We start from the raw sequence: 1,153,433 nt of genomic DNA, 5'->3' as shown, positions 1-1,153,433 counted from the left end.
AAAAGAAGAAGTCAAATTGTCCCTGTTTGCCAATGACATGATTGTATATTTAGAAATGCCCATTGTCTCAGCCCAAAATCTCCTTAAGCTGATAAGCAACTTCAGCAAAGTCTCAGGATGCAAAATCAATGTGCAAAAATCACAAGCATTCTCATACAGCAACAACAGACAAACAGAGAGCCAAATCATGAGTGAACTCCCACTCACAAGTGCTTTGAAGAGAATAAAATACCTAGGAATCCAACTTACAAGGGATGTGAAGGACTTCTTCAAGGAGAACTACAAAACACTGCACAACAAAATAAAGGAGGACACAAACAAATGGAAGAACATTCCAAGCTCATGGATAGGAAGAATCAATATCGTGAAAATGACCATACTGCCCAAGGTAATTTATAGATCCAATGCCATCTCCATCAAGCTACCAATGACTTTCTTCACAGAATTGGAAAAAAGTACTTTAAATTTCATATGAAACCAAAAAAAGAGCCTGCATTGCCAAGACAATACTAAGCCCAAAGAACAAAGCTGTAGGCATCATGCTACCTGACTTCAAACTATACTACAAGGCTACAGTAACCAAAACAGCATGGTACTGGTACCAAAACAGAGATGTAGACCAATGAAACAGAACAGAGCCCTAAGAAGTAATATCACACATCTACAACCATCTGATCTTTGACAAACCTGACAAAAGCAGGAAATGGGGAAAGGATTCCCTATGTAATAAATGGTGGTGGGAAAACTGGCTAGCAAAATGTAGAAAGCTGAAACTGGATCCCTTCCTTACACCTTATACAAAAATTAATTCAAGATGGATTAAAGACTTAAATGTTAGCCCTAAAACCATAAAAACCCTAGAAGAAAACCTAGGCAATACCATTAAGGACACAGGCATGGGCAAGGACTTCATGTCTAAAACACCAAAAGCAATGGCAACGAAAACCAAAATTGACAAATGGGATCTAATTAAACTAAAGAGGTTCTGCACAGCAAAGGAAACTTCCATCAGAGTGAACAGGCAACCTACAGAATGGGAGAAAATTTTTGCAATCTACCCATCTGACAAAGGGCTAATATCCAGAATCTACAAAGAATTTAAACAAATTTACAAGAAAAAAAATCAAACAACCCCATCAAAAAGTGGGCAAAGGATACGAACAGACACTTCTCAAAAGAGGAGATTTATGCAGCCAACAGACACATGAAAAAATGCTCATCATCACAGGCCATTAGAGAAATGAAAATCAAAACAAAAATGAGATACCATCTCACACCAGTTAGAATGATGATCATTAAAAAGTCAGGGAACAACAGGTGCTGGAGAGGTTGTGGAGAAATAGGAACACTTTTACACTGTTGGTGGGTCTGTAAACTAGTTGAACCATTGTGGAAGACAGTGTGGCGATTCCTCAAGGATCTAGAACTAAAAATACCATTTGACCCAGCCATCCCATTACTGGGTATATACCCAAAGGATTATAAATCATGCTGCTATAAAGACACATGCACACGTATGTTTATTCGGCACTATTCGCAATAGCAAAGACTTGGAACCAACCCAAATGTCCATCAATGATAGACTGCATTAAGAAAATGTGGCACACATACACCATGGAATACTATGCAACCATAAAAAATGATGAGTTCATGTCCTTTATAGGACCTGGGTGAAGCTGGAAGCCATCATTCTGAGCAAACTTTCGCAAGGACAGTAAACAAACACTGCATGTTCTCATTCATAGGTGGGAATTGAACAATGAGAACACTTGGACACAGGAAGGGGAACATCACACACCGGGGCCTGTCGTGGAGTGGGGGCAGGGAGGAGGGATAGCATTAGGAGATATACCTATTGTAAATGACGAGTTAATGGGTGCAGCACACCAACACCGCACATTTATACATATGTAACAAACCTGCATGTTGTGCACATGTACCCTAGAACTTAAAGTATAATTAAAATAAATAAATAAAAATAAAAGAAATAAAAAAGGCGCCTTTCCATTTACTTCTGTCTTTTTAAATTTCTTTCATGAAAGTTTTGTAGTTTTATGTGTACCAGCCTTTCATTTCATCAGTTTATTCCTAAATATGTTATTCTTTTTGGTGCTATTGTAAATGGGATTGCCTTTCTAATTTCCTTGTTAGAGAGTGTGTTGTTAGTGTATAAAAACACAACTGATTTTTGTATGTTGATATTGTATCCTGCAACTTTACTGAATTTGTTTATTAGTTTTAACAGATTTTTTAATGGAGTGTAGAATTTTCTATGTATAAGATCATGTAGTCTTCAAAAAGGGACAAAATTATTTCTTTCCTTCTGATTTGGATGCGTTTTATTCACTTATTTTCCTTGCCTTATTGCTTTGGCTAGGACTTCTAATAAAAGTGGTGAGAGTGAGCACCCTTGTCTTATTTTTAATTTAAGAAGTAAAGTTTTCAGTCTGAGCTACTCTTCCAAGGATCAGTTACACAGATGAACTAAGGACAGTTGTGAATAAAACCCATGCTGCTCCCTCTTATACTAGTGCTGGGAATGTCAGCAGGGGAATGTCAACTTTTAGTTTCAAGACTGAGCTGGGGATCATGACATGTGGTATTAAAATGCCATGAATCTCACTGTTCTTATTGAGATTCAGAGTTTTTTGTTGAGTAAGTGCTCTCTGGGTTGCTGCAGGCTTTTGGTTAGGTTCCAGAGTTCTTAAAGGCTTTACTCTGCCAAGTTCACCCAGTTGTTAAATAATTTTTATAGTGGAATGAGCTTTGGAGTTCCTTTTCCCTACACTTTCACTGGTATCACACTTTTTAAGTTTTCATACTATAATCGATGCAAGACGTTAGAGTCACATCTTACTTGGAACTAGTTCAAATATCTTCCCGTGGAGTCTTTCCCATGTAAACTGACCTAGCCTAAACAGAGTCTACTTTAGCCATAAAGTTCATTTAGATTTCCCTTAAATAAAGACTTACTATTCTTCTGGCAGCCCCCAGACTATGACTGATCGTGACCAGGACCTGATCATTTCCTTCCAACGTGAGACTTTTCTAATGTATCCATTCCTCCAAAACAGGGTTTGTGTTGGAACGTAATATAAATAAGATTGACTAAGAACGACAGGCCAACATTACGGAGATCTCACAGGCTAGACAGAAGTCTAGTAAAATCTCACAGGCTAGACAGAAGTCTAGGCTTACTATGTAGGCAACAGCAGGTTACTGCAAACTTTAAGTTTTATAATATAATTCTTTTTATAATACAATAAAAATTGCACTTATGGCTATTATGGGGGTGTGTTTTCTGGATCTCCCTTCAAGAAAGAACCTGTCACTCAGCTATAAAAAATGCATTCATCTGACAACCTCCACCAATTTGCTTAAACCAATTTGCTCAAAGACGGCAAATGTCTTTCTCATGGTCACACAAAAAGCTAGTTGCCAAGCTGTGGTTGAAACCAAAGTCCTCCTGATTTCACAGAGCTCCCCCTTTCTATTTTTGTGGTAACCATACTGGATGTGTCATTGATTCTAGAGTATTTCTGTTGTCAAGAAGCTTAATACAACAAAGCACATCCATCTGTAATTCTTTGCCACTCTCAATGAGCTAACATGCAGCTCAACAGAAAATTTTCTTTTTATCTGCAGAGATGATCCTTGATACATGATGAAGTGAAAATCAACTAGATGTTACATAATTTAGATTATCCAACTCCAAAGCAAGAGAAGGCCTCAAGCAACATTATCTGATTATGGAATTTTGCTGCTGTAGGCAAGTAATCAAATTAATCTTAGAGGTTCATTTATGGGTGTGACATATTCGTTTCTTCATATCGAAACTCCCCAACAATTTTCAATACAAAAGGTACTGGTGACTTCTTTTCCTAGTATTTTCTGATTTTATTAAAACCTTAAACTCTAGATGTTTGAAAATAATTATTTACCTTGAATTTTCCAAAATGTTTCATAGTCAGGCTTTCTGGCTTTAATGTTGATTTCTAATACTATAGATCAGCTCCTAAAAGGCCAGCAAACTTATTAAGTTGTTTCTATAGAAAAAAAATATACCAGGTGCAATAGAATCGGGTGCAGTTGGTTCTGCTTTTTCCAAAGCGCCAGGTTTAATTATAATTGTATCTTTTGGCAACTCAGTGGCTGGCATTTTTCCCTTAGTCATTATTTAACTCATGTTCCTACAAGGTGTCAGGGAATACAAGGCTTTGTGAAGTGCCAAGCTATTGACCAATTCTGGCTGCAGCGAATCCTATGACAAATGTAAGGATTTAGCTTGACTCATCTGTTCTCTTGTCATCCTCTTTTGATTGTTGTCTCTGAGGATGGTCCTTTGGTTTGAGATTGGCACTACCTTGAACTGGTGGGATTCAGGCACCTCAGCAGGGTGAGATAGGCAGAGATTGGTAATGGCTATAGCTAATCAGGGTTATAAAATGCTGGAAAAACTCTAGAGATTTTATTTCTACATCCAATTTTTATGGGTAAATGCCTGTTCCTGGGGAAGTATAGGCTGGTACCTGTCCTTGTCTTAAACTTTCTTATAGCAGAATCAGGTTTAAATGGATTTCAAGGATATCTCACAAGGGGAGACTGTGTTTGCATATTTGTAGTGGTAAGGCATTACCAAAGCAATGTTCATTCATTTATTAAGCACACACTGTGTATCACATACTGGGCCAGACAATGAGATTATAATATTAAATAAGACAGAAAAAGGTCCTTGACTTCAGAGAAGTTATGATCTAATGGGAAATAGAAACAGACACATGTATAATAATTATACACTATACAGAGATGGATTCTATTGGACTGCCTAGAAAGGGAATCTAACATGGATTTGGGAGTAATGAAAGACTTCTTAGAGGAAGTGATATCTAAGTTAAGACCCAAAGAAGGTGAGAAGTGAAAGAGGACAGAGTTTGTGCTCAGTAGTGAGGATGGCATCTGTAAACAGATTAAGAGAGTAAAAATCATGAAAGAAAGATCCATTCAATTAAGGAGAGAAGTCACGCATAGATGGAGTGTGACATGTAAAGTAAGGAATGATAAAGCTCTGAGGGCTGGCTAATACTCTGAAGAAGAGAGTTAGGACTTTAGCATCAAAACGCATATAGGTCTATTTCAATGGCATTCTATTCATTAGTATTCATCATATATGAAACTCTGCACTAGTCACTCTGGGAGTCAGATCTTTTATTAATTATTATAGTACATATTTGTTGAGTATTTAACTCTATGAAATAGATACTACTGTTATTTTATCTCATTTTGCATATGAAAATACAATTGAATAAATGGGAGAAAAATGTAAGCAGTATGTAGCATGGACACTCATAAGAAGAAAGGATCATAGGACTCGAGCTCTCAAAAAGACAGAAGACCTTGAGATACAGGAAATGATTGCAAAGGAGAGGTCAGAATTAGATTTTTCATCAGCAGCTATGGGCTTAGATAGACACTGCCCCTAAAAGAGAGACTGAGCGTGAAGAAGGGCAGATACCGATGATAGAAACTTAGAAGATGCTCATGGTCTACTAGAGTGAAAAGGAGAAATCATCAAATGAGACCAAGAAGGAAATTCTTGTCTTCTCCCTGAAGCAAGTCAAAGGAACCAGAATTTTTCTTTCCCAAGGTAGGCTGTAGAAACTAGAACTCTTCTCTTCCAAAGCAAGCCTTGAAACTCAGAAAGGTCAGTATCTCCCTTTTCCCTTCTCCCTTCTCCCTTGTCCCTTGAGGACCCTCATTCCAGAGGGGTCTTGCCCCACACCTGAGAGGAAGGAATGCTACACAGACAGAACAAGAAAAATCGAAACAGACAGAGCTTGATGGGCTCCTGGAATCTAGAAGGGATGAGTTTCACAGAATGTGTGAAGGATTGTGTCAACTAAAACTGAAGGAGGAAGTTACTGTGACCTCTAACAATACAGTTTTATTTTTTCTTCTAAATATATTATGTAACAAAGCAAATGTTGATAGTTTTCTTGCTAATAATGAAAGCTGAGATGCAGAAACATGATGTGTTGACAGGAATTGAAGACACATTTTTGATGTAGTTAAATCCTAAAGGTGTGTCAACATTTTCATAGCCTGAAGATTTTTCGGTGCATCACCAGATCACTTCTTTGCTAAAGTACTTGATGATTTAAAAATAAAATTATCAGTTTATTTCATGAAGAGTCTTCTGCTCTAACAATGCCTTCATCTTCCTCAAGAAGAACTTCTCTTTACTACAAAACCTCTAGCCCAATGGCGTAAGATTAAGATTCATGAAATGCTTCAATTAAAACCAAATGTGTAACTACTTGATAAGTGCTTCTGTTAAGATTAGAACCCAGGTATCCATAGTTCTAAACTGTACTTTTTCTTCTTGGGTGTCTCTTAATATAAACCAAATTAAGAAGGAATTAACCATTGAGCTGAATGAATCCTGGCCTTTGTATTAGTCAGGGTTCTCTAGAGGGACAGAACTAATAGGATAGATGTATATATGAAAGGGAGTTTATTAAGGAGAATTGACTGACATGATCACAAGGTAAAGTCCCATGATAGACTGCCTGCTGCAAGTTGAGGAGCAAGGAAGCCAGTGGTGGATCAGTCCAAGTCCCAAAACGTCAAAAGTAGGGAAGTGACAGTGCAGCCTTCAGTCAGGCCAAAGGCCTGAGAGCCCCTGGCAAGCCACTGGTGTAAGTCCAAGAATCCAAAAGCTGAAGAACTTGGAATCTAATGTTCAAGGGCTGGAAGCATCCAGCAAGGGAGAAAGATGAAGGCTAGAAGACTCAGCAAGTCTGCTCTTCCATCTTCTCCTGCCTGCTTTATTCTAGCCATGCTGACAGCTGATTAGATGATGCCCACCCAGATCGAGGTTGTGTCTGTCTCCCCCAGTCCACTGACTCAAATGTTAATTTCCTTTGGCATCACCCTCACAGACACACCCAGAAACAATATTTTGCATTCTTCAGTGCAATCAAGTTGACACTCAATATTAACCATTACAAGTCCACCCTTTGCCAACTTGAACCCATACATATCTCCTGAAATCATATATAATCTTCAAATAAAGAAATAATAAGGTCTTAATTTTGCCTAACATAATACAGCTACCCTTCATACAACTGAAAGTGCACTAATCCTTAACTTAAATGCTATTACATCAAGTTAACAGCACCTAAATGCTGATATAAAGTAAATAAATCTTATGTCACATGATAAGGAAAAAGATGAAATAAAAAGTTTTTTGTTTTTTTTTTTTTCCCCAAGATGGAGTTTTGCTCTTGTTGCCCAGGCTGGAGTACAGTGGTGTGATCTCGGCTCACTGCAACCTCCCTCTCCCGGGTTCAGGCAATTCTAGTGCCTCAGCCTCCTGAGTAGCTGAGATTACAGCCTGGCTAATTTTTGCATTTTTACTGGAGACAGGATTTCACCATGTTGTTCAGGCTGGTCTCGCACTCCTGACCTCAGGTGATCCACTCCCCACCGGCCTCCCAAAGTGCTGGGATTACAGGTGTGAGCCACCCACCCCACCCCCGGCCAAAAAGATATTTTCTTACTACAAGTGTATAAATGCACAAACATGTTCTTAACAAAATAAGGAGGAAATACTCATGACAATTACAGTCCTCATTTCTGCAACTGGTCATGTGGTAGTAGCTGGTAATGATGACTACCTTCTTCTACTACCCATTCTGCATTCCTTTTTTAAACATAACTTCTAATTCCAAACTATATCTTTGTGAATGAATAAAGCTGAATGTTTTTTAAGACCAACCTACTCACCTCTTGAAAGTTTTGCTGCTTAGAAATTTCTTCGGCCAGATACCCTAAATCATCTCTCTCAAGTTCGAAGTTCCACAGATCTCTAGGGCAGGGGAAAAATACCACAAGTCTCTTTGCTAAAGCATAGTAAGAATCACTTTTGCTTCAGTTCCCAATAAGCTCCACATCTCCATCTGAGACCACCTCAGCCTGGACTTCATTGTCCATATCACTATCAGCATTTTGGTCAAAAGCATTCAACAAGTCTCTTGTGGGAAGCTGTAAACTTTCCCACATCTTCCTGTCATCCTCTGAGTCCTCCAAACTGTTCCAACCTCTACATGTTACCCAGTTCCAAAGTTGCTTCCACATTTTGGGGTATCTTAATAGCACTACCCCACTTTACTGGTACCAATTTAATGTATTTTCATACTGATATGAGTCCATTTTCATACTGCTATAAAGAAATACCCAAGACTGGGTAATTTATGAAGAAAAAGAGGTTTAATGGACTCACAGTTTCACATAGCTGGGGAGGCCTCACAATCATGGAAGGTGAAGGAGAAGCAAAGACACATCTTCCATGGCAGTGGGCAAGAGAGAGTGTATAGGGGAACTCCCCTCTATAAAACCTTCAGATCTCATGAGACTTTTTCACGATCACGAGAACAGCATGGGAAAAATCCATCCCTATGATTCAATTACCACCCACCGGGTCCCTCCCATGACACATGGAGATTATGGGAGCTACAATTCAAGAGGAGATTTGGATGGGTTCACAGCCAAACCATACCAGCCTTCATTCTTATCCAAATGGTTGATGTGGTATTTGGACTTTTGAGAGACTATGAAGTTTTAGTAAGCAATTCCTAACTTATCATGAACCAGGCTTCTTAAACCAATGATCTTTGATGTCACATACCTAAAATACAGAAAGATAGAATGAGAATATTATCTCCCAAATTTGCTTCTTTAGCTTGATAAGCTATAACTTGTAGGTTGAGAAGCGATACATTACTTAAAAACATTTATAAAATATATGTAAACATTTCTGCATAATTTTAATGGCTGTACCCCTACACGTAAACCTATTTGAACCCAGTCAATACCTTTGCAGGGGTGAAGGGAATGTGCACTATTTCAACGAACTAAAATAATAAAATTCTTATTTTCTGATACTTCTGTTTCATGTAGACACAATATGATAAATAGATTTTCAGTGCAAGGAAAGTTAAAGACACAGAAGAGATGGAAATAAAGGAAGACTAGAAGAATAAAAGGAAACAGAGAAGGTTGAGGCATTTTCTTGGTCTGTCTGACCTTCTACTTAGGTGGTCACTGGAAAAGGTCAAGTATTTTTCTCTAGATGAAAGTGAATCTGATTTAAATGGGAATATTGGATTTTTCAGATCACTGCAGAATGGCAATCATGCTATTTAAATGATTCATTTCTTTTGTTGACTTCACTTTGTCTTCTAATCTTTATATACCTGAAGAGCAGAAGAAAGGTCCTCCAATAATAAAAGGAACTTCAAACACGCGTAAGCCCTGTTCATTTTTCTCTATCAGCTATAAACTTCACATTAACCCTAGCTGGCCAGTTCTCAAAAATGCTTTACCTTTTATAAGGAAGATTTGTGGGAAAGGAAAAATGTCTAGGTCTACTCTCTAGGTTTCTACTTACATGGAAAAAATGCAGAGGTGTCACTGTTTGTAGAGGGGATCCACAAGAGAAGTTAAGAAAAGGAGGCTGTAATAGCTGTTTGGTGTGCTCCCAGATTCTCACATCAGGAATGAGGCACTCATTCCACTAACCGCAGAGTGTTGGCTGCCAAGTTGAGTTTTTACCTGGGAATCACTCCATCAGCCAAAGGAAACTGCTATGTTCAACATTAAGCCTTCTCGCCAGGGGTAGCCCACATCCAATGCCTGGAAATATGGGAGTACAAAGCCTGGATCCCTTATGTTGGTTCAGTACAACTCAAAAGGGCCATCTTACCTCCAGAACTCCCCCATAGGACCAGCTAAGGCCTTTGTTGCAGCTGCATATCGGTAGAACCTCTTTGCCAAAACTCACTTCTCCCATTCCTTTACCGTGTTATTCCTGACAGCATTGCTCAAGAAAACTCCCGCACACAACTTTCCATTTCAAAGTCTGTTTCTTCAGGAACTTGGTGTAAGACAGAGGGAAAAGTAGAGATGTTGTTATCTAGCAGCATAGGAACAGCTCCAAGGTGCTGGATGTTTCTTCTTTTTTCTGGGTTAGCGACAAAATACCATACTCCTGGCATACCACTTTCAGTCCAGGAATTGCTGAGTTTATCAGTACAGAGTGAACTTCTGATCTATTTATATTTAGCCACATTTAATATGACTCCATTGAGATAAATAAAATACCCTCTGATATTTTAACTGAATTGACTATTTAATTCAGTTAAGATGGTAAACTCACTCAACTGTATAGATAACAGCCCAAGAAAAGTTAATAAAATCACACTGGGGAATTTAAGAATAATGAGTAAAGACTTACGTGATGCATAAATCTGAAATTTCTTTTTTTCGGTAGAGTGGGTTATAAAATAAAAGGCTGATATACAGAGAAAAGAAATGTATTAGTGGAAGTGCTAAGATATGCATTATTGATTAATACATAAGTTCTTACCCTTGCACTTTCAAGTGATCTGCAATGGCCAATAAGGGATAGGAATGTTTTTTGCCTCAGTTTGATCATTTTTAATACAAGGCTTTTGACAAGTTCAGTGAGGTTCAACCTTCTCATAACCAAGGTCTCTTTTTTAAAAATTCCCTATCCCCACCCCTGCAATACCATGGACTTCACAATTAAAAATATTAAACCCATTCTGCAAACTTCTTTTTACTAAACAATAAGTAATATTTTTTACATTTAAGTGGCTAAACATACATGTGTCTGTCAATCAGAGCTTCTGATGAATGTGAGGTAGCCAGATAAAGCACACTAATCTCATAAAAACTCCAGCCCAATGCAATGACACTTAATATTCTACTTAGCCTGTGTAGCTTTATTTTGAGAAACTAGGACTTCCAATTTAAAACAGTTCCAAATGCCTTAATACAAGGCTTAGAAAACCTATAGAAATCTTAGAACTTCAGATTGGAAATCACTAGGCTATTTTACCTTGAGAGTACCTCTCAAGTCTAACATTTTATGTTTTATGACATTTCTTCACCTCTCCTTTTAGCAATCATTTTAATGCATTTTTGTTCAATCATAAAGAATTTCACTGGATTCTGAACCCTTATAAATCTAAGAAGTAATTTCCTTTTCAATTGGTTATATAGAACACTTTGGTATAATCTTAAAAATGGTCTAATCAGAGGTGAGAATCAGAAGTTTATTATGACAAACGACAAGATAGGTGGTATCAAAGAAGTCACAAAGACCTCTACCTCTTGTCATAACTCACGTGGTAAATCCACAGTGCCCCAGAAACCTAAGATCCATTATTCGAGAAACATAACTACCAAATTCCAACGGGTGAATCCTGCTAACAAAGCTAATTCTTTGCATGTACAAGTAAATCAGCCATCTGAATTTTATCTGCAAGTTCATTTGATTTCATAGGTTTCTATCTACAAATGAACAGAGGAATGCCATCTATCATCCATCAGGGTCAACATACATTTTGTACAGACATGAAAAATATTTGGCCTTGCTCTAACTGGAAAGTGATGGGATAGATCATCTGTGCTTATTGGCAGGACTGGCAAAATATACTGGCAGCAGGAAGAATTCCTAACCAATAAGCAAAGTATCTCCATTTATGGACAAGATGGCTTTATCAAGCAGTAGCAGGGAGGACTGACTAAGAGGAAAGCCAAAGCCTCCCTTTAAGCTGCCTAGCTCCACACTACAAATCTCAGTCAGTGTGAAAATTAAAATCACATTTGATTTAAATAACATTCCACTTTGGTGTAGGAAGTGTGTTGAAATAATGAGAGGACACATTAATTATTATCTTTTGAAGAATGACTTGGGGTACTGAGGGACTGCAGAAGAGTTTCTTTGACTACTTTAAACACTCTTCTAAAGCAATAAAACATGCATAATATTAAAATACAGCATATTTTACGTTTCTGTAATTCTTGTTTGCCTGTCTTCTTTAAATGCTAATGAGCAAGGATTATTCAGTTTACAAATGCATCCAAGACCTTGTTCAAAGACCAGTGGAGTCAGATCACATATGCAGAGCTCTGCCATTTTGGAAGTCACTGGACATTAATGCCTTGCCTGTTAATGGTTTTGCTCCTATGCAAAGGTGGTGTAGAATACCCTTGGTGACTTTATAAGCAGCACTTCTGTTAAGTTCCTTCCTGTCTAGGTGCTCTAGCTTCCTGGGAGACCATCACTGTCATTTGAAACCTATGAATTTAGTAATCTATAGATCTAGGGTGAGTTACAGCTAATAGAACTATGATTCTCTGTGCTTGCAAAACATCCAGGTCCCTTCTTTACTGATTTATGTGACGTTTGAGGGAGGGTGACCTTCTTTATTTCATTATCAGATTCAATTAGACAGAACCTAAAAGGCATTAAAGACCAGGCACCTTTTTTTTTATTATCTCAGAATTTCGGCAGAGGGAAGGGTGACAATTGTGGTATCCTGGAAGGCACACTGGACTGGGAGATGAGAGAGCTGCTTTGCCTATACTACTAACATCTTTAACTAAGGTCAGTCACTTTTCTCTCTAGTAGGCAATTCTCTTAATTGCAAAATGAAAGGCTCAGGGATATGGGGAAGGAAGGAAGTTCCATTTTACTGAGAGTTTTCTATGTACTACTGGACACTACAAAAATCCTTTAACATATTACTGTATTTGGTCTTTACAGCTACCCTAAAAGCTAGATACTACAGTTCTTTCTGTTTTACAGAGGAGAAAACTGAGGCTTACAGAAACTAGACATTTTAAATAGTCCTCAGCGGAGCCCTAGGAGCCGAGCCCATAAAGGTGCCTCTGTATCCCTCAAGGTAGTGAGAGGGTAGATGCCTTGACCACCAATTTCAATCAAACCTATTGTGTTTTTACACATTGTATATGTTGGGTTTCCATGTATGTTTTTGTTTGCACTTTATGTTCTGATGCTAGAAAGATATTTAAAAATTTTTAGTAATCTCAAAGACCTTGTCTGCCATCAATATAACGTTCAACATCCATTCACCACAAGAAAATACCAAAAGGTAGACATCTGCTAGGCTTTCTCATTAGAGATCATAAATTTCTCACATGAATTTGAAATCATCCATGTTTTTCTTGCTCCTAGTATGGAAACCGACATTCTGAGCTTTCCATATCTTATGCTGTTTTGAATTCTACACAGAAAGCCAGGTTGACCTGGCCTGGGTAAAATGCTCATAGGAAATGGCTGGAAGAGTTTGTTTCTTAGACCTGGTTATCCTGGGCAAAGCAAAAGTTCAGGGTGAAATCAGGACTGTCCTCAATTCTCTGTCATTTCAAGCAGAGATGAGCTATTAGGCTTGCCCCACTTAGATGAGGCTTGGACAATCTCCAATTTCCCAGCTAATTAGGCAGCCCCTATTGCCCTGTGGAAGTTTCCAATACTGCATACTGTCATAAATATGAGTAAAGCACCCTATCTTGGCTGAGAAATCAGTCAAAATTACAGTTTGGTTTCATTTTAGCACTCTTTGCCATCCATCTCTGTCCAAGTTTATTCCTAAAGACAATGTAATAATAAAATCTCATAAAAGAATGAGATTTAAAGCCACCCAATCTGCACTAAAATGCTTTCCTGATCAATAAGGCTTTTTTTCCACTGATTCATTCATTCATTCATTCATTCATTCATTTATTCATTTATTTTCTACGATGTGCAGGCAGTGAACTAAATGCTGAAAATGAAAATATGAACAGCAAACACATGGTTCCTGCCCTTAAGAGGCTCACAGTCTTGTAAGAGACACGCATGCATGAGTAAGAATGAGACAGGGAGATGAAGGTAATTATCCAGGTATGTTCAAGGTACGTTGGTAAGGACCAAAGGACCAAATGGCTCTCAGCAGCCCTCTAAGAAGATTCTTTTTTTTTTTTAATTATACTTTCAGTTCTGGGATACATGTGCAGAATGTGCAGGTTTGTTACATAGGTATACACGTGCCATGGTGGTTTGCTGCACCCATCAATCCGTCATCTACATTAGGTATTTCTCCTGATGCTGTCCCTCCCCTAGACCCCACCCCTCGACAGGCCCTGGTGTGTGATGTTCCCCTCCCTGTGTCCAAGTGTTCTCATTGTTCAACTCCCACTTATGAGTGAGAACATGTGGTGTTTGTTTTTCTGTTCCTGTGTTAGTTTGCTGAGAATGATGGTTTCCAGCTTCATCCATATCCCTGCAAAGGAGATGAACTCATCCTTTTTTATGGCTGCACAGTATTCCATGGTGTATATATGCCACATTTTCTTTATTCAGTGTATCTTTGATGGGCATTTGGGTTGGTTCCAAGTCTTTGCTATTGTGAATAGTGCTGTAATAAACATACGTGTGCATGTGTCTTTATTGTAGAATGATTTATAATCCTTTGGGTATATGCCCAGTAATGGGATTCCTGGGTCAAATGGTATTTCTGTTTCTTGATCCTTGAGGAATTGCCACATTGTTTTCCACAATGGTTGAACTAATTTACGCTTCTGCACAGCAAAAGAAACTATCATCAGAGTGAACAGACAACTTACCTAATGGGAGAACATTTTTGAAATCTATCCATCTGACAAAGGCCTAATATCCAGAATCTACAAAGAACTCAAACAAATTTACAAGAAAAAAACAAACAGGCCGGGCGCGGTGGCTCAAGCCTGTAATCCCAGCAGTTTGGGAGGCCGAGACGGGCGGATCACGAGGTCAGGAGATCGAGACCATCCTGGCGAACACGGTGAAACCCCGTCTCTACTAAAAAAAATACAAAAAACTAGCCGGGCGAGGTGGCGGGCGCCTGTAGTCCCAGCTACACAGGAGGCTGAGGCAGGAGAATGGCGTAAACCCGGGAGGCGGAGCTTGCAGTGAGCTGAGATCCGGCCACTGCGCTCCAGCCCCGGTGACAGAGCGAGACTCCGTCTCAAAAAAAACCAAAAAAAACAAAAAAAACAAAAAAAGCAAACAACCCCACCAAAAACTGGGCAAAGGATATGAACAGACACTTTGCAAAAGAAGACATTTGTGCGGACAACAAACATATGAACAAAAGCTCATTGTCACTGGTCATTAGAAAAGTGCAAATGAAAACCACAACGAGATATCGTCTCATGCCTGTTAGAATGTTGATCATTAAAAAGTCAGGAAACAACAGATGCTGGAGAGGATGTGTAGAAATAGGAACACTTTTACAATACGGCTTAAAAAAAAAAAGAAATTAGACAAACAAAACCACACAACATTACAAGTTAGAGTTTGCACCAAAGCTGGGAACGTGACCTGGAGCAGAATAGATGTATTAATTCTTCCAAGAAGTGAGAGCACTATGCCATCAGAGGCATCATTGTCTTTGTGACCTTCAAATTGTATAATAGCCCTAGATGCTTCTGTCTTCTCCATCATCTCTGGGCCCTGCATCCTAGGTAAAGGGGTGAGGAATAAGAGCCACCTGGCTGGGCTTTGGCCATAATCCCTTGCTGTTGGTGTTTTGTAGTCTCCAGGGCAGTATGGCACCCATGTTTCCCCCTCCTATTTCTCCAACAAATTTTTATTGATGAGGAAACTTTTTTAGGTGATAGATGTGTTCACTATATCTTGCTTGTGATGACGATTTTACAGGTGTATAAACATGTCAAGACTCATCATATTGCATACTTGAAATATGAGCAGTTTGTTATAAGTGAATTAGAACTCAATAAAGCTGTTAAAATGTTTATCGGGTGTTTCCCCTGTGTCAGTCACTGTGTTTGATGCTTGAAGTGCAATGATGAATAATACCTCATGGTCTGCACCAAGTTTGATTGAACCATATAAAATTGCTTTTTGTGTAGGTTAAAAATGAACAAATATTTGCAATGGTTCAACCTAGTTTAACAATGATATGTGCTTGTACTGTCACTTTGAGATAGGCAGTGTGGGTATTAATACCATTTTATTGGTAAGAAAATTGGGGCTTAAACAGGTAAGGTTAATTTTTGCCACCCCTTATTACAGTAGTCTGGCCTGAGTACACTAAGAAGGCCAACTCTTACAAGCCTAGACATATAGACCATTGATTGTTACAATTTCTATATTCCTAGTAGCCCTTGGAGGTGCTGCTCCTGTGGCAACTAAGAAGCCAGTGGGTCCTAAGGACCTGTTCACTTTTCCTTGTTGACATACGGGTCCTTGCTGAGCTAGTCTTATGTGCTCTGGGTCTGTCTATGGGTCTGAGACACTTGCCTCCATTTGCTACAACCTCAGCTATCTTTTTGGTTTTTGGTTTCTACTTACAACTTGCTTTTTTTTCCTCTATTTCCCAGTAAACTTCCTTGACCTCTGACTTCCATATTCCGATGGTTTGGCTATGGTTTTCCTACCCAATAATGAATCTTACCTTCTAACTAGAAATAGCGCCTTCAAGGTCAGGGGCTAGAGGGCCCTGAGATCCACATAGCATTAGATTAAATGGTTGGTTTATGTTTGTAGCAGTTTAGATATGATAGGATTAGAGACACAACAGAGGTGGATACTGTAAAACTACTACCTACAAGGAGCTTGCAGTTTATTATCTAATTTTAATATAAGACATATTATGACAATTAACATTTAAAAAGCAAAATATGCTACAACAAAGGTGAAATTCCAAGTTAGGGATGGGGGACTGGGGAAAACTTAATAGAAAATGTGGCATTTGAAATGGTCTCTAAAGGACAAATCAGGATTTGACATGCGAGATGGGCAAGAATGGAGTGGCTATGAAGGTCAGGGAAATGACATGGGCAAAGGCAGAGAGGTGAGAAAGTATTTCTGGGCATTTGGAGGGAAGGCAAATTGCTGTGGTGTTCCTACAGGTATCATAAAAGGGGAAGCTACAAAGGTAGTCTAAGACCAGGCTTCCGGTAGATTTTAGTGTAGAGGTATTACAAGTACCTGTCAAGATCACTTTGTATATCCTGAGCCCAGTGTTAGAAGCAACTGGATGTGGTGTTTTCTCACAACTGGTGATGAAACTGATTCAAAAACTGATTGCGATAAGTGGCACTAAAATTTGCTTGTCTGTGAACAAGAGAAGATTTGGAATGCTTTGCCCTTCGAGGGACTACACACAAAGAAGCAGTATCAGGAATCCTCTTCTGCTTTGGAACTTCAGTTATATATTGTAAACTTTCCTTCCCTCATCTTGCTGTAAGACATAGAGTGCAGAAAGAAATAAGAATGTGACCCAATAACAATATTCTAATCAACACATGGGCTACTCTTCCTCTGCTTGTAAGAAACATTAGCAGGTGGATTTAAACCCTACATTATATGTTTTGATTGCCCTATGGGAACCTAGACAATAGTTTATCTTGCCACCCCTCTTTTTTATTTTTCTTTTTTTAAATCATTTTACTTTAAGTTCTGGGGCACATGTGCACAATGTGCAGGTTTTTACATATGTATACATCTGCCATGTTGGTGTGCTGCACCCATTAACTCGTCAATTACATTAGGTATATCTCTAATGCTATCTCTCCCTCCTCCTCCCAGGCCCCAGTGTGTGATGTTCCCCACCCCTGTGCCCATGTGTTCTCATTGTTCAATTCCCACCTATGAGTGAGAACATGTGGTGTTTGTTTTTCTGTGCTTGCAATAGTTTGCTCAGAATGATGGTTTCCAGCTTCACCAATGTCCCTGTAAAGGACATGAACTCATCCTTTTTTATGGCTGCATAGTATTCCATGGTGTATATGTGCCACATTTTCTTAATCCAGTCTATCATTGATGGAAATTTGTGTTGGTTCCAAGTCTTTGCCATTGTGAATAGTGCTGCAATAAACATACGTGTGCATGTGCCTTTATAGCAGTGTGATTTATAATCCTTTGGGTATATGGTCAGTAATGGGATGACTGGGTCAAATGGTATTTCTAGTTCCAGATTCTTGAGGAATCGCCACACTGTCTTCCACAATGACAGTCCCACCAACAGTGTAGAAGCACTCCTATTTCTCCACATCCTCTCCAGCACCTGTTGTTTCATGACTTTTTAATAATTGCCATTCTAACTGGTGTGAGATAGTATCTCACTATGGCTTTGATTTGCATTTCTCTGATGGCCAGTGATGATGAGCATTTTTTCATGTGTCTGTTGGCTGCATAAATGTCTTCTTTTGAGAAGTGTCTGTTCATATACTTTGCCCACTTTTTGATGGGGTTGTTTTTTTTTTTTGCTTGTAAATTTGATTGAGTTCTTTATAGGTTCTGGATATTAGCCCTTTGTCAGATGAGTAGATTGCAAAAATTTTCTCCCATTCTCTAGGTTGCCTGTTTACTCTGATGGAAGTTTCCTTTGCTGCGCAGAACCTCTTTAGTTTAATTAGATCTCATTTGTCAATTTTGGCTTTTGTTGCCAAAGCTTTTGGTGTTTTACACATGAAGTCTTTGCCCATGCCTATGTCCTGAAAGGTATTGCCTAGGTTTTCTTCTAGGGTTTTTATGGTTTTAGGGCTAACATTTAAGTCTTTAATCCATCTTGAATTAATTTTTGTATAAGGTGTAAGGAAGGGATCCAGTTTCAGCTTTCTACATTTTGCTAGCCAGTTTTCCCACCACCATTTATTACATAGGGAATCCTTTCCCCATTTCTTGTTTTTGTCAGGTTTGTCAAAGATCATATGATTGTAGATGTGTGATATTACTTCTTAGGGCTCTGTTCTGTTTCATTGGTCTATATCTCTGTTTTGGTACCAGTACCATGCTGTTTTGGTTACTGTAGCCTTGTAGTATAGTTTGAAGTCAGGTAGCATGATGCCTACAGCTTTGTTCTTTGGACTTAGTATTATCTTGGCAATGCAGGCTCTTTTTTTGGTTTCATATGAAATTTAAAGTACTTTTTTCCAATTCTGTGAAGAAAGTCATTGGTAGCTTGATGGAGATGGCATTGGATCTATAAATTACCTTGGGCAGTATGGCCATTTTCACGATATTGATTCTTCCTATCCATGAGCTTGGAATGTTCTTCCATTTGTTTGTGTCCTCCTTTATTTTGTTGAGTAGTGGTTTGTAGTTCTCCTTGAAGAAGTCCTTCACATCCCTTGTAAGTTGGATTCCTAGGTATTTTATTCTCTTCAAAGCACTTGTGAGTGGGAGTTCACTCATGATTTGGCTCTCTGTTTGTCTGTTGTTGCTGTATGAGAATGCTTGTGATTTTTGCACATTGATTTTGCATCCTGAGACTTTGCTGAAGTTGCTTATCAGCTTAAGGAGATTTTGGGCTGAGACAATGGGAATTTCTAAATATACAATCATGTCATTGGCAAACAGGGACAATTTGACTTCTTCTTTTCCTAGTTGAATGCACTTTATTTCTTTCTCTTGCCTGATTGCCCTAGGCAGAACTTCCAACACTATGTTGAATAGGAGTGGTGAGAGAGGGCATCCTTGTCTTGTGCCAGTTTTCAAAGGGAATGCTTCCAGTTTTTGCCCATTCAGTATGATATTGGCTGTGGGTTTGTCATAAATAGATCTTATTATTTTGAGATACATCCCATCAATAGCTAACTTATTGAGAGTTTTTAGCATGAAGGGCTGTTGAATTTTGTCAAAAACCCTTTCTGCATCTATTGAGATAATCATGTGGTTTTTGTCTTTGGTTCTGTTTATATGATGGATTACATTTATTGATTTTCATATGTTGAACCAGCCTTGCATCCCAGGGATGAAGCCCATTTGATCATGGTGGATAAGCTTTTTGATGTGCTGCTGGATTCGGTTTGCCAGTATTTTATTGAGAATTTTTGCATCGATGTTCATCAGAGATATTGGTCAAAAATTCTCTTTTTTTGTTGTGTCTCTGCCAGGTTTTGGTATCAGGATGATGTTGGCCTCACAAAATGAGTTAGGGAGGATTCCCTCTTTTTGTATTGATTGGAATAATTTCAGAAGGAATGGTACCAGCTCCTCCTTGTACTTATGATAGAATTCGGCTCTGAATCCTACTGGTCCTGGACTTTTTTTGGTTGGTAAGCTATTAATTATTACCTCAATTTCAGAGCCTGTTATTGGTCTATTCAGAGATTCAACTTCTTCCTGGTTTAGTCTTGGTAGAGTGTATGTGTCCAGGAATTTATCCATTTCTTCTAGGTTTTCTAGTTTATTTGCATAGAGGTGTTTATAGTATTCTCTGATGGTAGTTTGTATTTCTGTGGGATTGGTGGTGATATCCTGTTTACCATTTTTTATTGTGTCTGTTTGATTCTTCTCTCTTTTCTTCTTTATTAGTTTTGCTAGTGGTCTATCCCTTTTGTTGATATTGTTATTTGTGAATTTGATCCTGTCATTATGACTGTTAGCTGGTTATTTTGCTTATTAGTTGATGAGGTTTCTTCCTAGCCTCGATGGTCTTTACAATTTGGCATGTTTTTGCAGTGGCTGGTACCGGTTGTTTCTTTCCATGTTTAGTGCTTCCTTCAGGAGCTCTTGTGAGGCAGGCCTGGTGGTGACAAAATCCCTCAGCATTTGTTTGTCTCTAAAGTATTCTATTTCTCCATCACTTATGAAACTTAGTTTGGCTGGATATGAAATTCTGGGTTGAAAATTCTTTTCTTTAAGAATGTTGAATATTGGTCCCCACTCTCTTCTCGCTTGCAGAGTTTCTCCCGAGAGATCTGCTGTTAGTCTGATAGGCTTCCCTTTGTGGGCAATCTGACCTTTCTTTCTGGCTGCCCTTAACATTTTTTCCATTGTTTCAACTTTGGTGATTCTGACAATTATGTGTCTTGGAGTTGCTCTTCTCAAGGAGTATCTTCATGGCATTCTCGGTATTTCCTGAGTTTGAATGTTGGCCTGCCTTGCCACCTTGGGGAAGTTCTCCTGGATTATATACCGCAGAGTGTTTTCCAACTTGGTTCCATTCTCCCCGTCACTTTCAGGTACACCAATCAGACAGAGATTTGGTCTTTTCATGTAGTCCCATATTTCTTGGAGGCTTTGTTCATTTCTTGTTACTCTTTTTTCTCTAAACTTCTCTTCTTGCTTCGTTTCATTCATTTGATCTTCAGTCACTGATACCCTTTCTTCCATTTGCTCAAATCTGCTACTGAAGCTTGTGCATGCATCACATAGTTCTCATGCAATGGTTTTCAACTCCATCAGGTCATTTAAGGACTTCTCTACACTGTTTATTCTAGTTAGCCATTCATCTACTCTGTTTTCAAGGTTTTTAGCTTCTTTGCAATGGATTCAAACATCCTCCTTTAGCTTTGAGAAGTTTGTTACTACTGATCTTCTGAAACCTTTTTCTCTCAACTCGTGAAAGTCATTCACTGTCCAGCTGTGTTCCGTTGTTGGTGAGGAGTTGCATTCCTTTGGAGGAGAAGAGGCGCTCTGATATTTAGAATTTTCGTCTTTTCTGCTCTGGTTTCTCCCCATCTTTGTGGTTTTATCTAGCTTTGGTCTTTGATGATTGTGACATACAGACGGGGTTTTGGTGTGGATGCCCTTTCTGTTTGTTAGTTTTCCTTCTAAGAGCCAGGACCCTCAGCTGCAGGTCTGTTGGAGTTTGCTGGAAGTCCACTCCAGACCCTGTTTGCCTGGGTATCACCAGCAGAGGCTGCAGAACAGCAAATATTGCAGAAAGGAAAATGTTGCTTCCTGATCCTTCCTCTGGAAGCTTCCTCTCAGAGGGGCACCCAGCCATATGAGGTGTCAGTAGGTCCCTACTGGGAGGTACCTCCCAGTTAGGCTACTCTGGAGTCAGGGACCCACTTGAGGAGGCAGTCTGTCCGTTCTCAGATCTCAAAATCCATGCTGGGAGAAGCACTACTCTCTTCAAAGCTGTCAGACAGGGACGTTTACGTCTGCAGAAGTTTCTGCTGCATTTTGTTCAGCTATGCCCTGACCCTAGAGGTCGAGTCTACAGAGGCAGACAGGCCTCTTTGAGCTGTGGTGTGCTCCACCCAGTTTGAGCTTCCTGGCAGGTTTGCTTACCTACTCAAGCCTCAGCAATGGTGGACGCCCCTCCCCCAGCCTCGCTGCCATCTTGCAGTTTGATCTCAGACTGCTGTGCTAACAGTGAGCAAGGCTCCGTGGGCATGGGACCCTCTGAGCCAGGTGTGAGATATAATCTCCTGGTGTGCCATTTGCTAAGGTCATTGGAATAGTGTAGTATTAGGGTGAGAGGGTCCCGATTTTCCAGATGCCATCTGTCATGGCTTCTCTTTGCTAGGAAACAGAATTCCCTGACCCCTTATGCTTCCTGGGTGAGGTGATGCCCTGGCCTGCTCCGTGGCCTGTACCCGCTTGTCTGGCAAGCCCCAGTGAGATGAACCTGGTACCTCAGTTGGAAATGCAGAAATCACCTGTCTTCTTTGTCGTTCACACTGGGAGCTGCAGACTGGAGCTGTTCCGATTTGGCCATCTTTGCGCCACCCTGTGGCCATCCCTTTTTACCTCAGCATAATCACAAACATGCTCTGAATCAATAGTTGAGATGCACAGGGATCACAGACTTTAGGTAAGATTTCAGTAAGCTAATTCCTCTTTCAGCATGGCTAGGGATTGTCCATATTTAAAAACCTGTCACAATGGATATAAAATTTAGAACATCATCTATTCTCACCCCACACCTCAATCACTGCCAATGCTGCTACCACTGCCACTACCACCACTAATACCTGCCACCTAAACTGTGGCAACATCTTTCTAAGAAGCCCAAAGCCCAAGAGGCATGCTACCTTGCCCAGTATTTCCTAGTATTTCAAGAGCCAGTGATTAAATCCCTCAGTCAGTTGCTTGTTAAACACTTTGAATCATTTACAATAACATTTGTGTGTGTGTGTGTGTGTGTGTGTGTGTGTGTGTGTGTGCTTACTGTGTGCCAGGCATCATGCTATATGCTTTACATGTATTAGTTCATTTGATTGTCATAAAATCCTATTAGGTGGGTGCTAGTTTTGTTTTTAATTTTAGATATAGGAATGCTGAAATTTGGAGAAGGAAAGTGCTCAAGGTCACACATCTCTTAAGTTGCAAAGCTGGGATTCAAACCCAAACACCAAAGCCGAGTTCTCCACCACTTTGCTATACTGTCTTCCAGGCCATTTTATCTTATAAACTAAAAATAATATACATATCCAAACACCTCAGTCTAGCTTGGACTTTCAAGTCAGACTGTCATCTGCTAGTGAGACCTTGGGCAAGTTACTTCAAGTTTCTAAGCCTCAATGAGCTCACCTGTAATAATAGTGATAATAGCATTGCCTCTCTCATAAGGGGTATTGAGGTGAAATGAATTTATGTATGTTAAGCATTTAGAACAACACCAGGCACATAGTAAGTACTGAATACATGATGCTATTACTATTACATAAATTTGAGTGTGCCATGGGAAATATTGTGTCCTCTGAAATAGTACCCAGACAATGACAGTCCATCAGACTCTCATTATCCCATTATGCAGACATTACTTTTGCTCTCAATATTAGCATAATAAATTTAGAAATTCTACTCCAGTCATATGTGGTCTGCTATGAAACTAGAGGAATTTTGTTTTTCTTTGTAAATTATTTAATTGACAAGTATTATGGAGAAACTCCTACCTGTTTCAGCACTGTACTAAGAGTGAGAGTATTACATACGAAGTATGGGATAGTTGCCCTGCTTTCATGAAGGCAATAGTCCAGCCAGAGAGACTAGCATGGAGGAAATAACAATGAGGAATGCTGGATGACACATAATTAACTGCCAAGTGGTATGATACTTATTTGAAGGGACATGAAAGTTCAATAGGCAGGAAAGAGGTGAATTGGAATCAATATTCACATCAGAGCCAATTGATGACAGTATTAACTCCTAAAACATGCAGCAAAATTGACTGCTTGAGTGCTAACCAAACCTGGAGTTGTCCTGGCCTGATAGGCATTGGGACAGATGTCACCTAGCTAGTCCCCCATGTTCCTTAGCAATCCCTCATTCCCTCTCATGACTGTTTTCTAGCCAGCCGCTCTCACTATGCATCCCCTTACCCTGTGTTGCTTCTTTGTAGTACTTATCACTACCTGACTTAATCATATATTTACTAGTTTTGTGTCTTGTCTATTTCTACCATTGGATTGTCAGATTTTTTATAGCAGGAACTTTCTTGCCTTCATTCCTCGATCCCAGCCCCCACAAGAGTGCCTAGAACCTACAGATGCTCAATAAATATTTTCTGGGCAAAGGAATGAACTTCTCACCATAATGCTCTCTTCAGCTTTCTTTTTTGTTCTAAGGCCAAGGCTACCCCAATACTGAAGCCACAGTTAGCTGCCACAGAAAATAATAGTTATTGGTGATTGAGCCTTACTATATGCCAGGCTGTATAATGTGGTGCACACAACCATCTCATGAAGTAGATAATGTTATTATTCCCATCTTACCAATGCAGTGACTGAGGCCCCAAGGTGTTGTATAACTTGTTCAGGTTCACATAGTTAAGAAATGAGTGACTTATAATAAAGATTGACTACATACCCTATGTTCTCTGGCTTTATATCTTATGCCGACTTCTAGTGGTTTGGGGACATGCCCAGAGTCTGAGACACAGAAATAGACCCTTGAAAAGGTAGGGGTGGAGGAAGGTGAGAGAGTTGGTGAGTAGGTGTTATAGGCTGAATTGTGTTCTCTCTCCCTCAAAGACCGTTGTCCCTTACAAGGAATCCTGCTGAGACTTCACAGATTATGTGGTCTTGCCAAGGTCAATGTTGCCCTAAGCTAGCCCAAATCTTTGTACATGGATATAAACTTCAGAAAATCCCACAAAGCTATATCCCTCACACATGATATGTTGGTGGCACTGCTTGAGGGAAAAAGTTGGAAACAGTTGGACACTTAAGGAGAAGACACCTTCTTAATCTCTGCAGTGTCTGCTGCAGGGTATTCATTCCATTGTCCTTTAACCCTCTGGCATACAGGCTGATGTTAAAAGCTGGTAATGAAGACAGGAGCCTGCTAGGAATTGTAAATGCCAGGGAGTCGCTATTATAGGTCTATAAAGTAAAATAATGGGGGCTCAGGACCAATTTTATAAAAAATGACAAGAGAAAATGTTTATGCTACCTGCATACCAACAGACCTACTCAGGGTCTTTCACAAACCTACTGAAGGTCTTTATGCCAACTCCTAACCCACAGACCTACTAAGGGTCTTCCAGAACAGCAATTTGTGTTCTGGACATAACTCCCTTGTCATGACAACAGGAAGCTTTCCTCATGACTGGGGTTAGTGTTTGATTTCTCTAACACAAGGGTCAGCAAACTTTTCTGTAATGAGCCAGATGGTAAATATTGTGGATTTTGAGGGTTATACAGTCTTTGTTACAACTACTCACTTAAGCCATTGTGCAACAATGGCCATGAACCATAAATCAATTAATGGGTGGGACTGTGTACCAATAACATTTTACTTACAAAAATAGACAGTGCTCAGATTTGACCCATGGGCCATAATTTGTAGACCTCTGGTGTGTAACATAAAATGGCTGGTATTTTGCTGTTCATGGAAATAATGTTCTTGTTTCCAAAGCTTTGGTGTCCAGATCTTTTCTCAGAAATGTCATGTCAGGGTTCACATTATCATTATTATTATTGCTCTGTATATTCAAACAGACAAGAGAAATGAATTGATCTGTGTTGTTACTCTTTTTTTAGGGCTCCATATTACCAACACTAAGCTAAAACAATGCCAACCTATGACCCTTTAATTATTTTCCCTAGAGTATGTTGGCTTATAAATTTTGTGATAAAGAACAAAGAAGAAATTTCCTTACAGAGTGTTTCCCTCCGTGATGAAATGGCATTGATAGAAGAGGACTAGACTCTGTGTCTGAAGCCCTGGCTTCTTGTCTCCGTCTCTGGCCCTGACAAGCCCAATAACCCCTCACAGTCATTTCATTTCTCTGATGCGACTGCGACAACTCCTTCCTTACCTACTTCATGTGATTGTCATGAGAGTAAACTAAAAAGACCAAGATAAGAAATGTAAAGGCATTTCATTCAAAGTTAAATTGAAGCTAAATTCAGCTTTATTAGAGAGAGATTATTGTCACAGATATATTTCTCCAAAGAAGCCAGAAAGATGAGAGGAATGTTTTTCTGCATAGATAGAAATGTTACAACTGAAACATGGCACTGAATCCTCACAATGTAAGGGGACCAGGACAGGAGAGGGCAAAGGGCTACAGATGAAGCAGGGGCAGTGTCAAGCCTTCCCGTTGGACTGGCTGGTTGTTGTGTCATTTATACTTAAATTGATTCCTTTCACTTTTAGTTGCTTCCCGGCAAGTTTATTGGAAAGAACAGGTGCTCATTATTGAATTTCCTTGTTTATTTTCCCCCAGATCTATTAAATCAGTACCAAGCAGTCAGAATTCTCTGACACTAAAGCAAGTGATTTATTTATCTGTAGTTCTCTATTGCATCTTGCTTGATAGGCTTCATTTCTATGTTAAAAACATAGAGTCCTTTAAAAGTTTAATTTTGCTGCAAAAAGAAAAGTGACAAAATAAGCTATGTAGGAGGATGTGGATGGGAGTAAAGGGGAGCAACTCTCTGGCTGACAAGTCTAAATGTCAATGCTTTTTAAAAAATACACAAAAATATATAGAGTCTGAACATGGACTAAGAGACCAGAGTTCCAGAAATCCTTACAGGGAACTCTTGTTTAGGTTTGGGCCTAAGATGAGGGTGGGAGATCTGGTGCAAGGGAAAAAGCAGTGGGGTCAGGAAGCCGACTTTGAGTCCAGGATCTGCCACTAACTTGCTATGTGATAAAAGCTAAGTTACTCACTCTTGGCCTTTGTCTTCTGATTTGTATTATGAAGGGATATAATTTGATGTGTTCCCAAGCTCTTTCTCCACTCATTTTCTACAAGATAAGAATTCAGTCACATGACACATAAACCAATAGTTCCTACTACAAATCTCATCATTCATTCATTCAGGAAATATTTATTGAGATGCTACTATATGAGGTAGGCATTGAGAATACAATGGTAGACAAAGTCAGCCTCAGGTCCTTAACTTCTTGCGTCCCATAGCGTAGAGACAATCTCTCTCTTTCTTCCCTTGAATCAGAGAAGCAGAAGGGCTTCTATACCATCATTCTTCAATTATTATTTCAGTCCGTTCTTTTGAACAGTACAAATTTTACCTGAGTCATAAGACAATATTGACCTGATCTAAAATCAGACTTTGTTGTGGTAACGAACATAATGTTTGAGTGTGCATGTGGAAGATGTTTTTGATTTAAAGAATATTACTAGAGGCTAGGGTTTCCAGTTTGAGGGCAAAAGTTGCCAAGCTTTTAGATCTTGATGACTCAGGGATTGTAAGTAACCTTGAAACCTCACCAGAAGCTTGAGTCCAACTGGCTCTAACTATAGCCTGGGTCAGGAGGGGTGGGACTCCTAGCTACTTTGCCTGGAGAGAGAAGGGAGAGGTTTCAGCAGACTCTCCAGAGAAAGGGCCACAGCCCAGAGCTCCACAAAGCATAGGACAGGAAATAAATGGCTACAATAGCATAGGAGTGTCCACAAGTTTGCAATGGCTAGGAAAGTAGGTAGGGAACGGAAAGAACAAAGATCAGGGACAGTCGTCTGGGCTCATAATAGACAAGAACAGCCATGCTGGGGCTACTACATAGTTGGGAAAGTTGAAAATTAATTCATCGATATTTGCTTGTTGAGTGCCTAATTTGCACAATATACTTTGCTACGTCCTGGAGATACAGAGGTGAGTTGGACTTGACCTGTGCCCTCCACAAGCTTATGGTCCAGTGAAGACAACAGATGAATAAATGGCTAATTAGTGATGATGGCTGAGCAACAGAAAAATGGAAGAGGAAGGATCAGTGAGATATTAAGAAGGGAGACTAGACCACACTTGGTAATGGATTGGAAGTAAACTCAGGGAGAAGTGTCAGGGAAAACCTTCAGCCTTCAAACAGGCAACTAAGTGGATAGTGATGCCATTCACTGAGGGGAAAATCTCAGGAGTTTGAACCAAGTACAGAAACTGTGGAGTAAGAGATGGGAGCCTAGTAAGGCACAACTTGCTGTGAAGCTCTAGAAGTCACAAAGGAGCTGATTGTGATACTGTTCTTTCTGTTTCCAGCTTTGTTTCTACTACAAGATATCTGTTTGTGTATCATATCTTGAGGAAAAGATAACTATTCTTTTTGAAGAGTAAGTAGAAACTGGGAACGATCTGCAGTCTGACACAGTGAGAGTTAAATCAGGGAGGTGTGCAGTAAGTCAAGTCTACTTCCTTCTTCTTCAGAGATTCCAATGCTTAAGTAATGTCCTGAGATATTTAAAAGGATAAGAAAGAAAACCTACTTGGGAATATTTCACCTGTCAGTTCCATAGCTCAGCTCACAGATATGGATAGGGTTTGCCTTTCATCTATAAAGCCCTACCTTATTTGTGACTCCATGAAATTTAGAGATTCTCCCTCTCTTAAAGGCTCCTTTATAGAACCATTATGGTAATTAAGTTCAGGCAGAATGGAGCCACATGCCCAAACATTATGCTAGGTAGAAGGATGAAAAATTAGCATATTACTGGTGAAAAGTGCTTTTGTCTGGAATTTCTTCTTGATGGGTTCCTTAGGAACGTATTTTTGTGATTTTGTTAGTTGAAACTGTTGGCTATAGCACAATACTCAGTACGTATTTGTTTGTATGTGGGGTGGAAGAGTTTTGCTGGCATAGAAGTTTAAGTAGCATAATTTAAATGGAAAATTTTGTACAAAGGCAACCATCGTGAGGGAGTCAAGTGTAGAAGGAACACTGCACTAGGAGTCAGGAGCCCTTTATTTTAGTTTTATCTTTATTTCTAACTAGCTATGCGACCCTAAGCAAATCTCTTTCTGTATATCTGTTTCCCCAGCTATAAAATATGGAAATTGGACTAAATGGGCTTTGTTTTTTTCAGCTCTGAGGTTCTATCTAGAAAAGTGAACTGAGAAGAAAACTACTATGACATAACTACTACGAACTACTGTGAGATAAATCAAGAGTAAATAACTGTTGCAGGAAGTCAGGGACCCCGAATGGAGGGACCGGCTGAAGCTGCAGCAGAAGAACATAAATTGTGAAGATTTCATGGACATTTATTAGTTCCCCAAATTAATACTTTTATAATTTCTTATGCCTGTCTTTACTGCAATCTCTAAACATAAACTGTGAAGATTTCATGGACACTTATCATTTCCCCAATCAATACCCTTGTGATTTCCTATGCCTGTCTTTACTTTAATCTCTTAATCCCATCATCTTCATCGTAAGCTGAGGAGGATGAATGTTGCCTCAGGACCCTGTGATGATTGTGTTAACTGCACAAATTGTTTGTAGAGTATGTGTGTTTGAACAATATGAAATCGGGGCATCTTGAAAAAAGAACAGGATGACAGCAATGTTCAGGAAACAAAAGAGATAAGACTTCTGGCTGCCAGTGAGCCAGACGGAACAGAGCCATATTTCTCCTCTTTCAAAAGCAAATAGGAGAAATATCACTGAATTCTTTTCCTCAGCAAGGAACATCGCTGAGAAAGAGAATGTACCCTGAAGGTAGGCTTATAGACGGTCCCTTTAAGGCGTGCTGCCTTTTACGGTCAAAGCCAAAGGCATGAAATGAGCCCCGGTCTCCTGTAGCGCTCCCAGGCTTATTAGGAGGAGGCTTATCAGGAAACAGGTTTGTTTTATGGCTTGGAGGACATCATGGATCTTGCCGACATGTGATGTCTCCCCCAGACACCCAGCTTTAAATTTCTCTCTCTTGTGCTCTTTTCCTTTATTTCTAAAACCAGCTGAGACACTTAGGAAATAGAAAAGAACCCATGTTAAACATCGGGAGTGGGTTCTCCCGATAATAACTACTCTGGTCAACAGCTTCATTGCAGACCTCCTTGAAAAGGCAGTAACTGGTAGATGAAAAGATAATTAAAACAGTTCATAATTTTAATTAATCATGTTCCTATCCTAGAAATTAATCTGATGCATTTTCTCCCTACAGAGCTGGACTAAGGAGCCAAATTGCAGTTCTGAGAAGTAAAGAGCTCTATGTTTTTTGAGAGAACATCAATTGGCTTTAGGTTAACCCAAGTGCTCACTTGGGGGTTTCTGCTGATATGGTTTGGCTGTGTCCCCACGCAAATCTCATCTTGAGTTGTAGCTCCCACAATTTCCTCATGTCATGGGAGGAAACTGGTGGGAGGTGATTGAATTACGGGAGTGAGTCTTTCCCATGCTGTTCTTGTGATAGTGAATAAGTCTCACGAGATCTGATGGTTTTATAAAGGGGAGTTTCCCTGCACAAGTTCTTGTCTCTTATCTGCTGCCATGTGAGATGTGCCTTTCACCTTTTGCCATGACTATGAGGCCTCCCCAGCCACATGGAACTGTAGGTTCATCAAACCTCTTTGTTTTGTAAATTGTACAGTCTCTGGTGTGTCTTTATCAGCAGTGTGAAAGCAGACTAATACTTCTGCTAAATACAGAAGGTGGCTAGGATAAAGGTAATCAAAGGTTCCTATACTGACAGTTAAGTGAGGGCTATGGAGAACCCCATCCCTACCATCCTAAAGTGATCTTTTCCTATGCCCAAATGAAAAGGAGTGCCTCATAATGCGCTGGGGATCTGAGCTGCTTCTCAAACAACAAACAGCCTTTCCAATCTCAAAAAGAAAGAAGCTATGGTAGCTAACACCTCTGCAGTTTGGGTAGAGACTATAGGATCTAATCATCTCTACTAGAATTGTGATGGGGGTCCACATCACTTTGGGACACTGAGTCTTTCTGTCACTGCCAACCCAGAACTGACAGAATAAACATAACCAAGTCACGTTTTCTTAGAGGCAAAGAGTAGAAGATATGAAGTCAACTGTGTGGGGTGGGAGAATTTAAGGTACCTGAAGAGTGGCTCCTTATGTTGGGCTTAAGCCCCTGAAGTGCCTACTTGTTGGCTTCCCTTTCAAAATGGACAATTTTTCATGACAGTATTATTCATGGCTTGTACTGACTGTGGCAGTGTAAGAAAAAGAACATGAATTGTCACACCCTGTCTGTGTACTCTAGCAGTGCCCCAGAAACCATGAGACAACTCCTTTTCTTAGACTCAAGAAGTCTTCTGTGAGTATCACAAGAGATTTTCTTACCCTCTCCCCAGAACAGGGATGCAGAGCCTCAGGACTTGGGCCTGGGCCATGCCATGCCTCAGATCACAGTAAGTTAATGGCAAAGTTAAAACTCAAAATCAGACTATTTTTGCTGAATAATCAACCGTGGCTACTTTCCTTGCTAGTGGTTCTGAACTGGAGGCAGCACCATTTCCCCCACCTCTTCACCTCCGCACACAGTGGAATTTGGAAATGTGTGCAGACATTTGGGGTTGTTACAATGACTAAGAGTAAAGATGCTACTGGCATTAATACCCAGAGGTCTGCAATGCACTAGCCACTCCTGCATTACAAAATGCCAACAGTGTCCCATTAATAATCACTACAGGTCTATACCAGGTTGTGCCCATTTAGCAAAAAGAGAGGGTTATGTCTAGGTCTATACCAGGTTGTGTCCACTTAGAAAAAACACAGGGTTATGGCTGTATCCTGTCTCCCTCTTTGCCTCAGAATAAACCATGGAGAATTGAGGAGGAGGGTGATTAGAGACCTTGGTTCCAGTCCTAGCTCTGGAATTACATCATTGTGTGACCTTAGACAAGACTTCCTATCCAGACTTCAGCTACCTAGTCTGTAAAATAGTGATTTAGTCAAGATGGTCAGCAAGAGCTCTTCCAATTAGACATTTTGCTCCTTTTTCTTTAAGAGTACGGTCCAGGGACCACCTGAGAAGCAGTTTGTTAAGAATTGAGATTCCTGAACCCTATAACAGACTTGCTAAATCAGAATTTATGAAGTTAGGCCACTGAGATCTGTATTCACCACTCACTCCCATCCCTGGTGATTCTGAAGTATAAAATGTTTGAGAACCAGGATTCTAGTATTCTAAATGTTAGAACTGTACCTGGTCCTGGTCAGCCAGCAAATAGAGCATAAAGAGATGATTTCCACCTCCCATTCAGAGGTGCAGCAGCATTTGTGTGATGGCAGGCCTGTCCCCACCAAAGCTTCAGCACTGCATTCAGCCCTTTGCAGGCTCCTTGCCAGATTGCTGAGGCATATGGGCAGGAAGACAGAGTCAGCTCAGGGGTTGGAACTGGTAGAGGCAGAGGGTCTCCAACGGCACAGCCTGGCTTTTAAGACTGCAAGGTTTACTGCTCTGACAACAGAGAGGAGACAGCCCAGTCCTATTACAGCTGCCCACCCAGCACCTGCCTTCTCAAGCAACTGTCTCTGTCGAAGCAGTAAGCTCAAGCTACATGTTCCTATTGCTGCTAACTAAAGAACTTCTGCACTAAAGCACTTCGTCTGTAGCCTGTCTCCTCACACAACTCCAGTGGCTTTCTGCTCTATTCCAGTACAGTGAATAGAGTCAGCAGCAAACATATTGTGTACAACACACCCAGAGTACATTGATGAGTCATAGAGTGCTTTGCTCTTCCATTTAACAACCCAAAGTTGAAGACCTCCAACAATGTTCAAAACCAAAAGGCAAATGCATGGAATTCAGTCTGGCTAGTTTGCTGGAGGGTGTTTGAGTTTGGAAACAAATGGATAAATAAAGTGGCAGACATTGCTTTTACTCATTGTGAGGAAGATGCAGGTGTTGTGTTCCAGGGAAGCTTTGAAGATTTATTATCTGGCATACTAGATGACCTTCAGCCCGACAGACCATTGGTAATCACCCTTCTAAATAATGCAAAACATGTTGGCATAAAGAAACAGAACACACACACACACACACACACACACACACACACACACACACATTTATTTATTAAAACTCAGTTTTCTCAGTGAGTATCAGGGATCTTAAGTCACCACAAGAGAATGGGGGAAGGGTAGAAGTTAATTGTCAAACTAGTGTCCCAATTTAGGGTGTACTCTCTCTTTATAGACAACAATCTTTCTGAGTTTAATTTGCTAAAAGCAATGAAATATAATATGAGAGACAGTTGGTTCCAAGATGGCCAAATAGGAACAGTTCTGGTCTGCAGCTCCCATTGTGACTGATGCAGAAGACAGATGATTTCTGCATTTACAACTGAGGTACCTGGTTCATCTCATGGGGACTGGTTGGAAAGTGGGTGCAGCCAATGGAGGGTGAGCCGAAGCATGGTGGGGCATCACCTCACCCGGGAAATGCAAGGGGTCAGGGGATTTCCCTTTCCTAGCCAAGGGAAGTTGTGACAGACTGTACTGGGAAAATCAGGACACTGCCACCTAAACACTGTGCTTTCCCAAAGGTCGTAGCAAATGGCACACCAGGAGATTACATCCTGCACTTGGCTCAGCGGGTCCCACGCCCATGGAGCCTTCCTTGCTCACTGCTAGTCTGAGATTGAACTGCGAGGCAGCAAGCCTGGCTGGGGGAGAGGTGTCTGCCATTGCTGAGGCTTGAGTAAGTAAACAAAGCAGCCAGGAAGCTCAAACTGGGTGGAACCCACTGCAGCTTAATGAGGTCTGCCTGCCTCTGTAGACTCCACCTCTAGGGGCAGGGCATAGTTGAACAAAAGGCAGCAGAAACTTCTGCAGACTTAAAATTCCCTGTCTGACAGCTCTGAAGAGAGCAGTGGTTCTCCCAGCATGGTGTTTGAGCTCTGAGAATGGACAAACCACCTCCTCAAGTGGGTCCTTGACCCCCATGTAGTGTAACTTGGAGACACCTCCAAGTAGGGGCCAACTGACACCTCATACAGCTAGGTGCCCCTCTGAGATTAAGCTTCCAGAGGAAGGATAAGGCAGCAATATTTGCTGTTCTGCAGCCTCCGCTGGTGAAACCCAGGCAAACTGGGTCTGGAGTGGACCTCCAGCAAACTCCAACAGATCGGCAGCTGAGGAACCTGACTGTTAGAAGGAAAACTAACAAACAGAAAAGAATAGCATCAACATCAACAAAAAGGACATCCACACCAAAACCCCATCTGTAGGTCACCATTATCAAAGACCAATGGTAGATAAAACCACAAAGATGGGGAGAAACCAGAGCAGAAAAGCTGAAAATTCTAAAAACCAGAGCACCCCTTCTCCTCCAAAGGATCACAGCTCCTTGCCAGCAATGGAACAAAGTAGGGGGGAGAATAACTTTGACGAGTTGACAGAAGTAGGCTTCAGAAACTTGGTAATAACAAACTTCTCTGAGCTAAAGCAGGATGTTTGAACCCATCACAATGAAGCCAAAACATTGAAAAAAGATTAGATGAATGGCTAACTAGAATAAACAGTGTAGAGAATACCTTAAATGACCTGATGGAGATGAAAACCATGGCAGGAGAACTATGTGATACACGCACAAGCTTCAGTAGCCGATTCGATCAAGTGGAAGAAAGGGCATCAGTTATTGAGGATCAAATGAATGAAATGAAGCAAAAAGAGAAGTTTAGAGAAAAAAGAGTAAAAAGAAATGAACAAAGCCTCCAAGAAATATGGGATTATGTAAAAAGACAAAATCTACATTTGATTAGTGTACCTGAAAGTGATGGGGAGAATAGAACCAAGTTGGAAAACACTCTTCAGGATACAGTCCAGGAGAACTTCCCCAACCTAGCAAGGCAGGCCAACATTCAAATTCAGGAAATACAGAGAACACTACAAAGATACTCCTTGAGAAGAGCAACCCTGAGACACATAATTGTCAGATTCACCAAAGTTGAAATAAAGGAAAAAATGCTAAGGGCAGCCAGGGAGAAAGGTCAGATTACCCACAAACGGAAGCCTATCAGACTAACAGCAGATCTCTGGGCAGAAACCCTACAAATCAGAAGGGAGTGGGGGCCAATATTCAACATTCTTAAAGAAAAGAATTTTCAACCTGGAATTCCATATCCAGCCAAAGTAGGCTTCATACGTGAAGGAGAAATAAAATCCTTTACAGACAAGTAAATGCTGAGAGATTTTGTCACCACCAGGCCTCCCTAACAAGAGCTCCTGTAGGAAGCACTAAACATGGAAAGGAACAACCAGTAGCAGCCATTGCAAAAACATGTAAAATTGTAAAGACCATCGATGCCAGGAAGAAACTGCATCAGCTAATGGTCAAAATAACCAGCTAACATCATAATGACAGGATCAAATTCACACATAACAATATTAACCTTAAATTTAAATGGGCTAAATGCCCCAATTAAAAGGCACAGACTGGCAAATTGGATAGAGTCAAGACCCATCAATGTGCTATATTCAGGAGACTTATCTCACGTTCAGAGACACACATAGGCTCAAAATAAAGGGATGGAGGAAGATCTACCAAGCAATTGGAAAGAAAAAAAAAGCAGGGGTTGCAATCCCAGTCTCTGATAAAACAGACTTTAAACCAAAAAAGATCAAAAGAAACAAGGGCATTACATAATGGTAAAGGAATCAATTCAACAAGAAGAGATAACTATCCTAAATATATATTCACCCAATACAGGAGCACCCAGATTCAGAAAGCAAGTCCCGAGGGACCTAAAAAAAGAGACTTAGACTCCTACACAAAAATAATGGGAGAATTTAACACCCCACTGTCAATATTGGACAGATCAATGAGATAGAAAGTTAATAAGGATATCCAGGGCTTGAACTCAGCTCTACACCAAGCAGACCTAATAGACATCTACAGAACTCTCCACCACAAAACAACAGAATATACATTCTTCTCAGCACCACATCACACTTATTTCAAAATGGACCACATAGCTGGAAGTAAAGCACTCCTGAGCAAATTGTAAAGAACAGAAATCACAACAAACTGTCTCTCAGACCACAGTGCAACCAAATTAGAACTCAGGATTAAGAAACTCACTGAAAACTGCACAACTACATGGAAACTGAACAAACTCTTCCTGAATGACTATTGAGTAAATAACGAAATGAAGGCAGAAATAAAGATGTTATTTGAAACCAATGAGAACAAAGACACAATGTACCATTTTGTGGTACCCAAGAAAAATTTTGGGACACATTTAAAGCAGCACATAGAGGGAAATTTATAGCACTAAATGCCCACAAGACAAAGCAGGAAAGATCTAAAATTGACACCTAAACATCACAATTAAAAGAACTAGAGAAGCAAGAATAAACACATTCAAAAGTTAGCAGAAGGCAAGAAATAACTAAGATCAGAGCAGAACTGAAGGAAACAGAGACACAAAAAACCCTTCAAAAAATCAATGAATCCAGGACCTGGATTTTTGAAGAGATCAAAATTGATAGACTGCTAGCAAGACTAATAAAGAAGACAAGAGAGAAGAACCAAATAGACGCAATAAAAAATGACAAAGGGGATATCACCACCAATCCCACAGAAATAGAGTCTACAGGGATCTGCACCAAGATGGCCAAATAGAAACAGTTCCAGCCTCTAGTTCCCAGCATGAGCAACACAGAAGACAGGTGATTTCTGCATTTCCAACTGAGGTACCGGGTTCATCTCACTGGGGCATGTTGGACTGTGGGGGCAGGACAGTGGGTGCTGCCCAATGAGTGAGAGCCAAAGTACGGTGAGGCAATGCAATGAAGTGCAAGGGGGAAAGGAATTCCCTTTCCTAGCCATGGGAAACCATGACACACAACACCTGGAAAATCAGGTCACTCCCACCGTAATACTGCACTTTTCCAAGGGTCTTAGCAAACAGCACACCAGGAGATTATATCCCATGCCTGGCTTGGAGGGTCCCATGCTCATGGACCCTCCATCCTTGCTAGCACAACGGTCTGAGATCTAATTGCAAGGCTGTGGGAGAGGCACCCACCATTGCTGAGGTTTAAGCAGGTGAACAAAGTGGCCTGGAAGCTTGAACTGGGTGGAGCCCACCGCAGCTCAAGGAGGCTTGCCTGCCTCTTTAGACTCCACCTCTGGGGACAGGGCATAGCCAAACAAAAGGCAGCAGAAACCTCCGCAGTTGTAAATGTCCCTGTCTGACAGCTTTCAAGAGAGCAGTGGTTCTCCCAGCATGGAGTTTGAGATCTGAGAATCAGAGCGCCTCTCCGCTCCAAAAGAATGCAGCTCCTCGCCAGCAAAGGAACAAAGCTAGACAGAGAATGACTTGATAAGTTGAGAGAAGAAGGCTTCACTGCTCAATGAAATAAAAGAGGACACAAACAAATGGAAGAACATTCCAAGCTCATGGATAGGAAGAATCAATATCATGAAAATGGCCATACTGCCCAATGTAATTTATAGATTCAATGCCATCCCCATCAAGCGACCAATGACTTTCTTCACAGAATTGGAAAAAACTACTTTAAAATTCATATGGAACCAAAAAAGAGCCCACATTGCCAAGACAATACTAAGCCAAAAGAACAAAGCTGGAGGCATCATACTACCTGACTTCAAACTGTACTACATGGCTACAGTAACCAAAACAGCATGGTACTGGTACCAAAACAGAAATATAGACCAATGAAACCGAACAGAGCCCTCAGAAACAATACCACCCATCTACAACCATCAGATCTTTGACACACCTGACAAAAAAAAGAAATGTGGAAAGGATTCCCTGTTTAAAAAATGTTGCTGGGAAAACTGGCTAGCCAAATGTAGAAGGTTGAAACTGGATCTGTTCCTTACACCTTATACAAAAATTAATTCAAGATGGATTAACACTTGAATGTTAGACCTAACACCATAAAAACCCTAGAAGAAAACTTAGGCAATTCCATTCAGGACATAGGCATGGGCAAGGACTTCATGACTAAAACACCAAAAGCAATGACAACAGAAGCCAAAATTGACAAATGGGGTCTAATTAAACTAAAGAGCTTCTGAACAGTAAAAGAGACTACCATCAGAGTGAACAGGCAACCTACAGAATGGGAGAAAATTTTTGCAATCTATTCATCTGACAAAGGGCTAATATCCAGAATCTACAAAGTATTTAAACAAATTTACAAGAAAAAATGAAACAACCCCATCAAAAAGTAGGAAAAGGATATGAACAGACACTTCTCAAAAGAAGACATTTATGCAGCCAACAGACACATGAAAAAATGCTCATCATCACTGGTCATCAGAGAAATGCAAATCAAACCACAGTGAGATACCATCTCCACCAGTTATAATGGCAATCATTAAAAAGCCAGGAAACAGCAGGTGCTGGAGAGGATGTGGAGAAACAGGAATGCTTTTACATTGTTGTTGGGAGTGTAAACTAGTTCAACCATTGTAGAAGACAGTGTGGCGATTCCTCAAGGATCGAGAACTAGAAATACCATTTGACCCAGCAATCCTATTACTGGGTATATACCCAAAGGATTATAAATTATGCTACTGTGAAGACACATGCGCATGTATGTTTATTGTGGCACTATTCACAATGGCAAAGACTTGGAACCAACCCAAATGTCCATCAATGACAGACTGGATTAAGAAAATGTGGCACATATACACCATGGAATACTATGCAGCCATAAAAATAGATGAGCTCGTGTCCTTTATAGGGACCTGGATGAAGCTGGAAACCATCATTCTGAGCAAACTATTGCAAGGACAGAAAATCAAACACCGCATGTTCTCACTCATAGATGGGAATTGAACAATGAGGACACTTGGACATAGGATGGGGAACATCGCACACGGGGGCCTGTCATGGAGTGGAGTAATGGGGGAGGGATAGCATTAGGAGATATACCTAATGTAAATGACGAGTTAGTGTGTGCAGCAAACCAACGTGGCACGTTTATACCTATGTAACAAACCTGCACGTTGTGCACATGTACTCTAGAACTTAAAATATAATTTAAAAAAAAACAAAAAAAGGATGGGAGACAGTGATAAATAAAATTGAAAATATCAGTATATCTCCCCTGTGGTATTTCTTAAAAATTAACAGTGCTTCCCCTTCCACTGCCCTCCTCCAAGGAGAAAAATATTTGTTAATGTAGGTTTTATCATTTCTGGCCAATGGCAACAATTCCTGCTCAAGGCAAATGTCAAAGAATCATTGCTCATTATTCAATAGTTCAGTGTGAAAATTTAATTACAAATAATTCATTAAGAGTAAAAGATAAGTCAAAACAAAGGCCAAAAGACAATGCATTGTCAGTAAGGTAAGGCCCATTTTACACCTGTTGGAAAGTCATTAATCTGCCCTGACAGGAAGAAAGTAGTTGTGTACCTGACAGACTTGATAAATGTGCAAACATTCGCCCTACATTTTAAAATCAGTATGGAATGTTTTTCATGGCAAATCCAGATCTAGCTGGCATACCAAACACATCGCATAACAACCAACCTGTAGACTAATTGTTTAAATGAGTTCCGGGGGCAAATTAAAATTACGAGAAGGAAGATAAGAGTGAGATAGCGGTGATAAAAGGAAAATGGACTTGGCTTGGTTCAAATAAACTTTTCTCTAATAAAAATGACCTGGGATATGAACGGGACCTCTTATGACACACAGAATAAAATGCAGGCAAGAACTGAGTAAGTATTCAGTGAGAGCTCTTTATGGATAGCATGCAATTTGGGGCTAAAAGAGTGAACTATGAATCAGAATCCTACACAGCTATAGGCACAAAAGCACTCACATAATGGAGGAATCCTCCAGGTTAGAGATACCCAGCTACAGCTTTTATTTTACCTGGATCAATTTATTAACTAAGCACAAACACTTACCAAGAATCCTGGAGAGTCACCAGTGAGCAGAACACTGTCCTTGCCCACAAGGAGCTCAGAGAAGAGTAAATAAGATAGAGATATATATGTGGAAAATTACAGTACCATGCAACAAGTGCTGTGACTGAAGGAGGTGCAAGTGTTGTTGGACCAAAGAGCAGAGGAACCAAGTCCAACCTTTCTGGAGGAGAATCCAGGAAGCTTTTGTAGAGAAAGGCAGAATTACGTCACAACTTTGAGCCAGGCTCTGAAGTCAGATAGCCCAGAGTTCACATCCAGGTTTTGACAATTGCTAGTTATGTGCGACTTTGAGCAACTCACTAATTTATATGAGCCTTGGTTAACTCATTTCCAAAATGAGAACAATAGAACCTACCTCATAGGTATGTGCAGATTAAATGAACATCGCATGAAAAGCACTCAAAAACGTTTCCGTCCTCCAAAAACTGTTTAGAAAACAAAAGAGAATGTATTTATTCATTCTCTTCTTTTTAAAGCAATGAGTTCTATAGACAGTAAGGAGATGTTCTGCTAATGCACAAGTTTATTTCCGTAAGGGGATTAAAAGGGAATTATTTTTTCCACAGCGAGATAAAAAGGGAATGATTTTTTTTTAGAAGTCTTGCACTGAACTTGCTCAGCCAGCTCTGGAAAACCAGTTCCACAACTGCTACTGACACCTGCTACTCTTTGTTTTACTAAAGCTGGCTCCTACACCTGAGCCTTAGAGGAAGCTGGTCATTAAACGCACATTCATGTGCACGCACACATATGCACATGGCACGCACACACACATCTACCTTCTCCTGGGCCTTGTGTTAAGTTCTTTCACATATTTTCTCTTATTAAATCTTTACTCCAAACTTGAGAGGAAATTGTTGCTCTCCCCATTTACAGATGAAGAATAGGGGGCTCAGAGAGATTGACTAACTTGTTGTACTGGTTAATTTCGTGTGTCAACTTGACTGGGCCATGGGGTGGCCAGATATTTGGTCAAACATTACTCTAGGTGTTTCTGTGAGGCTGTTTTTGGATTAGATTGACATTTTAATCAGTAAAACAAATTGCCCTCCATACCATAATGTGAGTGGGTCTTATCCAGTCAGATGAAGTCCCAAATAGAACAAATAGACCAACCTTATCCCCCGTAAGAGAGAATTCTCCAGCAGACTGTCTTCAGACTTCATCTACATCACTGAATTTCCTGGGTCTCAAGTCTGCCAGTCTAAGCCACAGATTTGGACTTGCCAACCTCTATAATTGTATGAGCCCGTTCTTTTTAATAAATAAATGTGTGTGTGTGCGTGTGTGTGTGTGTGTGTGTGTGTGTGGTGCTCTGTTTCTTTGGAAAATGCTCAGTAATACGGTCACATCTTCTATTTTATTAAATTATTTTAATAGTTATGTAAGATTTAAATATTATTAATCATGTTTAACAAACAAAACAGTGAGGTATAGAGAGACTAACTTACCAAAAACCACAGTTAACCTGTATGTGTGTGTGGTGTTCTGTTTCTTTGGAAAATGCTCAGTAATACGGTCACATCTTCTATTTTATTAAATTATTTTAATAGTTATATAAGATTTAAATATTATTAATCATGTTTAACAGACAAAACAGTGAGGTGTACAGAGACTAACTTTCCAAAAACCACAGTTAACCACACATTTTCCCATGGCCAGACTGATTCTACATACCTGTTTAAAATCCTAGTTTGCACACAGCAAAATGTTACCAGTGACTAAAAAATGTTACCAGTGCTTTTAGGTTGTAGCAGCATCCAGCCGAAGCCCTAACATCCTTTGAAGGACATGGCACAGCACACACAAACATGTAAATCAGGCTATCAAATGCAAATAGAGGCATCAAGTTGGGAGTACACTTCAGTGTTGACAAAAGGTACCTCCTTATCCAGTATGCATTTCTCTAATTTCAGCAAATTCAGTTTTTCTTCAGTGATGAAGCTCTGGGTTTGGAAAACTCTTTTCCATTTCTTGTCAACGGCTGGCAGTCCTGGGTTAGTCTGGCCTTCTATGAAGCTACTAAATGAAAAGCATATCACAGAACGCTGGACAGCAAAGTGGAGTCCCAGAGCACAGGCAGAAAGGTTCAGGTGATAGACACGGATGGATTTAGTTGAGGAGTGGAACGGCCTCAGATTTTCTGGCGGAATGTTTTTTCATCTAACATTTATCAAGAACCTATGCTGGTGATGGTTACCCTAAACACCCAGACTTCAGGATTACAAAATAGATCCATGTAACAAAATTGCACTTGTACCCTTTAAATTTATACAAATAATTTTCTTAAAAAAAGAACCTATGCTATGCTAGGCATGGGAAATCCAAAGACAAATAAGATGTGTCACTGTTTTTGAGTAATTAATGATCTAGTATGTATCACAAGATGACTAGGAATTCATTCATCTATACAACAAACTTACTAATCGCCAGTGATGAGTCAAGGCCATGTGCTAACTGTTGGACACGGAAAGGTGAGTAAATTCATGTACTGTAGGCTCCCAGCACTAATGAGGCTCACAGTCTACCACTATATCTGCCCTCAAATCACCAGAATGGGGAGAAAGCCCTAGAGCCCTGCTGCCACCCTCTTCCCAATCTCCTTGAGTTGGGCTCTTCTGCAACAATGTATTGTGTTTCTCTATTAGATTCTGAATTCACTCCCTCTGTCGGGAACATAACCCTGTGACTGTGGAGAGATTACTGTATTTTCAATTATACAAAACCTAACACTTTTGGGAAAAAATAAGATGGACAGACACTATACTAAGACATGCAATCTCTCTCAGCCAGGACGCAAGGTGGCCAGAGTGCAGTGACGGCCATCCATCTTCCCTAGCCCAACCCAAGAACAAACAATCTTCTCTGAATCTCAAAGGCCTAAGAACAATTTACAGGGAAAGTCTGCACTTGCTTTCTCTCTCCTACCCTATTCAGTGAAATGCAATTCTGATGTGCAGAGAGGCTTCTGCTAAGTAGATAACAGCCACATTTCTCAAAGAGCCTGCCATGGCTTTTTATCCTTCACAGCATCTAATATTTGTCAAGCATTTTAGATTAAAATGAATATAAAAAACTCAGCCTTACTCAGCACTTCCTTTTCTCTGCATGTCAGGGACTAGGATGAGAACAAGCCTCAGGGCTTTTAGGTTCACACTGGGATTCCCCTTCCAGATACCCCACCCCCCACCGCTCCTTTCCCGACCAATAGCAAATAAGAAGTAGCATTGGCTTTGGAGTTGGGCATACCACTGACCTGTTGTTGACCTTGGGAAGTCACTTGACCTCTCTGAGCCTCAATTTCCTTATCTTGATACTGGGAATAATAATCCTTCTCCTTCTCCCCATAGGATTATAATGATAATTAAATAAGATCACATATATAAAAGATTTGATACACAGTGGACACTCAACTGACAGATGTCCATCCTGTCTCCCATCCCTGAAGACAGCCTGAGAGCAGACCCCTTCTCGAGGCTTACACCCTTGTTTTGACCTGTACTTTCTTACTACTTCTCAATTCTTCATGTAACTAGGGACCTTCCTTCGTATTCCTGCTTCATTCTGGTTTCCATTTTTGCTGCTAATTAGGAAGTAAGTAATTAGTACAACTCAATCAAAATAAGCACGTTCTGTCATCATTGAGAATCTGTATAATTTAACTGATGCAAATCCTCCAATAATGCGAAAGTTTCATGTTGCATATGAAAACAAATCTCTGGTAATTAGCATCTTCTTGTCATCACTGTGTTCCGGCAGGTTGGCTGAATGGCTTAGGTCAGGGATTGGCAGCACTCCAAAGCCTCAGTCTGTTAGGAGTTCAGGCCTTTCAGTAGGTTGAAAGGAAGTAATTTAGGAAGGAGGAGAACTTTCAGCACTTCTCATGTCATACTGTGGGAGTGGCCTAACATTTGCCACCCTCTGTGCAGAAAGCTCAAAAACATTTTCCGGTCACCATCTCTCTCCCAGTCAAACCTCCTTGGTTCGTCTATTAAACCGGCATGTCTGTTGCTAATCTACTGTGTGACTTGGGAAACTCTCTTCCCTTCTCTTAGTGCCAAACTTCTCTTAATTGAATAACCTGGAGAAGGGCCAGAAGAAATCTGGAATATACTAGATTTGGATTATTTCATTGTCCTCATCTCCACTCACCACTAACATAAAAAACTCTCTAGGTAACTTAAACGGCAGCAATACAGGTCTTTATTGGCAGGATATCAGGGTGTTTGCAGATTGAATGGGAGGCTGTAGACCTATGTTAGGAAACAGACTGAAACCTGGTCAGAAGTTATTTGGGCTCAGGGTGCGGCTGCTTGCATGGATCAATCTCAATCACATATATTTTGTCTTTGGATCTCTCTTTGTAAGACTGAAAGTGCTGGGATGCAAAAGCAAATGCAATAAAAACAAAGATAAATAGCTGGGACCTAATTAAACTAAAGAGCTTTTGCATGGCAGAAGCAATAGTCAACAGAGCAAACAGACAACCCACAGAGTGAGAGAAAATCTTCACAATCTATGTATCTGACAAAGGACTAATATCCATGAACTCAAACAAATCAGTAAGAAAAAACAAACAATTCCATCAAAAAGTGGGTTAAGGACATGAATAGACAATTCTCAAAAGAAAATATACAAATGGCCAACAAACATATGAAAAAATGCTCAACATCACTAATGATCAGTGAAATGCAAATCAAAACCATGATGCGATACCATCTTACTCCTGCAAGAATAACTATAATCAAAAAATAAAAAAAAAACACCAGTAGATGTTGGCATGGATGCGTTGATCAGGGAACACTTCCACACTGCAGGTGGGAATGTACACTAGAACAGCCACTATGGAAAACAGTGTGGAGATTTTTTAAAGAACTAAAAGTAGAACTACCATTTCATCCAGCAATCCCACTACTGGGTATCTACCCAGAGGAAAAGAAGTTATTATTCGAAAAAGATCCTTGCACGTGCATGTTTATAGCCTCACAATTCACAATTGTAAAATCGTGAAACCAACCCAAACGCCCATCAATCAATGAGTGAATAAACTGTGAGACATATATATGATATATATGATATACATAAATATATGATATATATCATATACATATATCTATATAACATATATACATATACATATATGTGATATATATATACACATATGATATATACACACACACACAATGGGACTACTACTCAGCCATAAAAAGGAATTAATTAACAGCATTTGCAGTGACCTGGATGAGACTAGAGACTATTTTTCTAAGTGAAGTAACTCAGGAATGGAAAACCAAATGTCATGTGTTCTCACTGATATTTGGAAGCTCAGCTATGAGGACACAAAGGCGTAAGAATGATACAATGAACTGTGGGGACTTGGGGGGAAGAGTGGGAGGTGGACAAGAGATAAAAGACTACAAATATGGTGCAGTGTATACTGCTCGGGTGATGGGTGCACCAAAATCTCACAAATCACCATTAAAGAATTTACTCATGTAACCAAATACCACCTGTACCCCAAAAACTTACAGAAAAATTTTAAACAATAAAAAATAGATAAACAAATTAAAGGAAAGTGTGACCGGGTATGGGGGCTCACACCTGTAATCCCAGAACTTTGGGAGGCCGAGGCAGGTGGATCACAAGGTCAGGAGATTGAGACCATCCTGGCCAACATGGTGAAACCTCATATCTACTAAAAATAAAAAAATTAGCCGGGCATGGTGGCATGCACCTGTAGTCCCAGCTACTCAGGAGGCTGAGGCAGGAGAGAATCGCTTGAACCTGGGAGGTGAAGGATGCAGTGAGCCGAGATCTGGCCACTGCACTCCAGCCTGAGCGACAGAGTGAGACTCCGTCTCAAAAAAAAAAAAAAAAAAAAAAAAAAGTGCTAGGATGGAGAGCCTAGCTGTCTGCATTTATGTCACCTGGATAGACTGGAGCATTTGGAGCAAAGGCAGGACAGAAGGAACCTTCAGGCAGCTTTTTGACTTCCAGTGAGAAGGAAGGCTTCCCTGATCACCTCTGCAACTTTAAATAGCTTGATTAAGCTGTTCAATTTATTGAGCTATTGACAAAAACAAAATCTCTTGGCTTTCTACTTTGTTGTCTAAGATGAGGGGCCTGAACCTTCCCTTATCTCCTCACTCCCTTCCTCCAGCTGTGTCAGCTTGTTTCTTCACTTTTGATATTGTCAAGGTAGTTAAGGTTTATACTTTGTCTTGTACTCATACAAAAAAGAAAAAAGAAGGAAAAAAGGAAAAAATCCTTTTTATTTATTAAAAGTTTCTTTTTATCTTCTATTTTTAAAGGCACTGTCATGTTTAGTCATTCTTCTACTCCCCCTAGTTAGTCTTTGCTTTTCAAATGATTATTTTCTTTTATTTGTAATTCTTTCATAAGTTCTGTCACTTTCTTTCTGAGCGTTTTAAATCCTGATATATATTGTTCTTTCACATATTGTTTCATTTTTTAATATATTGTAGCTTGTTTAAAATAATAAGTTACGATTTTGATCTGTTTTGTGGGCATGTCTTTCTGGCATGCTTTCATCGTCTCTGGGATGTTATGCTTCTTTTTTTCATATGATAACTTTGTATGAGATTTGGCTCTGATAAACTTTGCTTTGCTCATTTCTATGTTAGATTAATTTTATGTTGTTTGGTGAAGTAGTCACAAATATAGTGGCTGACTTTCTGAGAATCCCTGGCTTTCTCCTCTCTCTTATTTTGATCTGAAACCTTTTACCTTTGTCTCTGTTGTCCCTCTTCTGGTCAATTTTGATTCCCCTACCATCGATTTTAAAGCCCTGGCCAATAATGTGGAGAGTTCCTAGGAGTTATACTGCCTCAGTCTCTTTAGTAGTTGATATGGTTTGGCTCTGTGTCCACACCCAAATCTCATGTCAAACTGTAATTCCTACATGTTGGGGGAGGGACCTGGTTGGAGGCGATTGGATCATGGGGTCAGTTTTCCCCATGCTGTTTTCATGGTAGTGAGTGACTTGTCACGAGATCTGATGATTTAAAAGTATTTGGGAATTCCCCCCTCACTCTTTCTTTCCTGCCACCATGTAAGACGTGCCTTTCTTCCCCTTCACCTTCCACCATGATTGTAAGTTTCCTCCTCAGCCATGCAGACCTCTGAGTCAATTAAACCTCTTTTCTTTATAAATTACCCAGTCTTCGGTAGTTCTTTATAGCAGTGTGAAAACAGACTAATACAGTAGTCCATTCAACTTTTCAGTTATATGATCTCACCTATGTAGGTCATTTGTTTTCCTCTGTTTCTAGGGAGACTTCTGCCCACTCAGTCTAACTCAGACTTTATAAATTGGTCTTGTTTCAGGCCTACAGTGCTATCCTAGGAATCTCCTTTACTATTTTTCTAGGGTTCATCTAATGTCTTCCTCTTTATGATTTATTATCTTATTTTGATGAATTATATCTGCAAGGAATGTTCTAAAATTAGTTTCAGAAAGGCATACTTTCTGAGTTCTTATGTGTCTGAAAAAATATTTATTCTACTGTGAGGATAGTTTTCCATAGAACTTTGTATATATGTCTTCATTGTATTTTAGTTTCCAATGTTGTTGACGGGAGGTTTGATGGCACTCTGATTCTTCTTCCTTTGTTTGTGACCAGTTTTCTATCTCTGAAAGCCTTTAGGATTTTCTCTTTATCTTTGCAGTTCTGAAATCTCTCAGTAATGTCTGTGTGAGGGGGAGTCATTTTTCATTCATTTTTGAGCACTAAATGGGCCCTTTTCATCTGAAGACTTATGGCCTTTCCACTCTGGAAAATTATTATTTATTTTATTCAGGAAGAATTTCCTTTCTTCCATTTTCTCTACTCTCTTATTTTGGAATTCTATTTAGTCAGCTGTTGGACCTCCTGGTGGTAGTTTTAAAAAATCAATTTTGTTGAAATATTATTCAGCTACAAAAATATATACTTATTTTGTGTGCATTTTAATGAGTTTTGACAAAATGTATATGCCCAGGTAACCACCAGCACAATCAAACTATAATGTATTTTTATGATCATAATTTTTTCATGCATATTTGCAGTTATTCTCGCCACCTCCAGCTCCAGTCAACAACTGATCTGCTTTCTATCACTATAGATCACTTTGACTTGAGAAGGTCATATGAATGGGATTACATAATGTGTGTCTGGCTACTTTTGTTTAGCCTAATTTTTAAAAAAATTGATCCATGTTGTTACACATATCAAAAATGCATTGTTATTGCTGAGTAATAGTCTATTTTACGGATGTACCAGAATTTACCTGGATTGACTTTTCAAAATCTCAGAGTTTAGTAGCTCAGAGTATGTGCTCTGGAGCTCCTGATCTTTACCCTCTGGTATCACACTTGTGATTGTGTTATGTTACTTGGCAAATGGGACTTTGAAGATGTCATTCGGATTACTAATCAGCTGACGTTAAGATAAAAATATGTATTCAGGATTATTTGTTGGGTGGGGCAAATATAACCACATGTGCTTTTAAAAGCAGAAAAAAAAAAAAAAACAATGATGTGGCAGAAAGGAAAGTCAGGGAGAATTTGAAGTATGAAAAGGATTCAATGTGCCTTTTCTGCCTTTGGAGATTGAGGGGAGCATGGATCAAGAAATGTGATTAATCCTTAGAAGGTGATAATAATCCCAGGCTGACAACTAAAAAGAAAATGGAGACTTCTGTCCTACAGTCTCAAGGGACTAAATTCTGCCAATTATCTGAATGAGATTGGAAGCAGATTATTCCTAGAGCTTCATAATTATATCCCAACTGACCAACAACTTGATTTCAGCTTTGAGAGACCCTAAGCAGTGAACCCAGATGGGTCCTGAGAACTGCCTGCCTCAGAGCAAGCATTATATTAAATGGTGGACATTGCTATTATCATTTTTGTTCTTTTGTATTCAACTTTCTGGGAAACTGTATCAAGTTTATCTTCTAGTCTTCTTATTAAATGCAATATTTTGACAATTATTTTATTTTTTAGAGGGCTTTTTTGCTGTCTTACCATTCCTTTTCCATAACAGCCTGTAAGTCTTCTGTTTCTTGAATTATCTGGTTATTAGTCTTTAAAAATTTGCATATTTAGTCTTTCTTATTTATATTGCATGCTTTTCTCAACACCCATTGATCTTTGGTTTTGCATTAATATTAAAAAAGTAATAGAAAAACTGACTGGAAACTCTAGACATATGGGATTTGGGGCTTATCACCTGGCTGGCTTTGCCTTTGGTAAGTGAGCAGAGAGCTGCCATTAGGCAGGGGTCCCTTGACATCTCCCAGTCCAGACCATTTCTATGATATTGGCAAACAGATAAGTTCCTACCTAAGCTGCAGCTGCCTCTACACAAATTCTAAGCTGTGTTTTCCTCTGTACTACAACAGCTGCCACTTTTTTTTTATCTGCTTTCTTCCAGAAATTTGTTGTTATTTCTTATCCACTGATGGTCCTTTTTCTAGTCTTGTTGGTGTTGAATATTCATACCTATTTAATATTTTACTCTCATTTTCATGGGTTTTCCAGATGCCCAGCCTACCATGTTGAACCAGATGCCCCCTGTCTGCCCTCAATCCCTCTTAACACGTGACCTTGCCTTTTCTTTCCCTGAGAAAATAAAGCCTTTTCTGACTTGCTACTCTCAACTTCCGTCTCTTATAAATTCGCTTCCACACCCGTACTCACCTCTTTTTCTTAGAAGAACAGATGCCTCTTATTTGTCCAGAAATAATCCTCTACCTCCATGCCCTTATACTTTTGGTCATAAGAAAATTAGTAGTTGGTGACTCGTTCCTTTAACATATCTTCTCAGAAAACAGACAAAATAAGCTGCGGAAAACAACGGTAAATTCACTCTGCTCTTCTTGGAGAGACTGTTCACGTCTCTTGCCTGTGATTTCAAATCTTTCCACCTGCCAATTTGAATGATAGGAGAAAAGGTAGGCAGTCACTTAGTATTCATCAGGGGTAAAATACAGAAAGGAGTCAATTGCGTCCATGAATGATGTGTCTATATATTTCTAGGTGCAGTCAAGCGCAAAGTTTACTGCCACACTTCCAAGCCTACAATTAAAAATATATTGAAAATAAGGATCTTTCTTTTACTTTAGTTTTGGTCTTCTCTCTTACAGCTGTAATTTCCTCACATGGTTACACTTGGCATATCTCCTCATTACCACCTCTCTTTCTCACTCAATGTTTGTAGATTATTTGAAATAATCCCGAGCAGAATAGAAGAAATCAAAATGCAAGGCAAGAGCATGTTTCAAGAAAGAGTAGAGGATCAACAGCATCAAACTATTCAGAGGTTGAGGAGGATGGAACTGAGACAAAATAGCATCAAATCTGGTAACATGAGATCATTGGGGATCTCAGTGAGAATTGTTTCTTGAAGATTTTCAGACCAGCAGTCCATAATGCAGGAGGCTGAGAATTAAAAGTCATGTTGAAAGCCTGAGATGTATCTAGATGAAAGAGAAAGGAAATGGGAGAAGGCAAGAGTCAAGAAGGAGGTTACCTCTAAAATGTGGATGATTGGAACATGTCTGTGGGCAGAGAATAAAAAGCCAGTAAAGAGAGGGCCAGGGTGTATGTGGAAGACCAAAGAAGAGGAAACTAGTCTTTTTCTGCCCTTAAATTTGGTCATTTACCCACATTTCTATCTTTAGTCTTCTTTTTTATGCCTACACACTCTCTGTCAAGTGTTTCAGTTATCATCATAGTTTTAATCACTATCCATTAGTAAACCCTCCATCTTCAGCTCTAGCTTATACTTCACTCACAAGCCTCAGTTCAACATTCTGGATTACTTATTGGGTATGGACGTATTGCTAGCCCTCAAAGTTAGTGAGTCTCAAAATATACTTCCCTGTGCCTTCAAGTCTGTTATTTCCCTTGACTTCTCTTTCTTTCTGTGAAATATTCATTTTCCAGGTGCCACTAAGATAAATTCTGCATTTTTTTGCTTTATTTATTTTCCTCATTCTCCTTACCCAGTCATTCTTCAGATCTTGTTAAGTCTCCCTTCACAGTGACTCCAAAACATACTCCATTCTTTTATCTTCATCTTCACCGCCCCTGCAGTATAACAGCCTCTCATAATTGCTCATATTGACATTGGTACCTCTGCCTCTAGTCTTATCCTCATTTATTTTATCCTCCACACAACTATCAGTGCCTTCTTTCCTAAATACCATTTTCATCATACCACTGCCCTACTTAAAACCAACCATCCAACCAACCAACCAACCAACCAACCAACCAACCAACCAACACCTACTGTGGTTCTCAGTACCTTTAGTAAAGTAAAAGTCAATTACTTATTTTGGCAGTCAAGGTCCTTCACAATCTTGTCCCTGACTTCCTTTAAAACTTTGTATTGTGTTCTTCTCCAAAGGAACTCCTTCACTCCAACCAATGTGAAATGGCCAAATGCTCCATTTACCATCTCTGTACTCATGCTGTCATCTAAATTGAAATGCAGTTCTTTCACTCATTCTTACCATTTATTGATATTATTTCCATCTGTTATAGCCTAATATAACCCCCACTTGCTCCATATACCCTTATGCACAGTAACAATGTTGAGAATACAATGCTGAATTCAATAAATTTTTTCCATTCTTCGCCAAAAACTTTTGCAATAAGCTGAATGTTTGTGTACCCCTAAAATTCATGTGTCTAACCCTAATTCCAATTTGATCATCTTTGAAGGTAAGGCCAAATGAGAGGTATTTAGCTCATGAGGGTGGGGTGGGGCCCTTGTGAATGAGATTAGTGCCTTTATAATAAGAGGCCAGAGAACTAGCTTGCTCTCTTTCTGCCATGTGAGGAGGATACAAGGAAAAGTTGCCTCTCTGCATCCTGGAAGAGAGCCCACCCCAGAATCTGACCATGTTGGCACCCTGATCTCAGACTTTCAACCTCCAGAACCGTGAGAAATAAATTTATGTTATTTATAAGCTCCCCAGTTTATGGTACTTTGTTTTAGCAGCCTGAACTGACTAAGACAATGATTTATCTCGTCTTCTAGAATCCCATAATGGCAACACTGAAAATTCCTTCAAATACTATCTGGCCCAAGCTACTCACTATTTAGAAAATCAGGCCCTTGGGCTGGGGGTGGTGGCTGACTCTTGTAATCCCAACAATTTTTGAGTTGAAGGCAAGAGAATCATTTAAGGCCAGGTATTCAAGACCAGCCTGGGCAACACAGTGAGACATCATCCTTACAAAAATACAAAAATTAGCTGGATGTGGTGATGTGTGCCTGTAGTCCCAGCTACTTGGGAGGTTGAGGTGGTAGAATCACTCAAACCCAGGAGTTTGAGGCTGCAGTTGGATATGATCCAGCTACTGCACTCTAGTCTCAGTGACAGAGAAGGGCCTTATTTCTCAAAAAGAAAGAAAGAGAGAAAGAAAGAAAGAAAGAAAGAAAGAAAGAAAGAGAGAGAGAAAGAAAGAAAATGAAGTCCAGTGAGAAGTGTCCTGCAACAATAATACAGTAATTTGATGACTTTAGGTATGTCTAGAATCTAGACCTTAGGCATCTTGCCACCGAGGCATTGGCCACTGCCCCAGCTGATTTCCTTATTATTTATCCTATGGTTCTTGTATGTTGCTGCCTTAGAATGTAGATATAAAGTTGACTCTCATATCCTGATTAGTACTGAGTTTTAGGAGAGCGGGTGATATTTCCTCTACTCCTCTGAATTCCTCACAACACTAAATCTATTGTTTTGGACAGAATAGTCACTAAGCAAATACGTATTGATTGAACAAGAAATAATACATCACAACCTGAGATAAACCATCGATTTCCACTGTCTCATTAGCATATTCTACAAAGTAAAATTAGTAATAACCTTGAGTCCTTGAGCAGTTACAATAACAAAGCACAATACTCCAATATAGGCAGGAAAACTTGAAGACCCAATGTATATGTGATAAAATATTTGAATAGCAGAGCTGGAATTTCCCCTTGAAGGTCATCTTACATAGCAGTCCCCTCCTTCCCCACATTTTTACTGATGGGAAAATTGAGATTCACAGAGTGACAAAACTTCCCCAAAATGTGCATAAATGCATAGTAAATTAATGATGTAGTTACTAGCAGAAGTTAAATCTCCAAATTCCTGAGCCAAAGTTTCTATAACCCAAAAAAGCAGGTTGCACACTATGATGATTATATAGTTAAACACATGGGGTTTAGAGTCTGACTGACCTGGCTCTGCCACTTGATTAAGTTAGTTATCCTAATTGAGTAAGACTGAATTTCTTTATTTTCAGTAATAAGCCTGCTTGTTGAGTTCTGAGGCCAATTGAGAAGTCAGAATTCTATATGGTCTGTAGTGCTGCCTATATCATGCCTTCAGTCTGTGTCTTCTGAATTGGATGGAGAAGATCCAACCGCTAGCTTCAGCCCAAGGCCATACAGGCTCTTGAAAACACTAAGAGTAAGATATGACCCGTACTGTGTCATACTTACTTTGAGACACTAGGGAGTAGGTACTGAAGTAATAGGACAGCACCCTTAGGAGTTCTCACTCCTCCATGACATACCTGTTATGAAATTGTCAACATTGGCACTGAAAGTCGCTGAGTAGAGGATGACATCTTGTCTCCAAGGTACTTAATTAGAGCTGCTTAATGCTAGGATAGCTAGAGGGACTCTTAACGCCTTACTGTAGGAAAGGTAGAGAACAATCTTCCAAAATAAAATATTTAGCATCAACCCTTTGAGTAGCTGTGGCTACAGGGACAGAGCTGCTTGGAGAAAGCTACAACCTCCAAGTAGAGTTCAGACAGAGCAGGGCCGGGTACTTGGACACCAGAGACACTTTTAAAAAGTCATGAAAGGTCAAGTCTGCTGGGAAGCATGGGAGGCAGGAGAGAAATTTCTTCTGTCTCTGATTTCTATACTCTCTTGTAAAAGGCTCATCTGATTAGATCAGACCCACCCAGAATAATTTCTCTTTTGAGTAACTCAAAGTCAAACTGATTGGTGACTTTAATATATCTACAAAGATTTTTTTCATCTTTACCATATAACATAACCTAATCACAGTTGTGACATCCATCATATTCACAGATTCTGCACACACTCAAGGAGAGGGATTATATAGCAAGTGGTAGAAATATTGGAGACCATCTTCGAATTTTGCCAACCACAGTCCTCCCTCTGGCCACCAATGACTCACATCCCTTCTAAGTGCAAAATGCATTCACCATGTTCCTACAAGTTTCATCCCATCATAGCATCATCCCGGTGTCTCATCATCTAAATCTAAATTTTATCAACTCATCAGCTCAAAATCCAAAATCTCATCTAAATCTCATCAGTTGAAAGATCAAAATCTCATCATCTAAATTATCTATATTAGGTACAGATGAGGCTTCCTCTCCATCTGTTGAGTTCTTTACACACATTATTATATTTAATTCTCAAGACAATCCTCTGAATAAATTTTCATCATCTTCATCTTATAGATAAGGAAACTGGAGTGTTGAGAAGTTAACTAACTTGCCTACAGTCATTTAGAGATTAAGTTTCATAGTTAAATCTTGAACCCAGGTACTTGCAAGTTTGCTAACTATACTGATCTCCAGAGAATAATTTTCTGAAGCCCTCTTGGCAAATAGGGGGCCTTAAATGATCATTCACATCCGCAGTAGCCAAGCTTTGGAGGCCATTAAGATTCTCACACTGGAGAGCTAAGTATCAGACAGCATTACTAACATGTTAGAAATGATTATTTTGCCTGGATATATTCCAGTGGCACAGGTGAGCGTTGCTTTAGGGCAAAAGTATAAATTAATGAGAGGAATGAAAAATGTAAGTAACCCCAATTACATGAGACAAGAAGAAAAAAAGGGGATGAGAAATAGATGAGTGCTGGCTTCAGTCCTGTCATGACTTCTTATGACTGGGCAAAAAGCTTTTTTCTTTTTGAGCCTCAGTTTCTTTTTATGTAAAATGAGGAAGATACGTTTGAATGCTAGATGTTCTCTAGGTCACTTTCAAAAACCTGTAATTCTAACAAGAGGAGCAACCAACAATGCAGATAAATGTCATGATTTGGCATTTGATAGAGAAAAGAGACATGGCTATTTGAATTCCATGACATTGTTCTTCAACAGAATATGCTTAAGCATATGGACAACCATAGCTTTGACTTCAGAATATGTGATGGAATCCTACAAAACATTGCAAGGGAAAATCCCAGTACCTCTGAGGAACAAAAGTGATACTTGAGCCATCAATGATCATTATTCAGGTCACTATATTTCTGAAAAACAGGGTCATGAGGAGTGGTGAGCAAAATGAATGAATCTCCATGAGAAGTGGATATATCTTGGAGTAATCAGGTTGAGAACTACCAGAGGTCCTGAATGCCTGGGCAGATGAGAGGGAGTTGTGTGCATCTGAATGCTAGGTTAAATTGGAAGAAATTCCTCCCTCTCATCACTATACCTATCCAAAATAACCATTCACATCGTGCAATTCCCTTCTCTCTACTCACAAAACTCTAAAACCTGTTTTCATTCATTCCACAAATACGATAATACAACTTCTTTGTGCTGGGTGCTATGAGAGCATATAACAATAGATAAGATACAGTCTAGAGCCAAATTATTTATGACATCAGTTCTTTGATGTTCCACAAAGTATCTAAGACAATTGTTCGTCCTTCAAGGTTGAGGTCTATTGTTGCCTCTTCCATGATTTTTTTCTCTGGTAAGTGGTGCTGGCTGCCTTTACTCTTCCCTTCCTGCCCCTTCCTTCCCCTCCTTTACCCTCTCTTTTCAGCTCTTTCTGTGACTTCTTCATATAGAGTAGTCCCCGCTTATCCACAAGGGACACGTTCTAATACCTCCAGTGGTTGTCTGAATCCGTGGATAATACTGATCTCTATATATGTGTTGCCATTCAGTACCAGAGTTAATTTGCCTTTCTATGTTTTATGCCCTGGTGCCTCCTTTGCAATTTTATTAATGTAAGTGCTGTTGGGCATCTTCATCGCAATTGAAACCTTGCTTTGCATGGTATCCTTTCTCCTTAATCATCTTCTTCAACTCAGCCAAACGTGGCAGCAGCTTCTTTGTTGGCAGATGCAGCCTCTCCAGTAAATTATGTCTTTTTCAGGCCAAATCTATTCCTGAATCTGTGTAACCATCCCTTACTTGCAGTAAATGGCTTGGTGTCACTAGTTTTGGGAAATCCCCTGCTGAAGTCTTCATATAAGCTCAATGCTTTCTGGTGCAACAGGTTGCTGTCAATCAGAACATGCTTCTGTTCATGCCTTCCACCTACAAATGTAATGTCTTTTCCACCTGAACTAAGCACTTATCATGTGCTATGGCAGTAACTTTCCAAGTTTAGGGTGACACAGCAAAACTAACACAAATTTATTTTTCCTTCTTCACAATTTCATGGACAGAATATTTGTTCTTACCATAAATCTGAGCAACCTCAGTGTATATATTTTTTCTTTCTTTATTAAGTTGAGAAATTTCACCTTTTCACTTAAAGGGAAGACTTTATGGCTTCTCTTTGGCATACCCAAATGGCTAGCATCACTCCTTTTGCACTTCAGGGCCCTTATGAAGTACAATAAGGGTTACTTCAACACAAGTACTGTGATACCTGCACACTCAGTGTGATAATCAAGAAACCTATTAAGTGACTGATGGGCAGGTAGCATCTACATCAAGCATCTGCTGGATGATGGGATGATTCACGTCCCAGGCAGGACAGAGTAGAACAGTGTGAGATCTCATCATGTTACTCAGAATGTTGTGCAACTTAAAACTCATGAATTGTTTATTTCTAGAATTCTCCATTTAATATTTCCAGACTGCAGGCAACTGTGGGTGACTAACCCACTTAGAGTGAAACCGCAGATGGAGGAGACTACAGTATTTTGGGACCTAGAAAACCATACCCCAAAGTATGGCACTTTGGCATGCTGAATATTTTGCATTAAAGGACGTTGGAAGACTTCAAAAGCAGTCTCAGAACAAAGATCTCTCTGACTGTCTCTTGCCCTCTTGTCTCTTGCCCCTCATTCTCCCCTGAAGCAAGTCATAGACACCTGAATTCCTGTTCCCGAAGGTGGGTCATAGAAACTAGAATCCCTTTTCCCCAAAGCCAGCCATAAAAACTAGAATTATTATTCTAACATTCTCCTACCTTTCTAAGAGCTGGCCATAACGAAATTCTCTGACCTACCCTTGTCTGATTATAGGTTGTAAGACCCTTTATTCCATAAAGGTCTTGCCACATACACAGGAGAAAGAAATGTTTCAATCCAGAGACCGAGAAGAAGCTAAACAAAGGGACCTTGCTGTGTTTCACCTCTTGGTTTACTAGCATTTGATCATAAAATTTTTTCCCAATTATATTTCTACACAGCTGTCCATTCTTCATTGAACCTAAGCATAAAAATGGATAGTTTTCCCTGTATCTTTGGGTCTTCATTCTGAAGACTCCCATATCACGAAAAACTGGCTAAATAATCGTTATACTTTTATCTTTTTCACCTGTATTTTGTTATAGGACTGTCATCCATGAGCCTTACAATCATATCTTTCCACCCCTATAGTGTAATACTTGGCACTACCTATCTTGTGCTCTAGATCGTGTACATAAGTGTGATATTCACTGGTAGTCTGTGACAAACTTGAGAAGAGAGTTTTTGTTTTTTTTGTTTTTTTTTGTTTTTTTTTTTTTAATCACACAGTAGGTGCTCAGTGCTGCAAAACATTTCTGAGGCTGACCTTTAAGGCATTATTCAGAATAATAATCACTATCATTACTGTTTAAGGTATGGTGCTGAAGGTGCTGAACATTTTACATTCATTATCTTACTTAATCTTCATCATAATTGTACAAGCTAAATTGGACTATTAAAATAGTGCAGTTCCTATAGGAACCCAGGTCTTTCTGATTCTCAAATCTGTTTAAACACCATGCTAATTTATCTCCCAGAGTATTCAGTATTGCTCTGTCATTCTTTATGGCTGCTATAAATACAGTGTCAGTTAAAATATAGGTCTTCCTAGCTTTGTTTAGTTCAGGCAAATACTGAAATCAATTTGCATTCATTAAGCCCACACTAACTACTAGTTTGGGTACGGAAGAGGGGGAGTGGAGAAAAGTAGGATGAAAACAATCGTGAAAGGTACTGGGACAATATACCATTGCAGGGAAAATGATCTTCCAGGGTCCCCAGAATCATCAAATCCTGACGTAACAGAAGAAAAGAAAGCAGCCAATGACAAAATGATCACATTTCATCCAACCACATGCTTGGAGATTGTTTTTTATGAAAGAGCAGAAGAGGGAAAGCCTGTAACCAATATGCTCAGCTTTTGACTACTAAAGGGAAAGCCAGAGGGTCTCAGTTCCCAGAACCTTACCCCACAAATCTCTATCACCTGCAGTAGGAACCAGCCAAGACCAGCATTGGCTCCTCCAAAGAAAGTGGCACCCCAGTGACAGTCTTCATTTGACACTTAAAGATTTTTTTTTTTTTTTTTGAGACGGAGTCTCGCTCTGTCGCCCAGGCTGGAGTGCAGTGGCCGGATCTCAGCTCACTGCAAGCTCCACCTCCTGGGTTTACGCCATTGTCCTGCCTCAGCCTCCCGAGTAGCTGGGACTACAGGCGCCCGCCACCTCGCCCGGCTAGTTTTTTGTATTTTTTTTAGTAGAGACGGGGTTTCACCGTGTTAGCCAGGATGGTCTCGATCTCCTGACCTCGTGATCCGCCTGTCTCAGCGTCCCAAAGTGCTGGGATTACAGGCTTGAGCCACCGCGCCTGGCCGACACTTAAAGATTTTTATCAGTTTTGTGACACGTGCATGAATTTTTGACAGAAGATGTAAAGATATTTTAAAAAATCCAACCGTTACTCGTTAACAAAAAGCACAGAGTAGCTTTTTGAACAAACACCACAGTGACCCTTCCATATGAGCTCTCTTATGCAGAAAAAAATGGATTCTTTCTCCATATATTTATGGTAGGAGTAAACTTAGGGCTTTACAAAATCCATTTATAAATCACATTTTAATGCTGCATATCAGATACAAATTAGATCCTCTCCCAGTTTTCTTAATAGTTTATTTTCCAATCACTTTTCCTTGCTCATATTTTATATGAACAATTTTTAATTTGTCTCTAGGGCTGTTTTCAATAAATCATTTGATGGTGCTCGGCTTGCATTTCCCAGCATTCTATGTGTTCACGTACTCAGCTAGTTCTGGAACTACCCAAGATTATTTTTCAATCCTAGGCACTTGGAGGACTGTGAGGAGCTCCCTCTTCAAATGCATTTTATCAGCTGCAAAACAGATTAACCACCATATAATGCATAGTTAATATGTAAAGATCTCTCTGATTGTCTCTTGCCCTCTTGTCTCTTCCCCCTCATTCTCCCCTGAAGCAAGTCATAGACACCTGAATTCCTGTTCCTGAAGGTGGGTCATAGAAACTAGAATCTCTTTTCCCCAGAACCAGCCATAAAAACTAGAATTATTATTCTAACATTCTCCTACCTTTCTAGGGTAGTAGACGGACTTTGATTGTATAATCACACTGTGGGAGGTGAAGGGTGAACATTGGGGAAAGTATTTTCCATTTGTCAGAGATGCTGAAAGATGGAAGGTGCTGATAGGGTTTTGGCTTTGTCAAGACCTTTAGAAATTCACATTCTCCAGAGTATAAAAATTAGCCTTAGAAAGAGGAAGAGGCATTGTCCTTTCTGAATGATTCTGCTGGCTTTTCAGAGGTACAAGCACACTGAACACCCCAGGGGATCAAGAAAAAATGTCACTGAAAGGAATGAAAATGCTCAACTGAGACAGTCAAACTTCACTGTTCTGGAAGACAGTATACTGCCCTGGGAGAGGGGAGGGTCATAGTCATATTTATCCTCATTCCAAAATGCCGGTACCCAGAAACCAGATATAGTCCCTTCATTAAAGCTGGTATCCTGCATACACTTAACAGGCTTGGAGTTGAGGACAATTGAAGTAGAGGTACATTGCCCATGTGGAAAGGCAGATGCAGGGCAGAGATTCAGAGAGGCAGTAAGGTCAAGGTATTTGTTAGCATTTTCCAGGTCCGGCCTAAGGTCACTGTCTAGAACTGGAAACCATGGTTAAATGGTTAAAACCACAGTCTTTGTAGTCATACAGACCTAGATTTAAATTCTAGTCTAGAAACAAAGTGTGGCTTTGGGTAAGTTATTTACACTCTCTCCTTCTCAATTATATCATCTTATAACAGGCATAATTATAGCAGTTACCTCCTGGGTTTTAGTGGTGAGTTAGTTAAGATAAGGTGATTAGAACAGTACATAGCTCAGGGTGAGTGCTCAATAAATAGTGGCCAGTATATAAATTAGACTTTAGGGAAGGACAGGCAAGGAAGGAGCTAGAGCTGGAGAACCTTGCTAAGCAGACACCAGACAGATCACTGTTTGATCTGAGAGCTTTAGTTGAGTTTCTAGAACTTTGTCATCAGATTGGAATAATATTTTATGCTGAAGTATCTGACATGTTTAACCAGGACTACCAGAATACTCCGTATTATTTGGTAATGATTTTCTGGCCTTGTTGAGTTGAGGGACGGGGTGAGAACTCAGCTCATCCAGCTATTGAGAGAAGGAATTCAAAGGGGCAGAGCACTAGACACTTCACCATCTTTGCAGCAGCCAAATATTGGCAGGGACACTTAGATTCCCTCATACTTCTCATTCTCAAATCACCCTTATCCAAGCCATCATGAACTTTTGCCTGAATTATGGCATTGGCTTCCTAACTGGTGTTCCTGTTTCCACCTCTGCTTCCTTTGCTCCAAATCTCTTCTCAAAATGCACACATCATAATCTTGCTAAGCAATGATTCTCAGCTGATAACACAGACTAGAATAATTTGAGGAAGTTTTAAAAATATCTTAATCCAAAAACTTGAATCGGACCCCTTGGTGTAACATTTTACGTCATTGCTCGTACCCTTTAGTATCTTTCTTTCTCACTCAGAGTAAAAGACAAGCTCCTTAGAAGGGTCTGTATAACCAGGTGGTTGCCTGTTTTTCTGACTTAATCTCTTCCCACTTTCCTCCCTTCTCACTATGCCCCAAACACAATGTTCTCTTTGCTCTTTTTTTTGAATGTGCCAGGTAAGCTTCTACTTTGCATTTATGTTCCTCCTGCTCACAGCACGCTCTTCCAGACACATTCAACGTTCACTTCCTTGCTTCCTACAGATCTCTGCTTAGAAGTCATTTCATCAGGCCTTCTGTGCCTAGTCTATCTGGAGTAACATCCTAGTCACTCTCTATTTCTCTACCATGCTTTAGTTTTTTATGCACTGTCACTACCTGATGTTACATTTTAGATCAATTTGCTGCTATTTCCCTCCACTGAAATGTAAGATCTACGAAGGCAGGAACTTTTCTGTTGTGTTCATAACTGTATCCTTAACTCCTAGAGCTGCATGTGGCACATAATAGAGACTCAATAGATATTTGCTGTTGGTTGATTGAGTGAATGCATGAATGGGTGAATCTGTGGTTCCACCTCTTAGGCTCTGAGTATATGGGGAAAGTCAGAGGTAGTTCCCAGGCTATGACAATGCATATTGAGCAGATGGCTGAGCAGAATTGGTGTGCAAAGTCTAAGCTCAGATCTCCATTAATTAATTGAAAATCCATTAATAATCATTATGTCCAGATGGATTTTTGTTCAATGGTCATAGAATGGATCCCTGGCCTTCTTAAAGCCTGTTGATAGTACATAATCTGATAGGTATTGGAAGGCTTTATGTAGAGCTTTGGAGTGGAGAGATTTCTGAGCTCAGCTCTGACAACATAGCAGATGGCCATGCACATTTGGCATCTGATAGTAATACCACATTTGCATAAGTGCTGTATTTACAAAGAATTTTTTTTTTTTTCTTTACAAAAGACTAGACTAGAAATGGTATATTATGGGTTTCCCATTAGCCACTGAATGTGAATCCAGTTCGGGTAATAGGTTAGGTGGCTCTATATTCTTCAGGTTTGTCCAGTAAAGCTTTGTGAAGTTGCCATGTGGGTCTGGGTGAATCTAGAACTAGCATAAAGCTTCCCCAAACTGGCTGTGCCCACTTGTCATCACTAGACAGTGACAGAATTAGCCCTCATTGCTACTTTTTATGCCTTATTTCCACTCTGTTCAACCTGACACCCCTGGACAATTCACTGTCATAAGAACAATTCAGTCTCAAGCATTGCTGTTTCTATATATGTGTTTCTGGAATAGTCCCTGAAAAGAAAACTCTGTACTGTCTTCCCTGCCTGTTTGAATTCCACCTGCCATTAAGGGTCAGATCAAGTACTCTCCCTCCAGAAAGGTCTTCTCTAACCATCCTAGATAAAATTGATGGCCTGTCTGAACTCCAGCAGGCCCTGCCCATGCCATCAACCAAGCCCTTCAGTAGCTTTATCTCTGGGCATCATATTGGTTAGGAACACAGGCTCTTGTCAAGACATACCTGGGCTTCAGTCTTGGCTCTGCTATTTCCTAGCTGCATGACCTCGGACAACTGACTTCACCTCCCAAATGATCCCACCTTAGTTGTGAAACTAAAATAGTCCTAGTATTAAAATGACTCCAGATCCAATTCAAAGTTTTTTAAAAAGCTATGAAATTATCAAGCTAATTCACAAGTAAAATAACTGACAAAACAAGTTCCCCCTTGAAAGAGGACAATAAAATGTGGACACTAGATAAGTTTCACAGTGTCCATCAGCCAATTAAAAATTAACAGGCCTACAAAGAATCTGAAAAATGTAATGCACAACTTGGGGAAAATTAGTAAAAAAAAAAAATCAGATTCAGAAATAACATTGATGAAATTAACATATAAAGCGTGTTATGCCATTCTTGTATTGCTATTAGAAATATCAGGCTGGGTAGTTTATAAAAAAAAGGAGGTTTAATTGACTTACGGTTCTTCAGGCCCTACAAGCATGGTATTGGCATCTACTTTCTTCTGGGGAGGACGCTGGGAGCTTTTACTCATGATAGAAGGTGAGGCAAGAGCAGGCACCTCACATGGCCAGAGCACGAGCAAAAGAGAGGGTATGGGGAGTTGCCACACACTTTTGAACAACCATATATTGCAAGAACTCACTCATTATCACAAGGACTGCACTAGGCCATAAGGTATCTTCCCCCATGGCCCAAACACCTCTTACCAGGCCCCATCTCTAACACTGGGGATTACGTGTCAACATAAGACTTTGGTCAGACAAACATCCAAACCATATCACAAAGATGACAGCTATTATAAATACATTAAATAATTTAAATAAAACATACACATAATGAGGAGAAATGGAATCTATAAAAAAAGACTACATTGAACTTCTAGAGCTGAGAAATACAATAGCTATAATTAAACATTCACTGGATAGTCTTAAGAACATATTAAACCCTATAGAAGAAAAGATCATTGAACTTGAACACTTAGTAGTAGAAACTATACAAATTGAAGCACAGAAAGAAGATGAACAGAATTTAATGATCTGTGGGACAATATCAAGAGGTGAAGCAAATGTATAATCACAGTTCCAGAAATGGTGAGAGTCCAGGAAAGTATTTGAAGTAGTAATAGCCAAATATTTTCCACATTTGATGTAGAGAATAAACCTACAGATATGAGTTAAACCTACACAGGCCAAAAAGTAAAAGACATGAAGTAAACCACAACAAAGTACATAATAATCAAATTGCTGAAAACCAGTAATAAAGAGAAACTATTAAAATCAGTTAGAGGGAAAAAAGTCACATTACATATAGGAGAAGCAAAATGAAACATTACATACAGGAGAAGAAAGATAAAAATAAACACTGATTCTGCATCAAAAACAATGTTGAAGGAAAAAACACCTATCAATCTAGACAGCTTTTTCAGACAAACACAAGCTGAGAGAATTAATCACCGAAAGTCCTGCACTATAAGAAATTTTACTCAGGTTGAAGGAACACCCTGCCTATGAGAACTCATGTCTATACAAGAAAATCAAGAGTGCTGGAAAATATTAAATGTTTTCTCATTATTAAAAAGGGAATAAAAATAGTTGTTTAAGTAAGTAAAAACAGCAATGTATTGTGAAGTGGAAAATATGTATACAAGTAAAATGTATGAAAATAATAACAAAATGTCTTGGGGGAAATGTTGTAAGGTTCTTACTTTATACATTAAATTATCTAATATTATTTGAAGTGACTACGATAACTTAAAAGTACACATTGTAAAACCTAGAGAAACAATTTTAAAAAGTAACAACTGAAACTAATAAACCAGTATGGAAGAAAAATATATCCTAAAACAAAACAAAAACAATAAGCAACAACAAAAACAAAACTCTCAATCCAAAAGAAAACAGGAAAAGAAGAAGAAGAAGAAAAAAAAAACCAAGTGGAACATATATTTAAAAAAACTGATACTGTAAATTTAAACCCACTCATATGAATATTTGGATCAAATGTAAATAATCTAAACACACCAACTAAGAGGGCGAGTTTGTCAAATTAATAAAAAAAGGCAGACTCAACCATATGCTCTGTATAATAGACACACTTTTAATACACCAACATAGATTAAAAGTAAAAGGATGGAAAAAGTTATACCATGCAAATATTAATCATAAAAAGTTTGAGAGCTATATTAATACCAGACAAAGTGCACTTCAAAACAAGGAATACATGCCAGTGATAAGGAGGGACATGATATAATGATTAAAGGGTTGATTTATCAGGAAGACAAAAACAATAATAAATATTTATCTATCTAATTATATAGACAACTACACGGAACTGAAACAAGAATTTGACACAAGTACAATCTTACTTGGAGACTTCCACATTTTTCTCTCAGTAACTGGTTAAACAAGTAGAACGAAATCAGTGATGATATAGAAAATTTAAACACCATCAAACAATTTGACCTTACTGACATTTATATGCCACAACATCCATTAGCAGCAACTTGCACATTCCTTTCAAGTATATGTGGAAGCATCGATAGATCATATTCTGGGTCATGAATCAAGTCTAACTAACTTTAAAAATATTTAAACAATACAGAGTATGTTTTCTGTCCACCAAAAAACCAGAAAGTAATTAAAATGTTATTTGAGAAATACTAAATTGTATGTAAACAAAAAACACACTTCCATAAAACCACAGGTCAAAGAAGAAATCACAAGAGAAACTGAAAAATGTTTGAACTGAATGAAAATAAAAAGCACAGCATATTATTATTTGTGCAATGTAGTTAAAGCTGTGCCTAGAAAGACATTTATAGCATGGAGTGGATACATTAGAAACTAAAGTTTCAAAATCTGGGCTTCCACGGTAAGAAGCTAAAAAAGAACGTGTTAAATCCAAAGTAAGTTAAAAAAGGAAATAAGATAGTCAAAGAGGAAGGCAAAGACATTTTATAAAACGGACAATTAATGGAGAAATACTGAAACCAAAAGTTGTTTCTAGTCAAAGTGATCGAGGAAAAAAAGAGACCACAAATGCTCAATTTCAGGAATCAGTGCAGACTCATTAGGTATCCTATAGATTTTAAAAGGAAAATACGAGTATATTATGAACAAATATACACCAATAATTTTAACAACTTAGGTGAAATGGAAAAACTCTCTAAAAGATGCAAATTATAAAATCTGACTAAAGAAGAAATATAGAATCTAAGTATCACTATATCCATTAAAAGAATTGAATTTGTAGGTTAACCCCTTCCAACAAAGAAATAATAGCCCTCTTTTCTTCACTGATGAATTATATCAAACATGTAAGGAAGAAATAATATCAATCACACAACTTATTTCAGAAAGTAAAGAACAAGGGAACACTTCCAAAGTCATTTTATGAGGCCAGCATTACCCTGATATTACCCTGATTTTTTTAAAAAAGACATTCTAAGAATAGTAAACTACAGACCAATATCTGTGGTTGTCTATAAGAGAGTTCTCTATAAGATAACTACTATATAGTTCTCTATATAATGTTCTCTGTAAGTAGCACCATCCCTCCTCTTAAACTCCAATATGGGTTTGGCAGAGTGCTTAAAAATGTACCCAAGTGTGTGTATCATAAGGTAGAGCATAATTGGCATTGTAGAAAGCTCCTTGAGCAAGGTTATGTTGTTTGATGGTGTTCAAGTTTTCTGTCGCCTCACTGATTTCAAGTGGGCACACGGAGGAAGCAGCTAGCAGATCCTCTAACCAAGCGTCTGGGGAATTGGGCAATTATTTTCATCCATATCTGAGCTTCCTTATTATACTCTAAGCTTCTCAAAACTTGGGAAATATCTCATTCATCTCTACCTATGTATGGTTCTCTAATAAATTAATACTTTAGAGGAGGGATTAGCAAAAGTTTGCTGTAAATGGCCAGAAATGAATTATTTAGGCTTTCCTGACTACATTGTCTATGCTGCAGTTGCTCAACTCTGCTATTGCAGAGCAAAATTAGTTATAAATGATATGGAAATGAATACATCTAGGTGTACCCCAATAAAACATTATTTACAAAGACAATTGGAGGGCCAGATTTGGCCCACAGCCTATAACTTACCAACTACTGATTTAGGATATGCTACTGAATATGCCCAAAACTGATCCTGTATGGTGAAGCTAGCAGTATAAGTCAGAATAGTATCTTCCAATTATTGATGTTATTAGTGTTCCTTCTAGTACTATAATAGTAAAATATTGGAAATAGCCCATATGTCAAAAAATAGAGTAGTAATTGACTACATTTTGTTGTAGAAATACAATGGGATGCTTTGCAGTCATTCAAAATGATAAAGATTTACAGCATTTGACATGAAAAGATATTCTGTACATATCAGGTAGAAAAAAGCAGAATATGAAAGTCTTGCTTGCATTATTGTCCTAGGCTCCTAGACTCCTTACTCCAAAGGATTTACATCAGTCAGCAGTTAGAGTGACATTTTAAAATTCAAATAAAAATATCTCGTACTCTTTTTTCTTTTATTATTATTATTATTATTTATTATACTTTAAGTTCTAGGGTACATGTGCACAACGTGCAGGTTTGTTACATATGTATACATGTGCCATGTTGGTGTGCTGCACTCATTAACTCATCATTTACATTAGGTATATCTCCTAATGCTATAACTCCCTCCTCCCCCCACCCCACAACAGGCCCCGGTGTGTGACGTACTGCTTCCTGTGTCCAAGTGTTCTCATTGTTCAATTTCCACCTATGAGTGAGAACATGTGGTGTTTGGTTTTCTATTCTTGCAATAGTTTGCTGAGAATGATGGTTTCCAGCTGCATCCATGTCCCTACAAAGAACATGAACTCATCCTTTTTTATGGCTGCATAGTATTCCATGGTGTATATGTGCCACATTTTCTTAATCCAGTCTGTCACTGAAGGGCATTTGGGTTAGTTCCAAGTCTTTGCTATTGTGAATGGTGCCGCAGTAAACATACATGTGCATGTGTCTTTATAGCAGCATGATTTATAATCCCTTGGGTATACATCCAGTAACGAGATGGCTGGGTCAAATGGTATTTCTAGTTCCAGATCCTTGAGGAATCGTCACACTATCTTCCACAATGGTTGAACTACTTTACAGTCCCACCAACAGTGTAAAAGTGTTCCTGTTTCTCCACATCGTCTCCAGCACCTGTTGCTTCCTGACTTTAATGATCACCATTCTAACTGATGTGAGATGGTATGTCACTGTGGTGTGATTTGCATTTCTCTGATGGCTAGTGATGATGAACATTTTTTCATGTGTCTGTTGTCTGCATAAATGTCTTCTTTTGAGAAGTGTCTGTTCATATCCTTTGCCCACTTTTTGATGGGTTTGTTTGTTTTTTTTTCTTGTAAATTTGTTTGAGTTTTTTGTAGATTCTGGATATTAGCCCCTTGTCAGATGGGTAGATCGCAAAAATTTTCTCCCATTCTGTAGGTTGCTTGTTCACTCTGATGGTAGTTTCTTTTACTGTGCAGAAGCTCTTTAGTTTAATTAGATCCCATTTGTCAATTTTGGCTTTTGTTGCCATTGCTTTTGGTGTTTTAGACACGAAGTCTTGCCCATTCCTATGTCCTGAAAGGTATTGCCTAGGTTTTCTTCTAGGGTTTTTATGGTTTTAGGTCTAACATTTAAGTCTCTAATCCATCTTGAATTAATTTTTGTATAAGGTGTAAGGAAGGGATACACTTTCAGCTTTCTACATATGGATAGCCAGTTTTCCCAGCACCATTTATTAAATAGGGAATCCTTTCCCCATTTCTTGTTTCTCTCAGGTTTGTCAAAGATCAGATGGTTGTAGATATGTGGTATTATTTCTGAGGACTCTGTTCTGTTCCATTGGTCTATATCTCTGTTTTGGTACCAGTACCATGCTGTTTTGGTTACTGTAGCCTTGTAGTATAGTTTGAAGTCAGGTAGCATGATGCCTCCAGCTATGTTCTTTTGGCTTAGGGCTGTCTTGGCAATGTGGGCTGTTTTTCGGTTCCATATGAACTTTAAAGTAGTTTTTTCCAATTCTGTGAAGAAAGTCATTGGTAGCTTGATGGGGATGACACTGAATCTATGAATTACCTAGGGCAGTATGGCCATTTTCATGATATTGATTCTTCCTATCCATGAGCATGGAATGTTCTTCTATTTGTTTGTGTCCTCTTTTATTTCACTGAGCAGTGGTTTGTAGATCTCCTTGAAGAGGTCCTTCACATCCCTTGTAAGTTGGATTCTTAGGTATTTTATTCTCTTTGAAGCAATTGTGAATGGGAGTTCACTCATGATTTGGCTGTTTGTCTGTTATTGGTGTATAAGAATGCTAGTGACTTTTGCACATTGATTTTGTATCCTGAGAATTTGCTGAAGTTGCTTATCAGCTTAAGGAGATTTTGGGCTGAGACAATGGGGTTTTCTAAATATACAATTATGTCATCTGCAAACAGGGGCAATTTGACTTCCTCTTTTCCTAATTGAATACCCTTGATTTCTTTCTCTTGCCTGATTGCCCTGGCCAGAACTTCCAACACTATGTTGAATAGGAGTGGTGAGAGAGGGCATCCCTGTCTTGTGCCAGTTTTCAAAGGGAATGCTTCCAGTTTTTGCCCATTCAGTATGATATTGGCTGTGGGTTTGTTATAAATAGCTCTTATTATTTTGAGAGATGTTCCATCAATACCGAATTTATTGAGAGTTTTTATCATGAAGGGTTGTTGAATTTTGTTGAAGGCCTTTTCTGCATCTATTGAGATAATCATGTGGTTTTTGTCTTTGGTTCTGTTTATATGATGGATTACATTTATTGATTTTCATATGTTGAACCAGCCTTGCATCCCAGGGATGAAGCCCACTTGATCATGGTGCATAAGCTTTTTGATGTGCTGCTGGATTTGGTTTGCCAGTATTTTATTGAGGATTTTTGCATCGATGTTCATCAGAGACATTGGTCAAAAATTCTCTTTTTTTGTTGTGTCTCTGCCAGGCTTTGGTATCAGGAAGATGTTGGCCTCATAAAATGAGTTAGGGAGGATTCCCTCTTTTTGTATTGATTGGAATAATTTCAAAAGGAATGGTACCAGCTCCTCCTTGTACCTCTGGTAGAATTTGGCTGTGAATCCGTCTGGTCCTGGACTTTTTTTGGTTGGTAGGCTCTTAATTATTGCCTCAATTTCAGAGCCTGTTATTGATCTATTCAAGGATTCAACTTCTTGCTGGTTTAGTCTTGGGAGAGTGTATGTGTCCAGGAAATTATCCATTTCTTCTAGGTTTTCTAGTTTATTTGAGTAGAGGTGTTTATAGTATTCTCTGATGGTTAGTTTGTATTTCTATGGGATCGGTGGTGCTATCCCCTTTATCATTTTTTATTGCGTCTATTTGATTCTTCTCTCTTTTCTTCTTTATTAGTCTTGCTAGTAGTCTATCAATTTTGCTGATCTTTAAAAAAAAAACCAGCTCCTGGATTCATTGATTTTTTGAGGGGTTTTTTGTTTCTCTATCTCCTTCAGTTCTGCTCTGATCTTAGTTATTTCTTGCCTTCTGCTAGCTTTTGAATGTGTTTGTTCTTGCTTCTCTAGTTCTTTTAATTGTGATGTTATGGTGTCAATTTTAGATCTTTCCTGCTTTCTCTTGTGGGCATTTAGTTCTATAAATTTCCTTCTACATGCTGCTTTAAATGTGTCTCAGAGATTCTGGGTTGTTGTATCTTTGTTCTCATTGGTTTCAAAGAACATCTTTATTTCTGCTTTCATTTCATTATGTACCCAGTAGTCATTCGGGAGCAGGTTGTTCAGTTTCTATGTAGTTGAGTGGTTTTTACTGAGTTTCTTAATCCTGAGTTCTAGTTTGATTGCACTGTGGTCTGAGAGACAGTTTCTAATAATTTCTGTTTTTTACAATGCTGAGGAGTGTATCCAACTATGTGGTCAATTTTGGAATAAGTGCAATGTGGTGCTGAGAAGAATGTATATTCTGTTGATTTGGGGTGGAGAGTTCTGTAGATGTCTATTAGGTCTGCTTGGTGCAGAGTTGAGTTCAATTCCTGGATATCCTTGCTAACTTTCTGTCTCAGTATCTGTCTAATGTAGACAGTGGGATGTTAAAGTCTCCCATTATTATTGTGTGGGAGTCTAAGTCTCTTTGTAAGTCTCTAAAGACTTTCTTTATGGATCTAGGTGCTTCTGTATTGGGTGCATATATTTTTAGGATAGTTAGCTCTTCTTGTTGAATTGGTCCCTTTACCGTTATGTAATGGCCTTCTTTGTCTCTTTTGATCTTTGTTGGTTTAAAGTCTGTTTTATCAGAGACTGGGATTGCAACCCCTGCCTTTTTTGTTTTCCATTTTCTTGGTAGATCTTCCTCCATACCTTTATTTTGAGCCTTTGTGTGTCTCTGCACGTGAGATGTGTCTCCTGAATACAGCAAACTGATGGGTCTTGATTCTTTATCCAATTTGCCAGTCTGTGTCTTTTAACTGGCACATTTAGCCCATTTACATTTAAGGTTAATATTGTTACGTGTGAACTTGATCCTGTCATTATGATGTTAGCTGGTTGTTTTGCTCGTTAGTTGATGCAGTTTCTTCCTAGCATCAATGGTCTTTACATTTTGGCATGTTTTTCCAGTGGCTGGTACCTGTTGTTCCTTTCCATGTTTAGTGCTTACTTCAGGAGCTTGTGTAGGGCAGGCCTGGTGGTGACAAAATTTCTCAGCATTTGCTTATCTGTAAAGGATTTTATTTGTCCTTCACTGATGAAACTTAGTTTGGCTGGATATGAAATTCTGGGTTGAAAATTCTTTTCCTTAAGAATGTTGAATATTAGCCCCCACTCTCTTCTGGCTTATAGAGTTTCTGCCGAGAGATCTGCTGTTAGTCTGATAGGCTTCCCTTTGTGGGTAATCTGACCTTTCTCTCTGGCTGCCCTTAGCATTTTTTCCTTTATTTCAACTTTGGTGAATCTGACAATTATGTGTCTTGGAGTTGCTTTTCTCAAGGAGTATCTTTGTGGCATTCTCTGTATTTCCTGCATTTGAATGTTGGCCTGCCTTGCTAGGTTGGGGAAGTTCTCCTGGATAATATCCTGCAGAGTGTTTCCCAGCTTGGTTCCATTCTGCCCGTCACTTTCAGGTACACCAATCAGACGTAGTTTTGGTCTTTTCACATCGCCCCATAGTTCTTGGAGGCTGTGTTGATTTCTTCTTACTCTTTTTTCTCTAAACTTCTCTTCTCACTTCATTTCATTCATTTGATCTTCAATACCTGATACCCTTTCTTCCAGTTGATTGAGTCAGTTACTGAAGCTTGTGCATTTGTCACGTAGTTCTCATGTGGTGGTTTTCATCTCTGTCAGGTCATTTAAGGACTTCTCTGAATTAGTTATTCTAGTTAGCCATTCATCAAATCTTTTTTCAAGGTTTTTAGTTTCTTTCCACTGGGTTTGTAATTCCTCCTTTAGCTCGGAGAAGTTTGATTGTCTGAAGTCTTCTTCTCTCAACTCATTGAAGTCATTCTCCCTCCAGCTTTGTTCCATTGCTGGCGAGGCGCTGCGTTCCTTTGGAGGGGGAGTGGTGCTCTGATTTTTAGAATTTCCAGCTTTTCTGTACTGCTTTTTCCCCATCTTTGTGGTTTTATCTACCTTTGGTCTTTGATGATGGTGACGTACAGATGGGGTTTTAGTGTGGATGTTCTTTCTGTTTGTTATTTTTCCTTCAGGACCATCAGCTGCAGGTCTTTGGAGTTTGCTTGAGGTCCACTCCAGACCCTGTTTGCCTGGGTATCAGCAGCAGAGGCTGCAGAAGAGTGAATATTGCTGAACAGCAAATGTTGCTGTCTGATCGGTCCTCTGGAAGCTTCATCTCAGAGGTGTACCCAGCTACGTGAGGTGTGAGGTGTCAGTCTGCCCCTAGTGGGGGATGTCTCCCAGTTAGGCTCCTCGGGGGTCAGGGACCCACTTGAGCAGACAATCTTTCCATTCTCAGATCTCAAACTCCGTGCTGGGAGAACCACTGCTCTCTTCAAAGCTTTTAGACAGGTGCTTTTACATCTGCGGAGGTTTCTGCTGCCTTTTGTTTGGCTGTGCTCTGTCCCCAGATGTGGAGTCTACAGAGGCAGGCAGGCCTCCTTGAGCTGGGGTGGGCTCCACCCAGTTCAAGCTTCCAGGCCACTTTGTTTACCTACTTAAGCCTCAGCAATGGCGGGCGCCCCTCCCCCAGCCTCATTGCCACCTTGCAGTTAGATCTCAGACTGCTGTGCTAACAATGAGGGAGGCTCCGTGGGTGTGGGACCCTCCGAGCCAGGCAGGGGATATAATCTCCTGGTGTGCCATTTGCTAAGACCTTTGGTAAAGCACAGTATTAGGGTAAGAGTGACCCGATTTTGCAGGTGTTGTGTGTCATGGTTTCCCTTGGCTAGGAAAGGGAATTCCCTTCCCCCTTGCACTTCCCAGGTGAGGCAATGCATCACCCTGCTTTGGCTCTCACTTGGTGGACTGCACCCACTGTCCTGCACCCACTGTCTGACATGCCCCAGTGAGATGAACTTGGTATCTCAGTTGGAAATGCAGAAATCACCCGTCTTCTGTGTTGCTCATACTGGGAGCTGCAGGATGGAGCCGTTCCTATTCGGCCATCTTGGCATGAATCTCATACTCCTTTTTCAAATCCTTCAGTGTCTTTCCAGCATATTTGCTTACAAAGCTTTACGTGATCTGGTCTTTGTCTATCTCTGATGTCATCTCTTACTACTTTTCCTACTTACCCCCTGTATTCTAGCTAGCACCAATTCTGTTTATGCTCCTGGATGCCTTTTCCACCTCAAGAGTTTTGTGTTTGTCATTTTCTCTGCCTAGAATGTGCCAATTCTCATCTTTCAGATCTCAGTTGAAAAGGTGCCTTCTTATGGGCACCTTCCCTACCCACTATTTGTCAAGCTGGCCTTTTGCAATTACTTGTTTATTTCCTTTGGCAATTTTTTATTAAGTATTTAATTATTCTGCTTATTAATTTTTTATTGTCTGTCTTTCCAACAGGTACATAAGCTCCAAGAGAACAGGTGTTTTTTTCTTAACATAGTACAGGTATATTTTAGCCTCTGAGTGTACATTTCTTGAAATAATAAATGAATGAATGAAACACATTCATAGTGGAAAGCAGAGCTCTAACAAAAGCATGGGGTTGCAAAGTGCTAGAACATGGAAATAACCCCTAGGTTTTTTGTTTTCTCCCTTTTTGTCTTTCTTTCTCTGACACATATGGACACACACACATACACACACACAAACACACAAACATACACATGGTTTGTAGTCAAATAAAATGGTTAAAGCCTCAGTAAACTTGTACTTAATTTTTCAGTACTTAAAATTTCTTTATATGTAGGGTTCATTTAACTGTACTGCCTGCTCTCAAAAGACATTCAGATTTCTTAATAGAGAGTGAGCCATCTTTTTTTGTTCAATTTGTTTTTCCTTTTCACAGTGGGTAGCAGTTATTTCCTGATGGGAAACAGTAAGAACACAAGTTTTCATTAAATTTTCAAAGCTTTTTTTTACCCCTAATGAGAAAGAATCTCTTAACTGGAAGTATAGCTTGTGATCTTTCAAATGGTATTGCATTCCTTTTGCATATATATGCAAATATATATGTGTGTGTGTGTACATATATATTTATATATATATAAAAATAAAATATATTCACCAGTAGTGTGATTGCCAAATCATATAGCAGTTTTATTTTTAAGTTTTCAGGGAATCTCCATACTGTTTTTCCATAACAGTTGTACTAATTTACATTTCCACTAACCATATACAAGGATTCACTTTTCTTGACATTCTCATCAACATTTATTATCTTTTATATTTCTGATAATAGTTTTGATATGGTTTGGCTGTGTCTCCAACCAAATCTCATCTTGAATTATAGCTCCCATAATTCCCACATGTCATGGAAGGGACCCAGTGGGAGGTAATTGAATCATGGGTGTGAGTCTTCCCGGTGCTGTTTTCATGATAGTGAGTAAGCCTCATGAGATCTGATGCTTTATAAAAGGGGAGTTCCCCTACAGAAGCTCTCTTGCTGGCCGCCATGTAAGCTGTGACTTTGCTTCTCATTTGCCTTCAGCCATGATTGTGAGGCCTCCCTTGCCATAATGGAACTGTGAGTCCATTAAACCTGTTTCCTTTATAAATTACCCATTCTCAGGCATGTCTTTGTTAGCAGCATGAGAACAGATTAATACAAGCTATTTTAACTGGAGTCAGGTGAAATCTCATTGTGGTTTTGATTTGCATTTCCCTGATGTTCAGTGGTGTTGAGCATCTTTTCACACACCTATTGGTCATTTGTATGTCTTCTTCTGAGAAATTTCTATTCAGGTCTTTCGCTAGGTTTTCAGTCAGATCACGTGTTTTATTTTGCTGTTGAATTGTTTGAGTTTCTTATATATTTTGGATATTAACCCCTTGACAAAAGTGAAGTTTCCAAATATTTTCTCCCATTCTGTAGTTTGGAGCTTCACTCTCTTGATTATTTCCTTTGATGTGTAGAGCTTTTTTTTATGTTTATGTAACCCCATCTGTTGATTTTTGCTTTTGTTGCCTTTTTGTTTGTTTGTTTCAGGTCCTTTCCAAAAATTCCTTACCCAGTCCCATATAATGAATCATTTTGTCTATATTTTGTCTTAGTAGTTTCACACGTTTGGGCTTCACATTTAAGTCTTTAATTGATTTTGAGTGATTTTTGTATATCTGAATATCAGTTTTTGTATATTTGAAAACTAGACGTACAGTTTCATCCTTCTGCACGTGCACATTCAATTTCCCCAACATCATTTATTAAAGAGACAGTCATTGTGTGTTCTTGACTTCTTGGCATCTTGTTGAAAATCAATTGACCATAAATATGTGGATTTATTTCTGGGAAATCTATTCTGCTACAATTGTCTATGTGTCTGGTTTTTGTGCCAATATAATGCTGTTTTATTTACTATACCCTTGTAATATAGTTTGAAGTCAGGCAATATGATGCCTGCAGCTTTGTTCCTTTTGCATAGGGTGGCTTTGTCTCTTTGGGCTTTTTTTGGGTTCCATATAAATGAATTTTTTTCTATTTGGAAAATAGAAAAAAATGTCATTTTCTATGGAAAAATGATATTAGCATTTTGAAAGGAATTGCATTGAATCTGTAGATTGCTTTTGGCAGCATGATCATTTTTGATATTAATTCTTCTGGTCCATGAGCATAGATATCTTTCCATTGGTTTGTGTTCGTTTCAATTTATTTCATCAGTGTTTTGTATAGCTTTCCTTGTAGAGGTCTTTAATCTCTATGGTTAAATTTATTCCTTGCCATTTTATTTTTTGAAGATACTGAAAATGGTCTTGACTTCTTGATTTCTTTATCAGCTATGTCATTATTGGTATATAGAAAAGCTACTTATTTTTGTATGGTGACTTTGTATCCTGCAACTTCACTGAATTTATTGGTCAGCTCTAAGAGTTTTTTTTGTTTGTTTGTTTTTTATTATTATACTTTAAGTTCTAGGGTACATGTGCACAATGTGCAGGTTTGTTACATAGGTACACATGTGCCATGGTGGTTTGCTGCACCCATCAACTCGTCATTTACTTTAGGTATTTCTCCTAATGTTATCACTCTCCCAGCCACCGACCCTCCAACAGACCCTGGTGTGTGATGTTCTCCTCCCTGTGTCCATGTGTTCTCATTGTTCAGCTCCCACTTACGAATGAGAACATGCGGTGTTTGGTTTTCTGTCCTTGTGATATTTTGCTGAGAATGGCTTCCAGCTTCATCCATGTCCCTGCAAAGGACATGAGCTCATTATTTTTTATGGCTGCATTGTATATCATGGTGTATATGTGCCACATTTTCTTAATCCAGTCTATCATTGATGGACATTTGTGTTGGTTCCAAGTCTTTGCTATTGTGAATAGTGCCACAATAAACATATGTGTGCATATGTCTTTATAGTAGCATGATTTATAAACCTTTGGGTATACACCCAGTAATGGGATGGCTCAGTCAAATAATATTTCTCATTCTAGATCCTTAAGGAATTGCCACACTGCCTTCCACAATAGTTGAACGAATTTACACTCCCACCAACAGTGTAAAAGCATTCCTATTTCTCCACATCCTCTCTAGTATCTGTTGTTTTTATGGTGGTCTTTAGATTTTTCAATATACAATATCGTGTCACCTTAAAGAGGGAAAATTTGACTTCTTCTTTTCCTATTTGGATACATTCTATTTCCTTGTCTTGCCTGATTGCTCTGGCTATGACTTCCAGTACAATGTTGAATAGGAGTGTTGAAAGTGAGCATCCTTGTCTTGTTTCATTTCTTAGAGGAAAGTGTTTCAGATTTTCCCTATTCAGTATGATACTAGCTGCAGGTCTCTCATATATGGCTTTTATTGTGTTGATGTATGTTCCTTCTATACCCAGTTTTTTGAAGGTTTGTATCATGAAGAGATGTTGAATTTTATGAGATATTTTTCTGCATCTACGTAAACGACCATGTGACTTTTGCTCTTCACTCTGTTGATGTGATATATCATGTTTATTGATTTGCATATATTGAAACATACTTGCATCCCTGGGGTAAATCCCACTTAATAATGGCATATTATCTTCTTGATGTACTTTTAAATTTGGTTTTCTAGAATCTTGTTGAGGATTTTTGTATCTATGTTTATCAGGGATATTGGCCTACAGGTTTCTTTTTGTATTGTGTCCTTTTCTGATTTTGTTATCAGGATAATGCTAGACTCATATAATGAGTTATTTTCTTCTCTTCATTTCTCTGACAAGTTTGAGGAAAATTGATGTTACACCTTCTTTGAAATTTTGGTATAATTTGCAGTGAAGTCATAGTCCTGGACTTGCCTTTATTAGGAGACATTTTATTACTGATTGAGTCTTAATACTCAATACTGATCTGTTCAGGTTTTCTATTTCTTCCTGATTCAGTCTTTCTAGGTTGTATGTGTCCAAGAAGTTATCTATTTTTTCTAGATTTTTCAGTTTGTTAGTGTGTAGTTGTTCATAATAGTCTCTAATAATCTTTTCTATTTCTATGGTATCAGTTGTAGTGTCTCCTTTTTAATATTTGATTTTATTTGGGTTGTCTCTCTTTTTTTCTTGGTTAGTCTAGCTAGCAATTTATTAACTTTGTTATTTTTTAAAAAGTCAACCTTTGATTTTGTTTGTTTGTTGGGTTCTTTTTTTTAGTCTGTATTTTATTTAGTTCTGCTCTGATGTTTAATATTTCTTTCCTTCTACTAATTTGGGGTTTGGCTCATTCTTACTTTTCTATTTCTTTGAGGTGCATTGATAGATTTTTTTGAAACCTTTATTTGATGTAGGTGTTTATTGCTAAAACTATCCTCTCAGTACTGTTTTTGCTGTATTCCATAGGTGTTGGTATGCTGTATTTCAATTTTCTTTTTTTTTTTTAATGAAAAAGTTTTATTTCCTCCTTAATCTATCTTTTGACCCAATGGTCATTCAGTACTGTATTGTTTAATTTCTGCATATTCGTATGGTTTCCAAATTTCCTCTTGTTAATTTCTAGTTTATTCTATTGTGGTCTGAGAAGACACTTCATATGGTTTTGATTATTTTAGATTTGTTGAGACTCTATCAGGTTAAACGGACTTGTACATTCTGCATATTTGAGATTCAATCATCGATGTTGCTCAAAGGGTTTAAATTAGTTTCCAAGCTTCTGCAAGACCCCCTTTCTATAGCTTCTACCAGTTCTCCAATGGATGAACATTTTCTTAAAATGTCCTCACTGATCTGGTTTGGGACAGAACAATTAAACAGTCCATACTTAATCTGGGCAATAAAGCTTATTTTTATTACACCTGCAAAGGTTCCTGGTAGGGTATTATCCCCAGCAAGTCTCCCTGTTTCTTTCCAGGCCCTAATTAGCTCTTTACACTCTCTGGATATGAATACTTTTAGACCATGTTTAACCTAAATAATATAAAGATTTTTATGATGCTTTTCTTCCATTATTATCAAAAAATGGAAAAAGAAGAATTAGTGGATTCAACAACATAAAAATTAAACTGCTTAACAGATTTATTGTAAAAAAATAAAGTTTCAATTACAAAATAAGAGAAACACTGGCAACACACATGAGAAAAGACAAAGCCTTAATATATAAAGAACACACAGAAGTCAATAAGAAAAAAATCAGTATGCCAAAATGGAAACAGATGAATCATATAATCTGGCAATTAAAACTTTATAAAGTACATGGCCAAAAAATATAAAAAATGTTCAACCCAACAAATAATAAATGAAAAGCAAATTAAAACAATAATGTGTTACTACTTTTTTCATATCAAGATGCACCAAAATTGATAATATACAATTTTAAACACTTGCCAGGGGGAAAATGTTGTAAATAATTATTTTCATACATGTTTAGTAGGATTTTAAGTTAATACAATCTTTCTGGAGGGAAATTCAGCATTTGTTAATAAGCACTATAGAATCTGATAATCCTTTGGTTCAATAAAAATATTGGCTGACAAAGGTCTAATATCCAGCATCTATAAGGAACTTAAACAAATTTACAAGAAAAAGAAACAACTTTATTAAAAAGTGGGTAAAGGATATGAACATACACTTTCAAAAGAAGACATACATCCAGCCAACAGGCACATGAAAAAAAGCTCAACATTGCTTATCATTAGAGAAATGCAAATCAAAACCAAAATGAGATACCATCTCACACCAGTTCAGAATGGCTATTATTAAAACATCAAGAAAATAAATAAATAAATAAATAACAGATGCTGGCAAGGTTACAGAGAAAAGGGAATGCTTATACACTATTGGTGGGAGTGTAAATTAGTTCAACCATTGTGGAAAGTAGTGTGGAAATTCCTCAAAGTACTAACAACAGAATGACCATTAGACCCAGATATCCCATTACTGAGTATATACCTGAAGGAGTATAAGTCATTCTACCATAAAGACATATGCATAAGTATGTTCACTGCAGCAATATTCACAATAGCAAAGACACGGAATCAACCTAAATGCTGACCAATGATAGACTGGATAAAGAAAATGTGGTACATATACACCATGGAGTACTATGCAGCCTTAAAAAAGAATGAGATCATGTCTTTTGCAGGAACATGGATGGAGCTGGAAGTCATCATCCTTAGCAAACCATCACGGGAAGAGAGAACCAAATACCATATGTTCTCACTTCTAAGTGGGAGGCGAATGATGAGAACACATGGACACAAAAAGGGGAACAGCAGGCACCAGGGCCTACTTGAGGGTGTAGGGTGGGAGGAGGGAGAGAATCAGAAAAAAAAAATTATTGGGTACTATACTTAGTACCTGGGTGATGAAATAATCTGTATGCCAAACCCCCGTGACATGAGTTTACCTATGTAACAAACCTGCGTATGTCTCCTTGAACCTAAAATAAAAGTTTAAAAAAATCAGAAACGTGTACAAGTAATGGGTGACATGGATGTGCATCTCAGTGTTAGTAGTAATAGTAAAAATGTGGGAAAACCTAGAAGTTCAACCATAGAGGATTTACTAAATACATAATGGTATTTATAGTAGAATTCTATTCAATCATTAGAAACTACTCAGTGAGAAATATTGACATGGAAAATTTTCTAAAGTAAAAAAAAAAAATTTACAAATGGTGTGTTTCAGATGAACGTTACAAATTTATAAATATGAACAGAAAACGTTATTGGAAGAACATATAGCAAAATATTACTAGTAGCTTTCTGGAGGGATGATTAATTTACTTACTTTATTCTTTCTGCTTTTTAGTACGTTCTTCGATTAATATGACTTTGAAATTAGAGATAAGATGTTTATTTTAAAAGGGGTACAATCCTATTACTGATTCTACTTGAAAGAAAAGAGCTTTATAAATTTATTATATTGATCATCATTTATGAAAATTATTAAAAACTTCCATGAGCCATTCTAAAATAAAATGGGCATTTTAAAAGTTTTTTGATTTGAGACATAATTGACTTAAAATGCATAGCTAATAAGTGTGCAGTTCAATGAATTTTGACAGTCATATACATACATGTTAAGTACCACTCCATCAAGAAAAATGTGAGAAACTTCCATTGTACCCCTTCCAAATCAACTCTTGCCGTCCAAGGCTAACCACTTTCTGAAATCTACCATGACAGATTCTTTTTTTTTTTTTTATAGAATTTTAGGTACATGAAAATCGATATTTATTCTTTTGTGTCTGGCTTTTTCCACTTTGCATGATGTTTTTGAGGTTTGCCCATGTTGCTACATATATTAGCAGTTCATTTCATTTTATAACTGAGTAGAGCTTTTTATTAAATGAATATAACACAAATTGCTTTCCATACTCTTGCTGATGAACTTTTGTGTTTTCATTTTTGATATTATAAATAAAGCTGCTATAAATATTCTTGTCCAAGCCTTTTTGTAGACATATTTCTCATCTCTTGAATAAACACCTAAGAATAGAATTGCTGGGTCGTAGGAAAGATCTGTTTTTAATTTTACAAAAAAATTACTGAAGTTTTTCAAAGTAGTTGTACATTTTCACACCTCCACCAGAAGTATATGAGCATTCCAGTTGTGCCACATGCTTGCCAACATTTGGTATTCTATCTCTCATGTGTTAGATGGTATCTTGTTATGGTTTTAATTTTCATTTACCTCTTGCTTATTGATGTTGAATACCTTTTCAAGTTCTTATTGACCATTCACGTATCTTCTTTTGCCAAGTGTCCAAGTGTTTTGCCTATTTTTATTGGGTTATTTTTCATTGAGTAGTAGGAGCTCTTTATATACTTTGGGTAAAAATCCTTTAGCAGATACATATATATATAAAATATATATAATATATATCTTATATCTTACATATTAAATATATAATATATTTATATATGATATTATATATATAATATTTTCTCTCATTCTGAGGCCTGCCTCTTAATGATAGCTTTTGATGGGCAGACATTTTTAATTTAATGAAGTCTACATTATCTATTTTTTCTTAAAATGTTCTTGTTTTGCATTCAACACTAATATACAGTGTCATCTTGCCAGCATAGGCAGTTCCCTAATGCAACTAGTAGTCCAGCTAACTCATTCCTATGAAGGCATACTGGCCCTTGTTACTCAGAACAACATGGAAACTCATTAGAAATGCATTATTTCAGTCCAGATCCTAGCCTAACTGGATCAAAATCTATTTTTTTATTAAGATCCCAGGCGATTGGTAAGCGTATTGAACTTTGAGAAGTCATGATCCATTGTGAGTTTACTTTCCTATTAATGCCATAAGGATATCAACTAAATACCCAGTGTCCAAGTGTATTCAATCTCCAACATGTTCAACATTAGAAAAAAAGAATTTTTGTTAGCATGTGAATGGGTGGATTTTCATGTTCACTTGCTCTTGATCTTCAGTGCTTCGTTTAATTTTAGATACTCGACTGCAGCCAGAAAACCAAAGTAGAACGGCTGGATTAGTTTATATACTTTAGAAAATCAGTTTTCTTGCCTCTCCTGAGAGATCATTGAGTCAAGCAATGCATTTTTTTCCACCATGTGGTTAGCTCCTGAGCTAATTCATTTTGTCTTCACTCTGAAAAATCTCCATTTAAAGTTCATAATCTGTTCTGGCAATTGCTTTCTTTCCCTTTGTGTTCTTGGTTATTCTCAGGGGGACTTACTAAAAACTAAACCTTTTTAGCCAGACATCCGCCCAACTCTCATTAAGACATGTCGATGTAGGTGAACAACAAATTTATGCAACACCACAGCCTGCATGGAAAAGGACTCTAATTGTACCCTGTTAAACTACATTGACATCTGCACTTGAAGACATTCACACAGATAATGTTATGTGAAGAAGCTGTTCTGCTGGAATGTTTGTTGCTCACTACATTAGACCTGCACTTGCATTCATCTGTTTTATTGTACTCCAAAAATGAAAGCTGATATAGCTTTAATTACCCTCCAAGTCTTGAACTGGGTTGCCATACTTTCTGTAGGCAATGAAATCACTAAGGAATGTACCCAATGGGTAAGGGAAACTGGGCTGCAGACCAAGTTCTTCTGCTTACTAGCCATGTGAATTTGGGAAAACCACTTGCCTTCTTTGAGTCTCAATTTCTTTCATATATGAAATGGCGATAAATGCAATGTGAGGATCAAAGTCAATAATGCCGGGAAAACATTTTGGCAGTTTTCCTGGCCCATAGTATGTGCTCAGTAAATGCATGCTATAAGCTATAATTATTATTTCACATAGCACCTCTAACCTGATCTGGTGCTTGGAACCCACACCATTCTCTATGCTGGAAATGAAGGTTGTCTTTCACATATGTATGTATAGATGCATGTATTTGGAATTTGGGCTATCAAAGAGAGACTAGAAAAGCCATGGATGACTGGTGAGGATTACAACAGGCAAACAGAAGCTTCTTAACCATTGCCTATTTGATTTTTGTTTTAAGTATCTGAGTGGAAACTATGGCAGACGTGCTTAGGGATAGAAAAGTTGTTTCATATGTCCCTGCTCATTAAGCCACCTGAAGGACTAAGGATAGATTCAGGACTTGCCACTTCTGCCTACTAAAAGAAAATGCTACATCGTTTTATTGAATGTGCTGTACCAGAAATCCTGGAAGATCTATGAATATAAAACTAAAAAGACTATAATTTACCATGTTAAGAATTTTTTCCTTGCCAGGAAAATATTTTTTTTAAATGAGAGTGCCTGTTAGATTAGAAAATATTCCGCATGAAGAACTGATTGGTAAAAAGCACAAAAGTGTTTTCGTTTTCTGATACCAGCTTTCTGAGTTGGGCTTATTTATAAAGTGTTTTAAATTTCACTTTTTCCTGGTAGGGACAAAAAGGTCTGTAGCTGACTGTTTCATTTGGAGTAATGGGCAAGCATATAAATGCAGAAACACGGAGAAGCAACCAACTTTTTACCACTGTTTATTAGGACAGTGAAAAGTCAGAGACTGATGTTGTGTACGGTGTGTCTCCTGAATTACAAAGCTACAAATCCTCCCTACCTATATTCCCCTCACACTTCCCTTGGCAGCCTGTGTATGGTGTGTTGCATGATGTACCTGCCTTTCTGCCTTTTGGGATTTTATGCCAGTGTAAATTAGTAAGCTTCTATTGCAAAGGTAACAGCTTGATAGGAAATCAGCTTAATAGCTAAAGGTTATTCTCAAATATTACATCGCGCCTTATATTTATGTCCACCCTGCAAAAGCACTTACCAAGGAGGCATGTGCCAGAAAGCACTATTGATTTAAGAGCCCTTTGTTGTATTGCGGTACATACTCTCATTAGGCCAGCATCTTGAGATGTGAGGGACTCTCTTCCTGTAGCAGGAACTGTGTAAAAATGACCAGGAAAGTAGTGTGCTAATGACATCACTCTTGCTCCTGCTACTTCATTATTAAGTGCAAACTCCCTTGGCCTTTGCCTATGTTATTCCGTGGAATCCTGAGGTCCTTGAAGAGTGGGAGGCTGCTGAGCAGCCTGAATTCATTCAGCATTCTGCAGCTACCCTGCTTTCCTTATCCCACCTCTATTCTACTGTCCACTTTTGCTTCTTGCTGTCCCATTGGTGACTATGGGATTCTGGAAGGAGGTGTGCATGCTTCAGCATTTTTAGCTTCCTTTTCTTAAAGGCAGCTGATTTAGTGAAAAGAACTATTAGAGACAGACATGTTTCTCTCTGGACTCTGCTACTGTTTTAGTCTGCTGTAACAAAATACCACAGACTGGGTAGCTTATAAACAACAGAAATGTATTACTCATAGGTTTGGAGACTGGGAAGTCCAAGACCAAGGTACTAACAGATTCAGTGTCTGGTGAGGGCTTGCTTTATAATTCGTAGATGGGGTGTTTTTTTTTTGCTTTTTTGTTTTGTTTTGTTTTGTTTGCTATTGTCTTTACATGGTGGAAGTGGTGAAGAAGCTCTCTGGGCCTCTTTTGTAAGGGTACTAATCCTATTTATAAGGGCTCTACCCTCATGACCTAATCACCCCCAAAGGTCCCACCTCCTAACAGCATCACATTGGAGATTAGGTTTCAACATATAACATATGAATTTTCAGGGAACAGAAAGATTTAGTCTATAGCAGGCACAAACTAGCTGTGTGCTTTGGTCTCTGAACTTCATTTTTTGTGATCTACACAATCAAAGTAATAATAGCTCATTCATAAAGCTGACAGGGGAATTAAAAGAAAAAAATGTGTCTAACATTTGACATAGAGCCTAATACATAGTAGCCACTTTGCAAATATTAACCTGTATTTAATATTTCTTCAAGACAGAAGCAGTCCCCATCCCACTCAGGGTCCCTCAGAGGACTCATGTCCTTTTTGCTCCCCTTACCCACTCAAGGACAACAGTACATACATACCATCTGTCTTTCTTCCCTCACCATGCCCAGGGACTTGCTGCAAACATCTCCCCCGCTCAGTCCTGGCCTCCTTACTCCTCTTGCATCAGCATTCTAAAGGTTTACAGAAATTAAAAGTAGCCCCTATCCTTACAATCATTGAGAACTGTAGTTGTAACATCTGAGATTAATCTCCTCCTTAACCTGGAGTCCTCTTTAATGGGACTGTTGCCTTCAGTATCCTGGAAACTGGTTTAAACCCTAGCTTTTTCTTGTACTCACAGATCCTTGATTCTAGTTGAGCTGGGAAGGAAGGGGAAAGGAACTTACAACTTCCACCAAATCCCTGAACAAACGTCACAATGACTGGCCATGACTAAGACTCAGCTACAAAGCAAGAGGAGGCATTAAGTTTTATTTCACTCACCCCACAGCTTTATGAGCTTGTTAACACACTATGGCTAGAATCAGTGTTAGCCTTGTGAGGCCTCATGACAGGGAGAGCAGAGCTATGAGCAGCAGTTGTCAGTTTTCTGTGCCAAGGCTTATTGCACCTTCAAGTTTAGATTGCAGTCTGGGTAACTTGGGCCTGAACAACCTGATGACCTCTAAGTCGTTCCCTCACAGAGCTGGGGAGAGGCAAAAGCAATCATTGACTTTACTGAATTTCCTAGTTGCATCTACATAAACCTAAAGCAAGTGAGAGAAGAATCCCGTCAAACTAGTTCTTTGGAAGTCAATCCAGAGGATTTAGGTAGGGACCACAGGAACTTCCTCAGAGGTAGGCTCGTCAAAGAAATAGGTTCAAATATACACTCTTGGAGGGTGCGGTGGCTTACGCCTGTAGTCCCGGCACTTTGGGAGACCAAGGCAGGTGGATCACTTGAGACCAGGAGTTCAAGACCAGCCTGAGCAACATAACAAAACACCATCTCTACCAGAAATACAAAAATTAGCTGGGCCTGGTGGCACAAGCCTGTAATCCTAGCTACTTGGACGGCTGAGGCATGAGAATCGCTTAAACCTTGGAGGTGGAGGCTGCAGTGAGCCAAGATTGCACCACTTCACTCCAGCCTGGGTGAAAGAGCAGGACTCTGTATGAAAAAATGAACAAACAAACAAAATAAAAAAAACAAATATACACACTTACAAAGCAGAGCAGTGTATTGGAAGACATGGGTCTTCCCCATTTCCAGTGGAACTATCTACAACAACATTCAACGCAGTGATGAGTTCCCAGACTCCTAGTTACTTTGTCCTGTTATCTAATATACCTACAGACCCCACTTGTAATCAATTCATTTATTTTGCCTTACTACTATTTGTGTTATCACTTTCAGGAGATAGGAAACAAAACTGCTTCTAAAAATCTGATCACCAGTGACATATTTTGATACTCTTATTTCAGCACAGAATAGGGCAAACAGACAGGGTACCAGCTCTGTGCCCTCCAATCGTCTTTCCATCTCCTGGGTTCAGTTTCACATCAGAGATATGTGTTTACTGAATGGATGAATAAATGAATGTGAAATGGGGATAATAATAACACTCAGCTTAAAGCAATTTTGTGGAGAGTAAATGAGAAGATTCATGAATTTAGCTCTACACCTGGATCATAGCAGTAATGGTTTCAATAAATGTTAGCTCCCTCCCTCTTTCCTGCTCCCTCTCCCAGGCATCCATACAGCCCCACCACCTTTCAGGCAGCCCTGTTAAAACTGCTGGAGCAAATATTTCATTTCAGGCTGTCTTCCCTCAGCACCTCTAGAGACTGCCTCCCACGCAGCTGGTATGTGCATTCAGATGGCAAGTGACTCAGGGACAGTGTCAACAGGGTGATGGAAACTGTGACAAGAGAAAAGGGTAGTCTGAAGGCAGAAATAACTACTGTGAATCCAAGTGTTCATTGATCATTGTTCTTATCAAGCTGAGAAGTTGCACTTTGGGCGATTGGAGGTTTTGCTGAAAATGAATTTGTTAGAATATTTCAAGGTTCGCCGGGCGCGGTGGCTCAAGCCTGTAATCCCAGTACTTTGGGAGGCCGAGACGGGCGGATCACGAGTTCAGGAGATCGAGACCATCCTGGCTAACACGGTGAAACCCCGTCTCTACTAAAAAATACAAAAAAACTAGCCGGGCGAGATGGCGGGCGCCTGTAGTCCCAGCTACTCGGGAGGCTGAGACAGGAGAATAACGTAAACCCGGGAGGCGGAGCTTGCAGTGAGCTGAGATCCGGCCACTGCACTCCAGCCTGGGCGACAGAGCGAGACTCCGTCTCAAAAAAAAAAAAAAAAAAAAAAAGAATATTTCAAGGTTCGTACTCATTTAGATACTTAGACAAATTAAAGAAATTCCAGCAGGAAGCAATCCTGATAATTTACACACAGCACCAGGGGTTGTGAACTAGGTTTCAGATCCTTGAGAGCTGATATGTGCTCAGCGATGTATTAAGAAAGTAGAGGATATGGGATTAGCTGCTCCTGCCACGGAGGACCCTCACGGTCCACACCATGCCAGTGAAAAGTAGTTTTATTCTGATCCTCCTGGCCTTTGCAGTTTCTCCAAAACATGCTTTGTCCCCACATTTTACTTGCATTTTTGACTATCTCTGTGTCATAGCTAAAGCTTTTTCTCTCCTTTTCCTTGTCTTCCCGGCTTTCTCTTTTGTGAACCCCCTCCCTTCAGGGTTGTTGATTTTCCCCTTTCTATTGCACCATCTATTTTCCCGTGCCTGATGTGGCCTCCAAATTTGATCTGCCAGATTACCCCAATTATCTCATGCAACTGAAAGAGTTTTCATCTATAAAGATCATTTGAGAAAATAAAACTTCCCAAGAGTTTGAGCTGCAGAAAATGAAAATAAGCTTCCTAGACAGGTTGTGAGGTCTACTTCACAGAATATAAAAACAGAATCTGTGGCCCATTGATGAAGATATTGGAGAAGGGGTTTTAGTATCTGATGAAGCTCCTTGAGAATTCTGAGATTCTATACTATTAGCAACATCAGCCCTCTCATTTTACGGATGAGAAAATTAAGGTTAAAGGTTTAAGGAGATGCAATACCTGAACAGGTTTCCTGAACTTTAGTCCAGGACTTTTTCCGCTATCACACACTGGCTTCTCAAACCCACTACTAATCTCAATCCCTCTGGAAAGCTCTCCTTGGTTAAATGAATTTCAGGCTTAATTACATTCTATTTCAAATATACCTTGTTTTCCAAAAAATGCCAGCACCATTATGAGTCCCACTCACACCCACAAAGAGGGGCATTACAGTTTTTATGAAAAAAAAATCTTTGTGCCAAGCTACTAGATGCACAATTGCTAATGAAAATAATCAGACTTAGAAGAAGTCATCTAGGGAGTTTGACTGAGACCTTTGCCCTTTCAGATGTTGTCCGTACCCCCGTTCTTGATGACTTGTGGTTTCTTAGATAACTAGGCTTGACTGAAACTCTAGGTTGACATTGCCAAGTTCAATATTATGCAAGATGAAGAAAAAAAAATGTCAGAGTCTTGCCTTTGGAGAACTTAGATTCCTGTAGAGAAGATCACACACAGGTGAAAAAAAGGACTTAAGAGCAAGTACAAGTAAGATGGTAGCAAATAACACAATTGGACGCTTCAAACTGAAACTGTAGGTAAGTGCTTAGAGGACATTAAAGAGAAAAATTAGGGCTATTTCTCCATCAAATGTTTTTCTTAATAGCTGCTCTATTGAGAAAAATTGTTCCATCATCATCAGCAAACATTGATGAGCACCTTCTCTGCTGGCTGGGGAGAAGAGGAGGCATCTACATCTGGATAGAGATCTAGGCCATGCATCAGGCAGTAAGTACTCAGGTCCAAGAATGTTCAGGTACACAAGTATGCAGGGGAGGTGCTACAATCAGAAAGTCCGAGGGCCCGAAGAGAAAGAGAGGGATTTTCTTCAGGATGCTGGGCTCGAAGTGTTCCTTGAGGAATAACTAGGAAACAGAGAAGGCAAAAGTATGCCGGGTTGAGGAAACAATCGAGAAAGGAGGTTTCGTTTACTATGAGGTTTCAGGAGCCAACATTGAAGAAAGAGAAGCCCAACTGTGGAAGACCATGGATAACACATTAAATAAGGATTTGTACTTTATCCTATAGCCACTTGGGTACCATTGAGGATTTTGAAAAGAAAAGGAGAAGGATAAACTTCACAGAAAGTTTTTAAGAAGTACTCTCTTTACTTTCAGGTGTGGGTTGGTGGTGGTAGTGATGGTAGGGAAATGATCATGTAAATGTACAAATGGAACCAAAGCTTGGGGATGTGGATCTCAGGAAGAAGAAATGGATAAAATTGTAGTCCTTGTTTTGATGTGAGTATTTATTTAAAGCAACGTACTCCATTTTAAAAACAAAAATCAAAGAATGTTGTTTACTTGAAATCAATATACAAGTCTCTAGCGATTTGGGGTATTTGACCTCTTCTTCCAGTTTCATGTTTTAAAGGAAATGCAAGAACAAGGTGCATCTGGATTTCTTTTTAAAATTATGCGTGAGTAAAACTGTCTAATATGCCAGTGAGTGTCTTTCCTTCTTTAAACCTAAATATACTTAAAAGACTATTTATTGCCAAATTCACAATTCCACCTTAAAGTGAATTTTAAAAAATAAGTTCTTGTTCCTGATGATACAACTCTTTGTTATTTTTCATGTTCCCTTCCAGACCTAATCCTTATATATAATTTATTTTAGATAAATGTTATTACAGTCCTTTACGTAACTGTCACTAAAACCTTTGTATGAAATGAAGTTTTAATAGAAAATGAAACCACATAAAAATAAACAAAAATGTTGTAAAATGAAGTTAAAAATAAAAATGCTATTTTGATACAACTTTGCTATGCCTCCTCAAACTCTCTAAACTACACCTGAAGTCATACAAACTGTGAGAAGGCTCTCATATTTTACAAGCCTGAGATTTGACATCACTGGACGATAAACTGTCGATACTCTTAAGGTCATTATACCTCTCATGAGTAAGTAAAGTGGGCTTTAAGACTTGGTCCCTAATAGTTGTGATACTTATTTAATTCTTCAAATAATCATACTAGTTCCTTTTATTGTATGCCAACGGAATGCCAGGCACTGTGCTAATCAATTTACATACATTAATTATCTCCTTACGACACCTGAACAGGCTAGCAATTATCCTCATTTTACATAGAAGGAAACTGATGCAAGAAAGGTCAGAAACATACCTAAGATCATGAGGTTAGTTAAGTAGCAGAATGGGATTTCAAATTTAGGTCAGCCCCATTCTTGTGTCTGAACTCTTAACTGATACTCAACTTGCTATTTTCAATTTTAAAGGAGAAAAGAGCTATTTTTGTTCCTATTTAGTGCCTCACCCCCAGCTCCCATGTAACTTTCAGTTTCAGCAGCAGCAACCTACAGAATCCTTGATGGGAGCAACCAGTACAGTGTGAACAACCCTATGACTGACAGACACTAAATATATTCATCCTGAGGAAACTAGGTACACTGGGAAACTGACCTGATCAAACCTTTGGAGGCTTCTACCTAGTAGGAAATTGTATCTTCCCCCCAATAGTATTGACACCAGGTTCCCAGCTTCTGGGAATCACTTGCTTGCATAATCCATGTCTTCTATTTCTGTATTACAGTAACTGTTGGGGCTGGGGGATGGGAGTTGGTATGTGATTCAAGCATAGCTTTCATCCCATTAGTCCTTCAACAAATATTTTTTGAGTACCTCATACATAGCTGGTACCATAATTGAGCAACTTTTGGCATTCTCATTTGTGTTTATTCAGATGTTTTCTATTAATTTAATGGGAAGTATAATTTGTTTTCTCTTCTTGGTTGTCGCTTATTTTTCTCTACTATACATTTGAGGAAATGGAAACATCCTCAGCATTCTTCTCCTGGGCACTCTGAGCTAACGACGTCAAACGGTGTCTGGTCACTTTCCTAATGGAGTCCTGTCTGAGAAGAAATCCTCCAAGGTCTCACAATCAGTGCTCTGGGTGGGGCAGGGCTAGCTTGCTAGGCATGCGGCTTGTGTAGTCATACAGGGCCTGAGCCTAGAAAGGCCCTGTACTTTGTAGACTGCTCTGCTGTTGCTGACTTGAAAATCTTAATGACTTTTGAACAAGGTGCCCCACATTTTCATTTTGCATGTGGCCTTATAAATTATAAGATTGGTCTTGGATGGGCCAACAGCCCAGTGAAGCCAGTGGGAACTAGGATCACACAGACGATCCTTGCCAACCTTGCCTAGATCCCCCATTTTGAATTGAAGAAAGATGGGAAGATGAATGACCCGTTCATCTTGTTCAATGTATGCCTGCTCTCCATTGAACAATGTGAAACACTTTGAGGTTTTTGTTTTTGTTTTTGGAGTCTCGCTCTGTCGCCAGGCTGGAGTGCAGTGGCGTGATCTGTGCTCACTGCAACCTCCGCCTCCTGGGTTTAAGTGATTCTCCTGCCTTAGCCTCCCGATTAGCTGGGACTACAGGCACTTGCCACCACAACCAGCTAATTTTTGTATTTTTAGTAGAGACGGAGTTTCACCACGTTGGCCAGGATGACCTTGATCTCTTGACCGCCTTGGCTGTTTTTTGTTTTGTTTTGTTTTTAAAAAAAGGAGTTTCACTCTTGTTGCCCAGGCTGGAGTACAATGGCGCGATCTCGGCTCACTGCAACCTCTGCCTCCCAGGTTCAAGTTATTCTCCTGCCTCAGCCTCCCAAGTAGCTGGGACTACAGGCATGCACCACCACACCCAGCTAATTTTGTATTTTTAGTAGAGACGGGGTTTCTCCGTGGTGGTCAGGCAGGTCTCAAACTCCTGAACTCAGGTGATCTATCTGCCTCAGCCTCCCAAAGTGCTGGGATTATAGGCGTGAGCCACCGCGCCCGGTGAGTTATCTTACATTTGCAGATTTCCCTGCAGTCAGACATAATCCAGGTGTAATATGATAGAATCAGAAGACATGGGTTACATTTGGCTCTGACACTTACAGGGTGATATTAATAAATCACTTAATGTCTTTGGACCTCACTTTTCTATCTGTAAAATGTAGATAGCAGTGGTCTGCCTTACATATCTGGAAGAGTGTTTGTGAGACTCAAATGAGATAATGTATTTGAAAACTGTTGAATGTTATTCATGCTTTTGAGATCAGTATAATTGTATATTCTTTCTAAAGTCTATGTCAAATAGATTTTAAATTTTTCTATTTAACAGAATAAGTGTTTGTGATTATAAAATCAAATAAACAACTACAGAAGTTAAGAAATGCACAAAGAAATAGATCAAAAGAAGAAACATAAAACCCTATAGAGAATGCATGACATTTATTGTATTGGAAGCTATCAAAGTGATTAACAAACTGCCATGATATTTTCAAATTCTTATTGCAGTTCTCATTATTTAAATAACAATTAGGATCTCAGGAGCATCATTTTCCAGCTACAAATCTATCGTCTGTCTGTGCATTTGCCTAACACTTCAAAAAGTGGAACCGGAAATATTTGAGAGAAATTTGTACCTACTCGTCTGACTTCCAAATCCCCCGTATTCATCTTTCTCCTGTCCTTCTACTTGTTGACAGTTGATATTAAATTCTTGTTTTTGTTTTTAGGAGAGAACAAAATAAATGTTTAAAATGGTGTGTCTCCTATATGTCAGAAGCTACCGTCAATCACCTATTCCTCCTTCCCTTTCCTGTCAACTCTGGGGAGTTTAGGCAGGTATAACTTTTATTGAAAGTTGTTGTTGTTGTTGTTGTTGTTGTTTTTAATCAGAGGAGCCTACACCCACCAGAACTACCAGTCACCTCTCCTGTTAACTGGCATGCGGTGAGCAGTCTAGCCATTTTTAAAGGTTGTACTCTCAAATAAGCTTCCTCTAATCCTCCATGGCTGTTCTGACAGTTTTCTGGGAAGTTGGCTCATGCCATGATGTATATAGTGAGTTCATTTTTAGGCTCATTTGCCACATTTTTTTAGTAAAATGCATAACGTGAATTCCTAAGTTACAAGCTGGGCTTTGTATCTATTTCTTTCAAGTGAAGAATTTGCTTCTTGGTTAAAAACATCATATTTCCAAGTTAATAGACATCCAGATGGGCCATATGCTGCTCCAAAAAATTTAGGAGGGGGACGTCATACAACCACTGCTAGGGCTACTTCCTCTCCAGGCAGCTCATTTTGGAAGTGGGCAACATTGCCCAACTTGTACATAAATGATTTTAGCATCCAAACAGTCCATACAAGTTGGTCATGAAGATGGTAAAAAAAACACTGATTAACCATTTGTGGTTCTATTTTGTTTATCATATACACATGGTTACACAGCATAAAATTTAAAGGTAAAAAGCGATTTTACAGTTTCTTGTACTTCATTTCATTTTGTCATATCACCAAAAGCCATTCATAAATGAATCTTCATATTTGTATGGCTTAGCCTCTGGTCTTATCAAAGATCCTGCCTTAGCACTTTGGCTATTAAAAAAATAGGCAATAACCCTCCTGGATTAGTGTCCCTGAGGTGTTTCAGTAGATTTGTCAAACTTATTTTCCCCCAAATGCTCCAAGACTGACAGATTGAAGCTCTTTGAAAGGTGCATATGTGCACAGCCTTAAGCAAAATATACCCCCATTCACAACATTAGTGACAAGTGGGAAATGGAGTTGAATGATTCCATTTATCTTAAAACTAGCAAAGGGATTCCTTTTCTGACTGTCTGTGCTCAAACCCCTGAAATAAAGGCTAACGGCAGAAGGGCCAAAAGAATGTGTGGCGCTCACAGACTAGATGCTTCCTCCCAAGAGACTGGCTGCCCAAGGTCAATGATGGGGGGGGGTATATGTGAACAGTAGGCTCTACTGAAGATGACTTTGGCCCAAGGCAATCTGCCTCTCCTCTCTTGGCTTCCATTTCCTCTTCTGCAAAGGCAGAGGGTTGAGGTCAGCAGAAGAAGTGGGCCTTGATAGGGAGGAGATAAGAGAGTGTAGAGAATAATGGCAAAGAGGATGGGCTATGTAGCTAGGTTGCCTGCATTCAAATTCTGGCTCTGCCATTTATTGGTTGGGTGGCCTTGGAGAAGTTATACACTCTGTGCCTCAGTTTCCTCTTCCACAGAAATGGGGCAATAATAGTGCCTACTTCACAGCATTGTAAGAATAAAATGAACTCATACATGCAAAGACTTTAGCACAGTACCTGGCACACTGCAAGTGCCCAGTATATTTCAGCTGTTATTATCAGTGGTCTGTAAATAAAGAAAGGTCCAGAATTTGCTGATTAGGATGCTATCTCATCCTGGAGTCCCAGAAAGCCCCAAATAGTAGGTTCTTTAGTGCCTCTCAGCCATCCCACTACTGAACACTGGTCGTTATCCCCTTCACCTGGCTAAGCCATTGATGAATGGAATATTCCCTTCCTTGCCCCCTCATCATATGAACCACACATACCTTACAACTCCCACCCCTTTCACAATGCTTTACCCAAACCACAAGGCACATCCACAGACTCACCACAAAAGTAGGCCCTCACGTAATACTTAGACACATAATTCAAAATACACTCTCTCACACACCCTCCACACCACACACAAACACACAATCTCTCTCTCTCTTTCTCTCTCTCTCTCTCTCTTCGCTCCCCTCTCTTTCTCCGGGACCTTTGAATACAATAAAGATTTGCCAACGTGAAGCATTAGAACAGTGGGCCAGGCCCAGGTTGTGCCCCAAGAGGGCCACTTCTCGCACAGTGCACTATGCCTTGCCTCTCTCCATGAAAGCAATGTGCTCTGGCTGGCCTTGCACGGTCCTTGTCCAGATGGCTGGCAAGCAAATGAGAATGCCTCACATTAACTGACTGAGTGAGACCTTCATTACCTGGAGTTCAAAGCTCTTCTGTTTCCAACTCTGTGTGGGTGCCAAATAACAGAAAGAGTCCTTTCTTGCATCACAATCCCTGCAATAATTGCTGCCTCAGGAGTCAATGCCATATTACAGCATTAAACATGATTGACCTGTACTTCCTTGCCTGAGCCTCTCTGTTGCTTCTGTGACCTGTGTAAAAACTGTGAGCTATTCTAACAAACGTACCATTTTCTTTCATACTTTGGGGTCCAGGTACTAATTATTGGGCCAGAAGAACATAGCATAGTTGAAGCTGTAACTTATTTTGATATTCTGAATTTTCTGCAACACTGGTTCAGCTCTTAGGCCGGCTGCTGAGAACAGTGGGGGTGGGGTGGGGGGAGGGGCAGGAAAGAGGCTGCTACTTGATGAAAATTCAATGTAAGAAAATGAGTATCTCCCTTTCTAGTTGTCAGTTAACAACAGTGACCATCTCGTCAGGATCATTAAGCCTTTATGGAACACCCTCTAGCCTCAAATTTTCTTTTCCTCTTTAAAAACTCTTCCTCCCCAGTTACCTATAAATTGATGTGTTATAGCAATAATAGAGATATCAAAATGCTGTAGGAAAATCACCAACTTCCACTCAGCCACAATCCTTCTGCGAGACCTCATGGAAGATACTTCACTTTTTCTCCCTGGTGGCAGTTTCTCCACTGGCTATGTTAAGTTTTTAGGCCATGTTTTTGAACTTCCTCTTTGGTGGGTAGCCTGAGATTATCATTTAAGGCATACACACTTATTTCCAAAACCGGAAGAGGTTATGTGTTGGGTCTGAAAAGTACCCCTGACATAGGAGGTGCCTCCACACCTATAAGCATTCCCAGAAACCAACAGGATTGTGTGGATCAGAACGTTGAATAAGGCAACATGGCTTAAATGTTTTGCTGCTCATAGTTGGAAAGCAGCTTCCAAGGAACCAGATCTCAATTTCTTCTACAACTGAAGACACCTGAAGGCTGACGCAGGACTAAAGAGCCCAGAGACAGCATGGTGTGTTAGGAGAGAACTAGCCTTGCACTTAGAGGACTCAGCTTCTCATTCTGCTATGTGACCCACTTGCTTGGTGATCAACTTATGTCTCCTCTCAGGATGCTTGTTTTTCCATGTTTCAAAAGGGGAAATTGGACTAGATGGTCTCTAAGGTCTCTTCCAGTATTGATATTTGATTGTTCTCCCTAGGGGTTTCACATAGATCATAACCATTCTAGAGTCACACCCTCTGTCCCCAATCCTGGATCAGTATTTGGTTGCTAAGGGAAACAGGCAAGCAAAAATATTTGACAATCCTTAGTGCTATCACCAGTTGCCAAGTACACATCCGTCATGCTGACAGTGTCAGCAGGGTCACTTTTTGTGTCTGGATGACAGAATGGTCATATTATTGTTTGATTTGGATAAGAGCACCATTGACTATCTGACGGAGAAAAGCTGTGGGTTCTTTATGACCGCATGATGCACTTCCACTGTTTAGGAAACTGACTATCTGATCATGTGAACTGACAAATAGGGGGCTGTGTAAAATATTAAGCGTGGTAGAAATGAAAGCTGTTATTAAAGTAGTAAAATGTTTATCCAGAGAACAATGCTGATGAAACACTGTGGTTAGTTCTTGCCCTCTTTGTTAAAATAGGTAATTCATTGTACCATCCACATACCCACGTGAAAATTACCCAGCGTGTTGTATTTGTAAACTCCTCCCTACCTGAGTGAGAGAAAAAATGATAATTATCTAGCCTTTTTGTCCTGGGTCACTTAATTCAGTTTCAGTCAAAGTTTTGACCTTCTTTAATAAGAAAATGGCAACCTTTCCAGCCCATAATCTGGTTATCTAATACCTTGCTCAATGATTAAAATTGATTAAAATGAAGAAAGAATGCTCTTTTAAAAAAAGAAAATGAATGGATTTCTATGCTTTAGGTTATATTTAAGCAAAGATTGGATTAAGTTGATCTGGATTGAATAAAGGACACTCTAAACAATTCTAAACTTATTACAACTCTGAATATTGCTTTCTGGAATGCCTCAGCACAAAATGTCACTGTCACTTTTGTTTCATAAACACATATATCTCTTAATGCATAGATAATGCACCTTTTAGAGACGTTTAAAACATACGCATTTGCATAGATATTCATTTACAACTGTTTTCACTAAACCAAAATAGAAAAGGCTTAGCTGACTTTTAAGCACTTGCATTTTCCAATTTCAATACAGAGAATTATGACTTTGGAGATCCCCATTTACATAACCAAGAGGTGGCAGTATTACATCCATTATGTATTCACTGTACCATGTATCATTTAATAATAAAAAGTGAAATGTGTAAATAAAAATATGTATAACAAATACTTCTGTCCTTTATAAATGGCTGCATCACTAAAAACCATTCATTAAAGTGTAATGTTTCCTTGTAAACAACAATAACTTTCCCAAAAATATCAAAGCTAGGAACCATAATTTATTACCACTAGTGATTTTATTGCAGCTCCAAGAATCCATAGACATCTCCTTCAGTAATCACTTGTTTTCTGGTAAAACATTCACCTCCTTCCCAAATATATCTATATAAATCAATTTTTTGAAAAAGAACAATCACAAGATGCCCCAAAGTCAGACCCTCTGTTTCTATATAAGAAACAATTTAGAAAAAAAGTAAGTCAAAGAGTTAAATATAGATAAACATCATCTTATTAGCTGATTATTACTATTAAAATAACTATTTGGAATCAAGCCTTTTTGGTTACCTTCCAAGATTGTTTTGAGCATCTATGTTATAGACGTCACTTGTGTTATGATCCAAGTAAGTTTTATCTAAGCTACCTAATCTTTTCTGTTTTATTTTTGGTCTTCTATTTCTAACCTGTCTTGGAGATCAAAGAAACAATAATAACAGAAGCAAAAACTATGTGAAACTTGAATCTGTTTAATCACCAATTTATTATAAAACTATCCTCAGTAAAAATCAATACCACAAATACATCTGAACAATGAACTATGGGTATTTGGAATAGAAAGTCTTAGAAAAATAGTTTAAATAGAGACTGAGCACTTTACATTTGGCCTTGTGGAAAGCTGAGTTACTCATAAGGAAATATGATGTTACTTTAAACCATGAACTGCATTGTAGAAGATTTCTAAAGATCCATCATCCCCAGAACTAAGCCATTTGAGTGTTGGGAAATATTTTTACGTTAGTTAGATGCTGATGCTACTGATTAGAATCAGTGCATATCCTAACTGTATAAGAATGTTTGTTGTACAGGGTCTAAAAGTTATCTAAAAAGCTTTTATAGGGCACTGAGATTATCAATATCAAACCAAAATATTTATAGCTCTCAATTTCCATAAAGGTATTATATAGTTATGAGATTGACAGTTCTAATTGTGGACACTTGAATATCTTAAATATGTCCCATTAAAATTTCTTTTTTTAGGTATTTAAAATCAGAAATTGTGGTTGTAATGGAGAGAATTGGGTATTTTTTTCATATATGGAATAAACAGCAAACATATTCTCAATGAGTTTAGACTGAACATCTAGTTTGAGAAAATTTGATTTATGGACAGGAGTCAAAGTTTACGCATGAAGATGATGAAGCAGCATGACAGAAAAGAGTGGTGTTGTGCCAATGGCCAAAAAAGTAGACCAGAGATTACCTTCCAATGATTTCAAAGTGGGCAAGGGTTTTAATTACTGAAGGTGGAAGGGGAATTAAATTAATTATTGTAATCACTCCTAAGAAATCTTCAAGTTTCACCACACTGTGGAATAATTTTAAGTTTATAATTCATTCTTAATCAAATTTGATGCATTATATTGCCATCTTCCACAATGTTAAAATAAAAATGTATTTTAATGTTTTAATTAAATTTACATTTTTCTATGTATGAATTATGTGCCTGTATTACAATATTTGATACTTCACCAAATTCTCACCTCCCTCTGTGTACAAATACACCTGTCTTGTATTCAGATTCTTTCCCATGCCTCTACTTTCCTTCCTCAATAAAATATTCATTTTGGTCAGGATGTTGGTTGGTCAGGAAGAGGAGGAAGCAACAAGATAATATCAACATTTATTTGGTTACTTACAACATATCAGGTGCTTTGCGAAGAGCTTTGCACTGATTGTCCTGTGTAATCTTCACTACAACCATTTCAGGTAGGAACTGTTATTATCCTTATTTGACAAAAGGGGAAACCAGAGATGTGAACTGACTTGCCCAAAGTCAAACAGCTGGTAAGCAACAAAGATACAACACAATTCCACTTAGAGAAGGCAACATCACCATCAACAACGATAATAGCCCCCATTTATTGAACTGCATTATGTGTTAGGCATAATGCTAAGCATTTTACAAACATCAGTTCATTTAATCCTCACAACAGTCCTCATGAAACAGGGGCTAATAGTTTCTCTGTTTTGCAAGTAAGCAGATGGAGACACAAAAGATTTGTAACCTGCCTAAGGGCAAGTAGCCGGTAACCTAGGATTCAAATCCAGGTCTCTCTTCGCTCCATAACCCTTAACTCTTCTGCTATAAAATAGAAGAAGACAGAACTGAAGGTTGACTCCAAGGATGATTCAGCTTGTTCAGCATATTCAAATAATCCTAGAGCTGTCCAAAGATAAGAAATTTGACTTTATACATCTTATCTGTAACTCCCTTCAAGAGTAGACCTGGGGCTCCATCCATACACAAACTTATATGGTACACCTTCACTCAATATATTGTTTTGTCCTGCCTTGTGGATAGGGATTAATCCAGGAGGGAACATGCTCATGCTACCCTTCTGACTCAAAAGAATTACTAACTGACCAGTTTTATCAGAAGGGTGGAAAATCTTGCCCATGTAGACATTACTTACAGATACAAGTGATTCCTTCCCACCACTCATACCATCAAGGCATCATGAGTAGAACAGATGCCTTTGGATTTTATAGACTATTTAAAGAGTAGTACTGGTTGAGGTGGGTAGAGGACCCTGACCCAGGGTATCTGTGCTCAAAGGGAAAAGTCATTAAAGACCAAGATGTGAGATCCAAAGAAATGAATCAGAAATGATGAAATTTCCTGCAGGTTGAGAGATTACTTGCAAATATCTTTCATTGTATGGACTTTAGTGCAGACCTAGGACTGTGAGCATTCTTTTTCTCAGAAAAAAAAGGGTTTTTTTTGACACTAACACACTGTGAGGCAGAGCTATCTACAAAAGACCACAATTAAAGCAAACTTACTTTTACTTTGTACCAAAGATATGATTTATATCCTAGTCTCCAAAGATTAAAAAAGCTCATGTGCAAAGATAGAGACATCTATGCCTTGAATTATTAAAGTTGTCAGTCTCTATTTTTAAAAAGTCAACTTAACGTGCAGTCCTGGATGTCTGAACCACATTTCCATTTGCAAAAGGCAGCAGTGAGGATGCTCACTTCATCTATTTCTTTGTTAAGTAATGAGCAATCTGAAAAGATGAGTTATTTGTAATCAACCCATCCATTTTAAAAAAGGACATGTCTAAGGAGAAATCCAATCATCATCAGTTGAAGTTTGAATTCAGTGGTAGACTTGCCTTTGGAAAACTAAGTATTAAATCTCATCTATTGGTGCATTCATTAGCAATTTATTACAAGCTAGTCTGCTAGATTTTACCTTGTGATATGCAGAATGTTGCTGCTACATATAATAAAAAAGCTTCCTGATACAGTATGACCTCAGCGGTTTTCTGTTCAAGCATTGTGCATGAGCATGGATAATTTCAATCAGAGTAAATGCAATGGAGATATGACTTTAAGTCGAAGCTCTGTCTCTATGACCTTGGAAAAGTTATTTAACCTCTCGTGCCTCAGTTTTCTCTTGTATGAAGTAGGATGTTTGATTGGTTCATCTCACAGGTACGTATAAGGTACCTAGTATTTGGTAAGTACTAAGTTTGTCATAGCGAACAAGAAAAGCCCTTGCTTTCAAGAAGCTCATAGTCTATGTGTAGAGACAGCCAATAAAGAGGCAAAAAATAATTTAATGTATAATTTCAGAGAGTGGTATGGTTTATGGAAAAAATAAAGCAGAATAAGGAAATAGAGCATGATGAAGAGGATAGATTAACTTTTTGAAAACTGCTCCAGGAAGGCTTCTTTGAGGAGGAGACTTTAAACAGAGACCCAGATAAAATAAAGAATCTAGACATACAAAGATTTGGGTGAAGGACAAAGGAGATAGAAAGTACAAAGACTCTAAATTGAGTGTGCTAAATATATTGGAGATACATAGAGGAGGCTGGAGCCAACTGAGGAAAATCGAGAGCAATAAGAAATATGGCAAGAGCATAAGAGGCCTTCTGGGCCATGGTTAGGAGTTCTGTTTTATTTTAAGTATGATGGGATGTTATGGAGGTTTAAGCAAGGTAGTACTTTCATTTGATTTACATTTTTAAAAAGATAACTCTGTCTTCTCTGCAGACGATAGACTTTAAGGGGAGCAAGAGTGGAAACAGAGAGCAGTTAGGAAGCTATTACAATAATCCAGGCAGGAAATGATGTTGGCTTAGACCCTGATTTTCATCAGCAGAGGTGATAAGAAGTATTCATATTTCGAACATATTTTGGAGGTAAAGCCTACACAATATCTTGATAGATTGGATATGATGTGTGTATTAGTCTGTTTTCACACTGCTGTTAAAGACATACCCAAAACTGGGTAATTTACAAAAGAAAGAGGTTTAATTGGACCACCGTTCCAGGTGGCTGGGGAGGCCTCACAATTACGGTGGAAGGCAAGGAGGATCAAGTCACATCTTACATGGATGGCAACAGGCAAAAAGAGAGAGTTTGTGCAGGGAAACTCCCATTTTTAAAACCATCAGATCTCGTGAGACTTATTCACCATCACGAGGACAGTATGGGAAAGACCTGCCCCCATAGTTCAACCTCCTCTCACAACACATAGGAATTCAAGATGAGATTTGGGTGAGGACACAGCCAAACCGTATCAACATGTGAGTGAAATAGAGGTACCAAGAATGATTCTGAGAGTTTAGGTCTGAGCAAGTGAAAAGTTTGACAGTGAGATAGGAAATATCAAGTGAGACAGGAACTATATCTCACTTGAGATATCAAGTGAGATAGGAAAGATGGAAGAACATTGTTTGGGAGTAGAATCACTAGTTCTGGTAGAATTGTGAAGTTTGACATACTTATTAGATATTTAAGTAGAAATGTTGAGGCATCAGTTGAATATATGCATCTGGAGCTTAAAGAATGCTTAGATATGGAGTGACAAATTTTGGAATTTTCAGTATATAGAAGGTGTTTGAAACCATAGCAATGTAAAATATCAACTCCTAAAGGAGAAAATGTAGTTGAATAAAAGAAGAGGTCCAAGGATTAAACCTGGGTCACTCTTTCATTAAGAGGTTAAATAAATCTGGTGGAAACTGAGAAGAAACGACCCATGAGATAGGAGAAGAAGCAAGAAAAAATGATGTTTCAGAAGGAAGTGCTTCAAGATGAGGAAGAGAGTGATAAACCATATCAAATTTTGCTGAGAGGATAAGTAAAATGAGACCTGAGAATTGACCAGTAGACCTAGCCACATGGAGGTTGCTGAAAAACGTGTTAAGTGTGGTTGCTGAAAAATGCTTGGTAAAAAAATGTTGATTGAGAAGACAATGGAATGCAAAGAAGGAGAGACAATGAGTATACATAACTATTTTTAGGAGTTTTGCTGTGAGTAGGAGCAGAGAAATTATGTAATAATAATGCTGTTTTTACGGGCTTATGAAAGTTTTTGGCAGACTTTCATAAACTTTAATATACAAATAATTAGACTATGATAAAAATTAATCACTTTCTAATGTCCATAACTGGCAAATTCACTTTAGGTGTTTCTACATATTCACACATTATAAAGGTTTATTAGTATTTTTGACCACATTAATCTGCATGTTAAGCACACGGCAGTCTTCACTGAGTCGGAGACCCCCTCACATGAAACACAAACCCTTTGCCCCATGCTTACTGCCATTCTGGATGACTTTGTTCACTAATAACAAGTATCTATGAAGATGTCTATATTTTTCTACCAGCTTATATGCCTTGACACATATACTACATAGAGGGAGTAGACTTTCTCTTTAGTCTTCAATATAAGCATAAGGTCTGTGAGGAAAAATTAAAGAGTGAGTCAAAGTTCTAGAAGGTGGCTTGAGGTCATGTCATAGTTATGGAAAGGGGAGAAGAAAGCTGGAGAACAAAATATTTATTGATTTCTTCCTTTTCATGAGACAATCATGGAAAGGGGAGGGAAATAAACTTGCAATGAAATGAAACTTTCAGAGACATTGAAAGGTATTTATGTGATTGCCAATTTTTTTTTTGTTCCAAAATGTCTAAGGAATTCTTTAGAACCCAACCACATTCATTTATAAAATGAGGGTGTTGGAGGAGTTTATGCCAATAAGTGACTGACAACATTAACTCATTCTAGAGTTTCTGGCCATTACCAATATTCCCTGTATTCCCAAGTAATGGAAATAGAATTTGACTTAAGCCAAAGGAAATATTGACTGCTATTTCAAGGGTTCACCTGGCAGGGTTGATAATAGCAAAGAATCCCTAGTGTGTCAAGGAGAGAATGGAATCTTTTCTCCAAGTGTAAAGCCTATAATAATTGCTGGCATCCATTTAGGTCAGAAAAGAAAGCTCTCAAGTTAGAAAGCAGCAAACATTTACTTAGTGGATTTCAGCTAACCCCGTGTGTGCATGTATACACATGCATGTGCGCACACACGCACACCCTTTGTGTGATATAATAGCTAAAGGATAACTCTAAATAATGTGCTTCATAAGGAAAAGTGGTCATAGATGCATAGACTCTGTTTACATATTTACATATTTATTCCCAGAGTTGATTGTGTTAATTTCCAAAAACACTTGTCTTGATGAGAGCTAATTGGTAGAAAGAGAAACAAACTCTATGTCATTGTATAATTATGCCCATGTTTGAAAATTTCTTTTTGTTTCTCATCAAGACGCAAGGCTTACCACATATCACTGTGCACTGACAATGCTAATAGAAGAAAAAATAAAGTAAACAATTAGCCTTGAGGAAAATATATAAACTAATGCACAATTCATGAACTTGCTACTTATTCACACCTGTGATTCTAACAGTGAGTGATTTTGAACAATTTTGAGTTAATCTTTTGAGAAAACACTTGATGTTGGGATTATTTAAAATATGACTTCTTATGGTACATATGCAGAATAAGTTGTTTTCAACAGAGGTTAAGTTCACTGACTTTCGTACAACCTTCCTAAGTGGGCCAGGAATGAGACTCAGGGCAGCTTCATTACTGCCTGAAAGCACCTTCCTGTGAACTAATGTTTGTGTCCCCTCAAAATTCATATGTTGAAGGCTAAACCCCAACATAATAGTATTTTGAGGTGAGGCCTTTGAAGGTTGATTAGGTCATGAGCTTGGGGCCCTAATGAATGGGATCTGTACCCTTACAAGAAGAAGAGACATGACACAGTTTCTCTCTTTCACTTTCTCTCTCTCCCTTTCATCTGAGGGTATAACAAGTAGATGACCATCTACAAACCAGAAAGTGAGTTCTCACCAGGCCTTGGATCTGCCAGCAATCTTGATCTTGGAACTTCCCAGCCTCCAGAACCATGAGAAATAAATTTCTGTTGTTGAGGACACCCAATCTGTATTATTCTGTTACAACAAACTGTATGGACTAAGACATGCCCCTAATGATAATGTCCGGATGGGGCACAGTGTCACAGATACAGGTATGATCTGCAGTCATCAGAACTCTAGATAGATCCCAATTTAAATCAGCTTATGCAAAAATGAGGATGTATTAGTTTAGATTACCTAGTATAGAAGGAGGTGTATAGCTGGTTGTCAGCAATGACTACAGCAAAGAATTTTACTACACCCTGCATATACTCTTTTTCCCCGTTGCCTGTCCATTTCTCAATATACAGCAATTTTATCTATTCAGATTAGCTTTTAAAATACTAGAGAAGATATCTTATTGACCCACCTTGGGTCAGGCTCTCACTGTTATACCCGTGAGCACTACCTCTGGGAAATATAAGACTCCCTATGCCCCCATGAAGCCTTCAGATGCCCTGAAAACATGGTTTCTGGGTATATACCAGCCACACAGCATTACCTGGACTACGTCCAGGAATAGTTACTACCTGCCTGGGATTTAGAACTGTTAATATCTCAAATAAGACCAAATAAAACAAAGGAAAAGAATGCACAGGCACGTATTTATTTCCTCAATAAATCAAAAGGCTTCATTTTGCTGGATTCCTTTCTAGACTCACAGACAACTGTGTTGGAGTTGGCAGGAACTCATTACTCAGCTTGTCCTTTTTCATTCTGAAAGTAATCAAAAAAATAGGCCTAGGAGCCAGGTTAATTTAAATATTTGTTTATAGTCAGTAAAACTGGATTGGAAGAAGTGGTTTGGACTGGTTGCCAAAGTGGGAATTCCATATTACTTCCCCTCAATCTGTATTATGAGACCTACATATGGGAAGCCTTGGGTCTACAGACCAGGAATTTAGCCAGCTAGCCACATGGAGGACTGATACATACCCAGGCTGAGCAAGAGTCAGAGGGAAAGAAAAGAGGGAGACTTTCAGTTTTCCCTATGGAAAGTAGGTCCTGAGCCCTGATCCAGCTGTCTTTACCATATATGGAGCAAGGATAGAGAAAACAAGTGCCCCTAAAGACAGACGAAGCAAGAAACAGTTATATGCGTGTATCCAGTGACACCTTTCCCCATTTCACCAATCATGTAAATCATTTTTTCTCCCTAGGAAAGGAAAGGGTGAAAAAATAAAGAGAAGACCTTAAAATGTCTCTCTGATATGACTTTCTCCTGGGTAGTGAAGCCAAAGCTGTCTTATGGAAACATGAGGACAGAGGAATAGGATCCACACCCCTACAGAGTATTATTTTTTCATAACCATGATTATATCTTAGGATATTCTTATTGTTTATTCTAAGCTACTAAGCCACCAATAATAGAGGCATGTACTAATTTTACCACAACTTTGCAAGCATCATGGATGAACAATAACATTTTGATTTTGACTAATTTAATACCTATAAAATGCAATTCATTAATTTTCTTTTTTATTTTTTTGATTGCTAGAGGGTTTAAATATTTTCTCATATGCCTGTTTACTAATAGCATTTTCTTTTATAAACTGTTCATCTCCATTACCCACTTATCTCACCAATTTGTATGAGCTTATTAGATTATGTAGACAGCAACTCTTTGTCATATTTACTCTTAACTTTTTTTCTCATCTGTTGTTTACCTTATTATTTTAGTCATTTTTGTATGTATGCAGAGGTTTACTTTTCAGGGAGTCCACATCATCCATTTTCCCTTGTAAATTCTTTAATAGCTTCAAATCTAACAATGTAATTGACCCCTTGTTCTAATATATTTTGGGGGATGGAATTTTTTTTAAAAAAAGCAGTCATGTCTCACTTCCAAAAAAGTTATAGGAATCAAAGCAATCTTGAACTAAATCACAGCTTGTAAATGAATTAGTTAAGCTTCAAGCTGGTTTTTCCTTATTCATGCTGAAAAAGACTTTTTCTCTTTAAGCAAAAAAATATGGATCACAGCGGGAAGTATTAACTTCTAACACTTTCAGAAGTGCACAAACCTTCTGTTATTCCATTCACATAAAATATCAGTTGACAGATGGTATTTGCCAGAAAATAGGAGAGAAAAGCATCTGAACAGAGATTTATAAATTGAAAATTCTCTCAAGAGAAGTACCTATCTATTTGGTGGATATTTAAGAGATAATAAGTCGAGGGCCAGTGTCAGAAAATGGAAAGAAGACAGGGAGAAAAGGAATTTTAGTCTTAAGCCTGGTTCAATTTTAACTATGTGACTTCCATCAACTATTTACCTTCTCTGGGCACATGTTTTCTCATGGTTTTTGTAAGAAAATTGAACAGAATAATTCATTAAATCCCTTTTGATGCTAGCATTCTGATTATTCATTTATTCATTTAATAAAGATGTCTTGAGTTCATAGTGTGTAGCAGATACTCTGCTAGTTGCTAGGAATACAATGTTAAATAAGAATAGTTGCTAGGAATACAATGTTAAACAAGAAATAGCTCCTCTTTTCACTGACCTTTTGAGCAACTTGATAGGGAAAAGAGATACATAAGTAGAACATTGAAAAATCTATGTTATTAGTTATTTAATGGCAGTGGGAGGTAGAGCTATGCACTGTAGGCTAAGGAAACAACTTAAAGGGCACCCTCTCCATCCCCAACTTCCATCTCCATGCTTTCCTCAGCACAAGTTGGGTTGTCAAAGGAAAACTTAACTGAGACTTAAAGATGTATAGGATTTAGGTAAGAGGAAAAGAGATGTGGGTAGATGAGGAAAACTATGTAGAGGAATCCAGTAGGAACAAAGACTGAGAAACATAAAACCCCAGGAACCATGTGGAAAACTGCAAGTTTGATTGTCCTGGAGTCTGGAGTGTAAATCAGAATAAGCCAGACAGAAGGCTAGAGGATACGGCACAGACCATAGAGGACTTCCTGTGTTAGGCTAAGTAATCTGGAATTTATTCTCTCAGAAAAAGAGCGTTATTATAGAGTTTCAGGTATGAGAGTACCACGGTCAGATTTGTATTCTGTCAGAAGACTGCAGGGTGGATTGGAGGAAAGTACAGATGGAGGCAGGATCAGGTAATATATTGAAAAGCTATTGTCATAAACCAAGTATGATCTTAGAGGCTTAAATAAGGACAGTAAGGGTGGCTGCATATGGTTGTTCTGGTCATTTACTGCACAAGGGTACCTGACTAGGGGACAAATGGGAGCTAAAATTCAGTTTGTACTCCAATTGTCAAGTCTGTGCCTTGGTAAGAGGCTTCATCCTTCCAGAGAAAGAAACACTATGTTCTAATTCCTGCAAAGAGGTCATGAATGCTAACTAGAATTGGCCCTAAAAATGGTCTTAGATGTGAACACGGATTTGAGAAATATTTAGGAAGGATGTAGGAAGGACTTTAACAAAATTATTGTGAGTATCAAAGAATCTAACTATTTGTTATTTCTAAAAAATCAGTATTAGATGGTATTGATCTTTCCCCTCATTGAATTTACCTGCATAAGTTGTGGACTGTATCAAAGTTAAGTTCATTTATTTAAATATAAGCTACCAGAGTTAACAGGAATTGTTAGTTTAAACATTTACCATACCATGTGTGACACACAATTGCATTGGCTGGGTTAGGCTATTGAAGATGGTAAATAGGACCTCCTATGGCCATACCATTAGGCTCTAAAAACCATGAGGCCATAGTGCTTCATGGTTTGTATAAATATCCACTTTCATTGTTGCTTTTTATTTTCACACTAACCTTCTAAGGAAGGCACAGAAAAATGGCCTTATTCCCTTTTGTAAATGAAGTAACCCAGGATCAGAAATGCCAAGGGACTTGGCATGGTCATACACATAGACACAAGATGACAACCCGAGTTCCAAGCCTCCCAGACCAGTGCTCATTCCTTCACACTAATTGGCCTCCATGACTACTCTATCTATTGTAAACTCACTGCTAAAATAGTTTGAGAAACATCACAGCTGAAAATTCCTATATTAATTTTCAGTAATCATCAGCAGAAATCATATTGATATTTAAAGGTCATTAGTAAAAACAATTTATAAAATACTAAGTGTCAGTCCCAGTAGACTAATAAAGCTATCTGAAATGGGAGAGGCACCATTTCTCTGGCATTCATTCCATCATCTGTGCCTTCTATTCCTATATTAGTTGTCAAGTGCTGCACAACAAATCACCCCCATGGTGATATAAATGAATGGATTCAGCAAAAAATCTTAAATATTTACTGTGTGCCAAGGTTTATACTAGGTGCTGGAAATACTGTGAGACACAGTCCCTGCCCTCACAAATCTTATGATGTAGTGGGAAAGGTAAACAGGCAAAAGCAATAGACTGTGATGAGGGCTTTGATGAAGGTAATCCCAGGGTAGTCTGGAAGTGCAAAGAATATACATTCCTATCTCAAATTCTGTGATAAGGGAAAAGTGAAAAAAATCATCACAGAAGTAACATATAACTAGAATCTTGAAGTAAAAGTTAATATACCAGTGAGAACAGGAGCAGGGGGAGGAAATAGCATTCCTGGTAGCAAGAAAAAGAAGTGCAAAAGCCTAGCAAAAAAGTGTGCTTAGATTGCTCTATTAGTAATGGTTTTCCAGAGAAACAGACCCAATAAGATAATAAGATGTGTATGTTTATATAGGCGCTATATTGTGTGTGTGTGTGTGGGTATATGTATATATATGGGGTGTGTGTGTGTGTGCGTAGAGTGAGAGCAATTAAGAGAGACAGATCTTAAGGAATTGACATGCAATTGTGGAGGCTAACAAATCTAAATCTGCAGTGTAGGCCAACAGGCTGGAGACACAGAAGTTGGTGCTACAGTTTGAGTTTAAAGACAGTATGCTGGCAGAATTCATTCTTGCTTAGGGAATATTAGTCTTTACTATTAAGGCCTTCAACTGACTGAATGAGTCAGTTACATTACATTACATTGCATTATATCTAAATTACAAAGAACAATCTGCTTTACTCAAAGTTAAGTTTTTAACTGTTAATTGCATCCAAAAAACACCTTCATAGAAACATCTAGAATGATGTTTGACCAAATATCTGGGTACCATGGCCTAGCCAAGTTGACACATAAATTAACCATCAAAATTGCTGAACATAGTTGAGTATACCTAGAGAGCAGATGTCATGTGAAGAGGGAAGTTTTGCAAGAGATGAAACTACAGAAGAAAATGGAGACCAAATCCCTAAGGATTTTACAAGTCTAGAAAGAAACTGAAGACTGTATCTTGAGGGCAGTGAAGAGCTATGTGAAGTCTAGATTTCCATTTTAGAATGGCTCTTCTGACTGCAGAGTAGAAACTAAATTGGGGAGAACAGGGCATCAAGAACTATCAAGAGGAAGACCAGAGAGGAGAAAATTGCTGTAGTTCAAACAAGGCATGGTGGTAGCTTGGACTAGTGAAATGGGGATGGAGATGGAGATAAGTGCTTGAAATCCACAGATAATTTAGAGGTAGCAGTCCCAATAATTGATCATGGATTTGATGCATTAGAGAGGGAGAAGTAGCCCTAAAGTGATACCCAGGATGCTAGTTGGGGCACTGGATAAATATAGATTTCATTTACTAAGATGGAAGAAAGAGAAGGAGGAGGCGATTTAAGGGAAACTATGAAGCATTCCTTTTGTACAAATTGAATTTGATATACTGTGAGATTCTAGATAGGATGGCAATTGAATGAACAGAGAGGTATATAATCCTATTCTTTCTAAAAGCTGTGAAAGGTGCTTTTACATTACTACAATTCATCTGCCTTTTTCTCTTCATCAGGCAAACACATTCATTGTAAATTCCTGCTATTTCTATAACCTAATGATTGTCAGCCCTTCTCCCTGGATTTTACTGTGGATGCAACTGGAAATAACACAATGGAGCTGCACACACTAGCAATTAAAAAATTCCTGGAACTCCTTGAGATTTTTAGCTTAAAATAATGAAATGTGGATTATTTTTTGGCATTAGATTCCAAGCCATTTCCATTGACTCCAGAATCCCGGAAAAGTATGTGGTTTAGGTGATCTCAAGCAGGTTCCCAGGATACCCTCATAAATTGGTCTTTTCCATTTTTATCCATACAGAAGCCTGAGAGATACTTTTACAATGTAAATAAGATGATGTTACTATTTTGCTCAAAACCCTCCTATGGCTCCCCATTTGGTTCTGAGTAAAAGCCAAAGCTCTAATAATGGCTTTCATTCTACAGGATCTGTCCCCTGGCTATTTTTTCTGATCTTATTCCATTCTCCCCCTTACCCCTTCCACTCTATCCACAGAGGCCTCCTTTCTATTTCGCAAATGCACCAGATACACCTCCATCTTAGGGTATTTGTATTTTCTTTCCTACTGCCTGGAGTGTTTTTCTGCCAAATATCAACGTGAATACCTTCAGTCTCTACCCCAATGTCAACTCGTCTAAGAGGCCCTCCCTGATAACCCTAAATGAATCTTGCATAAATGTGCCAAATTCAGTGCCTTCCTCTGACCCCTGCCACACATACACACACATGCACAAACACATGGATTCAGTCATTTCTCTCTGAAAGCGGAGTTTCCTGGTAGAAACATGTTATTTAACAAAAGATATCCTGGGCTAAGGCAGTGTGGAATGATGGGAATAGAGAGTAAGCAGTGGAAAGATGCTGAAGTCAGTCTTCTTTGGGGACACTGGTGGCCTAGACCTACCTAGGGTAGACCCACTAGGAGTGGCTTTCTCTTCTTTTTTAAAGTATTTCATTGTACTACCACTTTTCTAACATTGCCTTCTCCTGTTGAAATGGCATGTCTCTAGTTCTGTTCCTAGCTCCAAGGTCTCTGTCCCAATTACCTACCCTGAGAAGAAAGGAGCCCTGACCTGGCTATATGAGGTAGAAGGCAGTGCTATAGGTGTAGTTCAGGCCCTGGGACATTCAGTCCCTCTTCTTTCTCTCTGAGGTCAAGAGTCTTATCACTCTCCTCTCATTGCAATAATCATGTTTTGGTTCACTTCCAGCCCTTTGTCAAAGAAAGCAGGACATGGGCTATCCTTCAAGATATGGGCCTAAAATCTCCCTGGCATGATGAATGATTGTATTGGCCCAGAAGCCATTGAGGGCTGTAATGGGAGAGGGCATCGTCTCTAATCTAGTTCATCACTCTCCATCTCAGAAGTGCATGTCTTATTTCCCATTTGAACCACTGGAAGTAAATGTTCTACTTTCAGCTCCTAGAGATTATGGTTCTGTTCTTTACCTGATATTTATGTTCTCTGTCAACAACTCATGAGATATGCTAAGAAAAGAAAAAGTGGTGGGGTAGGGAGTTGAATGGAGTATGTCGAAGGGATGGGATATCCTGGAACATGTGATTTGCTTTAAGCTCTATTCTTGTCATGTCTCTTCATCCACTGTATCCCCAACCTCACGATTGTTCCTGTAACATTAGTCTGACAAACACACCATTATAATTGCATAGTATTTTACTACTATTTGAGAGCATCAGGAGTTGGCCTAACACCTTGGCTATTATATTCAACAAAGCCTATTCAAATTATAAATAAAGCTTCACTGCTAGCTCTTTCCATTTTAATTTCTCACACATGTACATTATCTTTGCTTGCCAGAATGACAGCTCACTATCAGTGAGCAAACACAAGTAGAGGAAGAAATTACCCAGCAGAGAAATTGAAACTAGCTGAGAAGTTCAACACACATCCCTCTCTACTAAGTCTCATCTTGGAAGAAAGAAGACTACTTTCTTTTAGAGTTGGAAATCTAGGACACTGTCTCTAAGAGAGAGAAATTCCAAATCCTACACCTAGTTTGTTGCTCCATCTAGTTAGCTATTTTATACCTCTGCAGCTTTTCTGAAGGGCTTTTCTTTCCAGATTCAATTCAAGCCCTACCTCCTTTGGAAAGCCCTCTGGGGACTGAAAGGCTGTTTTTATTTTTATGCCCCTGTGACATTTTTAAAAACTTTTTATTTTGAAATACTTTTATGTTTACAGAAGAATTGCAAAGATAGTACAGATAATTCCTATAAAGCTTGCACCCAGCATCCTCTAATGTCAGCATCTTACAAAATCCTTGTTCATTTGGGATTCACCAGTTTTTCCACCAATATCCTTTGTCTGTTCCAAGATCCAATCCAGGATCCTACATTGTGTTTGGCTGTCAGGTCTCCTTAGTCTCCTCCAATTTGCAACATTTTCTTGGTCTTTCCTTGTTTTTCATAACCTTGACACTTTTTAAGAGTACTAGTCCAATATTTTTCATAATGTCATCTTTCTTCACTGTAAAGTTATTACATTCTCTTTTCACACTCTATTCATTAGAAGTGAATCAGCGAATCCAGCCCACACTGAAGAGGAGAGGAGTCAAGTTCCACTTCCTGGAGGGAGGAGTATCAAAGAATTTCTGGATACTTGTCAAGGCCACCACACATGCAAAAAATACATTTGCAAATATCCAGTTTCTCCTTAAGGTTTTGCCTGCACAATTTGCCACTATCATGTTCTAATAGTTGTAATAGTGATTTTCTGTTTGTTTCATTCCTTTCACATTTTATTTTTAATTTTAATTTCCATAGTTTTTGGGGAAACAGGTGGTGTTTGGTTACATGAATAATTTCTTTAGCGGTGATTTCTGAGATTTTGGTGCACCCATCACCCAACCAGTGTTCACTGTACTCAATGTGTAGTATTTTATTTATCCCTCACCACCTCCCAACCCTTTCCCCCAAGTCCCCAAAGTCCAATGTATTATTCTTATGGCTTTGTGTCTCATAGCTTAGCTCCCACATTTGAGTGAGAACATACGATGTTTGGTGTCCATTTCTGAGTTACTTCACTTAGAATAATAGTCCCCAATTCCAGCCAGGTTGCTGTGAATGCCATCATTTCACTCCTGAGTGTATTCAGGGGGTGTGTGTGTGTGTGTGTGTGTGTATATATATATATATATATATATATATATATATATATATATATTTTATCCACTCGTTGATTGATGGGCATTTGGGCTGGATCCATATTTTTGCAATTACAAATTGTGCTGTTACTAACATGCATGTGCAAGTATCTTTTTCGTATAATGACTTCTTTTCCTCTGAGTGGATACCTAGTAGTGGAATTGCTGGATCAAATGGTAGATCTACTTTAGTGCTTTAAGGAATCTCCACACTGTTTTCTACAGTGATTGTACTAGTTTACATTCCCACTGACAGTCTAAAAGTGCTCCCTTTTCACCACATCCACACCAACATCTATTATTTTTTAATTTTTTTATTTGTAAGAATAAGGTGATACCGCATTATGGTTTTGATTTGAATTTCCCTGACAATTAGTGACACTGAGCATTTTCCACATGCTTGTTGGCCATTTGTATATCTTCTTTTGAGCATTGTTTGTTCATGTCCTTAGCCCACTTTTCAACTGGATTGTTTGCTTTTTTTTTTTTTCCCCCCTTGCTGATTTGTTTGAGTTCTTTGTAGATTCTGGATATTAGTCCTCTGTCAGATGTATAGATTTTGAATATTTTCTTCTACTCTGTGGGTTGTCTGTTAACTCTGTTGATTATTATTTTTTATTTTTACTGTGCAGAATTTTTTTTTAGTTTAATTGAGTCCAATGTATTTATCTTTACTTTTATTGCATTTGCTTTTGGGTTCTTGGTCATGAAGTCTTTGCCTAAGTCAGTGTCTAGAAGGGTTTTCCTGGTGTTACCTTCTAGAATTTTTGTGGTTTCAGGTCTTAGATTTAAGTCTTTGATCCATTCTGAGTTGATTTTTGGATATGGTAAGAGATGAGGATCCAGTTTCATTCTTCTACATGTAGCTTGCCAAGTATCCCAGCATCATGAGTTGAATAGATTGTCCTTTTCCCACTTTATGTTTTTGTTTACTTTGTCAAAGTTCATTTGGCTGTAAGTATTTGACTTTATTTCTGTGTTCTCTATTCTGTTTCATTGGTCCATGTGCCTATTTTTAAACCAGTACCATGCTGTTTTGGTAACTATGGCCTAATCATATAATCTGAAGTTGAGTAACGTGATGCCTCCAGGTTTGTTCTTTTTGCTTACTCTTGCTTTGGCTATGATGGCTCTTTTTAGTTCCATATGAATTTTAGGATTTTTTTTTCTAGTTCTGCGGAGAATGATGGCGGTATTTTGATGGGAATTGCTTTGAATTTGTAAATTGCTTTTGGCAGTATGGACATTTTTACAATATTGATTCTACCCACCCATGAGCATGGGATACTATTCCATTCATTTGTTTGTGTCATCTATGATTTCTTTCAGCAGTGTTTTGTAGTTTTCCTTGTAGAAGTCTTTCACTTCCTTGGTTAGGTATATTCCTGAGGTGTTTTTTTTGGTTTTTTTTTGTTTTGTTTTGTTTTTTTTTTTTTTTTGCAGCTATTGTGAAAGGGCTTGAGTTCTTCATTTGATTCTCAACTTGGTCACTGTTGGTATATTGCAGAACTACTGATTTCTGTACATTAATTTTCTATGCTGAAACTTTGCTGAATTCTTTTACCAGTTCTAGGAGATTTTTGGATGAGTCTTTAGGGTTTTCTAAGTATATGATCATGTCATCAGCAAACAGCAACAGTTTGACTTCCTCTTTACTGATTTGGATGCCCTTGATTTCTTTCTCTTGTCTGATTGCTCTGGCTAGGACTTCCAGTACTGTGTTGAACAGAAGTGGTAAAAGTGAGCATCCTGTCTTGTTCCAGTTCTCTGGGGGAATGCTTTCAACTTTTCCCTGTTCAGTATAATGTTGGTTGTGGGTTTGTTGTAGGTGACTTTAATTACCTTAAGGTATGTCCCTTCTACGCCAATTTTGCTGAGGATTTTAATCAAAAGGGGATGCTGGATTTTGCCAAATGCTTTTTCTGCATCTATTGAGATGACCATGTGATTTTTGTTTTTAATTCTGTTAATGTGGTGTATCACATTTATTGACTTACATATGTTAAACCATCCCTGTATCCCTGGTATGAAACTCACTTGAGCATGGTGGATTATCTTTTTGATATGCTGTTGGAATTGGTTTGCTAGTATTTTGTTGAGGATTTTCACATCTATGTTCATCAGGGATATTATTCTGTAGTTTTGTTTTTTTGTTATGTCCTTCCGTGGTTTTGGTATTAGGGTGATATTCGCTTCATAGAATTATTTAGGGAGGAGTCCCTCTTTCTCTATTTTTTGAAATAGTGTCAATAGGATTGGTACCAAATCTTCTTTGCATGTCTGTTAGAATTCAGCTGTGAATCCATCGGGTCCTGGATTTCTTTTGTTGGGAATTTTTTAAAATTACCATTTCAATCTCACTGCTTGTCATTGGTCTATTCAGAGATTCTGTATCTTCCTGGTTTAATTTAGGAGGATTGTATATTTCCAGGAATTTATCCATCTCCTCCAGGTTTTCCAGTTTATGCATGTATAGGTGTTCCTACTAGCCTTGAATAATCTTTTTTAAAAATTTATTTGGTATCAATTGTAATATATCTCATTTTGTTTGTAATTGAGCTTATTTCGATCTTCTGTCTTCTTGGTTAATCCTGCTAATAGTCTACCAATTTTTTTTATATTTTCAAAGAACAAGCTTTTTGTTTCACATTTATTGTATTTTGTTTGTTTGTTTGTTTCATTTCGTTTCACTTAGTTCTGCTCTGATCTTTGTTATTTCTTTTCTTCTGCTGGGTTTGGGTTTGGATTTTTCTTGTTTCTCCAGTTCCATGAGGTGTGACTTTAGATTGTCTATTTGTGCTCTTTCCAACTTTTTGATGTAGTCATTTAGTGCTATGAACTTTCCTCTTAGCACTGCTTTTGCTGTATCCCAGATGTTTTAATAAGTTGTGTCACTGTTATCATTTAGTTCAAAGAATTTTTAAATTTCCATCTTGATTTTATTTTTGACCCAACAATCATTCAGGAGCAGGTTATTTAATTTTCATGTATTTGCTGGCTTTTGAGGGTTCCTTTTGGAGTTGATTTCCAATTATATTTTACTGCGATCTTAGAGAGTACTTCATGTAATTTCGATTTTCTTAAATTACTGAGACTTATTTTGTGGCCTCTCATATGGTCTATCTTAGAGAATGTTCCATGTGCTGATGACTAGAATATATATTCTGCAGTTGTTGGGTAGAATGTTCTGTTAATATCTGTTAAGTCCATTTGTTGTAGGATATAGTTTAATTCCATTGTTTCTTTGTTGACCTTCTGCCTTGATGACCTATCTAGTGCTGTCAGTGGAGTATTAAAATCCCCCACTATTATTGTGTTGCCATCTATCTCATTTCTTAGGTCTAGTAGTAATTATTTTATAAATTTGGGAGCTCCAGTGTTAGGTGCACACATATTTAGAATTGTGATATATTCCTGTTGGACTAGTCCCTTTATCATTATATGATGTCCTTCTTTGCCTTCTTAAACTGCTGTTGCTTTAAAGTTTGTTTTGTCTGATGTAAGAATAGCTACTCTTGCTCACTTTTGGTGTCCATTTGTATGGAATATCTTTTTCCACCCCTTTACCTTAAGTTTATGTGAGACCTTATGTGTTAGGTGAGTCTCCTGAAGACAGCAGAAACTTGTTTGGTGAATTCTTATCCATTCTGCCATTCTGTATCTTTTAAGTGGAGCATTGAGGCCATTAGTATTGAGATATGAGGTGCTATTCTATTCATCACGCTATTTGTTGACTGAATACCTTGTGTTTTTTTCATTGTGTTATTGTTATATAGGTCCTGTGACAATTATCCTTTAAGGAGATTCTATTTTGGTGTATTTAGAAGATTGGTTTCAATGTTTATAGCTTCTTTTAGCAATTCTAATAGGGCTGGCTTGATAGTGGCAATTTCTCTCAGCATTCGTTTGTCTGGAAAAGACTGTATCTTTTCTTCATTTATGAAGCTTAGTTTTGCTAAGCACAAAATTCTTGACTGATAATTACTTTGTTTAGGGAGGCTAAAAATAGGACCCCAATACCTTCTAGCTTGTAGGGTTTCTGCTGATAAATCTGCTGTTAATCTGGTAGGTGTTTCTTCATAGGTTACCTGATGTTTTTGCCTCACAGTTCTTAAGATTCTAAAATAATTAAGATTCTTTTTTTCACCCTGACTGTCGATGACTGTAGATGACTGTGTGCCTAGGCAATGATGTTATTTTGACGAATTTCCCAAGTGTTCCTTGTGCTTCTTGCATGTGGATGTCTAGATTTCTAGCAAGGCCAGGGAAGTTTTCCTCAATTATTCCCTCAAATATCTTTTCCAGACTTTTAGATTTCTCTTCTTCCTCAGGAACACCAATTATTCTTAGGTTTGGATGTTTAACATAGTCCAAAATTTCTTTGATGCTCTGTTCATTTAAAAAAAAATTTTTCTGTGTCTGTGACAGATCAGATTAATTTAAAAGCTTTGTCTTCAAGCTCTGAGGTTCTTTATTCTGCTTATTCGATTCTATTGCTGAGACTTTCCAGTGCATTTTGCATTTCTCTAAGTGTGTCCTTGATTTCCAGACGTTGTGATTATTTTTTGTTAATGCTTTCTATTTCACTGAATAATTTTCCTTTCATGTCCTGTATTATGTTTTTATTTCTTTGAGTTGGACTTTACCTTTCTCTGGTGCCTCCTCGATTAGCTTAATAATCAACCTTCTGAATTCTTTCTCTGGCAATTCAGAGATTTTGTCTTGGGTTGGATCCATTGCTGGTGAGCTGGCATGTTCTTTTGGGGGTGTTGAAGAACTTTGTTTTGTCATATTACCGGAATTGTTTTTTCGGTTCCTTTTCATTTGGGTTGACTATGTCAGAGGGAAGATCTGGGATTCAAGGGCTGCTGCTCAGATTATTTTGTCCCACAGCATGCTCCCTTGATGTGGTGTTCTCCCCTTTCCCCTAGGAAAGGGGCTTCCTGAGAGCCAAATTGTAGTGATTGTTTTTGCTTTTCTTGGCCTAGTAACCCAGCAGAGCTATCTGGCTCTGGACTGGTACTGGGGAGGGTCTGCAGAGTCCCATGATATGATCTATCTTCAGGTCTTGCAGCTGTGGATACCAGCACCTGCTCCAGTGGAAGTAGCAGGGGAGTGATGTGTACTCTGTGAGGGTCTTTGGTTGTGTTTTTGTTTAGCATGCTGGTTTTGTGTTGGTTGGCCCCCAGCCAGAAGGTGGCACTTTCAAGGGTGCTTCAGCAGTAGCCTTATAGGGAGGATGCCAACTTGCCCTAGGACACCTGGTTAAATATTCAGTTTTCTCTGTTAGTGGGCAGGGCCATAGAGCTCCCAAGAGATTATCCCCTTTGTCTCTGGCTGCCAAGGCAGGAAGAGAAAGACCACCAGGTGGGGGCAGGGATAGGGGTGTCTGAGCTCTCCCTTTGTTTAGGTAGAGCTTACTGTGGCTGCTGTGAGAGACTGGGGTGCTCTTCCCAGTCCAGTGGAGTTATGTTCCTGGGGGATTATGGCTGACTCTGCTGTGTCATACAGGTCTCCAGGGAAGTGGGGGAAAAGCTGGCAGTCACAGGCCTCACGCTGCTTCCATGCATCTGCAGTCCTAAAGGTTGGTCTCACTCTCACTGTGCACCCGCCCCTCTGCCAAAAGCACTGAGTCTATTTCCAAGCAGTTAGTGACTAGGACTGGGAACTTGCCCCAGACCATGAGCCTGCCCACTCAGAAAGCAAGTAGGCTCACAGGTTTTTAGCATCTCAGGGAGCCTGCAGCGGTGATCTAGATTCTTCAAAGAGTCTGTGGATTATCTTAGCTTTCCTGGCATGCTTCTGTATTATCTCAGTTTTCCTAGTATGTTTCCTGGTATGTTCCTGGTATGTTCCGGGTATGTTTCTGTATCTCAGCTTTCCTAGTATGTTCCTTGGAGCAAAAGTTCACAATGTGAGTTTCCACATGTTACTCTGTCTGTAGGAGCAGGAGCTGCAAGCTACTCCTGCCTCTGCTCCACCATCTTAATCCTAGTACCACCCCTTTCACTTTTTTTTTTTTTAATTTTTTTTTTTTTTTGAGACAGAGTCTCATTCTGTTGCCCGGGCTGGAGTGCAGTGGCGCGACCTTGGCTCACTGCAAGATCCACCTCCCAGGTTCACGCCATTCTCCTGCCTCAGCCTCCCAAGTAGCTGGGACTACAGGTGCCTACCACCACGCCCGGTTAATTTTTTGTATTTGTTAATAGAGACAGGGTTTCACCGTGTTAGCCAGGATGGTCTCGATCTCCTGACCTTGTGATCTGCCTGCCTTGGCCTCCCAAAGTACTGGGATTACAGGCGTGAGCCACTGCTCCCGGACCCCTTTCACATTTTTAATTGGCATTCTTCTGTGAGGAAGATTTGGCCCTTTACCTCATTTATTTATACAAGCATCTATTTGTATCCATATGGACTTTTGGGTATTTATTTTATACTATGGATTATAATCTAATACTGTTATAATTTACTTTCTTGCTCACATTTTCAAGTGTGAGACATAGGGAGCTATTTTAGTTTGGCTCCTGTGTCCCTTTGACATCACCTGAAACATTTTAATATACTTTCCTGTGTGTGTGTGCCCATCTCATTCAATTAGGTTGTCCTCAAAGACAGAAATGTTGTCCTATTTATTTTTGTGTTCCTTGTGTTGAACACAGTGATGGACATGGTAGGTCCTTGATAAATGTCTGTTGAATGAATTAGAGGAGCAGAGAAATGGGGGTGGAAGATTTGTCTCACTAATAAAATAAGATTTCATCACTTTAGGCCCATAAAAGTCCATATGAGGCCACAGGAAACTTAGATACAGAGTTGTTTGTAAAGACCTCATCACTTTCATGAGAATGTCATCTAACACAGTTATAGATCAATTTGTGAACAGAACTTCTGCTGCCAAAGAAGAAGAGGTATTGTTAAATAAGTGAACACAGATAGGATGCTTGAAATAGTAAGTGTCCCCAGAATCATGGCCTCACAGTTTGGAAATGTCCTTTGTGAAGAGCATTTGGAAGCAGTCCATATACATTCCCTGAACACAGGGCCTTCATAAGCTACTTCTGGCTGGGAAGTTCTCACTGACTCCTGACATCTCAGAGAGTCACATTCTTTCCAGGATCAGGAGGGTGGTAGAGATTTTAGAGTAAGGCTATTCAGCCAGTCAGAATATTTGGCTAAGCAATTTAAAGCTTTAAGGTAATATCTCATGTATCTCAGGGTTGTTGAGATTTATTTTTCTTCTTTCTTTGCATCTGTGAGAAAAAGCAAGCTAGTGGCAAAATTTTAGAAAACTTCTGTTTCTCATCCATTTTTATCTTTGGTAAGGACCATCGATCTAGGTTTCTCAATAGAGAACTTAGAGCTCCTGAAGACAAAGTTGTATGAAACTCAGTCAGGATATTCTTGGTCTCTGCCCAGGTGTTAAATAAGAGCCAGAAAAAGCTGCACTTAGGCTAACTCACGGCTACCTTAGTCTCACAATGTCCAGAAGAGAGAATCATCTTTGGGTGGTGGGAAAACCTTTCTAGAACTGTAACAGAGTAGCCAATAGCATCAGTGAAACTTGAGTTGGAATTTTCTTTACCTCTTGCCTATTTTATAACCTTGGACAAATTACTTCCTCAAGCCTTGGTTTCTTCATCTGTAAAATGGTGGTAATATTGCCACCTTGGTAGGTGGCTTTAAGGAGATAAATCATAGATGTAAAGCCTGTAATGGAATGCTTGGCACATAGCAGGTGCTGAAGAATGACACTGGTTATGAAGGCTCCAAACTCCCATTCCCCAAGCTCTTCTTGCAATTTCAAGTTCTTCTCCAGTCTGTAGTAAGTAACTGTTGCTGCATTACTCCATCCCAAATGTGAAAAGAATTCACAAGCCCCTTCTTTTATAAAGCCCACAATGTCCCCAGCCTGCAATCTTCCCTTTTAGGTTTTTTTTTCTTTTTTTTTCTTTTTTATGTTTGTAGTTCTCCTCAGAATGGCTCCCAAAAAGTTTCAAATTGTTACCAGCTGAAAAAAACCTCCAAAATCAACCTCCTTCTTGCATCTATTGTCCTCTCTTCAAACCATCCTGTGGCTCTCTTGACAATACTCTGTGTTCCTACAGCGCTTTCTAGTAAAATGGGATTAAGTCTTTTCTGTTTTGCCCTAGGACGCCATATTGCTTTCTGATCAAGTGCTACAAGCATTTTTCCAAAGCAAGGGGAGATGGAGAAAAATGTATACCACATCAGCCAGAATATCTAATAGAAAAAAATTCATATACATGGGAAATTATCTTCACCTGAAAGCCTTAAATATAGTGTAGTGATTAGTTTAGATTGTTACTTGACTTCTGAGTACTATGACTCTAAAAACAGAGAGCTCTTACGTGCATTTTAGCTTTCTCTGCATCCAGTCCTCTGCCCGGTCAGGCTGACGGAGATGAATCTTTGAGTACAAGCTTTTAGGTCAGACCGTCACAAGCAGAGCACTGCACATCGTATAAACTGTCAATAAATAATAAGAGCATAAAATAAGCACATATAAAAATTATATGGCCTGGCCTCAGGTAGTGCAAGATATAATTCCTGTAATCATGACCTAATGGGCCATTTTTTAGGACACCGGTTCCCTTCTATAAATCTCTTGCTTCCAGAACTGCAATTTGATATGTGTAGCTGAGAAGAAAGTTGGTAAGTGGGCAGAATATTTCCTTAAATATCTGAAGAGAAACCATAAAAGGAAGAGCTGAAAATTATTCATGTGGTCAGTGGGGCAAGAAAGAGATTACAGAGCTTAAATTGTTTTCCCAAGCGTCAAGCTAGCTACATCATTAAGGAAAACAGCATAAAACAAAAGGTGAAACAGAGAGCATTCTAAAAACCCATCATTAAAATAATTTCAGTATCTTGTATTTATAGGCAGGTTAGTCAGGAGAAGAAGCCTACAAGTTTCCTTATAGGATGAGTTTCCAGAACAGGGACACAAGGTCAGGTGGAGTCACTTTGATAGGGATAATAAGAATTGAAAACAAAATAGATGGGGTTAGCCATCTGTGGAAATCTTTTCAGAAGCAACCAACCCTAAGAGACGTCCTGAAAATGTGTTGCTTAATGAAATGAAGGCAAGTCCCTAAAATTTCCTTGTGAAGATACCTATCAAAATGTAATGCATTGAGGAACTGCTGTAATCTCAGAATTGTTACTTAGATTGGTAGTTATAAGAGCTGGCATCCTACACTTGCTGAGTGACCTTGGGGAAATTATTTGGCCTCTCTGAGACTCAGTTTCTTCATCTGCAACATGGTAAAGACTTATATCTACCTTATAGAATTGCTGTATTGTATGAAAATATTCATTAGAAAGTGCTTTGTAAAAGATAAAAACCCTAAAATATTAGTTTGATGATGATGCTGATGATGAAAGTGACAAAAATGTAAATGAATATGGCCTGTAGAAAAAGGATAATTGTCGTGTATGTTCTTAATTGTGATTGTGACTAGGTCTCCCTGCCTGGTTTAGGGATATCCTAGGGTGCTACCGCCCACTGCCTACATATTTTAACCCACCCTACCGTAATTACCAGTGATTTGTCATCTGTCTCCCTTCCACATGATGACAAGTATCTCATTCCCTTGCCAAACCCTCCTCTTTCTTACTTTAAAGCACCTCCCATTTCTCCTTGCAACTAGTTCTATGTAATTAAAGGAAGAGAAATCATGATGTAGCCTTGCCCAGCGTTTTTCTCTCTTTTCTACCGTCTTTCTTTTGCTTATTACTCCCCAAAATACATCTTCATGCAAAATAAGTTAAGTCAAAAGTGCCTTCGATTAGGTCAATAACCATACCCTTTGATCTAAAGCTTGCTTCATTTTAATTCTGCACTAGAACCCCGCCAGGCATTCCTGAATATTTTATGGCTTATGTTCCTACAGTCCTAGAAGACTAACAAGTCTCTATCCAACGTGATACTTTATCATGTGATTTGGCAACTGATTTCAAGTATATGCATATCTTCTACTTATGCTTCCACTCCCATTAGCTCTTTTGTAAATCCTGCTCTAGGACTGTCAACTGGTCAAGTTTGTGTTCTACCTTGGCAATGTATTGTCAAGATACATAATTTATTTTGATTGCTTGAAAAACACTTAATACAGAGTTCGGCATTGGAAAGAACATTACACCAAAAAGTCAGGGGAACTAAGTTCAAGTTCTCAGCCTGCCACTAACTAACAAAGTGACTTGAACAAACCACTTTATTTGTTGAACTTCAGTTTCCTTATCTGTAAAATTAGAATGATCACTGCTTGATTGCGTATCTCACAGAAGCATTGCAAGGATCACTGTATCCTGTACTTGTGTCTCTCATGCTATTTATTACTTTGTGCTTTAATTGTTTGCTTACTTGTCTGTCTATCCCCAGAACCTAGCAGAAAACCAGACACATAGTAGTGCTCAATGATATTTGTTGGAAGAATGAGCACATGAATGAATAAGGTAGTGATTGTGAAAGTGATTTGCAAAAATAAAAATGTATTCAAAACTATTTCAAAATGTCCTAGTAGGGCAAGTATCATATTTGCATACCCCTTTTAGAGATGAAGTAATAGACTCGGAGGGGTACAGTACATTGTTCAAGGTGGTAAAACGACTTGATGATGGAGAAATGAGAAGACTAGGGTCTTTTGACTCCTAGTCCAGCTCATTTTCTACTGTAGTACACTGTTTCATGTTTTGCTATCAGTATTGTTAATCTTATTGGATGGAGACTTCAGATATCTTATTTTCTGGACCATGTGGGATGAGACTGTAGTAATGATCAATTTGGCCTGCACTTCTCAAAACATTAGAGTATAAAAAGTGACTGGGAGTGCATAGGGCCCATTATGTGTGTGTGTGTGTGTGTGTGTGTGTGTGTGTGTGTGTGTGTGTGTGTTTTATCATTTGATTCTAAAGTAATCAGACCAATAAAGTCAGAACAAAAGAGCACTTTTGAGCAGGGCCCAGCCCAGTAAGAAATCACTACCCAACAACAGACGTTAAAAAAATTTGCAGTCATAATGACCCAAGATCACACTCCAACCTGGGTGACAGAGTGAGACTCTGTCCCAAAAAAACAACAACAAGCAAAAAACAAAACAAACAACAGCAACAAAAATGGAAGTGATGACTACAATTTGCAGATAATCAGACAACTGACAGGAAGCCAGACTTTTCTAAACCACTTTAAACCACTCTCTTCTCATGAAACCAGGTAACTTGCCTTTATTTTATCAAGAAACTGTTACCCTACGATTCTTTACGGCTAGAATGAATGCTAAAAGAGCAATAATCACCTTTAGGAAACAAGTGTAGGAGAGAATTCAGGAGCCCTGCAACTGCAGTGTGGTGTCTCAATCAATTACATTGAAAAAGCAGCAGCTCCAGAGGCATTGTTACCTTGGAAACAAAATAAGCATAGCTTATAGAAGTGGACAACACGACCTGAGCTCCCCACGCACGTCTGTGTGAAGATAGTTCAGAGCACAATTATGCCAATTCCTACCACACACTAATACCAATTTTAATACACAGAGAACAGGTCCTTAAAATCTTCCCTCAGGTTCACTTTTGGCACTGTATTATATTGCAAGCACACCGAGTAACCAAATCTAGATGGGCTCCAAGAAAACTCTGTTCCATCCTAGAATATTTCACCTTTCAGCTCCACCATCATACCTCCTCCCATAAACAAGATCTCATCTTTTCTCATCTGGAGTATTGCAATAACCTCTTGGGTAGACCCTTTGGCCTGTTTTTGAACCATGTACAACACTTCCTTTACATTGCTCCCTGAGTACTCTTTCTAAAATTCAAATATTTGATCATGTTATTATCCTATAAAAACCCTTTTAAGTAGTTCTCCATAACCTCAACTGTATTTTTAAAATATGTATCCTGGGGCTGCACTGTCAAATAAGTTTGAGGAAGTGTTTCTTAAAATATTCCTGCTCTTGGGCATTCACCCTGCATAGTAGTGTATTGAAAGCTCTGAAAAGAGTACCATAAAAATCTGTTTGATTTGTTAAATCCAGTACTTCCATACTTATTGGACCACAGACCCATTTTTCATACTACCTTTACCAACATGTCTAAGCCATTGATATATCAATTTATCAATCTCTTCAGTGTCACTCTCTGAAAAAAATGGTTGGGTAAAGTGACTGAACAATTTCTTAGACCCATGTTCTTTTTAAGTTACAAGTTAGCTTAAAAAAAACCTTAAAGTTTTTAAAACGTTTTATTTTTAGTTCATTGGCTTGTATTATTTTATTAATTAACAAACTTTATTTTACAGAGCAGTTTTTGGTCCATAGCAAAGTTGAACAGAAAGTACAGAGTTCCCATATATCTCTATCTTCACACATGGGCAACTTCCCCACTGACCCATCCTGTAACGAGGTACATTTGTTACAATCAATGAACCTATATTGACCCATTATTATCACCCAAAGCCCATAGTTTACATTAGAGTTCACTCTTGGGAAAACCTTAAGTTCTCACTGCGAATTGGTTCCTTGTCAATTTCTAGCCTCTATTGGGATTATACCTGTGTTTAAAATAGGGGCACCAAGCAATTCATTTTTAGGGATCAGCTTTTTACTGCTCAATAAAGGTCCTTGATAAAGAAACTTACCATACCATGAGCTTAGTTATACATCAACATCTTAGGGAATCAGTTGTTCTCATTAGCAACATTTCCCGCAGAGCTGAAGGCTAATCCTTTCCTGCCATCAACAGCATGACACCAAAGTACAGCACACAAACAGAAAAGATGTGTGTTGAGTTTTGAAAAGGGAATAGAAGTTTGCCAAATTAAGAAATAGAGAAATGGATTCTGCTCTGGACTGAATTTTGTCTCCCCCCGCCCAAATTCATATGTTGAAGCTCTAACCTCATATGATTGTCCTTGGGGAAAGGGCCTTTAAAAAAGAGATTCGGGTGAAATGAAGTCATAAGGGTGGGGACCTGATCCACTACAACTGGTGCCCTTAAAAGAATAGAAAAAGACAGCTGATCTTTTTCTCCACCATGTGAAGTCACATGGAGAAGGCATCCATCTACAAGCCAAGAAGAGGACCCCCCAACCATGCTGCCACCCTGTTCTGCGAATTCCAGCTTCCAGACCTATAGAAAATACTTTTCTATTGTTTAAGCTACCCAGTCTACTGTATTTTGTTATGGCAGCCTGAGCTGACTAAGATAGCGTCCAAATAGAATAGCTTATATATAGGTAAAATGTCACAGGAAAAGAGTTTGCAAAGACTACCAGGTGATAAAACCAGATTGCACATGCCCTTTATGTCATTCAAAGAGTTTTCAAAATACATTGGTCAATAGGATTAAGTTCAATGTGTGTTCTTTTCAATCGTAGTTATATTGTGCTTTAGGAAAAGTTTACAAGAAAAAGAGAAAAAAGTCAGGAAATACAACTGGAGCCAGTGAATCCTCCAGGAACTGATAAGAAAACTGTAAGATTGATAAAGGATGACCTGATTTTCAGGAGTGGAAACTTCAGTGTCCACATCATCTTTCAACTCAATTGTCTTAACAGCTTCCTAACTGTTCTCTGAAAATCTACTCTTGTCCCCTCCCAACCCTGCACACCTTTTTTTTTTTCCTACCTCAGCCAGAGTTGTAGATAAAGGTTCTCACAATCTGATGGGCATTGGAATTCCCTGAAGGGCTCAGAGATTCTGGGTCAACAGGTCTGTTGTGGAGCCTTGAGAATTTGAACATCTACCAGCTCCCAGGTGATGCTTTTGTTGCCATTCCTTGGACCATACTTTGAGGATCACTGGCCTGAAAACCAATCTGATTAGTCTCCGAATTGCAATTAATATTCATTTTTCCTCCACTGTACAAATGTAGACTCCCCTCAGCTACCTTACCTTCTAACCTTGGTGGCTTCTCTTGTAGCGTGAACTTGACTCTCAACCCTGAGTGATCTGAGCCCCTAGTCATCATATCGTCTCATGCTTGACTCCTGCCTTTGTCTATTCAGAATTACAATGGAGCAAGGGGTGTGCCAGGAGATGCCCCATTTGATTATCTGAGTTTCATAAATATTCACCCTGTTACCATTGTGTAACAGCAAACCACCTCTTCCTGCCAGTAAGTCAGTGACTCCTACCGAGAGAATGACTCCTTTTTTCTCTTGTGGTCCAAGAACATAAACAGTCCCAAGTTCTCTAGTGGTAGTTGTCACTTGTAATTCAATGGTACGCTTGCTGTATCCCCTGGTAAAAGTGTGCTGCCTTTGGTGACAAGCATCTCTATTCTAACTCTATTGAGCCTACAGTTCCAGGGACAGAAAGAACAAAGTCCCCTGTTGTATGACAGGGAGTAATAGAAAATGGAGCCATCCTTGCTTTCACCCATTGGTTTTCAGATTATGTATTCATCCTATAGGGTCACAGCACCATATATAAGTCTTTTATTTAATTATTACACTGTATCCTAGAAAAGGGAACCCCATCCTCACAGAGAATTTCCTTGAAGCTGGCACTTGAGCCGTGCCTTCAGCAGGCCTTACTGACACTCTATCAGGCTGGAAATTTCTGAATAGCACAATATCTGAAACAGTCAGTGGAATCCATGGTTTTATTTTTTGAGATGTTTTATTGGATCCCATTTTAATGGTTCCCTTTATAAGCCCTCAGATAGTGGTGCTGGCTGAGGCTCTGCAGGCAAGAAAGGAAAACCCATGCCTGATATACCCATCTATTTCTAACAAGAAAGCACTGGCCCTTCCAAGATAGAAGAGACCGACTTGCCACCCTCATGGCCAATTTGCATATTTAAGGAATGGTTCTACATTGAGGGCTCAGTGTTGTCCTTTGTTTCCGGCCAATTGGTCATTTGACAGCAGCAATCGGCCTTGGTGAATGGGAACCCATGTTGTTTGGTCCATGTGTGGTCTCATTTTTTGCCTCCATGTGCTCACTATGCCAGTTCCAGAGTAGCCAATGTCAAAAACAAGCTAATGTCAAATGACTGAGTCATTCTGTATATTTGGCTGTTCAGTGTCTCTCCCATAGTAGATGTTTCCTTAGTGTTAACATGTGAAACGAAGATCTTCGCATATTGTACCCACTCAATTATGTCCATCCACATGGTTTTACTCCAGAGTTCCTTCTTTCAGTTCTTTCAATTTTTTTTTTCATACCCCTACCAGCCAGACAAGCAATTTGCTGCTGCTCATGAGTCTGTATGTGTATTCTAAACCCTGGCCACTTCTCCTTCCACCAAAGGGGGACAACCTGGTGCACTGTCCACAACCGTTCATTGGAAAAATTGTTTATCACCAGTTTTTCCTGGCCATCCCTGAATAAGATTGTATTGCAGCTGTCATCCATTTTTTGTTTATACTCATCTACCTAGCTGATTAATCTTTAAACAAAGTTTGAACCTTTTCAAAACTCCCACATCAGCTGGTCATCTGAGACCCCAGATGTGGCCACAGGCATGGCTGAGGCAGGGGAAAGGATGGTGGTGCAAATGTGGTAGATGATGCTGGTGTCTGGGCTACTGGTTCACGTGGTTTGCTGTTATCTTTTGGTCCTGCTTGTACTTATCTCAGATGTGGCACTTCTACTGTATGATGGGTTGATTCCACATCCTTATGATTTCATCTTCTCACCCTTACCAATCAGCAACTCCAATCTTCCCACCTTTTGCCTGCCATCATTCCTTTAAAAACTTTACTCCATAACCCTCAGGGAGATGGATTTGAGGGTTCCTCCTGTCTCCTCATTCAGCTACCCAATGATGACTAAACTCTTTCTCTGCTGCAACTCTTGCTGTTTCAGTGTATTGATATGTTATGGTACAGCAGGCAAATGATCATTGTGGTCCCATAACACAGGCTTACTGCTTTCTTGTGGTAAGAGGAACAAGTGCAACAGTATGACTTTTCCTTCAGTGAGGTCTCAGCACATTTCTGAAACCAGGACCCCTTAAAACTATACTGATTCAACAGACTCCCAAATCTTTTAGTATTTACCTTTTACCTCTTGGGGTGGAATGCATGTGTCTTACCAAGTTCTCCATCATGCTAACCATCCCTTGCTGATGTGGCCCAATTAGCATGAAGTCATTGGTTTAAAGGATCAATGTGATTTTCTGCAGTATGTGCAGATCGTTCAGATCTCTTCAGATGACTTTATAACAAAGGGTCAGAGATTTAGCATAGCACCATGGAAAAACTGAAAATGTGTGCTAATTTTCATCCTTGAGAATGTGAACTGATTTTGATCCTCTTTGATTGGGATATACAAGAAAGAATTTGCCAAATCAGTGGCCACATATTAATCTCTTCTGACAAACATATCATATCTAGCAAAACGGCTGCAGTTTGAGCTATCACTTAAATGAGTCTGTGGTAGTTTCTAGTTACCACCAGTATCCATTACATTTCTGTAGGGACTAAACTGGTCGATTAAATGGAGATATAATGGGAACTACCATCTCAGCATCTTTCAGGTCTTTAATAGTGGTTATAATTTCAGCTACTCCCCAAAAGTAATATTGGCTTGAATTTACTATCTTTGCCTGAGGTGACAGGGGGTGGAATGAGGCAGCTTTTATCTTGTAGGCCAAGGACGCAAATATGTGAGTTATTCCAAATGCCAAGTATGCCAATCCAATTACACATTCGAGACCAGGAAAGTAACCGTTAGGTAGTTTCATGGACCCAGTAAATCCATAGTAAGCCACCCCTTGGCCAGAGTTTTGTTTATTATCTGGCCTCCAATATGCCCCCACCCTAACAGAGGAGTCATCTTTTGCTTACATCCTGTTTCCCAGAATTGAGTCGTATAGCTCCTCCTAGCTGCAAGAGAACTTGTGAATGTGAATGTTTTAATATTTTGAGTAGTTGGGCAAATCACCAACCCAAGCACAATTTGAGCTCTGTAAGTAAGGAAGAAGTGGAAAGTATATGCTGAGTAGGTAGCTAGCTTGTCTGCAACAGTAATGCCTATTGGATCCAAGAGGTTTATTTTTTTATATGCCGTATTCATTTTATACTTAAATAAGCAGTTTAGGAGAATTAGAGCAATATTCGCTTTTATTCCATTTAAAGTAATGTTTACAAAATACTGAGGTCTCCTAGTGTTAGTGAGGTTATTCCCTCAAAATCAGTGCCTATGTGACTCTGAACAATATCTGTCTCCAGCTTTCCACTGTTCCAGAATCACATTTTCCCCAAATTAATGTGAATTGTTAAGAAGTTTTTCTATTTTGTTATACCTATAAGGGAGATAGAGAAAAACAATTTTTTATTAGTCTCAGATTATATTAGTCCCACATTTTTGGTGGTAAAATTACGCCTTATGAAGTGATGATGATTGTAACTTATAATTAAATAATAATTTATTTAATATCCTTATTTGGAAAAATAAATTTCCAAATATATATAACACCCAAGCTTAACCCTTAAAAGTAAAGGAAAGATAATGCAGGGCTTAAATAAATTGTCTTAATGTCAGATAATATACAAATGTCTGAGGCCAGAAGAACATAATAAAGTCTCCTTTACTTTCAATTTAACTATATGTTTCAAATCATCTGAGGTCCACATAATAAAAATGATCTCTTCTATATCATTTTACCCATGCCAAGTTTCCTAATGGCCACAAGTTCTTCATTCTACTCTTTTAAATTATCCCACTTAATCAACTCTTTTCAATTGGAAGGAAACCTCTTCTTTTTAAAACCACCCTATCTCATTTCCTTCTCGTGTGGCCACTTAGATTCGGTGATTCTTCCTTTTGTCCTATGAAAAAGGTTATTGAGCATTTTGATTCTTAGACACCTGATGGATTGCTTAGTGTATTAGAAAAGGGGAAGCTTTAGAATCTGAAGGATAAATTGGGGAACTTTAAAAGAAGCTATTACCTTTCTCTGCCTTCAGGGTATGATATCTAAAAAAAAAAAATCAGATATTGTACACTGCAAAGATCAAACTGCTCTTAGCACTTTCACTATGCATTCTTAAGTAAAAATAATCTCTAGTTCCTTTTTAGCATGGCGGTACAGGACCAGAGAACAACTTTAGTTATTCTGGCCTAGATATGCTTTGTATCTCCAGAAGAAATGCAAGAACAAAGAAAAACTATGTATCCCATTGCACTTATATCACTCCCTGTCTCAAATTGATTTTTGAAATTTGGTGAGTGTAGTGAACTCTAGGTGCACGATAGTAAAATTATAGCAGACTTGTACCATATAGTTAAAATCATCTTTTACATCTAAATGCCACTTTAAAGTTACTAAAGACCTGCTGTTATCCATTACTTCATTTGATTTCCCTTAATCTCTTATGAAGGCAACTGAGCATGGTAGTCATTAGTACTGATCACAGATATTTAAGCTGTCTCTCCCTTTGGGCACATAGGAAGATTGCCCTTCTCTCTGCCTATTTCAAGTTAGGTGTAATCATATGACTTGCTTTGGCCAATGAAAGGTGAGCAGATGTGTCATTTCCAAGGAAAAACACTGAGAGGCAGTCAGTCCATGCTTTGCCACATTTTCTTTATCCGTCTGTCAGAGCAACCGGCAATGCTAAGTCCGGGTCCAGAGTGAGAATGAAAATTCAGAGCAAAATCCCTAGACAACCCAGAATGAACACATAGTGTGAATGAAAAATAAACCTTTTTGTGGTTTTAAGTCATTAAGACTTTGGAGTTATTCATTACAGCAGCATAACCTTGCTTAACTTGCAAGATTGAAGTGGCTTTAATCTTAGCAACATATGGTTTGCAAAGAATGGAAACTCATTCAAACTAGCTTGAGAAAAGTGGGCTATAAAGGTATCATATAAAACCCAAGAATAGGAAACATGACCAAGCCTTGTGGAACCAACCACATATTTGATGATCTCTTTCTTCTCCTCTATTCTCTCTCTATTTCTCTCTCTCATCTGTCTGTCTCTCACTCTTACTTTCTCTTTCACACACACACAAACACCTTAAACCCCAAGCTGACATGATCGAATTTCTAGAAAAGAGAAGCTGATTGCCTAAGCTTGAATTAAGTGTCCATCCCTGTATCATTCAGCTGTGACCAAGGCACAAGGTCATATGGCAAGCAAGCTGCTCACTTTCTGCAATAGGCGAGGCATATTCTGTAAGAAGAGAGAATAGACAGAGTGACATGATAGGCATTTTTAGTCCACCAGTCAAAATTAGTTGGCTTCAGAGCCAGAAATAGAACTCAGGTGTTCCAACTTGTAGTTCAGGGGTTTTTTTCTACCACAGCATTTGCCGAAGCTTCACACTTTTGTATTTGGAAGAAATGATTGGACCTAAACTCTATCTAAACTCATGTAATGATAACACTTTTTGTAACAGGGCACTACTGTTATTTTCATTTAACACACACACACACACACACACACACACACACACATATATATAGTGATGCAAAAATAGACTGGTATCTCATAGAAGATATTCAGCTTTCATTGGATAATAAGTCAAAAGCTCCTTGAATTTATAATTCTACATTTATTGTGTCTTATTTTCTTGTCTTCTTTCAATGTTTCTGTATTGAATGATCTTTGTCCTAAATCTATCTAAAAAATTACAAAAAAGTCTTTGATTTTCTTCTCAAAGTTTCAGAGTTAGATGTATTTTTTATCCAGATTTTTTGGGCTCAATTTCTATTTTCCCTAAGTTAACATTAACTTTTTAACTGTTAGTGTTCCTTAAAAAACCTTGTAATAGCATGAAAATCACCTTACAACTTGAGTAACTTGTATTTCTCCCAAATTAATAAATATGCTATTTTTATGTCACCTGTGATGTTACTCTCACTATATACATGGTGTTCATAAATTCAACATTTAGTAACCAATAGCCTCTGAAGAATATTTGCACAATTTGAGTAAGCTACCATGCATTAAAAGAGCAGTGACAGGCCAGGAGTGGCGGCTCACGCCTGTTATCCGAGCACTGTGGAAGGCTAATTTCCCCAATAACATATCATTTTAACTTCTTTAGGAAAGTGTCTTATAATTTTGTTTGCTTATTTGTTTACCTGGGAGATAAATTTTGGCAGTGGGTGGTGCAAACTTAATAAGCTTCAGTGTTTTCAGGTTACGTTTCTCTTTACTGGCCTCTTTGCATTAAAAGAGACTCTCAATAATTCTGCAAGTCAAATTAACCTTCTCCTCAGCTGCAGACTACAGCTCCCACTGTCCCATTCATCAATCGCTAGAACATTTTCTAGAAATTTGTTGAAATCTTTCTCCACTAATGGCCTCCTTTAGTTACTACTATGATTGAGGATTAAAGGGTGGCACAAGAAAAAGAGGGGTTAAACGTGGTGTGTTCTGTCATTCTGAACTAGAAGCCTTTGTGAGTCCTTCAAATTTCAACATTGCTGGGTTAGTTCCTCAAATGATTGTTACGAATAATGCTGCCACCAGGATATATGAGAATACTTTTGCCCCATGTCCTTGACAGCAATGAATATTATTGCTCTTTTGAATATTGACCATTCTAATAGGTTAAAAATGGCATATCATTATTGTTTTGCTTTGCAGTTTTTTGATTAAAAAAGAAGTTGAGTACCTTTGGATCTCAGATGACATTTTTCTCTGATAGAGTTTGCTTTTTATGTACTTTGACCGTTTTATTGAGGTTTGATATAAACTTTTTATTCATTTGTAGCAGTTGTTTGTAATATATGTTACATATTGATAGATACCAGATAAATTTAAAAGTCAGTTCTACTATCCTAAAGCAGCAAAAAAGTTGCTGTATATGTATATTAGTTATTACACGACAACAAAGAATGTACCTAGGATTACATCTGATAAAGGATGTGCATGACCTTTAAGTAGAAAATTACATAACTTTATTGGAGAGTATTAAAGATTGCCTAACGAAATGAAGAGATGTACTTTGCTTACGGATAGAGGACTCAATACAAAAAAATACAGATTCTTTCCAAACTCATTTATAGCTTCAATGACAGGTCAATTAAAATCTCCCCAAAATTCACTGTGGAACTTGACTGCTGATTCTAATACACGCACACACACACACACACACACACAGAGGAATGAATGAAAGAACAAAAGGCCAAGGTTAGCAAAGATAATCCTGAAAAAGAAATTTGTGACAGGAGACAGAGATGTTCCTTATCTGATATAGATATTTATTATAAAACCATAGTTATACAGATAGTGTGACATTCACAGATACGCAGATGAGCCAATGGAACAGAATGAAGAGGCTAAAAATAAATCTCTATCTATATATCTATCTCCATATATGCACACACATATATATGGAAATTTGATATATAACAGAGATTGCAGATTAGTATGTAAAGAGCATAATATTTAATAAACAATGTGGTTGCATACATATGTAACAAACCTGCACTTTGTGCACATGTACCCTAGAACTTAAAGTATAATAAAATAAATAAATAAATAAATAAACAATGTGGTACAATTGATCTTCCATGTGAAGAAATAAAATTGTTTCCCAATCTCACAGCAGAAACAAAATCCACTCCCAATGGATTAAGGTGGCAAATCTGAAAGGCAAAACGTAAAAATAAAATCACATGACAATATAGAGGAAAACTTCTATACCTGATGTTAGATAAAAATGTTATAATCAAGGCACAAAAATCCAACGAGGCTGACCAACATGGTGAAACCCTGTCTCTACCAAAAATACAAAAATTAGCCTGGCATGGTGGCATGCACCTGTGATCCCAGCTACTTGAGAGGCTGAGGCAGGAGGATCGCTTGAACCTGAGAGGCAGAGGTTGCAGTAAACCAAGGTCGTGCCACTGCACTGCAGCCTGGGTGACAGAGTAAGCCTCTGTCTCAAAAAAACAAACAAACAAACAAAAAAAAACAAAAAGACACAAAAATCTCAAACCTGAGAAAAATGCAGATAAATTGTATTTAAAATTACAAATTTCAATTTCCTTTTGTTTTGTTTTTTTTTTTTTTTGAGACAGAGTTTTGCTCTTGTTGCCCAGGCTGGAGTGCAGTGGTGCGATATCTGGCTCACTGCAACCTCCACCTCCCAGGTTCAAGCAATTCTCCTGCCTCAGCCTCCTGAGTAGCTGGGATTACAGGTATGTGCCACTACTTTGTATTTTTAGTAGAGATGGTGTTTCTCCATGTTGGTCAGGGAGGTCTCGAACTCCCAACCTCAGGTGATCGGCCCGCCTGGGCCTCCCAAAGTGCTAGGATTACAGGTGTGAGCCACTGCGCCTGGCCTACAAATTTCAATTCTTCAAAAGATATTAAAATACTGAAAAGACAAACCACAAACTGAAAAAGTACTGGTGACACATATAGCCATAAAATGTTATTTTATTGATATATAAAATGTCTATTAATGAATAAAGCAAATAACTATAAAATAGGCAAAAGAAATCCATGAGTATTTTGCAATTGAGACAACATGAAAGGCCAATAACTTATTAAAAGATACACAAACTCATTAATATTTAGGAACAGAACCACAATGAGACACTATTACACACATCACATTGGTAAACACTTAAAAGTCTGAAAATACTAAACGTTGGGAAGTTAGTGAAAGAAAAGAAACTCATATACCAGTGATGGAATGTAAAATGGTACAATCACTTTGGAAAATAATTTGCCATGGCCTGGTAAAGTTGACAATGTGCATATTCTACAACCTCGCAGTTTCACTTCAGGTACAGCCATAGAATACTGGCTTTCAAATTCTCATGACTCACAGTAAAATAAAATTTACATCATGAGTCAGTGTATACTTGCATATATTTTGACTAATATTGAAACATATCATGTATGTTTCAAAATAATACTCATTGCTCTTACATTTGATGCATTCTGATTTTTTCACATTCTATTCTTTTCTGCACAATTTCCTTTTATCCCAGATGTGACTCAATCCACTAACTGGTCACAACTCTCAGTCTGAAAAATGTAAGTGTAGAAAAAGCTTTTGAGTGTGCACTTGGGGACACAGAAAAAATGTTCATAACTGCACTTGTTAAAATAGAAAAAAAAAAAAAGAAGCAACCCAAATGCTTTTCAATAGTACAATAGATAAAGAAATTGTCATTTATTCATACAATGTAAGAATACTATGTATCTGAGGAAATGAATGTCTTATAGCTACACACTACTCTATGAATGGATCTCTGAAACGTGGGTGAAAACACAAGTTGCAGAAGACTATATATATATGTATTTGTCCATTTATATTAAAGTCAAAACTACAAAATAATATACCGTTTAGAGATACATATTTATATATTTTATTTATTTATATGGTAAACTGTAAGAAAAACAAGAGAGTGATTTAGACGATATTCAGGAAAGTGAATCTTCTGGGAAGATGAAGGTGCATGCCATAAAGGAATGACACACTGGGTATATCTAAGGTATCGCTAATGTGTTCTGTTCATTTCACTAATAGTCCCTAAACTGTCCCCATTATTATATAGGCTCTTTTATGTAATAATATGATTTATAACTTTAAAATGTAAAGGAATGAATTTATGATTTTATTTAGCAAATGCCTGCTAGGGACAAAAAGATAAAAATCCCTGTTCTCATGGTGCTTGCATTCTAATGAGGGAGGACAGACAATAAATAAGACTAATCAGTAAAAGAACTTTTATTTTAGAAAGTGATAAATGCTAAGGATGAAACATAAATCAGGAAAAGAGTTATGGAATATGGAATATGGGTGGCAAGGAAGCCCTTCACAAAAAGTAAGGGAGTAGAAGATGAGGTTTGGGGAGAAATTAGGACCAGATCTAAGTGAGATGGGAAGCCATTCAAAAGTGTCAAGCACAGGAGTAGATTTAATCTGATGTACTTTTTAACAGTCTCACTGCTAATTAATGCCCTATCTCTTGAATAAAAAATAAAATGAGTATCATAAGTGTTCTAAAATGTTACTCTGAAGATGAGAAATAAGGTGTTAAATGTACCAAGGCCCAAACCCTAAAAAAAAATGGTAACTGCATTACTTTTGGATGTTTTTGAGCAAAATGATAACGTAAGAGAAACAACAAAATACTTAAGAAAGAAGACATATTGGTGTGGGGGTTATAGTCAAGAACACCAGGTTGGCAGCCATTATAGTAGTCCACCTGTGAGGCAGTGCTGTGCCCTGAGCAGTCTAATAAGTACTACAGTGAGGCTTCAAGGCATTTGCTGTTTGAGCCTATCTTAATGTACACATCCAGTTTTGCAGTCCCCCTTTCCCACAGAGATTTTCTTTCATCTTGAAGTAATTTCAGAAAGAAATGACTGTTAGGAAAAAAAAGAAAAAAAAAAAAAAAGAAATGACCGTTAGGAATCTATGTAGGAGCTACATATAGAGCTACATATATAATCACATAGAGATCATAGTTTCCAATATGATCTTATTGAACAAGCAACACACCTATTCATTACTCTGCCTGGCAATTGTTTCTATAGCTGAGAAGCTCAAAAAAGAATTACCTGAAATGTATACACCAAACAAAGATGACCTTGAAGAGAAGTTGGAAAAGTAAGTGCAAAAGTAATGATATGGTTGTCTGCTTCTTATTTTATTGTGTCTTACCACTTTCACAAGTCTATTAACAGAGTGAGTCCACAAGCGGACACTGAGATTTATATGCAGAACTACTTGTTAACTTCCATTGTAGAAGATATGAACACGTGAAATTTTACATGTGAGAAGTTTGCAAAAAATAAAAATGTTAGAAGTATTAGTTCACAAAATATGATAAATCATATTTACAAGTACATAGTTTGCTATGCATAATAGCTATACAAGTCAACCTCATTTATTTTCCTCTAGAAGCTTTTACAAACTCTATTACTGAGCATAAATAATATAGTAAATTAGCATTTTCAAAGTCTGGTATGATTCAGATAAATGATAAGAGGCATGAAAATGACACATGGGAAATGTCAGATATGTGAAGGGAAATTTAAAGAGTCATTTTCATTGATTTATTTTCCTTGTACCTAAAATCAGATAGTAAACCTGGGAAGCAACGGAATTACACCGATATTAATTTGACACTGAGATGGTAGGTCAAAACAAATACAAATGAGACATCTATGAATGTCACAGGAATTGCTACTGACATAAAGAAACATTTGTCTCTGTGCCATTGGCTAAAATCAAGGTGGTGCTGATCAATGCTATCACAATACCCTCTAGGACACTGACCACAAGAATTTCTTGCAAGAGAATTTAATTCCACTTAGTACTGGTTAGAATACATGAACCAAAATCCGGGCTTCGCAATCTTTGTTACACAGAGGTTTATATTAGATATGCATGGAATGATTTAAAGAAAAAACAACTGAGTGTTATATGTTTAACTTGTGGTATAAATGAATTAGGTGGAATTTATTTCAAAACAGACTGACTTTAAAAAATAACTCACTTAGAAATTAATCAGTCAGAAGCACTTTTGGGCAGACGACACTTCAGCGTACAAGAGCATCATAAGAGTCAAGAAAAATGGACTGATGCTGGGGCTATCCGAGGGCTGATCTTCCTCCACAAGGGAGATTGCCCCCAAGACCTGAAGCCAAGGTTCTCCCAGTGATAGAAAAGTATCAGGCAGAGGGAATTCATCAAAAGGAGGCTCTTAGTAAATTAATAATGAAATAAAGCAAGCCTGACATTGAAACCTGCTGAGACTTAGAGTACTTAAATTGACCAGGAATTGGCTGAGAGAGAGGGTCAAGGCCACTTTAGGTCAAGTTAGAAAAGAAATTACCATTCCTTTTTTTTGCTTTTATTTTGGGTCTTGAATTGGCTACTTTGTTATTTTAAACACACAGCACTGTATGGACCATTTTATTTGTTTATTCTACAAATATTTATTAAGCAACTATAATGTGGCAGATACTTTTCTCAGTGCAGGTATAAAGTGATGAACAAAATAGGTATGATCACTGTACTCATTAATTTAACGGTCTAGTGGGATAGGCAAACAAGCAAATTAATCTATACATATATATGTGAATATATACATACAAATCAAGAACAGTCCTCTAAAGGAAAACAATAATGTACAATAAAGGAAAATATCGGGGATACTTACTAGTTGATTGCATGTTAAGGAAGGCTTCTCAAAGAACGTGACTCATTTCGTTTAAAATTCAATTATCCCTATTTTACACACAAGAAAAGGGAGATTTAAAGTGACTAAGTGCCAACAGTTGACTCAGCAAGTACTGACAAGAAACTAGGATCAAATCAGGCCTGTCTGATATGGTATTTTATGCATGATATTGTATTTTATGCTCTTAACTACTGACCTTAGCCATTAGGTTGAGGAACAGGTGTCTGTGAGTTTCCCTGAACTGCTTGTTTGGGTTTATTTGGGTTCTGAGCAACAGCACTGTCGATGCCACCTAACAACCAGCACTGCTTTAGCTTCTGATAATCAGCAGAGGTCAGACTGCGATACCAAGAAACAAAGAGATAACAAGACCGAACCAGAAGGTTATGGTCATAAATTCACAGCAGTACATATAGCAGCATTTGATTGATATGAAATAATCACGTCATATTTTGGGTTAAACCATGTGTTTATTTACATAAATGTTGTTAAACATTGAAGTTCAACTACAGTTGTGGAAAGCTCTTCACCTTTTCCAGAAATTTGGTTAAGTGCAGTAACTGGCTAAGCAACTTTTAGAACTGCTCTTACTAATGAAGCACCCAGTTGCATATTTTTGATCCAAGTGAGAACAACAGAATAAAATCAACTAAGACAAATAACACATTAGTAGGAGGATAAGAACAAAAATTAGTAAACTCATACCAAGACAAAGCAAATATTAATAAAGGAAAAGCTGATTCTTTGCAGAAAGAGAAGGATAGCCAGCAAGAGATGGTGTCAAGTCCAGGAAACATTTCCTTATATTCTTTATTGTCAAATGTGCCATCTTTGGCTAATTTCATTTCTGCCACCACACAAAAAAAAAAAAAAAAAAAAAAAGGTAGCAACACTCTTATTTAGCAAAATGTCATGGCTTTTGTTTGCATCGAAACAATAAATACCTTCTTTCATCTGTAGTTTCCTAATAAAATTTATTTAGTACTGGTTACATAATTACTTTGGATCCTGACCTGTGGCTGAGAACCATCCCAGTCAGATGCAGTGGTGGGATGAATACATGAGCTGAGGCTTCAATTCCCTGACATATGCTCTATTGTCCCATCTGAGTTCACTTACCAGATACAATTTCTCACAGAAAAAAGAAATTAAGAACTTCAAGATTGCAACCACAGAGCCTTAAACTCAGTGTGAGGCACTTCTGATCCCAGGGTCCTGTGTGACTAAACTGGCAATATGCCCATGAAACCAGCCCTGGTTGATCAAGTGATTGTTCGTTACATAGGGGCTTTTGCCATTTAAGCTCTTGGAGCTTTAATAGGCAACCATACTGAGCTAATTCCATCAAATGGTACATATACCAACAGAATAGCTCTTCCAACTAAAGATCACTTGTTTAACTTTTAAAAATGGAGTCCTGGAGCACTTAAATCAATAAATAATTGTGCGTCCACTGTGTTCGGGGTAAATCAACAAAAGTAAAGACAAACTTCCTCTTCCCTAAGAGCTCATGAATCTAATTGGAGAGGGAAAAATAAGATATGATCAATGGATGTATATCTAACTTATTTTTCTTAAAAGCTTCATAATGTAACATAATGTGCCACTATTTACTCAAATATTTCCCTAATGTTAGGCAGTCATATTATTGTCAGTCAGTCATATCAGTTAGCTTTTGCTGTATAACTAACCACCCCTAAATTTAATGGCTGAAATTAATCATTTAATAATTTCCATGATTCTATGGGTTGATTGGGAAGTTTTTCTCATCTAGGTCAACTCAGCTGATATATCCTGGGCTCACTCTTGTGTTTATGATATACAGCAAATTGACAGAAGGCTGGATATCCAGGATAGTCTCATTCTTATCTCTGACAGTTGGAAAGCTGTTGACCAGAGTGACAGGACTGACAGGTACACATGTCTCTTGTCATCCATCATTCTAGCTAGTTTCATTCACATGGTGACCTAATGCTTCCAAGAAGATGATCAAGCTTCAATGCACAAACACCTTTGAAGCCTCTTGATCATATTTGTTAACGTCCTATTGATCAAATAAATCACATGGCCAGCTCAAATTTAAGGGAGAGAGAAACAAAATTCACCTCCTAATGAAAAAAAGAGGTCACTTTTACAATATTTTGCGCTGTTTTTCTGATACTATATAATAAAGATATTTATGCAAGCATACCTTGTTTCGTTGTGCTTCACTTTGTTTTGCTTCCCTTTATTGTACTTTCCAGATACTGCATCTTTTACAAATTGAAGGTTTGTGCCAACCCTGCATTGTGCAAGTCTATTAATGCCATTATTTTTTCCAACAACCTGTGCTCATTTTGTGTCTCTGTGTCACATTTTGGTAGTTCTTGTAATTTTTCAAACTTCTTCACTCTTATTACATCTGTTACATCAGGTATAGTGACCCATGTGATCAGTGATCTATGTTCGTACCATTGTAATTATTTGGGGCACCAAAAAATATGCCCATATAAGATGTCAAACAATTGACAAACATTGTATGTGTTCTGATTGCTCCACCAACCAGCCATTTTTCCATCTCTCTTCCTTTCCTTAAGCCTCCCTATTCCCTGAGGCACAAGAATATTGAAATTAGACCAATTAATAACCCTACAATGACTTCTAAGTGTTCAACTGAAAGGAAGAGTGACACATCTCTCAATTTAAATCAAAACCTAGAAATGATTGAGCTTAGTTAGAAAGGCATGACAAAAGCTGAGATAAGCTGAAAGCTAAGCCTTTTGCAACAAACAACCAAATTCTGAATGCAAAGGAGGAGTTATTGAAAGAAAATAAAAGCGCTACTCTAGTGAACATATGAATGATAAAAAAGTGAAACAGCCTTATTGCTGATATGGAGAAAGTTTTAATGGTCTAGATAGAAGATAAAATCAGACACAACATTCTCTTCAACCAAAGCAAATCCAGAGCAAGGCCCTAACTCTCTTCAATTATTTGAAGGCTGGGAGAGATGAGGAAGTTCTGAAAAAAAAAGTCTGAAGCCAGCAGAGGTTGGTTCATGAGGCTGAAGGAAATAAGCTATCTTATAACACAAAAGTGCCAGGTGAAGCAGCAAGTACTGTTGGAGAAGCTGAAACAAGTTATCCAGTAGATCTAACTATGATCATTGATGAAGTTGGCTACACTTAACAACAGATTTTTAATGTAAATGAAATAATCGTCTATTGGAAGAAGATACATCTAGGGCTTTGACAGCCAGAGAGGAGAAGCCAATGTTTGGCTTCAAGGCTTCAAGGTCTCAGGCTAATTCTCTTATTGGGGCTAATGTAGCTGGTAACTTTAAGTTGAATCCAATGCTCACTTACCATTCTGAAAATTCTAGGGCTCTTAAGAATTATGCTAAATTGACTTTGCCTGTGCCTTATAGATGGAATAATGAAGTCTTGTTGACAACACATCTGTTTACAGTAGGATTTGCTACATATTTTAAGTCTAGTGTTGAGACCTACTGTGCAGAAAAAAAGATTCTTTTCAAAATATCACTGTGTTTTGACAATGCATCAGTCACCCAAGAGCTCTGGTGGAGATGTACAAGAAGATTCATGTTATTTTCATGCCTGCTAACACAACATACATTCTGTAGCCCACAGATCAAGGAATAATTTTGACTTTCAAGTCTTCTTATTTAAGAAATACCTTTTGTAAGTCCATACCTGTCATAAGTAGTGATTCCTCTGATAGATGTATCTGAGGAAAGTAAATTGAAAACCTTCTGGAAAAGATTCACCATTTACATGCCATTAAGAATATTTATGGCATTAACAGGAGTTTGGAAGTAGTTGATTCCAAACCTCATGGGTGACTTTGAGATGTTCAAGACTTCAGTGGAAGAAGTAACTGCAGATGTGGTGGAAGTAAGAAGATAACTAGAATTAAAAGTGTAGACTGAAGATGTGACTCTATTGCTGAAATCTCATGATAAAACTTGAAAGGATGAGGAATTGCATCTTATGGATGAGCAAAGAAAATAATTTACTGAGATGGAAACTACTCCTGGTGAAGACGCTGTGAACATTGTTGAAATAACCATAAAGTATTTAGAATATTACATAAATTAGTTGATAAAGCAGCAGCATGACTTGAGAGAATTGCCTACAATTTTGAAAAAAAATTACTGTGGGTAAAATGCTATCAAACAGCAAAGAATGCTACAGTGAAATCTTTTGCAAAAATAAAAGTCCATTGTGCAGCAAACTTCACTGGTGTTGTATTTTAAGAAATTACCACAGCCACCCCATCCTTCAGCAACCACCACCATGATCAGTCAGCAGTCAGCAGCATGAAAACAAGATCCTCCACCAGCAAAAAGATTATGATTGCTGAAGGCTCAGATGATTGTTAGCATTGTTTAGTAAGAAAGAATTTTTTAACTGTTTTTTTTTTAGACCTAATGCTGTTGTATACCTAACAGACTACAGTATGGTGTAAACATAACTTTCATATGGACAGGGAAACAAAAAATTTGTCACTAACTTTATTGCACCATTTGCTTTATGGTGGTAGTCTGGAACTGAACTTGCAATATCTCCAAGGTATTCCTGTCCAAGTATGGTGGGTTTTATTTCTGTAAGACAGATTTCCTGAAATGGAATTGTCATGCTAAAGGATATGTAAATTTTTAATTTTAATAGGTATTACAAAATTGTTTCCAGAAAGATAATAGTACTTCATATTTGAACAGCAATTTGCCAGTGTTCTTTCCCCTGCATTATCACCAGGAAGGAATGTTAGCACTATTTTCTTTTCACAATCCAATGTGTGCAAAATGCTACTTCACTGTTATTGTAATTTGCAGTATCTTGACTACTAACGTGAAAAAAACTTCAGAAAACATTTATGTTAACACAGTTGTTGTAAGTTTATTTATTAAGGTGATTAAGGAGAAGTCAGGAGAAATTCTCTATTGATGTTGATAAGAAAACTGCTTATCATTTAGTTGTCGATGTAAAACATGAACATAAGTCCAAGATTTGGACTTTTAGTAAAAAGCCATAACAAAATTACACATAAAGTGTATTTAACAGAAGTATGGAGAAAGTTTTATCTGGCTTTGGAGATCAGGAAGAGTTCCTAAATGAAGTGATAGATGAAATAGCATTTCTTTATCCTGTGCATATTTTAGAGCATGTTTTATGTATCAGTCTTATTTTCAGCTCTATTTTGCCTAAGTTATTAGAGGTAAGAATCACAGGAGACAATATATGCCTGGTGGGTGAGTGGGAAAAGATAGACTTAATAGAAATTTCACCAAAAAATAGTGCATATAGATGATGGAGATAATTAGGTGTTTCAGTTGTTGGGGTCCGCGTGTTTCCTAAACAAAGGAATGAACACACAAGACAACACAAGACAAGACAAACATGGCGGCCACCTCGAATGGCGCGCTCTGCTTTATTTTATACAGTCGTTTGTGGAATGTTGCCAAGTCACAAGACACATTGTTGTTTTTCTGACCTTTCCCTGACTTTCTGGATTTTCAAGATGTTTACACATAAACAAGCCCCCAACGCCCTGCTTCGTTTGCAAGAGCAGGACTTATGGGGAACGCCTCGTTTGCGAGCAGTAGTCCTCTACATTCAGTAGTATAGGAATTGGTCTTTGGGGATCAGGCTCGGAAAAAAAAAATCTGTCATTTCTTATTTTTCCACCAAAAACTGAGTGCTTTCCTTTAGAAGTAGTGGGGTGATTAACTGATTCTGAGTTTTTTCTCATTCTCAACTTTGTTGAGTTGTTGGTGTTGTTATGTTACAGTCACAGGGCACCAAATTGTCCATGAACTAGCACTGTTAAATTTATAATCCTAGACAGTTAATCCTAAGAGAGAGAAAAATTTTGGAAAAACAAAAGCTTAAAAATCAAAAATACATTGAAGACTTCCAAGTCTGCGTATATGCACATATTTTTCAAAGCTTATAATGAGCAATTCATACTTGAGATTTCTTCCTATGTATCTTAAATGGAGTTATATTCCTTGACTAGTCAAAATTCTTTCCTGATTCATTAATACACCAACAAAATCACTTCATGCTTAGTTTACACTATTTCATGTTTTAAAAACTACAACACACATCTTCATTGTAGAATCAACTAAAAATCACTCAGTGTGTGTGGAGATAATTTCCATATGATAAGGGAAATGAAAATGACAATAACCTTATCTCTATTCCTCCAGGGAAGGAAGTTGAATATAACATTTTAACCTTAAAAAAGACACATAGATTGAAAGCTTAGCAAAAACCCAGTGATAGCTTTGGACAGTGGCAATATGTTGCCCAAATCAACCACTAGAACATGCATCAGAATTGTGCCTTCCTCTATTTTTGTTACTTGATTAAACTACACAATCTTAGGATCACCAGAGTTTGATGACTAAAATTTTAAATTATTAGCATGAATTTTTCCTTTTATTTTTAAATTTTGTAATGTCAATTTTAAATGCAAAGCATTTAACTTGTATGCAAAAATCACCAAAATTACACAATTAATATTTTCTGGCTTTTCCCTGGAGGGCACCTGGAGTTGGTCAAAAGAAAACAACATAAACCAGACTCAAATGTTAAAAGGAGAAAAAGGACATTCGGGGGGCACCCAAGATGGCCAAATAGGAGCAGCTCCAGCCTGCAGCTCCCAGTGTGAGCAACACAGAAGATGGGTGATTTCTACATTTTCAACTGAGGTGCAGACCAACACCTAACACCTCACACTGCTGGGTACACCTCTGAGACGAAGCTTCCAGAGCAAGAATCAGACAGCAACACTCGCTGTTCAGCAATATTCTATCTTCTGCAGCCTCCACTGCTGGTATCCAGGAAAACAGGGTCAGGAGTGGACCTCATGCAAACTCCAACAGACCTGCAGCTGAGGGTCCTGACTGTTAGAAGGAAAATTAACAAACAGAAAGGACGCCCACACCAAAACCCCATCAGTATGTCACCATCATCAAAGACCAAAGGCAGATAAAACCACAAAGATGGGGAAAAAGCAGTGCAGAAAAGCTGGAAATTCAAAAAATCAGAGTGCATCTCCCCCTCCAAAGGAACGCAGCTCATCGCCAGCAACGGAACAAAGCTGGACAGAGAATGACTTTGACGAGTTGAGAGAAGAAGGCTTCAGTCAATCAAAGTTCTCAGAGCTAAAGGAGGAACTACGTATCCAGCACAAAGAAACTAAAAACTTTGAAAAAACAATGGATGAATGGATAACTAGAATAATCAATGCAGAGAAGACCATAAAAGAACTGACAGAGATGAAAACCATGACACAAGAACTATAAGACAAATGTACAAGCTTCAGTAACCAACTCGATCAACTGGAAGAAAGAGTATCAGTGATTGAAGATCAAATGAATGAAATGAAGTGGGAAGAGAAGTGTAGAGAAAAAAAGAGTAAAAAGAAATGAACAAAGCCTCCAAGAAGTACGAGATTATGTGAAAAGACCAAATCTACATCTGATTGGTGTGCCTGAAAATGAGTGGGAAAATGGAACCAAGTTGGAAAGCACTCTGCAGGATATCATCCAGGAGAACTTCCCCAACCTAGTAAGGCAAACCAACATTCCAATTCAGGAAATACAGAGAATGCCACAAAGATACTCCTCAAGGAGAGCAACTCCAAGACACATATTTGTCAGATTCACCAAAGTTGAAATGAAGGAAAAAATGTTAAGGGCAGCCAGAGAGAAAGATTGGGTTACATACAAGGGGAAGCACATCAGACTAACAGCAGATCTCTCGGCAGAAACTCTACAAGCCAGAAGAGAGTGGGGGCCAATATTCAACATTCTTAAAGAAAAGAATTTTCAACCCAGAATTTCATATCCAGCCAAACTAAGTTTCATCAGTGAAGGAGAAATAAAATCCTTTACAGACAAGCAAATGCTTAGAGATTTGGTCACCACCAGGCCTGCCCTACAAGAGATCCTGAAGGAAGCACTAAACATAGAAAGGAACAACAGGTACCAGCCACTGCAAAAACATGTCAAAATGTAAAGTCCATCGATGCTAGGAAGAAACTGCATCAACTAGCGAGCAAAATAACCAGCTAATATCATAATGACAGGATCAAGTTCACACATAACAATATTAACCTTAAATGTAAATGGGCTAAATGGTCCAATTAAAAGACACAGACTGGCAAATTGGATAAAGAGTCAAGACCCATCAGTCTGCTGTATTCAGGAGACCCATCTCACATGCAGAGACACACATAGGCTCAAAATAAAGGGATGGAGGAAGATTTACCCAGCAAATGGAAAACAAAAAAAAGCAGGGGTTGCAATTCTAGTCTCTGATAAAACAGACTTTAAACCATCAAAGATCAAAAGAGACAAAGAAGGCCATTACATGATGGCAAAGGGATCAATTCATCAGGAAGAGCTAACTATCCTAAATACATATGCACCCAATACAGGAGCACCCAGATTCATAAAGCGAGTCCTTAGAGACTTACAAAGAGACTTAGACTCCCATACAATAATAATGGGAGACTTTAACACCCCACTGTCAAAATTAGACAGATCAACGAGACAGAAAGTTAACAAGGATATCCAGGAATTGAACTCAACTCTGCACCAAGTGGACCTAATAGACATCTACAGAACTCTCCACCCCAAATTAACAGAATATAAATTCTTCTCAGCACCACATCACACTCATTCCAAAATTGACCACATAGTTGGAAGTAAAGCACTCCTCAGCAAATGTCAGAGAACAGAAATTACAACAAATTGTCTCTCAGACCACAGTGCAATCAAACTAGAACTCAGGACTAAGAAACTCAATGAATACTGCTCAACTACACGGAAACTGAACAACCTGCTCCTGAATACATAACAAAATGAAGGCAGAAATAAAGATATTCTTTGAAACCAATGAGAACAAAGATACACCATACCAGAATCTCTGGGACATATTTAAAGCAGTGTGTAGAGGGAAATTTATAGCACTAAATGCCCACAAGTGAAAGCAGGAAAGATCTAAAATTAACACCCTAACATCACAATTAAAAGAACTAGAGATGCAAGAGCAAACACATTCAAAAGCCAGCAAAAAACAAGAAATAACTCAGATCAGAGCAGAACTGAAGGAGATAGAGATACAAAAAACCCTCCAAAAAAACCAATGAATCCAGGAGCTGGTTTCTTGAAAAGATCAACAAAATTGATAGACTGCTAGCAAGACTAATAAAGAAGAAAAGAGAAGAATCAAATAGATGCAATAAAAAATGATAAAGGGGATATCACCACCGAACCCACAGAAATACAAACTACCATCAGAGAATACTATAAACACCTCTATGCAAATAAACTAGAAAACCTAGAAGAAATGGATAAATTCCTGGACACTTACACTCTTCCAAGACTAAACCAGGAAGAAGTTGAATCCCTGAATAGACCAACAGCAGACTCTGAAATTGAGGCAATAATTAATAACCTACCAACCAAAAAAAGTCCAGGACCAGATGGATTCACAGCTGAATTTCACCAGATACAAGGAAGAGTTGGTACCATTCCTTCTGAAACTATTCCAATCAATAGAAAAAGAGGGAATCCTCCCTAACTCATTTTATGAGGCCAACATCATCCTGATACCAAAGCCTGACAGAGATTCAACAAAAAAAGAGAATTTTAGATCAATATCCCTGATGAACATCGATGCAAAAAATCCTCAATAAAATACTGGCAAACAGAATCCAGCAGCACATCAAAAAGCTTATCAACCATGATCCAGTGGGCTTCATCCCTGGGATGCAAGGCTGGTTCAACATATGAAAATCAATAAATGTAATCCAGCATATAAACAGAACCGAATACAAAAAACACACGATTATCTCAATAGATGCAGAAAAGGTCTTTGACAAAATTCAACAGCCCTTCATGATAAAAACTCTCAATAAATTCGGTATTGATGGAACGTATCTCAAAATAATAAGAGCTATTTATGACAATATTAGAGCTATGAAAATATAAGAGCTATCATACTGAATGGGCAAAAACTGGAAGCATTCCCTTTGAAAACTGGCACAAGACAGGGATGCCCTCTCTCACCACTCCTATTCAACATAGTGTTGGAAGTTCTGGCTAGGGCAATCAGGCAAGAGAAAGAAATAAAGCGTATTCCGGTTAGGAAAACAAGAAGTCAAATTGTCCCTGTTTGCAGATGACATGATTGTATATTTAGAAAATCCCATTGTCTCAGGCCAAAATCTCCCTAACCTGATAAGCAACTTCAGCAAAGTCTTGGGATACAAAATCAATGTCCAAAAATCACAAGCATTCTTATACACCAGTAACAGACAAACAGAGAGCCAAATCATGAATGAACTCCCATTCACAATTGCTTCAAAGAGAATAAAATACCTAGGAATCCAACTTACAAGGGATGTAAAGGACCTCTTCAAGGAGAACTACAAACCACTGCTCAGTGAAATAAAAGAGGACACAAACAAATGGAAGAACATACCATGCTCATGGATAGGAAGAATCAATATTGTGAAAATGGCCATACTGCCCAAGGAAATTTATAGATTCAATGCCATCCCCATTAAGCTACCAATGACTTTCTTCACAGAATTGGAAGAAAATTGCTTTAAAGTTCATATGTAACCAAAAAAGAGTCCGCCTTGCCAAGACAATCCTATGCCAAATGAACAAAGCTGGAGGCATCACACTACCTGACTTCAAACTATACTACAAGGCTACAGTAACCAAAACAGCATGATTCTTGTACCAAAACAGAGATATAGACCAATGGTACAGAACAGAGCCCTCAGAAACAATACCACACATCTACAACCATCTGATCTTTGACAAACCTGACAAAAACAAGAAAAGGGGAAAGGATTCCCTATTTAATAAATGGTTCTGGATAAACTGGCTAGCCATAAGTAGAAAGCTGAAAGTGGATCCCTTCCTTACATCTTATACAAAAATTAAATCAAGATGGATTAGAGACTTAAATGTTAGATCTAAAACCATAAAAACCCTAGAAGAAAACCTAGGCAATACCATTCAGGACGTAGGCATGGGCAAAGTCTTCATGTCTAAAACACCAAAAGCAATGGCAACAAAAGCCAAAATTGACAAATGGGATCTAATTAAACTAAAGAGCTTCTGCACCGTAGAAGAAACAACCATCAAAGTGAACAGGCAACCTACAGAATGGGAGAAAATTTTGCAATCTACTCATCTGACAAAGGGCTAATATCCAGAATCTACAAGGAACTCCAACAAATTTACAGGAAAAAAACCAAACAGCCCCATCAAAAAGTGGTCAAAGGATATGAACAGACACTTCTCAAAAGAAGACATTCATACAGCCAACAGACACATGAAAAAATGCTCGTCATCACTGGCCATCAGAGAAATGCAAATCAAAATCACAATGAGATACCATCTCACACCAGTTAGAATGGCAATCATTACAAAATCAGGAAACAACAGGTGCTGGAGAGGATGTGGAGAAATAGGAACACTTTTACACTGTTAGTGGGACTGTAAACTAGTTCAACCATTGTGGACAACAGTGTGGCGATTCCTCAAGGATCTAGAACTAGAAATACCATTTGACCCAGCCATCCCATTACTGGGGATATACCCAAAGAATTATAAGTCATGCTGCTATAAAGACACATGCACATGTATGTTTATTGCGGCACTATTCACAATAGCAAAGACTTGGAATCCACCCAAATGTCCATCAGTGACAGACTGGATTAAGAAAATGTGACACATATATACCATGGAATACTATGCAGCCATAAAAAAGGATGAGTTTGTGTCCTTTGTAGGGACATGGATGCAGCTGGAAACCATCATTCTCAGCAAACTGTCACAAGAATAGAAAACCAAATACCGCATGTTCTCACTCATAGGTGGGAATTGAACAATGAGATCACTTGGACTCAGGAAGGGGATCATCACACACCAGGGCCTATTGTGGGAAGGGGGGAGGGGAGAGGGACAGCATTAGGAGATATACCTAATGTAAATGATGAGTTAATGGGTGCAGCACACCAACATGGCACATGTATACATATGTAACAAACCTGCACGTTGTGCACATGTACCCTAGGACTTAAAGTATAATAATAATGATAATAACAATAACAATAAAAAGAATTATGTCAGCCAAGAGTAACAAACAGTGAGGGTGACAAATATAGCCATTTTTTTTTAATTTATGAAATTTTAGTCATGTAAGTGAAAAAAAATAAAGTTGAACACAGAAAAATAAAAAAAAAAATGTTAGAAGGAGAAAGAGAGAATAGACCTAGGCCTGAAGCTAGCCAAGGGAGTTCTCCTGAGCACTAGGAAACTAGCAAAATGAATGCATGCCCTTTTGTATTAGTCTGTTCTTACACTGCTATGAAGAAAACATGAGACTGTGTAACTTATAAAGAAAAGAAGTTTAAGTGGCTCATGGTTCTGCAGGCTGCACAAGAAGTATGATGCTGGCATCTGCTCAGCTTCTGGGAAGGCCTCAGGAAACTCTGACTCATGGCAGAGGTGAAGGGGAAGCAGGCACGTCTTATATGGCAAGAGAGTGTAGGGAGAGGTGCTGCATACTTTTTAAAACAACTAGATCTTATGATAACTCACTTACCCACTATCACAAGAACACCACTGAGGGGATGGTGCTAATTCATTCATGAGAACTCCATCACCATGATCCAGTCACCTCCCACCAGACCCACCTCCAATACTGGGATTATAATTCAACATGATATTCAGGTGGGGACACACATCCAAACCATATCACCCTCAAAAGTACACAGAGGCCTTACTTCATGATGTGAGGCATGCTCAGACCTTACTGTTATTGGACTGCCCTGCCCACCAGCTACTAGACCTGTACATTGCACTCCAGAAGAGGGAGGGGTCTGAGGAAGTTAACTTAGGTATCTTACCAATCCAAGGCAAACAAGTGACTTCCAAACATACTTAAACCTTTCCATTGAGGTGTGCTCGATACTTGAATTGGAGGTGGGTGGGCAAAAGACTCACCTCAACCAAGAGGCAGATTAAGGCTGGCCACCCACTAGACAGTCATTTGTGCTGCCAGGCTGGCCTGGGGATGGCTGCTGCCACCATGCCTCACACTGAGATGTCATGGGGCATGCATGCCCAACTTCAGCTCTCCCTGCCTTTCACCCAGGCTTCTGCAGGGGCTTGGGGGTAGCAGAGGCCAGGGAGGAAGGGATAATAGGCAGGGCACAGAGTTTCAGAGAGTGGGAGGGTGTCCAAGAACTGAACCTGTCTGGGGAAGGTGGCAGGAGGTAAGACTGCATGTGAGCCAAGACTCCGAGCCTCCAGTGCATGTCCCATTTGACTTAACTTAAAAAACAGAATTGTAAAGATAATCTCATTTATAATATTTAAGACAGCAACTACAGAATATTAAACCCCAGGTGCAGGGTTTTCTGAGTGTAAGATCCTCTACGACTGCACTGATCACATGGCTATGAAGCTGGTTCTTGCAGCAGGACGATGGAAGGTACATGTAACAGGGTGAGTGGGATTGAAGAATGGATCCAGTTGTGAGGCTACTGTAATAGTTTGAGTGAGAGAACTGGGACGTGAGCAGTGCCAACGTGCATGAAAGGAAGAACGCCATTGGTGGACTGTGGATAGAAATATTTGGAGACACAAAGATGAGAATATGCCAGTAAATAGGTGGGACAATGAGAAATAAACTGCAAGCTGAATGGCTCAGGAAAGTCAAAAGCAGTGTTTTCTTGGGTCAATAAATGTGACCCAGTAGCTTCTTCAGGATACCACACTAGCAGAGTCCCATACTGTAAGATGAAAGGTAAAATGAAGTGAAAATGAGGTTAGAACACTTTAGAACAAGAGGAATACTTCTCAAAGGCATTCACTCTCTCACTGCTACTCTCTCTGATAGGTCTTCCCCTTTCCTTCTTTCAGTATAGCTACAGTCTCCATATACCATACTACTGGGAATGTATATGTAGTTCTATGGTTTGCTTGGTCATTTTGTGATGAGCTGTGGAAGATAGTCCAGCTACCTGTTTAAACTTGGGTGTCATCCTTGGGCTATTTACACACATATGTTGATACAGCCACTTCTCCTACCTATATAGTGAACTTTTTTAAGGACTCATTTTAGAAAAGACTCTCTTTGTCTTTCCCTCCTTTACCTATGCCTCCAAAGTTCCTGGTTTTTATTCTTTTTGTGTGTGTTTTTGTGACTCCAAAGGTAAGGAGAAAATAAACCACAGCAGTATTTACCAAAGTTCTTTTTCTTTTTCTCTATTCTGTTTCCTCCTCTAGAGTCACATTTCAGCTGCTCAGAAACTTTTCTGTTAAAGTTGTTAATGTATAATTTATACATAATTATAAGTATATAGTTTAAAAAATTTAGACAAATGTATACATCATGTAACATTACACAATTATAAATATAGAAGATTTTCACTACCCAGAAGGTTTCCTTATGTATTTGCCTGTATCCCCTACCCTTCCATCTTACGTAACCACTGATTTCTATTAACTAAAGATTAGATCTGCCAGTTCTAAATTTCATAAAAATAGAATCACACAGTATGTACTATTGTGTCTGGCTTCTTTTGCTTAAGATAGAGATTTGAAATTTATTCATGTTGCTTTTTTATCACTGAGCAATATTCCATTATAAGGGTACATGGCCAGGTGTGGTGGCTCGTACCTATAGTCCCAGCACTTTGGGAGGCTGATGTGGGAGAAAGGCTTGAGCCCAGAAGTTCAAAACCAGCCTGGGCAACAAAGCAAGATCCCATGTCTACAAAAAGTACAAAAAGAAAGAGTATGCAACTAATTTATTCATTCACTCATTGGTTGACGTTATTTACAAGTTATTGGCTATTATGAATAAAGCTGCAATGAATGTTCATTTAAAATATTTGCATGGACATGTTTTTGTTTCTTTTGGATAAATGCCTAGGAGTAGAGTAGCTATGTAATTAGGCAAATATATATTTAAATTAATATGAAACTGCTAAACTGTTTTCCAAGGTGATTGTACCATTTTACACTCTAACCAGCACATGTGATTTATCCAGTTGCTCCACATCTTTGACATTTGGTGTTGTCAATGTTTTCCATTTTAGCCAATTGAATTAGTAAGAAGGGGTATCCCAAAGAGTTTTTTTTTTTTAATCTCCTCCTTCTGGATGACTGATAATGTTAAAAATATTTGCATGTGCTTTTTGTCCATTCATAAAGTATCTGCTCAAATATTTCATCCATTTTAATTGGATTATCTTACTTTTTTATTACTAGAGTTTTGTTTTTTTGTTTTTTTTTTTGAGACAGAGTCTTGCTCTGTCGCCCAGGCTGGAGTGCAGTGGCCGGATCTCAGCTCACTGCAAGCTCCGCCTCCCGGGTTTATGCCATTCTCCTGCCTCAGCCTCCCGAGTAGCTGGGACTATAGGCGCCCGCCACCTCACCCGGCTAGTTTTTTGTCTTTTTTAGTAGAGACGGGGTTTCACCGTGTTAGCCAGGATGGTCTCGATCTCCTGACCTTGTGATCCGCCCGTCTCAGCCTCCCAAAGTGCTGGGATTACAGGCTTGAGCCACTGCGCCCGGCCAATTACTAGAGTTTTTATGTGTTCTGGACGAAAGTCTATTATCAGATATATGTATAGCAAATTTCTTCTTCTAATAGGTAGCTTGACTGTTCATTTCCTTAACTGTGTCTTTTGAGAAGCAGGCCTTTTACATTTTGATGAAGGCCAACTTATCATTTTTATTTTTGTATGATTTCTCTAAGGGTAACAAAGTTCATCCTTAATTTATTAAAGTTTATTTACAGTCAATATTGTACCTCTTCATACCTGACCCTTCATATTCTCACTTCCCAATGTGTCAGGTCTTCTCATTTAACACCTGACACATCCCACTTCCCTCTCTACTTCGCAAATACAATATTCTTACAATAGTTTAATTATACTTACTCATTTCTTATCATTTGTGTTATTGTTGGCATATTTATTACTTCCACACACATTGCAAACCTCATCTTGCAGTGGTATTATTTTTACTTTAATCAGTCAGTTGTCTTTAATTAAAGACACTGTGAGAAGAAAAATAAAACCTAGCATTTTATATTTACCCACTTATTTATAATTTCTGATAATCTTATTTCCTTTATGAAGATCTTATTTTCAATCTGGTATCATTTCTCTTTAACCTGATGAGACTCTATTAGCATTCATTTTATTGCAAGTCTGCTGATAAAAAATTATCAGTTTCATTTATCTGAAAATATATTTTACCATCATACTTGAAAAATATTTTTGTTGGATATGGACACACTGGTAGATTTTATTTTTTCCCTTTAAGTACTTTACAGATGGTATATTCATCTTAAAGAGGTCATAGTCCTCTGGCCGTCACTGTTTACGATAGGAAGCCAGCATCTATTATTACAATTGTTTCCGGTGTGTAACGGTGTTTTATATCATGACTGCCTTCAAGATTTTCTCTTTATTTTTGGTTCAGTAATTTGATCATAATGCAATGAATTTTGGCTTATTTTTGGTTGTTAACTTCTTTGTTTTTGAGCAAATTGGATTCATAAGTCAATATTTTCTATCATATTGGGGAAATTTTTGAGCATCACTTTTCCAATTTTTTCTGCTCTATTACTAGCCTTTTCTATTTCTGAGATTCTGATTACAAATATCATGTATCTTTCAATGTCATTCCACAAGTCTCTGAGGCTCTGCTCGTTTTTACCTATCTTTAGTCTTCATCTTTTTAGATAGAATATCTATTGTTCCATCTTCAAGATTACCAGCTTGTTAGTCTGCAATCTGAAATCTGAAATCTGATGTTAAGCCCATGTAGTGAATCATTTATTTCAGTTATTGTACTTTTCACTCCTAGAAATTCCATTTTTTCCATTTTCACTTTTACTGTTAATATTCCTTATCTCTTGACTCATTAAAATCATGTATTCCTTTAATTATTTTAACACATTTTCCTTTAGTTCTTTGAACATTTTTATAATAGCTGCTTTAAAGTCTTCGTTTTCCAAATCCAAAGTCTGGATCACCAATGGGTCAGTTTCTATAAACTTTTATTTTCACTTGACTATGTGTCACATTTTCCTATTTTTTTGCATGTGTACTATTGTTTTAAAATTGTACTTGACATTGTTGATGGTATATTTTAAACACTTTAGATTGTGTAATCTTTATTTGGAAAGTGTTTATTTCTTCTTAATTACTAGCCAATCATCTTCAACTTGGGTTAGATTAGGTTTACATTTTGGTAGGTAAGATCTATGGAAATTCCAGTGTTTTCCCAGATCCTCCTACTTAATGAAACCCGATTTCCAAACTTTGTATCCCTTGAAAATTTTGTCAGGGTTTGGTTTTAGCCTTCATTAAGGTAGATCTAGAGTCAGCCATATTGTAGTTCTTAATCTTAAGGCACATCTTTTCTAGTGTCTCAGTTGGGTGTTATCTATGTGTTAATGAGAACTTTATACTCTGGCTAGGTCAGACTTAATATTTCCCAGTGCTGATTGACCTCTAGACTCTCTTCCTTTCTTAAACTCATAGTGGCTTCTCTCTAGTAAACATCATGCACTCTTACCCAACACTTGCAGAGGTTAGCCAAGAAATCATGCAGTACATTTCCTCAGAGTTTGGGGTGCCTTCTCTATGTGCAGCTCCTTTCTCTTCAGTATTCTTTCCTGCAGATTGCAGCCATTTCAGCTTCCCTGAACTCTCACTTCTACTTCCTCAGTTCAATGAAATTTCTATGTCCTGCTCGATTCCAGTCCTCTGCAACATGCTTGAGATATTGTCCTCAAGCAGAGAGCTTTCTGTTTTTCAAAGTCTGTGAACTGTTTCTTTATATATTTTGTACAGTTTTATGGTTGCTTACGATGGGGAGGCAAATCTAATACCAGTTACTCTATCATGGTTAGAAACCTAATTATTTTTTTCAACTCCACTCTCACTGTTGATTGCTTGTAATCACCATGCCTCTGGCTAGAATCACGGGGTGTAATCCTGGTCCTTTAAGTCATTTATTTTTAATATACTTATTATCACTTAAGAAAATTACATTTATAAGATCAGAATTAGTGAGCTGTTAGTAAGGAAACAGTGTTAGCTATACTAAATATAGCACCATGAAAGGTTTATCATTTCCATTGCTGTTTCAAGAGTTATTTTTAAGATTGGTTACTTATTATTCAGTGTGCCTCCCATTTCCCTTTACATCAATGAGCTTTCTATTTTTTCATACAGTTAATGCTTATTGAACTTTTACTGTGATACACGCACACAAACACACACACACACACACACACACACACACACACACACACAGATTTTACTGTGTACTGTGAATACAGAAATCAAATGCAGCCTCTCATGAAATTTATTGTCTAGTGAGAGAGGCAGACAAATAAACAAATAATACAATGCCGAAGTTGTAGAGATATATAATACATCTGGGAAACTGACAGATAGAGATGTGTTGATATCTTCCTTACTGATCTGTTATAAATTATCTATTAATTTGATTATTATTTGACATCTTATTTTTCCATCAGCCCATGCTCAAACTTTTGCCCCATTGAAAAATCCTCCTTGGTATTACTGGACCATCTACAAAATTAGTCCCTTTAACTGTTGGTACTTTGGGTAATACAATGTAAACTTTTTCAGATATAGTCCTTTAGACTCAAATATAAATTAACTGAGTTAAAGTAGGTGTTTTGATCAGACCTTATAAATATTTAATTACCTTAGTAAAAAACTGAAATACAATGTTATTGGTTTTTTTATGTAGAAAACATAAGTCATTTAAACATTCAATAGACAGTACTTTTTATGATTAACCCACAATTTAATATACTACAGTTGGCTGCTACAAAATGTATGGTGAGACTGAAGGGATTGAGGAAAAGCACATAAAACACCTAGACCCTTCTTTATTGAAAGGCTAAGGGTTGGAATAATTTTATTTGATAGGTTAAGTGTTGACCTATAAAAGGATAAAATAGGCCAGGGAAGAAAGGATAAGCCTGGTAGAAAGAAGTTAAAGTACGGTTGCTTTGGAGTTATAAAACTCCTAAACCTGATCAAAGAGAGGGAGGCCAAAGGGGTTCTTTCATGTGCTGGAAAAGATGTTTCAGAACATCCTCATGAAAAATAAGCAATGATTTCCACTTAACTGTGAACTAGATTTCCCAGAGACTTTTTCTGTTCTTTTATTCCAACATTAGTAGTTTAATCAGGTTTATGAAGAGAGAAAAGAGCTTGTTAAAACTCTTGTTTGGCTTTTCTCCTTTTTCTTTCTTGCACACAGTTCAAAATCAACCAATAAATGAAAAATCTACATGGTACTATCTCAGCTCATTAATGTGAAGGGAAATGGGAAGTATACTGAATAACGAATAAGTAACCAATCTTAAAAATAACTGCTAATTGATGAAGTATTAAACAGCAGTGCAAATGATGGACCTTTCATGGTGCTATATTTAGTACGATTGACATTCATCCATAAAAGCTTCATTTTAGAGGAGATGGGAAAATTGAGTTTTCGATTATTAAAAGTGGATTTTCAAAAATGAAGAGCAATATACCCAAAGATGATAGGACTAAATTCTTAGTGACAGTGTATTTGTTTCACTTGTTTTTCTGAATTTTTAGCTCACAGCAGTCAAGTTCTCAATGCATTGAACAGAAAAATTGCATTAGCTCAGTAGCAAAAATTTAGCCTCAGTGAAAAAGAAAATTACTGATAGTTTCTTGGTCCATGTGGGATGGGCTAACAGAAGAGGGAAAGGTCTTCTCTATTTTGATGGCTAAATTTCAATGTAAACAAAATTAGTATACTAGTTTTTGGGCAGAGTTGCAAATATTTTTAGAAATAGTATGAGTGACTGCTTAACCAAAATTTCAGACTTTTTAGATATAAATCTCTATGTGGTCTTTTGTTTTGAGATTGATTCTGTGTGAAAACTTGTGACATGTGGAGCCAAAATTCTTGGTTTCATATCACCTCTCTCCAATTTGTTGACTTAATCTCTTTGTGCCTCAGTTTATATACTTTTTAAGTGGGCAGGGAATTATATTCTCCTTTCAATGTTGTAATAATTTAATGAAATTATGTATGTAATATGTCTAAGACAGCTTTGACCATAAAAGTAGGTGATGAGTACATGGCAGTTATGTTATTCACCAAAATAGAAACTCCACAAGGGCATAAACTGTGTGTTATTCATATTTTTATACCAAATAACTTTTTAAGTGACAGGCACATGGTAAACACACAATAAATAAATAAATGTTAAATGAATAAATTCCAGTTCCACACTTTTTAAACATATATAGAAATTGGTCAAATCAAGGATGGTTTTGGCTTTTGTTGATGAATTCTCATAGAAAGCAACCAATGTAGTCAACGAAAGAGTCCCAAGTAGGTTAGCTCTAGCTCTGCTTCTATGTAATGTAGATGCTTGAATTATAAGGCCTAACCACTAGAAGGTAGAGAGCTAGCAATCTGGCTCTCTTACAACATACCATTTTCAATAAATGAAGGGCATATGGTTTTGGTTTTAATCTTTTGTCATTTCTTGAAATCATTCCATCATATCAGTGACAAATGAAAAGTTCCCCAATAGGCAGTGGGTCTCTAAAAACATTCTTCCTGGATACCATGATTTAATCTATGTTGGTTCAAAACTACTGGACACAGCAGAAATATTCGTTGATTTTCATCTACTTTATCGTTTTTCTTTTGTTAAAGTGCTAACATGTCCCCTTGATCCAAAAATCAAAAAGGCAAAAAATAACTAGAAAATTGGTACCTCCTTATTAACGCAAATAAGGTTATTAACGCAAATAATGCATTTTTAATGGTTTCATTGAGACATAATTCACATACCATAAAATTCACTAATACAAAATGGACACTTCAATTTCAAATTATGGAAAATGCTGTGGTTACACCACACTGTGAATGTACTAAACCAATTTGGTCTAATATATTTTAATTATTTTATAATTTTAGTATTTCTGCTGTATTTGCATATCTGTAACTTATTAACAAAAACGTGTGGTTATCTTTCTTACTATGAAATTAATCTCTTTTGATTGAGAGACAGACAGGGGAAGTTTCAGATATTTTTGAACTTTAGGTATACTATCAGATACCGTGCTTAGTACCTGGGTGACGAAATGGTCTGTGCATCAAACCCACAAGACGCGAGTTTGCCTCTAATAACAAATATGTACACGTACTCTTGAACCTAAAATAAAAGTTAAAACAAGGGAAAGAAATTTTGTCTAAATTCATTTATACATTTAATAGTTCCATATTTGCCTCTGGTTCTTAATGCAGCCTAAAGTGAAAGAGGTTCATTTCTCCAATCGTATTGGTTCTACAGAAAAGCTTGGGTCACTGATTGGCAGGCATCTTTGTGCCTATCTAAATGAGATTAGTCATTCCATTGCCCTTAAACATAGACTTCATAGCTTTGAAAGATAGGAGGCAGTCCTCCTAGCCACCACACTTCTAATATAAAATAATATAGCTACAATTCTTTAAATCAAGTGACACAGCTAGATTTTCTGCTCCCTGAAAGCTACTTGAATATATTACTTACATTGTACTCTAAAAGAACATTTCACCATTTTGGCAAATGTTTTAACTTTCATAAGAATGCCTTTGCCTTTTTTTTTTTTTTTTTCACATCGACATGTTGGATTTTATTACACTTTTTAAAACTGTACAAAGAGCACATGTGCATGAGTTAAAAAACACAAGAGAAATGTAGGGTGTTAAAAAAGAAATGCAAAATAAATCTGAGACATGAAACAAAAAAATTCCATTCTGTGAACTGAAATAAAAGGGTATCTTGCTTACTAAAAAAGTGTTATTTCAATATATTAAGTCTTTTGATTAGGAATACAGCACAAGACTTTCTTCACCTATTTGTTAACACATCAGACTCAGTCTCACTGAAGAGAGGATGAATCATGACATTACCTTACCGGCCACAGGCAGGTGACTAAATGTGCATGGATATGGTACAATGTCTGTGAGGTATTACAATACATAAATCTTTATTAGCTGTTCAATAAAGCCAGCAGTGGACGTCACCATTTCAACTTTACTGTCAACAGGGAGACTCGATTGCCGGCCTCTTTTTGCCTCGATGACTTTCTGTGAGGGTTTTTCACATTTAACAAAAGTAGTACTCACAGTTCTAAAAGTGGTTTCTCCCTGTCCTGTTTTTCTTCAGCTTCTTCAGATCCTGCTTCAGATTCAGGAGGGGAATAAAACTGACCATCAGAAAGACCACTAGGTATAAGTGCTGCCTTCTCTGAACTATCAGGAGTCTGTTTTCTTCTGCTTCTTGAGGTAACACTTTTAAATCCAGGAACCACGTCTCAATCCAGGCAAGGGTGAATGAAATGATGGGCAGCCAAAAGCCCCTTGAGAGAAAAGCTTTGAAAGGATCACGTTTGCTAGTAAAAAGGCACTGGTCACTGCCGTTGTCAACGCTATTGCCCACCAATGGCGCAATCTGCACACAGCACATGCAAGTATTAACCCTTTAAATCGAAAAACTGCCAAAAGAAATATATCAAAATACGAAGAATAGTAGTCATACTGCATCACCTCCTTCTCTAATGTGTTCTCAATGCCTCCATTCACATTTAACTCTATTATCCACAGTAACGTTACAAATAAGAGGTCAAAGGTGACACACAAACAGAAAGTCCTCCTGACATCAGATATGCCTTTCTTTTCCCTTCCTTCATAGGACTCAATCCTGGCCATTAGTTGTGTGGGGTTGATGGAATGGACGTTGCGCAGAGAAGCATGGGAGTTCTGGTTCCCGGTGAGAGCGTTCTCCATGTCTTCTGCCAGATGGTTCATCCTGGAGGAGGGTTACAGGAGCCTTTTGCCAACCTCACCATCCCTAAAGAGAAGACACCTCAACGGGTGGTTCCTGCCCGGCTGCCCCAGGCTGGCCCGGGAACTGCGGCTCAGCGGTCACGCCCCGGCCTGAGGGGCCGCCTTTGCCTTTTTCTTACAGTTATCCTTTTCCCCTTCCTTTTGATATTTATTTTACTGTTGGTAAGTTACGAATTTTTCATTTACATTTGTATACTTCCAGAGGATTCATTTCAACAAAGAAAAGGATCAAAAATGCAAGGAACTAGATCAGTATAAATATATTTGTGGGTACTTTTAAAATCATATCAATGAGGATGGTAGTAAATTCTAATTGCTTAGAACTATAACAAAGAGCTATTCTGAATGGGAGCAGAGATAATCAGCAATCCTTCAGTAAAGTGTACTCTGGCGATACAATGAGAACCTGCCAGTTTTGAGCCTTTTCCCCCCAATTTGGGGTGGGGGGTTCTTTTTGAGTATACTTTCAAACCCTGTGATAAAATAAATACTTTAGTATTTCTGCTATATTTGCATGTCTGTAACTTATTAACAAAAACGTGTGGTTCTCTTTCTTATTATGAAATTAATCTCTTTTGATTGAGAGACTAAGTATTGCAGTGGATAAAAAGACAGGTGTTAGAGTCAGGAAACAGGTTTGATTAGACCTCAAATCAAAATCTGTATCAGTTACATATGACCTTCAACAAATCCGTTTGTCTTTCTGTAACTCAATTTCTTCATCTATAAAATAGGAAAAAATATGCTTTGTTCTTTTTGTAAAATGCAGTGACAATACTCAGGATTTTCTTTACTATTCTATAGTGAAATGTGATTAATTGTATTGACTAGTAATTTATTAAATAATTAAAAGTATACCCAAAGATCAAAAAATCTGAAACTTTCCCCTCTCTCTGTCTTTTATTTTATATAATAGATTGAAAATGGATAAGAAAGAGGATTTAACACTTAAGAAAACAATTTAGAGTTGTATTATCTGGGTGTTATGTTTTTTGTTATCCTAAGGAAAAACCCTGTACTCATCAAAGAATCAAACTCCATTCTCCCCTCCCTTAGCCCCTGGAAATCGCTAATCTACTTTTTGTCTCTGTGAAGTTGCCAATTATGGACATTTCATAGAAATATAATTATACAATATATAGCATCTTGTATCTGGCTTCTTTCATTTAGCATAATGATTTCAAGTTTCATCTAGGTTATAGCATGTATCAGTACATTATTCCATTTTATTCATTTGTACAGATATGTCAAGTTTTCTTGTCCATTTGTGTTCCACTTTTAGGCTGTTATGAATAATGCTGCCATGAACATTCATTTATACATTTTTATGTGGCCATATGTTTTCATTTCTCTTGCATATAAACTTAGCGGTGGAATTCCTAGGTCACTTGATAACTGTTGAGTTGTAAGAGTTCTTATATTCTGAGAATAAATCTCTTATCAGTTGTATATTTGTTAGTACTTTATCCCATTCTGGTGGGTTATTTTCTCACTTTCTTGATGATATGTTTTGGTACATAACATAATTTTGATGAAGCCCCACTTAGCTATTTTTTTTTATTTGTTCCTTGTGCTTTCATGTCATATCCAAGACTATTGCCTAAGCCAATGTCATATGACTTACTCCTGTGTTTTCTTCTAAGAATTGTAGAGTTTTAGATGTTACATCTAGGTAATTGATAGATTTTGAATTAATTTTTGTATATGGTGTAAGGTAGTTGTCCAAGTTCATTCTTCTGCATGTGAGTATCCAGTTGTCCCAGATCCATTTGGCACCATTTGTTGAAAACATAATTTTTCTTTCATTGAATGGTCTTGACACGATTATCAAAAATCAATTGATCATAGAAATATGGGCTTTTAAAAAGAATGAGATCATGTCCTTTGCAGGAACATGGGGATGGAGGTGGAGGCCATTATCCTTAGCAAATTAACGCAGGAACAGAAAACCAAATACCGCATGTTCTCGCTTATAAATGGGAGCTAAATAATGAGAACCAATGGGCACAAGGATGGGAACAACAGACACTGGTGCCTACTTGAGGGTGTAGGATGGGAGGAGGGAGAGGATCGGTAAGAATAACTATCAGATACTATGCTTACTACCTGGGCAACGAAATGGTCTGTGCATCAAACCCACATGACACGAGTTTGCCTCTAGTAACAAATATGTACATGTACTCCTGAACCTAAAATAAAAGTTAAAACAAAGGAAAGAAATATGGGTTTATTTCCAGACTCTCATTTCTATTTTATTGATCTATATATCTACACTTAGACCAGTACCACTGTAGATTTGTGGTAAGTTTTTCAAGATTGTTTTGCTTATTCTGCATCCTTTGAATTTCCATATGAGTTTTAGGATCAACTTATTAAAATCTGCAAAAAAAGCTGGGATTGCATTGAATCTGTAGATCAACCTGGGAAGTATTGCCACCTTAATACTATTAGGCTTCCAACCTATGAACACAAGATGCTTTCCATTTATTTAGCTCTCCTTTAATTTCTTTGAACAAAATGTAACTTAATTTTGTAGGAGGAAAATTTTTATGGGATGTTCTTTAGCAGTCATCCATCTCCTATTACACCATGACACCTCTCAGTGGCATCCATATTGTCTCATGCTTTAGACCTTTTATGGGTAATTATAGGCTTGGTATTCAAACACGTCTGGATTTAAAACCAATTATGTTGTTTAGGGTCTGTGGGACCATTTAAAAATCAATTAGTTTTTCTGTGCTTTGTTGCTGTCTTATTTAAAATAGAGAAAATGTCTGCTTCAGGATTACTGTAAGGTATCAATAAGTATTGGAAAGTGTCTGCACGGTTTCTGGCACATGATGGTCATTCAATAATTGCTACTCTCCTTCTTAATCCTTGCTCACATCAAAATAAATTTTAAGATGAGTGCCAATGGATAATGGGGAAACCAATCAATCACTGGTACTGTGCTACCTTCTTAGGTAGTAGACGTATTAACTTTCTTAAAAATAATAGACATTTCAATAAATATTTTGGGGGACATTTTAGGATATGTGCCTTTCAAATCACACACTACAGGCCACTCTCTCACAATAGTATTTAGCATTTACTACATAAACTATTCTGTGAGGAAATATAGGTAATGTGTAAGGTATAAATAGCTCTGCCTAAAGATACTGATATTGGAGTTGGTAGGACAACAAAAGCAAATAACTGATAGCTGTCATAAAGGCAATAGTTGACAGCATTTTCTCAAAAAGATTGTCCAAAATAAGTGATATGAGGCTTTAGAGAAAGAAAAGGTCAAATGTAGCCTGGACTGGTCCACAAGGCTTTATGTAAATAAGGTAAATTTAGCCTTGGGGTTGAATAGGCCTTAGATAAGAAGAGAAATGGGAGAAGAGAGTATGGCAGGAATAAAGGCAATGTGTCAATGAAGGTTATATGATTGTAGGTTAGGGGATTGACTCCTGGTTAAAAACGTTTGTGTGACTATACAGGCCCACCCATACACAATTACAGGTTTTACCTGGCAGGCCTCATGGAGAAAAGCTGCCCTTCCCACACCAGACATAGTTCACAGCCAATTAGCTAATGTTTTTGAGGGGAGCTGCAGTGAAAGCATCCCCTGGCCAGTCATGTTCTTCACATATTTGCATTCATAGCACCAGTGCCACAAAATGGATGGAACTGGAGTACATGATGTTAAGTGAAACAAACCAGACACAGAAAGTCAAACTTTGCATTTTCTCACTCATTTGTGAGAACTAAAAATTTTAAAAATTGAACTAATGGACAGAGAGAGTAGAACGTTGGTTGCCAAAGGCTGGGAAGGATAGTGGGGTTGGGAGGCGAAGTCAGGATGGTTATTGGGTACAAAAATACAATTAAATAGAATGAATAAGATCTAGTATTTGATAACCTTCATTCTTAAATGTGTTTACCTGAGATTTGGGCAGAGGTCTTCTTTAGGTGCCTCTGTCAAGGCTTCATTATAGAGGGAGGAGGGGGAAATCTTAAAGATAAGTTTTATTTCACTATGACTCAGTAACCAGTACTTTTCTACTCCGAGCCCACCCGACCCCAGCCACCCCCAACTACCTCAGAGTCCATAAAACTCTAGGAGTCTTTTGTTTAGACTGAGATGACCCCCATGTCTGTGCTGGTCAACCTGATGTTCGACTGGTGCATCTTTTCATGGAGACAAATAAATCAGGATGAGTTAGCACTTCGTTTTCTTGGGTTTTGACCTCTTACTTATAATTGTGCAGTAAATGATTACAAGCTTAACTCTTATTTTTGACTTGTTGTTTTAATCGACTACTCCAACACCTGGCAGCTCAGAAATCTCCCAAAGCTCAGTGTTTAACTCCTAACAGTAGGTAAGAGCAACTTGCTCTGGCTAAATACACAAAAGAGAAAATTTATTGGAAGGGTATGAGATAGAGCAGATAATTGAAGGAAAAGCCAAAGAACCAAGCTTTAGAAAGGATAGGAGGCAAAGAATGCTAAGGCAGTAGGATCTAACTAACAACATTCCAGGAATCACTTTCTGAATTAATTAAGTCTAATTCTTGTGTTTAGTTCGTGTGTAACTCCATTCTCAGGGAAAGTTCCAGACAAAGGGAGCTTGGCTTAATTAGGACCACATTTCTACTTTGGCCTCCTTGTGTGATAATCCACAAAGATTGTATCCAAGGTGGGTCAGGTATTCCCTCAGAGAAAAATTTGCTACCAGATGAAGACAATTGGATGCTGGCAGAAAAAAAAAAAAAAAAAAAAAAAAAAAAAAAAAGACAGGTGTATTATAGGGAAGCACAAGTTGTCTTTGAAGGACAGTATAGATTTCAGTTTCTCAGGACTATGGGGTTGATGTAGAGGAGTAGAAGGGGATAGAACATAAATATCAGGGCCTTACTGTGGGACATCATAAAAGTCAGACTAAGAAATTTGTTATTTATCCTGTAGCCACTGGGAGCCTTAAATCAAAAACATTTTGTCATTGGAGCAACATGATAAAAGTAATAATGTAGGAAGATTGCCTCGGTAACATAAGGATGAAACAGAAAGGAAGAGCGAACAAGGCAGGAGGTTACCATAAGAGTGTAAGCATGAGATATTAGCTTCCAGAAGGAGGATAAGTGGAATGAAATTGCCAGACATTGTAAAGGTAGATTTTCATAACTGACTGGTTGAATGAGGGGTAGGGAAGTCAAAGATGAAGAGTGACCAACAGACAGATTGGGTAGTGAAGAGGAATACCTTGATTAAGAGAGAAAAAGGCTTCAGTTTCTCCATCTGTACAATAAAGAGGTAAGACTAGATTTCTAAGGTGACTTCTAGATTTCAATTTTTATGATTATATGAGTTTTAAACAACTTTATTGAGGAATAATTGAGATGCAAAAATGGCACATACTTAATTGGTACAACTTAACGGATTTTGACATATGCCTACACCCTGAAACCATCACCACAATCATGATAATAAACATATCCATCACCTAGAAAAATTTCCTCATGCTCCTGATGCTCTTCTGTTTTTATTTTACTTTTTGCAGGAAGAACACTTATTAAAATCCTCAATTACTTTTTAAAATGCACAATACAGTGTTGTTAACTACAGGCATTATGTTGTACAGAAGATCTATAGAACGTCTTCATATTGCATAACTGAAACTTTATACTCATTGAACAACAATTCCCCATTTCCCTCTTTTTCCAGCCCCTGGCAACTACTACTATCTATTTCTATCAGTTTGACTATTTTAGATACTGCATATATGTGGAATCGCATAGGATTTGTCCCTTTGTTACTGGCTTATTTCACTTAGCATAATGCCCTCAAGGTTAATCCATGTTGTAACATATGGCAAGATTTTCTTCTTTTTAAAGATTAAAACATACTCCATTGTAAATATACACTACTGTTTTATATACATTCATCTGTCGATTGACATTTAAGTTGTTTTCATATCTTGGCTTTTGTGAGTGATGCTATAGTGAATATGAGAGTGCAGATACTTCTTCACGATTCTAATTTCATTTTTTTTGGATATATGCCTAGAAGTTGAATTGCTGGATCACAAAATACATTTGAAATTTTTTTGAGAAAACTCCATACTATTTTCCATAGTGGTTGCATCATTTTACATCCCTACCAACAATGTACATGGGTTTCAATGTCTTCATATCCTTGCGAACACTTATTTTTGTTGTTTCATAATAGCCATCTTAATTTGTATGGGATGATACCTCATTGTGATTTTTATTTGGACTTCACTGATAATGAGTGATGTTCGGCACCTTTCAATATACCTGTTGGCCATTTGTGTCTTCTTTGAAGAAATGTCTATTCAAGTCCTTTGCCCATTTGTTTTAAATTGGGTTATTTGTTTGGTTTTTGTTTTTGTTATTAAATTGTATGTTATACCTTATAGTTGTACCTTATATGTTTTAGATATCAATCCCTTATGAGATATTGGTTTGCAAATATTTTATCCCCTTCTAGAAGTTGCTTTTTCATTCTGTTGACTGTTTGCTGTGCAGAAGGCATTTATTTTGATACAGTCCCATATACCTATTTTTTCTTTGTTTTCCTATGCTTTTGGTGTCATATCCAAGAAATATGGTTTAATCCTGCTGGCATAGCTCTGTGAAATTTAGAGAAGGTGCCAGATGTGGTGGCTCATGCCTGTAATCCCAGCACTTTGGGAGGTTGAGGCAGGTGGATCACGAGGTCAGCAGTTTGAGACCAGCCTGACCAACATGGTGAAACCCCATCTCTACTAAAAATACAAAAAACATTAGCTGGGTGTGGTGGCGGGTGCCTGTAATCCCAGCGACTTGGGAGGCTGAGGCAGCAGAATTGCTTGAAACCTCTGCTAGGGCAGTGAAGAAGGGGGATGTGAGATCAAAGCCCCCACACAGAGTCCCTACTGTGGCACTGCTTAATGGAGCTGTGAGAGGAAGGCCACTGTCTTCCAGAGCCCAGAATGGTATATCCACTGACAGCTTGTATAGTGCACCTGGAAAAGTCACAGCCCCTCAATGTTAGCCTATGAAAGCAGCCAGGAAGGAAGCTGTACCCTACAAAGCCAGAGGGGCAAAGCTGCCCAAGACCATGGGAAGCCACCTCTTGCATCAGTGTGACCTGGATGTGAGACATGGAGTCAAAGGAGAACATTTTTGGAGCTTTAAGATTTGACTGCCCTGCTGGATTTCAGACTTACATGGGTCCTGTAGTGCTTTGTTTTGGCCAGTGTCTCCTATTTGGAATGGCTGTATTTATCCAATGCCTGTATCCCCATTGTATCTAGGAAGTAAATAACTTGCTTTTGATTTTACAGGCTTATAGATGGAATGGACTTGCCTTACCTCAGGTGAAACTTTGGACTGTGAACTTTTAATTCTGAAATGAGTTAAGACTTTTGGAGACTGTCAGGAAGGCATGATTGACTTTCAAATGTAAAGATATGAGATTTGGGAGGGGCTGGGGCAGAATGATATTGTTTGGCCTGTGTCCCCACCCAAATGTCATCTTGAATTGTATCTCTGAGAATTCCCACTTGTTGTTGGAGGGACCTGGTGGGAGATAATTGAATCATGGGGGTGGTTTCCCCCATACCATTCTTGTGGTAGTGAATAAGTTTCATAAGATCTGTTGGTTTGATAAGGGGAAACTCATTTTGCTTGGCTTTCATTCTCTCTCTTTGCCTGCTGCCATCCATGGAAGACATGACTTGTTCATCCTTGTCTTCTGCCATGATTGTGAGGCTTCCCCAGTCACATGGAGCTGTAAATCACCCAGTCTCAGGTATGTTGTTATCAACAGCATGAAAATGGACTAACACAGTGAGTTTTAAGAGAACAAAAATAGACAACTAAGTGAATTCAGTAAAATGATTCATAAACAAAGGAAGAATATTAACAAAGAGATAAGAAACCATAAAAAGAACCAAATGGAAAAACTGAAACTGAAGAATACAATAGTCGAACAAAAAAAATTCAATTCACTAGAAGGATTCAACGACAGACACATCAAGAAGAAGAAATAGTAAATTTGAAGGCTGGTCATTTGAAATTATCTAGTCAGAGGAACAAAAAGAAAAAAAGAATGAAAAAGAGTGAGGAAAGCCTAAGGGACTAGGGGACACCTTCAAGTGAACCAATATGGAAGTTCCAGAAGGAGAAGAGAAAGAAAGGGGAAGAAAGTTTATTTTAAAAAACAATGACTGAAAACTTTCCAAATCTGAGGGGAGGGAAGGATGGGAATGGAGATCCAGATTCATGAAGCCCTAAGAATCCCAAAGAGAATGAATCCAAAGTAGTCTACCTCAAAACACGTTGTAATCACATTGTCAAAGAGAATCTTGAAAAGAAGTAAGAGAAAAGTGACTCATCACATAAATGGAGCCTCCATAAGACTGTTGGCAGATTTCTTAGCAGAGCCTTTGCTGGCCAGAAGGAAGTGGAATGATATATTCGAAGTGCTGAAAGAACAATCTGCCAACCATAACATTATACACAGTAAAACTGTCCTTCAAAAATGAGGGAGAGATAGAGACTCCCAAAGACAAACAAAAGCTTAGGGAATTAATCACCACTAGGCCTTCCTTACAAGAGATGCTAAAGGGACCTACCTCTTCAAGTTGAAATGAAAGGATGCTGAACAGCAACATGAAAGCATATGAAGTATAAAACTCACTGATAAAGGTAAATCCATAGACAAACACAGACTGTAATACTGTACTGATGGTGTGTAAATCACCATATTTTAGTATAAAAGTATTTTTAAAGTATTAATAAAACTTTATAAAAAATTCGTTAATTGATATGCTGGATAAATGATGAATACTGTGAAATCAATAATATAAAGTATATGTTGGATAGGTGTAAAATTGTGGAGTTTTTGTAAGTGGTTGAAGCTAAGTTGTTATCAGCTTAAAATAGACTGTTACAAGACTGTTATGTAAGCCTCACAGTAATCACAAAGAAAATACCTTAGCAGATACACAAAAGAAAAAGAGAAAGGAATCAAAACATATCATGACAAACAATCAGTGAAACACACACCAAAAAAAAGACAGCAGGAGAGGAAAAGAGCAACAAAATAACTACAAAATGAGCAGAAGGAAATTAATAAAATGGCAAAAGTAAGTCATTTTCTATTAATAATTATTTTAAACATACATGGATTAACTCCCTCAATCAAAATACATAGTGGCTGAATAGTTCAAAAAACAAGATCCAACTGTGTGCTGTCTACAAGAAACTCACTTTAGATTTATGAGTTTTGTTTGATTTGATCTGGAAGTATGCTAGGCCTGTGGAATGCATCATTTAGACATATATGCCCATTCTTTGGGTCTAGTGCTGGAGCTGTTATTAACCCACTCATTTTGCTTTGTGCCACTATTAGGCCATTCTCACTCTGCTAATAAAGACATATCCAAGACTGGGTAATTTATAAAGGAAAGAGATTTAATTGACTGACTGTTCCACATGACTCAGGAGGTCTCACAATCATCATGGAAGGTGAATGAGGAGAAAAGGCACGTTTTACATGGTGACAGGCAAGAGAGCATATGCAGGGGAACTCCCCTTTATAAAACCATCAGATCTTGTGAGACTTATTCACTATCATGGGAACAGCATGGGAAAAACACGCCCACAGTATTCAATTACCTCCCACCATGTGTCTCCCATGACACATGGGAATTATGGGAGCTACAATTCAAGATGAGATTTGGTTGGGGATATAGCCAAACCATATCAGTGCCCCAGACCTTTTTTAGTCAAGAAAAGGTTAATGCTTTTCCTTACCATCTTACAGGAATAAATACACATTTCTTTATATTTAAATAACCCTTTACAGATAGAGTAGTCTTCACATCTGAATCTACTATGCATTTCACTCTGTGAGGTAGGCAGTGCAATAATATATTTATTTCATTGATGAGGAAACTGAGGCATAACAAGATGAAGTGAATTTCCCAAGGACACATAGATAAAAGGTGAAGCTAAAACTAGGATTCAGTTATTCTGATTCCTAGTCTAGGACTGTTATATTATACTAAACTGTATAAAGCAGTTATGGCACTTGAATGAATTTAGATTGCATATGAATAACTTAGGTGAAAAAGTTCTATGGTAGATGACTATATTAGAAGCATTTGAGTCCTGAAAAATCATATATGCCACATTTATTTCCAAAATCTAGAATATAAACTAAACAGAAAAAGTAGATATGTGTGTGTTGTAGAATGGTGTCTCTGGGCTAGTTTCAATAACTTCCCTTTCATTTTACTTCTCCCTAATGCAACCACATGGTTCAAAATTGGGTTTTAAAAATAAGCTAAGTTGTTGAAATGATTAATAAAAATTGAAAATATAGAAATGGGACTAGTCACACAGTATTTCTACCTCTATTTCCTTTCCCTTGACTGTAGTATGGAATACATTTATTGGTTGGGCATGGATATTGCTTATGATAGACAACATTAATGCCTCCCCCAAGGTCACTGGATTCTGCTGCATGAGTACCCTGATACCACCCCAAAACTATTTTTCCCATCCCAGGAAGAGTTAGGGATAGTAGGGTTGGATCTCAGGACATCATCCTGAAAATCATGGATGTTTGGAATGTCTTTTATAATTCCCACCCGTAAGAGCAGAACCAACTTCCCACTGGTCCTTCTCCAAGCCTGGAACACTTAAAAGTGGGGAGAGAAACTTATTACTCATTAATTTATTGCTTTTTAAAATGAAGAGAAAGGAGAGAGAGATCTAAAAATATTGGCTCAGGTACCTTATCTTCTCCAAGGGAAAAAATTTTAAAACTCAAAATATTCCTCTGACTTGGTCATGCTGACCAGAACAAAATTACTTTTGATTTTTCATGTATTTTGAAAGGAAATTTTTAAAAGAACAAACATTAGTATGGTCTTGGACTTTATTTGTTACAAAAAGGAAAAATCACATACAGAGTCTAAAGTGTGCTTCACCATCCTTTAACCCAACCTCTAAGATCAAACAATCACAAATAAAAATTTCAGAAATATACTCTACTGTCCATCAGTCCATCTATCACATTGAGGCAGAGGCATAGCAATCATCATTTTGAGCCACTGCTTTTATCTCAAAACCTCACAATTCCAGCTAAGAAAAAGGCCACAATAACAAACGAATTTTCTTGGAATACTGATTTTATATATGTTTACCATTCAATTTTATATTGTTTTTCTTTGTGTGGTAGGAGTATAATTAAGTCAGTAAATATAATTTTTTAAAATTTTTAATTAGTTTCTTCCATAAATACTTTTCTTAAACTTCTGGTACTTGCTACAACATGTCTTCTAGTGAGTACTAGTAAATAACACAGAAGAATTAGCAAATGGAAAACAGGTTCTATCAGAAAAAAGCTAGTGAAAATCTTATTCACTACCTATCAAATGAGTGTAGCTTTACTGTATTTGGAAAACTTTTTCAAGTTCATTGTTCAGGCAAGTTTTTCCTCAATATATGCATTTATAATCATTCTCAGCTTGGAACTCTTCAGGCCCTTTTCACCAAAGTGAGTGTATATCTTCTGCTGGGGCTCTACCTTGAAAGTAAACATTAAATATGCTGTCTTAAATATTAGCAGTTCAAATCTGAAAAACCAATATGATGAGTAGAAAGGTAAAAATAGGATTAGCATTTGTTTTTATAATCTATATATACCGAGAATTTGAATTCCAATTAACTAAGCCTACACAAAGTGCCAGGTACCTTGCTAGTCGATGGGACTGAAAACCTAGATAGGAAAGTATCTGTATGCTCAAGACCCTCAGCGTCTCATGGGAGATACAGAAAAAGAAGCAAATAATTCCAATGCAATGTGGTGTGATACTGGCTGTCATATTGATATGTTCAAAGTACCACATGTAATTTGAGGAGCTGCAAATTTCCTCAAGTTGTGTTAAGGAGAGTTTTTCCTGAGGTGGGGATATTTACTTTGAGTCTTAAAATATGATTAGAAACTCCTCAAAGAAAGAAAGATGGGTAAGGGCAATGTGAAAGGAATAAAAACTGATATGAAGTTAAGATGACTGGTATATCCGAATATATGGGGCAAAGTAAAAAATCCAAAAAAGCCCATTGGATTTTTTTTATTGATTTACAGCTTAATCATACGAGCACAATGAATATTTAGAGACTATATGATATAAAAAGAACAATCAGAATAAGCTATTATGTCTTCCTGAATCTCATTTAAAACTTAATTAGATCTGGCGGGAAGCTGGCAGAATCCTATCTGAATGGAAGGAGATAGATCTGTCACTGTAAAAAAATATCGAAAAGTCAGCTTATTTCTCCATGAGCCCAGAAATTATCTGTAAACTCCACTTTGCAATGTTGGAAGAGTAGATTCTTGCCTTAAAAGAGACATTTCAGTTTATAAGTGTTTTCCAAATACGTTTTCATTTTATCCTTATAACTATTCTTTGAGGTATTGACAAATAGGACATTTATTATTATCCCTTTCATCAATATATGAACTAAGGTCAGAGAAGTCAAGTAACTTTTAAAAGTCACAAAGCATGTCAGTTTGTATAGCCAAGACCAAAATTCATATTTTCTGATACTAAATATTTCATTCCCTACTATACCACACACTATGTTTACCAAAATTTACAACACACTTTTAAAACAAAATATGCCATGAAATTATAATTATATTTAAATTGTTCTATGATAATCTTTACTTAAATTGAACTGAATTAATTCATTTCTTCAAAAAAAATCTACTTATACCTACCCTGAGACATGTAGGTGTGAGGTAACTTTTTTCCAAAAATCCTTACAGTAGAAAATCCTACATTCTTCACCTTGCTCATTGTCCTGTGACACTGACTTGTGTAAACATACACCAACAAGCCTCTTACCTTTAGCTTCCTGTTTGCTTTGGCCAGTGGGGAGAGGTACTTTCAGGTGAGAGAAAAGGCAGAAGATGAGGTTGGAATATGTATTATACTCCCTTGACTCCTTCCCTGCTCTTCTAGAGTAGGATGGCTATGTCCTGCTACTGAAGGCCACAGCTCCAGTCATGTAGCTCTTCACATATAACTATCCTGTCTGGGTTCTGATAATCATTTCCTCCTTTGTTCCTTCAAGCCCAGGGGTGCTAACAGTACCCCATTGTTGTTAGTCCTGGGGTACTTAACCATTACTTACTGCTATTCCTAAATCCTAGCCACACTTTTGTAAATAGTCCATGTGTTAAATTCTCCTCAATTTATTCATCATAAGTGTGTCATATGTTTCCTGCTTGGACTGGACTGATAAAGCCCCTAATCTTCCTTTTTGCTTCCTTGCACCCATTTCTGATACTCTCCCCATGCAAACTCCTTGTTTTCTAATGACCATCATAGATTCACTGGTGTATTCTCAATCTCATTATTCCCCAAATCCTCATATTCCAATACTAGCTCTTGGTCATTAAATCATTCATGAGGGCCTCTGTCAGATGTATTTGGTGGTTAAGGATGTAACCGTGTAGACACTAAAGATCTATGGAGTCATTGATGCTTAAAATGTAATTGTATTGACTCAACAGCAAGATTCATCACACATTTTACAAATATGGAAGATACACACACACACACACAGAGCATAACTTTATCAGATGGATCTGGGCTTGTTGAAAATTTTGAGGTCTATGCAATTGGTAGTGTAAGTCCAAGCTATACTCTTAAATTATAATGCCCACAAGTCTTAGGAACTATTTTTGTCATTTCAGTACAGTGCCTTTCTCAATAATGTCTATTTTGCTGAAAGCAAAAGAAGTCAGAAAACCAACAAATAATTATAATTTCTTTTTAAAAACTTTTATTTAAGTTCAGGGATACATGTGTAAGTTTGTTACACAGGCAAACTTGTGTCATGGGGTTTATTGTATAGGTTATTTCATCATCGAAGTATTAAGGCTAGTACCCGCTATTTTTTTTGATCCTCTTACTCCTCCCATTATCCACCTTCTGATTGACCCCAGTGTGTGTTGTTCCCCTCTATGTGTTTATGTGTTCTCATCATTTAGCTCCCACTTGTAAGTGATAACATGTGGTATTTGGCTGTGTGTTCCTATGTTAGTTTGCTAAGAATAATGACCTCCAGCTCCACCCATGTCCCTGCAAAAGACATGATCTCATTCTTTTTTATGGCTACATAGTATCCCATGGTGTATAAGTACCACATTTTCTTTATGCAGTCTATCATTGATGGGCATTAGAGTTGATTCCAGGTCTTTGCTATTGTGAATAGTGTTACAGTGAACATACCTGTGCATATGTCTTCATAATAGAATGATTTATATTCCTTTTGTATAGCATACACCCAGTAGTGGGATTGTTGGGTTGAATGGTATTTCTGTCTCTGGGTCTTTGAGGAATTTGCACACTGTCTTCTACAATGGTTGAACTAATTTACACTCCCACCAATAGTGTATAAGCATTCCTTTTTTCTCCATAACCTTGCCAGCATCTGTTATTTTTTGACTTTTTCATAATAGTCATTTTGACGGGTGTGAGATGGTATCTCATGGTGGTTTTGACTCGCATTTCTCTAATGATCAGTGATACTGAGTTTTTTTTCTTATGCTTGTTGACCACATATATATCTTATTTTGCAAAGTGTCTGTTCATGTGCTTTACCAACATTTGTATAGGGATGTTTGTTTTTTTCCTGTAAATTTGTTTATGCTCCTATAGATGCTGGACATTAGACCTTTGTTGGATGCATAGTTTGCAAAACCTGTCTCCCATTCTGTAGGTCATCTGTTTACCTTGTTAATAGTTTCTATTGCTGTGCAGAAGCTCTTTAGTTTAACTAGATCCCATTTGTCAGTTTTCACTTTTGTTTCAATTGCTTTTGGCATCTTCGTCATGAAATCTTTGCCTGTGCCCATGTCCTGAAGTAATGGCTTGGTTGTCTTCCAGGGTTTCATTTTACGTATTAATATTGTCATGGAGCCTCAACATAAATTGACTTCTCAGTGGCTACATTTTTCCTACAGTTAAAATGGGAAACCTTTGAGAATGAGTTACTGTGTTACAGGTTAGCTCCTGCAGCTCAGGTAATTTTAAAAAGCCTCTAAAAATCACGGAGAAGAGGGACAAGATGTCTGACTAGATGCAGTCACAAAGCACTGCTGCCATCAAGGGAGTCCAAATCATCCAGCAAATCACCATAGTTTGGAGAAATTATGCTCAGAGTGGAGGTAGAGGCAACGCTGAAGCGGAGACTCTTTAGTCTCAGCTTCACAGCAGGGACAAAGCTGTGAACCCTGCACAATGTGGCCAAATTCCGGGGCTTATCCCTGACCTCAAAAGGCTCCTGGCAAAGGAGGGAGCTGAGGAATAGCTCATTCTCACTGTGGGCCTCTGAGATCCTAGCTACAAGGAACCCCACATCCCCTATGGACATGTTAACTGTCAGAGGACTCTCCCTGGGGAGCAGGCAGAAACAGGCCTTCAGATAGCATGGAGCCTAGGAGCTTTTGTGTTCTGAGCAGTTCCAGTGGACAGCAGCCATACACACCCATTCCCCAGGGCTCCATGTGCGCCGCCAGGTGGTATGGGCCCCAGCTGAGTTCTGAGCCAGCAGAGAGTAGGGCTAGCCTTCTTGTGGAAGTTCAATGCATCTGCCCTGCAAATCCTCCTGCCTTCTGGCCCTTCCCAGAGTCTATGCCTAGCTACCTTGCAGGAGGGGGTGCATAGCACAACCCTTGTAGCACAGCCTGAGTGCGTTGCTGCACCTAAATACTTTCCTGTTGATCAGGAGCACATTGGACCCTACAGTGCAGCCAGGACTCAAGTGGAAGAGAAGACTCCACCATCAGAGCAGTGAGAAGTGTGAGACTTGTGGGCTCCTGTGCTGGGGTGGGAACAGTGCATGCCTCCTCCTACAAGGTCAGTCCAGAGAAAATGTGACATATCTCTCTGCTGCAGCCTTTGCACTTAACAAAAGAAATGCAGGCACAGGACTAGCAATTGGAGGCAGCTCCCCCAAGGCCCAGAGGAGCATCTCTGATGTGAGGGGGTCATCTCTCTTTCTGCCTCCCTGTAGGGCACACCTATGGTGCATGCCTCCTCCTACAAGGTCAGTCCAGAGAAAGTATAACATATCTCCCTGTTGCAGCCTCTGCACTTAACAAAAGAAATGCAGGCACAGGACTAGCAATTGGAGGCAGCTGCCCCAAGGCCCAGGAGTGGACCTGGTGAGGGGGTCATCTCTCTTTTTGCCTCCCTGTAGAGCACACCTGTGAACATAAGAAAGTACAGAAGAGCCATGTGGCTGGGTATTAACCTAACTACCTGCCATCATTCTCAAGTGCCATCTTCTGGATTGCTGTCCAAACTACAAAACCAAAAATTTATCCAGCTAATATATATACATCTGAAACGAAGTACAAGAATTCATCTGCACACGAAGATGCTATGCAGACCCCTGGCCCTCTGAAAGCATCCGGAAACAAAGCCACTTGAATGTACTCAGCTTACATCATAGCTAAAGGAACACCAACCCTCCCAGATAAGAAAGAATCAGCATAAGAACTTTGACTATTCAGAAAGCCACAGTGTCCTCTTACCTCCAAATGAACCCACGTGCTCCCCAGCAATGGTTCTTAACCAGTCTGAAATGACAGAAATATCAGACATAGAGTTCAGAATCTGGATAGCAGGAAAACTCAGTGAGATTCAGGAGAAAGTTGAAACCCAATCCAAGGAATCTAAAGAATCCAGTAAAATAAGCCAAGAGCGGGAAGAAAAAAGATTCATTTTAAGAAAGAACTAAACTGAACTTCTACAGCTGAAAAAGCTCACTACAATAATTTCATAATACAGTCAAAAGTGTTAACAATAGAATAGACCAAGCCCAGGAGGGAGTCTCAGAGCTCAGAGACTGGTTCTTTGAGTCAACTCGGTCAGAGAAAATTTAAGAAAAACAAATTCAGAAAAATAAACAAAACCTCTGAAACATATGGGAATATGTAAAGAGACTAAACCTATGACTCATTGGCATTCCTGAGAGAGAAGAAAAGAGAAAAAGCAACTTGGAAAATATATATGAGGATATAGTCTATGAAAATTTCCTAATCTCACTATAGAGGATGATAAGCAAGTCCAAGAAATACAGAAAATCCCAGCTAGATACTATATAAAATGACCATCCCCAAGGCACATAGTCATAAGATTTACTAAGGTCCAAGTAAAAGAAAAAAAATCTTAAAGGCAGTTGGGAAGTAGGAGTAGGTCACATAAAGAAGGAACCCCATCAGGCTAGCAGCAGACCTCTCAGTAGAAAACCTACAAGCCGGAAGAGATTGGGGGCCTATTTTCAACATCCTTAAAGAAAAGAAATTCCAACCAAGAATTTCATATCCTGCCAAACTAAGCTTCATAAGTGAAGAAGAAATAAAATACTTCTCAGAGAAGCAAATGCTGAGGGAATATGTTTCAACTAGACTAGCTTTAAGACTCCCTTAAGGGAGTGCTGAGATATGGAATTAAAAGAATGACACCTTTCACCAAAAAACCACACTTAAGTACATAGCCCACAGGCATTATAAAGGAACTACACAATTAAGTCTATGTAATAAGCTAACAACACAATGATAGTATCAAAATCACACATATCAGCACTAACATTGAATATAAATGGACTAAACACCCCACTTAAAAGACACAAAGTGGCAGGCTGAATAAAATGACAAGATCCAACCATCTGTTGTCTTCAAGAGGCCCATTTTACATGTAATGGCACCCGAAAACTCAAAGTAAAAGGATGGAGAAAGATTTACCATGCAAATGGAAAACAAAAAGAAGCAGGAATCACTGTTCTTATATCATATGAAACAGAATTTAAACCAACAAAAATTAAGAGGACAATGAAGTGCATTACATAATGATAAAGGGTACAATCCAACAAGAAGCCTTAGCTATCTTAAATATATATGCACTCAATACTGGTGCACCCAGATTCATAAAACAAGCTGTTCTTGACCTACAAAAAGACTTAGACAACCACACAATAATAGTGGGAGACTTCAGCACCTTACTAACAGCATTAGACAGATCATCAAGGTAGAAACTAACAAAGAAATTCTGGACTTAAACTTGACACTTGACCAATTGGACCTAACAGGCATTTACAGAACACTCCACCCAACGACCACAGAATATACATTCTTCTCATCTACACAGGGAACATATTCTAAGATAGACCACATGCTTGGTCATAAAGCAAGTCTCAACAAATTTTTAAAAAATTGAAATTGTACTCTCAGTCCACAGTGCAATAAAATAAAAACCAATGTCAAGAAGATCTCTCAAGACTACACAATCACATTAAATTAAACAACTTGCTCTTGAATAACTCCTGGGTGAACATTGAAATTCAGGAATAAATTTAAAAAATCTTTGAAATTAATGAAAATATAGACACAATTTATCAAAATCCCTGGAATGCAGCTAAAGGGGTGTTAAGAGGAAAGTTTATAACCATAAACAACTTCATCAAGAAATTAGAATAATCTCAAACTAATCGACTAACTTTGCACTTAAAGGAACTCAGAATAGGAGAACAAACCAACCTGAAAGCTAGCAGAAGAATAAAAATAATTAAATTTAGAGAAGCTAATGAAACTGAGATGCAAAAATCCATTTAAAAGATCAATGAAACCAAGAATTTGTTATTCACAATAATAACTAACACTGATAGAATGCTAGTTGGACTAACAAAAAAAAGAGAGAGAAGATCCAAGTAAGTAAAATCATAAATGACAAATATAACATTACAACTGATCCAAAGAAATTCAAAAGATCCTCAGAAACTACTATGAACGACTCTATGAACATAAATTAAAAATCTAGAGGAAGTGAATACATTACTGGAAATGCACAACCTTATAAGACTCTACTATCAGGAAGAGATTGGAATCTTGAATAGACAAATACCAGGTTCTGAAATTGGATCAGAAACAAACAAACAAAAACCTATCAACCAAAAAAAGCCTTGGACCAGATGGATTCACAACAGAACTCTACCATATATAAGAAGAAGAACTAGTGCCAATACTACTGAAACAATTACAAAAAATTGAAGAGAAGGGACTCCTTTCTAACTCACTCTATGAAGCCAACATCAGCCTTATACCAAAATCTGGCAGAGACACAGTGAAGAAAGAAAACTTCAGCTCATCTGATAAACACAAATGTAAAAGTTCTCAACAAAATGCTAGCAAACTGAACCCAGCAGCACATCAAAAAGTTAATTGGCCCCAATCAAGTAGGCTTCATTCCTGTGAAGCAAGGTTGGTTCAACACAGGCAAATCAATAAATGTGATTCACCACATAAATAGAATTAAAACAAAAATCATATGATTATCTCATTAGATGTAGGAAAAGCTTTCCATGAAATCTAACATCTCTTCATGATAAAACCCTCAACAGATGGGTCATTGAAGAAATATAGCAATACCTCAAAATAATAAGAGCCATCTATGACAGACCCACAGCCAACATCATGCTGAATTGACAAAAGCTGGAAGTATTCCCCTTGAGAACTGGAACAAGACAAGGATGCCCACTGTCACCACTCCTATTGAACATAGCACTACAAGTCCTACCTGGAGCAAACAAAGAAGAAAAAAGAAATAAAAGGCATCCAAATAGGAAAAGAAGTCGAATTATCTCTCTTCACCGGTAATGTGATTCTATTCTTAGAAAACTCTAAAGACTATGCCAAAAGGCTACTAGAACTGATAAATGATTTTGTAAGGTTTTAAGATACAAAATAAATGTATAAAAATCAGTAGCATTTCTATGCACCAAAAACATCCAGGTGGAGAGTCAAATCAAGAACACGATCTCATGTACAATAGCCACAAAGAAAATGAAATACCTAGGAATACAGCAAACCAACGCTATGAAAGAGTTGTACAAAGAGAACTATAAAAGACTGCTAAAACAAATCAGAAACAGCACAAATAAATAGAGAAACATCCCATGCTCATGGATTAGAAGAAACAGTATCATTATGATGGCCATACTGAGGTTCAATGCTTTTCCTGTGAAACTGTCAACATCATTCTTCACAGAATTAGAAAAACTTATTTTAAAATTCATATGGGACCAAAAAAGAGCCTAAATAGCCAAAACAATCCTAAGCCAAAAGAACAAAGCCAGAGGAATCACAGTAAATGACTTCAGATTATATTATAAGGCTACAATGACCAAAACAGCATGGTACTGCTACAAAAACAGACACATAGACTAATAGAACAGAATAGAAAACTCCAAAATAAAGCCACACACCTACAACCATCTGATCTTCAACAAGGCTGACAAAAACAAGCAATGGGGAAAGGGCTTTCTGTTCAATAAATGATGCTGGGATAATTGGTTAGCCATATGCAGAAGGGTGATATTAGCCACTTAACTTTCACCATATACACAAATTCACTCAAAGTGGATTAAATATTTAAATGTAGGACCTCAAACAGTAAAAAAAAAAAAAATCCCTAGAATAAAATCGAAGAAAGACCCTTCTCTACACACACTCCTTGGCAACAAATTCATAACCAATTCCCCAAGAGCAACTACAAGAAAAACAAAATTTAACAACTAGAACCTAATTAACCTAGAGAGCTTCTATACAGCAAAGGAAACCATCAATAAAGTAAACAGACAATCTACAGAAGAGAAAAAATTATTCACGAACTATGCATGTAACAAGGACATAATATCTAGAACCTATAAGGAACTAAATAAATCAAAAAGCAATAAACAATCCCATTAAAATGTGGGCAAAAGACATAAACATACACTCCTAAAAAGAAGAAATACAAAGGGCCAGCAAACATATGAAAAAATGTTCATCATCACTAATCATTAGAGAAATGCAAATCAAACCATCTGATACCAGTCAGAATGGCTATTACTAAAACGTCAAAAAATATAACAGATTCTAGTGAGGTTATGAAGAAAAGGGAATGCTTGGAATGCTTATATACTGTTGGTGGGAATGTAAATTAGTTCAGCCTCTGGGGAAAGCAATTTGGAGATTTCTTAAAGAACTTAGAGTTACCATTCAACCCAGCAATCCCATTATAGACCCCCAAAATATAGATCATTATACCAAAAGGACATATAACCTCGTATGTTCATCACCGCACTGTTCACAATAACAAAGACATGGAATCAACCTAAATGGTCATCAATGGTGGATTAGACAAAGAAAATGTAGTATATATATATGCCCTGGAATACTACACAGCCATTAAAGAGAATGAAATCATTTGCTTTGTACCAATATGGATGGAGCTGAAGGCTACAATCCTAAGTGAATTAACACAGAAACAGCAAACCAAATACCACATGTTCTCTCTTTTTTTGTTTTTGAGTTGGAGTCTCGCTCTGTAGCAGCCCAGGCTGGAGCGCAGTGGCCGCATCTCAGCTCACTGCAAGCTCCGCCTCCCGGGTTTACGCCATTCTCCTGCCTCAGCCTCCGGAGTAGCTGGGACTACAGGCGCCCGCCACCTCGCCCAGCTAGTTTTTTGTATTTTTTTTAGTAGAGACGGGGTTTCACCGTGTTAGCCAGGATGGTCTCGATCTCCTGACCTCGTGATCCGCCCATCTCGGCCTCCCAAAGTGCTGGGATTACAGGCTTGAGCCACCACGCCCGGCCCACATGTTCTCTCTTAAACTGAGCACACATGGACATAAACATGAGAACAGTAGACACACTGCAGAATACTAGTGGAGGAAGAGGGAGGAAAGCATGAGCTGAAAAACTACCCATTGGGTACTATGATCACTACCTGGATCTAATATACCCATGTAGCAATCCTATACATGCTATGTGTAGGATAGGCTATGTATCTAAAACAAAAGCTGACATTTAAAAAAAAATAATCAGGGAACAACTCTCTGTATATTAGAAAAAAGCATATACCTGTACATGTCTATCAATTAGCTCAAATGAGCATGACTACTTGAAGAGTACGATTTTGTAGAGCCATCTTAGCACAGTGCAGTACTTCTGAAGTTATACCCCAAAATATGATAATACAGAGAAAACATGAGCAAATATATTTAAAAAATTCTTTTTTTTATATGCAGTGTTAGAAAACTGCATTCAGCTCTTTTTGATGAATTTGCTGATTGGTTCATTGAAACAAATTCTCAGCTAATTCAAACAACTCATGCATTTTACTGTTATCATCCACAAAATTGATGTATTTGTCCAAATTGCTAGTTGCTGTGGTTTTCTTTAGCAGAGGATAAGTTCCGATGAACTCTACTAGATGGATGAAAGCAATGTAGTTAACTTTCTAATAACATCCACAAATGATCACCAAAAACAACACATGTGTATAGGGTATCAAAAAGATCCTAAACCATCATCACAATTTGACTTTTTAAAACTTACACAACAATGCAAACAATTTGGTGGTAACTTCTAAAATTGTACTAGAACTAGGGCAACTTGCTCACACAGAAACAATGAGAAAAATTTGTTGCCAGAATGTTTCTGGTGTCTGTGGGTTTTAAAATAAGTCCCAGTTTTCCTCCTGATCTAGAACATCTCATTATCATCATCAAAAGGAATACTTGCTTCTGATGTCTTATACATTTACTATCTTTAACAGATAGCCAGGGGATTGCAGTCTTTGACGTTTACATTTATCTAATTTATTGTCCACAGGCTTTGAATTACTTATTTAATTTAAATTAATGGGCCATGTTTAAATCAAAGAAAGCTAAACTAATCAAGGCAGAATAGCCTAATCTGGTACTTTAAACTTTAAGATTTATTGCAGACATTCAAGATTTGAAATTGACTGCATTTATTGAATAAAGCCAGGAAGCGATTTTATTCTAATGGTTAGGCTAGATTAATCTGTAATGAAATCCAGTCTAAGATTAGAGGTGGGAGTTCAATTCAGTTAGACATTTGAGTACTGTGTGCCATATAGATGCTAGATACTGAGGATAGGGAGATGACTAGGAGCCATACTTTCATGGAGCCCACAGTCTACTAAGAAGGATAGAAAGGAAGAAATAATTATCACAAGGGATGCATCCTTCTTTCTTCTGTAAGTCTGAAGTCCACTCTTCTGAAGAGGATTTAACTTCCAAAGATATATACAGTTCAAAAAGCTTTTATTGAAGACCTATGATTACGTGTTGGAAACTGGTATTAGTGTTAGGGACTGAGAATACATAAATGAAGCCTTTGTTTCTGTCATTGAGATGAAGGAGACAAAAGAACCAAATGTTTACAATACAGTGGAAATAGATATATGAGCACAGTGAATAGAAACACAACTTGCTCTGGAGGAGTTAGAGATAACCAGATATTGCCAACTGATGCATTCAATAAATGTTTACAAAGCGCTCACTATGTATCAAGTCATAGGGGTAAAGGGATGAATAAGTCATAGATCCTTCCCTAGAGGAGCTCATGATTCAATGGAGCTGTGTATTGCAAAGTGCTAAAAATGTTTGCATCTGGTGGATTATTTTAACAAAAAATAAAAATTGAAATTCTCAGCCTTCTGAAAGATATAGCACTGGCTTAATGTAAAAACATAGAAAATCTTGAGGACTGAAATAATGAATGATGTAAGACTCAGAACTATCAGTTAGATGAAGGTTAATAAACAATTTTTTTACTGAACTATATTGTGTTTAAAACAACTTACAAGTTCAAGTTCAAAAATGACTCATGATGCAATTATGAGTTCTATAAATTAAATCATGATAAATTGCCTCAAATATTTTTCTTGGATTGAATTATAATCTATGATATTAGACTGTTTATACAATATCAAAATCACTGGTGGAAAATTGTAAGATTTGGTCAACTAGTTTTTATCTACTTTATGCTAAAAGATTTAAATTTAACAATAATAATTTTCTAAAAATAACACCGTTCAGTGATGACAAAATTGTTGTCTCAGTGCATTTCTGTACAATTGTGAGTTGTTGAATTGGTTGGGTACAAAACTTCTTAAAGTTACATAGAGTGGTTGCTTCGCCTTTACAGACATATTCTTTTCAAGTTCCAAGATTCATAAATATTAAGATTGCATATGATTTCCTCACTAAAACATCTATGACTAGAAATTGTCACTTTTTTGGAATTTTTCATATGCATCGCCAGCAGTTGACTTTCTTGTGGGGGCTATTCTTCCTCACATAAGATTTTATTACTTAGAATTTTGTCAGGTTGGCTAGAGAACAATGATGCCACTTGCAGAGAAAAATGCTTTCCAGTCCACTGCTTCACTTACCATCCAAGTGAATACTAAAGGTTGCCAGGGGTATGGAAGGGAGACAAATCATTATATCATCAAATCCAAGGGTCACTTGAAAGTATTTTAAGCTTTGAATATGAAATCTAAGAATGCTGTTTTGTACTATATAATCTTACTCTTTTATTTTTTATTTTATTTTAATTTTTTTTTTTTTTTTGAGGTGGAGTCTCGCTGTCGCCCAGGCTGGAGTGCAGTGGCCGGATCTCAGCTCACTGCAAGCTCCGCCTCCCACTCTTTTATTTTTAAAATACATACCTGACAATGTCTCTAATTCCATGCCAAGCAACACAGGGAACTTAGAAGTAATACCAATCCTTTGGGAGGCCTAGGCAAGTGGATCACCTGCGGTCAGGAGTTTGAGACCAGCCTGGCCAACATGGTGAAACCCTGTCTCTACTAAAAATACAAAAATTAGCTGGGTGTGGTGGTGTGCACCTGTAATCCCAGTTACTCGGGAGGCGGAGGCAGGAGAATCGCTTGAACCTAGGAGGTTGAGGTTGCAGTGAGCTGAGATTGTGCCATTGCACTCCAGCCTGGGTGACAGAGTCAGACTCCATCTCAAACAAAACAAAACAAACAAACAACAACAACAACAACAACAACAGAAGTAACACCAGTCACCCCTCCCATCTTCCATGTTATTTGTCTAGTATTATAGTCTCATCTTCTTTTTGGTCACATCAACCGAAAATTATTCATTAATATGATTGTTTATGTCAGGGGTTAGCAAATCTGTTCTATAAAACTTGAATAGTAAATACATTTGGCTGTGCAGGCCCTACAATCTCTGTCACAACTGTGTAACTCTGCTAATATAGTGCAGAAGTGACCATAGACAATAAGTAAATTAACGAGAGTGACTGTGTTCCAATACAATTGTACTCACAAAAACAGGCTGTAAGCTGCATTTGACCTGTAGGCCATAGTTTGCCAAACCCTGGTTTATATATCAGAGATTTGTTCAGCTTTACCACAATCACCCTGCTTTTTAAAAATGTTTGCATTCCACTTCTTATACATTCAATTTTCTTCTTCCTGCAGGGGAGCTCCTGTTCGTATTTCAGAGAGGGTCTCTAAAGCGTAATCATCTTTTAACAGCTAGGATTTCCTGAAGCTCTTCAGTTTAGATATCCTATTCTAATTTGATTGGTAAGTATCTTAAGTTTTATATAAAAATTACAAGTTCTTTCTAATTCTGTGAAGAAAGTAGCTTGATGGAGATTTCATGTGGAACCAAAAAAGAGCTCACATATCCAAGACAATCCTAAGCAAAAAGAAAAAGCGGGAGGCATCACACTCCCTGACTATAAAGGCTACAGTAACCAAAACAGCATGGTACTGGTATCAAAACAGATACACAAACCAATGGAACAGAACAGAGGCACCAGAAATAATGCTACACATTTACAACCATCTGATCTTTGACAAACATGACAAAAACAAGAAATGGAGAAAGGATTCCCTATTTAATAAATGGTGCTGGGAAAACTGGCTAGCCACATGCAGAAAACTGAAACCCTTCCTTACACCTTACACAAAATTAACTCAAGATGGATTAAAGACTTAAATGTAAGATCTGAAACTATGAAAACCCTAGAAGAAAACCTAGGCAATACCACTCAGGACATAGGCATGGGCAAAGATTTCGTGGCTAAAATACCAAAAGCAACAGCAACAAAAGCCAAAATGGGATCTAATTAAACAAAAGAGCTTCTGCACAGCAAAAGAAGTATCATTAGAGTGAACAAGCAACCTACAGAATGGGAGAAAATTTTTGCAATCTATCCATCTGACAAAGGGCTAATATCCAGAATCTACAAGGAACTTAAACAAATTTACAAGAAAAAAACAAACAACCCCATCAAAAAGTGGGCAAAGGATATGAACAGACACTTCTCAAAAGAAGACACATTTATGCAGCCAGCAAACATATAAAAAAACCTCATCATCACAGGTCATTAGAGAAATGCAAACCAAAACTACAGTGAGATACCATCTCATGTCAGTTAGAATGACGATCATTAAAAAGTCAGGAAACAACAGATGCTGGAGAGGATGTGGAGAAATAGGAATGCTTTCACACTGTTGGTGGGAGTGTAAATTAGTTCAGCCATTGTGGAAGACAGTGTGGCGATTCCTCAAGGATCTAGAACCAAAAATACCATTTGACCCAGCAAACCCATTACTGGGTATATACCCAAAGGATTATAAATCATTCTACTAAAAGACACATGTACACATATGTTTATTGTGGCACTATTCACAATAGCAAAGACTTGGAACCAACCCAAAATGATAGACTGGATTAAGAAAATGTGGCACATATACACCATGGAATACTATACAGCCATAAAGAAGGATGAGTTCATGTCCTTTGCAGGGACATAGATGAAGCTGGAAACCATCATTCTCGGCAAACTAACACAGGAACAGAAAAACAAACACCATGTGTTCTCACTCACAAGTGGGAGTTGAACAATGAGAACACATGGACACAGGGAGGGGAACATCACACACCAAGGCCTGTTGGGGGGTGGGGGGTTGGGGGAGGGATACCATTAGGAGAAATACGTAATGCAGATGACAGGTTGTTGGGTGCAGCAAAGCACCATGGCATGCGTATACCTTTGTAACAAACCTGCACATTCTGCAAATGTATTCTAGAACTTAAGGTAGAATAAAAAAATTTATAAGTTCTCACTCTTCTATTCAAAAGGTCATACTCTAATAGAAAATTGTATCTAAACTAGTTTTAAAACTGTTTATTTATGATATAAATATGAACAAGGACAGGAAAGGAATGTGGGAAAATAAAAATAGTTGATTAGTTAGAATAGAAAGATTGTAGCTGATTCTTTTTTTCTTTTATTTATTTATTTATTTATTTATTTATTTAAATTTATTTATTATTATTATACTTTAAGTTGTAGGGTACATGTGCATAATGTGCAGGTTTGTTACATATGTATACTTGTGCCATGTTGGTGTGCTGCACCCATCAACTCGTCATTTACATCAGGTATAACTCCCAATGCGACCCCTCCCCCCTCCCCCCTCCCCATGATAGGCCCCGGTGTGTGATGTTCCCCTTCCTGAGTCCAAGTGATCTCATTGTTCAGTTCCCACCTATGAGTGAGAACATGCGGTGTTTGGTTTTCTGTTCTTGTGATAGTTTGCTAAGAATGATGGTTTCCAGCTGCATCCATGTCCCTACAAAGGACACAAACTCATCCTTTTTGATGGCTGCATAGTATTCCATGGTGTATATGTGCCACATTTTCTTAATCCAATCTGTCACTGATGGACATTTGGGTTGATTCCAAGTCTTTGCTATTGTGAATAGTGCTGCAATAAACATACGTGTGCATGTGTCTTTATAGCAGCATAATTTATAATCCTTTGGGTATATACCCAGTAATGGGATGGCTGGGTCATATGGTACATCTAGTTCTAGATCCTTGAGGAATCGCCATACTGTTTTCCATAATGGTTGAACTAGTTTACAATCCCACCAACAGTGTAAAAGTGTTCCTATTTCTCCACATCCTCTCCAGCACCTGTTGTTTCCTGACTTGTTAATGATCGCCATTCTAACTGGTGTGAGATGGTATCTCATTGTGGTTTTGATTTGCATTTCTCTGATGGCCAGTGATGATGAGCATTTTTTCATGTGTCTGTTGGCTGTATGAATGTCTTCTTTTGAGAAATGTCTGTTCATATCCTTTGCCCACTTTTTGATGGGGTTGTTTGTTTTTTTCTTGTAAATTTGTTTGAGTTCTTTGTAGGTTCTGGATATTAGCCCTTTGTCAGATGAGTAGATTGCAAAAATTTTCTCCCATTCTGTAGGTTGCCTGTTCACTCTGATGGTAGTTTCTTTTGCTGTGCAGAAGCTCTTTAGTTTAATTAGATCCCATTTGTCAATTTTGGCTTTTGCTGCTGTTGCTTTTGGTGTTTTAGACATGAAGTCTTTGCCCATGCCTATGTCCTGAAAGGTACTACCTAGGTTTTCCTCTAGGATTTTTATGGTATTAGGTCTAACATTTAAGTCTCTAATCCATCTTGAATTAATTTTCGTATAAGGAGTAAGGAAAGGATCCAGTTTCAGCTTTCTACTTATGGCTAGCCAATTTTCCCAGCACCATTTATTAAATAGGGAATCCTTTCCCCATTTCTTGTTTCTCTCAGGTTTGTCAAAGATCAGATGGCTGTAGATGTGTGGTATTATTTCTGAGGACTCTGTTCTGTTCCATTGGTCTATATCTCTGTTTTGGTACCAGTACCATGCTGTTTTGGTTACTGTAGCCTTGTAGTATAGTTTGAAGTCAGGTAGCGTGATGCCTCCAGCTTTGTTCTTTTGACTTAGGATTGTCTTGGAGATGCGGGCTCTTTTTTGGTTCCATATGAACTTTAAAGCAGTTTTTTCCAATTCTGTGAAGAAAGTCATTGGTAGCTTAATGGGGATGGCATTGAATCTATAAATTACCTTGGGCAGTATGGCCATTTTCACGATATTGATTCTTCCTATCCATGAGCATGCTATGTTCTTCCATTTGTTTGTGTCCTCTTTGATTTCACTGAGCAGTGGTTTGTAGTTCTCCTTGAAGAGGTCCTTTACATCCCTTGTAAGTTGGATTCCTAGGTATTTGATTCTCTTTGAAGCAATTGTGAATGGAAGTTCATTCCTGATTTGGCTCTCTGTTTGTCTGTTACTGGTGTATAAGAATGCTTGTGATTTTTGCACATTAATTTTGTATCCTGAGACTTTGCTGAAGTTGCTTATCAGCTTAAGGAGATTTTGGGCTGAGACAATGGGGTTTTCTAAATATACAATCATGTCATCTGCAAACAGGGACAGTTTGACTTCTTCTTTTCCTAACTGAATACCCTTGATTTCTTTCTCTTGCCTAATTGCCCTAGCCAGAACTTCCAACACTATGTTGAATAGGAGTGGTGAGAGAGGGCATCCCTGTCTTGTGCCAGTTTTCAAAGGCAATTTTTCCAGTTTTTGCCCATTCAGTATGATATTGGCTGTGGGTTTGTCATAAATAGCTCTTATTATTTTGAGGTATGTTCCATCAATACCGAATTTATTGAGCGTTTTTAGCATGAAGGGCTGTTGAATTTTGTCAAAAGCCTTTTCTGCATCAATTGAGATAATCATGTGGTTCTTGTCTTTGGTTCTGTTTATATGCTGGATTATGTTTATTGATTTGCGAATGTTGAACCAGCCTTGCATCCCAGGGATGAAGCCCACTTGATCATGGTGGATAAGCTTTTTGATGTGTTGCTGAATCCGGTTTGCCAGTATTTTATTGAGGATTTTTGCATCGATGTTCATCAGGGATATTGGTCTAAAATTCTCTTTTTTAGTTGTGTCTCTGCCAGGCTTTGGTATCAGGATGATGTTGGCCTCGTAAAATGAGTTAGGGAGGATTCCCTCCTTTTCTATTGATTGGAATAGTTTCAGAAGGAATGGTACCAACTCCTCCTTGTACCTCTGGTAGAATTCAGCTGTGAATCCATCTGGTCCTGGACTTTTTTTGGTTGGTAGGCTATTAATTATTGCCTCAACTTCAGAGCCTGCTATTGGTCTATTCAGAGATTCAACTTCTTCCTGGTTTAGTCTTGGAAGAGTGTAAGTGTACAGGAAATTATCCATTTCTCCTAGATTTTCCAGTTTATTTGCGTAGAGGTGTTTATAGTATTCTCTGATGGTAGTTTGTATTTCTGTGGGGTCGGTGGTGATATCCCCTTTATCATTTTTAATTGCGTCGATTTGATTCTTCTCTCTTTTCTTCTTTATTAGTGTTGCTAGTGGTCTGTCAATTTTGTTGATCTTTTCAAAAAACCAACTCCTGGATTCATTGATTTTTTGGAGGGTTTTTTGTGTCTCTATCTCCTTCAGTTCTGCTCTGATCTTAGTTATTTCTACCTTCTGCTAGCTTTCGAATGTGTTTGCTCTTGCTTCTCTAGTTCTTTTAATTGCGATGTTAGAGTGTCAATTTTAGATCTTTCCTGCTTTCTCTTGTGGGCATTTAGTGCTATAAATTTCCCTCTACACACTGCTTTAAATGTGTCCCAGAGATTCTGGTATGTTGTATCTTTGTTCTCATTGGTTTCAAAGAACATCTTTATTTCTGCCTTCATTTCGTTATGTACCCAGTAGTCATTCAGGAGCAGGTTGTTCAGTTTCCATGTAGTTGAGCGGTTTTGATTGAGTTTCTTAGTCCTGAGTTCTAGTTTGATTGCACTGTGGTCTGAGAGACAGTTTGTTATAATTTCTGTTCTTGTACATTTGCTGAGGAGTGATTTACTTCCAATTACGTGGTCAATTTTGGAGTAAGTACGATGTGATGCTGAGAAGAATGTATATTCTGTTGATTTGGGGTGGAGAGTTCTATAGATGTCTATTAGGTCTGCTTGGTGCAGAGCTGAGTTCAATTCCTGGATATCCTTGTTAACTTTCTGTCTCGTTGATCTGTCTAATGTTGACAGTGGAGTGTTGAAGTCTCCCATTATTATTGTATGGGAGTCTAAGTCTCTTTGTAAGTCTCTAAGGACTTGCTTGATGAATCTGGGTGCTCCTGTATTGGGTGCATATATATTTAGGATAGTTAGCTCTTCCTGTTGAATTGATCCCTTTACCATTATGTAATGGCCTTCTTTGTCTCTTTTGATCTTTGATGGTTTAAAGTCTGTTTTATCAGAGACTAGTATTGCAACCCCCGCTTTTTTTTGTTCTCCATTTGCTTGGTAAATCTTCCTCCATCCCTTTATTTTGAGCCTATGTATGTCTCTGCGTGTGAGATGGGTCTCCTGAATACAGCAGACTGATGGGTCTTGACTCTTTATCCAGTTTGCCAGTCTGTGTCTTTTAATTGGAGCATTTAGTCCATTTACATTTTAGGTTAAGATTGTTATGTGTGAACTTGATCCTGCCATTATGATATTAACTGGTTATTTTGCTCGTTAGTTGATGCAGTTTCTTCCTAGCCTCGATGGTCTTTACATTTTGGCATGTTTTTGCAATGGCTGGTACCGGTTGTTCCTTTCCATGTTTAGTGCTTCCTTCAGGGTCTCTTGTAAGGCAGGCCTAGTGGTGACAAAATCTCTAAGCATTTGCTTATCTGTAAAGGATTTTATTTCTCCTTCACTTATGAAACTTAGTTTGGCTGGATATGAAATTCTGGGTTGAAAATTCTTTTCTTTAAGAATGTTGAATATTGGCCCCCACTCTCTTCTGGCTTGGAGAGTTTCTGCCGAGAGATCTGCTGTTAGTCTGATGGGCTTCCCTTTGTGGGTAACCCGACCTTTCTCTCTGGCTGCCCTTAAGATTTTTTCCTTCATTTCAACTTTGGTGAATCTGGCAATTATGTGTCTTGGAGTTGCTCTTCTCGAGGAGTATCTTTGTGGCGTTCTCTGTATTTCCTGGATTTGAATGTTGGCCTGCCCTACTAGGTTGGGGAAGTTCTCCTGGATGATATCCTGAAGAGTGTTTTCCAACTTGGTTCCATTTTCCCCCTCCCTTTCAGGCACCCCAATCAGACGTAGATTTGGTCTTTTTACATAATCCCATACTTCTTGCAGTCTTTGTTCATTTCTTTTTCTTCTTTTTTCTTTTGGTTTCTCTTCTCGCTTCATTTCATTCATTTGATCCTCAATCGCAGATACTCTTTCTTCCAGTTGATCGAGTCGGTTACTGAAACTTGTGCATTTGTCACGTATTTCTCATGTCATGGTTTTCATCTCTTTCATTTCGTTTATGACCTTCTCTGCATTAATTACTCTAGCCATCAATTCTTCCACTTTTTTTTTCAAGATTTTTAGTTTCTTTACGCTGGGTACGTAATTCCTCCTTTAGCTCTGAGAAATTTGATGGACTGAAGCCTTCTTCTCTGATCTCATCAAAGTCATTCTCCGTCCAGCTTTGATCCGTTGCTGGCGATGAGCTGCGCTCCTTTGCCGGGGGAGATGCACTCTTATTTTTTGAATTTCCAGCTTTTCTGCCCTGCCTTTTCCCCATCTTTGTGGTTTTATCTGCCTCTGGTCTTTGATGATGATGGTGACGTACTGATGGGGTTTTGGTGTAGGTGTCCTTCCTGTTTGATAGTTTTCCTTCTAACAGGCAGGACCCTCAGCTGTAGGTCTGTTGGAGATTGCTTGAGGTCCACTCCAGACCCTGTTTGCCTGGGTATCAGCAGCAGAGGCTGCAGAAGATAGAATATTTCTGAACAGCAAGTGTACCTGTCTGATTCTTGCTTTGGAAGCTTCCTCTCAGGGGTGTACTCCACCCTGTGAGGTGTGGGGTGTCAGACTGCCCCTAGTGGGGGATGTCTCCCAGTTAGGCTACTCAGGGGTCAGGGACCCACTTGAGCAGGGAGTCTGTCCCTTCTCAGATCTCAACCTCCGTGTTGGGAGATCCACTGCTCTCTTCAAAGCTGTCAGACAGAGTCGTTTGCGTCTGCAGAGGCTTCTGCTGTGTTTGTTATTGTTTACTGTGCCCTGTCCCCAGAGGTGGAGTCTACAGAGACAGGCAGGTTTCCTTGAGCTGCTGTGAGCTCCACCCAGTTCGAGCTTCCCAGCAGCTTTGTTTACCTACTTAAGCCTCAGCAATGGCGGGCGCCCCTCCCCCAGCCTCGCTGCTGCCTTGCCGGTAGATCACAGACTGCTGTGCTAGCAATGAGGGAGGCTCCGTGGGCGTGGGACCCTCCCGGCCAGGTGTGGGATATGATCTCCTGGTGTGCCTGTTTGCTTAAAGCGCAGTATTGGGGTGGGAGTTACCCGATTTTCCAGGTGTTGTGTGTCTCAGTTCCCCTGGCTAGGAAAAGGGATTCCCTTCCCCCTTGCGCTTCCCAGGTGAGGCGATGCCTCGCCCTGCTTCAGCTCTCGCTGGTCGGGCTGCAGCAGCTGACCAGCACCGATCGTCCGGCACTCCCCAGTGAGATGAACCCAGTACCTCAGTTGAAAATGCAGAAATCACCGGTCTTCTGTGTTGCTCGCGCTGGGAGTTGGAGACTGGAGCTGTTCCTATTCAGCCATCTTGCTCCGCCCCCCTGATTCTTTTTTTCTACTTATATTTGTAGAATAAATAAATCTTTTAAAAGTTTTAGTTTCAACTGATTCAACTTTATTTTCCCTAGATAAAAAACATATTTATAGTTTTCAAGAAAATTGGTGTAATATCAATATCTAAACAGAATGACATTGATTTCTTTTTGTAAGAGCTCAGTTTCTCAAAGAATGCCTTAGGGAAATCTTTTGACAACTCTGTGTAGTTATGCCGTCTGAATGACACAAATGTGTTGAACACTGATTCCCAGAAGTATATACTGGTTTCTTCCCAAGAGGCCTGTGTGCCTACCTCATGCTGAAAATTGGTAGCTACTTGGCATAGGAGCTGTATTGCATAGTCAAAACTCAAGTTCCATAAGTATCATTTGCGCTAATGGTTGACTCTCAAACATATGTTGATCTTAATGTCTTCGGCAATGAGTGCTTAGGGGAAAAAAAAAACTTGTCAGTAGACTACCACTAGAATCACCTTAATTTTACACTCATGACCTTTGAATAAGGACTGTTATAATGTAATATTCTTATCAGTTATTTATCACTGCATAAAAACCTACCTCAAAACTTATTGGTTTAAATATGCACATATGTCTTATGTCTCAAGATTCTATGAGTTCCCTAAGATAATTTTCTGGACTGGGTTGGTTTAACTAAAGTCTGCTCTGCTCACTGATGTGTCTCTCTTCAGGCAGTGGGTTAGCTGGCACCTGGATGTTCTAGGATGGCCTCATTTCACATGTCTAGCACTTGTCAGACTTATTAAATGGGACACGTTGGTTATCTTCTGTAGTGGATGCTATGGTATGCAACCTAGATCCTCCTCTACGGGGCCAAGACAATTTTCCCAAAGTGTCTAGAAGTGTTGCCAGCTGACAAGTTACTACTGTGCCCTTACCCCAATTATTGCCAAAAGTTGCTGCATAGCCCAAGATCATATTCCCTCACTGAGAGACACCCTCATTCAATTATCGGTTCGTGCAAAGGAAAAAAGGCCTAGACCCTTTGCCCAACTTGGCACAACATTGAATAACCATCTCAGTTCCAGAGCTTCCCAAGGAATCAGCTGAGACCTTCATGTCAACTGTGTTGCAGCCCAACTTTATCTTATGGCCAATCCTATATTTGTTACTGTCTCACAGTTGTTGCCAACAGTGCTCTCAAAAGCTTCCTGCTTGGAAGTCTCCATCCCAGAATCTGTTTTCTGGGGTCAGAATCTGCCCAATTTCTCTTCTGTCACATTATTTCGGTCAATCTTACCAGTTGTTAAAATAAATTTGAAAGGGTTAAACAATCATTTAAAAAAATTATAGAGGTGGGAACTTTCTATATTGCCCAGGCTATTCTCAAACTCCTGGCCTCCAGCAATCCTCCCATCTCAGCCTCCCAGAGTGTTGGGATCACAGGCACGAGCCACCACTCTTGGCTCTATATAATCTTTAAAAAATTTTTTAAAACAGGGTCTTGCTCTGTTGCCCAAGCTGGAGTGCAGTGGCATGATCATGGCTCACTACAGCCTCAACCACCTGGGCTCAAGAAATCCTACTGCCTCAGCCTCCTGAGTAGCTAACACCACAGATGCATGCCATTATGACTATTTTTTTTTTTTAATTTTTGGTAGCAATAGGGTGATATTGTTTGGAAACTTGTCCCCATCCAAGCCTCATGTTGAATTGTAATCCCCAACGCTGAAGGTGGGGCCTGGTGGGAGATGTTTGGATCATGGTGGCAGATCCCTCATGGCTTGGTGCCATCTTTGTGATAGGAAGTTTTCACAAGATCTGGTCATTTAAAAGTGTGTGGCACCTCCAGCCCCACTCTTTCTCTCACTTACTCCTGCTTTCACTATGTGAAGTCCCTGCTCCTACTTTGCCTTCTGCCATGAGTAAAAGCTCCCTGAGGCCTCCCCAGGAATTGAGTAGATGACAGCACCATGCTTCCTGTAAAACCTGCAGAACCATGAGCCAACTAAACCTCTTTTCTTTAGAAATTGCCTAGACTCAGGTATTTATTTACAGCAATGCAAGAAGGGCCTAATATATGATGTCTCTCTATGTTGCCCAGGTTGGTCTCAAACCCCTGGGCTCAAGTGATCCTTTTGCCTTGGCCTCTCAAAGTGATGGGATTACAGATGTGAACTACCATACCTGGCCTTAATTAATCTTAATAGTGGTGATGATGATGCTTTTTCGAAGGTTATTTTCTGCCAGGCATGATTCTAAGCACTATATTTATAATGACTTATTTATTATAACAGCCTTATATGGTAAATACTGTAGTTATCCTTTTTTACAGATGAAGAAACAGTGAAGTTTCATCATATATTTCCCTCAAATAAGCTAAATGTACCACATGAAATCTATGAAATACCCCCCATTCCTAATGTGAAGATGGGTGATGCGGTTCTGTGACGTACAGAACAATCAATCAATTGGCTGACTTCATATTTGGGATTTAAATCATTGAACAATGCTGATGCTAGTGAGAAGTTTCATTAATTCGAGAATTTTATTAAGTGATTGAGACTTGGAAGTAAAGAGTGAGAGGCCTCACTTCTCCCGGTTTTTATTTGGACTCTACAAATGTTGTGGACTTCAGCGTGCTTGTGCTCATGAATCCCTACTATATTTTATTCACTGAGGGATTCCCATGCTGAAAGAATTTCAATTGAAGAATTTATCTGGTGTAGTCAAACTACCTGTTGTGCATCAGAGCAGACATTTTAAGCATCAAGCCAGCTTATATTTGAATAAAGATGGATCTACTTACTGATCCCATGCATTTATGCTGTCTGCCTTTTATTTTAAGGATTGTTTTTCCCCAACCTCCTTTGATAATCAGAAACTACTTTTTATGGCTACCCAAATATTATTGAGGCAGCATAGATTTAGCATAAAACTTTCTACAGCTAAGAACTGTCTCCTCATTCCTCTAACATAAAAATGCAGAAACTATTACTTAGGGAATGTGAGAGCAATGTTGCAACATTTTCACTCCATGGCATGATGGGATGGCAGTTTGGTCTGACTGGCTGTGTGGGTATTCCCTTTCTCCCTCACTATTCAACATATAATTGACCAAGGGGCTGACCTTTCCATATGGTAAAGATTGCTATTTGGTTATGGAAATGCAAGTTGCTGTCCTCTCACGCTAGAATTTTTAAACAAGCTTCTAGAGAACGTAAAGGGCATGTTAAATGCCCTACAATTACAGCATATGTAATTTTCACCATTGAGAAATTGTAGGTAGCCTAGAGTTGTCTTTGTGGACTCTCAACCTGAAGCTCCAACACTTCACTGTCACTTGTACTATAGTTAGAACACTAAAAACATAATTCATAATGTAAACATATGCACAGTTTAACCTTAATAAAATCAAAAAAGAAGTCATCTTCCAAAATGGGGCACTGTTCAGTCGTATTCTTTACAAACTGGTCTACAATGAGTTATCATAAAATTTTGGCTCAAAAGAGGAATCGTAGTCTACTTTCTCTAAACTGTAGTCATTGACTTAAAAAATTGTAACTATGTTCCAGGGACAGTTAGTAAAATTATTAATGGAAGGTGACTGAGCACCTATAAAGTTTGAAAGGTTCCCCAATGAATAGCCGCTAGCCAAATCAGAATATTAATTTTTATTGTATTTATGACTTATTAAGCATATTAAATAAACAGAGCTCAGTGTTAGGCTCCTGACCTCAGTATTATTATTGATATTACTTACAGAGTGAGATTTTCATTCAGGGAAATTATTTTGCTTAATTTCTTTGTTGACTAAGAAAAGATTCTCATTTCCCACTTCTAGAGTTGTTACTTCATTTACTTCAGTTGGCAGTAGAAAAAGTGATTAAATTGTTGACCACTCATGTTCTCTTTTGTATTATATTCGAGTTTGTCTACTTCAAAAAGTAGAACAGGACCATAATCTTTTATTATTATTATTATTATTATTATTATACTTTAAGTTCTAGGGTACATGTGCATAACGTGCAGGTTTGTTACATATGTATACCTGTGCCATGTTGGTGTGCTGCACCCATTAACTCATCAGCACCCATCAACTCGTCATTTACATCAGGTATAACTCCCAATGCAATCCCTCCCCCCTCCCCCCCGCTCCCCATGGTAGGTCCCGGTATGTGATGTTCCCCTTCCCGAGTCCAAGTGATCTCATTGTTCAGTTCCCACCTATGAGTGAGAACATGCGGTGTTTGGTTTTCTATTCTTGTGATAGTTTGCTGAGAATGATGGTTTCCAGCTGCATCCATGTCCCTACAAAGGACACAAACTCATCCCTTTTTATGGCTGCATAGTATTCCATGGTATATATGTGCCACATTTTCTTACAGGGCCATCATCTTGATGACAGAGTTTCTAGGATCCGTAGCTATTCATCTCCTCAGGTCATTGCTTATTGCGTCTGTCTGACTCAGGGGAAGTTCCACCTCACTAAATGTTGCCAAGCGACGAACTGATAGAACACCATTTTCATCAATAGAGCAATATGCTAAAAAGTCTTTCAGCAAATGATTTGTTGTAACTGAGCCTAAATGTACAGAACCCCCTGGACTTCTATTTGTTTTTACCTTATGCAACTGTGTTGTCAAATAATAGTTAGATAAATTAATATCAGCTCTTAAAAATTGCCTCAAATAAGACGAAATAAAGATCTTACAGCAGGTTGTTTTATACTCTTAAGTCCTGTATTTCCACAGATGACATTCTGTTCCAAGAGACTTAAAATCAAACCATCAGGTAATTGTATCTACATACAAAGTTATTTTCTTCCATATTCAAATCCCTTTGAAATTGTCTTGCCTTTAGCACTTAGTTTCTAATTAAGTGTGTCTTTGGTACAAGCTTGAAATCATCCTTAAATTGCCACAGATGGTTCTGCCTTGTGCACAGTTTTTCTTCAGTCTTTCCCCTGATGTAGCTAGGAGCTAGCTTTCTGCTTTGATTTGCCTTAGATTTTGAGAAGTTAGAAATGCAAATATCATTTTACTCTATAAATTGGACTAAATGGCTTTTCCTTCTCAGAATTCCTTGGAGGATCTTTGTTAAAATCAGTTGTTGTGGCTATTTCTAGTCATATGGCATGTGAATTATTTTCCTAAAATGTGTTTAAACTGATATGGTCTTCACAATCAACTGAAGGTATTTATCAAGATCATTAAAATAAATCCATATGTTATCCATTCATCTGCATAGATATTTCAGATGGATATGTTTTAGTCAACATTTTAAGCCATTTCCCTAACATTCCACCTTGCTATGCAACTGTAAACCTGAGTGCTCTACAAATAACCATATGGACACAAAAGGGATTTTCAAATGCTAGTGCTGATGTTTGTAACACGCTTTCCCCAGTTTGTGTGCAAAATTGTATTTGTTTCATGTGCTGGGTAGCTAGTGGAATTTCCTTCCAAATGTCTGTAGTAAAAGAGCCACCTCTTGAGTTAAGCTGTGAATTTTTTAAAGAGGGATCTCTCATTAACCTTGATTATGGACCCACAAGATCCAGCCTAATACTGTGGACTCTGAGTACATTTCTGGTGAATTACGGACTGATTATCCATGAAAAGCACAGGCTGTGAGGAGACTGTTAATGAAGGATTAACTTGTATGACTGATTAAATCATATTTAATAAGTTTTATGAAATCAAGTTTGATTGAAAAGATATACCAAGGTCACTTAAAAATGAACTACACTATATAAACCATAATTGGAGGTAAACATGAATGAAAACAGTCCAGAAAAAATGCAGCATCAGACTGTGAACAATTGAAAACTTGGACTTGCCATGCTTGGCATGTGCCTTCCTTCTGTCTCCTTTCTCATGATATGGAGAATTAAGTTAAAGAGGGGAAACTGCATGGAAGGTGATGTTGTTCTTATCATTCTTGTTCATTTTGTGGTTATTATTCTTGCCCACTTCTGGTTTTTCTTGCTCCTTGTAAGCACCTGCATAGCATTTTATGTTTTAGAAATTAAAGTTGGACTTTGGGAATTATAGTTGGGAAATTATTTTCATCTTTCTTAACTTATTTGATCTTCCTCAGAACCATATGATTTTGATAGTTGTAGTAGTAGTAGTAGTAGCAGTAGCACTAATAGTAGCAGTAATGATATAATCTTTATAAAGCACATTCTATGTGCCAAACACTGTTTTAAGCACTTTACATATTTTAAGTCAATCATCATATCAACCTTAAGAGTTAGGTTCTATTTGTATTGCTATTTTTAAAGATCATAAAGTCAAGTGATGGAATGCTCAAACATCATGCCTAAGGGCATAGGACTGGTGATTGGAGAGTCAGAATTCAAATCTAGGCAGTTTGATTCTTAACCACTTAATCACTTGGCCAAAATTATTTATTTGTTCATATACTCAGGAATTATTTGCCAAGTACATACTGTATGCCAGACATTCCTCAAGGCTTTGGAGATACAGCAATGAACACACCATGTTGTTCTCCTCTTACAAGGTGCTTTCCTTCTTGAAGGGAGAGACAAAATAAACAAAAAGGGGAATTTCAGTTAGTAATACATTATACAAGAAAAATAGGCCAGGCATGGTGGTTCATACCTATAATACCAACATTTTGGGAGGCTGAGATGGGAGGATTGCTTGGGCTTAGGGGTTTGAGACCCACTTGGGCAACATAGCAAGACCTTGTGGCTACAAAAAAAAAAAAAAAAAAAAAAAAAGGGCATGGTAGCATGTGCCTGCAGTCTCAGCTACTCAGGAGGCTGAGGCAGGAGGATAGCTTCAAAGCCCAGGAGTTTGAGTATGCTGTGGAAAATGATCACGCCATTGCACTTCAGCCTGGGCAACAGAACAAGATCCTGTCTCAACGTGAAAACAAAAAACAAAATAAAGAAGGTTGTGTGAAATAGTGATGAGGGTGGAGCTACTTACTTATTTTTTTCCCAGGTTTATTGAGGTATAACTCACAATTAAAAATTGCATATATTAATATTTGAGGTGTGCAAACTGATGATTTCATATACACATACATTGTGAAATAATCACCAAAAATAAGCTAATTAATATATCTCTCACCTCACATAGTTGCCATTTGCTTGTGTGTGTATGGTGACAACACTTATGACCTAACCTTTTATCAAATGTCAATTATACAACACATTATTAACTATCATCTTATTGTTGTACATTCGATCTCCAGAACTTATCCACTTATTCATCCTGTGTAACTGACACTTTGTTCCCCTTGACCAACATACCCTGTTTCCCTTTCTCACTGGCCCCAACACTATTCACAATAGCCAACATGTGGAAACAACCTAAATGTCCATTATTTTTTAATTATAATTTATGTTCTAGGGTACATGTGCACGACGTGCAGGTTTGTTACATATGTATACATGTGCCATGTTAGTGTGCTGCACCCATTAACTCGTCATTTACATTAGGTATATCTCTTAATGCTATCCCTCCCCCTCTACCTTCACCCCACAACAGGCCCCGGTGTGTGATGTTCCCCTTCCTGTGTCCAAGTGTTCTCATTGTTCAGTTCCCACCTATGAGTGAGAACATGCGGTGTTTGGTTTTCTGTTCTTGTGATAGTTTGCTGAGAATGATGGTTTCCAGCTGCATCCATGTCCCTACAAAGGACATGAACTCATCCTTTTTTATGGCTGCATAGTATTCCATGGTGTATATGTGTCACATTTTCTTAATCCAGTCTGTCATTGATGGATATTTGGGATGATTCCAAGTTTTTGCTATTGTGAATAGTGCCACAATAAACATATGTGTGCATGTGTCTTTATAGCAGCATGATTCATAATCCTTTGGGTATATAACCAGTAAAGGGATGGCTGAGTCAAATGGTATTTCTAGTTCCAGATCCTTGAGGAATCGCCACACTATCTTCCACAGTGGTTGAACTAGTTTACAGTCCCACCAACAGTGTAAAAGCATTCCTATTTCTCCACATCCTCTCCAGCACCTGTTATTTCCTGACTTTTTAATGATCGCCATTCTAACTGATGTGAGATGGTATCTCATTGTGGTTTTGATTTGCATTTCTCTGATGGCTAGTGATGATGAGCATTTTTTCATGTGTCTGTTGGCTGCATAAATGTCTTCTTTTGAGAAGTGTCTGTTCATATCATTTGCCTACTTTTTGATGGGGTTGTTTGTTTTTTTCTTGTAAATTTGTTGGAGTTCTTTGTAGGTGCTGGATATTAGCCCTTTGTCAGATGAGTAGATTGCAAAATTTTTCTCCCATTCTGTAGGTTGCATGTTCACTTTGATGGTAGCTTATTTTATGGTGCAGAAGCTCTTTAGTTTAATTAGATCCCATTTGTCAATTTTGGCTTTTGTTGCCATTGCTTTTGGTGTTTTAGACATGAAGTCCTCGCCCATGCCTATGTCCTGAATGGTATTGCCTAGGTTTTCTTCTAGGATTTTTATGGTATTAGGTCTAACATTTAAGTCTCTAATCCATCTTGAATTAATTTTTGTATCAGGTATAAGAAAGGGATCCAGTTTCAGCTTTCTACTTATGGCTCACCAGTTTATCCAGAACCATTTATTAAATAGGGAATCCTTTCCCCATTTCTTGTTTTTCTCAGGTTTGTCCAAGATCAGATGGTTGTAGATGTGTGGTATTATTTCTGAAGGCTCTGTTCTGTTTCATTGGTCTATATCTCTGTTTTGGTACCAGAACCATGCTGTTTGGTTACTGTAGTATTGTAGTATAGTTCGAAGTCATGTAGCATGATGCCTCCAGCTTTGTTCTTTTGGCTTAGGATTGTCTTCGCAAGGTGGGCTCTTTTTTGGTTCCATATGAACTTTAAATTAGTTTTTTCCAATTCTGTGAAGAAAGTCATTGGTAGCTTAATGGGGATGGCATTGAATCTATAAATTACTTTGGGCAGTATGGCCATTTTCACAATATTGATTCTTGCTATCCATGAGCATGGAATATTCTTCCATTTGTTTGTGTCCTCTTTTATTTCATTAAGCAGTAGTTTGTAGTTCTCCTTGAAGAGGTCCTTCACATCCCTTGTAAGTTGGATTCCTAGGTATTTTATTCTCTTTGAAGCTGTTGTGAATGGGAGTTCACTCATGATTTGGCTCTCTGTTTGTCTGTTACTGGTGTATAAGAATGCTTGTGATTTTTGTACATTGATTTTGTATCCTGAGATTTGCTGAAGCTGCTTATCTGCTTAAGGAGATTTTGGGCTGAGGTAATGGGGTTTTCTAAATATACAATCATGTCATCTGCAAACAGGGACAATTCGACTTCATATTTTCCTAACTGAATACCCTTGATTTCTTTCTCTTGCCTGATTGCCCTAGCCAGAACATCCAACACTATGTTGAGTAAGAGTGGTGAGAGAGGGCATCCCTGTCTTGTGCCAGTTTTCAAGGGGAATACTTCCAGTTTTTGCCCATTCACTATGATATTGGCTGTGGGTTTGTCATAAATAGCTCTTATTATTTTGAGATATGTTCCATCAACACCAAATTTATTGAGAGTTTTTATCACGGAGGGCTGTTGAATTTTGTCAAAGACCTTTTCTGCATCTATTGAGATAATCATGTAGTTTTTGTCTTTGGTTCTGTTAATATGCTGGATTATGTTTATTGATTTGCATATGTTGAACCAGCCTTGCATCCCAGGGATGAAGCCCATTTGATCATGGTGGTTAAGTTTTTTGATGTGCTACTGGACTTGGTTTACCAGTATTTTATTGAGGATTTTTGCATCAATGTTCATCAGGGATATTGGTCTAAAATTCTTTTTTTGTTGTGTCTCTGCCAGGCTTTGGTATCAGAATGATGTTGGCCTCATAAAATTAGTTAGGGAGGATTCCCTCTTTTTCTATTGATTGGAATTATTTCAGAAGGAATGATACCAGCTCCTCCTTGTACTTTGAATCTGTCTGGTCCTGGACTTTTTTTGGTTGATAAGCTATTAATTATTGCCTCAATTTCAGAGCCTGTTATTGGTCTATTCAGAGATTCAACTTCTTCCTGGTTTAGTCTTGGAGAGTGTATGTGTCTAGGAATTTATCCATTTCTTCTAGGTTTTCTAGTTTATTTGCGTAGAGGTGTTTATAGTATTCTCTGATGGTAGTTTGTATTTCTGTGGGGTCGGTGGTGATATCCCCTTTATCATTTTTTATTGCGTCTATTTGATTCTTCTCTCTTTTCTTCTTTATTAGTCTTGCTAGCAGTCTATCAATTTTGTTGATCTTTTAAAAAAAAACAGCTCCTGGATTCATTGATTTTTTGAAGGTTTTTTTTGTGTGTGTGTCTCTGTCTCCTTCAGTTCTGCTCTGATCTTCGTTATTTCTTGCCTTCTGCTAGCTTTTGAATGTGTTTGCTCTTGCTTCTCTAGTTCTTTTAATTGTGATGTTAGGGTGTCAATTTTAGATCTTTCCTGCTTTCTCTTGTGGGCATTTAGTGCTATAAATTTCCCTCTACACTCTGCTTTAAATGTGTCCCGGAGATTCTGGTGTGTTGTGTCTTTGTTCTCATTGGTTTCAAAGAACATCTTTATTTCTGCCTTCATTTCGTTATGTACCCAGTAGTCATTCAGGAGCAAGTTGTTCAGTTTCCATGTAGTTGAGTGGTTTTGATTGAGTTTCTCAATCCTGAGTTTGATTGCACTGTGGTCTGAGAGACAGTTTGTTATAATTTCTGTTCTTGTACATTTGCTGAGGAGTGCTTTACTTCCAACTATGTGGTCAATTTTGGAATAAGTGCAATGTGGTGCTGAGAAAAATGTATAGTCTGTTGATTTGGGGTGGAGAGTTCTGTAGATGTCTATTAGGTCTGCTTGGTGCAGAGCTGAGTTCAATTCCTGGATATCCTTGTTAACTTTCTGTCTCGTTGATCTGTCTAATGTTAACAGTGTGGTGTTAAAGTCTCCCATTATTATTGTATTGGAGTCTAAGTCTCTTTGTAGGTCTTTAAGGACTTCCTTTATGAATCTGGGTGCTCCTGTATTGGGTACATATACATTTAGGATAGTTAGCTCTTCTTGTTGAATTGATCCCTTTACCATTATGTAATGGCCTTCTTTATCTCTTTTGATCTTCGTTTATTTAAAGTCTGTTTTATCAGAGACTGGGATTGCAACCCCTGCCTTTTTTTGTTTTCCATTTGCTTGGTAGATCTTCCTCCATCCCTTTATTTTGAACCTATGTGTGTCTCTGCACGTGAGATGGGTCTCCTGAATACAGCACACTGATGGGTCTTGACTCTTTATCCAATTCGCCAGTCTGTGTCTTTTAATTGGAGCATTTAGCCCATTTACATTTAAGATTAATATTGTTATGTGTGAACTTGATCCTGTCATTATGATGTTAGCTGGTTGATGCAGTTTCTTCTTAATATCGATTGTCTTTACATTTTGGCATGTTTTTGCAGTGGCTGGTACTGGTTGTTCCTTTCCATATTTAGTGTTTCCTTCAGGAGCTCCTGTAGGGCAGGCCTGGTGGTGACAAAATCTCTAAGCATTTGCTTGTCTGTAAAGGATTTTATTTCTCCTTCACTTATGAAACTTAGTTTGGCTGGATATGAAATTCTGGGTTGAAAATTCTTTTCTTTAAGGATGTTGAATATTGGCCCCCACAATCTTCTGGCTTGTAGAGTTTCTGCCGTGAGATCCGCTGTTAGTCTGATGGGCTCCCTTTGTGGGTAATCCGACCTTTGTCTCTGGCTTCCCTTAACATTTTTCTTTCATTTCAACTTTGGTGAATCTGACAATTATGTGTCTTGGAGTTGCTGTTCTCGAGGAGTACCTTTGTGGCATTCTCTGTGTTTCCTGAATTTGAATGTTGGCCTGCCTTGCTAGGTTGGGGAAGTTCTCCTGGATAATATACTGCAGAGTGTTTCCAACTTGGTTCCATTCTTCCCATCACTTTCAGGTATACCAATCAGATGCACATTTTGTCTTTTCACATAATCCCATATTTCTTGGAAGCTTTGTTCATTTCTTTTTACTCTTTTTTCTCTAAATTTCTCTTCTTGCTTCATTTCATTCATTTGATCTTCAATTGCTGATACCGTTTCTTCCAGTTGATCGAGTCAGTTACTGAAACTTGTGCATTTGTCACATAGTTGTCGTGTCATGATTTTCATATCTATCAGGTATTTATGGACTTCTCTACATTGGTTTTTCTAGTTAGCCATTCGTCAAATCTTTTTTCAAGGTTTTTAGTTTCTTTGCACTGAGTTCCTAGTTTCTGCTTTAGCTCAGAGAATTTTGATTGTCTGAAGTCTTCTTCTCTGACATCATCAAAGTCATTCTCCGTTCAGCTTTGTTCCATTGCTGGAGAGGAGCTGCGTTCCTTTGGAGGGGGAGAGGTGCTCTGATTTTTAGAATTTCCAGCTTTTCTGCACTGTTTTTCCCCATCTTTGTGATTTTATCTACCTTTGGTCTTTGATGATGGTGACGTAGAGATGGGGTTTTGGTGTGGATGTCCATTCTGTATGTTACTTTTCCTTCTAACAGTCAGGACCCTGAGCTGCAGGTCTATTGGAGTTTGTTCGAGGTCCACTCCAGACCCAGTTTGCCTGGGTATCAGCAGCAGAGGCTGCAGAAGAGTGAATATTGCTGAACAGTAAATGTTGCTGTCTGATCATTCCTCTGGAAGCTTCATCTCAGAGGCGTACCCGGCCATGTGAGGTATGAGGTGTCAGTCTGCCCCTAGTGGGAGATGTCTCCCATTTAGGCTACTCGGGGGTCAGGGACCCACTTAAGCAGACAATCTGTCCATTCTCAGATCTCAAACTCCATGCTGGGAGAACCACCACTCTCTTTAAAGCTGTCAGACAGGGATGTTTACATCTACAGAGGTTTCTGCTGCCTTTTGTTTGACTATGCCTTGTCCCCAGAGGTGGAGTCTACAGAGGCAGGCAGGCCTCCTTGAGCAGTGGTGGGCTCCACCCAGTTCGAGCTTTCTGGTAGTTGGTTTACCTACTTAAGCCTCAGCAATGGTGGGTGCCCCTCCCCCAGCCTTGCTGCCACCTTGCAGTTAGATCTCAGACAGCTGTGCTAGCAATGAGGCAGGCTCCATGGTCATGGGACCCTCCAGGCCAGGCATGGGATATAATCTCCTGGTATGCTGTTTGCTAAGACCCTTGGTAAAGCACAGTATTAGGGTGGGAGTGACCTGATTTTCCAAATGTTGTGTGTCATGGTTTCCTTTGGCAAGGAAAGGGAATTGCCTTCCCCCTTGCACTTCCTGGGTGAGGCAATGCCTCGCCCTGCCTTGCCTCTCACTCGTTGGGCTGCACCCACTGTCCTGCACCCACTATCTGACACGCCCCAGTGAGATGAACCTGGTACCTCAGTTGGAAATGCAGAAATCACCCATCTTCTATGTCGCTCATGCTGGGAGCTGGAGGCTGGAGCTGCTCCTATTTGCCCATCCTGGCGTCACCCTAAACATCTATTGTGTTAGTGTGTTTTCACACTGCTATAAAAAACTACTTGAAACTTGGTAATTTATGGAGAAAAGATGTTTAATTGACCCACAGTTGTGCAGGCTTAACAGGAAGCATGACTGGGAGGCCTCAAGAAACTTACAATCATGGCAGAAGGTGAAGGGAGAGGCAAGCATGTTTTACCATGGTGGAGCAGGAGAGAGAGAGAGAAAGGGAGAAGTGCCACACACTTTCAGACAACCAGATGCAATGAGAACTCACTTACTATCATGCAAACAGCAAGGGGGACATCTGTCCCCATGATCCAGCCACCTCCCACCACATCCCTACCCCAACACTGAGACACACACACATGCATGCACACACACACACAGAGGCAAACTATTTAGCCTTATAAAAGAATGAAATGTTGCCATTTTCAACAATATGAACATGAACTTGTAGGCCATTATGCTAAGTGAAATAAGCCAACCACAGAACAGCAAATCACGTGATCTCACTTATAAAGGGTGGAGCTGCTTTTGGCTATAATCTAGGAAGGCCATTCTGAAGAGAAGACAATTGGAGGAGGCTGAAACATGTATAAGAGGAATGAAACAGCCATGTAGACAGAGTTCATCGTAAAGTAAGAACAGCATTAGTTCAAAGGTGTAATGACTAAAATCATAGCAGAAAAGAGAAGAAAAGAGTGTGTCTAGAATGTAGAGAATGATGGGGAGAGTGCAGAACATGAGTTCAGAGGTCCCAAAGGGGCTTGGTTCCATAGAAGGATTTTGGATTTTGCTCCAAGCAAAGTGAAAACTCATGGAATGCTTTTGAGCAAGAAAGCGTTATAGTCGGATTTAAATTTAAAATGACAATTTCTGGCTGTTCTGTAAAGAGAGAACTTTGCACAGTTAAAAGTGGAAGCAGAAAGACCCATTAGTAAGAAGTGAATGGATTCGGGGCATACTTTGGACTCACAGACAGTAAGGAGAGAATCTGGATGATAATTCATGTTGTCTACTCCTCAAAAACTAGTATCAATTTTAACGCCAAAAAAATTAATATTGTAATTGCTGAGTGTGGGTAAGGAAGGAAAGAAATGTGCAGGAGACAGAGAGGAGAGACAGAGAGACAGAGGTGGTGCCAGAGAGAAAAGAAGGAAGAGTAAAGAAAGGGAAGGTGAGGGAAAGGAGGAGAAGGGAAGGGAAGAAAAGAAAGGAAAGAGAACGTTTAGAGTATAAATCTCTGAGGAGTACCTTTCAAGTGCATTGCCACAGTTGAGAGCTTTAAGCAGTAGAAAGTCTCTGGAACTGGGGAAGCAAATATTCAGTGTTTCAGAATACTAGGAGATCAATTTAGCCGAGAAATTCTTCTCAAGATAGACTAAGGGCCAGATAGACTCTAGGTGGCTTCTAAAGTGAGAGACAGAATATCATTGTTTATGCTTATAAAAGTGGCCTCCCTTTTATGCTTACAACTGACATCCTCCCCTAAATTGATAAGCATTACAGAATTTAGTCAACTGAACCTATTTTTTCTTTTGCTTCTTCAATAGGAGTTATTTAGCAGAGTCTTGCCCCTTTCCTTTAAAAAGGGATGTGTTTAAGCAGAGCATATGTCTCTTGTGCATCTTAGTCAGTCTAGTGTGGTGTGAAAGCCTGATAAATGTTCAGTCACTCTAATGACCTAAGACTTCTTCCTGAATGTCTTTAGGCTTGTCTCTTGGGTGTAAAGCCTACATTGTTCTAGGAAGTAGTCACAGTAATGGTTTGGTCAATTAGTATAAGTATTAGCTGTGACTAGAGCCAAATGACGAAACTGTGTTTTTAAGCATTCTGAATGTAAAGCACAATATATCTAAAACCTCTTTGTAGATTAAATCAAGTTATAGCCAATATTTCATCAAGCTCCATTTAACAAAGCATGCCAAGAATCTTAGGATCACTCTCAACTTTCTTTCTCCTTCACATCCCTTCTCCTGTTAAAACCTGCTCTAAAGAAAATATTTGAAAGTCATTTGCAAAAGTATAAATGTCTAATAAGTCTTCAGATACTTATTTACTCCTTCAAATACATTCTCATTTCAACAGGAAAATAAGAAGTCTTGAAGGAAAAGAATGACACTCCAGTTACAAAATTTGCCCATCAACGAAAGGGGCAGAAGAAATAAATCAAGTATTTACTGTATTAATCAAGATTCTGCAGAAAAACAGAACCAAAAGAATATTGATTTATTATTTATTTGCTCGTTTATTATAAACACTTGGCTCACGCAATTATGGAGGCTGATACGTCTAAATCTACAATGTGGTCTTGCAGATCCAGGAGAGATGGTGGTGATGAAGTTCCAGTCTAAAGGTAGTCTGCTTGAGAATTCACTCTTGCTTGGGGAGGCCATTCTTTCTGTTCTATTCGGGCCTCCATTTTATTAGATGATGCCCACTTGCATTATACAGGGCAATCTGCTTTCCCCGAAGTTCACTGGTTTTAACATTAATCTCATCCACAAACATCCTCCAAGGTGACACATAAAATTAACCATCACATCTATCTTTGATAAGAACTATTGAAAATATGGTTCTATTTGCTTACTTCTCCCATGGGTTGTGTTCCTCATTATATTTGATTGTCTTTTGTTTGGAATTCTGTTCAAAACCAAAACGATACATATTTGAAATGTTATGTTCAAAACAAAAAACATACATATTTGATGTGTTATGATCTCTTCTATCTGTGTATAGATATAGTAAAGAACATATCGGGGATAAATGACCATGTTCAAATTCACAAATGTATGTATTAAGCCCTTATGATATGATAAGGATTGCAGGTGAAAACAAAAATAGGTAGATAGTGTTTAGGAAAATCTTCATGAGGGGTGGGATTTACAAAAAAGCTTAAAGAAGAGGTGAGATTTTTTGCAAGTAAAAATGGGAGAGAGAAAGTGGTGTTTATTTAGAAATATAAAATCTTCTACAAAGAGTATTGATTATATGTATTCATATGACCCTATAATATTAATTGTAATATTTTATTTCCTAAGTGCTTTTATTTCTCCTCTGTTTTGTGCAATGAGTAATTCAAGACATTATGAAATAAATATGAGTGTTGGTCTCATCCTTCTGAAAGTAAAGAAGTGAGGTGGGCAAGGCTACTATCCAGTGTATGTACAATCTAATGGAAAGAGCTCTTTCCTCAAAGACTTTTGTTCTCTAATTTCACAATGAGATCCACATAAATAGCTTTTGCACACCTCAATAGAGGGTAATTCTATCTGCCATTCATACTAAAGTGAGAATAATTTTGATCAGGTAGCTGAATAATTTCTTTGTATACTCACATAACCTCAGGTAATCAGAAGGAGACTTAAAAGTCACCTCAGCCAAGCACCTCCTGATGCTTTTGTCCCCACCAAGTGATTGCCTATCTTACTGAACACAGCTAATGTTCTCTCTGAGGCATCCCATCCCATCATTCGTCAGCTTGGATGAAATCATTATTTTTGTAGCACCTATCCATTAGTCTAATATCTATACCTCTATGTCAGGATTCTTAGTCACAGATAATAAAATCCACCATAGGTAGCTTAAATAGCTTAAATAGAAAGGGATTTATTACAGCTTGTTAGATAACTTACAGAATGTTTGACAGTGTGGGAGATCAAAGATTGGGTAATACGCAGCCAGTAACAAGAAATGCCCAACCAAACTGTAGGGCTACTTTAGCAGAAATTCCACTAACACGACTGCCCACTATTCAGCATCTGTGATTTTAGACAACAAAAAGTAGAATCTCTGCCACATTTTCCCTTGAAGATTCTAACTCCTTTATTCACAGTCACCACTTCTCTCTCAAATTTAATGGGCAAGTTTATCTGTTTGGTGAAGTCTAAATCACATACAGAAGCTTAGATGCAAGGGAATCTGGACAATGCAGTCTGTGATTGCAAGACTCTTAGTAGTGAAAAGTACAGTAGAAGAGGATTGGGAAGGGTATGGAATGAGCCAATCTGCAATATTTGTCATATTTCCTTTCTGAGGTTTCTTGAAATTAAACAGCTTCAATTCCTTCAAATGTTGGAGGCTGTTGAGATTTAAGTCGGTTCACCAGCCTGGTACTTCTCCTCTGAGAACACCACTATTTGAATATTTCCTTCAAAATGTCATACCAAGAGCATGATAAATTTTTCAGATATATTTTGATCTGTGAAAAATGGAGCAGTCCTACTGCCCCTTCAAGACACTGAACATCTATTGATATAGCCTCAAAATGCTGTTGACTTATTGTGTAGGACAGCAAACTCTTTGCACATGTCTCACTGTTTACTGTGTTTTTTGTTTTGAGAAGGAGTTTTGCTCTTGTTGCCCAGGCTGGAGTGCAATGGTGCGATCTTGGCTCACCACAACCTCTGCCTTCCGGGTTCAAGTGATTCTCCTGCCTCAGCCTACTGAGTAGCTAGGATTATAGGCCCGTGCCACCATGCCTGGCTAATTTTTGTATTTTTAGTAGAGACGGGGTTTCACCATGTTGGTCAGGCTGATCTTGAACTCCTGACCTCATGATCTACCCACGTCAGTCCCCCAAAGTGCTAGGATTACAGGCATGAGCCACTGCGCCTGGTCGTCTCACTGTTTTTAAGATAAGTCATCCCAAAACTGTGCTACTATACTTGTAGGGCTGGTTTTATACACAAGGGTAGACTGTTGAAATGTATCACTATTAAATTTCATCTTGTTAAAAATCAGAATTCAAAACCTGATATTAAGAAGCTAAAGATATGGGCAAAATATATTTTCCAATATAACTCATTATCTCTCCTGGTTTTGTATCTACTAATGGCTTGATAAGTGTTTCAACTATGTTCTCACTCAATTAATTAATATGATTAATATGACAAGGTAGAAGATAGAGACCTATCAGAGATGAGTTAACACTGATATATTAATTAGAATACATTCTGTTTAGCCGTACACACACACACACACAAACACACACACAGAGTTGTTGTCTGGTCCCAACTTATTCATCTTATACATAGTATACTAGGAAAGACTTTGAGTGTTAGTCCATTTTTTTGTGTTGCTATAAAGAAACACCCGAGGCTGGGTAATTTATAAAGAAAAGAGGTTTAACTGGCTCACAGTTCTGCAAGTTGTCAATAAGCATGACACTAGTATCTGCTTAGCTTCTGGTGAGGCCCAGGAAGCTTTCAATCATGGCAGAAGGCAAAGGAGGATCCAACAAATCACATGGCAAGAAAGGGAACAAAAGAGATCGGGAAGGTGGCACATTCTTAAACAACCAGATCTCACATGAACTCAGAACAAAAACTCACTCATTATCACAAAGGTAACACCAAGCCATTCATGAGGAATCTGCCCACCATGACCCAAACACCTCCCACTAGACCCGCCTCCAACTTTGGAGGTCACATTTCACTATGATATTTGGATGGGACAGAACATCTAAACCACATCGCGTTGTAAAATGCCACATAAAAATCCAGTTCCATCATTTTTCACAGAATACCCTTTATCTACCAGATTGATGAATTTCAACATAATTCATCTCATCATCCTACCCACATAATGGATCTGACTCCTGATTTTCATATGTCTGACAAAAGGCCGTTTCTCCTTTAGGTCATTCAGGAATGTTAAACCGTCTTTGAGACCTTTAATTTCCTCTCACCATGATTAATTAATCACTAAGCTGGTTGTTTTTCTTCCATTATAATGCTCTGGTGTCTCCATTTTGTACTTTCACCACCTTAATCTGGGCCTGTATCACTTCAGACATGGGCTGCTGCAAAAATTTAGCTGATTTCCCTCATTGTTTTATTTGGTGACATGACGAAAAATAACTTCCTTTTGTTCTTGTGATTCCCATCTAAAATGCAATCACCCATCTCCTCTGTACACATTTATTAGATATTCTTGAGGGCTATTTCTTTCAACCTGTTTGTAAGCAACTTGAAAGCAAATATTATGGTATCAGCTCCCACAATTATTGTTCACAGAAATATTATTTAATAGCAGTTAACTAGAGCTTGAACCCGTTGAATCAATTCACTTATTAAATGTAGGTGTGGAATATTTTTGCAGCACTTAGGTGAAGATGAACATATGCAACTGTTTTGAACCAAGAGCACCAATACCACATTGAATTCATTTGGGTGGTCTTGTGGTAAAGCTTTAAGAATTTGTCATTTGACAATCCTCCAAATGTATAAGCTGCTACTCCAGGCAGAAGTCGATTGGCAGATAAAATGCCCCAAGTTCAATGTTTCACTTGCAGTGTTTGGCTGAATCACATTTGGCAGTAAAATCTATTCAGAGACCTCAGAGACTCATTAAAACCAGATAACATTGAAACATAGCAAAATGGTTTCTATTTGGACCATAGTGCCAACTTAATAGATGTGTGAAAAATAAAAGAATTAAGTAGCTTCTTGTAAGAACATACATCTAACTAAGCAAGTCCTAAAATCAGTCAATATGTGTATATGTATTAGGTCGATGGTAGTTGACCTGCACAAGTGATAAGAGAGAGATGCCTGAGAGTACACTATATATGTGCTAGAATATTGAAAATAAATTACCTAGCATTAAAGTTAAGGTATTAGTACATAAATATGCTTCATTTGTATGACACAAAAAAGAATATTTACTCTATGGGAGAACCACTTACTAATGGGGGCATAGCTCAGTGGTTCCCAATCCTGTGTATGATACACATTCATCTCAACTCTTAAAACAATTAAAAAGTTTTTCTAATCACTAGAACAATTCATTGTCATTATAGAGCATTTGGAAGATACAGAAGTACAAAAGAAAAAATATCATTCACCCGGAATCCTGCCACTCAGATTTTACTCCTATTACCATTTGGTAAAACTATATAGAACTTTAATATATTCTTATATATAGGTATCTTAATGTGCATATTGTCAAAAGAAATGTTTTCTACTAAAATAAAATTGTTCTTCATTTTCTTATTATTGATGCTTTCAAATGAACATCCATATGTTAATTCTTACCAACTTTAATCTTTTGTTGATTTTTATCAGTGCTCTAACAGAGAAAATCAAAAATGTATGTATTGTCAAGATAACTAACCGATGCTTGTTTTAGAGGTTGTGCTAGCTATTCTGAAGCTCCTTTCTAAAATGCCTCACTGAAGGCATAATAACCTCCAGTGAAATGTGAAGCACTTTGGTAACTGTCAACAAGTGTCAAATAGATCCCTTGCAGGGAAGGCTGAGTATCTTACTTCTTGGGAACCTCTCTGGTAAGGAATGTTGAACATTGTGAATACTGCTTGCCTGGTAATCAGGACATCAGAGCTCTAATTCTGACTCTGCCACTGAATTGCCACTAATCTTATTTTCTGATCTATATATGGAATGGGGGTGGCAGGAAAGTGAAAATATTTTCAATTATCTGAAAATTTACTGAGTATCTATTCTGATTTAGACAGAAGACATAGGTAATCAATGTATTATATATTGGATGTGAAATGATTGAACAGCATCTTCACCTCAGAAAGGTTAAGCAGTTATAGCTATCGCATTAAATTAATTGGAAATGTGGGAAAAGGTAGAGGAAAAACAAATTGTGTCAACTCTCCTAAAATGCTTTCCAGAAAAAAAAAGACAAAAGCACAATAAGGAGGTCTCCTTGACAAGTATAAATATTTGAAAACAGTCATTAAATAATACTGTCATTGATTTGTTGAGAATGGAGTCTTGACTCCCTGTTGGCTCCTTCCTATCATAACATTCAGTTTTCTTTGCCCAGGTATTATTCATTCTAATCATGAAGCAGTGGAGTGACATAGGTACATCGTAAATACCAGAGGAAGTCTCAAGCCAGGTTCGTTATACTAAAGTCTTGAAATATATGATTATGTGCCTTACTTATATTCTTATTAAAGTTGTTAGGGTTAATCTTTCCTGAATACATGGACTATTAGTTTCTTTTAAAATGGATCAGGGGAACAATTGTATATGTGTATTAGTAAGGTTTACTAATGAGATAGTCTGTTTTCATTTTTTGGCTCAATTTTAGTGATTCAAGGCTGGAGAATCACATTAGCTATGTGGCTCTTCAAGACCTACAGCTGACAGAGCAGATTATGAATGATACAAAAGAGTGGAGCTCTGACAAGGCCTCACAGTGATAAAGTACTGGGGGCAGAGACAGGCAAAAACCTACGAATCTCAAATTTCTACCATGGAACTCTCTAAGTTTTCAACACTAATCATAGCCACACTTTAGAAATAAGATAAAGAAGCTCCACTTTACCAGTCACTGGTTTCTTTCCTCTGCATTGTTCTTGTGTTTGCCTTTATAGACGTGGTATCTCTTCCCTCTATTCATATTGTTCCCTGGTTGGCTTTGACCACTTAGAGGGCAAAGTCAGCAAACATTTTTGAGAGTTTGAGAAGACAGGAGAACTGTGAAGGAATAGGAGATTTTGTTTGTGAAGTACTGTCCTGTTGTTCCTTGTTACTAACAATAGGAAACTGAAAAAAAGAGATTGTGAGATAGAGGGAAGAGTGAAAGAAAGAAACATCAAGTATCTTTTTTCTTCTCAGGGATAGGTGGCTGGGGGGCACTCACTGAAAGCCATGGGGAAATATGAAGAGAAGTGACAAAACAGTGTTACAGGAGGGATGGAGAAGGATGGCAGAATAGCAGCCTCCGCCAATTATCAGCGCTACAGGAACACAAAATATAACAACTCTCTTTTAATACACCAAAAAAAAGCACCTTCATAAGAACCAAAAATCAGATGAGCACTCATGGTACCTGGTTTTAACTTCATATCACTGAAAGATGCACTAAAGAGAGTAGAAAAGGGCCGGGCGCGGTGGCTCAAGCCTGTAATCCCAGCACTTTGGGAGGCCGAGGCGGGCGGATCACAAGGTCAGGAGATCGAGACCACAGTGAAACCCCGTCTCTACTAAAAATACAAAAAATTAGCCGGGCGCGGTGGCGGGCGCCTGTAGTCCTAGCTACTCAGGAGGCTGAGGCAGGAGAATGGCGGGAACCCGGGAGGCGGAGCTTGCAGTGAGCCGAGATCGCGCCACTGCACTCCAGCCTGGGCAACAGCGTGAGACTCCGTCTCAAAAAAAAAAAAAAATAATAAAAATAAAAAAAAAAAAAAAAGAAAAGACAGTCTTGAATCACGACACCATCCCTCCCCACCCCTCCGGCAGTGGCCACGTGGTGTAGAGAGAGAATCTGTGTATTTAGGAGGAGAGTGCAGAGATTATGGAATTTTGCATTGAACTCACTGCCACTCTGTCACAGCAGAAAGCGAAACCTCGTGGAACTCAGCTGACACCATAGAGGGAACATTTAACCCAGCCCTAGCCACAAGGACTCACCCATCACAGTGGTTATAATTTGAGTTCTGGCAAACCACGCCACCATGGGTTAAAGTGCTTTGGGGTCCTACATAAACTTGAAAGGCAGTCTGAGACACAAAAACCGTAACTCCAACGCCAGTCCTAGTGCTGAACTTGGCTCAGAGCCAGTGGACTTGAGGGACACATGACCTACCGAGATACAGTCAGAGTAGCTAAGGGAGTGCTTGCAACACCCCTCCCCCAACTCCAGGCCGCCAAGCTTGTGGCTTCAAAAGAGATCATTTCCTTCCATCTGAGGAGAGGAGAGGAAATATTAAAGAGGACTTTGTCTTGCAAAGGATTTCAGCTCAGCCACAGTAGGATAGGGCACCAGTGAGAGTCATCAAGCACACTTTCCAGGCCCTAGCTCCCAGATGACATTTCTAGACACATCCTGGGCTGAAAGAGAACCCAGTGTCTTGAAGGGAAGGCCCCAGTCCTCGGAGGATCCATCACCTGCTGACTAAAGGGCCCTTGGACCCTGAATAACTAGCAGTGACACCTAGGTAGCATGCCATGGGCCTCAGGTGAGACTCTGAGATTGCTGGCTTCAAGTGAGACTTAGCGTATTCCCTGCCTAGCTGTGGTGGTTAAGGGGAGAGACTCTGATTGAGGAAAGTGGAGGGAAAAGTAAAGGGAACTTCTTGCACCTTAGGTACCAGCTCAGCCATAAGGGAGTGCGACACCAAGCTGGCTCTCTGGGTCCTCAATTCCAGGCTTGGGCTCTTGGATGGCATTTCTAGACCTCCCCTCTGGACCTCTGGGAGAGGGGAAGGAAGGAAGACTGGGAAGGACAGCATCTTGTTTCAGTGCCACCTCAGCTGCAATATGATAGAACACCAGGTAGATCTCTAAAGCATTTTACTCCAGTCCCTGGTTCCTGTACAGCCCCTCTGAGCCTGCCTGGAGCCTGAGGGAAGTCACTGCCTTGAAGGGAAGGAAACAAACCTGAATGCCTTCACCATCTCATGATTGTAGAGCCCCAGGGCCTTACGTGAACATAGGCAGTAGCCAGGTAGTGGTTACAGTGAGCCTTGGGTAAGACCCAGTGCTATGCTGGCTTCAGGTCTGATTCAATGCAGTTCTAGTGGTAGAGGCAACAGGAATGCTTGTTCACTCCATACCCAGCTCCAGGTGGCTCAGAATAGAGAGAGACTCTATTTGTTTGGGAGAAAGTAAGGGAAGAGAACATGAGTCTCTGCCTGGTAATCCAGAAAATTCTTCCAAATCTTGTCCAAGACCATCAAGGCAGTGCCTCTATCAATATGCAAGAATGACAGCATTACTGGGCTTGAGGTCCTAAAGCAGATACAGCTTAGATCCCAACATCCATGTTATTTCAAATATTTGGGAAGCCTTGTGAAGAAGAAAGAGTACAAACCAGCCCAGACTGTGAAAACTACAATAAATACCTAACTCTTCAATGCCCAGACACGGGCAAACACCCACAAGCATCAAAACCATTCAGGAAAACAGGATCTCACCAAACAAACTAAATAAGTCACCAGGGACGAATCCTGGAGAAACAGAGATATGTGAATTTCAGACAGAATTCAAACTAACTGTTTTGAGGAAACGCAAATAAATTCAAGATAAACAGAGAAGGAATTCAGATTTCTATCAGATAAATTTAACCAAAAGATTGAACTAATTTAAGAGCAGCAAGCAGTAATTCTAGAGTTGAAAAACGCAATGGACATCCTGAAAAATGAATCAGTCTTTTAATACCAGAATAGATCAAGCAGATGAAAGAATTAGGAAGCTTGAAGACAGGCTATTTGGAAATACACAGTCAGAGGAGACAAAAGAGAAAAAAATAAAAACACAATGAACCATGCCTACATGATCTAGAAAACATCCTGAAAAGGACAAATCTAAGAGTTACTGGCCTTAAATAGGAGATAGAGAAAAAGATAGGGGTATAAGGTTTATTCAAAACACTATAACAGAGAACATACCAAAACTAGAAAAATGTATCAATATCCACGTACAAGAAGGTTATAGAACACTAAGTAGATTTAACCCAAAGAAGACTAGCTCAAGGCATTTAATAATCAAACTCCCAAAAGTCAAGGATAAAGAAAGGGTCCTAAAAGCAGCAAGAGAAAGGATACAAATAACATGCAATCAGGCTCCAATATGTCTGGCAGCAGACATTTCAGTGGAAACCTTATAGGCCAGGAGAGAATGGCATGACATATTTAAAGTACTGAAGGGAAAAACAAACTTTTACCCTAGATTAGTATATCCAATGAAAACATCATTCAGACATAAAAGAAAAATAAATAGTTTTCCAGACAAACAAAAGCTGAGAGATTTCATCAACACCAGAACGCCTACAAGAAACGCTAAAAGGAGTATTTCAATAAGAAAGAAAAATATGTTAATGAGCAATAAGCAGTCATCTGAAGGTACAAAACAAACTTGTATTAGTAAGTACACAGAAAAACACAGAATATTATAACACTGCAATTGTGGTGTGTAAACTACCCTTATCTTAACTATAAAGACTAAAAGATAAACCAATTTAAAATAATAACTATGACAACTTTTCAAGACATAGACAGTACAATAAGATATAAATAAAAACAAAAGTTAATTGTGGGACAAAGTTAAGGCATGTGGTTTTTATTAGTTTTTTTTTTTTTGCTTGTTTGTTTATGCAAGCATTGTTATATTGTTATCAGCTTAAAATAATGGGTTATAAGGTAGTATTTTCCAAGGCTCAGGGTAACACAAAATCAAAATTATGTAATGGATACACAAAATAAAGAATAAAGAATTAAATCGTAATTTAAGAGAAAATCACCTTCACTAAAAGGAATACAGGAAGAAAAGAAAAAAGGAAAAGAAGATGACAAAACAGCCAGAAAACAAATAAAAAAATGGCAAGAGTAAGTGCTTACTTATCAGTAATAACATAGAATGTAAATGGACTAAACTCTCCAGTGAAAAGACAGAGTGGCTGAATGGATTAAAAAAAGTAAGACCCAATGATCTGTTGCCATAAGAAACACACTTCAGTTATAAAGATACACATAGACTGAAAATAAAGGGATGGAAAAAGATATTCCATGTAAATGGAAACCAAAAAAGAGCAGAAGCAGCTATACTTATATCAGACAAAATTGATTTCAAGGTAAAAACTTAAGAAGAGGAAAAGAAGGTCATTATATAATAATAAAAGGGTTAATTCAACAAGAGAATATAGCAATTTTAAATATATATGCACCCAACACTGGAGCACTCAGATATATAAAGAAAATATTATTAGAGCTAAAGAGACAGACCCCAGTACAATAATAGCTGGACACTCCAACACTCCACTTTCAGCATTGGCCATATCTTTCAGACAGAAAATCAGCAAGGAGACATTGGACTTAATCTGCACTATAGAACAAATGGACCTAATAGACATTTACAGTACATTTCATCCAATGGCTGCAGAATACACATTTTTCTCCTCAGCACATGGATCATTCTCAAGGACAGACCATATGTTAGGTCATAAAACAAGTCTTAAAACATTCAAAAAATTGAAATAATATCAAGCATCTTCTCGGACCACAATGGAATAAAACTAGAATTCAATAACAAAAGGAATTTTGGAAACTATACAAACAAATGGAAATTAAACAATATGTTCCTGAAGGACCAGTGGGTCAATGAAAACATTATGAAAGAAAATGAAAAGTTTCTTGGAACAAATGATAATGGAAACAAAACATACTAAAACCTATGGAATACAGTGAAAGCAATACTAAGAGGGAAATTTATAGCTGTGCCTACATCAAGAAAAAATAAAAACTTTAAATAAATAGCCTAAGATGCATCTTAAAGAACTGGAAAAGCAAGAGCAAACCAAACCCAATATGAGTAGAAGAAAAAAAGTAATAAAGAACTGAGCAGAAATAAACAAATTTGAAATGAAGAAAACAATAGAAAAAATCAATGAAACTATAAGTTGGTTTTTTGAAAAGATAAATAAAATGGACAAACCTTTAGCCAGGCTAAATATGAAAAAAGAGAGAAGACTCAAATAAATAAAATGATGAATGAAAAAGGAGACATTACAACTGATACTTCAGAAATTCAAAGGATCATTAGTGGCAACTATTAGCAAGTGTATGCCAACAAATTGGAAAATCCAGAGGAAATGGATCAATTCCTATACACATAAACCTACAAAGTTTGGACCGTGAAGAAATAAAAAAAACCTCAACAGACCAATAACAAGTAATATGATCAAAGCCATAATAAAAAAGTCTCCCAGTAAAGAAAAGTCCAGGACCCTATGGCTTCATTGCTGTATTCTACTAAGCGTTTAAAGAGCTAATACCAATCCTACTCAGACTATTCTGAAAAACAGAGGGAGAGGGACTATTTCCAAACTCATTCAATGAGGACAATATTATTGTGATACCAAAACCAAAGACACGTCAAAGGAAAGAAAACTATAGGGCACTATTCCTGATGAATATTGATGCACAAATCCTCAACAATATACTAGCAAACCAAATTCAACAGTATATTAAAAAGATGATTCGTCATAAACAGACTTGATTTTTGAAAGTCTTTTCTTATCAGTAATTTTTATAAGTTTTATTTGAGCTTCAGGGCTACATGTGCAGGTTTGTTATATAGGTAAACTGAGTGTCTAGGGGATTTGGTGTACAGATTATGTTGTTACCATTGTAAAAAGCCTAGTATCCAATAGGTAGTTTTTTGTTCCTCTCCTTCCTCCCACCCTCCAAGCTCAGGTAGGCCTCAGTGTCTGCTCTTCCCCTCTTTGTGTCTATGTGTTCTCATATTATAGCTACCACATATGAGAAAACGTGGTATTTGTTTTTCTTTCTTGCATTAGTTTGCTTAGGACAATGGCTTCCAGCTCCATTCATGTTGCTGCAAGGGACATGATTTCACTGTTTTTATGGCTGCATAGTATACCATGGTGTGTATGTTCCACATTTTCTTTATTCACTCTACCTTTGATGGGCATTTAGGGTGATTCCATATCTTCGCTATTGTGAATAGTGCTGTGATGAACATATGCATGCAAGTGTCTTTATGATGAAATTATTTATAATTCCTTGGGTACATACACCAAATAGTGGGCTTTCTGGGTCAAATGGTATTCTAAGTTCTTTGAGGAATCGCCATACTACTTTCCTCAATGGCTGAACTAATTTACACTACCACCAGCAGTGTAAAAGCCTTCCCTTTTCTCCACAACCTCACCAGCATCTGTTATTTTTTTACTTTTTTTTTTTTTTTGACAGAGCCTCTCTCTGTCGCTAGGCTGGAGTGCAGTAGTGCGATCTCGGCTCACAGCAACCTCCACCTCCCGGGTTCAAGTGATTCTCCTGCCTCAGCCTCCTGAGTAACTGGGACTACAGGTGTACGCCACCTTGCCTGGCTAATTTTTTGTATTTTTAGTAGAGACAGGGTTTCATTGTGTTAGCCAGGATGGTCTCAATCTCCTGACCTCATGGTCTGCCTGTCTTGGCCTCCCAAAGTGCTGGGATTACAGGCCAAAGCCACCACACCCGGCCCTTGACTTTTTAATAATAGCTATTCTGACTGGCATGAGATTGTATCTCATGGTGGTTTTGATTTGCATTTATCTAATGACTAGTGATGTTGGGCATTTTTGCATATGCACACTGGCCATGTGCATGTGTTCTTTTGAAAAGTATCTGTTTATGTCCTTTGCCCACTTTTTAAAAATGGGGTTGTTTTTTGCTTGCAAATTCATCTATATTCCTTATAAGATTCTGGCTACTAGACCTTCGTTGGATGCAGAGTTTGCAAAAATTTTCTCCCTTTCTGTAGGTTGTCTGTTTAATCTGCTGATATTTTCTTTTGCTGTGCAGAAGCTCTTTAGTTTAGTTAGATCCCATTTGTCATTTTTTGTTTGCATTGCAATTACTTTTCATGTTTTCATCATTAAATCAGATGTAGTTTGGTTTGGCTGTGTCCACACCCAAATCTCATCATGAATTACAGCTTCCATAATCCCCGCTTGTCATGGGAGGGACCCAGTGGGAGGTCATTGAATCATGGGGCCAGGGTTTTCCCATGCTGTTCTTGCCTGCCACCATGTAAGACATGACTTTACTTCCCCTTTGGCTTCTGCCATTATTGTGAGGCCTACCAAGCCATATGGAACTGCGAGTTCATTAAATCTCTTTCCTTTATAAATTACCCAGTCTCGGGTATGTCTTTATGAGCAGCATGAGAACAGACTAATACAGTAAGCTGGTACCAGGTAGTAGGGCACTACTGTAAAGATACCTGAAAATGTGGATGTGACTTTGGAACTGGGTAATAGGGAGAGGTTGGAACGTTTAAAGGGTTCAGTAAAAGATAAGAAAATGGGGGAAAGTTTGGAGCTTCCTAGAGACTTGTTGGATGGCTTTGATCAAAATGCTGATAGTGATATGGACAATAAATCTAGGCTGAGGCGGTCTCAGATGGAGAAGGCGAACTTGTTGGTAACTGGAGTAAAGATCATTCTTGCTATGCAAACAGACTGGTGGCATTCTGCCCCTGCCCTAGAGATTTGTGGAACTTTGAACTGAGAGAGATAATTTAGGGTATTTGGGGGAAGAAATTTCTAAGCAGCGAAGCATTCAAGAGGAAGCAGAGTATAAAAGATTGGAAAATGTGAAGCCTAACAATGAAATAGAAAAGAAAAACTCATTTTCTGGGGAGAAAGTCAAGCTGGCTGCAGGAATTTGCAGGAGTCCCTACTTTGGCACTGCCTAGTGGAGCGGGGAGATGAAGGCCACCGTCCTCCACACCCTGGAATGGTAGATCCACCAACAGCTTGTACTGTGCACCTGGAAAAGTCAAAGACAATCAATGTGAGCCTGTAAAAGCAGCCAGGAGCAGGGGTGTACCCTGCAAAGCCATAGAGGTGGAGCTGCCCAAGCCTGTGGGAGCCCATCTCTTGCATCAGCATGCCCTGGATGTAAGACATGGAGTCAAAGGAGATCATTTTAGAACTTTAAGGTTTAATGACTGTCCTGTTGGATTTAGAACTTGAATTGGGCCTGTAGCCCCTTTGTTTTGGCCAATTTCTCCCATTTAGAATGGGTGTATTTACCAAATGCCTGTACCCCCATTGTATCTAACAAGTAACTAAATTGCTTTTGATTTTACAGGCTCCTAGGCAGAAGGGACTTCCTTGTCTCAGGTGAGACTTTGGACTGTGGACTTTTGAGTTAAGGCTGAAATGAGTTAAGACTTTGGGGGACTGTCGGGAAGGCAAAATTGGTTTTGAAATGTAAGTACATGAGATTTGGGAGGGGTTGGGGTGGAATAACATGGTTTGGTTTGGCTGTGTCCCCACCCAAATCCCATCTTGAACTGTAGCTCCCATAACCCCACATGTCATGGGAGGGACTCACTGTGAGGTAATTGAATCATGGGGGTAGAGTTTTCTCATGCTGTTCTCACAACAGTGAATAAGTTTCACGAGATCTGTTGGTTTTATAAAGGGGAGTTCTCCTGCACATGATCTCTTGTGCCGTGTATGTAAGATGTAAGATACACCTTTGCTTCTCCTTTGCCTTCCGCCATGATTGTGAAGGCCCTCCAGCCATGTGGTACTGTGAGTCCATTAAGCCTCTTTCCTTTGTAAATTATTCAGCCTTGGGTATGTCTTTATTAGCAGTGTGAGAACATGCTAATGCAAAATCTTTGCCAGGTCCTATGTCAGGAATGGTATTTCCTAGGTTATCTTCCAGGGTTTTTTACAGTTTTAGGTTTTACAGTTAAGTCTTTAAGCCATCTTGAGATGATTTTTGTATATGGTGTAATGAATGGGTGCAGTTTCAATCTTCTGCAAATGCCAAGCCAGTTATCCCAGCACCATTTACTGAAGAGGGAGTCCTTTCCCAGTTGCTTCTTTTTCTTAATTATGTCAGAGATTAGATGCATGGCACTGGTACAAAAACAGACACAGAGACCAATGGAACATAATAGAAAGCCCAGAAATAATACCTAACTTTAAATTATACTACAGAGCTATAATAAACAAAACAGCATGGTACTGGCATAAAAACAGACACATAAATCAGTGGAACAGAATAAATAAGCCAGAGATAAATCCATACATCTACAGTGAGCTAGTTTTGACAAAGGTGCCAAAAACATATATCAGGGAAAGGACAGCCTCTTCAATAAATAGTACTGGCAACACTGGGCATCCATATGCAGAAGAATCACACTTGACTCCTATATCTCACCATATACCAATATCAAATCAAAATGGATTACAGGCTTAAATCTAAGAACCCAAACCATGAAACTACTACAAGGAAACATTCGAGAAACTCTACAGGACACTGGACTAAGCATAGATTTCTTCAGTAATACCCCATTAGCACAGGTAACCAAGGCAAAAATAGGCAAATTGGAGCACATAAAGTTAAAAAGTCTCTGCAAAAAAAGGAAGCAATCAACAAAGTGAAGAGACAACACACAGAATGGGATTAAATATTTGCAAACTATCCATCTCTCAAGGGGTTAATAATTCATAACCAGAATATATAAGTAGCTCAAACAACTCTATAGGAAAAAATGCTAATAATCCAATTAAAAATGGGCAAAAGAACTAAATAGACATTTCTCAATAGACATACAAATGGCAGAGAAGTACATAAAGAAGTGCTCAACATCATTGATTACCAGAGAAATGCAAATCAAAACTACAATGTCATATCATCTCACCCCAGTTAAAATGGCTTATATCCAAAAGTCAGCAATAAGAAATACTGGTAAGGATGTGGAGAAAAGGAAACCTTCATACACTGTTGGTGGGAATGTAAACTAGTACAACCACTATGGAGAAAAGTTTGGAGGTTTCTCAAAAAACTAAAATTACAGCCGACATATCCCACTCCTAGATAATATCCAAAAGAAAGGAGATCAGCAGATCAAAGAGATACACTTCTACGTTTATTATAGCACAATTCATTACAGCCAAGATTTGGATTTAACCTAAGTGTCCATCAACAGATGAATGGATAAAGAAAATGTAGGACAAACACACAGTGGAGTACTTAGTATTCAGCCATAAAACCATAAGATCTTGTCATTTGCAACAACATGGATGAAACTAGATGTCATTATGTTAAGTGAAGCAACCCGGGCACACAAAGACAATCTTCACATGTTCTCACTTATTTGTGGCAGCTAGCAATTAAAATAATTTAATTCATGGAGATATAGAATAAAAGAAAGTTTACCAGAGGCTAGGAAGGGTAGTGGGCATGAGTGGGTAATAAGTGGGGATGGTTAAGGGGTACAATAAAAGTTAGAAAGAGTGAATAAGACCTAGTAGTTGCTAGCAAAACAGGGTGACTGTAATTAAAAATAATTTAATGTTACATTTTAAAATAACTGAAAGAGTATAATTGGATTATTTGTAACACAAAGGATAAATGTTTGAGATGATGGCTACCCCATTTACCCTGATGTGATTATTATGTGCTACATGCCTGTATCAAAATATCTCATGTAACTCATAAATATATACACCTACTATGTGCCTACAATATTTTTTTTCAAGTATCTAAATAGGCATCTGTTGCTGAAAAAAAAAGCATTGCCATATGTTTGAATGCAGTACTACCTGTCAGCAAGAGACTGAATGATACGTAAACCTTCCTTATTGACACTTGAATCAATATGCCACTAGTTTGTAGCAGCACAGCCATAATCACCAACTGAGGAGTTTACAGAAAAAACAACAACAACAACAAAACAGACACGTAGGTTGATTCCAGAAATTCACATAGAATCGGTGGTCAGTTTATAGAGAATAAAAGAGTGATAAGGAAGAAAGGCATCTAGAGAAACAGCCAAAAGTGCCACTGTCTTTTGTTAAATGTTCTGCTCACAGCCAGCAAAGTTTCACCAAGACAGGTCTTGGCAGAGCCTTGGGAAGACTAAAAAATTAAGTTTATACCTAATCCTTAAAAGCAAAGGGTTAACTAGATGACTGCTAAAGCATGTTTCCAGTCTTTCTTGATCACATATCTTCCTTAGCAGTAAAATAATAATAACTCCCAACATGGCTGACGTTTGGCTAATACACTCCTGTACTTCCCTACCTATTGTTTGCATCCATTCTAATTGGCCAGTGTCTAATTAGGCTATCATATTTCTTTAAGGGGATTTTTGAAACAAAATTTCCTGATCTGTCTTGATTTTCCCTGATACACTTTATGGCTGTGAAGGCCTCTTCCATAGAGTCACTTGGGAGGTCTGAAAGGGTCACATGATGAAAATTTCCCATATCTTACATTTGATAGCCCAAGGTTGCCAGCTATTTAAGGCCTGACTAAGTTAATAAACTAGAGAACACTTGGTTAAGGGGTACATATAAGTTAAAAGAACTAACAACGGCTACCACATGGGTTAGGAGGTCCAGGGGGAGCCTATTAATTCACTCCTCATCAGCTCTGTCTTCTCTTATCACCAGTTGCAGGGAGTTCTCATGGCTGCTCAACCTCCACCAAAACCAGGAGACCCTGGGAGCTCTAGCTGTGCAGAAAGCCGTACAGCCAAAAGAAGTTCAGGAAACTTCAAGTGGCAGCAGGGACATTCTGAGTGGGTGTTTCTGAACAGCACCTATAATAAGTGATGTGGCTAAAGCAACAGTAGTACCTAGAGGTTAGCAGTGGCAACCTTAGAAAGGTTGACAAACTTTAGGGTAAAACCCAGACCCTAGCTGGTTCCTTGAGATTTGGAAGCATTTAGTATCTTTGGTCACATGGCCATAACTAGTTTCTTGCTGCCTTTTCACTCCAGCTCATGGTTATTCGGTGAGGAGGAGAAGCACCACAGAACAATGCCAACACCAGTTCAGTCTGAGGTGTGAGTGTGGGAGAGGCTGTGAGTGTGAGAAAAGTAGCATGAAAAATGCAAACATTCTGATTCTAAAATAGAATATTAAATCCATTTCTATAAGCAAGTACAGGAGGATCTTGGCAGTGTATTAAAGTTCATGATTCCTGCACATCATCTCATATTGTAAGTGAAGTCCTAACAAGGGGCAGGGAGATGGGCTGTAAACATATTTTATACTTTAAGATAATGTTGTCAGGGACATTGTTCAGTCATAAGAAGCCAGTTCAAAATGGACAGGAAACTCAGAGAGATGGGTGCTTTAAAAAGTGGGATGTATCGTGGTATGATGAGAAATATACAGATTTTGGATTCAGATAAACCTGAGTTCAGATCCCAGGTCTGCCATTGAATGTATATTTTGTGACTTCAATCAAGTTGACTGTAGTCTTCTCATTTGTCAAATGGAACTAGTAATAGCACCTATAAACTAAGGTTTAATGAGGATTAACAAAAAAGCTATATGTAAAACCCCTAGCACAAGAGTCTATCACATAATAAGTGCTCAGTGAGCGGTTATTCACTTTCCATTTTGCTCTCATTTTTTCTTGGCCTCTTAGAGTATAAGAACTTAAGACACAGACAACAACATGGGTCTAGGAAGGCCAGAAAGTGGAGTATGGCTAGGCATAGCACTTTACTGTAACTAGAGACAAAGCATTTCTGCCTTCGGGGTTTGGAAAGGCTCTTGTATAACAATCTGGGGAGTATAGGCGGGAGGTTAAAATAAACAACTCATTAAACCAGAACATTTAATATGCTGTTACAAGAGGCAGGAGGGAAAATTAATAACTTCTAAAGGCTTCTTGGTCTCCTCTGTGTATGTGTGCTCTAAAAACTTCAGCCAGATCGGCTTGACAGGATATGGACTTGTCAGGGTAAGTTATGCTCTGATGGGAGGCTCAGTGGTCTTCTAGCTGTGCTCCAGATGCATGATGATCTCCATTCATGAAGATCTCATACTGACTCATCGGAGAAGTCTAGGAATTGAAAAGCTGAGCTAAAAATCATTGTGGGCAGCCTTTTCTGAGTATGTAGGAAAGGAAGATCAAGAGATAAATATCTCTGTCAGAAGGGATGCAGACAGCAGTGTTGCCAAATAGGCTGCCCTATTTGCCTTGCCTAGGATAAGCCATAAAGATTCTTCCCAGACAAACCAAAGTGGTGGCCAAAAGCCCAGATATTACAAATAATTTAATTCAAAAAATAGCTGAAAGATGCAAATGCTTATGAGAGTCCAGTTGTTTTCCTAGCTAGACTCTCCAAATGCTCTAAGAACTGCTGAGATAAAGCAAACATGTTGCAAATATACCACAATTTATTATGTAAAATTGGTATTTCCCATGTTGAATTTGCTTGAAGATAAATTAGAAGCCATTTCTTTATAAAAAAGATTCACACCAGGATTTTCTTTCAATAGTGCATTTTAGAATAATTTTTCTCCATATGCAGCTCTTCATGAATGTGCCTACTGGGCAAAACAGAAAGTCCTGTATAAAGAAGGAAAGAGGTGAAGATATAGAGAGCCAAGGAAAGCAACTGCCTTCTCATTGGTCATACTGTGCTAACAACCAATCATCAGGAACAGCCGAAAATGTTACCCAAAGGGCTACAATTATAAGTGTGGCTCCTGAATTGTCTGTTTGGAATCAAACATTGCCACAAGGTTGCTATGTGCATCAGCATCTCTTAATAAGTATTATATTCTGTAGCTATATATTATGGTTAAAACCTAATAAGTACGGATTCTAGGCATCCAGGCAGCCGACATATGTCACCATAGCTCTTTCGGTGATGGAGGAGAAATTATAATTTAGAAAGGCAAGGAGGAAATAAAATTAGTTTCTATTAAAATTAAAAGAAAGCATTAGCTGACTTCATTAAGGCAAGTCAGAGCCATTAGGAAATGAAATTACATATCTAAAATCATGAAGCCTGCAGATACAGCAATAACTATGGAATCTATCTATTTCTCTTCTAAATTTATCCAGTGTTACCTCAGAGCCCTGCCAGAAACATAATTCATTCTCTCATGCCTCTTTCATCGTTAGAGTTATAGAACTTTACATAAGAGGCTAAAATTACCCCATATTGTAAGACACTTACAAGGTTGCTATTCATGTGTTTAGTCCTAGAGTTGCATCCTGGCCAAAACAGTCTGTGCAATCAAGAGAAATTTCAAAATAAGCCAAGTTTTCATTTTTATTTATTTTTATTGTTTTTACAGACAGGGTGTCACTTTGTCACTGAGCACAGCAATCATAGCTCACTGTAATGTTGAACACCTGGCCTCAAGCAATACTCCCTCCTCAACCTCCTAAAGGGACGGGATTACAGGCATGAGCCACCATGCTTGGCCATCATTTGTATTGCTTAAACATTGCTGTATCAGTCAGAGTCTCACCAGGACATAGATAGAATGCTCAAATGGTGTAATTGAGGAAGGTTTAATATAGGGGCCATTTTTATGAAGATATAGTCAGAGTAGGGAAAATCAACAAAGACAGTGACATGCCTGGGGACTAATAACAGAGGGAAGCTGGGACCATGTCCAGAAGTGAAGGAAACAAGACAAGGAGTGGTGTTACTAAAACTCAGTGGACACTGTAGCCATAAAAGAAGGGCTTCTCAACAGAAGTTTTAACATTCCTTTATTAACACTTAATAAAGGAATGAAGCCACTGCCGAAAGCATAACCAGGTTAGTGGTGGGGTAGGGAATCAATACTCTACCCAACATCTCTCTTTTCTCATTATTTGATCTCATGCTAGTGCCTTTCATTGATTGAATCTGAAGAAGCCCCAACTAGAGACCTGGGAGATACAGTACCTAGAGCCTACAGGTGTGCAAATCAGAGAAGAGAATGGTAGAGAATAAATCTGCAGGAAAAAAAAAAAATAGGAAAATAACTAGTACTGATAGGGGCAGAAGAGGACAGGCTCTCGGCAAGATCCCCACCCTCAAACTGAAAAGGCTGATATAGAGGCCTAAAGTGAGAACATACATTCCTGTTCTCTAGCTTGAATGCTGCCTTTTCCAAAACCACCCATGTACCCTCCCTGTCCCCCCATCATGTGCCCATAAAAACCCCAGGCTCAGCCAGTGAGAGAGAGAAGCAGCTGGACGTTGGGGACTACAGTTGGATGTCACAGAGAAGTAGCTTGACTTCAGAGGGAAAGCTTGATGGCATAACTTCAGAGAGGAGTCCAGGTGGGGAGGGCCAGACTCCATGGGAAGATTATCTTCCCATCCATCCCCTTCAGCTCCCCTTCCCACTAAGAGCTATTTTCACCAGCAATAAAATCTCCCACATTTACCACCTTCAATTCATTCACGCAACCTCATTCTTCCTGGACACTGGAAAAGAGCTCAGGTGTCATGAGTGTGAGTACAAAAGGCTGTCACACTAACTCTCCACTGAGTTGTTAACACTTAAGCCATCTGTGGATGGCAAAGCTAAAAGGGCACTGAAACACTTCCTCTGGGGCTTCAGGGGTCGCAAGCATGCTCCCCTAGATGCTGCCGTGGGGTGGGTATGAAATTTGATCTTGCTAGTGCCCAAAAGCACTCACCCTGGCTCCTGCACTCACACATGTGAGCTCCCCCTCCCACAAGAGGTGGAGCAGCGAGTGAGTGAAGTTCACCCCAGCCGGCACCTGTGCACTCCAGTTTACACCTGTGAAGGGGTCAGGAAAATATCCTGCTTCAGTACTACTATGAACATGGATTCATACACAGCAATACTTCCTTAAGACGTCCCATTCTCTTTCATCAATTTCCTTCACAAATCACAGTTCTCCTCATAACCCCTTATAATTCCCTCTAGCTCTTCCCTTTATGTACCTATTATTAATATCTAATTCTCCCACCCTCCTTTTTTATTCTTGATTCATTCTATATCACAGAAATTCAAGAGTGAGTCTGATAAGGCAAACCCTCTTTCCAGTGCGCAGGAAAAGAAGAAAGCAAGGTATACCAGGCTTGAATTCCCTTTAGCAAGCAGGAAGAAGGAAACATTGGAAACATTCATTTATTAACAATTTTTATCTCTTTAAAATAGAAATTTCAAAAATTCTAATCTAACTGCTCCTTTATTGCCATCACCATGAACACAACAATTATCAGTATTCTAAGGTCACTCTGCTAAAGCCATACCTGCTTACTCTCAAGGTTTTTAGTATTGTATTTTGACTCATCTGAGGATAAATGTCACTATGATTTCTGCAACCGCTTACATTTTTTTCTCTAGAAGTTAGAGTATTCTTGAAAGAAGTAAATGGTACTAAAAATGAACTTTAAAATTTAAAGCAATAGAGTAATGGGCCTGCAATTAGTGGAGCTTATACTCTGCTGGGTATTGTCAGGGAAAGAGTCAAACAAAGGATTGGTAAAATTATTGTCATGTAACTGTGTGCATGCCCAAACTGCATCCTATGAAGAGCAACATCACAGGCCTCACACTGCAGGAGAAAACAGACTGTATTAAAGTAATTCAGCCAGCAACTACACACTCTAATGTTCATTGAAGCATTATTCACAATAGTCAAGATATGGAATCAACCTAAATGTTTATCAATAAATGAATGGATAAAGAAATTGTGGTATATATACACAATTGTATACTGTTCTGCCTTTAAAAAGAAGGAAATCTTGACACTTGCAACAACATCGATGAACCTGGAGGACATTACACTAAGTGAAATAAACTAGGCAGAGAAAGAAAATACCACATGATCTCACTTATATGAGGAATATAAAAAAGTTAAACCCACAGAAATAGAGAGTAGAATGGGGATAACCAGAAGCTGGTTGGGTGGAGGAAGGGAATGGGGAGATGTTGGTCAAAAGGTACAAAGCTTCATTTAGCCATATAGAATAACTTTTTGAAATCAATTGTACAGTGTGGTGACTATAATTAATAATAACATAGTATACATTTCAAAATTGCTAAGATAGTACATTTCAAATGTCTCTCACCACAAAAATGATAAGTAAGTGAGGTGATGGATATGGTTTAGTTTGATTTAGTCATTCCACATTTGTATACTTTAATGAAAACATCACACAGTACTCTATAAATATATAAAATTATTATTTGTCAATTAAAAATAATAATTTTAAAAGAGCCATATGGAAATTCTGGAAATGAAAAGTACAATAACTAAAATGAAAAAATTGTTAGAGGAGCTCAACAGATTTAAACCGGCAAGAGAAAGAATTAGTGTGCTTAAAGATAGATTAATAGAGATTATGCAATCTGAAGAACAAGAAAGAAGAACAGAGCCTTAGAGAAATGTGGAACACCATTATGTGCACCAATATATGCATAATGAGGGTGACAGAAAGAGAAGAGAGAGAAAAGGGATAAAAAAAAATTTGAAGAAATAATGGCTCAAAACTTCCCCAAACTCTTGAAAAACATTAATCTTATACATTCAAATATCTCAGCAAACTCCAAATATGAGAAAAATAGAGATCTGAAAATAGTGACATAATAGTAAAAGGGCTTAAGGACAAAAAAAGAGAAAATATTAAAAACAGCAAGAGAAAAATGGTTCATTACTTAAAAGGGAGCACCAATAAGGTTAATAGCTGACTTCACATAAGAAACTTTGTACATCAGAAAGCAGTGTGGTAACATATTCGAAGTGCTCAAAGAAAAAAAATGAACAACCAAAAATCCAATATTCAGCAAAGCTATATTTTAAAAAATGAAGAGAAAATAAAAGCATTCTCAAATAAATTAAAACAGAGAATTCATTGCTAGCAGAATTTCCTTGCAGAAATATTACAGAAAATTCTTCAGACTGAAAGCAAATGACCCCAGACAGAAATTCAAGTCTACATACACAAAAAATAAAAAACACAGGTTTAGCTAATTAAGTAATTATAAAAGATAAATGAGTCACATCAGCATAAATGGTAGAGTAGGTACCTCCCCACTTTCATCCCACTCTCAGCCCCCACTCCAAAGAAACACCAAAAAACAAGCAGAAACTGTCAAAATCAACTTTGTCAGAACTCCAGAAAACTATCGAAAGTTTGCAGTAAACAAGCTAACAGTGAATAAAGAAAAAGGCAATATAAAACTGTTTTGTGATGTTTTTACCTGCCCTCACTCCATCCCCTTTCCTGTATGGCAGTAGTCTTGGTCACTAAACAGTAGCAGTCTGTTTTCCTAGTGTGAGACCATGGTCCCTGGTTCTAGAAGGGAGCAGAGCATACCTTATTCAGAAACTGTTGTGAATATATGTTCCAACCTGTCTAGGGGCTACATGGAAAACTAATGCAAGACACTCATATCTATTTTGCCTAACTTGGGGCTCAAGCTAGAAAAATGGTAGACTTTACTGGAAAACACTGCAAGCTAAACTAACAATCCTTAGATGCTGGGGACAAAAAAATTATAGTCAAAACATAAAAAAAAAAAAAAACCAACAACTAAGGAATGAGAAAAAACCTTGGAAGAATTTCTTTGTGAACCTAGGATTTTCAAAAGTAGCAGTTTATACCTGGTAATTTAGGAAATCATGCACACAACCAGAGACACATGCTAAGACCTAAGCTTTTACTTTAGGCTGAATCCTAGGTTCAGTGCAAGCCTAAGTGTTGAAGGAGTGCCCTGGCACAAAGCTAATCTGCAAATACTGGGAGAGGTGTCCTTTGTTTGTCTCTTTGTGCTCCTGAAGTGCAAGGTAATCTCTATCAAAACACTAGCTGAATACAAGCTAAGGAACAGAAACTTCAGTTACCATACATGACAAAGAATACAGTATTTGCAAAAAATTGCCTCTAAACAAATGAACTAGTTCAGCCTTCAGCATTAAAAAAAGCAAACTCTGGGGAAGAGGGAGAATTTCATAAATAAGCTGTGTTTGAGGTAGGCCTTAAGGAATATGAAAATTTGCCTTCAATAATGGAATGAGAAGCTAGGAGAGGAAAGCTTTTACTATTAGAGGAATACAGGGAGCAACACTATGGAAAACAACAATATCTACCCTTGGTCTTAGGAAAACTCAGCCTCCAAGATATATGGCCCAGATTGTCCTTTGGGTAAGAAGAGCAAGGAAAAAAAATACACGCTCAGTATTTCCTGATGAAGCTGTAGGAAAATAAGAGTTATTTTCTCCATTGGAAAGGCTGTCATTACCATTAGGTTGACAAAGGTTGAAACTAGGCCAGTAGTTCTTGTTGAAATGGATTAATATAAAGGTTGAGAGTTGAGAGCTAGTTACTATCCAGTGATAGAAATAAGAACTTTGTCCAATACCCTAGCTTTACAGATGAGGAAGATAAGGCCAATGGATAGAGTGTGACTTTACCACCAATATATTGAGGGCCTAGAATTTGAGCTAGGTCTTAAAGAATGGTTTGTATTCTAGCATTTCAGTTTTCATTATACTCTAGTGTGTATTCTGGCAACAAGGGAAACAAGTTATAGGATATTGAAAATACTTCATCAATGTCTTCTTTGAAATACCCTCTCACACCAAGGGAAAAAAGATACAGATATTATTAATGTTATTTGTACATAGATCTAAAAATATCTATCAGTAGCACCTTAATATATAGTATTTGTAATGAAATAAATAATGTCTAACTTTCATGAAGTGATTTACAGTTGACAAAGCATGTTGTAGATTCAATTTAATCCACACAACAACCTTATGTGGTAGGTATTATTATCCACAATTTTATAAATGGTGAAAAAAACAAAGGACACTTAAATAAACCTTTGAGTGCCCAAAATCATACAACTAAAAGTTCACTAAAGTTCAAACCTAAATTTCATGATTATAGTCAACTCTAGGAATTATCCTTGACTACATAATCTATGCTGCTAAATCCTGCATATTTTTCCTCATAAGCAGGTTTCAAATCTGTCTTGTTCTCCATGCCTACTACTCCTGGCCCCATCAGACTTTTGTTGTATTTCCCATGTGCTGTTGTAATAGTATTTCAACTTTTCATTCCTCCATTCTCATCCTCCTTAAATTTATCTCTCATGCCACAGCAAAAGTGTTATCAACCGGGCGTGGTGGCTCATGCCAGTAATCCCGACACTTTGGGAAGCCAAGGTGAGTAGATCATGAGGTCAGGAGATAGAGACTATCCTGGCCAACATGGTGAAACCCTTTCTCTACTAAAATATAAAAAGTTGGCCAGGCATGGTGGCATGCATCTGTAGTCCCAGCTACTCAGGAGGCTGAGGCAGGGGAATCACTTGAACCCAGGAGGCGGAGGTTGCAGTGAGCAGAGATCACACCACTGCACTCCAGCCTGGTAACAGAGCAAGACTCCACCTCAAAAAAAATGTGTTATCTAAATACAAATCAGACTTGTGTTTATAATATTTCAAATAAAAATAGAAGAATATATCAAACTTTGGTAATATTTTAGTCAAAATGGATTAACACATTGTTAAAGTGAACTCCAATGCTGCAGTGCCATGTAGTGTTGCACTGTATATATGCCTTCAGTGGTTTTATAACTTCACTGGGGAGATAGAATTAACACTCTCAGCATAAATATCCCCAAAGAAAGGAGAGTATATGATAAAGTGCTAAACTGCATAAAATTAAGAGTTGGGATCCATGAAAAAAGTACCATATGGTTTATTCTCTTGGTTTCAGAAACTGCTTTGAAAAAATATTTTTGTGTGTGTCAAATTGAATAGTTAGTGTACCCTTAAAATGTCAATCTTAAAATTTTCCTTTTAATCCTTAAAATAGATGAATACAGTTTGATATGATTTGGTTCTGTGTTTTCACCCAAATCTCATGTTGAATTGTAATTCCCAATGTTAGGGGAGGGACCTGGTGGGAGGTGATTGGATTATGGGGGCAGATTTCCCTCTTACTGTCCTTGTGATAGTGATTGAGTTCTCATGAGATCTGATTGTTTAAAGTGTTTAATACTTTAAAACTTCCCTCTTTGCTCTCTCTCTCCTGTTGCCATGTGAAGATGTGCTTGTGTCCCCTTTGCCTTTCTGCCATGATTGTAAGTTTCCTGAGGCCTCACATTCATGCTTCCTGTACAGCCTGTGGAACTGTGAGTGAACAAAACCTCTTTTACTCATCAATTATCCGGTCTCAGGTAGTTCTTTATAGCAATGTGAGAACAACTAATACAGAAAATTGGTACTGGAGAAGTGGGGCATTGCTATAAAAATACCTGAAAATGTGGAAGTGACTGTGGAACTGGGTAACAAGCAGAAGTTAGAAGAGTTTGGAGGGCTCAGAAGATGACAGGAAGATGAGGGAAGGTTTGGAACTTCCTAGAGACTTGTTGAATGGTTTTGACCAAAATGCTGACAGTGATATGGACACAATGAATTCTTGGTTGAGGTGGTCTCAGATGGAGATGAAAAACTTACTGGGAACTGGAAAAAAGGTCACTCTTACTATGCTTTAGCAAAAAGACTGGAAGCATTGTGCCCCTGCTCTAGAAATCTGTGGAACTTTGAACTCGGAGATGATTTAGTGTATCTGGTAGAAGCAATTTCCAGGCAGCAAAGCATTCAAGATGTGACCTGGCTGATTCTAATAGCATATGCCCATATGCAGGAACAAAGAGATTATCTGAAACTGAAACTTGTATTTAAAAGGGAAGTCGAGTGTAAAAGTTTGGAAAATTTGCAACCTAACCATACGGTAGAAAAGAAAAAACAGAAATTCAAGCCAGGTACAGAAATTTGCATAAATAAAGAGAAGTGGAATATCAATAGCCCAGACAATGGGGAAAATGCCTCCAAGTTATTTCAGAGACCTTCGTGCAGAACCTCCCATTGCAGACCCAGCGGCTTAGGAGGGAAAAATGGTTTTGAGTCAGGTCAAACACATACAATACTCCATTAAAATATCATACTCATTAATGAGAATGATACATCTGATGGAAACCATGATTGCTTTCCACTAACACTTTCACACTGATTGGCACCAGTTCTATCCTTCTTAGCCCAAATGGCTTCTCAAGTTGCCAAAGAGAGTTCTTCCTCATCATCATAGTGAACTGGCAGGCTTACAATAACCACAGCCTGCAAATAGGAATTAGCAATCTCTTACACCGAACTCTCAGAATCAATTAAACTACTTTATTGAATCGATGAGTCAGATTTCCATCAAGCATCGTCTCTAAGACCCTAAAGCACAGCCATTCTTTCCTTAGATATCTGTTTGCCTCAGCGTTTGCCCTCCTTTTTAATTATCCTGTATATCTGAACATTTTCTATTTTGGCAAAAGATGCATGGAGTATTTGGTAGGCCAAGAAAGTGAGTCTTAGTATGTGACCACTAAATACAACTTTAATGAAGAAGGTGATGAGGATAGGAAGGGGAAGAGATAAAATACTAAGTATATTTAAAAGAATAATTTAAAAAAATTAAAATATATCAAAATGTCGCAAACCTCATTTATAAAAACACAGCTGCATAAGAATAAACAAGACACATGCCATGTTCTTGAATATGAAGACTCCATAGTATACAAATGTCCATTCTTTCCAAATTACTCTATACACTGGACACAATATAAGAAACAATGAAATTGATTCTGGAACTTAAAACTAATATGTTAATCAGGAAAAAATAAATGTATGAAACCCATCAAGAAAACTGTGTAAAATAAAAAAAATTAGAGGGTACTTGTATTACAAAATAATTTAAAAAGCGTAATATTATCACAGAAAGAGTCAACACATTGAAACAGAACAGAAACTCCTGACAGATATCATGTGTATATCAGATATAAATGTATGATTAAAATGCCATGTCAATTTAGTTGATAAAGCAAAGCCATCATACATGATGTAACAAAATACAGCAAACCAATAAAACCTTATATAAGGAAAAAATACTATGAAGAAAATTTGAAGGCAAATGACAAATAAGAAAAAAAAAAACCCTACTGCTTAAAGTCCTATTACAAATAAAAAAAAAAGTAAAGTTTCCCCAAAATTGGCAACTGTAAATTTGCAAAAGGAATACAAAAAGCAAACAAATGTAAAGACTAGATAAAATATGAAAAAGCTCAATTTCAAAAATAATAAAGTGATGTAAATAAAGTGAGACACAATTTCACCTCTTAAACTTGCTAAATCATACAAAATTATAGTAACTCATGTTGGCAATGTAATGGGGAATGGGAATGTTGATAGGCCTAATTTGGGAACGTAATCTGGTGAGTCTCTGGAGGCAATCTGGCAATATGTACCAAAAACTCTAAAAACGTGCATCAGCTAGGACACAGCTATTCTGCTTCTAGGAATTTATTTTTAAAAATAATCATGGAAATGCAGAGATTTAGCTGCAAGAATGCTCACTTAATATTATAAGTGATGCCAAAAATTATTTCTATCTTTGTTTGATCTCATTTTCCCCTAAATTTCTACAATGTGGAGTACTTTTGATATAGGAGAAAAAGAATTGTTGCTTATGGGCAGATCTAAGTAAACAAGAAAGCCACATTAGTTTAATGGAAAGAATACTGGAGACTGAATTCCAAACCTAGATGCAACTCAGAATCACCTGAGTAGCTTTTTTTTTTTTTTTTTTTTTTTAAATTATCTTAATTGGAGAATATGCCAGTTCTGACTTCTTGCCTCTATTACTCTGTTACCCATCACCTCCATGGCTGCTAACAAGCAAAGTACTGTCATCCCTGGCCTACAGAATAGAGCCACTGCTGAACTTGGTGATGCTAGTACCTTTGCACTAGCACATTCTTGATAACCTTGATGAATGGTGAGTCCTTTGGGTTCTCCTGTGGAACATAACTCTGGTGAGTTTTATGGCCTCACATAATATGTGAATTCCAGCATTCTTCCTCCCCTGAGCCTTTTTATTTCTTCTTCTACCATCTGCCAGGGCAACTTTGACATTTTCACTTCCCACAGCGTGAGACATCACTTTCTCCAGGCTCGTAAGAAACATGCTAGCAGTGAGTTTGTCCCATCCAAGGAGTCTTTGCCAGGGTGTTAAATCCTGTGTCCTAAAGAAGTGCCCCTAAATCAACGAATTCTTGGTAATCTAGTCTTACATTCCAGATTCCTTGTAGAAGCATCCTCGAAACCAAATCCCAGAAAATACTATGGCTTCTGAAGAACGTGCTAGCAAATTTTTGCAACTCTTTCAGAGTGTAACGTCTTTCCTCCTTATCAAACCCATAACATTCTGTTCCAGGTTATGTTAATATTTAACCCTAGTTATTGTCCTGGCAATCAAGAGAGAAAATGGGACATCTCTGTGTGGGGGAAGGGATAGTACCAGTTGCCTTGCATCAGAGAAGCCTCTGTACTTTTTTTTCTCATAGGAGAAGTACTAACTCTTACTCCAAAATGGTGGGCCACTTCTAAAAGCTTTGAGAGATGTAGGGGGTATCTATAGAGTGAAAATCTTCAAGACCATCCCCTTAGATGTCCCCATCTCATGTTTCAGCATCCCATAAAATAGTAGACTTGACTTTTGCATAACAGACCCACTTTGGCTGACAATTTAAACATTTCTGGACCTCTAGGACCCTAATTAGCAAATCCTTAATTTACCCCTAAGCTGTAACTATTCTCCCATTGGAGGCCTCCTGTTAGGCTAACTTGAAGACACTCTGGCTCTCACACTTGGCCTTTAATTGTTTGTGAACCACCCTCATTTTCTCATTATCTCTCTGCAGGGCATTAGTGCAATTTAGTAACAACAAACAATCCCTACTACGTCAAAATTGAAAACTTTTGCTTCCCAAAAGACATTGTTAAGAAAATGCACAGGTGACAATCATAAAGATTGAACATATTCTGGGTCATAAAGCAAAACTTAACACTTTAAAATACTTCAAACTAAGTTCTCTGATGGTTACAGAATTAAACTGGAAACCAGAAAAGAAATATTTCTGGACAATCCCCATGGGTCCAAATGGAAAATATTTTGAGTTGAGTGATAACAAAAACACAATATACCAGAACTTGTGGGATACAGCTAAAGCAGTGCTGAGAGGAAAATTTATAACAGTCAATGCCTATACTATAAAAGAAGAAAGGTCTCATCAATGATACAAGATTTCACCAGAAGATACTAGGTCAAGAAGACCATACTTAACAAAAAGTGAGGAGAAGAGACGAATCAATGAATCAAAAGTAAGTTCCTTGAAAAAGTCAACAAAATAGATAAACTTCTCGCCAGACTGATCAAGAACAAAATATGACACCAATTACCAATATCAGGAATGAAATTGGGGAAATCACAGAAGACAATACTGATATTAAAAGCATAATAAAGGGATATTAAAAACAACCCTATGGCAATGGATTCTACAATATAGATGAAATTGATGAATTCCTCAAAACTTGCAAACTTCCAAAATTCACCAAAAGAGACATAGGTAACCTGAATAGTACTATGCAATTCTGAGAAATTAAATTTGTAGTTTAGAAGCTTCCAACAAAGAAAAATTCTGGTCCAGATGGCTTCACTGGCAAATTGTATCAAATATTTAAGTAAGAAATAATAACAACTCCACAGGAATTCTCCCAGAATTTATTTGCGGAAGAAATTCTTCCTAACTCAATTTATGAGACCAGAATTACACTAATAAGGAAACCAGATAAGAGCATTACAACAAAAGAAAATTGCACAATATCCCATATAAAAATCAATGCAAAAAACATCAACATAAATACTACCAAATAGAATCTAAAAATATATAAAAACTATATCATGATCATGTGGAGTTTATCTTGGGAATACAAGGTTGGTTCATTCAAATATCAATCAGAGTAATTCATCACATAATAGATAAAAGAAGAAAAACATATCATCATCTCAATAGATGTGAAAGAAGCCTTTGACAAAATTTAACATCCATTCATGATTTTTAAAAACCTCCCAGAAATCTAGTAGTAGAAAGAAACTGCCTCAACTGTTTAAGGCTGTCGCCAAGAACTTTTACATTTTTTCGTCGATGATTTATGTTCATTATTTCTTTCACAATTGAAAAAGTTTATTTTTCAGTTTATGCTGAATAGGGGCATTTAGTCAAACCCTAAAAATTCACCATAAGCTTTTGAGACATTGGATTAGTATGGAATATTCTAAGCTTTGAAATGAGTAATATCACACCAGGCAGTCTAGAACCTCTCAACTGTAGTTTCTCCAGAAGATAAACCTCATGTCTCATCCTCTGTTGAGTTAGAAATGTGACTATATGAGCTGGCATTGAGGACCAGGAAGTCTAACAGCATTTTATGTCGATTTTAAAACTATCTTTATCCCTTCATATCACCTCAAGTTCACACATACTTTCTGTGGGCATGTGTGGAATGGGGCCTACTAATCCAAAGCCTATGCTCAGGTTTATCTAAGAAAAATTATTTCACTTAATATTTCCATAAATACTTAGGGTTCAGCTCTTTCTGTTCTGATAAATCATTTCCATCCACTTCTATCCATTGCTTTCCTTTCAAAATGTTGTTTGTTTCTCTCTTGTGCTATAGTTTCTTCTCTTTCTCTGGTGGTTGTGTTTATATGTGTGTTATTTTTTTCTGTTGTTTTAATGGGATTTAGGGTGGCAGCGCAGACAAGCATATGTTTTCATGTGCCATTTTTATAGCTTTATTATTTTGTAATTTACACAACACATAATTTACCCACTCTAATTATATATTTCAGTGATTTTCAGTAAATTTATAGAGTTGTTGAACTACTCCCACAGTTAAGTTTTAGAACATTTCCATCACCCCAAAAAGTTCTTTCATGCCCAAGTGTTGTCAGTCAATACTCTCAGACCCAGCCTCAAGCAACCAGTGATCTGTTTTCTTTCGCTGTAGATTTATCTTTTCTGGATAATGCATATAAATAGAACTGTACAATACACAGTCTTTTGTATCTGGCTTTTCTCACTATAGCATTATGTTTTTGAGGTTTGTTCATATTATAGAATTTCTCGGTAGTCTGTTTCTTTTTATTGATGAATTGTACTGCATTTTATGGACACACCACATTTTTTAAATTCCTTCACTAGTGGATGAATATTTGGATTCCAGTTTGTAGCTGTTATAAAAAGAATGCTTTTATGAACATTCTCTCACAAGGCTTTATGGGAAAATGTTTGTATATCTCATGGATAGATACATAGGCGTAGAATTGCTGTGCTGTGTGGTATGTTTAACTATTTAAAAATTTGTCAAACTGTTTTTAAAATTGCCTAAAACATTTCACATTTCCACCAGCAATGTTCTAAATTTTCCACATTATTGTCAACATTTATTATTATCTGACTTTTTGGCTGCAGTCATTCTAGTGGTTGTATATTGGTATGTCGTTGTGGTTTTAATTTTCATTTTGATAATGACGACTTTGACCATTTCTTCATGTGCTTATTTCCTATTCCTATATTTGCTGAGATGTCTATTCAAATCTTTTGTCCATTTCTTAATTGAGCTATTTGTCTTATTACTGACAAGAAATTGAGTTGTATTGAGTTGTGAGAATTATTTAATTACTCCTGATAACAATCCTTTACAGACATATGACTTGCACATATTTTTCTCCTGGTTTGAGTTGTCATTTCTTTTTCTTGTCTTTTGAAACACAAAAGATTTTTATGTATATAAAGTCCAAATTGTCAATATTTTCTTTTATGGATCATACATTTGGTGTTGTATTTAAGAACTTGCCTAATCCAAGGTTTCAAAGATTTTCTTCTAAAAGTTTTACCTCTTACATTTTGATATGATAGATGTTTAATTGATTTTGGGGTATTGTGTGAGGTTATAGTGTAGATTCATCTTTTTCCATATGCTACCTCACTGTCTCAGGACCATTTGTTAAAGACTACCTCTCCTCTATCAAATTGACTTGGCAATTTATTGAACATCAATGGAGTATAAAGGTGAGGAGGTATTTTGAGAATTTCAGTTTAGTTCCATTAATATATATGCCTATCTGTTTACCACAGCAACACTATCTTGACTAATGTATCTTTATAATAATTTTTGCAATTAGGAAGTGTGAATCCTCCAACTTTTTTTTTCAAGTTTGTTTTTGGTTATTCTGGGTCCCTTGCATATCTGTATGGATTTTAAGAAGAGCTTGTCAATTTCTGCAAAAAGAGCTGTATTAGTCCTTTTCACGCTGCTGATAAAGACATACCGAGTCTGAGCAATTTACAAAAGACAGAGGTTTAATTGGACTTACAGGTCCACGTGGCTGGGGAGGCCTCAGAATCATGGAGCAAGGCAAGGAGGAGCAAGTCACATCTCACGTGGATGGTGGCAGGCAAAAAGAGAGCATGTGCAGAGAAACTCCTGTTTTTAAAACCATCAGATCTCGTGAGACCCATTCACTATCATGACAATAGCACAGGAAAGACCCATCCCCATGATTCAATCATCTCCCACTGGTTCCCTCCCATAATTGGGATTTATGGGAGCTACAAGATGAGATTTGGGTTGGGACACAGAGGCAAACCATATCAGAGCCACCTGGGAATTTGGTTGCACTGAATCTATAGATCAATTTTCCATCTTATCATTACTGAGACTTATAATCCATAAATGTGAAATATCTTTCCATTTAATTTGATTTTCTTTAATTTATTTCAACAATGTTTTATGGTCTTCAATGTATAGACTTCCGCTTGAAATTTGTTTCTAAACATTTGCTTATTTTTGATGTTCTGGTGAATAAAATTGTTGTCTTGGTTTTATTACATGTTATTCACTGCCTTGAAAGAAATACTCTATAATGGTCTTTCTCAGCTGTTTTATCTAAAATATAAATTGCATGATAATGTGTGAAAATGTATTATACACAAATATGATTTCCTGGACCATTTGCAATAACTCTTTGCACCTTTTCCATCAGAAATCCAAGGTACAGCATTTTAAAATTACTTTTTTGTTAATATAAACAACTTGGTACCTAAAAATATAATTAAAAAACAGTAAATATTGCTTTCTAAATTTAGAGAAATGGGCTTAAGAGAAAATTTCAGATAATTGATATAAATTTAAAGATTTTCTTACTTGGTTTAACTCCTGACAATAAGCTTTTATTAGAGAGTAGAGTTAGACTTGAGAGTTATGATAAGTAGACAGGCTGAAAAAATGGAAATAAAGTCATTCTCATAGAGTACTTCTGTGTAATATTCTCTACGTGTATTTGGTTTTCACTCACGACAATAGTTTTATTATAGCATAAAATTTAAAAACTTTTTAATGTGCCTTGTGCACAATTTATCAGTTTACTATGGCCAAGATAACATTATGTAACTAACAACCACAAAATCTCAAAGGTATCAATGTTAATCATTTGTTTAGCTCACAACTCTGTGGGTCAACTAATCTAGGCTGGACTCTGCTGGGCAGCTCTGCTAATCTCAGTTTTGCTTGCTTATACATGTAGGTGATGTTTGATCTAGGCTAGGCTCATCTGGGCACCTCTTCTTAACTCAGGTGTGCTGGCTCACACATTTGGGGTTTGGCTGATCCAGGTTGGAGTAAAATAGGCTGTTTTGCTAATGTTAAATATGCTTTCTCAAACATGTGAGGATAAGCTGATCTAGGCTGGTCTCTGCCGTGGTAACAACTCTGCTCCAGTTTTCTCTCATTCTTCTTTGGGGTTCAATGGGCGAGCCTGAGTCATGTTCTTTTTCTGACAATAGGAGAGGTCCAAGAGCAAGTGTAAACATGCAAGCCTCTTGAGGCCTAAGGTTAGAACTAGCTCACTGTTACTTCTAACTTTTTCTACTCTCCAAAGCAAATATCATAATTCTACCCGAATTTGAGTTTGGGAGGACATTTCTGCAACATGGACATAGGGAAGGACGAGGAATTTGAAACAACACAATATACAGCAAAACCCTAAAAATAACTCATTATTAAAATTCTGAAATCATCATGAGTTTATTCATGACTTTTCAAACTCATATTTGAGAGTTTCACCCTTAGACTCTCAAAATGACCTTCAAGAATGCCAACTCAATGTCAGAGTAAGGGACAGAGTCTTATTATCTGAGCCTTTGTTGTGTTTTCTGTGTTTTTGGTAAATAAATACATTTCTAATACAAGGCTATATTGGTGTGCTGATCTACACAGTATGTCTTGAATGACATTTATCTGAATAACGCTTTTTAATGTCACAAAGAATATGTTTAATTTGATAAAAAAAATAAAAAAGGCTTTGTACTTTTGAAACTGTGTTCTAAGCATTTGCTAGCCATTTGTACGTTACTCCCTCTGATTGTTATACAGCTCTAATGGATGTTGTTATACAGCTCTAATGGATGCATGTTTCAACACTCCCTCACCCTCTTGTGTTGAGGAGACTCTGAGTGGGATGTTCAGTAGTTGGTATATCATTCCTAGCTGACCAGATTCCATATAGTCACCAAATGGTAGAAATTATCTCAATGTGTTACAAAAAAAGAAATATTTGACATGCAATTAGACTGTACTTATTTAGTAAATTATATTGGGAGCAGAAGGAAATTGCATTTTGAGTAAATATACCAAATTACCCTAATTTGTACTTTCACTATGGTTTTCCATTCAACTATGACTAGGAAATTATCTCACTCAGTGAATTCTAAATATAGGAAAAAAAATTTAAAACAAGAAGCAATTCATTTAAATTCTAAATTTCTTACAACTCGTTTTCTGTAACCCCTTAAGAAGTGACTTGGCACCCAGATATACTGTCTACAGAATGCTATGAAACCTAAGGGAATCATAAGTTTTTGCTATAGTTAGTGATATATTTGGATAAGAACAAACAATTAGTTCAGTTTAAATCCTCTTCTACCCACGAATCTGTGGATCCACTAGGAAAATGGCCACAGCTCTTTTAGAATCAATTCATTTTAACAACTACTTATTGAGTCCTCATTACTTCCAAGGCCCATGACAAATGCTGTATGCATCCAGACATGGTACTAGAAGACCTAAGTCTAAGAAAGGAGAGAAAAATCTAGAGAAATACTTATTACGAGAACTCACATTTATTGAGTGCTTACTACATGCCAAGTACTACATTAACTGTGTTATAATCATAATGTCATTTAATCTTCACAATAACCCTAAGACATAAGTATTATCATAATTCCCATTTTACATATGATGGAACAGAGGCTTAAAATGGTTAAGTAACTGGTGCATGGCGTCAGAGCTAGTAAAGAAGGCAGAACTTGAACTTGAACACATTTTTGTAGGAGTCAGTATTAATCACCATTGTTCAATAGGTTACAAGTATTCTTTTTAGGGAAAAAATGCAATGGGATCAAAGAGAAGGAAGATATTAGATATGAAGGAAGGGAGTCATAAAGGGGTGGGGTCCTGTGAGGAAGGGAATTCCAGGCTGAAGGATACATGAGCAAAGCTAAAACTCTGCAAAGCATATTCAGGCAATGGTAAGGAATTCTAGCATGGCTGCTGCATTTGGGGTGTGAAGAGGAGGAAAAATAGAGGGAAATAAGCCTGACATGGTAGTTTGGGGGAGAGTTTGTCTCATGTTTTGAATGCTTTTCATAAGAAATTGAGCTTTACTTTTGAAGGCAGTGGGTGGTCCTAGAAGGTATTTTAGAAAAGGAGGTGATTAATTTAAAATTATGGTATCTCTATGTTTACATAAATGGTGATACCATGTACTATTATTCAGAAAGCTGCAAACTTCTATTATTATGACATACTGGCCCCAGTGCAGGTGGATAAGACAGTCAACTTAAAAAGCCCAAGATTGGGCCAATTTTAGTATTAGACATGTAGTGAAGCTATTGAATCATTACTGTATTAAACAATGCTCATATACAGATGTTTGTAAAAGTTGAGCCATTTGAAATTTGTTTCTCAAGTGGGTAAAATTGATAGTAAACATTCAGGAATTTCAAGATTCTTTTGAGAAATGTATGGGTTATAAACTGAAAGAAATATACCACCTATAAAAGGTGTATTCAGAAACGAATTGTTTAATGAGGTGATGAGGTATCACATTAAGGACTAAAAATGAACTTTCCTATCCTATTGATGTTTTTGTTTGTCTTTTTCCTTCCAGAACTCCCATCCGGAATCTCTCTTAGTCTTATCTGAATGTCTTTGCACCTGGAATGCACTTCCCCTGTCTCTTTGCTTGATTCATTTCTAATGGTCACACAAGACTTAGCTTGGGTATCACCACCTTCTCCAGTAAGCTACCCTAATACATTTTCCCCACCCAAATCTTAATTAAGTACACATTTTGTGGTCAGCCAAAGCCTCTTGTTCCCTACTCCAGCTTCTCTTATAGTCCTTCTTATATTACATGGTAGTATTATGTTTACTTTTCCACGTCCTAATGACTATGAAGTCCATGAGTGCAGAGACAGTTTTATTCATCTTTGGGTCCTCAATTTTTGTATCTTTTGTTCATATAACTACATAAGCAATAAAATGCTGGCTGAAGGAATAAATGCATATGCAGCTGTGCAGCTAATATCTCTGAAGAAGCAATTTGATTGCTTAAAAGCCATAAGTTTAATCCTAAATGCTATAAAATGAGATGAGATAGCGTTTCCTTTTAATGAATGTTTGTTTTTATTTAACGGTTATGTATTTACAAGGGGAAACAAATGTTGAGGCTAAAAACTGGATGAAACTGAACTATTACAACAAACCTTACTCTGAGAATGAATACAAAGACAATCAAAGGATATAAAATAGTCCCCCTTATCCTCAGAGGATAAGTTCCAAACCCCCAGTGGATGCTGAAACTGTGGATAGTACTGATTCCAGCTGCCATCAATTGGAACATGTTTCTATTCATGTCTCCCATCCACAAATGTAATGCGCTTTCCATCTTTAAAAAATGGGGTATATAATAAGTGTATATATTTATGGGATAAATGAGATGTTTTGATGTAGTCATGCAGTTGTGTAATAATCACATCATAGAAAATGAGGTATCCATCCCCTCAAGCATTATCCTTTGTGTTATGCCTTTTCTATCTCAGCTAAGTATTTATTACGCACTGTGGCCATAAATTTTGCAATGTGAGGTATGACAGCAAAACTAGCACAAATTTATTTTTCTTTCTTCATAAGTTCATGGACAAAAGATTTGTTCTTACTGTGTATCTTAGCAACCTCAGCATACGACTTTTTTTCTTTCCTTATTAAGTGAAAAACTTTCAACTTTTCACTTAATGGAAACACGTTACTGCTTCTCTTTGGCATAATCAAACTGCTAGCATCACTACTCTTCATAATCTCATGTCTTCACTTGGAAACCAGAAGTTAGATAACCATCTACATCTTATTAAAGTCATTGCGTTTTATTAGGTCAGCTCCCAGTTAACACAGTCCAGAAATTTCATTCATGTGCATGATTTGGGAGTCTTCACTTACATATTTATCTCAACCTACATCTCTGAATTTGTTTATATATTTCTTAAGAGAGAAAATTTTAATTGGAATAACAATAGGCATTCCCAGTGTTTTTAGACCAATGACTCCAAAACTGCAACAAGATTCAAGAGGGGACTTCCCAACTTTTTAGTTACTTGAATCCCTCTCTCATCCCAGGATAGTAGATCTGAATTGTCTATGACAATGTTTTCATATTTACAATTTAAAACCTCACATACTACACAACAAAAATACACCTTGTTATCTATGATGGCATGACATATAAAGAAATTAAAGGCCCTTTCCTACCAACAGTACCACTAAGAAAAAAGAAACTGAATATTCACATGGTATACTGAGTTGATTTATCAATTGATTTACTTTACTTTAGGTTTTAAGTGTATTGCATTAGATATCTCTTAAGGAATATATTATCAATGCAGTTTCTTTTCATATTGTATTAGTTGTCTCTTAAAATCCAAGCATTTAAGTTTAAGACATCCTCACGGAAGAACATGTTTTAATTACAAGGAGAAAAGCCAACAGAAATGCTTTTGGCACAGAAAATTTGCACTCTGCCAGAGTATAATTATCCCTGCATGTACATACATAAGAGTATAGAGTGAAAAAAAAGGGGGTATATTTTCTTTTCAGAGCACATGGTTTACTGCATTCCCAGCAAAATGAAGGGAAGATGGGTTAAATAACACATAAAGCTTATGATTTTCACATTCAGTGGCAAAAATAAGATAAGCATTAATTAATTAATCCAACTAAACTTTGAGTACCTCTTCAATGCCATAATCTGGAGTTGGATTTCCGAGGAAGCCAGTTCTGAGATGGGCTTCATTATGCAGGATATTTACTAAGAAGTGACTTGAGATAACATCTGCAGAAAAGAGAGGGAAGGAAACAAGAGTAGGCAGCAGGAGAAGGTGATGTTTGATGCAGCCCAGTGAAAGTCTTGTACACCACCACAGGATCTCTGAAGCTATAGCTGCCCTTCAGAATTGCCATGCCCCTCCATGGGTGGGTAGGATCAGGCATATATAATCCTAAATCATTTACTCGTTGTGTCTTGGTCACCCTGGGAAGGGATGTGACCTTGAGCAAGGCAGCCCTTTACAGCTGAGGTGATCCCTGAAGGGGCTGGTTACTGAAGGCTGTTTGTGGACTGCACTTCCAATAGCTGAGATGAGTCCTTCCCTGAAGGGGGATCTGGATAACGCATCATTGTGTCCACCATAGCCATGCACTGTGCTAAGACTGGAAATACAAAAATGGGCACAATTTTTGCCCTTGGGAAGGTCAAAGTCTTGTAGGGTAGATTGTCTTATAAACACACTAGCAAAAATATATATATATTATTCGTTTTATGCTATTCTTGTTATTTATTTTGTGTATTTAAGGCACCGTCACAAACATTTACATACATTACCTCATTTAATCATCACTAGAACCCAATGTGGGTGGAACTATTAATATCCTATTTATCAGAAAGGAGGAATAAATGAATCAATGGTAAAGTGACTTGCTCAAGGTCCATTGGTAAGTGGTCGATGGATCCAGCATTCAAAGCCTTTCAGTTTGACTCCAGTGTGATAACTGGTTTTTTAAAAAATAGGTACTGCAGAAACAACAAAAGGTGTATGATCAACTTTGTCTACGTCTATAGGTTTCAAAGAGCAGGATCTTTCCCAAATACAACACACACATGTCAATTCTCTGTTTTAAAGCCTTCAATGACTACTCATTGCCTTCTAGGACAAGGCCAAACTCATCAGCATGAGGTTTACCAAAGCTGATCTAGCCTTTCTAATTAACTGTGTATGGCCTCTCTCATCTCACACCTCCTCATTCACAGGTTAAACAACTTGTAGTTTTACTAACCAAATAAGTTGATGTTGTTTTAAACTTACAAGCCTTTGCACACACAGCTCCCTCTACTAGGAATGGTTTTACCAGAATGGTCCATGCCCATCCAAGCAACTTTTATATGTTCTTGAAGACTTGTCTCAAAGATCATCTGCTCTCTGAAGTCTTTGTCAAATTTTCCAGTTAGGGTAAATCACTTCCTCTTCTTTAGTCCCCATTGTAGCTTGTACATAATTTTACCGAGGTTACATCATACTGTCTTACAAATATTTTTATTTATTTCCATTTATGTTGCCTGAAGACAATTACTGTGTTTTACTTATTTTTAGAATTCCAGGCTCTAGCAGTTTCTGGCACAAAGTAGGAGATTAATATATTTTTGAAATAAATGGATAAATAAGTCATTCTGGACTCCAACCTCTACTTCATTCTCCACACCCAATCAGTCACCAAGTCTTGGGACATCTGCCTGTTTAAAAATTTCTAAATATCTGGTGCCCTCTTCATCCCTGCAAGCACAGTCTCATTCAAGTCAGCAGCCTCCTAAGTGGAGTTTCTGTTTCTTGCCTTTAATCATACTTCCTCCTCTCCTTGCTCAAGCCGTCTTTTGCATGGCTAGCAGAGTAATTTGTCTGAAATGTAAATAAAATTACACCAATCTCATAGTTAAATCTCTCCATGGATCCCAACGACACACAAGATCAATTTTATATTTTACATTGCATATATGGCCTGCTAGTTATTTGTCCCCTGCTGATCTTTGTAGCTTCACCTCTCTCATTACTCCCCCATATTCAGAGCCAGAACGATAAAAGGTGGTACTCTCAGGAAAGCTAATAATTTGATACTAATCAAGTCAGTATTTTTTCAATACTTCTTCAGTCGTTTTGTCTAAGCAAGGATAGGAAGAAATTGATTTATTGAGGATAAAATTTTATTCCTCTTTATGTTTATGGTAAAAGATTTATGACATTAATTTATACCATACTGTTCCTAAATTCTGACAACTTCTTGGAAAGCAGAGTGAACCAGTTAAAATGTAGCTACTAGATAATTTCTAATTCAAATAAATAGTCCAATATATTGTTGTTGAATATAGGTGACTATCCTCTGACTGTCTTGGGTTTAGTTGTGCCAACTGTAGTTGGAACATTCAACTTGTGCATGTGTGTTGCAGAAAACATTTAACAATGAGAAGTCAGTACCAGTAGGAATGCTTTTTAATTTTTAGGCGAGGTACTGAGTATTTCTGTCAAAGAATGTGTGATTTCTATTTTGGCAGTGATATAATGAGTTGTAGATAGAAATATGACTTAACTGGTGCCATCTACTACTTAACACTTTAATGTTTAATGCCCATAGTAGATTGACATCAGAGCAGGCTGCCTGCCTGGTCTCCTCCTGGATATGGTTCGTTCCCTACTCACCCTGACCATACCATATATATGCAAGTTTTCAACACATCATAGTTTCCTGAACACATGCTTTTTGGATACACTGTTCTCTCTCCCTTCAATATCCTTCACTTTCTTTTTCTTCCACTAGGTTTATTTTGTCTTTCTTTTTAAATTTTTTATTTTGACAAATTGTAATCATATATAATTATGGGACCCACGGTGATGATAATATGTATACAGTGTGGAATGATTGAATCAAGCTAATTAACATATCCATCACCTTAAATACTAATAATTTATTCCCCCTCTCTAAATGCAATTTTCTACCCTTTGACCAACATCTCCCTGATTCCTCTCCCCATCCCCACCAGCCTCTGATAACTACCATTTTCTACCCTCTGCATCTATGAGTTTGACATTTTGAGATTCTATAATAAATAAAAACATGCGGTGTTTGTCTGTGACTGGCTTATTCCACTTAGCATAATGTTTTTGAGGTTCATCCATGTCACAAATGCCTGAATTTCCTTCTTTTTAAAGGATGAAGAACATTCTTGTGCAATATATGCCATGTTTTCTTTATCCATTCATCCATCGATGGATACTTAGATTGATTCCGTAACTTGGCGATTATGAATAATGCTGTAGTGAACACAGAGGTGCAGATATCTCTTTGACACACTAATATTAGGGTTTCTTTTTGGTGTCATCTCTTCTATGAAGCTTTCCATAAAGCTTTTCCTAATGCCCATCTTCAAGACACTACAGGTGGAGATAAAGTCCTCCCTCTTCTTCATTTCCATAGGGCTCTTATATGATTCCTAGGTTTATCTTCAGTCATTGAGTAGGAGGTGTCCATTACCAGGCTAGATTATGGAGATATTTGTAAGAAAGATAAAGAGTTCATTTTTAACACGTTTAATTTGGGGTTTCTTTTAGAACATCCAAGTAGAGATGTCCAGTGTTCTGCTAAATATGTATGAGTTTACAGTTCAGATGAGAAGTGTTGGGAAACAGTTCCTTATGGTTTCTCACATTTTTGTGCATCTTGAGAGCAGAGTTTTCCATGTAGGAGTTCTGGATTTAGGGGAATTTATTTACCATGGAATGAAGATTTCTAAACCTACAGCAGAATAGGCCATGAAAAAAAGTCAGTAGTGGAACGATGATTTCATGCAGAGCGCTAAGAGGTGAGAGCAACAATGCCCTTGACTCCAAAAAATCATCTGCATTTAATTATCCTTGTCTGCCTAGACAGCTTCTATTCATCCTTTTATTCTCCATAATCTGCAGAATAAACAAGTCAACAACTCTGTGAAGCCTTCCCAAATTTCCAAGAAGACTTAGATTTCCCTTTCCTATATTTGTAACATTATCTTCATTAGTCTATCACTTTTCACACGGTATTATTACTACTGGTTTACATGTTTGTCTTTTCTTCTGGGGCAAGAAATAAATAAATAAAATATAAAGAAGACAGTAACTTTCTGAATATATAGTTATTACAAGTGGTTTTGATGAAAAAGGAGAAGAGAGGTATCTGCAATTGGGCTGATAATAGAGAAATGTAGGCAGATCCAAATCCAGAACAATCTTATACAGAGCAGAAGTAAGATTGAGTCGTGGGGCAGGGTGGAGAGGCTTAGGAGAGTTGCATGGCCAGTGAGCCAACACTCGGGCATGACCTTGGGGGGAATATTTGTGGTTCTGCAGGGGATGCACAGATGATGTTGAAGAGCAGGACGTGGTGATAATAAAGAGGTGGATGCTAGGTAATGGCTACATTGCTTCAGCATTTATGGTAGGCACTTTTTGTACATTGTTCTATATAATGTTCCAAACATCAATGGAAGGTAGATGTTATTGTTACCAAGAGGCTTAGAGATATGAGAAAATTGACCCAAAGCTGCAAAGTTGACAAAAAGTGAAAAAATGGAAAAGTCTAGGCCTGTCTAGCTTCAGATGCTTTTTCTAGTACACCAGTTTTTCCCTATCTGAGATTAACATAACACTGATTTATGCGTAACTGGCCAGGAGATGTTAGACTAGTGTTACACAATAAAGAATTCTGAGGTCAAATAAGTTGAGAACACATAAATAAGAAAGATAATCAGGTATATTAACTGCAGATTTCTACAAATTAATTTGATTATAGTATTCATTTGTTCACATACCAAAAATCACCATCTATCATGACACTAGCATCAGGTCAGAGTTTGGAAAATGCTACAGTCCACTATGATAGCAAATGTCACCCATGTAAAAATCTTATTTTGTTTACAGAGAAATTGTAACCAAAACAAAACTTTCACGGCCTTCACCCACTCATTGTCACTCAGAAGTTATAAACAAGTGGATCATATGGCTCAGAGCTCCTATGAGCTAGTTCACATTATTAGTTGTCAACCTGTCAATTCATTAAAAAGGTATTAAAGTGTACTTATTTCATACCAGGGACACACATTTTGCTTCTGACTAGTTCTAGATAGGAAAATGCTTCCCTCTACCTTAGAAATACTATCCAAGTATAATTATAGAGGAACAAAAAGATCTGCCAGTGATCTTATGCAAATTTTGGAAATATCAGTGTGAGTTATCTTAAATTAACCAGACTTTCTATGTAAGAGTACAGATTATAAACTCTTTAGGGAAAATGCGCTATTTGTTGTTACATAACAGCTAGGCAGTCCACCTGCTCTTTGATCACTGTTCTACTTTGAATGACCATTTGGTATTTAATTAATCACCTTATTGGAGAACCCATCTCACATTGTCTGCATGTGATCGCATAGGCAAAGGAAGATGGAGACACTAGCTACCAGAGGCTTCTTTGTATATTTTCATGTAGGTATTATTTCATATGGATTGCATTTTACTCACAGCCTCAAAATAAATAAAATTTACACTAACTGCTATTTTGTTACAGGGAAATAATGCCACAGTTCTACCTGCTATTTAAAGTAAATGCATTAGAATAAAATTTTAGTTCAACTTGGCATAGTAGCTACAAGTAAAGACTCTAGAAACACATCTTGGACTCTGTCCCTTACTAGCCACATGGTATGGAACAAGCAACATATTCTCTCTGTGCCTTTGTTTCCTCAACTATAGAATAAAGATAATACTGATCCCTGCCCCATAAGATTTTAGGTGAATTAAATGAACTAACCTATATAAAGAACTTAGAAGAGTACCTGAAACAGAGTAATGCTATATAACTGTAAGAAGATTAATTAACTACAGACTTTTAGGTCTTCTCAGAACTTTTAATATGCTTGTGTTTAGTGTGCATCTGTAAGAACCTAGTTGTTAGGAAGGGACTAGCATACTATCTATTTGGTATTGTACTAGAATTCCTACAAGTAAGCACTGTAAGGCAAGAAAAATAAACCAAAGGCGTTAGGTTTCGAAATAAAGAAACAGAACTGATATTAATCACAGACAAGTTTATCGACAAAGAAAACTAAGAGAACATGCACACTAGTTTTTGGAACTAAAGAGAGAGTTCAGCCACATTGTTACAAAAAAATATCAATATGCAAAAATAAATTTTATTTATTCACACTAGCAACAAACAGAAATTGTAATTAAAATTAAAACTATTGATACTAGTAACAAAAATACTATCTAGAAATAAATCCAAAGTCCAAGAGTACTCTAAAATTATGCTTGAAAGGTATTTTAAACATCTATTTTATTTAAAATAAGAATTGTAGTCATGAGAAGACTCAGGTGAGTACAGAGATCAAATTTTGCTGAATTAATCTAAAATTGAATGTAATTCCAACTAGGAGAGTGAGCTCTGGATATAAACTTGGCAGCATTCAAATTCCAATATAACCACTTACTATGTTATCTGGGGCAAGTTACTTCAACTTTCTGTGCTTCGGTTTCGTTATCAGATAGAGGCAATGTAGTATTTTTCTCTTTAAGTTCTTCTGAATGATAAATAAAATAATAAGGATAAAGTTCTTAAAATACTCCTGGCACATAATCAAGTGCTCAAAAAATGTTGCCTATTACTTTTGTTCTTGTTATATTAAGAACTCCTACAGGTTTATAAAAAGAGAAATGACCTAATAGAAAATAGGATATCAAACTAAAAGGAGTTCAGAGAATAAGAAATGCAAAGTCCAATATGCATTTAAAGTATTCTTTACTAATACTTTTTAAGAAAAAATAAAACCCTATATTTCTTTGGTAATATTGGCAAAGATTAAAAAGTATATTTCCAAGAATATAAGAGAAATAAGTGTTTTCATACACCACAAGAATGTAAATTGGCACAATTTTGGAGAAAAATATGACAGTATCTAACAGATTATAAGATGTGTATAAGTTTTGATATAGCAATTCAATTTATGTATTCTGTAGGATTTATCCTACAGAAGCAATAGCGTAAGTAAGCTAAGATGGAATACAACGATGTTTATTGCCATAATTGTAGTATCAGAAACTGAAAATATCCTAAAGAGTCATATGATTCAGCCAATGAAAATGGAGAGATAGACAGATATACATTAACATGGAAAAATGCCCAAGACCTATTGTTAAGTGAAAGAGCAAGATGCAGAACAGTAGTCTAACAAGATATCACAATTTAAATTTTTCGTATAAGTTTTGGAATATACATAAAATCCTCTGAAAGAATATACAGAATCTGTTCACTGAGGTAAACTCTGGGGATGGGGGTGGGGAGGGAATACATATGGCTTTCATTATCTCTTTTAAGCATGTCTCAATTGTCTAAAAATGCTACAAGGTGACTGGCTTACTTTTATGGTAAATAGATTTACTTCTACTAAGTTTTATTTAATTAACATGGTTTTCACCGGTAAGCTGTCTCTTAGCTTCATCTATCTGTTAAATTATTTATATTCATTTACTAAATACTAAGCACTTCTCTAATTCAGTAAGATGTTTACTATTTAAATTTATGAAATTTTAGAATGCTAGGTCATTGACATTTTAGTTCAATCTTTTCTGGTGCATGCTTAAAACTGACTATATATTTCATCAGTATGATGGTTAATACTGAGCGTTAACTTGTTTGGATTGAAGGATGCAAAGTATTGTTCCTGGGCGTGTCTGTGAGGGCGTTGCCAAAGGAGACTACAATATTTGAGTCAGTGGACTGGGAGAGACAGACCCACCCTCAATCTGGATCAGCATCGTCTCATCAGTTGCCAGAGCGGCTAGAACAAAGCAGGCAGAAGAAGTAGGAAGGACTTGACTTGCCGAATTCTTTCGGCCTTCATCTTTCTCCAGTGCTGGATACTTCCTGCCCTTGAACATCAGACTCCAAGTTCTTCAGCTTTTAGACTTTTGGACCTCTACCAGTGGTTTGCCAGTGACTCTCGGGCCTATGGCCACAGACTGAAGGCTGCACTGTCGGCTTCCCTACTTTTGAGGTTTTGGTACTCGGACTGGCTTCCCTGCTCCTCAGCTTGCAGACTGCCTGTTGTGGGACTTCACCTTATGGCCATGTGAGTCAATACTTCTTAAAACCTCCCCTTCATGTATACATGTATCCTATTAGTTCTGTCCCTCTAGGGAACCCTGACTTTGGGATACAACCGGAGTCAAATTACAAAGGTTTCAGTTGTCTATTTGAACAATTCTTTCATTTCCCTATATAGTATATACCCCTCACTAGGACAATGAAGAACAATACCCATAGGCTTTGCTTGATCAGCATGGCAACTTCGGGTTTGTTTGGACATTTAAAAAGCATGACTCTTGATACCTCTGGGCAGGAGTTGGGGAAATACTAGTGAAGCCAAAATGCTCTGATTGGAGAAAGAAGGTATCTCTTTAGTATCCCCTAAAAAGCCTTCCTGAAATGACCTTCCGCCTCTCCTCATTTCCCTATGTTCCATTCTGTTGGCATACATGGTAAGGAGAGGATGTTTTCTCTAAGCCTTTCCCCGTTGCCAATCCGTACAGTTAGTGGTTCATTCAGTTCTCCCCTACCCTTCACCAGCACCTACTATTTCGGATGTCTTGCCTAACATCCATCCAAGGTAATGTGGCTGTATTTAGTATTTAAGTCTTGGTGAATATGTGAATCATCCCACTTTTCTTTCTTTTTCTTTCTTTCTTTCTTTCTTTCTTTCTTTCTTTCTTTCTTTCTTTCTTTCTTTCTTTCTTTCTTTCTTTCTTTCCTTCTTTCTTTCTTTCTTTCTCTTTCTTTCTTTTTTTTTTTTTTTTGAGATGGAGTCTCACTCAGCCACCCAGACTGGAGTGCAGTGGTGCGATCTCGGCTCATTGCAGCCACCGTCTCCCGGGTTCAAGTGATTCTCCCATCTCATCCTACCAAGTAGCTGGGATTACAGGCACCCGCCATCATGCCTGGCTAATTTTTGTATTTTAGTAGAGATAGGGTTTCACCATGTTGGCCAGGCTAGTCTTGAACTCCTGACCTCAGGTGATCTGCCCGCCTCGGCTTCCCAAAGTGTTTGGATTAGAGGCGTGAGCCACCACGCCCGCCCCATCCCACTTCTTTCTTATAAATTTCCTGTTAAATCTTGGGGGTTTTGTTAATCTCAGAAAGTGTATTACCTAGACTTAGGCTTTTTTTCTTATAGCTGAAGAAGGGGCAGATATATGTATATGCTAAAAGTTGTTCTGAGTGTTTGCATTCAGGAAACTACAAGTAAAAGCAATCTGTTTACCTAGGAGGTTGTTCAGTTTTGTACTGGAAATTCTATCCAGTGCAACAAGAGAAAACATAAAGGTCTCTAGATTTGAAAGGGTGATGTAAAACTGTCTTTATTCACAGACTCCAAGATAGCATGTGTAGAATATCCTATTAATCTTTTAAAATGCTTCAAGAGCTAATAATTGAGTTTAGCAATATCACAAATCTATATGCAAAAAATCAGTTGTATTTTTATGTACTAGTAATGAACAACTGGAAACTGAAAGTTAAAACAGTGCAATTTAAAATAGTATCAGTAAATACAAAATATATAGTGAAAAATCTGGCAAAAGATGTAGAAAACCAAAAGCTATAAAAACCATTGCAGACATAAATTAATGAAAACCTAAATAAATGTTGATATTGGGGGGAAACCCTATAGAGAAACAGGTTTTGATGGACTGAATTGTAGTCTCCAAAATATATGTGAAAGTCCTAACCCCTGGCATTTGTAAATGTGACCTTATTTGGAAAAATATTCTGTGAAAAGGTAATTAAGTGAGGGATATTGAGATAAGATTCATCCTGGGTTATCTGAGTGGACCCTGAATCCAATGACAAGTGTCCTTATAAGAAGAGGAAAAGACACAGAGAACACAAAGGAGAGACACAGGAGAAGTCATGAGAAGATGGAGGCAGAGATTGGAGTTATGCAGCCCCAAGCTAAGGAACCCCTAGAGCCACCCAAAGATGAAAGAGGCAAAAAAGGATTTTTCCAGAGCCCTGAGAGAGTACCGCTCTACCAACACCTTGATTTCACACTATAAGCCTCTAGAACGATGGAGGAATACATTTCTGTTTCAAGCTACCCAGTTTGTGATAATTTGCTATGACAGCGCTAGAAAACTAATATACAGATATAAGAATTACAATGGACCTCTTGTCAGCAACCATGCAAAAAAAGAGAGTGAAATGAAATATTTAAAGTGTTGAAAGAAAAATTAATCCACCAACTTAGAATTTTATATCCAGAAATATTGTTATTCAAAAATGAAAGAGAAATAAAGACTTTCTCACACAAAAACTGAGAGAATGCATCACCAGCAGATATACCTTGCAAGAAATGTGAAAAAGGTCTTCAGACAGAAATCAATATATATATATATATAAACCTTATATATAGGAAAAGAAGAATGTCAGAGAAGGAATAAGTGAATGAAAACAAAATGATATACATTTTTTATTCTTAATTGACGTAACTGATAACTGTCTGAAAACAGTGTATTGGGTGATCGTAGCATATGTGTAAGAACAGTGAATAATAGCAATGTCACAAGAAATGGATGGAAGAAATTGGGAATACTCTTTTAATGAAATATACTACATGGGAAGCAGTTTAGTGTTATTTGAAGGTTGGACTTATATTAACTAAAGCTATATGTTGTAAACTCCAGGGCAACTTAAATTTATTGAAAAAGGAATATTATTGATATACTAAGGGAGAGAATGAAATGAAATGGAATCATATTAAATACTCAAGTAAAATCAGAGAAGCTAGAAAAGAGAAAAATGAAGAATAAATGAAACAGAAAGGTTACAAACATCGTATATAAGAATCCAACTATATCAACAATACTTTAAATGTACCAATGTACACAATGTTTTAAAAACAGAGATAGTAAAATTCATGGAAAACAGCACCCAATCATATGTTGTTCACAAAAAAAATGGATTTTAGATATAAAGACTCGGGTTAAAAGTAAGAGAATATAAAAAGATATATCATAGTAACAATAAAATAAGAAATCTAGGGACCTATATTAATTTCATATTATGGTTGGAGAATTCTATTCTATCAGTAATTGGTAGATCAAAGCAGGCAGAAAATCAGTAGAGATATAGGTGACTGAAACAGCACTATCAATCAACTTGATCTACTTGACATTTATAAAATACTGTAACCAAAAACAATATAATACATATGCACTTCAAGCTACGTAAAACATTCAATAAGATAGAACACAATCAGAGCTATTAAATGCACCTTCGCAAATTTAAAAGAATAGAAATTATACAAGATATGCATATGGAAAATTCACAGACCACAATATATATAAATAATAAACCATGATGGAATTGAAGAAACAATGAACAGCAGAAAGTAGCTAGAATAGCCCCCAAATACTTGGAAATTAAATAACATACTTCTAAATAATTTGTGGGTCAAAGAAGAAGGCCTAAGAGATAGATAAAAAGACTTGGACCCAACTTAAAAATGAAAATAAACCTTCACAAATTTTAAAGAAAGTAGAAAAAATAAAAACAAAAATTAGATAAGAAATCAATGAGACTAAAAACAGGGGAAGCAATAGATTTCAAAAAGTCTTTGGAAAGATGAATAAAGCTGGTAAACTTCTAGTTAGGAGAAACACGAAAAAAATAAAGAAGAGGACAGAATTAACAATATCAGAAATATGTCCCAGAGATTCTGGTATGTTGTGTCTTTGTTCTCATTGGTTTCAAAAAACATCTTTATTTCTGCCTTCATTTCGTTATGTACCCAGTAGTCATTCAGGAGCAGGTTGTTCAGTTTCCATGTAGTTGAGCGGTTTTGATTGAGTTTCTTAGTCCTGAGTTCTACCTTGATTGCACTGTGGTCTGAGAGACAGTTTGTTATAATTTCTGTTCTTTTACATTGGCTGAGGAGTGCTTTCCTTCCAACTATGTGGTCAATATTGGAATAAGTGCAATGTGGTGCTGGGAAGAATGTATATTCTGTTGATTTGGGTGGAGAGTTCTGTAGGTGTCTATCAGGTCTGCTTGGTGCAGAGTTGAGTTCAATTCCTGGATATCCTTGTTAACTTTCTGTCTCATTTATCTGTCTAATGTTGACAGTGGGGTGTTAAAGCATCTCGATATTATTGTGTGGGAGTCTAAGTCTCTTTGTAGGTCTCTAAGGATTTGCTTTATGAATCTCGGTGTTCCTGTATTGGGTGCATATATATTTATGATAGTTAGCTCATCTTGTTGAATTGATCCCTTTACCAAGATATAATGGCCTTTTTTGTCTCTTTTAATCTTTGTTGGTTTAAAGTCTGTTTTATCAGAGATTAGGATTGCAAGCTCTGCCTTTTTTGTTTTCCATTTGCTTGGTAGATCTTCCTCCATTCAATTTATAGCACTAAATGCCCACAAGAGAAAGCAGGAAAGATCTAAAATTGACACCATAACATCACAATTAAAAGAACTAGAGAAGTAAGAGCAAACACATTCAAAAGCTAGCAGAAGGCAAGAAATAACTAAGATCAGAGCAGAACTGAAGGAGATAGAGACACAAAAAACCTTCCAAAAAATCAATGAATCCAGGAGCTGGTTTTTCAAAAAGATCAACAAAATTGATAGACCACTAGCAAGACTAATAAAGAAGAAAAGAGAGGAGAATCAAATAGATGCAATAAAAAATGATAAAGGGGATAGCACCACCGACCCCACAGAAATACAAACTACCATCAGAGAATACTATAAACACCTCTATGCAAATAAACTAGAAAACCTAGAAGAAATGGATAAATTCCTGAACACATACACTCTCCCAAGACTAAACCAGGAAGAAGTTGAATCCCTGAATAGACCAATAACAGGCTCTGAAATTGAGGCAATAATTAATAGCCTACCAACCAAAAAAAGTCCAACACTAGATGGATTCACAGCTAAATTCTACCAGAGGTACAAAGAGGAGCTGGTACCATTCCTTCTGAAACTATTCCAATCAATAGAAAAAGAGGGAATCCGCCCTAAATAATTTTATGAGGCCAACATCATCCTGATGCCAAAGCCTGGCAGAGACACAACAAAAAAAAAAGAGAATTTTAGACCAATATCCCTGATGAACATTGATACAAAACTCCTCAATAAAATACTGGCAAACTAAATCCAGCAGCACATCAAAAAGCTTATACACCATGATGATGTGGGCTTCATCCCTGGGATGCAAGACTGGTTGAGCATACTCAAACCAATAAATGTAATCCAGCATATAAACACAACCACAGACAAAAACCACATGATTATCTCAATAGATGCAGAAAAGGCCTTTGACAAAATTCAACAGCCCTTCATGATAAAAACTCTCAATAAATTTGGTATTGATGGAACGTATCTAAAAATAATAAGAGCTATTTATGACAAACCCACAGCCAATATCATACTGAATGTGCAAAAACTGGAAGCATTCCCCTTAAAAACTGGCACAAGCAGGGATGTCCTCTCTCACCACTCCTGTTCAAGATAGTGTTGGGAGTTCTGGCCAGGGCAATCAGGCAAGAGAAAGAAATCAAGGGTATTCAATTAGGAAAAGAGGAAAAGAAGAAGTCAAATTGTCCCTGTTTGCAGATGACATGATTGTATATTTAGAAAACCCCATCGTCTCAGCCCAAAATCTCCTCAAGCTGATAAGCAACTTCAGCAAAGTCTCAGGATACAAAATCAATGTCCAAAAATCACAAGCATTCTTATACACCAATAACAGACAAACGGAGAGCCAAATCAGGAATGAACTTCCATTCACAATTGCTTCAAAGAGAATAAAATACCTAGGAATCCGACTTACAAAGGATGTGAAGAACCTCTTCAAGAAGAGCTACAAACCACTGCTCAACGAAATAAAAGAGGACACAAACAAATGGAAGAACATTCCATGCTCATGGATAGAAAGAATCAATATCGTGAAAATGACCATACTGCCCAAGGTAATTTATAGATTCAATGCCATCCCCATTAAGCTACCAATGACATTCTTCACAGAATTGGAAAAAAACTACTTTAAAGTTCATATGGAACCAAAAAAGAGTCTGCATTGCCAAGAAAATCCTAAGTCAAAAGAACAAAGCTGGAAGCATCATGCTACATGACTTCAAACTATACTACAAGGCTACAGTAACCAAAACAGCATGGTACTTGTACCAAAACAGAGATACAGACCAATGGAACAGAACAGAGCCCTCAGAAACAATACCACACATCTACAACCATCTGATCTTTGACAAACCTGACAAAAACAAGAAAGGGGGAAAGGATTCCCAATTTAATAAATGGTGCTGGGAAAACTGGCTAGCCATATGTAGAAAGCTGAAACTGGATCCCTTCCTTACACCTTATACAAAAATTAATTCAAGGTAGATTAAAGACTTAAATGTTAGACCTAAAACCATAAAAACCCTAGAAGAAAACCTAGGCAATACCATTCAGGACATAGGCATGGGTGAGGACTTCATGTCTAAAACACCAAAAGCAATGGCAACAAAAGCCAAAATTGACAAATGGGATCTAATTAAACTAAAGAGCTTCTGCACAGTAAAAGAAATTACCATCAGAGTGAACAGGCAACCTACAGAATGGGAGAAAATGTTTGCAATCTACTCATCTGACAAAGGGCTAATATCCAGAACCTACAAAGAACTCCAACAAATTTACAAGAAAAAAAACCAAACAACCCCATCAAAAAGTGGTCAAAGGATATGAACAGACACTTCTCCAAAGAAGACATTTATGCAGCCAACAGACACATGAAAAAATGCTCATCATCACTGGTCATCAGAGAAATGCAAATCAAAACCACAATGAGATACCATCTCACACCAGTTAGAATGGCTGTCATTAAAAAGTCAGGAAATAACAGGTGCTGGAGAGGATGTGGAGAAATAGGAACACTTTTACACTGTTGATGGGAGTGTAAACTAGTTCACCCATTGTGGAAGACAGTGAGGCAATTCCTCAAGGATCTGGAACTAGAAATACCATTTGACCCAGCCATCCCATTACTGGGTTTATACCTAAAGGATTATAAATCATGCTGCTATAAAGACATATGCACACGTATGTTTATTGTGGCACTATTCGCAATAGCAAAGACTTGGAATCAACCCAAATGTCCATCAGTGACAGACTGGATTGAGAAAATGTGGCACATATACAGCATGGAATATTATGCAGCTTAAAAAAGGATGAGTTCGTGTCCTTTGTAGGGACATGGATGCAGCTGGAAACCATCATTCTCAGCAAACTATCACAAGAACAGAAAACCAAACACTGCATGTTCTCACTCCTAGGTGGGAATTGAACAATGAGATTACTTGGACACAGGAAGGGGAACATCACACACTGGGTCCTATTTTGGGGAGCAGGGAGGGAGGAGGGATAGCATTAGGAGATATACCTAATGTAAATGACGAGGTAATGGTGCAGCACACCAACATGGCATATGTATACATATGTAACAAACCTGCATGTTGTGCACATGTACCCTAGAACATAAAGTATAATAAAAAAAGAAAGAAAATAGCCAAGATCAGAGCAGACCTAAATGAAATTGAAACAACAACAACAAAAAATACAAAAGATAAATGAAACAAAAACTGGTTCTTTGAAAAGATAAATAAAATAATAGAATATTAGCAAGATTAACCAAGAAAAGAAAAGAGAAAATCCAAATAAGCTCTATTAGAAACAAAACAGGAGATATTACAACTGACACCACAGCAATACAAAAAATCATTCAAGGCTACTATGAATACCTTTATGTGCAAAAACTAGAAAACCCAGAGGAAATGGATAAATTCCTGGAAAGATACAATCCTCCTAGTTTAAATTAGGAAAAATTGGATACCCTGAGCAGACCAATAGCAAGCAGTGAGGTTGAAATGTTAATAACAAAATTACCAACAAAAATGTCCGGGATCAGACAGATTTGCAGCAGAATTATACTAGACGTTCAAAGAAGAATTGATACCAATACTACTGACACTATTCCATAAGATAGAGAAAGAGAGACCCTTCCCTAAATAATTCTATGAAGCCAGTACCACCCTAATACCAAAACCAAGGAAGGATATAACCAAGAAAGAAAACTACAGACCAATATCTCTGATGAAGATAGATGCTAAAATCCTTGACAAAATACTAGCTAACTGAATCCAACAACATATCGAAAGGATAATCCATCATGATCAAATGGGTTTCATACCAAGGATGCAGGGATAATTTAACATATGCAAGTCAATAAATGTGATACACCACATTAACAGAATTAAACACAAAAATCACAAGATCATCTCAATAGATGCAGAAAAAGCATTCCACAAAATCCAACATCCCTTTATGATTAAAATTATCAGCAAAATTGGCATACAAGGGACATATCTCAATGTAGTAAAAGTCATTTATGACAAACCCATAGCTAACATAATACTGAATGAAGAAAAGTTGAAAGCATTCCCTCTGAGAACTGGAAGAAGACAAGGATGCCTAATCTTACCACTCCTCTTCAGCATAGGACTGGAAGTCCTAGCCTAGCCAGAGCAATCAGACAAGAGAAAGAAATAAAAGGCATCAAATCAGTAAAGAGGAAGTCAAACTGTCATTGTTTAATGATGATATGATTGTTTACCTAGAAAACCCCAAAGACTCTTCCAGAAAGCTCCTAGAAATGATGAAAGAATTCAGCAATGTTTCCAGATACAAAACTAATATACACAAATCAGTAGTTCTTCTCTACACCAACAGCAACCAAGCTGAGAATCAAATCCAGAACTCAACCCCTTTCACAATAGCTACAAATAAAATAAAATAAAATACTTACGAATATACCTAAGCAACAACATGAAAGACCTCTACAAGGAAAACTACAAAACACTGCTGAAAGAAATCATTGATGACACAAACAAATGGAAACATATTTCATGCTCATGGATGGGTAGAATCAATATTGTGAAAATAACCACACTGCCAAAAGCAATCTACAAATTCAATGCAATTCCCATCAAAATACCCCCATCATTCTTCACAGAATTAGAAAAAAATCCTAAAATTCATATGGAACCAAAAAAGAGCACACACAGTCAAAGCAAGAGTAAGCAAAAAGAACGAATCTGGAGGCATCACATTACCTGATTTCAAACTATACTCTAAGGCTGTAGTCACCAAAACAGCATGGTACTGGTATAAAAATAGGTGCATAGACCAGTGGAAGAGAATAGAGAACCCAGAAATAAACCCAAACACTTGCAGCCAACTGATCTTTGACAATGCAAACAAAAACATAAAGTGCGGAAAGGACACCCTTTTCAACAAATGGTGCTGGGATAATTGTCTAGTCACATATAGGAGAATGAAACTGGATCATCATCTCTCACCATATACAAAAATCAACTCAAGACGGATTAAGGGCTTAACTCTAAGGCCTGAAACTATAAAAATTCAGGAAGATAACTTTGGAAAAACCCTTCTAGACAAAGGCATAAGAATGACATGATGGACTTTGGAGACTTGGGGGAAAAGGGTAGGAAGGGGGTAAGGGATAAAAGACCCTAATTTGGGTGCAGCTTATACTGCTCGGGTCATGGGTGCACCAAAATTTCATAAATTACCACTAAAGAACTTACTCATGTAACCAAACACCACCTGTTCGCCAATAACCTACGAAAATAAAAAATTTCAATAAAAAATAAAAATTAAAATGAACTGTACATATAAACACTGTTTTCTAGTTCTGTACAACCACTTTACCTGTATACCGGAATTGAAGAGTTAAATGGATGGCAAATGGTGAGAGCCATGTTTCTCACTATTGGAGTAAATGTTACAGCAAAGCAAGGCTAGAGTAATCCTTGCCGTAATGAATTAGAGGTAGGAACACCAATATAAACTAATGTTCAGTTTAATATAGATGCAGATAGTTACATATATTATTTATAGATATGTGTGTATACATGAATTAATACACACACGCACATGCACATATAGACAGTGGAGAAACCTGAGAAATACCATCTCAGTCAAGTGACCAAGATGAGTACCAATGGTGATAAATCATGTTGCTCAAATGTACTCTTGATATGGTTTGATAAGAATAGCACTTCATCTCTCATCTTCCTCCTCAAACTCCATAATCCCAGTCTCATTATGGAAAAACATCAGAAAAATCCAAGTTTAGTGTCATCCTACGAAATACCTGACCAGTAATCCTCAAAACTTTCAAAACAAGCAAAGTTTGAGAAATTGACATAGCCAAAAGGTGCGTAAGGAGACCTGATGACTAACAGCATCATGGCATCCAAATGGGATTCTGGAGCAGTAAAAAAAATTAGGTCATATTGATTTGTTATTAGTGGCAAATGTACTACACTAACATATGACATTAATAGGAGAGACCAGATGTGAAGCATATGGGAATATTCGTTATTATTTTCACATTTTTCATGTAAATTTGAAATTATTCTAAAATTCAGTTTTTTAAAAAATACACTGTTAAGATAATTTAAAGGAAACAAGTCACAGACTTGGAGAAAATGTATGTGCATACCATATCTGATTAAAATACTAATTTTCTGAATGAAGTCTTAAAACACCAAAATAATTCCATAAATGCATACAATTGTGATTTGTTAATCAAAAAAGTTTTAATAAATAATTGCTTTAAAAAACTTAAATCCTCAGCTACTTGGGAGGTTGAGGCAGGAGAATGGTGTGAACCCGGGAGGCAGAGGTTGCAGTGAGCCAAGATTGTGCCACTGCACTCCAGCCTGGTCACAGAGCGACACTCCGTCTCAACACAAAAACAAAAACAACAACAACAAACTTCAATCCTAAAAAACACAGCAAAATGAAAAAAACATACGAATTTAAAAATGTGCAAAAGATTTGAACAGACTTTTCGTCAAAGAGGGCATACAGATTACAAAAATTCATTTGAAAAAATGTTCGATATCATTTGTCCTTAGGGGAAAATGCAGACAAAAGCCACAGTACAATTCCGCTATACACTTATTAGAGTAGCTAAAATACAAAATCTGAAATTTCCAAATCTTGGACAGTATGTGGAGCAACAGGAACTCTTATTCATTGCTCCAGAGAATAAAAATTGATACGGCCACTTGAGAAGACCGTTTCTTATAAAGACAGAATTACCATAAATGGAAACAATCTTATACTTAGGTTTTACCCAAGTGAATTGAAAATTTACATTCACAGAGCAACCTTTACATGAATATTTATAGGAACTTTATTCATAATTGCCAAAGAAGATGTGCTTCAAGAGGTAAATGGACAAATAAACCTTGTTACATCCATACAATGGAATACCATTTAGCAATAAAAAGAACTAGCTATTTATGCATATAATATGCATGGATCTTAAATGCATTTTGTTAAGTGAAGAAGCCAGATTCCAAAGACTAAATATTTTATGATTCTACTCATATGACATCCAGGAAAAGGCAGTGATATAGATACAAATAGCAAATTAGTAGTTGCCAGTAGTTTAGGAAGTGAAGGAAGTGGCTGAATACAAAGGGGCTGCACAGAGGAATTTTAGACTTACGGAACTGTTCTATTATGAAGTTGAGTGGTAAATATATGACTGTATGCATTTGTTAAAATCCATACATCTGTGCATCATAAAGAGTTAACTTTGATGTATGAAAACTTAAGTGATTCAATCAGCCATTGTATATTTAAAAGAATCACTGACTGCTGAGAGAGGAATGAATATTACAGGGGTAAATGAGGAAGGAGAGACACCAGTGTGGAAGCCTTTACTATAGTCTAGGTGAGAAATGATGTTAGCTTCATCCACAGAGGTAGTAATGGAGATCCCAAGCAAGGAGAGTCTGAGAAACTGGCACAGGTAAGAAGAGGCTAAGGAGATGTGACAATTGAAAGCAGTGTAATACACTGGAGGGCATAAAAAGGAAACTGGTTAAAAATTAGGTAAGGAATTATGAATAAACTAGAAGTTTTTGTTAATAATGATGTATCAATATTGATTTATTAGTTGTAACAAATGTACCATAATAATGTAATCTGTTAATAGGAGAAACTGGGTGTGGGGCATATAGGAACTTTGCACCATCTGTGCCATTTTTCTGCATGATTCCACTCACGTGATGTATATAAAGTAGTAGAAGTCACAAAAACAGAAAGTAGAATGGTTGTTGCCAAGGGATGTAAGGAGAGAGAAATGTGAAGATGTTGTTCAATGGGCATAAAGTTTTGGTCATGCCAGATGAAAAAGTTATAGAGATTTTTTGCACAACATTGAGCATATACTTAACATGTTAAAAATTGTTAAGATGATAAATTTATGTGTTTTTAATCACAGTGGAAGAAAAGTTGCACTAGAATACAAGGCCAGAGGTATTGATATCAAAACAAGTTAAGAGTGATGAATATTGAAAGGAAAGAGAACATATTTGGTAACAATACAATCTACCCAGAAAATCAATAAATTAGGCATGGGGGAAATTCAAATACTTAAGAGACTTCCAAAAGATTGTATATAGAATTCACTATAGGAAAATCAAGAGTGTTGCCCCACAAAATCAATAACTAATTAGAACATGTAATAGAAAATATCCCACTTACAACAGCAGCAAAATCCAGAAATTATCTAAGAAGCTTGACAAAATTGTTTAAGATCTTTATGCAGGCGCCTAGAAGTTTCCTGATAGATTCAGGTAAAAAATAAAAGTCCCAAATAGAAAGATCAATATACCATATTTGTCAATGGAAAACAGAGTATTGTAAATATGTCAATTGTCCTTAAATTATTTAAAGATTTGGTGCCTTATATATATTTGCCAAGATGATAAGCTTGGGCTACTATCTTCCTGGGAAACAGCCCTGGGAAATTATAGAAGAGAGAATGACAAACAAAGGAATTAAACTTGCTAACTATGTTGTATTAGTTTCTCAGGGCTGCCATAACAAATTGCCACATAGTAGGTGGCTCAAAGCAACAGAAATTTACTCTCTCACAATTCTGTTCATCAGAATCTGAAATCAGTATCACTGGGCTAAAATCATGATGTCAGGAGGACTCACTTTCTTCATGCTCCAGGGGAGGATATGTTTCTTGCCTTTCCAGCTCTTGATGGCTGCCACTATTTCTTGGCTTATGGCCTCATCACTCTAATTTCTGCCACCATCTTCATGATGCTTCCTCTGAGTATGTGAGAAATTTCTCTGCGTCTCATTTATTAGGACACTTGTGATGTATTTTGGGTCTACCTGGATAATCCAAGTTAATGTCCTCAGCAGAAGATCCTTAATTTAATTACATTTGCATAGACCTTTTTTCCAAATGAGGTAACATTTTTATTTTCAAAAATTGGGACCTTATAGCTTTCAGAAGCCATTTTCTAGAATACCATAGTCTATTATCTAGCACCCAGAGATTCACATCCATCCCACATGCTATATACATTCACACTATCCCAGCATCTGAAAAAGTCTCAATCTGTTACAGCATCAACTCAAGTCTAAAATCTCATCTAGATAACTTTAGCTCAAAAGTCCCAAATCTGAATCATCTAAATATGGTATAGGCATGATCCATTCTGGGGCATAATTTTCATCTCTATCTCTGAACCTGTGTAACAAAAAAACAAGTTAGCTGTTCCCAAAATACAATGGTGGAACTGGCATAGTATAACATTTATAAACATTCACATTTCTAAAGAAGATGGGAGGAAAAAAAGAGACCACATTTCCAAATCTTTTAAAAATCCAACAGGACAAATTCCATCACGTTTAAAATCCTGTGAATAATCCTCTCATGATTCAAGAGTTTAATCACTGGGTCAAAGTCTTTGCTTCCAGAGTTATCCATTTTTTTTCTTGAAAGTTAGTACATGTGTACTGATGAGTAGTTCTAAAACTCTGTTTTCCACCCATAAAATTTTAAAAGTTCAATAGCCTTCCTTCATTTCATATAGTCTTTGTCCCTTTCAGTCCTATGTGGAAGTATTTCTAAAGATATACCTTTCTTGAAAACTTTGTGGGCCTCCCATGTATGTCACAGGGATTCACTCCATTTTAAAAGATAGTCCTCCCAAGACATTACCTGGAAAATCTCAACTCTCTTCCTGGCTTCTAATGGTTGAGTGTACTCATGAGTTGCATACATAATTTCTTCAGCATTGGCCTTCTCTGCAGAGCATACTTTCCTAACAATAAATATAATTCAGCAATTTTTGAAACCTGGTAAGCTGAGAATTTCCCAAATCAAGGGCTGGTTCAAATTTGCTTAATAGTTCTTGCCTCAATTTATCTCTCTCCTGTCACACTTTACTATAAGCAGCAAGGAGAACCTAGGGAGAATTAATTCCTTGCCTATTCCAGTTTCTGGTGGCTGCATCAGACCCCATCACTCCAATCTTCCTGGACAGTATCTTCCAATCTCTCTGGTCCATCTTCACTTCGTCTTCTCCTCTGTGTGTGTCAAATATCCCTCTGCCTCCCTCTCAAGAATGCCAGTGATTGTATTTAGGTCTCACTCATGTAATTCAAATAATCTTATGACAAGACCCTTAATCACACTTGCAAATACCCCTTTCTCAAATAAGGCAACATTTACAGGTTCAAGAGACTAGAATCTGATATCTTGAGAGGCTCACCACAAATAACACCAATATCTGAACAACATGAGAAATGCTTGGGAGTGGCTAAGGATTGTGTTGAATCAGCATTTGTGTTTGGAATGAGAGTAAAGGGAGGTGGCTGTGAATCTGGGGAAAGTCTGTAACCTTCAATAGATACTAGATGGCAGAATAGATATGCTATGATCTGAATGTGTCCCTCCAAAATTCATACGTTGAATCGTAAGCACCAATATGATTGTGTTAAGAGGTGGGAACTTTAGGAGTTGAACAGGCCATGAGGATCCCACCCTCCTGGATGCTATTAATGCTATCAACTAAAAAAAAGAATCGCGAGATCTATACATTTAGAAAAGGAGATTCTATTTCTTATAAAAGATTAGAACCTGCAAGGTGGCCATCCCACAGACTGGCAAGCATAGGCACTGGTAAACACCAGAGACAGGCACTTAGAAGGAGGAGGGGTTAGGGTAGAAGCTTTATGCTGAATGGATTAGCTAAACATACATATTCAATAGGTTATAGGAGTAGTTATGAATATTTATGAAGATGGTTCTGATACATGTATATTGAACAAACACACATGTTACATATGACTCATGTTCACCTTAGGGTAAATACTTCACATTTAAATATATACAACTGCAAACTAGCCTGAACAACTCCATTGTGAATAAAATGTTATTGAAATCAGTCTCTTGTCCAATCAGAGCTCTAGTTACCGCTGGTGGTATAGGGGATTCAGTTAGTCAGTGCCTGTGAGCTGGATGAGCTGTTATTGTTTCAATATTGCTTGTCTTAAAGCCAGTGCTTGCTCAGCTGGTAGAGAAAGAGAAAAACTTTGTGGCAGTTAGAACATAAATTATTCTTTAAGTGTAATGAATGGGTGCATGACTTAACCATTGCCTGGCACAGCCATTAAGTCTTATTTATAATTTGGTATCTTATTGTCACTAAGAGTTGGTGCTGTCAGTCGCATGATCTCCACTTTAACATTAATGCTGGTCAGTGGTTGTGCATAAACTACAGAAGGGATATAATGAGACATGTCCAACTTCCTGTTTCCATCATGCCCAGGAACTCAGTTCCTAAGATTTCTCTGGGGTCCCCTTGGCCAAGAGAAGTCCATTCAGTCTGTTGGGGAGGGGGATTTAGGATTTTATTTTTAATTTACAGTGCCTTTACAAAAGCACTTGAGAGAGGGTTCAGCCCCATGTTGCCCTTCCATCTCTTCTGCAATGTGATTACACTGCTTTCATCCCTTTTTGCTCTTTTTGCCCTTCTGCTTTCCATTATGGGAAGACGCAGCAACAAGGCTCCATTTGGAAGCAGAGACTAGGACCTCACTAGACAACAAACCTCGCAGTGCCTTGATTTTAGACTTCTGAGGCTTCAGAACTGTGAGAAATAAACCTTTATTATTTAAAAATCACTCAGTCTCAGATGTTTTGTTATAGTAGCAGGAAAGAACAAAGACACGGTAGCAGGAAAGATTTTAAACTTTGGTCTCTGCTTCACCGCATAATTCTGAGGCAGTCCCTCCAAACACAAGTGCCATTAGCCATAGGCTGGTATCAGGACAGAAGGAAAGATGGAATTGACTGAAGCAGTATGACTTGAGTCTATACTGACAACCACCTGAAACCACTTTACAGGAGGAGAACTATTCTTTTAAAAATTTATTATTTTAACAGTGTATAAAAATGGAGTATGAATAAAATAGCAACTATCATAGCAAATCACACATTGGGTAGGTATTCTTTCATGTGTGTGTGTGTGTGTGTGTATGTATGTATTCTACACATACACTTTGTAGAGATGTAAAATACATTTCTTTCCAAATATGAGAGTTACAAAACTAAAAATCATTGGATCGAATAATGTAATGTTAACTTCAAAAGAGCGGGACCTTTCAAGATGATGAAAAGATAAGCCACAAACTGGGAGAAAATATTTGCAACCGACATATCTGAAAAAGGACTGTTACTCAAAATATACAAAGAATTCTTTCAAACTCAACATTAAAAAACAAAAACCTGATTTTAAAATGGGTCAAAGACCTGAACTGATACCTCACCAAAGAAGCTACACAGATGGCAAATAAGCATATGAAAAGATGCTCCACATCATACATCATCAGGGAAATTCAAATTAAAGCAACAAAAATAGAGCACTACACACCTATTAAAATGTCAGAAATTCAGAAAACTAACAACAGCAAATGCTGGCAAGGATGTGGAGCAATGGGAAATTTCACTCATTGCTGGGGGAAAAGCAAAGGGTACAGGAATTTGGAGGAAAGTTTGGCAGTTTTTTGAAAAATTAAACATACCCTTACCCTACAATCCAGCAACTGCACTCCTTGATGTTTACCAAAAAGGGTTGAAGACTTATGTCCACACAAAAACCTGCACACAAATATTTACTGCAGCTTTATTCATAATTGCCAACATTTGGAAGTAACAAAGATGTCATTCAACAACTGTGGCCCATTCAGGCAATAGAATATTATTCAGTGCTAAAAGGAAATGAATTATCAAGCCATGAAAATAACATAGAAGGAACTTAAATGCATAGTACTAAGTAGCAGAAGCCAAATTGAAAAGGCTTCTATTGTATGATTCTAACTCTATGACATTCTGGAAAAGGCAAAACTGTGGAAACAGTATAAAGATCAGTGATTGCCAGAGGTTGGGAGAAGTGAGGGATAACAGGTGAAACACAGAGGATTTTCAGGACACAGTGAAACTATACTGTATGGTACAACAATGGTGGATACATGTCATTATTCTTTTGTTCAAACCTGTACAATATCCAGCACGAATACTGAACTGTAATGTATACTGTGGGTTTGGATGGTATGATGTGTCAGTGTAGGTTCATCACCTGTATCAAATGTCCCACTGTAGTACAGGATGTTGATAATAGGAGAGACTATGCACTTGTAGGGGCAAAGCGTATATGGCAGTGGTCCCCAAACTTTTCAGCACCAAGGACCAGTTTCGTGGAAGACAATTTTTCCACAAACAGGAGTGGAGAGGATGGTTTCGGGATGAAACTGTTCCACCTCAGATTGTCAGGCATTAATTAGTTAGATTCTCATAAAGAGCGTGCAACCTAGATCCCTCACATGTGTAGTTCACAACAGGGTTCACACTCCTATGAAAATCTAATGCCACCACTGATCTGACAGGAGGCAGAGCTCAGGCAATAATGCTTGCCTGCTGCTCATCTCCTGCTGTGCTGCCCTGTTCCTAACAGGCCACAGACCGGTACTGGTCTGCGCACCGGGGGTTGGGAACCCTTGGTATATGGGACATCTATATACCTTCATCTCAAGGTTGTTGTGAACCTAAAACTGCTCTAAAACAATAAAGTCTTTTTTAAAAATGAATTGGCCACAAAATGTCATAAAGTGTAGCAGATTAAAGTACGTTTTTGAAGTCTTAAAAAGAAAGAGCGTGGCCTTCCAAAATCAGGCTCGTCAGCCTCTTCCAAGTAGAAAATAAATATTTTAGAACAAAAGGCTTTGAAAGTCTAAATCTGCCTGGTGAAGTGACCCCAGAAAAAGGTGTGCTTCTTCTGTAACAGATCACCTCATATCATGTGCGCTGCTGCTCTCCCTTCTAGCTTCTAGCCTGGGAGCTGAGAACATCCTCTGTAAGAGTTACAGGTGTATAAATGCTCAGAGCTGAAAGGGTGTGGGTTCTGTCATGGAACGTTTAATCCAGGAGCCAGGACCTAAAACAAGGACCCTCAAGAATGAAGAGTGGAGTTTGCTGTGGGATGGGGAAGAGGTACACCCACCTCAGAACATGAGGTCCTTGGTTTGAGGTAAATGGACTCCAGTCTGCAGAGGGAGGAGTCCAACTCTGTGTCAGAAGTCTAGGTGATGATACTGAGGAAGGCTAAGCAGAATCCACACCAGAGAAGAGTCTAGGGTACAGGCCCGTCCTGCGTTTTCTGTTAGCCTTGGAAAGCCTTGGGGACATGATGGCCCTCAACCTGATTTCCACCCTGAGAGGGGAGCAGTTTCAGGGAAGTGAGGGTCTTGGTCTGAGGGAGTAAGACTCAGGTTAGCAAAGGTAGGAGTTCCAGGCCCTTCAAGGTGAGGACCTTATTGGGGGCTGAGTTAACCTCCCACCCTCAGAAGGGGCCCCACCAAAATGCGAATTTGTTGTTAGCCTTTGGAGGTCCCTGGCTGTCAGGAACAGGCAGGCGCCAATACCCACTTTCTCTGCAGTTCTGTGGGATGTCTCAGGTAGACTGGGAAAAAGGCCTTTTGAAGACGGGGAGTTCAGGTTCTGTAATGAGAAACTATGCATACTTTGAAAAGGATTGATGGTAAGTAACCCTTAACCCAGAACACAAAGAGAATACCACAGAATCCTATGCTGCCCGGCTCTGGTGGCCCCTTGTACAGACATGTCAGGCTGAAGCCCCACCAGTTTGGTGGTCTTAGTGAAGTAAAGGCATCAATGAGGGGTGTGGTCTCTGGTGTACAAAAAAAAAAAAACAAGCCCCGGGTATTGCCAAAAATCAAAGTGATGCCACTGAGCTAGGTCTAAGGGGTTTTTCCATCCCAAGTGGAAGGGGACTTATGTTGCCCTGCTCTTGTTGTCAGCCCAGAGAAACCTCAGGCAGAGTGCCCAGATGTAGTGTAACTTTTTTTTTTTTTTTTTTGAGACGGTGTCTGGCTCTGTCACCTAGCCTGGTGTGCACTGGTGCGATCTCAGCACACTGCAACCTCTGCCTCCTGGGTTCAAGTGATTCTCCTGCCTTAGCCTCCTGAGTAGCTGGGACTACAGGCATGTGCCACCATGCCTGACTAATTTTTGTATTTTTAGTAGAGACAGTATTTCGGCATGTTGGCCAGGCTGGTCTTGAAGTCCTGACCTCAGCCTCCCAAAGTGCTAGGATTACAGGCATGAGCCACCTCGCCCATCCAATGCGGCATATTTCTTTCTTCTTCTTCTTCTTTTTTAAATCATACTTTAAGTTCTAGGGTACATGTGCACAATGTGCAGGTTTGTTACATAGGTATACATGTGCCATGTTGGTGTGCTGCACCCATTAACATGTCATTTACATTAGGTATTTCTCCTAATGCTATCCCTCCCCCTCTCTCCCACCCCACAACAGGCCCCGGGGTGTGATGGTACCCACCCTGTGTCCACGTGTTCTCATTGTTCAATTGCCACCTATGAGTGAGAACATGTGGTGTTTGGTTTTCTGTCCTTGTGATAGTTTGCTCAGAATAATGGTTTTCAGCTGCATCCATGTGCCTGCAAAGGGCATGAACTCATCCTTTATTATGGCTGCATAGTATTCCATGGAGCTTATGTGCCACATTTTCTTTATCCAGTCTATCACTGATGGGCATTTGGGTTGGTTCCAAGTCTTTGCTATTGTGAACAGTGCCACAATAAACATACGTGTGCATGTGTCTTTAGAGTAGAAGGATTTATAATCCTTTAGGTATATACCCAGTAATGGGATGACTGGGTCAAATAGTATTTCTAGTTCTCTTCCACAATGGTCGAACTAGTTTACAGTCCCACCAACAATGTAAAAGCGTTCCTATTTCTCCACATCCTCTCCAGCACCTGTTGTTTCCTGACTTTTTAATGATCACCATTCTAACTGGTGTGAGATGGTATCTCATTTTGGTTTTGATTTGCATTTCTCTAATGGCCAGTGATGATGAGCATTTTTTCATGTGTCTGTTGGCTGCATAAATGTCCTCTTTTGAGAAGTGTCTGTTCATATCCTTCACTCACTTTTTTTTTTTTATTGGATAGGTTTCTTTTATTATTATTATACTTTAAGTTCTAGGGTACATGTGCACAATGTGCCGGTTTGTTACATATGTATACATGTGCCATGTTGGTTTGCCGCACCCATCAACTCATCATTTAGGTATTTTGCTTAACACTATACCTCCCCCAGGCCCCCACTCCCCAACAGGCCCCAGCGTGTGATGTTCCCCTCCCTGTGTCCATGTGTTCTCAGTGTTCAACTCCCACTTATGAGTGAGAACATGTGGTGTTTGGTTTTCTGTCCTTGTGAAATTTTGCTGAGAATGATGGTTTCCAGCTTCATCCATGTCCCTACAAAGGACATTAACTCATCCTTTTTTATAACTGCATAATATTCCATGGTGTATATGTGCCACATTTTCTTTGTCCAGTCTATTATTGATAGACATTTGGGTTGGTTCCAAGTCTTTGCTATTGTGAATAGTGCCACTATAAACATATGTGTGCATGTGCCTTTATAGTAGCATGATTTATAATTCTTTGGGTATATACCCAGTAATAGGATGGCTGGGTCAAATGGTATTTCTAGTTCTCGATCCTTGAGGAATCGCCACATTGTCTTCCACAATGGTTGAACTAGTTTACACTCCCATCAACAGTGCAAAAGCATTCCTATTTCTCCACATCCTTTCCAGCATCTGTTGTTTCCTGACTTTTCAATGATCGCCATTCTAACTGGTATGAGATAGTATCTCATTGTGGTGTATATTAACTTTCACTTTGGAAGTCTGAGGGAGGGGAAGCTTCCTCCGAGAGGACAGGCTCAACTTAGGCAAGCGGAAGAAGAGTCCCAGACCCTCTCAGGCTTCAAGGTGAGGCCTGGAAGAAGAAGTAAGGGAACCGCTCACCACACTGGAAGGGTCTCCTCCAGCTTCACCTTGCCCCCAGATGTGAATGTCTCCAGGTAGGGTTCTGGGATGTGGTGTGTCCGGCCTTTCATCTTTAGAGTCACACAGAGGAAGGAGGCGTCTTCTGAGAGGACTGAAGTTGGCTTGGCAGAGGGAAGAGTCCCAGGCTCTCCAGGTATTAAGGTGAGGGCCCTGAAGAAAGACAGAGGAGACGTCTTATCACAGAGAGAGGGCGACCCAGCTCCCTGCCCCTTCTGTCAGCCCTGGGATGCTGCAGACAGGGTTCCCGGATGTGGTGTATCTGGGCGTCCATCTTTGGAGTCTGAGGTAGGTGAAGCTTTAATTGAGGGGTGTAGACTCAGGTCAGCAGAAGGAGTCGTCCTAGGCAGTGCCAGACATCAAGGTGAGGACTCTTACGGAGGGCTGACGGGATCTCCCATCAGACAAAACGGAGCCTGTAGAAACTCATTCCTGCTGTCAGCCCTGGGAGGCTCCGGTCAAGCAGACACACCTTTCCCTATCTTCCGCACTTCCTTGTTGGAGAGATAGGAACCTTCACTTGAGTGCCGCATCCTCAGTTCAGCAGAAGGGAGGCAATGTAAATCCTGTCGGGAGTAAATAGGATGACTTTGGGGAGGACTGAGGGGACTCCACCTCAGAACCCAGTTGTATCTCCACAAAAATTCACCCTAATCCTTGCTGTCAGCCTGAGAACTCCAGGAAATACTCTCTGGCTGAGCGTCCTCTTTTACATGCGTCATACACAGATTGGGTGTTTTAGGGGGATGAGAGCCTTGGTCTGAAGGGCCAAGCCTCTTCTCATCATGGGGAGGAGTCGCAGGCCCTGCTAGGCATAAAGGCAAGGACCCTTATGTAGGGCTGAGAGGACCTCCCACCCAAGATAGAGAGGGCACCACAGAAACCTCCCCTTCTCTGAAAGGCCTCAGGCTTGGCTCTGAGGCAGAGGTGCCCCCCCACTCATCCCCGTCGTTTCCTTGTCTGGCCCATCTGGAAGATGCACCTTAGCATAAGGGAAGCATCCTCTAGTCAGCAAAAAAGAATGGGTTGCAAGTCTTGTTGGGAGTAAAAATACCCCCAACTCTGAACCCAAAGGGTGCCGCACAGATACCTGCCCCGACCCTGCTATGAGCCCTGGTAGAATTTATTCAGGCCTGTTAGGCTGAGGCCCCAACTCATTTCCTTCTGGGTGGTCTTAGTTAAGGGCCTTAGACAGGGTGCAGCTTCAGGTCAACAGAGGGAGGAGCGCCAGCCCTGCCAGGATTCAAGGCGAGAACTCAGAGGATGGACTGATGAGACCTCCAACTGTAAGTAGAGGGACTCGAGCCATGTCCCGCTCCTGCAGCCAGCCCTGGGATACCCTGAGTGAGGCTGTTAGGCATAGGCACCTCCCTCCAACCTTCCACTTCCCTCACTTGCTTGTCTGGCCTGTCTGGCTGTGGAAGGCCTGGCCTGAGAGAGTTATCCTCAGGACAGCAGAAGGAAAGCAATGCAAGCCCTGCCATGAGTAAATATGAGTCCCTTTGGGAGAATTGAGGGCAAATCTTACTCCAGACAAAGGAAGTTTCCATCAAAACCTGCCCCACACCTATTGTCAGCCCTGGTAGCCCCTAGGCAGGTCTGTCTGTAAGTCTCCCCTCATTTTCCACTGACCTGAGAGTCTCACAGAGGAGAAGGCCTTTGTCTGGGATGGCCAAATTCAGGTCACCAGAGGGAAGAGTCCCAGGCCCTGCTGGGCATGGAGGTGAGGACCCTGAAGGATAACTGAGTGTGTCGACCACCCAAGGACATATTAAGTCCAGCCCCTGCTATCAGCCCTAGGAGTCCCTGGGCAGGGGCGGCTGTATGTGGTACTTCTTCACTTTTGTCTCATTGGTCTCAGGGAAGTGAAGGCCTTAGTCTAAGGGGGCAGCCTTCACATCAGTTGAGGAAGCTACATCTAGTCAGCCCAAGAAGGAGAACTAGGTTCTACCAAGAGTCCAAGTGAGGATCCTGAATGAGGATTGAGGGGACCCCCTTCCACCTTCAGAGAGTTGAGGCACCTGCCCTACACTCTTCCTCCCCTGGGAGGCCCTGGAGCATGGTGTCCAGATGTGCTGTGCCCTCACTCCCATCAGCTGGACTCAGTTCAGCAGAGGGAGGAATTTTCAGGCCCTTCCAGGAGTCAATTTGAGGATGGAGGGGACTTGACAAAAACAGATGGGCCCAGCCCTTCCTGCCCTGGTGTTAGCCATGGTAGGACCTAGGAGCAGTGGGAGATCCACTCCAAAGCTGTGAAGACCTCAGAGTCTGGCCCCACCCTACCTATCAGCCCTGAAGGGGCCCCCTGAACTCCTCCAGATCCAGGAACTGGAAATGAAGGCCTTGATATGAGGCATGTGTCCTCAGCTCACAGAGAAGAGGAGATCCAGTCAATGCCAGGAGTCATGATGAAGTGCAGGACGGGAGACCTGTGGGGCCCTAGAGTACTAAAGGAGGACCTGTTAAGACAGTATTTATCAGAATGACAAGGTTAAGTTTTTCACACTCTTCTTCTCCCCCTGTCCAGTTGACTTCATCAGCCATCTCCTGCCCATACTCCTGCAGGCTGCCCCCGAAACAAGTCATGATGCCTCACAGTCAAAAGAGTCAGCACTGCAAGCTTGAGCAAGGGCTTCAGGTCCCCAAAGACGCACAGGGCCTTGTGGGTGTGCAGGCTCCTGAAGCTGAGAAGGTGAATCACACAGCCTCCTCCTCTTCCTCTACTCTGATCCAGGGCACCTTGGAGAAGGTGTCTGCTTCTCGAACACCTGGTACTCCCCAGAGTTCTCAGAAAGTCTGCTTCTCCTGCACTACTATCAAAGCCACTCCTTGGAATCAATCTGATGGGAGTTCCAGAAGCCAGGAAAAGAAGGATCCAGGTGCCTCCCAGGCCCTGCCAGAGCCCGAGTCCTTGCTTGGTAGCATGCTGGAGAAGAAGGTGGATGAGTTGGTGAAATTCCTGAGTGTCAAGTATACAACAAAACAGCCCATCACAGAAGCAGAAATGCTGAAGAGTGTCATCAAAGAGCACAAGGATCACTTCCCTCTGATCTTTATGCCAGCCCATGAATGCATGGAGATTGTCTTTGGCATTGACATGAAGGAAGTGGACCCCATCAGCCAGTCCTATGTGCTCCTCAAATCACTAGACCTCACCTACGACGGGAGGCTGAGCGATGACCAGGGAATGCCCAAGACCAACCTCCTGATTCTTATCTTTGGTGTGATCTTCATGGAGGCCAACTGTGCCTCTGAAGAGAAGATTTGGGAAGTGCTGAATATTATTGGGGTGTATGCTGGGTGGAAGGATTTCATCTATGGGGAGCCCAGGAAGCTCACCACCAGAGATTTGGTGCAGGAAAAATACCTGGAGTGCTGTCAGGTACCCAACAGTGATCCTCCAAGATATAAATGCCGGTGGAGCCCAAGAGCTCATGCTGAAACCACCAAGATAAAAGTCCTGGAGTTTTTCTCCAGAGTCCGTGGGAATGATGCCAGTTCCTTTCCACTCCTGTATGAGAAAGCTTTTAAGAGATGAGGAAGAGAAAGCTCAGGCTATAATTGCCACCATGGGTGGTACCACTGTCATGGCCAGCACACATCCCTGGGCCAAGTCCACAGCTTCTCTTGCCCTGAGTGAAGTCTCAGGCAGATTCTTCACTCTATGTTTGAAAAGGGAAGTCGAGGTTTTAAGTAGTAAAGGGCTGATTGTAGATTTTTATCTTTTCATTTGTTTGTTTGTTTTTGCTTTTTGGTATTTTTCAAACGTTTCTCTTAAAAGGCTTATTAGCTTCACAATGTAGATTCATGAATGACATTGATCACACATGTATTACTGTTTATCAGGTTTAAGAATAAAAGTTTTTCTATTATATAAACCAAAGGGGGGAAGCTTCCATCTTATTTTGTGATCTGGAATAAGATAACATGGTGTTGGAATAGGAATTTTCTCAGAAATGTGTAAGAGCCTACCAATAAAATTAATGAGATCAATAAATACAGGAAAAACATAGAAGATGGTTAATTGTAGGATTTATGTACGCCTTTTAGTCTGTGGTTTTGTGTTAAAGATTTATACCTGAATTATTTGGCTTATTCAAGAATGTATGAGAAATTAAATCTTATTAAATACGAGCCCCAGTTCACTGGCTCATTTATTCCCCAAACATTAATTGAGCATCTGCTCTTCGTAAGGCACTGTGTTAGTAGTGGGGATTTCGGGTTGAGCGAGGAAGTTGGCGAGATGTCCTTTAAGACCTAAAGAGCAAGTACAAAGAAGGAGTGAGGAAGTGGGACTCCAGGTTAAAAGGTCAAGAATAAATGCTTGAGCCAAGGAAGTCTGGAGCTTTGGAAATGTGCAACTCCTTCTGTGGGAGTTCATTTTAAGTTAAGCTGGATGGTGGCAGGGGCCAGGCACTTAATGTGTTTTATAAGTGAGACAAAAGCGTGGAATGGAAAACTGCTCCTAGCAGTTCCCTTTGGATAGCGGACAAAGCAGAGAGGAATCTCCACCTGGGGCAAGGTATGGAATGTGGCCTGGGCTTGTCCCAGTGTAGCCGAACAGAGTGCATGAACTAAGTGTTCATACACATCATCTGCAAGGGTTTCCTGAGAAATAGGGTGATACCCCCTTAAAGTGCTGCCCAGAAGCCTCTAGACTGGCATGCATTTCCCTGGTGTGGGACAGCCAGGGCCCACTCTATTAGAAAGGCATTTAATTAAATGATCTTGACTGTAATTTGGGCAGTTCTAAGCAAGGGCTAGATTTTGAGTGGGAGTGAAATGAATGAAAATAACTATTTGCATGGAAGAGAAGTTGGGAGGGTTGGAAAGAGTTACTCCTTGACTCAAAACTTCTAGGATCCTTGAGTTGCATCCAGCTGGTGAAAACTTAACTACATCCAAATCAAATAATGTGTCTATCTGTCACCAAACAGGCTTTGTGTGAGCAATAAAGCTTTTTAATCACCTGGGTGTGAAAGGAGCTGGGCACATTCCTCAGCTCCCGGGCTTGAAACTCCCTGAGCCTAGTACAAACACATCCCATCCTCCCATCCCACCACATACTGCCATATATCTCTCAAACTCCCTGAGCCCAGTACAAACACCACCTGGAAAGTCTCCGATAAGGAGACAGCCGTTCAAGGTTACTGAAAGCGCAGGAGCCAAAAGAATTTCTTTGTTCCCCTGCAACTTTCGGGCTATAAAAAGCAAACGCTCGCATTGTTCGGGGCCCTCTTGTATACTGTGTAAAGGAGGGACCAGGTTCGAACTTGTAGTAAAGATCCTTGCCGCTTGGCTTTGACTCTGGACTCTGGTGGTCTTCTTTGGGGAACAAACAGTCTGGGCATAACAGGTGCAGGCGGGCTGAGTCCGAAAAGAGAGTCAGCGAAGGGAGATAAGGGTGGGGCCGTTTTATAGGATTTGGGTGGGTAAAGGAAAATTACAGTCAAAGGGGGGTTGTTCTCTGGCGGGCAGGAGTGGGGGTCACAGGGTGCTCAGTGGGGGAGCTTTTTGAGCCAGGATGAGCCAGGAAAAGGAATTTCACAAGATAATGTCATCGCTTAAGGCAAGGACCGGCCATTTTCACTTCTTTTGTGGTGGGATGTCATCAGTTAAGGCGGGGCAGGGCATTTGCACTTCTTTTGTGATTCTTCAGTTACTTCAGGCCATCTGGGTGTATATGTGCAGGTCACAGGGGATGCAACGGCTTGACTTGGGCTCAGAGGCCTGACACTATCAATAGGAAACATTTACTGAGTTTTATTTATAAAGTAGCATTTCTGACCCATTTGGCATGTTATGTCCTAGTGTGCTGCATATTCTCTGAAATATCCTTGCTATCTCTCTCTCCCCCACCTTCCCAACACATACTCCCAGAGAATATGGTACATATGGAGGGTTTGGGGTTAAAATCATATTGGAAACAACTGCCATTCATGAAAGATCCAATACATGCAAGTGACTGTGCCAGGTTCTTTACTCACATTACATACATTCCAACACTTCTACAAGACAGGGCTTCTACAAGACCTTACATATGAAGAAACTGAGGCTCACAGTGCTTGATAATTTCCCCAGATCATATAACTAGTAAGTGACAGGACTGGGACTTGACCTCTGTCCTGAATTCATCTAGGCCCACACTGCCCCCCTCATCGTAGCCTGAGGCAGGCCTTCTGCCTCTTGGTTCATATCTGTTCTCATTAATCCATAATGTCTTTCAGGAAACAAAAAGAACCTTATGGCTAAGGTACTAAAAAGCAGGCCTAAAGAAGGAAGATGGAATGAGAAACACAATCTGGGAACAGTCTGTGGGCTTTCTGAACCTAGGGTCCTCCTGCCTGAGCCCTGTGGTCCTTGAGAGCTAATTCTGCCCAGGCGCTCACATTTTTGTCCTGTCGCAGCACTTCCCTGCATTACAGTACCCTTCCTCTGGTGTTGACCCATGTGCCCTCCTGTCCGAACCTGGAACCTGGACTGCTTACCAGATCATCACTGCCTCCCCCTCTGAGGGCTGTGCCCTGCTCCAGGTGGAACAACCCCAAATCACCTGCCCTTCCCCTGACACAGAGCATTCCTTCTCTCTGCAGATGGTCCCTGAACTGTTCCATCCCTCATTCTGGAACCCCACTGATAGCAACAGCCCTTTCTAATGTTAAAAGCCCACTTTGGAGGATGTTTTGATGCCTGGTCATTCCCCCTGGGCCTCTTCGACACATACTCAAATTGTCTTGCAAATAGGTTGGTGAGTAGAGTTTGATTTGCACATAATATGCTGTTACTTGGGATATAATCCTAAAGTTAGAGAAAGATCTTTTAATCATCCTGATATTTCCGATAGGAATTTAATAAAGTGTGTTATTTGAAGCAGGCCACTGAACGCATTGACAGATGAATGGTAATACTTTGATGGTGGAAAAACCAAAGCCTCCCTTATAAGCAGTAGGCAAAGAAAGACCGTATAAATTAGTTGATAAGCAAATGTCTCCAAAAGGCTGAATTCCTAAAATCCTAGATTTCTCCTAGGAGGTGAACAATAATTCCCTGATAGACATGCTAGCTCTGATGAAAAAGAAAATAAAGGTTCATCATCATTCTACTTGCTCTTGCCTGTGTTTCTGCCTCCACGGGAAAATCCTGTTTTGTAGTTCACTTAGTGGTGCCTGTACAGGTGTTCCAAAGTGTTCGGTCCTGTGGAGGGTAGCAGAGGCTCATAAGTTAAAATTTTGATCATCAAATAGAAGGAAAAAAATTCTTGGTCTTCTAAAATTATGGAAGTTATTCCAAAGATCAGTGCAGAACTCCCTGCAAAGATTTCTAGGATTCTTTGAAAACTGGATGTGATCCTGTATTTGAAAGCCCTTAAGAAACGTGGTGAATTTCAAGATGAATTTAGTTTTCCCAGAAACTCCCCCAAGAAATGAAGAGTGTTGTAATAACAAGTTATGATAGTTGCTTTTTATTGAGTACCTATTATGTGACAGCAAGAACCAGTGTGCCATTTCCATGCTTCCTCTCCCATTGAGCAGCAAACATGGTGGCCCTGAGTTCAGATGGTGGAGCCTCAACAGGGAAGCAGCCTGGATCCCTGGGTGGCCTGACAGAGGAAGTCCCTGGCAACCTACATCAGAATTTATGCACACAAAAAGGAAACTTTTGTTGCGTTAACCCATTCAAGTGTCAGGCTTTATCTGTTGCATCAGCTAGCAGTTACTTAACTGATAAATGCACAACTTTTATTTTTATACATATGTTCATATAATAAATGTTATTTAAATATAAAAGTATTATATTTAAATTTATTTATACTTATATTATATTTATACTTGTTTACGTAAGTATTTGAATAAGTCTTGAGGAACTCTCAGGCTTATTTAAATATTTTCATTATAATAGTAACTGTGCAAGTATACTTATTGCAAAAAAATTTTAAAATACAGATCAATCAAAATTCTTGCCTTTAAAAAGTTCCTCCAAAATTCAGGCACCTTTTTGGGGATAACCACAATTAACAATTTGATGTGTATTATTTTAAAGCTGAATCTAGGTTTTTTCATAGATTAATATAGTAGAAAATTATACTGTGAGTTTTTTTGGTAGACTTAGCTGAGGCTTTATTTTGGAAAAACACAATTGAATTGGTTTTTAGTTAGGAGGCATGAGCAATATCAGGTGCCCCAGGCAGTAAACTCTCCACAATGGTGGGCTGAGGGCTAGGGCTGAGCATCAGATGGTTCTCCTGCTCCCTATGCTCCCCTGCACAGTGGCCTCTCCCACAGGTTCTGAGGCAACCACAGGAGCGGGTAGGCTAGGAGGGACTTCCGTGGCTAGTCAATTGGGCGGAACATCAGGGGACCCTGACGCTAGCTTCCCATCACGGGTCTCAAAAATCTTCACAACCATGGCCCTGGAGGAGCTCCTGAGGCTAAAGGCGTCAGAACCCCTGCCAGAGCCCAGGCTGTAGAGCTTGTGAGGCTCCCATAGGCCAAGCTCAGCCCATCTGAGTAGCCACTGGTGTTCTTACTATGGATACTCATGTTACTCATCCCAGACTCCATCCAGCTCTCGTCGTCCTCCACTCCAGCAGCTTCCTGTAGGTAGCAATCTCAATGTCCAGGGCCAGTTTGAATTTCATCAGCTCCTGGTACTCGTGCAGCTGCTGGGCCATGTCCTGGTTGGCCCCCTGCGAGGCTGCCTCCAGCTCCACTAGCTTTGCACTGACGTCCCTAATGGGCATTGGTGTCCTTAACAGCCAGCTCCCCACAGTGCTTGGCATCTGCCATGACGGCCTCAGGTAAGCCATCTTGCCTTTGAGGCCCTCAGTCTCAGCCTAGAGTTGGCTGACGTTCCAGTTCATTTCAGAGATATCCATCTTCGTACAACACAGGTCAGCTCTGTGCTTCCCAGGCGGCGTCTGCAGCCCCTCACACTTGTTCTGGTACACGTTCTCAGTCTCAGCTGGGTTACGGCTGGCAATCTCCTCACACTGGGCACACTTGGCAGTGATGCCATCCACATCCGGGGAGCGGCTGTTGCCCATAGGTAGGAATCACAGATGTGTCCAGAAACCGGGACTGCACCTCAGGATCTTTTCTTCATACAGCTGTCTGAGGAAGTTGATCTCGTTGGTCAGTTCTTTCAGCTGAGACTTCAGCTCTACTTTGTTCATGTAAGCTTCATCCACATCCTTCTTGTTGAGGACAAATTCATTATAACTGTATACTTATTGATCTCATCCTTGTATTTATTCCTGAAGTTTCCCACCAGTCCCTGAATGTATCCAAGATCTGCTTCTAGCTTCGGCTTTTTCATGGCCCAGAGTTTCCAGATGTTTCCAAAGGTTATTGATGTAGCTGTCAAACATGATGTTGTTCCAAGTTGCCTTCTGCTGTGGCAGGAGGCTCCACTTGGTCTCCAGCATCTTGTTCTGCTGCTCCAGGAACCGCACCTTGTCAATGAAGGAGACAAACTAGTTGAGAGTCTTGATCTGCCGTTTCTCCTGGGTGCCCATAGCCTGGATGTTGGGGTCCACCTCCACCTTAAGAGACTCTGGTTCACCTTGAGTGGAGGCAGGCCGGCTGAACCAGATGGAGATTCGAGGAGCCCAGAAGCTGCTTCTGAGTAGAAGCAATTTTTAAAAATATGCATGGGTAATGAAGTATACATTCACCTGGCATTTGCCTTTGCCACTTAATAAAGTGGATGCAGACTCTTTCCATAGCAGCACATACAAATCTACCTCACTTTTGTACCTACTCCCTAGTATTCTAAAGAATGTAAGAATGTATGTGTCATAATTAATTCAAAATTTTTCCGCCTAATGGACAAGTGAGTTGTTTCTAGATTTTTCTGTATGATTAATAGGACTTAAATCATTTTTAAAACATGAATTCTTGGTCAAATGTGTTTTTGTTCTCATAAGAAAGACATTTTAACGTGGAAAATTGGATTTAAGTGGGAGAGGTATGAATGATTTTAATTTTTATAAATGCTGCTGACATTTTATTCCAAAAATGCTGCAACATTCATTTTCTCATAAAACCAATGTACGTGAATACCTACATGCTCAGAACCATTTTTTATTATTAATATTTTAAATTTGGAGAAAAATTATGGGTGAACAAGTATTATCTCACTATGGTTTTAGTAGATATTTTCTCATTAGGTTAAGCAGAAAACATAATTTAATTCCTCACCCATACAAAGCGAGATTTATGCAGGGATGTCCAGAGCAACAGAATTCTTCCGGATATGATTTAAAATTCTGAAATGTCAACCATTCTCCCTTTGCATTGAGAAGCAAGGGTTTGGTCAGAATGTTCAAGAGCAGAGCCAGGGAAGAGGACCAGACAGGACACTCCTCAGCTAGTGAGGGGCCTTGGAAGGATCTAAGGCAGAGCAATTGCCAGAGTCCATGAGCAAGACCACATGCAAAACGGTTCCAGAGAGTCCAAGGCCGGCCGACACTCAGAGCTCTAAATCCGGAGTTCAGTGTAGAGTGAAGCAGTGCCTAGAAGAGAAGGTGGGAAATCTGGGTGGGGAGCATGGTGGTACAGGACAACTTATGTGAATAGGCTTAGGGAATCTCTGAGTCTTTGTTCCAAGCTGGAAGCTTCAGTGTGGTCTGGGTAGGCAGGTCTACTGACAGAGTGGACCAGTGGCATGCCAGACACACCACCCTGCCTTAGAGTCATCTTATGTCCTGTCAGGAAGAGCATGGCTGGCTACCCAGCATTATTCTAGGTGAGTTACCTCTCCTGACTACTCTAGTAGTCCATGACACCCTTGCCAGCGTCCCAGGCCTGGAGTTGTTGCAATGCCTGCCAGAGTCTGGTATGTTTTCCCCTCCATAGCGGACCTCCTCCATGAAGGCTGGGGCTTTGTGAGTGAGTGGGGTCGGTGACTGATGACCAACAAGATAACAAGCAGAAACACTGAGGAGCAGTGGAAGGGATGCTACAGCTTCCAACAGGGGCAGTTGGAGTGGGAATGCCCTGGGACTGCAGATAAAGGGCTGAGGGTAGACTTGTCTGGAAAATAGTCCAAATGATGTCCCCTGCTCAGATTACCTCCCTTGGAATCTGAGCCATTGGCACTCTAGAGGGTGGGTGTCTTGTGGCTATGACTGCGGGCCTACGTTGACACCAGATATTGTCTGGCATAGAGGATTGGCCCAAGGTGCAGACATGTGCAGCGTAGATGGAAAACCCGTGGAGATGGTACATGCTTCCTTGTTAAACTAACAGGAATATGAGGGGTGCAAAGCAGGAAGCATCATGTATGATGATGTTGACAGCATCCCCACAGCCAAGACAGTGTTTAGGCCTGGAGATGAGACATCCATGATGACACACTCAGTGCTACTTTCCCTTGGGAATTCTGAAGCTATATGAGCAGTTGTGGCACTGTAGGTTTTTTCCATGGAGGCAGAAAATCCAGGCATAAGTCAGGCTTCACATTTTGAACCAGCCAATGTGATCCTCTGGTACTTTGACTTATTCACTTATTCTTCCAGCAAACATTTATTGAACACGTGTTGAAGAAAAACAAACGAAAAAGACAAAGCATTACATTCAGACTGGAAATTAGGTTGTGCTGCATCAATAGAGATCATTTGCAGTCATCCTCTCTCTGGCAAACACATTAGCAACCAAACTCACACAAAACTTGATAAATCCAAGGAATAATTTAAAGGGAGAAAGTACCCATCCAGAAAAATCCACCAGAGAAAAATTTCCTGTGTTTTCCTAAATACAGTCTATATCCATGGATGTATGTATGTATGCGTGTGTATGTGTATACTTGTGTCCATGCTTGTATATTTGTGGTTTGTTATATGTGTATATAAAAAACACTCACACATACAATTATATATTGTGAGTTTTCAATCTCACATCTGCTATCTTAGGTCACCTCTAAGGCTCTAATCTTACTGGCACCAGCACCCAGACACTCCTTTAACCCTGTGTGGCTGTTTTAGGAAGCTGGCAGATCTGCTAGATTAACTAAAGTTTCTATGGCAAACAGAAAGTGCTGGGTGCAATCTTGGGCCTCAGGACCTGGAAGCCAGGTCTCAATTATCTATCATATTTATATCTAGCTGGTGGACCGCAGTTGCCAAACGTTTAGAAGAGAGACCCGTCATTCAATTTGAAGCCTTCCACAGAAATCCAATAAATGAACATGAGAAGGCAGAGCAGTCTGATTGCAATGAGGACTAGAAGACCAGAGTTTTGTCCACTCAGTACCCTTTCTTCTTCCTCTGAAGCAGTGGGCCTTGACACTCAACCCATAGAACCTTAGTCTTCCCCTGAGCCCTGCTAGGAAAGCTCTATGTTAAAAGACCCTTCCTCAGACATGGATTTCATCACACTCTGGTACAGGCAGTTATCTATGTGGACTCTATTATGTCCAATGCACTGAATTTCAATTTTGCTGTCTAGCTTTTTGATACTGTCAATAACCTGTGGCCCACCAACCTCAGCATCTCCCATATGCCTTATCGTCCATTTCTTATTTCTGTGACTCCTCATTGCTCCACCCCATCAAGTTAGACACCTAGAGATACACAACTGTCCTCCTATTCACTTATCTAGTCTTCATTCTTAGCATGGGACTGGCTACCTTCCCTCTAATGCATCATCCACCTTCAGATTTTGCACAGGCTTTTCCTTCCTACCGACACCAATCCCTGTCTCTACCTTGCATAGATCTGTGTCAAACTCTTGTCTCGGAAATAGTCTCCCACTATCGCCTTTACCTGGTAGTCTCTTCAGCACCAAACAACAAAGAGAGCTTTCTCTGACTTTCCACCATTCCCTTCTTTTAAAACTATTCTCAGGTTCTGTTCCAGCCTTTTCAACAAGAGAGGGAACTTAGATCATTTTACCTTCACATGTTCTCTTCTGCTCTTTCAGCATGGCTTACAACCTTCTTGACTGATATTCAGAACCTTAACTCCCTTTAAATCTTTTATTATGTAGCTTAATTTCCTTTAATAACAAAAGGTGAAGTTATTCCTATAAGAGTTCCCCATGTAGGGCCGGGTGCGGTGGCTCAAGCCTGTAATCCCAGCACTTTGGGAGGCCGAGACGGGTGGATCACGAGGTCAGGAGATCGAGACCATCCTGGCTAACACGGTGAAACCCCGTCTCTACTAAAAAATACAAAAAAAAAAAAAAAAAAAAAAAAAAAAACTAGCCGGGCGAGGTGGCGGGCGCCTGTAGTCCCAGCTACTCAGGAGGCTGAGGCAGGAGAATGGCGTGTACCCGGGAGGCAGAGCTTGCAGTGAGCCGAGATCCGGCCACTGCACTCCAGCCTGGGCTACAGAGCAAGCCTCCGTCTAAAAAAAAAAAAAAAAGAGCTCCCCATGTAAAATAGAGAAATATAATTTGGGGTTCGCAACACCCGTTCTAATAACCTATTGCTCACTCTTTAAATTATACATATTTCTAAAATCCTTGGTATGTGTGACCACAGTGACCACGCTGAGGTAGGAGGGCCCTGGGTATAAAGAGGGAAACAGCTGGCTCTACGCACTGGAATTCAGAACGCTCAGAAACACAAAAACCAACATTATACATCTATTTCTATAAATCTCTTCATATGTTGTTTTTTTTTTTTTAATTTTAAACTGTCAATTACCATGAAGATACTTACATAACAAAGAAAACATATTTTATACTTACCCATGTAATTGCAGTTTCTAGTACTCTTCATTCCTTTATATAGGATACAGATTTCTATCTGGTATCATTTTCCATCTGACTAGAGGACATTTTTTTTTAACGTTTTTTATGGTGCAGAACTGTTGTCGGTGAATTCCTTTAAGGTTTTGTATTTCTGAAAGAGGCTTTGTTTCATTTTTGTTTTTGAAATACATTTTCATAGGGTATAGAAAACTAGGTTGACATTTTATTTTTTTCCTTTCAGTACTTTAAAGATAGTGTCCCAATCTCCACTGGCTTTCATTGTTTTTGACAAGATATCCACTTTCATCCTTATCTTTGTTCTTTTGTGGGCAAAGTTTTTTTTTTTTTTCCTTCTCGCTACTTTAAAGATTTTCTCTTTATTGGTGGTTTTAAGCAATTTGATTATGATATGACTTAGTATAGTGTTCTTCATATTTCTTGTTCTTGGAATTCTTTTTCGCTCTGTGGGTTTAGAGTACACATCAAAATTGGGGATTTTTAATTAACAATTTATTCGAATATTTTTTCTATCCCCATTTGACCCTCTTTTTCAGAGTCTCAAAATTTATGTATATTAGGCCATGTGAAGTAGTCTCATGGCTTGCTAAGTTTCTATTTATTAGTATTAGTCTTTTTTCTTTCTCTGAGAGCATCACTGTTTCATTGTGGAAAATGTCTAGCACTGTATCTTCAAGTACATAAACTTTTTCTTCTGCGGTGTCTAGGCCAGTGTAGTTTTTTATTTTAATATTGTCATTTTCTTTTCTCAAGGTTCATTTGGGACTTTTATTATATCTTCAATGTCTGCATTTAACATGTTTAACTTTTACTCTTATTTCTTGAACGTGTGAAATACAGCTTTAATAACTGTTTTAATATGCTTGCCTACTAATTCTATCATCTGTGTCAATTACGACCAACTGATTTTCCTTTTAAGTAGCAATCTTAATTTCATGCTTCTTTGCATGTCTGGCAATTTTGATTGTATGTTAACCTGTGAATTTTCCCTTGTTGAGCACTGAGTGTATGTGTGTATATATATATATATATATATTTTTTTTTTTTTTTGAGACAGAGTTTTGCTCTTTTTGTCCAAGCTGGAGTGCAATGGCGTGATCTCGGCTCACCGCAACCTCCACCTCCCGGGTTCAAGCGATTCTCCTGCCTCAGCCTCCCGAGTAGCTGGGATTACAGGCATGTGCCACCACCCCGGCTAATTTTGTATTTTTAGTAGAGACGGGGTTTCTCCATGTTGGTCAGGCTGGTCTTGAACTCCCGACCTCAGGCGATCCACCTGCCTCGGCCTCCCAAAGTGCTGGGATTACAAGCGTGAGCCACTGCACCCGGCCTATTATTTAATTCTATAAATAAATATCATCGAACGTTTTTTCTGAGATAAGTTACTTGGAAATACTATGATCCTTTCAGGCCTTGCTTTTAAACTTTTTTAGGTAAGATCATAGCAGTTTTTAGTCTATTGCTAATATTGCCTCACTACTAAGGCAAAATCCTTCAGAGTACTCTACCTAATGCCCCATGAATTATGAGGCTTTTCTCGGACTCACGGGAAGGAGAACTATCCCCAGCCTTGTATGAACCCTTAGTTCTCTCTGTATGTTGTTCTCTCCTCTTTGGTATTCTACCCCGAAAATTCTAGCTACATGGGCCTCCCTGGGCTCCCTGCTCTATATCCTCAATTCAAAGACAAATATCAGTTCCCACCGTGGCTTGCATTCTCTCCACAAGCAGTAAGCTGAAGCAAAGGTAGGGTTCACTTCACGTGTTTTTCTTTTCTTTTCTTTTTTAAATATAATACAAAATTGTTTATTGATATATAATAACTATACATATTTATGGGATACAAGTGATATTACACAATACAATGTGTAGTGACCAAACCAGGGTGTTTAGAATATCCATTCCCTCAAACATTTATGATTTCTTTGTGTTGGAAAAATTTCAAATCTTCTCTTTTAGCTATTTCGAAATATATAATATATTATTGTTAACTATAGCCACCTTATTGTGGTATCAAAAACTAGAACTTATTCCTTCTATCTAGCTGTATGTTTTTGTACCCATTAACCTACCTTTTTTTATTCCCCTCCCTTTCTCAGCCTCTGGTAATTATCACTCTACTCTCTACTTCAATGAGATCAACTTTCTTAGCTCCCACTTATGAGTGAGAATGTGCATTATTTGTCTCTCTCTGCCTGGCTTATTTCACATAACATAATGAATGACCTCCAGGTTCTTTCATGTTGCTGCAGATGACAAGATTTCTCTCTATTTATGGTTGAATAGCATTTTATTGCTTCTCATTTCTCAGAGATCACTGTTTGTCATTGCCTGATGTCAATAAATTAAAAATCATTGTCTCATATATTTCATCTGGTTGTTATGGTATATCAGGTAGGAGTGAAGATTCAGTTCCTGTTGCTACATTGTGGCCAGAAGCAAAGTCCTACAATCTAAATTTAAAACCTAAATTACCTAGGCATGACACACATCCCAAAATTTCAATCTTATTTAAATTAAAAACAGAATTGAAAGGCAGGAGGACACACACTTACGTTCCTATAGACACATTACACACAACTGGGAAAATAGCAAAAACATTTTTCTCTGCTAGTTGAAATATGTTACCTTTTGTTTTCTTATTTACGATTTTAAAATTTCTAACATTTATTAAACGCACATGAATTATTTTATCTTTAAAAGGTTTAAATAATATAAATATTTTGATTTAGACTACCAAGAATAAACATACATTCTCAAGATTGTTTGTTGGCAACGTTGATCAACCTCTTGCTGGGTTCGTCTCAGCCTCTGGCGTGCCTACCATTTGTTTAACAAGAAAAACAAAAATCACAATCCAATTAATAAGCTGTGGTTAGTCATCAAACTTTCCCCACAGTTTCAAATACAATGCTGCACAAGTAAGAATCTATCTTCTTTTTAAAGCCCTCCGTCTAGAAAAAGTACTAGCTTATAATTTAAAAGGGGAATTATATTAACATCCAAGCCATATTCTCCATGACATGATTGCATCCAATATTTATATGAAGACAGTATACAGGCAACATGGAGTGATTGAATTATAATGATCACATTCATTATTGGGATTGTTTTTTATATGTCTCTTGTCAAAGCTGATAACAAATAAATTATGGCATTTACAAAATATGTTCTTTAGTCGTTACTGCCACTAATTCCAAGTTGTACTTGGAAAAGCACCTTTAGTTGAATACTCCTTGATTTTCCTTTGAATGTTATTATTCAACATATAGTCTCTTAAGTTCCATATAAGAGAATCAAATTCCATATGATTATCTTTCACAAAGGAAACGCCACGGAGAAAGAGCTTTGTTTTGTGGTTTTGTTAATGCTTCTCTACCATATATATTACATGCTTTGTTGTTAGCTCTGTGTCACATACTCATTTTCTTCGTTCAACAATTCCACCATTTGAATGATTTCATTCACACACTGTCCTAATGAAACCATTAATTGTCACTGATATGATTCCATATTATCCTTGTGCTTTAAGATTTTATCTTCAGTATTACTTGTCCCTTTGTCTTTTTCTTTTTAGTAGAACCACACAGTCCTTTTCTGTATATAAGCCCCTTTCCTTATATAAAAATCTCTTTATTTTTTTGACCATGGCCTTCTTTCTGAGATTCACGAATCCCTGGGTTTTGCCAAATGGTTTTGATTCCAAAGTGTTTGTATACATTTTCATTTGTAAAATATGCACAGATTATCTTTTATTTGCAATGGAATCATCTTATAAGGAATATTTTTAATTTTTTTTTAAATGTAGGTTTACGTTCTCCACAAAAAGTACAGGTGAATTAATAAGCACCAATATATTCACCAGTACTGTTTTTTTCCAACACCATTTAATATTTAACCAGCATTTTCCACTTGTAAAAATAAGGCTTTCAAAATATTTTATGTTATCACACTGTTTCCTCTATGTGCATTTGCTATAAAGCTAAAGAATTTGATGACTATTCCACAAGTTCAAATAATTGCAAATTATTATTATACTGTAAGACATGTATTCATTTATATGATTACAATATGTGCTCTTTCATTTTTCCCATTCTGCAAACTCCTATATCATATATTCTTTCCTCTATTTGCACAGCTTTTTATATTTCAAGCTGTGTTCAAAGTCATTGCTTTCCTATAGTCTTTTCTTTAAAAAATTAAAATATTTCAGCTTCTCTGATATTTTTAAAGAAATGATTTTTGTTCCATTGATATTATTTATTGTTTCATGAATTTCAATTACATTGAATTCTGCTGTTATCTATATTATCACTATCTTCTGCTTGTCTTGGATTTAATTTAATTGCATTTTATATTTTCTTAATTTGGAAGCTGATATTATTGAATTGAATCTTTTTTTTGTAATATGAGCATTTAAGTGTATAAAATTCCCACTAAGCACTTATTTGGCAGAATCTCACAGATTCTGATATGTTTTAGTTAGATTTTCATTCAGTTCAAAATATTTGCTAATTTTCCTCAATAATTTTTGAAGCATGGGTTAGTAATATGTATCACGTAATTACTAAGTATTTGTGGACCTTACAGATAATAATAAAATATAATATTAGAGCCTTAAATGCCAGAGTGACATGTTTGTACCCAATATTTTGAAAAATTGGAGTCATTGATGTTTTCTGAGAAGTACACTCACATGATCAGAGCCATGTTTGAGACAAATCAATCCTGGGAGGTAGAATAGATTGGAGGCAGGAAATAAATAGGTAGGGGTCTGCTATTCATTCTAGTCAACTATACCATATCCTGCACTTACAAGTATTGAGTTTCTCTCTGTTTCTGAAGGATGATTTCTCTTAGTATTCAGTTCACTTTGAAATTAAATCCCAATTTCAATGTACTGGCAAATTCACCAGTTAGTGTCATCTGCAATCCTAATTAACACACACTCTATCTACATAAATGACTGGTTTCACTACTATCATGACCAAATCGGTTAAATAACTCAAATTGGGCTAAAACTGTTATTAGTGGAATAAATATTTGCATTTAATATATGCTTTTCAAACTGTAATTGCTACTTAGTTACATAGAATCTAAAATGCAATCATTATGAGACATAATTAGCATGAAATCAGAATCTTATAAATCTGTACCTAATTATTCTGACTCGTATACCTAGAAGTCTGGTTGCTATAAACTTTAAAAGGTTTTATGATCTTTTAAATCAAAACATTTATTTCACCAAATCTCTTGAAACTTACGAATACTGTGGAAGTAGCACAATTGTAACTTAACGTGTGTGACTTACAAGGTAAGCAAAACTAAGTTGACTTGGACTCATAAAATAACATTACATTCTCTTCAGGAAGAATTCTGTGATTTTAAAGATTTTTTGTTATTTTTTTCAGAATAGCCTATTATCATAAGATCCATATTATATAGGCAGGAAGTTGGAATATTCTATTCATTTGGCATAAGAACATAAGGGTAATTACTTGCCATAAATGGGAGAATAGACAAGCATTTCAAACCAAAGCCCTGCAGTTAAAACAATCTGGTAGGGCGTTCACTTTGTCTCGTTTGCCTCTTCACAGACAGTCGGCATTGGAGAGACACATGTATCATGGATTTGATATGCAACACTTATTCTGAGTCACAAAGCAACTTTCAATTAACACTTGAGGACTTTGTCCATGGCACGCTTCTTAATGTTTTGCGGTATGGACCTCTTTCAGAATCTGATGAAAGTTGGCGAAATGAGGACTTTTGCCAAGGGAATTCTTTAACATGTACATAAAACGCATAATTTTTTCTATAGTTTCAGGGAGTCGGTAAGTTCCTCCTTGTTGTAGGCTGAATTATGTCCCCCGAAAACATATATTGAAGTCCGAACTTCCAGTGTCTGTGAATTTGGAAAGAGAATCTTTGCAGATGTAATCAAGACATTAGGGTAAGCCCTAATCCAATATAACGAGTGTCCTTACAAAAACAGGGAAAACAATGTGAAAACAAAAACACAAGGAAAATGCCTTCTCTTGACATCCATCCACAGAAGACTGAAAGGATTTTTGAGAATTTTACTAGCAAAGCATTGCCAGCCTGGTTAGAAAGAGACAGAGGTGGGGCAAAATGAAGGAAGAATGACTTCAAGGGCAGAGCCAAGCATGCATAGGCAAGAGATAGCACAGGCCTTGAGGGGCAGGACTTTCACTTCGTAGGTGCCGGAGGTTGAAGCCACCACTCAAGGTCAAGAGGGCAAGTCCACATCAGTGGGCCCAGAGGACAGAACATTGAGTCACAGATAATTATTTTCAGGCCTTGGAATCTATTGAAATTTGCCCTGCTGTGTTGCAAAATTGCTTTAGACCAGTAACCCCTTTGTCTTCCAATTCCTCCCTTTTAAAATAAGATGCCTACATTATACTTGCCTCATGATTATATCTTGGAAGAGGATCATTTCTTTTTTAGGTTTCACAGATCCATTGAAAGAGAGGAACGTCGCCCTACTATGAATCACATCCAGAGTCTCATTCATAATTTATTTAAATAATTTAGATGATAAGATTTGGGACTTTTGGAGTTGATTATATGTAGATAATATTTTGGACTTAAAATTAATGCTGGAATGGGTTAAGACTTTTGAAGATGTTGGGATGGGGTTCAGGTGTTTTGTGCATGAAAGGGACATGGATTTGGGGAGGGCAAAGGGCAGATCGTTCTGGGTTGAATTGTGTCTTCCAAAATGATATGTTGAAGTTGCACAGTACCTGTGAAAGTGACCTTTTGTGGAAATACATTCTTTGCAGATATAATGAAATCATTTGGGTGGGCTCTAATCCAATATGACTAATGTCCTTATAAAAAGAGAGAAGATGATGTGAAGACATTCATACAGGGAAAATGACATGTGCGGATGAGGTGAGACTCTAGAATGATGCATCTAAAAAGCCAAGGAATGCCAAGGATTCCTGACCATCACCAGAAGTGAGGAGAGAGAAATACAACAGATTCTCCCTCAGAATGCTCACAAGGAATTAACTCTGATGACACTCTGATTTTGGACTTCTAGCATCCAGAACGGTGAGACAATAAATGTATATATTTTTATGCCACCCAGTTTGTGGTACTTTGTTTCAGTAGTCCTAGAAAACTAATGACTTCACCTTCAAGTCCCATTCATAATATTTTTAGCAGTCTTTGAAACCCAGGATCCTTCCATTGGCAGGTATTTGTTTAGCAGCCATACATAGTGGCAAGATGCCTTGAATACAGTATAAAGCATATTTTGCACCAACTTATATGACTAAGACTAGATAACATTATACCTTTTAAGATCTTTGCATAATTTAATGAACTACTGAAGAGTGTGCTTTGAAAACAGGATAAACTGGCAGCAGACATTTCATTCCAGTATTCTGCTTCTCCATCTGACTAACCGTTGCTTACTTCTTGATTAATATGTTTACCTGTTTTCTCCATAAGCATAAGATTGAATATCAAGTTTGGAGCTGACTCACCATTCAATAGATATTCAAATACACTCTTTTTCAAGTGTTAGGTAAAACATTCTTTTTTTTTTTTTTTTTTTTTTTTGTTTTTTGAGACGGAGTCTCGCTCTGTCGCCCAGGCTGGAGTGCAGTGGCGCGATCTCGGCTCACTGCAAGCTCCGCCTCCTGGGTTTACGCCATTCTCCTGCCTCAGCCTCCTGAGTAGCTGGGACTACAGGCGCCCGCCACCGCGCCCGGCTAATTTTTTGTATTTTTAGTAGAGATGGGGTTTCACCGTGGTCTCGATCTCCTGACCTTGTGATCCGCCCGCCTCGGCCTCCCAAAGTGCTGGGATTACAGGCGTGAGCCACCACGCCCGGCCTTAAACATTCTTAGTAAAATAAAATATAGGCAATGGACAAATAAAGTTTTACCTACTAAGCTCTTGATATGAGTTCTTCTTAGGCTGTTACCTTGAATATATCAGTCTCCCATGCCATAAATATTTCAAATATGCAAAATATATGAGTTTAGCAATGTATGGTGCCTAAGTCAAAAATCAAACAATATGGGCCAGTACAACGTATTGTTTTGAGGTCAAAGCAGTTTTACTGAAAGTTCATGATATAGAGAAGGTTTTACAATATTAAAAAATAGATAAAAAGAAAAATTTGTTTTCATTAAATTTATTTTTGTATTTCACTCTTCAGGGAAAAATGTACTGTCCTATCAAGTTTGAGTGTTTGACTATATTTAGAAAAGATTTTCTTTCAATTTTCTTTTGTGCAAATGGTAAAATAAGTTATTCTAATTAGATATAAAGAGACAATATAAATACTAGTATCAGGAGAATCATTCATTTATCAAATATTTACTGAGTGCCTATAAAGGGTCTGGTACTCTGCTGGATAATAACAATACAGGGACAAATAAAGCATGGTCCCTACCCTCAAGGAATTTTGCTGATAGAGAAAGACACTCAAAATGGTAATTATACAGTACTGGTGGGAGAGTGTGTGGAGAATGGGTGTCCTACTGGAGATAGTAATTGAGCTGATATTAAAATGGGCAAGTGAATTCCAGAGAGATATAATAGCATGAACTAAAACAAATGTAAGAAACAGCATGTTACATGGGAAATACTCATACTAAAAATGTATTAGTTGTTTATCTGAAATTCAAATTTAACTAAATGTCCTATATTTACCCTTCATAAACTTGGCAACTGTATATGCGGAGACCTGAAAGCACTTCTGTGTTGTTAGAATGTCAAATGTAAGGCAGGGTTTGTGACAGTTAATACTGGAAAGGTAGGTAGGAAGATGTCAGATCATGAAAAACTAGGTTTGCCAAATCAGGCAGCTTTCATTAAGTTCTGAGGAAACTAGTGAGCCATTGACAAGTTTTTAGCAGAGAAGTAGTACAATCAGACTTTTAGTGTAGTATTCTGACAACATACAGGGAATACATTGAAGTGAATAAAAGTTAGGGTAAGGAAAATTATTAAACTGACTAAAGTTAAGTAATCCAGGAGAGATGGCAGCTCAAACTGGTGCAGGTTGATAGAGCTGAAGATCAAGTAATGGAAGAAACTTTTAGAAGTAAAACCTGGAAATTTGAGTGATTAACTAAATAGGGTAATGAGGGAGGGGAAGTCTAGGATGACTCCAAAGATTCTATCCTAGTGACTGGATGGATGACATGAAAAATTTGGAAAAAGGGTTAATTTGTTAGGGAAGATAACAAGTAATGTTTTGGACATGTTGAATTGGTAGTGCTTGTGGGACAGCCAGATAAAAATGACCAGTAGAAATCAGGGGAGCAAGATAGATTTAGGAGTCATTAGAATAGAGTTAAAGTTATAAAAGCTAGAGAAACAATTAAGAATAATCATATTTGCGGTTGGTAGAATTAAAATGTTCTTAAAGGAAAATTGCCACTCAATGCAATCATAATTTTGGCTCATCTACACAGCATAAAATAAGTCAATAAAATAAATATATAATTATGGATAAAGACACTGTACTTGTTCCAAATCATGTGGCAGAGTTACTGTTTCTTATTTGTGGAATGATTTTATATTTAATAGACCTGAACATAATGTGAGAAATTCTAGCAAGGAATGGGGACACTTGTAGAAAAAGCTAACAATTGATATTTGTTATGGCATGGATATATCATTCACTGCACAAGGCATGACCTAACATGAACAATAAGATAATTCCTATGTTCCAATGTGGGCATTTATAAAAGGAAATTCCAGCCTTTAATGTGTGTGTGTATGTATGTGTATACATACATATAAGCAGCCTCATTACATTTTACCATTGTCAAAATAGTAAATGTTGATTTCCCTATTTGGTTCATGGTTCATATAACATCTTCTTCAAAGGGAAGAGTATAACATGGATTCCTCCCTCTCTGAACACCTATATCATTAAACAACCAACATAATGTTTTACCATATGTCAATTTACCTTCATAGAGTTGAGCCATGGAATCTCAGAGTTGAAAACTACTTAAAAGTGTATCAAGTCTAACCTCATTTTCTATGTAGGAATCTCTCTGTCATCCCTGATATATGGGTTTTCTTCCCTGCTCAAATACTTACAGTGACTAGGAGGACAAAGGTCCCTCAATGCCATTGCTGGGCAGGTGCAGTAGGTCCTAAATCTGCCTTCTAAAGTTATGCAGAACCACACCTTCTGTAACAGCAATCTGCTTTTTGAAGACATTTTTTAGGTTATTCCTTTAGCTATCCTGGCTTTTTCTTTTCAAGGAATTTCCTTCAGCCTTTCTTCGCGTGATTTGTGTGGTAGTTTTAAAATACGTCCACATATTCTTTGATACTAACCCCTTCAAGAAGTAGTGCTTAATTTCTCTCCTTTTGAATACAAGTCGGATTGATGAGTAGAGTATGGCAGAAGTGACTGTGTATGACATGTCATAAAAAGAAATGAAGTGTCTTCCTTGTTCTCTTGTTTAGATCACTTGCTCTGGCAGAAGCCAGATGCCATGTCGTCAGGACACTCAATCAGCCCTATGGAGCAATCCATGTGGTGAGGGGTACTAAAGCCTCATGTCAAGATCCATCAAGGAGCTGAAACCTTACACCAGGAGCCATGTGAGTAAGCATTCTTGGAAGTGAATTCTAGCTCTCCCAGTCAACTCTACATATGACTGCAGCCCTGGCTGACATTTTGATTGCAAGTACCTGAGAAACACTGAGCCAGAACCACGCAACTAAGCTCCTCTCAAATTACTGACACTTAGAAACTGAAATGATAAATGTTTTTTTAAGCCGCTAAATTTTGGAGATGATTTGTTGCACAGCAAAAAAAAAAAAAAAAAAAAAAAAAAAAAAAAAAAAAAAAAACCTAACATGATATGGTTTCTAGGTCTTACATTCTTGACCTTGTCCTCTGGACACATTGAAGTTGCTGATGTCTACCATAATATGTAACGCAATAATTGATCCAAGATTCTGATTCTTGCCACTCTACTAAGTATAAGATACACAGAGCTATTTTAAGAGTTGCAACATAATAGATTGTGAACTTGCAGTGAATCAAATCCCCAGATACTTTTAATGTAAACTTTTGGCAAGTCATGCTTCTTCCATGCTATGCTCATGGAACTGAATTTTAGAAACTGAAGCCACAGATTTCACATTTAACCATATTAAATATTATCTGCTTGAGATAAAATAGTTCTACCATGCTAAAAATTTATTTTACTTTTTATTTTGAGATATTGTAGGTTTGTATGAATTGTAAGAATACAGAGATCCCATAAAGCCTTCATGCAGTTTCTTCCGATGATATTTTGCGTAACTATAATACAACATCACAATCAGAAAATTAACATAGATACAATCTGTTAACCTTATTTGGACTTCAAGTTTTAGATGCACTTGTGGGTGTGGGTGTGTGCATACATAGTTTTTACAATTTTATTCAGTGTGTAGATTTGTATGTCTACCATGGTAGTCAAGTCTTAAACTGTTAAATACCAAAAGAATCACCAAACCAACTTAAACCAACTTAAATTCTTCTTCCAAACTAACCTAAATTCTTCTCCCCAAGCCATCTTGACCGTTTTGGTAACCACTGATCTATTCAGCAGTAGAAATGGCAGAGTAGGCAGCGAAAGAGGTCACCTCTACACAGAAATAGCAACAACAAAAAAACGAGCAAAAATTGTCAGAATCGGCCGGGCGCGGTGGCTCAAGCCTGTAATCCCAGCACTTTGGGAGGCCAAGACGGGCGGATCACGAGGTCAGGAGATCGAGACCATCCTGGCTAACACGGTGAAACCCCGTCTCTACTAAAAAAATACAAAAAAATCTAGCCGGGCGAGGTGGCGGGCGCCTGTAGTCCCAGCTGCTCGGGAGGCTGAGGCAGGAGAATGGCGTAAACCCGGGAGGCGGAGCTTGCAGTGAGCTGAGAACCGGCCACTGCAGTCCAGCCTGGGCAACAGAGCAAGACTCCGTCTCAAAAAAAAAAAAAAAAAATTGTCAGAATCAACTATGTTGGAACTCTGGAAAATAGTCAAATGTTTATGAAACTGGATGAACCAATAAGTCAAGACAAATACAACATTAAAATAATAGGAAAAGTTTCTGGTGTTTTTACTCACCCTTGCCTCATCCACCTCCCTGACTTGACAACTATCTTGAAGATAGGAGCTAGGATAGCCAGTATGAGAGCTTTGTCTCTCATTCTAAAAGAAGCAGAGTGATTTTATTCTCAAAACATTGTGTTTGTTTCAACCCATCTGAGGGTTATATGAAAGACTGATGCAAGGTGGTTGCCTTTGTTCTGCCTAATTTAGAACTCTTGAGGTGCAAAAGCAGCTATGCAGAAGGCATTCCTCAAAAACATTGTAAGACAACTGAACAATCTGCCACCACTGGAGACAAGACATCATAGATGAGGCAAACAACAGACATATCGAAAGTCTGGGAGGAAAATTTTGGAAGAAGTTTCATGAGAAATTCATGTTGTAAAAATCACCTGCATATACAAAGGAATTTAGAAAAGTATACACATGACGAGGGCAAGATGGATGCTCAGAATATATCTGAGAATACTCCAAACACTCACTTCTGGATGATCTGTAGGCTCAGCACAAGCAGAAAATGAAAGCAACGGCAGAGTTGTAAGTGGCCTGGCTAAGCCCCAACACTGAGAGAATCTGCAAAAACAGGGATTTTTTTTTCCTTTTCCTTTTTGCTTTCTTTTTTCTCTCTCTCTCTTTTTAGCTTTAGGTATTCAAGGAAATCTCTGTCAAGAGACTAGCTGACTACAAGCTAAATAGAGATTTCAGAGACTACACATGGTAAGAATATAGACTTTATGAAAATAGACACTATGCAAAAAAAGACGCTAAACAAATGAACAAATGTAAAGCACAGTAAATTTACAAATAAAAACATGAACAGAGGAACAATCTGATTTCCAAGAGTTATCACATTCAGAGTATTCAGAGTGTCCAAATTTCAACAAAAATTTATGAAGCATGCAAAGAAACAAGAAAATGCAACCCATTCACAGGATAAATTAACGATAACTGTCCCCAAGGAAGCTCAGAAATTAGATTTACTGAAGAAAGACTTTAAATCTGTCTTTAATATGATCAAAGAACTAAAAGAACCCATCAATGGTTTCTAGCTAAAGGGAAGTAGGAGAATGATGTCTCAATAAATAGAGAAAATCAACAAAGAGATAGAAATTTTAAAATAAACAATGGGAATTCTGAGCTGAAAAGTATAATGTCTTAATTTTTTTAAAAACTTACTAGAGAACTTCAATAGAAGCTTTCAGCAGGTGGAAGAAATAATTAGAGAATTTGAAGATACGTCAATCGAAATTATCCAGTCAGAAGAGCAGAAAGAAAAAAAAAGAGTGCCTAAGAAACCTGTGGGATACCATCAAGACTACCTATTTTCACACAATAAACATTTCAGGAGAGGAGAGAGAGAAAGAGATGGAAAGAATATCAGAAAATGTAATGCTCAAAATATCTCAAATTTCATAAAAGACGTTAATCAACACATCTAAGAGGTTCGACAGAGTCAAAAAAGGATAAGCCTAAAGAGGTCCACAGTGAAACATATTATAACTAAACTGTTAAAAGACAAAAGCAAGCAGAATGTTGAAAGCAAAGATAAATGACTCATCATTAACAGAGGATCCTCAATAAGATTAGCAGCCAGTTTCTCATCAGAAATTATGGAGTCCAAAAGGTAGTGGAAGGGTACATTTAAAATACTGAAAGAAAAAAACTATCAGCCAAGGATTCTACATCCAGCCAAATTATGCTTCAAAAATCAATGAAAAAATAAGACAATCTCAGATAAGTAAAAGCTGAAGGAGTTTACTGCTAGAACCTGCATGCAGGAAAGCAAGAAATGCTTTCAAATATAAATGAAAGGACACAAACCAGAAACAGATAAATAAAGAACATTGTTCAAGGTTAATACAAAAGCCAGTATCACTGAGTATTTGTTTTTGTAACTCTTTTTTTGCTTTCCTATATGTTTTTAAGAACAAGTGCCTGAAACAATCATTGTAAATCTACATTAAGGGACAAACAAGGTATGTTTGTGACAATTATCTAAAAGATGAGGGAAGAAGCTGTAAGAAGCAGAGATTTGATTACTATTGAAGCTCAGATGGTATTCATTCATTAAATATTTTAACTGAGCCTAAAAGGTTAATTGTAATCCTCATGGCAATCATCAATAAAATAACAAAAAATAAAGGAAAAAAAAAGAAATCTAGATGGTACCCTACAGGCATTGTCCATTCTTGCATAACTTGAAAGGAATACCTGAGACTGGTTAATTTATAAAGTAAAAAGAATTTAATTGGCTCACAGATCTGCATGCTGTGCATGAAACATGATGGAAGGCAAAAGGGGAGCAGGCACCTCACATGACCAGAGCAGGGACAAGAGAGAGAGTGCAGGGGAGGTGCCACACAATTTTAAACAACTGTATCTCATAAGAACTCACTCACTATCATTAGGACAGTACCAAAGGGAATGGTGCCAAACCATTTATGAGAAATCTGCCCCTATGATCAAATCACCTCCCAACAGGCCCCATCTCTAACACTGAGGATTGTAATTCAACAGGAGATTTCATGAGGACACAGATCTAAATCATATCAGTACAAAAATCAATTAAACATAAAAGAAGGTAGCGTGTAGGAATAGGGGAACAAAAAAGATGTCAGACAGAAGTCCTTCCTTGTCAGTAATTACTTTAAATTTTAAAAGATTAGTTCTCCAATTAAAAGGCAAAGACTGCCATGAAGTCTTTGCCCATGCCTATGTCCTGAATGGTATTGCCTAGGTTTTTTTCTAGGGTTTTTATGGTTTGGGGTTTTACATTTAAGTCTTTAATACATCTTGAGTTAATTTTTGTATAAAGTATAAGGAAAGGGTCCAGTTTCGGTTTTCTGCGTATGGCTAGCCAGTTTTCCCAGCACCATTTACTGAATAGGAGATCCTTTCCCCATTGCTTGTTTTTGTGAGGTTTGTCCAAAAGCAATTGCAACAAAAGTCAAAATTGACAAATTGGATCTAATTAAACTAAAAAGATTCTGCACTGCAAAAGAAACTATCATCAGAGTGAACAGGCAACCTACAGAATGGGAGAAAATTTTTGCAATCTACCCACCTGATAAAGGTCAAATATCCAGAATTTACAAGGAACTTAAAGAAATTTACAAGAAAAATGCAAACAACCCCATCAAAAAATGGACAAAGGATATGAACAGACACTTCTCAAAAGAAAGTATTTATGCTGCCAACAAACATATTAAAGAAGCTCAACATCACTGATCATCAGAGAAATACAAATCAAAACTACAATGAGATACCATCTCATGCCAGTGAGAATGGTGATTATTAAAAAATCAGGAAATAACAAATGCTGGCAAGTCTGTGGAGAAATAGGAACACTTTTACACTGTTGGTGGGAATGTAAATTAGTTCAACCATTGTGGAAGGCAGTATGGTGATTTCTCAAGGATCTAGAACCAGAAATACCATTTGACCCAGCAATCCCATTACTGGGTATATACACAAAGGAATATAAATCGTTCTACTATAAAGACACATGCACACATAAGTTTATCGCAGCACTATTTACAATAGCAAAGACATGGAATCAACCCAAATGCCCATCAATGATAGACTGGATAAAGAAAACATGGTACATATACACCATGGACTACTATGCAGCTATATAAAGGAATAAGATCATGTCCTTTGCAGGAACATGGATGAAGTTGGAAGCCATCATCCTCAGCAAACTAACACAGGAACAGAAAACCAAACACTGCATGTTCTCACTCGTAAGTGGGAGTTGAACAATGAGAACATATGAGCACAGAGAGGGGAACAACACACACCAGGGACTGTTGGGGGTTAGGGGGCAAGGGGTGGGAACTTAGAGGATGGGTCAATAGGTGCAGCAAACCACCATGGCACTTGTATACCTATCTAACAAACCTGCACTTTCTGCACATGAATCCCACAATCCCACTTTTTTATAGAAGAAATAAAGAAAACAAACAAACAAGCAAAAAAAAAAAAAAGGCAAAGATTGTAATGTAGTTTAAAATCAGGGAATGTGATGCCTCCAGCTTTGTTCTTCTCAAGATTGCTTTGGCCATTTGGGATCAGTTGTGGTTCCATGCTAATTTTAAGATTGTTTCTTTCTATTGCCATGAAAAATGTCTTTGGAAATTTGATAGCAATTGTATTGAATCTGAAGACCATTTTAACATAATTAACAAGATTAATATTGCCAATATACAGGATAATATTAATTTTAACAATTTATGGACCCAAGATACCTTTTTATTTATTTGTGTCTTCAATTTTTACATCAATATCTTACAGTTTTTAATATACAGAGTATTCACATCTTTGGTTACATTTACTCACAAGTGTTTTATTCTTTTTGATTCTAAGGTAAATAGGACTTTATTTCAAATTTCTTTGTTGACTATTGATTTAATTTCTTTTTTGGCTAATCTTTCTGTTAGGGTATAGAATCACAAATGATTTAAACACTATGGTACTGCCATAAAAACAGACACATAGATCAGTGGAACAGAATGGAGAGCCCAGAAGTAAACCCACACGTACAGAGTCAACTAATCTTTTATGACAGTGCAAAGAATACACAATGGGGAAGGGATAGTCTGTTCAATAGATTATATTATAAAATATAGATATCTACATGAAAAAGAATAAAACTGAACCTTTGTCTTAGACCACATGCAAAAATTAACTAGAAATGGATTAAAGACTTAAATACACATTCTGAAACTACAAAATCCACAGGAAAAAAAAAACATAGAAAAAGCTCGTCGACATCAGTTTTGGCAATGAATTTTGGATATGACACAAAAAGTATAAGTCAAAAAAGCAAAAATAGGCCAGGCACAGTGGCTCACGCCTGTAATCCTAGCACTTTGGGAGACCGAGGTGAACGGATCTCTTGAGGCCAGGAGTTTGAGACCAGCCTGGGCAACATGGCAAAACACTGTCTCTATTAGAAATACAAAAATTATCTGGGTGTGGTGGTGCACACCTATAGTCTCAGCTACTGGGGAGGCTGAAGCATGAGAATTGCTTGAACCTGCGAAGTGGGGGCTGCGGTGAGCCGAGATCAAGCCACTGCACTCCAGCCTGAGTGAGAGAGCAAGACTCTGTCTCAAAAAAAAAAAAAAAAAAAAAGGAAAATTAAATAAGTTGCATTACATCAAATTAAAAAAGCTTCTGTACAGCAAAGGAAATGATCAAGAGGGTGAAAGGCAACTTATGGAATGGGAGAAAACAATTTTAAAGCACACATATAAAACATTAATATCCAAAATATATAAGGAACTCACACAACTTATAGGAAAAAATGAGCAGAGACCAAAGTCGATTTTTTTCAAAGAAGACATACAAACAGGTATACAAAAAGGTGTTCAACATTGCTAATCATCAAGAAAATAGACATCAGAATGACAATGAAATATCACTTCAAAACTGTTAGAATGGCTATTATCAAAAATGCAAGAAATAAGACATGTTGGTGAAGATGTAGAATAAAGGGAATCCTTGTACACTGTTGGTAGGAATGAAAATTGGTACAGTCATTATAGAAAACAGGATAGCTGTTACTTAAAAATTTTTAAATACAGCTACTATATGATCCAGAAATACCTCTACTGGGTATGTATCCAAAGGAATAGAAATAGACATCTTGAAAAAATATCTGCACCTCCATTTTCATCGCAGCATTATTCACAATAGCCAGACACGTAAACACTCTAACCGTCAATTGAAGGATGAAAGGAAAAAGAAAATGTAGAATACATATATATGTATATACATAGATATATATGTAGGAAATGTAGAATACGTATATATGTATTCTACATTTTCCTTTGCCACTCATCCTTCAATGGAATATTATTCTACCATAAAAAGAAGGAAATCCCATCATTTGGTACAACATGGAAGCACTTGGAGGACATTATGCAAAGTGAAATAAGCCAGACACAGAAAGACAAATACTGTATGATCTCACTTAAAAGTGGAACCAAATATAGTTGAAATCATTGAAGCAGGTAGTAGAATCTTGGTGGTTGCCAGGGGTTGGGGGGTGGGAGAAATGGAGAGATGGTAGTCAAAGGGTATAAACTTTCAGATATAAGAGAAGGCCTAGCACAGTGGCTCATGCCTATAATCCCAGCACTTTGTGAGGCCAAGATGGGTGGATCACCTGAGGTCAGGAGTTCTGTCTCGAACTCCAGGCTTCATTGTTAAACTTATAAGACACAGGCAATTGGAATTAGCATAATTCTCAAGAGTCCTAGGATTTTCAGAATGGTAAATGAGCACTGGCTTCAACTTAATGTCACCAGCTGCATTAGCCCCTAACAAGAGAGTCAGCCTGTCCTTTGAAGCTTTGAAGCCAAGCATTGACTTCTTCTCTCTAGCTATGAAAGTCCTAGACGGCATCTTCTTCCAATAGAAGGCTATTTTGTCTGCATTGAAAACCTATTATTTAGTGTAGCTAACTTCATTGATGATCTTAGCTAGATCTTCTGGATAACTTTCAGCTTCTCCATCAGCACTTGCTGTTTCATCTTGCGCTTTTATGTTATGGAGATGGCTTCTTTCCTTAAACCTCATGAACCAATCTCTGCTAGCTTCAAACTTTGCTTCTTCAGCTTCCTCACTTTTCTCAGCCTTCACAAAATTGAAGAAAGTTAGGGCCTCTGGATTAGGCTTTGGTTTCAGGGAATGTTGAGGCTTGTTTGATCTTCTATCCAGACCACTAAAATTTTCTCCATATCAGCAATAAGACTGTTTTGCTTTCTTATCATTTGTATGTTTCCTGGAGTAGCACTTTTAAATTTTTTCAAGAACGTTTCCTATGAATTCACAATTTGACTAACTTGGGCAAGAGGCCTAGCTGAAAGCTGGCTTTCAGCTTTCACCATACCTTCCTCACTAAGCTTCACCATACCTCCTTTCATCATACCTTCCTCACTAAGCTTAATCATTCCTAACTTTTGATTTAAAGTAAGAGGTATGTGACTCTTTCCTTCATCTGAACACTTACAGGCCTTTGTAGGGTGAATAATTGGCCACATTTCAATATTGTTGTGTTTCCAGGCAGAGGAAGGCCCCAAAATGATCAAGCATGGGGAGGAATGGGCAGTTGTTAGAGAAGTCAGAACACACACAACATTAATCAATTATTATCAGTTATTTGTTGTCTTATATGAACATGGTTTTTGGTACCCCCAAACACTTACAATAGTAGCACCAAAGATGACTGATCACAGTTAGCAATAACAGATACAATGATAATGAAAAAATTCAAAATCGTGTGAGAATTAGTGAAATGTGATACAGAGACGTGAAGTTAGCACATGCTGTTGGAAAAACAAGACCATTAGACTTGTTTGATGCAGGGTTGTCATGAATTTTTAATTTGTAAAGAAATATCTGTGAAGCATAATACAAAAAAATCCCCACAATACCTGTGAAGCTACAAAACAAGCCTCAATAAATTTAAAGAGGTTTATATCATCCTATGTATATTTTCTGACAACAATAAAATGAAACTAGAAATCAATGACAGGAGGAAAATTGAAAAACTCACAAATATGCACAACTTAACAATATACAACATATTCTTATGCTGTGAAGCATAATACAAAAAAACTCCACAATATCTGTGAAGCTACAAAACAAGCCTCAATAAATTTAAAGAGGTTTAAATCATCCTATGTATATTTCCTGACCACAATAAAATGAAACTAGAAATCAATAACAGGAGAAAAATTGAAAAGTTCACAAATATGCACAACTTAACAATATACAACATATTCTTAAGTAATGGATGAGTCAACAAAAAAACAAAAGAAAATTACAAAATAATTTGTGATGAATGAGAATGAAAATACAACATACCAAGATTCATGGGATGCAGTGAAAGCATGGCTTAGAGTGGAATGTATAGCTGTAAATTCCTACATTAAAAAAAGATACACAATCTCATATCAATAACCTAACTTTACATTGTAACAGACTAGAAAAAGCAGAGCAAACTAAACCCAAAGCCAAGAGAAGTAAGAAAATAACAAAGATAAGAGAATAGAAAAAAATAGGGAAAAATCAACAAAACCAAAAGTTGTTTCTTTGAAAAAAATCAACTAAATTTACAAACCTTCACCTAAATTCACTAAAAAAAGAGAGATGACCGAAATTTCTAAAATCACAAATGAAAGTGTAGACATTAGTGCTGACCTTGAAGAAATAAAAATGATTATAAGATAATATTGTTAGCAAATCTACATAAACAAATTAGAAAACCAAGACAAAATGAACAAATTCCTAGAAAGGTGCAAACTACAAAAACTGTCTCAAAAAGGAAATAATAAATCGGAACACACCTATAACAACTAGAGATTGAATCAACAATTCAAAACTTTCCATTCCTGAACAGCTCAACACTAAATGGCTTCACTGCTGAATTATGACCTATCTCATACCATATAAAAATTTTAGACATAAAATTGATCACTATCGAAATGAGGAAGCTAAGAGTAAAAAAAAAGTCATAGAAGAAAGAATTACACTTAGAAGTGTAAACCTTTGTGACATTGAATTTGGCAATAGATTCTTAGATGTCACACCAAAAGCACAAGCAATAAGAAAAAAATAGGTAAATTAGACTTCAATGTTTTTAAAAATGGGTGCATCGAAGGACATTATAAAGACGGTGATAACACAATCTACAAAATGGGAGAAAGTATTTGCAAACTATATATTTGATAAGGGTGTAGTGCTCAAGATATAAGAATAACTCTTACAACTCTACATCAACGACAGCAACAACCCAATTAAAAATGAGCAAAGGGCTTGAATAGCCACTTCTCTAAAGGAGATATCCAAATGATGACAAACAGGCACATGAAAATATGCTTAACATAATTAGTTATTAGGGAAATGTGAATTAAAGCCACGATATATCACTTCACACCCACTAGGATAGCCATAATCAAAAAATGCAAAATGAGTGTTGTCAAGGATGTTGAAAAATTGCCGATGGAAACATAAAGTGGTGCAACTGCTGTGAAAACCAGTTTGGTGATTCGTTAAATTAAACACAGAATTACCCTATGACCCAGCAATTCCACTCCTGGGTATTTACCCAAAATATTTGAAAATAGATGTTCAAACAAAACTTATACATAAATGTGCATAGCAGCACTATTTGTAAAAGCCGAAAAGTGGAAAACAGCTCTCAAATGTTGATCAAAGGGTCTTCAAAGGACACTTCTCATTATCAAACTAAAATTGATTCTCAATATATGAAAGGAAATTCCATTTTCAGGAGTTCAGACTCAAAGTTTCATTCCTATCTATAAGTAGATAAACAAAATGTTATCTATCCATACAATGACATATTATTCAGTCACAAAACGAATGAAGTATTGATATATGCTACCACGTGGATGAATCTTGAAAACATTATACTAAGCGAAAAAAAAAAAAAAACAGACACAAAGGGTCACATGTTGTATGATTTCATTTATATGAAATATCCAAAATTTTTAAATCCATAAAGACAGAAAGCAAATTGTTGTTTTCCAGGAGATGAGGGAAGGGTTTAATGGGGAGTAACTGCTTAATGAATACCGTATTTCCTTTAAGGATGATGAAAATGATTTGGAACTTGATATAGGCAATGGCTGTACAACATTGTGAATGTCCCAAATGCCATTGAAATGTACACTTTAAAATGATTAGCTTTATGTTATGTGAATTTTGCCTCAATAAAAATAAATGATATATAAATGCAATCATACAGTATGTGACCTCTTGAGATTAGATGTTTCCATTCAGCATAATTTCCCTGAGATCCATCTAAGTCATCTGCCTGTTTTGTCTTCATGGAAACTGATGGAAGAGTCAATGCCAAGCACAAAGCCAGCTAACATGTCAGTGGCATTCTCTACCTATGTTAACATTGCTTCCTTTGTATTTGTGTACACTTCTACCAGGTGTAATGACACTTACCTGTCCTATCAGCTAGTCTACAGTTCTCTCTCTTGTTCCTAAAGTGGTATTAAAATTCTTTGCTGAATTTAATAAGTTTCCAATTTCATTATTGTTGCTGCTGTAACAAACTACCACAAATTTAGAGGTTTACAACTACAGAAATTTATCTTAAGGTTCTGGAAGTCAGAAATGTGAACTGGGCTTCACGTGACTAAAATCAAGGTGTCGTCAGGGCTGCATTCCTTTTGGAGACTCCAAGGCAGAATATGTTTCCCAGCCTTTCCAGTTTTTAGAGACTGCCAGCATTCCTTGCCTAGTGGTCCCTCCATCTTCAAATAACATCATTCCTACCTCTGCTTCCATCATCACAGCCGCTTTCTTTCTGGATGGGTCATTTTTTAGTTGATCAAAGTATTTTTTTATTATACTTTAAGTTCTGGGGTATAGGTGCAGGATGTGCAGGTTTGTTACATAGGTATACACGTGCCACGGTGGTTTGCTGCACCTATCAACCCGTCATCTACATTGGTACAAAGAGGAGCTGGTTCCATTCCTTCTGAAACTATTCCAAACAATAGAAAAAGAGAGAATCCTCCCTAACTCATTTTATGAGGCCAGCATCATCCTGATACCGAAACCTGGCAGAGGCACAACAACAAAAAAAGAAAATTTCAGGCCAGTATCCCTAATGAACATCGATGCGAAAATCCTCAATAAAATACTGGCAAACCAAATCCCAGCAGCACATCAAACAGCTTATCCACCACAATCAAGTTGGCTTCATTCCTGGGATGCAAGGCTGCACCAAAGTAATTTTTGCTGAAATCCAGACATACAGGTTCAACAACACTCCCTTGACTTACCAGCCTAGATAGCCTTTCAAGGATACCAATCTAATCTGTCAACTGCAATGCATTGAATCAAGTGAGTGGAAAGAACCACAGTAAACTGGATATGCCAAATATGCTGTAGCAAGGCTGGACATCCACAAACTGACTTTTTTTGAGTTACGAATTTTATTAAAGTGCAGTTAGTACTGCTTATTCCCACTCTCTGCCAGTTTGGGGGCAATGCTTGGGATATTTTGCAGACACAATATGCATTGATGAATGATTCTTTCTGGTGTCTCTTCACTAAGATGTTATTTTGGTGGTTTGTATTATTGATCTACATTTTCTTACAGTAAAAGCGAAGCAATAATTTGTATTAATAAATAGAATAAACCGATACTTATTCATTTGACTTTTAATACAATCAGCTCTCTAGAGGGCAGAAGAAAATAGAGACAACATAATCTCAGAAAGGCTAAGCATTTCTTCTAAATATATGTAAAATGCAAAATACAGCAATGCATTTAATGTGTATTTTATATATATAAACAAGACAGTAATGTACATATATGTACCCACATGAAATAAATATTACGTGGATGTGTTTTCTCCCCTTCGAGTGTGGAAGCATATCCAAATGGGAGCATTTCTTCTATTTCTTACCCATACTGGGTCTTCACAAAAAATTTCCCATTACCTAACTAAAATCTATTCTCAATATATAAAAGGAAATTCCTTTTTCGGGAGTTCAGACTCAGAGTTTCATTTCTATCTATTGCAATTACTAACTGTATACATAAAAACATAAAAAATTTCACCATACCTTCTGAGTAACATTGAGAATACTGGGACATGTATTCTCTCTGTCTATGATTCCACAGGGACCTTAGTAGTCTTGTAGCTTAAGTGTTATCTACTAGGTCTTGTGACATCTGCACATTTATTCAATAAACATTTCTTTTCTGGGGATTCATTGAATACATTGACTGAGTAGGGCCAAAGACAGACACTAAAGCAAGAAAGCGCCTTTAGGACTCTCATGGCAGGTAGGCCTTCAATCTTTAGACGCTTCCTAAAACTGCTTTAGGGTTTTATGGAGTTACCTGCTACCCTCTCTTTCTCTCTCTTCCCTCCCATCTCATGCTACCTGCTTTGATGATCATGCCCTTTGCTTTGTATTTACACATATATCTGGTTGGGATATTTTTATATAAGGGAGTTACTGAGGATCTCTCTCTTTAAGCTTCCGTTTCATTCTGTGTCACTAAGTCCAGGGGACAGAAATCTCTTTTACAGATGGTGAGCTCTGTTAATGTTTCCATAATATCTTTGCTGCAGTTTGTAGCAACCGTGGATTTGCCTTACCTTACCTTTCCTCTACAAGTTGTCACATTATTTATTTTTAATCAAATGATATATATTGATATTTCATTGTTTCTGTGTTTTTCTTTGTTTCCGTTTGTCTGTCTAAGCTGTGAGCAGAGAGGGTTGAGAGCCAGACTTTGAAATGAGTCAGCTGTGTAGAGCCCAGACACTGAAAGAGGTTTCCTTAGCAACGGGAGATGTGTGGGAAAGCCTTGTGCACACTACAGCTTAGGAAGCAGGATTTACTGGCTGAGGCACAAAGCTTTCCTTCGGTCCTGGAGTTATTTTCTTAGTACAGTGATACTTGGTCCGTGTTAGTTTTAGCTAACAAACATTGTAATATTTCTTCTCAGCATAAACTTTGCATTATGTGAAAATAAATTAAATACTGATATTAAACACATACTGTTTCAAAAATAACTGTAAAATCAGTAAAGCACTATTAACCAAAGGAGCCAAGCTTGAATCAAAGGTAAACAACAAAGGCATCTTGTTGATCTCATCGCAAATACGTACACTGCAACAATGACTTCAATCTGGAAAATGTCTTACCTCCATCCTTATCTATAATGCTTTCCTTAAATATATAGAAAATAGATGATACCTGGCAGGTTTCCTAGAAAATATTTGATCTTTCAGACAGCCAACCTTTATTTGATCTGTGGTCAGTTGATTTAATTGGTTAAACACGGTATTAAGTTAGCCAAGACTTGAGATGTGATACCCTGTTCCTCTCAATCCTAGGTGGTTGCATTGTGAGACAGGTATTTGGCAAAAATGAAAGAATCGGTGTATTTTCGCCTTCACTACTGAAGAAGCAATTCCAAAGACATTACTTCTATTATCTAGACTACTATGTAATGTCCATAAACACTAAGTTCCATGCTAATTCTTATTTCTGCATCAGTATAACAATATTAAAGGCACTGCTATAGATTCAGCAACCTACTTTATTCAAGACAAATAGTCTTAGGGCTGAAATGAGAGGGTGTTTGTGTTGGTTGTCTTTTATTAGATAGGCTCTAAATAGAAAGAATGCCTATAAAAATGTTTTACAAATAAATCTATCATTTTCACCATTCTGCCTGCTTTTTGTCTTGGTAGTACTGAGGTAGTAAAATTAACCCAAAAGCCAATAACAAGTTTGTTGAATAATGAGTATGTTTTAACAAGTATACAGCACGTAGTTTGCGCTTAGCAAATGATTATTAAATATATGGGTGAATGAATAATATTACCAACTGGTTTTAACCAGTCTCTCTCATGGATTCCCCATCTTCCATCTAATCCCCCCAAATTGTTGGTATTAACCAGTGTCCTATAGTATGGTTTCAAATGTCACATAACTTTCCAGTTTAATCCTTTCATTTGAGTCCTAGTTGTAATAACTCTACCTGAATACTAGACATGGTTTTTGAATTGTGAGTTCTTTACCCCAAACCAATTATATGCCTAAGTGAACTCCGTTTCCCACAGCTACCATATCCAATCAAATTCAGTTTTATTCCAAATAACTTTGTCCCTGTTAATAACATTTTTATTCTCTTAAGCCATTCAGACTTAAAATTTTGAATCATCTTTGGCAATTTCTACTCACATAGCTCTTATTGCAATTAGTCACAGACCCTATTCGTTTCCTTTCAAAACGACTGTCATTTCCATCCTTATTATGTTCCTTCTCAAGATTTTATCTTCTCATCCTTAGATTACTGCAAGAGCCTCCTAGCCGAGGCCGCGGGTGCTGAGTTCTCCTTTACCGCAAATTACCTCAAGTGCTCTCCCTTTCTGCTATCTCCTACAGCATTTAAAATTTGTGTCTCTCAGTTTAGCACCGAATTACATAGTTGTACACTGGTTCTCATTGCTGCATATAAAGTTCATTTCCCTGATATATTATAAACTCCTAAGAGGCATTAATGTCTTAAACTGTTCTGTATATTTTACAGCCCTGAGCAGACTAGTCACTCAAAAACTTAAGAAAGGCATATGAGTAAAACTAAAGAGAAAGTAGGGCGATGGGAAACAGACAAGATGAGGAGAAAATAAAGAGGAAATGAAAGAGAGTTTTTCTATACAAAATTTCCCTTAAAGGAGCGATATCCCCCAATCCTCTCCCACTCTGACCCTGTTGCACTTGCCCTATTCGAGTAGGTAAGAAACTGTGTTCTTTACCTTACTTGTCGCTTTTTGGTTGGACTGAATAATCTGCTAGACAGGTAGCAATGGCAGAAGTGAGCTCTTAGACTTAGCATCAGAATAGAGCCTGTGATGGAGCTGATGTCTTGGCTAAAGTACTGAATTTTGAGATGGTTTGGAGAAGCATTGGGGAAGAAATCACCTTTGCTAAAGAAACAGTAAAGCCTCGCACTTGTCTTGCAGGGATCACTGTCAAAAGATTTTCAGCATTCTACATCTCTGGTTTCCTACTGCCTTTCACACACACACACACACACACACACACACACACAATGTTACATAACAATGTCTTATGCTTGTGCTATGGTCTGCAAATTTGTGTCCCCTCAAAATTCAAATGTTGATACCTGAAATCCTCAATGCAATAATAGTAAGAATTTGGGATCTTTGAGGGGAGATTAGTTAATAAAGGCAGAGCCCTTGCAAATGGGATTAGTGCTCTTATAAAAGAGATGCTAAAAACTTTGCATCATCTGTCATGTGAGGACACATAGAAGGTGCCATCTATGAGGAAGAGGCTCTTACCAGACACGAATCTGCTGGGGCTTTGATCTTGGATTTCCCAGTCTCCAGAACTGTGAGCAATACATTTCTGTTTATAAATTACCCAGTCTAAGGTATTTTGTTATATTAGCCCAAAGAGACTAAAACACTTGTAACACTTTTAATCAGAATATGCTTCAATATATTTCAATAACTTACAGCCTCGAAATCTCAAAAGATTAATACACAAATATTTGTTTCTCACACACATAAGGCCAACTGGGAATCATTTGGGGGTAGGACTTTCTGCTATTTAGTGACTCAGTGATTTACAACTTTTCTATCTTACAACACTATCATTTCAACATATTATCTCTGCAGTTGCTAAAGAAGGGGAATAGAGAGCTTAGATAGCACACCGACTTGTAATGCTTTGACTTAATAGTGACCCGTCTTATCTGTGCAAAACCCATTGGCCAGAGTATTTATATGGTCCCAACATAACTAAAAAAGATACTGCGCTATTTAGGGGAACACATGAAAAATTTGGAGAGTACTACTGTCTTCCAGGAGAACGTTTATGTTATCCAAGAAATTTTACATGTTTCTTACTTGATTCCCATAACAGTTCTTTTTTTTTTTTTTTTTTTTTTTTTTTTTTAATTGAGACGGAGTCTTGCTCTGTCGCCCAGGCTGGAGTGCAGTGGCGCGATCTCGGCTCACTGCAAGCTCCGCCTCCCGGGTTCATGCCATTCTCCTGCCTCAGCCTCCTCAGTAGCTGGGACTACAGGCGCCCGCCACCACGCCCGGCTAATTTTTGTATTTTTTTAGTAGAGACGGGGTTTCACCGTGGTCTCGATTTCCTGACCTTGTGATCCGCCCGCCTCGGCCTTCCACAGTGCTGGGATTACAGGCGTGAGCCTCCGCGCCCGGCCCCCGTGACAGTTCTATGAGGTCTATGGAGCAGATAGCCATTCCTTCGTAGAAATGTAGCAACTAATTCCCACAGGGTATAATGACTTTTCTAAAGTCACAAATTTGACAAATATAGAGGTTGAATTAGAACCCAGCATGCCTCGGTTCACTCCTGAGTTCTTTGTGCTTCAAAAAATTTCCTTCTGAAAGGAAAAACATTAAGTTCCAGGAAGAATCCTAGAAGCTAAAGGTGGCCAACTCAGCCAATTTCAGTCACTTTCAGATATAAAATGCGATTCTCTATCTTCCAAATATATTAGTAAATAATATATTAAAACATTAGGAATCTTTTAAAAAGAGATTATCATATATTTGATAGCAAAAAAAAGTAATTCGCTAGTAAAATTAATATTTACTAGCAAAAAAGAAAATTAAAAACTCTGTTGATCTGACAGCAGTCAGCACCACAAAGCAGTTTTAAGGAAATAGTAGAGAAAGAAAATCTTGCTTAATACGCAAAAGGGATACTGAAAGGAAATATAATCAGAAGAAGTTTAATATTAATTATGTGGTCTTATGTCATGATGATTTGACATTACACACACACGAGTTAATATAGTATGTTAGAGAGATAATTGGTCAACTGGATTTCAAAATACTTAATGTTTTCCATTCATTACTATGCCTCTCCTTAGACTCATCTCTCCTATACTTATGTACCCTTGTTTTACTACTTGTCATATTGTGTTTTAATCATTGATGTTGGCATCTCTTCCTTCCCCCAGATTTTGAAGACAAGCACTGTGTTTTATTGGTTGTTATAGCCACAACACATAGTGAAGTGCTCCTACCTCTCTTGTTCCTTTTCTGAAGGTTCTTCAGCTTTTGTTAATCACTTGCTCTTCCATGTTCCTCAATGTTCTGTCCTACATCCTCTTCTCTTCTCAATCTATACTCTTCTCTTGGGAGATTTTAGCTACTCTCATGGATTTAAGTACCATCAATATTGTGATGATCCTTGATCTCTATTTCTAATTGATCTTTAGACCCATCATTCATTGTCTACAAGACCTCTCCACTGGTCCTGAAACTCAAAACATTTCTAGTTGACTCAATTATCTCCCTCCAGACCCCCAAAATGCTATTGATTCTATGTTCCCTAGCTCTTTGGCACCATCATCTAACTAGTTGTTCAAGCCAGATATGGAGGAGTCATTTTTCTTCCCCCCAGTCACCCACTATGATCAATCAATCACCAAATTCTACCCATTCTACTTCATTAAAAACCTCTCAAATACATGAAATTTATTTCCATCTCCACTTCCGTTGTACTAATCCTGACACTATTACCTCCCAACTGGAATACTCCCGTCTTTCCTCTTCTACCTCATTTTCCATACTTCAGAGAGAGTAATCTGTCTAAAATGCCAATAAGATCTTATTGCTTCCATATTTTAAAATAATTAATACTCTGTTATTACTAGGTACTTTGAGTATACAAAGAAGGAAACGTATATGATTCTCATTTTTAAGAAGCTTGAAGTGTAAATGAGAGTGGTGATGGAAAGAAAATAATTAAAGTTTTTTGATACCAACAACAGAAACTGACTCTGGCTAACTTAAGCAAAATTTTAAAAAATATATAAATTAAAAGAATAGTAGATAGTTTCCGAAACCAATAAGAAGTCTGAAAAAGTAGGTTTGGAAAAGAGTCAAGAACCAAAGGTAACTAGGCAGCAAATAATACAGCCAAAGTCACTCCACAGGAGCAGCTGATGTTGGCACTACTGCTTCTGGCCACTAACTCTACCGTGTCAATGAATAATCTTTACCTGTCCACGTTTCTTTGCATCATTCCCTTAAAATTCAAAATCCCAGAAGGAACCATTCAATTAGAGAAGTCTAAGTCATGCATTCATGACTACATGCCAGGGAGGAAGGAGTGGGAGTATGGAGGATCTGGTTACTTCACAATCCATGATGGAGATGGAGCCCAAATTCCCACTAGGACTCACACAATGGAAGATTCTCTCCGAATAGGAAGGTTGTTTAGAGAGTAAGCAGCTCCGAAATGTGACAACTATATATAAATATATGCAAGTTTACAAATCTTTATCCAAAAACCTTGGGAAAAGATGTATTTGTAAATTCATAAATTTTCAAACTCAGAAGAGTAGCAAGGTCGATATACCATATATTAAGTAATATGCTGAGTGGGAGTTGGGGCAGTATCCCATAGTTAAATACATTTATGTTTCTTAATTGAAATATATTACTATTAACACTAAACTTGGATAAATAAAGACTAGAAAGAGCCTTACATCAGTTCAAGTTACGTTTCACTACCAAATAATTTCAGGTCAGACCAGATTTTTTAATGAATTATGAAAAAATTTTCTATTTTCATGACTTTGGGGATTTAAACATTGTAAGAAAGAATTGATTGTCTTATTTGTGTTAAGCAACATAAATATTAATCAAAGTTTCTCAGATAAAGGATGTAATTACTCTGAAGAGATCAAGGACCAATCATCCTAGTCTATCTTAAAAGATTACTAGGATTTGAATGGACCTGAATGTGAGGAAGGACATGAACTCTGGAAGGCACAGCATAAGGAAATACTCTTGGATGGGAAAAAAAGAAAATACGTGAAGGATAGCTTAGATGAAAATTTTAGGGTCTGTGAAGGGGAAGAGCAGGACATAACCTTGAAAGGTTGAGAACTAGATTAAGGGAGTTCTCCGACCAAGGGGGAGTCACTGAAAGGTTTTGAATATAAAATTATAAAATCAGAGCTATGCTTTGTAAAGATTAATCTGGTTGTACTGTGTCAGTTTCAAACCATGTATATAGATGAATTCTATCTGGTGTCACAGGAGGTGTTTATACAATTGAAATCCATTTTCTCTTGTCCTTGTCTCAGTAAAGATAAGCAGCTGCTCAACACCAGCAAGTCAATATTACTACACTTTCAGAACATTCCTACTCAATTGCCTACTAAGAAGTATTGAAAAGTTGTCAGAAGACTTGTGAAGATCTAGGATACTAATGTAAGATAAACCATAAACACGCAATGTAATGCAGTATACTGAAATTTAATGTTAATTAGTCACTTCTTCAGTTGTTGATTGTTTCTTTTAATGATCTAATATCAGTATGCCAGATGTTGATCATAATAATGAGTTAATTACAACTATTCCACTGTGAGGGAAATAGTCAAAGAAAATATAAGTTCCAAAAAACATTTGTTGAACATTCAGTGGAGCCAGACATTATTCTAGGCAATTTCTGTACACGATATTCAGGTCAGGAGTGATCTATTTCTTGGCCTTGCACCAGGACAGTAACCTCTTTACCCTCTCTCTTCACCCCAAATTCCACCCTCCTTTATTGGTTGCAGAATAAAACCTCCACGCTTGGCACTTACTTGTTCTTAGGAACAGGAACTGGTAGTTTTCTTCATTTTCAAAGTATCTCTAGCCTCTGCTACAGGAATCAGAATGACTGTATAGCAAAGATGATTGGCTGCCCCAGCTGATTAGCAGCAAAAAGCACAAAAGAATTGCAGCCTCAACACATTTGATGTTATTAGCCCATTATGATCCACTAAGTGTGAGCTATAAAAATCTCGTAATTGTCTCCACTTCTACCACTGCATTTGGCTCTGTAGTACAGTCCTCCCCACAAGCTGTTGCCTGCAGACTCTACCATGACACATATTTGCCAGTTATGGTTATACTTAAACTGTAGAATAATTTTGTTCTGTGGGCTAGAATATTTCCTATATTTCCAGGAGTTAAGGGTCTTCAGAATGAGTTATTTTAGAACTCATTATTGTTTCACTAATATCATTAAAAAACTGTATAATACAGCTCTTCAAATCTCATAATCCCTCCCCAACAAACAACTCATTCTCCAAAGTGATTCCCATTTAACTTGGAAAAACATTTTGTCTAAATATTCTTAAAATAGGCTCGTTGTGTTAAAGAGATTTTTAAACAATGGATTCATAGCTAGAAAGACAACGTGACACAATGCAGCAATTTTGAACTTTATTCTCCCGTGGCACATGAAACCAAAAAGGTGAATATACTTACAACACTCCCCTGAGAGAGTTCCGGTGCACTAGTCATAATTGCATCCTGTTTTCTTTCATCAAGAAAGCAAATAAGATTTTAATGGACTGATAGTAACCACATATTCTCTTGGTTTTCCTTCTGTTCCACTTAGGGTCACTTTTTGGCTCTTCCTTCACAACCTGACTTCAAAATAGTGGAGAACTTTGTGATTCAGTCTGGTGACATCTCTTCTCATTCTGTACTCTTTTGTTAGGAACTTCCCTAGATATCTTAAGATCGATTTAATATCTATATGATGATTACTCCAAAAATTTCTATTTCTAAGGCAAATCTGTCCTCTGATCTCCAGAAGTCTATTTGTCCCTCTGTCTATTTGATACCCCTTCTTTGATGTTTCAAAGGCATTTCAAATTCAACTTTAATGCACAATTTTTCTTCAGCAACTGAGTCCTCTTTCAGTAGGTCACGCTTCAGTGAATAGTTTCACCATCCAGCCAGTTTTGTATGTCAGAATCCTAGAAGTCAGCTATAAACCTAGTTCTCACTCAACATCTATAGCTAATCTATTCTCAAATCCTGTTAATGTCCTTCATCTATTTGTATTTTTCCCTTTCTACAGCTATCCTTCTAGTCTAGGCCATCACCCCATTTCACCTAGACTACTATCATTTATTTTCTGCACAATAGACATCAAATATAATATGAATAGTGTCCTAGGAGTTAGGAGTTGCTCAACACAGCAGTTCTAAAGCTACTTGAGAGGAAGTAAGGTCAGGGGATCACAGTCGGAAGTCAGTCACTAGAACTGTAGTTGAAGAGATGCACAACTTTAAGCAGATTAATATGAAAGACACACATTTCTCTGTAGAACAGTCTAAGATCATAGGTAATAAGGAAATATTAGTAAAGACTTTAAGAGTCAGGATTCAGGAGCTGGGAAGACTAGGTTCATTTTCTGAATCCATTCCTGCTTCCACGATACTTAGATAATCCTGCATCTACTTGTGAGAATGAAACTTGGCCATCTTAAAAACTCACTACACTGACCTAGCGCCTGGCATATAATTTGTTTTCCACAAAGGTCAGCTCTGTCTCCTAGATTATTTCAGCTCTTTCTGCTAAATCCAATTTCTTGAAGAGGGAAAGGGGTAAACAGGGAGATGTGAATGAGGGCAGGGATAAAGAGAACAGAGGTGCGGTACTAGAAAAGAGACAAATAAGATGGTCTTACTCAATGAGAAATTGTTCCACCTATAGTTACCTCTGTTCTCTTGCAAAATCAAGAAATCAATTTCGTCATATATTTCTAACTGAACATGAGCCTATAGCCAAATAATAATATGTCTCATCTTTTCCACTCTCCCCTTCCTTATTCCCTTCTAACCACACCATCTTTTTGCTATTACTGAAATATACCAGGTTTTCCTCAGCCTTAATTATTTATACTTGGTGTTGTCTCTGCTTGGACCCATCTTCTCCCAGATATCCTCACCACTATCTCCCTCACTTCCTTCAGGTCACTTTTCTGACAATATTTAACCTAAAGTCTTCCTTGACTTCTCTCACTTGCACATACTATCCCCCTTCTTGTCTACGTCGCACCAGCAAAACATGAGAACCACCAGAATAAGGTCTTCCCTTTTTTTGCTGTGGTATCCACAGTATTTTAGAATAATGTCTGACTTATAATAGGCGCTCAGTAAATATTTGTTATATGAAAATAATGAGCAAATAATGTAATGCAATCTAATGATGAAATATCCTAGTGAAAATTCTTCTACTAATTACTAACAAATGCTAACAAAGGAGCCTTACTTACTTAAGAAACATCAGTCTGGTTGGATAGAATCCAAGAACTGTGACAATTTCTGCCAACACCCGCTCAGAACCTTCTTTGCCCCATCCATCTGCTAAGTGTTTCTATTCATGGATTTGCCTTGCGGCTTTGTTTTCAGTCCCATCTAAACCTTTTCTTCCCCAAAGGAAGAAGCATAATCTCAGTGTCTGGTACATGCTTAGCCTTTTCCTGTTCAAGACTTGGTGTCATTTCTTTTCCCAGGCATTCTGAGCCACAGTCCCACCTCTTCAGTGATTTTCCTACAGGCCAGGCCGTGTGCCCTGCTCACCAAATTGCTTATCTGAAAGAGATTCAGATTTTCTACAGACTGAGTTAAGTCCCTGCTTCATACTGGGAACGTATGGATGAGCTAAGTTGTATGTGGGCAGTACAACTGTAGGAACTAGTTTTCAAGCTACTTTTAGGAGCTGTTTGAGTAGTATGCTTATGACAGTTAGCAGCATAAGATTGTATTCATGTTCTCTAAACCCTAGATAAAAATACTAAGAACTCAGGTTTTCAGAATTTAAAAATAAAAATGTGTACTTACTTATATAGAACCAAAATAAAGCACTAATTATTCTACTGCAATTATACTGGACATTTTTCTCTGAAGGTTTTGCAGAATTTTACAAACATGGCTAAATCAGTGTAGCAGGGAAAATAACAGAAAATGCAACTCTCATGCAGTAATTTTGTGACTATGGAAGGTCCATAAAACATACTTTTAAAAACCCAAATATATGACAATTAAGCAACTCACTTTTAAATAGCAGGTAAGGAATGAATAAATCACAAGGAAAATTAGAAAATATTTTGAACTGAATAACAATAATAATATAACATATAAATTGTGGAAGGTAGATAAAGCAATGCTTATAGGAAAATTTATAGCTTTCAATGCTCATAAAAGAAAAAAGCCTCCATCCCTAAAAGCTAGAATAAGAAGAGCAAACATAATCTTGAATCCTAAATAAGTAAAAGGAAATAAATAATGACGATAAAAGCAACTATCCATGGAATAGAAAACAAACATTACAAAATATAAACAAAGCCAAAATTTGATTCTTTGAAAAGTTCAACAGAAGCAATGAACCCCCAGCTAGACTGGCCAAGGAAGAAGGAGAATCCTGATTACCAATACCAGTAATTAAAATGAGTAATCACTATAAATCTTATAGGCATCAAAAGTATACTAAGGGGTATTATGAATAATGTTATGATAACAAACATTGTTTGTTTAGACTTTCTATTTTACTCTTTGTCAGTTTTGATAAAATGTATTTTTCAATTGAAAAATACAAAATATATCTCAAGGAAATTGAATTTGTCATTTAAAAAAAATTGCTCCAAAAGAAAACATAGTGCTTTTATAGTTTTACCAGTTAATTTATCAAACATTTAAGGAGGAAATAAAATGAATCTTAAAGAAAGGTTTTCAGAAAATAGAGTAGGAGGGATCAATTCACAACTCATTTTATTATGCCTAAAGATGCAACCTGAGAAATTCATTACAAGCTGGACACGGTGGTGCATGCCTGTAATCTCAGCATGATGCAAAGCTGAGGCAGGAGGATCAGTTGAGCTCAGGTGTTCAAGACCAGCCTGGGCAACATGGCGAAACCTCATCTCTATTAAAAAAACAAAAACAAAAAATAGGCGGGAGTGGTGGCACATGCCTATAGTCCCAGCTACTGGGGAGGTTGAGGTAGGAGGATGGTTTGAGGTCAGGAGGCAGAAGTTGCAGTGAGCTGAGATGGTGCCACTGCACTACAGCCTAGGCAACAGAGCCAGATCCTGTTTCATAAATAAATAAATTAATTACAAAAAAAGAAACCAATAGAACAGTATCTCCCAGAAATACAAAACCCTTAACACAATTAGCACAATTTGAGCAAATAGAATTCAGAAAAAGAAAAATATACTGTAACCACATATCATTTATACCAAGAACATAGGATTGATTTAATTTTTAAAGGTTAATGTAATTTTCTATAGTTGTCAAATAAAGGAGAACCAGCATTGGATAAATTTCAACACCCATTCATCAAAAAGAACCTTCAGAAAACTAGGTATAGAAAGAAACTCTCTTAGTCAGATAAGAGTAATTTACAAAAATACCTAGAGCCAATATCATATTTAATGGTGCAATATTGAATGAATTTCCCTTTCAAATAAGGAAAGAATGACTTCTTTGACCACATCTACTCAGCACTTTACTGAAAGTAAATGAGGAAAGAAAAAGAAATGAAAGTCATAAAGATTAGCAGGGAGGAAACACCAAAATTAGGGAAGGAGAAAGGAAAGAGGCAGCCTGCCTGTCTGGGTGATATGGTTTGGATTTGTGTCCCCATCCAAACTGTAGTCCCCAGTGTTGGAGGAGGGACCTGGTGGGAAGTCACTGGATCATGGGGACTGACTTTCCCCTTGCTATTCACCTGACAGTGAGTGAGTTCTCATGAGATCTCGTTGTTTAAAAGTGTGTGGCACCTCCACCCACCTTTCTTTTTCTTCAGTCATGTAAGACATGCCTGCTTTCCCTTTGCCTTCCACCATGATTGTAAGTTTCCCGAGGGCTCCCCAGTCATGCTTCCTGTACAGCCTGTGGAATTGCAAGTCAATTAAACCTCTTTTCTTTATAAATTACCCAGTCTCAGGTAGTTCTTTATAGCAATGTGAGAATGGCTAATGCACTGGGAACTCCTGAGAGCCAGAAGTGACTTTCCAATGTAGGGAAAGGGTGAGTGAGAGACTCCCAGCAGCCAACATCCCCATCATGGAATTGTGCAACCCTGGTTATGGATTACCTCTTAACGTTCCCAACCCTGGAAACTAATGTGGAGAGCTGCCATGAGACTGTGGGATGGAACAGTTCCAGATAGGGAGCTTGCATTGGGCTCTACACCTTTTCTGAGACCTAACTAGCCAGAGCAAGGTGCTATTTTCAAACCCATCCTTTGGCAGACTGCACACTTTCCTGGGGGTCAGCGGTCCAGGACCAAGGCATTAGGGAAAATTGGACTGTCACTGCTTGTACTGGAGAGTAAGCTAGAAGCAGTCCCATAGCTGGCCCTAAGAAGCAAACAAAGCATGGACTACAGCTGCCGATCCCAGGAAGTTAATGTTTTTGGGACAGAGACTAGGACATGAGTGATGTTTGCTGCTGGGAATTGGTCACTACTAGGGTGACAGCTCCTGCAGCAAGGTTGGGGGCACTTCTAATCCTTGGGAGCAAGCCCCACCAAAACCGGGGTGGGAAAAGGACATGCACTCCCCACCTGCTAGCCTACACTGTGGCCACTGAGAATGGCCACACCCTCTTCAGTGACAGGGTGTCAGAATGGCTGCTACTCTCCTCATTCAAGCACTCCATTTGTGACCTGAGGATTGCCCAGCCCTAGCCCATCACGGATGGTTCCTGCTTTCAGCATTGGGTGACCAGCGCACAAGCCCACGCAGCCTAAGTTTGTTCCCCTACCCCCAAGGCATAGCACGTATCCCACAGTCCTGGGGATTTCCCAAATCAATCCACCACCATGAGCATCTGAGTACTCCTCCTGAGAGCCTGAGGTTGGGCCTAAACTCCTAGCTGCTACCACCTCAGCTGGCACCTGCCTGCAAGTGCCACTTACAGACCTGGAGACTGGTCCAACCAGCCCATCTCAACCACCACCAATCTAAACACACTGCGCTCTGGACCCAGAGAATCGTCCTGCCACTGCTACTTCCATTGCCCATGCAATACTGGCTGCCCAGGGCCTGAGAGCTTGCTCACCTTCCTGGTCCACCACTGCCAGTACTGGCATCTGAGCAAGTAACCTGGAGGCTTAGGAATCAGCCTGCCAGTAACTGCTAATACAGGTGCAAGTAGACATTGCCCTGAGGCACAAAGATAGGAATGCTCAGCCCTGGATAAAGAGATCAATCCAGCAAGATGGTATAATAATTCTAAATATATATGCACCCAACAATGGAGAACCCAGATTGATAAAGCAAAGACAATTAGATCTAAAGAAAAAGGCAGACCATAATATACTAATAGTCAGGGACTTCAACAACTCATACTCAGCCTTAGACAAATTGTCTAGACAGAAAATTGACAAAGAAACATTGGCTTTAAACTGGGCTTTAGACCAAATGGACTTAACAGATATGTACAGAACATACTATCCAACAATTGCAGAATGCACAATCTTGTCATCAGCACATAAAATATTCTCCAGGATAAGTCATATTTTAGGCCACAAAACAAGTCTTAACAAATTATTTAAAAATTTAAATCATATCAAGTGTCTTCTCAGACCACAATGGACACAACATAACTAAAACATATATGATTAATATATGTTCATGGATTGGAGAAATTATCATTATAATGGCCATATTTCCCAAAGTAATCTATAGATTCAATGCAAATGGTAGCAACATACCAACATTATTTTTCACAGAATTAGACAAAAACAATCCTAAAATTCCTATGGAACGAAAAATTATTCTAAATAGCCAGAGTAACCACAAGCAAAAAGAACAAAACTGCAGGCACCACATTACCTGACTTCAAAACATGTTACAATGCTATAGTAAGCAAAATAGCATGGTATTGATGTATAAAATAAACACACTGACCAATGGAACAACATGGAGAACCCAGAAAGAAAGCCACATATTTACAGCCAGCTGAACTTCAACAAAACTGACAAGAACTTTCATTGGGAAAAGGACGCCCAATTCAATAAATAGAACTTGAAAATTTTGATAGCCAGATGCAGAAGATTGAAATTGGCTCATATCTTTTATCATATACCAAAAACCAGCTCCAAATTGATTAAAGACTTAAACGTAAGACACAACATTATCAAATTACTAGAAGAAAACCCAGGGAAAACTCTCCTGGATGTTGATATAGGCAAAGAATTTATTACTAAGATCTTAAAAGCACAGAAAACAAAGACAGATGGAACTATATTAAACTTAAAAGCCTTTGCACAGCAAAGGAAATAAGCAACAGAGTGAAGAGACAACCCATTGAATGGGAAAAAATATTGGCTAACTATTCATCCAACATGGGACTAACATCCAGAATAACCAAGGAACTCAAACACCTCAAGAGGATATAAACAAGTAATCTCATTTAAAAGTAGGCAAAGCACATAATAGACATTTCTCCAAAGAAAATACACAAATAGCCAACAGGTATATGAAAAACATGCTCAATATCACTATCATCAGATAAATGCAAATCCAAAACACAGTAAGAATATCATCTTACCCTAGTCAGAATGGCTACTACTAAAAAGACAAAAATAAAAGTTGTTGGCGAGGATGTGGAGAAAAGGAAATTCTTATACACTGTTGGTGGAAATACAAACCATTACAACGACTATGGAAATCAGTATGGAGATTTCTCAAAAAACTAAGAATAGAATTACCATTCAATCCAGCAATCCTACTACTGGGTATTTACCCAAAGGAAAAGAAATCTGGATGCCTATATTCCTATGTTTATTGTAGCACGATTCACACTAGCAAAGATGTGGAATCAACCTAAGTGTTTAATCAATGGATGAAGGGATAAAGAAAATATACTGTATACTATTCACAATAGCAAAGACATGGGATCAACCCAAATGCCCATCAATAATAGACTGGATAAAGAAAATGTGGTACATAGACACCATAGAATACTATTCAGCCATAAAAAGGAATGAGATTATGTCTTTTGCATGATCATGCATTTTGCATGATCCATGACATGGTTGGAGCTGGAAACCATTATCCTCAGCAAACTGGAACAGAAAACCAAACACTGCATTTTCTCACCTATAAGTGGGAGGTGAACAATGAGAATACATGGACACAGGGAGGGGAACAACACACACTATGGCCTGTCGGGGCAGGGAGATGTGGAGGAAGGGAGAACATCAGGATAAATAGCTAATGCATGTAGGCTTAATACCTAGGTGATGGGTTTATAGGTGCACCAAACCATCATGACACACATTTACCTATGTAACAAACCTGCACATCCTGCACATGTATCCTGGAACTTAAAATTTAAAAAAAGAAAATGTGCTGTATATACACAGTGGAATGCTATTCAGCCATAAAAACATGAACTCATGTCATTTGCAGCAACATGAATGGAACTGGAGATCATTATCTTAAATGAAATAAACTACACATAAAAAGACGAATATCATGTGTTTTCATTTCTATGTAAGAGCTAAGAAATTTGATCACATTAGATATTGGAAAGGTAGATAACAGAGACTAGGATGGGTGAATTGAGAGAAAGAAGGAGGATGAAGAGAAATGAGTCAAAGGGTACAAACATACAGTAAGATAGAAGGATAAATTCAATATTTGATGGTAGAGTAGAGTGACTATACTTTAAAAATATATTATGCTCAGGTAACGAACACTCAAAATACCCTGACTTGATCACTCTGCTTTACATATGTGTAATAAAATGTCTCATGTACCCCATAAATCTGTATACATTTTTTAAAAATCTGTAAGAAAGAAGCAAGTCTTTTTATTTTCAGATCTCATGAAAGTATATGTAGAAAATTACAAAGAATCTACCAGTAAAATTACAGTAATATTTATGTCATTTTAACAAGGTAGCAGGATATAAATTAATATAAAAATCAATTATGTTTTCATATTTTAGTGTTGAAAAATAAAAAATAGAATTCACAATAGCAACAAAAACATATTACTAGAAATAAATCTAATGACAGATGTACAAGACCTCTACATTGAAAACTAAAAACCATTGCTGAAAAAATTAAGGCCTAAATAAATGGAAACATTTTCATGTTTGTGAATTGGAAGACAACATTTTTAAGATGTCAGTTATCCTCAAAATTATCTGTAGATTCCATGCAATCTTAAACATAATGCCACCATGTTTTTTTGTAGAAATTGACTATCTGATTCCCTGAATATGTATGGAATTTAAACAACTGACCCAGAATAGTGAAAGTAGTTAGAAAAATAACAACAAATTTGAAGAAATATACCACCTTATTTTTTATTAACAGTTTTTATTTTAGTAGTTTTGGGAGTAGAAGTGGTTTTTGGTTACATGGATGAATCATACAGTGGTGAAGTCTGAGATTTTAGTCCACCAGTTACCAGAGTAGTGTACATTGTCCACAATGTGTAGTTCTTTATCCTTCATCCCCATCCCACCCTCCCCTTTCTGATACCACTTAATTTTGAGAATTATTGTAAAATTACATTACTCAGGACAGTATGGTACTGGCGTAAGGATTAATAGAACAGAATTCAGAAAAAGACTCACACTTATAACAGTTATTTAATTTTTGGAAAAGTCACTAATGCAATCCAATGTTGAAAGAAATGGCTTTTCAGCAGTTTTCACAAATACTGGCTCTCCATATGGAAAAATAATAAAACTCAACCCTCACTTTACATCAGAAACAAAAATTAATTTGACATAGATCACTTACGTAAATGTAGCATAATGCATGTTGTATGTTTATACAATGGAACAAAACTTAGTAATAAAAAGGAGAGAACTACTGAAGCACAAAACAATGTGGAAAATCATAAAAATATTATGCTTAATGAAGCAAGCCTTACGCAAAAAAGTACCTACCGTATGATTCCACTCACATGAAGGTCTAGAACAGGTAAAAGTAGTCTACTGTGGAAAAAAATCAGAACATTGCTTCTGATGAGGGTATGGGCATGATGTGACTGGGAATGAAGCACCAGGGAACTTTCTGGAGTAATGGTAATGCTCCACATTTTTATAGAGATTAGAGTTACATTGCACATTCATTTGTTAACGATCATCGAATGTTGCACTTAAGCTTTGTACGGACTTGAGCTCATATGTGCTGCTCGGCAAAAGGGGGTCCAACTATAAAATCGATATACCATCCTGGCTAATATGATGAAACCCCTTCTCTACTAAAAATTCAAAAAAATTCTCCGGGTGTGGTGGCGGGTGCCTGTAATCCCAGCTGCTTGGGAGGCTGAGGCAGGAGAATGGCATGAACCGGGAGGCGAAGCTTGCAGCGAGCCAAGATCCAAGATCACGCCACTGCACTCCAGCTGTGGCGAGAGAGCAAGACTCCGTCTCAAAAAAAGAAAAGAAAAAAATCAATATAATGTGTTGTGTATACTGGTGCTATTGTACCTTTCTCCCCACGTTTTGTGTTCTTCAAAGATTTCATTACAAAATGTTGGTAAAAATCAAACAAATAGAGTATCTATTCATTTTGTCTGTTTGTTTGATTTTTACCAACATTTTGTAATGAAATCTTTGTACACGAAAAGTACACGAAAGGGGGTCTTCAGAAGCCTAAAGATGTACTCTGCCTCTAAGGGAGAAAGGGTTTGAGATGGTAAGGTTTACTTCTCCCATTGCTTTGTCTCATCAATAGAAGTGCCTAAGTTGACTGAGAGAAACTTAGGTCTAGAGAGGATATGCAATCCACTTTTTCTTTCCAACTCAGATGATGATAATGAGCTTTCACTACATTCTAATTACTGATTTCTGCCTGGAGGAACATCTTGGTTTTTCCAATTAACAATAATTTAATATGTTGTTGCTTATCCTTTGTTCTTTTTTCTTTGAGCTCATCCAATTACTGCATACTGCTTTTGTTTTCTTAGCTCTAAACACTAGTTTTATTATTTTTCTTATGAGATTATTTTTTAGATCTTGTCCTAATTATGAAGCATTTCCAGTTGTACTTAAAATCATGGTTAAATGCTTTGGTTTTTTTGGCATGCATTAAAAGAGTGGATAAAATATCATCTGTTTGTTACTTGGGGAATAATGTAACTCATAAAATATTGTTTTGAATTTTTCAAACAAATCATTTTCATCTCTTTAAACTATTATCAGTACAAGGTATATGCAATTTAAGCTAAATTGCATCTTCTTTGCAAACCAGTGGCTTCGTAAATAATTTCCTTTGTTGATTGAATAATCAGTCCGGGAGCCATTCTGTACTTTCCTTCCTTTTACATATTGCGGATCTCAAACCATCTGAGAAGCACAGTGGTTTCACCATATTCCTGAAACATTTTAGAAGAAATCATTCACTGACATAAAATTTCCCCAGATGACACTCTGTTTTTATTGAGTAATAACTATGTGGTAGGCATCCTAATTAGTGTCTTCCAAACAGAGCTTGCAGTCTATACCTCATAATTTACTGTATTGCAATGTTTTACAGTCCCCAAATGTAACTATAAAACTTCTTGAAGGCCGAAAACTTATATCATGCCTTTGTATGTCTCCATAGTACCAAGCAAAAAGGTAGAGTCAGAGCAGGATTCCAAAAGTAAACTAACTGATATGTTTTAGTTGCATTTCTCCTTCAGTGCACTGGCTATATTTGTGCTAAAGGAATACCTGAGGAAAAAGTTCAGTAAAATTAATCTTTTTTAATCTAATTGTTCATCTACAATTACATTGAAATCATGCTTGGTCCCTCTGTGTACTCACAGACAGACTGACTAATCTGCTGATGAGACCAAAAAAAAAAATAATAATTATAGAATAAACACATTTCTAATAGTTTTTCTAGTCTTCACTAAAAAATTCTACAGCCCAAAGGCCAAAGTACAACTTTTTTTTTTTTTTTTGAGACAGAGTCTCGCTCTGTTGCCCAGGCTGGAGTGCAGTGGCGTGATCTCGGCTCACTGCAACCCCTACCTCCCGGGTGCAAGCGATTCTCCTGCCTCAGTCTCCCAAATCAAAGTGCAATTTTTAAGACTACTTTATTAGCAGAACTCATCAGCTTTATTTAACTGATTTCATTCAAGATTTTCTGGTCTAATAGAAGAAATGTAACCTCTGAACCATTTATTATAAGAGTGCTATACTTTCAATCAGGTTGTATACTTTGAAAAAGGTTATAGATATTGGAATGTCTCAATTACTTACCAACCCCTAAGAGACTGGGGCAGTTTGCCTCACTGCAATAAATCATATCCTGTACAAATAAATTTTTAGAAATGTGTCTGTGAGCATTCTCATTCCATTCAATTTTGCTAAAATTCTTTTCAGTTGATTTGTGTTTATGCAAGAGAATATGTTCTAAATGTTGATTTAATTTCAGCTGTAAAATATGTGGAATAGGCCATGGATAGCAAAATAAATTCTGAACTTGCAACCGGAAGAAGTGTTTCTAGGCCTGACCATATCACTTATTAGACAGATAATCTTGGGGGAGTCATTGTACCTCTCTGACGCTTTGACTCTTCCCTTGTAATGGTGTCTCCACTCCTACCTCTCAGGGATGTGAGGATTGACATGCTTTGTAAATGGTTGAACATCATGCAAATTTAAGGGATCATAGATATAACTTAACCAAACACATTTCTAGCTTCAGCTGTTCTTTTATGGCTTGAGCATAAATTTTCCTGGGGGAAATTCTAGTATATAAAAGAATGAAAGTTAAAGTCATAGTGGATAATGATTGCTTCTTGCATACAAACATTGTCCAGCTCTCTCTAAAAATGTACCTCTGCTTCCCTCTCTCTGAATCGGCTACCTTATATTTCTAACTACTGCTCACGCCATGCAATTCCTCCTCATTTTTTTCAGGCCATTTAAAGTCTAGTTCCTTGATAATGTATCTACACCATGCTGATTTCTTCCTTCACTGAACTTCCAGAGATGTTTTTGATGGTTCAAATTATTTGATTAAGCCAGCGTCTCCAGCAAGCCTTCCCTGACCACTGCTACCAAGACTGGCTTATGGGCTCCTCCTTTGTACTCTAGGAGGCCGTTGGGCATATGTCACTTTCAGCGCCTGTCATACTTAAATGTTTTGAAGAGCATTATGAACTACATTTGAAATAAAATTGAATTAAATCATACTGTGATCACTTACTTACTCAACAGGAAACTTAAGAAATAATGACATAAATATATGAAGACCTCCTAGGTACTTTTTCTGAATTCTGTTCCTCTCCATAACTTTCATAAAAACCTACTGAATTGATGTACATTGTTCCATGTAATTCGATATTATTTAACTACCCATACATCTAGAACTGTAAAATATACAGTATTATTTGGCATGTTGTAAAAATTTCATCTGGAATTACACTGGAAGTATCCTTCTGTGATATATACTTTTATTCAATGTTGTTTGTGAGATACCTCCATGTTGCGTCCTTGAGTACATTACAATACTCAGCTTTGAATATACTACAATGCACTCATCTATTCTTCTAACTGATGGTTTGACTTTTCAAAAAAATATTTTAAGATAACTATACTATGAACAGTCTTATTTTTTTTTTTTTTGCCATACATGTCTGCATAGAAGTGGAATCATTGGGTCATAAAATTATGCACTTATTAAGCTTTAATAAATATTGCCAAATCATAAAAATGTACACTCCCAACGTCGCTGTAGAAGATTTGTGCTTGCTCTACACCCTCTTCAACACTTTACATAGTTATACGTTTAAAATCTGATGAATTTTGGTCCCGCTCCAGATTTACTCTTCATTCTTTTCTGCCCTACTATGTGATCCAGAAGACTGAACTGTATGGAGGACAGCAAAGGGTTACCTTATCTTTGGCTTCTATTTGGGTTCATATGGGAAGCAATAGAAGAATATTGAAAAAAGGGAAGAAAGCTATTCTCATTCTTCAGTCCCCACTGTGAAGAATACATTTTTTTCCCTTCAGTTTCCTTTCTGTGAAGTAACCACACCAGAGCCTGGAATACTTTCTTCATTATTTCTATTGAAGTGACCTTTTTCTTACTAATTTATAGAAGTTCTTTACATATTCTGAGTACTAATCCTTTTGGGGGAGGATATATGCATTGTAAATAGCTTCTCCCAATGTATGACATGTAAAAAATCACATTAAAATATTTTTAAGATATTTTTAATGTTATGATGGTTCTATTTATCAAGTCAATCATTTTATAGTGTGTAATCTGTCTTCTTAAAGAAATATTTTTATACTCTAAAGTCATGAAGGTATTTTCTTAAATTTTCTTCTAGAAGATTAATGAAAATTTGGCTTTTAATGTTAGACTTTTAATCCACTGAGAATTTATACTTGTATACAGTGTGAAAAAGAAATCCACCTTTACTTAATTTTTAAGGCCACACTGCCTCTGAAGGCTCTAGAGGAGACTCCTTTCTTGTATTTTCCAGCTTCTGGAGGCCACCTGTACTATGTGCGTTCCTTGGCTCATGACTCCTTCCTCCATGTTTGCAGCCCACAGCATAGCAACTTCGAATCACTCTCTGCTGAGGTTGTCACATCTTCTTTATTCTGTGGAAGAATCTCTTACTCCCTATTATAAGGGTACTCATAATTACATTTAAGGCCCACTTGGTTAATCCAAGCTAATCATCTCATCTCAAGGTCTTTAATCACAACTGCAAAGCCCCCATTACCATAAAATATAACATGCACAGGTTCCAGAGATTAGGACTTGGATGTATTTGGGGGCCATTATTCAGTCTACCACATATTCCATTAGATATGTGAGCTTCTTGAGGGCCTATGGTCTTATTAGCCTCAAAATCTCTAGTGCATCACATATAGCAAATGTTAAGCAAGTGAATGAATACAATTTTGGTTCATTTCCATGGTATTATTATAAATTCCTTCAAGGTAGACTTTGCATCTTTAGCTTTTTATATACCTTACAGTTAGTCTGCAACAACATAGATCCCTAGTAAACTCAATACACTTGAGGCAATATGGTAAAGTATAAAAAGATCAAGAGTCCGGTCTTGGTTGTGTCACTTATTAACAACTAGTTTTAGGGCAAATTTATTTTTGCTTATCTGGGAGTATCTTTGTTCATTGACAAAATGGAGAAGAGAGCATAAGCCTAATTGGTGAGAACTCAAACTTCTCATTCTTGATTCATATGGGGCATTTCTGTTTTTATCTATTTTATGTAACTACTGAGTTTTTTAATACAAAATTTCATTGGTAAAAACAAAGGGTTCTGCTTCTTTAAAAACTTTTGAAAATTATTGTTTTCATCACAACCCACCACGGGGATCCTGAAGCACGGAGAGGTACACGGCTTTGCCTCTTGAATTTGCTTTCTGAAGCCATTGCCTTGTAACCTTTCTGTTGAAACTAGTACCTTAAAACCGTTGTGTTAAAAGGGCTACTAGGACCATGTCTGTCCTTATCCTGGGGGTTGCCAACATTTCCTCTTGTCTCCACGCAAAGGACAACCGGAGAAGTTCTGAGACACCATGTAAATATATTATTATCAGTGACACATTTCCTATAAGCAGACTGAGATCCAAATCTGCAGCACAGTTTCAGAAATGCAATACTGCAGCAATCATTTAGGGAGGAAGGACATAGCAGCACTAGTCAATCAGTAGGTTAGGCAACTTACTGTATGCTGTGTGGTAAGGTGTACAAAATGCTCCTTGGAAGCAGGAATGATGTCTTATTTATATTTATATGCACACATTTATGTTTAATAAATGACATAATATCTTCCCCAAATGAACTTGTATCTCAGTATATTACATCATATCACAACTTTAATCTATTTTCATCAGTAAGACAGCAAAGCTGATTAGATTGACTGTGGGTCAATATTTGCATTCACTCAGATATGACTTACACTGTCTGTCTCTAAACTTCATCTTACAGCTCCTAGAGCTCACTATCATAAATCCAGGAAATGGTCAAAAAATTACTGATGAGGAACATGCTTTTCTTGCGTGTACTCTCACAGTTTTTCTGAAAAATAAACTTAAAATCACAGCCTCACTTTGTTACATGAAAAAGAATCATGTTTATGTATTCTGATCACTATCTGTGTGACCTTAAGCAATCCCTTCCTAACCCAGTGAGTCATTTTTACCATCTATAAAATGTGAAGACTCAGACTAAATAATTCCCAAATTCCTCTTCAGATTCAAAAGTCTATGATCTATGGTTATGTGAATAAATATATCACTTTAACCCACTGAATTAGTTTTCTTAGGTGTCTTTACTATTCAATAACTATTTATTAAATGCTTGCCAGGTACAAGTACTTCACTCAGAAAGAGTAAAAAAGGAGCATAAAAAATGTTGATTCTGTTACTGATAAGCAATAATATTCATCGACACAAATTGTGACATCTGGAAATTTTTTTAACTCCACCAAGAGTAATCATGGCAACACAGGTTAAATTGACTATTGCCCTGTAGTAAAGTGTAAAAGTCTTAAATTCTTCCCTTGAAGCAACAATATGGAAAGAAATGTGTCTCTTATTTCTGAAGCCCAATTAGTTGAAATAAATGCAGTAAGTTGAGTAATTTCAGTGGACTTTTCAGAAATTCTGTGACAGATCATTTAAGGGTTGAAGAGCAATCCAACTGCTACAAACAAAATAACATTACCATTTATTAATGTCCCATTCTGTCCATGCAATTTGAAACCAATAGTCTGAGTTCTTGAGGAATCTGATAATGAAGTATTAATATTGTAATTTTTGTTATGAAAGAGAAGTCTGGTCAATTTTCTAAATGACTAAAATCAAGAAATAATTTTTTAAATTGCATCAATATTATAAGAAAAGATGGAGGAAAAAAATCACATGACATGTGGAAAAAATGAAAAATAAACCAGTGCATCATGAAACATAATTTTTAAAAGGTTGAATAATTTAGAAATACCACTCAAGTAAATCACTTGGGTATTATATCTTAATTCATGGTTATGTTATAGTGACCCATTTTTTCACTACAAGATATATATTGACAGTATTTGTCAACATGTTAAATTCCTTCCCAGATAAAGACAATTGAATATTTTTTAGTTCCTCAATATGACATGTTAGGAGCAATGCCCACATGTGTCATGTCCCTAATCTTTCTTTAGCTACTCTCACTTTCAGCTCCAGTTTTACCAAGAAGATCTAAGGAGATAGAAGTCATCTTCTTTGAGTTCCCTGAAAGTCTTTCCTTACCATGTCTGAAGTCCTTTCTCTGTGCTCTCATTCTCTAAATTTCGTTTTGTATTTTAGAGAAAGAAATGTCTCCCATGGTTTAAAATCTAATTCATTCCTACTACTCCTTTAATCCCATTACTCTCCCCTGGTTCTTTCTCCCAAGCATATTCATCTCTATTTTTTTTAAATACACTTTCTTTACTTCCATTTCTAGTATCCACCTTTCAATCTAGGATCCAAATCAAACATTACCAACTTTTGGTGGATATTTTTAGGCAAATATTCCTCAGGGTCCTTACATTTAGTGTTTTGTTTTTTTTTTTAAATAAAACTCACTATCGCCTTGTGAACTCCTATCCAACATACTGCCTCTCTTGATTCCTCATTTTGTGTAAGAGTACTACCCAGTTACTTTGTATCCTCTTGTACCACATTTTGAACCATTCTCCCTGTAATCCTCTATATCCAGATAGTCATCAAGCCCTATTGATTGTAAGACTGCAATATTGATGACATCTGTGCTCTGCTTTGTGGTCAAGTTAACCTAATTCAAGTCCTCATTCTTTCTTTCCTAAGGTTACTACCAAAGTCTCCTAAGTCATCTTTCTCTATTCTCATTCCCGTTCATTCCATCCTTCATACCACCACTAAAGTCTCTTAATATATAGCTCTAATCGTGTCGTGCATCTGTTCAAACACCTTTACTAAATCCACAGTATAAAACATAAACTAGTTAACATGTTATTCCATATCCTCAGCAATGTGTGTTGATGATCCTATAAACTTTGCTTCTTAGATGTACTTAACTGCTTTCTGTTCTAGACATGATCCTAGTACATTTCAGTCTTTTCAGACCTTGCCTTCAGTATTGGCAGTCTTGTTCTCATGTATCTTTACCAAAATTCAAGGTTAGTTCAACTTTCAACTCCTCTATGAAGACTTTTATCTCTCTGTTTGAAATCAGTCTCTCCTGTTCTGTTTTTCCTTCACTCTCTACTTATTCTTATCATGCTTTCCTTATAGCTGTTATATTCCTACAAATCTGACATAATATAGGCACTTTTATGTTTGAAGTGAATTGAATCAATACATAATTGGTACAATGCATTGATTATGGTTGTGGTAATAGTATTATACTCTGCCATATGAAATAACTGTTTCTCTTGGCAAAAAATGACTGAATTTAGGTGATTTTGCATAATTTAACCAAACACTTAACTCTATTTTTTTCTACTTATATTTTTTCTAGAAAAGAATTTTTACAGTACAATTGGACCATAATTTAGCTAGTTTGAGGGCCATGGTTCTGCTAGTTAGAACAGAGAATGTCAGTTAGACATTTTTATTTGTATTCCCAACTTTTTAGCAGTCTCATTTTATTCCCTAGATCATGTCACCTAAATAACAGCACTAAGGTCATATACGATCAAAGCTAACAGCTAGGCACAGTGCATCACTGAAGAAATTTTGGCACACACATTTGACAGAAAACAGTCATATGGGCCAAAACCAGTACGATCAAACATTCCAATTCAATGGAAAAGTGCAATTTTGGTTTAGCTGATCTGGTTCCACTGAGAGAATATGACTACATTCTTGCTGCACTTTACAAATGAACTGAATTCTGATTTTCTTCTTTAAATTCCTGAAGTCCTGATGGTAGGAACTTCTAAAATATTTTCACACATGCAAATGAAATGCACTTATGACTTCCGTATAATTTATTTCACTGCATTGAGTCCACAGAGGCAAGTGATTTTCTGGAAATAGGTGGCATACTTCAGGATGGAGATCAGTACATTTGAGTTACACCTTGCATTTTCTCAACTACCAAATACGCTCTTTTGGAGTCAAAAATACACGGGAAAGTATATAATTTTATTGTCCTATATTTAATTTTTATTATCTAAGTCAACTAATCTTCCTAAAAGTCATAATCCATTTTTAACTGTGACTCAGATATTGTGCTGTTCTGTTAATTATATACCAGATATTATATCAGAAAGATAGCCTATTATGAGAAGGGTAGAATGATTCCTTATATTTGAATGGCCAATGTACAACTAATTCTACATAAATATTCAATAAATCGTAATTTGCAAATACATCATCAAGTAATTTTTAAGTATACATCACTTGACAACATCAAGCATTTTTGTTCATTCTTCTGTTAGATACTGAAAGGAAGGAAATTGACACTTTGTCAACTGGTATTCTAAAATATTTTCTAGGTTTAACCTGTGTATCTGAGCCAGTGTGAAATCCTAAAAATCTCTCTTTTCCCACTCATTGCCAAAGGTGCAGGTGCCCTAAAAAGAAGCTCAGTAATTTTTTCTAAGTTCTACTTCAATTCTCCATCATCTATCTTGCTCTGGCCGTATATTGCAGATCTCTATCCTACTTCATCATTTATGGATAATGCTCATTGGCCTCATTCTTTTGTTTGGAATTCTTGAACTCAGTTTTTTTTCTCTCTCTCTCTTTCTGTATACTATCACTCAACACTCTGAAGACCGGGGGGCAGATCACTACTACACCCTTGGGATTGCAGCCTAGGTGCCCCAGGCTTCCGCTTGTTCAAGCAGAGTTCCGACACTTGGTCTGATATAATATTGGCCACATTGTGAAGTCAAAACCAAATTCTCATGCCAAATGTTCTTGAAAGTTTTCAAAAGCCAGGAATTGGGACAAATGCATTCTGATAACTAGATTAAAGGTGTTAAAAAAAAAAAAAAAAAAGAGGTTGGGGTGGGCAGGCAGGAGCAGTTCACCAAAGTGATTTGGAGTCAGTAGGGGTAAGTTTGGGTCTCTGCTCAGGCACATACTAGCTGATGACACTGGACAGGCTACTTAAGTTCTATGGGCTTTTAATCTTCGTGTATAAAATAGGATAACATCTTTTTTTGCCAATTTCTGATGGTTGCTGTAAGAACTGAACAAGATAACCAACAAAAATACTTTTCATGAAAAGCAGTATCATCCTTATTGAAACTATAAGGGCAAACAAGGTAACATTTTGAAAGGAATAAAACCTTTGACACTTTACCAAGTAGGTAACAAAATAGTAGCCTAAAATATAAAGGTACCCCAGCAAATATTATTTTCCTGCAGCTCCTGGAGCCTCTTAGCAGAGTTAATTGTTCATGCTAACTGGCTGTTGCCATTTTTTACTTACAATTTTGCCCATTACACCATCAATCTTATTTCTTACATGCAGAAAGAGCTGCCTTTATACATCACGTCTTCTTTCCAATATCCAGACTAATACAGCACAGTGACATGAATAATAGCCAATCCGCCACAGCGTGCGCTACACCTCATAACGTGATTCATTGATGCAGTTTTGGTAGCGCAATGCTTCTTGATTAGAGGTTCTAGAGGTCTGTGGTTTCCCTCTATATTAACTTTGAACATATCCCGTCTAAGACACAGTGGACTGAAGAACGCTATATTTTGAGGCACAAGAACTCCATTGTTCAGTACAGAACTATAGTTTGCAAACTAATTCACTTTCTCAGTTTTCATGCCCTTGGTTACATAAGAAATAACTGTCACACGACAATGTATATAATGATTGGGTTTACAAAGTATTCCACTGCTTTTGCTTAATTTCCTTTTTATAAAGAGCAAGGCTGAGTTAGCAAAGCTACCACCAAAAGCCTTTTAATTGAATGAGCAGTCTATAAAGTAATCAATCAATGGCCATGAAGAGGGCAACCCCATCTATGGCTTGTCGGCTTACTTGTAATTTAAAATAACTTCCCAGCACTTTTTGAGAGATTCGTTCTTCAAAACTGTGAGATACTCTCTTTGTTCTTCGATATCAACCCTATTTATATCTCTATACCTGTAAAGCCATGTATCTGTAGAAGAGTCAGTTCTCTATTTTTAGCTGTGCTAATGGCCAATTTTCGCACAAATAGAACAACCTGACCAAACAGTGACCTGAAACAGCATGTTAAGACAGATGACATGTAGACCTGCTGCTATAATCCAAAATATTGGCTATTAAAAGCTATCTATGGCAACAGTTAAATCCAGGGCTGTTTAAAGATGACAACCACAGTACAACTTTGCTAGAGTTATTTTCAGCTCAGTTTCATATAGACGCTAAATTCATGCTATGGGACAACGCAACAAGCCCTTTTATGGGCTGAGGTTGACATTTCAACTGACTGATACATATTTCTTGAGTCCTTGCCAAATGTCCAAAGGTGTCAAAATGACTGAGTTGTTTAATTGAGTTAGAAGGCAAAAACAGAGTTTTAAGGCAAAGATCAAATTTATGAAGTGAAAAACTAAAAGCTAAAATAGAAATGCCTGTACCAGGGCCTGTGCTGAGATACCTTACCAATTCCTCAAACAAGGAACCAGAGGAGCAGGCTAGGGGACAGCCACAGCAAGGGACAGAAAGAGCAATGGTGTATACAGCCTCAGAATGGGACTGTGGAGATGACGACAGACCTCCCGTCATTCTGAGAGAACACTGGATGACTCTAGTCTCTTTGACATACAGGCAAATTAGTCAATTGGTAAATATTAACCATGTGTACGCACTTCTCTAGGAACTGTAAGAGAAGGATGCAAAGAAACATAATATAGTCTCCACCCTTTAGTTGTTTATAGTCTAGTTAGAGAATGAAGATATCTATGCATAACAATTCTACCTTAAAAGTTTGAATTGTGTGCCAAATGAATGGCATGGTTTATAAAGGCTATGGAAGTTTATAGTTCTCCATCTGTTTGGACCAATTTCTACCTTCCTTACCTGACTTCTTAAGCTAGGGCAGGTTATTTCATTATAAGCCGTCCTAGAACCTCCTCTCTTCTTCCTAGGCCATTTTCCGGTCTGTAACTCTCCGTGATTGCGTTATTTCTAGCCACCTCCCCATATAACCTGTAATCAGGTCTTGAAAGACCAACGCCATTTTTCTCTTCGCCACTGTATCTCCAGCACCTTGCACAGTTCTTAGCTTCCCTCTTATGTACTTAATTTAATATATTTTCTAATATTTATTTTTAATTAACTTTAATTAGGTAAGATTTTCACGCAATAAACCAAATTTATTTAAAATGTTCAAGCCTCGATAGATGCGTAGAATCATGGAACCACCACCACCAACAAGATACAGAACATTTCCACCTCCCCTAAAAGTTCTCTTGAGCACCTTTACAATCCATCACTACCTCTGATACTGGCCCCAGAAAACCACGAATGCATTTGTCGCTATAACTTGTTCTGAATTTCCTAGAATTTCATAGACATGGAATTATACAGTGTGTATCATTGTGTCTAGGTTCTTTTACTCAGTCTAAGGATCTTGAGATTTCTTCATGTTTTTGTCTACCCACAATATTTTTTCTGCATCCTCCAGCAGTATTTTCTGACAAAGAATTCATTTCCATTTTACTATCATATTTTCTTACATATCATTTCATTTTACCATGAAAACAAAATGTGTTTCAACTGGTGTGAGATATTTTCTAATCTTATAGTAATAAGAATCCTCAGATGAGGCTTTAAAACTTTTATCATTTTAAATGAACTTATATAATGTATTGAAATGGGTATTACATTATTTTAAACATTTTAAAACTCTAGTTAACTTTTTTCTTATTTTATTGTCCTTTTAATTGAATCCTTTTCAGATCTGTAGTCGTGGTTTTTCCCTTGTAATATAGCTGATTTGTAACAAGAGTAGGAAATGTGTCAGATGTGGTGTTCACCTGTCGTTAATTTGTGCTTTTGTTATTTGTATTAGTCTCAAAGCTGAGTGTCTTCAAAGGAATATTTTTAAGCTACTTGTCAATTTTGTCAAGGTTTGTTTTATTTCAGGCTGGATTTTCAAAAATCCACAAATCAACTAGGCTCACAGAAACCATAAATAGGTGTAATCAGTGGAAACTGAGAGGATGAGTGAGGATACCATGGCAAAGGGATTTGTCCACTCTTTCCTCAGGACACTTGGCCTCCCTTATGCAATATGTTGTCATATAAATACCAAGTGGGGGGTGCCAGCGCATATTCACATACTCAAAACTAGTAGAACTAGTAGAGACTTTTCTTCTACTTTTTTTTTTTTTTTTTTTTTTTACTTTTTTGAGCTAAAATTTAGAAATAGAGTATGCCCCACTTTGGAGACCATTGCTAGGCAATGGAGAGGTATTAAGAATCTTTAAGCATGAATGTCTTCTTTTGAGAAATGTCTGTTCATATCCTTTGCCCACTTTTTGATGGGGTTGTACAGCCAACAGACACATGAAAAAATGCTCATCATCACTGGCCATCAGAGAAATGCAAATCAAAACCACAATGAGATACCATCTCACACCAGTTAGAATGGCAATCATTAAAAAGTCAGGAAACAACAGGTGCTGGAGAGGATGTGGAGAAATAGGAACACTTCTACACTGCTGGTGGGATTGTAAACTAGTTCAACCATTATGGAAAACAGTATGGCGATTCCTCAAAGATCTAGAACTAGATGTACCATATGACCCAGCCATCCCATTACTGGGTATATACCCAAAGGATTATAAATTATGCTGCTATAAAGACACATGCACACGTATGTTTATTGCGGCACTATTCACAATAGCAAAGACTTGGAATCAACCCAAATGTCCATCAGTGACAGATTGGATTAAGAAAATGTGGCACATATACACCATGGAATACTATGCAGCCATCAAAAAGGATGAGTTTGAGTCCTTTGTAGGGACTTGGATGCAGCTGGAATCCATCATTCTTACCAAACTATCACAAGAACAGAAAACCAAACACCGCATGTTCTCACTCATAGGTGGGAACTGAACAATGAGATCACTCGGACTCAGGAAGGGGAACATCACACACCGGGGCCTATCATGGGGAGGGGGGAGAGGGGAGGGATTGCATTGGGAGTTATACCTGATGTAAATGATGAGTTGATGGGTGCAGCACAGCAACATGGCACAAGTATACATATGTAACAAACCTGCACGTTATGCACATGTACCCTACAACTTAAAGTATAATAATAATAAATAAATTAAAAAAAAAAAAGAATCTTTAAGCAGACAAGTGACCTGACAAAAAAAAGGAAGTTTTAATTATATTAACCTGGTGGTATGACACATACTGCATTGCAGGGATTAGAGACTACAGGTAGAGGGAATAATCAGAGGTTGTGTTTGTTTTTATTTCCATTTATTTTTAATTAGTATTTTAAGTACTATACACTCGAAAGATTTAAAGGAATAAAGGGTATATAAAGTTCTCTTCCCCTCCTCATCTTTCAACCCAAGTCTTCAGAGTTAACTACTGTTAAGAGTTTATTGTGCATCCTTCCGGATAGTTTCTAAGTACATCCACCATATAGATGTATACCCATTCTTGTCTACTTGCCTAAATGTGGTTAACTGTTCACACTGTGCTGAATACTGCTTTGTCATTTAACGATATCTACCTTGAACATCTTTCCACATATATAGGTAGAGAATAACCTTGTTCCTTGTCAGTGCTACAGAGCTATATTATAATTTGTTAGCCAGTCCCCTTAAAAATTTTGATCCTTGTTAGAAACACTGTAGTGAACATACATGTACATGTGTCTTGTGTAGGATTATCTTTAGAAGCAAAATTTCCTGGGTAGAAGTATATTATCAGTCCCTATTGCTGCATAACAAATTGTCCTGTAAAACAACAGCCATTTACCTGTTCATAAGTTTGTGGGTTGGCAATTGGAGGAGGGATTCTTTGACATGCTTTATCTCTGCTCCACATGATGACAGTTGGACCCACTTAGGCATTTTCAGTTTGTTGGTGGGTTGTCTGGGAGCTTGCTATTCTTAGATGGCCTCTCTCACCTCTCATGGGCTCCAACTCTGAGTGCTGCTAGAGCTGACATGGCTGGCCCTCTTTTTCTCTCCGCATGCTCATTCTCTCTAGGTGACATCTCATTCTCTCAGAGGTTAGCCCAGGCTTGTTTACAAGGCTTTTGTGACCCAGGTGAGTGAGATCAGAAGCTGCAAAACTTCTTCTAGACTTGGAAGTCATACAATGTCCATTTTGTCACATTCTGTTGGTCAAAGAAAATCCATAGCATGCGAGATTCAAGGAGTAGAAAAATAAGTCACTTCTTGGTGGAAGTCGAGATAAAGCTACACAGCAAAGATATGTGTACAGAGATGGGAGAATATTTTATGGCCATATTTGTAAACAATCCTCAACAAAGAATGTGTGCAAGATCTTTCCAATGAGGGGACTATTGTGATATTCAGGTAACTGTGCGTAAATAACCCAAGAATGATATAAGACACATTGTAAAGGAAGAGCCAAAAGAACTTGTTAACTGATTAGTTGTGAGATGATAGACAAGAATTTTTAAATTTTGATGTCCAAAACTAGACTTCATCCGCCAAGTTTAGAATTTAGGACTGGAAGAAATCTGCTCCAACCCTGACTAATGACCAGATTCCCTCTACAAACTCATTCCTAATATGCTTGAGCACCTCCGGTAATTAGGACATCTCTACCCTTGTGACAATAAATTTTTTTGAAAGTTCTGCTACATAGGTCTTTCCTGAATCAGGCCAAACTTTGCTTCCCTGAAACTTCAACTCCTCAGTCCTCCTTCCAATCTGTAAAGTCCAGACAACGATTCCATTTCTCCTTTGACATAAGGCCTTCGACAGCTGAAGCCAATTATTAAGCACTGTGCTTCCATAGTAACTTTTTCTCTAAACATCTCCAGTTTTTTCATCTGTTCCCATATCTCATCTCTTCCAGAATATTCTTTCTCTATATGTATAGCAGTATGTGGATAATGTGGATATGCTCATGTTTGCCAATCTCTCTCTCTTCCTCAATATATAACGTCCAGAATGAAACACAGTACACAAGGATTGCCTGACTAATATATAGTAAATGAACCTGATTACTTTTTCCTCTTGTTCAATTTAATGTTTTAAATTTTTTAAATTTTAATTATTATGGATACATAAGAGTTGTATATACTGATTCAATTTCGATTAATGCAAACCAATACCACCCTAGCTTTTCTAGAATCTGCATGTTATATTTTATCCATTTCTACTTTCAATACATGAGCCACCTTTTTTTTTTTTTTTTTTTTTTAATCAGATATACTTCTTTTCACGATGTTACCAGAAACCCTTGAAAAATCATGTCCTTCCAAGCCAGGAGCTTTTTGCCATTGTCCATGTGACAGCCCTTCATCTATTAAAAAAAATCGGCTTAATACACTGCTGTTCATATTCCTAGAGCATAGTATCACAAGTTCTGGGGCATTCTGTCCTCAAATGATGATTTATGTATTGCATGCTTTGTGTGGGAAGGGAACAAAACATGAGATCCTCTACAAAAATGTTATATCTGGCTTTTTGTCCTGAGACATTATGTATGTTAGTTACCTTGTAATTTTTTAAGTACAGAAGAAGCCCGTTTCTCGATGTTCCAAGAAAGAAAGAAAAACTTGTAATAAGACATTAAAACTGTCAACCATCTCGGTTATAGAACAGGTCACTGTAGTTTCCCCTAAGAAGCAATTATCAGGTTAACTTAGCTTTTCTGAGAAGGTGGAGGAGTGAGGTTTATACTTTTCAGATTTTTAAAACATAAGAAAGAAAGGTTAGCAGCATAGGGTTTAAAACTCATTACAAGTAAACACAAATTGTTCCTTAATATTCTCTTTAGTAGAAGAGGGCCTTTGTTTAAAAAACTCTTTTGACTTTCTTTGTGAGTCTAAATTTTTCACCAAATTGCCTTATAAAAATAATCAATTCATCAGTTTAGGACCTAGAAAGGAAAAATGTCCTTTGATATTTGGCTAAGGATTCTCCTAACATAAGGTAGTATTTCCCTAAACTATATTTGCAGAACTGTTTTTTTCAGCACAAATATAAAACTTTCTATTTATTTATATCAATCAAGGTACATATTTTAGATTCAGACTGAGTCTACCTTGAAGAAACCTTTGAGGTTCCTGATTATGTCTTAACAATATAGTCACTGTCCCTACTAAATTCTTTTCATAAGCAGATTTTATATGCATGCTGTGAATGTCCTCACCCAAGCCATTAAAAAATTGTTGACCAGGACAATCCCAAGTATCCAGCTCTGCAGTATGGCACTAGAAAATTCTCTTCAGGTTTTCAGTGAGCCATAATCAGAACTGTTTTGGCTACAGCAAATCAGCTGGTGCTGAATCCACCAAGTTCTCCTGGGCATCTAGCCCATGCTTCTCTAACTCATCCAAGAGGACATCATGAGAAACACTAATATCTGCTTTCCTGATGCCTTCTTATCTTTTCCTCTTGGAATTCACAAACTCATCAAGGTTAAAGTTTATTTCAACTTTATAAGAAAAGGTTTTCTAATGCTGAGATATTTTTTAATGTCCGTAAGTTTCTTTAATTTAAAAATGCCAAATTCCTCTATACAACAAGTAAAACAAAATAGCCCAATGCACACTATTCTTAGCTCAATCTGCCAGAGCACATTTGCATAATATCACAATGTACTGATTTCAGCTGTTTGTTATATCAGTACCAGATGGAGCAAGGCCAGGAAACAGAGCGGAAGTGGCTATAGATATTACCATACTGCTTTTCATTAATAAGAAGCATAAAAAATGGCCTTCAAAAAATAACACTTGTCAGAACCTCAAATGGGTGCTGTCTAAGGAGTATTGATTGATCTCGACCAGCCAGGAAATTACAAAGAGGAGAGTCATAGTGCAACAATTCATCTTTGTCAATAAAAGAATCTCTGTTTCCACTGGAAACTATCTCTCTCCTGGTTCATAGGATGCAAACTTAAAGAACTGTATGTTTCTGTAGGAGTTTTCACGTGTTATCTTGGAAAGTCCTTCAATTGTAATAATTATGTGTGCTTACACTTGTCACCTTGAATCACTTTTAGTCACATTCTCTTACCAAGCAAAGTGCCACAGAAGTGAAATGTTGACCCAACATACCAAGGAATTTATTAGAATGGTAGCATTAAATTGGGGAAAATTTGTCACTTATTTCAATACAAACCACAAGTTACATTCAGTTATGTTGTCTGGATAGTAACTTTTTCATTAGAATGTAATTGCCATGACAGCGGGAACATTATTTTGCTCAATGCCATGTCCCTGACAATGAGATGAGTACCCGACCCATACAAGACAGTCAATAAATATTAATGAGACTGATAAATAAATTAATGAACCACTACTTCAATATATAGCCATAGAATTACTACTATGGAACAAATATTAAATGCTTACTACGTCTCAGACACTGGACTAGGTTCTAATGGTATAGCTATGGAGAAGACAGAATGTGCCCTCTTGTAGATTATAACCCAGTGGCAGGTAGCCAGAAGGAAAAGATTGGTTCTTCAATGAGATCACTTGGACACACAAAGGAGAACATCACACACCGGGGCCTATTGTGGGGAGGGGGGAGGGGGGAGGGATAGCATTAGGAGATATACCTAATGTTAATGACGAGTTAATGGGTGCAGCACACCAACATGGCACATGTATACATATGTAACAAACCTGCATGTTGTGCACATGTACCCTAGAACTTAAAGTATAATAATAATAATAATAATAAGATTGGTTCTCTGTTCTTGGGAGTTAGGTATGTCAAAATTGAGTTGGAAGGGCAAGAAACAAACACACAAAAAGTTAAATAAGGAGACTTTAATACATATAATACAAAAGCTATCAACCTTTTTATATGTATAGCTCATAAGGCTTAGAGTCCCTCTGCAATTAAGTTCATGTCTAGGCTTTTTGTTTTGTTTTATGAAGGCTTAGCTGCCCTTACCACAAACACTTAATCTTATCATTTCCTTCCTCCCTCTAACTATTTTATTTTCATGTATCATTTTTTTCTTTCCTGTATACTATAAACCCCCAACCAAATAGGAAACTAAATAAAGTGTGATACATCTTGTTTACTTTAAAACATCTCAACCTTTCTGCCTACACCACCAAAAGCAATCATACTTCAAAGTCTGTTGGCTGTATCATCTCAGCACTTTTAATTTAGATGTAGTTACATTTGCATAACAGTTTAGCTGTGAATTTGGCAGGAAATTTCTGAAGAGTTATTTTAGTTTTACAGAAAGTATGCCCAATGTCTAATAAGCAGATCTCCTGTGCAGTGTTGCATTTTTATCTTTATGAAAAAAAAAAAAAGACCAGGAGGCTCATACCTTGGCAAAACCTCTTTCCTAACAAATAATACAATTAGCAACATTACTTTTCTCAAGGATGATAATGCAGTAAAGCTTGTTAAATTTCTGAAACCATAGTAACACTACAGGATAAACTCAATGAAAATGATATTTAATCATTGGTTTACTTTTTCTGAGTATAAAATAAATGCATATTCATATCATATTTTTGGAAGACACAGAGAAATATAGAAAGGATAAAAATTACCCATAATCTTGTCACCTGAAGCCTGCTACTTTAATATGCTAGAATAAACCATTCTAGTTATTTTTTTTCCTATGTGTGTACTTGTGCATATTTAAGAAACGTAGAAGTATACTCTATTGGTCAAGGATAGAAAGTAAGTGTTATCTCAAGTGGCCTTCTGGTTGATTATTAGAGACTACTAATATATTGAAGAGGATTCTTAGATAAAGATACCATGAAGAATTAGTAATAGCTGTCTTTTTTCTTTCATTCTTTCTCCTTTACATTCTTTCTTTCTTTTCACTTTATATTGCAGGAAATTTCAAACATAAATTAAGGAAAATAATATAATGAAACCCCATGTACCTAATCACCCAGCTTCAACAACTGTCAATATTCTGTCATTATTGTTTCATCTATAGCTCCACTCAATCCTCACACTACTTGATTATTTCTTTTTTAGGTAAAATTTGCATATATTCATATGCACACATTTTAACTGCACAATTTTGAAAAACAAATCACACCGATTTCCAGATAATTCCGTGTGTCTCTCCACAGTCAATCCTGTCCTCCTCCATCTTGGAGGTACCCAGAATTCTGCATCTTCTAGAACTTCACTTACATATACATGTACAGCATGTACTCTTGGTCTCTTCACCCAGCATAGTGCCTAGGAGATTAATCCATGTCATTGTGTGTATCAGTAGTTCAATCTGTTTTATTGCTAAGTAATAGTCCATTGTATGAACATACCATGGTTTGTTCATCCATTTTTCTGTTGATGAACACCTGAGGTATTTCCAGTTTGGGCAATTATGAATAACAGTGCTATAGAATTCTGGTGCACTAATTCACATGTATGGGTGTAGATATATTTTTGTTTTTCTTGAATAAATACCTAGAAGAGGAATGGTTGTGCCATAGGGTAAATGTATGTTTATTTTTGTAAGAAACTACCAAACATTTACCAAAGTGGATGTACCATTTTCCACTTGACCAACAATTAATGAGAGTTCCTTTTGCTCCATATCTTCATCTACATTAGGTGCTATCAGCCATTCCTGTGGGTATATTGGCTTCACGTTGTGGTCCAGTTATTAGGATGACCAACTTCCTCACATGTATATTTCTAGACCAAGGCCTGACCAGGGACCAGTGGACACCAATGGCATCCCAATATCTAGAGAATCACAAGGCTGTTCCTTTACCAGTCCCAATAACAGGCTGGATCACAGAGTTACAGTGTCCAGGAATGAACACTGGTTACAGGTGTCTTGAGAGGCTCAGGCCTGTTGGACAATCAAACTGGGCCAATCACAGCAAAACCCAGCAAACACCATGTTTTGGAAGAGAAGGCAAAGGAGGTCCTATAGGTGTAGAAATCAGACTTTCTCCTACTCCATAAAAGCCAAGCAGCAGTTCCCCTTGAGCTGTGTGCACTGCCTTTTGTGGAAGAATCACTGCCCAAGACCGGAGCTTGTTCACTACTTTCAAATACTTGGTGGCAACATCCTGGAGCTGATGGGCAACAAGGTCCACAAAAGCTATAGGATGCACATCACCCCAAAATATGTGGAAAGAGCAGTGGACAACAATTCATTGATCAGCCACCTCTTTGAAGGTGACACAAATTGAGGTTGATGAACTATTTTGATCCAGAAAGAACAGCTGTTGTCTGGGTCCCAGAGCCTGAAGGGAGTCCACACAACCTCATTTAGCTCTCAAACTTTAACCAGCTAAAGGGCCCCTAGGATACTGCCATCAGCAAATGTTAATAAAGAATCTAAATCCATGGACATGCTTCTGGCTCCTCTCAATTTCAGACATTCTGAGCTGAGAGTGTTTGTGAGACATCCAAGGGGAGAAATCTCATATAGAATTGGAGGGATAGAAAGTATGGTCAGTGTCAGGTGTTTGAGTCAGTGATTTTAGAGAGGAGCAGTTTCTAATGATATCGGTGCAGGGCTCATTAGCTCTAAGAAAGGCCTTGTGAGGTCAAGAAGTTGTCCTGGGTCCTCCTAGGCAGGTTGAATTCTCACATGATGATTGTAGTTGGGGTGAGCTGACCGTGGCTGAGATATAGAAGGCTACATTCGTGATAGGGAATGCCTAAAGGTTGGAGGTGAGAAGTTTGCATAATGGTTGGCATAAAATTAATGGAGTTTTAAGGTGAAGATTTAGGCATGATGGATAAAATATCAAATAAATATACAAAAAATTATATTAATGTTGATTTATTTATTTATTATTGATTTTACTTATTATTTATTTATTTATACACTACCACATTCCAAAGAAGAACTTGAAGCAAAGAGTATTAGCTATTTAGTGTTATGGATCTTCCTGTAAAATACATCTTTCTGTCCTCTCTTATGGACACTGGTAAATAGTAATATTACATACAAGCTCCTATCCAGCCTAAGGCAAGCACTTCAAGCAGTTTTTAGTGCTTAGTAAATATTAATGAATAGATATATTTATTAATGTATTCCATTATAAACATAATTTTTAATCTCATTCTTAGATGAAACACCAACAAGTCTAATGATTATATATCTGATAGAGCACCATACAGTGGTTGAATAAGTATTTGAAAATGTGTAAGTACACTCTATGCAAATTCTGTTTCCAGTGATGGATTCAAAAGAAAATATAATTCTTACAGGCACATTAACACAAGGTATTAAGTTAAAAATAGGTGTCGCATTACATGTTGTGGAAATCTGAGATTAATTTTTATTAATGATAACTATTTTTTCTCTCTTGTGAGGGAATAAATAGTTCACTTGCTCACTGGATATTCGAGGGCCACCCTCTACTGCCTCTTGGCCTTCTTACAGAGAGCTGATAGAAGAAAGTCTGCCCAGATGATGTAAAAAGTGGAATTAGAAAGCCTAGCTTTGACACTGCAGTTCACTACTTACAGACCATGTATTCTTGGACATTCATTTATTCCCTCTGAGCATCAGTTTTCTCTTCTGTAAAATGGGAATAATAAGAGTTTCTTCATCTTCATGTCTTGGAAAGGATTAAGTCAGCTTGTGACTTAAAGCCACCTGGCACAAAGTACATCCTTAATTAGTGGCTACATGGGTCTTCCATATATACCAGATATTTAGGTGTGCTTCCCCAAGGTACAGCTAGATGTGGTTCTCATGTGATTGTTGGATGCTTAGGCAACTAGATGTGAAAATCAGACCCTGCTAAACCTTTTGGAGAGACATAAGAGTGTTGTGAAGTGGAAGTAAGAGTTAGAACAAAGAACTAGACAGTCCATACACTGGTTTCCTCTTGGTTCTCCCCTGCCTGGTGACCCACCCTCTCTCTGCTGCTTTCCACCATCTTTCAAAGCAGAAGGACCCAGCCTGGCTCTTGCCTGCTCCACAAGAGTGGCCTGAGTATGAAAAAAATAGTACTGGTGTTGGGTTTTCAGCTCTTTGGAATATGTACTTGCATAAATTCCAAGAAACCTTTGTTGCCACATAATGCTCACAAAACATCATGTTTACAGACAGCTCATTGTCAAAATGTTCACAGATTTGTGATTTGTTATAGAGTCACGAAGCCTTCTTAACATTAGCCAAGGTAAACTCTTACTCTTCTTTGTGTTTTAACTGGCAAGCCGGCCTCTTTCTGCAACAGCTGGCAGTGGAGATTCGTGTTCAGCTGAAAACACCGTTAACACTCACATGGCAGTCATCATCCAACCCCAAAATGAAGTATCTGTCCAGAACACTGGTTTCTCATATTAGGTTGGTGCAAATGTACTTACGATTTTTGCGTTGTTGGAATTGCCGTTTGATATTGGAATACATTCTTAAATATATGTGGTTATGTTACAATCATTTTAATGGGTATTTATTTATTTATTTATTTTGCTAATGACGTATAAGTTGCTGTTTATTTTAGACTATGGAAATGATGTTAGACAAAAAGCAAATTTAAGTGATTTTCTTATTCTAGTTCAAAATGGCTCATAAAACAGCGGAGACAACTCACAACATCAACAATGCATTTGGCCCAGGAACTGCTAACAAACCTACAGTGCAGTGGTGGTTCAAGAAGTTTTGCAAAGGAGATGAGAGTTTTGAAGATGAAGAGCATAGTGGCTGGCCATCAGAAGTTGACAATGACCAATTGAGAGCAATCATCGAAGCTGATCCTCTTACAACTTTTTATCCTATTTGTCTAATTTATTGGAGTAATATTTCTCATTCGATATCTGTAGAATCTGTAGGAATGTCTGCTTTTTCATTCCTGATACTGATTATTTGTTCTCTCTCTCTCTTTTTTCTCACTCAGTCTTGCTTGGCTTTTATCAATTTTATTAACTGCTTCAAAAACCAACATTTGACATAGTGCATTTTATGTTGTTTATATGTTTTCAGATTCATTCATATATACTCTTTATCATTTCCTTTCATTCTACACATGGGGTTCAATTTGGTACAGTTTCTAATATCATAAGGTAGAAACAAGGATTTTTGCTTTCTGTATTATGAGGATTTTTAGCATGCTTTAACTGTATATCATGAAGTTTGTTATATTTTTATTTTCTTTCAATTTGAAGTGTTTTCTATTTTCCCCTTTGATTTATTTTTACCATGGGTTATTCAGAAATATATTGTTTTATTTTCAATTGAGACTTTTCTAGCTATCTGTTTTTAGTTGGTATCTAATATAGGTCCATTATAGTCAGAAAAATGATCTGTAATATTTCAACCATCTAAAATTCATTGAGACTTGACTTATGTCCCTGAATATGGTCTGTCTATCTTGGTGTACATTCCATACAAATTTAAAAAGAATGTATATTCTGTAATGGTTTGGTGTCATATTCTGTAATTGCCAATTAGGTCAAGGTGGTTGATAGTGTTCTTCAGATTTTCTATATGCTTAATTATTTTCTGACTAGTTCTATCAGTTACTGAGACTGGGGTGTTAAAAATCTCTGACTATGCTTGTGAGTCTACCTGTTTCTCTCTTTAATATAGCCAAATTTGTGTCATTGATGTTTTCTGGCTGTGTTTTGGGCATTCTAACTATGAGTTAGAATTCCTATGTCCTCCCAATGTATTCATGTTTATTATCATTAATAAATGCCCCTACATTTCTCCAGTAATACTATTTGTCTTCAATTATATTTTGTCTATTTATATAATCACTCCTGATTTTTTATGCTTCTCATTTATATATTTTCCCACCTTTTCACCTTCAACCTACTTCTGTATGTTTATTTAAAATTCATCTTTTGTAGACACGATATAGGAGCACCTTGTTATTTCTTTGTTTGTTTTTATCTTGTCCAGAATTCTCTGCTTTTTAGTTTGATGCTTGGTACATTTATATTTAATACAATTATTGACATGATTGCATCTCGAACTACTAATTTATTATTTATTTCCTAATCAGTTCATCTGGGTTTTGTGCTTCTTTTAACGTCTAATTTTGATTTAATAAAAATATTTTTGGCATTTAATTTGAATTCTTCTATTGGCTATTTATTGTACAATTATTTATAACATTAAAAGCATATCAAGCTTATAGACAAGTTGTAAGCACAACTTTTAAAAAAATATTTTAAAAATATTTTTTCCTAATCTGATTGAGCTAAGTTTGCTGACATGATGCTCTATCATCCCTAAATATTTTATTAGTATATCTTTTAATAGTAAGGACATTCCCCCCAAACAACCATGTTACACCATTAAAATTAGAAAATCAACGTTGAAACTATTATTTAAGCCAAATACTTCATTTAATTCCCACTAAAATTCCCAAAGAGTAGTAAAATATTCAATTCAAAATGATGTGCTGTATTTAGCTTCATGTCTTTTAGTATTCCTTGGTCTGCAAAATTTTCTCAGACTTTATATGAATTTCATGAATCACATAACTTTGAAAATGATAAGGCAGCTATTTCATAAAATGTCTTTTAAGTTGAGTTTGTCTGATATTTCCCTATAACTCGATTTAGGTTATACATATTTTACAGTTACATCACAGAATTTATGTTGTGTTTTCATTTTATTCTATGAGTAGCCAACAATGTTGATTTGTCTCATTACAGATGATGTTCACTATGTTCACTTTGTCAGGCTTCTATACTTAAATATCCTTGTGTTCCAAGTTTCCTTTTGGCATCATTCCTATTCGTCTAACTTAAATCCAAGACAACAAAATTCATTCATGTTTTCTCCCTTTCCGCATTTAGAACTCCATTCTCTGACACTGAGAAGCTAAAATTCCTAACTCATTCATGAGAAGACGGCCATGGAGGTAAAAGCCAATCAACCCAATAGATCCTTGGAGAGGTCCTAAACTCAGAATCAGCAGGTTTATAGGATGAAAATAAAAAACAGTGTTTGTTAAAAGCAGCATGAATTCAAGGTCTTTCTTTCCATCTTATATATTAACAGAGAGTGTATTTGACTGAACAAATGAAGAAAAGCGTCATCCCAAAGAGAAGGAAAAAGTTAAACAACTGATTGTGGAGGGAACAGATGATTCAGGGAATAGAAGATAAAATTTAAATAAAATAAAATCTTTCTAAATTGATATCCTTAGGCAGATTTGAGGAATTTGTGCAATCCATAAAAAAAGACAACGTAAAAAGTAATTAAGGAATAAGAAACAGCTCTTAGAATTAAATAAGATTGCTTAAAGAAAAAATGCAAAAGAAGAGATGGAAGAAAAAGTTGAAGAAATTTCCTAGAACCTTGGGGGAAAATATTAGTGACATACAGATTCAGTCAAAAAGTCAATATCTGATTAATAAAAGTTCCAAAAGAAACAATAGAGGCTGATCATTAGAGAAATGCAAATCAAAACCACAATGAGATACCATCTCATGCCAGTCAGAATAGTGATGATTAAAAAGTCAAGAAACAACAGATGCTGCAAGGTTGCGGAGAAATAGGAATGCTTTTACACTGTTAGTTGGCATGTAAATTAGTTCAATCACTGTGGAAGACAGTGTATCAATTCATTAAAGATGTAGAACCAGAAATACCATTTGATCCAGCAATCCCATTACTGGGCATATACCCAAAGAAATATAAATCATTCTATTACAAAGACACATGCATGCATATGTTCATTGCAGTACTATTCACAATAGCAAAGACATGGAATCAACCCAAATACCCATCAATGATATACTGGGTAAAGAAAATGTGGTACATATACACCACGGAATTCTATGTAGCCTTAAAAAGATATGAGATCATGTTCTCTGCAGGGACATGGATGGAGCTGGAAGCCATTATCTTCAGCAAACTAATGCAGGAACAGAAAACCAACCCACCGCATGTTCTCACTTACAAGTGGGAGCTGAACAATGAGAAAACATGGACACAGGAAGGGGAACAACACACACTGGGGCCTGTCGGGGGTAGGGGAAGAGCATCAGGAAAAATAGCTAATGCATGCCAGGCTTAATACCTAGGTGATGGATTGATAATTGCAGCAAACCACCATGGCATATGTTTACCTATGTAACAAACCTGCACATCTTGCACATGTACCCAGAAACTTAAAAAATAAAAAATAAAGAAACAATAGAGGAAGCTGAGGGTAATACATTGTCAAACAAATAACAAAACAAAATTGCCCATGGGGGAACAAAGACATGAATTGTCATATCAAAAGGACGTATAGAGAGATGATTAGAATGAATTTTTTAAATATCATGTCCAGATGTATCCTCATAACATTTTAGAACACTGGGTATGAAGAAATGATTCTAAAATCTCAGTGGGGGCAGGTGACAGTTCATCTACAAATGAACAAATATCAGACAAGCATCAGACTTATGTGTAAAATTGGATGGTAGGAAACAATACAAGAATACCTCAAAATTCTGAAGTAAAATATTTTTTATCCTAGATGTCAGATTTGACTTCATTTTGCTAGGTAGCTAATGTCCTTCCTCTGTTGTTTATACTAGGCTTGTTGCCCTTCTTAGTCTCTCCCTTGAAAAGGAGGATGACTGAGATCTTTGTAATACAGATCTTTCTTTCTCTCTTTCTTTCTTTCTTTCTTTCTTTCTTTCTTTCTTTCTTTCTTTCTTTCTTTCTTTCTTTCTTTCTTTCTTTCTTTCTTTCTTTCTTTTTCCTTCCTTCCTTCCTTCCTTCCTTCCTCTCTCCCTCCCTTTCTTTTTTCCTTTCCTTTTTCCTTTCCTTCCTTCTCTCTCTTTCTCTCTTTTCTTTTTTGAGACAATGTCTCACTCTGTCTCCTAGGCTGGAGTGCAATAGCGTGATCTCGGCTCGCTGCAACCTCCGCCTCCCAGGTTCAAGCGATTCTCCTGCCTCAGCCTCCCAAGTAGCTGGGATTACAGGTATGTGCCACCATGCCCGGTTAATTTTTATATTTTTAGTAGAGACAGGATTTCACCATGTTGATCAGGCTGGATGGTCTCGAACTCCTGACCTCAGGATATCTAACCGCCTCGGCCTTCCAAAGTGCTGGGATTACAGGCGTCAGGCACCGCGCCAAGCCCTTGTCATCTTTCTGTTGCAGGAGGTTGAACATTGATGCGGTACTGATAATTTTGTTTAGGACTCAATTAGTAGAAATTCTTCCCCCAAACTGTCAGTAGGTTGTCTTTCTTAATTTTCACTCCGCTTTGTCTTTTCATCTTTCTATGTGACTTCATTGGTGTTTTAGGAAGAAGTTGTGCAAGGCTGCATTGGCAATGTTAGCCTGAAGTCTTTCTAAAACTCTGAACATACAGGGAAAATTGTTTCTGCTGATCTACAATTCAGTTGTCATATATGCGATGGTATCTTAAGTGGGTATTTTTTTCTTTTATATTATTTCACAGAGATCTTCTGTAATTCCTCTTACTTCAAGGTCACTTTAGTAAGTTGAGCGTGCCTTCCTGACATATTGGGGAAATGTGTTTTGTTTTGTTTTGTTTGTATTCATCCCAGATCTCTGAACCAGAGCACATGTAACACACGCTCAGATGCAAAACAAAGGAATGTAACAGGTAGGGATTGAACTCTGGGTGCAGCAAGTTTGGTGTTTCCAAAGATCACCTCTGATGGCAGAGGCTACTTTGGTTTTGGTTTCCTGAATCATGATTCTGAGGCCTTTTCAGAAAAGGGAAAACTATTCTGAGTCCACATAGAAAGTTCTAGAATCAAGGCTGCCCTCTTGGTTTCCAGGAACTTCAGTCACCTTGTAGTTGTTAGCTTGCTTGGGGTAAAATCACCTTAAAAATCTGATTTTTGTCTACATTGAAATTAAGGTCAGCACAAGAAAAAAGTAACTGTACATGAATCGCACTTCTTATGTTTATGTCGGTAAAACTATTCTTTAAAATTTTTCTGCCAGAGCAGCATTAAAATGTGTGAACAGATACATCTAGTTGCATGAAGCTTTTATGCAGATTGGGAAGTTAGGTTGTCTTAGAAGTTCACTGCAATTTTCTCCTAATATAATTTTTTGACACCTCAAAATAAAACTTCTTTTTAATTGTGTACTTGTTTTTAGTGCCTTATGTGGGTTACCTTGCACATGTATAATTAAGTTTCACATATTTATATTTAAAATTGAGTGAGTGTTAGAATTTGAAAATTACCATTCAAAAATAATGATGTAACTGTAGAGTCAGGTCATGTTTCAGTTTTGTGCTGTCCTTAAGACAGTGTGATTAGTAATAGTTTTGAATTCTTCTTGCCGAAATTGACAAACCTGAAACATTCTAAAAACTAGTATCACAATTTTTTTAGATTGAAGAAAGCTTGGAAATTATCTAAACATAAATCTTCATTTTATAAGAGAGAAAGCTGAGAGCCATTAAGAATAAATGTATAACCTAGAATCATACACCAGAGTGTTAAAATCATGCTTTACTGTGCCTTTATGAGATAATCAACTGTACAGTACATGACCTGCAGAGGACACCATTGCAGGTACCCTATAATAACAAAATTGTGGACTTATTTGTCAAACAACTATGTCCTTTCTATAAAGAGAAAGGAATCAGAATATCTATTGCTTCTGCTATCCCTTTAGCTACTTAAATTTAGTTCAGAATTTTTTCAAAAGCCTATTTGATAATTGCACAAAATCACAACCATTAGGTATGAGTCATTCTACACTCAAGCAATTTTTTTATTGAGATTAATATATGCTAATCAAGGATAATGGGCTGACCATGAGGAACGATATTAGCTAATGTAAATACTCGTTCAAGTTATGAGTGATGGTGCTCTTAGGAATGAGCCAGTTTGTAATGAAATAGACCTCTTCCACATCTGAGCTACAGCTGTAGACCTGTCAATCCTTCAAACCCGCTGAGGCCTATGCTTCCTAACCCTTAATGGTAGCTAGCAGAAACTAAAAACGAATTCATAATGTTTTTCGCAAAAGTCCTTCTGGCATTTAGTGTCTTACTAGGCGCCTAAGCAGCAGATACATATCAGCTTCATGAAGTTTGACTGTTTGGCTCTGTCTCTAATGGAGATGAAACTAAAGAAAAACACCATTGATTTCCGACATTATCATGATTTTCTGCAAAATTATGTCAATATATTGTCATCCTGGTATGGACCACTCTAGCTGGTTTTTTTTTGTGGGCTTTTAGATAATAGTTACTAATAGAGTTCCTGGGTAATGCAATGGTTGTCTAGTGATGACTCAGTTTTCCACATGAAATTCTTTTTTTTTTTTTTTTTTTGAGACAGAGTCTCACTCTGTCGCCCAGGCTGGAGTGCAGTGGCATGATCTCAGCTCACTGCAACCTCCACCTCCCAGATTCAAGCAATCCTCTGCCTCAGCCTCCCAAGTAGCTGGGATTACAAGCACCCACCACCACAACCTGGGTAATTTTTGTATTTTTAGTAGAGACAGAGTTTCCTCCATGTTGGCCAGGCTGGTCTTGAACTACTGACCTAGTGATCCACCTGCCTTGGCCTCCCAAAGTGCTGGGATTATAGGTGTGAGCCACCACATCTGGACAATGCTTGCAATTCTACAAGCACTGCCACCCCCATATCCTCCCCCATCTCTCCCACAGGAAGTGATCTCAACCCAAAAATGCAACAGTGACTTCAATCCAATATATAATTCCATGTAAGTTCTTCTTAAATACATCTGTGCATAGTTGAAATTGTTAACAGGCCAGTTTGGATTAATGAAAAATTGATATTTCTGAATGCTTTAGATAAAGAATAATAAAACATTTGGCATGTGGAGTGCCTTTATGCTTCCAAAAGGATTTCAAATCCGTTGTTTCATTTGATGCTCAAAACAGCACTCTGAAGTTCATAGCACAGGTACTAACATTCTCATTTTACATCTGAGGAAACTGAGAGGAAGAGTGGTTGAATGATTTTCCCCAGCTTACTCATAGAGTAAGTCTTACAGTAGAGACAAGTACCTATATACCTTGACTCCTATCTAAATGGCTTTTCTTCTACACACAGCTGAAACATTTCCCTTTATAAACAATCATCATTGGTATTGTTATTAGGTTATTTGCGTTAATAAATTTAGCAATACTATTTATTATAAATGAACTTCACCATGACATAACTAAATGAGCATTTCTAAAGTGTTTGAAAATAGTTAATAAAAATCATGTTATTACAAAATTATTGCAGAGATACTCGGAATTTTGCATAGAAAAGGCAAGAAATCAGAGAATTCTAGATAATATACAAAATGTTAGCACACAGCCCAACATTTTCTGATCAAAAATTGACCTTTTAAAATTGATAGAATGAGGTTAGCAGAGTTACCATTCCCATTTTAGCATATTTGAGTTGGTGTTTCTAGTGGTGAGTACAAAGTCCATGAAAGTTGAAGAATAAGACATTTTCGCTCTTTTATATGTCATCATGTGTCCCCTTTGCCTCTATCTCACTTAATTGTAAGACCTGTACCCAGCAAGTTGGCTCTACTAGGAAGTTTTCTGTTCTTGTACTTTAAACTCCAAGGAAGCATAGTCTGTTCACTGCTAGTGGCACTGAGCCTATAACGGCCTCTTGGCTTTTTCTCTTATGTATTAGTAATATCTCTCATTCCTCACATTTATCATGCTGCCCTTCAATACAGGAGGCAGTATAGTGTACTTGTTAAAAAAAAAAAAATCATAGATTTGGAAGTCAGACCAAGTGAGACTGGATCTTATCACTTACTGCCCTACCCACTTTGCAGTCATGTGACTGCCTACCCGGGGTTGGGTTGGTGATTCGTCATCTGTAAAATGGTGTTCATGCATTAATCTGCAGGTGGTTGGATAATGTTTGTACATAGAAAGTATGTGGCTGAAACAATACAGGGATTAACACTAAAAGTGGTTCAATTGATTGTTAAACCAGAATGTTTCGTTTGAGGAATTGCTGTGTCATTTAAAATGGTTGTTACAGCTATTGAATTATGGATATGTAGGTAGGTAGGTAGGTAGGTAGGTAGGTAGGTAGGTAGATAGATAGATAGATAGATAGATAGATAGACTGACAGATAGACAGATATAGATAGATGGATAGATAGATAGATAGATAGATAGATAGATAGATAGATAGATAAACTGACATAGATATTGATAGGTAACGTCCAGATTCTTCCAGGGCTAACTGATTATGCTACCACCTAAGTATAAATATATTCTTCTATATACGTGTATTCGTCACATAGTTTCTGCAGTTCATTCAACCAGAATTCTTCTTCTGGGGTCCTATTTTTAGAATATTTATGTTACAAGGAATAGAATATCTAACTAATAAATGACTTTTAAAATACGAATTTATTATCTCACTTCATAAAAGTTCCATAACTGGGCTTTTCCTGGGTCTATAATGGCAGGACTCTCAGTTGGTTTCTCTGCAATTATTTTAGCTTTCCCATCAGAGTTGCAAGATGGCTGCCAAAATATCACATTGTCAGATAACCCATCAAAGAGTGGAAGAAAGATACTTTCCTGCTGCATCCTCTGCTGTTCAACAGGAAAGAAACCTTTCACAGAAGTCTTCTCCCCTCACCCCCATGAAATAATTCCCCTTGCATATTTTTAAACTAACTTGGTCACATACTCATCCCTAAACAGATCACTGGTGAGAGAGCAATGGGGTTGCCATGTTTGGTTTGGACTGGAGGGATATCCACCTTCCTTGAGCTTGTCGCTACTTATCCTGAACAAAATCAGTATTCTGTTAGGAAGGTAGCAGGGAGCATGGTTGTTGGAAGAACAATAACCAGCAGTGCCTGCCATAAATACAGAGACTGTTATCTCTGTATTCTGATACAGAGACTGTTATCAGGCAATAGATTTCTTTCTAATGTAACCTAAAACAAAGCTCAAGTCTCCTCTTGACCTGAAACTAAACTAAACTAAACTAAACTAAACTAAACTAAAATAAACTAAAATAAAAAGCCAAAGTCATTTACTAAAAGCAATGTTATGATGTTAATTATGGGACACTGCTCTGTGCTTCTTTTTTTCTTTCCCTTTTGATATAGAAGTGAAATTTGTTATACAAAACCATATAGGCTGAAATTGGAACATAGGCTGAAACCGGAGTGGAGAAGAAGAATAATTTGCACATGAAAAATTCACAGAGCTTTTCAAGGTTGGAAGGAACATTAGAAAATATCTATACTTATGTCTCAAAATCCTCCATCCATTGTTTCAGTTTGCAAAAGAGAAACTATGTCAAATAATTGTTCCCCTTTACTTGAATGCTTTTGATGATGGGCATCTCATTATGCCATGAGGCAGTCCAGTCTCTTTTTTGAACAATTCTAACTATTACAAATTTCAACTTACATTGACACAAAATCAATCTTCTTCAAACATTCATTATAGGGCTTAAATCTAGTGCCACACAGAACTGATCCAATCTCTCTTTAAAATTATTTAAATTTAGAAGAAATTGCTCAGTCTTGTTTCCATAGAATAACCCTGAAAATAGTTGAAGGAAGTTATGGTGCACCCTTTTGTCTCCCCTGACGTTGTTTGTCTCTAGATCCTGAATGGTTTCAGCCCATGTCCGTCCTGGTCCTTTGCTTGTGGTCTCTGCTTATCTTAAAAGTGGCACCTAGAAAACAATAAAGTTCTCCAGAGTGGATTGACAAGTGCAGAGTAGAGGGCAACATATCTCCATCATTCAAAATGCTAAATATCTATTAAGGCAGTCTACGTATCTACTAATTTTATAATGATATTTAAACGATGGACTCATACTGAGCTAGTTTTCGACTACATCTAAGTCTTTTTTAAAATCATGATTTAATGTTAAGCCTCAGCACCTCTATCTTGTAAAGATATTGCTTTTATTATTGGAGGAATTTTTAGGGGAGGGGTGGAATTTGAGTAAATGATGTTAAATTGATTTCTCTTAAATTTCATCACATTAGGGTAAGGTGTTTCTTTTTCAAAAAAAAATCTTATGCTCTTTGTTTTTTTTTAAATATGCATCTAAGTTGCAGTAACTGCTAAAGTTCTATTAAAAAAAAAAAAAAACGAGCTTACACAATTTCTTTAGATTGCTGCTCTCAATCCAGACTACAAAACAGTACCAAATCAAATATTACAGACAAAAACTCTAATATTTAGGCTCAACTCTAAACCAATTTAATCAGAAACTCTGGAGATTGGCCTTGGCATTACTATTTTTTTGTAAACTCCTCATATAATTCTTATGAGCAGCCAGGATTGAAAATAACTGTGCTTCCATTTGTTTGTGTCCTCTTTTATTTTGTTGAGCAGTGATTTGTAGTTCTCCTTGAAGAGGACCTTCACATCCCTTGTAAGTTGAATTCCTAGGAATTTTATTCTTTTTGAAGCAATTGTGAATGGGAGTTCACTCATGATTTGGCTCTCTGTCTGTTCTTGCTGTATAAGAATGTTTGTGATTTTTGCACATTGATTTTGTATCCTGAGACTTTGCTGAAGTTGCTTATCAGCTTAAGGAGATTTTGGACTGAGGCAATGGGGTTTTCTAGATATACAATCATGTCATCTGCAAACGGACAATTTACCTTCCTCTTTTCCTAATTGAATACCTTTATTTCTTTCTCCTGCCTGATTGCCCTAGCCAGAACTTCCAACACTATGTTGAATAGGAGTGGTGAGAGAGGGCATCCCTGTCTTGTGTCAGTTTTCAAAGGGAATGATTCCGGTTTTTGCCCATTCAGTATGATATTGGCTGTGAGTTTGTCATAAATAGGTCTTATTATTTTGAGATATGTCCCATCAATACCCAATTTATTGAGAGTTTTTAGCATGAATTTTAGGATGAAGGGGTGTTGAATTTTGTCAAAGACCTTTTCTATATCTATTGAGATAATCATGTGGTTTTTGTCTTTGGTTCTGTTTATATGCTGGATTATGTTTATTGATTTCCATATGTTGAACCAGCCTTGCATCCCAGGGATGAAGCCCACTTGATCATGGTGGATAAGCTTTTTGATGTGCTGCTAGATTCGGTTTGCCAGTATTTTATTGAGGATTTTTGCATCGATGTTCATCAGGGATATTGGTCTAAAATTCTTTTTTTTTTGTTGTGTCTCTGCCAGGCTTTGGTATCAGGATGATGCTGGCCTCGTAAAATGAGTTAGGGAGGATTCTCTCTTTTTCTATTGATTGGAATAGTTTCAGAAGGAATGGTACCAGCTCCTCCTTGTACCTCTGGGAGAATTCAGCTATGAATCTGTCTGGTCCTGGACTTTTTTTGGTTGATAAGCTATTAATTATTGCCTCAATTTCAGAGCCTGTTATTGGTCTATTCAGGGATTCAACTTCTTCCTGGTTCAGTCTTGGGAGGGTAAACATCCCATGCTCATCGATAGGAAGAATCAATATCGTGAAAATGACCATACTGCCCAAGGTAATTTACAGATTCAAGGCCATCCCCATCAAGCTACCAATGACTTTCTTCACAGAATTGGAAAAAAACTACTTTAAAGTTCATATAGAACCAAAAAAGAGCCCGCATTGACAAGTCAATCTTAAACCAAAAGAACAAAGCTGGAGGCATCAGGCTACCTGACTTCAAACTGTACAACAAGGCTACAGTAACCAAAACAGGATGGTACTGGTACCAAAACAGAGATATAGACCAATAGAACAGAACAGAGCCCTCAGAAATAATACCACACATCTACAACCATCTGATCTTTGACAAACCTTAACAAAACAAGAAATGGGGAAAGGATTCCCTATTTAATAAATGGTGCTGGGAAAACTGGCTAGCCATATGTAGAAAGCTGAAACTGGACCCCTTCCTTACACCTTATAGAAAAATTAATTCAAGATGGATTGAAGACTTAAATGTTAGACCTAAAACCATGAAAACCCTAGAAGAAAACCCAGGCAATACCATTCAGGACATAGGCATGGGCAAGGACTTCATCTCTAAAACACCAAAAGCAACGACAACAAAAGCCAAAATTGACAAATGGGATCTAATTAAACTAAAGAGCTTCTGCGCAGCAAAAGAAACTACCGTCAGAGTGAACAGGCAACCTACAGAATGGAAGAAAATTTTTGCAATCTACTCATCTGACAAAGGGTTAATATTCCAGAATCTACAAGGAACTCAAACAAATTTATGAGCAAAAAACAAACAACCCCATCAAAAAGTGGGCAAAGGATATGAACAGACACTTCTCAAAAGAAGACATTTATGCAGCCAACAGACACATGAAAAAATGCTCATCATCACTGGCCATCAGAGAAATGTAAATCAAAACCACAATGAGATACCACCTCACACCAGTTAGAATGGCGATCACTAAAAAGTCAGGAAACAACAGGTGCTGGAGAGGATGTGGAGAAATAGGAACACTTTTACACTGTTGATGGGAGTGTAAACTAGTTCACCCATTGTGGAAGATAGTGTGGCGATTCCTCAAGGATCTAGAACTGGAAATACCATTTGACTCAGCCATCCCATTACTATATATGTACCCAAAGGATTATAAATCATGCTTCTATAAAGACACATGCACACATATGTTTGTTGTGACACTATTCACAATACCAAAGACTTGGAATCAACCCCAAAGTCCATCAATGATAGACTGGATTAAGAAAATATGGCACATATAAACCATGGAATACTATGCAGCCATAAAAAACGATGAGTTCATGTCCTTTGTAGAGACATGGATGAAGCTGGAAACCATCATTCTCAGCAAACTATCACAAGGACAAAAAACCAAACACCGCATGTTCTCACTCATAGGTGGGAATTGAACAATGAGAACACTTAGACACAGGAAGGGGAACATCACACATAGGGGCCTGTTGTGGGTTGGGGGGAGGGGGGAGGGATAGCATTAGGAGATACACCTAATGTAAATGATGAGTTAATGGGTGCAGCACACCAACATGGCACATGTATACATATGTAACAAACCTGCATATTGTGCACATGTACCCTAGAACTTAAAGCATAATTAAAAAAAAAAAGAAAATAACTGCTATATTGACCCAAGGCAATTCTAGATAATGGATGAAATGGTCCTACAATTCAAAAATTATAGCTCTATATCATAGAGACAAGATAGACCTCTCAAGTTCAGATGTGTTTCCAAATGTTTATGTATTTCAGACACAAATTAGAAATTCCCAGCATTAATTTATATAATCCCTTTTCTACACTAATACAATTATTACTAACACTTTTGTATGGTTTCTTGCAGTGTCCCATGTATCTCTTTTTTTTAACAGTTTTAACTATATTAATAGTAACCCAAAATATTTTTGATGCTATTCTCTATTCTTTATATTTATCATTTTAATGAATGTCTGATTTTCCAGTGAAAGAACATAATATACTTTCTTTACCCACTTTCCTATTATTAGACATTTAAGATGGTTGTTTTAGGTAATGCTGCACCAAACACCCTCATTTATATAAGGTTTACTATATTTTGATTTTGAATAATTTCCTAAGCATAAGTCTCAGAAGTAGAATTAATTAAGGGTATTAATATTTTATTGCATATTTTTAAATTGCTTTCTAAGGGGTCTGTAAAATTTGCAATAAAATTTTATACGTATAAGGATACTGGTGCTGCCAGATTGTTGCCTGCATTAGGATGTATCATTGAAGTTTTTACAACTTATACAAAAAAAGACCTAATATTGCTTTTAAAAAAGAAATCCACTCCCTAGATTATCAGCAGAGTTAAATGCATGCCTACTTGTAAATGTTTCCTTCCTGCTCAGAGTGGCTTTGGCTGTGTCTTTTGTGGTTGCTTATAAATTTGAGGATTTTTTTTTTCTATTTCTGTAAAGAATGTCATTGCCGTGTTGATATAGATTGCATTGAATCTATTAATTGCATTGAATCTATATTCTTTGGGTAGTATGAACATTTTAACAATATTGTTTTTCTTATCAATAAACATGGAATATTTTTCCATTTTTGTATGTCCTCTTCAATTTCTTTCGTCAATGTCTTATAGTTTTCAATGTAGATATCTTTCTTCAATTAAGTTTGTTCTTCAGTAATTTATTTCATTTGTAGCTACTGTAAATGAGGTTACTTTCTTCATTTCTTTTTCAGATTGTTCACTGTTGGCATATAGAAATGGTACTAATTTTTATGTTGATTTTGTATCCTGCAACTTACTGAATTTATGGGTTCTCATAGTGTTTTGGTGGAGTCCTTAAATATTTCTAAATATAATATCATATCATCTCCAAATAACAATAATTTGACTCTTCCTTTCCGATTTGGATACTCCTTTTTTCTTTCTCTTTAATTGTGCTGGCTAGGACTTCTAATAGTATATTGAATAAAAGCGGTGAAAGTGGGCATCCTTCTATTGTTCCAGGTCTTAAAGGAAAGACTTTCAGCTTTTCCCCATTCAGTATGCTACTAGCCGTGGTTTTGTTGTATATGGCTTTTATCATGTTGAGGTAAGTTCCTTCTACATGCAGTTTTTTGAGGGATGTTGAATTTTCTATATGAAGGGATGTTAAATTTTATCAAATGCTTTTTTCTGCCTCAATTGAAATGATCATATGATTTTTGTCCTTCATTCTGTTGATATGATGTATCACATTTACTGTTTGCTTATGTTGAACCATCCTTGCATCCCTGGGATAAATCCCACTTGATCATAATGAATGATCTTTTTAATGTGTTGTTGAATTTGATTGGCTAGTTTCTTGTTGAGGATTTTTGTACCTATGTTAGTCAGAGTTAGTGCCCTGTAGTATTCCTTTTGTGTTGTGTCTTTGTCTGGTTATCAGAGTAATACTGGTCACATAGAATGAGTTTGGAAGTATTCATTTCTCGATTTTTTGGAATTGTTTGAGTAAGATTGGTATTCATTATTCTTTAAATGTTTGGTAGAATTCCACAATGAAGGCATCAGGTCCTGGAATTTTCTTTTATGAGAGACTTTTTATTACTGCTTTCATCCCATCACTCGTTCTTGGTTTATTCAGATCTTGGATTTCTTCATGTTTAATTCTTGGTAGGTTGTGTGTGTCTAAGAATTTACTCATTTGATGTAGGTTTTCCAATTTATTGGCATATAGTTGCTCATAATAGTCTTTAATAATCCTTTGAATTTCTTTAGTATCGGTTGTAATGTCTCCTTTTCCATCTCTGATTTCATCTGTATCTTATGTCTTTTTTTGTTAGTCTGGCTAAAGACTTGTCAATTTTGTTTATCTTTTCAGAAAAACAACTTTTCATTTCAATGACATTTTGGATGTTTTTAGTTTCAAATTTATTTATTTCTACTCCTATCTTTATTATTTCTTTTCTTCTACTAATCTTGGGTTTAGTAATCTTGGGCTTGCTTTTATTATTTCTTTTTTCCTACTAATCTTGGGTTTAGTAATCTTGGGCTTGCTCTTGATTTTCTAGTTCTTTAAGACACATTGTTTGACTGTGTATTTGAAGTTTTTCTACTTTTCTGATAAAGGTGTTTATTCCTACAAACTTCCCTCTTAGTACTGCTTTTGTTGTATACCATAGGTTTTGGTATGTTGTGTTTCCATTTTCATTTGTCTCAAGAAATATTTAAATTTCCTTTTGATTTTTTAAATGACCCTCTGGTTGTTCAGAAGCATATTGTTTACTTTTAATGTGTTTGTATACTTACCAAAGTTCCTCTTGTTATTGATTTCTAGTCTTATTCCATTGTGGTCAGAAAAGATACTTGATATGGTTTTAATTTTTTGAATTTGTTGAGACGAGTTTTGGTGCCTAACGTATGGTCTCTCCCTGAGAATCTTCTATGCACCGAGGAGAAGAATGTGTATTCTGCAGCGTAAAGCAAAATGTTCTATAAATGTCTATTAGGTCCATTTGGTCTATAATGCAAATTACATCTGAGGTTTCTTTGTTGATTTTTGTCTAGGTGATCTGTCCAATGCTGAAAGTCCTCAGTTATTATTGTATTAGGATCTTTCTGTCTCTCTCTAATTATAATTTGCTTTATATATCTGGGTAATCCAATGTTGAGTGCCTATATATTTACCATTATTATATTTTCTTGCAAAATTAACCCATTTATCACTATATAATTACCTTTTTGGCAGGTTATATTATGTATAAGATTTATTTTAAGTTAACACAGTGCAGTTACAAAACAATAAGAAGAGGATCATTTGATTTGATAGGATCAAGACCCACTGTTCCATATATTAATTTATTTGTGCTTTTGACATTGAAAATGATCTTACCCTCATCATTCTTTGTCTATACTATATTTTAATGAACAGAGCCTTAGATTTTGATATGATCAAATATAGCTTTTTCCATTATATTTTGTGTTTGTTTCATCTTTCTAAAAACATTCTGAAAACCCAACATTAATGGATTTTATCTCATATTTTCTTCTAAGAAAGTTACAGCTTTGCATTTCATCTGGAGTTAATTTTTTGCACATTGTGAGAAGTACAGACCTTACTTCATCTTCTCAGTATGGTAAAAGTTTTTCCAATTCTATCCATTAAATAACCTATCCTTGATTTGTGATACAACCTTGTAATATGTTTTAAAACTTGGTAGGGCAAGACCCTTTCTTGGTCTTCTCTTTTAGAATTGTCACTGCTATTTGTAAACATTTACTTCTTTCTAAAAATTTTAGAATCTGTTTGCCCAATTACTGTTAAACTACTACTGCATTTTTGTTATAATTTCATTAAACCTGTAGATTATTTAGGGTAGAAATCAATGCAACAATATGGGATATAGTTCCATTTATTCAGGTATCATTTAAAGCTTTTTGTAAGCATTTACAAGTTCCTTATTAGGTTTTGTGGGGGTTTTGATTAAATTACGTTTTAGATAACTTATAGTGTTCTCTACTATTGTAAATTTTATCTTATTTTCTATTTTAATTAGTTATTGATCTAGAGAAATGCTATTGATTTTTCTGTTGACTTGTGTTCAGCAACCTTTTTGAACTCTTCAACTAGTTCTAATAGCTTGGGGATTCTCTTCAACTTTCCGTGTAAATTATCATACCATCTGCAAATAACAGCATTCTTTTCTCTTATAATATTAATACCTTTTATTTTCTTTACTTTTCTTATTTAATTTATCAGGACTTCTAATACAGTCTGTTCTGTTCTAACAGGGAACATGAATTCCTAAAAGTGCAATGATATGCAAAATTATTCAATAAATATCACAGGGCTTGTGGACAAATGGGGTTAGGGTCACAACATTTGAAAACTTCATCAGGGACACATTTTAAAAAATAATTTTAAGAACTTAAAATAAATAGTTTCACAGATTTTTACATGTTAAATGATTAGGAAATATATAAATGCATCAATAAATATGGCGTTTTACCTTGAAAAAGATTTGAAGTACGTTTGTGGACATGGTTAGTGGAAGTATTGCAGCTTGTGAGTTTTTGTGAAATGGTAGGAGGATTATCTGAAATCAGGTAGAAAGTTGGAATGCCAGATGTAAGCAAGCGTGGCTCATAAGCACGGAGTAAACTGAGGGAGCTGGTGGATGTTGAAGTGTGTGAATGTGTTTGTGTGAGAGAGAGTGAGCACAAACACATGTTTTGTTTACTCCTCTTTGGTTCAGTTCAACTGGGTATGGTTTCCTGTGTTTGCCTAGTGTTTTGAATTTCTTAATTTTTTATAATATGTTTAACTGGTTTTGGTATTAAGGCTATGAAAGCCTAATAATATGAGTTTCTCTGCAAAAATGTGTATAAGGTGGTGATATAGTTTGACTGTGTCCCCACCCAAATCTCAACTTGAATTTTATCTCCCAGAATTCTCATGTGTTGTGGGAGGGACTCGGGGAGAGGTAATTGAACCATGGGGGCCAGTTTTTCCTGTGCTATTCTCGTGATAGTGAATAAGTCTCATGAGATCTGATGGATTTATCAGGGGTTTCCACTTTTGCTTCTTCCTCATTTCTCTCTTGCTGCTGACATTTAAGAAGTGCCTTTCACCCTCTGCCATGATTATGAGACCTCCCCAGCCATGTGGAACTGTAAGTCAAGTTAAACCTCCTTTTCTTCTCAGTCTTGGTTATGTCTTTATCAGCAGTGTAAAAATGGACTAATACAGATGGGGTTGACTATCCTCGGAAAGTCAGTAAAACCTAGCTATAGAAAAACTTTTGGGTCTGGTGCTCGTCTGAAGGGAAGCCTTTGCCTTATCATTTCATTTCTTTAATGTAATTAGTTTAATGAAGTTTCCAAATTGTTGTGACAGTTTTGGCATTTTGTGTTTTTCCAGATTGATTCAACTTGTGTGGGTTTTAAAAAATTTTATTTATTATTGACTGTTTCCCCTAGTATGTATCCAATGAGTAGCTCTAATTTTCTTGATGTAATTGTTCTACTAGTGGTTTGAGGGTTTCACTTTTTATTTTTATTGCTTTCAGATGTCTCTAGCTTCACAAATATATAAGCCCAGACTGTTTGATAAGTGAAATTGTTTCAGAGCTGAATTCTCCAATATTGAAGAGATGGAATATTCACGGGTTCTTGAATGTTGGGAACACGTAACATTCTTGCATACAAAATTAGGAGTTGGCAGTTGTTCTGATGCAAGGGACTGATCTCCGAGCATCACAGATTTTAAAGATATAGTGAACATCTCAGTGGTCAAATTCATCCCAGAGGTAGTATAGGCTGTGATTAGGAAAACTGACAGATTTGAGTGTATTATTATGGCTTCTATATCTTCTCAATAACCACACTGGATTAAAAGCCAGAAAGCTTTCCTGAGACCCATGCTGAGGGGAGCTCCACCTCTGAGCTTTCATAATTGCTGAGCCAGAAAAGAAAGAATGCGATGGATTAGATACTGGTTCTTAAAGCTTTCCATTGAAAATTACAAACATACTTTTCACTGACATTCAATTGACCCACAAGTGGCGAGACTGGAACTGGCTTCAAGGGGGAGAAAAGTGTCACCTACATCCTCCCATATTTGGAAAGAGAATCAGAAATATTTGGTGAATAGCAATAATGACTACCATATTTGATGATGAATATGCGATAGTATGTGGCTTCAAGGAGCTCTAAGTTTATGACTTATCCTTATAAATACCTGCAAAGTAAAGCATAAAGTAGTAAATCCCAAAAGAAAGAAACAAAGTTTTGTGGGATATTAGAGGAGGAGGAGATCTATTTGACCATGGTGGTCTAAGAGCACACCATTTTCTTCTCTAAAGGTACTGATTTTACTTCTAGTTTGTGAGACCAAACTAATCTTTATGGTAACCATGCCCACTATTATATGAAAATATTAGGCTTCAAATGCCTCACACAATGAATAAGCACAATGATTTCCAGGTGTACTGCATTAAAAGGGTAAAAATAAATGTAAGATGGAGTTAGAAGATCTATCAGTCATTGGGCTTGATCTCTGATTTAGTTTAGGAGAGAGAATAAATTTTAGGTTCATGTTTGTAATTCAGTTCAACTGCTGCTATTGTGATTATTCTGACTTTCCATCATTTCAAACTTTCTTCTGAATATATAGAGTCGTATCTGAAATGTTTCCCACCAACACTGGCAAAGCAAAAGTGAATATCATAGTAAACTTTTCAGGGATGATAGTTAGACCTTGGGCATCAAAACTGATTACATTTTGAAGCTTTCCATTTGCAGTACAATGTTCACTAAATTACCACTCAATTTCTTTTAATCATGCTCTGAGAACTTCTCAGTGGATTTGAATTGAGGCATGTTTTATTTATTCATTTAACAATGATGGTGCTATTAGAATGTCAATTCCAAGACTCATTATATGTGAAACTTCCTAGATGGTTTTGCTTTTATTTGTGGGTTTCTAATTCTCTCATTATTTTGTAACCCTTGATAATGCTTAGCTTAGTACTCAGCCAATTCCTGTTCTCTAACTCTGATACACTTTGTCTGATGATGCCTTAGTTCAAATGACCCTGGCCAGAAAAGAATGGGTCCAGGTTTCCATAGATCATAGAATCTCAACCCCAGTCCCAGTGTTTGCCTCAATAGTGTGAGCTATAGTATGTCCTCCATGACACACTCAGATTCATATTATTCTTGGTACTATTTGCCTGTGTATATGGTCCTCACAGATAGATCCTGCAAAGAACACTTCCCGAGAATTTATATAACTATTCTGTTTGGCTTTGGCAAAGTTTATATTTATCAGGTCTTTATGTAATTTAGAGGGAAAGATGAGATATTTAAAAGCTTAAATAAGCATTTTTGACTACAGCTGTCAAAAGTCATAGTTACTTTGTATTGGCAAGTTTTTTTTTGTTTGTTTTTTTTGTTGTTGTTGTTGTTGTTTTGAGACAGAGTCTGGCTCTGTCGCCGCAGGCTGAAGTGCAATAACCCGATCTCGGCTCACTGCAAACTCCACCTCCCAGGTTCAAGAGATTCTCCTGCCTCAGCCACGTGAGTAGCTGGGATTGCAGGCACCCACGACCATTTTAAAATACAAACTAAAAATTTTTGTATTCTTAGTAGGGATGGGGTTTTACCATGTTGGCCAGGCTGGTCTTGAATTCCTGACCTCGTGATGTGCCCGCCTCGGCCTCCAGAAGTGTTGTGATTACAGGCGTGAGCCACCGTGCCCACTGGCAACAGTTTTATTGTTCTCAAATTCTATGAACTGTCTTTCTACCGGAGGTTTAGTTGTTATAAAAAATTACGTATTACCAATGTAGTTTTACTGTCTCTCTTCATTCTTAGGTGGTGACATCCCTACTTTTACCAATGAAATAGAAGCAATCAGAAGAGAATGTCCACATCATCCCACTTCCAACTCTACTAATCCAATTACATTGTGTGCTCTGCTTCATTCTTGCCTGTAACACCAACCCTTTCACTTTTGTACAGGGTTCCTAAGCAAAGATGAAAACTATCACCCCTTTCCACCATATCATTGTATGCTGATGAGAATGATTGATGACAAACAGAAAAACCAAATATGTTGCATCTCCCATTTAAAAAACCCTCTTTAAACCCCACAACCACCCTCCTCACTCTCCTACCCCCATATTAGTTGTCTATTGCTGTGTAACAAATTCCCCAGAACTTAGCAGCTAAAAGCAATGTGCGTTATCTCATAGTTTATGTGGATCAGAAATTTGGGAGCAGGTTACATGGTGTCTCTAGTTTAGTTTCTCTTATGAGACTAATTAAACTATTATCTTCAGTAACAATCCTGACTCTAGCATACTCACTCACAAGGCTGTGACCACAAAGCTGGATTCACTTCCATATCCATTCACAAGGCTATTGACTGGCATCAGTTCCTCATGGGCTGTTGGATGGAGGGCCTTAGTTCCTTGATATACCACCTGGGCCTCTCCATAGAGTTGCTCATTGTATGGAAGCTTGCTACCTCCCACAGCAGTGTTCACAGAGATACATGGAGAAAGAAGGAGACATCAAGAGAGAAGCTACAGGCTGGGCGCGTTGGCTCATGCCTGTAATCCCAGCACTTTGGGAAGCCGAGGCAGGCAGATCATTTGAGTCAGGAGTTCGAGACCAGCCTGACCAACATAGTGAAACCCCGTTTCTACTAAAAATACAAAAAAAATTTAGCCAGGCGTGGTGGCACATGCCTGTAGTCCCAGCTACTCAGGAGGTTGAGACAGGAGAATCGTTTGAACCCAGGAGGTGGAGTTTGCAGTGACCTGAGGTCACACCACTGCACTCCAGCCTGGGCAACAGAGTGAGACCCTGTCTCAGAAAAAAATAAAAAAATAAAAATAAAATAAAAAAGAAAGAAGCTACAGTCTTTTTGTAAGTTAAACTCAGAAGTGACACTATTCTTCCTGCCACTTTCTATTCTTAGGTGAAAGTCATTAAATCTAGCCACAACTCAAGGGAAGAGGATTACACAGGGGTGTGAATACCAGGAGACAGAGAATCACGGGAGAGTAGTTTAGAGACTGCAGACTCCTCTACCTACTGCCATAAGTCCTCTGCCTCCCTTTCTAACTAGCCTCACTATTAGGATAGTGTCTTAGTCCATTTGTGCTGCTACAACAAAATACTACAGAGTGAGTAATTTATAAATAATATAAATTTATTTCTCACAATTCTGAAGACTGAGAAGTCCAAGATCAAGGTGCCAGGAGATTCAGTGTCTAGTAAAGGCAAACCTTCTGTTTCCAAGAAGGTGCATTGTAGCTTTGTTCTCCATAGGAAAAGAATGCTGTTTCCTCACAAGGTGGAAAGGACAGAAGGGCAAAAGGGAACTCCAGAGCTCATTAGAGCCTCCTTTAAAAGGGCATTAATCCCATTCATCAGGGCTCAACCCTCATGACCCAATAATTTCCCATTTATTGCATTGAGGATTAAGTCTCAACGTGAATTTTGGAGGAACACAAACATTCAACCCATAGCAGATGGCTACTATTAAAAATATGAAGAAAATAAGTCAGTCTTGATGAGAATGTGGAGAAATTGGAACCATTGTCCACTGTTGGTGGGATTGTAAAATGATGTAGCCACTATGGAAAGCAGTCTGAGAGTTCCTCAAAAAGACACCACAAGAAAAGGAAACTATAGGTCAATCTCTCTGATGACACAGATGCAAAAATTCTCAATAAAATATAAGCAAACTGAACTCAACAATACATAAAAAAGGTTATACATCATGACCAAGTACGGTATATCCCGGAATGGAAGATTAATATATGCCATATCACTTAGCACTTAACTCCTAAAAAGTGTAATCCATACTTATTTTCATCATTTTCTCACCTCAAACACCATTAGATTTATACTTCTTTCATTCCACTGAAAGAATTTTCACCTTGCCAAATTCCTTTTTTTTTTTTTTTAATTTATTTATTATTATTGTACTTTAAGTTGTAGGGTACATGTGCATAACGTGCAGGTTTGTTACATATGTATACTTGTGCCATGTTGGTGTGCTGCACCCATCAACTCATCATTTACATCAGGTATAACTCCCGATGCAATCCCTCCCCCCTCCCCCCTCCCCATGATAGGCCCCTGTGTGTGATGTTCCCCTTCCTGAGTCCGAGTGATCTCATTGTTCAGTTCCCACCTATGAGTGAGAACATGCGGTGTTTGGTTTTCTGTTCTTGTGATAGTTTGCTAAGAATGATGGTTTCCAGCTGCATCCATGTCCCTACAAAGGACGCAAACTCATCCTTTTTGATGGCTGCATAGTATTCCATGGTGTATATGTGCCACATTTTCTTAATCCAATCTGTCACTGATGGACATTTGGGTTGATTCCAAGTCTTTGCTATTGTGAATAGTGCCGCAATAAACATACGTGTGCATGTGTCTTTATAGCAGCATAATTTATAATCCTCTGGGTATATACCCAGTAACGGGATGGCTGGGTCATATGGTACATCTAGTTCTAGATCCTTGAGGAATCGCCATACTGTTTTCCATAATGGTTGAACTAGTTTACAATCCCACCAACAGTGTAGAAGTGTTCCTATTTCTCCACATCCTCTCCAGCACCTGTTGTTTCCTGACTTTTTAATGATCGCCATTCTAACTGGTGTGAGACGGTATCTCATTGTGGTTTTGATTTGCATTTCTCTGATGGCCAGTGATGATGAGCATTTTTTCATGTGTCTGTTGGCTGTATGAATGTCTTCTTTTGAGAAATGTCTGTTCATATCCTTTGCCCACTTTTTGATGGGGTTGTTTGTTTTTTTCTTGTAAATTTGTTTGAGTTCTTTGTAGGTTCTGGATATTAGCCCTTTGTCAGATGAGTAGATTGCAAAAATTTTCTCCCATTCTGTAGGTTGCCTGTTCACTCTGATGGTAGTTTCTTTTGCTGTGCAGAAGCTCTTTAATTTAATGAGATCCCATTTGTCAATTTTGGCTTTTGCTGCCGTTGCTTTTGGTGTTTTAGACATGAAGTCTTTGCCCATGCCTATGTCCTGAATGGTACTACCTAGGATTTCCTCTAGGATTTTTATGGTATTAGGTCTAACATTTAAGTCTCTAATCCATCTTGAATTAATTTTCGTATAAGGAGTAAGGAAAGGATCCAGTTTCAGCTTTCTACTTATGGCTAGCCAATTTTCCCAGCACCATTTATTAAATAGGGAATCCTTTCCCCATTTCTTGTTTCTCTCAGGTTTGTCAAAGATCAGATGGCTGTAGATGCGTGGTATTATTTCTGAGGACTCTGTTCTGTTCCATTGGTCTATATCTCTGTTTTGGTACCAGTACCATGCTATTTTGGTTACTGTAGACTTGTAGTATAGTTTGAAGTCAGGTAGCGTGATGCCTCCAGCTTTGTTCTTTTGACTTAGGATTGTCTTGGAGATGCGGGCTCTTTTTTGGTTCCATATGAACTTTAAAGCAGTTTTTTCCAATTCTGTGAAGAAACTCATTGGTAGCTTGATGGGGATGGCATTGAATCTATAAATTACCTTGGGCAGTATGACCATTTTCACGATATTGATTCTTCCTATCCATGAGCATGGTATGTTCTTCCATTTGTTTGTGTCCTCTTTTATTTCACTGAGCAGTGGTTTGTAGTTCTCCTTGAAGAGGTCCTTTACATCCCTTGTAAGTTGGATTCCTAGGTATTTTATTCTCTTTGAAGCAATTGTGAATGGAAGTTCATTCCTGATTTGGCTCTCTGTTTGCCTGTTACTGGTGTATAAGAATGCTTGTGATTTTTGCACATTAATTTTGTATCCTGAGACTTTGCTGAAGTTGCTTATCAGCTTAAGGAGATTTTGGGCTGAGACAAAGGGATTTTCTAAATATACAATCATGTCATCTGCAAACAGGGACAGTTTGACTTCTTCTTTTCCTAACTGAATACCCTTGATTTCTTTCTCTTGCCTAATTGCCCTAGCCAGAACTTCCAACACTATGTTGAATAGGAGTGGTGAGAGAGGGCATCCCTGTCTTGTGCCAGTTTTCAAAGGCAATTTTTCCAGTTTTTGCCCATTCAGTATGATATTGGCTGTGGGTTTGTCATAAATAGCTCTTATTATTTTGAGGTACGTTCCATCAATACCGAATTTATTGAGCGTTTTTAGCATGAAGGGCTGTTGAATTTTGTCAAAAGCCTTTTCTGCATCTATTGAGATAATCATGTGGTTCTTGTCTTTGGTTCTGTTTATATGCTGGATTATGTTTATTGATTTGCGAATGTTGAACCAGCCTTGCATCCCAGGGATGAAGCCCACTTGATCATGGTGGATAAGCTTTTTGATGTGTTGCTGAATCCGGTTTGCCAGTATTTTATTGAGGATTTTTGCATCGATATTCATCAGGGATATTGGTCTAAAATTCTCTTTTTTTGTTGTGTCTCTGCCAGGCTTTGGTATCAGGATGATGTTGGCCTCATAAAATGAGTTAGGGAGGATTCCCTCTTTTTCTATTGATTGGAATAGTTTCAGAAGGAATGGTACCAACTCCTCCTTGTACCTCTGGTAGAATTCAGCTGTGAATCCATCTGGTCCTGGACTTTTTTTGGTTGGTAGGCTATTAATTATTGCCTCAATTTCAGAGCCTGCTATTGGTCTATTCAGGGATTCAACTTATTCCTGGTTTAGTCTTGGAAGAGTGTAAGTGTCCAGGAAATTATCCATTTCTTCTAGATTTTCCAGTTTATTTGCATAGAGGTGTTTATAGTATTCTCTGATGGTACTTTGTATTTCTGTGGGGTCGGTGGTGATATCCCCTTTATCATTTTTAATTGCGTCGATTTGATTCTTCTCTCTTTTCTTCTTTATTAGTCTTGCTAGTGGTCTGTCAATTTTGTTGATCTTTTCAAAAAACCAACTCCTGGATTCATTGATTTTTTGGAGAGTTTTTTGTGTCTCTATCTCCTTCAGTTCTGCTCTGATCTTAGTTATTTCTAGCCTTCTGCTAGCTTTCGAATGTGTTTGCTCTTGCTTCTCTAGTTCTTTTAATTGTGATGTTAGAGTGTCAATTTTAGATCTTTCCTGCTTTCTCTTGTGGGCATTTAGTGCTATAAATTTCCCTCTACACACTGCTTTAAATGTGTCCCAGAGATTCTGGTATGTTGTATCTTTGTTCTCATTGGTTTCAAAGAACATCTTTATTTCTGCCTTCATTTCGTTATGTACCCAGTAGTCATTCAGGAGCAGGTTGTTCAGTTTCCATGTAGTTGAGCGGTTTTGATTGAGTTTCTTAGTCCTGAGTTCTAGTTTGATTGCACTGTGGTCTGAGAGACAGTTTGTTATAATTTCTATTCTTGTACATTTGCTGAGGAGTGCTTTACTTCCAATTACGTGGTCAATTTTGGAGTAAGTACGATGTGGTGCTGAGAAGAATGTATATTCTGTTGATTTGGGGTGGAGAGTTCTATAGATGTCTATTAGGTCTGCTTGCTGCAGAGATGAGTTCAATTCCTGGATATGCTTGTTAACTTTCTGTCTCGTTGATCTGTCTAATGTTGACAGTGGAGTGTTGAAGTCTCCCATTATTATTGTATGGGAGTCTAAGTCTCTTTGTAAGTCTCTAAGGACTTGCTTGATGAATATGGGTGCTCCTGTATTGGGTGCATATATATTTAGGATAGTTAGCTCTTCCTGTTGAATTGATCCCTTTACCATTATGTAATGGCCTTCTTTGTCTCTTTTGATCTTTGATGGTTTAAAGTCTGTTTTATCAGAGACTAGTATTGCAACCCCCGCTTTTTTTTGTTCTCCATTTGCTTGGTAAATCTTCCTCCATCCCTTTATTTTGAGCCTATGTATGTCTCTGCGTGTGAGATGGGTCTCCTGAATACAGCAGACTGATGGGTCTTGACTCTTTATCCAGTTTGCCAGTCTGTGTCTCTTAATTGGAGCATTTAGTCCATTTACATTTAAGGTTAAGATTGTTATGTGTGAACATGATCCTGCCATTATGATATTAACTGGTTATTTTGCTCGTTAGTTGATGCAGTTTCTTCCTAGCCTCGATGGTCTTTACATTTTGGCATGTTTTTGCAATGGCTGGTACCGGTTGTTCCTTTCCATGTTTAGTGCTTCCTTCAGGGTCTCTTGTAAGGCAGGCCTAGTGGTGACAAAATCTCTAAGCATTTGCTTATCTGTAAAGGATTTTATTTCTCCTTCACTTATGAAACTTAGTTTGGCTGGATATGAAATTCTGGGTTGAAAATTCTTTTCTTTAAGAATGTTGAATATTGGCCCCCACTCTCTTCTGGCTTGGAGAGTTTCTGCCGAGAGATCTGCTGTTAGTCTGATGGGCTTCCCTTTGTGGGTAACCCGACCTTTCTCTCTGGCTGCCCTTAAGATTTTTTCCTTCATTTCAACTTTGGTGAATCTGGCAATTATGTGTCTTGGAGTTGCTCTTCTTGAGGAGTATCTTTGTGGCGTTCTCTGTATTTCCTGGATTTGAATGTTGGCCTGCCCTACTAGGTTGGGGAAGTTCTCCTGGATGATATCCTGAAGAGTGTTTTCCAACTTGGTTCCATTTTCCCCCTCACTTTCAGGCACCCCAATCAGACGTAGATTTGGTCTTTTTACATAATCCCATACTTCTTGCAGGCTTTGTTCATTTCTTTTTCTTCTTTTTTCTTTTGGTTTCTCTTCTCGCTTCATTTCATTCATTTGATCCTCAATCACAGATACTCTTTCTTCCAGTTGATCGAGTTGGTTACTGAAGCTTGTGCATTTGTCACGTATTTCTCGTGTCATGGTTTTCATCTCTTTCATTTCGTTTAGGACCTTCTCTGCATTAATTACTCTAGCCATCAATTCTTCCACTTTTTTTTCAGGATTTTTAGTTTCTTTGCGCTGGGTACGTAATTCCTCCTTTAGCTCTGAGAAATTTGATGGACTGAAGCCTTCTTCTCTCATCTCGTCAAAGTCATTCTCCGTCCAGCTTTGATCCGTTGCTGGCGATGAGCTGCGCTCCTTTGCCGGGGAAGATGCGCTCTTATTTTTTGAATTTCCAGCTTTTCTGCCCTGCTTTTTCCCCATCTTTGTGGTTTTATCTGCCTCTGGTCTTTGATGATGGTGATGTACTGATGGGGTTTTGGTGTAGGTGTCCTTCCTGTTTGATAGTTTTCCTTCTAACAGTCAGGACCCTCAGCTGTAGGTCTGTTGGAGATTGCTTGAGGTCCACTCCGGACCCTGTTTGCCTGGGTATCAGCAGCAGAGGCTGCAGAAGATAGAATATTGCTGAACAGCGAGTGTACCTGTCTGATTCTTGCTTTGGAAGCTTCCTCTCAGGGGTGTACTCCACCCTGTGAGGTGTGGGGTGTCAGACTGCCCCTAGTGGGGGATGTCTCCCAGTTAGGCTACTCAGGGGTCAGGGACCCACTTGAGCAGGGAGTATGTCCCTTCTCAGATCTCAACCTCCGTGTTGGGAGATCCACTGCTGTCTTCAAAGCTGTCAGACAGAGTCGTTTGCGTCTGCAGAGGTTTCGGCTGTGTTTGTTATTGCCCTGTCCCCAGAGGTGGAGTCTACAGAGACAGGCAGGTTTCCTTGAGCTGCTGTGAGCTCCACCCAGTTCGAGCTTCCCAGCAGCTTTGTTTACCTACTTAAGCCTCAGCAATGGCGGGCGCCCCTCCCCCAGCCTCGCTGCTGCCTTGCCGGTAGATCACAGACTGCTGTGCTAGCAATGAGGGAGGCTCCGTGGGTGTGGGACCCTCCCGGCCAGGTGTGGGATATGATCTCCTGGTGTGCCTGTTTGCTTAAAGCGCAGTATTGGGGTGGGAGTTACCCGATTTTCCAGGTGTTGTGTGTCTCAGTTCCCCTGGCTAGGAAAAGGGATTCCCTTCCCCCTTGTGCTTCCCAGGTGAGGCAATGCCTCGCCCTGCTTCAGCTCTCGCTGGTCGGGCTGCAGCAGCTGACCAGCACCGATCGTCTGGCACTCCCCAGTGAGATGAACCCAGTACCTCAGTTGAAAATGCAGAAATCACCGGTCTTCTGTGTCGCTCGCGCTGGGAGTTGGAGACTGGAGCTGTTCCTATTCGGCCATCTTGCTCCGCCTATTTAACTACCATCTTAATGTTTTTTTTTTCTTTTTAACCTGAGAACTTTCTTTAGTATTATTTATAGGCAAGATCTGGTAGTGACAAATTGTCAGTTTTTGCTGATCTGGGAATGTCTTAATGTCTTCATGTATGAAAGATAATTTTTCTGCATAGAGAATTGTTGGTTGACAGTCTTTTTCTTTAAGCACTTTGAATATGTCATCCAACTGTGTTCTGTCCTCCATGATTTCTAATGAAAAATTATCCGTCAATGTTATTGTGGATTCTTTTTACACAATGAGTTGCTTCTCCCTTTCGGGTCCTAAGATTCTCTATTTTTAAAGTTTGAGAGTTTTATTATGATCTGTTTCAGTGGGGCTTTCTTTGCATCTGTCCTATTTGGATCTCATTACTCTTGATCATACAGATTAAAGTCTTTCTTCAAATTACTGAGATTTTGAAAAGTGTTTCTTCAAATATTCTCTCTGTCTCTTTCACTCTCTCTTCCTCTGGGATTTCTATTTTGCATATTGTGTTAGGCTGAATAATGGCCCCCAGTGATATCCAGGACCTAATCCCTAGAACCTTGAGAATATCACTTTAAATACCAAAAGATATTTTTCACTGTGATTAAATTAAATATTTTGAGATGATGGGATTATCCTAGATTAGTCACATGGCCTTAAGTGCAATCACAAATGTCCTTATATGAGAGAGACAGTGGGGGAGATTTGACACAGCAGGCATAAGGTAATGTGAATGTGAAAGTACAGAAACATGAAGACACTATATTGTTGACATTGAAGTTGGAAGGAAAGGGCCATACATATAGAAATGAAATTCTAGGAGCTGAAAAATACAGGGAAACAGATTATCTCTTGTGTCTCTGAAGGGAGTGTGACCCTGACAACACCTTTGTTTCACCCAGTAAAACTGATTTCAGTCTTCTGGCCTTGGAACTATAAGAGAATAAGCATTTTTAAAGTCACAAAGTGTGTGATAATGTTTTTTATAGCAGCCAAAGGAAGCCCATATATATGTGTTGGCATGGTTGATGGTATATCAAAGTTCTCTGAAATTCTGTTAATTTTTCTTCAATTTTTTCTTTCTGTTTCTGAGACTAGATAATCTCAATGACCCCATCAAGTTAGCTGATTCTTTATCTTCCGTTTTTTCTTTCTTCTGTCTGCTGTTGAATCCCTCTGGTACATCTTTTATTTCTGTATTACACTTATCAACTCTAGAATTTGTAGTTCATTTGTTGTAATGTTTATCTCTATCAATATTCTCTACTTGATGAGACATAATTCTCACACTTTCATTTAATCATTTAGAAGTGGTTTCCCCTGGTTGTTTGTACATATTTAAAATAGCTGATGTAAAGTATTTTGCTGCTAAGTACAATGTCTGCTCTTGTATTTTCCTCTAGTTTGGTGTTGGGGTCTCTCTCTGGAGAGAGGTTATAAATTATAGCCCTGCTTTGATGGGGTTCCAGAGGATTTGGTTGTAGATGTCTACAGTGTGCATTTCATTTCTTAATCCTGGAAGACAGCCTAATGCCTAAATGTCCAACCCACATAGAAGGTATCTTTTTCACAGGAAACTTGTTTATAATGGCAGACACCCTTATTGCTTTTGTTTGACCTGTGTACAGTTCATTTCTACCAGGATAGCCATTCTCTAAAAGAGCCTCACTGAGAGGAAAGTAGAGTTTGCTTTTGTCAATCAGGTGAAAAACATAGGAGGCAGCACAACACAACACATGAAATAACAGAAGCATTTTTAAACTCTCAGATCTATAGGAGAAGAGGTGTACCCATGAGGGAACACAGAAAGCCTGAAGGCAACAAAGTGCTCAACTAGTAGGTGAGGGGTGACAGACTAGGGGGACTTGTGGGACTATGCCTTTATTAAGGCTCATGGGTGTTATCCCTTAGGCTCTCCCACAGGGACTGTGGAATGGCTAAAGAAAACATGTATGAAGCGGGAAAATTATTCACGTGACTCTGGTGTTGATCAATAGGTTTTCTTATGGTCAGCAGCTATGGGATGTGTTAGGTTTTGAGTAAGCAAGATGAGGAACAATCAGGCTATATCAAAAACACAGAGAGAGGAAGTTTTAACTAGGCCAAACAGGTCAGAGTATGACTAGGTTTTGAGCAACTTATGCCAGGCCTAAAAATGGATGCTGAAATAGCAATTATGCTAAACAAATTTCTGATGGCTCTTCTTCAGGGATAGTTTCTATTGACTGCTTTTTCCTCAGGTATGGGCCATAGTTTCCAGTTTCCTTGCATATCTCAATTGTTTTGTTGTTGAAACTGAACATTTAAATAATATAATGTGAAAATTCTGAAAATCAGATTTTTCCCCATTCCTAAAGTTTTTTGGTGTTTTTCTGTTTACTTTTGTTGCTGCAGTTTTATTAATGACTTTCTTGAACTATTTCTGTAAAGTCTGTATTATTTGATGTGTATGGTCACTAGTCTCTGCTCAGTTAGCTTAGTGGCCAGCTAATGATTGGACATATATTAGATTAGACACATATGAGAAATTAGTGTATGCACAAATGAAAAATTAGTGTATCCCTAGGTATGCACATAGCCCTGCCCATACTTGCATCCTTCTAAAATTCCCAAGAATATGTTGAAACTTTTAAAATCCTCCTATGGATATCTCATTCCCTAGCTTTTCCTTTTACATTTTCTAGTCAACTTCATGTTTGTCCTAACCGTAGTTGACACCTCAAGCAGCTGCAATGTTGAACAATTGCCACGGATTGATTTCAACAAAAGCCTGTTCACACTGAACGAGGTTGAATCAGGTGAAACAAAGACAAGTTCTATAGGTTGAGATATTTAGAGAACTGCCAGACAGGTCCCTGATGCCATTCTGTGGGGATGGAGCTGGCAGACACCCTTAATGGCCTTCTTCCACTTTTGATGGCTGCCAGACTGCTGTTTTTACACCACTGTAATTGTAGGGCACTTGGCTTTTGAGAATATTGCAAGGTTGAGTAAAAGAATATGGAAATATGGTAAGTTAAAATGTCACAAATTTCACTGTTCTTGCCTATATCCAGAAAATTTTCAAAAATAAAGACTTCTCAAATTCTAACAAGTTTTTAATTAATTTCCAGAGTAATGAACAAGTTAATTTAGAATTTTCACCTGTATTCTTATTGCTTTCATGGGGGAAAGGGTTTTCAGAAGTTCTTACACTGCCATTTTAGTAATTAACCACTGGAAGAAAATGTGCAAACTACACCTCTGACAAGTGATTCATAACTAGACTATATAGCAAACTGAAAACTCAATGAAAATTTCTTAAAAAATCCAATAGAATATAGAGAAAATTCATCAATAATCATTTTGTAAAATAGAATATATGTATTGAAAATAAACACATGAAAAATATAGCTACTTTAAAAACAGTTTGGCAATATATTACAAAACTGAATATGTGACTATTATATAACTCAGAAATGCTTATTAATTTATCTTAGAGAAATGAAAGCCAATGATCACAGAAAACCTTATACATTAATATTCATAACAACTTTATTTGTAATAGCCCAGAACTAGAAAGAACATAAATGTTGTTCAACGGGTGAATAGTTAAACTATGGCACATCTCTACCATGGAATACTACACAGAAATTAAACATATTGTATTACTGATATACACAACAGTTTGGATGCATCTCAAGGGAATTGTGCTGAGTGACAAAAGCCAATCTCTATGTGTTATATACTGTATGATAAAATTTATATAACATTCCTGAAATAATAAAATTATAAGGATGAAGAACAGATTAGTGTTTACCAGCTTTTATGGATGAAAAAGGATGACAGGGAGATGTTTATAAAAGAATAGCACAAGGGATCTTAGTGGTGATGGAACAGTTCCATATCTTGATTATTGTGGTGGTTACCGAAATATACACATGTGGTAAAATTACATAGACCTACACATACACACACGCACACACATACACACACAAATTAGTGTATGTAACATTAGTGAAGTCTGAGTAAGGTCTGTGGATTATACAGATGTCAATTTCTTGGTTTAAATATGATACTGTAGTTATGTAAGTTGCTACCACTAGAGGAACTAGATAAAGGGCATATCGCACTTCCCTGTACTCTTGCATCTTTCTTTGAATCTATAAATATTTCAAAATAAAAGTTTTTAAAAAATCAATTGGAATAGACACATACTTATTCCTATAGTAGTGTTATTATATTCAATTATTAATATATTCTCATAGCCTTCTTCATATGAAGATAAGGTATAGGGAAGAGTCATATCTAGCATTTGGGAAACTGAAAGAAACTCCAGTGGACCCACTTGAGAGTATATCCTGGCAGAAAAAATTTGTTTCAGATGTACTATTTTCTGGTACCATAGATAAAGAATAAGGATAATGCAATGGGAACAGTTGAAATATTGGCTTGTTTACTTGCATTTGTGTGTTTGTTTTTAAATTTTTACCCTGTGTATTAGTTCATTCTCATGCTGCTATAAAGAAATACTCAAGACTGGGTAATTTATAAAGAAAAGAGTTTTAACTGACTCACAGTTCTGCATGGCTTTGGAAGCCTCAGGAGACTTACAATCATGGTGGAAGGCCCCTCTTCACAGGGTGGCAGGAGAGAGAATGAGTGCCAGCAGGGGAAATGCCAGATGCTTATAAAACCATTGAATCTTGTTATAGATCACTATCATGAGAACAGCATGAGGGAAATCACCCCCATAATTCAATCCTCCACGTTGTCCTGCCCTTGACACATGGGGATTATTACAATTCAAGGTGAGATATGGGTGGGGATACAGAGCCAAACCATATCATTCTGCCCCTGGCCCCTCCCAAATCTCATGTGCTCACATTTCAAAACACAATCATGCCCTTCCAATAGTCCCCCAAAGTATTAACTCATTCCAACATTAACCCAGAAGTTCAAATCCAAAGTCTCATCTGAGACAAAGCAAGTCCCTTCCACCTATGAGCCTGTAAAATCGAAAGCAAGTTAGTTATTTCCAAGATACAATGGGGGTATAGGCATTGAGTAAAAACACCCATTCCAAATGGGAGAAGTTGGCCAAAACAAAGCTATAGGCCCATGCAAGTCCAAAATCCAATAGGGCAGCTGTTAAAGCTTAAAGTTCCAAAATGATCTCCTTAGACTCCATGTCTCACATCTATCCAGGTCACAATAAAGCAAGAGGTGGGCTCCCACAGCCTTGGGCAGCTCTTCCCCTGTGGCTTTGCAGGATACAGCCACCCTCACAGCTCTTTTCATGGGCAGGTGTTAAGTGCCTGTGGCTTTTCCAGGTGCATGGTGCAAGCTATTGGTATATCTACCAGTCTGGGGTCTGGAGCACTATGGCTCTCTTCTCAGAGCTCCACTACACAATGCCCCGATGAAGACTCTGTGTGGGAGCTCCAACCCCACATTTCCCTTCTGCACTGCCCTAGCAGAGGTTCTCCCTGAGAGCTCCACCTCTGCAGCAGACTTCTGCCTGGACATCCAGGCATTTCCATACATCCTCTGAAATCTAGGCAGAGGTTCCCAAACCTCAATTCTTGACTCTGTGCACCTGCAAGCCCAACACCATGTGTAAACTGTCAAAGCTTGGGGCTTGCACTTTCTGAAACAATGGCCTGAGCTGTATGTTGGCCCCTTTTAGCCACAGCTGAAGCTGAAGCAGCTGGGACACAGGGCACCATGTCTCAAGGCTGCAAAGAGTAAGGGGGAGCCTGCGGCCTGACCCACTAAACCATTTTTTTCCTTCAAGGCCTCCTGGCCTGTAATGGGAAAGGCTGCAGTGAAGGTCTCTGACATGCCCTAGAGACATTTTCCCCATTGTCTTGCTGATTAATATTTGGAAAGGAATATTCTATATCTTGAAAGGAGTTTCTGTTACATGAGTACGCATTTGTCAGTACACATGAATTGGTATACCTAACAGGTTTGTACATGATACAGTATATAATTTTAGCTCCATTTATCCCCCAAAGAAGTATAGAAATATTAAACTCTACCTCCTGATATGCATGATAAAGAGTTTAAAGATGAAGTGTATTGATGTCTGTAACTTATTTTGAAATGGAAAAAAAAATTATTTTATAGATAAGAGCATTAATTGATGCATATATTTGTGTAAAAAGAAACATAAAAAAGTTTGTATATGACTATAATTCCTTACATTTTCAGTGTGTTTGATTGAACATTTTCATAATGAAATGTTGGGTGAAATATTTGGAAATGAATATAATCAACTAACTTGTAACCTTAACTTGGAGATTGTAACAAATTGGTTAGAGGTGTGGACGAAGCCAAATTAAATTGTAACTATAGGTTTTTTTTTTTTTTTTTTTTTTTTTTTTTTTGAGACGGAGTCTCACGCTGTTGCCCAGGCTGGAGTGCAGTGGCGCGATCTCGGCTCACTGCAAGCTCCGCCTCCCGGGTTCCCGCCATTCTCCTGCCTCAGCCTCCTGAGTAGCTGGGACTATGGGCGCCCGCCACCGCGCCCGGCTAATTTTTTGTATTTTTAGTAGAGACGGGGTTTCACTGTGGTCTCGATCTCCTGACCTTGTGATCCGCCCGCCTCGGCCTCCCAAAGTGCTGGGATTACAGGCTTGAGCCACCGCGCCCGGCAGGTTTTTTAAAATTTGTGTTGAGTTAAATTGTAAGGTAAACCGAAAGAAGCTGTTTGAAAGAACCAAGGATCATCATGGTAAAGAGAATGAACATGAGATGTGTGTGTGTCTGTGCATGCACACGTGTGTGAGAGAAAAAGAGAAGGGGGGGATAGCTGGGCACAGTGACTCACAATTGGAATCCTCGTGACTTGGGAGGAGGAGGTGGGAGGACCACATGAAGCCAGGAGTTCAAGATCCACCTGGGCAAAATAATGAGACCCCATCTCTAAAAATAATTTAAAAATATTAGCTGGGCATGGTGACACATGCCTTGTAGTCCCAGCTACTTGCGAGGCTGAAGTGGGAGGATCACTTGAACCAAGAAATTTGAGGCTGCAGTGAGCAGCGATTGTGCCACTGTAATCCATCTTGGGTGACAGAGTGAGACCTCAACCCCAGAGAGAGAGAGAGAAAAAAAAAAGAGAGAATATTTTAAATTATTTTGCAAAATTCAACAATTCCAAAATAAACTTTATTCAAGGAAAAAAATAATTAAAGTATGCATTTTAGATGTTGGGGTGATGTCAGCAAGATGGCAGAATAGGAATTTTCTCCTGTCATTTCCCCACTATCTACAATTTTGACAACCATTCAAGTATGAGAGTACCTTTGTGGGAGTCTGATAGTCCAGCTCACAGATGGAGCAAAACAATTATGAGAATAGGCACATTGAAAAGAACCATAAAATAGTTTCACTACTTATGTCATCCCTCTCTCAAGCTAACAGAACTCAATGCCAAGAGATATACCTTTGACCCATATTTCTCCAATGGGTGAAAGGGAGAGTGTAGTAAATGAATGCCTGGCTTTCCCAGCCATATGGGACACTGATCAAGAGGCCTACGTCTTTCTCTCCCCACTCAGAATACTGAGGGAATCATCGTGGCTGAGTGACTGAGAGGCTGTGAGCAGAGAATAGAGGTAGGAACTCATAGCAACCAGAGACTGAAATTCAACAAAGGGACACATATGCTACTAACAATTTCATAGACTCCATCAGGAGACCCACTAGTGGCTTGGGATGCCTGAACTGTAGACCCCCGAAACTGACACATGGGTGCTCCTGAAACTTTGCATGTCTCCCTCCCTCCTCTACCTTGGCTTGCTCCCTGCACATGGCCCAAACCCTGACAGTGAGTGTGAACTTGTGAGCATGCAGAGGCAGGCAGCTTGACTCTGTGGGAATGGGAGAAGGCACACGAACTTGAACACTTTAGGGCACCATGTTAGAGAAAACAAATGGGAAACTCTCAGAATTTGGTTTGGTTTGGTTTTGTGAAATTAAGAAAATACAGATAATCTTAAAATTTCTCAAAAAGAGGTTGAGTGACACATCTACAGAAAGGATGTGCAAGAGTCTTAGTATCCCCAGTCAGGCTAACTGGTATAACTGTTTCTCTTCTGAAGCCAGGCAGTATAGACTGAAGGAGGTGACTACTTCTTCAGATGTGAACATGGCAACACGAGATTTCAAGGAACACCTGCCAAAAACAACACAAATATAATACCACCAAAGAAACTCAATAATTTTCCAGTTGCCAACAAAAAAATGGAGATCTACAAATTTCCTGACAAAATATTAAAAATAATTGTTTTAAATAAGCTTTGGTTGCTACATGAGAATACAGACAGAGAAGTCAGTAGAATCAGGAAAACAATGCATGACCAAAATGATAAGTTCAACAAAGAGATAGAAACTGTGAAAAACAAACAAACAAACAAATTCTGAAGCTGAAGAATACAATGAATAAAATAAAAAATGTAACAGAAAAACATCCACAGGATACTCAATCAAATGAAATAAATAGTGAAGTCAAAGCATTAGGAGAAATACCTAATATAGATGACAGGTTGATGGGTGCAGCAAACCACCATGACACGTGTATACCTATGTAACAAACCTGCACATTTTGCACATGTACTCCAGAACTTCAAGTATAATATTAAAAAAAAGAAAGAAACTATCAGAGTGAACATGCAACCTACAGAGTGGGAGAAAAATTTTGCAATCTATCCATCTGACAAAGGTCTAATATCCAGAATCTACCAGGAATTTAAGCAAATATACAAGAAAAACAAACAAACAAACAAAACATCAAGAAGCGAGCAAAGGACATGAACAGACACTTCTCAAAAAAAGACATTCATGAGGTCAACAAACATATGAAAAAAAGTTCAACATCACTGATCATTAAAGAAATGCAAATCAAAACCACGAGGAGATACCATCTCATGCCAGTCACAATGGTGATTATTAAAAAGTCAAAAAATGACAGATGTTGGCAAGGTTGCAGAGAAATAGGGACACTTTTACACTGTTGGTGGGAAAGCAAATAAGTTAAAACACTGTGGAAGACAGTGTGGTGATTTCTCTGAGATCTAGAACCCAGAAATAGCATTTGACCCAGCAATCCCATTACTAGGTATATACCCAAAGGAATATAAATCATTCTATTACAAAGATACATGCACACGTATGTTCATTGTAGCACTGTTCAAACGAGCAAAGACATGGAGCCTACCCAAATGCCCATCAATGATAGAGTGGATAAAGAAAATGTGGCATATATATACCATGGGATACTATGCAGCCATAAAAAGGAATGAGATCATGTCATTTGCAGGGACACAGATGGCACTAGAAGCCATTATTCTTAGCAAGCTAATGCAGGAACAGAAAACCAAACACTGCATATTCTCACTTATAAGTGAGAGCTGAACAATGAGAATGCATGGACACAGGGAGGGGAACAACACACACTGGGGCCTGTCAAGAGAGGTGGGGTGTGGGAAGAGATAATATTAGGAAAAATAGGCCAGGCGCGGTGGCTCAAGCCTGTAATCCCAGCACTTTGGGAGGCCGAGATGGGCGGATCACGAGGTCAGGAGATCGAGACCATCCTGGCTAACATGGTGAAACCCCGTCTCTACTAAAAAATACAAAAAACTAGCCGGGCGAGGTGGCGGGCAACTGTAGTCCCAGCTACTCGGGAGGCTGAGGCAGGAGAATGGCATAAACCCAAGAGGCGGAGCTTGCAGTGAGCTGAGATCCGGCCACTGCACTCCAGACTGGGCCACAAAGCGAGACTCCGTCTCAAAAAAAAAAAAAAAAAAAAAAAAATTAGGAAAAATAGCTAATACAGACTTGGCTGAATACCTCAGTGATAGGTTGAAGGTGCAGCAAACCACCATGGCACATGTTTACCTATGTAACAAACCCACATATCCTGCACATGTACCCTGGAATTAAAATAAAAATAAAAATTAAAAAAAAAAACCAAATCAAACCATAGTACTACAGGAAAATCATCAATCACAAAGAAAGACAGCAAGAGAGGAAGAAAGAAACAAAAAAACTCACAAAACAGCTAAAAAACATTTAACAAAATAGCAATAGTATGTCTTTACCTATAAATAATTAATTTTAATGTAAATAGATTAAATTATCTAATCAAAAGACACTGAGTGGCTGAATGGATGAAAAAGGAAGACCTAAGTTCTTGCTATCTATAAGACAGTCACTTTAGCTGCAAGGACACATATAAACTGAAAGTGAAGAGATTAAAAAGATATTGCATGTAAACAGAAACCAGAAAGCAGCAGAGACAGCTATACTATACCAGATAAAATCACAAACTATAACAAGAGACAAAGAATGTCATTATATAATAATAAATGAGTCAATTCATCAACAAGATGCTATTTTGAATATATAGACACCCAACATTGGATCACCTAAATATATAAAGCAAATATTAATAGATCTGAACAGGAAATATAGACTGTAATGGTATAGTAGTAGAGGAATTTAGTACCCTGCTTTCAACAATGGACAGATCACCCAGACAGAAAATCAATAGGGAATTGACTTGAACTACACTTTAGATCAAATGGACTTAACAGATACAAAACATTCCCTCCAAAAGCAACAGAATGTACATTCTTCCCAAGTAATTGCACAGGTACATTTTGAAGATACATCAAATGTTAGGCCACAAAACAAGTGTTAACAAAATTAAGAAGAATGAAATCATACCAAATATCTTTTCTGATCACAATGGTAAGAAACTGTCAATCAATAAAGGGAGGAAAACTATAAAATTTACAAATATATGGAAATTAAACAATACACTCCTAAATATCCAAAGAATCAAAGAGCAAATCAAAAGAAAAATTTAAAAAACTTGAGACAAACAAAAGTGGAAAAACAATATACCACAATATATGAGATGCAGCAAAAGGCGTTTCTAAGAAGGAAGTTTATAGTGATAAATGCCTACCTTAAGAAAAACAAAATCAAATGAACAACCTACACCTCAAGGAAGTATAAAAGAACAATAAACTAATCCCAAAGTCAGACGAAGGAATGAAGTAAATATCAGATCAGAAAAAAGTGAAATAGAAACTAGAAAAATAAAAAAGAGCAATAAAACTGAGTTGTTTTTTGAAAAGACTGAAAAACAGACAAGGCTTTAGCTAGAGTAACTAAGAATGAAAGAGAAAAGACACAAATAAAATCAGAAATGAAAGAGAAGACTTTACAACCAATACCATAGAAATATAAATGATCATTAGAGACTATTATGAACAATTATACACATGTTGGGCAATCTAGAGGAAATAGATAAATTTCTAGAAACATACCACAACCTAGCAAGACTGAATCATGAATAGAGAATCTGTACAGACCAATAATGAAAAAGAATATTGAATCAGCAATTTTTTAAAAAAGAACTTCCTAACAAAGTAAAGCCCAAAACCAGATGGCTTTAGTGGTGAATTCTACCCAACATTTAAAGAAAATCTAATACCAATCCTTCTCAAATCTTCCAAAAAATGAAGAGTAAGGAACACTTCTAAACTCATTTTATGAAACCAGCATTATTCTCCAATCAAAGCCAGGCAAGGACACTACAAGGACAAAAAAGAATACAGTCCCAAATCCCTGTTGAATATAGATGCAAAAATCCACAACAAAATACTAGCTAAAAGAACTTAACATCACATGAAAAAGATCATTCACCATAATCAAGTGGGATTTATCCCTGGGATACAAGGATGGCTCAACATACTCAAATCAATAAATATGAACAATAAGACAATGAAGGATAATAATCATATGATCATTTCAACAGATACAGAAAAAGCATTTGAAAAAAATCAACAACCTTTCATGATGAAAACTTTTAAAAAATTAGGTAGAGAAGGAATATCCCTAAACATAACAAAGGCCATATATATGACAAACTCACATCTAACATCATATTCAGTAGTGAAATGCTGTAAGCTTTTCTTCTGAAATCAGCATCAAGAAGAGAATGCTCACTCTTGCCACTTCTATTCCACATGGTGCTTGAAGTTCTGCTTAGAGCAGTAAGTCGAGAAAAAGAAATAAAATGCGTGCAAATCAGGATGGAGGAAGTAAAATGGTCTCTGTTTCAAATCACACGGTCTTCAATACAGAAATCCAATGACGCCAACAGAAATTAAAAATGTTGGAAGTGATAAATAAATTCAGTAAAGTTGTAAAGATTTTTGGGGACTTATGTGGTTCCATATGAATTTTAGAAATTCTTTATTTCTGTAAAAAATTCTATTAAGATTTTGATAGAGATTGCATTGACTCTGTAGATCACTTTGTTTAGTATTAACATTTCTGTAATATAAATTATTCCAATCTATGAACAAAGGGTTCTGTTCCATTTGTCTTCTTCAATTACTTTCATCAATATTTTATAGTTTTTAATATACAGATATTTCACTTCCTTCGCTAAATTTATTTCTAAGTTGTTTTTTTTTTTTGCAATTGCAAATGGGATTGTGTTCTTAATTTATTTTTTGGATAGTTCATTGTTTGTGTGAAGAAACAACTGATTTTTTATGTTGATTTTTTATCAATATTGGTGAATTCTACCCAAGTGAAATTGGTGAAATCCCACTTGATCATGGTGAATGATCCTTCAAGTATGATGTTAGGTTCTTTTAGCTAGTGTTTTGTTATGGATTTTTGCATCTGTATTCAACAGGGATTTGGGTCTGTAATTTTTTTTTTCTTGTAGTGTCCTTGTCTGGAATGGTATGAGAATAATGCTGGCTTCATAAAATGAGTTTGGAAGTGCTCCTTTCTCTTCATTTTTTTGGAAGATTTTGAGAAGGATTGATATTAGTTTTTCTTCAAATGTTGGGTGGAATTCACCAATGTTGATACAAAATCAACATAATAAAGCAGTTGCTTCTGTACAATAACAATGAACTATCCAAAAAATAAATTAGTGGCTGGGTGCAGTGGCTCACGCCTGTAATCTCAGCACTTTGGGAGGCTGAGGAAGGCAGATCACCTGAGGTCAGGAGTTTGAGACCAGCCTGGCCAACATGGTGAAACCCCATCTCTACTAAAAATACAAAAATTAGCCGGGCGTGGTGGCAGGTGCCTGTAATCCCAGCTACTCGGGAGGCTGAGGCAAGAGAATCTCTTCAACTTGGGAGGCAGAGGTTGCAGTGAGCCAAGATCACATCACTGCACTCCAGCCTGGGTGACAGAGCAAGACTCCATCTCAAAAACAAACAAACAAACAAACAAAATAAGATAAATTAGAAAAACAATCCCATTTGCAATTGCATCAAAAAGGAAAACTTATTTAGGAATAAATTTAACCAAGGAGGTGAAAAATCTGTACATTAAAAACTATAAAATACTGATGAAAGTAATTGAAGAAGAGAAATAAATGCAACAGTATCCTGTGTTCATAGTTTGGAAGAATTAATTTTGTGAAAATATTGATACTAACCAAAGTGATCTACAGATTCAGTGCAAGCCCTATCAAAACCTTAATATAAATTTTTACAGAAATAGAAAAAAGAATTCTTAAATCCATATGAAACCACATAAGTTGCCAAAGATCTAAAACAATCTTGAGAAAGAAGTTTAGAACTAGAGGTATCACACTTCCTTATTTGAAATTATGTTATAAAGCTATAGTAATCAAAACAGTATGGTATTTGCATAGAAACAGACACATAGACCAATGGAACAGAATAGAAAGCCAAGAAACAAACCCACACATATATGATCAACTAATCTTCAGCAAAGGCACTAAAAATACATCAGGGGGAAACATAGTCCATTCAATAAATGGTATTTTAAACATTGAATGTCCAAATACAAAATAATGAAACTGGACCCTTATCCTATACCATACACAAAAATCAACTCAAAATCTATTAAAAGCTTAAACATAAGACCTAAAACTGTAAAATTACTAGAATAAGAAATAAGGTCTCTGACATTGGTCTTCGCAGTAACTTCTTTTGGCTGTAACACCAAAAGCACATGCAACAAAGTAAAAATAAACAAGTCAGACTACATTAAATTAAAAAGTTTCAAAGCCAGTGGTGGCCCATACTTCTAATCCTAATGCTTTGGGAGGTCCCAAGGCGGGCAAGATGGCTCGAGCCCAGGAATTTGAGACCAGCCTGGGCAACATGGTGAAACTCCATCTCTACTAAAAATACAAAAACTGAGGTGGGAGGATCACCTGATCCTGCGGAGGTCAAGGCTGTGGTGAGCCATGATCATGCCATTGCACTCCAGCCTGGGTGACAGAGTGAGACCCTGTTTCAAAAACTAAATAAAATTTTAAAAAGTATCTGCCCAGCAAAGGAAGCAATCGACAAAATGAAAAGGCAACCTGCAGAATAGGAGAAAATAGTTGCAAACCATATTTCTCACAAGGGGTTAATATCCAAAATATATAAGGAACTCATACAACTCAATAGCAAAAATACAAATAACCGTATTTTGAAAAATGGACCAAGGAGCTGAATAGACATCTCTCCAAGGAAGACATACAAATGGCCAACATATATCTGAAAAGGTACTTAACATCATTAATCGTAAGGGAAATGCAAGTCAAAACCACAATGTAATATCACCTCACACATGTTATTAATAGGACTAATATTATCCAAAGGTTAAAAGATAATAAGTGTTGGTAAGGAGGTATTCTTGTACACTGTTTATGGGAATGTAAATTAGTATAGCCATTATGTAAAACAGTACCGAGATCCTCATAAAAGTAAAAACAGAAGTACTATATGATCCAGCATTCCCACTTCTGGTTATATATCCAAAGGAAATGAAATCAGTATGCACTCTCATTGCACCATTATTCACAATAGATAAGTTATGGAACAACCTAAGTGCCCATGGACAGATGAATGAAGAAAGAAGATTTTACATATATATATATATATATATCTTAGCCATATAAAGAGGGAACTCTTTCCATTTACATAAACATGGATGAAACTTCAGAGCATTTTGAAATAAGCAAACTAAGTGAAAAAGCCAGATGCAAAAAGAAAAAATACTACGACATCATTGAATCTTAAAAAGCTGAACTAACGGAAACAGAGAGTTGAATGGTGGTTACCAGGGTCTAGGGGTTGAGGTAACGTGGAGTTGTGAAAAAGAATTATTTTAATTTTTCACCTTTATATACCATTTAGGTTGTTCATAGTAATTATGTTACCTTAAAAAAATAAAATGTGCACGTTAGATGGGAAGATGTTGTTAGAACATAATTTTGCTGATTTTTTTTTATATGATTGTACCGGTCAAACTACCCTTATAACCTGAGGAATTCCTTTTTGAGCATGCAAAATACAGATTGTTCAATAGAAGAAAAGGAGGAATTAGTTGGGCAATCTTCTATAGCCTAATAGGCAAGGTTGTGAATCACACTTTGCTCATAGTCCATTTTCTTTCATTTTATCTACTGATGAGAATAATTTACTCATTAGGTTTCTACAAAACATATAGAGCAACTCCATTACAGAGATGCTCAAATAATACAGACCCAAGTGGCTCATAATCTCTTTCTGGTAATGAGGTATGATGGAATGAGGCATTATAGAAAGATTGTTCCTTTCCCAGACATCACTCGCATACCAGGGGCTCTGTCCCTCATTGTCCAGCAACACTAGGCTAATTAGTATTTTTGAGATACCCAGTGCTATTTCATGTGCCTTTCATGTGAAGCTCTATGCCTTCACTTATACTATTCTGTTCTGTTTTGTTTTATTTGACATTGAACGTCTACACTTCCTTTCTGGCTGTTGAATTCCTACTCATCTTTTAAGACTCCACTGAAAAATTAACTCTTCCTTGAAAATGTTTAAATTTCCCTAACAAAAACTTTTCCTCCATTTTGTTTTTTATATTACCGCATTTATTATAATCTAAGTGTGATGCTTGCATGTCTGTCTACCACTCTACACTGAGTTTGTAGAAAGAAGATCATGCAAATTCGGCTTTAGTACAGTTAGCCTTGCAGGTGACTCCAAGGAACTTTGAAGCTCTCTTTACTGAAACTTCCCTAAGAATAGCAACATGACTTCATTATTTAGTGTCCTGCTACACACACACACACACACACACACACACACACACGCACGCACGCACACACAAACAATAGGATAGTGTTTGTTTTGTGTATATCTGGCACTAAATATGTTGGTAAATATATTGGTGGTGTATTTTGAAACGTCCTTAAGACTCATGAAAGTCAAACATTTTTCAAGCTGTTTTATTCAGCTGTTTTACATTAAGAAGAAAACTATAGTATAGCCAGACTTGGAGAACTAATTCATTCTGGTTTTGAAAGTTTTGAAGAAGAAAATAACACTTGGATTGTAATCATCCAGTTTGTCCCAGGGTATTAGTGACAGAGTGGTTTCCATATGTGAAGAACATAAAACTGAATACTTTCAATTGTATTAATCCCAGTAAGGAAAGAAAAATTCTCTGTTACTAAACCCCAGAATATCTTTTTCTACAAAATTGATGCAGTTTCAATCAATTTATCTTTGTGTGAATGCTTTATCTAGGCCTCAGTAATGCGCTGTGCAGCACTGACAGTATTTAAGGTATTAAATATCTACTGTGCCAACAAGCTGAGTGATTGACCCAAAGGAGCTGAATTTTTACTCAATCATTGTCCCATACATTTCTCTTACTCTAATTACTACCTTTACACAGCATTAAAAACAAATTATTAAGAGCATACACATTATTAGAGTACAAAATATGCAGATATGCTAACATGTTGCAGGGCAAACCTGGGCAATACTATTTAGTGTACGCAAGTGTCATGGCTGAAAGGATAGCTTCTGAAGCCAGAGAGCCATGGATTTTTGAACTTGACTGCTCCATTCTCCCAACTGAATAGACATATGATCATCCTCCCAGAGGAAGACAGCACCTCTGAGTTCTTTTAGAGGTACATCTATGTGTGTGCCTGTGTGTGTGTATGTATGTGTGTGTGTGTGTGTGTGTGTGAAGTGTTTGTACAAAACAGAAATAGAGAGGCAGTGTTTGTAACAAAAACTAATAGAAAATGAGAAACTGAATTGACATTTGGTTAATTAGTTTACAATTCTAAAACTGAAAATCATCCACATTGTGTGTTCTAGAAAGACTTCCTGCATTGTGACAGGATTGCAACTGTTACAAACTTCTTCCAGTATGCCCACATAGCAATTGGAAAATCCCCAAAATGATGTCATATATTATACTTGTCTGCATTCTTTATTATGGTAAATGTGATGAGAAATATAAGATACTTGTACTCATGCATGTGATATTAGCAAAAGGGTTCATTGATTTGAGAGATTATCGTTCTCTATGCAACAAATTCAAACCAACCTCTAATAGTAACACAGTGTTTAAAGATTAAAAAGGCCCAGAATATGTGATGGTTCACGAAAGAGTAACTTCCAAAATTCCTCCAAGCTGGGATTTTTTTCATTCTCTCTCTCTCTCTGTTTCTTGGAGATAAAGAGCAGTCCAGAATTAGAGGCATGTTCTTTTGAGTATACTACTACTTATAGCATTCTCAATCGTGTGAAACCATGAGACCACATCTTTGTGGACAGAGCAATAAAACTTACGAAAAGTTGTCTTTGTAAATATGGTTAAGAATTTGAAGGGTACTAGTGGCCTGACCTAGCTATACTTTGCTAATTGTTTTATAATTGGAAATGGTCATCTATTATACCACTGCCATATCCCCGTACAGATTTTTGTACTGGCAATTAGAGTCCCGCTGTAATCAATTTCTAAAGCGCAAAAAGGGCTTTGAATAGAGGTTGAAAGGATTTTCAGAAACGATAGAAAAAAGTGTAGATTGTCTTGAAGAGATTGCTGTTTAAAGACTCTGCCAGTGAAGGCACATTTCAATTTTACCCATGAATGATATCTCATCTAAATGAGGCTTCTAAGACACATTCGTATGAAATTTGTTGAAAATGGTTATCGGTTCTGATCCCACCACCCCTTATCCACAGAATAGTTATGGTCAGTTGATGCCGATGAAGAGATACTCATTTTCCCTCATACGTTCATTTGGACAACAGATGCTTGGAAAAGTTAAATCCATGTAGCTGAGGTCTTTGAAAAACTCTTCAGTGAGCTTGACTGGCTTAAAACTGGAACAAATGTACTGGTTAGGGAGGGGAGAAGTGCCACAAATCACTTCCCTCTCAGTCCTTTAAAGATTCCGTGGCAATGAGCCTGTGTTCTCTTCGGGTACAAACAAACTCTGGGGAGGGGGAATTGAAGCCTGTTTTGCTTTGAAAAACTTGCAAAAAGCCTGAAGAAAGTGTTGTTTTCTTTTCCATATTCAACCTCCGCCTAAATACAGTGTAATGATTGAATATACATTCACAGATGGGGTGGAAAACTGACATTAAGTGTTATGCGATAGAACACCGACATTAAGTGCTATGGTATAGAACAGTAGGTATCAGATTCAGGAGATTCCCAGGCCAAGCCTAAAACAAAAGAAGCATACAAAACATCACAGATGATTCAGGTACCCATAAAAAGCTTGAGGACGACTCCTCGACTGCTATGTTAATAGCCGCTCCATGAAAATGTGGCTTTGTGGCCAAATAAGTTTGTCTCAGCATTTGTAAAAGTCAAACAGATTTCTTTAACACAAGACTTTTCAGAAATTAATCTGCTGATTCACACTAATCCTGAAGAAAGGAATAGTGTATGCCAGTGTGATATGGTTTGGCTCTGTGTCCCCACCTAAACCTCATTAGAACTGTAATCCCAATGTGTTGAGGGAGGGAGCTGGTGGGAGGTGACTGGATCCTCGGGGCAGTTTCACCATGCTGTCTCATGATAGTGAGGGAGTTCTCACTGAACGTGATTGTTTGGTAAGTGGCGCTTTCCCATTCTCTCTCCTGCTGCCATGTGAAAAAGATCCTTCATGCTTCCCCTTCATCTTCTGCCATGACTGTAAGTTTCCTGAGGCCTTCCCAGCGATGCAGAACTGTGAGTCAATTAAACCTCTTTCCTTTATAAATTACCCAGTCTCAGGTATTATCTTTATAGCAGCATGAGAACGAACTAATAGCAGTGGTTCTCAAAGTCCCGAGGACCAGCAGCCTCAGTATCACCCGGAAACTTGCCAGAATGACCCAGCCATCCCATTACTGGGTATATACCCAAAGGATTATAAATCATGCTGCTATAAAGACACATGCACACGTATGTTTACTGTGGCACTATTCACAATAGCAAAGACTTGGAATCAACCCAAATGTCCATCAGTGACAGACTGGATTAAGAAAATGTGGCACATATACACCATGGAATACTATGCAGCCATCAAAAAGGATGAGTTTGTGTCCTTTGTAGGGACATGGATGCAGCTGGAAACCATCATTCTTAGCAAACTATCACAAGAACAGAAAAGCAAACACCGCATGTTCTCACTTATAGGTGGGAAGTGAACAATGAGATCACTTGGACTCGGGAAGGGGAACATCATACACCGGGGCCTATCATGGGGAGGGGGGAGGGGGGGGGAGGGGGGAGGGATTGCATTGGGAGTTATACCTGATGTAAATGACGAGTTGATGGGTGCTGACGAGTTGATGGGTGCAGCACAGCAACATGGCACAAGTATACATATGTAACAAACCTGCACATTATGCACATGTACCCTAGAACTTAAAGTATAATAATAATAATAATAATTAAAAAAAAAAAAAAAGAAAAGGCAAGTTTTGGGCCCACACAAGACTCACTCAGTCAGAAACTCTGAAGGTGAAGTCCGGTGATCTGAGTCTTATAAGCCTTCCAGGTGATTCTGATGTGAGCTAATATCTGAGACCCAATAGTGTTTGAAGTGTTTCCCACAACTATTTGACTAAAGAGTCTTTTTTTTTTGCTTTCATCAGTTAGGCGGCAAGACTAGTATTTTCTGCCAGGAGGAATGCTACTAAAAGATGTGCGTGAGGGGGTGGGGTGGGAAAGGGTGTGTGCGTATGTGTGTGTGTGTAATGAAGATGTGTGAAAGTATTGATATCATCACTTGTAGGAAGGTTTATTTGAGCACTATTTATTTACTTATTAATTTATTTTAACACCACCGTCTGTTTAAAACAACTTTAAGGCAGCTCAAAAAGAATGCTGGCGGGAAACGATTCTCCCTGGGCATTTCGACTCTATCCTATTAATGCGGGCATCCCTGAGACCCCCATAGTGTTCATTTGCTTATTACCAGCAGACCTACACTATTTCTGAGCAATAAAAAAAGGAAGACCAGTAACCGAAGCAGTCAATGACCCAACGTTAAAGTTCTTAGAGAAAGAGGGAGACGATGCACAATTTTCCCTACTGATTAAAAATTAGTAAGAGTTAACAGGGAGAGGTGGTTGAGCGAGAGTCTCCTGATTTTTAAAACATGGTACAAAGGCTCCTGCATTTAAAAAAGGCAGGTGGGCTTACCTCATGTAGGTGTGCTTTAGAGCTCAGGCAGGATGAAGCAGGATGAGGAGGACTTATGATGAAATCACAAGGTGACTAGACTGGGCTGGGGTGGGCAGGGGTAGGAGCTCATGCTGAATCTAGTCCAAACATCCTAGAAAAGAGGAGTCTCCCCTCCTTGCAAAAGCAGGCTGTTTGGAGCCCCAGTAATTTTATTTGCAGATGCTCTGAAAAACACTAGTCAGTTACATTTTATGTATTTCACAATTCTTCCCTCCATATACAGATGTTCCTTTACTTACGATGGGCTCACATACCAATAAACCCATCTGAAGTTGAAAATGCATTTAATACACCTAACCTAGCAAACATCATAGCTTAGTCTAGCCTACTTTAAATGTGCTTAGAACGCTTATATTAGCTTGCAGTTGGACAAAATCGTGTACTACAAAGCACATTTTGTAATAAAGTGCTGAATATCTCCTGTCATTTATTGAATATTATACTGGAAATAAAAAGCAAAATGGTTGTATGGGTGCCTAAAGTATGAGTTCTACTAAATGCCTATTGCTTCTGTACCACTGTAAAGCCCCCAAAAATGTAAGCTGAACTATTGTAAGTCAGGGACCATCTGCATTGACTGTTTTCAAAGTGTTCATTGCCAGACAATGCAGCTTTGGGGAGCTAGAGAAAAGTCATCAACATTAAAAAAAATTTTACATTTTCCTTCAGTTCTCAAAGGTAGAAAGGATACTAGATATTTAGTCCTGTATATTCCCTCTAGAGAGGAGAGAAATAAGCAACAGAGACGGGAAATGACACTGTGAGTGGCAGAGAAAATACTAGCACAAAGGTCTCATTTGTACAATTTGACCACTGAATAGGAACGTGATTTCCTTTGTACCAATCTGAAGTCCAGGTACAGTAACTAGTGAAATAAACACATTTTAAGGTGTTCCTGTTAATATGAATCTCTAGACTGTAGATTATCTGAGGACAGTGACCTTAGCTACATTATACAATGTTTACCTCCAGATGCTACTTCAGTTACTGGCACATAATGGACACTCAATAAATACGTGTTGGAAGATGATTCTTTGAATGAATATAAAGAGTTTATTCGGTGCGTATTTGGGTATACAACAACAAATATTAAACAACTTTTTTAAACTTTTTGTGCACAGGACAGAAAACTGCCTGTACATGCTATGTCCACTTTTGGAACACAGATTTTTAACAATTATTAATGCACAAATCTTACATATCATGCAACTCTATGCCAAGAACCCAACTTTCTTCCATGCAACAGATATGAAGATCTAAATGGAAACCTAGCTAAGTCTTAAACACTTTTCCAGTAGCAAGTATAATATATGTTGTTGAGGGAAAACCAGTCTTAACAATTCCTTGTACACAATATTCATATGCCAAATACAATGACAGGAGGACTCATACATATACAGGTAAGACATTTCTTGTTTTAACAACACAAAAGACAGCATCACAGTTCCACAGTTCCTGTCTTTACACAAGAAGCCACAACAATAGTTTAACATGATACACAAATGGAATTAAGAGAAATCTACACTTGAGGATAATTTTTTGAAGATATCTTTACTGACTGGGGTTGACAATACAACTCAATTTCTACGCACAAAGTACAGCACAATAACTTGACCAGAATACCACAAAAAAGAAAAGAAAAAAAATTGGTAAAATCACAAGAACACTGTTACCTTGAGCCTGAGAAGCCAATTCAGATTCAACCCTGAATTTGGTTGATTTGGATTAAGTGACGCAAAAAGTCAATAGAACCATTGAATTTCAGAAATCATAAAGTTGCACTATGCCAAAGAAAAGAGTACATGTGAATCAAGCGTAGATAGAAAACATCAAGCCAAGAAAACAACACAATTCACATAATTTTGTTTGCCCCGACAAAACATTTAAGCAGTTAATTTGGTTATGTTATGTTTTGTTTGTTTTTGAAGAACAATTGTGGTCTTTGAAATTTTCTTGGTGGGAGAGCAAATTTTGATCAGCATTAGTGCTGTGAAATCTTTTTGGATTATCATCCCCAAAGTACAGGTGAGATCATGAGAAAATTTGGCAGTCCTTCTCCCAGATTTAGTTCACTGAAATGCTTGGCATTCTTTTGCACAAGCTCAATCTAAATAATGGGGCTTTAGTATGGATGATAAGAAGGTCTAATGGCAGATAGAATAGTGAACTCTGCCTGTTTGTTTGGTAAATGTCACTGACAAATTTGAACTTTTGGGTGAAGGACTGCTAGAAGAATTCAACAGCACCTGGAGGTAAGGTTCTGTTACAGAGCCCTTCTTTTGCCCTCACTGGCTACGTTGATTCATTGTGGCTCATGGATTTGCCTCCGTTCAGCACGCCAGAGACACTTCTGCTCTTGGTTGGGGTCCCGCTTCCAGATCGGGAGAACTCCGTGAGATCGTGCAGTGATGGCTCCTTGTACATGGCCACTGAAAAGCACACAAAGATCGTGTAAAAGGCCTTCAAATGGGCATACCAATTGTGAAAATTTCTAAGAATAGCTGGTAGGTGTTCTGTTCTACACACCTAAATGACAAGTATGTGAGGTAATGCATATGTTAATTAGCTTGATTTAGCTATTCCACAATGTATACATATTTTAAAATATCTTGTTCATAATAAATATATACAATTTTTATGTCAATTATAAATTAAATTCAGAAAAGGAAAAAGAGAAAAAAAATACATTAAAAAAATGGGCACACCGCACTGGTCCTCAACTTTTCTTTTGGTTACTAGGCTTCTGTGCCTTAAGCCAGACATGAAAAATACTGCTTTCAAGGACTCAGTAGAGAGTGGACAGGATCAGATTAAGCAGAAATCTAGCCTTGGTGTAGTAGTGTGGAAAGAATTTTAATGCCCAACTTCAATGACATATGGTTATGTAAGAGAGGATTAATAAAAAATGCATTTAATAAACCTCTTAGAAGTTTAAATATGATCTATAGCATACTGTGCAAGGCAAATATTAAAATGGAAAATATTTTAAAACACTGATTTCTATCATACTTTAAAATGAAACACTTTAAGAGCCTAAGTATTGGATAATTCTTGGTCTATTAAATGGTAAAATTTATTATTGTTGTGCTATAAACAAACATCATAGCTTAGAGTTATGGAACACTTATAACACTAGATACTACTCTAAGTGCTTTGCATGCATTATCCCATTTAGTCCCTATGAGAATCTTATGAGTACTCTTATCCATATTACACAGATGAACTTGAGGCATACACAGGTAAATAAACTGTTCAAGACCATCCAGTTAGTAAAAAGTGAAGTTGGGCCTTGAATCTAGGCAGTCTGGCTCCAAAAAACGTGCTGTAAAACACGGTGCTATGCTTGTTTGAATTGCGCAGTGTCTGCCTCTACTCTAAACCCCTACTCTAACCCCAGGCTAGTAATCTCTTTGAAGTCTTCCTCTGCTTTGCCTGCATTTTCTGTCTCTTCTCTACCATATCTCACTATTTCTTATATTCCTATCTTCCATAGCCTATTCTTATCCCTCACCCTTTCTAATTTGCTATTAATTTGCTAAGAATGATGGGAAAACTATAAGCAAAATTTGCTGAAATAATATGTTGGGCCCTTAGAGAGGACCCAAGGAACTTTCTGGTGTTAAGTGTACACACATTTTTTTTTTTTGAGACGGAGTCTCGCTCTGTCACCCAGGCTGGAGTGCAGTGGCGTGATCTCGGTTCACTGCAAGCTCTGCCTCCAGGGTTCACACCATTCTTCTGCCTCAGCCTCCTGAGTAGCTGGGACTACAGGTGCCCACCACCACACCTGGCTAATTTTTTTGTATTTTTATTAGAGACGGGGTTTCCCCGTGATAGCCAGGATGGTCTTGATCTCCTGACCTCCTGATCCGCCTGCCTCAGCCTCCCAAAGTGCTGGGATTACAGGTGTGAGCCACCACACCCGGCTGTGTACACACATTTTTAACACCTATGTTTCTGCCCAGGCAACACTGTAGCGTAATTTGGGGGTCTTGGCTGTCCTGAGTTAGCATGTAAGTTACTTCTACATAAGTGAAGTGTCACTATATGTACATGCATTATGGAAAAATTAAAATCAGGAGAGCAAATGTTTTTGAGTGTTACAGAATGTAAGGTTTTAAAATAAATGTCTTAATGTGGAACGATTGTTTCATTTTCAAAAGTATTATTAAGGGCTGTTTTAAATTACTATTTCTAAATGTTCAACACCACTAATCATCAGGGAAATGCAAATTTAAACCACAATGAGATACCACCTAAATGCTGCAAGAACGGCCATAATTAAAATGTCAAAAAACAACAGATGTTTGGCATGGATGTGGTGAAAAGGGAACACTTTTACACTGCTGGTGAGAATGTAAATTAGTACAACCACTACGGAAAACAGTATGGAGAATCCTTAAAGAACTAAAAGTAGCATTGGATCCAGCAATCTCACTCCTGGGTAGCTACTGAAAGGAAAATAAGTCACCATATGAAAAAGACACCTGCACAGGTATGTTTATAGCAGCAAAACTCACAGTTGCAAAGATATGGAACCAACAAAGTGCCCATCAACCAATGAGTGGATAAAAAAAAGTGGTATATATACACCATGGAATAGTACTCAGCCATATAAAAGAACGATACGATGTCTTTTGCAGCAACTTGGATGGAGCTGGAGGCCATTATGCGAAGTGAAGTAACTCAGGAATGGAAAGCCAAATATTGTATGTTCTCGCTTAAGTGGGAGCTAGGCTATGAGGACACAAAGCATAAGCATGATATAATGGACTTTGGGAACTGGGGTCGGGGGAAGGTTGGGAGCGGGGTGAGGGCTAAAACCATACATATCGGGTATAGTGTATACTGCTTGGGTGATGAGTGCACCAACATTTCAGAAATCATCACTAAATAGCTTGTCTATGTAACCAAAAACCACCTGTACCCCCAAAACAAATGAAATGTAATCAATCAATATTATTTAGTAGCATGATCCATAGTTCCCAAAATATCAAATGTACCTTTTAGCGGTTTGGGTAGAAAATGAGCTGCAGGTTTGTTCTTCTTCACATGGTTGCCTTTCATGATCTCGCCTTCTTTGTTCAGACCCAGATACCACCCTCGGCCTGACTGCTGCTGACGGTATATCATTGATGAATATGTCACGTAATAATTTTCAAACACTGATTCTTTGAATTTGCACTCAGGTGTGAAAAGTTCCTGCAACAAAAGTATATAAACAAAAGTTCAGTGTTTATAGCTACGGATTTCCTGTAGAATCATGCGGTATCGCCTTTTAGGAGGTTAAGACATACTTTGTAAAAGCTTGTATGACTGGTGCTCTATTTTAATAGTATAAACTATCATCATTGGAAACCAGCAGACTATATATAACATTTCACGTGATGCTTTAGAAAAAGCCGTAAGTGAAAGTGTTATCGATCAATGATTAGCTCTCTTTGTAATAGGTAATGGGAACATCAGAATAAGCCACATAAGTGAAATATATGGGACAACTACAAGAGCCAAGGATTGAAAAGACAAGCACAAAACTGACACATGGAGCTTTGTTCCCTTCAGGGTTCGATATGGAAAAAAAAAAAAAAAAATTCGGTCCTTGTACTTAATTTTCATGGATTCTTGAGTTATGATACACTATGGTTGTCAATTGCCTCAGGCTGAAACCTGTGTTACAATGCTTTCTGCCTATGTTTCTAAAAGAATGCTACAAAGAAAGCCTACCTTTTACTTTTAGGTAAACCAAATTGATTTTTTTTTTTTTTTGGATCTATGAACCTTGACTTGAGACAGAAAGAAAAATTCCCCCCTCACCCCATCCTTGCCTTACAGTAACATTTACATGCAAATCAATACAAAAGCAAGGAATTTACAGTGATTTTACTAGCAGACATGATAGAGCAGCCCAGTGGACTTTGAACTCAGGAATGTGGTTTTCTGTCATGCATTTGGCCATTTTTACTTTAGACTGGATTTTTCAAAAGAAGGGCTCCTGCCCTCAATAGACCATTTCAAGGAAAAAAAACAAAAAAACAAAAAAACAACCTTTTGTGTGTTTGAGTGTACGCGTGTCTATGCGTACAATAAACAGCCATTAAAAATGATAATTTCTAAGCTAAATGAAATGAATAGTCGATTTGATTCTACAAGTAATCCACAGAGTACCAAAGGGCCTACTTGGAGTGGAAGATTATTAGGAAAATGCTAACTGAGCTACATGTGATAGAGGCACCAATTAACCTACCCGAGTTTTGCTAATTTGCTGAGATGTTATCAGGAAAAACACTTGGTACTATCATCAAAAACATGTATACAAACAAATATTGCAAGCTTTCTGGGGCACCAGTCTTTGAAAAACAATGTCTCCGTGGTTTTACCTTTCTTTATTTTCATATTGGATACCATTTCAAGCAATACACACTAGCTGAGCAGCAACATCTGAAGCCCTCTCAGTCACTTCAGCAAAGAGGGATATAGTCCTCATGCAAGGCAGCTTTTCTCTGAAATTTAAGCACTCAAGCAATTTCCTTTCCTTTTTTCTAGGATTCTACGATCAGTGCTTCACACAGTAATCTGCCTAATCTCCCCTCAGCTTCCCAATCTGGCTCCCAGAATGCACGAATTGGAGTATCTTTGGGGGTTATTTCAGCCTAGGGGCACACTCATAGATCTTCAGAGGATTCACACAAATTCAACCTACTCAAGAAGCAATGTACTTCTAAGGCAACTGTCACATGTTAGGAACCAAAATGTTCTATTTATGGGCTGTGAAAACTCCTCTTTGTAGGATTTCTCAACATAGAGAAAGCCAAGAAAGTACCAAGAAATTTGACTAGAAGTCTCCACATTTCCTTTAGTGATGAGGACAGCTACACAGAACGTTGCTGAAATTCTTTGGGAATTAAATCACTGTACGGAAAAAAAATCATCATTGGAGAATGGATTTTCCTTTCATAAAGAGTCAAACCATTTGAAAATAAATCTGGTGAAAAAGGCATATGATCAAGGCAAGTGATACCAATTAGCCACATAAACAATGTATGGCTGACTCCAGAATGGTGAGATGCGATCATTGCATATTCTAAGTCAGGTCCCCAAAATGGGCTGCATTTAATGTCTTGTGAGATAGCAGCATTCATTCATTCATTTAATACACATTTTCTAAGGATCCATTATGTACTTGGTTGGTGCTAAATATTCATAGGTAAGTAGTATGTGGCCTCAGACAGCTTATCATATATTTGTAGGTGTCAAGCGTGTACCCAAATGTCATAGATACAATGTGTGCTACCGTAAGGAAAGAAAGGGAGGCTTACAGGAGGTGCTATATGAAAACAGAAAAAGCCAGACTTAATTCTGACTGAGGGACTAGGGAGGGATTCACAGAGAGGTATCATTTTAGTCAAGCTTTTCAATACAGAAAACGGAAGAATAGTATTTGAAGCACAGAGCCACACTTCCTCTACTTTTTCTGTATTCTCTGTCTCAGTAATTGGAGTCCACCATCCTGGCAGCTGCTCACACTTAACACTTCAGAGGGCCTTTCATTTCATTCCCGTGCTCTCTAGTCCATGATCCATGACCTTCACCTTCCATTCCCAATGCCACTGCTCTACTTTGCGCCTTATTACCTCTTCACTGGACTGCTGTCATAACCTCCTAACTGGCTTCTTCTCTTCAGCTGGCAGGTTTGCTTTCCTAAAGCAAAGTTCCCTTCCTTGGGAAATTTGGATGATTTCACCTTGCCTATAGTAAAAACAACAAACAACTTGATGTAACATTTAAAAATTCTCCACAGTTCAGTCACTACCATGCCTTCCAGCGTCATCTTCCAGTGTCATTCACCACAGAACCAGCCATGTATGCCTTTGTGCTTTACTGAGGCCATTCATTTCCTTTGCTGAGAATGTCATTCCTTTGTTTCTCTACCTACTGGCTTTCCTCTAATCCTCCAAGGCCTAGCTCAAATATGACTGTTTCCAGAATCACATATAATCTCTCCCAATCAGAGCTGATTACACCTGTTATCTGTGCTGCCATCAGCTCTATCTACATCTCGAGCATGGCCCTGTGACTCATACAACTGTATGATTAGCTCCAGATGGTAAGGAACTTGTCTTACTTTTTCCCCCCATCTACCTTCCCCCCACAAAAATGACACATTAGCACATGGCAGACCACTTGATTATTGTTTATATAATTTGAATTTCAGACGTTCAGATTTAAATATTGGAAATTCTAGGATTCAGAATTATCAACTAGTAAAAAGTCTGCAGGGAATTTCCCTAATACCGTATCATGAAATCAGCTGTATGTAAAATGAGGCTGTCGCTGCATGGACAGATTCGGCAAGTGTAATTTAGTATCTGTTAAGAATAACATAGCACCTACAACATCAGGAGAAAAAACTTGGCAATTGTTACAACTATCGAAAAATGGCAAGGAAGGACTCAATGAACTGAATGCTCTGTCACATCCTGGCAATTTCTTAGTCATCACCACTAAATTTGGACTCAAAAACTCCGTAGAGAGGGAGAAAAATGAGGCCAAAAAAAGAATGTTGAAGCAACCAAAGGAGTGTTCTGTTCTCTGTGTATGACACTGTCATTTTATCCAGTGTTGAGTAGGCAGAAGAGGCTTGATTTTTATCAAATGGGAAAAAATGTGAACATCCCACCCAACACAGGCAGGCCCACCAAGAGGATACAGTTTCACCCCTATGTCTCTGCAGTGATTCATACGAATAATAGAAACTGGATTTGTCCCAACCCACGAAATCCCTGTTCAGAGGAGACTAGGTAGATGTATGCCAAGGAACCAACCTACTTTGATTGATCTGGAGATGCTCGCTAGTGCACTGGAAGAAGGTACCATAGCGGTCTTGACACATGGGAGGCACTAAATAAAGGCAGCAATCACTGTGTTCTGGATTTAATAGGCACCAGATAAATATCTGCTATTGTAATTAATGCATGAATGAGTTAAAAAGATGTCATGCATTCCCTGCAGAGTCACTGAGAAATTACTTGACATGAGTACAAAATAAGAGATGCTTTAAGTCTTATAACCTTTTATGTGTTGATTTCTCTTAAAAGAAATATATGTTTTGCATATCTATGTTTTTTTCAGGAAAATAACAACTTTTTGTTTAATGAAATAATCAATCTGTCTCTAAAATTTTTCCCCTGTATAATCACGTCTATTCCCCTTGAAGTTCAATGTTTGTTTCTTAGTGAATACTGAACCTTTTATTTAAGAAATTCATGGTGGCTCACGCCTGTAATCCCAGCACTTTTGGAGGCTGAGGCGGGTGGATCATGAGGTCAGGAGATCGAGAGCATCCTGGCTAACATGGGGAAACCCTGTCTCCAGTAAAAATACAAAAAAAAAAAAAAAAAATTAGCCAGGCACGGTGGCACGTGCCTGTAGTCCCAGCTACTCGGGAGGCTGAGGCAGGAGAATCAGTTGAACCTGGGAGGTGGAGGTTGCAGTGAGCCGAGACTGCGTCAATGCACTCCAGCCTGGGCAACAGAGCAAGACTCCATCTCAAAAACAAAAAACAAAAAACAAAACATATCAGTATTATTATAGTATAATGATAATATTTTGGGTAAGGAATGAGGAATCTACATTCAGAGAATAGGTGGATCCAGGAGCAAAATCTAATATTCCTTTTTACCAACGTACTCACATGATGATGGAGGAAATAATTCTTTGGAGGTTGAAATGTCACTGACAAGAATAAAACATTTGAACCCTGAACATCACATCCATATAACATATTGGGGAATTGTTACAATCACAGATGTTAATGGTCAGCTGCCCTTCTCAGGGCATATTAAGACCTCCACACAGACTTTGAGAGGCAAGTGAAGAATGCATTAGTGCAACAGTTATGTTGAATATACGCAAATAACCGCAAGACCCAAGGGTGTACCAGAAAACATTTTTTCCCTAGAACAAAGGCTTGGGAGCAATATACATTGTTATTCTCTGTTACAGTCAGAAGAAGCAACAGTGGCCGGGCTTGCCCCTGGCACCAAGGGCAAAGTATGGACACAGTGTAGTAGTATCTCTTTGGAGCCAGGTTAATAGAAGAGTGGGCTGTAATGATGGCTTCCCTGAATGGAGCCAAGTAAGGACCATGTCAGTCAGCAGATGGTGTGCAGCTATATCTTCAGTAGCCATACCAAAATGATGAGGGCTAAAGTACCTGTATAACATTGATGTTGTTTCAGAGTCTTAAACACATTTCCAATACCAAAAGATACACACCAAGACTAAATGCCTTCTTGATTAAAATAAGTAATTTGGCAAACACAGGCCTTAATAACAGGTTTTTCATACTTTTTTTCACCCTGCTCTTGTATTTTCAGCTATAGTGCAACTGATAGGGTGGCACTGTTTCATTTGAGTTCGCATCTCAGCAGGATGGGAGGCTTTGAGGATTGCCATGCAGACTGTAAATGTTTCCCTTTAGCATATTTCTCTCAAAAACATATATATATATATATTTTTACATGGGCTGCACTGATTCCCTTGGATCTAGAGGGAGCAACAGAGTGTACTGAAGTTGTCCATACATAAAATGGGAACACTAAGTCCCCAGTCTGGCGAACAAAGCCTGTGATGGCAGTGTTGCCAAGTGCACACATCCTGGTATAGATTAATGTGTCTCAATATATTTTGTTTCATTCACATGTAACGTTTTTTAAAGCAAGAACAATAGAACACAGAAAGAAAAACAGTTGATAGATATTATGAGTGGGCATTTAAAGAATGTTTCATAATGAACCTAGAAAACACAGTTTCCTCTTTTCAGTAGGTTTTAGAAACCTACTTTAACTAATCTACCTCTTCCTTCTACATTCCCACCTCTCTCCTCCTCCCTTCCAGTCGCATTTTCAGTAGCCTGACCTTCCAATTAATTGAACAAATACTGCCAGTAGCAAGGGTCACTCTTCTAATTCTGAGCCATGTTCTGATGATAATTAATTTTCCAGATTAAAAGTTAGGTTATTTAAGCAGGTTTGACTTGTGTGCACCAATTATTCCCCAGCCTAATGAAATTAATATGCAGATTAAAATTAGATTTTCAACTCTGTTAAAAAACTTGAAACAATAGAATCTTAAAACATAAATCATGCCCATGGGGGTGACAACGTAACTACCTATATTGTCTATGCAGCCTTTCCTTCCACCAGTGATTTCAAAATCCAGGACTAATTATTATAGTTAGGGCTTTGATGTTCTCTTCCAGGGTATATTTGATGTGAATGAACTTCATTATTACTGAGATCAAAGCATGGGAAGGGAGAGATTGAGGAAGAGGGAATCAATACTCACCCAGTGCACTGTAGCTAAGCAAAATTATGAATTCACGATAAACAGAATATGGATTGCTCACTCAAATATCCACTGGACTATCAGATACTTGAAGGCAGCTCCTAACATAAGGTCTGGCATACAGTAAATTATCAAAACATACCTAGTTAAATAAATAAATTAAAAATGGAACATACGAAGAAACTTTGGAAGCTCCCTTGTATAAATCCAAAAAAGGTTTAAATGTGGCACTACATTTTCCAATGAATAGAGGACTATTTTATAGTAGAGACAGGCAAGTCAGAAACTTGCCTGTGAGGGTAGAAAAAGTAGGTGATCAAAGGAGGAAAGTGGTTTAGAGGTAAATTCAATTTCAAAACTGGAAAGGAGGACAGACAGGGGAAGGAGGAGAGGTATGGAGAAGAGGGGGAGAGAGTGAGGGACGGAGAGAGAAAAGGAGGAAGAGAATAGAGAATAACAAAAGCAAAACAATACTTAAGCAAAAATAAAGAAATTCCTAATAATCCAGACATAGGCAAGAACCTTATACTCTTGGTCTTTTTGTCTGCAAATAGTTAAGGGTTTCAATTAAATTCTATTAGACTGATTTTTGTAAAACGGTGAAAAAAATCTACCAGTTCTGCTGATCTTCCTGGTTGTTGTATGAGGATGCAATGAGATGATCTAGGGTGAAAGAAGCTCTGAATATTGTAAGCTCCAAAAACATGAAATGTGGGATTGCTTCTGATAATATAGGCCCAGAAACCAGGGCCAAATAAATAAATCCACTTTTCAAGATTGTTTTTCACTATGGGATCAATATACAAAAAAAGAGGCCGGGCTATATGTGCTTTATTAACATGGAAGAATATAAATTCTGTCAAAAATTAGGACTGCGCATGAATTACACTTTGTGTTTGGTGCTCTCCTCCAAGCTTGGTTCTCAGAGAACTGTTTTGCCTCCTTTCATTTTTCATTTCTGTCTGCAATAGGCTGAAATGGCTGCAGTAATCCAAGCCACAGCACTAAAGAAATGCAGTGGTGAAAAAGGGGTTTCATGAAATACCATGCCACAAAATGACTTAAAAATACACATGTTAATTAGCAACCATTTGTAAAGAAATGCAAATTGGAATTAAGAGTATGCACATTGGGACTATTTTTCCTCATATGGTTACACTGAATTATTTACCAAGAATTTCTATCTTCCTAGATATTTCATAGATATTTTAATTTACCTTATGTGGACCCCACAAAATGTCAGCAGAGTGTTGCTTTTTCTCCTTAGTTCTTCACAAACAAAACTAAGAAAAATATTCAGGAACCTGTCAACCAATGGCCTGTTGAAAACAGAACTAGGACTCAGATATGACCATATTTCAGCCCTGGAGTTCATTTAGTCCTCTATACTGAATTGTTCTGGATTTTCATATATTTCTGTAAAGCAATGCCATACCATGGCTTATCCGGGCTCTGAATTCTTCCAAAACAATGTTTTCTAAAACACACTGAAATAAGCTAGAAGTTAAAGAATGAGAGCAAACAAATACAATACATCCCTTCCAGAGGCTAAGATGGGTTATTTGTGTCGTGATATAAAAATTACAGGATCCAAACGCCTCCCTCTCCTGCAAGCCTGGTCAGCAAATACATTTTGGCATGGAAGTAGCTTGTTGAGACTCGTGACAAAGAAATAGGCCATGTGTCTTCGAGACTGTGTGACTGGCCCAAGACTGTGTTAGTCTGACCCTAACCTTGCAGGAGAATACAGATTGCTTAGGCAATCCAATTAGGTGGCAGAGGGAGTAATTCATTTTACATAAAATATGTTCCAGAGAGACTGTGTCAACTGCTGTATATTTTAAAACTTATTAGGGCATCTCACTGTTTAACAGAAATCTGTGGAATTTTTTTTTCAAGTGAAGAACACGTCTCTAAGGTGAATAACCCCCTGAAAAACCTATTAACCTGCTTATTATGTGTATTGATTCAGTATACTGGTTTTTTTAATGGCAGGGTCGATCTATGTGTTTTGTTGTTGTTGTTGTTGTTGTTGATTTAAAGTCTGTGTTTTTTTATTATTATTATACTTTAAGTTCTAGGGTACATGTGCACAACGTGCAGGTTTGTGACATATGTATACATGCGCCATGTTGGTGTGCCGCACCCATTAACTCGTCATTTACATTAGGTATATCTCCTAATGCTATCCCTCCCCCCTCCCCCAACTCCACAAGAGGCCCCGGTGTGTGATGTCCCCCTTCCTGTGATCTATGTGTTTTGAAAGGTGAATCAAATATCAGATATCATTTCTAAAAATAAACCTTCTAGATTTTTAGCCAGTCCTGGAATTCATTTGTGCCCACTGGATACATAGTCTCTGCTACTATGAAGCTTTCTAATTTGTGGCAGTCCTCTTCTCTGTATTGACTTCAGAGTGGGATCTAAATCCAGCTGCAAGAATATGAGTTCTGAAGTACATGTTATCCGGAGAACAAGCTTAGTAGGTTGTGTCTTTTTAAATAGCTGTTGCAAGCACTTGCAAAGCTTAGGAGCTCTGAAAAATTTTCACAGAGAGCCAACCAACTGTCATGCACAAGACAAAGGTCCTTTCCTCCTAGATGAATTGAAAAGCTCTAGCAAGGCCTATTAAAAATAAAATGACACCAAAGTGGGTGCATATTATATTCTTGTACCTCAGGATTTTTTTTTCCTTTCTTTCTTTTTTTTTTTTTGAGACGGAGTCTCATTCTGTTGCCCAGGCTGGAGTACAATGGCATGATCTCGGCTCGCTGCAACCTCCACCTCCCGGGTTCAAGGGGTTCTCCTGCCTCAGCCTCCCAAGTAGCTGGGATTACAGGCAAGGGGCCACCACACCTGGCTAATTTTTGTATTTTTTTAGTAGAGACGGGGTTTAACCATGTTGGCCAGGCTGGTCCCAAACTCCTGATTTCAGGTGATCCGCCTGCCTTAGCCTCCCAAAGTGCTGGGATTACAGGCGTGAGCCACCGCACCTGGCCAGGAATTTTTGAGAATCATACTTTTGACACACATTGGACAGCAGCTCTGTTACATTTGGTAGGGTGTGTCTCTGAAGAAAAGTGTCACAGTAATTAGGAGTCTGCTTCTTCAAAAACTTTGAAAGGAGACTTTCTTGAACAAGTAGGAAAGTAACGCTAGACAATAGCAACTGCTCAAATGGAAGTCACCAATGTATTCTTTCTCCTGCAAAACATAAAAGCTGGTGTCAGGGCAAGGTGCGAAGGCCTCATCTATAAACCAAGGATTTGAATGGATGAGAATGGTGCTGCAGAGGACTGTTAAACTGCTGCATCACATTACATCTGCAAATGACTACTGAGGATAACAAGTGCTAAAGAGAGGAATCTTTTTTACAAAGAGCGCATTTCTACTCATCAGTGCCTTGAAAGGAGCTACACGAGAGGATGCTAGTGGCAGTCATTTCTCACGAATCTGAATGGAGGGAGCCAATTTATTCACTGGAGACCCAAATAGAAGAATTAATTCTAATCTAGGATTTAATGAAAGCCTACTGTGTCCCAGGCACTGTGACAGCCCCCTTTGAAATATATAACAATCTGCTTTACTCTTGAAGGCACCTCTCAGTAATTACACCCCTCTGGCCTGAGAGTTCCTCCCACCTCACAGGTTAGAAAATCACAGCAACGGTACCCTTAACAAGTCATTTTTAAAATAAACTCAATTGCAAGTGCACCTTTTCACCCACAGAGTAGTTACTGGGTAGACAATAGCTGTAAAGTCAACTCCCTTCTAAATGCGCAACTTCAACATTTGCTGAAGGCTCAGCCCTCCCTCCTATTTGTGTGCCCTGGCCCTTTTGAGGAGCTCAGCTCTAATTTGCCTCTTCCACTTCCCAGTTTTCTGACTGTAGGCAATTGGTGTGTTTTCTGATCCTGCATCTGCAAGATGGGGACAGCATCACGTGTCTCATAGGGAAGATGACAGAAGGCATGGGGAAGCAGTTAGCCTAGGTGGAGATGTTCAACAACTACCAGATCCCTTCCCTTCCTTTAACTTTCCATTTGTGTGATAGATAAGAAAACGTAGCGTTCTCCCCACCCTGCAACTTGAAACTGATCTAAAAACTGGTGATTGTCAATAACAACAGAGAAGAAAAGCACATTTCCATTTCTGTGAGGGGCGAATATTACACACTAGTTGTATGTGCCAGAAAGGCTTACAGTACTGATTCCTTTTCAAGGATGACAATACATGAGCCTTTGATTTAGGGCTTAAAATAGTCTAAGAATCTAATACTAGAATTACTATAATGTGTATCAGTGAGACCACATGATAATAAAGGGATTTGTGAAATAATCCAATATTAATAGGCCAGATGACATTTACACATCTCACTTTAATTACTATGCTACAAAACTACAATATTATTATCTCATTTCTTTTGTTCCAAACCACTGTTTTACTGTTCTACTTTCATAATGTAGGTTACTAATAACAATAATGAACAATATAACAGTACTTTATGTTTAAGCAGTGCCTACAACTGCTTGAATAGTTACGGCATTCAAGTGATAGGTAAGGGACAGTTTAACAAAAGTAATGACAACAAAAGTAAAAATTACATTAATGGGTTTTGGTAGACTTTTAAAAAATTCTCTAAAGAGCTTGTTTTAGAGTCAAAGAAATGAAACCAGAGATGCTAATACACTAGAACCTGGCATTAACACTTTCTGTTGGAGAACTAATCCAGTGCAGGGAAGCTTCTAGAGGAAGCTGGGATCTGTTTAAGGTAGGTGGTACTGGCATGTGATATTCCTGGGGCTTCAAGACACTGAAGATCCAGAAGCTCTAACTGATCCTGAGTTCCAGAGGGTAGGAAGAGGTTTGACACAGAACAGAAGCCGGGCCAGGCAGCCTATCCCCTAGGCCACTTCTTTTTCCATTACAGTGGATAGCAGCATTCCATTTATTTTATATAAGTCTGTCCACTTAACATTCTCCTAGATCATGGCATGAAAGGGTCACTCTTCTATTGCAAAACTGTTCACAACTGAGTTTGGGCACATGTTGGGTTTTTTCTTTCCAGTGAACTCTACTCTAGAAGTATTCAGGAAATGACCCCAGAGCCCCTTTACTGAAATTAGGCTTCTGCCTTTTCAGGTACAGATGTGGGTAACACATATAAGGAGATACATGAATTACTGAGTCAGATTCACGTGTGTTTCTGTGTGCACTCACATGCTTACATACGTGAGAGACAGAGTGAAACAGAGAAATACAAAGCAGAGAAAGACAACAGAGAATGAAAACACACGGAAAGTTGGCCGGGCGCGGTGGCTCACGCTTGTCATCCCAGCACTTTGGGAGGCCGAGGGGGGCGGATCACGAGGTCAGGAGATCGAGACCATCCTGGCTAACATGGTGAAACCCCATCTCTACTAAAAATACAAAAAATTAGCCGGTCGTGGTGGCGGGCGCCTGCAGTCCCAGCTACTCGGGAGGCTGAGGCGGGAGAATGGCGTGAACCCGGGAGGCGGAGCTTGCAGTGAGCTGAGATCCGGCCACTGCACTCCAGCCTGGGCGACAGAGCGAGACTCCGTCTCAAAAAAAAAAGAAAACACGGAAAGTTAAAAAAATGGGCCATTTGCTTTCCCCAATTCTATAAACCTGTGGACTTTGAGAAATATCCACCACCCTCACCCGTGAATGTTTAATGGGGAAGACTGGAAAGTAAGTTGTCTCTCCTTTGCTGGAGAAGACATCTCTTTACCGTCCAAACTCCCAGCTGTGCTCAGAGCTTAGGGTGAAATCTGATAGGCTGCCCAAGGTAAGTAAAGTTCTTCCGTAAAGTTAGTGTCTATAGAGGAGCCAAATAGAGGAGTAAACGTATTTCTTCCTGGAAATTTTCCTATGCTCAATGCACATCCATCTCGGGGGGGGGGGGGGGGAGGAAATCCAGGACTCTTGAGAAGTTCAAGATTGGTGCAAAGAAATCCTGTGAAAGCTCATTAAAACAAGACACTTTGAAATATGAATGTCACCATCATAAAGTGAATCACATTTTCACAAGGGACATATAATGCTTAGATGTGTAGCTATGTTGCAGTGAACAAGACAACGATTTCCTATTTATGACTAAACTGCCATCACCTGTGATGCTGTTTATGATTGTTATCACTTTATATTATGGCCTCTGTAGAAACCACTGCAGTGAAGCCTGAATTCTAAAAATGCAATGATTTACAGGAGTGTTTAGGCCACGTATCTAGCTACAATTCATAACTGAGCCCTTAGTAGCTTAAATTAAATTTGGCTTGCCTTGTATTTCCTGAAATATTGCAACATTTTATATTAATATTTTAAAAGGATTTTGATGACATTAAATTTTGAAATTGGCAAATTACAGTTCTTTATCAAAATATGCAATTTAAATTTTCAAATATTTGTTACCTAAGTATCACTGTAGCTGAAAACACAACACAGTAATATCATATAAACTATCAGAAATATATAAAAATGATTAATACTTCATAAGCTTTGTACAACCATTACCTATCTGAAATAATGTTCAGTTCTATTTTCAACAATGTAGACTGTTAAAGTATTTGCATGCGAATGCAAAATACATAAATTATTCCTGCAGGGAGCTCTTAAAACTTAAGGTAATTATATAGCATGGAAGTGGTTTCAGACAACTCAAACAAAATAACAAATAATTCTACAGTCACCCTTTAAAATGATTACTATTCTGTGTTACCAGTGATCGTGATCATTTAAAAATCCCTCCTTACAATTACATTCACATGTTCAATTCTTACTTTGTTCTTTTACCATCAACCTCTTACAGCTGGCTCTGAAAATTTGCATGCTATAAAAGCTGAACTAGTCAGCTAGTAGAGATGAATCCTACAGTTATATTCATGCTGTGAACAGAACCGTAACACTCCCTTAATATATCTTATCATTGCACTTTTATACTAAGCGTGAATCCAAATCAAGTCCTATTTTTTACATTCCTCCTGCTCAAAATCTTTTAATGGCTCTCTGCTGCCTACAGGATAAAATCTAAACTCCCTGGCCGGGCGTTCAAGGCCCTCCACAATCTGGCACCTGCTCTCCTACAACTCTAGCATAAGATTCCTCAACTCAAGCCAGATTGGAGAAATAAGTCCAGGATGAAAAGTAGGAGAGATTTTTTTTCTTATGAATGGAAAAATATCTCCTACAAACCAATTACTGTGCTTCAAGGGTAAGATACTCTCTGCGGGTAGAGAGAGAATCATTAGGTCACAGGGAGTATGTAATTAATTGCTCCTCAATCCCTTTCTTATGCTCTGCAGTATTATTTTTTTAAAATCCTGAAAAATGACTTGCAGTTCTCGAACATCCCAGTTGTCTCATGTCATGGTTCCTCACACTGTGATTTAGCAGGCAGTGCACTTGTGCAAGGCTGCCATCATGCACGCAATTCTTTGGGGCCACTTGATAATAATAGGCACCTCTTCTTTTCACAGTGCACAGAGAAAAAGAGTCAAACGTCAGCATGTCAGAAACCTCCAGGCTCAGCTTTGGCAGGAATGCAAATGCACTTTACCATTGATTATTTCTGAAGACTTTTCACAGCATCAAGGAAGAGGAAAATGAAGTCGTATCTGAACAGAAGGAAGCTAAATTATTTATCTCATACTAATTTTTACCAGATGGCTGGTGAAGAAAAATCTATATTGGCAAATATGTTGTATATATTACCTGAAAGATAATCAAGGGGCCTAAAACTTTAAATGTCCACAAATATTTGCATTTAGTCTTAGTGCTCACATTGATTTCATGCACAGGTTCTTCTGAGTGCACGTGATTGGTATACAATAAATTGTTATCACCAAGTCATTATAAGCTGCACCATCTATTCATGAATCACATCAGCAATTAGATTGCTTCTAATTTTTAAACTCTCAGATAAACTGTATTTGGTATGTCATTACATGATGATGGCTACTATATCCCTCAACATCAGGAGGATACAAACAACACTCCTTCCCCAAGAGAAAGAGAATATTGCCCTTCAGTGAGAACACGGTTCTCAGAATTAAACTCCCTCACTAAGCTTCAGGCAGAACTGGTTAAATGCTGACTTTCAACTAAAATAAACACAGTCAGTTGATGGAAAGGTGATGACTGTAAGGGAGACAGGGTGTACCAGATACACATTATTTTCCTTTCCTGCCCAAGTTATGTCTCCGGGGGGAGGGTTGCATGTATTCCACATCTGATTCTACCCTCCCCGGCCCTGTCAGGGATCCATTTGCTCTGCTTTGAAGCTCACTACTGGGGAAAGGAGACATAGACTTGTTCTTTGATTGACTCTCAAATGCCAGTTGTTCAGGAAAGAAGACATTCAATTATGTGTGCTGGTTTATATCAAATAAAACGTTTTCAGATGAGCCTAGCTATTCTATTCTGTTCTCTAGGTAAAGCAGGTATAAGTTCTGGCTCCAGAAAGAAAGTGGTTCGTGTAAAGAATCATAATGCATGGTTTACCTAGACAGTCAGAACTCCTCTGAACAACATCTTGATATAATGTTTGCTGTTTGGCAGAATGTATGGTATCACCTCTGGCTGACTTATGAAGACCAATTTTTCTATATGCCATTTAATGAAGAGTTTACTCATTCAATTCAACAAAGAATTCTTAAGTGCCTATCACGTGCACTAGTTTTCCTAAACTAGATTCAGACAACCATGGTGCTTAGCACTTTTGGAACAGCATGTGCCTTCTCTAGACAGTTGTCCAAAGAGCAGTTCCCAGGTCTCAGCCTGAACTCATGAAGTATCCTAAAGTGTATTCTTACAGCAAGAAGGCAACAGATCAAAACTGAGTTCTATAGTCTACACTGGCCAAGCAAGATACAACTCTACTTTGCATGAATCTCTTCCTACTAGAATAATCTGCTTGAGCATTTATTCAATTCCAAAAGGATTCATTTGGTAAATTCATGTTATAGTTAAGTAACCTATTACCCTTAGAAGCGGCAGTAGCTAATTACTTACCAATTTCTTTAAAAAAAAAAAAAGTGATTATCCTAGATCAAGGTACAGATTAAAATTGAAATAGCTTATGTTGAAACCTAAAACCAGATCTTTCAGAATCACACTTCAGAATGACCCAAGTTGCCACCATGACAGTACCTACAAGAACATACAAGTTGTACATGCTATGACTAGCCAAATATGAGTCAATCACAGTGAACTATAAACAGTACTGTACATTCTAGGCCAATATAAGACATTAAGATTCAATTTTTTCTTTCTCTTTTTAGTTGACACATCATAATTGTACATATTAATGGGATACAGAGTGATGTTTCGATACATGTATACAAGGTGTAATGATCAAATCAGGATAATTAGCATAGCCATCACCTCAAACATTCATCATTTCTTTGTGTTGTGACCATTCAAAAATCCTATCTTCTAGCTTTTTGAAACTATATAATAAATTACAGTTAACCATATTTACCCTTTACTTCTGCACAACACCAGAATTCATTCCTCTTATCTAGCTATAATTTTGTACAATAAGGCTCCATTTTTAAATCACCTTTCCACACAGGAAGATTGCTTCAATCATCGGAAACAACATGCTGTGAAATACACGTTGGTGTCACTGAAGTTATAGTTTACGCAATTCAGATCTACTGAAGGAATGTTTACAGAAGCTGGATATTTGCTGAAAACCGTAGGGAAGAGGAAGGAACAAGGGAACCATAAGCCAAGTGACCGGAATAAAAGATAGTATGAAGACTCTGAGTAAACACTGACAGAGTTTCAAATCTCACAGCTTTGGGGTAAGCTCCACAGACTAAGTTGCCAGGGACTTCGCTGATTTTCCAGCATTAGAAGGAAACAGGAGTAGACAAATTTAGCAGGTATGAAGCCATTAGAATAGGAATGTTTTAACTCTGTGCAAGCACATCAAATTATGTGTACAACTCCCATGAAAAAGCAAAGAGATGGGTGTGTAGACAGCAGTGACAGGAAGACAGACACACACATAAGCAGTGAAAATAATTTCCGACTACACATTCGTTTTCTTAGCAATATAAACTCTCTATTGTTTTAAGTATTCTCAATACTTAGCCACAGTTGCTCACTGTATTCTGTATAGATAATAATAGATTCGATTTTTCCTGAGCCTGAGTCACAGCCTGGTAGTAAATTAGGTGCTTAGGAAGGTACTTTATTTCCTTGAGGCCACTGAGCCATCATTTAGGGCGTCATATGTTTGCCATGGTTTATGGAGATGCTCCTGACTCACTTCAGTGGGAGTTGTTTTTGCTGCACTGCTGGTAGCTGAGTTAAATGAGTGTACTCATTATTTTCTTTGTGCAGTGCAGATGGGATGGGCTAATAATACTTTCTTGCCAATTCCATTCTGACCTACAGAGCAAATACCCACAACGTTTTGTTAAAATCTGAGGTTCATTCTTTGTGTGTGGAACAAAGCAAAGTCAATGAGGCTACCTGGGGTGGAGGGAAAATTGTGGACTCCTTGATAGCATTCCCTAATTGACTGTGTTAGTTGGCCACTAGTACCATGTGAACTATACATGTTGTATAACATTAATTTACAATATAAAGCAGATCATGTCATTCTTCTACTCTACACCTTCCAACAGCTTTTCACTTCACTCAGAGTCAAAGACAAAGCCCCTGACTTGGCCTATGAGATCATCTGTGATCTGACCACTACTACATCTTTGCTCCTATGTATCATTTGTTCTCTTTTTCATTTTCTATCTCACACTGGCTTCCAAGGTTGTCCCTTTAATATGCTAAGCATAGCCCCACCTCTGATTCTTTGAACTGGCTTACACCTCTGCCTTGAATAATTTTCCTCCAGATATCCGCCGGAACCTTCCCCTCTCATCTTTCAAATACCACCTCAACAGAGAGGCTTTCCCTGACCATCCTATATGAAAGAGAAACCCTTATCCCTCCGCACTCTCTATCCCTCTAACCCTTCTGGTTTATTCTCCAAAGAAAACGGTATCTTTATTTGTTGAATGTCTGTCTACTCTCTCTATAATATGAGCTCCCTGTGGACAGGGATCATGTTTTGCTTATTGCTGTACTCCAGCATTTGGAACAGTACATGGTACTCTGTATTCCTGCCATAAAAATTTACTAAATTAAGGGATAGATGAATCCTGGTGGCCTGACACACTGAAGGAACAAATTATTCCAACTTATTAAGGTTTCTGCATAATTATTAAACAATTAGATCTGTCATAAAATATTTAGGACCCTACTGAGGTACAGTTCTCAGGACTTTAATTTTCACTGTTGTTATGAACTACATTATAATTATAAATCAGCATCTCTACCCAAAGAAACAAAATAAACCCTTATGAATACTCTTTTGAGCTAAACATGAAAGGCTATTCACAAAGAAGGTAGGGCAAGATGAAAGGAAACAGCTAAAGAGAATACCTTTGAAAAGTGTGCCAACAGGTAATTAATCATTAAAAGCAGCAAATCCTGATGGCTAGTAAATTTCAAGGACTTATCCTAGTAATATATGAAAGTGAAATCATATATATCAGAAATGCCAATATATCAGAAATGCCAACATATCAACATATCAGAAATGCCAATTCCTTCTACTGAACAAAACAACAAATGAAGAATACGTCTTTCCAACGAAAATTCTGTAATTTTGATGATTTAATTAAAATACATTGCAGATTACAGATTAAACATTAAAACATCGAAAGCAGGTTAGCCAGGGACCTAGTATTTATCTCTGATGTTTCATGGGGGCTTAAAACCTGATGTCACTTAAACCTGATGTGCTTAAAATGCTCTTTGTAGAATATGGGCATCTCAGGCTGAGCACATAGAGTATAGAAGGGTTCATGGTTCATTCTTTTTGCCATGGACCACAGTTTTTCTTCAATTTACCAAAACAAAGATAAGAATTTTTTTAGAAAGAGAAATATTAACCAAATACATGCCACAACTTGCTAATTAAGTACAATGGGATACAAAAATCAATCACTTCAGTGCCGTGCTTCCAATGTTATTTAGAGAAGGAAATGATTTGAAAGGAAGCATAGTAAGGAGAAAGAAAAAAGAATGATAAAGCTAATTATTAGCAATTAATTATTAAATTAAATTAAAATTTTAAAAAGTTAAGAATTAATTAAAAATTAATTACAAATTGGATTTAAAGAGTGATTAAATTGTGAATTACACTTCACACAAATAAGTATTTTACCAACAGCAGTAAACACAAAATGTATCTTTATTCTACTCACTGGCAAGTAGGTACATCAGGACTCCATCATAGTGTGCCTTGCTAATAAGTGAACTCAGAAGTAACGTATCTAATCAAATACTTGGGATGGTTTAGCCAGGAGCAGAGGTTCAGGGCCCTGACCTAAGAGCAGTGAAGAGGTTTAGCTGAATTCCCTGCAAGATAGCCTCTTTTGTATATAAACTAACAGACTAGATACTGGACTCAAAATAAAAGTAAGGCAACAAGCACAATAGGCCTTTTAGTCGCTCCTTTCATGGAAACTGGTTTTTAAGACATGCCCACCGCAATCAACTGTCTTGGCTTGCTGATTTTGGCACACTGGGAAAAGGAAAAATGTATAAGGGGCGATTACATGCATTTAAAAAAATCTGAACTAAAGGTTAATGGCAAATAGCGTTCCAGACTGGTGCACTGTACACGCTTTTGTTCTTCACTTTATATTGTATATTAAAGACGCTTTGCATTTGCATACTGGTTGAGTTTTTAAGTCAGTAAGTTGCAGAACAATAATTAGAACCCAGCCAGGTCTGTCTAACTTAGTAACTTTGGGCAAGTAATGTTACCTCCATGCCTCAGTTTCCTCATCTTTAAAATGGGGGAAAATATAGTACATTCTCCATGAAGTTGTTAGGAGGATAAAATAAGTTAAGATTTGTAAAGGGCCACCCAGCCTATAATAAGGAATACAATTTCCTAAAGCAGAAGTTTATAAATTGAGGAATGAATGGCAGTATTTTAGGATGTTTGTATTCATGTAAAACAATTACTTTATGCCTGAATAAAATAGCATAGCAATGGCTGCCCCTATGTATAAACCAACACAGGACTAACAACCAATTAGTGTCTACAGTCAGCATCAAATCTGCTTCAAGGTGAGTGATTTAGGCTTTTGGTTTTCAAAATGGGGTGATGGGCTGGGCACGGTGGCTCATGCCTGTAATCCCAGCACTTTGGGAGGCTGAGGTGGGCGGATCGCTTGAGGTCAGGAGTTCAAGACCAGCCTGGTTAACATAGTAAAACCCCGTCTCTAATAAAAATACAAAAATCAGCTGGGCGTGGTGGCACTCACCTGTAATCCCAGCTACTTGGGAGGCTGAGGCAGGAGAATCACTTGAATCCGGCAGGTGGAGGTTGCAATGAGCTGGGATTGCACCACTGCACTCCAGCCTGGGTGACAGAGTGAAACTCTGGCTCAAAAATAGATACATACATAGCGGGTGATGGCAGGTAATGAAATTCTGTGACTTCATTTTTTTGGGTAAACTTTGTTTTTTTTTCTGTACTTCATCAGTCATCGTTAGAGCATAGGTTAGAATCCTCCAACTTGAAGAATTTAAGCGATATTTCTAAATATCTGGCTAAGAAATCCCCAGGAGATTTCTCTGGAAGTACTTTTCCACTCCTTTGCTCTTCCACAGCTTTTGAGGAGTGAGGCTGCTCCTCCTATTACCAGGAAATGAACTGCAAGAGCTTATATTTTGATAGTGACCACCTAAAAATGCATTTTATTCTAGTGTACCTTCTTCTTGTCTACATAGTAGTTCCTAGGTTTTTCTTGTTTTTTTTTTTTTTTGTTTGTTTGTTTTTTGTTAATACCCTCATCTAAAATATTGTCAAAATGTTGCTCTGCGACAGTAATCTGTGCCTGGTAGTCTTCATTTGGGAGTGGCCATGTCATAGAAGGAAATCCGGAGTATCCACTGGCTTTTAATTCAATGTCTGTTCAACATCTGTTTCTCCCATTTAACGACAAGCTCAGATAAGGCAGAGGAAGTTTTTGGCAAGCATCAGACAATCAGTGGATTATTGTTCAATGAATAAATGTTTGGATGGATGAAGGCATAGAAATATATAATGTAGGAAGCTATTTTGACGATGGTAGGAGTAAAGATACACGGGTCAAAAATAGATTTATTCAGAATCTTGCTAATTGGTTAAAGAAAAACAAGAGAAGTTTAGATTGTATATATAATTTGGTGAGACTATTGATAACAGGTAGACAAAGTAAAAAGTGAGAGAAGGTTAAGATGTGCTAAGGAGGGGCTACCAGGGTTGATGAACGTGGGTGACAGTTACTTGAGAGGTGAAATGCCTTTTCGAAGGTGCTACTCTAAGCAGATTTTAGCCAATCAGTAATGATACTGCATAATGATGGTAAAATAATAATTTATTATGCAATCAAATGATTTTAATTAATATCAAAGTGTTATTATGTTACATCCATCCTGAGATTAGCATTTGGAGCATAATTGCTAATATTAATGCTTTGCATCTATTCATAGCATATATGTTGATTATGCTAACCCTATGGTTTCAGAGGGTAACTGGAGAATGCATACCTTGTTTGGGGGCTACTCTTACTCTGTAGGAATAATTGAGAACCTGTGATACTAGGAGACTTTTCATTCATTCATTCAACAAACACTTACTACATGCATGAAAAGTGTAGACACTATGCTAAAGTCCTAAGGATACTACAGTGAACAAGTCACAGCTATTTCCTGCTTTTTCAGAATTTACAGTCTGGTTAGAGAAACAGGAAGGATAAATGTTGCAAGCACTGTTTGGCAAGATGAGTACCAAAGTAGGAGTAATCATAGTGCGCTATTAGGAACTTTGAGAACACATGGCGCTCTAGTCAGAGAAGGAGCTGCTGTTTAGTAAGAGCATCCTAGTCTGAGGGATAACAGCCATTTTAGCCTGAGGGCCACTAGAGAGGCTCAGTCATAATAATGGATATTTTATAATAGAAATAGCTGACATTTATTCAACACGTATAGTATGTCAGTAATGTGTACAGAACTTTACATACATTATCATAGGGAATACGACGGCATAGCGTATGTAAATCCCATAGGTGTTGAGGGGAATAGCAGAGTTGCCTTGGGAAATTTTCTAAGGCTTTCTCTAGGCTGCAGTGGCTCCTCAAAGCTGATAGCAATAGCAAATAAGAACAATCCTGTCACAGTATCTCTTGGTTGGCAAGGAGTTCAACAGAGCTTATTGGAGGAGGAGACCATAGCACCTTGGGGGGTTCATGATAGCCAGTGAATGACAAGACTTGGTATAATATTTCACATTGCCAATCACTAGGAGCATATGGGTTTAACACTAACAAATCTTCTGGCAGATGCCAGTAGGTTATTAGCTTAATGCTGGTGGGTTAAAGTGTCAGAAAAGTAGGGGGCACGACCTCCTTTTCAATCTTCTAGGTAGGTACTACTAAAGTGTGAAACAAATGGCAGGCAGACTCCTCAAAAAATAGACACAATGTCCAAAAAACAGAGAAGGCTGAAAGATACTAATTTGAGAACATTGTGAGGCATCTTAACCAGGGAAATGCTACACATAGAAAGGAACAAAGTACCAGCTATGGACATCATTAAGGCCTAACTTTTCAATCAGACTGACAGCACTGAATGAAATCATCTGTTATATTTAATAACCCTTGCTAAAGCTTTTCAGAAATCATGATGGCATTTCATAGATCACCCCTGTGCACTCTGAGCTCAATTCTCAATTACTGGTGAAATGACTCCTACATATTATTCTCCTTGACCTTGTTCTTTACGAATTATTGGAAATCAATTTTAGAAAAAAAAAAAAGCAAATTAATTGACATATATTTATTGATTGCCTATGGGCAGGGTAATGTACTAGGTTCTTGGAAATGAATGAAAATATTTAGTTGAATCTTTAATTTTGATCCTCTGGGATCCCATTTGTCATGAATAAACACAACCCAGTAACTTAAGAATTAGGTGTTTATGTGACTTCATCTATTATTAAAATAACATTAATCACCATGTTATTGAATTATCTTATTAGAACTGCAAACACAGAATTTCCTTTAGCAATTACTGACTTCCTACACAAACAAGCATTTAAATATGGGCATTTGCCTTTAGCCGTAAAGAGCCAGTATTAGGAGCTTTTGCCTCAAGCCACATGGGTATGCATAAACTATTTGAAACCATTTAGAAATTTTGACACAATATTATACAATCATATTGCATGCGATGATGGGACTACATTGACTACTTTTATCATCTCAATTTTCCACTTAATGGCTTTGGCTATATACTTAAGGAAACCAAACCAATGATTTGGAGTGTCCTTCTTGGAAATTCTCAGGACACACATTTAATTTTTTAAGTTTGAATTTAAATTTTTTTTGTGGGTACACAGGAGGTGTATATATTTATGGGGCACATGAGATATTTTGATATAGGTATACAGTGTGTAATAATCACATCAGGGTAAATGGGGTATTCAACACCTCAAGCACTTACCCTTTCTTTGTGTTACAATCCAGTTATACTCTTCTAGTTATTTTAAAATGTACAATAAATTATTGGTGACAGTAGTCACCCTGTGACTATGAAACACTAGATCTTATCATCCTATCTAACTGTATTTTTGTACCCATTAACCATCCCCACTCCCTGCCTCACCCTTTCCAGCCTCTAGTAACCATCATTCTACCCTCTATTTTCTATGGCAAATATTCTATTTGAATGTTGCTCTCTGTAGGATGTACTTCATTTTTAGAATAAAGTGATCTGAAATATATTACAGTTGGGGGAATTACACAGATAATACACACTCACTATAGTATACATCTAAGAAAAATATAACAAGGAAGTTTCATTTCTGTCCCCAAACACTATGTTATACAATCCAAAGGTCCAATAGAAACACATTTGAGGAAGTCTGCTTCTTTAGGTAATACGCACTGTGTTGTCTTTTCAGAAATCTACCACCACTACTACTCATTCAGTAGAGGAGTTAGGGCTAGTTAATAGATAACAAGTGACCCAAACTACATAAGTTACTTGGCTAGTATATGTCCATGCAATTTTCCTTCCTTCTCCCAAACCCTATCACAGTTCTCTTAGTCAGCCTTTTCTTTTGTTGTACTCTAAATAAATAAGAACTTGGAAAAGGGGATAAGAAGCAGCATATCCCTCAAAGATCTTCTTCTCAGATACCTGGTGCTCCTCTACAATTGACATTTGTGGATACAGAGTAACGGTTGCTTTCTGCCTCTTACATAAATCAAAACTGTGATTCCATTTCTTTGCAGAGACTTACGGCTAAGGAACGCTTCAGTTTCTTAAGTTCTGATGCTAAGTCCACTTGGTGCTTTGGAGTTCCAGTGGGGATGAATGAAAGCATTTCACTGTGAACTCTGGTGATGTTACTAGTGCTGCATGACTTAATCATATTAGATAACTTCCATATTAGGAAGTCCAGGAGGCACCATGATTGTTTGGAGATTTTCTCTGTTTCTCACATAGTCTTCTGTTTTCACCAATAGTATTAGATAGAAATTTAATTTCTCTGCCTCAGATTACTTTGGTAAAAGAAAATGAGAGAAGGAGAGTTGGTACATTAGGTTAGAAATAAGGGTATAGGAATAGTTGAAGATCAGTATTTCCTTGTTCATTTTTACAGGTAGTTTGCCATTTTCATGTGTTTCATTCTATAGGAATGGCTTTGTTTTATTTCGTTTGATAATTGGGCTATAATGAGAAATAGAGCAAAGCTGTGAAAGGGTTCATGACAAAATCTCACTAAGTACTATTTCTTTGAATGTGATGCAGATTTCATCAGGGGGTTCTAACCTTCTTTATCACCTTAATCTTTAAGAACAATAAAACACAATTCTCAATAAAAATTCTAATCTGCATATTAACTAAGATTTTCTTCTCCTTGGAGGAGTTAGAATAAAAATACAAATAAACAATGCATCAATATAAGAAATGAGAACATTTGCATTTACATAAAGCTTCATCCAAGTCTATGTGAGAAATATAACAAAATCCACATTAGTAAAGTTGAAATTCATGAAGTCCTAATGATGTTTCCCTGAATTCTACAGGACTGGCATTGAGTGATTCACTTCCTGAGCATTGACAAAATCGGATCCATTGTTCCTTTAATTTCATTATTTTCTCTTACACAATAGTTCCTTTTCAGACAAGAGTACAGTAATAGGTAATGACAAGTACAATAAAAATGATAATGTTCTTAGTTAACAATGAATGATTAAACTGTCTTGGTAGAAGTCAATACGGTTCCAGATTCTTGTGAGTTAAAAGATGACTTTGGAATATGCTTCAACCATCACTTTAATATACGTTGTTCAGCATGAGAAAGTTAGCTTACTAAAGAGTGCTTTCTAAAAAGCATCTGAAATAAACGCAGCAATCAGCAAGACATACTGAATCCATGTCCAGAAAATTTCTGTTTTTAAATGGAATAAAGCATGTACCCCATGGCAGAGGCATAAAATGGAATTCAGGTAAAATGGCACATCTGACTCTAAAAAGAGCATTTTGATTCTGTTCAAAAGTTACATCTAAACACTAAAAGCAGCAAGGGCCTCTTCAATTTTCCATTTGCTAATTGTTTCTAATCTATTCTGCAATAAAAACATGGTGTGCTAATGGATAATCATTAAGAAGGAGGGCATGCTTTTCAGCTAGCTCCCATTCTCTCGAGGTCCACCCAGTTGTACTTCAGATGCCCTGGTGCCTACTGGATAGCTACTGGGTGCTGTCACCAGCCAGCTGACAAGCATAAGATTTGGGGTGTTCCTTTGCTCTAGAAGGCTCTGAGCTTTCACATTTCCTTTTTTATTGTTTGGTCCAAAGCCTTATTCAGGGTTTCCAAACTATCTCTCATTAATAAGGAACTCCAGCTTGAACAAGCCTAGTTCCCCCTCCACCCTCAAAGTCTAGAGTCTGGACTAATGGAAAGGAAGAAAAAATTCCACATTAGTGAAGTTGTGGAACCACAGACATCTATTCACAGTCAAGTTATCCAAGTTAAAAAGAAAAAACCTCAAATGTGTTTCCCTTGGAGTTTTGTATTAATATTATGCAATACAGTATTCAGGACAGAAATTTATCTTCCTATTTTATTTTGCTTAGGTGAATATGGAAATGATTGTGTATTTTCTGAGACTCCTCAGATAGGGAGGAGGCAGTCACAAGTGTGGTGAGACTAAGCCAACCTGGAATCAAACATTTTCTACAGACAGAAATCACTAATCAGTCTTGTGTTAAATTGCTCAAGAAAATCCATAAAGCAGTTAACATCACCTTGATTATTTATATACACAGATAGTTGAAAGTTGACTAATAATATTTGGGAACAAAATATATAAAGCAGCTGATGTCCATCATGGAAAAGCGCACATAAAATCCACACCATAATGCAGGATGACCATTTCTAAACTCATACCTTGTGTTCAGGCATCTACTAAAACCTTGAGAATGATAATATTTGTTTTATATTTTAATTCTGTGTCTAGTTCCAAATGAATCATCATTGACTACTCTCCCTCACCCAAAATTATGTAAGCATATAAGAAATGGAGTTGTGGTTGTGGATCATCTTAGGAATAGACATTCAAATAAACAGGCATATAATTCTTATTTAAAAGTCAACTGGCCATCTATGCAAAATCCAAATACAATTTGTATCGGAAAAATTATAGGGTTGGGGTGTGTTTGTTTGATCAGAGAGAGAGGAGGGGGACCATTTTAGTCTATGTTTTCAAGGCTTTACACTTCACTCAACATAACTGCAGCTGAAACTTTAGTTATTCTGAAGTCATGGTGGGGAATTCTTAACAGAAAATCTCACAGCATCTTCTTTTGTGATTCACCTGTATCTTTGGTATTCTTTGTCATCTGATCATCTACTAGTCTAAATTAGGTTTCATTTAGCACACTTCCAAGGCTGTTCTTACAAACAGGCAGCTGCCACTAGAGCATCTTCTTAAATGGCTCCATAAATGAAGAAATGAAGTAAAGAGTATGGCTGTTCCAGTGGCCTGTTTTGGCTCAATGGTACAATCTTCCAGCTGGTGAATTCCCCAGTAAGTAACCACTACAAGAACAATTTGTTTGATTGATGCAATGAAGCCTGAAAATTGCTATGGCACAAAGCTGCCTCCAGATTGGGAGGAAACTGTGGCTAGCACAGTCCCTTGAAGACGTAAATGTGAAAGGCCATCTTACATTTTGTTTTGACTAGGGCTCTTGAAAAGCTCAAAGTTACTTCAAATTATTAGTCAGGTCTGAAATGTTATATTCGATACCTGTACAAGTCTTTAAAAGACCAATCATTCCTTTGTTTCAGTGAAATTAAGTGATTTTGGGAGACAACATTCAGAAAAGCAAGCAGTAAAGATCAGCTGAAAAAGGGAAGTTGTTACAAGAGAGATCGTTTGCTCATTGATCTTCAAACACTAGTTTGCATGTGTGAGAGGGAGAGAGAAAAAAGGGAAATGAATTAATTTAAAAAATTAACTTAAGAAAAAAATATTCCACAGATGGCTAGTTATAGAACACTTGGCAGTCAGAAAATGCCAAGAGGGTTTCCCACATAAGGCTGAGAAAAAAATGAGTTTATTTCTTTTTAAAAGAAGCAGTGGCAGAAGGACCAAGAAACGGAAGGAAAAAGATAGAGGTGGAAAATCTGAACCTCCCTCTACCAATAGCCAACAACGCTCTGATTACAAGAATTTAGGAAACATAGACTACTTATTTTGGTTCTAAGAAATGCAAAGGAAGTTCCCTTCTCATCCTTTTCCACCTTCCTCACCGCTGCTCCATTCAATTTTATACCTACGTTGTTTTTAAACTCAGTATGCATTGACCTTAATATTCAAGGCTGGCCGGGCGCGGTGGCTCAAGCCTGTAATCCCAGCACTTTGGGAGGCCAAGACGGGCGGATCATGAGGTCAGGGCGGATCACAAGGTCAGGAGATCGAGACTATCCTGGCTAACACGGTGAAACCCCGTCTCTACTAAAAACACAAAAAATTAGCCGGGCGCGGTGGCGGGCGCCTGTAGTCCCGGCTACTCGGGAGGCTGAGGCAGGAGAATGGCGTAAACCCGGGAGGCAGAGCTTGCAGTGAGCTGAGATCGCACCACTGCACTCCAGCCTGGGCGACAGAGCGAGACTCTGTCTCAAAAAAAAAAAAAAAAAAATTTCAAGGCTATGCTGGGTCCAATGAGCCCTCTGGAAGTGAAGGAACACAACCAAGATCTTTGTTTGTAGGAAAGGGGCTCTTAGTGACCTAGAGTTTGCTCCTTTAGTCCCTTCATATTCCTCTACCCTGGAGAGTAGATTATATCCCAGTTTCCAGAAATCACCCCAAGACAAGATCCAGGTCTCACTGAAGTCTAAGATTCCTCCACTCAAAACGAATTTGAAGGAACAAAGAGAGGCTGCCTCCTTCTCCTTGAACCTGTGAGGCCTTAGAATCTGTGTCAATTCTTCTGCAAGTATCATAGGAATTCCATGGCTACCTGGGGTTCAGTTTGAGCCGAGGCTCTAATGATCTCAATTTACTATTGATTTGACTCTGTAATTAAGTTAGTTTAATCCTTGTGCACTGAACAACCAGTGGACTTACTGCAAGTGTTCCTCACTGGATGGAAGAGATAGTAGGGGAGCTGTTTCCTGGGCCTTTTAAGCAGACACAGGCAAAATCATTTTGGAAGATTTTGTAAACACTCAGAATATGTGTATCTGCAATACATCTTTCTGGCTGGGCCCTTGGAAATATATCAAAAGCGTCTAGCATACTTTAGTTAATGCCTAAGCATTAACTCTGAACACAGGGATAATATTACAAGCATTGCATTCCTATTTATGAAAAATATGTAGATTTTTGGCAGTACATGATATGTCAGTCCTCTGTAAGTGCTTGTCAGATGAAGGCAGTTTGACTGAGATGTAGTGGCACTTAATTTTTGAAAGGAAGAGAAAGCCCCTACCCTGATGTAAAACAAGTGAGAAAAGTGTGTGCCTAACCGCTTTTTAAAAGGGCATAAAGATAAGACAGGGCAGCAAAAGGTGCTATTTTAAAGTAAAAAAGAATAGCAATCTGCTATAAAGAGAAAAAAAAGGAAGCAGGGAGCAATAATGCCATCAACTAAATTAGGGCTGATACAGGGCTGGGAGGTACATAATCATCTGTTTCTCAGATAATCAGATGAGAAGTGAAATCATTCCCAGTGTTTTCAAAAATTTTAACACGTATGCTATCACTAAGATGTTTTCATAGGGAGTTTTTGTCCTATGATTTAATTCCCTGGCATTTACATTGTATTTCTTCACTTATCTACATTTTGAAACCAAAATGTTCAAACGCTGAATGATGGCAGTCTAGACTCTAAACTGTCCAACAAAAGACATGGATTTTTTCTTCCTGAGAAACGCCTGAGTTGGTATATTATCTCATAAACCTCATCAATAAGGATCCAATATCTGAGAGTTTTTTTCTAGATATAATACACTGTGTATTTGCATTCCTGAAAAGAAGAAAAATGTGTTTTTATAGTTAAAATCTAGCCATATTCTGTTGTCAGCTAATGAGGAAACTCATGAGAAAGCTACATTCTCCTAAGGTATGATCCAAAAAATATGTAAGACAATAATTGAATAAGAGGTGCTACAAAGAAGTACTTAAAGAAAGTGAAGTTGGGACATGACAAAATATATTGGAAAGAGTATTGGTTAGGAGTCACAAGACTTGCTTTCTAATTCCAAATTCCAATGTTGTCAATTATTTATTAACTGCGTGTCTTTTGGAAAACCACTTCATCTTTCTGGACACAAGTTTCCTTACCTATCAGGACAGAATAATACGCCCTTCCCTATCTCACAAGGTGGTGCAGGGATCAAATGAGGAAATAAAGATGAAAATACTATAAATTTTAAAGTGTTAGATATAGGTCTATTACAATTATCATATATGAACAGAATACAGAAACATATATAACTTACAAATAAAAGATCATTATTATTCCATTTCCTAACACTTTTTTAAGAATTCAAGTGCCTGATCTAGACATAAAGGTTGCACACATTTAGGTGTGAACAGTTCCCTGTTCCCAAAAACAAAAACAAAAACAAATACAGAACAAACTAAATAGATTATTACTATTCAACTACTAAAATTATGATTAAGAATAATATTTTAATATATGGAGGAATATTCATAATAATGAGTAAAGAGCAGGTTTGAAACATGGTATGCATAGAATTATTCCAAATGTACATATATATCTTTATGTAATATATATTTTATATATGTACACATATATGTGTATACATATATTATGCTATCTTATATATTAGGCTATATATGTATATTATGTATTTATACATATATATGAAATACATATATATTACATGAAGATATATACATATATTTAGAATGTATGTATACATATATAATATACATATATATTACATAAAAATGTATATTTAGAATATATTTGTGTATATATATATTTAGAAAAAATATATATATATATATAGAGAGAGAGAGAGAGCAAGAAAGACAAAGAGAGAGACAAAGAGACACAAATTCCAGCTAGCCACTACAAGGATCTATAACAGAACATTAATATTGGTTGTCTCGTGGTTGGGGGACTTTTTTTTTTTGTAGATACCTTTTTGTATTTTCCAATTTTTCTGCAAAGACCATATATTACATTGGTAAACAGAAAATAAGCATGCACAAAATAAGTGTTCAGAGAGAAAAGCTCAATTAGAAACTTAAAATTCTCATTGAACCTAAGACTATAAGAGAGTTACAAAGACATTTCAATAATTACTAAAGAGACTTAATGAGGATTGAGTTTCTTCATAGAAGAAGATCAGTTGACTTTTCGTGAAGCATTGGGGTGGTGGGGTAAGATTCCAGGTGAAATGGCTTTGAAGTTGAGTTCCAGTCAACATTTGCCATACGGTGGTAGTCTGTGCCCTCTGTATGGGAAACCCTGCCCTGCGCTCCCTTCAGTAAGAATACAGATAGAGTGCAGACCAGGGTCTCCCAACAGCAGCTGATTCAACATTCCACTCCATATTTTCTGTCTTCTTGTGATTCTATGTGGGAAATGGACGGCTCGTTGAGTTACTTTTTCCTTTAGAGTTATTCCACTTCAATGACGGACACTAACTGATGAGGGTAGACTGTGGCTTTGTGGCTCAGTTTGTCCCCTGTAAATAACTGTACTTTCGGACTTTACATAAATTTTTCTTAGTCTTAAAAAAACAAAATATGACAAATTTAATGCATGATAGGATTTCCATAGTCTTCCAAGAATTATAGGCTTATATATATTGGCCTGAAGTCAGCATGTTATTATATGGACTGTAACAGCAAGTAATATCAAGCATTTGTTAACTCAATGAACTTAACACTGTAAAATGCCGTGCACATATTATCATTCCATTTAAACCTCTTAAGAACCCTATGAGGTCTATACTACTATTACCTCCATTTTATAGATGAGGAAACTAAAGGACAGATGGATTAATAATTCCTTTGCCCCAAATCATAAACCTTATAAGCATTTGAATTGTGTTTCAAACCCATGTAATGTCAGAGCCCTCCCTCTTAACCACTACAAGCATTTTAAAGGCAGATATTACATATCATTTATTATGATGCTGCAGCCTGCTTAAAATTTGGATAGCAAAAGGTTGTTGCCACAGGGTAAGAAGGGGAAGAAGTGGGGGAGGGTAGTGTGTTCTATTTCAGAGATAGAGACAATGACTCCATTGTTGATTATTTTGAGTTTAAAGAGCCATTAGTGAAGGTTAATGTGCAGCAGCCATTTGTATATATAAGCCTGGCACTCAAGATGAAAGGTGTCTGCATATGAATGGTAACTGAAACCACAAGACTACATGTAATAATCTAGAGAACACAAGCAGAATACAAGACAACTACTGAGGCTGGAAACTGGGGGTGGGGAAGACATCCAACCTTTAAGAAGAGATGAGGGAAGTGTAAAAATGAAAAGAAAAATAGTGTAGAACAGAGAAAAAGCCGTGTTGGGAAAGCCCATAGTGTCAGGCCTCTGAGCCCAAGCCAAGCCATCGCATCCCCTGTGACTTGCACATATACGCCCAGATGGCCTGAAGTAACTGAAGAATCACAAAAGAAGTGCAAATGCCCTGCCTCACCTTAACTGATGACATCCCACCACAGAAGAACTGAAAATGGCCGGTCCTTGCCTTAAGCAATGACATTTTCTTGTGACATTCCTTTTCCTGGCTCATCCTGGCTCAAAAAGCTCCCCCACTGAGCACCCTGTGACCCCCCACTCCTGCCCGCCAGAGAACAACCCCCCTTTGACTGTAATTTTCCTTTACCTACCCAAATCCTATAAAACAGCCCCACCCTTATCTCCCTTTGCTGACTCTCTTTTCGGACTTAGCCCGCGCCTGCACCCAGGTGATTAAAATGCTTTATTGCTCACACAAAGCCTGTTTGGTGGTCTCTTCACACGGACGCGCATGACACATAGAAGAGATGGTTTCAATGAAAAAGGTGACCAACATGGTCAAGTGCTGTAGAAAGGAGAAATAAGGTAAGGACTGAAAGGAGAAATGGATTTTAGTTGGCAGTCACTAGTGACATTAGCAAGAGGAGTTCATTGATGGCAATGAGGGCAGAAGATAGAATGAGGAGGGTGGAATAATTAAGAATTAGATGAGAAAATAAAAGCAAAGGTAAAGCTGAATAATTTAAAAATAGGCGAGAAAATGAAGAAAGCTCTTGCCTATCAAAGGAAAGAGAGAGTCTGAAAGAGAAACTTAGAAGGGACTTTTTAGGATGAGAAGTCTTGAAGTGATCTGTATGCCAGCGGGAAAAAGTTAGTAGTCCAGGAAACAGTGAAGTTACAGGACAAAGGATAATTGATGTATCTAGGTCCACATGGCTTTGGGAAGAGATAAAATAAATGGAAACATAGGCCCTGAAAAAGAAGAGGAACTTTTCTTTTGGGAGACGGTTGTTGAACTGAATGGCGTTTAAGGCCCTTCACAATACTGATGTAATTTGATAAAGGATGGAAAAATCCTACCGTTATTGTAGCGAGTTCTGGAAAACTAGACAGAGAATGTACTCCAACCATATTAAGCTGGCAAAATATGGCACAAAACAATGTTATAAGGCTCCAGTGTACTTCAGACAACTACCAATAACCCTTCGCCTGATGCTAAACCCAGACTTTTTTCAACAAATATCTGTCTCTTTTTCTTTCTTGTCTGGCTTCTTTTAAAAGCTGAGTTTGAAATGTGATACCTTTGCATGAAAGTGGCATGCAATCTACATGTCAGTTGATAAGAGTATACTGGAAATGTTTCACTGTAATAATGTGGACAGGATCTTTCTGCCTCTCCCCTGGCCCCCCACACCTTGTTCTTACTATCTCTGGATTCCCTCTCTTCCCTAAAATACCTTTAGGATTTCTCCTATGTGCATAACAAATAACAGCATGATTTACATTTTAGCACTTCTTCAAAGAGGTTTCCAGGTGCTAGATACAAGCTGTAGAAGAGCTTGCATTTTTCCCTTTAGATCTAAATAGTCTGAATCTCAGTATTGCTCATGGGAAACTGTTTCAAAGGCTGAAGTGTCAGAAGCAGAAAGGAAAGGAATGAGTGGGTGGGAAGTTCTACATGCAAACCTGTCACACTCTTCTTTCATTTTCAGACCTGAATATGCATGGATGCAGAAATCATAGCTTATTCCAAAGTTTTTATTGTCAGCATCAAATTTAACAAAAAAAAAAAGTCAAGAATATCAGATTGGTATATTTAGGTGAAAATGTTCAACAGACTTCATCTTTAACTCAAATAGCTCTATCTGTTAATAAGCCCTTTAATTCCCTTTGAATACACTTCAAGAGAGGGCTCCAGGCAAAGTACACAGTAAAATCTCATTTATTCCAATTTTACTACTTTGAAATTTACAATAATTTAAAAACAGAATAGGGAAGAAACTTGGTTTTGTTTAGAGATCCCTTTATACATATAGAACAAAATAATGACACTGAGAAAGAAACTTTAAAAATACTTGCAAGTCAAATTACAAAGATGATGCATGCATAAGAATGTTTACCATAACATTATTTTATAACAGCAACAAAGAAAAAAATGCATCAGCAGAGGACTGGATAAGCAGATTATGGTACACACATACAACAGAATATTATTCATCTTTTAAAACAATGATGTGGATGTACATTTATTGACATAGAAATACATGCACAAGATGTGAGTAAAAAAGCAAGTTACAGGACAGGGCATATAAAGTTATCTCATTTACATACAATCAAGTAGATAAATGTGTATATATACACAGGGAGGCATACAGGTGATAGACACTGAAATATCTGTGTGGTGAGTTTGGGGTGATGTTTTCTTTCTTTTTGTTTCAGTACAAAATAAAAACTAGAGATGAAAAAGTGCCTACGAACAAACTTTTCTGGAATACTCAAACAACTTATATTTACATGTAAACAACTGAAACACTAATTATATATCATTCCATTAATTCAAGTCATCTGAGGACAAGAGTTAGCATAGTTTCAGTTAATCTAGAAAATTCATGTAATTATGTTTCCTTTAAAATACTTTATAAGACTGACCCACTTCATAATTAATTTTCAATTGTAAGTGGATTTTGTGTGTGTTGTGTGCACTGGAAAAGTTTCAATGTTGTTCTTTAGCTGTGACAAACACACATCACCCATCACCATCACCACCACCACTACCACCACCACCATCATTTCCATTATTAATCTACATCATCATAAAGTATATTTAAAAGATATTAAAATTGATAAAATAACTCTTAGTGGAAATATATGTATACTTCAAATACTTACAGTGCTCCCTAGCAACAAATGTCAGCAAGTGATAAGGAATCAATAGTTGGACTATAGGAGTTCGATATAAATTAGGCTGAATTACGTCTCTGCTTCATATAGAGGGATACTCTTAGCATGCAAAACCTCTGGTTTTTCTATTTATATTCACCTGCTTTTGGACAAGTCAACATTTCCTCATCAAAGAGTTGAGTAAAATTATGAATCTTATAAATGCAGGTAGTGTTTATCAATATCTTTTCCTCATACAGTACTTGGATATTTATCCATTACACTGATTGAGTTTAAACATTACTCTTGGAAGCTGCTTGAATGTCTGAACTAACTAATCAATTAATTAAATATCGCAGGCAACATTTATTGAGTACCTAGTATATTCCAGGCTCTGTTCCAGGTACTTAGGATAGATCACTAAGCAAAATAAAGACCCTGCCCTCAAGGAGCTGACATTCTAGTAGCAATGTCACTAGACAAATAAGCAAGTACGTATTTACTCATTCAACAAAAAACAGCAAAACAAAAATCCTGACTGCAAAAAAATTTATATTCTACTGTGCATACACAAACAATATACAAATAGACATTTTATTCAATAAATGTACAATTAACATATTTAACATGATGATCTATTTAAATGTGCTGTATAAATCATGGATGCATAAAATGGATATACAAATAATAGATAATGGGAGATAGGAAAATTAAGTAGTCAGGGAAGCCTCTGTGGAAAAGTCATATATGAATAGAGACCTGAAGGTAGTGAGGGAGTGAGCAATGGGGAATCTGGGGAAGAGGAGTCCAAGCAAAAGAAACAGCCAGTGCAAAGGCTCTAAAGCAGTGGTGGGTGTGTCACGATGTGAAGAAATGGCAGGAAATCTGATATGACTGGAGCATAGTGAGTGGTAAGTAAGGAGCTAATAAGGGTTAGGGGGATGAGGTCAGAAAGATAGCTGGGGGCCATGTCACAGAGGGCATTAAAATCCATACTAAGGATTTTGGACTTTAAAGAATCCATTGGAGAAATCTGAACAGAGGAATTGTCACATGATCTGACTTACTATGAACAAGATAACTGTGGGGCACAAAGTGGGGAAGCATAAGGATGGAAGCAGGGATGCTAATGAGGAGTCTATAACAATAATTCAAGCGCGACAGGGTAGATGTAAAAGACAGAAGTGGAAGTGATGAGAATTCGTTTAGTTCTGGAATGCATACATTCTGAAAGAAAGACAAAGATTTGTGATGCATTGACTGTGTCATGTTAGAGAAAGAGAGAAGGCAAGGAAAACTCCAAGGATGTTGACCTAAGTAAATGGAAGGATGGGATTGCCACTTATTGAGATGGAGAAGACTGAGCATAAAATATTTAGGGAAGTGATACGAATATTTCTATTTGGGACTTGTTAACTGAAAGATGATAATCAGGCATCTATATGAAGAAGTCAAGGAAGCAGTCGGAAATATGCCTGAACTTTAAATAAGAACACCAGGCTGGAGAATTTGGGGAATCACCAGTATGTAGACAGTGTTTGAAGCCATGAGAGTAATACATAAAGAGGGTGAGTGAGGATAGAGAAAAGAACAAGTTCAAGGATAAGCCCTGGAGCCCACCAAAGTTTACAGGTTAGGAAGATGAAAAAGAAGCAATAAAGGAGACTTAGAAGGATCAGTCAGTGAGGTAGAAGAAAAGCTAAGCGAGTGTGGTGTCCTGAAACCAAGTGAAGAAAATGTTTTCAGGAGGAAGGAATGGTGAACTGCATCAACCACCACTGTTTAGGTCAAGGAAGCAGATATTGAAGACTAGACACCATATTTGGGAAGGTGGAGGTAATTGTTGAGTTTAGGAAGAGTAATTGGGTAGAATAATGTGGGGAGGGGTAAAAACCTGATTGGAATAGGTTTAAATAGAGAGAAAGGGAAGAGATGAAGTAGATAACAATGATATATAATTCTTTCAGGGATTTTGCTGTAAAGGGAAACTGGTCAGTGCAATGGTAGCTGGTGAGGCATATGCAATAAAGGAATATTTTTCTCATTTAAATGAAGCTGAAAGAGGAGACCCTGTGTTTAGGGGATACCAGCCAGTTATATGCGATGGCTGGAGGAGGTGGTGTTTGATTTGCATAGGGCTCAGGGGATTGGTTTGACCAGGCATGTTATTTATGTAACCCATGAAAAAACTGGATCTTCCACCCTAGCCTTTTAATATGGAAATGCAGGGAGCCATGATGTTTTATACACATGGGGATATGTGGGAGTGGCCATGCTGCCAAGCACATGTGGAGGCAAGGGGACAACGGTGGCATTAGGTGGACCCAGTTTTTAATGGCTTGGATTTGCATATTAAAGGTTGTCAGTTTGGGTTTAAGAGCCAGGGATTTTATGCTAGACAAAAAATTACTTGGAACTGCAAAAAACCTTTTAAGGACCCCTTTTTCTTTTATTTGCCTACATTAAATGGGATAAATAACAGTAATGTTTATATGCTGATGGGGTTGATATGGTGGAGAGGGATACGAAGATATAAGAGAGAGAGAGAGAGAAAAGAACAATTTCTAGACTGATAAATTTGAGTAAGAAATATGGAGATGAATATACTGCATGACTGTAAGAGCTGGCCTTATATAAGAACAAGGAAAAGCATCCATAATAACAAAGAAAAAGACAGAATATGGATCACAGCTAGAAGTGGGTGAGTAGATATGGTGGTGGGGGTATGAGGACATTTTGTTCTGACTTTCTGTTTTCTCTGTGAATTAAAAGCCTTAGCCTTAGGAGCGGGAGTGGGAGGCATTCAGGATTTCAGGAGAAAGAAAGTTCAAAATAATTAATTAGGTTGGTATAAAGGTAATTCAACTAGGGAAATTCTAATATAGTACTACTAAAAAGGAGAAGGTGGAAGAGGAGAGGGGGAAGGAGGGAGAGAGGAGGGGGAAAGCAGAATAAATTGAGCACTTACTAGGTACCATGGGAATACACTTAAATCCCTCAACTCTATGACCATAGTTTTCTATTATTATTGCCATATTATAGATGACAGAACAAAGTAAAGACAGTAACTCATTTGAGTAGAAGACTTACTGGTTTGCATTGATGGTCATTACGTTTAAGCAAAACCAATCAGCATGGTTGTATTTTCCTCCAGCAGAACTAGTATAGATGCTGAATTAGCACAGATGTGGATTGAACAAGGGCTGGAGTATTGCCAATTGATTAATTATGGTGGGAGAAACAGAAAATTGAATCAATGATATCTGAAAGTGTGATTATTATGAGGTCTGCATCACCTAAGATGAGGAAAGACAGAAGTGAAGGCATGGAAGCAATTGGAAAGAGGGAGTGGAGGTTGAGGAACTGAGAAAAGGTTTTAGGGTAAATATACTATCTCTCCATGGGTTCATGAAATTTGAAGTCTGAGAACTAGAAGGAATGATCTGTAAATGTAGAAGGTAACAGTCAAATAGTGGGATGCTTGAAACGGAGATGGGGCAGAGGGCAGAGGTTACTGACGATGACAGTCTAAGATTTTCCATAAGAGTGGATGACTGAGATAGGGTGGACAAGATCATTGGAGGATAAAAGTTCAAGGAACTGAGATGGCAGAGCACTTAAGAATCATCTATATGGATACTAAAATTATCGAGATTTACAGCAAGAGTAATGCTGGAGGGTGTGACAAAGTTGTCAAGGGGCAATTGATAGTGGTGTTGGAGAGAATGACAGTCAAACACAGGAAAGGCTCCCAAAGAGTTTTATCTCCCCTTTATAGGAGATGCAACCAAGGGAGAACTAAATAGTGGTGTACAGTATAAGGTCAACTAATAGTTAAGGACAAACGTTTGGCAGTTCTCATGGTTATGGCTCTGATGAGCACTCCAAACTCTTGCCACTTTCCCAAGTAATCAGTTTATGTTTCTATTAGTTTGCTACTTGCTAACTCATGTCGTCATGAGCTTGTTAAATCTATGGATACTGTTTCTCATGCCATTTTCTTCCCAATGAAGCAAGCTAGACTTTGTACGATGCAAACGTAGAGCTCATTTGTTGTAACAAGCTTCAAACAGAAATATTTGTCAGATAAATATTTTTCTTTAAAGTCCTGGTCACCTAGTCAAAGAAATAGGATTTACTCAACTGCAAGGCAAAGGATACATGGAATCTAAATTTTTGACATTTGAAATATTCACAATTTTGTTATGAAAATCTTGCGAAATCATAATATTCATCTGCCACATTTTTAACTCTACATTGTATACTACATGCAACAATAATTCTGTGAAAGAAAAATTCTTTTTCTAATTTTTGTATTTATTATATGTTATAAAAGAAGTATGAATAACTATAAATATTACGAATTCAGTTTACTATTATTTTCGTATTTATTCTATTTTGATTTATTATTCTTAATTTTACTTTTTTCACATTGATGCAATTCTGATAATCTAATATGCATCTTAATAACAATGCCACAAATTAAATCAATGCCTACACAAAGAGGAGTGGAAAACTGAGATAAGTTAGACACTGTCTAAAGTGTCCATTCTTCTGCCTTTTTTTCTTCAACGAAGGTAATAAAACTAAGTTTAGAAACTTGGATACAGGCATAAACATAAGAATCCCATATTATTCTACCATGTGGTGACAGCCATTTTGAATCTTTTTGGGGAATGTTCATCTTTGGTAGGGAAGGAGACCTAAGAGATGAGACCTGAGTCCTCTAAGAGATATTTCTGTTGCTGTTATACCCTCTCACTATTTGCATTTTGTAGTAATTCAGCCTTCTGCTAAATCATCGAGAAAAATGACAGTTGCTAAAGCATCGTTATTATTAACTAACAGTTTTACTTTAAACAATAAATAGTTGTTTTGAATGAATGGAAACATTTTCAATCTGCAGTAAAACCAAAGGGGGAAAAGCAACTAAAGATTAGAGTCAGCAGAAAAAGACATAAGGAAACAAAGCTGAAAAACACTTCCATATTTTAGACTTGTAATAATAGCACAGTGAATCCACAGCTACCTCATGCCTGGCCCCACCAAACCTACAAGGTCTGTTAGCCCGGTAGACTAAGAAAACTGGGTGAATTGGAACTAAGGTACAGGCTAAGTTTAGGGGCCATTCAGGGTTCAAAGACACGTTAAAAGATGAATGGGATTAATGGACTTGGAAAATCCACTTAAATGTCCAGTAAAGATTTATCTTTATGGATTTATCTTTTCTTCACCACTATGTCTCATTGACTTCATAATGCCTTAACGGTGTCCTCAGTCTTTCAATCTGTGAAATACAGACCCTATAAAACAGTGGTCCCCAAGCTATTTGGCACCAGGGACCAGTTTCATGGAAGAAAATTTTTCCACAGATGGGGTTGGTGGAAGGGGTGATGGTGTCGTGATGAAACTGTTCCACCTCAGATCATCAGGCATTCGATTCTCCTAAGGAATACACAACCTAGATCCTCCATATGTGCAGCTCACAATAAGGTTCAGGCTTCTATGAGAATCTAAGGCTGCTGTTGATCTGACAGGAGGCGGAGCTCAGGTGGTAATGTTTGCTCCCCCATTGCTCAGCTCCTGCTGTGCGGCCAGGTTCTTGACAGGCCATGAATTGGTACAGAGGTTGGGGAACCCTTGCTACAAAGCATAAATGGTTATATTATCTGAATGACAGAGTACATCATTCTTACGGACACAGTCACTATTTCCTTATAAGGAATTCACATTGCTACAGAATCTTTCCCATAAATCATTCCATCGGAAATTTAAGAGGTTGAGAATATGATTCGTATTTCAAACTAGCTCTCTCTTCAGATTTCGTTGACCCTTTCACAGAAATTTTCATATTTCACTATATTATGTACTGTGTATTATCATTATGCGCTGATAGAATATCTCTGTAAAACAGACCATCAGGAATAGTGGTGAACTGTGGGATGACAGCTTAAGAAATAAAGTAGCATTCCAAATAAATTATCCCTCAAAATGAATCACTAAACTGTTAGATTCACTCATGCCAATCTTTCTTATTGTAGTTTTAAAGCACTCTTTGCTCCTTTCTGATACATGGCATTCACACCGATCTTGAGTCTATGACCAAGTTAGAAGAAGCTACAACTGTGCGCCTATCATCATGCCCTATTTGTTCACATTTACAACTGAACCATAGATTTTTTTACTGTTACACAGGTGAGCCATGTAAACTCTTTGCTTTGAAACAATGGCAAACTTATCTAATATGAACTTGAATGAGCGTAGTGTTTCTTTTTCCACTGATAGTCTCAGCTTATTTAACTTAGAAAAGCTTTTGGCCTATACCGAACAAAGAAGTACACTCAACCAAGTTAAACAGGGTAACAAAGCACTCACAAGAGATGTTTTTCTTTACAAAATGTTTCATTGAAAGTCCAAAAATCCTGATTGCTTTTCCTCAAGTTGCACTTCTAAGCTGAAATTAGATTTTAGATCCTACAACGACATGAGCCTCAAGAAATGTTTCCAAAACTTTGGGTACATAGAAGGTAGCCTTAGTCCGATGTTCATTCAGCCACAGTGATGGGGATGCAAACATTTATTTAGCACATATATATGACTAATAATTCACACAAATAATCTCACATAACCCCATGAATAGATAATGCTCCATTTTATTTTTAGAGGTAGGGTCTCACTCTATCAATCACCTAGGCTACAGTGCTGTGACATGATTACAGATCAATGCAGCCTCAATCTCCTGGGCTCAAGCAATCCTCCTACCTCAGTCTCTTGAGTAGTTGGGACTACAGGCACATGCCACCACACCTGGCTAATTTTTTTTTCTTTTTGTAGAGACAGGGTCTCGCTATGTTGCCAAGGCTGGTCTTGAACTCTTGGGCTCAAGTGATCCTTCCACCTCAGTCACCCAAACTGCTGAGGCTACAAGCATGAGCCACCAAACCCAGCCGCATACTCCATTTGTTATTAAGGATTCTATTAGGTAACTTTCCCAAGAGCACTCATCTTGGGAGTGATAGAATATACAGGCATACCTTGGAGATATTACAGGTTCAGTTCCAGACCACTGCAATAAAGTGAGTATCTCGATAAAGTGAATATTGCAATAAAGTGTGTCACATGAATTTTCCTTTCCCAGCTCATTTAAAAAGTATGCTTTCACTATATTATAGTCTATAAAGTGGGCAACAGCATTATATCTAAACATTCAGTGCATATACCTTAGTTTAAAAATATTTTATTGTTAAAATATGCCAATGATCATCTGAGCCTTTGGCAAGTCATCATCTTTAGTCCTACTTGAAGGTTTTGCCTGGATGTTGATCGCTGCTGATTGATCAGGATGGTGGCTATTGAAGGTCAGGATGATTCTGGCAATTTCCATGACAATAATATGCTGCATCAATGGACTCTTCCTTTCATGAAAAATTTCTCTGTAGTAGGTGATGCTGTATGATACGACTTTACCCACGGAAAAACTTATTTCAAAATTGGATTATATCCTCTCAAATCCTGTATATGATTTATCAACTAAGTTTTTGGAATATTCTACACTATTTGCTGTAATTTCAAAAATTTTCATAGCATCGTCACCATTCAAGAATAGATCCAACCTACGAAACTCTTTGCTCATCCATAAGAAACAACTCTTCATCCATTTGTTATGAATTTTATCATGAGATTGCAGCAATTCTGTCACATTTTCAGGCCCTACTTTTAATTCTAGTTCTCTAGCTGTTTCCATGACATCTGCAGTTACTTTCTCTACTGAAGTCCTAAACCCCTCAAAGTCATCATGAGTATTGGAATCAACTTCTTTCAAAGTCCTGTTAATATTTTGACCTCCACCTATGAATCATGAATGCCTTAATAACATCTAGAATGATGAATCCTTTTCAGGTTTTCAATTTGTTTTGCCCGGATCCATCACAAGAATCAAGATCTATGGCAGCTATAGCTCTAGGAAATGTATTTCTTAAATAAGAAGACTTGAAAATCAAAATTACTTCTTGATCCATGGGCTGCAAAATGGATGTTGTGCTAGTGGGCATGAAAACAACTTTAATCTCTTTGTACATCTCCATCAGAACTCTTGGATGACTAGGTGCATTGTCAAGCAGTAATATTTTGAAAAAAAAATCTTTTTCACCCCCAGCAGTAAGTCTCAAAAGTAGGCTTAAAATATGCAATAAATTATGCTGGAAACAGATTTGCTGTCATCCAGGCTTTGTTGTTCCATTTACAGATTAGAGTCATAATTCTTAAGTGCCCTAGGATTTTTGGAATGGTAAATGAGCATTGGTTGAAACTATACTAGCTCCTAACATGAGAGTCAGCCTCTCCTTTGAAGCTATGAAGTCAGATATTGACTTCTCTCTAGGCATGAAACTCCTGGGTGGCATCTCCTTCCAATAGAAGGCTGTTTCATCTACATTGAAAAATGGCCGGACATGGTGGCTCACCACTGTAATCCCAGCAGTTTGGAAGGCTGAAGCAGGCAGATCACTTGAAGTCAGGAGTTTAAGAAGAACCTGGCCAACATGGTGAAACCCTGTCTCTACTAAAAAGTAGCCTGGTGTGGTGGCAGGTACCTGTAATCCCAGCTACTTGAGAGGCTGAGGCAGAAGAGTCTCTCGAACCCAGGAGGTGGAGGTTGCAGCGAGACAATATTGCGCCACTGCACTCCAGCCTGGGCAACAGAGTGAGACAAAGAAAAAAAAAAAATCAGAAAAAAAGGAAATCTGTTGCTTTGTGTAGCCACCTTCATCAATGATCTTAGCTAAATCTTCTCGATAACCTTGCACTTTTATGTTACAGAGATGGCTTTCCTTAAGCTTCATGAAGCCACCTCTAGCTTGCAACTTTTCTTCTGCAGCTTCCTCATCTCTCTCAGCCTTCAGAGAATTGAAGAGAGTTAGGGCCTTGCCCTAGATTAGCCTTTGGCTTAAGGGAATGTTGTGGCTGGTTCTATCTTCTATCCATACAACTAAACCTTTCTCCATATCAGCAATAAGGCTATTTCTTTCTTATCATTTATGTGTTCACTGGTATAGCACTTTTACTTTCCTTCGAGAACTTTTCCTTTGCATTTACAACTTGGTTAACTGGTGCAAGAGGCCTAGTTTTTGGCTTATCTCAGCTTTCAACACGCCTTTCCCGCTAAGCATAACCATTTCTAGTTTTTTATTTAAAGTAAGAGAAGCGCAACTCTTACTTTCACTTGAACACTTAGAGGCCACTGTATAGTCACTAGTTGGCCTAATTTCAATATTGTGTTTCAGGGAATGGGGAGGTTCAACTAGAAATAGAGAGATGGGGGAATGGCCTGTCAGTAGAGCACTCAGCAAACACACAATATTTATCAATTAAGTTTGCCATCTTATATGGGCATGATCTGTGGTGCCCCAAAACAATTACAAGAGTAACATCAAAGATCACTGATGACACAAGATCACCCATAATAGATATAACAATAATGAAAAAATTTGAAATACTTCAAGAATTACCAAATGTTACCTGGAGACATAAAGTGAGCACATGCTGTTGGAAAAAATGGCGCTGATAGAGTTTCTTGATGCAGGGTTGCCACAAACTTTGATTTGTAAAAAATGCAGTATCTGCAAAGCATAATAAGACAAGGTATGCCTGTACATGCTTATGGTGGCTATATTTGGTATCAGGAGTGGATTCCCCTATATCCCTATTTTCTAACTCTGTATACAAGGAAAACAAGGTTGTGTGTAGCTACCACTGTAATTCTTTCCCATAGCTGTCTATAAGCATATTTTGAGATGGAAAATATAACGCATTGCTATGTCTAGGAAATATTTACAGTGCCCCCACAAGTTGTGCCATTCAGGTGAGCTATGTCTCTAAGACAGAAAACAAAAAGTGCCAACAGTAGAAAGCTACATCATTGAATAAGTTCCTTTCCTCTGTTAATATCAGAGTTGAGTGTGTGTGTGTGTGTGCGCGCGCACACGAGCGCTCCTTTGTTTAATTTGCCCCCCCACAGTGCAGTCTTCCACACCATTTGTTATTTTTATTTTCATGTCATGTGCATAAATGTGAGTAATTGTGGTAGTTAGAGACTTTACTCCCTCGGATGGTAATTATCCAATCTATAGTTCCATTCCAAACTCAGTAAAATAGTATTAGAAAAGTTGATCTTCATCAGAAAGGATCTCTGGGCATAGCAGAATATATACAGGACATGTAATCACAGGTCAAATTAAAATAATTTTACCCCCGAAAAGTACCTGTTATTTGCTATGTTAACAGGTTTTATTTGTATTACTGCAAAATGTCAGCAAGCTTCTCATATATTCATAGGAATCTTCTATCTTCTATGAATTTATCAAGCTATTATTGCCTAGGACTTATATTACTTTTGCTGGCAAGAAACCATGCTTGAGAATGCTTCAGAGGAATCGTTAGCAGATGAAACATCCAAGCTCTGGTGATCTGAAGGGAGAGGAGGGGCTAATGCACCAGGTGGGCCTTAGTTTGGCTTATTTATTCCTTTATATTTAATTCTATCAAGTATAAAAAATGTTGACATTTGGGATTTCTGAAAATTAAACCCAAGGAGTTCTGTCCTATTCCCTCATAAACAAGCCAGGAAAAAGCTAGTTTATAGTTTACAAACTCCTTTTGTTGATCACTAAATAGCAATGAAATTAAACAAAACTATTAGAGGACATAGAGTATGTCATAAAATTCCTATTTATGCACAAATTATTACATTCTAGAGAAACACAGTAAGATCCATGATTCTAAGTTCCTCCTGCCACAAAAAAAAAAAAAAAAAAAAAAAATTGAAGATGGGGATTATCTGTCAGGAACTATGAAGATTCTGAATCCACTTAATTTGCAGGACCATCAGGGCTTGGATGGAAACTAAACAAACTAACACACACACACACACTCTCTCTCTCTCTCTCTCTCACACACACACACACACACACAGCTCCAATGTTAATAAAGAAATCATGTCAAACCATCATTCTTAGCAAACTATCACAAGAACAGAAAACCAAACACTGCATGTTCTCACTCATAGGTGGGAACTGAACAATGAGATCACTTGGACTCGGGAAGGGGATCATCACACACCGGGGCCTATCATGGGGAGGGGGGAGGGGGGAGGGATTGCATTGGGAGTTATACCTGATGTAAATGACGAGTTGATGGGTGCTGACGAGTTGATGGGTGCAGCACACCAACATGGCACAAGTATACATACGTAACAAACCTGCACGTTATGCACATGTACCCTAGAACTTAAAGTATAATAATAATAAAAAATAAATAAATTAAAAAAAAAAAAGAAATCATGTCTCTTCTCTTGTTGTATGGGGTATTGATATTTGAGTTTTAAGTCCACTTGATTTGCTTCCTGAGTCATTATCAGTGAGGCAAGTATACAGACTAGGCAAGTGAGCCCTCATTAAATGATTTAACAACTAATTACACCATAGATGCACATGTCTAAGTCCAAATGAGAATTTTCTTCAGTTTAGAAATATCTAGTTATATACCTTACCATTTTCAAAAGCTGTCTACCTCCCTTTACATACAGCAAATTGCTGTATTTTGACACTGTTCACACATTCATTTGTTATATGAGTCATAGGCCAAGGAAATGTGACATTTTCCATAATTCAGCAGGATGAAGAGCCGGACCATTAAGTGGAGGCAAATAGAAGGCACAAACAGTCATCCTTTATTGGTCAAGTCCAGTTATGTCCCCAGTGGAATTCTGTTACTTTTATATAAATAAACCAAACAATGAAAGGCAGAGGAAAATAAAAGAATGCTGTCATGAAAGATTCATTAGAAACCTATGTCCACTGTTGTAATCACGAGCAGGAAACAGTTGTTCATTTCCCTAGGTATATCCCACCTATTTCAAAGATGATCCCCTGGATATCCAGTGCTAAAGAGCACTCATTAGATCTATATTCTACATAACCTCATTGCTGTAGATTTCATTAAAAATTTAATAATGGATGCAAAGTTAAGGTATTTATTACTTGCAAAATAGACTTAAGAGGTCAAAGGAATATATTATGCACTATCATTTGATATTTAAGGTAATTGAGAACCAAACAAAGGAAGGGAGCTGCTCAAAAGTTCATACATTCATTTGAACAGGGGTTAGAAACTGCATTCTGTATTTCTAATTCTGTGTGCCCATATTGTGAAACACACATAATTTGAACCTCCAAATTCTTCCTTACTAAAGTGTTTCATTTTGATCCAGTCATCTTTGACTGTGTAAAAGAGAAAAATCACTCATTTTTTTTTTCTCAGTCCTTGGCTTCGTACATAGTAAAATTCTCTTCTATCATTTATTTACTAAATATTGGTAAAATATTTACTGGGTATTTAGTAATGAATTTGGTATGGTGGGAAATATAAAAGATGGGGAAGGCACCCTTCTTATATTCAAATAGGTTAAAATATGGTTTGGGAAATATCAGATTCACATGCAACAAACATTTGGAAATAAAGGAGATATGAGAAAATATTACACACATGGTGCTTCAAGAACACAAAATGAGGCACAGTGATGCCTCTGCAGGCTTTTTATGAGGTTGTAACATCACAAGAAAATAGCCTGATATTAGCCAATATTACTTATCTGTTATTTACAATTGACTTAATGAAGCCCAAACAGTGTGTGTGGTCTCATGGGCATGCAATCCAACCTCTTCTACTCAAGAGATTTTTTTTGCTAAATAAAAATATGAAGGCAGTGAGTCCTTTCATAAACAATTCAAGAAAGGGAATAATTGCAGAGAACAACAAACAACAAAGCAAAAACAAACCAAAAAAAATCCTAACTCATTTGAATTTAGAATGTTACACCTGAAAGGAAAATTAACTACTAAATATTCTTATAAAATGAAACTTCAATTAAAAGCAGGAAGTACTGTTGAGTTGGTATGCTTCCTTTAGCAACCACAAGGAGACATAATAAAACTATCTAGAGCAACAGTTCTCCCTTTAATTAAGTGGGATGACCACTAAAGGAGTATAATTGCCTTGGGACCACTAGCAATGTCGTAACAGCAAGAGAAACTTTCTAAGACTTCTGGAATCTATACAAATCTGCCACAAGATCGCACCAGGGGCAGTGATTTGGGAATTCTACACAAGATTGAGACTCATCAAACAACTAAAGAAAAGTTATTGTATCTTGCAAGAAAGCCAATTAATGGTTTCTGGACCAGCACCCCTAACAAATAAAGGTACTTCATCTACAACTTCTAGAATGAAATAACCCTTTAGTGTGACCCCATGCCATTAAAAAAAAACTGTCATAAATGAAAAAAAATGGACAAAATGATGAATGGCACATTATCACGATTTACTTACTGTTACAAATATATTTACTTGGACTTTATATTTAATTCAACAGCAAAATAGCAATCCAAATACAGCAGCTTTTCTCAATCACTTGACAAGTGCACATAGTGTGATGTAAGATAATGCAGGCAATAGGGCTTTAAAAGTATGAACTGCCACACTTAAAAGTATGTATTTTGATATTATTATTACACTGAGCTGTCTCTATAATCCTACTCTTAGAATCCTAGAAGCAATTTAAATGGAAACTATTTTTATAGCAAAGTTTATCTGGCATGTTACAAACTAAATTCCTTCAGATGAGATCCTCCTATATAGAGTGAGAACATTTATTATTTTTTTTATCAAGGGTCCCTATGAACTTTTGACCCTCAATGTATTCTGATATAGTAGCACTGCATGTGGCTTCCTGAAACAGTAATTTTCTCAATATACTAAATGAAATGCTGGTTTGTGATGAGACGGTAATAGGTTGGGTGACCACAATAACAGCAAATAAAGGTTCAATAAAATCTTATAAAATAGAAAAATTCTTTACTATGGCTGTACTTAGATAAACTTCCTATGAATAATATTATTGCGTTTCAACATCTTGCTGCTAACTTTTAAGAAAAAAGGTTAATCTTATGTTCTAAGGGAAAAAAATACTATTTATGCAAAACTGATACTGGTTGGCATCAATTTTTCCCTAATGCTCCAACAAATATTTGAGAATGCTGTTTAGCCACTTGGTTAGGTGAACCTATATTCTTATTTATAATGTATGAAATAGTCATTGATTCATTAAGAAATTAAATGTTGGCAACATTCTGTAAAAGAGAGTGTTATTGTGCTTATAAAAGTGAAATGGGAACATGATGAAGAATTTGTGAAATAATTAACTAATGTGCCAGAAATGAACAATTTGTTGGTAATACATTCCAGGATTTTTCATAATGTGCCCAATTTTCATTTTTCTTGACTTGCAAATACTATATGAAGTTTGAGATCTGTCAGGTTCAGGGGTCTGAGACATATAAAAAGCAAGATTTAACTATTAATATATGTTATTTATTCAATAAATCAGTAGGATAATATTTCACACTCTTACAACACATTTCATATAGAGATCTTAATATACTTACGCCTCTATGCAAATGACATTGATGTCGTGGTAGAATTTCTTGTATTACTCAATTTTAGGTTTGATAAAATCTATACAATGTCAGCTAAGAAAATTATATCATATGAAACGAGTGACTCAAACAAACTGTGTAAATGACACCTATACTTGATGATTAGTTATACTTAGAAAAAGCCCAGAATGTGTATATATAAAGCCTCTTAAAGGTTGACTTAGTGTTCAATTAAGTATAATAATATTTCAGGAAATAATAATAAAACAATTAAGCACGGGTGGTTAAAGCAATGTAAGAATCCAAAACAAAATAATGATCTATCTTCCTTCAGCATGCTTTTAGGTCAGCATTTAGCTAGTACAATAACCTACCACATTCAACATATACAAAAATAAACCCAAAACGTATTAAAGATCTAAATGTAAGTCCTGAAACTGTGAAACTAATAAAAGAAAACATTCAGAAAATGCTACAGGACATTGGTCTTGGCAAAGATTTTTTGGGTAAAACCTTAAAAGCACAGAAAATAAAATTTAAAAAATAGACAATACATGAAGCTAAAAAGTTCCTGCACAGCAGGGAAACAATCAACAGAGTGAAGAGACAACCTACAGATGGGAGAAAATATTTGCATACTGTCCACCTAACAAGGGATTAATAAGCAGCATATATAATGAACACAACTCAATAGCAAAAATAAATAAATAAATGAATATATCCAATTATAAAATGGGCAAAGGACCTGAATAGACATTTCTCAAAAGAAGACATACAACTCTTCAACAGACACATGAAAAATATGCTCAACATCACTAATCATCAGGAAAATGCAAATCAAAATAATGAGATATCATCTCACCTCTGTTAAAATGGCTAATATAAAACAGACAAAAAATAACAGATGTTGGGTGCGGATGTGAAGAAAGGAGAATTCTTGTACACTGTTGGGAATGTAAATTAGTACAGCTATTATGGAAGACAGTATGGAGGTTCCTCAAAATACTAAAAATAAAACTACCATATGATCCAGCAACCCCACTACTGGGTATACATCCAAAAGAAAGGAAATCAGCATATCAAAGAGATATCTGCATTCTCATGTTTACTGCAGTACTATTCACAAGAGCTATGATATGGAATCAACCTAAGTGTCCATCAACAAATGAATGAATAAAGAAAATGTGGTACATATAAACAATGCAATATTATTCAGCCATAAAAAAGAATAAAATCATGTCATTTGCAGCCACATGGATGGAACGGGAGGTCATTATGTTAAGTGAAATAAGCCAGACACAGGAAGACAAATCCTGCATGTTCTCAATTGCATATAGGAACTAAAAAAATTGGATTTTTTTTTTTTTTTTTTTTTTTGAGACGGAGTCTTGCTCTGTCGCCCAGGCTGGAGTGCAGTGAGTGGTGCGATGTTGGCTCACTGCAACCTCCACCTTCCAGGTTCAAGCAATTCTCATGCCTCAGCCTCCAGAGTAGCTGGGATTACAGGCGCATGTCACCATGCCCAGCTAATTTTTTGTATTTTTTTTTTTTTAGTAGAGATGGGGTTTCAACATGTTAGCCAGGATGGTCTCGATCTCCAGACCTTGTGATCTGCCCACCTGGGCCTCCCAAAGCGCTGGGATTACAGGTGTCAGCCACCATGCCTGGCCCCAAAAATTGGATCTTAATGGAGGTAGAGAGTAGAATGATGGTTACCAGAGTCTGGGAAAAGTAGGTGGGAGGGGGAATGCAGAAAAGTTGGTTAATGGGTACAAAAATACAGTTAGATAAAAGGAATACATTCTAGTATTCGATAGTACAGTAGGGAGATTATAGTTTACAAAAATTTATTGTATCTTTCAAAATAGCTAGAAGATCTGAAACATTCCCAACACAAAGAATTGAGAAATGTTTGAAGGGATAGATGTCTCAGTTACCCTGATTTGATAATTACACATTGTATACATGTATTAAAATATAACGCATACCCCCCAAATATGTACAATTATTATATATCAGTAAAAAAACTTAAAAAAAAAACCTACTCCAGTAACAATCAAATCTCATCATGGTTCCAATTTTTAAACTAAGGCAGTTCACAATAATTCTGACAAGAAGGATGAGTGTTTCCACTTCAAAATGGAAAACTGACCATATAAAAAGAAGATTGCTGAAATGCTTCCATATTTACCATAAAAAATACTTTTTTCAAATATCCTAATAGAAAAATGCTAAATGAACAAGAGGAGAATCTGACTTTTGGGAATGGAATCAAATCATTTAAAGCCTATTTGCATAGGTATGCATGTGAATATTAGCACAGATGGAGAGAAAATCAATGACAAGCGTCTTTGAAGCTATCTGTTATCATATCATTTTCACTACTAAATAACTGAATTTACTCCTTTTTATACTGTATTTTTTATTACAGAGGTGATACAGAGATTACTGGGCATCTGGACCAGGAGTTCACATACTGTTGAACCCTGAGGGCAGAGGTTAGTCAGAATTTCAGAGAATACTAAAAACCTTGCGTAAGAAACTGCCTTTCATTTTCATTTTGATTCCCTGAAACTCCCAAGAATGGTGTCCTGACTGCCAAAAAGAAAGGTAGCTAGGTCTGAAATAAATCTAATTCAGAATTGTTTTACATTTCTGGAATTCTTGTTTCTTTACTATTATTATCTCTCATTTATCTGCCAGCATCTTTTGAATGTCTTGATTTTACATAATTACAAAGCAACACTACTATCCAGGCGGTTTGTTGCAAAACAACTTTCTCCTTGGGTCTACACCAATACTCACGCCCCAAGTGGCAGAGCCCTTGCCTCTGACAGCAAGGACCATCAGTGGTTCCTGCAAACTGATAAGCATCACTAGAATGTGTTACAGACACTGAAAAACAAATGAACCAAACCAAACCAAACACCTCTTTTGATGCTGAAACTCCTAGTCTCACCAAGGCTTCTGAGGTTCAAGATAGCTGCCGCTGAGCAGACGAGGCAAAAGGCTGAGTTATAGAGAAGAAAAGTCTGACCTCAAAATCTGAAGCGAAAGCATACCTCAAGTAAGTAGGATATTGGGAAATAGAAAATGAAATAAAATGCTGCTCTGTTTGCCCTCCATGTGGACATTTAAGGCCAAGGTCCACAGCAAAGAAAATAACTCAGCAAAACCACCCATCACGATTCTGTTGACCCCCTATTTTCAAGTTTAATTATTTGTTTGAATAGTCTTATGCCTTGATCAGGGATGGCATTTAAAGTGTCTGTTGAGTGTATTTTCTTAAGTGAAATTTAATAATTGTTTGACTGAAATACCCTTGTGATGTACGTGAGCTTTGATTTTTTGACAGCCCTACTGAAAGCAGAACTTTTTTGTTCAAGCAAACAATTATTTTTGGGACTAGAGGAGTACAGAGAAACATAATGAGCTGGCCAGGTCGCTTCCCTTACTGGTAAAGATTTGAGGAACATAAATGTAACGAAGAGCTTTAATAAATGTGTTTTGTATCCACTTATTGCTTCTAGTGTTAACCACTCATCTAACTAGAGGGAAGGGGTAAATGAGTAACGGGGATCTCAAAGAAGGAGGAGATACGAGGGTCAAAACTTTGCTCTGTTTCCTCGTCACTCGTGAAAGTCAATAGGAGAAAATGATAACTTTTTTTTTTAGAGAAATAAGCACTTTCCGTTCCTCAAAATACCAGGTGTTAATATATATTGCATGTTATAGATTCAGGAAATTATATCTCTCGCTATGGGTCAGCATTGTTTCTCTTTGCTATGCCTACTATTGGAACTTGAAGTTATAGAAAAATGGAGGGAAATATATCCCTGTGTCATTGGCCAAACATGTGAGGTGGACTCTGATACATCTAAAAGCTTTGGTTGGTTGAATCTACTGTAATCCACTTGTGCTGGGTAAGTGGGAGCCTTTTTTGTTCTGAGTCACACATATATAAAAATTTTAAAGCATTTTATCCTACATCATTTCCTGATATGATTGAAAAGCATTTTCCAGTGTATTCAATTTTGCCTCCTCATGGCATATAAGAATGATCTTAGTGTGATCTGCTAAAGTCTGTGGTGCCAAGCAACCAATATATATATTGTTTGATATAACTGGTAAATTTCCATAATGATGCACTCTCACCCACCCCCATCCCAAGGCATTCAAATTGTTTCCCTCTATGGAATCTTCTTACAGTGAGTTCTGGGCTAAAAATAGCATTGCCAAGCTGCAGAAGTCAGGATGAAACAGTTTATGCTGATCCTGTAGTAGATCCACTATTAACAATTACAGATCTGAATCTGGGATGAATCTCCTTATGTATACGATAAATCCCAGACATTGACAGTATGAATGGATCAACATGATCATGGTTTGGGGTGCCTAGTATCTTATGGATATTCAACAGGTATATGCTAATCAATTGGTTGGCAAAGCTTCTGGACCATTTTATGCTTCGACTTCTCTGGGAGATTAGATGTGCGACTGGGCTCTCTGAGACTCGAAGAGCAATGAAGAGAGTTTTCAGGGAATTTCTACTTCAAAGGTTATGATACGATATGAAAGCTCTCAGCTTCAGGTCTCCCGTAGGCTCTATCTTCCTCAGTGAAAATAGCACTGCAAAGAGGCTCTTTCGTTAACACGTTTATTACAGTGAATCATTGTTATGACATGGGAAGGAACCAGGGAATACTTTAAATATTTTTAAGACGTCTTTAAGCAGATCAACAGACAAGCACTCTAAAGAGGACTTCTGTTATAGCCTTGCTGATTTTGTGGCCAGGATATAGCAATAGATTTGTTGAACACAAGCTTTTTTGTTACAGTATTTACTATACACAATGAAGTTTTACCTGTTCAGATTTCATTTCTGAAAGCTATGACTTTCATTTCCTGGTATCTCACTGACAATTACGAAAGTATTATGGAATGATTCACATCCTCTTTCTATCAGACATTTTTCACCCTTCGTATTATTACAGTCTAAGTTATAATACTTTGGGGTTATTTACGTATGACTCTTCCAAATCCTTACAGGACATTTTTTCTTGGGTAAAAATGAACATCATACCTAATTTTAATTACTTTTGTTATATGATATGCCAGAATTCCTATACACATCTGAGGCCCTTTTAAAAGGAGGTGTTATATATTATGGCTGCTGGCTATGTGAAAAATCCATCCAAGAAATCAATTGAGGCTTTCACAGTACTTCTATTTCCAGAACTGTCAAAAGTAGTTAGCATCAGGTTATCTGATGAATAACTTAATCAGAATGTTAGCATAGATGTGTTATCTATTCACACATTCAGCCTGGACAAAATACATTAAATGTATTATTCAGGGGCTTGCCAGTTATTAACCTTGGTTACAGCTATTACAGTGATCAGAAAATGCTTTCATTTAAAATTTCCCTATTCAGAAGTCACAATTCCCTTTAAGTGGTGTAATCATTGAAACCAGTGCTGTAGCTTCCAATTTTTTTTTCTTGTGTCTCAGTAATTCACTTTCTTATGTAATTTTAAAACGTTACCACTTCAGAGGACCCACAAAAGTTTACAATTGGTCTCTGCAACTTATTCGAAATATTCAATAGGCCTCACAGAAATAATATCATCAGTCTTTATGTTTTATTATACACACCCCTATTAATTATTTCAATAAATATGTGTTGAAAGCTTACTTTTGCTAGGCTGCTCTATGACTAATTCGGAAGTAGAGAGAAAACAAATCAGTTACTAATTAATGAGCATAGGATTTTGTAGGCAAACTATTTCAATGCACAAGGTTCATGGGAAAAATGTTTTGTTGAGCTGTTGTTTTTTTTTTTTTAATGTTGTGGATTAACATTATAAAAACAAGGAAATAGAGACTAAAAACAATGTCTTCACCAAGACTTGAGAATCATTGGGTAATCACATAAAATAAAGCTAAAAAGTCGTATTTGCTGTCTTTCATAAAGCTATTTAGCATTACCAAATATGTTGCTAGAGCAATCTCCAAATGTTCAGTGTAGGTTATGTATTTAAAACTTAGAATTATTTTAGGAATTCCAAAATAACTAGTGCCGTTATAGCAACAGAGCAATGAATATAACATTACATTTTTCCATTTGTCTTTCTTATATGTGTGTGTGCATGTGTACGTGTGTGTGTGTGTGTGTGTAAATCCCCTTACATCTGGCTTTACTTGCTAAAATTCCTCTTAGTCATTCTTGCCAATTATTTTATTGTTTAGCTTCAAGAGTCTGGCTTTTTCCCACAAATATGAATTTAGCTTCAGAGTTAAAACCATGAAACACTCTGTTAAATATGTGCTCCATGACCTCTAATTTGTATTATTTTTTTCAACTTGGCCTCTAAAACAGAATACAGAGCCAGTCACATTCCATTTAGCTACAACCAATATTGTCTCCCTGATTTCTCAGAAAGTAGCATCCTCAGTCATTCTTACATCTAAAACACTAGACCATCACCCTGAATACTTTACCCATTTTTTGATTTTTTTTTAGAGTCTGTAAAGAGAAAATAGTTGACTTTGAAGGTACAAGCAACCAGATTTATGCAATTTCATATACAAATAATGCCAAGCTAGATTTTCTTTCATATTTTAGTGAAACTTACATTAACTGCAAAGAATAATAAACATGAAACAATCTCTGATGTAGGAAATGTTTTCTGGCCTTGAAAATTATGCTGATTGGCCGGGCGCGGTGGCTCAAGCCTGTAATCCCAGCACTTTGGGAGGCCGAGATGGGTGGATCACGAGGTCAGGAGATCGAGACCATCCTGGCTAACACGGTGAAACCCCATCTCTACTAAAAAATACAAAAAACTAGCCGGGCGAGGTGGCGGGCGCCTGTAGTCCCAGCTACTCAGAAGGCTGAGGCAGGAGAATGGCGTGAACCCAGGAGGCGGAGCTTGCAGTGAGCCGAGATCCGGCCACTGCACTCCAGCCTGGGCGACAGAGCGAGACTCCGTCTCAAAAAAAAAAAAAAAAAAAAAAGAAAATTATGCTGATTTACTTGTGTTTGGAAGAAAAATCTAAGATGAATATTGCTACTTCGGTATATTTTTCACTGCAATAAATTTAAAGATTTTCATCTTAATAACACCAAATCAATAGCTGGACACCTCTTTAAAACATAAGAGCTAGCAGACCCATTTAGTAATAAACAAAGTTTGCTTATTTTTCCCTGCTTTTTTCCTTTAAAAATTAACTTTCTGTATTTTCCATTTCTAATGATAGCATTCAGAAACATGTGTGTTTGTATAATTACCCATACAAACCATTAGTGTGAACTGAAAACATTCATCAGAAATGTTTAATCCCATAAAATTAAACGATTCATCAAAAAAGTTTATCAAATGTATACTACACACCAAAATTAGGAACCTAAGTTTTGATAGTAAACACTTTTCCAATTTTATATTAAATAAACCAAATTCAACAATTTGTGAATTAACTGACATATATCAATAAGCAAAAGTTTTAATCGGAAGTTAGAATACCTTTGTGCCTATGCTTTTTGATTTTTTTATTTTATAATGATCATTTTCTTCAATATTGGATGTGATACTGCTTGTGTTTATTTTAAATCAATTTCCTTCCATAATTGAGTCCATATCACTTCCCTAAAGAGTTTTCATTATTAAACAAAGCTCTCCATTTAATTCTATTAGATTTTGAAGCCTCTAAAAAGTAACACCAGAATTGAAATTAGATGTACCTGCTGATATACCATCTGATATAATTCAAACATTTTGCATGCTACAAATATTTGCTAGAAGTACATTCATCACTGTAAATTGATCAATGAGTTCATCTAAAGTTTGACATCCTTTCTGTGTTAGAATAAGAGTTAAAGATGCAAAGCCATACCATTGAAAATTAGGTCTTCAATTGTCACACATTAAAATCATAGGAAGTAAACAAATCAGCAAAAGCGTAAGCCTGCAGTTGACAGGTAAACATACTGAACATCTGAGACAGCTTAACATGAACCAACCCTCTACCCATGGTGTCAAATTAAAACATATATCAGAATCGATGTTATTGCACCTAAACAATGCAAACAACCCTTCCATTAATTGTATTTAAGCCCAGTGACTAGAATGCTGAATCCAGAAACTGCTGCCAGATCATGTTTTTTATGACTTTTTTTTTTTTTTTTTGAAATACATGTTAATCTTTTCTTTTCTTTTCTTTTTTTGAGATGGAGTCTCCCTCTGTCGCCCAGGCTGGAGTGCAGTGGCGCGATCTTGGCTCACTGCACCCTCCGCCTCCCGGGTTCATGCCATTCTCCTGCCTCAGACTCCCGAGTAGCTGGGACTCCAGGCGCCTGCCACCAAGCCCGGCTAATTTTTTTTTTTTTTTTTTAAAGTAGACCCGGCATTTCACCATGTTAGCCAGGATGGTCTCGATCTCCTGACCTGGTGATCCACCCGCTTCGGCCTCTCAAAGTGCTGGGATTACAGGCATGAGCCATCACGCCTGGCCATGTTATTTTTTTCTACCTCAGTTTAGTTATCAGTAAACTTATATGACATATCTGGGAATCATTGGTCATTTGTCAATTTATAGACTAATTATTTTACTTTTCTAAAGAGGTTTGGGATTGCTGAAAACATAATATTAAAAACTGGGCTCTTAGGAGCAGGATATTTACATGGTCTCAAAGTGTCTCCCAGTGGATTATTTACTAGTTGAAACACACACACATACACACACACACAAATACCCAGAAAACCAAGCATTATAGAGGGGGAAATCAGTTAGCACCTTGATTTTATCATCAAAATTAACGTCCAACGAGGGGCAAGTGGATATTGCCTACCTCCAGATGTGATACCTAAGAAGGACATACCATCACCTATGCAGTACTCTGGCTAAAATGCTTAATCTCAATTGAATTAAGAAAAACCATCAAGCAAACCCAAAATTGTGAATGCTTATTTTAAAATTAGAAAGTAGACTCTTATCTTCAAAAATTCTAATGTCATAAAACACAAAGAAAGTCTCTGGAAATGTTCTAGATTAAAAGAGACTAAGAAGATATGCCAATGCAGTAACTGACCCTAGACTGGATTCTCTACTGAAGGAAAACATAAACATATTTTTCACTTACAAAATTGGAATATGGACAGTCGACTAGATAGAATATTGTATTAATGTTACATTTACTGCAGTTCATTACTGTCAGTATATAAGAGAACATCCCTATTCTTAGGAAATAGGTGTAAAGTGCCGGGGTAGAACATACTCTCAAATGGCTCAGAAAACTGTGTGTGTATGGAAAAGAAAGAACAAATGATAAAGCAAATGGAGCAAAATGAATCGGAGGATAGGATATATGGAGTCATTTGTACTAGTGTTATTCTTGCGAGCTTTCTCTAAGTTTGAAGTTATTTCCGAAAAAAAAGTTTTAAGCAAAGGAACTAAAATCGGACTATAAGTATGTATTATCTTTCCCTTTTGATGCCAATAAAGTCAGTCATTAAATATGTATTCAGAAAACAACAGCACGCATTAATCAAGGCACTGGGGATACGGTAGTGAATAAGAAAAACACAATATATGCTGTTAACATGTTAAATTCTAGTTGGAGAAGATGCAAAATAAACACACAAAATAATAATTTTAAATAGTGATAATGCCTTGAAGAAGATAAATGTGGATAATACAGACAGTGAATGTACTGCTTTAGTTAAGGTGGTCAGAGATGACCTTTCTAAAGAATGTCACTCCAGTTGAGACGTGAACAAAGAAGGAAGCAGCTATGCAGGTATTTGGGGAAACAACCCAAATGTCCATCAACTGACAATGAATAAACCAATGTAGGAACATACAATGGAATATTACTCAGCCATCATACGGAATGAAGTATTGATACGTGCTACAACATGTAGGAGTCTTTTAAACTTTACGCTAAGTGAAAGAAGACACTCATAAAAGGCCATATATTGTATTCCTTTTGTATGAAATGTTCCAAATAGGCAAATCCATAGAGAGACAAAGTAAACTAATGTTTGCCTGAGACTGGGGAAAGGGATAAGGTGTGTCTATTAATTGGTATAATTTCTTCATTTAGCGTGATGAAAATATTCTAGAATTACACAGTGGTGATGGTTGGACAGCCTTGTGAAATATACTAAAAACTGAATTGTACACACTTTAAATGGATGATTTTAACATATGTGAACTACATCTCATTCAAGCTGTTTTAAAAAAGGAGGAGGTAATAGATAATAGAAAAGTGGTCAATAGCCTGGAATATGAAAAGGTCCAAGAGTATGGCCATGAGATTGATCAGGCTGAGAAATAGAAAAATATCCTTACAGTTAAAAAAGGTCACAGAACTTGAGACCAGTTTTGTTGGACGGGTCATCTTCAGGGATTCTGAAGTTACCAAGAATGTTAACATATGACTGACAAACTCAATGTTAGTGTCTTTGAGAACAAGGAAAATGACAAAACACTTACTAATTGAATTATCTAAATGCTGCATCTTGGGCTGCCATCTCAGGTTTTTCCCTGTTCACCAGCAAAAGCATTCTAAGAATATTTATGCATGTATTCATACATCACACACCTCAGTAATCAAATGCATCTCTCTAAATGTAACGTGTTTAGAGGCATAGTCAAATGAAGAATTTTTCCATTTAATATTTATATTTCTCATATTTAGTTTGCTTAAAGCGGTAATTCTTAACTGATTTTACAATGGCCAAAAATTTGCAATATGTGTTAAAAAATTATAACATTTTAAAACCCAAGCTAAATGCATTAAATATAATCTAAATATTAACTTAGGCATAGAACATTCTTAAAGGAAAGCAAATCTAAGTTGTCAAAGAATAAAACAAGTGAAGCTAAGGTGTCACAACTGCTAAGGGGCTGGTATTGTTTTATTTGTCACTATTTCTGATAGTGATTCCTTCAAAGGAGATTGCATTACGAGATGCTGTGAGTGAAATGTAAGAACAACTCTATGTAATGAGAGAAGAAACGGTAAATTTAAGGTATGTGAAAATAATCCAGTAGAGAAGAAAAATATGTCCCCTTAGCTCAGATTGCAGTCTGACTGAGCCGTTGGGATTAGTAACACAAGCTGTCTCATTCCCATGGCATCAAGCTGACTCTCAGAAAGAGGACTGCTTTCTGGTCTTGCATCTATTTTGCTGTGGTAGTCCCAGGACTACAAAACATGACAGTAAAATCACTCCCACAAGTTTTCCCTGGAAATTCATGAATGAAAAAGGCTTGTCAAAGGATTTCTACTTGTCTATACATTTTGTCTGCCCCAACCTCAACCCAAGCAATACTGTGTATTGTGAAAAAGGAAAACTAAATTTTTTTGAAAGGTGAGTAATTATATCGGTAGAACTGGTGCTAATGAGTTCTAGAACATTCCAAAATAAAAAAAAAATAATATTTTTGGCTTAACTTTGAGTTTTTGCTATCCTGTTTCTAATATCTGTTATTTCTTATTAAAGTAGACATAGAATGGGAATTTTTTTATATTTAAGACACTGGACTTTCTATAGTTAATGAATATTTATTTCAAGCAGTTTTAAAACATTTATTACAAACAGCTTTATGCTATTAAATATTCATACTGTGAAATTTTGAGGAACTCTCAAAAGCCTGTGTACAACTCCTTATTATTTCTAAAGAAAACCAAAGGTAAGAACAAAATTCTCTCTGCACAATAAATAACAACTTCCTTGCAGTCCCAGAAAGACTCAGCATACATCACGGACAAAAGTAAATATGTTATGAAATAATGGCTAATTATGATTCTCTGTGCCACAGATGGTTTTGCACTGCCACTTGAGCCTACATCAAGTCTGTCCCCCATGGCAACAAGAAAAAAAAGAGGGGGGGAAGGGAGAGTGCAGTGCAAGAATTCCGAGATTAATCATGGGAAATAAATTGCTATCTCTGTAACAATAACAATGTGGAGGTGTTGTTTCTTTATTTAATGGCCAAAAGGGAGAAAAAAATTGGTAAAAACTGTAAAGTTGAATTCCCCCCCCCAAAAAAAAATTGAGGGATATAGAAGTAGAAATGCAAAAGAAGGTAGAATAAAGAAAAAGAGATAAAATAAGAAAGCTCTTCCAGGGGTCAGCATTTTCTATCATCTCAAGAAATATTCCTTCAAAAATGTAAAAGCAATTTGCTTGCAAAAACAGAAAAACATTGGTATCAGGAATTTGGAACAAATGATTAAGTGCATATAAACTCATGGTTTCTGACTTCAGTGGTGGGTCCTCAATGCCTCAGTGCTATTCAACAATCATTTTTCTTAAGCTCAGATCATTGGTTTTCATAAGCATTAGCTGGGAACTTTCGAAAATATTCATGCATAGATCCCACTCTTGGATATTCTGATAGAATTGGTCCAAGTGTAACACAAAGAATGGAATTTTTTAAAGGTCCCCAGGTAATTCTGATGGGTACCTATGACTGAGAATCATTATCTAATTACAATCTAGGGGTCAGCAAACTTTCTGGGAGGTAAAGGGACAAGTTATTTGGTAAATAATTTAGGCTTTGTGGGCCATAAGGGCTCTGTTGCAACTATTCAACTCTGCTGTTGCAGTGCAAAAGCAGCCATAGACAATAAGTAAATGAATGGGTGTGGCTGTGTTCCAATAAAACTTTATTTTCATAAACAGGTAGTGGGCTGGATGTGACCCACGGCCTTAGCTAACCTACTCTTGTTTATTAAACTGTTTCCACTCCCCTTGCCCAAAACAGTTGTTCCCACCCCTGTTTACCTACGGTTACCCCCACACCTTTGACTTTCAGTAGGTGACCTCTTATTCTACTTTAATGGGAAAATGCAGATCATCTGATAGAAAATTCTTCTACTTCCTTGTCTATCACTTGCAGACTCAGTAAACCTATGTCTGCATCTGTCTTCATCTCTTTGTCTCCTATCATAGATTCCGTGTTCCTTCTTTACAAGATGAATGTAATTCTTTCACTTATACTTAATTCCATCACCCTTCCATCTCTTCTGCAGCTCCACTCCATAAAGAATACCGTTTCTTATGTCTTTAATCACTCCCTTTCTATGTGTTCCTTTCCTTTACTTAACAAATATGTTCAAGTGACATCCTTAACCAAAGAACCCTTAGTCTTCCTCAACCCTGTATTCTGCCCTAAATACACACCCACCCTTCCCTTCCCTTAGAAATTCCATACCTGTTACCTCTACTTCCTCTCATCCCATTTACTCCTCAAGCCACTAGAATCTGGCTTCTGTTCCCAACATTCCACTGAAACTGCTTTTGTTAAGATCACCCACAACATATGAAACATTTCACATTCCTGACTCTTCTTAAAACTCTTTCCCCATTTAGTTTTTGCAATACCATTATATCTGCCATAATTAGTTATTCTTCCTCTGCTGGTCACTTCCATGCTGTTATTTTCTAATACTATTTGACAAGCTCTCTCCTCTTCTTATGCTACATATTCTCACAATTATTTCCACGGCATCGACTGCTACCTACATGTGATAACTCCCGAGTTCTATTTCTAGTTCAGGTCCCTTTCTCAAGTGCTAGGTTCATATTTTCAAATATCCCTTGAAAGCTATACTCAGGTGTCTTCCTCAGATCTGCTTTTTTCCCCCTTTATTTCCACTTGGTTAATAGCTTCACCATCAGCCCAAATGCCAGAGGCAAAATTCCCCCTCTACCTCATGACCCCTGATAATCCACTGAGCACTTCTGTGAAGACTTTTTTTAAAATTCTCTACCTGAAGACACCTCATTCTCATCTATGCAGTGAATGGCGACCATATATGTTTAACCATGTATGGTGGTTCTGCTTTCCTTCCAAATCCAATCAGCCACCAAATCCTGATGATTCTACCTCTGAAATATCTCAGTAATCCATCTCCTTTTAGCCATTCCCACTGCAATTGCTTTTTAGGCAGACTGTAGTCATCCTTCACCAATTTTTTTTTAACTTCCCCACATCAGCAGCCCCTTACCTCCTTTGCTTACTTTCGCTTTCTCTTTATGTCATTGTCCTTCTCTTTGCTAAGAGACACTTTGCAAAATTGCATGTAGCATTTCTGTAGTAGAAGTGCCATGGTTTTATGCAAGGGAAGAGTGATCCTTCCTCTTTGGTTGCTGTCTCTTCTTGATGAAACATGGTATTTCATTAAGCTTTTGATCTCAGCCATATAAGTTGCTGAAGTTATTAGGAGAGAACTCCATCCTAAATAGTCTGGGCACCACACTTTAAATAAGATGATAACAAAATGAAGTGCCCACGGAGGATGGTGATCAACTTGGTGAATGGATTCCCAGCCACAATCAATAAGGAGTAATTGGAAGAACTGGAAAATTAATTCTAAAGAGGATTCTGATTTATTTTCTGGAGCAGACTAATTTGGATATTCTTTCCATATATGAACTCCAGGATCATCAATCAGGCATATTTCCTCCTTAACAAAAACATAGTTCCTTTTCTCTAATAGAAACACTTACTTAAGGCTTCTTTTTTCTTCATAGGAAATACATACAAGGTGTGCCACATTTGGGTATATATTGGCCCACCCATGATGGAAAGGAAGTTCACCAATCTATAGTCCTCATTTCCCTGGGAAGCCTTTCTTAGAAATGAGCTCGCATTGACATTTATCAGTTTGCTGGAATAATGATTAATTTGAATGGTAGGCTACACATTTTCAATATTGGTTCCTTAAGTGTAATGTTGAATGCCCTAATTTTCTTGAGTGGGGGCACCTGACATAAAACCCAAGTTAAATAATTTTCCACATTCTTACTTAAATATTATTTCCAAAGTACGTTCTTCAATTGTGATGTTGCAAAATTTATATTTAGTCAGCTTTTCTCATCAGGGCACCATAGTGGTGACTACAACCCACTGAAATTCTGGATGATTTATCAGTAATTACTTCATATGAGATCTCGCATGTGCTTTCTCAAAACTATGCCCAGTATATTCTGTTTCTTTATCGTGCCTTCACAATATTTTCAGAAAGCATCTATTTTATTAAAAAACCTACCTTTGTATCTGGTCCTGTTGAGAGAGTCTGTCGATCTAAAGGAAATTACTTAAAATTAAATTATCTTACCTTAGTACACAAATCTAAAATAAAATCCCCTCTCCTATCTTTTATAGTAGCACTCTAGTAATAAAGTGACATATTTCATGAACTTTGCCATTAAATCACATTTTTCATTTAGTAAAAGGAGCAAACCCCCCATATTTATTAAGCAATCAGACTGCTGAAATTGCCTGATAGGAATACTGATAGTGACGAGGGTTTGAGTTATACGCTGATAATTATCTTTTTTTCATAATCTTTTATCATAATATGAAACAAGCTACCTGATTTACCAAATAAACAGGCCCTCTGTGGCCTTACTCTTTTCCCACCTCTTTCCCATCTTGGCCTCTGCAAAACAGGGTTATGATATGGTTTCCACCATATCTACCAAGAGTCTTCCTGTACACCTGGCTTTGAAAGAAATTCAGGAAACAAGCGAGCAAGAGTGGTTAAAGGTAGTGTTTCACCTGAAGTTTAAGGAACAGATTTCTATAGTCACACTAACAACCTTCGTCAAGACTTGCTAGTAAGAAGTTCGACAAGCATTTTTCTCCATTTTAAACATTCTTTTCCTTTATTAAAATACATGAATTCAAAACAAAGATTTAAAAGTATTCATATATTACGCTGGGCGTGGTGGCACACGCCTGTAATCCCATCAACCTGGGAGGCTGGGGCAGGTGGATCATTTGAGACCAGGAGTTCGAGATCAGCCTGGCCAACATGGCGAAACTCTGTTTCTGGTAAAAATATGGAGTGTCACCACTGCACTCCAGCCTGGGCCACAGAGCAAGACTCTATCTCAATAATAATAAATAAATAAATAAATAAATAAAGTTAAATTAAAAATTCATATATCAAATAGTCTCCTATAATCTGAAACTAGATCTGCCAATAAGAATAAAATCTTAACCCTAATACTGTATCAGTTTGCTTATATCTAAATGTCAAAATTTTTTTAAAGTTTTATTTGACCCCATGTTCCATACTGAATTTTAGTCTACATTCTTTATACATTCATCTGAGAAAAAGTTCCATTTTTCATTTTGTTCACTCCGAAGTTACAAGAAAAAGACAAGCAGGAACTTATAGGTAAGGAAAGGTTAAATAGTGCTTGTATTTAAAGCAGAAGCAATCAGGAATCCTAATCAAACTGAAGGAAAGAAATAGGACTCTAGAAACCCTTCAAGAACTGGTTTTCATTTCCTCGAGTTGATCTGAGGGAGAGACCTCATTATGTTTTTTTAGGCGTAAACCTGGATAAACATATGTTCAGCTGAGTTATGGAAATGACTTTCTTTCCCACAGCTGCAAAGCACGGCAGCGAGACAGACCATTATATGCTACATAAAACGACCCAAATGACACTGTATTAAAAAATGTTCAGTGAATCTTTGATTATATACTAAAATGCTTGCTTCAAATAATAGATTGGTAATAGATATATTTTTCACAGAAAGTTAATCTGTCCTTTCAATGAAATATTTCCATCAACATTCTTCTCCTCATCACAGAAATCTGTAATGATAACACATATAAAGCACATTTTCTTTCATATCGGATGAAAACTAGAATAGTCAAAACATGCACACAGTCAAAGGCTTACCGAGGTGTACAAGTATCCCTCACTGTTCATTGCCAAGTACAGCTTGGTTTGAACTCCTTGGATAGCCACCACTCGCAGACCCACAGGGATGAGGTTAAACAGAGCTGAAATTAAAAAAGAACATGAAAACAATGTTACAATTCGGAATTTCAGAACTTTTCAATGTTTCCAGCAGGACTGTCTGGTCCTCCAAAAGTAGTGTGTAGTTGGTGAGGGTATGTATATATGTCTGTTTATGTATACATATATACACATACACACCCCCACAAACACACCCACACACACCCCGAGGCAGACAGATAGGGTCTCATTCTACCTTGTAGTGTATTTAATTTCATGGTTGCAGCCAGATAACTGGAGCTGTAACTACATATTATTTAGTAGCCTGGAGAAAATGGAAGGCTTTGGTCACAATTTCATGGTTTTTACAGTGTTGGAGGTGGGGGAATCTTGATGCTTCTGGAAAGATACAGTCCCAAGAATTGTTCTGTACATTAAATAGTGTCATTATCAACAAATTAAGGTTTTAAACTGCTCCCCAAGATAACTGCTGAAATTCTCACAGTCATATTTAAAATCTACCTGCTGGGGAGAGAGTCATTAGACTTTTAGAAGAGTCCAATGCCCTCATCTAAATTATCTGTGTTATTCCATATAGAAGAACCCCACAATAAATCCAGGTCTTGTAAAAAGAAAAAGTCATTTTGTAGTCCTATGTTTCCAGAGTAGTATTTCCCTTTTTTATTTGTATTTTTTAATTTTTGAGATGGAGTTTCGCTCTTGTTTCCCAGGCTGGAGTGCAATGGCGTGATCTCGGCTCACTGCAACCTCCACTTCCTGGGTTCAAGGGTTTCTCCTGCCTTAGCCTCCTGAGTAGCTGGAATTACAGGCATGTGCCACCATGCCCGGCTAATTTTGTATTTTCAGTAGAGATGGGGTTTCTCCATGTTGGTCAGGCTGGTCTCGAACTCCTAACCTCAGGTGATCTGCCTGCCTCGGCCTCCCGAAGTGCTGGGATTACAGGCGTAAGCCACCACGCCTGGCTTCAGAGTAGTATTTCTTAAAGGACCAACATTTTCCAAGATTAGAATTGAGAGGGCTCCTAGCTTTTAGTCTCCAAGAACAAAAGACATAGGAATAAAAATAATGAACTTAAAAGAAGTTTATTTTATTATTTTATTATTATTATTTTAGCAAAATAGTTGCACGTGGGCAGCCAGTTGCTGCCAGTGAGGACTTCATTTCTCCATTTGAAGATCTGACTGCGTGAAACTTACACCCAGGCTTTCCTCACAACCACACACCACTCACTGGAGACAACTAGTGGGTGTCCTCCCACTACCAGCTGTCTACTCCCTCCCACACTGTGAATAAAAATAAAACAGTACATTTTTAAAACGTAGTGCTTGCCACACACATCTTTTGAAAATAGCCTGTGCACCTTTCTCTCAGGAGTCGTAGACCAATGTTGATGATTTTGCCTTGTTTTGTAAGTTTATTGAGGATGATAAATCAGTCTGTTATGGTTTCTGTGAACAAGAATGTAAAGGAGTCACCCTGTGGGTAAGAGTAGTTTTTCTGGGATCACTTATCTCTGTGCATATATATTCTGCTGCAGTAGGTGGGGTAATATGGATGAGAAATACTAATGAAGAACTAAATATTCCTTGGTGAGCCTACAATGTATCGTTCCTTTAAAACCAGGGTGTTACCAAAGAGGAGCTAGGACATATTGTACAGTTCAAAAGACAAGTGTTCCTACCACATGCCACTGATGGCACTTCATTCAATACTCATCAAATTAAAAGCTGTGCCCTTCTGTTATGTGAGGTAAAGGAATGTAATTGCACAGATTGCAAGCCAAGATCTCATGCTATATTTGACAATGCAATACACAGGCAAGAAGTCTGACATCTCTGAGCATGTCATGTGTTTGTCATATCCCTTTCTGTTGAGGATGTCTTGTTCACAGCAGGTGTTCAACACCCATTTGTGGATTGATAGCAATCTGTATGGTGAAAATATGATACTATGTTTTTGAAAAGTAAGAGATCACAATCCCATTTATATAAAAGTTCATACTTGAAAAATTCTGAGATCTGAAAAACTAAACCAAAACTTCCAATATGGGGTTGGTTTAAAAGCCATATCACTACATACCACTTGACAACTATAATATCAGTATATGTTTGACACCTAGTTTAGTCATAGTAATAAATGACAGAGAATGATAAATTAAATTCAGAATTATTTATAGAACTTCATTTTTTAAAATAATATTCTGAACTTTCTTAGTGCTCTTAATGCGGCTTATAACAAGCACAAGAAAGAAACAGAGAGAGATTAAAAAAAACTGATTTGATTTTCACCATGTTCTCCAATCACTCTGACTCAGGTTTTAATGAGCAATGAAATGTCTAAATTTCAAACATCAGACAACAGAAGGAGGAAGAGAAGAAAAAAACATTAGCAATCCATTCCTGTGATTATTTAATCTTGAATAATGGTATTAACTATATAGCAGAACTATGTACTTTTCACTATACACTTTAAATTTCCATGAAGTCTAGTTAAAAAACAAAAAACATGACCCCAAAATAAAAACTTGATGAGAGTAGCAAATCTAGAGATTGACTGATCATACTACCACGATCTTTTCATTTCTTTAAACATTCAAGATAGATCATAAACTGGGTTGGTTTAAAATATGTCTAAAGGGACAATCTGCCCAGATAAAAACGCAAAGAAATTTTATCAGGGGTGAGCTTAAACCACATAAATATCTTCCTATGTGCTTTTGTTTCTCTATATCTGGTATCTTTCCTCATGGATTTAAGATATTATTTTGATCAGGATAAAAATATTATAAATATGAGAAAAAAGTTGACTTCATTTATGCATTTAAAACACATTCATTAAATACCTAAAATCTCTTCTTCCATCTCAGCAAAAGTTTTGAAGAAGCGTTTAAAACATAAATGTGCTTGTGTTTCTTGTTTGTTCTATCTGCATAAAAACAAACACCTTCTATTTGAAGGGCCACTTCATCAGAGCCATGCACCTAGTTGTCACCCAGTGTTTGCTGAAGGCAACACTGAAGCCGTGCTTCTTCATCAGTTGGCCAAGGTCAATTTCTCAAAAGAGAATAATTAATAAAAGTATATATTAAGGTAGGTTGGAAAGGCAACATGTTGAACTGATAACGCTTCTGCAAGTTTGAAGAGAAAGGGAAAACTACTCTTTTAAAACGTCCTTCCTTGCACCCCGGGCGGATATAATAAAACTACTGCCATGGGATGTCTATCATCGTTTCCTTTTCAAGGGAAAATACATAATTTATAATGGCTGATTTCCTCATGATGAGATTTTATTGAACTGACATTTATCATTATAATAAATCTACATAAGGTAAGGTTAAATGCATAATATCAAACATATGTTTTCAGAAATGGATATATCTGTATAAATGTGAACTGATTTATCATGACATTGCTTACCATGTCTGAATAAAAATAATGCAATTCAATCAAATTAAACTAAATGAGAAAATATGCTGAAAATAATGAAGGTTAATAAAAAGAGTAAGAAAAATATAAACATAGTATCATGAATACATATTAAGGAAATATCACATACATGAGTGATAGTTGAAAAAAACAACTTGTATTCTCGTTATGCACATTTAAAATAATTAAACAATTAATACCAATAAAATGGCTTGGTTTAGGAAAAAAAAGAATAAATTTGGATGGCTGGTCTTCATGATATATCAGTTTAATCATTAAACCTTCTTGTTTCATGATGACTTATGCCCCACAATATCCTCAATGGCAAAGCTAAGCTAACTCACTAGCTTCTGGCTACTCTTAACATCAGGAGCAGATCCAAGCTCTACCGACTTGCTATTTCTATTGAGATACTTTCCATTTGTATGCATCATGTTATGACGATACTTACCTTTAGTTGACTTACCTCTCTATTTTAATCTGCCTAAATACAGAGTCCTGTTATCGGGCTATGTTCTTTAATGGTCTTTCCATATCATTAGTAGTACACAGAAATGCCATGCATATCAGTCAGTTATAAGACAACCAAAGGCAGAAGCTATGTATATGTAGGAACCGAAGAGTAAAACCTACTGTATGATTTAAAGCTCCACAGTTAGAAATGGAGCCTTGATATATGTGTGTGTGGTGTGTGTGTGTATCTCCTAAAATGATTACTTAAGAGTGTGATCTTGATGAATTTGGTATATTGCCGTTAATAGGACACAGCACATGAATTGTCTATTTTTTTTTTTAATTTCCTTTCAGGAAACACATGTGAATACCAGCCCCAAAATATTTCTTCTCTGATTTGTACCCAGAGATGTTAAAAGGGGGAAAGAAACGTGACTGGATAGGCTCACTGGCAGCTAATCATGAACTTCCCCTCAATAATGCTCAACAGACCCATTTTTCTGAGGCACTGTGGAAAGCAGGGCAGCTTACCTCCCCTAATTCCTTCCCCAAACATCAATTCGCACAATAACTTATGGGAATGTTTTATTGCAGATCATCACCACGCACTAGCGTCTGTTATTTGATTACAGTAAAGCCCTCTAGTTACACTTGCCTAATAGTTTCAAATAGAAGAGTATGCATAAAAGAACAACTAGGATTCACTATAAAACTTTAATATCACAACAGTGACTTTTGCAAAACAGTGAAGAACCATTTAATATGAGGTTTTTTTCCCATCCTCCATACCAACAAAGCTTTCTTCAATGGTAATTAAAAGTGACTTCCTCTTGAGGTTATAGATTGGCCATCCCCCTGAAGCATTCCTAAAAGGTGGGAAACTCTTTACAGTTATTGAGGCCCTCGTCAATGGCATTGCTGTAGCCATACAGCTCTTAAAAAGCTGCAGAGTATACTGCTTAGCATTCAGACCTACTTTCCTTGGCTATTTTCTCAGCCGACAATGGGATTATTACTGGGAAATTATCAAAGGGTTTGAGAGAAATTCAGTAGTTGGAGAAAACAAAAAAAAAATTGTGAGAACTAAGTGTTTTAGCCTTGTGAAATATTTAATACGTCTCCAGAAATCTGTATATTGCAAGAAAACATCAATTATCATTGAAGAGAAGCCTGCGCTATTTGTGCTTATATTTTTATTACTCCAAATAAATAAAACATGTAATTAAAGGTTATGTAACATCTTGGAATCACCTTCCTTCAATAATTAGAAATAAAACCCAATTATTTTTTATGTGTTTCTATTTTAGGCCCACCATTATAGTCTCCAATTTGGTCTTAAACCATGGTTAAAAAGAAAGAACTAAAAGAAATCCCTTTACTCACCTGTGGAGGTATCTCAATGTTTAAATTCCACTAGTCTCAGAGTTATCAGGGTGTGTGTGGAGCAGGGAGCAGAAGTCAAAGCTTGTAATGATGAATTTTCATGGTCTGAAACTACTCTTGGGTTAAGACCGGTTCTTAAGAGTAGAGATAACATGCTATTTCTGGATCAGTGTGTGGGTGAGTAAATTTTCTGTGGGAAAAAAAGTAATAAAATCCAAAGGATAGCCATAAATCTATCTAGATTTCCATGGAGATGACATTTGGATTATTCTTCAGATGGTGTCAACATTATTTGCCCTAGTTTACTAGCTTAGATAGACTCATATTCAACTTCCTTTAGGTTAATCTGTGTAAACAGGATTATGTAGTGTGACTCTATTTTGCATTCAATTCAGGATTTAGGAAAGCGTATTTATTTTTAAAATAAATAAAAAGAACAGAATGTTAACAACATACTGGCATATACTATTTATTTTGCAGTCACTTACTGTAAGTGCTGTCCTCATCTTTGGTGCCATCAATGGTTCCATCCGCCTGCAGCTGCAAGTGGTAGCCTTGTCGGCTGTATAGCTTGGTAACTATACCCTTAAGCTGAGGCTCTGCAAAGAGAACAAGGGTTTGGATCAATTGATACATTGTGCCTATGTAGTTGAAAAGACTCGGAATTTCAATTTCTAATTTCAGTTACAAATCTTAATGGAGTAAGTCAAACTACACTTTTAAAGTGTCTGGAAGAAAGAAAACAAACTCCAAGTTTCGGAATAAATTTCCAAACTAAAGAAACATTTTCTTTCTACCTGGAAACATTGGTAAAGCTTCTGCAAGTGTCTATAGTTTCTGATAACCTGTCCTTTGGTTTATAGAGTGGAACGCTATCTCATTGAGTATTTGTAATGGGATGGCAAATGGCTATGATGCCTTTTGAAATTGTGCTACTTTTCATGTGAAAGAAAAAGGAGAAATACAAAGATAATTCCAAGTTGTTTGCCAATCAACCAAGGACCAAAAACCCACTAGCAAAGATTTCCTTCAGAATGACCACAATTTGAATAAATAATCTCCTTTATTTCTAAGAAGGTAGAAAATGCATAAATAACCTGGAACCCCATTAAGGAAACTGTATTTGGAAAATTGAGCCTTTTATGCCAAAAAAGGGAGGAGGGAGATACAACAACCATTAACACATCTTGTCATATTAATTACCATTAGTGAAAATGTGTGTGAAAAGAGCAGCGTTTTTGTTGGTGGGAAGGAAAAAAATCAGTGCACACTAATTTTTCAAATTTCATATCAGAAGTGTGATTATCAAAAATATGAATTCTTAATTAAAATTATTTTCAATTATGAATAACCATAGATTAATCAAGTGTCTAATTTACCAGTAACAGTCATGTTATCCAAAATTTTCTTTTACTGAATACAGACACCTGCGCTGAAATAATATTTATGTGATTATTCGAGCCACATAATCATTCTTTGCAACCACTTAAGCCTTTTTTGAAACATGCTTAATTTACAGTTAATGCATTAAAAACTTTGTGCAAACAGAAAACGTTATGTCTGCTTTTCCGCCCCAGGGTGTGTAGCACACATAAATGGAGAAATAACAGATCGGTGAGGCTTATTTTTTTTTTTTGTAATATTTATCTAGTAAAAGGTAGAAAAGAGTGTAAAAGATTCATTTGATTGAGAATGGCAAATAAACTGCATGCTCGCTTGAAGGTCTACCTTGACGCAACCTGACACCTAGAGCTGAATTTCCAGTCGCTGGAATATCGCGCTACTCTTACCACCGAAAATGTTCAAAAGCACCCACAATCTGGCTATGAGTTTAAATTCCCTCTTCAACACCGCATTTTAGTAGCATGTAACCAATTATACTAGTCTAACCAAATCTCTAAGCTCTTTGCAGCAAGGTTCTAGAAATCCCCCCTCCCCCCGCCCCAGCAAACATTTCGAAGCTGCACCACAAGTCAAGTCTGTCCCAAAAAGCTTAAAAGTAATCAAAGAAACGCAATGCCTAGACAGCAGAAGCCCACATCCCTTGGAGGTGGAAGCTGGAGGGGAAGGGTCTGACAGGCAGAGATAAAGGTAAGAGAGGGATTCCCCAGGCTCTCCTGGGGCGGGAGGATGCTGTCTGCCCAGCTCTGCGCCTGCAATTTCCACGCCACACACATCATAGCCATGTCTGGGTCACGCCTGCCCACAGCCCACCGGGCATGCACATATGTGACGTGTCCGAAGCTGAGGGCAAGCCTCCCAGGGCAGAGTATGCCCCCAGGCTCTGCGCCTGTCCCAGGGCAGTTGCAATGCAGCAAGCCTGTTACTGTTACGGAGGCAAGAAAGCCATCGCCTTCCCACGCACGCACACAGGCTAGGTGGCCTCTTCTGCACAAGATGGGCCACCGACAAACTCACCTATGCTACATACCTGCTCCCCACCGCCCCCACCTCACTCGTAAAGTATGGGGAAAAGAAAGCAAAAACCCTTTCCGACCTGGTCTTCTTCTGCGCCTCTTCTTGGAGCCGAAGAGTTTGACCCGGGAAAAGACATTTAACTTGTTTTTGTCGCAGCTGGTCTTGCCTTTGCTGGGGCTGCTGACACACTTGCAGGCGTTGGATTTCTCGCGCTCGCGGGCTTGCCTCTTCTGACGGATGAGCGAGCTGGCGATAGCCGCCGCCATGGCCACGACGCCCACCACCACCGCTTCTTTTGCTGCCCCTCTCCGGGTTCACCTCCTCCTCCTTCTCCGCTGCTCGTCCGCTGTCTCGCGACTTCGCCGCTTTAGTCTCCTTAGCCTGCGTTTGCCCGGGCTTCTCCGCACTCGGGCTTCAGCCAAGGAGGGGGCTCAGCATGCCGTCCGAGCTCCTCCGGCGGCGGTCCGGCTCCCGCGCGGGCTGCTGGCTGCCTGGGTCGGAGTCGACGCCACAGCCCCGGGCCGGGATCGCGGGCGAGACTGGCAGGCGGAGGCAGCGCTGCGCGACTGCGTGCGGTCGGCCCCTACGCCCCGAGGACACTGTGCAAGTCCAAGTGGCTCGGGTCGGAGTTTCGCGGCACCCCCCGCCCTGTGCCGCGCGGAGGGGGCCAGAGGAGGGAGGCGGGCGGAGGGAGTGAGCGCGGGCGGGAGACAGGCCGGGAGCCCGGGCGGCCGGAGGGAGGAGGGAGGAGGCAGGAGGCAGCGCGCGGGGGAGCGCGCCCTCGCCCTGGCCCCTCCGAGTCTGCCACTAGTCCTTGCAACTTCTCGGCGTGATAATCGGGAAAAGTTGGCCCATGCCAGCCTTCCGACAGGGATCAAACAGGCAATGGCCTCGCATCTTCGCTGTTGCTGCTGCTCTGGGCGCGGCACAGTCGCAGCACAGGAATTCAGCCGCCGCAGGCACCCTCCGGAACAGCGCGACAGCCTCCTTGCAGCCCCCTCCCGCGGCGGCCCCTCCCTCCCGGAGCTGAGCCCGTCGGCTCGGAGCCGCAGGCCGCCCCTCCCACCCCCACCCCCCAAGTCCCCGGCAGGCCGTGCCGGCTAACACCTGTAGGGGCTTCCGCACTGCCCCATCGTCCAAATCCTCCTCCCCTCCTTTTCTCGAAAGGAGCTTCGGGAGGAAACAGTGATGGAGGAGGAACCGGGATGAGGTAGTTGGGCTGACGGAGCGGGGGTTTGCTTGGCATTGGGGGATGGCGTGGTGGGGGTGTTTCCTTAGTGTTTGAGCTGACCAGATTGTGCTCGGGCTGGAGCCCCTCAGAAGTTCGCCAGATCCCTGCCTCAGGCTTGGACGCACCAACAACCCGGAGAACCCTCACACACCCGCGCGGAGGTATTTTGCTTGGCGACACTTGTAGCCATTCAGGAGAGGAGGCCAGAGTCCCCAGACGGGTTCAGCCCCAGCGGCAGCAGCAGAAGCAGGCACTGCAGAGCTGCGCCCGCACACCACGCTGCCACCCAGTGGTTTTTGCTGACTTTTCATTTCAAGCCAATTTGTAGGGTCCAAAACCTGTTTTTCCTCTACGCCCCCTTATCTGTCCGCTCAGATTTGGGATTCAAGCAGAGAGCTTGGGTCGTGTACCATAAGCACTACGTGTTTGGGAAATGCAGAGTCGAACCTCTCTATTTAAGCCGTGGCCCATCTCTCATCTCCTAACTTAATGTTTTCTGCTCCTCCAAAGTCAGGCAGCCTTCCTCCCTCCAATTCAGGAACCAGTCTGGCTTGTCGCTGGCCTCACTCTATGAACAAGTTCTGTCCTCTCCCTGCGTTATATTTTATTCTGGAGGAAAAGAAAGAAGAGGTTTTGAGGCCAGAAATGCAGCGAAGAGAAATGGCCTATCTACATCCCTACCTTCAAACACACATAATTATTTGACTATTTTACTTGATTTCTGAGGCCAAATAGCAAGCAAACTAGAGCAGCTGTACTACCTGGCAGCCCTACGCCGTCTTTACTGAACTCCCGCATGGCACCCCCATCACCTCTTCTCAGAACTAATGTAGATGCAAAACCAGATGCTCAGCTTATCTTCAGACCCCAGCCCTTTTTTCCTTGCCTGACCGTCCAGCAAACACGCTCGGACTCAGCAACACTGAAATGCTTTCAGGCTTCCTAGAACATAAGAGCTGAATCACCGGACCCTTCTGTAGATTCCATTGCTTCACAGGGGAAGCTGTTGCTACCCCTCCTTCCACTTCTCCCCAATCTTGAAATGTCTCTTGCTCCATCAGAAGCACCACTGTGTGTCTGCAAGGTAGACTGGGGTAAAGGTTGCAGTGGGCTGAGACTGATAGCTACAGGAGAACGATGCCAAAGGGTCTGACATTTTCTACCTACTGTTTTGTGCTTTTGGCTTTCCCAAATGAAAAGGGAGGACAAGGTAGACGAGAGTTTTAACACCTCAAGTCTATTCAAGTATCCACTTCTTTAAACTTTGATTCATGGGGAAAAATAAATCCCTGATGAATGACTGACTGATACTGATTCTGAAGAGCAGGAGGCTACTTCCTAGTTCAAAATGTATGTGATTGTCGTTTAAATTCCAGATACCATGAAGGGAAATATCTTACATAAAGAGGGGTCAGGAGAAGCTTTCATCGGGCCCAAATATTTGGGGTGGGTGATGAACAGGTACAAGGTCTCTGCTATTCTCTTCATGTTTTTACCTTTTGCTGAGCACCAACCCCAAGGGCCTTTTGTTCCTACTCTCATTTCTGTCTCGGGATCCTGACCTAGAGCAGGCATGCAAAAGCTAAAGAAGGATGAAGTTCTGATTCAGGAAGGGGATAGACCTTAGAAGGAGAGATGGTATTGAGAAAATCATAAGGGCTTTCCCACACCCTTTTTCTTCCACTTCTCTCAGATAGCTCTCACTGTTTGCTTCTGCCAATACCATTGATAAGGTATTTTCAGGATGCCTGTAGAATTATTGATGTGGCCACTCTGTGGTACGTATTAGAGGTAAACAGACTCAGAGAAGACTTCAGGAATATATAATAAGAATGGCGGGGGCATTTATTACAAATTTGCAAACACAAACTGTAAATACATCCTTTTGGTTCTAACTCCTGTCTACTCCACATGAGCTCATGGAACCACTGGGCCAAAGCTGATAACCAGGTGATTCTACACATGTTTGTAGATGTCTTTCTTGCTCTAATCCTTCTCTCCCTGATTAAATTGTATAATATTGAAAAAATGAAGAGTATGCAGGAGGGGGAACCAGACTCTGCCTCCATCACACGTTCCTGCCAACCCACAAAAAGTATTTCTGTCTTTTTATACCCTGCCCCCCTTGAATCTTTTTGTCTTCATGAACAGGAAAATGCATGGCACATTATCAATGAGACTTGAGAAGGGGGCATCTCTCTGTGATCTGTCTGCCTACAGACCTCATTCATTCTCCTCTCTCTTCTACTAAGAGAACTCACAAAGGCCTGAGACCAGAGGGTAAATTCAATCTGGGGCAGAAAGTGAAAGAAAACCATTCTGAAATTGGATCCAAATCATATTGCTCAATGAACTTAACCATTCATAATGCAGATATTGGCCAGGCGTAGTGGCTCACGCCTGTTATCCCATAATTTTGGGAGGCTGAGGTGAGCAGATCACCTGAGGTCAGGAGTTTGAGACCAGCCTGGCCAACATGGTGAAAACCTGTCTCTACTAAAAATACAAAACTAGCCAGGCATGATGGCGCTTGCCTGTAGTCCCAGCTTCTCAGGAGCCTGAGGCGTGAGAATTGCTTGAACTCGGGAGGCAGAGGTTGCAGTGAGCCGAGATCAGGCCAACACACACACACACACACACACACACACACACACACACACACACACACACACAAAAGCAGATATGTTCGTGTTTTCCTAACTCTCATGTCTATTTCCCAGGTGCTTAAAATTTCAGAGACGGATGTGAATATTACTTTCAAATCTCCAACAGGAAACTATGCCAAAGTCACATGTATCTTGAGAAAGTATAATGAAAGAATTGCAGCCAATCCTAGAGAAGCATATTTTGCTTTTCTTTGCTGTCCCACTGCCTTCCTGGGCCAATAGTATGACATTTGTGTAGGGGAAGTAATAAAGAATTCTCTTTTGACACCTATTTACAAATCCCTTTTTCTCCTGTTTTGATTTGTTCCTAGCAGTTCACATTGTGCCCTTGCTATTGGAACTTCCTGGATCTCCTTCATATTTGTAAATTTCAATGATCTCTGCTTATCCCTGGTGGTTCAAACTCTTCTGTGCTCTATTCTAATGTAGGGTCTATTCTTTGTTTCTCCCAGGTGTCCTCTGTCCCATTGCATTGTCCACCAACCTCTTTTTTTGACCATATTCAGAAAGAAAGCATTCTTAGCTTCTTTTTCTAACTCAACTCCTAAAGAGTTCTAGCCTGGCAGGCTGGAAACATATGTTTTAATCCTGTCTCTGCCACTAATTGGCTGTGTGACCTTGAGTATGTCATTTCTCCATATTACAGACCTCAGTTTTCCCATCTTTAAAGTAATGCTTAGACAAGATTGGCAGTTTTCACTTTGTATTCTTCAGCACTCTAAAAGTAATGAAAAGTAATAACAGTTCCCTCGCCAATGTTTCAACAGTAGATTTCATCTATTTTAACTCTTTTCATTCAACTGTTTATTTCTATTTCTCTTTTCATCTGTTTTATATAGTGGAGCGCATCGTATGATTTCTTATGTAAAAAATAAAAATGAAAAGATTCTGGTACTAAAAACAAAATGTTTGGAAACCTCCAGATGATATGTTCCTTAAAGTCCTTTTGGCTCTGGGAGCCTCTGATTATTTTTCCCATATGTTCCTGTTCCTACTTCTTTATCTTCCCCTCTTCATACTTCCCATCTCTCTGTTCTCTTCCCACCCCATGAGAACATCAATTCTAAATTGGATTCCAAGGAAAAATGCAAAAGTCCCTTTGATTCCACTCCTCGTGGGTTCACTTGAGAACTAGGTTTTAGCATTCTTTTCAGAGAGAGTTATGTGAGTTATCTGGGCATAGAATGCTGATCGCTCTCTGCCAATCTCGTTTGGCAGGCCTCAGAGGAGCTGTAAGGAAGCTGAGGGGACCTGCTCTCAAGAGGCACCTCCAGGAGAGAGACAGAAACCCAAACAGATGTGACTGTGATGAGTAAAAATGAGAGAACTCAGACAGCCTAATGGGGAGCAGCCTCAGTCCATTCTGAGCAGAAAGGAATTGACTGTCTTTCTGCAATTCTGAAAATGAGAGGTTTCAAACGCCCTTCTTATGTGAAGAGAAGCTCACTCAGAATCACTTGCCAGTTTGTTCTCCTTCTACACTGACAGTTCACCAAAATATCTGAGTGGCAAGTTACCAGGTCAAGGACTGCTGATGAGCTCAAAGAAAGGAAACGTTGGCAGATTCAAATGCACCAAGGTCCAGTAACACTGGGATCTCCCCATTCACTAAGTAAGGCAGCAGAGGGAGTGTTTAAGAGATGAGGTAGCCAAGTACCACATTTTTTGGTCTATCTACAAAGGCACAGAGAAACAACTGGATAGAAATACAAATGAGGAGATTAGAGAAAAGCTAACACAATAGGCTCTTTTCAGCCAGTCAGGCACAGTGGCTCACACCTGTAATCCCAGCATTTTGAGAAGCTGAGGCAGAAGATCCCTTGAGCCCTGGAGTTCCAGGCTGCAACAAGCTATGATCCTGCCACTGCGTTTCAGCCTAGGTGACAGAGTAAGACCCTGCCTCTAAAATAAAATAAAATGAAATAAAATAAAGAAAAAAGAAAGGAAGAAAAGAAATAGACTCTTGACACTTAACTCCAGGAAGAAAAATGCAATGTAAGGAAATCTTGTTAGTGTCACACTAGAATTCCAAGTAAAGAAAGAGTGACTACTATATTCTGTTACATGCCCTGACACATATCTTAGCTGGCAAAGATTAGATCATTTACGGGAGTTATACTTCAGAAACAAAGGTCTCCAGAACCATCCTTTTAGAAACTGATTGGCCCTCCTGAATTGCATTTAGAATGAAAATCCACAAGACCTTAGGTTTGCATCACACTAGGATGGTGGCTTGGTCTTCATTATGTCCTGTCTCTGAGATCATTCTCTAAATACTTAAGCTATAGAATTTACTGAAGCTACCTTTGATTTATATTTAAAATCAATTGAGAAAACACTGATTAATTCTGATCCTTAAGAAGAAAAATCCTATCACCCACATAAAAATTTCATTGTTCAGTCATAATTTATGAACATTAAAGCCATAAAACGCCCTGATGGTATTAATCATGTCGGTGAATTCAGCACTTCACCATTTAATTAGCCATGGCAGCTGCAACATCGAGAGTTCAAGGCCTCTGATTACCTGCTTGGCCATTTAATCAAGAAAACCTGGAGAGAAATAGCAGCTTTCTGGGGTGGAGGTTTCTCTCTTAATCTTGAGGAGAGAACACAAGGAAATGAGCTTAAGCTTTAATATGTGGGGATTTAAGTTTGGTACAAGGAAAACATTCTTTTCAGAGAGGGTTGTTAAATACTATAATTGATTGCTGATTTTTCTTCTATAAAAGCTTTTATGAATACAACAAAAACCTTTTCTATCTAGGTGGGTATGTGGGTTGATTTCCATTAAGACTATCATTCTGTCATAAAAACGACACTACTATTGGTATAACCATGACCTGCCACCAAGAAGCAGTCACAGGGAAAGTGGAAAGGGGCAGTAACACCATTATGAGAAGGCAAAGGTTCCCTCTGATAGGGCATGGAGATTGCTAGTGCTTTTGTTGTTGTTTTTGTTTGTTTGTTTTTTTGAGACCTGGTCTCTCTGTCACCCAGTCAGGAGTGCAGTGGCATGATCAGCTCACTGTAACCTCTAACTCCTGGGCTCAAGCCATGTCCCACCTCAGTCCCCAAGTAGCTACGACTATGGGCACATGCCACCACATTTAACTACTTTCGTTTTCTAAAGCTAAGGTCTTTCTTTGTTGCCCACGCTTGTCTCTATCTATCTCGTGGCTTCAAGTGATCCTCCCGCCTTGGCCTCCCAAAGTGCTGGAAATTACAGGTGTGAACCAAAGCACAAAGCTGATTGTTAGTGCTTTTGCCTTTGGAAGATCATACTGGATGAACCTGGAGCATGTGGATCAAGGCAGTCACATTCATTTCCTAAAGTTTCTCTCATCCAACTTGCAGATAACACTTGGTAGACACAATAAATATATTGTTAATCAAATGGGTTGCTTCAGTGGTGACAGAGTGTCTAGAGCCAAGAAAAGCATCAGGTTCTCTGAGTGATTTTGATTCTGTTTTACTCAATAATATTTGAAGATCTTGAAGGAACAATTTCTATTTTATGAACTAAGCGATGGCTTATGAACTAAGCGATGGCTAACAAACATAAATGAGGTTTCTCTGGTGAGACATTTATGGCAGCCTAAAAATGTACAAGAATCAGAGACAAAGTATCTGTAACACTGGGTTCATTTCTTGCCCAGTGAACTAGGTAATCTAAATGAAAAGCTAGGGGAAAAAATGATGGAGGATTTGAGGCAAAAACAGACAACCTAATTTTTCTGGATTTCAGCCAATTCAGGAAATAAAGTTACTGGAAGGTTTGACCTAAACTCAGGATTTGAGGAGAGGAATGCAGTGTGGGCAAATGATCTAGTGTCTGTTATTATTTAGCATATGGAGGCAAGATTCACAACCAGCATTAAGGAACACTGGTGGATTTCCTACTTGCCAATGGCACTGTTTGCCCCAATTTCCTATCAAGAATTTATATTTTTTAAAGCAACACAGAGGTAATGGGAACATACTTTAGTGTTCCCTCAGGATTAAGAGTCTTAACACAACTCTTTTCAGACACGGACCAAGATTTGGGCAGAAGAACCTGGTATATTCAGAGAAAATACTATCCTCCATATTCTGAGGAGGTGAAAGACAGGTTAATAACCCACCTGAGAATTGTGCAGATGCTATAGATGATTTTTAAGCTCTCCCCTCTGCTTTAGATTTGTTTTTCCCAAAACTAGGGTTGGAAATGGTGATAACACTCAATAAATACTATGGGTATAATTGGGACAAGCAACTTGTTAAGTGCTATAACCTTATTCCCTTTAATCCTTACAACAACATGTAAGGTACGCATTATCATTATTGCTGTTGCAAAGGTGAGGAAAGTGAAGCCTAGAAAGACTAAGTGATATGACTATGGTTTCCTGGCTAGTACATCAGTGGAAGTGCAAGTATTTAAACTAAGGATCCATAGCCAAAAAGTACAATTTATGTGTACAAGGCCAGACCTTTAAATACTACTTCTTTCCTCATTGGGTTGCTCAACAGTGGTGCCTGGATGTGACTATCTTTTTGCTTAGGGGACTGAACAAGATGAAATATAGCAGGATTTTCTAATCAGTTTTTTTTCTTTAACAAAACTGAATTATGAAATAAAAATAATACATATGATCTATTTCTAGTTATAAGCACAGTTCATAACACTCAATAACTTCTTACAGCAATATTTAAAGAAAACATTGCTAACTTTCTCATGAAAATTATAGGATTATAAATCACTACTTAATGTTATTCTATGTTTCCTAGACCAAGAAATAGTTTGACACTGGAACCTGTTTTGACTCAGGTAATCTGGGACTTTGGAATGCTATGAGACCCAAAGGACACTTCACTTCCCGGCCTTTCTCTCCATCACTACTTAGCAGAGACAAGAAGTTAAAGCACTCCAAACACTCAGTTCTTTTCATACAGGAAAAACTGGCTTTCCACACTGTAAGCTTTTTTGTGCCATCTGTTTTTAGCTACAGGAAGCTTGAGTTCAGCCAAAATAGAGAAAAATATTATACACAGTGTATTCACTTCCATACTAGGAAGCCCATGACTATCCTTTTGTAATTAGGAGTTTCTCCAATATCTATTCTAGCTAATTTGCTCTATCTTTTCCCTTCTGACAAACAGTTAAAAGTACAGTCAACTGACTGAACTTATTTAGTAACTTTTCTTGCAACCACCGAAGGCCTCAAGCAATTTTAGAAACTGATTTCCTAACAGGAGCCTTGATGCTCACCTAAAGATTTCATTTTAGAGAAGAGATCTGAGGCAAGAGAAGTTAAATACATTTGGCTTGGGCCATTTGTTCATTTGTTCATTCGTTCATTCATTAATTTATTCATTCAAAATTTACTGGGAACTATTTGCCAAGTACTGAGCTAAGACCTGAAGGATACAAAAATACTAATAGCTCTAATGTATTGAGCACCAACTCTACTCCAGGCACTATTCAAAGTACAATAAATCATTACTTAGTGGCATTGGTATGTTCTTGAAAACTGCAATTTTAAGCAAAATGACATAATGAAACCAAATTTTTTTCTCATCAACATTATGAGGAAATATTGAAGGAAATGACATGATTTGAAGACATGCTGTGTGTCATTTCACTTAAAGTTGCAGTTTCCAAGAACCTATTTATGACATTTAAGCGAGGACTTACTGTACTTTATCTTTGTTTGCTCTTTTAATACTTAAAATACCTTATGAACTTATCCCCATTTTACTGATTAACAAGCTCAGATGAAGAAAGGGTAATGCATTCATTAGTGTAGGGAGTGGTGGAGTCAGAATTTGAATCCATGCATACTGACTTTAGATCTCATGTTTTAAAAAACGACTCTACTGCCTCTCCAGTGACTGTCCCTGGCCTCAAGTGGAGGAGAAAGAGAAGTAAATAGTTAACTAAAACAGAAGTGTGACAAGCACTTTAAGAATGATACTAAAGGCCGGGCGCGGTGGCTCAAGCCTGTAATCCCAGCACTTTGGGAGGCCGAGACGGGCGGATCACGAGGCCAGGAGATCGAGAGACGATCCCGGCTAACACGGTGAAACCCCGTCTCTACTAAAAAATACAAAAAAACTAGCCGGGCGCGGTGGCGGGCGCCTGTAGTCCCAGCTACTCGGGAGGCTGAGGCAGGAGAACGGCGTAAACCCGGGAGGCGGAGCTTGCAGTGAGCTGAGATCCGGCCACTGCACTCCAGCCTGGGTGACAGAGCAAGACTCCGTCTCAAAAAAAAAAAAAAAAAAAAAAAAAAAAAGAATGATACTAAATATCCAGTGTTTTCAGAGCCCAAAGAGGGCACAGCTAACTCTGTGGGCAGGAGGGCAGGAAGGCAGGAATTGAGTCCAGCTTCAGAAAACAAAACCTGTCACTGAAGATGAATATGGGAGGATGGGAAGAAGTTCAGAAGTTGGGGAACGAAATTAGGTAAAGCCAGACTTCAAACCTGGATGTCGACTGACTCCTGGTACTATATTCTTTTTACTAGGCCATATTACTTTCCCTCAGCTTAAAGAACTTGCAAAACCTTTAGATTTTTATATCCCTACACTTTGAACATCAACCATTGGGGATTGGGGGAAATTGACTGTGCTATGTGGATATTCTGATGAACATTTGTAAGTTTTTATTCCTTGCTTATAAAAGATTGTCTTCTTTTTCCTGCTGATCGCATTCAGCACATATTGTCAACATTGATGTCCAAGTATACACTTGTTACTGATTTCTGACCGGCACCAGTAGAAGTAATCCGTTTAGAAAGATGCCAATAAAAATGTATGCCATGGTAAGTCAGCCGTTCTCCTGATATAACTGGAGTGAAGTTGGAGACCAGAGATTTCTCACATGGGCAGTCAATAAATAATTTTATAATGATAAAACTTTAAGCTAACAAATTAAAGATTGTGTGAAAAGGTTGTCCAAGCCAGGTAATGCCAGTAATTCATCTATATAGATTTCAATATTCCTACAGGAGCGAAACAACTAGGATTTGGTTGATATTTGAATATATTGAAAACATATTGAAAATTTCCCTGCTCACTGTATTCCTCTTCAATTGTGCTTACTCAGGTTTTCTATTGCTGTGCTTCAATTCTGGAAATTTAGCTATCAACTCTTTACTTATTGCCTCTCTTTAAATCTCTATTGTTCTACTGAAACTTCTGTTAGGTGCATCCTACCTATTCTTCCACAAAACACAGAAATGATGGACACAATATTCATTTTATTTAGCCTCTCCCTCATGATTCCTTACTTCTCTTTCCTAGGTCCATCTCTATGTCTTTCTTTGCCAAATCTGGGTGCTTCACTGATCCCCTTTAGCTGGATTTATCTGTTGATTTTGTTTTTATTTCATTGATAGAAATACTATATTATATATTATACAATAATATTTTATGAATGACATAAAATTAGATATATACACAAATGTTATATATATAATATATATACACATATATTAAATACATATACATATTTACATTTTCTGTTTGGTGTTTGATACTATGTCTGCTATTTTTTCATGATGTTCTGATCATATCTTCTGAATTTTATTCCTTTATCTTACTGAACATTTTGATGACACTTATGCACGTATGTTAAAGCCTCTTTCATACTGCCTTATTTCTGGAGTCTGAATTACTCTGGTTACTGTCACTGCTGACTCTTCCATGCTGTTTTTTTTTTTTTGTTTTTGTTTTTGTTTTTTTTTTTTTTTTTTGAGACGGAGTCTTGCTCTGCCGCCCAGGCTGGAGTGCAGTGGCCGGATCTCAGCTCACTGCAAGCTCCACCTCCCGGGTTCACGCCATTCTCCTGCCTCAGCCTCCCGAGTAGTTGGGACTACAGGCGTCTGCCACCTCGGCCGGCTAGTTTTTTGTATTTTTTTTAGTAGAGACGGGGTTTCACCGTGTTAACCAGGATGGTCTCGATCTCCTGACCTCGTGATCCGCCCGTCTCGGCCTCCCAAAGTGCTGGGATTACAGGCTTGAGCCACCGGGCCCGGCTTTTGTATTTCTTAGTAGAGACGGGGTTTCACCGTGTTAGCCAGGATGGTCTCGATCTCCTGACCTCGTGATCCGCCCGTCTCAGCCTCCCAAAGTGCTGGGATTACAGGCTTGAGCCACCGCGCCCGGCCTTCCATGCTGTTTTATTCCTCTTCTTGCTCTGTAAATTCGACTGTGTGCTTACATTCAACAGGAGCGTTGTTCTCTGTAAAATACCACATGAACCCTGGAGAGTAGAGTTACCTACCTCAATAGTTTTGTGTTTTTCTCTGCCAGCACTCTATGGGTTTCACTGATTACAGATCAGTTTTTATTTTAATTTCCCAGTACAGATTCATAGTATGCGTTCAGATGTGGGTTCCAATATTTTATATTCTCAGCCCAGAATGGAAACCCCACTTACATTCTGTGTCCCCAGGCCTTGGGCCCTGATTTGTCATGAACTGAATTGGACTCATTGGCTCCTGGGGTTGTGCAGTCCATTCAGGGCTCTGTATCAGGGCTGTGGCTTCAACTTAAGTCCCAGGGTATATACCCACTTCGGCTACACTTGATGGCCATTTAACTTCAACTGCTGTAATTTGCTTTGGCTTTGAATTGTTTCTTAATTTCTATCACCTACAGAGTTTCCTTTTTTTGCTTTTGAATTCTCTTGCATATTGTCAAAGACTTACAGTAATATTTTACTCACTACTTCTGTGTTTCTGTAGAATAGGTAGTAACAAGCAATACATTAGTTCAACATATTGACTATAAGTCCTCATTCATTCTTTACTTTCACCATATCACTAAAACTACTGTTACTAAAGTGATCGGTAACCTTCTTATTGTCAAATCCAATGCCTTGTTCGCTGTCATTACTTTATACAACCTTTCAGCAGTGTTTGATGCTGTTGACCATTCTCTTTGTAACACATGAACCTTCTCCCCTTGGCTTGTCCAACATTATGCTCTCCTAGTTTTCCTCATATCTGTATTTGACTGCTCCTACTTTTTCTCATTTTCTGGTTCCCCTTTCCTCTTATTAACCATTTGAGTGCTTTAGGATTCTGTCCTATACCCTCTAATTTTCTCCCTCAATCTTTTCTTTCTAGGTATTTGCTCTAGTGACTTTATTCATCCATCCTACAAATGTTCTTTGAGCATCTACTAGGTGCCAGGCGGAGTTGTAGGTATTCAGTGGTGATCAAAGCAGATATCTTGACCACATGAAAATTATAGTGTAATGAGGAGTCAGATAATTAACAACACATATAATTAGTTATAAATTGTGATTACTGCTATAAAAATATAATGTCATTCAAGAGTAATGCAGAAGAACCTAACTGAAATTGGAAGGTCAGAGAAGGCCTCTAAAAGGAGATAACATTTTGCTGACTCTTAAAATATGATATGGACCCAGCCATATGAATAGTGCAGGAGAGAAGTACCATTTACACTATGACAACTCCAATGGTCTCCACTGCTTTCATCTACTCAGTTCTGAGCTCCATATAAGGATAGTTATACCCAATTGACCCTCAGGACCTCAAATGAAACAAATCCAAAATTGAACTTATCTCCCAATACTGATTCCTCTTGTCTTATCCATGTAGTGATTAATGGTGTTTCTTTTATCTCACCCCTTTCTGGATACATCCTCTATTTTAACCAAACCAAAAACCTGGACATTATCCTCAACTCTTTCCTTTCCTCCCACTCTACATCCAAGGGGTAACCAAATACTACAGTTCTACCTTCTTCATAGCACCTCTAAATTCCAATTGTTAAGACATTCATCTATTCTTGTTTCATTTCTTTCCTGAATTTCATTATAGTCTCCTAACTGCATTCCTCTGCCTCTTGTCTTGCCTGTGATCAAACTACTCTGCTCACTGCTACAGTTCTAACCTACATATCTGATCACATTATGCCCCGCTAACAGGTATTCAGTGGCTCTTCATCATGCACAAGCCTTCCAGTATCGGGACCCAGATTTCTTTGTCACACTTCCTTTTTGTCACTCTCTGACACACTGTATTTCAGGCATACCAAAGTATTTCCTTTCTCCAAAATAACCCCCTCATACCCTTTAGCCACTCCAACTGCTATACCCTTGAAAATTCTATTCCCTCCTACCTAGCAAAGTCTTTAGGATTGATCTCAGATATTACCTCTTCTGGGACACCTTCCTCAAATTTCCCACGTAAAAATGTTCTGTTCCATAGCCTATATATATATATATATATATATATATATATATATATATATAGCTATTTAATGACAACTATAAGGTTAATTTCTTTCTACTTGTCTGTCTTTCCCACTAAATAGTGAGTTCACTGAGGCAGGGATTAGGACTTCATCTCTGGGTCTCCACATCCAGACAGAGTAGGGGCTCAATAAATTGTAGTTTTATGAATAAATGGATTAGCTAACTCTCTCTTTCTCCCTTTGGAAACCGCACAGGGGACATCTGAAGCAATGAAATGCAAGACAGGTCCATTTGGATGAGTAGGTTCATGTACAATAAATGTTAGAGTATGTAGGACTTAGGTCATGTTTTAATAACAAACAGAAGCAATGTTCAGGCATTAAAGTATAAACAAAGGACTATTTGATTCTTGTTAAAGGGAAAGTTAAATCAGGTTAGTAATTATGTTGGTCCATAGTTTAGCCATATTCTGATATTAAAATACTCTTTTACAAGTATACAATTATACAATATCTGTCTCACGAAACTCTTTCACAACCAGTGTCTTATTCAATCTGTATGAGAACTGGTGAAGTAGGCAGAGTAGGTTTCAACCGGGTCTTTTTATAAATCGGAAAATTGTGTCCCACCAAGAGGTCATGGTTTGCTTTAACAGCGCACAACAAATTTATTAATTAATCATTCATTAACTCATTGATTAACTCATTCCAAAGAAGAATTGAAATGGCTTACAAAAAGGTGCACAAGAAAATAAAATTGAAACACAAATAAAGAAACATCATAGTGAATGACCAAGAGTCAGATAGAAGAGGAGGCCAGCAGGGTTTCCAACCCAGGTTTCTAACTCCTAGTCTCACTCCCTTTCAGCTCCATTAGGTGGCCTCCAAAAGCTTTTGAACCACTGTGTGGTGACTGGCAAGAGATTTGCTGGCATTAATAAAAAAGTAGCAACAATTTTGACCTCACAAAGCAAACAGCCCAGTATCTATTTGAATAATCTCCCATCAAATGTAAGCACTGAAAATTGAATCCAAACTTGAATAACGGCAATTATCCTGCTTGGATTAGAAGCCTAATCAACCAACAGACACAAGTAAGATGAAATGAGCTGAAACCACAGAGAAAATTGGTCCATGAGAGGACAGGGGCCTGGGTTTAATTTTCAGAGCTACATATATGTTTAAAAAGGTAGCTCTATTTCTGAGGTAAACTAATTCAATTTTGATCACATCACATTTTATAGATATCCACCTGCTCCTGGATTTTGATGAGAGTTTAAATAATAAAGTGGCTTTACTTGGATCCTATGTTTCACCTAGAATCACAGCTATCATTTTATTAAGTGTTGTACTGAAATTGAAAATGATAATATCTATAAAACCTCTCTAGTGCTGACATTTCCAAGTCTCTTTTCCAGCACAAACAAAATTAGAAAATGAAAAATATAACCTTTCCCACTCTGTAGTTTCTTTACAGGGTATAAAATAGAAAGGTAGTCTATACTCAAGAATTATGGCCAAGTAACAGGAATAATAATAACAGTGATAATAATAATAGCAGCTAACATTCTTACAAGCATTTACTCTGGGCCAACCGTTGTTCCAAATACTTTGCATATGTTAACTTATCCAAATCTCATAACAACCTTCTGAGGTAGGTACTATTATTAGCTCTATGTTATAGGTGAGGAGAAAAGATACAATGAGATTACAAATTTTGCCCAAGGTCACACAGCTAATGAATGGTGGAAGTAGGATACTAACTCAGACAGTCCTGCTCCACACAGATATGGAAATAATCCTGATTTATAGTTATTTGGTCAGAGGTCATAAAATATACAAAAAAATTGTATATTTTATGAATGATTTCAGACCCTCTTCTACTCCCTCTTACTTTCTTTCTGTTTATATCACTGTCAATTAACTTTCCAGTAGTAGAGGCTCAGAGATGGTAAAACTACTACTAAATTTATAGAAAGTTGTATGAATTTCTTTAAGAAGTGGGAATACTTCTCCTTTCCTCAGTTTTTTTCCTATTTATGGTCATTGCAGTAATTTCTATCATCCTTTGCAGCTTTGAAATCACTTCTTCACATGTAAACAGCTAACCCTGGTGTTGCCATGGAGATTTATATCAATGCCATGAGCCAGGGCCTAATTTGCACATTCTGCTGATTAACAGGAGTATTTGCTAATCCCTGCCAAGCTCTCCTATCCACTGCCATGACTAATCTCACCGGTTTCAATGCATGGAATTCATGAATGCTAGAAACCCATCGTCTTAGGTTATTTAACACTTCAATTCTGTTCAGTAACAACTTAATTAAATCTTGAGGGGAAAAAAAGGTCAACAGAAAAATAAAATTAAACCTTTTAAGAAATTAGTTAACGAGAAGGGAACGTTAGGATTCACTGCTGTGAAGCAGAACTAATAATACAATAATGCAATATAACATAAATGGTACATTTCATCTTGGGTACTCAGGAGGTGGTCATCTGACCAAAAGGTAACTATCATTTATTAAGAGAATTCTCTGAGCTTGTCAGGGTGGTAGGTGCTTCAATGTGTGTTATTTCTTTCATTTTTACAACACTCCTATGAGGTAGAGTGTTTTTCTGTTTGTTTTGTTTTTATCAGGTAAGAAAATTAAGGCCCAGAGAAGTTGAGTCATTAGCCCAAATTCACACAACTAACAAGTGACACGATGTGAACAAAGCTAGGACCACCCAACTGTGTCCAACTCCTTGCATACCACTTGAGTGGAACTGTGCACGGAGCTTACTTTCCATCCCATATTTTGATTTTCTGGAAGACAGAAATAGGACGAATGAAGAGAAGCTGCAAGGAAATAGATTAGGGTTCATTTTGATGAAGACATTTCCAACAATAGGGATTGTCTAAAAATAGGTAGCACGGACTATCTTGAAAGGTCATCAATGTCTTGTCACTGGCAATGTTCATAGAGGGGCCATGGGATCACACAGACCTGTGCCAGTACCAATCAGATGTTGTGGAAGGGATTCTTGCATTTAGTAGATGATTGAATAGTATCATCATAGACCCTTTTGTCAAAGCCCTCACACAAAGACTACCAGAGAAACCTGCTGATCATACAAAGCCGGGTATGTGAAACATACTAAGCAAGAGAAAGTCCCCCTTGACAGAGTCTCAGTACTATGTTAAAAAGGAGGAGTTAGCAAAGAGTACTTACAGGGTTTTCAAGGCTGGGGTTAGTCAAAGGTAATTCATTGTAGGACAGAAGTTTTTAAGTATGGTACTTAACAATGCAGGTTGGAATTCGTAAACTAGGCAAATTGCTGGACTAGTCAGTGGTCTTATCTTTAGGACGCATAAGCCATGTGGAATTACTATTAAAACAGTCTGAGCTAAAAACCAATAAAAAGCAAAGAAACTCTCACAAACCAGAGGAGACTGAGGAGACATAATGACTAAATGCACTGTGCTATCCTGGATTGAATCCTGGAACAGAAAAAGGGCCTCAGTGGAAAACTTGGGGAAATCCAAATAAAGTCAGGGGTTTAGTTGATAATAATGTACAAGTGTTGATTTCTTAGTTTTGACGGATGTATGTTAACTTTAGGAAAACCTAGATGAAGGGTATATATGAATTCTCTGGACTATATTTGCAACTTTTCTGTAAACCTAAAATTTTTCAAAACATTTTTATAAGTTTATTAAAAATATTTGGAGTTTCGTATGTCTTGCACATCATAGTTGGCTTCAATTTATCTATTTTGTGAGCTATGGTTCAACATGTTTTACAACTTACGGTTTGCTTCATTTCTTACCTTGATCTGGAAACCACCTCAGAGACCATCTGGTCTGAACAAAGTTTCTACTTAATTCGAACTATGGGGAAATAAGTAATGCGGTACTATGGGGCTCCAAAGATGTATGTAAAATAAGGTCTATTTTTTACTCATTCTTTTTTTCCCTCTAACTTTATCATTTCTGGAGTTAAGAGGACCATCTTGAGTACATAAATAATACTGCACCAATAGTTGTATAGGAGAAGCATGCACATCCTTCGTCACTGCTAATAGAAAAGCAACAAGTAAAGACTACTGAAGGCCATGATACGGTTATTTACCCAGGGGATACAACTCCCTGGATTTAAAAGCCAGTGCACGAGGAGTCAAAATGGGTCAAGAACAGCTCCTTTATGTCTCATTCGATCAGAAACTGCACACTTGTTCTTCCTAAGCAGTACGGTAAGATTTTTCAGTATTAAGAGTGCCAGCACCAGACATTATGAATTTCAAGTCTGTACTTCTTCGGGGAAGCTGGCTGCAGATTGTGTTCATGATTGCAGTAGAGAAATGCCATTTAGGGCAAAGAGTATTGATAATATAATGGATATTTTCCTAACGGTATTTGGCATGTATTTGTACTGATATTTACTTTTAGGTACTCAGGAAGCTTGAAGTTCCTCCCCGCTCACCCCCTCCTGTAAAAATATTATATTATTGGTAATGAACAAAGCATGACTTTGCATTTGCAAAAGTAAGGGCTAGGCATTATAATAAGGTAACATTTGTTATGGGTTTGCACATAACTAGAAACAGCATTGAGCTGTATACAAGTTGCATTGTCATTGCCATTTTTCAAACTACACGCTTGGTGGAATGATGGAAACAAACATCCTGGGATTTGAGTACCAGTTTTCCTACCAACTAGTCTTAAACTTCAGGAAAGCTCCATCTATACTCTGGGCATCTACTTCCACACTGATAAAATGACCGATCTAGGTTATATGACCTCCAAGGCCCATGGACATGAAAGTTCTTTGAATTTAATTAGTCCACCACGAATCAAAAAGACAATAGTCATGAGGGTTTTCAGTTGCTACATCAAACTGAACAAAAAAAAAAAAAATCATGCAGCACAGGAATCGTGAAGCCCTGGGGTAAGCTTCCCACTTAGTGCAGAAGACAGTGGACTATATGGCAGAGTGGTTAAGAGCATGGGCGTTATCACTAGGAAGCTTAATTGTGAATCTCAATCCAGTGACACACTAGATACGTGACTTTAGAATGCTATTTAACCTCTCTGATCTTCAATATTTTCTGTTGTGAAATTTAAATCACTGTAGTGTCTACCTCCTAGGGTAACTGGGAGAACTAAATGGTTAATATTTGTAAAGAGTTTAGCATGTGCTTCACTTGTAGTACACACTTAATACATTGTAATTGCTGCATTTGTTATTCTTCTTGTTGATATACATATACTACTAAAGACAGCTTTATCTGCACATACATTTTCACAAAAAGTCATAATCTCTTATCTACTGTAGACCAACTGAGATGACTGATACTCAGTTAAGACCTCTAATGGTCTTCCATCTCCTCAACTTGCCCTAGTATGGGCTGTCTGAAATGGAGAAGAATAACAGCAAATACATATATTGCACTTACTCTATGCACCAAACACGGGTCTTACACATGTATTACTTAACCTAATCCTACTGATGAGGTAGGTACTGTTATTACTCCTAACTTTTGGATGATAAAACTGAGAGGTAGGGAGGTTAAGCAATTTGCCCAAATAGCGGCTAGTACATATCAGAACCAGGATTTGGTCACAGTCTGGATCTGGAGTCCCTACTTTTAACACTCTGCTTTGCTGCCATAATGACAGCTCATATTTGGTAAGTGCCTACCAAGTACCAAGCTCATTATAAACCATATCTGTAATCATTACAATAATCCTTCAAAGTAGGTATTATGTGTATCTCAATTTTTTCTGATACGGAAAGTGATGCTCAGAAAGACTAAGTAACTTGCTCGATATCACATAAAGAAAAGGAGTAAGATTCATTTTTTTAAAAACTCAGAGGCTTTAGGAAATTAGGCAAATTTTACTCGGTATCAAATATCTAGAAGGGTTAGTAACTACAACACCAACACTCTCCCTGGGAAATATGCATAGCACCCCTATTAATGAGGCACAGGAAGCAGTAGCCTTGACTGAAGCCCCCCCCTGCTGCTAGTTCAGGCCCCACAGGCACCGGGGAGATCTGTAGATCTCTTCAACAAGAAGATTTTCTCTTATATAAAGGGAGAGAGTTACTGAAGCACATAAAGAAAGCTATCATATGAAATTCAAATTTGTTCAACCTTCCTGAGAATGAATCTTAAGTGAACAAAATAACATTCTGACTAAAGCCCATAATCACATTACTTTCTACACGATGAAATACAATGAGATGCATAGAGAAAATAACTGTGGAACAAATCCACCCTATTTAATTATATGGGAGAAGAGTTCTAGATTTACCCTAGAAATACATAGGATTGATGTGAAGCTAATACATTCTTTGTACTCTACTAAGGAAATGTACCTAGGAAAAACGTGGAACTAGGCTAATGATTAATATTTTCTTGTCTTTCAATTAGATGTTTGAAAGTATAGCCCATAAAGAATGCTCCCCAAAGCATTATGGTGAACATGAACAATAAAGAGATGGAAAAACATATACGTTCTGCAATTTTATGCTTTCATCTTTGGACATTACTTTCATGTAACTCCTTATTTCGATTGTGTGCAAAAAATGTCTCCCAAGTTCAAAAGGTCGTAACAATAGATATGAAAAAGAAGACAGATGGGAAAACTTATATGTTAACAGTGACTTTTATTCATCCAGTATTTTCATATTATATTATCCTTTCCAAAGTCAAACTTAGCAAAAACTAAAGAAAAATGCGTGAATTAATACTCTGATGAGGGTCCTTACATGCAGCAAAATATAAATACATTTATATTAGATCAAAGCCTTTTATAAACCATAATCCATCATGGAATGGCTTATTTGATAATATTCCACTCTAAGTGATACAATTTTTGCAACTTTCTTGTTTTGGCTCTGTGGGTTATAACTCCTGGTTATCCAGAGTTTCAGAGTGGAAGCCATCTCTCATCTAGATGTAATTGGGGAGTATCTCCCATTCCTTGAGTACTCCATCCCTTGAGCCATTGCCCCTTGAATCTTTAAAGACTATTTTCATTTAAAATTTACCAAGAACAAACTCTGGTATCCAAATTGGAGACTGGGTTTAACCAGGCAATATGTGTAATTATTGCTTAGTCAAGTATGCACAGAGTTCTGGAATATTATGTGACTGGTGGATGTTTTATTTACATTATATTGAGTTCGCATACTTTTGCGATAATGGTACTCAGGCACAAGTCTAATATATGCTAGTAAACACATTTCAGAAAGTATGAGTTAAAACCCTCCCACACTCTAGGCTTTACAATGAGTAGGAAATAGTGACCATCTACTACTGGGAGAGGGGAATGAGGGCTGAGAGGGACCTCCTCTCCCAGTCCTAGGTGCATGGTACAGGAAGGCTAGGAATAACATCTGAGAGACACCATTGACCCTCTACTGTTGTGAAGGGTAAAAAATATAAGAGAGAACGCACCCTCCTGCCTGTGTTATGGAACACAGAGCTTGTAGAAGAATGGTGTTAAGAGAACAGAGACAAACCATCCAGGTACTCATAGCTAAAGCATTGCTGTAGATAAGATGGTGATCCTGCTCTTAAATAAGGTAAAGTCTGTGGTGAACTGAATGTCACTAAAGCTCAGATCCAGATCAATCTAAGAGTAGATTGATCCCAAACAAAATACTAATGACCTAATAGAAGAAAAAGTATTCTTATTTTTGGACATTGACATAATTTACCTCAGTTTCTGTTCTTTTACACATAGTGACTTGCCTTCAAATAGAAATTAGATAAACAAGAAAAGACTTACAAAAAAAGGAAGAATATATGAAACATACTCAAATGATAGATCTGAGTCTGAGATGGCCCAGGTTATGGGATTATCAAACAGGACTATAAAATAACTATGATACATATTTTAAAAGGTCTAGTGAGAAAAGCAAATAACATACTTGAATAAATGTATAATTTATGTATTGCGATGGAAAGTACAAATAGAGAAAAAATTGAAAAGCTAGAAATAAAATGTAGAATGTCAGAGATGAATTCTTTTTAAGGGCTAATCAGTTGACTGAATATAGTAGAGAAAGGAATTTGTGACTTGGATACTTTGGAAACAAAGTATCCAAATGCAACGAAAGAAATAAAACAGTTAAAAAAAAAAAAACGGAACAGTGTGTGATATCTGTGGGACAATAGCAAACCATCTGGCAGATGAGTAATTTGGAGTCTCAGGAGAAGAGAGAATCAAGCAGAAGTATGTGAGGGGATAATGGCCAAGAATTTTTCAAAATTAATGAAAGATAACATCTTATATATCTAAGAATCTCAGAGAATATCAAACAAGACTAATAAAACAAACAAAAAACAGCTAAACATATCATAGTCAAACTGCTAAAAACCAAAGATAATGAGAAAATCTTGGAAGCAGGCAGAGAAAACAGAAACACTACCTACAGTGGGACTACAATAAGAGAGATATATAACTTCTGACCAAAACAATGAGGGACAGAAGACAATGAAATATCTCATCTTTAAAGTGCTGAAAGAAAAATAAAATCTGCCAAACTTGACTTACATATCCAGCAAAAATATGTTTCAGAGATAAAGGTAAAAGAAATAAGTTTTCAGAAGAAAAGAAACAAAGAATTTTTCTCCAGCAGGTATACACTAAAATAAATGAACAAAAACTGTTCTTTATAATGAAGGAAAATTATATCGTATAAAAATCCAATCCTGGAGGAAGAAATGAAAAACACCAAGAGTAAATAAATTGGTAAAATATTAAAGATCTTTATTTTAAAAATAATGTGTGCATGTATACAGAAATTACATCAATGTGTATTGACTGCTATTAAAAAATAATAGAATTATAATGAGAGGTTTATAGCACATAGAGAATAAAATATGAGAAAACAATCATGAAGGTTGTAAGAAAATTGGAAGAATAATGTTGTAAATGTCTTACCTTGCTTGTGAAGTAATACAATATGTTTTGAAAGTAGCAGAGATAATTTAAAGATGCATATTGTAATCTTGAGAAATGCTAAAAATAATAAAAATAATGTAATGTAAAAGTTATTTGATTCACCCCCGAAACATTTAAAAAGAAAAATAGAGGGACACAGAGAAGATGGGACAAATAGAACTCAAATACTAAAATGGAAGATTTATATCCAAACACATGAACCATTACAATAAAATTGACTAAAAAACAAAATAAAAGAATTTGGGAGCTAGAAGAAGAGAGACTCAATTACATATTGCTTACAGGAAACAGACATTAAACATAAAGAATAACAGTCAAAAGATAGAAAACATACACATTGCAAACACTAATCCTAACAAAGATTGTGACTGTATAACTATTAGACAAGGTGGACTTCATGGTGAAGAATATTATCAGAGATAATGGGGGAAATGTCATAATAATAAAATGGTCAATTAATAAATAATACACAAATTCCTATACATGTGTGTACCTACTAACAAAGGCACTACATACTTGAAGCAAAAAATTGATAACACTAAAAGAAAACATAGGTAAATCCATAATCATAGTTGGGAGTTGTAATATGCATCTTTCAAGAATTGACAGAAATTGTATTCAAAGTCAGAATATAGAAGAATTGAAAAACACTGTCAATCAATTTGACCTGATATAAACTTATAGAACTGACCAACAGCAAATAACACATTAATTCACATGAAATAGTCACCAAGTAAACCATAAGCTGAGCCACAACCCAAATTTAAATGCATTCATAAGAAATCAAACAGAATGTTATCTGACTGCCAAATATCAAATTTGGAATTAACATCCAGAATGCACATAGACCACCCCCATAATAAGAAATCAAACATTATATATCTAAATAAGTCATGAGTAAAAAAAATTCAAAAAGAAAGTTAGAAAATAGGTTGACTTGAATGATAAAGTACAATATATCAAAACAATGAAGTTAATGTAAAGCTGTTATTATAGGAAAATGTGTACCTTCAAATGCCTTCACTCAAAAAGAAGAAAGTTATAAAATAAATGATTTATGTTTCCACCTTAAGAAACGAAAAAAAAAAAACTAATTAAACCCAAAAAAGTAGGAAGAAGTAATAAAAATGAGAAAGGAAATCAAAGACAGAAAACAGGGGGGCGGAGCAAGATGGCCGAATAGGAACAGCTCCAGTCTCCAACTCCCAGCGCCAGCGACACAGGAGACCAGCGATTTCTGCATTTTCAACTGAGGTACTGGGTTCATCTCACTGGGGAGTGCCGGACGATCGGTGCTGGTCAGCTGCTGCAGCCCGACCAGCAAGAGCTGAAGCAGGGCGAGGCATTGCCTCACCTGGGAAGCGCAAGGGGGAAGGGAATCCCTTTTCCTAGCCAGGGGAACTGAGACACACACCTGGAAAATCGGGTAACTCCCACCCCAATACTGCGCTTTAAGCAAACAGGCACACCAGGAGATCATATCCCACACCTGGCCGGGAGGGCCCACACCCACGGAGCCTCCCTCATTGCTAGCACAGCAGTCTGTGATCTACCGGCAAGGCAGCAGCGAGGCTGGGGGAGGGGCGCCCGCCATTGCTGAGGCTTAGGTAGGTAAACAAAGCTGCTGAGAAGCTCGAACTGGGTGGAGCTCACAGCAGCTCAAGGAAACCTGCCTGTCTCTGGAGACTCCACCTCTGGGGACAGGGCAATAGCAAACACAGCCGAAACCTCTGCAGACGCAAACGACTCTGTCTGACAGCTTTGAAGAGAGCAGTGGATCTCCAAACACGGAGGTTGAGATCTGAGAAGGGACTGACTCCCTGCTCAAGTGGGTCCCTGACCCCTGAGTAGCCTAACTGGGAGACATCCCCCACTAGGGGCAGTCTGACACCCCACACCTCACAGGGTGGAGTACACCCCTGAGAGGAAGCTTCCAAAGCAAGAATCAGACAGGTACACTCGCTGTTCAGCAATATTCTATCTTCTGCAGCCTCTGCTGCTGATACCCAGGCAAACAGGGTCTGGAGTGGACCTCAAGCAATCTCCAACAGACCTACAGCTGAGGGTCCTGACTGTTAGAAGGAAAACTATCAAACAGGAAGGACACCTACACCAAAACCCCATCAGTACATCACCATCATCAAAGACCAGAGGCAGATAAAACCACAAAGATGGGGAAAAAGCAGGGCAGAAAAGCTGGAAATTCAAAAAATAAGAGCGCATCTCCCCCGGCAAAGGAGCGCAGCTCATCGCCAGCAACGGATCAAAGCTGGACGGAGAATGACTTTGACGAGATGAGAGAAGAAGGCTTCAGTCCATCAAATTTCTCAGAGCTAAAGGAGGAATTACGTACCCAGCGCAAAGAAACTAAAAATCTTGAAAAAAAAGTGGAAGAATTGATGGCTAGAGTAATTAATGCAGAGAAGGTCATAAACGAAATGAAAGAGATGAAAACCATGACACGAGAAATACGTGACAAATGCACAAGCTTCAGTAACCGACTCGATCAACTGGAAGAAAGAGTATCAGCGATTGAGGATCAAATGAATGAAATGAAGCGAGAAGAGAAACCAAAAGAAAAAAGAAGAAAAAGAAATGAACAAAGCCTGCAAGAAGTATGGGATTATGTAAAAAGACCAAATCTACGTCTGATTGGGGTGCCTGAAAGTGAGGGGGAAAATGGAACCAAGTTGGAAAACACTCTTCAGGATATCATCCAGGAGAACTTCCCCAACCTAGTAGGGCAGGCCAACATTCAAATCCAGGAAATACAGAGAACGCCACAAAGATACTCCTCGAGAAGAGCAACTCCAAGACACATAATTGCCAGATTCACCAAAGTTGAAATGAAGGAAAAAATCTTAAGGGCAGCCAGAGAGAAAGGTCGGGTTACCCACAAAGGGAAGCCCATCAGACTAACAGCAGATCTCTCGGCAGAAACTCTCCAAGCCAGAAGAGAGTGGGGGCCAATATTCAACATTCTTAAAGAAAAGAATTTTCAACCCAGAATTTCATATCCAGCCAAACTAAGTTTCATCAGTGAAGGAGAAATAAAATCCTTTACAGATAAGCAAATGCTTAGAGATTTTGTCACCACCAGGCCTGCCTTACAAGAGACCCTGAAGGAAGCACTAAACATGGAAAGGAACAACCGGTACCAGCCATTGCAAAAACATGCCAAAATGTAAAGACCATCGAGGCTAGGAAGAAACTGCATCAACTAACGAGCAAAATAACCAGTTAATATCATAATGGCAGGATCAAGTTCACACATAACAATCTTAACCTTAAATGTAAATGGACTAAATGCTCCAATTAAGAGACACAGACTGGCAAACTGGATAAAGAGTCAAGACCCATCAGTCTGCTGTATTCAGGAGACCCATCTCACACGCAGAGACATACATAGGCTCAAAATAAAGGGATGGAGGAAGATTTACCAAGCAAATGGAGAACAAAAAAAAGCGGGGGTTGCAATACTAGTCTCTGATAAAACAGACTTTAAACCATCAAAGATCAAAAGAGACAAAGAAGGCCATTACATAATGGTAAAGGGATCAATTCAACAGGAAGAGCTAACTATCCTAAATATATATGCACCCAATACAGGAGCACCCAGATTCATCAAGCAAGTCCTTAGAGACTTACAAAGAGACTTAGACTCCCATACAATAATAATGGGAGACTTCAACACTCCACTGTCAACATTAGACAGATCAACGAGACAGAAAGTTAACAAGCATATCCAGGAATTGAACTCATCTCTGCAGCAAGCAGACCTAATAGACATCTATAGAACTCTCCGCCCCAAATCAACAGAATATACATTCTTCTCAGCACCACATTGTACTTACTCCAAAGTCGACCACGTAATTGGAAGTAAAGCACTCCTCAGCAAATGTACAAGAACAGAAATTATAACAAACTGTCTCTCAGACCACAGTGCAATCAAACTAGAACTCAGGACTAAGAAACTCAATCAAAACCGCTCAACTACATGGAAACTGAACAACCTGCTCCTGAATGACTACTGGGTACATAACGAAATGAAGGCAGAAATAAAGATGTTCTTTGAAACCAATGAGAACAAAGATACAACATACCAGAATCTCTGGGACACATTTAAAGCAGTGTGTAGAGGGAAATTTATAGCACTAAATGCCCACAAGAGAAAGCAGGAAAGATCTAAAATTGACACTCTAACATCGCAATTAAAAGAACTAGAGAAGCAAGAGCAAACACATTCGAAAGCTAGCAGAAGGCAAGAGATAACTAAGATCAGAGCAGAACTGAAGGAGATAGAGACACAAAAAACTCTCCAAAAAATCAATGAATCCAGGAGTTGGTTTTTTGAAAAGATCAACAAAATTGACAGACCACTAGCAAGACTAATAAAGAAGAAAAGAGAGAAGAATCAAATCGACGCAATTAAAAATGATAAAGGGGATATCACCACCAACCCCACAGAAATACAAAGTACCATCAGAGAATACTATAAACACCTCTATGCAAATAAACTGGAAAATCTAGAAGAAATGGATAGTTTCCTGGACAATTACACTCTTCCAAGACTAAACCAGGAAGAAGTTGAATCCCTGAATAGACCAATAGCAGGCTCTGAAATTGAGGCAATAATTAATAGCCTACCAACCAAAAAAAGTCCAGGACCAGATGGATTCACAGCTGAATTCTACCAGAGGTACAAGGAGGAGTTGGTACCATTCCTTCTGAAACTATTCCAATCAATAGAAAAAGAGGGAATCCTCCCTAACTCATTTTATGAGGCCAACATCATCCTGATACCAAAGCCTGGCAGAGACACAACAAAAAAAGAGAATTTTAGACCAATATCCCTGATGAACATCGATGCAAAAATCCTCAATAAAATACTGGCAAACCGGATTCAGCAACACATCAAAAAGCTTATCCACCACGATCAAGTGGGCTTCATCCCTGGGATGCAAGGCTGGTTCAACATTCGCAAATCAATAAACATAATCCAGCATATAAACAGAACCAAAGACAAGAACCACATGATTATCTCAATAGATGCAGAAAAGGCTTTTGACAAAATTCAACAGCCCTTCATGCTAAAAACGCTCAATAAATTCGGTATTGATGGAACGTACCTCAAAATAATAAGAGCTATTTATGACAAACCCACAGCCAATATCATACTGAATGGGCAAAAACTGGAAAAATTCCCTTTGAAAACTGGCACAAGAAAGGGATGCCCTCTCTCACCACTCCTATTCAACATAGTGTTGGAAGTTCTGGCTGGGGCAATCAGGCAAGAGAAAGAAATCAAGGGTATTCAGTTAGGAAAAGAAGAAGTCAAATTGTCCCTGTTTGCAGATGACATGATTGTATATTTAGAAAACCCCATTGTCTCAGCCCAAAATCTCCTTAAGCTGATAAGCAACTTCAGCAAAGTCTCAGGATACAAAATTAATGTGCAAAAATCACAAGCATTCTTATACACCAGTAACAGACAAACAGAGAGCCAAATCAGGAATGAACTTCCATTCACAATTGCTTCAAAGAGAATCAAATACCTAGGAATCCAACTTACAAGGGATGTAAAGGACCTCTTCAAGGAGAACTACAAACCACTGCTCAGTGAAATCAAAGAGGACACAAACAAATGGAAGAACATACCATGCTCATGGATAGGAAGAATTAATATAGTGAAAATGGCCATACTGCCCAAGGTAATTTATAGATTCAATGCCATCCCCATCAAGCTACCAATGAGTTTCTTCACAGAATTGGAAAAAACTGCTTTAAAGTTCATATGGAACCAAAAAAGAGCCCGCATCTCCAAGACAATCCTAAGTCAAAAGGACAAAGCTGGAGGCATCACGCTACCTGACTTCAAACTATACTACAAGGCTACAGTAACCAAAACAGCATAGTACTGGTACCAAAACAGAGATATAGACCAATGGAACAGAACAGAGTCCTCAGAAATAATACCACACATCTACAGCCATCTGATCTTTGACAAACCTGAGAGAAACAAGAAATGGGGAAAGGATTCCCTATTTAATAAATGGTGCTGGGAAAATTGGCTAGCCATCAGTAGAAAGCTGAAACTGGATCATTTCCTTACTCCTTATACGAAAATTAATTCAAGATGGATTAGAGACTTAAATGTTAGACCTAATACCATAAAAATCCTAGAGGAAAACCTAGGTAGTACCATTCAGGACATAGGCATGGGCAAAGACTTCATGTCTAAAACACCAAAAGCAACGGCAGCAAAAGCCAAAATTGACAAATGGGATCTCATTAAACTAAAGAGCTTCTGCACAGCAAAAGAAACTACCATCAGAGTGAACAGGCAACCTACAGAATGGGAGAAAATTTTTGCAATCTACTCATCTGACAAAGGGCTAACATCCAGAACCTACAAAGAACTCAAACAAATTTACAAGAAAAAAACAAACAACCCCATCAAAAAGTGGGCAAAGGATATGAACAGACATTTCTCAAAAGAAGACATTCATACAGCCAACAGACACATGAAAAAATGCTCATCATCACTGGCCATCAGAGAAATGCAAATCAAAACCACAATGAGATACCATCTCACACCAGTTAGAATGGCGATCATTAAAAAGTCAGGAAACAACAGGTGCTGGAGAGGATGTGGAGAAATAGGAACGCTTTTACACTGTTGGTGGGATTGTAAACTAGTTCAACCATTATGGAAAACAGTATGGCGATTCCTCAAGGATCTAGAACTAGATGTACCATATGACCCAGCCATCCCATTACTGGGTATATACCCAAAGGATTATAAATTATGCTGCTACAAAGACACATGCACACGTATGTTTATTGCAGCAGTATTCACAATAGCAAAGACTTGGAATCAACCCAAATGTCCATCAGTGACAGACTGGATTAAGAAAATGTGGCACATATACACCATGGAATACTATGCAGCCATCAAAAAGGATGAGTTTGTGTCCTTTGTAGGGACATGGATGCAGCTGGAAACCATCATTCTTAGCAAACTATCACAAGAACAGAAAACCAAACACTGCATGTTCTCACTCATAGGTGGCAACTGAACAATGAGATCACTTGGACTCAGGAAGGGGAACATCACACACAGGGGCCTATCATGGGGAGGGGGGCGGGGGGAGGGATTGCATTGGGAGTTATACCTGATGTAAATGACGAGTTGATGGGTGCAGCACGCCAACATGGCACAAGTATACATATGTAACAAACCTGCACGTTATGCACATGTACCCTACAACTTAAAGTATAATAATAATAAATAAATTAAAAAAAAAAAAAAGAAAAAAAAAGAAAACAAATGGAGATAATCACCAAATCCAAAAGTTGGTTCTTTGAAAAGATTAATACAATTTTAAACTGCTAGCAAGACAGACCAAGAAAAGGGATAAAAAAATGAATCATTAATAAATAGAAGTAGAGATATCACTAGAGATGCTACAGACATTAAAAATATAATAAAGAGCTATTGTGAACATCTCAATAAGATAAGAAAATAAAGATTGGCAAAAGACTTGAAAAAATACTTCTTTAAAGAATATGTACAAATTACCAATAAGCACATGACAAAGTACTCAACATCATTAGTCATTAGGCAGATGCAAATTATCACCAAGATGCAATGCTACCATATACATGCAAGAATGAATAGAATGAAAATAATTGACAACCCTAAAAGCTGATGGTTATGAAGAACAATCAGAACTCTCATACATCACTGGTGGGGATATAAACTGGGGCCTATCATGGGGAGCCCCCTCCCCATGATAGGCCCCAGTGTGTGATGTTCCCCTTCCTGAGTCCAAGTGATCTCATTGTTCAGTTCCCACCTATGAGTGAGAACATGCGGTGTTTGGTTTTCTGTTCTTGTGATAGTTTGCTAAGAATGATGGTTTCCAGCTGCATCCATGTCCCTACAAAGGACAGCCATTTGGGAAAATTCTTAGGCAGTAACTCAAAAAGTTAAACTTATATCAACCTTATGACCCAATAATTTCACTGCTAGGTTTTTGTCCAAAAGAAATAAAAGCATTCCTCCACAAAAAGATTTGTAAAAAATATTTATAGCAGCTTTAATCATTTAAGCTAAACGCCAGAAACAATCCAGATATCTCTGAATGAGAGAATAGATACACAAACTGGCATATTCATGCAATGGATACTAGTCAGCAATAAAATGTAGTGACTTACTGATATACACAGAAAAACAGGTGAATTTCACAAACATTATTCTGGATGACAGTAGCCAGACACATGAAAAAGCACAAAATGTAATGTTTCCAATTCTATGAAGTTCTAAAATAGGAAAAACGAACGTATGGTGATAGAAGTAAGTCGAATGGTTTCTTCTGGTGGCAGAGAAATGTTGACTAGGAAAAGGCATGTGGAAGCTTTTTGGGGTGATGAAAATATTCCACATCTTAAAAGAGGAATAAATTGCACGAATATGTGTATTTTGAAAATACTGATAAAACTACTTAACATCTGAGCACTTTATTTTATATAAATTACACTTAAATTGAAAAAAAACTTTAAAAGCAATACACAACTGCTTGTGTATGGATGGATGAGGGGAGGACAACAATGAAGACTAGTGAGTCACTGGTGCAGAAGAATACTTACAGGAGTGAGATGTGGATGGTCTTCCTGTATCAGAATCACATGGAGCGCTTATTAAAATGTAGATTCTTGGGCTCCAACCAACTCAGCTTGAAATCTTCAATTTTAGCCAGTTTCACAGAGGATATTGATGGCACACACTAAAGTTTGGGAACAGCTGGGTTGCAGAATTTTCAGCCCAGAATACAGAATTTTCCCATATAGAAATAATGTAGTTAGACAACATTGAAGCTAATGCTCAAAATGTGATTTTGGATATTTTCATGAGTTATGAGTGTTATGAGTCAGCTTTCATATGTCTATAAAATCAGATTATTTTATTTTATTGAGATGAGCTGACACTTATTTTTAGTTGGATCTTTGAAACTGGGCATCTTACAGAAACTATAACTGGGATTCTAAATCTTTTTGTGTTATTTACAAGTGAATTGTCAATATGTATTCATGTAAAAATGTTTAAAGAATGTTTAAGCATCAAAATGATAGCTTTGTTTCTGTTAAGAATAAAGCATTCATGTAATTGCTATTAGGAACATAAACACACATGCCTGACATTAACAGCTACCAAAGACTAACAAACTCTTATATTGTAATTTAAAATATATAAAGATCTTTCAATCAGAATGGTAACAATCGACCAACGAACAAACCAAAACTTGCTGAAAATCTACTATATCTGGGATAGGATGGCATTACATGAACCGAAGACTGGCTCCAGTGTTCATTAATCAGAAATCTTGGTCATGTTATGTAACCTCTCTGAGCCTCAGTTTCCCTCAGTATTAAAATGAGGAAAACAATAAGCTACCTTGTGCAGTTACTGTATGAATGAGTTATAGCTGTGCAGTGTACAAGCTGGGGAAGGGGCTGTAGTTGACACTTAACAAATGGTAGTTTTCATTTTTTGATCACACAGTCTAACCAGTAGGGTGGTTATTTAAGATTACTTTATTTAATGAAGAGGAGCCAAGAGACTGTTTAACAAGGATCAAGTGGATCACATACTCAGAGAATGAAATAGTATGGACAGGGAAAAAAAAATGAAAACCTGACATTTTGTCTTTGGACTCAGTTTTCCTTTGGAGTACTAAGATATATAGTACTTGCTTAGCGCAAGGGGACAAAAAAAATTGAGAAAAGCTATATAGGACAGGGTTATGATGTGACTTGGGGGAAAAGGACCAAAAGGCTGTTTGAACTGCTTCTAGACTATATGTTCCATGTTCTATTCAGTACTGCATACCTAGAAGCTAGCAGACTGCCTGGACTATTGTAGGTTCTCACCGCATATTTGTTGAGTGAATGAAAGAAGGCAAAGGAGTCTTCACATTTTGTATGCAATCCAATGCAGTTTCCCAGGAGACTATATTAAGGTTTGGAATGAAGTTCCCAGTCAGTAGTAGTAAATTTGAGTCGCTTTGTCATCTGTCTTATTATCTTGGTATGCTACTGTATAGCAGTGTTTAACTAAGTCAAGGAATTCTCAGAACCTAACCAGGATTTTTTTTTTTTTTTTTCACATAAATGACATGTGTAATTACTATCATTAGTAGTTCTGTGCTATCATTAGTAGTTAGGGAAATAAAGTGTTGAATATGGGCCTTGCCTCCTAGGAATTGAATCATCCAGAGGGGAACATGAGCACAAAGGTAAAAACAATGTAAGAAAGTTTTGGATGAGTGTCATGTGATTGGTTTAGCCAGTAAGTACTATGAGAGTTCTAGAGGGGAAGAAATCTCATTTGGTTGGCAGGAGACGAAAGGTATCTCAGAGGACACAAACCAAACTTTCACATACATTTAAGTCCCTGGTTAATTTATACCTCCTCGATGAGGCTATCCCAAATCCAGCCAGCAGAGGGCATCTTTCCTAGTTCTAGTCCTCTGCTGCATTTTTGTTATTTTGGTTATAGCATTCATCATAGAGTGTCTGATATCAGCTAGCTGGGCAGTCAGACTGTGCCTTCCTGGGAGGCAGGGTCTATGATTCTTTCATCTTGGCACCTTCCTCGGTGTCTAGCACATCACAGAGAGAGCACTGCATAGATTATACATTGATGAATTGGGCAAATTCCTCTAGGAGGCGATTGGATTGGCTGAAGTAGTTCTTGTAGGAAAGGAAGGAGATAAGACTAGAAAGGTATGTTGAGCCAGACTATTGTGGGCTTTGCTTACAGAATGACATCAAACACTGCCTCCCACTAGTTGGCATTCAAAGTGAAGCCCGTAAAGGTTTTGATATAAGGAAGGGACATGATGAATGTGGTATTTCGAGACTTTATTTAGATTTTATCCTATTAGCTAGTATTAGAGCTGGAAAAATATCTTCTCTTCTTCAGCTACGCAGTTAAGCATTAGTGGAACAATGAATATTACAAAGAACACTTATGTTTTGTATTTACACAGAGATGCATACACATAACCAACCACAGAAAGAGTCCTAGTAAACAGCTCCAAGGCCGACTGCTCTGGAGCCCCGGAATATGCCTAAATAACACCTACTCTATTGTGCAAGGCGAAGTTCCTGTATCATAAGTCTTCATTCTCTAAGAACAGAGTAAAGGATGGAGTACATTGGGAAAGAGCCAATATTTAGACATTTCAGCGGCGTGTTGAACTAAATATAGGGAATTGGCATGGTAACAGATTAGAGTTTTGGGTCCAGGAGATATGCGTATACTCTATTTACATAAGTAAGTGGCCATGCCAGTTATTCACGGCTCCTTTGGATAAAGTTTTTAAAAATTCTATTTTGGAAGGCAATAATAGAATGTCATATCAGATAAAGCTGCTAAATAGTAAGAAACACCAACAAGCTATTCAGAAACTTCCAAAGCAAAGTGAGCAGATTTAAATGTAACCATTTTTAACATTCTCACAAATGAGGCATTATTACATTAAAGCATACATAAGCTTAGCAAGCTTCGGTCAAATAATTTTTTCTGAATAGAATGCAGATATCTTGTTTTCATTCTGATATTTTAGAACTCAGACTTTCAAATGGAAAAATTAAAGAGTAATCCTTTTAATATGTCTATTATAAAATAAGTCTTCACTTTATAGAAACACTCACAAAAAGGCTCCTTTCTTTACTGCACATCCCATGCGGATTTCACGTGGGATTTGATTTACATATAATTTTATAGAAACAATTGTATTTTATAAAACGAGAGACACTTATACTGCCAATTGAGATATGCCTAAACTTTTAGGCCATACCCAGTGGCCCTGCTGGAATGAAAACAAAAGTTATGGCACAGTCATTTTTCTCCCATGAGACTGGTATCCCAAGGCGAACTCACAGAACTCTTTCTACCCAGGAGGCACTCGCTTCCTTTTGAATACTCTCCTTCCTTCTCAAGAGCTTAACTGCTGGGGTGAATTTTTCTACCACCCTGGATGTCTTCACTTCCAACAGTTTTCTCAATTCCAAAGCCTCCAGTTTCTAAGGCAAATGGCAAGAGACAAATATAGACTACCACTATACATTCTAAAAACCCAAATTGAAGACGGTCATTTTTGCTTTGTTTTATAAGATCGGCTAGATCGTTTAATCATTTGCCCAAAGAAAATATAAAGAAATATTTTCTAGTGGTCGATACAGCCATTTTGGATACATACAGTTACTCAACAAACACTGAGTATATACTAAGCACGAGCCCAGGGCCAGGCAGTTGGAACTGCATATCATGAGAAAGCACTTTGAGGCACTGCCCAGGTGATAATGGCCTCAATGTTTGGAATGAGTTGAAAGCACACATTTGCAGCCCCTGAAAAATGGACAGGGAATTGTTGATAAAAAACAATTAGTAAACATATTGTTTCCTAAGTCCCTACAGCTAAGGAAATTATTAACAAATATATTGTGTTATATATATACACAAATATATATACAAATATATATATATATATACGTAAATATATTGTTTTCTTCCCTGAGAGAAGAAAATCTGTCTTTATATGCTATTTGAGAAACTCTAAGTCAATATGATACATGGAGTACTAGGCAGGTGTAGGAATAGCCACTGAATAGAAAAACTCATAATTACTTAGAAAAGAACATGAAAGGACCTTAAAAAGCTGAAGTAGTTGTGCACAAGCAGAGGGGAACACAACAAGGACAAAAACATTTAGAGAAGTAAATGGGTGAGCTAAATAAGGTAGGTTAAAAACAAGATTGAAAGGGTAAACTAAAGAAACTAGGGTTCCTTAACTTAAATAAGCATAATCATGAGGGCTTCTGGGCTGGGAAGGGTTACATAGAGCACAGCTGCTGTCTGTTCTTTAGCTTCCCTGAGGATCAAATGAGAGGCAGCAGACTTAACTGGAGATGGAGAACTTAGGGTGGATGTTCTTGCCTTGAGAGCTACTGAAATGAGTTCTTTAGCGAGCTTGTGGATGTGGTGGCTGGGACAGTCTCATCTGTGTACAAGGGTTGAAGTGTTTTCCCATATGAAGGCTAAGAGATAAACTACGTGACCTTTCTTGCGACTTGCCATTCTTTGGCTGCATATCCTTTCTCCTGATCTCATTTGCATTGTTCTATTATGAACTCAGAGCCTATGCTATATCAGATACTTTCATATTTCTTTCAGAGGAGCAACTGCAGCATTTTCAGTCATTACCAATCTGTCCCATAGCTTGCATTCATTTCTGCAAAGGGGCTCAGTTTCTCACAAACATATATTTATTAAAAAGGGACATGTCTATTTATAACATTTCATCAATCAACCTAGAAGTCTATTGTAAGCATAAAGTTAGTTTGTGCTTGAATCTAACAAAACAGCTTAGATGGCAATTTGACAGTCTCCAATTCATAGACTCACATGTCAATAAAATAATTGTTTGGTGAGAATTTCCTGTGTCACAGATCTTACTCAGCAAAGAATTAATGTGTGTGTTTCACTCAAATACTTTCAAGCAGAGTGATGAGCGTAGTTGTTTCAGCCATATATACTGTATCCTGAGTAAAGAGGCCTATAGTCTGTAGTTCCTTCCTTTAATGATTATAAACTGTCCCCCACCTGGAAGGTGAAAACTCTAATGGGTTTCTTAGAGACATGAATTGTGGAAATAATCAGAACATTAAGTGTGGAACCAATCTCACAAATTCTGTAATGATTTTCATCACTAATATTGCCCTTGATGTACTAATCTTTCAAATAAGCTTTTTCTATTCTCTCACTTTTATGGGGAACCCAATTAAAAACAATCAGATAAACAATGCTCATGTAACATGACAGATCAATCCAAATCTCCATTTGGGGATGCTCTAGGAGAACTCCAGATAGCTCAGGAGAACCTGTGAGGTACTCAGAAGAGAAAGCCTATTAATCCCAGTTAATTACGTGAATAAACACATGCTACTCAGCAGTTTCAGGACAGAGGGAAAGATTTGGAGGAAACAGAAAATCACCAGGAATAATTACTCATCTGGACAACATGTTCTACCAAAATAAAACGTGTAGCAAGGTTAGAGTTCTCTGGGATCCTTTCAGGTTCAACGATAAAGGAAGTGCAAAGGCTTTCCATGAAAGTGTTTGCTTCATGAGGTGGCTTTATTCAGACAATACGAAGATTGGCAAAAAGTTTTCCAAGAAATGATGCCATTTTTTATTAGTTATATGTAAAAACTTCCCATTAAAAATGTAGCTGGAGGAGTGATTTCAACCCTCCAAAAGAATCCCTGTCCTGCTCTTTTTAAAGAGACTTGAAACTGGTCGCTCCGGCAACCTTCTCTCAGCTTGTTTTTTTCCCCGTGAGCTGGAAGCTCTTGGGCGTTGGTTCCATCAGCTATCTGCAGCATCTGCCTTGCCGCCATGGAGGAACCGATACTCTCCTAGTTTCACTGAGACATTATGGAGTGCCTATCTTCTGTGATTTCCCTGAAGATACACCTAATAAGTTTCTCAGAATTAAAGGGTGATTGTGTCCACCTTCCCTTAGCGAAGTGTCATCTTCTCTTTCTTTCCTTTCCCTAAGCTAAAAGAAAACTACATTAAAAGCCAATTATGATTACTTATTCTCTTTTTTCTTTAGAAATTAAAATTAATGTTTTGTGCTGTATGCATAGAGTAAATGCAAATCTAGAAGTAGGAAATCTCTCTTGAATCAGTGAGTGCCACCATTTTCTAAATGCAAATAGAGTTTCAAATGGTCAGAAAAACACATTCACTTTCTTATAACAATTAATATTTTAAATTCCTCCTAGAAAAAAAAAATGATGCATTTTGCAAAAAGAATCTATTCTTAACAGTCAAACATCCCGAGGTAAAGGGAATCGAGAACCCCTGTCCCATCCAGAAAGAAAAAGATATCAGCAGAAAGATCCCTGGTATAATTTTGTTAATTTCTACAAAGTCATCAATGTCCAGGAGAAACATTCAAATCTATGTCCTTCAAAAACATTGCATAAATAAATCTTACCTGAATACGACTTCCTTAACAAAGCCATGCTTCTTTATAAGCTGGTCCTACCCAGACAATTGCTGTCTACATTTGGAGCAGACACAGAGAGAGAGGATATCAGAGAAAGTTTAAGGCATATCTAAAGTAGTCTCCAAGGTAATGGCCAGAAACATCAAGCTCATACTCTCGGTATAGAGAGATCATTAATGGGCATTAGTGACAGACCATTATGACTCTCCGAGATCATTAATGATTCATCATGTAGCAGTATTGTTCTGGCAGTAATCAGACCACTGCTTGGACTCAGACATAAGCTTTGCCTATACTATTTGCTGAAACTTACTATTTCCAAGCATATGATTTTATTTTGCCTTCTAGAATTGTGAAAAACGGTCTGTAACAGGATCCCTCAGCACATTAGAGAAGTTTTTGGAGCTAGCTGCCTTATTTGGTAGACTTCTCCCACAGTCAGGAATCTTACAGTCTGAAAGGCTCCCCGATAGCGTTTGGGATGTTGAAATGTGTCTTTTATTTTGAAATTGAATTATTGATGAATAGAAAATGCTACAAGCAAAATAGACATTTGTAAGAATTATAGTTGCTCAATCCTCCGTAACAATTACTCGTAAAATGTTGAAATTCTACCAGAACTTTTAGTTCTGTGCCACAAAATTATATTTTCATATCAAAGTCCCTTGTTAAAAATTCAGAAAATCTATGAGCAGCCTATGAAAAGGCTTTTAGCTAATTATAACAAAGAGCAAGAAACAGACTATTTTAGCATTACACCATACTCGTTACTGAAGCACTCAATAGTGTTAATATAGGAATCAAAATTTTAAGAAAAAGCAAACCCTGAAACAAAATTGCCATACTTTTAATTTTTGCTCTATGGAAGACCCACTATTTTTGTTAAAAATTCAAATAGAAATGGAAATGTAAGTTATTCTGGGATCAAATGAGTCTTTCCTATTGAACAGATTGGATTCTCCTTCTGTGTGGCTCTGGGAAAACTGCCCTTGAGTCAGAGAGAAAGGAAATCTGTCTCAAGTTCTGAATATTGTCACTATCAATGAATATTGAAGAATTACCAACACCCATGGGGAGCTATATTTATTAAGCCCCAATACTCATATTCAGTGCTCTATGGAAAGGAAGATAATGTATATCCAAAAGCATTCCATAAACTTACATATTTTTTCATAAGCTTCTCCGCATAATCAAAATTGCCTTGTGCTCTCTCCCTCCACTTTTCCATCTAACACTAAGAGTGTAACAGACAACAGCCGCAAATGTCAGCCCCTCCCAAATGGATCCAGCCTCAACAAAATTGGTTTAGCTCTGAGGATGGGATTTCAGCAGTAGGCAGAGGATGGAGAAAATTTGTTCTGCCCTGAAATCAAACACCGTCCCCTATACCCCAATAGCCATCCACAGCCCAGGGACCTGAACAACAGGAGCCTTTAGAAACCAAAAGGGCAAAATATCTGTTCTTTGGTAGGGCTACCTCCTGGACACATGGCCTATGCAGCAGCAAAGGGCCCTGTTTTGAGAAGGGCCCTGCACTGGGTTTAATGATTTGCTGTCACCATTTTGAAACCAACCATTTTTTGAACAAGGGTCTCTACATTTTCGTTTTGCACGAACCCCTGCAAATTCTGTAGCCAGTCCTGTTCCCTAGAAAATCATTATTTTAACTAGTCAATCATGCTTAGAAGCACAGATGATCAGATTCAGAATGTGGCCATGGGGCATTCCCCGTTGTTCTTTGGTTAGGAAGCTGAGCTAGTGCTCAGGCCACCAGGTAAAAAGCTGTATATATTCAGATCCCTGTTTGCAAACCAAAATGGCTAATGGAAGAATTTAGGCTTCACTAAACTCTTTACACAGGAGAGATGCCAATTTCCTTCAAACAAAAATAGAAAACCCTAATATGGAGGCAGTCTTTCTTGGCCGATGTAAGAGCTCTTAAAAAAAGGTATTTCTCAAGGGACAAAATTAAGTCATCTTAATATGAGCGGTCTTATGAGGTCTAATCAAGAGACTCACTCTTTCAGATGTGCCATAGCTTCTTATAATAGCCCTGCAGGGGCTGCACTGGTCAGTGTAGTGGGAAAGGGGGTCCCCAGGGATGGGAGCAGCTCAATCTATTGATGTCTAGACAGCACAGAAATAAACAAAAGGAGGGCTGGCATGGAGCCAAATTGCAAGTCAGGTAAGATTTATTTCTGCGATCCTCTTTCCTTTCCCCTAAACTAATTCTCAGCCATGCAGGGCCTTTGTGCTGCTCCTTAGCTGCCTGTAATTCCACTGCAAGAGGAGCCCTCTCCACCCTCAGTACTCCATGCTCCTACCTTCTTTTGCATTCCACCTCCCCCTATTCTCCTAGTCATCAGAGTGGCTGGTCTTGGTCAGGTGTTGTGGAGGAAAGCAATCTGATTAAGCTAATTCACACAAATTTGTCAATTTTCACAAAGGTATTCTCATTTTGGAAGCAAGTGTCTTGTCCTCCAATTGGCATACTTTTAAGAAGTATGACAAATGGAAGGATTTTAAGCAATAGAAAGGCACAGACAATGGTAGTGCTCACCTATTCTATGTAGCGTTATGTGGTGCTATACTTCAATAACGTCATCATTTATTTCGTGATTTCAGTTTTTAAACCTGAGGACTAAGGTCACCCCATCCTTTAAAAAGTACCAGGGGACTCAGGTTCCACACTACCAGACTTGGTTTTTGGAATGTACTAGGCTTTTTCACACCTCCACAGGTTTGTTCAAGAACTTCCCTCAGCTTGAAGTGTCCTTGTCCCCTTAAATTTTCTGCCAGCCCCTCCACATCTCTCAATTTGAATGTGACCTCCTTGGTCCCCTCACTGTACCCAACACCTATTGTTGTACTGGATGGTACCCAGCTGCTTACATGTTCCCTCACTTACTGGACTGTGAGTAGCTAGAGGGTAAGAACCACATGTGATCTGACCACCACCTGTAAATAGATCAACTCAATAGAGAAGGTGAATACATTAGATGTTTGAGACTGCGTGTCTGTCATAACTGTGGCACACACATATTCACAGGTGAGAGTGCAGTTTGCATGAGTTGACTTAGGCAGTGACTACATGGGTGCCTTTCACTTGCTTTACAATGGTTTTAATCCAGATAGTGTAAATACTGAGGTCACCACATGGCTCTGTGTCATTCAGCCTTTTCTGATAGATGCCATCAGCAAGGGGCTCGCTCTCTCTCTCTCTCTCTCTCTCTGCCAATCGACGAATAATACCCCGGAGGTCATGATCTATCATCTGTTCCTACAGGCAGAGTCCGACTAAACAGAAGCTGACAAATCCAGTTAAATTTTTGGCTAGTGGCCTTTAATTCCAGCCCAAGAAGTGACAGATCTCCAAGCTTTCATTGCATTGTGGTCAAGCAGCACAAGTAAGCTTCCTGCCTTCCTGGAGGCCTCAATCAATACTCTGCCCTCTTCTTAAAGCCCAGACACATCAAAGGCAATAATGCCTGAGATTTAATCATTTCCCATTAAAATGCAAAGCTCTGTCTCCAGGCCCCCTTGACAGTTTAATTGTTTTAAAATGTCTGCAGAAGCTGCTGTAAACAGGTTTGTAGTACGTTGTTTACTTGCTGTGCCACCGCAGCCTCTTGGCTAATTAATGAGCATTTTGCTGCAAATTGGGCCTCTTGGATGCACTGATCCGTCACCTTGGGAAGAATTTATGGAAAGGAGGAACTTATGGGAGTAAGGACAGATATATTTTTCATTTAAACAATACTGAGTACTAATGAGTTGAAATCTAATATCCACACGAAAACCTGCAAACTGATGTTTATAGCAGCTTTATTCATAGTTGCCAAAACTTAGAAGCAACCAAGATGTCCTTCAGTAGGTGAATGAATAACTAAAGTGTGGTACATCCAGACGATGGCATAAAAGAGTGCTAAAAGAGATGACCTATCAAGCCATGAAAATACACAGAACTTTAAATGCATCTTACTAAGTGAAAGAAGCCAATCTGAAAAGGTTACTCCATGTGACTCCAACTGTATGACATTCTGGAAGTCAAAACCACGGAGGCAGTAAACAGATCAGTCATTGCCAGGGGTTGGTGGGGAGGGAGAGATGAATTAGAGGAGCACAGAGGATTTTTTGGGCAGTGAAACTCCTCTGTATGATACTATAATGGCCTTTTATACATTTGTCCAAACCCAGACAATGTACAACACCAAGAGCGAACCCTTATGCAATCTATGGACTTTAGGTGATAATCAGGTTCATCAACTGTAACAAATGTACCACTCCAGTGGGTGGATATTTCTAGGGGGGAGGCCATCCAGGGGATCCCAGGGTATATGTCAACTCTGTACCTTATGATCAGTTATGCTATGAACCTAAAACTGCTCTAAAAATAAAGTCTATTTTTAAAACATGTACTGGGTACCTAATATATTCCAGGAGTATGTTTTCTCTGATCTTTACGACAACCCTATAAGGTTTTGTTTGTTTAGATTTTTCATTTTTGTTTTTGTTTTTGCCTATGTGGAAACTCACTAAGAGAGGAGTTTTTTGCCAAGGTCACAGAGATGGCAATTTGGAATACTGTCAGGGGATTCAAAAGCCTGCTTAGTGGTTAACCTGGATACCCTTGATGGTTTCTCTCAACCTAGAGTTTTCAAGATTTTGTCTTCCTCCTCCTCCTCCTCCATAAAATGTTCTTCAGTGAATCCAATTGTTTGAACTCTATCGCAATTGCCCAAGTCACTCATTTCCTACGATAGTAAAGAGTTTCAGGAAGGAGGGGAAATGCCACACAGGAAGCTCTCCCACCACAGTTAGAAGGTTGGAAACCTTCATTCCTGTCAACCACTATGTACTGTGCTTCCTTTAATTTTCACTGAGGGTAACAGGGGCAGAGAGAACAGCCAGGAAGATTCCTGCTCACCTGCATGAACACAAGAGTCAGCTTCAAATAACAACCCATGAACTATACTAACCCACAGTGCAAATCCTAGTCAAGCACCACTGAGACCCTGATGTGTGGAAGGCATAGGTAAAGACTATTATATACCTCCAAATGCCATCTATTTGATTATTTTGATATCATGGCCACAATCATGCAAAAGACAGGTGGCGGGACTGGGGTGATAATTATTTCTTCATTGGGCTTTTATAAGAATTAAATGAGATATTTAGATAAAGTCCTCAGTACAGTGCGTGGCATTTCGTGAGCAGTCAATGGAAGTTAGTCCTCTTCTCTTACCCTTTGTCTCTTCTTGCCCATTCAGTTGTCTCTCTTGTAACCTCATCATTATCCTGCTTGACATTTTTTGGCAGCATTTTTGTGAAAACAGATCAATAAGCAAGCAATCCACAAACATTAACTGAGTCCTTAGAACGTATCAGGACCTTTGTCATGTGCAGGAGTTATAAATATGGAAAACACACACATACACGCAGAGCCCAGGAGTTAAAGGAACAAGTCTCAATGAGAAGACATATATGAGTACAGTTTAAAAATATTACTCAGAATCCAAGGCCATCAAAATATGCTGAAGGCAGAAACTGGAAATGAGACATTGAAGACAAGATGTGATTGGCTTAAGTCACTGGTTACACAAAGTACAACGTTCCCAAATATTGGCTGTGTTATGTGTGCTCCCCATCGTGGTTTCATAAGAAACAAATCTAAACAAGTGTACACAGCTTGTATTACTATATCTATATATTATTACTGACAAGAGCTGACTGATATCCCATCTCTGATACCTGGATAAGCCTGCTTCTAAAATGGTCTATCCTGTATGAGAGTTAAAAGCAAACATCGTGCATGTTTTTATTCTGTTCAGTTGTGTTTCTGACATCATAGTACATAACATCTAAATGTGTCAATGAACAAATTCCAGATACACCACAAATCATACATCTTTAAACTGGATGCCTGAATCTTTTAAAGGAGTTAGGGTGTGTGAGTGTGAATCTTATTAGTAGGAAGACTTGTCCGAGGCATACATAATTTTCTGGCAATGGTGGAGAGTTATTCCATTCTTGTACAATTGTACACAATGCAGGGAAAATAAAAAAAGTTACTTGGTTTGTGCAGTTCCTCTCTCTCTGAGGAAGAATAAACGAATAGAGAATGGCTTCTTTTGTGTTCATAGCACCCCTTTGTGGAGAAATAATGTATTTCAGTTGCATGCTAATCCTCCCAACAAGGCACGTTTCAACAATTTCTTTTTCCTCTCAGGAGTTTCATGGAAAAATAAATTAAATATTTAGATCTTTCCAGGTTAACATCTCATGACAATAGAGACAAAACAAATCAAATTACAATCCTTATTCATTTCATTTCTCTTGAAGATTCTCTTGGCCAATTTAAAAATTAATGTCAAATTCTTATCCTATTTTAGGAGAAATTCCTTTCCATTCTTTTATTCAGCAAACATTTCCAGGGTTCCCATGATGTTTAAGGCCTTTTCTGGGTGTTTGAGACACAAGAATAAATAATCCCAGGTCCCTGCTAGGGAAGGAGCTTGTCTAGAGATGAGAGAAACCTGCGGAAGGCAATCAGCGCCGTCTTAAAGAATATAAGGCTCAGAGGCCGAGCCAGGCCTGGTAAGACTCAGAGAAGGTGAGAGGGAACCAGAAAAAACTTCATAGAGCAGGTGATACTTGAACTGAGCATTGAAAATGGAACAGCTGTTCAAAAGGCAGATGAGGTGGATGAGGGAGCCTATTTAGAAGTGTGAAATTACCTGAAACTAAACAGGACACAGCTGAAACTGGAAGTTGCTTGGCATGTCCACAGACTACGGGGTGAGATTGGGCACAGAGGAGAGGGTTTGGGAGGTACACTCTGAAGAAATAGGCAGGGAATAATTTAGGAAGCCAGTTTAAGGAGTTTGGATTTATCTCAATGGTGACTAGCTTTTACACCAGAAAGGAATCAAATGACATTCAGAAAGGTGACTTGGGCTATAGTGGAGAATATGAGGGGGAAGGAGGAAGATAGGATATAGGGAGCTCTGTTAAGAGACACAGGTGACAGTGATGAGGATCTAAGCACCTTGCTGTGAGGATGAAGACTGGAGTTGTAGGTTCCCTACCAGAACCTGGATCACTGTCTATAAAAAAAAAAATAGTTCTATTGACTACAGAACTATTTCCTAAAAGTAATTGGCTCCTGCAGGAGGGGGCAGAAAGAGGTTATTTCAAATAGCTATATAAGGTACTCTTTGATTTGACCAACACAATGCAGATGGACTTCACCACCTCCCTAGATTCACCTGGAAGCAACAGAGAAAATTAGTGAAAAGCAGGAATCCTAGAGCCACAAGGGGATAGACTGGAGTCCTGGCTCTTCTGCTCATGCTAAGATATGCTTCCTTGGGCTTGTCTCCTCATATTTTTGAAACTCAGTTTCCTGCTCTGTAAAGTGGATCCAAAAATTCTGTCTATCTCATAGGTTGGTTGTACGAACTCGAGTAATGTATGCAAAGCACTTACTACAGTGCCTAGAATATAGTAAGCAGTTGATAAATGCTGGTTTCCTTCTTCTTCTTCCAGGCAAATTAGCCTTTTGTAAGATGGCTAGTATGCAAGTCCCTTAGTATCTCCCTAGGGCACTCTACCCTGGGCTGTAAGCAAAGCCCTTATTTGAAAGGTATCAAGTGATTTCATCTGTTTCCCTCCTAACCATGACAGACTCTGAGCTCCCTGATAGAGTTAGGAACAAACCAGGTTCTGACACTCCCAAGGGCCTGATCTGTGTGCCCACCAATTCTCATCAGAAAGAATGGAACCTGAACACAAGGCTGACAACAGAATCCTATGGAAATTCTAAGTCAGTCAAGAAAAAGGCAGGCTAACAGGAGAAGGCAGCCCAGCCAAGATAGGAGGCCAAACGGATGTTGAATTACTGGGAGCCCATGTGTAGGTGACTCAGGGAGGGAGACAGCAGGGTAGGCCTGGAGGAATTATTTGAGTCAAAGTACAACTCACAGCAATCGCTTTTTTCATGATTTTTTTCAGAGTTACCATTCCTAAAAGAGAGTCTTGGAGAATAATAATCCGATCAAGATTCTCCGAATGAAGAGGTCCTGTGATCAGTGAGTTTGTGAAAGACTGCACAGCACACCAAACTATTGGTAATTAGTACTATGTATTTGGCTTGCTAAAGGTACAACTAAAGCCTACAGTAAATAAATAAATCTATTAAATGTGAGAAACTCTGGAATAAACATACTAATTTGCCTTCAGAATCCTTTATTTCCCACAATAGCTACTAAGGTCCCTCAATAGTAGCATTGAGTGAAAAACACTTCAAGGGCACACCAGGCTGGTGTCTCCTGGACACAGGCCTCTTTAGCCAGGACTGACAGAATCACTCAGAGAGGCTCCTCTTCGTGGCCTCTCAAAGGTCTTCATCCCAGTTGGCACTGTATTCTCAACCCACCTATCAGATGGCCAGAGTGGGATGAGGTCAGAAAGTTTCCGACGACGATGCCGTCTTCACTGCTTGTAGTATTTTTGGTTTCCAGGCAAGGGTTCTTTTAGGGAGCTTTTAGATGCCTGGTACCTTGGAAATAGTAAAATTAAAGTCCTTGAAGAAAGATGTCCACTTGACCTGGAGAGAATGGAGCTTCTCTGCCTGCCAAAGAGATTCTAGGCCGCAGGACTAGTAACCTGAAGGGATGGAATGGGAGAGAACTCAAATACCGTTTCTCAAGCCCAGAGGTTCTCCGGGGCTTCCACTAGTCCCTGCACTGCTCCAGCAGCATAATTCCCCTCCTTTGAGATGTAAGGTAAATGACACTCAGAATATTTGATCACTGGTTACAACTAATTCTGCTGCTTTGCTCCAAGGTGCTTTAAATATATTGTTTCATTTAATTGCACACAATTTTGATAATCTTGGGATGTATACCTGTTATGAACTGAACCGCATCCCCCAAATGCATCTACTAAAGCTCTAACCCCCAACGTGACTGTATTTGAAGACAGGACCTTAAGAGAGATAATTGAGGTTCAATTGGGGCCCATAAGGCAGGGCTCTAATCTGATACATCTGGTGTCCCTCTAAGCCGGAGAAACACTCGAGCTCAATCTCTTTCTATGGAAAGGCTATGTGAGCACAGCACGAAGGTGGCCACCTATAAGCCAGAAAGAGGGGCTTCTCCAGAAACCAACCTAACAGTACCCTGATTTTGGACTTCTAGCCTCCAGAACCGAGGTAAAATCCATTTGTGTTGTTTATGCCACTCAATCTGTGGTGTTTTGTTATGGCAGCACTAGCAGACAAATACAGGACTCATTGATTTCAAAGCATATACAACTTTGCCATTTCTTTTTCAAACAACCCCACCTAGAGGACAAGACAGCAGTCCAAACCTATAAAACTATATAATGCTTGGAAAAGTTGATGTAACCAGGAGTGTTTTAAACATGGAAATCCGCTGTACAACATTGTGCTCATAGTTAACAATATTGTATTGTACGCTTAAAAATTTAAAAGAGTAGATATCATGCTATGCTTTCTTACCACAATAAAAATATTTTTTTAAATAAATGGGAAAGCAATTTTAATGAAAGAAATAAGAGGCAAAATCACAATCTCCAAATGAAAAGTGAATCAGCAAATGTTTCACAAGTGTCTCATCTGTACTGCTCTCTGTGCTTGGTTCTAGGAGGTTGCAGTGGGAAACGTAATCGTGAACAAAACCTAGTCCCTTTCTTCAAGGAGTTCAGTGTTTACTGGAAGAGACAGACAATAAACAGGCACTTTCAATGCAAAGGAGAACTTTCATGCTACAGAGGAGCGATATCTCACAGGACCTTCCATTGGTTGGGGGTTGGGAGGTTGAAGTCAGGGAAAGCATCCCAGAAAAGATGATATGATATTAAGCTGAGAACTGAAGGAAGAGCAGTAGGCAACCAGGTGGAGAGAGTAGCTGCTCCAGAGAAATCATACAAAGCCTCTGCCCTAAATGAGCTTTTAGTCCCAGGGGAGAGAGACCAAAACACACACACACACACACACACACGTACACATAATTACCTTAAAAGGTGACAAGTGTAATGACAGAAATGTGGCACAGGCATTGTAAAATCACACGGGGGCGGGTACACATGCCTACCTACCAAACCTAGCCTCAGGGATGATCAGGAAAGCCTGTCTCAGAGCAAGTGTTTGTAGCTGAGCTTTGAAGGCTAGTGGCCATTAATCAAATCAATTTTGGGGAGGGTGAAAATGTGCTGGGCTGAGAAAATTGCAGGCAGAGTTCACAAGTACAAAGACATACAGGCTTGGGACAGTCTAGCACAGTTTAGAAATGCAGGCAGTTTGGAATGGCTGGAGCACAGATTTCCAGGGATGGGATGAGGAATAAAACGATGGAAGGTGTTAGGAGTCAGATTATGTGTGACTCCCTGGACCACGGGAGAGGATTTGACACAATCCTTTATGCCATGGGAAACCATGCCAGGCCTTTAAGCAAGGGAGAGACTTGATCAGGTTGGCATTTTAGAAAGATTTCAGTGGCTGCAGCATGAACACTAGCATGGCGGTTGTAGGTACAAGACTAGAGGTGGAGAGAACTATGGAGAGCATGTCAGTTGTGCAAGAGCAATGTTGATAGCCTCAATTAAGGCAATGACACTGTGACTAGAGAAAAGGCAACAGACCACGGGGCCACTGTGGATATACAATCTATAGATGTTGGTCATGGACCCCAGTGGGGAGGGGAAGAGGAGGTAGGTTCCAAAGAGTACTATAGGGCTTCTGACTTGGGCAACAGGATGGCTGGGGCGTTAGCAACTTGGAGTGCATTTCACCATTTTTTAAATAAATAAAAGTTTATAATTATATGGGTGATTTAAATAACTATGGTTATATGAAAACAGTTGTTGGATATTAGAGCAATAATTATTTCCAGCTACATTACAACGCTAAACTGTCAGGCTTTTAAATAATTCAAGTTAATGGAGAGATACTTCAAATGTTTTATTTCTTTCCAAAAGACAGCTTTAGTTAACATCTTTAAAAAAATTCGATTCAGGGGGTACATGTGTTTGTTTGTTACATGGGTATTACATTTGTAAATGGGGGCGGGGGCTAGGCTTCTAGTGTACCCATCACCCAAACGGATTTTTTAACATTTTTATAGGTGAGGAAGCTAAATTTGCACAACATCACTCAAAAAGTGACAGCTCGTACTACATACCAATGTTTTTTGACTCTCTGCCAACTAACTGTTTTTTGCTGCACACATGTGAATGGGCACACATATACACATACGTTCGGTGTTTAGGTATGCCTGTAGGGGATGGCAGTGAAGATAATCTAGAAGTAATAAGCCTGGAATATGGGAAAGGGTCCTGGTCTAGAGATAAAGATTCTGTAGTGATGAGCAAAGAGATGGTGCTTACAGTCATGGCGGGGGTGTGGAGATGGATGAGCTGCTCTAGGAAGAACGCAGAGAGAGAGATTAGAAGAAGGCTGAGGATGAAACCATGAGAAACACTAACATTTACGACAGAGGAAGAGGAGGCAGTGAAGGAGACTAGGGAAGACCAGACAAAAGGTAAAAGACAAAGTAGAAAATAATGACATCACACAAACTGAGGAAGGAGAGAGTTTCAGGAAGGAAGAAGGGCCTCGCGAGAGTTCAAATAAAATACTCTTGAGAAGTCGAGTTAGTTCAGGATTGTATGTATCCACTGGCTTTTGTCACTAGAAGATGACAACCTTGGTAGGACAACCTTGGTGAAAGTGGTGGAGACAGTGGGCTGAGGAAAGAAAAGGAGGTGAGGAAGTTATTTTTCCTTCCTTCTTTCCATGCACCATCTATTGCCCCATTGCCAGCTCACAGTATCATGCTGCACCATACTGCAGACTAGCAGAATCTGGACTCTAAGGAGTCAGAGGAGAAATGAGAAATGTGTGTCCCCGCAGAACTTTTCCTGGTTTCATTCCTGCCTTACTTCAAAGTGATCCATGCTCAGAGGCATAGGCAGGTTCTGATGAGGGTGGAGACGCGGGTGGAGGGTAACTCTATGCCTGATAGTTAATTAGATAGGGGAGTTAGTACATAAGATGTCACCCTTTAACTCCTCTAAGTGTGTCTTGGTCTTGCTTTTGTATCTTTTCCACTAGCATCTTTCTTTCACAACTTATATCATCGAACGGTACTACTTTTGGAGATATGCTTAAAGAGGGTAAATACCTCCTCCTTTATTGCTTTTCTCTATGTCCATTACCAGAAAATTATGTTCACAGCCTGGAACAGATGTCCTGCAGGAACAGATCTTACTTCAAAATCCTGTGCATGGAATGCATCACATCAACTGGAATATATGAGGTGTATCCACGGTCAAAAGTAATGGTGTGATGAGGGCAAGGCATAAATCATTTCATCTAAGAAGTGGAGAATTAAACATGTTTGCCATTGTTCTCATCATCATCAATATCACAGCAATTATTATTAACATTTACTATATTATTTAATTTAAGCCTCACAATGACCCCCCAATACAGCTATTATTATTTATACCATTTTATGGAGGACAAAACAAAGGCCTAGAATATTGATAGCAGAACTTATTCAGGTTCACACAGTAAGTAGAAAAACCTGGATTTAAACTCATTCAATAATTCAACAAATGTTATTAATTGAGCACCTACGATGGACTACATGCTAGAGAAGTGTTCTCCAAAGTGGGATGCATGAGCCTTAGGAATGGGCAAGACAATTATATGTGGACAGCCAGGCATGGTGACTCAGGCCTGTAATCCCAACACTTTGGGAGGCCGAAGCGGGCAAATCACCTGAGGTCAGGAGTTCAAGACCAGCCTGGCCAACATGGGGAAACCCCATCTCTATTAAAAATACAAAAATTATCTGGGCATGGTGGCGCATACCTGTAATCCCAGCTACTTGGGAGGCTGAGGCAGGAGAATTGCTTGAACCCAGGAGGCAGAGGTTGCAGTGAGCCAAGACTGTGCCACTGCACTCCAGCCTGGGTGATAGCGCAAGACTCCATTTCAAAAAAATAAAAAAACAAAACAAAAGATATAGAAAGAGCATATTGGAATATGTATTTTTCTCAACTTTTAAAATTTGTATGTTTGCATATACTCTATAATACAACAAATAAAAACATGAAATATATTAGTAGATATATACATATGTGTAATTTATACATACATAAATATATACACTCAGGTAGAGGTGTGTGATCAGAAAGTTTACAGATGGCTAGTCTAGTGATAGTGGCAAACAAGACCTCATTACCCCTGACCTCCTGGAGTTTACACATTCAGACATAGGACTGTCTGTCCTCTGAGCCTATGCTCCCGAGTCTCTCAATTTTATACTGCCTTGAAGTACACAAATCCTTCACATTGTCTGGACCAAAGCACAGACCATGGGTTTAATCTAAAACATAGTTTTGTGAACAATTTATTTTCCAGACATTTATCTCTGAGGCCATTCCTCATTGTCAGAAAAAATCAAAGGTATCTATGTTTGAATCTGTACCTTCCATAACTCATTTTTATTGATGATGAATTTTTTATAGTTGAAACATGAAACGAATCTTAAAATTTGAAATACAAACCCAGATAACTGACCATATTACAGAATAATTTCAATTTTCACACACTCCCTAATTACTATTTTGTGTTTGTATATTTCATTAATCCATTCTTTCAATAATTAATTCACCAGATATTTATTGAGAACATGCTGATTTCTGGCCACTGTTCTGTTGTTCTAGGCACTAAGGAATTCAAGCAATGATTCAAGTTGTACATCAGCATGTCTCGAAATTTTTGTCATTTTCAAGAGCTAAATGCTAGGGAAAGCTTTACTTATCTGGAGTGCTGTGTTTTTCTCCTTGCTGTTTCTTAGCTACATTCAGCAGACAGGGAAGCACTGTCAGTCACTCACCTTTGTCAGATAAAAACGTAGCAAATATATAGAAATTTATTGTATTGGTAGAAACAAAGTAACAGTTCCAAAAGTGGTTTCCCATTTTCCTGGCTATGAGCTACACTTTGGATTTTTAGCGTACAGACATCAGGATAGATCTGATTAATCAACTTTCTGCCTTATCAGCGTACTGGAGTTCTGAAAGAGCCTAATTCAGTTGAAAATAAACAATGTCAATCTATAAGATTCGTGGGACTTTGAGATGAGTGTATAAATGCTGTAACCATCCCAACCTCTTCAGTTTTGTGGCCAAATCTGGGAAATTTCTGAGTGTAAGACTGAACTCTGTGAAAGTAAATGTTTCTTTTATGAAATGCCTCAAGTTAAGCCAAGAGGAACTCTCAGTGATATAATATGGAGACAGGATTGAGATGTGTCCTGGCTGACTACACTAGACAGTTACCAAGAATAGTTCTAGTCTACTAAATGGCAGCGTTCTTGTTGACTTAATCAAAATTGATCTGATACTAGGCTTCTAATGATGCTCTTTTGTTTGAATAAAGCTGATTGATCTCTTTACCGAACTGGTTTTGTCTTACTGCTCTCTAAATAGCTAACAGGTTGTTCTTCATTACGGTTATCAACAGCAGCAACGAAATCACACTACCACCACATAAATGGGTTTCTGATCATAGGACTCAGAATTGATAAAATGCCAAGCCCTCTGATCATAGTGGTAACAAATAGCTTCCAATTAGAATCAACTTTATCAGCATTTAATACATACAGGTTACTAATACACAGGCCTAGCTGGAGTTTTGAGTAGAAGGCATCTTCTTGTGTTTCTTCTAATCATGGAGTGTGCCAAATATATGTAAATGTTGATGTTTTGCTCAAGACTGGAGAGAGGATTTCCAGTAAAATGGATGTGGCATAATTCAGTGTATGCACATAAAATGCACTAAAATGTAAGCTCCATAAGGACATGAATATTTGTTTGATTCCCTGTTATTTCCTCAGTTCCTTATATAACACCCAATGCACATTTTTTGAATGAATAAATGGATAAGAGTATTACAAAGAGTGTCCATTTGATTACCTTGACTCCCTCACCTTCTCTTGGGCATACCAAATTACATTCAGCTTCATGAGTAAGTCAGGCTCCCTCTCCCACTAGGCTTTTGCATCTTTTGTTGCTGCCATTGGGAATCTTAATTTCCAGAATACCAGCCCCACTCACATTACTTCACTAGTCTCCGGACCTGAGACTTCTGTCCTTAGAAAGGACTGCTTGAACAGTTGACCCTTGGCTGGTGTCTGGGAACTTGGCTGGCAAAAGTTCTTTACACTGATACAAAACTTGCTAAATGGTAAAAGTGCCTCACTAGGTTTAAACAGTTTTGCACAAACAATGTGGTTTATGCCAAACACCTACCTGTTTCCCTTCTGGGCATCTGGAATTTTGGTACATCCCAGGCAGAAGATGCCTATGTGACCAGCCCCCAATAAAAACCGTAGGCACTGATTCTCTAATGAGCTTCTCTGGTAGACAATATTTCATATATGCTGTCATACTTGTTGCTGGGGAAAATAAGCATGTCCTGTGTGATTGCACTGGGAGCGGACTCTTGGAAGTTTGTGTCTAGTTTCCTCCAGACTTCTCTCCGTGCACCTTTTCCCTTTGTTAATTTTGCTGGGTGTCCTATGGCTGTAATAAATCTTAGTCGGGAGCATGAGTCTGTGCTGAGCCCAACAAGTTCCAGAGTGAATCATCGAACCTGTGGGTGGTCTTAGAAGCCTCCAACATATCTTTTACTATACACTCATCATATTTCATGAAATAAACAAATAGCCTCAGATTCAATCTAGACAGTAAGTTTTATGAGGGCAATAACCTTCCTGGTTTCACTCACCACCATATCCCTGGCACCTAACTCCATGCATGGCACATTGTGGATATTAAAAATACTATTGGAATCCAGGAATCGATGAAAATAAATAAATAAACAAATCAACCAGAGAACTCTCTATAGGGAATTAAATTAATCAAAGTCTACAGTTACAAACCAATTGTTAATAGGAGAGGAATGGTTATAAACTCAATATTGGTTTTGATTTTGACACTTCAAGGTCCAACAATTTCTTGTGGAATACATGTCTAAACTTATAATAAGAACTAATTAAAAAATATAATCTAATGCATTCAGCTTTTTTTTTCTCACATGTAGCCTAGTATGTGGCATGCATAAGGCAGTAAACGTGGTTATTAAATAACAAATACATGAAAATATATAGCAAGTTCAAACTCTATAATGAAATGACATTAGTTGACTCTTAGAATAAGAAATCACCCTGAACTGTGAAACACCATTCATTAGCAAGTCATCACAAACTTGCATTTCTTTTCTGCAAAACTTATCTGTACTTTATAGAATCACTTGTTTTTTTGACAAGATCTCCAGGGGAGACATGTAGTGATGGGGAGACAAAGGTTCAGAGAGGAAAAGAGTCGGGGCTCTCTGATAACTGTATGCAGGGTGTTATGGATTGAATTGTGTCCCCACAAAATGCATAGGCTGAAATACCCCCAATACCTCACAATGTGACTATATTTGGAGATAAGGTCTTTATAGAGGTGATTACGTTTAAATGAGGTTGTTAGGACGGGCTCTACTTCAATCTGATTGGTGTCCTTATAAGAAGAAGATATTAGGACACACAGAGACACCGGGCATGCGTGCACAAAGAAACGTCCGTCTGAGAACACAAGGAAAAGGTGTCCATCTGCAAGCCAAGGAGGGAGGCCTCAGAAGAAACCAAACCTCGAACTTGGACTTCTAGCCTCCAGAACTGTGAGAAAATCAGTTAGTGTTGTTTCAGTCACCCAGTATTTTGTTATGGCAGCTCTAGCAAACTAACAAAAGGATTTTCTCATCCTCCAGATGAAAACCTTTGCTACAATTCCTGTCAAACCAGAGAAAAGGGAAGGCAGCGGGCAGTCAAGGATTCCAGAAGCCCTGGGCAGTTTCTCCCTTTCTCCAGCTGTCCAGTCAAATTTCAGGCCGGAGAAGCCAAGCTAGTCAGTGGGAACTGCGGTGGGGGTGGGAGGAGTCTGCCTGGGCAGCCAGTTTGAAGCCGGCCTGCTGCGAGCTGGCTGTTAGCAGGCAGGCTCCTGGAGATGGCAGCATTAGCTAATGATTGCTCCTTCAGGCAGGACAGCTGCTTTTCTGCTTTTGTTCCGTAGCAATTTGTGGCAAGGGAAGGCTAAGCAACGGGCCCATATAAAGCAAGGACCCTTGCCAGGGCCATATGTTTCTAACCGAAATGGGGACCCCTAGAAATGCTTTTTGAAAGAACCATTTACTGTTAGCTAATTGCAATTCCCCTGCCCCAGCCCTTTCTTTGTCAGACCGCAGCCTTCAGGAATCCCAGGCTGCCTGGGGGACAATTGTACATTGCATTGTTCGTCTGGGGTGTAAATTTCCCACTCCAGTAATCCTGTTGAACTCACAGTTCTGTCCCTCCTCCTAATCCTCCTTCCCCAAACATGCCATCCATATTTCTGGCTCCAGGTGACGCCCACTATATACTCCATCTGGAATACCCTCCTTCTTTCTCTTTATCTAATTCCAGTCCTTTACCTACTTCCAAGCTGAATTATACCTCTGTTATCTGTGAAGCCTTGCTTGGGCACCACAAGCTGCAATAAGGCTTCTTTTCCTGAAGAGTAATGGTGCCACATAGAAGGAGTTGAGCAAAAGGCACACAGAGGCAGGGGATGGAAGCGATGAGAAACATCCCTGTCTGTGCACCTAGTGTGCCATTTACTGGCTTGGTACCTAATCCCATGCTGCCTGAGGAACATACCTGGCATCATGGTTTGACTCTTGGTCACATTACATATCATGTGCATTGGTCACTGCTGCCTCAGGGTTCTCCCTGCCAACCTCACCCCTTTGCCACCCCTCCCCCATCCTTTGAGCATCACCTATGGTGTATGTCGCTGAATTCCAAGTGGCATGCAATTTTCTGCATGCCACTTGACATATTCTCCCAAGTGGCTTGCAACGTTCTGAACTTGGTGTTCAATATCCATTTAGAGGTGAATTCCAATCCAGCATGGAACCTCCGTGAATTTCCAAGAAACTCTAAAAACAACTATTTTGCTGTGTTTTCTGCCATCCTTAAAATACCAGGCAAGGGCTTGAAGAAAGAGCTAGCTGCTCTGTGAATTTTTTTTTTCTGTGCCTAGAAATGTGTGTGAACCAATAGTGAGCTGGCAGTATATGACACATGGCAAAGGAGCACAGGAAGGAAGACACCAAAAAATGCCCAACACAGGATCTCTGACCTTGGATTGTTCAGACAAATAAGGAAGACAATGTACTGAGTGCCACAATGAGGGACAGGCAAGGAGATGTGGGACCAACAGGAAGGCAGAAAGGAATAGAAAATAAGGGAGGTTTCCTGAGAACCTACTATACACCAGATTCAGTGATAGCGGCTTAAATGGATGATCTACTTCAATTCCTTTAGCAACCCTGTGAATTGGTAGTATTATTACATCAATGTCTGACAAAATGAAAATCAAGGATAATTGAGTTGCCCAGAACTGCACATCAAAAAAGTAGTAAGGGGAGGAATTGAACTCAGGTCAATTGTACTTCAGGGACTGTACTGTTAGTCACTGTGCTGAACTAGCACATGCAGTGCTGAACTTCAGCTCTAAATCCATGGCAAGTCAACTTTTACTAGGTGGGAATAAGGAAGCTGTGTCTGCTCCTCAAAGTCAAGTTGGAAGGGTTGAGAAACAAATGCAGGGGAAGCCAGAGTGATCCCTAAATGTCACTACTACTACACTTCTTCCTCCCATCTGAGCTCAGAGAACCTAGTCCTCTCCTCCTCCCTCAATGTACATACCGGGGGCATGTACTCTGGGGAAGAGAAAAGGACCTGTCCTGTGTTCACACAGCACGTCTCCTGATGCTCAGCGCACTTTCCTTGCACCCAGTGTTTAGTCCCAGAATGTTACACCTTCTCAGAGCAAGGACCGTACATTTCTATGCATGGTCTTTTCCAGACACATCCCAGCTAGAGCAATCAACAGCCAAGACCTCAGCAACTAGACCACTGAAACTGACCAGAAAAACACAGCAAGTTCCTAAGTCCTCATGCCTGGCATTCAAGCTCTCCACTCATCTCTGCTCTGGCTCTTCGACCCTCTCTTCTCAGTGACCACTAGCTCACGGTTGAGATGAGTCCAATCTGGCTCCTCTCACACAGGAAATGCAAGGCCCTTGGTATACCAGGTGTCCTCTCCTTAAACTGCTTGGCTCCTGCAGCCTACCGTGAAGCTTTCTGGTCCCACAGCTCTTTTTGCTTTTCAGCAAAAAAAGAGTTTTGATTACAAAAACTCTCAGAAGTAAGAACATTTATCCTTGTTAAAGGACACAGCCAAAATCAATATATACATACATTCTATCCCATATAACAGTCATTTCATTTATGCTAATTAAATAACAGATCCACAATCAATTATTTGGCTATTTACTAATGGAAAATTATGAAAGTGACTCGTGAATAAATTCATGCTCCTCCTTTTAATAATTTTAGGATGGTCTGCACACATTTTAATGCAAAAGTGCTCAAATTCCAGGTCTGCCGGAACGTCAGACAGGTCCTTTCCTTGAACGACAACTCTTTAAGGCCAACAGGGTAGCAAAAAGTAATCAGTGGAAGCTGAGAGGGTAAAAATATTTACTGTACATAGTCCACATTAGGCTTCCATCGCAGGTTGGTCTGAGTCATTGCTGGCTTTTGGTTCATAAATTAAAAAAGCAGATTTATGAATAATTGCAGATTCCCTGACCAAGGGCTTGGAATGGCATCACGTATCTGATGAAACCACTTTTGCTTCAAGATCTCAACACCCTTAACCTTCTGCAATAGATTGAGAACACTGCATACACCAAGCGAATACTGATGTCCTGACATCTCCTTAGGGCTTATTTCAAACTGGTTGCTTTCTCTGTAAAATGCCATTTATGGCAACTGGCTGAGAGGGAGCTATTTATAGTAAGCAAAGCAGGGCATTGCTCTCGCAGACAACTCAAGTGTGCTTTTCTCATCACCTGTTTCTCTGAATAAGCAAACAAGGGAAGAATGAAGTTCTAATGTTGGCTGAGGAGAAAGAAAATGTGTGGAGCAGCTACAAAGCATCAGCTTGCTGTTCTCAGGCCCTGGTTTCCAGGGGAAATGGGGTAATCTTTAACCTTCTCAGTGCAGTCCCGCCCGCCTCACTCTGTGGCTGAATTCTGGCCACTGCATTGTCCCAACTGGCCTACTTCTCAAGTGCAGCATTGGAAAAGTGGAGAGGGTACGGGCTCTGGGATCCAAGAGACCTAAATCCACTCTGGCACTTAGAAGTCATGTGACTTTGGACAATTACATCACCTCTCTTAACTTTAGCTTCTCATCTGTAACATGGAGCTGTGTCGGCCTGTTGTGAGGCTAGAGCAGTAAAGCAGCGGACACATCACAGGCCTTCTGTAAATGGCAATTGTTACTGTCAATAGTGAAGGTCAAGATCCTGTTTTTCACCTCTTCTCTATACCTAGCAATGATTAGAACAGTTATTTTATGAATGAAAACAGCCTTTAATAAATCCTTGCTATATGCCTGGAACTCTGCTGGATGCTATGCATGCCTTGGAGGGGTATATGAGGATGTGGTGGGGGTAAGTGGGGAGATAATTGTTATAATGAAAGGAGTTCTCTGCTTTCTGAACTCCTGTCACCCTTAGCAACCATTATCAAGCTCAAATATGTTTGTGCCAGAGTTCCTAAACAATGCACAGTTAATCCAGACCAATGTTATTTATATTGTTGTTCACCTAACACATGTTTACCATCTTTCGACAATTCTTTGCAGTCATCCTAAACAGAATAAGTGGAAAGGCACCACTATGTGTTTGAATTTCTATGTGTGCATGTACATGTGTGTGCATACTTGGACCAAAGAGAAGGCAAGGAATAAATCCTTCGGCAAGTACTTAAAAAGCAGTTTCTTTCCATCAACCCTCTTCCCCTTCCTTTGAGTTCCAGTGTTGATGCCTAGGGGAAAAGGACCAGACAGCTGACACAAGCCTGCCTTGGTGTCAGCCTCACTTTACAAAGTTAGAGAAGAAAGATTCTGGAACCCACCAAGGTGGGCAGAGGAGGGTGTTGGGGGGATCTGGACAAAACAAAGGAAAACATTTACAGACAATTAGTTGCAAGTTAGAAGGCTGAAGGCTAGCACACCTGCCTTTGTCCATACCACTCCTCCTTATCCACAAAACTATGTGAAGCTCAGCAAGTTTAACTACTTTGTCCAAGGTCACGTGGCTAGTAAGAGGCATAGCCAGGATTCCACTTCAATGTGAGCTTACTGTCAAGGCCTCCAGCTTTCCTCTTGTACCCTAATGTACCACGAGGACTTTATTGACAGGTGACTGAGTCAACAGAGAGCCAGATTAGAATCCATATCTAAACTGTTAACCTAAGTCCTCTAACATCTCACCGTAAGAGGTAGCTACAAATGAAAACAAACAAAAAAACAAACCTGGAACAATCAAGTGAGGACAGGTCAAAATGAAAATCAAACGTTCTCCCAGCTTCTAAGAACTTGTGTCTGGTCACAAATTGCCTTATGTCAAGTACTGGATCAAAATCCAATACTGTCATACTGGATGTAGATTTACATGGATGCAGATACTGGATGTAGATACTGTCATATCATGTAGATTTATGTTCCTCTCTGGCCCTGATCTCAGCAGAATCACCATGTTAAATGTGCCTGAAAGAACCTCAGGGGGTTAATTCAAGTCAACTTAAAAGGCCCTTGACAATACTTTTTTATGGCTCTTGAGATTTAGTATTCTCTACAGTGCTGCCTGCTCTCTCCCTCGCTTGCCATTCAGATCTTGTTAATGATTACTGACGAATTTCACAAAGGTCACAGACACGATGTTTTACTCTCATTACTGTACTCAGTCTTCACCCTTGAATTGAGTAGTACTGCTCTCCCAGAGCTCTCAGTGCTTCACCACTCCTGGAACTGCTTTGGGAAAGTTTAAGGTCAAAGGCTTTGAGAGGGCCACTGAGGCAGCAGATAGGTAAGGAGCCGTGCTGCCGTCCACAGGGTTAAAGCCAATAGTAAGCCAGTGGCAAGTCAGTTGCTCAAAAAGCAAGTCAATAGTGCACTTCCGCATGATGTCTGCCCCATTGGATTTGAAAGCAGCAGCTGTGACTAGGGACCTCCACTGTCCAGCACAGTGCCAGTCATAAAGCAGCCCCATCATCAGTGCCCATCATGTTTGCCCCAAATGTCCACCTCCAGAGGGTATTTTTGACCTTTAACTTCAAAAGACCGCTTGCCAGCATTGGATATTGAGAACCACGCTTTATTCTTCGATATTCTCATACCTTGACTTTCCTGACTCTACATTATCCTGGTTATCCATCTCCTCCTTTGTCTCCTTTACCGCCTGATGTTCCACTTTCTGACTCCTAATTGTAGGTGGTGCCCAAGGTCTGTCAACACCTCTTATTTTTCTTTCTCTTCTTGCCTTTTTCTCTAGATAAGTGCTGTGCAATAGCACTTTCTGTGATAACAGAAATGTCTACCTCTGCAGTCCAATATGGTAGCCACTTTCTGTATGTGACCATTGAGTAATTAAGTGTATCTAGTGTGACTGAAGAACTGAAATGTTAATTTCATTTAATTTTAATGTTTAAATTTAACTAGCTGCATGTGGGGGTGCCTATCTTATTGGATAATGTAGCTCTAGACATTTGCAGGTAGCAATCTCACCTCATCCTATGGTTTCAGGTATCAACTCCATTTATGACTCCTCAATGTCATTTGGCTTGACACCAACTCCCCACTGGTGCCTTTGACTTGATAACCACTGTATGTGGAAGAATTTCATAGCTGTTAACTCCAGTGAAATCTCTACTTACAGCTCTAGCATATAAAATAAATACTTATTTAATGAAAGGATGAATAAAGGATAGGTAGTTTGTTTTAATTACATCCATTTTTGTGAGAACTAGATTTTTTGCACTGAGATGAAGACTGTTTAGACAAAGAAGAAATTAATTGGCTGGTTGTTCAAAGATAAAATTTACATATTTCTTCAAATTTATTACATTTCTCTACCACATTTAGGACCTTATGGGCTTCAATTCTGTCTTATGAGGAGGAAGCAGAGTGCTAGCGTTAAGATCTTGGTATTGACAGTCAAATTCTCTGGGTATGAACCCTGGCTCTACCACTAGCAAGCTATGCAACAATAGGCAAGTCACTTACCCTCTCTGTGCCTCAGTTTTCTTATCTGTAAAATGGGAATAATAGTAGTACTTACTTGATAGGCATATTGCAAGAAGTAAATGAGATCATGCATAAAATTGCACCTGAAGCAATACCCAGCATATAATAATGATGCTAATAATAGCTAATATTTACCTGAACCACAATCTTCCTGTGTTCACTAAATCTGGCTTGGATACATCATCCATTGGGAAGCCCATGAATGCTGGATCTCAGGTCCAAATGAAGTACCCTTAAGGAGGTACCCAAACTCCAGAATCTAAGTTAGCAGAACTGCTGAATAGACACAGTCTTGTATATAATTTCCAAAATGGCTGAGTTTTGTTTTTACCATACTTGACTATAAGTAGAGAAAATGGAGACACCTGCTTAGCTCACAGCAAACTTGGGAAAAAAATGTTTATGTTTATGTATATGTATTATATCATACATATCTAAGATAATACATAGTTTATATTATATATACATATATATATTTTTCAAAACATGCTGTGAGTTTAGCAAAGGGATCCATTGTTTCAGTTATACTACATACATCTTATATAAATATATAATATATTATGCAGATCACAAACTATATCTATTTATATATGTTATATATATGGAGGGGTTTCCCCTATTTGAGTGGATACTTAATACCTACAAGTCTAGCTGGGAAATCATGTATGTCCTTGCTGGTTTGGGGACCGATACAGAACACACTCCACAACTGCTTGTAGTCCTCCCATTGTCACATTCAACACATTTGCCTGTGCACAAAAGCGTGGCTGTTGTACCGGTAAAGACACTGTGTCTCTTGTACTGCAAGCAAGATACCTGGATGCTAAGACCCTAAAGTCAACATTTGTATTGGGATTGAGTGTTCTGGTAACAGTTAATTAGCATCTTCATACACAGTATTATCCTCTATCCTAAATCGTGAACCTCGACATGAGGGGCTGCTTCAGTGGATACTAAAGAGTTGGCATTCTTCCCTTGGTGCAGCACCCCGTGCCCGCCTTTAATTCGCCAGCTGTAAAACATGGCCTTTAGCTCTTTCTCCACATGGTATGTTGCAGTTATATGCTACATCCAGTGTTAAGAATATATCTTCAGCAATGGAACAGCTGTCGCTCTTGCATTTACATACCATATAGTGAGAAAACAGAGCCAGGGAAATGGCTGTACCAGGGCAGCATGAGGACAATAAGTGCTCACACACCAGCTGGCTGCTCCTTAGAAAGAAGCAAGAGGTTGTCAACTAGATACATTGCCATCTACCCTTTGCCTGAGGCATAGTAGAAAGGTAAGCACTGACAGATCCACTGATCCAATCATTCCAAACCAGCTTTACTTCCCCCTGCATGAGTAGCCTCTGCTGACCGTGTTTCTAGCTTAGACCCTGAGCTGAGAAGCCCCTTCCATTCCTAAAGAACTTCAGATCCAGGGAACTATGAGAAGAATCCAGCATCTCGGGAACAAACCGTGACGAGGAAGCATGACATCTCTGAACCTGGGCCATGGACTCTTGGCATAAACCTCAACGTGTGGGGCTTCTTGTCCAGATGAAAGCATGTGCAATTAACCCTGTGATACTCTACCTGAATACAATCAAATTCTATTTTTATTCTGCCTGAAATAAAGTTTGGATATGCAGCAATCCTCTAACCCCTGCTGATGCAAACACTCAACTTTTTGCAAATAGTATAACAGTTACTAGGCATACACTCTTGTGTAGAATGCTTAACCGTGGCCACGAGTTCAAATCTGGCCCAATGCCATCTATGTTTACACAGCAGCAAATTTAGGGTGACTTCTGCATTTTTAAATGGTTTAAATAAATAAAAACAAAGACCGTTTCACGATATATAAAATTACGTGAAATTCACGTGTCAAGGTCTGTAACTATAGTAATGGAACCTGCCTTTAGTTATAGACATGATCATACTCATTTGTTTTGTAGTCTATGGCTGCTTTCTAACCAGAAAGTTGAGTAGCTGGAACAGAGGCTGCAAACCCTAACATATTAAGTACTTACATCTAACATTTCACAGAAAAATTTGCCAACCCCTTTCTTAATGCTCCAGTAGCCTGTTTTACAAAATGTGGTTCACTTTACCTTTATTTTTAGACTTTTCTAAGGATCCAATTAGATGATGCACATAAACATGCCTTCTTGGGGATTTGAAAGGCAACACAGAGGCAGGACAGAAATCTGGGGTAATCAGAGAAATGGCTGTTACTTCTTCTTTTCAGTAAGTTCCTCCACAATAATGGCAAGCATGTATTCAACACAACAAACGTGTTAAGCCTCTGAATGGCAATAAAATGGTTAAGAACTCAGGAGTTGGAGGGATCTTGCTTTGGATATGAATTCTATTGTTTCCTTAATATGTATTTGGGAAAAGTCTTATGACCTCACTGAGCCTCTTTCTTCATCTGTGAAATGAGGCAATAATATATCATTCCATATAATGCTCACAGCAGTCCAGTGAGAGAAGGAATTAGTAATAAAGTGTTTTGTAACGCAAAAATGCTTTGCATGCAGCTGTGATGATTATTACAAGTACTGTCTCTCCCTCAATCACTTGCTTAGTCACCCCTTCAGAAAATTCCAGATCTTAGGCATGGCTTCTCTTTACAGAATCTGATGACACATACTGCCTGTCTTCAGATAGATTTCTGTGGTCCTGTCCTCTATTATAAATTCCACCAGCTTATTTGACATAGGAAGTTAGACTCACTCATCTCACTGGTAGTATACCAGGCACTCTGTCCCAGTGCCCATTTGTTACATAGTAGAAAACACCCAAGACACATTTCAAAACAAATCAAGGCACAATTTGAATGAGAGATGGCCTGAAGCTTAAGGCCTAGAGGAGATTTCAGAAAAAGTGTAGTTGCATAACAACGAACAGGAGCGATATGGTGATGAAAAGAGCTGTTTCAGCAGTCAGATGGCCTTGGGTTTGAATCACCACTGTGCCCTTTACAGCTGTGAGGCTTGGAACAAATTATACTCAATCTCTCTGAGCCCTTTGAGGTCTCCCCATTGCACTAGAGAAAACACCACCATCCTTCCCGTGACTATCAAGGACCTGCACAAACACACTTGTCGGGTGCAACTCTTTCTCTCTCTTTACTCTCAAGTCTTACTGGGCCTGTTTCAGTTCTTGAATGTTCCATGCTCTTTCCCACCAAAGGGACTGTGTACTTGCTATTTCCTCTGCTGGGAATGAAGCCCCTATTTCCACTCTACTCTCTTGCCCATCATCTTTCCTAGTTGACACCCATTCATCTTTCAGACCTCATCTCAGCTTAAAAGTCATTTCTCTAAGAAAATCTTCTCTGACTCCATCCTCCATGTGTACATAACTAATTTAATTCTTTCTCACAGATCCCCACTGTAGCCTGTACCTTTGTGTACCAGCATTTGACACCAATACTTACATTTTTGAAGTATAAATTGAGCATTATTTGTTAAATGTCTGTCTCACCCAGACAGCTCACCACTGAGTTTGGACTTCCTCACCATTTTATCTCTAGCACATAGATTTGCACTTGCTACATAGTAGGTGGTCAATAAATGCTTGTTGTATAAATGAATGAGTGACTCTGCAACGTGCTCTTGCTAATATGAAATTTTAGAGGACATCACCTTTACAGAGCTAACAAGTTCTGGAAGGGTATCAATTGCACAGTGGTCATTCCACTGATGACAAAATGCCTTGGGAAGCAGGAAGAATGCTTTCAGAGTAGCAGTTACAACCTCCTGCTGACATGATTTCAGTGCAAACCCATTTCTCTTTACTATTGCCAGTCAAAATGCTGTTAGAAGTCAAATAATGCAACCCATATTTAGGGAGCTTAAATATCTTTTTGATGTTGCAAATGATTTATAATGTCTGCAAATGCATAGCTGAAATGGCTGATGTTTCCTTACCTTGCAGCAAATGAAGGTGTCTATTTTTCCCTAGCAGGTGTGTGAATACTGTAAACCCAATTAATGCTAATGATAGAACATGCTTGTAAAGAGACCAAAGTGAATGAGAGAGATCGTTCCTATTAGAATCTTCTCACCACTTCCCATGTTATAGTGTGAGGTCTTACATTTACATCTTTAACACTTTTTGAGTTAATTTTTGTATGTGGTGAAGGGTAGTGGTCCAGCTTCAATCTTCTACATACAGCTAGCCAGTTATCTCAGCACCATTTATTGAATAGGAAGTCCTTTTCCCGTTGCTTGTCTTTGCCAGTCTTGTCAACGATTAAATGGTTGTAGGCGAGGTGCCGAGCCAGGAAACTCACCAGAGCATCCACGCCCAGATGATTCACAGGCCCATGTGCTCAGGGACAAGGCCCTGTGGGCCAGGTTTTCAGAGTCTAAGTGGCTTCAGGGGGATCTATGTTTTCTGTTGAGTGATGTGGGGTGAGAGGGGACCAGAACTTGGAGAGCGATTATGGAAACGGGATTCAGGAATTGGGATTGCCAAGTTGAGTCTCTTGGCCTCAGCATGGCACTGGTGCTGTCTTCTTCTTCTTCTTGAAATAAAATAAATAATCTCACTCATATGTTTGCGTCTTTTATCCAAGATATAAACTCCACATAGCCCATTTAGCAGAATATACTAAAGTTTCTTTCCAGGCATTCAGTGATGCATCTGAAATTTTAACATGTGCACAAGTCCCATGGGGATCTTGTTAAAATTCAAATTCTTACCCAGGAGGTCTAGGATGTGGCCTGAGATCCTTCATTTTATTCTGCTGGTCCATGGATCAAACTTTGGGAAGCAAGCAATACTTTAGTCTGTGTCTGATATCATCAGTAGTAACTGATGTGATTCATGATCATTCTGAGCCCCTGCAAATTCCTTCTGAAACATCTCAAAATAGTAGAAACTCAGGACATCTATCTGAAATTCTGGAGGCCATAGTCAAACTATCTCCAATGAAGCAACTCTTGGTGAAGCTACGGAGTGTTTCAAGCTTGATATATAATGGATACAGGCAGAAGTTCTACTCAAAACAGATACGGCTTTGCATCCTGGCCCAGGCATTTACTAGGTATGTGACCTTGGTCAGGGCATTTAAACTTTCTGAACATCAGTGTTCCCATCTGTGAAAAGGGAATAACAATTCCATGGGGGAATTTGGAGAATTAGAAACCAGAGATATACGACAGAGCTTGGCAGGAATTACATCATCAGAGCAAAGTGTTGTCTGTTCAGCCACATAAAATCTGGTTGCAATTAAGACTCACACTACCTGGCCAATGAAGCTTTGTCATTGGCAGTTTTCTATTGTGGGAATACCTTCTCAGAAAAGAGAGCCCCGAAGGGACCGCAAAGTTACAGAGGTTTAGGACTCGGCCCTTAGTCCTTTTTGATCACTACCGTCATAAACCCATCCAGGGGGCAGCATCATAAAAGTCAGCCATCATCATGGGCTCCCCTCTCCACAGCCACGGTCACTCTTTCAGGCCTGGCTATTTAGAAACTTGTCATTTTAACTTCAAACACCATGAAACATTTTTTGAACTAAAAATATTCTTCACTCGATGAAATGTGGGAAGGCTTGGAGTTTTAAGCATGCATCGTCTGATATATAAGCTCTGGAGTCAGATAGTCCAAGCATCATGTCTGTCATTTAGTAGCTGGACCATAGTTTCAGTTCTTCTAGCTTTTATGCTGTTCCAGTTTAGGATAGAAGTTAACCTTAAGTGTTAGGGATCACAGTGGCTCTTTTTGGGGGTGCTGGTAATGTTCTGCTTCTTCATCTGGGTGCTCACTATTTCGGTGAGTTCAGTTTGTAAATATTCATCATTAATATACATGCACTCTTTTGTATGTATGTGATACTTTACGACAAAATTAAAATATGTCATTCCTACCTCTTAATGCAACTACAAGGACTAGGCAATGATCTGAATGAATACTTTTAAATGCAAGAGCAAAGTGCAAAGTCAAGAGTAAGCAGTCTATATATGATTAAATAGTATATATATATATATCTGATATATATATATATAATTTCACAAGTGGCCAGTCTCTGTGCCAATAGCCTAGGAGGAGACATTTCATTAATCCTCACAACCAGCCTACTTCCTTTTATTTTGGTCTATGTGTGAGAAGACAGAAGAAGCAGATTGCAGATTCATGGATCCCTAGAGCCTCTGAGGGAAGAGTGGGGAAGACTGAGCAGTTCAGGGTCCAGCACACCATACTCTTGACTGCTTTTGTTCTGTTCCAGGGGTGTCTAATTGTGTTATCCTGTGAGTAGTTAATATTCTGCATCAAGTAAAAGTTATGAATCAGGGTTTAACGTGACTCAGTTGACTGTTCTAATAACACTGTAAACACGCTTGATCTATTCACATATATAGCAATGATACAAAATTGACTCCTGACTACTTGGCAAGTAGGTATAAATGGATCCTATTTAATGGTAGTCATTGAGGTTAGGATGGTTTTCTTGAATATATATTTGTGTGGACATAGGAGTGGCACTGAACTTCTCTTTATACACTGCAAAGGATTTACAGTAGGCTTAACAGTAATATGGCAGGGTGGTTAAACATGTAATATGTAAGCTTTGGCATCAGGCAGACCCAGGTCCACATCCCTAATCTGCAAGTTACCAGCTGTGTAACTTTTTACAAGTTACTTAACCTCTCTGTGCGCGTCAGTGTTATTATAAATCAGTTGGGATGTCATGAAGGTCAAATGAGATAACAATTGCAAACTGTAATTAGTCCACTGCCTGGCAGAGAGTAAACATTCAATATGTAATTATTATCATACCATTATGCCCATCACCATCACGGAAAATCAGTAAGTTAAAATGTGGAAAGTACCTGGTATAAAGTTAGCGCTTGATACGTGTTTTTACCTTAAGACCACAGTTTCTGAGATTAGCATTGGTGTGGGACCATTCGGTCCACGGGGAAAGTGAATATTTTTCTGATTAGCTATAGTACAATCTGAATGTGTAAACAAGGGAAAATAAAAAGTGAATAAAAATTATTGTTGCTGAAGAGGACTTGCAAAGCCCCCCAGAACTTGGGCCAGCCCACCTTGTGTCTGGCCTCTCATGCTGCCCACTATCAATGAATCACCTAGTTCCAAGAAGACGATAGAGAAAAAATTGAGCACCATTTCATGTAAGCATAAGCCCTGAATCCTTATCATAGATTTCTCTCACTTTATATTTATTCATGTAGTTTTGCATTTTCATGTCTCCTTAGGAACATGATTTCCCCAAGTGTGTTTCAAAAATAATAGTTTTTAGAAATGTATTATTCAGTGACAAAAACAGTTATGTGGTCAAATAAGGTAAGAATTCTGCATACTATGCCCCTCTCTTGAGATCTATAACACACATTGTTCTGTCAAAGGCTCTGACAAGTCCCGCCATGTATTCAATCACTTGTTCATTCATTCATTAAATAAAACATATGTTGAGTACTTACTATTAGCTAGTCAATATTTTTGGCACTGGGGGGAATACAGCAGGAACAATGTTACCCCACAGGGCGTTGTTTAATTCCGTGTTTCCCAAATCATTATCTCTGTAAAGACCCTTTATAATTTGCCACACCCTCAGCCCCCCACTTTTACCCCAGCTAAAATGAGTATCTTGAGGTTTCCCAAGCAGGGCACTCAATTTCAGACCTCTGTGAATTTGCTGGTGCCACATCACCCTCAACCTAGAATGCCTTTTCTCCATCCCTTCCAACCCCTTTTGACTCACTAACCCCACCCTTTCATTTACATCCTGCTTAAGTTCCAGCCTCTCTGAGAATCCCTCCATGTTGCATGCCACTAGACTGAGACAGCTTTCTGTCCTCTGTGCTCTCGCCGTGTCCTGTGCACACCTACTATCGTGGCGCATTTTTAAATGATTTCTTTGCGGCCGGGCGCGGTGGCTCAAGCCTGTAATCCCAGCACTTCGGGAGGCCGAGACGGGCGGATCACGAGGTCAGGAGATCGAGACCATCCTGGCTAACATGGTGAAACCCCGTCTCTACTAAAAAAATACAAAAAAACTAGCCAGGCGTGGTGGCGGGCGCCTGTAGTCCCAGCTGCTCGGGAGGCTGAGGCAGGAGAATGGCGTAAACCCGGGAGGTGGAGCTTGCAGTGAGCTGAGATCCGGCCACTGTACTCCAGCCTGGGCGACAGAGCGAGACTCCGTCTCAAAAAAAAAAAAAAAAAGATTTCTTTGCTTGTGTGTCCCATGCCAGACTCTAATTTCCTAGAAGGAAGAGACCAGGCCCCGCCCCATCCATCTCTGTATTCCCAGAACTTAACATGGTGCTTGGCTCTGGGTAGTGACTTTGCAAATGGGTGTTAAATGTTTTTGTGAATCAGGGCCAAGAGTCTACTGCCTTCATGCAAATTATATAAAAAGGCACCAGCTCTGAGGAGGCACAAACTGAGAGTGCATAATCTGGCAAGTGCAAGGCCCATATGTGCATGTCTGGGTGGGGGTGGGGTGGAGAAGGCGGGAAGTGCCTTCTCTAGGGGCAAGGTTGGAAAAGCAGAGTGTGGGTTGGTCTTTGGCCCCAATTCACCCCTTTGGCCTGGTAATTTTTTGTCAGCAACCCAAGAGTGTAAAGAATGGGATCCCAGGTCAGAGGGGATTTTGGAGGTGACATTACACTGATTGACCTCCACAGCTTTTTCAGACTCTGAAATACTATACATCTAAAATGAATACACTAAAGAAAAATTCCTATGCAAGCCTACATATAATTAGCATGCATCCTTGCTCCTGCTTAAATTATTATATAAGTTGGTTGTACTCAGTTGATAGCCCATTCACCAAATCAGACATCTGCTACTCATTTGTTTCTAAGGAAGTGAAGACAATTCGGCAGGATTCCCACTATGATGAAACAAGTTAAAATTGGTCTTACTGCTGTATCTCAATTATGTAATCTGGAAATTATAATTAGTATATAGGGTTGCCAGATGAAATATAGGGTGCCAATTTAAATTTGAATTTCAGATAAACGATACTTTTTTTAGTACAAGTCTATCCCATGCAATATTTGGGATCAACTTATACTAAAATTATTTTGTTGTTGTTTCTCTGAAGTCAAATTTAACTGGGTGTCTTCTATTTTTGTTTGCTAAATCTGAAAACCCAACATGTGATACCCTTGCAACAGCCAAAATAGGGAAGATTTTCCTGGCACTTCCCCTCCAGAAAAAGGTGTATTTGGGGTAGTAATTAATAGAGACACATGAGAACACTGTCCGGTCATTTCCTGACTGCAAGATAGAGTATACAAGGAAAAGAATACAGTTATGATTCTGGAAGAGAAAGAAGCTCTTCTCTCAGAAAAAAAAAAAAAAAAAAAAAAAAGGAGTAAACTCAGTTTAGAAGGATTTAGAACACCAAGGTGTCATTGTTAAATTGTGTACAGACTGTGATAATGAGTCCATTTGAAGTGTAAAAGAGTGCCTTCATTTTTGCTGTTGATTTGTTAGGTTTTGTTCTCTCTGCTTTAAGAGAGCATATAAATTTATTTTTTCTTTAAAATGAAGTTTTAAAAATATTACACTGAGAACATTAAAAATATTTATGTACAAGGATTTCATAAAAGCAAATATTAAGATACATATACATATAGTAAAATTGTCTCTATAGTGGGACAAATGAACATATCTATCACCATATTGTATGCCTTAAATATGCACAAAATTTATTTTAGGATGAGGAGAAATAGGAACACTTTTACACTGTTGGTGGGACTGTAAACTAGGTTCAACCATTGTGGAAAACAGTGTGGCGATTCCTCAGAGATCTAGAAACAGAAATACCATTTGACCCAGCCATCCCATTACTGGGGATATACCCAAAGGATTATAAGTCATGCTGCTATAAAGACACATGCACATGTATGTTTATTGCGGCACTATTCACAATAGCAAAGACTTGGAATCAACCCAAATGTCCATCAGTGACAGACTGGATTAAGAAAATGTGGCACATATACACCATGGAATACTATGCAGCCATAAAAAAGGATGAGTTTGTGTCCTTTGTAGGGACATGGATGCAGCTGGAAACCATCATTCTCAACAAACTATCGCAAGAACAGAAAACCAAACACCGCATGTTCTCACTCATAGGTGGGAACTGAACAATGAGATCACTTGGACACAAGAAGGGGAACATCACACACCGGGTCCTATTGTGGGGAGCGAGGAGGGAGGAGGGATAGCATTAGGCGATATACCTAATGTTAATGACAAGTTAATGGGTGCAGCACACCGACATGGCACATGTATACATATGTAACAAACCTGCACATTGTGCACATGTACCCTAGAACTTAAAGTATAATAATAAAAAAAGGAAAACAAAAATTTATTTTAAAATAAATATACTGAATGTAAAAAATAAGATTTCCAATGGAAAAAAAGCAAGAATTAAATGTGATAACGCATTTTAGGCATGTAAACATGCCTAAATATTACGCTAAATGTTCCAGAAATTAGACTTGTTAATATCATCCTTATTGTTGTTATTATTTCCACATCTGGAGCAATCTAATATGAGCTTCCTTTCTTTTAGCACATAACAGGAGGACTACCTGTTACAAAAGGGGACATCCGTACATTGAACTTCACCCTCAAGGCTGTGTTTGTGCTCTCAAATTATGGCACACACTACAGCAAATGTTTTACCCAGACACAATTTTGATGTTATTTATCTTCATTCCTTATATATTTTGTGTGTAAGTTCTTCAATCCATGCTGTTTTCGTCCATTTTTTTAAACGTTGGCATTGGACAAACTTTGGTGAGTTTTGTTAGTTGAGTTGCAAAGATTGGCAGAGGTTGTATGCTACTTTCCATTCAAAGGCACATTCTGCTAACAAGATTATGAACTAGAAACCTGAACTCTACCATAAGTTGATTCACCATGGTTTAGGCCGAGCCACTTTTTCTTTTACCTCGGTGACCTATTTAATAGGCCATTAGGTTTGAAAACCTTCAAAATCCAGGAAGTACTCTAAGTATAAATAGATCCTACGTAAAGCTGGTGTTACCTCTCATATTATTAGTTCCTGATAGCAATCTGGACAGGTATCATTCATTGAGTCTTGCTGGCATAACTAGCTATAAAAGAATCTATAGTGGGCTCAAATCATAGCAGCATAGAAGAATATTTTGGCACTACTGACCGAACTAACTGGTGTGTCAGTTTTTAAGTTCAAGTTGATGGCTGGTCTATATTTAGTAAAAAAAGAACAAATAAAGAAATAAAAAATAAAAATAAATAAAAATATATTTCAAAAATGCCCTCATTGAGAAATGATAGAGGTGATTGAATGAATGATCAGCAAAAGCAAATGATAGTTGCCACATAAAATTAAAAGAGGCATCAGGATTCCAGGAGGGAAGTCAATTCAAATACAGCCATGAAATCGGTTAGTTCACCCATATGGCCTGTGACCCCGCAATGTATAGTGTGCCTGGGAATCCATCCTGATGCACGGTGCTGCTCCTTCCACTGGGGTCACTTGCAGCCCTTCCAGAAAAACCCTGATCTCACTGGGTCCTCAGAAGGCAAAGGAGCAAAGGCAGACTTGACAATGGGTGAAGTTGATGAGCTTTCCAGATTTCAGTGATCACGTCACAGGGAGCGCAAACATGTCATTATTCCCACTTGGACTTTTTTACAACATAGTAAACACTCATGACTACAGCCCATCAGGATCCCACTCTGAAATACTGAATTTGGATCTCCAGACTCAAATGATGCATGTTATCCATGTTTCATAAAGTCACACTACAATATGTTGTCAGGTGGTTAAGGCATTAAAAACTAAGTGAAATTTTAGCCGTTCTTAGTCCATAGCAGTTAATTTTACAGTTTTACTTCTTAGCTGTCAATACTTTCACCATGGCACAAAATTAATTTATGATTAAAAAATTGATTAGAAAATAATGTTCAAGGAGGGGTGATTTCACAACTTGGGGACAAAGAGCGTTCAGCATCAACCAAGTATCCACAGAACAGGCCTAAAGTACTATATGCCAGCAACGCAGCGTGCCTTTGCCCTTACTTTATGTAGCTTCTGTCCAGCTATTTCAGCTGATTTTGTTAAAGCCAACCAAGAACAGGTTTTGCCTTCACAAATACACATGTGAATAGATACAAATAATCCAAGTCTTGGCTTATCTCCCCCATAACTTGATACAAGCCCCCATGAGCCATTCATTCCAATGACAACAGTCTTACTGTCCTCTGTCCTTTCATTTTCCCATGCTTTTTGCCTGTAAAACTCTTGCCTCGGGCCCAGACTTTACAAAAATGATGATCTAGTAGAAAAAAGTAGGTAAGGGTATTCCTACCCATTCTTCACAGGAACTGGGAAAAATAGGAACTCAATAAATAAATTCTTGGCAAAGTTTTTCAATGAAAACACGAATAATGAAATTTAACTCAGTTTACAAAACACAACTCTAATATTTCGGCAGCAATAGAGATGATGATGGTAATGATGATGATGATGATGATGATTGATGATGGTGATGAAGATAGCTAAAACTTATACACAACTTGCTATGCACGAGGAATTATTCCAAGTACTTTGGAAGTCATTTAACCCTTGCTTCAATCATATGAGGTGGGCACTATGCGATCTCAATTTACATATGAGGAAACTGAGGAGTAGAAAAGCATAGCACTTTGGCCAAAGTCACCCATCTAGTAAGTAGTGAAATTAGCATTCAAACTGAGAGAGTTTGGTGCCAGAGTCCTTGCTCTTACCCACCATTCCAAACCATTATGGTTTCCTAGACCTCCCATAGCACCTCTGCAAAATTTGGCTTAACTCCATACTGTTGGCACTTAACAGAAATTAGTAAAATAGAAGGCATGGTATCTAAGTGCCCACTTCCACACCAAATGGTAAGATTCCTAAAGGCAGGGCCCATGTATTATTTGTCCCTGTATCATCTAGGGCCTACTACAGTATCCTGACCTATCATATATCCAGAATAAATTGTTTTAAGTGAACGCATTTAAAATATTAGGCCAATCCATAAGAAACTGACATTGTTATAGGTCAAAATAGTTGATTGTCAGAAATTTATTTTAATTAAACTTAATAGAATATGGACAACACCCACCTGCTCTGAAGCTGCACATATTCTTTATTATGCTGTTTATTTTTCTTATTTTTAAAACGTACATTTATTTATTGAGACAGGGTCTCGCTCTGCCACCCAGGCTGGGGTACAGTAGTGCGATCTCGGCTCACTACAACCTCCACCTCCAAGGTTCAAGTGATTCTTGTGCCTCGGCCTCCCAAGTAGCTGGGATTACAGGCATGCGCCATCTTGCCGGCCTAATTTGTGTATTTTTTGTAGAGACGGGGTTTCGCCATGTTGGCCCGGCTGGTCTTGAACTTCTGACCTCAAGTGATCCACTGTTTTTCTCCTCCCAAAGTGCTGGGATTACAGGCATGAGTCACGGTGCCCCAGCTCTTCACGTTCCTTGAACGATTTATTAATTTGCAGCACATTGATAATCAGGAAGAGAAAAATACAATTAGAAAGTTTACTCACCTACTACTGATAAGGTCAGGACAAGAAAAAGTGCATAGTTCTTGATTTCTTCATGCAAATATCTTACTCTTCATTTTCCTTTATGGTAGGTACATAATAATGCCTTGGGGTGTCGGCAACACCATTTTTAAAGGTCTCCAAATTGGCAATGGACGGTGCATCAGACATTTTATCAAGGTGATGTTTAAATTAACAAAGTCTCCATCCAATTCTTATCTCCTCTCTCATTTATTCATTTAATTCTGCAAGTAATTTTCAAGCATTTCTTGCAGACCAGGACTTGGGAGATACTAAAAAAATATAACACAGTTCTCATTGGTGGCTTTTTGTGACTCTTAAGTAGTAATGATATATCACTCCACAAGATGGCACTCATTCTTCTTTGTATTCCTTTTCCATCGTCATAGAAGATCCTATGATTTTTCTGCTATCACAGAATACATAGAAGCATGACTTCTGATTTGCAATTTATGCAGCTGACTGCCCATATTAACATATTCGAGACACTTGAGTCCATTTGGCTTTCTCAGGGACTTTCAAACGTTTCTTTGGGAGAGTACGTGTATTGTAGCATGGAGACATGTTGTGATGTGAGGGAGTTGAAACCTTTTCCTATTGCCGGTCTCTACCCTGGAGGAGCATTCAGACTTCAAGAAAAGGAGGGCAGAAAGCTGCATACAACACAGCAGAATGTACGCTAAGGCTGGAGGAGCTCAGTGGGCCTTGGGCACTTGCGTAAAGCTTCCCAGGAAAACAGATGCTCCAATTGCATCTTGGAGTTCCTCATATGCAGCTTCCCCATCCCTAGTACTTCTACCAACACTGATATTATGTATTTGTGCCCACTGACACCTAGATCCTCTCTGACAAAAACATGGGGTTGGCAAATTGTGACCTATGATTTTACTCTAAGAAAATATCCTACGGCTGCAAAGAATACTTTCGAAAATCACACTAACACTGAATGTTATCTACCAGGCAGTTTGCTACACACATTGTAGAGCTTATCTTATTTAATATAAGAACCTTACGAGATATTTTGGCCTACATAACAAACACTTATGCCACATTAAAAGCACTTTTCAAATATTAACTCACTTCAATTAACCATCATAACACTCCTATGAGGATATAAGCTGTTTTAATTTCCATTTTGAGAGAAACTGAGGCACAGAGGGATTTAAGTGATTTGCCAAAGGCCTCACAGCTGCTAAGAAGTGTAACTGGGGTTCATAACCAAAAATGTAAAACATCGAGTTTGGGCTCTTATGTTGCCTCTCTGTTTCACAGGAAAGTTAAGTAGACCCATCAGCTAAGAATGTCCTCAAATTCCTGCTACCAAACCTATAAACTTATCTGAATACGCATCTACTCTCCTCCCTGTCCCTTGCTAATACTTATATCCTCATCTGTGTTCTCAGTTCTTTTCTCTAAGCACGTTTTGAGACCTCACTCTGTTGACTCTCCTCTCTCTCCCCCTCTCTCTCTGCTTCCCATTTTAGGCCTTTAAACTATAATCAGATGTCTGGTCCAGACAAGATGGTGTAGATGTGTTTCTCCCTGCTCCTCTGCCTAAAGTGTTAATACAAATATGAACCCTGGGAATAATGCAAGCAACAACTAGAGGAAAACTCTGTAAGGTGGTAAAAGGCTGGCTAATTGGTTTAGGATCCCAGTATTGGAGAAATAGCACAGTAGCAGGGTGTCTTATGATCCTCCCCCTATCCAACAGAAGAAGGTGACACAGACCCAGCATTTCCTGATCCCTGACAGAACAGCAGATGGCAGCCCAGGTAGGCTTACTTCTTTACTGGATCAAACGGTAATTCCTCTGACAATATCAGGTGAACCCGGGAATGGTGGCAAGCGGACATGATTGGGAGCCGTACTAATAATAAGTAGCCAGGGGAAGCACTCTCCTTCCCTGCCAGCCCAGGACTCTCTTCCCTTACTGTGAAACACCAGGCAGTCAGGCAGTACCGGCAAGGGGTATCCTGCCCCAACAAGCAGACGTTGTCCAAAAAGATTTTTTGTTTCTACAGGTCTGACACTCTCTCCCATTTTGAGAGACATCAGGTATCCAGGAAACACCAACCAGGGGATTTCTACCACAAGAGGGTGCCCTGTACGTGAAGCATTTTTGTCCCAACAAAGGGGGAAAAAGGATCCAAGCATCCCTTCTTCTGCCAGAGGATGCTGGAGCAGTTGGGTGGCAATGATGGGAAGGGCCCAGCCATGACAAGTGACCTACCAAGGAAGGTTCTTTATTTCTGTGGGCCTGGAAAAACCCTGTCTGCTCCCTTAGGCAGCACAAGCAAGGACCAGTGGGAGTTCCCAAGGCACCAGATAAACCACGCCGACCAAAATAGCACCGCAAAAGCTCTAAAAAAAAATTAAAATGCCATTGTAACCGCAACTCACAAAGTAGGCCAGAACCTAATGCCAAATCTCAATGGAGTGACTTCCTGCTAAAATACAAGATTTAAACAGGATCTAGTCTCCCAACATATTAGCCAAAATGTCCAGGACACAAACAAAAATAGCACCTGTCATACCAAGATCCAGGAAACCCAAAACATAAAAAAAAAAAAAAAAAAAGATACTCAGTTCATAATAACATTGAGATGACTTAGATGTTAGCATTACCTGATTGATATGGATTTTAAAGCAGCTATCATAAAAATGTTTAAACAGCAATTACTTATTGAAAATGTGTCCTGAGTTCTCTGTCAATTTCCTCACTGCCCATTCAATGCTGCTCTTTCCTTTTGGAAATAATTTCCCCCTCCTATCTCATTGGCCAATCTTAATATTTCTCTATTAGCCTACTTCTTTTCCTTCCAGTTTACAAGCCAGAGTAATCTCATTCTATTAATTATCTCCTTTTAGCAAGACCTGCAAGGTACTGACCTCACCACCTTCTCACAATTTGTCATCTACCGCATGTATTCACGTCTCTCTATCCAGACCTTATATTTGATAATCCATTATATTCACCATTTTGCAAATACTATTAACTCCCTAATTTCTCTTTCCCTCCATCACACATATCTGCCTTGCAAAGCCCCAACTCTAGTTAACTCTATTCTCTTCCTACTTCATTGCTGTCTTTTAGCAGGTGAGTTTTGCTTGAGAAAAACAGAAAGGAGTGTTGACAAATTTTACTTTAAAATCATGGTTGGACATATCAAATGAGTCCTCTGTGTTGCCTGAACAATCTACTACACCTACACTTCCCTTTAATGTTCACACTTCCATTCTCCAACACAATGATGTTACAGTGTTTTTTCTATTCTTAAACCTACATGTACATCCAACATCCAGAACTTCAGTCACATATGATGACCTTGACTCAATTGACCAGGAGGAGCATTATAGTGAAATGTCCTTACTTCGCTCCATGGCTAACTCCTCCAGTTGTGCTCAGCATCCATCTCAACCCATCTAGCCTTCTCAAGGGCTTTCTTCTCTTTCCTGTATCTTACGTTTTCCCCTCTTTACATAATTGCCCACATCAGCAGATAGGCATACCCTATTTATCAAATATCTTACCTCACCTCTGCATTGCAGTTACCACTCCGAGTCTCTGTTCCCTTCCACAACCAAATCTCTTTCATAAGTAGTCTATCATCACTATTTTCAACCCTAAAGTCTTTTTCTCCCCTTGACTCACTCTAATGTAGCTTTTCCTTCTCCACCACTATACAGATATCACTGTTATCAAAGTTATCAACAACCTTCAGGTAATCAAAGTCAGTGATCTCTGCTCTTCATTTACTTGAGCTCCCAGCAGGATCTGACACTGCCATCTAGCCAATCTTTTAAAAAATCTGTTCTTCTCTGGGCTTCCTGGACACTTTATTCTCATAGTTCTGTTTCTATGCCACTGGTCTATCCTTCTAAATATTTTTTACAGCTCCTTTTCTTCTCACTCTAAGTGACCTCGGCCTCATTCAGTCCTCAGATTTAAACACTATGTATATGTTGATGACTCCCCAGTTTAAATTTCTACTCATGTCCAACTGACTACTTGACATCTCCAGTTGAATGTCCAATAGGCACCTCAAACCTAGGATTCCAGATGCAAACTCATGATTCTTACCCACAAATCATCTCTCCCAGCAATTTCTAGTTGCTCACATAAGAAAACTAGGATTAAATCCACTTATTTTCAAACATCATGTTGAATTGTTTTCTAAGTCCTTCCGACTTTGTTTCAAATATATATACCAATTCTGTCTACTTTTGTCCATCGCTACAATTACCATCTTAATCTGATCCCCTATACCCATTTTTTCCAAAGCACTTGCTTCAGATGCTTTCTTTCTTAGCTTCGTTAACCCTCTAGCATCCATTATTCACTCAGAACCAGAGCAATCTATTAAAAAAATAAATCAAAGCATTCACTCCTTTTCTTAAGATCTTCTAGGAACTACCCAACAGACCTATAATAAAATCCAGACTTCTTTTTCTGCCTATTTTTCCAACAAGTCCTGTAGGAAAAGCCACAGAGGGATTTCCATCTTCACTCCCCAGAAAAAACAAAATTGGGCCAAGGTGGAATGGAACTAAAACATAAATACCAATTCTGTATCTGCACCTGAAGAGGAGGAAGCTGCTTTATTTGCAGGAAATCAAAAGACCATGGCAGCTCTTTTCCAAGTAAGGATGACTCAGCCTGCCACCTCCAGAGCCTTCCTTGGGGGACTACTTTCCAAATTTCTCTAATATAAAGTCCCTGCTTGAAGCATGCTTATTGCTTCAAGGTGTCACGGTGAGTCAGACAACTTGTTGCCTCTCAGAGTTTGTCAGAATTCTCCCACTCATCTCTTCACTTCGCCTCCTACTGTATCCTCACCTAGACAAATCCAATGATCATTCACCAGCAAGGCCAGAGGGCAGCAATGACCCAAGGAAAGGCAACAGAAACTTTTTGGCCTTTTGACTTCAGGTCCCATGTAGATCTGCTACTAACTAGTGTGTGATGCTGGGCAAGGCACATAACTTTTCTGTGCCATCATAGTGTTAAACTGGTCCCTATTGACACCACAATTCCATCATCAGTTTCTACTTTTCAGGTCACCACATATCACCAGTTCTATTAGCACCAAGTCAAAGAGAGAAAATGCAATAGGTCATTTTGGAAAAACGATAACTGGGCATTTTCCCTTCTTTTTGGGAAATCCGGTACAGTGAATCAATGTTTTAATCTTTCTCTTGTGAAACAGAGAAATCTTAAGCTCCTGGACCAAATTGTCACGATCTGCTCACTTACTAGTTTACAATTTGCAACAGTTTTAGACTCATTTCTTTAAAGGAGTGGGTCTTGCTTGACTTTTCAAAGCAGAAGATTCTTCCTCATTATCTGCACTGTGAAAATATTTTAAAAGAAATTAAATGAGGAACGTTAATGGATATTTGAATTAGCCCTTCATCAGCCAGATGGGGCTGTGGAAGCATCAGGCAAGTATTGGCTCCGGCAGCCCAGATTTTCCTGCACAGAGAAAGAGTGCTGCTCCCCATAACAGACACTGGGTGTCTTAGTCATTTGAGGCAGCATAACAAACTACCAGAGGCTGGATGGCTTAAAAAACAAGCATTTGTTTCTCATAGTTCCGGAGGCTGGCAATTCAAGATCAGGATGCCAGCATAGTCGGGTTCTGGTGAGAGTAATCTTCTGCATTGCAAATAGCCCAACTTCCCTTTGTCTCTTCACATGGCAGAAAGACAGCCAGCTAGTTCTCTGGCTTCTTTTTGGTTGGTTGTTTGTTTTATTTATTTTTTTCTATTTTTGCTCTAAGTTCCCAGACACATGTACAGAATGTGCAGGTGTGTTACATGGGTATACATGTGCCATGGTGGTTTGCTGCACCTATCAACCTGTCATCTAGGTTTTAAATCCTGCATGCATTAGGTATTTGTCCTAACGTTCTCCCTCCCTTTGCCCCCCACTCCCCAATAGGCCCTGGTGTGTGATGTTCCCCTCCCTGTGTCCATGTGTTCTCATTGTTCAACTCCCACTTATGAGTGAAAATACTGTCTTCTTCTTATAAGGTCACTAGTCCCATCATAAGGGCTCCACCCTCATAACCTAATTACCTGCCAAAGACCACACCTCCTGCTAATACCATCACATTGGGATTGGATTTCAACATATGGATTTTGGGAGGATGAAAACATTCAATTCATTGCATTCCAACCTGGCTCCCCCAAATTTTTGTCCTTTCTAAAGGCAAACTAATTCATTCCATACAAACCAACCCCCAAATTCTTAACTCAACTCCAAAGTCTCATCTAAATGTCATCTAAATCAGATATGGATGAGATTCAAGGTACAATTCATCCTTAGACAAAATTCCTCTCTATTTATAAACTTGTGAAACCCAACAAGTTATGTCTTTCCAAAATACAATGGTGAGATGGCCATATGATAGACATTCCCTTCCAAAATGAAGAAATAGGAAAGAAAGAAGGGATGACCAGTTGCAAGCAAGTCTGAAACCTAGCAAGACAAACTCCACGAGATCTTAAGTCTTGAGAATAATCCTTTTTGGCTTAATTCTCTGCCCTCTAGACCCAATGAGATGGAGGTCTCGTCTCCTGAACATGCTGGGGCAGAGGTCCCAACTTCTGGACCCACTGGGTGGCCATATTGCCCTTGCAACTCTGCTGGGCAGAGATCAGGCCCCTAAGGCTCTGGGTATCCCATACGTCATGGCTATGGGTGGGGATTGTTTGACCTTTTGAAACTCAGGCAGTGGCACTAATGATCTCTGAATCACCTTTAGGATCCTTCTTCCCTTGTCTTCAGGAATAAAGCACATTTTGAAGCAAATAACTCTTTGGTCCTGTCCAATACGATCTAAGAAGCCAGCCTGCCTGCCTGCCTGCCTGCCTGCCTTCCTTCCTTCCTTCCTTCCTTCCTTCCTTCCTTCCTTCCTTCCTTCCTTCCTTCCTTCCTTCCTTCCCTCCCTCCCTCCCTCCCCCACTTCTCCCCTCCCTCCCTCCCTCCCTCCCTCCCTCCCTTCCTTCCTTCCTTCCTTCCTTCTCCATTCCATTCAGTTCAAAATGTCCGTTTTTTCTATTGGGGTAGCTGATTATGTTTGTGGTTGACATCCATGCTAATCTCCTTATCAAAGATTCCTTGGTCAAACAAACTTTCACTTTTTTTTTTTTTTGCAATATGGACATACTGAGAAATTTCCAAATCTTTAAGTTCTAGTTCCTTTTTGCATAATTCCATCTTGAAGTCATTTCTCTCCTCTTGAATTTTACTATAAGCAGTGAGAAGGAACCAAGCTGCTCATTCAACAGTTTGTGTAGAAATGTGCTCAGCTAAATAAATATCCAATTTCATCACAAGTTCCGCCTTTCACAAAACACCAAAACATGAACATGACTCAGCTAAGTTCTTTACAACTTCATAACAAGGATCATCTTTTCTTCATTGTCCAGTAACATGTTCCTCATTTCCATCTGAAATTTCATCAGAATGGCCTTTATTCATATGTCTACCAGCATTCTATACAGGATCCTTCCTTCCTTCCTTCCTTCCTTCCTTCCTCCCTTCCTTCCTTTTAGACAGAGTCTCGCTTTGTTGCCAGGCTGGAGTGTAATGGCATGATCTCGGCTCACTGCAACCTCTGCCTCCCGGGTTCAAGCAATTCTGCTGCCTCAGCCTCCTGAGTAGCTGGGATTAAAGGTGCCTGCCACTATGCTCAGCTAATTTCTGTAATTTTTTTTTTTTTTTTTAAGTAGAGACGGGGTTTCACCATGTTGACCAGGATGGTCTCGATCTCCTGACCTTGTGATCTGCCCGCCTCGGCCTCCCAAAATGCTGGGATTACAGGCATCAGTCACCGCACCCAGCCCAGGATTATGTATTTGCTCTCTAAGGAGATGGAAGTTTTGTCTACAGTGTTCCTCTTTCTGAGCTCTCACCAGAATCACCTTTAAAAGTCCCTTCACCACTAGCTTCTTCCGAAATGCACTTTAAAACTCCTCCAGTTTCTAGTATCTATTTCCAAAGCCACTTTCATATTTTTACGTATTTATTGTATCAGAATCCACCTGTTAGTACCAACTTCTGTCTTAGTTCAGGCTGCTGCAACAAAGTACCACAGATGGAGTGGCCTTAAAAATCAAACACACACGCTGGCACCGTGATCTTAGACTTCCAGTCTCCAGGACTATTTTTCACAGTCCTGGAGGCTGGAAGTCTAAGATCATGCTGCCAGCATGGTTGGATCCTGGTGAAGCCTTCTTCCAGGTTGCAGAAAGCCAACTGGCCATTGGATCATCACATGGGGGAAAGAGAACTAGCTATCTCTCTAGACTCTTCTTATAAGGACACTAATCACATCACGAGGACTCTACCTTCCCAAAACTACCTCCCAAAGGCACCATCTCCTAATATCATCACATTGGGATTAGAGTTTCCACATATGAATCTTGGGAGGACACAACATTTCATCCATCGCACTGAGGCAAACCTGAACTGCCCACCCAATATACAACCCTAAAACCTCATGGCTTGCCTGCCTCCACACTCTCTTTCCCTTTCAATAGCCTATCCATCACCTGGTCCTGGCGAACTCACTTCAGAAATGTTTCCCAGATAGGTCCAGACCTAAAGAGCCAACTCTTTCTCTCATCACCTTCATCTACCTTATGCTTTCTTTGTGTTTTCTCATCCCTATGCCTTTGGCCTCTGCCTTTAGTAAAATGTCTACCTCTAATCCCATGTTTGCTTCTTATTCATCTTCTCAAATGCAGCTCAACTGTCCTCTCCTCTTGGAAGCGTCACCTGACTCTCTAAGACACAGGCGTGCTTTCCTTCCTCTGTACTTTCAAAGCTATTTGCCATACCCTTTCCGAAATGCACTACAGTGTATCAAAGTATTTCAAATTTACCTGTTAAGGCTAAGTCATTCTTATCTATATATTGCCAGCACCTGGCATAAGGCTGATGTACTCAAGTACAGTCAACCCTCCCTATATGTGAGTTTCATATCTGTGGATTCAACCAGCCACAGATAAAATATATTCAGAAAAAAGAACAATAAAAAACTGTATAACAATACAAAATACAAATAAAAATATGTCAAGAACCCCATAAATATATACAACTACTATGTACAGATAAAAATTTAACAAAAAAACCCCCAAAACTATAAGAAAAACAATACAGTATAACAACTATGTCCATAGCATTTACATTGTATAAGGTATTATAAGTAATCTAGAGCTGATTTAAAGTATGCCAGAAGATATGTGTACGTCATATGTAAATACCACGCCATCTTATATAGGGCATTATGTCATCTTCAGATTATGGTATCCACGTTGTGGAGGGGGGTTCTAGAACCAATCCTTCATAAACACCAACTGATGACTGTACTTAGTCACTATCTGTTGAATAAATGAACATAAGAATGGATCCTCAAAACCAGGATTTCCCTATTCATGAAACCAAAAAGTTGTGCTTCCTTTACCTAATCTGTAGAACGATAGCTAGGCCCACTTTTTTATGTCAAACTATTAACTGACTGTTTTATTTGGAAAGTTCTTTCTTCTACCATTGGCTGTGCTATTGCATTTGAACTGATCACAGAAGACTTAGCTACTGCTTTGTATTAAACTGCAATCAAAGGAAGAAGTAATAACTCCTAGACTGCTGTCCTGGAAGGTTCCCTCAGTGGCCTGAATGGTAGTATCTTAACGTCTGAAGCAACACTTTAATTTCTGTACAAAGCAAGATATTTACGTACATTCAAGCTGGTTTTGTCACCCTAATGATCATCATTGGAAAAACTCCAGGAGCATTCGGCTAGAAAAGTAAAATGTAATTTTAAAAGGTTCATTTGTTAGTCATCTACCTTTCTCAACTTACCCCCAGGATATATTTAAAATCCACGAATTTTGACAGAAAAGACATTAGCTTTGATCTGTGGTCTTCATATCAAAATTTTAACCATAGTTAACATGTTTGCCCATTAAAATTTAATTCACCCCCAGCTTCTTCATTCCCTTCTAAATTCCTAAAATTTATGCAATTTTACCCAAGAGCAAAGATGACTTAACTGTATTCGAAGAAAATAATTTTAGTGGCCAAAAAGCTGAGTAGTGTTGCTAGCTTCTCACAATAATACTATCTTTCTCCCTTATGATCAATCTGCTCTATAGGAGGGCTGAGATACATACCTGCATTGCTCATGCATGGCAGAATGTCTACCATAGACTGGGCACTCTGTAAGTTGTAGCTGACACCAACAATAACAACAATACATTTAATAAACATGCATTGATACCAACTATATTTTCTGTACTTTTTTATATTAAATCTTGACATCTCTTCAAGTTATTAACCCTGTTCTTCAGATTAGAAAACTAAGGTTTAGAGAGTTTCAATGTCTTGCCCCAAATTACACAGCTAGATAGTGGGTGGCAGAGCCAGGAAATAAAACCCATGTCTCCTTGTCTCCAAAGCCGAGATACTTTTTTCTCCCTAGAGCATGTGACCAAAGTGATCTCATTTCTATTTTGCACGTGAGTAATCTGAGTCCTAGAGAGGTTAAAGTAACTTATCCAAGGCCATATCACCAAGAATTATTGGAGTAGCTTTTAACCAATTTCTGCCATAATCCTAAATTTATACTCTTTCTCTTATACTACTTTGTTTCAGTGAACAAATGGATCTTGGATGGCCTGAGACTGATCCCACAGGATGTCAAGAGAATCTGGAGACGGATGGGGCATGATAGGTGAGGAGTGATATTTTAAAAGGCAGGAATGGAAGGCAGCCATAATTCTCTCTTCATATTCCTAGTGGTCCAATTTGGCCCTGTACATCCTGGTTTCCTGTATTTCAGAGCACAGTTGGGGATGTCAAGTCATGTTCCCCCAGAATACATGTCCCTGCCCTAACTCCTGTAACCTGCGAATGTTACCATGTTTGGAAAAGGGGTCTTTGTAGATGTAATTAAGAACATTGAGATAGGATTATCTTGGATTTTCTGATAGGCTCTAAATTCAATGACAGCAGTTTCTTTATAAAAGGCAGGCATAGGAATATTTAAGACAGAAGAAGAGAAGACACATAAGAAGAGGAAGTGATGCGAAGACAGGCAGAGACTGAAGCGCTACAGCCACAAGCCAAGGAACATCAATGCCTGGAACCACTATAAGCTACAAGAAGCTTGAAACGAATTCTTCTCTAGACCTTCTAGAGAGAGTGCAGCCCTGGTGAAAACTTGATTTTAAATTTCTTGCCTCCAGAAACTCAAGAGAATAAAACTTTATTAATTGAAGCCACCAGATTTGTGGTAATTTGTTACGGCAATCACAGGAAACTACCACAGGCTCTAAGCATGGTTTAAGGTACTTTCATTTCTAGATACACAAGAGGATAGTTCTATTTACCTCTAGGGCTGAGCACTTTCATTCTGACAAATCCCCAGCCATGGAATCCAGGATGGTCAGCATTCAGGGTGCAAGCCAAACTTCTTGAACTGCAAGGCATAGGGAATCAATGGGTGGCAGTCAGGGCCTAGTAAATGCCCTGTGATTGGAAACATCTCTTGGTCTAATATGTTTGTCAGTAAATTCTTGATAACTGTGAATGTAAAAATTCTAACAGAGGAGGAATCAATACCATACAACATGTATTAACCTATACATGTGAGGACTTCAGCTAGGCTTCAATTAGGTCAATTTGTCCTGCCTTTAAACTTCATCTGAAGATTCATGATGTAGTGAAGTCCACATGGGCTTTGTTCTAAAAACCTGGGTTTGAATTCTGGTCCTGTCCAAAGTCACAGTTATTTTGAGCTGATATGACTAGAAGCTTCTCATTTTCCTTGTATGTAAAATTGGGATAGTGATAATAACTAACTCATTGAGATGCTGTCAGGATTAAATTCAATATTGCAATTTTACATGCAATATCATTGACACAAAATAAGTGCTCACTAAATGGTAGTTGTTACTCCATTCAGTAATGAGACCTCAGGCTGCAGCTCTATCAATGCCATCCTCTCCTCCAGCTGGTTTGGGAGTAAGGGGCAGGGACTATACTCCCATTCCCATTGCTCTAACTTAAGTGGAAGATGGCTCAGAACAACAGCTTCCCCTCCATCCAGGATCAAATTCTCAAGGTGGGGAAATGGTGAAATTCAGTGTATTTTATATCTCTGAAAAGAGGTGATGGCTTCTCACCTTATCTGCTAATTGTTTCTCAGATCTTACAGTAAAATTGTTTGGGTGAGTAATGTGATTGTCCCCAACCAGTATTTTTGGCAACTCAGGATAAGATGTAGTCACATTTATGAAATGAATGATTCATAAGGATTAAAGTTTTTAAATGAAGCCAGCAAAACTATACAAGCTGCCATCACAGCTAATAGGCTAGACTTGAGAATGTCAAGATGTTCAGGGAAGGCATGCACTTGAGTAGCTATGGAGATTGGATGATCCCAGTGACATGAGTAATTTCTATGAAGTCACACTTCATTTACATTGTGACATTTATATTGTGACATCATATGACTCAACTCATCTGTTACACTCAGTTAACAGGCCTTACCTCCAGTCTGATCTCTCATGTCCTTTTAGAGGTATTACAAGGAAGATCTGCCAACCTAATGGATGGTCTTTTTAAAATTCTGACAACAGAGAAAATACCTGTAACTTCTTATTTATTCGCAGGGAACATCAAAGGTAAGGAAACTGACCTATTGTCCCAAAGGTAATAATAATTTGTTTTGATATATTCTCTAGGGAAAGAAGAGGTCAGGATGGAGTGAGCAAAATTTGGTGTGCTTTTAACAGTCTCTATCACTGTTACCAAGTCACAGGTTAACTCTCTCTTCAGAATGTCAGTCATTTAAGAGAGAAAAAAACAGAATCATAAATAACTCTAGCCAGAAATAGTACAATGCCTGTGTTTATCCTTAACTGAAGAGGTATTTTGACATTTTGTGCTGTGCCTGACATCTTAGAGTTTCTCCATGAAAGTATGCAAGAAGTTAAACTCAGACAATCCAAGCGAGGTTTTATTCATTCTTTAGGGAGTTCTCTTTATAACTACGAACTCAGAGTGTAGGAGGGGTCAAGTTATTCCCTCAAGAAGCTAAACTGTAGGTGGAATGGAGCCAAATTAATTAACTCCTACATAGGTTGAAGTTATTTATAAACCTGAGAAATAAGCACAGCCTGGATTCCCAAGTGCTTCTAGCTAACACTCTTAACTCTTTATTGACCAGCTCAAAGTACCCCGAGTCTAGCTTCTATACAGGAGAAATTTTAGTTTAACCAGGTCAGTTCTACTAGCCTTACTCATTCTTTACACTATATAATTTGGCAAAAAGTCCTACAATAAACACAATGACACAAAACAGTGCTAAAATACACAATTATTTTAGGATACTTTGTACTATAAGTTATTCCTGTAAGTGACAGAGTTACTCTGAATCATCAAGATCAATCCAAATTGAATGGCTGTCATGATTGCTTGGCAAATAACACATAGATAGCAGGTCTGGGACAGGTGAGTTCAGGAACACACAGCCTATGTTGGAAAGACAATGGTGTTGAAAATGGTTCCTTTCATAGACCACATGGCCAACATAGATGTCTCATTCAAGTTGAGTTCATGCTAAAAGAAATGTAGGACTGCACTGACCCATAAGTAATATATATAATTATATAATTTATTGTCCAAATCAGGAGACTTTTGAAGATACAATGAAGAACTATGAAAAATTATACAAAGACCCAGCTATAAAGCAAGGGGAAGGGACTGCTAATATTATACCTCACTAGCAACAGAGAGCTAACACCTTGCATGATGCCTGGCTTATAGTAAAGTCCAATAAAAGTTTATTGAATGAATAAAGGAATAAATTAAAGTTGAATCACTTTACTTCTCCAGTGTCTTTCAAGCACTAATAACTGAGGTTGGTGAAGTGAACCATTATTAAGGACTTGGTGGTGGCAGTGGTCTTGATTTACTTGTGTTATAATAAAGGGAGAGAATGGTGTTCTAACCATCAAATCCAATGGCTTTGTTTCAGGTGACATTCTTCTTGAATTTTTTTTTAAGTAAGTTTTGTATCTTTCTTTTTTTTTTTTTTTTAATTTTACTTTAAGTTCTGGGATACATGTGCTGAACATGCAGGCTTGTTACATAGGTATACATGTGCCATGGTGGTTTGCTGCACCTATCAATCCGACATCTAGGTTTTAAGACCCACATACATTAGGTATTTGTCCCAATGGTCTCCCTCCCCTTGTCCCCCACCCCCTGACAGGCCTGGAGTGTGATCTTCCCCTCCCTGTGTCCATGTGTTCTTATTGTTCAACTCCCACTTATGAGTGAGAACATGCAGTATTTGGTTTTCTATTCCAGTGTTAGTTTGCTGAGAATGATGGTTTCCAGCTTCATCCATGTCCCTACAAAGCACATGAACTCATTCTTTTGTTATGGCTGCATAGGATTCCACGGTGTATATGTGCCACATTTTCTTTATCCAGTCTGTCATTGATGGGCATTTGGGCTGGTTCTAAGTCTTTGCTATTGTAAATAGTGCTGCAATAAACATACGTGTGCATGTGTCTTTATAGTAGAATGATTTGTAATCCTTTGGGTATATATCCAGTAATAGGATTTCTGGGTCAAATGGTCTTTCTAGTTCTAGATCCTTGAGGAAAAGCCACACTGTCTTCCACAATGGCTGAACTAATTTACACTCCCACCAACAGTGTATTTCTCTGCATCCTCACCACGATCTGTTGTTTCCTGACTTTTTAATGAGTCCGTCATTCTAACTGGTATGAGATGGTATCTCAATTGTGGTTTTGTTTTGCATTTCTCTAATGACCAGTGATGATGAGCTTTTTTTCATATGTTTGTTGGCTGCATAAATGTCTTCTTTTGAGAATTGTCTGTTCATATACTTTACCCACTTTTTGATGGGGTTGTTTTTTTCTTGTAAATTTGTTTAAGTTCCTTGTAGATTCTGAATATTAGACCTTTGTCAGATGGATAGATTTCAAAAATATTCTCCCATTCTGTAGGTTGCCTGTTCACTCTGATGATAGTTTCTTTTGCTGTGCAGAAGCTGTTTAGTTGAATTAGGTCCCATCTGTCAATTTTGGCTTTTGTTGCAATTGCTTTTGGTGTTTTAGTCATGAAGTTTTTGCCCATGCCTGTGTCCTGAATGGTATTGCCTAGGTTTACTTCTAGGGTTTTTATGGTATTATGTCTTATGTTTATGTCTTTAACCCATCTTGAACCAATTTTTGTATAAGGTGTAAGAAAGGAATCCACTTTCTGTTTGCTGCATATGGCTAGCCAGTTTTCCCAGCACCATTTATTAAATAGGGAATCCTTTCCCTATTGTTTTTTTTTTTTTTTGGTAAAGTTTATTGAAGACCAGATGATTGTAGATGTGTGGTGTTTTTTCTGAAGCCTCTATTCTGTTCCATTGGTCTATATATCTATTTTGGTACCAGAAGCATGCTGATTTGGTTACTGTAGCCTTGTAGTATAGTTTGAAGTCATGTAGCATGATGGCTCCAGCTTTGTTCTTTCTGCTTAGGATTGTCTTGACTATACGGGTTCTTTTTAGGTTCCATATGAAATTTAAAGTAGTTTTTTTTTTTTTTTTTCTAATTCTGTGAAGAAAGTCAGTGGTAGCTGGATGGAATAGCATTGAATCTATAAATTACTTTGGTCAGCATGGCCATTTTCATGATGTTGATTCTTCCTATCCATGAGCATGGATTTTTTTTTTTCCATTTGTTTGTGTCCTCTCTTATTTCCTTGAGCAGTGGTTTGTCATTCTCTTTGAAGAGGTCCTTCACGTTCGTTGTAAGTTTTATTCCTAGGTATTTTATTCTCTTTGCAACAATTGTGAATGGGAGTTCATTCATGATTTGGCTCTCTACTTGTCTATTATTGGTGTATAAATGCTTGTGATTTTTGCACATTGATTTTGTATCCTGAGACTTTGCTGAAGTTGTTTATCAGTTTAAGGAGTTTTTGGGCTGAGATGACGGGGTTTTCTAAGGATACAATCATGTCATCTGCAAACAGAGACAATTGACTTCCTGTCTTCCAATCTGAATACACTTTATTTCTTTTTCTATTTGATTTTAGATCTTTCCCACTTTCTGATGTGGGCATTTAGTGCCATAAATATCCCTCTTAACACTGCTTTAGCTGTGTCTCAGAGATTCTGGTAGATTATCTCTTTGTTCTCTTTGGAGAACAATTTATTTCTGCCTTCATTTCATTATTTACCCAGTATTCAGGAGCAGGTTGTTCAGTTTCCATGTAGTTGTGCAGTTTTGAGTGAGTTTCTTAATCCCGAGTTCTAATTTGATTGCACTGCGGTCTGAGAGACTGTTTGTTATGATTTCCATTCTTTTGTATTTGCTGAGGGGTGTTTGACTTCCAATTATGTGGTCAATTTTAGAATAAGTGTTATGTGGTGCTGAGAAGAATGTATATTCTGTTGATTTGGGGTGGAGAGTTCTGTAGATATCTATTAGGTCAGCTTGGTCCGGAGCTGAGTTCAAATCCTGAATATCCTTCTTAATGTTCTGTCTCATTGATCTGACAGCGGAGTGCTAAAGTCTCCCACTATTATTGTGTGGGAGTCTAAGTCTCTGTAGGTCTCTAAGAACTTGTTTTATGAAACTGGGTGCTCCCGTATTGGGTGCATATATATTTACGGTAGTTAGCTCTTCTTGTTGCATGGGTCCCTTTACCATTATGTAATGGCCTTCTTTGCCTTTTTTGATCTTCGTTGGGTTAACTTTGTTTTTTCAAAGACGAGGATTGCAACCCCTGCTTTTATTTGCTGTCCATTTGCTTGGCAATTAGTCCTCCATCCCTTTATTTAAAGCCTGTTTCTTTGCACGTGAGATGGGTTGCCTGAATACAGCACACAGATGGGTCTTGACCCTTTATCCAATTTGCCAGTCTGTGCCTGTTAATTGGGGCATTTACCCCATTTACATTTAAGGTTAATATTGTTATGTGTAAATTTGATCCTGTTATCATGATGCTTGCTGGTTATTTTGTACATCAGTTGATGCAGTTTCTTCATAGTGTCATTGATCTTTATATTTTGGTGTGTTTTTTGCAGTGGCTGGTACTGGTTTTTCCTTTCCATATTTAGTGCTTCCTTCAGGAGCTCCTGTAATGCAAGCCTGGCGGTGACAAAATACCTCAGCATTTGCTTTTCTGTAAAGGATTTTATTTCTCATTCACTTATGAAGCCTAGTTTGGATGGATATGAAGTCTGGGCTGAAAATTCTTTTCTTTAACAATGTTGAATATTGGACCCCACTCTCTTCTGGCTTGTAGTTTCTGCACATATATCCACTGTTAGTCTGGTGGGCTTCCCTTTGTAGGTAACCTGACCTTTCTCTCTGGCTGCCATTAACATGTTTTCCTTTCTTTTGACCTTGGAGAACCTGACGATTATGTGTCTTGGGGTTGCTCTTCTTGAGGAGTATCTTTGTGGTGTTCTCTGTATTTCCTGAATTTCAATGATGGCCTGTCTTGCTATGTTGGGGAAGTTCTTCTGGATAATATCCTGAGATGTGTTTTCCAACTTGGTTCCATTCTCCCCGTCACTTTCAGGTACACCAATCAATCGTATGTTTGGTCTTTTCACTTAGTCCCATATTACTTGGAGGCTTTGTTTGCTCCTTTTCATTCTTTTTTCTCTAATCTTGTCTTCATGCCTTGTTTCAGTAAGTTGATCTTCAATCTCTGATATCCTTTCTTCCACTTGATTGATTTGGCTATTGATACTCGTGTATGCATCACAAAGTTCTTTCTCTGTTTTTCAGCTCCATCAGGTCATTTATGTTCTTCTCTAAACTGGCTATTCTAGTTAGCAGTTCCTGTAACCTTTTATCAAGGTTCTTAGCTTCCTTGCATTGGTAGAACATGCTCCTTTAGCTCAGAGGATTTTGTTATTACCCATCTTCTGAAGCCTACTACTGTCAATTCGTCAAACTCATTCTCTATCCAGTTTTGTGCCCTTGCTGAAGAGGAGTTACAATCATTTGGAGAAGAGGCATTCTGTTTTTTGAAACTTTCAGCATTTTTGCGCTGGTTTTTCCTCATCTTTGTGGATTTATCTACCTTTCATCTCTGATGTTGATGACCTTTGAATGGGACTTTTTGTGTGGACATCCTTTTTGTTGATGCTGCTGTTATTGCTTTTGTTAGTTTTTCTTCTTACAGTCAGGCCCCTCTTCTGCAGGTCTGCGGGAGTTTGGGAGAAGTCCACTCCAGGTCCTGTTTGCCTGGGTATCACCAGTGGAGGCTGCAGAACAGCAAAGATCGCTCCCTGCTCCTTCCTCTGGAACCTTCATCCCAGAGGGGCACCAAACCAAACCAAACCAAACCAAACAAAATAAAACAAAAAAATACTGCAGTGAGCTCAGTGTCTGGCCAAACAGCTGCCCAGATTTGTGCTTGAAACCCAGGACCCTGGTGGTGTAAGTACATGAGGGAATCTCCTGGCCTGTGGATTGCAAAAACCATGGGAAAAGCGTAGTATGATGGCCAGGTAGCACAGTCCCTCACGACTTCCCTCAGCTGGGGGCGCTAGGGCCCCCAGTTCCTTGTACTTCCCAGGTGAGGCAATGGAAACATAAGATTATTTGATTTTTCAGACTGCCTTTTCCAGTAAACTACATTAAAAAATTTTTAATATTAGAAACAGATCCTTTACAGTCTAATAACTTCATTTCAGAATGTGGGGTCTAAAAGATCCCATCTCATTTTAAATAAATTTTGAAATATCAGCTTGACTATAGGGTGAAGATGTATAATAGTATTTAATACTAAATGGTATCATGATTCATTCAGGATAAAACTATCTTACAAAAATTATTTCTTCATACCAATCAAATTGAAAAAGCAAATGCTTTAAGCAGGTGAAAAATTAATTGACCTGGATTTATGTATGTTTTGTAAACAAAAAATTGTAGATATATAACTTTCTACACATTCAACTTTATATAAATACCCTCAGATATGGATAACAAAAATCATCTATATATGGTAACTTGGGGGAAATAAATATACAAGGTAATATCAGATGCTAAGTTATTTTCAGATATTGATATCTAAGGAAATCTCATCATTTCCTTCCCCTAAACCCATTTAAAATACTTTGCTATATATTCAGACAGTTGACAGATTACACCTGAAGTTAACGGAATTGAGAAAATTGTGATAAACATAAGCACACCCATACTTTCAGGAAGGAATCTAAATATAAAAATGGCTGATGCTTTCATTAAATTGACTGCATGGATTGTATTTTCTATTGTTAAAAAATGCAACATTTGATTGGACCTGTGCTTTAGCAATCTGAAGTCAAGGGTGAGAGTGGGGGAGTCTTTTAGGTTCTACAATCTAATCAATCATCTGGTAAGTAGTTGGAATGAGAAGCAAAAATTGTGTAATTCAAAAAAGCATAGGGGCCAGTTAAATTCTGTAAATTTTAGGATATAACCAATTCAAAAACTTTTATTTTCTTCAAAAAATTTCATTTTACTTTAGTAAGAACACAACATGAAATCCACCCTCTTAACAAATTTTTACACATACAATATGTTATTGTTGACTATGGGTACAAGGTTGTACAGCAGATCTCTAGAGCTTATTCATCTTGCTTAAATGAAACTTTATGCCCCTTGATTAACTCCCCCTTTTTTCACTAACACTTTTAATCCTAGAGAAAAAGGGGGAATGTTGGGTCACTACTCAAAACCTGGTATGGCTGTTTATTTGATGAAAAATGTCTACAACCCTTGCATCTAGTTGATCTTTGTGACCCTAGGACAAAGCCTGGCATGTGACACAGTGTGGGTGTTTAATAAATGGCTGTTAATGAATAACTAGGTTAATGAAAATAAAATCCTTACATAGTAACATAGTTTTCTAAAATATTCTCTTAATCATTTAGTTCAGTGGCATCTTACTCTAGTCATTTTTGTTGTTAACTTTGAAGGTTTTTCTCCCCTTAAAATTCCTATTTTTCTGCTATATAACTTACCTAATCATAAAAATAAACATGTTCTTATGTTTCAGAAGCAGCCAACAATTCTGAAAAAAAATCTCCCAATTTATTGAAAGACTTTAGTCACATTAAGAGTGTGAATCTCAGTCAGCACAGCCAGCACAGTCTGCCCCTCCATACCGCGTGCCAGGTAGCCCACCCCCCACTGTAACGATGGACACTATCAATAAGAAAATGCAGATGCTAAAGGTGGAGAAGGATAATGTCACCGACCTCATTGAGCAAGCCAAAGCCAATGAGAAGCAAACTGAAGACTGCTACAAACAGCTGGGTGAGGAGCAGCAGTGCCTCCAGAAGAATCTGAAGGGGACAGGAGATGACATAGAAGAGTATTTAAAATTCATGAATGATATCTTGGAGAAACTGGAAGAGGAGGATAAGGATACTGTTGCTCAGGCAAATGTGGTCTCTATAAAATGCCTCATTCAGCAGGTAGAAGAGGAGCTTGTCTGGGCACAGGTGCCTCCGGCTGTAGCCCTGCAAAAGCTGGAGGATACTGAGAAGGTAGCCAATGAGAGGGACAGAAGGATGACGTTTATCAAATACCAGGCCATGAAGTAAGAGGAGAAGATCCGGGGAGGAAAACTAGATCAATCAGGAGAGATAGCTGAGGTGACCAAGATCCGAGCCAGACAGCTGGAGGAGAAACTTCAAGCCATGGACCAGGCCATCAAGGCACTCAGGGCCTTAGAGAAGGAATATTCCATGAAAATGTGTACATATGCAGAGGATATCAAATTGGTGGAGGAGAAGCTGAAGGGGATTGAGACCCAAGCAGAATTTATAAAATGGTCTACAGCAAATTGGAGAAGGCCATCAATAAGCTGGAGAACACCATGAATAGTCCCAAAGAAAAGAATGTGGAGACTCGCCAGACCTTGAACCAGACCCTACTCTATCTATAAACTAAGTAACCTGTGAGAGCCAGCCCTGCCTTCAGCCAGACTATATAGTTGATGCCCCAATGCAATAAAACTGATGTTACTAGCAAGAAAAAAAAAAAAAAGAATTCTTATATTCTATTATTTTGATGTTTTACAACAGCAAATTTCAGTTTATATAACTGAAACCCTATGTGACACTCAAGACAAAACAATTAAAAGCAGAGCTTGGATGTATGGGGAGGTAGCCTTGAGTCCCATTCTGAATCCCACCGTACCCTAATCTCATTCTCTCTCCCACAGCACTGTGCAGCTCAGAAACCCTAGGGCTACCAAAGGCAAAGTTTATAAACAATTACTCTAGGACACACCTTCAGTAGGGATAGAGCAGGGAGCCAAGTTTTAGACCATGGTAGGACTGTGAGGACATGAATTTGGAGCTGGACAACACGAATTTACTTGAAAGAATGTATCACGAGGTAAAATAAGCAAGAGCTGCAACCAGATTATGGTAGCTTCCTAGAATAGCACAGCCTATGCTCCTATTGGTGGCAGCTGCCTGAGCAGACACATGGAAGCTGTTGTCAACATTCAGAGTGCACCGGTACAGAGAGTCAATGCTTTCAAGTGTTGGAAGAGCTTTTCTCCCCATGCACTCTCACCTGCACATCTGTATTTCTTTCCATAGCTTCTCCACCTGATAAAGTGAATTGATACTACTCACAGGAAACCACTCTACATACTGGTCCAAGCAGAGGGTATAATCCCAGGAGGCAGAGATTATCTCTAGTGCTCTAGATAGGCCACAGAGGGCACAGATATTTGAGATTCCTTGAAAGTCATATGCCCACTGCACTCCACTGTCCACATCCCTCAACTATGAGAAAACACTATAGAAGAATTGGGACATTTCAATCTCAAAACAAAGTGGAGCACAGCACCCAGGGCACTTTCAGGAAATGTCAAAGTCATCAAGTCAAGTCATATTAAAGCACATTCACCACAAGAAACTAAGGCCACTCTATTTTATCAGAGCATTAATTCTCCACACCCTTCCTCTTTCCCTGGGCATAAATCTTAAGGATCAGATTACATCCTACGTCCTGCAGGAAGCCTTCTTCCACTTCAGTTTTCAATGACTTCTATCTTCTAGGACCTTTATTTGCACTTATCATTTCTACTACATCATTTTTAAATTATTTACTTTTGCTTCCTGAATTTATTTTATAATAGTTTTCTGGGAGAGTTTCCAAGACCGTCGAATAGGAACAACTCCAGTCTATAGCTCCCAGTGTGAGTGACGCAGAAGATGGGTGATTTCTGCATTTCCAACTGAGGTGCCAGGTTCATAACACTGAGGCTTGTCAGACAGTGGGTGCAGCCCACAGATTGTGAGCTGAAGTAGGGCGGGGCATCATCTCACCCTGGAAGCGCAAGAGATCGGGGAATTCCCTTTCCTAGCCAAGGGAAGCCGTGACAGATGGTACCAGGAAAATTGGGACACTCCCACCCTAATACTGTGCTTTTCCAACAGTCTTAGCAAATGACACACCAGGAGATTATATCCCATGCCTGGCTCAGAGGGTACCATGCCGATGGAGCCTCACTCACTGCTAGCACAGCAGTCTGAGATCAAACTGCAAGGCTGCAGCAAGGCTGGGGGAGAGGCGTCCACAATTGCTGAGGCAAACAAAGCAGACAGGAAGCTTGAACTGGGTGGAGCCCACTACAGCTTGAGGAGGCCAGCCTGCTTCTGTAGGCTCCACTTCTGGGGGCAGGGCATAGCTGAACAAAAGGCAGCAGAAACTACTGCAGACTTAAACATCCCTGTCTGACAGCTTTGAAGAGAGTAGTGGTTCTACCAGCACGGAGTTTGAGATCTGAGAATGGACAGACGGCCTCCTCAAGTGGGTCCCTGACTCCCCAGTAGCCTAACTGGGAGGTACCTCCCAGTAGGGGCCGACTGACACCTCATATGGCTGGGAGCCCCTCTGAGATGAAGCTTCTAGAGGAAGGATCAGTCAGCAACATTTGCTGTTCTGCAATATTTGCCGTTCTGTAGCCTCCGCTGGTGACACTCAGGCAAACAGGGTCTGGAGTAGACCTCCAGCAAACTCCAACAGACCTGCAGCTGAGGGTCCTGACTGTTAGAAGGAAAACTAACAAACAGAAAGGACATGCACACCAATACCCCATCTGTATGTCACCATCATCAAAGACCAAAGGTAGATAAAACCACAAAGATGGGGAGAAACCAGAGCAGAAAAATGAAAATTCTAAAAATCAGAGTGCCTCTTCTCCAAAGGAACGCAACTCCTTACCAGCAACGGAACAAAGAAACTCAATCAAAATCACTCAAATACATGGAAACTGAACAACCTGCTCCAGAATGACCACTGGGTACATAACAAAATAAAGGCAGAAATAAAGATGTTCTTTGAAACCAATGAGAACAAAGATACCACATACCACAATCTCTGGGACACATTTAAAGCAGTGTGTAGAGGGAAATTTATAGCACTAAATGCCCACAAGAGAAAGCAGGAAAGATTTAAAATTGACACTCTAACATCACAATTGAAAGAACTAGAGAAGCAAGAGCAAACACATTCAAAAGCTAGCAGAAGGCAAGAAATAACTAAGATCAGAGCAGAACTGAAGGAGACAGAGACACAAAAAAACCCTTCAAAAAATCAATGAACCCAGGAGCTGGTTTTTTTTTTGAAAAGATCAACAAAATGGATAGACCGCTAGCAAGACTAATACAGAAGAAAAGAGAGAAGAATCAAATAGATGCAATTAAAAATGATAAAGGGGATATCACCACTGATCCCACAGAAATACAAACTACCATCAGAAAATGCTATAACCACCTCTATGAAAATAATCTAGAAAATGTAGAAGAAATGGATAAATTCCTGGATACTTATGCCCTCCCAAGACTAAACCAGGAAGAAGTTGAATCCCTGAATAGACCAATAACAGGCTCTGAAATCGAGACAATAATTAATAGCCTACCAACCAAAAAAAGTCCAGGACCAGACGGATTCACAGCCGAATTCTACAGAGGTACAAGGAGGAGCTGGTACCATTCCTTCTGAAACTATTCCAATCAATTGAAAAAGAGGGACTCCTCCCTAATTCATTTTATAAACCCAGCATCATCCTTATACCAAAGCCTGGCAGAGACACAACAATAAAAGAGAATTTTAGACCAATATCCCTGATGAACATCGATGCAAAAATCCTCAATAAAATACGGGCGAACTGAATCCAGTAGCACATCAAAAAGCTTATCCACCATGATCAAGTGGGCTTCATCCCTGGGATGCAAGGTTGGTTCAACATATGCAAATCAATGAACGTAATCCATCATATAAAAAGAACCAAAGACAAAAACCACATGATTATCTCAATAGATGCAGAAGAGGCCTTTGACAAAATTCAACAGCTCTTCATGCTAAAAACTCTCAATAAACTAGGTATTGGTGGGACATATCAGAAAATAATAAGAGTTACTTATGACAAACCCACAGCCAATATCATACTGAATGGGCAAAAACTGGAAGCATTCCCTTTGAAAAGTGGCACAGGACAGGGAAGCCCTCTGTCACCACTCCTATTCAAGATTGTGTTGGAAGTTCTGGCCAGGGCAATTAGGCAAGAGAAAGAAATAAAGTGTATTCAATTAGGAAAAGAGAAAGTCAAATTGTCCCTGTTTGCAGATGACACGACTGTATATTTAGAAAACCCCATCGTCTCAGCCCAAAATCTCCTTAAGTTGATAAGCAACTTCAGCAAAGTCTCTGGATACAAAATCAATGTGAAAAAAATCACAAGCATTCCTATACACCAATAACAGACAGAGAGCCAAATCATGAGTGGACTTGCATTCGCAAGTGCTTCGAAGAGAATAAAATACCTAGGAATCCAACTTACAAGGGATGAGAAGGACCTCTTCAAGGAGAACTACAAACCACTGCTCAATGAAATAAAAGAGGACACAAAAAAATGGAAGAACATTCCATGCTCATGGATAGGAAGAAGCAATATCGTGAAAATGGCCATACTGCCCAAGGTAACCTAGAGATTCAATGACTTCCCCGTTATGCTACCAATGACTTTCTTCACAGAATCGGAAAAAACTACTTTAAAGTTCATATGAAACCAAAAAAGAGCCCATACTGCCAGGACAATCCTAAGCAAAAAGAACAAAGCTGGAGGCAGCATGCTACCTGACTTCAAACTATACTACAAGGCTACAGTAACCAAAACAGCATGGTACTGGTATTAAAACGGAGATATAAACCAATAGAACAGAACAGAGCCCTCAGAAATAATACCACACATCTATAACCACTGATCTTTGACAAACCTGACAAAAAGAAGAAAAGGGGAAAGGATTCCCTATTTTAAAAATGGTGCTGGGAAAACTGGCTAGGCAAATGTAGAAAACTGAAACTGGATCCCTTCCTTACACCTTATACAAAAATTAATTCAAGATGGATTAAAGACTTAAATGTTAGTCCTAAAACCATAAAAACCCTAGAAGAAAACCTAGGCAATACCATTAAAGATATAGGCATGGGCAAGGACATTATGACTAAAACACCAAAAGTAATGGTAACAAAAGCCAAAATTGACAAATGGGAGCTAATTAAGCTAATGAGCTTCTGCACAGCAAAAGAAACTACCATCTGATTGCACACACAACCTACAGAATGGGAGAAAATTTTTACAATCTACCCATCTGACAAAGGGCTAATATCCAGAATCTACAAAGAACTTAAACAAATTTAAAAGAAAAAATCAAACAACCCTATCAAAAAGTGGGTGAAGGATATGAACAGATACTTCTCAAAAGAAGACATTTATGCAGCCAACAGACACATGAAAAAGTGCTCAACATCACTGGCCATCAGAGAAATGCAAGTCAAATCCACAATGAGATACCATCTCACACCAGTTAGAATGGCAATCATTTAAAAGTCAGGACACAACAGGTGCTGGAAAGGATGTAGAGAAATACGAATGTTTTCTCACTGTTTGTGGGACTGTAAACTAGTTCAACCATTGTGGAAGACAGTGTGGCGATTCCTCAAGGATCTAGAACTAGAAATACCATTTGACCCAGCCATCCCATTACTGGGTATATACCCAAAGGATTATAAATCATGCCGCTATAAAGACACATGCACATGTATGTTTATTGTGGCACTATTCACAATAGTACAGACTTGGAACCAACACAAATGTCCATCAATGATAGATTGGATTAAGAAAATATGGCACATATACACCATGGAATACTATGCAGCCATAAAAAAGGATGAGTTCATGTCCTTTGTAGGGACATGGATGAAGCTGGAAACCATCATTCGAAGCAAACTATCGCAAGGACAGAAAACCAAACACTGCATGTTCTCACTCATAGGTGAGAATTGAACAATGAGAACACTTGGACATGGAGTGGGGAACATCACACACTGGGGCCTGTTGTGGGGTGGGGGGATGGGAGAGGGATAGCATTAGGAGATATACCTAATGTAAATGACGAGTTAATGGGTGCAGCACACCAACGTGGCACATGTATACGTATGTAACAAACCTGCACGTAGTGCACATGTACCCTAGAACTTAAAGTATAATAATGAAAAAAAAGAATAAAAAAATAGTTTTCTGCCTCCTTAATCAGACTAGGGGCTCTTTTAAGATAGACACTGTATAGTAACTAACTGTGTAGCTCTATGTCAAACTTCTACAAATGCCCTGTAGGAGAAAGCTGTGAACACTCAATAACTCCAGAATTGACTTGTCTATTTCCACATTCATAAAGCCACTGCCAACCGCATACTGAATATCTCCATTTCAATGTGTAATAGACATCTCAAAATGGACATGAATATAACAGGACTCTAGATTTCCAGGCCCACCTGTACCCTATCCTGCTTTCCCTCCAGTATTTCCTTTGTTAATAAATGACACCACTATCCACCAGGATGTTCAATCACAAAAACTAAACTTTACCCTTTATTCTTGTCGTTCCCTCATCCCCAATCCAATCCATCATTGTGTCTCATTAATTCAACCTATAAAATATATTCCAAATCGAACCACTTATCTTTTTTTACAGTTCAGTGGTTTTTAATGTGTTCACAAGGTATGCAACCGTCAGCACAATCAATTTTAGAATGTTTTCAACACCCCAAAATTAAACCTCATACCCATTAGTGATCACTCTCCATCCCTCCTCCTCCCAGCCCTAGGCAAGCACTAAACTACCATCTGTCTCTAGATTTGCCTATTCTAAAACATTTCACATAAGTTGAATCATACAATATGTGGTCTTTTGTGACTGGCTTCTTTCACTTAGCATAATGTTTTCACAGTTTATCCATTTGCAGCATGCATAATATTTCAGTTTTTATCATAATAGTAGTATAGACAGCCCACATTATCTTTTTCCATTCACCAGGTGATGGACTTTGAGTCATTTCCACTTTTAAGCTATTATTAACAATGGTGCTATGAACATTCATGTACAAGATTTTGTGTGGACACGTTTTCATTTCTCCTGGATATGAGGCACTTGTTTTGAATAGTCTTTGGTTTTTGGTTCATCATCTAGTTATCATTTAAACTTTTTAAGTGGTTTAACTTCAAATTTTTCCAATTTTGATGGTATCTGTTAATGTCCCACTATGGAAAAAGGAGAATTTATGTCTCTTACACCACTTCCTACCTCCCAATTCCTGGTGATCTTGGTTATACCTTGATTTTAGATCAACGTGACAATACATTCCATATGTGGAAAAGTTGGGAAATATACTTATGCATGATTTTACATGAACAAGATTTGTAACATTTTCGTTTAAAAAATTTTTTGAATTAAAAAAAATTTCTTCTAAAAAAAAAAATGGGATACATGTGCAGAACGTGCAGGTTTGCAGGTTTGTTACATAGGTATATGTGTGCCATGGTGGTTTATTGTACCTATTCTGAGTTCCCTCCCTTCACCCCCAACACCCCAACAGGCCCTGGTGTGTATTGTTTCCCTATCTGTGTCTCTGTGTTCACCAAGTGTTCAACTCCCACTTATGAGTGAGAACATGCAGTGTTTGGTTTTCTGTTCCAGAGGTTTGCTGAGGATGTTAGCTTCCAGCTTCATCCGTGTCCCTGCAAAGGACATGGTCACATTCCTTTTTATGGCTGCATAGTATTTCATGGTATATATGTACCACATTTCCTTAATCCAGTCTATCACTGATGGGCATTTAAATAGTGCTGCAATAAACATACATGTTCATGTGTCTTTATAGTAGAATGATTTATATTCCTTTGGCAAAATATCCAGTAATGGGATTGCTGGGTCAAATGGTATTTCTGGTTCTAGATCTATAAGGAATCACCATACTGTCTTCCACAACGCCAATAACTTTTCATAATATCCATTGTCATTGTGGAGTCTAGCCAGAGCACCTCATCCTCTGCTTATTATTGCACCAACAGCTTCCTAAGTGAGCTCTCTGCTTTTGTTGTTGCTCTATGATTGTCCATTCCTTCATTCTCATTCTCCCTCTCTTTCTTCTCTCCCCCAAATTCTTTGGTCAAATAAACTTTACTAGGAAATCCAAGTTGAAACAATAGCTGCCTCCTTGTTTTACTTTTCTGCTGCTTCTTGTTCCACCCTCTAAGGCAATGATGTGCTACTAATACACATTTAATGAAGCGTGGATAAACATACCATTTTAACAGTTGCTACATTGAAATACTGTGCTCTGTTTAGTTTGCGGTCGATCTAGATACCTCCTCCAGATGTCAAAAGTAATGCAGTTGAAGCAACTTTTTCCTGACTTTCACCTATGCAGTTCCACTTCTAAGACTCGGTGTAGAATTTTCTCCACTTGTTGAGTTTAGGTTGATCATTCCAGACTGTTAAGATGGTTTTGAATTTTGAGTATTATCAGTCATGACTGTCATCTCTTACAACTATTCTCACTGGCTTTGGTAAGTATGTTTTCTGGCTTCCGTGGAGTCACTCATGAGAATATATGAACGAATAAAGGAAGGAAATAAGTGGTGGATGAGGACATTTCTATCTTGGAATATAATTAGAATGGCATTGAAGAAAATTTGTTCTTCTCTTGTTCTTTGTTCTTCTCTGCTTATTACATATGCACATGTTATGCTTGTTAAATATACTTTTCACATCCTGTATAACTTCAAAATCCCAAAACTATATTTTTCTTAATTTACATTTTCTCCATCCATAAAGGAAAGGAAAGTAGACTTGAAGAAATAGAAAGATATTTCTTGTTTTTTGATAGGATGACTCAACAGTATAAAGATGTAAATTAATTCATAAATTTAATATAATCCCAATAAAAATAACGACAAATTATTTTTATAATTAGACAAGTTGTCACTGAACCTCACATGGAAAAATTAACAATAGCCAGTGAAACACACGCAAAAATGATAAACTATGAGCAGGTACTAGCCCTAGCAGACAGTAAAACATACTATAAATCAACTATCATTTAAAGGGTGTTGGGATTGTGTTAAACTAAATAGTTTTTCCACAGCAAAAGAAACAATCAACAGAGTGAAGAGACAACCTATGGAATGTAAAAAACATTTTCAAACCATACATTTAACGGGTTAGTATACAAAATATATAAGGAACTCAAACAACTCAATAGCAGGAAAACAAATAACCAAATGAAAAAATGAGCAAAGCACTTAAATAGACATTTCTCAAAAGAAGGCATACAAATGGCCAACAGGTATAAGAAAAAATGCTCGACATCCTAATTATCGGGGAAATGCAAATTAAAATCATGATGAGATACTACTTCACACCTCTTAGAATGACTATTATCAAAAGATAACAAGTGTTGGCGAGGATGTAGGGAATATCACTGTGTTCTCATTCGGTGGTAATGTAAATTAGTACAGCTATCATGGAAAACAGTATGCAGGTTGCTCAAAAAACTAAAAATAGAACTATCATATGATCCAGCAATTCTACTTCTGGGTACACATTAAAAAAAATAAAATCAGTATGTCAAAGAGATACTTGCACTCTCACGTTCATTGCAGCATTATTTACAATACTCAAGATACGGAATCAACCTAAGTGTCCATCAGTGGGTGAATGGATACATAAAATGTGGTCTATATACACAATGAAGCAATATTCAGTGTTAAAATAGAACAAATTCCTGTCATTTGCAGCAACATGGGTGAACCTGGAGGGCATCATGTTAAGTTAAATATGCTAGACACAGAAAGATGAATACTGCTTGATCTCACTTATATATGGAATCTAAAAACGTCAAATTCATAGAAGCAGAGAGTAGAATGGTGGTTGCCAGGGGCTGGGGAGGGGTGATGCGGTTGGTTAAAGAGTACAGAGTTTGGATTAGATAGGAGAAATAAGTTCAGAGAATCTTAGGTATAGCATGATGATTATAGTTAACAATGCTACATTGTATACTTAAAAAGTGCTAAGAGAGTAAAACTTAAATGTTCTTACTACAAAAAATAGGTATATAAGGTAATACATATGTTATTTAGTTTGATGTAATTATTTCACAATGCATACATATATCAAAATGTCACACTGTACATTGTAAATATATAAAATTTTTATTTCTCAATTATACCCAATAAAAGCTGGGGGGAAAAAATGAAAAAAAAAAAAAAAGAAGGTGTGGTACTGATACATCAATAGAGCCCAGTTAAACATAGTAGAAAGTTCAAAAAAAGACATAAGAAAATATGGAACTTTAGTATATAATAAAGGCGACATCTCAAATAACTTTAGAAAAGATGGAGTTTTCAAATGATACTGCAACAATGGACACCATTTAGGAAAAGATACATTACATCCATGATTCATAAATTCCAAATGGATCAGGGATCTAATTGTTCAATAAAGCCAAACAAACACTAGGAGAAAACATGGGCGAATTCTTCTGTAAGCTGGGTATAAAGAGTTCTCCTAATTAGAACTCCAAATCTGGATACAATAAAACAAATGATTGTTAAATCTGACTATACAGCAACAACCAAAAACCTAATGCATGCCCAAAATTACCATAAAGAAATCAAAAGATACCATAAAGAAACGATCCAGAAACCAAAAGAAAACCGGCAAAAGAGGAGAAATAATTGAAACCAATGTAACAGATAAATGGCTAATACCTCGAATATGTAAAGAATTCTTACAATTTGAGGGGATAAAAAACAAATTTCAGATAGAAAAATGGTCAAATCTATGAAAATAAGTCACAAGAGATATTAAAATGGCTTTTACGTTTATGAAAAAATATTCACCCTCACTCATAAAAAAGGACATGTAAATTAAAACTACACTGATAAACTAGTTCTCACCTATCAGGCAAAAATTAAATAGTACAACCTACTCTGTAGGTGAGGCTGTGAAGAAACAGGCACAATTCCTACTGCTGATAGAAATACAAAATTTCTGAAGGGAATTTGGCAATATTTAACAAAAATATATGTATTTTGACCAGCAATCACACTAATCAGAATTTATCCTGAAAATGTACCACCAATAATATGAAAATATATAAGCACAAGGCTACTTATGGCAGCATTTCTTGTAATTGCAAAAAAAAAAGGAAACAATGATGTACAATACAGTACTGTTTTTGTGACTTTTCTGGAAGTCTGAAACCATGTCAAAATTAAAAGTTTCATAAATGATTTATTTTTTTTCTCTAAGGCAAGCTTGTCCAACCCACAGCCCATGGGCCGCCTGAGGCCCAGGACAGCTTCAAATGTGGCCCAACACAAACTCATAAACTTTCCTAAAACATTATGAGATTTTTTTGCAATTTTTTTTTTTTTACCTCATGAACTATTGTTACTTTTAGTGTATTTTAAGTGTGGCTCAAAGACAATTCTTCTTCTTCCAATATGGCCCAGGGAAGCCAAAAGATTGGACATCCCTGCTCTAAGGAGACCTTCATCTGCTTATCAGAAAAGTATTGTCACATTGTCACAGTATCCATCTTACATTGCATTTAAAAAGTAATTAGAGGATTAAGGCTTTGAATATGTAAGTGAAAAGAATATTTTACAAATCATTAATCACACTGTTGTAGTCCTCTCCAGATTGGTAGTAAATTCTAGAAGAATACAGTCCATCAGTCAACAACATTTATCTTGACAATTTCAATTGTACAGATAGTACTTCAGGAGGCCCTGCAATGATAGGAGGGCAAAAGAGATCATTATGGTTATTCTTCCGTATCTGCCCTAAAACTGATTATTGAGAACGTGTGAGTCCTGCTTAGTAGGACTTAGGTACACTGCCTTGTGATAACAATGGCCATAGACACTGGGCTTCCATCCCTCTGTATGGGAAGGAGGCTGAACCCTAGTCCTTTATTCCCTGAAGAGATTCCTATAGATTGATGTCCTCAGCATGAACCAGACAAAGACCCTGAACTTATTTGGTTTTAAATTAAAACAGTAACATGAACATCACTGGTTCTTAATTTCTTCCTTTCTTTTTTTTTAGAATGCAAAGGCAACCTATGGATGTTGCTGTCACTCCTGCATAAACTGGCAGGCTAAACTTTATATAATTTTGCCACTTATCTGTAGGGTGCATGTATGCTCTCCTTTCTAAGAAAATGTCAGTGGTGTGTCATGAATGCTGTAGGGGCAATATGCAGAGATATTGATGGAAAATGAAGACAGTTATAACCTGTAATGTCTCTTCCCACTCAAAGACAGCACAATTATATGGTTTAATTCCTCTGAAAAATTTGATCCTTGTTCAAGAAGAAGTAATCATATGTGCTACCTTTATGTTTCTTCCAGTTTCCCACTTAGGTCACTGGATTGAAGTTACAGATGTACATGTTTATCTGCAACAAGGCCTGGCAAACTTTTGTTATAAAGAATCACATAGCAAATACTTTGGGTTGGCAGGGTGCGGTGGCTCATACCTATAATCTCAGCACTTTGGGAGGCCGAGACGGGCGGATCACGAGGTCAGGAGATCGAGACCATCCTGGCTAACACGGTGAAACCCCGTCTCTACTACAAAATACAAAAAATTAGCCAGGCGAGGTGGCGGGCGCCTGTACTCCCAGCTACTCGGGAGGCTGAGGCAGGAGAATGGAGTAAACCCGGGAGGCGGAGCTTGCAGTGAGCTGAGATTCGGCCCCTGCACTCCAGCCTGGGCGACAGAGCGAGACTCCGTCTCAAAAAAATAAATAAATAAATAAAAATACTTCGGGTTTTGTGGGCCATATGGTTTCTGTTGCAACTGTTCAATTCTACTGTTGTAACATAAAAGTAGCCATAGATAATATGAAAGTGAATAAGCATGGATGCGTTCCAGTAAACTATTATTACCAAAACATACAGTGGGTGAGATCAGGCTTTTGGGCCACAGTTTGCATACTCTTGGTCTGTGACATTCAAGACAGAGGCCATGTCCTAAGTCTTGACATCTCCAGTTCTAGCACAGTACCTAGAATCCTCAAAGGTACTCAATAATCAACTGTTGAACAAGTGATTAGTTGAGCACAGGGTTAAAATTTGTGGTTGTGCTTAGAGATTTCTACATATTTGATTTCTCAGAGTGTGAAGTACGGAATAACCTTAATCATAATTGTAACCCGATCGTCAATTTAATGTCCGAATGACTACTATGACATTTCCAACAAGTTGTCATCCATTTCTACTTGAATAATTTCAATGACTAACAGGAAATTCACCACTACTTACGGTATCTCAATCTACTTTAGGAAGGCTGTGTCCATACGAAGGAATTTCTTATTTGAGCCCAAATCTATCTCCTTCAATTGGTCCTGGCACCTCCTAATCATACTCCTAAAGTTATATAACGACATATGCGCGCGCACACACACACACACACACACACACTCTCATATGCTAGAAAGGACTTTATATTTCATCTAGTTCAAGTTCTTCATTTTACAGATAAGAAATTAAGGCTCAGAGAAACTTAGAGATTTGCTCACAGTACCCCAGACTGTCAGCAGTAGAACTCTTAAACAAGCAATTTGGTATGTGTTGGCATCTCTGGCTGGATTATTCCCTGCAGATTTGGTAAAAAAAAGAATCATCCTTAGTTTACTTTGGGAGGGTTGTCATTTTTTCTTTCATTTTCTCAAAGCAGAAATACTTTTCTTTAAATGAATTTTAAAATAAAAATAAAATGAGTATGCACTTGGCTATTTTTATCCAGAAATGTGGACTGAAATGTAGTATACAGAGCAGTAGACCAGGTGTCAGGAGGCTAGAGCATTGTATAGGCCACTAATTTTGCAGAGCTAACTTGGACAAGTCATTTAGCCTCTTAATAGGGGACTTCTCTGGCCCCTCCTAGCTCTAGGACTTAATTCTTCAGAGGAAAAAGGTAGAATATTTCAAAGCACCATATGGAAACTTTTTTTTTTCAGAAGTCCTATTGCTTTCATCTCAGAAAATCTTAAAGTTTCTATGGTAGTTAAGAGCATGGGCTCTTGAGACTTAGGTTGAAAACCCAGATCTGCTACTTACTTCTTATGTAGCCTTTTTGAGGCTCAATATCCTTTTCTGTATATTAAAAATATTAGTATCTACCTCAGTGGGGTTTTTTTAGGACAAGATATCAATTATATAAATAAAATATATAAATGGTAAATAGTAGTGCTCAATAACTAGAATCTGTCATTAACCTAAGAATTCTGAGAAAAAGCAAGCTACAAACAAACTACAAGGCTGGAGATGGGAGTGAATAATGAGTGCTTCTAGCTACTACTACATAGAAAGTCCTTTTGGAAATGGAACTCCCCAGTGACAGCTCTGGTACTTTTTGCTTTCATATCATAAAGCCTCCAGATCCTTCTCTGCGATTTCTATCCTCTTGTCCTTCAAGTTGCCCATTCACAAATGTATGGCTTAAGTGTGAAAGCCATTTCCCAGGTTTGCTTTCAGAATTCCACTTTTTTTTTTTTTTTTTTTTGAGACGGAGTTTCGCTCTGTCGCCCAGGCTGGAGTGCAGTGGCGTGATCTCGGCTCACTGCAACCTCTGCCTCCTTGGTTCAAGTGGTTCCCCTGCCTCAGCCTCCTGAGTAGCTGGGATTACAGGTGCCTGCCACCTCGCACGGCTAATTTTTTTGTAATTTTTTTTTTTTTTTTTTTTTTTTTGAGACAGAGTCTCGCTCTGTTGCCCAGGCTAGAGTCCAGTGGCGCGATCTTGGCTCACTGCAAGCTCCGCCTCCCGGATTCACGCCATTCTCCTGCCTCAGCCTCCTGAGTAGCTGGGACTACAGGCACCGGCCACAACGCCCGGCTAATTTTTTGTATTTTTAGTAGAGACGGGGTTTCACCGTGGTCTCGATCTCCTGACCTCGTGATCCGCCCGCCTCGGCCTCCCAAAGTGCTGGGATTACAGGCGTGAGCCACTGCGCCTGGCCTCCACTTTTTAAATGTGACATTAAAAGGGATGGCCAAATGGTCTTTTGGTGTTACTATGGTAGTATTGGTGGCCACCGGTTTCTTACCCAAAACAGAAAACTTTCAATAATGGAGGCTGACTCTTATTAATGTTTAAAATCAGCACATATAATGTTTATTTCTCCATTTTTAGCGGAGAAAAATACCTTCTTTATTTAAAAGAACTATGTTCATAATACTTATTAATGAACTGCATATCACATTCACATGTACTTCAAACAATAACTTGAAGGTGGAATATTGTGATTTACACTGAAGATTTTTGAAGATTCAGAAAATAACACCAACAAGCTAGGCCAAGTGTCTTATCTGAAGCAGCCAATTAGGCCAAACATCAAGCCAAGACTTGAATTCACAGCTTCCGTTATGTAATTGTGTATTGGAGGCACTCAACTTCTCAGGATTTAATCTGTTTGCATCCTTGAGAAACTAGTAAAATAAAATAGAAATTACAGTAAAAATGGTAGGTGGTACATAGTATTAAACTAAAAGAATGAAGGTGGTAAAACAAAAATTCTTTTATTTAAGTGAACAATTATAAAGTAACAATAAGGTAAATATCATAAAGCATTCTAAAGAAATAGCAAGAACCATTAGGAGATATACCTAATGTAAATGATGAGTTAATGGGTGCAGCACACCAACATGGCACATGTATATATATGTAAAAAACCTGCACGTTGTGCACCTGTACCCTAGAACTTAACGTATAATAATAATAAAAAAAGAAATAGCAAGAACCATTCCTGTTCTCAAATAACTTATCAATTACAGACAGAAACATCAACTTTCATAAAACTCATCAATTCAATTTAATTTATCTATTGTTCGATTCCACAACATGTACTGAAAACTTGCATATACCTAGTGCAATGCTTAGCACTGAGGATGCATAAGACAGTGTCCTCATCCTCTAGGACACAGGTAGCCAAACTTTTTCTGCAAAAGGCAAGATAATCAATATTTTGGGTTTGGGGTCATTAAGTTTCTGTTGCAACTTTTCAGCTCTGCCACTGGAGCATGACAGCAGCAATAGATAATATGTAAATGAATGAGCATAGGTGTGCTCCAAAAGAAACCTGTATTTATTAAAACACACAATTTGGCTCATGGGCTGTAGTTTGCTAACCTCTGCTCTGAGCTCGCAGACTAGTTCGTGAGACAAATCAACTTACATCTGAAGGTAATACAGTGGAAAAAGTATTTTATTTGAGAGATAAATGGGAAAGTTACTACTGCCTGACAGAAGGGCTTGTGGAAAGCTTCTAAAAGTAAATGGCATTTGATCAGGGTTCTGAAGAAAGTGCAAGATTTTGGAGAAATTAGTAAAAGTGAATTTGTGGAAGGTTGTTTGTGCATGGTGCTCCTAGATAATGGAGAAGAGTCCAGTGCATTTAAAGTAAGGGAAATACATGAGGGGTGGCAGACTAAGACACTAGGAAGGTTGTCAGGGAACAGCTCAGACAGGGTCCAGCAAGTCATATTCAGAAAATTGGGTATTGTATTTCGGTCAACAGTGGGCAGTAAAGAATTCTTAAGCAGTAAAATTATGTGACCAGATATGCGATTTACCAAAATGCCTCAGGAATCAGCGAGGATGATAGCCTGAGGTAAGTTGGCAGATGATAGCCTGAGGTAAGTTAAAGACAAAGAGGCTAGATAGGAGCATGTGGTAATAGGCCAAACAGCCAATGGTAAAGCCTTCATCTTAGGCTTTATTAGTAAAATGAAAAAAGGAGACACATTCTAGAGATAGCTTATACCTGCATTGTCCAAGATGGTGTCCACTAGCAACATACGGCTCTTGAACACATAAAATGTAGCTAATGTGACTGAGAAATTGAATGTTTAACTTGTTTAAAATTTTAATAAACTTTTATTTTGATACAAAAGCCAGTACTTGGTTCAGTTATCAGAAAACTTTTGAGTATGCCTGGAACAACTTGGGTAATGTCAATCTACTTTTTCAGCTATAAATGTGATGAAATTGAAATACAAAATATTTCTGATGAATATTTAGTGTCTGCATTGAGATGTACTTTAAGTACAAAATATGTACAACATTTTGAAGACAGCATTTAGAAAGTACAGTATTTTACTAAAAATTTTTATATTGATTAAATGTTGAAATACTATTTTGGACATATTGGGTTAAATAAGATATATTATCAAAATTACATTCACCAGTTTCTTTTTAGTTTTTAAATGTGACTACTAGAAAATGTAAAATTACACATGTGGCTTGCATTATGTTTCTATTGAATAATGCTGCTTTAAAAGAGATTTCTATGGTTCTGTGACTAAATACATGGAACAGAGTAGAGGGATCAATGGCAATAAAATTGAATGATAGGAAGAGTATAAGATAAAGATAATTTCAAGCCTTTTAAATAGAAAAATAATCAAATTATTCTCCCATAGCCTAGTTTCTTCAATATGAGAAGAAGAACCAAGGCTCATACCCTGCATCTCTGTTTCTAGCATGTATCACAGGTCCTCATATATGAGAGGTACAAAATGTCTGATGATGATGACACGATCATGATTAAACACCAAATCAAGATCAACCTCAGGTTTAGAAGTGACCTAAAAGATCAAGATCAAGTCAAGAAATATTATTTTTTCCTCTGCCCAGGATTTCTATGCTTGGTTAGAATCAATCATTCTAAAGCATACAGAAGGCCTCTGTTTATCTCCTCCTGCAGAAATGAGGACAGGTTGTGGCACCATATTCTTCACAGTAAAAGAGTCAAAGCAATTTCTTTCCTTTACATTGTTGCACATAGTAATGCTACGGATTGCCAACAACTTTCCCAGACCACAGTTATAGATAATGGGATAGAAATATTTCGAGACACCTCAGGGGCAGTCAATAACCTGATGGAAACAAATTACCAAAAGCTACCTGGGTTCACTGAAAAGAAGGGTCTCTTCATATAGGCAGTGTCCTTGAAGAAAATAGATAGCACGCTCAAGGGAATAACTGAAGAGTGTTTAACAAAGGGACCGTTTAAAGAAGTATGGATAGCACTCACAAAACCCTTATGAGGCGGTGAAGCTTCCAGGGATGAGTAAGAGCATGAAGTTGTTATCACACTTAAACTTGGAAGAGCAAGTGGACAGAGTTATTACTGAAACTTACAAAGAGTTGCAGGTTTGAAAGAAGGGCCACAGATAGAGGAACCCCAAACTTTATCTCTCTCCTGTCCTCCAATCTGTCACCAGTGCTCCCCATTGGCCTATTCTAAATGAACCAGCTTGAAGTCAAAGAGCAAGAGTTTCTGGATGATTCCCTCAGTCCGCATCTTATGGCCACAAATAGGAAGAGTATGAATCTAGAGGGGCAAATGGGGAATGTTTTCCTTCTGAATTCATTCTCCAGCCCAGGTATGTAATCTGTGAAACTATACTGAAAATGAAAGCATAGGCAAAACCTATGCCCAGATGATGAGGAACGTAATGAAAAGGGAAATCAATTAATAGGGATAAAATTAAACACATACAAATCCTTATGAAAGATAAACACATACAAGTCCTTATAATAGATAAACACTGCAAAAATATCCAGAAAGTGAGTGGGATTGACTCAACATCATTCTTTGGAGAAAGCCTGCCATACCTACCATTTTCTTCCTTTTCTCTTTCTAAAATAGCACAGTGCCATGTCCTGGCACTGAGGTTTCAAAATGGATAAAATCAGTAACATCCTTAGTCAACTTCCCCCTATCCTCTCCTATGAATTCATAGGGATCCCAATTGTAAGGTCTTATAACCCTTTTACATATGTGGTGGCTAAGAGAGGTTAAATACCATGCCCAAAGTCAATTATCTGGTCAATGACTATGCTGGAGATCTTAATCACTGTGCTCAGGATACAGGTATGAAGAGTCTTGAAATGATTCGAACAAGGATAAAAGGGGACATTTGAAGAAACCGACCTTTTAGATCACTTCTAAACCTGAGGTTGCCAACAAGTAGAGAACAAAGTAGAAAATTCACTTTTGGAAGAAAGGATCTGATCTCCTTGCAAGAAAAGCAGAGTAAGATCTTCAAGATATCTATAGCTAAAGACTAAATATAACTAAACCATTACCTGGCACAAGGTTGTCAACCTCAAAAGAAAGCAACAATCCTAGTCCCTTGGCTAAGCAAGCCCTTTATTCTTCCTTCCTCTTCAATTTCTTGTCTACCAGCAGCATACCCCTGACCCTGCCAACAGGATTGAGCCGGAGCCAACTGGATTCTCTTGTCTAAAACTCTTTGCTAAATGCGGAAGCTGGGCTTTGCATCTTGGATGAAAGAGTAAGTTGATGATAATTACTGCCTCCAAATTTGTTATGTGGCCATATACACATCGAACAAGGAATATGGCAGAGCTGTCTTTAAATTTGATGAGAAATCACTAAAATCAATCAAGCCTTCACAGAGAGGTGAAAGAAGAGTGGCTGAGAAGAGATTCTGCTTATTGGAACCAATTATTTTGAAGAAGCTACCCGCCCCTTGTAATCAAGAAACTAAAAGGTCCAATTTCTTAGCATCCATTGGAATAGAAAGAGAGGACGCACATTTGCACTATTTCCTTATCTATAGAATATTTAGGAAAGTGACATTGCTATTTAACTGCTCTAAAATTTCAAAAATAAAGAATTTCTAATAATGTAATCAAAATTTTTGTTAAATTGGCCATGCAGTTCCTTACCTGGTAGGCAGTGTCATGATGTCACAGAAGTTGTCCATTACCACAATCGTTATGCTTTTACTGAATACCCAGGCAGTGGAGATACCAAGCTGAATTTATCCTTGTCCTCCAGGAGTCCCAAGTGTAGCAAATGGAAAACCAAGTCAGCTACGAACATACAATGTGGTACAGTACATATAGAGACTGTGGGATAACCAACACTGCACAGAGTAGTGTGAAGATGAGGAAAGTGTCACATGTCAGAGAACATCATTCCAGGTCTTATGGAGAAGCGGGAAAGGCAGGGAAGTCTGAAGGAACAGCATGAACAGAGCCAGCAGGCATGAAAGTCCACAGCATGTTTGGGGATTGTCAAGTGGTCCAATGTGTCTGGAACAAGAGAAGCTTTGAGAGGAGATGATAGAAGGTTTGGATACAGTTGTAATATATTCAACACTGTGAAAAAGGATTGGGCAGTGGGGCTATGGTGAGACAGCTAGGTGGGAAGGGGTCCCCGGAGAGACTCCAGCTGACCTGCGCACTAGGAGGAGTGCATGATGGGGTGCGGCCACAGAAGTTCACACAGTTTGCAGCAGGGAGGAGTCTGGCCTCTCCTCTTTCTGGGTGGAACCTGGAATTCAATCTGTGAGTCGGGAAGCCCACTGGCAGGATAAACACACTCTCTCACTTTGCTAAGAGTCTCTGTTTCCCCTTTTCTTCCTTTTTACCCGATAAAACTCTGCCTTACTCACCCTTCAAACTGTCTGCAAGCCTAATCTTTCATGGCTATGAGACAAGAACTCTATCTTTAGCTGAGCTAAGGAAAAGTCCTGCAACAGTGGGATTCAAGCTTCTACTTTTAGAAGCAAGGGGCAACTTGAATCTATTTCAACTCAATTTCCCTATACAATTACTCCTGCTATTACTACTATAAGTACTGTAAATAACACCATGACTGCAATTGTTTTCATTTCTGAGCACTTACTAGGTGCTAGTTTCTATGTTTGGTGATACACATTGTTCAGTGAGGTGATATGCACTGTTTCATCTGATCCTCAAAAGAACCATACCATGTCCATGTTATTATATCCATTTAAGAGATCAGAACATTAAACTGATGGATTATTTTTGTATAGGGAATAGCTGAAACATGTGAGTGAAACCATAACTCATTTTCTTGCATTTCCTATCCCTGCCAATTAGCACCAATAGTCATCCAGTCTCCAGAGCTCCTTTATCTGAGCATATTTATATTTTGAAAGACAGCATAGTCAGTGAAGTGAGAAGGAAGAAGCTAGAACTGTAAGAGAGGGAAGACTGATTGAGATCAAGGTAATTGAAGGGGCAGGAAGAATGTGATCCACAGCACATAACAAAAAGGAAAGGAGGATTAACCTGGCACAGGAAGAAAGACATTTTCTGAAAGATGGGGAATGGGATGGAGGCTGACTGCAAATGAGGGTAAGTTTGAAGGTGCAGAAGAGGGAAGCTAAGGGAATTCTCCTGGACTTTTATCTGCAAAGTCAGACAGGTCATCTGATGAGTAGACTTAAGATGGGGCAAAGGCGTGAGCCCAGTTGCAGAGGTTTAGGACATCTGCTGTGGAAGATGAAAGAAGAAAACAATGAAACATATGACTGAATGACTGATGTGGTGACTTCAGTGGCAAGGTTATATCCTAAATGCACGTGACCTACTCATTTGTCAGGGCAAAGAGCCAATAGGGAAAATTATTCTTTTTAAATAACCTAAAAAATTAGAAACTGACAAACTATGATACTTTTTGTTCAAAACTGACCTAATGCAGGTCAAAGTTAAGGGAAAACTGAAGATATATAATGACATTAATATGTTAGTCTTAAAGATAAAAAGTACATTTTAAGTGGAGCTATATATGATACTGGCTATAAATACAGGCCAAATTTTACTAAATTTTGCCTATATTCCTTCTAAGTATATTCAAAGAACCCATGATATGTTAACATTTGGTCTTTGAAGAAAAGTGATTGGGTGTGGTTAGGATTTTCCACGTTAAAAAGTCTCTAACTGACCTCCTTTTCCTTCACTTAGCTATAGTTTCATGGCCCCTAAAGAGAAGGAACAATGTATTTCTGCTTCAAGGGAATTATATGCCCTGTTCCATTAGTACGTAAGAACAATATTCATGCTCAACCATTTTCTCCTCTGGGCATTTCCTCCACTACACAGGTAGCTCCCAATACATTTTTTATGCATACAGGACCAAGGAATTGAGAAAAGTGTTGCTTTAAAGAGGATGACTCTGGGATCACTGAATAAGGCTATGGGGTGTTTGGGTTGTTATTACACTAATCTTCTCTTCCTCTTACCTATCACCGTGACATCTTAGTTGTGAGAAATCCCCATACAGGTTGTGACAGTTTCAATGTTTTAGGAGTTGCTCACTGGGGAAATGTATACATAATACTTAAAAAGCATTGTCTTTGGAGTCAGACAAGTCTGGGTTCAAATTCCAGCTCCAATTTACTAGCTAGGTGATCTTGGGCAAGTAAACAAAAATTCATGCTCCACATCTCCATTTCTCATCCTGAAATGAAGGACAAACATTAAGATCAAACTCATGACATTCTTATGGTGATTACAAAAATAATGTGTATAAAGACTTATTATGGTACCTGGCACATAATAGTGGTTCATAATGTGCAGGTAAATAAAAATAACTCAGTGCTTTCTCTTGCTCTTACTTCAAAGGAAAAAGCAACTCTTTCATCCTTTACTTTTCCAGGCCCCCATGTAAGCACACAAACTCTCTGAAAATGAACTGCTATAGTTAAGAACTTGACCTCTGGACTCTGATTGCCTGGGTTTGAGTCTCTGCTCTGCTACTTACAAGCTGTGTGATCTCAGGCAAGTTACCTTTCTAAGCCTCAGTTTTCTCATTGGCAAAATGAGCAGTAAATGGAATCATGTATTTAAAGTGCAGTGATTAGCATATACTATGTGTTAAATAGGTAAGCAAATGATATTAATAGGCAGCCTCACTCTTAGCTCATGAAGATAAGCTGATAGTTTTTTCAGAGGCAGTATGACAAAAATGGAATTTTAGGCTTCCTGCCAATAGTGTACAAAATTCTGTACTATACTTGGTTCTGTGGTGGCAGCAAAACTCACCCTAGGATGGTTAATGACTTGGCTTCTTAAATAGGGAGTTTCTAACTCCTTAGGCAATAAAGAAATAGTTCAGCTACACTGGGACAACCTGTGAGGACTTCTAGACCTCCAATTATGGGTCTCACAATGTGGGCAAGGGCATTCAGAGATAGCATCTGACAAAAAAACTTTTTTTGATTGAATAGCCATCTATGCTCTCAGTTACCATCAGCTCAGCTTTCCGATTCATAAAGATCCTTTCTAGAAGATCATTACATCTGTCCTTTCATAAATATTTGGATCTGCTATTTTCCACAGTACCATGTGCCACGGTACTGTAACTCTAGTTTTAGGATGATGCCTCGCCCAATGCATTAGGTACTCTCGGGAATAAGTTTGCGATTTCTGGAAACCTCTTAATTCTTTTAGGCTAAGTGAATACCATTAGACAACATATATCTACAATGTACTAATGGCACCCAGGTGGCCTAAAATGTGGCACACCCCTTAAATTCCTAACTCATTTCCATACAAATCATTTATAATTTTCAAACAAACTCTACCCAAAACGAAACCAAATTATGGTATCTTTCCACAGAATATAAAACACAGAAACACATGCTTAAAATATGCATTTCTCAAGTGGTAAAGGAAAGATCTACATGGTAATATTTCACAATAAATATTCCAGTTATGAAAGCCTCTTCATGATCTGCTAACTAAATGGAAACAGAACATCAGATCCTAAGAATGCTGCTAAGGGATGGAATCAAATAAGGTAACCCGTTATTTTATCTAATAAAATGGTTTGATCTTAGAAAGGTGCGTATGAACCAATGCTTATTTAACTATACGTTGGAATAGCATTACAAAGCCATCTTTCAGTGGATCTATTAGCAAATTGAATAATCACTCCCATTTACCTCTTTATAAATCCAAATACTCAAATAGTAATACTTAAAGTGGCATTTACTTATGACCCAAGAGATGCTAGCTCAAAGCTACATACCTTAAGTAACTTTTATTCCAACAAGGATCTTATGGCACCGAACTGGTACCCAGGTATATTGAGGCACAGTAACCTGAAAGACAAGCCATAAGGCTTGTAACATCAGGAACTGTAACATGGGGGAGCATTTATGGTACATAGCCACCTCTATATAGATTCCACTTCCTGTTCCATTGGCTACATTTATTTTTTGAGACGGAGTCTCACTCTGTCACCCAGGCTGGAGTGCAATGGCATGCTCACTGCAAGCTCTGTCTCCTGGGTTCAAGCGGTTTTCCCACCTCAGCCTCCTGAGTAGCTGGGACTACAGGCGTGCGCCACCACACTTAGCTAATTTTTGTATTTTTAGTAGAGACGGGGTTTCACTATGTTGGCCGTGCTGGTCTCGAACTCCTGACCTCGTGATCGGCCTGCCTTGACTTCCCAAAGTGCTGGGATTACAAGTGTGAGCCACTGTGCCGGGCCCCCATTGGCTACATTTTAAGATTCAATGATATCAAAGGAAAAGTCTGCCAGCTACCAGAGAATGTTCTAATGCTAGAAGAATTTGTATCCAAGATAGAAAAACGCATTGAGAAGCAACTCCCTGGAAACTTCTAATGAACAGATCAGGTTGTTCTGCGGTGCTGTGCCCGGATCCCAGTGATTGCAACTTCATGCCCTTGCGTATTGAGGGACACTCGTGAAGTGGAAAGAGAGTGAAAGAATATTGAGGGTCCTGAATAAAGAAATTAAGACAGAAGCACAGAAGAGCTTTCATGGAGGGAGGCAGTACTTTGTAACGGTGGAAATGATTTTATACACACAAAATAAATCATATAGAACTCTTTGGATTATTTAATATTCTAACATGCAGTGATAAATTTCCAGGGCAGGGTTATGCCAACTATCTGTTTCTTAAACAGTTCTTACTCTTGGGAACTTTCCTAGGTGAGTATTTCATTTGGGTAACATATTGGGAAATGCTGCTCTAAAGACAATTTTAACAACAATAGTTAGAATAACTAGAATTTATTAAGTGTTAGGAACAGAATATGTGAAACTTAGGCATCATTCTAGAAGCAAAGTGTAAGATAGGTCCCAGTGAGCAGTTTGCGAGTGGCTAAAAACAGATGAGGACTCTGAAGGCCCATTTTTACATGTCAATGACTGTATAAGCTTAAGGATGGCAAAATGAGTGAAAAGAATCACTCAGAGCTAAATCATCATAATCATAAACAAAGGTAATAGTAATAATTTCCCTTTATTGATTACTTGCTATGTTACAGGCACTATGCTTAATCAATCCTCAAGACAACTCTGTAAGTAGAATCTTATCATTATCTCTATTTTGCGCTTGTTTTCCTCCAATCACACAGCTAATAAGTGGCAGGGGTGGGGTTAAAACCCGGGTTTGTTCAGCTACTAGTTCTTTGTTTTAATGCTAGTAGAATGTTCCCTCATTAATACATTGGTGACAGCAAATTGTCAAGGACCTTCAGAATATCACGTACAGTGCTTTACCCTATAGTTAATTGCACTCAGCAGAAGGCACTAGGAGAAAACGATATATATGAATGGATTCTCACAGTTCAGAATTAAAAACACAGGAAAATACAATCAGCAACCCAAATGTCTTTAATCCAAAGTAACTTGCAAAAAAATTCCATGTGGAGGCTAGTTGCCCTGATACACTAATGAATCTATTGCTCACTCTGCATTTTAAAATCTCCATTAAGGTAAAACAGCACTCAAGAGAGAGATCTTATTGTGCAACACATTCTGTGAAAGCCACTTACTAGTAAGATTAACATGCCCTTAACAATGGTGTGGAACAGTCAGCATTTCCTATTATGAGAAGTATTTTTTCTTTTTTTTGCATGGAGAGTTATCAGAAGGTTCCATTTACTTTGTATGCCACCCCGCACCACCCCGTCTGCTTTATAAAACAGTAGCATTGTGGTCTTCAGTTGAGAAACATGTATTGGGCACCTACTATGAGCCAGGAAAAAGACACAGGACATTCCCTCTATGGGAAGACAAAATCCTTTAATTTTTAGCAGGAAGTGATGAGAACTTAAATGGAGAGTATAATAGTTTCAATATCCCCTCTAAAACCCATATTGAAACTTAACTGCCATTGTGATGGTATTAAGAGGTGGAAACTTTAAGAGGTGATTATGTCATGTGGGCTATGGCCCCATAAATGAACTAATGCTGTTATAACAGGAATGGGTTACTTAAGGCAGAAGTGTGCTCCTGATAAAAGGATGGCCTAGTTTCCTTTCTCTGTCTCACACACACATGCTTTCTCAGCATGTGATGCTGCTATAGTTTGGGTATTGTTTGTTTGTACCCCCTAAATCTCATGTTAAAATTTCATCCCCAGTACGGTGGTGTTGTAAGGTGGGGCCTAGTAGAAGGTATTTGGGGTATGGAAGTACATTTCTCTTGAATAGAGTAATGCTGTCCCTGGGGGGTGAGTGAGTTATTACTCTACCGGTTCCCAAGAGAGCTGGTTGTTAAAAATAGCCTGGCACTTCTTTCCCTTCTCTTGCTTCCTCTCTCACCATGTGATCTCTGCACATGCCTGCTCTGCTGCTTCTTCCAAGAGTGGAAACACTCTGAGACCAACAGATGTAGATACCAGTGCCATGCTTCTTGTTCAGGCAGAACTCTGAGCTAAATAAACCTCTTTTCTTTACAAATTACCCAGCCTCAGGTATTCCACATAGCAACACAAAATGGACTAAGGCAGATGCTTTCTGCCATTTTTTGACTCAGTAAGAAGGTCCTCACAAGATGCCACTCAACCTTTGACTTCACAGCCTGCAGATCCCTGAGCCAAATAAACTTTTTCGTTTTGTTTTGTTTTTTAAGACAGATTCTTACTTTGTCACCCAGGCTGGAGTGCAGTGGCATGATCTCAGCTCACTGTAACCTCTGCGTCCCAGGTTTAAGTGATTCTCCTGCCTCAGCCTCCCAAGTAGCTGGAATTACAGGTGTGTGCCACAATGCTTGGCTAATTTTTGTCTTTTTTTAGTAGAGACAGGGTTTCGCCATGTTGGCCAGTCTGGTCTCAAACTCCTGACCTCAGATGATTCACCCACCTCGGCCTCCCAAAGTGCTGGGATTACAGGTGTGAATCATCCCGCCTGGCTTAACCTTCTATTCTTTATAAATTGCCCAGTCTGTAGTAGACTATTATAACAACAGAAAACAACAAAAACAGAAAATGGGTACTAAAAGATGGGAATGTTGTTATAACAAATTCCGAAAACTGTGGAAGTAGCTTTGGAATTGGGTAATGGGCAGAGGCTGGAAGAATTTGGAAGAATAGGCTAGAGAAAGCCTAGCTGGCTGTGAATAGAATGTTAAGGGGGATTCTGGTGAAGGCTCAAAAGAAGAAGAGAGCTATAGGAGAAGTTCAAATCTTCTTAGAGATTACTTAGGTGATTATGATCAGAATGTTGATAGAAATATGGAAAGTAAAGACCCTTCTGAGGATCTCAGAGAGAAATGAGAAACAAAGTATTGGAAACTGGAGTAAAGACCATCCTCGCTATACACTTATAAAAAACTTGGCAGGATTGTGCCCATGTCCTAGAACTTTATAGAATGCCTAATTTAAGAGTGGTGAATCTGGCCGAAGAAATATCTAAGCAGCACAGCATTGAAGCTATTGCTTGGCAACTTTTAATCACATACAGTTAGATGTAAGAGAAAAGAAATTACTTAAAGATAAAATTTATAATTAAAATAGAGAAGCAGAACAGAAAAGTTAGGAAAATTTGCAACCTGGCCATGTAAAGAGTGAAAAGGGGGATGTGTGTGTGTGTGTGTGTGTGTGTGTGTGTGTGTGTGTGTTTTAAGCTATCTTCTACAGGAAGGAGAAAAGGTGTGTTTAGGAGAGCAAATCAAAGGTATTGCCAAGCAACCATTTGCTAAAGACATTATCATAAATAGAAGGGAGCAGGAGCTACTTGTCAAGACAATGGGAGAAATGTCCTGAAGGCATTTCAAAGATCTCAAAGATCTTTGAGGCTTCCCCTCTCATCAGAGTCCAAGAGCACCAGGGGTGCAGAATGGTTTTGGGTGAAGGGCTTAGGGCATCTTCCACGCACTCTCTGCCTAAGGATGCCTTGGGTCTATTCTCCCCACATTCTAGCACAGTGTCCCCTGGCCAACCCAGCTGTGACCCAAGTGAGCTCAGGTGCAGCTCAACCTGTTGCTCCAGAACGTACAAACCACACATATTAGCAGCATCCATGTGGTGCTACTTCTTCAGGTTTGTGGAAGGCAAGAGCTGTGTAGAGATGGCTTCCTCCACTTATATTTCAAAGGATGTTGTGGACTGCCTGGGGGCCTAGTTATAGACTTGTCACAGGGGTGGAGCCACCACAGAGAGACTACTAGGGCAATGACTAGAGGAGCCATGGGAGACAGGCAACCTCAGAGAATCCAGAACTATGGGGCCACAAGTGGGCAACTCCATACTAGGAAAGCTACAGCCATGAGACTCCAAATTGTGAGAGCTGCTGGGTAGACTGAGCCCAGAAAAGCCATAGAGGCAGAACTTTCTGAGACCTTGGGGGCCCCAACCCCAACCTCAGTGTATACAAGAAGTGAGACATGGAGTCAAAGGAGATGATTCTCCAGCTTTAAACTGAATGATGTTTTCCCTGTTGGGTTTGGGAATTATTTGAAACAACGAACCCTTCCTGCCTATTTCTCCATTTTAGAATAGGAATATATATTCTATTCCTGTCCCTTCATTGTATGTTGTTATTTTTTTCCTTTGCCATTCCATTTTTCTTTTTTTTATTAAGTTTTATTTTAAGTTCAAGGGAACAATTGTAGGTTTTTTACACAGGTAAATTTGTGTAATGAGGGTTTACTCTACAGATTATTTCATCACTCAGGTACTAAGCCAAGTACCCATTAGTTATTTTTGCTGATCCTCTCCTTCCTCCTACCCTCCACCTTCTGAAATGTGCCAGTGTGTCTGTTGTTCCCCTCTATGTGTCCATGTATTCTCATCATTTAGCTCCCACTTATAAGTGAGACCATGCAGTATTTGGTTTTCTGTTCCTATGTTAGTTTGCTAAGGATAATGGCCTCCAGCTCCATCCATGTTCCTGCAAAGGAGAGGATCTCATTTTTTATTATTGCATAGTATTCCATGGTGTATATGTACCACATTTTCTTTATCCAGTCTATCATTGTGTCTTTGCTATTGTGAATAGTGCTGCAATGAACATACATGTGGATGTGTCTTTATAATAGATTGATTTATACTCCTTTAGGTATATATCCAGTAATGGGATTGTTGAGTTGAATGTTATTACTGTTTTAAGTCTCTGAGAAATTGCCACATTGTCTTCCACGACAGCTAAACTAATTTACATTCCCATCAACAGTGCATAAGTGTTTCTTTTTCTCCACAGCCTTGCCAGCATCAGGTATTTTGTGACTTTTTAATAACAGCCATTCTGACCGGTGTGAGATGGTATCTCATTGTAGTTTTGATTTGCATTACTCTAATGACCAGTGATGTTGAGATTTTTTTTCATTTGATTATTCGTCGCCTGTATGTCTTCTTTGGAAAAGTATCTGTTTGTGTCCTTTGCCCACTTTTTAATAGGGTTGTTTGTTTTTATTCTTGTAAATTTCTTTAAGTTCCTTATAGATGCTGGATGTCAACCTTTGTCAGATGCATGCCTTGCCAAAATTTTCTCCCATTCTGTAGGTTGTCTGTTTAGTCTTTTGATAGTTTATTTTGGTGTGCAGAACCTCTTTAGTTTAATTAGATTCCATTTGTCAATTTTTGCTTCTGTCACTACTGCTTTTCGCGTCTTTGTAATAAAATCTTTACCCATGCCTATATCCTGAATGATATTGCCTAGATTTTCTTCTAAAGTTTTTACAGTTTTGGATTTTACATTTAAGTCTTGAATCCCTCTTGAGTTGATTTTTGCATATGGTGTAAGAAAAGGTTCCAGTTTCAACCTTCTGCATATGGCTAGCCATTTATCCCGGCACAATTTATTGAATGGGGAGTCCTTCCCCCATTGCTTGTTTTAATCAGGTTTGTCAAGGATCAGATAGTTACAGGTGTGCAGACTTATTACGCGGCTCTCTATTCTGTTCCATTGGTCTATGTGTCTATTTTTGTACCAGTACCATGTTGTTTTGGTTACTGTAGCACTGTAGTATACAGTTTGAAGTTAGGTAGCATGATGCCTCCTACTTTGTTCTTTTTGCTTAGGATTGCCTTGGCTATTCAAGATCTCCGTAGGTTCCATATGAACTTTAAAATAGTTTCTAGTTCTACAAATAATGTCAATGGTAGTTTAATACGAATGACATTGAATCTATAAATTGCTTTAGGCAGTAAGGCCGTTTTAACAATATTGATTCTTGCTATCCAGGAGCATGGAATGTTTCTCCCTTTGTGTCATCTCTGACTTCTTTGAGCAGTGTTTTGTCATTCTTATTGTAGAGATCTTTCACATCAGTCATTAGCTATATTCCTAGATATTTTATTCTTTTTGTGGCAATTATGAATGGGAGTTCACTCCTGACTTGGCTCTAGGCTTGACTGTTGGTGTACAGGAATACTAGTGATTTTTGCACATGGATTTTGTATCCTGAGACTTTGCTGAAGTTTCCTATCAGCTTAAAAGCTTTTGAGCTGAGACTAGGGTTTTCTAGATAAAGGATCATGTCATCTGCTAACAGGGATAGTTTGACGTCCTCTCCTCCTATGTGGAGGTGCTTTATTACTTTTTTTCTCTTGCCTGATTGCTCTGGTCGAGAGGGCCAATACTACGTTCAATAAGAGTTGTGACAGAGGGCATCCTTGTCTTGTGCTGGTTATCAAGGGGAGTGTTTCTAGTGTTTGCTCATTCAGTATAATGTTGCCAGTGGCTTTGTTATAGATGGTTTTTATTATTTTGTGTTATGTTCCTTTGATACCTAGTTTACTGAGAGTTTTTAACATAAATCAGTGTTGAATTTTCTTGAAAGCCTTTTCTGCATCTACTGAGATAATCATGTGGTTTTTGTCTTTAGTTCTGTTTATGTGATGAATCATATTTATTGATTTGTGTATGCTGAACCAACCTTGCATCCCAGATATGAAGCCTACTTGATCGTGGTGGATTAACTTTTTGATGTGCTTGCTGGATTTGGTTTGCCAGTATTTTCTTGAGGATTTTTGTATTGATGTTCATCAAGGATATTGGCCTGAAGTTTTCTTTTTTGTTGTATCTCTGCCAGGTTTTGCTATCAGAATAATGCTGGCCTCATGGAATGAGTTAAGGATGAATCCCTTGTTTTCAAATTTTTGGAACATTTTCAGTAGGAATGGTACCAGCTCTTCTTTGTACATCTGGTAGAATTCAGCTGTGAATCCCTCTAGTCCTGGACTTTATTCAATTGGTAGACTATCTATTAATGCCTCAATCTCAGAACCTGTTATTTGTCTGTTCAGAGATTCAATTTCTTCCTAATTCAGTCTTGGGAGGATGTATGTGTCTAGGAATCTATCCATTTCTTCTAGGGTTACTGGTTTGTGTGCAAAGAAGTGTTCATCCTATTCTCTGATAGTTGTTTGGATTTCTATGGGGTCAGTGGTAATATCCCTCTTGTCATTTCTGATTGTGTTTATTTGAATCTTCTCTTTCCTTCTTTATTAGTGTAACTAGCAATCTATTTTATTTACTTATTTTTTCAAAAAACAAAACAAAACAAAACAGCTCCTGGATGGATTGATCGTTTGAATGGTTTTTCATGTTTCTATCTCCTTCAGTTCAGCTCTGATTTTGGTTATTTCTTGTCTTCTGCTACCTCTGGATTTGTTTGCTCTTGTTTCTCCAGTTCTTTTAGTTGTGATGTTAGGTTGTTAACTAGAGATCTTTGTAACATTCCAATGTGGACATTTAAAGCTATAAATTTAACTCTTACCACTGCTTTAGCTGTGTCCCAGAGATTCTGGTACACTGTATCTTTGTTCTCATTAGTTTCAATGAACTTCTTGATTTCCACCTAAAGTTTACTATTTACCCCAAAGTTATTCAGGAGCAGGTTATTCAATTTCCATGTAATTGTGTGGTTTTCAGTGAATTTCTTAGTCTTGATTTCAGATTTGATTGTGCTGTGGTCCAAGAGGCTGTCTGTTATAATTTCAGTTCTTTTCCATTTGCTGAGGAGTGTTTCACTTCTGATTATGTCATCAATTTTAGAATAAGTGTCATGTGGTGATGAGAAGAACATATATTCTATTGTTTTGAGTTGGAGAGTTCTGTAGATATCTATTAGGTCCATTTGATCCAGTGATGATTTCAGGTCCTGAATATCTGTGTTAATTTTCTGTCCCAGTGATCTAATATTGTCAGTGGGTTATTAAAGTCTACCACTGTTGCTGTGTGGGAGTCTAAGTCTCTTTGAAGGTCTCTACGAACTTGGTTTATGAATCTGGGCCCTCCTGTGTTGGGTGCATAAATATTTAGGATAGTTAGATCTTGTTCAACTGAACCCTTTACATTATGCAATGTCTATTTTTGTTTTGTTTTGTTTTGTTTTGTTTTTTGATCTTCATTGGGTAAAGTCTGTTTTGTCAGAAACTAGGACTGTAACCCCTACTTTTCCTGTTTTCCATTTCCTTGGTAGATTTTCCTCGATCCCATTATTTTTGAGCCTATATATGTCACTGCATGTGATATAGTTCTCTTGAAGACAGCATACCAATGGGTCTTTGATCTTTAGCTTGCCACTGTGTGTCTTTTAATTGGGGCATTTAGCCCATTTACATGTGAAGTTTGTATTGATATCTGTGGATTTCAACCTGTCATCATTATGTTAGCTGGTTAATTTGCAGACTTGCTTATGTGGTGCTTTATAATGTCACTGGGCTGTGTACAGACTGTGTAATTCAGTGTGTTTTTGTAGTGGCTGCTAACAGTCTTTCCTTTCCACATTTAGTGCTTCTTTCAGGAGCTCTTGTGAGGCAGGTCTGGTGGTAACAAGTTCCCTCAGCATTTGCTTGTCTGGAAAGGATCTTATTTCTCTCTCACTTATGAAGCTTAGTTCAGCCAGATATGAAATTCTAGGTTGAAATTTCTTTTCTTTAAGATTGTTGAATGTTAAAAAAAGAAAAGAGAAGGTTGAATATTGGCCCCCAATGTCTTCTGGCTTACAGGGTTTCAAGTGAGAGGTCTGCTGTTAGTCTGATGGGCCTCCATTTTTAGGTGACCTGGCCTTTCTCTCTAGTTGCCTGTAACATTTTTTCTTTCATTTAGACCTTGGATATCTAATGATTGTGTGTCTTGGAGATGATCTTATCGTAGAGTATCTTAGTGGGGTTCTCTGCATTTCCTGGAATTTGAATGTTGGCCTCTCAAGCTAGGTTGGGGAAGTTCTCATGGATGATATCCTGAAATATGTTTTCTAAATTGGTTCCATTCTCCTCATATCTTTCAGGTACATCAGTTGGCTGTAGATTCAGTCTCTTTACATAATCCCATATTTCTCAATGGGTTTGTTAATTCCTTTTCATTCTTTTTTTCTCCATTCTTGTCTGCCTGTCTTGTTTGAGAAAGCCAGTCTTCAAGCTCTGAGAGTCTTTCCTCCACTTGGTCTATTTGGCTATCAATACTTGTGATTGCATTATGAAAGTCTTGTAGTGTATTTTTCAGCTCTATCAGGTTGGTTATGCTCTTCTCTGTACTATCCATTTTGTCTGTCAGCTCTGGCAATGCTTTCTCATAATGTTTAGCTTCCTTGCATTGGGTTACAATGTATTCCTTTAGCTCAGTGAACTTCATTCCTATCCATATTCTGAATTCTCCTTCTGTCATTTCAGTCATCTCAGTCTCAGCCTCAGCCCAGTTCCGAACCCTTGTTGAAGAGGTGATGCACTCATTTAGAGGAAGGAGGACACTCTGACTTTTTGAGGTTTGAGTGTTCTTCTGCTGATTATTATTTCTGATCTTTGTGAGCTTATCTACTTTCAATCTTTGAGGCTGCTGACCTTTGGGTGGTGTTTTTTTTTTTTTTTTCTTTTTCTTTAACAGTCTGGCCCCTTTTCCATAGGGCTGCTGTGGCATGCTGGGGGCCTGCTCCAGTTTCTATTAGACTTGAATTTTCAAGCACCTGGAGGTATTACCAGTGAAGGCTGTGAAACAGTAAATATGGGAGCCAACCCCTTCCTCTGGGAGCTCCATCCCAGGGAGGTATGGACCTGTTGCCAGCCTAAACACATGTATAGGAGGGGGCAGACAATCCCAGTTGGGTGGTCTTGCCCAGTTAGGAGGAATGAGATTGGGGACATGCTTTAAAAAGTAGCCTGGCCACATTTTTTGTAGAGCTACTGTGCTGTGCTGGGGGTCCACTTCATCCCCTGGTCACCATGGACACTCTGAAGCCTGAAGACTGGAATGATTAAGTTGTCGTAAGAGCAAAGATGGCAGTCTGCCCCTCCAGTTGGGAGCTCCATCCCAGGGAGGGCTGACACGTCTGTCAGCCAGAGAACACCATTAGGGGTAACCAGAGACCCCAGGTGCGAGGCTCCACCTGGTGATGAGAAATGGGTTTGGGAACCCACTTTAGAAAGCAGTCTGACCACAGTTTTGTGGGTCTACTCTGCTGTGCTCTGGTATTGCTTCCATCCCCGGTCAGCTGTGGCTCTGAAGAAGCTGGAGGCTAAGTTGTTTAAACAGCAAAGATGGCAGCCCACACCTCCCTGTGGAAGTTCAATCTCAGGGAATTTTCAAAACTCTGTAGACCAGGGAACACTACTGGGGGTGGCTGGAGGCCCTGGCTGGGAGGTTCTGCCCCGTGAAGAGGAACCTGATTGGGGACCTGCTTAAAGAAGAAGTCTGACCATGCATTTGTAGAGCAGCTGCGCTTTGCTGGGGTAATGCTTCTGTCCCCTGTCAGTTTGAACACTCAAAGGCCCACAGGCTGGACTGGCTGTGTCACCCAAACAGCAAAGATGGCAGCCTGCCCCTCACTCTGGGTTCTCTGTCCCAGGGAGTTTTCAAATCTCTGTTGGCCAGAGAAAACTGGCTTGAGTGGCTGGTGGCCCCAGTTGGGAGTTGCTGCCCAGTGAGGAAGAAAAGAGCAGGGGACTCATTTAAAGAACCAGTCTGGCCATGTTTTGGTAGAGCAGCTGTGCTGTGCTGCGGGATCCCTTCAAACCTTGGTAGGTTTAGACTCTCCAAAGCTTGCAGGGTGGATCAGCTAAGTTGCCCAAACAGTAAAGATGGCACCCCACCCTTCCCCTAGAAAGCTTTGTCCCAGGTAGGTGCAATACTGCTACTGGTGACTGGTTGGAATTCTAAACCAGTGGGTCTTATCCTGTGAGACACAGTGGAGGTGGACTTATCCTGTGTATTTATCACAGGATAAAACCAGTGGGTCTTAGCCTGTGAGGCACAGTGGAAGACTATCACTGCTTGGCCCCCCGGATTCAGCCTCTTTTCTGAGGGTATGTACAGGTGTTCAACCTCCCACTTTGCTGGAGTTGCAGTTACTTTTACTAAGAAGCCTGAAAAGCTGGAGTATCTAAAGCTCCTGGGTCTCCGCACATGCCCGAGTGGCTACTCTGCAGAAACTCCATGTAGCTCTGTGTGTCAGGCTGAAGATCCCAGTGGAGTGGATTCATGAGGGGATCTCCCGACCTGAGGATTGCAAAGATCCATGGGAGAATTGTGGTTTCCCAGGGTCACACATTCTACTCAACTGCTTCCTTCGGTGGGGGAGGTTCACTTGGTTCTGTCTCACTGTCAGGTGGGCTGTCATTCTTTGTTCTCCATGGGTTGAGTTGTTTCCTTCATTAGTCCCAATGCGAGTACCTGAATGTTTCAGTTGAAGGTGCTGTGTTTTACTGCCCTTTCCATTCCTCTCTGTGAGAGCCATGGAACTTCTAGTCAGCCATCTTGGCCACTCCCCATTCCCTCCATTGAATTTTGAAAGTAGACAGTTTGTTTTGATTTCACAGTCTCACAGCTGGAGATAAATTGCCTGAGGAATATGCCAACCTGAGTCTCACCAATATATGATTTAGATGAGACTTTGAACATTTGAGTTGGTATTGAAATAAGATTATTGGGGCTACAGGGATGGAATGAATCTATTTTACATGTGAGAAATACATGAAGTTTCAGGGACTAGGAGAAGAATGCTATGTTTTGTATAAGTCCCCCAAAATTTCTGTTGAAATTTAATTGCCAATGTGATGGTATTTATGGGTGACACCTTTAAAAGGTAATTAGGGGGTGAGGGCTCTGCCCTCATGAATGAATTAATACCACTGTTGTAGGAATAGGTTAGTTAAGGCAGGAATAGGCTCCTGATAAAAGGATGGGTTTGGTTCAATTTCCTCTATCTTTCATGCCTACACACTTCGTTGTCATATAATGCCTTTCATTACCTTATGACAGAGCAAGAAAGCCCTCACTAGATGTGGCCTTTCAATCTTGGACTTCCCATCTCCCAGAATGGTAAGCCAAATAAATCATTTTAAAAATAAATTATCCAGTCTATGGTCTTCTTTTATGGCGGCAGAAGACAGACTAAGACAGAGAGTCTCAGAAAAGTGCTGAGAAATTGAGAATGAAGGGTTATTCCATGAATATATCAAGATGAGAGTTTTGGGAATAGATCTGGGAAGGCAAAGGGTGAGGTTATGGTTTGTGCAAGGTTTTTAAGAGTTATGAACTTGACAAACTTTGAACTTATAGAGATGAGCTGTGCTGTTCACAGAAAAAGAAAAGTGAAAAATCTCAAGTTAAAATGTCAGATATGAAAATCTTCAATAAATCAAGTCTTCTATTTATGAACAAGCAGAATTGAATGCATACATATGCAGCTACCATCTTTATAGCTAACAAAAGATTTACCAATACAGTGTTTTTGTATCTATTATAGCAATTACTCTAGAATAAAATATTTTGTCAATGGAGAATGTAAATTTAAATTTAGTCACATCTTAAACAACAGTTCAAGTTAGTAACCCAGGTAACACCCCAGATGGACAAGTCATCTGGTTCAGAAAACTTACAGTTCAAAATTTAAATCACCTTATATTTTTAACACCTACTGGGTTTTTCAGTTCTGCCTTACCTAAACTCTTTGAGGTTCAATTTCCTTCTGTATAAAATTGGGATAAAATATCTACATTCTAGCATTTCTATTGAGATTATAGAAACTTGAGGTGATATCTGGCCCAGATTGCGCTTTAGAAATGGTGGTTGTAGTGTTGCTGCTCTAAATCCAATGTCAGATGCTGGGGACAAGGGTAAAGAGAGGTGAAATGAAAACCTGACTTGAGGCAATATTCTACAAAGTTGTCTAGTTTCCACTGAAACTGGAACATCTGTATGTTTCTCTAGCTATTCATTAAACTTCTCCATTATCTAAACTACTGGAATTTGGAATAGCTGTAGAAATATTAGAGATTCGAGCAGCTATGGTGCTCATAAATCAGTAGTGCTGCTTCTATGAATAGGTTACCACCCAAAAGAGAACCGGGTAGTTTGAAAACCTTTATACTTTTAGTTAGACAAACATCCCACGTTTGTACCTAAGGCATATCCAGAAAGTTTACACCCAGGGAGAATATGGATTGTTATTCAACTTCTAGCAGAAATAGACAAACATTGGAGCAAATGAATGGTAAAATTCGATATGCACAACAGGTCGCCCTGCCACTGTATACTTCTTTACGGGGGAAACCATAATAAAACAGTAATAAAACAGTGGATATCTAAATGAAAAAGGGAAAGGTAAGTGAAAACAGATGTGGTTCCTTTCACACTAGAGCCTCCCCATACCTGACCCTCACTGTGTATCTGGAAGGGAAGGAAGGAAATATAGGTAGAACCTGAATGCCAAGGAAGCCCCAAGACAGGGGCTGGTGAATTGAGGAGTGATGTTAAAATTGATATCTATCATTTTGAATCAGGATATAAACGTATGAAGTCCAGTGGCCAGGGTGGTGGTCTACCAACCAAGCATTTTCTCTCGCTGCCAGTTTCTGATTTTCTACCTATGGTGAGGGGATTTTCTTTGCTCCATATTATTCTTCCACAAAATAACACAAAACAAGGAGTTATCTGCATTAGGTTCATGAAAGCATTAGGTCCCTGAAGTCAGGATTTGAGGCACTAAAAGGAAGAGGTAACAGGTCACAAAAGGAAAAGTATGCTTACCTCCTAATCCATATAGCAGGCCTTGAGAGTCTCCCTTTTGGAAGAAACAGAGTGTGGCTTGGAAAGAGAATATAGTTTTGTACTTCGATCTTCCCATTTTCTAATGGTGAGATATTGGGTAAGTTACTTAGCTAATTCAACAGGTTGACTAATTTTCAAAAGGAAGACAGGCAAATACTTAGAAAATGTTACTTTTGCTTCTCTCTGTGCCCATACCAGGTCATGCCTAGGCTTTACTCTTCTCAAAGCCCAGAATTAAGATCACGAGTTTCAGCAAAAATGTGAAAAAGGAGAAGCCCATGGCCATCATATATGGCCAGGAAACCTCCCCTCGAGCTCAACCAAGGCAGCAAAAACTTGAAACATTTATGAAGTCAGACTTCAACAATATCTATTAGTTGAATTTCCATTTTAACTATGCATAAAGTTGTCAGGAAACATAGTAACGAATTGAGTCTTATTTTAAACCATCTTGAGATATATAAAATAAGAAGAGAATTCAGTACAATACACTGTGTACAATATACAGTGAGAGTCAGGTATGGGGAGGCTCTAGTCTGAAAGGAACCACATCTGTTTTCACTTACCTTTCCCTTTTTCATTTAGATATCCACTGTTTTATTATTGTTTTATTATGATTTCCCCTGTTCAATCCTTTTTTTAAAATTTAAAAAAATTTTTATATATATAAGGATATGGAGACTCAAGGAAGGAACAGACCTTATCCAAAGTAACATGAGTCACTGAGGGCACTTTACTATGATAAAGGAACAAAATCAAAGCTAAGAAACAGGAACCAGATAAACCACAATTGCTTTTGAAAAAAGAAATCCAAATATATTAAATTAGCTGAGAGGTAAATTTAATTATATTCTTTAATAGTCTTTCGGAGTATTAATTTCTCTGAATTTTAATGAGTTTAGTTACTGTATGTCCCCCAACATATTATGTGAAGCTTCACAAAATTCCTTCTTTCCTGATCTCAAACACTTGCTGACAGTGTAAAGGAACCACGATGATGTAAGGACAAAGTGATGCTTCATTTTGGCAGTTATTTTAAAGATTAAATACTCAGTGAAGCAACTAGCCCAGACACTGGCACCATTATAGGTACCCAATGTTAGTTGAGTCTGAATAGTTAGCTTGAACGTTCTAAGCTTTTTAATGTTGAACTAGATATGAAAACATGCAAAATAGAATCTTGAGGAATACCTTCACCTCTGCTCATCATCAGCCCTGCTGAAGAAAGGCTAAACTGAGCAGAAGCCTTCTAAAAGGACAGCGATGAAAAGATCTTTCTGAATGAGCTTATATTTGAGCCTGAGCCCATGACATAACTGACTTACATTCATTTTCATATACAGAGTTTTCATGTCAAGCTCCTTAAAGGCAGGGACTCTGTCATATTTCTCCAAATCTCTTATAGTAGACACAGGGAAGAAACCAAGTTGGAACTCATTCAATGACAGTGGAATTTAACCCGAAGCAGCCTCAGTTTTCTTACACCAAATCATTGCATTGAGCTCTACTGGAAAGCCTTATATAATATAAGTATATTCATACTTGTAGAAATAGCTGAGATAAGTTAAAGGTCTGAGAAGGGCAGGGGAAGGATCAGGAAGCGTAAGGCAGAGTTTGAGTTAAGTTGAAACTATTATCTTAGTAACCCAAGGATGGAGAACCTTGGTTATAATGAAACCAGAAGGATTTTGGTTGGCTCTCAAGCAGAGTAATTTTCAGGCTATATGTGCTTTGCTTGTATAGGTATTATATAGCCCAGTGGTTCTTAACAAGGTGATTTTGCTCCTCATGAGATATTTCGCAATATCTGGCCATATTTTGAGTTGTCACAACTAGGATGGGGTGCTACTGGCATCTAGTGGGTAAAGTCAAGGGATGCTGCTTAATATCCTTCAATATATAGGACAGCCCTTGACAACACAATTATCTAGCCCCAAATGTCAATAGCACCGAAGTTGAGAAATCCTGCTCTAGCTCAACACAGAGCCCAGCACTACTGACTGAAGGAAAAATAAATATCTCAGCTAATTTTTACAGCAGAAAAGAATCACTAACAGATATGCTCACTGGGTTTTAGGTCTCACTTGTGCTTCTCATGATAATCTGGTGTAATTTTTAGGCCAATGTTATTCATTAGCAAGTATTAGAATGTGTTGGTTGATTTATTAAAATCCTCTACGTAGAAAAAAATAGGTAACATTCCATAAATGTAATAAATACAAAAGCTCTAGAGCACTCTAGGGGCACAGGTTGGCTTCTGATTTTCCCAGTGTCCACTCCCCGCCCCTCCCACCAGCAGTGATATTACTAAATAAGAGAGAAGATAAAGTTCAGTTTGCATGTTAAATGTACCTTCTTCCATCTACCTGCAGAGATATTTCTCCTTCTTCTTCAAAGTCCTTTCTCAAGGTTACCACATAGGTGAGAAAAGGATGACAGGATATCAAAGGGGTTCACAAGTTCCCTGGTTAGCTCACATGTTCCACTATTGAGATTCCAACCTATAATCAAAGCACCAGATCCTGTCTCAGCACAGATTTAATTTAGACAAAGTCAGGAAGAAAAGTAGTATTGGATATGCTAAGGAAAAAGTGGAATGCTGCTAGAGGTAGATCCATGAATGCAGTATTTTCTTTCAACTTTTTTTAAATTTCAATAGATTTTTTGGGAATGAAGTATTTCCTGTCATGACATTCTCCTGTCTTAGGAAAAAGGGCAGTCAGAAAAAATTGTCTAAAAGCTCTAGTCTCTGATATTAGTTTAGAAATGGGTAGTATCCTAATGTAGTCCAAATTAAGGGACAATCCAAATGCAAGGGAAAAAAACATTCAAATGTATAGCACAAACCTTCAAAAAGATTTTTTTCCCCCAAACACTCTACCTTACACTATGAAAAATTTAATTTCTTATTGTTTTAATCCTGAACACACATCGCCTATTTTCTCCCTTGAGGTTACTAAGGAAGTAGCATTTGACCTTGGTGAATGGGACACTCTGTACAGAAAACTTTCATCAAATTTTGCATAGGAAGTTATCATTTCCTTGGGATCAAAATTCACAAATTCTAGACAAAAACTTAGCCTAATTACATAGACTGTATATCATACCATTAACAGTTCTTCACCACAAAACTCTGTATTTGTTCTTTTTAAACACTAGTTCTTTCATTCAGCAAGAAACGTTCACTGCTAGACAAGGAATCAATTTCTACAGTCTAGCAAAAGTGCACGTTTGTAAAGTTGGCAGAACACTTGGTTTATTGGCAACACATGTAATGTCATCTTGATTGCACCATATTAATATGGCTTCTTCAAAGTTTGTCAGTTTTAAAATACCAAACTCAAGGGGTGATTTAATTTTAATTCTCAGTGGTCCAGTATTTTTAGATTACAGAAAAAATTACTGAGCAAGCTTAACTACATTCAAAAGGATAAAAGGATAAACAACAAAAGAATAAATCGGTCTTGCCAAAGCCTTAAACTGTACAGGCATTATAGAGAAGAAAAATTGATGACATCTTTACAAAGACCTACTCTTTCCTTAGCACTCAGACAGCATCTCATTCCTCATCACTCCATCTATCAAGGGTCATTTTAACTATTTCAGTGATTTATGCCAGTTATTCCCAACAGCACGAGAGGCAGAGACATCTGTTCTACCTTGAAAGGAATTGGATTACAAAGCCTAGATGCTAAAAGGGATATATGAAAGGATTGTATTAAATTAGCAATGATTTACTGCATTCAGCGCTACTGATCCATTCCTCCATCCTGAAGCCGAGGCCTTCCTTGGCTTCCCTAGACCTCATTCTCTTGGTTTTCCTTCTTTTTCTTCTGGAGTCCTTTATCCTCTATAACATCTTACACTGTTTCTATGCCCCAGGCCTTGCTTCTCTATTCTCTCTCCCTGTGTGTCTCATCTGCTCTCATGGTTTTAATACTGGCCAGAGGCTAATAATACTGAATGTCTGTTACCAGCATAGAAATCATTCCTAAGCAATTTAAATGCAAGGCCATATAGTGCCTGACACACAGAAAAGTTGCTCAGTAAATGTTGAATGAAAAAAATTAATAAATGAAATATTAAAGTAGATAAATAAGACTTAAAAGACACATGAGGAGCTGAGGTGTCCTATACAAACTCATCGTAGAACAGTCAGTGCCACCCTGCCTTACCAGCTGACCACAAATATATTGTTGAGCCCAGGAAAGATCAGCAATGCCCAGCTTAGATCAGCAGAACCGCATAGTCAACCTATAGCCCAAAAGAAATAAAATATATTTAGCTGGTTTAAGCCACTATGTATTAGAGTGTTTTTGAATGTAACACAATCTTAATAATTAACTAGTTCAAAGTCTGCTTTCCTGCTAGTCTTTAATTCCTCCTTGAGGGCAGAGATGTAATCTGTCTTATCATGCTGTGCCTAGTCACCATAATGCCTGCTTATGCAAGACACTCAATAAACATCTATTAACAAATATATCAGTTCTGCTAATGGTGATGAGAAGCACTCAGTTATTTGCCACCTGGAATTAGAGCAAATGGCCGCTGAACACAGAATATCAAAATGTGTTAGATAAATAAGTTATTTGTAATAATAAATATTAATTGAGCACTTACTGTTGACAGACACTGTCTATGCTATGCTTATGGTATCTATTTAATAAACCTCTATTATAAATAGGGATGCAATGGAGGTTGTATATTTAAATGGAGTCCTGGTTGGGAAGGGAGACAGACCACTTTTAAGACACCAGTAGCCATTCACAAAGAAAAAGTGGCACTAGAGGAAAAGGTCCCTAAACTATTCTGATTCGCTTTGGGGATTTTTTTCTCCCTCATTAAATATTCTGGGTACAATTAACCAATTATCCACTAAGTGAACAGCTTACCTTGTATGCCAATTAGAGATTTACTGAATTAGTTCATGAATCCTCTAACATGGATTCTAAATGCTGTCTTCTCAGAGAAAAATCAAGTAAGGACAGAGGGAACATAAGAGAAGAAGGAACATAAGAGAAAAGTTACTTGCTGGCAGCTTCTATAATCCCCACTTTTTGAAACGCCCTTTGTTCCTTCCTTGTTGCTTGAAAAGAACCCGATTTTGTTCACAGCCTGAGGCAGTCTGCTAGACAAATGTCCTCGCTGTATGAATGGCTTGCTTGAGCACATATTATCCCATAAAGGGCTGTGATTAATCTGGGCTTTGTTGGGCTGGATGTATCATAGAAAGGACTTAGTAGAGGGACCATGTGAGCTGCACTATTCTGCTTTTAAGTGTTTTTCCCCCAAATAAACTATTTTAAATAGTAGTATGTGTCCATTTGTGTGTGTGTGTGCGTGTATTCAAACCCTCTTTGAATGGCAACCAGCAATCACAAAGGGGCATGTTTCCCTTGTCCCAGTGTTTTGTGCTTTTGGAAGGGACACAATCAACTGTGCCATTATGAGGGCAATGGCAGGTCTCTGGTGGAGCTCAACTGAGACAGCTCCTGCCCTAACGAGGTCCTCTGTGAAGGTCTTACACCCAATTCAGGGTAAGTCACCTGTGCTCATGCATGGAAAGAAAGAGAGAAGGAGCAAAGAATCTCAATATGGATGTGTCATTTCCTAGAATCTCCCTGTATCTGTGGACAGACCATCGTCAAAAGGATGCCACACCTCTCAGTGCAAAGGATCACCACAATCCAAGGTGAAGACAAAAGTCTGCAGCAAGAATGAAATCTCTGAACTCTCACTAGGAGTGCCCAAATCTGGATGACCTAAAATGGGCTTCCTCTACCAGAGTGCACTGCACCTCAGAAACACAGCACTCCCAGAACTTTGCATCACTCCTTCCCTTTTCTTGACGAGGGAGCTCACGACAGAATCAGTTCAGGCCTAGTGGTTCCAGGTGAACTGTGTGTTTGAAGCATGACACCATTGAAGCAAACATTTCAGGAAAAATGACCTGCAGTTGAGATTCTATTTCTGCCCTCAAGGAGGAATTAAAGTGATCAGATGTTCATACAGGGAACAAAGGGAAGGGACGTGTGACAAATCTCAAGAATGTTGCTTTGTTTAACCCCTTGCCTACTGTGTATCCCAACAATCAAACCAGGATGTGGGAAACACAAAAAGGAAGTCCTTCATTGGGTGCACTGGGTAAGTATATCCTGCTGAGAGGTTAAAGATAGTTCTCCAGTTTTCTTCTAAAGATAAGCTCTTGCCAAAAGTCGGTAAGATAGGGCTGAGCTCTTTTCTCCTTTCTTATGCCTAAAAGGAGTCAGGATATAGGAAGAGCTGAGACAGCACAGTATGGTGGAAAAGATCAGGCTTGGGAACTAAATAGACTTGGCTTCGAATCTCAATCAAGACACCAATTAGCTGTGTGACGTTGAATGAGAATTTCACATATCTACACTCATTTCCCATTATGCCTTTCAAGACTGATGACACGCACCTCATGGGGTGCTTGGGAAGATTAGCAATAATAAACCTGAAGTACATGGCACATAAAAGATGCTAAAACTTGTTAGCTAAGCATCTAACTATAGCACAGTATAGAATCTTCTGCACAGAATACATCATGAAAATTGCTGGGTCCTCCTTCTTCATGCTTTCGGAGGAAAAGGGACCATTGCATGCAGTCCCACTCCTTGTACAAACTGCGAAGAATAATCTCTTAACAGTGACCCAATCCGGTGAGCAGGACTTAATACTCATGTGCCTTAAGTCACTTCTCACTGTGTAATGACACTTTTTTCATGCAGGTGCTTAGGTCGCCAGAAGATACTGTCTGAGACAAGGTTTTTAAGTGGAAGAAAAACTGACCTGAAGTAACCAAGAACTGCCCTGTGGCTGAGAAACTTAAACCAGCAGAGCGAATAGATTCCAACTCTGACAATGCAGATCGTAAAGTATTTTGACCAAGTCGAATGTCATAGGAATTTGCCCTAAAAACATATTTTTAAATTACATCTGTAAATTTCTATTTTCTCTTAAGAACAAGTCAACTCTTGATTGTTTTTCTGACGGCAAGTACAAGGTCCCTCCAGCTTTGGTTACTTGGTACATCAGGCAACATGTCTCAATAAGGTATTACCCACACGACTAGAGAACAAAGTGGGGGCCCCTTCTAAGGCCACCTTTGGTTTGAAACACATTTTCATGTAACTGAAAGAAAACGGACTTTGGAGTGAGATAAGCTGCATTTCACTATTGGTTTTACCATTTTCCAGCCAGGTGACTTTGAACAAGTTATTTCACGTCCGAGTGTCCGTTTCCTCATCTATAAAATGGAGAGAAAAAATACCAACCTACTTACCTTCAAAAATTACTGTGAGAATTCAGATGATGTTACGTAAAGTGTTCGGCACTGTTGGGGGCCCATAAACTGATACCCTGAAGACTGCCACTTTGGCATGCTGAGAGACCCGAGAAGCTGCCACAGAATCAGGGTCCCGCTAACCTTGCCTTTTCTACCGGCTCCCATGCCAAATGAAGTGAGAGACTCTTCCGGAATTTCCCTATCTGAGCAAAAAAGCTTCTTTCCAAAAGAAATACAATCATCTTAAGTCCAATTCCCTAGGGATCTCATCAAATAACCTGGAAAGCTCAAACCACGGGAGAAGAGAGTGAGACTCATCACCACACCCAGACAGACCTTTCATCCACTCTTCTTAAGGGGCTATGGACACTGCTCTCACTACATGTAGTAGTGGGCCAGTGGAATTGTGCTCTCTTCCCTTTCCCCCTTGTGGATCTGGTCTTTAAGTCAATGAACCCTTGCTGTTTCCAAAGCTGATCATGCTGGAAGGTTATCCTAGAGCTGTTCTGAGAATATATATCTTAAAATAGTAGTTCCAAGAAACTTTATCTGCATAAGACAACCTTTGCTCCTTTGAACCATTGTCTGAGCACTGGGTCTATTCATTCTCCCTGAAAATCATCTACTCCTACCACTCTCATTTCCCTCTCCCCTATGAAGAAGGCATTTAAGTCTCAATCTGTTGGCCTCTCTTTGAGTTCATATTTTGTATGAACATGTGTGTGTATAATAGTAATACATTTGTTGTTCTCTTATTAACCTGTTTTCTTATAGTGCTGGCTGTTGGCTGTGAATATTTATGATGGAGAAGGGGTCATACCCTTTCCGTCCCTACCGCAAATACTAAGTTCTGGATAACTATCAATCATTGTTTTCATTATTAATTACCTTAGGCTAGAGAGCAGGGATCCCATAAGTTATAAAAAATAATTCTTTCCTAATACCCAGATGTCTACGTAATATCTGATCCTATGGGACTTGGAAAAGTGCTCAGGGCAAGTTTTAGTAATACTCCAAACAATGGTAGAAATTTTACTAGACGGGAAAAAGCAAAACAATGGAATCAGCTCTTGAATAATTAAAAATGACATTTCCTCATTTTTACTATTATGGTTAATATGGTTTGGATCTGTGTCTCCACCCAAATCTCATGTTCAACTGTAATCCCCAGTATTAGAGGTGGGGACTGCTGGGAGGTGATTGGATGATGAGGGAGATTTCTCATAAATGGTTTAGCACCATCAGCTCAGTGCTCTTCTCCTGAGAGTGAGTTCTCATGAGATCTGGTCATTAAAAAATGTGTGGCACCCCCCACCCTGCTCTCTCTTCCTCCTGCTCTGGCCATGTGAAGTGCTGGCTCCTGCATTGCCTTCTGCCATGATTAAATGTCTCCCGAGGCCTCCCCAGAAGCTAAGCAGATGCCAGCATCAGGCTTCTTGTACAGCCTGCAGAATACTGTCTGAGAGAAGGTTTTTAAGTGGAAGAAAAATTGACCTGAAGTAACCAAGAACTGCCCTGTGGCTGAGCCAATTAAACCTATTTTCCTCATAAATTACCCAGTCTCAGGTATTTCTTCATTAGTCACTGTGAGAACTGACTAATACATAGGTGGAAAGGCACATTCTCTAGCCTAAAGACAGCAGAGTAGACAAGTGAGCTTTTAATATCTTTTATCTAGGAACAGATCTATTGAATTTAAATTGAATTTAAGTATTCATTAATCGCTCCACTATTTGTACGCCAGGACCAAGTCTTCAGTTCCTTAAAGGTAAAGATCATTTCATCTCCTCCTTTTGAGTGCTGCACTCCACCTAATCTTAGGCGTATAGAATGAGCAAGTACCTCCTGTGTCCCTTCTGCTTATGACAAACTCTTGCTTTCACAAAGCTGAGGAAGGACTGTAGAAGACTTTTATTTCTTTACACTTAAGATCACTTTTTAGCACTACAATTTGTAATAGATAACAAATGCACTTGTGGCGCCAGAGTGGGGGAAACTGAGCATATGGAGAAGCCACGGAGGGGAGGAGGCATGGGTTTTAGAAGCCAGAAAAACTAGGTTCAAATCAAGTCCTCCCATTTACTGGTGAAGTGACTTACTCTTTCTGCACCTTAGTTTGTTGATCTGTGAAATGGTGGTAGCAACCCGATCTGACAGGGTTTTTGTGATCATGCTTCTAAGGGGCTATGCACAGTGTTGGCACTGAAGATGTGGCCCAGTGCATGTACGCTCTCTTCCCTTTCCCTGTTGTAGATATAGTCTTGGGGCCAATATACACTTGCTGCTTCCAAAGCTGGACATGCCTGAAGGTTGTCCTGGAGCTGTTCTGAGAATATATATCTTAAAATAGCTAGGGCTCATAAGTAAAAATTTGCTAGCACATGGGTGGAAGTGGACAAGTGATTTTCATGTGTTGGAGTGAGTGTGGATATTGGCTGTGAGGCAAGACAAGGGTAAGTGCTGATAAAATGCAGAATGTAACGTCTCTTGTTTAACACTTTCCCAGTGGTCACTATTCAAGGTGCTATTCTTAAGCACACTAAAAAATGCAGTAGAGTATAAGAAATGAATATCCGAATCCATGTAGTTTAAAATGCTAGGAATGATTTATAAACATGGATAGCAATGAAAGCCTCCTAATCATGTCAGAGTCAATTTTCATATACAGGCTGCTGTAATCTTTTTATGTTGCAGTAGCCGATTACATTTAGACGATAAGGGCAATGCTTCGATGATAGCAGCCTCTGGTGTAACAGAGAGAGAGATACCCGGGTTACAAGCTGCTTGAGTCAAGCTTTGCAATCTTACTCTAGAGCAGTAGCAATCAAGTAAAGAATTGTCAGTACTTTTCTGGCATACCGTGACACCCTTTTCTCCTTCTCTATCTTCTTGTTTAAGTACAGTTATATACACGGCTTCTGAGCAACTCTTTGACCTATATGTGCAAGCTGCATCAGATTCGAAGAGCAGAACAAGGGTTTCAACAATTGCTTGCAAGAAAGAATGTTGGTCACAAGGTGGCAGATTACCACATGCTTATGGAGAAGCCTAATTTATTTTCTAAAAGCACAGAGTGGCAAAAAAGTAAGGAAACTTCAGAAAGGTGTGTATGCACACATGGTGGGAAAGATGGATACCTTACATGGCCATAAGTTCTAAAGGTCATATAAGGGCTGCCTCTGCAGCTGAGCCCTCTATCACAGGGCACCTTTTGAAGAGGCCCATGCAATCAGCATGATAAGATTCCTGGATTGACAGCTGACATCACTCAGCAGACCTTATGCCAAGGCGATTATTTCCTAAGGCAGTGATTTCAACCCTGTTAGCACATTATAATCACTTAGGGAGATTAAAAAAAAAAGTACCCCTGTTGAGCCTACACAACAAGAAATTTTTTTCCACTTATAAAGTCCTTTTTATTTAATTATTTCTTCTCAAGAAACATTTCTTCTCATGAAATAATTTACAATAAGGACATAGAACAGAAACATTTTATCCATATAAAAACTAATAACTAAAAGTTGAGTATCTCTTATTTGAAATCCTTGTGACCAGAAGCATAACAAGAGATTTTGCAGGTTTTGTTTGTTTGTTTGTCAGGTTTTGGTTTGATGTTGAGCTCAGGCAACAGTAGTATTTAAAGATCCTCAGTTGCTTCCAATGTACAGCCAAGCTTGAGAATCACTAATCTAAAGCAGTGTTACTCAATGTATGGTACACAAACCTAGCACTGATCTGTGAACTATGTTACTTAATACAATTCTTATTTAGTTCAGCTGACATTACTTTTCACAGCGAGACAACAATACTTTCTTCACCAAGGAAGCAGTGATTTACTTTCTGGCATAAGATCCTTATCTAGTCATGGATTGATAACAAACCATTTGGGATACATGAACAACACTTTGAGTAGCATTTCTCTAAAGATAGTAGGTGGGAGTCAGAGAGGAAGGGAACAGCAATCATTTTCAAAAGTGTGCTACTTGACATAGCTCATCTTTGATGAGAATACACTGCTTAGTAGAGCCAGCAGGGCCTTTCCCAAAGTGTTTCTTGGCAGATATTTATCTGTATTATCAGTAAAAGGTCCAGTAGCTGGAAGATGCTGTTTACCACTGAATTGCCTAAGGTAGACAGCTTCATAATCTGCAAGACTCCTTAAAATCTTTCATATACTCATATGCATTGTGACTCTCTAGGAATGGTGTATAATTTGGGAAACATATGTTTGACTTCAAATGCTGACTTCTTACATAAATGTATGATCAATGTTGCATGAAATATTATTGGAAAACGTTGATCTGATAACTATTTAAGAACCTGTGAAAAAGAGTATAGTTCACTCCCGTATTCTCTTCAACCAGGCAAGTGAATTGTCATTTAAAACAAAAGACGGGGTGAAAATTGGAGCAGAGGGAGCAGAACATTCTTGTGCATCTCCTTAATAGAGGTAGACTTCTAATATCAGGATTGGGCTTGATTTGGGGGAATCAACTAGTCTTTCAGGCTATGCCTTTGTTGGACATGGAACATAGCCTAGCTGGGTCATACCATGCTGAGTCCAGAAGGCAGAATTTCTTAAGCGGTTTATCAACTGGCTGGGAAGAGAAACAAACTCCAGAAAAGTTGGCAACACAATCCCTGATGTCTTGGCCTTGAAAGGGGCAGCACCCACATGGATGTATAATTTCCACATGTTTTCAAGTATCTTTGATTTTGACTTTTTAAAATCAAAATCACCAGCATACACTGTCATTCATCTAGTAGAACTTTCAAAGCACTTTTGCAGATAAGTATCATTTTAAACATAAATGCCTGAAACGGTTCATTGGTGCTGGCTTCATACAGGAGAAATGTCTGCTCCAAGTATTAACTAAGGAAGACCTCAGCCAAGAGAGTTACAAAGGAGAAACAATTTTGTCTCAAGGAAACCACCACCATGATTGGAACACATAAGATCAAGGGAGAGGAGAGGTCAGTTGCTTTAAAAAGTGAATACTATTTTAAAGAATGAATGGTTATTAGTTTCTACTGTAAAAGCCAGCCTCCAGCCTAGAGACTGAATGGAGATGCATATATTCAATAAGCGAATGATAAATGTCCATCTTATGAAAGTGAATTACTGGCTACTATACACACTCCTTGATTAGACTGTAAGTTTTCCAGAGAGTAGAAACTATCCCCAAAATATGGCTTAATTTTGTGTGTGCTGCCATAAGGTAGGGGAAATAGGAGGGAAGAAAGAATGAGTTTCATTGCCATTGCTGGTTTCCTAATGTTATCAGGACATAAGCTGTAAGTGAATCAGAATTAAATACTTTGTGGGGAGAGGATCGTATTTACTCATTGCTAGTGACCAAAGCCACCAGATTTCTGGCATTAATTTGGACTAATTTTTTTTTTTATCTTTCTTGTGACTCTTCAATTAAGCTGCCATTTGCTTCAATGAGCAAAGAAAATTGTCTCGTGTCATTTTGTCATCATTCAGGTCATAAATCAAAGGCAGGGTGGCCCTAAGTCATGGAAGAAAAAAAGTGACTTTGAAATTAGTTGAGAATACAGTCTTCTTATCTCTTCAGAGTCACCAGAACACACGGTCCCATGCTTTTCTTTTTAAGTTCCAGCATACATGTGCAGGATGTGCAGGTTTGTTACATAAATGTGTGCCATGGTGGTTTGCTGCACCTATCAAACCATCACCAAGATATTAAGCCCAGCATGCATTAGCTACTTCTCCTGATGCTCTCCCTTCCCCGCATACCCCCACCTCTACATGCTCCACTGTGTGATGTTCCCCTCCCTGTGTCCATGTGTTCTCATTGTTCAGCTCCCACTTACATGTGAAAACATGTGGTGTTTGGTTTTCTGTTCCTGTGTGTTAGTTTGCTGAGGATAATGGCTTCTGGCTCCATCCATGTCCCTGCAAAGGACATGATCTCTTTCCTTTTTATGGCTGCACAGTATTCCACGGTGTATATGTACCACATTTTCTTTATCCAGCCTATCATTGATGGGCATTTGGGTTCATTCCATGTCTTTGCTACTGGGAAGAGTGCTGCAATGAACATACGCATGCATGTGTTTTTATAACAGAATGATTTATATTTCTTTAAGTATATGCCCAGTAATGGGATTGCTGGGTCAAATGGTATTTGTGGTTCTAGGTCTTTGAGGAATTGCCATACTATCTTCCACAATGGTTGAAGTAATTTACATTCCCACCAACAGTGGAAAAGAATTCCTATTTATCCACAGCCTCACTACCATCTGTTGTTTCTTAATATTTTAATAATCACTTTTCTGACTGGCATGAGATGGTACCTCCTTGTGGCTTTGATTTGCATTTCTCTAATGATGCAGAAAAGGTATTCAGTAAAATTCAACACCCGTTGATGTTAAAAACTCTCAATAAACTAATTATTGAAGGAACATACCTCAAAATAAGAAGAGCCATTTATGACAAACCCACAGCCAAAATCATTCTGAATGGGCAAAAGCTGGGGGCACTCCCCTTAAAAACCAGCACAAAACAAGGATGCTGTCTCTCCCCACTCCTATTCAACACAGTATTGGAAGTTCTGGTCACAGCAGTCAGGTAAGAGAAATAAATAAAGGGTATTCAAATAGGAAGAGAGGAAGTCAAATTGTCTTTCTTTGCAGATGATGTGATCCTATCTCTAGAAAACCCCATTGTCTCAGCCCCAAAGCTTCTTAAGCTGATAAGCAACTTCAGCAAAGTCTCAGGATCCAAAATCAATGTGCAAAAATCACGAGCATTCCTATATACCAACAACAGACAAGCAGAGAGCCAAATAATGAATGAACTCCCATTCACAATTGCTACAAAGAGAATAAAATACCTAGGAATACAGCTAACAAGGGATGTGAAACACCTCTTCAAGGGAACTAAAAACCACTGCTCAAAATAAAGCAGAGGACACAAACCAATGGAAAAACATTCCATGCTCATGGATAGAAAAAGTAAATATGTTTAAAATGGCCATACTGCCCAAAGTAATTTATAGATTCAATGCTGTTCCCATTAAACTACCATTGACCTTATTCACAGAATTAGAAAAAAACAATATTACAGTTCATATGAAACCAAATAGAGCCCGCATAGCCAAGACAATCCTAAGCAAAAAGGATAAAGTTGGAGGCATCATGCTACCTGACTTGAAACTATACTATAAGGGTATAGTAACCAAAACAGCATGGTACTGGTACAAAAGCAGACACTTACAACAATAGAACAGAATAGAGAAATCAGAAATAAGACCACACACCTACAACCATCTGATCTTTGACAAACCTGACAAAAACAAGGAGTGGGGAAAGGATTCCCTACTTAATAAATGGTGCTGGGTAAACTCGCTAGTCATATGCAGAAAATTAGAACTGGACCTCTTCCTTGTACCTTATACAAAACTTAATTCAAGATGGATTAAATACTTAAATATAAAACCCAAAACTACAAAAACCCTAGAAGAAAATCTAGGCAATGCCATTCAGGACATAGGCATGGGCAAATATTTCATAACGAAAACATCAAAAGCAATTGCAACAAAAGCAAAAATTGACAAATGGGATTTAATTAAACTAAAGAGCTTCTGCACAGCAAAAGGAACTATCATCAGAGTGAACAGGGAACTTATACAATGGGAGAAAATGTTTGCAATCTGTCCATCTGGCAAAGGTCTAATATCCAGAGCCTACAAGGAACTTAAACAAATTTACAAGGGAAAAACAAAACAACCCCATTAAAAAGTGGGCAAAGGACATGAACAGACACTTCTCAAAAGAAGACATTCATGCAGGCAACAAACACATTAGAAAAAAAAAGCTCATTATCATTGATCATTAAAGAAATGCAAACTAAGGCCCCATGCTTTTCTAATAGAAAACGAATGTCCCCTCAATTATTCTAAAGGAGACAGACATGGAACCTAGTTATGTCTTTCCTGAAAGTCAAGATATTTTCAGCTAACAAGCATCAGAGGTTATTACCCAACTCTAGCTTAGTGACAAAACGATTTAATAACCACAGTTTAGTTTTATTTAATTATTAATTAAAATTGATGCTGACATATTTTTCTCGAAAGGAAAATTAGTATTAAGATGAGAAAGGTACAACGGGGTACAACGTGAAACAACGGTGTTGAAAAAACATGAAGATGAAAAACATTTCCCTCAGCATGTTCCTTAGCATTCCTCTGACTTCCTCCTCTGCCATCATTAAGGCAAGACTGATATTCATGGTGACGTATACTCTTTCTGCAATAACCCAATGCATTATCAGAGTAATAGACATGGTAGTTACAAATATACCCCCTTACCATTTAGCATGAAATTTTGCTTTCTCTTGGTTGGTGGAAGCTGCCATACTTTATCATCAGTCTCCAGTACAGATTCTCTTCTCCAACCAAACCCACAATGATTGGATGGCTCTCTGAATAAAAAGCTTACGAATGCCCTAAGGGAGAGACAGAGTGTGTGTGTGTGTGTGTGTGTGTGTGTGTGTGCGTGCGTGGGAAATCACATGAAAACAGGACTATAGCAAAGAGCCCAAATGCCTGATAAAAAGATGGTGACAAATCACCAAGCTCTGTACTACTTTCCTATGTTGCATTAATTTCTTCACATTTACTATGTAATCAGAATTTTCAACCCTAAAAGCAAATGCTGGGAATCCATGATTTACTTTTCCCTGTAGATTTCCAGCACTATCTACTTGCAAGCATGTTTATCTTGGTGTGATTCTCTTTAACAATCTTCGAACATCAGTAAAAGCACAAGGAGTGGCATTTAGGAAATGACAACTATGCTAATATTAGATTGGCTTCCAGGAGTTACTCTAAACTAGTGATTTCATTTTGGCACACATGGCATAGAAAGATAAAGTGAACAAAAAAATAAAGCTATGAAGCTTATACTTTCTTTTGCCAAAAGGCTCCTGGAACGGTAAGAAAAAGATTTTGGTAATGATCTCCACTCTCCATGTGGCTTTCTTTTAACAAAGAACATTGCTGGTACTGGGCCAAATTACACTCTCAGATACTTGTGTGCACTTCTTCAGCCAAATTCCAGCACTCACATAATATTATATCATAAGTGGTTTTTATAGAAATAATCGTGTCACTGAAAATCACAAATGTTTGGAACAGATTTAAAAAATTGTTTCGGAATTGGATATTCATAAATAGAAACCTGGTTTTGCCAAAGTGTAATTTGGCCTTCGTGTATCCTGAAAAGCCAGTGAGCTATTTCAGTCCCTTTATGTATCATTTTATGTGGATTCTGAGGGCCCTGGACATAATACAAAAATATCTTTAAAAAGATGGGTCACTATAAACAATGTTAAATTATCTGTAGCAAATCGTAAGAGGTCATAAACTATGAAAATAGCCCAGCCCTTATAAACCACTGCCAAACAAAAGGAACAGTAAGACTTTATCTATACTAATTAAAAAAGAGTTGGATAATTTTTATCAATTTAGTAATTCCAACTGTATCATAAACCTGTTTAATTTAATTAATCGTTTCTAAAGCTTATGCAATTCAAACATTTATTTCCCCAAAAGGCTTAAATTTTTTTTTAATTTTTCTTTTGGGGGTTTTAACATTGCATAAAAAAATAACCTCATTAGAAGAGGTTATACTAGTATGTTGGCATTGCATAGACCAAACAATGTATGGCTTAACCACCCTGTCCATTGCCTTCACCTGCTGTAGAATTGGTGGGCATCCACAGCCAAGGTCAGTTAAGGTCTCATGTTTTGGCACGGAGACCATGACAGGGAATATCTCTTCAAAATGTTTCACATAACAATGAAATGTTTCAATGTGTAGACACAGTTTTAATGCAAAACGCTATCCATTTGTAAAAAAAAGAGGTCTTTTATTTCTACGAATTATAATAAAATTTTACAACAACTTTAAGAGGGAACTGAACACTATAACTTATGGCAATTAAAAAACAGTCCTGCAAAAAATCTTCCCGGTTACCAGAATGACCAGTGAACCCTTCCAAACCCACAGTTACTTCACCTCCTGGAAATGATGAGCTTCGATATCCTACATGAAGTAAGCATGTTAATTTCTTGGCAATGTTTCCTTATTTATCCAAGGTCAGCTCCACAGCATGTTTTCTTTCGCCCCCATCTAAAGTCTTCTGAATCCTGTTAATTTGTGTAGAGATCAAGTGTTTTCATTTTAAGGTCCGAGTTCACAATGAGATTCTGGGATCTTGCTTGCCGGGGTACAATAAGATTGCAAATAGTATTTAAACGCCATCCCGGAAAACCTCTGACTTTAACACTAGTTACAAATCATTCATAAGAATAAAGACAGAAATATTAGCTTTGATATCGCGGCAGGAAGACCTGAAAGGAGGGCAAGACTAAGGAAAATCTCCAATCTGAAAGAAGACAACGCCCATCATCACAGTACACAAGTGAAAGGATGGCAGCCCCATTAAACACAATGGCAACAGCTCAATATGTGGATTAAATGACAGATCAAAAACTACCCAAACTTTGTAGAAGAGAGTTGAACTGCTACCTATTCTCTTAAGAATTCTCTATATCTGAAAATATTCATAACAGTATTGACGATACACTCCAGATGGTACTGGAAAATGACAGATCCTGTCAAAATGGTATGTAATAATAAAAGGAATGGGGTTTAAACTGTTTTTAAAAATCTGAAATATTGTTAAAAACATTTTAATTATGTAACTGATTGCTTGACTGAATTTAACCAGCTGCCTCTTAACTGGGTTATTTTTCTTAACGAAACCAAATTTTGATTTTTGGGCTGATTTGCAAGTACAAAAACTGTGTGTGTGTGTGTGTGTGTGTGTGTGTGTGTGTGTGTCTGTGTGTGTGTTTATAATTTTTAGAGAAAAAAAGCAGAGAATATTGGAATGTAGTATATATAGTAAAGTAATTGTCACTAGTTAAAATTTTTTATTTAAATAAAGTACAAAATAAAGTTAGTATCTTCTCCACTAAACAACCAAATGATTGCTTTTACTCACTGTAAAGGTTCACCATTTATACCTCCAGATGAATATGTGTGAAAATCGGTGGTCACACTCAACGTGAATAGTTTAGATACCAAAAGTATGGGTAGAATATAAATATGAGTGCTCTATTCTATTGTTGAATTAAACACAGATACATGTAGGCTTCTCATTGTCTCCCAATGATTGTCTAAAACTCTGTTTGGAAAGAAGAAGAGGGGAAACTTTGAGTTGTGAAGTTTTGCTTCCAAAAGTGTGGACTAGAGTGCATTTGGAGAAATTTATTTACTCACCAAATTTTAACCCACATGCCAGTCTTTCCCAGATCAGAAAGACAATTATCTTAAGATTCCTCTAGGCCGGGCGCGGTGGCTCAAGCCTGTAATCCCAGCACTTTGGGAGGCCGAGACGGGCGGATCATGAGGCCAGGAGATCGAGACCATCCTGGCTAACACAGTGAAACCCCGTCTCTACTAAAAAAATACAAAAAACTAGCCGGGCGAGGTGGCGGGCGCCTATACTCCCAGCTACTCGGGAGGCTGAGGCAGGAGAATGACGTAAACCCGGGAGGCGGAGCTTGCAGTGAGCTGAGATCCGGCCGCTGTACTCCAGCCCGGGCGACAGAGTGAGACTCCGTCTCAAAAAAAAAAAAAAAAAAAAAAAAGATTCCTCTAATAATGCAAAAGGGTAACTTGAAATAGAAACAAGGTCGCTTTTAGAAATTATACAAAAACCACAAAAGTATACACCAACTGCCAAAGAACAGGTGAATTGTCACTTCCAAATGTCATTCATTGGTAAACTGCCTCAATGATACTTAATGTGAGGGGAAAATGGGCTGTTTAACAGTAAGTATTAGCATTTACATTATAATTCTCAGATGTTATTTTGGAAGCTGGAATGTAAACAGATGGCAATACATTTACCACATTTTATTTGTAATGTGAAAAATACTCCTCTTTGATAGATGCAAAAATGTTGGAAACAATGAATAAATACCATTTCTGGCCAGACGAAATACTTTGAAGGTATATTTGTGATACGGGTTGCAGTGAGTACCTTATTAACCTCAGTTTAAGTAACAGCAAGTAGAGTTGTCCAAACCTGTACTTGAGCTGAAAAGAAAAAACAAACTACTCATAGTTTCCTTTAGGCATGCATTTTACCATGGCAAAGTGCAACGGGGCGTGCATTATATAGGTAATCTGGACCTGCTTCAGCAAACTAAGTAGATCATGAGCATTCGTCGAGTGCAATGCAGAAGCTGTATGGAGTGAAGGAGAGTTGACAATTTTTGAAACAATCCTCTCATTATTTCATTTTAGAAGTTTCATTCCTCAGCTGACTGCTGCTTCAGGAATGCAAGGTGATGGGAACAGACTTGGCCAGATGTCGGCAACAGAAGCAAGCAACTTTGCCAGCCCAAACGGGGCAGTAAAATGACAGCAACTGAAAATGTTTCAGCTGTGAAAAGCAGTGTAACGCTGTGCGCTGTGCCAGAGATGACCATATTATACAGCGTCCCATCTGAGACTGTATAACACTTTCACCAGCCAGCCAGGGGGCCTCCTAGCTATGGCAGGATCTGAACAACACACAGCACACCAGAGGGCAATGCACAATCCAAAAGAAAGAGAAAGAGAGAAGAATGAGAGAAAACAAGCAAAACACGCGTCTGTCGTGCACAAACCTTCCGGCTCTGTGTTCTCTTTGTGGTGTACTTGCTTCAGCGGGCAGCAGAAGATTTCGTGACACTTAGCACGAAAGGGGGACTCTTTTTTCTTTAATTCCGCAGATTGGATGGAATCTTGTCGTAACATAATGTATTCCTGTGTGCCAGGGGGGGCGTCATCCAGAACTGTGGTCACCACATAACAAAATGAACTCAAGTTAGAGCCTCAGAAAAGCAACGAATGTCTTAAATCAAATCTACTCCCAGGGAAGACTAAAACAATAGCCCTAAGAAAAGTTTCAAAGAAAAACATCTCATAGCTTAGTGATTTCACTTTCATGGGCTTAGTCTAAAATACTAAAGCCTTGCAAACAGCTACTCGACTATCTATACCTCTGTTGCTAGTACAATGAAAACAGTGTTAAATCATACCCAAAGTGCAAAAACGTATTTTAATATGGATACTCATGTCGTATCTAAATCAACACCATGTAGAACTTAGAGGTTTCAGATTGAGATACGATATAAATATTTATAGGTTAAACTGGCTAATGTCCACCCATTATCAGTAAATTTGCTTCTGTTTCTTTTCTTGGTCTGCTCCTGGTGAGGTCCTAACTTCCAAGCAGTATACACGGAGACAGACAGAAGAATCAAAGTCACTGCTCTTTACTCTTTGATTTCCAAAGAGAACTGAAGCTGTTGCAAACATTCTTCAGATGTTCAAAACCCCTTAATGAAGACAAGAGATTCCAGCTGAGAGCCCACGAAGCAACACCTGGTCAAAGGACTACCTTGTTGGATTGTAAAAGAGCCAGAACTATTTTAATAATTTTGGCCTTGAAGTATACACCAGGATCCTCTCAGTCCACATTTTCTTTCTAGGCTCTTTATATGCTTCCTAAGTGTATCACTAGTGTTTTTGAATCACTATTATTTTTATTCCCTGCAAAAGCAAGATATCTGTCTTTATAGGGTTCACTGCTACATTCTCTATTCCGAAAACCTTCCATGAAAATAGGTACAAATTTGATCTGCATTTTCAGAAACAGGGAACTGACCCCAGCATGAATTTTTCTCTTTCACACCCTTCCCAATGAGGCCATTCCATTTCACCAGAAGTCAGTCAGTGCCTCCAAAGCTTTGATTAATGATGAGCTGACTCATTCTACTACCTGAAATGCATACACTTAACATGCATTTAGGAGGACTGATACTACTAGCAAATTTTTTGTGGGGTGAATAATGCCGTGGTGTTTGTAAAAAAATAAATAAATAAATAAACAAATAGTGGCTGAATTTAGATGGGATATGAAGCTTCTGTGTCGGGTAAAACGTTCCTAGCTCATTGGCTGGGATCTTAAGGGGTTTTAAGAACTTCCTTTCATGTTAAGGAAAAAATGGTATAAAAACCAACATAACTTTTAAATTAGTATTATGAGTTTAGAACAAGTTCTTCATAGGTTGACTCTATGAGGAATTGTTGTCTCCCTTTATAAGTCATTAAATTATGCAAGATGGTGATGAATATTTTAGTCAGTTCTCTATTTTCCTCTAGCATTCAGCAGCAGCAATCAAAAATATTATATAGACACACCATGATAGCTTTTTCTGCAGAGAGTTCCCTTCATCTACTAGGAATGTGACTATAACTTCTTAGAATCTCGTTGAATGCACATCTTTACTAGTAACAGCTGCTATTCAAAACATTTGTAACCATTTCCTGCCATGAGCAGATAGTTACGATAATATAGACACTCATCAAATTCCAGCATCACAGCTGAAGACAAATTCTAGTTTTACCATCCAAAATATTTAAATAAAACTCCCCAAATTGGAACTCTTTAAAAAAAGAAGCACCCACGATTATATGGAATCTGAGAAATTCCATTTTCATCCACTGCTGTATAGAAAACATGTAAGACTGAAGGACAATTGGAAGATAAAAGAGAAAAAAAATGACTTTTTGACAATGCATAAGGAATTTGTTATTCAGAAGTATGTGACAAATAACAGTAAATTGTCCTCCATTTTCATTGTTCAATACCAACAATGATGTCACAAATGGGCATTTCTGGAGATTAATAGTGGACTGAAGCTAATAGCCTTTGGCTGACTCTCCAGCCATCAGCTTTTCCCAGCTGGTCATTAATTCCCAGAAAATGCCTTGTACTGGCATCATTATTGTTTAATTAGATACAACTGGTTATCTGTAACACACAACAAAATTCTAGTGAAAGCTACATGCTGACTGATACAAGTGTTAACCCCCAAATTCATCACGATGGGAAAAACATGAGGGCCATAAAAGTGCAGGATAATTGTTTTCCACAAAATTCTCCCTGTCTTCTGTTCTTTCTTCAAATTGAATTTAACAAGTGCAAAAGGTGCCAAGATGAGAGTGTTTAAGGAGTCATCTGAACAATAACCACAGGCACAGAACATTTCCTTGGAAATCGTGAACATCTGGGAGTTAATGGGTCAGCTTTGGGTCTCAGGCTGTCTCTACTCAATACCTCAAATGTCAGTCAATTCAAGCAAAACAGAAAAAAAAGAGTAGTCAACCAACAGTAGCTTGATGTTATGTTGGCAAAAGAGCTAGAAACACTGATTTTTTAAAAACCAGAAGTGGCATTGTATAGGCAACACATTACTCTGGCTTATAAAATCTCTTTAATTGGAGATATTTTGGATGGGAAATTAAAACTATTATATCAAATGCACATATTCCCAGGGCTCCCTCAAGTAGGAGAGTGGCTGTATGTGCGGTTGACAGCAGAAAGAATGAAAGATGACTTCCCACAAGACTCCAGCAGTAAAACAGGTGGGTAGCTTTGTTCTAATTCCCTAAGAAAGTGATGAATATGCAATGCATCCATAGGGTACCAGCTCTAGGAAGGGAAAGGGAGGCTTGCAAAGAATCCAGCCCATTAATATAGGAAAAAGGAATGAGTTTCTTTTTTCCCTGGCTTAGTCCAATATTTTCTTCCATTTTACCCAATCTGGTACATTCCCTTCTTACACATGACCTCTATCCTCAGACAACCACTCTTGCCACTGGTCATTTGAACCATTTGTCCACCTTCCATTCAGTGACTCCTGCTGCCCTACCCAAAAATAGATTTATCCAGTCTTGGAGATGGACAAAAAAATTCCAGTGATTAGGTAGACATTAGATTTATACAAAGCTTCCTCCGATTTCAGAAATTCAACTTGACTCTTCAAGATACATAAGGTGGTAAAAGTGGCTCATGGTTTATCTCTGGATCTGGAAGCCCCATGGTTTTTGAAAGGCTGCTGAGCCCCATGAGAACAGCTGCCAAAGAATAGGCCTCTGGGGGAAAATTTTGCCCATATAGGCAGTGCCCCCAGCCTTGAAAACACAGCCCTCCTATTCAGGACTCCCAAGTCTCACAGGAGTAGTACAGAGTAGGAGGACACAAGTGCACACGTGCAAATCCACACATCCACAGACACACAGACATTGGCCGGTGGCATACTCAGACACAGAGGTGATAAGAATAAGTGACTTTAGTGGTGGGATGATAGTTATAAACACCACTTATAAAAGAGCTACTTCCCATTGCAAATGCTGTTCCACTGACTAACCATCAGGTTAGCAAGCTTGCATGTAGATTTGGTTTCTCAGCAGCAGCAGTGCTGTTCTGCCATTGTCAAGGTCAAGGACACAGTCAGGGAGCAGTCATGGTAAGACGAGAGAGTTTGATGGAGTCTAAGCCTGCTGACCTGACCTAACGTACTCATGTTCACAGAAATACAGTATTCCCATTTCAAACTAGAGGTAAAGAAAGAACCAATCTATAGAAACCTTACTTTCTGATAGAATAAAAAAAAATTCCAATGCAATGTATCCTTTCAATATATTTTAAACTAAATAAGTGAATCATTTATCTTTCCCATAGTTGGAATGTCTTGGTTTACTCTATAAAAGGTCTTGATTTACTGTATAAAAGTTGTATCAATAGACATAACATTGGCCTCATAAAAGAGCTACCAAAACATTTAATACATGACAAACACTGTGATGCAATCCTCTATGTCATTTCAAACAAAATTTCTTTAGAGATAATTTAATGCCACTCCTTTGTTTTGAAACATAAGAAAAATAAATCTCAGGAGGGGAAGCAACTTTTTAAAAGTCACGTAGTAAGTTATTGAAAAAGCCTATGCTGTAGCCAGCATTCCAGTGTGTTTGTCAACAAGTCTAAAGTAAGGACAACTTTGGCCGGGTTCGGTGGCTCGCGCCTGTAATCCCAGCATTTGGGAGGCCAAAGCGGGCAGATCACCTGAGGTCAGGAGTGCAAGACTAGCCTGGCCAACATAGCAAAACCCCATCTCTACTAAAAGTACAAAAATTAGCCAGGCATGGTGGCACACGACTGTAATCCCAGCTACTTGGGAGGCTGAGACAGGAGAATTTCTTGAACACAGGAGGCAGAGGTTGCAGTGAGCCAAGATGGCACCACTACCCTCCAACCTGGGTGACAAAGTGAGACGCCGTCTCAAAAAAATTAAAAAAATAAATAAGAAAACTTTGTAAAAGCATCAACACATTAGTCAGTTACTGGGTTCTTCAGTATTTTTTAGCTTCCAAGATTACCCCTGTCTCCAAAAAACCTTTTCCTTTACTCAAAGACAGAAAAGCAACCAGAGACAGCCTAGGAAACTATTTTGACAATGCCACACAGGCATCTGCCCCCTCATCAGGCCACTATAATTCGCAACCTTTGCTGGCTTCAAGCTGGAAGCAGTTAACAAGCCCTCAATTACTTGATGATGATGCTGTTTGCCTTTAACTCTTCTGAAAGATAACGCAACATAATTAATGATACATGATTTTAAATCAAAGCAAATCTGAGATCTCCAAGGCCACAGCAGTGTAGGCAGCAACGGGACTATCAATCAAAATTATTAGACACATATTAGTGACTCCAACAATAAAATACTTTAAAAATCTATGAAACAGAAAAGATGGCAAAATATACAGATTATCAGATGACCTTAACTCATCAGAAAGAGAGAAAAAATGGGGTAATTAGAGCAATTACTCTTTCATGTTAGTGAGCACCTGTCATGCTGAAAAGTGCATTCAACTACAAGATGTGTAGGGTCAAGACCTCCATTTTTCCTCCCAGCTAACCATCTACTTATCTCTATATAAGATTTAAGCTTTCCTGCCACGATGAACACTATGAAGTTAGCAGGTTCAAATGTGCATGAGTAATTTAAGTAAATAATTCACTGAAGGGAACAGATCAGTACTAATGGTCTTTCAATTTGTCCAAGGTAGAAACAACTTTTAAATGTTTGGAAATTTCAGTTACTTTCTCCTTTGCGACCTCCCTCATTCTCCAAGCATTACTAGATCTTCATCCTATGTTTCTTCAGGCTAACTTGCTCTTTTCATGTTAGAATGAAATGCAAACTTCCTACCCTGGTGGCCCCCCCACCTCCTGAATTTTATTATATGCCTCTCTTTTGGCTCACGTTAGCTTTCCATTAGGATCCAGAATACGCCAGGCTTTCTCCTGCCTCAAGGCCTTGTACCCCTTTATGTCCTTCAAATGGCCCCTTTATGTCCTTCAGGGTTCCACTAAAATGTCACCTCCTCAGAGATGCCCTTTTAACCACCTTAAGGAAGTTTCAATTTGTCACAATCTATAATTACTTATATATGTATGTATTTGTCTCTTGTCTGGCTCTCCCTACAAGAATATTAGCCCCCTGAGGCAGAGACATTCTATGTCTCATTGACCATTGATATGTGGGGCCTAGGATAGTGCGTACTCATAATACACACAAGCAATTCTCCTTGACCTATGTAGCCTTCCCACGATGCCAAGACATATGGTCAGCTCCCTCTCCTAACTCTTCATTTCCATATACGTTTTAAGAAATGTATCTTGTGGTGCCTTGGGACAGGTTTTTGGTTATCATCACGGACCTTAAGTAACAAGATCGATGATCATTATTTTGACATATATCTTTTCTCCACAACATGAATGTAAGCTCCCAGGACAAGAACCATGTCTCAGTCTCTTTTGCAATCAGTTTTGCTTTCCTAATGGCCTCTAACGCTTTTCATACAGTTGTTTCGCACGCACAAAATGAGCCCCTCCGAGGGATAGCCATCCTACATTGAAGGTGTGCGTTACGAAGTGGTAATAAATGAAGAGTCGCCGGGCGCGGTGGCTCACGCCTGTAATCCCAGCACTTTGGGAGGCCGAGGCGGGCGGATCACAAGGTCAGGAGATCGAGACCACGGTGAAACCCCGTCTCTACTAAAAATACAAAAAATTAGCCGGGCGCGGTTGTGGGCGCCTGTAGTCCCAGCTACTCGGGAGGCTGAGGCAGGAGAATGGCGTGAACCCGGGAGGCGGAGCTTGCAGTGAGCCGAGATCGCGCCACTGCACTCCAGCCTGGGCGACAGAGCGAAACTCCGTCTCAAAAATAAATAAATAAATAAATAAATAAATAAATAAATAAATAAATAAAGAGTCTAGCCCATTGCCTGGCACCCAGTAGGCACAAAGTCAATGGTATCTGCAATGGAGGAAACAGTGTCCCTGCCAGAGATGAAACTGTTCAGCAATGCACTCTGGGAGTTGCAAAACCAGGAGCCACACCCTGACCTGATGCTTTCTGTGTAACCTTTAGAATGGAATTTCACCTCTGCGGGCCTCCGCTGCCTCATTTCAAAAATAAGGGATTTAGACTAGGTCAGGGTTTCTCAGTACTGGAACTTTTGATGTTTGAGGCCTAACAATTCTTTGTTGTGAAGGGCTGTTTTGTCCACTGCAGGATGTTGAGCTGTATCCCTAGCCTCTACTCACTAGATGCCAGCAGCACAGCTCCCCAAAGTTGTGACAACCAAAAATGCCTCCAGACATTGTCAAATCCTCCCCCCCCAATCCCCGCCCTGACAACTGAGGGCAAAATTGCCTTATTTGAGAATCACTGGACTTGATGGGTAAAGTCCCTTTGACCTGCAAACCTCTTTGTGAAGAGTTAGCACCAATCCTGGAAACACTTTTGTGACCCTCAAAGATGCTCAGCATCCTGCAAGGACTCGGCTATTCCATTCTGGAGAGTTTGGTCCATACAATGCAGACCAGGAAGAGAGGGGAATGCACAGGTGTGCACATCGACCTCCCAGGTAACAGAACGCCTCAGACTGGCAAAACGCAAAGCACCACTGCTACCCATCAGTGGGGTCCTCACTCGGCATAGGACAGAGACGTTCCCTACTCAGTGGCATCACTTGGCATTCTGTGAGTAGCCTCAGGGGCCTGCTGTGAATGGCAGGTGGGGCCCAGCCAACCAAAAGTCCTGGCCCAGGTGGGAATGAGAAACAAGAAGGGGAGGTTGGGGGACCCTCTTTCACTTTATGTGTGCAGCTTCCTCAAAGCCCAGCCTTTCCATCAGCCAAAGGCCCATGTGGTCGGGGAGGATAGATAACCCTCCTGAAGACAGAAATGGGTCCACTAAGAAGAAAAGTGCAGTTTCTACCAGAAAAGCAGAGGCTTCTTCCAAAAGTCCTCTGCCCCTGTATGAATGACGTAATAGTTTTTTCTGTGCTACAATTTCAAACAGATCAGAAAGATATGTGAAGGCTAGAGAGGAGTACATTCCACCTTAGAACACTGGTTATTGCTGTACATCTCAATGGTACCATCAGGAGAGATGACACCAGCTTGTTATGTTCAAGTTTTATAGCTTAACTCATTGTACTCCCTTTCCATAAACGTTGTTCACGTCCAAGTCAAACTTAAGCCAGCCTCACAGTCACCTACAGGGCTTGTTGAGACTGATTGCGGACCCCCACCCAAGAGTTTCTACTTGAGGTGTTTTGGGATGGAACTTGAGAACTGGCATTTATAACAAGTTCCCAGGTGGTGCTGATGCAGCTGGTCAAGGATCATACTTAGATTGGAGAACGACTCTCCCAAAGCTACTTATCTCTCCCAGGTTTCTCTGCCTGTCTGCATTCTCCTCTGCCCAGTACGAACGCAATCTAAACCAGTGGTTCTCAGTTGTGGTTTAGCATTAGCATCACCTGGAGGACTTTTAAAAACTGAAATACCCACGTTGCCACACCAGACCAATTAAAGCAAAATTGCCTGGCTGGGGTCTGAGCACTGGTAGGTTTCAACCATCCTCAGATGATTTATTTGACTACAGAGCCAAGGTTGAAAATTACTGCTCTAAGTAAAGCCTTTCTTTACTCTCTCCAGTGAAAATTTCTCTCCTTCTCCTCTCTCTCCTCTGTCTCTCTCTCTCTCTCTCTCTCTCTCTCTCTGTCTCCCCTGAGGGCAGGCTCTGGCCCATGATTATCCAATTATTTGCATTTCTTTCCACACCTCAGGCTAGGGTTGCTACCTACTCTTGTGCAGTGGTGCTGTTCATTGTGTAAAATTGTACAGCAGCACACATCTCCACACAGAAGCCCTGTTCCAGCCTCACCCACCACGGTGGTTTGCTCAGAGTTCTATAGCATTAATACAACCCTGCCCTGTGTTCTCATTTTTTTAAATGACCATCTCTTGACTAGCCAGTTTTGAATTGAATAAAATCAAATTCAGTTTTTCAAAATACGCCCCCCACCCCCAAGATCTCAGGTTAGCAAGAAAATCAGGACCTACAACATATGTTTTTGCCCTGGAGCTGGTCTATGATGTTGTATCTCTACTCTCATCCCTCCTGACCAGCTCCCCACCCTTAGGGTCCGTACAGAACCATTTCAAACTTTATATAGGCTGCAATCTCAGAGCAGTCCAAGCTCACAGTCACAAAATAAAACGGAACCAAGAACTAATTGGAAACCTTGTTGGTGAATATCTAGTTAAATACACTAGACTTTTTTTATGACATCCATGAAAAAGGGGACTGAGGCTACATTTTTCCAGAAATTGTTTCCTTGAATCTTGTAATTCAGTGGTTCTTTACCCTAGCTGCACATCAGAATCACCTGGGGAGCTATAATAACATGCCTTTGTTTGCGCCTCACCTCCAGAGATTCTGGTATAATTGGCCTATGAGTGGGGTTTAGGCCTTAGTAGTTTAGAGTTCCCAAGGTGAAGCGAGGGTGGCAAAGCAAAGTGTCTATTTGAAGAAGCAAGAGAAAAAACCATAAACGTATGCACAATTAACTGCAAAGACCATGTTTTTCTGAGCTTAGAAGAAAGAGCTTTAGAAGAAATTAGGACTTTAAAGTGCTAGGCCCCTTCATCAAGCATGGAATCCAAATGGATTTTCTCCTCTCTTAAGAAGAAAGTTTCAAAAACCTTGGGTGATATGGCAGATTGTGCTATACTGGCAAGGGCCTTATAATCAACCTATCCTGCTTTCAAATCACAGTTCCGCGCCCGGCACCACCACCACTAACCACCAGTGTGACCTTGGGCAAGCCCTGTATACTCCTGGAGGCTGAGTTTCCTCAACCATAAGATGAAATGATAGCTATTGTTAAGTGTAAATCCTGGCCCAGCATCGTGGGTTTCACCTGGGAGCTTGTGAGAAATGCAGAATTGCAGCACTGCTAAGTCCAGATCAGCAGAATCACAATCGATTTTCACGAGGTTCTGAAGTGACTGCTATGCACATTAAAGCTGGAAATGTGCATTGCACAGTAGCTGACACACAGTCACATAATCAGTACTAAGTATGGGTCAATTCTCTTCTCTTCTGAGGCCACACATTATTTGGGCATAAGTTAAATGTATACTCATGGAAACACAACTACAGGTTGGGGAACGAACACCACCTACAGCATGACCTTGTGCAAGTCAATTTCCTGTCTCTTACAGATGACCAAACTGAATCTCGACGTTTATTTCCTAACAAGGTCACTTTAACAATTAAAAAAGATAATGTGAGTGGGAGCATCCAGCATAGTGCCTACCCCATGATAGCTATTCCCTGTGTATTAAGTACTTCCTGCTGGATGCAATGGCTCACACCTGTAATCCAAGGGCTTTGAGAGGCTGATGCAGGAGTTTCAGACCAGCCTGGGCAACATAGCGAGACCACATCTCTACCAAAAAAAAATTAATGTAAAAAATACTAGCCACACATAGTGACACACACCTGTACTCATGGCTACTCAGGAGGCTGAGGTGGGAGGATTGCTTGAGCCCACGAGTTTGAGACTGCAGTGAGCTACGATTGTGCCATCCCACTCAAGCCTGGGTGACAAAGAAAGACCCTGTATTAGTCCATTTTCATGCTGCTGATAAAGACATACCCGAGACTGGAAAGGAGGTTTAACGGACTCACAGTTCCACATGGCTGGGGAGGCCTCACATCGTGGTGGAAGGCAAGGAGGTGCAAGTCACATCTTACATGGCATCAGGGTAGAGAGAGAATGAGAGCCAAGCCAACGGGGTTTTTCCTTATAAAACCATCAGATCTTGTGAGACTTATTCACTACCACGAGAACAGTATGGGGGAATCCGCCCCCATAATTCAATTGTCTCCCACCGGATCTCTCTCACAATATGTAGGAATTAAGGGAACTACAATTCAAGATGAGATTTGGGTGGAAACACAGCCAAACCGTATCACTGTCTCTAAATCTGTCTGTCTGTCTGTCTGTCTATCTATCTGTCTGTCTGTCTGTCTATCAATCATCTATCTATCCTCCCTAAGTAGTAACTGAGGCTATTACTACTTAGGGAGGGAGTAGCCGTGACTACAGGTGTGCGTTACTAAGGAAGTTAACGTGAAGGTGTCTTCCACTCCCACCACACACAAAAAATTCTCAACCACTTATATCTGCTGGTCCAGGGAAGGCCTCACACGAACTTCACTTTATTTTCTAACCGAAGTAGGAGAGATGACTCAGGGGAGAAAAAGATGGCTGTACTACTTATGGATTATCAAATTGACTAACAGTATTTCTTTCAAAATGCTGTCTGAAATTTCATGCAAATGTTCAATATGTGTCTGGCTTCCTTGAAAAATGTTATTTGGTCTCACTCATTTTGTGTTAAATGCAAAGCGCCTCTGGCCACAGTGTCGCAGGAACTGAATCATCGAGGCAGCCTTTAAAGATTATTTACATATTGATTCCAGGCACTGTTTTTGCACTAAATTTTGCCGCTTCCTCCATGCATACTTAGGGAGGTCACTGCCAACATTTCAGGCAAAGTTTCCAGAAAACTCACTGCCCTATGCATGTTGTTCCAGCCAGCTGTGCCCAGTGTGTGTGTGTGTGTGTGTGTGTGTGTGTTTGCATGCATGTGTGTGCAAGGCTGGACACATGTCTTTTACTTCAGTAACTATTAGTACAGAAACTCCAGTTAGGCTCACAGAGTGATGTCATAGCTACTCATATAAACTATCTTGCCTGAAATCTTCTCAGCCCTTGATCTTAACACGTTTCTCAGACAACATTATAGACTAAATTGCTAGAGAAAGCCTATTTTCTTCTCTCAATCTTTACAATTTTTGGAGTATTACAGCTCAGAGGACCGAGGTTTCCTCACCAGTATACAGTAGAGTGCATTCTCAGGCATTATACTCCTGTATTCCTAGAAAATGCTCTCATCAACCCCACACCTCTTCACATGGCATGCTGGAAGAGCCCTGCACTATGCGTCATCACTATCCCCTTCATAATTTTATTTGGTGTTTGGAAACCTCATCTCTGATCCAAATTTCATGGGTCAAGAGAGAAGTTTGGTCCCGATGGTTGCCTGAAATCTCCAGGGATATGTTCAGAGCTCCCTGCCTCATGAAGACCCCACCCCATGGACTCAGTTGACCACCAGGAATTCCTTGGTTCTAGTGCTAGCAGCGAAAACAACTTACACTGCAATGTTGCTTAAAAATTATATGATTGAAGAGTGATCAGTGCCATCATGCGCACCTCCATCTTTCCATACCCACCCCCTAAAGGTATCTAAGTAGCAAACTCATTTAACCTTATTCGTCAGGAAATACTTTTATTTTCAAGCAGGTAGGGTTCTCTTCTTTTCCTTCCTGCCAATGTTTTGTGATCATATATGCTTCTGTCACCTATTGGTGCTTTTCTCCATGCCCAGGAACAATGGTGAAAATTCACTCAAGTACATTAACAAACCATCTTGACTGACCCTTTGGCAAAAACAATAAAGCAGATAGCAATAGATAGGCTAATCTATAGAAACCACTTCTGAAATACGATGAAGTATGTGTATGACATTTTGGTTTTGTGCTACCTGGCTTTCCATGTGATGTGGCTGTGCCACTGATGAGAGTAGTAGCAAAAGGAGGGAGGAAGTAGAGGAAGGGATGTAGGAGAAGCTCTTCCAATTGATCAAGACATGAGTCCTGGGATCCTCTTGTTTCATTTAAAGAATGCACTGGTAAAAGCCTTCTCTCCCTAGTTAGTCACAAGCTGCACTCAAGCTCATCAAAAGGCAATTAATTCAATTTGGCCGCAACATCATATTCATCAATTTGCAAGCTCAAATGGTCAACACCTCCAGGAAATGCATTTCCCTACCTATATGCTGTGGAGGAATTTGTCCTTAGATACTTAAAAGAAGCACATTTTTAGCTAATGGAAAACACTAGAACATAACTCTCAATTACAATAGCCGAAATCCAAAAAACAATTCTAACAGAGAAAGAAATATTCCAATTAAATGGGTGCTTTTCTTAGCATCTTTGCATGCCACAGATTCCAATTCCCCATTCAGTAAATAGAGCTGGTGTTTCTTTTCAGCGGGGCTGTCCTTGCATGGATTACAGATGGAAGAATATATTGTGCCAGGTTAGAACCCACTCCAAATTTGTTTGAGAAGAACTTCAAAGCAAATGGTATTTTAGTTTGCTTACTCTTGGCAGCATTTCTATTTAAGAAAAAGACATTCTGACTTCTTTGAAAGCCTCAAGCCATCAAATGTCCTTAAAATAGCATTTAACGATTTAGGTTTAAATGAATTATAAACACTTATATTTAACTCCCCTCTCATTCCCTATAAACCTAGCTGGTTAACTGAGGTTTTAGCAAAAGAGCACTTGGCCTCCTTTATTTTATTAAAGACAACGTCATCCGCATTGAGCTCTAAGCTGCATTTGATGCTTAGATTCAGAACATGAGGAATTGTCACATTATTTTTTTAAGTAGGAAAATAGAGTTCTTGATATATACCATACAATTTTTACATATCATTTTTAATATTCATAGCAACTTTTAACACAGAGAAAAGTTCACATTTAACACAGAGAAAACTGAATGTCAAACAGGTTACAACCTATCCCGAGTAACCTAGCTATCAAGATGCAGAGCTGATTCAAACCAAGGTCTCCATGCCTCGCAAACCTATCTTCTTACCAACTATCCCATACCTTCTATTTGTCTATGTATCTCTGAAAGGCTGAATAATAGTCCTCAAAAATGCCCATGTCCTAAATTCCTGTAACCTAGGACTATGTTACCTTAAGACTGCAGATGAAATTAAGGATGCCATTCAATTGACCCTTAGATGGAGGATATTAGCCTGGATTATCCAGGTAGGCCTAATGTAGTCACATGAATTCTTAAAATCAAATAAGGAAGGTAGAATAGTGGAGCGGAGAGATGAAAGGAAAGACGAGGCAGGAGGGATCAAAAGTATGAGGAGACTCAACTTGCCATTGCTGGCTTTGGAAATGTAGGAAGGAAGTCATGTGCCAAAGAGTATACAGAGTCTCTAGAAGCCAGGGATGGCCCTAAGTTGACAGCAAGCAAGAAAGCAGAGATCTCCATTCTGCAAGGAATTGAATCATGCTAAGGATCAAAAAGAGCAAGAACACAGATCCTCCCTAGAGTCTCCAAAAAGGAATACAGCCCTGCCAAGACCTTAATTTTGGCCTAGGGAGATGGGTGTCTGACTTCTGACCTATATAAATGTAGGGTAATCAATGTGTGTTCTTTGAGTCCCTAAGTGTGTGGTAATGTGTTATGGCACCAACAGAAAACAAATGAAATGTTCAAACCTTGATACTAAAAACCTAAATAGGTTTTAAAGTCCACATACCTTCTGTAGTTATAAAAATAACCAAATGTTATATGCAGAATTGACACAGCTTCACTGAATTTAACCTGAGAAGAAAGCATACACACAAAGAAGCTTCCTCTGGGGTTTTTATTTTCCATTCCTTCTCATCACACTACCTTTCAACATTCTTCCAACAAATATTTATTGGAAATCTACTGTACGCCAGGCACTATTCAAAGCATACAGTATATGGAAGATGAGGGGGGGGGAACAGACAAAAATTCTTGCTTTCATAGAGTTTACACATTTGAGGGTGGTGAGTAGTAAAGAGACAGTAAACAAATTGTTCAGCTGAGACTTCCAAGGGTATCTGAGTCACTGATTGGAAAGAAGCTGCTCTGAATTGCTGCTAGATCCACCTAAGTGGGAAATAACCATTTATGAGTTAAGTTCCTAATGTGTCAATTAGCTTTCTGCTACTGCACTACAATTTAGCCTAATCTACATAATATAGAGGGCCTCACTAAGAAGAAGACATTGGCGCAGAGGCCTGGAGGAAGTGCAGGAGAGAGTGAGCCATAGAGCTATCCAGGAGAAAAGTTTCCAGCAGAAGTATCAAAAATGTAAAGGTCGTGAGATAAGAGTGTGAATTGCTGTTTTTGTAGAAAATGAAGGAGACCAGTATGGCGGGAACTGAGAGATTGAAGAGGAGAGCGGTAGGAGAAGAGGCCAGAAGGATAACAGGAAGTCTGCTTATATAGGCCATTGTAACAGCTCTGGCTTTCATTCTGACTGGCGGACAGCCACTGGATAGTGTCAGGCAGAAGAATGATGTGAGCTGGCTGATGTGTTCAAAGGCTCACTCTTGCTGCTACGTAGAGAACAGACTCCAGGGGGAAAAGATGGAAGCAGGGAGACTGGTTAGGAGACTACTGCTATTATCCAAGCAACGGGTGACCATAGTTAGGACCAGTGGCAGGTGTGTAGTCGGGAAGAAGTGGTTAGATTCTGGTTATACATAATAGGAATGTAAAACTCTGATGAACAGAAGTCATGGCTGATGGCAGGCAGCATCTAATGACACTATTTACTATAGATACACTTTGATAATAATAATTCCCTGGGATACACATTTCACAGAGGGAAAATAATAACTGTGAATTAGCTAATTCTACTCTTTGGGCAAGGAAGAGAGATAACCCACACTTAGCTCTCTCCTGTAATGTCTCATTGCACTAAATACATCAATGTGATCACATAGGTACTTGGCAAATATTAACACTGCGGGAGAGTATTGATGGCAGTGATGGGAATGATGATGGGTAGTTTGCAAAACAACATCCTTGAAAAATTGAATCTCTAGAACCCCTACACCATTCTGGTTTCTGTCCTCTAGATCAGCCTCAATCAGCCTAGGCTCTACTCCTTATTGTATAAGACACATCATCTGTGTGAGTCCAGATTTCCTCAACTGGAGCTGACCAGATGACCTCTTTTTTTTCAGAGCTTACATGGGGCAGCGGGTTCTTCCCTCTTCTTGATATCGTTTTTGATACGAATCTCACTAGCCTAACAGCGCTGGCTTCCCTCTGGCCCATGATTCACTCTTTTCTGGAAGTGGTAGACTGACTGGCGAGGTTTTAAAAGATAAACTAGCATTCATAGTTCAGCTCCTTCCTTTTTACTTTCTCCTTGGGAGTCAGCTCACTGGAGAACGCATTCATTCTTCTCTGCTGCTTTATGCCTTAAGTATGCAGGGGGAGGGTCTTTGTGACAAGCAAGGGGTGGAAGATGGAGACAAGAGTCTACTGTCACTCAGGGTTTTCTGTGGCCAAGTGATTATGTCTGTCTAATTGCTTTTTATACACTGTTCTCATTTTACTTCTTAATTTGTTTACAACTTAGAGGGAGAAAAAGAATGTTTTGAGGTTTTTTTTGTGCTCCGCTGCCACAACTCTCAGCAATATTTGTGAATGCTCAGACTCATGGCCTTCATAGTATTGGAGAAGCCTAAATCCTCTACAAAATGTGAAGCTTTGTTGGCCAACCTGGCTCTCGCTTCCTGTGTTTCATGGTCCAGATCAGTACCAGGAGATCTGCACTACAAGGCAGGAAAAAAATTGGAAGGAGGAATGATAAAAACACCAGGTAGAAGGAAAGAGACAGGTGAGGGAGTGCCGGTTTGGTCCTTCACAGATGGAAGGTACAGACTCCCACACTCATTTAAAAATCTGCTGCTGCCATGGAAATCACTAGTTATTGACTGAAGTTCTTGTAGTCCCACAGGAAGCTCTGTCAAAATCTGGATTTCAAAGCAGCAATAAGGACATGGGAAAGATAATGTAGGTCATACATGGGAACAGGAAAACTGATGCAAAGGAGAAGTAAAGCTGTGAATTCATTCTTCTTGAATGGCATTGGAGTAATGTCCACACTGGGAGGCAGCACACGCTTCCCAAATCTTACCTCCCTGTCTTCTCCAATGGCCCCTATCAGTGAGTCTCTCTTGACATGCCTCTGATTTTCCCGTTAATTAGACTCATGTTGAGACACTAGTCATTTGGGGAGTGTTTATTGGTGTCTTCTAGAAATTGAAACATGCCAGTTTTCAAAAGCTTGAAAAATGTCAGCCGGAGTAAAACCATTTCCCAATTCTCATACTAAAGACAGCTCTCTGCTTCCTCCTTAATGGACAGTTAAGTCGAATTTAAGATTAAACTCAAGAAAGACAGGGCAAAAGTTCCACATAAATTATCTCCCAGCCAATTAGATGCTTAATTGCTGACTGGTAGAAGAGATACTTTTGGAGTTCTTATGAAATGCAGAATAATCACAATCCTTTAAGAGTTGTCTAGAGGACAATTCTTTTTTCTCTTTTTTTTCCCCAATGACTTTTTGTAACCCCTGTTTAACTGACAACTTCTCAAAGACAAGCTTACTATATATAAGACATTCTAAGCTACTCGAGACATCACTTGATGCAAGTCTCTTTATGGCAAAGAGATCGTTAGGTGAAGTTATGGCAACCTTGAAAAAGATGTTTTGGGAAAGAGAGCAAGATGTCTTGGGTAACACTCAAATCTAAGAGGCAGCAATGATCATGGACTGACTAACATGCAAATTTGGGTTGTCACCCTTTTTGAGCAGGCCATTTCTCTGTAAGTTCCTCTTCTCTGCAGGGAACATTGGGAGTTCCTTACCAAATTTCCGGTCATCAGAAGAGTAACTTGGTTCTCTTTTTGATATCTATACCTAGGTCAGTCCTAATGAATGGAGAATGTGGCAAAGGCAAATAGACAGAGGAGGCAATAGGCATGCCTAGCTGGGAAACTATAAGCAGCCTTGGGCCTCTCTCTGTACTTAGCTTCCTATTAGCCTCTCTACTCCTGAGAAAGTGCAGCTTGTGACTGGGCGAGGTGGCTCATGCCTGTAATTGCAGCACTTTGGGAGATCGAGGCGGGGGGATCATGAGGTCAGGAGTTTGAGACCAGCCTGATCAACACGGTGAAATCTCGTCTCTACTAAAAATTAGCTGGGCATGGTGGCACGCACCTATAATCCCAGCTACTCAGGAGGCTGAGGCAGGAGAATCACTTGAACCCGGGAGGTGGAGGTTGCAGTGGGCCAAGATTGCACCACTGCACTCCAGCCTGGGTGACAGAGTGAGACTCCGTTTCAAAAAAAAAAAAGAGAAAGTGCAACTTGCTTCTCTTCTCCCAGCAGCTCACTGGAGACACACAGCTTAAAACCTTGTAACCACACCTGTAATGTAGTGCAGCGACAGATGCAGGAAACAACCTGATGAAGGCTTGACTGGTTTATTGGAATAGCAGAAACTGGATGAGACCATTTGTCATAATAACTGAATTAGTGCCACTTGTTAGGGGAAAGGACATGTGATTACTGAAGGACAATGTGATGGCTAATTTTATGTGTTAACTTGACTGGGCCATGTGGTGCCCAGATAGTTGGTCAAACATTATTCTAGGTATACCTATGAGTGTTTTTTTTTTTTTTTTTAATCGATAGACTGACTAAAGCAGATTGCTCTCCATAATGTGGGTGGGCCTCATCCAATCAGTTGAAGGCCTGAATAGAACAAGAGGACTGATCCTCTACTAAGTAAGAAATAATTCTTCCTGCCTGGTGACCTTTGAACTGAGTCATCAGCTTTTCTCTTGCCTTTAAACTTGAGCTGAAACATTGGCGATTCCTGTGTCTCAGCACTGTCAGCCAATGGACTAGAACTGCATCATCAGCTCTCCTGGTTCTCAGGCCTTTGGACTTGGATTAGATATATACAATCAGCTCTTTTGCATCACTAGTTTGCTGACTAACCCTGCAGATCTTGGGACTTGCATACCTGCATAGCCATGAAAGCCTGATTTATTATTATCTCCCTATCTGCTTGTACACACACACACACACACACACACACAACTTTATTGGTTCTGTTTCTCTGGAGAACCTGATTGAAGCAAACACACACTATGGGAAGCTGAAACACATAAAGGGATCACTTGCCCATTTCTTTTACCAAGGTTGACATAGCTGCTTTGGGTTTTCATTGTAAAAATCAGTTCTCTTCTTTCCATCTCTCACCAATACTGGGTGATATTTCCACATTGTGGTGGACACACCCTAGAATGATGCCCAACGGGTTACACCCTTGTATAATCCTCTCACCTTAAAATGTAGGCAGAACCTCTGATATGCTTTTAGCCAATAGAATATAGTAAAGGTAAAGTGATTTTTAAGATGTGATTCATGCCCCTGATCAGTTGATTTTGAATTCATCAAAAGGCACATTAATCTGGGTAGGCCTGACTTAATCACGTGAAAGCATTAAAAGAGAGATTTACCTTCAGGTCTTAAAAAAGTAAGCTGCCGGCCGGGCGCGGTGGCTCAAGCCTGTAATCCCAGCACTTTGGGAGGCCGAGACGGGCGGATCACAAGGTCAGATCGAGACCATCCTGGGTAACACAGTGAAACCCCGTCTCTACTAAAAATACAAAAACTTAGCTGGGCGAGGTGGCAGGCGCCTGTAGTCCCAGCTACTCGGGAGGCTGAGGCCGGAGAATGGCGTGAACCCGGGAGGCGGAGCTTGCAGTGAGCTGAGATCCGGCCACTGCACTCCAGCCTGGGTGACAGAGCGAGACTCCGTCTCAAAAAAAAAAAAAAAAAAAAAAACGTAAGCTGCCATGTGAGCAGGCCTAGGAGGGGGCCACGTGGCAAAGGACTTTGGGAAGTCTCGAGCAGCTCAGAATAGGCCCTGTGTGACAGTCAGCAATAAGTGGGGATGTTGGTCCTACTGCCACAAACAACTGAATTCTGCCAACAATCACATGAGCTTAGAAGAGGATGCTGACCTCCAGAAAAGAGCACAGCCATAGGCCTTGTGAGATACTGAGCCACCTATGCTATGTCCTCTAGGCATTCACTGGCAGAGAGTTTACTAGCTCCAAATGTGATGTCATTTTGAGACTTTGAGTGTTAAGTTTGAAGAAACGAACTACGGTGATGGACCAGAATAGTTAAGATGGATTCTCGATGTGTTCTATAAAGATTAAAGATAATAAAAATTATCTCAATACTTAGTTACCTCAGAAAGATTACAATAAAAGAACAATTTCTTACTAGAATCTAAGTAAAGCAAATAAGGTGTCAATACTATTTCTTCCATCAAAAAGTCATTTTAACTATAAAAGATGAAAGCCTCCTTTTAACAAAAAGCCAAGCACTGCATGTTCTCACTCACAAGTGGGAGTTGAACAATGAGAACACATTGACACAGGGTAGGGAACAACACACACCAGGGCCTGTTGGGGAGTCGGGAGGCGAGGGGCGGGAACTTAGAGGACAGGTCAATAGGTGCGGCAAACCACCATGGCATACGTATACCTACGTAACAAACCTGCACATTCTGCATATGTATTCTGTTTTTTTTTCTTTTTAGACGAAATAAAGAAAAAAAGCCTCCTTTCAATGAACATTTCATTTTTATTCACAGAAGACACACATTTGTGATCATCTTTTTTTCTCTTTTAGAGAAAAAGATTATTGAAAACACTTTCGCATCATTTTAAATAATGAAACCACTTTTGAATAACTTTATTTTTAATTAGAAAGGTTTTCTTTCTCCTTAATATTTTTTATTTTGGTAAAATATATACAGCATGAATCCATCTATTTAAATAGTTTTTAAGTGTACAATTCAGTGACATAGATTATAATCACCATGCTATGAAACCATCACCACTATTTTCAAAATCTTTTCATCACCACAAACAAATTCTGTAGCCATTAAACAACAACTTTCTATCCTTCTCTTCCCCCAGCTCCTAGTAACATGAAATCTACTTTTTATTCCTATGAATTTGCCTAAGTGGAGTCATATAGTATTTATCCTTTGGTAACTAGCTTCTTTTACTTAGCATAATGTCTTCAAGCTTTATTCATATCGCAGCATGTATCAGAACTTAATTCCTTTTTATGGTTGAATAATATTCCATTGTGCATACATACAACACATTTTTGTTTATCTTTTCATCTGTTGATGGATTCTCAGGTTGTTTCCAACTTTGGGCTATTGTGAGTAATGCTACAATGAACTTTGGCATACATATATCTGTTGGAGTCCCTGTTTTAAATTATTTTGTGTATATACCTGAGAGTGGAATTGGTGAATCAGATGAGCCTCTATTTAGCAATTGGAAGAACGGCCAAACTATTGTCCACAGTGACTGTACCATTTTACATTTCCACGAACACCACATAAAGGTTCCAGTTTCTCCACATCATCATCTTCACTTACTTTCCTTTAAAAAAGTATACACGCTAATGAGTGTGAAGTGGTATCTCATTTTGTTTTTTATTTGCTTTACCGTAATGATTAATGACATTCAGTATATTTTCATGTTCTTATTGGACATTCGTATATTTTCATTGGAGAAATATCTATTTAAGTCCCTTGTCCATTCAATTTTCTTCCGTCTTTTCTTTGTTGACTGTTAGGATTTCTTTCTATATTATAGACATTAGGCCTTTATCAGATATACAGCTCACAAATATTTTCATCCATTGTGTAAACTGCCTTTTTCACTTTCTTGATAATGTTCTTTGATACACAACAATTTTTAATTTTGATATAATCCAATTTTAGTTCTGTTGCTCATGCTTTTGCTGTAATATTGAACAACCCACTGCCAAATCCAAATTCATGAAGAGTTACCCTTATGTTTTCTAAGACTTTTATGGTTTTAGATCTTATATTTAGATATTGGTCAACATGAATAAATTTTTTTATTAAGTTCTGGAGTACATGGGCAGAATGTGCAGTTTTGTTACATAGGTATACAAGTGCCATGGTGGTTTGCTGCACCCATCAACCCATCATCTATATTAGGCATTTCTCCTAATGCTATCCCTCCACTAGCCCCCCACCCCCTGACAGCCCCCAGTGTGTGATGTTCCCCTCCCTGTGTCCATGTGTTCTCATTGTTCAACTCCCACTACCTAGTCAATAACATTCAGGACATAGGCATGGGCAAAGACTTCAGGACTAAAACACCAAAAGCAATGGCAGCAAAGCCAAAATTGACAAAAGGGATCTAATTAAACTAAAGAGCTTCTGCACAGCAAAATAAACTATCATCAGAGTGAAAGGCAACCTACAGAATGGGAAAACATTTTTGCAGTCTATCCATCTGACAAAGGGTTAATATCCAGAATGTACAAATAACTTAAACAAATTTACAAGAAAAAAAAAAAAAAACCCTATCAAAAAGTGGGGGAAGGATATGAACAGACACTTCTCAAAAGAAGACATTTATAGGACCAAAAAACATGAAAAAAATTTCATCATCACTGGTCATTAGAGAAATGCAAATCAAAACCACAATGAGATACCATCTCAAGCCAGTTAGAATAGTGATCATTAAAAAGTCAGGAAACAACAGATGCTGGAGAGGATGTGGAGAAATAGGAACGCTTTTACACTGTTGGTGGGAGTGTGAATTAGTTCAACCATTGTGGAAGACACTGTGGCGATTCCTCAAGGATCTAGAACCAGAAATACCATTTGACCCAGCCATCCCATTACAATCTCAAAGGATTGTAAATCATTCTACTATAAAGACACATGCACACGTATGTTTACTGTGGCACTATTTACAACAGCAAAGACTTGGAACCAACCCAAATGCCCACCAATGATAGACTGGATAAAGAAAATATGGCACATATACACCATGGAATGCTATAAAGCCATAAACAAGGATGAGTTCATGTCCTTTACAGGGACATGGATGAAGCTGGAAACCATAATTCTCAGCAAACTAACACAAGAACAGAAAACCAAACACTGCATGAGTTTATTTATGCATATGGTATGAGATATGGGTTCAGTTTGCATGTGGAAATCCAGTTGACTCAGCAGCACCTGTTAAAGAAACTGTTTCTCCATTGAATTGATTTAGCACTCTTTCAAAAATTAATTAATCTTAGATGTAAAGGCTTATTTTTGCAATCTCAATTCTATGCTATTATTCTATATGTATATCCTTATGCCAGCATCATACTGTTTCCATTACTGCACTTTATAGAAAATTTTGAAATCTATTAGTATGACTTCTCCAACTTCGTTCTTCTTTTTCATGATAGGGGTCTATATAGGAGGCCCTTGTAATTCCATATGATTTTGAGGATCAGCTTTTACATTTCTGTAAAAAATGCCATTGGAATTTTGATAGGGATTGCACTGAATCTGTAGATCACTTTGAGTAGTACTCACATCTTAACAGTATTAAGTCTTTCTATTCATGAACACAGGATGCCTTCCCACTAATTTAGGTTATTAATTTCTTTCAGCAATGTTTTATAGTTTTTAGTGTGTACATGTCTTTTACCGCGATTGTTCAATTTATTCCTAGGTACGTTATTCTTTTAGATGTTATAATAAATGGAACTGTTGTCTTAATTTCCTTTTCAGATTGTTTATTACTGGTGTATAGAGACACAACCAAATTTACATGTGGATTTTGCACCCTGCAATTTTGCTCTATTTGTTTATTATCTCTAGGAGCTTTCTTGTGGATTCCTTGGGATTTTCTGTATATAGTATTATAGCACATGCAAAGAAATAGTTTTACTCTTTCTTTCCAATTTTGTGGCAGGGTAATCCTGGCCTCAGTGAATGAATTAGGAAGTGTTCTCTCGTCATCTATTTTATGGAAGTGTTTGAGCAGGATCACTGTTAATTCTTCTTTAAATGTTTGGCAGAATTCACTAGCAGAGCCATCTGGTCCTGGACTTTTTATTGGGTAGTTTCAACTTACTGATTCCATCTCCTTACTTGTTGTCAGTCTATTTAGATATTCAGTTTCATCATTAGTCAGTCTTGGTAGATTGTGCTTTTCAAAAGTTTGAGCATTTTGTCTAGCTTATCTAGGTTATCTGATTTGTTTGCATATAGTTGTTCATATTATCCTCTTTATTTATATTTATATTTCTGTAAGGTTGGTAGTAATGTCTCCACTTACATTCTCATTTTTGTTATTTGTATATTCTCTGTTCTTTGTCAATCTAAATAGTTTTCTCAATTGTTCTGATCTTTTCAAACGACCAACTTCTGATTTCATCTATTCTTCATATTGTTTTTCCCTATTCTCTATTTTAAAAATCTCTGCTCTAATCTTTATTATTTCCTTCCTCTGCTTGCTTTGGGTCTAGTTAGTTCTTCTTTCTATAGTTTCTCAAGGTGTAAAGTTAGGTTATTGATTTGATATATTTCTTCTTTCTTAATTTAGGTTATTTACAGATTTAATTTCACTCTGAGCAGTCCCTTTGCTATATCCCATAAGTTTTGGTATGTTGCTCTATGTTTTCATTAATCTCAATGTATTTGCTAATTTCTATTGTGATTTCTTTTTTGGCTATTGGTTGTTCAAGACTGTGTTGCTTAATTCCCACATATTCCTGAATTTTCCAAGTTTTCTTCTATTATTGATTTCTAGTTTCATTCTATTGTGGTTGGAGAAGATACTTTGGGTGACTTAGATCTTTTTTAAAATTCTGAGACTTATTTTGTAACCTAACATATGGTCTATCCTAGATAACTTTCCATGTGCTCTTGAGAAAAAATGTTTAATCTGCTGTTGTTGGGTGGAGTGTTCTATATATGCCTGTTAGGTCTAGTTGATGTATAGTGTGATTCTATTTAACAGTCATTTTATGAGAAGAAGTTTGGTATTATCAGGTTGCAATCAAATAACTTTCTCAAAATAATTAACTTTCTTCTATCATCTATCCTCAAAGGAGCCCCAAATTCTTCAGGATAACCAACAAAACCTTTAGCTCCCCACTAAATAAGCCGTTACATCAAGGGGAGCATGGTTTCAATTTATACCTCAGGAAACTCAAGACATCCAGGGTAAACTAGCTGTTAGCCTCAGGCTCAGCTCTCATTTTGTAGGACTCGTTGGAGAGGTTATCTGTTTAGTGCAGTAGACCAGTGATTCCCAAACTTTCTTCAACAGCCAAACCCTTTGTTCAAACTCTTGCATGGCAACTCAATACATAAACTTGTTTGAGGAAGGGTTAAAGAGGAATCCCTGCTAGATTTCCTCCTACCCCTTCCCTCCCTCAGGCTTCCCTCTTCATCCCAAAGGTTTTGAAAACCTCTGCCCTGGCCGCGCGCGGTAGCTCACGCCTGTAATTTCAGCACTTTGGGAGGCCAAGGCGGACGGATCACAAGGTCATCGAGACCATCCTGGCTAACACGGTGAAACCCCTCTCTACTAAAAATACAAAAAATTAGCTGGGCGCGGTTGTGGGCGTCTGTAGTCCCAGCTACTGGGGAGTCTGAGCCAGGAGAATGGCGGGAACCCGGGAGGCGGAGCTTGCAGTGAGCCGAGATCGTGCCACTGCACTCCAGCCTGGGCGACAGAGCCAGACTCCGTCTCAAAAAAAAAAAAAAAAAAAAACCTCTGCCCTAGATCACAGGCTTTGAGGCTAGGAGAAAAGATACAGAAACCTGTCCCCCAAAACTCCAAAACTTGTCTATTCTCTCTGCCTCTAGGACAGTGGCAGCCACCACTTGCCTATGGAATACTGTCAGGCACAGAAGCAGGTATGATGTAAAGAAGCAGAGACACATGGCTCAAGCAAATTACAGTGTTGTCATCTCTGGCATCAGCTGTCCAAGGCTTGCATCAGCTTCAACAAATAAGTTTTCTGCTGCAGGGTCAGCTCTCATTTCACTGCAACTTTTCCATGCACCAAACAAATAAATTCAGCCTAGGGTGAACATTTCCTCTCTCTTCTAGAGATTGCAGAAGTAATCGCCTCTGATTTGGAGGTAAAGCCCAGCTTCATCTCTGTAAGCCAGAATTGTATCCAGCAGCATCTTCAGCCAACATATGGGAATTAGATATTAGGTGTGTGGGGGGTGGAGAGTAGGGGGTGGGGAAGGAAGGGCACAGGACCAGAGATGAGAACATGTGATCCTACCTCATAAAAGAAAGCTTTTCTTCAGGTCATAAGGTGAGTTCATGTCCAAACTGGGGTACCAAGTTTGCATTTAGAAGAGCAAGCACAGGCTAATGGAGGGAAGATCAATCACTTTAAGGGAATGGAAGGCATGCCACCACGAAGCTGAGGCATAGAGTCATGGTTATTGAAAATCTCATACAATGGAGCATGGGATTAATTGATGATATTTCTCAGTAGTAGCCAACCCGGAGCCAGGACAATAAAAAGAAGGTGGCAAATATGCTAGCAGATGACAGAGATAGACAAAGAACCAGGTGGCGGTACAACTGATAAAAAGCAATGTATAATGAGATCCAAGAAAAATACAGCCACAATCCAGAATATTAGAGCTCACAGAACCACTCTGTGGGAATCACAGTCAATCTTCAGGGGCTTTAATGAGAAGAGCACTACCTCAGCAAATTACTTGGAGAAAACAAAGATTTGGCTTGAATAAATGGAGATGCATTGGCATCCCCACACAAAGAAGAAGTGAAATGATCATATTAACAAGCAAAATGCTAAAACTAAGTCATTATCCTTCCCTAACACTTTCTCCAGAAGGGTATAGCAGTTAGAAGACGTGGGGTCTATTTCTGACTTAGCCACTTGCTAGCTTTGTGGTCTTGGGTGAGTCACTTAAATCTGAGTCTTTATTTATTCATCTGCAAACTGGAAAAAAATTGTGCCTCTATTTCCTAATTCACAGGATAGTATTAATTAAGGTGAGAGACAGGGCAATTCACACCATTTGGACTACTACAGGTGTCGGAGAAATAGAGAGTCAGACAAAAAGAGTATGTATATTATACAGTATGAGTTGCCCTGATCTTATACCTTAGAAGTGGTTTTGTGAAAGGGGGAATCAAATGTCCTCAGGACCATGGTCAAATAGTATGCCAAAGGTGGGTAGTGGAGAACCTCAAAGAGTTGGAGCAGCTTTTTCAAATCTTGGATTTGCTCATTCACAGCCCATGCAAGGGAGAGGGCCTCCTGTTGCAATTTTCTCACACTGCTTGCTAAAGTTCATATTTATAACCAGACACTTGTTACCCAAAGTATTTGTTCTCTAAACCTTCTCCCCAATAACAATATCCATTTGTCCAAACTAGTGAGAAGTGGAGAAAAGTCAAATTTGTTACTTGCTATTATTGAGATTGGTTCAGATTTTCCAGCCACAGCTTATTTCCCCTTCTTAAAGTGGATACAAGGAGTATCTTTTTATTGTCTTGGCTCCTGGTTGGCCATTATTGAGAAATATCATCAATTCAATGATGTAAAGACAAAATGACGTAAAGCACTGGGGTATCTCAGAAAAGGACAAATACTACATTCACACACACAATTGCAAGAGGACAGGAAGGAAGTCGATATTTATTGACTAGGATTTCAAATAACTAAAATGAGGCATATAATGGGACCTTCCTGTGGATTCACTTATCAATGTAAAAATGAATCAATCACTGCAACACCATGCCATTGAGACCCTAGTTAAAATGCTCCCCTTTACTGAGTGACAGAATTAGAAAGACATTCACAGATGTCAACAATGGCACCGTTAGCCATCTAGTTCAAAAATATCTTTCCTGGCTCCTTTGGACTGGCATGAATGATCTGCCTTACCACCCAGGGTGCCTAGTTTAATAAAATATAACTCAAAGTTGACATTTGCAGAGAAAAATAGAGCATATTAGCTTCTAAAATTGTGTTGTTGAAAGTGTGTTGCTTTAGGTCAGGTTTCTTAAGTAGGAGCAGATCCTGAGACGGATTATTTGGGGTAGAATGAGAGTAAGAAGGAAGGGGAAATGAAGGAACTGAAAAAGCAAGGCTGTGGTCTCACCTGGAGTCTAGCTCTAATTGACCCCAGGAGAAGCTCTGCACCATGAATGGCACCATAGGATTGGTCTCACCTTGAGGCCAAAGGGTTGAGCCAGTCATTGGCTATGAGCTGCTCCCAGTGCCCCTGCTATAGAGAAGGGGGTGACTATAAGCTTTAGCAACCAACACTCTAAGTAGCTAAGGGATAGGTACCCCTGCGTGGTAAAGCGGATCAACAGTGTGTCCACTACATAGTTGAATATCACCAGTTACATTGTAAACTTCTTTCCATGGGTCAGTCAGCTCCTGGCCACTTCTTTAACTTCATCTCCCATTATTCTCTGTCTTGCTCACTCTACTTCAGCCACATTGGAGTATCTCATCATTGTAAGGTCTCTGCTTGGAGCTCTCTGTGAGCATATATCTGCATTACATCCTCCTTTAACTCCTTTAGTTCATTATTCAGACGTCATCTTCTCCATGAGGCCTTCTCTAAACCACCCCCAATACTGCCACCCATTACTTCCCCTCTTGAATGTTAACTCCAACAGGGCATGAATTTTCATCTTTATTATTCATCGTCACTGATGTATCTCCAGTGTCTAGAACAATGCCTTGTTCATTAAATATTTGTTAAATAAATGGATAAATATTTCCTTAATATTAATTTCTTCTACCCTAAGCTTGAGCTAACTGGAATGTAATTCCAATATTCACATTTTCCCTATACTTCATCTACACCACTTCCAGTACATTAGTTTCACTTTAAAAAAACAATTACACTAATGGTATTGTTTATTCCCACTTCGTATTTTCAAATGTTTACCAAATCAACTACAGTCATTGCATCCACATGGGTTATGAGTCATGTTTGTTTTGAGAGTGAAAATGCTTAAAGCTACCAATTCTGCCAGTCATGAGGGACAAGGCACTATAAGAAATAATGTACTTTCACTTACAAAGTAAAAAAATGACATTCAAATGGAATGAAGCTGTATTGTACATTCCAAAAGAGACCCAAGCCCCTACCCACACCCCAGTGAGCTGCATCTGAACAGAAATCCATGTAGCTTTTATTAACTAAAGATATCCATTATATACTATTTATTGTGAAACCTAGAAAATAATGCATGCTACTTTTTCTATTCCTATTTATAATACAGTGTTTTATAAACAAAATCAATACTTGTGGTATGAGTCTTTTGAACCTGCAATGAAAAAGAAATCCTAGTATTTTGAAAAGCCAAATGTTTTACTAACTGATTCATTTCAGTTGGGACACAAAAACAGAATTGCAAGCTCTGGTAGATTTCACCCATTTCCCATAGTAAAGGTACACAGCGATGGCTCCAAAACCTTAGTAGTTTCATGACCTTGGACTTTCTCAGCCTTATTTCCCCAACTATAAAATGTGAATAACCCTCATCAGGGTTGTTGTGAGCATCTCATGAGATCATGGATATGAAAGTACTCTGTAAACAATAATACACATGGTTTGAGGTAAATCTGGCCTCTCAGTAGGCCTCTAAACTTCAGCATGTATAAGCGTTGTGTTTCATAGTTTTAATTACTTGGAAAAAGAACTCCACCAAACTAGGCAGATATGAAGTCCTTGTAAATTATGACCGCAAAGTACTATGGATACGATGGTAGGAAACTTGGATTCAATAGTCACTTTTAAGTCCAATCCTGTGCTTTTGTACCTGACTGGGAGTCCCGCCAGGAAGAGCAAACTTTGGCCTTTATCCCAGACTGCTCCTTTGTGTCTGGGCTAGTGTCATCTACTTTGCTCTAGTCTGGTAAGTAGATCCAGTGTGGCATGGTGGTTAAGAGCATGGGCTGTGGCATCATCAGATTGAATGGGTTTGCATCCTGTAACACTAAATTATTAACTGAGCAAGCTGAATAATGCTGCATAATTATCTCCCTGAGTCTCAGCCTTCTCATTTGGAAAGTGGGCAAATCAGTACAAGTATTTACCTCACTTCTAGGATTGTTATTAGGATTAAACAAATACATGAAATGTGTACAATGTCTAGCTCACAGCAAACTCCAGAAGGGCTAGCTCTGATTGTCACATAGATGAGCTATACACAAATTCTGTTTTTGTTTCAATTTTACCTTAACAGACTCAAGTTCCCACTGTGCTAAGTGAGCATTATGGAAACCCTTATCAGCTATTAGAACAAAAGCTAAGCTACCTCATCTGGCCAAGTCATCATGGATGTTACTAACCAGGCCTCTTCCTTGTTGAGCTGCAATGTGATACCATGAAAAGAGCACTGGACTTGAAGTCAGAAGACTTCAAGTTTTGGCCCTACCACTTACCAGCATTGTGACACAGATAAACTGCCACTACTTCCCCCATTAGAATGAAAGCTCCTAGAGGGGAGAGACAATATATAAATGTGTTCATCCAGCCCCAGAACAGTGATTTGAAACTAGTAGGGGCTTGACAATGACTCATTATATAAATTAAATAAATGAATATGTCTGAGGCCCAATTTCCTTATGCATTCAAGGGGATGATGATAGTTACCCTACCTCTCTGTCAAGGTTATTTAAAGACTGAGCAGTGGCTCCTGCAGTAACCTCTCTTCTCCTTCTCTAGCATTTATCCCACTTAAATGTGACCGCCTTTTTATGTTGGCTTCCTCTGCCTAATAGAATGTCTCTCATGATTTCTCTCCTCCTTCTTCTCCCTTTTCATACCCATTCATCCATCAGTTCTCAGCTCAAAAGGTCCTTTCTCTCCTCAGAGCTTCTCCTGCCATCATAGCTTTTCCCATATCTCCTCCATAGAACTTAGGTTATATTTGTACGGTTGTTTCATTCTTCCAACTAGACTATAAAGGCTGTCAGGGCAGCGCCCATGTCTACCTCGCTCACCACTCTATTTTTTGTGCCTTGGCCATTTGCTAATCTACATTTGCTAACCTTGGCCATTTGCTAACCTACATCAATAATTATACACCATTGAGTTCTATCATTACTTTCCAAGGCTCTTGGGAATATCACTTTGCAAGACCTATTATTTATCAGGAAAAATGCACTATGAAATACTCTCAGATACTGAAATTGAGAAAGCCAGAACTCCACCTCAGTCTTTGTGAGCACCCATCTGTTTCATTATGATCCCAAGAGATTAACTTTCTTGTCCTTGGACTCTCACTATCTCTTCTACTTCTAGGTTTGAGCCCCCAGCTGCCTATATCAACAGTTTAGCATGGAACCTGGCTTAGTGCTCTACTGTTGGGTCCTCTAAGACCCATGCTCACCAGGTCTTTCTCTCTGATGGTGCTTCTCAGATTCCCTAAGGTTGGCAGCTGACATTTAGCATTCCTTTTGGCTTGTCAAGGGTGGTGGGGAGGGGATGCAGGTGAAGAGAGAGAAGAGGTGTAATCTTTGCTTGCTTCCCACGTTACTGCCATTTTTCCTTCTTCTTCTTCCTTCTACCTGCTCATAGGACCAAGAAAAAGAAAAAAATTCCACCTGCTACTATAAAAGTCATGAGTCAGCACCGTTTAAAAGATCTTCCTGCTGAATCTCTACAACCTTCCAGGCAATTCAGTATTATTATCATGCCTACATTCCAAATGAAGAAACTCTATGGCCAACCATTCTGTTAGCAGCAGTCTCGTGAATGCCATCATTCTTCTGATATCTTTGTCCACGAGAAGTCCTTAGTGCAATATAAATATGATGCATGATACTGTAATTATTTTTGCTGTCTTCCATGGGCATCAGAATCATTCATCTACCTAATTTTTTTTTTAGCACCAACCATGTCCAGGTGCTGAGCACTGTTGTCAGCACTGAACAAGACAGACAGACAAAGAGCTCCAGGAACGGCAGTGGGAACAGAAAGACAGATGAAAACAAATATCACAGTATTATGAGTGCTCTAATGGTGGATACAAAGTATGTCTGTTGGTGCAGAAGAGAGTGATAATCCAGGGCTGGGGTATAGGGGGAGAGAAAAGGCCTTCTTCGCTGAACTACAGAAGAGAATGGCCAAATGCAAATAGGCTAATAACACAAAGCATTTCTTCCCTCTGCGAAATATTTATGTAATTAATCAACACATGTCTGTTGCATACCAACTCTATGCCAAGCACAGTGATATGCGCTAGAGATACAAAAGGAAATAAGGCAAACATGGTCCCTACCCTTAGATGGGAATTTGAACCAGATGTACTAAAAAGACATCCCAGCAAGAATATTGGATTGTTTTTCCTTTCAAGCAAATAAAAATCCTTTGATTTGGTGTCACCATGACAAACCCCAAGGGTAACACCGGGCAGTCTGTCCAAGATAAAAGCATCTCCTTAGCACCTTAGAAAATGAAAACCCATCAAATCTCCCTGGTGTCTTAGAGAAGACAACACAGGTGGCTTTCACAACCCATCCCATAGCCTGGCTCTCTTCAACATGCCCATAAAAGAAATGACAAATAACTCTAAGCAGCAGGCATGGAGAGAGCTCCATGAAAAATCATTCTCATTCATATGCCAGAGCAAAGAGTTATTACTGTGGCATCCTTGCTTATCGCTGTATATCAAGGCTAGAACAGAGAAAATCTGCCATGAAAAGGAGGCAATGTGTACTACCGAGCCAGAAATTGGGCTTTGGGAGCTCAGAATGGAGAGAGAGCCTAGATGTTAGTGTATATTGGAAACCCACCCATTTTAATATGAGGGGAATGTGTTACCCAACCTCCACCTTTTGAACTTTTTTTTTTTTTTTGAGATGGAGTCTTGCTCTGTCACCCAGGCTGGAGTTCAGTGGTATGGTCTCAGCTCACTGCAACCTCCACTTCCCGGGATCAAGCGATTCTCCTGCCTCAGCCTCTCAAGTATCTGGGATTACAGGCACCTGCCACCACACCCAGCTAATTTTTGTATTTTTAGTAGAGACACAGTTTCACCATATTGGTGAGGCTGGTCTCAAACTCCTGACTTCAGGTGATCCACCCACCTCAGCCTCCCAAAGTGCGAGGATTACAGGTGTGAGCCACCATGCCTGGCCTGAACTTTTTCTCTGTAAATACTTGAGCACTGTGAGGGTTTGAAATCAACCAATGACTTTTTCATTCTACAAATATTTTTATAGTACCTATTATGTGGCAAGTACGGTACCAAGTTACATATAAGACAGTGATAGTGCTTCTCTTTCCTTGAGATATATGGATCACTGGTGTCATTATTAACACTAACCCTCTCCATTTTGTATCAAGTTGTACACACTAACAGCAATGGCAACAGCAATGATACCAATGACAAAAAATATAGGTCTTTCTCTTTGCCAGGTATTGTTTTGAGTATTGTACATACATTAATTCATTTATTCCCCATAATACCCATATGAGGAAGGTACTATTATTATTATCATTGTACTGATGATTAAAGTATGGAGAACTTAAGCAACTTGAAGAAGTTTTAGCATTGATTTTGCTTACTTAGTCTGGTGTTGAAATACACCATTCCAGGAATGCTTTCAGTACACTTACCATGTGCCAAACTAAGATGCACTGTGCTAGCCTTTACTAAGGTTCAGTAACCTCTCACTTATTAACCAGTCAATTGGGCTTTGGGATCAGCTCACAAATACTGAGCATAAAACAACTTCTTAGGTCCATTCTAAGGTGCTAAGGAGAGATCCTTCAACGAATGTATGTTTCTGTGATTGCTATTATTGCTGTTGTCATTTTTCTTAATGTGTGTAACTTGATACAAAATGAAGAGGCATGTCTTAGTCAGTTGGATCTGCTATAATAAAATACCATAGACTAAGTGGCTTAAAAAAACATTTGTGGCCAAGAGCGGTGACTCCTGCCTGTAATCCCAGCACTTTGGGAGGCCGAGGTGAGCAGATCACAAGGTCAGGAGATTGAGACCATCCGGGCTAACGTGGTGAAACCCTGTCTCTACTAAAAATACAAAAAATTAGCTGGGCGTGGTGGTGGGCACCTGTAGTCCCAGCTACTCCAGAGGCTGAGGCAGGAGAATGCCTTGAACCCGGGAGGCGGAGCTTGCAGTGAGCCGAGAATGTGCCACTGCACTCCAGCCTGGGCAACGGAGTGGGACTCCGTCTCAAAAAAAAAAAAAAAAAAAAAAAGTTCCTCACAGCTCTGGGGGCTGAATATCCAAAGTCAGGGTGTCAGCATGTTCAGCTTCTGGTGAGGGCTCCCTTCCTGGTTCAGATGGCCACCTTCTTTCTGTATCCTCATGTTGCGAAGTGAGGAAGCTCTGGTTTCTCTTCTTATAAGAACACTAATCCCATCACTGGGGATCACCCCTCATGAACTCATCTAAGCCTAATTACCTCCCAAAGCCCCCACCTCCTAACACCTTCACGTTAGAGGTTAGGACCTCAATGCATGAAATGTATGAGTTTGTCAGAAACACATTCAGTCCACGTGATGGTTAATACTGCGTGTCAACTTGATTGGATTCAAGGATATAAAGTATTGATCCTGGGTGTGCCCGTGAGGGCGTTGCCAAGAGAGATTAATATTTAAGTCAGTGGGCTGGGGAAGGCAGATCCACCCTTTACCTGGCGGGCACAATCTAATCAGCTGCCAGCGAATATAAAGCAAGCAAAAAAACAAGAAAAGGAGAGGCGGGCCTAGTTTCCCTCTTTCTTCTGTGCTGGATGCTTCCTGCCCCCAAACATCTGACTCCAAGTTCTTCAGTTTTGGGACTCGGACTGTCTCTCCTTGCTCCTCAGCTTGCAGATGGCCTATTGTGAGAACTTGTGATCGTGTTAGTTAATACTTAATAAATTCCTCTCTCTCTCTCTCTCTCTCTCTCTATATATATATATATATATATATATATGAGTGTGTGTGTGTGTATGTGTGTGTGTGTGTGTGTGTGTGTGTGTATATATATATATATATATATATATAAACTCCTACTAGTTCTGTCCCTCTGAGAGAACCCGGACTAATATAGTCCTTAACAGGGAAATAAGAGTTGATGTCCAAGTTTTATCCTCCCATCTAGAGTGCAAGCACTTTTAGGGCAGAGATTATTACCCAAATATGTGATAGTTATACAGTGCCAAACTCATACAAGAACTGAGTTTAAAACTCAGTTTCACCACCTACAAACTGTATGTCCTTGGGACAGTTACTCAACCCCCTGAACCTTCTAAAATGGGCAAATTGATAACACTGAATGGTAGACATTAAGTTATGTTATTGATGTAAAATATTAAGTACAATGTCGGACACAAAGCAAACAATTCGTGCTAGCAAGACATATATGTATCACAAGAAGCAGAGAAAGATTCAGTAGGGAATTAGTGGAACGGAGGGTAAGTGCTACAGAAGGTCAGCAGGGACAAGTAATATACAGACAAGATCTGTATAAACTGCAGGTGTCAGTGAAGGCTTCGTGCAGAGGGTAAGAGCTACAGGATTCTTAACAATAAGTGAAGCAGAGGAGGTACAGTGTTTCAGATGGGGAAACAACTTGAGCTAATACAGAGATCTGGAGGTGGGAATGAGTAGAAGCCTCCAAAGGAGTGACCAGGGATCAGGCTGCCAAGCATAGCTGGTGCTTAGTGGGGAGCCTCTAGTTATAAATTTGGCTGATTTAGATGGGCCCTTGAATGCCAGGAAGAGGAGATGGGGGCTCATATATAGTGGGTTCTAGAGAATCTATTTGAGAATTCAAGGGAGCATATATGGGTGGTAGACATACTTAGCTACATGAATGTTTGTCTCCTCTAAGGTTTCAAGTGCCCTAAGAAGGCACCCATCCAATATTTAGGGAGCACCCACCAAGACCCAGGAATACATAGATACATGTGCAGAGGAAGCAAAGGAGGGGAGGGGGCGGCAAAAAAGGGAGGGAGGAAGAGAGAGCGGGGTAGAGAGAGAGAGGAAAATGAAGGTGATGTAGTAACAAGCTACAAAGTAGACTACAAGAGGCAGCTACCAAGGCAGCTCAAGAAATCCATGCAACATTTGAAGCATGGGGATTAGAAGAGAAAGGGGACAATTAAGAGACTCCCAGGGATATGAGAAGGACCTCAGAGGTAATTGAGAAGGCTGAAAAGGTCAGATGGTTTGAGCGACTGCCTTCACCCTGATGACATCTATCTTCCCCTCACCCTCTCCCCAAACCCAGATCCTTTGCTTTTTGAGATATTCTTCTCACTCCATTTTGGCCATTTGCCTCCCAAGTGGGACTCATAGCAAGTTGATACACGAGGCTTCTCCTTGCATTTATAATTTTTCCACCTGATGTTGAAGTGGTGCCTCAGAGATTACCAAGTGCTCTCACATTTATTTATTATTATCAAAATCCTCACAGCTCTCTTGTCAGGTGGGCTGGGAAGGGATTACACCCCCATTTTAAAGATAGGGAAGCTGATGTCCAAGAGTCACCTAATAAATGACAAGTCAGGTATGACCACTCAGATGCTTCCTTCACCCTGCTATGCTGCCTCTTGCAAGGAGCTGAGCTTTTTGTCTCAGAACGATTTCATGTCATCAATTACTTAAGGGTAAGGGAAAAAAAAAAGCAGGTCTTAGAGAAAAGCTTCACCTGAGGCCTATATTGGTAACACTTCACTAGATGGATAATTTGAAATAAGTCTGAATTACTAGTGCAACCTGTAAGGTGAGCCACATTGCATAGTGTCCAGCATAGGCACACAGATATTGCTTAAAAATAGGAGCCATTATGGGTAAACAGACTCACAATGGTAATGCTGACTCCAGCCTGTCCACAAAATGTTCCTCAATGCACTAATCAGAGTCACTATCTGAATGAGCCAAGCAGAGAGTCCATATTTTTCTATTCATGATGCTTCCATTCATTATTATTGGGATAATACAGGTCTACCATACCTTATGAGGTTATTATAGCAATTCCAAACTCCAAAAAGTTCTACATAGAAAAGACATATTATATTTCTGTGGTATTATATGATCTGAATCGACTTATTGGGCAGCAAAATTTTACCTGAACTGCCATGAGGAAACTTACTGTCTTTATGAATCCAACTTTTTTTTTTTTTTTACCATTGTAATACACAAAAATATTCTCTATTTCAAAATGCCCCAGGTCTCGGGGGATTTGGAGGAAACACTAAAGGACCTGTAGTATATTCTCTGCTTACCTTATACAATTATTCTGAGGAGAAAATTTAAATTAATGTGTATGTCCTATAGGAAAAAAGGCACTATGAAAATCAAAGTGATTTCCATATAATTTGGAACTATAGCTATAGGGATAAGCTTGTATTATGACGGTGCCGATCTAAGTGGCTGCAATTTTTGTGGGATCATTGAAAAATAAAAGACCAAGATTTCAATGCACCACCCACTAACACTGCTGAGCCACTGATGCAGGAGATATTTTATAAAAGTGATCCAGCAGGTTTAGCCTGAACTGTGTGTTTCACTTCCCAATACAAGGGCTCAAGTTGCTGTTGTAGATTCTCCATCAGAGTCAGAGTATGGATGCGTGTCTCAAGTTGGTTCTCTTGTGGTGCCCTTGTCTTTGAAATTCTATTTCCTGTGGCATAGAAGCTTCTTCCTATTTTCACATATTTGATGTGGAAAAACCTTCTTCCATGACCTTATGACTAATCCCCAGACTCAAAGCTTCATTAAAAAAAAAAAAAAAATTAGCAAGTGGCCAGGCATGGTGGCTCACACCTGTAAACCTAGCATTTTCAGAGGCCGAGGCGGGTGGATCACCTGAGGTCAGGAGTTCGAGACCAACTTGGCCAACATGGTGAAACTCTATCTCTACTAAAAACACAAAAAGCCAGGTGTGGTGGCACAAATGCCTGTAATCCCAGCTACTTAGGAGGCTGAGGCAGGAAGATTGCTTGAGCCCCAGAGGCGGAGGTTGCAGTAAGCCAAGATTGCGCCACTGTACCACTCCAGCCTCAGTGATACAGGAGAATCTGTCTCAATAGAACAATGATGATGATGATGATGATGATGATGATACAGAGAAGAAGAGGAAAAAGAAGAAGGAGGAGGAGGAGAAGGAGGAGGAGGAGGAGGACATCATATGAGACACCGCATCCTACTTAGGAGCTGTGTGTTCACAGCACAGAGACAAAGAGGTATCTGATTATGAAGGCCATCTTATTTTTACCAAGGAGGTAGTGACAGTTTCACAAGTAATTAAATCCTAATTCCCCTTATCAAAGGAAGTGAGCAAAGTGCATGGTGTGATGCACCCTCTACAGCCTCTATGCTTTGCTAATTCCCTGGTGTTCCAAATCCAGTCATTTTCATCAACTCATTCCATTTTCCTGGGAATCTGTAAAGTTATTCTGCATATGGGCACAATCAATATCTTCTAAATGTAGTCTGTAATGACGATTCATGTTTTCAGGCTCAAATCTCCAAACAGAATTAACATGGTCCTGGTAGGTTTGAATTTAAACGATAATTTTAGTTGCATCTTATTCATTGGGAAAGCAAGTTTTTTCCTGCAAAAATGACCTCATAAGTATGTTATTACATCCGTACTGTATTCATAAATAGAACTAGAGAGGTTAAGATCAGCAATTCTATGAGGACTGCAAACAATAGGTAACTCAAGGCAGTAGAATGCAAATGGTGCATTCAGAAAAAAATAAAACAAAAGAGCAACATTTATTTGCAAAGTTTTCTGATGCCTCACTGAAACTTTCCGGTCAATCGAATTTATTTGATATTCATGAAATAGAAATTAAAATAAATAAACCCTTGCCTACTGCTACTGCCCAAGTAGCTACTGTATTCCAGCCACTTTCCCATTGGGAATGACATGCATGATATCAATAAGAACCCAGTAACAGAATGTACGCAAGAGAGGAAAGCAAACACTAACAAATTTCCTTTATAGATAAAGCTATATTGATATGAGCTAGTGGGCACAGAACTGATCGTATTACGTTAAATAAAATCTGTGATCTCAATCCACCCCAAATTACCGAAATGTAATGGGAAAGGACTTTACATCCTTTCCTACCACTGGTCTGTGCCATAGGTATGCTTAAATTAACTTGTTTCTGCTTATTAATGTGGCACATGCCCAATCGTGCAAAATTTAAAAATTAGGAAAATCATTAAGAAAAATACCAAATAAAGGTAATCTTCTATTGACATCTTGGCAATGTTTCTCTTTCAGTTCCTTTTTTCTACACATTGTTAATTTTTCTCACATACAATTAAGAGTCAAACTTTTATATCCAGTCTTTCCACCTAACATATAATTGGCATTATCCATGTTACTATAATTCATTGTCAAATTTTAAACAGCCACATAATAAGCTACCAACCAATCCCCTAACACTGAACGTTAATACATAAGGCGACAAGGAACATCTAAATCAGGTTTATAGACAATCACAATGAAATTTCTTAGTTTACGCTATAGATGTAGAATTGTAAGATCAAATGATATGTACATTTTAATACTTTAGACACATCTTCTCGACATGATTTCACAAAAGATTGTTTGAATCTACATTTCCATCAGCATTGTACTTGAATATGTCTCAATGTTCTTTGACAATACATATTATTAAAATAAAACCAAATAAATGAAACCACCTTTTGTCAATTTGATAAACAGAGGTTTCAATAATGTGAATTTTGTTGATTACTAGAGAAGAAAGTTGAGCACTTTCTCATAGATTTATTGGCTATTAGTAGGTTATATTTTGTAAATTTACTCATTAAGTCCTTTGAGACTAGGGTCATATTTAAAATAAGATTCTAGATATTTCAAATAAGAAGAAATAAAGTTTCCTTATACTTCCCTATATCAATCCTAAATACCTCTTTCCAATTTCCAAACCTACTTTCCCTTGTTCTGTTCTTAATGGGGATAGCTCTATGCCTTGAGATATATAAAGATCTTACTTAGTTTAGCCATCAGCATCCTCTTCCTTAGAAAGATCCTTTAGTGTAATGGCTCTCAATCTTTAATACACATAATAATTTGGCATGCTTTTTAAAATTCAGATTCCTTTATCCCATTCCCAGAGATTTTGATTTAGTAATATTCATGTGGGACCCAGAAAGTGCGTTTTAACAAGCATACGAGGTAATTCTGATGTAGGTGATGTAGAGACAATACTTTGCGAAGCACTGCTTTAGCTATTCATCATAGATCTTTAGTAACTAGAAATTTGGTAGGAACTCTCCTGTGCCTGCTTCACCAGTTTCCTCTTCAGTGTTTTCTTCCGGGGAACTTTGGCATTTAGGCCTGGATAATTTCCTGTTGTATGGGACATCCCACTCAATGCAGAGCATTTCACAACTCTATCACCTGCCCACAAAATGCCAATACTTCCCTTCAGTCAATACAACAACCCCAAAACACTCCCAGAACTTTGCCAAATATTCCCTATAAGGGTAATACTGCTCCTGGGTGAGAATCACTACCATAGACATTTTAGCTCAAATTGTAAGGGCACCTCTGACCAGTGCTGAGACTCACAAGCGAAAGTCACTCTGTGTGTGTGCATGCGTGTGTATGTTTAACCCAACGTCATGTTTCTTTTTACTTTTTTTTTTTTTTTTTTTAAAGTTGGGTCTCGCTCTGTCACCCACGCTGGCACACAGTGCAATCATGGCTCACTGCAGCCTCAAACTCCCGGGCTCAAGCAACTCTCCTGCCTCAGCTTCCTAAGTAGCTAGGACCACAGGTATATGCCACCACATCCGCCTAATTAAAAAAAAAAAAAAAAAATTGTAGAGAAGGAGTCTCGCTACGTTGCTCAGGCTGGTCTTGAACTCCTGGCCACAAGTGATCCTTTTGACTCAGCCTCCCAAAGTACTGGGACTACAGGTGTGAGCCACCACATCCAGCCCATGTTTTTTTTTGTTGTTGTTGTTGTTTGCTTTTTTCCCATCTACACGACCTCAGATCTACTTGTTACCCTTTAGCAAACATGAAGACACCTGGCACACACAAGATGGTAGAAGGAGAGCAGAGAGTGAACTAGGGAAAGAAGAGCAGACATCTGTCTCTTTGGGTCTCTAGGGAGCAGTCTCCATTCAAGTATAATGGAGGAACAAGAAAGAGTTTGAAAGCTACACGATGACACAATTATTGCTCATATTCCTCTCACATAATAAAGTCCTTGCTATGCTTTTCACCAAAGCTGTCATCCTATGTCCAGGTTGACTTTGGTTTGAGGCAATTCGGTGGCCGCTGGCATTGGAGGCTAAGGTACATGGAGTATGTTCCCTTGGACTGCCCATTACACAAGAGCAGAGACGGGCAGAGCAAGACAGTGGGTATACATTGGGCAGCTCATGGCAGCCAGAGGGCAATTTGTGTGGAACTATATGGGCATTTTGCTCACTATGAGTTTCAGTGACTCCTGGGCTTTCTTTCTCTTCCTTCCTGACAGTGAAGCAACAGTTAGGATGGCTTGCCATGAAAAGATGTCTGCATTAGTAGTTGATCATCTGAGATTAAGATGAAAGAATCAACCTCTGCCACAGTCTATGGAATGGAATGGTCCAACCAGCATGACTGTCAGCTTCTTGGATTCATTTTATTTTTTATATTAAGTGGGATGGAGGAGACAGGTTCAAGAAGTGATTCTATTAGGGATATCCTCTGGTCAATAACCAATGGTGGAAGACGAAGGGCTACTCAACACGCCAAGTAGGAAACTTGCCATGGAGCTGAGAGTTACTATGCAGGGCTATGTGTATAGGTCACTGGGGTGTGGCAGGCCTTACTGCTGCTCCCATTGCTTAAGCAACCACAGTGGGGATGGATATTTCTGTCCTCCGATTGATGGCCAAAGGAAAAAGAAACATAGTATCCAGGGTGAAAAGGTCATTCTTGAGAGTTTCAAAGAAAAGACTACAGAGCAACAGTGACTCAATAAGAATTTCTGGGCAGCAATATCAACAGAGCATGTATTCATGCATGTTGGTGGCAAGGATGATTAGTGAGTTCCCCTCTCCAGAGTTTTTGCCAGTCCATTGACTGGCTGCATGACCTCTGGGCAGCAAAAAAACACTAATAATCACTCGTTTCTTATTGCAGCTCCCCACGTCCTCAACTTCCAAGGTGCATTTTCTGTCTTGCCTCTGAAATGGCCCCAACATGTACACGCTAAACATCCAGACTGGGAATGTGAAACACCTGATTTGGCTCTGTAAATATACTTGATACTTTTCCTGGGCTCCCTTACTTGCAACCTACCTTTTCCAGCTTTATTGATGTATACTTGACAAATAAAACACGATATATTCAAGGTGTACAACTTGATGATTTGATATATGTATACACGATGTAATTATTACACCAATCAAATCAGCACATCCATCACCATCCACAGTTACCAGGTATGTGTGTGTGTTGGGAGGAAGGGTGAGGACACTTTTGTCTTATGGGTTAATATCCAAAATGTATGGGGAACTCATACAACTAAATATATAAAGAATTCATACAAACAAAAGAAGAAACCCAAAATAATCTAAATTTAAAAATGGGCAAAGGATTTGAATAGACATTTTTCCAAAGGAGACATAAAATTGGCCAACAAGTATATGAAAAGATATTCAACAAATCAAAACCACAATGAGGTAATCACCTCACATCTGTTAGGATGGTCATTATCACATAGTTAAGAGATTTGGACAGTGTTAGCGGGAATGTACATTGGGACAGCCATAACGAAAAATCGTATGGAGGTGCCTCAAAAAACTAAAAATAGTACTACCATATGATCCAGCAATTTCACATGGGTATATATCCAAAGGAAATAAAATTAGTATGTTGAAAAGATATTTTCAGTCCCAAGTTCATTGCAGTTTTATTCACAATAGGCAAGATAAGGAGTCAATGAGTGTCCATCAATGGATGAATAGATGAAGAAAATGTGGCATATATACACAATGGAATACTATTCAGCCATAAAATATAAGGAAATTTTATCACATGCTACAACATTCATGAACCTGAAAAACTTAAGCTAAGTGAAATAAGCCAGGTACACAAGGTCAAATACTGGATGATATCACATACATGTGAAATTTAAAAATGTTGAACTCATAGAAATAGAGAACAGAATTACCAGAGACTGGGGTTGGAAGAAGGTCTTGAACTCCTGGGCTCAAAGGGTACAAAGATGAAAGGGTACAGCATTTCAATTAGAAGGAATACGTTTGTGAGATCCATTGCACAGCATGCTGACTATAATAATAATGTATTGTACTTTTCAAAATTGCTAATAGTAAATTTCAAATATTCTCACTACAAAAAATGGTAAGTATATGAGATGATGGATATGTCAACTAGCTTGATTAATTATTCGACAATTTGTGTGTGTGTCTGTGTGTGTATATATATGTGTGTGTGTATATATATATATATCTCAAAACATCACATTGTACCCCATAAATATGTACCAATACTACTTGTCAAATTAAAATGAAAGTTAAAAATATACTTGAGATACCTATTATGATAGGGGAATTAAATATCAATAATTCAGTACACAATAGAGTCGTAAATCATTTTCACCTATACTTTTCTTTCACCAACCAGTCCCTATTTCTAGCCTCTCACTTTGCTAATCCATCCTGCACATGGCCACCAAATTAATCTTCATAAAACATTGATTTCATCATCTGAGTCTCCTCTCTAACCACTCAATGGCTCCCTACTTCTTATAAGACATATCCAAACTCCTCACCCTATCCTTCATAAGACAGCCTATGTACAAATATACAGGCTTTGGAGTTAGGCAGACATGAGCTTGAATCTGGGCTGTGCTTTTAGCTATGTTAACTTAAGCAGGATGCCTAACTTCTCTAAACATCAGTGTCCTTGTTTGTCAAATGGAAAAATAATTGCCCTTCGACATCTGACACTTTTACATGCCACTCCTCCTTCCTGGAATGCCTTCCTCAACCTCACCTGTGCCACCCTGTCTGAATGTGCCCTACCTATCCCTCAGGATACTACTGCAGTAGCTATAGCGTATTAGACAGAAAAGTAATGAGACCACGTAAATGATGGCAGATGACGGTGAGCATCTAAATCCCGGATCCAATCAAAAGTTCCTGGAGTGGGAACTTTTGATTGGATCTGGGAATTAGATGCTCACCATCATCCTTACTTCACAAACTATTTTCTATTTTTAGTTTAGGTTCCCCCCGCCACCCCCGCTTGAGACAGGGTCTGGCTCTGTCACCTAGGCTGGAGTGCAAGGGTATGATCTTGGCTCACTGCAACCTCCGCCTCCCAGGCTCAAGCCATTCTTCCACCTCAGCCTCCAGAGTAGCTGAGACTACAGTAGCACACTACCATGCCCAGGTAATTTTGGTATTTTTTCTAGAGATGGGGTTTCGCCATGTTGCCCAGGCCGGTCTCCAATTCCTGGGCTCAAGTGATCTGCCCGCCTTGGCCTCCCAAAGTGCTGGGATTACAGAGGTGAGCCACCACGCCCAGCTTATTTTCAGTTATTTTTTTTCTTTATTCAAGGCTAAGTCTGTTGCTGCTTTGGCTTACATATTGGAAGGGCTTGGGGCTCCATTCAGCCTTGCTTGGCTAAGTGAATATGGATCTCAGACTTGGAATGGTTCACACGCTATTGATCACTAACTGCTGTGAACAATTATGTGAGCAAGTTCTAAGGTCACATGACATCAGGTAGAGTTGTTGAGAATCTAGAAGAAAAACCTACCAGTGAAGCATGAGCGAAGCAGAGCCAGTCACAGCAGATGCTACACACCTGCCATATCTCTGTCTGCTGGGCCAGCACTATTTCCATCGTGTTGGATCTGGAAGACTTTAAGGGTCTGTCTGAGGCTGGGAACACTTGCTGATTAAGCTGAGCACATTAGGCACAGAACCAAAGAGTTCACGCCACCGAACTACTGTGAGGTTGATGTGTCTCAGCCCTCACACCACATCTAGGGTTTGCATGATCGCCCATGGCAATTTATCATAAGAATGCATTTCACAGCCAGGGCACTGGTCCAGATTCAGATCTGAACCAGAATTATTATCTCTGTGATAAAGAGATAAACAAAAGCCCATGCCTTTGTTTTATCTTGATGAGGTCAAACATTCATAGGACTCTCACAAACACCTGACGGATCAGGGAACGCCCTCTCAGGCTTTCAGTAGCACTGCTGACAAATCACACCACATGTCCAAAACTTAGACAGAACATCAGCTGCCTCAGAAGTTAAATCCCACTTGCCTAAATAAATGCCATGGGATCTTTCTCCTGCTACAAGAGGCATATTTGCTCTTCTATTTAAAAATGCATGCTCTGACATTAACAACAACAATATAAATTATGATTTCCCAGTAGAGCTGCAAACAAGCCAGGAGAAAGGGAGGGGGTATGAACAGTATTTCATTGCACACCGTTTAACTACCTAAAATGTATGAGCTGTTTGAGCGCAAGCACTATCTATATTATTTACTTATGTGTCATCAGTGACAAGTACAGGGTCAAAGCTAAAAGTAGTTGGTTCATAAATATTTCTTGAACATCTAGTGGGCGCCAGGCCAGGCAATTTACCACACATTAAGTAGATGCTTGGTATATGTGGATTCAATGGATGCTTTTGCTTCATTTCCTTCTACTCAGTCACTAAGGCAAACACGTAAGTGCAAGGACCATGAAAGGCCCAGCACCCATTTTATGCCCCAGTTCTTTGAAAGAGAAACACAAGGAATTATTTCACCTTCAGTCAATGTGTCTAGACTCCCTTTTTTCCCCCAGTGTCCTTTTACTATTTTGAAGCATTCATATATTTTTTTCATAGAAGGTTTAAAAAATATTGAGAGGTGATTAAATGCCCCAAGTTTGTTGGGAAGGGGAAGATTCGTGAGAGGGAGAGGATAAAACAGAGATTCACTGATTTTAACATCTTCATAAAATATCAGAGCAATTTTATGATGGAAAGGAGAGAATTTCCATCATCTGTCTTTCCTATGCAATTGGCAGTTTGAGGGAGAAATAATTGACAAAAGCTATTTGCTGATTTATTGTTGCCTCCCTTCTCTCTTCTCCTATTCTCTCTTCTATGCCCATATCAAAGGCTCAGAAGGAGGTTGTCACACTAAAATTCTTGGAACATCTCCTTTCACTGAGGAAAGATCTTTCTGGTGTTTACTTTCACACTGGTGGGATTGGCCTCCCATCCCTGCTCCATCACGATGCCAGCCGTCGAGTCCATAGAATTAGAACCCAGATTCAACGCTCTGTCTCTCATATTTTCTCACGTTCTCTAGCTTTTATTTATTTTTTTTTTGTTCAAGGCTAAGTAGGTTGTTGCTTTGGCTTGCATACTGGAAAGACGTGGATGAGAAAAAAAGCTTGTGCTTCGAGGGGTTGGGTTATCAGAATATGGAGAAACTCAACACTTGCTGGCTCTAGGCTAAGGTTGATATGCATGAGTAGGAGAAACATGGAGAAATGGAGGCTTATATTGAAATACAAATTTCAATGTCATGGTTGTTAAGCCAATTACAATCCCCCTGTCATGTGCAGCATAGCACCCTGTCCAGGCTAAACCCTGCACTCATATCCCATGGAACATCCTTCCAGGTGTTGGATAAGGTCACTTTATCAGTCCTTTCCTCAGCACAAAAAGTCAGTCATATCAGCACAGTTCTCTCCATTTCTTGGGGAGAATGCTTGCCAAAGTTGACATTCTTGAAATGCTTGCAAGGTTTCATGAGAAACTGAGGCTGCTTGGTCCAGGATACACATGCCCAGAAAAGCTTTCTTGATCTCAAACCAGGAAGCTGCCAGAATTAGAGAAAGAAGTTTCAAAACTATGTACATGATGGGCCAAGACAAGAATGAACTGAATGCTACCAACTCAGGATGCCCTCCATCTTGGATTTCTCCAAAAAACAACCTTCTATGCAGTGTATTTACCCCAAAAAGAATATTTTAGCTTTTCATAAGGTAATTAATACATGGATAACTAGTTTCCACTGCCCTCAGGAAATTGCCTGCAATTTAGAAGCATGAAGCAGACAACTAGCTAGTCCAGCTCCCTAAGTGAGCTCACTCATTTTTGGTCAGAAAATTAGAAATAGCACAATTATGTATGTGTATGAATATGTAAGTGTCTATGCACATAAGTATATGTGCATATGCCCTGGGTTTATTCTCATGAAGGGAGCTCAGTTTTGGAGATGAAAAAAAAAAAATGGGAGAAGAGAAGAGGAAGGAGAAGGAAAGCTATAAATGATGGGATGTCCTATCAGGCCTGTTAAGTCAGTGAGGTTCTTTTTACTAACTGAAAATGTAATGTGACTCAAGAGCGCTAGTCAATATTTTGAGGCTCCCATTGGATTCTCAGCTGCATTTACATACCATAAGCTGACCATGTCACTTACTAATGTCTAAAACTCTACTAACTCAGGGATCCACACAGGATCATGTGAACTCCTCAGCAAACACAGTATCTCCATTCTCATCCCTCCATCCCTCAAAACTGCAACTCTTTATACTCATCCTTCCACCTCTGTTCCTTTTCTTAATCTTCTCCATCTCAATAAAAGGTATTATCCAGGAACACAGTACAGAGAATCTGGGTTTCTCTCCTTCCCACACACCCTCAGTTCCAATCCACCAGCAGTTTCCATGAGCTCTATGTCAAAAATAGGTCCCAAATCTGATCACTCTCATCGTCCTCACAGCCACAACCCTAGTCCAAGATACCACTACTTCTCTGCTAGATTCTATAGTAGCTTCCCAATATATCTCCCCTTCTACATTTCGGCCCCTTCTACTCAATTATTCACATAATCTTCAGAGCAAGCCTTTAAAAACTGAAATCTGATTGTGTTGCCTCTCACTTAAAACTGTCCAATGGCTTCCCATGTCACATAGAAGAAAACTCAAACCCCTTGGCATGTCCTATAAGGCTTTATATGACGTTACCCCTGGCCACCTCCCTGGCCTTATCTCCTCTGACTCTTCCCCTAATTCACTGCTTTTTTCTGCCCTTTGAACATAATCAAAATGTCCCTGCCACAGAGGCTTTGCGATTACTCTGCCCTTGGCATGGATCACTCATTCACCTCTTTTCCTTGATGAGGCCAGCCCCTTCTTATCATTTGGATCTCATTCTTAATACCAACTCGACCCCACCTTAAGTAAAGAAGTGCTGTCCGATTATACCCTGTCCACTCACCTTGCTGTGTTTCTTTAGAACATTGATGACTTTTAGACATTAGGTGTATATTGGCTTCCGTGTTTATTCTGTCTCCTCACTTTGGCACATAAGATACACATGAATAGGAATGTGGTCTGTGCACTGCTGTATCCCCAGCATATTTTCTGGCACATAATCAGTAAGTATGCGCTAAAAGGCATGCTAGACCTGCCCTTGTTTTTTAAGTTGCTTATTCCTCTTTCCTCCCCAGTTTCAGAATTTAGCATCTGGACTGATATGTATTTATGAAATGATGAAGCACACGGTGGGGCTGTTTGCTGGAACTTTGCCCAACCCTGGTAGTTCTGTCACAGACCCTAAGCCCATAGGTCCCACATATCTTTGTAATCACCAGGAAAACTGTATGGAAAAGTAGGGAGCTCAGTGTGCTGAGGGCACAAGTGCCTGTGCAAGAGGCCAGGGCAGAGGATCACACATTCCTTTGATGTCTATAGCATTCCCCTTGTCAGGAGCTATCGATATGGTCATCCCCAGGCAGCTAGACTCTCTCGAATCTCTGAGCCTTTGAATATAAAGTATTTCCTTTCTCTTTTCCATGATTTATCCCCCTGGCAAACTTGTATGAATAGACTTCTCATCAGCACCAAATGGAGTAGTATTTTTAAAGTACTGAGGTTGTTGGTGGGGACTGAGATATCTCCATCCAGGTAACTCATCATTAAACAAGTGAAAGTGAAATTTCAATCCCTGGAAAAATAAAACTGAGAGAGTTCATTGCTTATAAAACTTCACTAAAAGGACACACTGTAGTTTGAACAAAATGCATGGGGTAGGATGTAAGAAAAAACTGGCAAGCAAAGAAGTTGGAAGTGAATTTAAATAAACACTAACTGTAAATATTAAAAGAAATAATGGCTAATGGAGGAATTGTGAAAGTAAGGTAGAACTAAATATTGATAGACAATAATTTGGTATGTAGTAATTTGGAGATCAAAGTTAAAACATTCTAAGTTCCTCACAAATATTCAGAAGAGAGTAGAGAAACTGAATAGTTTTAGATTTGTGAAGCTAATCATACTTCCTAACATTTTAAGAAAAACCAGTAAAATAGCAGAAGGGAAAGTTTGATCATGGTTCTGAGTGTTTGACTGGTAATGCAGAAATCTGCTTTCCAGTCGTTTAGCCTGTTGAGTTGCAGATTTAAGTATGTCAGATATTTCTGTTAGACTGCTAGAGCAAAACACTCAACAGAGGTTATTTTGATGGTTATAGGAAGGGATAAATGTGGCACCCATTTTGTATAATACAGAAATGTTCTTAATGTGGCCTATAAGCTTGAAAACAAAGTGAGGGTATATTTCACTCAATTGAGTAATTCAATCTTGTTCTCATATGATCTCCTTGTTCTCTGAAGGAAACCATCCCTCCTTTTCTAATAGTTTGATCACGCCTTAACATTTTCCTTTCCACAGATATTCTCACAGTCTCATTTAAGCTAATACTTTCAACGTTCTCTCCATCAACTTTTTAGCTATTTTGGGGGTAGGAACAAAATCTAAAGTGGAGTTTTACTTCCTCATTTTTTTCTATCACTGTGATAACAACAAGTAGGAAGGATAAAAGAGAAGGAATACAAAATCATACTGATTAAAACTCTGCAAAGAAACCTCTTGGTAGGAATATTTAAATACCAAAAATACATTTATTGGGGTAATGGTTTTTTGAAATCTATGAAGGAGGTCTATATCTATTTGCTAATGGCCTCTCTTTAATACAAATTATATGCAGCATCACCTAAATGCCTAAGTAAAACCACAAAATCATGTTTAAGTGCCTTTAAGGAACCCATTACCACATTTGACTAAATATTCTTAGTTTTAAATAAAGATCAATTTCATAGAAAGTAAGATTAGCTATTGTTTTAGAGCATGGTGAAAAGAACAAGGAGAAAAAAAAAGATCTAAAGTTTAAAAGCCAGTTGACAATTAAAAAGGAAAAAAAAAATACTAATTACCAGATTTTGTCAATCATCAAAGGACAAGCTTGATGCTTCTTCCTTGCATACAAACTTCCAGGCCATCAATTAAAAGTGGATTTCTAAATTCCCATTACTGAATATGCCAACAATCAAATTTTAAGGTTGATATACTACTGGATAAATGTTATTGTAGAAAGGAAGACAAGAAAACTGACAAGTCTATAAAAATATAAAATGGCAAAATGAGTAGGAACCAATAAAACTATATTCCATCAGCTGAAAGCAATCAATCTGGTCCAGGAAAATGATTTCTTCTGGCGTCGAGATGTCTACAACTGTTTAACAGGGCATCACCCAGCACCCTCCCCAAGCATCTCTACCAGGTCAGGCTGAGAATGAGTTTTTCTCGAGTATTCAAACCATCTTATTTTCACTGGCGATTGGTATCTTTGCTTCTCAAAACAGAAAGGAGTGGTTCAAGTGGACCTTAGGCTGCATCACGATCACTGCTCCTTCCAAATAAGAAGTCTCCAAACCCCAAACAAGTAGATTAAACGGACACAACTACCACTATATTTGAGACAAAGTTTTCCCAAATACCAACCTCATTTCTAGCTCCATATCCATGATCTCGCTTTCCACTTATCTAAGATGCCTTCCCAGGCCTCTATGCCTATCTTAGTTCTATTATAGTAGAGTCCAGGTATCTGATCCCTCTATTAAAACTTGAGAAAATTCTTGCCTTTTATGACGACTGTAGCATTTATTTTAAACTAAATCACCTTGCATATTTGCTCTGTTTATTTCACATGTTCTTTCTCCCCCAAAGTAGAGTATTCTATGCTGCTCAATAGCAGAATGATACAGTTCTGGGCACCTCAAGTCTCAAATACTGGCCCAACAATGCTTCTGTGAACAGGTGTTATATGCATGGTAGGTAGGAACGGGAAACGAAGGAAGGCCACAGTGGCAGTTATGATTGACCATGTATAAGTGAATAGAGATTGATTCTCTAGGTGAAAGTCTCTAGCTATATGTATGTATATATTAAAGCCTTTTCTCCATTTGGCAGATATGACTGTTCTGCCTCTCGTCCTCCCAGAGTTTTAGAAAACAGATATACAAACAAAAACCCAGTAAATACTAATGTCAAAATAAAATATATTAAAGACGATTTCAAGCACAAAAAGACGGTGGCTTGTGTCAGGATACTTTAAATATGGATACACAAAAGTAGCACAAATAAGATTTCAAAGAAGTACTTTGCAACTCCCAGGATGACATTTAGAATTTGTGTGTGTATTGTGGTCATGTGGGTTGGGCGGCGGGGGGCAGAATCTTTTAAATGAAATATAGTTGGAACTGTGTTGATGTTTCTGGCAATGACATAAGATGTTTGATGCAAATTGAATTGTTTCGAATAGCTGTTATCTTTCACATATGAGTGCTCAGCACCTACCAGGTTCCAAGCCCTTTGCTAGGCACTGGGAAAACAGATAAAATATAGGGCCTTCCCTTAAGACACTTCCATTCTAGATCAGTGGTGCTCAACTCACACTGGATGCACAAATAAACTCTGGTGATGGACAGCACTAGAAATTCTATAATTCAGTGGTTCTCACTCTTGGATGCACATTTAAATCCTCCTAGGCCTTACCCTGAGACATTCTAAATTGCTTGGCCTATAGGAGAACCTGGAGGCTGGACACTGGTAATTTTTAGAAGCCCTCTCAAATGAGTTTAATATGCGGCCAGGATGAGAACCTCTGAGTTGGAAAAAGAGACATGTGCACTCCAAGAGAACAAATCACATAAGCATTTTTTTCTTCCTTGATAATTTATGACTTGAACTAATAGAATATGTTGAAAGTGAAACTGGATAAAAAATAGATTTTTCTCTAATGTGACAGGAATCTAAGTGTCAGGACTCTTTCTATTAGAGATTTAGTCGTTATCTGCAAATCAATATGGAATATTGAAAAGAACTTTGAAATCTCAGTTAACTCACAGTAAACTTAAGTACAATCATGACCAAACCAGATGGAAAGGAAGAAGAATGACTTAAGAAATCTTGCAGTCGTCTGCACACTGAGATGGAATCTCTGTCCAGATTGGGTTGAGTGGCATAGCATTCCCCTAAAATCTGGGATTCTCGGGACAGAGACCTCACTGAGCACAGAACCCATGGAGCAGATGGTGCTAGAGCTTGCCTGCTCTTTGAAAATAAAGCAGTGACCCCTTGAATTTTTCATGAAAACAGAGTCTCTCACTCAAATGTAGGTCTCCTCTAAAAGGAATAATAAAAGTATTTAATTAGCTAATTATAATACAAACACACAATAGAGACTTTAATTTTTAAAAAACACAAGATAATGTGACTAATTTCACAATGGAATATACCAGATATTGCCATGGGGATAAACTATGCTCAGGATGAAAATGACACTCCATATACTCCCTAAGCCACGTGGTTGATAGTGCATGGGAGCCCCCAGAAGGCAGTACGACTCTAAGGGGATCTTGACAACTTTTGGATGCACATATAAATAAATATGCATTGCCCTAGGGAGCTCAGTGGGCAGGTTTTACTAGGTGTGATTTTTGTGGTCTGATATATTTTTGCTGCATTTTATTTGGGGAGAAGGGAGTACATTCAAATTGCACTTTTGTGAATGAAAGTGACTAAAAACATGACTAGGAAGCCCTAACATGCTCTGGCTTTGTAAAACACTTTAAGTTGGGAAATGGAGTTGTTTAGGTCATAGATCCAGTGGGAGAAAGTCCACAACAAAGCATGTCGGAATAGCCATGAGTCCTTCTTCTTAAACTCCCCTACCATTCTCTATCTGATCTAGCTTCACTATTGAACCACAACTAAGCCAAAAAATGTTCAGTGGGTTATTTTGGCCACAGAACAATGAGGCATATCCTTCTCTTCTGGTTTGAGTTTTTAATGACAAGTCCATGGGTGCTATAGGTTAAGCAGATGGAAATGAAACATCCACCTCATATGGTCATTTTATTGAAAGAGTTTTACACGGTCAGGTAAGAATCATGGAAGAAAATTCCAAAAAACAATGCAAAATACTATGAAGTGAATGCTCAGTCTGATATGTCTGGAATCATTGTCCCCAGGCTCATGATCAAACCCTGGCTGTATTATTCATTCATGCTGTGACCCAAATGCAACAGAGGCAAATCACTTAGCCCCCGTCTAATTTTCCTTAAACGTAAAATGAAAATAAGGACAGCATGTACCATGCAGAGTTACTGTGAGGATTAAGTGAGTTAATGTGCAGCATGCAATAATCATTCATTGCTCTTGTCGTTTTTACTGGCATACTCATTGTCTATTGGATACTAAGTTTACTCATTCACATGTTCATTCATTAATTCGTTCAACATGTATTTCCTGAGCACCTATCATGTGCTGGGCATAGATCTAGGCCGTGGGGACATAGAAGTGAACAAAGCCAAGCCTCTGTCTTTTTGAGCCTTACATTCTAGTGGCTGAGACAGAAAAATAGAAAAATGAATAAACAGATAGAAAGCAACGTCAGGTAGCGATATATGCAGGAAAAAACAATAGTGCAGGCTAAAAGCAGCGTCAATGGCAAGGGTTACTTTTAATAGACTGCCAAAGAAAACCTCACTGAGTGTAACATTTGAGCAGAGACCTGAGGTTTCAATACTCCTGGTGACTAGGCCACCTATTTTTCTTTCTAATTACATCAGTCAGGCCATTGGTATAGCATGCACTCTCAGCCTTCAGTTCTGTGACATGGAGTCCTACGTCTCCTTTCCCCAGCATTCATGTTTTAGTTGCCCAGGGATGTGTGATTACACTGACAGCGTTGCACTGAGGCAGGCAAAAACGTCTGTCTCACTTGTAGCCCAGCTAAAAATTCTTGAATGTTAAAATGTGGCAGATCATTATTCCACCTGCCGATCCTCAAAGAGTAAGCTACTGCTTTTTTCCCCTCTTCTAAAAATAGATAGCTGCTTCACTAACGTGCTGTGTAACAAAGAGGCTGCCTGGCTCTCCATCCCATTTATTTCTTATTATTCAAGTTGGCTAGGATGGTAGAGTTAGCTCCTGCCTCCCCAAGGAATTGTGGCCAGCCAGCAAGACACAGAGAATGTAGATTCCCTGTTAGAAAAAGCCTGGAGGGATCATCTTAACTCAGCTTAACTAAGGGAATCGGGACAAGGAGGCAGGAGTTCTCCTACTCTCTCCCCAGTGCAGGGATGGTTTAGCGTCACCTTCACTAAGACAGAATATACTGGAAGGCCGATCTGACCTATCTCAACTGCCCTTAGTAACATCTCTGCTACCTCCGCCTCCCCTCGCCCTAACAGATCCGAATCAGACTGATAACAAGAGTGTGGGTTGGGAAGAGAACAGGGAGTTAAAGTTCAGGCTGCAGCTGGAGTTCTAGTAATTCAGCCTTGGGAGAGAGAACTGAAGCTGAGTCAAAATGCCGAGGGCCTAGACATTGCATTCCTGACATTAACAGGACTGTAGGAAGCATCCCATGTGGCCTTTTCATCTTCTACTCCATTTCTGAGCTGGGATGAGCAAAGGCATACAGCCCTTGTTTCAGACAGAGGTCATGCCACTGAGCATGCTCCTTGAGGGCAGGGCTGTGGTTGTGCTTTTGGAGACACCTCTGAGTGTCTAGCATCACGCTTGACTCTCTGATCTAGGCCATTTTGGTGATGTATTTATTCATGATTTCATTATGACACCTGTTTTCTTAATGAGCCATATACACATGGGGGCTCACTGGCAGCATTACTTGGTTTTGAGAATTTAAAACCTCACTGATGTTTACCAAATATCAAGTAAGAATGCTGATTAGAAAGGCAGCCTGATATGCTAATAGAAAGCACTGAGCGTGAAGTCAGAGGACCTGAGTTTTAATGTTTCTGAATAGGTGAAAGAAAATGCACAGAGAGAAGACAGAGAGTTATTTGCTATTTGGTGCATCAAATACACCAAAATGTTAATGATGTCTGTAGATTGGGATTATTGGTGATATTTTCCTTCTTAATCATTTTCTATTTTTTTCTCAATTTTACCTAATGAGCATATAAAATCAGAATATTGACATCATATAAGAGATCAAGCTAGAATCTCATTTTTTTCATCTATTACTTCTGTCACTTTGAAGCCAGTTACAGTCGCTTTTGAGGGTCCTTAGTTTTCCCATCTATAAAAGGAGAGGTAGGGATAAGGAAGATCCTTCAGTTCTAACGTTCTGAGCTGCTAATGAAGTTTTTAAAAATGATATTAATTTAAAAAACGCACAATTTAAAGAGCTGAGACATTACGACTTCTTCAAGTCACCATTACCAGAGTTGCCATGTGCTGCAGAAGCCAATCCTTTCAGCAGGGTTCTGACTCCCAGTCTGAGAGTTCACAGGTGTTGCTACTATTCTGAATTCACTTGTGAGTCACAGTCGGCCCGGGATGGGATGTTGAAATGTCTTTGTTGCCAACGTGTGGGATTAATAACAATCTATTCCTAACATCTGCCTTCAGCTGAAGCAATGTCTTTATTTCAAACTCTGCCTTAGCGTGTCCATCAGACATACATAGAACATAGTACATCAATAATCTCCTTTAACCACACTGTGAAACAGAAACAAATATTATTATCCCCATTTTATGAACGCTGAAATTGAGGCTCAGAGAAACACAGCAAGGTACCAGAATTGGAACCTAAGGCTGCTCAGACATGCTAAATGTCATTCTAGGAATCTGGCTGAAGAAAAATGTGCATAGCTAGGTTTGCTGGGGGTTACTCAGCTTCTAGTTGTCTTTACGTGGTTTTCCTCTGTGACTTAGGGACAGCAAATCTTCTAGCCAAAAAGATTTTGTTATTGTGCTGTTTTCCTGTTTCCCAGGGATGGAGATAATGATCAGCACTGCAAAAGCCTCTACCACTGCTCTCAACCGGAGTGGGAGACTTGACGGTAGATGTAGAAGTTGACAGACTACCCCAGTGGAGCAGGTGGTAATTATGCCACGATCTCGGCTCCTTCCATGTGAGAATGTCCCCAAACCCAGAGATAGGTAAGTGTGGCAGCAGACCCAATGGAAAGCTCCTGGATGTGAGACTAAATGATGCATCCATGGAGGCTTCTCGACTTGATTTTATGGTCTCAGTTCAATTCAGACCTGAAGTAGAGCCCATTCATGCTTTAAGATTCAGAGAGGTAACACTGGCTTCCGATTGGCATGGCCACCCTATGGAAGGGTATTGTTTCCCAGCTTTGTGCTAGCATGACATTTTTATCACAAGGGCCAAGAGCAGGGCTAATGCAGGCAAGGACAGTGAGTGTGGTCAAAGAGCAGCAGGATTACTAATTAGTGTGTACAACTCTACAACTTACAGTGAGGTGCTGTTGGACGAATCCCATAAGTTCTTTAAACTCCATTTCGGCATCCATAAAAGGGACATAATAAATCCATTTCACAGCATGTTTATGAGGATTAAACTAGGACATTTTTCCAAAGTGAGAGGAAAACATTATCTGGGTATGTTAGCAGGGATTTGGTGGGTATATATGTGAAATGCCATGCACATGAGCAGGGAGTGTGCCATAATCTAATAAGTCTGGGAAACACAAGAGCAAAAAAATTAAGTTAGTATGTCATAGCTCTTACATCACAAACTTCCCACTCCATCATGGAGTCCAGAAGCTGCTCAAAAGCCCCACAGACAGTTCAAAGAAGAGTCAGAGAGTGAGGATGGCCTGAAGAAGTTAATCTAGCCCACCTGCTTGTTTAGAGAATACAGAGACAAGATCAAGCTATGTACCACAGGTCTTCCTGCAATTGGCCAAAGGACATAAGGACATCATGTTAGGAGTCTTCAAGGTTAAGGAGTTCACCTCAAGGTCAAGAAATACTCATACTGGCCCCAGGCTGGTGCCCAAGACCCTCTGTTATCATCAGGTTGGTCACTTTTGATCACAAAGAGCAACCCATAAGATTGGCTGGCAAGATTTGCCATATGAAAAGACCAAGTTACAAGAAGATATTAGTTTAGCCTAGAGGTGACATTAGTATCTTGGTACTGTTGTGGTCAGATTCACAAGCAGATAGGGCAACCCCAGCAAGAGTAGGAAGTTCAACGTAGAGGCCAAAGCATAGCAAGATGGCAGCATCAACTTAAAGAAGTCCCAAATGAATCTAACGTCAACAAAGGAAGCCACTGCAAGTTCTGAAAGGCTGGTCTTTCTGCTAGATCAGAAATATTTAAGGGAACTTTCCAATCTTGGCTAGAGCCAAACAAAAAGCTGAGATTTGAAGGAGACAGAATATGCTACAAAACAGCAAGAGAAATATACTTTGGCTCTATGGAAACCCAGGTGGGCATCTACCGTCCCTCCTTGAAACATGGTCTCTACACACAGGACCCAGGTAATTAATTTATTGAAAATGTATAATATACCAGCAGTATCAGCTACATGACAGACATTATATTTAATGATTAAATAATGTGCCTAGGGTAACATTAATGGCAAGAACCAGGATCCCGGTTGGTCTGATTTCCAAAGCCCAGGGTTTTTCATTTATACTGTGAGGTGAGCAGGTCGTTCGGCTTTCCTAAACCTATTGGCCTCTATGTCAGTATCCCAGTGCAGGATCCTTGCCAGGATTTCTAAAACTTGGTCCCATGCTTATTCATTCTCTCCCACAGTTCAAAGGCCTCAGCACTCAGGATTTTTTCAGGCAAAGGAGGATTTAGGATGCTGGGATAACTAACATATCCTCAGGTGACTAAATAGTAAAATGAACCACAACTTATGTCAATAAAGGAGAAATTACCCCACTTCCAGGAAAATCTGAAAGTCTTGCAGTAGATTTTGAAGACAATTTCATACATACTTTGCCTGAGTGCACCTCCAGGCCATTGTTCCAGCTTTTTTCTGTAGTGAGAATGCCTGTGTCTGGTCAAATCCTGTGTGTTTTTCAAAATCCATCTCATCATGTCCTTTGCAGAGACATGGATGGAGCTGGAGGCCATTATCCCTAGCAAACTAATGCAGGAACAGAAAGCTAAATACCACATGTTCTCACTTATAAGTGGGAGCTAAATGATGAGGACACATGGACACACAGAGGGAGACAACACACACTGGGGCCTACCAGAGAGTGGAGGGGGTAGGCAGGAAGAAGATTAGGAAAAACAATTAATGGATACTAGACTTAATACCTGAATGATGAAATAATCTGTACAACAAACTCCCACAACACAAGTTTACATATATAACAAACCAGCACATGTACCCCCGAAATTAAAATAAAAGTTAAAAAAAAAAAAGTCTATCTCAAATCTAATTTCCCGCTCGGAAGTATTTGCTCATTCTCCCAACATGCAGGGGCCTTCACTGCTCTGAATCTCTACGGCAAATATTTTATCTTGTATCACAGGCAACTAATAATTTACCTTTACCCAAAACTTTGCAGCCATCTGTCAACTTGTCAAAGTGGAGACTGCATATTCCTCACATCTGTATGTTCTGAAACATCCAGAATAACACCCTGTCGCAGAATACACTCAGGAATGATTTCTGGACTTAAATGCTTATGGAAATGTCCAATACACATCGTAACAGAATAGCTCCTTCGAGCTTCCTGGAAAAAAGAAGTAAAAGGGAGTAACACTCTTGGTCTCTGAGCAAACAGCTTTCCTACTATCTTGGAGACTGGTATTTTTATATATCCCAGAAGTAGCACGGCACATTTTATAAAAATGTTTGGAGTTGAAAGAAAAAATACTAAACCAGACAAATTCTGACCTGAAATCTATAATTCCTTTAAAATCCTGCTGTTTAAGATGACAAGCAGAGATTGATTAGTCCAAGGTTGATGAATGGATAGCTTCATTCCCCACAATCTGTCTTCCCCTTTATCTATTGAGAATACACGTTTTACCAGTGCCATAATGTTTCCATGGCAATTTACATTTTGAACTTTTCACAATCGTTTTCTGTTTGCATTCAGCATGCTAAAAAAGAGCGGTTAGGTCCACATAGGAAACAGGGAAAGACTCAACCATTGAGATGTTAAAGGTCATCCTTCAAATCGGAGGCAGATCTGAGAAGACAACACTGACTTCAGAGACTTGGGCTCTGAAGGCATATTAATCAACAAGCCAGCTGTCCATACAAAGGAAATAAAGAAAAATGCTACCGAATTAGAGTTAGAAATTTCTATAAATATATCACTATTTAAAAAACTTAGAGTAAAAGATTGATGCAAGTTGATCAAAATTGGGCAACCTAAGGAGCAGATTAAAGAACACAGATTCCAAGCCCTACCCAAACCCCACTGAATCAACACCTTGGCAAAAATGCCCAGTTATTTGCATTTTAGTAGGTTCCCCAAAGATTCTGCTGGGCAGCTATGATTAACATCACGGATTTAGGTAACTGCAAAGATGTCAGATTTGAACTCTCACTCCCAGATTCTGTTCTGCCTTGCCATGAAGTTCCCATTCAAAATGGTAGTGGGGGTTGTGGAATGATGTGGATAGTTTTCAGCCTGCATCCAGGTTCATTTTGAACCCCTTTAAAGAGTCCTGAACAAGTCTATGGAAGAGAGCATCCTGACCCTTCGCCTACTCGTATGCAGTCTTTGGCCCTGACATTTCCTCAGAACCAGGTTTTCACTCTTGTGTTGTCCTGGTATGAAAAGAAAACAAACCCCCAGCAAAGACAGCTCATTTAAACCCAAGATATCATTCCACAGCAATAAACTGTAAACACAAATTCACTATATCTCAAACCCATTTGTAACCAGACAGCATTATTCTACTTTTAAGGGAAGGACCTTCTTATGATTTTCTTCTCTTGCACCTGAGAAGAAAAAGCATTTTTTTTTTTTTTTTTTAGATGGAGTCTCACTCTGTTGCCAAGGTTGGAGTGCAGTGGCATGATCTTGGCTCACTGCAACCTCTGCCTCCCGGGTTCAAGCGATTCTTCTGCCTCAGCCTCCTGAGTAACTGGGACTACAGGCGTGTGCCACCACACCTGGCTAATTTTCGTATTTTTAGTACAGACGGGGTTTCACCATACTGGCCAGGCTGGCCTCAAACTCTTGACCTCGTAATCCGCCTGCCTTAGCCTCCCAAAGTGCTGGATTACAGGTGTGAGCCACCGCACCCGGCCGCATCTACTATTCCAACTACAGTTGGGTTACTGTTAGACTTGTGAAGATTTGAGGAAGCAGATTACCCCGAATCACAGCAATACACAAGTCAGGAAGGGGAAAGAAAGAAAGAGAAAGAAAGAGAGAAAGAGAGAAAGAAAGAAAGAAAGAGAGAGACAAAGAAAGAGAGGAAGAGAAAGAGAAAGAAAGAGAAAGAGAAAGAGAGAGAGAAATGAAGGAAGGAAGGAAGAAAGGAAGGAAGGAAGGAAGGAAGGAAGGAAGGAAGGAAGGAAGGAAGGAAGGAAGGAAGGAAGGAAGGAAGGAAGGAAAGGAGGGAGGGAGGGAGGAAGGAAGGAAAAGAAGAAAGAAGAAAGAAAGAAAAAAGAAAGAAAGAAAGGAAGAAAGAAAGAAGAAAGAAAAAAAGAAGGAAAGAAAGAAAGAAAAAGAGAGAGAAAGAAAAAGAGAAAGAAAACTATCAGGTCGAACAAGGAGTATTTTAACATCAGCGTTAAAACATAATAATATAATTTGACTGTTTTTTCCAATCCTTATGATTAGAAGAGTTTTTTTGTTTTGGGTTTCTGTTGCAAAGATAAGACTCCAGGATGAAATAACTTAACGGAAACAACATGCATCCACCCCAGGATTACATCCAGACCAACCCTGAGGGAAGGCTCTCACTGTTATCCTGTTAGTATTCTTTGTACTGTGCTTGAACCAGGTGAGCTAATGCCTCATTAATGAGGGCAAGGCCACCACTGAGGTAATTCCTCCCCTTCCGGGCCTTAAAAATAAAGAAAATACAAAACGTCATGGAAAATTTTCATGAGCCTTTGACAAAATCCATTCACTAATTACAAATCAATCATCACTCTTCTCAGAGATCCTACGCTCAAGGCTCCTCCTGAGAGAGCGCCTTATCCTCACCTCTTACCACTCCCCTGGACAGCAAGTAGCTCATGGCCAATAAAGTATTGAGATCCAGGCAACAGGGCACTAGATGGGATGGTTCCTTCTACTTGTGCCCCCAGAGCTGCCATTGTCTTTCACACAAATACCCTTGCAATCCTTCTGGCCCCGTCCCATTTTCATGAATCCTTCTCCTACCATTATTTTGCAGCTATCCCACACTGTACATAGTCCAACTTCGTGGTCTCAGCCTGCTCTTTCTGAAACCATTTGCAAAAAGTGAAAGTCTAGCCCTTCATGCTGCCTTCCTTCTCTGATTCCCCAGACAGCAGGGTTGGGGTATTCATGGCATGGGAAACATTCATCTCTGCCTTTTTCTTTTTTTTTTTTTTTTGAGACGGAGTCTCGCTCTGTCGCCCAGGCTGGAGTGCACTGGCCGGATCTCGGCTCACTGCAAGCTCCGCCTCCCGGGTTCACGCCATTCTCCTGCCTCAGCCTCCCGATCTCTGCCCTTTTCTTTATTATTATTATTATTATTTTTTGAGACGGAGTCTCACTCTGTCGCCCAGGCTAGAGTGCAGTGGCTGGATCTCAGCTCACTGCAAGCTCCGCCTCCCGCTCTGCCCTTTTTCTTTAGATCCAACGTGCCTGACAGCACATTGGCAGCTTCCAAACCCACTAATGGTTTCCAAACGTTTTGTAAAGCCAAGACCTCACTAGTTTCGAAGCTTCTGTTGGCCTTTTTTTTTTTTTTTTTTTTTTTTCGCTTTACAAACAGAAAAATACAAGAAATAAGGGAAAATAATCTTTTTTATTTGTACAAAAATACCTCCCATGTTTATATTGGAAAGGCCCTGGGGAGAATTCCTTGCAGAGAAAAGGAAGTAGCAGAAAAACTGCTCCAAGTTTAGTTTAGTTAGTTTTAGTTTATCTTAGAAAATCCACCGGGTGGTTTCAGGTCCCATGACAAATGCGTCACCATCTACTCTCCACCTGTAACCACTTGGCACTGCCTGCTCCTGTGCACATGGACAATTCTTTATGGCAATTACTTGCAATTTCTGCCCGCCAGAGTGCATTCTCTGGCCCCAGAAGCTCACTCAGCCTGGGCATGGGGTAAGCTGGAGAGTTAGTAATTTCCAGGGAGTTGACATTCCCAGGAGTAGCCCTTAGCCAATGACTGATAGGAGTTAGTGAATAGCTACTCCAGTTTTTTCAACTCAGAGGCATGTTCTGCCCAATTCCTAGGGTTCCCAGGATGACTGTGCTCCAGTTGCTCATTAATATACTTTCTATTGGCTTCAATGCATTCCTTTCTTCCCTGTTTCACTTCCCTACTCCATTACTGGTGCTTCCAGAAATCACCTCCCAAAGAAACCACTGGAACTCAGATCTTATCTCAGGACCTACTTCAGGAAGAAGCTGACTTAAGACACTTATCCTCATTATCAGACCCAATAAACTTGGAAGAAGAAATTGGACATATTCGATTCTGTTTCTTTCTCATTCTTGGTAACTGCTTGCTTGAAGGAGCATGCATTCTTGTTTGCTTGGCCACCAATCTAATCTATGTTCTACAAGCAGCTTTACCAAAAATTGAGGTAATATTTCCACCTATATCGACCCCACTACTTTGTCTCATTTTTTCAAGACTCAAATGGGGAATGAAGGGGTGTTATTTATTGATCCACTAAAGCCTGAACAGGTATTTGTGTCTTATCAACATCTATTGTCAGACGGGATCTACAGACGAGTAATTCCAAATCCTCAGGGGTTCGGGCTGATGGGTCCATGGTCTTCTCTTCATCATTGTCATCAATTTCTATACATACTCTTCAGAGATGTAAAAAATGCTCATTTCCTGCTATATGAACTTTGGAAAACTACTTAAACCTCTGCAATTCCATCACAGAATTTTTGAAGGATTAGATGTGAACTAAAGTGTCTTTAAAAATGCCTGGCTTATAGTATGTGTTGAACAAATGGTAGGTAAATTTAAATGGTGAACTGTGTTGGCTTCTCCAAGTTCTTCCTGGTCCTAGTACCTTCCCTGATCACATTTACTTCTAACCCATTCCATAGCAAATAAATTCTATAAATACATCTTTGTTTTGGGTCATTAGAAGCTGCAAGATGTGAACAGCAAGCAGCTCTGTAATGTCTGGGTAATTTCTTTTTCAGTTGGTCCTGCTGGTGTTGCACAAAGGTGCCTCCAGAGCTACGGGAGACGTATTGATCACAGAGCAACATCTGATCCATGATTCCCAGTGAATCGACTGCAAGACAGCAGGAGATGACTTGAAAATCTCACTCTCCAAGTCTAGGACAGCAAATTCCTGACATACGGGACACTCTGAGAATTCTCAGTGCACAGTGCCCAAAACACTTTTCACAATACTTCTAAATACAGACTCCTGGTATATTTCCACAATTGATTGGAGTTGACAAGTGAAATGAGCTAATTTGCAATCCCTGATCTGGTTAAACTAGATCAAAGAAGAAACAGTCTTCATTTAATGTGGGAAAGCTTACAGGTATGTCTAATTATGATGCGAAGAAAGGGTCTACATTTTGATAGACCACCATCAGACAGGGACAGCAATGAATCAGAAAAAGGCCAGCTTTCAGGACATCATATTGATTATAAACTCATTATCTATTTCTGATGTTGACAAAGATATCATTCAGTGAAATATTAATATGAAACTGGCAGAACAAATTAACTCCTTTATAAAAATGGAATTCTCTAAAAAAAGCTGCTTCACTTAAGAGACTGATCACATTTTACATGCTATTCAGGTATCACATCAATATTCAACTGAGTACTGATCATATTTCAGTGAGACCAATATGAGCAGAAGCAGATGAAACTTTACAGACCGAGTTATCCAACCTACTCTTTGTACAGATTAGAACACTGATTTCTACAACGGACAAGGAATTTGTCCAAGTTCACATAGTGAGTTAGTGGCACAGTCGAGGTGTCCGAGATTCTGGGCCAAAGCTGCTTTTACCACATCAGATTATCCCTAAATTACCAAAACAAAACCAAAGGGATGGAGAGAGCAAGAGTGACAAGAAAAGAGGGAAAGAGGGGGAAGAGCAAGATAGTAGAAGATGTGAAAGTTTTGTTTTAAAGCTGATCCTGACTGTAACTATGTAAATGGGTTCAAATGATACTATTAATTATGCAAAAAATGAGAAATAAAGAAAAAGAGACCAGCATTACATTGAATTACTAAGTGGCCTAACACTTAGGAAAACGCACGTTTAGTTTTTGCCTCCTGCACTGTTACGGACTGAATGTGTGTGTCCCTCCCAAATTCATATGTTGAAGCCCTAACCCACAACGTGATGATACTAGGAGCTGAGTCCTTTGAGAGGTAATTAAGGTTAAATGAGTTTGTGAGGAAAAGCCCCTAAAATTAGTGTCCTCACAAGAAGAGGAAGAGATACCAGAGAATCCTCTTTGCCATGTGAAGGTAAAACAAGAAGGTAGTGATCTGCAACCAAGAAGGAAGCCCTCACCAGATCTCCACAATTCTGGCACCCTGACCTTGGACTTTCAGCCTCCAGAAATGTGGGAGATAAATGCTTATTCTTTAACCAACTCAGTCTACAATATTTTGTTACAGTAGCCCCAGTTAACTAAGACACCCACACTTCACGTTACTTTTTGAGCAGCAAGTCTCACTCAAGGTATTTTATTTTCCTATCATTTACAATAAATTCTAAGTGACAGATCACTTTTGGACAATTGCTTCAAGTTCACTAAAGATTATCAAAGTGTGTTCTTTATATCTCATGCTTCCTTGGAGTTATGCTTTATTTTCCTTTTTTTTTTTTTTTAAACTTTTAAGTTGCCTTTTATGAACATATTTTGCTACAGGCAACATCTGGGGGTGTGTATTTCAGATCCCACAGGTTACCATGACATAAAATTATGCTTTCAGCTCTCTAATTAAAAACAGACTTTTTGCTTCATAATGGCAAAGTCCAGAAGCAGCAGGAATTGACTCAAAAGGAGGCAATATTTTCCCTCACTTACCATCAGAACAATCTTCCTGAGTTATGATGAATCTGAAAGGAGTGTCCATGATTACTTCATCTGACATAAGGAAGTACCAGGAATTTTAAAGAGTCTGACCCATCTCCCTTGAAAAGAACATGTGTCTGTGTCTATGATGGGGAGGCAAATCATACCAACAGATAAGTTAACCATTTTGGACTAAAACCTTTCCAAAACAATTGATACAATTCTCTGCTTCTTTAAACAGAAGACAAACAAAATATGATTTCCTGTCTTCTTGTGCTTCAGTATTATTTTAATGCAGCTCTTGGCTTTGAACACTGAGCCTTGTTATTTGTATATACTCTCTGGGAATTGCACTTTGGCTTTCCTTCACTCTGTCATGATTAAACAACCCTTTGGTTGTTTAATTACCAAGGTCTTCACTGCCTTGAGCACAAATCCTCCACATTGCATCCTGTGGCCCCCAGACCCTTATTCACTGTTCTAAGCAGGTCAGCCTACAAAGCTCTGGCCGGTCCTGCTTCTCTCATGAGGAAGGGAGCCATAGACTGTAAGGGAATTTGCCTTTGAACTAAGCACACTGAGGTTGCTTTACTCTGTGAGGTCTTACGTCTGCTTATTTTGAATGCATCTCTTTCATCCCCACATTCGATAAAGGGTCTCCGATCACTTACTATCATCAGACCCTGCACTGAGGGATACAGCTATTAAACAAGTCACAGTCTCTTCTCTCATGGAATCTACAGTTGGTTGCAAGACATAGGTGAGCAAACATACAGCTACACTGCAGTGTGAGAAGGGCAATAATGAGGGTAGTGCAGGGTGATGATTAAACATAAAGCAGGAGCTCAAAACAAGTCTTGGGAAATGCAATGAAAGGCTTCCCAGAGGAGTTAATAGTTGGGCACTGAAGGATGACCAAAAGTAGATGACCAACGGGAAGAAAGTCGAATTAATTGAGATGGGCTGAAACATCATCATTTGTTACCTTCAGAGTACTTGTCTATAGAATTTCCCTTACGCCTTCCAATGTAATTCTAACGTATGACGTGCTTCCAAATTAGATCAGTGGAGGTATTAATACCGTGTAACAATTAAGAGCAAAGAGGCTGTTTGGTCCCTAGGGGCTTACCTATGAAAAAAATGCAAAGGAATTTATTATGTAAGATCACAAAAACCACAAACCGTAAAGGAAATGACTGATAAACATTGTTACATTAAAATTTAAAATGTGTGCATGAAAAAATACACCGCATACAAATTAACTCAACAGGTCACAGACAGGACAACATTTGTGGTATACTTAACAAGAAAGGATTAGTGTTAATAATTTTAAAAAGAACTCTAACAAATCAGCAAGAAAGGGGCCAAAAATCTCATTAGAAAAAGATGGGCAAATTATATAAATGGAAATTTCAAGGAAGAGAAAGTCCTAATGACTTTATCACATAAAATTTCGAAAGTGTAAATTAATAAGAGGAAGATGGTACAAAAACTCAGAAACATAGGCTGGCAGTGACTTTCAAAACTAAATATGAACTTATCATACAACTCAACAAATGCACTCTTGGGCATTTATCCTAGAAAAATAAAGAAGTTTTGTAAATTGTAAATTATTCAAACGTCTTTCAATGGGTAAACCGATACGACTGCATGCAACAACTTGGATGCATCTAAAGGAAATTATTGCTGAGTAAGAAGGTCAATCTCAAAAGGTTATATACTATCTAATTTCTTGTATATAGTACTTGTGAAATAATATAGATATGGAGGACAACTTAGTTGGCAGGAATTAGGGAGAAGAGAGAGGAGACGAATATGGCTGTAAAGGAGTGACACAATAGAGTCCTCTGTACAGTGAAGTATGTTAACTGTCATGGCGGTTACATGAGACTACACATATGATAAAATTACATAAAACAGCACACAAAAAACCACGAAGGCGCTCATGTCTAACTGGTGAAATCTGGGCAAGCTCTAAATATTTTACCAGTGATTTTGATAATTGTACTATAATTATGTAATATGCTACTATTGGAGGAGGCTGGGGAAGGTTGTATAGGACTTTTCTGTGTATTCGTTTGCAATCTTCTGTGAATTCATAGTTATTTCAAATAAACAGTTTTTTAAAAATTAGGAAGAGGGGAGAGTAGATTTGAGGCAAAGTAGGCAAAATGACATTTGTTTATCTTGTCAGCAGGCAAGTGAGAGTAGGTAATATTTCTGCGCCAATACTGTATGTTTAAATTATTTTGTGATCATAATAAATAATAATAGTAATAGAAAAAACAGGTTTGAAGTCAAGCATACCTAATTTAAATCATATGTCTATCACTAATTAGCTATACGATCATGAGACTGTCAATCTCTCAGAATATCTATTTCCTCTTTTATGAAGTCAGCGAAAAAATCCCTGTTTTTAGCGAGTTTTTTTTTTTTTTTGTAAGATTGATTAAAATAATGAACATAACATGCCTGGCATATACTATGAATGGAATAATGACTGGTATGAATTTATGATGAGGATGATGATAAAGGTTGCTCCTTCCTATAAGGCATCAGCTGAAATTAATTTGACACGGTCCCACAAGGCAAGCTGAAAATTATTCAAGTTAATCTATGGAGGCTTTTTCTTCAATGAGAACAAGTCTATCTGTGGTGGTTTTCTTCACCTTGGCAACATCAAATCATATCATCCTTTAAATAATTTCATATAATACCATGAAATACTATCACATAGAAGGTAAATTGGGATAACTGATGTGCTAGCAACTCTGCCACAGACTTGAACATACTAGTGTTCAATGTTGTAATGACAGAGAAAGACAGAACTGGAAGAGTGAGGCGACAGTAACTACTGGGAAATATGCTCCAAGTTCTCTTGGTCTTCTCTACTGTCTACCTTATCTCTGTAGATAAAAGTTTCCACAGTTCTTGGCAAGTCTCTATGAATTCGGCCAACTATGCACAGAAGAACTGGTATCAATTTTAATGTAGTTAATATATTATGTAAGCAGTATAGCTTAGTTGTCTTAAGAGCACGGACTTTAGATGTAGCTGACCACTAGCTCTGCCACTTACTTCATGTACACCCTCAGACAAATTACTTGGTCTCTCTGAGCCTTCACTTTCTTATCTATAAAAATACAAATGATAAAACCTACTTCAGAGGGTCATTATCAGCATTAAATAAAATAATCTATGTAAAAGTCTCAGTCTCGTGCCAGGTACATAGTAAGCACTCAAAAATGAGCTATTATTTACCTACCAAACCACTAAGTATTACTTACATCAAAAGCAATCTCTACTGAGCATGATGTTTTTTTCACAAAAGTTCCTAGAGGGAATTAAGAGGTCATAGAAAATGAATTGGGTTAGAACATCCACGCACTCATCACTACTACTATGCAGAAGTTGTACAATGTGAACTCCAAAGTGTGTAAAGGCTTCATTTCACTGTGTGAACTCAGGTGGTAAATACTATGGATATTTGTCAAGTTATTTGCATATTTATTATTTCATTTTATAGTATTAATTCTTACTCCAATGTAGCCCTGACTGTGCTACTGACAATGTTGATGGAATAGGTATTGTAAAAAATGCTATGAAGTTCCTTAGTGTGAGTCCTACATGTACCCTTTCCTGTCACTATTACTTCCAACTCCCTTGGTATTTCTGACTTCCAGCTGTAAAGAGCCCATGAAACTATGATTTCTCTACTCGTCCTTTTTGCCTCAGCCTAAGAAACATATCTTGTGATTTATAAGACAGTCACTATTATGGGGCAGCTGGATTGCTATCCTTCACAGAGGCATGAGAACACACTTGACTGTGTTTCCAGGACCTTTTAAATCTAACCTTGTAATTCTACTTGTTGTGATGTATTTTTTTCCACAAGAGATATTTGAGCGTGTGGTACACTAGTTCTGCACTGTGCTAGGCACTGCAGGGAGATCCAAAAATTATGAGGTAGAATCCATGCTTCAGAAAAGATGAAAATTAACTGAGGAGATAAAACAAACATAAAACAATCAGAAGAATAGGCTAATCATGTTCTCCTTAAGGAACTCAAAAAAAAAAAACAAAAACAAAAAACAAAAAAACAAGACCTCTCTATCATTGTTTTTCATCTTAAGTCTATAGTTTAAGGTGTCAAACGCTGATTTTGCTACTGGCTCCACTCCAAATAACACTCTCTAAGAAATGACTTCCCATTTCTGAAAATGCTTCCATGGCCACATTTTCTCACAAAAAAAAAGAAACTAAATTGGGGATTTCTAACTAATATCCTGAGCATAAGCAATATTTTTTCTTAAAATAACATGTCCATTAACCAGACACCAAACAGGCTTTCAACGGCAGAATCTGAATTTCTTCACAAGTTTTCCTCTTCCATAGCATAAGGCTTATATCCCAAATCAAAATGGCCCCAAGGGTGCCAATCACACTCATGGGGAAAGGGATGGTGGATTATGTCAAGGCGGACTGCATAGGGCTCTGCACGCCTCAATCTGTGGGGAGTTTCTTCTCCCTCTACATTTACCTGTTGGATGAGCTCATCTATTTCCATAGCTTTAGTCATCATCTTTAAGGGGGTGATCTAAAAACGTCCATCTTCAGGACTTAACTTTCTGCTCAGCTCTAGGCCTGCCTTCCAATTGTCCACTAGACATCATCTTTTCAAACGAGAGTTCCTCAAGAATTCCCACTTCTATCAAGAACACTACAATATTTCCAGTTGACTTCATAGACATATATTTGATTCCTGTCCCTCTCTATTTCCTCACCTCTAATCTGTCACCAAGCCCCGATAGTTTTGCTTTAAAATATCTGTATTTGCCCGTTCCTCATTTCCATGGTCACTTTCGTAGTTCATGGCAAAATTTCACTTAACCCATAGCACTAGAAACATTTCTTTGTAGGATGCCCTGCTTCATCTCTAGCCTGCATCCATTCATTCTCCTTACAAAAAGCAGTCTTCTTTCTACACTACAAATCCACAGCAAACAGTCCATATATATTTGTTGAAATGAGATGAATTAAATTGCATTACAAAATATTCCTGTATGACAGACAGTTTCCTTATTTGGAACATGTGCATATTAATGATTTAGGGATGCTATGAATGCTAGAGAATAAACACAATTTCAAGGTATTTTGCAAGGATAATGTCCCAGGACTTGAAAGTAAAAATACATTTCTCTCTGCTATATTTACATTCTATGAAACCATTAGCATTTTTGCAGTATGATGTGCTTCATAATACCAGCTTATTAACATTGTGTATTCGTATCTATGGTACTGCCTTTTGGAAACTGAGCAAAATTCTCAGAGTAAGGTACTCACACTGAGATAGGGCATACTACTGGCCCATCTAGGGCAATAAGGAGACAATCACTAAATGAAGCCCTGATGAATGTGAGAGGTTAACTTATTTCTCCAACCTAATCCATTTATTTTCAGCTCCGCTCACTTACTAAAGGATCAAACGGAATATATTTAACTATATGATCAAAACATAAGGATGATTCACTGACTTTTCGAGGTTGGTAGTACAGCAATTGATTTGCTGCTACAGCCCTGCAGACACCATCTTCTACAGCTACACTGCGTGAAACAGCGCCAGGCAAGCCACCCTGCGTTTTCATTGAATGAGTACAGGCCTTCCTTGCTGCTCTTGTTGCTGCCCATTTGACTTCTGTCCCAAGTCAGACAATCTTCAATTCATGCATTCTCCTGAAAAATGCACGTGGCCCTGGGCTTCTTCTCCATTCTTATATGTCTCCTCCTCTTTCATAAACATCCAGCCACATGAACCTTCTGTGGAGTTCTTAAGCCAACAATCAGCTTCTTCTTTCCTGTCTCCGGGCCTTCGTGCTTGCTGTTTCCTCTACTTAAAACGCTTTTCCTCTAGATAAGCATATGTATGGCTGCTTCTCATCATCCATGTGTCAGCTCAAATGCTTATTCCTTTATTTAAAGGAGCAACCCTTACCACCACATCAGGTGCTCTTCAGCCCATTACCAAGGAAATCTCTCCATTGGCATCATTATTGGTGCATTCCTGAATTGAATAAGACAGGAAAGGATAACCACGTTGAAACTTTGATACTAGAATTAATAACTTGTTGCTAATGGAAAGTTCCTTTTGATTTTCATGAAACTTTATGAGGTACTGAGGAGAGGATTTATTAGTCAGTTCGCTTTTTATTGCAAATGGCAGAAAGCCCACTCAAATTAGCTTTAGCAATGATGGGAATTTATTGGCTCACATGTGGGATGTCCAAAGGGGTATGTTCGCTTCAGACATGCCAGGATCTTACGGTTTGAACAATATCAGCAGTACTCTGCCTTTTTTTTCCATCTCTCAGCTTTGCTTTTCTCTGTGTTGGCTGTATTGTCAGACAGATTTTTCCCACAGTTGGAAAAGATGGCCACTAGAAGCACTAGGCTCTGGGCTGGAGACATAACCATGAATAGGAAAGATACAATTCCATCTCTCTTAGAGGTATGACTTGAGGAATGATGAGCTGTCTGGACATCTACCTCTTGTGACATGATACGGGGTAAAATAGACAATAATGAAGGCAGCAAGGACATATAGATATGCAAATAATGAAATAAATAAGGTAATTTTAGACGGTGACAACCACTATTTAATATGCCTCTAGGATGTCTTGGTCACAGCCTCCCATATATTTCAATTCTAGCCAGTCTTTATAGAGCACCTACACTGTGCTTTCCTGTGTCAAAGGGTTGGAGTGCAGAATTGAGTAACTGAGTCCATGCCCCTTAATAACATACAGTAGTATGCAATTCTCACTCAACTAGCCACACAGTAAGCACAACAGGATAGAAACCATAAGGGAAATCCTAACCAAGGGACCATCCTAGTAGGTGAACTCCCAGTGTTTGAGGTAGGGGGAAAGTAAAAAGAAAAAAAAAAGGTAAAATATTCTATGTATGAAGTGGTGAAGGGTAGAACTAAAGTCCTGGTAGTGGTAATTGAGAAGTGATCAGCCATCAATACGCCTGGGTGAATGATGGTTTCCTGAGAGCTACAGTGAATTCAAGGAGCAGCAGGTCTCAATGAAAACAGTAGGGCAGAGAGTGATAAGCTTCCTTTGAGACATGTTAGTTTGAAGAATATGTGGAAAGCAATGATCAATATCATTTCTGTTCCCATTCGTTGAGGGCCTTTATGTGCCAAGAATTATGCTTCATATACATTGTTCCACTTCACTACACATCCATTGTCTCTTGGCAAAGCAGATGTTGGTAGTCCCACTTTTTACTTTTGGGACACTTGAGACTCTGAAAAGGTATGATGCTCATGCAAGGTCACACAGCAGGTTATGACACAGCCAACATTTGACCCCCTACCACTGTCTGACCCTTTCCGCCTTCCCACCCTATGTTATCACAACTATACCTTCAAAATCGACAACCAAAAAAACCTTACTGGCTTACCTTCCCATTAAAATCATTTCCAGTTGAAGAAAGAAGAAAAGGGGATGACTCAACCCCAACAGGAAGGTTGATTTATTTTGGAAGACTTTTCACAAGACTCTTTACGGAGCACTCTGACAGTGCTAATTTTAACCAAGTCATTGTGAAGCAACCTTGGATTCTTCTATGCAAAGCAAAGTACAAACACAAGCGTATGACTCAGCACAAAGCAGCTGTGGCTCTCCCTCCACCCCATTACCCACACCCCAAAAGGGATGAGTAACAGGTTCACTAATAAATTCAAAACTTTTTCAGAAAGCCCGTCCACATCCCCCACTGCTCCCAGATTTTAATACTGAGGCTTCCGCACCACTTCCCCAAAAGTCTACCCTGGTGAATATTCTTCCCAAAATTCCCTCTTGCTCTGGTGTTGAAGGCAGGATGAGCTTCTTTGTGGGACATGCCCTACAAATGGTAAATGTCAGTATGCATCTCTTTTCTGACACCACTGATCAAAGAGAAAGGCGGGTATGGAAGAGCGCAGATTGTAGTAAGAGCAGCAACAGCAATGGTCATGGAAATATGGTTTCAATTTTTGGATGAGGGTCTCTGTGTAAAGAGCTCTGAGATGCTTCCCTACATTACTGTTACTGTGAGAGAGCTGCCCAGGACCCTCTAAACCCAGTTTCCCCATGATTTTGTCCTATCTTTCTTGTTGATCTCACTCTCCACCGCCAAGAAATGGAGGTGGGTGGTTCCTCAGACGTTGATCTGGAGTCCACAGCCAACTGCCCAGCAGGTGAGGGAAGTTCTCCCTTGCTCTTCTGAAAAATCTGAAGATCCTCTTTAATGTTGCCTGCCAATCACATCATGAGTTATTCATTCCACAAAAATATTATAATGTACTACTGTGTTTAAGACACTCTTTCAGGGTTCAGTGACACAGCATGACCCAAACAAAGATTCTTGCTTTTATGAAGTGGGAGAAAACAGACAATATGCAATCAGCATAACACGTAAGTAAATCATGTAGTATAATTAAAAGTATGGTATAATTTGATGAAAAAAGAAAAATGTGAACAGAATAAGGAGAACAAGGAGTGTCAGCGTGGGAGGTAGGTTGTGGCATTAAATAGTATGATCCATGTGGGCCTCATTGACATTGTGAGCGATAAGCAAAGACTCGAATGAGATGAAGGATTTGGTCCAATAGACATCTAAGAAAAGCCCATTCCCGGCTGAACGAACAACCAGTGCAAAGGCTCTAACGTGGGAGCATGCCTAGTATATTTTTAAAACAATAGGCTGGGCGCAGTAGCTCATACCTGTAATCCCAGCACTTTGGGAGGCTGAGGTGGACGGATCCCTTGAGGTCAGGAGTTCAAGATCAGCCTGGCCAACATGGCAAAACTCCACTTCTACTGAAAATACAAAAATTAGTAGGGCGTGGTGTGGCGGGCACCTGTAATCCCAGGTACTTGGGAGGCTGAGGCAGAAAGAATTGCTTGAACCCGGGAGGCAGAGGTTGCAGTGGACCGAGATCGCGCCACTGTACTCCAGACTGGGCGACAAAGCAAGACTCAGTCTCAAAAAGGAAAAAAGAAAAGGAAAAACAAAAACAAAAACAAAAAAAAACAATAACAACAACTAAGCCTATATGGCCAGAGCAGAGTAAGTGAGTCTTTTACGGTCACCTCTTAGAAAGCCAAGATGATTCATTTAGGGCCAGAGTGCAAACCTTGCACCAACCGACCAAATGCATTTGAACAAACCACCCAAGTGAAAGCTCTAGTACTATCTTCATAGCTCCATCCTCATTACAGAAACAGGCCAAATTCAAAAACAATGTGTTAAATGGATGAAAGAAAGAATGAATAAATGAATGTAAAACTGTTACTTTTATTATTAAAATCTTATCTCCCTGCACAGTTAACACTCAGTCCCAGGCTCATCCAGCTGTGCTCCATAGACCCATCCAACTGGGCTCTAGGGTTCAACCCACTGGTTTTTACATTGAAACAATCCATGGTCTACTCTGCAGTCACCTATGCGGTGCTCCATGGAAAAGACCACACTTCATTTTTAACAAGTTTCTTTCCTTGGCCCCATTTTCTTATATGAAGTTCCAATGCATTTAACAATATCGTTGCTCACTAGCCCTTTGCTTCTCAATCCCACCTCTCTACTGTTTCCTCCTACACACGCTTAAATTAATTTCTTCTTGAATTCCCCACAGACTTAGAACAAAAAACATGTCTTCATAATAGACCTTACCACCTTCTCCTTTGACTATGGTTCATTCAACTAACTTGCATAGTGTGCCCGATATGTGCCGAACACCATTAAAGGAGAAAATGCCATGGTCTTTACCAGGAAGAAGCTTTCCACCTATCAAGCTGATATAAACTACAAGCCATATACTTAGTACCAGCAAGGATGAGGTAGTCAGTCAGTACCATAGGCTGGGTGTCTATATAAATTGTTGCACTCTTTCTAGCAAACAATTTGGAACTATATAACAAGACCTTAAAATTTCACATAATTTTCCCTACTAATTTCAATCCTTGAAAGCTGGACTAAAGAAATAAAGATGTGATCAACTATTTACATATAAAGCTATTTATCCCATTCTGTAGGTTGCCTGTTCACTCTGATGGTAGTTTCTTTTACTGTGCAGAAGCTCTCTAGTTTAATGAGATCCCATTTGTCAATTTTGGCTTTTGTTGCCGTTGCTTTTGGTGTTTTAGACATGAAGTCCTTCCCCATGCCTATGTCCTGAATGGTATTACCTAGGTTTTCTTCCAGGGTTTTTATGGTTTTAGGTCTAACATTTAAGTCTCTAATCCATCTTGAATTAATTTTCATATAAGGAGTAAGGAAAGGATCCAGTTTCAGCTTTCTACTGATGGCTAGCCAATTTTCCAAGCACCATTTATTAAATAGGGAATCCTTTCCCCATTTCTTGTTTTTGTCAGTTGTGTCAAAGATCAGATGGCTGTAGATGTGTGGTATTATTTCTGAGGGCTCTGTTCTGTTCCATTGGTCTATATCTCTGTTTTGGTACCAGTACCATGCTGTTTTGGTTACTGTAGCCTTGTAGTATAGTTTGAAGTCAGGTAGCGTGATGCCTCCAGCTTTAGAATACAGAATGGGAGAAAATTTTTGCAAACTACTCATCTGACAAAGGGCTAATATCCAGAAACTATAAAGAACTCAATCAAATTTACAAGAAAAAAACAAACAACCCCATCAAAAAGTGGGCAAAGGATATGAAAAGACACTTCTCAAAAGAAGACATTCATACAGCCAACAGGCACATGAAAAAATGCGCATCATCACTCACCATCAGAGAAATGCAAATGAAAACCACAATGAGATACCATCTCACACCAGTTGGAATGGCAATCATTAAAAAATCAGGAAACAACAGGTGCTGGAGAGGATGTGAAGAAACAGGAACACTTTTACACTGTTGGTGGGACTGTAAACTAGTTCAACCATTGTGGAAGACAGTGTGGCGATTCCTCAAGGATCTAGAATTAGATATACCATGTGACCCAGCCATCCCATTACTGGGTATATTCCCAAAGGACTTATAAGTCATGCTGCTATGAAGACACATGCACATGTATGTTTATTGCATCACTATACACAATAGCAGAGACTTGGAATCAACCCAAATGTCCATCAGTGACAGACTGGATTAAGAAAATGTGGCACATACACACCATGGAATACTATGCAGCCATAAAAAAGGATAAGTTTTTGTCCTTTGTGGGGACATGGATGCAACTGGAAACCATCATTCTCAGCAAACTATTGCAAGAACAGAAAACCAAATACCGCATGTTCTCACTCATAGGTGGGAATCGAACAATGAGATCACTTGGACACAGGAAGGGGAACATCACACACCGGGTCCTATTGTGGAGAGGGGGTAGGGGGGAGGGATAGCATTAGGAGATATACCTAAAGTAAATGATGAGTTAGTGGGTGCAGCACACCATCATGGCACATGTATACATATGTAACAAACCTGCATGTTGTGCACATGTACCCTAGAACTTAAAGTATAATAATAAAAAAAAGTAAAAATTAATTCCTTCTTCGGTTATTCTGAATAAAAATTTCAGAAAAACAAAACAAAAAAAATAAAGCTATTTATCTGAAAAATTATTTAGGACAATTAAATTCCCCAAAATAAGTAAATATTAAAATATATTACAGTAAAACTGTATAGCTACCAGGAATATTTAATGACATGGAGAAATGTTCACTAAGAAAAAATGGATACAAAACTGTATGTACAGTATTGTAATCATTTTATTTTATATAACATACACGCATAAAATATTGAAAAAGAATACAATAAAATACCAATTTGATCTTCTTTGGATGTTTAGGGTTACATGTACTTTGACATAGGCCAAACTTGTGTGCTTTCCTGAATCCTCCAGACTGAGCAAATATTTTAATTTATATATTAAATTTTAATAAATAATCTATACATTTTAAAATTAAACAATTTAAATATTCTAAAGTAAGCAACAGGCATTACACAAAAAATATATATCTTATTTTTGGAAATTTTCTCCAAGAAAAAGGGCATGAATATTTTATATGTGCGTTGCATTATATCTAGAGAGGTGAGAGTTAGAGATTTTTGAATCTTTTCCATTCCGGCCTTTGAGGGACACATTCCTCTTGCAGGAAGATGTTATCACAGTGCTCTCAGAAAGTGAAAGACCCCACCCAGGGGTGCCCCCACATCCCAGGAATCTCCCAATCCCCAGAGGGTAGCATAATCCCTACAGCAAAAGAGTAATAACAAAAGTTCCTCTAAGAAAGGAATCTGCAGGAGCCTCAAACCAAAGAACTATAGGCTGGGAAACAATCTTAGAAAATGCTCACTCCAGTCGCACACCTCCTCACTGACGACAAGAATTTTGTCTACAGTTTCTCTGTGACTTAGCCAAGTCAGAATGTGCCTCAATATCAATGAGACATGAAGACTTCCCTTTCCCACACTTAAAACGGCGTCCTAAAATACAGACCCACCATATCTTTCCAGTCTTCATTCTCACCATGCCACACCATGGAAAGCCTGGTTTTCAGGGATACGGGTCTCACTACTGTTTACCAAACACCTGTGTTCAGGTCAGACACTAAGCAAGCTCTGTTTGGGCTTTGCTTTTTCTCTCAACAATGACTGACTGTACTTGACGTAACAATCACTTATTTCTCTTGCTCTCTTCTCAAAGTCATACAACTTGCCCAAATAGGCATAACTGATTGGATAAGAATGGACAATTGACCAAAGCTGGGTGACTTTGGCATCGGGACACAGGAATTCAAGTCAATCTCTGTTGAATCCTCAAACTAGGAAGTAGTTTTAAAGTGGAAGCTGATGTGACTACAAAATGTGAAAGCAGAAAAAGAAAACTCTGTGTGTGTGTGTGTGTGTGTGTTTTAGTGTGGAGAAGAGATAAGCTTGAAGTGGTCTTCGAAGCAGCAACAAAAGTTTATATGACCCAAGATGATGAAACAAATAATCTTGGATTCTCAAGCTTTCAGTTTTTGAATCCTACCACAAGATCTAGGGGCAGGCTGTGATCATGGACTCTTCCAATATAATCTCCTTTTTTATTTGAGCAGTTCAAATGGGTTCCGAACTAACTGACAGAAATTTGCACATAACTTAGCCAGTACAAAAGAATTAAAATAATTGTCTTCATACTAAAAGATAAGCTCCATAAGAGGCCAGATGATGCCTGGGTTATTCCTCACTCTGTCCCTAGCACTTAGCAAATAAGAGGCCCTTGACAATTATTTGCCTCACTTGGACAGCATCCTGAATCCCTGTCCCTTGTGCCTAAAATATACTCCTATTTCTACTTAGTCCAGTTCAAACTCTATTTTTTCTACAACTCCTTTGTTGGCTGCATGAGTCCACAGATAAGACATCCTTTCCCTGTACCACTCTAGAGCAACTGCAGTCCACAGCATTCACCCTGATCCACTGTTGGGAACTGCCTTAGCAGTGTGTGTGTGTGTGTGTGTGTGTGTGTGTGTGTGTGTGTGCGCGCGCGCGCATGCGCGCGCTTGATAACAAAAGATTATAAAACCTTGGAAGGAAGGGGCCACCCTTTCTCCCACTTTTCAGTATATTTCCAGTACTATCTTTGCCAGAGAGGACATTTAATACATATTTGCCTAAAAACTGAAGCATGCATTCAAAATTTACTTTTTCCAAAGTCCTCAAGTCAGTCTGGCAGGAAACTGATAATTTTTAAAGCCATGAACTCAAGCCAGCAGGGTATTGGGTGCCTAGCAGCAAGTGGCCTGAAAGAGTTAATGAGCCTCAAGTCTGAAAAAAACCATATAACTCGTTTACATTGAGGCCAACATATTTGTTAAATTCCTAGCAAAACATGCACGGTGCTCTAGTGTCTAATTTTCTTCCACTGTGTTGATGCTGTCATGAAGTAATGATTCTATTTGAAAGCTGATTGAATTCAACTAATAACGGCTGTGTTCATGTATTTAGTAAAAGCGAAGTTTAGATTGTAAGGTTTTGTTTATTTTCATGTTCATATAAAAAAGGCAATAGTAAAATGCATATAGAATGGAAAATATGATCCGCTGCTCTCTGGATGGGTCAACTTTCCCCTTCAAAAAAGACTCCAAATCCGGAGAAATGGCAAAAATGAAGATGTATGAACAAAACTTAGGAGAACAGATCTGCAAGTCTTTTAATCTCTTCTATTTTATTTATTTATTTATGTATTTATTTATTTATTTATTTATTTATTTTTGAGATGGAGTCTCGCTCTGCCGCCCAGGCTGGAGTGCAGTGGCGCGATCTCCGCTCACTGCAAGCTCCGCCTCCCGGGTTCACGCCATTCTCCTGCCTCAGCTTCCCGAGTAGCTGGGACTACAGGCGCCCGCCAACTCGCCCGGCTAATTTTTTTGTATTTTTAGTAGAGATGGGGTTTCACTGTGTCAGCCAGGATGGTCTCCATCTCCTGACCTCGTGATCTGCCCGCCTCGGCCTCCCAAAGTGCTGGGATTACAGGCATGAGCCACCGCGCCCGGCTAATCTCTTCTATTTAAAGTCAAAAATAGTCACTTGTTCAGTGTCATTTCTCATCATGAATCTAAGAACCTATGCTGTAAAACTCTACCCGTTTTCACTTGCTGTATCACCGTCCCCATACAGTTATATGGCGGCTTAGTACAGATGGTAACAAATAAGGTCAGCTGCTTGTGTACTGCAGTTGTTTACCAAAAGTGCATCACAGGGAACGCACACAGTTCAAACCACAACTGGACCAAATGGATTTATAATTGAAGTTGAAAAGTCAAGAGCTGTAGAGACACCCCCAAACCTCCCTTGGCTGCTCTGGGCTGAAGCACTTGATGTATTCCTAGCAACGTGGGTCACCGAGGTACACACGTATCCTACATTTAATAATGGGTTGTCTGCAGGAAATGAAAAATCAACAGAAATGACAGAAGAAATGAGCAGGAATACAGCTCTGAAATCAAATCTCTTCTGAAGTATATTTCTTATGAATTACACATTAAAAAGGATTTTCTACCATAATCAAAATTCCAATCGTATTTTGCCCTTATGGCTAATCTTTGGGACTATTTACTCTCTACCCAAAATGTTTGGCAATAGTGACTATGTGCTGTAGGAGACACCAGAATACCTGAGCACTGCATACAGCCATCTGCAACAGCAGACTTGGTCCTTTACTGAAGTGAATATGACAGAAAAGGGCTCTCCTTTTTTTTTTTTTTTTTTTTTTTTAATAACTGTCAACTTTCCCCTAGGCAGCAGGGCTGTGGACCGATCTACAACTAGGGAGTAGAGACTGACAGGGACTCATCCAGCTACAGATGCTTCTGGGAAATCTTCAAGCGAACACTGTCTAGGATAGTATGAATCCCCTTTGCTTTAGCGCAGATGTTTTTGTGAAACTCCAACCCACCAGGGAGTTGAGAGTCTCAGCAGAATCCTTTTGTCAAGAATCAAAATGATGAACCAACACCTCCAAGCTGAAACAAGAAAATAAACTCATTAAAAATAGAACATGTCACATTATCTGGTTTGGGGGCTGAGTGTTCTTCCAATCCTAAAAACAACTCTCTGTGGCCAAATTGCTACAGGCCTCCAACACACTCAACGTAGCTATATGTGAATAGAGTCATCAGCTTCTGCTGTTCGTATACAAAAGCTTGTGTATTTCTAGTTTTATCCAAGGATATGGAGATGGCAGAATTTATCGTTTGCAAAACCTCAAATGTACTGTACTCAGCTGTACCCTAAATACATATGTGTCTACTAAGAAGAGTGTAACAAAGGGTGATTTGCAGCATTCAAATATAGATGGATGTGCTCAGATAAAAACAAATAAGTATATAAATAAGAAAAAATGACCCAAACTCAGTGTGTAACAGGTGGGCCCTTTATCTAGTGTTTCCCGTGTCCATTCCCCAGCAGCTTAGGTGGCTACAGGGAATGAAAAGCCCAAAGCAAAGTATCCCCCGAGCCAACCCATTTTAAAGGTCGCTCCTCCATGGAGTTTGCAGCAGTTCACTCCTTCGACAGGCATAGTTTAGCCTGCAATGCATCTTCTTTAAAAAGAGTAGGAGGAGGCCGGGCGCGGTGGCTCAAGCCTATAATCCCAGCACTTTGGGAGGCTGAGACAGGTGGATCACGAAGTCAGGAGATCGAGACCATCCTGGCTAACACGGTGAAACCCCGTCTCTACTAAAAAATACAAAAAATTAGCCGGGCGTGGTGGCGGGCGCCTGTAGTACCAGCTACTCGGGAGGCTGAGGCAGGAGAATGGCGTAAACCCGGGAGGCGGAGCTTGCAGTGAGCTGAGATCCGGCCACTGCACTCCAGCCTGGGCGACAGAACGAAACTCTGTCTCAGAAAAAAAAAAAAAAAAAAGAGTTGAAGGCCATTTACTGTTCCTGAGATTCAATCCAATGGAGTCGTCACTCCCAACAACGTCCTTCAAAGCTTAAGTATCGCCACGAAGATAAAAGGTGCAGAGTGTAAAGGTGGAAGAGCTTAGTACCATTTGCAGCAAAACAGCCCACTAATCCCATCCTTTTGTACCAGATCACAGTTTACTGAGCCATTAAATGAAACCCCGGCCGGGGGTGGTGGCTCAGGCCTGTAATCCCAGCACTTTGGGAGGCCGAGGCGGGTGGATCATCAGGTCAGGAGCTTGAGACCAGCCTGATCAACATGGTGAAAACCCGTCTCTATTAAAAATTACAAAAATTAGCCGGGCCTGGTGGCAAGCGCCTGTAATCCCAGCTACTCTGGAGGCTGAGGTGGCAGAGTCGCTTGAACCCGGTGCGAGGGTGGGGGGCGGGGTGCGGAGGTTGCAGTGAGCCAAGATCGCGCCATTGCGCTCCAGCTTGGGCGAGGGAGAGGGACTCCGTCTCAACCACACCACCACAAAAAGAAACCCCATCCCGGAACCAAACTGAAAGATAACCCCAACTGAAAATAGAAAGGGGAAAACATGTCAGGAGTATAGTGTGTGTGTGTGTGTGTGTGTGTGTGTGTGTGTGTGTGTGTGTGAGAACTTTTAGGTTGGTTTGCTTCTTGGTTGTTTTTACATTATAGAACTGTGTCTGCTAGAATCAGTGGCCATCCTGGGCTGTTGTCTGGTCTTCATGGCTAGTGCCCCTGCTCTACAGGCCCTGGATGATACAGACACCTTATATCTCCTCCAGTCTAGAAGCAATTTATGTTTCATGGAGGACCAGTGTTAGTTGTGTCTGGAGCTAAATTTTAGGCCCATCTCTGCCACTTAATATGGGAGACCTAGGGCAAGTATAACGAGGAGACTAGGTGTTAAGTCGGTAAAAGAGAGGTCACCAGCTTTCTTCACACCATGCTGCCTTTAGATAGAAATTTCAGAAATATTTTCATCATGTCAATGTCCAGCTCAAAACTTGTACTGGCTCCGCATTGCCCGCAGGACTAAGTTCACGTATCTGTCTTCCCTACCAGTCTGTGAGGTTACTGAGGGAATTGACCATGTCATAGTCACCTTTAGATTTGCAGAACCAAACATCTTTGGTTCTATACCTTTCTGACCAAGGGCATACTAATTTTTTAAGAAAACCAAAAATATTTGGAGGAGAACAGCAATAGACTTGTGGAAGATTCCCTATGGTATTTCTTAACATGGACACCCAGTGGCATGACTTGGGGTTAAATATCTGCCTCCTAAGACTTAGGTTCTGTAGTGTAGACTGGAAGCTCAGCCAATCAGACAGAGAGAGAAAAAGTTGTGTCCCTACTCTAAACACAAACAGTGAGGGGCTGTCAAAGTGCCTTGTTGCTCAGTGAATGTGATGAGGGCAAAGCTAATCTCTAAGTTTTACTTTTGGATATCCCAAGGGTAACTGACTTGAGAAGGAGGTCACTCTGGTTGAATAACATTGTGTTTACCTTAAGACAAAAGAGTAAAATGTGTAGGCCTTTGAGCAATGGCTTCCGAATTGGTCTTTATGCTTCAGGCCCAGCTTTCTTCACACCATGCTGCCTTTAGATAGAAATTCCAGAAATATTTTCATCATGTCAATGTCCAGCTCAAAACTTGTACTGGCTCCCCATTGCCCGCAGGACTAACTTCACGTATCTGTCTTCCCTACCAGTCTGTGAGGTTACTGAGGGCCTTGACCATATCATAGTCACCTTGAGATTTGCAGAACCAACCACAGTAACTGTACACATTAAATTGGATTAAGTTAGGAACCCAGTATCCTACGTTGAAGACTACAGATGATTTTAATTTTCTGTCTTACTAACCCATATTTCAAAATCTTCTATAATCAACAGATACAATTTTACTTTTCTAAATGAAAAAAATAGGTTACTGAGAATTTTAGTGTAACCTCTTTTGCTTTTAACTTTCAAGAGCTAAATCCCAGATGCCAGCAATCCACAAAGAACTCTGCAAAGTTCTCTGAGCAAGACTTCCCTGCCGTGGAGGGGCTGCTACACTATTCAGATATGTGGCAAGTAGAGGAACAATTATGCCATGAGGCAACCTGTGGCAATAGCTGTAAAAGTGGTCCTAGCAAAGTACCATAGGAGTTCAGTGGAGGACATGGACCCATAACAAAGAAGAAGGTGAGGATGCCTTCTCCTTAAAAAGCTGATCAAGATAAGGAGGAGGAACATTCTTCCCCATATGATCACATCTAAAAAGTGCTTGGTTTGACCATTTCATGGGCAAGCAGAAATGAACTGCCATCATACTAAAAACTGCTTTTCAATCCTGCCTAATTAGTCTGAAGCACAGTAACAATTTGGCATCGTGTTTAACATGTCAGAATATCTTGATGGGAACTTGTATTTTATTTCAAATGTGTGCTGCTCATGGAGCATGGCTCTCTGCTTACAGCTTTGAAAATAAATGGCATAAAATGTGCTGTAGGTTGTAAAACTGCATCTGTAATTTGGTTGCTTAGTAGGTTGGAAATAAAAACATATGCTCTAATGGGAATAAATGGTAGGGGCCCAAGCCAGTCCATCATAAATCCTATTCAATTGATCCTCATCCTCATACGAGTGTACCCAGCATTTTGACATTCAACCAAGTCCTTCTGGGAGTTAAGCAAGGCAGTAGTCATTAGCCATATATCCAGGATGTGAAAAGAATCTAAAAGTTTTAAATGTCTGGCCAAAGGTCCCACATCCAGTAAGGAGAGGAGTTTGTAGAAAAAAAAAAAAAAACAATACTATGCGTATTACTAAACATAGTCTAGTCAGAATAGAATTTGTGATAAAATTTTCTCCCTCTTCTCTTCCTGCCCTCGAATACAGCACCCCCAAGATTTCAGGAGGAGCAAAAGAGTGAAAGGAGAGATGGACACCTCCCCGATTTGGTGAAGATGAGTGGTCCTCCTTTCCTATAGCATCAGAAGAGAAGGTTTCAGAGTCTTTACTCTTTGCAGGAAACTTTGTTGGACAACCCCTTCAATGGGCCAGGGCCTCTATAAGTCAAAGTCAGCTTGCTCTGTGCTGCAAGTACAAACAAGAAATACAGTCATGTCAAATACTGTTAGAAAGCTGGGAAGCTGAGCATTTGAGGATTGTGGGCCACAGTTTGGGGAAAAAATGAAAAAAAAAAAAAGCTCTTTTACACAGCTTCACGCTACTTTCCTGGAGAGTGGACTGTGATCATGCACCATCCTATTTTGCCCACAGGGCATTTCTCAAATAAGGGCACTCAGTAGCTTAACAACAGGGACGGCACAAGGGAGGATAGATTAACTTCTTGTGACTTGAAAAGAATCAGTTGCCAAGTTCACGTAATCTCCTCACTTATTACCCTTCTTCCAACTCTGCCAAATCATTAAAGGCTTTGAATGCTCACATTTTGTATAGCCTGAGAGGTGAAAAATAGAGCCCATGAGATGATGTGTGCGCTTTATTATTTTTAGAGTTGGACTTTTTAAATGAACATACAGTAAACTTGACTTTTCTTGGTGTATAGCTCTATGAGTTTTAACACATGTGTACATCTGTGGAACCTCCATTGCAATCAGTCACTCCCACAAACTCCCTCATATTACACTTTTTAAGTCACACAGACCCTCTTCTATATGCTGACAACCACTGCTTTGTTCTCCATCATTATAGTTGGGTCTTTTCAAGAACGTCATAAAAATGTGAAATCGGAATCTATGTGGTATGTGTTTTATTTTGATGTGCATGAGGCACACTTGCAGGCCCTGCTGCTTCCAAATGTCAGTGGTTAAATGTACAGCCTGGCTGGGCTGTGGGGTCAGGAAGTTATTGTAAAAACTTCATCTCTCCATTGTTTCTTCAGGGTCACTTAGGCATCCTTAGTGTCAGAGACAAAGACAAGGCATATTGGGTGATTCCAAGGCCCCAAAGTCGTACTTGAGCAAAGGGGAATTATCTCAAAATTCTTGATAAGCCTCAATCATCTCTTGGGGTGAAGGCCCCACAGTCTACACTGGTTGTGCTCCCACAAACCAAAGAGCCTACTGTGTTCTACCGCTTCTTCCTAAACCTCCATCCCTGGGATGCTTCTTTTTACACGAACAGAGCTCTCCCTTAGTAATCTTACTGATGGCTGCCAAAACTCCCTCAACCTTCAGCTCAGACCCAAGCCAAGAACAAAAGCACTTTGGATGACTCCGAAAAAATTATTTAAGCTCATTGGGACTAAATTTCCTCATCTGGAGAGTAGAAAATAATAAAATATATCAAGTAGAGTAATCGTAAGGATAGAATGAGATAATGCACATGAAGTGTTACCGAGACATAGTAAGGGCTCACTAAGCATTAGCTATTGTTATAATAATTATAACACCAAATAGTAATTACTTGTTAGCATACCAGTTTCTTGTATCAGACTGGGAGTTGAGTTCCTTGACAGCAGGGACCTGGTGTCATTCACCTGTACACCCCAAACATCCATAATGATGGCTGACCAGAATAAGTTCTGGCTAACTCCTGCTCACTCTATAATTCATGAACTCATTCAATAATTATTAATTGAGCACCTATGATGCATTCCTTTCTACGGAAGCACACCTTCTGTGGGAAAATTTCTGTGAAAACTCACATATTGTGGTCTCCAGGGAAAGCTTTAATGTTTCACCATTCTCTGTTACCCCTCCACAGTGGGGACTACAAGGCCACAGTGAGGGGAGCGGTCACAATGTTATAGGGTAAAGATTATACTTCATTGGGAAAAGGGATTCAAGTTCTGTGCCTATGTGGCACAAAAATGAGGATGAGTGTGACTCTGGCTTTTTTCTTTTACATCTGTTTGTGAGAACACCTCCCTGCAGTGCCAGGCCATCTCTCTCAAGTGGTGCTCTTAGACAGCTAGTATGACAGAAGCAGGCCCAGGCCCCCTTTCTGCTTGAGAAGAAGTAACCTCTTTCCCCTCCAGTTCATCTCTACCCCCTCCTTTATACAGCTTAGTAGAGACCCAGAGAGACCGAGTTTAGACAAAATGAGCGTTTCCGGTCTTACAAGTCTAATTCAGCTCACTAGGGCCAGAGTTACACAGCATGTTGAGAACAAAACACCCAGAGAGTGTTCCTTTGTGTGTATCATGGGGCAAGATGGCAAGGATGTAGCAAATATCAATATTTTCAACACAACTTATAACACACACACACACAAATACACACAGGCTAGATATGAACCCTCATCTGTACTCATTTCTGCACCCAAATCATCTCTATACGACACTTCCTGCTGCCTTCTGATTGCCTTCTGACTCTCTAACTAGGAGCTATGCCCTTTTCCTCATGGCATTTCTAGTGTGTGGCATAGCACCCGGTACATTGGTATTCTCCATTAGTATTTGCTGAATGAATATTTGTATGTAGCTATGTACATATGACTGCATGAATGTAAACACACTTTTCTGGTATCCCATGGAATCCTATATCCGGGTACACTGTAACTTCCCAATCCCCAGTCTATACTTCAGCTAGCACTGTGTCTGACACAGTATAGATTATCTTTTAATATTTGTTGAAAGAGTAACGCTAGGTGAACAATTTAGAAAAGAAAAATTGAAGGCCAAAAAGAAAAAGAGAAAGCTATTAATCAGTTGACTGCACCTTAGTATTCTGCTTTAGAGAGAAGATTTAGCACAACACATGTTGCTAAAAGGATTAGGATTGGAGATAGAAATATATAAGTCAAATGCATAAAGATCAAAGCTTGGGGAGTAGATAATCTCACTGGAGCACGATGTAGATAAAGGCAAGGAAGTCCAGTGGCAAACCCTAAGGAAACTACCATTTAGAGACTGGTAAGTGGGAAGAAGCCAATTAAAGAGACTGAGAAGCAGTGGCCATTGAGGAAGAAGAACCAGGAGAACATAAATGAGGATGAGGGTGGCTAAACATAGGCATAATACTAAACATCTGTAGTCAGAATAGAATTTGTGATAACATTTTCTCCCTCTTCTCCTCCTGCCCTGGACTACACCACACCCAAGAGCAGTCAACAGATGGATGGTGCTAGGAGACCAAACGGATGTGAAAAAAGAAGACTGTTTGATTGGGTGACACAGGAGTTCACTGGTAATCTTGACAAGAGCAGTCTCGATGGAGGGATGGCTGAAATGGTGTGAAAAGATAATGGGAGAAGTGGAGGCTGTCAGTATAGACACAAAGAGTAAGTCCTTCTTCCAGCCTTTGGGGAAACTTAATCTGCCTGCCAAATACCTTTAGAACTTCATTCCTTGCCCACCACTTGAAAAAACATTACTCCTGGCCAAATCAGAGCAGTTGTAGGATGTAAATAACAGGCATACATAAAAGGAAGCCAGAGTGGCGAGCTCTTGGCCTGGGATTCACTGGATTCTGCAGCCCCAAAGAACTATGACTTAACTGCTCATGCTACCCTCTGTTTGCTACTCAGCCCCTGGCATAGTCTCAGCCATGCCCCCACCCATTCCATCCATTATTAATAACATAATTGTAATTAAAAGAGAGAATTTGTAATGCATCAAGTAGGAGTTGCAACAAAATATTTTGTTATTCAAAGATGAATCTGTAAATTAAACATCTAAATACAGATTTCTCCCCAAGAGATGTTCTGATTTGAGGCTGAGCTTGATGTACTTCCAAGAAACTGTCTAATTACAAACTAGGTACTAAACCTAGATGCTTAGGTAAGTTTCTCAAGCAGAGCACAGTGCAGTTTTTTCTACTCAGCTTCTCGTGCAGGACTGGGGTGCAACGCAAGGCAAGGGTTAGACAAGCTCTCCTAAGAAACTTGTCCATTTAGCCCAAGGAAATTGTCCATTAGGCCTTGAGAGTCATTTGCCATGTTGAGGTGGTTGGCTTTAAATGTAATGTTAATTTTACTTTGCCTTTAAAGTACTTGGAGAAGACAAACTGGTATTTAAAGGCATTTCCTAAAACAACAACAACAAAAACCGAAACTTGATTTGTCCCAAGATTTTCATTCTTGGTTGAGATAGTGCCAGGACATAGTAAAACCAGGCCTAGTCTGGCCTCCTGCTGACATTGCCAAAGCTGCTAGTAAGGGTTTATTTATGGAAACAAGGCCAAAGATTAACTGACCCAGAACAAGCCCTAAGTCAAATGATTTCTCCCTTTATTCATATGCTAAAACTAAGACAACACAGATATTGCTCCATATTCCACGAATTGCAAATCCTCAGCTTTTTAAATTTAATTTTCACATATCAGAGTTTATTTATTTAACTTTTATTTTAGGTTTAGGAGTGTACATATGCAGGATCATTATACAGGTAAACTGTGTGTCGGGAGGGTTTGATGTACAAATTATTTAGTCATCCAGGTTATAAGCATAGTACCTTAGAGGTATTTTTTTTTATCATCTCCCTCCTCCCAACCTCCACCCTCAGGTAGGCTCTGGTGACTGTTATTCCCCTCTCTGTGTCCATGTGCTCTCATTGTTTAGCTCCCACTTATAAGTGAGAACATATGGTATTGTTTTTTCTGTTCCTGCATTAGTCTGCTAAGGATAATGGTCTCCAGCTTCATCCATGTTGCTGCAAAGAACATGACCTCATTCTTTTTTATGACTAGATAGTATTCCATGGTGTAAATGTACCACATTTTCTTTATCCAGTCTACCATTGATGGACATTTAGGTTGATTCCATGTCTTTGCTGTTGTGAATATTGATGCAATAAACATACACATGCATGTGTCTTTCTGGTAAAACAAATTATATTCTTTTGAGTATATACCCAATACTGGAATTACTGGATCAAATGGTAATTCTGTTTTAAGTTCTTTGAGACATCGTCATACTGCTTTCCACAACAGCTGAACTAATTTACACTCCTGCCAGAATTGTATAAGCCTTCACTTTTCTCTGCAACCTCACCAGGATCTGTTTTTACTTTTTATATGTTTGTTTATTTATTTATTTATTTATTTATTTATTCATTTATTTATTTATTTATTTTGAGACGGAGTCTCGCTCTGTGGCCCAGGCTGGAGTACAGTGGCGCAATCTCAGCTCACTGCAAGCTTCGCCTCCAGGGTTCACGCCATTCTCCTGCCTCAGTCTCCCACATAGCTGGGACTACGGGCGCCTGCCACCACGCCTGGCTAATTTTTCTGTATATTTAGTAAAGATGGAGTTTCGCTGTGTTAGCCAGGATGGTCTCGATATCCTGACCTCGTGATCCGCCCGCCTTGGCCTACCAAAGTGCTGAGATTACAAGCGTGAGCCACCGCCCCGGCCTATTTTTCTACTTTTTAATAATGGCCATTCTTACTAGTGTGAGATGCTACACATAGTGGTTTTGATTTGCATTTCTCTAATGATTAGTGATGGTGAGCATTTTTTTATATCCTTGTTGGCCGCATTTATGTCTTCTTTTGAAAAGTGTCCTTTTCAAAACTGTTCATGTCCTCTGTCCAGCTTCTAATGGGGTCATTTTGTTTTTCTTGTAAATTTGTTTAAGTTACTTATAGATTCTGGAGATTAAACCTTTGTCAGATGCATACTTTGCAAATAATTTCTCCCACTCTGTAGACTGTCTGTTTACTTTGTTCATAGTTTCTTTTGATGTAGAGAAGCTCTTTAGTTTAATGAGGTCCCACTTCTCAGTTTTTGTTTCCGTTGCAATTGCTTTGGGGTGTTCGTCATGAAATCTTTGCCTGTGTCTATGTCCTGAATGGTATTTCATAGCTTTTCCTCCAGGGTTTTTATAGTTTTAGGTTTTACATTTAAGTCTTTAATCCATCTTGAGATAATTTTTGTATATGGTGTAAGGAAGGGGTCAAGTTTCAGTCTTCTGCCTGTGGCTAGCCAGTTATCCCAGCACCATTTATTGAACAGGGAGTCCTTTCCTTATTGCTAGTTTTTGTTGGCTTTGTTAAAGATCAGATGATTATAGCTGTGTGGTATTATTTCTGGGCCCTCTACTCTGTTCCATTGGTCTATGTGTCTGTTTTTGTACCAGTACCATGTTGGTTTGGTTACTGTAGCCTTGTAGTATAAAGTTGAGTAATGTGATTCCTCCAGCTTTGTTCTTTTTGCTCAGGATGACCATGACTATTTGGGCACTTTTTTGATTCCTTATGAATTTTAAAGTAGTTGTAATTGTGAATAATGTCATTGTTTTATCTCAACACATGCAGAGAAGGCCTTCAATAAAATTTAACATCCCTTCATGTTAAAAACCCTCAATAAACTAGGCATTGAAGGAACATACCTCCAAATAATGAGAGCCATCTATGACAAACCCACAGCCAACACCCCACTGAATGGGCAAAAGCTGGAAGCATGCCTCTTGAAAACCGGACAAGAAAGGATGCCCTCTCTCCCCACTCCTATTCAACATAGTACTAGAAGTTCCGGCCGAGCAATTAGGAAAGAGAAAGATATAAAAGACATCCAAATAGGAAGAGAGGAAGTCAAACTATTCCTGTTTGCAGACAATATGATTTTATACCTATAAAACCCCCTAGTTGCTGCCTTAAAAGCACCCTGATCTGATAAACAACTTTAGCAAACTTTCAGGTGCAAAATCAATGTACAAAAATCAGTAGCATTCCTATACACCAACAACATCCAAGCTGAGAGCCAATGCAATCTCATTCACAAATGCCACAAAACGAACAAAATATCTAGGAATGCAGCTAGCCAGGGAGGTGAAAGATTTCTGCCAGAATTACAGAACACTGCTAAAAGAAATCAGAGATGACGCAAACAAATGGAGAACATTCCATACTCATGGATAGGAAGAATCAATACCATTAAAATGGCCACACTGCTCTAAGCAATTTGCAGATTCAAGGCTATTCCTTCAAAATCCTCAGTCTTATACAGAGAGAAAGTCCTCAAACCTCATGGGATCATATTTAAGTGGAAAGTCCCTACTTCTGAAATTCGAAGCCAGACTGGGTTGTATGTATGGCCTCTCATTCCTCTGAAAAAAAAATTGTGGCATTTCTGCTGATACGCAGGCACCTGATGCTCCCTCTCCACTAGTGTGTCTATGATCAAGTCCCCTTATACCTGGAGTCCCTCAAAACCAAGGCCATAATCTGGAAGAGCACCAGATAGAGCTTAAAGGTGCAGTCTATATACTTGTGTCAGAATTCTTCCCTGAGCGAGACTTACTGGCCCAAGAGAAAAAGACCTCTCATTGGTGTTATTTTCAAATAAACAGAGTCTATAGTCCCAGCCTTTCCTTGTCGTACAAAATGCTGTCGTGCCCATCTATCTTTTATTGAGCCACTACTTAATGATATGTCTGGCATGGTGAGATGGGTTTTCCATGGATTATCTCATTTGATCCATACAACAAGCCTTGGAAGTTGGTATTATTATTCTCCCCATGTCTTAGGTAAGCAAACTGAGGCTCAGGGTGAACCATTTGCCCCAGGTCATATATATAATAAATGACAGAACTTAGCCTCCATATCTTATGTTCCTACTCCTGCATACTGTCTACTCTGGAACAAAGTGCCTGCCTGAGTCAATAAGCACATTGTACCACCTCCATTAGGAAAGATGCCCTCCAAACAACAAGGACTGGAGTGTGTTTAACACATACATATCTACATAACAATCTGGCAAAGAAAGGGACGCCTGAGAGGCAGCCTGCAAACTTTGACCCTAGGTTACCTGTGTATAAGCTACAGTTCTAGGTCCAAGAAACCTGGTCATTCGAGCAATAAGATAATGTCCTTTTCTGGTTTTCTCTCCTCCCCCACTTCTTGGGAAAAGCCATTAGGAAGAAATGCCCCCTTTTTTTGCTTGCTACAGAGCTAATTCTTCCTGTCCATACAAAGAACCCTTCTCAGAATTTTACCTCTAACAACAAATCTCTGGACAGTTAATTAAGAATCCATTTTCAACTAGACACAATGGTATTTTCTATCTCTTTAGTTCACAACAGGGGAAAAAACAACATTGATATTCCAAGAAAAATACAACTGGGGAAATTCTCATTATGCCGACTCCTTGTATATTGTATTCTTCAAGTATCTTGTTGTTTTTTGTTTGTTTTGCCATTTAATGCATAACTTTTCATCTTAGAGATTGCTCTAGGTCATTTACAAGACTGAAAAATTTTATTTGGGCCTGACAAATAGTTTCTGAAAGCATTAGACTATCCAAGATTCTACTTTGCTCATGTAATTTACATCAACTCCACCTAAAATCCCCCAAAAAACCCACCTGTTGTCTCGCATTGACTATAAACCCTTCATCAGAATTAAATACTGTGCATATATATATACTTTTTTGTACCATGGGAAACATGGAAGGGGACTGTTGATCAGGGACTGGACAATCTGTTCCTCTCCTGGGCATCACAGTGGGCCCCAGGCCTGTGCCTGGGAGTATCACTGGCTCACTCCCACAGCCCATGGTCTGTGATGAGGGTTTGCAGAGGCCCCTTGCAAGATCCAGTGTCTAATGTGTAGTAACTCAACATTAAGTCTTGCAGGCTATGCAGAACTCATTCTGGCTGATGTGAAGGGCACCTTGCATGTAGGACAGTACACGGCAACTAAAGCCCTGCAACTGAGCCCATATTTCAACATTTCACTGAGCTAAGAGAATGTAAGCTAGCTAGGAGCTCTCAAATATGAATTCCTATGAAAATCACATAAGCATGCACTGCTGAAGCTCTAATATCTGACCTACTGGGAAGTAGATATCCTGTCTGTCAAAAATGTCACTCACTAAATGTCATTCAGCAAAATGTGCCCCACATGGATAACTGCAGGACATTTGAACAGTAATAGAAAGGAAGAAAAATTGAAAACCTAAGTGGATCTTCACTATGACTTCATCTAGAAGGACTGAGAATGAACCATCCTGGAGTAGAGGTATTCACATTCTCATCATTTTAGCAAGGATCATCACTGTAAAGGGGATGAAAGCAAAAGAGGAGAGTGAACTTCACTGCTGAGAATAATTCCATGCTGTTCTCACCTCTCGGGGACAGGGTATAACAGGATACATGGACACTATTTGACTGCCCGAGTAAACCTTTTCAAGAGCAACAGCAGCTGAAATATTCTATAGGGAGATATCTGAAATCATTCATGAAAAGGGAAGGAAAGGAGGCTGGGTACAAATTCAGAACTGGGAACTGGATATTTGTATTATTTTACTGGTTGTTTAATGAATTCATCATGAATTTTTTTTTGTACCTCCTATACTTAAGTATTATTGCCCCTGTTCTACCATCTCATCAAGCAAAGATTTATGGAATGCCTATACAATATTAAGCTCTAGACCTAAGGCACATGAAAATTGTGTGTGTAGAGAAAGAAGATGGAGACTCAGGAGACGCAAATTCTAGTCCTCCTTGCCATTAAGGTGCTGTGTGACCTTCGGCCAATCACTTTGCTTTTTAACTCTGATTCCCCTCCATTCTTCCCTACAGAAAGATAAGATAAATGGCTTTCCACAAAGATTATAAGAAGGTCATCCTGGGAATCCATGAGCTATTTTTAACATTTCAATAAGCCTAAGGGAGATGGTTTGTAAAGATTGCTAAGATCAAGCTGACCCTAGACCAACTCAACCATCTACTGCCTTCACTTTGGGAAGGAATCATATCATCTTATTGTGGTTACACTGGTTATTTCATGCTGACCAGATTCTCTACTGAGAGATCATTAATGGCTCTAAGCAAATAAAAAAAATGACAAAAGGAATTATTACATGATAAAGGTAATTTGTTTAGTAGGCCTGATATTTCAAAACACTGTATGCAGGGGAAAATTAATTAAAGATGCCTTAGATAATGAAAACTTTTGGAACCACTAGACTAGATCATTTTTAAGGGCCCTCAAGTTCCAAAATCCTCTAAAGCACTCCTGAGCAGCCAATAGATCATAGGATGCATCTTACAGCCAGGCAGCCTAATTTCAGGCTGAAAGATTAAAAAGCAGGTTCTATATTGCCTTTTCTCAAATATGACTAGATATTAATTTTTTTTCAGTTGCTAAACAGAAGTGGCAATTCTCTCACTGGTATTTTTCTATTTAGGAAAAAGATGACATAAAATTTGAATAATAAGCTACCCATCCTTCCTTCCTTCCTTCTCTCTAAACTTATGTATCGAGTATCCACTATTTGTCTCATACAGTTTTCTTTTTACCAGTTTGACCATCCACAAAAGCTGTTGGTCACCATTGCTCTAAGGACTCTGTTATTCTTGGTGGTGGAAGGGTTGAGGTGAGGTGTCGAGCATATAAAAGCAGTCTACACTAGGAGGAGGTCAAAGTGCAACTGCAAGGAGCAGTCTAGTAAAAAGTAGATACTGTAGTTAGAATCTGCAGGATCCCATGATAGACATGTAGTATGATGGAGGGCTTGAATTTTGGTTTCCTACATCTTTATAAACCAAAATGGTATTCTTCACTGCTAGGAAGAGTACATGCGACATGCATTTATCCCCTTCTGGTGCAAAGTTCTACGTCCTAAAAACATGGGAAATCATTAAGATGATTTATGTTAGGACTGCTCCTCTACTCCTCAAGCACAGATGTTGGCCTCCACAATCTTGAGTAATCAGGGTGAGTCACAGGTAGCAAAAAAAAAAAAAAAAAAGGTAGTCAAATGGCTACTCTACAGATGAAACAGATAGCAGGATTGGTTAGTTCAGCACTCCTGCCTGCTCCAATGAACAGTGGAGGGGGGCATTCCTAGAAGAAAGGATCTACTGCCCCAGGGCTTTTTATTATTAACAGGGGTTGCCAACAGAACCAATTAAGTCTTTGTCAGGAAAGCATTCAGTAACTGAGAATTATCTTGGTGAGTATGTGTTCAATTAAGTGAATATGCATGAACTAAAAGGAATAGGTACAGGGAAAAATGATTCAGTGGGTTAGAGACATTGGAGGACAAAAATTGTTAGGAATTAGGAATGAGCAAAGAAGGTATCCTCTGTGCACTTACAGTGACTGTAGGTTGTCCTCAGACAAGCTTGTCTTACACCATCAGCTTTCCAATCAACTGTAGAAAACTATTACCAAATTAGATGATATAGATACATTAACAATTTAGTTTTTCTAGGTACATATTTCATTGTATTTTTTAACATTATGATTTATTTTTGTCAACCTATTTCTTAAGGAATGGATTCCTCCAAGCTGTAACTTCCAAATAACTCAGTTTAAAAAGTCTGTCTACTGAATTTAAAGAGTTGTGGTGGTTTAAAGCAATGATCTGAAGCCAGACTGGATAAGCTGAAGTTTTGACTCTGCCACTCACTATCTGTGTGATGTTAAGAAAGTTACTTAACAGCTCCAAGTCTCAGTTTCCCTATGTGTAAGGTAGGTATGATAATACTTCTCTTGCAGAGCTATCAATTGTCACAATTGGAAATAACACATAGCCAGTATCTACCATATGGTCGATTTTCAATAAATGGTGGCTCTTTGTTATGAAGTACACGCAGCAGGAGGAAAGCACTGAGAACTGAATTCACTATGTGTTCTGTTAAAGAAGCTAGGGAGAAAAGAGCCGCTGGATCTCAATTGACATCCCACTGGACATTTGAAAACAGTAAGCAATTACTAATGGCCCCAATTAGACATAATGTTTCTCCAGGAGGACAGAATGTGTACCAATTTAAAGTGAATGAACTCAGTGTATTGGACTTACAAAGAATAATTTAGCAAGGGAGTTGGTGGTGATAGAAAGATGTGGGAATTTGTCCTGCCTCCATGTAACCCCTTTGAATCTCAATTACTGCATATGGAAAGTGGATATAACAATCCCTGACTGATCACTTCAATATGTTTTTGTGAAAATCAAGTGAGATATAGAAGATCCATGTAAACTCTAAATGATGCAACAGCAGGAAGCATCACTATTATCAACACAATCATCATTTTTAAATGGCCCTCCAATCCTCTGAAATATATTTCATCTGTCACAGGACCCAATACCCCCTTTCTCTCAGTAAATAATCTATCCTTACAAACTGCACCATTCACTAGGCAGAAAGAGCATCCCAAAATGTGTCACAATCATAGAAAATGTTCAGAAAACAATGATGCTCGTGACTCTTCTGTCAGTCTCTAACAACTTCCAAAGATTGGGAACAAAACTGCAAAAGAAACAATGAACATAAATAGAACATTTCAGTACTGTAAAGCAATTTGTTGCGAAAAAGCAAACAAGAACTTGATTGCAGAGACCACAGGACAAATCTCAACTACTTCATTACACCAGTGTGGCTAAAAGGGCTCCCTGCACCATCATCCAACAAATTGTTTTTTCAATGTATAATCAACCACTTTGCTGTCACCATTTCCTGATTCTTCAGTTGTTTAAGTTTCCATGGCAATCTCAAAAACAAAGTGAAGCAATGCTAGTCAAGTATGAGTATATGATAAAGGGACATATGGATAAACGATGACTGTGAACATCTAGAAACTCATATAATTATTTTTTCATTTTAATGTCACAGTTAGAAATGAGAAAAAAAAAAAGAAAACTTTGTTTTTTCAATTCCAGATAAAGGATGAGTGAGGAAAGGGCATGACTTTCTAGTCAGGCAGATTTCTATTCAATTCTTAACTCCAGTACTTACTACTTTGAGCAAATCACTTTAGCCCCTCTGAATCTCAATTTTCTCATCTAGAAAATGGGGGTGTAAATATTTATTTTTGCTAACTGATTGTGAAGAATAAAAAATCCTATGACCATGCCTGTCACATGGTAGGTGTTTACCAAGTGTTGACTTGCATTATTCTTTTGCCTGTCCTGTCATGAGGAAGACCTGTGAATTGTGCTTGAGTTAATTTCTCTGTGTATACTATGAGGCTAACGACTCAGCCCTCAGAGCCCACGACTAAATAACAAACAAATCCATCACCAAGTGATAGCAAAATAATTTGATCCTAATCACATAACTACTACAGGACTGAACTGTCACTACCCAAAGTTCTTATGTTCAAGTTCTAACCCTCAGTACCTCGGAAGGTGACTATATGTGGAGATAGGCCTTTAAATTACAGTAATTTCAGTAAAATGAGGCCATAAGTGGGTGGGGCCCCAATCCATTCTCACTCCTGTCCTTAAAAGAAGAAATTTGGACACAGATGTATATGTGCACAGAAGAAAGACCATGTGAAGACAAAGGAAGAAGTCAAGTTGGCCATCTACAAGCCAAGGAAAGAGGCCTCAGAAAGAAGCCGACTCTGCCAACAACTTGATCTCAGATTTCTAGCATCAAGAACTGTGAGGTAATACATTTCTGTTGTTTCAGCCATCAAGTCTGTTGTATTTTTGTTATGTCAGCCCATGCAAACTAATACAAGGGCTTACCCACACAGAAGGGGCAGGTGTGTTGTGCTTATTACTTTCCCCATGTTATCCAGGATAGAGGTCAAAGCCTATAAACCCTCCAGTACGCTTTGATAAAAAAGCTCTGAGATGATTCTGATGATATGCCTGGAAAACAAGATGATGAACTAAACATAAGAGGATGATGTTACTTGTTGACCTCTTTTAAACAAGATTGGTGGGCACAGAACCTGGGGATTCAGACAAAGAAAACACAGGAAGGATTAAAGAGCACATGCTAAGTCCTCATTTATGGCCAGGCAGTGTAGGCTTCAGGAGTGAAAAAACAGATTTCCTCTAGAGCTGAGGCCTTTGGGAAGTTGCCCTAGAGGAACAGAGACCAGAATGCCATGTGGTGAACTTTGGGCTTCATCATAATGTGCAGGCAAGTACAAGTATGTTCCAGTGTCATATACAGGAGCTGTGAAATCAGTAGAGGGCTCTAACATTTCCAAAATTTTGGCTCAATTTTTAGGCATTAAGACAAAATCTACCTTGGATATTACAATTCTGGAATACAAGGACTAAAAGGAGGCTTCTCAATTTCAATTTTGCAAATCAGTTTCCTAGTTAATAGTTGGAACTCCTAGTGCAGACAACAACTGAATTCCTGAGATTGTCAATGTGAACACTACTTGTCTCTACCCTTGTTAGATAGCACATTTTGTTTTATTGTGTACAAAGTTGATTGCTTATCTGTCTGTGCTCACTCCAGCCTCTGAACTGGCAAAAACACAACTATATTGCTCTCATTACAAAATTATTGCAATCCGAGGCAGAATGGGTGAATGAGAGAGGGAAGGAATAGTCATATTTATTGATGCAATAACTCTATTAGGTAGGTATTATTATTTCCATTGTACGAGTGTAGAAATCTAGTCAGTAGCTGGGCCAGGATTACAGCCAAAAATTCTCTGGCACCAAAGTTTGTTATCTTTTTTCTGATACAGCATGGCTACAGAAGTGAAGAAAAGAAATGACATCTAGTTGAAGAAATCTGGAAAGACATTATATTTGAGTTTGATCTTGAAGAAGGATGTAAACAAAATTCCTACGGCTGCCATAACAAATTAACAAAAACTGGGTAACATAAAACAACAGAAATTGGTTCTCTTACAGTACGGTAGGCTAGACATTTAAAATCAAGCTATTGTTATGGCCATTCTTCTTCTGAAAGCTCTAGAGAAGAATCCTTCCTCGCCTCTTCTCAGCTTCTGGTGGTTGCCAACAATCCTTGGTGTTCTTGGCTTGTTGCTGCATCACTTCAATCTCTGCCTCCATCATTACATGGCCTTCTCACCTGTGTGCCCATGTCTCTGTGATTTCACATGACTTCTTATAAGTCTTATATAATCCAGTCATTGGATTACAGCCCATTCTAATATAGTATGTTCTCATCTTAACTAATTACATCGGCAAAGACCCTATTTCCAAATAAGATCACATGCTGATGTTCCAAGTGGATGTGAATTTAGGGGGAATCACTTCAACTCAGTAAAGATGGATATATGTTTAGCAGATAGATATGGGAGGAAAGGCTTCTCAAGATAACAGAATAAATGGAACAGCATGAATAAAGAGGCAGAAACAGTAAAACATTGGAATTATTTAAAAAATAGTAAATGGTTTCCTGTGGGAAGAAAAGAGGTAAGGGGATATAATCAGGTCGCAACCAGAGCAACAAAGGGCCTAGAATAATTTGCACAGGGAGAAAACCAGTACATGTAGTTCTAAACACTTGGTTAGAGACTTTGATGCCTAAGGCAAAAGGAATACTCAGTTTTTTGTGCTTCTGTCCATATATATTGACTCTGAAAACAGCAGTGGTAGCATTAACAGAAAACAACTTACATACATAATCCTCTCCCTCCCCATCCCCCACAACAGGAAGATGTTAAAAAGGGAAATGTATGGAGCAAGTTCCACATTCTTCTCTATTACTGGAATCATTCAAATATGTGTTTCCATCATTCAGACGTGATAAATAGCCAGGGACCCTCCTCTATGATTCACAAATGCAATGAATCAATGAGTGAGCTGCAAAAGGACCTCACATATCAAACAGATATATTCTGTGAGTACCGTTCCAGAACACAGAAGAGAAATATATCAAAAAATAAACCCACAAAACTATCCTTCACCTTTTTAAGGATGTAACTCATTTGAAATTGGATATCTCACTTTAGTTTACGTTTACATATATATGTCATTACAAATATGAGGCTAACCAATAAGTACCGTTTTCAGTGGCTATGATGTTAGCTAGCGCGTTCATATTCTTTGAAGCACTTATATTCTCCAGTATTTATTTAAACCTCTTTCGATAGATGATAGGAGTGAGCCTCACAACAATCAAGTCATATGTCCTTGTATTCAAGTTCCATGTTTGTTTTATGTCAAAGTCCCTGCTCTTTTCACTGTACACTGACTTAAAAATCTCTTTAACATCTACATTTACCCATATTTAATGAACACATTGTGTTTCTGGAAAAGCATTACATGTATTCCTTCATATAATTTCAGTTCTCACTAATAAAATTGTCCTATATGCCAGGGAGTTTTATAATCATATCTGTCACGTCTGTGCTTGGAGATTCAGTTATTAGTATTACTCAAAATAATAAAGATGTGATTTTAGACATATAGAAAGAACTATGTTTGTAACTATAGCCTACCCCTTCTTAATGGGTCATCTCTATGTCAATGGTTCTGTTTGAGGTCTAGTAGGGGAAGAAAAGGTAACCCTTCCTATATTTGCTTCGGGCACTAAAAGCTCTGGGTGAAACTGGTATAATATGAATGAAAATTATTGTAAGTACAACAGATGCCATCCGTTGAGGGCTTACTATGTGCTATGCCCTGTGTTAAGAAGTGACCATATACTTGCTCATTTAATAATGATCCTCTGACATAAGTTAGTGTTATTATCTCCTTTACACAAATGAGAGAATTAATACACAGAAAGATCAAGTGACTTGCCTAAGGTCACGCTGCTGGGACTGGAGTCGGAAACTGAACAAAGATCTGTTGGACTTCAAAGCTGTCTTGCTGAATTCTACAGTATTCTGCCTCCCATCAGTTTATTCTGATAAAAATTATCTCATGGACTAATGCATCCTCTATAATAAGTAAGGGTAAAGACGGATGCATGTTGTAGTCATTAAAATGTAGGCTCTTGAAGAAAACAAAGAAGCATATCTTCATGACTTTGAAGCTGGCAAGTATTTCTTAGACAGGATATAGTATAAACCATAAAACATTGACAAATTAGACATCATCAAAATTAAAATATTCTGCACATCAAAAGAACAGAAAAAGACTAAGGGAGCCACAGTCAGGAAAAAATATTCACAAAAAATATACCAGACAAAGGACTTATATTCCTAACTCCGATGATGCAATAAGAATGCAAACAGGCCAATTTAAAAAATAGGTAAAAGACTAAAACAGATGCTTCACAAAGAAAGATATATGAGTGGCCAATAAGACATGAAACAGTGCTCATCAGGGAAATATCAGGAAATACACATTAAAACCACAATAATATAGCAACATACCCACTAGAATGGCTAAAATTTTAAAAACTACATATATCAAGGCTGGCAAAGATGTGGCGCATCCACAATTCTCATATATTGCTAGAACCCTGTTTGGTATAGCGTGTTTAGAAATATGCTTTGTAGTTCCTTGAAATGGTAAACATACTTTTTCCATTATCACCCAGGAAATCCACATCTAGGTAAACACACAACAGAAATGAAAACATCTGTCTGCAAAAATGCCTGAAAACAAATAATCACAGCAACTTTACATATAATAGCCAAAACCTGGAAACAATTCACACGCCCATCAACAGAAGAATGATAAGCACATTGTGATATATTCATACATTGCACCACTACTTAGCAATAAAAAGAAACCACTGATACACATAAGACTATGGACAGATCTTAAAACTACCATCTGAATGAAAAACAGCTAGATACAAAAGAGTTCATAGCATATAATTCCACTTATATGAAATTCTAAAAAAGACAAAACTAACCAACATGTGGTAAAATAAATAAATAAATAAATAAACATAGAAAAGCCTTTGTCTCTGGAGTGGGTGAGGCAGTTGACTTAAAGAAACAAAGAGAAACTTTCTAGGATGAAGGAAATATGTTTATCTTGTTAGGGATGTGGGTTATACAGGGATAAGCATTTGTCAAAGTTCATAAAATTGTACACCAAATGTTGGTGCATTTCATAGTATGCAAATTTAACAAGACAGAGAGAGAGGAGAGAGCATACAAATTACTGAAGAGCAAGCTTTAAAATCAAACAGACTTGGGTTGAATCCAGACTTCATCACTTAACTTATTTCATGAATATTTATTTACTGAGTCTGTGTTGTATGACAAACACTATTCTTATTGCTGAGGATACAGCAGTGACCAAAACAGACAAGTATTACTGCCCACACAAAGTTGTTTAGATAATTTTTTAAGCACAATGAATAAGTCACTGAAAATTTTTAAGACAGAAAGTGATTCAAGTTGCATTTTTAAAATATCATTTTCATCCCTATTCAACAATAAAAAAATCCTTACCAGTTGTGTGGCCTTAGGTGAGTCCCTTTATCTCTTTAAGCTTTATCTTCTTTGTTTTAAAATTAGAGAAAATATTAATGCCTATTTCAAAATTATAAGGATTATGGAAATATAGGTAGCAACTGACACTGACAAGTTACTCGATAGCTATTATTGTGATCTACTGTGAGATAATTCTACTTTATTACATATATTATTAAACTTCATTACTTAGAATTCAATCACAAAATAGAGAGAATGCATTTTTTTTAAATGATCTGAGAGATCAGCTGGGGAAACTAATTAAAAGCAGATCCCTCAAAGTACACCCTATTCTGTATTACACGCCTTGTGGATCTGATATCAAGAGACTAAACAGAAACAAAATGAATTTTCCGTGGGGAAAAATATCATCTTTGAGGACCACTAGAAACATTTTATTTTCTCTGTGTGAAAATCACCGTGTTTGAATGGTGTAGGAAGTGACAGGCCTAATTAATGGAAAGACACTTTTAAATGGTAAGTTCTAAGACTGAAAGCAGTGAGGGAAGGGAGAATCTTCACAACTCCCCAGATCAGTGGTTCCCACACTTGACTGCTGATCAGAATCACCTGTGCTATTGGACCTGTAGTATAAATCCTGTGACCACCCCCTAGATCTCCTCAATCAGACTGTCTGGGAATTGCAACTGTGCATCTACACTTAAAAAATAACTTTTAAGATAATTTTGACACACTCAAGTCGTGAGTCAGCATAAAGAACATGTGCTCAAGCACAAACTCTTCATTGCCTAGTGGAGAAAATTAGTCCATAGAGACGGGAGGGAACTAAATCGTGTTTCACACAACAGTTATTGGCTAAACCAATGCTCTTTAACCCATGCCCTGCCATGTTTCCTGTGTTCCCTCCATTCAATAGGGATACAGATAATTGGTGGTGAATACAACATTCAGAATACAAAGTCTGCTGTGGGGTCCTGACGAAGATAGGCAAACCAGCAAATGTTTGGTGGTCTCTCTTTTACTCCTCAAAACACTCTCCCAATGTGAGTATTATTTTTTCCAATTTGATTGATGAAAGCATGGAGGCCCAACAAGAATAAGTTAACTCGACCAAGGTTATACAGGTAGTAGTAAGTGGCAGAGCCATGATTAAAATTCATGTCTCACTGGATACAAACTGTTTGCTCTTAACCACACCACCACACTACTACTCTCCTGGTTTGAAACTCTGGCCTGGAAATTTTTCATTCGTTTTTAGTTCCTTGGATAGGTTGAAGTTATCTCTAAGTAGGTCTCTGGTTTGGCAGATGAACTACCTTCGTTTCTGAGGCAGCACAGATAAATTCCACCCAAAGCAACATCCGTCTTCAACTCAGGAAGTCTAAAGACCACCTTCCCTCTAACCCTAAGCAAGGGGTCTGTGCACTGCCTTTCTGCTTTCTTGAGTTTGTTGACTTGTTTCTTCCCCTCCACTTCGGTACTCTGAAGCAATGTCCTCATCCTGCACCAATACACAAGAAAGAGAGACTAGGAAAGACTAGGCTTGGCTTGCCCATAATCAGGTCCATAACGGGTAGATACTTCAGTGAGGCTCAGTTGGGTTTCTTGACAATGACAAAGTAGGTTGGAAGACAGCGATGGAGACAAGCCCAATAATAGCCTAGGTTGTTTTGCCAGTGGCCTGAAGCCAAACAAGCACCCTAACAGGGCCAGCACCAGATACTGTTTCTTTAAGAATTAAGGGCAGAGAGTGTGTTTGTGGGAGGCCAATAGGATGGCACTTTGTCTAGGAAGAAGAGGATGCTTTTGACTATGATGTATATTTGAATAAAATACATGTCGTAAAATGGAGACAAGTCACAAAGACAGGAGAACCAGCAGAAATAAGACAGAAAGAACAAAGGCCTTGATGGAGTGACAACACAGAAATCAGCTGTTATTTCCTTTGCCTGCTGCTCAAATGGGGGTGATTATTTGTAATTGTGGGTTTAAATTACATTGCGTCCAGGTTCTTCAAGAAGCTAATGTGGTATGAATGTAGGAGGTTTACAATGAGAAGATAAGTGAGGGTTGGCTGAGACTCAGTCCTAGGGATCAAGGGCATGGGTTCCAGTCTCAGCTGTGCATTGACTGGATGCATGCCCTTGAGTTAGCCAACTCTGCTCTTTTTGGATCCATTTTCTCATATAAAGAAATAAAGGAATTCGACCTAGATCACTAGCTTTCAAACTGTGTTCCTCAGAACCTCCTCAAGAACCACTCTAAGGGAGGTAGGGGTGTGCATGATTCAGTCTCTCCCTTCCTTTTACCCCCCTTTTCAAGCAGGGATTCTGTGGTAAAAATAGTTTTGAAAACCAGTGAATTCGATGATCTGTAGGGTTGTCCGAGCACTGAAATTCTGTGGTCTTCACATACTATGTGCATGCATCCAAGAGTGGACTAAACCCTTGAGACTCTTGTAACTGGATGATAAATTATATATGCAAAAGTACACATTTTTGGAAGAAGTGTTCATAGCTTTCATCAGATTCTCAAGAGTCCATGATTACTGCTAAACGGGATTTCATAAGGCCCCATATGCTCTAAATCAATTACACTGTAATCAAGATTCAGTAAACATTAGGATATTAGTATGTCTACAAGGAAAGAAGAAAAGAGAGGAAAAGTAAAGAAGAGTGAGAGAAAGATCAGCCCACATCTAATCGATCAAATCAGAAGTAGAGAAATCATCAAAAACCACATACAGGCGCTTCATAGAGGACACAGGAAGTATTGTTCAAGCTAATTAGACCATGTTTGTAGTGAGAAGAAACAATTAATATATCCATGACACAATATCAAAACACATAAATGATTTCATGGTATTCAGAGAGGCCTGGCATAGCTGCCAGGTGCTACTTTGTAAAAAGATGAAGAATGAACAGACACAGGAATAGATTTACTTTTCATCTTCAAATCAGACATATGTTCAATTCAAGATGAAGAAAGCAGATGGGAGTTAAAAGTTCAGACTTCAGAAGCCAGGTAGCATGATGCCTCCAGCTTTGTTCTTTTTGCTTAACATTGTCTTGGCAAGGCAGGCTCTTTTTTGGTTCCATATGAACTTTTAAGTAGTTTTTTTCCAATTCTGTGAAGAAAGCCATTGGTAGCTTGATGGGGATGGCAATGAATCAATAAATTATCATGGGCAGTATGGCCATTTTCACGATATTGATTCTTCCTATCCATGAGCATGGAATGTTCTTCCATTTGTTTGTGACGTCTTTTATTTCGCTGAGCAGTGGTTTGTAGTTCTCCTTGAAGAGGTCCTTCACATCCCTTGTAAGTTGGATTCCTAGGTATTTTATTCTCTTTGAAGCAGTTGTGAATGGGACTTCACTGGTGATTTGGCTCTCTGTTTGTCTGTTACTGGTGTATAGGAATGCTTGTGATTTTTGCACATTGATTTTGTATCCTGAGACTTTGCTGAAGTTGCTTATCAGCTTAAGGAGATTTTGGGATGAGACGATGGGGTTTTCTAAATATACAATCATGTCATCTGCAAACAGGGACAATTTGACTTCCTCTCTTCCTAATTGAATACCCTTTATTTCTTTCTCCTGCCTGATTGCCCTGGCCAGAACTTCCAACACTATGTTGAATAGGAGTGGTGAGAGAGGGCATCCCTGTCTTATGCCAGTTTTCAAAGGGAATGCTTCCAGTTTTTGCCCATTCAGTATGCTATTGGCTGTGTGTTTGTCATAAATAGCTCTTATTATTTTCAGATAGGTCCCACCAATACCTAGTTTATTTAGAGTTTTTAGCATGAGGGGCTTTTGAATTTCGTCAAAGGCCTTTTCTGCATCTATTGAGATAATCATGTAGTTTTTGTCTTTGGTTCTGTTTATATGATGGATTATATATATTGATTTGCATATGTTGAACCAGCCTTGCATCCCAGGGATAAAGCCAACTTGATCGTGGTGGATGAAATTTTTGATGTACTGCTGGATTAACTTTGCCAGTATTTTATTGAGGATTTTTGCATCAATGTTTATCAGGGGTATTGGTCTAAAACTCTCTTTTATTGTTGTATCTCTGCCAGGCTTTGGTATCAGGATGATGCTGGCCTCATAAAATGAGTTAGGAAGGAGTCCCACTATTTCTATTGATTGGAATAGTTTCAGAAGGAATGGTACCAGTTCCTCCTTGTACCTCTGGTAGAATTCGTCTGTGAATCCGTCTGGTCCTGGACCTTTTTTGATTGGTAGGCTATTAATTATTGCCTCAATTTCAGAGCCTGTTATTGATCTATTCAGAGTTTACCCATTTCTTCTAGATTTTCTAGTTTATTTGCGTAGAGGTGTTTATAATATTCTCTGATGGGAGTTTGTATTTCTGTGCGATCGGTGGTGATATCCCCTTTATCATTTTTTATTGCATCTATTGATTCTTCTCTCTTTTATTCTTTATTAGTCTTGCTAGTGGTCTATCCATTTTGCTGATCTCCTCAAAAAACCAGCTGCTGGATTCATTGAGTTTTTGAAGGGTTTTTTTGTGTCTATCTCCTTCAGTTCTGCACTGATCTTAGTTATTTCTTGCCTTCTGCTAGCTTTTGAATGTGTTTGCTCTTGCTTCTCTAGTTCTTTTAATTGTGATGTTAGGGTGTCAATTTTAGATCTTTCCTGCTTTCTCTTGTGGGCATTTAGTGTTATAAATTTACCTCTACACACTGGTAAAAATGTGTCCCACAGATTCTGGTATGTTGTGTCTTTGTTCTCATTGATTTCAAAGAACATCTTTATTTCTGCCTTCATTTCCTTATGTACCCAGTAGTCACTCAGGAGCAGTTTGTTCAGTTTCCATGTAGTTGTGAGGTTTTGAGTTAGATTCTTAATCCTGAGTTTTAATTTAATTGCACTGTGATCTGACAGACAGCTTGTTATGATTTTTGTTCTTTTACATTTGCTGAGGATTGCTTTACTACCAACTATATGGTCAATTTTGGAATAAGTGTGATGTGGTGCTGAGAAGAATGCATATTCTGTTGATTTGGGGTGGGGAGTTCCATAGATGTCTATTAGGTCTCCTTGGTCGAGAACTGGGTTCAACTCCTGGATATCCTTGTTAACTTTCTGTCTTGTTGATCTGTCTAATGTTGACAGCGGGCTGTTAAAGTCTCCCTTTATTATTGTGTGGGAGTCTAAGTCTCTTTGTAGGTCTCTAAGGACTGGCTTTATGAATCTGGGTGCTCCTGTATTGGGTGCATATATATTTAGGATAATTAGCTCTTCTTGTTGAATTGATCCCTTTACCATTATGGAATGGCCTTGTCTCTTTTGATCTTTGTTGGTTTAAAGTCTGTTTTATCAGAGACTAGAGTTGCAACCCCTGCTTTTTTTGTTTTCCATTTGCTTGGTAGATCTTCCTCCATCCTTTTATTTTGAGCCTATGTGTGTCTCTGCACATGAGATGGGTCTCCTGGATACAGCAGACTGATGGGTCTTGATTCTTTATCCAATTTGCCAGTCTGTGTCTTTCAATTAGGGCATTTAGCCCATTTACATTTAAAGTTAATATTGTTATGTGTGAATTTGATACTATCATTAAGAAAATTGCTGCTTATTTTGCTCGTTAGTTGATGCAGTTTCTTCCTAGCATCGATGTTCTTTACAATTACACATGTTTTTGTAGTGGCTAGTACTGGTTGTTCCTTTCCATGTTCAGTGCTTCCTTCAGGAGCTCTTGTAAGGCAGGCCTGGTCGTGACAAAATCTCTCAGCATTTGCTTGTTTGTAAAGGATTTTATTTCTCCATCACTTATGAAGCTTAGTTTGGCTGGATATGAAATTCTGGGTTGAAAATTCTTTTCTTTAAGAACGTTGAATATTGGCCCCCACTCTCTTCTGCCTTGTAGTTTCTGCTGAGAGATCTGCTGTTGTCTGATGGGCTTCCCTTTATGGGTAACCCGACCTTTTCTCTGGCTGCCCTTACTATTTTTTCCTTCATTTAACCTTTGGTGAATCTGACAATTATGTGTCTTGGGGTTGCTCTTCTCGAGGAATATATTTTTTACTTCCTGAATTTGAATGTTGGCCTGCCTTGCTAGGTTGGGGAAGTTTTCTTGGATCATATCCTCAAGAGTGTTTTCCAAATTGGTTCCATTCTCCCTGTCACTTTCAGGTACACCAATCAAACTGAGATTTGGTCTTTTCACATACTCCCATATTTATTGGAGGCTTTGCTTGTTTCGTTTTACTCTTTTTTCTCTAAACTTCTCTTCTCACTTCATTTCATTCATTTGATCTTCAATCACTGATAGCCTTTCTTCCACTTGATTGAATAGGCTACTGAAACTTGTGCATGGGTCAAGTAGTTCTCGTGCCATGGTTTTCAGCTCCATCAGATCATTTAAGGTCTTCTCTATGCTGTTTATTCTAGTTAGCCATTCATCTCATCATTTTTCAAGATTTTTAGCTTCCTTGTGATGAGTTCTAACATCCTCCTTTAGCTCGGAGAAGTTTGTTATTGCCGATCTTCTGAAGCCTACTTCTGTCAACTCATCAAGGTCATTCTCTGTGCAGCTTTGTTCCGTTGCTGGCGAGGAGCTGCGATACACTGGATGAGAAGAGGTGCTCTGGTTTTTAGAATTTTCAGCTTTTCTGCTCTGGTTTCTCCCCATCTTTGTGGTTTTATCTACCTTTGGTCTTTGATGATGGTGACCTACAGACGGGGTTTTGGTGTTGATGTACTTTTTGTTGGTGTTGATACTATTCCTTTCTGTTTGTTAGTTTTTGTTATAACAGTCGGGACCCTATGCTGCAGGTCTGTTGGAGTTTGCTGGAGGTTCACTCCAGACCCTATTTGCCTGGGTATCACCAACAGAGGCTGCAGAACAGCTAATATGGCAGAACAGCAAATGTTGCTGTCTGATCCTTCCTCTGGAAGCTTTGTCTCAGAGGGGCACCTGGATGTATGAGGTGTCAGTTGGCCACTACTGGGAGGTGTCTCTCAGTTAGGCTACTCAGGGGTCAGGGACCCACTTGAGGAGGCAGTCTGTCCGTTCTCCAATCTCAAACTCTGAGCTTGGAGAACCACTGCTCTCTTCAAAGCTGTCACACAGGGACATTTAAGTCTGCAGAAGTTTCTGCTGCCTTTTGTTCAGCTATGCCCTGCCCTATACTACAGGGCTACAGTAAGCAAAACAACATGGTACTGGTACCAAAACAGAGATAGAGACCAAGAGGACAGAACAGAGCCCTCAGAAATAATATCACACATCTAAAACCATCTGATCTTTGACAAACCTGACAAAAACAAGAAAAGGGGAAAGGATTCCCTATTTAACAAATGGTGCTGGGAAAACTGGCTAGTCATATGTTGAAAGCTGAAAATAGATCCCTTCTTTACACGTTATACAAAAATTAATTCAAGATGGATTAAAGACTTAAATGTTAGACCTAAAACCATAAAAACCCTAGAAGAAAACCTAGGCAAATACCATTCAGGACATAGGTATGGGCAAGGACTTCATGACTAAGACACCAAAATCAATGGCAACAAAAGCCAAAATTGACAAATGGGATCTAATTAAATTAAAGAGCTTCTGCACAGCAAAAGAAACTACCATCAGAGTGAACAGGCAACCTACAGAATGGGAGAAAATGTTTGCAATCTGCCCATCTGACAAAGGGCTAATATCCAGAATCTACAAAGAACTTAAACAAATTTACAAGAAAAAAATAAACAACCCCATCAAAAAGTGAGTGAAGGATATAAACAGACACTTTTCAAAAGAAGACATCTATGCAGCCAACAGACACATGAAAAAATGCTCATCATCACTGGCCATCAGAGAAATGCAAATCAACTCCACAATGAGATATCATCTCACACCAGTTAGAATGACAATCACTAAAAAGTCAGGACACAACAGGTGCTGGAGAGGATGTGGAGAAATACGAATGCTTTTACACTGTTGGAGAGAGTGTAAACTAGTTCAACCATTGTAGAAGACAGTGTGGGGATTCCTCAAGGATCTAGAACTAGAAATACCATTTGACCCAGCCATCCCATTACTAGGTATATACCCAAAGGATTATAAATCATGCTCCTATAAAGACACATACACACGTATGTCTATTGTGGCACTATTCACAATAGCGAAGACTTGGAACCAACCCAAATGTCCATCAATGATAGACTGGATTAAGAAAATGTGGCACATATACACCATGGAATACTATGCAGCCATAAAAAAGGATGAGTTCATGTCCTTCCTTTGGAGGCACATGGATGAAGCTGGAAACCATCATTCGGAGCAAACTATCGCAAGGACAGAAAACCAAACACCACGTATTTTCACTCATAGGTGGGAATTGAACAATGAGAATGCTTGGACACAGGGTGGGGAACATCACACCCCAGGGCCTGTTGTGGGGTGGGGTAGGCGGTAGGGATAGCATTAGGAGAAATACGTAATGTAAATGATGAATTAATGGGTGCAGCACATCTACATGGCACATGTATACATATGTAACAAAACTGCACGTTGTACATGTACCCTAGAACTTAAAGTATAATAAAAAACAAAAAAGAAAAAAAAAGTTCAGCCATCAGGAATAGAATCCCCATTTGACTTTCTTGGTACATAGTAGGGACCTCACGAAACACTTGCTGATGGATTAGGAGACTGTCCCAAATCACCCACTGGTAGGAAAATTAAACTCTTTCAGGTTCTAGAGTCTTTTTTCATGAGTCAGAAAAACCCTTAACTTACTTCCTGAGCATCTGTTAGAACCCCACTCCTGACAAGGCCCTCTGACCACTCCCACCGGTGGACAGCTCTCAGCATTCTACAGTTGCAGACCTGTGTGCAGCAGTTTGAGGAACATATCACCTGTCCCTTCACACCTGCCCTAGAGGTTACTGTTTGCTTTGCATTGACTAGCCGTTATCCAGAGAAGTGACTCCTGAAGGGATGTGGCCAGTGTGACTCCCCTGGTTTGGCTTAGCACTTGCCTCTGACTTTCTCTTTGACCCCACCTTGCCACCGCAACACATGCCCCACAAAAACCTTATTGGTACTTGCCACCTACTACCTTAGGTTGTCAGACTTATTTGCTATGCAGTTATCTGACCTCCCCTATTACATTGCATATGCCATGAGAACAAGGAGAAAATAAAGCAAACACAATCTTTTTCTGTTTTAGTGAGTCTCACTATGTTGCCCAGGCTAGTGTTGAACTCCTGGGCTCAAGAAGTACTTCTGCCTCAGCCTACTGAGTAGCAAAATAGAATCTTCATGGTTAGTGTTTTGCTTACCGAAAGTCCTATTTAATTTGTCTTCTTTGTCCTATTTCTAAGCATCCTATTTGAATGTTTAAAAAAGCAGTGTAATTAACTGGAAAAGTATTTCTATTCTACTATATAATAGCTTTTAGTGTGGTCCCAATCAACTAGCTATGCCTCAGTTTCATCATCTGAAAAATGGGGACAGTAATACTGCACTCATATATACACTTAACAAATACTTGTTGAGCAGCTACACTCAGCCAGGCAGTAGGCTAGGAGACTGACTTGAACTGTTTAAATAAAAGGCAACTGTAGATTCTTCTTCCATTAAGTCTTCAGTGTATGAAGAGACTTAAACATTAAGCAAGCAATGTAGGAGTTGACAAGGAAGTTCCAAGGATACTACAGAGACATACAGCAACAGAAAAATCGGTTTAGACAAGTCTGTAGAGAAAGAAGGATTCACTGTGAGGAGAAGAGGCCTACAACAGAAACAGGTTGAGGGAGAGTTTTCCAAGCAGAGAGAAAGCAAATGCAAACAAAGGATCTGTGGCCTGAGACAACTTAATTCTAAATCAGAAATCAGTAAACAATGGCTTATGGTACAAATCTGACCCCCCACTATTTTCCTATGTCCTGCAAGCTAAAAATAGTGGCCAGGTCTTCCAGGGATCACAGAAATTTTGGCAGAGTAAAAGTCTATTTGAAATCTAGGATTTTTAAAATATCCAGAGTGGGGGATCAGGTGCCTTAGAGATAAGGGGCACGGTGGATATTTATCCTTTCTTTTTCCATAGGACACTTCAGACATCAAACAATAAGTAATTCCAGCTGTCTTAGTCGACTTGTGTTGCTATAAAGGAATAACCAAGGCTGGGTAATTTGTAAAGAAAATAGGTTTATTTGGCTCACAGTTCTGCAGGCTGTACAAGAAGCATAGTGCCAGCATCTGATTCTGGCAAGGACTGCAGGAAGTTTCCACTCATGGTGGAAGGTGAAGGGAAGCTGGTGTATCACATGGTGAGAGAGGGAGCCAGAGAGACGAGAGGAGTGCCAGGCTCCTTTCAACAACCAGCACTTGCGGGTAGCTAACAGAGTGAGAACTCACTCATTTATGGGGCTGGGGAGTGCCACAAAGCCATTCATGGGAGATCCACTCCCATGGCCCAAACATGTCCTACCAGGCCCCACCTCCAAAACATGAGATTTGTAGGGAACAAATATCCAAAGTACATCACCACCTATGCCAGGAGACATGTACAATAGGTAGCTTGGAATGTGAATAAACTTCCTGAGAAGAGGTCAGCCAGCTGTTCCATACACACCTGACCCCTAACCTGATGAATTCCCAGGGCAGGTTAAGATCCTTGCCCTGTTGATGAAAGAATGATGAAAGCACAAAAGGAGGACATCCCATTTCCTTGGCCTAAATGGCCTCCCCAGGATATGCCTCTCACCTCCACTTCCTTTACCTCTTCAGGTCTTCATTTAGATGTCAACTCCCTTACTCATCTCTCAGGCTGCGTTAGGGGCCCCTGCTCTGGGCTGGTACACTTTCTATCATGTGGTATTGCCATCTATTCACCTACAACCTTGCCTCCTTTAGAGAACTGACTGAATCCATCTTGTGCACCACTGTATCACCAATGCATAGCACAGTGCTTGACACAAAGGATGGACTTGAAAAATGTTTGCTAAATTAATGAAGGAATAAGTGAATGGATGCAAGGGTATCTGGTACACTGACAAGGTAATGAACATCCAGGTGTCCTTCTATATTCTCATTTAAGTCCAATGTTATGGAGCAAGTGGTTTCTTGAATTCTTTCACCAAGCATCATTCAAATGGGCCTGTCATTAAAAATTTCACCATGAGCAGGGAGGTTCCAGAATGATTCGAGACTCAGGACTGGCTACACAGTTTGTGGGGCTCAGTACAAAATTTAAAAAATGAAATGTCCCTTGTTCCAAAATTAGGAATGTCAAGATGGATACAACAGAGCATTGAACCAAGCACAGGATCCTTCCATGTGTGGTGGCCCGTGTGACTACACAGGCCAAACACCCATGATGCTGGCCCTGAACAAAATCCAGAAGTCCCTTTGATATTTATAGCCCATAAAAGGGAGTATTAAAGAAAATATGTTTTTATTTTTGGTGTTTTGATGAATGAAAGCTTTGGTTTTTATTTTGTTTTAAATTTTGACATATCAAATCTATCAGTCATTTTCTTTGTGATTTCTGCTTTGGCTTTAAATACCCCTGTGATAGTTAATATTGAGTGTGAACTCGACTGGATTAAAGGATGCAAAATATTGTTCCTGGGTGTGTCCATGAGGGTGTTGCTAAAGCAGATTAACATTTGAGTGAGTGGACTGGGAGAAGCAGACCCACTCATGGAGAATCTCTGCTAGGGCAGTGCAGAAGGGAAATGGGGGGTCAGAGCCACCCCTCCCACAGAGTTCCCACTGGGGTATTGCCTAGTGGAGCTGTGAGAAGAGGGCTACCGTTTTCAGAACCCAGAATAGGAGATCTACGGACGGCTTGTACTGTGCACGTGGAAAAGTCACAGACACTCAATGCTAGCTGTGAAAGCAGCTAGGGCAGGGGGCTGTGCCCTTCAAATTATTTGCTTCCAGATACAATGGGCATACAGGCATTGGGTAAATACACCCCTTTCAAATGGGAGAAATTGGACAAAACAAAGGCACTTTGTTTGTGCCCTTCAAAGCCACAGGGACAGAGCTGCCCAAGTATGTAGGAGCCCACCTCTGGTATCAGCGTAACCTGGATGTGAGGCATGGAGATTGGTTAATGCTGGAATGGGTTAAGACTCTGGGGGACTGTTGGAAGGGCATGATCGTGTTTTGAAATGTGAGGACATGAGATCTGGGAGTGGTGAGGGGTGAAATGATATGGTTTGGCTCTCTGTTCCCACCCAAATCTCACCTTGAATTATAATAATCCTCATCTGTCAAGGGAGGGACAAGGTGGAGATAACTGAATCATGGGGGTTGGTTTCCCCCATGCTACTATTGTGATAGTAAGTTCTCATGAGATCTAATGTTTTCATAAGGGGCTTCCCCCCTTGCTCAGCAGTCATCATTCTCTCTCCTGTTGCCCTGTGAAGAGGTGTCTTGCACCATGATTTTAAGTTTCCTGAGGTCTCCTCAGCCATGTGGAACTGTGAGTCAATTAAACATCTTTTCTTCATAAATTATTCAGTCTTGGGTATGTCTTTATAGCAGCCTGAGAACAGACTAACACAACCCTCCAAAATTGCTCCCTACCCCCCAAAATTGTTAAATATTCCACATTATTCTGATATTTACTATTTCATTTTTTTTATATTTAACTCTTTAATATAGCAGGAATTCACTTTGTCTATGATGTAGGGTAAGAATTTAATTAGATTTTGTCCCTTAATGGGCAGAAAATTAATTAATACCATTTGTTGAAAACTCCATCCCTTACCCTTTGTGGTTCCTCCTGATTTTCTTGGCTTAAAAAAATTCATTGCATACTAAGCTCAATGCACACAATTTAAACGTAAATTTCTCATCTTCTAAAAAGGAGAACCATTAAGAATAAACAATGTTTTGTGATACTGAACTCACAGGTGGCAAGTCTTCCAATGTTACAGACCCTTAAGGAAGTAAAGTAAAACTGGACAAGGAGGCTACAGCAAAGAAAGGCATGGATAAAGGGAAAGAGGCCTAAAGAAGATGGACAGTCCTGGGGGAAGGGTGGATTAAGACAACAGGGAAATCAACGTCCATGACATCTGGGTGGAGAGACTCAAGACACAATTTTAAATACAAGCCATTTGATCCGACTGCATAATGTCTTCGGAATTTATCCCTTGGCAAAGGTCAAGACAAAATACAGTAAACAGAATATAAGGCTATAACGGGATTTATTTATAGCCACAGGAAAATACAAGGCTGTACCTTGTGGAGGAGATGAAATGGAAACTAAGGCAGTCTATAACTGATCATCACTCAATTAGTATGTTTGTAAAATTTCCTGGAAGCGCGAAACTAAAATGAGAAGAGGCAAACTGGAAACAGTGCAGTGAGCGGTCATTCTAGTTCCTTCCTTTTCCAGACGACAAAACTAAAGCTCCCCACTGTGAAAATGCTTCCCCTAATTCGGCCAGCTACTACGTTCCAGAACCCAAACTCGACTTCATATCTCCTAACTCTGCTCTTTCTATTTCATCTTGATGCCCCTCAGGAACGTGATTAAAATAAAATAAAAATATACTTCTTGCAAGTTCTGACAATTATTATATAGCAAGAAGATATGAAGGTAAAGATTAATTCACCTGTGTGTGATGGAGATTTCATTTAATTTGTTAGTTTAATATTAACTTTTAGGGATAATGATTAATAAACCAAATCACAAGGGGATATATCCATTTCTCCCATACTTTTAAGGAAATATAAGTTGCAAAATTTAGTGGCACTTTCTTGACTATGCAATCCTACTGGGTCATAATACAAAACTAGTTATACCTTTTCCAAACCAAGGAGAAGTGAAATGAAATTGACTTTTCTCCCTCCCTCCTTTTCTCCCTTCTTCTCTCCATCCCTCTCTACTTTTTATTTCCTTTTTTCTGTCTTCCTCCTCTCCTTTCCTCCCTTCCAGGCTTTCATGGACTCAAACATCTTTTCTCTTTCCTGACCAAGTGCTACAACAGTGCCAAGTACTGTGAAGAGAGAGTAGAAAAGATACAGTCATGTTAAATAGAGAATGCCACGAGGGAGGGTTCTGACATGCAAATAATGAGAAACAACAGCAAAGCAGAAGCTATAGTGAAACTCTGTATGCTTCACGAAGTTCTCACGCTGCATTTTTCAGCTCCATCAGGTCTTTTATGTTCTTCTCTACACTGGTTATTCTAGTTCGCATTTTGTCTAACCTTTTTTCAAGGTTCTTAGCTTCCTTGGGTTGTGTTAGAACATGCTCATTTAGCTCAGAGGAGTTTGTTATTACCCACCTTCTGAAGCCTCCTTCCATCAGTTCATCAAAATCATTCTCCATCCAGTTTTGTTCCCTTACTGGCAAAGGGTTGTGATGCTGTACCTTTTCAGAGTTTGCTGATGTTGATGCTATTCCTTTCTGTTTGTTAGTTTTCCTTCTAGCAGTCAGGCTCCTCAGCTGCAGGTCTGTTGAGGTTTGCTGGAGGTCCACTCCAGACCCTGTTTGCCTGGCTATCACCAGCAGAGGCTGCAGAACAGCAACTATTGCTGCCTGATCCTTCCTCTGGATGTTTCGTCCCAGAAGGGCACCCGCCAGATGCCAGCCAGAGCTCTTCTGTGTGATGTGTCCATTGGCAGGAACTTTTAAGTCTGCTGAAGCTGCACCCACAGCAGCCCCTTCCCCCAGGTGCTCTGTCCCAGGGAGATGGGGCTTTTATCTATTAGTCCCTGACTGGGGCTGTTGCCTTTGGTTCAGAGATGCCCTGCCCACAGAGGAGGAATCTAGAGAGGCAGTCGGACTTGCTCAGCCGTGGTGGGCTCCGCCCAGTTTGAACTTCCCAGCAGCTCTGTTTACACTGTGAGCATAAAACTGCCTACTCAAGCCTAAGCAATGGTGGACGCTGATTTTCTGAAAGAGGAGTAGGCAATTTTTAGACAAATGGAGACTGAGAAAATTACTTGAGGCAGAGGAAATGGCATATGTGAAGACAAAAAAGTTGTAGAAATAATATATCCATTCAGTTTGTTTCTCTCACTAGAATGTAAATTCTATGAAGCGCCTGTTGTCTGTATTGTTCACAGCAATATACCCAGTATCTAAACAAGTAGCTGGCACACAAATATCCACTGGTGAATAAATGCTTTTTTCTGGAGCTAGAAATATTTTGGATGACTAGAAAATAAACAGAGTTGATGAGAGTTGAAACTGGAGAGAGAGGAGTAAAACAGGCCAACCTTTGTATGTCATACTCAGGAGTTTGGGCTTTATTCTGCACAGACAATGGAGAGTCACTGAAAAACTCGAAAAACAGAAAAGTGACACAGTCAACTGTGTGTCAGAAGACTTCTTCTGTAGTATAGGTAGTAGGAAAGATGGAGGAGAGGGATTGATTGGAGGTAAGGAATTCTGTTGGGTTATTGCTGTAACCTTGAGATAATTGGAGCCTGAACTGAGGTAGTGGCAGTGGGGATGGGGATACATTTATGGAGCAAACTCAAGAGAACTTTGGGATAGGACATATCTAGAGAGATAGGTGACAGAATGAAACATCTAGGCTGGCTACTAGGTTTCTGATTTATCTGGTTGTATCACTTACAAAAATTTGGAATACACAGGGCAAAGCAGTTTGTGGAGAAGAATCGAATAGGACATAAAATTGCAATATAGCTTGTATAATGTCTGAAAAATAAAATAAGATTGTGGGGTGTCACATTTATGAAATTGCTCATAAGATAGTATGGTGCGTTTTTCTTACTAGTGTTATAGTTTTATAAGAACACTGGCTCTGAATCCAAAATGGAATGTATTAGGAATGTGTTTTAATTAGCACACCACTACAGCAAATTAGAGAGTTGAGAGCTTGTCATTGCCTCCCATGTATAACAGGCAGCAAGAAACTAAATTTAAAATCTAACACCAATGGAAATCCATAAAGCTACCTGACTTAACAACTATATTCACACAGCCATTGTCCTTTGTTGGCAGGCAAGCAGCTCAAAGCGAATCAATCAAACCTATTTTTGATTGGCTGACTCACCTACCGTAACAGCTGTGCACGAAAATGGCAGCAATCTTAGACTAAAATAAGTGAAGCTATAGAGAATTGAGTGTGTGTGTATGGACACACCCCGGATGCTATGCTGCATGTACATGCCATCTACACCTAACACTATAATGCCAAAGTGAAGAAAAGGAAAGGAAATTCACATTTTGTGAACACACTAACTATGTTTTGGGCACTTTACATCCACCATGCCTATTTATTCCTCACAGGAGGCTTACTGATCAAAAGGCAGATATAATCTATTAAATTTTTAGTTTCAGGAGTGCATGAATGATGTCTTTTTTTTTTTTTTTTTTTTTTTTTCTCTCGCTCTGTCGCCCAGGCTGGAGTGCAGTGGCCGGATCTCGGCTCACTGCAAGCTCCGCCTCCCGGGTTCACGCCATTCTCCTGCCTCAGCCTCCCGAGTAGCTGGGACTACAGGCGCCTGCCACCTCGCCCGGCTAGTTTCTTTTTTTTTTTTTTTTTTTTTTTTTTTTTTTTTTTTTTGTATTTTTTGGTAGAGACGGGTTTTCACCGTGTTAGCCGGGATGGTCTCTGTCTCCTGACCCTCGTGATCTGCCCGTCTCGGCCTCCCAAAGTGCTGGGATTACAGGCTTGAGCCACGGCGCCTGGCCAAATGATGTCTGTTTTATTCGCCATTGCAGCTACAGTGCCTAACACAATGTCTGGCACATGGTTGTCACTCAGTAAGTATTTTAAAAAATAATTAAGTGGAGGAAGAGAAGGAGGGTAGGTATCAAGACCTATTTTACAGTGAGTCATACAGTTAGTAAGGGACATAGCTGGGATTGATACGCTCTTTGTTCTCGGACTCTATGCTATTTCTGCACTGCCATATTGTTCTCCACAATGACATAGGAGGGAGATAAAGAAGAAGAACAATATGTCACTCTGTGTGGAGACTGGTAGGCTACAGAAACAGTATCAATTCAGACACTCCTAAAAACAGCCTTGCTGAAAAGCTTTTGACCCAGAGCCCGCCACGCTGCTTCTAGTTCAACTGTTTCCAATTATACCTAATTCACCTACAGGAGAAACTTATCTTCTCACAAAGCATCAGGGGGACCCACGATATTTGCTAGTGATTAACAAAAAAGTCATCTAGGAGTTAATCACTTCCAAACTGGCCTTCATCTGCCTGAGTTTCCATCAAGCCTTTCAGATTCTCCTAAGTTCCCAATTATTCTCCATACTTTTTTCAGCAACCAAATACTATTTCCAAATATGACAAAAAATAAAATGATTTTAGGCACTACAGTTGAGAATTTATAGATAAGTGTTACATTTAGATGCTTAATTCAAATAACCACACAACGGTAGCACTTAGTCTTTTAACCTTTCAGCAAACTCATTGGCAACTTGAGTAAGAGTAAAATTCAAAAAGCTGGTCTCTGCAGTTAACAAAGATTAAGCGGGTTCATGATGAACTGTATTTTCCTAAACTTCAGAAGTTAAGTGTTTCTAAGTAATGAAAAAGAATATATGCAAATCTGGGGAGCACTGACCAACGTGGCCCACAACACCAAGTGTTCCCTGGTGAGAAATGGGACAGGGTATTGCCAAGGGCCTGCAGTCAAAAATAGATTGAATTCCTGGCTCCTCTACTTATTAGCTGTATGGCTTTTGGCAAATAAACTATCCTCTCCAGATCTGTTTCCTCTGTTAAATGGGAACAGTATCTACCTCAAAGGAATATTGTTAGAATTAAATATGTTACATGTAAAGCAGTTAACTCAGTGTCATGTACATAGTAAGTGCTAATAATGGCTAGGGGTTTTTGTTTTTTAGTTTTGTTTTTAATGGACAAATAATAATTGTACGTATTTATGTAAAACTATCTACAGATTCTCCAATTTAAAAATTTGGTTGTCTTTTTTAATTGACTTGTAATAGGTTTTCATAAGTCCCTTGTCAGATATATGGTATACAAATATACTTTTTTCATTGTGTAGGTTTTCTTTTTACTTTTGTTTTATTTTTAAGGTATATTTTCTTTTTAATTGTCATATAATAATTGTACATGTTTATTGGATACAGGGTGATGTTTTGATACATACATATACATTGTGTAAAAGTCAAATCTGGGTCAATAGTATGTTCATCACCTCAAACACGTGATTTCTTTGTGGTATGAACTCAAAATCCACGATTTTGAAGTATACAATACATTATTGTTCACTGAGCACTCTACTGTGCAACAGAACACAAACATTTTATTACTTCCAACTGTAACTTCGTACCCATCGATCAACCTCTCCCCAACAGTGGTTACTCAAGCCTTGGTAACCACTATTGTACTCTCTACTTCTATGAGATCAATTATTTTAGATTCCACATGTAAGTGAAATCACATCATGTTTGTCCTTCTGCACTTGGCTTATTTCACTTAACATAATGCCCTCTAGGTTCATCCATATCACAAATGACAAGATTTTATCTTTCTATGGCTCACTAGTATTCTATTGTGTGTGTGTGAGTGTGTGTGTGTGTGTGTGTGTGTGTGTATATATATATGTGTATATATATATAAAATCTCACATTTTTCTCTATTCATCCATTGATGGACATTTAAGTGGATTCCATATCTTGTCTATTGTGAATAGTGCTGCAATGAACATGGGAGTGCAGATATCTCTTCAATATGCTTATTTCAATTTCTTTGGATATATACCTAGTCATGGGATTGTTGGATCATATGGTAGTTCTATTTTTATTTTTTTGAGAAGTTTCCATGCTGTTGACCTATACTAATTTACATTACCACCAATAGTTTATAAGGACAGAGTATCTCTCTGTTGCCCAGGCTGGAGTGCAGTGGCACGATCTCGGCTCACTGCAAGCTCTGCCTCCAGGGTTCACGACATTCTCCTGCCTAAGCCTCCCGAGTAGCTGGGACTACAGGCGCCTACCACCATGTACGGCTAAATTTTTTTTTATATTTTTAGTAGAGACGGGGTTTCACCATGTTAGCCAAGATGGTCTTGATCACCTGAGCTCATTGTCCGCCCGCCTTGGCCTCCCAAAGTACTGGGATTACAGCCGTGAGCCACCGCGTCCGGCCCTCACCAGCATTTTTTATTTTTTGTCTTTTTCATAATAGCCATTTTAACAGGGATGAGATGATATCTCATTGTAGTTTTGATTTGCATTTATGTGATTAGTGATATCGAGCATGTTTTTCATATGCCTGCTAGCCATTTGTATGTCTTCTTTTGAGAAAAGTCTATTTAGATCTTTTGCCCATTTTTTAAATCAAGTTTTTTTTTTCTTTTGCTATTCAGTTTCTTATATAGCCTGAATAATTTACTTAATTATTTTTTTCTAGGTAGAGGCCTTGTCAATTTTGTTTATTTTTTCAAAAAGCTCTTAATTTTGTTGAGCTTTATAATTTGTTTAGGCCCTATTTGTTAGTTTTGCTTTGATATTTAACATTTCTTTTCTTCTACTCATTTTGGGTTTAGTTTGCTTTTGTTTCTCTAGCTCCTTGAGGTGCAATGTTAGGCTGTTAACTTCAAATATTTCTACTTTTTAATGCAAGTATTTATTGCTTAAACATCTCTCTTGGAGCTGCCTTTGCTATATTCCATAGGCTTTTTGTATGTTGTGTTTCCGTTTTCATTTGTCTCAAGAAATATTTAAATTTCTTCATTGACCCATTGGTTGTTCAGGAGCATGTTGTTTAATTTCCATGAATTTGTACAATTTCCAGAGCTTCTCCTCTTATTGATTTCTAATTTCATTCCATTGTGGTCAGAAAATATAGTTAATATGATTTTCATTTTTTAAAATGTTTTTAAAACTTACTTTGCAGCCTAACATATGACCTATGCTGGAGAACGTTCCGTGTGCTGTTAAGAAGAATGTATATTCTGGTGCTGTTAAATAGAATGTTCTGTAAATGTCTGTTAGGTCCATTGAATCTGTAATGTGGTTTAACTCTAATGTCTGTTTGTTAATTTTCTGTCTAGATAATCTGTCCATCGCTGAAAGTGAGTTGTTAAAGTCCCTTACTATTATATTGCAGTCTGTCTCCCCTTTTAGATCTATTAATTTTTGCTTGATTCATTTTGGTGCTCTGATGTTGGGTGCATGTATATTTGTAATTATTATATCTTCTTTCTGTGTTCCCCTTTATCATTATATAATTGCCTTCTTGGCAATTCTTTTCACATTTTTTGACTTAAAGTTTATCTTGTATCATATAAGTTTAGCTACTCATGTTCTATTTTGTTTTCTATTCGCAAGGAATATATTTTCTCCTTCCTTTACTTTCAGTCTATGCCTGTTCTTACAGGTTAACTTGAGTCTCCTGTAAGGAGTATATAGTTGGGAGGTAATTAGGATTAGATAAGGTCATCAGGGTATAGCCCCCATGATATGACTGGTAGCTTTATAAGAAGAAGAGAGATCTGAGTTGAAGCACTCTTGCCATCTCACCATGTAATGTCCTCTGCCATGTTGTGATTCACCGAGAAGGCCCTTACCAAATGACAGAACCATGCCCTTGGACTTCCCAGCACATAGAACTGTAATACATAAATTGCTATTGTTTATAAATTACCCAGTCTGTGGTATTCTGTTACAGCAGCAGAAAACAAACTAAGACAAGGGATCAGAGGCCAGGAGTCAGGTGAATGCAGAATTGGATAATGCAGGACAGAGCAAATTTGGGGAAAATAAAGGAAACTAAGGAAACTATAATGTTAACAGAACTGGGTTACCTGTGACTTTTCACTATTGGGTGCTTGGTACATAATGAGTTAATTAAAAGAATATGAGCAGGATATATAGTGGAGCTATCTGGCTGGTGTGATTTTATTCATTTTATAATACAGCCTACAAGGATCCCATGACCCTGGAAACAAGGGCTCAGGCAAGATTGCCACCCTGCAGAAGCCGCATCTCTATAATTCAGCCAAGTAGCTACTATTTGACCTGATTGTTACCTTTCAACAGTCTTTTCACTGAGTCGTTATCTCCTCTTTCTGGTTCTAAGTCTTTTATTCTCAAATATTTAAATAAAGTTAGGAGAATTCAACTCCATAGGAAAAGCAAGGAAAGACAAAAAGTCTAACACTATATCAAATGGCCACAATACGTGTTTTGTAATCTAACAACTAGGATTTCAGTTACATATATTACATCAGTAGATATTTACATTCATCATAGCTCAGTAAAGGAGCCTGTGAGAATTAGCATATTCTATGGATTGGCATCAGCATGGTGCTAAGCAATGGAGAAGACACATAGCTGAATCATATGCGGTACCTGTTTTCATGGAATTCCTATCTACTGCAATCAAGTGCGTTACAGGCACCCTAATTTTTAAACCCTAAATCAGAACACATAGTGGGACTGAGGACTTCAATTTTTCTTGTGGTGCCAGAGGCAGTCTGGAAAGTAAAGTTTGGAGGCTGAAATACTGAAGTTTCAGGGACACTTTGATGGTTGTGCTCAGGGACTGACTGACAAACTTCATCCTTCTGTGCCATTCAGATGAATTGCTTCAAGCAGCCTTGGCTGATTTTTCAATGGAAAAACAATAATGAAAGCAGTAATACTCCTCAAGTGCATGGCACTTCACTGTATATAGAGAGCTTTCACATGCATTATCTCCTTTGAGTTTCACAGCAAGCCTGTGACATGTGCAAGGAAGGCATTACTATCTCCATTTTCCAGTTGATGGCACAGGCTCAGAAAGTGAGGTTAACTGTCTTGTCCAAGATCATGTACATAGAAAAGGGCAGAACTGGAATCCAAACTCAGGATTTCTGATTCCCAGCTCTTCTACTACACCAGAGTGTTAAAGAACCAGAGAACTGTAAAGAAGAAAGGCCTTCTGTATTACCGGGGGCTCTAAGAAGGTTCCTTAGAGTGTAGATAGGATTTGAACTTCAATGAGAAGAATGGGTAGTTCTTTTGTCACAGATCCAGAGGAAAGAAAGGGCCCTGGAGAAAGAATGGTGTGAGCAAAAGATGGCCAAAAAAAGCACGGGGGACGACATCAGCACTGAGAGCAGTTCACTGGGGCTACAGGGGAACAAAATAAAAGCAGCCTTGAGAATGAGGGTAAGAGGAAAGTTGTGAAAGACTTTGACATTTAGGGCAGAAAAGACCAGACCTTTGTGGTCTTTGGAAGCTATGGAAGATTTGAGATGATCAGAGTTCAAGGTCACTATGTTGTGTTTTAGGGAGCCTAAGCTGGCAGCAATGTGAATATACTGGGGAAGTGGCAGTTTGGCCTATATAGGAAATGGAGCTTGAGGGAGTTGCATAAGACCAAGCATATTAGATTTTGAGCCCCTGCTCATTGGACACTTCTCACTTTCTCTTAACAGAAAAACAAATTGAAAACCTGAATTGCGTTAGTGTCCATTCATTGACAACTGCTGTTTTCAGTCTGGTCTTGTGACACTGCATTACTTTTGTTATGCGCTGGACTCAGGAATGCTCCTGGCCCCTTGTGACCACCTGAAACAAAGCTCACATTCCTCTGACCTTTCAAGTAAATCAGTGTTAATAAATACGTTTACTCTGTAAACATGTGAGAGCTTTCAACAGCTCTATTTTAAAGAATAGTTTTAAAAATTGTGAATTGCAAAGACATGCAACAAACCTAAGTGTCCATCAACCAATGAGTGGATCAAGAAAATGTAGTATATATACACCATGGAATACTACTCAGCCATAAAAAAATGAACAAAATGTCTTTTGCAGCAACTTGGATGGAGTTGGATGCCATTATTCTAACTGAAGTAACTCAGGAATGGAAAACCAAATACCATATGTTCTTACTTGTAAGTGAAAACTAAGCTATGAGCATGCAAAGGCATACAGAGTAATATGAGCTATAAAGTCTCAGAAGGGGGATGGTAAAAGGGGGACAAGAGATAAAAAATGATATATTAAGTACAATGTACACTACTCAGGTGATGGGGGCACTAAAGTTTCAGACTTCACCACTATACAATTCACCCATGTAGCCAAAAACCATTTGTACCCCAAAAGCTATTGAAACAGAAAAGTTTCAAGATATTTGTGTGAGTTTTCTGGAAAAAAGGGCCATTGAAAATGGATTAAGGTGAGTTGTCAGCAGATAGATGGAATGACATTTTACACAAAGAAAACAGGCACAATAACAATAACACATTTGAGACTTGATTGTTGAAATTATAGTCCTTTTCTCAGTGGTGAGATGGAATAAAAGGTCAGAGTCACCATTTTCTCCACAGAATGCTGCTGAAGTTATAATTTTAATACGGATGGATTCCATAAATAAAAAGATGTTTCACGGTGTTCTATAAACTAGCTTCTGTTAGAATAGCAAATGTTCAAGTCATTTAAGATACTAACTATGACTCAGTGCACATTTAAGATAACCAAAATGCTAACAATGAACTCTTTCAACCTGAATATAAGGAATGTAGAGAGGGGTAGTTTTGGAACTTTCTTCACATGATGAACACTGGCCCAAAAGCACTGCCTGGATAACAACATGAGTGATTCTCACTTCATGTGGTCTGGCCGGTACTTCTTCACCTACCAAATATATTAAATGCAATTCATTTCCTTGACTTATTTTAAGTGTTTATACTTCCCTTAAAGGACTATTTCAACTTTCAAAATATACTGTGTTATAACATGAGGAAGGCATTGAAATGTCATCTTTATATAGCTCTGGTAAATAGTGGGAGCTTTTGCCATCAGTCTACAAAATCTTAAATGATCTTGCCTATGACTTGCTACTTAATAGGTGAGTAGAATCAATACTAATTTGATGGACAGTAATTCTACACATGAAAATACTGTGGGAAAAGGTTTCTTTTTGCCACAGCTTGCAAATTCCTCACAATCACCTTCCATTCCTAAGAAATTGGCCTTTGCACCACAACTGTCTTCATATACTTGCTCATGAATATCTGACCTTAATTGGTAAGAACATACCTATACATGCACAGGTATCAAAATATATTTGGCTGAGGAGCCTGACTTTAAAGAAACATGGAGTAATGAAGGAGGGTAGCACAGATGAAATGTGAGAAATGGGAGCAGAACTAGAGAAAAAGAGATGAAGAAGTAACAAAGAGATGGACAGAGCTGGAAGAGACAGTCTTACCTTCACTGTTCTCATAAATTATTTAAGCTGGTTTACCATTCCAACGTTTAAGGTAATTGACAAAAGCAAAGCTGAAGTCTTGGACCCGTACTGGCCAAAATGTTAGCCACTAACTATATGTGGCCATATAAATTTCACTGTACATTAATTAATATCAAACACAATGAAAAATTCAGTTTTTTATTCAGATTAGCCACATTTCAAGTGCTCAAGAGTCATATGTGACGAGTGGCTATCATATCAAATAGCAGCTATCATAGCAAAAAGTGTGGACATAGAGCATTTCTATCATCATAGAAAGTTCCAATGGACAGCATTGTCCTAAACCATTATTTCAGACATGACTTGATGGACCTCCCATAACACTGCCAGGCCACTTCCTTCTGCAGGTCTGTTCTCTCTGCCTCAGAACTTGCCTCTGTGTAAATTTAATCTACTTTCCAACCTGTTTAATCTCTATGGGCTAGCTGCCCCGGTGTTCTTAATGTTAGATTACTTGATGGTTTCAATCAACAATGATGATAACAATAGTTAACATTTACTGAAGACTTATAATGCTTGTACCAGGTTCTTCTAAGCATTAGATTTCTATAATATATTCAATCATCACCACTCATTTTACAGAGGGGGAAACTGAAGTAACAAGAGGTTAACACTGCCTCCAAAGTCATACTGCTAGCGGGTGGCAGATCAGTATCCGAACTGAGGCAGTTTGACCAGATTACTGAATGTTTTACAGGATTCTGAGATAATAGAGTAAAAAACAGAGTTATGTACTTTGAGACCCTAAAATTAAATCTACAAAAATAGCAAAATTAAGTAAATAGTAAACTATTCCCAAAAAATGATAAACATCAAGAGATTTAGGCCCCATAGTAAAAAGTGCATTTTCCACTAATATGGAGCAAGCGTCTCAAATTACAGGTTTTTGAATGAAGACTTGTTAAGTGGTCACCTTACCTGCTTCACCTGCAAGGAATGTCAAAGCAGATACAAACAAATAACTACTACCATCTTGGCATTCTCTACGTACACACACCTCCCTGTAAAGAAACGTAAAGGTCAGGCCTCTTCTGTGAGAAAAACCCCACTGTGACTGGATAAAGAAATTACAATCGTTTAAATATAAGACAGATTAAGGAGACACCATGAGGCAGGAAGCACATTAGTTGGGAAATCAAAATACCTATATTCCAGTACTGGCTTTGCCACTGGTTAACAAGCATTGGTACCTGGGGCTAGTCCATTCTTTTTTCGAGGTTTCAGTTGACCCAACAACAAAATAAGGGAGGAGTAGACAAGATCGGAGATTTTCAAATTTCGGTATCTGACTTTCCAAGAATGAGTAGCCTGGTATATCTTCCTACCATTTGTGTATTCCTTTTTTTTCCCATTTCAATTTCCACAGTGACCTTTTGCCCATTTGACAAAAGACAGACAGACACACCTCTCATCCTGAATTTTAGTATGGAGCATTGTACCAGAGGGCAAGATCTTCCGGGGTACCAAACAACAAAGAAGGAATTCAAGAACATAGAAACTCCTGAAAAAGAATCCCTGGAGAGCAAAGCAGAGTGTTTGGGTAAGAAATATTGATGAGGCAGTGCCTTTATTTCATTCAAGTGACAAACTCATGGCAAGGCTCTGCACCTTAGCTACCTATCTTTGTGTTAGAATTCAGTAGTGAGATGCTTGTCACAGGGGAATAGAATGAAATCAGACTCTTTCAAACAGAAAGCCAGTCTGAGTTGGCAGGCGGGCTTGACAATGAGTACTGGTTTCACTATTGAGGTTACATGGCAGACATTTCCCATAAACTGAATGAGTTCATTAAGCAATGCCAAGGCTGTGATAAAAATGTACTTAAAATGTACAATCAATATGCAATATGCTGAAAGTTATTTCCTTCATAACCATTTAAACTCGTGATTAAAATGTATATACATATATCTCAACATAAAGATGTAAGAACAGTTGCGCAGTTTTTCAACATGTTTTTTTTCCTTTTAGAGGGGATATAAGCAAAAAGAGAAATTGAGGATCACTGAAACAGATATTCTGAAAAGCCTGTCCATCTCTATCAGTCACTCTGGGATTCTCTAATGTTCAGAAGCATTTTTCACCCATTCCTTTTAATCCCTGAGCCAAGCCTTATGTGATTTTCAGTCTTCAGAATATGTATTACTGGATTCTGCAAATCTCCTTGAAACATGTAGCATCTCACCTTTCAAATTCTTAAGTAATAATGAAAAAGAATATACTGCTTCATCTCTCTCTCCTGGCTCATGAGTGATGATCAATAATAATTTCATGTTGTCTTTACCATAAGGATTTGATTAGGGATAGAATGTTTTCTTTTAAAACCGAAATTTTGCATTACTTGACACTTTGTTCCTGCAATTAGCTACAAAATGCAATACAACTGCTAACACTCTTCCCATGAAACAGCTGCTTGATACATTTTAATAATCTCCAGAGAATAGTAATGATAGTCAGCACTATGGATGCTTCCAGAAGTGTGGGTTTGTTTCTGTTTTTGTTTGCATTAATGGCAAGGAAAGCATAGAATAAATTTGTGTTCAGGAGAAATACAGGTTGTTTTCTGGATGATAAGAATGAATAGGGTTCGCTTGTAGATACCCATTCATTTTGGTGACTTCTTCATGTATTCAGTTTACAGACAAAAAAAAAAAAAAAAAAAAGGAAGTGAACAAAAATGTCAAATAGAGGAGAGAATATAAATAGGAAGAAGATTTTCATTCACATATTAAGAAAGAGACATTGAAATACTATTATGTGCAAGGTCTTGTGTTAAGCACTAGGAGTAGAAAGATACGAATAAGATGCAGTCCCTGCCCTCTACAAGCTCACGTTTCAATATAGGATGAAATCAGAAACAAAACTGTCAAGTTTTGTTTATTTCATGCTTATGGCAATGATGCCTTAAGAGTGGAATGCTATGAGAACACAGAAAAGGGACATCTGAGGAAATTCTAGGGCCAAAAAGAAAAGCTTTCTGGACAAAGTAATGCTGGTGCTAAGACTGGAAGATTGAGCAAAAACTAGAGGAAAAGGGTAGTCTAGGTAGAGAAACAGCAGCTACAATGGAAAGAGGATGTGAAAGAATCTGGCCCAGCTGGATAAACACAGTTGGAACAAAATTGTGTGCTTACACACACACACACACACACACACACGAACACAAGGGAGGAGGCTTATCCTGATGAGAAATGAGGCAGTTATGAATCAGGGTTCTATATGCTATATTAACGAATGCAAGAATTATTCTGAATAAATGATCCTATTTTGAGCAACCATGTATGTCAGGTATATACCAACATGCTAGGAGTGAATGTGAAGAAATGAAGATGGGTAGGACATATTCTGTGTATTGTCATTCACCCACAGAGGGTTCCAGAAAATGTTCAATCAGCCTGCACCATCAGCTATAGTCCAACAACCCATTTGGACCGCAGTTCACAGAGAGGTAAAAATTGGGAACAAGCCTACCTTATTACACTCAACTCAATACCCACCCACAGGCAAAACACATTTAATTCTAGGCGTGGTGGCATACTATGAAGCCTTTCTCATAGTCAGTCCCCTTACCCTTTTTCTCACATCTTATTTTTCTCTCTCTCCCATGTATCTCTTGGTTCATCCAATTCCTTTGCTCTTACCACCTGCCTTAATTTGGCTTTCAGAATCAGTCACCAGTTGGTGTTCAGAATCAAGGATCAGACTGGGCATCTGATCAGAGCCAAGCAGTTTGAAAAGGCTTAGAAGAAGAGTCAGAAAGGTTGTGTTAAATACTGTTGTGTGGCCACTGTAGCGAGCATGAGGATAGAAGTATAAAACTACTTTAAAGTTCATACGGAACCAAAAAAGAGCCAACATTGCCAAGACAAAACTAAGCCAAAAGAACAAAGCTGGAGGCATCACGCTACCTGACTTCAAACTATACTACAAGGCTACAGTAACCAAAACAGCATGGTACTGGTACCAAAACAGAGATATAGACCAATGGAACAGAACAGAGCCCTCAGAAATAATACCACACATCTACATTCATCTGATTTTTGACAAACCTGACAAAAACAAGAAATGGAGAAAGGATTCCCTATTTAATACATGGTGCTGGGAAAACTGGCTAGCCATATGTTGAAAGCTGAAACTGGATCCCTTCCTTACACCTCATACAAAAATTAATTCAAGATGGATTAGAGACTTAAATGTTAGACCTAAAACCATAAAAACCCTAGAAGAAAACCTGGACAATACCATTCAGGACATAGGCACGGGGGCAAGGACTTGATGTCTAAAACACCAAAAGCAATGGCAACAAAAGCCAACATAGACAAATGGGATCTAATTAAACTAAAGAGCTTCTGCACAGCAAAAGAAACTACCGTCAGAGTGAACAGGCAACCTACAGAATGGGAGAAAGTTTTTGCAATCTACTCATCTGACAAAGGGCTGGCTAATATCCAGAATCTACAAAGAACTTAAACAAATTTACAAGAAAAAAACAAACACCCCATCAAAAAGTGGGCAAAGGATATCTTCAAAAGAAGATATCTATGCAGCCAACAGACACATGAAAAAATGCTCATCATCACTGGCCATCGGAGAAATGCAAGTCAAAACGACAATGAGATACCATCTCATACCAGTTAGAATGGTGATCATTAAAACGTCAGGACACAACAGGTGCTGGAGAGGATGTGGAGAAATAGGAACACTTTTACACTGTTGGTGGGACTGTAAACTAGTTCAACCATTGTGGAAGACAGTGTGGCAATTCCTCAAGGATCTAGAACTAGAAATACCATTTGACCCAGCCATCCCATTACTGGGTACATACCAAAGGATTATAAATCATGCTGTGATAAAGACACATGCCCACATATGCTTATTGTGGCAATATTCACAATAGCAAAGACTTGGAACCAAAGAATGTCCATCAATAATAGACCAGATTAAGAAAATGTGGCACATATACACCATGGAATACTATGCAGCCATAAAAAAGGATGAGTTCATATCCTTTGGAGGGACACGGATGAAGCTGGAAACCATCATTCACAGCAAACTATCACAAGGACAAAAAATCAAACACCACATGTTCTCATTCACAGGTGCGAATTGAACAATGAGAACACTTGGACACAGGAAGGGGAACATCACACACCAGGGCCTGTCGTGGGGTTGGGGGAGGGGGGAGGGGGGAGGGATAGCATTAGGAGATATATCTAATGTAAATGATGAGTTAATGGGTACAGCATACCAACATGGGACACGTATACATATGTAACAAACCTGCATGTTGTGCGCATGTACCCTAGAACTTAAAGTATAATTTAAAAAAAAGAGGTATAATTAACAGTGGAGGACATGATTAATGGGGTAGAATGGCCTCAGCTCAAGTGGCTTTTTCTAGTTGAAGCATATGATCAAGGTTGGGAAAAGGTCGTTAAGGTCAGGAATGTAGGCGTGACCAGAGAGAGGTGGAAAACAGGTCTGGTAAATTTACCTGAGTTGTTGGGTGTCGTCAGGATTCAGGGATATGATTTTGTTAAGGGATGTAGTTGTGCTTGGAATATGGTGAAAGCTGAAAGATGTAATGCTACAAGGGACAGGGAGCCATTATACTGTTTCTTTTTTTCTCTGATTTCAAGCTCTACCATTGTCTGTGTTTTACCAATGTTCTCAGTCCTTCCCCTATGAAACGTTATTTTCCTCTTCCAGTCCCTCCACACAGTCAGGACACACCTATGCTAAACAAAACAAAAGAGGACAAAACCCCAAACTCGGAAGGTATGTATTTGAATGAGGAACAGATTGTTGCTAGTGAGGGAAAATGGCTTCTGCATTTAGCAATGCATTTCTGCATGGAGACTCAGGGATTCATAGAGGAAGCTGCGCAAGAAAGGCTGAAGAAATAATCATTTCAGCTAAATATGATAGAATCCATGCCCTCACAGACTGGTAGAAGAGAAACTTTAATACATATGATTTAGTGGCAGAGCAGTCATCAGCACAAACTGGAGTGGGAAAAGTATGCCCAAGGAATCAGAAGGCCAAGGTTCTCATCTGGGCTCTGCCACCAGATAGTTTAGAGTCTTTGGGCAAATAACATTCTTCTTTGTCTTCTTTGACCGTCAATTTCTCCATCTCTGAAATGGGATTTGATTTGCCTTTCCCTGTTGATTAGTGATGGTGAACATCTTTTCATATACATGTTGGCCATTTATATGTCTTTTTCTTTGGAGAAATGTCTATTTAAGCACTTTGCCAATTTGTAAGTGGTAGTATTTGGTTTTTGCTATTCAGTTGTAGGAGTTCTCTACATATTTTGGGTATTAACCCTGTATCAGATATACAGTTTGCAAATATTTTCCCTCATTCCGTACGTTGCCTTTTCACTGTATTATTTCCTTTGCTGTACAGATGCTTTTTACTTTGATGCAATCCTGCTTGTTTATTTCTGCTTTTGTAGCCTGTACTTTTAGTGTAATATCTAAGAAATCATTGCCAAGATCAATGTCAAGAGGCATTTTCCCCATGTTATCATCTGGGAGTTTTACAGTTTCATATTTTACATCGAAGAGTCTTTTTTTAGTTGATTTTTGCAAGTGGTGAGAGATAGGGGTCTAATTTTATTCTTTTGCATGTGGCTATACAGTATTCCCAGCATCATTCATAGAAGAGGCTATTCTTTCCCCATTGTGTATTCTTGGCACCCTTATCAAAGATCAGTTGATTTTATATATATATATATATATGAGTTTATTTCTGGGGAAATGTAAATCAAGACCACAGTGAGAGATCATACCATACCTGTTAGGATGGCTACTATCAAAACAAAACAAAACAAAACAGAACAAAAACTAGCAAGTGTTAGTGAGAATGCAGAGAAATTGGAACCTATATACACTGTTGGTAGGAATGTAAAATGGGGCAGCTACTATGGAAAGCAGTATTGAGGTTCTTCAAAAAATTAAAAATAGAACTACCATATGATCTAGCAATACCATTTTTCAGTATTTACACAAAAGAATTAAAATCAGGATCTGGAAAAAATATTTGGATTCATATGTCCATTATAGTATTATTCACAACAGCCAAGATATGGAAACAACCCAAATGCCCATCGATAAATGAATGAATAAAGAAAACTTGGTGTAGACATATGATGAATGTTCAGCATTCAACTGGTATAAAGTTTCAGTTATGAAAGATGATTAAGTTCTAGAGATATGCTATAACATTTTGCCTATAGTTATATAACATTTTGCCTATAGTTATCAATACAGTAGAATGCACTTAAAATTTTTTTTAAAAGACAGGTCTCATGGTAAGTGTTCTTACCACAATTCCAAAAAATGAGGAGCTTTGACCAGTGAGCAGTAAAGACCAGAGCTAGAAGAAACCTCAGCATTTTGTTTATGGTTTTGTTTTGCTTTGTTTTTTTAAGAAGAAGCAAGGTAGGGCGGGCGCAGAGGCTCACACCTGTAATCACAGGACTTTGGCAGGCCAAGTCAGGCAGATCACTTGAGCCCAGGAGTTTGAGACCAGTCCAGCCAACATGGCTAAACCTTGTTTCTACTAAAAATACAAAAATTAGCTGGGCATGGTGGCACATGCCTGTAGTACCAAGTACTCAGGAGTCTGAGGCAGAAGAATCACTTGAACCCAGGAGGCGGAGGTTGTAGTGAACCGAGATTGCACCACTGCACTCCAGCCTCCAGCCTGGGTGATAGAGTGAGATTCTGTCAAACAAGGAAGAGAAGAAGAAGAAAGGGGGGGGGGGGGAGGAGGGAGGAGGAGGGGGAGGGGAAGAAGAAGAGGAAGGGGAAGGGGAAGAAGCAGAAGAAGAAGAAGAGGAGGAGGAGGAGGAGGAAAAGGAGGAAGAGGAAGAGGAAGAAGGAAGAGAAGAAAAGAAGGAGAAGGAGGGGGGAGAGGGGAGGGGGATGGGGAGAGAAAGAAGAAGAAGGGGAAGAAAGAAGAAGAGGAGGGAGGAGGAAGAAGAAGAGGAGGAAGAGGAAGAAGAGGAAGAGAAGCAGCAGCAAGGTAAAGGTAAAAATGTACTGAGGTTCTATGTCAGTTCTCTACGTGTGTGTGTTTTTTTATTATTTTTGTATTTTTTAAGAGCAATGAGGCAACACTGTCATCGGTTCCTGTTAAAATGAAAGTACAACTAGAGATGTTCCCCAGTCACAAAAATTACCTGCAGTACAAATAGGATAAAGGCAGTTTGGGGGAATATTAATGACATCACACTTAATCATACTAATGTCTTTTAGTTAGGTAGTAGCTTCCTGCCAAATAACTCAAATGATGCATCGCTACTTTGTTCATGCTTATCCTCATGACACCCCTGTGAAGTGAGGAAACAAAACATCAGCATCCTCCATTAGGCCTATGTGGAAGGAAAAGTTTAGCCTGTGTCTAGATCACACTGAGTATGTTGTGACAAGGAACTAAATGTTCCACAGATTTACAGAAAGGAACTGATGTCCTGGATTTTGGTTTTGGTTTCTGTTTGTTTTTCACCAGCTAAGCTAACAAGCTTCATAGAATCACAGAGTTTTACAGAAACACACAGAGAGGAGAGGACAGTGAATAGTGGCAGAGATGGGAAGAGGATTCAAGTCGGCTGTCTCTATCTCTGGCTTTCCACCATGCCCCTGCCTGCCTCATATTTCTGTTAAACAGGATGGAGTTTCCTGTGACAACACCTCCTCAATCATTCTGGTTTATTAGAGAGATTAAAAATAAAAGTGATCCTTAATCTAAATACCCGAGCAGCCTCTGAGTACAATTTAGAAGATGAGATATATCAGTAGCCCAACAGGCTGGAAAGCTTGAAAGTGCTTCCAGGTTTTGCACAAGGTCACACTGGACTATTCTCAAACTCCAAGACAATGGTTACCTAACAAATATGAGAGACTACTGAATGTGGTTCCTAATTTGCCTAAGTGTCTTATCATTTAGTCTTAAAAAAATGGTTTAATTATTACTCAAACTATTGTTGTTAGAAAATAAGTAAACAGTAAATAAAAATATTATTTTCTCAGCAGAATGCCTAGCATTGGAATAATTTTATTAGGAGAGACTATCATTTTTGATGAATAAAAGCCATCTGGTAATAAAATTAAACATGACATTTTTTCAACAAGATGCCTTGAGAGATGAAAAGACTGCTAGCATATGTGATCTATATAGATACCCTATAATTTGGCTACTTGAAAAAAAACCAGCACCCTGTTTATAATCGACTCTTGAATCTGACGGTTTTACATGCATTACTTCATTTTATTTTTACCACCAGACAACTTGGCACTATTATTACACCCATTTGACAGATGAAAAACTGAGGCATAGGGAAGTTAACAAAGCCAACTAAAGTCACATAGTTAGTAAATGATAGAGATAAAATTCAAACTCAAATAGACTAGCTCCTATGTCTATGTGCCTGGAAATGTACCAGTGGTAGGATTGTTTGTTTTTAATTTTTTGCCCTATAAGGGCAATGGAGTTCAGCTCCATCTCCATGTCTGATCATGGTAATTGCAACCAAAGAAGCACTCTGAACTCATCTATCACAATTTCTTTCATTTTGCCCATGAGAACACTGAGGACTAAGCCAGGTCCAAGATCAAACAATGAGTGAATGGCAGATCCAGGAATTGAAATTATGTGCCATGACCTCACACTTCTCCAGCCTGAATTTCTTCCACTACACTATGCACTTACCCTCTACTGGGTTAGCAAATCCAGTTAATCACTGCTTCAGCAGCAGCATGTATTACCCCAACATGGGAAGAAGGAGGGTACATTTTCCCACAAAATGGAAACATTTAAAAAACTGTTTTAGAGATGCAGTCTTGCTATGTTGCCTAGGCTGCATTTGAACTCCTGGGCTCAAGCAATCCTTTTGCCTCAGCCTTACGGGTAGCTGGGAGTGCAGGGGCACAGCACTGCATGCAGCTGGAAACATTTTTTAAAGAGTAGGCTGCCATACCAACCAAATAAATTTGTTCTAGAATAAATTTCTATAAAGCAACCTGATTTTCCCATTGAATCCATTTTAAAAATAGAAATGTGTTACATTAGATTATCTTGCAACATGATATTATAAAAAGTATATCAAAATAGTCATAGGAAGGAAACATAGAAAATTAACAGAAATAGAACATTCTTAATAATCACCTATTACCTCGCTATCTCTTCATACCAAATATTTAATACTGTTATAATGTTGCTTGTGTGACAAATATTTAAAATAAACCGAACCTGAAAACCCTTCAGAAGAAAGAAGACTGACATAGCTTTGTAAATGTATGTATCATTCTGAAGGCATGTAAGGGGTTAAATGGCCCAGCCACACTTCAGTTCCTCTACATACTGAGGAATTGGACATACTGGCAAGAGACAGAAAATGTCTCTAAGATATCTGTAAAGTATAGCACAAATGTTGTATCACATCCACTAAGGTAGCAGCAGTGTTGGCAGATGTCAGGGTAAGCATTCAGTTTTTATAGAAATCTCATTACTTTAAATATTCAGATCTCCCTGGGTCACTGTTTGCTCTGCCCCGTCCTTTCCCTTTCCTTAGAGTGTTCACTCTTAGACTCTGTTCGTACTCTACTAACAAGTATCTGGGTTGTTCTGAATACTCTGCCAGAACTGCTGTAACCAGCATCAGCAGCAAAATGGAAGGTGCAAATCCTGCAAGTAGCTCCAGATGTGCAAATCCACAGAGGGAACTCATGGCTTAAATTCATTTAATTAAATTTTAAAATTCAAAACTGGATCATTTTCAGCTAAAGTAAAGCTTTGGCTGATGTTCATTTTGTTGAATAATCTTAACGTTGACCAAAATGACTTCTTAATGACTCAGATAGTAGATGAAGTTCTGATCCAAATGATGTATGAAAAATGTTAACACTGGAAAATTAGCTGATGATAATACTAGTCAGCTATATCAGGGAAAATCGGTGAATTATTGAACTCGTATTGGAAATTTCTTAGGGATCATGGTGAAGTTAACATGTGTTTTCTTAACAGCTATTACGCAGCTTTTGGCTATAAAATACGTGTACATTTTGATGATAAACTAAGCATATATAAAACATGCTATTCATTTGTGAGTTCATTCTCAGTGTTGATGAGGGGACAGAAACATAATCTATATGACGTCCTTAGTAACCTACAATACCTTGGAGGATAGGAATGAATTTTCTCATTACAATAATAAAAATAGCCCATTGTTTTATTGTTACACATAAAAATAATAGTTTGATTTGTACAGCTTAATTATGCTCTCTCTGGTTTTCACTTGTTCCCTAGTTTCCAACAACAAGCAGAATCATTTTCCACCTAACTCACTATATGATCTTTCACAGTTTCCTTGGTGGACTCTTACATTTACACTCCTTGCCTAAATCTTGGTCTTCCAAAATCTCCTTTATTAACACCTTCCTCTTCTTTCTCTATACTCACTCCTGCTGTGAATATCATCTGCTCCCTGTCAGCAACTAGCCATATGCTAACATCTCTCTTTAATCACCTTATTTTCTGTAGCAGATGAATTTGGCAATTAAGTCAGAAAATCAGATTTCTAATTCTTAGTACAGGTGAAAAGGCGTATACCATGTGTTTCATAAATATTTGTTGAACGAACGAATGAATAATTGAACGCAATCTATGCTATATAATGATGAGCTATTATGATAGGCTCCTCAGCTGGGATCTCTAAATCATGTTCTATAAAAATGTAGGAAAGTCCATCGATTGAAAATTTCTCAAAATTTGTTACTATTTTTCTAAAAGGCTCCAGGTTCCGAATGTAAATATTCTCATTCAAAATAGCTTTTCTCTGCCATTAGTATGCAGAGGGAGTATGCAAGCATTAGTATATATGACTGCAACATGTGCATCACACAGAAAGCCCAAACTTCCTCTAGCACTGGAACACACAAACATCATTTACTACTTAGGTGAATGGGACAGTCAATCTACCTAGCTGCCTCATTTTAAAATACAATCAAAGAAAGCAGGAGCTGAAACTAGCGTAGAGTTTTGAGGTTTAAATAAAGAGTGAAAGAGACAATTGCACACCATTGCATCATTCTGAGCATGCTTGCTGGTGTCTTCCTTATTGTAGCTCATCTCTTAATAAATTTTTGTACTTCATTTCCTCAACACTAGGCAATATACACAAATATCCTAAAGATTGCTGAGAACAGAAATTAAGAATGACTAAGTATTCGTTTTAGAAAGATGAGGGCTAAGGTTTTATACTCTTTCTCTTAACATGTATCCTTGGCTGTCGGTTAGCACTTATAGATGAGTAAAATATATGCTACACTGAGTTGGGAAATAAGTTTATTCTCTTATGCTAATGATATGTTTGTTTTAATATCTGCAACCAGGAACAATGAAAGGAAGAAACTAAGAGAGATATGGCATTTAACTACCAGAAAGGCCTCTTTAGAAACTAGATCAAAATAAAAACTTCCCTCCCTAGAAGCAAGTTTGTCAGTATGGAAGAACTCCATTTTGAAACTGATTTGGTATCCTGGGATTTTATTTTGCTGCCGAGTTGTACTGGCCAGAATACCAGGAGGCTATGGTGATCACAACTACACTTCTTACCGGATCTCCCTACAACTGAAGTGAACAGCCGGTGAGGCCCACCTTGAAACATTTCCTAACCCAAAATATTCATTTAGAAGGGATCCAGCACCTGGTAGATAATCAATAAACAGTAACTATTATTACTAATTTCTCCATATTTAGAAATTCCTGAGCTAAATAAATTTCTTGGTATTGTCATAGATATCTGGAGTAGGCAGATTTCATCTGAAAATAACATTCAGAATTAGAGGTCTTGCAGAGATTAAGCTGTAACAGTAATCATCACAGTTATGGGAAATAGCACAGACATCTAACCATAATAGGAGACTGATTACATTTGATAGTTGAGCCACACAATGATACTATGCAGACATAAAAATAATTATATAAAATGATAATGACATGGGAAAACAATCATAATTTACTATTAAGTGGGAAAAAAACAGGTTATACATCTTTGTGGAGTTAAATGGCCAGCCCAGAGTTATACAACTACTTTGAAAAAGCACCAGGAAAGAACCAAGATTCATCCATACCCAAACCGTGTTCATACTATTGTGTCACATTAAAACCCCAAAATTCAAGTTTGGAGTCCCCAAATAAGCTATAATATCCACTGCCTTGAATTAAGTGAAGACTTAGTATAAATTTCCAGGCAGATAGTTTTAAAGACTTTATAAAAACAAAGGAATGCTGAAAGTCGGTTTTTGGCATCTTAAAAGAATCCTGCCTGAACAGTATGTCTCAAGGCCTGTAGATTTCCTAATATTTGAAAAAATAGAGACTTCCTTTTTTTCCAGAAATACACTGAATGATACCTTCAGAGTGAGGTATATGTACTGTGGGATTATGTGCAGGGCACTTAATCATAGGGGGCCAAAATTAGGGTCTGTGAAGGGTAAGATTTGGAGCAGATATTCTCTAAAATCTTCTAGCTTTCTGGGTTAAGATTTAAAAATACAGCCCTTACCCCTATGTAGCCATAAAAATTAAATCATTAAAAATAAAAATAACACATAAATAAATAAAAACATAGCTTTCTGAGTAAAGATGGAGAAACATAAGCTTTATGTTTAGACAGACTTGGTTTTGAATTCTAACCAGAGCCTATGTATTAGTCCGTTTTCACGCTGTTGATAAAGACATACCCGAGGCCGGGCGCGGTGGCTCAAGCCTGTAATCCCAGCACTTTGGGAGGCCGAGGCGGGCGGATCACAAGGTCAGGAGATCGAGACCACAGTGAAACCCCGTCTCTACTAAAAATACAAAAAATTAGCCGGGCGCGGTGGCGGGCGCCTGTAGTCCCAGCTACTCGGGAGGCTGAGGCAGGAGAATGGCGGGAACCCGGGAGGCGGAGCTTGCAGTGAGCCGAGATGGCGCCACTGCACTCCAGCCTGGGCAACAGCGTGAGACTCCATCTCAAAAAAAAAAAAAAAAAAAAAAAAAAAGACATACCCGAGACTGGGCAACTTACAAAAGAAAGAGGTTTCATTGGACTCACAGTTGCACGTGGCTGGGGAGGCCTCACAATCATGGAGGAAGACAAGGAGGAGCAAGTCACATCTTATGTGGATGGCACCAAGCAAACAGAGAGCTTGTGCAAAGAAACTCCTGTTATTGAAACCATCAGATCTCATGAGACCCATTCAGTATCACGAGAACAGCACGGGAAAGACCAGCCCCCATGATTCAGTCATATCCCACCAGGTTCCTCCCACAACACTTGGGAATTATGGGAGCTACAAGATGAGACTGGAGTGGAGACACAGAGCCAAACCGTATCAGCCTCCATTACCCTATGTGGCACCTCTGAGTGAATTAGAAAGCTCTCCCCTCAAAGTAGACACAACTCTGTAGGCACATGTAGACAGCCTTTGGGAGAACAAAGTCCCCCTTCCTTGGGAAAAGACAGTCCCAAGCAAGGGCTCCAGGCTTAGCTAGCAGACCATACGCTGGAATCTAGCTCCCATACTTCCCTCGGTATGCATCCTTGTACACTGTGCAACCACAAGCCTCCTTTGAAATGGAGGCCCTGGGCCCAGTGCAGGCCCACAGTTACTAAAGCTCAGAGTCAAACTATCAAGAGGAAAAGATAATAGAGCTGGCCTGAAATTTAGTAGTCGCTAGTCCATTGATGCCCTCTCATGATGTTATAGCTGTTAAGTGCTAATGGATGGCTGCTACTTGAGAACCCTGGAAGAAATATTATTAATGATCACAGAAATAGAGTGCATGCTTTCCTCAATTTGGTACTTAAAACACAAATATCTCTCATGGACTAAAATTGGGAACCCTTGCACCCTTTGAAACAAGTGGTTGTTATTGCTCTCATATATTGCATGCCTACTGTGTGTCTGGTACTTTACACATACCTTGCAAGAGATATGGAGCATTCTGGTCAGGACCCTTTTCTTCCAGTCTTGGCTCACTGTGTGACCCTGGGCAAGTCATTGCCCCTCTCTGGCCTCGTTTCCTCCTCTAAATCATTCAGGCATGGGCTAGATCATCTCTAAAGGTCTTTTCAGCTCTGAGTTATATGACTCCATAGCTCTCTTTTAGAAAATAAGTCAGATCTCTGAATCAGGTGGAGAGTAGGAGGGAAGCAGAAATAGTTTCAGTAACAATGGAGATGGCTGGCATTTTGACGCTCCCTGAACATGACTATATTTTCTTAAAGACAATCAATAAGGGAGAGTTTGGGAAAGTATTTCAAGTAGCTATAAATGTCAGTTGTATAATCTTATGTAATATAACTTATATTACCAGTGACCTCCAGAAACATCATCGTAATGTAGCCTTCTCCCAAATATCACCAGAAAATAAATACATTTCTGTTTCATCTGTATAACCTCTGTGCTAGATAGTTGAAAAAGTCCCCTTTTGCACTGGTTTGCATTCCCATCAGCAATAAAGAGAAGTAATTCTTTCTCCACAGCCTTGCCAAGAGAATATGTTGTCATACTTTAAAATTTTCACCAGTGTGATAGGAAGAAAACAGCATCTTGCTATTGTTTTAATGTGCATTTCTCTAATTATAAGTGAGCTTAGGCATTTTTCCTATATTTATGGGACATCTTACATATACATATATATATGCACATATATATATACACACACATATATATACGTGTGTGTGTGTGTGTGTGTGAGAATTTCCTGCTCATGTCTTTATTTTTCCCTTTTTTTTGATCATCACTGTGCCAACTGGGTGTAATGAGGGTTTTAGTCATTTAGTCCTCGATTTAAGAGTTCTTTATATTTGTGGGATATTAGTCTTTTGTGATATGGTGCAAACATTTTCTTCCTGTTTATCAGTTGTCTTTCAATTTTGTTTAGCATGTTTTATAGTGCAATTGTTTTAGTTTCATGTAGTCTATCAATAATTTATGTATTTAGTTATTTTTGCATATGGAATTTGATGTAAATTGAAAAGTTGTAGTTGGAAAGCCTTAAACAACAAACTTTAAGAGGAAATTACCCATATTTTCTTCTAGCATTTCTGTGGTTTCATTTTTACACTTATTTAGCTGTTCCTTTTGGAGTTCATTATTTTATATAGCATAAGATATAGGGATAATTAAATGATGATAATAATAGAGTCCAATCCATATAACAAAATAAATATCCTGGAGTATATACTGACAAAAATAAATAATTGAATAAATAAATAAATGGAGAAGAAGGGCAGATGTTTTTATAGTAGAATTCAAATTAATAAATGTAGAATGAGTGATATAGATAGAACATTGCTATTGGGCAAACACCACAAAAGTAATTACTGTAGTTAAGAAATGTTGATGGGTGCTAAAATTAGTGAGCAAAACATATGATGAATAACAGGTATTCATGGTATTTACATAATCTCAAAGTATTTCCTAACAAAATACAAATTAATACAAACGGAAAACTAGTATCATCCTTATAATGGAATGACCTGGTGACACCACATTTCCCAAGTGATCAAGGTTAACCTCACCAGTAAGGAGACAGAGAAATTATGTACCTCTTGGTATCATGCATTGGGAAAGACACACTTCTGTGTTACCCCTGCCAAAAATTCCTAACCTGAATTTAACCATGAGGAAACTTCAGAAAAACTCACATTGAGAAACATACTGAAAAATATCTTACCAGTATACCTCAAAAATGTCAAGGTCATGAAAGACAAGAAAAGGCAGAACTGTCACAGACTAGAAGAGGCTAAGGAGAATGGCAACTAATTGAAACATGAGATACTGGATGAGATCCTCGACCAGGAAAGGAACAGTAGTAGAATAACTGGTGAAATCTAAATAAAATCTGTAGTGTAGTTGACAGTATTGTATCAATGAGTGTCGCCTAGTTTCAATAATTATACTATGGTAATAGAAGAAGTTAAAATGAGGGGAAACTAAGTATGCAGAAAATCTGTACTAATGTCGCCACTTTTCAGTAAGTCTAAAATTATTTCAAAATAAAAGGTTAAAAATGTCCCTTTTTTGCAATCCAGTCTATTTATCCAAAGTGAACATCTTAAGAACTGAAGCAGCTTTCATCATCTATGCTTAATGAAAACGTATCTCTAAGACAACAGAGTACTCAAACCTAAACTCTACCTATTGGTTAACCATCATAGCTGAATACCATCCCTTCTAGAAACTCATCCCTCATTACACCCAGTTGGCATAGTGATGATCAAAAACACAGATACATAGGAACCAGACAAACCAAATTCTCACGCTTTTTACACATCATAGCTATATGATCTTAAGTGCCTTAATCTCTTAGAGATGTACTTTCCATACCTGTGAAATTGAGATAATTCCTACCTTCCCATAAAGCATAATAAAAATTAAATGACACACCATGTTGTCATAAAGATTAAATGAGTTAAGGTGTAAAAGTGCCTCTTACACTGTCAAGAAACTAGTAGTCACCAAGTAGTAACTACTCTTTCCATCAATTTTATTATCATGCTAATTGATCCAACCTTTCCTCTTGGGATCTATGCTTTCAAAATTACTAGAACTACTTCTGGTCATTAGAGATATATGTTTTACCTCCTGTATAATACTAGAGACTACTGGATCCTTGAAATAGCCTCCAGTTTTGCTGTTGTCATTTGTTTTAGTCTGATCAGACTGCTATAACAAAACACCATATTCTGAGTGGTTTCACAGAGACATTTATTTCTCACAGTCTGAAGCCCGAAAGTCCAAGCTCAGGGTACCAGCAATGTCAGGTTCTGGTGAGGGCTCCCTTCCTGGTTGCAGATAACCACCTACTTGCTGCATCCTCTGACAACAGAGAGAGGAGGCTCTAGTCTCTATTCCTCTTCTTATAAGGGCACTAATCACATCACAGGTGCCCCAACCTTATGAACTCATCTAAACTTAAGTATCTCCTTAAAGTCTTACCTCCAAATATCATCAAGTTGGGGGTTAGGGCTTCAATATGAATTTTGTGGGCAAATATCTAATCCATAATATTATTGATAGTCATTTTACTTGGTAGACTTAATTTCAAATTTAGAAATAAATACATTTTAAACAAATAATTCCCCTACCATAAAAGTTGACTAATTATTATTTCAGGATATTATCCCTTATAATTTCCTATACATATATGTTACAGATATTATAAATTATACTGAACATATAGTGTGTGTTTTCATTCAGCATTTGCATCAATATTCATACAGACTTAGAAAACACCCAAAATTCATGATTTTTACCATGCTTAATATTTAATCAGAGTATGCATTATAGTACTAATTAATCCTCTAATGTTTGATATTTTACGGTTTGCTTCACACAATATTATTCTTATAAACAATGTTACAATGTGTTGCAAAGCATGTAAACAAGCAACTCCACTTTTGAGAGCATTTATCTATGCCAATAAATATTCTTTCATAATATTCTTTTTAACAAACTGCATTCAGAGAGGGGTGGAGCTACAAGACCAAAGAGAAGCCTCCACTCCTTGTCCCACCCCAACTCAAGGACAGCAATTTAACAACCATGTAATAATAAAAATTTAAAAAAAAAAGCATCTTCAATCAGGTAAACACTCACAGTACCGGGTGTTAACATTGTATCACTGAAAGAGGCAATGAAGAGGGCAGAAAAGACAGTCTTAAATTGCCAACATTACCCCTCCCCTATCCCCTAGCAATGGTCACATGGCATGGAGAGAGAATCTGCACTTGGGAGAGGAAGAGTGCAGCAACTGTGAAACATTGCATTGACCTCGGTGCTGCCCTGTCTCAGCAGAAAGCAAAACTGGGATAATTTCAGCTGATGCCCCCCTGTGGGTTGAGTACTTATTTTATTTATTTTTTAATTCTGATTTTCATTTATTTTTTAACTTTCATTTTAGGTTTAGGAGTACATGTGAAGGTTTGTTACATAAGGAAACACTTGTCACAGGGGTTTGTTGTAGATATTATTTCATCACCCAGGTATTAAACCCAGTATCCAATAGTTATGTTTTCTGCTCCTTTCTCTCTTCCCAACAGCCCTCCCCCAAGTAGACCCTAGTGTCTGTTGTTTGTTCTTTGTATTCATATCTTATCATTTAGTTCCCACAGATAAATGAGAACATGCAGTGTCTGCTTTTCTGTTCCTGCTTTAGTTTGTTAAGTATGATAGCCTCCGGCTTCATCCATGTTCCCACAAAAGACATGATCTCATTTTTTATGGCTGCATAGTATTCTATGGTGTACATCTACCACATTTTGTTTATCCAATCTGTCATTGATGGGCATGTAGGTTAATTCCATGTCTTTGGTATTATGAATAGTGCTGCAATGAACCTCTGTGTGCATGTCCCTTTATGATAAAATGCTTTATATTCCTCTGCGTATGTACCCAGTAATGGGGTTGCTGGATCGAATGGTGGTTCTGCTTTCAGCTTTTTGAGAAATCACCACACTGCTTTCTACAATAGATGAACTAATTTACATTTGGAGGGAGTATTTAAACCACCCTCAGAGGAGAATCGCCCATCCCAGCAGTTGGAATGTCAAATCTGGCAAGCCTCACCATGGTAAGCTGAAGTGCACAGGTACACTAAATAAACTTGAAAAGCAGTCTGGAGAGGGTCCAGCAAGATGGTCAAATAGGAACAGCTTTGGTCTGCTGCTCCCAGAGAGATCCCCGCAGAAGGCAGGTGATTTCTGCATTTCCAACTGAGGAACCTGGTTCATCTCATTGGGACTGGTTGGACAGTGGGTGCAACCCACAGAGGGCGAGCCGAAGCAGGGCAGGGCGTCACCTCACCTGGGAAATGCAAGGGGTTGGGGGATTTCCCTTTCCTAGCCAAGGGAAGCCATGAGAGACTCCCAGGAAGAACGGTACACTCCTGCCCAGATACTGCGCTTTTGCCACAGTCCTTGCAACCAGCAGACCAGGAGATTCCCTCCAGTGCCTGGCTTGGCAGGTCCCACTCCCACAGAGGCCAGCAAGCTAAGATCCATTGGTGTGAAATCCTTGCTGCTAGTGCAGAAGTCTGAAATTGACCTGGGGTGCTCGAGCTTGGTGGGAGGAAGGGCGACCACCATCTCCTTAGGCTTGAGTAGGCAGTTTTATGCTCACAGTGTAAACAAAGCTGCTGGGAAGTTCAAACTGGGCGGAGCCCACCACAGCTCAGCAAGGCATACTACCTCTCTAGATTCCTCCTCTGTGGGCAGGGCGTATCTGAACAAAAGGCAGCAGCCCCAGTCAGGGACTTATGGATAAAACCCCCGTCTCCCTGGAACAGAACACCTAGGGGATGGGGCCGCTGTGGGTGCAGCTTCAGCAGACTTAAAAGTTCCTGCTTGCCGGCTCTGAAGAGAACAGTGGTTCACTCAGCACAGCGTTCGAGCTCTGATAACAGACAGCCTGCCTCCTCAAGTGGGTCCCTGACCCACATGTAGTCTGACGGGTATACACCTCCCAGTAGGGGCCAACAGACACCTCACACAGAAGAGCTCTGGCTGGCATCTGGTGGGTGCCAGATGCATCTGGGACAAAACTTCCAGAGGAAGGATCAGGCAGCAATAGTTGCTGTTCGGCAGCCTCAGATGGTGATACCCATGCAAACAGGGTCTGGAGTGGACCTCCAGCAAACCTCAACAGACCTGCAGCTGAAGAGCCTGACTGTTAGAAGGAAAACTAACAAACAGAAAGGAATAGCATCAACATCAGCAAAAAGAACGTCCACACCAAAACCCCATCCGTAGGAAACCAATATCAAACACCAAAGGTAGATGAAACCACAAACATGGGGAGGAACCAGCACAGAAAGCTTGAAAATTCCAAAAACAAGAACGCCTCTTCTCCTACAAAGGATCACAACCCGAATGGAGAATGATTTTGATGAACTGACAGAAGTAGGCTTCAGAAGGTGGATAATAACAAACTCCTCTGAGCTAAATGAGCATGTTCTAACCCAACACAAGGAAGCTAAAAACCTTGAAAAAAGGTTAGACAAAATGCGAACTAGAATAACCAATGTAGAGAAGAACATAAAAGACCTGAGGGAGCTGAAAAATGCAGCATGAGAATTTCGTGAAGCATACACAGGTTTCAATAGTTGAATTGATCAAGTGGAAGAAAGGGTATCTGTGATTGAAGATCAAATGAATGAAATAAAGTGAAGAGACAAGACTAGAGAAAAAAGAGTGAAAAGAAATAAACAAAGGCTCCAGGAAATATGGAACTATGTGAAAAGACCAAATATACGTTAGATTGGCATACCTAAAAGTGATGAGGAGAATAGAACCATATTGGAAAGCACTCTTCAGGGTATTATCCAAGAGAACGTCCCCAACCTAGCAAGGCAGGCCAACATTCAAATTCAGGAAATACAGAGAACACCACAAAGATATTCCTTGAAAAGAGCAACACAAAGACACATAATCATCAGATTCACCAAGGTTGAAATGAAGGAAAAATTTTAAGGGCAGCCAGAGAGAAAGGTCAGGTTACCCACAAAGGGAAGCCCATCAGACCAACAGCGGACATATCTGCAGAAACCCTATATAAGCCAGAAGAGAGTGGGGGCCAATATTCAACATTCTTAAAGAAAAGAATTTTCAACCCAGAATTTTATATCCAGCCGAACTAAGCTTCATAAGTGAAGAAGAAATAATTTACAGATAAGCAAATGCTGAGAGATTTTGTCACCACCAGGCTTGCCTTATAAGAGCTCCTGAAGGAAGCACTAAACATGGAAAGGAACAACCAATACCAGCCACAGCAAAAACATGCCAAATTGTAAAGACCATTGACGCTATGAAGAAACTGCATCAACTAATGGGCAAAATAATCAGCTAACATTATAATGACAGGATCAAATTCACACATAACAATATTAACTTGAAATGTAAATGGGCTAAATGCCCTAATTAAAAGACACAGAAGGCAAACTGGATAAAGAGTCAAGATCAGTTGGTGTGCTGTATTCAGGAGACCCATCTCACATGCAAAGACACACATAGGCTCAAAATAAAGGCATGGAGGATGATTTCCCAATCAAATGGAAAGAAAAAAAAAAAAAAGCAGGGGTTGCAATCCTAGTCTCTGATAAAACAGACTTTAAGCCAACAAAGGTCAAAAAAAACAAAGAAGGGCATTACATAATGGTAAAGGAATCAATACAATAAGAAGAGCTAACTATCCTAAATATATATGCACCCAATACAGGAGCACCCAGATTCATAAAGCAAGTTCTTAGAGACCTACAAAGAGACTTAGACTCCCTAATAGTGGGAGACTTTAACACCTCAATGCCAGTATTAAACAGATCAACGAGACAGAAAATTAACAAGGATGTCCAGGACTTGAACTCAGTACTGGACCACGCAGACCTAATAGAAATCTACAGAACTCTCCACCCCAAATCAACAGAATATACATTCTTCTCAGCACGACATTGCACTTATCCCAAAATTGACCACATACTTCAAAGTAAAGCACTCCTCAGCAAATGTAAAAGAAGAGACATCACAATAAACTGTCTCTCAGACCACAGTGCAATCAAATTAGAACTCAGGATTAAGAAACTCACTCAGAACTGCACAACTACATGGAAAATGAACAAGCTGCTCCTGAATAACTACTGACTATAACGAAATAAAGAGAGAAATGAAGATATTCTTTGAAACCAACGAGAACAAAGACACAATGTATCAGAATCTCTGGGACACATTTAAAGCAGTGTGTAGAGGGAAATTTATAGCACTAAATGCCCACAAGAAAAAGCAGGAAAGATCTAAAATTGATACCCTAACATGAAAATTAAACAAACTAGAGAAGCAAGAGCAAACACATTCAAAAGCTAGCAGCAGACAATAAATACCTAAGATCAGAGCAGAAAGGAAGGAGACAGAGACACAAAAATCCCTTCAAAAAAATCACTGAATTCAGGAGCTGGTTTTTTGAAAAGATCAACAAAATAAATAGGCGACTAGCTACACAAATAAAGAAGAAAAGAGAGAAGAATCAAGCAGACGCAATTAAAAAAAAAATGATAAAGGGGATATTACTACCAATCCCACAGAAATACAAACTACCATCAGAGAATACTATAAACACCTCTACACAAATAAACTAGAAAAACTAGAAGAAATGGATAAATTCCTGGACACACACAACCGCCCAAGACTAAACCAAGAAGAAGTCGAATCTCTGAATAGACCAAAAATAGGTTTTGAAATTCAGGCAGTAATTAATAGCCTACCAACCAAAAAAAGTCCAAGATCAGACACATTCACAGCCGAATTCTTTTTTTTTTTTTAATTTATTTATTATTATTATACTTTAAGTTGTAGGGTACATGTGCATAACGTGCAGGTTTGTTACATATGTATACTTGTGCCATGTTGGTGTGCTGCACCCATCAACTCGTCATTTACATCAGGTATAACTCCCAATGCAATCCCTCCCCCCTCCCCCCTCCCCATGATGGGCCCCGGTGTGTGATGTTCCCCTTCCTGAGTCCAAGTGATCTCATTGTTCAGTTCCCACCTATGAGTGAGAACATGCGGTGTTTGGTTTTCTGTTCTTGTGATAGTTTGCTAAGAATGATGGTTTCCAGCTGCATCCATGTCCCTACAAAGGACGCAAACTCATCCTTTTTGATGGCTGCATAGTATTCCATGGTGTATATGTGCCACATTTTCTTAATCCAGTCTGTCACTGATGGACATTTGGGTTGATTCCAAGTCTTTGCTATTGTGAATAGTGCTGCAATAAACATACGTGTGCATGTGTCTTTATAGCAGCATAATTTATAATCCTTTGGGTATATACCCAGTAATGGGATGGCTGGGTCATATGGTACATCTAGTTCTAGATCCTTGAGGAATCGCCATACTGTTTTCCATAATGGTTGAACTAGTTTACAGTCCCACCAACAGTGTAAAAGTGTTCCTATTTCTCCACATCCTCTCCAGCACCTGTTGTTTCCTGACTTTTTAATGATCGCCATTCTAACTGGTGTGAGATGGTATCTCATTGTGGTTTTGATTTGCATTTCTCTGATGGCCAGTGATGATGAGCATTTTTTCATGTGTCTGTTGGCTGTATGAATGTCTTCTTTTGAGAAATGTCTGTTCATATCCTTTGCCCACTTTTTGATGGGGTTGTTTGTTTTTTTCTTGTAAATTTGTTTGAGTTCTTTGTAGGTTCTGGATATTAGCCCTTTGTCAGATGAGTAGATTGCAAAAATTTTCTCCCATTCTGTAGGCTGCCTGTTCACTCTGATGGTAGTTTCTTTTGCTGTGCAGAAGCTCTTTAATTTAATGAGATCCCATTTGTCAATTTTGGCTTTTGCTGCCGTTGCTTTTGGTGTTTTAGACATGAAGTCTTTGCCCATGCCTATGTCCTGAATGGTACTACCTAGGTTTTCCTCTAGGATTTTTATGGTATTAGGTCTAACATTTAAGTCTCTAATCCATCTTGAATTAATTTTCGTATAAGGAGTAAGGAAAGGATCCAGTTTCAGCTTTCTACTTATGGCTAGCCAATTTTCCCAGCACCATTTATTAAATAGGGAATCCTTTCCCCATTTCTTGTTTCTCTCAGGTTTGTCAAAGATCAGATGGCTTCACAGCCGAATTCTACCGGAGGTACAAAGAGGAGCTGGTACCATTCCTTCTGAAACTATTCCAATCAACAGAAAAAGGGGGAATCCTCCCTAATTCATTTAATGAGGCCAGCATGACCCTGATAACAAAACCTGGCAGAGACACAACAAAAAAAGAAAATTTTAGGCCAATATCCCTGATGAACATCGATGCAAAAATCCTCAATAAAATACTGGGAAACTGAATCCAGCAGCACATCAAAAAGCTTATCCACCATGATCAAGTTGACTTCATTCCCAGGATGCAAGGCTGGTTCAACATACACAAAGCAATAAACGTAAACCATCACATAAACAGAACCAATGACTAAAACCATATGATTATCTCAATAGATGCAGAAAAGGCCTTCGATAAAATTCAGCAGCCCTTCATGCTAAAAACTCTCAAAAAACTAGTTATTTTTGGAACGTATCTCAAAATAATTAGACCTATTTATGACAAACCCAAAGGCAATATCATATGGAATGGGCCAAAACTGGAAGCATTCCCTTTGAAAACCGGCAGAAGACAAGGATGCCCTCTGTCACCACTCCTATGCAATATAGTGTGTCCAGAATTAGTGGGTTCTTGGTCTCGCTGACTTCAAGAATGAAGTCGCAGACCCTCGCAGTGAGTGTTACAGTTCTTTCTTTTCTCTCTTTCTCTCTTTCTCTTTCTTTCCTTCTTTCTTTGAGACTGAGTCTCGCTCTGTCGCCCAGGCTGGAGTGGAGTGGCATGATATCGGCTCACTGCCAGCTCCGCCTCCTGGGTTCATGCTATTCTCCTGCCTCAGCCTCCCGAGTAGCTGGGACTACAGGTGTGTGCCACCATGCCTGGCTAATATTTTTGTACTTTTTGTAGAGAAGGGGTTTCACTGTGTTAGCCAGGATGGTCTCGATCTCCTGACCTCGTGATCTGCCCGCCTTGGCCTCCCAAAGTGCTGGGATTACCGACGTGAGCCACCGTGCCCGGCTGAAGGTTACAGTCCTTAAAGATGGTGTGTCTGGAGTTTGTTCCTTCAGATATTCAGATACGTCCGGAGTTTCTTCCTTCTGATGGCTTCGTGGTCTTGCTGACTTCAGGAGTGAAGCTGTAGACCTTCAAGATGAGTGTTACAGCTCTTAAAGGCTGCCCATCTGGAGTTGTTTGTTCCTTCCAGTGGGTTTGTGGTCTCGCTGGCTTCAGGAGTGAAGCTGCAGACCTTCACAGTGAGTGTTACAGCTCATAAAGGCAGCGTGGACCCAAAGAGTGAGCAGCAGCAAGATTTATTGCGAAGAGCGAAAGAACCAAGCTTCCACAGTGTGGAAGGGGACCCGAGTGGGTTGCCACTGCTGGCTCCAGCAGCCTGGTTTAATTCTCTTCTCTGACCCCACCCACATCCTGCTGATAGGTCTGTTTTGACAGAGTGGTGATTGGTATATTTACGATCCCTGAGCTAAACAAAGGGTGCTGACTGGTGCATTTACAAATCTTTTAGCTAGACACAGAAGTTCTCCAAGTCCCCACTAGATTAGCTAGAAACAGAGCACTGATTGGTGCATTTACAAACCTTGAGCTATTCAGAGTGCTGATTGGTGCATTTAAAGTCCTTTAGCTAGACATAAAAGTTCTCCAAGTCCCCACTAGATTAGCTAGACACACAGCACTGATTGGTGCGTTTACAAACCTTGAGCTAGACACAGGGTGCTGATTGGTGTGTTTACAATTCTCCAGCTAGACATAAAATTTCACTAAGTCCTCACCAGATTAGCTAGATAAAGAGTACTGATTGGTGCATCCACAAACACCAAGCTAGACACAGAGTGCTGATTGGTGCATATACAATCCTCCGGCTAGAAATAAAAGTTCTCCAAGTACCCTCCGGCAAGTCAGGAACCCAGCTGGCTTCACCTAGTGGATGCCACACCGGGGCCACGGGCAGAGCTGCTCCTCAGTCCTGCACCACACACCTGCACTCTTCAGCCCTTGGGCGGTTGATGGGACCCGGTGCCTTGGAACAGGGGGTGGCGCCCACTGGGGAGGCTCGGGCCATGTGGGAGCCCACAGTGAGGTTGGGGAGGGGGGGTTGGGCATAGGAGGCTGTAGGTCCCAAGCCCTGCCCCACGGGGAGGTGGCTGACGCCCAGTGAGAATTTCAGCGCGTCCCTGGCCCAGGTGCTAAGCCCCTCACTGCCCAGTGCAGGTGGCCCCTGCCGGCGCTCTGAGTGCGGGGTCGACCGAGCCTGCACCCACTTGGAACTTACGCTGGCCTGTGAGGGGCTCCCACAGTGCAGTGGAGGGCTGAAGGGCTCCTCAAGCGCTACCAGAGTGGACGCTGAGGCCGGGGAAGCCCTGAGAGCGAGGGCTGCTAGCACGTTGTCACCTCTCATAGTACTGGAAATTCTGGCCAGGGCAATAACGCAAGGGAAAGAAAGGGTATTCAGTTAAGGAAAGAGTAAGTCGAATTGTTTCTGTTTGAAGATGATATGAATGTATATTTAGATAACCCTATCATTTCAGCCCCAAATATCCTTAATCTGATTAGCAATTTCAGCAAAGTCTCAGGATACAAAATCAATGTGCAAAAATCACAAGCATTCCTATACACCAATAACAGACAGAGAGCCAAATTATGAGTGAACTCCCATTCACAATAGCTACTAAAAGAATAAAATACCTAGTAATACAACTTACAAGGGACGAGAAGGACCTCTTCAAGGAGAACTACAAACTGTTACTCAAGGAAATAAAAGAGGAAACAAACAAATGGAAGAACATTCCATGCTCATAGATAGGAAGAATCAATATCGTGAAAATGGCCATACTGCCTAAGGTAATTTACAATGCCATTCCCATCAAACTACCATTGACTTTCTTCACAGAATTGGAAAAAACTACTTTAAACCTCATATGGTACCAAAAAAGAGTCCGCATAGCCAAGACAATCCTAAGCCAAAAGAACAAAGCTGGAGGCATCATGCTACCTGACTTCAAACTATACTACAAGCCTACAGTAACCAAAACAGCATGGTACTAGTACCAAAACAGATATATAGACCAATGGAACAGAACAGAGGCCTCAGAAATAATAGCACACATCTACAGCCATCTGATCTTTGACAAACCTGACAAAAACAAGAAATGGGGAAAGGATTCCCTATTTAATAAATGTTGCTGGGAAAACTGGCTGGCCATATGTAGAAAGCTGAAGCTGGTTCCCTTCCTTACAACTTATACAAAAATTAAGTCAAGATGGATTAAAGACTTAAATGTTAGACCTAAAACCATAAAAACCCTAGAAGAAAACCTAGGCAATACCATTTAGGACATAGGCATGGACAAAGACGTCATGACTAATATACCAAAAGCAATGGCAACAAAAGCCAAAATTGACAAATGGGATCTAATTAAACTAAAGAGCTTCTGAACAGCAAAAGAAACTATCATCAGAGTGAACAGGCAACCTACACAATGGGAGAAAATTTTTGCATTCTATCCATCTGACAAAAGGCTAACATCAAGAATCTACAAGGAACTTAAATAAATTTACAAGATAAAAACAAACGACCCCATCAAAAAGTGGGCAAAGGATATGAATGGATGCTTCTCAAAAGAAGACATTTATGTGGCCAACAAACATATGAAAAAAAGCTCATCATCACTGGTCATTAGAGAAAGGCAAATCAAAACCACAATGAGGTACCGTCTCATGCCAGTTAGAATGGCGATCATTGAAACCTTAGGAAGCAACAGATGCTGGAAAGGATGTGGAGAAATAGGAATGCTTTTACACTGTTGGTGGCAGTGTGAATTAGTTCAACCACTGTGGAAGACAGTGTAGCGATTCCTCCAGGATCTAGAACCAGAAATACCATCTGACCCACCAATCCCATTACTTGGTATATATCCAAAGGATTATAAATCATTCTACTATAAAGACACATGCACACATATGTTTATTGCAGTACTGTTCACAATAGCAAAGTCTTGGAACCAACCCAAATGCCCATCAATTATAGACTGGATAAAGAAAATGTGGCACATATACACCATGGAATACTATGCAGCCATAAAAAAGGATGAGTTCATGTCCTTTGCAGGGACATGGATGAAACTGGAAACCATCATTCTTAGCAAAGCAACACAATAAGAGAAAACCAAACACCACATGTTCCCACTCATAAGTGGGAGTTGAACAATGAGAACACACGGACACAGGGAGGGGAACATCACACACCGGGGCCTGTTGGGGGTCGGGGGCTTGGGGAGGGATAGCATTAGAAGAAATACCTAATGTAAATGACGAGTTGATGGGTGTAGCAAACCCACATGTCACATATATACTTATGTAAACAAACCAGCGAGTTGTGCACATATACCCTAGAACATAAAGTATAATTAAAAAAAAAAAAAAAGATGAACACAAAAGCGTAAAGATGTGTTGCATTTTTAAATATGGAACTTTAATAAATCTGACATTGCTGTCACAAAAAAAAAAAAGAAAAGAAAAGAAAAGCAATCTGGGACACAAGGACTGCAAATTCAAGGCAAATCTTAGTGCTAAACTTGGCTAAGAGCCATTAGACTCAGGGGGATATGTGACCTACTGAGACACCAGCTGGGGAAGCTAAGGAATTGTTTGTACCACTTGTCCCCCAACCCCAACCTGCACAGCTCGCAGTTCCAAAATAAATCCCTTCCTTCCACTTGAAGAGAGGAGAGGGGAGAGTAAAGACACCTCTGTCTTGCATTATGGATACCAGCTCAGTCACAGTAAAATAGGACACCAATCAGAGTTGTGAGTTCTCATTTCCAGGCCCTAGCTCCTGAATGACATTTCTAGACACACCCTGGGCCAGAAGGAAATTCATTGCCTTGAAGCGAAAAACCCAGTCCTGCCAGGACTTACCATGAGCTGACCAAAAAGCCCGTGGGCCCTGAATAACCAGTAGTGATACCCAGGAAATACACTGTGGGCCTTGCATGAGACTCTAAGACTTGTTGACTTCAGGTAATATACAGCAAATTCCCAGCCATGCTGGCTATGAGAAGAGACTCCTTCTGTTTGGGAAAAGTGGAGGGACAAGTAAAAGGGACTTTGTCTTGCACTTTAGGTGCCAGGTCAACCACAAAGGTATAGAGCACCAAGAGGGCTTGTGAGGTCCTCAATTCCAGGCCTTGGCTCTTCACTGACATTTCTGGATGTGCCCTGGGCCAGAGAGGAGCCCACTGCCATGAAGGGTGAGCTCCAGGCTAGGCAGAATTCACCACAAACCAACTAAAGAGCTCTTGAGCTTTATGGGACATTGGCTTCCCCCTGTGGGCCTGTAGTGGTGGCAACAGGGTGAGGTTTCTCTGTCTGTGGAATGGGGAGGAAAGCATGGGAAGGACCACATCTCATGGTTTGAGTGCCAGCTCAGCTGCAGTACAATAGAACACCAGGTAGACTTCAAGAGTGTTTTGACTCCAGGCCCTAGATCCCAGACAGCACCTCTGGACCTGACCAGGGCCTAGGGCAACACATTGTCCTGAAGGGAAGGACACCTGACTGGCTTAAGCACCTGCTGATTGTAGAGCCCCAGGGCCCTGAACAAACATAGATGGAAGACAGGTAGTGGTTACAGTGGGCCTTTGGCAAAATCCAGGGCTGTGCTGGCTTTGGGTCTAATCCAGGAGAAGTCCACTGGTATTGACCACAGGGTTGCTTGTGTCACTGCCCCTCCAGCTCCAGGTGGTACAGAACAGACAGACAGACTACATTCGTTTGGAAGAAATAAGGGAAGAAAACAAATTTTTTATTTAATAAGACAAGGATTTATTCTGGATATGATCCAAGACCATCAAGGTGGTACCTCCAGAAGTTGGAAAGAACCACAGTGTTACTTGGCTTGGGGTGCCTCCTAATGAAGATAAGGCTTAGATCCTAATACTTAAGTCCTTTTGAATACCAGGAGAGGCTTCTCAACGAGGATGCATACAAATTAGCCCAGACTATAAAGACTAGTAAATATCTAACTTTCCAACGCCCAGATCAGATACAGGTGGATTTCCACAAGCATCAACACCGTCCTGAAAAGCATGACCTCACTAAATGAACTAAATAAGACACCAGAGGCCAAGCCTGGAGAGAGAGAGATATGTGACCTTCTTATAGAAAGAGAATTCAAAATAGCTGCTTTGAGAAAACTCAAAGAAATTCAAGAAAACACAGGGAAGGAATTCAGAATGCTACCAGATAAATTAAAAAGATTGAAATAAACAAACAAAAAAAAACCCCAAGAAATTCTAAAGTTTAAAAATGGAGTTGACATAGTGAAAAATGCATCAGAGTTTCATAGCAGAATGGATCAAAAAACATGAAACAAATCCATGAAAATTAAAAAGCAAGAAATTAAGTCATATTGCTAGAGAAAATCATCTTCCCTAAAAGGAAGCCAAAAAAGCAAGCAAGAAAGAAGCAAACACTACAAAACAACCAGAAAACAAATAAGCAAATGACAGGAGTAAGTCCTTAGTTATCAATAATAACATTGAATGTAAATGAACTAAACTCTCCAATTAAAAGACATAGACTGGCTGAATGGATTTCAAAAAACAGAAAAAATGATCTTTTGCTTACAAGACACATATTTAACCTATAGAAATACACATAGATTGAAAATGAAAGGACAGAAAAAGATATTCCATACCAATGGAAATCAAAAAAAGAGCGGTAGTAGCTATGCTTATATGAGACAAAATGGATTTCAAGACAAAAACTAGAAAGACACAAAGAAAGTCACTGTATAATGATGAAGAGGTCAATTTGGCAAGAGGATATAACAATTGTAAATATATACATATAGAACACTGGACCACCCAGATATATAAAGCAAATATTATTAGAGCTAAAGGGAGACAGACCCCAATACAATAATAGCTGGAGACTTCAATGCCCTACATTCAGCACTGGACAGATATTCCAGACAGAAAATCAACAAAGAAACATCGGACTTAATCCGAACTATAGACCAAATGGACCTAATAGATATTTACAGAACATTTCATTAAACAGTTACAGAACACACATTCTTTTCCTCAACACTTAGATCTTTCTCAAGGATAAACTATACGTTAGGTCACAAAACAAGTTATAAAACCTTCAAAAAATTGGAATAATATTGAGCATTGTGAGGTCTATAGAGATTAAGGTGGCAGATAGGAGGCAGGACAAGCTTGCAGCTCTTCCTTGGACTGACAGAGCCATGTGTAGAGACTCACATAGTGAACTTTTGCTCGAAGAACAACTGCAGGAAAATACTAGGAAAGCCGAGAGGATCCACAGACCCTTTGAAGGAACTGGATCACCCCTGCAGGTTCCCTGAGATACCAAAAAACTGTGAGTCTGCTTGCTTTCTCAATGGGGAGGTTCGTGGTCTGGGGTAAGTTCTCAGTGCTGGTCACTGGCTATCTGGAAATAGAATCGGTGCTGTTGTGGGGGCATAGTGGGAGTGACACTGGCCTTTAGGACTGCAGGCTGCAGGGGAGCTGGATGAGGCCTGTGACTCCTGTCTTTCACCCACTTCTCTGGTGAACTGTACGACCGAGCAGATGCAACCATAATCACCCTGGGAATATAACTCCAATGGACTGGGAACCACAACCCCATCCCAAAGGCAGCCACATGAAGCCCTGCCCAAAGAGAATCTGAGTTCAGATATGCCTAACCCTGCCCCCACCTGGTGGTCTTTCTCTACCCACCCTGGTATCGAAGACAAAGGTCATAATCTCTTGGGAGCTCTGTGGCCCTGTCCACCACCTGAGAAACCTGAATATTTAACTAGGTGACCCTAGGGCAAGTTTGCATCCTTCCTATAGGACCGCAGTTGATGCACTCTTGAAAGCGCTACCTCCTGGCTGGAAACCAACAAACACAAAACCAGCACACTAAACAAAAACAACCAAGGACCCTCACAGAGTCCACTTCACTTCCCTGCTACCTCCATCTCCACCGGAGCAGGTGCTGGTATCTACGGTTGCAAGATCTGAAGAGAGATCACATCATGGGATTCTTTGCAGGCATTCCCCAGTGCCAACCTGGAGCCTGGTAGCTCCACTGGGTGGCTAGACCCAGAAAGGCAAAAACAATCACTACACTTCAGCTCTCAGGAAACCCCATTCCTAGAAGAAGGGGGAGAACACCATATCAAGAGACCACCCCATGGGACAAAAGAATGTGAACAGCAGCCTTTGAATCCCAGATCGTCCCCCTGACATAGTCGACACAAATGAGAAGGAACCAGAAAGACAATTCTGGTAATATGAGAAAACAAGGTTCTTTAACACCCCCAAAACATCATACCAGCTCACCAGCAATGAATCCAAGCCAAGACAAAATCTCTGAATTGCCAGAAGAATTCAGAAGGTCGATTATTAAGCTAATCAAGGAGGCACCAGAGAAAGGTGAAGTCCAGCTTAAATGAATCAAAAACATGGTCCAGAAAATGAAAGGAAAATTCTTCAGTGAAACAGAGTAACTAAAACAAGAATCACAACTTCTGGTAATCAAGGACACACTTATAGAAATGCAAATTCACTGGAAAACCTCAGCAATAGAATCGAACAAGCAGAACCTAATCCATCAAAAACAAAGAAAAAAGAATTTTAAAAAATTAACAAAGTCTCCAAGAAGTTTGGGACTATGGTAAACATAAGAATAATTGGTGTTCCCAAGGAAGAAAAGAAATGTAACAGTTTGTAAAACATATTGGAAGAAATAATCAAGGAAAACTTCCCTGACCTTGCTAGAGATCTAGAAATCAAAAAACCCCAAAAGAAGCTCAAAGAACAGCTGGGAAATTCATCATATAAAGATCATCACCTAGGTACACAGTCATCAGGTTATCTAAAGTCAAGACAAAGGAAAGAATCTTAAGAGCTGTGAGGCAAAAGCATCAGCTAACCTATAAAGAAAAACTTATCAGATGAACGCAGATTTCTCAGCAGAAACCCTACAAGCTCGAAGGGATTGGGGCCTTATTTTTAGCTTCCTTAAACAAAATAATTATCAGCCAAAAATTTTGTATCCAGAAAAATTAAGCTTCGTAAATGAAGGATAGATACATTATTTTCCAGACAAACAAATGTTAAAAGAATTTGTCACTACCAAGCCAGCACTACGAGATATGGTAAAAGGAGGTCTAAATCTTGAAACAAATCCTCAAAAAACACCAAAATAGAACCTCATTAAAGCATAAATCTCATAAGATCTATATAACAATAACACAATGAAAGAAAACAAGTTATTTAGGCAACAAATAGCATGATGAATAGAATACCACCTCAATATCACTTCATACCTCAATACTAACATTGAAAGTAATGGGCCTAAATACTCCACTGCAAAGATACAGAATGTCAGAATGGATAAGAATTTACCAGCCAAGTTTCTGCTGTCTTCAGGAGACTCACCTAACACATAAAGACCCACATAACCTTAAGGCAAAGGGGTGGAAAAAGATATTCCATGTAAATGCACACCAAAAGCCAGCAGTAGTTATTCTTATATCAGACTAAACAAACTTTAAAGCAACAGCAATTTTAAAATACAAAGAGGAGCATTATATAATGATAAAAGGACTAGTCCAAGAGGAAAATATCACAGTCCTAAATATATATGCACCTAACACTGGAACTCCCAAATTTATAAAACAATTACTACTAGACCTAAAAAATGAGAAAGATGGCAACACAATAACAGTGGGTGACTTCAATAATCCACCGAGAGCACTAGACAGGTCATCAATACAAAAAGTCAACAAAGAAACGATGGACTGAAACTACAGCCTATAACAAATGGACTCAACAGATATTTCCAGACCATTCTACCCAACAACTGTAGAATATACATTCTATTTATAAGCACATGAAACATTCTCCAAAATGGACCATATGATAGGCCACAAAACAAATCTCTGTAAATTTAAGAAAACCAAATTTATATCAAGCATTCTTTCAGACAACAGTGGAATAAAATTGGAAATCAAATCCAAAAGGAACCCTCAAAACCATGCAAATAACATGGAAATTAAATAATCTGATCCTGAATGATCGTTGGGTCAACAATGAAATCAAGATGGCTATTAAAAAATTATTTGAATTGAAACATAATAGTGACACAACCTCTCAAAACCTCTGGGAAAGAACAAATGCAGTGCTAAGAAGTAAGTTCATAGCATTAAATGCCTTCACCAAAAAGTCTGAAAGGGCACGAATAGACAATCTAAGGTCACACCGCACAAAAGTGGAGCAACAAGAACAATCTAAACCAAACTCCAGCAGAATAAAAGAAATAATGAAGATCAGAACAGAACTAAATGAAATTGAAACAAAAAAAATACATAAAAGGTAAGTGAAACAAAAAGCTGGTTCTCGGAAAATATAAGTAAAATTGATAGAAAATTAGTGAGATTAACTAAGTAAAGAAGAGAGAAGATCCAAATAAACTCAATTACAAAAGAAACGGGAGATATTACCACTGATATTACTTGGATAGACAAATAACAGGTAAAGAGATTGAAGCCATATTGAAAACTCTCCCTGACAGGAAAAGCTCAGGACCCAATGGCTTCACTGTTGAATTCTACCAAAGATTTCAAAAATTAACACCTATACTACCCAAACTACTCTAAAAAATAGAGGATGATGGAATAATTCCAAACTCATTTTACAAAGCCCGTGTTATCCCGGTACCAAAACCAAAGATACATGAAAAAATGAAAACTATAGGCCAGTATCACTGATGAATATTGATGCAAAAATCCTCAAAAAATATTAGCAAACTGAATTCAACAATATATTAAGAAGGATCATTCATCATGACCAACTGGGATTTATCTCAGGCATGCAAGGATGGTTGAACATACAAAATCAATTAATGTGATACATCATATCAACAGAATGAAGAACAAAAATCATATGATCATTTCAATTGATGCAGAAAAAGCATTTGATGAAATTCATCATCACTTCATGTGAAAAACCCTCAAATAACTGGGCATAGAAGGAACATATCTCAACATAATAAAAACCATATGTGACAAACTCACAGCTACTATTGTAATGAATGGGGAAAAAAACTGAAAGCCTTTCTTTCACGATCGGGTACATGATAAGGGTGTTCACTTTCACCATTGTTATTCAACATAGTAGTGGAAGTCCTAGCTAGGGCAATCAGACAAGAGAAAGAAATAAAGGGCATCCAAGTTGAAAAGGAAGAACTCAAATTATCCTTGTTTGCAGATGGTATAATCTTACATTTGGAAAAACCTACTAAAGACTTCACAAAAAAAATTGTTAGAAATGATATATACATTCGGTAAAGTTGCAGGATACAAAGTCAACATACAAAAATCAGTAGCATTTCTATATGCCAACAGCAAACAATCAGAAAAATGATATCAAGAAAGTAATCACATTTACAATAACTACCAAAAACCTAAGAATAACAAAAGAAGTGAAAGATCTCTATAATGAAAACTATAGAACATTAATGTAAGAAATGGAAGTGGACACCAAAAATGTAAAGCTATTCCATGTACATGGATTGGAAGAATCAATATTGTTAAAATTTCCGTACTACCCAAAGCAATCTATAGACTCAATGCAATCTCTATCAAAATACAAATGATATTATTCACAGAAATAGAAAAAAAAAATCCTAAAATCTATATGGAACCACTACAGACTCAGAATATCCAAATAAATCCTGGGCAAAAAATAACAAAACTGGAAGAATCACATTTCTTTACACTGAATTATACTACAGAGCCATAGTAATCAAAACAGCATGGTACTGGCATAAAACAGAAACATAAATCAGCAGAACAGAATAGAGAACTCAAAGACAAATCCATACATCTACAGTGAACTCATTTTTGACCAAAGTGTCAGAAACATACACTGGGGAAAGGACAGTCTCTTCAATCAATGGTACTGGAAAACTGGATATCGATATGCAAAAGAATGAAACTAGATGCCTATCTCTCACCATATACCAAAATTTCAACCCTCACTAGAAGAACATGAAACTGCCCATCTCCTTGTACTCTTACCAATACATGTCATTACTTTTTAATCTCTGCTATTTTAATATGTAGAAAATATTTCACTTCTGCCCATTTTTTTCTTCGAGTTTAGCTAAGCACTTTAGTCTCATTTAAATGTGAATTATGCGAACCCAGGAAGGAGTTCACCTGTTTGTGCTTTATATGTTGATAACAAGCAATATGTGAAAAGAGGGGGGAAAGTACTATTATCTCTATTGCTATTTTTGCAAATAGTGAAGTTGATGCTCAGGATATCAAAGAAATTTTCCCAAAGTCAGTGAAAGATCAAATCTCCTAGTTCTCTCCTAATCTGAAGTTGCTAAGTAAACACAGGGCTGATAGACAATCCCAGTTTTTCTAAGTGCAAATAAAAATGTAACATATCTAATTTAGTGATGGAATTGTCCCAGCTTTCTCCTCTCCTCTCTCCTTTTCCTTCTAGCATAATCTTGGCAAAAGAAAGCAAAGGGAGGAGGAAAGTAAGGCAACTGGACTTGGGAGGTCTCCCAAGCATAACTAGAACATATTTTATTCACTTCAACATTTGGCTCCACAACGGTACTTGAGATGACAGTCTGTGAGATGCCTCAGGGCCAATCACATGGCCTCCCTACTGATGTCCTATCTAGGTTGCTCCAGCCTCCCTGGTCTCCAGTTTGCCTTTTGCATGGAGATCCAAGAAGAAATGGGCCACTTGGGGGACAGTTGCTTTCCCCCATGCCACATAAATAGACTCATTTCCTACTTTATTTTCTGTGTTTTTAAAGAAAGATGGAAATGCACTAATCTCTTTCACTCAAAGTAATGTTTGTTTTGTCTTTCTAAAATATTCGTATCCTTCCTTGACACCGAACACTCAAAACAGACCTCTGTGGTAAATAGGTGCAGCATTCCTTCAAATGACTGAAGTAACTCTCCATTTTACTCTAGAACATATGTATATACAAACATACACATATACAAGTGTATATATGTATATACATACACACACATATATGTAATACATATATATCAAAAAACATTCAGGCTAGGATGGTTTGTGTGGAGATGGGGGGATCAAACTTCTTACAAAATTTAGGCCCAAGTTATGTCCCCAACTCTGTTATATAGATTGCATTGAAAGTTCAGAATAAATCTATGTTGTTGGGAGTAATTCTACAATGATTCCAATGGAGATGAATAGATGTGTATATATGTATTACATATACATATACACACACACATACACAAATGTATGTGTACACTCCTATATATGTAATATATATGAATACATACACGAGTGTGTGTAAATACACATGATAAATGCCCATGTGGTTGTATGAATGGAGGCAATAGAAATGAGTCCAGAGGCAGTGAGAACAAACATTAGTTAAGAGACTGCTGTGTGCCAAGTACTGTAACTATATTATCTAATCTAACCTTCAAAGGAATTCTTGAAGTGGGAAAAGATGGCACCAGGTTAATCTGTCAGACCTACTGGACGTATTCACTCTTCAAGTTCCCTGATCATACAGAACGTCTCCAGTAAATGCCTGGCCATATAGAATGCCTCCAGTAAATCTGCATCAGGTGACTTCACTCTGGGCAGTGTTAATTCAGGATGCTTTGTAATAGAGATAAGTAGGAGCAACTTCTTATAAAATTGAAGCCTGAGGTGTATCATCAACTCTTATATATTCCAGAAGTTATTGAAAAACTGGAGTAATTCAGCATGGGAGAGAGATAGGTCAGGATGGTTTTTGTGGAGAAGGGAGGATCAAACTTCTTATAAAATTTAGGCCCAAGTTATGTCCCCAACTCTGTTATATAGACTGCATTGAAAGTCCAGAATAAATCTATGTTGTTGGGAGTAATTCTAGAATGGTACCAATGGAGATAACTAGATTCAACTTCTTATAAAATCAAAGTGCAAGTTGTGTCATTTCTTTCAGCTGCCTTGATAATATGGATTGCCTCAGTGGAAAGCAAAAGGTAAGAATGGTTTGTTGTGAAGACTGATGAATGGAACCTCTTACAAAATGGAGACCCAGGGCATGTCTTCAACTCTTAAATCTTCCAGATTGTATGAAATGTCTCCAGTAAACCTGCACTGAGTAATCCACATTGGAGGATATTTCTCAGTGGGGACGATCAAGGCAGATTCCTTAAAACATATGCCCTTAACTCTCTAAAATGTCTCAAGTAATTCAGCATTGGAATTGCCAGGACTATCAGGCCAGTGCAGTTTGCATTAAAGACAAACGCATCAGACCTTTGAAAAAAAATTGAGGCCTCAGGTATGTCTCAACTCTTCAGCTGAGGATATTAAGAGGCGACTAAGTTCCATCTGCCATAGAGCCCCAGGTGGCAAATTATTTTTGCTCTGTGCTTACCTTAGGAAGCTGCCAAATGTAGCTTCCAAAATCCACAAAGGGATAGAGATTTCCAAGCTGTGTTTCTAAAGCAGAGAAAGCCTGTTAAAGTGGTCACTGTGATGCAGCTGAGGAGACTCTGTCCAGGTCCAAGATCAGGTACTTGTGAGAGTTTCACTGGGCCACAAACCTGGATGGCCAAACTAGAACATGGAAAAAGTTCATCTGGGCCTTTGAGGCTGAAGGGACTCCATTGCTGGCCATCTCAGGAACTTTCCCTCCTTTAATTTTTTTTTTTCTTTTTAAACAGCTTAATTGAAATATAGTTCATATGCCATATAACTCACCCTTTAAAGCTAACAATTAAATTTAGTATCTTCACACAACTGTCAAACTATCACCACAATCAATTTTAGAACATTTTCACTACCCCAAAAAGAAACCCCATATCCTTTAGCAGTCAATGCTCCCCCACATTTCCCTCCTAGACCCTCTTATCACTAGGCAACCACTAATCTATTTTCTGTCTCTATAGAATTGCCTAAGCTGTACATTTCATATAAATGAAGTCATAGAGTTTTTTTGATTTCTCTCTGAAATATAGCTGTCTTCATGTCTTATTTAAAAAATGAGCACTCAGAGAAGTAATTTCCCCATGAATACACAGGTAGAAAGTGGTGGAGCCAGGATATAAACCAGGGTGTTCTAGAAAACCTGGGTTCCAGCCCTACCTTAGCCACTATTTTGCTTTGTGAAATGAAATGATTCAACACATACTTTGGATGTATGTTAGAAAACATTTGACAAGGTTTTGCCTGTAAGAATTCAGACACAGAGAACTCCTGGCTTGAGCAATCAGGTGGATGAAGGTTCCATTTATTGAAATATGGGAAAAATGGAGGGAAAGGTAGGTCAAGAGAGGCACATTAAGTGAAAAGCCAAACTAACACTACAGGAAATAAAACAAAATCCTCACATTCTGAAGGTCTCCAGAGTACAAAAGTCAAAAACTAAAACATTGAAAAGAAGAGAGAAAGGAATATAGATATGAAGGGCTGAACTGACTTAGCCATCATAGGCATTTCGATGAAGGAGACAGAATGACTCCAAAACAAACAATTATTAAAAGTATAACTGAGGATAACTTAGCTGAGGAAAAAGCTGAGAATATTGATAAAATGAGTCCCACAAATTCCAAGCAAAAACAATGAAGAGATCCGCACCTAGATAAATATGATGTGTATATGTGTGTGAGTGTTCATGTGTATGTGTGTGTGCATAAAATCCTACAATGATCCAGCTAGAAAAAAAAGTGCTTAATAAACAATAACTACAAGGCTGGACTTCTCTGGAGATTTATTCCTTCTGATATTTAGTATTGCAGAATTTTGCTAGGAAAAATTAAGAACTTACAGACCTCAAAGCTGTGAAAAAAGGGCTAGCAACAACTGTTATCATCATTAAATACTATCACATTGAGCCCTGAAGAAGCAGTACAGATTAATAGAAAACCTGTCAAACTAGGTGCCCTAAGATCTAGCTTGTGATGTTGGTCACATGAAATTACTCAACCCCCTTGAGATCTGGTTCCTTCCTGTTTAATATCAGGATAATTATACTTTCTCATACTTTTATAAGAAGGACAAAAAAATGATGATCTATGCTAACTTGGGGTTACAAATTCACCAGCAAAATCAGCCTAATGTTTTTCACTTTCCTTTCTTAAAGCAGTTCAGCTTTGTCCTTCCCTTCTTCGCAGACAGAAATTTGTAGTTGAGACTGCATAACCCATGGGAACAAAAAAAATTCCTCTTTCCTCATCTCAAACTACCAGTTTATCGATGTGGCAGCAACACAGCTAGAAGCATCTCTTTTGCACAGAGAGCAGCAACTCTTTTGACAGTCTAGGTCCTCCAGAATTTGGTCCCATCCTGCTTGCTAAATTGTATACCTGCCCCTCTCAAGAGTGAAGCTGACGGGTCTTCCTATTACATTATTGCTGTCTAATCTACTTTCCATCACCCACTCTGTATTATGGGGCCTGGTTCACACCTGCCCTAGTACCTTTGCTAAATGTAGTTGGCTTAGCATTGACGAAGAGATCCATGATCAGCTTAAATTCCACCTTTGCTATAAAGCTTTCCCCAAGAATGGCAAACATTGTAGAAACTCGATAATTCAAGTTTCTAAACCATGGTACAAATAACGTCATTAATGGTCAAGTCATATTCTTTAGTTTCTGTCCTTCACAATTTAGTTCTGTACTATTCACTAATTTAGGTATATTTTATTGCATCCCAAAGTTCACTGTAATTCTCTTAGTTGTTAGGGGTGGAGAAGTAGGATGTACAAAAGCGTTAGTAATGACATAAGAAAATGTTTAAGCTATAACGAAAGTTAAAACAAATCAAGATAAAATATTGAATTGGATAATAACCTCAACCAGGAAAAAAAATGTACAGAGGGAAGAATGGAAGGCTGTACGATGAAATGTTGGCAGTGATTATGACCAGGTGATGAAATATATTGTAAAATATATTTCACTTCCACTAAAAAGGAAGTGAAATATATTCAACCACATTCAATCGCCAGAAGCATCTAAGACATTCTCCACTGAGGCCAGCAAACAAAAATTATTAAAATGTATGTATAAATAAAAGAAGCCAATAATTTAAATTCCCACAATGAACAGTTAATTACATTTACAAGTTAACAAAATTAAGAGATATGCTTTTGGAGGTAAATTTTGGGCTGCCGTTCCCTAAATTTTATAACATTTCTAAGAAGTAAGTACTTGTTTAAGGCTTTATCTTTTATTAATTTTACCAAAAATAAACAGGTTTATTACATAAAGTTTAAATGTAAAAATATCAATAAACTAGCACTACAGTCTAAATATAAGTGACACAAAATGGCATACATATAAGGAAAATTAATAAATCCACAATTACCGCAGCACTTTTCACACACACCTGTCAAAAAAGTGCCAGATCAATCACGCAAAATTTAACACAATCATAGATTTGAACTACATAATTAACAAGCTTAATGTAATTAAACCGTATAGAACCCTGCATCCAATAATTAGAGAATACACATTTCTTTCGAGCACATGTAGAACATTAGAAAATCTGGCCACACATTGGTTGTCAAGGCACTCCCAAAAATTCCAAAGAAATGCTTTAATAAAGAACACAGGCTCTTTCCAAAATCCCAAGATCCAATAATAAATGATTATGAAAGACAGGAAGGAAGGGAAAGAGAGAGAAAGAGACCTACCAACCTGTGTGTTCAGAAACGGAAAATATAATCTAAATAATGTATAGGCTGAAGATGGATTTTAAATATTTTGAACAAAGTATGCATGGTAAATACTTTAAAAGTGAACACTTAAATAGCCACCACATCACCATCGCATTCAATCAGTCTAGATGATGGAGAACTGATTATGTTAAGAGACGTCAGTGACTACTCTCTTTTATCTCCTTTAGATTCTTTCTTTGTGTTACTCCAAATACCAAAGAGAATTCTTTGATAAAATTTCCAGAGAAAGTATCACTTGGAATGGTTGAGGAGTAAGTGAGATAGAAGGGATAATTGATGAAGCAAGGTGGGAGATTTGCCAGGTAAGGAAGGGACGGGAGCGAGAGGAGGAAGGGAAAGTAGGACTAATGGACTAGTGTTTGTAGGAAAAGAAGGACTATTTTCTTCTAAGATGAGAGAGAAAGAAAAAAGCAATGGATATGGAAAGAAGCACAGAAAAGACTTAAGTTACATCAAAGGGGCAATAACTCCAACCTTCGGTTACATAGCAGCAGTACATTAATCTACATAGCAGTACATTAATGCACGTAAAATCCTATGTTTTCTGTATTATTTTTAGACACACAATACACAGGGCATTGTAAAAATTTTTTTCCAACATTTATTTAAAGTTATAAAGCAGTCATCACACCCAATATTTTTCTTCCAGTGGCTTCCCTCTACTCTGTCAAGTCCCTTTTTTCTTTCTTTGTATCTTCTTTATCCAACCCAGTTTTTGTCTTTCCTTTGGTGAAACTGTTTGTTCCATGTACATTTGTAATCCATATGCTGCTGACAGTGACTTTGTAGAGCAAGTGAAATATATTCAATCACATTCGACCACCAGAAGCATCTAAGATGTCCCCACCAAGGATAGCAACCCAAAGTTGCTACTTGATCAGGGAGACCAATTCCCATCCCAGCCACATGAAAGAGCCTCTGCAATCATTTTAGAAGGCAGATGTGGGTCAAACATATACAGTACGAGGTTCTCCAAAAGAAGCAAACTCTGTCTGTCTTGCTTCCTTTGAAATGAATAGCACGCTCTTCCAATGGGACACTTTGCAAGCAGCTGCAAGCCCTCTAGTGATGTTGCTTTTCAGTTCTAAGCCAAGTACTATTCAAACACTTGAAATGTATTTCATCCACCCTTCACAAAAACCATTTGAAATTTGAAATTATCACTACTATTAGACCCATTCTACAGACAGGGAAACTGGGGTTCTGCTTCACAATATTAGTGTATGGCATACAAGAAAACTGTTTTGGAATCAAGTTAATGGATTGACATTATCTATAATAACTTTGCAAACTCCTCAGGTTTAAATCAGGACTCATCAATCATTTCCTGTAAAGAACCAAATAATGCATATTTTAGGCATTGTGGGTCATATAGTCTCTGTTGCAACTACTCAACTCTTCCACAGTAGTGTGAAAGCAGATATAGAAAGTATATAAACAAATGGGCATAGCTGTACATCAAACTGTATTAATGGATCCTGAAATAAAAATTTCATATAATTTTCACATATCAAAGAATATCATTCTTCTTTAGAATTTTTTAACCATTTAAAGATGTAAAATACATTCCTAGCTTGTAGGATAAAATTGGTTTCAAGTGTAAATTGTAGCAAAAAAAAGAAAAGCAGACAAGAAAGCAGGAAGAGAAAAAGAAGGAAAGAGAGAGAAGGGAAGAGAGCAAGAGAGAGAGAGAGGAGAGAACACTGAACACACTTACATTTCTAAGAATGCATCTTAAGTAATCATAAATGTGTGCAAGATTAATTTCTCTTTAAGACAGTTTATACCAGGGTGATTCATAATTCTACAAAGGTGAAAATAACCCAGATGAACAGCATGAGGAGATTGGTTAAGTAGATACAGTAAGTCGATGAAATACTATACTGAATATCATGTGGTAGAAGATTATTCATGATGTGATCATGTTATAAGATAATCAAGAAAATATAAAATATGTTGCTATGATCTCATTTTAGCTAAAAAGCATATTCAAAGACATAAAAATATTGACTAATATGCATCCAAATGTTAACAGTGGATATCTCCAGCTGGTGAGATTTCATGTGATTTTTTTCTTTTATCTTTGTTTTTCTATATTTTTAATACATTTTACAATGCATATATCTTACTTTCATATTTAGGAAAAAATAAGCTCAACTTCTACCTGCTCCACACCAGTCAGTAGTGCTATAAAATTTCTGAAGGATTACTAAATGTTTCTCCTGGCTGAAAGCATTTTAGGTTTAGGTCCACACATTTTTTTTTTTTTTCCAGAAGGGCTGAGACTTCTGTTCACAGGGCCAGTGAACCTACAGACAACCAGCAGGTGCATGGAAAGCAGTAATCAATGAAATCCACACATAGTGCCCCAAACGTATTTTTGACCAAAAGTATCCCCTGAAAGCCATTTAAAAAAAAAAAAAAAAGTGTGTTGCAATGTAAATAACTTGAAAGCTGTATCTAAGCAAGCTCCCAGCTTGGTAAGAAAAACTGAAAACTGACATAAAGTACTATGTAAGTTTACGATCCTTATACAAACTCAAGCTCTGGACTCCAAGAGCTCTCACCCATGACTCGCTTTTATACAACTCACAAAATTGCAAGGAAGCTCCATAAGGCTTCCCATTGGCCTTATGCACCAACATGAGGCCAGCAAACTTCAATATTCCTCTATCCCATACTTGTCATCCTTGGTCATTGCCCTGAATATAAATCCCTTTGTCAACTACAGTCTATGGCACCCCATTGTACTTATTCTCTCTGCCTCAAGATTGTATTGCTGCCCTTGTCCATAAACATTATCGTTGTGTGTTCTGGATCCTTAAGATCATGGTAGATTAATTCATATACTTCCTAAACTTGACAGAATTCTTTTCTAACTTAAACCTTTAATGGAACCTGGCTCTTCTCTGATGACACTGCTTTCTCTAAAGGGTTTCAAGTGAAGATTGCTTAGACTGTCATCTACTCCTGCCATATTGGTGATATGGCCCTCTTATTTCCTACCCAACATCATGATCATTATTCATGGACCATTACTCTAAAGACTTCTGGTCTGTTGAAATGTTTGTTTCTCAACTATATACCCCTCCAGGCCTCCTAATAATTCTTCCACATTCAGGATGATTCTGGGGAATAGTTTACTGCTTCTTTTACCCCATCCTGTTATCACTCTCAAAGAGTCCTGCCATCCATAGGTCTCTGCATTTCCTCCCAGCCTAGTAGATATCTCCGATCTTCACTTTCTTTCCTGCCCTGCCTGGATATGATGGCTATGATTACAAACCACTTGTCCTCCAGTCCCCTCAGTGTCTTTTAACCACTGTCCTTCTGCCAAAACCCTAAATCTCAAACCCTGGTCTAATTTTACAATCCACCCTTTCTGATTTACACAGCAAGAGAAAGACATGCAAATCTGGAAGTTTGGCATCATTACAAATTCATGATTGCCAACCTTTGCTGGATTCTCAGCCACACTCTTTTGTACTTTTCTTCAGTCCATTTTCTATTCTGCTTAATGACCCTGTTCAGTTTTTACTCCCTTGCTCAAAAGTCCTTAGATCAATCCCCATCCCTTCCAATTTCAATCTTTTGCTGGCCTCTCTGCTTCATCAAGACAATTGAGGCCATCAGCTATGATTTTCTTTAACTTTCCACATCACAATATAAGCATTCAAGAGTGAGGACACTGGGTTCCCTCATCTAGTTCAAGGTCAATCTGTTGCCTCTGTGCCCTGGCCCACATCTTTCTGTTGCTTCTGGGGCATTGGTCTTCGAGTCCCTTCCTCTATCTCAAAGCAGTCTCTCGCTTATCTTTCAGACTCCAGTAGTTATGCTAGAGATGCTCCATTTCCTTAAACTTGAAAAAATACCTCTTCCTTACAGATGTGTTCCCTCTAGAAACCGCACTCTCCTTTCCAGCAAAACCTTTGCAAGGACTGGACTATTCACTAACAATCTTCTCTCTTCCTTCCCTTCCTACTCATCCCTCATTCTGCATATCTGTTTGTTGCCCTTTCAATTTCATGGAAGGGGCTCTTGGTAAGGTCAGCAGTGACCTTCCATCTGCAAAGTCCTATGGCTATTTTCAGTCTTTATCATTCCAGACCTCTCTTCTACATCTGACAATGTTGAACACTTCCTTTTCCTTTGCATCCACGACAATGCAAACTCCTGGTTCTATTTGCACCTCTCTGACTCAAGGACTCTCTCATAAGGCCTGCCACAGGATTCAGAACTAAACTTGACACGTGTATGCTTAACGTGGCTCATTATGTTCCAATTCCCATTGCCCCAACTTCCCTGTCCTTACACCACTTCACTGGTGAAATGTCCTTGTTATAATTTTCAATACCTAATCAACATTTTTAACAACAGTATATATCTATTAAAAGATGATGCCCTTATCATCTTTATGTCACATTATGTGATATAATTTTATTTTTTTAATGTTAACATACTTCTCCTTGAATTCAGAAGAGCCACAGCATGAAATGGTGGGCCTTGGTTTAATAATTTTAAAATAAAAATGTCAACTTATTTCTAAAATATTATGATTATTAAATGAGATAAAAAGTGCCAGAGTGACCAGAATACCGCCTGGCACAAAGTAAGTCACATAAAAAATGTTTACTGAATTCAAATCTAAAGTCAGTGAGTCTCCCTGGCCACTAAACAATTGGCCAGTTGGCAAAACACAATGTTAGTCAAGGCAAGTAAAGCATATCAGTTCAACCAATTGTCTGGTGTAGTGACATCAAGGCCAGAGGTCAGTATCCTCTGGTGTATGTGCCAAAGTATGCAAACCAGTGTTCGTTCAGCATTCTCTTCCCCAAACTGTGACCCAGCACACCTTGGCACACTCCTTTATAATAAAGTGCTAAACATCAGCATAAAGAAAACCAGTGGCAGATGGACTGGATACTGATTTTTACAAGCAGTCATTTTGGCATTATGCACCCAGTCTTTGAGTAATTCTCCTCCCCAAGATTAATGAGGTCACCACGGGAGTTTGTGAATAGACATAGGAGGTGAAACTGCCACATTTCTTTAACTCCTCTTTTTAGACTGTCAAGTGAAATTACTCAGTGTGACTTTAGTAGTGCCCAAGGCAATCACAAATTTAGCACACATTACACATATCCATTGCATCTCCTCTACTGTGCCCCTTATTCAAAGTGGCATCTGATTGTATTGGGAAAATATTTGTTCTTATGTAAGCTTCCTTAGACCTTATAAAATGTACGGTCACTTGCAATATAACTGACACAAAGATGTTTACATAATGTGACACTGATCTTTTTGAATTTGGAAGTGGCACTAAGGCATAACCTTTTTTTTCCAGAATGGCATGCAGGTTTTCATTCTACATTTTCCCAAAAGCATAAATGTTTAAAAACTTACCTGTGCAGTTAATAAACTTTATCGTATAGGAAACTTTCAGTAAAAAGTAATACAGCGTGTCACATATTTTCTTTCCTGAGTACAAGGACTCATTTGTAAGTTTTAAAATTCCCAAACCATTTGTCTCCCTAAATATCATCTCATTCATACTTTGAAGTTACCACATGGATTCAGTTCATTTACATCCAAATGTATACACTGACAGTAACATTTAAAATATGTAACATCTATTAACATCTGTTCTTCTTTTGTTCAAAACACAGCGAGGTGTGTTTCCAGTCAAGTTTTCATTCAATACTGATAAGCTGTAAGTAGAGATATATCTGTAAACATGTTAAATAAAAGGCCAAGAGCCTTTTGTGCTCTCTCTTTAATGTCACTGCAAATAAAGAAACAGAAAAATGCAGGCAGACCAAAAAAAGAAAAGAAAAGAAAAGAAAAGAAAAGAAAAGAAAAGAAATTTCTAGACCTAGAGAGAAATAATTCTGGGACCAAGATACACCTGTTCTCTCAAGCCAGCCATCTCTTCTCAAATTTTTGAAACAATATCATAAAGTGTCACAAGAAAGTATACACAGATACTTATTTTTGGCAAATCATTTCTACATGCTTTCAAAAGAATGGACAATACAAAAAGTTCTAAGGTAGACAGGATCAGTCACACAGAACCCCTCCACCCAGAGATCACTAACAGTATTTAAGCATAGGTTCCTCCCATTGTACTTGTCTAGGAGTAAGTAAGCTAACACACACATTTCCACTTAAATACATCATGCAGGGAAAGCTGAGATTGCAGTGTATGCAGAGCTCTTTTTATCAGCATTACACTAAAAATATTTCTGATTTCACTAAATATCTTTATAAACATATGTTTTAGTATTTATATATAAAACTCCATCCACATGGAAGTGCCAAGCTAAAAATAAGTTTGTGAAAAAAAGGGTATTAAGACTACCTTGGATTTGATAGGAAAATCTGAAGCTTGGAAGTGATTACAGCAGCCACACCTCACACAAACAAAGTAATCCTTGACTTCTTATGTCAATTGCATGGAATGCCTTGGAAATTCCTGGAATTGAGGCAATAGAGCAATCAGGTGTTTGTGCTATGGGGAAAATAAAGACTGAATGATGATGGTCCAAACCTCATGTCATTCTATCTTTTGTTATAGGTCCTGGAAAGGTCCACCATGTTTAGGTGAAGGCGGAAGAGAGAGGGACAGAGAGTGTGTGTGTGTGTGTGTGTGTGTGAGAGAGAGAGAGAGAGAGAGAGTGTGTGTTACAAAGAAGAGGTGTATGATCACAGGGGCACTTTAATCAAATAAGTTCTGCTTTAATCTGCTTTATACACATTGGATAGAATCATTGGCAGCTTCTTTTAAGTAAAATAAAATTCCACTGCCAAATACATAAATTCTTATATAAATACATACATACAATAAAATAAAGAGATAAAAATTTTTGAAGCACTAGTATAGAATAAAGAACCCAATACTGGGCCCATGGACTGGGTTCATGTCCTAGCCTAGTCATGTCATTAAATGTATGACCTTAAGGAAATCATTTTTTTCTCTCAAAGTCTCAAATTTCCTTACTGTGAAATGGAGATAGAAATATGGTGGGATTGTAAACTAGTTCAACCATTATGGAAAACAGTATGGCGATTCCTCAAGGATCTAGAACTAGAAGTACCATATGACCCAGCCATCCCGTTACTGGGTATATACCCAAAGGATTATAAATCATGCTGCTATAAAGACACATGCACATGTATGTTTATTGCGGCACTATTCACAATAGCAAAGACTTGGAATCAACCCAAATGTCCATCAGTGACAGACTGGATTAAGAAAACGTAGCACATATACACCATGGAATACTATGCAGCCATAAAAAAGGATGAGTTTGTGTCCTTTGTAGGGACATGGATGCAGCTGGAAACCATCATTCTCAACAAACTATCGCAAGAACAGAAAACCAAACAGCGCATGTTCTCACTCATAGGTGGGAACTGAACAATGAGATCACTTGGACTCGGGAAGGGGAACATCATACACCGGGGCCTATCTGGGGGAGGGGGGAGGGGGGAGGGATTGTACTGGGAGTTATACCTGATGTAATGACGAGTTGATGGGTGCTGACGAGTTGATGGGTGCAGCACGCCAACATGGCACAAGTATACATACATAACAAACCTGCACGTTATGCACATGTACCCTAGAACTTAAAGTATAATAATTAAAAAAAAAAAAAAGAAAATTTTAGCTGATTAAAGAGAATTCAAAGAGCTTTAGGTGTCCTCTATAAATTAGACTTCAAACAGTTCTTACAAATTATTTTACTGATTTTAAATATTATTATTCCAACATATGGATTAAATTGTGTAAGGATATAAACAGGTCAAATATTAAGCCAGTAATAGCTTGAGAAAAAAAGGATTTACGATTTTACGTGTCCTCAGTTGTCTGCAATTGAATTATCTCTAAATGGGGAAAGGTTTTTCTCTTCCTTATACATAAAATACAAAACTAATTAAAATATCAGATTTTTCTATCCATCTTCATTTATTATTTTTGAAATATTTCACTAAAAAAGACAATAGATGAAAATCAAGAAATGTCATAAATAATTGTATGACTGCTTTAAGGACCACTCTAATTATATAACTTTGGTTCAGCAGGGACTTCAGATTCCAAGTAACTCACATTCTTAAATTTACAGATCAAAAACAACAACGCATATTCAGATAAAGGGACTTATCCAAAATCACTTTGGATAACTCACTAAGCATGTTAGTAAAAGAAAAAGCTTTTATATTATTCTGCAGTAAAATTAACTTTACTTGATTTTGTTCAATTAAATGTACCTACTTTTCCTGTTACACATTGTCACTGTTTATGTGTATTTATTGCTATTTAATTTGTATTCTGTTGTTTGATACTTTATCACATTCACCATGCAAATCTTAGAATATTTGCCCCAACCGAGAGCCAAATTTTGTCCTAAAACTTGTGAACCAAAGAGTTCCATTACTTTAACAATATCAGTAGAACCTTGGTTAAAGTATGTGGAAATGGATTCAAAGGATGTTAGTCCAGGAAATAAACAACTTATATTTAGGTCAGGCCAAATTTATTGATACAGATACACGGATCAGAAATTCTGAATTGAAAGTGTTAGAGAGGACAACTGGGCCTGCATCTAATATTTGCTCAATTAGCTGCATAAAACTTGAACTCAACTGTGGCCTAGGTTTAGTAATGAGGTTCCAGAACTTCTTTGATAAAACATAGAAGAAATAATTTAAAGATTTAGGAAGATAGGATAGTTGACATGGATTTACCATTTTAGACCTATTCAGGCATCCCCGAGATGACTCAGAGCACTTTCTTTATCAAAGCATTGAGAAACTCATTGTGAAGGGAAACACTAAAAAAAAAAAAAAAAAGAAATATCAACCTCACAGGATTATTATATGTAGTAATGAACGGCATAAAAGAAAGCATATATCATGGCACTGAAGGAGTGCCACTCCAAAATATGCCGGATAAGTGTATTGATTATTTTGAATTGAAAACACTCCAGAAATTGTAGTTTCAGAAACCTGGCTCTTCCGGCATTCAGCAAGCTGTGAAAGCCAGGAAGATACCTCTGAAAGGTGTACCCTCTCGAAACCAGGGTGAGAAAACCGTCCTTATTACCAGACACTTGGAATTGATGGCCGCCATGGACATGAATAAACATACCTAATGAAGTAACTCATATCTTCTACCTGTTTTATACCCGTAATATATCTCCTAGTGACTCCTCTAGGAAATTTTACTGCCCTATCCAGATCTTCTTAGTCCTATCATTTCTTTTCAAATTTATTGCTCTTTGTGTAGAAAATGTATAAGCATCTTGCTTTGGCCACTTGTTTGGACTTCACTCTTTTTTTTTTTTTTTTTTTTGAGACGGAGTCTCACTCTGCCGCCCAGGCTGGAGTGTAGTGGCCGGATCTCAGCTCACTGCAAGCTCCGCCTCCCGGGTTCACGCCATTCTCCGGCCTCAGCCTCCCGAGTAGCTGGGACTACAGGCGCCCGCCGCCTCGCCCGGCTAGCTTTTTGTATTTTTTTTTTAGTAGAGACAGGGTTTCACCGTGTTAGCCAGGATGGTCTCGATCTCCTGACCTCGTGATCCGCCCGTCTTGGCCTCCCAAAGTGCTGGGATTACAGGCTTGAGCCACCGCACCCGGCCTAGACTTCACTCTCTTATGAAGATCTCCTGTACTTGTACAACTAATAAAATTTGTCTGTTTTTATCTTGTTAATCTGCCTGGTGTCAATTTGGTTTCTAGATCCAGCTGAAAAGCCCACTAAGAGCTAAAGTAGGGCTGGAGGTGATCTCTGGCTCTCCTACAGTAACTATTGCATAGTAGGTACTTAACACACGTTACATGAGGCTCAATTTACCTGCAAAGATGAACTTAGAAGAACATTATCATGAAGTCAAGATCTCAGACTGACTCTATGATACTGCACATAATCTCAAATATCATTAACCAGTTAGTTCAACAGTCAAGACCAGGGTTTGGCAAATTTTCTGTAAAGGTTAGAAAGTAAATAATTTTAGTTTTGTACACCATACCATCTCTCTCACAACTATTCAACTCTGCAATTATAGTGCAAATCCAGAAATAGACCTATGTAAACAAATAAGCATGCTCCAATCAAACTTTTACTTACAAAAACATGTGGAGTGTCTGCAGGCTCTACTTTGCCAACCACTAGGTTTAAAAGTTAGACACAGTTAGCCTGGCAAGTAATTTGGAAGAACCATGGCAAAAATCCTCCATAGAACTTAAGAATAAGAAATAAAGTGAAAATTTGGATGCCAAAGAGTCCAATGGGAAAGATGAAAGCTGGATTTTTGTCTCAGTGGCCTTGAACCTAATAACAAATGACTTTCTTGATCTGAGATCTAAGCCTTAACCACTTGAGTCAATGGCAATGAAAGCTGGCCTAATTACTAGGAAGCTCCAGGACCTCTAACAATCCTACCAGACACTGTGGTGATAACTTCAAATGATTCACCAGTATTTGTATTTATGTGTGTCTGCAAACGATGTGTAATGTAGGCATCTGTTTCAGTTATCTAGTGCTGTGTAAAAACCATCCAGAACTAGTAATTCAAAATAACATTTTACTATATTACCTCACAGTTCTGTGGGCTAACTGGGTCAAACTAAGAAGTTCTTAGATAGATCTCTTCTGCAGTTGCAGCCACCAGGGCTGCATGTCTAAAATGGCTATTTTACTCACGTTTCTGGCACCTCAGCTGGGGCGACTAGAGCAGCTAAGGGCTGGTCAGACATCTCTCTCCCTCCATGTGGCCTCTTCCTGTTTAAGTTTCTCCAACATGGTGGAGTAGACAGTCAGACCTCTTACCTGGTTCCCAGCTGCTCCCGGAATAAACATTCCAAGAAACCCAGACTGAAGTTGCAAGTCTTCTTATGATCTAGCCTACAAAGTCGTGCATTGTCACTTCTGCCACATTCAATTAGTCAACTGCTAGCCCAGGTTAAAAGGCAGGGCTTGAATCCAGGGAAGCACAGTCCACCAGAGGCACGTTAAAAGGTATACATTTTAAAGATCCAGTTTTTGGAATAGGTCTTGGCAGACTTATTTAAAAGCCTGAAGCCAAAGTACATCACAAACTCTAAGCTTATACTATCTAGTATAAATGTGTACCTCCCTAGATAATTTGGCTACAAAGTGCAACACGTCAGCAAGTTAGTCAAATCTCATCTTCCTCAGGGACACTCAGAGCCACTTTACAATAAAGATGTAAAATCTCTTCAAAGCAGCTGAAGATATTTGTAAAACATTTTTGAAGCTGGATTTTGAGGCAAAAACACAATAATTTCCCAAGATTCTATACATAAAACCCATTTGAAGGTAAATCCAAAGCAAAACGGCAACAGCTCCTGGATTATTTGACAAAACGTAGCAGAAAGGATGAACCAACAGAGAATCTCAGCATTATAAGGGACTCAAGAGGATCTAATTCAATTTCCCACACAAGGCAGATTGTATTTTCTGTAATAAATTATAAGGAATTTCAGGGAACGGATATTTTTACCACCCACTCCATGCCCACCTAATTAACTCCTGCCAACAACTTTATGAGGTCATTATAAAGTAGGCAATATCATTACTCCCATTTTACAGATAAGAAAACTGAGACTCTGATAAATTAAGTGATTTGGCCAAGGAAGCATATGTAGAAATTGGAAACAATAGAATCTAAAATATATTCTGGGTTGAGGCAAAGTAATCAAGCATTCAGTTTGTCATGAAGTAGCCCATTCCAATTCCAATACTGGGCAGTTCTAAAGATCAAGGGGGAAAAGAAAAAGAAAAAACATGCTCCAGAAGTTTGTGTGGTCAGTCAAGAAACCTCTCCTGCCAAGTTTCTTATGCTCAAAGTGCAAAGCTGGACTTCAGTGACACCAGAACTCCTTGAAATAATATGTAAATTGTGCTGTTCACAGATGTCTTTTAGAATAGTGGATCTATAACTCTGATCAGATTATTTAAAAAGGACAGCTCCAAAAAGATTAATAACAGCCAATCCATAAGACAGAGTTATGCCCAACAAGAACGGACCAGGTGTCTATTCATAAAGACAGCAAACCTAGGCCGTCATCCTCAGGGGTTCACATTCCAGTTGAGCAAACAGAAAATGCATCCATGCAACCACAGCAGGCACAAAATAATATTAACACTAAATGGTAATATTATTAACATTACTTAGGTCCCTACCCCTCTACAGATAAGTAACAGGGCTAAGCAGATGCTTTCCCCACTAATTGTTTTGGCCATAGAACTCTTTATCCAAATATTTGCTGATGCCAAATAGAAGATACAGATTAAAATGGAACTTCTTTGGTGGAAGTGATGATAGCTTGCCCATAGCCCTTTCTGTTTAGCTTTCCTTGGACACCAAACCACCCATCTTCCACCAACTTCCTTTTCATAAAATCTTTGGGATTTCTTCAGAATATACCTACAGGGTTCTTCTGAAGCACAGTTTGAAAACCACCAAGTATAACTCTTAGGATGGTCTCCGCAAACCCATTTATCTCTATACTTCTAGCACTATGCCTCTGTATTATACCTAAGTAGCCAATGAGCATATAATGTGTTCCTAGCTAGATTACACAAAGAGTTGTTTGGGAATAAGATTAAACGACGAAAAGACATTCTGAGAAGGAAAGAGAAAAACCCTCAAAGACATAAAGGGAAACTTGGCTGAAATATTGAAAGGCAAAGGTAGGAAGAAGGAAGGCATCAACCAAGTCACTGAGTGACCTAAGGAGTTTTGATCCTTCAGTAGAAGCAAGGAAAAACCAATGCATGCACTTTGCAGCTCACTGCTTTCTGCTCTGCTGGGGTCTGAATGACAGAAGAACCATGACAACTGAGATGGATGCATGTTTCTTTATTCAGTTCTCTACCACCTTCCTGCTGCAAGTTAATAACCTTGCAGTCTCAGGAGGCAGATCACAAGCATTTCAAAGGAAACAAGGAGAACTTCAATGGACTTTCAGCTCTTCTTTGAATTTTTTGGTGCCAAGGAAAAATCAGGTTTATTTGTCAGCTCTCCTTTCCTGGCCTGGTGAAATAATTAGAAGACCAAAGTCAGAGTATCCGATACTACAAAAAAAAAAAAAAAAAGTACAGCTCATATTCAAGGCCTAATTTGGAGAGATTTTTTGGCTCTTCCTTTTCCCCTCAGCTCTGTGAGGAAACTCCTAGCTTGTACTGGATCATATCAAATCAGAGCAAAATTGGAGTTTCTGACAACTACTGCTTTAACACATCAATTTTCTCCGGAAAGGTAAGTTACATTTGACATTTCTCTTTTCGTAACTGATTTGCAGAGGGGTAAATAAGTAATACTAATAATAAAAATGATGAAATGCATTCACAGACTTTGTAAAAGAGGAAAGCCAGAAAGTTCACACTTATTCCTTCCAATGAGGTAAGTCTTTCCTTGGCATTTGGATTTAATAGACCTTTATCAATCACTGACTTAGGTACAAGAGAATTTTCACCAGGTTAGTATGAAGCTTATGTCACTGCCCCATTTTAGAGACAGGAAATCAAAGCTCAGAGTGATGTACTGGCCTGTCCAAAGTAACACTGTAAGGAAGTAGAAAGATGAAAAATTTTTTACTACAACTTCAGAGCTACTTTCAATATACTACAGGGTCTTCCTTACAAGGAAATAGTCAAAATTTTACTGAGAAAAAAGCCATGTAAACATACGCGACATTTTATAACACCCGCCTCTGTGCTTCTAATCCCTAACTGTCATATTTCAGGCACCTTCCACTTCTACACCAAATGGCTGCAGCACACGGCAGAGCTCCTGAAGCTTCGAAGCACTGAAGCATTGAAGCATTGAAATAGGCAATGGTCTTGGAAGCATTCAAGCTAGCAACTAATATGATCTTTTCTTGCATAGAGCAAGTGTTAACTAAAAGTGAAAATTAGTTTGGGATGAGCTGATTTCTCTCCTTTGCTACATGTCTTATTATAATCCCTAACATAATATCTGAAGAGAAAACCATCAGCAGGGAAAAGTATTGTCCAGTTACAGGGTCCACATGCTGTCTGAGCATACTGTGTTCTCTCACTGAATGATTATGGCGTCCTTCTCTAAAAATGACTTCCATCTGCCTTATTGACATATTCCAAGTGCCTTTCAAACATGAAAAACATAAACTTTATAATAACAACAGCAAAATAGATGCCTTGAGTACTTACTCTGTCTGCTAGGTGCTGGAAACACAGTGACAAAGCCAGCGTTCAGAGCCTATAATCTAACAGAAGAGACACATGTTCACTAAGTAATCACCATTCACTGGGACAAATGGCTCAATAGAAAAAGTACCTACAGTAGGGAAGCCAGTCTGAAAACTCAAAGAAGCCCCAGCAGGAAGTGGCATCTAAGGCAAAACATAGGAAGAATGAAGGGGAGTTAGCTAGGTGAATGGGGGAAGTGGGGAGAGAATGTCATCCAGAGTTAACAGCATGTATGAAGACCCAGAAGAAAGACCATGTTCTAGAAACTAAAATATGTTTATCCTGACTAGAGTTGTATGTGGAAATGGAAGGGAGGGAAAGTGGCGAATGGCTCAAAAGTTGAAAAAGTAAATAGGGGCCCAGTTTTAGAGATCTCATAGGCTATGGTGTCTGGAGCCCAGCAGGAAGTCCCTAAAATAAGTGGCTTGTTCTTCTTATGTGACTTGCAAGTAGCAAATGCGGATTCCAAGCATCTTGAAGACTGGGCTTATTTTTCTTAAATACTTCACTTATTGATTTTTCTACTCCTATTTATTTTGCTTAAATAGAAGTCTTCTAAGGATAGATGAATGCTCTGAAAAAACATCAAAGGTTTTGTGATATTGGAGGATTGGAGTTAGGAATTACTTTTTAAATTTCCTTTTTCTTTACTTTTTAAAGCTATTGGTAATAATTCTTCATTTTTTGTTAAAACATGAAAGAACTGTGGGAATGTTTTCATGATAACAACACAAAAGGCCGGGCGCGGTGGCTCAAGCCTGTAATCCCAGCACTTTGGGAGGCCGAGACGGGCGGATCACGAGGTCAGGAGATCGAGACCATCCTGGCGAACACGGTGAAACCCCGTCTCTACTAAAAAAATACAAAAAACTAGCCGGGCGAGGTGGCGGGCGCCTGTAGTCCCAGCTACACAGGAGGCTGAGCTTGCAGTGAGCTGAGATCCGGCCACTGCGCTCCAGCCCCGGCGACAGAGCGAGACTCCGTCTCAAAAAAAAAAAAAAAAAAAACAAAACACACAAAAGACAATGTTTTCTATAATTTCTGCAGCACGATTGGCCCATATCATTCAATTTGCTGTATCTAATGGGTAGAAACATCCCCTAGCAGTAACTAGACACAGTATAAACATCGTTTGGCAATGATCTATCTTTCTATCATCTCTCCATCTACCAACCTATCTATTGCCTCATTTCAAAATCATTTGAAGTAGATCTAACAAATACATAATGAAAAAATGATTTAAAAAATAGGTAAAGAAATTAGCAGGAAGAGTAAATCAGAACATGTCACTATGATCAAGCCCAGATCAGAACCACACTCAGAAAGGCACATCCAGTAGTGTATAACTGTTCAAAAATGCCCCAGACTTGATTTTGAGTTTTCTAATGGATAAATCACAGAGACTTAATTTTGTTATAATAGTGATCTTCAATGTTAGCTACATATTAGAATCAGGAGGAGGGTGAGAGGAGGGTTTTTGCAAAATTAGCCTCACCATTTGAAAAATTAAGTTCCTGAGACTGGGGCACTGTATTCATGCATATTTAATATGCAGCTATGGTTTTGTTATTTAGTGGGTCTGGTCACTGAATAACAAAATTCCAAATACTCCTAAGTTTAAAAACACACTAGTTGCTGAAGAGAAACACAGCTTTTCCTGGCAATGAGGTCTGCGAGAACTTCTTCCCTTTCACGGGTTCTTCTAAAGTGTATTTGGGAGATTCTGAACAATGCTCCCAATACCACCCTTACCACAGCACAGTGAGAAGTCTGTGACGGAGACTTTTTGGAGTGTTCTCTATTGGAAGACCATCACCTAATGCTGAAGTACAATTCAGAGAAGGTGGGCTTAGGAGAGTTGAGGAGCATTTCAGGGACATAGCTCTCTGATGTGCTCATTTCATTCAGAAAGACCATTTCTAGAGGAGCAGACAAAAAAAGAGCTTCTTCACCCACTCACCCACCTCCAAAAGAGAAGTCCTTTAAAACTCAAGCATTTCTCAGCAGCCAAAGTAACAGCTCAATGTGCAGTAATTTCAGATGATATATTTAAATCATTAGAGATAGGAAGTATCCTTAGTTTGCCAAGGGACCAGTAAGTAAACCTTAAAAGTCATTTTTATGTCAAACAAATGCTTAAAGATCACAGAGAAAGTCACTAGTGATCTATGGAATAATAGTGCACCTGACCTATGACATAGGGGAACATTTGCAAATTCTATTGATTTTGACCTTTGCCAATGCAACAGAAACATCCCGTCATCACAAATGTGTTTAAGCCTAATAGGATATGGAGCTCCAAATGTTATAATCTACTTTAAAAATCAAATAAGAGCCAAGATGCTGTCATATCCATGACATTTCTGCTGCTTCTCACAGCCATCTTGTGCTTGGGGGTCTCCAAGAATTCTGCTCTACCTCATCCTCCTTTCTCTGAGTTCTGTGGAGTTTGACTGAAAACCACCCTGGAGTTTCTACTTCTTCTTACCATCTACAGTGAAAGTTTGCAGAGTGCCCACCATTATGTTCAAACATTTTAGCCCCGGAATCATTTTTGTGAATTGAAATGTGGCCTACATCAAAGTCAATTAGTTAAAAAAAATAGATAAGCATAGAGCTTCTCTGGTTGAAAGAACCCCATCACCCCACATCCTTTTTCTCAAAAGCCCTAGGTCTCTGGGGCTTGCTTCAAACATGGATTTGAAAACCACTGCCATGCATCAAGCATAGTGTATTAGTCCCCGTTTTCACACTGCTGATAAAGACATACCCAAGACTGGGCAATTTACAAAAGAAAGAAGTTTAATGGACTTACAGTTCCACATGGCTGGGGAGGCAGCACAATCATAGCAGAAGGCAAGGAGGAGCCAGACACGTCTTAGATGGATGGCAGCAGGCAAAGAGAGAGAACTTGTGCAGGGGAGCTCTTTTTAAAACCATCAGATCTCATGAGACTTATTCACTAGCACGAGAAAAACCCACCCCCATTATTCAAGTACCTCTCACTGGGTCCCTTCCGCAGCATGTGGGAATTGTGGGAGTTACAACTCAAGATGATATTTGGGTGGGGACACAGCCAAACCATATCACATGGGTTTTGGTGAGCGCTGATACTCTAAATCTGAACGTAGGCTCAGGTCAAGCAGCAGAATCTGTTAGCTCCAGTGGAGACAACTCTTCTACCACAATACACTGAACCACCTATTTGTCCCATATCTCCCTAAAGCCTCGCTTTCCACTGTTGCTTCTCTACAGAAGAAAATTTAGTGTATTGAGGGAAAAGGATACTGCACTTGGAGTCAAGAAAGCTGAGTTTCATCTCTGGCTGCATCATGCGCCAACTATAGGCAAGATTTTTCAAATCTCTGACCTGACCCTCACTTCCTCTCTGCATATACTAAAAATAATTCCTTCCTCACAGAATTGCTGTGAAAATTGAAAGAGGTAATGTTCATGAGCATGCTTGATAGAACTAAAAAACAGTATAGAATTAGAAGGCTATTTTATTAGTTTCCTATTGATGCTGTTAAAAAAAAAAAAAAAAAAAAAAGATTACCATAAATTCAGTGTCTGAAAACAACAAAAATTTATTCTTGCAGTTCTGGAGGTCAGAATTCCAAAACAAGTCTCTGGGTTACAATCAACATGCTAGCAGACTGTGTTTTTTCTGGAAGCTCTGGGGGAGAATCTATTTTCTTACCTTTTCCAGTTTGAAGGGGTTGTTTGCATTCCTTGGCTCATAGCTCCACATCACTCTGACCTCTGCATCCATGGGCAAATCTCCTTCTCTTGTCTGCCTCCCCCTTTTATAAAACCGTTAAAATTGTATTGGGCCTGCCCAAATATTCCAGAATAGCCTCCCCATCGCAAAATTCTTAATCACATTTGCAAAGTCCATTTTACCATTTAAGGTAACATATTCACCTGTTCCAGGGATTAGGATATGGACATCTTCGGGGAAGGCAGTATTCAGCCTAGCACAGTTATGTATTAGATATTGTGATGGATAGTTTGAATTTGTCCCTCTGGATCTATACTCCAACCCTCTCCACATTCTGTGTGCCCCAGAAGACTGATCTCTACAGACTACATCAAACCAACTCCCCTTTCCCTCTGGCTTCCACTTGACTATGCCCAATAGGAGGTACTGGCAAGACAGTGAATGAAGGGCAGGGTATGTGTCCACACCACCAGATCCCTTGGTTCTGGACTACAGATTGGTAGCAGTTATGTTCCTCTACCAAAAGCCTTAGCAGGCCTTCTCCACGCAGCTGCTGCCCTCTCCAAGCTCTGTAACCACCCCCACTCCTAGTTTCATCAACACACAGGGTGATAATCCACCCCCGCTGTTGCTTGTCCTGGGATGCTTCCTTCTCCTTTGTTGGCTTTCTTTAACTATTAACCTTAAATCCTGACCACAGCTTTGTATACGGTCCCTTTATTACTTTATCTGCTAGCTACCCGCTTTGAGTGTACCACCTGTTTCCTGTTGGGACCCTCCAACTGATAAAATACTGATATTATTTTGGAAAGCTTACCATGACCACCTTTCAAAATCTTCATACCTGCGCTCACTCCCTTGACTTCTCTAGTTTATTTGATAATGTCAACAAGTCTTCCTTACTTTTCTAAATAAAGGATAGGTATATTCTCTCAAAATAATCGGGACATCAGGTTTCTTTTAGCTCATTGAACAGGCCAAGTTCTTTCCACTTCAGGATCTTTCTACATGCTGTTCCCTCTGGCTGAAATGTTCTTCCAAATTGCTAGATCCTTATCATTTGGATCTCAGTTTGAATGTCATCTCTTAACGAAGTCCTCTCCTCTGATTTAAATTAGACAACCAGTATTCTCTAGAACAGCACAGCTTATTTCCCTCATAAAATTTTCACATAATTTGTAAACATATAATACATAATTTGTCTGTCTCCAAAAGGGCAAGAGATCGTGTCTATATTATTCTCCCAGGGCTGAATGCAAGGCCTTGAAAAAGTTGGTACTGAACAAAAGACATATGTTCTGCACAATGTCATTCTATTTTTCTCACTTAATCCTTAGAACAACTATTCAGATAAGTAGATATTAACTTTCATTTTACCGAAAGGGAAACCCATATTCAGTGAAGATGAATAACTTGCTGAACGTTAATCAGCTAGTAAGCTTGGAACAGAGATTTGAAACCAGGCATTCTTTATTGGGTGGCTCTTGCTAAAAATAGCTAATGTTTATTGAGCACTTACTTTGTGCTAGGCCTGTACAAAGTACTTTATAGACGTTCTTTCATTTTAATGTTCATGACAGCCCCACAAAGTGGCATTCATTATCCTTACCTAACAATGAGGAAACTAAGCCTCAGAGAGGTAAAATGATTTGCCAGGGGTCACACACACTGCTAAGAAGCAATGAAGTTTATATTTAAGTTCAGTTGAGCCTAACTGCAAAGCCCTTTCCTTTACATCAAAGAATTTCTGAAGCACTTAACACAGGGTCAGAAACATTAACGCCTAGAATAAGGTGAGGCTTTCCTAAAAAGGATGTGTTTTATATTTTCCAGAAAAAAATAATTCATAGAAATTCATAGGCTTGTTCTTGGGAACGACAGCATGCTGTAACCAGAAGAGAAGGAAAACAGATATTTTCAACTACTGTTTTGCTTATGTATTCTTCATTATAGGTAATGCTCCAAAGACTGGAAAAGGTACAACTAAGGTGGTTTGTAACAGAATAATGGGGTGGGGTGGAATAAGGAAGGCAGAGCTAGGCAAAGAGATTGGAAACTAATCCCTGGCTATTTACGGGATTTCTAAATACTGGGATTGAAGCTTCATGAAGTAAGGGATATTGGTTTTTACACCCTATATCCCTAGAACAGCAACTGTCACATAGCAGGCATTCTATCAATATATTATGAATGAACTAAGTCTCCTGATGCATTTAGATGGCATCCCAGGCAAAGAGAACACCTGCAGATCAGATTTCTGTATGTCCCTTTATAATGCGAGAGAAGGTGAAATATATGAGATGTGTCAGAAGACTAGGGATGGAAAAACGTTTTGAAAAGGTTGTATGCTTACATTTCCAAACAAATTAAAATAAATCAATGAGATACTTTCTGAGTGGCTTGGTTAACAGTATGGCCTGAGAGAACTTATCTATGAGGAACCCTAATGTTCACCAACGTCTTTTGTTACATTAATTGAACACTTACTGTAGGCAGGGACTATATAAAGTGTTTAAATGGTTTATCCCATTTAATCCTCATAATAGTCCTATCAGGTAAGTACTATCATTAGTCTGTTTTCACAGTTGAAGAAAGTGAAGCACAGAGAAGTTGAGTAACTTGCCCTCTGGTCTGATTCCAATGCCTGGCCACATCATGGTCTCACCTAATCACAGTAGCAACTAAACCTGCCAAGGAATTTGGAAACAATATCCAGTCATAAAAGTGAATTGAGAAATTCACAATATAAGGAATTGTGTTTCATTGAAGGATCATCTGTGTAAGGGGAGAGGAGGTTAAAGATGGAGGAAAACACAGATGCACAGCAGCTAGAAATAGAATGTAGATTAGATCTTCGACATCAAAAGACACTTAAAAACCAAAATCCTTGGGGGGATAGGAGAAGATCAAGATTTATCTAAGACTAGTATTAAAAAGTCAAAACACAACAGATGCTGGCAAGATTGTGGAGAAAAAGGAACACTTTTCCACTGTTGGTGGGAATGTAAATTAGTTCAACCATTGTGGAAGAGAGTGTGGCAATTCCTCAAAGACTTAGATGCAGAAATACCATTTGACACAGTAATCCTATTACTAGGTAAACACCTGAAGAAATGTAAGTCATCCTATTATAAAGATGCATGCACACATATGTTCATTGCAGCACCATTCACAATACCAAAAACATGGAATAAACCTAAATGCCCATCAATGATATTTTGGATAAAGAAAATGTGGTACATATACACCATGGAATACTATGAAGCCATAAGAAGTTGCAAGCCATTATCCTCAGAAAACCAATGCAGGAACAGAATACCAAACATCACATGTTCTCACTTATAAGTGGGAGTTGAATGATAAGAACACATGGACACATCGGGGGAACAAACACATACTGGGGCCTGTAGGAGGTGGGGGTGGGGGTGGGGGTGGGGAGAATCAGGAAGAATACCTAATGGATGCTGGGCTTAATATCTGGGTGATGGGATAATCTGTACAGTAAAGCACCATGGCACACATTGATCTATGTAACAAACCTGCACATTCTACACATGTACCCCTGAACTTACAATAGAAATTAAAGAAAAAAAAAAAGATTTGTCTAAGAAAATAGAAGCTTAGACAACCTTCAGTAGACCAATATAATATGTATGCTAAAACAACAAAGGATGTTGTTTTTTTAATTTCCTATTATGTAGAATAGAATGAGTAGATCCATTTTCTATTATAACCCATTTAAATGAATGAGATAGCACTCTTGAGAGGATTAGCTAAGATTATAACGTGTATACAAAAGCACTGATACTAATACATGGATATCTAGGTTGGAAGTAGAATTTCTATCTGAATCTCTTCTGCAGGATGGACTCCTCCTATTGACATCTAAAATTATACTCTAGATGAATTTCCTTTTTTATTAATTACTACAGGTACTTGTCCATTTAACTGGCATTAGTGTGTTTTCAGCATTGCATTTAGTCACATTGTAGGTTTGCTCTTCTACATAAACTCAGGTACTTTAATAGAACTCAGTTGCTTCCATAAGTCTGATTCTGTGTTCTAAATGCAATCACAGTTCCTAATATTTTTCAAGTAAGCCTAATAGGTATTTTCCAATAACATTAACCACACCAACTTGAATTTAATTTAATGTATAAGCTGGCATTTTAACATAACATCACAAAGCTTAATGATTGTGGGTGGGAGAACAATATGGAAAATCCACTATAAGAATTTGTTCAAATTTGGGTAATAAACCTCAAAAGCATGTATTCCCTAGAAAGAAAATGATGTGCATTCTTCTGTCAAAAACACTAAAAAATTATGTATGGTATTTAGTAGCCTGTCATGGAGAGAAAATAGTCTGAACGTTCAACCACATGAGTAAAACTGCAGACCTGTCAGAATATTTCATCATGGTATTTGACAATACTGGGCTGTTAGCCATTAACTAGAAGAATGGATATGTCTAAATTACCTAAGAGCTTAAATAAAATGTACACAGAGCAATAAAGACGGCATGGTTACATGTGTTTCTTTCCATTTCAAAAGCCGGAGCTATACTGTCTATAGAATAGTGCTGTTATTCTTAGCAAGAGATGGGTGTTCTCTGTGGCCCACACTAATGTGATACCCAATGATACAGAACATGGGTTTTGGGTATGTGGAGGCAGATCCATGAGAAATGAATCATTTGGACCAGGAATGATCCCAAGAATGGAGTGCTGTGTTGGTATAATATTTCAGGTAGTGCCTGACGATGGTTAAATGGAGTAGGTGGAGATATAATCAGCTCATTGGTAATGCCTGCTCTCAGGAGTTTAGGGACAGATTTGTGTTTTACATGATGATGGTAAATTCTCTCAGCTATAAATTGAAACTGACAAATATAATGCAATTATTGCAGTGTATGTTGCCTACTGATTAACATGCATTTATGTAAAAAATATTTGATTTTAATAATAAACCAGCTAGTGATTAGTTTGGTTTCTTAATTTAAATATTATTATTTTTTATTTATTTATTTTTTTGAGACGGAGTCTCGCTCTGTCGCCCAGGCTGGAGTGCAGTGGCGCGATCTCGGCTCACTGCAAGCTCCGCCTCCCGGGTTCACGCCATTCTCCTGCCTCAGCCTCCCGAGTAGCTGGGACTACAGGCGCCCGCCACCTCGCCCGGCTAATTTTTTTGTATTTTTTTTTAGTAGAGACGGGGTTTCACCGTGTTAGCCAGGATGGTCTCGATCTCCTGACCTCGTGATCCACCCGTCTCGGCCTCCCAAAGTGCTGGGATTACAGGCTTGAGCCACCGCGCCCGGCCATTTAAATATTATTTTAAAGACAGATGAACCACTGTCATTTATTCAATTTTGTGCAGTGCACATCTTAGCTGAATTATGTGTAATTTTTTGGACATGGTCCTCTACATATTTTATGAACTGACATGATGTGAGAGTGAGGTCACTTATCATTGAGAGACATCCCCGTGTAATGTTAAATTTGTATTTCAGAGAATTGGATTTTTAAATGTATTGTGGATTCTGATTAGTGCATTATGATTTCATTAAAAATTAGTGCTTAGCTTTTAGAATCTGAGCTTATGGAGGACAGAAAATTTTCCTTGTTTCTGGATCCACAATGTTTGTCACAATTTTTGGTACATTATAGGTCTTAAAGAAGTTTAATAGCTGGATGTCAGTTATTGCTCCCAGCTATATGTCATCTGTTGAAGGTGGCATGCTCTTTTTCCCTGCCCTATGTGTACATGTGAAGGAACTTCAGGTGCAGTAACATCCTGGCTTTATACCCACATGTGACTTACCCCATTCCAAGGAGGAGGAAGTTATCTAATTAGTGGGGCACATCCACTGGGATACACTTTTCAATTAGGGAAAGCTAATCAATATTTTTGGGGGTGGGGATGAAGCCTCACTCTGTTACGCAGGCTGGAGTGCAGTGGTGCAATCTTGGCTTGCTGCAACCTCCGCCTCCCAAGTTCAAGCGATTCTCCTGCCTCAATCTCCCGAGTAGCTAGGATTACAGGCGACCACCACCACACCCATCTAATTTTTGTATATTTTTGTAGGGACGGGGATTCACCTGTTGGTCAGGCTGGTCTTGAGCTCCTAACCTCAGGTAATCCACCTGCCTCAGCTTCCCAAAGTGCTGGGATTATAGGCGTGAGTCACCACGCCTGGCAGCTAATCAATATTTTAAAGCCACAAGTGTGGAAAACAGTCTGGTGCTTTCTCAACAAGTGAAACATAGAATTACCATATGACCCAGAGATTCCACTGCTAGGTATCTACCCAAAATATTTGAAAGTGGGTATCCAAGCAAATACTAGAAAACAAAAGTTCATAGCAGCACTAGTCACAATAGCCAAAAAGTGAAAACAGCCTAAATGTCCATCAACAGATAAATGAATAAACAAAATGTGGTATATGTATACAATGGAATACTATGCAGTCCTAAAAATTAAGAAAGTTCTGTCAGATGCTACATCATGGTTGAAATCTTGGAAACATTTTGCTAAATGGTGAAAGCCAGACACAGAAGGCAATGTATTATATGATGCTATTCATATGAAATTTCCATAATAGGCAGATTCTCCATAGAGATAAAATAGATTAGAGCTTGCCAGGGTCTTAAGGAAAGGAAAGCTGCAGGGGAGCTAACTGTTTCATGGGTACTGAGTTTTCTTTTGGGGTAATAAACACGCATAAAACTAGATAGATGTTGCGGTTATACAATACTGTGAATACACAAAATGCCACTTAATTTTATACTTCAAAATAGTTAAAAGGTAAATTTTATGTTGTGTATATTTTACTGTTAGGCCATTTTTGCATTGCTATAAATAAATACCTAAGACTGCGTAATTTACAAAGAAAACAGGTTTAATTGGCACACAGTTCTACAGGTTTCATTGGTGCTGGCATCTTCTCAGTTTCTAGGGAAGACTCAGGAAGCTTACAATCATGGTAGAAGCCAAAGTGGAAACAGGCACATCACATGGCAAAAGCAGGAGCAAAGAAGAGAGAGAATGAGGTGGGAGGTGCCACACACTTTCAAATGACAAGATCTCAAGGGAATTCTATCACAATGACAGCACCAATCCGTGAGACATCTGCCCCCATGAACTATACACCCACCAGGTCCCATCTTCAGCATTAGGGCTTACAGTTCAACATGAGATTTGGGTGGGAACAATGATCTAAACTATATCATCCCATCACTGGCCCCTCCTAAACCTCATGTCTTTCTCACATTGCAAAATACAATCATGCATTCGGGACAGTCCCTCAAAGTCTTAACTTATTCCAGCATTAACTCAAAAGTCCAAAGTCCAAAGCATCATCTGAGACAAGGCAAATCTCTTCCACCCTTGAGCCTGTAAAATTGAAAAGAGTTAGTTATTTCCAAGATGCAATGGAAGTAGAGTCAATGGGTAAGCATTCCTGTTCCAACAGGAAGAAATTGGCCCAAAAAAGGGGGCCACGTGTCCTATGCAAGTTCAAAATCCAGCAGGGAAGTCATTAAGTCCTAAAGCTCCAAAATAATCTTTGACTCCATGTCCCTCATCGAGGGCACACTAGTGTGAGGAGTGGGCTCCAATGGCCTTGAGCAGCTCTAACTCTGTGGCTTTGCAGGACACAGCCCACATACCTACTCTTTAGGTGTAGGGTACAAGTTGCTGGTGGATTTGACATTCTCGGGTCTGGAGGATGGTGACCCCCATCCCACAGTTCCACTAGGCAGCACCACAGTGGGGACTCTGGGTGGGGCCTTCGACTCCACATTTCCCCTGTGCACTGTCCTAGCAGATGTTCTCTGTGGGGGCTCTGCACCTGCAGCAGGCTCCTCCCTGGACACCAGGCATTTTTCATACACCCTCTGAAATCTAAGTGGAGGCTGCCAAGCATATTTCACTCTTACATTCTGCACACCTACAGGCTTAACACCACATGAAAGCCACCAAGGCTTATGGCTTGCCTTCTCCAAAGTGGTACCTCAAACTGTACCTGGGCCCCTTTGAGCCACAGCTGGAACTGGAGTGACCAGGATATGGGGTGCAGTGTCCTGAGGGTGTGCAGGGCAGTTAGGCCCTGGGCCCGGCCCATTAATCCATTCCATTCTCCCAGGCCTCTGGGTCTGTGATGGGACAGGCTGCTGGGAAGGTCTCTGAAGTGCCTTTGAGGCCTTTTTCCCATTGCCTTGGATATTATCACTTGGTTCACTTTTAGTTATGCAAATACCTCTAGCAAGTGCCTGCTAGAATACCTCTCCCTAAAGAGCTTTTTCTTTCTCTGCCACAGGGTCAGGTTGCAAGGTTTCCAAACTTTTATACTCTGCTTCCCTTTTAAATATATGTTCTAACTTAAGTCATACTTTTGCTCCTGCATCTGATCATAAGGTATTAGAAGAAGCCAGGGTAGCTCTTGAATGCTTTGCTGCTTATAAATTTCTTCCACCAGATGTGCTAAATCATTACTCTTTAGTTCAAACTTCCACAGATTGCCTAAGGCATGAACAGAATGCAGTCAAGCTCTTTGTTAAGGCATAACACACATGACATTTGCTCCAGTTCCGAATAAGTTCCTCATTTCCATCTGAGACCTCAGCAGCCTGGACTTTATTGTCCCTATCACTATCTGCATTTGGTCACAACCATTTAACCAGTCTCTAAGAAGTTCTAAACTTTCTCTCATCTTCCTGTTTTCTTCTGAGCCCTCCAACTCTTCCAACCTATGCTCATTACCCAGTTCCAAAGTTGCTTCCACATTCTCAGTCATCTTTATAGTAATACCCCACTCCTGGTACCAATTTTCTGTGTTAGGCCATTCTTGATTTGCTATAAAGAAATACCTGAGACTGGTTAATTTAAAAAGAAAGCAGGTTTAATGGGCTCATGGTTCTGCAGGCTTTACAGGAAGCATGGTTCTGGCATCTGCTTGGCTTCTAGGGGAGCCTCAGGAAGCTTACAATCATAGCAGAAAGCAAACAGGGAACAGACACATCATGTGGCAAGAGCAGGAGCAAGCAAGAGAGTGGGGTAGGAGGTGTCACACACTTTTAGATGACTAGATCTTGTGAGAACTCACTGTAACGAAGTCAGAACTGAGCCATGAGGGATCCACCCCCATAATCCAAACACCTTCCGCGATGCCCCACCTCCAGCACTGGGGATTATAATTCAACATGAGATTTTGGGGGCAGGGTAAAGTACCCAAACTATATCACCCTGCAATACAAAAGGTCAAAGGCACTAAGGATTCATACTTTTTCTGTCACGATCTGCCTAGAATCAGTAAGAGGCAGCACTCTGGGTAAATGTAGTGGCTTCTGTGGGCTCAACCTTTCCCTTGGGTTGGCTGTCCTGATGTCTGGACTTGAGACCGTTGGGGGATGTGACAGAGTACAAATGTCAGAAAACCCTTTTCACTATAGATCTAAAACCGAATTCTTCTGTTGGATTTATTAGTAATAATTCTGGCATTCTGTCTCCATCTCTCCACCTCTTGAATTTTATTTCCCAACGAACTTTTAACTTGGAAAAGAATGAATGGAATACTATTTATTGGCATACACCCTCTCCATCAGCAAAACTGAAAAACCTGACAAGTGTGGCTCCTATGGCTTCCTCAAATTCAATGATTCATAGGTTGAACAATAAAGGGTTAAAGACAGAAGAGACTGTAAGGCCACCCTCCGGGGTCTACTAAGCCAGGCTGAGTATCTGCTTTGATAATACAAGAATTAAGAAAATAACTGGTCTGTCCTCAAAACCCTGGAACAATGTAGACACAGAGCCCTAATTCAGCATTCTCCTGGTTCAATCATTCAAGCCTCTTATGTATCTACCTCATGGGATCTGAGAGCCTTGCTGAGGTTCTCCCTGTGTGTTAGCAGTCAAGCCAGAATCAACAGACTGAATTCCCTGGATACTTGAAGTCCTCTTTGAACTATAATGCATTATCAGCTCTATGCCAACAATATTGGGGTATAATTTCTTAATGATCTAAAAATTCATCTAACTATGCCACCATCTAGCACACTTTCGCAGGCTGCAGATAGTGCAGGAGTCAACATTAATGTTTATTTTTAATAATTACTGTATTTATTATCACTATGGTTTGTTCCACCATGATAATGTCCTTATTGAGCCAATCTGAACTTCTAAAATTAAGGTATAATTTCACTTTTTAAGATTTTAATTAATTTAATTTTTAATTGACAAATGAAAAATGGTGTATATCTATAGTATATTATGTGATATTTTGATATATGTATACAATGTGGAATGAGTAAATCGATCTAATTAACATATCCATATCACCTCACATCCTTATTATTTTGGGGAACAAGAACATTTAAAATATACTCTCTTAACACATTAATGTCAACTATAGTCACCATGCTGTACAATAGATCTCCAGGAAATATGCTAGCTTTGCCACTTTTGAACTGCATGACTTTGGAAGAGTTAGTCAAACTCATTGAGCCTCAATTTCCTTATGCATAAAATGGATAAATTAGCATTAACTGCCTGTAAGATGAGTTTGGAGGCTTAAATGAGAAGATAGATTCCACTTTTCATAGTGCCTAGCATACAGTGGATGTGTCATATATGTGAATTTACTCCGTCAAATGTCAAAAACGCAATTACTTTTGCACCAACCTAATAATATTCCAAATAAATGTTTCAACAAATTTGCAATTTCTCCTTTAAACTGCCTATTCAAATCCTTTGTTCATTTATCTATTAGGTAGTTCTTTTTTCTTATGAATTTGTAGGAGTATTTTTTTATATTAGTGAGATCAAGCCTTTCTTCTATCAGACGTATGCAAATATTTTCTTCCAATTAATTACTTTTATATAATTAAATCTAGAGATTTTTTTTCTTCAAAGCACATGGATCTATATCTTGTTTAAGGTACATCACCCCACAGACATACACATATTTTTATACCGTTTTCTAATACTTCAGTAGTTCTTTTTTCACATCACTTTTAATATACCTAGAATTTACCTTTGTATATGTTGTGAAGAAGCAGTTCTATTTTTATTTTCTTCTAACACCATATATTGAAAAAGTCACAGTTTTGCAACTGATTTCAATAACACTTTTATCATGCAGCAGATTCCCATATATACTTGGATCTGTATTCTCCATTCTGTTCCATTGATTTGCTTGTCCACATTTGGACCAATATTATTCTCATTTATGTTAAATTTCGTATCTAACAGGGGCACTTTTCCTTCACTTTTCTTCATCCTAAGATTCGGTTAACAACTGTAGCACCTGCGTTCTTCCACAGAAACTTTAGAATTATGATCTTAAGTTTTAAAAAATATTATTAAGTGCTTAAGATAATATAATTCTTGCCACGCAGGAGCATGGTATGTCTCTCACCTTCTACAACTCTTGTTTTTTTTTTTTTTCTATTAAATACAATGTTGTGATTAATCTCACATAGATTGTATCATCCTAATTAATTCTATTCCTGGGTAATTTTTTAAATTACCACCTTGTTTGTGAATGGGATTTTGTCCTGTTTCTAACTGGTTAGTGCCAGTATAATTAAAAGCAACTGTTTAATAATATATATATTGCACCAAGCCACCCAGTTAAATTCTTATTCATTCAAATGATTTTATAGTTGAATCTCTTGGATTTTATAGATATATAGTGGTACTGTATGCAATTTTGTTATTTCTGTCATTTTCCTATTTACAAAACTAATTTCTTTTCCATGGCATATAACACTAATGAGCACTTCTAAAACAGTGTTGAATAGTAGCAACAATAGGGAAATCCTGTCTTGTTCCTGATTTTAATGAAAATGCCATTTATATTTCTCTATTTATTATGATGTTTACTATTGGTTTACGGTAAATGCACTTCATCATATTTAAGAGTTAGCATTATTTTCTTAATTAAAAAAATTTGTAATTATCCAGGTGCAGAAAGCCAAATATCACATATTCTCACTCATATATGGGAGCTAAAAAAATTGAACTCATGGAGATTGACAGAAGAATAATGGTTATCAGGGGCTGGGAAGGGTAGTGGCAGGAGGAGGTAGAGAGGGAACGGTTAATGGATACAAACATATAGTTAGGTAGAATTAGCTTTTTTTTTTCTGTTTCTACTGATGATACGGCTTATTTACTTCAAATCTATCACACTGAGAGATCTATCATACTGATTACCAATTGTTAAGACAGTCTTGCATTTCTATAATGAACCTGACTTTGTAATTAAAATGTTTCTGTCACTCTTCCCCTCCAACTCTCCATCTTCTCTACCCAACAGTCAACCTGACTCCATGGAGATAAATGAGTTAAAGGAAATCTATTTGTTCAGGAATGTCAGAAGACTGACTTGTATACTTCCCTGCCCGTTTATGGTCTCCACTCTGGGTTAGGTACCTCTGCTCTTCAGTTGTTTGCTTTTTCAAGCTGGGAACTTGCCATGAGTCACAATGGCAGCTGGGCTTCAGAGGAAAGCTGGTCTGAGTCTGCTAAGTTGTCTGCCGATGCAGATGTTATTTCTATCTTGCTGACTGAATGACTTTTCGTAGTTCAGCCACACATGGCCCAGATGGCAATAAGTTTTGGAATCCCATAGCATTTCTTTTGATTTCTGGGATGTGTGCATTTGTGTAATAAGCAGTAAGGAGAACAATGTAGGCTACCTTTTAAATAAGACCGTCATGAACATTTGAGCGAGATCTAAATGTGTTCCTGCCCCAGTTCAAAGCCAAGTCAATTAACATCTTCCTAGATGTCAATGACAGTTTAAAACACTGCATAGTAACAGATATTCACCATGTTTTACTTTTCTAGAAGAGTCCCTTCCAAGTTATAGCTCAGACTCATGTCTGTCATTCATTGAGTAGGTGCATAACCAACTCTGTAGGAAGTGCGCTAGGTTCTAACCATTCAAATTGAGTTAAAAAGCTGCTCTCAAGGCACTCTAATAGGGAAGAGACATATGTCAACAGATCAAGGTGATACAATGAGATAAGGTGCAATAAAAAAAGAGGTATAGGATCCATATCCTTTAAGTCTTCCCCCTTAGCCTCCATCTTGGATATGGTAAACAACTTTCTTTCTCCAGTCTTAATCAGGGTCCTCATCCAAGACAATAATCTAAATTCAAGACACTGTCTTCTAAAATGCAGTAATATACTAAGAAGAGTGGCTAATCATTTCTATATCCCCAACAGCGCCAAACACAGCCTTGCTTTGAATCAGTAGGTGCTCTGTCTGCTTTGGATCGCATGAACGCATGAATACAGCCAAATATCAAAGCATTAAGGCCTACAGAGATAGAGTAAAAAGCAAAAATGAATGAATGAATAGGGAATAGATAAAGAGGCTGATAAAAATGGATAAATGCACATAAAAGCATCACTAGTGCCACAAAATTCTCTCTCTCAAGTAAAGTCACACTAATAGCACCACTGTCTCTCAGAGGGAGGCCACTATGTTTTAAAATAGAATGTGCTATATGCCTCCAGCTTATTTTCTTATAGATGTTGGGTGTATTCTGACAAAATCTAGATTTTGCTTTCATGCACGTGTTTTTTAGTCACTTGGAAATGTAATAGCTCAGAATAGCCATTTTTAGTCATAGTTAATTCAGATTGCCTGAAATAACACTTTGCCTCAAATAAATCAGCCTTTACTATAAGTGTATAAAAAATTGACCAATACTTCATACACACTCCTCCTCTCTGGTTCTTCCTCATGACATCTTCTATATAGATGTGAGAAGCATTGCCTTAACTTCAAGTTCTTCACTGTCTGATTCAATAAATGTTCAACTGCCTGGCATAACTGGGGAATGGCATATATAGGTCAATGAAACATTCTAGTTACTGGAGACCCACCAAATATACTTAGAGCCTCACCAAATATACCACACAGAGATAGAAATATACAATAGTAAAATGACAATTAAGCCAAATTTGATCTTTCTCTGATGATTCAGAAGCTCTTTTCAATTCAACAATCAACGTGTAAGATGTCCTAGGTAGCATGGTAGGTCATTCATCATTGGGCATGTCTATTACCATCATCATTCCAGCCCTAGAACTGGCTAACATATCACAGACAGATAAGTTACAGAATGTCACAAACACCTACTTTGGTTATTCAGATATCAAAGAACCTTAAAACCTGAAGAACCTTGATCAGGTTGTGTATCCTAAGTCAGGATCATTTAGCCTGGTGGTGCTCCATTTTACTCAGACCTTAGAACCTTTTACTCAAATGAAACCCCAAGAAGAGCCCCTGTATATAGACCAGTGGATAAAAGAACTACTTGGGTCATAGTTGGGGATTAAGGTCACAGAGTCCCTCCTTCAGTGATCTCTGTGGCACCTCTGTGGAAGCCTATTACTACAGAATATAGTTTATAATTAATAGTTTTGACTAAACAAGTAGTTTTCAAATGAGGAAAGTAAGACCCACAACAATAAAGTGACTTGCTCAGGGTCACCCTATAAAGCATTGACTGATCTAGAACAAAAAGCCAAGTCTCCTGACTCCCAGCCAAAGGGCATTTTTCCACCCACTAGCAGTCTGCATTTGCAGTTTCTCTTGTATTATATTTGACCTAGAAAATGAGTTGGCACTGATACCTGAGAGTTCAAGGTTAAGCATTATGTCTGATTTCAGCCATGTTCTAAAAGTTCTTCTGAAAAAAAATGATCTTTCTCTTATTTTAGGCCATCAATCCAACAACAGAATATCCCATATCCAGGAGTTGGTATAAATTACAAGTCTCTGAAGCTTTAGTTCTAACAATTATCAGTTTAGCAGAAGTTGCTTTATAGTTCATTCACCTGTTCATATCTTTATGTTATATGCTGGTTTTGGTATGGAAACATTCTTTCCAACATTGCCTTGTTTTAGTATCCTGGAACCTAGCACTGGTAATAATGGTTATTTATAAAGACCATAAGTTAAAAATAATAAAAATAGAACGTGACATGCTTTAATGTGAAAATTTTGTTTTCACACAACACACACACACATTACACTAATATGAGGAGATTTCAAAAAGTTAATGGAAAAATGGAAGTAAAAGATAAAAATAAAAAATATAAACTTTATTCCTCAATGTAAGCTCCATCAAGGTCATGACAGTTTTGTAAGTGATGATCCCAGTCATTTAGTCCATCTCTAAAAAACTGAGCGTCCTGGGAATTTAACCATGTCACTGCGGTCCTTTTTATATTATTAACTGGAGATAAATGAGTGCCCTTTACAGATCTTTTTAAGATGAGGAAACAAAAAGAAGTCAGCAGCAGCCAAATAAGGACTTAAAGTAGATGCATAACAATTTCCCATTGAAACTCTTACAAAATTGCCCTTGTTTGATGAGATGAATGAGTGGGAGTATTGTTGTGGTGGAGAAGGACTCTCTGGTGAAGCTTTTCCAGGCATTTTTCTGCCAAAGCTGTGCCTTGCTTTCTCAAAACACTCCTGTTATAAGCAGATGTTATCATTCTTTGGCCCTCCATTTGAAAGTCAACAAGCAAAATGCCTTGAGCATGTCTTGACTGGCCTACTTTTGCTTTGACCACTTCCACCTCTTAGTAGCCATTGCTTTTTTTTTTTTTTTTTTAAACACCAATTTCCTATATTTTATTTTATTTTTATTTATTTTCATGATTTTTATTTTTTTTTGTTTAAATTTTTCCATAAGGTATTGGGGTACAGGTGGTATTTGGTTACATGAGTAAGTTCTTCAGTGGTGATTTGTGAGATTTTGGTTGCACCCATCACACAAGCTGTATACACTGCACACTATTTGTAGTCTTTTATCCCTTGTCCCCCTCCTACCCTTATCCCCAAGTCCCCAAAGTCCATTTTATCCTTCCTGTGCTTTTACTTCCTCATAGTTTAGCTCCCACATATTAGTGAGAACACACGATGTTTGGTTTCCCATTCCTGAGTTACTTAAGTCTCCAATCTCATCCAGGTCACTGCAAATGCCATTAATTCATTCCTTTTTATGGCTGAGTAGTATTCCATTATAGACAGATATATGTGTGTGTGTATATCATATACAACATATATATGATGCAAATATAACATACACATATATCATATATATATATCGTTTCTTTATCCACTCATTGATTGATGGGCATTTGGGTTGGCTCCACAATTTTGCAATTGTGAATTGTGCTGCTACAAACATGCGTGTGCAAGTATCTCTTTCGTATAATGACTTCTTTTCCTCTGAGTAGATATCCAGCAGTGAGATTGCTGGATCAAATTGTAGTTCTACTTTTAGTTCTTTAAGGAATCTCCACACTGTTTTCCATCTTGGCTGTACTAGTTTACATTCCCACTAGCAGTTTAGAAGTGTTCCCTGATTGCCACATCCATGCCAGCATCCACTGTGTTTTGGGGTTTTATGGCCATTCTTGCAGGAGTAAGGTGATATTGCATCGTGGTTTTCATTTGCATTTCCCTGATCATTAGTGATGTTGAGCATGTTTTCATATGTTTGTTGGGCATTTGTATATCTTCTTTTAAGAACTGTCTATTCATGTCTTTAGCCCACTTTTTGATGAGATTGTGTGGTTTTTTTCTTATTGATTGGTTTGAGTTCGTTGTAGATTCTGGATATTAGTCCTTTGTCAGATGTACAGATTGTGAAGATTTTCTCTCACTCTGTGCATTGTCTGTTTACTCCGTTGACTGTTCCTTTTGATGTGCAAAAGCTCTTTAGTTAAAGTAAGTCCCAACTATTTATCTTTGTTTTTATTGCATTTGCTTTTGGGTTCTCGGACATGAAATCCTTGCCTAAGCCAATGTCTAGAAGGGTTTTTCCAATGTTATCTTCTAGAATTTTTATACTTTCAAGTCTTAGGTTTAAGTCCTTAATCCATTTTGAGTTGATTTTTGTATAAGGTGAGAGATGAGGATTCAGTTTCATTCTCCTACATGTGGCTAGCCAGTTATCCCAGCACCATTTGTTGAAAAGGGTGTCCTTTCCACACTTTATGTTTTTGTTTGCTTTGTCAAAGATCAGTTGGCTGAAGGTATTTGTGTTTATTTCTGGGTTCTCTGTTCTGCTCGATTGGTCTACATGCCTATTTTTATACCAGTACCGTGCTGTTTTGGGGACCATGGCCTTATGGTATAGTTTGAAGTCAGGTAACCTCATACCTCCAGATTTGTTCTATTTGCTTAGTCTTGCTTTGGCTATGTGAGCTCTTTTTTGATCCCATATGAATTTTAGGATTGTTTATTTTCTAGTTCTGTGAAGAACGATGGTGGTATTTTAATAGGAATTGCATTAAATTTATAGATTGCTTTTGGCGGTATGGTCGTTTAAACAATATTGATTCTACCTATTTATGAGAATGGGATGTGTTTCCATTTGTTTGTGTCATCTATGATTTCTTTCAGCAACATTTTGTAGTTTTCCTTTTAGTTTTCTTCCCAGCATTTTGTAGTTTTCCTTTGTAGTTTTCCTTCAAGGGGGTCTTTAACCTCCTTGGTTAGGTATATTACTAAGTATTGTATTGTACTGTACTGTATTGTATTGTATTGTATTGTACTGTACTGTACTGTACTGTATTGTATTGTATTGTATTTTGCAGCTATTGTAAAAGAGGTTGAGTTCTTGATTTGATCCTCCGCTGGTTGCTCTTGGTGTACAGAAGAGCTACTGATTTGTGTACATTAATCTTGTATCCGGAAAGTTTGCTGAATTCTTTTCTTAGTTCTAGGAGCTTTTTGGAGGAGTCTTTAGGGTTTTCGAGGTAAACAATCATAATGTCAGCAGTGACAGTTTGACTACCTCTTTACTAATTTGGATGTCCTTTATTTCTTTCTCTTGTCTGATTGCTCTGGCTAGGAATTCCAGTACTATGTTGAAGAGGAGTGGTGAGAGTGGGCATCCTTGTCTTGTTCCACTTCTCAGAGGGAATGCTTTCAACTTTTCCCCGTTCAGTGTTATGTCGTAGTCATCGCTTTGATTGTATTTTCTCTTCAAGATTGTACTGGTAAAGCCAGATTTTATCTCCTGTTATGCTTCTTTGTGTTTTCTTTTTTTGAGACAAAGTTTCGCTCTTGTCACCCAGGCTGGAGTGCAATGGCACGATCTCGGCTCACCACAACCTCCGCCTCCCAGGTTCAAGAGATTCTCCTGCCTCAGCCTCCCAAGTAGTTGGGATTACAGGCATGCACCACCACGCCCAGCTAATTTTGTATTTTTAGTAGAGACGGGGTTTCTCCATGTTGGTCAGGCTAGTCTCAAACTCCCGACCTCAGGTGACCTGCCCGCCTCGGCCTCCCAAAGTGCTGGGATTACAGGAGTGAGCCATCGCACCCAGCCTTGTTTATGTTTCTTTGAAGAAATGCTTCGGAATCTTGATTCCACTTGTTTAAAATTTCCATTGAAAGCTCTTCTCTTATCTGCAGCTGATCTGGATCAATGGGTGTGACACCTGTGGAGTGGAGAGTTTGCTCAACTTTAATTTTTCACTCTGAATTGTGTAAAATGAACAAATCAAGATGTCTATGCTGTTGGCTATAGTTTCTTCTGTGAATCGTCAGTCCTCTTCAATTAGGGCATGAACAAGATGAATTTTTTTCCTCACAAATTGCTATGGATGGTTTGCCACTTCAAGCTTCATCTTCAACATCATCTTATCCCTTCTTAAACAAGTTATCCATTTGTAAACTGCTGATTCCTTTGGGGCATTACCCCTATAAGCTTTTTGTAAAGCATCAGTGATTTCACTATTTTTCCACCAATCTTCACAATGAATTTTATGTTTGTTTTTGATTCAATTCTAGCAGAATTCATGTTGCTGTGATAAGGGCTCTTTTCAAACTAATGTCTTATCTTTCTTAGTGCCTCAAAACTAGGTCCTGTTCAGACATGTTATACCAAGTTAGTGTGAGTTTATTTTGGTGCAAAAATAAATTGAAATTCATGTATAATTTTTTATAATACATATTTTTCATGAACTTCTTGAAGTCCTCTCATACAGGGTTAGGAAGCAACCAATCTTTGTTTTCTCAATAAATTAATGAATGAATAGAAGAGTCTGGGGAATCCCCAAAGGCTGCCACTTCTGTTCCTAGATAACAGCCTTCGCCAATAAAGAATTTAAAAGTACCCATCATAGAAGGAACACCTACTAGTACTAGGTGTTTTACACAAATTATTCCTCAGAAATGGGTATATAATCCTCACATTTTACAGCCCAGGAACTGAGGGTTATATAATTACTGAAGAACTAAGGTTCTCCCACTTGAAGTAAATTCACAGTGAGCCAAGAGATCAAACCTTGAAACCTGGACAGCCAGTCTGTGTTAGCATCTCCATCTGAGGACCAAGGATAACAAGACTGGCCCAGGGCAGTCATCACAGAATAAGGATTAGGAAGTTCATGTTTATAGCATTTCCCTTAATCTCCTTTGAAAAAATACAAACTCCATGAAATTACCAAGCATTGTTGTCATTACAAGGGATTTTGAAAACTGCTGAATGTACTTTCAACTTGAAAGATTGTGCTGGGAATCATTTTAATTCAGATTCTCATTTGGAATGAAAGCAATAAACATCCTTTTAAAAGATTTCTTTCTTTGCTCTAAGTGGCTATGAGTAATAATGTGGGTGTAAATCTTCTTAATTCTTCCTGAGCTATTTGAAAATCTTAATCACGATCAGAGTATAAAACAGAACAAGTATTATATGTGTATCATTAAAAATGGTGTTTGCTGAAAAGTCACTTTAAGTTTTCTTTCTCTGGCTTAAATGATAGTAGTTCTCAGTGATGGAGCATGGAGCCTTCAATGGGAGGAGAGTTGCTTCTTTGATGTTCAATTTAAGCCCTAGAAACTTACAATATTTTTTCCTGTCAAAGATGAATTTCAATCTCTTCAAATTAGCACCAGAGGAGAAGCAAAGATGAGTAGAGGAAGCTGTCTGGGGAGACAGACAGAACCATGGAATAAAGTCACGAGACATGCCCACTAGGCCCATGTTGGCTGGTCATGTCCATTCCCTTCCCTGAGCTTCAACTTTCTCATCTATAAAATGATGGGATTGGGCAGATAGTCTCTAATGGCCTCCCAGAACTTGGATGCAAAGATTCTATAAGAAGGAGCATCTGAGCTAAATCTTGAAGGCCTTGTCCACATATTTTAGAAAAGACAGGAAAATACTTCTCGCTCCAATTAAATCCCTGGATAGGAAATGACTTAATACTAGTTAATTTATAGAAGTTGGTATTAGTATTATTTTCTGAGTATCACAACATTATATAAAAACCTGTCAAGAAGAAAGAAAAAAAAAAACAAACTTTTCCACCAGAATGACTAAAATTAAAGACACTGACCATACGAAGTGTTAACAAGGATGTGAAACAAGGGAAACACTTATACATTACTAATACTAATTTTAAATGGTGCAGTCACTTTGAAAACAGTTTTGCATATGACCTAGAAATTTCGCTACTAGGTATATAACCAAAAGAAATGAAATGTATACCCAGAGAATACCCAGAGAAAACATGTACCCAAAATAATCGAAAACACATGTCCACACAGAAACTTGTACATAAAGGTTCATAGCATAATTATTCATAACCACCACAAAGTAGAAAAAGCTGAAATCTCCATCAACTGATGAATGGGTACAAATATTTTGGTATATCCATGCAAGGAAATATTATTTGGCAGTAAGAATGAATGATTACTAATACGTGTCACAACATGGATGAACCTTGACAACGATATGCTAACTGAAAGAAGAAAGTCACAAGAGCTGCATATTGTTTGATCCCATTTATATGAAATATCCAGAATAGGGAAATCAAATTAATGATATTAAAAGTTATAGCGCTATAACTTTTAATTAAAAGTTATAGCACCTTTTGGTGAGGAATAAGGTTTAGAAGAAAACGACAGAAGAAATTCTGGGGTGCTGGTAATGTTATCTTTCTTTATGTGGGTGCTGATTATTATCATTTCTCCAATTTGCGAAGATTTGATGAGATACACACTTAGGATCTGTGCACTTTTCTGTGTGAATGTCATTCTCCTAAAGAACTTTACTAAAAAATCTAAAGAGGCTATTTATAATTCAGCTATTTTGATTTTCCGGGGGAATATTAACTCTGTACAATCAAATACCTGAATCATGTTGAATGCTATGTTCGAACACAAAACCAGAAAAGGAAAAGGTACAGTGTAGCTTTGATGTGGTTTTCTTCCCTTACTCCCTGGAAGGGCTTCAGACATTTTCAACATCATAAATAGCAAGTATCCTGTGGCTGGCACTCTGGGTATCCAAAGTAAGGGGACATATTTTAAATATAAAAGACAATGTTCCTATAAAGTGAATATCTTCTTCATGAAAGCTATTTTCAAGCAGATTTCTCCTTTCCATCTAACTGCTCTGTCTGTTCTTCCTTTCTTCCTTCAATCCTTCCTTCCACCCATCCATCAATCCCTTTATTTAACAAATACTGACTCATAAACCTCCACAGTCACAATTTAGTCATATAAATGAGTAAAATGTCCTTTTATAGACAGAGGACTAAATCCAATTTTCTATATTAGTCGTTAGAATTGACCATTAACTCTATGATATTAAAATAGTGTCTGTACACACTGATTCTCAACATAATGTGTGAACATACTAAAATAAGATGAAAAAATCTATAAATCTGTAATTGCATCAGAACTGTTTAATAGCACAAAGTTACACATCAACAAATGTATTATAATAGTTGCAGGTTCCTGCAACGAAGAGAAAAAGTTCCAAATGAATACATAATTCAGCCATGCTCTTTTATATATGCAGAGGGGATTTCAGATCAAACCCCAGGACCCACGAACCTTACCACCTAACTTTACCACCTACGTATGGTGACAGTAGCCTGGGTAGCCATGAGGTCCTGATTTGATCTCTGCTAGTATTCCCTTTTTCTTTTAAAGTTACATTGCATTCAAGGGGATTACTCAACCAAAAAGTTAACTCTTCAAAACTGCCTTCATCTTTTGTGTTCTGAGATTGAAAGAAAAGGGGGTGGGGAAAGAAAAAAGACTTTTAGTGTCATTTTCATTATTAGTATGGCCCAAAGCATGAAAATTGTACTAAATTTTGAGAACTGGCGTTCTAATCTTTAACATAAACCAACCAAAAGCTAGGTGATTAGAAGAATAACCACCAAGAACTTTTTCTTTCAAAAAGTTTTCAGTGATGCGTAAAAAAGAGAGAGAATAAAACACAATTTAAGTTCCTCTGGTTCAGCTTGTAAACTTGGCCTTTTAATCTAGAAACCTTAGTCATTTGACCCCTCAACTCTCCTTGGCAGAGAGCACCAGCCAGTATACCTGAGCCACTGCCACAATAATAGATGGTCTTCACACCAGGCTTTTCTCCAGTGATAAAGTGAAAAATGTTCTTTAAAAAGGGGAGGGAGAGAGAATATTCTCTAAGTAAAAAAGGCCAGGAGGACCTCTCTGCTTCACTGCTTCAGGTTTGTCAGGCACGAGGAGACAGGACTGAACTTTTCCAACAATCTCCTCAGAGAACTTTCCTCCATTTTGTGAGGCCCAATACACAAACCCTGAGAGACCCTCTAGGCATGACCAATTTCCCTGTCCTTTTGCATAAATGTATGGAACACAATGTTTTCTAAATTCTTTTGTACACTCAACACTATTTTCCAGATTCATCTTTGTAGAAATATATGGATGTGGTTAGTTACTTTAAACTGCCATATAGCCTTCCATTTTAAAATATGCTGCTATTGATAGTATTAATCCATTCCTATATGTTGGACATTAATTTTTTTCCTATGGAAATGAACATCCTTGTTTATGTTTCCTGTAAACACATGCCAGGATTTCTCCATGGAAAATATCTAGAAGTGGGACTGGGGATTATAATAAGGTGTGCATATCTTTGACTTTGCTAGATGTTGCCACATGCTGTCCAAGGCAGGTGTATAAATTGATACTCCCTCAAAAGTCCTAATTCCTTACATCTTTGGGATATCACCACTTGGCATTATTCCACTTTTTAATACTTACTAATTTGATGGTAGTGAATTATTTTGAATTTAATGTACATTCCCCTCATAACTAGTAAGCTTGGGGACCTTGGATCATATGTTTATAGGCAAGTTTGGTTTTCCCTTCTGTAAATTGCCTGCTCACGTTGTTTGCACATTTTTCTAATGAATTGTTTGTCTTTCTCATAATAGTTTCTCTAGTACATTATAGCTTCTGGATATTAATTCATCATTATTTATAGGTGCTAAAATTACCTTCTACCATTCTGTGGCTCCTGATTTTGAATGTTCTTTGTGGCATATTTCATTCTATAAGTCTTTATTTTTAATGAAGTCAAATTTATCAATCTATTCTTTTATGGTTTTCGTCATGTAATTGTAAGGAATCGTTCCTATCGTGAGATCATGAAGATATTCCTTAGAATTTTAGAAGCAAGTAATTTTTATTATTCATGTTTAGGCTTTTAATCCATCTTTAATTTAATTTGTGTATAGTATAGGGTAGGAAATTTTACTTTTTTTCTATATGAATAGCCAGTTGTCCCAGGATTACTTGACTAATTCATCCCTTCTCTACTGATTGGTAGCACTCCCTCTGTTATACACCAAATTCTCACTTATGTGTGAGTTTGTTTCTGGAATTTCAATTCTGTTCTACTGGTATATTTGTCTACCCAGTACCAAAATCACACTTTCTATTAATACAGTTTAATAATAGTTTTAAATTTCTTATAGAGCTGGTCTTTCCATCTCATTCTTTTTCTCCAAAAGAATAATGGCTGTGATTTGCCTTTCTCTTTTTATATGAATTTTAAGATAAATATGTCAAGTTCCATGAAAACAATAATTGGAGTTACATTGAACTACAAATTAATCTGTAGAGAATTAACTCCTTTATGACAATGAGCTTTCCAAACCATTAAAATGGCATATTTCTTCTATTATTTATATTTATATTGTTGTTTACGTTCTTCAATAAAATCTCATAATATGTACTTACAGATCTTGCATATCTTTTGTGAGGTATATCTCTAGATCTAATATGGGTTTTGCTGCTATAGTGAATGGGAGTTTTCCATCCCCAATTTAGCATTTTATCTTGCAAATAAATTCTAATTCTAGTATATTTCTATAAATCAAATAACTAGCTAATGATATAGATCTTATGCTCTTGAAAGCAGCAGACACCCTGAGCTCACTAACTTTTAGTCAATTTTGTCATTCCATTTAACAAAGTAGGGCAATTCCAAATGTGTTCACAGACTGCTTTTTGGTTTGTTTGACATTGTTTCTTCGATATATGTATTTCAGAAATGATATTTTTCTTAGGAAACCTTGTACTTTTCCTGCATATGACTCCTCTCCATTGTGGTACTCATATATGCAAGTTTTTTCTTTTTATTCTTTAGAAAATGTGTTGGTGCTTAATTTTCATTTAATGTATATACTTGTTCAAAGTAACTTTTTTCTCATTAGAAGGTTCTGGGTTTGGAGAACATATTATTTACACACAAAGACAGACACACACATGCACATGCAAACATACTTTATCTTTTTTTCTTCTATATAAAGTGATTCTTCTTGACACGATTTACTTTGTTTTGCATTTGTATTCCCTTTCAACTATTCTATATTTCTAGTCCATCTGTCCTTATTTTCCATTACATTTTTCATTTTTAAAAATCTCTTCTTTATAGACAATGCAGCTTCTTCACCATTTTCCTCATTTTAGATATAGTTTCATATTCTTTAGTAATTCAGGACTTAATATACAAGAACTATCTTTCACAAACTTTGTATCACATTAATCTGCAGGTTCAACATAACTGCTGTCTTCTATAATTGACTCTCCAACAGCCTCTGCAACTATCTAAATATTTCTGTCTACCATCATCCATGATCTTTTTCTAAATCTTCACCAATATTCCTGAGTGGCTATACTAATTTACATTACCACTGCTATGGTTTCAATATGGTTTGTTCCTACCAAAACTCATGTTGTGGATTGATGCCCAATGTAACTGTGTTAAGGGGTAGTGGGAGCTTCAAAAGGCATTTGGGTTATGAGGGATTCACCCTCATGAGGGGATTAATGCAGTCTCAAATGAGTGAGTGAGTTCTGACTTTCATGGGACTAGATTAGTTACCCAGAGAGAATGTTGTTATAAACCGAGGTCACTCCTCATGTTTTGTCTCTTTTGCACATGCCCACTCTCACATGCACTCCACCATGTGATGCCATCCACCATATTATGATGTAGCATGAGGCCCTCATTAGATGCAGCCTGCCTACTTTGGACTTTCCAGCCTCCAGAATTGCAATAAATAAACTTCTTTTTTAAAAAATAAACCACTGAGTGTCAGGTATTCAGCTACAGAAACAGAAAACGAACTAAGATGCACAACCAATAGGGTACAAGGGTTCCCTTTTGCCCATATCCTTGCCAACTCTTATTAACTTTTGTATTTTTGATAATAGCCATAGGAAAGGGTATGAAATAGTATCTTATTGTGGTTTTAAGTCGCATTTCCCTGTTGATTAGTCATGTTGAGTGATTTTTCATATACCTGTTGGCCATTTGTTTGTCTTCATTTGAGAAACGATTATTCAAGTCCCTTGCCCATTTTAAAATCAGGTTATTTGTCATCTTGCTATTGAGTCCTCTGAGCTCCTAATATATTTTGAACATTTACACCTTAATAAATTTATAGTTTGAAAATATTTCCCCCATATGTAGTTTGTCTCTTCACCCTATTGTTTCCATTGCTATGCAGAAGCTTTTCAGTTTTATGTAATTCCATTTGTCTATTTTTGCTTTTGCTGTCTGTCCTTTTTGGTTCTTATCCAAAAAAATAATTTCCCAGGCCAATGTCATGGAGCTTTCCCTCATTTTTTCCTCTAGTAGTTTCATAGTTTGGAGTATTACATTTAAGTCTTTAATCCATTTTGAGTTGATTTTGTATAGGTGTAAGATACAGATCTTGTTTCATCTTTTTGCATGTGGATATCCAGTTTTCCCAACAGCATTTATTGAAGACTGTCCCTTCCTCATTGTGTGTTCTTGGCTCCTTTATCAAAAATGAATTGGTTGTAAATGCATGGATTTATTTCTAGGCTTTCTATTCTGTCCCACTAGTCTATGTGTCAGGACCATGCTATTTTGATTACAATAACTTTATAGTATATTTCAAAGTCAGGTAGTGTGCTACCTCCAGCTTCCTTCTTTATGCTCAAAATTTATATGGCTATCTGGGATCTTCCATGGTTCCACACAAATTTTAGGATTGTAATTTCTACTTCAGTGAAGAACACCACTGGTAATCTGACAGGAATTGCAATGAATCTGTAAATCATCTTGGGTAGCATGGACCTTTTAATATTAATTATTCTAGTCCATGAACATTAGATATCTTTCCATTTATTTTTATCTTTTTCAATTTCTTTAATGGGACTGGTTTTTAAAAGGAAAGTAACTAGATTGACTTCTTGCTTGAATGCACTAAGAGGGGGATGCACAATCACTAGTGGGAGATCCTTTACTTAGGTGAGACAGGAATAAGTTGAATTTTGCTTAAGCTGGTACCCGAAAAAAAATCAGCATTTTCACTTTGATATTCAATTTCCATAGCAGTAGTCAAATCAAAGCCACTAAATACTTGAAAGAGGAACTATGACTGAGGGATATTCTCTAATTTCTTCTCAACAATTTTGTTCACCTTAATTTGTATTTTTTGCTTTAAATTGGTTAATTGCTATTTAGAGGGTCTGGAAAAAAAAATAAGAGAAAACCTCATAGCTCAAGCATATTGTGGCAGGGAAGAGGGAGGTAACAAATCTTGCAGAAACAACTTAAGACCTGAAAGAAAGTCAGAAGTAAGATAAGAGACAGCAGTGCATGATTATGGACGCCATATTTGTTGACAGAAATTGTTTTTATAACATTTTCTTCTTGGTTCTTACTATCATAGAGAAGGACTATGGATTTTTAAATACTGATCCCATGCCCAGAAGACTGGTTGAACTCTCTGTTGGTTCTGTTAAGTCTGTCTACATGCTCTCTTACATTACCTGTGTAGAAAACATACCATCTGTGAAAACTAACAATATATTTTTGACCTTGTATTTTTCTTTGCTCTATAATTAGTTAGGACTACAATTATTATTATTATTATTATTATTTTTAATTGTACTTTAAGTTCTAGGGTACATGTGCACAATGCGCAGGTTTGTTACATATGTATAACTGTACCATGTTGGTGTGCTGCACCCATCAACTCGTCAGCACCCATCAACTCGTCATTTACATCACTTATAACTCCCAATGCAATCCCTCCCCCCTCCCCCCTCCCCATAATAGGCCCCAGTGTGTGATGTTCCCCTTCCTGAGTCCAAGTGATCTCATTGTTCAATTCCCACCTATGAGTGAGAACATGCGGTGTTTGGTTTTCTGTTCTTGTGATAGTTTGCTGAGAACGATGGTTTCCAGCTGCATCCATGTCCCTAACAAAGGACACGAACTCATCCTTTTTTTATGGCTGCATAGTATTCCATGGTGTATATGTGCCACATTTTCTTAATCCAGTCTGTCACTGATGGACATTTGGGTTGATTCCAAGTCTTTGCTATTGTGAATAGTGCCGCAATAAACATACGTGTGCATGTGTCTTTATAGCAGCATGATTTACAATCCTTTGGGTATATACCCAGTAATGGGATGGCTGGGTCATATGGTATTTCTAGTTCTAGATCCTTGAAGAATCGCCATACTGTTTTCCACAATGGTTGAACTAGTTTACAATCCCACCAACAGTGTAAAAGTGTTCCTATTTCTCCACATCCTCTCCAGCGCCTGTTGTTTCCTGACTTTAATGATTGCCATTCTAACTGATGTGAGATGGTATCTCATTGTGGTTTTGATTTGCATCTCTCTGATGGCCAGTGATGATGAGCATTTTTTCATGTGCCTGCTGGCTGTATGAATGTCTTCTTTTGAGAAATGTCTGTTCATATCCTTTGCCCACTTTTTGATGGGGTTTTTTTTCCTTGTAAATTTGTTTGAGTTCTTTGTAGGTTCTGGATATTAGCCCTTTGTCAGATGAGTAGATTGCAAAAATTTTCTCCCATTCTGTAAGGTGCCTGTTCACTCTAATGGTAGTTTCTTTTGCTGTGCAGAAGCTCTTTAGTTTAATTAGATCCCATTTGTGAATTTTGGCTTTTATTGCCGTTGCTTTTGGTGTTTTAGACATGAAGTCCTTGCCCATGCCTATGTCCTGAATGGTATTGCCTAGGTTAGGACTGCAACTATAATGCCCAATAAAAATAGTGATGAGAGGTTTTCTTATCAGTCTTCTTCCTGACTGGAAAGGGATATCTAATATTTCAAGTTTAAGTATAATGTTGGCTATAGAATTTTACTAGATAACCTTTATCAGGTGAAGGATCCATTTCCAGTTTGTTAGGTGGCTTAATGTTTGTTTTTTGTTTTTTTTTTGTTTTTTTTTTTTTGAAATGTATGGAATGTTTTATGTACCTACTGAGTTGACAATAAGGTTTTGTTTTCTCCTACAATCTAGTTTATAGTTGTGGAATTCACACTATATTGCAACTTTGTCAAATAATCTGGTCTACAAAATACTGGCTTTTTGGTACTACAGATTTTCTTCAGGACATAGAAAAAGGTAAATTTTTGAACATGTTCCCTATTTGTTAGAAGAGAAGTTGTATTACCTTATTGTTGGGTGCAGGGCTGTATACATGTCCATTGGATCAGATTTAACCATTTTGTTATTCAAATCTTCCATATTCTTAATACTTGTTTGCTTGATCTATCAGTTGATATGAGTACAGCATGTTAAAATTCCCCAGTGTGACTGTGTACTCATCAACTTCTCCTTATAATTCTGTCAATTTCTGCTTCATATATTTTGAAGGTATGTTGCTAGATGAACCAGGTTCAGGATGGTTATTTTGTGTATGAAATTATTCATTGTATCATTAAGTAATGTCTTTATTTTTAATGATGCTTTTGTCATTAATATATATTTTGTCAGCTATTGCCTAAACCAGAATTTTTAAGTTAATATTTGTCTGGTGTTTATTTTTTCCTCTATTTACTTTCAACATTTCTCTGTCATTATGTTTTAGTAATGTCCACTTGAATAAGCATAGAGCTGAGTTCTTTAGAAAATACAACACTGCAACACTGTGGGTAACCCAACCTTTCTCTCTGGCTGCCCTTAACATTTTTTCCTTCATTTCAACCATGGTGAATCTGATGATTATTTGTCTTGGGGTTGCTCTTCTCAAGGAGTATCTTTCTGGTGTTCTCTGTATTTCCTGAATTTGAATATTGGCCTGTCTTGCTAGATTGGGGAAGTTCTCCCGGAAAATATGCTGAAGAGTGTTTTCCAACTTGGTTCCATTCTCCCTGTCACTTTCAGGAACACCAATCAAATGTAGATTTGGTCTTTTCACATAGTCTCAAATTTCTTTGAGGCTTTGTTCATTCCTTTTCATTCTTTTTTCTCTAATCTTGTCTTCTCACTTTATTTCATTAAGTTGATCTTCAATCTCTCATATCCTTTCTTCCTCTTGATTGATTCAGCTATTGATACTTGTGTATGCTTCAGGAGGTTCTTGTGCTGTGTTTTTCAGATCCATCAGGTCATTTATGTTCTTCTCTAAACTGGTTATTCTAGTTAGCAATTCGTCTAACTTTTTTTCAAAGTTGTTTGCTTCCTTGCATTGAGATGTCATCACCAACAGGCCTGCCTTACAAGAGCTCCTAAAGGAAGCACTAAACATAGAAAGGAACAACCAGTACCGGCCACTACAAAAACATACCAAACTGTAAAGATCATTGACACTATGAAAAAACTGCATCAACTAATGGGCAAAATAACCAACTAACATCATAATGACAAGATCAAATTCACACATAACAATATTAACCTTAAATGTAAATGGGCTAAATGCCCCAATTAAAAGGCACAGACTGGAAAATTGGATAAAGAGTTCAGACCCATTGATGTACTGTACTCAGGAGACCCATTTCACGTGCAAAGACACATATAGGCTCAAAATAAAGGGATGGAGGAATATTTACCAAGTAAATGGAAAGCAAAACAAACAAACAAACAAAAACGGGGTTGCAATCGTCTCTCATAAAACAGACTTTAAACCAACAAAGATCAAAAGACACAAAGAAGGGCATTACATAATGATAAAGGGATCAATACAACCAGAAGAGCTAACTCTCCTAAATACATATGCACCCAAAATGGGAGTACCTAGATTCATAAAGCAAGTGCTTAGAAACCTACAAAGAGATCTAGACTCCCACACAATAATAGTGGGAAACTTTAACACCCTGCTCAATATTAGACAGATCAATGAGACAGAAAATTAACAAGGATATCTAGGACTTGAACTCAGCTCTGGACCCAGCACACCTAACAGAAATCTACAGAACTGTCCATCCCAAATCAGCAGAATATACATTCTTCTCAGCACCACATCACACTTATTCTAAAATTGACCACATAATTGGAGGTAAAACATTCCTCAGCAAGTGCAAAAGAATGGAAATCATAACAGTCTCTCAGACCACAGTGCAATCAAATTAAAACTCAGGATTAAGAAAATCACCTAAAACCACACAACTACATGGAAACTGAACAACCAGGTCCTGAATGACTACTGGGTAAATAACAAAATGAAGACAGAAATAAAGATGTTCTTTGAAACCAATGATAACAAAGGCACAACATACCAGAATCTCTGGAACACATTTAAAACAGTGTTTAGAGGGAAATTTATAGCACTAAATGCCCACAAGAGAAAGCATGAAAGATCTAAAATCGACACCCTAAGATCACAATTAAAAGAACTAGAGAAGGAAGAGCAAACAAATTCAAAAGCGAGTAGAAGAGAAGAAATAACTAAGAACAGAGCACAATTGAAGGAAATAGACACAAAAAAACCTTCAAAAAAATCAAGGAATCCAGGAGCTGATTTTTTGAACACATCAATAGAATAGGTAGACTGCTAGCCAGACTAATAAAGAAAAAAGAGAAGAATCAAATAGACAAAATGAAAAATGACAAAGGGGATATCACCACTGATCCCACAGAAATACAAACTACCATCAGAGAATACTATAAACACCTCTATGCAAATAAACTAGAAAATCTAGAAGAAATGGATACATTCCTGGACACATATTCCCTCCCAAGACTAAACCAGGAAGAAGTCGAATCTCTGAATAGACCGGTAACAACTTCTGAAGTCTAGGCAGTAACTAATAGCCTACCAACCAAAAAGTCGACGGCCAGACAGATTGACAGCCGAATTCTACCAGAGGTACAAAAAGGAGCCGGTACCATTCCTTCTGAAACTATTCCAAATGATAGAAAAAGAGGGACTCCTCTCTAAATCATCTTATGAGGCCAGCATCATTCTGATACCAAGCCCTGGCAGAGACACAACAAAAAAAAATCAAATTTCTGGCCAATATCTCTGATGAACATCCATGCGAAAATCCTCAATAAAATACTGGCAAACCAAATCCAGCATCACCAACACAAAGCTTATCCATAACAATCAAGTCGGCTTCATCCCTGGGATGCAAGGTTGGTTCAACATATACAAATCAATGAATGTAATCCATCACATAAGCAGAACCAATGACAAAAACCACATGATTATCTCAATAGATGCAGAAAAGGCCTGTGATAAAACTCAACACCTCTTCATGCTAAAAACTCTCAATAAACTAGGTATTGATGGAACATAACCACAAAAAAATAAGAGTTATTTATGACAAACCCACAGCAATATCATACTGAATGGGCAAAAACTGGAAGCATTACCTTTGAAAATCAGCACAAGACAAGGATGCCCTCTCTCAACAATCCTATTCAACATAGTATTGGAAGTTCTGGCCAGGGCAATAGGGCAAAAGAAAGAAATAAAGGATATTCCATCAGGAAAAGAGGAAGTCAAATTGTCCCTGTTTGCAGATGACATTATTGTATACTTAGACAATGCCATCATCTCAGCCCAAAATCTCCTTAAGTTGATAAGCAACTTTAGCAAAGCCTCAGGATACAAAATCATGTGCAAAAATCACAAGCATTCCTATACACCAAAAACAGACAAACAGAGAGCCAAATCATGAGTGAACTCCCATTCACAATTGCTACTAAAAGAATAAAATACCTAGTAATACAACTTACAAGGGATGAGAAGGACCTCTTTAAGGAGAACTACAAATTGCTACTCAAGAAAATAAAAGAGGACACAAACAAATGGAAAAATATTCCATGCTCATGGATAGGAAGAATCAATATTGTGAAAATGGCCATACTTCCCAAAGTAATTTATAGATTCAATGCTATCCCCATCAAGCTACCATTGACTTTCTTCACAGAATTGAATAAAACTACCTTAAATTCCATATGGAACCAAAACAGAGCTTGTGTAGTCAACACAATCCTAAGCCAAAAGAACAAAGCTGGAGGCATCATGCTACCTGACTTCAAACTATACTACAAGGCTACAGTAAGCAAAACAGCATGGTACTGGTACCAAAACAGAGATATAGACCAATGGAACAGAACAGAGGCCTCAGAAATAACATCACACATCTACAACCATCTGATCTTTGACAAACCTGACAAAAACAAGAAATGGGGAAAGGATTCCCTGTTTAATAAATGGTGTTGGGTAAACTGACTAGCCATATGCAGAAAACTGAAACTGGATCCCTTCCTTACACCTTATAAAAAAATTAACTCAAAATGAATTAAAGACTTAAATGTAAGACCTAAAACCATAAAAACTCTGGAAGAACACCTAGGCAATATCATTCAGGCATAGGCATGGGCAAAGACTTCATGACTAAAACACCAAAAGCAATTGCAACAAAAGCCAAAATTGACAAATGGGATCTAATTAAACTAAAGAGCTTCTGCACAGCAAAAGAAACTGTCATCAGAGTGAACAGGCAACCTACAGAATGGGAGAAAAATTTTGCAATTTATCCATCTGACAAAGGGCTAATATCCAGAATCTACAAAAAATTTAAACAAATTTACAAGAAAAAAACAAACAACCCCATCAAAAACAGGATGAACGATATGAACAGACAATTCTCAAAAGAAAGAGATTCATGCAGCCAACAAACATGAAAGAAAGCTCATCATCACTGGTCATTAGAGAAACGCAAATCACACCAGTTAGAATGGCGATCATTAAAAAGTCAGGAAACAAAAGATGTTGGAGAGGATGTGAAGAAATAGGAATGCTTTTACACTGTTGGTGGGAGTGTAAATTAGTTCAATCATTGTGGAAGACAGTGTGGCAATTCCTTAAGGATCTAGAACCAGAAATACTGTTTGACCCACCAATCCCATTCCTAGGCATATACCCAAAGGATTATAAATCATTCTACTATAAAGACACATGCACACATATGTTTCCTGTGGCACCGTTCACAATAGGAAAGACTTGTAACCAACCCAAATGCCCATCAATGATAGACTGGATAAAGAAAATGAAGAAAATGTGGCACATATACACTATGGAATACTATGCAGCCATATAAAAGGATGAGTTCATGTCCTTTACAGGGACATGGATGAAGCTGAAAATCATCATTCTCAGCAAACTAACACAAGAACAGAAAATCAAACACCGCATGTTCTCACAATGAGAACACATGGACACAGGGAGGGGAACATCACACACTGAGGCCTATGGGGGGTAGTAGGGATAGCATTAGGAGAAATACCCATGTAGATGATGGGTTGATGGGTGCAGCAAACCACTATGGCACTTACATACCTACATAACAAACCTGCTCATTCTGCACATGTACCCCAGAATTTAAGGTATAATAATAATAAAAAAGAAAATCCAACACTGAGAATCTTTATCTTTAAACCAGTAATTTATCTATACTTATTATAATTCCTGATGATTCCTACCATCTAATGTTGAGTTTTGTATTTACCATGTTGTCTCTACTTCTCTGTCTACCATTTTATTGACAATTTTCATTTTTTCTTTTATGCCTTCTATTGGTTTGGAAGTTTTATTACCATTCTTTCAGTGGTACACGCAAGTTTTTTACATAATATTTAACTTTGAGAAGCATGAAGTTGACCAATATCTCCACCCTCCTCTTACAAAATACAAAGATTCAGAATGTTTTAAATCTTATTACCTCTATTAATTGTCCATGTTACTGTTGTCCAAGAATTGTTCCTTCTTATTTTAACCTTCTCAAAGTAATGATTATTGTTGTTTATGCAGCCCATGTTCATTAAGATTTACATACTTTATCAATAACACTGGTCCCCATTGCTTCTTATAGCTCACACCTGCTTTGTTTTAATAAATTTCCAATACAATCCATCCTGTAACAGTACTTTTTATTAAGGACCTGTTATTCATAAAATTTCTCCAGCTTTTTCATCTCAAAATGCCTTTATTGGTTGGGTGTGGTGGCTCACCCCTGTAATCCTAGCACTTAGGGAGGCGGAGGTGGGCAGATCGCAAGGTCAAGAGATCAAGACCATCCTGGCCAATATGGTGAAACCCCATCTCTACTAAAATTACAAAAATTAGCTGGGCGTGGTGACAGGCACCTGGAGTCCCAGCTACTCAGGAGGCTGAGGCAGGAGAATCGCTTGAACCCAGGAGGTGGAGGTTGCAGTGAGCCAAGATTGTGCCACTGCACTCCAGCGACAGAGCGAGACTCCATCTCAAAAAAAAAAAAAAAAAAAAAAAAAGCCTTTATTTTTCTCTCCTACTTCAACAGTAGTGTTTTGGAACCAACTGTGCCCCCTCCCCAAAATTCATATGCTGAAACCCTAACTTGTAATGTAAGTATTTGGGACATAGGCCCTTTGGGGAGGTAATTAAGGTTAAAGGAGTTCATAAAAGTGGGGCCCTAATCCAATAGCATTGGTGTCCTTATAAGAAAAGGAAGAGAGAACAGAAATCAGAGATCTCTCTCTCTCTCTCTCTCTCTCTCTCTCTCTCTCTCTCTCTCTCCCCACACACACACACAGAAGAAAATCCATGTGAAGACACAGCAATAGGAAGCCATCTTCAAGCCAGAAAGGGAGTCTTTACCAGACACCCTCTCTGATGGCACCTTGATCTTGGACTTCTAGCCTCTACAACTATGAGAAAATAAATTTCTGTTGTTTAAGCCACCCAAGATGTGATATTTTGTTGTGGCAGCCTTAGAAGACTAATACAATGACTTTAACTAGACATAGAGTTCTAGGTTAATAACTATTTTTTTCTCACCTATTGGAAGATACTTTTATTGTTGCTGATATCAGATCCACTGTCTTCTAACTTAGAATCTTCTAATGGGTCATCTCTTTTCTCTCTGACTTTTAAGATTTTCTTTTTCAGGGTTTTGCAATTTCACTACAATATGTCTAGGTTTATTCGTTTTTGTTACTCTGCTTAGGATTGTATGGGCTCCTTTGAACTGAGTATCCCAGTCTTTCTTCAGTTTTAGAAAATTTGAGCTGTTATCTATTTCAATATTGCCTTTCTTATATTTTCTTGATTCTTTCCTTCTGGAACATTTGTTAGATTTATATTGGGCCTCCTCATTCTACTTCCATGTCCTAGAACCTCTTTTGTATCTTTTTATGTTTTTGTGTTGCATTTTCCGTGATTTCTTCAAATATTATTTGACCTTCCCTTTTAAAATTTCAATCATCATTTTTTTCTAGAAATTATATTTATTTCTTTTCAAATCTACCTGTCATCATATACTATCTGTCATTAGCGTTTCTAATACTTCCTTTATCTAGTTAATTGTCTCAACGTTTCATTGTATGGTTTTATTTTTTTCTAGTTTGGAGCTGTTTGTCCCCCCCTTTTCTGTGTCTCACGTTGCTCCATCCATTTCCCCATGCAGTTTGTAATTTGAGTTTTTTATACTTTTCTCTACAAAACTCACGAACACTTGGCTTAGGCTTCCCAGTACAGTGCAAAGAGCATATCTTTTGAAATCACATAGAGCAGGGAATGACTTTGGACAAGTCACGTAAGCTTTACAACTAAGGAAACCCCAGTTTTCTCAGTTGTGAAGTAGGGATAATAATAAAAATAGCAATAAGAGCTGTTATAAAGCCCAAAGAATAAAATGAGGTTAAAGTAGGTGGTGTACAGAAGATTTTAATAAACATTAGCCTTTGAATCACCTCTATCTCACTCACGCTTTTCCCTTTCTTAAGGTGTTAAGGTAATTATCTCTCTCTTTCTTGTGTTATAGATCCCTGGTTTCTAACTTTAGCCTCCCTGTTAGACAAAAGGATTCTTGCTTAGTCAAGTGGGATAAGGAAGTGGCTGGACAGCCCCATGACTACCTTCTTTGAAGACATCTAGCCCAAGCCCTTGCCCAGAGAACGTGTACCACAACATATATCAATCAAATGGAACTGAACCATTTGAAAGACATAGGCATCTAATTTCAGTGCTTTTCTCCTCTCCACTGGGAATGTTATTTGGATACCCAGAATAGAAATCTTCATTCACAGAGCTATTAGTTTCCTATCCCAATTGGACACTGTGCAAAATTATTACAGGGTTTAGTGTGATGAGCTGGCAAGAAATGTTTGCCAAGTTTCAAAGTTGTAGGGGAAGATGTTATAACCCTGAGAGGCACTTTCTTTTTAATTCTGTTTGGAAGAGTTTGTAATTCTCAGAACAAAATGTAGTCCTTGGGCTGTCTTTTCTCAGATAGCTGGCGCTAAATTTCTCTTTCCTGTTACCAGTTCCTAAATAAGTGTATTTGTATTTAATTACTGCTGAATGCTGGGGGGTCTTCTATTGGTCCTTTTGTTCAGCACTTTAGGATGAGAGGAATAACATGTGTGGTGGCATGTCAATGTTCTTTTATTCATTTGAAAGCCAATTTTCATTACAAAAATGTATAACTCATCCAGACCACCAGCCTAAAGGGAGTAACTTAATACAATTCTGAATAAATTCTAAAGACTCCAAGCTAGTTCTATCTTTCATTCACAAATCAAGTGTGGACACAACATTTTTGTTGAATAGTTAACACATATAAGGGAGGTTATGCACAGAAGATAATCTAAGAAGCAAAACCCAGTGTATTCATTAGATATGTTAGGCCGAACCTGAAAGAAAATAAGCTTAATTAGGCTCAGAGAGGTGAAGCTACTTGTTCAAGGTGACACAATCTATCCATTTTTCTCCTTGATTCCACCTCATTCCAAGAAACCATCACATCTTGTCCAGACTGCTGCTAACAGCTGCCTAAATAGTCACCATGCCTTCAGTGTGGTGTCTACTTTAATCCATTGTCCACCTTACACTTCCAGAGACATCTATTTAAAACACCATCTTCCATAAAACCTGTCTGGCTTCCCATTGTTCTTACACTAATGTTCAAGTGCTTTACCATGGACAGGTAGACCTGGAAACCTCTGCCTCCTTCTCAACTCCTCAGCCTCAGCTTTCTCCACTCTTATGTGCTGTGCTCCAGACATGCTGGCTTTCATACAGTGCATTAGAACATACTGTATTCTCTTGTTATGCCTTAGGAATTTTAAGCTTTTCAGGAATTTTCCCTTCACATACCCTTGCCTAAATAACTCTTCATTTTTCATATTCCTTGTTTATACCTCTACTCGATTTTCACTGTCTCAGGATGTGAAGCTCCATCAGTGAAGTTCGCTGATGCCCCAGAATAGACCAGGTCTCTCATGACGTGTACCTTTTCCTCATAGCACCTACCATGTTTGTAATATAGTAAATTCAATAGCTATTTGGTGAACATTATGAATAACTTGATTCACAACTCACTTCCTAGCTAGGTGTTAAGCTACCAAATGAATGTTAGTTAAGTAGTAGTCCAGGATTTGAACCCCAGGATTCATCCTTTCCCTATTCTCTCCCATTACCCAGACTCTATCTTCCCATTCTGCCTTTCTCCACTCCTCTGTTCCTTTGTCCCCAACTTGTCTGGCCAGTGGTCTCCTCACAACACGCACTACCTGATCCCACTGGTGGTTCAGTGGGGACTCTTCTCAGTTTCATCTAAACACACATTGGCAAGTGATCTTTGTCCAGGAGAGCTTTCCTCATACACAGAAGAGGCCATTACCTGCTAATGCTTAAAATGTCACCATCAGGATATTGTTCCACCCAATAAGAATGGCTGTCTCCACATATCCCTCTCAAAATCCTCATAAGCCTATTGTGGGAAAGGTAACACTTGCCTTGTCCACACCTCAGAGTCAATATTTTTATGAGTCCATTCTCTTCCCCTGGCTCAGAGTGGGCTTAGGCACAGACGAAAGGAGGAACGGAAATAAAAAAGAAATGGAGGAGAAAAAGAAGGCTCTCAACTTGTCCACAGGCTAAACCTGCCTCTCTTTTCCCGTCTATTTTCCCATTTGCCATTAGTGCAGAATGGGGATTTTAATTTGCAAACCTGTATATTATCTGTACGTTAATCTGTCCATACCAAACCAATAGCGAATTGTGTGCGTGTGTGTCTGTGTATGTGTATTTCTTAAAGTACCTTCATTTATGTAGCTTGAATCTATAACAATCATTCAACTCACCCACATGTAAAACTGCTCTCTGATGATTATACCGGTTCTCTTTTCTGGCCATTCAGAGCCTCCATGCATGAAGATAGTGTTCCCCACATTTTAAGTTCTCCATTAGCAAGAACATCATATAAATGGCTTCTCTGATCACCTAACACTGAAGTACTCTGTAGGCCATTAGTGCATTCTGGATTAGAAAACCCAAAAAGTGTAAAATGGGAATTTGTGATTTGAATGTGCTCTAATTATCACATGGTCAAATAAAATCCGTACAATCACTGGAATAAATGCACTGGTATGGAAGTGCAATTTGCACTTATTTGGATACTTATTTACTTTCAACAGTATCTGGTTTTTGCATTCACCAGATCTGAAAAAGTAAAAAAAAAAACCACACACATACAAAAACAGGGAACCACAGCACCTTCTGCATGTATAGAGATTAATTTGCTTTAAAGCAATCAACATTAGTGGGTGGTGTCTTTTTTATTTTAATGACCTTTTTCTCTTCTGTCATTTCATCGACCAGTGAAATAAGAATGCTAAATAGAAATATGAAAAACTGCAACACCGTACTACCATAATGTTTCATTCAGTATTGATGTCACTGCTTTCTAGTAAACTCCAGTTGCCAACTCATCAGACCCCTTGGTAGCATTCAATAGATGCCAGTTAAGATTTAATAAAATGTATTGCTATTTGAAAAGCTAATGGAAGATAACTAAAATAAAGATCACCAATGAAGTGTTTGTTATTGATTAGTTTATAAGACAACTCTGTTTGGAGAAGCTTAGATTTGTTGGAAATAAAACTCACCTTTGAATGTCACAGGGGATTTTTGTTATACTCTATTTGCAATACTGTGCCACTTTATTACAGAGCAGAATGTGGTATTAGGCAATTTCATTCTTAGGGTTTGGGACAATGATTCATGATCTCTGCGTCCTCAGCACCTAGCACGGTGTCAGGCACAGCATAAATATCCAGTAGATACACACATACATGCATGCTTTTATGAGGTGGCTCTAGAGCGTAAAATTGGAACCAGATCCTGAACACAGACTTGAAGCAAGTGTTTCATATACTTAGCTTTTAAGAATCTTTTAAGTGTAGTGATTCTCACTGGGGATTGAACTGCAGATAATGTGTAAACTTCTTAAAAAGCAGAAGCCTGATTGCCACATAAGAATGAATCATAGGAAGCACTCAGATATTAAATATACCTTTTAGTGATTACTGGTCACTGCATTTTCTCATTCACTCCTCCCATAACCTAATGAAAGCAGGGCTATCGTGTTACCCATTTGAAAAATGAAAAAAAGTGATGAGGCTAGGAGAAAGTAAATGATTGCCCAAGGGCACACGAGTAGTAAGCGATGGAATCAGGAGTCAGACCAAAGTCCACGTGTCCTCCTCTTTTCTATTGTCTTACATCTACTTGAGCTATTCAAGCAACATCTCCAGAACCAGAGCTTAAGCTTGTGGTGGTTTTTTGTTTGTTTGTTTGTTTGTTTGTTTAGTTTCCACAGTGATTCTGATTCATATGCCTAGTAGAGTCAGAAATTTAGGGAATGATTTAAATGAGAAAGAGAGAAAGTGACCGGGAGGGAGGAAGGAAGCAAACTGCTCAGGCCATTAGCACGGTTCTCCAAATCTGAGTAAAGCTATGTGAAATAAGCCATCCATGTGAATCAAGCAGAAGATATTGGGCCCTCACTTCGCTGCAAATCAAGCATGCTAACACTTCTGTTGCCAGCGGCTTGCCCTAAACAACCTGTCACTGCATAGCAAAGATGGCCCAGTCATTGATGGTACCATTGCACAGCACTCACTAAGCCTGATAGATGGGAGTACAAGGACAATGACATGATCTACATGCTATCCTAACTTAATACAAAAGGGTAGGTGCTACTTTCAATTAACATTGCTGATTTTCCCCCCCACTGAATTTGTAAAGACTTTGAAAAATATTCTAAAGTTCAGTGCTATTGCAGAATCAAGAAGCAACTACTGTCCCAGTTCCATAACAAATGCAGATCAAATACATTTGAATTGGAAAAGTAAATTTAATTTGCAGGTTTCTGTCTACATCCTCTGCTTCTATTTTCTTTGATAAGATTAGTTAACAAAGTTCAGAGGACTTTTTCAGTTCAAACATTTTCTCATAATGGCAAATCAATCTGCTCAGGCAAACAGAACATCAGAACGCTAACAATAAGGAGCTATCATTGGAAGTTGATCCGATTTACACAGAAATATACCCACTAACGTTTAAATGAAGCTTTACAGAGGAATAAAATTGGTGAAAGAATCTTTTTAGTCTTTTAAAGCAGCTACTACAATAATAACTGCAGAAGTATGCACAAATCGTGCCAACTCTAATCAATCTTGTGTATTTCTTCTGCACTGCCACAAAAGACATTTCATAGAACGGTAAAGCAAGCTCACAGCAGACAAAATGTAGTAGCTGAATTCAAGCATAGCTAATTTGCTGCTTAGGACAGATGTGATCTACAGAATTCACCAATCCATCCTCATCAGCTCTGACATGGAGGACCGATTCGCAGCGTGTGTTGCTTCTGTGGATTTTATGTTGATGAAATAGGCCTCTTGGATCTAGATGGATATAGGAGATGGTGACAGCATGTGAGCAGAAAGTATACCCTATTTTACATGTTGGCATTAAATATGATAAGAAGGCAATTTGTCATGCCAAGCCTGATGAAGTGAGAGCCAGGAGCAGGTCTCAGACAAAGGTGAGAGCTTACAGAAAGGGCAGGGGCAAGAGACAGGATCATAATATGGAGAACAAGACGGTTGCCTAATATCCATGGATCAAGAAAAAACAAAAGATAAAACCAGGTCTGAGAGATGAAGGAAGCAGAGGCATGGGCCCAAAGGCTTTGTCATCTGAATATATATTATAAGCCCAGAACACAAGTCTCTAGAACAGCTTTGCAAGACAAACACCATCCTCCCTCTAACTTCTTTTAGAATCCCTATATGAGCACAAAAATGATGAAGAATTTGGAGCTGAACTGCACCGACACCTTTGCCCCAACCAGCAACTAACATATTCACTTAGCAAAGAAACTGGGCATTGGGACAGTTCTATTGAAGGGATAGAGAGATGGATGAGTGTACCAGCTTTAACATGCAAAGTCTTTGGCACTGAAAGGCAATGCAGGAGTGGTTAAGAGTATGGACTAGGGAATCATAATGTTCTGGGTTCAAAATCTAATTTTGTATGTTGTTAGTCATACACTGGATAAATTACCTAACCTTATCTAAAAATGGGAGCAATGATTCTGAATTCTTATGACTGTCATGAAGATTAAATACATTACTGAATCAAATGAAGGCACTTAGTGAAGTGCCTTCTTCATGGTAAGTACTCAGCAAATGTTCATTGTTTCTATCAACATCACTGTCATCACATCATCATCGTCATCAAATGATCAGAAGGTTTTTACATTGATCAAAATAGAGACACTATTACCAAAACACCACACACACACACACACACACACACACACACACACACACACACAAAGTAGAACCACAGTGAGTTTTTCCCCAAAATATGTTATAAAGTTTCTTAATATTAAATATTCTACAAGTCCCCCACGCCCTGCCAAGCAATCTTTCATCTCACTACACTACTAAAAATGCTCTAACCAAGATCAACAACCTCCTTGTTGTGACATTTAGGAGAAAATTTTTATTCTTCCGTGCCAATCTCTCTTGGTAACATACATGTGCTTCTTCTGGGACTGTGTCATTTCCTCATTCTCTCTTTCATACCTGTTTGTAGCAAGTGGAACATATTCCACATTCAATACCGGTGTAGAAGTATTATCTGCCATGTTATAAAATGAGAGAAGGCACAAAAAGGTAAGGAGGAGACATTAATGAGGCTGAAGAAGATGAATCCAAGAAGAGGTTCGTATATATCCTCAATTCCCAGGCTCCTGTCTTCCTCTGTCATGTATCTTTGGCAAAACCCAAATTTGAGTTAAGTCCAACACTTTGATGACTCCATGCCTGCTCCCAAGCAGCTTACTGTGGCTAGAAGAACACACAACCATGCTGTCTGTTCTCATTTAAACTGAAGGCCTCATACCCCAAGTGTGGGCCATTGGGGCTGTCTGCCATCTAGTCTCTTGGATAGTTATTTCATAATTTCCCTTTTTTAATTATCCTTCCCTCCTCCTTGGTCTCAACTGATGTCCAAGCTTCTGATTTCAGTGAGGAAATAGAAGCAATTAGAAGAGAAATTCTACATCCTCCCACTACATTTACCCATCTACCAGCATCTGTACAATATAGTCTCCCATCCTTTCTTAACTATTCAAAGACTTTGCCCCTGTAATTACTCCCTCTCATGTCTATACCACTGCATCATCCTCATCACATTACAGTAACTCCCATCTTTAAAAAATATAAACCTATTCCTTGACTATGCATTCTCCCTCCTCCAGCCACCACCGTATCCTTCCCTTCCACTTTAGAAAACAACTTCTTGAAAGAGTTGTCCATCCATAGTTACTGCTCCAATTCAACTCCTCCCATTCTCTTTTGAAACGCCCCCCATGCCCTGCCAAGCAATCTTTCATCCCCACTACACTACTAAAAGTACTCTAACCGAGATCACCAACCTCCCTGTTGTGATATCTAGGAGAAAATGTTTACTCTTCATATTGTACAACTCTCTGCAACATTCATAGAGTTGATTACTCCTTCACCCTTCAAATATTTTCTGGGTTTCTAGGATATCTTAGTCTCTTAATTTTCCATCTATATCCATCAGCCACTCCCTCTCATCTCTATGTTGGCTTCTTCTTACCACCTGACCTTTTAATGTTCAAGTAACCCAAAATAGAAGGCTCAGACTTTATCACTTTTCTATCTACACTTCGTTACGATCTCATCCAGTCTCGTATTTCTATGGATGGCTTCCAGATTTACATTCTCCATCCCAGTCTTTCCCTTGTACTCCAATCTTGTACATCCAATTACCTATTTGCCACCTGCATTCTAATATGCATCTCACTCTTTACTTATCTGAAACTGAAGTCCTGATTTTTTCCTGCAAACCCTCTCACTTTGTGGTTTTCTCCAACTCAGTAAGTAATGCCACTGAAACCTTGGAGCCATTCTTAATTCCTCACTTTCTCTTTCTTTGTGTGTGTGTGTCTCTCTCTCTCTCTCATGTGTTGTATTAAATTCTTTCATCTCTATTTTCAAATGATATAACTAATCTGGCTACTTTTTATCGCCTCTACTATGACCACACTACTTCAAGCCACCGTCATCTGTTGCCTGGATTTCTATAATAACCTCCAAATTTGCTCCTAGGACACTATCCTTGCTCTGTGACTGACTGTTGTCCACAAAGCAACTACAGTGATCATTTTCAAATTGAAGTCAGGTTACATCAATCTCCTGCTCAAAAGTTTCCAGTGGTTTCTTTCTGCCTTTGAAATAATACCCAGATTGTTTCCCCCAATCTTTAAGGTCCTGTATGATCTGATCTCTGGTTTCCTCTGACCTCATTTCCTACCACTCTACTGCATGCCTTCACACCGTCCTCTAGCTGTGCTGATCTCTTTCTCTTCTAGCGCACCCAAGCACACTTCAGATTGACAGCCACTGCATTTAGCCTTTCCTCTGTCTAGAGTGCTCTTCCCTCAGATATCCTCATGGCTGGCTCCACTTCTCTTAGTTCTCTCCTCAAATGTCCCGTCTTCAGAGAGGCCTTTCCTAACCACTCTGTCTAAAGACCAACCATAATTATCCCTTCTCTTTCCCCATCTGCAGTGAGTTTAATAATGCCTCCCTCCACCCAAACTTCATGTCTACGTAGAACATCAGAATGTGATCTTATTTTGAAAATAGAGGGTCTTTTCAGAGGTAATCAAATTAAATGAGGTCATGTTGCATTAGAGTGGGCTCTATAGCCAATGACTGGAGTCCCTGTAAGAAGACAGGAGGACATACAGACACACACGGAGAAGCTCATGTGAAAACAGAGACAGGGATTAGAGTGATGCAGAAAAAAGTGGAAAAACATAAAGGATTACCAGTAACTACCAGAAGCTAGGAAAAGTCAAGAAAGGATTCCTGAGAGCTTTGAGAGGGAAGATGGCCCTAATGATGCCTTGATTTCAGATTTCTAATCTCCAGTACCATGAACAAAAAGATTTCCATTGTTTTAAGCCATTCAATTTGTGGTAATTTTTTATGGCCATCCTAGGAAATTAGTACACCTGTTTCATTTTTCTTCATAGCATCATGGCATTACAGCAATTACATGATAATATAATAGAGGTCTATTTGTTTACTGTCTGTCTCCCTCATTAGAATATAAATGTTTGAGGATAATGTCGTATCTTGGAGATAAAAGCACCACTAGGCACTTGTTAGGCACTCAATGAATGTCACCTGAGTGAATGAAAAAATGAACAAGGAAAGAAAAACATGAATTTCTCACTATGTGTGAAATTCTGTTTTGCATGCTTATAGTGCTCGCTTTCTCTCTCCCTCCCTCTCTCTCTCCTTCCCCTCCTATCTTTTGGAGAGAAACCTAATGTCCCAGGAGTCTAGGGTATTAAAAGTTGATGTTCCCTTTCCCTACTTTCTCTTTCTTTTTCTCCTCCCCCTATTTCATTTTATTTTTCTCCAGTCTCATATTCATAACATCTCTGGTATGTACCATGTATGCTATCCAATTAACAAGCTATTATTACATCCATTATCTCATTTGACTCTTCATGTATCATGCCCCAGTGCTCAGAAACTGGGCATCCATGTGAGTGATGATGCCTTAGATAGAACCTGGTCTTGACTAAAGAGTGCCGATGAGTGAGGCCTCTCCCACAGAGAAGTGCCAGCCAGGAAATATGGAAAGTATGCGTGTCAAGCAAAGCTTGATTTAAGACCTGGATCCAATGACAGGAAAGTTTCTTGACTTCCTTCTTTTTTTGCCACTGAGTCTGATTATGCCAGAGAATGTGGCAACCCTCAAACACCTATACAAAGTATCCCAGGGAGGGCCGGGCACGGTGGCTCACGCCTGTAATCCCAGCACTTTAGGAGGCTGAGGCAGGCAGATCATGAGGTCAGGAGATTGAGACCCTCCTGGCCAATATGGTGAAACCTCGTCTCTACTAAAAATACAAAAATTAGCTGGGGGTGGTGGCATGTGCCTGTAGTTCCAGGTACTTGGGAGGCTGAGGCAGGAGAATTGCTTGAACCAGGGAGTCAGAGGTTGCAGTAAGCCAAGATCGCGCCACTGCACTCCAGCCTGGTGACAGAGACTCCGTCTCAAATATAAATAAATAAATAAATAAATAAGTCAATAAAAAGAAAGAAAGAAAGTATCCCAGGGAGAAAGTCCATGGTTTGTATACAGCATCTGCACAGTGTTCAGGAAGCCAGTCAGCCTTTTCAGTCAGGGGGTGGGGGTGGTGCCAGGGTGGGGGACTGGTCAGGGTAAGATTTTCAGTTTCCGGGCACTACGGCCATGATACATGAAGGATCAAATGAGATAATGGATGTAACAGTAGCTTGTTAATTAGCTAGCATACATGACACATACCAGAGATGCTGTTACGAATACGAGAATGGAGAAAAAGAAAATAAAAGAGGAGGAGGAGAAAGAGAAAGAGAAATTGGGGAAGAGAAGAAGGGGTGGAGAAAGTAGAAGAGGGAAGGGAGAAAATGGGAAGGAAGAGAAATCGTTTATTTGGTTCTACATGTCATTGGTGAATATAACATACAGAAGATTGCAAATGTGACCACTAAACTTTTGACACACTGGCAGTCCCTCGTTCGGGCACCTTGGACAAGTCCCTTTCCTTGCCTAAGGCCCTGGTTTTCCCCAGCAGTCAATGTGAGGAGTTCATTCCTTAGATGCTCTCCAAGGACCTGCACAACTCTGACCTCTTTAAGTCTATAATGTTTGCATTCGCCTGTTTAACTCTGTGATCTGGGTCAGTGGAGCCAGGAAGCATCAACGCCAATCAGGACACAGTTTGGGGACTTAGCAGATGTCCTTGAAAACAGGCAAAGATTCCCAGTGCCAAAATGATCTCAGTCCATGAATGGAACTTTACCTGCCTTCCCATAGTCCCCAGCTTTATTCCCAGAAAAACATTGTCCCTGGGGGCTTTCTGATGTGTATCTTATTTTACACTTCTTTTTCCTAAAAAATAAATAGCACAAGCTATTATTTGTTCCTCTGCACAGAATAAAACGGTCCAACGAAATTCAGCCAATTTGTCCTTTAATACTTTTTATTGGCTCTTTAATGATAAATCCATTTGAGCACTTGGCCCCAGAACCTAATTCACAGTAACTCTTAATGTAAATGAAACCTCTCCCAATCTCTCCTCCTGGCCCCTTTAGAACTTTCATAAATCACACCTCGCTGTCTCAGCCACAGTCACTCCAGTCTTACTTTGGGAAAGGATCCAGCATGGCAGGAACCACACTCACAGTTCCACAGAAATTAACCACAGGCAGGTATCCCCAGAGGAAGCCAGCCTAGACTGGAAATGGAGAGGGCAAGCCGGGCACGGTGGCTCACGCCTGTAATCCCAGCACTTTGGGAGGCCGAGGTGGGCGGATCATGAGGTCAGGAGATCGAGACCATCCTGGCTAACATGGTGAAACCCCGTCTCTACTAAAAATACAAAAAATTAGCCGGGCATGGTGGCGGGCGCCTGCAGTCCCAGCTACTCGGGAGGCTGAGGCAGGAGAATGGCGTGATCCCGGGAGGCGGAGCTTGCAGCGAGCCGAGATTGCACCACTGCACTCCAGCCTGGGCGACAGAGCGAGACTCCGTCTCAAAAAAAAAAAAAAAAAAAAAAAAAAGAAAAAAAAAAGAAAAGAAAAGAAAGAAAGAAATGGAGGAGGCACAGTCTATGAACACCATGTTGCTTCCTTATTGTTAAATCTTTCCAAGATAACTAGTGCAGAATCTAAATCCCTTGCCCAAGTGTAGGCTCAGAATATTTTACAATTCAAAAAAAGGACTTGTGATATACTAGGAATAATACTGGATCTAGAACCCAAAATACCAAAGTAAAATTTTAGCTTTACCACTTATTGTGCTTTGGGCAATTTACATAATGTCTCTGAGCCTCCTGACTCTCCTCATCTCTAAAATGGAAATCATAATAGTACCTAACAAATAACATTGAATAAGATACCTTTATCTGAAGCATATAGCACAACGCCTGGTACATATGTGTCCAATAAATATTAGCTATTAGCCACTGATAGTATTAAATGAAATGATGGGTGTGGGTATGCTATGTAAAATAAAAAGAGCCGCCCAAAGTGTGTTTGCAAAATAGCTGACTCTAATGTGAGCAACTACATTTTAGCCTTAGTTTCATTATATTGCATCATTATCATCATGAGCAAAGGTCACATATTTGTTCAAAGGAAATAATCATAGATATAGGCACAAATTTAGGTGCAAGCTTCAGCATCATTATGATAGCTGACAAATGGAAACTACCTAAATGCCAAAAACAAAAGCCTAGTTGAGAAAACTGTAACATCTATGTACAATGGACTACTAGGCAGCAATTAAAATGATGCTCTGAAACTATATTTATCGAAATGTACTGTCTATCAAAAAATAAGATTGGGAAACAGATGTTCTATTTTCTATTTTATAAACCTATCTTGTATTAATTTTAACAATTTTTTACCTTGTACATGAAATAAGTGTGTACCACATGATCTTACTTTTGCAAATACATCGTATATATGTTAAAATGCAGAGGAAGATTCCCAAAGACATTACAGGAAATGGTGATTATGCCTGGATAACATGAACTTAGTTGACTTTTACCTCTTCTTTGAACTTAGTTGAAAAACTTTCAGGGTTTTGGTTTTAATAATTTGTTTAAAACAATGAACTTGTATCTGTTCAGTATCATGACAGAGAGCATCCCTAGCCTTTAGTCTCTAAGTCTCTCAAAGTAGCCAAAATTTGGTTTCAGAGGCTTATATGCTGGTTTCAGGGAGATTTGAACTTGCCAGTAAACACAGGCAGGCACCTACCTACTGCCCCCCAAACCTACTGTGTCAGAGAAATAAAGGCAAAATATAAATTTTAAAAATTATGCCACTCAGGAAGAAAGAGCAAAAGAAGGAGTGATTACTTAAATGGGTATGAAGTCTCCTTTTGGTGTGATGAAAGTGTTTTGGAACTAGATAGAGCAGACAGTTGAACAACATTGTGAATGTATTAAATATGACTGAATTGCACATTTAGAAATAGTTAACACTATTTTATTATATATTGCAAAATAGCTAGAAGAGTTGAAATATTCCCAATGCAATAAAATAATAAATGCTCGAGATGATGGAAACCCCATGTACCCTGATTTGATCATTAACACACTACATGCTTATATCAAAATCACATGTGCCCCTTTAATAATGTACAAGTATTAGGCATCCATAATAATTAGAAATTTAAGAATGGAAAAATGTGTTAATTGTATTTTGCATGAATTTCACTTTAATAAAAAATAAAAATTTAGTCACCAACTAAGTGCAGGGAACTTCATTATTCATGTGAAAATTTTGCCTCTTTAGTTTTTGTGTGGCCAACATGTAAACACGTGCGCAACTAGATCAAAATTTTAACAGAAGCCTTTTCACTTTGTTGTGAGGAAATGTATATTATTAACCAACATGCAGATTTCCTCATGTTGTTATCATAGTCATAGAATGTCAGAACTGAAAAACAGCTCAGCCAGTTCATTTTAAAGAATAAGAAACTGGCCAGGCGCGGTGGCTCACGCCTGTAATCCCAGCACTTTGGGAGGCCGAGGTGGGTGGATCACCTGAAGTCGGAAGTTTGAGACTAGCCTGATCAACATGGAGAAACCGTGTCTCTAGTAAAAACACAAAATTATCTGGGCGTGGTGGTGCAAGCCTGTAATCCCAGCTACTCGGGAAGCTGAGGCAGGAGAATAAGTTGAACCAGGGAAGTGGAGGTTGCAGTGAGCCAAGATTGCACCATTGCATTCCAACCTGGGCAAAAACAGTGAAACTGTCAAAAAAAAAAAAAAAAAAAAAAAGAATAAGAAACTCAGGTGAGAGAACAAAAGCTTGAATACAGAAGTAAGTTTAAAAAACAGATTTAGAATTCAAGTGTCCCTGTTCAGCATTCTTTCCACCATAATCTACAGCTAGTCTTTTCTTCATTTATTTTTCTGGGCCTCTTTAAGAATTATTTTTTAAGTAAATATTTACTCACTGATCAGATTCTCTGCCTTCATGCCATTTTCCAGAATTTGCTTTGTGAACCCAAAATCTTTTGATATACTGTACGTAGGCCACGTGTTTTGATGGTTATATTGAGCAAAGTCATCCTTGTTTGCTACAGTTATTTCAGTTGTGAGAAGCAGGTGATGGGTTTCGGATTAACTCAGTAGTGCGCCACACCTTCTTGGCCCTACCACTTTATTCCTGGGAAAGCTGAAGATCTGGATTTTATCTGGGTCTCAAAAGCACTATCATTACCACAGCAGTTTCTGTGTCTGCGCCCCTTAAACTGCCCTGATTCCTAAACCCAGCTAGATTGTTTATTTGCTGGACAAAAACATATTTCCATCAACAGCTAAGAAAATTATACCTTACTTGATCTTTGTATAGATTAATTTCTGAGAAGGCCTATGATCACATGGATCTCAAATTTGTCTCCATAGTTGAACAGTACAGTTACCAGTGATCTCCTATTTGGAATCAGAGGAGCATTGACATGAGGGAGGCAGCCAAGGACCTTCCGGAACATCTTGTTAAGTTGCATGTCAATAATTTTCAGTTTTGCAACACATCCGTGCAGCCATTTGGAGTCTGACCTGAAGTATGTTATTTCTGAAAAATGGCAGATTTTTGAAAACATGCTGGGCAGCTATGACATTGTTAGGAGTTCTGATACATTTGGACATTCGGAGCGAATGATCTGATTTGAATCTGTATCCCAGCCTCTAGGGGTTTAGCCATTGCGCATCTCAGCAGTGAAACCCTATATAGTGATTCAAAATCACTCCCTAAGCTTTAGAACAAACAAGATTAAGGAGTTCAGTTTGCTTCTTGCCTATCAGAGAACCATTGATGACTTGGTAAGTAATAACCTGAGCAGGAAACAAAAGAGAAGGCATTCTATTTCTCAACATATACCGATCTGTGCACATCATCAATTTTGAACCAAGGCCTATTTTATGGTGGGGCTTCTGATGCAAGGGAACAAGAGTTTTTCCAGGTAGATTCAACAAAGTCAGCTACAGTTGGATTCACTCAGCATTACTTGCAAGGAAAAAAACAAAAAACAAAAAAACGAATGACCACTGACACTAAATTTGGCCACTATACATAGGTAGATGTAGACCAAACTTCGAAAGGACTGCCAATGATATGTCCCCTCTCACAGTCTCCAATTCAGGGATAAAATGAGAAGGTTGACTGCTGTGATTTTCCACATTTTTTTCCACAGTGACACACAAGCAAGGAAGACACTCCACGGAGGTGGCTACGGTCTGAATGTTTGCATACCCACAAAACTCGAATGATGAAATCCTAGCCTCGAAGTTGGTGGCTTTTGGAAAGCTATTGGGTCATGAGGTTGGAGGCCTTATGAACAGGATTAGTGTCCTTAGAAGAGACGCCACAGAGAACTCCCTCAATCCTTCCACCATGTGAGGACACAGTGAGAAGGCATCATCTATGAGCCAGAAAGTGGGCCGTCAGCAGACACTAAATCTTCCAGTGCCTTAATCTTGGACTTTCCAGCCTCTGGACCAGTGAGAAATAAATTTTCTGTTATTTCTAAACCACTCAATGTATGGTATTTTGTTATAGCAGCCAAATGGACTAAGACAGGTGGTTACCCAGATTATGAGAAAACATGTGTGCATGTGTGTGTGCAAGCATGTGTGTTGGGGAGAAAGTGGGAGGAAGCAAGGCAATGAGGCAGCTGAGGACAGGTGGCTGAAGCACTCCAGGTAAATCCTGGCATACAGGAAATCAGATGGCTCACAGACTCTAGTTTATTTCAAAAGGTAAATCAAAGCTGGAAACTCGTGGACCGCATACATACTAAAGTCCTTTGTGCTCTTTAAAATAACTGACTTGAATAAAAAATACTATTATCCTTATGAGACTTTTAAATCTCATAACTTTCTTATGGCCACATTTATGTGGTACCCGACTGGACTCTTATGAAGGGGTGAAAACTATGTTTCAGTTGTCATGTTTATGTCCATGTCAGCCTCCTCATGATTAACTTCATTCAATGGTTATGGGGTAATATAAAGGATGGACTTTAGAGACAAAAGACCTGGACTCAAATTTTTTTTTATCTGCCATTGACTAGCTTTATGTGCCTCAGTTTCTTCATCTCAACTGAAATCCTGGAGCAACTATCTGAAATTTCCTCAATTTCTCTATGGTTTGCTCTCATCACCTATAAAGCAAAGATAATAATAGTTATTTCTCTCCTAGGCTTGTTAAGGATTTAAAGAAAAGATACTTGTAGAGCTCTTCAAGTTGCCTATGGCAAAGAAAATGCTCAATAAGTGTTACTGATAGGTAATAGTAACATCATCTTCATGACCATCATTATTATTATTACTGATGGGATCTACCTCTGTCACCCAGGCTGGAATGCAATGGTGCAATCATAACTCACGGCGGCCTTGAACTCTTCTCCTCAAGCAATCCTTCCACCTCAGCCGCCCAAGTAACTGAGACTGCAGGTGTAAGCCCCTGCACCTGGCTATTAACATTATTATTAAGGTGTTTTCATAGCTCCCAGGATACAGCAGGCACTTAAAATTGGCTTTTGAATGAATTTATTAAGTTCCTATACCATAAAAATGCACATAAAACTACTACTACTACTACTAATAATAATAATAAGCTACATTTTTGAGCTATGATATGTCAAGCACCATGACCACAGTAGCTGTTGTAACATAAAGTAACTTACTTAACACTAACAATGCATCTGCGAAATAAGTTTCCAGTAGAGGTTCCCATAGATCAAGAACCTGACATCACTAGTCACACACCACTAGTAAATAACAAAATCAGGATTTGAACTCAGGTCCGTCTTACTGGAAAGTGACTATTAATAATGATAACAAAAATAGCAAAGACTCATGGAGTGCTTACTACATAACAGGCATTAATATCTGTTATGGAGTAAGCAATACCCAATGTGTTTTTTTCAGCCTCTTATTTTAAGTTCAGGGGTACATTTCAGGTTTGTTACACAGGTAAACTTATGTCATGGGGGTTTGTTGTACAGATTATTTCATCACCCAGGTATTAAGCTTAATAGCAATTAGTTATTAATATCTTCCTGATCCTCTCCCTCCTCCCACCCTCTGCCCTCCGACAGGCCCCAGTGTGTGCTGTTAAACGTGCACTGAGACTGCATCCAAGGCCAAGTGTGGGGGCTCACGCCTGTAATCCCAACACTTTGGGAAGTCAGGGTGGGACAGATCACTTCAGGTCAGGAATTCGAGACCAGTCTTGGTAACATGGTAAAAACCCATCTCTACAAAAAATACAAAAATACAAAAATTAGCGGGGTGTGCTAGTGCACACCTGCAGTCCCAGCAGACTTGGGGGACTGAGGCGGCAGGATTGCTTGAGTCCGGGAGGTTGAGGCTTCAGTGAGCCATGTTCATGCCACTGCAACCCAACCTGGGTGACAGAGTGAAGCCCTGTCTCAAAAAAAAAAAAAAAAAAAAAAACTGTGTACAGTGGATTCTTTGTGATTATAAAACATGGTGCTTTGGTTTCCAGGGCTATAAATTAGAAAGGCACTGGAAATATTGGGAGAACCGGGGTGTCAAGATGCAAAAAAAGCAGAGGCAATCTCTTGGTCTCTTTCTTTGTCTAAAGAAGGAAGCAAAGGTAACAAATGCCCATGCTGCAGAGGAACAATTTGGGATCTAAGTAGAGCACAAACACACACAAACCCTTCTTGGAAAGCTGGGTCAGAATCCTAGAACTAGCCAAGGCCTCGAAAAGCAAACTTTGCAAACCCCCCGATTTGTCGGCCAGAAACCTGAAGTCCTGAGAAGGGGAGCAATGCAGTTTATCATCTCCCACAGGGTCTCCAAGTATTTGCAAGCTTTGGCGTCTGGTAGGTAGGGCCACTACAACATTTATCACGGGCTCTGTAGGGCCCAGAGGCAAAATGTGACAATCACGCCTCTGGCACAGGTCCTGGCCCGCGAAAAGACACAAACAAGTCACGAGCACATGAATTTAAGCCAGGAGAGAAGTTCAATCACACAGACTACGTGAGTTCTGAGGAAGTAAACCCCTTTCATTTGGGGTTTGGGTATCAAAAGAAGGTTAGTAAAATAGATGATAATGACAAAAGACAAGTAAAATGACAAGAAGGAGAAAAACGTCTAGGTAAACTGCTATATATCACAGGCAGAAAACTGTAGGGTGTGTTCAGCAAGAGGTCGGGGTCAGTTTTGCTGCAAATGAGCACACATGAAGGAGAACAGAGGGGCATAGGCTGCTCAGTTTATTGGAAAGCCTATGGACAAGAAGCTAGGGAGGGGAGAGTCTGTTCCTTAGCTGTTGTAGTCTGAGTACAGGACGAAGCCGATAGAACGAAGCCTTAGAAAGAGGTACCTGGCACCACTTTATGTTGAATGTTGGAAGGAGAAGAGGCCAGAGAAGGAAGGCACGGGAAGTTGAAGAAGAGTTGGGAAGCTATTTGTTGCAATATACAGACAAGAGGTATCGAGTGCCTGCCTAAATGAAATAGAGCAATGCCCTGGGAAGAGGAAAGCAGGGGTGGCTGCCAGCTACACTTTTGCTTCTCTTTCACTAAGGCTACGCTTAATTGCTGAATGGCACCCAGGTGACCTGAAGCAATACCTAGTCCCAACCCACACCTACCTTGTTCCTTAGATACTTTTGCTCCCTAAAAGGATGTGACTCACTAAATACCTTCTGATTACTCAGTCCTTCTATTCCGGCCTGCATTTGGTCAAACTCTGGCATCATCGAGCACCTTTTAACGTTCTCAAATCTTAAATGTTATGATCTCATCAACATATTCCTACTGATTGCTTTCTTTCTTGTCAGAGAAAAGTCACGAAGTGGGATGCAGAGGCAGAAGCCAGCCAGTTCAAACAACAGCCCTTACTGTGATCACATCAACAATTGCATCCCATCGTCTGTGATCACTGCTTTTCTGGGTCTTAGCTGCTAGTTGGAGCTTCTTGCTGCACCAATTCTCAAACAACAAAAGGCATCTGCGTCTCGGGATCGGTGCTACTCGGCCATCTGATATGTGCATTCAGAAACTAGCATTTACCAACTGAAATGCTTCAAAAGTAGCTGGGAGGCAAAGAGCAGGAGATCCCTGATTAATTCTCCACCATGTTCTTAGACATTCCAAGAAACCCAAAAGCCCCACAAGAGAAACCAGTCCTTGGCACTGCATGTTTATGTTTGACCTACTCAGAGCAATCTGCACTATCCTCCCACCATTCAGTGAAGATATCTGCTAAAAATAAACTAGGTGGATTTGACTTTCTCCACTAAGATGAGTTACTGATCTTAGGATACGGCAGTAATGCTCAGTAAAGCCATGCCTGTACCAGTCGGACACATCTCAAATCTTACTACAACAAAGTCTGTTTAACAACTTTCACAAAGACTAAAACTGGAACCAACACAAGCAAGCAAAAGAGCTTGCAGCGATCAGCAGGGAAAAGAATAATAAAGAAGGAGGCATCAGCCTTGCAGAGATGAGCACTGGGGCATGCTGCAAACACCTGTGGAGCACTGTTTACTAGAACCAATGGCGAGCAAAATCATCCCTATGAAAAGACATGTAAAATTAATCAATTGGTCAGCTTTCTGCAACACACCAGGTGGAGGGTATGGTTCTAGGAGACTGGGGATAGTTGTCACGATCACACCTCAGCTTTCGCAGTCATGTGATTTCTTGCCTTCAAATTTGTCCCATCCTGATTCTAATTTACCACCCTGCCAGTGCATGCAACGTTCAGACAGCAACTCCTTGGAAGCTGCTTTCAGAGCTGGTCATACATACTTTGAAACATCTGCTATTGCGAGAAGAACCAAAGGTCAGTGGAGAAGCAAGTGACAGATGGAACTGACTCAAGAAAAAGAGATAAGCTCAAACCTCCCACTAGGGAGTTGAAAACTTTCAGAGATAGTGAAGTGGGCTCTAAACTTACTTCAGGATTTGGTCATCTATTATTCTGGATGTTAAAGGAAGGTGCGATCCCAGAATCTACACTGGGGTATGACTTTTACAAACTGCTCTTCTTGGGCAGGACTATTAATGGCCTCAGTCTACTGGGGATGCTAGTGGTTTCAGCCTGCTGGATTTCCATGGAGCCAAGATGCACATGTTTGGTGGCACTCAGGACACTGGGCTTAGGGAACACGTGCAAGAGTACAACAGTACCTTTGCTGTCACAAAACCCCCCATATAACTGGATTTTATTATTTTCTGAGCCCTCCAATAGCGAACAACTGTACTGCTATTATTCAGAGAATTGAATACATCATGTCCAAGCGCTTTGGCAGACATTACTTTATTAGATTCTCCCAGCATTTCATGGTCAGGGTTTTTATCTCTATCGACAGATGAGGGATCTGAGACTGGGAGCAATGAAATGACTTGACCAAAGTCACTTTGCTTTCGTAGAGGAGGCCAGGGATAGCACCTCAGCCTAATACAGAAATGTGAATGAAGAAAAGACTAGTGAATCTGATATGCCTTTCAGATATCACATCGTCATATAGGCCTTCTCTAGTGCCTGTTTGTTTTTTTAGATTAATATTCCAAGAGAAGATTCCTTTGTTTAAAATGTGGCAGGACCCAAAAAACTAAGATTTAGAACTGAGTTACTCTGCATCTTATGAACTTGGTAAACAGAGCTATATATCTCTGTTAATGGTGCTGCATGAATAATTATCATGTAGTTCTAAAGTTCAGTGAAGAAAGCGGTACAAACTGTATGTACACAATGCAAAACCATTATTTAAAAACCTATATGAATTAGAAACAGAGTTTGGAATGGACTTCAAGGAAGTAGACCTAATGGAGATACTGGCTGTGGAAAATCTGAGTGTCAGCACACTTAGGAGCCATATCCAGGTGAGAGGAGTTGCACACAGTTGAGGGCTGCATAGTGCCAAGGGCAAGGCCATACAAAGACAATAGGAGTCATGTTTAATAAGAGTCAGAAGAAGAGGAGAGGGTTGACCTGATCAACAAACCCCTATATCTACAAATCATGGTAGGGAGCCAAAAACCAATTACAAAATGTGCTTTCAGTCTTCAAGGCACTTAAAGACTAACTGAAAATATTCCATAGAAAAGATAACCGATAAAAAGGGTGGTCTACGCTGAGGGCCGAATACAGTTTTGCAACCTGGGACGTTCCATCCAAAGTCCTGAGTCTTGATGCAGGCTTGACTCCCACTCTGCTATGTGACTCTGGATGAGACACTCCTCCTTTCCGGTCTTTAGCTTTTTATCTACACAATGAGGGGTCTGGACCACAGGACCTGTAAGACTATTGCTATGACAGCCCTAAATGGCGCTGTCAATGGGTGGAGTAAGGGAAGAAAAAAATGTGCTCTCCTAGTCCGCAGAGCTCTGTCTTGAAACAGCAAGTACAAATTGCCCCCAAATATATGCAGTCACCAAACATTCATGCTCTCTGGTTGGCCTCCTGGGCAATCTTCTGAGGATACCTTTGTTCCCAGCTTCCTTTGAGACCGTGGTCTCCCTCTTGTTTAATTGAGGAAGCTGTTGTTTCCAAGAGCTGGATGTTGGTGTGCTCAGGCTTCAGGAAGAGCCTGCAGATGGGGTTGGAACTACTTGACAGAGCGGAGACTTGTTTCTGAAAACAAAAGTTCCAGATCCTTTCAAAACCCAGACGTCCCCACTCAGGGAGTAGAGTGAGATGCTGTAGGGACAAGAAGCAGCCAAAGGAATTGCACACATCACGCATTCTTGCCTCATTCCAGCAGCTTCAGAGATCAGTCAGCAGAGATGAGGTCACTTTTGACCACTAACATATCTGAAAAACTGACTGTGGAACAGTGTGGAGCCGGGCAGAGGTTACTCGTGTAACAGGTGTTTGACAAATAGCTGAGGTCTTGAGATGAGGTCATAGAGAAGAGATAGCTTGGGGAGTAGAAGAATACTCTACCAGACTTCACTTTGAATCTCAACTCTGCCATTTACAGGCTGAGTGTCCTCGGCTTCATGGCTCTACCTATCTGAATCTCAGTTTTCTCATCTTTAAAACTGGAGATAATAATAGAACCTAGCTCTTTGGTGTGAAGATTACATGTAACTTGGCACAACACTTGGAATATAGTAGATACTAAATAAAGAATAACAGCCATATGTACCCACCACTTTCTGCATCTTTGTTCTGCCTTAGGGATGTTCCTTTTCCATGTCCTGTCTGTATGTTTGCTGTCAGGAAAAGATCTAGGAAAGCTACCATTTGTTAGGTAACAGGGAAAACTACGAGGGGTAAGGTGCAGTGCCAGAGAGGGCCTCCTCTGCTTTCCAAGACCAGTTAGCATTTTTAACAAGAAAGAAACACATTAAGGAAAATTAGTGGCGTTCAAATGGTGGATTTTCAGACTTCAGCCAGTTGGTGAAGGGGGAATTCTGGGGGGTAAGGACATCTTCACATGACTCCAGTATGAATGCCTGTTCAATTCCACTTTAATTCATTCCGATTGAATTGAACAGATTCTGAGTAGTCCCCTGCTAAGTGTTTAGAATGTAGGCATGAAAAAGACAAGGATTTGCCTTCAGGAGGCTCACAACCTACTAGTTTGCAGTCATGTAAGCAACTTATTAAAATAAAACAACACAATACTTGCTATGAAGAAGTCTGAGGGAATGTGTGCTGGAAACGCAGGAGAATGAGTTATCTATTATGTTTGGGGGAAACTGGGGGAATTCATGGATCAGGTAGAATTTGTGATGAGGCTTGAGAAACAATGAGTATTTCAAAGGATAAAGATATAGGAAAGGGTGGTCAAAATGGTGAGAAGGGCATAAAGAAATGTACCAGGTTGTGAAAGTTAAGAATACATCATGAAAAGTACACTAGTTTTGTGTGACTGGAACTCAAAATAATAAGTAGAAAAATGGTGTTTTTTAAATGGAAAGCTAGGCTGGAGCTAGATCATAAAGGGCACTGAAAGTCCTCCCATGATTTGTAAGTAAAGAAGATAATTATATGATTAATAACATGTTTAATAACATTGATTTAGTAATTATGTGGACTTTGAAATAAAAGGGAGTAGTACAAGAAGCAGAGGCACAAATAAACAATATTGAGAATTAAAAAGGGTCATAACTACAGATGTAGCAGATAATAAAAAAGATCAGTCAGTGTTATGAGTAACTTGACACCCATAAATTTAACAATTTCAATAAGATATCCACATTACTAGAAAAACACAAATTTTAAAATTGACTCAAGACCATTCTTATAAGCACTAAATTTTTTTAAACTTCCTATTAAGCAAACATCAGTCAAGTTTTACTAAATATTAAAGAAACAGATAATTCTAATCTTATACCAATATCTCTTCCAGAGAAAACAACACAGAAATATTTCCCAACTCATCTTATGCAGCTATTCTCACCTTGTCAACCCAAAATAGACAATAATATGAGAAAGGAAAAATATATACTAGCATAACTTATGATCATAAATACAAAAATACTAAATAAAATATTAAGAAATGGCATCTAGCAATGCGTAGAAAAAAAGAATAAATTCATGACCAACTTGGATTAAATCCAGGAATTTAAGTGTATTTTAACTTTAAAAATTCTATGAATGTAAAGTGCTATATTGCTTTAAAGCAGGAGTGTCCAGTCTTTTGGCTTTCCTGAGTCACATTGAAAGAAGAAGAATTGTCTTGGGACACACATAAAATACACTAAGACTAATGATTGCTGATGAGCTAAAAAAAAAAAAAAAAAAAAAAAATCACCCAAAAATCTCATGTCTTAAGAAAGTTTACTAGTTTGTGTTGGGCCACATTCAAAGCCATCCTGGGCCACATGTGGCTCATGGCCCACGGGTTGGGCTTGTTTTAAAGGATTAAAGGATGAGATCGGGTACATTCAGGATGGCCCAAGCCCTCAGCCCCATGCAATATACTCAGGTAACAAACCTATACATGTACTCCCTGAATTTAAAGGAAAAGGTGGGAAAAAAAGGATTAAAGGAGAGAGAGAGAAAAAATAAATAAACTACACTATACGATCATCTCAAAAGACACAGAAAATGCATTTGATAAAAGTCAACATTCATTCACAGAGTAAAATATTGTGGTATTCCATTTATAAGTCTAGAAGAAAAGAAGAATGTGTGCCACTCTGATTCAACATTGGACTACAGGTCTTAACCAGTGCAGTAAGGCAAAATAATGGAGCAAATGGCATAGGGATCGGAAAGGAAGAAATAGAAGTGTCATTATTTGTAGATGATCTCATTGACTATACAGAATAAAAGAATGTTACAAATTACTAGAATTTTATTAAGAGAATTTAACAAGGTTGCCAGAGCCAGGCTTTCAAAACAGGTAACACTCTATTTCTCAAGCTATATGATAAATACATGGGAGTTCATTTTATTTTTTCATTATAATTATTTTTAATCTTCATGGATCTTTTCTATGCACTTTTTGAATGCATCTATCACCATAAACACTAGAAACACACACACAAAAAAACAAAAAGTTTGGAGGCAGAAAGATCAATGTTGTGCTCTCCTGTTTCAGGCGAGGGAGAAAAGGATGCGCGATAGATCAGTGACAGTGAGCATCGGCCAGGTGAGGGCTCTTAGAAGAAGCTCATGACCCCAACCTCTGAGCTCAGAGGGGGATGGAGAGAGTGACAGGGATCTTAATAGGGTAGCACATCTGTTATTTTTTTGACTTTTTAATAATAGTCATTCTGATTGGTGAGGTTTCTCAAATAACTAAAAATCGAACTACCATTTGACCCAGTAATCCCACTACTGGGTCTATACCCAAGGAAAAAATAAATAATTCTACGAAAAAGACACATGCACTTGTATATTTCTCACAGCACTATTCATAATGGTAAAAACATGGCACCAATCTAGATGCCCTTCAATGGTGGATTGGTACATATACATCATGTATATATTGGTACATATACACCATGGAATACTACACAACCATAAAAAGAAATGAAATCATGCCCTTTGTAGCAACATGGATGCAGCTGGAGGCCATCATCCTAAGCAAATTAATGTCCAAACAGAAAACCAATACTGCATGTTGTCACTTACAAGTGGAAGCTAAACATTGGGTACACAGAAACACAAGGATGGGAACAATAGGCACTGGAGACTCCAACAGTAGGGGAGGAAGGGAGAGGGACAAAGATTGAAAAATTACCTATTAAGTACTATATTCACTATTTGGGTGATGGGTTCAATAGAACCCCAAACCTCAGCATCATGCAATGTATCCATGTAACAAACCTGTACATATACCCACTGAATCTAAAATTTAAAAAGAAAAGAATGAACAGCAAAAATAAACAAAAAATAGGGCAGGACAGAGGCACTCTTCACCCATCTAGCAATGAGGACTCCCCTGAGTTAGCAACCTTGGCCACAGAGTGTCATTCCTGACAGCCTGCTCCCTCTGCACCCCTGCTATGAGAAAATGGGAGCTGATCTCTTATGGCTGCCATGGCTACAAATGGTGGTCTTGTCTCACCTTGGTTTGCTTCCTCTGGCCACTCCCTGCCTATGGACACACCCATCTTAGCCATGGCCTAAAATAACGTAGCCAAATGAATCAAAGAAATACGCATTTACTAGGTCTGACTGACCTAGCCTCACTTAGAATAAAAGTTAGAAATAACAACCTAATTATAAGAGTAGAACTTACTCACTTAAATTATCTATTAAAAGCATGGCAACCTGTTGAGTTGCTATCTACAACCGGTTCTGTCTGAGGCTTGTGGCTGCAGAGAATAGTGGTGAAAAGGTTCCTCTCTATCTAAAAGAGAAAAAGAAAGAAGGAAGGAAGGAAGGAAGGAAGGAAGGAAGGAAGGAAGGAAGGAAGGAAGGAAGGAAGGAAGGAAGGAAGGAAGGAGGGAAGGAAGGGAAGGAAGGGAAGGAAGGGAAGGAAGGGAAGGAAGGGAAGGAAGGGAAGGAAGGGAAGGAAGGGAAGGAAGGGAAGGAAGGGAAGGAAGGGAAGGAAGGGAAGGAAGGGAAGGAAGGGAAGGAAGGGAAGGAAGGGAAGGAAGGGAAGGAAGGGAAGGAAGGGAAGGAAGGGAAGGAAGGGAAGGAAGGGAAGGAAAGAAAAGAAAAAGAAAAAGAAAAGAATGAAAGAAAAAAGAAAGAAAGAAAAAAAGAAAAACCAAAAACACAAACTCTACTTGCTAAGCCTCAATACTGGCTGGACAGTTGTTAGAGTACTGACAAATGTAGGTAGGATCAATGGTTGTCCTTTTGCTTCATGCAGGAACAATGACCAGGCCCTGTTCACAAGGTACTTCAACTTTCTGTCCTTGAGCCTTTATGTTACTGTCCTCTCCCCTGTCCTTGTCTCTGGTTCTCACCTATGAATTGAAAGAAAAGAGAACCAACCCAAGGGTATATCAAAATCTGCTCCAAAGAACTGTAGCTAAGGCCAGGGAAGAGGAAGGAAAACTCTGAATTCTCCATCAACATCTCAAGCACAGCAGCTACAATTTGATCTGTTTGAAACACTAAACTTTACATAAGATTTCAGAGAGAATTTTTTTTTAATTACTATTAGAAGAAAACAAAGCAAAACAAACCTTAAAAGGTGTGAAAACGGCTACATTAGTAGACTTCTGGTCATAAAAATGACAATTTATTTTTAGATAAGTCCAGAACAATAACCTGAAATACTGGTGGCAGCAACTGAGAGGCAGAATTGAACGTGATCAGGGCTCACCCACAACCCCAAAAATAATGCAATAGCCTTGTGTGTCATCTTTCTCATTACTGGGGAAAGCAAACACACACACACACACACACACACACACACACACACACACACATTCAGTAACCGCCAGGGAGGCAAAATAACTTCTTTGGGCTGGAACTCATTGTAATAGTACGGCATCAGAAAGATTAGGTATGAGCTGGAATTTGCAGGCAGATGGCCCCAGCTTGGAACATTCCTTTACCATGTACCATAGGCCACAAACCAAGGACACACAAGCAGATTAAGGAGGTAAGGTAAAGCTATCAAATAAGTACCTCAGGAAGAACATGTTAGCACTTAAAAGTAAAAGGAATGGAGAGATGGTGGGAGAGAGAGAGGAGGGAGGGATAGAGAAAGGGAAAGAGAGAGGGAAGGAGAAGAGAAGGGACGATAATAGGCAGATATGAACAAGAATGGGAGGCTCTGTGCAGCACTGACTATAAACAACATTAGGAATTTGATCTGAAGCCCAAACCCCAAAAGATGATCAACTCAGGGAAAGGCAGACTACCAACTAAAAAAAAAAAAAAACTTATGTTTAAAGGACCATGATGAGAATTATTCAGTGGAGCTGCAATACAACGAAGATGATAAAAACCTTTTTTCCTTTGAAATATGTGAAAACCTGTGAATGATAGGATTCCTCCACTAGCCAAGAAAGGTGAAAAGCTTTGTAATAATTACTACTTGCTTGAAAAGTAAAAGCTCAGAGGCCAAGCATCACATTCAAGAAGACATCACAGCATTCCCAGGCCCTTGGTTCAGGGATGCGATCTCTTGTATTCTAACAGAGAAAGCAGGATCACTAACCTTACGTGGTCCCGTAGGTGGTTTTCTATGTGGTCCACCTTCCATGGCCCAAGTATAAGAAATGGATATACTATTAATATCATCCATTATCTACTCTTCTCCTGTGATACCATGAATGAAGAAAGGCAATTGCTACGGCTTAGCATCTCAAAAAGACACAAAAAATCAAGCAAGAAGAGCAATCATTTGTAAGGGTGAGATGCTCTGAATTCATCCAGTACTCAAATATGACTCATGCCCATTTAAATTGAACAAGTTCATCAAGGCTGAAAAAACTTTGCTGCTAAACCATTAATGCACTGGACTCAGAGACCCAATTCTGACTTCTGCTGAGAAGCTGCTATTAGTACCAAAGGCCATGCTCTCCTCAAAGCCATTCTGGCAAAATGCCAATAGTCTACTATCCTTCCACAGATTATTAATATTGTGGTTTTGTTAGAAATCAATAAATCTACTTTTTAATAATCCTTGAAGCCAACAGTGATTGAATAGTCTGCTGCAAATACCTAAAAACCTGCGTGATTTATTTTACTGCTATTCCAACTACAGCATTTGTTTTAAACACATTTTGTTGTTTGTGGTTTATAGTCAGACTTGGTATTATACTTTTATGTGTGAAACAGATTTGCAATTTTGAAAAAGAATATTCGATGGATTGGGTATTATTTTTCCTTTCACAAAAACTAAAAGAACTATTATACTTGGAAAATAAAAATGTGAATTTGATGAAGTATAAAATCTTTATAATAAATATTAAATATGTTCTGCAATTAAACAAATAAATAAAGGCCTCAATCTATCCCCTTTAACACTGTAGTAAGTGAAAATACAGATTTTAAAATCAGGACATCATCGAATTGTATTATGCCCTTGCCTTTCCCTTTGAGAAATATAAACATATTACAAAGCCACACAACCATTTAAATATTATGCAACTATTTGTACCCTTCTAACAGCTGTCCCAATGGTGGTTATGACCAGTGTCCACACTCTTTCTTAGGGAATTTGAGTCAATGTGGAGGACTGGGCTGGGAGAATGGCTCCACAAGAAAACTTGAATGTCTTTCTCTCTCTCCTTCTCTTTGCCTCTCTCCTTTGTGCTTGGCTAACCTCACCCATCCTTTAAGGTCTAGCACCAGCCATCCTTCATCTAAGAAGTTGTCATGACTTTTTTCAAAATTTCTATGACATTTATAATCCCTACCACAATAGGGATTCTTCTGTTGTTTATGTATGTGTATCTTCTCCTCCCTATTGTTTTATAGCATGATAATTATTATAAAACAGCCCGCTGAGGCCCCAACATACACAAATATCATGGTAAGGAAAAATAAATTTGTGGTCAGAGATAGAAGTTTTCATTTTAACGTCCCTGCTTTATTACTTACTATGAACGTGGCTCTGGAAAAAAATACTAAACTTGTATGGACCTTCATTTCCTCATCTGCAAAATGAGAATGATGCTGGGTGATGACAAAGGAGGAAGAGGAAGAGAAGGGACAGGACGAGCAAAAAAAATGTCATTGTCAGCACAGCATTGTGGAAATTACACTTTGGCATCAGATAGACCTGAGCTCTATTACTTACTTGCTGAGACACCAACTATAAGTTACTTTGGATCTCTGAGTCTGTTTCTTCTTTGATGAAACTGGAATAACAGCTCCTACCCTCGTGTCTTTTCTTGTTAACAAATTTAAGGATGTGGCAAAAGACCTGACATATAACAATGCCTAGGACACATGATAGGGATTACTGTTACACTAATGATCATGATAGTAAGTCATACTTGATCCCTGGCCTCAAGAGGTTCCCAGTCCACCAAAGAAAATGAGATAGAAAAGCATCTCCATCTCAATGTGCAGGCCCCACATGCTGATGGCCAAGTGAGCCGTACAGACGGTGAGAGCCTTAGGGGATGAAAGGGAAGGGAGAGCTAGCTGAAGGCTGCAGCAACGTGGAAAGGCTCCATGGACAAGCAGGGTCTAGAAGGGCTTGATTTAGTCAGCCATAAAACAGAAAGGCATTTCAAGGAGGAGAAGCAGTCTAGACAAGACAATGAGAAACATATTTGAAGAATGATGCCTAGATCCATGTAAATATAATGGAGAGTTTGTGTTGAGGATCTTGGGAGATAAGGCAGGGTAAGGACAAGGGTTCAGTAAAGCACAGTTCCCTTGCCATCCCTTCCCCAGTATAAGTTCTCACTCCAGGCCTTGTACTTTCCTGCAATAAAATCCAAACTCAAAAGTGTAAACAGTGTCCTAGAGGCAATGAGAAAGCAGCGATGACTTCTGATTGGAGGGAAGACATGATGAGAGCTGCACTTTCAGAAAATGAATCTGAGAGTGCTGTGCAGAATCTAGTTAAGAGGCTGGTTAGTTCGTAATGTCCAAAAGATGTAAACAACCCAAATGTCCATCAACTAATGGCTGGATAAACAAAATGTAGCATGTCCATACAACGGAATATTATTCAGTCATCAAACAGAATGAGGTACTGACACACGCTATAGGGGAGACTTAAAAACACTACTAAGGTCAAGTGAAAGAAGCCAATCACAAAAGAACATATATTATAAGTCCACCTATGAAAGTCCAGAATAGGCAAATTCATTCAAACAGAAAGCAGATTAGCAGTTGCTTAGGGTTAGTGGGGAGGGAAGGCACAGTGAACAGGGATAGTGGCATGACAGCTGAACGGTTTGGGCTTCTTTTTTGACATGTTAATGTTCTAAAACTGACTGTGGTAATGGCGGCAAAATTCTGTGAATATACTAAAACCATTGTATTGTACCCCTTAAATGGGTGAATGGTATGGTACTATCTGTGAATTACATCTCATTATAGTTGTTTTTAAAAGAAACAGTTAAGAGCTACTGCAGTTGTCCAAGTGTGAATTACTGTAGGCCTGAGACAGAACTGAATAGCATGGGAGAGGGAGAAGTGAGAATACATTCTCAGGCCTAGACTGAAAGGAAGATGGAGACAATGTCTGCTTTAGAAAGGCAGGCTCCTTGTGCCTTCTGGAACCTTAAACAGGGATGAAAGTGTGGCAGAGTGGTCAACAGCAGACTTTATCATCACCCAGCATGAGCTTCAGATCTGCCTCAGCCACTAATTGACAGTGACCTGGAATAAGTCATTGATCCTCTTTGAGCCTCAAGTTTCTCGTCTGCAAAATGGCAGAAATGGTAGCATCTGCCTCATAGAGTTGTTGTAAGAATTGGATGATAAAAATGTATTAATGTTGGGTAAAGTGCCTGACACATAGGAGATCTTCAATAAATGCTATCCATCATCATCATCATTATCATTACTCATAAATACTTTTGAACAAACATGGACAATAATAGAGAGGGTGAAGCTTTAAATTCAGAGGAGCAGTCTGTAGGGCCTGGTATTTGATGAAACCTAGGCTGGGACTTCTTGTCATTGTCATTGGAATACATATTAGCTGACGTGACTTCACTGCCAAAAAAACCTTTTAAGCTGGCTTTCCAAGCAGAAGAGTGAAACTTAATAGCCAGTCTATCAGTAAGGAATACCCTCAGAGAAATGCGGCCTTTGGCTACCCAAAGGTAACCAGGAATATTGGGCAGCACTGGACTACTCTGCCTTTACTCCGGCTTGGCCATTTCCTGCCTGCCAGATAAAAAGAGAATACATATCCCAAAGCAGTCATAAACATACTGTCTTAGTCTGTTCAGGCTGCTATAACACAGTACCACAGACTAAGTGACTTATAAACACCATAAATGTATTTCGCACAGTTCTGGAGTCTTGAAGACCAAGATCATGGTACCAGCAAGATCAGATTCTGGTGAGGGCTGTCTTTTAAGTTGAAAACAGACAACTACCCCTTGTATCCTCACATGGAAGAAAGACAGGGAGCTAGCTCTCTGCTCTATTCCTATAAGGGCACTTAATCCCATTCATGAGGGCTGAATCCTCATGACTCAATCACCTCCCAAACTCCTCACTTCCTAATAATTTTACATTGAGGGTTAGATTTTAACATATGAATTTGTAGGGGAGACAAACATTCAGTCAAACTCCACTCCTTTTACAAAGAAAGTCTGTCAACCCCCAAATTAAGTTACATTGAGCCTGCAACTGTGTCGTTTATAGTTTTCCATGTATTTCAAGGTTTTTTTTTTTTTTCATTTTAAAATTGTTATTCTTCTTCACTGTATTTTACCAAGACTATTGCTAATACCAACATTGCTTTTCAGTAAGATACAGGATCGATTCCCTATCTGGCCAACTCTCACCTCAGGTATAAAAAGTGGTGGCACTCGGGGCTGCTGGATGCTTTGAAAGATAAGGTCTGTTTACAATTGATTCCATACCCTTAATGGCCATATGCTACAATTGACATCTTTAGACCATGAGGTGCTGTGTGTAGTAGACACAATGTGGTATGGAGGAACAGGTGCTGAGTGGGAACCCAGGCCTTTCGGCTAACTTTTTTAATAACTCAGGGAATTTTTTTTTCTTTCTAGACCACAGAGTCCTCTTCTGGTTGCAACCTAAGATTCTTTACGTTCTCGTCTGACCTCATGATGCGGCCTCCAAACGCTATAGAATATAAACTACTAGAATCTACCTTCATGCTCACGAACTCCTATCCTTAAGTCAGGCAGGCCTGGATGTAACCATCACACTGGTATTTGGCCTGCTCTCAAACATCAGATACGCAACTTAACCTCTTAAAGACATAGTTTCTTCATCTGTTAAATAGTGAGGATCCAATAAGATGGGGCATATAAAGCAACTAGCACAGGTTGGGACACATAGTAAGCAAACAATAAACAAGTAATTAGCAGCACTATTAGTAAATATTCACTATTTATTTAGTAGATATCTAAATGACATCATCATCTTTTTAGAATATGTTAGAATACATTATGTTACACTACAATACTTTAGAATGCATTCCTGGCTGGCATGACTAGAAAAAAATTACATAAAAGAACCTAAACTTCTAGAACTGATAGATCAGAAGAGATTACAATAGGGCTTTTTCTCTTACCAAATCATTCATCACAGGTTTCCTGCAAAAAGTAAAGTCCCCTCAAGAAAATATTAATCAATTCTTTAAGATCACTTCCATGGTGTAAAAACATATGGTATGCTTGATACAGATTGTGGAGAGGCATTTGGTTGACTTCTGTTGGCAACAGCAGCATTCCAGAGATGGAGTGACGCGGCATGGGGAGGCTAATCCTGTACATTTGCAAACTGAGGCTAAAGCAAACCTGTGCTTCTAATGCAAAATCTTTGAGTCGCCATCCTAAGATGAGTCCCTCCCATGTGCATGACAGGCATCTTCCAGCTGACGGAGCACATTCCACACACACAGGCGCCCTTAAGCCTCCTGGCAACTCCACAGAGGCAGTCAAGATGGATTATGCTCATCTGTCAAATGACTCAACAGAGCCACAGAAAAGTTGGGTGACTTACCCAAGGCCATCCAGCTGGGCAGCCACAGAGTTGGTGTTTAAAGTTCAGTGTTACTTCTCACTATACCTTCTGCATGGTTTTGTTCCATTCCAATGTCTTGAATACCTGAAGAAAAGTTGGGCTTTGCTTGCAGGAGCCCAGAGTTTTGTAATTTCCTGCTGACTATGGTCTGACTGACCTTGCATTTATAAATGTTTAGTGCTGGATAGAGTACCAGCCTTCACAGCTGGAATTGGAGCACAGAATCATGGACTTGGGCCTCCGAGATGTTTATCCTCATTATTGTTTCTGGTAGCTGATTTAAATATTTTAATGAATCATTTTATTGTACTTAAGCTCAGAGAATATGTGAGCAAAGACAGTGACTTCTAAGATCTAGCTAGGATTCCAAATGTACTGATGAAAATACTACAGAAAGTTCAAATGTAGCTTTGACATTCTTTACAAAGGGGTTTTAAACTCTTCATTGCCAAGTGTGTAAGAGTCTGGATTTGCCCATGCAACCAGCGCCATGAAGGCTAGAGAGGAGACTAAGAAGACTCTAAGAAACTAGGGGCAAGAAAGCAAGAGTGCCTGAGCAGCATCTCTGTAAGACCACTATTACCCCCACTGAACAGATGGGGAAAGCAAGCCTCAGGATATCTGCGGAAGGCTTCAGAAGCTTGTAATTATCCTTTGTGCCAAGGCTATGCTATTTATGCTATTTTTTTTCGTTGTTATTCCACTGTTAAATATGTATGAGACCCTGGGGATATAAAAGTGATTAAGACACAGTCCTGTCCTTAAGGAGTACACAATAAAGTGGGGAGGAGGAGTGTGAAGAAGTAAATTGACAAGTATGATCAAGTGTGATAAAGAGTGGCAACATGCTAGGCACTATTATAAGAGGCACCTGGCCCCTGGTAATAATGCTTATAGAGTAAGTCAATGCCTAAAACTAAAGTTGTGAGGGGAGAAGCATATGGTGACTTGCTCCTTTAAGATGGCTTTCCCTGAAACAAAAGCAACTGGTTATTTATGATGAATACACTACATGCAAGAAACCTTTTCAATAGCCCAGGGAACTAAATAAAGTAGGCCCCACAGATGGAAAGTAATCAGAAAGCCTTAGGTCATTGATAAAATATGCTGATCCTGAAATATTTATCCTTCATTGCTGAAAAGAGAAGGATCAGGCTATGAAAGCTGGCCTCTCAGGCCATCTGCCAGGGCTAAGTGAATATTGTGAAGAACAGTTCAAAATAAATGTTTATGGAAGTAACTGAAGAATGAGAGAAATATGGAGGAAAGGAGGGAGAGGAGAGAGGTAAGAAAGGGAGAGAAGAGAATGCAAGAGGGATGACTTTGACCCCTTATGTTCTGTGGATTATGAGACTAGTTCATGAACGGATATTCAGACCCCCAAAATATAAAATATTAACTGACAGAAGGATATTGAACAGAAGGAAAAGATGATGATGATGATGATCACAATGATGAGAAGGAAGAGGAGAGGAGAGGCAGCAGTGGTGGTAGTGATGATTTTATTGGATATCTAGAATCATTTCAATTAATTCATGAAAATACTATAGTGAAGCAGCGAAAGTAAAAAAAAAAAAAAAAAAAAAAAAAAAGTGTATTCAAGTCTTGGCTCTGCCACTCCCTAGTTGCCCACATCAGGCTTTAGTTTTCCCACCTTTAAAATGAAATAATCCCATGCTACCCACCAGGAAGACTGTGAAGACCAAATGAGATGATGGAAGTGAGCAGCCCATGTAAATTCTAAAAAGTACCATTCAGAAGTTAGTTATCATTTTTCATAATTGTATTTCCAATGATGGAACACTGTCTGCCTTTGACATAATGCGGTTTTCAAGTCCCTTGTGAGTTATAGATCTCAGTAAGGTACAGATTTCTTGTTGTTTCCACATCAAATAAGACACACAAACCTGTGTAAGAAAATATATTCCACAGGTCAACAGTCCCAAATTTAGAGGATCCAGATCACTGGAAGTTCTAAGCTATGGACAGTCTGATAAATGCCTGAGTCAGGCATCTGATGCGACCCTAATGTCTCGAAACCCCAGCTCTGCCCGGGCAGCTGACATAGAAGAATGTTGTGTCTGATTGACTGGGAGGCAGAGGCACAGAGGAAAAAACGTAACAGACTCAGCTACAAGAAGATACCAATTAAGGCCATGGTCAACATTTTACTTTATCATTCTTACAAAAGTCATACAAGCCCATGATAGAAAAATCTCAGAATATACATGAGAAAATAAAATCAACTAAAATATGTCATAGCTGTACTACCTATCGACAACCATGGTTAATATCCTTTAGTGTGTATTTTAAGTTCTCATTCTGTGTAGTATGCATGGATTTTTTTATATTTTGTCTGTTTTTTAATTTTAACTTTTATTTTAAGTTCTGGGGTACATGAGCAGGATGTACAGGTTTGTTACATACGTAAACGTGTGCCATGGTGGTTTGCTGCACCTATCAACCCATCACCGAGGTATTAAACCCCACATGCATTAGCTATTTTTCCTAATGCTCTCCCTCCCCCAACCCCACCCCCTGACATGCCCCAGTGTGTGTTGTTCCCCTCCCTGTGTCCATGTGTTCTCATTGTTCAGCTCCCACTTATAAGTGAGAACATGTGGTGTTTGGTTTTCTGTTCCTGTGTTAGTTTGCTGAGGGTAATGGCTTCCAGCTCCATCCATGTCCCTGCAAAGATGTGATCTCGTTCCTTTTTATGGCTGCAAAGTACATATGGATTTTTAAAACAACAATGACATATAGTTATCTTTTTTAAAGAGTAAGAATATTTTATCACAAAAATAAGTGAGTTTTATAAAATAAAAAGTATTAAATAATGAATGCAAGGAAGAACCAGGACAATATGGTGAGGGCACCACAATAAAGTTTTCTATTTTGTATTCTCTTGACAGGTATTAAAGCCTGGTCCTGTGGTATCTGTCCTTGCCCTAGGAGATGCGACCAACTCATTAGTGTTTATTAACAACCAACTCAGCAACAAAAAATGCTCTCAGATGTCAACACATGTCACAGGTGGAGTAAGCACTTTATTACCAACAAAGGGGATGAGAATCATAAAATGTATGCCAAAGTATCTGCAGTGTGTTTTTGGATGATGACAAAAATGGAAAAGAAGACATGGCAGGAGAAAAGGAAGGGAAGACAAATGCATGCCCTAGATGTCATTCTCTTTGAGAAAACTAGGGCTTTCTCAGCTATTAAGAGCATGGGCTTAAAGTCAGGCAGACACGATTTGGCATTTGAGCTCGGCCACTCGACAGCGGAGCAACCGCAGACCAGCCACCACTTTTTTCTGAGCACCCATTTCTTCACATCTGAAACAGTAGTGAATAATGACCAAAACTTCTTCACCTGGCTGTTGGGAGGCTCAAGGGAAACAATGCATGTTAAATGCTTAGAACAGAGCCTGGCACATAATTAGAGAACCATAACAGTAGCTCTTCTTTAGGCTGCCCTATACAAATCAACTTAAGGAGCCCTTAGGGATATAAACTGGAAAGAATTTAGAGATCATTGAGTCCAAGCCCTTCATTTCTCAAAGGAAGACCCAGCCTCAAAGAGGAAAAGATCATTTACCAATGGCACACACCTATTTTCAATGAATTCACCAAATAGTTACTGAGCATCTGGGCAAAACACAGCTGGATGGAATAAAATGCGTCTCACAGAAGATGATGCTTACAATCTGTGCAGGTTACTTAATTTCTCTGTGCCTCAGTTTCCTCATCTAAAAAATTGGAGCAATTTTGTAGACCACTGCCTGGAACATAGTAAGCTATATATTTTTTATTTTTATGTAAATATATTTATATTTCAAATATTTATGTATTTTATATTTGTATACTATAAATAGTTGTGTACATGCATTTTATATACATATAATGTATATATAAATGTATACAAAATGTATATATATAAAATATAAAAAGATACATATATCTTTCATTTTTGTATGCTGATATGGTTTGGCTGTGTCTCCACCCAAATCTCATCTTGAATTGTACTCCAATAATTCCCACGTGGTGTGGGAGGGACTCGGTGGAAGACAATTGAATCATGGGGGCGGTTTCCCTCATACTGTTCTCGTGGTAGTGAATAAGTCTCACGAGATCTAATGGTTTTATAAGGGGTTTCCACTTTGTTTCTCCCTCATTCTCTCTTGCTGCTGCCATGTAAGAAGTGTCTTTTGCCTTCCGCCATGATTGTGCTGCTTCCCCAGCCATGTGGAACTGCGAGTTCATTAAACCTATTTTTCTTCCCAGTCCCAGGTATGTCTTTATCAGCAGCACAAAAATGGACTAATACATGTGCCTATATATTTTATAAACTAGAGTAAGACAAAGATTATCTTCCCACAGCTCCAGCTGTTTAGCTTTTTACTCCTGGTAAGCAAAGCTGTGGAGACATGGAGTGTTCACAGCAATATTTGAGCATCCAGTGACTTGTTTTTCAGGTATTGAGAGACAATTGCAGTAGCAGTGGTGATGGTGTCTTCCCCTTGGACTGCGGCATCAGCTATGTGTGTTCTGAAATCTAGCGTTCCGGTGGTGGCTTCCCAATTCCCCACCTCTCTGCATGTAAAAGCAGTTGAAGCTCCCTTTGGCGGACCAGTTTTGTGGTGGTGGTCTAGGTTTCATTCCTGGAGACACAGCCTAAAGCCCCCACTTCCACCCACCCCATAGATTTCGTCAGTACCTAATTAACAGCACTGATAATACCTATTTTAGCTTATGTTACCTACAGATGAATGTTGACTGCTACAGATGGGTAAGATCTCAAAAGGCAGAGATGGAGTGGAGGGAGAGCAAATGCATCCCAGCTGGTGGGAACAGCCAGATCAGGTCTATGCAGCATACTTTCGGGCGACCAGGAGGAGAAGCAGCCTCTGGCCAATCACAGCACGTCTGGTAAAGGTTTTCAATAGGGACTGATGCACCAAAATGAACTTCATGATCGTGTTATCAGACATTGAAGAGGATGGGATATGATGGCATACCACCCCAATGAGGCAAAGCTGGGAGATCCTCAGGAGCATCACAAGTCCTAAGAGTTCTCTTTTAGAGCTGTTTTCAGCAGTAAGGAGAAAGATAGAACCGAGGCTGCCTAATACTGAATAACTTTATTGCTTCTAAATAGAATTTTTTTGATTAAAGCATATCAATATTAACTCTATTTTATAGGATTCCAGTATTTCTGCCAAGACAGTTCTGTTGCAGTGCCACAGAAAATGTCCCCAATGAAACTGTTTCAGTTTATGAATGCTATCTATTTCTAGAAAAAACACACGTTGCTGCTTCTCATAAACAGGGCAAGTTTACATAAGAGAAACAAAACAGAACACCCAAAATGAACAGTACATTTAAAATAAAATGCTTCTGTGCTGCCGGAAAATGAGCATAACGAATAGCTAATATATTTTCCCTATTCTAAATTCCTTATACATGAAGCATTTTTTATTCCTTAGTTTTTAACCTAATAGATTAAAACTTAACCATTAAATTGCTGGATGAACAACCTCCTCCCCCAGCCTGGGCTGTTTCTATGTGGAAAATTAAAACATGTGGGTAGGGATGTGACAGAAACATTGCAAAGTTTTATTCCATGACCATTTAGTAGTAGAAATGGTCATAAATTCTAAGACCAATAAAAACCAGGGCCATATTTATTTGATACCAAAAAGAAAATCAATCACTTTCTTATTTTACAAAGACAGAGAAAGCACAATCGTTAAAGTCAAACAAACATGAGTTTGAGTCCTGGCTCCCACACTTACTATGTACATGATCCTGGGCAAGTCCCTCAATCTTTCTGAGTCCTGATTTCCTCATCTGTAAAATGGGGGTTATGATACACTTACTTCACAGGGCTGTTGTGAGATGAAATGAAATAATATTTGTAAAACTCTTAGCACAGTGCACAACATAGAGTAAGTGCTCCATCATCATTAACCATCAAGTTACCCTGCATTTTTTGTAATAACAACATTGAGATACCATTCATATACTATACAATTCACTCATTTAAAATATGCAATTCAATGATTTTTCATATTAAATAAAAAATCAAAATTGGGCAACCATCACCACAGTCTAACCTTAAGATATTATTGTCTCCCAGAAACAAAACCTTGTACCCATTAGCCGTCCTTTTTAATCCCATAAAATGTTGCCAAGACCTGAGGCCCTGGAGCCAGTCACAACTGGGCTCAAATCCAAGCTCTACAACTTACTAGCTACATAACCCTTGGCAAGTTGCTTCACTTTACCAGCTCTCAGTTTCCTCACTGTAAGAGGGAGATGATAGTAATACCTGCCTTATAGGCCAGTTGTAAGAATCCAGTGAGACAATGTATACAGAGTACTGGCTAATGTCTGGCTTATGGTGAGCACCAGATAAATGGGAAGCATCTTCATTGCTATCCTTCTCTTCATACATTCTGCTTATTTTCCTCTTCCTTTTCTTTACCTGTGTTTTACATTATTCCATTAGAATGCATCTCCAGGACCTGGAACAGTGCCTCACACATAGTAAGCACAACATGTATTTAGTGAATTACTTGATTATGTAGTGGGTGGGGGTGTGTGTGTGTGTGTGTGTGTGTGTGTGTGTGTGTGTGTTTTCATTCAGACCAGGTTCTATTCCAGAAAATAAAATTAAAGTGGTTTCTTGAATAGTGCTAAGACACTAAGTCATGAAAACAAAAGGGTAAATGTTCACATCTAATGCCAGCTGGACACTGTGTCTATCAACACTGCTCCAAATTATCAAAATCCCTGTCTAGATTCAGCCACAGAGACCTAGTGGGATTCAGTCACATTCAAGAGCTCCGGACCAACCCATCATCTCTCTCTCTCCACCAGCCCTTCTCATATTCTTCAAGTGTATGGACCTATACCTGCCAGGTTCTCCAATAGCTCCGAGAAGGTTATTACCAAAGGCTCACAAGGCTAGTAGATTGTGAAGCCATGACTTAAAAACAGGCCACCTGACACCAAAGCCTATGATCTCTTGGCTACAGCACATTCCCACCTTACTAGAATTACTAATGTTTCTTCAGGAATTAAAAAGAAAAGTATACTCCCTCTTTGTGCATTCTGCAATGGTAGCACGTAACACAAAGACAGAAAAACATCACTAAAAAATAATCATTCAATATTCAATCACAGATGTTGTTATTTCAAACCAGGTGGGGGGTGGATTACTCTTGGCTTATCAATTAATATACATGATTAAATTTTAACAAATCACCTCTTTACCCTTTAGTAAAAATCCGTTCACAATTCCTTATACACGATGAGAATACCTTTTAAGTGTTGAATAAGTGGTAGCATGATAGAATAGAAAGAGCACTGGAGTGGGAGGCAGATGGTTAGGCCACTAAATGCTTGACTTGGCCAAGTGCCTGTTGCCACTCTGAATCTCTACTTCCTCTTCCGGAAAATGAGGAAGACTGAAACAAGGATGACTAAGCCCCTTCTGGCTCCAGTATTCTCAGATTCTCTGGTGTCTCTAGGCAAAACAAAAGTGACTTTGGATTCTCTTAACACCCACTTAATTTAAATAATTAATGTCTTTACAGCCTTGGATGACAAGTCATCAAGTGACTTTATCATGAGCTACTCCCAGTAAAACAGAGAGCTCAGGTCTCCTCCTAAGGCCTCAGGGCCTGGTTAACTGGAAGCTGGTTTGCTAAAGGGAATGGGAAAATTCATGCTCATGAAAAAATGCCCTTTGTGTAGAATGATTTGCCTTGGAGGGTCTGAATTATTTTGCCTTAAAGTAAGCAAGCTCCATTATGCACAAAAAGAGAACTGGTTCTGCTTTTGAAAATACAATTACCTAAAATCTAGATGTACAAAACAGACGAATCAGGAGGCAACTGTTCGAACACACGGATAGACTCAAATCCTGGCTCTGACAAGTAAACACTAGGTATGTAAACTAGGTAAGCCAGTCGTGTTCAACAACTGGACATTTACTGAGCATTGACTATATGCCAGGTTCCAGGTCAGGGGATAGGACTATCAAACTCTGTACAATCAGTAGCTGCCCATGACGATCTCACTGGCTTGTGAGTGGAACAAACACTTAAATAGGAAGCTTTCCTGGAGGAGATAACACATGGGCAAGGCATTGGACTTACCCAACTTCTCTGAGCCTGTTTTCTCATCTGTTCAATGAGGAAAATGAAGTCTGCCTCATAGGACTGATATGAGAGTTCAATGAGGACATCAGTGAAGAAACTGAGCGCAACAAAAATCCATAATGATAGTGCTCATGATGTTTTCTCAATATTATATAAATGATGACTTAACTAATCTATTTATTGTTATGTTAATTATTTCTTGTCTGTCTGCCTCACTAGAATGCTCTACATCAGGAAAGAGATCTTTATTTTGTTCTAAATATATATCCCCAAAACCTAAAACAGTGCTTTACTTATACTAAATGCTTATTAGACAGTTCTGGAAGAAAGAAGAAACTATAGAAAACTTTGAGATTTTTAGAAATACATAAAATACAATTTAAGATAAAAGTGTATGTATTATACAAATACATTTTCATATTAAGTCTCTGAGCTCTCCCTTTCAATCGTAAGTCCTTCTTTTATGAAAAGCTGGGGTTGACAGGAGAAGTAAAGTAGTGGTATGTCAACCTGAAAACTCAATTGGAAGTCTCACAGTCATCTCAAATTTAATGTGTCCTAAATGCAACTCTTGCCATTCCTACAAACCCATTCCTCCCAGCCTTCCCCATCTCAGTAAATGTTACCATGCAGTTCTACTCTTCACATCCTTCCAGTCTGTTTCAAATCTGCTAGTTGATTATCCAACATCCATACCTGCCTTCTTTCTTACTAACAAAGCTCCCATTTTATTCAGTGTGACTACATATCTGGCTAAAAGATAGCATGTCCTAGCCTCCTTTGTAACTGATATGTAGAAGACAGTAACTAGGTGAGGCTTCCAAGAATTGCTCTTCAAAGGGACTGAATCATATGGTAAGCAAGCCATTTTGCATCCACGTCGCCATCCTCCTCCTTCCTGACTGGAAGGCCAGCAGGCATCTTGCACCAAAAAGTGACTTTACAGATGAGAGCCCCATTTTAACTCTGGAAAACAGAAAGCCAGAAGGAACCTGTGTCCTGATAATATTCTGGAACTACCGTATCTACCCTGGAATGCTCACCTGCAGACATCTTTCACTTGAAGGAAACATATTTAAGCTACTACTTTGAAAGATTTCTGTTATCTAGAGTTGAATGACTTTCTGATACAAATTCTCAGGTCAAATATTTGTTTTCTTCATAACATTTCTCAACAGCTTTCAATAATTGTTCATTTTTTTTTCAGTGTTCTATTGTTTCGCTGTTTGTCTTCTCAACTAGAAACATGAACTCCATGACTACAGAGACTGTATGTTTGGTTCACCATCTGGTAGCATGTGCCTGGCACATAATAGAAGCTTAGTAAATATTTTCACATGAGTGATTCAAATATCTTGGATAATATCTGATATATAATGGGTGTACCAGGCCACTCCCGTTTTTGGAATCATGAAGGGCTCTTCAGTTCAATGAGTAAATACATAGATCTCCAGGATCACTTCTGTGAATACAGCTCAACAAATTTTATTGAGCACCTACTAGGTGCCAGGTCCTATGCAGGAGACTAAAGGGAAGTGTTCCCAAATGTTCAGTTCAAGTCATACAAAACCTATGTCTTGATTTCAATAGAAAATTAACAAAAGCAACCTGACCCTTATCGTGGGCTACTTTGAAATCTTACCAAGAAATATACTATGAGTGATCATTGCTAATTTCATTAAAAATGTATCAATTCCAACATAGTGGAATGTTCATTTTATGACATCAGGTTTAGAATTCTTAATTTATTTTGCTCATTTCTGGCATACTTTATTTCCATTGGTATTTTTCCTTCTAAGTAAAAAAAAAAAAAAAAAAAATGCCAGAGCAAATATTTCTAATTTATCCCAAAGACCAACTTGTTTTGGGTAATTAACATATGACAGATTATACTAATTCTATTATAGCTTTGTATTTTCTAGTAGTTGAATTCTTCCCATGAATACTGTTTTGGCATTTTTTGAATCTGAGAAATAATATGAATATTAATATGACAAAAGCAAATATCCCTTCTCATTGCAAACCTAAAAGCTGATTTTAATTGTCTTTCCATGGAAACACCCTGGAAGTTGTGCTGAAGGTTGAATCCTGCTCCTTCAAGTTGGTGAAGAAAAAAAAAAAAAGGAGAGCAGGGGGGAAAAAATCCATTTAGCACTGTGTCATGTTCACCAGAAAAAGAGAAAAGAACACCAGGGGGAATATTAGGGAGGAAAGGAAAGGCCAAATTGAAGAACATACAGCAGGAGGGAGAGTAGTACAGGGGGACCATGTTCCCATCTCCGCCATAGCAACCACCTGATTACTGATAACTATACTTCCCCGGGGACTGCTAACAAGAAAGTAAAGCAGCCCATTTTGCTTTCCAAGATGTGCTGTGCTACCAACTTGAACATTAAAAATAACAGTCACAGTATGACATGAGGCATAGCCAAATTGTCAGTACTACTGAAGGGAAGCAAATAACACTATTATCAACTACCATTAACTGAGAACTTAAGATGTTCCAGACACTGTGCTAAAGTCCTCTTAGGAGTAATCACTCAAGTAAAAAAAAAAAAGAAGGCACCAGAGACCACTTAACCCAATGGTTCTCAACTGGGGGTAATTTTGTACCCCCCCCCCCCAACAGAAAACATATGGGCAATATCTGGAGACATTTTTATTTGTCACAATTGGAATGGGAGGTGCTACTGGTGCAGAGTTGGTAGAGGCCAGGATTACTGCTAACCATCTTACAATGCACATGACGGTCCTACACAGCAAAAAATTAACAAATCTAAAATGTCAGCGGTTCAGAAATCTCAATTAAGCTCTATACTTTATGCTCAGGAGATCAAGGTCCAGGGATGTGTGTCTTATGCAAGGTCATTCTTATCTGTCATCTATATATTGGACCTATAGTTTTATCTATCCATCCATGCATGCAGGCATCTATTGGGCTTAGCTTAAAATTTCACTTAAATAAAGGGTCCTGCTACATTAAAAGTGTGAAAATCACTGCTCCAGTCCCCAGGTATTCTCAGAGGAACTGGTGCAGGTGTTCCTTCCATTTTCCAAGAAACCCACTACTATCCAGAAATATATATAACACTCTAAGTTAATTTCTGTTGCTATCATTAGTTTTAAATGAGAAGCACAGCTATCTACTAAGCAAGAGAGGAGATCATCCACCTCGCCACCCCACTCCCCCCACACACACATTACATCTCACTGACGCCTGGAGTAATACCTCCTTGTTGCTCAGGACCCATGCAATAAGTCCCCTGTCCTTCCTCAATCACTACCCACTTGTTTGCTCAATGAAGGATCCTCTTTCATGCTTCCTCGCACATTCTGTTCTCTTCATATTATCTCCTTGGTACAAGGCACTAAGCTGGGGTTAGGTGTAGGGGATAAGGAGATCTCAAGAATAAGGCACAGTCCAGGTCCACTAGGGACTCCAAGGCTGGTAGGGGATGGAGTGGGTAACGAATGATTTTCCACCAGGTTATGCTGTGATAAGAATCTCTGCAGTTCACACAGTCCTGTAGGGGAACACAGGAGAAAAGGAGTACATATGGCAGCTGAAATGATGAGAGAACACTTCATAGAAAAGGTAGCAGACATTCTCCATGGCCAAAAGCAAGTAGCAGATTGTCCCTTTATAGAAATGTGCATACAGATTCTCCTCGACTTACAATGGGGTTACAGCCCAATAAAGTCAACATAAGTCGAAAATATTGTAAGTCAAAAATGCTTTTTCAAGTTATAATATTTTCGACTTACTATGGGTTTATCCAGACATCATAAGTCGAGGAGCTTACTAAATGCATATTGCTTTCACACCATTATAAAAGTTGAAAAATTGTAAGTCAAACCATCGTAAGTTAGGAACTCTCTGAACTAGGAAATGAGGAGACTCCACAAAAGAGGAAACAGACAGAAAAGGAGGCTCCAGATCCATCCTAGTTTTACAGCTTTTGGCATTTAAGCAAAACAACAGAGCCTTCCTGTAACCCCGTGTATGCCTTCTACTCAATGGCTCATAGACTATCACTAGAGAAATAAAAAACTAAATTCCCTACCTTGGAATCCAATGCCCTTCACTCCCTACCTTACACCAAATCTCCCTCCTCAGAAACTTGCTAAAGGATACAAACTGGTCTTTTCATCACCACCAGAACTCCCTGAGAGCTTTTCACCTTCCTGCCTTTGCCAGTATCTAAACCTCTCCCTCTCAGCTTTGGGAGGCTAGACCAGGAGAATCACTTAAGACTACAAGTTCAAAAGCAGCCTGAGCAACATAGGGAGATCCCACCTCTACCAAAAAAAAAAAAAAAAAAAAAAAAAAGCGAGGTGTGCTGGCTCATGCCTGTAATCCTGGTGCTGTGGGAGGCCAAGTCAGGAGGATCACTTGAGGCCAGAAGTTTAAGACTACTCTGGGCAACATAGAGACCCCATCTTTACAAAACATAGAGACCACCAACACAAAACCCCATCTCTACAAAAAAAAAAAAAATTAAAAATTAGCTGAGAATGGTGGCATGCACCTGTGGTCCTAGCTGCTCTGGAGGCAGAGGTGGGAGGATCACTTGAGCTCAGAGGTTCAAGGTTGTAGTGAGCTATGATTGTGCCACTGCACTCCCATCTGGACAACAGAGCGAGACTCTATCTTTAATTAATTAATGAAATAAACCTCTCCTCCCAAGTCCTTATTTACCCAAGTCCGTATTTACCTTTCGCACTGGGAGCTTGCAATCCACCAATAGTAACGAGAGTTACTCCTTGTATTCATTGCAACTATGAGGCTAAGTAGTAATTGGTGAATAACATCTTCATTTACTGAGTACTAACCATGTGCCAGGCACTAATCTAGGCCCTTTATGTATATTACCTTACATAATCCTCCCAAGGATGTGCTGTCATCCTCTCCATTTCGTACTCAGAGAAACGGGCACAGAGAAGTGACATAAGTTGTCCAAGGTCACTCAGCTAACAAGTGGCTGAGCTGGTATTCAAACTTAGTTCTGGTAGGCTCATGGCTAAGCTGCTTTCCATCATGCTATGCAAGGTTCCTAGGGCCTGCCTGCTCTGTGATGCCCCTCTTGAGTTCCCAGCTCTCTGAGCTCCCGTGTTTCTCTGAACTCTGAAACACACAGAGCCTGCAACTCTTGTGGTCCCTGTTACCTTTGTTAATGATATACATTAATAGTAATGACAGCAGACTTTAAATAGCCCTTCCATAAAGTAGGCACTCTTTTAATTGCTTAACGTAGGTTAATTTATTTAATCCTGGCAACATCCCTTTATCATCATCATCCCCATTTTACAGATGAGGCAAGTGGAACACAAAGAGGTGAAGGCACTTGACAAAGGTCCCACAACTAGTGATATGGTTTGGCTCTGTGTCCCCACCCAAATCTCATCTCAAATTGTAATTCCCAGAGGGAGGGACCTGGTGGGAGATGACTGGATCATGGAGGCAGTCTCCCCCATGCTGTTCTTGTGATATTGAGGAGTTCTCAGGAGATCTGGTTGTTTGATAACTGTCTGTCATTTCCCCTGAGCTCACTCGCTGTCTCTCCTGCTGCCATGTAAGACATGCCTTGCTTCTCCATAGCCTTCTGTCAAGACTGTAAGTTTCTCAAGACCTCCCCAGGCATGGGGAACTGTGAGTCAATTAAACTTCTTTCCTTTGTAAATTACCCAGTCTCAAGTAGTATCTCTATAGCAGTGTGAAACAGACTAATAACAACTAGTTAGTGGTTCAGCCAGTTTATGAACCGAGGCAATGTTGCTCCCATGCTGTCCCCTGTCTTCCTAATCACTGTATAGTATTACCTCTTGTATACTAACTCACTTAATCCATGTATCAAACCCATGAGGTAGGTACCAAAATTTCTATTTTTATAGCTGAGGAAACTGAGGCTCAGAGATGTTAAGTAACTTGCCCGAGGTCCCAAAGCCAAAAGGAAGAGGAGCTAGGATTGGAATCCACTCAATCTGGCTCCAGAGTCGGTGGTCTTAACCTCTACACTATGACCCCTAACCAGTGATAAGCTGTCTGGGGCCTCCCAAGCTGGGTCCGTTATTAAACCACCCACCAGAAACAGTAGGTTTGAGCCCAAGAAAAAGTATTTTTAAGCCACACTGCTAAAGGCCCCCAACAGGTTTCCCCCCAGGTCTACATGGGAACTGACCTCAATTAGTTTGGGACACGTCCCATGGGTAGCTTCAGAGCCTGGGCTTCCTAGGCCTTCAGGCACTGTGGGCTGTGGGCCAGCCAGAGGACTTAAGTCCCTGCCTCCTTAGCCGCAGAATGAAGTCAGGTCTAAAGTGACAACCAGATTCACTACTGAAATACAGATGAATAATGAAGGCAGAGGAGGCAGAGAAAATGACAAGCGTATTACTCATTTTTAAACCACAAACGTACAATTATGACCTCACTCACGAATAATTTCAGGTGGCACTCTGGTGACAAGTAAGGATGACTCTCTGCATGCAATAGGACCATTTAATATAGTAGAAAGTGGTATGGGGAGAAGCATATAATCATTTATTGTTGTTTACATTTCCCCTAAGGGCTTCCAATGTTACGATTCTGACATCATTATAATTTATTACATTTCTTTCTATTCCTCAATAGAGCTTGTCACAAAATGTTAGCAATTCTCATTCTTTATGAAAAGATCGGATAGGATTTAAATGCTTACAGTGTTTTCTTGAGACCTGCATCTCCACACCATTTGTGAAATAAGCAAATTTTACAGGGTAAAAGAAAGAGCATGTTTCAAGGAGAACTACAAACCACTGCTCAGTGAAATAAAAGAGGACGCAAACAAATGGAAGAACATACCACGCTCATGGATAGGAAGAATCAATATCGTGAAAATGGCCACACTGCACAAGGTAATTTATAGATTCAATGCCATCCCCATCAAGCTACCAATGAGTTTCTTCACAGAATTGGAAAAAACTGCTTTAAAGTTCATATGGAACCAAAAAAGAGCCCGCATCTCCAAGACAATCCTAAGTCAAAAGAACAAAGCTGGAGGCATCACGCTACCTGACTTCAAACTATACTACAAGGCTACAGTAACCAAAACAGCATGGTACTGGTACCAAAACAGAGATATAGACCAATGGAACAGAACAGAGTCCTCAGAAATAATACCACACATCTACAGCCATCTGATCTTTGACAAACCTGAGAGAAACAAGAAATGGGGAAAGGATTCCCTATTTAATAAATGGTGCTGGGAAAATTGGCTAGCCATAAGTAGAAAGCTGAAACTGGATCCTTTCCTTACTCCTTATACGAAAATTAATTCAAGATGGATTAGAGACTTAAATGTTAGACCTAATACCATACAAATCCTAGAGGAAAACCTAGGTTGTACCATTCAGGACATAGGCATGGGCAAAGACTTCATGTCTAAAACACCAAAAGCAACGGCAACAAAAGCCAAAATTGACAAATGGGATCTCATTAAACTAAAGAGCTTCTGCACAGCAAAAGAAACTACCATCAGAGTGAACAGGCAACCTACAGAATGGGAGAAAATTTTTGCAGTCTACTCATCTGACAAAGGGCTAATATCCAGAACCTACAAAGAACTCAAACAAATTGACAAGAAAAAAACAAACAACCCCATCAAAAAGTGGGCAAAGGATATGAACAGACATTTCTTAAAAGAAGACATTCATACAGCCAACAGACACATGAAAAAATGCTCATCATCACTGGCCATCAGAGAGATGCAAATCAAAACCACAATGAGATACCATCTCACACCAGTTAGAATGGCGATCATTAAAAAGTCAAGAAACAACAGGTGCTGGAGAGGATGTGGAGAAATAGGAACACTTTTACACTGTTGGTGGGATTGTAAACTAGTTCAACCATTATGGAAAACAGTATGGCGATTCCTCAAGGATCTAGAACTAGATGTACCATATGACCCAGCCATCCCATTACTGGGTATATACCCAAAGGATTATAAATTATGCTGCTATAAAGACACATGCACACGTATGTTTATTGCGGCACTATTCACAATAGCAAAGACTTGGAAATGTCCATCAGTGACAGACTGGATTAAGAAAATGTGGCACATATACACCATGGAATACTATGCAGCCATCAAAAAGGATGAGTTTGTGTCCTTTGTAGGGACATGGATGCAGCTGGAAACCATCATTCTTAGCAAACTATCACAAGAACAGAAAACCAAACACCGCATGTTCTCACTCATAGGTGGGAACTGAACAATGAGATCACTTGGACTCGGGAAGGGGAACATCACACACCGGGGCCTATCATGGGGAGGGGGGAGGGGGGATGGATTGCACTGGGAGTTATACCTGATGTAAATGACGAGTTGATGGGTGCAGCACACCAACATGGCACAAGTATACATATGTAACAAACCTGCACGTTATGCACATGTACCCTACAACTTAAAGTATAATAATAATAAATAAATTAAAAAAAAAAAAAGAAAGAAAGAGCATGCATGTTAATTTTGGAGATTTGGATTTCATCCTTCTAGGCAAGTTTAATGGTACCAAATATTTGATTTAGGGTCTAACTCTGTCATCCAGGCTGGAGCACAGTGGCAAGATCATGGCTCACGGTAGCCTCCAACTCCTGTGCTCAAACTCTCTTCCTGCCAGCTTCCTGAGTAGCTGGTACAACAGGCATGTGCCACCATGCCTGGCTATCTTTTTTTCTTTTTTATGGAGATGGGGCTCACTATTTTGCTTAGGCTGGTCTCAAACTCCTGGGTGCAAGTGATCCTCCCGTCTTGGCCTACCAAAGTGCTAGGATTATAGATATGAGTCACCACCCCAAACTGAGGATTTGTTTTTTTGTTTGTTTGTTTTTGTTTTGTGTGTGTGTGTGTGTGTGTGTGTGTGTGTGTGTTTTGTATTTTTAGTAGAGACGGGGTTTCACCGTGTTCGCCAGGATGGTCTCCATCTCTTGACCTCGTGATCCGCCAGTCTCGGCCTCCCAAAGTGCTGGGATTACAGGCTTGAGCCACCGCGCCCGGCCGAGGATTTGTTTTAATCAGGTATTTAATCAGGTACGCAGACATGGAAATGCCTGTCAGGAAGAAAGGGGTTTAGTATACTACTCAAAGGCCCCTCGAAGCAGGAGGCACACCACACCACATAGGGCCACGTGGGGAAGCACCAAGCCTAGTCAGGAGACAGAGGGAGTGAGAGAAAACGTGAGCAAGAGCATTTATTGTGGTTTCCGTGGGAAGAAACAGGTAAGGCAAGGTAAGCAAGCTTAGGATTGGCTAGTTCGAATAATTTTCGTGGACTCTGGGATACAAAGGCTGTCCCTAGTTGTCTGGTACCTAGCCCTGCAGTGATTAGGCAAGGAGATAATGACCCAGACCATGAGATTCTGATGATGAAGGCAGTTGGGGTATAGGCTTTGTATTGCTTGGTTTGCATATGAAAAGACACTCAAACTGAATTGTTTTCTATCTCTAACAAGTGGCTAACACCAGGAGGGGTGGTCCCTCCAGGGTCAGTAAGGCCCCAAGATGCCAAAGCATCAGAATACAGAAAATAAAACGGGATTAATACAAGACCTCAATTCCCGTCTCTTTAATTGGGGATGGTAATCATGGTGTGAAGTTATTTTGAGGAGTAAATATCATATCTGTAAGTGCAAGCTTCTCTGTGCTATTCCAGAACACATAGAAGTAAAGCTGTTAGACAGAAATCATAAGGAGGTGGATTCTCATTCAAGAACCTGCTCCAAGCAGGTTTTCATCTCTACCACTCCACTGGCACCATACTTACCATGATTACCAATGATCTCCACATTGCCAAATCCAATAGGCAATTCTCACTCATCTTATTCAACCTTTCTGTGGCATTTGACACAAGAAATCTTTTCTATACATGGCTTCTGTAACCAGCACTCTTTTGATTCGCATTCTTCCTCTTTGGCTACTCCTTCTTATTCTCCTCTAAGGAATCTTTAGATATATAACAGGCTTCTCAAAATTCAACATTGAATTATTGGTTACTCCCATCCACACCTTTTCCCTAAAACTTCTTCATCTTAGTAAAAGGACTGGCATTTATGGCTCTCAGACCAAACTTTTTGGGACCATTCTTGACTCCTCCTTACTCTCACACCTGCATCCAATCCATCAGCAAATCTTGTAAACCCTATCATCAAAACTATGTGTGTATCTCTAGGGTAGGGTTGTCTAACTTAGGCACTATTGATATTTTGAGCCACATAATTCTTTGTTGTGAGAGGCCGTCCTGTGCACTGTAGAATGTTTAGCAACATCCCTGACCTACACCTACTAGACACCTGTGGCAACCCTGTACCCACACTGTGACAATAAAAAATGCCTCCAGACATTGCCAAATGTTCCAGGGTGGTGGGAGCAAAATCACCCCCATTGAGAACCACTGCCCTAATGTAATAACTTCTCACCACCTCCACCCAAGTCCCAGCCACCACCAGCTTTCCCCTGGAGTAGGACAATGGTCCTGTGCCCACCTCTTTCTCCTACAAGTTTATTCTCCAAAGAACATCCACTGATCCTTTAAAAACACAAGTCAAATCATGTCACTTCCCGGCTCAAAACCTTCTAAAAGCTTCTTATTGCATTTTTTTTTAAAAATGTTGGTGTTCTTACCATGGCTTACAAGGCCCTACAAGATCTGGCCCCTGCCTACCTCTTAAACCTTGTCTCCTGACACCTTCCCCCTCACTCCCGCCATGATGGCCTCCTTGCTGGTCCTCAAGTACAACAAGCAGGTCCTGGGCACAGATGCTTTGTACTTACTCTTCTCTCTGCCAGGCATGCTCTTGTCCAGTTTTTTAGATGACTCACTCACCATATCGAGGTCTCAAGTTTAAAAGTCACCTCCTTGGAGAGGACTTCCATAGCTAAAATAGCACTCTAGGCACTATTCCCTTCTTTTTTTCTTTTAAAGCACTTATCACAACTTGGTATTCTATACTTGCTTATTGTGTGTCTTCTGTATTAGAATGTCAGCTCCATGAGGGCAGGCACTTTGTCTTGTTCACCACTGCATCCTCCCCACTAAGAATGGTACTCAGCACACAGCAGGTGTTGAATAACAATGTGTTGAATATATAAGTCCTAAAGTAAGGGCCAATATTATGTGCTGCCTTCGCAGGTGGTAAAATTAGGAGGATCTTGAATGCCATAACCACAAGTTCTCTTTCCCACACTACTCTTGTAGATAAGGTCCCCTAGGCAAACAATCCTCCTTACCAAGAGGACCAGGCACAATTGTTGCTTGTATATGAGTAGGGAGTTTCAATTCCCTGCCGGAGTGTGGAGTTATTCAAACCAACCAATCACATCTTTCCAGGGAACAGGGAACCCCACTCTCTTCATAGTACAAAGCCTGCCTTCCACAGACCTGCTGCTTCGATTTCTTCAGGAGTTTCTCTTTGTTCACCAGTGAACCCCCATGTGTCTTTGCATGAAATGTAGCGCCCTCGTCCCTGGGATGTGAGTATATGTGCCTAATAAACTGCTGTCAGTCTTGTCTGTTCAGTGACAGATGTCATGTGTTCAGCCATCCACATAACCCCATGCCATGAATCTCTCCCTCCACAATGGGATGATAGGAGGCAAGTAAGACATTGTATGAATGAACATAGAAATCTTTTCACAACTAAGACCCATCAGATATGGGAATTTAGCTCTCACTTTCCTCTAAGTCTTTTCTTCTCCAGGATAAACATCATCCAGTCCCTTCAGCGCCCTCACAGGTCTTGTGTCCCAGACCCTCTGCATCCTCACGTACTACTCTGGATGTCCAGATCATACCCGCCTCGCAACACAGGGCCTACAAGGGAGCATAGGAACTTCTCTCCACATGTGGGCTGACCACTGAAATGAAAACAGCAGATCCTGCAATTGAACAATTCTGGGGTCTGATCAAAGCTCTCTAGCTTCCTCTCTGAGTCAACCTAGACAGGTTACCTCACCTCAGTTTCCTCATCCGGAAAAGTGGAAATAGCAGCAAGTTCCTCATAAGGTTTTTGTGAGGCTCAATCAAAAGCATCTCTATGGAGTGCAGTCCAGAGTTGGTACTCAATGAGCAGTTGTTATTATTAACATAATCAAGTAAGAAAAGACAAACATTCCACAGAAGTAAACCAGGATTTGGGGAAGAGAGCAGGCTGAGGGTGGCCTGAGGATGAGTACACCCAGCCTAGGCTTCCAAATGGGAGCTCTCCCACATGGTTCCCCTAGGAAGAGGGTGCAACTGCTAACTCCCATCCCAGCTGCACAGGCAGAAAACATTCTCAGGCTCCAAAACAGGAGTCCAATTACCAAAATCACATAATATATGTTTTTTGCTTCTGTCCACGGGACCAAAAGAAAATCTTTTAATTTTCTGTCAAAATTATGAGTCCCAAATGCTCATGACATGGAACAAGGACCCAATCAATTAAAATCAATTATGGAAGTGAGGGCGAAGTCACAAAAATAGAAATTGATACATATCTGACTTCAGGAGTATTTTTAAGTCTCTTTAGAAGCAGTTTCCTTATGGGAATATTCATATTTAGGACTGATTTTTCATAAATGTCTTCAATCAGATCCAGAAAGAAAAAAACTGTTGTCACTAACACCAGCAATTTTTTGGCAATAAAAAGATATTCAGCTCTTTCTCGGCTTGCAAAATGATGGATTTTGTAATGTTCCACCTGCCATTCACTTAAAAAATGATTAGTTAAGAATGAAAGCTATTTTTTTTTCTCTTTGGGGAAGCTCCAATATAATCTGGAAGAGTTCCCATGGTTGTGATGCAGTTCCTATGGTTGTGATGCAGTTCCTATGGTTGTGATGCAGTTCCTATGGTTGTGATGCACTTCCTATGGTTGTGATGCAGTTCCTATGCTTGTGATGCAGTTCCTATGGTTGTGATGCAGTTCCTATGGTTGTGATGCAGTTCCTATGGTTGTGATGCAGTTCCATGAAGTTGTATGTCTTCGTTTTTATGAATATTAAGTTGCAGCAATTAAAATAAATGGAAATATCAAAAGAATCTGCTACCGGTTATATTAAAAAGAGTTATTGAAAGGACCCATAGCCCTTAACTGAATGCTAGGTAAATCAATTAAGCAGACATGGTCTGGGCATCTGCTCAGTGCCTGGCCCTGTGTTAGGGGGACGGTGAGAATGAAGATTCATGGCTGACAAGCACACAGCTACAGCAGAGCCAAGGCCTTGGAAAGGGATAGTCTGGTGTGTGGAAAGGACAAGGATAGAGGGTGAAAATAGATCCAGAGCGCTAGGACCGTTCTAGCTTCTCACAGCTCAGTCCATGCCAATCTACTGCAGCTCACCTACATGCCATATCCCACGTACACCCTCAACCCCTGCTACCAGTGCCTGGGTTTCGTCTGTTCAGATGAGGTGCTTAACACACCATCAACTGGTTGGCCTTCAGCAAGTGACTTCACCCCTATGAGACTCCATTTCTTCACAGTCAAATAGAGATGATAAATATACCTATACTTTACATGACAGCAGTCAGCCATGGCTACAACAGTAAAGTTCACGTATGTATATATTGTGTGTGGTGGTTTTTGCACTACAAGGCCGAGTTGAGTCATTGCAACAGAGACTGTATGGCCCACAAAGCCTAAAATATTTACCATTTGGCCCTTTACAGAAAATATTCACTGACCCTTCCCATAGAACGTCCTCCCCTTTTGTTTCTACTTGGCTAAGCCTTACTCATTTTTAAAACTTCAGCTCAACAGTCCCCTCCTCTAGGAAACTTTCCCAGTCCTTTTGCCCTGTCAGTTCTCCAAAGAAATTGGGAATCTAACCCTTCCTCTCCACCCCCACTTTGCACTCAATTCCTGCCCCTATCAAAGTACAAATCACACTGGGCTGGAATTATCTGTCTGAAACCCAAGACAGTGACTTCTCTGTGGGATGGTTTATTCATCTGAGTACCCAGAACACAGGGCATGGCCTGGAAAATGGTACCAAATAAATCCTGCTTGAATGAACAGGCTTGGCTGGCCTGTATTTTTAATGTCACACAAAGTCAGCATTCAATAATCCCCTTGGCACTTAGTTGAAGTCACAGTCATGTCCCGTCGGCAAGAATAATAACCTCTAGAGGGAGCTGCGCTCCAGGAGACAGGTGTGGCTGAAGAAAGTCAGCAGGAGAGTACAACCTGCTCCTGCTGGGCAGTTTCATCCCCCGAAGCCTCAAGCCCAAAAGCTATTTCCAAATCTTTCTCCACTCAAATGTCAGCTCTGAGAATGGCTTCACCAGGGGTCTGTTGTCTGAGCCGCATCCCAGTCCATTGGGTCCTCTTGCCTGTCCAAAGGCCTTACCTCCTTCATTTCAGCTCACCACACCCAACTTTGGCCAATCCCTGACTCGCCACGCCACAACCAATGTGTCTTAGGTACTACTTCACTCACCATCTACTAGCATGGCTATGGACCTTGGCTTTTCACTTGATCGTTTTCTTCTTAGGTATTAATCTTAGTACTAGGAATGGAGGGTGCAGTGCCACAGAAAAAAAGCACTGGACTTGGAGTCAGAAGACGCAGGTGTTACTACAGGTTCCTCCACTTTCTTACTGTGAGAACCTTGAGCAACTTAGGCCTCACCTTCCTTATTCATAATCTGGAGATGATATCTGGAGATGATAGCACCACCTGGTCCGAGGAAGGGAGGAGATCACAGGAGTGAAAATGCTCTTCCATCTAAGATGTGTGATTCTCGATAGATAGGAGCATGACCCCCTTCCACGGGAATGGTTTTCAGAGCCACCTGGAGTACTTTCTCCAACTATATCCAGCCCTGGGAAGATCTAGAACAAGGTCTTCACCTCTTGAGAATGAGAGCTGGGTGAGGCATCTTTACCTGTGGTGGATTCTTGTGTCTCAAAGGTCTGAGGCAAGAAAGGGCTTGACAACCACCACTCTGGTATACAAATAGTAGTGTAGGAATGAAGAGGCCAACGAGGAATGGGGCTCCAGTTATGTTTCCCAACTTTTTTCATGTATGGCACTTAGTACAGCATGCCAATCATATATGGCATGTCGGGGGAAACAGCTGAGGCTGCTGGCCACCACAGGCAACTCAGGGCCAGCCCAGCACTCTTCGCAGTCACAAGGGCTAAGGAGAACAACAGACCAAATACCCCTCAACTCATTTTTCAGCACATACTTAGGAAACTGTGCTTGAGCAGGTGTTGGTAACTTTGACATATGAGCACCTTTCAGGGGCAAGTAAGCCAGCTGTAGCTACCTCTGCCTATACAAGGGTTAAGAGTATACTTGTAATCATTACCCCACCAACCCCTGGCATACCAGGAGTCAAAACCACATTCCATCACTAGGAAAATGGGCTGATGTCGCCTTAGAACCTCACCCTGCTTTGAGTTTAAGGGAGGTTCTTGGTTCACTGCATGAGTCTGCCTCTCTTTCCACTTCTAATGTTCCTTAGCCAGGACTCATAGGCATTATCCTACCTCAGCCTGAATCCTGGCCTATGTTCAAATGGGGATAACAATTTGCCCAGAAGCTTAAGAAACTCAAGAGCTTAAGAAACTCAGCATCAGGACGGACCAGGATCACGCTCAGGACCAGGGATGCAGGTGCTGCCCTGGTCCTGGACTCTAGTTCGCATTACCAGGGTTATCCTTCTTCCTTAGAGTGAGATCCCTGCCTCATCTTCCAAACCCAGTAACTTGTTTCTTGTTTTGTTTCTGTGTCCAAGGCTATCTGCTTCCCAGTTCCTAAAGGCCTGGATACCTATTTTATTCTTTCCTAATCTCTAAAGGCCTAGAATGCATACTCTCAGTCATAACTACGACCCCAATCGTTATGTACTACCACAATCCCCTAGACCCACTTGGTTCTCTGGATCTCATGCTCTGAATTTTTTCCAAGACCTTGATGCTAATTGTTCTACCCATTGCTTGTGCCATCCTGTCTGGGTTGCCTGCTGTCTACAGCCATGCCCTTCCTGGTCTGGCCCCTGCCTAGTCAATGGGGTACAAAGGCTCTTTCTCCCATATAGCCTCTGCTTTGGCATGACAAAGACATGGAGTAAAACTGCAGGTCAGCTGCTCACTAGCTATATGACCTTGAACAAGTCAGTCTACTTCGACTTCCTCATTTATGAAATGATAATACGAAAATTGCCCACCTTATAATGTCATTGTGAGCATTAATGAAAACGTTGCGTTCATTCATTAAATAAAATGGTTGAGTGCCTACTATGTGTGAGGCGCTGTGCTCGTCAGTCAATAGGAGATACAGTGGCACTCTCTGGTGTTAACATTCTAATGGAAACTAGTAAATAATTATCTATGACTATTAGTTATAATAATGATAATGCTGGTCAGAGACCATTTCATTTTAAGTGTTTACTAGACCCTCTGCAGTCTATTTCAGCACCTGCAACAACTGTGGGCATAGCAACACTATCATCAGTCTGAACATTGTTCCTAATTTAATCCCTTCATTCAATAAATGTGGTGGGGGGCAGCGCTCCTCGGTGCAGGTACTCTGTCTGATGCTATGGAGGCATTCTTCCCAAACCTGGTTATTCAACAAAATAATCAGGGAAATACATACACACACATACACATACACACACACACACACACACACGTGTGTGTGTAATTTGTGTAATATAATATGTAATAATATAATGAAATATTTAATATAATGTAATTTATAATCATATGATATATTCATCATATATTACACCTCCAGTTCTACTAAATCTGAATCACCATGGTCAAGAATATGTGTATTTTAAGACTCCTCAAGTGATTCTGATAACCAGCCCAGCTCAGATACTGATGCAGTGGAGAACAGGGAGAAGACAGCCTAAATCCCACCCTTGTTAGCACAGCCTTCTTTAGGCCCTTTGTAGAACAAATAAACTACTGCATGCCTAAGTGCAGAGGAGGAAGAGGCATTTTTTGCAAGGGGCACTTGAGAAAGATTTCGTATCAGAGACAGGCCCCCAAGAGATGACAGATTTCTGGCATCTGAAAAGACCCAAAGCAGCAAAAGAAAGCAAGGAGATACCAGACTGGGGCCCATGTTCACAATTCTCACATTTCTTTATGAAGATAATGATGAGTTCGAGCTCCCAAGTATCATGATGACCCTATCTGTAACACAAACACATACTGAGAAAAAGTCCACACAGAGGGCTAGGAGGCAGATCCTTTATTTGCTTGAAAATGTCAGCAGACAGACTACTAGACCCAGGAACAGTGTCTTCCTTTCTCACTGTGACCACTCCTGCCTTACTTGTTTAAAATGAGGGCAAGTCCCTGATGTTCCATCTTATCAATTCTCTGACATTTCGGAGAAAGCCACTTGTCCATCTCGAGCCCATTTTCAAAGCTCTTCAATAAGGATTCCTTTCTGCTTTCAACCAATATTTATGGAGTACCTTTTATGAAGCAGGGCCAGTGCTAGGAACTGAATGAATAGGGAACAAGGAACTAACAAAAGATTGAACAAATATTTGACAGAAGTATAACTTCAAATGAACAATTTTAAAATGATTTAGTATTTCTGCCTCCTTATTCTTCTGTACAAATTTTGCTAGCAATTTGTCACATCTTATAAAGTAACCCATGGGGACTTTAATTGGCATGTAGTGACACCGTATATTAACTCAGGGAATATTGTCATCTTTCTTGTATTTTGTCTTTTCATCTGGAGCAAGGCATCTCTCCGTTCATTTATTTAATGTCTTTTATTCTTCCCATTATGATTGTATAATTTTGTTTAAATAAACCTCATGTCCCAAATTAAATTAATACCCAAGTATTTAATGTATTCTGTCTCCATTGCAAATGAATTATCTTACTCACTATATTCTTCAGTTGTTTACAACTAAAAACATGTGTTAATTTGCTTTGAATTTCATGACGTTGCTAAGCTCATTTATACCAACTGATATTTGATAATCTTCTGTGTCCTAGACACGCACAGTCTTTCTGGATTATATCCCCAGTACCTATCACAATGCCTGACATACAGTAGGTGCTAGACCTGTTAAGAAAGGTTTGGCTTTCTTTGCTGATGGCATTACTTTTTCCTTACTAATTTCTATGGCTCACATTTCTACTATATTGTTAAAAAATGGTAGAGCCTTAGTCCTATTTTTGTCATCTGTATTTTTTTCTATTTCATAGGTACTTTCTCTTTTCGCCATGAAATAGTGTTAGATTTTATACCAAAATATGTGAAAATCATACTCATTTTTGGGTTGCCAAATAAATTATCCAAGAATAGTTGTTTCATTTATTGGATGCCTTGTCAACATCTATTTAAAAATATTATTTTAATTATGTTTTCATATTAATATGATTATAATTTTTGTTTTATCATCTTATCCTTTGCCCCTAGATTAAATGCCACTTAGAGATAAATTTGTAAGTGGAATGATTTTTCTATTTGTAATTTTAATGAAGAATGAATATCCATCAATAAGGCTGACCTATAATTTTCTTTTTTGTGTACTTTTTCCCAATTTGAGGATTGAAATCATATTTCCTCAAAATATAAATCAGGAATTGGGTAAACTAGTATCAATTCAACATTTAAAAACAGTTTATGAGAGAATTTTTTTATTCTGGTAGAAAGTGTAGTATAGGAAAATATTATAAACTTTGTAGCTAGATAAATCTGGGTTCGAATCCCCACTCTATCACTTATTTGCTGAGGGATTCAGGCAAGCCATTTAACTTTTCTGAGCCTATTAGATCAGCTGTAAACTGGATTTACTAATGGTACCCATATATAATTGTTATATGGATTAGAATATAGAGGGGTGTGTGTGTGTGTGTGTGTGTGTGTGTGTGAAGGATTAAGTTTACAGTAGGCAGTCAAAACTGATGAACAGAGCTAGGTGCAGTGGTTCACACCTGTAATCCCAACACTTTGGGAGGCCGATATTGGAGGATCTCTTGAGACCAGGAGTTCAAGACCAACTGGGGAAATATAGGGAGACCTTGTCTCTACAGAAAATTTTAAAAATGAGCTGGGCATGGTGGCATGTGCCTGTATTCCCAGCTAATCAGGAGGCTGAGGTGGGAGGACTGTTTGAGCCCAGGAGATCAAGACTATGGTGAGCCATAATCATGCCAGTGCCCTCCAGCCTGGGTAAGACAGCATGACCCTGTCTCAAAAAATAAAAATACAAACGATCAGTGTTGCTCTAAAAGTCTGAATTCTTTCTATTAATCTATTGGAGCCAAAAACCCATGGTTTGTGTGGATTTTATGATAGGACTTTAATTATTTTTCTTATTCCTTCCTTTGTTCCCAGTCTATTCGTGTTTTCTATTGAAGCTTGCATGAGTTTTATATTATATAATTTTGCAGGAGGTCATTCATTTCTGCTCTGGTTTATCTGATTTATTAGCATGTAGGGAAGGTTATTGTTTCTCTGCAAATTTCTAAATCTTTCACATTTGTCATCTGATCTCCTGTCTCGGTCCTAATGTAATGAATTTGTGTTTTCTCTTTTTTTAGTTAGCGAAACAGTTGTTCATTTTTTTCAAAAACAAGATGTAGTATTTAATAGCTTTTTCTCTAGTTTATGTCTGCTTTTACGTTTACTACTTCCTCTGCCTACCATTTCTGGTTTCTGACATTCTTCCTAATAGAAAGCATCTAGGTGCAAGCTTAATTCATCATATTTGGCCTTTCCTTTCTTTCAAACATAAACACCTAGAGTAATGCATCTTCCTCTAAGCACCACTTTGGCAACATACAACACTATTTTGTTATGTTCAAATTTATGTTTGTTTTGCTTTTTAAAATGTCTGCGTTATTAGGATCTGCACTTCTGTCAAAATCAGGTGTTACGTAAGAGAGCATGTTGGTAATTTCCCTTATTTCTCATTTTATTGTGGTTGCATAAAATTCTTTCTTAGTACTTTTGTCTTTTAACATTTACAAAGTATGTATCTAAGTCCAAGTATGTCATTTTTATGAATGATATACATATATCTGTGAAGAAATTTTATCACTACCTTAAGAGCAAATAATGTGATTAGTTTGAAATCTATGGTGTCATTTTTAATTAAAATAAGAGCAAGAGGACTGTGAAAAATGTATATTTTCATTTTAAGATTCTAATCTTGACTATGGGAATTCTTCCAAAGGAAAATGAAATGCTGTTAATTTCCTAATATTGCCACTTAAACATAAGAATGACAGACTAAACAAACTATTTTAATGTGTTAATTCAAACCAAATGTAGTAATTCTTGGTTTCTAAACTCAGGAACATAGTAAGATCTCTTTTAGTAGAATGAAAATACACCAGTGTTGCAATATGTACCTCTTCTATGGCCATAGGTCGGGGGAAATAAAATCCACATACTTCTTTTCTTATAATTGACCAGCACTTTCGAATGTATATTCATTGGGTATTGATGGAGAGTAAGTGGGAAAAAAGGCTTCAGTGGTAAAATACATTTGGGAAATGCTAGGTTGCACAAAGGATTTCTTACCGCAAAATTTCTTAGGTTCTTTATATACTAATGTACTTTATGAATCTCTAAAAAAAAGGGACATAGGTTCTCAGGATTTGACCATAGATTCTTTCATTGTTCAGCATGTTGAAAGACTAGTATTTTCATGGAATGCACTCTGGGAAACACTACTGGTAAGTAACAAAAGCAGCTCTCCAAAGGCAGGGCTGCTTGGCCTTTGGAGGCAGTTTCTCCAGGCAAGCACATATCTGAGCCTGGAGGAGGCTCAGTAAACTCAAGCTGGGACCACGTGAAAATAAAAAAAAAAAATTCTCACCAGGAGACTGAGAAAAAGCAAATGCCCAAGATGGAGGGGAAAGGAGTGAGAGGAATGTGCTGGTGATTGTTGTACAGATTTCAAAGGGTATTCATCCAAAGGCCAAAGCAGAGACTGTCCCAAGTCAAACTCAACTTAACATAGCAAAGGAAGAAGAATGACTTCATATTTTAAGAAATGTATCCTTTCTCCTTTGAGGTTCACAACTATGCAATTATAGTGCTCTCTCCCTCTCCTCATCATTGTCACTTTAGGCCTCACAGGCACATTCTCATATTCCCTGGGGTCTGTGGTACCTGAATCCCAAGTTTCCTCTTGGCCACAAGCCCCACCTTCACTCCAGGTGACTTCAGCGCACATGTGGATAACATATCCAACTTACGGCCTCTGAGTTCCTTGCTCTCTTCATCTCCAAAGATATTCACCTTTACATACCCACGTTGACCACTAGAGTTTGTTCTCAGCTGGAACAGTTCAACTCTGAAATCTTAAATTGAAGCAGTCTAGTTTCTGAGCACTAGTTTCCTCAGCCTTTTATTCTCACTCTTCTGGGACTTAGAAAGTAGAAGAATCAGGAGGCTATGAAGTCTCCATTAAGTCTATCAATCAGGCCACCCTTGTCTTCCATCTTAGATATCATGGTCCCTGACTTCAATAATTATTTTACCAATATTCTTAATATCTTTGCCTCTGCTTTCCATTTTTCCCACCTGACAACCCCCTAACTCCAGATCAACATGGCAGAACATATGTCATGGAATCATATAGCCTGGCACCACTAAATATTTACGTTGTCCAACTTCATTTGGGTCTTCAACCATGCTCAACAACTTTATTGTGTACTAATACTATGTGTCCTAATCCAATTTCTTTCCCATTCCTCAGTACAGCTCATTTAATTCTTTCATCTGTTTCCTCAAGCTTGATTTTACTACCTGTCAAAGTACAGCACCTGTTTAAATCCTCTTCATCTGCCATTCTGCAGATCCACATAACTATGTATTATTCTCCGAAGAAATCAGGTCTCTCTTGCCAGTGGGACTTTGCACCTGCTGTTTCCTCTTCATGGAATACCTTTCTCCTGTGCTGGTAGAAAGTTACCTCCCCTTAAGCCTAGATACCATCTCTCACAAAATGCTTTAACTTACACCCCCCCACCCCCCGTCCCTTGCATCACCTTGCATCATGGTTTCCTCAAAATCCAACCATGTCAACCCATAAACTGCCAGACCCTCCTTGAAAGCAGGGGCCATTCCTATTCATTATTGGAGCCCAATACACAATGTAGAGTAGTTTAAGGTACAGTTCTCAACCCGTGTTTGATGAATGATTAAACATAGAGTCATCATACCCTTTTAAAGAAAGCAGTGAGTTGCAACCTCTGCCTCCCAGGTTCAAACAATTCTCCTGCCTCAGCCTCCCCAGTAGCTGGGATTACATGAGGATTACCCATCCTCATGCCTGGCTGATTTTTGTATTATTGTAGAGACGGGGCTTCACCATGTTGGCCAGGCTGGTCTTGAACTCCTGACCTCAGGTGATCCTCCCACCTCGGCCTCCCAAAGTGCTGGGATTACACGTGCAAGCCACCGCACCTGGCCTGTCCAGACAACTTCTGAGGTCTCTTCCTTCTCTTAACTGGGCAGAACCTTGATTGGAACTATTTCACAGGAGCTCAGATGAATGGCAGAAAAAACAGCTGTTCATTTATTCTTTTTAAATTGTTAATTCATTACTTTACTTTTAAAAACTCTTTAATTCACTAAAATAATTTATCCTTGAGTCTTACTCTGGTAGAGAGCAGTGCACAGTGAGACTGACTTTAGAAAGCCAAAGATAGATTTGGCCAGTCCTGCTGTCCTTTCTATTTGTCATGTCTTGTAGGTATTAGTGGGAGTGAAAGAGCCTACCTGCAATTTTAGAGTGGCTATATATCCATTTTTCAAGATTCTAGTATCCTGGGGCTGATCCTCACCTGTTGAGCTCCATAAGAAAGTGATGATTGTAAAAGTGGCTGTCCAGGCAGAGTGTGGTCCACAGAAAGTGAAATGCTGCAAATTGCGTTAAAAACATTCTACTCTGGAGATCTCAATTGAAGGGTGATAGAGCAATTTGGTGTTGCTGAAAGAGATGATCATGTAAAAGTATAATACCTATGGTAAGTATTTTCAAAGCAGCATGGAGTGTGTCTTTGCTAATTTAGATCACATATCTAGTCTTAGTATCAATGATCAGTGCTTGGTTATGTCATGCATCTGCTGAATTTCTTGTGCTTGACACTAGGACAGTTACAGGTTGCAAATATCTATATAACCTTAGTTTCCTGACTCTATGTGCCACGTTTCTGCAATGGGAGTCTTAGATGTTTAAAATGACTGATAGTATATGGAGGTACTAAAAGCATCACTGCCAATCCCTAATATTTGGGGGCCCAAAGAATTGTTTTCACTTCCACTTTCATATCTGCACAGTGATCCACTCGACTGCCACCCTATGGGGTTTCTGTCTCTGTCTGTCTGTCTCTGTCTCTGTCTCTGTCTTCATCAGTCCTATTAGCATGTTTGATTCACATGTTAAAAGTTCAAAACAAAATTAAATAATGTTAAAAAAAAAAAAGAAAGCAGTGAGTTAAATCTAAAATTATTGAGAGGAGCCCGTTATACTTTAAAGGTATATAATGTCTTTTCTTCCTGCTTCAGATAGTGAACTTCTAATTACCTTTCAAGATTTAACTCAAGTGTTAACTCTTCCAAAAACCCCTCCCAGGTCCCCAGGGCTACTCCTCAGGGCTACCCTTGCCCTCTGCACTAACAACACTCATTGTATTGTCATTATATGCTTACATGTTGGGCTTTCTATCTTAAGTATGAGTGTTCTTTTTTTAATTGTTTTTTTTTATTGAAATAGCTTTTGGTGTACAAGTGGCTTTTGGTTATATGGATGAATTCTATAGTGGTGAATTCTGAGATATTAGTGCACCTGTCACCTGAGTAGGGTACACTGTACCTAATGGATAGTTATTTATCCCTGTCCCCCCCCGCCGCACCTTCCCAGTTCTGAGTCTCTGAAGTCTATTATATGACTCTGTATGCCTTTGCGGTCCATTGTGAGTGTTCTGAAGGGCAACACAAGTGTTCTACATTTAAATCTATATCGATGTGTTAGGTTCTCAAGATCAAGTCCAGGTTCAATGATCTGCTAGGAAGACTCAATGGATTTAACAAATTGTTGCACTCACAACTATAATGTATTACAACAAAAGGATACAAAGCAAAACCAGCCTAGGGAAAAAGCACATGAGGTAAAGTCCAGGAGGAACCAGGTGCAAGCCTCCAAGAGTCCTCTCCCAGTAAAGTCACATAAAACATGCTAAATTCTCACGGCAACAAGTTGTGACGACACATGGGAAATGTCATCTACTAGAGAAGCTCATTAGACTCAGTGCCAAGGGTTTTTGGAGCGAGTTGGTCATGTAGACACTCTCTGCCAAGCACATACCAAAATGTTAAAAACCCCAGAGGAAAGCAGGTGTTCTTTAAAAACAACATTGTTTGTACAAATGGCTTAGGCACCAAGAGACACTTTATCAATTACAGAATGGTGGAAACCCTCCTGAAAGACGAATTCCCAGATGCCTGCCAAGGCCCAACCATGTAAACAGGGCTTTCAACAGATAGCAGTCAGGCCTACTATGCTGTTTTCTGCACAATCCATAACACCTAGTATTGAGCCTGAGACTACCAGACATTTAGATAGGCCATTCACCTATGTTATCCCACGACTTTTCACAATCACACTGGAACATCGGCATTATTATTCTCATTGTTAACAGACAGAAAGAAGCTCAGAGAGGCTGAACAACATGCCCAGAATCACAGTCAATTAAACAGGGCTATCATTTGATATTTTAACTGCCTAATCTAGATCTCGCCCCTTTTACACTTTACCACAATTGCCTATTCAGGGGGATTATATAAGCAGCAAATAAGTAGAACAAGGTAGCGGAAACTGCATGGTTAGGCAAACACACAAACAAGCAACTGAACTTGCAGAACACATACCAACCAAACTTCCAAAAGTTCTCAAGAGGCATTCTTGTAGTACCTTCTGCAGAGATTTCTGGGGTCCTTTTCCGGATTCCATCCACTCTCCAGAGGCAGCGACTGAACTGTGCAATTGCTAAGTTACAGACTTCTTCATCACTTAGAACTGAAGCACGTACCAGATGTACTGCCACGCTCATTAGGGCTAAGAACACAGAAACCCACCAAAGTATTCCACTTGGGATCCAGCCTAGCGAAGAGTAGTTGGAAATAATCAAAGCACCAGAACCCTCAGGCCCTAATTGAGGAACACTCACTTTTGCTAATTAATCTTTCCTCATGAAATATTTTGATTGGGTCAACTCTGGCACCCACTGATGGAGTTTTGAAACTGCAACAGCAGACCAAACCCACTTCAGCAACTCATCTAATGAGTTAGGTGTTGTGTGTATGTTGAGGGAAAGCACTTACATCATTGCGAAGCAATGGCCACATGGCCAGTTCAAGTTCTCTGCCTTGTATTCAGTGCCTGCTCACTGGCCAACGCACTAACCTGGGCCCTGAGAATGCAGAAATGAACAAGAGCCAATCATCATCTTTGCAGGCAGAGTCCAGAGTAATGGTTAAAAAGTGGCATTTCCCTTGTTCCCGTATCCTGTGATTGACTAGGGACTATCCTTTGTCAATTGCAAAGTTGAAAGGACCCACTGGAATCAATATAAACGATAATAACAATAGCACACACCATTGATGAAGCACTTACTGCGTACACCAGGAACTGCGCTAAGCATATGACACGCTTCATCTCATTTATTCCTCAAAATAGCCCTGTGAGGTAGATATTCTTATTATCCCCAAATGACAGATGGTAAAACTGAAGGTTAGAGGAACCAAGTAACTTTCTCAAGCCCAAACACCAAATATGTGCTAGCAGTGGGATGCAAACCCACTTCTGCTTTCCTACAGAGCCCAAGTTCTTAACTTCCTACCTTAGAGAAGCCAGTATAGAAAGCAATTGAAGAAGTAAGACAGCAGGATTTAGCCACTCTGCCCCTCTCTCCCAAGTCAGAGGCTCTTTCTGCACCAAGGACAAAATAGTCTGCTCATTGCAGGTCCACACTGGGCTCAAAGAGCAGGTCTGTGACCTAGAGCCCATCAGTCATTTTCACATGAACAACTCCATTCTCAGAGACCCATGTACACAGAGGGTTTAAGGCAGCCACCAAAGCTCACTTAATACGCCCATCTCTTAGAGACACACAGTACAGGGGAAACAACAGCATAGACTGGGTACAGATCATGTACCCCAGGCCTCAGAATGGTCTGGCTGGGGTTTCAATGGCAAGCTTCCCTACCACAGAGGAACGATTTCCAGTTTACAAAGCACTTTCATATCTGATCCTCCTGGCAACCTTTTTAAAGAGGTATGTATGATTCTCACTTCTGATTTGAGGAAACTGAGGTTCAAGGATGTCCAATGACTTGCCAATATCACACAATCTGTACGAGACACAGCGTGGACTCCAAACCAGGTCTTTTGATTCTAAGCCAGTTTGTCTACACCACGTCACACTTGTTATTAATCTTTTTTTTTTTTTTTTTTTTTTTTTTTTTGAGATGGAGTCTCACTCTGTCACCCAGACTGGAGTGCAGTGGCGCAATCTCAGCTCACTGCAACTTCCGCCTCCTGGATCCAAGCGATTCTCCTACCTCAGCCTCCCAAAGTAGCTGAGATTGCAGGTGGGCATCACCATGCCTGGCTAATTTTGTTTGTATTTTTATTAGAGATGTGGTTTCACCATGTTGGTCAGGCTGGTCTCGAACTCCTGACCTCAAACAATCTGCCCGCCTCAGTCTCCCAAAGTACTGGGATTACACCCGTGAGCCACCATGCCCAACCTGTTATTACTTCATATAAGCCCATCACTACACTAGTTAGGCAAAGACATATTGAGTGCCTTATTATCTACAGAGAACTGTATGAAATGCCCAAGAGTCCACAAAAGTAGGTATGAGTTATGCATCTTCATGTGCACACACAAATGCTTACCTGGGAATTAACAGATCACTCAAAGTCCAACAAAACATGAGCATATGTTTTTAAAGAAGTCTATTAAACGAAGTGTTAAATTCCTTACAGACTTAAAAAGTAGACTACACAATGGAAGGCATCCAATTAAAGGTACCAAGAATGTTCCAGCTTTCAGGATTGCACAATGGTGATGAATTGAAAGTGGGGAATAGTTGTTTGTTCTACTTATCTTAAAATGATTCAAATGTACCTTAAAGAAAAAGGTAACCTAAATGTAGTAAGACCTGTCATCTTTATGGGTCCATTATAGATTCATCCATTCATTTACTCAACAAATACCTACTTAGAACTACATGCTAAGCAATATACTAGTTGCTAGGCATAAAAGGAAAAATAAGGCATACTGTAAGAGAAATACGCAGAGAAGGGTAGAAGGGAAGTCTAGGTACTGAGAAAAATGTGTACAAAGGCACTGAGGCAAGAGAGTATGGTGATTGCTATTGACAACTCCTATTTGAAACACCCTATACATGGCTTTTCTGAAGCATGCCCTCTTGATTTTCCTTCCACATCTTTAAACATTCTGTTTCTATGTGTCTTACTGATTCTATTCCTCTCAACCTTTACAAGAAGTGTTATTCAACTTAGGTCATATCTTTTTCTCCTCTCACTCTACTCTTCAACAAGATCATCCATAATCCAGGACTTCATTTCCCATTCATATCTTCCTCCTCATTACCCTTTAACTCCACATCTCCAGCCTGGGACAAACATCTGAAATCCAGACTCGTATATCCAATGATCTACTCTGTTTCTCCCCTTTCACATTTTATAGGAATTTCCAAAACAACCCCAGTTCAAACTGGAGTCATTCATTCACCTCACCACCAAACTAATATGTGCCTAGTGGTCCCAGTAAATGGCATCACCCCAGTGCTCCAGCCAGACACCCAGAAGTCATCCTTGACTCCTCCCTCACCCTCATTCCTGACATCCTACCCATTGGCAAAAGTCCTGTGGGTCAGCTCTGTGTCCTGACTAACTAGCTGATATTCCCACACCTCTCCATCTCCAGGCCCACATTCATTTCCAGAACACCATCAGCTTTCTTCCAGTCTCCTAATGTATCTAGTGCAACAGGCTGCTAAAGAGTCTCCCTGCTTCTATTCTCACCCTCCTTCAAATCTGTTCTGTAGTAAGTCATTCGATTTTATCACCTTTACAAGAAGTCCCTGATCCAAGTCATCATTTCCTTGCTTCCACTTTGTCCCTCATGGTCCATTCCAACAGAGCATCCAGGCAGTATGGGGGAGGGGGATGGGGCAGCAATCAGATCAATCCTGTTAAAACATCATGTGCATTTTATCATTCCCCCAGTGTCTTTCCGTCTCACCCAACATGAAAACTAAAATGAAAACTAAAATCCTTACATTGGCTAACAACACTCTCCATGATCTATCTCAGAGATGTCATCTTCCACCACGTTTCCTTGCTCACTCCATTTCGGTCACATTGGCCTTGTTGCTGAGCCTTGAATATGCCAATTCTCCTTTCTCCTAAGGGCCTATGTCTGCTCTTCTCTCTGCCTGTAAAGCTCTTTTCCTTCATGGTCAATCTCTCACTTCCACCAGGCCTTGCTGAACTGCCAGCTTTTCCTCGAGGTCTTTCCTCACAGATAGATAGATAGATAGATAGATAGATAGATAGATAGATAGATCGATCGATCGATCGATAGATAGAACGTACACACACACACACACACACACACACACACAAAATTGGCACCCTTACCCCAAAGGCACACTCTTAGACCTTTGCTGCTTTCATAGCACTCCTCACCATGTGATATGCTCTATATTTACTTGTTGGTTTCTTTACTATCTCCAAACTCCACCTCAGTAGAATATAAAATCCGCAAAAACAAGGAATTCCTTGTCTATTTTATTATTTGACTTATCCCTCAGAGTCAAGGACAATGCCTGGAATGTAGTAAATGTTCAATAATTACTTGTGAAATGAACAGTAACTGCATTGACCTTTTCAAAATGTAACTGACAATTGAATCATGTTACCCTAGGCTTAAAATCCTTTAATGACTTCCCACTGCTATTAGAAAAAGGTTCAAATCCAGCACCATCTTGTGCCACCCTCCAGTCACTCTGCTCCAGCCCTGCTGAATTTCTGTTTCTCTATCATGGTATTGTTTATTCTACTGATAAGCCTTCACACAGGCTGGCCCCTCTAACTGCAAAGCTCTCCTCCCTTCTCATCATATAACGACCCCTCCACATTCTTCTATCCTAGTCGAAAAGTCACTTTCTTGGAAAAGTCCATCAGGTTTGTACATCTCCTTTGCAGTTTTTTCCTACTTCTCTTATTAACTTATGTATATTTAGCTCCTCAATGTTCTGTTTCTCCGAATAAACCATTAACATGGAGACCATATATATTCTATTCAATACTCTAGTTCCCAGTAGGCACATAATAGGTACTCGGTGAATATTTCTTAACTAACTGCTAAGAGCAAGTGCCTTATAATACAGCTCAAATCACATTAACATCTATGAAAGTAGTAATGTCATGGGTTTTGTGTGCGCTAGGAACCACACACTGATTAGCCAAAGAAGCCGAAAAAGTGATCCTGGGAGCTCAGGCCGACTGAAGACACTGCCGGGCTCAAACAGTTAAGGCACACATTCTGCCTGAAGAATACATAGGCAAGTGAAAAAAAACCCATTCCTTTTGCGAGATCTAAGTTGGTGCTGTAAACATCAGTCGTTTACAAGTGCATCTGTCACCTGAATATAAGGACAGGTAGTTTCCAAAACTCGGTTATGATAAATGTGTCTCACTGCATTTTTTTCCTAAGCTGCAAGCAATGACTGATGTTTATTGTCAATATTTTAGTTGTCACGTTAGAAAATGGCACAGAGAATCGGCTATAGGTTCTATAGGTAAAAATGACAGCTAACAGAAAGAAAAAGATAAAAATACCACCACATAAAAACATCATAATTGGCATCACGGACAATAAAAATAGGCAAGGTGTAAACTTTCGGAGAATAGCAAAGTACTCTCTTCAGGAAAACTTGAATTAAGTACACGGCTTTTCAAAATCTGCCAGTAAGTAGTACATCTCTCTAACTGTTAACAGTTTCGGGCGGTAAGTGATTTTCAATTTCTGGGTATGGTGTAATGGCTAGGAAAGAGTAAACGGCCACCAGCCTGCCTGAATTCAATTCCTGGCTTGGTCACTTTCGAGCCATATGACTTTGGCAAGTGGTGTTATTTCTTGGAGCCTGGGTTTCCTCCTCATCTGTAGAAGAGTAAAATTAATGCCTGTCTCAAAAGTTGTTGTGAGAATGAAATGCAATAACATAAGAAAAGAACAGAAAAAGCAGTCATCCATTTTTTTCTTATTTTCATTGTGGTGGTGGTGGTTGTCATTATCCACATGATCATCATCACATCATATGTGGATGACGACAACAACCAGAAATATTTGCAAGTAGAGGTCCTGAGAGACTTTTAATGAAAGGACTCGGCATGTGGAGAATCATCTATGGCCATACAAAATAAAATGCTGTAACAACACACTGTCAAAGACAGGGCTTAGCAATGCGAACACTATATATGCCCTAAGTTTGATAACCAGGATAAACAATACAAGGAGCTCATGAGAATAAAAACCAATGGGAAATATCCTGCCTCTGAAAATCATGCTATAAAGATTTTGAAAGGGGAGCCAGAAGTCTCTAAGCTCATTTGTGTTTGGATATTTATTTGGTAATCCGGGTTACTGATTCCATATTACTCATGCCTATGTTAATAGTCCTAGTAGTCTGGAAGAGCCCCAATGCTTCACAGTCATCAACAAGGTGTGTATCGTCATTTACAGATGTTCCACACTTTGCAAAAACTGATAAGCTTCCACGCAGAAACTGCAACACAGGCCTGACTAAATGTTCAATGTTAACAAATATATAACATAATTACAAAAGTAAATGTTACAGCCCTGGTTTTATCCGAATGGACATTATTTGGATGGCTAGTATTCAAATTAGTGGAGGTTTAACAAAGTTCAAAAGGAAGTACTTCGGTATACTCTGTGTTGTCTGTCTTCCCTATACTGTGGATGCGATCTCACTGCTCAGTTAGGGAAGATGTCCCCCATTCATCCCAATTTGAACCTGCTTGTGCCCCCAAAACTTTCTCTGGACTTGAAGACAAACTAACCTAAATAAGGAGCTGCTCTTTTAGGTGATGAAGGCTGCCTGCCTGCAAGGTGGGCTCCAACCAGACTCCACCAGGGCATTGCTGGAGCCTTTGAGCACAGATTGGGGATGCATCAAAATCTAGTCCCAAGGGACTTGCATGCACAGCGGACCTACATACTAGCTGATCACATAAATCAAACTCTCCAGTCTCCTGAACTGTCCTCGAGTGTGGTCTCAGGCTCAAATAACTGCCTTTCTCTTCTTGCTACTGTAATATGCACCTGTCACCCCCACATTTCTGTGAGTTCACTGCCCTCTCCAGTGGCCAGCTCTGCAGACCACCAACATGCTAGCTGAAGCCCACACACACCAAAGCCAAGGAAAGGTAGCCCTGGCAGGATGCAACACTCCCCTCCTTCTCTCCCTTCCTGTTCTCACTGGCACTGCTAGCCTCAGGCCTGGGATGGCGTACTCACTGAGCTGCAACCCTCACCACAGTCTCACTCGATGCACTGAGTGCCCATTGAGCAGGGAAGCCTGAACCCCCTCCTGGCCCGTGTGAAAAGAACTCTGACCTTAAGTTCAGCCCAGCCCTTGCCAACCCTTTTCCTCTACCCTGATGGTGTTCTACCACCGCCCAAGCCAGAAAGCCTGGAGAAAAGAAGCTGCTTCTCTCTTAACCACTGCCTGAGACACTCGCCTTTTGGGGAAGCCAGTTCACATTCACATCCTATGAGAAACAAAGCCCTGAGATTGTACCTCCTGTCCTGATGATTCCTCAAACCAGATCACTTCTCTCTAGTCCCCACTGACATGCCCTGCAGTCAGGCACTCATTCTCCCTTGCCTGGACTCCTGCCATGGTCTCCCTGCCCAGTCTTCCCCCATGCGTATGCTGCCAAAGGCCTCCTAAAAGCAAGTCAGATCCCCTCACTCCTCTGCCGAAAAGATCTTCAACAGGTCCCCATTAGTTAAGGAAAGGAATTCCACAAATGTTAGCATATTATCAAAGCCTCTAGAGCAACGATCGTCAAGCTTTTTGATCTCAGAATCTTAAAAATAATTGAGATGTGGCAGAGAAAAAAAGGGTGATTTCTTGAGGGGGGTGAGGAACAGTACTCCAAAGAGCTTATATTTTTGTGAGCTACATCTGTCAATATTTATTGAATTATAAATAAAAACTGAAAAATTTTTTAAATATTCAGGTATCAATGCACTTGAAATTAACAATAATAAATCAACAAGATGCTCATATAAATTAATATAATTACATGGTAACATAAGTAACATATTTTTATGAAAAATAACTACAGTTTTATGAAACATAACCATATTTTTCAAAACAACCAAAAATGTAGGTCACAACAACACGGTTTTGTATTTTTGCAAATCTCTTCAGTGTCTGGCTTAATGGAGGACAGCTGGATTCTTATGTTTGTTTCTGCATTTGATTTGTTATGGTAGTTTGTTTCAGCGGAGGTACATGAAGAAACTCCAGTAATACACAGATATGTAATTAGAAGGGGCAGGATTTTGCAGACCCCCTCAAAGGGACTTTAGTAAGGAGGCATCAAATCAGCATCAAATCAAATGGGCATCAAATCAGAGAGACTGGGAGAGAGGGATTGCAAAAAGGCACAAGTACACTTTTGAGAGTGATGGATGCTTTCATTACCTTGATTGTGGTGATGGTTTCATGGTATATACATATGTCAAAACTTATAAAATTGTATATTTTCAATATCTGCTATTTGTCATATGTCAGTTAGTTCCATAAAGCTGTTTAAAAATAGGAGAAAAATGCTTCAAAAATGCTGCTCATCATGACGTCAGCCTCCCTTTCTTCCTCTTCTTCCTCTACTCCCCTTCAAGCCATAAAACTAACACTCGCACTGTGTGTTACTAACAGTGGTGCCCCAGACCCACCAGCACCGGTTCCTTTCTGCACCTTTCCTCTCACCCCTTCCTCTGCCTAAAATCCTTTCCCCATCAATGCCTCCACTCTCCACCTTCCCTCCTCTCCAACTGGATAAATTCCTCAAAATCTACATCAAATGTCATCATCCCTAAGAAGCTTTCCTAGATCCCAACACCTTCTTCCCGGAAGATTAAGCTATTGTTTCTTCAAGTCAGGAAGGAAGCAGGGGGCACATTTCTATCTGAATTTCCTCAGATTGGCTTGTCTCCTGTTCATCTTCTTTGAATCAAGAAAAGACACTAAAAAAGAGATCCAAAACGTCTATGAGCAGATGAAGACAGCCTAGGGCAAGCAGCCTAGTGCTACGCGGCCTACTGGAAAAGTCGATTTCCTCTGTGTTCCATCTCCCCACCACACACATCTGCAGGGAGCTTGCTGATAGCAAGGCCTCCAGCCAGCTATAATCCTTAAAGCACCAAGCCCATCACAGGTTCTCACCACATACCTGTGCTGCAAGGGAACCAGGACTTCCTCAGGAAGACTAAGCTTCCTCAGTAAGACCTTCAGACATAAAAGGCATCTAAGAGTATCCACCTGCCAGGGTTGCCATAAGTCCTTATCGACAGAGTGTATTATTTTCCTAGGGCTGCCATAACAAAATCACAAACTGGATGGCTGAAAACAACAGGAATGCATTCCCTCACAGATCTGGAGGCTGTAAGTCTGAAATTAAGTTGTCAGCAGAGATATGCTTCCTTGGCTAGTAGTTGCATCACTCCAATCTCTGCCCTCGTCTTCACATGGCCTGTTAGGTCTCCATGTGTCTCCAAATCTCTTTCTCCTAATAAAGATGCCACTGATTGGATTTAGGGTCAACCCTAATTAAGTATGACCTTGTCTTCATTTGATTACTAGGTTCATGTAAAAGTAATTGTGGTTTTAGCCACTGAAAGCAAAAAAAAAAGAAAATTCATCTGCAAAAACAAAACCCTATTCCAAATAAGGCGACATTCTGAAATTCTGGGTAGACGTGAATTTTGGTGGATGTATCATCATTCAGCACAGTATACAGAGCATGTGTGAAGGTACACAGTAAGTGACAGGCTCATGTGAACATCTTCCCTTCTTTCTACAAAGATAGAAGAGTAGCAGAGGCCCCTTTGCCCAGGAGGATAACCTGGGCTTGTGGAGGGCTTTTTACTCAGACACTTACCAACCAAGTAGGAGCAACTGGAAGGAAAATGAAAGACAGAAGTGGATGATAATTGTTTTCGTTCTCAGTCACTGCCCTCCTCCCATGACTGCTCTGCTTTCGTTTTTCTCTGTTTCCTCACTCTGCATCCACATGGTCAGGGCCACACAGAACACACACCTGCCTATTCAGAGTGGAACTTCATACACTATCCAGGAATTGCCTCCTTACACTTAGGGAATATCATTTATTGCTAAAATTTCTGAGGATAGAATATCCCCCTGAGGGAATGTTTGTTGTGTGCAGCCTATACAATAAATCATAAAGGCCAGCTTTTTTAAATGAATAAAAGGGAAAGAATGACGGGAAAAAAATTACTCTAAAAATGCCTTCACAACTAGCTCTGATCCATAATGCTATAATGTGATTGGGCTCTCTAATGCCAGGTAGCGGCCACTAGTTTAAAAAAAAAAAAAAAAAAGAAAGAAAGAAAAAAGACAAAACATGAAATATCATGGCAAAGTATCAAAAGCCTTCACGGAAAAACAAATACAAGTAAATATTCTATGTCCATCTTTAACACTGAAAGGCCAGGGATGTTCAAGCCCACATTTAGGAACCTGCAGTTGATCTGTTAGCTGTACTCAGTGTGCTCCTAATGTCAGTTTTGCTGTAAGTGCATAACAAACCCTACCAGTTCACAGAGGCTTGGACGCCTGGGAAATATGGTGACAACCATGGGGGCACGTTGGGCAGGGTCCTGACCCCCTACCCAGCACACAGGAATTTGTCAGACAATGAGGTAGCAGGCCTGGAGTCTTTCTGGGATCCCCTTTTGCCCCCAATACCAAATCTTAAGTTCAGTTTTGAGTTGCTCAAAACATCATTACTTCTCAAAGGCAACTTGAACTGAGTCTCCTGCAATGTTAAAATGACCTTGACCTTTTCTGCTGTCAGTCTTGGCGATTTGGTGAACTATTTACAAAACCCTATTATTTCCCTTGAGTATTCCTTTTCCCTCCCTGTTTTTCTTCTATTCTTTACTCTCCCTTTATTCTTTCAAGATGTTCATAGTGCTTTATTCAAATTGTGATACTTAACACATCACTAATTTGCACCATTTCAAAGGTTTTCCATTTCTAGACCTATCCCCATAACATATATTATTGCAATACATTAGATTAAGGATTTAAAATTAGAAATATGGAATTGACATCAAAGGGAGGCCACATGCCATGTAACATGGGCAATATTTCGTTAAATGTACATAGGAACCTAATCTTCACATATGCTGAAAATTGGTACTGTTTACACTTATAAGGGCTACTAATATTATCTCTTACTAGTGTGTTTGGTGAAAGAAAAGTGTGTTAAGTTTAAAACATCCTGAGAATAACAGGTAAGTATCTGGGTCAAAATTCCCATTCAAGTAATTACATTTCCCCAACCAAAAGTTAATTAGCACTTCTTAATAACACTGTTGGATAGTGCTACTGAGTAAGATTATTTGAGCAAGTACAAGTCCACAATGTACAAAACAACCCAGATCATCCCCATAGGTTACTTTTTCTATTAATTGGAAATCTGTGGTCTCTTATTTAAGGGTGAGCCCCCATTAAAGGAATCTTGGACAGTCCATTAAGACAAAAGTCAACTTCATGTACATACTCTCCACAAACTCTTCTGAGAAAATATGATACTAATGACTTGCTTATCCAGCACAAAACCTATCAGTGCATGTCACCCATCCAGAACTCAGGTGATAATGGGAAGAAGGGCAAAACAGATTCTGTAGAGGTGCACAATTGCACACACCCACACCCATACCCACACACAAAGTTTCAGATATCGTTATTCACAGGAGAACTCCTCAACTCCTCACTAGGAGCTTCCATTTTCCTACTTTACACAAAGTTTTTACAGGGTTGGCTCATTCTCTCCATCTGAATATCCTAGAACTACCAAATGAGAGGGAGAAGAGTGAGCAAGTGCTACCAGTAGGCCTCTAACAACAACTCAAAGTGACAGCTGCTAGCCTGCCAGGGAGGAAGACAGAAAAACTCAGCAACTCCAGCCCAAGAACTCAAGAAGTTCTTGGTTTCAGACCATTTGTTGCAGGATAAAGTGATGCCCATACCTCAAGAACTGATACTTATTAGGAAGATTCTGGGTTGCCAAAAAAAGATAAAATCTATTCAGCAGTATTTGCTTTAGAAAACCAAAGTAGTGACTAATACATTTTCAAAAGAGACTACTGAAACTTTTCAAATTAAAACTGCTTTGCTATCTAAATGGCAAATGGTCAAACTCACCTATCCACAATGACTCCCTCCCTGGTGCTCAAAGCGATAAAGTGGTGTTAAAGAGAAGGCTTTGTTTGCAGGTGGTGGCTTGGAATTTTTTTCAAATAGTGAATCTTCTTTTTCCTGTTACTGTATCCAGCCGTCATCTAGCCTGTGAAGTAGGCTAAGTCCACCTGCAGTGCCTTCTCTCTATCCTATCAACAAATATTTACTGAGCCCTTTCTATGTGCCAGGCACTGTGCTAGATACGGGCAATAGGAACAAGATAGAAACAGCCAAAGCCTGCACAGAGCTGATAGACTAGACAACTTATAAAATACCAATTACTCATTGTATGATAAGCACTGGGATGCAGTGAACCTAAGAGATACAAGAATCCCAAGGAGCAGCCCCAAATTCTGCTTTGACTCCATTACTGTAGTAACCTCACACTAGCAGCCCAGGCCACTTGTTTCAGTGGCCCACATAGGGTGCCACACCCACAGCAGTGTCTCATGCCCTGAATCTTTCTCATACTCTGTCCATATCCTTTTAATACTTAGCTCTCCTGGGCCCCGTATGTTAGGGAGTTAAGACTCCTAAGAGGACACAATCAGATAAACCATGCATTCTCAAAGGGTCAGTACAGTCTCCAAAGGGTTGAAGTTGGTTCTTTGGGAGGGAAGAAAAAAAAAACTTACATATTACAATGGTTTGTGGCCCTCGAGAGCTTAACCCTACCCAACAAAATCTTACAGCTTGTTATTTAATTTCTCCTGTTGTGTTTCCTTGGGTATCATATTAGTAACACTGTCCTTGACTTCATAGAAGACATACAAAATGTATGCCAGATCAGTACTAGAAAACTGTGGTGAACAGATGACTGCAATTGCAAACTTTCTCTCCATTGATCGCCCATTCTAAAAGTTAAATGGCAGAGGTGGCTGCCACTGGCTGCCTTGTAAATGTGGTTTATATTTGATCTTCAGTTGATATGTTATCATTTAATTCTAATAACATTATTCAGCCCTTATTAATTATGTCAAATATAAAGAAAAACTGTCAGCAAGATCTGAATGACTGTCTAGCAGCTAGTTAAATTAGAAGTTATTTTCCCACATTGAGCAGTAGTTAAATGTTAAGTTCAGCAAAATGTTTTAAGAAGCTAATGTAATTTTTTCAATTACTTCATTTTTGCTGGAAAAAGAGCAGATTTGGATGAATTTTTTAAACATTGAAGCACATTGCTATTAAATATTACAAATTTATATAAATTGTTAATTTGTATATGTAGTTGATACATTGAAATTTTTAAGTAAATAAATTAAATTAAAATTTACTCAGCAAATACACACAAAGTTAATTGCTAATATCTTTTGAATTTTTAACTTAATTGTTAACTGCAAATGTTAGTCATTCTTAATCCTTCATGTTATAAAAAGAATAAGTAGGCCGTATACTTATCCTTGTTCTACATAAAGGATAGATATAGGTACAACACATAAATAGTAAATCTCTGGAATTAAAATGGCACGGGGAACAATTAGGAAAAATGTCCAAAAAGGCTCCTTAGGGGAGCAATAATGAAAAATAAAAAGCCTTGAGAAACATTAAGATAAGCTAATCTCCACTGCCTGAATGACAGCTAACTGTAACACCATTAACAGAGATTGGTAACAAGAGGGTGCCCCTGTGTACTAGAATTTGAGGACTTCCCTGCAGATGGAAAACACATGGGATCAGATCGACAAAAGAAGAGCAAACCATAGCTCAAATAATGCACAGGAAAGGTAAAAGCAGATCCAGACAAACACTAAATTCAGAGCGAACTGTCATAAAAAAAAAAAAAAAGGAGGCGGCCCTGGGGCGATTACCGGTGTGATTAAGTTAAAAAAAAAAAAAAAAAAAAAAAGACAAGGCCAGTTATGTACTGGGCAGTAAGTACTCCAATGTGGGCCCAGCACACAGGTGCACAAACACACATACTGAACAGTGACCTTCAACCACAGACTAAAGCCTGAAAATATTATAAAAGGGAACTCTGGTTCCAGAGCCTGATCAAGCACTGTAGCTAATTCTGAATCAACAAATATGTAGGGGGAAAGGTTGGAAAGGTGGATCTACCCAGAACAGAGATACCCTGAAGCCTTATTTGTTTAGAATAAAGCTCCGTTCACTATCATTTGGGACTTGGGATCCCCAGTCTGAATGCCTACTCCATGCCCAGAAACCTGAAATGGCTTCCCACTGCCTAGGGGAAAAAAATAAAATCTCTGAAAGAAAGTTTACAAAGCCTTTCTTCATGCCCCCCAGACCCCGTGCTTCAGCCAAACTGAATTTCTTGCTGTTTTTCCACCACGTGTTTCTCTCTCTCTCACCGCCAGGCCCTCACACAAAGCCTCCCCTTTGTCGGGACTACTCCTTCACCTCCAGCCTTTTGTACTGCTCCTTTACTGGGTAACGCTTAATGTTTTGGGATCTCAGCTCTTTGACCTTCCCCCACTCCTACCTCCCTTCCCCCAGGGTCGAATTGGATGCCCTTACTATGTCCTTCTCTTACTACACTCAGAAAACTAAGTAGACAATTGGAATCTAGCACTGTTTAGGTGCTCACTGTTTAGGAGCTCCGTAAAGGCAGGGAAAATCTCTACCCTTGTGATCAGTGAATCCTCAGGGCCTACTTCTGGTTAATAACTCAATAAAAAGTATTGATCAGATTGAACTGAAATGGGTGAAGAGAGATTTGGACCTTGGTAGGGCTTTTGGCTGTCAATTCACCCTCTACAGACAGCCAAGAACTCCAACTATTGGCAGGTCCAACCTGGCTTCCACTTTCCCAGCTATTTCTGGTTTTATAGAAATTTGCCTCAATGTCTGTTGCCACATGGTTTTTCAACCACTATTGCCAGTATCTTTATGAAGAGAGAATGGAAAAAAAAAAAAAAAGTCCTATCCTAATCTCAGAATCAGGAAATGAAGTCTGACGACTGGCTCTATTCCTTATCAGATTTCTGACCTTAGCCAAATAGCTTCCTCTCCCCCAGACCTCAGTTGGTAAAAGAAATGGGTTATAATTTCTTCTAGGACTTTCCTCCTCCTCTAACATCTATGACTTTTAAGCCATATAAATCAACTCATTCCTGTGCCACTGGGTGGAGGGGAGTTTTCCCTTCCTTTAAATTTAAAAACTAGGAAAAATAACAGAGACGGGGAAAAGCCACTGTTGTGAGTTAAATTATGTCCCCCAAAAAGATATGTTTAAATCCTAACCCCCAAGTACCTGTGAATGTGACTGTATTTGGAAATATAGTCTCTACTGATATAATCAAGGTAAGATGAGGTCATAGTGGACTAGGTTAATTGGGTCCCAATCCAACGACTGTTATCGTTATAAGTAGAGGAAAATTTGGACACAGAGAAAGGGGAAATACATGCAGATACATGGGAAAAGGCCTTGAGAAGACAGAGGCAGAGACTGGAATGTCAAAGATTGTTAGCAACCACCAGAAGCTAGAAGAAGCAAGCAAGCACTCTTCCCTAGAGTCCTACTAATACTTGGATTTCAGACTTCTAGCCTCCAGAACTATGAGACAATGATTTTCTGTTGTTTCAAGGAATCAAATTTGTAGTCGTTTGTTATAACAATTCTAGGAAACAAACACAGATACCACCTTGAGAAAAGACCAAACACAAAAGTCTTCTGATTTTACCTGAACTCTTACACCCCATGACTACCCCCCTTGTATATGCACACAGAGGTCCTGTTGGTGAGAAAATTTCCTATGACCACTACTAGCAAGATGAGGTTCTGGCTAAACAGAAGCAAGCATGCGTGCAGGAGCGGGCAAGGGGGACAAAAAATAGCACTCCTGAGAGTCTCCGTGAGTTTTTTCTACTCAGAACATTATGTGCTGATCACAAAGCATGCCATAACTCATTATTTTAAGAGCACTGACGAAGCGATGTATTGACCAACTCCAAATCAGCAACAGGGAAGTATCCAGGACAACATATCAATTGTCTAAAGAAAGGGCTGGATAAATACATAACATAACCATGGAAGCAATAATTATGAACAAGGACTGTCCTGCAGATATTAAATGAGAGTCATGTGTCCAGACAATTATGGCTTATAAATTAGAGAAGTCTCCAGTAGCGAAATGTAGCCACTAAATGGCAATAAGCCCTTAACAACAACAAAAGGTGTGATTGCTTTTCATTTAAGCAAAGGCTTCAAAAGACAAAATACGCAATCTGCAATAGTAAAAATGATGTGGCAAGTGTAGTCAGGAGCCCTGAGCCCTGTCCCTGGCTCTGCGCTCATTTAAGGAACACAGCAGCAGTCATGCTTTCAATATCTTTTGATTGAGAAAATAACAAACTGCAAGCAGCAACCATGTCTTGGGTAGTTCTTTTAATGTGTATATTAGTAGTAATACAGGTTAATATTGAAAGCACTTACTTTGTACCAGGAACTGTTCTAAGGATTTTTAAAAAATATTTAATGTAAGGTAGACAACAACCTTTTGAGGTACACGCTATTATTATATTCCTTTCCCGGACAAGGATGTTGAGGCTCAGAGAAGTTAAGCCATTTGTCTAGCATCATTATACATACATACAAAGCTTGTATGTTCTACATGGAGAATCTCTAAACATGCAGTCTGGTTCCAGAGCCTATTTCTTATTCTGCCATCACAAGAGTATGCATATACTTGTGAAAAACAGGAGCACACATACAGGCCATATTAATCATTTAGTCTATAGCTAAAACTAGGTGTGCATATTTAGTACATTAAGCATTAATGACACCCCATACCCTCAGAGTCCATGGCTCCTGGCTACTTGCCACATCATTTACGCTATTGCAGACCCTACTTTTTGTGTCTTGAAGCCTCTTCTTAATGAAAAGCAATTGCACCTTTTGTTGTTGTTTGTGGCCCATTGTCATCTAGTAGCTACATTTTGATATTGAGGATCTCTAATTTACATGCAATAACATAAGACCCAGCGCTGAAGACGCTTTAGCGCCTACTCCAGCTCTGTCTCTCTATAGGCCCTTCCAGGTCAGTGCTGGCCAACAAGTATCTACTAGAAAGAGAGTCTCCCAAGTCACCCACTTAGGCAAAGAAATCCCCAGCACTCAGATGACCGGTGGAGGGATACAACTTCTTTGACTTTTTAGTTTGTCTTCATAAGTTATCTTCAGGACACTGCAGCTAATCATGGACTACTTTGACTCACCATTCTAGGGTAGGGACTGTAAGTTTCTGGGGACAGGAAGAAAGGCAGAAATGTGAAAAAGTTCTTACTGGCCACAGCACAGGAGACTAGCTCCAGCAGTCTTCAGAGGCATGTTTGCCCTGGAGATGTAGATGCCTAGTGAACTGAAGATGAGTGCAGAAGAGTAGGGAAATGCTTGAGTGCAGAAGAGTAGGGAAATGCTTGTCTGAGAAGCCAATTTTTCTCCTCTGCTTAACATGAGCTCCCAAAGAACAACAGACCAGATACAAAAGCAGTCTTCCGGAGCTTGTCCTCCCCACTCTTCAGAAAGTGCTTGGGATCATGCTTTAGGGATTTCCACTGCTAATGACCACCTCCTAGTAAAAGCTGATAGGCCAGAGATATGCAAGCCACAGCTGGGGGCTGTTTTTCAGGGTGAGCCCTAGGCAGCAGAGTCTTCTCCAGTGAGAGAAAATAAATCACACAAAACTTCTTTAGATTCATGATAAATCCACCTTTGCCCACAAGTTTTTTTAAATGTCACATGCGGACAACTGAATTCACCATTTCCCCTCTCCCCTCACATTCCATGGCGACAGGCTCTAAGGTGGCCCCATGATCTCTGCCTCCTAGTATTCACGCCCCTGAATAAACTCCTCCCTTTAAGCCTGACTTGTTTCTAACCAACAGGACATTGCCAAGGTGATAAGACCAATTTGATTATGTGTACATGATTACAATGCATCAAAATATAACATTTATATTGCTAAGTGACTCCCTTACTGGCTTTGAATAAGCAAGGAGTCTTACTGGGAAGGCCCATGTGGCAAGAAACTGTGTGTGGTCTCTGGCCAACAGCCAGTTAGAAACCGAGGCCTTCAACCTTAAAGCCCACAGGCCTAAGTCGTTCTCCAACTTTAGTATGCACAAGAATAATCAAGGGAGCTTATGATAGTATTTATTCTAACATATTCTACCATTCTTAACAAAATCAGACCCCACTCCCAGATATTTTTATTCACTAACTCTACCATGGGGCACGTACTTAACATCTAAGGTGAGAAAAAGTACACTGCAGTCCACAAGCCAGCAAGTTTAAGCTTTATGGGCCACAATAAATGAAGGTGAGAAAAAAGAACCTGGTCCTTATGTCATTGCTTTATGTCAAATTGAAATGAGAGTAAAACACTAAGGAAACTAAGTAAACACCAGAAAGTCATCTGAAGAAAACAAGAACCAAACAGAGGCGGCTGGGAAAATGTAGGAGCACAATACACTATTCCAGGAACCATTAGAAGGGCAAACTGCCAATATGAGAAGAGAATGGGAAGGAAAGTGACATTTGCTGAGCATCTACCATATGCCAGCCACGTGAAATACACTGTAAATCTGATTACTATTATTATTATTATTTCCTTACTATAGCCCTGTAATGTAGGAATTGTCATCCCTATTTCACTGATAAGCAAACTAAAACTCAGAAGCTGTATCATTTGCCAAAGGTCACATGACTAATAAGAGACAAAGCAAGGACTCAAACCCAGGTATTTCTGATTTAGACCCAGACGCTTTGTACTAGATCAGATTATAATGAGCCCCACCTTCCACTGCTATCTTGTTTAAATTTACTCCAAACTGCCATCTGAGAGACCTCTGCTATGGTTTAAATATATCCTCCAAAAGTTCATGTTTTGGAAAGTTAATACCTCTACCCTCATGAAGGGATTAATGTCACTATCAGGAGTGAGTTTGTTATCTCAGGAGTGGCTTTGTTATAAAAGCAAGCTCTCTCTAGCTCTCTTGTTCTTGCCTTCTTAACATGTGATGCCCTTCACCAAGTTGTGATGCAGCAAGAAGGCCTTCTCCCAATGCAGGTGTAATGCTTTTTAACTTCCCAGCCTCCAGAACCATGAGCTACATTAACATCTTTATTTTATAAATTACCTAGTCAGTGGCATTCTGTTTTAGCAATAGAAAACAAAGAAAATTAGTATCAGAAAGTGGTGTTGTTGCCACAACAAATACTTGAAAATGTGGAAGCAGCCTTAGAACTGGATGATGGGTAGAGGCTGGAAGAAGTTATAGGATGTGGCTATCAGAGTGGCCGAATAGGAACTGCTCTGGTCTGCAGCTCCCGGTGAGATCAACGCAGACGGCATGTGATTTCTGCATTTCCAACTGAGGCACCCAGCTCATCTCACTGGGACTGGTTAGACAGTGGATGCAGCCCATGGAGGGCAAGCCGAAGCAGTGTGGGGCATCACCTTACCCAGGAAGTGCAAGGGGGCGGGAAACTCCCTCCCCTAGCCAATGGAAGCCCTGAAGGAATGTGCCATGTGGAATGGTGCATTCCAGCCCAGATACTACGCCCTTCCCAAGGTATTCACAACCCACAGACTAGGAGATTTTCTCAGGTGCCAACACCATCAGGGCCCTGGGTTTCAAGCACAAAACTGTGCGGCCATTTGGGCAGACACCTAGCTAGCTGCAGCATTTTTTTTTTTAATACCCCAGTGGTGCCTGGCACACCAGAGAGAGAAAACCGTTCACTCCCCTGGAAAGGGGAGTGCATGCAGGGAGCCAAGTGGCCTAGCTTGGCAGAGCCCACCCCCATGGAGCCCAGCAAGCTAAAATTCAATGGCTTGAAATTCTTGCTGCCAGGAAAGCAGACTGAAGTAGACCTGGGACACTCCAGAGCTTGGTGAGTGGAGGGGCATCATACATTACTGAAGCTTGAGTAGGCAGGTTTCCCCTTACAGTGTAAACAAAGCCCCCAAGAAGTTCAAACTGGGTAGAGCCAGGTTCAGAACAGCTCTGTAGCCAGACTGTCTCTCTAGATTCCTCCTCTCTGGGCGGGGCATCACTGAAAGAAAGGAATTGCTAACTAACTAGAATAACCACTTTAGAGAAGAACATAAATGACCAGATGGAGGTGAAAAATACATTACAAGAACTTTGTGAGGTATACAGAGGTATCAGTAGCCAAATCAGTCAAGCAAAAGAAAGGAAATCAGAGATTGAATATAAACTTAATGAAATCAAGCATGAAGAGATTAAAGAAACAAGAATGAAAAGGAACAAACAAAGCTTCCAAGAAATATCAAACTATGTGAAAAGACCAAACCTACGTTTGACTGGTGAACCTAAAAGTGATGGGGAGAATGGAACCAAGTTGGAAAATACTCTTCAGGATATTTTCCAGGAGAACTTCCCTAACCTAGCAAGGCAGGTCAACACTCAAATTCAGGAAATACAGAGAACACCACAAAGATACCCCTCAAGAAGAGCAACCCTGAGACATATAATCATCAGATTCACTAAGGTTGAAATGAAGGAAAAAAATGTTAAGGGCAGCCAGAGAGAATGGTTGGGTTACCCACAAAGGGAAGCCCATCAGGCTAATAGCAGATCTCTCTGCAGAAATCCTACAAGTCAGAAGAGAGTGGGGGCCAATATTCAACGTTCTTAAAGAAAAGAATTTTTGACCCAGAATTTCATATCCAGCCAAACTAAGCTTCAGATGTGAAGGAGAAATAAAATCCTTTACAGACAGCCAAATGCTGAGAGATTTTGTCACCACCAGGCCTACCTTACAAGAGTTCCTGAAGGAAGCAGTAAAACTGGTACCAGCCACTACAAAAACATACCAAATTGTAAAGACCATCAACACTATGAAGAAACTGCATCAACAAATGGGCAAAATAACCAGTCAGCATTATAATGACAAGATCAATTTCACACATAACAATATTGACCTTAAATGTAAATAGGCTAAATGCCCCAATTAAAAGACACAGACTGGCAAATTGGATAAAGAGTCAAGACCCGTCAGTGTGCCGTATTTAGGAGACTCATCTCACCTGCAAAGACACACAGAGGCTCAAAATAAAGGGATGGAGGAATATTTGCCAAGCAAAGAGAAAGAAAGAAAAAAAAAGTGCGGGTTACAATCCTAGTCTCTGATAAAACAAAGTGTAAACCAACAAAGATCATAAAAGACAAAGAGCATTACATAATGCTAAAGGGATCAATGCAACAAGAAGAGCTAACTATCCTAAATATATATGCACCCAATAAAGGAGCACCCAGATTCATAAAGCAAGTTCTTAGAGACATACAGAGACTTAGACTCCCACACAATAATAGTGGGAGACTTTAACACCTCACTGTCAACATTAGACAGATCAATGAGACAGAAATTAACACGGATATTCAGGACTTGAACTCAGCTCTGGAGCAAGCCGACCTAATAGACATCTACAGAACTCTCCACCCCAAATGAACAGAACATACATTCTTCTCAGCACCACATCACATTTATTCTAAAATTGACCACATAATTGGAAGTAAAACACTCCTCAGCAAATGCAAAAGAATGGAAATCATAACAAACAGTCTCTCAGACCACAGTGCAAACAAATTAAAACTCAAGATTAAGAAACTCACTCAAAACCGCGCAACCACATGGAAACTGAACAACCTGCTCCTGAATGATTACTGGGTAAATAACAAAATGAAGGCAGAAATAAATAAGTTCTTTGAAACCAATGAGAACAAAGACACAATGTACCAGAATCTCTGGGACACAGCGAAAGCAGTGTTTAGAGGGAAATTTATAGCACTGAATGCGCACAGGAGAAAGTGGGAAAGATCTAAAATTGACACCCTAAAATCACAATTGAAAGAACTAGAGAAGCAAGAGCAAATGAATTCAAAAGTTAGCAGAGGACAAGAAATAACTAAGATCAGAGCAGAACTGAAAGAGATAAAGACACGAAAAGACCTTTCAAAAAAATCAAGGAATCCAGGAGCTGATTTTTTAAAAAGATTAACAAAATAGATAGACCGCTAGCCAGAGTAATAAAGAAGAAAGAGAGAAGAATCAAATAGGCAAAATAAAAAATGATAAAGGGGATATCACCACTGATCCCACAGAAACACAAACTACCATCAGAGAATACTACAAACACCTCTATGCAAATAAACTAGAAAATCTAGAAGAAACGGAAAAATTCCTGGACACAAGCACCCTTCCAAGACTAAACCAGGAAGCAGTCAATTTCTCGAACAGATCAATGACAAGTTCTGACATTGAGACAGTAACTAATAGCCTACCAACCAAAAAAAACCCAGGACCAGATGGATTCACAACTGAATTCTACCAGAGGTACAAAGAGGAGCTGGTACCATTCATTCTGAAACTATTCCAAACAACAGAAAAAAAGGGAGTCCTCCCTAACTTATTTTATGAGGCCAGCATCATCCTGATACCAAAACCTGGCAGAGACAAAACAACAACAACAAAAAAATGCAGGCCAATATCCCTGATGAACATAGATGCAAAAATCCTCAAGAAAATACTGGCAAGCCGAATCCAGCACACATCAAAAAGCTTATCCACCACGATCAAGTGGGCTTCATCCCTGGGATGCAAGGCTGGTTTAACATATGCAAATCAATAAATGTAATCTATCACATAAACAGAACCAATGACAAAACCACATGATTATCTCAATAGATGCAGAAAAGGACTTCAATAATATGCAACACTCCTTCATGCTAAAAACCCTCAATAAACTAGGTGTTGACGGAACCTATCTCAAAATAATAAGAGCTATTTATGACAAACCCACAGCCAATATCACAATGAATGGGCAAAAGCTGGAAGCATTCCCTTTGAAAACCGGCACGCACAAGACAACATACTTTCTCTTACCACTCCTATTCAATATAGTATTGAAAGTCTGGCCAGGGCAATCAGGCAAGAAAAAGAAATAAAGCGTATTTAAATAGGAAGAGAGGAAGTCAAATTGTCTCTCAAGACATGACATGATTGTATATTTAGACAATCCCATTGCCTCAGGCCAAAATCTCCTTAAGCTGATAAGCAACTTCAGCAAAGTCTCAGGATACAAAATCAATATGCAAAAATCACAAGCATTCCTATACACCAATAATAGACAAACAGAGAGTCAAGCCATGAGTTAACTCCCATTCACAATTACTACAAAGAGAATAAAATACCTAGGACTACAACTTACAAAGGATGAGAAGGACCTCCTCAAGGAGAACTACAAACCACTGCTCAATGAAATAAGACAGGACACAAACAAATGGAAAAACATTCCATGCTCATGGGTAGGAAGAATCAATACCATGAAAATGGCCATACTGCCCATAGTAATTTATATGCTGTTAATTCAATGCTGTTCTCATCAAGCTACCATTGACTTTCTTCACAGAATTAGAAAAACTACTTAATTTCATATAGAACCAAAAAAGAGCCTGCATAGCCAAGACAATCCTAAGCAAAACAAAAGCTGGAGGCATCACACTACCTGACTTCAAATTATACTACAAGACTACAGTAAGCAAAACAGCATAGTACTGGTACAAAAACAAATATGAAGACCAATGGAACAGAACACGGCCTCAGAAATAATACCACACATCTACAACCATCTGATCTTTGACAAACCTGACAAAAACAAGCAATGGGGAAAGGATTCCCTGTTTAATAAATGGTATTGGGAAAACTGGCTAGCCATATGAAGAAAACTGAAACTGGACCCCTTCCTTACATCTTACACAAAAATTAAGTCAAGATGGATTAAACATAAGACCTAAAACCATCAACACCCTAGAAGAAAACCTAGGCAATATCATTCAGGTTATAGGCATGGATAAAGACGTCATGACTAAAATACCAAAAGCAATGTCAACAAAAGCCAAAATTAACAAATGGGATCTAATTAAACTAAAGAGCTTCTGAACAGCAAAAGAAACTATCATCAGAGTGAACAGGCAACCTACACAATGGGAGAAAATTTTTGCATTCTATCCGTCTGACAAAGGGCTAACATCCAGAATCTACAAGGAACTTAAATAAATTTACAAAAAAACAAACAACCCCATCAGAAAGTGGGCAAAGGATGTGAACGGACACTTCTCAAAAGAAGACATTTATGTGGCCAAAAAACTTACGAAGAAAAGCTCACCATCACTGGTCATTAGAGAAATGCAAATCAAAACCACAATGAGATACCATCTCATGCCAGTTAGAATGGCGATCATTAAAACCTCAGGAAACAACAGATGCTGGAGAGGATATGGAGAAATAGGAATGCTTTTCACTGTTGGTGGCAGTGTGAATTAGTTCAACCATTGTGGAAGACAGTGTGGCGATTCCTCAAGGATCTAGAACTAGAAATACCATTTGACCCACCAATCCCATTACTGGGTATATACCCAAAGGACTGTAAATCATTCTACTATAAAGACACATGCACACGTATGTTTATTGCAGCACTACTCACAATAGCAAAGACTTGGAACCAACCCAAATACCCATCAATGATAGACTGGATAAAGAAAATGTGGCACATATACACCATGGAATACTATGCAGCCATCAAAAAGGATGAGTTCATGTCTTTGCAGGGACATGAATGAAGCTGGAAACCATCATTCTCAGCAAACTAACACAGGAACAGAAAACCAGACACTGCATGTTCTCACTCGTAAGTGGGAGGTGAACAATGAGAACACATGGACACAGGGAGGGGAACATCATACCCTTGGGCCTGTTGAGGAGTGGGGGGCTAGGGGAGGGATAGCATTAGGAGAACTACCTAATGTAGATGATGGGTTGATGGGTGCAACAAACCACCATGGCACATGTATACCTGTGTAACAAACCTGCATGTTCTGCCCACGTATACCATAACTTTAAGCATTATAATTTAAAAAAACAAGAAGTTGTACACTGGAGAAATCAAAGTCAAGGATGGTGAGGGAGTCCTGATTACATTGTTGGAGGTCATTCAGCTTTGAAGCCAGGTCTACTTTAACTCCTTTCAGGTAGGCAAATCAATATTATAATAACTACTACTACTATTATTACTGCCACCACTAGTATCACCACCACCATTATTATTTCTATTATTATTTAGGTGAATGTCTGTTTCTGTCAAATGAACTCAACAACTCTAAAATTTTCCTTAAGTTTTCTTAGGAAAATCCAGTCTAAGGATGCTGTGCATTAGAGATCCAGAAACAGTATGTTTAAGCAGCATTATGAATTTCAGTTGGAATGACTGAGGACAGCATGCTTATTTGGTATGTCTTTTTCCTCTAGAATATTCCCCCCAAATATTCCAAATAAGGAATCGTACTTTGTGAACAACCAAAACTGAAGTATTTATGATAAAGTTAAGGTGGGGGCTGACAACTCTGAAATTTGCAGGGCAGGCTTGCAGGCTGGAAATTCAGGCTGGGTTTTCATGTGCTAGTTTTGTGGATAATTCCTTCTATGTCAGGGAACCTCAGTTTTTGCTAATAACGTTTCCAACTGACTGGATGAGGACCATGTACATTATGGAGATTAATCTTTTTTTCTTAAGGTCTACTGACTTAAATGTCAAATCACATATAAAAGTACTGTTAGCCAGGTGCAGTGACTCACGCCTGTAATCTCCACACTTTTAGAGCCAAGGCGGGTGGATCACTTAAGCCCAGGAGTTTGAGAGCGAGCAGCTTGGGCAACATAGCAAGACCCTGTCACTACAAAAATTAACAAATTTTGCCGGGCATCATGAGACGTGCCTATAGTCCTAGCTACTCGGGAAGCCGAGGTGGGAGAATTGCTTAAGCCCAGGAGGCTGAGGCTACACTGAGCCAAATCGCACCACTGCACTCCAACCTGGGTGACAGAGTGAGACCTTGTCTCAAATAAATAAATAAATAAATAAATGGAGAATTCTATTAAAAAATACATTCACAGCAACATTTGGACTGATGTGTGAAGAACTGTGTACTTATAGCTTAGCCAAGTTGATGAAGTTAATCATCACAATAGTAAATGAACTACTTAATATTATTTTATCTTTTCTTATCTGTACTTTAAATAAAACAAGAATGGTTGCTATACTGAAAAAAAAAAGAATCTATAGGAGCAAGTTTTAAAACCCTAGATTGCTGTGAATAGGGCATTAAGGGAGATTCTGGGGAGGGCTCAGAAGAAAAGGAGACTAGCGAAAGTCTGGAACTTCTTAGGGATTACTTAAGTGGTTGTGATCAGAATGCTGGCAGAAATATGGACGTTAAAGTCCGCTCTGATAAACTCTCAGATGGAAATGAGAAACAAGGTATTGGAAACTGTAGTAGGTGGCATCCTTGTTATACAGTTGCAATTAACTTGGCAGAATTGTGTCCATGTCCTAGGATTTTATGGAATGCAGAAAATGATGAACTAGGATATCTGGCAGAAGAAATATCTAAGCAGCATACCATTCAGGATGATGATTGGCTACTTTTAACCACATAACGTGAGATGCAAAAGGAAAGAAATGACTTAAAGATAAATTTTATAATTATAAGAGAGCAGCAGAACAGAAAGATTCGGAAAATCTGCAGCCTGCCACATAAAAACTGAAAAAGCTTGCAAGAGTGAGGCCACGTGACCATTTGTTAAGGAGATTGGTATGGCTAGAAGGGAGCCAGGTGCTAGCCATCAGAACAATGGGAGAAAAAAAACCCAAAAGTACTTTGGATACTTTTTACTCCGCCCCTTCCATCAGGGGCCCAGAGCTCTCAGAGGGCAGAATGGTTTGAGGGAACAGGCCTGGGTGGCCTCCAAAAGTTCACTGCCCTGTGTGGCCTCAGGACACTGCTCCCCACGTTCTGGAGCTTTGTCCCCTAGTTTGCCCCATCTGTGTTTCAAGCGGCCCAAGGTGTGCCTCAATCTCCCACTCTGGAAGGTACAAGCCATTAAGCTTTGTGGCATCCACATGGTACTAATCCTGCAGGCCCAAAGAATGCAAGAACTGTGGGGGTATGATAGTCTCCATTTAGATTTCAAAAGAGGTATCAAACAGCCTGGGGATTAAGGCAGAGACTTGCCACAGGGTTGGAGCCGCCACAGAGAGCTCCACCAGGGCAATACTTAGTGCAGCCTCAGGAGCAGGACTGTTGCAAGGAGCCCAGAACTGTACAGCTACCAAATTGCTATATCAGCCTGGAAAACCCACAGACATCCAACTTAAACCTGTGATAGTGCAGTAGGATGAGCCACAGACAAAACTCCTCAGACACCAAGTTAAAGAAGGAAGGGATTTATTCGGCGGGGGCATTGGCAAGACTTCTGTCTTAAGAGTTGAGTTTTTTGAGTGGGCAATTCCTGTCCCTTTTAAGGGCTCACAACTCTAAGGGGGTGCGTGTGAGAGGGTCGTGATTGATTGAGCAAGCAGGGGGTACGTGACTGGGGGCTGCATGCACCGGTAATTAGATCGGAACAAAACAGGATAGGGATTTTCACAGTGCTTTTCTATACAATGCCTATAATCTACAAATAACAGAACCGATTAGGTCAGGGGTGGATCTTTAACTACCAGGCCCAGGGTGTGGTGCCCGGCTGTCTGCCTGTGGATTTCATTTCTGCCTTTTAGTTTTTACTTCTTCTTTCTTTGGAGGCAGAAATTGGGCATAAGACGATATGAGGGGTGGTCTCCTCCCTTATTGCCCCATTTTGAGACTTTGACTTATTTTATTAGTGGGAGTTTTTACTTTTATTTTTGTTATTTATGTCTTTCTGTAAGACAGATGGATAGTGATTTATATAGTACACTTGTGTATTATGGTGAACTAAGGTAGTGATGAAGTTTTTTATTATTTGAAGAAGTACAGGTAGTAAATAATGGAGTAGTAAGTAGGTTTTTATTACTATTATAATTTTTATTATAAGAGTTTTAAATTTTTTAGTGTTAGGAGCCATTTTTTAAACATGGCCCTAGAATTAAATTTATGTCACACTTGCATGGGCACATGTGCCAGTTTTGCCATATTTTTAACCGTGTTTTTAACTACTTGTCCTTGATTATTTATGTGTAGGCAGCAATTAGTAAGGTTAAATTTTTTACAGATTTTTTTTTTTAGTTGCTAGCAAGTAGTCAAGAGTTAATTTATTTTGATAGATAGTATTTTTTATCTGAGTTTTTTCCGGGCCTGAATAGTCAAGGCCCTGCCGGTTTTATTAGTGATTATTTTTAAGACAGTTTGTAATCATATAATTTGGTTGATTATGTAAAAGGGGGTCCAGTATTTCCGCCAGTCATTTTGTGTCTACGTAGTAGGCCTATAATATTATATGATTTTTTAGCCGGGCACGGTGGCTCAAGCCTGTAATCCCAGCACTTTGGGAGGCTGAGATGGGCGGATCACAAGGTCAGGAGATCGAGACCATCCTGGCTAACACGGTGAAACCCCGTCTCTACTAAAAAATACAAAAAACTAGCTGGGCGAGGTGGTGGGCGCCTGTGGTCCCAGCTACTCTGGAGGCTGAGGCAGGAGAATGGCATAAACCCGGGAGGCGGAGCTTGCAGTGAGCTGAGATCCGGCCACTGCACTCCAGCCTGGGCGACAGAGCCAGACTCAGTCTCAAAAAAAAAAAAAAAAAAAAAAATTATATGATTTTTTTAGGGGGCCATTTATTTTTGTTTAATTTTTTAGAGCTATGTTTTTTGTGTGGGGGGGAAGTATAGACAGGGAAGCCCAGGAGCTTCTCTGTTTTTACGGGTAGTAGGAAGAAAGATGGTTTAATAGTATCAATAATATAACTACCTGTCCGCTGGTCAGGTAATTTGGCGTAAGTTCTATGCCCACATATTTGGTATAATTCAGTGGGGACTGTCCAGTCCCGGTGGGACTCTGGGTGGGTCCACACGGTTTGCAACTTTGGGAATTATGACTGTTTTTGTGGTACCATTGTACAGTTTTTGTTTCAGACAACTAGGTTGTCCTACGGGGTGAGTGAATTTTTCTTGTTGTTGTTGTTATGTAATATTGTCTAATAATTGAGGCTTTTAGGACCCAGAAATTATTAGGGTGATTTTTTGAGCTGGGAATTTATTAGAAACTGGGTCTGTAGGTACTAATTCTCGGGCTTTCTATGGCCATTGATTTTTTATTACAGTTTTTTTACATACATAACATGAAGTGACATTGAGAGACTGTGTTACATGCTTGGCTAATTGCAAAAACAAATTTTTTGTTTTTTCTGGAATTTCTGGTACTGGCACATTTAGTTTATTATAGAAAGTTTGAAACACTGGCTCAGGAGAGCATTTGTAAACTTTTTCTCAAACCAAGACATTTACTTGATGATTCAGTCTGGCCCTGTCAATTTTTAAGGTCATACGCTCTTTTCTTTTTAAGTAAGGATTAAGGGGATTGGTTATTACTAGCTTTAAAGGGTTTTTGTTTTTTTTTTTTTTTTTTGAAGGTGGACTGGATTTTTTTTATTTTTTATTTTTTTATTTAAGTGGCCTAAATGACACAAGACTAGTATTTACATTTATTTTTATACAGTTTTAATTTATGACTGATGTACTTATTTTTTGTCATATAGTCTTTTTTTTAATTAAGAGAACTATACCTTATTTTTAACTTATTACTATTAATGACAGTACAGGCATCAAATTTTAAGGTGACTTGTTTGGGCATCCTTTTTTGTTTGTTTGTTTTGGCTAACACTTTATTTATATTGTTTATGAGTTTTTACCAGTCCTTAGTCTTTAATTTTATTTCAAGAACTGTGGTCATGGGAGGCTTAGCTGGGTCATAACACACATTAGGTTGGTCATTTTCTGAGCTACATACCTTGTATAGAATAACATTATACAAACAAGTTCTTTTTAGAGTTTTAGTACACTTACAATAACCGTAAAATAATAGGACCGTAGCAACCTTTTGTCCTACCTCAGTGACTTGATGTATACACTGGGAACAGCCCTTAGTCTGAGGAACGTCAGTGGAAGTCCTTACTCTACAAGTCTAAATTTTAAGGAAAATGAGTTCCGCAATGAGTTTTTTCATGTTTTGGTTGTGCGTGGACCAGTCAGCTTCCGGGTGTGACTGGAGCAGGGCTTGTCGTCTTTTTTAGAGTCACTTGGCAGGGGTTGGCGAAGCTGATTCCGTCCACGTACTGCTTATAGTCTACTGATGTTTAAGGATGGTCTCGGAGGTTGGGCCTGCTAGAATAAACTGAGTCCAACACCTCTACACAGTTATGTTTAACTGGACTTTCTGATACCGGGAGCAAGGTGGTAGGGTTTAGGGTTTTGTTAACTTCAGTGGTTATGTGGGGATTTTTACATAGCAAGCTTTGGTACTTAGTTAATCTAGTATTTGTTAACCAAGGATGTCCTTTGGTATTTATTAAAGTTACCATAGCATGGGGGGCCTTTATATTCAGGTTTTGTCTAAGGGTTAGTTTATTTGCTTTTTGTGTTAACAGGGCCTTTGTTGTTAGGGCCCTTAGACCTGCGGGCCAGCCTTTGGAAGCTCTGTCTAGTTATTTTGAGAGATAGGCCACTGGCCTTGGCCAGGCCTCAAAGTCTGGGTTAAAACTTTAACTGTCTTTTTGTTTGTTTGTTTGTTTGTTTGACACATAGAGTGTAAAGAGTTTTGTCAGGTTAGTTAGTCTCAGGGCTGAGGCTGATATGAGTTTTGGTTTTTTTTTAACTTACGAAAAGTTAGTTGTTGGTTGTAATAGATGTAGTTTATTTAATTTACATTGTTATTAACTGTCATCTATTAAAATATGAACTTAAATTCTGTAGTTATTTGATTTTAAGTTTTAAATTGATCTGGTATTCCTCATGGGACTCCAATTGTGTCTAAATAGACATGAGAGTCCAAAGACCCATAATGGGCTTTTCTCGCTTCATGATGTCTTATTATTATTATTATTTTGTTGTTGTTGTTGATGAAATGTCAGGGTGAAAGGGATAGTCAATTGGACTAAACTACAAGTGCCACTGCAGTTATTTAGCAGAGTGTCTAGTAAAGGTCCACTACAATACTACTACACATCTGTTTAGGGATGAATAAGGACTGACTGATTGATAAGCTTTTGAAAATTTTTAAGTTCACTGTATTCTTTTAGGTCTTTAAGGAATGTTAAGTTTTTTCCCTGTCATGAGAGACACGAAGTGAACTTAGTGTTGGGAGACGGAAGCTGGATGGCCCTCGGGGGCTGACCCACAGGGATTTGGGATATAGTAGAGAGAGCCTGGCATGACTTATTTACTTTAGGCTGTAGAATCCTGGAAAAGAGCTATTACGTAGCCTACGCCTGGTCGACTGGAGGACCACCTTAGTGGAAGGGGGACAATCTGGGCCTCTGGCCTGTCACGTGTACAAGTATAACAATTGCTTTTGTTTAATGTGTAGATGGAATATTTGATTTATTTTAACCAGGCATTTGCATCTTGGTATCCTGTCTTAATTGCTAAAGTTTGTTTTAAGTCTTTAACTTTTATGATTCTCTAGTAAAATGAATGTACGGTTTTAGGAAATTATAAAAACCAGTTGGGGCAGTCCATCCTTGCTCTTTAGTGGTTCACAGAACGTTGGACCAATTATGGCATGAAAGTTGTACATCGGGGGGCAACACTCCTGGGTTGGCACTGGGGTCTTTATTGAAATTTTCCCGGATTAAATGGTCCTAGCTTACTAATGCCTAGTCAGAGGACAGTCAGGAGGGACGGAGGTACTTTTCTGAAGTAGAGAGCTGTCTTTGACTTGGCAATTCCTCACAGGGTATAACAAGGCAAGTATTAAATGTAATAGTTTGAGGCGAAATTGACTTGGTTGTATTAATAACTAGATGGTCAGTAATAGAACGAAGAAAGAAGAAAGAGTAATGTAATAGATTAAAAGAGTTAAATTCTTCTTAGCTTTAGTTTGATAGGGTTTTCCCCTGGGACTATGGCCCACGACTCTGGAGGGGTGGTGCTTTCTTGACTCGGGTGTGATAAGTCCATTCTTTTTTTGCTGTACAAACATCAGTCTTGGTGGTTAGCAGCGCAAGGTAAGGTCCTTCCCAGGCTGGCTTAAGTTTTTTTTTTTTTTTTTTTTTTTTTTTTTTTTTTACCTTTTGATGAGAATGTGATCTTCAGGCTGGTGCTGGTTTACCAGAAATTCTAGGGGAGGTACTTGTGCTAAAAGACTTTTAGGCCGGGCGCGGTGGCTCAAGCCTGTAATCCCAGCACTTTGGGAGGCCGAGAGGGGCGGATCACGAGGTCAGGAGATCGAGACCATCCTGGCTAACACAGTGAAAACCCATCTCTACTAAAATACAAAAAAAAAAATTAGCCAGGCGTGGTGGCGGGCGCCTGTACTCTCAGCTACTCGGGAGGCTGAGGCAGGAGAATGGCGTGAACCCGGGAGGCGGGGCTTGCAGTGAGCTGAGATCCGGCCACTGCACTCCAGCCTGGGCAACAGAGCCAGACTCCGTCTCAAAAAAAAAAAAAAAAAAGACTTTTAGTAGTTTTTTGTTTATTTGTTTGTTTTGTTTGTGAGAAAGGAAAGTGGAAGATAAACCAAGTATATAATTTTTAAGAAATTGACCTTTTGTTTTAAATGTGGGGACCTTGGCAGTGAACTTTATAGTTCTTAGTGTCTTTTTACTGAGAAATTTTCTTTAGTACCTATTTTTATTAGTTTTTAAACCAAAGAAAGCCAAATACCATTTTATATTTAACAATGTTTCTCAGATGATTTTTATACCAGATAAGTTAAATTCTATTTTTATATTAGTGTGCTATTAATGTTAAACTTAATTTTAGTAAAACCTTGTAGACATATTTATTTAATTTTTAATGTTTGACCATAAGGTAAGATTTTATAGACTCTTTTTAACCTTTTATAATTTTTGTTAAAGAGCACGTTGGTGCTTTAAGAAAAACCTGTTATGCTTTTATTTTAATGTCCAGTTTACAGAAAAACTGGATGATACTTCTTTAACTTTAGTTAATATGCTTACACACAGAATGTTTTTTACAATTAACATTTTAAAACTTGCTTAAACCTTTAAAACAATAATTTTTTTAACCATTTAATGCAGGTAAAAATGTATATTTTTATGCTTTCTTATAATCCTTTTACTAAAGGCATATTTTGCTTTTTTATACACATTGTACATAAACTGGTTTTTTAAATAGTTTTACATTTAGGAGGCCAAGTTACTTTTAAATTATACAACATTTTTTGCATAAATTTTTTTAACACTTTTTTATAACTTCTTTTTTTTTTTACGACTTTTGCAGGCAATTTTTCGACATGCCTTAACTTTCTGACTTATTACAAACACTTTTTTTTTTTTTAAACAACCAGTTAATTTATTTTAGGACAAGAATTTACCATATAACACTCTTGTTATATAAATTTCACCCCCCCTTTTTTTCTTTTCTTTTTTTTTTTTTTTGAAGATGATAACCATTTTTTTTTCAAAGCGAACCTTTTTTTATGTCTGTGGATTAAACTGTCTAAGGCCACAAGAATAGAAGTTACTATAATACATGTTACACTGTTAACTTTTAGCAGACTTTACTTTTGTTGAAAACCTTATAGGTTTGGCATTTTAATTATTCTTTGTTATTAATAAGACCTTGTTTTGTTCAAATTAGAGTTGGTATGATGGCTTTTAAAGGAATAGTGTACACTTTTTTTTTCTTTTTTTAACTACTTGTATTATCTCTTTTTTTTCTTTGACTTTCTCTGTCTCTCTTTGACTTTTCTTTTGCCTCTGTCTCTTCTCTCTGTCTCTCTTTTTTTTCTCTCTCTCTCTCTCTCTCCTTGACTCCCTCTTTGTCTGTCTCTTCCTCTCTCTCTCTTTGCCTCTTTTCCTCTCTTTCCTTTTTTCCTCTCTGCTGGTCTTTCCTTGCCTCTGTCAGTCGCTTATGCTGCTGTTTTCTTAACCACTGAGTGTTGGGGGCGGGGGTTCTAAAACCAGCTGTAACCAAGTGTCTATGTACAGGAACTGGTCTGGGTTCCCTGGCTTACATGTCACCTTGTGTTATATTATACCTTTGAAATAAGGGATCTGCTCAGACTTCTTTCTAATGGCCACCCTACCTCTAATGCTGGCCAGTCTATCTTACACAAAGTTTTAAGTTTTTCTGGTGTCATAGTACTCCATAGTCTTCCTTAAATCCTTTTTTTTGAAATTTTTCAACATAGTTCCTAGTGGGGTGGGCTTACTTTGTGCCTCACCCATGTTTTCTCTAGACAAAACACCACGCTCACACCACACGCACACCACAAAACAAAGAACGGGTAAAAAGGGCACACACACACACTTTTGTAGTTTACACAAAACCAAAATCAAAACCAAAATCACAGTATCCAGAAACTCAAACCAGGTCAAAACCAAAACCAAAGTATCAAGTAATCCAAGTCAAGTCAAAAACAAAAACCAAAGTGCCGGTACAGGCACACCATGGGTGATCAGGCCACACTTCCACTCAAATGGAGTACGCAAGTTCCCAAGACCAATCCTGTCAAGCAATTTAAACCAAGTCAAAACCAAAACCAAAACCAAAGTGCCGATAAAGGCACAGCGTGGGTGATCAGGCTGCGCTTCCACTCAAATGGAGTGGGCAAGTTCCCAAGACCGGTCCTAGCAAGCAAATCAAACCAAATCAAAACCAAAACCAAAGTGCCAATAAAGGCACACCATGGGTGATCAGGCCACGCTTCCACTCAAATGGAGTGGGCAAGTTCCCAAGACCGGTCCTGTCAAGCAATTCAAACCAAATCAAAACCAAAACCAAAACCGAAGTACCGATAAAGGCACGCCGTGGGTGATCAGGCCACGCTTCCACTCAAATGGAGTGAGCAAGTTCCCAAGACCGGTCCTGGCAAACAAATCAAAACCAAAACCAAAATGCCAATAAAGGCACACCATGGGTGATCAGGCCACGCTTCCACTCAAACAGAGTGGGCAAGTTTTAAAGACTAGTCTTACCAAGTTTTAGATGTCCAGACTCCAAGTGCCCGGTCCTTTCCGGTGTTCAGCCACTGCGTTGATCCTCCACGGGGACCTGCCACACACTGCTCTGGTGAGGCGTCCCACCGGGGCAAATGCCTACCCGGGAGCGCTCTCAGCATTCGCATTGCTCAGGCTGGTCGGAGTCCCCTGCAGGGATGTTCCACAGGGCAAGGCTCAAGCCGCCTAAGGAGCTGCCTCAACCATCCGCCAATCACCTCGCTTCCCTTCAGGGAACCAAGAAATGTAGCAGGATGAGACACAGACAAAACTCCTCAGACACCAAGTTAAAGAAGGAAGGGATTTATTCGGCCGGGGGCATTGGCAAGACTTCTGTCTCGAGAGCCGAGCTCTCCGAGTGGGCAATTCCTGTCCCTTTTAAGGGCTCACAACTCTAAGGGGGGGTGCGTGTGAGAGGGTCGTGATTGATTGAGCAAGCAGGGGGTACGTGACTGGGGGCTGCATGCACCGGTAATTAGATCGGAACAAAACAGGATAGGGATTTTCACAGTGCATTTCTATACAATGCCTATAATCTACAAATAACAGAACCAATTAGGTCAGGGGTCAATCTTTAACTACCAGGCCCAGGGTACGACGCCAGACTGTCTACCTATAAATTTCATTTCTGCCTTTTAGTTTTTACTTCTTCTTTAAGACAAAAATTAAACATAAAACGATATAAAAAATGGCCTCCTCCCTTAATAGCAGCAAAGCCATAGGGGTGGGACTGCCCAAGGCCATGGGGCCCAACCCTCGCCCCAGTGTGTCCAGGAGGTGGCATGTGGAGTGCAAGATTATCGCCCAGGTTTAAAACTAAATGTGGTTACCCTGTTGGGTTTTGAGGCCTGATACTCCTTTCTTCTTCCCTATTTATCCCTCTTGGAATGGGATTGACTATCCTACGCTTCTCCCATCATTGTATTTTGGAAGTACATAACTTCTTTGGATTTCAGAGGCTCACTGCTAGAGGGAATTTGCCTCAGGATGAATCATGCCTTGAGTCTCAGATTAGACTCTTGACTTTGGACTTTTGAGTTGGTGCTTCATGTGGTTTGGCGGTGTCCCCATCCAAATCTCATCTTGAATTACAGTTCCCATAGCCTCCACATGTTGTGGGAGGGACCCAGTGGGAGGTAACTGAATCATGGGGGCGGTTTCTCTCTCCCATGCTATTCTTGTGATAGTAAGTTCTCACAAGATCTGATGGTTTTATAAGGGGCTTCCCCCTTTGCTTGGTTATCATTCTTATTTCTCCTGCTGCCATGTGAAGAAGGGCATGTTTGCTTCCCCTTCCACCATGATTATAAGTTTCCTGAGACCTTCCAAGCCATGCTGAATTGTGAGTCAATTAAAACTTTCCTTTATAAATACCTGATCTCAGATATGTATGCCCTGGATGTGAGACATGGAGTCAAAGGAGATCATTTTGGAATGTTAAGGTTTAATGACTGCCCTGTTGGATTTCGGATGTGCATGAGACCTGTAGCCCCTTTGTTTTGGCCATTTTCTCCCATTTGGAATGGGTGTATTGCCCCAATGCCTGTACCTCCATTGTGTCTAGGAAGTAACTAACTTGCTTTTGATTTTACAGTCTCATAGGAAGAAGGGACTTGCCTTGTCTCAGATGAAACTTTGGAGTTGGACTTTTGGGTTAATGCTGGAATGAGCTAAGACTATGGAGGACTGTTGGAAGGGCATGATTGTGTTTTAAAATGTGAGGACATGAAATTTGGGAGGGGAAGGTCAAGGAATGATATGGTTTGGCTGTGTCCCCACCCAAATCTCATCTTGTAGTTCCCATAAGCCCCACATGTCATGTGAGGGACCCACTGGGAGGTAACTGAATCATGGGGGCAGCTACCCCTATGCTATTCTCGTGATAGTAAGTTTTCCCAGGATCTGATGGTTTTATAAGGGGTTTCCCCCTTTGCTTGGTTCCTTCTTCTCTCTCCTGCTGCCATGTGAAGAAGGACGTATTTGCTACCCCTTCTGCCATGATTGTAAGTTTCCTGAGTCTTCCCCAGCCATACTGAGCTGTGAGTCAATTAAACATCTTTCCTTTATAAATTGCCCAGTATCTTTATTAGCAGTGTGAGAATGGACTAATATAGTGCTGAAACAAATAAGGCTTAAAGGCTATTTGGATGGAATGAATATATTTTGTATGTAAAAAGGACATGATTTGAGGGGATCCAGGGGCGGAATTCTGTGGTTTGAATACCCCCATCCAAAACTCATGTTGACATTTAATTCTCAATGCAACAGTGTTTGGACGTGAGGCCCAATTGGAGGTATTTAGGTCATGAGGGCCTTACAGATGCCAGACACCATGCCACTGGACTTCCTAGCCTCTAGAACCATTAGCTAAATAAACTTATTTTCTTGATAAATCACTCAGTCTCTGATCTTTCGTTAAAATCACACAAAACAGACTAAGAAACCCTCCCTAAAATCTTTTCCATATGAAAATTTCACTTTTCCACATGAAACGCTCCTTCAATTCCCCTTAAAAGATAACACCCAAGCTCCTTATCATGATACATGAGACCCTTCATGATCTGGCCCAGCCTCAATTTTCAGCCTCCCTCTTACCCTCACATATGCTTGCCAAACTCACGTCCTCTTTTATACTTCTGTACCTTTGCATATGATATACCCTCTGCATTCAATCTGGCAAACTCCTATTTACCCAGTAAGACTCACATCAAATATCACCCCCTCTGGGAAGCCTCCCTTGAGCAATTATTTTATATAAACAAATAACTCCTTCCTTTTCTATTCCTCTAATATATTGTGCATAAGTCAATGGAAGCACCTGACAGAGTACACTGTCTCCCTTATTGGACTGTAAGGTCTTCAAGAGTAACTTGTATATACCCTGTACCTGGCATAGTAGCTGGCGTATAGGAACATTTAATAAATGATTATGGGAAAATGGCAGGCTTAATTTAATCAAAACAAGATATATTCTAATTACAGAGATAAAGATAAGCAAAAGTCAAGTCAGCAAATACATTCATGTATGTACACACACGTCAATGTCACTCATCTCAACTCACCCCAGGTAACTTTTTATTCCTGAAATCTGAGGTATTAATGTTGGCAACATCTGAAAATGAGGACATCTCACTTAGTGATGTGGTAATAACATTGTGCCAGGTGAGTTACATCCAACAAAGACATACATCAAATACATGGCCAGGTGTCAAAGCCTCAACTGACCCTGATCCTTTATGAGTGATACATAATGATAAAAATCATCAATGTCTCTGGAGTCCCAGCTAAAAGTCTCTGAGCACATAAGTGATAACTGCACTGATAAGTCACAAGATTGATTCAGAAATAAATATGGCATCATTCATCAGCCCACAAAGTCAGACATATTCCACTTAGCAAAAAATGTGGGACAGTGTGTTAATGTATATGCCATATTCTGCTTTAAAGGAAAAAAGCATAAGACTCCTTTCAAACAGTAAAGTCTAAGTGCTGTGGATTAATAATTTGCAAACTATAACAATGCAACTTTACCAGAATATAAACTCCAATATCCTTTCAAAAATCATGCAATTGTAGCTAAAGAGAAGACATCATGTTTCACAAATATAAGACTCTGGAGTTCAAAATGAAAACTAGGATACTATTTCACACTCAAATGAATAAACGTGAGAGAATGGTATATAGATGCATAAATGCTATTTCATTTAAAACCTTTCATGAACCCAACTATTTTTCAAGACAGTTTCATACTTAATAGTCAAGATGCCAAGTCTCCAAATCCAAGCAAGTGTTATGTAAACAGAATTGTGGATGTTTCATCAATACAACCATTCAATCGAGGTTTAATAAGGTGCAAGTTTTGGTACCCTATAATTATGAGTGGTCTGTAGGTATGTCAGATAAAATTCCAAAAACTAACTCTCATTCTGCCTATGCCTTTCAGAAAGTCAATTTCAAATACATTTAGTATTTTTAAATTTCTTTTTAATTTACAACAAAAAGCTGACACTCTTCTCCATAATAAATAACAATTCTTATTACTTCCCTACCTTATGTACAGCCACAAGTATATGTTAATATCTATGTTAGGTAAATGTTGAGCGGGGAAAAAGAGGACTGTTGAAGAAAAGATACAGTAAAAGGTCTTCTACATAAAGTTAAAATAATAAAAACATTATATATTCTTGACAGATAGCTACAAACGTAATAGCAATATCAAAACATTCATGAAAGTTATTCATGCCAAATTCAGAAACTTGGTACCCTCCAGGCAAGAAGAAAGGGAGTATCAGTGAGAGATACACAAGGAGCTTTAACTGTATCAGTAATGTTTTACTAAGCTAAGCGGTGGGTCCATGAGTACTCCCTGGATTATTCACCATAGCATCCAATTTTATATCTGAAATACATCTAGTAATTTTTAAAATCCATGCTAGTAGTCATTCCTTGTATTTCTTTTATAGGACATAACTGAAAATATAAGATGCTCATGCCAATGTTGTTGAACTGAGATATGAAGTTACTGCTGTAACGGAGTACACAGTGTTCTGATTACAAATAGAGAACATTAACAGCCAAAATATATTGAACACTTACTATGTACCAGGCACTGTGTTAGGTACTTTATGCAAATGATCTTCTTTAATCTTCATAAAAGCCCACAACAGGAGGTACTAGTATTATTTATGTTTCATAGAGAATGAAGCTGATGATCCAAGAGATTAATTAGGGAAGCTGTGCAAGGTCACACACCTCATAAGCGTTGGGCAGACATTTGATTCCAACTCCAACTCCCCATTTATCTCTTGCTCTTCACCACCTCTTCATGCTATCTTCCCAAATAGCCAATGCTAGAGCATAAGGTGCCTTGGTATGAATTAGAAAAAGGTAATCCCTCTGGAAGAGTGCAGCTCCTCGTCATCTGCCAAAAGCACTGTCTGAATATCAGCCCCACAGACCCTGAGCGCCAGACATCCTTGTGCAATGGCCCTGTCTCCAGTTCCCCTTGCTTGTCTCTGGCCTAGGCACTTCTTTCATCCCCTGCTTGCTTGCTTGTATTTTTTAAAGAGACAGGTCTTGCTCTGTTGCCCAGGCTGGAATACAGTGGTGCAATCACAGCTTGAACTCCTGATCTCAAGGGATCCTCCTGCCTCAGCCTCCCAAAGAACTAGGATTACAGGCATAAGCCACTGCGCCTGACCCTGCTTTCTACCTAGAACCCAGAAATCCCTTTCATGAATTCAGCCTGATTGGACACAAACAATGTCCCTAGGTATCAAAGAACACTCCAGGTGCCTCATCAGTGACCAAGATCAGTGAAAGCCTCTAAAAGAGATCAAGTTGATTGTCTCCAGATAAGCCTGCCTTCTCAGTGCCCAACCATGACAGCAAGAGGCCAGTTTCCCTCTCCCAGCAGCATGGAGGGCAAAGGCCTGGGCTTTTGGTGGAGCACATGAATCTTTTCAGGGCAGTGGCTTTCAAACTGCATTTGCTGAACTACAAAGGGTTCAAGGAGGTACCTCAGGAGCCATCATGAAATTGTAGGATTTCAAGGAAACAAGCAGGCTTGGATCCAAGCCCAATTCCCACCTGAACTCCATGCAGCTTGGCCCTTATCTTTCATGGCGTTTGTGTAAGATTTCCTTTGAAACACAGAGACCTATTGTGAAAACCACAGCATTAATTAAAGCATAAAAACCATTCCCCCTAAATCCCTCCAGTCCACCCTCTGTCTTGCCCAGACTCTAAGCCCCAATGTTTCTTTACATATTTTAGCTCCATTGCCACCCCCCTGCCTCAGCAAGCTAAGCCTTTACCATTTGTGCTAATGCATCTTCCTCACCACTGCTAGCGCGATATTTCTCAAAGCACACATCACAATTGTTTCCTGCATACAGCCCTTGAAGTTGAAACTACCCAGCCAGGCCTACCAGTTCTGCTAGGATCTGGTCTTTACCCTCTTCCTAGCTTGGTCTCTTGCTACCCAATTCCCAGATACCCGCATTCTCTATACCAAAGTAATTGCCATTCTTCAGCATAACATGCCCTCATAGACGACTGGGACTTTGCAGGTGCTACTCTTTCTGCCTGAAATGTCCTTTCCCAACCTATTCCCTGGGGAATTCATCTCCATCCCTCAAGGTTCAGCAAAATGGCATCACTTTCATGCAAACTTCCTTGACTCTGCTCCAGCTTTCACACCTTGGCAGCTTGGTGGCTCCCTCCTCGATGCCTCCAACCATTTTGTACTCTCATGTTTCTTGCCACAATATGCTGTAAATACCTGTTCGTGTCACTGCCTAGCTAATTCTCTGGATATGTCTTAGCACTACCTATAAAGCCCCAAAGACATTGGCCTGACATTCAAGGCTGTCCCTACCAATCTAGCTTCAACTTATATTGCTAACCTGATCTCCCATCATTTCCCTTCCCAAGCCTCATATTCCAAGAAAGAAGTGTGTTCTCACTGTAAGCCAACACATCACATGATTTCTCAACGATCAACGATGTGACAGCTGCCCCCATCTCCTCCCATCTCTTCATGTGCAGATCCTACCTGTCTGCCAAAGTCTCGCTCTAATTGTCCTCTTCCAGGAAGCCTTCCCTGAGTCCCTCAGCAGGAATACATTTCCTCCCTTCTGAATTCCCACAGGGCCTTGATAATGCCTTTACACTTCACTTATCCTGAGCAGCCAACTGGATTATGAGATCCCAGCAAATAAGGTTGTGCCCTATTCATCTTAGTGTCCCCAGAGCTGACAGTGAGTGTCCAATGCAAGTTTGCTGAAAGAATAAGGATGCATTCTTGGGGCTATTTTTAAAAGAAGAATCCTTATTAGAAACATGAGAAATGCAAATTCGAGCTTGTGTTCCTTTTGCCTCCTTAAGAAAACTATTATTAGATGCCTAATTTATTTTAGGTGGTACAACAGAGGACCCAAAAACGCTGAAAAAAAACTTGTGAAAGAAATAAGTGCAAGAGAATAGGGGAAAGAGAATACCTCTTGATGGCTTCCGATGGGAAGTTCTAATCCAACCCTCTACTGTATGTTCTTAGGCTATCATCTTCCTTCATCAGAAATGGGATGTGAACAGATCCTGTGCCCTGCTGTATTGTTTGTCTGCTCGCTTGTCTCCCTACCTCCTGTAGTAATGACTTTCATTTTGTAAAAAGGAAAAAAAAATCAATTTAATTTCTAAATCGGATGGTTTTTCTAAAATATATAAGCATTAATAACAAATCAGCATGCCCATTTTCAACAGCTTCCTGAGTGGGCCTGAGGACTTATCACCAATATGTGAAAGAGTGTGCTAATCGTTTTCTTTTCAATGTGTGATTTACAAATGAATGAATAAGTTAGAATGCTAATGACTCTACGCAAGAAAACAATGGATTATCTTCTCTACTTTGTGATTATGATATTGCTTTGCCATGCAGCTTATTCATAAACTTTTCAAGAGTAAAGGATGTGCATTCTTCTATGATTTTCCTTTATAAACATTCAAGTTGCTTCGATGTGACTGGTTCTTTCTTTCCTGCAAAAATTTAAGAAACTGAAAAAAATACCTTGAATGTGTTTTGTCCCCAGTGGGTCCTCAATAAATATAGTTGTTTAAAACTAACTTCATGAAGACATGATTTCAATGTAAAAAACTCAAATATGACTCTATATTTATGCTTTATTTGTATTAAATTCCCTGCTGCTCCATGAAATTCCCATAAACTTTCACAAACATGTGAAATGATTTTAAGATGTTTTAACTCCTACATATCAGAACCCAAAACCAATCTGAGTGGAAAGTTACATGTGATGAATTTGATAGCTCTTTAGCTATTCCTGCAGCAGGTTGTAAGGTCAATTAACTCTTTCTGGCCAGCAGGTCATCTGGGGAGATGACAATCAGCCCTGCCAACAGCCTTGTTTCCTGATTCAAACATGGGGCTTGCATCCAAACTCCTACTCACATTGGCTTACACTTTCCATTTCTTCCTTCCTCTTGCCCTCTCTTCATTTTCTACCCATGCGTAATCTGGCTTCCACTTTCCTAGCTCTTAGCACACACCAGGATGCCAAGGTTCTGATGAACCTTTGCACAAAGCTCTAAAGACAAAAATCTTTAAAGGAGAAACAAGATCAACTTTCCACTATTGATAGACATCAGAAAGCTCTGAGGGCAATTTAGGTAGTATTTCACAAACCCTATGGCAGAAGTCTGCAATCTCAAATTAATCTTTATATTCATGTTCCAACAGTCAGAACACACTGGCAGACACAGATTTTGTCAAATCAGGATACAAATTTTACATAATAACTGATTAGGCTAGAAAACTTGCAAATTTTATTACCCATGATGCTTTTTTTATCCTGAGCCAAGAACCAAAAGAGACTTTAATTTCCACATTTATATTAGACATACACCAACCTCCAGCTGACTTCCACTATCAGACACTAAACAACTATTTGTCAAGCATATATTACAGGCTAGGCACTAAGGAAGATTCAAAGGCAGTAGAAAACCTGGCTGGCCCTCAATCTTCAGAGAGATTATAATATAGTTAGAGAAAGCAAATATCTACAAATTTTAAAAGTTAATTACCAATCTAAGGCAATTTGCAAGTGCCAACGAATACTAGTGTCAAAAGAATGACATAGGAAGTGATTCCTTGACAAACCCAAAAGGACAGAAATGTATGTTTTGAAAGAAAATAATTCAGAGGCAATACGGTGTGCTACAAGAAATCAGAAGATCTGGACTTCAGTCCCAGCTGAGCCACTGGCTACATCCTGGGCCGTTAACCAACATTTTAACCTTCCTGGCTCTAAAGTGTCTCTTACTTACATTGATACAAAACAACTTGCCTCACCTGTCTCATCAGATAGTTATTTTTTAAAAATATATGAATATAAATATAACATATATATATTTAAATTTTTTTAAATTATACTTTAAGTTCTGGGATACATGGACAGAATGTGCAGGTTTGTTACACAGGTATACACGTGCCATGGTGGTTTGCTGCACCCATCAATCCATCATCTACATTAGGTAGTTCTCCTAATGCTATCCCTCCCCTAGCCCTCCACTCCCCAACCGGCCCAAGGGTGTGATGTTCCCCTCCCTGTGTCCATGTGTTCTCATTGTTCACCTCCCACTTATGAGTGAGAACACGCAGTGTCTGGTTTTCTGTTCCTGTGTTAGTTTGCTGAGAATGATGGTTTCCAGCTTCATTCATGTCCCTGCAAAGGACATGAACTCATCCTTTTTTATGGTTGCATAGTATTCCATGTGCCACAATATCTTTATCCAGTCTATCATTGATGGGCATTTGGGTTGGTTCCAAGTCTTTGCTATTGTAAATAGTGCTGCAATAAACACATGTGTGCATGTGTCTTTATAGTAGAATGATTTATAATCCTTTGGGTATATACCCAGTAATGGGATTGGTGGGTCAGATGGTATTTCTGGTTCTAGATCCTAGAGGAATCGCCACACTGTCTTCCACAATGGTTGAACTAATTCACACTGCCACTAACAGTGTAAAAGCATTCCTATTTCTCCACATCCTCTCCAACATCTGTTGTTTCCTGAGGTTTCAATGATCGTCATTCTAACTGGCATGAGATGGTATCTCATTGTGGTTTTGATTTGCCTTTCTCTAATGACCAGTGATGATGAGCTTTTTTTCATATGTTTGTTGGCCACATAAATGTCTTCTTTTGAGAAGCATCCGTTCATATCCTTTGCCCACTTTTTGATGGGGTTGTTTGTTTTTATCTTGTAGATTTATTTAAGTTCCTTGTAGATTCTGGATGTTAGCCCTTTGTCAGATGGATAGAATGCAAAAATTTTCTCCCATTGTGTAGGTTGCCTGTTCACTCTGATGATAGTTTCTTTTGCTGTTCAGAAGCTCCTTAGTTTAATTAGATCCCATTTGTCAATTTTGGCTTTTGTTGCCATTGCTTTTTGGTATTTTAGTCATGACGTCTTTGTCCATGCCTATGACCTGAATGATATTGCCTAGGTTTTCTTCTAGGGTGTTCATGGTTTTAGGTCTTACGTTTAATCCATCTTGAGTTAATTTTTGTGTAAGATGTAAGGAAGGGGTCCAGTTTCAGTTTTCTTCATATGGCTAGCCAGTTTTCCCAATGCCATTTATTAAACAGGGAATCCTTTCCCCATTGCTTGTTTTTGTCAGGTTTGTCAAAGATCAGATGGTTGTAGATGTGTGGCATTATTTCTGAGGCCTCTGTTCTGTTCCATTGGTCTATATATCTGTTTTTGTACCAGTACCATGCTGTTTTGCTTACTGTAGCCTTGTAGTATAGTTTGAAGTCAGGTAGTGTGATGCCTCCAGCTTTGTTGCTTTGTTCTGTTTGCTTAGGATCGTCTTGGCTATACAGGGTCTTTTTTGGTTCCATGTGAAATTAAAATAGTTTTTTCTAATTCTGTGAAGAAAGTCAGTGGTAGCTTGACAGGGATAGCATTGAATCTATAAATTACTTTGGGCAGTATGGCCATATTCACGATATTGTTTCTTCCTATCCAGGAGCGTGGAATGTTTTTCCATTTGTTTGTGTCCTCTCTTATTTCCTTGAGCAGTGGTTTGTAGTTCTCCTTGAAGAGGTCTTTCACATCCCTTGTAAGTTGTATTCCTGGGTATTTTATTCTCTTTGCAACAATTGTGAATGGGAGTTAACTCATGGCTTGGCTCTCTGTTTGTCTATTATTGGTGTATAGGAATGCTTGTGATTTTTGCACATTGATTTTGTATCCTGAGACTTTGCTGAAGTTGCTTATCAGCTTAAGGAGATTTTGGCCTGAGGCAATGGGATTGTCTAAATATACAATCATGTCATCTGCAAACAGGGACAATTTGACTTCCTCTCTTTCTATTTAAATACGCTTTATTTCTTTCTGTTGCCTGATTGCCCTGGCCCCTACTTCCAATACAATGTTGAATAGGAGTGCTGAGAGAGAGCATATTGTCTTCTGCCAGTTTTCAAAGGGAATGCTTCCAGTTTTTGCCCATTCATTATGATATTGGCTGTGGGTTTGACATAAATAGCTCTTATTATTTCAAGATAGGTTCCGTCAATCCTAGTTTATTGAGAGTTTTTAGCATGAAGGAGTGTTGAATATTATCAAAGCCCTTTTCTGTATCTATTGAGATCATCGTGTGGTTTTTGTCATTGGTTCTGTTTATGTGATAGATTATGTTTATTGATTTGCATATGTTAAACCAGTCTTGCATCCCAGGGATGAAGCCCACTTGATCATGGTGGATAAGTTTTTTGATGTGCTACTGGATTCAGTTTCCCAGTATTTTATTGAGGATTTTTGCATCAATGTTCATCAGGGACACTGGCCTGAAATTTTGCTGTTGTTGTTGTGTCTCTGCCAGGTTTTGATAGTAGGATGATGCTGGCCTCATAAAATGAGTTAAGGAGGAGTCCCTCTTTTTCTATTGTTTGGAATAGTTTCAGAATGAATGGTACCAGCTCCTTTTTGCACCAATGGTAGAATTAGACTGTGAATCCGTCTTGTCCTGGGCTTCTTTTCGTTGGTAGGCTATCAATTACTGCCTCAACTTCAGAACTTGTCATTGGTCTATTCAGGGAATCGACTGCTTCCAGGTTTAATCTTGAGAGGGTGTATGTGTACAGGAATTTATCCATTTCTTCTAGATTTTCTAGTTTATTTGCATAGACATGTTTATAGTATTCTCTGATGGTAGTTTATGTTTCTGTGGAATCATTGGTGATATCGCCTTTATCATTTTTTATTGTGTCTATTTGATTCTTCTCTCTTTTCTTCTTTGTTAGTCTGGCTAGTGGTCTATTTTGTTAATCTTTTCAAAAAATCAGCTCCTGGATTCACTGATTTTTTGAAGGGTTTTTTGTGTCTCTCCTTCAGTTCTGCTCTGACCCTATTTATTTCTTGTCTTCTGTCTTCTCCTGGCTTTTGAGTTTGTTTGCTCTTGCTTCTCTAATTATTTTAATGTAATGTTAGGGTGTCTATTTTAGATCTTTCCCAGTTTCTCCCGTGGGCATTTATTGCTATAAATTTCCCTCTAAACACTGCTTTAGCTATATCCCAGAGATTCTGCTATGTTGTGTCTTTGTTCTCATTGGTTTCAAAATAACTTATTTATTTCTGCCTTCATTTCATTATTTACCCAGTAGTCATTCAGGAGCAGGTTGCTCAGTTTCCATGTAGTTGTGTGGTTTTGAGTGAGTTTCTTAATCCTGAGTTCTACTTTGATTGCACTGTGGTCTGAGAGACTGTTTGTTGTGATTTCCATTCTTTTGCATTTGCTGAGGAGTGTTTTACTTTCAATTATGTGGTCAATTTTAGAATAAGTGCAATGTGTTGCTTTGAAGAATATATGTTCTGTTGATTTGGGGTGGAGAGTTCTGTAGATGTCTATTAGGTCTGCTTGGTCCAGAGCTGAGTTAGAGTCCTGAATATCCTTGTGAATTTTCTGTATCATTGATCTGTCTAATATTGACAGTGAGGTGTTAAAGTCTCCCAGTATTATTGTGTGGGAGTCTAAGTCTCTTTGTAGGTCTCTAAGAACTTGTTTTATGAATCTGGGTACTCCTGTATTGGGTGCATATATATATTTAGGATAGTTAGCTCTTCTTGTTGTGTTGATCCCTTTACCATTATGTAATGCTCTTCTTTGTCTTTTTTGATCTTTGTTGGTTTAAACTCTGATTAATCAGAGACTAGAACTGCAACCCCTGCTTTTTTTTTTTTTTTTTTTTTTTTTTGCTTTCTCTTTGCTTGATAAATATTCCTCCATCCCTTCATTTTGAGCCTCTGTGTGTCTTTGCATGTGAGATGGGTCTCCTGAATATAGCACACTGATGGGTCTTGACTCTATCCAATTTGCCAGTCTGTGTTTTTAAATTGGGGCATTTAGCCCATTTACATTTAAGGTTAATATTGTTATGTGTGAATTTGATCCTGTCCTTATGATACTAACTGGTTATTTTGCCCATTTGTTGATGCAGTTTCTGCATAGTGCCCATGGTCTTTACAATTTTGTATGTTTTTGCAGTGGCTGGTACCGGTTGTTCCTTTCCATATTTATTGCTTCCTTCAGGAGCTCTTGTAAGGCAGGCCTGGTGCTGGCAGCAAGAATTTCAAGCCATTGGATCTTAGCTTGCTGGGCTCCATGGTGGTGGGATCCAGGGAGCTAGACCACCTGGCTCCCTGGCTTCAGCCCCTTTTCCAGGGCAGTGAACATTTCTCTCTCCCTTGCATTCCAGTAGCCACTGGGGCATGAAAAAGAACTCCTGCAGCTAACTCTGTGTTGGCCCAAACGGTCAGCCATTTTTGTGCTTGAAACCCAGGGCCCTGGTTGTTTAGGCACCCAAGGGAATCTCCTGGTCTGCGGGTTGTGAAGACCATGGGAAAAGCATAGTAGCTGGTCCGGAATGTACTGTTCCCCATGGCACAGTCCCTCACGGCTTCCCTTGGCTAGGGGAGGGAGTTCCCCAGCTCCTTGTGCTTCCCAGGTGAAGTGATCCCCCACCCTGCTTCAGCTCGCCCTGCATGGGCTGCACCCACAGTCTAACCAGCCCCAATGAGATGAGCTGGGTACCTCAGTTGGAAATGCAGAAATCACCTGCCTTCTGCGTTGATCTCTCTGGGAGCTGCAGACCGGAGCTGTTCCTATTCGGCCATCTTGCCAGCCACCTCATTAGATAGTTCTGAAGAGCAAGCAATATGATCAATGGAAATTATTTCCAGAAGCTACACCTGGCTATGCCAAAAAACCTTGAGCAGGTCCTTTACACTCTCCAGGACTGAGTTCATCAACTATAGAAAGAATGGCCAGATGATCTCTGAGGTCACTGAGTTTAGGAAGACAGAAAATGGAAAGAAAGGCTATGAGTGACATCACTTACGCCATACTGCCAGAGGGAACTTGCAAACATCAGTATTTCTGTCCATTCAGGTCTAATAGCCTCAGAGAAAATGCTGCCAAGTATATGATTATTTTCATGTTAACACTACACCAATCCCATCACAAACTTAGAGCCAAAGCCCACACTCCACACCACTATGTCGCATAAGCAATTTTTGCATTATTTCAGTTTGAAACTCTCCATGTAAACCTCAAGTGAGGGTAGGGCAGATTCAGATTGTGATTATGAGAGACAAAACATCTCAAGAGCCAGTTCTTTATCTAAGGTCTTTAAACAAACACCCAACAAGTTATGTGTAGAAAAATATTACACCATGTGTTTCATGTGCTCTCAATCTGCATAATTTGGGAGTCAGGTCTATAATAATAATTTTGGTGTGAGGTTTGTAATCACAGTCAATTTCTTTTTTTCATCTCTGTCACCAACTGATTCCAGTTACCTTCCTACTTTATCTTTTGATTGCAGAAAAGAATAAGGGATTAAACTGGACATCAGTGTTCTAAAATAGATCTTTTGTATATCTCTTTCCGTATCTTAAAATTATTGACTCAGCGAAAGGAAGGAAAGAGAAAGAAAATCTACATAATGGACTCTTGCTTTCAAAAATACATTTATAAATTGCAAGCCAGCAAGATCAATAACTAACACATGAAGGTGATTACATAACACCAGTGGCTTTTTAACAATAGTTTTACCTTATAGAACATTTAACTCTATGGTCAATATTCCATGACACTGCCTTCAGCCTGCCACCAGTTATTTGGAAAAGAAACCTTAAGAGATCCAAACAATTCCAAAAGTAGTGTGAAGAAGAGTTTTCATGGGGAAAGCTCTAGTCTAGTAAATTCTCATTTTTAATCAAGGCCCTCTCCAAATATTACCACCTCAATGTTCAGCAGTCAGCTTGAAAGGATTCTACAACTACATTGGAGCTCTAAGACAAGAAGGAATGACACAGGACATACCAGAGATCATGGCAAATCCAAGCTGGGTATATATTAGTTTGTTGCAAAATTAATTGTGGTTTTTGCCATTAGTTTTAACGGCAAAAAACACAATTAATTTTGCACCAACCTAGAATCTCACAGTAGACTGGTAAAGCAACACACCCCAATGTGGTCCCTTCTTATTTTTAGTACTTTGTTCGCTCTCCCATTACATGTCTTCAAACTTTTCATAACTCCCCCTGAGTTGATGGCAATTTTCCCATTCAAAGAATCATTCTTTCATCGTTTTAGAAGATGCCTCTTTTCACAGAAAATCAGTTTTCATTTTATTTTATTTTATTTCTGCTCCTACAGTATGATTCAAATAGTCTTGTGATTCCAGGACATTAAAAAAAAAAAAAAACATACAAAGGAATTGGACTCACTTCTCAGCTCAGCTACTTCTTAGCAGTATGAGCATAGACAAATTGCTTCACAGTTCTATGCCTTAGTTTATCATCTAAACTCATAATCTTACCTTCACAATCTCACAAATTATGTGAGATGGGGAATATAACAGACACAACCTCACAGGATTGCTATGAGGATTAAACTTGCCTCATATGAGAGAAGGACTTTGCAAACAGCATATAGCTGACTGTATGTTTTAACACATGCATCTACCTGGAGTATGAGAGTATCTTGGACTGGTCTGACTCATTTCTGTATCCCCAGCATCCAATGCTGAGTAAGACCCAAAACATACGCTTAATGTTTGCTGAAGGCATGAATGACTCGTCAGTCATTTACCTCTATGGTCAATAAAGGAAGGCACTCCTTGTGTGTCCCCATAGTACGCCAAAAGCAGGGACCATGTCCTATGTATCTCTGTGTCCCTAGTATCCATCATAGTGTCTGGCCCAAGGTAGTTGGTCACACACATTTCAACTGATGAATTAATGAACAACCCAGTCAGGATACGCCATTACCAACACCTCAGGTTCACTTTTACTTTCATTCCCAGGTCCCCCTACCCTCCCACTTTGACTTTAATTTCCACTCACCTATTGCTTTTATCATAAAGCCTTCCTTGACGTCCCCCACCCTTATAAGGCACGTCTCCCCTGAATGCTTCTCACATGCACAAAATAGACAGCCTCGCTTTATATTTTATGCTCTTCCAAGTTGCTCACCACCACTGCAGATATAACATCTGAGATCACCAATCAGAATTCAAATACTTTGGGGGCAAAGGCCATGCATCATCAATCTGTCAAATTTTCTACAATGACTGGCATCATACTGGGCACTAAGCTAAATGATGATCTTCTGGAACTTACATACCCTAAGGGTATTCCATGCACAAATTGCTCTGAGCTGGGTAGCTACTGTAAGAATTATATCATCCAGAGTCCTCAAAAATTGAGTTTTCCGAAATATTGGGAATTATCTTTTTTCTTAGTTCTGTTTCTCTCTGTATGAAAATAAAAGCGCCTCATTCTAACATACAATATATACTTCTTTTACTTTTCAAGTGGGGGCTCACAAACATGATTTGGCCACCTTATATGCATCATTAATTACAATTGGCCGTACACACAACTGAAGATGGAGATGATGATGTGTGCAATAGGGCTGCCTGATTTAACCGGTGACTGTGTGTGGTCACAGTCCCCGATCACATCTAAACTGCACAGGTTGGCACACTGACCCCCTCCCCAAAGGACTACTGCACTATGGGTTGCTGACCTATATCCCTGCCTCCAAATACATCCAGAAAATAAAAGAACCCTACATCTGGGTTGCTCTCAGGTGCCATTCAGCAGTTATCTGCTGAACTAGCCCTATGTGCCAGGTACTATGTGAAAGAGAATAGTCCCACAGTTTACTGAAGGTTGAAACAAGCAGAAGAGATGACTGATAACCAAGTAACAAAATATGCCTCTTAACTGACATTTGGACAGATCGCTGAAGTAGTATCAGAAAGACAAACCGACACATTTGCTCATTCATCAACCATTTACCTAAAGCAGCTCTACAGAACCGAAACCTCGCAGTTCCTGCCTTCGTGTGACTCACAGTCTGCTGAGAAGCAGATGTGCAATAAAATCACTAGTCCTTTGACAGAGATGTTCAAATTGCAGTGAAGCACAGGAGTACTAGCAGTTACGTGTGCCTGGGGGCCTCTCAGAAGACCTCACAAAAGGGGGAACACAGGGCATGTTCTTGATCTCAGCTCTGTTCTTGATCTCAGTCTAGCTGGAGTACTGAGGTACAGGGAACAGCTACGTCCAACACTGACCCCAACTCCAGGAAGGCAAAGATGGACTGTCATTCTAGTTGCCTCTTCTCTTCACTTCTGCCCTAGCAATCTCCGCAGCTCACCTTGGTTTCGACTACTACTTCATTCAGATGTTTAGATCCCTACTGCAGAGAGTCCAGGCCGTTGGCCAAGTGGCAAATTGAGGGTGGTTGAGACTGGCTTCAGTCTAGACCTGCAGGGAAGGAAAGGAACACAAGCAAGGGCAACTCTGAAAGAGCAATCTGCCCAGCTGTAGTCTGCCATTCCACGAGCATCAATGGCTTACCGCGAACCACGACACTATGCTTGAATTACACCAGTCCCTGCCTTCAAGGAGCCCACAGTATAGTGAGGGAGAGACCCATAAACAGATAATATAATGCAGTGTGATAACTGCTATAATTCAGAAACCGTCTAATACAATTCAGAAATAAAGTGCTGAGATAACAGTGGGAATTATCCACTGGGAGAAGGGTGGAGAAGGTGGAGAGGGTTGATGCTTGAACAGGGTCTTGAAGGGACTGGAGGGGCTTTTCCAGTTGGATGAGGTGGGGAAGAACCTTTGCAGCAGATATTGCTAGTTCTTTACTGAAAAAAACTCCTTCACCATCCTCTTTTCCCTCTCCAACACAACCCAGACTTTATGCAGACTCTTGTTTTAGACAGAGACGCTCTAGGCAGATAATCTCCATAATAAGGACTTAAGTAATAATAATAATAGCAAACACTTATATAGAGCTTACTCTGTATCTGTCACTATTATATGTGTTGTATATATTAACCAGTTTAATCCACACAACAACCCAATGAGGTAGGTACTACTGTTATCCCCATTTTACAGATGGGAAAACAAAGGCACAAGCTCTGCATGCTTCATTCCCTCTTTATTATGAGATGTTGAAGGTCCACACAGCAAAAGGGACTTTATGAGCCATCTTAGGAAGTACCCTGGATTACATATGAAATGGTAAAGCTCAGGGAGAGCATTTCCTAAACAGTATAAATTGTCCTTCCTGAAAATTTTCCAAGCTTTGAACTTCCATAGGACCATCAGTCTTTTATGTTAAATAAATTGAAATGTCATAAGGTGGCTTCTTCTGAAATTGCGTATTGTTCTAGTTCATATAGTATTAAATGTTCTGTAATATTTTCCTCATTGAATGACAGCAAGGCAGCAGAAGTGCAGGCTCTCCTGCTGATTCGGGCCTGTCACTTTCACGATACATTCTCTTTTATCTGTCAATAGTAAATTGTTCACATATTCCCTTGGGATGGGGTGGGGAAGGTAGCAAAATAAAATAATCTGGGCCATGAAAACTTAGAAACCAAGTATGTAATTTCCATTGTGAATCACGCTCAATTAGGGGAAATTCCTGATAAAAGTCTGTGTTTTTTTTGATAGCTGAACAATATTCTACCACTCAAGGCCTTCTAGGGAAAAGCAAGTCCATTCATTTAAAAAGTACATTTACATGTATAATGCTCACCAAATGCTTTCACATATCATATCTTGTTCTATACTCCAACAAGCTTAGTGGGTGCTTAATGTTATTATTCTCACCGTAGAGTTTCACAAAACTGTGACCCATTGAGATTAAGAGGCTCACTCAAGGGCACTCAGCTCCCGTCTTCTTTCCACAAATACACACAGTTCCCTCCCTCCTCACCACCACATTCAAATATTTATATAACAGATGGGCACTTCACTGAAGACAAAGAGGAAGGACAAATCTGCAGCCCCTTACGACACCAGCTAATTGTCCTGGCATGGATTCACTCCCCTGTTCTGTCTATTTGCACACCATTGGCTGGCAGGACATGCGGAAAACATGTCAAAAGTATCACATGTCCAAATTTAGTACAATGGAGGCTGGAGCAATAATTTTTCACATTAGGTCTGTGACCTCCTCAATACAGAATCAACTCTGCCCTTCCAGACCTAGTGGGTCTTCCCCCACCTTATCTACCTAGAAGTGGCAAGAGTTACACAGAGCACTGTTCAGAGTGTGAAACGATTTGGATGTGTGTCCCCTACAAATCTCATGTTGAAACGTGACCTCCAGTGTTAGAGGAGGGACTAGTGGGAGGTATTTGGGTCATGTGGGCAGATGCCCCATGAATGCCTTGGTGCCATCCCCATGGTAATGAGTGAGTTCTCACTCTGTGAGTTCGGCTGAGATCCGGTTGTTTAAAAGGGCCTGGCACCTCCTCCCTCTCTCTTTTACTCTCTCTCATCATGTGATAAGGCAGCTTTCCCTTTGCCTTCCACCATAATTGTAAACTTCCTGAGGCCTTGCCAGAAGCAAATGCTGGTACTACACTTGTTGCACAGCCTACAGAACCATGAGCTAAATAAACCCCTTTTCTGTATAAATCTCCCAGTCTCAGGAATTCCTTTATAGCAATGCAAAATGGACCAAAACCAGGAAATAGGGAGCATATGGATCTACTAGTCCTAACAGTAATCCACAGCAGATACTGAACAACAACCACTTCTCTCCATAACTTTGACTCACATACTACTCAATGCAAGTGGCTCCACACTGTTCTTGCTTGCACTTTGCAGATCCTCAGGAGAGGCTGATCTATCTGGCTGATACTTTCTCCTACTTTCAGGAGTCAAATGGTCTAAAGTAGCTCAAGCAGAACCTATGTTCCTGAGAGGTGCTCATTCTTCCCAGACATCAGAACAGTTAATACTTTCTTTTGCATACATGAAAATACGTTATGCCTGAATTTGCAAATCATCAAGTAGCTTCAACACCAAAGCAGGTCTATCCATGGGTACCTACCAACTTAGTACACGTAAATGTTATCTGTGTGCATATATAGAAGTTTCAGAGAGCACAATTAAAAAAGCTGTTCATGAACTTTTAAGATTCAAATAACCAGAGACTACATTTGAAATTCTGCCTTGCAGAGTTTACACAGGAATGCAGAAAGGGCTTTACCCTTGTTCAGTAAAAAATACCTCTAACTGCCTGACTTATGGGTAACACATTTTTTTATTCTTTTTTTTTATTTTTTTATTTTTATTTTTTTTGAGACGGAGTCTCACGCTGTTGCCCAGGCTGGAGTGCAGTGGCGCGATCTCGGCTCACTGCAAGCTCCGCCTCCCGGGTTCCCGCCATTCTCCTGCCTCAGCCTCCTGAGTAGCTGGGACTACAGGCGCCCGCCACCGCGCCCGGCTAATTTTTTTTTGTATTTTTAGTAGAGACGGGGTTTCACTGTGGTCTCGATCTCCTGACCTTGTGATCCGCCCGCCTCGGCCTCCCAAAGTGCTGGGATTACAGGCTTGAGCCACCGCGCCCGGCCCACACTTTTTATTCTTGTGCACTTTTATTTTACCCAGGCAACATGCAAAAGTTAGTAACCCTCTTCCCCAAGATACCTGCATGGCTTTCTCTCAGAATTTTACTCAAATATCATCTTCTCAGTAAGTCCATACCTAATCATCATACTCAAAACTACAGCCATTTACCACCACCACCACCATACACACATTCCCAGATTTATTTTCCTCCATAGCACTTGTCAGCAGATAACATACCTTTCTTACCTATATATATAGTGCTTATTGTCTGTCCCTACACACACACATGCACACACACACACACGAATGTAAGCCTAGGAGGGCAAAGATCTTTGTTTTATTCATTGCTGTATCACTTATAGATATAATCTTTAACTCTCAAATCTTTAGAACACTGCCTGGCACATAGTAGGTATTCAATAAATATTTGTTGAATTAATGTTAAATGAAAAATCTTTATTTTCAAATTTTCAAATAAAATTTTCCCATACAAGCCATAAGTGTTATTTCAGAATGAACAATCTTTTTCCTTCCTTCTTTTGCTGATGCATTTCTGACTTAACATGGTTGTCTTCTTCTTTAGAGAAAGCACTCAAATGCACATTCCAGGACACTTTATTGGGAGGACTCCCATTATTTTAGCTTCACATGTAAACGATTTAGTTGTAGTTCACATACAGATGAAACCAGACCTGGAAAGTACTTGTATTAAGTTTGTTTTGCACTGCAACAAAACTCATTAAATCAGACCTACCAATGCAGAATTCGTTTAGGTATCCGTGAGAAAGGGGTATGCTGAGTACATAGTAACACTTGCCAACCACACTCACAATAACTGCTTTCAAAAACAGTAAGAAAATTTTCAAATATTTTTATTTCTTCATTCTGGCAAATCATGAAATCCATAAAATTCTACTAGCTAGAAGTTCATGTTACTTTGTATACTTGAGCATAATAAGTGTCTCTTTTAATCCACTATATAATACTACCTTTTGCTTCTACTATTCAGAAAGCACCTATACCCTGATGCAATTATTGCAAATCTCTGTGCCTTTGAAAAGTTTATCTTATAATCCAACTTTTGTCAACAGCAGCTCCAATTCCTATATATTTCCCCTTTACTGGTAAGTGAGTTCTTACCAGTTGTAGTTTTGGCTTTTACATTTGATGTTCTGAAACACGAGAAGACCATATTGCTACAAGACTATGCAGAGCGGGGAAGGTCCAAAACAGTGGTAGTCCACTGTGCATGTCCACCCATGTGCCCCCACTGAAATTGGCATGGGGTAGAGTCAGGACCTAGATTCTCTGAAAAAGCTCTTCAGGGGCTTCTGTCCTCTGCCTTACACCACCTCCAGTGACAAACACCAGGAAGTTCTTAGAGGAAAGGTCTACTATAAACACTAAATAATTATGCTTAAAAGCTATTATCTTATTAATCATATCACCCCTAAAACTAAAGTCAGGATCTGGCATTATCATAGACGCTTTACAAATGGGAATACTGATATAAAAGCATGTAAGTGATTTTCTGTTGTACGAAATAAAGGCAAGATAACAGCAACGTGAGTTCTTAAGTCCCAGTCCAGTACAGGGGACCATTACATCACACACGTTCTATGGTTTGATTTCCACTTTAGATTATTCCCAGTAATAAGCTACAAATAAGAAAGACTAAATAGGCTAATCTGCACCTAACCAGGAAGTATACCTGCATAAGAATGTACCTGCATAATGCCAGTTCATTTATCTGGGCAATATTTATAAATGGTCTGCTATGTACCTTAGAAGTAAAGGATATTAGGATCATTATGAATCACCATTGAAAATCAGTCTGCAATCACAGAGGTAAAATGTAAGAGATGAAAAAAAGGAGATACAGAGAAGAAGTGATACTGCTCAAGTGCTAGAGATGGGACTGAATCCCAGAAACATAGGAGTCATCATTCATGACTCCTGTCTCCCGCTTAAGTAAATGAGGTATCATTGTACCACTCATGTTATTATTTGCACAAAACCCAATCTACCCCAATTCTTGGATAGTGCTCTCAAATCTTTAGACATTGTCCATCTTCCTTCTCGCTCTACCAAGTCTCAGCCTGGACCACTGCATCAGCTTTCTCACTGCCTTCCTAGTCAGACAGGGTTTTTAAAAATGTAAATCAGATCACAGGGCTTCCCATCATGGAAGTCTCCAAAGGCTTTCCAATGCATTTGAAATGAAATCCAAACTCTTCATCCTCATACACAAAAGTACACCTCAATGCCTTGGTGTGCCAGCCCTTGCCTACCTATTCAGGTACACCTCATGCCTCTCTAGCCATAATGCATGTCGTGCAGTTATTCCCTTTTACACTTACATATGTAATACTCTTCTCTCTCTCTCTCTTCCTCTCTCTCTCTCTCTCTCTCTCTCTCCCTCTCTCCCTTCCTTCCTGCCATTCTTCTCACTTCTTTGTCTTCAAATGAGTTGTTTTCTCTGCTTGAAATTCTCTTTGCCCTCCTCTTTGCCAGGCTAGGTCCTAATTCACTTTTCTGATCCCAGCTGATCTCTCTCCTCAGGGAGCATTCCCTGGCCCTTCAAGGCTGTGTTAGCTGCCCTCCTCTGAGCTTGCACAGTTTCCAGGGCATCTGCTATTACAGCACTGGTCACACTCTATTTGTCCCAATTGACTATTTGCTTGTCTGTCTTCCCCACTACACTGTGAGCCCTGCAAGGGCAGGGACAATCTGTAGCTTGGTCACATTTTTCCAACACCTACAATCAAGCTTGACAGAGAGCCAGCACCCAATACATGTTCCTTGAATGAATAAATGGTATGAATGGAACTATCCTGAAATTTTTGTGTGGCAACATCTGGGAAGTATCTGTGATAGTACATTTACTTTCTTTTTTTTTTTTTTTTTTTTTTTTTTTTTTTTTTTTTTTTTTATTGAGACGGAGTCTAGCTCTGTCACCCAGGCTGGAGTGCAGTGGCCGGATCTCAGCTCACTGCAAGCTCCGCCTCCCGGGTTTATGCCATTCTCCTGCCTCAGCCTCCCGAGTAGCTGGGACTACAGGCGTCCGCCACCTCGCCCGGCTAGTTTTTTTTTTTTATTTTTAGTAGAGACGGGGTTTCACCGTGTTAGCCAGGATGGTCTCGATCTCCTGACCTCGTGATCCGCCCGTCTCGGCCTCCCAAAGTGCTGGGATTACAGGCTTGAGCCACCGCGCCCGGCCAGTACATTTACTTTCATGCAACTGCTGGAGACAAAGCAGAAAGTCAACATGAGTGATACAGTTGGAAGTCAGAAATGACTTGTGTTCTGCCTGACTACACCCTACACTGTCAAGAATGGCATTATCTGTTAAATATCAATGTTCTTTTTGACTTAATAAAAATTCATAGCCTACTAATAATAGCCATAAAACTATGTACTTTCATGTGAATAAAGTTGATTAAGCTGCTTTCTGGACTGGTTGTGTCTTACTGCTAAATAATGTATATTTTGAATAGTTAAGAAGTTATCCCTCTTTCTTGTTACTAATAAAAAAATCATGGCTGCAGACACATTTATGGATTTCTGATCATGGAGTCCACATTGACAAAACCCTGAAGGCTCTAATCGTAGCAGCAAAAAAAAAAAAAAAAAAAAAAAAAAAAAAAAAGGTCTACTTAAAATCTAATGGGTTTCATTCATTTATAATGATAGTATCCTGAAGTTTTGTTCACAATCAGCATTTCATCAAGTGCATTCATCAAGTGCATACTATTGAGCCTACTTATCTTTCATATATTTCTTCCTACCAGGGAACCTCTTTGTTAATGCACAGAAAAATTGCATTTTCAATATTTCTGCTTAAAAACTGGAATCAATGGGACTGTCCACTGAAATGAGAGTGGCATAATTCAGCATATGCCAGGACTTTCCATGTAACTAAGGTGACTCACTACTCTAGGAATAATGTACTTCCTTCCGTTCTCTAAGTAAGCCATGTTCTTGCTCATCTCCTAGCTTCTACATGTGCTGTTATCACTTCCCAGGACACTCTTATTCCTCCTCATCAACTGACAAATTCTTACTCATCCTTGAGGTGTCAAGTTAATGATCGCATTTGCTACCACCACCCAGCTATGTCAGCTCCCTCTCCTGTGAGCTTCCCTAGTTCTCTGTTTCCCAGTCAAGGCACTGCTTCCTTTTTATTTCTCCCACTATCAGCTCTGTAAGAGCAAGAACAGAGACTCTTCCCCATCAGTGTTTCACCAGTGCCTGGGCCTGCCATAATGCTTGATGCTCTTTGAATGAATGGAGTCCAGACTTTTAGGCATGTGTCTCTAAAGTATTGTCTATCACCTGAAAATAAATATATCTGCAGGCTTTCTGCCCACCAGTGGGAAACAATATATTAAAGATTGAAGGCCTTTATTACAAGCCACAAGCCACTTTGGGAGATTTCTATTTCTGGAACATTATAAAGATGTTGGAGACGGTTCAGGAGAATGTAGGGGGCATGAAAACAAAGCTTAGGAGCCAATACATGGAGTGGGAAATCTGTGCCCTGACACAAAAACAGCACTCACAGCACTAGCTGCACAACTCAAAGCCACACACACCTCTTCAGAGGTGGCAGGGAGGAGGCAGAGTTCACAGTGGAAATATCAGAGGGACTTACTCAAATCAAAACTAAAGTCAAGGCTTGGATATTTCCTCTATTTGATGCCAAGTATTCAACAAATGTTTCTCCTACTCCCCAAAAAGAGTTAAAAACAAAAAAAAAAAAACCTGATTGCTTCATATTTAAAACTAATTTGTGCTCCTAAACGTGAGCTATGTTTCAAATATAAAAGAAGCAGATAAAAACCAATAAAAATGTTGAATTCTTCCAAGACTAACTGTTAAGTTACATTTTTCCAAATTTCTATTCAAACATTTATTGCATTTGCCTTTTGAGCCAGGCTTTGTCCTAAATACTATTCAGAAATTAATAACTTGGTCCCTGCACTCAACAAGTTTACAGTATAGTGGGAGACACATACAAAGGGGAATAGAAATCAATGGTGAAGGGCAAAAATGCAAGGATGAAGGGGCATAGAAGCTATCGCAGAGCAAGTTCATTATTTACACACACACACACAAAATCACTATAAAAAAGTAACATAATAGACCCAAGAGGACCTAAAAAAGTCCTATTTACTCTACTCATGGGTCTTAAACTTGAAAGTCATTTGGATTGTTGCCTCAATTCTCCAGTACCCTAAAAATTTGCATTCTTCCTTTATTTTATTCACCATGTTATTTTAATAATCTTAGACTAAAGATTGAGAAAACAAATTGAGTATTTTAAAACAATTTATCCCATCAATTAAAAAAAGATCTACACCCAAGTTCATAACAGCATTATTCACAAGAGTCAGAAGACGAAAGCAACCCAAGTGTCCCTCCATGGATGAATGGATAAGCCAAATGTGGTCTATACATACAATGTAATATTATTCAGCCGGAAAAAGGAAAGAAATTCCCACACACACTACAACATGGATGAGCCTCAAGGCTCATCTTTTCCTTATAAATTACCCAATCTCAGGTGTCTCTTTAGAGCAATGCTAAATGAAATAAGCCAGTCACAAAATGACAAATAACTCTAGTTCCACTTACATAAGGTATCTAAAGTAGTCAAACCCATAGAAACAAAGCAGAATGGTGGTTGCAAAGGACTGGAGTAACGGGGAAATGGGGAATTGTTTAATGTATACACGGTTTCACTTTTGTGAGATAAAAGTGAAGACTTTGATCTTCACTGGTTGCACAACCGGGTTTCAGATTATATACTTCAGTTAAATACTTAACACTACTGATCTGTACACATAAAAATAGTTAAGATGGTAAATTTTATGTTATGTGTATTTTACCACAATTAAAAGTAAAAATAAAATTTTCAAGAGGGATCATGCTATAATGCTACATGGTGTATTGTCCTGAAGCTCTACTCCAAGAAAACATGATTGGGGTATACAAAGGCCCCAAATGTGAGAAAATTCAATACTTCAGTTCTTTTAGTCATGAATAAATACATTGTGATGAGAAGGATGAGCATACTTTTAAAACCTGTTCTTGCCTTTGTGGGGAAAACAATACAAGTAAACTTATTTAGGTCACAGTAGTTACTGTAAACATCCCAAGGAAAGCTTATTAATAACAGCCACCCACAAAGGACCTGGTTTCAACCAAAGAATGTCATGGAGTCAGTAAAAGGAAGGCTGGGGAAGAATTGTCATGTATTTTAGAAATAAGAATGTTAGCATCTTTTTGTAGTTCAACTTGGATTTAGAAATCACAAATACAGCCAATATTTTAAATAAGGAAATTGAACTAGATAGTGTCTGAAGGACCTTCTGGCTCTAAACCATAACAATTGGTTGCTTGCTTGATAAAAAAAAAAAGAAAAAGAAAAAGAAAAGAAAAGAAAAGAAAAGAAAAGAAAAATTCCCTAAACATTTATGTCAATCCTTGATTCTGCTATCAGTAGAGTAACAGAGGCCACCTGCCTGAATCTGTTACTGTGTCAATGTGGAAATGTACTGGGCTAGGCCCCTGCCACTAACTTGTTCTATGACCTTGGGCAAGTCATTGCCTCTCTGTGGGCCTAATTCTTCTACTTTGTAGTGGGAAGGTTAGACCAAATGATGATGAAGGTCCCTTCAAGCCATTATAGCCTATGATTAAGGATCTGTGGAGCATGGTGATTAAGGCTGCAGAACAATGTGAATATACTTAATACCATAGAACTGGATACCATAGACTTGACCATAAAATGGTCAGTTTTATGTTGTGTATTTTGCCACAGTAAATATATTTACAATCATTAGAATAAAAAAGATAATAATCTGAGAAGCAAGAGAGCCACTCTAAGCAACAGTTTCTAATTAGAATAGAAGGAAACAAATGCCTCAACACCAGGCCTCTAGGCTTGGTTTTTACTTCTTTCTTTTTAATCCTTCATGCCCAAAGAAGCATGTAAGTACACTAAAGATGATACTATTAAAAGAAAAACTTTTCATAAAACAATAACTCTTTTAATATTGTATCTACCTCCACATTTGGCATTTGAGTTAGATTTGTATATATAGTCTTTATAAATTGAGTCTCCCCTATATGCAACGTGGTCAAGAGAGATGCACTCTGGACCAAATCTCACTCTCAGCAGAGCAACTACTCTCATTTCTTCCAGCCATGTAAAATAAGCAACTCATCTCTAGCTCAAAGGAAGGGAAATAAGTTTATTATCTTCTACCAGGATTTTCAGATCCTGGGGAGATGCCTCTGCACTAAAAATCAATACAAGATTTTTCAAGGTATTCAGTTTTGTCACTTGTTCAGAGACAATGGCCTCAGAAAAGAAGATGAACTGCCTTACTTCCTTTTCCTCCCTTTTTCTGCATGCTGCCCTTTAAAGACATGCTCTTTGTGCCATAAATTCAAAGGTTGCTTTTATGTCCAGTGGGGTGGAGGGAGGAAGCTCGGTGTGTTTTAAACGGTGAAATCTGTCAAAGTCCCAAAGGCTCTTGTGATACAAATCAGGTCATCCTATACAGCCTGAACCCCCAATTCCACAGAGGAAATAAAAACCATTTATAACTCAAAGTAACTAGCAGTAATAGGTCAATGCACTTGATTGGTCATGAACCAATGACAGAGACACTGCTTGGTGCCTCAAGGATGACAAGGGGTGGGGGTGCACCTAGGCCCAGCCCAACACTCACACTCCTGCTTCCACCTCCCATCACCACCTGCTGCCAGATGCACGTAGAAAAATTATGTCCAAGGAAAAGGGGAATTACTTTGTCCACCCTGTGTCATCCTGTTCTAGACTGGCAGAGAAATGTCTTGGAAGTCCCACTCCCACCCCCTTACCCCACCAGTTTAAAATCCACTGAAGTTCAAGCTATCATAAGGGTCAAAATATTTGGACACTGACCTCTGCTATTCTAACAGCTGTGCTAGGATTGCCATCTCTGAATGGCATGCCCAAAGCTCCCTCCCAGCCCCACCCTCTCTGTGAGAGCCAAGGCTTTGAAATTCTCCTGCTTCCTTACTTTCTCCTAAAGGGAGACCATCCAGGGAAACAATTGAGGCGAGACTGGCAGTAAGATAGAAAAAAGTAGCAAAAAGGGAGAAAGAAGGCTTCCGAGCAGAACATTTATATGTGGAAGATGAGTAGGGCTGGGAAGATCTTTAAGATTACTTAATTCAACCCATGAAGACACTGAGAACTCAAAGCGTACGGTAGACAACAATGCTGGTCCTAGACTTCGGGGCTCAACCTCATGTAACCGTTTTGGAGTGGTTGACTCCTTTGAGAATCTGTTCAAACAATGGAGCCTGCTCACCAGAAAAATTGACATTTATACATAATTTCTAAGAGGATCCTGTGATTGCCTCTAGGACAATGTGTCCCCAACTAGCCTGATGATTCAACTAGTCCTGAAGAATCACCAGGACACCTGCTTACAAGTTAGATTACCAGCTCTTTTCCTAAAGTTCTAATTCAGTAGGTCGGCAGGAGGGTTTTTGTTTTGTTGTGTTTAATTTAGAAAAAAACAAACAAACAAACCCTACAGGGGATTCTTTAGGCAAGCTTGAGGAACACCGCCCAGAGGCAGTAGGTCCCTAAACCAGTTGTGCATTAGAACCACTTCAGGAGCTTAATAAAAAATGTGGCTTTCTAAGGCTCACGCCCAGATATACTGAATCAAATTCTCATGGTCGGGGGTATATGTGGTTAGAGGTGATGCTGATGCCCAAGCTGGCCCAGGAACCACAGCTAAGCAACCCATGTATGACTTCATCCAGCTTGACTCATTAGCAATTTGGCTTGGCCAGAGTCTGATAGCTGTGATGGGCACCAGATCACTCACTGCTTGACATACGACCAACATGGAACAGAGTGCTTCATGCACTGAAAGTCTGTTTCCCTAAGGAAATTTGCAAAATATGCTTGTATGATCCATGAAGGCAGGGATAGTTATCTGTTCTGCTCACTGCTGTATTCTCAGTGTCTAAGGAAGCCGATGGCACACAGAAGGTTCAATACATATTTATCGAGTAAATTAACAGATGAATTAATTTACACACGCATTAAAATAACTGAAATCACTTAAGTTGGGGTATGACTGTCCAATGCATGTGTGAATCTGCAGATTTATTTCTATCACCAAGAAACCCTCTATCAAGAGTCCTCTAACTTGAAAAATCAATATGAAAATCACTACTATTTCAGTAATATTATCAGTATCATCACTGACCAAATTCTACGTAAATAGCACATTATGAAGTAGCAATTGTATCCTAAATTAAATTAGCAAAATTAAACCCAGCAGGATTATTGCTGTCAGTCTAAGGGCTTTTGGTACAGAGTTTCAAAAGTAAAGGAGCATTTACAGAAACCTAGGATGGATGACAAGCATTGTCATTACGTAACACATTTAGTGAGCACTTGTTTCGTGAAAAGGATCCTTGAAGACATTCCAGTCTATTCAGAGAGATAAGACATAAGCAGATGAGAAGTTAACCATGAGATATACCCAAAGCAGCCCATGGAGACTGCCAGATGGGTGATAGAGAAGCCCTGTACAGGAAGTAAGCAGTGCCTGCTGGGAGGGTGAAAGAAAGGCTTCATGGAGGATGGAGATTTAGCTTGGACTTGAAGCATCATATAATATAAAACTAATAAGTAGTTCATGCTAGATCAAGGAATGGGGGAGCAAAAAACTCAGTTTGAAGACAATCAGTAAGTAATATTTCATTAATATTATTTTCATTATTATATCATTAATATAATTATGTATTTCCACTGTAGATACAAATAGAAAATATGACTAAACACTATAAATTTCTATAAGCCAACTACCCAGAGATTCCTTTTGGTGTATATTCTTTCAAGATTTAGTCTTAGTGTATTTGTTGTATATCTATTTACATATGTGCAAAGTTGTCTATGTGTATTTAATTTGGTATTTACAGATTTATACATAGATATACATAGCCCCATATGGGCACATATTCATATATGTACTTTTACAAAATACTAATCACGCTTGTGGTGTCCAGTGAGAAGGATCTCAAGGAGGTGCAAGAAAAATGTTCACACACCGGGCACAAATCACCATCTCTCTTGGTTACCCCTAAGTCCACACCTAGTATACACACTGAAAATGATGGTGCAAATTATTTAATGACATAAAATAACATTCTAACACGTTGAGGGAAAAAAAGGAGGTTATCGTGTATGTGCCTGATCCCACATACACACTTAAAGATAATTAGCCATGTCTATGTATTATAATATGCAGAGAAAAAGGACTAGAAGAAAAGCCTCAAAAAGTTAACTTGGTAGTGGAACCTTGGGTGATATTTTCTTCTCTATGCTTTTATGATGTTCCAAATTGTTTCCGGTAAACATGCATTATTTTGTAATCTGAAAAAAATCAATGTAATAAAACATAAGCAATATAAAAACACACAAATAAATTCAAAACTGCCTGTGAGCGTCCTGCTCAAGATGCATCTTCGGTTTTTGAGCAGCTAAAGTCAAATTAGCATTCACAAGAAGACAGAAAGCAAAGCTCTTGCGTTGGTCAAGTCCTGACTTCAAGGCTCTTGGCCTTCTATGCCTGCCTTTGAGGTGTCTAGTGGGTGGGTCAGGTGTAGGGAAAGCAAGAAAGCCTTGCTAGGTGTCGGTGGGGGAGGAGGGCGCGCCTCCCTGAGCCCCGCCCGGCCACCACCAGCGCTGCTCTGACGGCCACCATCTTAACGCTGCTTCCCCACAGGCTGCAACGTGCCAGCGGTCTAGACTGCGAGGCCGCGGGCTGCACCGGAGCGCGCAGTATCTTTCCCCGGACTGCAGCCGCCCGCACCGCCTGCCACGGAGCCTTGGCCCGGACCCGCGGTTCCCTCTGCGACGCCTCCCCGTGAGTCGACTGGGTCGTGGGTATCGAGGGCAAGCAAACAGAAACCCCCACTGCCCACCGCCGCTGCCGCCGCCAGGAAGGAGCTTTGTCATGCCCGGAGCCGGCGCCGGGCATCTCTTTGCCAAGTTTCACCTTCGGTGACACAACTTTTCCGTGTTTCTTTTTTAGGCAGCTGCCACATCACGAGGCTAATGAGCACACTAAGGTTTGTAATAAACCCGCCTGCCAGATACACAGGAACTGAGGGAGGCTGGTTGACCAGACCTTTCAGCGCGATCGTCGGGTTCCCAGCTAGCCGAAAAACAAATGTTCCCTGGAATGAGAGCATCTAGGAGCACCTTGTCCTGTTTCCAAGAGAATGGCTCACATTGTGCCCAGAGCTCCGAAAATCACTCACAAATTCAAGAGCTCTTGGAAGCCTTAATGTTCAATAAACCCCCCGAGGGGAGAGGCGAGCATACACACAGAGAATCAAAGGCAAAATAAACAGGTCAATCCTCAATACTTTCAAAGTCACCATTGAAAGAAGATTCTGAAAATATCTATGGGCATATTCAAGAACTGCACTCAGCCTGCCTTCTTTAGGTTGTTTACTTCTACTTTTAAGAGCTAGATAAATATTTTAAGAACCCCAGCTATTTACTAACCCTCAACTCCAGAAAAGTAACAAATGCTACCTACATTATTTGGAGCAAGTTTTGAGAACTGGGTTTCATGTTTGTTATGAAATTTACCTATAGCCATGCAACAGACCCATCACTGTTAATTACTGCCGTTAAGCAACGGTTCTACAATACAGATAAACACGACATGATTCCCAACTTCAAGAACTATAATTAATATGCTCGTTCAAGGCGTTGTGTCTCTGTTAACAAGATATATTTTTGGAAATATTATCTAACTGAAGGCAGTATAAATAGTATACAAAATAAAGCTTGCACTTTTTTATTTTTCCATTTAAAATGAGTTATATAAGTAGTGAAAAAGCTCTTCTATCGAGCTACACTTTGTTGTGGGGGGTGGATTTCTTTCACCACGATTAATATAGCTATCAAAGGAAAAAATCCAGAAATGAAAATCTTTCAATGGGCTCAGCTCACCCTGAGGAGCCCCATTTGGTTAATAAAAACCACTGACATCTGTTAACAAGACAAGGAGGGAGGGAAAGAAGGAGAGACGGAGGAAGAACGGGGTAGGGTTGAGAGACAAAGAGAAGGGAAATGAGACATATGATTCTGCTGGGAGACAGACTGAAAGCATATACCATGTAATGAAAACTAAAATAAACAAGTGGAGTTTTTACTCAACAGTGAATTAAGAGGATGTATAATCTTGAAGACGCAGGTGAAACAAGGTCCCAGATGCAGTTGTGGAAGAAAGTATCATTGTCTTTAAACCAATATGAAAGCCAAAGTCACCTGGCCAATGAAAGCCACAGTCACCGAGCCAATGTCCTGTAGCAGTGGTTCAAGAGAATGGCCAAGTGAAGTGAGATGCACATCGGAAAGTGAAGTCAGAATGTCCCAGGCCAGAGAAGAAGGAAAGGGCACCCCAGCACAGCGCCTGATACAGAAAAGTCACTCAAACTATGTTCAGACGTTTGTTTAACTGAACAAAGACCACAGCCCTGGAGCAACCATGCATTTAGTATAGGCACACGCCTCCTAATTATGTCCAATTTGGTGAATGAAAGTAATTTTGTCTTTGTGAAAACCTGCATTAGAAAGACTCAGCTGTGCTGCCTAGGAAGGGAGTGTGATATAGTGGTTAGTGGTTAGGAGGTAGATTTGGAGTCAATCAAATCTGGCTCAAATCCTCACTTCACCGTCTTTTTAACTGAGTGACCTAAGGATGTCCTCAGTCTCTCAGTTTCTTCATCTGTCACATTGGAAGAATAGTATGGATATTCATTCTCCATACACTGAATGTCTATACATTATTTTGAGGAATTCATGAGATGCTTCATGTCAACTCCCTGGCCTATAGTCGGTGCTCAGAAAATATTATTATTTTTAGGACACCAGTCAAAAGTATTTCTCTAACGTAGCTAGGTGTTAGAAAGTCAACCATTAACTATTGAATTCTTTGCATGAAAGCTCTACCCCAGGCAATCTTTAGATAAAACGTAAATCTCCCTAGGTATTTATCAGATTAAGCCACCAGGAGGCTCTGAAAAAGTCTTTCTCTATCACAGTGCCTTCTGATAATGACAACAAAACAGGAAGTGAGCAGGGCATAGGACCAATGAGTTTCCACAGGTGCATGGCACATGCATTCATCATTTATTGATTACTACAAGGCCAAGCACTGTGCTAGTAATTTGCAAACCACTAGCGGTGTGACTTCATGTAAGCTACATGATCTCCATGAACTTCAATTTTCTCATCTCTAAAGTCTGTATGTACTAAGAGCTACTGTACTTCATTTGGCTGTCAGGATTAAATTAGATATATGTAAAAATAATGTTTGCCTAGTAAATAGTAACTGCTCAGTAATTTAGAGGCTACTACTATAAAGATAGCAGTGTTCATTATTGTTATTTGCTATTAAAGGATGAATAAAATATATCTCTGCTTAAAGCAATTCCCTAGCTTTCCCAGGTCATTCAACAACCACTCCTAGAATACTAACCATGTCCAAGATTCTATTGAATGCCCCAGTGTGGGGCACGGTGGGAGTCTTCCAAGAAACCAGAGGACAAGACAAGAAGGGTTACCAACAGGGGATGAAGAGTGTTGCATGGGGAGGTGGCCAAAGAGTGCATACAGGCAAAACTAATAGATGATGATAGAAATAAAAATAGGAGGCCAAGCGCAGTGGCTCACACCTGTAATCCCAGCACTTTGGGAGGCCAAAGCGGGTGGATCGTTTGAGGTCAGGAGTTCAAGACCAGCCTGGTCAACATGGTGAAACCCCGTCTCTACTAAAAATACAAAAACTTGGCGAGGCGGTGGTGGTGCGCGCCTGTAATCCCAGCTACTCGGAAGGCTGGGGCGGGAGAATCACTTGAACCCAGGAGGCGGTGGTTGCAGTGAGCCGAGATTCAAGTCACTGTACTCCACTCTGGGCGACAGACTGAGACCCTATCTCAAAAAAAAAAAAAAAAAAAAAAAAGAATAAAATAATAGCTGTCTTTAGGTAGGGGGAATGACTAGAAAGGGGCATGAGAGAACTTTCTGAGGTGATAAGAATGCTCTGTATCTTGACTTTGGTGTTGATTTTACAGGTGTAAATATTTATCAAAAATCATTGAGATGCACACTTAAGATTTGTACATGTTACTGCAGGTAAACTTCAATTACAAAAAAAGGAAATTGAATTTTACCGTTTTTCTTTTCTAATTTGGCCTTTGACTAGGCCTGCCTTTCACCAAAGCTTATTTTCTTTCTTCCCAGCCCTACTTACAGGGACCACAATAAAAGGACAGACATGTACAACTAGGGATTCCTTTTGGCCAAAGAGTGATTGTCCAGACCAAATCTGATGTCTCTGCAGGCAGGCCAAGTAAGCAACTTAGCTCTGGACACAGCCCTATTGTACTCCCTAGAATGTCAACCACAACCCTACACCAACAGAAGCCTTTGCCTGTGGGGAAGATCATTAGCCAGCGACACTAGTACTATTTCCATTTGAAAATCAATGCTAAAAGTAATTTCAAAGGGCAGAGGCAAGAATAGCCATGAGAACTGCTTTACAGTAATCACAATAAACAGTCATTGTAATTTAGACTCAATATTTATTACAACTCAGATCCCTTAATAAAATAGTCCTTCATATGTCCATTGTGCCCTAAGAATCAATAATTTCTTTCTTTTCTAATAACCCCCCCCCCCACAATTTTCAGAATTAATGCTCTGGAAAATACTGCTTTAAAGGAAAAAAATGGCCATCCAATTCAAGGAGAAATCGGATCTGAGGCCTGGAGTGGTGGTCATAATGACTACTATATATCGTTTCACTTTCTTTAGGAAATTAATGCATTTACCTGGAAACCCACACTCTTAGGAAATGTTTCATCAATATATGACATTCCAAAAAGTGATAAAATGCCATGTTAAAAAATGTCAGAAATAAGACTCAACTAAGTTTGTCGAGCTGGTGTATTACAAATAGATAACCTACATTTCAAGTTGATGAAGACTAACTAAGATGACTCACATTGCACAGGACAATGAGCCTGAAATCCACTCTTCAGCCTGTGCTGATAAATCATGGTGACGATGTGTCTTCTTGATAGGGAAACAAACATCAGCGACTGCAGAAAATTAGTTATGCAGACATTTGTGTCCTGTACTAATTGCTAAAACTAGATTATGCGCCTAGTCTTCACATTTCAAAGATAATGTTAAGCTGAGCAAGGTAATAGACATGTAGGATCCCCTTCATCCACTCTACTTTAATGCTTATGGCTTTCCCCCCTCCTTCAATTGCTTAATCTTGACAATTATTGTCCATTCTTTCCAAATTTCTCAACTCTAAAAATATAAGTCAAACTGAAGCAGACACTAGAAAGCCTTTTTATTGGATATATTTGAAGAACTGCAACACATTCTGGTTGTTCTATGTTGATTGTAATTCCCAGAATAAGAAGTTGATTTGGACATAAAACAGCACAGCTGCAAAGAGACCTGGAACGCTAACAGTTTCATCTCCTTACTCACCGCCTTACAAATCAGCCCTCTGGCTTATCCAATTCTGATTCCAATTCTCTCCCTGATTCCAATTCTCTCCCCAGTCCTGACCCTGTCCTCAAAGCCACCCATAAAATCTCCCTGCTGTGGGCATAAACCTCAACTCCTTCCTTCACCCCACAGCTCACCCTCTGCTTCTTACCCAGGCCCCAATTCAACATCCATTCCCACTCCAACCTCACCCACATCTCCAGACCTAGGACACATACTAACCCCTTTAAATTATTTGAACTGTGCTGAAAAGAGGCTTAGAGGAAGCAGTACTAAGCTAGAAAGAAGATTCAGTACCCCTCACCCATGCCCCAACTCGCTCCCCCTTCTAGCTTTAGCCTTTGTCAATAAAGAAGCTACACGCTGCTACAAATAATGATGAAGAGGACTTGGGTATAATGTGGACTCATCTTTTCCACCTATCCCGAAGACCAGACCAGTATTTCTGATTAGAGATCTCCCCGGTCACACCTCCTTAGCAAGGCTATGATCTACCTCCTTCAACACAGAAGAGACCGTGTGGCTTATGACACTGTATGTAAAACCATGGGACCATGATGTCAGAGTGAAAAAACAAGTCCCTACATCAGTAATAGACAGATGATCATTGTTACTTTTTAATCAGAGGTCACCAACCGCATAATGTCTTGCCGGTAAAATACCTCTAAACATCTGCTTTTGCCTGGTCCAAGTGTGAGAAAGACACTTGATGAAACCTATTATAGTAAACCACAATGATCAAGATGATCTTTTGGAAGGAATTCAGGACTCAAGCCTAGATATCTGCTGGCTGCATGACCACAATGCCCTGTCCTTCTTAAGTAGGATAGGATAGAAAGACTATTGGAAAGGGCCAGGAAATGAACAAAAAACGAACTGTGGTGTAAATGCATGGGGCCACCATAATCCATTACAACAGCAGCTGTACAAGTGGCTGGCTTCTTGGGCTATGCATGGACTTGTCCTCCATTGTCCAGCAGCCAGCATGAGCCCAGCCTGACAACAGTGCTGTCTCACCAAGAGAACCCACAGCCCACAGAGCCTTGAAACTTGCCTGGATATCGTGGCTGTTAGGCTAAGCACAAAGGAAAGGGTTGTTGAAAAAAACACACCCAACTCCAAACATGTAGCCACAAACCTAAAGACAGTTTTGAAAGTGAGAATTAGCTAGCATTTTTACTTAATCCAAAAAAGATTTGGTTTTATCTACAGCAGCCTACAAGATTTCCGATGCTACAGGAAAACTGTTGCAACAAACCAGAAACAGCCTTAACTGAGTGCTTCTCCAACAGAAGACTGCTGAAAAGATCTTATGTGACAAGGTAGAGAAGAGTGAGTCAAAGCTAAGAGAATATCTGCTTGAACAAACAAATATTATGCTTTCTTCTTCCCTGAAATGGAAACAAATCCTCCAGTCCAAGAGCCGCGTGACTCAAACTATATACACATCTGCCAATTTTAAAGTTTATACGAAGCATAAATAAATACACAAAAGGCGACTGGCTGCACAAGAGGCCTTTTTAATAGTTTCAAACAGAATCAAGGTCCCCGCCCCCTTTCCAAAGAGAACAGCCTATCTTGTCTGGCTACATTTTTGAAAAGGTTATGAAAAAGATCAGTGTCCATCACTGGTCTTAACCTCAGTAAGTTGAAGAAAATGTCATTTAAAAAGACAATCAGCAATTTATATACTCTTAAGGCCATATTCCATTCAGCAGCACAAAATAATTTACTGGAAACCTACTACTTGTGCTGTAAAAGCTCTGGAAACACTGTACTCTGTAACAATCTATGTAGTTATGATACACTGTGGGTATGAGCCCTAACCGATGGGGGTGGGAGGCTGAATTTAAATGAGCAGTAGACTCTGAAAACAGATTATGAAATTCATTCAAACTGTTACTAAATTATTTGATTCCATCCAATCATCTGTCACACCATTGTTCAAAATCAAATGTGTGTATATTCAAGGTATCTATGAAATGCTTGATCCTATATCTTGCTATATTACAAAGAATATGCCAATTCGTTTTTCAGCTTAAAAAATTAAAGATGACCTATATATAGGAAATTTGTAAGTAAGGAAAACTCTTCAGAAATATGGTCAACATATATAAACTCTAGTGACTAGAAGATAAATAGACCTTGAACCTTTCATCTCTAATATAAAAAGTAGTCTTTAAAATTTAGTCACATTAAGACTTTTCACATACGTGAAAGAAGAAAATACTAATGGCTACTACACATTTACTGTTCTGAAAATGCTCTAAATTCAACAACGAACAGAAAGGCTGAAATGACAATCTTGCTCTTAGCAGCCAAAAGCTTCCCATCTTCTCCGGGAAGTAAACTCCTTTCTTAAAAGTTGCCTTGTAAAATTAATTTATTCTAATTACAACCATAATTTCAAGTGCTAATTACACAATTCCTACAGAGGTATGCGGTTTCAAATGTGGTGAGTCAACACAAGAAAATGTTATGACACATGTCTAGTACAAATTTGTATTATTGAATTACAGAAACCTGTCCTGTTTCCAGATGCATTAATCCGTTCTGGACAACTGCAAATTATATTCCTAAAACAGAAACTCATTTTCTTTGAATGAATTTGGTTTCAGGGTCTCCCAAGGGTAGCCTGAAATAAACCTGAAGTAACCACCTGATAGAAATCAGGAACCAAAGTTCCAGAAACAAACGTGAAATACTCCCAGATTCAACAGGGGAGTGAGGTGCCTAGATCAATCTGGTGCTACATTCTTTAATTACATTTACTTCTCTGGGCCCTCAGTGGAAAACAAAACGATTTAATGACCCCGAAGTCATTTTCCTTTATCATATAAGTGCCTGTTTGAGACTCAACAATTAGGAGAGCTCTGGAAACCTACAGCTGTAGTTCTACTTTCCAAAGTTACTCTTTTACTTGGGATTGAATGCTAGCCTTGAGCCAGACCGGGGGCCACAATGACCCGTGTGACAACGTATCTAACCCCTCCACAAACTCGCGGAACCTTTCGTCACCCTTTCGCCTAGTTGGGGAAGAAATGGCTCCATTTGGAAACAAGGAGAAAGGCCTTGAGCTGAAGACTTTGACAACTTTCCTCGGGGGAGGTCTGGTGCTGCCCTAGAATCTCCCGGGAAAGAAAGCTCTGAGAGATGGGGAGAGGCGAGAAGGAGGAGAGGAGAAAAAGGAATAGAGAAAGGAGTGGGAGTGAAGGGGGCCTGAGGGATCAGGGAGAAATTGGGGCCCCCATGAACAAAACCCGGGACTCCCCACGCTGCAACCTCACTTCTGCAGTGGGGACTCAGCGTGGGTCGCTGCGGTCCAGTGTGCTTGGGGCCCTCAGGGCTAATCCAGCCCACTCCAGCGTCCGTTTCGTGGCCATTCCGGACACTTGCACCTAAGGCACCTGCCGTTCCCCACTGCTGTTCCACATTCCCTCTCTGTGCCTCTCTCCGCACCCGGGTCTCCAAGGCCGCTGTCTCCAGTTTACATTCTGGAGCTAATCCTGGTCCTCAGAAAGGCAACGGCTAGAACCGGCAGGGGGTGGGGGGCGTCCCCTTCCTTTGCCTTAGTTCTCCCCAGCCTGAGCACCGCTTTGCTGCGCCTCCCCAACCCGCCGATGGGAGGCCCCGGGCAGAGGCGCGCACTCCAGGGGGACCAGTGGTCCAGTGCCCCGGGCGAGGTGACTGAACCCCAGCAAGCAGAGGAAGAGGATTGCCCCCTCCCGCGAAGGCTCACTCACGCTGGGCACTAGTGGCAAGGGGACAACAGCCTTTGTTCTCCTGGGGTTTGGCGAGGCTGTGCTGCCAAAGCCCAGTGCGGGCGGCGCCAGGGCACCAGGATTGCTCACTTTTGCACGCGGCATGTCGAAGGGTGCAAACTCCTGCCTTCCCCGAGGGGTGGGGTGGATAAGGAGTTTGGGATTAGGGGGTGTACGGGGCGGGGGGGGGGAAGGAGAGGGGGAGGGGCTCTGCATCTCCACCAGGCTCTTTGTTTGCATTGGGGGCGGGGAGAGGGGGCTGAAGGTGGGTTCAAGCTTGGGTTCTGAAAGCAGGGTACATTCCTGAGTATGTCACCATGTTGCACGCGCGCAGCACACATATGCACACTCGCACACACGCACACACATGCACTCATACAGACAGGCGGCCGACTGTCAGCAGACAGCGCGGTTCCCGGCGCTCCGGGCTGCAGCAGCTTCGTCTGCCCGCAGCGCCACCACCGTGCGTCCAGAGCGGGAGTGGAGGAGGCTGGAGGCACTCGAGGGTCGACAATTCCGCGAGGAAGGAGGGAAAGTAGTGCAAACCCAGATCCACCCCCCAGCGACCTCTGCCCCTCCTTTTCTCCCGGGGTCGCAGAGGTCATGGGCAGCTTAAGCTCCGGGAAGGAGGCAGGGAGCCGCCGGAGGGCGGCGCGCACGCGAGGGGGCGAGGGAAACGAAGGAAAGGAAAGCAGGCGGACTCGGCGGGCGGGCTTACCCTTAGAAGCATCTTTCTCCTCTTTGGGCTTGGTCACCTTTCCACTCATAGATCCCAGCTTGCTTGACAAGGTTCGCTCAGAAGACAGAAGTCCTCGCCGAGCGGGCCGGACTTGGGAGAGTGCTTAGGGCGGCAAGTCTCAACCACGAGCTCCCCTCGGTGTGGTTCGGAGCGGAATCCGCTTTTCCCCACCGCTGCCGCCGCCGCCGCTGCCTACAAGAGAGTGGGGAGGAAAGGAGAGGGGTGAAGGAGGAGCCGCCGTCGCCGCCGCGGCGATCCGGAGCGGCCGGCCGCGGGAGGAGCGGCTCGCCGCGCTCAAGAAGTGAAGAGACAAAGCCGCGCGGCGCTTCCTCCGCTCCCCGCGCCCTCAGCTTCTGCCCGCCTGCGGAGAGCCACGCTCGCAACCCCCGGGGCGGCCGAGAGGAGCGGCCGGGACTCCCCGGCTTCACTGCCGGCCTCCCTGGGCTCCGCGCGGGCCGCTCGCTGGGAGTTGCCTGGGTGGGCTGCCCGCGCACTGGCAGGCTGCTTTCCCCCGCCTCTCCCAATCCGCTGCGGGCCGCCAACTCGATCAAAATAAAACCCCGAGGAAGGTTTTAAAAAAAATCAAAACAAAGATAAAAATATTCACTTAAAAATAACAAGCCTCCCTGAAAGGGAAATGTTTGAACATGTGATGAGCAACGTGTGAGCCTGTTACACCGCAGAGTCGCGCAGCTTCTCCCCCGAGGGGAATCGGGAGGAGAGGGTCGCCTCTTTCCTTTCTATTTAATCCATTTCCAGGTTCCTATTATTTTGCCAAAAAGGGGGCCGGAGTTGCTCGCCGGCGGAGGAGTGGGAGACGATGGCCCTTACCTGCTCTCTTTCTCTCTCTCCCTACACCCACACCCCCTCGGAGCTCGCCCGCTCCCTCGCTCGCGCTCTCCTTCCAAAGAACTCTCCGGTCCTAGAGAGCCACGAATCAACACCGCGGCGCATTCTATATAAACGGCAAGGTGTGGGCACGCGGAGGGTGGGGGCTGGCGAAGGCGGGGCCTCACAAAGCCGCCTGCCCGCTGTAGTAAAAGAAGAGCTCGGCAGGGGCGCGCCGACGTCAGCCGCGGATTGGCAAAACCCCGGCGAGCCCCGTGTAGTGCAGGCGAGCGTGTCTGCCCGGCGTCCCCTGGCCCCTCCGGGGCAGGGAGGGACTGCGGGTGCCGCTGTAGCGGGCTCCCACCGTTGACCAAGGAGATGGAAGCCGGGCGCTCCCCCCACCCCGGCCCCTGTAACTCCTCTGCTCCTAGCGCCTGCTTTCCCAGGCCCGTGCTGGTCGCCACCTACACTTTGGGGACTCCCCTGTTGGCAACTGCTCGCACCGAGCAGTGGAATCTCAGTCCAGGAGTCGACGACTTTTCGCTTCTGGCTAGCTGCTCAAGTTGAGACAGTCGGGCTCTCATGGGGCAGAGAAGGGCCCTCTGGGATCTGGGTGTCACTAGGTCAGAGGGTGAAACTGACCGCGGCGGCTGCCACCTCCCACCCCCACCCCCCACGCAGGCCCCTCCTCCTAGGGCTGGTCGCTCTTGTTGGTAAACTGGAAGCACAGAGTGCCCACCGCCCAGGATGGCCAATCCCAGGCAAACGGGTGAGGTGGGACTGGGGGCGAGTGCTGAAGAGGAATAAGTAGGATTGAAACGTTGCCTGAGGAATACTTGTGGCAAAACCCAGAGAGAGAAAGAGAGAGAGAGAGAGAGAGGAAGAAGGAGGAAGAGGAGGAGGAGGAGGAGAAGGAAGGAAGGAAGGAAGGAAGGAAGGAAGGAAGGAAGGAAGGAAGGAAGGAAGGAAGGAAGGAAGGAAAGAAGGAAGGAAAAAAAGGAAAGGAAAGAAGGAAGGAAGAGAAAGAAAGAAAGAAAGAAAAAGAAAGAAAGAAAGAAAGAAAGAAAAAGAAAGAAAGAAAGAAAGAAAGAAAGAAAGAAAGAAAGAAAGAAAGAAAGAAAGAAAGAAAGAAAAGAAAAGAAAGGAAGAGAGGAAGGAGAGGGAGGGAGGCAGGGGAAGGGAAGGGAAGGGAAGTTAAGGAACGAACTAGGGAAGGAAGGTGATTGACAGTAGTCAGGAAATAGCCCCTGGGGCATCCTGGAAAACCTTTTCTGCGGTGGCCTTTTTTTGTGCATGTGAATCCCTGGTAGCCTCGCGCTCTGTTGAGGGACTGGGGTGGTGACTAGCAGGACTTGGTCCTCAGAACCGTCCATTAATCAGACCTTAGACTTCAGCCTGGCCATGAAGGCGCGGTAGCGACTCCCATGCAGAAAATTCGTTTTCCCTCATCCTACTCAACCCCACCCCCTTCTTAATTCGGTTTGGTTAATGGCATTAAACCAGGCGAAGAAATCATATAGATGGATTAGTCTTACTGAATCCCAGGCGGTAACTCAATTACAAGAGCCTGCTGTGGTTTTCAAGACCAGGAGTGTGGGCTCCCCCTGCTCCCAGTCCAGGTCTAAAGGTCGGCAACCCTCTAAACTCAATTTGCAGCCTCCATCCTCAGTCTGAGAGGAACTCCAGGCCCATTTTTCTTGTAAATAATATCTAATAATCTGGAGCTCGATGACACAATGTGATTATCCAACCCAAAGTTAGACCATTAATTAATATCAGTTGTCTGGGAAGGAAAACATTTCTCTTCAAATGATCGAATTCAAAAGGGTTGGAGGTTTAGATGGGTTTAGAGGAAAGGTGGAGGGGAAGAGGAGTCCTACCCCAAATCTCAGCATTGTGCAGTATACCCATGTAATGAACCTGCACATGTACCTCCTGTATCTAGAATAAAAGTCAAACATTTAAGAGTCATAATAATTTACACCCAATAACAGTAATCATCAATTTAGCTGCATGCTAAATGCTTTACATCATTATCTTATTCCATCTTCACAACAACCCTAAGGACATGTTTGTTCTGTTGTTATTTTCCTTTCACAAATGAGGAAAATGAAGCTCAGAGAGGTAAAGTAGCTTGCCAGGAGGTCACACAGCTGGTACATGGGGGAGCATAGATCACAAAGATAGGCGGCAGGCTAGGATACCTGGTGGGTCTGTCTCTAAAACCAGTGTTCATCTGTTATACCACTTGGTCTCTCAAAACTCCTATCAGCCTCTTAAAAAGAGGTGGGAGGCACATTTTCACTGGTCCTGTCTGCGAATTCTAAACTCCTAGATCTTTTAAAACTTCACTAGCCCAGCACGTTCAATCAAAAGCATACACACACATACTCCTCTGTTGTGTACATACCATTTACTTTGTCCACATCCCTCCAATAAGTAACAATACCTTATTTTGGGAAAAAGGTCAGTTTCTGTCTTGGAAGATATTAAGCATGGCATTGATGTGGACACCAGGTGTCTCAGCTTTCCTGCCACGTTAAGATGTATAGGAAAGTTCTCTCCACAGATAAGATCCCTGTCTAAGCCCTATCGACAATGACACCTCTAGCAAGGGCAACTTCCAGCTGGAAGCTAGATATCATTCTGTTCCTTAAAGGAGACTAATCTTCAATATATGACCAAACCTAGGTTAGTTAATATGATCAAGGTGAGTTGAGATGTCTGCTTCGGAAAATTAGTGGAGTCTATCTGTCCATAAACACAAACAGGTAAAATACAGCGTTTTTCTTCACTGTAAACCACCCTGGGAAAGAAATATCAGAAGATAAAGGAAATACTTCATGCAAGAACAATATGGTGGTTTGTGTCCATATAGAGACAAATCAATGACATCATAAGGACGTTCATGTCAGAGACCAAGGATTATGAATATTCAAGTGCAGGGACAAACATTCTTATCTAAACCAAGCTTCTGAAGATTCTGCTAACGAGGTCACTGGAAGCTTGTTCTGTGAAAGGAATGGGGGACTTTCTCTCTTCAAAGCCCCATGAGATATTTAATATGAAAAAAGTGTTGTTGGAATTGACTCGGAAAAAGGCATGCTCCAGTGTCCAGCCCCCAAGTTACTTGGTAATGCAGGATGGTCAGCTGGAAGATCTGACATCTGTGTGAGGATGGTCGGAAGGTCTTTTCCTGCCCCCAAAGGGATTCAGTCTTGAAGCATCTCAAGGAAGACCTGGCTTAGCTTATAGTACTTCCCCTTTCCCACCCAGATCTATCTCCCTCATCCCATCGTAGTGGAAGTACCCTCAGTTTTCAGTTTAGCAATTTGCACTTATCTGGTCACTAGACCTCTCTGTGCCTTGTCACTTTGGTAAAATGTGTCCCATTCTGTCTGTCTCTGCTGCTCTTATGAGAGAAATTCCATTGACCCGGTAGAGCATGGGGTGCAGAGTTATTCCGTGTAGTAGAGTGAATTAGTCCTGGAATTAAAGCGATATTCTAAAACAAAATGCTGCATGGCCGTGCCTCTAAAGAGGACTGGGTTGCTTTCTGGAATAAAGGACAGAGGCTTTACTACTTGGTAGTGAAGTGGAAAAGGTCCTAAGAGGCTCACCCCCTTGGCCCTATTATCTCAGTGTCAGTTTCCTACTAGTCTACAAATGCCTCAAGATACCAGACTCTGGATTCCAGGTTTGCTCATCCTACAGCAGTTCTGAGCAATGTTTCTGGGCAAGAGGCCACATGGTTCCCTTGTCTGTGCTAGAGGGTAAAGTTGGAGTGAGCAGGAGGGCAGAGGACACATACACTTAGGGGTTTTTTTTCTGGCAGTTTTGGACTACCTGGGTGTAGAGACATTGTCATCAGGCACCACTAAATTAGATACTTTAGTGATAAGACTGCTTCTCACTGGATAAAACACGTTTTTCATTTGTGAAAACATTTCACAGCAGAAAGCTGGTTCAAAAGGAGGCAGCCTGGCAAAAGCTACACTTCCAGCCAAGGTGCCTGAGATAAAGAAAAGCCCACTGGGCCAAGATCTGGGAGTTGGAAGCCACTTTAATTTTTACGCTTAAGTCTCAACAATTTGAATGTTCAGATCCAAATGCCAGAGCTGTGAAAGGCATTCATTTCTGATTCAAACCCTGCAGTGTTTATCTATATCATGATTTAAGGTTCATTTTTATGGGATCTCCAATGAGTTGGTGGATTCCTATAACATAGGAGCTGGAAAACATAATCTCCAACTCCCCAACTCTTGGCCACCGTGGCAGTTTTAAAATGGGACATTGAAAGGTGGCCACTACGTCCTCCCCTCTTGATACCGACTGGGTTTGTAACTACTTCAGCCCATAGAGTATGGTAGAAGTGCTACTCTGTTACTTTTAAGTTAGGTGAGAAGAGGCCATGTAGCTTCTGCCTGGCCCTCTTTGGAATGTTTGCTCTGGGAAAAGCCAGCTACCATCATGTATGAAGTTTGTCCACACTGAGGCTGCCATACCAGAGAGTTCACATTTAGGCTCACCAGTCAGCCATGCTAGCTGAGCTCCCAGATAACAGTCAGCATTGCTGGCAAAGGGAGAGATCTGTCTTGGATGTCAAGTCCAATCATACCACGAGATAACTGCAGCCCCAGCTGACATGTGACTGCAACTTTATGAGAGATCCCTCAGTGGAGAACTACTCAGTGGAGTCCTCCTCACATTCCTAACCCATAACATTGTGAACAAAATTAAATGTTTTTCATTTCTAATTTGTTTTTAACTACTCAATTTGAGGGTAATAGGCTATGCAGCGATAGTTACTGGAGTCGTGACCAACAAGTTCTCCTAATCCTGTATATACGTATATGCCACTCCACCTTGCAGAGCTAATATCTATTTCCCTCACCCTTGAATCCAGGCTGTCCTTGTGACTTGTAATGTGGCTAAAGTGATCTTATGCCAGTTTCAGTCCTCACCTTTAAGAAACTTGGCAGATGCACTTCCCTCAAGGGGAAGCCAGACACCATGTAAGAAGCCAGACACCCTGAGACTCAAGTTGTAAGGAAGCCCGAGCTGACCATATGAGGAGTCCATGTAAGAGGGAACTGAACAATCCAGCTGATGGCAAGAACTGAGGCTCCAGACATATCACACCAATGAAGCCATCTCAGTCAGCTCCTAACCATTCAAGCTGTGAGCCTCCAGATTTCACAGGACACCAAAGAGCCATTCCTGCTGCACCCTGTCCCCATTCCCAACCCACAGACTTGTGAGCAAATTGGTGGTTGTTCTAGGTCACTTAGTTTGGGAGTGCTTTGTTACACAGCAATAGGTAACTGAAATGAGAAGTCCAGGAAGATTTTCAGATCAAGTCTTCTCTGTTCTCTCTGTTTGCCTGCTATAAACCCGAATGGGTTTTAGAGTGAGACAAAGTTACAAGACAGAGCGATGTCAATGATGTATCCAAAAGCAGCTTAACACTAAGACCTTTCCAATCTACACCAAGCAGATATGTGATTTTCTGCCTCCTGTAAAATTGACATTTGGGCCATTATAATGTAATGTTGGGATGCCTGTCAGGAATGAACATCTTTAAATGTTTGTCACTTTCTTCTCCAGTGAAGAAGGAAACAATGAGTTACAGCTTTTTCAAAGATTCCGTCTCATTCCCAACCAATATCACCGGGCAGCACTGGATCTTCTCCCAGAATCCCTATCATTCCACAGCATTCAGAATCACCTGTGTCAAAGAGGAATGGGTAATCAAAGTTGGTCTTTTCCTCATAGCATGCTCCCGATATTCACTACATCTGAAATTGAGGACCTTGCCATTTTCTCTCCCAGGAAGTAACACACAAAAGACTTTGGCCTGGGTCAGTTTCCAGGAGATTTTCAGGTCTTGTTCTTGTCTTCATTCTAGCAGTCATACAGACAATGGTAAAATAAAACAGCTCGGGAAAGAAAATTTTATTTCACAAAAAAATTATTGGGTAGAGTAGTAAGTTGTTAGCCCCTCGTATTTGCCTATATCTTGAATTCTCTCAACAAGATTGTAAATTCGTAGAAGAAAAGGACTCTGTGAAATTCCTCCAAGAGTAACTTGTCCCATGCCCAACCTGTGGTATAACAGTGCCTGGCACATAAGAGGCACAATAAATATCCTCATCATTATAATGTTATTTGTTTAATTTACTAGTATGTACTACATATTTCTCCAGAATATAGCACTTCATACTGAAAGCAACCCTCTGAGTGAATGACTATTATTATCTCCATTTTCCAGATGAGGAAACAAGCTCAGAGAGATGGAGCAACATATCCAAGATTATACAGCTAGTAAGAGGTGCACCCAGACAGGATTGAGATGCAAGTAGACCCTTCTGCTTCCAAAATGCCTGCTCTTTCCACAATATGACACTGAATATTTTGTTAATATTATGAAATAAAAAATACCTCTAAAATTTCCCTTAAGATAAAGTCAAACATTAGAGAAAGGGAAGAGATCTCAGGGCTTACTGGGCTTTCCTTTGTTTTCTGTCAGTGCCTGACCCATGCCCCTCCTCACACCCCGCTACCCCCCACCCCCACAGTGTGGCAGACATAAAGGAGTGCTGTCCAGATTCTCCTCCCAAGAAAGGCTTGCTGCCCAGCTGTGGGGAGTGCAGTCACTAGGTAGCTTCCAGCTCTCAGCTCCCTCACGGTTTGTCTGCTGTGGAACTGCTTCCCCTGAGGTCATTCCCTTCCTAGGGCAGCCCACATTCCATGAATGAGCAAAGCCTGGCCATTTTAGATCAACACAGGCACTCTGACAGACACTATTCACTCCAGAGCTCCCTGCCAGGTAGGCTAAGGCTTCGTTGGTCCTGCTTCACAGTTCAACTTCTCCCTTTGCCCAATCCAGCCTCCTCCCACTTCCTTTCACAGTTGTTGATCCCTAATGAAAACGTCTTCCACCACAAACTCCATCTGCTTTCAGAGATTCCCATCTGTGACACATTCTCTCTCTGTTTCTCTCCAACCCTGTCTTACTGCCCACGATTTTGGTAAAGAAAGATTCTGGAAATCTTCCTCTTCCTCAGATAGTTGAAATGATCACTGCCTTGCCAGGCCTTCTGCTTCTGATCCTTTGTCTTCTTGGGTAGCTTCTTGGAGTCTTCTTTGGAGTGCCAGGGGTTGGGACATGTGAAGAGCCCGTACACACAGCTAGTACTGTATACAACTGTTACATTTTAGAGAAAGAGAAGTGACTTACAGATGGTCAAGAAATAACAAGCTGGGTTTCTAATGATAAGACACTTGGACCTATACTTTCCTTCACTTGAAACTGTAACCTACTTGGTATGATGTTACACGGTGCAGAAGGGATGTGTCTGGCACATGGCTGAAGTGACTTTACCCATTACACTGTTGTCATAACTGTACCTGCCATACTGTAGCTAACTGCGGTCTTCTCTAAGAGACCTCCCTAGTCATGTACTCTTGTCAGTATCCCACGTGTGGGATTCTTTATTCTTCCCCATTTTACTTCTCCCAGTGCAGTCTCTGCTGCTACTTCCCTTTCCATGTTCTCATCCCCTCTCTCACTATGAGGATCTTGCATGATTGTTTCTTATTACATTTTTTTCTCTATTTATTCCACTGTATTCGATAAGGCCTTTTCCCTCCCTACATTGCCCAGCCTGCAAGGTAAGGATTCACTGTCGTCTACTTTGGGGAGGCAACTCAGATCAATAATAGGAGGTGTGCCTTACTGTTGCTAGGACAGCAAAAGAGAATCTCCTTGGAGGGTCCCCACTTACTATAAAAGAAAAGAAATGACAGCATCATTTTCCTTTGCTTTAGGCATGAACCAGAAGCATTGTCAAGGCAGCAAGACTAATGACCCAAAATGAGGGAGGAAATTAATATATGGTGCTTTATATAAACTGTCATTTCATCCTTGTACCTTTTCTCAGTATTACATAGTGTCACCCTTGATTTACAAGTAATGAAAAGAGCTTGGAAAGGGTAATTCACCAGCTTAGGTTCCCATATCTATGTAATAGCACTAGCAGTATTTGAACCCAGGTTATTCTGTTGCAAAATCCAATACTTTTTGCCTATCAGATGCTGACATTGTCAAGAAGGCTACGGTTGGCATGGGCCAGAGGATTCTGAAAGAATCCATGGATAGTGAGTGATGCTTTGTCTTTTTTGGTAGTGAAGAGGACATTTCTGAAAACCACATCAAGGCACACTAATCAAGAAAGCTATGGCACTGTGACTAAGGACAGAGGAATCCTCTCCAGAGGCTTCCTTAGCCACACTCATAATCCTACACTGCTAGTCTTTGTTCTTTCTTCTGGGGTACTGTGCTGGATTGCCTGATGTCAACTCAGCGACCACTTCTGGTTAAGGCTGGGAAGTAGGTTTTCAGAAGCTCCTTGCTTGTATGGTTCCAGGTTAGAGTTTGCCACTGAGAGAAACTCACTCGAGACTTGGAATGTGGGAGTGAAGCAGAAGTCATTGTTCTCAGGAGGCTGTGACAGTCAGACAGTGTGGCTTCACAGATCTCTCTATGAGGTCCCACTTCCTATCAGCCTTATGTAACTAGACCTGGCGACTTCTCAGAATTCTTGTGAGCTTTGGTCTCCTCACCTCCTCCAGTGTTTCAAGTTAAAGTCATTAGAGATATTTGTCTGATCCTCCAGCATGAATCTCCCAGACTTTCACTCTCCTAGCTCCTCCTACTTTTTATGAACCCAGTTTCTAAAATATATTAAATTCCTCATCATTGTAACATTTCGGTGGCTCTATTTTCATGACTGTACCCAAACTGATGCAGGTGCCCACCCTGAATTTCACCACTAGTTCTGTGTTATTATAAAGTGACTCCCTAGGAAATAATGTAACTAAAGTCCATACAAAGGCCTTTTTTCTTCTTCTTTAGAAACCAAACAGAAGGCTCTGGGAAGATATCAACCTAAGCATGTGTTGTTTCCCATTGTCAGCGCCAGGCTACCTGCTTCTCCTCAACCTAATGGCTACTGAAGCCGAAGGAGAAGAGCTGGATATGAGTGGGGGTCCTAGACATTGTGGGAAGACTCAACAGAAATAAGGGTTGTCAGGCTTTGCCCCTTGAGCAAAGCCTGGATCCAGTACTAGAAAGGCCCAGCACAAAGAGACTAGGAGACTGGGAAAACAACATTATACTTGTGTTCCTGGTCTCCTAAACCTTCAAGAGGCCAAGAAGGAATGAACTAAAGGAACAGACAGGGTCCCTGTAGACCTGGGAAGGCAGTAGCTTTCTCCAGGTACTAGTTTCCCACTACTCGATGGTTTACTCCCCCTTGGGGAGCTCCCCTTCTAATATGAGCTGACCTCAATGTGCTGACAACAAAATGCTTTGTAACCATTTCTATGGGTTCAGCAATCACCAGTCAGAGAGGTAAATTGAGCAATGTATACCTAAAAAAATTAAACTGATGGGAGGAGAGACAAGCGACAACTTGAAAACCATGACTACCAACAACAATAGCAAAATAGGAGCATATAAGGAGATACACGCACAGCATAAAAATGACTTTCTAGAACTGCAAACAACAATGTGATTTCCCAAATAAACAGTTCAGTAGATGCATTTAAGAAGAGGATTATGGCTGAGACCCAAAACAGTGGCCTGTAAGATAAAGTGGAAGAAGAATCACAAAGCACAAAGTCAAAAATATAAAGACAATGAAATGATGAGGAGAAACATAAGAACCTTGGAAGATAGATCCTGAAAAATAAGAAGTCTCCTAGAAGGAGAAAAGAGAAGAAATATAGGAAAATCTGTGATTTTTTTTTTTTTTTTGTTAAAGACAATGGAAAAGAGCTTTTCTGAGCATAACAACTATACAATTTAAATGAATGATTTAAAAATATGCAAAAATAACTGTTTTGGAGTATATACCCAAAGGAAAATGAATCGGTCTACTAAAAAGACACATGCTCTTGTATGTTCATTGCAGCTTTGTTCACAATAGCAAAGACGTGGAATCAACCTAAATGCCCATCAACAGCAGACTATATAAAGAAAATGTGGTACCTATACACTATGGAATACAATACCGCTAAAAAAAAAAATGAAATCATGTTCTTTGCAACAACATGGATGCAGCTGGAGGCCATTATCCTAAGTGAACTAATGCAGAAACAGAAAACCAAATACCGCAGGTTCTGACTTATAAGTGGGAGCTAAACATTAAATACACGTGGACACAAAGATTGGAACATGAGTTGGGAGGCTGTACCTGTCAGATACTATGTTCACTGCCTTGGTAGCAGAATCATTCTTACAACAAGCCTCAGTGACATGCAATTTACCCATGGAACAAACCTGCACATATACTCACTGAACCTAAAATAAAATAGAAAAGAAAAAGAGGAAATTACAAAATATACTCCTAGAACACCATTGAATCAAAAGTGAAATTATAAACTACGTAAACAGCTATTAAAAAGAACATTTTATTCCAAAATCTATGTGATACAAAGAATGTTGTACTCAGAAAAAAAATTTTTTTTTTTTTTTTTTTTTTGAGACTGAGTCTGGCTCTGTCGCCCAGGCTGGAGTGCAGTGGCCGGATCTCAGCTCACTGCAAGCTCCGCCTCCCGGGTTTACGCCATTCTCCTGCCTCAGCCTCTGGAGTAGCTGGGACCACAGGCGCCCGCCACCTCGCCCGGCTAGTTTTTTGTATTTTTTAGTAGAGACGGGGTTTCACCGTGTTAGCCAGGATGGTCTCGATCTCCTGACCTTGTGATCCGCCCGTCTCAGCCTCCCAAAGTGCTGGGATTACAGGCTTGAGCCACCGCGCCCGGCTTATATTCTTTTATTTAATTATTTATTTTTACTTTAAGTTCTGGGACACATGTGGTGAGCGTGCAGGTTTGTTAACATGGGTATACATGTGCCATGGTGGTTTGCTGTACCTATCAACACGTCATCTAGGTTTTAAGCCCTGCATGCATTAGGTATTTGTCCTAATGCTCTCCCTCCCCTTGCCCCACACCACGGACAGGCCCCAGTGTGTGATGTTCCCCTCCCTGTGTCCATGTGTTCTCATTGTTCAACTCCCACTTATGACTGAGAAAAAAATTCTATTCTTAAATGTTTTCGAATTTAAGATGAGAAGGTAAATGAGCTTAAAATTCATCTTATAATATTTGGAAAAGAACCACAAATTAAACTAAAAAGATGAGAAGGTAAATGAGCTTAAAATTCATCTTATAATATTTGGAAAAGAACCACAAATTAAACTAAAAAGAACTAGGAAAGCCTTTGATAACATAAAAGCTGTAATTAATGAAATAGCCAAAAATTGTTCTTTGAGAAATAAAACAGATAATCATCTTGCAAGTATAATTAAGAAAAAAGGAATAAATATTTACAGGACTTGAAATGAAAAAACAGACACAACCACAGAGGAGAAAATTTTAAATAATTATAAAAGAAACTACATTAAACTCTGTAACAACACATTTGAAAACCTAGAGAAAAAGGAAGATTTTTTTAGAAAGCTAAATTAACCCCACAAGAAGTATAAAAATTGAATAGGTCAGTTATCAAATAAAAGAATTAAATCATGAGTAAACATCTACCACTGAAACAGTCATCATAGCAGAGAGAATCATTTGTTTCAGGTCAACTCTTTTCTTTTAAAACAAGTAATTTTACTGTCATTTAAACTCTTATGGACCACAAAAAATAAAGTAAACCCCTTAATTCTTTTTTATAAAGCCAACCTAAATTTAATATCCAAACCTAAAAGGAAGAACACAAAAAAGAAATCTTTAGGCACTAATTCTTGGGTGTAAATGCTGACATTCTGAATAAAACATTAGCAAATACAATCCAGCAATCTTTCAATAAAGTGTAATTATAATCAACTAGAGTGTGGTGGATTACAGTATAGGTTCCAGTTCTTCACTCCTCCCTGTGCTCAGGTATTTTTACATGGTGTACATTTCCCTGCTCCTTAACTTTGAAATCAGCCAACTGACTTGCTATGGCAAATAAAATGAGATGGAAATATGCCACTTCCCAGCCTAGGCGTTAGGAAACTTTGTGCATTTTCTCTTTCCCTCCTGTGTCTCTGCAGTCACCTGGAGACTAGGCTGGCTAGCCTACTTGCCTGGCTAGCCTGCTTGCCTTGTCAGGAGGGTAAGAGTTACTTAGGGCAGAGCTGCACTTGCCATTACAACCTGAAGTAAAGCAGCCCCAACAGACCTACAGTGACAATCAGAGCCACTTGGCTCAACCCAAACTGGATCAGCCAGACCCCAGCTAACCTGAAGACACATAAGCAGTAACAAATGATTGCTGTTTTTAAAGCCACTGAGATTTTGACTGGTTTGTTTCATAGAAATTACTAACTGACATACATAATTGAATTTGGAAATGCAAAGGAGTTTCAGTATCGGTAAATCTATCAACATAATTAATTACGTCAATACCTTAAAGAGGAAAACCATATGAGTGATGATATCAAGAAAGGCTTAAAAGTCAATTGATAAAATTCAGCTACCTTCCTAATAAATTTCTAAGCTAAATAAGATTAGAATAAAATCTTTTAAAATAGTACAGATTGTTTAACAAAAACGGATGCGAAATATAATCCCAAATGGCAAAGCACTGACCTGTTCAAATAAAATTCAGAACAAGACAAGAATGCCTCTTATCTTTGTTTATTACTCAACATTGCCTTGGATGGTCTAGTTAATAAAAAGACCAAAAAGTAAATGAATATAAACATCAGAAATGATATCTATTTCTTTGTCTGCTAATGGTATATTTGTATAGCTAGAAAACCAAACACTCTAGTAAAATCGATGAGATTTATTCAAAGAATGTGGTACCATAAAGGAATACAAGGTTACTGTGAAACAAATAGTGTATCTCTATTCAGACAACAAACACCAAGAAATAGAAATGAGAAACATTATATTCACAATAATGAAAATAACCTATGTAATACACTGCACTGAATTTAACAAGAAAAGCATCAGACCAGCGTGAAGAAAATTGCTCTACCTTACTGAAGGATGTAAAACAAAATCTGAAAATAAGGAATGAATGAATGAATAACAAAACTTTATATCATAAGACCTCAGTTCTCCCAGTCAATATTATTTTTTAAATTCCAATTGAAAATTCCCAGTGTGGTTTTTTTAGGGGAAAAAAATGAGGGCATTTATATAATATAATCTTAATACTTATATAAAAGAATAAATACCCCAGAAAAGTCATGAAAAATAATAATAATGAGAGAGAAATATCTTAACCAGATATGAGAATATACTCTAAAGTCATTGTAATTAAATCAAAACATGGTAGTGGCTTGGGAGTAATAGATGATCAGATCAAAGGAACAAAATAGATAATGTGGAATTGAAAAGCATATTTAAGCGTTTAATACATGACAAAGGTGATGTTTCATTTCAGTGGGGAAGAGATGGATTGCTAGTGAACAGTGTGGATGCAACTGGCTATTAACTTAAAATCAAGTTGAACCTCTATTTTACACCTAAAAGCAATATAGTTTCCAGATAAATACATATTTTAATGTAAAAATAGTAAAAGTCCTGCAAGAAAATCTAGGGAACAACATGCACAATCTAGAAACGGAGAGACCTTAAGATATTTGACTATATACAATTCTTCAAAATTTTGGCAGAAGACATAATAATTAAATCAATAGGTAAACAAAGAATTGGAAACATAGTTGCACCCAGAGAACAGATGAGGGGCTTATAGCTATAATATACAAGAACCTCTTAACAACTGACAAAGAGAAACAACCCATTCAAAAAACAGGCAAATGGTAGGAAGAACTACTTCATAGAGAAGCAAATTCAAATGGCCAATGATTTTTTCAAAAGTCAGACTCATAAGTAAACAGAGAAACTTAAGTTAATGTAACAATGAGATGACTTCTTTTTATCCATAAGACTTACAAAATTTAAAAAGAGCAGTAAGATAAACTGTTGGTGGGATTGCAAGGGGAAATTTGTACTCTCATAAATTACGAGTAGACTTGTAAATATGTTACATGCTTTTTAAAAAGCAATAAGTCAACATTTGATGAAATTAAAAACAATATGCGTATACCCTTCAACCCAGCTATTTCATTCCTAGGAACCTGTTTCAGACTGAAAAAAACCAACAGCATGTAAGAGTATATATATAAAGGTATTTATTGCTATGTTGCTCTTTAGTGGTAAAATATAAATTGGAAATAAAGTGAATGTCCACTAAAAGTGGAATGGTTGAATAAATGAATTTCCATCTATATCACAGAATGCTTTGCAGCCATTAAAAAGAATGAAATAGTGAGACTGCCGTTGATTTGTAGGTTTTATTGAATGGGAGTAATAGTAACGATGATAATAGCAAACATTCATACATGGTATTCTTTTAAGTGCTTTATGTATTTTAACTAGTTGACTGCTCACAACAACTCTATGAGATAGGTTCTATTATAATCCTCATTTTCTCGTGAGGAAACTGAAGCTCAAAGAATCTAAGGCCACATAACTAGTAAAAGGCAAGAAGAGTAAGATACAAAAAGGTGTGAGTAACGTGACATAATTTCTGTAAAATAATCTATAGTAAAAGACAGTCATGGGCATATGTGTATATATACATGTATACATGTTTTATATAATTATATGACACTGGCAATATGGAAATATAATACTCAGCTGGTAGTATGGATTATTATATATGTGTAAAGTATATTAAAAATAATTAAGAAGCCTCAGCATTTCAAAAACAATTTCAAAGAAGTTGCAATTGCTGCTTCAGGTGAGACAAAGAAGGGAAGCCTGTCCCAAGGGAAGTCCCTCCAGATCCTTATCACCAACTATCTCTTGCCCCTCCTTGGTACCCCTTGATACTGTGCTGATCCCTTCCTTATGGTGGGAAGGATCCGCATATGGCAGCGGTACTGTATTTAGAAGTGCCAGGTGCTTCCCTTCCTATCTAAGCCAAGAGACTCTCTGGAATCCAGTCATCACTGTGCTCTGAGACTGCCCAACCGCAGAAGGCTTCCGAGATCCCGCTCTTGTGCATAAATCTCAGATCTGGGACATGGAGACAGGGAAAGACCTGCCTCATGTACACATCTCCTTGGGAAAATAAAGTTTCACCTTGGGACAAGTTCTATCCTCCCTCCCATCTACGGCAAAGAGATTGAAACTTTACCACCCTCCATCGACACAGACCAGATTCATGCCTACGTTTACAGCGATAAATAAGCAGTGTCCTTCTTAAAGGACTCTTAAAATCTCTCAAAGAGTTTAAGTTCTTGAAGGAAAGATATGCTTTTTATATTCAATAAATATGCATTGAGTGAGGAAAATGATGACATACATGAATAAATCAAAGATAAGGTAAAGAGTGAAGTGTTAAATCATAGAGCTACAAACAAAATACTCTAAGAGTCGTAGTAGGAAAGGGCAAACATTTCCAGAAATGGTTTTGTAAAGAGATGGCATTTGAGCTAAATGCAGTGTTTCTGAATGTGTGGTCAGCATCAGATTCTCTGAGGTTCTTAAGAGCTCCAGATCCACTGAATCAGAAACTCCCGAAATAAGACCCAGGAGTTGGCATTTTAAAGGAGTCTTCCACATCAATCTTATGCACACTATAGTATAGACCATGAGAAATGGGGTAGATTTGGGTGTGCAGAGAAGTGGGGAAGGACACATAGTCAAAGGCAATAGCATGAGTAAAGTTTCCAGGCATAAAAGCAAAATGGAACACAGCGGCTAGTTCAATTCTACCATGAGTGTTGGAAGTGGGGAAGAGGAAGAATGAGAAATAAGATTTGAAAGGTAGGTTAGGGCTAGATCATGGAGGGCCTGGGGGATGCTGAGTTAAAGAATTTGAACTTTATCCCAAAGGGAAAAATAATTAAGAGATATGAGACAAAACAAAAATATGAGGGCCTAGACTTTCACAGTGCTTCCCAAACCTAGCCATGCCTCAGAATGATTGCTTGCTAAGTCTAGCTTCTGGAGCTCCACCCCAGACTTTCTGAATCAGAATTTCTGGGGATATGGATCAGAAATGACATCTTTAAACAACCTTGTCAGGTGATTCCTGGGTAGCCAGCCTGGCATTGGTTCATGAAATGGAGTTTGGGAACCACTCCTTTACTGGCAAATGCATTCCTAAAAAGTTGTTTGTATGTAGAAATTTTATTAGTGGAGTAATAATTCAAAGTAATAGGCAAGTAGACTATTAAGAGGCAACCTCCTGCAAATCTCCTTGTTCAGCAGAAGAAAAAGAAATCACTTTATTTGGAGTGTTTATATTAAATAAACACCCCATTTAAATGTAAAACCCCTGACAACTTTCCATAACATGTGACAGCACATTCGAATTTCTGGTATTAGTGATGATATATGGTTGTACAAATAGAACATGGGAAAAATAATTCAAAATATTTGAGTTTCCTCTAGATTTATGCAAAATGAATGGCCAGAAGGTAATATTGGAAAAGAGATAGTGCTAGTAGGATGTGATGCTGATAGAGCATGGCTTCAAAATGGACTTATCTACCATGTAGCCCTTTTGAGGTTGCAGGGGAAATTGAGACACCAATATAGGTGGAAACCAGATGGTCACTCATCTCAACTCAAGCTCCAATAAGGATTAGACTATATGACTTCCAAGATTTCTTCTAGCTTTAAGATTTTAAGTTTGTGTTATTTGCACACTATCTACCTTGAAGATGGGCAAAAGGAAAAAAGTGGGCAGGGGATACAAAGTTCAAGGATCAGTCTAATTCATCTTTCTTTTTTCTTTTTTTTTTTTTTTTTGAGACGGAGTCTGGCTCTGTCGCCCAGGCTGGAGTGCGGTGGTGCCATCTCGGCTCACTGCAAGCTCCGCCTCCAGGGTTCAAGCCATTCTCCTGCCTCAGCCTCCCGAGTAGCTGGTACTACAGTCGCCCGTCACCACGCCCGGCTAATTTTTTTTGTATTTTTAGTAGAGACGGGGTTTCACCGTGTTAGCCAGGATGGTCTTGATCTCCTGACCTCGTGATCCACCCACTCGGCCTCCCAAAGTGCTGGGATTACAGGCATGAGCCACCGCGACCGGCCTAATTCATCTTTCTAAAAAATGCACAGACACAGATGATTCTGAGGCTGAAGGTTTGTTTCCTAAAGCCATGTGATATTTTAAGATTGTCATTTTCCTTTAAATAAAGCATATCTGTTACTAAAGTGTCTCTTCGTTTTCATGAAAACACGTCGGTTTGGCTAGTTGGAATGCTGGCATAGTAATTTGCTTAGCAAATGCTCAAAAGTCATCGTTGAGCAAGAAATTGCTAGTGTTTAACCTTCCAACAACCAAGCTTGCTTCTTTTCCTCTCAGAGGGTGTCTAACCTCACCCCCAGAACTTTCTAGCTCCCCTTCAATTCCAGCTCCTTCCCTAATGCCCATTGCTATAAACAGGCTAGAAATCAGAGATGAGTTCTGACAGCAATATTTCAGGAAGGAAATGGAATCCAAGCAAGTCTTTTGTGCACCTGGGTTGGAATCTCTCTTTCACAAGGTCTGTCTGAACTATAGGAATACCTGCCCTGTGCAGCTTTATATTACTCTCCACGGCTGCACAGCAGACAAGCAAAACACAGATAACCAGTGCTCTGACCCAAATTCACATTCACAGAGTAATGAGTCAGGAAGGACAAGGCACCTAGAATAGAGCAGTTTCAGGTAGAGTAGTTGATAAAGGGTTAAATTTAACATTGAAGTGCTTTCTTGCTAGCTAGTTCCTTAGCTTTTGGGTGAGAGGGTACAAGGAAAGGAATTAATTCCCAAACATTACTGTGCCTTGATCAGTGTGTTGGGAGCATGGAGTTGTATTTTTATTTGGAGGCTATGTCCTGCCCAGACATTTGTCTCCCCACCCTAGGCCAAGGAAACCTGGGCCTGGGTTACCTAAGAGGATACCAATTCCCATAGCATTTTCCCCAATGAGTTTGGTTTCACCTACCTTAGAAGTGGAGACGCAATGGGCCTGGTGGTGAGAAACAAGCAAGATTCCACCATGGACCAAAATCTTAAAAGGCCCTGTTGTTATTAGTGCCCACAGTCACTTGCTCCCAGGCCAAGGGTAGGAAGCTTCTTGGTCATGTCGTCACTGTGCGTTTCTGCGGTTTGCAATAGTCTGCATCTGAGCCAAAGCACCCCCAACACCCTAATCCCCTCCTGGCTTTAAGGGCTCCAGGCTGGAAAAGCAAATAGTCCAGAGTGATTGCAGGGGCCAGCGGACCCTATGCAGTTCATATCAGACTGTTCTGAGGAGTGGTAAGTCACTGGGTCTATATTGCAGCTATTTTTAGTGAAACTGAATTCCTTCCCCAAGTTCTCTTGCTTCCAACTTGTTCTAAGTGTAGGAGACCAGCTGTGGTCAGATCATCTTACTGGACCAAGGCTCTGTCAAGGCGAAGGGACCAAATCAGGGAGGTGGAGCAAAGAGCTCATGGCTGTTGGCGCTTTGGCTCTTTCTCACTGTCTCAGACATCTCCAGAGCAGTAGGATCCTTTGGAAAGGAAAGTGTCACTACACAGTGGAGTGGGGATTCCCCTCTAATCTGGCGGAAACTTGACAGGTAGATGACATGAGAGGGAAAAAAATCGAGAAACTGGCAGACCTTTCCGTTTTTCCCCTCAATTCCTAAATACACACACACACACACACATCAGATTCTACAGGCCAAACCCAGATCTTGGACAGACTTGCCAGAAGGGTCTAGAAAAGAATGTCATCATCCACGAGCCAGGCCAGAGGTGAAAGTATGAGGAGGACTAGTGCCTAGTCACTTTCCAGCTGTCATTTGTTATTCTAAGAGGGAGTTTTAATGGGGAAAAAAATTCCAGGAAGATTGATTTTGGCTTTGAACTTTGGCAAGAAGTGTTAATTCAGAAGAGGCAGTTCTCTGGGCTCCTGAGGGTGCCAGCTTCTTTCCCTGGCTTCATCTAGGTAAGTATTTTACCAACCGTGGGCTATGACCCATTAGACAGTAATGAAATCTATCTAGTGGGCCATCATCAGCATTAAAAAATGAAAAAAAAAATAAAATGTATAAAATTATTTTTAAAAGTTTCACAGAAAATACTCATTGTTACTATATGCAATGGAGTGTATTCCACATAGTATGTTCTGTAAAACTTTCGTTTCTTCTATGTATGTGTGTACTCAATCGCTGCATAAAATGTATTTTTTTTACTCGTGGTCACCATAAAATTCTACTTTTTTGGAAAACACTGCTTTAGATGATTCGGTAGAGAAGCGCATGAAGATAAATCATTTAGCACTCCCAATTTTATGAATACTACTACTGTTACTATAACCACTATCTTAGGGGTGTTCATTTTATGTCAGCACTATTCTAAGTATTTCATTTTCATCATTTTCTTCAGCTGTTATCATAACCTTCTGTGATAAATTTATCTCAGTTTCACAGAAGCAACAGCAGAGGCTCGATATCAAGTTCAAGACCTATCAAGAGGAAGTGCTGGGGTATAAACATAGGTCTGTCTGTCTCCAAAGCTCGTGCTCTAAAAAATTCTACACTATTTCCCTCCTTAATTGGTCAATACATAGTTAATTCTATTTGTTAAACAGATATGAAAATCTTGGCTGTGCTGGTAGCTTTATGTAAAATCAAATGAAAATGTTTAGAAAAATAATTTCAGATTCCGAGAAACTTCTAGTAACCTCTTATTTAAAAAGATGGTTTAATTTTGAATTAGTTCACTATTTTACTCAGAACCTCACACCCCCAAACTGAGCCTCAAGACTCTCTAATGAACATGTGAAAGATCACCTGAAGGAATATGATTTTAAGGCACTCTATTTTCATGGCCTTACCCCTCTAGTTACTTCCATTCTATTCCACACAGAAATCTTGTCCCAGGGCGCATTTGGTTTTTTGTCTTTTTATAGTTTGAGCTAAATCAGTTCAACCACTTTTTGAGTTGATGAGGAAAAAAATCATAGTTATTCTACTTCCAAAATAAGCTTCTCTTTTGGGTACACAGAAAGCTCAGAAAAGGCTGAAAGTTTCAAACTTCCCACTACACATATGGGGACTACTAGGTCCTCATTACTTTCAAATTTACTTTAAAAATTCCTAGTGATTTGCTCATTTTGCAAACTCCTATGTTCTGTTGTCATTTTTGTAATTTCATGGCACAGACTCTGCGTGCATGCCCAATATGCTATAGACCAGAGGTACTGGTTTCCATGAACTGGTTTCAAGTGGAAAGTGTGTTGTGGGGAGAGGGAGAAAGGTTAAGTAGGAGGAAAATATTGAATACAGCCTCCCGCAGAGCCCCTGTGGGAGTGCAGGTGAGATGAAAGATGCCCCAAAGGGAAGTATTTCCTGGCTGCTTGTGTGGATCAGAGCTACACCACATGGCTACTGGCTTCACAATGGTATTTTCTCCAAACCAGGGAAAGCTGAAACCTGACCTAACTGGCGATTAGCTTCTCTGTAGCAGATCCTGGCCTTTCATCAGAGCTTCTCTGATCTTCTTTGTTTGGAATGAAAACTAATGGACTCATAAACACATGCGGAATTTCCAGGCAAGAAGTTCTCCATTGTTACCAGTGACATGGCCAGATGCTGGGGTCACAGGTGCTGTCAGGAATCCAGCCCAAATCTCAGCTCCCCAGCATGCAGGCCCTGCAGCTTCCTGGCTGGGCTTGGCTCTTAGGGGCAGACATTCACCCCCACCTGTAGCCACATCCTTCCGATGCTTTTCAAAACAGGAACAGTTGTCTCAGTCCTTGCATTCTCCTGGCTATTCTATTTTTGCCGGGATGGAATAGGATATTGCAGGGCTTCTCCGGCCAGAGCTGGGCAGACTTTTCTAAAGGGAGCCCAGGACTCCCTGCCCCAGGGCTCCCCACCCCAGGGCATGCTCCTGACTGTATCTGTTGCAGTCACCACATTCATGGAAGCAGTGTGGAAAGGACAAAGGAAAGGGGCTCTACTTAGCAACCTTACCACTCTGCTGAAAGCTTCGATGAACAAAAGGACATTTAATAATAGAATTCCTCCTCTGGTATTTATAGCACCAATTGCTCAAAGCTGTTTTAGGTTTTATTTTTTAAATCCAAGCCTTTGTCACAATCTCCCCAGGAAGTGGAGCAGAAGCCAGGTATTAGTAACTCCCCTTTGCAGACCAGGAGACTGAGGAATCAATGGAGAGAGACTCTTCCCAGTATGGACAACAAGCAAAGACAGCTGAGAGCTGTCTATGTCTGAAAGCACAGAGCCCATTCAAACACTGTGCCAGGATGACGAGGCTGTGGTCCTTAACTCACCGACTCACTAACTTAATCATCCATTCACCTAACATTAAGTTCTGATTATTTCCTAGCCACTGCACTAGGCACCAGGGATACAGAGACAAATATGTTATGCTCTCCTGTTTCTTCAACAAACAAATTTCAAGGAAACAAAAGAAGGAGGGCAAACTTAATGATTGAAAGAGATTTGAAATATACATGAACCAAATGTAATGTGTGGACCTTGTTTGGATCCTGAATCAAACATACCAAATGCAAGAACATGTTTATGAAACAAGAGGGAGTGGATATTTAGTCATTACGGAATTGCTGTTAATTTTTTAGATGTGATATAGTCACTGTGTTAAAATTACCTTACCATTTAGGGATATATACCAGAGCATTTATAGATGAAATGACATGATGGTTGAACTTAAAGGGAATGGGTAGGGGATATAGAAGAACCAAGAATGCCCTTGAGTTGATGATTGTTGCAGCTGAATAATGGGTATGGGGTAGTTAATTGTACATTTCTCTTTAGTTTTGTGTATGCTTGAAAATTTCTACAATAGATGCATATTTTTAAAACAGAAGTCATGGTACGGTAACTGCCTTCAAGGAACTCCCAGAGTCTACATTCCCCAGAGACGCTTATTGACAGCCATTTTTGATGAGCTCAACCTCTCCTGAGCTAGAGAGGTCAACATCAAATAATGTAAGGCCCCAGCATAGGGCCACAAGTTCAGAAACAAGTTAGCTGGAGCACTGCAAGGCAGGACAGGAGTAACTCTGACTGATGTGGGTCTTGATGTCATTTCTCTCCCCATCAAAGACTCACCAGGTGATGTTTGAACTGGAAGGGTCCTAAGGTCCTCAGATAGGGAAACAGGCTGAGAGGCTGGAAGTGCTTCCCCAATGCTACACAGCAAACAAGTGATAAAATGAACAGCCTAAAACTGGGGCCTTTGACTTCCCTAACAGGACCCTATTTTTTAAACATGTATAATATGCCCCCTACATGCCAGCAATCATGCTAGGTACTATTATGTTGTAATTTCATCATTAGATTCTCGAATACCGAGAAATCCATATTTAGTCCTTTCTGCTGCACTTAGTCCAGTATCCCCCACACAGTAAACACTTGACTGGAGTTGGATTTAATTAGGGTCGGGTCCTGAAGAACAATGTTTGTTTGTCATTAGGATGGTAGGTTTTAATCCAAATACAACGGCTGTCTTTTTAAAAAAGGGAAATTTGGACACAGAAACAGAATTATGTATAGGGAAGACGACGTGAAGGGAGATAAGGAGAAGACAGTCATCTACAAGTCAAGGACAGAGGCCTGGGACATATCCTTCCCTCATACCTCCCTGAAGAAACCAATCTTGCTGACACCATGATCTTGAACTTTTAGCCTCCAGGTCTGTGACACGAAACATTTCTGCTGTTACAACCACCCAGTCTGTGGTACTTTGTTATTGCAGACCTAGAAAACTAATACAGTTTATATGAGCAGGCAGCTAAGTGGAGGAGGAGGAGGAGGAGGCTGAAGGAGGGTTGACGAAGAAATTCATTCCACAGATGCCTATTGTGCCCCTTTGATGTGGCAGGCACTGTGCAAGGCACCATGGGGGCTATAAAGATGGCATTTTGCTCCCAGTGTCCTGATAAGTAGTCGTCATAGAGATGACATGTTCATTCACAACTATCATATAGGAAGCAGAAAGTAACTAGAACCATGAAGAAGTACTGGTAAAGTGCCAGCGAAGTTCAGAACAGGAGAAAGAACTCTTTCAGCTAAGAGAAGGAGAGAATTAGAGAAGACTAAATACAGAGGGTGTCCGTTAAAGTATATCTTAAAGATTGAATAAAATTTAGACAGGCTAAGATATTAGAAAAGGGCATTCCAGTGGAAGAAATAGCATAGGCGTAAGCATGGCAGTGACATCAAAAGAGGGGACTCCAGTGGGAACAGTGAGGAGTTTTTCAGATCAGGGTCTAAGGCGGGTGAAAGAGAATCTAAGGAGAAAAAGCTACCCAAAGGTACGCAGGAAACCAGTCAGAAGGCAGTTGCAGGAGTGTAGCTGAGACAGACGATGGTGACCTGAAGTAGGGTAGATAGACAGCATAAGATTTACGGCCGAGAAGGTAGCTCACAATTGACTTATTGCAACTTTTTCTCAGGTTCATGTCTATGGCAGACAGAGGGGTTGAAGTCACTTGGTTTAGTAAACTAATAGGACTCAGATGAGTCAGAGTGCTCCTGCTTGGGGCCAAGCTCATGCTAGGACCTGACTGGTGCTTCCAGGCCCAGGAGTGAGCAAAACCATGGTCAATATCCTCAGAAAGCTCAAGCTGGGGAAGATGGGGGCAGTATATACACAACTAATTGCACATTCATCTCACTCCACTTTGAGAAATGCTAAGAAGGAGATATATGGGATACTGAGTGTGTGTGTGTGTGTGTGTGTGTGTGTGTGAGAGAGAGAGAGAGAGAGAGAGAGACAGAGACAGAGACAGAGAGAGACAGAGACAGAGAGAGAGAGATCTTCCCAGTCTGAGCATTCATCAGTCTAAGCATTCATAGAGAGAAGGCTTCTAAGAGGAAGTAATATATCCATTGAAAACAGAAATTAAAGGAAATTTGTGATGAAGTGGTGGGGATTGAAAGGAAATCCTCTCAAGTAAAAGGAAGACTGAATTGGGGAAAACCTTGAGAGAAGGTTAATGTAGTTGGAGCGCAGAGAGCTGGGGCGAGCATGGCATGAGATGAAGTTAGATAGGCAGAGAAGGAATAGATTACACAGGGCCTTCTGGGCCATGGTAAGGAGTAGAAACTTTGTTCTGAAAGCAGTGGGAAGCCATTAAAGTGTTCTAAGCGAAGTGTTGATATGCTCAGATTTGCATTTTTAAAATATCCTACTGGCAACATTGTGGGAACTTGAATGGTGGAGATGGGAAAAGAAGCAGGGGACCAAATGACTGAGAGTCACAGAGAACCAGGTGAGAGATTACAGTGGCCTGGAATAGGGGGACGGAATGAAGATGGAGTGAAGTGGACACTTTTTATAAAAATTTAGGAACTATAATAAACAGAATTAGGTGCCTATTTGGAAGCAGGGGTGGAGTGGGATGAGTCAGGGATGACTCCTGGGTTTTTGGCCAGAGTAGCCAAAAAACGGTAGGGGTAGGATTGCAGCGAACATATTTAGGAGGGAGTGAAGGTCATGAGATACATTTTGGAATTCCATGCCCAATATTTGCTGAGCAGCACTGTAAGGATGTAGTGGCTTCACCAGGCTGAAAGCTAAGTTTATCTAACATCCTCTCATTTACAGCAATCTGCAGGCTAAATCACTGAGCAACCTAGGGTGTCCTGGTGCCCCATTCCTCATTCCTGTCCCTGTGAGTATATCTCAGGTGATCATGCTGGGTCTGTGCTCCCTGTGATCTCTGTTCTCCAGGAGTTCCTTATCTGGGACCTTGTATGGATAGGTTCAGCCCTTGGGCAGTATGAAACAGGTGGAGTCAAAAACAAGGAGACTCTGGATCAGTCTGGAAATTCTTAGACAGACCACAAGGCCACTCCCACTCCCACCTCCTACCTGGAGAAACCTGACATATTTTCCCAGTCACGAGCCCATTTGTTCTCCACAACACTACGATGACAAAGACAGGAAATGAAACAGCTGACAGATGTGGAGACTGAGGCCAGAGAAGTTAAGTAACCTGTTCAAGTCATTGAACAGATACTCAATGTGTGTGCTTTGGGGACGGTACCTTCTTTGTTCATCTCTCTCTCTCTACCTCTCAGTATCCCTAGCATTTAGCACATGGCTTGGCACAGAGAAGGGACACAGCGAGCACTTAGTGGAAGATATAAAATGATATCATTTATTTTAAGTAAACAAAAGAAACAGTAGCACCTTCTAAATCTCTCTAGACATCATCTAAAGTTCCAATCTAAAGCTGTCTGGATGCCTTTTCCAGAAATACAAAACATGCCCTACAAATACAAAACATTCCTCTACAACAAGTAGTTTTAGGGGAACTACTTTTATTTGTTATCATTTGTTATGTATCTAAGCATTTCAAAGTGCCAGGTATAGTAAATGATGGGGCCTAGCCTTCTACAAGTCATATGATCCTTTGTTTAAATAAATTTAATCAAGTGCCTTCAACAGACACAGAAATTGCCATCTGGGAATGTGAAATCTGCAAGGGAAGCAGCAGACCTTTATTACTAGAAGCCTGGGTCAGCAATAAAATTGGCAATGCTGGAGGTGGCGAGTACAGGTTATGGGGTAAAGTAAAAGAGGAAAACAGCTCTCTTGGTGGGAGAATCCATAAAGGCAGAGACAGAGGTGTACAGCGTGGGGTAGGAGGAAGCCGGCTTTGGAGCTGCTTAGGTTTCTCAGACTGAGGTCTGCATGTCATTAGGGAAACCTTACCAAAGGTCCAATGTATTTTTGGTTGGGAAGGTGAGGGAGAATGGCTGAGAGGGACTTCTCTCTCTGTTAATTGCAAATAACAGAAACCCAATTTTAGCAGGCTTTCCCTGTCAGACTGGCCCCTTTCTGATCACCTCAGAGATCTACATCTACTAAAAAGAGATCTATTTTCCAATAATTCCAACCAAAACTCTAGAATTGAGTTCCATGTTTAATCCTAAACCATCAATGTGGAGAAGAGGCTGGAATGTATCAATAGGCCAGGCCAGGCCCACATGCCTATGCCTGAGGGATGGATGGGCAGGAATCCCACCCAAACTAGTTGGTGAGAGAAGAGAGGCCAAATGATTCCTCAATGAAAAGTTAACGTCATCAGAAGATGGGGAGATGAATGCTGGGTAAGCAGAAATAACCAAAGTACGCTCACCAGAGGACAAGACTGCAGAAAATAACACACACGGAAAATTTTGAGGGGAATGAGTCAAGACAGGAGATGAGGAAACAGCCTTGGATGTGGATGGGAGAGGAATATTGGTGGAGATAAGGGGCCTCCTTGAGACCATCTGCATGTTCTTCAGGGATTATTGCTTCGTGTTTGGGACCGTGACAAAATTTTTCACAGAACTAAGAGAAAAATGCTCCTCTGCTGGGATACCCAAAACAGAAGCATCACTTGTGGGCAGGAATTTGAAAAACGTAGTAAGGCCCTGTGTCCACAAATTTGTTTCTTAAAAACTAGCCAGGCATGACTGTACATGACTGTAGTCCCAGCTACTTGGGAGGCTGAGATGGGAGGATTGCTTGAGCCCAGGAATTCGAGGCTTCAGTGAGCTGTGATCATGCCACTGCACTCCAGCCTGGATGACAGGGTAAAACCTTGTCTCAAAAAATAGTAAGAAAAAAGTAGGGCCTGAAGTTGGTCATGTGCTGGGGAGCAGCGAAATGCATGTGTCCTGGGCTAAGCAAGTGTGCATAGTTTTTTTGTTTGTTTTTGTGTGTTTGGTTCTGCTGTTCCAAGCTCCTTCATAAATATTTGCTATTACAAAGGATAAAATGATTAGTACTATTCCACAGAGTACCACCAGGCGTAGTCTGGCTGCCCATGTGACTAGGGAAGTCAGAGAGTAGAAATGAGAAACTGAAAAGTTATCTATCAGCCTGTTGGGGTCATTCCATCTCGTTCAGCTTCAGTTTTCTTGTCTGTAAAATGCAGATAATAATATTGTATTTATAAATACTTAGCATCCTACCTAGTTCATGGTAGACACTTAAAAGTAGTAGTTCCTTTTCTGCTCTATCCCCCTTCCCACAAGCATACACACCCCAAGGTAACAAGGAAAGCCAAGGCCATTTTCTAAAAGCATCTGTTCACTCACTAGCACACTCTTAGCCAGAAAGCCTATACACAGAGGAAAAGCACGCTATCTTTGTGCCCCTCCTCACTGCCTGAGGTCACTCGTAATTGCCTGATGACCTTCTCCATCTTACTTGCCTAAGAATCTGGGACCGTTACTGGTCTTCTCATTCTGATCATTCTGCTTAACCAGTAGATTGAGAGATTCATAGCATTTCCAAAACTCAAGTGAGCCACAGGGGTAATCTGGTCTGATTCTCTTCCCTGTTTTACAGATGAGAAGACTGAGGCACAGAGGGGAGAAAGTTTCACAGTATCTTAGGAACAGAGTCAGGAATAGATACTGGGACTGAAAGACCAGTGTTCTTTCTACTATTGCACAGCTGTTACAAAGCTGATTTGTTGTTTTCACCAAATGTAATATATACTGTGGCAGCTAAACCAGCTTCTTCCAACATACATCTACAATAAGGGCTTTCAGGAATGAGGCAAAGGGATTAAGTGGGGACTACTCCTCCAAGAAAAGAGTCATCCTTCTATTTACCCAACCAGGGCCGATTAAATGTAGTGAGGAATGTGAAAGAAGGAGGTCTCTAGGTCTGACCCACATATTCACAGAGGACCTCAAAATTAAATATTTGACTAGTCTTTACTTGACAATAATGACAACAACAGCAACAACAGCCGCATGGTACTTGCTAGGTATGAGACCCTATTCTGAGTCCTTTATAGATAATAACACATGTAATCCAAATGATGTTATGAACTACAGTGATATTTTAAGTGCATGTTAAAATTGTTACTATGTTAATATTTTAAACATGATACAAGTATTGTGACTCTATTTTGGCATCACTGGTTTTCTTAATATATCATGAGCTTCAAACAATGAAAGAAGCCTGGATCTATTGACCTTGGAAAAACTCTGCCACCATCTATCATCTGTCATCCATCATCTATCCATCTATCATTCATCATCCATCATCCATCCATCCACTCATCCATCCATCCATCCATCCACCCACCCACCCACCCATCCATTCACCCAACCATCCATCCATCTGACGTTGCTGAGTTCGTCCCATAAACCAGGCCCTGTGGTTGGTGCCAGTGATATGCAGATGGAGAGAATATAGTACCTGTGCTTGAGTTGTTCACGGTTTGTTTGGTAAAGGAGGAATGACTATGAACAGACCATAGGGCATGGAAACCACTTGGAAACAGTGGCATAGAGTACAGAGAGGAGGCACCTTGCCCATTCTGTTTGCTTGATTGTTTTAGAGGGAAGTGTCGAGGAAGACCTGCCCAGGAAGGTGACACCTCAGAGGAGACCAGGATAATAAGAACAGAAGATTCCAGTGAGAGTTCTTCAGTCAATAAGTCATAATATTCTTAGAATATCTCATGAAAATTGTTATCACTCTCGATAAATGCATTTATATATTTGTAGATGTATTTCACCTTTTCAGAGGTGAGTTTAACATTTAGCTCCATCACTCAATAGCTGTGAGACTTTAGGTCTCAGTAACCTAATTGGTAAAATGAAAGTAACAATAATACTTGTCGTCCTCTCAGAGTAGTTGTCACCATGACATCCAAAATCGTGTGTCAGGCGCCTGCAGAGACTTGACAATTAATAAGTTGTAGCTTCTTTTTTTTTTTTTTCCCCCAAGTGGAATTTAACTTTCAAAAGCAGTGGGATGACAACATAGCCAAGAGGGTAAATTGATCTTTTCTTGTTTCATATGGAGTCCATTTTTTTCTGCCTCTTCTATCATGCATGTTATTCTATGTAGCCTCATTTTCCCAAGTGGCTTCCTATGGCCAACCTCTTAGATTATTTGGAACCCCTTAGGGTATTGAGAGCAGAGTGGGAGGCAGTTCTTTCCCTTGTGGAAATCTTTTTTTTCCTCCCTAAAATGACTTCAACGTCTTTTCTTGTAGGGCCCTTAGAAGTTTCTCAGCCACATTCCAATCCCCAATTCGAACAGAAAAATGGCATGGGCTGGAGGTGATGTGTCAGACCTTTGGTAAAATATCTCCACCGCCCCAACTAATTTCTTAGCTTACCTTCTAGGGTCTGTATTAGTGTTCTAGGGCCGCTGTACCACAAACTGATTGACTTAAAACAACACAAATTTATTCTTTCACAGATCTGGAGGCCAGAAGGTAGAAATCCAAGTGTAGGTGGGGTGGTTCCTTCTAAAGGCTCTGAGGGAGAATCCATTGGCTGCTGCCTCCTTCCTAGCTTCTGATGGTTGCCTGTGACCCTTGATGTTCATAGATACATCACTCCAATCTCTGCTGTCATCTTCACACCCTCCTCTTCTCTATGTCTCTCTCAGTATTGTCACCCTTTCCTCCATCTAAAAAGGACACTTGTCATTGGATTTAGCACACATCCAGATAGTCCACAATAATTTCATGTCAAGATCCTTAACCTAGTTACATCCACAAAGACCCTTTTTTCCAAATAATGTCACAACCATAAGATCTAGGAATTAGGACTTTGACATGCCTTTTAGAAGTCCATCATTCAAGCCACTACAGGTCTTATTTCTTTGACCAAATCAAGCCTTTTCAATTGTTGGGTTTAGGCTTGTGTGTGTGTGTGTGTGTGTGATGTCACTACCTTTGAATAAAAGAAGAAAAAAAATAAGATCAGTTACAAGTTGGTGCCAGACACAGGGCTAGGAACTGTATATGCATTGTTTTATTGAGTCCTCACAACCTTTGTGGAAGGCAGATGTCATGATAATCCCTATTTTGCAGATGAGGCTGAGAGTGATTCAGTAATTTGTCCCAGGTCACAAAGCTAGTACATAGTGAAGTTGACATTCAAACTCATCTCTGCCTAATTTTGAAACTTAATTGATTGGGCATTGACCCTGGGCAAAGTACCCTTCTATGTGTTTTACAAATCAAAACACACCTGGCATTCATAAGAACCCTACACATTGAGTACATTATTAATAGCTCCTTACCACAGAGATAAGGAATTTGAGGCACAGTGAGATTTAGTAATTTGCTCAAGATAATATATCAAAAAGAGCAATCATGAACGTGGATGTCCTTCATCATCGAGGTTAAAAACAAAGGTTTACTGAACACTTACTACCTGTCACCTTGTTTTTTCACAATGAGTCTTCCCTGGAAACCTATGAAACAGATACTATAATTATTCCATTTGATAGAAGGGAAAATGAGACTTGGAGGGGTGAAATGACTTGCCCATGCATGATAGAAGTGAAACACAAACCCAAGTCTTTGCAGTTGGCCAGCTATGTTATTTCCACTGTCCTTTATTGCCTTCCAGAGTCATCACGTGGATCTAGTGAGCTAATGTGGTGACTCGGTCTCACTTTGAAAAGAAGGGTCCTATGGAAAACTAAGTAATTATCAGTACACTTATAGTACTCTTCTTCATCATCATCGTCGTCATCATCATCATCATCACCATCATCGTTGTCATTATTGTCATCAACATCAAAAAATTACTGTAGTTGCCCAACCAGAAAAGTTCAAGGACAGGGACAGTAGTGCCCAGGGGATGCTACTGGCTTGCACAGCTCTGATCTGACTCTGATACTTTTGAGATAAAAATTACATAACCTGAGGAAGGGAGGATAAGTTGGCATAAAGCACACAGTTCAGCCACATTGTAGTCATGTTTGAAGTGTCTAGGTGTTAAGTGTGTGCCTCTTGGCAACAGCTGAAAAGAGGGTCAGGACAGAACCACACACATCCTGCACACAGGACTGCACAAGGAACTGAGAAAGTAGAACATGAAGGTGCAAGAGAACCATGTGGCACCAACTGCTTCTCAAGGTGAGCCAGCTGTTAAAAATGCTGGGGCATGGTTGGGGATGGAGGAGGATAGAGTTAATGCCATCAGAAATACAGTCTGAATATGCACCCTAGAAGTATGGGACAACAGGGATCCAAGCATACAGAGCAGGTTCCGCAATACACTAGATTTCCTTGGGTTTCTTTTTGAATGATACAACCAGTCCTGAACCATCGGGTGGCCTTGACTCCTTCTTCACCCCTATTGCCTGTGTGACTTGCATTGTGGTGGTGGTCCTGGTCCCAGAAGTCTCCACAGGTGCTATGTCTGTGGTTCCCACCTCTCTTTTGAGAAACTGTTCCTATTCCACCATGATTATGTGACTTTAGGGAGCCACCATTCCTAGCACCTCACCTCCCATCCCTGCTACTGTTGTGGAGGTAGGTCCAAATATAAAGCGCTCTTAAGATATAAACCTGGCTAATTCACATTCTTTTCTGGGATTTTTCTCATTGGAGCTAGAGATGTAAACCCTTTCTGTTCTTGGACCAATGGCGTGGAAGGATGTGAACTTGAGGCAGCCCTGTAGTCGAGTTTCTCACCACACGGAGAACGCCAGCCTCCAGCAGGAAAGAATACAGCTGATGCATAAACAGAAGACAGACAAGGGGAAGAAAGAATGCTTAAAAGCACTGTTTCTTTCTGATTTCCAGTGGTCCCCAAGGCCGGCACTACTCTTGTCCTTTCCCTGGCTTGATCATGGGAATGATTATAGTCTGCCTTTTGGGGGAGTTTAAGCTCAATTGAATTGTGTTTCTGTAACTTGCAACCAAACAGCTCTTATATATCCATGTGCCAATAAGAGACATAGTAATTCTATGTAGTCCAAAACATTGGTTGCCTCATAAGATTTTTTTTCTGAGTCAACTAGCTCCATTTTATAGATGAGGAAGTTGAGACACAGAAAAGTTAAATGAATTGCTATTCAGTAGGAAAGCCTGGAATCTGTGTTTTCCCCTACCCCATTGCTACTAAATATTGTTAATTTCACCCCTGCAATACATCTTGTAGCCTTCATTTTCTTTCTGTCCCTTCTGTCATCTACCTAGGTTATGGCACCTTCACCTCTTTCCTAGTGTACGACAGTAACATCCTCACTAGTCCCCCTGCCTCTCTCCATCTCCAATCTATTGTTTCCCAATCAGTATTCCTAAAACATTCTCTCTGGTTGTGTAATTTTCTCAGCTAAAAAAAATACTTGAGGGCTTCCTATTGCCTACTCAATTAACTTGTTAACCTGGCATTCAAGGCCATTCAAAATCTGAGCATAATCAACCTTTATATGTTTCTCTTCTTTCCCCTTGATCATCATTGTCCAGATTCCAGCTATATCAGTATGCGTTCCTGCTTCCACTCCTTTGCTCAAGTACATTTTCCACCCAAACTGCCTGGCTGTCCACTTTGAAAATCCAACTGGTTCTTTAAGGTCCATCTCAGAGGCCATCATTTCATACATCCTTCACAGGGCCACTAATTATCCATCATGTTCCCCTCTCAGATCCTGATGAATCCTTCCTTCCCCCTTGTTTAGGGCACTTTTCTCATTCTGCTGAATATTATAGCCATGCTAAAGTTTTTCTTAAAATTTTTACCAAGCCAAGAGTGCCTGGAGGACAGAGCCTGTGCTTTCCTTCCTGTTTTCATTCAACACACATTTTTCAGTATTGTCTGTATGCTTGGCCCTGTGCTTTGTGCTAAGTATAGTTAATATTATTAGATAATATGCAAAGCACTAGTCTAAGACCTTAATGTACATTAGCTCGTATAATTCTTAAAATAATTCTATAAAGTAGGTATTGCTGTGCCCATTTTACAGATGAAGAAACAGAGGCACAGAGAAGTTAAGTAACTCGCCCAAAGTTACACAGCTAGTGAGTGGCACAGTTGGCATACAAACCCATGCAGTCTGGCCCCAGAGACTGTGCTCTTAAGACTACACAAGATGCCTTCGAAAGCCATCTCCTCAGAGTGATCCAAGATGGCTGATTAGAGGCAGCTGTGGTCTGTAACCCTCACAGAGAGGAATGAAAAGGGACAAGTGAATTCAGCACTTTCAGCTGAGATATCCAGGTTCTCCCACTGGGGCCGACTGGAGGAACAGCTCCACCCGTGGAGAATGAGGAAAAGCAGGGAATTGGTGACGGCCCACCGGGAAGCAGCACGGAGCCAAGGGAAGCAATCCCAGGCCAGGGAATCAGTAAGTAATTGTGTGACCCTGCCTGGGAAACTGTCCGGAGCTGCGCGCCCCGGCCATAGCAAATAATAATTAATGATTAAACGCCCGAGCTCTATTCCTTTCCACCTTCTACCTCCTCCCTAGATTTGTTGTTTCTCTTTTGTATCAATACCTCATAATAGATGGCGCTCTTCCTGCTGCTTCTTCACTTGTTTTTCCCCCGCGGCCACGAAAATTGTTACTTTGTAGCACAGGCACCATCCCGTGCCCGGGAAAATTACCAACTGACAGCGCAGGTGCAACATGACGTTTGACCAGAGAAACCAATACCTACTTGGTCACGCCCTCTGCGATGAGATCATCTCCGCCTCTGGCCCAACCCCTTCCCCTCCAAGTGTATATAAGGCACTGCCTTACCACCATTAAACGAGACTTGATCAGAGCACTGTCTTGTCTCCATTTCTCGTGTCTCTTGTTCCCCAAATTCCCACTCCCTCTTCCAGGGCCTGCTTCGACGATCCCGCGGGCCGGGATAGGAAACCACACTTCTCCCATGGATCTTTGCAACCGGCGGATCAGGAGATTCCCCTTGTAAATCCATGCTACTGGGGCCTTGGGTCTAATACACAAAGCTGTGTGGGGTTTCAGCATAGCAGCCACTCAGCTGCACACCGAGGCTTAGAAGTTTTATATATTCTGGCCCTGAGTTTCCCAGCACGGTGGGAAATCCTTCCGTACATATCCCTAGGAAGGGAGCTAAATCCAGAGGAGGAGGAAGCATCTTTTTGTGGGCCCCATTCACACAGCACCTCACAAGTTAAGATTTACTGGCTTGGAATCCCAGCCTCTAATGGCAGTGAGTTGGAAGCTACTTGAGATGGTCCAAGTTCCTGGGGGAATGGACAGCCACCATCTCTGTGATTCAGTAGACTCAGCCACTCCAGCCTGCCAGCTGTGGAGAATACAGATGATCCAGACAAGGAAGGTTCTCCTACAATGCAGCACTGCTGCCTTGCCAGATTGTGGCCAGACTGCTTTTATTTTTTTTTTCTTCTTTTGGTTTTAAATTATACTTTATATTCTAGGGTACATGTGCACAACGTGCAGGTTTGTTACATATGTATACATGTGCCATGTTGGTGTGCTGCACCCATTAACTCGTCATTTACATTAGGTATATCTCCTAATGTTATCCCTCCCCCCACCCCCCACCCCACAACAGGCCCCGGTGTGTGATGTTCCCCTTCCTGGGTGCAAGTATTCTCATTGTTCAATTCCCACCTATGAGTGAGAACATGCAGTGTTTGGTTTTCTGTTCCTGCGATAGTTTGCTGAGAATGATGGTTTCCAGCTGCATCCATGTCCCTACAAAGGACATGAACTCATCCTTTTTTACATAGTATTCCATGGTGTATATGTGCCACGTTGTCTTAATCCAGTCTGTCATTGATGGACATTTGGGTTGGTCCCAAGTCTTTGCTATCGTGAATAGTGCTGCAATAAACATACATGTGCATGTGTCTTTATAGCTGCATGATTTAGAATCCTTTGGGCATATACCCAGTAATGAGATGGCTGGGTCAAATGGTATTTCTAGTTCTAGATCCTTGAGGAATCACCACACTGTCTTCCACAATGGTTGAACTAGTTTACAGTCTCACCAACAGTGTAAAAGTGTTCCTGTTTCTCCACATCCTCTCCAGCACCTGTTGTTTCCTGACTTTTTAATGATTGCCATTCTAACTGGTGTGAGGTGGTATCTCATTATGGTTTTATTTGCATTTCTCTGATGGTCAGTGATGATGAGCATTTTTTTCATGTGCCTGTTGGCTGCATAAATGTCTTCTTTTGAGAAGTGTCTGTTCATATCCTTTGCCCACTTTTTGATGGGGTTGTTTTTTTTCTTGTAAATTTGACTGAGTTCTTTATAGGTTCTGGATATTAGCCCTTTGTCAGATGAGTAGATTACAAAAATTTTCTCCCATTCTGTAGGCTGCCTGTTCACTCTGATGGTAGTTTCTTTTGCTGTGCAGAAGCTCTTTAGTTTAATGAGATCCCATTTGTCAATTTTGGCTTTTGTTGCCATTGCTTTTGGTGTTTTAGACATGAAGTCCTTGCCCATGCCTATGTCCTTAATGGTATTGTCTAGGTTTTCTTCTAGGGTTTCTATGGTTTTAGGGCTAACATTTCAGTCTCTAATCCATCTTGAATTAGTTTTTGTATAAGGTGTAAGAAAGGGATCCAGTTTCAGCTTTCAACATGTGGCTAGCCAGTTTTCCGGGCACCATGTATTAAATGGGGAATCCTTTCTCCATTTCTTGTTTTTGTCAGGTTTGTCAAAGATCAGATGAATGTAGATGTGTGGTATTATTTCTGAGGGCTCTGTTCTGTTCCATTGGTCTATATCTCTGTGTTGGTACCAGTACCATGCTGTTTTGGTTACTGTAGCCTTGTAGTATAGTTTGAAGTCAGGTAGCCTGATGCCTCCAGCTTTGTTCTTTTGGCTTAGGATTGTCGTGGCAAGGCGGGCTCTTTCTTTGTTTCATATGAACTTTAAAGTAGTTTTCTCCAATTCTGTGAAGAAAGTCCTTGGTAGCTTGATGGGGATGGCATTGAATCTATAAATAACCTTGGGCAGTATGGCCATTTTCACAATATTTATTCTTCCTATCCGTGAGCATGGTATGTTCTTCCATTTGTTTGTGTCCTCTTTTATTTCCCTGAGCAGTGGTTTGTAGTTCTCCTTGAAGAGGTCTTTCACATCCCTTGTAAGTTGGATTCCTAGATATTTTATTCTCTTTGAAGCAACTGTGAATGGGAGTTCACTCATGATTTGGCTCTCTGTTTGTCTGTTATTGGTGTTTAAGAATGCTTGTGATTTTTGCACATTGATTTTGTGTCTTGAGACTTTACTGAAGTTGCTCATCAGCTTAAAGAGATTTTGGACTGAGACGATGGGGTTTTCTAAATATACAATCATGTCATCTGCAAACAGGGACAATTTGACTTCCTCTTTTCTTAATTGAATACCCTTCATTTCTTTCTCTTGCCTGATTGCCCTGGCCAGCACTTCCAACACTATGTTGAATAGGAGTGGTGAGAGAGGGCATCCCTGTCTTATGCCAGTTTTCAAGGGGAATGCTTCCCGTTTTTGCCCATTCAGTATGATATACGCTGTGGGTTTGTCATAAATAGCTCTTATTATTTTGAGATATGTTCCATCAATACCAAATTTATTGAGAGTTTTTAGCATGAAGGGCTGTTGAATATTGTCAAGGGCCTTTACTGCATCTATTGAGATAATCATGTGGTTTTTGTCTTTGGTTCTTTTTATATGCTGGATTATGTTTATTGATTTGTATATATTGAACCAACCTTGCATCCCAGTGATGAAGCCCACTTGATTATGGTGGATAAACTTTTTGATGTGTGCTGGATTCGGTTTGTCAGTATTTTACTGAGGATTTTTGCATGGATGTTCATCAGGGATATTGGTTTAAAATTCTCTTTTTTTGTTGTGTCTCTGTCAGGCTTTGGTATCAGGATGATGTTGGCCTCATAAAATGAGTTAGGGAGGATTCCCTCTTTTTCTATTGATTGGAATAATTTCAGAAGGAATGGTACCAGCTCCTCCTTGTACCTCTGGTAGTATTCGGCTGCAAATCCATCTGGTCCTGGACTTTTTTTGGTTGGTAGGCTATTAATTATTGCCTCAATTTCAGAGCCTGTTATTGGTCTATTCAGGGATTCAACTTCTTCCTGGTTTAGTCTTGGGAGAGTGCATGTGTCCAGGAATTTATCCATTTCTTCTAGGTTTTCTGGTTTATTTGCATAGAGGTGATTATAGTATTCTCTGATGGTAGTTTGTATTTCTGTGGGGTCGGTGGTGATATCCCCTTTATCATTTTTTTATTGCGTCTATTTGATTCTTCTCTCTTTTCTTCTTTATTAATCTTGCTAGAGGTCTATCAATTTTGTCGATCTTTTCAAAAAACCAGCTCCTGGATTCATGGTTTTTTTGAAGGGTTTTTTGTGTCTCTATCTCCTTCAGTTCTGCTCAGCTGTTAGTCATTTCTTGCTTTCTGCTAGCTTTTGAATGTGTTTGTTCTTGCCTCTCTAGTTCTTTTAATTGTGATGTTAGGGTGTCAATTTTAGATCTTTCCTGCTTTCTCTTGTGGGCATTTAGTGCTATAAATTTCCCTCTACACACTGCTTTAAATGTGTCCCAGAGATTCTGGTATGTTGTATCTTTGTTCTCATTGGTTTCAAAGAACATCTTTATTTCTGCCTTCATTTTGTTTTGTACCCAGTAGTCATTCAGGAGCAGGTTGTTCAGTTTCCATGTAGTTGAGTGGTTTTGATTGAGTTTCTTAATCCTGAGTTCTAGTTTGATTGCACTGTGGTCTGAGAGGCAGTTTGTTATAATTTCTGTTCTTTCACATTTGCTGAGGAATGCTTTACTTCCAACTATGTGGTCAATTTTGGAATAAGTGCAATGTGGTGCTGGGAAGAATGTATATTCTGTTGATTTGGGGTGGAGAGTTCTGTAGATATCTATCAGATCCACTTGGTGCAGAGTTGAGTTCAATTCCTGGATATCCTTGTTAACTTTCTGTCTTGTTGATCTGTCTAATGTTGACAGTGGGGTGTTAAAGTCTCCCACTATTATTGTATGGGAGTCAAATTCTCTTTGTATGTCTCTAAGGATTTGCTTTATTAATCTGGGTGCTCCTGTATTGGGTGCATATATATTTAGGATAGTTAGCTCTTCTTCTTGAATTGATTCCTTTACCATTATGTAATAGCCTTCTTTGTTTCTTTTGATCTTTGTTGGTTTAAAGTCTGTTTTATCAGATACTAGGATTGCAACCCTTGCCTTTTTTTGTTTTCCATTTGCTTGGTAAATTTTCCTCCATCCCTTTATTTTGAGCCTATGTGTGTCTCTGCACGTGAGATGGGTCTCCTGAATACAGCAAACTGATGGGTCTTGACTCTTTATCGAGTTTGCCAGTCTGTGTCTTTTAATTGGACCATTTAGCCCATTTACATTTAAAGTTAATATTGTTATGTGTGAACTTGATCCTGTCATTATGATGTTAATTGGTTATTTTGCCCGTTGATGCAGTTTCTTCCTAGCATCGATGGTCTTTACAATTTGGCATGGTTTTGCAGTGGCTGGTACCGGTTGTTCCTTCCCACATTTGGTGCTTCCTTCAGGATCTCTTGTAGGGCAGGCCTGGTGGTGACAAAATATGTCAGCATTTGCTTGTCTGTAAAGGATTTTATTTCTCCTTCACTTATGAAACTTAGTTTGGCTGGATGTGAAATTCTGGGTTGAAAATTCTTTTTTTAAGAATGTTGAATATTGGCCCCCACTCTCTTCTGGCTTGTAGTTTTTCTGAGAGATCTGCTGTTAGTCTGATGGACTTCCCTTTGTGGGTAACCCCACCTTTCTCTCTGGCTGCCCTTAACATTTTTTCTTTCATTTCAACTTTGGTGAATCTGACAATTATGTGTCTTGGAGTTGCTCTTCTCGAGGAGTATCTTTGTGGTGTTCTCTGTATTTCCTGAATTTGAATCTTGGCCTACCTTGCTAGGTTGGGGAAGTTCTCCTGGATAATACCCTGCAGAGTGTTTTCCAACTTGGTTCCATTCTGCCCGTCACTTTCAGGTACACCAATTAGATGTAGGTTTGGTCTTTTCACATAGTCCCATAATTCTTGGAGGCTTTGTTCATTTCGTTTTACTCTTTTTTCTCTAAACTTCTCTTCTCACTTCATTTCATTCATTTGATCTTCAGTCACTGATACCCTTTCTTCCAGTTGATCGAGTCGGTTACTGAAGCTTGTGCATTTTTCACGTAGTTCTCGTGTCATGGTTTTCAGCTCTATCAGGTCATTTAAGGACTTTTCTACATTGGTTATTTTAGATAGCCATTCATCAAATCTTTTTTCAAGGTTTTTAGCTTCTTTGTGATGGGTTCGAACTTCCTCCTTTAGCTCAGAGAAGTTTCATCGTCTGAAGCCTTCTTCTCTGAACTTGTCAAAGTCATTCTCCATCCAGCTTTGTTCCATTGCTGGCGAGGAGCTGCGTTCCTTTGGAGGGGGAGAGGCGCTCTGATTTTTAAAATGTTCAGCTTTTCTGCACTGCTTTTTCCCCATCTTTATGGTTTTATCTATCTTTGGTCTTTGATGATGGTGACGAACAGATGGGGTTTTGGTGTAGATGGCCTTTCTGTTTGTTAGTTTTCCTTCTAACAGTCAGGACCCTCAGCTGCAGGTCTGTCAGAGTTTGCTCGAGGTCCACTCCAGACCCTGTTTGCCTGGGTATCACCAGCGGAGGCTGCAGAAGAGTGAATATTGCTGAACAGCAAATGTTGCTGCCTGATCGTTCCTCTGGAAGCTTCATCTCAGAGGGGTACCCGGCTGCATGAGGTGTGAGGTGTCAGTCTGCCCCTAGTGGGGGATGTCTCCCAGTTAGGCTACTTGGAAGTCAGGGACCCACTTGAGCAGCAGTCTGTCCATTCTCAGATCTCAAACTCCGTGCTGGGAGAACCACTGCTCTCTTCAAAGCTGTCAGACAGGGACATTCAAATCTGCAGAGGTTTCTGCTGCCTTTTGTTTGGCTGTGCCCTGTCCTCAGAGGTTGAGTCTACAGAGGCAGGCAGGCCTCCTTGAGCTTCGGTGGGCTCCACCCAGTTCGAGCTTCCTGGCTGCTTTGTTTACCTACTCAAGCCTCAGAAATAGTGGGCGCCCCTCCTGCAGCCTCGCTGCCACCTTGCAGTTAGATCTCAGACTGCTATGCCAACAATGAGGGAGGCTCCGTGGGCATGGGACACTCCAAGCCAGACACGGGATATAATCTCCTGGTGTGCTGTTTGCTAAGACCCTTGGTAAAGCACAGTATTAGGGTGGGAGTGACCCGATTTTCTAGGTGTTGTGTGTCAGGGTTTCCCTTGGCTAGGAAAGGGAATTCCCCTCCCTCTTGCGCTTCCCGGGTGAGGTGATGCCTTGCTCTGCTTTGGCTCTTGCTCGGTGGACTGCACCCACTGTCCTGCACCCACTGTCTGACACACCCCATTGAGATGAACCCAGTACCTCAGTTGGAAATGCCGAAATCACCCGTCTTCTGTGTCGCTCATGCTGAGAGCTGGAGGCTGGAGCTGTTCTTATTCGGCCATCTTCGCCAGACTGCTTCTTTAATCAAGACCTTGATCCATTCCTCCTCACTGGACAGGACCTTCCTGTGGGGGTTTTAGCCACTCCCACAAAGCTTTAGAAACAGAGCTTTGATCTCTGCCTGGGACAGAGCTCCCTGGGGGAGGGGTGGCAGCCATTTATGTGGTTCTGTCAACTCAGCTGCTCCAGCCTGCTGGCTTTGGAGAATACAGGGAGTCAGGACAAGGAAGTTCCCCCCCACTACCCCACTCCCTCGCCCTCAGCCAGTGTAGCACACCTGCTCTACCAAAAAGCCATCAGGCTGTATTTTGGGGCAGGTGCCTGATCCCATTCCTCCTGACTTGGTGAGACCTGCCAATGGGGAGCTTCAGCTACTTCCTACAGGTGCATGCAGGCCAGGAAGAGGTCAGTAACCCCCAGCACAGAGCTTCCAGAGGAAGGAGCTGGCTGCCATCTTTGCTGTTTCATGGCCTTCACTTGTGATACCTCTGGGTACAGGAGAAATCGAAGTGACTGGGGTTTGGGGTGGACCCCTAGCAAACTGCAGCAGCCCTACAGTAGAGTGGCCTGACTGTTAAAAGAAAAACAAACAGAAAACAACAACAACAACAACAAAAGACCCCACAAAAACCTCATTCATAGGTCAGCAACCTCAAAGATAAAAGGTAGATAAGCCTCAAAAGATAAGAAAGAATCAACACAAAACACCGAAAAATCAAAAAGCCAGAATGCCTCTTCTCCTACAAATGACCACAACACTTCTTCAGCAAGGGCACAGAAGTGGGCTGAGGCTGAGATGGCTGATTTGACAGATGTAGGCTTCAGAAAGTAGGTAATAATGAACTTCACTGAGCTAAAAGAGCATGTTGTAACCCAATGCAAAGAAGCTAAGAATCATGATAAAACAATACAGAAGCTGATAACTGGAATAGCCAGTTTAGAGAGGAACATAACCTACCTGATGGAGCTGAAAAATACAACACAAGAACCTCATAATGCAATCACAGGTATCAATAGCAGAGTGTATCAAGTGGAGGAAAGAATCTCAGAGCTTTAAGACTACCTTTCTGAAATAAGACAGGTAGACAAAAATAGAGAAAAAAGAATGAAAAGCAATGGACAAAACCTCTGAGAAATATGGGATTACGTAAAGAGGCCAAACCTACAACTGATCTGGGGTTCCTCAAAGACACGGGGAGAATGGAACCAGGTTGGAAAACACACTTTAGGATATCATCCAGGAGAATTTTCCCAACCTAGCAAGACAGGCCAACATTCAAATTTAGAAAATGAAGAGAACCCCAGTAAGATACTCAATGAGAAGATCAACTCCAAGAGACACAATCATCAGATTCTCCAAGGTTGAAATGAAAGGAAAAATGTTAAGGGCAGCCAGAGTGAAAGGCCAATTCATCCAAAAAAGGAAGCCCATCAGACTAACAGCAGACTTCTCAGGAGAAACCCTACAAGCCAGAAGAGATTGGGAGCCAATATTCAACATTGTTAAAGAAAAGAATTTTCAATTCAGAATTCCATATCTGGCCAAACTAAGCGTCATAAACGAAAGAGAAATAACATCCTTTTCAGACAGGCAAATGCTTAGGGAATTCATCACCACCAGACTTGCCTTGCAAGAGCTCCTGAAGGAATCACTAAATATGGAAAGGAAAATACATTACCAGCCCCTAGAAAAACACACTGAAATATACAGACCAGTAACACTATAAAGCAACCACACCAACAAGTCTGTAAAATAAGCAGCTAACATCATGATGACAGGATCAAATCCACACATATCAATACTAACTTTAAATGTAAATGGGCTAAATGCCTCAATTAAAACACAGAATGGCAAGCCAAATAAAAAGACAAGACCCACTGGTGTGCTGTATTAAAAATCCCATCTCACATGCAAATACACACATAGGCTCAAAATAAAGGGATGGAGGAAAATTTACCAAGCAAATGGAAAACAGAAAAAAGCAGGGGTTGCAAGCCTAGTTTCTGGCAAAACAGACCTTAAACCAACAAAGATAAAAAAGACAAAGAAGGGCACTACATAATGGTAAGGGGTTCAAATTAACAAGAAGAGCTAACTATCCTAAATATATATGCACCCAATACAGGAGCACCCAGGTTCATAAAGCAAGTGCTTAGAGACCTTCAAAGAGACTTAGACTCCCACACAATAATAGTGGGAGACTTTAACACCCATTGAGAATATTAGACAAATAATCAAGACAGAAAATTAACAAAATATTTAGGACCTAAACTCAGCTCTATATCAAGTGGACCTGATAGATATCTACCAGATTCCCCACTTATTTAACAGAGTATACATTCTTCTCATCACTACATGGCACTTACTCTAAAATTGATCACATAACCAGAAGTGAAATATTCGTCAGCAAATGCAAAAAAACTGAAATTATAACAAAGTTTCTCAGATCACAGCACAATCAAATTAGAACTCAAGATTAGGAAATTCACTCAAAACCACACAATCATGTGGAAATTGAACAATCTGCTCCTGAATGACTTTTGGGTAAACAGTGAAATTAAGGCAGAAATCAATAAGTTCTTGAAACTGATGAGAACAAATAGACAACATACCAGAACGTTTGGGACGCAACTAAGGTAGTGTTAAGAGGGAAATTTATGGCACTCAGTGCCCACATTTAAAAAGCTAAAATGAGCTCAAGTTAACAACATAACATCTCAACTAAAATAACTAGAGAACCAAGAGTAAACAAATCCCAAAGGTAGCAGAAAAGACAAGAAATAACCAAGATCAAAGCTGAACTGAAAGAGATAGAGACACACACACATGGGGAAAAAAAAAAAAAAAAAACCACTTCAAAAAAATCAGTGAATCCAGGAGCTGTGTTTTTGAGAAAATTAATAAAATATATGGACCATTAGCTTGGCAATAAAGAAGTAACATCTCAATTAAAAGAACTAGAGAACCAAGAGAAAACAAATCCCAAAGCTAGCAGAGGACAAGAAATAACCAAGATCAAAGCTGAACTGAAAGACATAGAGACACAAAAAAACACTTCAAAAAATCAGTGAATCCAGCAGGTGTTTTTTTGAGAAAGTTAATAAAATATATAGACCATTATCTTGGCTAGTAAAGAAAAAAAGAGAGAAGAATCAAATAAACACAATCAGAAATGATAAGGGGGATATCACCACTGACCCCACAGAAATACAAACAACCACCTGAGAATACTATAAACACCTCTATGCACATAAACTAGAAAATCTAGAAGAAGTGGATAAATTTCTGGGCACATACACCCTCCCAAGACTGAATCAGGAAGAAATTGAATCTCTGAATAGACCAATAACGAGTTGTGAAATTGAAGCAGTAATAAATAACCTACCAACCAAAACAATCACAAGACCAAACGGATTCACAGCTGAATTCAACCAGCAGTACAAAGAAGAGCTGGTACTATTTCCATTGAAACTATTCCAAAAAATTGAAAAGGAACTTTTCAATTTCTCCCTAATGAATTCTGTGAGGCCAGCATCATTCTGATACCAAAACCTGGCAGAAATACAACAACAACAAGAAAACTCCAGGCCAATATTCTTGATGAACATGGTGCAAAATTCCTCAATAAAATACTGGTAAACCAAATCCAGTAGCACATCAAAAAGCTTATCCACCATGATCAAGTAGGCTTCATCCCCAGGATGCAAGGTTGTTTCAACAAATGTAAATCGATAAATGTGATTCATTACATAAACACAACTAAAGACAAAAACGACCATGATTATCTCAATAGATTCAGAAAAGGCTTTCGCTAAAATTCAGCATCTACTCATGTTAAAAACTCAATAAACTAGGCAATGAAGGAACATAACTCAAAATAATAAAAGCCATATATGACAACCCACAGTCACCACCATACTGAATGGACAAAAGCTGAAAGCATTCCCATTGGAAACCAGCACAAGACAAACACGCCCTGTCTCACCACTCCTATCCGACATAGTATTGGAAGTTCTGTCCAGGGCAATCAGGCAAGAGACGAAATAAAGGGTGTTCAAATAGGAAGAGAGGAAGTCAAATTGTCTGTATTTGCAGATGACATAATTCTATATCTAGAAAACCCCATCGTCTCAGCCCAAAAGCTTCTTAAGCTGATAAGCAACTTCAACAAAATCTCTGGGTGTAAAATAATCAATGTACAAAAATTGCTAGCATTTCTGTACACAAACAGGCAAGCAGAGAGTCAAATCATGAATTCACAACTGCTACCAACAGAATAAAATATCTAGGGATACAGTTAACAAGGGAAGTGAAGGACCTCTTCAAGGAGAACTACAAACCACTGCTCAAAGAAATCAGAGAGGACACAAACAAGTAGAGAAACATTTCATGCTCATGGTTAGGAAGAATTAATGTCATGAAAATGTCCATACTGCCCAAAGTAATTTATAGATTCAATGTTTTTCCTGTTAAACTACTATTGACATTCTTTGCAGAATTAGATTAAACTATTTAAAAATTCATATAGAACCAAAAAACAGTCCAAATAGCCAAGACAAGTCTAAGCAAAAAGAGTAAAGCTGGAGGCATCATGCTACCTGACTTCGAACTATACTATTAATACAAGGTACAGTAACCAAAACAGCATGGTACTTGTACAAGAGCAGAGACATAGACCAATGGAACAGAATAAAGAACTCAGAAATAAGACTGCACACCTACAACCATCTGATCTTTGACAAGCTTGACAAAAACAAGCAATGAAGAAAGGACTTCCTGTTCAATACATGGTGCTGGGAGTGCTGGCTGGCCAAATGCAGAACATTTAAACTGGACTCCTTCCTCACACCATATACAAAAATTAACTCAAGATGGATTAAAGATTTAAAGTAAAACCCAAAACTATAAAAACTTGAGAACAAAATCTATGCAATACCATTCAGGACATAGGCACAGGTAAAGATTTCATGATGAAAATGCCGAAAGCAATTGCAAGAAAAGCAAAAATTGACAAATGGAATATAATCAAACTAAAGAACTTCTGCACAGCAAAAGAAAATATCATCAGAGTGAACAGACAAGCTACTGAAAGGGGGAAATCTTTGCAATCTATCCATCTGACAAAGTTCTAATATCCAGAGTCTACAAGGAACTTAAACAAATTTACAATAAAAAAAATTAAAAAGTGGGCAAAGGACATGAACAGACACTTCTCAAAATAAAACATACATGCAGCCAACACACATATAAAAAAAAGCTCGACATCACTGATCATCAGAGAAATACAAATCAAAACCACAAAGAGATACCATCTCACACTGGTCAGAATGGCTTTTATTAAAAAGTCAAAAAACAACAGATGCTGGTGAGGTTGCAGAGAAAAAGAAACACTTTTACACTGTTAGTGGGAGTGTAAATTAGTTCAACCATTGTGGAAGACAGTGTGGGGATTTGTCAAAGACATAGAGGTAGAAATACCATTTGACCCAGCAATCTCATTACTAGGTATATACCCAAAGGAATACAAATCATTCTATATAAAAACACATGCATGCATATGTTCATTGCAGCACTATTCACAGTAGCAAAGACATGAAATCAACCCAAATGCCCATCAATGATAGACTGGATAAAGAAAATGTGATACAAATACACTATGGAATACTATGCAGCCATAAAAGGAACAATATCACATTCTTTGCAAGGACATGGATGGTGTTGGAAGCCATTATCCTCAGCAAATTAACCCAGGAACAGAAAACCAAACACTACACGTTCTCACTTATCAGTGGGAGCTGAATGATGAGAACACATGGATACATGGGGGGAAATAACACACACTGGGGCCTGCCAGGGCAGGTGGTGGGAGAGAGAGAGCATCGGGAAGAATAGCTAATGGAGGCTGGGATTAATACATAGGTAATGGGATGATCTGTGCAGCAAATCACCATGGAACACATTAACCTATGTAAAAAACCTGCACATCCTGCACATGTACCCCTGAACTTAAAGCTGTAGGTATAACCACCCCTGACCCCATACCACTCCCCCAACCAACAAGAAAGCCATCCTCTCTCTCAGCACTCTTCCTAGATGACACCATCTACTCTTGCATCATTTCTTTATTCTTTTAACTACCCATATCACATGGTTTTATTGGGGGCCTACTAAGAGCCAGGCAATCACCATGATTCAGCAGTATAGCGAGCTGAATGGTGGCCCCAACTATATGTCCACGTCCTAATCCCTGAAACATGAAAACATTACCTTATATGGCAAAATGTGTGATTAAATTAAAAATATTGAGGGGAGGGGCCTACACTGGGTGGAATTATCCGGGTGGGCCCAATGTAATCACACAGATCCTTGTAAGAGGGAGTCAGGAGGGTCACAGTCAGTGGAGATGTTACAATGGCAGTAGAGACTGGCATGGTGCAAGATACACCAAAGAATTCTGGCAGCCATCAGAAGCTGAAAGAGGCAAAGAACAGATTCCTCCCCTAGAGCCTCTGGAGGGAGTGCAGCCCTGCTGGCACCTTCATTTTGGCCCAGTGATACTGATTTCTGATTTCTGGACTCTAGAATTGCAGGAGAATACATTTCTGTATTCTTAACCACCTGAGTTGTAATAATTTGTTATGGTAGCCCTAGGAAACTAATAAAAACAATAAGCAAGATGAATGTGATTTCTGCTGTCACAGAATGGGCAAGACAGATACTAATAAAAAAAAAAAATTAGGAGGTCACTTAAGTATTAGAAGTTGGAGGTGTAGGGCACTATGAGAGCTTCTATACTAGCAAGCCCACAGCTCTCCTGTGTCATCATACACATGAGAGGGACAAAGGGATGAGCGGTATGGCTGAGGGCTGGAGGAGAGACTTAGTATATTAAACAAGCATAACAGCAGTGCATTTTGACCACTGTCCCTGATAATGTGAATTTACCATGGCATTGCTTTATGAGACTAACAATGAAAGGATATAATTCTCACCCTAACAGCTATCAGTGTTTTCATGGAGGTTACACAGAAGCTTTTGTGTCCTGTGCCCAAAAGAGTGCCTCTCTGCTTTGTCAACATATGTTCGCAGGTTCCCGTTGAGGCATTTGTGTAGCCACTTATGCTGGGATGACACATAGATCTCCATTAAACTGGTAGTGACTGACTAGAGTGCCATTTTGAGAAACACTCTGAAGCCACGTCCAGGTTCAATCAGAAAGGGCATTATGATTGATTAGCCATACTTGCCATAGGTTACGTATCAGGGAATGGGAGTATCATGCTTTTCTGTCCTTGCTCTAGACAGTGGCTCTCACACTTTAGCTCACATGAGAATCACCTTGAGGGCTGGTTAAAACACAGATGGCTGGGCACCACTCCCAGAGTTTCTCATTCAGTAGATTTGGAGTGAGGCCTGACATTTTACACTACTGTCAAGTTCCCAGGTAATACCAGTGCTGCTGATCCAGTATAACACTTTGGAAACCACTGCTCTAGAGTGTTTCTGGAAATGTGATCTAAGTACAAATCAGTTGAGGTTCTTTTTAAAAGGTAGATTTGGATTCAGCAGTTGTAAGTTGAAGCTCAAGAGTCTGTATTTCTCGTCAGCTCCCAGGCAATGCTCATGCTCCATCACGGACTACACACACCTTGAAAAGAAAGGAGCCAAATAAATGGTTATCAGTTGTGGTGACAGGGCACACAAGCATACCAAGGCCAATTTGAGGGGTCACCAATATTTACAGTTTAACCCCCCTTATCCACAAGGAATATGTTCCATGACGCCTAGCAGATGCCTGAAACTGCAGATAGTACTTAACTCAATTGCCATCAACTAGAACACGTTTCTTCATGTCTTCCACCCACAAATTTAACACTTTTTGCATCTTAGCTAAGTACTTATCACATACTGTGGTCCTAACTTTTGCAGTTTGAGATGTGACAGCAAAACTAGCTCAATTTTTTTTCCTTCTTCACAATTTAACAGATAGAAGATTTGTTCTTACTGTAGGTCTTAGCAACCTCAGCATACAATTATTTTTCTTTATTTAAGTCAAGAACTTTCACCTCTTTACTTAATAGAAGTACTTTACAGCTTCTTTTTGTCATATTCGAATGGCTGGCATCTCTTGTCTTGCACTCTGGGGCAATAATGAAGTAAAATAAGGGTTCTTTGAACACAAGCACTGTGATACCAGGACAGTCAATCTGATCACCCAGACGCCTACTAAGTGACTAACAGGAAGGGAGTGTCTACGGTCCTGAATGCGATGGACAGAAGGATGATTTATGTCCTGGGTCAGATGAGGTAGAGCAGGGAGAGATTTTTATCATGTTACTCAGAACAGTGTGCAACTTAGGAATTGTTTATTTCTGGAATTTTCTATTTAATACTTTCATACATTGGTTGACAGCTGATAATTAAACATCCAAAAGGGAAACGATGGATAAACAGGGGACTACTGTAAAACTAATTACTATCTCTAAAAGTAAACAAGGGGAGATCCATTTTTTCTCTGTTTAATAAAGACTGCCTTGCACTTGTGTACTTGTGTAGTATGAGAGAAAGGGATCCAATTATAGCAAATCACTAGGAATTGTGTGCAAATTCAGAGACCACCCCATCTGTGCAGTAGTTCTTAGTGCATGTCATGCCTCCAATGGTCATTTATTGTGTATAGCATCAGAAAAAGGCTAAGACCACTGTGACAGAGATTTAGATGCAGTCCTTTGGCAAAGAACACCCTAATTCTTCCCACTGAGCTGAATTACAAGAACACCATGAAGCGTGAGGAAAGAGAGAGTAAGTTCTCTAATTAAAAAGGGTAAGTGGGAGCACAGTAGGGTGACAAACATCCTGGTTAGCCCAGGTCTGAGTGTCTGCTCAGAATGAAGAAATCTCAGTGTAAAATCCTGGATGGTGTCAGGAAAACAGGGATGTTTGGTCACACTGGCATCCAGCATCTTTCTTCTGCCCTCCTCACATTCTATGCTCCTGTGTTACATAATGTCCTGCCCCTCGCCAAACATACTATATTCTCTGGAAAGTTTCTGGTGCAGTTCTGGAACATCATAACTGCCTCCTGAATATTAGCCATTATTATTTCAACTGTGGACACTGCTGGAGACACACGGTATAACTTCCAGTTACCCCAGTTCTCTCCATCTCCAAAAAAGAGGCAAAGGACAGGAGAGGAAGAGAGAAGAAAAAGATGAGAGGCATGGGGAAAGGAAGAGAGGCTCTGATTTGGGAAGAGGCCACACAAGTGAGCAGGGAATTGTGTTTTCAGAGAGACAGAAAAGATATCACACACACACACATTCCCTTTCATTTCTTGTGTTCCCTTCTGGTTCGTTTTGTAGCTTTTTTCTCTGCTCCCTACCTTGCTTGGTATAATGGGCCTATAACGTGGGCCGGAGGCTGCCTTATTCAGGGATCTGGTTTATTACAAACAAGCTAGGATCTTTGTGGATAAAAGACGGTTGGACAGACAAGGGAAAATCACCCAACCAAAAACCTGCTCATCTGTAGTCGTGCATGAATGTGTCAAGCCCACACGTTCTCTAACGATAATTGGTATGCCCTGGTCATCCTTGCATAACTCAGGAATTCCAGGCTTGTGTTTTCTCACACAACATCGTCAACAAAGGGAAGCAGAACAGGGACCTCTCTTTTTTTGGGGGGACTATCTTCTGGGGTTGCAAGAGAGGAGATATAAAACTAAATTCAAACCAAGCTGTCATATTTAGAACCCTGATGCTTTAAAAATCCAAGGTCCTATCATAGTCTGCAGCTTTCTCAGAAACAGTAGAAGAACTTTCAGTCAGGACTTAGATGAATTGCAGCATGTGTTGAGGGAGAAAAAGGCTCTAAGTCATGTGGTGTGGCTATGAATTTTAGAAACAAATACATGTATGCAAAAATTAAGCTTCATTTCTCTAAAGCTTAACTTAGCTCTTATGCCTCCTATTTCTATTGAAGACAGAAAATGTAACCTTACCAATACAAGGTAAACTGTCATTTCTGTGTTTTTCCAGTCTCTTTTAAGTAAATACTTAGACCAAGCTCGTCCAAACCGCGGCCTGTGGGCCACTTGCGGCCCAGGATGGCTTTGAATAAGGCCCAACACAAATTTGTAAACTTTCTTAAAACATTATGATTTTTTATTGATTTTTGTAAAGCTCATCAGCTATCATTAGTGTTAGTGTATTTTATGTGTGGCCCAAGACAATTCCAATGTGGCCCAGGGAAGCCAAAATGTTGGACACCCCTGATACAGAGAATCCAGGATACTCCCTCTCCCCTTTCTTCTTTCCTTCTTCATTCTGGAGGGTTAACAAAGGGTCCACATAGGTGTGATCTGCTTCTTGTCCTTGATCAGTTTCAGTCCTACACTGACATCCACTGTCCATGTAATTTACCCAGTCTGTTCTTTGCTATGTTGCTCTATCCACTGCTGAATTTGCCGGAGTCCTCCTCTAGTCATTATTCCCCTGGACCCTGCTGATTGTTTTGCATCACTCTTTTTGACTGTGCAACTTCCCCAAGCCAACTGGTCTACTTTTAGACACCATGCCCAAATCACAGGAGACAGGAGCAGGTGTCAGGCAATGTCTTGCTAATCATTCCATAATGCCCTTGATGTTGGCAAGGTGCTGTGCGGTGGAAGTAGATATCTTCACTGGCCCCAGAGTGTCTCCTGATCAAGGGATACCTCTGTCCTCAGAAGGAAAAAAAGAACCAGAGTAGCTCTGAGGGAAAAGAAGACAAAAAGCAGGCTGCTTAGCTTGACTCTGGTCTGGGTAAAAAATGTCTTGGCCATACAGAAAAGCTCACTGGAGAAGTGATCACACAGGGACCTGTGGTCAGAGTTCCAGCTACTAATTTGTTTTAAGATATGACTTCCACTTTCAGGAACCTATAGTAGTAGGAGAAAATGGCTTTAGTGTTAGTAGATTTGGAGATCTGGCCAAACTGCTTGTAACATCCAGAAACCAGTTGAGCTTTATTTCCCCAACTATTGATTACCCTTATTTGTGTTATATTCTCCCATCTTCCAAGCAATATATTTTGACATTAGCTCAGCTCAGTTATGTTGGCATTGCAAAGAAATACTTTTCCCCATAAGGCAAGAGTTACTGTAAGGTGATCTTTACACAGTCTCTCGGGAGGCTTGATTATTGAAACCCACAAAAAAACTAATTATCAAATGTTTTAACGATAACATCTTAGCATGTGTTCCTTCCTACTAGTTTAGAACTATGTATCTGTTTTTTTAATAAAAGATATAGTTCATCTTAGTTCAAGAGAAAAAACTTTTTAATCAAATACACCTTAGTAAAGGGATCATTTTATTTGATATAGAAATTATAATGCTGGACTACTACAGCAGTAGCTGAAGGAAGTAGATGTGCAAAATTTTCCTTACAGCAATTTGGCCATATGTACAAAGTAGTCTTAAAAACATGTTTATGCATATCTTTTGTTTCAATTGCACTTCTAGGAATTTATAGTAAGAAATAATTAAAGATGTATGAGCAGACTGTGCTTCTACTTAGGATATAGAGAGATGCAATCGACTGTCTCTTCTACCCTAACAATGAGAAAAAGCTGGATCATTTCTAAAAATGTAACATTTCTTTAACCCATCAAAAATCTGAAGTCACAGGATCTTAGTCCATTTAGTATTGGTACAAAGAAATACCTGAGATTGGGTAATTTATAAAGAGAAAAGATTTATTTGGCTCATAATTATGCTGCCTGAAAGGTCCAAGATTGTGTGTCTGGTGAGGGCTCAGGCTGCTTCCTCTCATGGACAAGGTAATGGGAAGTCAGTGTGTGCAGAGATCACATGGTGAGAGACGAAGCAAGAGGTCGAGGAAGGAGCTAGTTTCTTTCTTTTTTTTTTTTTTCCAACCAGCTTCCTTCAACTAATATGGCAAGAATTTATTCGCCCTTTCCCTGAAGGAGGGGATTAATTTATTCCTGAGGGATCCATCTTCATTCTCCAGACACCAGCCATTAGACCCCATCTCCAACATTGGGGATAACATTTCAACATGAGATTTGGAGGGGACAAATATCCAAACTACAGCCTAGGGAAAACAAGTAAAATGAGTTCCATGGTGACCAACCACTGTAAAAAGAGATGACACACATAATATGTTTCATCTTTGGCAGAGCAGAAGGGAAAATGAGGGAGCCACACAAGTGGTTAAGAAGAAATAAGCTAACTTTTTAATTAATTCTTACAGACAAGTGGGGATTGGCATATCAGTCTGGAATATATAAAAACCACAGACATACGGAGAGCTCACACTCACTTCCACAGACCTCTACAGGATGTTCAATAGAAAGGTTGAAGAAAAGTCAGGAGACTGAGGAGAACTCCTCTCAATGCCACAGGTATGCAGGAGGTGATTGGCTACTGCTGGAGAAAGACACAAGTCCCACTTGGCTTCCCTCACCTTTCATTTCTCTGAATCAAATGCTTTAAGACACTGGTGAACTGGCAGCAAAGTATTTAGCTTCCAGGCCACTAGCAGAAATCTATTTCTTCAAGAGGAGAAGTAGACAGGGCATAGTGGCTCATGCCTGCAATCTCAGCACTTTGGGAGGCTGAGGTGGGTGGATTGCTTGACATCAGGAGTTCAAGACCAGCCTGACCAATATGGTGAAATGCTGTCTCTACTGAAAATACGATAATTAGCTGGGCGTGGTGGCATGTGCCTGTAATCCCTGCTACTCGGGAGGGTGAGACAAAATAATTGCTTGAACCCAGGAGGCAGAGTTGCAGTGAGCCGAGATTGTACCACTGCACTGTAGCCTCAGTGACAGAGAGAGATTGTGTCTCAAAAAAATAAAATAAAATAAAATAAAATAAAAAAAGAAAAAAAAAGAAAGAAAGGAAAAGAAAAAAGAAAGGAGAGGTAAAAGCAGAACCTGTTCCTAAGAGAGAGGCAGGAATCCACCTTGGGCTCAGGATCCTGAAAGGATATTATATCACCTCGGAGAGGGGAAGGAAACTCCCACACCAGATCAACCACAAAGCAAATTAGAGTTTGACTGTCACACACAAGAGAGGTAAGAACACTGAGAAAGCCCTACATTTGAGGCCCAAGTGCACAGGACTTATCTAAGGAAGAAGCTGCAGTAGAACAAAGGAAAATCATTCCATCCTCCACCATAAGCCTAGCATGGAGTGAGAAGCAACAGTAGTTTAGCAAGCATGTATAAAGAGTTCACCACTGTGGCACAGTTGTGAATGGACAAATAAAAGCTGAGGGGACGTGTTAGTCTGTTTGCGTTGCTATAAAGAAATACCTCACATTGGATAATTTATATAGAAAAGAGGTGTATTTGGCTCACAATTCTGCAGACTCTACAAGAAGCATGGCACCAGCATCTGCTTCCGGTGAGGACCTCAGAAAGCTTCCATTCCTGGAAGAAGACCAAGAGGGAACAGCTGTGTCACATGATGAGAGAATAAGAGAGATGCCATGCCATGCTCTTTTCAACAATTAGCCCCTGCAAGAACTCATAGGATGAGAACTCACTCATTACCATGAGGAGGGCAACAAGACATCCATAAGGGATTTACCTCCATGACCCTAACACCCTCGATTAGGCCCCACCTCCAACACTGGGGAACACATTTCAACATGAGATTTAGAGCAGACAAAACACCTAAACCATATCAGACGAGTAATGGAAATACTGAGAAAAACCCATTCACACCCCAGTCCCATCCTAAGCACAAGGTAACAGCAACCAATATCTGGAGGAATTTAAAGTTCATGCCACACTTAACGTAAAAACAGCAACAACAAAACCCAAATTCCATTCAATTCCTGACTACATTGATTCAACCCCTTACACTAAGGGTCTGACAAAATAAGACATGTACTCATTGCCAGGCTAAATACTATTTACTTCTATATCTAATGTTCTTCTATAAATGATATCTGGCATTCAATCAAAAATTATAATAAACATCAAAAAAGCAAGTGTAAAAAACACTGTCAGAGATAACGTAATCAAAAGAACCAGACTCAGTGATAACCTATTTGTTGGAATTTTAAAACAGGAATTTAAAACTACATATTAATATATTAAAGGCAAAAGGAGTATAATGATAGATGGAAATTTGGATATATGTAAATAAATTAAGAGTGTCAGAAATGGTAAAGATTAAGGTAAACATAAAATATACTATTTTCACATTTCTAATTGCTTTAAAAGATAATTCATAAGTTCAAGGTCTCCGTAATTTGGAGAAAGCACAGTCTATGCTCTCTCCCACTGAATGTAGTTATAAAACCTTGGTTAAGTGTGTGAATTTCTATTCAAGGATTCTGAAAAGTAGACAGTAGCAGGAAGATTGGAGCAGTAGACCGTAATTTAAAGTATTACCAATCCAGCGATGAGTTTACCATTGTCTACCTCCTCTGCTATCCTCCAGCCTAGACTTCATGCAGCCCAAAACCTGCAAGTGGGAATTGGCATGAACAGAGAAAGTTTTAGGAAAAACCCTCTAGTTATCACTCAAGAAGCAGGGAAGTAACTTTCAAATGCTCAAAATGGGGAAAATTAACATTTTAAAAATGTCTCAATTTTCTCACACTCAAGTCCCCAAGCAATACTGCATAAGTGGCAGCAGCAGCAACAGAAGCAGAAACAGGGGCTGGTAGGGGCCCAAAACTCCAAGAGAGTGGAACTGTCCTTTCAAATGAGAGGACCTGTGGTCCAGAAAAGACAGACAGAACCTGCATTGCATTTCTTCCTCTGTCCTCCCACAAGCTGGTGCCAAATGTGGGCATAGTCATGGGAAATGCACAGCAGTGTGGGGGTAAAGACAGCCTTAGCTACTGAGCCAGAGGACCAAAAAAGGGAGACACAGGGAACCAAAAGCACCTGTAAGATTATAGAAAGCAAGAGAGAGCATATCAGGATAGAAAATCCATAATGTTGTTTATGAAATCATGCGCATGTGTGAATTAGACCCTGAAAAGCATAATGTAAACTTTGAAAGCTAAGTGAGAAGGTAGTCTGCATTCAAGTCCCAAATGGAACACTTGGTGGTACACACACGGGACCAGTACCAATCATACTTCAAAAACTTTGAAAGTGGAACGAACATTGAAATCACAACCCACAGAAGGATGGTTAAAACTTGAGATCTGAACCTGACAGAGGTGACTGCTTGCAAGAGCCAAAATATCAAGATTTTCCATTAGATTTAAACAAAACCCAGACTCTTGCAACATGATATTTTAAATGTTCAAGATGAAATCCATAACTACTCGGTATATAAAGAACCAAGAAAAGGTAAACTTGCATAGGAAAAATAATCCACACACATCAATGACCAAATGACAGAGACATTGGAATTATCAGACAAAGCAGCTATTAAAAATTGTTCGTTTAAAGAAGCTGTTATAAAAATGTCTCAAAAAGTAAGGATGAATGAATGAAAAATATAAACCTTAGCAAAAAAAGATACAAGAACATAATGTAATTTTTTGAACTGAGAAATACAATTAAAAAACATAATAGGCCGGGCGCGGTGGCTCACGCCTGTAATCCCAGCACTTTGTGAGCCCGAGTTGGGCGGATCATGAGATCAGGAGTCCAAGACCAGCCTGGCCAACATGGTGAAACCCCATCTCTGCTAAAAATACAAAAATTAGCCAGGCATGGTGACATGGGCCTGTAATCCCAGCTACTTGGGAGGCTGAGGCAGGAGAATTGCTTGAACCCAGGAGGCAGAGGTTGCAGTGAGCCAAGACCATGCCATTGCACTCCAGCCTGGGTGACAGAGTGAGACTACATCTCAAAACAAAAAAATTATTTGAATAAATTGTGGATGAAAATTCCCCAAAGTTGGTGCAAGACATAAACCTGTAACTTCAAGAAGCTCAATGAACCCCCCACCCGAAAATATAAGCCTAAAGAAACCCATGCCCATCATAATCAATTTGCCAAAAACTAAAAACAAAGAAAAAACCTTAAAAGCAGGCAGAAAGAAATAGCACATCACCTTTAGGGAATAATGATGTAAATGACTAGATTTCTAGTAAATAACCATGGAGATCAGCATTTCAAAGAGATGAAAGAAAATAACTGTCAACCCCAAATTCTATATTCAACATAAATATTCTTCAGAAATAAAGGTGAAATAAAGACATTTTCAGATGTAGAAAAATGAAGAGAATCTGTAGTCAGCAGACCTGTCATAAAAGAACTGCAAAAGAAAGTTCTTTGAGGAGAAGAGAAATGATACCTGATAGAAACTTGGTAAATCAGGAATGAAGAAAGTAGAACAGATATAACAAGTATCTGGGTAAACATAATAGAACAATCTTCTCTTCTTGAGTCTTTTAAAATATGTTTGATGGTTAACTATTCTTTAAACATTAGGTGGAATTCTGTAGCAAAATTCTCTGAGCCTGGAGATTTATTTTTATGGAGTTTTGAAATTAGGAATTCAGTTTTCTTAGGAGTTATAGGGCTATTTGAATTATTCATTTCATATCAAGTGAGCTGTAGTAGTTTTTGCTTTTTGAGGAATTGGTTCCTTTTATCTCAGTTGTCAAATTTATGTGTGTACAGTTTTTCATAGTTTCCCTTATTATCCTTTTGCTGTCTGCAGGATCTGTAGCAATATCTCCTGTTTCATTCCTGATACTGGTAATTTGTGTCTTCTGGCTTTCTTGTTTTTATTTTACAGACTTGTTACAAGTTTTTTTCCCCAATATTATTAATCTTTTCAAAGAGTCAGCTCTTTACTTTGAAACAATGTTCTTCTCTATTGATGTTATAGTTTCAATTTCATTGATTTCTTCTGCTTATCTTTAATATTTTCTTCCTTCTGCTTGCATTGGGTTTATCTTGCTCTTCTTTTTCTAGGTTTCTGAAGTTAGAGCTTAGATGATTAATTTAAGACTTTTATACTTTTCTATTGTATGTGTTTAGTGCTATAAAGTTCCCTCTCAGCACTAATTTAGCTGTGTCTCATGAAATTTGATATGTTTTATTTTTATTTTAATTCAATTCAATGGTTTTTTTTATTTCCTTGAGTCTTCTATTTGATCTGTAGATTTGTTAGAAGAATGTTGTTTAGTTTTCAAGTGTTTGGAATTTTTCTGTTATTTTTCTGTTATTGGTGTCTAATTTGATTTCACTGTGGTTGCAGAACACACTCTGTATGATTTCAATTTTTTAAAATTGGTTGAGGTTTATTATATGGCCCAAGATATGGCCTCTCTTGGTAGATGTTCTGTGGGTACTTGAAAATAATGTTTATTCTGCCGTTATTGGGTGGAGCGTTCTACAAATTTTGATTAAATCTTGTTGATTGGTTGATTGTATTGTTGATTTTTACATGGCCTTGCTGATTTTCTGTCTAGTTTTTCCATCAAATGTTAAGAGAGTATTGTTGAATTCCCCAACTATAGTAGTGGATGTGTCTATTTCCTCCTTTTTTTTTTTTTTTTTTTGCTTTGCATATTTTACAGCTCTGTTGTTTCATGCATATGCATTTAGGACTACCATGACTTCTTAGTGGATCAACCCACTGGTCATTATATAATGTTTCTTTCTTTCCTTAATAAATATATATATTTTTGGCTCTGAAGTCTACTTTATCTGATATCAATAAAGGCACTCCTGATGTCTTTTTATCCCTCCTTTCATTTACAACGTGCTGCTATTGTTATATTTGAAGTGAGTTTCTTATACACAGTACATGGTTGGATCATGATTTTAATCTCTAATGGCAATCTTTGTTCTTAATCAGTATATTCAGACCATTTACATTTAATGTAACTATTACTTTGTTAAGACTTGTCAATTTATTTTTTGTTTTTTGTTTATCTTCTATATTTTTCTTCTCCATTTTCTTGTTCCTATATTCTTGTGGGCTACTTGAACAATTTTCAGAACTCCATTTTGTTTTATCTAGTTTGAGTATTTCTATTCACAGTTATCTTAAAGTAGTTTAAAATACTTTCACTATATGTATCATTACACATGCATAACTTATTGCAATTTACTGGTGTCATCATCTAACCACTTGGAGTGAAGTGTAAAAGCTTACCTCTATTTACATCCTTTCACATTGTTATTTACAATATAATTTTCTTGTATAGTTCATCTATGTACAATTAGAATCATATGAGACTATTATAATTTTCACTTCAACTGTGAAGTATAATTTAGAAAACTCAACAGGAACCGAACAATCTATTTTATTTACCCATATTCTTACTTACTGTGTACTTTCTTTCTTCCTGATGCTGCAAGCTTCCTTTTTAATCATTTTATTTTTTTAAAGAACTATCTTTAGTCTTTCTTTTAAGATAGGTCTGCTGGTGACAAATTCTTTTAGTTTCCCTTCATTTGAAAAGTTTTGATTGCCCCTTCATTCCTGAAGGATATTTTCAGTGGGTATAGGATTATGTGTTGACAGTTTTTAGTTTCAGCACTTGGGAATATTGTGCCACTGTTTTCTAGACTTCATTTTTTTTTTTTTAAATGAGAAATCGTCTCCATTCCAATTGTTTTTTTTTTTTTTTTCCCTCTCTGTAGGAAAGGTGTTATTTTTCTCTCACTGCTTTGAAGATTTTTTTCTTTGCATTTATTTTGCAAAAGTTTAATTATGATGTGTCTTAGCATGGATTTATTTGAGTTTATTCTTTTCAGGTTTGTTTAGCTTCTTAAATGTGTAGGTTAATGTCTTTGACAAATTTGGGAAGTTTTCAGCTATTATTCTTTAAGTACTTTTTCAGCTCTACCTTCTTTCTTCTCTCCTCTAGGACTCTTATTACATTAATGTTACATATTTTGTTTTAGTCCTACAGGTCTTTGAGGTTCTATTTCTTTTTCAATCTATTTTCTATTTTTGTTCAGATTGGGTAATTTTTATTACTCGATCTTTCAGTTCACTGATTCTTTCCTCTGTCCCCTCCATTTTGCTGTTTAACCCATCCACTGAGATGGTTATTTCAGTTATTGTGTTTTTCAGTTCTAAAATTTATAATTTTTTCTTTACATTCTCTATTTTTTTTTTTGAGAATTTCTATTTCTTTTCTGAGTCTTTCTACTTTTTCACTTTTTGGAAGCATGTTTGTAATTGCTTCTTGAAGTATTTTTTATGATGGATACCTTTACATAGTTGTCAGATAATTCTAACAGCTACGTTATCTTGTTGTCGGTGTCTCCAGATTGCCTTTTCTCACTCAGTTTGAGATTTTCTTTCTTTTTTTTTTTCTTTTGTATACCATATAATTTTTGAGGGAAACCTGGGGAATTCTGTATTATGTTATGAAATTCCAAGTATCATTATTTAAAAGCTCTGCTTTAGCCAGCTGTATCTGACATCACTCTGGGAGGGCAAGGGTGATAGAGTCTTATCACTGACAAAAAGGGTTAGACATCCAGATCTCCCATTTGGCCTCTGTTAACACTTAAGAGAAGGCACCCTTTACTGTGAGAGGTGAGAGAATTCTGGATCCCCATTAGGCTTCAGCTGATACCTCTCTGGCTGGGAGGGGTAGGAGTGCTTTGTTTTTGCTCCTACAAGACCGCCACTGACACCTTGAGGTGGAGGAATGGCCTCATTACCACTCAGAGGTGCCAAAAGTCCTGACTTTTCAGTAGACTCTCTCCAACACGACCCCAGTAAAGAACTGGAGGAGCACTCCATTAAAGCCAGTTGGGAATAGAAGTCCAGGCTTCCCACTTGATCTCCACTCACACCAAAAGCAGACGGTCTCACTACCAACTGGTGAGGATGAAAGTAACTCCCTACTTGGTCTTTTCTGACACAATCCTGGTTACAGTTTGGGTCTATTTGTTACAAGCTACAAAGGTGGACGTCTAGCCTACCCACACTTTATTTGTTTGTATGAATGGTTGTAGGACAATTGCTTTTTCTGTTGTGTTTGGCTGGGGCACAACAGTTATTGTCTAAAAGTTTCTGTCCTGCTATGCTGCCTCTTTCCTAGTCCTTTGGTTAGAGAGGCAATGCTTTTATTTGGAACACTTTTATTTTGTCTGTACCGATTAGTGTTTCTGAGTTGGTGACTTCTCTGGCTCCAAGTCTAGGATATATGAGACAAGAGAAAATCCTGGGAGCTCAGTACCATGTCCTATCTTTTCCAAAGTCTTTTTATGTTTGTTTTGTATATAAGTTCCAGGGTTTTAGTTGTACTTAGCAGGGGAAACAGGATAAAGTATATCTGCTTCATCGTCTAAGAAATGAAAGTCTTCTACAAATGTTTAAGAACTGAAATCATTCAAAGTATGTTCTCTGGTCACAAAAGAATAAACCTAGAAATAAATTTTAACAAGATATCCAGAATTTACCCAAACATTTGAAAATCAAGAAATGTACTTCTAAATAAATCATGGGACAATAGAGACATCACAAGGAAAATTAAAATATTTTGAGTTTAATACAATTAGAAGCACAAGATAACAAAATTTGTTAAAGGCAGCTAAAGCAGTGCTGAGAGAGAAATTTACAGCACTCAAATGCATAAATCAAGAAAGAGAAAAAGTCACAAATCAATAATCTAAGCTCACACCCCCAAAAAATCTAGAAAGAGTAGAGGAAACTAAACTCAAAATACCAAAATGAATGAAATAATAAAAGTAAGAAAATTAATAAATAGTTTAATTTCGGTTTAACCCATTTAACCCAGGAATGTAAAGCTGGTTCAAAATTTGAAGACCATAGAATACTGATAAGAAACTTTGAGGTCCCAGTATACTTCTTAGCTTCCCTAAAATCATCACCATAGGCAGCTTTCTACTCTGCTGAGGCAGTCGACTATCTTTTTTTTTTTTTCATAAACAATCTCCTCCTCAGGCACTTTTACTGGTAAGCCTTATTGCTTATTGACAAAAAAAGAAGGAGCAAATCCTTCCTTTATTTCCAAGAAATAGGAGAGTTTATGAAGATGTGTAGTGTAGTAGATTATCAGAAAGGATAGACAGAGTTCCTGCTGAACCCTGTGTAATGGACCAGCCTAGGATGGTGGTGAAAAAAATGTGTTTTTGGTAGAGAGGGGGACACTATTTGCAAAACACTCTGGACTCAAGCCTGGGGTTAATGCAATTCTTCTGAGCCACTTTTAGTGTATATGAATTAATATAGGTAACAATATAAAATTATTTCAAAAGCTTATCTTTGAAAAAATGTATCATAATATGATCATGCAGTCATTTGGTAAATAAAAAAATGCTTATTTCAAAAGAAAAATACATTTGATAATTAAGACAATATAATGAAAAATTACAGAAAAATATTTAAATGAAGGAACATTCATAACTTTCCTTATTATATATTTCAATGTAAATAAGCAAAATAAATTACACTTTTGTCACTTTTAGGTTTAAAAAATGTTAAGCCAGGTGTGTTGGCTCACACCTGTAATAGCAGCACTTTGGGAGACCAAGGTAGGATGATTGCTTGAGCCCAGGAGTTTGATACCAGTGTGGGCAACATAGTGAGACCCTGTCTCTACAAAAATTAAAAATAAAAGTAAATTGGGCAGGTGTGGTGGCACGTGCTTACAGTCTCAACTACTCAAGAGAATGAGGTGGGAGGATTGCTTGAGCCGAGGAGTTGGAGCTACAGCAAGCTCCACTCAGCCTGGATGACAGAGCAAGAGTCTGTCACAAACATAAATAAATAAGTAAAGATGGAAAAAAAGTTAAAATAAATCTAGTTTTTTCAAAGCAAAATAAAAAATATTCAAAGACCAATAATGTAATTCATCATAACAGTAGACAAACTTATAAAAACATTCAATTATCTCACTTGATACAGCAAGAACATTTGACAAGATTCAATATTCATTCATGTTAAAAACTCTCAGGAAACAGGAAGAGAAGAAAAATTCCTGAAACCGATAAAGGGCATCTACAAAAAACCTATAGCCAGCAGATCTCTAAAAAATTTCTGTATTACACTAAAAGATGAAAAAATTAATGTTTACCCCCATGATCAAGAAAAATAAAGGCATGTTCAATTGTTCAATCAGACCTCTCTCTTTCAACACTGTAGTAGACAAAATTTTCAAACAATCTAATAAAAGTTTCTAGAACAAATAAGTGAGTTTAGCAAAGTCATAAGATATAGGGTCAATGTACAAATATCAGTTATATTTCTGTTTGCTGGCAATGAAAAATTGGAAAATGAAATTAAAAAAATCTTATCACTTACAATAGCACCAAAGACATAAAATACTTGCATATATATAAATCTAACAAAATACTTACCAGATCTGTATGCTGAAAATATAGCTTCATTGTAATATTGATTTTATAGATAAAAACTACAAACTAGGTAAATACCAATAATAGAGGACTGGTTGAATAATCTATGGTTCTTTCAAATAAAAAAGCACTATTCAACAATTTAAAAAGACATCATAGATTACTATTTATCAAAATGTGCTTTCAATGTGTTATGTTTAAAAAGCAAGTTTTAAAATATGCAGTAAAATTTTGTTTAAAACTAAATATGTTTATGCATAGAGATGAGCTGCAATAAATACACATCAACACTAAAATAACAATTGTCTCTAAGATTATCAGTATTTAGAAATTTTTTATCTATTTGCTTACTTGCTTTTCCTCATTTTTATACATGAATATAGGTAGCTTGTCATAAAAACAAACAATAATTATTTATATACATTACATTTAATCTCCATCAGCTCTCTTGTATGGTTTAGAAGAAGTGTGAGAGTGAGATACATGCACCAACTTTCTAAATTTCTCCTCATCCTTCTTATCTTCATCTAAGTAGCTCTCTAGATAAATTTGGCCCCAAACTTATCACTCAACTAAGTAGAGATTTGGATAATTTCATTTGACCTTCATATTTTCAATATTCTAGAATCTCAATTACATTTCCTGTTTCTCTGAAACACTTTAAGATCCCTTTATATTTTGACATTCATATGCAATTTTGCCTTTTTGAATTTCTCTTTTTACCCTCATTACATTTGGTGTAATAATGTGCCACATCACTAATTTCAACAGTAGTTTTAATCAAACAATAGTATAAATGCTCACATTTTCATCTGCATTTTAAAATATCACTAAGTATTCATATCATGTATATATATTTATTCAGGTACTGCTAAGGAATGTAATTTCTGTTTTACTTGTACAGTCTGCTTTGAAGAAAATAACTAATTTGCATCTTGAAATTATTATTATGTTAAAATGTTCCTGAGCAGAAATCAGATCCTGAACCATCAACAAAGTCTTCTGCCTGATCCTTTTTCTAAAAGTCCCCTATCCTCCCATCCCCTTTAAAGGACTGTAGAAATCATCACACACTAGTAAGTTGCTGACCTCGGATTCTATCATGTGATGCTGAAATTGAGTAAAAAATCAAGTATTGATAACTGAGCTAATCATGACGGATCTGCAGAATAGCACATCTGCAGCATAGCGTAGCATTTAGGACAACAGGCACTAGCGTCATACTGCTTGATTTCCAAATCCTGACTTACGGACCAGGGAACCTTGGAAAAGTTACTCCATCTCTCTCAGCCTCCATTTCTACTCCTATAAAATAGAGATAATGCCAGTACATTTTTCAGAGGAATGATATGAAGATAAGTTGAATCAGTGCTTGAAACATATTAAGGACTCAATAAATATTATCATTATTTAATGAAGTGGTGGTTTGGGGTGGGGAGTTTTCAGGATACAGTTTAATAAACATTAGATTAAGAGGCCCTAATTAATCTAATGACAGCTACCTGACTGACAAAATGGTCTGACATTTACTTACTGAGTACTGGATTCCACATATCAGTGCTAAATGCTATTGCATAGGCTGGGTGCAGCAGCTCACGCCTGTAATCCCAGCACTTTGGGAGGCTGAAGTGGGCTGATCGTCAGGTCAGGAGTTCGAGACCAGCCTGGCCAACATGGTGAAACCCCATCTCTACCAAAAATATAAAAAATTAGCCGGGTGTGGTGGCACATGCCTATAATCCCAGCAACTTGGGAGGCTGAAGCAGGAGAATCACTTGAACCCAGGAGACAGAGGTTGCAGTGGGCGGAGATGGTGCCACTGTACTCCATCCTGGGTGACTGAATGAGACTCTGGAAAAACAAAAACAAAAAACAAAAACAAAACAAAACAAAAAAACCACCTTTGAGGATCAAAATTCAGAAGTCAAAAAGGTCATGAGAGACATAGCAAAAATACTAAATTTTGCGAAACATCCCAGGAAAACAATATGAGAAAAAGTGGCTACGCGTAATGCCTGTTTACTTCCTTCTAAACCTTGCGCCATTTACATTGTATTTAAATTGTCCTTGGAGAAAGCTATATCAAACTTTCCACAGTAAATGAAAATGCAGGATAATTAGTTTATATTTGTGTTTGAAGTTATTGGAAGCAACTTATACATCAAGAGTATAGCTTCAAATTAGTAATACTAAGTACTGTAAAGCACAATGCACATTAACAAAAGTACTTTTATCATTACATCCTTGATCTAAGATCAATTGTATGATATCATTCCCTTACCAAGTTTTTGGTTCTGACAAATATAAAACCAGAGGGATTTCTTGTCAAGGTAGTGTACTAAGATATCAGTAAAAAGAAACACAAACGTCTTGCTCCAAACACAAATAAATACTAGATAAAACATTAAAAAATCATTTTTAAATGCATAATCAAGGTTAAAAATAAAAAGAATAAATCCCCGTGTACCAAAAAACAAGAAGAATCTCAAAGTCAGATGGTAAATGGCTGTTGAAATAGAGCAGCTTGTTGAGATCTAAGGAATAGAGTTGCATCTGGGAGTTTGGATTTTAACATCTACTCAGGAATAGCAAATAAGGACTCAGGCCCATGTAGAAAATTAGAATTGAGTCCACTGCAGAAAGCCACATGCCACAAAAATATCTCTTCTATAAAATGGGTAACAGGAAAACTCTGCCTACTAGCCAAGGGAAGCAGCAAAGTATTTCATCATCTTCTTGGCACTGTGGATTATCATAATAATAATACAGAGAGGGCCGGGCGCGGTGGCTCAAGCCTGTAATCCCAGCACTTTGGGAGGCCGAGACGGGCGGATCACGAGGTCAGGAGATCAAGACCATCCTGGCTAACACAGTGAAACCCCATCTCTACTAAAAAATACAAAAAATTAGCCGGGCGTGGTGGTGGCGCCTGTAGTCCCAGCTACTCGGGAGGCTGAGGCAGGAGAATGGCGTAAACCCGGGAGGCGGAGCTTGCAGTGAGCTGAGATCCGGCCACTGCACTCCAGCCTGGGCGACAGAGCCAGACTCCGTCTCAAAAAAAAAAAAATAAAATAAAATACAGAGAATTGACTACACAAACGGGCCCCCAAGTCTGAATCATTCACGATGTGAGTTTTCAATTCACACTACTTGTATGTTATAGAAACCTGAGGCCAAATAACAATCACAAAAATAAGTCTGAAGAAAGCTAATTCTGTAGAGATCTCAAAAAGAGCCAAATTGATGTACAGGATTGGCTCTCTACAACCAAATGATCTAGGATGCCTACTGAAAGTAACTCCTTTGAAGACTGGTTGACATTCAAAAATTTCAAGAAAAAAACATATGAGTGAGAATTTGGACCTCCAGAACAATGAAGAATTCAGAATTTAAAATGTACTTAGTTTAGCATCTTTTGAAGTCAACTAAAAGAAGAAAAGATAAAGGAATAAACAATATAGTAAGAATAAGTAGGTTTTGAAAATATATAAATAAGAATGCACATTGAAAAATGTAATTATTGAAATTAAAACTCAACGTATTAGTTAATATATTAGAGATAGCTGAAGAGAGTTAAATGAACTGGAAGATAAATCTGAGGGCATCACTGAAAATGCAGCAAAAAGAGATAGAGAGATGGCAAATATGAAAGAGGTTAAGAGATATGAAAGATGGATTCAGAAGAGTCAACCCATGGCAATCAGGAGTTTTAGAAGGTTACAATATAAATGCAATCTTTAAGGTAATAACTGCCAGAAATTTTTCAGAATTAAAAAAAGCTAGTGTCCCCAGATTCAAGTAGCATCTTGAATCTTTAGGAGGATGAGTTACAACTAACCACACCTAGACACACTGTGGTGAAATTTCAGAACAAATAACAGACAGAAAGAGAATAACGATTAACTGCAAAGGAAAGAAATGCCTGTTGGCTGTAGATATTGCATTACCAATGAGATCTCAGAAAACAGTGGGATAATGTATTCATAGTACTAAGAAAAAATTAACAATCTAATAAGCTATACACAGCTAAACTGTCATCCTAAAGTGAGCATAATATAAAAACTTTAATAGACATATAAATCCTGAATTTATTACTGACAAACTAACAGAATTACTAAATGATATGTTACCATGAGAATAAAATAGAAGCTAGAAGAAAAGTGTTAAATGCAAAAAGCACTGTAAATAAAGTGCTAAACACTTTGATAAATCTAAACATTATTTCCACTACTAGTACATAATACTTATAAAGCAATATGAGGCAGACACTGTCGTAAACATTTTACAACAATCCTGTGAGACAGTTACCTATTTAATCCTATTTTATAAATGAGAAAACAGAGAGGTTAAGTAACTTGCTCAGAGTCTGACTACAGATACTGTGCATATAATCATTTTGCTCTATTATGTCTTCAATAAATGTCAAGTATAAAAATTTCCTAATAAAAGTGATCAGTATAAGGTGAAATTAAACATCTAAACAATAGTAACATGGAAAATGGAAAGTGTGAACTCAGAATTAAAGCAGCTTAAAGTCATTGTATTGTTTAGAAGGACTGAAATATTGATTAACTTTGTTTTGTGTTAAGTATAAAGAGTAAAAGTTTAAGGATAATGACTAAAATAATAGAAATAAAATGTATAACAAACCAAGGACGGGGGGGGGGAGGATTAAAGAATCCTTGATTGTTCCAATAAGCAGGTAAAGAGAAAAAATGAATTAAATAAATAGCAGAGTAAAAAGAAAAGACAAACTGAAGAGGAGAAATACCTCAAGATACTCAAGTGATAAATGTGAACAGGTTAAATACAACTATTAAAAGAGAGATTCTCATACTGCATTAAAAATAGCGAGCCATCTGATACTTATAACAGATACATCTAAAACATAATAATACACAAAAGTAAAAAGATTGAAAAATATATACGACTCAAATACTAAGAAAAGTTGATTTAATGATATTAGTATCAGATGAAATCGATTATAGAATGCAAAGGATTAATAGAAATAAGAAGACATTTAGTAACAATAAAAAGAAAAATCCACCAAGAATAATCACAGTGATGTACTTCTATGTACTTGATAACATAGCATTAATATATATAAAGCAAAACATTAACCAAATGACAAAATTTTATAAATCCACAATTACAGTGGAAGACTTAATATACCTTACTAAGAAACTGATGGCTCAAGCAAACAAAGATTAGCAAACCTATGGAAGATTTGAATAACACTTGACAGGTACTCTCTGATAGACTCACATGGAACTTTGAACCCAAATAATAGAGAATTCACATTCTTTTCAAATACACATGTAGGATGCCACAAAGGACTGATCTGAGATTATTTTTGAGAGAAGGAGGCAGTGAAGTCTTTATTTCAGTTGGCCTTCATGTATTTTTATTCTAATTGCCCCCAAACTTTTAAGAACAATGTGCTCCTTTGCACATTTTAAAGTTGACATTTTTGGTTATATGTGTAAATAGGTACAAGGAGTATTATTTTCCACACAGCGTAAAGAAATAAAACTGCTAAACCATTCTTTATTGCTCACCATTGTCTACTTTAAATATACATAATTCCTGTTTTTCCTTGACCTTATACATCCATTCCATTCCCTCCCTGGATTTTTATGCTTGAATATCTATAATTTATCCACATTAAAATGTGCACATAGATTAAAATTAATTTTTTTATTAACACGAGGCTCTATGTGTTTTTATTCTGGTTTGGGCTGTCATTACAATGATCCACGTTACACAATTTTTAAAAACAATATACATGTATTAAATATTTTGATGAAAAATTACTAAACCCAAAATTAAATTTTATTGCAACTGCATCTCTTAATGTGTTGGTTGAAAATGGGGTTTTAATTAATTCATGTATCTCAGGATGAATATTACTTTTTGCTAGAGATAGAGTTCAGTATCAATTCTATTCTTCTTTTAACATTTTTGTATTTGCCAGGACTAAGAAATTGGGTTTATATAAACAAGTACTAGAAAGAGTTTGGTGTAACAATGTCACTCTACTCCTTGAACTCTTTCTGAGTTACATGCCAAAATCACTTAACATATTTCATCACAGATTATTTTTTGTACACTCTTGATGATAGTGTAAATTAATGCAGTCATTATGGAAAATAGCATAATATGTAGTATAGAGGTTTCTTTAAAGATTAAAAATAGTACTACCATATGATCCAGTAATCCCACTACTGGGTATATACCCAAAAGATTTAAAATCAGTAGGTTGAGATACCTGCCCTCCCACATTCATTGCAGCATTATTCACAATAGACAAGAAATAGAATCAACCTGTGTCCATCAATGGATGAATGGATAAGGAAAATGTGGTACATATCCATAATGGAATAGTATTCAGCCTTTAGAAAGAAAGAAATAGTGTCATTTGTGGCAATATAGATGAACCTGGAGGACCACATATTAAATGAAATAAGCCAAAGACAGAAAAATAAATACCACATGACCTTACTTAAATGTGGAATGTAAAAAGTCAAACTCACAGAAATAGAGTAAAATGGTGGTTACCAGAGGCTAGAGGGTTGGCAGTGGGGGACTTAGGAGATGTTGGTCAAAGGATATAAAATCCAGTTAGACAGAAGGAGTAAGTCCAGAAGATATATTGTATATCACAGTGGCTATAGTTGATGACAACATATTGTATATTTAAAAATACACAATTTAAACATTTTAACTGTCTCACCACAAAAAATAATAAGTATGTAGGGCAACATACATGTTAATTATCTCAAAGTATACATTTTCAAAACTTCATGTTGTACACAATAAATATATATCTTTTTTTGTTCGTTTTTGAGACAGTGTCTCACTCTGTTGCACAGGTTGGAGTGTAGTGGTGCCATCGTGGCTCACTGCAGCCTCAACTTCTTGGGTTCAAGCGATCCTTCCACCTCTGCCTCCTGAGTAGCTGGGACTACAGGTGCGCACCACTATGCCCAGCTAATTTTTGTATTTTTTGCAGAGACGAGGCCTCACTATGTTGCCCAGGCTGGTCTTGAACTCCTGGGCTCAAGCCATCCACCCATCTCAGCAATCTAAAGTGCTGGTATTACAGGCATGAGCCACCACACCGAACTTCAATAAATATATATCAATTTTGTCCATTAAAATTAATGAATTAATTAAAATTATTTTTAGTGATCTATCAGTGGGCAACTTTATTAAGTCATCCTGAAATCTTTTGTCAGGCAAATCAATTTCAGGAGAGAATGCATAAGAAGGGGATATAGAAATAAACACAAAGTGCCTACGTAGTCCTGTGAGTAAATTCACCTAAATTCAGATATCACTGCTTTACTTCACCATCTTAAAACTTAAATTTTCTGTAACAGAATTTTTTAATTAAAAAATAAAAAAAACCTGAGCAAAATATCAACATTTATTAATTTGAGATGTGGGGATACAGGTATGTCATTTCTAGTACTTTCTATACTTTTCTGTGTATTTAAAGTATCTCATTTAACATAATATAAGAATACCTTGGAGATACTGTGAGCTTGGTTTTAGACCACCAAAACATTCACAACTCACATGAATTTTTTGGTTTCCCAGTTCACATAAAAGTTATGTTTACACTATACTGTAGTCTATTAAGTATGCAATAGTATTATGTATTTAAAGATAATGTACCTACCCTAATTTAAAAATACTTTATTCCTCAAAAATGCTAACAATCATCTGAGCCTTCAACGAGTCTTAATCGTTTTGCTGGTGAAGGGTCTTGTCTCCATGTTGATGGCTGCTGACTGATCTGAGTTGGGTGGTTGCTGAAGGTTTGGGTGGCTGTGGCAATTTTTAAAAATAAGACAACAATGGCATTTGCCACATTGATGGACTCTTTTCATGAAAGATTTCTCTGTAGCATGTGCTGCTGTTTGATATTATTTTACCTACAGTAAATCTTTCAAAATTGGAGGCAATCCTCTCAAACCCTGCTGCAGCTTTATCAATTAAGTTGATATGATATTCTAAATCCTTTATTGTCATTTCAACAGTCTTCACAGCTCTTCACCAGTAGTAGATTCCATCTAAAGTAACCACTTTCTTCTCTCATCCATAAGAAATAAGGCCTCATCTGTTAAAGTGTTATAAGATTGCAGCAACTCAGTCAAAACTTAAGGCTCCACTTCTAGTTCTCTTGCCATTTCCGCCACATATTCAGTTATTTCCTTCATTGTAGTCTTGAACTCTCAAAGTCATTCATGAGGGTTGAAATCCACTTCTTTCAAACTCCTGTTAATGCTGATATTTTGACCTCTTCCCATGAATCACAAATGTTCTTAATGGCTATGGAATAGCCATCTGGAATGGTGAATTCTTTCCAGAAGGTTTTCAGTTTACTTTGCCCAGATTCATCCAAAGAATCTATGTCAGCTATAGCCTCATAAAATGGTTTGCTTAAATAATAAGACTTGAAAGTAAAAATTACTCTTTGATCCATAGGCTGCGGAATTGTTGTTGTGTTAACAAGGATGCAAACAACATTCATCTCGTACGTCTCCATCAGAGTTCCTGGGTGACCAGCTGAATTGCCCACAAGCAGTAATATTTTGAAAGGAATCTTTTTTTTTTTTTTTTCTGAGTAGTATGTCTCAACAGTGGGTTTAAAATATTCAGTAAATTATGCTATTAACACCTGTACTGTCATTCCTGCTTTGTTGTTCCATTTATAGAACACAGGCAGAGTACATTTAGCATAATTCGTAAGAGCCCCAGCATTTTAGGAATGGTAAGTTAGCATTGACTTCAACTTAAAGTCACTAGCTGTGTTAGCACCTAAGAGAGTCAGCTTGTCCTTTGAAACTTTGAAATCAGGTATTGACTTCTCCTCTCTATTTATGAAAGTCCTAGGTGATATCTTCTAATAGGCTGTTTCATCTACATTGAAAATCTATCGTTTAGTGTAGCCATCTTTGTCAGTGATCTGATCTAGATCTTCTGGATAAATTAATGCAGCTTCTACATCACCACTTTCAGCTTTGTCTTGCACTGTGTTATGTAGACTTCTTTCCTTAAACCTCATAAACCAACCTTTGCTAGCTTCAAGCTTTTCTTCTGAAACTTTCTCAGCTGTCTCATCCTTTATAGAATTGAAGATAATTTGGGCCTTGTTCTCAATTAGGCTTTGGCTTAAGGGAATGTTGTGGTTGGTTTAATCTCCTATCCAGTCCATTAGAATTTTCTCCATATCATCAATAAGGGTATTTCACTTTCTTATCACTGGGGTAGCACTTTAATTTCCTTCAAGAACTTTTTCTTTGTGTTTAAAACTTTGCTGACTCTTTGGTGCAAGAGGCCTAGCTTTCAGCCAGTCTTGGCTTTCAACATACCTTCCTCACTAAGCTTAATCATTTCTGGCTTTCTAAAGTGAGAATCATGCAACTCTTCCTTTTACTTGAACACCTAGAGGCCATTTTAGCATTATCAATTGGCCTAAATTCAATATTGTTGTGTCTCGGGGAATAGAGAAGCCTGAGGGGAAGGAGAGAGACAAAAGAATGGACTGTTGGTTGGTGAAGTCAGAACACACACGAGTTTTGTCATTTTATATCTGCACAGTACATGGTACCCCAAGACAAATACAATAGTAACATCAAAGATCACTGATCACAGATCATTGTAACAGATATAATAATTATGAAAAAATTGAATTATTGTGACATAACCAAAATGTAGTACAGACATGAAGTGAACACATGCCATTGGAAAAAAAAATGACATCACAGATGTGCTCAAAGTTTCCACAAACCTTCAATTTGTAAGACAAAACAAAAAAATGCAACTTCTGCAAAGTGCAATAAAGTGAAGTGCAATAAAATGGGAGTATGCCTATAATTCATTCCAACTTGATAATGGTTAAAAGGACCAAATAAGAACATTTTGCTCAAGTCTTAGTACGAGCCCCACTCATTGTGTAGCACATCTGTTTTTTTTTTTGTTTTTTTTTTTGCGACATTCTATTGCTTTGATTTCTCAGATTTTACTGTAAATTTCAAAATGCATTATTTAAAATAATCATTTAAAATCCACTGAATTGTGTATAGAGAATGTGGAGGCCTTTTAAGTTTGGAAGTCCCAGATATGGCTGATGTTCATTTATGTTTGCTAGCCTCCACCATTCCATATCCATCCACTCATACCTACACCCACACACTCTGAAAATAATCTTCGGGAAGGATCTTTGAGAACAAGGCTATAGTCAAAGTTTGGTAACCAGGATATCTGGATTAGGATGTGAAGGGGTTGAGGCAGAATGTAGTATGACAGTGAAACTATCTAGCCTGAAGGTGGTAGCATAAACAGTAAATGCTAAATTTGATCACACAGGTTAGACTACTAAATTATAGTCAAGTAAAGAAGTGTTCATTGAGTAGCTACAACCTCAAGACTGTATGAATATCACTGCAAAGTCAGCCTATTCAGTGGGAAAATGTACAGACCTAGGAGTCTGAATGACTTGGGTTCAAATTCTGATTATCCTGGCACATACTAGCTGAGTAAGCTCGAACACATTGCTTAATTTCTGCAAAGTTTAGTTTCATCACTTGTAAAATGGGGGTTATAGCATCTATGTGAGAAGTTTGTTGCAAGGATTAAATTAAGTGAGATTATTTTACGTAATAGGTCCTGGTCAAGTCTAGCACAGAGTAAGCATTTATTCAAAACATGTTTCTTACACCTACAGTGAACTCATTTTTGACATACGTGCCAAGAACATACACTAGGGAAAAGACAGTCTCTTCAATAAATGATGCTGGGAAAACTGGGCATCCATATGCAGAAGAATGAAACTAGACCCCTATGTCTTGCCATATACAAAAATCTAACCAAAATGGATTAAAGACTTAAATCTAAGACCTCAAACTGTGAAACTGCTACAAGAAAACATTGGTGAAATTATCTAGGACATTGGTCTGGGCAAAGATTTCTTGAGTAATACCCAATAAGCACAGGCAACCAAAGCAAAAATGGACAAGTGAGATCACATCAAGTTAAAGAGGCTTTTCTGCACAGCAAAAAAAAAATTATCAACAAAGTGAAGAGACAATTCACAGAATGGGAAAGAACATTTGCAAACTACCCATCTGACAAGGGATTAATAATGAGACTATATAAGGCGCTCAAACAAATCTATAGAAAAAAATCTAATAAACAAATTAAAATGGGTGAAAGATCTGAATAGGATTTCTTAAAAGAAGATATACTAATGCACACAGACATATGAAAAGGTTCTCAACATCATTGATCATTAGAGAAATACAAATCAAAACTAAAACGAGATATCATCTCACCCTAGTTAAACTGGCTTATATCCAAAAGACAGGCAATAACAAATGCTGGTGATGATGATGTGGAGTAAAGGGAACCCTTGTAACTGTTGATAGGAATGTAAATTAGTACAACTACTTTTGGGAACAGTTTTAAGGTTCCTCAAAAAAAACTAAACATTGAACTATATGATTGAACTATATGATCCAGCCATCCCCCTGCTGGGTATATACCCAAAAGAAAGGAAATCAGTATATCGAAGAGATAGCTGTACTCCCATGTTTGTTGCAGCACTGTTCACCGTAGCCAAGATTTGGAAGCAACGTGTGTCCATCAACAGATGAATGGATAAAGAAAACGTGGTACATATACATAATGGAGTACTGTTAACCCATTATAAAGGATGAGATTCTGTCATTTGCAACAACATGGATGGAACTGAAGATAATTAAGTGAAATAAACCAGGAACAGAAAGTTCTCACTTATTTGTGGACTCTAAAAATCAAAACAATTGACCTCATGAAGAGGCTTGGACGGGTAGTGAGAGGGAGGTGGGAATGGTTAATGGATACAGAAAAATAGAAAGAATAAATAAGAGCTACTATTTGATAGCACAGCATGTGACTATAGTCAATAATAATTGTACATTTAAAAATAACTAAGAGAGTATAATTTGATTGTTTGTAACACAAAAGATACATGCTTAAGGGGATGGATACCCCATTCTCCATGATGTGATTATTATGCGTTGCATGCCTATAACAAAACATCTCATGTACCCCATAAATATATACGCCTACTATGTATCCACATACACACACACACACACACAAAATAAAAACAAAACTAAAAAAGTTTCTTTTATTTTGTCGTTTTATAAAGACATTTTTCATCATTTTAGGTATTGGAGGTAGAGAAGTTTACACAGATACATTTTGCCATTGGGGAGTTTATGAGTTCTGGGTGGTCATATGCAGGCTTGGTATAGTGCGCTGGTTAAAGAGTTCCGTTATCCACTCTCTGGGCACAATTCCTGTATCTGCCACTTTTTAGATGTATAAACGTGGACAAATTACTTTACCTTTTTGTCCTCCACCCCTCAGCTGTAATAGTGTCCCTTGCGGGCTTGTTATAAGAATTAAAAAGGAATAATCCACATAAGATTTTAGCATTGTGCCTGGCACACATACTAAACATTCAGTTTATTTTACAGACACACACACACACACACACACACACACAACTTTATGCAAGACCTCAATCCCAACAAACTATGCCTACATGGCTATTATAGTTGTTTATTTAAAAAAATGCTGAATGGTTTAATTGACAACTAGGTCAGACAATCTTTTCTTGGTTTTGCTTCTCAAAGTAAGTTCTGCAGAGATCAGCAACATCAGTGTTACCTGGGAGCCTGTTAGAATTGCAGAATCTCAAGCCCCACCTCAGACCTACTGCATCAGAATCCACTTTCGCAACATGCTCAGGTGTTTCCTATGCCTCTCATAGTTTGAGAGTTGCTGACCTCCACCTCCACCTCCACTCTTGTTTTTACCACTAATTGCCTCACAGGCCTGTAGCAGACAGAATGTCTTCTAGTGTTTCCATGAAACCTACCATTGTGACCTTGGTGTCTTCTGGAAGTTCTTGGTGTCCTCTTGGGTCTGTCCAGCCCTTCCAGTATAGAGACTGCAAGATTTATATCTGGCTCCCCTCCAGCATTAAGCAAGGAAGGCCCTTGGTGTTAGTGTGGTCTCCCCAACTAGACTGTAGACTCCTTGAAGGCAAGGACTATGCTTTTATGTTTCATCTGTATCCTACCATTTCCCTCAAATATTCAGTGTAAATTATGTATCATTGTCTACCTTGGTGTCTTCATTATGATCATTTCAGCAGACCTTGGAGGGAGAGACTCTAACTGCTGTGGCTCAGGATAGCATTTCAGAGGGGGAATAAGGAAGAGTAGTTGCTATGTGTCCCTAGCACTCCTGATTCCAGTCCAGAAAGCTGTCTTCCAAAGTGAGTAATGGCCCTAACAGAGCTGAGTGTGTCCTTGATGGTTTGTTTGTTAAACACATTGTCAGCAGGCCTGTTGGACCACCTGCCCTTGAGATCCAGAAATCCTCAGAATAACAAAAGTGGAGGCAGAGAGGGCACCAGTGGCTGGCATAAGTAGAAAGACTGAATAATTTGGAGAAAAATGTCTCTTCTTATTCTCTTCAGGCCCTGATAAAGCAGAGTGACAGAAGTGGGGGTAACGGAGCTCTGCTTGGTTGAACATTGTGCTAAGCACTTACGTAAATTCTTATTTATTTTATCTAATTTGTTTCTTTAAATTTGATGTGATTTCTAGCTTGGAAGAAACTTCTGCATACGCTTTCCTGAATTCACCGACTGTTTACATTTACTCTCATTTGTTTTATGGTTTTATTATTCATTCGTATTCTCTCTTTGCATTATATATATACATATATACACATATATACATATATACACATATATACACATACAGCGATTCAGAAAAAGGATTATGTGTGTGTATATATATATATTTGTGTACATGTATATAATTTCTTTTTCTGAACCATTGTAAGCTGGACACACTGTGCCACTTAACCCTTAAATGAGTCAATGTGTAATTCTTAAGAACATTCTCTTTTTTTATTATGGTAAATATACAGAACATAAAATGTGGTATTTTAGCTAGTTTTAAGTGTCCAATTCAGAATGTGGTTTGTGACATTACCATTACCAATCTCTAGAACTTTTTCATCATCCAAAACTGAAACTCTGTACCCATTAAATAATAACTCCCCACTCCGCTCTCTACATAGTCTCTGGCAACCACCATTCTACTTTTGTCTCTACGAATTTGACTACACTAGGTCCTCATATACATGACATCATACAGTATTTGTTTTTGGGGACTGGCTTATTTCACTTAGTACAATGTATTCAAGGTTTACCCATGTTGTAGCATATGTCAGAATTTCCTTCCTTTTTTAGGCTGAATAATATCCATTGTGTGTATATACCTCATTTGGTTTATTCATTCATTTGTCAATAGATACTTGAGTGGAATTGCTGGATCAGATGGTAGTTCTTTTTTTTTTTTTTTTTTTTGAGATGCAGTCTCACTCTGTTGCCAGGCTGGAGTGCAGTGGCATGATCTTGGCTTACTGCAACCTCCGCCTCCCAGGTTCAAGAGATTCTCTTAGCTCAGCCTCCTGAGCAGCTGGGACTACAGGTGCCTGCCACCATGCCCAGCTAATTTTTGTATTTTTAGTAGAGATAGGATTTCACCATGTTGGCCAGGATGGTTTGATCTCTTGACCTTGTGATCCACCTACCTCGGACTCCCAAAGTGCTGGGATTACAGGTATGAGCCACTACGCCCAGCCCTATTTTTAATTTTTTTGGGAAGCCACTATACTGTTTTCCATAAGAGCTTCACCATTTTACATTCCCACCAGCAGCATATAAGGATTCCAATCTGTCCACATCCCTGTCAACACTTCTTATTTTCTGTTACTTTGATAACAACATCATAATGGGTATAAAGTGGCATCTCATTGTGGTTCTGTTATGTATTTCCCAAATGATAGTGATGTTTAACATCTTTTTATGTGCTCGTTGACAATTTATATATATTACTTAAATTATGTATTTTCTTTAGATTTATAAATTTTATTTTTTTTCCTAAGAGTTTTATCATTTTAACTCTTATGTTTAGGTCACTGATCCACTTTGAGCTAATTTTTGTACAATTGTCCCTCAGTATCCACAGGGGATTTGGTCCAGGACCACTTGTAGATATAAATCCACAGATGCTGAAGGTTTTTTTTTTTTGAGACAGAGTCTTGCTCTGTCACCCAGGCTGGAGTGCAGTGGTGTGATCTCGGCTCACTGCAAACTCCGCCTCTCGGGTTCACGTGCCATTCTCCTGCCTCAGCCTCCCGAGTAGCTGGGACTACAGGCGCCCGCCACAAGGCCCGGCTAAATTTTTTGTATTTTTAGTAGAGATGGGGTTTCACCGTGTTAGCCAGGATGATCTCGATCTCCTGACCTTGTGATCCACCCGCCTCGGCCTCCCAATGTGCTGGGATTACAGGCCTGAGCCACCACGCCCAGCCTCAAGTTCTTTACCTAAAATGGTATAGTATACCCCTGAGCCCACGGAAACCATGTACTGTACATGCTGCAAGGTAAATGTTCAACTTCTTTCGCTTGTGGATATACAGTTTTCTCAGGTTCTCACTTGTATGTGGGAGCTAAAAAGTTGATTTCACCCAAGTAGAGAGTAGAATGATGATTACCAGAGGCTGGGAACGGGGCGCTAAAGAGAGGTTTGTTACTGGGTATAAACATACAGTTAGATAAAAGGAATACGTTCTAGTGTTTAATAGCAGAGTAGGGTAACTATAGTTAACAATAATTTATCGTATACTTCAAAATAGCTGGAAGAGAAGCTTCGAAATGTTCCCAACACAAAGAAATGATCAATGTTTGAAGTAATGGATGCCCTAAATACCCTTATTTGATCATTACACCTTGTATATACATATCAAAACATCTGACATACCTCATAAATATGTACGATTATTATGTATTAACAAAAAACTGTATTTTACCCATGGAATAGTCTTGGCATTTCTATAAAAATTCAATTGACTATAGATATGTGGGTTTATTTATGAACTCTTTTTATGATTTTACACACTTTTTTATTACTGTATCTTTTTAGTAAACTTTTAAAATGGCAAGTGTGACCTCTCCATCTTTGTCCTTTATTAAGATTGTTTTGCCTATTTGAGGTCTCTTTAAATTCCATATTAATTTTAGGATCGAAATTTCTATATATGCACAAAAACATTACTGGGATTTTTTTTGAGACAGAGTCCAGGCTGGAGGGCAGTGGCGCAATCATAGTTCACTGTAACCTCGAACTCCCGGCCTCAAGTAATCCTCCTGTCTCAACCTCCTGAGTAGCTAGGACTACAGGTGTGTGCCACTACACTCAATTATTGGGATTTTGATAGAGATTGCATTTAACCTTTAAATCAGTTTGGAGAGTATTGCTGTCTTAACGATATTCTTTCAGTTCATGAATGCCAATGTCTTTTCATTTGTTTAATTCTTCTTTAATTTCTTTTAACAATGTTTGTAGTTTTTAGTGTACAAGTGTTGCACCACCTTGGTTAAATCTATTGATAAGTATTTCTTTTTTTTGATGCTATTATGGATGAAATTATTTTCTTGAATTTCTTTATGGATTGTTCATTTTTAGTGCACAGAAATGCAACTGATCTTTTAAAGATGATCTTGTATCCCGGAACTTTTCTTAATTTATTAGCACTAAATTTTTGTGGATGCTTAAGGATATGTAAGATCATGTTATCTGTGTTAGTTCATTTTCACACTGCTATAAAGAAGTGCCTGAGACTTGGTAATTCATAAAGAAAAGAGGTTTAATTGACTCACAGTTCTGCATGGCTGGGGAGGCCTCAGGAAACTGATAATCATGGTGGAAGGGGAAGCTGGCACCTTCTTCACAAGGCGGCAGGAAAGAGAAGAGTGAGGATCAAAGGGGGAAGAGCCCCTTATAGAACCATCAGATCTCATGAGAACTTACTATTACGAGAACAGCATGGGGGACACTGCCCCCATTATCCAATCACCTCCCACCAGGTCTCTCCCTAGACACATGGGGATTATGGGGATTACAAATCAAGATGAGATTTGGGTGGGGACACAGCCAAACCATATCATTATCTGAGAATAGAGATCATTTTACTTCTTCCCTTCCAGTTTGGATTCTTTTTTCTTTTTCTTGTCTAATTGCTCTAACTAGAATTTCTAGTACAATATTGAATACAAGTGACAATAGAAAGCATCCTTGTATTGTTCTTGATCTTAGGTGGAGAGCTTTTAGTCTTCTACCATTGAGTGTGATATTCATTGTGGGTTTCTCATAAATGTTCTTTATTGCATTCAAGAAGTTCTCTTCTATCCCTCCTAGTTTTCTGTTTTTATTATGAAAGGGCATTGAATTGTATCAAATGTTTTTCTGCATCAATTGAGCTAATCATGTGGGTTTTAAATTTTATTCTATTAATGTGGTTATTACATTGTGTAATGGACTGAATTGTGTGCCCCAAATCCACATGGTGAAGCCTTAGCCTCCAATGTGAGTACATTTGAAAATAGGGCCTTTAAGGAGGTAATCATAGTTAAATACGGTCGTAAGGGTGGGGCCCTAATCCAATAGTACTGGTGTCTTTATTAGAAAAGGCAAATACTCTTGGAATGCCTGTGCACAGAAGAAAAGTCATGTGAGGACACAGCAAGAAGATGGTCATCTGCAAGCCAAGGAGAGGGGCCTTGCAAGAAACCAAAACCAACCCTGTCAATATCTTTATATCTTTAGCATTCCATTATGGTAGACTTAGCTGACTAATAACCATTGATTTATTTATTTTTATAATGAAACCCTTGCATTCATTAGACAAATCTCAATTGTTCATGATGTATAATCTTTTTGATATGCTGCTAGATTTGGTTTGCTAGCATTTTGTTGAAGATTTTAGCATCTATATTCATACGGGATATTGGTCTATAATTCAGTTTTTTAAAGCATGTTTATAATGGCTAAGTTTTAGTTTCTGGAGAATACATCTGTCATCTGGGCTTCCTCAGGGTAAATGTCTATTGACTACTTTCCCCCCAGTATGTGGGCCATACATTTTTGTTTCTTCAGACATCTTAATTTTTGATTCTAAACTGAACCTTTATAATAATATAATATGGTAACTATGAAAATCAGATTCCTTTTCCCCAGAATTTATTGCTATTAATGTTTATTGGTGTTTTGCTTTTGTTCATGTTCGTTTGTTTAGTGGCTTTCCTAGACCAGTTCTATAAAGTTTCTATTATTTTTCATGGGCAGCAATTGAAGTCTCTGCTTTATCACTGTAGTGGTAAGCTAATAATTTAACAAAGATTTTTCTTAAATGTTGTGAACCAAATCAATAACTCTTCCACCCTTTGCCTAGAGCAATCTTGTCCAACCCATGGCCTGTGGGCTGCATGCAGCCCAGGACAGTTTTGAATGTCGCCCAACACAAATTCATAAGCTTTCTTAAAACATTATGAGATTTTGGTGTGTGTGTGTGTGTGTTTTCTTAACTCACCAGCTATTGTTAGTGTTAGTGTATTTTATGTGTGGTCCAAGACAATTCTTCTTCTTCCAGTGTGGCGCAGGGAAGCCAAAAGATTGGATACCCCTGCTCTAGAGCATGTGAGAGTGTGTGTGTGTGTGTGTGTGTGTGTGTGTGTTTTAGGGTATCTGTTTAAATGTTCCAGCAGTTGGCAACTCTGCCTTAGCTTTTACTTCATGCTTGTGCAGGGCTTCCATATTAGCCCTGGGTGATATATTAGTGCTCTCTGAGGACTCCCCTGGGCATGTTCACATTTCTATATACATGCATGGCCTTCTAGATACCCAGGACTTTATTGGAGTTTTTCAAAACACCCCACGGGCATCTCATTTCCCAGTTTTCCCTCTAAAGGTTTTGGCTGTCTTCTCTTCTCTCTAATTGATATTTCTGTCTCAGGCAGCTGCACTGTTAAGCAATTGTTGCTGACCGTTTTTATCAAACACCTTGTGGATAGGGTTATTTGCCGTGGACAAGACGTGAGTCAGGTCAGAGAAAGAAAAGCCCTGAGAATGGCACTTTTCTGCATGCTGCCAACTAACTAGGTCCAATAGTGACACTTCTTTAGGGATGAGCTTTGGGGGAGCTCCAATCCATTCTTCCCTTTCCACTGGCTGCTGGGCAGCTGATTTTCAAGGCTGCTGTTGAGTTGAGGAAAGCTGTGAATAGGGAAAGTGAAAGCACCACAGAGCTCTCTGTTCTTATCAAGATTCATCTGCTTTACTTGAATAAAATGCTCCATGGATTTTTGCAAGCCTTTAGTTATTTTCCAGAGTTCTGAAAAAGTTGATTTTGACAACTTTTGCCAGTGACTTCCTTGCCTTCACAGAGGGGTGTGTTTCTGGAGATTTTTACCCTGCCATTGTGCAAATACTTTTCTTTTTCTATTGCATTTTGGTTCTAGACCCATGTTGCCTCTGTGGCCTTGGGAAACTCACATTACTTCCTTGGTCCCTCTTCCCCTGTACAACATAAAGGTGTCTGGAGGTATAAAGGGTAGATAGTCTCAAGATTATTTTTCTTACTGAGTAAGACATTTTAACATCACTGAATTGGAATGCATGTCATAATTGAATTGTCAGGCAGAATTGTATCACAGTTGAATTTTCAATGTTAAAAAATTCTTATTGGTATGTAACATAAGAGAGCATCTTACATATGTGGCATCTTAGATTCTATAAGGTACATTAAGTTAGTCCTAGTCAGAAGGCTTTAAAGCATGAAATTATGGCAAGCTAATTCAACCTTTTTGATTAGGGTGATCAGATTATATCATATTTTTTCCCTTCAGGTCTTGGACCCAGCTGAAGTATTGTTAGACTATACAAGACACTTCCTTCTCTAAAAACCTCATAGCTTGGAAGAAGAGGTGGAGATGAATTGTAAACCTCAACCTGTTGGTTTGTAGTCTTAGATCACTACAACTGGCAGGAATCCTAAAGATCAATGTCCATCCACCTTTTTGTGTACACTGAAACACTAAGGCCCAGCTTGGCAAAAGGTCTTCTCAAGGTTGCTCAGAGAGTTAGTGGCAGAATGGAGTTGAAACCATGGTGTATATGGCAGGCTGCCTCTCTTTTTATTCCTTCCCTCTCAACTTCACATTTATCTGCATATCATTTTTCAAACCATTCAAAAGGCATTCACCTCACCTTAATGGGCAGTTAGAATGGAGACAGCTACATATTTTTAAAAGTCATTAAATTATGTTTGTATTTCAAGTAATGTGATTCCCATTTAGAAATGAGTAAATACGCCAAGATAAGCCAGAGCCTTTTTGCAGACCAGGTTCTCCACCTTCCAGGCCCCAGCCAGATCACTGTTGATGAGTAGTGGTGGGGCGGGTGAGCTGGCAGCAGCTTTTGTTAACTCTTAGCAGTAATCCAAATGTTTACCAGTCATTGGGTTAGGAGATGTTGGAATACAGAAATACTGCATATTTCAGTGAAAAAACTACAAATAATATTCAGTACAATATGATTATTTAAGTAAATGATAATACGCCTTTACAGTGAAATGTGATTCAAGTCATCAAAAATAAAAGTAAAATATGTATTTATGGTGATGGAAAAATTTTCACAGCTGATCAAAAGGCAGGTTATAAAATAGTGTGTGGGCTGGGTGTTGTGGCTCATGCCTATAATCCCACAGCACTTTGGGAAGCCAAAGCGGGAAGATCACTTGAGACCAGGAGTCCGAGACCAGCCTGGTCAACAAGGCAAAACCATGTCTCTACTAAAAATACAAAAATTAGCTGGGCATGGTGTCATATGCCTGTAGGTACAGCTACTTGGGAGGCTAAGGCAAGATAATTGCTTGAACCTCGGGGGCGGAGGTTGCAATGAGCCAAGATCATATCACTGTACCTCAGCCTGGGCAACAGAGCAAGACTCTGTAAAAAAAAAAAAAAAAAAAAAAAAAAAAAAGGAAATAGTGTGTGAATTATAATGCCATGTTGATAAATTGGAAATATATGTGTCTCTATATGTGGACTGGTAGCTCTGGAAGACTGGAGGATGTCCACCAAATGTCAGCAGTGTTTTACTCTGGTCAGTGAAATTAACACATTTTTTTCTTCTTTTGCTTATTTATATTTTGTATACCTCCTACAAATAATATATAATTTTGCATAATTAAAAAATGTAGTGCTTAAGAAAAGCAGAATGACAGACCTTTAAATGCAGAAGAGGCTAAGTAGCCATAAAGACTATGGGAATGAATCCATGAAGTGAAAAATATGGGAGCCTGGACAAACTGAGCAGTGCTGACCAGGGGAAAGTGAAATGTGATGAAAGCTCTTCTGGCTTTCTTGAAGGCTCCTGTGCAAGAATATGGGATGGGTCTTGAAAGCTTAAGGGCCAGTACCCCAGAAGAGGGCACTGTCTTTTGCCCATACATTTGCACACTCCTGCAAGCAACACCCAGCATGGCGCCCCCAATAAATGCTCTGTAAATGTTTAATGACTAAATAATGATAAACAGACATGCAGCTATTAGTCATTCATTAAGAAACAAATTTTTTACATAACACAGCAGAGGCAAACACTGCATGATGTCAGGCAAATCTCCAAATTAATATTTCAGAAAGAAACACTTCATTTACAACACTATGATATTGTCAAATAAACATATACACAAAGATATTACTCGCTCAGCTATATTTCCACAACTTCCCCTGAGTTTGGGGGAAGATTTGCCTCCAAGCTCAGTGCACTGTAAAAGATTTATCACATTAAAATTATTTCTCATCTTTATGAAATGATAAAACCCAAATTTACATTGAAAGAGTCTGGAGCAGTCAGGCTTAATCTAGTTCTTGCTCTGGCCCTGACCAACCATAGGATGCTGAACAGGTCTTGTCTACTTCACTCTCTGAAGCCTCCATCTGTACAATCTGTACAAAATCTCTCCCAGATTTAAGAGTAATGCCTCCACACGTTGATGAGAGCTACAATAAGCCTCCGTGTTACCTGTTAAAAATATAGATTCTTGGGGGCGGAGCAAGATGGCCGAATAGGAACAGCTCCAGTCTCCAACTCCCAGCGCGAGCGACACAGAAGACCGGTGATTTCTGCATTTTCAACTGAGGTACTGGGTTCATCTCACTGGGGAGTGCCGGACGATCGGTGCTGGTCAGCTGCTGCAGCCCGACCAGAGAGAGCTGAAGCAGGGCGAGGCATTGCCTCACCTGGGAAGCGCAAGGGGGAAGGGAATCCCTTTTCCTAGCCAGGGGAACTGAGACACACAACACCTGGAAAATCGGGTAACTCCCACCCCAATACTGCGCTTTAAGCAAACAGGCACACCAGGAGATCATATCCCACACCTGGCCAGGAGGTTCCCACACCCAGGGAGCCTCCCTCATTGCTAGCACAGCAGTCTGCGATCTCACGGCAAGGCAGCAGCGAGGCTTGGGGAGGGGCGCCCGCCATTGCTGAGGCTTAAGTAGGTAAACAAAGCTGCTGGGAAGCTCCAACTGGGTGGAGCTCACAGCAGCTCAAGGAAACCTGCCTGTCTCTGTAGACTCCACCTCTGGGGACAGGGCACAGTAAACAATAACAAACGCAACAGAAACCTCTGCAGACACAAGCGACTCTGTCTGACAGCTTTGAAGAGAGCAGTGGATCTCCAAACACGGAGGTTGAGATCTGAGAAGGGACAGACTCCCTGCTCAAGTGGGTCCCTGACCCCTGAGTGGCCTAACTGGGAGACATCCCCCACTAGGGGCAGTCTGACACCCCACACCTCACAGGGTGGAGTACACCCCTGAGTGGGAGCTTCCAAAGCAAGAATCAGACAGGTACACTCGCTGTTCAGAAATATTCTATCTTCTGCAGCCTCTGCTGCTGATACCCAGGCAAACAGGGTCTGGAGTGGACCTCAAGCAATCTCCAACAGACCTACAGCTGAGGGTCCTGAATGTTAGAAGGAAAACTATCAAACAGGAAGGACACCTACACCAAAACCCCATCAGTACATCACCATCATCAAAGACCAGAGGCAGATAAAACCACAAAGATGGGGACAAAGGAGGACGGAAAAGCTGGAAATTCAAAAAATAAGAGCGCATCTCCCCCGGCAAAGGAGCGCAGCTCATCGCCAGCAACGGATCAAAGCTGGACGGAGAATGACTTTGACGAGATGAGAGAAGAAGGCTTCAGTCCATCAAATTTCTCAGAGCTAAAGGAAGAATTACGTACCCAGCACAAAGAAACTAAAAATCTTGAAAAAAAAGTGGAAGAATTGATGGCTAGAGTAATTCAGAGAAGGTCATAAATGAAATGAAAGAGATGAAAACCATGACACGAGAAATACGTGACAAATGCACAAGCTTCAGTAACCGACTCAATCAACTGGAAGAAAGAGTGTCAGCGATTGAGGATCAAATGAATGAAATGAAGCGAGAAGAGAAACCAAAAGAAAAAAGAAGAAAAAGAAATGAACAAAGCCTGCAAGAAGTATGGGATTATGTAAAAAGACCAAATCTACGTCTGATTGGGGTGCCTGAAAGTGAAGGGGAAAATGGAACCAAGTTGGAAAACACTCTTCAGGATATCATCCAGGAGAACTTCCCCAACCTAGTAGGGCAGGCCAACATTCAAATCCAGGAAATACAGAGAACACCACAAAGATACTCCTCGAGAAGAGCAACTCCAAGACACATAATTGCCAGATTCACCAAAGTTGAAATGAAGGAAAAAATCTTAAGGGCAGCCAGAGAGAAAGGTCGGGTTACCAACAAAGGGAAGCCCATCAGACTAACAGCAGATCTCTCGGCAGAAACTCTCCAAGCCAGAAGAGAGTGGGGGCCAATATTCAACATTCTTAAAGAAAAGAATTTTCAACCCAGAATTTCATATCCAGCCAAACTAAGTTTCATAAGTGAAGGAGAAATAAAATCCTTTACAGATAAGCAAATGCTTAGAGATTTTGTCACCACCAGGCCTGCCTTACAAGAGACCCTGAAGGAAGCACTCAACATGGAAAGGAACAACCGGTACCAGCCATTGCAAAAACATGCCAAAATGTAAAGTCCATCGAGGCTAGGAAGAAACTGCATCAACTAACGAGCAAAATAACCAGTTAATATCATAATGGCAGGATCAAGTTCACACATAACAATCTTAACCTTAAATGTAAATGGACTAAATGCTCCAATTAAAAGACACAGACTGGCAAACTGGATAAAGAGTCAAGACCCATCAGTCTGCTGTATTCAGGAGACCCATCTCACATGCAGAGACATACATAGGCTCAAAATAAAGGGATGGAGGAAGATTTACCAAGCAAATGGAGAACAAAAAAAAGCGAGGGTTGCAATACTAGTCTCTGATAAAACAGACTTTAAACCATCAAAGATCAAAAGAGACAAAGAAGGCCATTACATAATGGTAAAAGGATCAATTCAACAGGAAGAGCTAACTATCCTAAATATATATGCACCCAATACAGGAGCACCCAGATTCATCAAGCAAGTCCTTAGAGACTTACAAAGAGACTTAGACTCCCATACAATAATAATGGGAGACTTCAACACTCCACTGTCAACATTAGACAGATCAACGAGACAGAAAGTTAACAAGGATATCCAGGAATTGAACTCATCTCTGCAGCAAGCAGACCTAATAGACATCTATAGAACTCTCCACCCCAAATCAACAGAATATACATTCTTCTCAGCACCACATTGTACTTACTCCAAAATCGACCACGTAATTGGAAGTAAAGCACTCCTCAGCAAATGTACAAGAACAGAAATTATAACAAACTGTCTCTCAGACCACAGTGCAATCAAACTAGAACTCAGGACTAAGAAACTCAATCAAAACCGCTCAACTACATGGAAACTGAACAACCTGCTCCTGAATGACTACTGGGTACATAACGAAATGAAGGCAGAAATAAAGATGTTCTTTGAAACCAATGAGAACAAAGATACAACATACCAGAATCTCTGGGACACATTTAAAGCAGTGTGTAGAGGGAAATTTATAGCACTAAATGCCCACAAGAGAAAGCAGGAAAGATCTAAAATTGACACTCTAACATCGCAATTAAAAGAACTAGAGAAGCAAGAGCAAACACATTCGAAAGCTAGCAGAAGGCAAGAAATAACTAAGATCAGAGCAGAACTGAAGGAGATAGAGACACAAAAAACCCTCCAAAAAATCAATGAATCCAGGAGTTGGTTTTTTGAAAAGATCAACAAAATTGACAGACCACTAGCAAGACTAATAAAGAAGAAAAGAGAGAAGAATCAAATCGACGCAATTAAAAATGATAAAGGAGATATCACCACCGACCCCACAGAAATACAAACTACCATCAGAGAATACTATAAACACCTCTACGCAAATAAACTGGAAAATCTAGAAGAAATGGATAATTTCCTGGACACTTACACTCTTCCAAGACTAAACCAGGAAGAAGCTGAATCCCTGAATAGACCAATAGCAGGCTCTGAAATTGAGGCAATAATTAATAGCCTGCCAACCAAAAAAAGTCCAGGACCAGATGGATTCACAGCTGAATTCTACCAGAGGTACAAGGAGGAGTTGGTACCATTCCTTCTGAAACTATTCCAATCAATAGAAAAAGAGGGAATCCTCTCTAACTCATTTTATGAGGCCAACATCATCCTGATACCAAAGCCTGGCAGAGACACAACAAAAAAAGAGAATTTTAGACCAATATCCCTGATGAACATCGATGCAAAAATCCTCAATAAAATACTGGCAAACCGGATTCAGCAACACATCAAAAAGCTTATCCACCATGATCAAGTGGGCTTCATCCCTGGGATGCAAGGCTGGTTCAACATTCGCAAATCAATAAACATAATCCAGCATATAAACAGAACCAAAGACAAGAACCACATGATTATCTCAATAGATGCAGAAAAGGCTTTTGACAAAATTCAACAGCCCTTCATGCTAAAAATGCTCAATAAATTCGGTATTGATGGAACGTACCTCAAAATAATAAGAGCTATTTATGACAAACCCACAGCCAATATCATACTGAATGGGCAAAAACTGGAAAAATTCCCTTTGAAAACTGGCACAAGACAGGGATGCCCTCTCTCACCACTCCTATTCAACATAGTGTTGGAAGTTCTGGCTAGGGCAATTAGGCAAGAGAAAGAAATCAAGGGTATTCAGTTAGGAAAAGAAGAAGTCAAATTGTCCCTGTTTGCAGATGACATGATTGTATATTTAGAAAACCCCATTGTCTCAGCCCAAAATCTCTTTAAGCTGATAAGCAACTTCAGCTTAAGGAGAATATACATTCTCCTTAATGATAATTTTGTATCTCAGGATACAAAATTAATGTGCAAAAATCACAAGCATTCTTATACACCAGTAACAGACAAACACAGAGCCAAATCATGAATGAACTTCCATTCACAATTGCTTCAAAGAGAATAAAATACCTAGGAATCCAACTTACAAGGGATGTAAAGGACCTCTTCAAGGAGAACTACAAACCACTGCTCAGTGAAATCAAAGAGGACACAAACAAATGGAAGAACATACCATGCTCATGGATAGGAAGACTCAATATCGTGAAAACGGCCATACTGCCCAAGGTAATTTATAGATTCAATGCCATCCCCATCAAGCTACCAATGAGTTTCTTCACAGAATTGGAAAAAACTGCTTTAAAGTTCATATGGAACCAAAAAAGAGCCCGCATCTCCAAGACAATCCTAAGTCAAAAGGACAAAGCTGGAGGCATCACGCTACCTGACTTCAAACTATACTACAAGGCTACAGTAACCAAAACAGCATGGTACTGGTACCAAAACAGAGATATAGACCAATGGAACAGAACAGAGTCCTCAGAAATAATACCACACATCTACAGCCATCTGATCTTTGACAAACCTGAGAGAAACAAGAAATGGGGAAAGGATTCCCTATTTAATAAATGGTGCTGGGAAAATTGGCTAGCCATAAGTAGAAAGCTGAAACTGGATCCTTTCCTTACTCCTTATACGAAAATTAATTCAAGATGGATTAGAGACTTAAATGTTAGACCTAATACCATAAAAATCCTAGAGGAAAACCTAGGTAGTACCATTCAGGACATAGGCATGGGCAAAGACTTCATGTCTAAAACACCAAAAGCAACGGCAGCAAAAGCCAAAATTGACAAATGGGATCTCATTAAACTAAAGAGCTTCTGCACAGCAAAAGAAACTACCATCAGAGTGAACAGGCAACCTACAGAATGGGAGAAAATTTTTGCAATCTACTCATCTGACAAAGGGCTAATATCCAGAACCTACAAAGAACTCAAACAAATTTACAAGAAAAAAACAAACAACCCCATTAAAAAGTGGGCAAAGGATATGAACAGACATTTCTCAAAAGAAGACATTCATACAGCCAACAGGCACATGAAAAAATGCTCATCATCACTGGCCATCAGAGAAATGCAAATCAAAACCACAATGAGATACCATCTCACACCAGTTAGAATGGCGATCATTAAAAAGTCAGGAAACAACAGGTGCTGGAGAGGATGTGGAGAAATAGGAACACTTTTACACTGTTGGTGGGATTGTAAACTAGTTCAACCATTATGGAAAACAGTATGGCGATTCCTCAAGGATCTAGAACTAGATGTACCATATGACCCAGCCATCCCATTACTGGGTATATACCCAAAGGATTATAAATTATGCTGCTATAAAGACACATGCACACGTATGTTTATTGCGGCACTATTCACAATAGCAAAGACTTGGAATCAACCCAAATGTCCATCAGTGACAGACTGGATTAAGAAAATGTGGCACATATACACCATGGAATACTATGCAGCCATCAAAAAGGATGAGTTTGTGTCCTTTGTAGGGACATGGATGCAGCTGGAAACCATCATTCTTAGCAAACTATCACAAGAACAGAAAACCAAACACCGCATGTTCTCACTCATAGGTGGGAACTGAACAATGAGATCACTTGGACTCGGGAAGGGGAACATCACACACCGGGGCCTATCATGGGGAGGGGGGAGTGGGGAGGGATTGCATTGGGAGTTATACCTGATGTAAATGACGAGTTGATGGGTGCAGCACACCAACATGGCACAAGTATACATATGTAACAAACCTGCACGTTATGCACATGTACCCTACAACTTAAAGTATAATAATAATAAATAAATTAAAAAAAAATAAAATAAATAAAAAATAAAAAATAAAAAAATATAGATTCTTTGCACTCCTGCCCAGGGCCCTCTCTCCACTGAGGTATTTGGTATTGAATATGCAAATCACCATTCCCCAATAGTGATTCTGCTTGCATTGACCCTCATGGGTCAGAGTCACTGCAGAAGGTTAGGAGGACAGATTTACCTTTAGATAGATGCACAGGGACTGGTGGTGGGGACAGAAGACCTCCCTCAGGTCAGTAGTGACTGCCACACATTAGAACCCTCCTCAAAAATATCTCCCCCATATTCCACCAATTGGAGAGATACTGAGGTTGATCAATGTGTTCGCACATACATAGAAGTCATTAACTCATTGGTGTCTGCTGCTTTTACTCCACGTGAAAGGTAATGCTCTCACTCAGTCAAAGTTCTGTTGATTTCTTTTCAGAAAGGCAGAAGACAGCAAGAAGATAAAGGATACAAGGAAGTGGAGAAAGAGGGCTGTTCACTCCAGCATATATCAGTTCCTCCTCATCAGTGTTTCTGCTTTTCTTGACTTGTTTCACCTCCTTCCTTTCAATCTAAATTATGGACACCCCAAAATTATATTTTCCTCTATATTAGTTAAATAAAGCTAGCCTCTGTATCTCAAATTTCAATGAGTTAACACAAAAAGGCTATTTCTAGCTCATGTCACCATCCAATGCAAATATTCCTGGTTGAGCAGTTCCCACATTGTCATCCAGGACCCAGGCTCCTCTAAGTCCTCAGAGTTTTATGCACTAATCTAATACATAGGAAAAGGGACTGAGGATCAAAGACTCATTATGAGCTAAGTTTAGGCATAGTGCGCATGATTTCCTCTCACATTTTATGTGGCCATACCTTATTGCAGCCTGGGAACTATAGTCAAGTGTGGCTAATATGATTAGAACATGAATGTTGGTGAGTGCTAAGGGTCTCTGCCACATCCTCCAGAGTCAAGGGCCTCTATTCGTTGGTCTTCAGTCAGGATTGCAAATCACCAAGTCATTGAAATAAATCTGAAGATGAATAAAAACTTAAGAACAGTAAAGGGCCTCCATTCGTTGGTCTTCAGTCGGGATTGCAAATCACCAAGTCATTGAAATAAATCTGAAGATGAGTAAAAACTTAAGAACAGTAAAGGGCCTCCATTCGTTGGTCTTCAGTCAGGATTGCAAATCACCAAGTCATTGAAATAAATCTGAAGATGAGTAAAAACTTAAGGAGATCCTGAAACTGACCACAGTATGACTAATACCTCCTCTAAATAACTGAAAAGGAAATATCCAGGCCACAAATTAGAGGTTATTTGAATGAAGACAGAACTTTCTACTGACAGAAAGGAGCTGCTCTCTGACAGTAAAGTACTCAATAGCTGAGTCACATAATTAGAGGTGAATGACAGGTGATACAAGTCATGTACTCCTCCTCTCAGCCTATAAAATTATGCTGCTGCTTAGGGGAAGTTAAGAAATGAGACCACTGGGAGATGTGGGAGAGGTTGTAGTATTCCTCATGTGTCTGCAGACATACTTCTAGGCTTTGGGAGGCAGTGGGTTTAATGAAAAGAGAGCAGGTAGACAGTTCGATTTTAAGCCTTTGGCTTGTCTTACACCAGATATATGGCCTTAAGAAAGTAACTCAACCTCTCCAAGCCTTGGTTCTCGCATCACTAAGATGAGTATAATAATAATACTTTTCTCACAGAATGGCGGAGAAAGGTCAATACTTTGTGTAACAGTTATTGACTTGAAACTTGGCATAGAGTAGATGCCCAATAAAGGGTCTCTTTTAAAAAATATTGGCAGGCTAATTTCTAAATGTGGGACCTGCTGTTGTAGCCTATCCTCATCTTTCATATTCTCCACTAGGTAAAGGGGAAGAGAGAAGGCAATGAGTTTGAGAGCTAACAGGGACTTGCAGGCCATCACAAGAGCTTTGGCTGTTATTCTGAGTGAAGTGGAGGAACTCTTCGGGATAATATTAGCACTTACTTCACAGGTTTGTTTAGAAGTATAAATGAAATAATATACGTCAATGCTTAATCCAGTGACTGGCACATGCACATCAGCTATTATCATACACAGCACTGATATTATTTATTACTTCTCTTTTGAAGAGATGAGAGTGGTACTGGCTGGGTGAGGAGAAACGGACAGGCAATCATGGAGTCCCTCTTGCTGACCTCAGTCTTCTCAGTCACGTAGAGGGTGGGGTAGGGGTACAATGGAAGGCTTGAGGCCAGTGACAAAGGCCTGCCCATGCTGCCATAGTCAATGCTGTTTTCCTGAGTCCAGCCTCATAGGAAGATAGTTGAAGACAGGATGAGATCATGCCTTGAAAGTTCTTTGTGCTCCAGCAGAGAAAGATGTCCTGCACATTTAAGTCGCTATTATTTTGAAAGCCAAATGCCAGGCTTTGAAATGCAGCCTGCCTCTCGTCAATATCTAGTTATGTTTCCACAGCACAGGAAGAAAGAAAAAAATGCCAACTGTTTATACGCAGTCGTATTTCTGGTAACCGAACTTATTAGTTTAAAAGGCAATATTTACAGAGCTCACAAAATAGCATGCTTTCTGTCCACAGAGACCTGTTTTAATTAAAGCTCTACCTTTAAAATTCATTAAAGTAATCAGTTCTAAGAGATTAGGAGCCTGCATATTAGATTTCAACATATGAGTGCCACATATTCCCTTCCACAGGTGCAGGAGGCAGTGATTTAACCAATTGTAAAGATCTCTTTTCTCATCTGATTTCAGTTTTATTTAAAGGCACTGACTGGCTAGCCTCAGGAATTTCACTTTCTTATTAGGCATGAATAGCTCAGTTGCCTATTATGTAAATTACCTCATTATGATTGTCACCTGGGCAGAGCCATGACTCAGAAACTGGTACAGGGGAAGAGGGAATGGAAAGGGGGCAGTTGACTGTTGAGAGACAAAAACATCACCATATTCCCCTGCCACAAACAGGTTTTGCTCTTATACCATAGATCCCTGGCTGTGCATGGAAGAGGGATGGCCGGAATCACTTAGCGGGGTAGCTTAAAGTAGTGACGTTATAATAACTACAACAATAGCAATTACAACAACTATTATTAATGCAACGCATGGACCATTTGCTATGTGTTAGGTATCCACATTACGTTTTGTGAGTCTTACAGCAACCCTATGAGGTGGACCGTTTTGTCATCCCCATTTCTTACGTGAGACTCAGAGAGGATAGGTCACTTGCCAAAACCCACATAAAGATTAAGTGACCGGGAAACAGTGTAGGAGGAAAATGATTGGCTTTGGCATTCAGTTATGTCCACTTTCTAGATGTGAGTTCTTGGGCTTCATTTCCCTAGGCTTTTGTTTGCTTGTATGTACAATGGGCATGACTATATCTGCTTTTACAGGGTTGTGGCAAGAATCAAATGGGGTAACACAAGTAAAACATTTAGCACAGAGTCAGGCACAGAAGACATGCCCTACGTGGGGTAGCAATTACTATCATGAGACGGTGAATCATGAAGCTAGGCCTCCAACTGCCAGAGAACCAGCACCCCAGGCCTCAGTTGCCTCCCTGGCAACCCTGACTGGGAGACCAGAGTAGAGGGCTGGAATGGTACCCCATACAGGGAAGACAGGGATTTAAATCAGCTTGTGCTAGAGACATAGAAGAGCCCTGAGTGTGAAGAAGTTGTGGCAGCAGATAACAGTCAGCTCTTCTACTCCCAGAGGAAGAGGAACAAAAGTTTCATGGAAGGCACTAAGGCAGGAATCCTAGGTCCAGGCTGACAGCAGAGAACAATGAGAACAGGAAGAGGACAACTGGGCTTTGAAAGGGGCCCCAGCCCCTTCTTCCAGGGAAACAACTTGTTGCTGCCAGGTGGAAAGATTAAGAAAGGTCCTTGATGGCAATCTTGTCCAGCCTCCTCGGTTTCCACATGGAGGTACCAAGGTCCCATGGATGTAATTCACATAGTTGTGAGTCTATTCCATTTTCTTTAATGTCCAGAGAGCAAATCTCCACACTGGAGTTCAAGATGACTCTGCCCCCTTACTAGGTATATGACCCTGATAAAAACAACCTAATCCCTTTATGCTTCAGTTCCCTCATGTATAATGTACATTACATTATGCATTATTCTTCATGTATACATTATCCCTCAATATACGTTATTTCTCATGTATAATGAAGCCCATACTTCACAACGTTTTTCAAGGATTACATTAGACAAGGTCTGTAAAACCCTTAGCACAGTGCTTGGCATCTGGTAAGCATTCAATATATAGAAGCTTCCTCTTACTTTTCTCAAATTCTATGAAACTTTACCTCCTATCATAGCTATCATAGTCACCTTCTCTGTTGTTCCTTACCTCTGCTGTTCCTAAAATCTATCAGTCAAAGCTTGCCTAGATGCCTGCTGTTGCTCAGTCCTGTTACCTGTGGCAGTTAGGTCTTCACTACTAATGTCCACAATGGGGAGGTGCTTATTCTGTGAGCCTCTGGCAAATGGAGGGCCTGCCTCAGTGTTTTTGCTCTGGGAGCCCATCTGTGACAGAGATGAGTTTCAGAAGTTCCCTCTGGATAGGCCTGCCTTGCCAGCTATGGCTTCTCTTGCTGAGAATATGGAACGTACCGCTTGTAGGCTTGGCATTCAGTTGCAGGCTTCTACATACCTTTCTCATTGTCCCTGAGGCAAGACTGGTGCCTATTCCTGAACCCAACTCACTCACTGGGCACTGAGGTTGGCACTGAAACTACAGTGGTGAGAAAAATAGACACAGTTTCTGCCCTCAGTGATCTGGAATGATAATGGATTAAACAAGAAATAAACACAAGGTGATTAGAGCTATTCATTTATTTATTTAACCAATATGGATTGAACCCATATTTTGTACTAAGTGCTATGCTAGGTGTTAGAAATATGATGTGAATCAAAAGCAGACACTGTCCCTGGCAACATGATACTTAGTCTAGTGAAGGCGACTGCGTAATTCTAATTATATATACTTCATGTCGTAATTTCTTGCTTAACAACTAGGTGACAGATAAAAAGGAACAGGTTGCTAATATAGCAGATCCTGACCCAGCCCGGAGTTTCAGGGGGCCTTCTCTATGGAAGTAACATTTGACCTGAGCTCTAAAGAATGCAGAGTTATCCAGGCAAAGGCAGTAGGAGGCAGGATTGTGGGTGGGAGAAACACTTGATCTTAGCCAAAAGGCTGAGAAGCGATGGGTGGGAGAAACTATTAGAGGCAGAGAAAACATGAGGGAAGCCTTAAGGAAGAAAAGCATGTGGCATATTTAAGAAACTGAGATATGATTAGTGTGTCTGGGGCTAAATTAGCAAAAGAAGGAATGGTACAAAATGAGGTGATGAGGTTAATGGGCTCAGATCACACAAGGCCTTGTGTTCGTAATAAGGAGTTCAGACTTTCTTTAGTGGCAATGGGAAGTTGTTGATGGATTTTAAACCAGAGAGTGTCATGATTGGACTTACGTTTTTTAAAGATCTAGCTACTATGCAAAGAATGGATTGCAGGAAGGCAAATCAGAGGGAAAAGTGCAGAGACAAGTTCAGATGCTATTATCCAGTGAGAGATGTTGGTAGCTTAGACAAGCGGGGTGTTTAGAGGGAACGATGGAAGTGGGTTGATTTGAGAAGATATTAGAGTTATAATTGAAAATACTTGATGACGAATTGGATGTGGAGTGTGAAGGAGAGGGAGGTGTTGACAATGACTCCTTGCTTTCAGGCTTGCACATTGGGTGGATGGTGGTGCCACTCACTGAGATGGGAAACATGGGAGGAAAAGCAGTGGAGTGGGGTGAGAGGAAGATGTGTTCATTTTGAGATATGTTGAACTGAGGTGTCTTTGAGACATGGCAGTGAACAGGTCCTTATATAGATCTAGAGCTCAGAAGAAAGGTGCAGACTAGAAATAAAAATCTTGTTGCTGTCATTTCAGCACCAAGGTGAAAACTGAGGCCAGGGAGTGAATGAATTCGCCTAGGGAGAATGAAAGTGAGCACAAAAGAGGACCAAAGGCAGAACTCTGATCATCTCCAACAGTTAAGTCAGGTAAAGGGGGATAATCTGAGAAGACCGAGAAGAAGCCACCAGAAATAGAGCTAGGAAAGAGAATGCTTCAAGGAAGGCATGGTCAAGGGTAGTTCCTGGGACAGATATCAAGTAAAATGAAGACTGAAAAATATCCATTAGATTTAGCAACATAAAGACAATAAGGCACACGGAAGAACCAGGCCAGCCCCTCCCACTCTCCCCTTTTGCTGAAAGGCATTCTTCTGGGGACTGGCCTTAGGTTGTGGAATCCAACCTCAAGTTTTCCACATGTCCCTTTGCCCTTTGCCCAGGGCATTCCACCCACATGTTCAGGAAAACGCCAGTGGTTGAGCAAGACCCCCTTCAATACAGTTCATTCAGTCCTTCAGATCTCTGGGTTACTCCCAACTGATTGGTGTTCCAGGCATCATTTTTATAACTCCCACTTATCACTAATTTGTTCTTAATTCTAGCTTCATGTCATTTTCCTTTTAAGCCGTAACAGTCATGCATTAGCTACAATTTATTCCTACAATTACTTTTGAAGGACTCAGTCGTTTTTAGTCCGATACTATAAATTGTTTTTGACGCTATTACGATTGCATAATTGTATAAATAAGTAAATGAGCAAATTATTCAAAGCAAAATTATCTTAGACTCCCAGCATCCCATCTTATTCTTTAGTATGTCAGGTACATTCCCTTTCAAACACTTCTCAATAACCTTCCTCATTCCTGTATGGATACATGAAAATTAAGCACAAGGCTGGATTACTAGAGCAGCAGACAAAAATTTCCGGGTCCACCTTAGGTAGGAAATTTGACGATGCAGAAGTCATTGAGAAATGGGCAGTTATCTAAAATCACAGAAATTCATAATTAAATAAATAAAATGCAGGATCACAATTCCATTTCTGTTTCAAAATTAGTTATTATTTTTTCTTATATAAGAAAGTAGAACATATTGAGGGTGGATTTTCCTCATATTGTACAAGTTCATCCATTAACATCTCCTTTGAGGCTTATCATCAGGTTTGGTTTCAAAGATGCCATTACTGACTACTTAACATTTGGACAAAATGGTTCCCTTTTACTCTGCAGTTGTGTTTGAATCTATTAGAAATGTAATTGAATGTGATCTACCCAGGTTGTCATCTCAAAAATACCATATAGTTGTGGGTAAAGAAGATAAGACCAAATGTGATGTGTGAATATCCTATATGGTGCACATGTGGCATGATGTCTGCCAGCTTCTTCTGGGACTTTTGCCCATTGTTCCGGGCTTCAGGCCCCACTCAGAAACTTGGGGAGTATACCTTCTCGGTCAGCTGAGCACTTCCTACCAACAACCCTTTAGCTCAATTCATAGATAACTTTAAAAACAATCACCATGTAACACTGTGCCCTTACAACAATCTACTTGGTCTCCATTCCCTTTGCCAGGACCCAGTCTCTTAACTTCAATAAGGATCTGCTTCTAAATCTTCCTTTTTACTGCCTGGTCTCCCTGGTTCTCCTGAGGTTTGCTGGTTTATGTCCTTGCTACTTCTAGTTATTTTTTAAAATGCCCTCTCATTTATGAAAAACGCCAACTTCACGGGAATCACTAGCTCACTTATAATGTCTACTCATGAAGAGACATACCCCTTTCTTTAAAAAATTCCTCTTACTCTGCTATTACTGGCGTTCGATGAAACATACCTCTAATCAGTTAGAGTGGCCAATGCTGTAGGCCAAACTTATTGTATTTCCAATCCCACTTCAAAATTGAAACATTCTTTTTCAGAAGACTGCACCCTAAATCTCCACAGGCTTCTCCAGCCCCTTGTTTATGTCTCAGTTATCTGGAAGAGACCATGGAAGCATAAGAAAATTAGTCAAGTAATAATCCAAGAGGCCCCAACAACCATCAGAGTTGTGAAGGTATTTTTAAAAGGCAAACTTTCTGATTTTGACCAATTTCTTTATTAAAAGATTTCAGTGCCCTAACTCCAGTTTAAGAAATGAAAAAGAGGAAATGCTTCTCACACTATTTAGAAAGCACAGGGCCAACTCTTTATTTTAGAAAGAACAAAACAAGACAAAAATCTAAGTGTCATTATCTTGATATTTGACACATGGCTTCCCTTTTATTTCAAGGTCCATTTGATTTTTATCATAATTGGTTTTAAAGATCTTCTGCAAATTTTCCAGAGCTTGCTGGCATAAGGTTAAGTGACTCTAAAGTCAAGTCAGTAATTCCCAAGACGCATTAACAATGAAGAGAAACAATGGGATATGAATTTCTAGGTGAGCTGTGCTCTCGCTAGCAATAAGCAATATACTTGTGATTTATGGCATTACTAATATACCCTCTTTAAGAAAATCCTACCCACAGAACTTAGAAACAATACAGATAAATTAGGGAAAGATTATTTACATTACAAAAGGCCTCTTCACTTTACGAAAAGATTCACCACAAGGCTTCTTTAATGAGAGAGCATTGGTATGAGATTTTGTTTACAAAAAATGAAAACATCAATTTGTACCAGAGTTACAGGAACTCTCCAATGGGTAATATGAGATCCACCCTCTGTTAGATGATTTATCATGGGGCAGCTGGAATTGAAGGCCACACTGGGGAATGTGCTGGCTGACCCCTTCAGGACCCTGAAATCCACTGAGTAATTCTAAACTTGTATTTCCCAAATGCTCCACTCTCCTTATCCGTTTTCTGAGTGCACCTATGTGGAAGAGTGCACCTATGTGGAAGAGTGCCCCAAGAAACAGTCTTTGGAGACATTTCAACTGAGAGGTGATCTGGCCTGATCTTGTGTTATCTATCCCAAGCTTGAGGAATTATACCACTATTATCTTCCCACTTTCCAGCTTTCTGACCACCAAAAATCGGGAAGTTTGGTAGTCAGGTGCTCCCCTAGATCCATGAGGCTTGACCTTAATACCTATCTGCAGAGACAGGGCTCTTTATTCTCTGCTCTGATGTTGAACTTGGATGAAACTGCTCTAGGTCTCCACTTACAAATTTTTCTTAATGATTGGCTTAAAACATCCATGACGGTTCTTTTCTAGCATAAGCCCCAATTTGAGACTGGAAGCTTTGCAAAACAAGGACATGTGTTCATTTAAACAATTATTTAAGGAAGCTCTAAAGCGTGTTTTAATGATGTTACATCTCTTTAAACTTTGTAGTTCCAGAGAAAGAAGGAAATGGCATGAAAAGAGGACCATTCTGTAGTCTCCCATAAAAGATATCAGTGAGAAACCTTTACCATTCAGGGACATATCCTACTGTGATGGGACCGCTTCTCCTTCCATTTCAACTCAGGGGGAAACAGGAAGAAACAAAGTGAGCATCACATAAATGTGGAATGCTTCTCCTGTCTGGAGATGAGCTGGAAAGGCAGCTGGAAGCAGTTGAGCATATTATTAGAAAGAGCCTGTGGAGCTTGGCAGCTCAGCAGACCTGGGTGTGAATCCTAGCTCCACCATTTATTCTCTGTGGAACTTGGGCAAGTGAATGTATCTCTCTAATGATACGATTCCTAATCTGGGAAAATGGGAGAATACCATCATCCTTTTAGGGTTGTTGTAAGTGTTAGATGTTATATGTAAATGGTGTAAAGGGCACAGAACCTGGCACATAGCAGGCTCCCAAGAAATGTTGAATTAATGAATGACTACATACAAATATTGAAACTAAAGCTGCCCCTTTAATTCATTCTAAAACTTAGGCAAGGTCAAGGGAACCCCTATGGTTGTGACATAATGAAAACTAGACAGGTCATTAGGCATGTAAAGCAAATCTTATACTCAGGAAGGATTTGATTCTCAGATAATATTTATAGTAAGTTAACAAGAATGATCTCATCAAAGCCTATAAGCAAAAACAGTCAGATGAAATGTCAATATTATCAGTACTTTGTCTCAAAGAACCAGTGCACATAGTAATAGTATGACCTCTTTACACCTAACTTACCTGTGTGGAAAAATAGTGCCAGTGAAAAAAACCTATCAGTCTTATTACCTCAAAAGTGTGGTACCCATGATAACAGCCCGTTCAAATCACTGTCAGTTACTGAACTAGGTTCTTTAGGGAAAAGATGGATCAAATGTTTTTGCCTTTCAAGCCTGTGACTCCCGATCATGGAGGTTGCAAGAACAAGGTAACACAGAGGTAAGAAGGAAAAAGGAGGTAAGAACACTGAGGTAAGAACTTCTGAAGTTCTCCTTCTTATAGCATCAGGCTCCTTGGCTCTTGTTGTTGTCTTGGATTAGTTTGATGAGAAACACATGGCTAGAAATAGAGTGACACTAACAGGTGTTCTACAAAGCAAAGCAAAACAGAGCGTGAAACTTGCTTTGGCTTAATGAATCTGTTTTTCTTTATCCAGTTTGATATTGGAGAAAATGTTAGCTGCTCTCTCTTATTCAAGTTGTACCAGCAACCCTCTAGCCTGCCCCCCGGTGGAATTCACCTTATCTGAGGGGTGAATGCATTTGTTTTCCCACGACTCCCTATCCGGAAGTCAAAGGCAGGCTTTCTCTTCCCTTATCTGAGTGTGAGGGGATCTACAGCCTAGTGCCATAGAAAAGTGTTGTGGGCTCCAAAGTACTCTTTACACAAGGGCCCCATTCTGGCTATCCCAGCTCCTTAGGCAAACGTGAAATTTAGGTCTCATTTGTCCTTAGGCTATAGATGACCACACATGGTGTTTCTGACCTTCTTTAGTTCATTCATTCATGTATGCCTTTATTATGTATTGAGCACAATGAGGAACACTTACTTGATTGGTAAATTGGGGTATATTACCTGGACATTCTCAAGTCAGTTCATCCTCTTTTCTCTTGGGAGCAATCATATTCATAAGACTGTGTGTGTTCTACTCTGCTCCTTCAGTGGGCAATCTGTCCTGCTCCTATGCTGCCTATATTTAGGTGAAGTCCTCCTATCTTTTGCAATCCATTGAGTAGACACTTTGACTTTCTCATTAATTTAGATCTTCTAGCCTGGCCTCCATCAGAAATGAAGTGGTATTTTTAAGTTCATATTTACTGTTTTGTGTATTTATCAACATCAGAACCTGGATGATAAAATGAAGTGCTACTTAGTGGGGTTTTTGGGAGACCCCCACAAGTACCAACTATGTGCCAGGCATGTAGTCTAAGTTGCAGGGATAAACGGTGAGCATCATAAACAGAGGTCTTGTCTTCATGCAACTTGTATATCTAAGTCTCCCAGGACACATTTCTGGTGTGAATAGCATTTCTCTCCCCATCACTTGTGTAACATGTTATCTCCATGGAGCAGACTGTTGGGGAGGTCCCCCAGCCATCTGACATCAGTGGCAGAGCCAGGGTAGATAATCCGCCCTGCTTTCCTGCTCACGCCTTTTCTTAAAATGGCTTTGCTTGGAGTTGTGTTCATAAGAGACAAGACTGTTGCTGAAATAGAGATGGACTCCTTCCTATTAGACCTAATGTGGAAACTTAGCACTTTTTTCCTTTTCAAATATTGTTTATAGATCACTTCAACGCCCTGTGGCAGAGTCAAAGCTTTTGAAGGTTCACTGTTTAGGACTCAGCAATACTTCAAAGTCCTGGAACCTTTAAGCCTTGACCAAGTATCAGATATAAATTTCCAAATAAAACCAGAGAGTTTCCAAAAATATTATATGTGGTGCATTGTGCTTAAAGTTGTGAGATTGTTTCAATGTTCCTAGGTGTGCAAGTCCAGAACCATGACTTAGGACCAATTATAATTTTACTGGATAGATTGATATTACTTCCAATAAGTAATGCTCCTGTCCCTAGGCCCATCCTCCTCTGTGGTAAGGGCATTAGCTCAATGTACCCTCAGCCCGGGCCCCTCCCTCTCCTGGCGCACTCCTCCCTCGACCCCCATGGCACTGTGCTCTCCAGATTTTCACTCTCCCAGGCTCTGGCCTTGTTGCATTAGCCAGCTCTGTTCCTGCATTCCACTCCTTTTTTTAATATAAGTAGTCTCAATCAACATGCTTTCACCAAGTGCCAAGGATGTGCCCAAAAGTATGGTAATTGTCAACCCCTGCTTGCCTAGTTACCATTTGTGTGTGTGTGTGTGGTGAGAACACTTACGATCTACTTTCTTAGCAAATTTCAAGTTTGACAGTTCAGAACTTAGTTTCCTCATCTGTAAAACAGCCTGCCCTAGATGTTCTTTAACATTCTTTGTTCCATTTCTAATCTTGCCCTCAGGAACGAGGTTCTGGCAAAGAGGCAAAGAAAGATATTATAATACCATTATCTACTTTCCTGATATGCAAATAAAATGTCCATGATAGGGATTTGAAAGAATACATTCTATTAAGGCTGAAGAAAAGCAGTTAAATGCGTATGTTTATATGTGTAAAAATGGTTTGGCACTGCATATTGTGAGAGAAGGCAGGCGGCAGGTATCTATTTTGATCTTTTTCTAATAATGCTAACATATATGTCTGAATCATGAATAATTGTGAGTGGGGAAACAGAATATAGACACTGGCTAAGCATTTCTCATTCACCTCTAATTGATTATTCACTCATTTATTCAACAAACACTGAGCACCTCAGCTTCTGGAAATGCAAGGCTACCCGAGCAGGGTTTCTTGTCTCACAGTTAACTAGCATTAAGAGGTGTCACATTTCACTGAAGAATATAACAAACAGTGGGAATGTGGTGGCTGAGGTGTTTTCAAATGGTGTCCTCCCTTCACATAGATTTTGGAGCTACAGGGATCAGTCACTGTCATGGGAAAGAAGTCGTAGGGGCTAGATGGATGAGACATTTAATATAGCAGCTCTGCTTTTATGCAATTTATATATTTGATTCTTTATATTATTTCACTTGAAAAAAAGTTTTACTGGTTGTGGAAAGCTGAATATTACCCTCTCCCAACAGACATATAATATCCTAATTTCTGGAACCTGTGAATGTTACCTTATAAGGCAAAAGGGACTTGCCAGTTGTGTTTAAATTAAGAATTTTGAAATGGGCAGAATATTCTGGATTGTATGCGTGAGACCAAAGTAATCACGAAGGTTCTCATAAGGAGACAGGAAGGTCAGAGTCAGAAAGAGGGAAGGCAATATGACAATGGAAGCAGAGGTTTGAGTGATACAACAAGAAATGTGGTAGGCCTCTAGAAGCCAGAATAACCAACGAATGGATTCCACCCTAGAGCCTCCAGAAGGAACACAGCCCTGTGGACACCTTGATTTTAGCCCAATAAGACCCAATTTGGACTTCTGACATTCAGAACTATAAGATAATAAGTTTCTGTTGTTTTAAACCACAAAGATTGCGGTTATTTGTTACAGCAAAAATAGGAATTCAGTAATATATATAACACATATGATATTTAAAGGTCTTTCTAATCAAAACCAGGCCTCCTTTAACCTACAGGTAGAGCATTTTCCCAGAGCAGTGCCTCTCCAAAACTCTTTCTAGGGCCCGTCTAATCCTGACACTGCAGGTAGAATTCTAGGTGCAAACTACCTAAAGGCTGCTGTTTTGAGATGACTCTGCCCCCACCAGTTTCTCCAGGCCAGAAGCTGATTGTCTCTTGTTTTAGGTGCAGCTCAAAACCTCCAGTTTTTCCCTCTGTAAGAGCACTGACCCAACTCTGCAAATCATCACTAGTTAGTAACAATCGGAAAAGGATATGTGAATGCTTATTCTTCTCCATCCTATTTTCTAACCTGGCTGTATTAACAGCTAATCAGAAATTAATGCTATGAGTAGGCACTCTCCTGACTCAAGAGGGAGCAAGTCAGCAAAATATTTAAGTGACCGTTTTTTTTTTTTTTGTTTTTTGTTTTTTTTTTGGATTAGGCAATGGTTTATTAGATTTGACCCCAAAAGCACAAGCAACAAAACAAACAAAAGCAAACACATTGGACATCATTTAAATTAAAAATTTTGTACTTCAAAGGACAATCCACAAAATGACGAAAAATGTTTGCAAATCATATATCTGACAAAGGACTTGTATCCAGAATACACAGAGATCACTTACAGCTTAACAATTGAAAGACAATCCAGTTTTAAACGAGACAAAGGATTTTATTGACCGCCTCCACTCCAACAGGGTTAATGATCATGAGGCCTGGAACTTAGTCATCATCATTTCTCATTGGGATTTTGGCTGTTCTTTTAGTTCTTGAATTTAGAACAAAACAAAAAATAAAGAGTGTATAGCAAAAACTTGTTACATAGTGAGGTTAAGGAAGGTTTTCTTCAGTGCCTTTTTCCATTTGGGGTGGCAGGGCAGGGGAGAGGAGGGTTCAGTTAGCCTGAGTATCAGGTGATTGGAGTTCTAGTCTTGGTTCTGTTCCCAACATGCTTTGTGAGTTTCAGTCCCTCAGTTTATTTATCTGTAAAATTGGGATGAGGAGTTTAATGGTGAAGAATGCTTTTATATCTTTGGCAATCTGGATCAAGGGCTGTCAGATTTTTTTAGATTTCATGGACCAATATAATTTCCCACAAGCATTTTAACAACCATTATACATAAACAAATATATAAATCTTGTGTATATATATATACACACACACACACACGCACATGTGTGTATATATATATATGTAGAGAGAGAGAGAGACTTTATAGAGAAGTACATGTAAATCCTATTCTGTAGGATATTTATATTTAGGATTTATATATATGCTCATATATACATATATAGTATTTCTACATATGTGTGTGTATATATGTACATGCACACATATTTATATATACACAGATATATAGGATTCACAAAGTTTGACTCTCAACTGAAAGTATTTTAAAAAGCTACCACCGTAATTTTATGAAAGAAAAGACATTTTATCACCAGAAAAGTTGGAAGGGCATAATCTCAAAATAGAGGGCAGTTCATTATGTTGACCTCTTTGTAACTTTATGAAACACTCTCACCACCTTGTATTTATTTTTTCTGATTTAGATACAGATATGAAAAACATTGTTCGAGACTGGTAAAGTTCCACAGACCCACCTTTAGAGTCCAATGTTCTGCAGCACCAAAAATTTATCTTTTCTCTCCTTAAGTCACCCTAGGTGGGGTCAGTGATCACTTCCATCAGGTCTGCTCATTACTGCTCCAGTCAGAACCACACACAGGGGGATAACATTGGGTTTTTTCCTCTCCCAAAGGGGAAAAAACCACCATCTGTTTAAAAGCCTCAGAGAGCAAGAAAGAGAATAAAGTGACAAAAGAAGCTGGGTTTGATGAACTGGAAGAAATCAAACAAACAAATCAAATAAACATGCGTGAGTGTGCCCACACACATATTTCAAAAGAAGAATCCAGGAAATTTGAAGCCAGACCTCATTTGTGGGACTGTGGTTCACAGTGGAAAAATACCATGCTCCACGTCACTCCACCCATTAGGGAAGGCTGAGCAGCTATTTTAAAGTCAGGCCTCTTTAAACATTTCAGCACATGGCACTCAAATAGTCCCAGCTCCGAAATGTTGTGGCTGTTTATTGGCTCACAGGATTGAATTCCTAACCTGTGTTGCTGCACTATGCTGACTTTTTATTTCATAGACTCAGAAATTTAGGTGACTTACCCAAAGTCACAATTCGGTCAGCGGAGAAGCTGAGATCCCATCAAGAACTGTTGAAAAACAATGCCTATGTTCTTAACCACAGTGATATGCTGTCTTCCAAATAGTCCATTTTTATGGTAGCATAGGCTATATGATGGCTTTGTTTGCCCATCCATCAAGAAGTATTCTTAAATTCCAAATAGTAGAATGAGAATAATAAAACCATTGTGATAAAATCTGGATGAGGAGTAACTGGGGGTTCTTTGTAACTATCTCTGTAAGTATGAAATTATTTCAAAATGAAATGTTACCAAAAGAAATAAAAGATTAACAAAAAGTCCAAATCTGGCAGGTTTGTTTAAAATGATCACAAAGGCCAGAACGTGTAGAGTGCTTATTATGTGTCAGGCACTGTGCAAAACACTTTATATATGCTATTTCATATTATTCTCACAATACCACTTTAAGTACTGCAATTATCCCAAACTTACAGATGAAGAAACTGAGGTACTAAGAACTTAAGTAACCTGACAGGTCACAAAGTAGTAAAGCCTGGACATAATCATGATCTAGATTGGTGCTCGTCCACTAGAGCACATTGTTTGAATATGGAGTGTTAATATTTCAAGCATACAGATGTGAAGAGATAATAATATAATAAATACCCATTTACTCACATTTGGTGTTATCAAATCTTAACTTCAGGACATATTTGTTTCAGACTTTATTTTTTTTAAGAAATGGCATTTCAGTTAGAGTTGTGAACCCCATTGTACCCTCCCAATTCCATTCTACAATCTTCTCTTCTGTTAGGAAATCAGTATGAAAGTTCCCATGCATATTTTAAATAAATTTACACCATACATATACATCTACAAACAATACACACTATTTGTTTGTGTGATTTTCAACATTTAACAAATGAAGTCATACTGTACCAAGAGGCAAATTGTTCTTTTCACTCAATATTATGTTTTCAAGATACCGCATAGTATCTCTGTGCTGATTTTTTTTAAATGCAGAATCAAATATATCAAGAGATCATTTTATGATTTATGCTTTTTTATTTTGTTTTGTCTTGCTTTGTTTAAGAAAAATTTCCCTGTCCTATATCTGAGTCCATTTTGTGCTGCTATGATAGAATATCTGAGACTGGGTAATTTACAAAGAACAGAAATTTATTTCTCACAGTTCTAGAGTCTGGAAAGTCCAAGATCAAGGTACAAGCAAGTAGATTTTCTGGGGAAGCCTACTCTCTGCTTCCAAAATGGTGCCTTGATACTGCATCATCCAGAGGGGAGGAACACTATGGCCTCACATGGAAGAAGGTGAAAGGACAAAAGATATGAACTCCGTTCATCAAGCCGTTTTATAAGGACACCTGATCCAACTAAAGGAGGAGGAGCCCTCAAGGCCAAGTCACCTGTTAAAGCCTCCACCGATAACACTATCATGTAGGCAACACCTGAAATTTGAAGGGGACACATTCAAACCATAGCAGCTATGGTCATAAAGATTTTCTTTTGTGTTTGTTTTTGTATTATGTATGTCAGGGGCTTAATTTTACTTTTCTCTGCATGTGTAACTATTCTATTAGAACCACACATTGAATATACTTTCTCTTCCTGACTCATGTGAAATGCTACCCTTGACATACATCTGACATGGTTTGGTTCTGTGTCCCCACCCAAATCTCATCTCAAATTGTAATCCCTACATGTGGAGGGAGGGAGGTGATTGGATCATAGGGGCAGTTTTCTCCATGCTGTTCTTGTGATAGTGAGTGAGTTCTCATGAGATCCGATGGTTTCATAAGCATCTGGCATTTCCCCTGCTTGCCTGTCTCTTTCTTGCCACCATGTGAAGAAGGTACTTACTTCTCCTTCACCTTCCACCATGGTTGGAGGTTTCCTGAGGCCTCCCCAGCTGTCTGGAACTGCCAGTCAATTAAACCTCTTTCCTTTATAAATTACCCAGTCTTGGGTAGTATCTTTATAGCAGTGTCAAAATGGACTAATACATTAAATTGGTACCAGGAGTGGGGTATTGATATAGAGATAATTGAAAACATGGCAGTGACCTTGGAACTGGGTAACAAGCAGAGGTTGGAACAGTTTGGAGGGCTCAAAAGAAGAGATGAAGATGTGGGGAAGTTCGGAACTTCCTAAAGACTTGTTGAATGGTTTTGACCAACATGCTGATAGTGATATGGAGAATGAAGTCCAGGCTGAGGTGGTCTCAGATGGGGATGAGGAAATTTTTGGGAACTGGAGCAAATGTCACTCTTGCTGTGCTTTAGCAAAGAGACTTGTGGCATTTTGTCCCTGCCCTAGAGATCTGTGGAACTTTGAACTTGAGAGACATGATCCGAAATTGGAACTTATATTTAAAACAGAAGCAGAGCATACAAGTTTGAAAATTTTGCAGCCTGATGATGCGATTAAAAACAAAAACAAAAAAAATGTTTCTGGGGAGAAATTCAAGCTGGCTGCAGAAATTTGAGTAAGTAATGAGGAGCCAAAGGTTAATCACGAAGACAATGGGAAAAATGTCTCCAGGGCATGTCTGAGACCTTCACAGTACCCCTCCCATCACAGATCTGGAGGCCTAGGAGGGAAAAATCATTTCCTGGGTTGGGCCTAGGGCCCTGATGCTGCTCTATGCAGCCTTGGGACTTGGCACTCTGTTTCCCAGCCATGGCTAAAAGGGGCCAAAGTACAACTCAGGCCATTGCTTCAGAGGGTGTAAGCCTCATGCCCTGGTGGCTTCCATGTGGTGCTGGGCCTGCCGGTGCACAGAAGAACTGAGGTTTGGGAGCCACTACCTAGATTTCAGAGGATATATGGAAACGCCTGAATGTCCAGGCAAAAGTTTGCGGCAGGGGTGGTGCCCTCATGGAGAGTCTCTGCTAGAGCAGTACAGAAAATGTGAGGTTGGAGCCCCCACACAGAGTCCCCACTTGGGGACTGTCTAGTGGAGCTGTGAGAAGAGGGTCACTGTCCTCCATTTAAGATTTAATGACTGCCCTGCTAGTTTTGAACTTGCATGGGGCCTGTAGTCCCTTCATTTTGGCCAATTTCTCCCATTTGGAATGGGAGCATTTATCCAGTACCTGTACCCCCATTGTATCTTGGAAGGAACTAATTTGCTTTTGATTTTACAGACTCATTGGTGGAAGGGACTTGCCTGTCTCAGATGAGACTTTGTACTTGGACTTTTGAGTTAATGATGGAATGAGTTAAGACTTTGGGGTATTGTTGGGAAGGCATGATTGGTTTTGAAAACTTGCCTTGTCTTGGATGAAACTTTGGACTTGGACTTTTGAGTTAATGCTGTAATGAGTTAAGACTTTGAGGGACGGTTGGAAAGTCATGATTGGTTTTGAAATGTGTCAAGGACGTGAGATTTGGGAGGAGCCAGGGACAGAATGATATGTTTTGACTCTATATCCCCACCCAAGTCTCATCTCAAATTGTAATCCCCATGTGTTGAGGAGGGTGACCTATAATCTCCACATGTGGAGGGAGGGAGGTGACTGGATCATGGGGGTGATTTTCCCGGTGTTGTTCTTGTGATAATGAGTGAGTTCTCATGGGATCTGATGATTTTATAAGTGTCTGGCATTTTCTCTGCTTGCAATTCTCTCCTGCCGCCATGTGAAGTAGGTGCCTTGCTTCCCCTTTGCCTTCTGCTATGATTGTAAGTTTCCTGATGCCTCCCCAGCCATGTGGAACTGTGAGTCAATTAAACTTCTTTCCTTTATAAAGTGCCCAGTATCAGGTGTACCTTTATAGCAGTGTGAGAATGGACTAATACAACACTGAAGTTTCATTCATGCATATATAGCTGTATTTCTGAGCTCTCTATACTAGTTCATTGGCATTTTTGTCTCTCCCTACACCAAAACATAGCATCATTATTACCTTAGCTTTATAGGTAGTTTTGATATCAGGTAGAGCAGGATCATATACTTAGTTCTCCCCATATCTCTCAGCTATTTCTTCCCTATTTTTATATTTTCTGAAACAATTTAGAAAAGATAAGAATTATCTGACCCTTCAAGATTTGGTAAAACTTTTCTATACAACCGCCTGAGGCTAGTGTATCTGAAGGTAGAAAACTTTTGAATACAGTTCAATGTCACTGATATTTATGGTTTATGGAGTTTTGTGATTTCTTCAGTCACTTTTGACACATTTTCTAAGGAAGTATTGACTTATAAGTTTTCAAGATTATTGGCATAAAGTTTATTGTAGTTCTATTTTATGATCTTGAAATCTTTAATTTATCTATACAACCATTGCATTCCCTTTTTTTGTTACTAATTTTTTTCGTGTCTTTTCTTGATTACTGTTGATATTTTCTCATTGTATTCATTCTTTTTTTTCCAAAGAACCAACTTTTGATTTTGTTGATCCTCTCTATGGTTTAATTGTTTTCTACCAAACTCATTCATTTCTGCTCTTATTTTTACAATTTTCTTCCTTCTAGATTACTTTGTCTGGTTTCTTGAGTTGAACACAACCCATTTTTATTCAATCTTCCTTAATTTTATAATTAATTGTGATTAAGATTATACAATTACTTTTAACTATTACTTTAGCAAGATAACACTAGATTTTGTAATATAGTATTTTTATTATGATATAATTTTTGTTTTATTTTTAAATAATTTGATAGAGAAGATGCAAAAGTAGTAAAACAATACCCATTTATCACAAACTAATTCTACAAATGTTGCAATTTTATCCTTTTAAACTTTCTCATGTTCTATCTTACACACACACACACACACACACAAACACACACAGCTGTGTATGCCCATATGTATGTCCTAAATTGCTTTGCTGAAAGAAAGTTCCTAACATAAACCCTCTTTATGCCTTATAATTTAGTGTGTATTTTCTAAAAACAAGGTCAATCGTTTATATAATTAAAGTATAATGATCAAATATCAGAAAATCGTCCCTGAAACAGTATTATAATTGACAGATCTTATTTATATTTCACCAATTGTCCCACTAATATATTTTGTAGCAAAAGGCTTCTATCCAGAATCATGCATTGCATTTAGTTTTCATGTTTTTTCATGTTTCGTTAGTCTACTGTAACTAGGAATACTCCCTTGGCATTGCTTTATCTTTCATGATCCTGACAATTTTGAAGAGTACAAACCATTATTTTGTAGAATGTCTATCAAATCTGAGTTTGTTTGATGTTTCCTTGTGGTCATATTTAGGTAGGTTATGTAATTTTGGCAGAGATATCACAGAAATTATGTTGTGTTCTATTTGTATTATATCAGAAGATACATGATGTATATTTGTCTTAACTGGTGATGTTAATTTTGATCACTTGATTATGGTGATGTCTTCCAAGTTTCTCCACTGTGAAGTACTACTTTCCTCTTTGATATTCATATGTGTCTTATAGAGGAATATTTTGAAAATATGTAAATATGATATTTCTGATTCAACTTTAACCAACTAATTTTAGCATCAATTGATAATTTTTGCCAAGTGGTGATTTTCTGTATTATTTCTACTACATTTATTAGTTAATTTTCTTGTGAACAACTAAAAGATTTCATTCATTCTTCATTTATTTAGTATTTATTTATATTTTTGTGAACTTGTAGATTCTTAGCAGGGCCTAGTGAGGAGAATTGGGCAGCTGGGGTGCAAAATTTATGGAGGCCCTCACTCTCAGTGTCATTCAAGTGTCTTCTTAAGAGTGATGTGCCTACAGCCCCTTTTTTTTTCTGTTTCTGCTTCTATTTCCAGCCATTCCAATCTAGCAGTTTTATAGTTGTCTCCACCTAGATCTGCAGGTCCTTGTTCCAGAACCAGGTCTCATAGGGTCAATTTGGAATTTCTGCCCAGGGGTAACATTGACGATGTGGCAGATCCTTTCACTGAACAAATGGATAACTTGGCTTATTTTTAAGTATGGGACTGTGTTCTCCTACCTCCTTATGTCATATCTTGCAGGGGGATGATCTTAGCTAACATTTTGCAGCTTCCTTGCATGAGACAAGGTGAAGTATTCTGTCTCCCATTCCCAGTTTTTTATTTTAGGCTTTCAGTCAGTCCTGTTCAATGTCAAATACTTTAGCCACCTTACCCATAGAGGACCTAATTCCATAGCCTTCATTGGCTGTTACTAGACGGGGAGCCCAGTAACACTCAACCTTGCTTAAATTTGAATTTTCTCTTCTGTATTTAATCCATGGAGATGCTTGTGTGCTATCTAAGACAAGCTATGTTTTTGTTTATCTTTTCTATATTTCACCCATCAACATTGTTGTCTGTAATAGAGGAGTTAAAGTATGTGCCTTCTCAAAGTATGTGTCATTTATCTTATTTTTTATTCAGAGATGTTTAACCTATGAGTATACAGACACATTATAAATGATTGATCTATCATGTTAATTATAATTTTAAAGCCTCCTAAAGAAATTTATATGCTTTCTCTTTATTTTATTTAGGTATTTAAAATCCAGCTAATTATATATTACAGTGTTAAATAAGACTTTACATTTTAAATAAGAGAAGCTGGAGAACCAAGTGCAAACAATGTAGAAGAGCTCCGTAAGAAAGCCTGATTAGATGATTAGGCAGGTCCAACATAGCCGAATAGGAACAGCTCCAGTCTACAGATCCCAGTGTGAGCGATGCAGAAGATGGGTGATTTATGCATTTCCAACTGAGGTACCGGGTTCATCTCACTGGGGTTTTGTCAGACACTGGGTGCGGGACAGTGGGTGCAGCCCACTGAGCGTGAGTCGAAGCAGGGTGAGGCATTGCCTCACCCAGGAAGTGCAAAGGGTCAGGGAATTCCCTTTCCTAGAGAAGGGAAGCTGTGACAGACGGCACCTGAAAAATCGGGTCACTCCCACCCTAATATTACACTTTTCCAATAGTCTTAGCAAACTGCACACCAGGAGTTTATATCATATGCCTGGCTTGGAGGGGCCTACACCCACAGAGCCTTGCCCATTGCTGGCACAGCAGACTGAGATCAAACTGCAAGGCAGCAGCGAGGCTGGGGGAGAGGCGCCGACCATTGCTGAGGCTTGAGTAGATAAACAAAGCCACTAGGAAGCGCAAACTGGGTGGAGCCCACTGCAGCTCAAGGAGGCCTACCTGACTCTGTAGACTCCACTTCTGGGGGCAGGGCATAGCTGAACAAATGCAGTAGAAACCTCTGCAGACTTAATTGTCCCTGTCTGACAGCTTTGAAGAGAGTAGTGGTTCTCCCAGCATGGAATTTGAGATCTGAGAACAGACAGACTGCCTCCTCAAGTGGGTCACTGACCCCTGAGTAGCCTAACTGGGAGGCACCCCCCAGTGGGGGCAGACTGACACCTCACACGGCCAGGTACCCCTCTGAGATGAAGCTTCCAGAGGAACGATCAGGCAACATTTGCTGTTCAGCAATATTCACTCTTCTACAGCCTCCGCTGCTGATACCCAGGCAAACAGGGTCTGGAGTGGAACTCCAGCAAACTCCAACGGACCTGCAGCTGAGAGTCCTGACTGTTAGAAGGAAAACTAACAAACAGAAAGGACATCCACACCAAAATCCCATCTGTACATCACCATCATCAAAGACCAAAGGTAGACAAAACCGCAAAGATGGGGAAAAAACAGAGTAGAAAAGCTGAAAATTCTAAAAATCAGAGCGCCTCTCCCCCTCCAAAGGAATGCAGCTTCTCGCCAGCAATGGAACAAAGCTGGATGGAGAATGACTTTGATGAGCTGAGAGAAGAAGGCTTCAGACAATCATACTTCTCTGAGCTAAAGGAGGAAGTTCGAACCCATCACAAAGAAGCTAAAAACCTTGAAAAAAGATTAGATGAATGGCTAGAATAACCAGTGTAGAGAAGTCCTTAAATGACCTGATGGAGCTGAAGACCATGGCACAAGAACTATGTGATGAATGCACAAGCTTCAGTAGCCAATTCGATCAACTGGAAGAAAGGGTATCAGTGACTGAAGATCAAATGAATGAAAGGAAGTGAGAAGAGAAGTTTAGAGAAAAAAGAGCAAAAAGAAACAAACAAAGCCTCCAAGAAATATGGGACTATGTGAAAAGACCAAATTGACGTCTGATTGGTGTAACTGAAAGTGATGGGGATAATGGAACCAAGTTGGGAAGCACTCTGCAGGATATTATCCAGAACTTCTCCAACCCAGCAAGGCAGGCCAACATTCAAATTCAGGAAACACAGAGAATGCCACAAAGATACTCCTTGAGAAGAGCAACTCCAAGAAACATAATTGTCAGATTCACCAGTTGAAATGAAGGAAAAAATGTTAAGGGCAGCCGGAGAGAAAGGTGGCATTACCCACAAAGCGAAGCCCAACAGACTAACAGCGAATCTCTCGGCAGAAACTCTACAAGCCAGAAGAGAGTGGGGACCAATATTCAACATTCTTTTTTTTTTTTTTTTTTTTTTTTTTTTTTTTTTTTTTTTGAGACGGAGTCCCAATCTGCCGCCCAGGCTGGAGTGCAGTGGCCGGATCTCAGCTCACTGCAAGCTCCGCCTCCTGGGTTCACGCCATTCTCCTGCCTCAGCCTCCTGAGTAGCTGGGACTACAGGTGCCCGCCACCGCGCCCCGCTAGTTTTTTTTGTATTTTTTAGTAGAGACGGGGTTTCACCGTGTTAGCCAGGATGGTCTCGATCTCCTGACCTCGTGATCCGCCCGTCTCGGCCTCCCAAAGTGCTGGGATTACAGGCTTGAGCCACCGCGCCCGGCCTCAACATTCTTAAAATAATTTTTAACCCAGAATTTCATATCCAGCCAAGCTAAGCTTCATAAGTGAAGGAGAAATAAAATCCTTTACAGACAAGCAAATGATGAGAGATTTTGTCACCACCAGGCCTGCCCTACAAGAGCTCCTGAAGGAAGCATTAAAAGTGGAAAGGAACAACTGGTACCAGTCACTGAAAAAACATGCCAAATTGTAAAGACCATCAATGCTAGGAAGAAACTGCATCAACTGATGAGCAAAATAGCCAGCTAACATCATAATGACAGGATCAAATTCACACATAAAAATATTAACCTTAAATGTAAATGGGCTAAATGCTCTAATTGAAATACAGACACTGGCAAACTGGATAAAGAGTCAAGACTCATCAGTGTGCAGTGTTCAGGAGACCCATCTCGCCTGCAGAGACACACATAGGCTCAAAATAAAGGGATGGAGGAAGATCTACCAAGCAAATGGAAAACAAAAAAAAAAGGCAGGAGTTGCAATCCTAGTCCCTGATAAAACGGACTTTAAACCAACAAAGATCAAAAGAGACAAAGAAGGCCATTACATAATGGTAAAGAGATCAATTCAACAAGAAGAGCTAACTATCCTAAGTATATATGCACCCAATACAGGAGCACCCAAATTCATAAAGCAAGTCCTTAGAGACCTACAAAGAGACTTAGACTCCCACACAGTAATAGTGAGAGACTTTAACACCCCACTGTCAACATTAGACAGATCAACAAGACAGAAAGTTTAAAAGGATATCTAGGAATTGAACTCAGCTCTGCACCAAGCAGACCTAATAGACATCTGCAGAACTGTCCACCCAAAATCAACAGGATATACATTCTTCTCTGCACCATATAGCACTTATTCCAAAATTGACCACATAGGTGGAAGTAAAGCACTCCTTAGCAAATGTAAAAGAACAGAAATTATAACAAACTGTCTCTCAGACCACAGTGCAATCAAGCTAGAACTCAGGACTAAGAAACTCACTCAAAACCACTCAACTACATGGAAACTGAACAACCTGCTCCTGAATGACTACTGGGTACGTAACGAAATGAAGGCAGAAGTGAAGATGTTCTTTGAAACCAATGTGAACAAAGACACAACATACCAGAATCTCTGGGACACATTTAAAGCAGTGTGTAGAGGGAAATTTATAGCACTAAATGCCCACAAGAGAAAGCAGGAAAGATCTAAAATTGACACCCTAACGTCACAATTAAAAGAACTAGAGAAGCAAGAGCAAACACATTCAAAAGCTAGCAGAAGGCAAGAAACAACAATCAGAGCAGAACTGAAGGAGATAGAGACACAAAAAACCCTTCAAAAAATAAATGAATCCAGAAGCTGGTTTTTTTGAAAAGATCAACAAAATTGAGAGACCGCTAGCAAGACTAATAAAGAAGAAAAGAGAGAAGAATCAAATCGACGCAATTAAAAATGATAAAGGGGATATCACCACCGATCCCACAGAAATACAAACTACCATCAGAGAATACTATAAACACATCTACGCAAATAAACTAGAAAACCTAGAAGAAATGGATAAATTCCTGGACACATACACTCTCCCAAGATTAAACCAGGAGGAAGTTGAATCCCTGAATAGACCAATAGCAGGTTCTGAAATTGAGGCAATAATTAATAGCCTACCAACCAAGAAAAGTCCAGGACCAGACGGAATCACAGCTGAATTCTGCCAGAGGTACAAGAAGGACCTGGTACAATTCCTTCTGAAACTATTCCAATCAATAGAAAAAGAGGGAATCCTCCCTAACTCAATTTGTAAGACCAGCATCATCCTGATACCAAAGCCTGACAGAGACACAACAAAAAAAGAGAATTTTAGACCAATATCCCTGATGAACATCGATGCAAAAATCCTCAACGGAATACTGGGAAACTGAATCCAGCAGCACATCAGAAAGCTTATCCACCATGATCAAGTGGGCTTCATCCCTGGGATGCAAGGCTGGTTCAACATATGCAAATCAATAAATATAATCCAGCATATAAACAGAACCAAAGACAAAAACCACATGATTATCTCAATAGATGCAGAAAAGGCCTTTGACAAAATTCAACAGCCCTTCATGCTAAAAACTCTCAATAAATTAGGTATTGATGGGACGTACCTCAAAATAACAAGAGCTATTTATGACAAACCCACAGCCAATATCATACTGAATGGGCAAAAACTGGAAGCATTCCCTTTGAAAACTGGCACAAGACAGGGATGCCCTCTCTCACCACTCCTATTCAACATAGTGTTGGAAATTCTGGCCAGGGCAATCAGGCAGGAGAGAGAAATAAAGAGTATTCAATTAGGAAAAGAGGAAGTGAAACTGTCCCTGTTTGCAGATGATATGATTGGATATTTAGAAAACCCCATCACCTCAGCCCAAAATCTGCTTAAGCTGATAAGGAACTTCAGCAAAGTCTCAGGATACAAAATCAATGTGCAAAAATCACAAGCATTCCTATACACCAATAACAGACAAACAGAGAGCCAAATCATGAGTGAACTCCCATTCACAATTGCTTCAAAGAGAATAAAATACCTAGGAATCCAACTTACAAGGGATATAAAGGACCTCTTCAAGGAGAACTACAAACCACTGCTCAATGAAATAAAAGAGAACACAAACAAATGGAAGAACAGTCCATGCTCACTGATAGGAAGAATCAATATCGTGAAAATGGCCATACTGCCCAAGGTAATTTATAGATTCAATGCCATCCCCATTAAGCTACCAATGACTTTTTCAAAGAATTGGAAAAAACTACTTTAAAGTTCACATGGAACAAAAAAAGAGCCCGCCTTGCCAAGACAATCCTAAGCCAAAAGAGCAAAGCTGGATGCATCACACTACCTGACTTCAAACTACACTACAAGGCTACAGTAACCAAAACAGCATGGTACTGGTACCAAAACAGAGATATAGACCAATGGAACAGAACAGAGCCCTCAGAAATAATACCACACATCTTCAACCATCTGGTCTTTGACAAACCTGACAAAAACAAGAAACGGGGAAAGGATTCCCTATTTAATAAATGGTGCTGGGAAAACTGGCCAACCATATGTAGAAAGCTGAAACTGGATCCCTTCCTTACACCTTATACAAAAATTAATTCAAGATGGATTAAAGACTTAAATGTTAGACCTAAAACCATAAAAACCCTAGAGGAAAACCTAGGCAATACCATTCAGGACAGGCATGGGCAAGGACTTCATGTCTAAAACACCAAAAGCAATGGCAACAAAAGCCAAAATTGACAGATGGGATCTAATTAAACTAAAGAACTTCTGCACAGCAAAAGAAACTACCGTCAGAGTGAACAGGCAACCTACAGAATGGGAGAAAATGTTTGCAATCTACTCATTTGACAAAGGGCTAATATCCAGAATCTACAAAGAACCCAAAAAAATTTACGAGGAAAAAAAAAACAAACAACCGCATCAAAACGTGGGCGAAGGATATGAACAGACACTTCTCAAAAGAAGACATTTATACAGCCAAGAGACACATGAAAAAATGCTCATCACTGGCCATCAGAGAAATGCAAATCAAAACCACAATGAGATATCATCTCATACCAGTTAGAATGGTGATCATTAAAAAGTCAGGAAACAACAGGTGCTGTAGAGGATGTGGAGAAATAGGAACACTTTTACACTGTTGGTGGGACTGTAAACTAGTTCAACCATTGTGTAAGACAGTGTGGTAATTCCTCAAGGATCTAGAACTAGAAATACCATTTGACCCAGCCATCCCATTACTGGGTTTATACCTAAAGGATTGTAAATCATGCTGCTATAAAGACACATGCACACATATGTTTATTGCAGCACTATTCACAATACCAAAGACTTGGAACCAACCCAAATGTCCACTAATGATAGACTGGATTAAGAAAATGTGGCACATATGCACCATGGAATACTATGCAGCCATAAAAAGGAATGAGTTCATGTCCTTTGTAGGGACATGGATGCAGCTGGAAACCATCATTCTCAGCAAACTATTGCAAGGACAAAAAATGAAACACCACATTTCTCAGTCATAGGTGGGAATTGAACAACGAGAACACTTAGACACAGGAAGGGGAACATCACACACTGGGCCTGTCATGGGGCAGGGGGAAGGGGGAGGGATAGCATTAGGAAATATACCTAAGGTAAATGACCAGTTAATGGGTGCAGCGCACCAACATGGCACACGTATACATATGTAACAAACCTGCACATTGTGCACATGTACCCTGGAACTTAAAGTGTAAAGAAAAGAAGAAGAAGAGGAAAGAAAGTTTGATTAGCATTGTAAAGTGAAAAAGAAGAAAAGAGTTAAGTGAAATAGTTCTGCTAGATATTACAGATTGAGCTTTGAGCTTCTGTAATAAATACCTAAGAAAGAGAAAGAGGTTATTTTTGTTCTTATGTATGCATGCAAATTTTGTTTTCATTAGCAATTATGATAACAGACCTCTTTCAGAGGGGAGGCTAATTGTCCATTTATCTAGGCTCTAGCCAACTTTACTACAAAATTAATTATGTGGCATGGACAGTATGTTTATTAATCAACTAATAAGCTCATTTTAAGAAAGAACTGGAAGTTGGCATTTTAGATCTTCAAATTTTTTTGTTGTGGGCTCAATATTGAAATTAAAGGCATGTTGAATGTTTTAAATTCCTAAGCTCTCATTTTTTCCAAGGCCTGATTCATGTATCACATAGCTAACATAGTTTTGTAGTGGGAACGTGCAGCTTTAGCTACCTAAGACATGTGACTAATTACTCTGGACAGCAATTACATGGACAGATAATCTCCCTTTAATTAAATATCAGACTTAATATCTATAACATTAATGTCACTTCAGAAGACGTAGGGAAATAATGAAAATGCAAGTATTTTAGAATCATAGATTAGAAGAGTGTAAATATGAAGCTCAATCTTTTATTTTAGGACTTATTATATATTCTCACATCCCTTGCTTTTATCTCAAAGTATTTCACTTCAGTAGTTATAGAATGGCAAGACTTTGAGAGATATGAAATCAACACACCGAATGCCTAAAAATGATAAATACAGATATTGTAAAACTGGAGTCAATGTCTTGCAGTCTAACAACAGCCCTACAAATACTACAATGCATATGATAGATACATTTTATTTTCGAATCTGTTCTGCATTTGATAGCAAATGATTCTGGCTAAAGTAAGATTCCTTTTGTTCAAAAATCTAGCCATGCAAGGAGCAGTCACTGTCTTCCACTTAACATGATTACTTTCTGTCTTCCCATTCTCTTTTGCCACTATCTCTGTAGGCCCTTACCATCTGATGCCAGGATTGTGATAACCTCCAAGCTAGTCTCACTACTTTTCCTTTTTACAAAAGTGGTTCTACTATGGTTTGAGTGTTTGTGTCCTCCCGAAATTCATGTTGAAACTTTATCCTCAATGCAATATTATTAAGAGGTGGGGCCTTTGGGAAGTGATAAAGTCACAAGGGCTCCACCTTTGTGAATGAGATTAGTGCCCTTATAAAAGGACTTGGAACAAGTTCATCCTTTTTCATCTTTTCCATCATGTGATGACACAGCAAGAAGGCACCATATTTGAAGCAGACAGCAAGCCCTCACCAGATGTGTAATCTTTTGCTGCCTTAATCTCAGAATTACCTGCTTCCAGAATTATGAGCGAAAAATTTATGTTGTTTATAAATTACACAGTCTAAGGTAATTTGGTAGAGAAACTTGAGCTGGCTAAGACAGGTTCCCATTTACTGTACGATTACCATGGGTCAGGTACTGGGTAGAGCATTTTACATATTTTGTCTTGTTTTATCCTCACTGCAGCCCTGTGAAGCAAGCACAGGTTGAGTAAACTTTATCTGAAATGCCTGAGACCAGAAGCATTTCAAGTTTCAGATTTTTTTTCCTGATTTTGTAATACATGTATTATACCTACCCACTGAGGGTTGAGCATTTCAAATAAAAAAATCTGAAATCTGAAATGCTCCAATGAGCATTTCCTTTGAGTATCATGTTGACACTCAAAACATTTCAGGTTTAGGAACATTTTGGATGTCAGATTTGGAATGTTCAATCTGTACATTCTATTATCATCTTTATTCTAAAGCTGAAATAATTGAGGGCAAAGAATGAGAGCATATCTTGACTAACATCACACAGCTAATCAATGACAGGGCCTGGCACTGGCTTCAGACTCAGGTCTCTGTGTCCTGTGCCTATTCCTCTGTTCTTGGGCTATAGAAATAGCATCTTAACTCACCCAATTTCTGCCATTTAATTCGTCCTTGTTTTCTAATGCCTGAGAATCTTCCCAAAATACAGCTCTCATTATCTCAATTCTGCCTTCTCATGACATTTGACTAACACCCCACTGTCAATAGGCTAGAAACTCAGAATACTTGTAATCTGGGCCCATCATGGTCCCTGGGCCAGGCCTTAAGCTTGTCTACCTTTGCATGTTTGTTCGTGCCACTCACCCACACCTGGCTATATTATCTTGCTTAGTTTTTGTTACCTAATCTACAAACTGCGAAAAATGACATTGCTCTGGTAAGACACAGTCAAAACCAATTTAAAGTACCTAGTGCAATGCCTGGCACACAGCAGCCTCTAAGTAAAAGAAGATTCTGTGCATTCAAGTTTTAGGTATCCCTCAATGATGCACTTAATCACTTCTTCCATGGAGCCATTCATAAACATCCCAATCAGAAATGGTATCTCCTTCCACAGGACTACTTCTTCTCCTTCCTCTTCTTCCTCCTCTGTCCTTATTCTAGTCCTCCTCTTTCTCCCCTTTCCACCTGCTTCTTTTTCATTGCTCACATGGCACTTACTGCACTGGGCTTTGTATTTTAGTGATTCATATCTAGGGCCCCTTCCCCACAGATTAGAAACACAAATTCATAATGAGCAAGGATCCCGTTTTATTCATCTTTGTAACTTCCTTGAAGACTAGTGTTTTAGAATCAGAAAAATTGATATTTGAGTTTCAACTCTGCACCATACAAGTTAGATGAACTTGGGGAAGTTATTCTGTACATCAGTTTCTCAATCTTCATGACAGAGGTGATAACAGTACTTACCTCTTAAGGCTTCTGTGAGGTTGTTTTTTTTTAAATGAAGCACTCCACACAGAACTGGACACAATATTTTCATGAATATACTGTAAAATTCCTGTACTGATCTGATATCCACAACAACGCACCTAAGTTTTTAGGTTGATCCATTACTGGGTTTAATGGCTAAGAGCACTGGCTCTGGAATTAAACTACTTAGATTCAGTCTCAGCATTGCTTCCTACTGTCTGTGCTTGAGAAAATTAGTTTCTCTGAGCCTCAATTTCCTCTTCTGTTAAATAGGTAGGATAATAATGCTTTATTTCCCACTTGACTGTTTTAAGGTTTGACACTACTGTTAGCAAAGCATCTACAATAATATTCCAGCACATTGTAGATGCTTGATCCTGTCATATCATCGATGATCAGTAAAAATCAGTATATGTGTGCATATGCATGTCTGTGTGTGTGTGTGTGTGTGTATTGGTAGTGGGAGTGGGTTTGCAGTGTCTGCTATACTCTCTTGTCTTTTTCAGGGTAATCATTGGCCCTGAGCATGTCAATACAGAGTACTTAATAATTTGGGGGGAGGTAATGACATAAAACTATTTTTTGCCATTATGCTTCTTTGAGAAGCATGGCCTTCCCTGTTTTCCCACTTCCCAAGGAGAAAACTAATGCACACACCAGCTGTCTGATCCCCAGTACTATCATACTCAGAACTCCAAACCAAAGCCATGTGTGGTTTTAGCCTCGTTAGCATATATGGCTTTGATATCAGAGGACTAGAGAGTTTCACTATTTGCATTCACTGTTCATAGGAAGAATCAAGCTATAATCGACATACCATGTGTTTTAGTTGTAAAGAGAAAAACATGCCAGGAAACTATTAATTTCTCCCAGTCAAAATGACCTCTGGTTTCAAAACAGGGGCTCACTAATGCTTCTTGGAAAATTATAGTTCTGTTGCTAGAGTGCCCCTTCATCTGAAAGCAAAATTGCCCATTCATATGATTGAGCAAGGATGAATAAAACATGCTGGTAGTGAAATTCACTAGGTATGAGGTCCTATTTAATCTCATTCCACTGCGTCAGCACATTCTGTGGAGATAAGGTTCCCAGACTGCCACAGGGTTTTGCTATTAAATACTTAAAATAGCAGAGATTTGGTAGCTTGTTGCTTCCTATCATGTTGAAGCAGGCTTGTATCCAAGTATAGTGTGTAAAAGTAGACGTGCCCCTGCTTATCAAGAATATGTGTGAGGTTGAAACATTGAAAATAATGCCTCTCTACTTATAAGCCTCTGTAGTTTTGGTACAAATCTAAGGATCTCAGGTTTAGGTCAGCTTCCCAGCATATCAGCTACTTCCTGAAAGGCATTCTTCATACAAAGTAGAATCATTATTTGCAAATCTCTCAGGTAGTATTTTGTCCAGTAAGACAATAAATTACTGCTCCAATAGTCCTCATTTGATGATGCAAAAATTAACAAGGCAGAAGAACTTACTACCCTCTCATAGCAACAAGATAATTGTCATCATCGCTCTATTTGCTATTATTTACTGAATGCTGATTTTTCTTGACAGGCACTTTTCAACATGCAACTCTGGGAGATGGGTAATATGAGTTCGACTTTCGTTACCAACTACATGACCTTGGATAAGTTATTTTACCTCTCACTTCTTCTACCTACTCATTGGTAAAATGGTGTTTGTGATAACTTTTTGTCCCCACAGTTACAAACATACACAGGGATATACACAGATGTCAGAGAATTAAACCAATTATTTGCCACTGTGCTTGTGAGCAAACTTGATCGATTACTGAGAGCCTTTTGACAGTGTCAGGCACTGCAAAATGAGGGCTGAAATTGCCAGCTGCATGCAGATTCCCACAGTGGATCCTTAGTGTAGAGGAAAGATAACGGCTGAGACCTTGGCATGCATGGGTTTTAGTTTAACTGCTTAGCCTCCAGAAGACTTGAAACAAGGGATGACTCTGGAGACACACTAGCTGGGTTTGAATCCAAGTTCTGCGATTTGCTAAACCTGTGGCTTTAAATATACTATTTAAAATTGTTGTGTCTCATTCATATCTTATTGTCTTTATCTGTGAAATGTAGTATCTGTCTCATAGTGTTCTTTTGAGGATAAAGGAGAATACGGGTAAAGCACTTAGAACAATGCTTGTCCTGTAGCATGTGCTTAATAAGTTTCCATTGGCCAGGTGCAGCAGCTCATGCCTGTAATCTCAGCACTTTGGGAGGGCAAGGTGGGAAGAACGCTTGAGGCCAGAAGTTTGAGTCCAGCCTAGGCAACATAGAAAGACATGGTCTCTACAAAAAAATTAAAAATTAGCCAGGTGTGGTGACATGCTCCTGTAGTTCTAGCTACTCAGGAGGCTGAGACAAGAGGATCACTTGAGTTCACAAGTTCAAGGTTACAGGGAGCTATGATCCTGCCACTGCATTCTATCATGGGCAACAGAGCCAGCATGTCTTCTAAAACAAAACAAAACAAAGAATAAATTTCCATTGTCACTGTTGTGATTTTCTGTACAATGTGGATAAAAGTACTTAAGCTGTTTGCCTTATTAGGTTGTTACAAGGGCATTGCATGGAGAATATCATGACAGCTTCAAATAGACAGTATTTAAAATTCAGTTTCCAAGCTAGAAGATACTCTAAGTGCTCAATTACTTTTACTTCTCTTCCCTGCTCAAGTAGGCCAATCCCACAAATGGAATATAGCTACAAATATTGCATCCATGTAAAATCCTTAGAGTAGGCAGACATCCCTCAATGTCTGTCCTGCAGGTCATCCCTCATGGTAGCCATGTATTGTTGTAGATGCCATCTAGCCCCACCTCAGGTTTCCTGAGATGACCACACCCTTTCTGATTTAGTAGGGTTGAAGCCTACCCCTTTATTTCTCCCCTTATTCCCAAGACACAGCTCTTAAAATATTTTAAAAAGTCCTAATCTATTTTGTATTCAATGACCATGTAAGAAAGATGCCTCGGTTGGGTGCAGTGGCTCATGCCTGTAAACCCAGCACTTTGGGAAGCTGAGGCAGAAGGATTGCTTGAGCCCAGGAGTTTGAGACTAGCCTGGGCAACACAGAGAGACACCGTCTCTAAAATAAAAAAGAAAAAGAAAAAAGAAAAATGCTTCCAGTATTTGGTTCAACCAATTATAAAGTATATTAAAGTCAATTATGGCTCATTAAAATAGATATTATCAAGAATCCATTAAATTTGACAATATTTGTGAAGGGCCTTAAACATGTATATATGTTTCAAACAGTAATTTTACTAGGAATTTATGATGAGGAAACAGTTGATCAAAATATAGTCACATGAATTCATAGTAGAATTACTTAGAATTGTTTTTTGTAATAGCAAGAAATGAAATCAGAAAAATGTCCAGTAATAAAGGACTGGTTAAATAAATTATGGTACAATTGAATGACATGCCACCATGAAAATGTTTTTAACAAAATTGAATGACTTGAAAATATGCTCATAATAAGAGGTTAAATGTTAAAAACCAGAGTAAAAAACCATGAATAAAACCTGTCCATTTAAAAATATATATGTATCCCTCAGGGATGACAATTTGGAGAAGATATCAAATGCAATAGATATCTCTAGGTTAAGAAATTATAGATCATTTTTATTCTTTTTTGTTGTTGTTGTTGTTGAGACGGAGTCTCGCTCTGTCGCCCAGGCTGGAGTGCAGTGGCCGGATCTCAGCTCACTGCAAGCTCCGCCTCCCGGGTTTACGCCATTCTCCTGCCTCAGCCTCCCAAGTAGCTGGGACTACAGGCACCCACCACCTCGCCCGGCTGGTTTTTTGTATTTTTTCAGTAGAGACGGGGGTTTCACTGTGTTAGCCAGGATGGTCTCGATCTCCTGACCTCGTGATCCGCCCGTCTTGGCCTCCCAAAGTGCTGGGATTATAGGCTTGAGCCACCGCGCCTGGCCCATTTTTATTCTTATTGGATTTTTCATTATACTTTATCTTCCTCAAGTTTGTTCTAATGGTCATGCATGGAAACAGGATTTGGAGGCAGTAGTGCACAGGCTCCAGAGTCAGAAGACCCAGGCTCTAATTCTAGTACTGCCATTTCCTAGCTATGTAACTTTGAACAGGATGCTGAATTTCTTTGTACCTCCGTTTCTTTCTATGTTAAATAGAAATTATAATATTTACCACAGAAAGTTGTGGAGATTAGTCAATGTATGCAAAACACTGAGCCCAGCACTAGCTGGTAGTATAGACTCAAAAGTATGCAATTATTATTATAATCAGAAAGAAAAAGTTACTTTAAATATACCTCTGGACTTCAATACCTACAGTTGGCCATAGGCACTAGGCATGTTGTTTACCTGGAAGTTTGTTGGATAAGAAAACGTGAGCAGAGCAAAGAACATGCTTAAATTAAGGTCTCATTTAAAACACATCACTTAAGAGTTACCTTGGATGAAAATGAAATTACACTCTGATTCTCCTATGGGAAGGAAAACCAGTTTCTTTCAGTTTGAGCATAGAGCACGGAAAACCAGATCCAAGTTCCCTGGGATATTCATTGAGAATGTGTACTTTATGAACACATGGCAGGTTTTCACCATATCCTCCATTCAGATCTTTTATGAGATGGTGATGGTGTGAATTGTCTCTGCACTGTGCCAGATAGACTCCACACCTCTCCTCAGTGATCCTTTTCAGATAAGCCATGCCAGGCTTCACTATGCATGTCTAATAGCTTCCTTATACAAATTCAGGGTCCCAAAAGACACCGGACAGGTGACAGCACAATCTGGACTATAAGTAGCTCATCAATCACTCTCCAAAATCCTGGGCAGGGACAATTGTTTCCTTCTTCTCCAGGAAGTAATCAACTGTGGGTAAGATAATCCGGAGTCCTTTGGAGACGCCAACTTCAAAACCCAGTGTCAGGTCAGAAAGAAGATGGATTGAATTTATACACAGGAGGAAATGTACACAGTTCACCAAAGCATTGTAGATAGAGAAAGCAGTATCCAACATAGACTAAGGTCATAGTGAAGTAAATGACTGAAGATAACAAGCCAGACCAGATGTAAGGTGAAGAATCAGAGACTGAGGATTCACTCTAAGATTGGAGATAGCTCAATGCACACACAAAAAAAGGCTAGACAGACAAAAAAAAATTACTAAGAAATTGGTGTGGAAATTGTAGGGCACAGTAGAGCACATTTCTGCTTGTTTTATTCAGGAACAAGCTGAGTATCCTCAACAACTTCAAGAAAGCCCCCTGGGAAGAAAACTCCCAAACCCAAATAACTGGCCTAGAAAATGATGCAAAAACACAATGTTCACTAGACTCACTAATAGCTGTGAGTAATCACCAGTATCCACGGTCTTTTCTTCTTGGGTACACAGCTAGATTACATTTTGTAGCTACTCTTACAGCTAGATATGGCCATGTGGCTGAGTGATGGCAACTAGAATGTGGGTGGAAGTGACACATCACTTCCAAGCTGGCCCCCAAAACCTACTACAGGCAACAGCTCCCCAACCCTAGTCCCTGTGGAAGTTCATTAGACTATCAGAGAAAAACTAACTTTTATTCTGTTCAGTGACTGAATCTTTGAGGGTAGTTTATTACAGCAGTTAGTCTACCCTGATTATGCAACAGATCATTTTGTTCCCTTCCTCCATATTAGAGCACCACAATTATATTCCAAAGTTATGTCTCTTAACTATGCTTTGACTATCTTTTCCTTTTAAATTTTTCTTATTGATATAAAACAATACATGCTCAGTGCAAGAAACATGAGAAGCACTGGGCAAAACAAAGAAGACAACAAAAATCATTCATAATTATCATCCACCATTCAGAGATAATTAAGGCTGACATTTTGGTTCATGTCCTGCCAATATATTTTCAGGATTGCTTATATATGTATATACATCAAAACTGGAACCAGTGCGCACATCATGTACATTCAATACATATACTTCCCCATCATAATTTCACAGCTATGTAGGAAATTATTTAATAAAAATAACATTAACCTTTCCATTTATGACAAACAACCAGTTAGGAAATACAATCAAAGTAAACAACCCATCTAAAAAATAGCAACAGAAATGATTCTTACTAAAACAATTCTGGTAAGAATATTTACAAATTTCAACAAGCCAAATAAAATACAGTAGGGCTTCATTTTCAATCAGCCACACTATAAAGTTCAAACTGAAATATAACTTGTCAGAAACCTAAGGAAAATTCTGAAAAAGAAGTGTATTGAGAGTATGCTAGCAATAACACCTATTAAAATATCATAAATCTTGTGTAATTAAAGTTTGATATCAGTATATAAATAGACAAATCAAGGAAACAGAACAGAGAGCCTAGGAATAGGCACACACACACACACACACAAATATAAATATATATATATATTCTATATATATATATAAAATATGTAATTTAGTTTATTATGAAGGAAGCATTTCAAATCAACAAGGGGAAATAAATTATTCAACTGCCTAACCACTTGAAAAAAAATAAAGTTAAATACTTGCTTCACTTCTTATGCCAAAATACATACCGGATGGGTAAAAATGATAAATGTTTGTTTTAAAAATGATATCACTAAGGTAACAAAACAGAGAAAACTGATTTTTTAAATATTCTTAGGAGTGTTTTATAAGCATGATGCATACCCACAGAGTCATTAAACAAGAGACAGAGACAATTGACTAAATTAAAATTTAAAATTGTCCATGTATCCAAATACCATTAACAAAGCCAAAATGTAAGTGGCAGACAAAATACTTTCAAACATATATGGCAAATAATAGACATATTCAATATATAGAGAGGTTTTACAAACAAGTAAAATAAATCTAATAACACATAAGATAAATGGTCAAAGAACACCTATGTAAAAAACTGCAAATTACTTCTAAATATATTAAAAGATGATCAATTTATCCATAGAAACAGAGATACAAAATTAAAGTAAAACAAATGATCATTATTTAACTATGACTGAAAAGGATTATAAAAAACTATACTGTGTTAGTTCAGGATGTGAAAAGACTCTCTCATTCATTCTTGGTGGTAATTAAGCCATGACAGACACTCTCTATGAAGGAAAATTTGGCAATATTTATCAACATTATAAATGTACAAACACGTGATCAGTGATTCTAGTAACAGCCATTTATCCTATGACTTTACATGTACGTGAGCAATAATGTGTATTGAAGATAATGCCTTCACAACTACTTGTAATAGCAAAAGATGGTAAACAACTTTGGGACTATTTACACAAATTGTGAGATATCCATATATTTGAATATCATGCAGCCATTAAAAATAATGAGTGAAAGCTATTCATGCTGAAATGGAAAGATCACCAAGAGACATTGTTAAATAATAAAACCAAAGTTAAAAGCGGTGTGTAGAATATGAGATCATGTGTGGGAGAAAAGGCAGGAGGATAAAAATGTACAAATATGCTCTATACAAACAGAACAGTGCTTGAAAGACCACAAAATAATTGCAGTGGTTACTTCTAAGAAGGATGAGTTGGGGGCTGGGGTGGTGAGAAGGGGCAATTTATTCTTCAGTGTACAACCTTTGATAGCTTTTCCTTTTTACCTCATGTGCACATATTATTAAATTCTAGTGTTCTACACCTCATAGGATGACTATAGTTAGCAACAAGATATTATATAGTTTCAAATAGCTAGAAAAAGGATATTGAATGTTCCTAACACAAAGAAATGATACATGTTTGAAATGACAAATATGCTAATTACCCTGATTTTATCACTATGCATTAAATACATCGAAACATCTCTAGGTACCCCATGAATATATACAATTGTTATTTGTCAATTAAAGAAAAGTAGAGAAATTAGTTAATGGATACAGTGTACATTATTTGGGTGATGGACACCCTACAAGCCCTGACTTGACCACTGCGAAACCTATGCATGTAACAAAATTGCATGTGTATTTCATACATTTATATCAAAAAAAATAATAAATAAAAACAAAAGCAGGATAATCTGGAGAAATGCAAAATATATATAAAGTAAGAAAAAGATCAAATTTTGGAACCCTCTGTGATGTACATTCTTTGAAAGGTTAATGCCTGCCCTCAGAGGGAGCATTTAAACCAGCCCTAGCCAGAGGGGAATCACCCATCCCAGTGGTACAAATTTGAGTTCTTGTTAACCTTGCCACCAAGGGCTACAGCATTCTGTGCCTCCAAGTAAACTTGAAGGGCAGTCTAGGCCATGAGGACAGCAAATTTTAGGCAAGACCTAGGGCTGGACTAGGCCTAGAGACAGTGGACTTGGGGGCCATGTGAAATACTGTGACATCAGCTGTGACCAGCCGAGGGAGTGCTTGCATCATCCCTTCCCTAACCTCAGTCTGCACAGCTTGTGTCTCCAAAAGACACTCCTTCCTTCTGCTTGAGGAGAGGAAAGTGAGAGTAAGGAGGTGTTTGTCTGGCATCTAGGATACCAGTCTAACCACAACAGATAGGGCACCAGTCAGAATTGTAAGGCCCCATTCCAGGCTCTAGCTCTCAGACAACATTTCTAGACATATCCTGGTCAAGAAGGGAACCCACTGCCTTGAAGGAAAGGATCCAGTCCTGGCAGCATTCTTCATCTGCTAACTGAAGAGTCCTTGGGCCCTGAATAACCAGCAGCGATACCCAAGTACTACATCGAGGGCCTTGGTGAGCCTCTAAGACTTGCTGGCTTCAGATGAGACTCAGCACATTACCAGCTGTGGTGACTATGGGGCAAAACTCCTTCTGCTTGAGAAAAGCAGAGAGAAAAGTAAAGCGGACTGTCCTGCACTTTGAGTACTAGTACAACCACAGGGGAATAGAGCACCAAGAGGGCTCTTGCAGTCTGTAATTCCAGGACTTGACTCTTGGATGGCATTTCTGGACCTTCCCTGGGACACAGGGGAGCCCACAGCCCTGAAGAATAAGTCCCAAGCCAGGCAGCATTCACAACAAGCTTAAGAGACCTTGGGCCTTAAGGGAACATCAAGAATGGTCTGGCAGTACTCCTCATGGCCTGAGGTGGGAGTGCCTATGGAGTGAGAACTCCTCTGCTTTTGGAAAGGGGAGAGAAGAATGGGAAGGACTACCAGACTGTTATCTTGTGGTTTGAGTGCCAGCTCAGCTGAAATACAGTAGAACACCAGGTATACTTCTAAGGTTTTTGAATCTAGCCCCTGACTCTTGGACAGCACTTCTGAACCCAGCTGGGGCCTGGGGAACTTCTCTGTCCTGAAGGAAAGGACACAGGCCTGATTGGCTTTGACATCTACTGATTGTAGAGCTCCAGGGTCATGAGAAAACACAGGCAGTGGACAGGGAGTGGTTATAGCAGGTCTTGGGTGAGACCCAGAACTCTACTGGCTTCAGACCTGACTCGGTGCAGTTACAGTGGTGGTGACCACAGGTACTTATGTCACTCCACCCCAGCTCCAGGTGGCTTTGAACACAAAGAAAAACTATGTGTGGGAGAAAGTAAGGGAAGAGAACACACAAAGAAAAACTATGTGTGGGAGAAAGTAAGGGAAGAGAATTCTGCTGGCTAATCCAGAGAATTCTCCTGTATCTTGTCCAAGACCACAAAGGTGGTACCTCTACGAGTCTGCAAAAACCACGGCATTATAGGGCTTGGGGTGCCCCCAAAAGCAGATATAGCTTAGAGTACAATACCCAAGTTCTTTTAAATATTTGGAAAGCCTTCCCAAGAAGGACAGCTACAAATAAACCCAGACAGTGAAGACTACAATAAATACCTAACTCTTCAGTGCCTAGACACCAAAGAACATCTACTAGCTTCAACACCATCCAGGAAAACATGTCCTCACCAAATAAACGAAATAAGGCACCAGGGACCAATCCTGAAGAAACAGAGATATGTGACCTTTCAGACAGATAATTCAAAATGGCTCTGTTTGTTGAGAAAACTCAAAGAAATTTAAGACACACAGAGAAGGAATTCAAAATTCTATCAGATAAATTTAACAAAGAAATTGAAATACTTCAAAAGAATCAAGGAGAAATTCTGAAGATGAAAAATACAACTGGCACACTCAAAATGCATGAGAGTCCTTTAATAGCAGAAGTGATCAAGCAGAAGAAAGAATTAGCAACCTTCAAGACAGGCTATTTGAAAATACAGTCAATGGAGGGAAAAAAAAAAAAAAAAAGAATAAAAAACAATGAAGCAAGCCTACAGGATCTAGAAAATAGCCTCAAATGGAAAATCCAAGGTTACTGGTTTTAAAGAGGAAGTAGAAAATGAGATATGGAGAAAAAGTTTATTCAACAGGATAATAAGAGAGATGTTCCCAAACTTAGAGAAAGATATCAATATCCAAGTACAAGAAAGTTATAGAGCACCAACCAGATTTAATCAAAAGAAGATTACATCAAAAGATTTAATAAGCAAACTCTCAAAGGTCAAGATTAAAGAAGGGATCCCAAAAGCAGCAACAGAAAATAAACACATAACACACAGTGGAGCTCCAGTATATCTGGCAGCAGACTTTTCAGTGGAAACTTTATAGGTCAGGAGAGAGTGGCATGACATAATTAAATTGCTGAAGGAAAAAAAAAAGTTTTACCCCAGAATAGTATATCTGGTGAAAATGTCCTTCAAACATAAAGGAGAAATAGTCTTTCCTAGACAAAGAATAGCTGAGGGATTTCATCAACACCAGACCTGTCCGACAAGGAATGATTAATGAAATACTTCAATCAGAAAGAAAAGGACATTAATGAACAATAAGAAATCACTTGAAGGTACGAAACTCACTGGTAATAGTAAATACACAGAAAAACACAGAATATTATAACGATGTAACTGGGCATGTAAACTACTCTTATACTAAGCAAAAAGACTAAACAATAAACCAATCAAAAATAATAACTAGAACAACTTTTCAAGACATAGTCAGTACAACAAGATATAAATAGAAACAACAAGGCCGGGCGCAGTGGCTCAAGCCTGTAATCCCAGCACTTTGGGAGGCCGAGACAGGTGGATCACAAGGTCAGGAGATCGAGACCATCCTGGCTAACCCGGTGAAACCCCGTCTCTACTAAAAAATACAAAAAACTAGCCGGGCGAGGTGGCGGGCGCCTGTAGTCCCAGCTACTCGGGAGGCTGAGGCAGGAGAATGGCGTGAACCCAGGAGGCGGAGCTTGCAGTGAGCTGAGATCTGGCCACTGCACTCCAGCCTGGGTGACAGAGCGAGACCCCGTCTCAAAAAAAAAAAAAAAAAAAAAAGAAACAACAAAAACTTAAGACATGGGGGAACAAAGTTAAGGTGTAGAATTTCTATTAGTTTTCTTTTTCCTTGTTTATTTATGCAAATAATGTTAACTTGTCATCAGTTTAAAATAATATGTTATAAGATAGTATTTGCAAGCCTCACGGTAACCTCAAACTAAAAAACATACAATGGATACGCTAAAAAATAAAAAGCAAGAAACTAAATTATATCACCAGAAAAAATTACATTCACTATAGAAAGACAGCAAGGAAAGAATGAGGGAAGAGAAGACCATAAAGCCACTAGTAAACAAATTAAAAAATGACAGGAGTAAGTCCTTATTTATCAATAATAACAAGGAATGTAAATTGACTAAACTCTCCAATCAAAAGACATAGACTGGCTGAATGAATAATAAAACAATACCTAGTGATCTGTTGCCTACAGAAAACATATTTCACCTATAAAGACACACATAGACTGAAAATGAAGGAATGGAAAAAGATATACCATGTCAGTAGGGATCAAAAAAGAGCAGGAGTCTCTATACTTATATCAGACAAAATAGATTTCAAGACACAAACTATAAGAAGAAACAAGGAAGGTCACTATATAATGATAAGGGGGTCAATTCAGCAAGAGGATAAAACAATTTTAAATATATATGCACCCAACACTGGAGCACCCAGATATATCAAGGAAATATTAGCACTAAAGACAGAGATAGGCTCCAATACAATAATAAGAGCTAGAGACTTCAACACCCCACTTTCAGCATTGGACAAATCTTCCAGTCAGAAAATCAGCAAAGAAACATCAGACTTAATCTGTACTATCAACTATATGGCTCTAACAGATATTTACAGAACATTTCAACCAAAAGCTGCAGACCACACATTCTTTCCTCAGCACATGGATCATTCTCAAGGATAGACCATATGTTCAGTCACAGAAAAGTTTTAAAACATTCAAAAAATTTAAACAATCAAGCATCTTCTTGGACCACAATGGAATAAAACTAGAAATCAGTAAGAGGAATTTTGGAAACTACACAAATACATGGAAATTAAACAATATAAACCTGAATGACCAGTGGGTCAATGAAGAAATTAAGCAGGAAAATAAAAACTTTCTTGAAACATATAATAATGGAAACACAATATACCAAAACCTCTGTGATACAGCAAAAGCAGTAATCAGAGGGAAGTTTATAGCTATAAGTGCCTACATCAAAAAAGAGGAAAAATTTCACATGAACAATCAAATGATGCATCTTAAAGAATTAGAAAAGTAAGAACAAACCAAATCCAAAATAAGTAGAAGAAGAAAACAATAAAGATCAGAGCAGAAACCAACAAAATTGAAAAGAACAAAACAATACAAAAGATTAATGAAACAAAAAGTTGGTTTTTTGAAAAGTTAAATAAAATAGACAAACTTTTAGCCAGACTACCTAAGAAAAAGAGAGAAGATATGAATAAAATCAGAAATGAAAAAGGGAATATTACAACTGACACTGCAGAAATTCCAAGGATAATTAATGGCTACTATGAGCAACTATATGACAATAAATTAGAAAATCTAGAAAAAAATGGACACATTTATTGTCATTATATGACAATTAGAAAATCTAGAAAAAATTAGACACAATAAATTAGAAAATCTAGAAAAATTGACACACTTTATACAACCTACCAAGATTGAACCAGGAAGAAGAGAAAACCTGAACAGACCAACAAGAAGTAACAAGATTTAAGCCATAATTAAAAGTCTCTCAGATCCAGTGATGTCACTCCTGAATTCTACAAAATACTTAAAGAAGAAATAATACCAATCATACTGAAACTATTCTGGAGGAAGGAATACTTCCAAAAGATTCTACAAGGCCAGTATTACCCTGATACCTAAAACATACCGAAAACACAAAGACACACACACACACACACAAAAAAAAAAAAAAAGAAGAAGAAAACTGCAGGTCAATATCTCTGTGAATATTGATGCAAAAGCCTTTAAAACATACTAGCAAAGCAAATTCAACAATATATTAGAAAGATTATTCATCATGATGAAATGGGGTATATCCCTGGGATGCAAGGATCATTCAACATACATTAATCAATCAATTTGATACACCATATCCACAGAATAAAGGATAAAAACCATATAATCATTTCAATTGAGGTTATAAAATCATTTGATAAAACTCAACAACCTTTATGATAAAAGCCCTAAAAAAACTGGATATAGAAGGAACATACCTCAATGTAATAAAAGTCATATATGACAGACCCACAGTTAGTATCATACAGAATGCAGAAAAACTGAAAGCCTTTCCTCTAAGATCTGGACCTCAACACGGATGCCCACTGTCACCACTGTTATTCAACATAGTACTAAAAGTCCTAGCTAGAGCAATCAGACAAGAGAAAGAAAGAAAAGTCATCCAAAGTATAAAGTTAGAAGTTAAATTATGCTTGTTTGCAAATAATATAATCTTATATTTGGAAAAACCTAACGAGTCCATAAGGAAACTATTAAAACTGCCTGTGGTCCCAGCTACTCCGGAGGCTGAGGCAGGAGAATGGCGTAAACCCGGGAGGCGGAGCTTGCAGTGAGCTGAGATCCGGCCACTGCACTCCAGCCTAGGCGACAGAGCCAGACTCAGTCTAAAAAAAAAAAAAAAAAGAAAACTATTAAAACTGGTAAAAAATATTCAGTAAAATTGCAAGATATAAAAGCCACATATAAAAATCAGTAGCATTTTTATATGGCAACAGTGAACAAGGTGAAAAAGAAATAAAAAATTTAATCCCATTTACAATAGTCACACATAAAATTAAATACCTAGCAATTAACTTTAAAAAGAAGTTAGAGATCTTTATAATGAAAACTATGAAACACTGATGAAAGAAATTGAAGAGAACCAAAACATGGAAAGATACTCCATGTTCATATTTTGGAAGAATCAATATTGTTAAAAATGTTCAAACTACACAAAGCATTCTACAGATTCAATGTAATCCCTATCAAAATACCAATGACATTCTTCATAAAAACACAAAAAACAATCCTAAAATTTATATGGAAACACAAAAGATCAAGAATAGCCAAAGCTATCCTGAGCAAAAAGGAAAAGACTAGACGAATCACATTACCTGATTCAAATCATACTACAGAGCTATAGTAACCAAAGCAGCACATTATCTGACTTCAAATCATACTACAGAGCTATAGTAAACAAAGCAGCATGGTACTGGTGTAAATACAGACACATAGAACATTGGAACAGAATAGAGAATCCAGAAACAAATCCAAACATCTACCATGAACTCGGTTTTGACAAAGATGCCAAGAACATACATTGGGGGAGAGGAGAGTTTCTTCAAAAAATGGTGCTGGGAAAACTGGTTATCCATATGCAAAAGAATTAAACTAGAACCTTATCTCTCACCACATTGAAAAATCAACTCAAAGTGGATTTATGACTTAAATCTAAGACCTCACGCTCTATGAAACTACTGCAAGAAAACATTTGGGAAAATCTCCAGAATATTGATCTAGGCAAAAGTTTCTTGAGCAATATCCCATAGGCACAGGCAACCAAAGCAAAAATGGACAAAAGGAATTACATCAAACTAAAAAATCTTCTTTACAGCAAAGAAAATAATCAACAAAATGAAGAAACAAACCCCAGAATAGGATAAAATGTTTGCCAACTACCCATCTGACAAGGGATTAATAACAAGAATACATAAGGAGCTCAAACAAATCTATAGGAAAAAAAATCTATTAACCCAATTGAAAAATGGGCAAATATTTTAATAGACATTTCTCAAAAGAAGACATACAAATGTCAAGCAGGCATGTTAAAATGTATTCATCATCACTGATCATCAGAGAAATGCAAATGAAAATGACAATGAGATATCATCTCACTCCCATTAAAATAGCTTTTCTCCAAAAACAGTTAATAATAAGTGCTGGTGAAGATGTGGAGAAGAGGGAAACATTTTACACTGTTGGTAGGAATTTTAATTAGTACAACTACTATGGAGAACAGTTTGGATGTTCCTCACAAAACTAACAATTGAGTTACCATATGATTCAGCAATCCCACTGTTGGGTATATACCCCAAAACAACAGAAATCAGTATATGGAAGAGATAGCTGCACTCCCATGTTTGTTGCAGCACTGTTTACAATAGCTAAGATTTGGAAGCAACCTAAGTGTCCATCAACAAATGAATGGATAGAGAAAATGTGGTACTTATACACAATGGAGTACTATTCAGTCATAAAATAAATGAGATCCAGTCATTTGCAACAACATGGATGGAACTGGAGATCATTATGTTAAATGAAGTAAGCCAGGCACAGAAAGAAAGCCAGGCACAGAAAGACAAACATTGAATGTTCTCACTTATTTGTGAAATAAAAAAATCAAAACAATTGAACTCATGGACACAGAGAGTAGAAGGATAGTTACCAGTGTCTGGGAAGGGGGCTGTGGAGGAGGTGAGGATAGTTAATGGATACACACAAAATATAAAGAATGAATAACATTTACTATTTGATAGAGCAATACAGTGACTATTGTCAATAATAATTGTACATTTTAAAACAACTTACAGTGTAATTGATTTGTTTGTAACTCAAAGGATAAATGCGAGAGGGGATGGATACCCCATTCTCTGTGATGTACTTATTTCACATTGCATGCCTGTATCAGAACATTCATGTACCCCATAAATATATTCACCTGCCATGTACCCACACAAATTAAAAATACAAATAATTTAAAAAGAAAAAAGAAGTTTTGACCCTTCTTACCTGCTCAGGATATGTTTAATGAAATCCAGTAACATACGTCTCTTTTGCCCCTCAAAGGCATTCTTATATTCACCATTATTCCCCCCCCCTCAAAGAATATGAAGTTCACAATTAGGAGAAGAGACTTAATCTCTACAAATTTCAAATTCCTTATCCAATAAAATGGGAAGCACCTGTTTAGTAAGACTGTCATGAGGATTTAAAATAAATTCTGTAAATTGCCTGGCACATCGTAGATACTCAATACATGGCAAGCCTTACCATTATTACTATGATCAATTGAAAGTGAAACTTGCATGGGCAACAGTGGGATTCTGATTCCAGATTATGAAAATTTCTGGTAGCAAAATAATGAAGGATTTAAGAATGTGAGCTCTGGAGTCACCCTGACCTCTGTCCAAATCCTGACTTTATCACTTCCCAGTTGTGTGGCCCAGAAAAAGTAATTTAACATTTCTTCTCCTATAAAGAGGGGATGACAGTTTGCAGGCACTATCTCATAGATTTGTATGTCAATAACTATTTTTTGCACTTGTATTCTCTAATTAATTGTGAGCCTCTTGAAGTGAGTAAACCAGGTTTTAATTACTTTTACACTTTCCAGCACTTCATTTACATGATACCTGAATAACTTTAGGTGCTTGTAGAACTGTTGAGCAAATGAAACCTGTCACCACCTCCATGTGAGGTGTCCCACTGCATGGAGGATAGCAAATAACAAAACAATGCCTGCCACCAGAAGCAGCAGTTAACATGCTCCAGCATGTGAACTTATTCCATGGTTTGGGGAGACATCATCAAAAAAGATATGACTCACACAGGCACTAGGCAAAATGACTCCTTATTCACATGGCGAAGAGACAGAGCAACACTAGCTTCAATTGTGACCATTGGTAACGCATGGGCATAAGGTCCCATTCCACTACCAATACGGGGAGACGGTCTGCACCCACAATTCTCAAGCTGCAAGAGAAAGGACCCTGTTCCCTCACCACCGGGAACAGATACAGCAGTGTGTTTGGCCAGATGCTGTATGATACACACACTTAAGCAGAACAAAGGAATACACAGAGTCTGAAGCAGGGAAAGATATTCCTGCCTGTCCAGGCTCTTTATCTTTTGGTAAGGAACTCCTCTAGGCCCAAGATCCATTGTTGTACGAAAGCTTTTTGTTTTCAAAAGACTGTGCTTACTCATGAGACTGACTTTCCCAAGAGTGCTTAATGAATATTTATTGACTAAGTAAATTGAAGTAATATATTTTTTTGTCTGAAGTCTATATTCCTTTTTTTTTTTTTTTTTTTTTTTTTTTTTTTTTGAGACGGAGTCTCACGCTGTTGCCCAGGCTGGAGTGCAGTGGCGCGATCTCGGCTCACTGCAAGCTCCGCCTCCCGGGTTCCCGCCATTCTCCTGCCTCAGCCTCCTGAGTAGCTGGGACTACAGGCGCCCGCCACCGCGCCCGGCTAATTTTTTGTATTTTTAGTAGAGACGGGGTTTCACTGTGGTCTCGATCTCCTGACCTTGTGATCCGCCCGCCTCGGCCTCCCAAAGTGCTGGGATTACAGGCTTGAGCCACCGCGCCCGGCCTGAAGTCTATATTCCTAACTAAGCCTTCCGGGGTTGTTTGAGAGGGAGAATCAAGTGTCACCAGCTAGGCGCTGAGAATGGGAATGTCAGAAAGCACTAAGGGACTCATGGTAAGATACTGATTGACATATTAATTAATATTCCAACATTTCTCAAATGCTTGCTACTTGCTAGGCACTAGATAAAAGGGTGACTAAGACTCATCCCTGTCCTCATGAAGCTCACTGGATATGAAGAACATAGGAAAGGGAACTAGTGATTATAGCAGAGCATCACAAGCACTCTGGTAGAAGTAGACCCAGAAGGTGGTACTTACATGTAGACCTGGAGATCAAAATCTAAATTCTAAAATTGCAGAATTTTAGAGCTAGGAAGGATCTCAGAGAGGAACTGTTTAACCTGTTGCACCAATAATAAAAATTGACCATCATTATTTGAATGCTTACTATCAGCTCTACATGCCCTTAATCTCACAATAGTCCCTTGAAATACGTATAATTATTTTCATCATTTTAGAGATGATAAAACTGAGAATCAGAGAGGTTAGATGGCTCTCTCAAGGTCACATGGCTAGGAGGTGGCAGATCTGGGATTATCTAACCCATGCCTGTCTGGATTCCAAGCCAGGGCCCGTTTCGCTATGGAGTATTCCCTCCCTTTATCGCAAAGCTTCCTGCTCCTAACACCCCTGAGTTCTAGACTCCCAGACCTGTGCCCTTGGGACTTCATCAGTGCTACAAAAAAGGATTCTGTGAGTGCTGAGCTTCAGAAACCATTTCCACAGTCAGAATCCTGGTCTATATATTGAAACTCCATTTAGCCTCTCCTTTTTCCTTTTCGCTCAAAAAATAAAATTATTTTTTAAAAAAAATATTGAATACAGTTAAATGCCCAGAACTTAAGCGTACAAGTTTTGATTAACGTATATACCCATGTAATCACCACCTGAATTCACAATGAAGAATGTTTTCATCACCCCAGAAAGTTCCCCTGTGCCCCACTTCCCTTGACGGTTACTGTTGTATCTGTTCTTGATGTTAATATGAAATGAATCATACAGAATATACTTTGTCTACTTTCTTTCACTTGTAATAATTTTCGAGATTCAGCCATTGTTTTGCAAGTATTAGTACTTTATTCTTTTTTTTTAGTAGAATTGCATTGTATGAATATATCACATTTTGTTTATCCATACTTCTGTTGATAAACATTTTGGTTATTTCCAAATTTTGCTTTATATGTAAAGCAGCTATGACATTCTTATGCAAGAGATTTTACACACATGTTGTCATCTCTCTTGGGTCAATAGCTAGGAGTGGAATTACTGACTGGATCATAGGGGTAGTTCTATAAAAACTGTAAATCTGCTTCACAAAGTGATTTTCATTTTACACTGCAACCAACAAGATATGAGATTTTAGTTTGCTCCATATTCTCACCAACATTGATGCTGTCAGTATTTTCAATTACAGAAATTCTAGTGAGCGTAAAATGGTACCTCAGTGAATTTACTTTGCGTTTACTTTAGGACTAACAATATTGAAAACTTTTATTGGTCAATTGTCTGTCTTTCTGAAATGTCTGTATACTTTTTTTCACTATACTTTTGGGGGGTTGTCTTTCTGTCATTGATCTGTAGAATAAATTTATATATTCTTCTTATGAGTCATTTGTCAGATGCATGTATTAAGAATATTTTTTTCCTAGTCTGTGACTTACCATTTCATTTTATTTCCTTTTCTTAATAATTTCAACTTTTATTTTAGATTCAGGAAGTACATGTGCAGGTTTAATACATGAGTATATTGCATGATGCTGAGGTTTAGAGTACAATTGCCCTCATGACCCAGGTAGGGAGCATAGTATCCAATAGTTAGTTTTTAAAATTTTCTTATTTTAAAAAATTTCAATAGGTTTTTGGGGAACAGGTAGGTTTTGGTTAAATGAGTAAGTTATTTAGTGGCAATTTATGAGATTATCGTGCACCCATCACCCGAGCAGTGTACACTGTACTCATTGTGTAGTCTTTTATCCCTCACCTTCCTCCCACACTTCTCCCAAGTCCCCAAAGTCCATTGTATCATTATTATGCCTTTGTGTCCTCATAGCTTAGCCCCCACTTATAAATGAAAACATACAATGTATGGATTTGCATTCCTGAGTTACTTCACTTATAATAATGGTCTCCAACTCCATCCACATTGCTGTGAATGCCATTATTTTGTTCCTTTTTATGGCTGAGTAGTATTCCATGGTATATATATGTACCTTTTTTTTTTTTTTTTTTTTTTTTAAGACAGAGTCTTACTGTTGCCCAGACTGAAGTGCAGTGGCACGATCTCCATTCACTGCAACCTCTGCCTCCTGGTTCAAGCGATCCTCCCACCTCAGCCTCCCAAGTAGCTGGGAGTACAGGTGTGCACCACCACATCCGGCTAATTTTTGTATTTTTAGTAGAGACAGGTTTTGCCATGTTGGCCAGGATGGTCTTGAACTCCTGACCTCAGGTTATTCGCCCACCTTGGCCCCATATTTTCTTTACCCACTCGTTGACTGATGGGCATTTGGGCTGATTCCATATATTTGCAACTGCAAATTGTGCTGCTATAAACATGCATGTGCAAGGATCTTTTTCGTATAATGACTTCTTTTCCTCTGGGTAGATACCCAGTAGTAGGATTGCTAAATCAAATGATAGTTCTACTTTTAGTTCTTTATGGAATCTCCATACTGTTTTCCATGGTGTTTGTACTAGTTTACATTCCCACCAGCAATGTAGAAGTGTTCTCTTTTCACCACATCCATGGCAACATCTATTATTTTTTAATTATGGTCATTCTTGCAGGAATAAAGGGGTATCACACTGTAGTTTTGATTTGTATTTCCCTGATAATTAGTGATGTTGGGCATTTTTTAGTATGTTTGTTGGACATTTGGATATCTCCTTTTGAGAGCTGTCTATTAATGTCCTTTGCCCACTTTTTTATGAGATTATTTGTTTTTTTCTTGCTGATTTATTTGAGTTTCCTGTAGATTCTGGATATCATTTAAATGAAATGTAGTTTGCAGAGATTTTCTCCCACTCTGTGGGTTGTCTGTTTACTCTGCTAATTATTTATTTTGCTCTGCAGAAACTTTTCAGTTTAATTAAGTTCCATCTATTTATCTGTTTTTGTTGCACTTGCTTTTGGTTTCTTGGTCATGATGTCTTCGCCTAAGCCAATATCTAGAAGAGTTTTTTCAATGTTATCTTCTAAAATTCTTAGGGTTTCAGGTCTTAGATTTAAGTCTTTGATCCATTTTGAGTTAATTTTTGTATAAGGAGAGAAAAGAGGATCCACTCTCATTCTTCTACATGTAGCTTGCCAATTATCCTAGCACCATTTGTTGAATAAGGTGTCCTTCCCACTTTATATTTTTGTTTGCTTTGTCAAAGATCAGTTGGCTGTTAGTACTTGGCTTTATTTCTAGGTTCTCTATTGTGTACCATTGTTCTCTGTGCCTATTTTCATAGCAGTACCATGCTGTTTTTGTGACTATAGCCTTATAGTTTGAAGTCAAATGATATGATACCTCTAGATTTGTTCCTTTTGATAAGCCTTCTTTGGCTATGCCAGCTCTTGTTTGATTCCATATTAATTTTAGGATTGTTTTTTCTAGGTCTGTGAAGAATGATGGTCGTATTTTGATGAGAATTGTGTTAAATTTATAAATTGCTTTTGGTAGTATGGTCATTTTCACAATATTGATTCTACCTACTTGTGAGCATGGGATGTGTTTCCATTTGTTTGTGTCATCTATGATTTCTTTCAGCAGTGTTCTATAGTTTTCCTTGTAGAGGTCTTTCCTGTCCTTGGTTAAGTATATTCCTAATTTTTTTTTTTCAGCTATTGTAAAAGGGTTTGAGTTCTTTATTTGATTCTCAGCTTGGTTGCTGTTGGTGTATAGCAGTGCTGCTAAATTGTGTACATAGATTTTGTATCCTGAACTTTACTGAATTCATTTATCAGATATTGGAGCTTTATGGATGAGTCTTTATGGTTTTCTAGGTATATGATCTTATCGTCAGTGAACAATGACAGTTTAACTTCCTCTTTGCCAATTTAGATGTCCTTCATTTCTTTCTCTTGTCTGATTGCTCTGGCTCAAACTTCCAGTATGATGTTGAATAGAAGAGGTGAAAGTGGGCATCCTTGCATTGTTTCAGTTCTCAAGGGGAATGTTTTCAACCTTTCCCAGTTCAGTATAATGTTGACTGTGGGTTTGTCATAGATGACATTTATTACCTTAAGTTTTGTCCCTTCTATGTTGATTTTGCTGAGGGTTTTAATCATAAAGGGATGCTGAATTTTGTCAAATGCTTCTTCTGCATCTATTGAGATGATCATGTGATTTTCGTTTTTAATTCTGTTTGTGTGGTGTATCACATTTATTGACTTGCGTATGTTAAACCATCCTTGTATCCCTGGTATGAAACCCATTTGATCATGGTTGATTATCTTTTTCATATGCTGTTGGATTTGGTTAGCTAGTATTTTGTTGAGGATTTTTGCATCTATGTTCATCAGGGATATTGGTCTGTAGTTTTCTTTTTTATGTCCTTTTCTGGTTTGGGTATTAGGGTGATACTGGCTTCATAGAATGATTTTGGGGGGATTCCCTCTTTCTCTATCTTTAGGAATAGTTTCAAGAGGATTAGTACCAATTCTTTGAATGCCTGCTAGAATTCAGCTGTGAATCCATCTGGTCCTAGATATTTTTTTTCTTGGCAATTTAAAAATTACCATTTCAATTTTGCTGCTTGTTATTGGTCTGTTCAGAGTTTCTATTTCTTCCTGGTTTAATCTAGGAGGGTTGTGTATTTCCAGAAATGTATCCGTCTTCTCTAGACTTTCTAATTTGTGCACATAAGGGTATTCATAGTAGTCTTGAATCTCCTTTTGTATTTCTATGGTGTTGGTTGTAATATCTACCATTTCATTTCTAATTTGAGCTTATTTGGACATTCTCTCTTCTTTTCTTTGTTAATCTTGCTAATGTTTTATCAATTTGGTTTATCTTTTCAAAGAACCAGCTTTTTGTTTCATTTATCTTTTTGTTGTTGTTTGTTTGTTCATTTGTTTGTTTCAATTTCATTTAGTTTTCCTTTGGTCTTTGTTATTTCTTTTCTTCTGCTGGCTTTGTGTTTGGTTTGTTCTTATTTTTCTAGTTCCTTGAGGTGTGACCTTAGATCGTCTATTTGTGCCCTTTCAGTCTTTTTGATGTAGGCATTTAATGCTATTAACTTTCCTCTCAGCACTGCTTTTGCTGTATTCCAGAGGTTTTGATAGGATGTGTCACTATTATTCAGTTCAAAGATTTTTTTAAAAATTTCCATCTTGATTTCATTATTTAATTTCCATGTACTTGCATGGTTTTGAGGGTTCCTTTTGGAATTGATTTCCAATTTTATTCCACTGTGGTCTGAGAGAGTACTTAATATAAAATGTAGATATTCTTACATTTATTGAGACTTGTTTTGTGGCCTATCATATGATCTATCTAGGCAAATGTTCCATGTGCTGATGAATAGAATGTATATTCTTCAGTTGTTGGGTAGAAAGTTGTGTAAATTTCGTTAAGTCAATTTATTCTAAGGTGTAGTTAAGCCCATTGTTTCTTTGTTGACTTTCTGTCTTGATGACCTGTCTAGAGCTGTCAGTGGAGTACTGAAGTCCCCCACTGTTATTGTGTTGCCATCTATCTCATTTCTCAGGTCTAGTAGTAATTGTTTTATAAACTGGAGGCTCCAGAGTTAGGTGCATATATATTTAGCATTGTAATATTTTCCTGTTGGACTAGTCCTTTTATCATTATGTAATGTTCCTCTTTTTCTGGGCTGGTACTGGAGAGCATCTGGAAAGAGTCCTGTGATGTGATCTGTCTTTAGTTCTCCCAGCTGTGGATACCAGCACCTGCTCTAGTGGAAGTAACAGGGAAGTGAAGTGGACTATGTTAAGGCCCTTGGTTGTAGTTTTGTTTAGTGTGCTGGTTTTCTCAATTGCTGGTTGTGCTAGCAGTGAAGTTGTGATGTTGACAGACTCAGGACCTCTGGTTAGCTAGGGTGTTACAGGTGGTGAACTTAGCTGTTGTTTTCTCCTTTCTTGGAGCAGGGTTGTTCTTTTATAGGTTGCTTTAGTGGCTTCAGTTGCTTAGACTCCAGTCAGGAGGTGGTGGTTTCAAGAGAGCATTAGCTGTGGTAGTATAGCAGGAATACAAACTTGCCGTAATATCACCTGAATAAGTATTTGGGTTGCCTTAACGTCTGTTTTGTCCAAGAATAGTGACTCCTGCTTGCTTTTAGTGTCAATTTGCATGGAATATCTTTTTCTACCCCTTTACCTTAAGTTTATGTGAGTCCTTATACATTAGGTGAGTCTCTTAAAGACAGCAGATACTTGGTTGGTGAATTTTTATCCATTCTGCCATTCTGAATCTTTTAAATGGAACATTTAGGCAATTTACATTCAATGATAGTATTCAGATGTGAGGTACAATTCTGCTCATTGTTCTAGTTGTTGCCGGAATACCTTGTGTTTTTTCCATTGTGTTATTGTTTTATAGGCCCTGTGAGATTTATGCTTTCAGGAGGTTCTATTTTGGTGTACTTCAAAGTTTTGTTTCAATATTTAGAACTCCTTTTAGCAGTTCGTGCAGTGCTGACTTGGTAGTGGCAAATTCTCTTAGCATTTGTTTGTCTGAAAAAGACTTTATCTTTTCAATGCTTCCTGCACCAAAATGATGTGCTTGAAACACTTTCATATTCTCGGCAATGTGAAAAAACCAACTCTGAACCCATTATAAAGTGCTGGTCTTTGCCATACTCCAA

The 1,153,433-nt window shown here is 38.9% G+C and overlaps 1 protein-coding gene, 1 long non-coding RNA gene and 1 pseudogene across 5 annotated transcripts; 1 reads left to right on the top strand and 2 right to left on the bottom strand.

The window, feature by feature from the left end:
- Window positions 1-161,322: 161,322 nt before the first annotated feature.
- Window positions 161,323-162,478, bottom strand: LOC105481359 (STARD3 N-terminal-like protein pseudogene; annotated as a pseudogene).
- A 235,411-nt stretch (window positions 162,479-397,889) lies between these two features.
- LOC105481355 (fibroblast growth factor 13) lies at window positions 397,890-1,024,760 on the bottom strand. 4 transcript variants are annotated; one of them, XM_011740881.2, is made up of 7 exons: window positions 1,024,513-1,024,760; window positions 1,005,650-1,005,862; window positions 641,684-641,851; window positions 486,194-486,304; window positions 480,364-480,467; window positions 414,809-415,007; window positions 397,890-412,234 (listed from the first exon to the last, which is right to left on the bottom strand). In XM_011740881.2, the coding sequence occupies exons 2-7, from the start codon at window positions 1,005,696-1,005,698 to the stop codon at window positions 412,098-412,100; spliced, it is 768 nt and encodes a 255-aa protein (XP_011739183.1). In that variant the 5' UTR covers window positions 1,005,699-1,005,862; window positions 1,024,513-1,024,760; the 3' UTR covers window positions 397,890-412,097. The 4 variants fall into 4 exon arrangements, with proteins under 4 accessions (XP_011739183.1, XP_011739182.1, XP_011739185.1 ...); XM_011740880.2 differs by lacking the exon at window positions 1,024,513-1,024,760 and adding an exon at window positions 1,006,502-1,006,619; XM_011740883.2 differs by lacking the exons at window positions 641,684-641,851; window positions 1,024,513-1,024,760 and adding an exon at window positions 1,006,502-1,006,617.
- Window positions 489,480-493,932, top strand: LOC105481356 (uncharacterized). The gene is made up of 3 exons (XR_986910.1): window positions 489,480-489,515; window positions 492,075-492,160; window positions 493,239-493,932. It is a non-coding gene; the product is annotated as an uncharacterized lncRNA (long non-coding RNA).
- Window positions 1,024,761-1,153,433: the final 128,673 nt, after the last annotated feature.

This window comes from Macaca nemestrina, chromosome X, assembly GCF_043159975.1.
Source record: "Macaca nemestrina isolate mMacNem1 chromosome X, mMacNem.hap1, whole genome shotgun sequence".
Classification (NCBI taxonomy): domain Eukaryota; kingdom Metazoa; phylum Chordata; class Mammalia; order Primates; family Cercopithecidae; genus Macaca; species Macaca nemestrina.
This window is presented reverse-complemented; position numbering and strand designations above follow the sequence as displayed.

Bases quoted from the DNA above. Each gene is read 5' to 3' on its own strand.
- LOC105481355 (XM_011740881.2), bottom strand. From the start codon at position 1,005,698: ATGAGTGGAAAGGTGACCAAGCCCAAAGAGGAGAAAGATGCTTCTAAG. The intron at 486,305-641,683 runs GTTTGTGCACGA...TTCTCTTTGCAG, and splicing joins AGAGAACACAGAGCCGGAAG to AGCCTCAGCTTAAGGGTATA. The intron at 415,008-480,363 runs GTAAGCCTTTGA...CTTTTGTTGCAG, and splicing joins AGGGATACTTGTACACCTCG to GAACTTTTCACACCTGAGTG.